A 1,089,808-nucleotide genomic window follows, 5' to 3' on the forward strand; every position below is an offset into this window, starting at 1 on the left:
TTAATGATCTCATGGAGGGATCTCTATTAATTCGATGCCACCCAAATATTTACAATATTGTGGGAACCCGATAACGAATTATTACAATTCGAGGAATTTCTTTCTTATGTTTGTCATAAGAAACAAATTTCTAATCAAATTGTAATAATATTTAAAAAGATTAACATTACCGTACAGTTAGCGTGTTAATGTACATTATTCAAAAATAACATCTACTGCCGACGAAATAAAAATTCCCGGTACGTTCTTTATTCTTAGCGCGTATTTCTATTTTTTCGCTCATTAAAAACTTTTTTCAAAGTTTTATGTTTAAAGCCGCAGGCTTCAAAGGCTCGCGAAAAAAAAAACCGCAGCTAGCAACAGACTGGCCAGTCGGTTTAAAAACAAGAATAAAAGCGGGAAAATGCGAATTCTAAATTTAAACGGTTACATTCCAAAGAGACCAAGAACTGTCGTAAAAAGCGCAGTAAAGTTAGAGATTCCTTTACACATGACGATACGATCAGTAGTTGGTACGAAAATAATAATACAATATTACAAATATAGCAATAGTCGGACTTATTATTAAGTAAAAATGTAATACTTATAAAAGCCAAATTAATATAAAAATACTTTTTATATAAACAAATTTTTAATCGATGTAACTGACTAAAACGAACATTTATTATATATATATATATATATATATATATTGAAAACTAAATATAGTAATATTGTATATATTTAAATTTGCAAATTTCCACTTTAATCTAATTCATTTATAACAAAAACACATAAATTTTAAGACTAAGTATTCTTGCGATCATGCGACTTCCTCATTCCAAAGTTCATAATTCAATATTGCATGTTTTTCAAATTATTTACAATAATAATTAATTTATTGAATTACAAAAATTGTAAAATAATGTATATTATAAGTACCCTGAAAAAACCTCAATGGGTTGACCTCAATACACATAGGTTTGAACTCAGTGTATTAATAAGTTAAACGTTCACAATTATTCTTAAGAAATACGATAAAGTAAATATGAAATACATTGAAAATAAAAAATTAAATAAATAATTAATATACCCATAGCTTGGGTAGGAAATATTTATTCAGTGTTTGCTTGATATTGGTGCTCGTACTGTTGCGTAACGCACTCGATAAAACGGGGGGCAACTGTTTAATAGACGAGGAATAATAAAGTTGTTCTTTCACCGTACATATTTTTTGCTTGCATAATTTAATTTAAAAGTCTTCTTTATATTGAAATATAATTGCATTTTAAATTGAGTGATAATTAACTCAATTTTAATGCAATAACAGCTAACAAGTATATGGTTATCGTATCGTTTCCGTCCCGTGTGTACGAAATAGAACCAAAAGCGTGGAACCTTTGACGCGGCTCGGCGTCGTGCGATCGAGATTAAAGATACCGATGCAGACGTCTAAAATTGGATTAGTGGACTTTTAAATCTCATTTTATATTCAGAACTGGTCGTTGCACGTGACTTCACACAGGGCTATACAAAAATCCTTACATATTAAAAATTATTATATTAAAATTAAAAGCCACACCGCCGCGTCTTTCTATCTGTCTGTATGTACGCGATAACATCAAAAACTATTGAACGGATTTTCATACGGTTTTCACCAATGTACGGAGCGATTTAAGCTGAAGGTATTCATGTATAATTCATTATGGTTTTGTGTAAATTAAATGCAAAATGCCGATAGTTTTTGAACGTGTCGGAAAAAATAATTGCGACTATGCTGGTTACTGGCGTGCGCCGCGTAAACCAATGGATTTATAATATGTTTTAAGCGTTTTATTCCAACCGCGCTGGTATTATAAACGGAGGATGGCAAGCAAAATAATACTACTAATATAATAATATTATAAATATGAAAGTTTGTATGTTTGAATGTAGAACTTAACAGTTTATACCCTGACTCAACATAGGCTACCTCACACCTACCACCGCCATCACTTACGTGACGGCGGTAATTACTTAGGTTCAATTCCATGTCGGGCAAGCCACGTGACTTTATGTGATTATTATACATTGGTGGAAAATATCGTGAGGACATCTGTTTACAGAAATTCAAGTTTATCCACCAGCAACGGACTCGCAATAACCGTGGCGAGAAAAACTATATCTGCTTTTAATAGAGGCCCCCCTGCCTCTGACTGGTAATGGGGCATTTATAGGTTAATAACCTTTTCAATCGTTTTGTCATAATTTAAATAAGCAATAGTTATTCCAAATTATGATAAAATCATGTGAAATCAATAGAAAATGTTTATTATGAATATTAATACATATTATAAAGGAGAAAGTATAGTAAAGTATAGAAAGCCTTTTATTCCACATCAAAATGTTTACAATTCAAATGTTTCTTAGTCGTGTTAGAATATTATTTTATATTTAATTATTATATATATTTTAACTTATTAATCTAATGTTAGTGTGGTTAGTTATATTCATATAATGTGGATCCCGATTGGGTGAAGGCCACCTCTTTCTTTTTCCAGAATCCTGTATCACTGTCGAGAAACATCCAATCTTGCCCTGCTTCCTTAACAATATCATAAGCCCACCGTTTTGTTGGTCTGCCGAGGCTTCTTTTCCCTAATGGACATTGAGAATGAGAAATAACTCTATCCATTTGTTACGTCATCTAGAATAAACCATAGAAACAATCATTAAAATTTTTGATAGTATATTTTCAATAGCGGAACCTCGGCGGAAAATTTTTCGCGAATGAAGCCGCGAGGCTAGTAATGTATGATTGCAAGTAAAAAAACATTAACCTTTGAAGCTATGAAAAAAATAAAGAGCAGAGGATTTTTTTGTAATATTAATATTTTAACAGAATAAAAAGATTTTACTTTATTAAGATTAATTTTTTTTTTCAATATCAACATTAAACCATCCAGCCGCGGCACTATTTCTATCTAATTAAACCCTATTCCAACCCAAGAAAGAGAAGATAAACAAACCTTATATTATATATTTACACATGCCATGCGATTTTATTTATGTTACAACACTATTCCAACTAACTTGGTACTTATTATAACTTTAATTTTACTTGCAAATTTCCGATACATCTTCACGAGCATTCAAATTTCCGCGAAGTTGTATTCGGAACTTTGGAAGTTAAATAAAAGTAGTTACGACTATTTAAGTGAATTAGTGTTGTATTACAAATAAAGATAAATTAATCAGGAACCGTTTGTAGTAAATAATACACCAGAGCTATTAAGAAATTGCATGGAATATGTAAATCTAATGTTTGTTTAATTTCACTCCGTCAATTAGAATGGAGTATAAGAATAGAGTTATACTACTTGGTGGTAGATTATCTAATAAGTGGATGGTATCTACCCAGACCGGCTTGCTGTATGACCAAGTAAAAATAAACAACATATATGTAGTGATAAATCCGAGATGGCCCAGAGGTAAGAACGCGTGAATCTTAACCGATGATCGTGGCAAACCCAGGCAAGCACCACTGAATTTTCATGTGCTTAATTTGTGTTTATAATTCATCTCGTGCTTGATTGTGAAGGAAAACATCGTGTGTCTAATTTCACTGAAATTTTGCCACATGTGAATTCTACCAACCCGCATTGGAGCAGCACGGTGGAATAAGCTCCAAACCTTCTCCTCGACAAGGAAGAGGAGGCCTTAGCCCAGCAGTGGGACATTCAGACCAGTGACAACATAATGAAAACACTTAATGCGCGTCATCATTAAAATCAGATAAATCAACTATTTGACTTGTAAATAAACACTCAATTAAACCCATTCATGATAATATTATTCGAGAACAATTACATTATCTATGATTAATTGATTAGATTAATATCTTCACGTAGTAAAACTTCAAGCATACATAGCGAGATAAGCACTAACGTTCAAAAATGTCAATAAATAAATTTATAAATACGTCAATATATATTTTTTAGTATTGTGTTTAAATTCAAGTTTAAAAATATATGTTCATTTTTTTAAAGAAAGAACATCGATGCATACCCAATACCTATTGATTCTCTTATTCATTAGCTTAAAAAGTCTTTAATCTACTAAATACCAAATAGTTCCGAAAACATGACTGTGGACGAAGATTGAGATAGAATTTTTAGATGCAGATATTGTTCAACAATGTGTTCAGAATGTTGAAAATGAATACGATATTAAGCCTGCTTTGATGGAAACTACACTGCTTGTTGAAAGGATTCCGAACGAGAGACCCACTAGAATAAGACGAAAGAAAGAGGAAGACTGAGATTATGATCCCACAGAAGACCTACCAATACGAACTAGAAAAAGAAAATTTCAACATTTTCCGCGCCAGTCGTCAATATATATATTTTATATTTTAGGTCCTTACATATGAAATTAGCGTTTTGTCGTAATGATCACTTTGATCTGAAATATCTCCTCTTTGGTTAAGAATTCCAAATTCAAATTTATAAATTCATTTAGCTGGTACATTTGAGTTCATTTGTTTTTTCCTCGTTATTTTTTTTTTTGGCGACGCTTTTTACCGCACAATGTAAAACATGAAATATCGGTATATTTACGAGTAAGAGTGTAGAACTCTTACTCGATAAATATATTTTATATATTAGGTGGCACCAGGGCTGCAGAAACAGCTCGAAGGATTAATGACGTGTACGGCGCTGGTGTCGCAAAAGAAAACACAATACGTTTTTGGTTTCAACGTTTTCGTTCTGGAAATTTCGACCTTCAGAACCAACCCCGTGGATGGCAGGAGACCAAATTGGAAAATGAAGAATTAAAGGCTATTGTGGAAGCGGATCCATCACAAAGCACTTCCGAGATAGCTGCAGGCTTCGGGGAAAGTGATAAAACTGTATTAATCCACTTAAAGCAAATCGGGAAAGTAAAAAAACTTGAACAATGGGTACCTCAGTAGATACTGTACGATAATCGGAAGCACTCGTCGCAATGGCTGAACCCTGGAGACCCAGCCAAATCCTGCCCTAAACGAAAATTGACTCAGAAAAAGTTACTTGTGATTGTTTGGTGGACTAGCGCCGGTGTCGTTCACTACAGCTTTCTAAAATCTGGCCAAACGATTACGGCAGATAGCTATTGTCAGCAACTGCAAACCATGAAGGAAGAACTAGCTGCTAAACTACCGTGATTGGTCAATCGCTCTAGGCCACTGCTGCTTCATGACAACGCAAGACCACACACTGCACAATAAACAACCACTAAGTTAGATGAGCTACAATTGGGATGTCTGCGACATCCACCGTACTCCCCGGACCTTGCTCCAACAGATTACCATTTTTTCCGGAATTTGGACAACTTCTTACAAGGAAAAAAATTCAACTCCGATGCGGCAGTCCGAACCGCCTTCAAAGAGTTTACTGATTCTCGCCCCCAAGGTTTTTTTAGTAAAGGGATCAATGAAATACCTATGAATGGCAAAAGTGCATAGATAACAACGGTGCATACTTTGATTAATTAAATATATTTTACAAAAAAAAATTGACTTTATATTCCTCCCGTACAAAGCGCCAATTTCATATTAATATTATGAGTAAGGACCTATTAGTTATATTTTTTTCATATGTAAGGATCTAATATTTTTAAACTTATTTATAGTCAAAAAATTATTCAAGTTCTCTCATAAAAGCACTTTTGAATTAATTCGTCATGTTACACTATTGTTTTTTTTACATAGAATAGGAAGGTGGACAAGCATATGGGCCACCTGATGGTAGGTGGTCACCAACGCCCTTAGACATTGACATTGTTAGAAATGACAACCATCGCTTACATAGCCAATGCGCCACCAACCTTGGGAACTAAGATTTTATGTCCCTTGTGCCTGTAATTACACTGGCTCACTCACCCTTCAAACCGGAACACAACAATATCAAGTACTGCTGTTTTGCGGTAGAATATCTGATGAGTGGGTGGTACCTACCCAGACGAGCTTGCACAAAGCCCTACCACCAGTGAAATGTAAATGTAAAGCTACCACCGGGATCCTACATAAGGGATGCATAAAACGCTTACCTTACCTCATTGAAAGATCGCCCTATTCGTATTCGAAATTTAAAAAATAATTTAACACTTCCAACAATTCTATTCCATTTTTTAAATTCTAAGACTACGAGCTAAAATTTTCAGATTAAAATATCTATTGGCGCCTATGCGTCACAAATGATATCTAAATATAATCATATTTTCCCAGGATGTTCTCACGACTCTATCTATATCTTCCGGCCTGTATCTCTTGTATATCCGGCTTACTTCAAATAATCTATTATGTATTTGATTAGTTACGTTTGTATGGTTAACATGCGAATAATTACTTCGAATTCCATGTGAAGTTTGAATACCGTCAATGGTATATACAATTTAGAACTACTAAATACTAATATCTACAGTTTTTTCTTCGAAAATGAAGGAATTTCATATAAATTTCATCTTCTTTATTTACTTAGGGTTCAAATTTTCAAAAATCTTTCCTTAGTGCTAACCTACCGTGTAAAAGGAATCGGTATGCGAATTTTTATGGTGCTAACCCCAGTAGTTTGGGCTTAGTATTGATATGTCAGTCAATCAGACAATTTTTCTTTTATATGTATACATATTGTAAGGTTTTACTGATTTTTAATAATTATTTTGAGATTTTTAGAAAATAATGGTAATATTTTTAACTAAATTAACAAAAAAAAAGCCGAGATGGCCCTGTGGTAAGAACGCGTGAATCTTAACCGATGATCGTGGATTCAAACCCGGGCAAGCACCACTGAATTTTCATGTGCTTAATTTGTGATTATAATTCATCTCGTGCTTTACGGTGAAGGAAAACATCGTGAGGAAACCTGCATGTGTCTAATTTCACTGAAATTCTGCCACATGTGAATTCTACCAACCCGCATTGAAGCAGCGTGGTGGAATAAGCTCCAAACCTTCTCCTCAAAAAGAGGAGAGAAGGCCTTTAGCCCAGCAGTGGGACATTCACAGGCTGTTACGGATTACGGAAATTAACACTGGTTGGAAATTACTGAAAAAACTACGCAATATAAAAAAAAACAAAACACGCATAAATTGATTGATAAATTGACGCTTGATGGTTGTCAGGGTGATTGCAGGAATTCCAATGAAAATTGTAATAAAATTGTATAACATTAATTAGTATTAAATTATATTACAAGATACGTGTGAAAGAGAATAAAATATTAAAAATAATTGTGAAGGATTGTTTTACTGGGGTATTTTTACACTATATAGATATACAAACATCGAACGGTATTGGTATGTATGTAACCACAGATTATATAATACTATACTAGATATATATTTTCTTTTTTCTTTCTTTTTATGTTTGAGGACTTATCGTTTTATTCGTTGTTGCTGTATATAGTATGTATTTATATCATATACTTGTAATTTTGTATGTACTGATAATATAATTTATTTATGGATATATAATATGTGTATTTTATATTTAAATTTGTTTTAAATTAATATTAATATTATTTTATTCATACCACCACCTACCTCATATACTATCTGTAATTACTCGCACCGTTGGTTGCCTGGAAGAGATCGCTATATAGCGATAAGGTCGCCATAATTGTACATTTATTTAGGCTGTATACATGTTTTGTATTTTTCTCTTTGTGGTGTGGTGTACAATAAAGAATAAAGTAGATATAACTACACCAATGACTGGCTGAGGTTTAGGGAGACTATCAGACTGCGCTGTGCGCATATATAATATGAATTACATGGAGTCCACAAGTGTCACACGCACAAGTTCCAAGTGTAGTCGTGTCCTTTAGCAAACGTCAGATGTCGATTCTATTGTTTTTCAAAAATATAAATTTTCGTAGAAATAAAATTCTTTATTTCACCGTTGAAATCGCCAGTAATTGCGTGTCTGTTACTGAAATTACGATCGAATGATTTGACAAATAAATCAGTGAATATTTTGTAGATTATACATTTTCATCAGCACTTTTTTTTTAATTTACGCTACAAATAAAAACGCTGACATTTAACATGTAGCTAGCTAGCGATGTAAATAAACCATTTATTTATTTGCATGAACAAGCAACTTAACTAGATTTATCCACACCAAAATATCACTTCAAGGATGTATTTTTTTATATAATATAGGTAGTCGGACAAGCATATGGGCCACCTGATGGTAAGTTGTACGCACATAGACATTGGCACTGTAACAGTAACAGTAACAGCCAGTTAATGTCCCACTGCTGGGCTAAGGCCTCCTCTCCATTTTAAGGAGAAGGTTTAGAGCTTATTCCACCACGCTGCTCCAATGCGGGTTGGTGGAATACACATGTGACATAATTTCAATGAAATTAGACACATGCAGGTTTCCTCACGATGTTTTCCTTCACCGTCAAGCACGAGATGAATTTTAATCACAAATTGGCACTGTAAGAAATGTTAACTATCGCTTACATCACCAATGCGCCACCAACCTTGGGAACTAAGATTTTATGTTCCTTGTGCCTGTAATTACACTGGCTCACTCACCCTTCAAACCGGAACACAACAGTGTCCGAAAGTGCCATCTGAGGTAGTTAGCATGTTCAAATTTTGGTACAGTTCACAGACTAACCGTGTTAAATGGACAAGTGAGTTCTCGGAAATTTATAAATTGGAATGTGGTGTGAGACAGGGAGGTCTGTCTTCGCAAGTCCTGTTTAATATTTACAAAACAAAACAGGTGTAGGCTGTTCGATAGATGGTACAATTATAAACAACTTCAGTTACGCGGATGACATGGTTTTGCTGAGTCCCTCAATTAGCGGACTTAGAAAATTGCTTACTGTGTGTGAGTCCTATGCTGTATCGCATGGACTTGTACTCAATGAAAAGAAAAGTCAGCTTTTGATTTTTAAGGGTCGAAATAGCATATCAGATAATATCCCTGCGGTGACTTCAAACGGAACACAACTTCAAAGAGTTAAGAGTTTTAAATACCTGGGTCACATAGTCACCGAGGATTTATCTGACGATGCTGACATGGAGAGAGAGCGCAGGGGCTTGGCGGTACGATGTGGTATGATAGCTCGCAGGTTTGCACGTTGTACGAATGACCTAAAAATTAATATTTTTAAAGCGTACTGTCAAAACCTATACACGTGCAGCTTGTGGCTAAAGTATAAGCAGAGGGCCTTCAATGCGCTGCGCGTACAGTATAACGGTGCATTCAGGATACTGTTGGGATTGCCGCGCTTTTGTAGTGCATAACTGATGTTTGCTGAAGCCCGTGTGGATAACTTCTATGCCATCATTAGAAAGAGAGCAGCGTCTATAATGGCTAGGATGCGTGGAGTTTCTAACGGTATCCTGAATACATTGATGATGAAAATGGATAATCCATTTGTTAAACATTGGGGGAACTTCATGTATCAACTCGTTGTTTTAGACCCCTTATGTATGCTAAATAATAGTTAATATATCTACTAACATAGTTTTTAAGCATGTAACTAACACTATGGATATTTATCTGTAAATAAACATTTATTATTATTATTTATTATTAGGTAGTGCTGCAGGCTAAACCAAAAAACAGCAAAAAATACATCGCTACTGTCCCTGGCGACAGTGGAGGCGGTACGTCCCCACTTGAGTCACTGGGTCAAAAGAAAACGAGGCACGCACTCGTTTAGGTTGACGCAGGTACTTACCGGACATTTCAGATGGCCCTGAGGAGGACGGCAGCCGGGATGGCCTCGCGCTGCCGTACGCACTAGCAAGGAGTGCGGGGGGGCGAAATTACCCTTGGAGAAGGAGAGCTCCACCGAGCCACGAGCCGAGCAAAGCACGGGAGAGACCGTGCCGAGGTGCCGATGACTCAGTTCGCCCACCCCCCCATGGAAGCGGGGTACCTTTCAGAAGGTTTCCACTGCGTGAAAAAAAAGGTACTTATCGCACATGGCTACTTCGGTAAGTACCTGCACAAGATAGCGCGGCGGGAAATGTCACCTTCCTGCCACGAGTGTGGTGCGCCAATCGACACTGCGTAACACTGACGGAGTGTGCCGCGTGGGAGCCCCAGAGGAAGCGAGGAGTGCTCGTCGGAAATGGTCTCCTTCTGTGAAAATGTGATATCGCAGAAGGACGCCGCGGAGCGGGAGCAGGAAGAGAACGCCGCTGCAAACCTGCTCCGACGAAGAAGACTGGGGAGAAGAATGAGGCGCTATGCGCATCTTCTTCCTCCACCGCAATAGGCGTCGCCGGGACTAGGAGGGTTTTCAGTACCCTGGTAATCCCCCTAGAGAATGGAGGCCGCATAGGCAGGCCGCCCGTAAGAGTGTTGCGGTAGCATGCGCAAGCGATCCCGTAGCGCTCCTCGTTATGACGGAAAAGGTACTTTTGAGTGGGTATGCCGATGTTCAGGGCACACTCGGCGCCTCGGACATTGGCGAGCCCCACATATCTCCCCACAGTTCCTGTGGGGGAAACGTGTAATGCGTGTTTCCAGCGTAAAAAAATGCACCTCCTTGAAAATAATCCTGATGGCCCCGAGCTACGATCGTTTTGCCGATAAAATTTAGCACCCATTCCCGTAATACAGGAAAAGTATTACTTCTATAGAGCTATTCTGTAAGAAAAACCATACTCAGTGCAGAACAGGATCGTGTAATTTAAGACATTAAATAAATACCAGAATAAATAATACGCATCAGAATAGTGTCGTAAATCGAGTTTTAACATTTCGCATACATATACAAGATACAATAAAATATAAATAAGTACCTACCTACTCTTAATAGTTAGTAAGTTAGTAACAGCCTGTTAATGTCCCACTGCTGGGCTAAGGCCTCCTCTCCCTTTTGAGGAGAAGGTTTGGAGCTTATTCTACCACGCTGCTCCAATGCGGGTTGGTAGAATACACATGTGGCATAATTTCAATGAAATTAGACACATGCAGGTTTCCTCACGATGTTTTCCTTCACCGTCAAGCACGAGATGAATTATAAGCACAAATTAAGCACTCTTAATAGTGCAAGAATTTAAATAATCAGACCACAGAAAATGTGTAAATTATGATATGATTTCAAACAAAATAGCACTAATGCTGCCTACCTACCGTACCCACACTAGTGCCTTATTCATAACCAAATGTATATTAGAATAAGCTTTTACTAAATGTTTCGCGTGTTTATCGGTAATTTTCTGTAGCCACTTTAAATGCGCCCGTGATCGAGATTATTATCTAGTAATTGCCACCTTCCAATAAATGCACTTCAGGGAAAAACCTATCTACCTACTTGAAAAAATCGATAACACAGTTTAGAAAAGTTTCCTTGGAGTATAGAAAAACACTTAAAAGAACATATATCACATTACGGTTTTTTATTAATAATAATATGAAGTGAAGTAACAACTGATTAAAAAAACCGACAATTAAATTAGATGAATCAAAATAATTATTATAATATTATATTAAGTAAATTTATTTAACGCTTTAACTATTGTTATTCAATTTAATGGCATCAGTGATTAATGTAATATTTTGTAACCTCTTTGGTTTAATTTTATAATTGTGTTTTATATTCCACAGTTATATATTTTATATAAGTATAATCATTATTATTAAGGAATATAGTTACTTCATAATCTGTAAAACTCTTTGAAATCGATCGATTATACTCAATAAGAGATAATTAGCATTCTTCATAACCTATAATAAGTGTATGTAACTGTTTGGTAGAATAAGTATGTAATAAATTATAGCACACAAAAATTACTTAATTAATATAATTTTTAAAATATGCAAACTGTCAATTCCGCTGTCAGTAATATTGTTTGTTTGTCATTGTTATATGTCAATTCGATTGGGAACAGTGACAACCTCTATTCCAGTGTATATGTATTATCTATGCCTGACCACAACTGACAAGTGACAGCAACTGTATTGTAAATCATTGGAAAGTTGCAATTATTTGATTTGTTTTTAATAATCGTAATATAATTAATGAAAGGCAAAAAGTTTATAATTAAAAACTTAAAAACCTTACACAATGGAAGAAGGGAATTCAATAATTTACGGACTTGAACATCAGGTATATGGGCATTTTTTTAAAAGTTTGCGTGATTTTAAAAAATGGTATTTTTTTTTAGCACATATGTTTTATGCAATAATATTAACATAATTTAAATCAGTGATGTCTAAATTGCCATAAAAACTCAGAAATCACGCAAAACACTGTGTAGTTTATCATATATTACGTATTAAATGCGTCCGACCCTGATATTTTCTTCCACTGATACGTACATTTGCCTTGATTTTGGGTAAAATAAAAATATAATATTCAAAACGCATATATTTATGTAAGAAGATAAAGTACTAATCACAAATCTTCTCCTAATTTTTCATTATAAGCACTTATCAAAATGTGATCAACAATTGCACATACTCTCAGTTACAAAACGACAAAAACAGACTTATATTTCATCAGTTTTAGCATTAATTTGAGATCCAAAAAACATTATTAGTAAATGATAAAATTAATAAAATTACACAACAACAAATGTAAAAGATACTTTGAGCTTTGTCCATCATTATTTAGAAATATTTAACAGTCAATTGTGTCTTCTTTGGTGGACCGTCACTCAACGGAACGGGTGGAGAATGTAAAGAGTCGTACACATTTTTATAAAGCATTGAATTTTATTCTAAGCTACCTAACTAAATTTCTATATACTAACTTTCCAAAACTTCTCTGGCTTTCATTATATCCATTTTCTTTTAAACTTTGGATTTTTTTATGTTACTATTTTGTAACAATACAATTACTTTCTTGCTTGTTTGAAGTGCTGTTTTTAACACCAGAAATTTTTAGGGCATTATTGTAGTTTCGAACTAATCTCTTTCTGAGAAAAATGAATATTTTTCTTTTTTTTTCTTGTAGATTCATTTTTTTGTAGATAGTGTAATATTTTGATTATTTAAAACTTATTTTTCTTTCAATTTACGTTTCTGCTCTCACCACTTCTTCGATTCTTTTCTTTTTCATTTTCCGTTAGCTCATTTATTTTCTTACTCTCGCAGTAAGTGTCATTTCAATATCTATAACAATAATATGTTAGTATGTGTCTCAATAAACATTAATTAAGGCTTTATTTTAATATAGCTTAAATTAATTTATAAAATTTATAATTTAATTTTATTAAATAATTTATTTAATACGGCTCCACTTTAACATTTAAAAGATTAAAAAAATCTTAATACACAAGATAAAAATTATTTTTAGGAAGAAACTAAAATATCCATGCCTATATTAAACATTACCCTCCTTCAGGGCAGTCGGGTAAATATAACATTTTGAGGATTAAAGTAATTTAGCAATGTAAACACGGATTTACATTCTAAAAAAACATATAAGTATACACTGTTTTCGTTCTCACTTTCATGAACATTATTCCAACGCAGTATTATTTGACCATAAAAGTTTGTAAGCAATTACAATCGCTTCGTGTAAAAATTGGTTACTGGTCGGATCTAATTATAATCTGTAATTGATACACACTAAACATCATTACTTAACAAATACCATATATTTTCTAAATTTAAATAGAAAATCTTCACAACTTTTTTCCTGCACACTTTTTAAATAGCTTATACTAAATAAAATTATTATGATTTGGTTTTCAGACCAGAGCATTGTCGCCACAGTATGGAGAAAGTGATGCTATTAGATTCCTGATCGGTACCCAAAGCTTGAAACCCGACTCTAATCAAGTACATGTTGTGGAGCTTGAAGAAGATACAGGCGCATTGCACACAAAAGTATGCCTTATTTATGTAACTATAAATTTTAATGCAATGAACTTTAGATAAATTGTCATTAAATAATTCATAATTTATTGTCATATAACCAAGTAGGCATTAGTAGTATTTGGCATAAAGACTATACATAGTTTATTAAAATAGCCTATAATAACTGAATAATTTTAGGTTTTTAAACATGATATTGGTGAAATATGGCATCTCCGTTGCTCTCCACATGATGCAGCCATATTGATGACGACACACAATGCTTATGACCCTGATACCTGCCAATGTACAATGGGAGTTTCTATCTTCAAACTTCCATCCACAGAGGTAAATTCTAATTGAAAATGAATACATACAAGTAAATATATATTTATTTAAATATATATAATGTTGTTGTTAATCAGCTGTGTTTTGTCACTTTGAAGCTTTTTTTTATAGATAGTGATATAATTTATATGAATTACAGGTCATACCAAAAGATTTGGACGATCTTAGTGCAATACAGGGCAGGAATGCAGAGGATATGGAAATCTTAAAAACTATAACACCAGAGGTATATATATATGTTTCATACCTTAGTAAAAATACGTACTATATTATATAACTAGAAAAGAGTAATTAATGTTAAAATTAACGGTTATTCTCTGTAGAATTTACATGACTATTCAAAACTGCTTCTAAAAATACTTGAATAAAGCATTTTTTGATGAATTTTAATTAAAGTTAAATAAATAAAATCAGTCATAATTAAAATAGGTGATAATTCGGTAGATAATAACTATGCTCAAAGACTATTGTAATTTTTTTTATGTTAGTAACATCAAATTATTCAACAGAAACCAGAGGAAGAAATACGGTGCGCCGAATGGCATCCGTCCGACTTAAATCGTATTGGCATAGTTCTGGACAACTATGTCAGTATTCGAGACGTGGACACAGGAGCTCAAGTGACAAGTGTTGTGCCGGAGGGGAGAGCGAGGCTCAAGTTTACGGGGGGAAAGTGGAGTCCACAAGGACATTGCCAAGTAAGTATCTAGTTAGTTCTAACAATTGTACAATAGTAAATAGATATACAAAACCTTTATATATACTTACAGTACCAAACAAAAAAGTTTATAGTCAAAGTCAAAAATCTTTATTCAATATAGAAGCGTTACACTTGCGGCTATGTGAACTTGGCACCCGACTTTTGAAAATCGATTTTTTTCATTTTGATTCTTATAGATATTCGTTTGTAGTAGCGTTAATTTCGTTTTTATTACCTTCTCTTCGTTTGTAGTAGCGGTCATTTCGTTTGTAGAAGCGGTTATTTCGTCTGTAGTAACTTCTTTTCGTTTGTAGTAGCGTTAATTTCGTTTGTAGTATCTTCTATTCGTTTGTAGTAGCGGTCATTTCGTTTTTATTACCTTCTCTTCGTTTGTAGTAGCGGTCATTTCATTTGTAGTAACGTCTTTTCATTTTTAGTAGCGTTAATTTCGTTTGTAAAAGCGGTCATATCATTTGTAGTAACCTTTTTTTCGTTTGTAGTACCTTCTATTCGTTTGTAGTAGCGGTCATTTCGTTTTTATTACCTTCTCTTCGTTTGTAGTAGCGGTCATTTCATTTGTAGTAACGTCTTTTCATTTGTAGTAGCGTTAATTACGTTTGTAAAAGCGGTCATATCGTTTGTAGTAACCTCTTTTCGTTTGTAGTACCTTCTATTCGTTTGTAGTAGCGGTCATTTCGTTTATAGTAACCTCTTTTCGTTTGAAGTAACCTATTTTCGTTTGTAGAAGCGTTAATTTCGTTTGTAGTACCTTCTATTTAAAATTTAAACCATTTATTTTGCTACACACATACATTACATAGATTATACAGAAGAAAAATAATTAAATTTAAAAAATACAGTGTAGGTAGCAAGGGGTTCATCTCAGTATAAGAACAAAAAACTAAAACTAAAAAGCCCTTATCCTTGAGAAAAAAAAAACATATTACACAAAAAGAAAAACATCACAAGGAACTTAGACATAAGATAGACAGACAGACAGACAGACAGACTTAGACATAAGACATTAAAAATGAATATGATAAATACTAAGTCTATGAGGTAGTATGACTGACACTATATTTGGAGGTTGTTACTCTGACTTTTGTTTATTTAAAAATAATACCGTCAAATGTTTTTTCCACTAACTATTCGTTTGTAGTAACCTCTTTTCGTTTGTAGAGGCATTAATTTCGTTTGTAGTACCTTCTTTTCGTTTGTAGTTGCGTTAATTTCGTTTGTAGTAACTTCTTTTCGTTTATAGTAGCGTTAATTTCGTTTATAGTACCTTCTCTTCGTTTGTAGTAACGGTCATTTCGTTTATAGTAACTTGGTGTATCTCATTATCGTTCGTATTTGTTTTCTGAAAGAAAAAAAACTTGCTTAAAAGATTAAAATTTTTTTTATGCTTCAAGTACAAACGTTTTTTTTTTTACTACAATCAACTACAAACGTTTCACTTCAAGAATCAACTATTCATTTTGAGTGTCGACAAAACCGGGGGATGACTTTTTTTCGATGTCTTCCAATTTTTTTTTTAGAGCTACTACAAACGAAAAAAATTTAATACAATCAACTACATACGAATATCTATAAGAATCAAAAAGAAAAAGATCAATTTTCAAAAGTCGGGTGCAAGTTCACATAGCCTACTCTTGCGTATTGATTGTCATAAATCTACCACCGGTTCGGAAATAAACACCTCAGACCTGAGAAGAACCGGCGAAAGAAACTAAGCGGTTTTTTTTTATATATTATTATTTGTATTAATTTTTATATTCTAATTCGATATCATCTTGTAATCATAAAATTAAGTTTTTTTTTTTTATTTTAATCAGGATTTTTTTCATAGTTCACAGTATTACAAGACACACATATAAAATGTTTTGACACAAGAACAGATTGCATTAAATCCTCATGGAACATAGACAACGCGCATAGACAACTAGCCAGGGACATCGATTTCAATCCAAACAGGTAATTATTTCAATTACATTATTATATGTTCATAGAATTGATAATAACAATTATTCGTAAAGTTTTTATCCATGCAATTATTAACGACAAATTATCCCAATAAATTATCGATTGGAATATGAAATCTAGTTTTATAACAGCGTTGAGCTTACATAAGGTTGCAAGAGTGTTGCCACTTTTACAAAGAATCTATGTTATCTAGCTTATCTATTTGTTTTTCTTTCTCAGACAATTCCACTTAGCAAGTGCAGGAGATGATGCCGCATTGAACATTTGGGATTATAGAAACGGTAAAGAGCCCATTTTCAGCAGAACTGATCATTCTCATTGGTAAGTTTGAAAGAAGCGGAAAAAGGAACTCAGAAAACCTACTCTTACCTATTTGGGAAACTCCTTGAACTCAGTGTTTTTTTTTTTAAATATCAATCATTAATTTCTATTTTATATTTCTATTGTTTTTTTGTTTTGTATAGATATATAATACAGTAACAGCCTGTTAATGTCCCACATGGGCTAAGGCCTCCTCTCCCTTTTTAAGGAGAAGGTGTAGAGCTTATTCCACCACACTGCTCCACTGAGGCTTGGTAGAATACACATGTGACATAATTTCAATGAAATTAGACACATTCAGGTTTCCTCACGATGTTTTCCTTCACCGTTAAGCACGAGATGAATATATGATCACAAATTAAGCACATGAAAATTCAGTGGTGCCTGCCCGGGTTGAGATGAATGAAAAAAAACACGCGTTCTAACCAGTAGGCCATCTCGGCTCTATTATATACATATAGACCCCATTATCTGTCAGCGTCTACGTTATTATGTTATATCTCAAATAATAATATTTTTCTGATTCATAATCTTGTTACTTGCTACGTTTGTTAAAATTCTATTATCATTAATAGGGTTTGGACGGTGCGATACAACACCTACCACGAGCAGTTGCTGTTGACCGGCAGTTCTGATGCGAGGGCCTTGCTGACAGCCGCTGCCAGTATTTGCGACATGGACGACGAAGGCAAGCGGCTCAGTCAAGTGTATGTATCTATTTATTAATAATTAATAACAGAAATAATTAAATTATATTTTTGTATGATATAAGATTAACTATACTATACATACTAATGCTATAAATGCGAAAGTGACTATCTGTTACGCTTTTTGATGATTTGTATGAAGCTAGCTTGAACCCCATGAAACAACATATTTTTCATACATTACATTAGGGGGGGGGGGGGCCTAACTCGCGGGTAAAAAATAGTTATTCTTAAAAATGACATTTGTTATTCTGTTCAGCCTAGAAGATGGTGTCCTCCAATCTTATGAACAGCACGAGGACTCCGTGTACTGCGCAGAGTGGAGCGCGGCGGAACCCTGGACGTTTGCCTCCCTCAGCTACGACGCTAGGCTCGTGCTTTCCAGGGTGCCTCGACATTTTAAATATAAAATCCTGTTGTAAATTATATTGATGTAAAATGTATTTTAAAATTAAAATGAGCTAATTGAAATATAATATTAATATATAAATTTGTTTATATTTTATTTCTTTGTTTCTCCAATCTCCAAAATCACATATTCAAATCCGAACTAGAAAAACAGTCAATAATTTTATTTAATTCATAAATTTGTTTTATGGTTTAGCAATGAAAGAAACATTTAAGGGAAATCTAATTGTGTAAAAAATAAATTATAAATAATATCCACTAAGATGAGCATGATGGAAAAAACTTTTAAATGCTTTGCTAGGGAAATTTATAGGCTGTTATTTCTCACATGCCATTAATAACGTAATTTTGAAAAAGTAATATTTATATATTATGAAATATTTGTTATTAGAAAGATAGATAAGAATACAAAATGAATACTCCTTAGCAAACATAAGATTGTGGATTGAACAAAACCTTAGATTTACAAATTGCATGCGATTTGCTATTTGTTCTACTCAATTACGCACTATAAACAGTTCTTGATTAATTTACCTTTATTTATTATAAAACACTATTCCTATATTGCATATAACTAGTTGTAACCAAATTAATTTAACTTTCGAAGCTCCGATTACAACTTCGCGGATATTAAAAACGCCATTTTATCATAGATCATTTGAGATTGAATTGACCAATGATATCGCGATATATCAATTCGGTGTACAAGTTGTTTATTTAGGTTTACTTGTGGTTGGAATAGGTTATAGTCATAAATGGACCTTCTAATTATTACAAAGTGTTAGGTTTCACTATAATTTATTATATATAACACATTAATAAATCTATACAAATTTATATAATTATATATTAATAAATACCTCACTATTAAAAATAAAACAATATTAAATGCATAAATATACTTTTATTTACATTTAAAATCTTTCAGCAACTCTTTTAGCGACATTCCTCAAGTTACCATAAACTTTAGAAGGCGGTGATCCCATAATTAAATTACAAATAGCTCGTCTCGCCAGTGCAATATTTTGGTAACTACCTAAAATGTGAATTTTCGAATCTGCCAACACTATTCTTGTCTTGGTTACATTTTCTATGGTGAACTTAGTACGTCCTGCTTTCCCCGCCAATCTTCCTATAGCTCTGCCTAAATGGTCACCTTGTAATGTTTTGACGTCTTTTATTTCAAAGGATTCGACAAAGAGGTCATCTAATCTCAATAGTGCCAATGCATCCTCAACATCAAAACCATAAAGGAAAGCCTGAAATAGGAAAAGGATATTAAAAATAAATCCATAGGTACTGTAACAAAAATAAGAGATTGTCTATACCAGCGATAGTCAACCTTTTCTTTATAGGGGCCACGAACATGTGTTAGTCATGGTGTCGCAGGCCTCAAACAAAAAATTGTTAAGTAAGGATTTTATTAGGTTTCGGGATTGTTACAAATTGAACATTTTGTTTATTATTTCAAGAAATTTCAAGCACTTTGGAGTGCGGTGGCCACAAGCAGTTGTTTAATTTGAATTAATTAGGTATTAATAAAAATTAAAATTGTTGAAAATAAAGTAACATTAATAGGCTAACCACAAAAGCCAGGTGGGTCATAGATTGAGTACCGCTATACCGTAATCCAATCAGAGGAGTAAACATAAACAACGTTAAATTCAGCTATTCTATGACACTATTTATATCCACAATAATTTTATTTCAAAGATCTAATAGTAACTTTGCCAATTTATAAAACACAACAGTAATAGCCTGTAAAGGTCCTACTGCTGGGCTAAGGCCTCCTCTCCTTTTTTTAAGGAGAAGGTTTAGGAGCTTATTCCACCACATTGCTCCAATGTGGATTGGTGGACTACACATGTGACAGAATTTCAGTTAAATTAGACACATGCAGGATTCCACACAATTAAATAAAACACTATTTATCATAAATCCATAATGAATACCATAGATTATTCAAAATCTCAACCAATTATATGGAGTCAATTCAATATCAGTTGTTTTGTCTTCACTCCTCTTGGTATTGGAATCAGATGATCTATCTTAACAATATTATAATTCTTTTGAATTACTGACTCTTCATAGTTACCTTAACAAAATCAGCAGCTTTCTGTAAATTTGCGATATCTTTAGTCTCAGGGCCAACTCTGATCTCGACATTTCTTGATTTGGTGTTGAAACGGACTTGAAGTAACAAATGTTCCACGATCGGTGTGAAGATTTTTAACCAGTTTTCTCTTAGAGGTGTATATCTATGAAAAAAAAATACCAAAAATGTAGTTTGAAATACATACTAAATAAAATATGTATGTTTTATAGAATTATATAAACTTCTAATTTCAAGTCTAGAAAAAAACTGTAATCAACATATAAGCAATATGTACAGTATGATACATAAACTTACAAAATTTAATAAAAAAAAAAACTTGAAATAAAGACAATAATAACATTATTTAGAGGTTATACCTGTGAGCTGGTACTGCAACTTTTCTCATGTTAATTTTGCTTTCATTTGGTTCAACATTTTTCTTAACCTTTTTCAATTTTAATTTTTTAGTCTTTTTTTTACTGACATTTTTCTCTTCCACCTCCATACCCTCACAAGATTCTTTCGCAACCCCTTTTTTAACATTACCTAATTTAATAGGATTTTTTGCTGGTAAAAATTCATCGACGTTTATATTTTCGGTTTCCATTTTGTGACTTTTTATAAACTGGCGTCACTAAGAAGTAAGTAAATGTTGCAAAATGTGTTATTTTTGTTGTTAAATAATTCTCACATGGTGTAGTAATACGACCACAGAGAAAAGGAAGTTGGCAAAAGTCAAAATGTCAAAAATTGTAAAAGTAAAAATATTGTAGTATGTTAAAGATAGGTCTTTATCATATTATTTATATATAATATTTTGTATACTGTTTTATTATTTTTAGATTCTGTTTATAACTAAAGTCGTTTTGCATTACTAATATGTATTAATAATTTAAAATCAACTTCTAGGAATTCCTGGTTAACTGTTAAATGGAACGTAAATTGCGAATGTCAAAAATTTCACAGAGGTGTTATGTCACATCTCTTAAATTAATTTTTGTTATTATGTATTAATTATAGGTAAGAACATTATTTATATTCTTTTAATATTAACCAAATGTAATAAGTGTTTAATCTTATATTTCTTCTAGCCAAGAAAAATGGCGACTATAATCAGAACCACTTTGGTAAAGTTCAGCCCTCAAGGTGGAAAGATCGCAGGATGTACGGTTGTTCAGAACAGGACCATCATGGGTAAAACCCTGCGGGAATCTTTGGGGCCCCGTCCACCGAAGCCCCCTCCATTTGACTACGAAAATAAATGTTACGGGTGGTTACGTAGTCTCGTAGACCGAACCACACATAGGTTCGATGAGAATTCAAAAGTTTTGGTAGTCGAGGGTCCTGTGGCCGTCGGTAAGACCCAGTTTGCCGCTAGCCTCGCTGAGGATCTCGGCATGAAGCATTATCCGGAAGCCAATATGGACATTCATTATATCCGTCCCAATGGTATTGACCTCCGTATTTTCGACAAGGACATTCCAGAAGATACGAGAACTTTTGACCATGTCAACTTCAACATGACACCGAATCATCGTCTTGCAGGCAACTACCAAATCATGATGTACATTGCCAGATATAATCAATACATCGACGCTCTTACTCATCTCCTAAACACTGGCCAAGGAGTTGTTCTAGAAAGGTCTCCATACTCTGATTTTATTTTCCTAGAATCAATGTTTTCTCAGAACTACATTAGCAAGGGTGTAAAGTCTGTGTACTATGAACTGAGAGCCAATACTATTGAGGACTTGATGAGACCACACTTGGTTATCTATCTTGACATGGCTGTTGATAAGGTATATAATACAAATTTACTTTAAATTGCAATAACTTTAATATTTCTAACGATTTTTATACAGATAGATTTGATCATACTAGTTTCTGCCTGTGTTTTATTCTGTGAGGAAGGTGTTAGGAATAAAAAAAGTAGCCAATGTCCTTTTTGGGGTTTAAGCTTGCTTTATACAACACATCTATGGAGATAAAAATGAAATAAATGAAAAAAGTATCATAGTATATTGTAATATAGCCTCTACCAATTAATGAACCAAAATAATAATGTTTTCACACCTACCTGGTAGCTATTCTGATTAGCATGTTCAACCATAAAAATATTGGATTGCATCCTTACAGCATGACTGTACTAATATACTATATTCCTTACATCCACTTTATATATAAGACATTACAAATTAATAATCAAAATTTTTACATCTAAAGGTACAAGAATCAATCAAGAAACGTGCCCTTAAGCATGAGATAGAAGGCAAAGCCTTAACAAAACCGTTTTTGACTGAATTAGAACATCAGTATAAAAACAAGTACCTTCGCGATATATCAACTCATGCCGAGCTGCTTGTATACGACTGGAGTGGAGGTGGTGATGTTGAAGTGGTAAGTATTAATTGGTAAAATATAAATACTTTATCATGTGCGTGTATAAATAATGTTTCTTATAGTATGTGTGTGTGTCACATTATGAAAACTTTTTTGTAAATATTTAATTAATATAATCTTATTTTACGTTATAATACAAACCATATACCAAGGAATATTTTACAGAATGGATTTCATAAGAATGAAATAATGACTTAAAACAAATTTTTCAAAATGGGATACACACCAAAAGAAAAAATTTATGTTTTATATATTATAGTATTCCTTCTTATATCACACACTAGCTACCCAGCCCGGCTTCGCTTGGGTAAAATAAGGGTGTGAATAAAACATATCTTAATACATACCATACAGACGCGGCGGGGGTACTTTCTATTATAATATGTAACGATTGTGTGGCTTCTTGAGCTGCTCCTGAGCTGGCTGGATGTGAGACCCGACTAGGCTAGACTAATGTACGAAGTACAATGATTATGTATACTTGTTTTAATAAGACTCGAGCAAAAGATTAAGAGAGCAAAAGTTAATGTTGTACCTTTTTAAATGCAAATTAATGGAAAAAATGTTAACTTCATTTACTTCATGTGCATAAACTAGATCTTCAGAACTAAGGTCCTTTTACTAATATAATAATTAATTTAGATTATTATAACTTATTTTAAACTAATTATTTATTATAATCACAGAAACTAGGTGACACGCAGTGTGCTTCACCTTTTATTCCGATTTGTGATAATAAATAAACTAAACTGTATTTTAATCAAAATGCATAATACAGCAGAGCTATTGTTTGTTTATATTTACTCTTTCTGTAGTGTAGTAATTAATAGCCAATTAATAAAAGCTTTTATTAAAGTTGTAATTTTAAATAAATTTCCAGGTTGTAGAAGATATTGAGCGTCTCAACTTCGAACAGTACACGGAGCGCGAAGAACCCAAGATGAAGGACTGGCGTCTTCCCCGCGAAGTCGACTGGGCTGATAAGAGGATGATCTACACCAACAATAAGAATTATCTCATGAACCTCTTCAACATCCCCCGGTTCGATGTGCCGGAACTCATCACCGATGCTGATGATGGATATTTAAGGGACAAGGTATTAAGAAATTAAGATGAACAAATTGACTTTCATCTAAATATGCTGTGGTATTTATTAGGATATTCAATATTCTAAAACATATGAAAAATTTGAAACGGTTTCTGTGTAAAGATGTAACGATTGTAAATTCTTTTATGAGTGATTTTCTTTAATGAAATTGTTTCCTATTGGTGTTTTGCTTTATTATTTATTTTTTATATTTACTAGCTTATGGCTGTTTGTGAACAATTATCCGACACAATTTGTTTGTCACCCAGCCAAGAGTAATATAAAATTAGTGTAACCGCTTCGGAATGGGGGGGGGGGCGTTTAAATGTCAAAGTGCCCAGGAACCTTGGATCTCTACGACCGGGCCTGGTGTCACCGTGCAGTTATAGTATATATATGAGAGAGACCTTCACATAAATGGCAGCAACAACATTGCCAATATTAAAATATATATATATTTAAAACGATGATCCTAAAGAAATATAACTATATGTGTAATTCGCTCAATTAATATCAGTTTAAAATGTTTTGTTTCAGGTTATATCGAATCACCCGGATTTCGAGTACCTCGAGGGCTACGGCAGGAACGAACCGGGCAAACTGTTCAAGAACAAAGTGCCCAAATATACTGAATATATTTAAACTGTGCAAACTATAGAGTAGTTGCTAATAAAAATATAATTATATAACTTTTTTTTTTATATATCGGCTTTATATTTCCTTTAAAATTTCCTTTCCTTTAAAAAATTATATACCTTTTGCAATTTAGTCACAATGACAACTGCGATCCGAGATCTTGGAAGGAACCTGCGATTTTTTGTTCAAATCCACTTGTTATACCCATAGACCCATCTCGGCTTTTGTCTACCTACCTAGAGAAAAACAAAATTAGAAACGTAAGCTTCAAACTTTGGTAGAGGTTTGTGCAAATTTGTGTGATTAATGGGTGGTCCCATTAATCGCTTATTCTATTGCCAAACTAATTTTTTGTCCCTTTTACCTGTAATTACACTGGCTCACTCACCCTTCAAACCGGAACAAAACAATAACAAGTACTGCTGTTTAGCGGTAGAATATCTGATGAATTGGTGATACCTACCCAGAGGAGCTTGCATAAAGTTCTACCACCAGTAAATGTGCAACATGCAACATGGAAACTCAGTGAACCTTAAAGGGTTTGATTTGAACCCACAATATTCGTTAAAAATCAAAACAATTATTATATAATAATAAAACAAATTTTCGTCAGCGTTTATGTATTCCATTATAAAATTTACAAAATAATTTGTATGTTGTTATACAAATAGCACCGTAGATGATCTCTGCTATAATGTATCTCCTTTATAAAATACAATATCTGAATATTAACTGAACGAAATTATTAAAATTTTATATAACAAGCCATATAACAAAGAAATATATAACAAATACACTTAAATGTATCGGACAATATGAATTTTAATCAAAAGCCACAAAATCATCAAAATAATATTGGTATTGATGTAAGTTATATAAAAACTGTACATTTGAAATGCAACCCAGTATTTCAGTACCCAATATTATTGGTCACATTGCCCTAAATGATGCAACGAGCTGATAACCTAGCCAAAAAAGTGTAATCAAAATTAGATTCTATTATATACTAGCTGAAAGGCCAATATGCCTAAAAACGCACGTTGAAAAATTTGGTAAAACATTTAAAACTTAACACCAGTTACAAAACACAAGACCTTAATTTAGTTTTACATTAAATATATATTTATATATAGTCATTTATTTAGTATACACACATTGGAATGTTAAATACTAACGGCTTTACTCATAAACATAATGTAGTGGATGCTTAGTTATATACTATTCTCTCTTTCTGACATCATTGATTTGTCATTCGAATGAAGAAGACAGCACTGTTTTACTAACCACCCGCTAAACAACATACATGGATAGAAAATATATTTAATGCTTTAATTTTAATATACATATCTAAATATAAAAATAATTTGCTAAGTACATATTTATATTTAATAACTGTTAATTTATATTTATTAAATAAGTATTGCATTTAAATTCAGTCTATTAAAGATAATAATGTATATAGCGACAATAAAAAACAAAATTTATATCTCAAATTTGAAAAACAGTACCATTTTTTTCCTTTTTTGTTGTTGATTTTATTACATGAAATGGTTTATTTACATATCGAGTAAATACGGCGAGTCGAGAGCCCCGAGCCCCGCGGCGACTCCGCCCTCGTTGGCATCCGCTAGTTTGGTCCGGAGCATGTGTCCCGCTTGACGGTTGCAGTAGATTTTGTCTCTTGTCCTGTTTATCAAATAATAAAAAATAATATCCTGGAACATTATTCACACACGTGACACGGCCATCTGATCCCAAATTAAGCAGAGCTTGCACTATAGAAACCAGACAACTGATATACTACATATACTATTTTTCTTTTGTATATACATAGATAATTACACCCAGAATCAGGACAAACAGACATGTTCATGCACATAAATGTCTGTCCTGGGTGGGAATCGAACACACAGCCTTCGGCGTGAAAGGCAAGTGTCTACCAACCACGCCAACCAGCCCATCAAAATAAAGTATTAACTGCTCCATCGAGTCTATCGGCTGCGTATCAGATAGCTTCAAACCCAGGGTTGACTCGAAAAAGCAATTGAATGTTTCTGTCAATAAGTGGCATCCTAAAGTTTTGAGGTTAGCAATGTTACACTTCCATGCCTCGAAAAGCGTAAAGCTGTAGGTCCCTTGTTAAAATCTCTCGAGTCTTCTGATGTCGTCCCATCAGATTTTAAGAGTAAGAGAATAGAGAGTGCACTCGTGTTTGTGCAAATACTCCAGCAAGTTTTAACTAAACTGGACGAACGATTCGTAAATATTAATAATAATAAACATTAATATCTACAAATGTGAAATAATTTTTAATAAAAAAATGTTTAAAGACTAAATTGATCTTCCTTACGTTTCAACATTCTCAACCAATAAAAAAAAACACTTTTGACATTTCATCGATGCCATTGTTATTTATTAAAATTGTCTGAATGTTGGCGTTTTCGATATTCTTGAAGCCGCGACCGACGACGCTATATAATTTCAAAAAGGGGATGAGCTATATAGTTTGATTTCGTTATTAATCTTAATCTCTATTGATAAAAAAACAGCTTATTAAAACCACTGACCCAATGATGACTCCGAAGATGCCCAGCTCCGACACGAGGTCGGTAACGGGCGGCGGCACCGCCCCCCCGGGCCGCACCACATACCCCTCTACCTGAGGATGAAATTGTTGATTCATTACATCCAATGGTCGAATTAAATTCAACTCAGCAGAGTCGCATTATGTTATGAAATTCAATCATATACAGTAAAGTAACAACCTGTGAATGTCCCACTGCTGGGCTAAGGCCCCCTCTCCCTTTTGAGGAGAAAGTTTTGAGCTTATTCCACCACGCTGCTCCAATGCGGGTTGGTGGAATACACATGTGGCAGAATACCATTGAAATTAGACACATGCAGGTTTCCTCACGATGTTTTCCTTCGCCGTCAAGCATGAGATGAATTATAAACACAAATTAAGCACATGAAAATTCAGTAGTGCTCGCCCGGGTTCGAACCCACGATCATCGGTTAAGATTCACGCGTTCTTACCACTGGGCCATCTCGGCTATCATATAATATTTCATAATTTAAAAATGGAATTAGCTCCAAGCACGGCGCGCTCTAATTGTCTGTGGCGCAGTGCGTACCGTGGGCGGCCGGATGCGCTCCATGAGCACGTAGGCGGCGCGCTCGCGCGCGCGGCGCATGCGCAGCAGCGCGGCGCGCACGTCGGCGCCGTACAGGTTGTTGCCGCCGCCCTCGCGCTGCGGCTTCAGCACGAACCTGCGCAATAGTCATATACACTTCCACACTTCCACTTAAAACGTGTGGATCGTAACGAATCACGGGTTAAAATCACCATTTAATTATCATGTGCTTTATTTTGTTTATTTGCATGCGTCGAAGCCTGACCTCTCGGCGTCCTCGAGCGCCATGTCGACGGCGCGCTCGCCGCTCTCGTCGAAGTCCAGCGAGTAGAGTCCGGTGAAGATGTCCCGCACGCGCTCGGTGTCGGCGGCGCTCACGAACTGCTCCAGCACGCCGGGCGCCGCCAGCGCCTGCTGCACCTTCTTCGTGCCGGCCAGCTGGTAGTGGATCGACGGACACTTCACTGCCCTGTAAAACATTGCACAGATTTTATATTGCATTTTTTAGTTTTTTATTTAAACATCATTTTTGTCTGACTATCATTATAGAGTAGTGAATGCTATTTCCACTCACGAAGATCTCTCGACACGAAGCCTCGCGTCCCATTCCTTGGAGGAGGGATACTGAGCTGGTTCATAACCAGACCTGTAATAGACGACGGCCACTGGAGAACCTTCCCTGGAAATAAATAAAAAAAATGTAAATAAATGTCTGCTGTCTATAAATAATAAGCACATCAAACTAACTGAAGTAACTAACTTACTAAACTATACCGACTACAAGGGAAAAAAATTAATAAACTCAGTGATCCACTTACAGCATAAGTTGTTTCTTATCATTCAGCGTCGTCTCTTCGAATATTTCATTGAGTGTTTTTCTATAAATCTGAAAACAAATACAATTTCACCTTTATATAAGTTCACCATACAATTTAACGAAATTATATCAATATATATGTAAAGAAATAATTGTATTTATATTGCTTTAATGTTGGATTGATAAGTTTTCATTGATACTGGCATTCATGTTTTGTGTAATAGTTTATATATGATAAAAAAAAATTAGAAATGACATTTAAAAAAAGATTTGATTTTTTAAAATAATAATTATTGAGTAAGAAGAGTAATAAAGAATTGTGCGGAAAAACGGAATAATAAACTTTAAATGTTGTTTCCTTGGATACAAAGCAACCTCAAGTTTGTTTATTGCTAATCCTTAAGATGATAAAATAATATTAAAAATAATAAACTAACAAACTTATCACTATTTACTTATTTTGTTTACATGGCAATGGACAATAGAGAGCAAGTAGATGTAATATATACCGACTTTCAAAAGGCGTTTGACAGAGTAGACCATGATATACTAATGCAAAAGCTTCAAGAACTTGGAATCAAAGGTGACTTGCATAGATGGTTTTGTTCCTATATATCAAAAAGGCAGCAAGCAGTTCTTATAGGTGGTGCTCGTAGTGACTTCATATACGCAACTTCACACAGGGGTCCCACAGGGATCACCATTAGGTCCGTTACTGTATAACGTATACTTGTATGATATATTTAATTGTTTTAAGCACTCCCGTTTTTTACTATTCGCAGATGATAAAAAAGTTTATAAAGTAATAAGTAGCACATCTGACTGCATTGAATTGCAACGTGACCTTGATAATCTTTCACATTACAACGAATAAATAATATAACATATAAAAATAAAATAACGATTAATATTAAAAAAACAGTAAAAATAACATTTTCTAGGAAGTATAAAAATATTGAATATAACTATAATATTGATAACAAGCCGATACAGGAAGTTAAATCAGTGCGTGACCTTGGAATTCAATTAGACTCTAAATTATTGATGGCAGAGCATATAGAACTCATTACTGATAAGGCATATAAGCAATTAGGCTATATTAAACGTATATGTCAATCTTTTAATAATATTGAATGCATAAAAATTTTATATTTTACTTATGTACGTTGTATTCTAGAATACGGTTGTAGTATATGGTCTCCGAATTATATAACTTACAAAGAAAAACTGGAGAGAATACAAAAAAAGTTCATAAGATTTCTTTGCTTCAAGGACTTTAAAGAATTTAACGATTATGTTGATATATGTAAACAATATAATATTGAAACATTAGAAACGAGACGACGACATTACGATATGTATATGCTACATGCAATAATAACCGGAGATATAGATTGCAACGATTTATTGAGCGTTTTGTATTTAAGAGTTCCTAATCGCCGCACACGTCACACAGCACTATTCCACACGCCTGAGCTAAACACTAATTATGCACACAACTCTGTCCTTAATCGCATGGTCCACACATATAATTCAAAATACTCAGAAATAGATCTGTTCAGCATGTCAAAACTAGCTTTTAAAAAAGCTATAATTAAAAAAGATAAAAATTCATTATAACACACACACACACACACACCACACACACACTCACACTCACACACATACACGCACATATTGGATTCCCACCCGTAAACAGTTTTACTTTTACTACCGTCTTCTAGTTATTAATATGTTTAAGTTACCCGTGTAATCCTATTTTGATTTTAATTATATGTTATATAATAGTCAATATATCAACTTATGTATAAAAACTGTTGGATTAACAAATAAATAAATAATTTAAATTTAGCTCATATATATAATAAAACAAAGTTCCCGCGTCTGTCTGTCTAAACTAAAAAACTACCGAACAAATTTTGATACGGTTTTCACCAATGGACGGTGTGATTCAAAGTTTAGCTGTATAATTTATTAAGATTTTATGTTACCAACTGGAAACTAAATGGGGCTCTGATAATCTTGTTGAGTTTAATGCCAAGAAAACACAGGTATGCGCTCTCACGGCGAAAAAGTCAACATTTTCCCCTCTTCCCTCCCTCTGTGGTACTCCGCTGGTGATGCAAAGCAAAATCGCCATGCTGGGGATTGACGTTCGCTGCGACCTTAGTCCAAGGTATTACATCGAGGCTGTTATAATAACAGCTTCACGGAAACTCGGAGTTCTGAACAAGGTGCGGCGCTTTTTCACGCCACAACAACTGTGCCTGCTGTACAAAACACAGGTACGGTCTTGCGTGGAATATTGCTCGCACCTTTGGGATGGCTCCGCTAAGTACCTACTAGAGGCCTTGGACCGGTTGCAGCGACGTGCCGTACGCATTATTGGCGACGTAAAGGTCACAAACACCCTTGAACCTTTACAATTGCGTCGTGAGATAGCAGCACTGAGCGCTTTCTATCGACTGTATCACGGCGAGTGCTCTGAGGAATTATTCTCTCTAATTCCTGCTTCCCCCTTCCTTCTTAAGTCCACGCGAGCTGGTTCTCGATGTCACCGCCTAACTGTGACATCAATTCCATCGCGAACAAAGAAATTTGGCAACTCCTTTCTTTGTCGCACTTCCAAAAAATGGAATTCCTTACCAGCTCACGTGTTCCCCTCCTCTTACAACCCAAGTTCCTTCAAACGAGGCGTGAAGAGGCATCTTGCGGGCCGGCAAGGCGAAGGCGGCTAGTGCAGAACGTTTTTCCCGTCTGTACTGGCCGTCGTCGCGTTTGGACTCTACTACCACTTACCATCAGGTGGAGTAGAGTCATTTGCCCTCCCGGCGAATATAAAAAAAAAGACTTTACTGGCGTTCGCCACGTAAACGTTTTTTTAGCGCTGGAAACAGTGGGGGGGGGTATGTGGTGCTCGCCGGTGTCCAAGGCGCCGAGTGCGCCCCGAACATCGGAATACCCACTAAAAAACCAGCGGTACCCTTCCCGTCTTAACGAGGAGCGCCATGGGATCGCTTCCGCATGCTACCGTGTTGTATGCAGACCATTACTCAACCCGTGCGAAGCCGGAACATAAATTATAAAAACTCACCATAATATCAGGCCTTTTTTCGGATATCTCGAATTCATGAAACCTCTGGTCGCATATATTGTACGAGATCTCCTCGACCACGAAGAGTACAACGGCGGAGGGTACGCCGAATAAATCGTATGCTTCGATTATACCAGAACAGAGGCCAGACAAAGCGCGGTTTTCAGGCATCTGGAAATAACATAGAAATAATATAATAATCATTAGTTATCGTTCGACATTGCATAGTTTATATAATACAGAAAAGAGATCATTTATAAAATAATACGTTTCTCATACTACCGCCAAACAGCTATACTTAGTATTGTTGAGTTCCGGTTTAAAGGGTGAGTCATCCAGTGTAACTACAGGCATAAGGAACATAACATCTTAGTTCTCAAGGTAGTCGCCATTAACCTAATTGAAGATTCAAGGGATGGTTAATATTTCTTACAGTATTGTCTTTGGTCGATGACTACTTACTATCAGGTGGCCGATTTCCTTTTTTTATATATTAATTAAATTTAATAAAAAATCCTTAATTGTATAACATTTATTATTTATTAATTATTTACAACAAGCATTTATTTAAATGTTCTGAAAAAGAGTTAATAAACTTTGAAGTAAATAAAACCAATATTTTTGTATCTAAAAAAGTATATTAATTATTTTTTATCTAAAAAAGACAATTAAAAAAACGCTATTTATGTTTTAAAGAATAATAAAAAAGACTTTACTTACACTTTTAATCAGATCGCCTTGTCCTAATTGACGGAGAATATAGCTGAAAGTTAAAAAAATATATTTAAAATAAAAAATAAAAACTAAAATGAATATTCCTGGTGGAAAATAATATAAAAAGCTTCATTTACATATTGACAAAAATAAATGTATATAATTTATTATTATTTTCCATACAGGTATTCTAAGCACTTAGTTTTTTTTTTTAACAAATAATACAAAACTATGTCTTGCAACTACACATGCTGTTTTTCAAAAAATACATTCTATTTTCAAAGTTTCTCTATTCCAAAAAGAAATCAGTAAAAATTACTAATTAACAATTAATAATATACCCAAATACGGAACAATACATTTTTAAATGAATAATATAACAAATTTATTATATTAACATTTGTTTTTTTTTTTAAGATGGCGTCTATTTGTTTACAATGATTTGTGACGTCATATACTATTAGTTCACAAGATCCATAACTGGTGATATAAACAAGTCTTAGAATTAATTTCGATTCAGTATATTATCGTACACCAAATCATTTAGAAACAGTGTTGCTTTCTAATTTCATATTCACATACTTTAAAACAATTAACGGAGTTGCCATCAACACCTCCGTTTACTTAATTGTGAAAATAAAATCTATAAAATTAAGTAACTTGTAAATGTCCCACTGCTTGGCTTCCGTGGCTTTTATAGCTGGACAGACATTCAACTGAACTGCGATCACGATGTTTTCCTTCAACTCCGTACGAGATGAATTATAAACACAAATTGCACATACAAGCACACGAAAATTTCGTGGTTACCCGGCTACTGAACCCACAAAATTTAATTAAGGTTCACTTATACTAACCACTGGGTCATATCGGATGTACAAATACCGTATTAGGGTAAGATTATTTCACAGCAATATTAATTATTCAATTTGAAATAGAGAAAAAAAAAAAAACATGCTACTTATTTATTACAAATAAAGTTATGAATACTCTTTTAACAATATTATCTATAACTTATACTACAATAGTAATGAAATGAATGATTTATTAGTTTCATTTTAATAATTAAAAACGCATAAAATTAGTGGATTTAGTTATTCAGTATTTCTTGTTTATCAATTAATATATATTGTTGAAGTCCTGAAAACATTCCAACATCTGTACTGTAATGAACTTTAAACATTTTTTTGCTTATCTGTGACATACAATATATATGTAAACATTATTATCAAAGAAAATCATTCGATGAAAATAATAATATAAAGGACGGAGACCGTTTGCAGGGGTATAACATTTCCTTACAGGGGTCGGAAGAAGTAGCCCATAGGTTTTTACCGAATGAAATTCGAGACCTCAGTAACCGTGAAAATACGCACATTTTTTTTATTACCCGGTTATTATTTTATGTTGTGAACAGCTTGTGGTAGAGCTTTGTGCAAGATCGTCTGGGTAGGTACCACCCACTCATCAGATAATCTACCGCAAAACAGCAGTACTTGGTATTGTTGTGTTGCGGTTTGCAGAGTAAGTGAGCCAGTGTAATTACAAGCACAGACATAACATCTTAGTTCCTAAGGTTGGTGGCGCATTGGCGATGTAAGCGATGGTTAACATTTCTTACAATGCCAATGTCGTTGGTGACCACATACCATCAGGTGGCCCTTTTGCTCGTCCGCTTACTTATTCTATAAAATCTATCTTTTCATAGGACATGCCTCCAATATCAGATCGCAGTAATACCTTTTTTATTACATATATGACCTACCATTTAAAAACACAAAATAATTTTATTTTTTAAATAACCAAATAAATATTTACCCAAAAAAATATGAAAACGAAAGTAATGGAATAAATCTTGGCATAAATCTATATGATAAAGTTGTTAAAATTATGATTTTTCCCCAAGCACAGCACAGAGCCCACAGGCAAATGAGAACAATTTTCTTATTCGTATAAAAAAAAAACGAAAAAACCCAACCACTTCCGTTTAAATAAAAAACTAAACTTATGTTCGTATAAGTAATTTGTGCCTCTCCTTTTATCCAAACTGTTAGCTAAATCAATGGAATATATATAAAAAAAAATACTAAACAGGTTGCATTTGCCACACAACCTTATATAACATGAAATTTAAATTGTAATTATTTTTTTAGTTCTGTAGTGTTTACCAATAAAAACTCTTTACTTCTATTATCATAAATACTTTAATGGTAACTACGTCATTGTTCTGTCAAACGTGTTTTTTTTTAATCATATAAAATCCCTAAGTGCATGTACATATGAAATGGTATGCATTTTGAAAGATGTGTACCCTAAGCCTTTTATAAGTGGACAACATTGGAGATACATAAATTTCGAAACGTTTTTTTTTTTTATAATTATTATTATCATTAACCGACAAATGTCAGGGAACATCTCTCAAGTGAATAAACTACGCTTTAAATACATGCACGCAAAACTTTTTAATATATAATACGACTTTTTTTATTAAATAATATATCTTCGAATAGCATACATCATAGATAATTAATAAATGGCATATGTCACAACATTCAGTGCGAATAAGAAGCAAAGCATAGCGTGCATAGACAACAGAATACAAGCAGTGAGAAAACATGAATGTACAGCGTGCATATGCATAAGCAGTCACATGAGAGATGTTGACTGATATCATGGCTGCTCCGTGATGGGTTACGACCTTTATATAAAAAAACAAAATAAAATGAACTGCATCGGGTATAAGTTTTATGTTTAATTTTAGTTTTTAATTGATTTCAAAAAGAAGACATTATTCACACACGGCCATCTGATCCCAAACTAAGCAGAGCTTGTGTTATGGAAACCAGACAACTGATATACTACATATACTACTTTTCTTTTGTAAATACATACTTATATAGATAATTACAGCCAGACTCAGGACAAACAGGCATGTTCATGCACACAAATCTCTGTCCTGGGTGGGAATCGAACCCACAACCTTCGGCGTGAAAGGCAAGTATCTACCAACCACGCCAACCGGCCCATCAATAAATAGGAGATATGTTTGTTTGCGTACAACTTTTTTTATTTACGAACCATTTTTAGCTTAGATCGGTTCAGTATCCCAATTTCATCAGTATTGGACATTTTTGAAGGTGTTATATTTTTAATCAGATAAAACAGTTCATTATATTTGGTCTACGGTTCGAATGTATTATCTATTGAATGAAGATTCTAGCCCATCACGGCGCAGTGTCGGTACCGAGACATGTCGGGGAGGGTCGACGAGATGGCGCCAAAACTCGATGCCACCGTGTTAAACTCCACTTGTTTTATCTTGTTTCCTTCGGGATACTGCATTAGATAGTCCGAGCGGAAGAGGCCGAGGCTGAGCGACTGCAAGTTCACCATAATTTTGTCCAATTATTAAACGTATTTCATGTAATTTCAGTACCACCACCATACACTAAGATCGTTAATATTTGTAGCGACTAATTAACACAATTTTATTATTTATTTTATGGTATAGACAACATAACCTCAAAATGTTTGTGTAGCTAATGGTTAACTTTTTTTCTCGAAGTCGATACTTCTAATGATAATTTTATAATATCGAAGCGTTGCACTTGCTTATTGATTGTCAAAAATCTATCACCGCTTCGGAACATTAGAAAATTTCGCTTCGTGTTGCTGATTTTTCCAGTGTAAAAATCATTTTATATTATATATATTTTAATAGAAAAGATAAACAAACCTTAGACTTACATATGCCATTAGATTATACTTAGACTAGGACCTTTTTTATTGCCGCATACTAAGCATATAATTGATAATTTACCAGCTAAATACAGCTGAACCAAAACACAGCAGTTTTCAAAATGGAGCTGGAAATATGTCTCAAAAATTACGCAAAACTAATTAACAATTTTCTAGTAGCTCGGATACATTACGCTCAGAAAAATACAGATCATAATTAATATATATTTCTTTATTATACAACACTATTTTTTATAAGTAGTTAAGTACTTTTAAGCACTTTAATTTAACTTCCGAAGTTCCAATAAAGCCTTCACGGTCATTCAACTATTTGCCGATCAAACGATTATCACAGATAATTATTTTTTTAAATGTCATGTCAGTTCAAAGTCAAAGTAGTTTATCCTTACTTCTCCTGTCATTGGAATGGTCTATATGGGGCGCTGCAGTGCAGGCTCTTGGAAACCCGATTATGCTAACGCCAAACAGTAAAATTTTGTATTTCTGTGTTCCGATTTGATGAGTGAGTGAGCCAGGGTAATAACAAGCACATAGGATTAAACATCTTGGCTTTGATGACACCGTCAATCTAAAGAAGTTGTGTGTGTTCTTGTATTATAATGCCAGCGTCTATGTTAAGTGTTTATTACGCATTAAACTAGTCAACTGATCATCAAGAATTTTTGCATACAAGTTATCAGGTAATGAAAAGAACTAATGCATCCAACAACGCACGAGGGCGGCCATTACTATACAGTAAATTAGTAAAAGTTAAGTAGTAATAATAATATGTAAAATAAATGCCTTCAAATTGACTACGTCACGTCCAAGAAAAACAACACAAAATAATCATTCCAACTTTTTTTTTTTTAAACAAAAGGAAATAAATAAACGTATCTCAATTAACGACAATCTTTTCAATATTCGTATACCATCAATATCAATTTAAAACGTTTGAGACGTCAATCAATATCGAGCGAACAATTGTCCATTAATCAAACAAAACCGACAATAAGATTGGACCCGTAACATCGACAAACAAAGGAACGATAACACACGCTAATAACAGCGTAATAATAAATATTACTAATGACTAACTCACCCATATATTAACTTTGTGATAGGGTTTTGTACCATCTGGGTAGGTTCTTTTCTACATCCAAACAGCGGTTAGTATTGTCGTGGTCTAGTTCGAAGGATGCGCGAGCCAGTTTAACAAGGGACATAACATCTTAGTTTCCAAAGTTGGTGGAGAATTGACAGTGTAACACGTACAAGTTTAGAAGATCGCAATGTTTGCACTCATAAGCCTCGGAAATCACGAAAATCTGTTGATGCCGAAGATCTCTTCGGTCGTGTCGGTTTGCCGGCCTTTCGGAATATAAGAATAAGCGCCTATATAAGATATTAAAAAAAATTGAGATGTTCCATTAACATTTCGTCTGTCGGCATTTCGACCACGACAAATAAGTTGACTCACCGTAGCATTACGCTATGATATTACACGCGAATTCATTTCTTTATATATCCAAAAATATATATTACAAATAATATAATTTACCATTTTTACATATAAAAAAATATTAAACATAAGAAGTTTTTGACTGAAAAAAAGACTTGGGTTGAAAACGAATAAGGTATCATATTTATATTTACTGGTGGTAGAGTAAGACCGTCTTGATTGTTACCATCCATTTATAAATTACTTTACGTTAAATGTTATGTATTTTTATGACTTTGTTCAAGTGTAAGTCAACGAGTCAGTTAATTATAGACACAATGAACATAATCATTTAGTTACAAATTTACAATCGTTAATACCTATAAACCACTGACCACTTACCACCAGATGGACGACCACTAACCACTTACCACCTTTGAAAGAATGTTTTTGCAATAACAAACTTTATATTTTTAAAATGAGTATTAATAATGCTGATGCTATTTAAACATAAGGGCTAACAACTGCATACATTATAAGCTGATATTTTATATACAGTTCTACATTAACAAATGGGTCACAAATTATATATTAAAATGGTTTCTTTTTAATCGTGAAGCACCATGTTTGTGCTCTATTATCGGCAAAGATACGAATTATGCAGCTTTATTATAGAACTTTTATCATATATATATATATATATATATATATATATATATATATATATATATATATATATATATATATATATATATAGTCGCTATAAAATTTATTTTGTCCATTTAAACTTCTATTATATTTGCAACCCATCCGTTTTTATATCGCTATTCCTATTATTTAGTTTGCTGACAATTTACGTTAAACATGGCCGGTTATTATTAATTATTTTCAACCAATTTAAACATTAAGTTAATTTGAACATTTCGTTCAAACTAAGATATTTCAATTTATTTTAATTTTGGTAAATAATTTTGGGATAAAGGATCGAACACACATCTGTGACCAAGCAAAATGTAAGCGATCGTGACGCGGAATCATATATAAAACAACGGCCACACCTGTGCAACGAAGCGAGAGAACAATATACTTTTAATTCGCTTGCTCGTATTAGTGTGTACGATCCTCAATACGAAGTTTCGAACGAAGTGTTCTTAAACAGCTAAAAATGATAAAACTCGGTAATATGACGGTATGGATAACCACATTTCAGAATTGTCCAAAAAAATGTGTATGTTCCCTAGGAACAGACATCGAAATCTGGCATCCATTTTGAATACAACGAGTTTTATGGCTACCTCTGAATCTCTCGCGACACTGGCCCAAGATGGCCGAAACCGGACGCAATACTGTTGATCTCCACTTGTTTCCATGAACAATATGGCGTGTGTTTCGCACACTGGTTCTCTGTGTGCGGACACCTTGACTCCAGCATGATGTCTGACCTCAGCATCCCTAGTGATATCGGCTACGCCGGACAGATACCAATTTTATCCAAATACCCTCCCAAAAACTTTTTGTATTATAAAAAAAATACCCATAAATCCCATATTATAGATATATGAATTTGCAAAGTATAAGATAGATATATTGAATGAAAAATAAATAGTATAAAAAAATACTCATTTAAATTCCATTGCATTGCATTGTACAAGAGATACTTATGAATGGTGCCTTTATGCCGCTAAACATATTATAGATACATAAAACACAGAAGAAAAACTTCAAATTCGGTATTTAAATCTGACAAGAGCAGTTATCTTAGGCCATTCACACAGCGATTCGTTTTACGGATATTTTTCCTCGTATACGATTGCGTATGTAGTTGTAAGGAGTTCACACAGACAATATTTCAGATCCAGTAAAAAATACCGATACGACAATAAATATACAGCGCTCCGTTAGTCAGGTTTAAAAACGGTCCTGTAAATACGCCGTGGTGACCCCCAGTAACGACGGTTGAATTAAAAAGATCTCGTAAAACAGACCACTGTTTGAATGTTGCCTTAATGTATCTCATCTGTATTTAAACAAAACTTACAATGGTATTGTATGCAATCTGTGACTCACACAGAACTATAACTATTGTCATCTCTCTCTATCACTGTCTCTCACGTGTGCGATGAAAAGGATAGCAAGTATTTTCATCCCGACAATTTACAGAATTAACAATAATATACACTGCAAGACTTGTGTCTAAAGATAGAATATGGCTAATCAGGCATATCCTTCCCATTTTGTTTTCATTTCCAAATTCCAAGTGATAAGAAAAACGAATCATTGCTTGATTTTTTTTTTACCTGTGTAATGCCTTCTTCTTTGACCTTCACCCATATTTCGAATAGTTTTGCAGTGAACTCGTCAACTTGGAGAGTGTTTTGTAGGGTGTGTTCAAGAAATTCGTCATCATGTGAAACCTGTGGTTAAAAATGTCATATTATTATTGTATATATCAGTTTTCATATAATAATACATGCATTATTATTATTATGAAAACTGTATAAAGATATGCAATAAGAAGATTATAAAGTTACTTTGTGCGAGCAAAAAATGCAAAATATTTAAGTAAAAATTACATGTTTTACTTCACCTTATGCATCAGTTCATTTAGGATAGGCTGTAGTTCAATTGCTTTGTTGAATTCTGTTCGTGGAAAAGGTGATGGCAGGAGGACAAACGGTGCTATCTGAAATAATGTTATTGTAACAAAAAAAATAGGTAATAAACTAACAGAAATATCATTTTAGTATATATATCATTTCAAATACATTTTTACTTTACTTTATACTTTATTGTACACTACAAAGAGAAAAATACAAAACATGTATACAGCCTAAATAAAACTACAATTAAGGTGACCTTATATATTTTTATTATATACATAGCGATCTCTTCCAGGCAACCAACGGTGTAAGTAATTACAGATAGGATATGAAGTAGGTGGTGGTATGAATAAAATAATATTAATATTTAATCTTTAATAAATAAATATAAGTATAAAATACACATATCATATATCAATAAATAAATTATATTATCAATACATACAAAATTACAAGTATATAATATAAATACATACTATATACAGCAACAACGAATAAAACGATAAGACCTCAAACATAGCAAGAAAGAAAAAAGAAAAAAAATTAATAATACAAAAATACTAAAATAAAAGAAATTATTGGTGATAAGGCATTGAGACAAAAAGTGATCTTTTACAAGCTTTTTAAAAATACCTATGGATTTGGCCTCCCGAATATTTAAAGGAAGGTCGTTCCAGAGTTTAATAGCCTGAATTGTAAAAGAATTATTATAAAAAGATGACATATGTTCGGGCACCCTTAAAATCCATCTCTTCACAGAACTTCTCCAGGATTCCCTAAAAATAAAAATTTCTCCTTCAAGTAAGGGGGAGTAACAGGGTGAAACAACACGCAGTACAGAATAGACAGGATGTGCATATTCCGGCGAAGTTGAATGAGTAACCAATTAAGACGAGAACGAAATTATGAAATGTGGTCATATTTGCGTAATCCAAATATAAACCGAATAAATGTATTTTGAAGTCTCTCAAGTTTATTTAATTGGTCTTCGGTTAAGTCAACAAAGCTTGCGTCAGCATAATCAAGAATGGGAAGGAGTAGAGTCTGTGCTAGCATAATTTTGGTAGGAATTGGAAGAAAATGCCAAAGACAACACAAAGACCTCAGCACAACAAACACCTTCCTGCTAATTTCATTTACATGGCGAGTCCAACTAAGAGTATTATCAAGGAAAACTCGAAAGTTTTTAAGACAAATGCACTAAGGGATGACAATATTGTCAAACATTATTGATAGTAGTATATTTATTGAAGGAAGACCAGTCGGCTTTTGATAATTGTTTCCGGCTGCCAATAATTATGGCTTGAGATTTGCTAGGGTTAACATTAAGACCAAAAGATTAACTTCACTCAAGAATGGTATTGAGGTCGTTATTCATCCTTGCAATAGCCAACGGAAGATTCTCCAAAGTCGACTGGGTGTAAATATGACCATCGTCTGCATACATGTGGTAAATAGAGAAGATTAACGGTGACAACACGCCTCCCTGCGGTATACCAGCAGAAATATCACACCATGATGATTAAGTATCATCAGTGCGAATACGCTACCGACCACCACGAAGGTAACTGTTAAACAAGTCAATGACTGCAGGGGATACGTTAAGACAACGCAGCAGACTAAGTAGGATATCAAAATCAACACTATTAAAAGCATTGCTGAAATCCAACAAAGTCATAATGGTGAGTTGCTTATTGTCCATACCCCATCGAATATCATCAGTAACTTTTATAAGGGCAGTAACCGTACTATGTCCCGGGCGAAAGCTAGATTGGCAGGGATTAAGCAAATTGTTTTTGTTTAGGAAGAGATTTAACTGAAAGTTAATTAGTTTTTCAAGAACTTTCGAAAGGAAAGGTGAAAATCAGAAAAGGAAACAGGATTAGATTTCTTTGGAAGAGGTATAACATTAGCGCAATTCCAAGCTTCAGGAAATATACAGCATGAGACACATTCATTTAGAACATGTGTGATCACGGGAGCGATATCAAGAAAAGGAATGATCATAGTACGACTCAAATTATCGCTGCCGATGCCATTGGATGAGACGGGCAGTATGTTCTTCTTAACACGAACGGAGGATAAAGAGGAGTCGAAATCGTAGAAAGTGAGTGAAGAGTACGCGATTTAGTTGAACTATCAAATGAGTTCGACGGAGTAGAAAAATACTGATTTAAGAGTTCTGTATCAACATTAGGAACAAATGAATTCTGAGAAGATTTACAAACTTCAACAGTCTCAAGAATATAATAAGTTAAAAATGCAATGCAATGATGTTAATTTGACGAGCCAAATATAATATATTTATTTAGTAAGTAGGGCTTTGTACGAGACCATCTGAGTATGTACCACCCACTTACCAGATACCTACTGCCAAACAGCAATACCATGTTTCCATTGAAAGGATGAGTGGGCCTATCTAAAATTCTATCCAAAATAAACTTTCATCCTATACATTAGTAAGAATACATATTAATTTTTTTTTGTTTGTGGTAACAATATTTAGAAATTGCTGTTCGCAAGACTGCCTATTGGTAAAGCTCAATTAAGATTGCATAGTAAGTAAAATTGTTTTGTCTACTTTAAAGTATTTCACTATTATTACGACATTTTTTCTTGAAAAGTTACAGTCTATACATGTCCCTCTTCTGGACAGTTTAGGATATATGTACATATGCCAAAATTTTATTTTACCTATACAGATTTCCCTACTATGTTACTTCACTGCCGAGCAGGAGTTAAATTATAAATAAATAAATGAAATGCATGTTCTGAGATCACTTGATACATAACATTAATAAAATTTATATTCTTAAAATAAATAAATAAATACATATTTTCTTTGTCAATTTATACTTATTTGGTAAAACAAACCAAGCCAATATCTAAACTAATATTATAAAGCGGTAAAGTTTGTGAGGTTGTAGGGGGTAATCTCTGGATCTACTGAACCGATTTTGAAAATTCTTTTACCGATAGAAATCTAAATTATTCGTGAGTGTCAGACTATATATTTCGTTTTTTATGAACGCTGCCTTAATGATAAGAGACATGATTGAGTTCTAGAGAAAAGTTGTAGAGCTTGATAATGCCTACAAAAAAGTCAGCGACAGCATATGTCTAACTTTTATATTTAAGTCACAAAATGTAGTTTTTTACATAAAAAAAAAAATTAAGTCATTTGGTCATATTTATTGGTCATATTATCAACAATTATGAATTCTTATCGAAATAAGTAAACTTATCGTCTCAAGGGTTTAAACAAAAGACTTTCCTTTTACTGCATATAATTTGGACGAACGGTTAAAGAGATAATATGATATAGGTATGGAACTATTTGGAATCTATTGGGTGATATTTCTATTAGACGGTTTTTTTCATATACATGTGGATCTATTTAGAAATAAATAACTTTATCGAGAAAGACATTTTATTTCGATAAAATTCGTTTTTTACAGTATGATTTAGTTTGCATAGCTTAAGAGATAATTTAAAATACCAAATACGAGAGACAATTTTATTAATGTTCGGCCAATGCAACTTTTGGCAGTTAGGAAATAAATCTTCGCACTCAGTACTAACAGAACCACTATCATAATTTAATAACAAGAAAAAATGTTTACCGCCCAACAAAGCGGGCACAGGCCAGCTAGTCTACTATAATTACACAGTAACAGCCTGTAAATGTCCCACTGCTGGGCTAAGGCCTCCTCTCCCTTTTTTGAGAAGAAGTAATTACACATTATATACTAATTACTTGACAAATATTTCAAGTATGTAGATATCAATAATATGTATGCTACTTTACTCTACTTTTTTTAATTGACATAGTAATTAATTATTGTATCTAATTAATTGATAAGAGCATCAATAACAGAATTTTGTGACAAATGATTTTAAATGTGTGTTATAGAATTATAGTCTGTATTTTATTATATTTTTTTTATTATTTATCTTCAACAATAGTTGAATATCTATGGTAATAAATAATTGTGAATGAAAAATATAGATCATTTTTTTTTATTTGACATTTACACTAAACTTTTTTTAGAATTTTATATAGCGCATACTTAAAAAATTTAGCTTTTATTCAAATTTGTATATTATTTTTAAATGAAACTTACTTGTATTGAATCTTTAGTAAAGTGCTTCCTGTCTCTCATACCGACACCATGCATTAACGCCCAATCTTTGGCTTTTTCTATCACGGTGACTAGCAATTTATGCTCCAAAGGCAAAGGAATACAGGAGGCAAGACGAGCTTGCGTCATTTTAATATTCTTCAATATTAGTATTTAAAAAAAAACACTTGACATATACTACACGATTACTTTTAAAATTTACGCCTAGTTAAGATACTGAAAACTATTTGTGAATCGAGAAAGATTGGACACTTTTGATATCTTATTTACTTTAGAATTAACTGTTCGGTGATTGTTGAATGTTGATATATATACTGACGGCTGACTGTGACTGATAGTGAGAGTGACATTACTATTAGTTTTTTTTTTAAATCTTTGCCCATATTTGTCAATGTTGGCGTCGATTTCAAAAGGGCCAGTATGAAAAAATATTTTTTTTAGATATAAAATTTTGCAATTGTATTTAAACATAATTTTTAAGAGTAGCTCGTCGAAAAGTATTTTAAAACGAATTGCAAAATTAGCCAGATTACAAAAACCGAACACTGATTGACAAATACATCGCTTATTTATCAGCATATTAATATTTTTATGATTTCCGTTTATATATATGGAACATATACATATTATTGAAGTAAAAAAACATTGCTGTTTTATTACAAAATTTCAATGAGAGTTAGCTCGGCTGTGTATCTGTTATTCGACATTTTTGTATACGCTGAATTCTCCATTGATTGGAAATTGTATTTTTTTACTTTTTTTTTAACATAATTATAATTATGTATACTATCTTCAGGTAATACACTACATACTACTAATAATACTAATTCTACACTTTACAATTGATTTATAAACTTATGTTTAAGTTTTAATTTATAAAATTAAGTCTCACTAGTCACCAATTACTAGAAATCTAAACTAAGCACTACTACGTATTTAAGCTATAATTTTTTTTTAAATATATGATGTGAAGGCAGTATGTTTTATATTATCAGGTAATGATTATAATCTAACTAAAGATCAAGTGCAAAAATAAGGGACGGACAGTAAACATACATGTTCTAATTGAAACCATTGTAAATTCGGTGTTCTTTCATTTTCAAATACTTGTAATAAGTAGAATAAACTGGCCTCTGAAAATTAAACGAGCACTCCGTTCTTGTATATTTTTTCAAATGTACTAGTTTGGAGTTCGGACTTGTAGTTTAGGAAATACTTGTAATTAATAAAATTATATTTTGATTCTCCTTCATTTAATTTTGTAGGCTTAGGACTGATGACTGAGATCCGTTATTTTTTTTACCAAAAGATAAGTACGAGGGTGTGAAATATAACTTTTCTCAAAACATGTATCGGGTTATTTTAGAATAGAATAAAAATTCACAAAGATTATTCAAAAATCAATAGAGACGTGTTAAGTTAATTTCATAGAATTTATTGATCGCCAAGTGTTTATTGTTCTGGCAGCATTGTCCTACTTCAAAAACAACTGTCATTCGCATATGAACGAAGTGAAGAACGCGTTTGTGATTAAATTACGAAATTATCCAAAGCTAGCAGTGTCCGGCTTGAAACGTAACTTTTAAATTGTTTAATAATATTATATTATAATGGAAGTATCAGATGAGAATTTAGCTACTCTAGTGAGTTACTTAGAAAAAACTCTGAATCCAGACCCCAATATCAGAAGACCCGGTAAGTTAATGTATATAACTTGTAACCTGTCTGATATAAGTGTTCGACGGTTATTAGAAATAAAAAAATAATAATACGTTTATTTTTATGCTACTGCAATATGATATCATAAGTTATTACGCGTAGTAAATTATTAATAATAACCTAAAATGTAAAGCTTATAACCGTTAATGATATAATTATTTGATCAAGTGATGTTGCGTTCATAGCAATAAATAATAGTTTTTTTTATAACAAGATTAGTTTAAAATAATTATAGCTTACAGGTTACTTATAAATGTTGCTTAGGGGTGATAAACACTGTTGTTTCTACTTTCAAGATAGAAATCAGTGTTTAAAACACCTGGTAAACAACATTTTTATGTAAGACAATTTTTTATATTTCGTTACTATATTTGAAGTCTATAATTAATTTCATCTTGATAACAACCACATTTTTTTTAAATATACTAAAATTAAATGCAAAAATAACTTCAAAATTTATTCAATTGTTATACAAAAATTCAGAGTTAAAATCCAAAATTAAAATTTTAATTTCAGCTGAGAAATTCTTAGAAGGTGTTGAATCAAACCAAAATTATGGAATATTGCTTCTTCATCTCATTGACAATGATAATGTAGATATGGTAATTAAAGTCACCGCATCTATAATCTTCAAGAACTACATAAAACGAAATTGGCCAGTGGTAAGATTACCGTGTTATTATAATATTTCTCTTTCCATAGTAAATAAGGTCTAGAGGTTCAAGGTGATCTGAAATATAACTAATAGGCCCTTACTAATAATATTAATATGAAATTGGCACTTTGTACAGGAGGAATATAAAGTCAATATTTTTTTTGTAAAATATATTTAATTAATTAAAGTATGCACCTTTGTTATCTATGCACTTTTGCCATCTCAAAGGTAGTTCATTAATCATTATTATCATTAGTGGATGTCGCAGAAATTCCAATTGTCGCTCATCTATCTTAGTGGTGTTTGTTGTGCGGTGTGTGGTCTTGCGTTGTCGTGAAGCATCAAAGTGAAGTGAAGTGATTGACCAATCTCGGTTGTTAGGCAGCTAGTTCTTCCTTCATGGTTTGCAGTTGATGACAATAGATATCTGCCATAATTACACTTTTCATCACAAATAATGATTTGATTTAAAATCCCTTTATTAATGTGTTGGTTGAGCAAAGTAACACAGCATGCATGTTTGCAAGTTCAATTCACTCAATTCATGAGGTACCCATCATTCAAGTTTTTTTTACTTTCCCGATTTGCTTCAAGTGGATTAATACACTTTTATCATTTACCCCGAAGCCTGCAGCTATCTCGGAAGTGCTTTGTGATGGATCCGCTTCCGCAATAGCCTTTAATTCTTCATTTTCCACTTTGGTCTCCGGCCGTCCACTGGGTGGTTCTGAAGGTCGAAATTTCCAGAACGAAAATGTTGAAACCAAAAACATACCATACTTTCTTTTGCCACACCAGCACCGTAAACATCATTAATCCTTCGAGCTGTTCCTGCAGCACTGGTGCCACGGTAGAAATCATCATTTAAAATACAAATTATATTATACGATAAGACTTGCTTTTGTAATATATGGAGAAATTAACTCCTTTGTTCAAACATTAAAAAAAACTGAGTAAACTAGTAAACCCAACTTGGCCCAATAGCACAAAATTACTAATAATTTATTAGACTGTACATAATTTTAACTTATAAGTACCATTGAATTTTCACATGCTTAGTTGTCTTGTGTTTATAATTAATCTTGAGCTCTGCGGAGAAAAAAAAAAACATCATAAGGAAACACAAGTGTATCTAACAACCCACAGGAGCAAGGCGGTGGAATACATTAGTATACATACAACTTCTCAAAAGAAGAGAGTAGTGTTTGCCCAGCGATGGGAGATTTGGGCTGTTACTTTATTTTAATAATGACATAAATTTTATTAGGACGAAGATGGCGTTGATCGCATGCATGCTTCAGACAGAGCTACCATTAAATCACTTATAGTAAGATTGATGCTCAAGAGCCCGGAAGCGGTTCAAAGGCAATTCAGCGATGCAGTCTCTATAATTGGCAAGCATGACTTCCCGGAGAAGTGGCCAGGACTGATCAATGAGATGGTAGAGAAATTTGCTTCTGGTATGTTAATCTTTAAATATTTTATTTAAAAAACAAAAATATATGTATTGTTTATTGCAAGGCTTTGAACTAATTTTCTTTTTAATGGAATTAAAAATTAATTTGAAATGTATTCTTAGATAAGAAATCAAATCCCTTTACTCAAAGGTAAAGGGGGCCTGACCTCAACAGTTTTATTCTTTTACATGAAATTAACTTAAATAAATTGTCACAGGTGATTTTCATCTAATAAATGGCGTGTTAAGGACAGCCCATTCGTTATTCAAGAGGTATAGATATGAATTTAAATCACAAAAACTGTGGGAAGAAATCAAACATGTTCTCGATAACATCGCAAAACCTTTGACGGATTTATTTGTGGTGAGTGAAAATTATGATTTTTTTTTCTACAAACATAATATAAAATAATTAATATTATTATAATTTATTCGGGTGGCTGAAGGGGCTAGACCGGAAAGGTGAATGGGTGAATGTGTGTTTCATTCATCCATGGATTTGTGACTATGCAATACGGACAAACCTTTATTTAAAGTACTTTATATGTGTAATATCTTTTTATTTCCAGGCGTTAATAGACTTGGCGAAGAAAAATAATAATGTGCCACATGCATTGAAGATCATCTACAACTCCCTCGTGTTAACATGCAAGGTGTTCTACTCCCTCAACTACCAGGATCTGCCAGAGTTCTTCGAGGACAATATGCCAGTATGGATGCCAAATCTCCTCAACCTACTTCAAGAGAAAGTACCATGTTTGGAGACAAGTGTAAGTCGATTGTATTAAATTTAGACTAAAACTAGCTAAATTGTATCCGATTCAAATGAAAAGATTTCCAATGAAATGAGTAAAGATAAACAAACCACAGAATTAGATATTTTCTTCTGCATTATGCACTACAAAGAGTTTTCGTTTAATATATATTTATAATACAATAAAACAATATACCGCTTAACTATTTATATCCATTTTAATTTAACTTCTAAAGGTCGGATACAAACTTCGCCGACGTTCAAAAGGCCTTTTTTAAAGAATTTATAGTCAATATTTAAGATCTTGAACGGTATCCCGTCAATTCAATGTTAAAGTTGTTTGTTTGTACTGATTTTGTAATTGGATAAAGTTTGTGACAAAAATTCTTATTCAGCTGTTTGTTTTGATGATGAAGACCGTCAGTCTGACGGTCGCAAAAGATCAATTTCAAGGCCCGCACATCTTTCGACCTTCCGAAATTACCTATTTAGTAGTAATATTATTTCTTTTAGCCGTAAAATAGGGCTTTAAGAATAGAGATTTTAGGGCTCCCGAAGATAAGTGAAGTTGGCATTAGAATGGCCTAATGCTTCTTATAAGCATGGGATGGTTAATAATTCTTATTTCTAAGGGAATTGATGACTACTTACCTTCAAGCCTTTTTCCCAGTCTGTATACTTATTATAAATTTTTACAATAACTTTTTCTACATCCAGGACGATACCGACAAGCCTGGCGTTATGGAGGAACTTCGTACGGAAATTTGTAACTGTGCAGCTCTATACGCTCTCAAGTACGAAGAGGAGTTCTCTCCGTACGCTCCAGCTTTCGTGACTGCTGTGTGGAATGTCTTACTGAACACAGATTCGAAGTTACGATTCGATGCGGTGAGTCCACACTTTTTGGAATTTTTCACCTTGGAAATATATTGAGCCCGGTGTGGTGCCCCACCCTCCCCTCGTAAACTCGCGATATTTGACAGGTAATAGGTATAATAAAAGTATGTTCTTCCTTGGGGCTTACTCTATATCAAAATTTATCAAAATCAGTTCAATGACTTAGACGTGAAAACTCTTTCAAGTCACATACAGACAGAGTTTAGCATTTACAATATTAATATAGATAACTTGACTATCATTACTTGTAGCATATACTATTTATATTTACTTGCCAATAAGGGTTTGTGCAAGTACGTCTGGGTAGGTATCACCGACTCATCAGGTATCATATCAACCAAACAGCAATACTTGGTATTGTTGCGTTCAAATTTAATGAAATTATGACGAGCCGGCTGGCGTGGTTGGTAGATGATTGCCTTTCACGCCAAAGGTTGTGGGTTCGATTCCCACCCAGGACAGACATTTGTGTGCATGAATATGTCTGTTTCTCTTGAGTCTGGGTGTAATCTATATAAGTATGTATTTACAAAAGAAAAGTAGTATATCAGTTGTCTGGTTTCCTTAACACAAGCTTTGTACGAGCTTAATTTGGGATCAGATCGCCGCGTGAAAAATGTCCCAGGATATTATTATTATAATTTGAAAGGTAAGTGAGCCAGTGTAACAACAGGCAAAAGGGATATAACATCTTTGTTTCCAAGTTACAAACAAAATGTACATTTTTAGTTCAAATATTTATTGTTTTTTCACGTTTGTTACAGTTAGTGTCGAACGCACTTACATTCCTCGCTAAAGTAGCGGAGAAAAATAGTTACAAGAATCTCTTCGAAGATCCCGCCACGCTTAGCAGTATTTGCGAGAAAGTTGTCATACCCAACATGCAGCTACGAGGTATGTATTCAAAATACTCCCAAAATATAGTGATCTTCGAGAGGAGAAGAATTGTGCCCCACATTCTCTATTTGTACATGGCGCAAGAGCAATAGGATTTTTTGTTAAGAAACTTTCGATTGTTTCTACCATGTGTACAGTGTTGAGGAACACCAATGCATGTGGTTGAAGCGATTGAATGTTGACCATCGTCATCATCAATATTGTTGATTGGGAGGAGATGAAATGAAAAAGGATTGCGCAGATGTCCTATTCAAAAATAGAACAATCTATTTATTTATATATATTTTTTAAATTATTGGAAGCCAACACAATGTACAATGTTTTTACACGTCTGTCCCAGAAAATAACAATTCCAAATAATGACACTTATTAACACTATACATCGCTATTATAGGCTAAGTCATAATGCAATTTCACATTTTCAGCTTCGTTCACTCCAACGTAACATTTTTAAAGATATCGCGTAAGGAAAACAACACGTATACAAATAAATTAAGGAAAAATAAAGAAATATATAAATGTAAAAAATTTAAACTTAAATTTATACACAAAGACGCAAAAAAAAACAAAAAAGAGTTAATTTATGACCCATTCGTGGTACTTTGACATTTGAATTTAAATATGCAATCCGTCATAATATTCTTATTTTTTTAAATTTGTATGCTCCCATGCCATCACCAAACATCTAAATCAGCCTCTTTATAAACATTATTATACGTTTTAAGGGCCCTGTTTAAAGGCGCTGTTATGCATATATTTGTTCGTGAAAACCGTCTATTACATTTCCAACCATAATAAACTTGCCATTGCACACAATTAGGTATTATTTATATATAATAATATGTTATATATGCTATTAAACTATATTTATGTAACATTAAAACAAATAAATATATAATAATAATAAATTTGACGAGCCGGTTGGCGTGGTTGGTAGACACTTGCCTTTCATGAAGGTATTTGTGTCCATGAACATGTCTGTTTGTCCCGAGTCTGGGTGTAATTATCTATATAAGTATGTATTTACAAAAGAAAAATAGTATATGTAGTATATCAGTTGTCTGGTTTCCATAGCACAAGCTTTGTACAAGCTTAATTTGGGATCAGATGGCCGTGTGAAAAAATGTCCCAGGATATTATTAATATTATTATTAATAATAATGAATATCACATAATTGACGCAAATAGGATCAAAAATGATGTTATTATAGATAGTTGGCTGTGTTTAACTTTAAATTTAAAAAAAAAGTATAGAAAAACGACAGGCACGAGGGATCTAATATTTTAGGTTCCAAGGTTGTTGGTGCATTGGAAATGTAAAGAATGGTTAATATTTATATTAGTTCCTATGGGCAGTGGTGACCACTTGCATAATTTTTTTATTATTCTATGTTTACTGATAGTGTTTTATTACAGAGTCCGATTTGGAGCTGTTCGAGGATAATCCGGAGGAATACGTAAGCCGTGATATCGAAGGTTCCGACGTGGATACCAGACGGAGAGCGGCCTGTGACCTAGTGCGGACCCTCGCGTTACATTACGAAGATAAGATGATGAGCATATTCGGCCAATATGTTGAGGTCAGCGTGCTTCGTTATTTTGCAGTATTTTTTATAATAAACTAAAAAGGAATAATTTTTATACTCTCCAAACTTCAACGCCGACATGATATCGATAGCTGATTTTAATTTTATCTAATAATAACGTTAAATGTTGTAGGTTATGCTACAAAAGTATTCAGAGAGCGGTGGCAGTGCTTGGATTGGCAAAGACACAGCACTTTTCCTGGTCACATCACTGGCAAGTCGTGGCGGGACACAAGCAGCGGGAGTGACTAAGGCTTCTCCTCTAGTGGACCTGACTTCATTTGCTGCCAATCACGTCTTGCCTGAGCTGCAACGCCCTAACGGTATGTATAAGTACATTCTAGAAACTTCTTTTAACTTCAAAAATATTTGTTGGAAGCACCTAGGTTTACGAAACAAGACATATATTTTTGTAACTAAATATATATGAAAAAAATCAGGCACACTCTTTATTTCTTTGTTTTCATAGTACTATCCTTATAATTCAAAGGTAAAATATAGTATATTTGTTGTTTCAACAGAGTTTATTGAAAGTCCCAACTTTTTACTGAATCATAGAAATATGATCCCCATTGAGTGTAATTCAAGTGAGTGTGAGTGGAATTCAAGAAGCTATTCTGAAAAACCACTTATGGAATGTTTTAAAGATCAATATAGTTACGCTATACATTTTATTGTATTTCTACTTCTTCTGTGTTATTTTGTAGAGTTGAATGCGGTAAGAATTTTGGTGATTTTTGTTGCCAAATCGAATGTTTTCTGGCGAATTTATTGAGCAGAAACCACAAAACATTAATATTTTCAAAGGCACTCCAAAATTGTTATCGTAATTTAATTTCACTTATTTTTTAATTTTTAGAGATATCATTTTTTTAAGTAAATTCAGAACACACGTTCGCACTTCCGGGAGTTACATTTATTGTGCTCCAATATAGAGTAGTAAAAAACATTTGCAGGGTACATACAGAGTAGCTATCATCGGGTATGTGCCTTATGCACATACTTACGGTGAGAAATCATGCACAGTATCAATTCAGAACCTTATGATAAGTAACTGTTCGAACTGGCCTCTAGAAGAAATAATAAGATATATATTGTAAATATATGTAAATATATATTGTTCAATTACAGTGGAAGAGTTGCCAGTATTGAAAGCAGACGCCATCAAGTACATAATGACTTTCCGGTCTCTGCTACCGAAGGAACTCATAATGCAAGCCTTTCCGTTATTGGTAAGTAGTCCAGTCACTCGTTAGGTGATGATACAAAAAATTAGAGAGATTTATAATAATTATTTTCAACATAGATGGCGCTCGAGATTATATATTTTTGAAAAATTGGTTTGTGATACCGTCATTTCAAGATGGTCGCAAATTCGGAATATTAATCACCATATACTATACTATACATAAACTATACTAATTTACTGAATTAGAATTCACTTTGAGCTTTTGTACTGAAATAATTTGGAAATTTAAAATAATATTTTAATTATGGAGCATTTATCGGCCATTTATAAAGCTGATTTTTAATGTTATCTTTACAATAGAGCCATTTGCTATATATTCACAATGAAAAGTCCATCTACTCCACGTGCAAAATTATTGTTCGTGTTTTTACAATGAGAAAACAGAATGGACAATATAATGTCCTTATATCTTAATATTATAAGGATATTATTGTTATATATTTATAATTATAGCCGAGATGGTCTAGTGGTTAGAACGCGTGAATCTTAACCGACGATCGTGGGACCAGACCCGGGCAAGCACCGCTGAAATATCATGTGCTTAAAAATTATAATTCATCTCGTACTTGACGGTGAAGGAAAACATCGCGAGGAAACCTGCACGTGTCTAATTTCATTGAAATTATGACACACGGGTATTCTTACCAACCCGCATTGGAGCAGCATGGTTGAATAAGCTCCAAAAATCTCCTCAAAAAGGGAGAGGCTTTAGCCCAGCAGTGGGACATTGACAGGCTGATAGTGTATTTATAACTACTACAAAATAATTCACTAATTAATTTCTAGGAGTATTAAGTGTAATTATCGATCGCGTAAGTGGTGACTGGACCGAGGGGATCGTTAATATTTGCCATTGGCAATCCATGGCTGCGTCTGCGGTACGCTAACGAGGCGTGTTTGTCAGATCAACCACATCGCGGGCAGCGGCGTGGTGTGCACGTACGGCGCGTGCGCGGCGGAGAAGCTGGTCGCGGGCGGCATGCTGCCCCGCGCCGCGCTGCGCCCGCACGCGCCGCGCCTGCTGGCCGCGCTGCTGGCCGCGCTCGCCGGGCCCGCCGGCCGCGCGCTGCCCGCCGACCACAACGAGTACGTCATGAAGGGTGAGCACGACCCCGCCTCTATCTCATGCTTTACTAGTATATATTACTTACTTTACTGGTTTTAGACTGCCCCGTTGGGCTAGTGGCTTGATATGAGGCCGCAGACCCGGAGGTCCTGGGTTCAATTCCCAGGTCGGGCCGATAAAAAGTTATTGGGTTTTTCTATCAGAAAATTCTCAGTAGCAGCCCGGAGTCTGGAAGTTGGAAGTGTGTACACTCCCGTTCCTCGGAAAGCACATAAAGCCGTTGGTCCTTCGCCTGAACTCGTTCCGGTCGTATCGGATTGTCGTCCCATCGGATAATGAGAGTTAGGGAATAGAGAGTGCACCTGTGTTTGCGCACACACTTGTGCACTATAATATCTCCTGCGTAGTTGGCTAATCTCTCTTGAGATTGGCCGCCGTGGCCGAAATCGGTCTGGAGGACATTATTATTATTACTTTACTGGTGGTAGGGCTTTGTGCGAGCTCGTCTGGTTAGGTCCCACCCCCTCATCAGATATTCTACCGCAAAACAGCAGTACTTGATATTGTTGTGTTCCGGTTTGAAGGGTGAGTGAACCAGTGTAATTACAGGCACAGGGGACATAAAATCTTAGTTCCCAAGGTTGATGGCACATTGGCTATGTAAGCGATGGTTGACATTTCTTACAATGCCACTGTCTAAGGGCGTTTGGTGACCACTTACCATCAGGTGGCCCATATGCTCGTCCGCCTATCTATTATATATATATAAAAAAAATTATATTGTTCGGACATGGATTTGACTGTCCCGTTCTAATCGTAAATTCTAAAGTCCTGACCTGAGTTCAAAACTCAGTTCAGCGAGCTTATGTAAATAAATCTTAGTAACCGACCACTAGAAAGAGACAGCTCTATGTAAAGGAATTTAAACTCTAAACATACTATGATATTAACCTTAAATCGACTTCAATACCAAGAAGATTTTAATTTATATACATATATGTCGGAAACGACGTGAAAACCCTACACTCACTTCGTCAGATCTTAATAAAAAAATATCAAAGCTAGTAAGACGCGACCTCCGAAACTCCAATACACGCTCTATAAAAGAAGCGATTGAGCAAAATCGGGGGTCGAAAGTCTTTGTTCAAAAACTAGGTCGAAGCCATCTGACGAAGCTGACCACTTCAAAGGGAAAAGTCGTTGCCTCTAAGCTCGAGATTCTTAAGGAAGATCAGGACTTCTACGGTAAATTATATACATCAGTAGCCCTTCGTCCTCAACCCGACCCTAGGGATCCTAAAGCCACTTTAGCCCCCTTCACAGAAGAGTTGCCAGAAGTATGCTAAGACGAAATCGTGATGGCTTTGGGGCAGCTTAAAAATGGAAAAGCCCCCGGGGAAGATGGAATTACGACGGAGCTACTAAAGGCAGCTAGAAAACCTTTACTAGCGCAGCTCCAACGAATATTTAATTCTGTCATATTCTCGGGGAGAACTCCAAAGGCATGGAGCAAGAGTGTTGTCGTAATTTTCTTCAAAAAGGAAGAGCCATGATTCTTCTGCTAGAATTGGTCTCCGGATAAACTTGGATAAAACCAAGATAATGTTCAACGAACACGTCAGTCCGGAACCAATAGCTCTTAACGGAGTTCCTCTCGAAGTTGTTCAGGAGTATGTGCAGTTGGGTCAAAACAACTTCGAGGGGGACGCACGAAGAAGAGTACAGCTGGGGTGGGCAGCGTATAGAAAACTCGGTCAAGTCTTTTCGTCACGAATACCGCAATGCTTGAAGACAAAAGTCTTCAACGAGTTCGTCTTAACGGTTATGACCTACGGAGCCGAGACGTGGACACTGACAGTGCGTTTGGTCCACCATTTTAAGGTCGCTCAGCGAGCTATGGAGAGGGCTATGCTCGGAGTTTCTCTGAAGGATCGAATCCCAAATGTGGTGATCCGACAGAGAACCAAGGTTATCGACATAGCCCAAAGGATTAGTAAGCTGAAGTGGCAGTGGGCTGAACACATATGTCGCAGAACCGACGACCGTTGGAGTAGACGCGTTCTGGAGTGGAGACCACGCCTTGGCAAACGTAGCGTAGGACGCCCTCCAGCTAGGTGGAGTGACGATATATGCAACGTGGCTGGCAGCGGTTAGAGATTAAGAGCTGAAAATCGAGCTCAGTGGCGTGCCATTGGAGAGACCTATATCCAGCAGTGGACGCGAAAAGTCACAGTTCGCAATTTTTACTTGAACAATAACCATATCGTTGGCCCAACGGTGTGAACCATACTTCCACGCACAAGCGATACGGGTTCAAACCCAAGTTGTTGGTGACCTATTTCAATTTATTTATTTTTCTGTTAAGAAGTTGCTGTTATAGTCGTTACTAAGTAAGAATGATTCCACAGAAAAAAATAATAACAACAAGAAATAATACTTCTCCAGAATCTTACAATGTGACAAATCGGCAAAAAAGCAAACAGTCTGAAAAGTGGTCGCCTGCATCAGAACAACTTACTAAACAAGACGTTGAACAAATCATTCGTAATGAGTTTCAGGCCTTTAAAAATTTACTATTGGATGATATCACTAACATGTTAAACAAAATGATTCAAGAAAATCTTAAACCTATAAAAGAGCAAATATCTACTATTGAAAACTCGATGACTTTTTTGAGCGAAGAATACGAATCTACTAAAAAAATAATTGCAAGTTATGACGATAAAATTGCGGAAATGGAAAGAGAGAAAAATGCACTAAAAAATGTAACATCTGATTTGCAACAACGAATACATACTATGGAGCAGTATAATCGATCAAATAACATTGAAATACAAATGATTCCTGAGCATAAAAATGAAAATTTAATTAGTGCAGTAATGCAACTGAGTAAAGCAATATCATGTGATCTAAAGGAGTCTGATATACATCATTGTACTAGAGTTGCAAAATTGAACAACAGCGACAAAAGACCCAGATCTGTGATTGTAAAGCTATCCACACCACGAATGAGAGACGCGATGCTAGCATGTGTCATCAATTACAATAAATCGCATCCTGACGATAAACTTAACACAAGTCACATAGGTATTGCAGCAGATAAGCAGCCAATATATGTTATGGAACACTTGACACCGGCTATTAAGTCTTTACATGCAGCAGCTCGAATAAAATCTAAAGAAAAAAAATACAGATTTGTGTGGGTTAGACAGGGCAAGGTATTTATGAGAAAGACAGAACATTCAGAATGTATTTATGTAAAAAATCATACTGTTCTGAATAATATCCAGTAAATTGCTTTGCTCTCTAAACTCATAGATCATTTTAGTGTTTCATGTTATAAAATTCAACGGTCTTAATATATACTACCAGAACGTCCGAGGTCTCCGTACTAAAACTCATGACTTCATCTGCAATTTATCGTGTACAAATTATGATGTTATTATATTAACAGAAACGTGGCTTAATAATAAAATAGAGAACCATGAAGTATTCGACAACCGTTATACAGTATACAGAAGAGATCGTGATAGTTTACCTTTACATTGTAAAAAAGATGGTGGTGGAGTTTTAGTGGCGGTCTCAAATAAACTGAAATCAATGCGACTCAGTTTTTGTGAAAGTCAGTGTGAAGATCTTTGGATAAATATTGAACGAGAAAATTGTCACGATGAGTGTAACTCAATTGCATTATGTGCAGTTTATTTGCCTCCTCCCGTCAGCCGTAATATGCTATCTAATTTTATCAATAATTTTAATAGTAGAATTGCAGAGAATAGACAAAATGTTATGCTCGTGGGTGATTTTAATTTAAGTAATATCAATTGGTTCGCTACTGATGATAATGTTATTTCTAATAGTTCCTTAGGAAATTTGCTAGTTGATTTTGCATCTCTCAATAATTTAGTTCAACATAATAACATTAGTAATAACAATAATAAAATATTAGACTTAATATTCAGTAATCATAATAACATAAAAATTAGTAAGTCTATTTTGCCAATAGTGCCTCCAGATCACCACCATCCTCCCTTAGATATATTAGTTTCTTATTCATCAAGAACTTCTTTAAAAAGTAATGTTATTGGTGATAAGAAGAACTATTTTAAAGCTGACTACGTAAGTATAATTTCAGAATTAAATAATATCAATTGGTTAAGCGAATTTTGTAATTGTAAGTCAATAAACCTAATGATCGATAAATTTTATAAAATTTTGAACAAATTGATCGAAAAATATGTACCAAAAAAGAAACAAAAAGGTAAACAATATCCTCCATGGTTCACTAAGGAAATGATAAATTTATATAAAGAGAAACAAGTTTTTTTAAATAAATACAAAATATATAAAAACCCACTTGATGAAATTTCATTACGTCTTTTGAGCAAACGTTGTGCAGATTTATCGAAAATTTGCTACAATAATTACATTAAAATTGTTGAAGAAAATATTAGTAGAAATCCTAAATATTTTTGGTCATACCTTAAGGGCAAACAAGATAATAGTACCGCACTCCCAGGCATAATGACTTACAAACAAAAAGTAATGAAATCGGGATCAGAAATTTGTAACGAATTTGCCTTGTATTTTGCTTCTGTTTACACACAATCTCAAAGTTCATATACATTACCATCTTATAGTAATCAATGTAAACATGACTTTGGAGCGTTCACTAATTTTGTAATATCGCGAAGACAGATTTATCAATACTTAAAAAGACTTGATACAACTAAAGGGACAGGTTATGATAATATCCCTCCTATATTTATTTCTAAATGTGCATGGGTACTAAGTTTCCCTTTATATTTATTATACAACGAATCACTTCGCTCAGGTGTTTTTCCCGATAAGTGGAAAATAGCTAGGATCGTACCAGTATATAAGTCCAAGGGTAGTGAGTGCATTGAGAATTATAGACCGATTTCCATACTTTCCACTTTTGTCAAAGTATTTGAAGCAATAGTTTACCCATATCTAGAATGTCATGTAAAGCAAATGAATAATAATAACCAGCATGGCTTTATAAAGGGTCGATCTACAACATCAAATCTTGTTTCGTACAGTGAATTCATTGTGCCAGCTATTGATAACCACAAGCAAGTTGACGCAATTTATACCGATTTAACCAAGGCTTTCGACAAAGTTTCGCACGATATTTTACTCTTAAAACTAAGCAAGTACGGATTCAATGGTAATATGCTTGAGTGGTTCAAATCATATTTATACAATAGACAACAATTTGTTGTCTTAAAAGGTTTTAGCTCGAGTCTATATAAAGCCTGCTCCGGGGTTCCTCAAGGGTCACACTTAGGACCTTGGCTCTTTAATATCTTCATTAATGATATTTGCGATACGGTACATTATAGTAGAGTATTTTTATTTGCGGACGATTTAAAATTAACAAAAGTAATAAACAACTTAGCTGACTCAGAGCTCTTACAGGTGGATATTAATGCTATATATAATTGGTGTAAAAATAATAAAATGGAATTAAACGTCAGTAAATGCAAGCATATAAAATTTACGCGAAAGCTCAATATAATCAAAACAATATATAGCATTGATAACATCAAGTTGGAGGAAGTTTTTGAAATAAGTGATTTGGGTGTCATTTTTGATGACAAGCTTACTTTTGTCCCGCACTTCAATAAAATAATTACGAAAAGTTCCAAAACGTTAGGATTTTTAATTAGAAATGGTAAACACTTCACGAATAACACGAAAAAAATAATCTATAACGCTTACGTGCGTAGTGTACTGGAGTACGGTAGTGTTGTGTGGAATCCTTGTTACAATGTACATCGTCTGCGTATAGAGAGAATACAGAAGCGATTTGTATATCATCTATCCAGAAACAAAAAAACCTCATACAATAAATCTAATAAAAATTACAGCAATCTCTTGAAAGACTTTAATATGGATAGTCTCTCTGTACGCAGACAATTACTAGATCTCTCTTTCCTATTTAAGATAATTCGTAACGAGATCGACTGTACTTGCTTACTTGAAAAGATATACTATCGTATTCCAAGGCGCAATGTTCGTAGTTTTCTGGGCACTTTTGATGTCAGAATATCAAAAACGAAATTAGGATGTAATGCACCAATGCCTAGAACATCACGGTTGTACAATGGTTTTTGTCAAGATCTAGATATTTTTAATGACTCTGCCATGATTTATCGTAAACGGGCGCTAGAATTGTTGAGAGATGCAAATAAATAATAAATAAATAAATAAATAATAAATAATGTTATCTTGATTTTATTTTGTATTAATTAGTATATTTTTAGTAATATTTTTGTAACGTAAACTTTGCATGAATTTAATGAATTATTTAATTTTAATTTATACCTATATCAATTTCAAACTATTTGTGTTATTAATTTTAATTTTATTAAGTGCATGTTTATTTTTTTATGATCTTTAATTTGTACCAATTTGGACTTTTTTTTTTTTTTAATCTTTCTACTCATGTTGCTATAATTATGTGTTAATGTATTTTTAAAACAAATATTGTAATTGTTGTGGCTACTTTAAAAAGCTTCACATGTTAGCTATTTTCACTAAATTGTTTTACATTTGTCATTAAAACATGTAGTAGCTACTAGTGGTCCTTAAATAAAATAAATAAAAAAAATAAATAAATAAAAGGGTGTTGATGATGATGCTGATGATGATACATATATGTATGTTTGCAAGTATGAATTTTATTCGTAAAGGCAGGCTATTATAAAAACAGCTTCACGGAAACTCGGAGTTCTGAACAAGGTGCGGCGATTTTTCACGCCACAACAACTGTGCCTGTTATACAAAACACAGGTACGGTCTTGCGTTGAATATTGCTCGCACCTTTGGGATGGCTCCGCTAAGTACCTACTGGAGGCCTTGGACCGGTTGCAGCGACGTGCAGTACGCATTATTGGCGACGTAAAGGTCACAAACACCCTTGAACCTTTACAATTGCGTCGTGAGATAGCAGCACTGAGCGCTTTCTATCGACTGTATCACGGCGAGTGCTCTGAGGAATTATTCTCTCTAATTCCTGCTTCCCCCTTCCTTCTTAAGTCCACGCGAGCTGGTTCTCGATGTCACCGCCTAACTGTGACATCAATTCCATCGCGCACAAAGAAATTTGGCAACTCCTTTCTTTGTCGCACTACCAAAAAATGGAATTCCTTACCAGCTCACGTGTTCCCCTCCACTTACAACCCGGGTTCCTTCAAACGAGGAAGAGGCATCTTGCGGGCCGGCAAGGCGGGGACGGCTAGTACAGAACATTCTTCCCGACTGTACTGGCCGTCGTCGCGTTTGGACTCTACTACCACTTACCATCAGGTGGAGTAGAGTCATTTGCCCTCGCGGCGAATGTTTATGATTCGTTCACGAATGGCTTTACTTATGAATGTTAAATGTACTATATTTTTTATCTATAAGTTGTTTCGTGTACAATAAAGAGTATTTGTACGTATAATTGTTGTGTTTATTGAGGTGATCCATTTGTTTCCAGCGGTTCTTCGTACATTGGCATGCTTGCGGGAGGACGCTTTGCCGTACTTGGGTGAAGCGCTACCGAAGTTGGCTAGTATGCTGGCTGTCGTCTCCAAGAACCCCTGCAAGCCGCATTTCAACCATTACCTATTTGAGAGCCTTTCACTTGCTATACAGTTAGTAGATTTTTATAAATTTATTAATTGTTGAATTGGAACATTGTGTTTGGTTTCTTTGACGAGAAAGATTCTGAAAGAGAGCATCAGAAAATATTTTGAATGAATGAAATTTTTGTTTCTTTAAACTCAACAATGTTGTACTAAAAATGTTCTCTATAGATTCATTTTCCTTCAAATTGACTCTTTTCAACGGCTCCTTCAATTAGAACAGCATGTAGCTTTATCTAGCGTTTACTAATGTTTTTGTTTTATGTGTAATTTTTTTCTGTTTAAAGGTTGGTGGTGAAATCCAACCCGAAAGCCATAACAGCTTTTGAAGACGCACTGTTTCCCATATTCCAAGACATCCTACAAAATGATGTACAGGGTAAGTGGCGAAAAATTATATAAATAATATACATAGTTATGTATGAGAAATAAAAGCAGTGTCGAGTGTACAATAGCTTGGCCGGTTTATCAGACCTTTGTTGTTTTAAAATCTAATGTTTGTTTACTATGATTTCAAGTCTTAAGTACTTAGCAGTTCAACGTTACATTTGCATATTGCATAAGCACACTTGATAAGAAATATAGAAACATAAAGACTTATCTTTAATTTATTTTAAAGTATCCCCGTTGTCATTATCATGTAATTGTAAATGTTGTATCGTTCGTGCACAGAGTTCATGCCGTACGTATTCCAAATGCTGTCGCTGCTGCTGGAGCTGCGCGGCAGCGGCGGGGCCGGCTCCGCCCCGGAGCTGTACGCGGCGCTGCTGCCGTGCCTGCTGGCGCCGCCGCTGTGGGAGCGCCCCGCCAACGTGCGCCCGCTCGTGCGCCTGCTCTGCGCCTTCGTGCTCGCCCGCGACGACCTCGTGCTCAGCTCGGGCAAGCTGGTGCGATGTTTTACAACATTCATATAATCATTAAACTTAGAACTGTTACGGTATGTAGAATCTATCGAGAAAAAATCTTTAGAGCTTATGCTTAAACACGATCATGAATCAGTGCTGACGCAATTTCCCTCTCGAGTTGAAGACAATATATGTATCGCTCAGTATACACATATGCCGGTAGTACATTCCACAACTTGACAGTGCGCATAAACACAGTATGAATGGATGGAATATCTATGACGCGAGGCTATAGCCTCTCATGATCCATATAAGAACGATGGAAACATCACAGAAGTAAAATTACTTGCGTTAAAAATCTTACAGATAACTTTTTATCTCATTAACTTGTAAAAATATTAATTCGTCTGTGAAAATATTTAATAAACCTTTAATAAATGTTTACATTTCAGAATGCGATGCTGGGAGTGTTCCAGAAATTAATTGCTTCAAAGACGAACGACCATGAGGGATTCTATCTCATACAAACAATGTTATTCAAATTTGGACAGTAAGTATTGCTGTCCAAATGTGTAATATTTGGACATTTGACAAAAATATTGCTTAGTAAATATTATACCTAATTGATAAATGGCGTTAATATCCCATTTATGGGTGAAGGCTTTCTTTTAGGAGCAAGTTGAGAGTATAATTCATGGGTGAATATAGCAGATTCACATGTATTTTTTTCATAACAATCTCTCTCTTCTGTTTATTTCCGGGTCATCATAGCTCTTAATCATACTAGTAACAAAAATTTGTATATATTTTCATCTCAAATAGTTTTACCTTTTTCAAGGTCAAAATAATTTTTAAATATATAAGCATTACTTGCTTATCGTTTTTAAAAAAATGAATTCCGCATAGTTCAAAAAGAAATGCCTCCAAAGTCGAAAAGAATTGGTGAAAAAAAACTAAGCATAAAACACACATACAAACAGGTGCAGTTCCTAACGTATTTCCTCTTTCAGGTCAGTGATGCAGCAATACACGAAGCAAATAATAACGCTACTCTTCCAACGGCTCTCCTCGTCGAAAACAACGAAATACGTCAAAGGACTGATCGCATTTCTGGGCTTCTACGCGGCGCAGTTCGGAGCCGACGAACTCATCGAGGTAGTGGACTCCGTACAGGCTAAGTGAGTGTTGCTTAACAGTATTCATCTTGATTCCACTACTCTTACGACAAAAATCGAAAGAAGATTTTATATGAAAACTAAACAGTTTTCGTCGAATACTATTTTTTTAATTTCTACACTCACAAATATGATCGCTCATTGCAGCATGTTCGCGCTGTACGTGCAGCGCGTGCTGGTGCCAGACGTGCGGCGCGTGTGCGGCGCGCTGGAGCGCAAGGCGGCGGCGGTGGGCTGCGTGCGCCTGCTGTGCCACAGCGCGCGCTTCCGCGCTGACCTGGCGCCGCTGTGGCCCGCCGTGCTGCAGGTGCGCGCCGCACGAGTTATTTTAGCAACCCAAATTCAGTCCATTTTAAAATTCATGGACGCAAAAATTTCTTAATCGAGCGGTTTTGACAACAACCATATTATTGTAATTTTATGGCATAATATTGTAGTATTATTTTAATATTATAGCTATGGTGTGATGAGTACAGATAAACAACAAACCTTAAATTTGCAATTTTCACGGGATTCGCTAAAAGCTCTTCTATATTGTACCTTACAAACAGTCCTCGATTAATATATTTTTATTTATAACACAACACTATTACACTTAGTAACATATAGTACTCTTAATTAAACATTCAACGTTTCGATAATAATTTCACAGAAAATTAAAACGCCATTTTTTCAAGAGGTCACTGAATAGTACAGATTATTTAAATCTTAGCCATTGATGTCGTGTCAATTCTAGATCCAAGTTATTCATTTATCTTTACTCCTAATAACTCGTTTATAGTGGTTTTTACTGCTAATGCTGTAATGAAAATTAACAGTACAGTACAGTACAGTAACAGCCTGTGAATGTCCCACTGCTGGGAGAAGGCCTCCTCTCCCTGAGGAGTAGGTTTGGAGCTTATTCCACCAAGCTGCTCCAATGCGAGTTGGTGGAATACATGTGGCAGAATTTCAGTGAAATTAGACACATGCAGGTTTCCTCACGATGTTTTCCTTCAACGTCAAGCACGAGATACATTATAACCACAAATGCAAAGCACATGCAAATTCAGTGGTGTTAGCCCGAGTTTGAACCTACGATCATCGCTTAAAATTCACGCGTTCTTACCACTGGGCCATCTCATGCTTTATGAAAATTAATCCTTTGATAATTATTTCCAGGCACTTATATCGCTATTCGAGTTACCGCCAGACGAGAGCACATTGCCCGACGACCACTTCATAGAGGTGGACGACACGCCCGGTTACCAGCCGCAGTACGCACAACTCACTTGCGCCAAGTCCGCCGCAGACGACCCACTCGCCGGTTAATATTATTATTGGCTAGTTTATAAGGCTGCAGATCCAGGTTTAAATTTTGGATTTGCTCAGGAGCTATGAGTTTGGGAGTTGGTGTAGATATACTGGAATACACATACATGTGTATTCACAATCAGTGGTCAAGTAGTCTGATGCAACAAGCGCAACAGTACCCTATTAGTAACCTACAGGCTGTTATTTATACGTGTTCGCCACTCGCCAGGTATCGATGATCCCAAGCGCTACCTCGCGGAGAGCCTGGCGGAGCTGTCTCGCACGCAGCCCGGCCTGCTGCCGCCGCTGCTGAGCGCGCTCGACGAGCCGCACCGCGCCGCGCTGCAGGCCTGTCTCGCCGCCTACAGCGTGCACGTCTGCTGAGCCGCCGCCCACTGACACTGACACGCTCGTGTAGACATCCACGTAGGGTAGGTAGGGGCAAAATGGCACAACGTAGAAGTTGTCGGAGCAAGAACTTCGATGGAAATTACTGCCTATATTTCACTCAGATTTAAAATATTAGGTAGAATGTACATAAACGCTGGGTATACCATATACCATATAAAATTAGACTAGACTATTTATATTCTGGTACATTCTTAAACGAAACAGATAAATTTGAAATCTAGTCTTGAAGTATATAAACTTCACGCTGCTGAGGGGTGCTATTTTGTCTCCTACCTAATCGATAGCCACTATATTATATAATTATATCGGCCCTATTCGTCTATTGGCATAAATGCGACGAGAACTATGTATGTACTGAAATACCGAACGGACGTGTGATTTAATTTTTGTAATGCATTTTATGTTTTTCATTAACCAATTAAATTGATAGAATGTTAACAATAATAATTGTTTCAAAATACTACAAGTATCTTTATATGTATAAATTAAGTATTTCTTCAAACGCATTTTATTAATTTTGTCATCTAAATTTAAATTTGTGTGTTGTTTTAATACATAATTTGGACAGTAATTAATTTGCTGAATGAAGATTTATTTGAGTCTCATTTGCATCCCTTATATATATGTATATTTTACATTCATTTGCTTATAGTATAATGTATATATCCTCAACCTAAATTACTAACAACCCCTTTTTGTATTGGTAATTCTAAATCCGCAGCCATTTTTAGTTTCGTTACGTTCAATTTTACGTAATATACCGTGTAAATAGTGGCATGAAATGAGGACTGAATAAAAACCTTTTCTATTGTATAAGTGTAATGTTAATAAGTAGCTTATGTTTTGAATAAATGTTGTGATAAAATCTTGATTAGGTGATCATCAAGACGCTGAGCGTCCTTTCTCGATACATTAACGATAAATTCGGTTTTTAAATTTTCCTAAAAAATATTAGATGTATTTTTCTAAGATTTTCATATTGGTTTTTAGTATAGACTTCTACAGTACATGAGTATTCTTTTGTTAGTTATCAGCGATGTCTATTAATATTGTATTAGAAATCACTTTACAGGAAATTTGAAACTAAATTATGATTTTATGAATAAATACATGTTTCATATTATATTTTGTTTCCTTATTCTTTAACTGGAGGCATATAATTTTTGTTCTGTTCCCCATCCAACCTTTTATTTATTTACAGAATCCTAAAACGAATGATATGCTACAAGTAATCATTAAAACTAATTTATAAATTTACTCCTAAGTAGAAAAAGTTATTACTTGCTTCGTAAAAGTATTTTATGATGTAACCAGCGACCCGCCTCAACAGTGCTTCTAGTAGATTTTTAAAATTTTCAATTGTGTTGACGTTAACTGATATATTGACAATATTTCCAATCAGACTTATTTTACAATGAAAATATTTATGACATTAAAAAAAACATATAGAAAGTAAAATTATATACATATAAGATTAATTATCTCAACGTATAAGTGAAGATTGAAGTCTAGTAAAGTCTAACGATAAATTTCGGTCAAAATGGATAACGCCTTCAAGTGATAATCGTAGTTCCATACAAATCGCAGTTAGCACTAACACGAATAAGTAAAAACTCGCACTGGGCACACAGATAATCAAATATTGTGATGTGAAAGTACATTGTTGGAGAAATAAATAAAAACCATGAATTACATTTCAGCAATCTATATATTTCATAAGCAGTTCTAAATTTTTGCGAAAACCTCTACTGACAAAACATTTATGAACAATACGATTTAGGCTAACATTTATTTATTGCAAATATTATTACTAAAAGTTGCAAGAAATACAAACATTTATGCGAAAATAGATTAATAAGTACATTCCATTGTTTTAAAATTAAATCTTATTTTATAATAATTAAGAGACAAACAAAAGCGTTTCCTTGTTATTAATATTCAAAAATCACATAAGGCGACAGCCAACCGGCAAAGTTGTAGTCTACAATTATAATACTTGCGATATTGCATAAAATGTATTTTTAATTTTTTTTTTCAGCGAAATGGGCATAGTCATTAGACATTCGGTTATACAAATTACTAAGTATTAGATTAAGATTTAATTATCAATAGGTATGATATAATATTAGTGTTTTAGTTTTGTTACTAATTATAAAATTAAAAAGATTACATTAGAAGTAGGGAGAAGCTTTTTTTGTTGCAATAATACTTTTTTTTTAATTTATTTAAATTTTTAGTAAAAAGAAATGTTAGATATTGTTACAACTATATGAATATATTCAAAACGTTGGTGTTAGTCACAAAAAAAAAAATGGAAATTTGTTAACCAACGATACAGATGATACAGAGTTGCCATCACGCATAATCAACAATCAAGTACATAAGTTATTACAGTCCAATAAACGAATACATTTTGATAACAAAATGTCACCTACACATCTGTATGTATGCATGTCTCTCAGTCCTAAGGTGTTGCCATATTAAATACTTTATTTTTTTTCGACAACCCAGTAACAGTGATGTACATTTATGTCCGATAATTCTAAGATGTTGCCAGCTTATATATACGTCATGGCAATCCTGTACCACTTGTCTAACAACTCAGCCCCTAGTCGCTAGCGGTCACTTGAGCGCGCACTCGACGAACACCGTGTGTTCGAGGGGGTTCAGGGTGGTGGGGGGCGGAGTGCGAGGCTCGGGGGACGGCGGCGGGGTCTGCGGAGCCGTGACGCGCCCGAACGAGAAGTGAGCTTCCGTTAGCGGCCAGAGCTCCTTGAGGGTCGACCTTCGAATGATAAATTTATATAATTTAGACATTTCAGGAACTCAAATTAAAGTTTAAAGGATATTTACCATGTTTCAATAATTCTCGTAAATGAATTTCAAATTTGAAAAACAACCTCTCCAACGGAAAGGTCGGGCAACTCACCACAATCGCTTGTCCACGACGGCCCGCACCTTGGGCGTGGGGAAGCCGTTGAAGGCGGAGGCGACGGGCAGCGTGTAGGCGCCCATGTCGCGGAACACGAGCCACGAGCCCGCGCGCTGCGGGGGCAGCGAGCACGCGGGGAGCACGCAGTCCAGCGCGTCGCATGTGGGGCCCCACAGCGAGCACGGCTGGGCGCGCTCGGAGCTCGGCTGCGGACAGACAGACGAGTCATTCATTTCATTATGTGTCTATATTAATATTATATATTAACAGAAATAACATGGAATATTTAAGTCTGTGGTCTGTTTATCTTTACTGCTCATAACTTTGAAATATATTCCAAATAAAATTATCAAAAATTTACCTCCAGCGGTTCGGCGACGACCTGTTGATGATCATATAGTACGCAGTTGAAGGAGCCGTACACGCCGTCGTTGATGAAGTACATCATGTGGTTCGCGCCGCCCTCTTCCTCTTTGGCCGGGAGCTGGAGACGACATTTAGTTATAGAATTTATCTTTGTCAACGGTACTAGCTATCTTGTCTCGTCCACGGCAGAAAAGAAAACTTTTATAATAGAAATATTGCTTAACTTATAGAATAGTTACTAACAATGTTTATGTCGGAATATATCTGCAGACTGTTTCGTGTAAATCAATAGAGTTATATGCATTACGATATAAACGTTTTGTGTAGGACATTATTCTGCCCATGCGAAGCCAGAACCGATTTCGGTCAAGGAGCTAATCTCAAGAGAGATTAGCCAACTGCGCAGGAGATATTATAGTACAGGTGTACTCTTTATTCCCTATAACTACTAGCTCTCATAATCCGATGGGACGGCAATCCGATAAGACCGGAAAAAGTTCAGGCGAATGACCAACGGCTTTACGTGCTTTCCGAGGCACGAGAGTGTACACACTTCCAACCTCAAAACTCCGGGCTGCTATTGAGAATTTTTCTGAGAGAAAAACAAAATATATATTTTACAGGCCCAATCTGGGATTTGAACCCAGGACCCCCGGGTCTGCTGCCTTTCATCTAGCCACTAAACCAGCGAGGCAGTAACATAAATATACCTCTCTAGTGGCGTGTATCATGGTAGCCAGCGTGTATGCGGCCGCCGCGAAGTACCGGCCGGGCTCCGCGATCACGCGCACGTCGCGGGACGGGAAGTGGGTCTCCAGAGCTGTGTTGATCACCGACGATACCTGGACATATAAAACGAGTTTAGTAACCCGCAATCATAATCTTTAAAAAAAAATATTTTCATGTTATGGGGCAGTCGAATAATAGCCAAACAGGTAAATAGCCAGTAATTCTTCCACTGCTTCTGGGGCCGATCGTACCTCCCGTATGCAGGTGCCGCTGTTCCCGGGGAAGCCCCCGCCGACGTCCAGCACGCGCATGCGGTGTCCGGCGGCGCCGCCCGCGTCGAACAGGTCGCGCGCGAGGCGCACGGCGCGCGCGTACACGGCCGACTCCGCCGCGCCCGAGCCCACGTGGAACGACACGCCCACCACCTAAGGGGAAATATACATTAGAATTGTACTTCCAATGTTCCGATAACAACTTCGCCGACATTCAAAACGCCATTTTTTTAATCCACGGTGAAGACCACAGATTATTTAAATCTCGACGAATGCCGTGTTATGTCAAGGCCAAAGTCGTTTATTCACATTTACTTTGCTGCCACTGGTACCGACCATAAAAGTCCACGTGATAATTAAGTTCTATATATCATAACACGTGATCATTTGACGCGGCAATTTTTTGGTTAAAGAATGTTTAAATAGGAGTAAGAACTCACGCTGAGGCCGAGCACTGCAGCCAGCTTCAGCAGACGCGGGGCTTCGGTGACCGGATCGCACCCAAACTTGATCCCCAGCGGGCACTGGGCGGACGACGCGTCACAACGGATGCGTATTATCAGCCTGAGGATATTGGATAACGGATTAGCAAGGATGAAGAAAATTCCAAGTTTACTTAGACTCATTTTATATCACATTTGTCACAATTGAAGACAGTCAGATGGTATTGTCATCAAGAACATGAAACTCACTCTCGTCACGTCAATATTCTAAATTTAAATAAGACGAAATTGCTGAGCGCATCTTCTGATATAATCTTAAATAAGAATACCTACTATTTATATTAATATAAATCAACGTACTGTGCTTGTGGCATATAGTGCTTGGTCTTGACCAGCTCCGTCTCCGAGTCGAAGGTGATGGCGTTGACACCGGCGGCGGTTGCCCAGCGCATGTGTGACGCGGGCTTAGCGGGGTTCGCGAAGATTATGCGTCTAGAATTAAAGTTACGATATAATAAATACCTAACACTATTATGCGGTTAAAATTAAATATTTTGAAATATCATAAGTATAGTAAGAAAATGTATAAATATAATATTTGAAAATCTCTTAGTTTTTTTAACTCAGTTAAAAAATAAAAGAGCTGAGATGGACCATTGGGGAGAACACCTCAACCTTAAACGAAAATTCTGGACCGCTGAATTATCATATGCTTGTGTTTATATTTGTATATTTCATTTTATGCTCGACGGTGAAGGAGCACATATAGAGTAAACCTGCATGTGTCGTATGAAAATTTGCCACATACGTATCCACCAATTCGCATTGGATTCTCATAGAATAGGTATATTTTATTTAATAAATAGAGAGACGGGTAAATTGGCCAGCATGGTTGTAAGTGGTCACCAACGCCAATATACATTTGCATTGTAAGAAACATTAACCATCCCTTACATCACCGATGTGCCACCAACCTTTGGAACTATGATGTTATGTCCTTCAAATCGAAACACAACAATATTTAGTACAGCTGTTTTGCGGTAGATTATCTGATCAGCAGGTGGTACCTACCCAGACGAGCTCAGTGCAAAGCTCTACCACTAAGTAAATGAAATAAGCTCCAAAACCTTCCTAAGTAGGAGAGGAGACCTCAGCTCAACAGTGGGACATTGACTTTACTTTGACAAAAATATAAAATGTTAGCGATTGTTAACTTACTCGGGGCGAACTCCCAGCGAGGTGACGAGTTGTATCTCCGCTTTGGAGGCGCAGTCGAAGCCGGTTCCGAGCGCAGCCAATGTGCTCAGCAGCAGCTTGTCGTCGTTGCATTTCACCGCTGTCAACACATGCAACTTACTTATTATGATTTCAAGGCGACGGGCAGTTTAGTAGACTAATGAAAAGAATGAGTAGTTCATTCCAATGTCACATGGTAGCGAGTAAACGTAAGGGCCTGAAACGTGAAAAACTTGACTGAGCTGAGGACAAAGCTAATATGGGGTTTTATGGCCGACGATTTTTATAGATAAATAATCTTAAAGAAAATATATAACATTTAAGGTTTTATTATAAAATATATTACTTATGCTCACCATAAAACGGCTCAACGCGTGGCATCAGCTCCTTCCACTGGTGGTATCGCGCCACAACCTCACCCAGATCCATCACATAGAACGGGTCCTCCTGGGCCCCCTCGTCCACTATATCCCGTATCACGCTCAGGGGGCTCCAGGGGCCCTCCATCACGCACACGGGCTGCTCCTCTTCAATGACCTTCATCGTTGCGGGTATCTTGACTGTCCCGAATCGACTTGACCTCGATAACTCGTACGTTACTCAGGTGGGAGTTTTGCTTGTCCTCCGACGGGCCCGAAGCCTCGGCGTGCGCCGAGGCCGAGTCAGTCGGCTATGCTGCGAGTGCGGGGGGGTGCGGTGCGGAGAGGGTCAAGTGTCTTCGGAGCCCGGTGGTGGGAGTCCGGTAGCGCTAGTCCACAAGTGTCAGCTGCTGGGTATTATTAAAATATGAATTCTTGTGCCTTTTGAAAATACTATAAATGTCATGTGTTTTCATGGAATTACTAATATTCTTCTTTTTCGTCTTATTTTAAACTGTTGATGTTAGGAATTATCAGTGTCACGTATATATAACAACACGTTCTAAGTTTGATAAGCTTACGGTTTCTTGTTATCACATACACCATATATTTTTATTTATCATTAAGGCAATTAATTGAATGAGCCACCTAGACAATAGCATGTGTGTATACATGTATTGTGTATACTAACGTGGTCGGCAGAGTATAGTGTCAGCGGGCTGGCGATCGTCGCAGCCAGGGTGGGTCGACGTTGAGGGCGCGGCGCCAGCAGCGCGGCGCGGGGCGCGGGCGGGGCGCGGGGGGCGGTCGAGCGAGCGCGTGCCGCACGGCACTGCCACCTGCGCCGGACTCGTCCGGTGCTCCCTGCGCACGAAGAACATTCATGATGAAGGCCATTCCGGTCGATTTTGATCACGATGACCATACTTAAAGGAAACTAGCCTCCTGCGTGTGACAAATTATTGTGCATTAGTGTGTGCGCAAACACGGGCGTACTCTCATTATCTGATGGGTCGACAAATCCGACACGACCTGAGAGTTCATGCGCAGGTTTTACGTGCTGTCCGAGAAATAGGAGATATTACAAATGTAAAAGTTTCATGTGTAAACACACATGAAAAACACTTTTGTTACCAAAAACGTTCGGAAGGGTGAAAGAACATATCAAAATGTCATGTACGCTGAGCGGAGTCGACGTGTAACAGTTATGTATATCTTTATGAGTAAGATCATTTGACTTAGAATCGGAGCCATTTTAATCGTTTCACGCAATACCTTTTTTATATCATTACGACAAGGATCATTTTACATAGTTAGTTTATTATCAAATGAAATCATATCACTGTTTGCATACTTTTTATAATTTCAAAGTGATATAAATACGATATTTAATGGACGTAAACAAAATAATTAAGCCCGTGTTGCCTATCGATTCAATGACTGTATGTCATGCAAAGATAATTGCCTAAATTAATTTCTAAACTGGCAAGGCAAGCTCGTTCCAATGTCCGCAACACTCACGAAGAAAACAATTTATTCATATCAGTCATTACATAAACAAAAGATTGTTCTGTAGAAACTTCTTTACCCTACATCGATATACAAAGCAAACTTATTCGTTAATAATGTTTCTATTCCAAGTATATTTTATTGCATGATATTAACAAAACACACTGTATTTACTGTGCAAAATCTTTGCATACAGTTCAGGGCTGTTTTCTCCCCCGATTCAGGCCAGCTCTTGTGGCCTTTGTGTAGCGATGACGCTGATAATATTTATTAATTGTTCTTTAAATGAAAATACGTCCACCATTAGACATTGATTATATATTATATTAGTTTCCGCCCACGTATGAGGGGGTGTGCTAGGTGACAAAATATCATAACGATCGTTTATATAAACTAACCTTTGCATTTATAATATTACTTAAAATTTCTAATGAAACTTTACTTGTTTTTGGTAGAACAAGTTAACGGGTAGTAAGTACGGAAACGGAAACCAGAAGTTACCATCGAAACACAAAAACTAACATAACGTTAATTAAATCGAATTTTCATTAATAAAATATCTTCGTTTCCAAAGATATATAGAGCATGTATCGTTTTATATACTTCTATGATTACATGTTTACTACATACAAAGCCGGGCCAACTACGTATGATTATAGAATATATAATTCAGAGCCCACGTTTTGCATACAGAATCGACCTTCTTCGAAATAATGCCATGTGTTACATAGAAAACTTAGCTAAGCGTAAGTGAGTCATGCTATTTTATAATTTCAGCATTAGTAACCCAGTTATCTTTAAACGAATACACATAGCAGCTAGCTAACCCATCATAACAAAATTATATATCTTATAGTTTTCAATAATGCACATATGCGCGCATTACCTGTGCGTGAAGTGCGTGCACATCTTGTAGAAATAGTCAAATGTCAAACTTTGTTTTTTTTTTTAAACTATGTTTTAAGAGTTGACAGCTGAACATTGTTATGGCAAAATTAACAAAGTTACAAAATATTTATAATATGAACTTGTTACTTTTTTATAGCAGGAAGGCAGTCGGCCAAATGGGCAATTTGCAAGAGTCACCCCAACCCATTGACATTGGCCTTGTAAGCAATATAAGTAACTTCTTGACGTCAATGCGCCATAATCCATGGTACCCAAAACTTTCTAGCTAATATCTGTAATTACACTTTATGTTGGAACTTGGGTTACACTTCAACCAGCAATACAAAGTATTTTTTTTATTTAGTGATCATGAGAAAATTCAAAGTTTCTTTCTGGTAGGAATTTGTGCAAACCCGTGGGTAGGTAATGGTCAGTCCGCTTACCAATTTTAAATAAAAACAAAGTTACAAATCTCGATCAATATTATAATTGATTTTTCGTTTTCATGGCAAATTAGATTTGCTAATGCTATGCTTATAGTGCGTTGGTTAAAAAATGACAAGTTAATCGAATGAAAATATTGTTTTTATTAACGAGTGTTTTTTTAATGATAATGTAACATACGATTTAAGTTCGACGGCCAGACGCTTGTCACGAGGGGCTGCAGTGTTTAGGAACGAAAACGGTGAGTGCAGACGGGCAAATAAACGCCGTTACACTTACGCAAATAATCGATTATCGTTTTTACTGCTTTAAAACTGGTCAACGTAAATTGCGCGTATTATACAACTCAAGTGTGGTAAAGACGGAATTTTCATTCTTTTATTATTTTAAGGTTTTTATTTTCCCATATTTCACATGCGACATATAAAATATTCATATTATGTTATCAGCACATTTATTTGTAGATATAAAATAATATCTTTAAGAAAAAAATACTAATTTTTTTCTCAGACATCATATTCCTTATCTGTACATTTTATTGACAGTTGTATGTGGTACTTGATTATCTATGAATATTATACATGTTACTACAGCTATTAAGTCACTTATTTAATTTTGCAAGACGTCTTTTTTTAAGTTATCTTAATATCTCTTTCGAAAAAATAATCGAACATCGATAGTCAAATGATTAAAGAACAAGAATCCAAACAAACATATTTTCATATTTAATAGTAAAAAAAAACCATTACGTCATGTGAGCACGTAATAAGTAAATATTAAACAAACTGTCATGGCGCTGGAAGATTCGCGGGCAAGGCCACAGTTATGCGATGGTTTACAATTGTCTATTAGTGAATTTTAAATTTATTAAATGCCACGTCATCGAAAATTGATCATAGTTTATTGGTTATGTAACATTTAATAGGCTATTTAGTGTCTTCAAATTGTTTCGAAATAAAAGATTGAATAGCTCATCAATTTAATTTTTCTAACAATCAAATGAGCCAATTGAACGGATAGGCTACAATCTACATACAAATAAAGACTAATCTGATTCTATTGAATGTCGCCCACGCTTTCAAATTTTTGACAGTCTAAAAGACAAACTATTTATTTAATAATAAAAAAAATCGACGTACGATTATTACGTAACCGTAAACCGTAACCGTACAAAAAAAAAGCCGAGATGGCCCTGTGGTAAGAACGCGTGAATCTTAACCGATGATCGTGGGTTCAAACCCGGGCAAGCACCACTGAATTTTCATGTGCTTAATTTGTGATTATAATTCATCTCGTGCTTTACGGTGAAGGAAAACATCGTGAGGAAACCTGCATGTGTCTAATTTCACTGAAGTTCTGCCACACGTGAATTCTACCAACCCGCATTGGAGCAGCGTGGTGGAATAAGCTCCAAACCTTCTCCTCAAAAAGAGGAGAGGAGGCCTTTAGCCCAGCAGTGGGACATTCATAGGCGATTATTACGAGTTGTATGTAATTAGTTTAAAGTCGATGTCATCCCGTGTCTTCAAGACATGACCGGCGAAAGAAATTGATGAACATACATATGTACACTGACATAACAGTCATTCTTCTTATAAAGTACACTTATCGGTACTTATCAGTGCGAGACATCATAATGTAAAGATTTGGTTAAATATTTAATTTAAATTTATATTTCATTCTTAATTTAAACAGCTTTAAATATGCTAGATAGAAAAAAACTGTTTTACCTTTTTCTGACAAATTAAAATTTAGAAACCCAAATTACGAATTAATAAATAATAACCCATGTTGAGTTAAACTCCTTCTTAGTCAATATAACGTCATTAAAAAGATTAAAATTAACAAGAAATATTTGCAGTGATATTTGTGATTTTATTTTATATTAAAATATTTATTTTTTTCAATTTCACTTACCTTTATTAGCGTAATTCTCAAAGCTTTTAAAAACTTTTAAGCAACAACCTTGTGGTTGTTGCTAATCAATAAACCTTCTTGAGTTAGACCGCGAACACGAATCAGCGATTCGAATTAAAAAAAGAAAAGAATGACTGCTCTATTAGGCTTAATTATCTGTCACCGGTTGGCGGCAAACTGGTGACAATGGCGGGATGCTGCCCTATTTATGCGGCTACTTATCAGTCAGATTCGCGGGATTGTGTAGTTATCGCTAGTTAATAAGCAGTACTCACACATTTGTTAAACCATGCCAATATTTCTTGTCTTAAGGCAAGTCTCCAATAAAAAAAAATGGTAATAAAAACTTGTATGTTGTTAACACGTGTTAGTGACGTAATTTTGAAAATTGTGCTCATCCTAAAACTTTACTCTTGTAAGCGGTAAACATCATAGCAATACACGTGATGCAGATATTATGTAACTTTCGGAAGTATTACTACTATTTCACCATTGAAACTCAGCTTTAGCGGCTAATATTCACTTTAATTAGATGCGATTTTGTGACGTATTTGAGGTGAAGGACACGATACTAAACGATGAACGTGCTTGACTCATTATAAAAAAAACATACCGCAAATCATTACATTTAACAAAAACTTTCGCTTAAATCTAGATTCGTTGAAGTCAGATTGGTAATTTAACTCTCATCGCCTGAAATGGAGTTAATCTTTAATAAATATATCATTCACATAAGTTACTTCATTGGGTGATGCTTAAATCTCAATTTAATTAATAATTTCAAAAAATAACACATTTATAGCGGCCTTGTAAAAAAAATGTTATGATACCACCTCAAGGCTGTAGATAAGTGTAAAAAAGGGTAAATACCCGTCCTACCCAGCGTTGAGCAAAAGAAAGCAATATAGCAATAATGATACAGATAATAAAATCCTTATTTATCACAAATCCTCGTTTATATCTATTTATTATCTTAATTTTATTGTATGATTTGTAATCGTGTTACCTACTGTTACTATATCAATACGTTTTTTTTATCAACGGAACAAAATCTGTATTCTATTTTAGATTATTATATAATGTACTGTAGATCAATCATATACAAAAAAAAAAAATTAAGACACTTCTTACACTTATATGACCTTATTGATAATTAATTAATAAATATTTTATATTTCCTACGTGTATGCGAGGCATTATAAACACTGATGTAACATGAAGCGCTGCAGTACTCGACTCTACCGCCGTGAACTGCTTCGCTTGACGTCACAAGGCTCACGCCTTACGCTATACTACGATACTGATTACAAAATATTAATTAGCAATTTACAATAACTTAATCTTGTTCAAAAACAAATTCATTAGTTTTTTTTTTTTTTTTTAATATTTAATATTATCTGTGGCAGATTTCAAGTTTTGAGTTTGAATAATACGCCAAACAGCAATACTTATGTTGTGTACAAGCACAAGGGACATAATATCTTAGTCCTAAAGATTTTTGACGCAATTGGCAATGCGAGGAGTCGTTATCCTATAAAGTTAATACAGATCATTTATTAGTAAAAAAAAAGTTTTACACAATTTCGAAGTGTAGGTATTTATTACGAAATGTCTTGACGAGCAAAACCAATGGAGATGTCAGTCGCGTACACATTAGACCGGCACGTGCGGGTTGATATCAGCAACAAACACAAGATTATATATATATCGAGGAAATAATTACGAAGCAATATCATTATTTGTAAATATTTATTATGGCATCAGAAAGGGACTTTCGCCCTAGATTATACTTATCATTAATTAAGAAAAAAAATTCTATATATTGATTTATTATTTTAATAACGTTATTATATATGTACATATGTATTTCGTCTACAAAATACTTTATACTGGGATTGATTCACAATCTATATTAATTAGACTATTGTATTGTAATACAATAGTCAACCAAAATTCATTAAATTTTCTTAGCATAGTATGTATGTATGGATGTGTGTATGTAGTGGCAACAAAACAAATACAATAAATTCGCATGTATTTCCCAGAAAGCATAATAAAATTTTGAAACGTTGCTATTTAATATCTCTTCAGAATTCTTAGACCAAATATAATAAACGTAGAACAAATATTAAATGTGATTATTATCTCATCCGCGTTCATATGTATATCTATATCATAAAAATTTATCGGAGTAAATAAATATTGATACAAACTTATGAAGATGCAGACGTTCGGTCTAGTGAGGTTGGTGGAAACAGGTATATTCTACATTTATTTGGGATCGAAGCATCTCTAGTCTTATCATTAGCTTCTCCATTATTGCAAATTTAATTCCTCGTAGTGTCAGGGATTACATACTATGAGGTACCATTCCATGATGTTTCCATTTTTTTTTTATGTATATTGGAAACGAAGAATGTCAAGCGGATGACCTTTGCTTAAAGGTAAATCAAAGATTACAGAGTTTTCATGTGTTTAATAAAATTAAGTGTTTAGTAAATCTCTCGCGCGGTTGTGAAAGAAATCACCTTGAGGAAACCTGCATATATCGGATTAAATCCTACCACGCAAAGAAGCATTGTGGTGGAATAAGCTACAAATATTCTCACTCTCAGCTCATTAACAGAAGATGAAACCTTTGTCCCACAGTAAGACAATTAAGGGCTGGTATTTTACTTTTAATGGTACAAAATTGTTTGTACTTTTCAATTTACAAACAATTGTAGTAAGTGCCTTATATCGTGTAAGCGCTTACTAGCTCACTAATCTTCAAAGCCGTCACAACATTTTGTGTATTCCTGTCTGCAAACTGATATGACAAAGAAAGAGAGACAAAATGACACAGATTAACTTTAATTGATTCTGAAGAGGGCGCGCGAGCACGCCCTGGGGTAAATACTTAACTCATTTATTTTTGATTACTTCCATTATACTGTAATCGTGATCGATGATTACACATTATACTTGTTAATCATTAATATGATTACATTTTGTCCATGCCCGTATAAATGTGTGGCCCCTCGCCTACGACAACTTCATTTTTACGATGCTTTAATCAATTATTATTCCGAAATAAAATATGAGCAAATATAAAGCCAGGATTAAAATTATGTTTCTTACAACCTAAAGATAAAATATCATTCTATTTTTTTAAAACATTTTCGTTTAAAAAAATCACGCTTGCCGGTAATGATATACGATTTTGTTTTATCAAAAGTCAAAAAGCTATCGCCCCAAGACGCGTTCTTAACGAGGCGCCAACTTTTTTTAATTACGCTTTAGATATTCAAAGGTCTTTTTGATAAACTACGATCCTTGTGCAGGTATTACGTACACATGGGAGGCTTACGAGTTAAAGAGCTGTTTCCTCTAAGAAATTCTGAAGCCATTGGTGTAGCTATGATTTAACACTGGCTGCTTTTGAATAGCCAGTAAAATTAAAAAAAAAAAAAACATGATTTTGGACTATTTGCTCACTGCGTTCTATTTCCTGTATCTGGTTACGCTTATGACTGCAACTTTATTTAATCTTTAAACAAATTCATTGTTTCTGTGGGAATCATAATTGCAAAATGATTTGAACATGATTTTTATTATAGTGTATATTTGTCACTTATTGAAAAATATTTTTGATGTACTTCCCATTGATTTAAATTAACATACTAATCATCTATAAAGTAGCAAAACACAAATCATTTGAAAATAATAATATTTCGAATTTAGCTATTTGCCCACTTTTATACACGCGTCAAATTTATTTTACCCGTAGTTACCCTAAATCGATATGTCTATATTCCTATAGATAAAATAACATTTTATGAAAAACATTTTTTTTTTGTTTGTAAACCTTACAGAAATATAAATAAAATGCTTGATTGTAAAATTGTAAGTAGGTTTACCGATAGGATTAAGACCGGTTCGGAATGTGGATTTTATTGAAACTATCTGACATCTGTCAAAAATTTTTACACAAAATCACTTGTAAATTATTTTAAGAAATTTTTATCAAAAGCTTAAAATCAAATTTATTTAAGAAAAAAAAAATTGTCGGTTTTCATAATTCGACAGAAGGGTTAATAATGAAACAGACAAATTATATTGTTTATTTATATTAAAAATAAACTTACAGTAAATTCCACTTATAGGGTTGCAACACTAAACTAATTAAAAAAAAAAACATAATGCAATATTTATGACTGGTACAAACTATTTCTTCAATTTCTAAGCAAAGATCAAAAACGAAGTAATTATAAACAAGACAAACGATTCTGAAGTACATTAAAAAAAAACAAAAGAATGAAATGTCATGGCAATTATGTTTTAAGCAATTACTGTTAATTTTTATGTTCCCGGGAAAGAAGTATGTACTAATGACAGCTATACTTGTGCTTAAAATATAACATTGTATATCTTTTAAGAATATAAGCAATGACTGTTTTTGAGAAAACTAAACTTGGTCTTACACACACAAATCTAAGCACAAACACACAACATGTTTTCAAAAGAAATAGCCCAAGGGAATATGATTGGGTTTTTTAATTAGGCAAATAGGCCACCTGCATGTAACTTATAACAGCATAGACATTTGTAGTGTAAAAAATATTAATAATTCCATCATAAAAATTAAGGGAAGCCTTGTGGCTGGTAATAACACTAATTAAATCGCTCATCAAACTCAAACACAGCAATACAAATTATTGCTGTATAGTAGTATTCCCTACTCTAATCCAAGGAGTGAAGATAAACAAACAACATATCCCATTGGACTAGCTAATAACTCCGCTGTATTTAGCTATTATATTAGATACACTACAAGCAGTTGTTGATTATTTTACCTTTATTTATAATACTATTCAATTTCACTTATAAACACTTCACACAAATTTTACTTCCAATTACATTCCATTTTTTTCGCGAATCAATAATAAGTTATTCAAGATATCGACCAATTATATCGAGTCAATTAGATGTCGAAGTTGTTTATTTGTCTTGTGGTTTTCAATAGAGTCATAGAATAATTGATGATTGTGTGGTACATGCTTGCTGGCGACCTTCTATGAAGCCACCTATGAACAACTGAATTTCTACGTTGTTGAGCTATCCCCAGCAAATTACCCTGAATTTTTTCATTACTTATAAAAAATAAAAACTAAAATTTTAAAATTTATTGAGCAATGTTTAACGTATATATTGATTCCAGCATTTGCCAAGTTTTACAAGAAGGTATATAAATAAAGATGAGTAATTACAACTCAGTTTGAGTTGTAATTTTAGATAGGATGAAGTAATTAATTTTCATAATTAATCACATAGTAATACTTTATTTACCAAAATAAATCTTCAACCAATAATGCTGTCTAATAATTTAAGCAACAATTTAGGCTTTGCAATAAACTACTATAAGAGTTAAAATTTTATGTTCAATTGATTGCATTATCACATTGAGCATATTGAGCATAACAGCAACACCAGATTCTTTTATCATGTTGGAAGTTGGAACAGGCAGTTGCTTTGTGCAGATATCTGGGTAGGTACCACCCACTCACTAATTATTCTGTAACTGTCCAAACAGTTTTACTTATTTATTGCTGTATTTTGGCTTGAATGGTGATTGAATCAGTACAATTACAGACACAAGTGACAACATCTTTGATCCTGTAGTTGGCAAAGCATTGTTGGTGTAAGTTATGAAATAATTAAGTGTTGAAATACAAGTTCATAATAAGAAAGGTACATATCATTTCAATATGCTAACAAAATGTCAAACATATGAATTAGTTCATTTAATTTAAACTAGTAATTTAAACAACTGCCCATCTGTTGGCAGAAACAAATTGTTGGAACAAATGAAATCCTCAATACAAAATACAATACAAATTACTATTTAGAAACATGTCATTATAAGTCTAACTTATATGGAATATTGGGTCATATGACATAAATTAATCAGTTATTTGTAAAACTGCTTTATTTACTTAGAACTTTGTATCTTTTCCAACAACAATTCCAGTCTCCCAGTCATAACGGGCTGCCCTTTCTTTGTTTTCTTACTCAATTTCTTGAATCTTTCATTCTTCTTTTTTTTATACTCTTGCAACTTCTGGAATCTTTCTTGATTAGCCTTTTGCACAGCTTGTTGCTTTTCAATTTTTTCTTGTTTTATTTTATTAAAGCGCTCCTTGGCTTTTGTATATGGATCTTTATTTCTAGTGACCGATGACCCTTTCTCTAGTAGATCTGGATGTTTGACAAATCTACCCACAGTAGGATTGGCGTCAGTTGTATCTTCATCAAAAGGTTTTGTTTTATATGATCCAACCATTGGGTCATCTTTGATGCTTTTCTGATATTCATGAAGCATTTTCATCTTGCGTTGTTCTTCCCATTTTTCTAATTTATATTTTTTACTGTATTTCTTGAGCCTATATGTTTTTTTATCAAATGGTTTTTTCCCAGTTTCCTTTTCGGTTTCATCAAGGCCATGACGGTTGTCATCAAAGTTTTTCTGTCGCTCATTTTTACTTTTAAATTCTTTTTTCTCCTGGCCCTTGTTAGGTTTTTGTTTCTTGTTTTTAAGAAAAAAGCTGTCCCTTTTATTTTCCATTATCACTTTATTTCTTCACACCTATAATGAAACGAAAAAGCGTGTTTGAACATAAAAAAAAAGAAAAAGAAAAGCATGCAAAAAAATAAGAAATAAAATATTTAAATCAATTATTACTTAATATAAAGACACGCTTTTTCATTTCTGAACATGCAACTAATTGCATATATATAGGTATAAAAAATATATAATATATTTAACATGTCTAATTATAATGTTCATTATTCGTATGCATATGTGGTTTGTTTAATTTGTTTGACAGATGATTATTTGTACTTATAATTTTTTAGTATGGTATTATTTTTTATAATTCTATGAGGGCCAGCGATTGAAGACCTCATCAAAACAAAAAAATAATTTGAATAATAAAATGCAAATAAAATTAACAAATTCAGTTTATAAATAATTTGTCTTAAATATTAATATATATATTTTATAGATTTTTAATTAATAGATTTTTTATTTTATTTTCAAATAAGCACCGAGTTGCATAATAATACGAAAAATATTAAGATATTTTCAACCTTACAATATGGTATAAGTATCATTTATTTTCAATGAATTTTATATTCAATGTTAAGAGGAATTTTACAAATGTATCGAATTTTACTTATGAAATTAGCATGAAGGTAATCTTAGGCTCAATATGATATATTTAAATTATTAATTTTGAAGTACGTAAGATTTATGTATTAGAATTATTCTACACCTTACTAGTCATATCTGTGATGACGTAAACTCCGTCGCAAGGTAATAAAAAGCCATTTTGTGATAACTTGCCTAAATATTCTGAAAAAAGAACAGTCTAGAACTTTATAGTGTTATTTTTAACTTCATGTAATACGTGTAAAGCAGAAAAAAATTCATAATTTTGCTATAATGTCATTGATTTTACAATGTCTGAAACTGTGTATTTTAACTATTGCTATACATTTAAATACGATATAATTGTTTGTCGTAGATAAAGCCTACGTTTTAAATGATAATATAGTGTAAATATGAATAGACTTACCAAATTAAGCCACCCACTGGGTAGGCTTTGAATTATCGGCGGAATCTTGATAGTTTAGTTGCACTTGGCACGAAAAAACTTAACCACGGTGAGAGATTTTATGTCACGGGTTTTCAACTGGAAAACTTTACCGACCATGCCCTAATGTGATTTTTTAGAATAATTTCCACAAGGAAACGCGGTAGACGTTTCGCAAAAATGTCACAAAAGGAACGAGGGAGAGGTTCGTTTGAGCGAGACAACATGCAGAACTTTTTGCGTTTCTCTCATTTCCTTTAAACATCATTGATCGCCAAAATGAAGCATGCGCTGTTTGTTTCTAACATCTGTATAAAAATATATCACATATAACATTAAAACAAAATAAATATAAAATCAACATCAGTAGCAATAATATTTTATACAAGGTTTTTTATTCAATAAATAAATTTAATAAAACTTTATTTCGTCCAACTACCTAAACTGGAACGTTATTGTTTAGTTTTGAAAGAATAGCATAGATGGTGCTTGTCTGTTAGAACAGCAGCACATTGCTAAAATATAAAAGCTCTACCTATTACTGTTGGGCCAGCTAGCAGGGACAACGCATAGGCTACATATTATCGGTGTTTTATGCACTCTTTAAAGGATATTAACGAACTACGCTAATAGCCGTTCACACGCTTTTCAAGAGACTCTTAGTCGGTTCATGGTTACGTGGTAACAGGTGTACTAGTGATATTCTTCGTTTTTAAACTATGGTAGTATGGAAATTATGTATGTATGTAATAGATAAAATATTACAAAATACAGAATTTGGCTGAAAAAAACGAGCTAAAATAATAAAAGTTAAATTATAATTAAAATAATAACTGTCAAATTTTATTTTTATTTTAGGGTTAATTATGCTTGGTATTGCATGGAGTTATAAAAAATAACAATATGTTAAAAATGGTATCCGCTGTAGCAAAATATTTCGGCGGCTGTGATAATTGATAATATTCCATATCCATTCCATACGCTAATGTCTCAACGTGTATTGTAATCTTATTTTGACCAACGGCTCAGTGGTCCATGGACCAGAACATCTGGCCAATGTCGGCCGATTGGCCCAAAGTGTACTGGACAATAATATGAACTTTTGCTTATTTCAGGAAGGAACAATTAAAATAAAATAAGAACTGTCTAGCCTGCTTATTGATGTATAATAAATTTATTTCAACTAAAAATATTGTAATTGTACTTCAAAATAGAATAGAATTGTTTTTTTTCAGGTTTTTTCTTACGTGACCGGGGTAAAATAGGTACTATTTATTCATTTTTCCATGTTAATCTTTTATACATTAATAATGTGAGTTACAACAACCCACGATATTAAGTATATCACCGATCGAAAAAGCTTTTTTAAACTGTCTAGTGCGAGTTTTATTTTTCTCTTAAATGTAATGCCAATTATTGTTCCTAGGTGGCGCTCTTTTAATTTCACACAAATAGCAGTTAACGTCAAGGCTATCGAATAGGTGTATATGTATTGTCTATGCGAATAGGTTAAAAACTTGCACTAGGCCATTTTGCCTAGTGCAAAATCAGAGTGAGCAAAAGTTCTAAATAAAAAAATACATATGTCTACTTTGATATTGTTGCAATATGTCTGATGTTTAAAAGTGAAAATATCGAAAAATCTCTTCTTTTATCGTTTTGAGACTTTAATATTTATTATATTCTTTAAAATCTCAGTAAACGTTAAACCCGTTGATTATGCATCTACTTTCTCTTTGGTCATGTTATAACTTGTCTTGCCGTTCCTGATTATGAGAGTGTACCTGCGTTTGTGCATATCTCCTGCGATTTTTTTAATAATAATATCTGCCTTGGTCGATACCGGTTAGAAGAATTATCATCTGATTTAAAAATAGCAGTACCGCTCGAGTTCTTCTTCGTTTGGATCATAATAACTGTATCAAGATGTTTATTTATTACATGAACAAAATACCAGTGTAATTTGGTATAGCGCTTTACCTAACGGCTTCGCTCGCATCATGACTGATAATTTCTAAATACCAATTTCCTAATAGTTAATAATATAGTTCTTTAAAAATTAAAGATTTTCATACATATATTAATTCCATTTATAAATCCTTCCTTGATGTTAACCTGCCGAGTAAAAGGACCCCGTACGCAAATTGTCATGGTGCTAACCCTTGTCTGTTATTATTTTATATATATAGATAAATTAACGTTTTAGAGTATTAATACACGATCGAGACTTAGGCTTATTGTGATTACTATAAATACATTAACTACAACTTCTGGATACGTTTAAAAATATGTTAAAATGTTATTTAATGTTAGTGCACCAGTAACCTATTTATTTTAAGCCAATTTTAAACTATGTTAATAAACATAACATACTGTAAATGTGAATGTATATTTTGACCTAAAATAGCCATCGTCCGTCGATCGGATATTCGTTTAAGCCGAGATATTAAATTACATGGCTAGGTTACTGTACCAAATGACTTTGTACAATGGGCAGCATAATTGTTACAATAGACAGGTTAATAAAAAAAAACGGTTACTAGAACATAAGCGACTGAGTGCGTCAAAAGTGCTTCATTCAAACGTCGAATATATATTTGATATCACTAAAATGCGACCTTCAAATTTCTCTTCCACTCATATTAAAGAACGAAAAAATTATACAAATCTTTATCGCATTAAATATGGACATATATAGCAGCAGTATGATTCTTGTCAAATCGCATTAATTATTTGGATGTCAATTTTAATGTATACGTATATAATATGTCTAATTGTGTATAAAAAACCAATAAACAATAGTTATCATTAACATATATTTTTTATTGGTTACATCTGTTATTATTTTCAACGGCGTCCTTTTGGAGGTTATAAGTATAAGTGTGATGGGCCGATTATAAATACTTAGTTTTTTTCTTAGTGCTTAGCAATTATAAGATCTAATGTATCAAAATTGTTAAGAAAAATAACATAATTATAGCAGATTCAATAATTAGATTTTAATTTTGCAAGGTACGTGGGTGACATAGTAAATCTGATAACTAAACTCCCAGGTGAAATAAAAGATTTAAAAAAAATTGTTAGGTAGACAGCAGAAAATTTTATTTTTCAAAGCAGTTTTTCATTTGCATGAAGCAAGTTTCCTATGGTCAATATATAGAAAATTATAAAAGGAGTTTGAGTCATTTTAATTGTTCTTTTGCGTAGTGTTCAAGCTATGATGACGTCTGACCATGATGATCTTTCAAAGAGGACTAGCCAACTGTGAGGACTGAAGGAGATATTATAGATTACAAGTGTGTGTACAATCCGATAAGGCTAATCCTACAGGACTGAAGAGTTCATCCATAGGACCATAGGCGTTTCGTGTTGTCCAAGGTATGGGAGTTTAAACACTTCCTGATTACGGGCTTTTACTGAGAACATGTCGATAACAACCGCATACACAATGCCCAAGAAGCCTAGTTGTGTTTTTTATGATTCAGCAATACCTTAAATTATATCTAAACTGTAATCTATGAAGGTAGAGGAAAAAATCAACAGAAGACGTCTTGAAGACATACTTTATTTTTGCAAGATATCAGGATTCCTTCTTACAGATTAATTTTAACACAAACTCAGTAATCCTCTCAAATCTGCCCTAGGCACAAGCCTATTCAGCCTAGATAAATCAACCACGGCCAACTCTTTACTGGCCTTATATTCTAATCACTTGGTTAACGTGCATTACATAAAAGTATTCTGTGTTAGCAGCACAAAGATATACGCGTCTAGCAATGTTAAAATAGGCTAAAATTTGACCACTTACATTATTGTTAAGACAAATCCATTTAAAAAAAAATAGCTGAGAACTATTACAAACAAAATAAACAACCAAAAAGGTCCGATAATGGTCCTATAATGGTAATGTTAGGGAAACAGGTAGACCGCTTACCATAAGTGTTTCAAGCTTTTCACTCTTATTTTAAGCAAATATTACTTTTTTAATAATACCACTTTATAATTAATGGTTTTACATAGTAATAAGTTTAAATTTTTATAATAGGAAATATATGCAGTACGCTCTACGAATCAAGGTCTAACTACAGACTTCCTTAGACTTTCCGAGATGAACCGCATCTCGGTACAATCTACATACCGAACTGACAATAACTTTACTTGTTTTTAATTTGCTTGAATAAAGTATATATTAATTTTATCATCAGTACATAACATTCGTTCAAATTTCTTAAGATTCTTCTTAATGGGAATGTATCTTCTTAATCATATTTTTACCATCAACATTAAGGCTGGAAGTAATTTTACAAAATTGCAATCATCAAATATAAATAGACACAAAATGCATAACAAGATTTGAAAACCTGAATCGAAAGATTACGAAATAAAAAAAAATTGAAATGAAGTTGTGCCGGACTGTCCACTCATTCTGTAACTCGGTTCACTCAGTGTAAGCTCGCTTGTGAGTTGCGACTTGGTATTATTACACACTAACGTATCCATCGTATCTAAATGGATAAATGCAAAATTCAAATATCGAATACTATAAAAAAATCTGTTTAAATAAATTTTTTTGTGTTGTGATATAATATCTGTGGTGTAGTGAAAGTGATATAATTCCTAATATGTTTGTGACTTTTAAATATTAAATTAAATTAGGAAAATTAAAAGTAAGTATTTTTTAATGCTTTATTTTATTTAAGATTTCGTTTATGTTAATTATAATTACTTAACCGTCTCAAGTAAATGGGAGACAACGTTAAGTTTTTGTAAAATAAGGAATAAAAATTTAGAAATGAGTGTGTCCGTAAAATTATAACAATTATAAAATTATTATTTTTTAACTTCACATTTAGCTTTTAATAACAGTCTCCATTAAGCACAGAGTGAAAATGAACAATTAAACAATACTTTTATAGATACTAAAATAATTGCAAAATACAGCATTCGTGCATAAATTGATTTTTAACCGATGATTGCGTTTCTAATCCAGGCGACGCTGAATTTTCATGAGCTCAAATTGGTATTCATCTCTTGTTCGGCGGTGAAGGAAAACATCATGAGGAAACTTCCGTGTGTCAGATAAAAATCTATTAACCCGCACTGGAGCACCGTGGTGGAATAAGCCAAGCCTTCTACTCATAAGGGTGAAGCGGCTTTAGCCCAGCATTGGGAACACAACAATACTAAGTAATGCTGTTTTGTGAAGTAAGAGATGAGTGTGTGGTATCTGTGGTACCCAGATGGACTTGCACAAAACACCAGTGGTGAAAACATTTAATATTGATTGACGAAATGGAGAATGTAAAATCTAAAATCTATAAAACTCAACGCGATAGATAAAGTCAACTAGCTTGAATCTAAATAATGTAATTTCAAAAACTTATTAATATACACTAGACGCTTTTTGCATATTGATTAAAAAAATTTAAATATATAAAATATCTTGTATGTAAAAATGGCAAATGTGTTTTGAAGAAGTTCTAAAGTTTTTTTTTTTTTTTTTAATTAATTATAAATAGATTTTATTTTTGAAATATTAAAAAAATTAAGGATTAACCGAGGTTGATGCTCTTAAATTAGATCAGAAGACTTGAAAGGTACAAATCGATCGACACTTGTTAGAACTAGTTAGGAACTAACACAGAGCGCTTGAATATTTTTATTTTTTATTTGTACTTCTATTTAAGTCCTTGGTGTAAATTTGAAATTTAAAAAATCTACATATTTATACAATGAGTATATATTATAACTATATATATTGGTATATTGTTACTATTTCAACTTTGTCAAGTTCTTAATTACTATTTTATTAGTTTATTATTAGTAACAGCCTGTAAATGTCCTCTGCTGGCCTAAGGCCTCCTCTCCCTTTTTGAGGTAAAGGTTTGAGCTTATTCCACCACGCTGCTCCAACGCGGGTTGGTGGAATACACATGTGGCAGAATTTCGATGAAATTACACACATGCAGGTTTTCTCACGATGTTTTTCTTCACCGAAATGCAAGAGATGAATTATAAACAGAAATTAAGCACATGAAAATTCAGAGTTGCTTGTCCGGGTTTGAACCCACGATCATCGGTTAAGATTCACGCGTTTTTACCACTGGGCCATCTCGACGTCATTATGTTATTACTATTATGTAAATTAAATTAAAAAAATTAATAGGACCTAATCTTAAGATAGATTACAATGAGATGCCAGAGAGTGATATGCGATATTGACCATTATAATTAAAACATTTAAATGATATTCTCATCAAAATGGCTTGTCACTGTAAATCAGCTTACAACATTTCTCGAGTGAGATACGAAATGAGTTCTTACAGAATATCACAGCAATAGGACTATTCTGTACGAACAAACTCGAAATGGCCTAGTGGTAAGAACGCGTGAATCTTAACCGATGATCGTGGGTTCAAACTCGGGCAATCACCCCTGAATTTTCATGTGCTTAATTTGTGAATGTAATTCATCTCGTGCTTTACGGTGAAGGAAAACATCGTGAGGAAAACTGCATGTGTCTAATTTCACTGAAATTCTGCCACTTGTGTATTCCACCAACCAGCATTGGAGCAGCGTGGTGGAATAAGCTCCAAACCTTCTCCTCATAAAGGTAGAAGAGGCCTTTGGCCTAGCAGTGGGACATGCACAGACTGTTACGGTATTCAACTTAGTGAGTTTGTAATTGTATAAACTAGCTGTGCTCGTAGCTTCGTTCACGTGGAATTCAGTTTGTTACTATTAGAGACTTATTGTTACTCAAAGAAAAATATATAGTCTATGTTGCTTCCGGATCAATTAGCTTTGATCAATGGCGAAAAATTTATTAAATTGAAATCGGTTCAGTCGTTTCAGAGTTTATCCATTACAGATAAAAAAATCTTCTAGTATCCGTACACGGTTTCACCCGCATATGAAAGGTCGCACGGGGCTAACGTACTAACAAATTTGAAATCCATCAATGCCAGTACTATATATAATTGTCACAGACAACTTGTCACACTGTATCCTGTATTAAATTTCTTACACAGAGACAAACATGAAGCACCTTCATGTAAAATAATATTTTAACTACTGTCCGCTGTATTGTATTACATACTTCGAGTATAAGGCGCGCTAGCAACCAGTCGCATGGAAGTTAAAAAAACGTTGCGTAATGTGCTCGAAGTTTTTTTCACCGCTATGATCCCGCGCTGTTCACACTGTATCACTATGTGATATTGCGTTATGTGATAATACTTACTAGTGTCGATTGATGGACGTGTGTTAGTGTAAATACAGGCATAAGGAACATAACAACCTAGTTCCCATGGTTGGTGGCGAAGGCGGGGACTTACTTGATAACACTCATCGAAACGTCTACATAGGCTTACTTACAGTAACAGCCTATTAATGTCCCATTGCTGGGCTAAGACCTCCTCTCCCTTTTGAGTAGAAGGTTTGGAGCTTAATCCACCACGCTGCTCCAATGCGGATTGGTAGAATACACATGTGGCATAATTTCAATGAAATTAGACACATGCAGGTTTCCTCACGATGTTTTCCTTTACAGTCAAGCACGAGATGAATTATAAACACAAATTAAGCACATGAAAATTCAGTGGTGCTTGCCCAGGCTTGAACCTACGATCGTCGGTTAAGATTCACGCGTTCTAACCACTAGGCCATCTCGGATATAGGCTTACTTATGTTGCATAATTATAATTAACGCTTTGTGAATTCAAAATATAGCGTGGAAAGATAAAAAACGCCCGGCATAAAAGTGCCAACGTCCGAACATATACAATTATAGGAAATGTCATAAGATAAATTAAAGCATTGAAAAAACGCTCGCGTGAACGGTTACTTAACATGTACACAAGCCCACGTAATCATACCTTAACTAGTGACAAAGTTATATGGCTGCAAATCCGGTTTAATCCGGGTTGAATCAATAAAATTAATTGAGGTTTCCCTGTAAGCAAATTATAATTTGATAATTATAAAAGTAGCCTGGACTCACGGTGCAGGCAATGCCTCTTTGGCTGTTATTCTCTGAGGAAGACATTATACATTATTTCCAGACACCTAACCACGTGGTGTTTATATTATTTTTATTATTACTCTTTATTGTCTATTTTTACACCTATATATTAACGTATAAATTGTCAATGAGTTAAATGACGGGCCGGTAGGATGGTTGGTAGATATTTGCCTTTCACGCCGAAGGTTGTGGGTTCGATTCCCACCCAGGACAGACATTTGTGTGCATGAATTTGTCTGTTTGTCCTGAGTCTGGGTGATAATTATCTACATAAGTATGTATTTACAAAAGAAAAGTAGTATATATAGTAAATTAGTTGTCTGGTTTCCACAGCACAAGCTTTGTACCAGCTTAATTTGGGATCAGATTGCCGTGTGTGAATAATTAGCCAATTTTTAGCACTTTTTATAGTTTTGACGTATTCATAACTGTGTTAATGAATAAATAAGTAGAAAACAAAAGAAGTTCGTAAGCATTTCGCTCTTGAGTAAAAAGTTAATATCTTATTAAGAAAGTTATAAGAATTTTTCAATGTATTATTGTCACAAAAAGTATTTAGTATTTTCTATCTCTTAATACTCTAAATACGTATTATTACTCACTTGAATTGTATCTGGTATAGATACCTATAAAACCTCTCGGTATCCTACTAAAATATCTCGCCAAAGTTTCATTACATGCGAATGAATGGTTTAGAAACGTATAGAGGTCAAACATTTTCTATATAACATTTATATTTTAAGAAGAATGATTATATATAATTTAATGATGTATATTATATTATACATGATGTATATTTGACTGCCTCGTTGGTGTAGTGGCTTGATGTAAGGCCGCAGACCCGGAGGTCCTGGGTTCAATTCCCAGGTCGGGCAATAAAAAGTTATTGGGTTTTTCTTTCAGAAAATTCTCAGTAGCAGCCCGGAGTCTGGAGGTTGAAAGTGTGTACACTACCGTGCCTCGGAAAGCACGTAAAGCCGTTGCGCCTGAACGCTTTCCGGTCGTGTCGGATTGCCGTCCCACCGGATTATGAGAGTTAAAGAATAGAGAGTGCACATGTGTCCGCGCACACACTTGTGCACTATAATATCTCCTGCATAGTTGGTATCTTTCTTGAGATTGGCGGCCGTTGCCTAAATCGGTCTGAAAGACATTATTATTATTATACATATTTACATTGTATGTGAGAACACCACCAAGTTAGACGAAGTATCCCCCATAAGCTTAAACATTACATTGTCTTCAGGAGCACTGACAAATTACGTATATAATAGTTAGGCGGACGTGCAAATGAGCCAAAATGGTAAACAATTACTGATTATTTATTAAAGTTATATACATAAAATAATAAGTGGAATAAGCTCCAAACCTTCTCCTCAAAAAAAAAGGGAGAGGAGGCCTTAGCCCAGCAGTGGGACATTAACAGGCTGTTACTGTACTGTACTGTACATAAAATTAGTAGAAAAAAAAACAAAGTTTTAACAAACCAATGATGATGATGAAATATTTTAAGAAATAAAAATTCGATTTCTTATAACGAGTCTGTGGCATTTTTTTTAGATACCTACTCTACACTACTACGCTCATTGATATTTCATCCGAAACAAACAGGTTTACTAACAACGCTCTTTATCGCTTAGCGATAGATATGAGATAAACACAACTTAAGCACGTGATAGCTCATTAATGCATTTCCGTATTCATCATGAAAATACAAATTTAAGTGTACGGGAGCTTGAAACGTTCTTTTCATATTTCTAGCTTTACTCTCCGTTTTCATTTAAACATATTTCTAAAACTACTTGCACCTTTATACCTATCTCCAGTCTATTTGTTTATTCTATTTCGATTTAGTGTAAAATAAAGAGTATTTACTTTAAGTAGAGATTGAATTTAATTAATTTCCTTAATTTTTTCCTATATTTACATAGAAATCTTTACTAAAAATTATCTAAAAAACACGATGTCTGATCTTTCTCTAGACATTTTGAAAACTTACAAATGTTGGTATCTGTTGTATTTTGGACAATATTCTTTAAGAAACAAATTTAAAATATAACGACTGTCGCTTTTTAAAATATACTTGATAATGTGTTGTATGTTATTTTAAATAAATAAATGTTTTTTGTAGAAATTGCGACGTGAACTATTGGTAAAACAAGGAATGTGGGAACAAATATAAGCTAATTAGGAATGTTACCCGACCCGACACATGCTTCCAAAATCTTTTGGTTACAATGTATACGCTTTTCAATAGCAAAATTCAATGAAATGAACTAATATTTTTCTATATGACTAATGAACTAATGATTATCGAATTCGGCCACGGCGGCCAAGATTTATTTACTGCGTAGGAGATGTTATAGAGCACAAGTGTGTGCGCAAACACAGATTCACTCTCTAATCTCTCTCTTATAAACTGATAGGACGACACAACCGGAAAGAGCTCAGCTCAGGACCAGACACTACGTGCTTTCCGAGGCATGGGACTGTACACATTTCTAACTTTCAGACTCCGGTCTTCGACAGAGAACCTTATATTGACCATTTTATTATGATAAGCCCAAGAGGTTTGACCCAGGACTTCAGGATCTGCGGCCTTCTAGCAACTAGACTAACGAAGCCGTCAAATATAATATAATCACTACGTTTACTTTTGCAATATATAAATAAATTTCAAGGTAAGTCTATAAGTTTGTCGTCATATTATGTCACAGATAACAGATTCACTCGTGCTGGCTGGAAAATTTCGATATTTTTCTCATTATAGCACGAGCCAAACCGGTTTAATTCTAAACTCGTTTCCTAAACATTAAAAAAAATGGTTTATGCGACCTTTTATTTATTCACGAGGACTTTTATGCTATATAGGCTACAATAAATTACTTACCCACCATAAGTAATTCATTTTTTATGCGTTAATTTACATGGAGTTAATCTTATCGTTTGTTAATATTTTTACACTTTTGGAGGCCTGCAGAGGCATTGATCCCGTGTCGTGCCTCGAAAAGACCGTGTGGGTACCGCTGGTTTTTTAGTGGGTGTTCCGGCGCCTTCAGCGCCGGCGAGTCCCACATACCCCCCACCTAATGTGGGGAAACGCGTAAATGCGTTTTTCCAGTAAAAAAAAACATTACACTCCTATTTTAGTAGTATTATAAAAATAAGCGGATTATTGAAGGACTATTAATTACGAATTAAATTATTATTATTAACCAGTTAACCGCCCCGGATTCACGTGGTTGATAAATGTACGCATAGAATAAGGATTTTCATAGAAATCACAAAATATACAAAGTTCTTTTTGGAGCTAGGAATCCTTTTATGCTTACGTGGAAAATCTCGCTAAAATTTCATCACATCCGGATGAATGGCAAAACGTATAGAATGAATGATTATATATAATTTAGTGATGTATATTATATTATAGATATTAACATTGTATGGGAGAACATCGCCATGCTACACCACGTTATCCCCCGCAAGTAATTGAAATATTTTTCTGTTAATTTATCGACTCATAAGAACTCTATTGAAATGTGCATATATATGGGGATATATAGTACTGACTCTAAAGTGTGGACTGGTTAGTAAAAACAACAAAATTATAAAAGCCTATTTTATAAAAAACAAATGTATTTGAATGTTGAATTTATGCAAATTAAAAAAAATTGAATTAAATTAAATTTTAAATATTGATCAACAACCGTAGACGTAACCTAAATTTTATAACCACTTTTTAAAATAAATTGTTACTACGCAAAGTGATATCTTTCGACTGCCATAAAATATTAATTAAATATATATATATATTTAATAAATATAAATATATATATATATATATATATATATATTTATTTATTTATTTATTTCTTGAACTTATTCCTAGGTAATTTATTTTTAACTGAAGACACGTTTAATTAATTAAAAAAGAATAATAAGTACCTAAGTCAAATTACAAATATATAACGTTAAAAAACAAACAAAAAAGGGACGAGAAGGCTAATTATATTTAAAACCAGCATTCTCTCTCTTCCTTTTTTTTATTGAATAGGTAGAGCATATGGGCCACCTGATGGTAAGTGGTCACCAGCGCCCATAGACATTGGTGTTGTAAAAAGTGTTAACCATCGCTAACATCGCCAATGCACCACCAACCTTGGGAACTAAGATATTATATCCCTTGTGCCAGTAACACTAGCTCACTTGTTAGGCTAATCCAACACTTGTAAGCCGCTGTATATGCAATATGATATGTTTGCATAACACACTCACCCTTCAAACCGGAACACAACAATACCAAGTACTGCTGGTTTGCGTTAGAATATCTGATGAGTGGGTGGTACCTACCCAGACGAGCTTGCACAAAGCCCTACCACCATGTTAGTTCAGTGACACCGCCAATGAGTAGGTATTCATGTCCTTAATTTGTGCTTGTAATGTACACGTGCCTAATAAGCCGATGAGCGTGGCATAATAAGCTTCTACTTTATTATTTAATTTAAAAAAAGCAAATATATTTTAAGCGCAATTCTTAAAAAATATTAGGATACTATGTTAAAACTGTTGTATTGCAGTTTTAGAATATTACGAATATAAATGTCTTGTTATTGTTTAATTTTTTTACTCATTTACATGAGAATTACTAATAATAACTACGATGACAAGAATGCTAGCAACATTTTCCCGTTGTATCGTAGTTATGATATTTTCGAAAAATAACTCGGCCTCTGGAACTTTTGACAATTTATACATATATATATTCAGAATTGTACCTATACATATATATATATATATTTGAATTATTTATAGGTACAATTCTGAACGAATTCAGAGTTTGTAAAAAAATCGCTCACATATAAATCGAAGAAGCAGAATCTACGCAGTCGGTAATCGCGCGCGTGCCGAATATTTAGTACCAACTGGTTTAATTTAAATATTACAACAATTAAAAAAAAAACTCAATATCATTTTGGTCAGTATTATATCATTCGCGTAATAGGCAACTGTTTTTTAAATAATTTAATTACGTTCTAAAGATTGTTAACTAACAGTATTTTTTTTTAAATTATGATAATGACATAAAGAAAGCTATATCATACAGATAATACAGATTAAATCGTTGTTGTGACATAATGAACATGAAGTTATTATAAATTTCAAAGTGATTAATTACGGTATATCTCGTAAATTATTTTTTATGTAATTTATAATGGTTGATTAAACTGAACCTGTAGTATTTTTAGTGACGCCGTTAGATCTACCGGCTTCTTACTTCCTTTATCATTAATTGTTTTATTAATATAGGTAAACCATGTTGGGGCCACAAATGATTATAATAAATTGATAGTTAATCAAATACAATTAATACTTATTAAGTGTTTGTGGGTCATTGTCTTTTCGAGGCTAATCTTTCTTCTAATAGCTGGTGATATTTCGTGTGTCAGCAGCCAGCTCCTTCCTAGTAACAATATTCTAATTTTTTTACCGGATAATTTTATATTTGGCAAAGGTCCCGTGATCAATGATTATTAGCAGTTGTCTCAGTTTGATATCCCAAGCTTTTCCAATCGTATTTTTTTGTGGTTATCATACCACGCGGAAATATACGCTACCATTTAACACCTAAATATTAGATGTATATTAGTGTTTATTCTTTTGGTCAAGAGATGGCGCTGCTTGTAATAACAATAGTACAATATATAAAGAAATTGTTATTTGTATTTCAGGTCAAAATGAATCATAATCTAATTAGGTCCAATCGAGAAGATCGCGTCGCAGCGACCAAACCAACAACGGTTATGATGTTCCACGAGCGCTACACGGCCGGTGAAACAACTGGAGGTCTAAGTGTATTGTTCACCGTGCTGTGTATAGTGGACCTGTTTGGTGTCTTCCCTGTCGTGGCCTTGCCGAAGACTATTATTTCCTGTGGTAAGTTTTAGGTTCGAATTAAATAAAATGTTTAAAAGTAATGCACTAATAACACCGAAACAAGATGGTGATTAGAAAACAAAATTAAAATAAACAAATAAAACAAACTAAATTCTACTTCGATTTACCAGACAATATTATGAGCTAAAAGCCTAAGTTAAACATCCACATTAATTTTAATAGCAAGCGAAACACATTGATTTTTTTTCGTTTTATAATATGCAATTGTTTTGTAATTTTTTTTTATTAAAGTATTACTATTTCGCGCCAAAAAACCGCCATTTTTGTTTCAAACACCTATTCAAAGACACTTGGGGTTTTAAGATCAATATAACGATACCTTTTTTTTTTTATAGAATAGGAAGGTGTGGACGAGCATATGGGCCACCTGATGGTAAGTGGTTACCAAACGCCCTTAGACATTGGCATTGTAAGAAATGTCAACCATCGCTTATAGCCAATGCGCCACCAACCTTGGGAACTAAGATTTTACGTCCCTTGTGCCTGTAATTACACTGGCTCACTCACCCTTCAAACCGAAACACAACAATATCAAGTATTGCTGTTTTGCGGTAGAATATCTGATGAGTGGGTGGTACCTACCCAGACGAGCTTGCACAAAGCCCTACCACCAGTAAACCTTAACTGTCGAAATCCATCCAACCGTTTGAAAGATACGAGGTAATAAAAAAAAATACAAATATACTTATAAAAGATACGCGCGAAAAATATAATCATTCCTTGGGAGTCAGATAAAAGCATGTAATTTAATTTAAATATTTGCCTACATATTGCCGCTGAGAGCCGTGGTTAGAAGGCATCTTAACCGACGATGTCGAGTTCAAACCCGGGCCACTGAATTTTCTAAACACATGAAAATTTGAAGAGTTTCTAGATTTGTCCAAAACTAAAACTAATTACGGCAAAAACAGTATAACTTTTGAAGGTGCACAATTTTACAATAAGTTATCCTTACTTATAAAAAATGTAAACTCACTTACCTCATTCAAAATAAAACTAGCTGATTATATTATGAACACCTTTTGACAGTACAATGAGTAAGTGGATAAAAACTGTTGTTTAATTCCCAATATAAGGATATACATATGTATAAACATTAACAATCAGCGGAAACATTTTCATTATTATTAAACTGAACCTTAATTAATCAGCCTATTTTTTATTGTATTTTCATGTTTTGTTTTTGTTTTATTTTATTTACTTAAGATGGAATCGCGAATTTAGTTTTACACAAGTTCTCTGTTCTCAAGTAAATGACTGTAATATGTCTTATTGAGAATAAATGTCTTTAAACCTAAGAAGAACATGCTATTTTTGACGAGCCGGTTGGCGTGGTTGGTAGATACTTGCCTTTCACGCCGAAGGTTGTGGGTACGATTCCCACCCAGGACAGACATTTGTGTGGATGAATTTGTCTGTTTGTCCTGAGTCTGGGTGTAATTATCTACATAAGTATGTATTTACAATAGAAAAGTAGTATATGTAGTATATATATATATAGTTGTCTGGTTTCCATAGCACAAGCTTTTTACAAGTTTAATTTGGGATCAGATGGCCGTGTGTGAAAAATGGATATTATTATTATATTATTATTTGTGTTTATAACGTGCACGTGCTCAGCGGTGAAAAAAAACATCGTGAGGAAATCTCCATGTGGCGGATGAAATTCCATTACGTGTGTCCACCAACCCGCATTGGAACAGCGGGTTGGAGTAACTGCTGGGTTTTAAAGAGACGGAGCTTCGTCTCCTTAAAACCCAGCAGTGGGATATTTACAGGCTGTGATTTGCATTTACTTTCGGAGGCCAGAATCGATGAGATCAGACATGGCCTACGTCCTCGATTAAAAAAGCTTGCGCTTCCTAAGTATGGAGTCAAGCTACTACTTTACTGGTGGTAGGGCTTTGTGCAAGCTCGTCTAGGTGAGTACCACATACTCATCAGATATTCTACCGCAAAACAGCAGTACTTGGTATTGTTGTTTTCCGGCTTGAAGGTCAGTGAGACAGTGTAATTACAGGCACAAGGGCCATAACATCTTAGTTCCCAACGTGGTTGGAGCATTGGCGATGGTTAACATTTCTTACAATGACAATGTCTATGGGCGTTGATGACCACTTAGCATCAGGTGGCTCATATGCTCGTTCACCTACTTATACTATAAAATAAAATAAAAAAATGGTACTACTAATACTGGCTTTGGATATGTTAACCTCCGTTTTGGACACTCGGACGAAAAAATTATCACGGATATTTATATATATACATAACAATATATTTTTAATGAATAAAATAAAGTGGACAGTGATTACAGAGGTATAGTCTTCAGAACTGATGCTTATGCGCTATTAAAGTGAAATCATTTAAAAAAATGCAAACTTGTAATACCCGGCCTCTTGGCACTTGTACTATTAGGATCTTGTTAATATTTTCTCAATGCTTAGCCAAACCCATGCCATAATAGTTTAATTTTTATTTTTTTAATTAATGTATTTGAGTAAGTTAAAACGAAATCACAACATATATCCAGGTATATACGGAATACCTCTCGTGGTATTAGTGTTCGCGTTGCAACTCTACACGGCAGTTCTCCTCGGGAGAAGCTGGCTGCTGGCACATGAAATATCACCGGATATCAGAGAGAAAAGCAGGTGACAACATTATAATCGATTATATCATAGTTCTTAAGTAGCATAGGTATATTTTGATATATAATACTATTCCACTTAGCTACCTATATCCCCTTTAATTTTATTTCCCAAGTACCGATAACAATTTCGCTGATACAAACTCAATTTTTTCACGAATGCCAAATTATCGCCATGGATTATTATTTAAAATCATGACCATTATATCACGTCAATTCGTGGTCAGTTGTATTTTATTTTCCTTGCCATTGAAATGGGCTATAGTCTTCGCGTGTTTGTTTACATAAAATATATCTCTAGAGCTACATACAGAAGTTGAACAGTCAATTAATAATAAAAAGATGGTCCATTTATCTGTTTTACTTAATAAAAAATACATAATTTACCATTAACGAATATCAAACTATTTGTTTACCAGGTTTCCCTATGCAGCGGTTGCCGAGCTGGCTTTTGGCACGCAAACGAGAAGGCTTGTGACGTTTCTCATAGATGCGACCGTGTTCGGTGCTGGTGTACCAAACTTTATATTTGGTAAGTAATACTTCCTTATTCATAACAGACATTTTTGAAAGGGTCATCAGCGTCAAAAATAATTCATCATCATCCTTTTGTAGTGCACTGCTGGACATAGACCTTTCCAATGAAACGCCCTTGAAGTCGATCTTCAGTTCTACAAAGATAAAAATTAATCCTAAAAAGTGGAAAGGAAAGGCTTATTTTAGTTACCATTCCACCAAAAGCTGATTTATTTACCATCTACGGCAGTGTTGTTATGTGAGAACTCGACTTGTATCTCACTTGTGAAATGTTGGAAACCAGCCCGAACCAACCAAAAATAATATTTTTTTCTATCTGCTTCCGAATGGAAAAGTCTCAAATGTCAAAGTGCCTTAAAACAAGTCCGGGCCTAAATAGCCCTAACGATATCATTTTAACAATACTATACTATACTTACTTTATCATAACAAAACTAATAGATACATTAAAAATATCATATAATCAACAGCCTCTGAAAGTATGCAATTATTTTGGTGGAAGATCACTGATGGGGCAGTGGGGGTGTCCTATTGTATATGGATGATATTAATTGGTCTCCTGCTCTGTCCTGTCATGTGGCTGGGCTCGCCGAAAGACATGAAGTAAGTTATAAGTGTTAAGTTATTGTTTATTATAGTACCTAAATATAGGTGAAAAAAGGTGAAGAGTTTATTTCTGTCTGTCTACTAGTACGATTACCGTTATTTTTGGCTTCAGATAGGCCGTTTATAAAGAAACTATACGGTTTATACAACGACCCTGAATATATACTCATACTTTATATACATCAAACATTATTATTTTTCTTAAATGCTATTAAATAGTAGGTTCTTATATATGAAATTAGCGTTTTGTCGTACTGACCACTTTGATCTGAAATATCTCCTCTTTGGTTAAGAATTCCTAATTCAAATTTATAAATTCATTTAGCTGGTACATTTGAATTTTGAAAACAGTCATTTGTTTGTTTTTTCCTCATTATTTTTTTCTTTGGCGTCGCTTATTACCGCACAATGGAAAACATGAAATATCGGTATATTTACAAGTACGAGTTCTACCGTAGCACCAGTGCTGCAGAAGCAGCTCGAAGGATTAATGATTTGAACGGCGCTGGTGTCGCAAAAGAAAGCACGGTACGTTTTTGGTTTCACGTTTTCGTTCTGGAAATTTCGACCTTCAGAACCAACCCAGAGGACGGCCGGAGACCAAAGTGGAAAATGAAGAATAAAGGCTAAGGCGGGGTAAGTGTTAAAACTGTATTAATCCACTTGAAGCAAATCGGGAAAGTAAAAAAACTTGAACGATGGGTACCTCATGAATTGAGTGAATCGAACTTGCGGGTCGACTGCTGTGTTACTTTGCTCAACCGACACAATAATGAAGGGATTTTAAATTATTTTAAATCGAATCATTACTTGTGATGAAAAGTGGATACTGTACGATAATCGGAAGCGCTCGTCGCAATGGCTGAATCCTGTAGACCCAGCCAAATCCTGCCCTAAACGAAAATTGACTCAGAAAAAGTTACTTGTGAGTGTTTGGTGGACTAGCGCCGGTGTCGTTTACTACAGCTTTCTAAAATCTGGCCAAACGATTACGGCAGATATCTATTGTCAGCAACTGTAAACCATGAAGGAAGAACTAGCTGCTAAACAACCGAGATTGGTCAATCGCTCTAGGCCACTGCTGCTTCACGACAACGCAAGACCACACACTGCACAACAAACAACCACTAAGTTAGATGAGCTACAATTGGAATGTCTGCGACATCCACCCTACTCCCCGGACCTTGCTCCAACAGATTACCATTTTTTCCGGAATTTGGACAACTTCTTACAAGGAAAAAAATTCAACTCCGTTGCGGCAGTCCAAACTCGCCCCCATGGTTTTTTTGGGAAAGGGATCAATGAATTACCTATGAGATGGCGAAAGTGTATAGATAACAACGGTGCATACTTTGATTAATTAAATATATTTTACAAAAAAAAAATTGACTTTATATTCCTCCCGTACAAAACGCCAATTTCATATCTAAGGACCTAATATTATTAGCCTTTAATTCTAATTTGCGTATTTTGTCGATACCGTCTTTAAGTCTGTACTTACCTAAGTATCATTCCATTAAATGATTAGCTCACGCTAGTATTGTCTCCAAGGCCCATAGCGCTGTTTTCGGTGTGCATCGTGACCACGGTGGCGGTGTCCACGTGGTGCTGCATCTACCTCGACGACACGTCGCCGCCCCCCTCCGGGGACTTGCTGCAGTACAAGCCCAACCCGAGGGACTTCCTGGTCGCTTACGGGATTATTGCGTTCCAGGTATATAGTAGAGATAATAGGTACTTTGCTGTCTTCTTTAAGTAAACACATATGTAGCTAAAGTTAAAAAGGTAACCCCCCCCCCCGTAAGTGGTGCACTGCTGCGAAAACATTCCCTCTTTTTAGAAGAGAAGGTTTGCACCTTATTCTACTATGTTGTTCCGATGGAATGGTGAATACACATGTGGTAGATTTTCATCATGGAGAAACTATTGACCACGCTTCAGGAATGTGATTATTTTTTTAAACTTTTTCTTAAAATGTGATATATGTGCTACCGTCAGTTCGATATCCATCCGATGTTGCTGACCCTTCAAGTGGACATGAAAGACAGTCGGAAGATCAACTCGGCAGTTCTCGGTGCGTTCACCATCACCGGTCTCATGTTCACGGTCACCTCATTGCTGGCTGCGAATAGATATGGGAACAATATCGAGAGTAATATACTGCAAGGTAATGTGTTCAAAATAATCAGAAATAAAGTATTAAACCGCACTCTTAATAACTAAATCTCCAAAACCTGCATTTAGAATGCAGTATATGCAGTATACCATAGTTTCTTGACAAATGTTTTTTCCTGCCTTTGTTTTTAAAAGAATACTAGAGATACTTATTTATTTTGAAGGATTTCCAAATTATTTCTCAAAAAAAAAAATAAACACAATAAAAAAAAAACTATCATTCGTGACTTCTAGAACAATTCTTACATTCGTATCTTATAGTATTTTTCTCAATTAATTAAATTTTAATTTTCAGGCATGCCGCCATCAGTCACGTTGTACATCCTGGCCCTGTTGGTCACATTACAACTTTGTTTCTCGAGCGCCGTCAGCAACTCCGCTCTCTTCCTACATATTGAAGACTTGCTCAAGATACCCAGAGGTACGCTTTACGTTCTTTCTAAATATTTATAATTGTGTATTGATAATTTAAAATGAATTGCATAATTTATGAATAAATTTGTAATTTGTAAAGTACCTACAGCTTTTTTGTAAATGGATGCATGTTAAAAATCTTTTATTAATATATGTATTTTCAATTTTATTTTATTTTCATCAGTTTTAGTTATTAGAATATGATTTTAGGTGTTAAAAGATAAAGTTGTTTTTTTTTAGAATTCTGCGTACAACGTTGCCTTCTCCGCTCAGGGATCGTCGCCTTAGCAGTTTTTCTTGGAGAATCGGTGCCGAGATTCGACCTCGTTATGGGTCTAATTGGATCTACTTTAACCGGACCATTAATGTTTGTATTCCCCCCATTATTTTTCCTAAGACTCTGTTATAAGAGATCTCAAATTAAAGCTAGCGCAATGCCTCATAACGGAAAGAAAAAATGCGTCCGTTTTAGTGACAGCCATATCGATAATGGCGGGAAAACAATTCAAAATAGCGGAAGCGCTTTTACGAATGGCACCCAAAACGGTTACGATCACACTCCAAAACTCCCGCTCATCGTGAACAGATTCCAGACAAAGTATAGAACTTTTATGAATGAATACGTCGATATGAAATCGGAAATCGACATGAATGATTATGCAGTTAAATGGTACGACGTATTAGTAGCTGTGGCTGTGATGTTAATGGGTATAGCGGCCACTGTGGTCGCCACCTATATAAGTTGGTCGAACGCCGTTTCGGCGTCAGGATTCTCGCAGCCATGTCTGTTGAATGCGACTGCCGCTGCCCGTAGTTTTATTGAATCCACGAATCATGTTCTATAGAAATATATATTTCCAATTCGCAAATAACTACAAATGAAGTCACAAGTCACCACGATCGTATTTATTTAGGTTATATAAACAAAAACGGTTGTTGGTATTATCTCTTTATAGCCTCCGACGCTCTTGATCCACCATAAAAGGTACCATACGTATTTTTTTATACCATCAACTTAGTTGTAACTCGCCCTAAGTTGAATATAAGTATAAGGCCGCGTTATATATAATATATAAAAAGCTATAGAATCTCTTGTATATGGACTTTTTACCGTCCCAAACTCGTGTCTTATATACTGCTTGTTACATAAACTAAACAATTACCTACATCACGCTACTTTAGTTATAATTAAGAAAATATTTTACTGATTTTTAAGCAATTGTTTTTTTATACAACAAAATGTTTAATGTTATGTAAAAAAAAATAAAACAATTAAATTAATGAAAATACGCATTTTATTTAATAAAACGATCAACAATATATTTTAACAAAGTAAGGCGAGTCAGTCGATAAAATATGATAATAAAAGTATAGAACGCCACGTACCAACGTCCAACAAGCGTGTAAAAACGCGGTAGTTGACGAAGGTCATACGAGCTGAACGTATCCTTGAATGCTGTGATTGATGTCCAGCGATTAGACTAGATGCTATACTAACTAGATATAAAGAGAATATATGACATAGAGTTGTTACAACCTCCAATCCTCGAAATATATTTATAATAAATACTAAGATCTCGAAATAGTCATAGTACACAGTAAGTCTAAGTCAGATAATATGTTTTTTTTTTTTAAGTTATTATAGTATTATAATAATACCATATTGAAGTATATACATTATTTATATTTGCATTATTAATTATTTATACAACACTACAAGATATACAATTTATAATAGACATTGAAATATTTTCACAGATATATATTATCTGTGTTATATCTATATTATTAAATAGGTATTAGTATATAATATTATTTTATAAATGCGCTTCGCAGTTTCATCCGCTTTAAATTTAGACTATTAACGTGACAAACGCAAGTGTCAAAATTTTTTTCATAAGGTAACCCCATAAATATTACAAATACTACGATAAATATCTTTATTATATAGAGTACATTAATTCCCGGCAACACGTAATTCAATCGACACATATATAACATATATATAAGTGTATAAGTCATATATATGACATATATATCGATATATATATATAAGTGGAAGTTGTACAACTCCATGTTATATATTCGCGTAATATAAATAAATTATCCGATACATATTCACAGTGATATATAATACATTGAATCTTATACGTGACATGCTTGATAGTTTTACAAAAGTTATGCTTTATTTGTACTTGATATAAGAAAGTAGAGCATATATACAGTCGGTTTTTAAAGCGCTCATTATTGATGTGACAAAAATCATTACCGTTTAATCAATGTTTTTTTACATTGTTTTATAGTAAATTTGATTATATTTAATTAAATATAATCTATTTCGCTATTATGTAATACAGTAAGAAGCACTATATAATAATAACATCCTGGGACATTATTCACCCGCGGCCATCTGAAACTAAGCAGAGCTTGTGCTATGGAAGCCAGACAACTGATAAACTACATATTCTACTTTTCTTTTGTAAATACGTACTTATATAGATGATTACACCCAGACTCAGGACAAACAGACATGTTCATGCACACAAATGTCTGTCCTGGGTGGGAATCGAACCCACAACCTTCGGCGTGAAAGGCAAGTATCTACCAACCACGCCAATCGGCCCGCCAATTTTCTATCTGATAACAAATTTTGAACCAACTGTATATTATGTACAATATTTCGTATACTAGATTGTATTGTCAGCAATCTTGTGCATCATAATATGCTCAGCAGTCACCTCTTCAAGAATAATATTATCTTTAATATCCAAACACACGGGCATATCTTGTAAAAATATTTTGTTCAAACACACTCTTAACTTTATATTTGGTAAGGTAGAATCTTAGAATTCTAGATAAGATAGATTAAACAAGCAATTAAGACGGTGAAAAAAAATTAAAAAACCTGACTGCCCTGCCAAAAGCTTATAGCCAGTGTCACTCGTGATGATGCAAGGATTCTAATGATACCATACATATGAATCTGTTCAGGAATTTATAAGTTATAATGGAATTAAAGAAACACACATACATATATAAACACAATACATATTGTATGGCAGTCAATTAAAAAATTAAATTAAAAATAAAGTACACTGAATTTTAACCACATTGAAATAATTATAAATTTAGATGTAGAATTAAATAATATAATAATTTTAAATAAACAACAAAGCAACACATATAATATATAAAACAAATTATTATCTAAATATAACATTTGAAATATGCAAAATAAATGCCTTTATTAAATTACATTTCGACAATTGTATAGATTATATATATATATTGAAAATATATATATTACAATAACCGCTTCCGAGAGTCAGAGTTCCGCCCTGTAGCTAGAAGTCATAAGGAGCTTGGAGCGCATTCTATCACCCTGCTATATAGCTCTTTGGACACATGTGACAGAATATCTTCAAACACATGCATTCCCACGATAATTTCCTTCATCCAGTACAATATTATAGTATATAATATCATTAACACAAATTATAACTATTTTACTGGTGGTAGAGCTTTGTGCAAGCTCGTCTGGGTAGGTACCACCCACTCATCAGATATTCTACCGCAAAACAGCAGTACTTGATATTGTTGTGTTCCGGTTTGAAGGGTGAGTGAGCCAGTGTAATTACAGGCACAAGGGACATAAAATCTTAGTTCCCAAGGTTGGTGGCGCATTGGATATGTAAGCGATGATTGACATTCCTTACAATGCCAATGTCTAAGAGCGTTGGTGACCACTTACCATCAGGTGGCCCATATGCTAGTCCGCCTTCCTATTCTATAAAAAAAAAATAACAAATCTTAGATTTTTGTTATTTGGGCCCACGGCCGTTAGGATAGAATTCATTCAGACTTGGCTTATGTAGATATTAGAAATTATCACTATAACCCTATCTTGGAGTTAATCAAATATTGGATTATTGACATTTGATTATATATATATATATATATATATATATATATATATATATATATATATATATATATATATATATATATATATATTAACATATTTTGTCTTATTAGGTCGTATATCATAATAAATAACGCACTAAAAATATGATTTTAGCGTTAGGTTGATATAAAAAAGTATGTAAAGCCTATGATGTGATATAATATAAGTGCATTAAGGTTAAGGTAAAGTATAATGAGACGGCTTTTTTTTATTGTACTTATCTCGCTCGCACGTAAATCTAATTGGCTTAGATCTTTAATGTATTTTGAAGGTTTGACGTAAAACTTGAAAAGTACTTATTATCAATTAGTACACTTGATCATCGATTAATTTTAACAAAGCGTTGTGCTCACGATCTTAAACGTAAATAATGGCAATGTCGACAAAATATTGTCACAAATCTTTGGGTCAGTTTGTAGGTAAAAGTTAACCTTGAGAATTAAGCTTTCTTAAGAACCAATTTATCACCGAATTGTTTCTTAATAAGTTTCTTATCCAGCTTCCCCATCGCGTTCCGCGGCATGACGTCCACGACCAGCATCGTCTTCGGCAGCTGATACGGAGCCAACTTCTTCCCGGCTTCGTCATTCAGCTCTCTGAGCGTCAACTTGGTGTTCTCCTTCAAAACCACGACTGACGCTACGATTTCCCCATAGCTATCGTCCTCGATGCCCAGCACGGCAGCATCTTGTATGCTGGGATGTTCCAGCAGAGCCGACTCCACTTGGAGAGCACTGACCTTGTAGCCGCCAGATTTGATGATGTCGACGGAGGTCCGGCCGAGGATTTTGAACTTGCCGTCGCTGAAGGAAGCCGTGTCGCCGGTGCGGAACCAGCCGTCCGGTGTGAAGTCAGGCGAGTTTAGGTTCGGTGCTCGGTTCCAGTATCTGACCAGAGAATACAGAAATATTATTTTATTCAATTATTTATTTATTTATTCAATAAAAGCGGGCTAGGTCGTAATGACATGACATGAACGGCGTAGGATTTAATGATACGGCAAAAAACATTGGGTAACTGTTATGGCGACCTTACATCTAGCATTGAATTAGTTGGTTTATTCAATCAATCAATCAATCAACAGCCAATCGTTGTCCACTGCTGAACATAGGCCTCTCCCAAGGTGCGCCAAAGCTCCCTGTCCTCCGCCTTCCGCATCCAGTTGGTGCCCGCCACCTTCTTAAGGTCGTCATTCCACCTGGCTGGAGGGCGCCCTACGCTGCGCTTGACGATTCGCGGTCTCCACTCTAGGACTCGTCTGCTCCAACGGCCATCGGTCCTACGACATACGTGACCAGCCCACTGCCACTTCAGCCTGCTAATTTTGCAAGCTATGTCGGTGACTCCGGTTCTTTTCCGGATAATCTCATTTCTGATCTTATCCTTCAAAGATACTCCGAGCATAGCTCGCTCCATAGCACGCTGAGCGACTTTGAATTTGTGGACTAGTCCCGCAGTTAGTGTCCACGTTTCGGCACCGTATGTCATGGCAGGTAAGACGCATTGGTTGAAGACTTTCGTCTTCAAACATTGCGGTATAGACGACTTGAGGACTTGACGAAGGTTGCCAAATGCTGCCCATCCCAAGCGAATTCTTCGATCGGCTTCCTTCTCGAAGTTGTTCCTACCGACTTGTATTATCTGTCCTAGGTAGGTATATTCACTAATAACTTCGAGAGGTTTCCCCTCGACGTATGTCGGTCCCGGCACGACATGCCTATTGAACATGATCTTGGTCTTGTTCAAGTTTATACCGAGACCGACACACCGGGAAGACTCGCCTAGGCTACGCAGCATTTCGGTGAGTTGTTCCAGCAGCAGCGTCCCCTCTCCCATAAACATCTTACCCCCCTACTGCGCTCGCCAACACGCCTGCCCAGCGCGGCGAGTATGGGCAAACCCCTCTCTTAATGGCAGATTTATTGCTACCATACAATTTGTTGGGACATTAACAGTTCTAATTAAAAACTAGCATAGTCATCCTAGCATGTCTGGGTAGGTGCCACCCACTGATCACATGCTCTTTCACTAAACAGTAATACTTAGTATTGTTGTGTTCTCGATTGCAGGGTGAGTCAGCCATTATACAGACTCAAAGGAACATATGGTGACATTGACGATGTGTCCCTGGTTAACCATTACAGTGCTATTATCTATGGACGGTGGTGACCACTTGCCTAAACAGTGCTATTATCTATGGACGGTGGTGACCACTTGCCTAAACAGTGCTATTATCTATAGACGGTGGTGACCACTTACCTAATACCTATTTTAAATAAAAATACATATTATATACATTACTTTATACCTTATGCGTATCACACAGAAAAAACAATACAAAACATGGATACAACCGAAATAAAAGTAGCATACAACTTTGCCGACCTTATCGCTACATAGCGATCTCTTCCAGGCAACCAACTATGCAAGGAATAACTCATAAGATATGAGGCAGGTGGCGTCGCCATAAATCTAACTAATAAATAAATGTCAATATAGATAAAAAATACACATATAACAATAAATAAATTATTTTATTTATTGATATGTGTATGAAAAGCCGAGATGGCCCAGTGGTAAGAACGCGTGAATCTTAACCGATGATCGTGGGTTCAAACCCGGGCAAGCACCACTGAATTTTCATGTGCTTAATTTGTGATTATAATTCATCTCGTGCTTTACGGTGAAGGAAAACATCGTGAGGAAACATGCATGTGTCTAATTTCACTGAAATTCTGCCACATGTGTATTCCACCAACCCGCATTGGAGCAGCGTGGTGGAATAAGCTCCAAACCTTCTCCTCAAAATGAGGAGAGGAGGCCTTTAGCCCAGCAGTGGGACATTCACAGGCTGTTTCGGTTCGATTTCGGATGTGTATTTTATACATTGATACATACCGAGTAAATACAGCGGGCCCTTTAAGCAACAGTTCCCCTTCGTACGACCCGTCATCACTCGGCTCATGTTCGGTCACTTTCGAGTTTTGCTGACCATCTTCCTCTAGATCCTTTGTGGACGTCAATCCCAATTTTTCAAGTGAAATCTAAAATGAAACGTTTAACATTTAAAACTCAATGTGGAACATGTGCCATTTTAACGTCACGAATTTGCCCCCTGCTTACATAATGTATGAAGATTAGATGACAGAACAAATAAAATTCAAGAAAATATGTTTTTATAAAATAATATGAAAGCGATGTTACTTTAGTCAACATATTATTTTATAATACATAAACGTCTGTTTATCTGCCTCTTCCCCTAAATCCCTTAACAACGAAGCTCATATAAAGTAAAAGCATTTACATGCTTTTCTACTACAGGGCAAAAAACCTAGTCGTTTCATTAAGAAGTTGTGGAGCTCATTCCTCTACACTGTTTTAATTCACATAGAGCAGAGTTCACCCAACTAATGCAGATTTCTTCACGGTGTTTTCCGTCACGAAATTAATTATAAATACAAATAAAACCCATGAATACTCTGTGTTGCCCGTATTTGAACTCGCATTCTCTGATCATATAACAATATATAACGTTGAATGAACTTTCCGAAAATAAGTTTAACCTCGTACCTGCATGTCCGGAGCGTCGGCCTCCACAGAGACCAGGGGCCGCAGGGTGCCGACGGCGGCCACTCGCGCCGCGACGGCCGGCAGCGGGAGCCCCACACACGACACCGTGCGCGCCTCTGCCGGCCGGTACGGGTTGCTGAGCGCCATTCCCACTTCAGACATGCCGTAGCGTTCGAGCAATCTTATTCCCGATATCTGAAATTATTATAAGCTTGCAATGTCGACATGGTCCCTACGTATTAACATTGTCATGGCGACCGATTGAAGTCGGTGTGTTGCAGCCCATCTAGCGTAAACACCTTTTCTATTATATATAAAAATACATACTTATGCCAACTTTCAAGGTGAGTGGCGATAAAATTACAAATGAATACATGACTAAATCTATAACAAAAAATTAAAAAGTTATCGACTGACTTCTTCCCACTTCTTGAACAAAGTCTCGGGGAGGGGAGCGGAGCCGGCGCACATGAGCCTCATCCGGGAGGACAGCGTTGTGCGCACGTATTCTGCCGTCTTGGGGTCCTGGAACATATTGTCGTAGTCGGCGAGCAGACGCGCGTACATGGCGGGCACCCCGTGGAACACGGACACCCGGTCCTCCTTGTCCGCGCCCAGCAGGCGCGACCACACCGCGTGCGACACGAACGACGGCAGCATGCGGATTCTGTAAGCCAACGAGCATTCTGGTGAAGGTCCTCCTGAGTGATTTATATTTTTTTTTGGAAGTAAAATTAAAATGGATATAAATAGTCGAGTGAAAAAGTGTTTTGTTATAAATAATGCTATATTAATATAGAGCTATCCGTTGAGCTATTAGCAAATCGCATGAAATTTTATGTTCGTTTATCTCTAGGCAATGATTATAGCATAGATTTATCTCGAGAGAGATTAAACAATTTAGAAAATGAGCAACGTATTATATGTAAATTCATAATGAGTGTGCCCCGTACGTACCTGGCCCCGGCAGCCAGACTGGCGTTGAGCGAGTTGAGCTGCCCGTGTATGTGGTGCAGCGGCAACGTGTGCAGCACGACGTCGGCGGCGCAGTACCGCCACGCCGCGTGCAGCGCCGCGATCTGCGCGCTCAGCATGCTGTGCGTCCACACCACGCCCTTCGGCTTGCTCGTTGTTCCTGGTGGTTTGGAAGTACTAATTAATAATAATAATAAAGCCGTTCATTTCCGAATTTTGGGTGCAATGATACTTTTTGTGAAGATGATTTAACTCTAGTCTTTTTTTCCGTGCAGTGACGGAGAAAGAATACATTTCACTGCCCCTCTCTTTCCCATGGGTGTCGTAAGAGGCGACTAAGGGATATCTGAGCGACCATCTGCTCATCTGGTGGTAGGATGCTAACATCCGCCTGGCTTGTTACCACCGTACGCATGGTGAAAAACTCGTGAAGTGGCTTGCAGCCGCGTTTCGAGGTCAGCCAGCGTACAGCCAGAGCCCGAGCGAGTATTGCCGCGATGGGTGTTGGTCCGGTTGGAGACGGCTGTTGAACCAATGTCGGGGGAAACTGTATTGACCTGCCGGTCAGGGAGACCCGAAGAAACGGCTGTTCCGCTGGCCGCCCGTGGCATAGTACAGGGGCCCGAGCGTGCCTAACCAGCTCGTGAGGCTGCCCCACCAGGCCACGCATAATCTCGGGGTGGACCGTCGTGCCGGTTGGTGACCGGTAGGTGGGGTCCCGGCGGCCACTTCCGGGGGGGTTCGGGGGCCCTTCCGTCCGGCGGGTCAGTGTATTTTTCCTTTTGGCAACCACTTGGGGAAACACGCCTCCACACTTTGCCCATCCCTATCGTGGCAATACATCGCTCGCTTCACGTCTCTTTTCCATTTAATTTCTCCCAAATGGCGCAACAAAAAAGAAATAACGGTCGTACAGCGGTGCTCACCCCCACCATACCCTCGCTGTTTGAGGTCGAGTTCTCTAACATCCGAGGACTCCACACTAACCTCAACGCTGTCCACCACCATCTCGAGACAGCACGGCCAGCAATGTTGTTTCTCACGGAGACACAAATACTCCGTCCTGCCGATACCAGCTACCTTAATTATCCCGGCTACACGCTTGAAGAATCCTTCAAAGCGAAAGCCGGAGTATGCTTGTTCGTCAGGACGGATGTTTGCTGTCACCGACTGCGCTGCTTGGAGGACCCCTCCTTTTCCATGTTGGTGGTACGTGTGGACCTGGTTCGTCAGAGCCGAGTCTACGTGTGCCTCTACAGATCCCACAATGGTGACTTGGAGACAAGCCGACTATTTGACCATCTTAGTCGGGTGGCAGATGCTGCGCAAGAGCAATTTCCTAACGCGGAATTGGTGTTTTTGGGGGACTTTAATGCTCACCACGAATCCTGGTTGAAATCCCTCAAAACTGACCATGCTGGAAGGACTGCTCATGCTTTTGCTCTCACACATGACTTGACCCAACTGGTTGATCAGCCCACCAGGATCCCAGACATTGATGGGCAAGCACCTTCTCTACTGGACCTTCTGCTGACTTCTCACCCGGTGGAATATCAGGTTGTGGTTCAGGCTCCTCTTGGCTCTTCGGATCACAGCCTTATTTCTACCAGAGTGCCACAGGCCAAGCTGCCGCCACTAGCGGTATGCAAACGTCGCGTTTGGCACTATAAGTCGGCGGATTGGGACGGTATGCGCGATTACTATGCGTCGTTCCCTTGGAAGGAACGTTGCTTCAGTGGGAATGACCCGACAGCTAGTGCCGCTGCTGTTGCTGGCGAGATCATGCTGGGAATGGAATACTACATTCCTAGCTCAGATCTCGTCAGTAGGAGTACGCGTAACCGTTGGTTCACTCGTGAATGTGCCGATGCTGTATCAGCTAAGCAGGCGGCATATCGCAAGTGGATCAACGGCTGCATTAGCGGGGCATCTAACATTGACTCACTGAAAGCAAACTATAATAAAAATTCCAAGTCCTGTAGAAAGGCATACACGAGAGCGGATGCACAGCGCATTGTACAGATTGGTCATGACCTTGTTTCGCATCCTAGGGGCTCCCGTAGCTTCTGGCGTCTGACCAAGTCTGTGCAAAACAATTTCTGCCAACCTTCGCTGCCACCGCTCAGAAATCCGGACGGATCGCTAGCTCACAGTCCGCAAGAGCAAGCTGATCTCCTGGCTAAACTCTTTGCCGACAATTCCGTCATGGATGATTGTAGTGCACTGCCACCTACAATACCTGCATGTGGCCATACGATGCCTGACATTAAAATCAGGCAACGTGATGTGCGTGCGGAGCTGCAATCACTTGATGTACGGAAAGCTAGCGGTCCCGATGGAATACCAGCCATAGTGCTGAAGAAGTGCGCAGCGGAGCTGTCTCCTGTGTTAACGCGCCTGTTCCAACTTTCTCTCTCTTCGGGAAGTGTGCCGGAGGCTTGGAGAAGAGCTAACGTGCAAGCGGTTCCCAAAAAAGGGGATCGGTCTGACCCGGCAAATTATCGGCCAATAGCTATCACCTCAGTACTTTGTAAGGTGATGGAACGGATTTTAAACAACCAACTGATCCATTACCTAGAAGATCACTGTCTAATTAATGATCGTCAGTACGGGTTTCGACCAAAACGGTCCACAGGTGATCTTCTAGCGTACGTAACACACCTCTGGGGTGAAGCTATCGACAAGCATGGAGAATCGTTGGCTGTCAGCCTCGATATCTCCAAGGCTTTCGACAGGGTCTGGCACAGAAGTCTTCTCTCCAAGCTACCAGCATATGGTCTGCCTGCTCAGCTATGCACCTGGATTGCCAGCTTCCTACACAAGCGTAGCCTTCGTGTTTTAGTAGATGGTTGCGCTTCACAATTCTATGTAGTGAATGCTGGGGTCCCCCAGGGATCTGTGCTATCTCCCACACTCTTTCTTTTGCATATCAATGATATGCTCTCCCTTGGGAACATACATTGCTATGCAGATGATAGTACAGTGCATGGTGGATACCACGGACGCGCAGTGGCTGGGCGGGCGGAAACTGAGGAGAGGCGGAGAATCTTGTCATTGAACTCGATAGGACGTTAGATCTCATCGCCAAATGGGGCTCTGATAATCTTGTTGAGTTTAATGCCAAGAAAACACAGGTATGCGCTCTCACGGCGAAAAAGTCAACATTTTCTCCTCTTCCCTCCCTCTGTGGTACTCCGCTGGTGATGCAAAGCAAAATCGCCATGCTGGGGATTGACGTTCGCTGCGACCTTAGTCCAAGGGATTACATCGAGGCTGTTATAAAAACAGCTTCACGGAAACTCGGAGTTCTGAACAAGGTGCGGCGCTTTTTCACGCCACAACAACTGTGCCTGCTGTACAAAACACAGGTACGGTTTTGCGTGGAATATTGCTCGCACCTTTGGGATGGCTCCGCTAAGTACCTACTTGAGGCCTTGGACCGGTTGCAGCGACGTGCCGTACGCATTATTGGCGACGTAAAGGTCACAAACACCCTTGAACCTTTACAATTGCGTCGTGAGATAGCAGCACTGAGCGCTTTCTATCGACTGTATCACGGCGAGTGCTCTGAGGAATTATTCTCTCTAATTCCTGCTTCCCCCTTCCTTCTTAAGTCCACGCGAGCTGGTTCTCGATGTCACCGCCTAACTGTGACATCAATTCCATCGCGAACAAAGAAATTTGGCAACTCCTTTCTTTGTCGCACTTCCAAAAAATGGAATTCCTTACCAGCTCACGTATTCCCCTCCTCTTACAACCCGGGTTCCTTCAAACGAGGCGTGAAGAGGCATCTTGCGGGCCGGCAAGGCGAAGGCGGCTAGTGCAGAACGTTTTTCCCGTCTGTACTGGCCGTCGTCGCGTTTGGACTCTACTACCACTTACCATCAGGTGGAGTAGAGTCATTTGCCCTCCCGGCGATATAAAAAAAAAAAAAGTCTAGTATGGTCCCAAGGTTAGGCGGATATCGTCTTCTCATCTTGTGTTTGGATGTCCATGTCTTTTAGTCCCTTTCCTTGGGAACTATAATTACTTGCCTGCTCCATTTGTTCAATTTATATAGATAACTTACTGTAAATACTAATTACATACATTTTATATATTCAATCTCATGATTGTTAAATTGTTCTGAGTACAAAAAATAATAAAAATTTGTAAAAAGTGACAGCCTGAAAATTATCCACTGCTGGGTTAAAGCGTCCTCTCCTTTTGAGAAATAAGGTTGGTGGATACACATGTGGCAAATTTTCATGAGCACATGTATAACTCTCCACGATGTTTTCCTTCGTCGCCAAACTCATGAAAAGTATGTGGTGCTTACCAAGGTGCTAAGATTTCAAGGTTAAGTTATGAATCAAGCATATATTTAAATATATAAAGTAATAGTCTTAATATTTCTGAAACAACCGGTTCTAATTAAAAAGTATAAAAGGCAATATTAATCTATAAAAACTTTTTAATTTAATGTCACTTATTAGTAGTTTTTGTGTGAAACTGGATAAAACAAACGACCAACAAAACTTAAATATCTAAGCATGTTTATCAATAAAGAAAAAACTATTTCAAACTGACCACTAGTATAAATCAGCATAGCTTCTGTACCACCATACCATTTATTGGAATGGCCGACATCACTCAACAAATCAGTCTTATTTTGAACATCCTTCTCCTGGTCCTTCGCCTGTGTCGTGATGAGTAGCGGCTTAGATAATTCTTTAGCGACTGGTTGGATAACTTTCTCAAACTGTTCAGAACAGATGATCAAGCTTGAACCGCTATCCATTATGAAGTATTTGATCATATCTGCTGGATGCAATGGTGTCAATGGGACAGCTGTAACAAAGAGTATAGTAGAGACTTTAGAGTACTATGGACTAAATACAAAATTGAATAAAAAAAAATATATATATATATGTAAAAAGGCCATCTATTTGTTGTGCTATTATAAATCATTAATTTAACCAAATGTTTCTAACTAATAATAAAGTTAAAAAATATATTAGCAACCGCCTGTAAATGTCCCACTGCTGGTCTAAGACCATTGAAGAAGAAGCGTTATTTAAAGAGAGTTTTGAAGGATATGCTTTGAATATTCCAAGCTCCATAAGTTGCTCTTATGCGAAGATGCTGCTCTCATGTGACTGTCAAAGTATACATGTAAAATTCCTCGCAATGTTTTCGTTTACTGCAGAGCACAAGATAAATTATAAGCACATGAAAATTCAGTGCTGTATGCTCGGGTTTGTAACCTCAAATATTCTACTAAACTACACATGTTGTAACCACTGGGCCTAAGCAACCAAGACTGAGATTAAAAAGTGATACATAATGGTTATATAATAATAATAATAATGTTCCAGACCGATATCGGCCACGGCGGCCAATCTCAAGAGAGATTAGCCAACTACGCAAGAGATATTATAGTGCACAAGTGTGTGCGCAAACACAGATGCACTCTCTATTGCCTAACTCTCATAATCCGATGGGACGGCAATCCGAAACGACCGGAAAGAGTTCAGGCGCAGGACCAACGGCTTTACGTGCTATCCGAGGCACGGGAGTGTACACACTTCCAACTTCCAGACTCCGGGCTGCTACTGAGAATTCTCTGACAGAAAAAACCAATAACTTTTTATTGGCCCGACCTGGGAATTGAACCCAGGACCTCCTGGTCTCCGGCCTTACATCAAGCCACTAGACCAAAGAGACAGTCAATGGTTATATATGTATTGTTACTACTAGTAACATATGTTTACACATAAATTTTATATAGTACCTTACAAACATCTAGAAAGAAAATCAAATTATATTTACTAAATTTAATGATACCGAAGTTAAGAAATCTAAATAGTTTCCATTTACCTATATTGCCCGTCATCCATATTGCCCATTGTACGACGACATGTGAGGCATCATTGCTACACATATAGCAGATTGTGCGCTCTGTTTCACCCACTGAAAATAAAGATAATATATTTCATTATCAATCATCAATTTTGGTGCACAAGTGCCTTCAATTCTTTCAATCACATTTAAAGTCAACTGCCAAGTTTACTCCGGACAGCTACAGAGGATTTCGTAAGAATTTACATACAGCTTTTTATTGGCTGAATTGATTCGAATTTGAACATACTTTTTATAGTTCAGAAGAAAATATTGTTACCTCTAGCAAATAGGATAGTAATTTAGATGTATCAACTTAGTTTAAGTTAAAGATTGTTTACTGCAAAATGAGCTCTAAAAATAACTTTTTTCATTCAATATATACATATATCCTGGGACATTAATCACACACGGCCATCTGATTCCAAATTAAGCAGAGCTTGTGTTATGGACACCAGACAACTGATATACTATATATAGTGTAATTACAGGCACAAGGGACATAAAATCTTAGTTCCCAAGGTTGGTGGCGCATTGGCTATAAGCGATGGTTGACATTTCTTAGAATGCCAATGTCTAAGAGCATTGGTGACCACTTACCATCAGGTGGCCCATATACTCGTCCGCCTTGCTATTCTATAAAAAAAAAAAAAAAAAAATACTACATATACTACTTTTCTTTTGTAAATACATACTTATTTAGATAATTACACTCAGACTCAGAACAAACAGACTTATTCATGCACACAAATGTCTGTCCTGGGTGGGAATCAAAACCCACAACCTTTGGCATGAAAGGCAAGTATCTACCACGCCAACAGGCTCGTCAAAAATATGTCATCATTGAATAATATAATATGTATTAACAGTAAATTTAATTCATTTAATTGAGCAAGTCTAATCTTAGGAAAACAAACAGTTATGACAGATACAAAAATATTTATCACATTAAAAAAACATCAAATACCAATCAAGTCTTCACAAATAATGAAATCAAAAATACATAGCAGAATAATAACAAAATTAACAAATTAAAATTAAAGATTATTTAAAATTTAATTAAGTAAGTAAACTTAGCAAGTCTTACATAATTGAGCAGCAATATCCTTGCTAAGAGAAGTAGCCGCTTGATACAATTTTGCATATGTGTAAGTTCCGACTTCATCCTGTAGTGCCACTCGAGATGGGAATAGTAAAGCCCTTCTGAATACTGGTACTACACCTCCTGTAATTAAATCATGTGATATTAGTGTAATTTTAGTTTTTTTATGATAATGTCTGTCAAAATAATTATCAGTGTATACTGAATGGAACCTAGTAGTATGCCCTGGCAGAGCTGACAATGCAATAATTAATAAAAATGTTTTCTGAAGAATACATATTATTATAAAAAGAAATTCAGTTTTTAAAAACAATATCAATTAATTATCCTGCTCTCAGTGTTACATTTTATATGTTTAAAGATTTACAGGCTTTAATATCATTTCTCAACTAACTACTTTGTGCTAACTGCTAATAGATAAAAAAAAATGTTACCTAATTTTCTGCAGCCATAAAATTTAAAACTATATAGCCATACCTGCTTCAATGTCTCTGTTAAAATTGTTTAGTAGTTCCGAGGTAGCATCCTCCTGCACAGCTGTGTTGGAAATACGTCTGTAGAATGGAAATCCAAGTGGTTTACGAAAAAGCCGGTTAATTAAACGTAATGAACGTAATGATGTTTCCATTTTTTGTGTCGTCACGAATATTTATAAAATGATAAAACTACATACGTATCACGTCCTGTCTACGCACAAGATTAAGACGATATTATTTTCAACGAAAAGTTCCAAATATTCATGCAAGAATATAAATTATGATAAGCTTATTTTTTTAAATGTCAATTTTACTTGTTTAAAAATAGCTTAATATGTTATAGGTTAAGCTTAAACCATTGAAATTTATAAGTTTTTTTAATGCATATTTTTATGTACCAATTTAAAAAAGAATAATAATAATACTCACTTTATTTTTTTTATTTTTTGAAATTATATAACGATAACTTTTCCAGATATTTGAAAACAATGAAAGTTTCTAGTCGTAATTTATAGACTTACATGTCAATAAAACATGTCAAAGTCAAAATAATGTCAAACGTCGAAGTTGTATGTTGCTTTATCCGTGATGTTGATTGTTTTTTTTTCATTATTTAAATCTAATAAAGTGAATATGTCTTAATTATAATGTAAATTTAAAAACAAATACAATGGCCGTAAACGCACCTGACTCTCCCATACAAGCCGAAGTAATTTTTGTGATAGAAGCTACATCAGCTAACAGCGCGTATATAAGTGAATTAAAAACTAATTATATCGTACCAACACTAGAGTAAGTTATAATTAATTATCCATTGTATAATTGATACTTCTATTATTAACATACACTACTTTTATGTTATAAAAATTTTATTGGAATATAATTTACAGTGTTTACATTTTGCATTACTACAATAATAAAAGTCTTCACACTTTGGATTCTTAAGTACATATAAATATTTAACGACGTAAGAGTATTAAAAAAAATATGTAATAATTTATACAGTAATAGCAAAAAATAAATTCAGTTAACATATTTTTATTAGATATTTTCATGGCGGTGCACTTGAGGAAGGTGCGGGTAGCGGTTCGGTGTATGGTATTGTGACATACCTAGCTGCAGATTGTCACCCTGGGCTACCTGTCTCCACATACGGCCCCTTCACCTGCCCACAGACTGTTGTGGACACAGTTGATAAATTACAGTAAGTATTTATTATTAATATAATGGTGTATTTGAATTTGTTATACTATGTTTTCATTTTATAATAATTAAATACTTTTTTTAAATCATTTTCATTTTAATATTACAGACATGTTTTTAATAATTTGAGATGTGATTTCTGAATTGAAATAATTATTGTATCAAATGAGATATATTACTTTTGTATGGCTTTTAGTTGACCTGATTATTTTGCCGTTATCATTTGGAATGCATAAAACAGTGATTAGTGCATTTGAGATAAAAATGAATTTTGTTTTGAGAAGCTTAGAAATTTATATATAAACAGTACAATATATTAATTTTCATACATAATGTAAAATTTTGATAATTATATAATTAAATTGATGGGCCGGTTGGCGTGGTTGGTAGATACATGCAGGACAGACATTTGTATGCATGAACATGTCTGTTTGTCCTTAGTCTGGGTGTAATTATCTATAAAAGTATCTATTTACAAAAGAAAAGTAGTGTATGTAGTATATCAGTTGTCTGGTTTTCATAGTACAAACTCTATTTTGTTTGAGATCAGATTGTCGTGTATGGTTATTGTCCCAGGATATTATGCGCAATATCAATTACATGTGCCAATAAAGAATATACATATATAAATAACAGGAAGAGTACGAGTTGATATTTATTTATTTCAGGTGACAAAGACCGATTCAATATTATAGAATAACACATTGAATAAAAATTAAATTTAGATAATTTTCAACAGAGTTTTAGATTCTACCTCCCCGTTAAGATTAAACACTACTCCTTCCATAATTGGAGAGGTAGAGAAACTGGGTTGTTGCTGGAATCTGGAATCCTAAACGTTGCTATTTCTGATTGACTTCAATCACTTTATACTTCAGTAGCTTTTGTTTCTTATCACCAACACGACCCTACTTCTTATCAATATACTTAGGGAGACTACTTTCCGGTGTTTGTATGTCCAACCGTAATGTAGAGCATGATGGAAGCTGCATCTTTTATATCCTAGCTAGAAGGAGTTGTATCGTTTACGTCGCGGGTGCGTTGATACTGATTTTCTCCCCTTTCACCAATGTTAAGCAATCCTTGTTCTCCAACTCTTCACTCTACTCTACTCTAACTAATGTAGCAGCTGGTGCACTTTGACGCTGTTTTTTATCATCCTCTCCAAAATGAGCAAGTGCCTCATCCTTTGGGTGATGGCAAGAAATCTTCGCGTCACTTTCCTTCTTCATCTATTGGGACTGCGTCGCAGTTGGATACGTTTCCATAGCACTTCAAGGTCATTATGTCGCCTAAGTCGTTCACTGTTCGTCGCACCATGACTGAAATTGCGCGAAATTACTGACCCTCAAGCTTTATATTGATGAGTGCGACATCACTTTTCAGCGACGTGATATCTTTGAGCAGCATCGTGAGGTCCACATGGTCAAAAGTACCGGCCACTTGCACAGATCACGCGCCACGTATGTTGGGACCGGATCGCCTTGAACATTCAAAGGTGTCTTGCAGGTCAATCTTCCTACGGCCGTCCCGCGTTCACGTTAAATAATAAGTCACTAAATATGTTATAACATTTAGATTTCACCTAAATTCATGGGCTTAACTCCAGGCAAGTGGCAATGAGTTATCGATCTCTTAATTTGTAGTTTAAAATCTCATATTTGGTGGAGAAGGAAAGCATTATGTTTTGGTTGCAATCCAGCTGTTCAACACTTCGTGTGATCGGTGGTGGACTATAATAAGCTTCAAAGTTTCTTCTCGATAGTAAATGATACTTTTGTCATAAAAACACCGCGTAGGAAATTCACGTAGACACAATCAGTATTTGTTAATGTTATTATTTTTTATTGGATCATGAATTTAATTATTGTTGACTTACCGGTACCCGTATAAAAGAATCGTTAATGTACATCACAAAGTCACAAACGGTCAGTTGTAAGTGCGAGATCCTATAAGCTTGTGCGTCAAATATATGCATAGACTTTGAAACTTGGAAACGTTTTTTGTTTATACCGTTGAATAACACTTCGTTGATAATTCTTCCATTCGTAAGCTAAACGAATCGTTGCTTGAATATAGTAACCGGATTTTAATCATAGAAATATTTACATAATGATTATAATTAAATGACGTATAAAGAATTTATCATTGTTTTAGATTTATAGGGGGCCACGCGGAAAGTCGAGCGTGTGTGACCGAAGCATTAACAGCCGCGCTCGCTTGCCTAGAAGAGCTGGGCCGTTCAGATGTTCCACTCCATGTTATACTCCTGTGCTGTTCGCCCCCTTATTCTGCAAATGCAGGGGGGCTGGTTCCGCCTGGTATGTAATCACAAATTTTCTAATTATTGTTCAAATTAAATTATATCCTTTGTTTTTGCCAAAAATTTGTTGAATTTATTTTTGTCGATATTCATTTTTTTTTTCTTTTATTGATTTTTTGACAAATATATTTTTAATTTTGATATGAATAAAGTGAAATCGAAATGCTTATCGTAATACTAAATAAAAACTTTTTTTTATTACAAATTCATAAAACAGTCTTACAAATACCTTTACGTTCTATGGTCTAGATGTCGGTTAAGTATTTAATATAAATTTTAAAAATTATACCAAATAAACCAATCGATAATGTTGTAAATAAATATCAGGAGCGCCCGCCACTGTGGAGCAAGCAGCGAGACTAGTCGGAGAGCGCGGCGCGCAGCTCTCGGTAGCGGCGGCGAAGAAACTACCCGCACTACTGGCGCTGTACGAGCACGCAGGGGGGGAGCTACATGCTGCTCAGCAAAGAAATTATGCTAAGGTAATTGATTTTTAATTACCAAAAGTCACTAATCACCTCTTATTGTATAATAACCGTTACTATATTCAATTAACTATTCCTATAGCGTATAGATGCTAGAATTGTCTACGAGGCGTGATTCAAATACGTATTCAAAAAGCTATCGTAAGTTTTGAAGTCGCATGCATGTGACGTATAACAGCTTTAACAGCTTCTTCGTTGCTTGTAACTCGAAAAACAATCGGTGACTTATGTATTCGACTAAATAACGATTAGTTATAAATACTACAGTAACAGTAACAGCCTGTTAATGTCCCACTGCTGGGCTAAGGCCTCCTCTCTCTTTTGAGGAGAAGGTTTCGAGCTTATTCCGCTGCTCCAATGCGGGTTGGTAGAATATACATGTGGCAGAACTTCAATGAAATCAGACACATGCAGGTTTCCTTCACGATGTTTTCCTTCACCGTCAAGCACGAGATGAATTATAAACACAAATTAAGCACATAAAAATTCAGTGGTGCTTGCCCGGGCTTGATCCCCGATCATCGGTTAAGATTCACGCTTTATTCTTTTGCTTTTTATTCTTGAATTAACATATTTTTACGTATTTGTATATACAATAATTTTCACTATTAACAAATTTATAATTCAATAAGTAACAAACATAGCAAGACGGGCCGTTGGTTGGTAGATTCATGCCATTCACGCTGAAGGTTGTGGGTTCGATTCCCACCCCGGAAAGACATTTGTGTGCATGAACATATCTGTCCTGAGTCTGGGTGTAATTATCTATATAAGTATGTATTTACAAAACAAAAATAATATATGTAGTATATATGTCGTCTGGTTTCCATAACACAAGCTCTGTATAAGCTTATTTTGGTATCAGATGGCCGTGTGTGAATAATGTCCCAGGATATTTTTATTATTATTATACACATAGATAGATAGATTTGTCAATAGACAAAAGACTTCTTATCTTATTCATAACCACATCTTTCAGTATTAATCTATCATTATTAAAAGATTCTTAGTTATTTTAAGACACTGGACTACACAGCTCGATAGAGCTTTTTATGATTTTGACAATGCGGTGGTGTGGTGGAAGCAGACAAACGCCTCATATAAAACAGAATGCAAAAAAATCTTATCTGTATTTAAGAGTGTAGTGAATACAGGACCCGCGGCATTTGGTGCTTTTGCGTGGGTACAGTCTCAAGGAGCGCCCCCCCAGCCCCGCTCCACCCCCCGCGCCCGACACGCAGCCGGACGTGTTTGGGTAAGATTTTTCTTTCAAGCAAAACCAAGCTGTTTTTACATTAAATATCGTAAATTTTCTAACATAGGTCGGACAAATGGGCCACCTGATGGTATTGGTCACCACCGCCCATAGATATTGGCGCTGTAAGAAATTTAATCTTTCTTTACATTGCTAATGCGCCACCAAATCATGTGTTTGAGATAAGTAAGTTTTGAATGAATTTTATTATATTAATTAAACAAATAAAGCCTTAATAGTATCCTGTCTACTCGAAATTGACCCATTTAGATGTCTATGGCATTTTTTTTCAAACTTTGGTATATTTTAAAAATAAAAATAAATGTTCGACATTTTTAGATTTTACGTATTAATATATGTATATTAAATTCAATAAAATGCGTTTTACACTTTTAAAGACAAAACCGCACCGTCGTTCCACAACCAAGGGTACCACCAGTACCGTTCCAACGTGCAGCCGTCCCACAAGTTAGAAGTAACTGGCTGGCACCACCTCGACAACCACACTACGCAAACTCAGCCCTACTGACGCAGCTAGCTCAACCCTCAAACCCTCCACCCCCTACGCAGGTAGGTGGTAAGATACTTTATATATATGTTATTATATATATATACACCTTTCATTCCATTCCGCGTAAATTTAATTATAATAATTTTATTAATTATAAAGTATGTGTTTTACCTATGTACAAACCGTGCGACTTAACTAGAAACTTCGCGCTGATTACGTCACCAGTCGGATATATAAGGTATATGCAGTGATAGCAAATATGCCATTGGTACTGAACGCACAAGGCGAACGCGGGTCTCCGCGCGGGGTAGAGGGGCGAGACCCATTCCACCGAGTACAGTTAAGTCGCACGTGTTATATGTACTTCACTATGTTTTATTAAAGTCCGTAACTGACCAATATACATACGAACACATAAGCTTCCACATTTAGTTATTACTAACCGTTCATTTATAGAAGGCCGTCATCGGCCGTTACATAATTACGTCTTTTTGTCCTCAATAATAATGTATAAATTTTTGTTTTTTGATATCTTTTTCTTTATGTATAAATATACCTCTAACTTTTGTTTGCTTTTAATCAAATAATTAATATTCAAAAAAATACAATAAATGTTCTCAGATATTTATATTTTATTCATTTTATACCAATCAAGTGATAATTTTATAATAATTTAATTGTTAATGTCTTTTCCATTTGTTATAAATATTTTGATTTTTAAATTTTTTTTTTTTTTTTGGTAACCCGAAATGTTGACATATTTTGTAACACCTATAATTTAGCAGACACTTGATTTGTATAACGTCATGTTTATAGACTCATTGTATTTATTAGTGTACTTCTTGTTGGTGTTGATATTATAATAAATAAAAAAATAAACACACTTTCTAGTACTGTTGACAAAAAAAATATATTTGTGTTTTTTTATTGTAACTATTTTGTAACTGTATAAAGTATATTTAAAATAATTTGTATTATTATTTGTTAACAAGCTTTATTGTATGGTAACACATATTCGAATTTTATAATATCTGAATGGAAGAATAGGATTTAAGATTGAAGTTAAATGGTTTTAAGGAAAATACATACACACACTTTCATGATAACTGTCTTATTGTAATTATTAGTTTGTTACTGTTTGTTGGTATATACTATTAACATACTTGTACACTATAATATGTATTTCGCGGTCGGTTAGTCTCCTTTGAGAATGGCTTCATCATTACCTGACGATAAACACGGCTTGTGATGTTTCTAGTCTCCGGTGCTGGAACCACGCGGGTCGATGTCGGTGGATAACGTGCTGCATGTCCGCAGGCCAGCATGCAGCGGCTGCAGGGCATGCCGGCGGGCCCGTCGTCGGCGGGCGCGTTCGCGGCGTCGCCCGCGCAGCGCACCTACATCTGGAGCGGAGTGCTCGAGTGGATGGAGAAGGGGAAGACGCCCGGGGACCAGCAGAAAGTCATCAAACATCTACCGTGTCAAGTGAGACTTGTCTAAATTTCGGATATAATGTGTAAGAGAAGAGAAGCCCTTTGTCCAGCAGTCGAACAGTTTCGCACTGTTTCTTCAGATAATTAATATATTTAGGTAGTTATTTAATAGTGTAAGCTGAAGGTGCTAACTTTGATCTTCTAGGAATTCAATTTCGACCGAACAGTAACTAGAACGGCTTGGACTTGGATTTGAACTAGGTTTTGACTGAATTATAATAGTGACAATTTGTAAGTTTGGTTTTTGTAACTTGGGATTGTCATCTAATATTACTTCAGGTATCCGCAAACTCAAAAGATATCGAGCCAGAACTGAAAGTGGACACGTGGCCGAGCAAGCTGTTGATGCAGCTAATGCCGAAACATTTGATCAGCAACATCGGCGGTCAGTACCTGAAGGACAGCAAATCGGTGCTGTTCCACTTGCAGCAGAACGAGGCGCTGGACGCCCTTACCAAGGTCATGGTTAATGGATTCGTGAGTACCCAATTTAAGTTTAAACTATCAAACTGCCTATGTAACTACCATGACTTAAAAAATTTGTCCCGAGGCTTAGAATATTAATATTGATATAATATATAAAATAAGCAAAACTCAGCAGACGTTGGTCTGCCTTTATAAATATATGCCAATTATCGTTGCGTTCGGTTGACGGTTTTTCCTGCAAACGAGGCTTAAAGAGGCATCTTGCGGGCCGGCAAGGCGGGGACGGCTAGTGCAGAACATTCTTCCCGACTGTACTGGCCGTCGTCGCTCTTGGACTCGACTACCACTTTCATTTACTTTCTCGGCAAATATAAAAAAAATACATAAAATCTCGGTAATAATAATTTTCTGAATTAAAAAATTACGTATTATTCATTATTCGATGTCTATTAATCTCTTAACAGTTATACCAATAATATCCTGAAACATTTTTCACACACGGCCATCTGATCCCAAATTAAGCTTGTACAGAGCTTGTGCTATGGAAACCAGACAACTGATATACTACTTTTCTTTTGTAAATACCTACTTATATAGATAATTACACCCAGATTCAAGACAAACAGACATGTTCATGCACACAAATCAACCCACAACCTTCGGCGTGAAAGGCAAGTATCTACCAACCACGCCAACCGGCTCGTCGATAATGTATAAAATAAAACATATATAAAATATTATATAATTCTATTACTTTCAATGTAGAGTCATGTCAGTTAATATGACACGTGTATTTTTACAGGCTGGCTGTGTTCACTTCTCACCGATGTCGTCACCCCCTCAGTGTGACATCAAGGTGCTGATCTTGCTGTACACGCCGGACAAGAAGGCCTACCTCGGCTTCATACCCAACAACCAGGCCACCTTCGTCGACCGACTGCGGAAGGTAATTTATAAAAGGATAAATTCATGAAGTTAAGATTAGTTACTTAACACACACACACACACACACATATATACACACACACACATACACCCATACTCACACCCACACATACAAACATTGATTACACATATATACGTATATAGACTAATTTGGTTTACAAAGCTTGAATGCTAATGTTGCTAATTTTAAAAGGAACAAATTCCAGTTGGATTATGGCTGTTAATTATTATTAGTTTCCATCGTGATTCTGCTCCCTACAGGTGATACAGCAGCAGAAAATGAATAAACAGCTGCCGTCGCCCGCTAGTGCAGCGCCCGGCCCGCCCGCCACCATGACCGGTAATGTTCGACCACTTTTCTCTTACTCTATATTTAATTTATACTACTTGCAACACTAATTAAAGATTTAATGATATCCTGGGACATTATTCACAAACGCCCATCTGATCCCAAACTAAGCAGAGCTCGTACTATGGAAACCAGACAAGTGATATACTACATATACTACTTTTATTTTGTAAATACTTATATAGATAATTACACTCAGACTCAGGACAAACAGCCATGTTCATGCACACAAATGTCTGTCCGGGGTGGGAATCGTACCCACAACCTTCGGCGTGAAAGTCAAGTATCTACCAACCACGCCAACTGGCCCGTCAAAATTACAAGGAACACACGTCAACTCTTTCTATCTTATAACAAAATATATATATTTGTCTTCCTCCCTTATTACTTACTAACGACGACAATGGTTTCGATAACAAACACAAGTCCTACAATAGTGACCGGCATTGCAAAACTAAATTTTATTATTAGCGGTCCGTGGAATCCCACCCGAGGTTTATAGGAAAGGAGATTTCGCCATCACTCTACATGTGACCAAGTCCACTAACCAAGTCCACATACCACAAAAATGCGGTAAAATTAACGGTATTGTAACATCACAGGTTCTACCTTCAACTTTAATTATATTAGTACGTAAGATCAATGCCTTGGTCTCGATCTTAGCGTTAAACAATATTGTATAATTCATCATTGGAATTTACAATGGACCTTCCTCCAGGTATCGATATAACACAATAATCAATGTTTTCAGTTTTATTATTAATATCAGAAACATACGATTACAAATAAGTATATTGCAGCGCGTGTCCTTACTTAGAAATGTCCAAAATATTCTTATTGACAGTTTATTTTTTCTGTTAAACTTCCCAACCAACCGCTTTATCAAGGCATACTGTGAGGGATTTGGTTTTATCCAAACCAAAAGCCCTCCTACCCTTTTTGGGGAGAAGGTTTGAAGATTGTTCCATGCTATTCCAATGCGGGTAGCTGGATACACATGTGGCAAATTTTCATTCAACACATTCAGGTTTCCTCACGATAAAATATCAGAAATTAAAATAGCAATCAGTTAAACTGGCAAAATTCGGTGATGTCAATCTATCCTTTAAGGTAATATTTCTTAGCTGCAGGTCTAGGAGGAGGCATGCCATCAGGACTAGGAATGGGGGCTGGAGGCCTCGCTGGGGGTCTATCTGCGGTGCCTTCCATGTCCAATCAACAAGCTCAACAACATCAACAGGTAATAAAATTTTTAAGAATTATTTTTGGTCACACTTTCTCTACTCCTTTGTCTGCTTGCCTTGTTGGTCTACTGATTAACTTCAATTTGTCCAGAAATTCTCAGTTGAAGACGGGACTTTGGAAGCTTATAGTGGAAACTGCAAAGTAGTAACAAGGTTTTATAGAAAACTTAAAGAAATGTTAAGAATATTTGACAAGATAGCCAATTATTTTAAGCATTTCACCGCTTTTAAGAGCTTCACAGATATAGATGAGGTATACATTCATCGTAATTAATTAGTTTGTAATTTTTTCCAGGGTATGATGATGGGTGGAGGCATGGGCGGTCAGGTGAGCCAAGTCGGACAAGTTAACCAAGTTGGTCAAGTGGGACAAGTAGGCCAAGTCGGACAGCTAGGAGGCAAAGGGCCGCGCTCTGCACCGTTAGATGGGCTGGAGGCAGCTCGTCAACAGAATCTTGAGAAGATCCAACACTTGCAGCAGACCCTGGAGGCGGCTCATCAGCAGGAGGCGCAGTTCAAGTCCCAGATGGACATAATGTCCCACCTGCACGCCGCGCAGCAACAGGAGCAACACTACAAGCAGCTCGAGGTCGGTAGCGGTGCGCGCGCGTGCGGGCGTGTCCGCGGGCTCTGACGAGTGCGTGTGTGTGTGTGTCGCAGGAGCAGCAGCGCAAGGCGCAGCTGCAGGCGCAGCTCCAGCAGCTGCGCGGCGCCGGCGCGCGCCTCGTGCGCCCGCTGCTGCCGGCCAACCCGGGCCTGCGACACCTGCTGCAGCAGGTATGAACACACACACTAGTTAACACACACATGTTAACTTACAAACAAACAAGCGAAAACACGCTACAAATATATCATTTGCTTATACCAGACAAGATTAAACAACTTATTTGTTTTACGATCGTTTTACTGAATTCGAACCATCGGTGGTTCGTATTAAGTAAGTATATAAGTAATTCAAATGAACACACATGAACACACATGGAAAATATGGTCTAAAGTAAATAACATTGTACATAAAGCGCTTTGCACAAACAGAATGAACGATCATTATATTATATAAGTAAATATTTAAAACAAAATACTTGTAGAAATGTAATTATGTTTAAGCGATTTTAAATATTTTCATCCCTAACAAGTATTTCAAGTAAAATAACATTAATCTATTTCATCTCAATAACCATCGCCTAACAAATTATGCTATCACACTTTTTTTAAAAACCTTTTTTTATTTAATCAAAAACCCCTTGTAAAGCATGTTCATACAAAACCAAGTAAATGCATAATGCCATATAGTACGTTCTAATGGCGGGACGACTGAAGATAAACAAAATGTAGATTTACATATCCCATGCGACTTGCTAATAGCTCTTTTTTATACTATAGGAAGGCGGACGAGCATATGGGCCACCTGATGGTAAGTGGTCACCAACGCCCATAGACATTGGCATAGTAAGAAATGTTAACTATCGCTTACATCACCAATGCGCCACCAACCTTGGGAACTAAGATGTTATGTCCCTTGTGCCTGTAATTACACTGGCTCATTCACCCTTTAAACCGGAACACAACAATACCAAGTACTGCTGTTTTGCGGTAGAATATCTGATGAGTGGGTGGTACCTACCCAGACGAGCTTGCACAAAGCTCTACCACCAGTATTAGCTCGACTGTAACTAACAGCTCTATATAATATATATTTATTTATAATACAACAATATTACATTAAATTACTTATATCCACTGTCGGGCGGTTAAAGGGTTAACCCTTTAACCGCCCGACTTCATATCTGTTGGCGTGCCCCCAGCGCCCGGCACAGTGAATCGAAACACACAATACAATTTTCTAAAAATAATGTTAGTAATTCTTCTAACTTTGGACATTATTTTTAAGACTTCTAATTAAGAGGCTAAAGTGTATTAAACTGTAAACGATTACTTAGTTAACTATTTACCTAATGTAAACATATTTTTGATAGAATACAGCGTAATTAAATAAAAAAGCTGATAAAACGATCAGTGTTATTTTGGTCGTAAATATACGACTCAGGCGAAATGGGCCCGAAAATATTTGTCGGATTAATTCGACCTAGGCGGTTAAAGGGTTAATTTTACTTCCAAAGTTCCGATAATTTTTCGTCATTTTTTCACAAATGTAATAGATTATTTTTAATCTGTATTTATCTTTATTCCTCCTGCCACTGGAATTGTTTATTATAGACACTATAGTTATAGACTATTGTCACTTGCTACTAACGTTTATTGCTACTAATTTTGTTCTACAAAATCTCTTGACTAATTTTACAGGACTTCAAGTTTTGTTATTGTTTTCAGTTCAGCGAGAAAGAGATGGCGAATGTTCTTTTTTTCGTAGGATTCTAATTCACTTAGGTGTGGTTAGGGGGTTCACTGTGTTTTTTTTTTATATCATTCGCATTCATGCTTCATTACACGCTCAAGCGTTTCCGATGCCTTTGAGCCTACTTAAGCCTAATTTAGGATTTTGATCCTGGACTCTTTGAAGGGTTTGATGCAGTTTCACTTACAACGCCTTTTCTGTAGATCGTTTCGCTTCGCTCGTCAGTTATTTTCTCGGTGTAAAATCGGTTCCGGTTAAAAAACTTTGATTTACTCCGAGTTGGTGCTTTAGTGACACATCGCTTGCGCCCGTTTAGCAGCACAATTTTTACGTTTGTTTATTTTTTTATTTAAGATTATTCCAGCATTATTAGTTCTGTCGAATAAGTCTAATGGATCAGCACGATTGTTTGCTTTAATTTAGCTCCTCATATATTAAAATGGGACAACATCGTACTCGTTAGGAGTGCGAATATAACGCAAGATTCATCACCGCACACCCATGTGTCGCGTCACGTGGTCTCATTTCGAGTCAGTTGCTCATCACGTGACGTGGCACTTCAAGTTCGACGTGTCACTGGTAGCTCCACGTGACACTCTGACCTTGACACGTGGCCCGTCGCGTCTCGCGTTCGTCCGAGTGTGACGCAGAGTGTGTGTTCTAGCAACAGCAGGCGGCGCGCGGCGCTCGTCCGCACATGTGAGCCGCACCCGCTAAGTAAAGCTTCCTTCCACTAACAATTTTATTTAACCAGCTCAGAAAATAGGTAATAAAGTGGCTTATGTAATGAACTATTTTAAATTAAGTACATAATTTAATTAATATTTTTATTTTTAAATTAATTTATCGATTTTATTATCTATATTCTGAGATTGTTTCACGTTTGTTTAAGATCTAGTTTGACAAGCTAACTGTCTTATAGGTAAATAATTGGAGAATTTAGAAAAAATTGGAATACACAAAGTTAGTTTGTTTGTCAAACTGGTCTTGTTGATCTTACATTAAGGAGTGTTCAAAATTACTTGGTACCTAATTAGAATTGGAAAGCTATAAAGCAAATAATTAGAGAACGAGGTTGATTAAAAATCTAAATACATATTTCATATATTTTACTTAATAAATAGCACATTAAACATGTGTTCAATTATACCCTGATATTATTGTATAATAATATTGAAATTATTTTTGATAATATAAAAAAATACTGTCCTTTGGGCTTGGAAGAACCGTTTTATTGGAGTAAAATGAGCTGTTACAGGGAGGGGTGAAAACAATGACAAATAACACAATAGTATATTTTAATGGGAGGGCAAATAACATAAACAAATCGTAGATTTACATAATATTTAGTTCTCTTATATCGATTCATGGACAAAGTTGTTAAACCTTACTTTTACCGCCATTGAGAAAGGCTTTAATACATGATAGGTTTGTATTGTAAAGATAAAATGGTACCACGTATTTTATGAACGCTCTCTGATGACTTAGTCATTTTAAACAAAGGGACTTTTGTCTGCTTGATACTACAACTCTATATAGAGCTTAAAGCAATTTTTATTTGCTCTTAATAGAAAACACAGCCCCTAGTGCATTCTCAAATCACAAACTTGTTATTTAAACATTTGACGGAACATTTCCGCTTTGCATGACAATCATTCATCTTCATATTTCCTAAAACTTTGTAAATAACCAATGATAGCGAATTGAACTGATAAAATTACGTATTCACAGCGGAAGAGCTCGCATACTTTTTTTTTTAATAATTCTTAAATTCACTGTAATATAGATTTCATATAATTGTTGTTTATGATAAGTTAAACACTGCTGTGTCTTCTTCTTTTGAATGTTAAATCAATTATGTCAGAGAGAGAATTCAGTGTTTTACTAAACCGTTAAATTAAGATTTGTAAGGTCGATGACTTACTAAAAGCGCGCGTAAAAATCTGTCGCCATCTTGATTTGATGTTATCTGTGCAGTAAATGATATTTATGTCCAGCAGCCGCAATACAGACCTGGTGGAGGTGCCGTCCGGCCAAACACTCAACCACAACAATTTGACGATGTGTCAAACTACAACGATTTTCTATAAAAAATAAAATTAATATATAAAAGCCTATAAAAATCTTTTATTTCCTAATATTTCATCAATCAAAAACTATTGTAATTCTTTAGTTTTTGAATTTGTATTTCTGAAAAGTAGATGAATTAACGTATATGTCATACTGAAGGTATGACCACACAATTCTAATAAGTATAAATAATATATAAATCGGGGAAAAAAAAAACAATTTTATGTGGAAAAAATATATTTCCTTACATAACAAATGTCAATTAAGTATGCCGAGAATACAGAATTGTATAATAACATAATTTCTAACATCTATTTAAGAACTAAATAAATATCTATGTATCAAAATGTACAGCAAAATATATAGTACATGTATTTGACACGTTCAAATGTAACTTACATACCGAAATATGGCAATATATCTTGGCTGTTATGTAATCAGCCAATGCTTTATTCTAGGAGCAGAAGAGAAAATTAAGTTTTTTTTTTCTAAACTTTAATTAATACAATTTTAAATCCATGAATTTTACAATATGATGATGATCTAAATATATAATTATTAATAAATAACAGTTTGGAAATAATGTGTGAATAACATAATAAATATTTACTCTTTGCAAATAAATTAAGCTACATATGCAATATCTAAAGTAGCACATATTACTTTGTTCTATGCCTAAAGACTTCAATTCTCATTATATATTAGATTTATTGCTCAATTTTTAATTAAATATTAATAGACCAAAAACAGATCATGAGCGGCTTTTCTTGCATTAATTAAATTAAAAGATCTGTCATTTTCTCTAACATATTTATTTGGAAATATGATTTTATTAATTACATCCTTAGGGTATTTATTCTTTAAGAATAAAGTAACCGCTATCAAACTGACATGATATGGGCGGGAAAGTCTTGCGCAAACAGCTGTTATCTGCACCTTTGCCATTACATACAATAAAAAGGTGACATTTTTTGTCCCTTTCTTGATAGTTGTCAATTTTATTGACGTATATTTTTCGATTTTATTAAAATGCCATTACTTTGACAACGAAAATCTAAAGGATACGGTGTTACGCTATTTTGATGCATGTATCCTTTAAATGTTATATTTATAATAGTAAATGTCGCGTATCACTTTCTGACATTTCACGATCTTTTTCTACGACGAGTTTCGAGTTAGTTCTTATAGAATAGCTCTTAAAAAAGCAAACAAAACTCGAAATATAAAGACTAACCTATGAATATATCTTTTGAGTATTTATTGATGATTGTCAGTAAATACATTGAATATTTAAACGCGTCTTAGTTATGAGAATTTTGGTTTAAATATCACCTATCTTATAATTAATTTGTTAATCAAAAGCAACATTAACGGCCTTACTTATAAACATCGTCTAGCGGATGATTAAACACTGGGTTTTCTCTTACTGTCATCATTGAATTGACATTCGAAAGAAGAGGACAGAATTGTTCAACTAATCACCCTCTATACAATATTTTTATGTAAGGTCGTATAACTATTTCTTATATAATATTTCAATTATAAGCAAATAAGCATGTTTATTGTAGAAAATATCAGATGTTTATTTTATACAAGATAATTCTTGTATTGGTTAATATTACACTAATTCGTAATAAAATCTAAAGTATAATGGCGTTAGTTCTTAATTTAAAAATTTATTTGTATTACATTGCAAATAAATTGTCAAAGTTTTTTTCCATATCTATTTCTTAGAAATACATTATATATTTAAGTATATAGCTATAATTAATTTATCGCAGTATTTTTTGTGGTCTTTTTTAAAGTAATAATTATTTTCAATGTTCCATAATAATTTTCAATGAACTATTATGAAGTTAATTTTACATATGGCTACATAACGTTTTAGCTTTCAATGGCAGTGTGATTTTTTAAGCCCGTAACTATTAATTTTTATTTATTTGTTTTCAATCCCTATATATACTTCTTATATTAAATGCGTATCCACCTGGCAACACATTTGAACTGTCACTTTGACAAATATTATGTCATTTGTAGCTTTGCTATCACGGCTTACACACGACAATGTACTTTTAAGAAACAACTGTCTACAGTATACATTGTACAAAAATGTAGATTAATACAAAATATTTCTATTATACTATGTTTTAAACATTTATCTGATGTATTGATTTTGATGTGCGAATAAAAAAAAAACTTGTAAAGGAAATTTAGGAACATGATCATTATTAACTATACTAATTAAATTTGCAAAGAATTACTATTTTCATATATATTTCAACTTACAATGTTCTCACATACTTTTTTTTATTATATTTTTAATATACATTTTTTTTTAAATTAAGCCTTGAATATCACCATTAACATATATACTCTATATAATATTGAGATATGTATAATTATAAATATAATTGATAATAAGCCTAAATTATTTTTTAAGGAAAATCAAGGAAGCAATAATTATATTTTTTTAGGAATGCTCTTCGAAATGTTAAATAAACAATTTAAACACTAAGCTACAATTGAATGACATACTTTCGAGTATTTCATACATCCACAATATTCCAAAAAAAAATTATTATGCATCATTTATTTCTATAAAAAAACATTTATGATCTTAAAATAAATACATATATATAAGCAAATATAATATAAATTATAATTGATTTATAATAAACGCATATGGAAGTTATCGAAAAAAAAAATGCTTTATTTGTACATCTAATAAATTCACTCACCAATGTTGCCAGCACGAAAAAACGCTAAGCATATTTGCGTCTTGCATACATGATATTAATTCACCGTATTAATTCACAATTCCTAAGGTCTCTCCACTCTAAGATAATTTGACTTTATCACTGTTAGTAGTATTATCACTCAAACTGTTCGCATGTTCCTTTTTAGACACGCCATTTTGACAGGTGCCATTTGTGTGCGCTTTCTTGTTCTTGTTCTTCTTCTTCGGCATCTGGTAAACCCTCTCAATGAGGGCTAGTAATATGCTACCGGGTACTCGCTGATGTTCCTCGACTAAACTTTCGATTGCACTCGCGACCTGTACATTGAGTATAACAATAATTAATTGAGAATATATAAATACTTTATTTAGGATTTTGTAAATACGGTTATTAATTTGTTTATATATGTACGTTAGAAAGCTGATATATTTATTGAATCTATTTATTTTTTTATTTAAGAACATGTGTCATTAATTTATTTGAGGACAATAACCGTTAATAATCAATTACTTATCGAACAAAGTTTATTAACCTTCTGCTGAAGCATCTCCGGCGTGAGCGTGGGATCGTACGGTATGGCCGGGCCGAGGTGCGTGACCATCTTGACGGGGAAGCCCCCGTACACGGGCGACAGCGGGATCCTCGTGGCGGCGTAGATGCGCAGACACACGCCGCGCAGCCAGCCCACCGTGCGGAACGCCTCGCGCACGTTTTGTGTGAACATCGGGACTATTGGCTGCGGAGACGAGTTCAGTGTAGATTCATGTTTAACAAGATTGACTTTATTTTTACATCATTATTAACAAAACACGGCAGACGTTGTCCTGGCTTTGTATGTGGCATAGTATACAAGTTGATATCCTGAATTTTATTTCGTTGAAGCAACGAAATAAATAGCAGAAAAACCTTCTCCATAAAGGAAACCAAGCTATGTATTTTTTCTCAGTGAATGAGACAATAAAAAAAAACATAATAAAACTTACCACTTTCGCTTCAATAGCGACTTTCGCGAAGCCAATCCTCGATTTCCAGTTGAGTCTGTAATAATGATCTCCGAACTGGGCCTCGTAGACACCGCCCGGGGATATGGCCAGCGGGTTACCACTTCGTAACACACCTGCGCAAGTTTGCACCGTGCCCGGGATCACGCACAGCCCTTCCAGAAGGGACTTCCAACCTTTTCCCAAAAAAAAAACATTTTCAATTTTAATCACGGCGGCTAGTCTCTTAGATAAGCCAATTGCGCTGGATATATTATAGTGGTGCACTCTCGTTTCCATCAACCCCATAAAACGATGGGACGGAAGACCGATACGACCGATGAAGGATCAGACATGTGACTGATTTCACGTAATTTTCGAGACACTAGAGTTTAACGTTGTCGACACCCTGACTCTGATCTCTATCTATTGTCTTCCACCAACGTATAGCTGATTAACTGTCCACCATAGCATTTGAAATATATTCGCTAACAAAAATACTATTAACATTTTAACGATTATTCTCTTCAAAACAGACAATACTCGAAAGATAGACAGAAAATTCGAATTAACAATATGATAATTAGGATTTTACTGGTGGTAGGGCTTTGTGCAAGCTCGTCTGGGTAGGTACCACCCACTCATCAGATATTCTACCGCAAAACAGCAATACTTGATATTGTTGTGTTCCGGTTTGAAGGGTGAGTGAGCCAGTGTAATTACAGGCACAAGGGACATAAAATCTTAGTTCCCAAGGTTGGTGGCGCATTGGATATGTAAGCGATGGTTGACATTTCTTACAATGCCAATGTCTAAGAGCGTTGGTGACCACTTACCATCAGGTGGCCCATATGCTCGTCCGCCTTCCTATTCTATAAAAAAAAAAAAGGTAAGTACCTAATAATTAAATTACGTCTAACACAAAAAAAAATCTATTGCATCAAAACTTTAAACAGATTTAAAAGCTAATAATATTTTTTTTTACAATAACCATCGTCAACTTACCGGGCCTTATGGGGCCGACATATAGGCTGCCTAGAAAGGCCCCTTAAAAATAAAAGCCTAAAAAAAAAAAAAAAAACTTACCGGGTATCTTAAACATGAACCGATCAGCCACGGTATGTATGTGTCGCCGTTTGAACAGCAGCATCCGAGCTGTGAAGTAGTACATGTCGATGGGGAGCGCGCCGTGGTAGTAGATGAGGAGGAATGGACCGTCCGGGATATTCTCGATACCATCTATTTCGTAACCTGGTGAGCGTAAGCACACGTGACGTAAGTGAAACATTTTCGCGTCAGAAACGTTCATATAATAATAGAAGTATCGTCTTTACTTGGAATAGGAACCACCTACTCTTCACAAATTCTACCTCCAAAAGGCAATACTTAGTATCGAGGTTTGGGATAAATGGTTAGCATTTCTTACAGCGCCAATATCTATAGGCGGTAGTAACCACTTACCATAAAATAGCTTATTTGTTTTGCTTGTTTATAATATATATATTTTATAAAATGACAATTTACCAGACCAAACTTTAGCATTACAAGAAAAAAATAAAGCCGAATTATGTGTTTGTTGCGTGTTCAGTAACAGCCTGTTAATGTCCCACTGCTGGGCTAAGGCCTCCTCTCCCTTTTTGGGGAGAAGGTTTGGAGCTTATTCCACCACGCTGCTCCAATGCGGGCTGGTAGAATACACATGTGGCAGAATTTCAATGAAATTAGACACATGCAGGTTTCCTCACGATGTTTTCCTTCACCGTCAAGCACGAGATGAATTATAAACACAAATTAAGCACATGAAAATTCAGTGGTGCTTGCCCGGGTTTGAACCCACAATCATCGGATAAGATTCATGCGTTCTAACCACTAGGCCATCTCGGCTTTTTTTGTTGCGTTGCGTGTTTGAATACTTTATTTTTGTAGTCATAGTTCATCTAAAATAAAGTCATCTAAATAATGTGAACAGTAAGTATACCATGAAACAGCCAGCCGTGCGCGTCCCACAGCGCGCAGACCGCGAGTCGGGCTGCTTGTCTCCAATCGCTTTGAACACCATCCACGACACGCAATCTTGATTAAACAAAATAAATATATTGGGTGATTTCTTAACTTATATGCCAAAAAAGTGCTCACGTAAACTTTAACTTAATTATAATCATTACTTAGCGGCTGTTTAGTTTCACACTGGAGTCTCTCTTTCTGTCATCATTGATTTGACAATCGAAAGAAGAAGACACAGCATTGTTTAACTAACAACCCGCTAAACAACGTTTCTAAGTAAGGCTGTAAGTTTTTATAAATTTTGATAAAATAAAGACGTAATAGTACCTTGAAATGTTCTATTTTTTATTTATTTACGTTTGTAATTTTACCCGTTTTAAAGACGACCCCGGACAAACGGAGGACAAACAAAAATTATAGTGTTTTTTCGTTAACTTGCTAATACTTAAAAAAAGCGTTTATATTGTAATCTCAAACAGTTTTTCTTACTTGTATAGAATATCACGATATAATTTCCTTTATCGTTCACACCCACAATCCTAACTCCCTATTTAATAGTATAAATGCGTAAGTTTATTTGTTTGTTACACTTTCACGCCTTAGTTACTCAATCGATCATCATGAAATTCAGGGGACAGAAAAGGAAATAGTGTAACTAACATCTGCCCTAAAAAGGGGGGGGGAGAAAGTTTTGGAGCTTATTCGACCACGCTGCTCCAAAGCGGGTTGGTGGAATACACATGTAGCTGAATTTCAGTGAAATTAGACACATGCAGGTTTCCTCACGATGTTTTCCTTCACCGTCAAGCACGAGATGAATTATAATCACAAATTAAGCACATGAAAATTCAGTGGTGTTAGCCCGGGTTTGAACCCATGACCATCAGTTAAGATTAACGCGCTCTTACCACTGGGCCATCTCGGCTTTTAACTAACATAACAAAACCTTATTTCTTGTTATGTCTACGTCGTCATTTATCGAAATGCGCCAGCGCAGACAGCGTGAAAATGACATATTTATCAATTTTTTTTAATTAGCACGATTATTTATTACAACTGAAATATATATTTAATAATCTCATGATATCACCACCATGCGTCCCGATCATGATCATTTATATTAATAATTACATATTTAAAAGGTATCTTGTTTATTTTACATATATTTTATCATAGGTTAATACATATATACAAATATATAATAAAATACTTTTAATTAAGTTCAGAGAAGTTATTAAACATGGTTTAAACGGTATTTTAACAACATTTGAGCAAGTTGACTGAGCTACTTTTAGGTGTACTTAATTTTATAGTGTTTGAAACGTAAATATGTTTTTTTTCATTATTTTGGTACATTTATTTGTTTGTAGACTGCGCCCGTGCCTTTAGTATTAAATATATTGATCTTATATGGCTCCGTTTATCATCAGCCAGTCTCAACCCACGGCTGGACATAGGCCTCCCACGAAGTAAGCTCTCGGTTCCTCTCCTTACGCATCCAGACGGATCACATCTTTCACGTCACAACTCCGTTATATTCATATTATTAATTAATCCAGGTACCTCAGGCCCGTAAACCTCCGCCTGAGCTCTTTCCCGTCGTGTTGGATTTTCCACAGCATTATGAGATGGAATAGTAAGTAAATTTCTATTTGCGTACACAATTGTGCACTATAATATGTACCATAAAAATTCTATTGCTGCAATACAATTTAATAATTATCGTAATAAGTGATACATTTTTGGATATTTATCAATCAATCAATCAATCAATGAACAGCCAATCGTTGTCCACTGCTGAACATAGGCCTCTCCCAAGGTGTGCCAAAGCTCCCTGTCCTCCGCCTTCCGCATCCAGTTGGTGCCCGCCACCTTCTTAAGGTCGTCGGTCCACCTGGCTGGAGGGCGCCCTACGCTGCGCTTGCCGATTCGCGGTCTCCACTCTAGGACTCGTCTGCTCCAACGGCCATCGTTCCTACGACATACGTGACCAGCCCACTGCCACTTCAGCCTGCTAATTTTGCAAGCTATGTCGGTGACTCCGGTTCTTTTCCGGATAATCTCATTTCTGATCTTATCCTTCAAAGATACTCCGAGCATAGCTCGCTCCATAGCACGCTGAGCGACTGATTTGTGGACTAGTCCCGCAGTTAGTGTCCACGTTTCGGCACCGTATGTCATGGCAGGTAAGACGCATTGGTTGAAGACTTTCGTCTTCAAACATTGCGGTATAGACGACTTGAGGACTTGACGAAGGTTGCCAAATGCTGCCCATCCCAAGCGAATTCTTCGATCGGCTTCCTTCTCGAAGTTGTTCCTACCGACTTGTATTATCTGTCCTAGGTAGGTATATTCACTAACAACTTCGAGAGGTTTCCCCTCGACGTATATCGGTCCCGGCACGACATGCCTATTGAACATGACCTTGATCTTGTCCAAGTTCATACCGAGACCGACACACCGGGAAGACTCGCCTAGGCTACGCAGCATTTCGGTGAGTTGTTCCAGCGACTCTGCTATTTGGATATTTATAATACAGTAAATTCAAACGATGCTAAGAAAGATAGATCAAGTGCGACCAAGCTTTAAATCAATAGGAAGACATAAAAATGATTCAATGTAAACTAAGGAAAACCATGATAGTGAAGTGCAATAATCGGTGCCCTGCGAAGAGTTTAGTGCCGTTTGACAAACCAACGAATACTCATTCGTATGCGACAATAACTTGCTTATACGAAATCTTTTATATTGTTTTGATTTCCGTTACTTTTGATATTCCCGTAAGTTTTAATTCCAGGCAACATCGCGAACTAAAGCTTAGAGAACTGATACTATACAAATTTTTATTGGAGTCTGATCTCGTAATCTGTTGTGACCCTACCGTCATGTCGGGACTGTCTTTTGGTGTTATTTTTTTATATTTACAACTTCTTCGTAGACCTGGAATGTTGAGTGCCAGTTGTCTTCCTTGAAGGAGTATTTTATTGGTTATCGTGAGCTTCGGAATTGCTAGGCTGGTCTGAGTATATACGGGTTATGGGCTATATTTAGGCTGTACTCCAGACACTTCAATTTCCCGACACATCTTCGCTATCGGTAAACTATACCAAGTTTTGCGAGTGATGTGATATTGCGACCACTTCATGGGATATGCTTTTCTGTAGCTTTCTCGTCACACTTTTGATGATGATGACCGTCTCGTCATTCCGTACCTGTGCCTTGTGTATTGTACAGCAGATGGATTCTCCTCTGCCATTGTATATTAAGCATCGAGGCTGCGTCTTAGGGATTGCAATACCGCTATATTTATATCGTTATACCCATTAAATATTAAAACAGTAAATTAAGGCAAACTATTGCTAATATATAGTAAAATATAACAATCACATATACACATATGTACGTGTCAATAATTAAACACATAATAATATATAATTATATCTAATTATGTAGAATACATATAATTATATACAATGCAGCATTTGCCAACCTTCGTCAAGTCCTCAAGTCGTCTATATCGCAATGTTTGAAGACGAAAGTCTTCAACCAATGCGTCTTACCTGCCATGACATACGGTGCCGAAACGTGGACACTAACTGCGGGACTAGTCCACAAATTCAAAGTCGCTCAGCGTGCTATGGAGCGAGCTATGCTCGGAGTATCTTTGAAGGATAAGTTCAGAAATGAGATTATCCGGAAAAGAACCGGAGTCACCGAGATAGCTTGCAAAATTAGCAGGCTGAAGTGGCAGTGGGCTGGTCACGTATGTCGTAGGACCGATGCCCGTTGGAGCAGACGAGTCCTAGAGTTAGGACCGCGAATCGGCAAGCGCAGCGTAGGGCGCCCTCCAGCCAGGTGGACCGATGACCTTAAGAATGTGGCGGGCACCAATTGGATGCGGAAGGCGGAGGACAGGGAGCTTTGGCGCACCTTGGGAGAGGCCTATGTTCAGCAGTGGACAATGATTGGCTGTTGATTGATTGATTGATGTAGAATACATCTTATATAAAAAGTTAATATATAGTTTAAACAATAACGTGATTTGTAGTTAACTTGGAGATATATTATATAAGAGATTAGCTTAAAACGATTATGTATTGCAGTGTCCTCTTCATTAACCTATAACGCGATTAGCAGACTTAATGCTTGATAACGATTAAATGACTCTCGACTTTTAGGCTACGATTGCAATTTAAATCCCTTATAATTACAGCTTTTGAATTAAAAGTCCGAATGTTCATAAAAAGTGGGTGCACATTCTTGTGTTTCATGCTTCCGTTCGCCATTTTATAATTTATCAAAGCATCAAGACTAACGGAATATTATAATTAAACACTAATTTTAGGCTTTGTGCAAGCTTGTGAGTAGGTACCACCCACTAATCAGATATTCTACCGCAAAACAGCAGTACTTGGTATTGTCAATGCCAATGTCTATGGGCGTTAGTGACCACTTACCATAAGCTCGTCCGCATAACTATTCTATAAAAAAAATCAATACATAAAAAACTATCATATATATACATATATTGTTCATTAAAATAACTAACGGCATTATATATAAACGTTACTTAGTTTAGTTAAACACTGATTTCGCCCATTCTGTCATTACTGATTTGACAATGACTGATGATGATTGACTTGTAAAGAAATGAGATATAAAGAAAAACCCCGCTGAGTTTCTTTCGCCGGTTCTTCTCAGGTCTGAGGTGTTTATTTCCGAACCGGTGGTAGATTTATGACAATCAATTGGCAAGTGTAACGCTTCTATATTGAATAAAGATAAAGATTTGACTTTAACAATTAAAAGAAGAAAACAGAACTGTCTCACTAATCACTCGCCAAACGTTTTAAAGAAAAACGATTAGTGTCTACCGAATTACTTCAGAGTGGTTACCTGTAGAGTCTGTACAGATGAAAGATGACACTGCTCATGTAGATCAGCACGATGATGACGGCGGGCAGCAGAAACGTGACTATGACCGGCGTCAGGAACCATGTCAGCCACAAACTGTATTCAGTGTCCACGTACTCCACTGAAATAAAACAAATACATTATATAAAGGGTCAGTGTTGCAAGAATATTTATGAAGATCGATACCGGATACCAACTTAGTGGTAGTATATAATGTATAACGTTTTTCAGTTTGAAGGTTGAGGCACTGACTACAGGCACAAGGGGCATAGCATCTTAGTTTCCAAGGTTGGTGACGCATGGAGGAAATAGCAGATCGTTAATATTCTACGAAACTTCGTTTACACTGTTTCTACTAATGTTCTATTTAAAAAAAAAAGGCTTCCAGTCCCTATATTTAACCAATCCGATATTAATTTTAAAAACGAAATTGATATCTTTTAGTAATCCACGTTTGAATATTGTATCCTATAGGTTAGGTGAAATATTTATAAATTCCGTTATGTTAGGTTAAGTTTGTATAATACTTTTTCACCACAGATGCGCGCGCGTCCGTACTTTTGATTACATTTTTTTTGTTTTTTTTTTTTTATTTTTTTATATTCATATCAACAAACACCTACCTACTTATGTATATTGTTGACTTATATAATTCCTAATAATTTAATACAATTATACTATACTATCATTATTATTTTTTTACCTCAGGTCGATATTTTTATTTATTATTTTATTTAATTGTTTCATTGATCCAGTCTGAATGGTTTTAAGATTTAAAAAAAACTTCGTAAATCCTTGAGTTAATACGCTAAGCCAGATGAGATTTTGACCTAGACTGAGCCGTTATTGTTTTTTTTTAATTCATTCAGGCGTTGATAGTAGTGTCCAGAGTTAACTGTTTTACAAATATTATTAGATAACCTGGTTGAACATTGTCTGCAAACATTTTCATTTTTATCTCATATAGGCCAGCGTTTGACTGTTGACTTGCCTCATGTAAAGCATCAACACGGTCTAGGATATAGCACGCTTGACTACAAGATTTAAATGTGTGTACATTCTTTTGTTCCATGTTTCCGGGCGCCATTATAAATAAAACATCATCAATTCCAACAACTCACTAGTTATTCGACGCCTCCCGGATCTGCCCTATCTCTGACACCGTTATCGTTTAATTTCAAGAGTCCCGTATATGAAGCAGGATATTTGAGTGGAAAAAAACAATTTCGTCGGATATTGATAGTGAATGACATCCGGGTGATATTGTCTACTCGCCGTCTGCATGCAACATTGACCCCTGCACGCTGTGCGCACGCGCCAGACATTATGAGATGCTATGCAGTTATGTAAGCATACAGTGTAGGTCAGGTACTCTGTTTACATTACAATTATAACGAATTAGAATAATTTAATATTTGTCATTGACTGCCTGTAGTGGCTAGATGTAAGGCCGCTGACCCGGAGATCCTGAATTAAAACCCCAGGTCGGGACAATAAAGTTATTGGGTTTTTCTATCTAAAATTCTCAATAGCAGCCCGGAGTCTACATTGGTACTGCGCAGGACATATTAATCTGAGGTACGTGAATGTACGTACCTCAGATTAATATGACCTGCGCAGTTAGCTAATCTCTGTTGAGATTGGCTGCCGTGGCTGAAATCGGTCTGGAAGACTTTTTTTCTTATTAAAATTGCTTAAAAATGAAGCATTAAAATGTTCGTTTTATCAGTGGACAGAACAAATTCTAAAAATGGCTTCCAAAACAATGTACCTAACAATGGGATTCCAGGTTTTTAATAGAATATAACGGTTTCTTTTTTTATAAAATAGGTAAGAGGACTGGCAAGTAGGCCACCTGATCGTAAGTTGTCACCACCGACATATATTGGCGCTCTATGAAATATTGTTCATTCCTTACCAATGCGCGACCAACCTTGGGAACTAAGATGCTATGTCCCTTGTACCTGGAGGAACAATGGCTCACAAACAGTCACAAACCGGAACACAACAATACTGTGTTGCTTATTAATTTATATCTCATTTCAAAAAATAATTTATAAATATGGTTTATTACTCAATGAAGTCAAATCCATGAACATTTGACTTGACTTGACTTGACTTTTGATTCTAATAAGAAATATGATCGAATCAGTTGTTTTTATATTTATTTAAAAATATAAATTTTTTTAAAGGTTATACTTTTGCTTTACTAATGCCAACCGTCATATTATTAGATTTCATCGAAAGCATTTTCAAGCTTTAATTCTCAGCCGATATAGTATTGATAAGAATCAGTATTGAATAAGTTTTAATAATATTTATAAAAAAATAAGATACTTTTTTTTATGTCGAATTCGAATTTCAACAATACATAAGATATCGTCAAATCCATGAACATATTAGAACAGTTTTCTGCAATTGTCATATACTTTTATTTGTCAAGGGCCGAATTCTACTAATTTATAACGATTACGATACGTTACCGATTCGATTCCGATCCAACTTTGAATCATCTGTATTTGTTCGAATCTGAACCGCACCGATAATACGTTAACGTAAACCGTTATATCAAAATCAAACGTAATTGTTAACTTTTATGGCAATAGTCGATACTTAAATTAAAGAATAGGAAAACGGAAAAAACTGCAACGATCACTCAACTCAACTTCGATTCGATTGCGAAAAAGTAACAATTTGTTAGTAGAATTAGCTTCCAGTTTATCCTAGTTAAAATATATGTCAATACACTTACATTGTCTCACGCAGCCTTATTGCATTGATTTACAAAAAAAAACATATGTCATTAAAAAAAAGAGTCGTTAATTAGCGTTGATATCATATTAATTCGGATTATTACGGTGTGATTACGGTCTAATTGCATTAATTACACGAAACGATTATAAGTTTGTTATCAATTATTATAAGGTTGCGATCAACGAGATGCATTAGACGACCTGTGAACTGTGTGTGGTTAAGATTAACGAGATCGATAATATAATGTTTATCATCTAGGATCCAACTTCGTTACCAATATACCGAACACTTTATTCTTTACAATATAATAATATTTATTACTTTCATTTATTTACAAGCAAAACCCGAGGCTTCGCCAATATTAAAATTACAAATGTACTATTCAATTGTTTCTAGTTTACAAAATAAATTTCTAGGTACATTATATACTAAGTGTAATAATGTTTGCTCCCGACATACGTAGTTCGCTCCCACCGCGGGAATGTTCTTAATTTTAGCATTTTTATATCTCGTCGCAAATTCTAAACGACAGGCCCGTTTTGGATAATTTAAAGAGGAATTTACATGCTCAAATATAACCGCAACCTTCTCCTCAAAAAGAGGAGAGGAGGTCTTTAGCCCAGCAGTGGGACATTCACAGGCTGTTGCGGCAAATATAACCATTACTATGAAACTGTTTAGTTGATTGAGGATTAATATCATGATACGAATGTCATCTATTGATTCTACCCGTGTTTTTTGTTTTTATTGTGACTTAAACTATAACATTAAGATATATAGCGTTTTTTTGGGTGTAATTCATTATTTTAGGTATCATCAAAATAAATAAAATAACGGGATATGTTTTATATGATTTTTTTATACCGTTCGTTACATTAATGCATTTTTTTTAAATTGCTGTTGGTGAAAGAATTTTTAAAATCGGTTTAGTAGTGAGATTATCCATTACAAACAATTATACAAAAAATCAAATCTTATTTTTATATATAATAATTAATGTATTATTATAGATAACGTTTTTTTCATAAAAAAACTGTGTGCAGTGCATAAAAGAACAGAGCTAATTAACAAATCGCATGCAACATGTAAATCTACTATCTATGTTAATTTCTATGATTATATATGAAGTAAAAAAAGTATTGCTGTTTCATAGACAAGGCTTTTTTTTATTCACTCATCCTTCCATTTTTTTTTATTTTTATTTTCTTATTTTTTTTTTCAGCCTTTTGCCGTCCACTGCTGGACGAAAGCCTCCCCCATAGAACGCCAACCATCCTTCCATTAGAATAGCGTAAAGAATAGACATTTCAGTGTTTGTTGTTACAGAAACTCTTCCAATAAATAAAGACATTTTTAAAAAGAAAATAAATCAATTATCGTTTCGAAATTAACAAAACAGGGTTATCTTCGTGTAATGTCGATTAGTGAAAACGTTGATACGAATAAATTAAATTAAGATTTTACTTTTTCGGACGCGAAAGTTATCGTGACAAGCTGTCCTTCAAGTGTGAGTATTGAGTCAAAGTATTTTTATCTCTTATCATTCGCGCACTTAAAATAACAAAGTGATATAAGAACAAAACGGTCTCTTAAAACCTAAGATAAAAAGAAAGTTTAATAAATAATAAACCCAGTTTTTCAATATTTTATATTACATACAGGTTAGCTGCACTATTAAAAAAAATATACGAAAATATTATTTCATAGATATTTGTTATAGAAAATCCTATATTACTTTCAATTAAGTTTTTAGGTTACGACAATAGGCATGACTGATTTTGAAATAACTTTGTATAATGTATTTATATTATTCAAATCTTATTAATCTCAATGTGTATAATAAAACGGGATCATTTTTTAGAATCCTTTTAAAATAGTTTCTTCTCTAAAATAATTTATTTTTTTAATTATTAAATACTATCATCATGCCTATTGTCCAAGAGATCATCATTGTGATGTATCTGTGAGAACTCACTTCGTATCTCACTCGTGAAATGTAAACCGACTTAGGAGGATACGCTGATTGACGCTGATGACGATGACGATCGTGTTTGTTATAAACGCTATTATAGACTTACTAGTTTCCGCCCCCGCTTCACCAAAGTGCGAAGGGAGGGCATGTGTTAGATACCCTATGTATTTTCCTATACAGAACGTGTATACAAAACTTAATGACAATAGTTTGAGATCTTAAAACGTGAAACAACAAACAAGAAAAAAACAAATGATTTTCGCACTTTATAATGTCAGCAAGGATATACTTATAGTCATTATATAATATCAATTTTTTACATTTCACGATCGTTTTCTGCGGTTCGACTTAACTCTTACCGCTCTACACGATAGAGCTTTTTTTTACAACGTTGTCACAATAAAAGTCATGAAAATATAATTGATTTAAGTGATACAAAAAAAAAACTCATAAATAAATCACTAACGCACAAAAATATCGAGTCATTAATAGGCGCTTTCGAGATAAGCCGACGAGTTGACATTGAAAACAAACGATCTGTTTTCGTTTTAGAGTTCAAGGGGATAGTTTGTTTTATGAATGAAATAATAACATACGCATGGATTTATATTAATTTATATTATTGCCTTTCATTATGAAGAGAAACAATACCGAAATAGGTCGGGGTTGCGGCACGTGATCCGGGTGGGTAGTGGACGAATGACGAATTGGAGCTTGGAGTTTATTTCACCGCGTAACTCCAGTGGGATGTTATTGGATACACAATGCACATGTTACAGAATTTAATTCGACACATGCAGATTTCCTCACGATTCCTCCACCGCCGAGCACGTAATGACTTAAACACAAATTCGCACGTGCTTGTCGGGGATTGAACCCGTCATCTTCGATAACATACTAAATTATTTATATTAAGATAGACTACATTACACATATTTATATGTATATATACTAGCTGCTCAACGCAGTTTTACTCGCTTTAAACGTTACTGCTCCCCTCCCCGTGGGTCAGCATAAATTTTTATTACTTTTCTTTCATGTATTTTATTTATTTATTTCATTATGCTTCTTAATAATTTACACAAAATACGTCGAAAGGAACTTATCATTAGTTCCAACCGGGTGTACCTATCGTTGTTTTTTTAAAAAAAAATATAATAGTAGCTTATTATTGAAACGCTCTGTTACCCTGCTTTCATGAATGAATGCATGAACTAAACAATGCAATTAACTTCAGCGTTAAAGGTCGTATATTCGATCCCTGCTAATGCGAAATAATTGTTTTTTTGTATTGTTTTCATGATCCTTTTCAGAAAGAGTCTTAATGGTGGATGGATTTAGGTCTAGAAGGTTGATCTATTGAGCACCAACTATAATCCGGGATGCGGCCTTTTAGAACCGAGGTGCGCGGCCCTCTAGGTAGCGAAACTAGCGTAGTGTCGGCAAACTCGCGTCGATGCTCGCGAGAATTTTTTTAGTATATGTACTGCCGAAGCAAGTACGATTATATATATAATATATCGAATCGAATATATATATCGAGGGTATTCTCTGAATATTCTCATATTGTGTTCGGTGAGATTATTGTATATGTAAGACGTGCCATCTCTCCGAGTGAACATACCCCGCTCCCCGCAACGACCCCCTCCGGTGCCAGTTGTACTCGCCGCGTCCTCCGACGTCGGCTTGAGGAAACGGCCGGTGCTAGTTGCCAGGAGTCTGCCTGCTCAAGTGAAGAGAAGCGCACGAATAGATCCTGCACTTTTTTGGTTATCAAAAAATCCTGCAGGATCAACGAAACCAAGGAAAGCTGAAGAACAGAGATACCGGTGTGCACGGACCGAACTTCCGCTCGCGGGCGCTTAGCTGGGCCTCCCCTAGGGGTCTCACCTGGCTTGGTTGCACGCGCCGAGGTCGTGGTGCCCGTGCATACACATCAAGAGCAGCAATCCGACACCACCATCATGTCTGAAGGGGGGGAGCCCCCCCCCTTAGACCAACGCAAGCGTGGCCGAGGCAGGTCCGGCATCGCGCGGTCAGTTGTTCGAAGAGACATCTTCGACAACTCGACCGTGCCTGTCGCCCTCACCCCCGCCGCCGCCCCGCGTATACGCATAATGCATGCTGAAACCGGTGGAGAGGACGTCCACCGGGCTGCTGAAGCAGACTTCGCCGCCACTGTAGCTGAGTCTACAGCAGGCGCGGAAGGAGCCAAGCGCCCGAGACCGGACTCTTCGCCGGAGTCAATGGAAGGGGAGGACAAGCGCCCCAAGACCGATGCTTCCACTGCATCACCGCCGTACGGATCGCCGCAGGATTCGGCATCCTCATCGCGCGCGGCATCGCCTACAACGGGCGAAGCAAGCGAAAAAGGACGGCCAAAAGAATTACCACCGCCGCGATCCCCCTCCCCAATGGAGGGGAGGTCGCAAGACACCTGGCCGCGTGACTCGACGAGCTACGCGGCACTGCCATCGACGGTCGAGGAGAGGACAGCCTCCCGTCCCACTTCACCGCAACCGGGGCCGTCAGGGGTCACCTATGCGGCGGCCGCTGCCGCTCCAGCGTCGCCCAGGAGTCGAGCCCCTGCACCGGTACCAGCCCCAAGAGCGACGCCTCGTTCTAGCTACCCGCCGATCACGGCGGAACGCCTACCGAACTGGACGAGGCACTTCGAGGTGCTTAAAAACAAGCTAGGACACGCCCCGAACGCACGCCCTTTGGGAAAGGGAGTGCGCTTCTTGCCCGGATCCGCGGAGGAATTTCGGGTCATCCAGCGCCATCTGACTGAGGCTATGAACCAGGATAAGACTATATCCTGGTTCTGCTATAGCCCAGCCGCGGAACTGCCAACCAAGGTGGCCATTAGGGGGCTACCACTCGACACACCCCCGGAAGAGGTGATCGCCGCCCTGCGCAGTTTAGGGTTCCCTGCGCAGAGCGCAAAGGCGATCCCAGGCGGAAGAGGTCGACATGGGTGCACCTATTTCGTCCAGCTGGTGCACCTGAAGGAGCAGGAGCTCAGGTCACTATACAAGACTACTGAGCTCCTGTGCATGCCCGGCCTGCTGATTGAAGCCTGGAGAGGCGCGAAGAGCCCGCCTCAATGTCACCGCTGCCAGGCATTTGGCCACTCCTCGGCCAATTGCCATAGGCAACAAAAGTGTGTTCGCTGCGCCGGCGAACACCTGGCACGGGACTGCCCGAGACCTCTTTCGGAACCACCGACGTGCGCAAACTGCGCTAAGGCGCATACAGCAAAGGACCGGAGGTGCCCGGTCTTTAAGAAAGAAGCACGAAGGAGGGGCATTAACGTGCCCGCCCCTCACCCGAACGGACCGAGAGCACAGCCAAAGGGGGACAGGGAGCGTGTCCCCCCGGTAGCACCTAAGCAGGTGGTCGGTCGCCCTATCGTCGCAGAACCTAAAGCGACGATAGTAGTCGACCAGCGAACCAAGCAGCCACCCCCTGCGAAGAAAGCCACGGAGGTGCGAGCCAAGCTTGCGCCCCCAACAACTTTGGCGCCTCCAGCCAACCAGCCGACGGCCAGGGACCAGCCTATAAAGGTGCCTAACAAAAAGAAGAGAAGAAAGAGGGCAGCTAGGCCTCCCAGGACTGAGCCTGCGGCGGCATCGACGCCCAGCTCTCGGCTGAGATCGAGCTCCGAATCCCGAATTTCTTCGTGTATCGGCGAGATGAAGTCTCTCCCCGGGGCTGCCCATTCAGAGGGACTGCAGCCCTGGTGAGGAGGGATATCATACACGAAGAACTTGCACATGCACCTTTTGTGAGCCTACGTACGCAGGGGGTGCGTGTGCATGCTGGTGAGACGGAGCTGCTGCTGTATGCCGCCTACAAGCCACCCGGACAGGTTTTCTGCAGCACCGATGTCCAATCGCTTATCGACTCGCCGATGCCTACACTGATCGTGGGTGATCTGAACGCGAAGCACCACGCTTGGGGCTCGCGCGTCATCACCCAGGCGGGTAGGCACCTGCTTGAGGATAGCGAACGACAGGGTTACGGTGTGTTGGGTCCAGGAGCGCCGACCCACATACCGACTAACCCTTCGTACCAGCCGGACGTCCTGGACATCGTGCTGCACCACCGACTAGACGCACCCATCGATGTTGAGGTGAATTACGACCTCAACACACAGCACCTGCCGATTGTGGTCACAATCGCCCTCCAGCGCGACTTTACAGTGCCCCGCTCCCCTCGTTTGCGGGTCGACTGGGGGCGCTACTCCTCAGAGCTCTCGGAGTTTGAGCTCACGGTCCCGATCGCGACGACTGAAGATGTGGAAGGAGCTGCTTCTAAAATTTCTGAGGCGATCCAGAAAGCCAAAGAAGCAGCCACCTCTCAAGGAAGCACACCGAGAAGTCGTCAGGACCAGCTGCCGAGCTCGCTCCGAGTGAAGCTGAGGAAGAAACGAGCTCTTCGCCGACTGTGGGCGCGAACGCGCTGCCCGAGGGTGAAGCGTGACCTCAATAGGATTGCAGAGGAAGTGTCGCGTGCGCTCGTGGCTCTCGAGGATGACTACTGGGAGGCCACCATCGATCGAGCATCTGAGCACGACACTACGTTGTACCACCTCTGCAAACAGCTTACCGGACATGACTCGCCTGTCTACCCGCTCCTAGATCGAGCGGGTAACAGAAGATATTCCGCCAGCGACAGAGCAGAGATCCTGGCGGAACATTTGGAGGGTCAATTCACCCCCAACCCACCGGACTTATCAAAGATCGATGTCGTCCATCATCACGCGGCGATCCAGAGGCAAGTGGAGGTATTCCTGTCGGCCCCAATCCCGCCGCTCCAGGGAGACGATTATATCTCTCTGTCCGAGCTGCGGAAGGCCGTCTTCCGATTACCGAAGAGGAAGGCGCCAGGCCCCGACGGAATTACCAACGCCGCGTTGATGCAGCTACCCAACAACTGCCTCGTAGCGCTCGCGAGTGCTTTTAACGGGATACTCCGGACCGGACACTTCCCCGAGGCGTGGAAGAGAGGGAAGGTTATCGCCCTCCCTAAACCCGGGAAGGATCGTCGCTTCCCGGCAAGCTATCGGCCTATCACGCTACTCTCGCACATCGCCAAGCTGTTCGAGCGTCTGTTGCTGCGGAGACTCGCGCCTCATCTGCCCCTGCGCGAGGAGCAGTTCGGATTCCGCAGCGACCATTCAACGACGCTCCAGCTGGCGAGAGTTCTTAGCCACTTAGCCAGTGAGCGAAACAAAGGGCATCCCACCGTCGGGGTCTTTCTCGACATGGAGAAGGCCTTCGACCGAGTGTGGCATGCCGGACTCCTGGCTAAGCTCTTGAACACCTCGGCGCCTCTCGCGTATGTGCGAGTAGTGGCGTCGTTTTTGGAAGGCCGAAGCTTCTATGTCTCGGTGGAAGGCGCGGACTCTCAGCCGCGCCCCATTCGAGCCGGAGTACCCCAGGGTAGCTGCCTGTCACCGCGTCTATACGCGGTGTACACGGACGACATCCCTACCCTCCGCGACCATCTGCGTGAGGGTGAAGAGGATGTGATGCTGGCCCTGTACGCGGACGACAGCGCATTCTTTTCGTCGTCCTACCACCAGATCGTCGCAATAAACAAGATGCAACGAGTGTTGGATCTGATACCGGATTGGCTAGACAAGTGGAGGATGGCTGTCAACGTCGATAAGACGGCCGCTCTGCTTGTCGGTGCTGACAAGCCGATGCGTCGGCTCACCCTTCGAGGCCAGGACGTGGGATGGCAGACCTCAGTCTGCTACCTGGGGTGTCACTTGGACCGCAGGCTGCGCATGATACCCACCGTTAACAAGGTGGTGAGTCATGCCGCGGCTGCCCGGTCTAAGCTGCACACCCTCTTCACGTCGCGGCTTCCATTAAAGACCAGACTGAGGGTCTACGGTGCCTACGTCCGCTCGCGCCTGACGTATGCGGCCCCCGCCTGGTACGCACTCTGCTCAGCGTACCAGAAGCGGAGGATTCAGATCCAACAGAACCGATGCCTACGCTTGATTGTAGGAGCTCCGAGGTACGTCAGAAATGATGTCATCCATAGAGACACCAGGACGCCCACCGTGGAGGAGTTCGTCCGCAAGCTCGCTCGCTCGCTATTTGCTAAGGCAGATAGCAGTGCGAGCGTACACCTCCACGGTATAGCACCACTTCATGCCAGACCACCTGAGGGGCGTCCGTTACCTCGTGAGCTCCTATTGTCGCCGACCATCAGCGCCGATGCAGGCATCGGTGAAGAGGAAGACGACGATCTGGAGACGCGGTAGGACGACATAACCAGTGAACAACATTACCACTGAAGAAAGATAGCCACTGGGTCACAACGACCCTGGCCCTATGGGCCTAAAAGAATCGACACGACGGTCGAACCGTCGGGGAGGACCATCCCGGGTAGGGGGGGCAACCCCGAGGCCCGTACCCAGACTGGCCTAGGCCAGCCAGGACGACCATTGATTGAGAATTTTTTTGTTAGTGTGGACTTTTTCTTGTGATTTGTTACTCCATTATATTATAGTACGATTATTTTATTGATTATACTAATAACTAGTTTTTTACCGCGTTTAAGGAAACGGGGGACAGGTGTAAGGTATAAAAACGTAGACAATTTCCTTCCTTGGAGTTCAAGCTTGCTTAACACCAAATTCATCAAAATCAGTTCAGTTCTTTTCAGTCGTGAAAGCATAACAAACATTTACGATTGTATTTATAATACTAGTACTTATGGATAATTCGAACATACCTACATACAAACACTCCAACACACATCACATACCTGTACATGATTCGCTAAAACCATAACCTCACTTTTGACTTTGCCTGTCGGATAGTTAATGTTTAGAAATTTTATTTGCTAACGCTCCTTCGATCGAGTACTGTCGTTTGTCAAAACACTTTGACTAAGTTCCACCACATTCTCATAGCGTGAAGATTATTACAATAGTACTAGCGGATTGCCTGCGGTTTTACCCGCGTAGTTTCCGTGCCCGTGAGAATACGGGGACAAAATGTAGCCCATGTTACTCGCTGATAATGTAGCTTTCCATTGGTGAAAGACTTTTTAAAATCTGTTTAGTGGTTTAGGCTACAAAGCGTAACAAACAAACTTTATAATATTAGTTAGGATATACAATATATAATATCCTGGCACATTTTTCACACACGGCCATCTGATCCCAAATTAAGCTCGTACAAAGCTTGTGCTATGGAAACCAGACAACTGATATACTAAATATACTACTTTTCTTTTTGTAAATACATACTTATATAGATAATTACACCCAGACTCAGGACAAACAGACATGTTCCTGCCCACAAATGTCTGTCCTGGGTGGGAATCGAACCCACAACCTTTGGCGTGAAAGGCAAGTATCTACCAACCACGCCAACCGGCAAGTCAAAGCCAAATATAGAGCTTAAGCTATGAGCGTGCGCTTAGCTTGTGTATCAAGACTTGGATTCTTGGATTATTTTGTTATCCTTGATAGTCCCGTAATAAGTCACTTATATATAATTTCGAATGGTTTCATTGTCATTTACTTACTGCGTCGTAGTTTAGTACTTATATACAAACTAACATTTCAAGATTCTCAAATTTTCTTGCAAGATTTAAACCCCCAATTCCAATTTACATTCAAGTTTGTTATTCATTGAACTATTTTTACTCTCATTTGAATATAATATATTTAATTAGGATAAATAGGCAGACAGGCAGAAGCCACCTGGTGGTAAGTGGTCACCGCCTCCCATAAACATTGGCACTGTTAAAAATATGCCTCACATTGTCAAAGAGTCACCAAGCATTAGAACTAACTAACTACTTAAGATATATTACTTGTGCTTATAGTTACTCACTCACCCTTCAAACCGGAATATAACAATACTAAATAACTGCTGTTTGGCGGTAGATATATGATGAATAGGTAGGTAACAACCAAAGGTATTAATCTTATCTATACTTATATACATTAATTAATAATTGTATAAACAGATATGTAGCACATGTGACAGAATTTTGCCAGATGTGTATTCCACCAACCCGCACTGGAGCAGCGTGGTGGAATAAGTTCCAAACCTTCTCCCCAAAAAAAAAGGTAGAGGAGGCCTTTAGCCCAGCAGTGGGACATTCACAGGCTGTAACTAATATGTAGCACATAACTCATTACTCCAAATATTTCAGTTTAAATTTCGAAGTATTTCGGTTCCATTCTTAAATTTAAAAATATCGATATTCGTATTGTTATAAATCGTTTACGTATCAACAATCCCGTAAACTGTTGCATCACTAAAAAATACCTCATATACTTCACGTTTGTCTCATCGTGACTTCGCTGACTGCAGCGATCCAGTAACATACATAGCACACATACATAAACCACGATAATATTCATCTGATTGTACAGTCAGCAACAAAATACACCAAGCGAAATCTTTTAATATTACTATTTAATGTATCAATAATTCAATAATTATGAAAATTTTATATTCGTTCGATATAATTCAATAATTATATCGAAATGGGAGGAATCAAAATGGGAGGGCTTTAGCCCATGATCTCAACGTCTTGACCAATGATATCGCGTCATAATCAATGTTAAATGTTATTTATGACTTTACTCCTGCGGTTGAAATAAGCTAGAGGTACATGTCACGACATGTATGTAGCATGCGAAAGCGATCCCGTGGCGCTCCTCGTTAAGACGGAAAGGGTACCGCTGGTTTTTAGTGGGTATTCCGATGTTCGGGGCGCACTCGGCGCATTGGACACCGGCGACCCCCCCTACTGTTTCCGTGAGGAAATGCGTAATGCATTTTTCCAGCGTTAAAAAAATTGGCTGGAGGTACATATATCCAGCAACCTTCTCCCTATCACTGAAATAATTACTTGTTACTTTTGTATTTAGTTGATAGATAAAAAACATCTACGGATTGGTTAATAAGCAATCATAGTACAATATTATGTGTGTTCGATTCTACGATTCCGTAGCTTATGACGTCATAGCCCATGATTTATTTCGCAACCAGTCAATCGTTCTTTTCGGTCACAGGTTAAATTTTTATATGTTATCTGTATTTATATTTAGTATGATAATATTTTCTTAAAGTTATATCTTAATTAATATTATAACTATAGTGTGACTTTGTTTATTTGTTTATTATGCTTTCACTTACCCCGGAATTATGCCCAGGCTTACAAGGCATTGGATTGGGGTCCCCATTATCCGAGAGGCCCCAGCCTAAAATAATATAATTTTACTCCAACAGCTTCGGAATTGGGCTTCTAATATCAGGGACTAGGGCCATTTGATCTATTTTTTTTAATGTTAAACGGAGGCAAACGGGCAGGATCACTGATGCAATGTGACTACCACCGCAAATGCGGCCCTGCGACACCGGAGGGCTTTCAGGTGGGTTGCAGGCCTTTGAGGAATGAGTACGCTCTTTTCTTAAAGGTTGATCTCTAAGTCCGGGCCTGGCGTTCACGTTCACGTTTTACTCAACCGATCATCATTATGAATTTTTGCATACACGTTGACGGGGGGACTTGGGCAAAACCGCAGGCAGAAACTAATATTATATACTTTTACTTTGTTGTGTTGGTTAAATGTGACGAAATTCGTTTGCGGTGTACTGTTGTCATGTAGCATATGATTTGGTATATCAATTATTAGCGATTTAGGTATCTGTGGTCACTTTCGACATACAGATCGAATTCTAGAACTCTTGCTCTTTGTTTTACACGTTTGTCTTATGCCTACATAATAAATATAAAATCATATTAAAGTCATGTACTAAAATAATGAATTGAGATTTACTTATAACTTGTCGATAAAAAGATTAAGTCGAGATGGCCTAGTGGTTAGAACGCGTGAATCTTAACCGATGATCGTGGGTTCAAGCCCAGGCAAGCACCACTGAATTTTCATGTACTTAATTTGTGTTTATAATTTTTCTCGTGCTTGACGATGAAGGAAAACATCGTGAAGAAGCCTGCATGTGTCTAATTTCATTGAAATTATGCCACATATGTATTCTACCAACCCGCATTGGAACAGCGTGGTGGAATAAGCTCCAAACCCTCTTCTCAAAAAGGGAGAGGAGGCCTTAGCCCAGCAGTGGGACATTAACAGGCTCTTACTGTGTCAAGACAAATTTAACTTGGCTTAACAAGATTGAGATCATCTCCTCAAATCACCCACCTTACGGCCCCATCGTGAGACCACTTCCATGGTACCATTGCAATGTCACCAGAGTTACATACTCAATATTTCAAATAAAGGTTGTAAAAATTGATGTTGGTATATATGGTTGAAATTAAAGGTTTTTGGCACTTTGACCGATCACTATAAAAGGAGCACATACGTATACCCATATGTACAGTTAAATCAGCTTGGAAACGTTATTGCGTTTGTAGTTGCGTGACAATACGAACAGGGACTAAAACCGAAATAAACCGGTCTAAGCCAGATACCACGTGCCACGGACTCTCGCATAAGTAGCGTTAGAAGTATTATTTTGTTTATTATTTACTTATTTATTAGTTCATAATGAAATATATAGGGAAAATGGATATGAATGCTATGACTTTATTATCTGAGGAAAGTTGCCGTAACTGTAGAGGAATGAAAAAATATTTGTCTGCATACTATTGAAGAGGAAAAATTATTTCAGGATAATGACAAGGCTTTATTTACAATATCAGGATGAATAAATATTTCATAATATTAAATAGCTATAAAAATAAAAAGTATATATAAAAGATTTTTTTATATTTATCTGCTAACGGTGCACTACTACAAACGCAAAAACATCTTCAAGCTTATTTGACCATATTTTCTTATGGAGAATGATAGAATACTATCAATGTTGTTGTATTTTTTAAAATAGCTCGGACGAAGAAAAGCTTCCTTAGATTCTAACTATCCGGTCCTTTGCAATTGCTCTGGAATTTTGTAATGATACGATTTGTCCAATTATCATATAACATATACATAAAATAAGCTGTAAAAAGTATTGATCATAAAAATAATTTTAAGATATATATTATATCTGTCTGTTCACAGAGAAATCTTTGGATGGGTTTATCATACGCGCGATCAGGTGATTCGTTCGCTGGTCAGCAACTAGTAACGAGGCTGAGCTATCTGCTAGCTAGTTTTTTTTTTTAGAGCTAAAAGGCTATGTGTACTGTCTGCTTAGACTAAAGATATTCGGTTCCAATCATTCAATTGAACTATCATTTTCATTTACTGTTCACATCACGCAAACTTAGATTGCACGAATTGTAAACGATAATTTCGAAAAACGAATGGTTTCAGAAATGTCACAACCAAATCCCAAACGGAGTCTTATTAGTATTATAAATATTAAAGTGCATTGGTTAGGATGTTTATCCATCAAGCGCGCCCGAAAGTTCAAATACACTTCGACTACATAGACACACTAAATTTAAAAATCAAGTAGATATGTCTGGAAATAGATTATACATATAAAACAATTGATAAAAAAAGCAATGCGGTTGTGTCCAGCGACAAAATGGGTCGACATTGTCAAAATTACGGATCAAATTTGGATCAGAACGGCGCCAGACCGAGGTGGATGGATTGCTTTCGACCCGGACCCAACAGAAACGAAGGCTGTAGACGATGATGAGCATGAGCTAAGCGAGCATTACCAAACAGTATTTTAAAAAATAAAAATTATATTATAATAAGGATTCTGTTGCATTGTTTTGTCGTGAAACAAAACGGTACTTTTTCGCACATTAAAATTTCATCTTTCCCACAGCTTTCATAATAAATAAGGTTAATCAAACAAGTTGAAACAAAAAACGCGATGAATAATTTTTAACATGAATTTTCTAAATAACTCATAAACCTTCCTAACGGTTTACCTGTAACGAATATTATTGTTTAATTTAATATAAATATATAACTATTTGGATTCGAATTGTATTAGTGGTTAGAATTCGTCAATCTTAAATCATAATATATATATATATATATGGAATATGTATACGTTCGTACGTACGTAATATTATGTTAGAACTTGTTAATGTACCCTTTGTGGCTTATACCCCTAATCTTCGGATTAGGGGTATAAGCCACAAAGGCCAGGGCTAGCACCACAAAATTTTCATTAACTTAATTTGTGTTTGTGTTCAAAATTCATCTAGTGCTCGGTGAAGTTATACTCAATAAGGAACCTTAGGGCTTTGTGCAAGCTCGTCTGCGTAGGTACCACCCACTCATCAGATGTTCTACGGCAAAACAGCAGTACTTGGTATTTTTGTGTTCCGATTTGAAGGGTGAGTGAGCCAGTGTAATTACAGGCCCAAGGGACATAACATCTTAGTTCCAAAGGTTGGTGGCGCATTGGCAATGTAAGCGATGGTTAACATTTATAATTGTTTTACAATTACAATGCCAATGTCTATGGGCGTTGGTGACCACTTACCATCAGGTGGTACTTCTACCTATACTATAAAAAAAACTTCCCACATAGGTATCCAACACGTGTCATGTGTTAAGCCGAACTATCTAAATTTACAAATAATAAAAATAGAGAAAAAAAATATTTATTATAAATTAATTAAATAAATCTTATTGCTCGTAACGGTTATTTATCAATCATGAGCCTTATATGCAAAACCCGCCGAGAGAATTATAATTAAAATTTGCAATGTCTCATCTTAGAGGCACATAGGACTCATTTATATAAAAAATGGTATATGTCTTAAAAACTAGACAAACTGCTCCAATTCACGTATATATATCCTACGTAATATGAAAACGATAAAATAATTTATAATAATCTTTTTTTTGTAAATAACAATAGAAAACACAGAATATGACCAAATTAAATAACAAAAATAATGATTAAAAAATGTTTATTACGCGTTTAAATATTTTATTGCACATTTCTAGTAATGCAATAATGCTGCATTGCATTAAGTGATTCGCGATATTCGATTCGAAATTTAAACATATACGAAAATTATATAAAAAATTGAATTTTAAAAATATAGAAGTACAGATTAAATAAAATAATAATATTCAATAAATGAAATTGTTAATTTCTTTGGAGTATGAAATAAATTAAAATTTATATTAATAATTATTTAAATAAATATATATTATTTACTTACAGTAAAATAAGCCGATATAAAAACCGACAACAGCTATTGCTAATTTAACGACATCGTTGGTGGCGTCCGAATCAAACTTTTTTAATAAATCACTCATTATGTAAGCTTTCACTGGTCTAGCCTTACACTGATTCTCCACCATTATTAAAAATGTTATTATTTTCGAACACAGATAACCCAACGACCGGCACAGATTAAATTCGTAAAGAGTAAAAAAAAAGCGTATGAATCACACGAAGGCTCGTTCAAGAATGATGTTAACGCCAACGAAAGTGCTAAGCCGCACTCGCTTGCTGACCCTAGCAAATTATCTATATAGGTAAATTATATTAATATACTATATATATTATATTGATAACACAATAATATAACACTAGTTACTTTTTTCGTACGCACGACCAAAATTTTACATCATAAACGTTTCAAACAAATTTTACACTAAAACGTTGCACAAAAAAAAAATCATCGCAACTAACGTAAAATAGTATAAAAAATTCAATTGTTTTAAAATAACGTTAAATTAAGTTACCTTAGAAGTGAAAAGTTAACCGTTGAACAGTTCTGTATACTTTTTTTTTATGTGCAACGCAAATGTCAACGATCATACGGCCAATTTACTTGGTGCAGATGAAGACTGCAATTGACCAGTTTTTGCCCTACCACCTGTAATTATATTTTTAGATATATTTTCTTATACGGTATACTGCATCGCGTCCCCCATATACTAAGTGCTCCTCAAACTTCATATTTTTTATAAAAAATATATTATTCTTTAAAAGTTATTAACTGAACAAAAAAAAAAGTAAATGAAGATGAAATATTTTCACCAAATAAAAAAAAATAATGTAAGTTGTTGTTCTCGTGTGAATAAAAAAAAATTAAAGTGATATAAGAATACACACACATAATTTTACTATAAAGAAAAATACTGTAAAATTAATTTAATTGTAGACGAAAATTAAAGGAATTTAGCGAACGTGCCTCTTTAATGCAAACACAAACAAACCAAAAACGGCGTTGGGAAACACGCGGCCCAAACCTGTTGCTATAAATATGAATGTCTTAAGCGATGATTACAAGTAGGATAGGTAATTACAGGCACAAGGGACATAACATCTTAGTTCCCAAGGTTGGTGGCGCATTGAAATCGTACTATTATCGGAAATAATTGGTGGTAGAACTTTGTGCAAGCTCGTCTAGGTAGTAGTACCACCCACTCATCTGACTCATCAGATATTCTACCGCAAAACAGCAATACTTGATATTGTTGTGTTCGGGTTTGAAGGGTGAGTGAGCCAGTGTAATTACAGGCACAAGCTACATGACATCTTAGTTCTCAAGGTTGTAAGCGATGGTTAACATTTCTTACAATGCCAATGTCTATGGGCGTTGGTGACCACTTACCATCAGATGGCCCAAATGCTCGCTCGCCTTCTTATTCTATAAAAAAAAGGATACTTCTATTCGTTAGTTAATATTTTAGTGGGAAAGACAATAAACATATCGCCCTATTTAATTCATTCATTTAACCAGACGTTTTAAAGCTCAATTTGTAAAACATCCATCGAATCGAATCAAGTCTTAAGCTAAACAATTGAAACTTTGAGGAGCACTGTATCAGACATCATAATGACAGCCTTGAGGCTCTCCTATAAATTACTACATCCTGCATTTTTACTAGCCAAGGTAACATTTTAAAACCTAGATAATTACGTAAAGAACGACTTGGTCTTCAACGTTGATGAATTGATATTTGAATTAAACATCCATCAGAGAACACCAACAATAAATCATATCTGGCGACCTGTGATTGGCGTAGCCAGAATTATATTCCAAAGTCTTCGCCTCGTTTGCCCAGAAAAAAAAGTCAAAAGGCCTATTTTTTTATAGGAGCATACATTATGGTCACTATTGTTTTATACGTTGATAACTTAAGGCTTTAATAATCAACATTATTAAGCGGGTGTTTTGTTCCTCTCTTTCTGACATCATTGATTTGATATTCGAAAGAAGAAGACACAACATTGTTTAACTAATCAACTCCTATCGACATAAGCAAAAGTGGCAATATGTACATACTTATATTGTAACTAGTTTCCGATTAGTCAGGTAGGGGGATGAGGGAAAAGGACACATGGTACCTCCCTGTGTCTTTTGCTGTACTCCTTATAATGTGCATGCAGAATTATTTGATGATCAATTGAGTAGTAAAGACTTGAAAACGTAACAAACAAATTCACTTTCGTATTTATATATGTTATAGTAAGGATGATAGGCATCATCTTTTTGGTGCTGAGCTATTAGGAATTCATGTGCTAAAGGGAAACGCCCTCACTGTACTGTCTGTTGAAGAGTGCTCGAACTCTATGCTATAATAGCTTAGTGTGTTTGGGGAGAGTACGTCTTAACCTCCTAAGCTTCAACAGGAAACTATATAAAAATGTTAAAAAGAACGAGAATTAAAGTTACCTTGTTTTGTTTTTGAATGAGGTGTAAAACATAATATACACATAAATATCCACAAAATGGTATTGGAGCGTGGAATAAGCTTCTTATCTTTAAGAGGAGAAAATAACTTTGCCTAGCAATTGATTGATGATGACGTCCTCCTGACAAATTTCGGCCACGGCCACCAATCTCAAGAGAGATTAGCCAACTGGGCAGGACATATTATATTGCACAAGTGTGTCCGCAAATACAGGTGCATTCTCTATTCCCTTACTCTCATAATTCGATAGAACGGCAATCCGCCATGATCGGAAAGAGTTCAACCGCATTGCCAACGGCTTTTCGTGCTTTCTGATTCCAGACTCCTAGCCGCTACTGAGTCTTCGACAGAAAAAAAATACAATAACTTTTAATCGCCCTGAGGTTTGAATTTGGAACCTGCGGCCACTAGACATACGAGGACGTCAAATTTCCAGTCAAGAAAAACTGTCAAAAACATATTACGTTATATCACCTAACGCCTTATTGATGACTTCTTACGCTCTACTTATAAAACTTTGTACGCTTATTTAAATTTAATTACCATATTGCTAAAATCGTTTATGACGCTTATACGGTAGGTGGTAAGTGGTATGCTTATTGAAAGTCATATCAACATTGCAGGAATAATATATAATATGGATATTATCGATGAATTTAACTCATTCATTTCCGTATATATAGCCTCACTCTTAGGCTATTGGAAGGTAAGGTAATCCTTCCGGGAGGCCTTTGTCCACCAGTGACGTTTTTCGGCTTGTAGGATAGCACAGGCACTTACTGGCACACTCAAAGACATAACTGTTACTTAATATAGATTAAAGTTCGCGAAAAAGCGCTAATTGGTATAAATTTCATGAGTCAAATATTAGGTTATGAAATTGGCGTTTTGTACGGGAGGAATATAATTTATTTTATTTAAATTTTTCTTTTGGCCAGATTTTAAAAAGCTGTAGTGAAAGACACCAGCGCTAGTTCACCAAACAAAGTAACTTTTTCTGAGTAAATTTTCGTTTAGGGCAGGATTAGGCTGGGTCTTCAGGGTTCAGCCCTTGCGACAAGCGCTTCCGATTATCGTACAGTATCCACTTTTCATCACAAGTAATGATTCGATTTAAAGTCCCTTCATTATTGTCGGTTCAAAGTAACACAGCAGTCGACGCGTGTTTGCAAGTTCGATTCACTCAATTCATGAAGTACCCATCGTTCAAGATTTTTTTTATTTTCGCATTTTTTTCCAGTGGATTAATACAGTTTTATCACTTACTCCGAAATCTGCAGCTATCTCTGAAGTGCTTTGTGATGGATCTGCTTCCACAATAGCCTTTAATTCTTCATTTACCACTTTGGTCTCCGGCCGTCCACGGGGTTGGTTTTGAAGGTCGAAATTTCCAGAACGAAAACGTTGAAACCAAAAACGTACCGTGCTTTCTTTTGCGACTCCAGCGCCGTACATATCATTAATCCTTCGAGCTGTTTCTGGAGAACTGGTGCCACGGTAGAACTCGTACTCGTAAATATACCGATTTTTCATTTTTTCCATTGTGCAGTAATAAGCGACGCCAAAGAAAAAAATAATGAGGAAAAACAAATGAATGACTGTTTTCAAAACTCAAATGTACCAGCTAAATGAATTTATAAATTTGAATTTGTAATTCTTAACCAAAGAGGAGACATTTCAGATCATAGTGCTGCGACCAAACTACGACAAAACGCTAATTTAATATGTAAGGACCTAATATATAGTATAAAACGCCTGAAGCAACCGTTGAATGTCTCCAAGTGGCATGTCACCTGTAATGTCAAATTCAGTTCAATATTATTTTCTCTTCACGTATACATTCATACCCAAATACATCTTAATTGTATTGAAAACATAAATAAGGTCGTAACAACAACAGACACAATGAGCTATAACACCATATTTGGCGAGCATTTTCAGAATAATCGAATACTTCTCTTGACGCAGAAGTCATTGACGCAAATATCATTACAATAAACTTCGGAAAAGATAATCTGAGTATATTTCTAGTGATCAGCACGCTAGCTAGAAGTATAGGGCTGCAGATTCAGAGGTTGTTGTGTTAAAATTTCTGGTCGATTTTTTTGGCTCCTGCATGAATTCCCGCAGCAAGACTGTGAACATTTCAATGTGTTCCACTCTTCTGCCAAAAAATATATACAGATGTTTATCTATTGCTTTCAGTCACATTTAATAACACATAATTATGTTAATTGTTTATTTATTTATTATGTTGGTGTAACTATTCGCACAAAACTTATTTTTATTAGATATATATATAAAACACATACACACCCACACATATATATATATATGTGTGTGTGTGTTTTTCATTTCTAAGGTTTGAAATAATCAACCAGTCTTTTATTAAACACAACTTTTGGTAAAATAAATGCGATTGAGGCCGCCATATTTCAATACCGACAATAAAGAAATAAAATTGCCGAATTTTAGTGTTAACGTTGAATAAAAAAAATACGACTTTCAAGTTAACGTGGGTGCTAACAAAGTAAGGTAGTAACTAAGGTAGAAAAAACTGTGACGAGTGAAATTTTGCGAGTGAAAATATATCGGTATAATATTCGACGCCGAAAGGAAAATATCAGATGGCACAAAAACCAAAACGAATTATATATATTTAACCCGGATTGTATGTGCATCAGGGAATTTACTAGCTCAGCGAAGGTTTGGACAAATCTTTATAATTCAAGTGACACGGAAATTTTGTTCGTGTCATTTTATGAGTATTTTGTTTCGAATACCAATACATTATATTCATAAACATCTGAGTCCGCTTCTCGTAAACCATGATGTTTCTGTTTTTAGGGCTATTTCGATGTTATCATCCCTTATCGCATTACTTAGACCAGTCTCCGCCTTCCGAATGAAGAGGGATAATAAAATAACCTTGGTAATTGATCTTTATAAGGCAGTAAATTATAACTCTATGACATAATTTGACGCAAGTAGTCGAGACGGCACAAAGATCGTGAGGCACAGGATTTACAATTACAGATGATTGGATTGGGTCATTACTATTAGTGCCTACCCGTGTATTCATATAACCGCTAATACAATAAACGAGTTAGTTTCGTTTACTACCCTGTTGGTCTAGTGGCTAGATATAAGACAGCAGATTTCGAGATCCTGGATTCAAACCCTAGGTCGGACCGATTGAATATTATTGAGTTTTACTGGCAAAGATTCTCAGTAGCAGTCTGAAGCTGAAGTTGGAAGTTTGTACACTCTCGTGCAAACACGTACAGTCGTTGGTCCTGCGCCTGAACTCTTTCCAATCGTGCCGGAATGACATTAGAATAGAGAGTTCATCTGTGTTTGTGCAGACACTTGTGTAGTATAATATGTCCTGCGCAGTTGGCTAATCTCTATTGAAATTGGCCGCCGCGGCAAAAATCGGTCAGGAGGACATAAATACAATAAAATCGAAAGTAATTGATAAGAAAATATCTAGTTACGCAGATACGAATTCAAACAAAAACCATCCCAAAACAAAATAACAGTCGTGATTGAAATCATATAAAGCACGAAATTTGTAGTGTAATGTCTTATCCTGGTGTACTAACGAACTGATGAAAGAATAGTGTGTAACTGATAATGATACCGTTTTATATTCAGGCCAGTCTGGAAATGATGAGACTTCAAATCCTACATCCTGACATTTGTGCCATGGAAACGCCGTCCAATGTAGCTGATGAAATCATCAGAGACGATATATACGATAATAGAGACAATTAGATGCCTTTAAAATTGAGAGAAGTGTGCGGTAAACTTCGCTGAGCCACTCGATTTCCATCACATCCATAAGCCATAAAAATCAGTAAGCCTTGGAGTAAAATTCACATACTTTTTTGGAGCAGTGTATTGATTCAATCTACCTTCAAATGAACTTTGTATCAATCATGCAAAGCTTATATTATTTTGCTATAACAATAGAATTTTTTGCTCCAAAAATAAAATGTTTTTTGTTTTTAATGTACTAATAAGTAGAAAGTGGAGGATATATGCGTTTATATTTAAATTATTTGATTCAGGATTAGCATGAAATACTAGAAAATTGTGGCATTAAAATCATATTAGGCTTTTACGTAAAAAGTGCACGGAAAAGACATATTATCTGCTATTATTCTAGACAGATCTTCAAAACATTGCGATTAGATATCATTAAATAATGTCACAACATCTACATACTACTTCTCTACTTCCTTACTAATAAACGACGAGATCCATTTATTTTTTTACCTTGGGTAGGGCTTTGTGGAAACCCGCCTTGGTACATATCACCCACTCATCACAATTTCTTCCGCCAAACAGCAATACTTACTATTGCTTTGTTACTACAGACACATAGCACATAAAATCTTAGTTTCCAAAGTTGGTGGCGCATTGGCAATGTCATGTATGGTTTCCTTGCATTACTAATGTCTATGGGCGGTAGAGTCTATTTAAAATAAAATTAAATAAATTAAATAATTTTATTAATTTGAGGGAAAACCCCGTATACAAAGTGTTTAAATATCGAATTTTACATAGCATTTAAAACAATTGTTTTTGTTCATCGTATTGCACGTAACAGATGTTGAGCTTTGTTAATTTTTTAACATATAACTGTTAACTGTATATAAAATGATATTAAAGGACCCACCGCGAACAATAGGCCATGTCAGTGACCGATATATTGAGGTGCATATTTACATACAATATACGTGGAAATTAATAATTGATAATATATACTCCAAAAAGATTCTGGCCTTGAATATCCGACTACATCAGATACAAATTAATTTATTGAAATATCGAAATGTTTTTCTTTATTGTTTCATTAACAGGTCAAAGACTTGCCACGGTGTTGCTTTTTTGGGGCGCCGTGTGAAAATACTTTGTTATGCAAGATACGACATAAACATACAATAAAATCAAGGGTAACATTAACAGTGCCAGTTGAAATTCAGAACTCACTCGTGAATTATTGTTAACCCACTTACGGTGATAATCCTTTGAATTTTATAATTATATTCAAGACATTGTTTGTCACTGTTTGACCTTTCACGACTCTGCGAGGAGTTTCTAGTTTGTTCTACCATAATAACTGAACCGTCCCAGTATATAAAAACGTTAAGGAAAATACATTGTTTTACAGTAATTAGCTGGCAGTCATCATAATAAAATTGTTTTTCTCTGCTCAAATCTCAAAATCATTTAATCTCATTCATTGATAGAGAGAAATAACCTATGCTGTTTTAGAAACGATAATATTTTTTTTAAATAAATTAAAAAAAAACCGGCACAGATTTTTATTATATCGATGCAGGAAATATCTAAAAAACTTGAAAAAAAATTGTATTAGTTTATTATTAGGAAGTCATTTGTAAATTAATTTAAAAAAATATTTACTAATAGCATTTTGATTTAGATGAGTCTCATGTGTGTCCTGTTCTCTTGGTACTTCATCAAGGTAGATCTTGATGATTAGAGAATTTCTTTCACTGACTCTCCATATCAAAAAAATTATGCTGTATTTTCATAATCTTGGTCGACGCAACTGTTTTCGTGGGTAAGGTAAGTACACTGCTTCAACGGGAACCGCGTCCGGAAAAAAGGGCTACTTCACACCGCACGCCGACCGAGCCGTGACCGCGTGAATGTGAAAAGACAATAATTCAGAAAAAAAATTATTACCTAAGTTAACAAGACTTTTTGATAGAAAGAATTGGGCCACTGGTACCAATTTTGCTGCACATAATCTTTGAACTAAGTTGACAGAGCTAAAATCTAACCTTATTTCTCTCTTATCACTTTCTATATTATTCTTATCACTACATTGTCTTTTTGTTTAGTTGAATTAGTTTTATTGAGAGATTCGTAAAAATGTTTGTAACAGAACCAACAAGCAAATATGTTACCGATGATAGAACGCCACCTTTGCTCCTTGGCAATAACAGGTTTTTACTAAGTAAACACTGTAAGCGATATAATTATGTGACCTAGCAATGAAACGACCAAAGAACATAATATAAAACTAATAAACCACATTTTGCCATCCACCAAATGTTTCAAAAATAATAAATTTAATTGATCTATAATGGCATTACTCATATTAACAATTTTTAAAAAGGTAATATAAAACAAGTTTTTATTGACATTGTGGCACTCGGCCACGGTATATAATACAGCGCCTTTCTATAATTATTTATAACTAATAGTACTAAGCATATATATTTAACACAAATGCCTACAAAATTAAACAAAGATATAACTCAATTAATATATGTTTTGCGAATGAGACAAATACAAATAAATATAAGATTTTTGTTGAGTCAACTGTAGTTTTTTTTTATATTAAAGTAATTTTTGATATTTTGGAAACTTTGTATTGTCATTTTTATAATATATGAAATTAAAATAGAAAAAAAAATACACATTACAAATTTATAGCAAAAACATACCGTCTAAAAGATTGTCCTGTGGCATTGTAACAAGCTGGCACTATTGCCTCCTGCACCACTAGACTCAGCATTTAGGCTAAATAAGCGCCATCTCTTGGGTAACCAGAAGTGTGGACCAGTTTCTTAGAAAGATCTTTATCTAGTGTAGCTTAAAAATGAATTTTGTGTCATCACCATGACACATTGATGTGCATGATCATTCAAACGTGCAACTATATAGTCAATTATTTAAATTATTTCTTTGAAATGAAAGATCTCCTAAATGAAAACAAAATAATAATTAGATATTTGATGTTGTAAATATATTGTTTATTGTATTAATTGTAAATGTGAAGATTGGGCAATCTCCCTCTGGGCCCCATGTCCAGTGGATGAACATGAGCTGATAGTGATGATAATGATTAATCTTTCAATAACCATAAAACAGAGAATTACAATTTATGTATTCAATCTTGTTTTTTAATATTTACAACATTATAAATTTAAATGTCATTAATTATTAGAATTAAAATAAAAACTTGTTAAAACTTGAGTGCAGAGCACTCCAAGTGCATGCTTGAATTGATTGCATTTTTATATGACTTTTCTTATTAAATTTTTTGCAATTGTTAAAATAATAACAAATTATTAAAAAATATCGATTACCGAAAATTCAAGCATGTCTACCTAAAACCAAAAAAAAAGTAAATCATATAAAAATTTTATGATTCAAAATTCCTAATATTTTTAATCATGTAATTTAATCATATAAAATAGTTATTATTAGTACATAGTAGTTTTGTTGTTTGAAACCAAACTAACCAAGCCTAAACCAAACTAAAATAACTTATTTATTTTAATTTTAATTAAAGGTCATTTATTAAAATATAAATTTATTTATATTTAATGTTAAATGAATTTGCTGTAGCCACTTTTTCTTTTTATGTATATTTACTAGCAGTTTTTACCTATAATTCATTATAGGTAAACGTTATAGGTAAACACCGCTTGTAATTATATATATTTTTTAAATTTTTTATGTCTTATATTCAGTGTATACAACTGTTGGTAAGCCTCAATAAAAAAATGAAAAAAAAAATGTGTGATTATAATATGTAAATAATTAAAACACAAAGAAGTTATTATTTAATACTTTTTTTTAATTAATTTTTTAGAGATATTAATTATTTAAAGTACCTATACAAAGTTCACGATGACGCAAGGTATAAACTTATGAGGATATATATGTCTTTGTTTTGCGTGCATCATTTAATTAAATTAAAAATGTGAATTAAAATAAACAAAGAAATATTAAATCTACTCACCAATTATATCGTATAAACTTGCTGTGTAGTTATCAAAGAAATAAGAAATAAAAGCCATATTTAACTAATAATAAATGGAAAACTGTTTTAAAAACCGACACCAATAATAATTTATTTAATTCACACAACACAATAATGCAATATATTCTTTATTACACTTGTATTAAATCATAGTTTGAACATAACATTTACATTTGATTTTTTTTTAATTAATAACAATCACATTGCACTGATTTTCCAAGTAAGGCTAATCCTATTTCCTTATTTCTATGTCGAACGATCGAAATATCAACAACACATATTTTGACTTTGACATTGACAATAAATAGTAGAAAAAAGAAACAGGTAGGTAGGTCTACCTAGTCAATAAATTGAAGAACACATGTTTTTAACATATATGAATATTGTATTTATATTATAAATAATAAGTTAAATGACAACTGTGTTCTTACAATATTATTAGCTTACTCGAGCAAGATACATATTCGACGAGAAAATTTAATATCCTATATTAGACATTGATTCTAAAATATTTTGAAATGTAATGGCAAAATCGCACATAGAAAAATATTACTTTCTATTCTATAAATTTTTTATAGAATAGAAAGGCGGACGAGCATATGGGCCACCTGATGGTAAGTGGTCACCAAATGCCCTTAGACATTGGCATTGTAAGAAATGTCAACCATCGCTTAAATAGCCAATGCGCCACCAACCTTGGGAACTAAGATTTTATGTCCCTTTGCCTGTAATTACACTGGTTCACTCACCTTTCAAACCGGAACACAACAATAACAAGTACTGCTGTTTTGCGGTAAAATATCTGACGAGTGGGTGGTACCTACCCAGACGAGCTTGCACAAAGCTCTACCACCAGTAAACAGTAACAGCCTGTTAATGTCCCACTGGTGGGCTAAGGCCTCCTCTCCCTTTTGAGGAGAAGGTTTTGGAGCTTATTCCACCACGCTGCTCCAATGCGGGTTGGTAGAATACACATGTGGCAGGATTTCAATGAAATTAGACACATGCAGGTTTCCTCACGATGTTTTCCTTCACCGTCAAGCACGAGATGAATTATAAACACAAATTAAGCACATGAAAATTCAGTGGCGCTTGCCCGGGTTTGAACCCACGATCATCGGTTAAGATTCACGCATTCGAACCACTGGGCCATCTCGACTTTTTTTCCACCAGTAAAATAATATATGAATTACCTTGATTTTATATAATTAAAAATTATATGAATTTGCGCTGCTGGGTTTTGAAACATTAGGTCCATGATTGTCTAATACAAAAATTTTTTATAAAAGATCTTTCTAAGAAACTGGTCCACACTTCTGGTCACCCCAGAGCTGGCGCTTTTTTAGCCCAAAGGTTGAGTCTAGTGGTGTAGAGAGGCAATACTGCCAGCGTCTTGGGTACAATGCCACAGGAGAATCTCTTAGACGGCGTGTTTTTGCTATAAATTTGTAATGTATATTTTGTTTTATTTTAATTTTATATAAAGTAAATAAAAAGAATCCGCCCGGGGCGTTGGATAAACGAATTTACAGTATGTGCACCTCATCTTTACGTCTTAATATTACTAATGCACAATTATCACGAATTAGTTGTTTTGTATTGTTGAGTTTAGTTATCAAAACAATATTTTATATCTGTTTAAGCGTCAATGCCAAATTCTAGTGACATTGACATTTGATAAACAACAAGGCCACAAACAAGTTAAAAGTTAAATTGCTAATGCCTAATATTGCTATCTCGAATCTGAAAATATAAAAGAGTTAAATATAAAAAAATATATATTTCATACAATGTTTTAATTAAATGTTAAAATATGAATTCAACAAAACAAGACCGGAAACATTTGAGCGTATCCACATATTGCTATATGAATTATAAAATGTTTTGATATGAATTTTCAACATGTTATTTTTGTTATTCAATTATAATTATGTACTGCATTGTATCGAAGTTTTTTTAAGATAATGAATAAAAAAAACTACAACATGTTTTTACGACGTAGATTTTGTAAGCGAGTTATCTTGATAGTAACGGCATTTGCTGTATCGTTTTACGCTTCTGTTCTTTTATTTGGCGGCTTAAAAGGCCCACAAGTGATGCAACTCACAGATCTGAATCGTTGCCCAGCTTGCTACGGGGTTTCCGTTTGTCCTGAATTATATTCAAATCAGATAACATTAGAATCTTCTCATTGGTCTAACATGTTTAATGCTAAGAACATATTTTATGGATACACAAAATCGAACAGACGTGTTGTATTAAAAAAACTTGCACATGATTGGGAATTAAGCGAATTTGATAGAAAAATTTGCAAAGCTTTCCATTTAAAACACAATTGTAAGCCCATTGAACTCCTTAATGCTTCTAATATTGATGATAAAGTATTGAAAACTGTGGAATACAATATAACTTGGCCTGATAGTGAGCCGAGAAAAGGATTAGTTTTGTGCCCATATGCATATAGTTTGTATGAGTTACTACAACCTATTATAAACAGCAGAAAAGGCAATTATAAATCTGAAATGTTGAATATTTGGACAATACTAAATATTAACCCAGAGCCAATTATTTTGCAGGTAATTATAATTTTGAAACAGAATAAATGTGTACTTGTTTTTCTTAAGAAACGATTTATTTTTAGCATCTAAAATATCACTGGGTTTCAGAAAATATTTCTATGATTGAGATGAATCATCCTTTAAAAATAAATTAATGAAGAAATGAAGTTTTCAATAACATTACGATTGAAAATTATTAGATAAAGTTAGTAAAGTATAACTGATTATTTTGCAGGTGATACCAAAGTCTAAAGGGTGGCCAGTTCCACCTTATGGAGGAGTGTGTGGGAGATTGGAAGTTGTTGGCTATGAAGGAGAACCTCTTTCAACTCTTCACCATATAGCATGGCACAGGAAACTGAAGTATGCACAGAAAATATTAGAAGCTGCTATGGATTTTACTTTTAAACATGACAGGTAATCTTAACACTAATTACAGGGCCTAAGACCTTAAGGTCTAAGGGCCTTAAAGTCCTTAGCGGGTCAGTTTACAATTAATAATGTAAGGCTGTTAGTCTGTGAGTGTCCTACTGCTGGGCTTGCCTCCTTTTTTAAGGAAAATGTTTGGTACTTATTCCACCACGCTGCTACAATGCGGGTGAAATTAGACACATGCAAGTTTCCTTACAATGTTTTCCTTCACCGCCCAGCATGAGATGAATTATAATGACAAATTAAATACATGAAAATTCTGTGGTGCTTGCCAGGGTTTGAACCTATGATCATCGGTTAAGATTCACACGTTATAAACACTAGGCCATCTCGACTTTTTCACTGATTAATAATTATGAAAATATAAACTTAATGTATGTTCCGGTGACATTTACTCTTTATATTACATTGCAATGGTGATATTTTGTTTGAAGCAGCTAAAATTTCCAAAACTCAAATAGCCTGAAAGTTGAGCTCAAAATGATACCTTACGATTGGAAATAAAAGATACAGAAGAATATATCACACCCGAAATACTCAGTTAAAAAGCAAATGAAGACTGAATGCTTAAAATGTATGAATATAAATATAAATATTAAATATTTATCATACTTTATTGTGATATGTTTCATAAGTACATGTTAATTTAACAATAATTAATTATAAATCTTCTTTTTCAACAGATTCCGTTTTTATCTCATGGATTGGTCTCTAGATAACATAGTCGCTAATGAAAAGGATGATATAACATTCATAGATTTAGAAGATTTGGTAATACTTGACAAACATATATCCCCTAAAAAAGATCTGCCTGACTGGTATAAACGCTACAGCCGAGACATTATTGATTCAGGATTTACATTTTCAATTGAAAATATGTGTAAACATCATCTCAGTGATCATAACTTATGGGCAGCTTGTTATATTCTGGCCGGTGATGAAAATCCATTATTATATCCTATACCAAAAGAGATTAATTCATCGAGACCTCATTTTGATACACTATTAAGTGCCTGTCTTAACGGTAATGACAGATTTCGAACAATCAGCAAGCTCCAACATGTTATCGAGGAAATGTTGACAGATAAACTGGTTTTAGGATTTGGAATAAGATGAGTAAATTAATCTTGGTTTTTTTTTAAATTATCTGTGATATTAATATTGTATATTATTTAGTATGTCTATTTTGTTTTTTTTTTATTATATTATATTTTATTGTACTTATGTAACGGTGTGTAGATTAATGACATAGTTGTATAAAATTTTATAATATTTAATTTTTAACAAGAGTACATCTTACTAATGTTATAATTTGAAAATATATTGTAGAAGTATATGTTGTTTCATTACTGGCCCTTATGTTGTGTCTTAAATTATTTATTTATTTGGTAAGATTTTCAGCTTGTTAGAATCTTTATAAGTACCATAAAATAGGTCAAATAAACATTTTATTGGTATTATCTATAAAAAAAAAATAAACCTGCACCAAACTCAATACTATTCGGTTTTCTTAATTTTTTTCTTGAAGAGAATTGCAATTCATAAAATATTTAAACAAACTAATTAATCTGGAATTCAGCCTTTTTAATTTTATGACTAGTTTTATAGTTGTTTTATTATGTTTACCTATTCTTCATTTAACATTGCCTTAAATAGACAAGAAATAATTGTAGTTTTTAGTGAGTATAAAATTGTTTTTGTATAATAAAATCGGTTTTGACGGTAAGTGTAACTTTGTGTAAAGACACTGGCAGGAAGGAAACTATAGATTAATGATATGATTCTTCTAATTTAGGGGCGCCACCATCGCCAAATTCTAATATTGCTGTCTGGTGGGTATTTGTATTTGAAATTATTGAAGGATTATCCATGAAGATTATCCTATTTATTTATTCATATCAAGTAGGAAATTATAATTATGTCTACCAAATTTTTAATTATTAGACCAACGGTAAGTGACATGATGTTTTCTTAGGTTTCGGGATTGTTACAACTTATATGAAACAACTATGAATGGATTTATCGAACGGTATTAATAAAATTTGTAATTTTAAATATTTCAAAATAAAGTAACATCAAGTGGGCCAACCACAAGGCCAGGCCGCAGTTTAAGTATAAGTACAGCTGACAGACAAATGACTACAGCTTAAAGTAAAAAAACGTTCTTAATTTTAACCAACTAAACTATTTCTAAACGTAAACATATTTTGTTATTTGACAAGTGACATTTCGTAAGCGATCATCTAACTTCAAATTCATAGAAATTACGATACTATTCGCATTGTTTTTTTTTATACAATTCGTAAAGAAATGTATTAATAATTCATATATAACCGGATTGTAAAAAAATCTGGAAAATGAGTGGTGACGACTCAGATGAAGAAAATTTAATTCGTTACGGTACTCCACTTGAACCATTTGAAGAAGGTATGGTAATTACCAGTTAAACAAATTAATAGAATTAAGATACAAAAAACAAATAATTTAAAGTATTTGACAACATGAAAACATATTCGAGTCAATTATTAATAATTGTATAATTTTGGGAACTCGCCGCGTTGCTTCTCTATACGAAGCCAATTAGATAACGATGAGAATATATTCTCAATATGCAACTTATTTAAAAGTATTGTCGTTTTTTTTTAACGTATTTTAGATTGGCAGACAAATAGGCCATCTGATAGTGTTTATTTTTCGGCATAGACATTAGCACTGTAAGAAGTATAAACTAACATGTATACTATAATTGTGCTCATTTCAATGTTGTATGTTAAATCTCTTGTGCCTATGATTATCCTGGTTCACTCACTCTTACTTTCACTCACTTAAATAAAAAAGGAGTGATGATAAAACTGCATTTCAAATTGTGTGATTTGTTTCTGCAGATGAGGTGCCTTCAAAGAGAAAGTTTCAGCAACAGCCAGACCAGTATGCTGTAGATGAGCATGGGCGCCGAAGGTTCCACGGTGCTTTCACAGGTGGATTTTCTGCAGGATATGGAAATACAGTGGGAACACCGGAAGGATGGGCACCAAGTAGTTTTAAAAGTTCACGTTTAGAAAAGGCTCAAATTTCTGTGAGTATTATGCAATGTCTAATTTTTAGTAAATAATTTAAAGTCATTTTAATGTTTACTTACTGTGCATAGTTTCATAAATGTAAAATTTCCATATCTCCTAATAATACTATGTGTATTTATTATGTGATTATTGAAATTTTCTACAAATAATGGATAGATTTTATCAATCTTTTTGGATTTAAAAGGTTGTCATCGAACTTTAAAACTGGTATTTCATTAGTTATATAAATGTATATATATTGTATATATAACTAATGACATGCCACTAATATATTATTTAAATAGTCCTCATGGGTAGTATTTTTTTGTAAAGATGAATCCATGTATACAAAAATGCTTTTATCAAAAATTAGTGGTTCTAAAAAATCCATTGCAATTAGCTGACAGTCTCTTAAAGCTGAATATGTAAAAATACCTTATATATTACTATGCTAAGAATATACACTCTTGTTTAACATTTCTTCATTGCTGTTTGTTTTAGAATCAAAGACCAGAAGACTTCATGGATGAAGAGGATCGTTCTGAATTTGGAATAGCCCCTAGAAATTTGCAGACAAAGAATGAGTTCTCAGGACAGAAGCGGCCCCATCAACAACGATATCATGATGGGCCTATTCCTGGTATAAAGCGAACTAAATCGACATCATATGTACATTTAATTTATGCTACTGTTCACCGAGTGGTCAAATGCAACCAAAATTAAGGAATGGTTAAAATTTCTTACATTGCCAATGTCGGGTTGTGGTGACCATTTACCATACCGTAACAGCCTGTGAATGTCCCACTGATGGGCTAAAGGCCTCCTCTCCCATTTTGAGGAGAAGGTTTGGAGCTTATTCCACCACACATTGCTGCTCCAATGCGGATTAGTGGAATACACATGTGGCAGAATTTCAGTGAAATTAGACACATGCAGGTTTCCTCACGATGTTTTCCTTCACCGTAAAGCACGACATGAATTATAATTAGCCATTTCCCCTACCTATAACATTAAAAACGTCATAATATCTACAGAATTTTAATGAACTTCATTATAAGGTTGAATTTCAAATTACCAGGTGAACCAGTTCTAGAACAATTTATCCGAGCGGTGCACGAGACGACTGCGGTGAAGATGCTCCGTAGAATGGGCTGGAAGGAAGGTCAAGGGGTGGGAGACAGAGTCACGCGAAGGGAAAAGAAACGGGCAAAAGACCAGCACAAGGTGTATGGGTGTTATATGCCTACAGATATAAGACAGGTGAGCCGTTTGACAACTGATGTTAAGTGACGATAATGATCGCAAAATTGTTGTTTTTAAACTATTGTTGTTATGAGGCTTTAAAGGAATGAGGGCTTAATGTTATATAAGCTAATAAATATTTTTATAAAAAATAAAGAAATTTGAATTAAAATTTGTTTGTAATGGATAAACTCATGCTAAACTGAGTTAAATAATTCTCTCACCTACAGAAAGCTACATTATCTGCGAGTAACATAAGATATAGTATATTGTTAAAAAAAAATAGATGTCTCTACGAAAATTGTGTTTTTTTTTTATAGTATAGGAAGGCGGACGAGCATATGGGCCACCTGATGGTAAGTGGTCACCAACGCTCTTAGACATTGGCATTGTAAGAAATGTCAACCATCGCTTACATATCCAATGCGCCACCAACTTTGGGAACTAAGATTTTATCCCTTGTGCCTGTAATTACACTGGCTCACTCTCCCTTCAAACCGGAACACAACAATATCAAGTACTGCTGTTTTGCGGTAGAATATCATATGTGTTAATGTAGCCGAAGGTATCAATTGTATCTGAAAGTTAGAGCGGGATGGTAGTAAATATAAATACAAAACTGTTTATTAAATATTTAGTATCTCCTTTTTATATGTAAATGCACTGACCTGTTCTCTTACAAAAATTCTTTTACCAAAGATTGTCAGTAAGAGATCGCTATAAGCGATAAAACCGTGTTTGCGCACCATTTTTTTTATTTTCTTTTTCTTTGATTGTTTCTTACTTCTCTCATCTTATTTATATGTCGTGCAACAAGTTTTAAATAAATAAATAAAAACTGTATAATTAATAAAATGTAATTTTTCTTCCAGGAAACCAAGCAATCCGACGAAAGTTCCGACTCGGAATTTGAATACGACACGTTATTCGCGCCAGACGATTATGACCCTTACATACTACAGCATAAGAGCGATCGGTTTGGTATCGGCTATAAGGGTTTAAGTCGGCACTCGGTGCTGGGGAACTTGGTCGGCGAGTACGGCGGCGCCGGCAGCTCTAAGAGCCATTTACTTATGAACGAAAAAGGAAAGAAGGTAACATACCTTTATATATAATAATAATCTTATTTTTTTTTTTTTGTAATTATTTTCTGGCTATGTAAGAAGTATTAACTTACATCGCCAGTGCGCCACCAACCTTGGGAACGAAGATGTCATGTCCCTTGTGCCTGTAGTTATACTGGCTCACTCGCCCTTTAAATCGGAACAAAACAATACCAAGTTCTACTGTTTTGCGGTAGAATATCTGATGAGTGGGTGGTACCTACCCAGACGAGCTCGCACAAAGCTCTACCACCAGTATTGACTCGGTGTCGCTGTCGTCGAGGGTACTGCGCCCGATCTCTATCATTCTTGGTACTTATATATATTTACGTGATTGCACACATAGGCCTGCACTAAAATATTCTGCCGTTTTGCGGTAGAGTAGCTGACGAGGGGGTGGTACAAAGCCCTACCATGTCGAAAACACCTTAAAACACACAAACACGATTTTCAACATTAAACACGATAAAGTATTTAAAAAGTAATTAATTGGATGGTATTGGACGCGCAGGTGTCGATCCGCGGACAGGCGTTCGGCGTGGGCGCGTTCGAGGCGGACGACGACGACGTGTTCGGCGCGCCCGACATGTCGCACTACGACCGCGAGGCAGGCGGCGCCGCGGACGAGCCGCCCCGCGACGCGCCGGGGAGCTGCAGAGAGCCGCGAGTACGTTTACTAATGTACAAAGTACCGTGTATTATGACAATGAGTTAAATGGACAGTTTTATAATAGATTTGGAGTATTTTTTTTAAGTCAAGAGGACGTGAGGAGAAATTTTAAATATATATATATATATATAATAAAAAAGTAAATAATATACTGGAGTATTATTAAACCGACGAAAAAGTAATGAAACGCGAAAAAAATTGCTTAACATTTTAGTAATAATTCTCCTCACTAAACAATGTAACTCATTCTGAGTCGGCAATTCCGCCGGTCTACTATTACGGTGTATTCGCTAAACGCATCGTATCGTCGTATCTGTATTGATTTTTAAAATTTCAAGTCATCGAATTTTGTTCATGAACAGTTTTTTTACGTATATCATCAGGTGCTGGAGGGTTTCGTGAGGGCGACTAAACCCCCGGCGGCAATAGCGAGTTACCCCCCACCTGCACTCCCGCGTGACTACACCCCCGCGCCCGCGGGCGTCCGGCGCTCCCGGTTCGAGCCCACCGCGGAGCCGCAGAGGGATCAAGGTCAGAGGTCTCCGTACCCACTCGCGCTAGCAAACTCAGTACGATGATTATAGTATCTCGAGATCTAAGTGACGAATGGTAGTATAATTATTTTCAAATTTAATTTGAGAACACTGAAATACTTGCTATCTCTTTCTATCTGTTAAAATATAATGATATTTAATATAAATTTAACATACATAAGACAGCTATATTTTTAATCCTGTCCATCGGCTCGAAATGTGGATTCTACCGAGAAAAACTGACAAGAAACTCTGTAGTTACTCTTTTAAATAATATAAAGAAATACATGTAATAATCATATATTTATATTGTGTGTGAACATCGATAAATACTAACTCCAAGCATCTTCTATCATTTGTTTATTCTTGTACAGTATAATAAGGCTTATTAAATTTTTTTTATTTTTTTATTTCAGGTCTAGGACGCCACGATCTCACGTCGGAAGCTCGAGGTGCTTTACTCGGCGAAAAGCCAATCCCGAAGATAGAAGAACAAGACACTAACACACAAACTCAAAACACAGAAGTGACCAAAGTTCTCGAGAAAACGATCAACTTCGTAACGGAGAATACACAAAAAGATAAAGAAATAGATTTCATTTCCATAAAAGATAGCGGCAAAGAAATAAACGTTTTCAAACCGTTTGTCAGCGATCCGAAGAAACAAGCTCGATACGAGCGCTACTTGCAAGGAGATAGCACGATAGAAAGAGATGGGGCTACTGGAGGGGATAGATTGAGTGACTGGGAGAGGAATAGAGAAATGGCGGAGTTTGAACAAGCTGCTAAGCTATATAGGCCTTTATCAGGAATCATGGGAGATAGGTAAGAATTGTTACTAAACATTATTATTCTTACTTATGACATTTTTACTATTTTACTGGTGGTAGAGCTTTGTGCAAGCTCGTCTGGGTAGGTACCACCCACTCATCAGATATTCTACCGCAAAACAGCAGTATTTCGTATTGTTGTGTTCCGGTTTGAAAGGTGAGTGAGCCAGTGCAATTACAGGCACAAGGGACATAACATTTTAGTTCCCAAGGTTGGTGGCGCATTGGTGATGTAAGCGATGGTTAACATTTCTTACAATGCCAATGTCTATGGGCGTTGGTGACTTACCATCAGGTGGCCCATATGCTCGTCCGCCTTCCTATTCTATAAAAAAAAAAAACTAATATTATAACATATGTTCGGCGACAACACAGAACTTTCTTCATTTTATTAAATAAATCTCGGGCAAGCTCTATCCGGTTCTTAATTTGTTGTCCCAAGTGCCATGTTTCGTTCACCCAATCGGTGCTTGGGTGACACGAACACTTATATTAGGAATTAAGGCAAAGCAGGCAAGCACCACTGAATTTTCATGTGCTTAATTTATGTTTATATTTCATCTCGTGCTTTACGGCGAAGGAAAACATCGCGAGGAAACCTGCATGTGTCTAATTTCACCGAAATTCTGCCACATGTGTATTCCACCAACCCGCATTGGAGTAGCGTGGTAGAATAAGCTCCAAACCTACTCTTCAAAAAGGTAGAGGAGGCCTAAGCCCAGCAGTGGGATATTCAAAGGTTTACGGTTACGGTTTTATAAAACACAGTTTTGTCTTGTGAATGTTGATAGGTAACCTAGCTTTCTCTTTCTTTTACTTTATTGACGAACGTTTTGATTTGTTTATAATATAATATACAAAATTAAAAAATTTCAAAGGTTCACCCACGCCTCTGAGCCAGACGACGGCGCCCTGAACCCCCTGAGTGCCGTGGCGAAGAGCTCAATTAATTACGGGTTAGCAACACCAGAGCAAATTGAAGCGGCTAAAATGGGAGCGTACGGAGTCATAACGAGAAGGGAAGTGAAATGGCGACCGGAACCGCTTGTCTGCAAGAGGTTCAATGTACCGGAGCTTGGAGAGAGGTAGATAGACAAAGTTTACTACTATTTTACTTGTGTTGGTCTGAGTAGTTATCACCCACTCATCACCTATTCTACTGCGAAGCTTCAATAATTGTTGCAGCTTGGTGGTAGAATAGTAGTAGGTTTGCAATATTGTGATCCGGTTTGGAGAGTGAGTGAACCAGTGACCTACCGGCAAAATACATAATGTCCTAAATTTTTTACAATACCAATGTATTATGCTATGAGTGGTGGTGAACACTTACAATATCGTGGTCCAACTGCCAGTCTGCCTATCTATTTAAAAAAAAAACATTCGGCCATCTTAAGTCTTTTAAATTTGTTCTAAGATAAATTAAAGTACACTAATACTAATATTAAATTCCACATAAAAATTTAACAATATAAAGCAGCCAAAATATTCTGTTTGTTATTATTAGATTTTTTTTTTTTTTTTGATATTTGACATTTTTGTTCACAGAATTGAAACTAAGAAGGACGACAAACCCAAAGTATCGTATTCAATTTTCTCATATTTAGAATCATCGGTTCACGACAAAGAGAGCTTTACGAGAGAACAGAGTAAGTTTAGTGGATCGAAGTCATTAAACGTTGACCATGGAAAAACTCCTAAGAAAGATAAAGAAATTGATATCAACCCGATAGCACATGTCAGTAAGCCTATAGAACCAGTGGAAGCGAACACTGGTCATAATAAAAGAATGACAGTCGCAGAGTTATTCATGAAGGAGTGCGAAAAGGACTTGCAAATTAAAAATAAAGAGACCGAAGTCGTGCAAACAATAGAAAAATTCGATAGAATGGATCTTTACAAGTCCATATTTCTAAGTGACAGCGAAAACGAAGAGACCAATGAAGAGAACACTAGCACAGATTATAAAGAATTTATAGAAAAGCCTAAAAATGTAGAAAGGAATACTTCGCCGCCGAGAGGCATATTCGCGAACATTGATTTCGATGAATTAAATTCATGGAAAAGAAACGCCGAAGATAAAAACCCTAAAACAAATGAAAAATCAGTTGAAAATAATGTCAGCGAGTCAAAAATTAAGACAAGTGATAACACAAGCGAAAAAATTGATAAAAATGACGATAAGCAAACAAATGATATAAATAATTCGATTGTAGTAGAAGAAGCTGTTTATGGACCGAAAATTCCAGAAAACTTACTTAAAAGATTAGAACAACCTGAAACCAATTTTAAACCAAAGTTTAGAACGAGGAATGAGAGAGAGCGTGAACAATCGTCCAGTTCAGATTCTTGGGTCGAAGCGAAGGTTAAATCGAAAAAGGAAAAGAAAAAGAAAAGTAAAAAGCATAAAACAAAAAAGAAATCGAAGCACAAGAAAAAAGATAAATGATTATTATATATAAAATATATCATTTAATAAACAGTTTTTATTACAAGCATTTTTCTCCAATATTTAAACCCTGCCTGCCTTGTCTAATGACAGTTGATCAAACTATTTTTGATCTAAGCCAAAGATAAAATAATTCAAAGAATATTTAAACTGTGAAAGTGAGTATGAGTAATTTTTAATCGATTTTTATTGAAAACCATCAGCATTCATTTCATGAACGAAATATTTTTTTCGTATGCATTGATTCTAGTTTAAATTTAATTACATCAAATGCCCTTAAATATAAATTATTACTGGTGTTACCTTGTTAAGTGACAATTGAAATGCAGATTCGTGTGAAATAAACGAACTTTCCTTATATCATTGGTATGATAATGTATGTATGGGTTATCGGATAGGGTAGTATGTTGAATTTCGTATTGTCTTGAACTTGAATGGGGGTAATATATTGGTAGGGTTTTATTAAAAGTGTATTTGAAAACAATTTATTTATTTCATATAAAATCGTTATAATTGGACATTTCATCATACTGTTGCGTTTGGGAGTTCGGCCGAACGGCCCCGCTACCCGGCCGGTACTGCTGCGGCTGCTGGACAGATTTACACCATCATTTATTACATAAATTACAAATAAAATAGCATTTTCATTTTCGGTGAAGGAAAACATCGTGAGGAAACCTGCATGTGTCGAATTACACTTAAATTCTATCACATGTGTATTCAAACAACCCGCATTGGAGCAGCGTGGTGGAATAAGCTCCAAACCTCCTCAAAAAGGGACAGGAGGCCTTAGCCCAGCAGTGGGACATTCACAGGCTGTTGCTGAGACTACTGATGTAAATAATGTTAATACAATATAACTGATTCGCCCAAAATATGCAAATGATATTATGTGTGATAATCAGTAATTTTATCGGTACACACATACCCTGGTCAGTCCCGCTTCAGCAATTCAAACATTCGTGTGCACATAAAACAGCGGCATATAGCTTAGTGTGATAGTGTCCTTATTGGCTATAACGGTCCCAACACGACACGTTTGTAAAAGAACTATCTATAATGCGATATTAAATGCCAAAGTAATTGTCTATTTGTTGCGCCTTCACGGCTATAATAATAATAATTTATTTATTCAAGTAACAAGACTCATATACAAAATTACAAAAAATAAAATAAACACTACTATCTACTACTCATATAATTTACTGGTCCAGCCGAAACTTTACAACAGCGGTTTATAAATATACAGTTTAGTCTGTTAGCTACCATGATTAGAATTTTGTTTGAGCTGGCCCGGACCCTGTGAATCAAGGATGCACACTTTTTTCGCATTAATGCGTAAAAACAGTCTATAATCGCTTCAGCGAACATCCCTGAAACACTACAGATACCACTATATACCACTGAATTTATTTTGATGAAATTTGATATGAAGCAAGCTTGAACACCAAAGAAAAACATACTTTTTGATGTAATACCTAACCCCCTTTCCCTAACACGCTGGCGATAACTAGTTCAAATGTATTTGCTCCATTTTCATAAATATAAGGCAAATATTTGTAACAACCGTAAAAATATCAACAAATATGCTGAGTTATTTCATGATTAAATCCATGTATAGATGTAATATTTGAAAATACAATAAATATCACGAACACGAAAGCACTAAACAAAATGAACGCTTTCATGTATATTACAGACAAATGTTTCATGTAACAGACACGTTTGCTTGCAGCAGGTCTGACCCTGGCCTATACCACGGGAATATGGAATGTTAATATATTTATTTCTGTTGATTAGACTCATGCTAAGCTATATTATAGCGTCTAGAGGATGTCACTGGTATGCAAGTAATGATTAAAAGTTACTATGAATTATTGCAAAATAAATTTAAATTCTAATCGATGAAATTTTATTTACAAGTTAATTTATTCGTGAACAATTGAAGAGCAAAATTTTTATAAAATCCTTTTTACTGTTACGTTTATTTTTTTTGATCGCACAAAATGTTTTTTTTTTCCAGATTTTGCTCGTCAATAGATCACTGCAAATATTAAGGTTAGACATTCTCGGAATATAGAATAGAAATGATTTGTCTTTAAAAAAAAACATTTGATAAATGAAAAAATTATTATTATTTTTTTTAAAAAAAGTACGGAAATATGTAAATTAAATATAGCGTCTATTTTCTGAGAAAGTCGATGAAATAATTGTTAGTGGAAGGAAGCTTTACTTAGCGGGTGCGGCTCACATGTGCGGACGAGCGCCACGCGCCGCCTGCTGTTGCTAGAACACACACTCTGCGTCACACTCGGAGCGTCACGTGACACGTATCGCATATACGCACACGAGTTCAACATATCGAGGTCGAAGTGTCGCGTGACGCCTCCAATGACACGTCGCCTCGATGTGTTACGTGTGTGTGCGTAGATCGTTATAACACATTACGCACACCGTGATCATTGCTGAGAAGTGTTGCCCTCAACTCTCTGAGCGTACTCACTTTGATTGGATACGCGTCCAGTGTTGAATAGCGTTTGACGTGAACGTGATTTTTAGCAAAAAGGTTTTAATAATAAAAATAATAAATAATACGAGTGTACAATGTAATCTCTATGTTGCGTGTCAAAAACGTTGCACAAAATTTAACACAGTTTATAATATTTACAGTATATAATATTTCAGTTTATAATAATTTGTCACAGTTTATATTCAAATTATTTACAATCAAACTCAATATCGGTTTTAAAAAATAACAAAATAAAGTTAAAACGGCGTTATTATATTCGTAAGCAAACGATATTTTCAAAAAAAAAGTTTTTTAACAAAGAAAATTTGGACGGAAAAAGAGTTCGGAAATTATTATCATTAATTAAATTGAATCATTTGAACAAAGAAGAAAGCATTAGTATACAAAGCATTTGTGCGAAATATGCTGACGTATTTTTCTTGCCAGGAGACAAGTTAGGTACGTGTAATCTTTACGAACAAAATATACAACTAAAAGCTAATACGAATCCGGTCTATACTAAACAATATAGATTACCGTTTTCTCAACGTGATGAAATAGAAAAACAAGTTCAAAAAATGTTGGCCAATGATATTATCGAACCCGCTAACAGCGAATGGTCTAGCCCAGTACTATTAGTACCTAAAAAATCAGAAGATAATAATAAAAGCTGGCGTTTAGTGATAGATTTTCGGAAATTAAATGATTGTATAATGCATGACAAATTTCCCCTTCCGAATATAAGTGATATATTAGACTCACTTTCAGGAGCTATTTATTTTTCTCAATTAGATTTAACACAAGCTTATTATCAAACGAAGCTAAATGCTGACAGTAGGAAATATACCGCATTCACAACACCGTCTGGCCAGTATCAAATGACCCGTATGCCTATGGGTTTGAAAACCAGATCCAGAAAAAATTAAGGCGTTAATTAATTATCCGGTTCCTAAAAACGTAGACGAGCTCAAACGATTTGTAGCCTTTGCGAACTATTATCGAAAGTTTATTCCGAATTTCGCCCAAATCTGTATTCCATTAAATGATTTATGTCGTAAAAATGTAATATTTAATTGGGATAAAAACTGTCAAAAATCATTTAGTACTTTAAAAGAAATGTTAATGAGCCCTCCAATATTACAATATCCTATTTTCGATTATAATAACACATTTATACTACAGACAGACGCCTCAGGGTATGCAATAGGTTCGATTTTATGTAATGCTGATCGTAGACCAATAGCTTACGCCAGTCGTAGTTTAAATAAAGCTGAACGTAGGTATCCAACGATTGAGAAAGAGCTTTTAGCGATTGTTTGGTCTGTTAAATATTTTAGACCGTATCTCTATGGACGAAAGTTCATTATAGAAACGGATCATAGACCCTTAATATTTTTATACAATATGACAGATCCTTCCAGTAGATTGTTAAAATTTCGGCTAATACTTGAAGAGTATGATTTTAAGGTTACTTATGTGAAAGGGTGTGATAATGTAGCTGCAGATGCATTGTCACGCATAGAAATTAGTAGTGAAGAATTAAAGGCGATGAATGATCATATTTTGTCAGTACTTACAAGGGCACAAAAGAAGAAGCTTGATGAAAAACCTTGTAATTCTACTTCGGTTTCTAATATTTCTACTGACGATTGGACTGATCACCCAAGAGTTGTAGAGATGTTAAAACTACCGAAGTATTACACGGAGTTGGTATTTGTGAATGAAGAAGAATGGAGAAAGTTTAAAAAATGCGTATCATTAGAGCGTGGTGATTATGCATACTCGTCGTCAAATCGTACAATTTTTGTGAAACTGTTTACCCAATCCCAGTGTACACGAGCTGTCTCTGTGAGGGAAATGGAATCATTTTGTATCGATTTAAAAATAAATACGTTATATGTAATAAAAGATGAGAATAATTTTCAAATAATTAAAGAGCTAGCTCAGGTTATTAATAAAATGCGTAAGTGGTCCGGACCCCGTTTATACGTAATTAAAGGAGTTACAAAAATTATAGACGACGATACGAAAAGAGTTATATTAAACGATTATCATATCCTGCCCACTAGCGGACACGCAGGAATAAGACGTATGTTAAATAACATTCGTAAAAAATATTTATGGCCAGGATTAGAGCATGATGTTAAGCTTTTTGTAAAAAAATGTAGTAAATGTCAACGTTATAAATATTTAAATACCATAAAAGAACCTATGACCATAACGGACTGTGGAAATTCAGCTTTTGATAAGATTTATTTAGATTTGGTAGGTCCATTGACAAGAGATAATAATTATAATTACATTTTAACGCTCCAATGCGACCTCACCAAATATGTCGAGGCATATCCGATAGCAGGTAAGGATGCGCGCACAGTAGCTACAACTCTAGTAAATAATTTTATACTTAGATATGGCATCCCTCGGCAGATCGTGACCGATAGAGGAACTGAATTTATAAATTCTACAATGGAAGAGGTTTGTAAAATTTTAAATATAAGTCAATTACAGTCTACAGCCTTCCACCATCAGACCTTAGGATCACTTGAAAATAGTCATAAACATTTAACATTTTATTTAAGAATGCAAGTTAACAGTCATAGTCAGGAATGGAGTTCATGGATTCCTTACTGGTGTTTTTCGTATAACACTTCTGTACACTCGAGTACAAAATTTACTCCATACGAATTAGTGTTTGGCAAACAATGTAACTTACCAAGTAATCTTAGGTCGACAATAGATCCAATTTACAATTTTGATGATTATGCAATAGAACTAAAATACCGGTTACAAAAGTCACAAAATGATGCTAAAACAAACCTCATAAATTGTAAAACTTTAAGAAAAATAAAATATGATAGAAGTATAAACCCAGTGGAGTATAAACAAGGAGACTTAGTATTGGTTAAAAATGAAAATATTAGCAAACTTGATCCATTATATTTAGGTCCATATACAGTTGTTAAAGATTTATCACCGAATGTTGTAATTTTAGTCAATGGTAAAGAAAAAACTGTTCATAAAAATAGGACAAGACTTTATGTTGAATGATCATTAAACATATTGTTTATTAAGACTTGTGATTATGACTGTACCTATTATGATATTTGATATTAAATTTCAGCACTGCATTATTATACCTTTGTTTACATATTTGTTTTATTTTGTTTAATTATTATTATATTCAATTTTATTTTACTTTTTCATATTGTATTTTGATAAAAAAAAATGTTAATGTATCCAACATTTTTTTTTTTTTGTTTGGTAGGGCATGTAGTGTAGTATATAAGCAGCTGACACATGGTATTGAGAGCAGTAATAAATTTATCTTCAAACCTTAAACATCTACTTTATTTACCTAGTCCCGTCCTTACAGGACAGTGTGTGTCGGTGGCCTAATATCGTAACCTTGAACGCGTCCGAAGCGAGCGATTCATTTCTACTCGTATTATTTATCATTCTTATGGCTAACTGGAGTTGCTTGCACCTAGATCTAGGACTATATGTTAGACAGAGTACGATTATACAGTATGTCCAAGCGTACCAGAATATTTACAGGAATTAAAGTGAATGTGAATTTTTTCTAATAGTTAAATCTTGCAAAAAATTAAAAAAGGGTTATGTGATTTAGCAAGCAAATAACAAGCTTTTTATATTATTGTGCGCGTGAAATAATATTATATTTTGAAAACGTTTTACAGATAAGCAAGTCTGTAATGAAATTCTATGCACATCGAGTTCCCGCCATACCTGCTGCAGCAGGTGTCGCAGGCCCGGGTTGGCCGGCAGCAGCGGGCGCACGAGGCGCGCGCCGGCGCCGCGCAGCTGCTGGAGCTGCGCCTGCAGCTGCGCCTTGCGCTGCTGCTCCTGCGACACACACACACACGCACTCGTCAGAGCCCGCGGACACGCCCGCACGCGCGCGCACCGCTACCGACCTCGAGCTGCTTGTAGTGTTGCTCCTGTTGCTGCGCGGCGTGCAGGTGGGACATTATGTCCATCTGGGACTTGAACTGCGCCTCCTGCTGATGAGCCGCCTCCAGGGTCTGCTGCAAGTGTTGGATCTTCTCAAGATTTTGTTGGCGGGCGGCCTCCAGGCCATCCAGAGGTGCACCACGCGGGCCTTTTCCCCCTGCTTGGCCCACTTGGCCGACCTGGCCGACTTGACTTACTTGACTTATCTGTCCTTGGTTGACTTGGCCAACTGATGTACCCATGTTGCTGCTTATCATCATACCCTAAATGAAAACGGCTGTATTATAAGTAAGGCAATTATACTATTACATTAAAAATATTTTTTAGTAAATTAAATATAATTTTGGACCTTCAGATAATTTTAACAAAAAATATATTAATTAAACCAATTCCTTAAGGTTAGTATTAAATGATGCTCGAAGAACATACTTAAAACGACAGAATCACTTGTTTCACTTTGCAGTTTCATTCGACATAACCTGTCTTATCTTACCACCCACTCAAATTTTTGATCGCTAATCATTCCGGGTCAGGTTTGAACATAACATCTAAGTTCCTATGATAACATGGGTCTTTGGTAAAAGAAATTATATTTAAAAAAAAAAAAACAATATATAAGAGCGCTAGTGACCACTTATTCGGTGGTCCATTCGCTCCCCTATATTCCAGTGAACAATAAAAAAATTGAAACTTACCTGCTGATGCTGCTGTGTTTGTTGGTTTGACATCGAGGGCATAGCTGACATCGAGCCTGCCATCCCCCCACCACTAATACCCATCCCCGATTGCATATTTCCTGCACCTATATTTTGCCCACCTGAGAATAAAGCAGTTATATATAGCATATATAATATATATATATATATGCTATGTAAATATGTTAAGGATAATTTTAATTATATATTTCTTTGTATATATAATTCTCTATTATGGTTAAAGGGCTTCTATAAAGACCAAAGAGTGCTGAAGAATATCTTTTTTAATTTTAAATTCAAAAGTTTCAATAACAACTGCGTCGACATTCATAAAGCAATTTTTTTTTACAAACGCCACAGATTATTCATATAATCGACAAATGTCATGCGAATGTCAACTTCTTTAGGAGCGTTGCGTTGGTTTGTCGTAAGGGATGACTCGTGGCTTCGCGTCACCGACATGATAATGTCAATATAATGAAATCGTTGAAAGTATAAATAATTTAAGTATTGAGAAAATTAATGAGGATAATAATGATTGAAATTTATGTAAATACAAACAGTACATACAATTATATTAGTGTATTTTAACTATTAATATATATATTTAAATTAAGCTGTATTCATATTTTGTACTGAGTTTGCATACCGACATATTGTGTACATTTTGATTAATAAAGGGCTATTGAATAAAAAAGGGATAGAATTATAACTTGGAGTGCCAATAGCTGTCGTAATTGAATAAATACATTTAAGTTTCAAGTTTTCACTTCTATCACATTTTTATGTTTACCTTTACTCCTTCTGTCATTGGAGTATATTTTGAAATATAGAATGATTATCTAATGTTGATAACATTTCAACAGACACAAACCTGAACACAACAGTACTAAGTAATGCTATTTAGCGGTAGTATATCTGACTTGGTGGTACCTACCCAGACGGGCTTGCACAAAGCCCTCCCACCAATTAAAATCAACTATCTAACCGCGTTGTACTCATTATTATTAATGAATTATTATTTTCTTTATTGTACACCACAAAGAGAAGAAAAAATACAAAACATGGATACAGCCTAAATAAAAGTAGCATACAATATTGGCGACTTATTATTGATGAATAAGATATATTACCGGCCATAGCAGCAGTAGTCGGCATCTGTTTGTTCATCTTCTGCTGCTGGATGACCTGCAGGGACATAGCTGGTCAATAATGTGTGATCAATTTGTTTGTTTGAATATTAAAGCGCTGATATAAATTACCTTCCGCAGTCGGTCGACGAAGGTGGCCTGGTTGTTGGGTATGAAGCCGAGGTAGGCCTTCTTGTCCGGCGTGTACAGCAGGATCAGCACCTTGATGTCACACTGAGGGGGTGACGTGGTCGGGGAGAAATGTACACATCCAGCCTAAAACAATGGATTATTTAAATATATCAAATAAAAAAAATTATTAAGTCATACCAACTGTGTATGGACAAGCACTATCATTGATCTGTGTAACGAGTAGGTAAAAATATTGGTATATGTTATGAATAGTAAATAACAAAATAGTATTATATAAATACAATTGTTTGTTAAGTAACTAAGCAAGTCTTACTTATTTATAGACGATGCATGAAAATATTACCAATATTGGGAAATTATTCGACTGTTTCATTACAACATTCGCAAATTATTATCATATTTCTCACGAATACAGTTCCATGGAATTTTTGAAAATATAATCAATACCAATAATTTTACATAACCAATAAACCGATATATTTATACATTGAAAAAAAAACTTAATCTTGAATATATAAATGAACCCCAGATCAAAATACCAAGAAGTGGTGAGCATCGCTTAACATTTAAACACAATCACAAAACTCTTAATAATTTTCATGAGCTGGTCTTTAAATGCCCAAAAATGTAATTCAACAAGTACACAGGTGTGATAAAAGTTTTATGTACTCACGAATCCATTAACCATGATCTTGGTAAGGGCCTCCAGCGCCTCGTTCTGCTGCAAGTGGAACAGCACCGACTTGCTGTCTTTTAGGTACTGACCGCCGATGTTGCTAATCAGTTGTTTGTGCATCAGCTGCATTACTAATTTATTGGGCCAGGTGTCCACTTTAAGCTCGGGTTCTGCATCTTTGGAATTTGCGGAAACCTGCAGCAAAACCAATCAAAAAAAAATTAAGCGTCAATAACGCAATGGTTCATGTCTTGACCTAGTAATATCGTTCCCATTCCGAGATCGAGTTTTCCACTTATTTGGAGGGTTAAATAGGAATATTAGTAATTCTTTAAAACAGACTTAGCTATTAATCTTTAAAAAAAAGTTTAATAAAATATATGACAAGACAATATAATATAAGAGAACGAGTAAGAGAGCAAGCAATAACTGATAACGTTACGGTTTCTGACTCACTTGACACGGCAGATGTCTGGTGACCTTCTGGTCCCCGGGCGTCTTCCCCTTCTCCATCCACTCGAGCACTCCGCTCCAGATGTAGGTGCGCTGCGCGGGCGACGCCGCGAACGCGCCCGCCGACGACGGGCCCGCTTGGATACCTTGCAACCGCTGCATGTTGGTCTGGGAAAGGTGCTCAGGTAAACACAGGCACGAGGGACTAAAATCCCAGGTTGATGTAAGGGATGGTTATTAATTCTTACAACATATTAGTAATGCATATCTTAAACAACAATTTATATAAAAAATCATAATTTATTAAATATTCAAAACATTAAGGAATGCTAATATATAATAAATATAATACAGTAAAATATTTTAAGCAAATATTGTAAAATAATACAATGGATTTAATCTAATGACTGGATGATAACCACCCAGAAAAACCTGAAAACCAATAAAATATGAGTGCAAATAGTCACTTACCTGTGTAGGAGGTGGATAGGATGGTTGGGATAGCTGTGTCAGTAATGCAGAATTAGCGTAGGGGGCCTGGCGAGGAGGAGTCAGCCAATTATTTCTCACTGGACCAATTGTACCACGTTGAAACTGTGCTGGTGGGGCTCTTTGTTGTGGTACTGGTGGACGATTTTGGCTGTAATCAAGTTTAAAATACAATTTAGCAAAGATAAAAACAGTATATTTAAAATTAGTAGGGAATCCATTTGTTTCGATCAATTAGGTGTTGAGTACTTTGTGATCTTTACAAAATTTTCGTACCCATACATTTCAGGCTGTTGTACTTCAGCCACTGGTGGTGGTGGCGCCGGACTTGGTGGCCGTTCTTTGAGACTGTAACCATGTAGTAACACGAGATGCCGAGGGTCCTGAAACAAAAAATAAAACCATTATTTATTATTTTTATAAATATTATTATTACTGATGGTAGGGAATTGTGGAAACTGATCACGGTACCAATACCGACAAACCACAATACTTTGATTTGCTTTTTTGCCGTTTTAATGGTTAGTGAGCCAGTATAACTATAGACACAGGAAATGATCTTATATAATGTGGTTGGCTGTGCATGAACATTGTAGGAAATGGTATATTCCATGGTATGGAAAAGTTAATATTTCTTAAGGTGCCAATTTCTATGTGTGGCGTTGACCAGTTACAATCGGTTGACATTATTGCTCATAAAACGAGAAGTTAAATTGCTTTTAATGTATCTAAAATAACCTTAGCATAATTCCTCTGTTGAGCAGTATGCAGTTCTCCACCAGCATGCTCATAAAGCGCCAGTAAAGCAGGCAACTTTTTGGCCGCTGCTACAGACAAATGAGCTCCACGCTCGCCGATAAGTTTTGCTGCTTGTTCGACTGTTGCTGGAGCTCCTGTAATAACAACATTGACATCATGACATTTTAAAGTCAGTGTAAGTTGTGATGTTCTAGATTTTAAATTGTTGTCCAATTACTTTACAGTGAACACAAAGACTTGTATATACTTAAATATTATCTGCTATACAACCAATAGAAAAAAATACTGCCTTACTATTTTACTTGCTGGATAGTAACAGCTGCAAATTTCGAGATCTTGGGATTGAACCCCAGTTTGGGCAAAAACTTTTAGTGGGTTTTCAGTCAGGGAGACATCATCAATTGCCTTTAATAATTATGAATACAGGCTGTAGTTATTTACATACATTTAATTAATGAAATACGACTCACCAGGTGGGACTAATCCTCCTGTATATGCTGAATAAGGTGGTGAGCAGCATAATAGTATCACATGTAGAGGGATATCTGATCGGCCAAGGTCTTCTAAGCAAGCTAAGGCTGCTGTTAGTCCCTCTGTGACACATGCTCTACTCTCTGCATGTCCTCCTATAAACCTAAATCGAAATATAAAACATTTTCAGACTAAAACTATGATAATTTAAATAATCATTTTACAAGATTATGTAACATAAAGTAACCTATGAAGTAAGACACTGTTTAGAAAATATATAAGACCAGGGAAAATTCACTCTCTACTAGTCAGGGGAGTGAAAACAAATTACAAGATAAATTACAAGATTAAAGTACAAGATTCCTATTCAAAAATACATAATTAAAAGACCGGATACCTGAATTCATAAGGAGCCCATAGAGATATGTGGGCACAATGTGCTATTGAACTAAAAAATGCCACGATCCAATGCAATATGGTAAATTATAATGTTTTTAAAGATCTAGCGATGATGGGCTGTTTGAATGGTATAACGGGCAGTAGAAGGGATGGACAACCCCAAGAGCCTTACTAGAGATACATAACAAATCAAGACACGGAGAAGCACTTACCTTTATTACCTTATGAAAATAACTTAAAATCAAGATGAGATTTTTTTAAATAACATACATCAATTATAACTATTATTTTACAAATATGCTACACCTATTATTATTTGGAATCAATTTAAAAATTGTTGTTGTAACTAATAATGTTATCCACAATAAAAAAATTCTTAAAGAATAAACATATTTATACATTCCGTAACAGCCTGTGAATGTCCCACTGCTGGGCTAAAGGCCTCCTGTCCTCTTTTTGAGGAGAAGGTTTGGAGCTTATTACACCACTCTGCTCCAATGCGGGTTGGTGGAACACACATGTGGCAGAATTTCAGTGAAATTAAACACATGCAGGTTTTCTCACGATGTTTTCCTTCACCGTAAAGCACGAGATGAATTTAATCACATGAAAATTCAGTGGTGCTTGCCCGGGTTTGAACCCACGATCATCGGTTAAGATTCACACGTTCTTACCACTGGGCCATCTCAGCTCATATTTATACAATATTAGAATATAACATTAAAAGTACACAAGGTTGTAATGTAATATTTACTTAATTTAATTATAATACACAGTGATAATTTCTTGATTAAAAATTATTCTCATTGTTTATATAATAAATAGATACTTACTGTAACTTGTCAATAGTATCAACAACATTCTGTGGACATGTAAAGGGGCCATATGTAGAGACTGGAAGATCAGGATGACAGTCTGCTGCCTGGTATGTGACTATGCCATACACAGAACCACTACCCACGCCTTCCTCTATTGCACCGCCATGGAAGTACCTAATCAAATTTTTAACTTCTTTTTATTAACAAATTTGCACAACGATTATTTTGCATCATAGTGATATCATTCAAAAACTGTCACATATATGTCTACTGATAGGTGAAGATATTTTGTACAAATTTTGATAGAATCAACGTACAATTGACTGTTAAAAACTCCAAGTAGGTATTTTTCACTTATAAATGATTTTCTTTTATTTTAAAATGAGAATGATGTTCAGTAATCTACAAACACTAAAGTCCATCAAGTTAATTAAAATAAATTATAATTATAATACAATATCTTAGGTTAATATGATCCCTCCTTATGTGTATTCATGCAAACCAGGTTACAATATAAATTAAGCATTTTATATAAAAAGTATTAAATAGAGAAGAATTATTATATTATTTATGAAGTCGATTTTAAGTATATATCATCAAAAATTCACACATTATAATGATGAAGCTATAACTTATTTTACTCGATTACTTACTCTAGAGTTGGTATGATATAATTCGTTTTCAATTCACTTATATACGCGCCGTTAGCCGAAGTTGCTTCAACAACAAAAATTACTTCTGCCTGTATTGGAGAGTCTGGCGCGTTGACAACCATTTCTGTGATTACTCTAATATATTAAAAACTATTTAACCATTTTCATTTATTACTTAATATATTAAATTTTAAATTAGTAACATTATTAACAAGAATAAACGATTCAGACTTTTGGGTTTTGAGTTTTTGACTTTTTAATTTTGACGGCTAAAGGCTTCTAAATCAAAACAATGACATTGACACAAATATGTAGGTACCTAATAAAATTATAAGTGCAAAATATATCCTTCGTCAAAAAATGTTTTGAATTTTGAACGAGATTTATAACAAATCTTGTACTAAAAAATATTTATATAATACTTCGGACCTAATATTTACTTACTTTATAGATCATTTATAGATCATTTATTTACTTTATAGATCATTTGTGATAAATTAATTAAAAATTCAAAAATCCTTCAATATTAATATATTTTTATATAGTTAGTTATCCATCATAAAATTCCAGAGCACTTAACAGTACGGATTCAATATCAATACTATATTATACTAATATTATAAATACGGAAAGAACTATGTCTGTCTGTCTGTTAAGTTTTAAATCGTCGTCGTCGAAGTCGTGGGCAAAACTAGTATTGTATAAGCTTATTTATACCCGTATTGGAAATAATTCTACTTTATTAAATTATGTTGCATGAAAGTTATTAAAAATAAAATGATAAAAAATGTGTAATAAAACATTTTTCATTTACTACTCAAATAATCCTAAAAGATATAATATGTAAATAATGACTTAAGTATCCACTGTCTTAATGGAAGTCTAAAAATACTAAAAATTTTAAACGAAGGATTGCATTGCTTATCACACAATTTTGATTATCAGAATTGCCAAGAAGGTTCTTATAGAATAAAGTTAGAACTTCGATATTACAGAGTGTATAGCCACAACGTTTTATACGTTGTATACAGAATCGTAGCTAGGCTAGCAAGGCAGCCGTCCAAATATTATACAATCACCACGTTTTACAACCGGCTGCCACAAGGGGCGCAACCTTCAGGGGGGGGGGGGCTATAGGCTGCTGAAACACAAGCTCACACAAATAAAAGATGGTAACATAAATAAAAAAAACTTAGAAAATTACAAAAAGCTCTGCTATTTGTACCAAACTCTAAATAATAGATTTGTCACAGTTCACACTTGGACAATGGGTACACAAAATACAAACCTTGCTAGAGTCGCTTATGACCACGGATACCACGATTATAACTATAAAGTTTATATACATAATAGTTTTTTTCTATATAGCATATGGGCCACCTGATGGCAATTGGTCATCAACGCCCATAGAGGTATTGTAAGAAATGTTAATCATTGCTTACAAGCTTGAGAACTAAGATGTCATGTACCTTGTGCCTGTAATTACACTGGCTCAATCACCCTTCAAACCGGTACACGACAATACCAAGTTTAGCTGTACTTGGTATTGTCGTGTCAGATGAATGGGTGGTACTACTACCTAGACGAGCTTGCACAAAGCCCTACCACCAATTAGTTCTGATAATAGTATGATTTCAATAATATATTTTTTTAAATGTAAGTCTTATAACTCTTATAGCAACGTCCAGGAACAAGGTTTTACGAGTTAGCATTATGAGGTTTATTTATTCTTCTTTCTTCGTGCTATTAATAAATAAAAAAAAATGTCTACCATAGCTAACTATTAGTTTTTTTTAAATTGTTAGGCTAAGTATTCGTCTCTCTGAGCTTAATAAATTACGAGCTGGGCAAATACTTACTAAATAGATGTTAATTCTTCTTTAACAAATAGATATAACTTAAAAATCAATAATTACTTATAAAAAAATACTATCACTACAATGCCAAAACAAATGTATTGTACGAACACATATTCAACAGGCGTATAAATAACAGTTTTGTTGTTTTTAAGCTATTTTTTATTTATTTTGTACCTAACAAACATGAACAAAACAAGGTTTTTGTTGCGCATTGATAAAATCAATAAAAATATTAGCCACTTCAATGATAGGCATTGCATTATTTTGGTCTACATTTTACCAAAAAAAAATAGTTATAATTAGAAAATGAGATTAGTTACTATTTTTCTGCTTATTTTAAAAAGAAAATCCTCGCAGAATTTTTAAGTCGAATTATTTGTAAACAACATTGGCATAGGCGGGAAAAACAAATAAAAAATAGCTACGCAGAAATGTTTGAATTCGTCACGCTATTATCAAAACAGCAGCACGTGAAACGAATGTTTTCGCAAATTTTTACGCATTTTATTGCGTAGTTTATTAATACATATAGTCGAAATAAACATTACACAACAATATTACGTCGAAAGTGTAGGAGTTGGGAGCAATTCAAGGTCATACGTAATGGCGGGAAATGGTAATACAAACAAGAGTAATGAACTCTCCCATAAACAATACAAATATTATTATTAAGATTATAATACTTAATGATATTTCTTTGTTTCTAAATATCTATAGTAGACGAGCAGTCTGTACCTACGTGATTTCCAAATCAAATCGATTTCGTTTGTTGTAATTTACTAAATGAATTGAAAAAGCGACCTACATCTCCTTTTTGTAGTAATTCAATCAATTCACATAAGGTGAAAAACAAGCAATGGATGGAATATTATTTAAGACTATCTGTATGTTGTCAATAACACTATTGTGTGAAAGAGACACAAAGCATAAAATTCACAAGTGTGAAAAAGATAAAACATAATCTGACAGTATGAATGAGAAAGAGAATGTTATAACGTACGTGTTAAAATGAGACCTCTATAAAACAGTTTCAACAACATCAAATTTTCCCTTTGTGATTGGACGCATGCGTCATAAAGCTATGCCAGAGCCGTATTTACGAATAACTAAATTAAGTAATATTTTGATTTAATATAATATATTTTGGTTTGTTTTTTAGTTTGACTGAAGCCAAAACAGCCAGTTCTGAAAAGTGATGCGGTAAAAGATTAATCTTTAATTGTGGAAAGTAAAGGAAGTTAACGACCCTTTCTGATTTTTTTTGAAATATAAAATTATATACCTCGTCTTTAGTTTTTCTTTTTCGCATAAGTTGATTATATATGTACTTCGACATTTTTGGTAAGAATATTACGTTATCATCAATTTTTTATTATTTTAGGCAATAATAACAATAAAATCAGTTAGGATAATTTTTATCAATGTAAAAATTGAAATTACAATGCGAACCTGGTAGAATACAATCAGCTGTTTGTAATGACAGTTCCTCTGACAAATACAAAATGGTTGAAAACTAAAGTTGGCAAACAAAGAAAGGCAGCGTAAAAGAGCCATTTGTCGTTAAAATACTGTTATATTGAGTGAAAGTTAGATAGTTTAGTGTGTGATAAGTGTTTTGTGAATCATGCTGGATTTAGAAATCGTTCCCGAACGTTCCCTGGGCTGCGATGCCTGGGAGTTCGTTTTAGGTAAGCACCCTCGTATGTTTATACCTTACGTCAAGGTTTTGCGTTGTATTTCTACGGGACGCGACTTACGCAATGGTATTTTAATGGCTTGATCAATTAATCCCTTAATTATAAATATAGTTCTCGGTAAAGAGTTCGCATTGATTTTTTTTTCGAAGTGTCACGGGCCTTTGTTTCGTCTGTGGTACCAATGTTTATTTTTTTTTGCTACACTTGACCATGAAATCGCTGTTGTCATGTTTATTCATTGTTTTTCGTAATACAATTATTTTGTTAAGAGAATATAAACATACCATTACAGTTGCGACCTATTTACGATGAGATATATATTGTATTAAATTGAAAATTGATATATTAATAATGATGCATCAGACAACCTAATTTACTTTAAAATTGTTAATATCGTTAGTAAAACTATTGTAATTATAAATAAATAATTTTTTTTTAATTATATTCTAATCTACTATCTGAGAAGTTGGCATATACGATTTAAAAAAAAAGGATAGTGAGACCACTGAGCAATATTTTAAAGATTTTTATACCTACTCAATCATAACTATGTACATACAAATAAATTCATAATTATTACATAATGTTTTTCAATTATGACTTATAATAATTATTTTGCAGTGATCCAATTCAAAGTGTTTGTAAATTTGAGTTAATTTCTTATTTTTAAACATTACGAAAATATGACATAACTAGCAGAATCGCCCGACAGATATTTTGTAAATTTTTTACTTAAATGTTTTTTCCCATAATGTTTATTTTTTTTTTCAACTTCATTTGGACTATTATGGTCATTTAAAAAAAAAAATTATACAAATTGATAAGCAAATTTTTTTTGATCCTTGTACCATTTTATTTTCAGGGAAATAATAATAAGTATATTAATAATTTCCCATCCAACAAACTTAAAAATTAAGCTAGAAGTCGTTACAACTACAATATAGCTTGAAGTTTTAATATTGAGCTATTTAGACTTAAAATGTCACATCTTTTGAAATGTATTAATACAGTCTACATGTCATTGCTTGAATTGCAAATATCTTTATAATCATAGGATCTATGTTTGTCCGTCTATTGAGTCCCTGAAGCTAACATTAACCAATATCTCAAATGGCTCTTGTCAGTATTTTAAATGATATCGAATATACATTACTGAATATAAGAAAGTTTTGTTGGATAAATCGGCAATGTTACCAAGTGTAGAAACTTTTCTGTTTTGTATTCTGTACAAAAAAAACATGTTAATAACACCATGTGGTAACAACAATTGTGTCAGAAATGTATAAACAGTCAGTGGATCAAAGTCGTTTCGGACGGGAACACCCAGAGAAGCGAAACAGCCAGTGGGCAAATAACCCGCTCGATGGTCCGGTGATAGGCTTGATACACTTAGTACAGAACTGTGAGTATTCGCACTAGAGTGAGGATGTCTTTGTCCAGCAATGGATTTATGTGGGCTGAACATAATGAATATGTTGAAAAATTTATATGATGTATAATTTATACAAAATGCCTTTAAAAGGGTTTTATACTTTTCCATTAGAATATGATGCTAATATATTTATTTATTACTTTATAATCACAAAATCTTAATGATAATTGTATTTAAATTATACATTAATTTAATATTTCATTTGACAACAACAGTGTAGTAGGTGTAAATTCAAGCATGTTATGTATTTTTTTTTTTTTTTTTATAATAGGAAAGTGGACGAGCATATAGGCCACCCGATGGTAAGTGGTCACCAAACGCCCTTAGACATTGTAAGAAATGTCAACCATCGCTTACAGCCAATGCGCCACCAACCTTGGGAACTAAGATTTTATGTCCCTTGTGCCTGTAATTACACTGGCTCACTCACCCTTCAAACCGGAACACACCAATATAAAGTATTGCTGTTTTGCGGTAGAATATCTGATGAGTGGGTGGTACCTACCCAGACGAGCTTGCACAAAGCCCTACCACCAGTAAAGTATTATATATTATATTAGTATTATTTTGTGTCGGCAGTTTTTGTGCTATGGCCGTGGTTAATGTGGTTTGTTCTGCTTCCAAGAGATGGGAAGCAAAATATTTTTATTGACATGAACCAATTTGAACTTATCCACAGCATCTGTAATCTGCCCCTGGTCGCCACTAAACTATACAGTCAAATAATTACCATTAAATAGCCACTGATAGTAAAATCAGACTGCTGGCACTTGAAACTTTATATGAAATTACCAATTACATTTCCTCATAATGATGCGTAATTAAGCTGATTATAATCTCCTATCCCTTTGAAAGCAAGTAGAGGCGGTCAAGCCATAACGATGACGTTTTCGACCGATTTCGGCTGCAGCGAGACTAGGACACTTCACACGTGCACCCTGCACGGGTTTATTATAAAGCATCCAGCGATTTTCCGTCACTCTAATAATCCGGCAAATCCGAAACGATCGGAAAGAGTTCAGAATCAACTGCTTTACGTGGTTTAGTGGCGTCGCAGTGTAAACACAAATAGACTCCGGACTGCTACTGAGAATTGATCCCTGAGCCCTGATCTTCGGAATCTATTTTATAAACTAGCTATTATACCAACGAGCCAGTCGCTTTAAGTTTTACAGCTTATGTGATGTCACCATCATTCGTTTGGTTCGACAAAAAAATCTCGTATTGTACTCTTAATCCTAGGTTGAGATTGGGTAGGTACATTCTCCAAATACACTTTTGGACTACACGTGCCAACCAAAATTATGTACATTATCCGTCCATTTTTTTAGTGTTGGCACAGTTTCAAAATCTCGTCACGGTAGTATGCGCAAACGATCTCGTGAGAAGAGAACGGTACGCCCCCTGAAGAGACGGTGAGGGTACCGCTGGGTTTTAGTGGGTATTCGACGTTTAGGCGCTGGTGAGCTCCACATACCCCCTTCACGTGAGGGAAACGCTCAAATGATAAAAAAATAGTGGTTGAAATTCGACCGTGTTCATTATTAAAAATTTGAGAACATCAAATATGTAGTTGCACGTATTTGAGTACAGTACTGTACTCTAATTTCCAATTTTTTTATATTGATAACCCTAAGTTGAAGTAGAAAGAGATACTGAAATGTTTTGTTTTTTCCTATTCCTATAAAGATTATACATTTTGTATGAAAACAAACACGTGTCATGCGTTTATATATACAATAAAGGTATATGTATTTAGTCGAAAAATATTATATGTGCGGCACGTGCTTAAACGATACCTTTAATTTTGCTAAACAAGTATACAAAAAATCGTAATAGTTAATAATTATCTGTAGTCCTTTCGTACGGGTAAAATAAGGATTTATAACTCGTTCGAATTCTCAAAATTCTCAAAATCAATGAGATGTTACCATTTGCCAATCGATTTATTCGTCCGAACAGTACCGTGCCACGCGTTTATTTCAAATATCTCGTAGTATGTCTAAAAGTACCGGTTAATTGGGAGCGTACAAGGCAATATTAGTGGCTAATTTGAAAATATATTATCAGCGAATAAATAGGCAAAACAGTTATAATGAAGGCTAGCACTTTGCAATATGTATGCAAACACTTATATGGTGGGACCAGAGAATTATCAGGCACCGGACTAATGACTCTGTTAATATTAACCAATCCTTACATTTTCTCCCTTCAAACCGGAACGCAACAATACTACTATGTACTAATGGTTGTTGTTTGATGCTTGAATTAGTATAATAAGTGGTACATACTCAGACAGAAAAATCGAGATATCTCAGTGGTTAGAACGTGTGAATCTTAACCGATGATCGTGCGTTCAAACCTGGGCAAGCACCATTCAATTTTCATGTGCTTAATTTGTGATTTTAATTCATCTCGTGCTTGACGGTCAAGGTGAGAAAACCTGCATGTGTCTAATTTCATTGAAATTATGTCACATGTGTATTCTACCAACCCGCATTGGAGCAGCGTGGTGGAATAAGCTCTAAACCTTCTGCTCAAAAAGGGAGAGGTGGCCTTAGCCCAGCAGTAGGACATTAACAGGCTGTTACTGTATTACTTTACATACTCAGACGTCTTGCAGTAAAGGCAGCGAGTAAATCTTGCTTTTCGATATTGCTGACAGTTTCTCGTCATTAATAAAACGTAATAAAACCTACGTATATTATGTTAATGTTATCGCGATATCAATGTGTCGTAAGAATGTTTTTCGTTGATAACAATATTTTTTGATCTTGACCGTAAACAGCTGAAGGCATTTTTTTATTATAGTTGTGAATAATATTTTATTATCAGTCTCAAATACTTATCAGCTTTATATAATCATATTAGTTAATAATAAAAGTAATGTTTGTAAATGTTCTAAGGCGTGGTTAAGCTGCCTCTTGAGAAGAAGGCTTTGAGCTTATTATTCCAACACACTCAATGTATTATAAATATCAATTGGTTAAAACCTTATTCGAAACGCGCTTCATCTTGTAGTATAAGTTTTATGTATATAGTAATAATTTTATATTAGTAGTAATATTTTTTTTAAATGACTTGTCTAATTATAAATATTGTGTCAAATCGTAAGGGCCGTTTCGGAAATACACTATATATATATATATATGTATATAAGAATTTAATACTATAGGTACCGCCTTTATTAACTTGAATGTATTGTAAAGAAACAGGATTTTTTTGTGCAAAAAACACGCATCAGTGAAATGTTGTTACAATCGACTTATGTATATATGCTATTTTAACGCGTGTTTTCTTTAAACGTTATAATTATAATGGTCAATGTCGAATATCACTTTCTGACATTTGCGACCGTTTCCTTCGGTGAGCTAGTGTGTTCTTACAGAATAGGTCTACTGTTTTTATTTTAAGAACTTTATTTTATCTGCTGTTTTAATTTCGCTAAAGGTAAACAAGTTATGTATTGTGTTTGAAGAAACGATAACTCAACAGTGCTATTCTGTGACTCACTTCGTATGTCACTCGTGAAATATTGATAACCGACTTTTGTTAATGAGCTATTTTGATTCGTGTGTCCTTCGAATGTTATATATTTGTAGTCATTGTCGCATATCACTTTCGGACATTTCACGAAAGTGCTCTGCGGCAAGTTTCGTTTTTGTTCTTATAGAAAGAATAGTTTTACAGTTATTACTCTATTATTAAGCTCAATAGTTAAAATATTATCATTATTAATTGCGACACATTTAACAAGGAAAATCTAGCAAATGTAACTAGTTGGCAATAATATTTTGACGTCATAATACATTTAGAAATTAAATTTTGTTAAAGGGACATCACAGTTAGTGAACAAATGGTGTAAGTGCCAAGGAAGGAACTCTCGAGAATTGATGTGTCTACCGTTTACCGATCTCACGCACATATTAACGCATTTACAATAACGAATCTTACGCTGCGTCATCTGATGCTCGAAATCTTAGGCTGACGTCACCTGAAGTTTGAAATCTCAGCCCTTACCGTGTATCGAGTGTCACGGGAAAGTCGTTATCCTACAAGGACAAAGCATGCAATTTATTTTATCACGTCATTCAATTGCTATAGCGTTATAGTTCGTGATTTATATAATAGTAAGCTGAAGTGTCGTAGCGAAATTAGCATATGCAAGTCTTGGCGTCGATATATAATAGAGGTAGGTAGTGAAGCAAAAAATAAATATTAAAAAAATCTCGATTCATAATCGATAATAACGATAATCGACCGTGTAGGTGCGTCATTCTAGCATTAGCCTCCGCACCGCTTGCACGTCTCATTTGTTACTACAAAACATGTTTCTGCGCAACCACTGCCCGCTAGTTCAGCCCGGCCAGAGTATACTGCGCCAACTATAATGTGTCGTTTCATACCATACATGCAGTTTCATCTTGATGTTTTCAGCAGTCACATAGCGTTTGTCGTTATCAAATCAAACCAAATCAAAGTATATATATAATAGGTAGAGTTTGAATCAATCCCTCGACAATTATTGAATTCTAAGCCCTCCTGTTTTCTTAAATCCGCTTCGGTTTCAGTTAAAATCTGTAATTTCTAGATAATCTTCCATTTTGGTCTCTGATCAAATTTGATTTAAAACGGTTCATTAATTGAGCCAAGCCATTTAGTAAACAAAACCTATTCTATATTTGTAAGGCCTATTCCGGTGAGAGAATTATTCCAGGAGAAAAGGATAATAAACAACATTAACCTTGAACTGACTTGACCTACTCTTAGTCAAGATATAAAATAATTATGGATTCGTGAAAAAAAGACGTTTTGAATTTAAGTTGTTATAACAAATTTGGAAGTAAAATTAAAGTGGATATAGGTTAAGTGGAATGGTGTTGCATTACAAATAATGATATATTATTCAAGAACAGTTTGCGGTGCATAATATATTAGAGCTATTAGCAAATCGCATGGAATATGTTAATCTAAGGTTCGTTTATCTGTAATCCTTCTACCATTAGAATAGGCTGAAGTATAAGGTGGATGTAAATATATGTCGCGGATTCAAATGGATTGCCATTTTAATGGCCGCCATTGTCGTCCAATATGTTGATTTTATTAAATCAGTCAGTGCGCACGTCTGGCTCTGGCGCTGTCCTGAGAACAAGAGACCAAGAGACCAAGGGGGTTGCTCGACAAAATGATCACACGCGCTACTGACATACTCCTTTATACTTTATATTTCCATCAGTCGGCTACATAATAAAATAGGCACCCGTCTTATGTTTTTCACACTTGACGTCTGACAACCGACCAACCTACATGACATACATCACGTTGTGTGGTGTTGCTATTCTAATAAGTGACGTCGTATACCCGCTTAAATTTATTATCTCTGACATATATATAACTGATTGCTGGTTTCTATGCGTTATTATGAAATAAAAAAGATCTTCATTTAATGATAATTTACATTAGTATCTAACTTAAGTGTTACCTACACAACAATGGCTTTGAAACAATCGGACTATTGTATTGTATATAACGGGACTAGCATTCGAAACGATTATATTTATACATATGTATATACTAGACACATACATAAAACTATACAACACAAAACAAATTGAAGGGCAAACATACATGTTTTTATGGGCTAAGATCTTTCGCTGGCGCACGCGGAAGAACTTATCAAAGCTTCATCGTAATCGTATGAATGGTTTAAGATCGCATAAAGGACAAACATACAAAAAGAAACAGTCTATAAATATCCCACTGCTGGGCTAAGGCTGCATCTCCTCTTTTGTAGAGCCCAGTGGTTAAAAGACGATATTACGCTGGTTCAAACAGGCAAGCACCACTGAATTTTCATGTGTTTAATTGTTGTGTTTACAATTCATCCCGTGCTCGGTGTCGAAGGAAACATCGTGAGGAAACCTGCATGTGAAAAAAACTGCCACATGTATTCACCAACCCGCATTGAAGCAGAGTGGTGGATTAAGCTCTATACATAAAAAGTTTTTTGTTTTATTTATTGTAGTCCTTAAGGACATTTCTCTAAACCAGGGGGGTTGTGACCAATCTCAAGAGAGATTACCCAACTGCGCAGGACATATTATAGTGCACAAGTGTGTGCGCAAATACAGCACACTCTTCACTCTCATAATCCGATGTGACGGCGATCCGACACGACAAAGAGTTCAGGCAGTTAATAAACGAGTTTACGTGTTGTTCGAGGCATGGGAGTGTGCACACTACCAACTTCCAGAGTCCTGCTACTGAGTATCTTCGTTCGAAAAACTTAACAAATTCTTATCGGCCCCATCTGGGTTATTACCCAGTACCTCGGAATTTGCGACTTTATAGCCTCTAAAGAAACGAGGCAGTCATCATTTATTAATGTAACAGACATACAAACAACATGATTACTATTATTAAACTCGTGTAAAAAAGCAAATACGCGCGGCGCGTGTAATTGTTTCGTGTCATTAACATTCTTATCGGTCATACGAGGGTAAGGAATAATACAATAATATTATCCTACACATAACAAACATAACATTAAAGATTATATGTTCGTGTATCATTTTTTTTTTGTAAATTAGGTAATGACTCGAAAATGGGCCACCTGATGGTAAATGGTCATCCATACACATTGGAGATGTAAGAAATATTAACCATTCCTTATATCGTCAATGCGTCGCCAACCTTGGGAACTAAGATGCTATGTCCCTACCACGTCTTAATCACAAAGTTTCGGACAGCATGAGAAGCCGGAGACAATTCTACTACAATTTGTCACTTTATCGCAATCGAATGGAAGCGTAAACAAAAACGATACCGTTTTATTTTTCTCTAATTTACTGATCCACGTGATATACATTCTTATTGATAAACGTTACTTAGCGGCTGTTTAGTTAAACACTGATATCTCCCTTTCTGTTGTTATTGATTTGACATTCGAAAGAAGAAGACACCGTATTGTTTAATAAATCACCCGCTAAACAAAGTTTACACTAGGGCCGATAAACGTTAACAATTAAGTTTAGTTTTGGCATATTGGTATATGGCAACACCGTATCGGTTTGGTTCCGATCCGAAAATTAAATCGGGATCGTATCTTAACCGTTAAATTAGTAGAATTCGCCCGGTCTCAACACAATCGGATTTTTAAAGTACAATTGTGTTTGCTCACTCACACACATACTTGTGCATCATACACAATATCTACTACGCAGTTGCAATTGGTCCAGCTGACTAATATGGGCTTATTTCAATAAAGCGCATCAATAAAATTTATTCAAATCAATGAAAATAATTATAAAAAATATTATAATAATAGTGTATGTATTGATCTAAAAACTTGCAAGTTGCTTACTAGACAAATTTAATATTTTTTATACTAATTATATAGATAATCGATAAAACACCTGAATTTCAACGACTATTGCGGGTTCAAAATCGGGCAAGCACCACAGAGTATATAATATACATACACGTGCTTAATATGTTTATTATTCGTCTCGTGATTAATGAAAGAAAACATTGTAAGAAACCTGCATTGCGCTTAGATATCCAAAGCCTTGTATACAACCAACTTCCATGGTGGAAAGCTCCAAAATATTCTCCTAAAAAGGAGAGAAGACGTTTGCCAAACAGTGACATAATACAGCGCATAATACAGATAATTAATGAAAACAGTTATTTTATTATAGTCTTCCATTTTCAAATACCATTTTCATACCGTTGATGAATGAAACATTTACAACAGTTACGTCGTTATGAAAGAATTTAATTTGTTTTTACAGGAATGCACTTCTCGCAAGCGGTCTCCATTATTCAGAGTCAAGTTGGAACGATACGCGGTGTACAGGTTATATACAGTGATCAGGTGAGTTGTTCTTATCATTTCGTAATGTAGTAGATTTCAATGGCAGGAGTATAGACAAACAAAGAATTTGTCCTTTTATTGACGTCGTTATGGGCTCAATCGATAGTTTGTTGCTGTTGCTGTTGCGTGTGTAACTTGTACAGTATGACTGATATTGTCGTCAGTATATCTTCAGGTATGATTGATTTCAGTAGTGTTAATCTGTAAGAAAACGAAACTCACCGCAAGACACGTTCGTGAAACGTCAAAGTGATGATGCGACATTGACCGTAATAATTATAACATTTCAAGAAGACACGCATCAAAATAGTATATCATCATAAGTCGTTTGTCAACATTTCACGGCTGAGTAATGAAGTGAGTTCTTGCAGAATAGCGCTGCCGTATTTAGAATTTACTTTCGTACATTTTGTATATATGTTTGGAATAAACAAGAACATGAAATCGATATTATGTTTCCAAGTTACCCAGGAATAGTTTATTGGGAAACAAACGGATATCGCTATTTTGAATTGATGACGTCATTGTCCTATACGAATACTTATTTGGTGGTAGGGCTTTGTACAAGCTCCTCTGAGTAGGTACCACCGACTCATCACATATTCTACCGGCAAACAGCAATATTTAGTATTATTGTGTTCCGGTTGGAATTTTGAGTGAGCACTGACAGACACAAGAGGCATAACATCTTAGTTACCAAGATTGGTGGCGCATTGGTGATGTAAGTGATGTTTAACATTTCTTACAGTGCCAATGTGTATGTGCGTTGGTGACCAATTAACCTCCTTTTCAGTCCACATACCTGTATAATAAAAAAAGATACAAACTTAAATGTAAAACTTTAACTTCAAAGTAACGCTTACTACTTACGTAGCACACTTAACCTTTTTTAGGACAGCTTATAAGGCTGCAACTCGAAGCCACTAGAAAGTAAGAGCGTTTCGGTACATACTTACCCCTTTTGTGTTTTAAGCCACTTGTATGATATTTATCAGCAGGTTTTAGTGTAACTTATAATATATATTTAAATCATTATTATTATATAATGTATAAACCTCTGGGCCTCCACAAAAAAGGGGCCTCATTAATATGAGATATTGTTGAAAATATTACTTACTACAGTAATATAATTTTTTTTGTATGGTCTCGGGGCCTCAAAAACCTTGTTTACAAATAATAGTACATATGAAATCGCAGGCGATTGAATGTGTTTAGTATCTAAAAAGTATATAATACTTTAAAAACAGCTAAATGTTTCATAAAACAGCTGTACATGACTCATTAAGTTTATTATGATTCCGTGGTACAAAGAGTTATCTCGTATCGTATCGCAACGTCATACAATATAATGATTTAATTAATACATTTGTTTACATTTAACTTTAAATTAATTTTAATCACATAAGATATAAAATTTTATATATAAGTTGCTTGTATATGCTCCGCGATTTTTTAGCCGCGTTGTACGTTATTGCGTTGGTTGTAGCGTGATGTTATAGATCATATAATAGACTAGTTACGCGTGGGGGGGGGGGGGGTGGTTAGGTACCCTATGTCCTTTTCTGTAGCCCTGACAACGTGTATGCAAATTTTTAATTATGATCGGTTGAGTAGTGAAGATGTGAAAGCGTAACAACCAAATTAATAAACAAAATCACATTTGCTTTTATAATATTAGTAGTAGTAGTATAGTAGTAATAACAGCCTGTTAATGTCCCACTGCTGGGCTAAGGCCTCCTCTCCCTTTTGAGGAGAAGGTTTGGAGCTTATTCCACCACGCTGCTCCAATGCGGGTTGGTAGAATACACATGTGGCAGAATTTCAATGAAATTAGACACATGCAGGTTTCCTCACGATGTTTTCCTTCACCGTTAAGCACGAGATGAATTATAAACACAAATTAAGCACATGAAAATTCAGTGGTGCTTGCCCTGGTTTGAACCCACGATCATCGGTTAAGATTCACGCGTTCTTACCACTGGGCCATCTCGGCTTTTTTTATATAATATTAGTAAGGATAATTATATTAATTTTTCTGAAGAAAAATATAATTGTAATCTGTGGTAAGCGCGTACAAACAAACAAACTATTCAGCTTTATAATATTATAGTAGGGAAGCCCAATGGGGGATTTTGGGATTTACTCAAGCGCGGCATATAATGACATAAGGGGGGAACCTTGCACTTTGTTGAGTACCGCCATATATAAACTCTCTATATAGGTTCGCGCGTCGAGGGCAGCCGATCAGAATAGTAAATAAACAAAATCGGTTGTAAGTAATACTCGAGCGCGTCAAATTAGGATGGGACTGTATGCTGAAAGTTTTAAAAAATCTGTTTCGCTCGAGTATTTCAAAATAATATATTTTCTTACAATTTTATTCTTTAATATTTCTGTGCATTGCTAATTGTTGTTTATTTATTGTTTCAGAATCCACTATCAGTGGACTTAGTAATAAACATGCCGCAGGACGGTATACGGTTAATATTCGACCCGGTCGCGCAGCGGCTCAAGATCATTGAAATATACAATATGAAATTAGTTAAGCTTAGGTATAGGTGAGTACATATTATTTACTACGGGTATTGGGCGCATTTATGAACAAACAAACAAAATCATTTTCACATTAGTGAGGATACAATTTGGAAGAAGAATCGATATGAAAACTGTTCTGGTTTAAGTATTAGTTTTTAGTTATCATTGAGTGAATTGTCTGGAGAAATCGTTTATCAAATGTAAGAGTGTCTCTCGTACTATAATAAACTGTTATATTTCCTAAACGATTTCGCCTGAGCCATTCTCAAGCGAGACTAGCCATCTGAGCATGACAAATTATAATTCAGGCGTGTGTACTCCCGTCCCGTCTCTCATAATCCGATGGGAGGGCGGATTCGGACGCGACCGGAAAGTGTTCGAGCGCAGGTCCAACGGCGTTACGTGCTTTCCGAGATACAAGTACGTAAACACTTGCAATTTCCTGAAACCGGGCAGGCAGATGTTCTGTGTCGACACTTTTTTATTTCTGGATCGAGTCCAGGACCTCGGCATCTGCGGCCTTTGAATCTAGTCGCCAGGCCAATGATATATGTTTATTTACTGTACAATATTATATGTACATGATATATTAGTGTTCGTATCTCTTAATTTATCGCGAGTATATTAAATAAGGCCAGACGGTTACGATTCGACCGTTCGATGGAATTGACAATCATGCGGTATGAACATGTTCACTGCCGATAAAATGTATTGAAAAAGAAAAAATAGTACTGCCACGCCCGTCGCTGTCTGATCTGTATGATTTGCAACGTGTTAATAATTATTCTGTACACGTATCTCTTCGACCTGATGACCTTTGTGCGGTAACCAGCCGCTGTAGACGTTCAGGGACAGAGGTATCATTCTGTCTCTGTCTCTAATGTTCGGCTTATTATTAATGTTTTCGATCATCGATTAATTGATTGCCTTTATTGTGTTCCGAATTAATGTTAATTCGATGTTTTTGTTGTTAATTTTTGTTTATGTTTTTCAATTCAATTGTATTTTTTTCGTTTTTTGCTTTAATTCGCGACTTCGTTTCCTTTCGACCATGTTGTGCATTTTTTTCAACACACAAAAACACTAATAAAATTTATTAAGATTTAAATATTTTAAGCTTTTAAATATCTCTATAACAATATGCATAATATTATAAAATAGGGGTAGCTGAACGGCGGCTTCGCCAGCGTGGAATTCATCTTGTGGCGAAAATTCTCCAATATCGGCCATTTTAACGTACATACTATTCGAATATCATCATCTCAGCCGAGAGACTGCTGGACAAAGGCCTCGCCCAAGGATTTCCATTTTGGCCGGTCTTGCGCTGCCCGCATCCAACGGCTTCCCGCGACTCTTTTTATGATTTTATATCACCACCTCATTTCATCCCGTGGGGATGAGTCCTGTGCGTAGAAGTCGACCCGAGAGAATATACACCAGAGAACATATTAAGTTAAAAAAGACAGTTATTTTCAAATCGAAGACAGACACTTCAATTTTATTTATTTGTATGTACTATCCTTAAAATTTCTTTCCTAATGTTTTTTATTTTTTACTTTATAAATTAGTTTGTGTAATTAGTGTTTTTATGGGTTGGAATATTTCTGCACAAGGTGGTACATTTTAATAGTCAATATTATACGAAATTTATAATTTTAAGCAAGACAAAATATACATCCAATTTCTTTTCCCAATGATATATTATTTGATATATAATACATGTGGATTAGAATTTATAGAATTAATGGTTGTAAAATATTTGACAACCATTAGATATGATATCTAAATATTTATTTACGTATCTCCTGTTTGGCAAATAACGTTATCTAACAGGCAAGCGATGCTTAGAAGCACGAACTTTTGATACTTTTCTATATTAACATTGTTATAAAAAATATGTGTTAAAATTTACCGTTCTCAACTTCGTAAGCTTTTGATTTGTGAACTTTTTTTTCCAAATTTAAATATCTTGTTGACACCCATCTTTGATTACTCAGACACAGTGAAAACTCATTACTGTCACTTCGCCATATTTCTGAGGTCACGGCTGATCAACCGTAAAGCGAATACATCTATTCGCTGTAGTTTATTAGTATTTAATTTTACTTATATTATTCACGCAACTCCTCAAGGCTGTAGGGCAGAAAATGTAGCAGCCTAAAGTTTATCATTTAGGCCATAAAGCATTGAAATAAAAAAGAAGACAGTTGGTGCTGCTTGCATCAACTTGCATTGCATTGGTCATATATAAGCAAAGCCGATAGTCTATAGTTGATTTTCTTTTCTAGCGGTATGTGCTTCAATTCGCCAGAGATAACGCCATCAATCGAGCAAGTGGAGCATTGCTTTGGAGCAACTCACCCCGGTCTGTACGACAGCCAGCGTCACTTGTTCGCGCTCAACTTTAGGGGTCTCTCATTTTATTTCCCCGTCGATAGTAAATTTGAGGTACGTTTATGGGTATCTAATATTTTTTGATGTGGAATAATATATATTTGTACATGGTGGTGGTGCTTTGTGGATTTCGTGCAAGCCGTTGGGTAGGTACCACCCATTCAACACATATTCTACCGCCAAACGGCAATACTTAGTAATGTTGAGTTCCGGTTTGTTGAATGAGTTAGTTAGTATACGGGGACATAACATCTTAGTTCCTAAGGTTGGTCACGCATTGGTGATGTAAGGAATGTTTAATATTTCCTACAGTGTTCATGTGGTACTATGGGCATTGGTGACCACTTACGATCAGTTGGATGATAGGCCAGACTACCTAATCATATAATGTATATTTGTGGTGAACTTAATTACTTTTAATTTACTGGTGGTAGGGCTTTGTGCAAGCTCGTCTGGGTAGGTACCACCCACTCATCAGATATTCTACCGCAAAACAGCAATACTTGATATTGTTGTGTTCCGGTTTGAAGGGTGAGTGAGCCAGTGTAATTACAGGCACAAGGGACATAAAATCTTAGTTCCCAAGGTTGGTGGCGCATTGGATATGTAAGCGATGGTTGACATTTCTTACAATGCTAATGTCTAAGAGCGTTGGTGACCACTTACCATCAGGTGGCCCATATGCTCGTCCGCCTTCCTATTCTATAAAAAAAAAAAAAAAATTGACTTTTTAATGGCAGTTTTTTTAAGCGGTTTATTAATTTGCAATTATATATAATTTCAGCCCGGATACGCGCACGGTCTGGGCTCACTGCAGTTCCCAAACGGCGGCTCGCCCGTCGTTTCCCGAACAACGATATATTACGGATCCCAACATCAGGTTAATTTTAGCTTTTAAACTGTTGAATGGAAATTTCAATCGGTAAACTGTGCCGGTTCTAATAATTCGGTAGCTTCGATTGTTTTTCAGTGCCCGTAATGATATATTATTAGCTAGAATTTTATCAGCAATTAACAACTTAAGGTTAAGGTATCTATCGTATTTGATCATAAAATAATCGTCAATAGTAAATAACAGTCCCACCATTGAGCTGAGGCCTTCTTGCTCTTTGGAGGAGAAGGTTTCGAGCTTATTCCACCACGCTTCACCATAACGACTCGATACACATACGGCAGATTTTCATCTTAATGTTTATATCTATAATGTGATATAAGAAATTATTTTATATTTTAGCTAACACGGTCAGCTAGCGGAGGTCGATGCTCAGCTCCATTAGCGGACTTGCCTCTTTCCTGCTACCGACACCAGCTGCACCTGAGGCGATGTGATGTTCTGAGATCGCCGACCGCGACACTCGGATTACGCTTGCATATATACACAGAGGGTGAGAATATTGCGTCTTAATAAAATTCGATAATTATTTATTTTTTTGCTCTCTTCGTTGTGCTTCAAATATGTGTCACGGTACCTGTTTAGACTAATAGTAGGGCCCAGTGTAAGCCCGTCCACTCAATAGTAGGGCCCAGTGTAAGCCCGCCACTCAATAGTAGGGCCCAGTGTAAGCCCGTCCACTCAATAGTAGGGCCCAGTGTAAGCCCGTCCACTCAATAGTAGGGCCCAGTGTAAGCCCGCCACTCAATAGTAGGGCCCAGTGTAAGCCCGCCACTCAATAGTAGGGCCCAGTGTAAGCCCGTCCACTCAATAGTAGGGCCCAGTGTAAGCCCGTCCACTCAATAGTAGGGCCCAGTGTAAGCCCGCCACTCAATAGTAGGGCCCAGTGTAAGCCCGTCCACTCAATAGTAGGGCCCAGTGTAAGCCCGTCCACTCAATAGTAGGGCCCAGTGTAAGCCCGTCCACTCAATAGTAGGGCCCAGTGTAAGCCCGTCCACTCAATAGTAGGGCCCATTGTAAGCCCGTCCACTCAATAGTAGGGCCCATTGTAAGCCCGTCCACTCAATAGTAGGGCCCATTGTAAGCCCGTCCACTCAATAGTAGGGCCCATTGTAAGCCCGTCCACTCAATAGTAGGGCCCATTGTAAGCCCGTCCACTCAATAGTAGGGCCCATTGTAAGCCCGTCCACTCAATAGTAGGGCCCATTGTAAGCCCGTCCACTCAATAGTAGGGCCCATTGTAAGCCCGTCCACTCAATAGTAGGGCCCAGTGTAAGCCCGCCACTCAATAGTAGGGCCCATTGTAAGCCCGTCCACTCAATAGTAGGGCCCATTGTAAGCCCGTCCACTCAATAGTAGGGCCCATTGTAAGCCCGTCCACTCAATAGTAGGGCCCATTGTAAGCCCGTCCACTCAATAGTAGGGCCCATTGTAAGCCCGTCCACTCAATAGTTGTGCTCCCGTAGATTCCGATTTAAAGACCGAGCGAGCCAGTGCTACTACACAAGAGATATACAATTGTTCCGTAGTAGGTGGCGCGTTGCTAGCGGTGGTATTGTTAACGTTTGAGCTGCGACGCAGGCACGCGCTCGGGCTCGGCCGCGTCGGCGCGGCGGCGCGTGGTGCGCTTCGGCGACAGCTGCCAGGCCGTGGCGCGCGCGCTGGCGGCGCCGGCGCGCCTGTACTACAAGGCGGACGACAAGATGCGCATCCACCGCCCCACCGCGCGCCGCCGCCCGCCGCCCGCCTCCGACTACTTCTTCAACTACTTCACGCTGGGCCTGGTGAGTCGCCGTCTCTCTCTAACGTCGATTAGAATAGACTTAACGTTAGAAGCCACGTCGGCGATTATTCCGATTAGCCGATTGCACAGGAGATATTTGAGTGCAATCACGTAAATATAAATAACCGTTAAAAATGTCAGTACCAAGAATGATAGAGATCGGGCGCAGTACCCTCGACGACGGTAACACCGGGTCAATACTGGTGGTAGAGCTTTGTGCGAGCTTGTCTGGGTAGGTAACATCCACTCATCAGATATTCTACCGCAAAACAGCAGTTCTTGGTATTGTTGTGTTCCGGTTTGAAGGATAAGTGAGCCAGTGTAATTACAGGCACAAGGGACATAACATATTAGTTCCCAAGGTTGGTGGCGCATTGGTGATGTAAGCGATGGGTAATATTTCTAACAATGCCAATGTCAATGGGCATTGGTGACCACTTACCATCAGGTGGCCCATATGCGCCTTCCTATTCTATAAAAAAAAAATACAAATAGTCACTTTATCGCAATCGAGTCGAAATGTAATCGTTGCCGTTGAATCGTTTTCCTATTCTACTAACACAACGAGCCAGTTGCGATTCGATCAAAGTTGGATCGGAATCGAATCGGAGACGTATCGTTACCACTATAAATTAGTAGAATTGTCATTTGACATTGATTTAAAATGTCGCGCCATGACATTACAGGACGTGCTGTTCGATGCGCGTACGCATCAAGTGAAGAAATTCGTGCTACACACCAACTACCCGGGTCACTACAACTTTAACATGTACCACAGATGCGAGTTCGAGCTGAACGTGCAGCCAGACAAGTGAGTTGCTGTGTTACGATGGTTTATTTTATATATTTTACTAATTTATTTTGTTTAATTGCAATCTTTGGATTATTTCCCACAAGTATATGCGCTTAACTCTCCATAATATATTCCTTCATACTCAAAAGTCAGATGCAGGACCAATAACTTTATATCCTATTCCAATCGAAGGAGTAAATAAACAAACCTTAAATTTACATATTCCACGCGTTTTCTAATAGCTCTGCTGTATTATGCCCTACAAACAGTTACCTGTATTTATAATACAACACTATTCCACTTAACCACTTATGAACACGCAAGATTCTCGGATTCAATCATAGATTATTAAAGATCTTGACTAACTATATCGTGTCAATTCGATGTCGAAGTTTTATATTTGTCTTTGTCTTTATTCGTCTCGTGGTCGGAATAGGCTATACGTACTTCCCGAGGCTCCGCCGTGTAACGACATCTAGTCCTTCGATTGCTACTATGACTATGTTCACCCGCGTGGTGTGGTGTCAGATGCGAGTCAAACGCGCTGGTGGAGTCGCTGGGCGCGGTGAGCATCACGGCGTACAGCAAGTGGGAGAGCGTGTCGCGCGCGCTGCGCGTGTGCGAGCGCCCCGTCGTGCTCAACCGCGCCTCCTCCACCAACACCACCAACCCCTTCGGCTCGACCTTCTGCTACGGCTACCAGGACATGATCTTCGAGGTAACGCACATTTGTCTGTTGTCTAATTGATTGCTTCTGAAACGGATCCAAGCAGAATCGAAGAATCATTAACGTTTGCTTGACTGACATCATTCAATACTTTTTTTTTTTAAATTCTTCTGGAAAAGGTAAAGGCGACTCAACCGTTTGTAATGGTGGTTCTCAAATTCGTCGTAATTTTTCGCAGGTGATGTCGAACAACTACATAGCATCGATAACTCTGTACCAGCCAGAGGGCACCCGCGCCCACTACGCGGTCAGTTCCATCGCGTGACACAATAAGGTATATCGTTGTATTTTTTTTTTTTTTTTTATAATTATTAGGCCAGCGTTTGACCGTTGACTTGCCTAATGTTAAGCAGCGACACGGCTTAGGATATAGCACGCTTACCTATAAGAAACCTGTTTACTTTGGATTTGAAGACACCAACATTGTAACATAATAATAACTTTTTTTATACCATTATATAATAAATCAATATATATATATATATATATATATATATATATATATATATATATAATAATCTAGTAAAATGACTCACATAATTTGTTATAAAAGTGTTAATATATTTTTATTAATAAAAATTTGCATTGTCAGGTATCTCCAAGCAAAGGTAAAAAATTCACATCCTGAATGCAGTTTGTCAGTTAATACAAAATTAATAAAAAACACTCCACTAATGTGACAACACTGCACCGTTCGACGCACGAACCTTCTGGCAATGTGACACATATCCTTTACAAAAACCAACCTAAGAGGTAACAGTATTTGAAAAAAAAATGTGATAAAAACTGTGAAAAAAAAACCTAAAAAAAAATAAGTGAGTGACAGATCTCAAGATGGTGTGTATACGTTTATTTAATTCCTTAGCAGCAATGGACAGTAAAAAGAATATTTAATAAAAAAAAAACATTTAAGATGATAGTGCGAAAGTTTCTCTTAATAATCATAATTAGTCAAATGTGTTCTTAAGTTTTACATACAGGCGGAAAATTCGGATTTTTCATTAAAAAAAAAAAAAGAAAATAGTTTATAAGGAGTTGTAAATATTTTTTGACGTTCAAAAAAATAATAATAATAATATTAGATATCATAAAAATGTATTTTTTCTAAAATCATTGGACAATTTGCGAGAGCGTGTGATTATTGTGATAAAAATGAATACAAAAAAATAAACATGTGCAAATAATATTTTTTCTCGAGAGCACCACAATTGCGCCAAGGCGCGTTTTTTTAGTAGATTAGTTTTATTTAATTTATGTAAATATTACCCCGTAGGCAATTCTATTCGGCATTCTAACATTGTATAGACTAGGGACCTTCACTCGTATTGATATATTATAAATCATACCATTAAACAAAATAACGAAACTCTAGTTTTTAATTTATAAAAAAAGAAACATAGTGTATAAAAATATGTGTGACGTGTCCCACAGTCGAATATTTTTGTCTATGGTATTACCGTCAATTTGACATTTATTCTATCGACGTCTATGGACTATTAATAATATTGTTTTTCGATTTCTTTACAATTTTATACATAGCGTACGATAAGCCATTTATTCATTTGTAAATATTATGTTTTTAATTAATTTAAAAATATTCGACTTTACTCATAAACTATAATTTCGAATTTAAATAACCGCTATGTAACGTTTATAACTAGGGCCGTGATTTTCCCTTTTTCTCATTATTGGTTTGCCATTCGAAAGAAGGAGACACGGCATCGTTTAACTAATGCGCCGCTAAATAACGCTTATTAGAAAGGACCGAATAAATACACCAACATGTATAAACATTGCCAGTGTAATTTATTGGCATAATATTAAAACCGCCATCGCCAGACGACTTGACGAGTTCCAGCCCCCAGAGCAAGCCGGCTTTCGATCAGGCTACAGCACCGTGGACCACATCCATACTGTTCGGCAGATTGTGTAGAAGACCGAAGAGTACAATCAGCCGCTGTGTATGGCATTTGTGGACTACGAGAAAGCCTTCGACTCCATCGAAACCTGGGCAGTGCTCGACTCATTGCAGAGATGTCATATAGACTGGAGATATATCGAGGTACTGAGATGTCTGTACAACGCCGCTACAATGACTGTCCACATCTAGGACTGTAAGACGAAGGCGATCCAACTGCGCAGAGGGGTGAGACAGGGGGATGTAATATCCCCGAAACTGTTCACCAACGCGTTGGAAGACATTTTCAAGACGCTGGATTGGACTGAGTATGGAGTCAATGTAAACGGCGAGTACATTTCACACCTTCGATTTGCCGACGATATCGTCATTATAGCAGAGTCGCTGGAACAACTCACCGAAATGCTGCATAGCCTAGGCAAGTCTTCCCGGTGTGTCGGTCTCGGTATGAACTTGGACAAGACCAAGGTCATGTTTAATAGGTATGTTGTGCCGGGACCGATATACGTCTAGGGGAAACATCTCGAAGTTGTTAGTGAATATACCTACCTAGGACAGATAATACAAGTCGGTAGGAACAACTTCGAGAAGGAAGCCGATCGAAGAATTCGCTTGGGATGGGCAGCATTTGGCAACCTTCGTCAAGTCCTCTAGTCGTCTATACCGCAATGTTTGAAGACGAAAGTCTTCAACCAATGCGTCTTACCTGCCATGACATACGGTACCGAAACGTGGACACTAACTGCGGGACTAGTCCACAAATTCAAAGTCGCTCAGCGTGCTATGGAGCGAGCTATGCTCGGAGTATCTTTGAAGGATAAGATCAGAAATGAGATTATCCGGAAAAGAACCGGATTCACCGACATAGCTTGCAAAATTAGCAGGCTGAAGTGGAAGTAGGCTGGTCACATATGTCGTAGGACCGATGGCCGTTGGAGCAGACGAGTCCTAGAGTGGAGATCGTCAAGCGCAGCGTAGGGCGCCCTCCAGCCACGTGGACCGATGACCTTAAAAAGGTGGCGGGCACCAACTGGATGCGGAAGGCGGAGGACAGGGAGCTTTGGCGCACCTTGGGAGAGGCCTATGTTCAGCAGTGGACAATGATTGGCTGTTGATTGATTGATTGATTGAATTTTAACATTATTTTGTGTTTGGCGGTTTTTAGAATTACAAGGTTTTTCATCAAGCTTCTTCTTTTGTGCCCTTGTAAGTACTGACAAAATATGATCATTCATCGCCTTTAATTCTTCACTACTAATTTCTATGCGTGACAATGCATCTGCAGCTACATTATCACACCCTTTCACATAAGTAACCTTAAAATCATACTCTTCAAGTATTAGCCGAAATTTTAACAATCTACTGGAAGGATCTGTCATATTGTATAAAAATATTAAGGGTCTATGATCTGTTTCTATAATGAACTTTCGTCCATAGAGATACGGTCTAAAATATTTAACAGACCAAACAATCGCTAAAAGCTCTTTCTCAATCGTTGGATACCTACGTTCAGCTTTATTTAAACTACGACTGGCGTAAGCTATTGGTCTACGATCAGCATTACATAAAATCGCACCTATTGCATACCCTGAGGCGTCTGTCTGTAGTATAAATGTGTTATTATAATCGAAAATAGGATATTGTAATATTGGAGGGCTCATTAACATTTCTTTTAAAGTACTAAATGATTTTTGACAGTTTTTATCCCAATTAAATATTACATTTTTACGACATAAATCATTTAATGGAATACAGATTTGGGCGAAATTCGGAATAAACTTTCGATAATAGTTCGCAAAGGCTACAAATCGTTTGAGCTCGTCTACGTTTTTAGGAACCGGATAATTAATTAACGCCTTAATTTTTTCTGGATCTGGTTTAATGCCGTCCGCTGATACCACGTGTCCGAGGTATAAAATTTCTTTTCGAAGAAAATCGCACTTATCAGGATTTAATTTTAAATTAACTTTTCTAAGCCTTGTTAAAATATCTAACAAATTTTTATTATGACTATCTAAATTTCTTCCGAAACAAATTAAATTATCCAAATATACAAAACATTTATCGTAATTAAGTCCCGACATTGCTACTGTCATTAAGCGTGAAAATGAACCAGGACTGGTTTTCAAACCCATAGGCATACGGGTCATTTGATACTGGCCAGACGGTGTTGTGAATGCGGTATATTTCCTACTGTCAGCATTTAGCTTCGTTTGATAATAAGCTTGTGTTAAATCTAATTGAGAAAAATAAATAGCTCCTGAAAGTGAGTCTAATATATCACTTATATTCGGAAGGGGAAATTTGTCATGCATTATACAATCATTTAATTTCCGAAAATCTATCACTAAACGCCAGCTTTTATTATTATCTTCTGATTTTTTAGGTACTAATAGTACTGGGCTAGACCATTCGCTGTTAGCGGGTTCGATAATATCATTGGCCAACATTTTTTGAACTTGTTTTTCTATTTCATCACGTTGAGAAAACGGTAATCTATATTGTTTAGTATAGACCGGATTCGTATTAGCTTTTAGTTGTATATTTTGTTCGTAAAGATTACACGTACCTAACTTGTCTCCTGGCAAGAAAAATACGTCAGCATATTTCGCACAAATACTTTGTATACTAATGCTTTCTTCTTTGTTCAAATGATTCAATTTAATTAATGATAATAATTTCCGAACTCTTTTTCCGTCCAAATTTTCTTTGTTAAACGAACAAATATTATAATTCGATAATAAATCAATTTCAGGCCTAAAATAACTAAGATTAATTTCTGTTTCGCGAGTATTTAAAATTTGAATAAATATTTTTCCCTCTTTCGGTTGACAGATACTTCCAGCGATAAATACACCTTCACACAATTCTCTGGGAAATATAACACACGATTCATTCAAATAAGAATCAACTTGAAAAAACTTTTCACACCTCGGAGGTACCTTTATAAATGTATTTTTACCTAATTTTCCTAAACCTAAGGAGAGCGTAATTGGTTTGTCGAAGCTATTTAAAGTAAATGTATTATTTTCGTAATTTACTACACAATTATAATTAGTTAAAAATTCTTGTCCGATTAAACCATCTTGAATACAAGGCAAATTCTTTAAGACATAAAACTTATGTTTGAATTCTATTCCACATAAGGTAAACGGTATGTAAACATAGCCCTCGGTGTACGAGGTGCCACCAATACCATTTACGGCTACGCGTTTTGGATGTATTGGAATATTCCTATCTCTTATTACATCGTATTTAATCACTGACATCGAGGCGCCCGTGTCAATTAGCATTCTATATTTGGTACCTAATATTGTAAACTCTACGAAATTATTATATGTATTGCATGCTAGAATAAAGTTAGGATCGAAAAAACTCTAAGTTTTGATTATTTTCCGAAGTAGTAACCTGTATATCGTTTTGGGATTGATTCATAAGATACCCATGCTGTTTTCTTCCGTTATTATTTCTACCTCGCGATACTGCACGTTCAAAATTATGTCCGCGTCCTCGAGAATTACTTGTGGATCCTCTATTGTTTCCTCGGTGGTATAAACTAGATGTTTGATTCGGCATCGGCCTAAATGAACTATTTGGCGTGTAATGTTGGCGTGCGTTGTTTAATACTCGACCTCTACTATGCCCCCTATAAGATGGTTGGTACTTACCTCGATGTTGAGTCGTGAAAATCGTTTCAGCTGATGTAAAAGAGCCTTGACGCGACAGTTCCTCGTCTTTGGCTGCTCTTATAACATCTTTCAGCTCTGAGTAGTTGCGGGCCGCTAAAATAGTGCTTAATCGACTGTTCCTCAAACCTTCGGTGAATCGCTGTATTGCTAATTTTTCGTTTACGGGTCTCAATATTTTAAACGCGTTATCGTCACCGTTAGCTTGGGAAATAGTCAATTCAACAAATAAATCCTCAAGTTTCTTACCAAATTCCTCAATACTCTGCGAACCTTGTCTAGATTTTAACATTTCTATTTGTAGTGCCGTGGCTGACTGCTTAGTCAACAGATTATTTTTCATGTCGGCAATAAGTTCTGTGGAAGATTCATAGTTAGATAACAAACGTAATTTGGCATTTTTAGTTAAACGAGTTTTAAGGACAAAAGAAATAAGTAACTGTTCATGTTCTTTCCTAATGGTTTGGCTATAGAATTCGATACAATCTATTAATTTTTTAGTAACTTCTTCATCTCCTGTCATAATAGGTAGAAGAGAAGTAGCAGTTTTCATGTCAAAGTCAGTCATGGTGCTAAAATCTTGGTCACTAACTAAACAAGTTGTTTGAATTTTTTGATAAAGCGATTCAATTTCTTCGCAAGCAACTAATAAGTAATTTATCTCTTCCTTTTTTATATACCCTTTAGATGCATTAAAGTTTAACTCGTCACGATATTTTATATATTCGTCATATAAACTTTTTGCCTCTAAATATTTCTGTTCTAACAATTTTTTAGTTCTTTTCCCTTTACTTAGTTTAATTAAATTTATTTTTATATTTTCAATTTGATGTTTTATATCTAATATATGATCCATTTAAATCTTAAGAAACGGCTTAAAAATATACACTTAAAAATAATGATAAAATATGAATATATCTATTGTCTATAATACCATAACACCTTTGCTGATGACACTATTTCACTTCTCCTTTTATATATTTTTCACACTTTTACACTCCTATTTTTTTTATAAACATCTATTGATGCGTCTCCAGGCTAAACGACACGTTCCTGATTTATTTCTCCAGTCTCTGGTCCCCGCCTCGAACGTCTGAAAGCGCTCCTGGCCATCTCCTGACGCATCCAGTTTATGTGGCAGCGTTTATATAATTTATATATGGCAAACTTTGCCCCCAAAATTAAAAGTAAAAGAAAAATACCCAAAATTATATTTGTCACTTTCTGATTTTGGTGTATTAGTTCCACGTCGGCCGAATTCACGCCTCCTGCGGCATTTTGTGCAATCACAATTTGTTCTTTACTTTGTTCTTTGCCCATTTTGTATTATGACGGTACTAACGTTCGAACAATTAAATACACGAATGTCCAATATTACACAGAGCGACATTATATTGTTATACTGCACTTCGTTAGAACCCGAAACCGAACCTTAAATGGCAGGGTCGCCATGTAAGGACGGGACTAGGTAAATAAAGTAGATGTTTAAGGTTTGAAGATAAATTTATTACTGCTCCTCAATACCATGTGTCAGCTGCTTATATACTACACTACACACGTGTACAATATTGAAGTAATTCAAAAATCGAAAAACGTGTTTACAAGTGAACACATGGCGTTATAAATAGAACTTTTTTTAATCTACTTATTTCTCTTATTGCTCACCTCGTGCGCAATCTAGTTTTAGGTATAGGCTTTTTAATTGTGTGTGTGAATGCTTATGCTATGTGTGTGTAATTTTTATATAGATAATTGTCACAATTTTTTTTATCTAATTTGAATGGACTTTCTAAATTTCATTTAATAATATTATTCATTTTTTAAATTTGAATTTTAATTCCAATAATAATAATCTAAAGTTTTAAATTTCATTATAATTATCTGTGGTAATTTTATTAAATAAAATATAAGATTCCATTCAAATTATCGTAGAAATTACAATACAATATGGTTCAAGCCAAAAACGACTTAGAAATATTACCATTTTTTATTATCAACTAGTAAACAATTATTTCAATGCATGCAAATTATATTTTATGTATCAAATGAGAAATCGAAATCACAATAAAATAAACAAAATTTTCATTTTTATTTGGTGTTATTTTTGTATATATATATACATTGACATTTTAGTAATTAGTAATTAACGCCCTTTTGTATAAATGTTGTTTGGCGGGTGTTTCGTTAAACACTGATGTCTCTCTTTCGGTCATCATTGATTTGACACTCGAAAGAGGGAGACAGCATTGTTAACTCATCACCCCTTAAATAAAATTTATATGTAAAGCCGTTTATGTTTCAGCTTGTACGATATTGATATTATTTACCTTTTATTTTGGTTCCTTTTACAATATTACATAGAATGACAACTGACGATATAACTTTATATTTGAATATTTTATTAAAACATATTCAAAAATTAATAATTCAACAAGAACTTTTTTAAAATAACCAATGAAAAGATGAAAGATTATCTCTTTATGCCAAAAAATAGTAACAATAACCCATGTGTCCCATATGTGGGCCTTGGTGTGAACTTTATAGTAAATAAAAAAAAAATTAGTCAGTTGTCATTTGTATATTTATCATAGACATATAGACAGATTACATCGAATAAATAAAAAATATATCACATTTTAACTTAAAAAAGTGAATATTCATCCAAATAATTTTTATTCATTAATTAATAGATACATTTTTTAATTATCTGTATTGTATTAAATAATACATATATCAAAGTTTAAATGTGTCTTCCCACAAGAATGTAGATTACCAGAGAGTAAAACATAAAAAATATTGAATCAATCAAGTAATAAAGGTCGTGTAGTTACTAAAATCGCGCAAATACAAATATATTTTTTTAGGTCAGTTTATAATTAAAAACTGTTATAATACATATTTGTTTCTATCAAACTTCTTGTCATACTGTCTGTTTTAGTGTGATATTTATTCATTATTATTGTTAAAATATATTTTACACTGGAGGTTATTTTTTTAAATAAAGAATTGATTAATTGAATTACTTTCCGCAATATAACGAAACCAATATTCCTTTAAATATGAAATCATAAAAGGATAAAAAGCTTGTAATTAGATTCATTAAAGTAGTTCTTATTTTTTAGGTATACAGCTGTCAATTCTAATAAAAGTATTGCTATCTCTCTTTAACTCCACACACGAGACTAGCTTTATTATTATATATATTAACGTTTTTATCAATGAAACTGTGATATGGTTTCCATTAAATTCAATTGTTTTTAACAATAAAATAGATTATTATTTATTGAATTAAATAAATTGCTAGTTCGAAGCGATAATAATCATCTGTCTATATTGTCTATGGTTATTATAGAACGACTTATAATTTAATCAATATTTTTACACAGTAGTTAAAATATATTTTACACTTTACCTCAATTTATTCAGTCATTTTGTATATTATGCCATTGTGCATGCAAATTTAGAATTCATTTTGTTGTTGTTAAAAGTCGAAATTTCAATGAAATGAGCTTATATAGGCTACATCGCTTACTGGCCTCGGTTGTGATGTTAGACAGTTGTAGGGCAATATGATACTTGGGTTTATTGCAATAAGGTCTTATATTGCTTTCCTTTGAAATATTCTTTGGACTCGAGTCGGTTTATTGTTTTTTTACAGTTAAGTTAAATAGTCTGATATTTTAATTGACAAACGTTAATTTTTTTTTAAATATATTTAAATAAAAGGCGCAGACATAATAGATACAGATAGAAAAATACGATCCGTAAAGATAAACGTGATATCATTATTTCTATCACGTGTTGTTTGACGCAGCAGGTGTGTAAGATGAAAGATAACAGTTTTTTTAATGATTTGGAAATAACAGACTATAACGACAAGAAATTGCCGTATTATCGGACAATTTGTACTCCAATATGTCAGGATCGTTGACATCTGTCACAATTTATTGTCTGTGCCACACGATAACTCATTGATACAATTTGTGAATTGATTTTGGAATGTTGAAATAGTTTTTAAGTATTTCAATATTCCACAATATCTAATTAAATATCTATGACTCTAGTGCGAGGAGTATTTCGAAGGATTTAAATGATTTATTTATGCACAAGTAATGTGTGATTGTCTTTGAGATGTGGCTGTGGTGCCATAAAAAAAAGTTAAAAAATTGACAAATAATACCTTAAAAAAAGTATTAAGTGTAAGGTAGCATATGCTGCATCCTCTTTAGTATTAAACGGATATACATTTTTTTAAATTAAAATCTGTAAAAGCATAAAATACTCATAAATACTAATATAAAACCTTTTGTTGAAATAAATTTCAAGGAAATGTATTAATATATGATAAATATAAAATAAATTAACGCTTTAAACATGAGCAAGATTTAAAGTGACCTTTTATTCATACAATAACTAGATATTTAAATTTTAAGTTTACCAATATACCTGTATTTTTCTAGATATCCGTTATAATACTAAGGAGGTATTTTTATAAGAATTAGCTTATGTTTTGTCTCGCTGTGGCTTGTACTCGTCACAGCTTTATCACTTAATTCATAACGTTGTTTGTATGTTCGTTATGCCAGTCTTATAGTTAAAGCGATTAAAAACTTGCGTATGGCAACCCTAATTGCAACAGAAAAACGTCATAAGATAGAACGAGACAGCTATATTAGTAAATATAGTTGTCTCTTTCATTCATTATTTGTGGATGAGTAAAGGCTGGCATAAAAGTCGTATAATATAACTAATAGTTTATACATTACACGTGTAGAGGTGTTATATTATGCATTTAGTGATACAAAAACTTTATGATTAGGGAATAGACGAGACCCACTTATGAATTATGAATGGTATATTTTTTAATTAAATAAAAGAATCAAGAGTTATAAAGCATAATTTTTTATTTTAAGGCTGTATATATGAATTCTCATCTGGTTTTAAGTGTTGACATGTCCGCTGAAATAATACTAAAAATAATAACATAGCCAATATTTTATTTATTCCTAGATATATTGTTGTAAAATTGTTGAAATACATTTGTTATTATTATGTTTGAATGCGAATCAGTAATTTGTGTTTTTGTGATTTTTACTGCCAAAGCCTGGTATTGATACAATTATTAAGAAAATACATTGATAATATTTTAATCTGTCTAATTGTCAAATGTTAAAAATACATTCCGTTATAGAAATACAGATTAAAAATGTATATTTAGATTTAATAATACTAATTTTATTGTGTATAATGTAGTAAAAATCACAGAAACACGTTTAACTGAGTTTATCACGAAATAATAATAGAAAAATGAAATGATCGTTGTGTGCTGTAGCAATAATTTTATTTTGGATAGTGAAAATAATGTTGCTGTGTGTGATGGTTATTTTTTAAAGTTTTTAGCTGCAAAAGTTGAAGTGTTCACCATTTATTATCTATATTAAAGAATCTCTTAATAGAAATTTTCAAATAGTAATTTATATTAAAACGTATATAACAAGGGGTAGTATAGTTTCGTTTAATTTGTCAATAATTTCTAAATAAAATCCTATAAATAAATCATTAGCATACTTTTGGATTGCTTACAATTTTGTACTTTAAAACTATAATAGGGTAAATAATTTTGTGTACATCTGATAAAAGATATTATTATTATTATTTGTTTTATCTGTCATGTCTCAATTCAAATGGGGAAAGCGAAATTTAATGAATTTATTCGAAGGAATTTAATTCACAGCTTTGAGGAATAAAAAATCCTGTAATTGATGCGATCACTGTTCTGCATAAGAAAATAAATAGGTATAATTTTGTTTCACGATTGTCTTCTTTATCTGTTCTATTTTAAAGTCAATTTTCGTTTATCAACTCTTGCAGCTGACTTTGAAAAAAAAATAATGTATCCATTAAATATAATTAATTATTTATTAAATTTATTATCTGACACGACATGACTTTGTAAACTAAAATTGTTACATATCTCTTTGAAGATTTAAGACTCCTTGATGTGATGAATAAAATTGTACTTTCTTTTAGATATGATAAGAACTTTACGATAATGCCGAAATTACATCACACATCAGCTTATCATGTAATTATAATGAAATTATCTATAATATTTGTTTTTTGGTGACTTTTTTGTATGAAAAACTCGGGAAATATAATGTCAAAATCTAAAGCAACCAATGACATTTTAACTCTAGGCACGATTTTATTTTTAAACAATCTTAAATATACGTGACATTGACAGAACTCAACTGGCGCTCAACTAGCGTAGATACACGCCAGAAAAAGAAAAAAAAAAATTAAATCCTAATGTTAGTTCGGATTTTTTTTGTGAAAAGACAATCAAAAATGCAGTCTTGAACGAAATTGATAATATTTTGTATAATTAAGTGTATGTAAGGTAATACTAAAAATTTATACATATTATTTTCTTAAATGATAGAAAAACTCTTTTCATTTGGTTTTTGAGTTTGTATATCGTACTTAGAGATAAAACATCATTTGTTTACACCACAGATTATGTCAATTCTAATAAAATTAAAACTAGAATTTTGTATATGACTTTTTTTAATTATGTTTAATTTTTTTTTATTATTTTAATGTTAATACAGCGAAATTCGGCTAGTTTATGGCTATGCAATACTTAAATATTGAAATGTCTGTGGCTGCAAGTAAATAAGCTTTATTAAAACCCATTATGTTCGTAATTTCATTATATTTAAAATTCTCACCTTTTTAACTCTTGTTGCATTTGATGGGTTAAAGCGTAGTAAAATTTCGTTATAACAATTATTTTTAGTAAACTATTATAAAAAATTGATGATTAATCCTTTTGAACTTATAGTTTTATATTTCATTAAAGTGGGTTAATAAAACAAAAAGAAATTGTCGCAAAAAATACCAAAAATAAATAAAGGATTTCATACCGAATTTTGTTTTTTTTTATTTCTACAACATTGTAATTAAAAAAGAAGAGATATCTGCTGTAGTTAAGCCCTAGATGGCTTCTGTGCGGCTATATGTCTCCACCCCCTTATTTTTCCATATTTATTTACATAAATATTTTTATTAACCACGCGATATTAAAAATATTTAATATACTGGCCGACAAATACAATTGGTTTAAAAAACATACCACTGAAATATATATTTAAATTAACTAATAAAAACATTCTGTTTAAATTGATTTAATTAATAAAACCCGAATCTCTGAACAATTTTTCTTTATGGTAATAATATAACAAATTAGAAAACGATCAAAAAAGAACCGTTCCAGCAAAGTGCTATGAATATCTATTTTTGTCGTCTTATTTCGAATATTATATCCAGTTTGTTTTTGAATCTGTGGTTCTTAATATGACAGTTACTAGGCTGCATTGTCGAGATACCCATGCCTGAACAAAGATGGCCATATAAAATAAAAATAATTGGCGGGAAAAACATAGTAATAAAATTTTATAGAATGTCCTTGAACTCTAACAGAATCTACTCGTCCAGCAATTGCATTCTTTTCCGACCTCGAAAATAATGTACAATAACCTGTTGAAACTAATAGAATAAACAACTTAAAATTAATGATTTTACTTAGCATCGTATTATTATATATATATATATATATATATATATATATATATATTCCTCCTTAACACTCTTCGTCGCAAAACTCCACTTAACTCCGCTTATAGCATTTACTTCACATTACAATACCAACGCTACATTCCTTACTAATATTATAAATATGAAAGTGAGGTTGTTTGTTACACTTTCACGTTTAACTACTTAACTGATCATCATAAAATTTTGCATAAACATACTTAGAGCCTTAGCCCCAGAAAAGGACATAAAATTTCTTAAAATCTACCCCTCACATGCGAGCGAAGCTAAAACTAGTCTATTATAATGTATTATTGTAAAACGTGCTTCCACTAGTGAAATAAAAAATTCGAGATAAAATTTTTCAGTCATTTTTATTGACACGTGCGAACTAAGCAACAGCAAAACAATGCGGTGCACCGTACATGGCGCCGTCTACCGGCAGCGGCACCGTGCCGCTACACGGTGGCCGGTGCCGCACCGTAGACATGGGTCCACGCCATTAGACCTTACTCACACGCAGCCTTGAAGCGGACTGTCAATGCTACCTTATAAAGGATATCGAGATGAGGTCATGACAATTTTTAGTATATTTTATAGTTTTGACATATTCCTAACATATAATAGGTAATATTTTGACTGCCTTGTTGGTCCAGTGGCTATATGTAAGTCCGCAGACTCGGAGGGCATTGGTTTAATTCCCAGGTCGGGCCAATAAAAAGTTATTGGGTTTTTCTGTCAGAAAATTCTCAGTAGCAGCCCGGAGTCTGGAAGTTAGAAGTGTGTACACTCCCGTGCCTCGGAAAGCACGTAAAGCCGTTGGTCCTGCGCCTGAACTCTTTCCGGTCGTGTCGGATTGTTGTCCCATCGGATTATGAGAGTTAAGGAATAGAGAGTGCACCTGTCTTTGCGCACACACTTGTACACTATAATATCTCCTGCGCAGTAGGCTAATCTCTCTTGAGATTGGCCGTGGCCGAAATCGGTCTGTATTACATTAGTATTTTGTCAATTCGTTGAAATGATCTTAATGTGTTCTTAAAAAATGTCACTTGTACACATGTATGTAGATGACTTGCTTAATACTAGATTTTTAGTACACAAAACGCCTCCAATGTAAAGTTTCTGTGAGTGTTTTGTGTCATTAACAGTAATTCAAACGGTTTAAAGGTCAATTGTTTGGAATTTTTAAAGTAATTTAACCCGTCTAGAATGTAGTTAACTGTGTTAATTATTATTAACAATGTAGAAAATTAGGGTGAGAATTGTGTTGTGTTTGCAATAGGTACGTTTTAGTATATTTTACACACATATATATATATATATAGATTTTAGTTGCAAGTGATGCTACAGTTCACGGGGTCGTGGGTTCAATAAAAGTTAGTGATTTTTTTTGTTATTGAGTTAGTCAGGCATTGATACATTCCCTTGAGATCATATAAAGCCGTTGGTTCTGTCGTAATTGTCGTCTTATCGTATTATAAGAGTGAGGGAATATAGAGTGCACTTGTGTTTGCACACACACTTGTGCACTGTAATATGCTCTGTACTGTTGGTTAGTTTCCCTCGAGCATGGTAGAATCGCCATAGCCGAAATCGGTCGGAAGGACATCATAAAAAAATGTTGGTAATAAAAAAAATAGAGGTATGAACAATCTTTACTAATCATAGCCAAAAGTATTTATTATATTTTTATAAATAATTTAATAATAAACTTATAGTCATGTGTCTTTTTGATATTTACTGTTACATTTATAAGAATAGCTTTAATAAATGATTCATGCCCGGTTAATATATTCAATAACACTTCCAATTTTCATATTCCGAGCTGCAAATTTCGACAGAAAATCTTCAAAACTTTTTAACTGGTGGTTAAACCTAAGGCTTCGGAATCTTCGGCCTTATATTTATTCACTAGACCAGCGATCTCAACCTTTTCTTTATAGGGGCCACAAATACGTGTTTCACTCATACTCATGCGTACTCATTGTGTCGCGGGCCGCAAAGTATTTAGGTAATGATTTCTTAGGTTTCGGGAGTGTTACAAATTAAATTAAATAACTATGAACAGATTTTTCGCGTATATTTTATTTTACCATTTCATGATATTTCAAACACTTTACACACTTAAAATAGTTGAAAATAAAGTAGGCGTAGCGCAGGCGGGCCAACCAGAAAAGGCCGCTGGTTGAGTACTGCTGCACTAGACTAACGGACACTCATTTATTTCTATAGGAAATCGAAATTGTATAAAAAAGAATAAATTGTCTATTAATAATTGTCTTTATTTCATTTATCAAAACATTTAAGCTACAATTTCGTCACTGGTATTAATGTTACCAAGAATTTTTAAATATTGGTAATATTTAAAAATGTTTGTCAAAAACCTACAAATTAATAGCTTATTCCTTAAAGGCTGACAATACACCTGCAAGCCCTCCGGTGTTGCAGGTGTCCATGGGCGGTGTTAGTCACATCAGGTGAGCCTCCTGCACGTTTGTCCCCTCTCATAAAACAAAAATATATTTGTTTTTGAGATTAATATATATATAAATCTATTTCAACATCGTTTGACAGAATATAATGAATGAAATAAATATGTAGAACATAATCCCCCCACTTCTTTTGAATAAATTACATAAGGCTTTGGTCGTTATGGTAGATAGGTTACCTAACATAATATATTTCGCACAAACCGACTTACCAACCAACCGTATCATGGTCTCGGCAGTTATGGTCGTACTTATAACGTATTTTTAAATAATATACAAAATATTGAAAGCTGTTGTGTGGAACCCGGTTAAACAAAAAAATGACAAAAATGAATTAGGCTTATTCAAACATTGCAATATCGTACCCGTTCAGAAATACTTCAAATTCACAATCATAAAAGAAGAATTCTTTAACGAGAGTTTACGTCAAAAATTTATTCAAGTAAACACTCTTCTCTGGCGGACTGTCTGACTGTGTGTATTAGAACGAAACTATAGACAATTTAATACTTTTTTAATGATTTGACATATTCCTAAAAAGTTATGTTTCAGTTGAGGTTTATTTTTGTTTGGAATAGAATCGTCGTCGTCGAGAATAAAAACTTGTCGTACCGTTATGAATTAGTAGAAATGGGTGATGTACAATACAAGCTTGATATGTTGTGAATATGTGTGGTTCAATTCCCACCCAGGACACACATTTGTGTGTATAAACACGTCTATTTGTCCTGAGTCTGGGTGTAATTATGTATGTAAGTATATTTTTACAAAAGAGAAGTAGTATATGTAATTTATCAGTTGTCTGGTTTCCATAGTACGAGTTCAGCTTAGTTTGAAATCAGATGGCCGTGTGTGAATAATGTCCCAGGATTATATTAATATTATTATTATTATGAAAATATACTTTTTTACGGTTATAATATAGAACTTCGTTGTACTAGTTCGTGACATTGTGTTTAAATATTACGAGATCACTGTATTTGCCGCTCTAACCTACAGGCGAGTTCAGGATAGATTAGATTACGTTTTTATTAATTTCCATGGTATCTAATACTACGTTTTTTATATAATCAATAATATGGCTGATTAATATAATATATATTCATATACATATATAATAAATAAATAAAAAACATTTACTCTAACACTCCACAAACACTTAAGACAGACAACACTGCGTTTTTTAATTAAAGTTTTTTTTTATTCATACGTACTTGAAGGTTTAGACACAGTCTGTAGATACATAATCGCCACAAGGCTCCGTGTGAGTAGGGTCTGTGTCAGTTAACGTGTGAATTAACATTGAAATAGTATACAGTTGAATAAACAAGACGAAATACTAATAGTAACAATAAATGTTCGTTTCAGATTTTATTCCTATTTGATTCTATTCCGAATTTCGAAAGAACCGCAACTAGTTAGTAAAATAGGAAAACGTTTAACGTTTAAGCGACTACGCTTCGATTCAATTGCGTTAAATTGACATTTTGTTTGTAAAATTATTCCCTAGGGCTAAAAGGATAATATAGTATTTCGTTAGACGTGATCTTGCAGCTAGCAACAGATGTACTATTAAGCTATTGTATTCATTCCACGAACTAACTATATGTACCTACTTAATTAATAAGGAAAATACTTTAAAAATTGTTTTGTATGATAGTAAAAAAATATAAGCAAATAGATTCCACATTGTTTTTATTATTTTCGTAGTGATTAGTGTACTTGGGATGGTTACGTAATCTGTTTTTTTATAAAGTATCAAGGCAAAACGGTAATTGGGCCACTTGATGGTAAATGGTCACCACCCATAGCCATCGGCACCTTAAAATATTAACCATCCCTTACATCGCCAATGAGCCACCAAACTCGGAAACTAAGATGTTATGTCCATTGTGTCTGTAGTTACACTGGCTAACTCACCCTTCAAACCGGGACACAATAATACTAAGTACTGCTGTTTGGCGGTAGAATATCTGATGAGTGGGTGGTACCCATCCAGACGGGCTTGCTCGCAGCTCTATCACCAAATCACAAAGTTCTACCACCAAGTAGTTCCCTAGTCTTAAAATAATCGAATCCTTTATAAACTTTTATTTAACTATGTTAGCATAAGTTGGTAAAATATTGGGACTGAATTTTTCACAGTCTAATATAGTTACATAAGTCGAAACTGGGGTGCATGGGGCTGGTGACAATACAAGAATAAATTCAATTTAATTCTTTTTAGTAAAAAAAAATAGAGGCTTGTTTTTTTGTCATTAGGTCCATCAGTTCTTGTAACTTACATAAATACGGCTCGACGCCACGGTGATCTAAAATTCGTAGGGCTCTTTCTTAAGAAGGTTACAATATATATCACACTTAAAGGACTGGCACATTCATGTTATAAAAGCTCTCTTTAAAAAACCGGTGCTCGATCTGTTTAGTGCTGTAGTTTTGTTCCTCACGCAATCCCACAAATAATTTTAAAGTTATTATCGGCGTGACGACGTTTCCGGTCAACAACAACACAACGACAGTTAAATTTAACCGTCGAGTAATTATTTGTTAAGGTTAAGTAATTGTAATATATCAAACTGAGGCACACACACTAATTTTATTGTTTTAAAACGTTTCTTGTACGGGTCTTAGTTTGGTGTGAATACGAATTGCGATCTCATAGGATGCACCCTCAGGATGGACGTCACTCTTTTTAAAAACCTCGATCTATGTCTTTTGTCATATATATTCAGGATCATAATATTTTGTATGTTGTAATTAATTTAAATATACGCTTTATCTATATTTATGTTATAGGAATGAAGTGAAAGTATTTTTTTTAAATATTGATGATATTATATTGCTACTAATACCGGCAGCCTCTTCGTTCAACCATCAGGGTGGCTTGACACACAAGGTCCTCTAATCTCTAATGCACGGTATCAAAGTGCAATTAGGCGTTGGTGCACGGATATTAGATTTAGATACGGACAAGGTAAAATATAAAATGGCGGTTCTCTTCAAGATCACACAGCAGTGCATATTCTGTACGTGACTTACCCATTTATAATTCAGATAAAGAAATATAAACACATTACAAGATTGTTATTGTTATTGTTAATTAGCATATAATATAAATAAGCACTTTGTTTAGAAAACAACTCACTATTTTTAAAAAATATGCTGCGAAAGTATAACTTTTGATTTTTGTTGTATATTTTTTAATATTGTTATTAAGTATTTAATATTTTTTCGTCCTTGTAATACAAGCTGCAATTCTATGCATTACTAGCTGAATAGCACTGTTGAAAATTAAAATAAATTCGGTCAGTCTTAACTGGGTTACATGTTCAAAGGACTGTGCGACCCATATTCCAGATATTTACTTAAAACCATCTGAATATTTAAATAAATTGAATCGTTATTAAGATTACAAATATACCCGTCTGGATAAGTCCTTTTCACACATTCTACCGCCAAACACCAAGTTTAAGTCTAGTGGGTAACGTATAAGGTCGCAGATCCCAAGGTCCTGGGTTCAAATCCCGGGTCGAGCCCAAATGACATTATAAAGTTATTCCATTTTCCTGTTGAGAAATTCTCAATCGCAGCCTCGGAAAGCATGTAAAGCTGTTAGTAAAAAAAAACAAATTTGTTATCATAAAACTATGCTGGGTAATGATAAATAATTGGGTGTGTACTGTGCGTATATGTATATCTGTACGTGTGTAGCTTCACAATAACAGTTACCTGCCTTCAATAGTTACTTATTCATATGTGTGTGTATGACCGCCACATCATTCTCGTTTTGGTAACAAGCGACGCGTGTCTCGTCTACCGTCAACGTGCTTCCGTTCTTTAAAGGGATTCTGAATCTATTAATTGATTTAAAATTATGATTTGTTAATGTTAATTTTTAACCTCTGTGTCTGTCTTCGGTTTCGTGAATTCCAAACAAATGGTATGACTTTGATGCTTTTTTTTTGTTTGAAACCTAATGCGATGGTTCTTAGCTATAAATGAAGAAGAACTGTTCAAGCGTTTGGAGATCATCAGCTCATTTTCTACTAAACAAATGAGTCTTAACAACTTTCACAGGTTCAATTGATTTGAAATTGCAGTCCCGAAGAGACGACTCATGTACTAAAATATTACTAGATACTTATAATAAAGTAAAAGGACCAACAAACACACTTCTTCTTTTTCATCATCGTAATATTCTTATCAGAGCGGTCGCCGTGTAGTATCACAAATTGTTCGGTGCAGATGTTAATCGCCTCACAAGCGTTCGCCATTTGTCCCGATTGGCGATAAACCTGGTGCACTTGTGTAAATGACCGCCAACAGCCGACTTTATTTGGTCGGGCGTACTTCCACGTGGTCTGGGCGCCAATTCTACTAACAAATTGTCACTTTATCGCAATTGAATCGAAGCGTGATCGTTGCCGTTTTTCCGTCTTCCTTTTCTTTAATTTAATTATCGACTATTGCCATAAAAGTTAACAATTACGTTTGATTTCGACATAACGGTATATGTTGACATATTATCGATTCGGTTCCGATTCGAATAAATACAGATGATTCGAAGTTGGATCGGAATTGAATCGGGAACGTATCGTAATCGTTATAAATTAGTAGAATTCGGCCCTAGGTGCCATCCATCTTGCCTTGAACAAATACACGTTTTTTTTTTAATTTTGAACAGCACATCTGTTATACAACACACAAGCCGATTTACGGTGATACACTAATATGATTCAATAAAATTATTGATAAGACCAGATAAGACAGAATATATTAATAAATAATATACATATACATACATATATATTGTTAATGTATTTTATATAGAAATTCCCTGAGTGGGTGGGTCCGCTGTACACACTCCGCCGAAAACTCCTGAATACATTTAGATACATTTTTAAAATTCTAAGTCAAGTATGAACATCAACGTTATTTACTAAGATCGCCCTTCGTATCCCACTCATGAACAATTTTAACATACATACGGTGATACGTTTTTTTGATGCGTGTGTCCTTTAGATATGATAAAATTATTATGGTCCATCACTTTCTGGCATTTTACGATCGAGATCGGTGAGTCTTGTTTGTTCTACTTTGCTGAGTAATATTAAACATTTTTTATTATTATTATGTTCATTTGTTTGTCTGTCTAGAGATTAATCTTGTTTTAATATTTCAACGGTGTTTGAAATTAGAAGCGCTTAGAAAAACTAAAGTAGATCCGTTTATTATGTTATTGCGCGTCGTTACTGGCTCGGATTCGATACATATTATTTTGTTGTCAAGATTTGGTTACATTAAAAAAAATATACATGTATAAATATATAACAAGTCGAGATGGCCCAGTGGTAAGAACGCGTGAATCTTAACCGATGAACGTGGGTTCAAGCCAAGCCAATTGCTTAATTTCTGTTTATAATTCATCTCGTGCTTTTCGGTGAAGGAAAACATCGTGAGGAAACCTGCATGTGTCTAATTTCATCGAAATTCTGCCACATGTGTATTCCACCAACCCGCATTGGAGCAGCGTGGTGGAATAAGCTCCAAACCTTCTCCTCAAAAAGGGAGAGGAGGCCTTAGCAGTGGGACATTTACAGGCTGTTACGGTTAAATATATATATTTAAACACGGCAAAACATCCTTATAATTTAAATTTTTAAAACAAATATTGTAATTGTTGTGGCTACTTTAAAAAGCTTCACATGTTAGCTATTTTCACTAAATTGTTTTACGTTTGTCATTAAAACATGTAGTAGCTACTAGTGGTCCTTAAAATAAATAAATAAAAAAAAATAAATAAAAAAAAATAAAAAAAAAAATAAATACAAAATTCGAAGGTTACTCGAAATGTTACACACTTTGGTTAATTTTTAAGTGAATTAAAGTATTTTCGAAAGATACACATTTTTTTTAAAACAGTCAAACAATAATAGCATTCAGTGAGCAATTATCTCAAACACACTCGAAGCGACTTAAACTACGAACTTTTAATTGGCCTACTTAAAGTGTATCTCAATATAATAATTAAAGCTCAGCATTTTCTGTAGTATTAAACTTATGCGATATAATTTTAAATATAAACATAAGACGAGCATACACACACAACAACATTAGACACACAGACTAACAAACACACAGTCTTGTGAGACAACAAAGTGTTCCCATAAAAGTTCCAGCCGTTAACATAAATTGAAATTTCTAGTAAGAGGTCAGATGCATACACACACATACAAGACTCATCACACACATGATGCTGATGATATCCTGAACGTTTTCGCCCTAATCGGATAATCTTAAGACAGATTAGACAACTGCGCAACATACACAGATGAACTCTCTATTCCCTCACAACCAAAAATCGATAGAACGGCAACCCGCCACGACCGGAAAGACTTCAGGCACAGGAACAACTTTAGATACGTACATGCGCACAAATGAGCTAAAATGGTTGCCGCTTCAAAAGCTATCGTACAATTTCCTGCACTAAGCGGACGGCAACTCTTTGCTGCAATCTATGTAGCGGTCAGGCTATAACTTAGCGGTGGACGGCCAACAGCATCGACATAAAAGCGGTGAATTTCCTCTCTTTACTTCCCTGATATGAAGCAGCAGTCTGTGTTTGGTACGTGATAACTTCATCCGGGCATCTAGGCACCCGAAGCTCTTCGTAACACATGCGAAGAAGGATGCAAATATCAAAATATAATTAGATATAATATGCATTTTAGATATATAGACAAAAGCAGGCGCCCCTTTAACCCCAGGCGGTCGCCCAAACGCGCCCCGTTCTAACTCTAGCTGAGTTAGGATGGGGCGCGTTTGACCGTAAGCCGATGCTTAATGTTTCACGAGTAAGACACCAAGTGAATTCTTACTTAATAGCAATGTTCACATTTTACTTATTTAAATATCAAAAGAGTAGCACTTGTTTAAAAGTATGTAGATTTATTAAAAACAAAAATGATAATCAAAATGATTTCCTTCTAAAGTACTTAAAGTAAATAATGATGCCCAGTAAAGTAATTCCCCCAATACAGACATTGATAATATATTTTTATTGAATTCAGATAAACTAATTACTTACACTGAAAACAGATTAAAAACACAAATAAATTAAATTAAAGAGAAAGAACCGAAGATAGCGGGTTCGAGCTCGACCAAGTACCACTGACTTTTTTTGTGCTTGATTAGTGTTTATAATTCATAACGTGTTCGGCGTTGAAGGAAAACGTCGCGAAAAGGTTCAGGTGCAGGAACGACGGGTTTACGTGCAACGGCGTTACGTTTCCAAGGCACGGGAGTGTACACACTTCAAAGTTACAGACTCGGCTGCTGCTGAGCATTTTCGTCAGAAAACCCGAATAACTTTTTATTGGCCCGACCTGGGATTTGAATCCAGGTCTAGCCATTAGTAATACGAGGCAGTCAACGCTGGCGCTCTTACCTACCTCTCTAAAGTGTTATTTAGTTTAAGGTTTTTTGCGATAATACCCCTGAAATATCAATATCGTTTTGAGATCTACGAGTGTTTTAAACCTATGATAAAAGAATTATGATAGAAGAACGACTGTGTGAAAAAAATTATATATTAATATTTAGACATCCACACACATTGATCAACAGCAAGACATCCTTATAATAAATACAAAGTTCGAAGGTTACTCGAAATGTTACACATTTTGGTTAATTTTAAGCGAATTAAAGTATTTTAGAAAGATAAAAATGGTATATTTGCCTAATTCAAGCCAAGTTGGCTTGATGGAAAATGGTCACCCCGCTTTAGACGCCGTCACTGTAAGAAGAATTAATCATTCCTTCACCGCCAATGTGTTGCTTACCGTTGCTCTACGATCTAACCCTCCACCTAAGATGTTTGCAATAACTTTCATTATGATAAAAGTGGTGGTACGGTGATAATGAGATGAAGTTATAAAATATTGGCGGCATTGTGGTGGTGCCATAGCGACGACGGCCGGTTGAGGTCACGTGATGGCGGCGTGCTTACAGCAATGTTACAATACACGGACGGCGTGATGACGATAATTATCGTGCGTCACACGTTGGTAACGTGGCGTTCGCGATTAAGATGTTGCTTATACATGCTCGCTTATTAAGGATCATCATTATTTATTTATTCCTTAAAATAAACTTACGACTGTCATCACAGTTCTCATAAATGGTGTAGAGTGTAGACAAATATAATTATCCGTTTTATATTATATTTTATATAAACCCTCTTTTGCGAGTTCACTTAAATAACAATACAGAAGATCAACCGCAACAGCAGTCTGTATTTTTTAAGGGGAAACTTCTTGAGCGCGTTGTGCTGGTTTATCGTAGGGGATAGACTAGTGAAGGAGAAATTCTATTCAATAATGAAGTTGTTGAATGTATTAATAATTTAAGTATTGTGGAAATTAATGAGGATAATAATGGTTGGAATTTATGTAAATACTAACGGTATATACAAATAAGGTTCCTTCAAACGAGGCGTGAAGAGGCATCTTGCGGGCCGGCAAGGCGAAGGCGGCTAGTGCAGAACGTTTTTCCCGTCTGTACTGGCCGTCGTCGCGTTTGGACTCTACTACCACTTACCATCAGGTGGAGTAGAGTCATTTGCCCTCCCGGCGATATAAAAAAAAAAAAAAAAATATAAGATGTATTTTAACTATATATTTATTATTATTGATTTAAATTTAAGCTGTATTAATATTTTGTACCAAGTTTGCGACATACTATTATTACTTGGATATATGGAAATTGAACACATATACAATTTCAATATTATAACAATTTCAATTATTCAGTTTTCCGTCCCTATGACTGCCTGATTTCTTTATAAATGTTTTTTGTAGAGCAGAAGCAAATGGGCCTTCCGATCTTGCACGGCTCACCACCCCCCATAGACATTGTCAGTGCAAGAGATTATAGCACTTCCTACATCCCCAACGCCACCAACCATAAGCTTAAAGGAGTATTGTATTTTATTTCACGTACCAATTGTATTTAATTTTATTTGATATGTAAACCCTTTATTGTATTACAGAATGAATTAATTGTAAAATTTTCAATTTAAAATACAATGATTGTAACATATTGCACGCCTAATATGGCAAACTGTTGGAACTAATTAGGTAGCTAATGAGATCTTGAAGATGTATTGACACAGTTTATGCAATAAATAATATTCTGTTATAAGTCGAGATTGCCCAGTGGTAAAAACGCGTGAATATTAACCGATGAACGCGGATTCAAACCCGGGCAAGCACCTCTGAATCTTCATGTGCTTAATTTCTGTTATAATTCATCTCGTGCTTTTCGGTGAAGGAAAACATCGTGAGAAAACCTGCATGGGTCTAATTTCTGCCACATGTGTATTCCACCAACCCGCATTGGAGCAGCGTAAGATCAAACCTTCTCCTCAAAAAAGGGAGAAGAGGCCTTAGCCCAGCTGTGGGACAGTAAATGTCAGGCTGTTACTGTAATATTCTGGTATCGATTCTATTACACTGGCTGGCTCATCGTTCATAATAAAACATAGCAATAAAATGTATTTCTATTTAGCATGAGTTGAGCTACGAGCTACCAGACGAGCTTTCTCAAATCCTTGGTCACATCTTTAGAACTCATTGTTTATAACATGAAGTAACATACCTATACCGATTTAATTTTATTTATTATAGATCATAAGGAAACTATTGAGTACCATCTATATATGGGTTAATGCTGTCATTATAATATTATAAGGAATTCATTATATAATCTATATTAATATTATAGTGAAACATGTTGGTTCTTCTCTCACGCAGCATCGAAGAACGAATGAATGGTATTTTTTTGCGGAGACAAATTAAGGGCTGGACAGCTCGGAGAGTAGCCGTTTACTGTTAAATAATTCTGTAACAACTATTTTTATTTATTAACTTCCATTGAAAATAAATAAATTTCTATATTTCTTTTGGTATTTATGTACCGGAAGTTGAGAAAATAAAATGATAAACGTCGATTCGAAACTAATCTGACTATCTTATCTCATGGTTGCCGACTCAGCACCGTTAATGCCTTTATGAAGATTTCAGAGGAAAAAAAGATATTCTAGAAAAAATGACTAATTAAACTCCCTTGCTATCCACATTCTTAAGATATTTTAACATTTCTTTCCCTGCGTGTAGCCGGTTCGATTATTCTCTTCACAATTAAGTAAACTTTTATATGTGTACCAATTTGTCTGTTACTTATATATATAGCTACTTATATGACGTGTTCTGGAGTGTGTGACTGGTGGTAGGGCTTTGTGCAAGCTCGTCTGGGTAGGTACCACTCACTCATTAGATATTCTACCGCAAAACAGCAATACTTGATATTGTTGTGTTCCGGTTTGAAGGGTGAGTGAGCCAGTGTAATTACAGGCACAAGAGACATAACATCTTAGTTCCCAAGGTTGGTGGCGCATTGGAGATATAAGCGATGGTTAACATTTCTTATTTTCTTCATTTCTTACAATGCCAATATCTATGGGCATTGGTGACCACTTGCCATAAGGTGGCCCATATGCTCGTCCGCCCTCTTATTCTATAAAAAAAGACCACGCCTTGGTAAACGTAGCGTAAGACGCCCTCCAGCTAGACAGTGACGATATACGCAAGGTGGTTGGTAGCGGATGGAGATTGAGAGCTGAAGATCGTGCTCAATGGCAGTTGATGACAAAAGGATGATGATGATGATGATATACTATATAACTGAAAAAAGACCAGATTTTGCTTACTTGGTTCTCTTTAGACTTTTATTTCTGTTACGTATAAATAGTAGTCATATATAAATATATTAATTTATAAATCGGTAAGCATGTAGTTTTATATCAGTTTATCTGAAATACATGAAATGTACCAGAAGTTAAATAAATAATTGAAAAGATAAATGTCAATTCATATAATTCGGTTTCTATCTTATCACTGTTAAATATAATTATACACACAGTCGTTCTTCTATCATAATTCTTTTATCGTAGGTTTAAAACACTCATAGATCTCTTTGATTTGATTTGAAAATATCATTTTTTTTACACTTTGGTTATTACGAGGCATGCCTTTTAAGTTTTGTCGTTTGAAGAAAAAAACACAACTAGAACCTTATAGTAGTTTTTATTGTTTTTCAAAGTATTCACCACGTAGCTTAATACACTTTTCCATTCGCTCAAACCAGTTATTATAACATTTATTTCACTCTAAAGTGGGGGTGTTCAAAATGCCTAACTTGAAAGCGTCGACTGCTTCTTCACCGGACTGGAACCTTTGACCACGAAGACTTTTCTTGATTTTAGGAAATGTAAAGAAATCGTTAGGGCTTAGGTCAGGACTATATGGAGGATGGTCAAGAATTTTTACTTTTTCCTGTTTCAAATACTCAATCGTTTGACGAGCGCTGTGTGAGCTTGCGTTGTCGTGATGCAGAATGATGCGTCGCTTTGAGTTAGATTTTCGAAGTTCGGCGATGACTTGTAGTAAACAAACTGTGGTATACCACTCTGCGTTAACCGTTCTACGATCTTCAAGTGCAATAGTCGCAACACGGCCGGTTTTTCCAACGAACGTGGCCACCATCTTCTTTGAAGTGCTTTGAGAACGAACAACTTTAGTCGGCTTTGGCTCGTCTTGAAAGACCCAGATTGTAGATTGTTGTTTGGAATCAGGATCGTAGGCATAGATCCAAGATTCGTCACTACTGATGATGTCGTAGACATGATTTGACTCTCCTCGGTTGAACCTTTGAAGAGTTTTCTTACACCATCTGACGCGGGCCGCCCTGTGATCGTTGGAAAGCAGATGCGGTATCCAATGGCAAACTAGCTTTCTCACACCAAGCGCTTCATGCAAGATCTTCTAAATGGTTGTCCCTGAGATGGCTAATAGAGCCTCTATCTCTCGATACGTCACATGACGATCTTCGAGAATTAGTTGTCTCACAACAATGATGTTATTTTCAGTGAAGGCGGATTTTGGGCGTCCTTCGCGAGATTTGTCACTAACAGTAGTATGTCCACGCTGGAATTCTAAATACCAGCGTTCGACAGTCCGCAGACATGGGGCTTCATCACTGAACACAGATGTTAGCTCTTAAAAACACTGAAGCCGTGTCAGGCCTCTTCTAAAGTGGTAGAAAATTATTGCACGAACATTTTCCTTAGAAAGATTCATTTTCGGACGTAGCCTGACAGATTCCAATCGACGCTGTGACTAAACAATAGCATTAATCCTAATACTTTCAACTGTTTTGAGATTCAAAATTTAAACACATTCGAATATAGAACAGTTCCAAATTCAAACTTGCCGGGAAATATGGAAACGACAGAACTTAAAAGGCATGCCTTGTATCGCAAAAAAGCCTTAAACTAAATAACACCACCATAGACCTGGATTCAAATCCCACTTCGTGTCTTACTCCTGAACAATAAGTACCGGCTTACGGTCAAACGCGCCTTATCCTAACTCAGCTAGAGTTAGAATGGGGCGCGTTTGGGCGACCGCCTAGGGTTAAAGGTGCGCCTGCTTTTGTCTACATATCCAAAATGCATATTATATCTTATTATATTTTGATATTTGCATCCTTCTTCGCCTGAGTTACGAAGAGCTTGGGGTGCCTAGATGCCCGGATGAAGTTATCATGTGCCAAACACAGACTGTTGCTTAATTTCAGGGAAGTAAAGAGAGGAAATTCACCGCCTTTATGTCGATGCTGTTAGCCGTCCACCGCTAAGTTACAGTCTTACCGCTACAGAGATTGTAGCAGAGAGTTGCCGTCCGCTTAGTGCAGGAAATTGTACGATAGCTTTTGAAGCGGCAACCATTTTAACTCATTTGTGTGTATGTACATATGTAAAGTTGTTCCTGCACCTGAAGTTTTTCCGGTCGTGGCGGGTTGCCGTTCTATCGATTTTTGGTTGTGAGGGAATAGACAGTGCATCTGTGTATGTTGCGCAGTTGTCTAATATGTCTTGAGATTAGCCGACGTGGGCGAAAACGTTCAGGATGTCATCAGCATCATGTGTGATGAGTTTTGTATGTGTGTATGTATCTGACCTCTTACTAGAAATTTCAATTTATGTTAACGGCTGGAACTTTTATGGGAACACTTTGTTGTCTCACAAGACTGTGTGTGTGTTTGTTCGTCTGTGTGTGTAATATTGTTGTGTGTGTATGCTTGTCTTATGTTTAAATTTAAAATTATATCGAATATGTTTAATGCTACCCAAAATGCTGAGCTTTAATTATTATATTGAGATACACTTTAAGTAGGCCAATTAAAAGTTGAGCTCGTTGCTTAAGTCGCTTCGAGTGTGTTTGACATAATTACTCACTGAATGCTTTCATTGTTTGAATGTTTTAAAAGATGAAATGTACAGATAAGACTTTATAGATATTTAATAAAATTTAAGCTAGCACATATGCTTACAAGCCCTAAGCCTGAGATTTATGATAGAAGATGAAAGATGAAGTGCTTTGTAAGCCAATGGAAATGGTACTACTGGTACTAATTACTTGTATTAATTGGTTAAGTGAGTGATTAATGAGATCAATACGATCAATACGAAAGTCACTCTGTATATATTTTATATTTTCCCGGCTAAACTGCTAAACCTATATTGAAATTTTACATGTTTTAAAGTATGGTATTTTATATATATTTTTTAAATATAACAAACACAATGCTGTGAAAATAAATCAATTTTGATTCATATGCTTAAAGTCGTGACGAAGACAGAAGATTAGATCAGATTAGTACCATGTATGTAACTAGCTTATGAATGGTACACACAACACACACGGGTTAAAAGGCAACGGCTGTATTCTATTCTGCCAAATTCACGAGGCTTTATTTTAATTTGAATAATATACTACAGTACATGTGAAATCAGGATGAGTGGCTAAGATGAAAATAAATTCATATGGCTACCAGGTGTACAATGAAAGTCAAGAAATACAAAACAATAAAACCACTAACTCGTTAATCTGTACTAATGTAATAAAGCTGAATTTGTACGTTAAATTGCGTTTATACCAAGATAACACTGGGCTTTCTGATTTTAAAAAAAACTGCATTATATAGCCTATTTATTGAAAAAGATTAAAGTATGTAACGCTATGCAACGACACACTGGGAAGGCAGTACCGTTTAACGCGCGTAAAACCGCGTCCAGAAACTATTACATTTATAATCTGTGTCAACGATCTCGTTCCTATTTAGATGCATTAAGTCTTTTAACCTTGCCAGTTTTCAGGAGATAAGATATTTCATATGTTACCTATCAATACAAGCTATTAGATAACGCGCAGCCATTCACAAAAATCTATTGATTTATCTATTTTATTAAACTTATTATAGTTACACAATTTTTATGGATAACAAAGAGCCATCCCGCTATAACCTTTAGCGGTCCCCACAATTTTCTTCCCCTAATACTACTACCAAGAGTCATAAGACTTGAAAGAACGAAAATCTCTTATATTTTTTTAAATATATTTGTAATTTTCAATTTCAAATTGGAAAACTGTACACAACTTTCTGCCCCTATAGTGCCCTCATTCCACCAGGGTGAATTAAAAAAGGATGAATATAATGTAACGCGTATAGGTCCTTTTTTGTGATTCGTCCGCACGAAATTTCATTAAAATCGGTTACTTAGCTTGGCCCAGATTAATTCAGTCTGGTGGGTGAGATCACCGGATACTTGTCAATAAATCTATTATTATTTAAGGAAATAGAAAAATACTTAGGGCATCCGTTTAAATATGATGTGCTAAATATTAAATAGGCTAATATAATCAGCTTATATTAATATAAATATTAAATAAACTAGCATAAATATTAAATTTCTATAGACGGCAAATCATGATGAATTTGTTTCAATAAAATGTGCAATTCATGTTTTAAAACAATAGATGCAAATAAACATAATGTCATGATATTCGACGGGGAAAATCTCGTTATATTGTAATGACGAGTAATTGATTTAAATATGTTTTTTTTAGATTTACTTGTGGTTGGAATTATTATAATAATAAGCGGCACTCTGTTACTCTGTCTTTACCTCTGTCATGTCACAATCACATAATTATATTTTAAAATTAAAAAAGTACCAATTACTTGAATATGGAACGGTTCGATTTTAGATTATTAGGTAAAAAATGATAACCGCATATAACGCGTTATGCAATATGGCGGCGGTGGATTCTAAGTAACATTAAGCTTTATTTATTATGACAATCGAGATACCACTGATATGGCAAAATACTTGACTATGACGTAGTTGATAAAAAATACGAATTCAACGTTTGCTTTTAATAAACTGTTGTATAAAATTGATGTAATGTTTACCAAGGTCTATTCAAATTAAAAATATATATATTAAACATAGAGATTCGTTTTGTAAATCTCAGAAATAACTAAAATACTTCTCGATGCTCCCGTAAAGATTCTCGTAGCACATATGGCAACCATAAGTACGTTAAATAATATTTTTAGGACGTTTAAGTACTTACCCGACGTTCAACGATTGAATGACGAACGATAAAACGTGATACAAATTATTTTGCCGAAGTAATATTATATTTTAATTTATCAAAATATAAGTACAACAATCTTATTACGTCAACCTTTTGATTGATGTTGACAGACTTGATATCTTAATTAAAATTTCGATCTAATCTATAGATTTAATACAATTTTTATCATTTCGGCCGTGAGTAAATCTGTATTACATAGTTACTAAAATTCATAAAGTTCCTCTCAAAAAATTCTCGCTGGCAATATAAAATGAGACTAATAATAATTCGATAAGTAGGTGCTTAATAGTGCAGCAGGTACACGTGTTCTCAGAAGTTCAAGTCGAGTGTATATATTCATATATGTAGTACGTAACAGCGCTATGCTATGCTATGTAAGAACTGACTCATTACTCACCAGTGAAATGTTCACAACTGGCTTATGGTGATATAGTATTTTGATGCACGTATTATTGAAATTGAATAATTATTATGGTCAATTTGGAAATCACTTTCTGACATTTCACAAATGATTTCTACGGTGTTTCGAGTTTGCTTTGTCCTTTGCCCATAAGGACTACAAATGCAAACGATGCGTAGGAAGTAGGAGTCTATAATAGTGTGGTGATAATCTATATATAAAAAGGCAAAGAGAAAATAGTTGAGTATTATTCTGTCTTTCTTTTGTTTTGTAGTTGATGAGTTTTAATGTTTGCAATAAAATATTTGGGAATAAGAATAAAACACAAAACATGTATATTCATATTATATATTTTGCACAATGTTTCGATAATTATTAATGGTCAAGTTTCAAGAATTTTTATTTATCTGGAGAAAACGCATTTACGCGTAAGTAGGACTCACAGCGCCGAGTGCATCAGAAGACTCACAAAAAACCTGCGGCACTCCGTCTTTTCAGAGGATCGCTTGCGTATTCTACCGTGACACCTTTACTTGGCTAACATGTCTTTGGTACGATCTCCCTCCGGTGGCATATACCGCGTCAAGCTATGAGATGTAGGAAATAGATAGCACACGTGTGTACGTTTTCGTGCACACAATATCGCATAATACAATAACTCCTTCGCAGATAGCTCTTGATACTGGCCGTTGACTAAATGGCCAAAACTCCGTTTCCTAACCGAAATTTTTTAATAAATTTAAATTCAAATATAGAGGTGATTTCTTAGTGTTGGTGGTACATTATGTTTTTTGTGATTTCCTGTCTGGTGGTTTTTTATGCTTTTTTTTTAATTTCTTTTCGCTTACAAGAACATCCATGTTGCACGCGTTCTGATTTCTATTTCTTTCGACTTAATAAGCTTTTAGATGAAATAAATTGCCCAAGGTACATATGTATTCTCGTTAACATAATCTGTGGTGTTGTGAATAATCCGGGGCTGCTTAATGTGACTTGTCATTGGTCTTTTATTTTTCAATATTTATTGCATTTCTTAGTCATGTTTTCTGACTTTCCGCAACATTGTGATGGGAAATACATAATTCATTTAGTTTTCATATTCATAAATACTTTATTTATTTATCCCTGTAGTTAGAGTTATTTATTTTATATAATGTTACTAAGTACAGCTGTTTTGCGGTAGAATATCTGATGAGTGAGTGGTACCTACCCAGACGAGCTTGCACAAAGCTCTATCACCAATAAATCACGCTAATACAATTAATTGAAGACATGGAGACACAAGTACAAGAAAGTGTAAGATATTCTCCATCTACACACACATAATTCTCCATAAACGGCCTTTGAAAAGTTTTTCACAGATGTTTTCTCTTTCTGTCATCAATGATTTGGCATTCAAAAGAAGAAGACATGACATTGTTTAACTAATCACCCAATCACATTTATGGTTCAAGCCTCTAAAGTATAGATGTTTGTAATTAGTCCGGGCTACGACATTTGTTCTGTTGTTACGTTCACGTATCGATTGGCAGCAATAAATATTTGGCGATGTTCCCGTTGCCAAGCAAATGATGCTTAACCTTTGAAAGTAATTGCTTTTAAATAAGACGGTTAACACGGTCATGGACAAGGCCTTATTTAAGTTACAAATTCCGTATTTAACTATAGCGTGGTGATATGTTTCTCACAGGATACCTACATTCAATTAAATTTTTAATATAATAAAATATAAAGTACAAAAATGATGCGATTACCTTTATTATATCACATGAAATGCAACGAAAATGTCTATATATATATATACTCAAAGTATATGATAATTAGAAGCCATGATTTTTAATTTTTTAATACCTAGGTGATATTTTATACATGGATAAATAAACATACAGTCGAACACAGTACCTCATCCTTTTTTGAAAATGGTTCAAAATGAACACTAGCTTGTTTTGTCATCAGCACTCATTATTTACATAATTTCAGCTTCATTAGCATCGCCTGGATAACTGGATTAAAAGTCGATTGAAACATTTAACCTACACTTTCACACTTCTGGTGACCCAAGAGCTGGTGCTTATTTAACCCAAAGGCCGAGTCTAGTGGTGCAGAGAGGCAATAGTCAGCCAGCCAGCGTCTTGGGTACAATGCCACAGGACAATTTTTAGACGGCGAGTTTTTGATATAAATTTGTAATGTGTAGTTCGTAATGTTTACCTGATTTAACATAAGAAAGTCAACGTTTTAAGCTAGCTGTAGCTAGATAGTACTTTTATTTACTTGTCTTATTACACAAACTTTCTCGTATATTAATTGTTATTCATAATTAACTTAACATTTTTACATTTTTAATCATTATTTTTAAGAAATATTAATGATGGTAATGGTGTTCTCCTAACCAATTTCGGCCACGGCAACAATTGGCTAATCTCACTTGAGATTAGCTAGTCATATTATCCAAGCGCGCAAGACATATTATAGTGCACAAATAGATGAAATAAAAACATTGACTAAGTTGACAAATGCACACACACTTTTTTTAAATGTATTGAGCATAATTGGTTCGAGTGGAGGGTAAGTGGAATAAAGCACTATTGCATGTGTTCACTTTTTTACATCTAAAGTGAATTTTGCTTAAAAGATATGGACTATCATTCAAGTTATGAATTAGTGTAAATAAAAAACTTTGATCTCGCATTGTACGACGATTCGGTAAGGAAATCATTTAAGGTGGATTTCGATTCAGAGTGAAATATTTAGAATTAAATTATTTAAAAAATTTATGTTGAATTTTTTCTATTGTATTAATATAAGTTTTATATTGTGGATTCCAGACTACAGAACCATATTCCAGCAATGAACGGACAAAGCAATTATATAAAAGGACAAAGGTTGTGTCATTTCTAAAATCTTTACTAACCCTGAGTATAAAGCCAAGTATTCGAAATGCCTTGGCAACTATATAATCTATATGAAATTTAAATGTTAATTTGCTGTCTTAGGTATATCCCCAAGTCTCTCACCTCAGTTACTCGGGTAATATTGTCATTATTCAATTTATAATTAAAAGTTATTGGATTTGACTTTCGTGTAAAAGAAATAATGCAACATTTCTTAATATTTAAGTTCAGTGAGTTTCCGTTACAATAGTTACACAACTTATATAGCTCATTTTGCAAAAGGCTACAATCCGAAGGATTAGCAATAACTTTAAAGATTTTCATATCATCGGCATACAACAGTATAGATGTATGATCAAAAATTTTATGAATATCATTTACAAAAATTAAATAATAACGGACCGAGGTGAGAGCCCTGAGGTACACCAGAAGAAACTGGAACAAAAGAAGAACAGAAGCCCTTGATCGTCACCGCTTGACTTCTGTTGCGAAGGTATGAGGACAACCAACGAAGCAGATCGCCATGTATAATATAATAATCATAACATCTGATTTGCTCTAATTTTTGGCGGTCTCTTAAGATACTAAATGAGTCGTAGTCAGATAACCTGTTGTATATCTTCCACTTTCGATGATATTTCAATTTTTCTGAAATGATTTTTATCAAGGCCCTCGAGTACCAACACGGGTAGTTTGCGACATACTTAATAACTTTGACGCCGACATGATTAGAAATTATCGAATTGATGACATTATAGAATGTATCAACTGCATGAGAAATTTCACATTCATTAAGTATATCATACCAATCCACTTGAGCCAAAGCATCATTGATAGCATCGTAGTTAGCATGTCGAAACAAACGTATTGTACGTTGCGATGATTGTAAAGGGAGATGAGAAGTCTCTGTGGTGACCTGAATCTGCAATGCAGGGTGATGGTCGTCTTCTACTACCAAAGGAAAGAGACATTGATTGACTATACAATCAGAGTTGCCTATTATTAAGTCAAGGAACCTGCCATTACAATTTGGAGTTGAATTGTATTGCTTAAATTAAGTTAAATTTAGGAAATTACAGAAGGAATTAATTAAATGATTATCACTTTGCCAATTTACAATATTCATATAATTCCCGTTACTTGTCCAAACATGCCGCAGAAATGTTAAAATCGCCCAGCACCAAAAACCTGTCATCAGGACAACACATATGTTTATGAGAAACCATCTCATATAACTCGCAAAGTGCAAAATTTGAGGAAAATAACAACAATAGATATGTAATTTAGTAGGAGGAACTGATCCTAACACCACAAAAACCTTAATTACCTCAGTTACATTGTTATTAATTAGTATAGAGGAAGAAGAAAAAACAATTAAGTTCGATTTGATAGCAATTAACACACCGCCGCCCATTTTGTCTCCTCGTGAATTATAATTTCTATCGCTTCTATATACAGAATATCGCGAATCAAAAATTTCGAAATCAAACATACCTTCATTTAGCCAAGTCTCTGATAAACATATTATGTCACTATCCACCTGAATCATTTTTTTATAAAATAAATTTGTTTTTGTTCTTAGTCCACGTACATTTTGGTAAATAATATTAAGTTTCGTATTCATGGTCAATGATGATATTAATAAATAAACGAATAAGTTTCATATACACCTCGAAAAACATACCTTTGGAAAAAAAAGATAAAGCCCAATTCCATAACGTTTAAAAGATCTTAATATAGTGCTTATCGAATACCCCACTCCTAAATGATACTTTAATAATATGCTAGAATATAAAGGATCATGCAAATGTATGCTCATTACATCTAAAAAGTTGAAAAGATTCATTAGACAAAAATTAAATATTAATTGATTCAAAGTTATGATAAAAATTAAAAATTGATTGATAACAATATGAAAAATAAAATGGTACTTAAACAATCTTTTCTAAATCATTAGGAGTTATTACTCCTCCATATGCAAAACTGGACTAGTGTTTGTACGACGAATCATTATGCAACATTTTTTTCCCACACATACTCATACCGTTTTTCTTTAGCCATTTTTTTTAACCGTATGTAACAGTGTTTTGTTAGCACTAGTAAGATGGTCATTGAAATAAATAGGATTATTATTGCCGGTAAAGCCTATATCACTGCATTTAAGCTTAAGTTTTCTGGCTTGTGATAAAAAGTCATCCTTTTTCCACCTGCATAAAAATCGTACAATAATATGTCTACAAAATCGTTTACAAATTGACTCATAGACATTTTTTGGATGACAAATCTAGATAAGGACTTTTTAATGACAAGTAACAATCGCCCATCGGTATTGTCATAATAAATATTAATTTTACATTCATTGTCACTCCCAAAGTCACTATCTGTAATAACGATGACTCACTGTTCACACCGTAAATAAACATAAGCCGTGGCGGCTCAATGGTTGAGCACGTGAATCTTATTCGAAGAATGCAGTTTCGAAACAGGTGAACAACACTGAAACCATCTTGGGCTTAAAATTTGCCACCAAGCCGTATTTTTTTTTTTTTTTATAGAATAGGAAGGCGGACGAGCATATGGGCCACCTGATGGTAAGTGGTCACCAACGCTCTTAGACATTGGCATTGTAAGAAATGTCAACCATCGCTTACATATCCAATGCGCCACCAACCTTGGGAACAAAGATTTTATGTCCCTTGTGCCTGTAATTACACTGGCTCACTCACCCTTCAAACCGGAACACAACAATATCAAGTATTGCTGTTTTGCGGTAGAATATCTGATGAGTGGGTGGTACCTACCCAGACGAGCTTGCACAAAGCCCTACCACCAGTATTTGAACAGCGTAGTAAAATAAGCTTTTTTTATATAGAAAAGGTTGGCGGACGAACATACGGGCTATCTGATTGTAGTCCTCACCAACGCCCCGAGACATTGGCATTGTGAAACATGTTAACCATCGCTTACATGGCCAATGCGCCACCAACCTTGGGAACTAAGATGTTATGTCCCTTGTACTTGTAATTACACTGGCTCACTCACCCATTAAACTGTACTGTACTGGACAACTGTATTGCTGCTGCAAATCGTCTCCTTAAAATGGAGAGGAATGCTTGGTCCAGTCATGTCACATTTTTATTTTTATCAATTTATTGAAATACGATTTTTATAAACTAATTAATGTATTAGCCATTGACAAACCCACAAAGGTTAAATTTACTTTCAAGTAAAATGTGATTTTTATTGTGTTTATAATTCATCAAGTGCTCGTTGGTGAAGGAAAACATCGCGAGGAAATTTGCATGCCTATAAGTTCATTGAAATTCTGCCACCAGCAGCGTGATGGAATAAACTCTTAAACTATTAGTAGCATATGATAGCGAATGTGTGACTATATAATATTAAAGGTGACCAAAGAAACTGAGTGAGTACAGTGATAAATTAAAAAGCTCTCTTTTATCATTTTGTGATGTCACTCTTCACAATCAGTACTCGGTTCCTCTAACTTATTACTGTTATCATTTTCTTCTTTTGGTTCCGTTTTCAGACCATGAGCCGGGTCGCTGAGTCCCTTTTGTCCGTCGGCTTTATATACATTGCAGTTATTTTTAGTCACCTTAAATATAATTTCAAAAGCTATTCAACTTTTAATTGTGCATTCTATTACTATCCTTGTTATTAAACATGTGCTATTTTATTTTAACTGGAAAACATTTTTGAATAGTAACTTAAGCTTAAAAATACTCAACATTACAGTACAGTTCAATTCACGAAGACGCGCCCCCCTATTACAGCTAACATTCCGCACATGCCCTGTAGGTTGGAAAAAAGAGTGGAGCGCCTCGTCATGTATTAAAATATCTATATATAATTTAGATGATATTGTACAAAGTACATATTGTTAATATTATATATAATTAATCGGTACCGAGACTTTATCTATGTATATACTTTTTAAGGAGGTGATTAACCTGCTGACTTGTTACATAATGCTGCATTGCATTTAAAATATCACATAATTTAATTGGTACTGGATATTAATAGCTTATGCATTTTTCTATTATTTAAATATAATTGGGTCTGCATTCTTATAGTTTAAAATCTTGGTTTAATTATTTTATTTCGCCTAAAATCAGGGTTAAGTGATATTAGTTAAGTCTATTAGCAGTTCAAAAGAAATACCGTTATCTCCTTCGTTGAATAAAATTAAAGAGTTTTAAAAATAGAATCATATTCTGATAACATATGTCACAAATGTTGGAACAACTCCCGCTATTCCTATTTTAAGCAATACGCACGGAAGCGCATCAGAGCGTCACAGGAAGTTACTCATGTGCATTTCATTATTGGCTTTCAGAATCGAGTGCTTTATTATAAAGATAACTGGACATTACTAAAACGTGCCACTTTGAATCATATTAATTAGTGCATAGAACTCAAAGTTAAATGACTTCACCGTTACCTGCATATCTTGAGCGCGTCCACAAGGCCGAATCATAATACATTACAGTAATAACTTATCGAATAAATATTAACCATGTTATATCTATTACAAAGTATCACCAAATATGATTACGAGTTAACAATTTAAAGGCTAAAAACGGAAATGATCTTAAAAGTCAATTTTCTTAGACAACAATGAAGACAAAATAATTTAAGAAAATAAAAAAAATCCCAAAAATTCTCGTGACGTCAGTCTAGTGCATAGATCGTAAATCTGAGACGTTATCTAAGATTGACATCTCTCCGGTTATGTCAGATGGTCGTTAGTCATGCAGTCAAACTATGAGAGTGAACTGGTGCATGCGCAGTGCACCCACTTGTGGACTCATATATAGAAAAATATCTCATAATCACCGTGACCAAATGGATGAAGAATTCCCACTATATATTGAACTAATATAAAAAGCCCTTCTTTTGTGTGATTCCATTACATCTACCTTAAAGGTGGGTGTATACCATATGATAGGAATCATAGACATTCAACCATAGACAATATTTTAAATCATAAATTCTTAACAGTCAATTAGGCTAAAATGTCTCCAAGCTCGTCACTATTAGGTAATTAAAGGAATTCCTATTGTTTTCTGAAATGTGCAATAAATAAACAGCAAAACCTATCGCGTTGCAATTTTATCGTTAAATGAATTATTTGTGTAATTAGAAATTCAAGACGGATACAGCATATGGTGTCACGGCCACTTAAGACCACTGAGTTGTTTTAATCAAATTCAATTTCGACACAACATACACATTAAGGTGGTAGGCCTTTCTGCAAGGCGGTCTGGGTAGTTATCACTCACTCATCAGATATTCTACCATTTCTACCGCTAAACAAGCAATACTTAGTATTGTTGCTTTCCGGTTTGAAGGATGTGTGAGCCAGTGTAACTACAGGGACAAGGTACATAATACCTTCGCTCCCAAGGTTGGTAGCGTATTGGCGACATAAGGAATGGTTAATATTTCTTTCAACGCCAATGTCTATGGGTGGTTGACCTCTTCATCAGGCGGCTCCTTTGCCCGTCCGTCTATAGCATAAAAAAGCGTAAATGTATGTTTGTGTCTCCCATAGGCATATGACGAGGACCGCACATAAGTTTATATACTCTTTAAGGTATGTACGTAGTCAGTTATTTAGTATTTTGTATTGAAAAGTAATAGAAACTGCAACAGGCCTGAGATTCGGAAGATGGCGAATTATCGATTCTAGTTATTTAGTACGACAATTTTCGACAATTTGCAGTTTACATATACAGCCTTATTCCATGGTTCGAAAATGTTAAAATGATTAGGTCGCATACTAAAATATTATGTAGACTTCGCTCCGGTCATTACCCTTGTAACAATTTCCTTATTCTCATAAAAAAGGCTGATTCCCGTAATTGTAATGTTTGTGATGACATACATCATGTTTTAATAGAATGTAATAAATATAGAGACCCTAGGGAAGCATTGATAAATAGATTTCAGCAATGTCGGTTAAATGTCGGAGTTATGCAAAGTGCTTTATCAGATCCCACGTTTAGAGTGGCCAAAGCAATATGCAGTATGATGTCTGTTTGTCAGTATGTAACGTAATTATAAATCCTATAAGATAAAATTTGATATGTAAGATAGCTTAAGATACGATGTCGCAAGGATAAAAAAGCCGTAAAAAAAGAATATATATATATGTACATATTATATATGTGTATATATATATATATATATAAACGTTGCTTAGCGGGTGAGCAGATAAATAATGCAGTGCGATTGTCAAATCACTAAACAAGCGCTAATCAACGTTTAAAAGTTTTGCCGCGGCGTTGAATTTTTTACCACAATAAGTAATGTAAAAAAACAATTGTATAGAATTTATACAATTGTTTCAATTTAATTAAATTTATTACAATTTAAATAAAACACGAATGCGAAAATCGGTGGATAGCTCCACAGATAATTAATAAGAAATAAATTTACAAAAGCTGTACATTATTGTCGATATTAAAACCAGCGGTGAATTTAAACATTGGACAGTAGGCTTTTAAAATATTATCACACCACCTCTACAATTCTATATATTCGTGGCCCTAAAATCTGCCGCCTAGCCTGCTGGTAAATCCGTCGCTGATTTAAAAATAACTCATTTTAAAAATCGAATTTGAATTTTTTTTTTTTTATCTAACCTCATTTGTGCTATGCCCAGATTGATAGATCAGATTTACATTTCATCTTTGATTGCCGACATTCGATTGGATGAATGGTAATTAGAGCAATAGTCTTTGAAATTCCATTGGTTCGTATCCATGATCATGACAATTCAATTAAATGATAAAGATGTCGACGCCTATTTCTGAGTGGGTCGCTAAAGAATGAGGCGGCAACACTATTGTCATCTCGTTTTTATTAAGATTGGCAATGAATCAAGCTCACTTTTATAAGCTAGGCATGTCAGGCATCCGATTAGTCAACAATTCAATCAACACATCTGTTTTTTTTTCGTAAATCAGCTCGTGCAAGCCGTAACTGCAGATTACTGACATTGCGAGTTGCGCAGCACGCAGGCGGCACCTTTATCGGGGCAGCCCGGCCTTTAAACCTAATGATCTTCTAATGATCGAGTATTCATTGATTTTCATGCAGGATAAATGATAAGATTGTATTTAACTAACATATTTATGTAATTTAATTGTAGCAAAAGAGTAATTATTGTGTATATTCGGTAGAATATTATTTTTTTTTATATTCGCCGGGATGGCAAATGACTACTCCACCTGATGGTAAGTGGTAGTAGAGTCCAAATGCGACGACGGCCAGTACAGTCGGGAAGAATGTTCTGTACTAGCCGTCCCCGCCTTGCCGGCCCGCAAGATGCCTCTTCACGCCTCGTTTGAAGGAACCCGGGTTGTAAGAGGAGGGGAACACGTGAGCTGGTAAGGAATTCCATTTTTTGGAAGTGCGACAAAGAAAGGAGTTGCCAAATTTCTTTGGTCGCGATGGAATTGATGTCACAGTTAGGCGGAGACATCGAGAACCAGCTCGCGTGGACTTAAGAAGGAAGGGGGAAGCAGGAATTAGAGAGAATAATTCCTCAGAGCACTCGCCGTGATACAGTCGATAGAAAGAGAATATAAATAGATATAGAATCTTGAAAAATAGAAATCTTAGAATCTTGAAGAATAGAAATAGAATCTTGGAAAATTTCTTGCCTAATAATTGATAAATAATAAAGTAGCTATATTTCGTTTTTATTTATATATTGACTACTAAGCCAATATATAAGATTATAAAAATTAATTATGTTTTTACGATTTATTATCTATTTATTTATCTAATCTTTTGTGAATCATAATATAAAAAACACACGATTTACAACACACGATTACGATAATACAGCTGCGTGACACACGCAGCTGTATTATCGTAATCGATAAACACGTTCATTTGAATTTAGCGAATTCTTAGTCATATGTACTTTATTGACTTGAATATATAATCTGAAATAAATGTACATATTGGAGTATAGAAAATTATCTATACTTATGTAAATAGAATCAAATAATATCCTGAGACATTTTTCACATGCGGCCATCTGATCCCAAATTAAGCTTGTACAAAGCGTGTACTACGGAAACCAGACAACTGATATACTACGTATTCTACTTTTCTTTTGTAAACACATACTTATATAGATTACACCCAGACTCAAGACAAACATCAACCCACAAACACAATCGAACCCACAACCTTTGGCGTGAAAGGCAAGTATCTACCAACCACGCTAACCGGCTCGTCAAAAAAACATTATGTTTATATAAAAACATATTCGCTCCGAGTCTTGCTTGACGCAAAGTTGTCCATTGCCGTACAGCGTGGAAACGCTGGGTCGGAAGGACTTGTTTATATTTCACTATTTTTGTTCTAAATTATTGAATAAAATTTAGTACATATTAATTTTTTCACTTATTATAATACTAGTTTCAGCTCGCGGTTTCGCACGCGTATGTCTCTGCAAAGTTTTATGATGATCGGGTGAGAGACAGCGTAACAAACAAATACACAACTTAAATTCGCGTTTATATTAGTTAGGATTATATTTTAATAATTTCAAAGAGGAAAAGTTTTATCTGCATTTTTTGTCACATATTATAAAGACTTAATTAAGATTAAAGCAAAAAATAACACGATAGCTCGTCAATAGCTAACAAACAAACAAGAAAAAAACAACGGTTCATAAGCACAAAAGAAAATATTACTGAAGCTGTATGTAACCTTACTTTGTATGTATAGATTGTTTTCCAAAAAGTTTATCTTAAAAAGCTCCTTGACAGAAAAATATAATATAACCTTTAATTCGGAATTCGAACCCAGAACCTCTGGATCTCCAGTCATACAAGGCAGCTAATGCTGCACTATGTAGCCGTTACTTATAAAACAAATATGGCGTTGCTTGTTACAAAAATATTTGCTTAAAGTTAATTGGTATTTTTGTGGGTTAATTTTAATGGTAAAAATATCAGTTAATTTTTAGTGCTTGGTTGGTTGATGTTAATATAAATCTAATAGTTAAATTCAATGAACTCACCGCGTAGTTTGTATGTCTAATCAAATTTCAGTGCAAATGCATTTAAATTTCGACTTTAAGCTGTTTATTCAAGGAACAAATTTGTACGCTTGCGTATTTTACTTAAATCATTTTTTCTGTGTTTCCCACCTGCCGCTGTCGTCTTCCTCAGGACAAATAAAACCAAACTAATACCAAAAGCATTTTTAACAGTGTTGCCAGTCAAAAATAATATTGAGGGGTAATGTTGTCTGACTGTAACACTAATATGATTTAATTTAATATTAACGATTGTAATCAATTCTATACGTTACCAGAGCTCCATAGTTTCTCTCACGACTTTACTGAACACAAAAATAATGAAAGACTAATTTAGTATACAAAAACTCAGCCATGTTGTGAATTACCCGGATTTGAATCTACGACCTTGGCTTAATATTCCGGTGTCCATACACCAGGTTATTTCAAAATGTTCACTTCATATATTTAATACATATAATTGTATGTATTTTTCAAAGATTAGTTATAAGGTAAATTAAATTATATATGAATTACTTACATAAAATATACAGTAATTAAATACATATCTATAAAAATAAAACTCAATATAATTACTGTAAAAAATCATCGCAAGATTTTTAGCACAAATTCGCCTCTGTATCATAAATCCTAATCATGAAAATGAACAAACCTTGTCGCCGGCGAAGACAGTAAAATGTGGCGTTCGTTATTATCTTTTCCTTATAAATCGTTTTTCCAAGATATAAATCTATGATGCCAGATATAGAGTTTTTGTTTCATGTGACTTGACGAATCTTAGAGGTAAATTATAAAAAAAAACAAAACAAAACAAATAGCATTTCAATAAGCAACAGATGATAAACACTCATACTTGCGATGACGGAAATATTCTGTTCTATATATAAAATGGAGATTGACGTCAGTGCCATTAACACTAGATATAGAATCTTCAGTATCTTGAATGCAGTAAATACTTGAGATATTTTTGATACCTAAGTATCTAATCAGAAGATACATTAAGTATTACTAATATATTTCTTATGTAACCTCGTCTGTACATCATCCGTAACAGCCTGTGAATGTCCCACTGCTGGGCTAAAGGCCTCCTCTCCTCTTTTTGAGGAGAAGGTTTGGACATCAGAAGGTCTGTACATCATACGATTTTCAAACATAATTGGATAATATATTTGATACTGTTGAAAATATAATTAAGTTATTATGTATAAAGAATATAATCGTTATTTATATATAAATTATATTTATAAATGTAAAGGTCGCCGAAGGATTTGAAGTAAATTAAATTAGTAACAGCCTTTAAATGTCCCACTGGGTGCCTTCTTCTCATTTCGAGGTTTCGAGCTTACTCCAAACCCTTTACTAATTTTTAAATATAAGCAAACATTAATTTTATTTTATTGGTTTAATTCTTAATACAAATTAAGAAATCAAATATAACCCAAGGCGCACATGTATGTGCGTGAAGCAATTGTAATGATTATTTGATTAGTACAGGCCGTTATTTTTTTTATTACTTACTACATGCTACAATGTTGACAAATGAAAGCATATATAATCTATTTTATTGATATAATGTTCATTGTGTTAAAAAAAAGAAATGCATTTTCGCAATTCTTGCATTCCCATAACATTTTCTGTCTAACGAGATCTCGATGATGGTGATTTTCTATATTTTCATAATGTCGTCTCGAAGAGAAACGTATTGGAAATTCACTACTTGGCTTTTATCAGAATCAAACTTTTACTGTACTTTTTAACTGAACTATAATAAACAATGGTTATTAGCATTTCTTTTATTTATCAAAGAAACACAGACGTTTTAATAAATTTATCATTTTCACAAACACATTATTTTAATATTTAATCAGTTGGCGAACCGGCAAATGGGTCTACCTGATGATGATGAAGATGTAGACATTGGCTTAATTATAACCATTTCAGACATCGTTAATGAACTATCAACAATGGGATATAAGATGACGTGTCTGTTTTAAATACATAAATATAAAAAAGAGTGTGAATTATGATAGTGTGTAAAAATAATAACAATGTCCTCCTGACCGATTGCGGCCACAGCAGCCGGTTTAAAGGGACCAGCCAACAGCGCGGGACATTTTATAAGGCATATATATATATATATATATATATATTTTATATAGAATAGGAAGGCGGACGAGCATATGGGCCACCTGATGGTAAGTGGTCACCAGCGCCCATAAACAATGGCATTGTAAGAAATGTTAACCATCGCTTACATCACCAATGCGCCACCAACCTTGGGAACTAAGATGTTATGTCCCTTGTGCCTGTAATTACACTGGCTCACTCACCCTTCAAACCGGAACACAACAATACCAAGTACTGCTGTTTTGCGGTAGAATATCTGATGAGTGGGTGGTACCTACCCAGACGAGCTTGCACAAAGCTACCACCAATGCACTGTATTCATTCAGTCTAATGTGTCACGGGACGTGATATAAAACAAAATAACTGACAACTTTTTTCTTTATTTCTTATTTCCCAATAACTTGAAAACCGTTTTCGATACCGTAAACTGGAACATATTTATAACAACAACGGGGACAACAACAGGTGTATAAAAATCGGTTCAGTAGTTGCTAATGTATTTCTGAAAAAATAGCGTTTACAACTTATACAAATGATTTCTGATATTATAAACAAAGTTAAAAAAAGTTTTATCAAAAAAAAAAATTAAGAATATTGCAAGCACGGATCGCTTGTTTCCATAACAATCTCCTTGCAACATAATATAGTATATACAAATATATTGGAATCTAGGATTTTTGTGATTATTGTACCTTTGATAATGACTTTAAAACTATAGCTTAGTCTACAATTTTTTTAGAAACTTAATTAGTTTGTGCTACGAGTATATATTTAAGCTGTTATACTTGTTATTATAAAATCGATTTTATATAACCTAATATACATAATAAATATATACTACAACTATATGTTCAATATGTATAATCAAGTAAATTGTAATTAATAAGTCTTAGATAAGATAGGATAATATAAAAAAATAATCTAGTAAATATCTAGACATAGTCAAAGTGAATTTTATTACGATGAATCACTAAATTTTAAACAAGCTTTTTTTTTAAATGAGGATTTTTTTATGAAAATCAGTATAAATAAAAAAACCCTGTGATATTTTTTTCCCATTGTACTTACGTTAAAAAAAATCATAAGCTACATAACAAAACATACAAGAATATCTATGGTTCATTAGAAACATGGAAATTATACTTTATGGAACATAAGACTATTTAATGACCAGAAACACAGAAAATAGGTCATCTGGTGGTAGGTGCCTAGCGTTTACACATAAACATTGACAAGGGTAAGGTTATTAAGTCCACATCATAAATGAGCCTTCCCTTGGTAGCTGGCTGTATATGTTTACGCCTTCGGTCTACGCATGAATGTATATTTTAATAATAGCCTGTATGTAGTTATATAATTTATTTTTCATTATGTAATGTATGCACTTATTTTTAATGACTTTTATATATAAATTTAAGCGCAGTAATAATATAGTGCGGCCGTTGTTAGCATAAAAACATTAAATTAGAGAAATGAATGTTGAAGCGTTTCTGCTTTTACTAAATACGAAGCGAGGTTCCATTCGGTAATTATTTATAGTTTGTTGCATTTGTCTGTAGTTGCACCGAGTAAATTATGGATGATAACAAACCATGAGAATGAAACGATCGCCTTCAGAGCGTTGTAATTAATAAATAATAATGGTGAACATAAAATTTTAGTATAGTAAATGTGTATAATCATTTTATAAAGTTTCTTTCCCTGGTTTTCGTTTTTCAATGACCCCAACTGGTGGTAAATATTTGGCATGTGATGTTCAATGTTCTTATAACTAATAATTAGATATATATACATATAATGTCCTCCAGACCGATTTGGGCTACGGAGGCCAATCTCAAGGGAGATAAGCCAACTGCGCAGTAGATATTATAGTGCACAAGTGTGTACGCAAACACAGGTGCACTCTCTATTCCCTAACTCTCATAATCCGACGGCAATCCGACACAACCGGAAAGAATTCAGGCGCAGGACCAACGGCTTTACTTGCTTTCCGAGGTACGGAAGTGTACTCACTTCCAACTTCCAGTCTCCGGGATGTTACTGAGAATTTTCTAACAGAAAAACCCAATAACTTTTTATTGGCCCGACCTGGGAATTGAACCCAGGACCTCCGGGTCTGCGGCCTTACCTCAAGCCACTAGACCAACGAGTCAATAATTATATATGTATGCCATATAAAGTAAATACATACAATAGTAAACACTATATATAACACACTGATATAATATAAACTTACTAAATTACATATATCAATATTTTTAGCAGACGAATGATTAAACCCTGGTGTACCAGACGAAGTCAGAGAGACTGATAAGTACACAACTAAGTATACAAGTCGGTTCTTACAGGCTAATAATACCGCTTTTTGCATTTTTATATTTACAGTTACAACCTATTAATGTCCCACTGCTGGGCTAAGGCCTCCTCTCCCTTTTGAGGAGAAGGTTTGGAGCTTATTCCACCAAGCTGCTCCAATGCGGGTTAGTAGAATACACATGTGGCAGAATTTCAATGAAATCAGACACATGCAGGTTTCCTCACGACGTTTTCCTTCACCGTTAAGCACGAAATAGATTATAAATTAAGCACATTCAGTGGTGCTTGCCCGGCTTTGAACCCACGATCATCAGTTAAGATTCACGCGTCTAACCACTAGGCCATCTCGGCTTTTTATTTATTACTAGCAAATCAACCCGGCTTCGCATGGGTAGATAAGAAGAAAAATGTATTTTAGATAGGATTTGCATAAAATCCGTTCCTAGTAAGTGTCTACGTAAGGAAAGGAGTACCTACGACAAATTTCAAATCAATAGAGCGGATAGTTTATAAGATCTCATAATATTGATATGTATTTCGCTTATATTTTACTTTTTATATTAATACTTTTACCCACGTTTATATATCAAATAATAAAAACTTATCATAAATACCTAAAGAGTTATATCAATTTATATACTTCTTATAGAAAAAAATATTTGTAGCGGGCGGGTTGCATGGCTTACAGTCGGCTGCGAGCGAACAGTCAATCAAATTGAATAATTTGTAATTAAAGCAAAGTGATGGTTTATTATTATTTTAGTCATTGTCGTATCACTCACTCACACTTTTACTGGTGGTAGGGCTTTGTGCAAGCTCGTCTGGTTAGTTACTACCCACTCATCAGATATTCTACCGCAAAACAGCAATACTTAGTATTGTTGGGTTCCGATTTTAAGGGTGAGTGAGCTAGTGTAGTTAATTGCAAAAAATGGAATTCCTTACCAGCTCACGTGTTCCCTCCCCTTCTCTTACAACCCGGGTTCCTTCAAACGAGGCGTGAAGAGGCATCTTGCGGGCCGGCAAGGCGAAGGCGGCTAGTGCAGAACGTTTTTCCCGTCTGTACTGGCCGTCGTCGCGTTTGGACTCTACTACCACTTACCATCAGGTGGAGTAGAGTCATTTGCTCCCGGCGAATATATATACTTGCACAAGGGACATAGTTCTTAGTTCCCAAGGTTGATGGCACATTGACGATGTAAGCGATTGTTAACATTTCTTACAATGCCAATGTCTATGGACGTTGGTGACCACTTACCATCAGGTGGACCATATGCTCGTCCGGCTACCTATTGTATAAAAAAAATCATTTAACATAAACATGATAGCGTTCAGTTGCTGTGTTCCAGTTTGATTTAGTGACTCAAGTTCATAAGAAGTTCATACGAAAAATATATTATAAAACATCTACGATGATGTCGAAGTTGTTAATATTTCTTAGTTCCAGTATATATTTACATCTACTAAAAGAGAAAGTTTTTCTTTAAACACTGTAATCAATCGTCACCCAGTTCACCTAAATCGGACCTATATAAAAAAAGACAAAATCAAATAACTCTGTACCTATTTCTCCTGTATTTGTGAACATTTTTTTTTTCTTGTTTGGTTGCCAATGAAGATTTAGTTTCAATTAAAGAAAATAGAAAATAAAATGTTTAAAATATGCAAATTCAAATGTTTGCCTCAAATTTTCAATAAAATTATTATGCTCAAATTCCCACCACTGGACGGACGGTTAAATACCGATGATGTCATTATTGCACGTGTTCTTAGTCACGTTTTACAGTAATCAAAATAAAAAATATATATATCTCATTTATATTTACCCGAATTGCATGAATTTATTTTATCTGTAGCAATTTATTATCTATCATAATCATATCTCGATTACGTAAATTGAGGCGTCGAAAATTATAACAATATATGTTATTATTTAAAGCCTTACATATTAACGTTGTTCGGAGGTCTTACTTATAAACGCTGTTTAGCGGATGATTAGTTAAACAATGCTGTCTTCTTCTTTCGAATGTCAAATCAATAATGACAGAAAGAAATATTATATCACTATCAAACTAAGCCTGTCTTGCCTTTAAGCGACGATTTAAGTATGGTCGTAACTATTTTAAGATTTTATTATAAACATATATAATCAGCCCAGTGAAACACGTGAATCAGCAATGAACACATGCAGGTTTCATGAGGATTTTTCCTTCTTAGATGAATTATAAACAATCTTAGAAAAATTCAACGATGCTCCCTTTATTTGACTTTTTTTGCAATATATTCACGTAATTGATACGCGTTAATCGCGATGCAATCCCTCGGGCGCTCTATTAAATCTGTGCGGGAGAAGAAATTATTTTTAAGAGACCTATGATACTGTTCTCCGCAAACACAGGGCACAGGGAGTGTCTCCACACGTCATATTTATCGGTAACGCCCAATCGAATCAGGTCAACGACGTTTATCTATCTCTAAAATATAATGTTCGAAGATTATTCAACGAAGCGTTACTAAAAATTTAAACTTCACACCTCTATATCTAATTAATTATTATTAAAATTGTATATTTGGTATTATCTTATTATTTAGATTAAACTTATATATTTAACAGAACGAGAGATCGGTATGTACTCTATGTAATTAGTACATAATCGAGACTAGACAAAGAATGATAATAATACATGTCATAATGGAAACAAAACGAAATGCAACAATTGCATGCAACAGAAATTGTGTAAATTAATATTAAATCGTTTGACCTTCAGACGGTGCCAGCCGTTTTCCATTTCCACTTACCACTTTCGATCACGGTAATAAAGAATCGATTCCCTTTTCTAGGTTGGTGTAATTTGAAATGTTTCAAATATGGCATTGACCTAGACTATGCCGCCCTGTAGAATTTGTACATGAATAGATTTTTTACGATGGTTATTCAACCAAACTACCTTCATTTGGTAATGACAAACTAAATGGGTTCTGTTTTTATAGGAAAACAATCAGGCAAATAGAATCCCTACCCGAAGTGCTTGCCTGCCTATTTATATTAGCACTGTAAATAAAAAAAATTAGCTAAAGAACAAGAATGAACAAGGATTAGTTTTCTGAAGTGCAAGTGGGCTGGTCATGTCTCCAGGTGCACTGATTGCCGACGGAGCCGGCACGTACTTGAGTAGTGACCACGCTTAGGCAAACGCAGTGTAGAATGCCCTGTGGCAAGGTGGACCGAAGATTTAAAAAAGGTGGCAGGCATGGGATTGATGCGGACTGCCCAAGATCGGGATGGTTGGCGTTCAATGGGGGATGCTTTCGTCCAGCAGTGGACGGCAAAAGGCGAAAAAAAATGAAAAATAAAATAAAATCCAGTATTGATGAGGTCGTCCTGACCAATTTCGGCCACGGCATTCTCAATGGAGACTATTATTTCCTATGCAGACGCACAGGAAATATTATAGTGCACAAGTGTGGGCGCTATTCTCTCATGCTCCAAACAAGACCAATGGGTTCTTGCGCCTGAGCTCTTTTTATTGGCTCGACCCGGAATTTGAACTAGCGACTAACGAGGCAGTATTTGAAGGATTGATTTATTTTGTTCACAAATAGTTTTAGGATAGCTTCAACTAAGTGTTATAAATTATTCATAGAGTTAGCACTAATTTCGATTTAAAGTTAGAGACCACCACGTACAGTAGGTACCACCCACTCATCACATGTTCATAAATAGATTATAGAGCTGCGATGGCCCAGTGGATAGAAGGTCTATCTTAACTGAAAATCTTGGGTACACGATACGATGGGATACGAGCAAGAACAACTGAGTGTTCATGTGTCTTGTTTGTGTTTATAGTTCATCTTATTCTCAGTAAAGGACGTTGTGGAAACACAAGCACGTGTCCGATGATATTCTGCCGTATAATGTGTAACCAACCAGTACCGGAACCTTTTCATCAATAAGAGAGAAGGATTTTGGTCCAATATTGGAACATTACACGATACCTCACTTTAAGCTAATTAACTTGTACTGCAATATCAAGTACGTATATATGTTTGTCGGAGACGGTCATTGATATAGTCGCAAAATGAAGCTCGAAACTGAAGTACTGACAGCGTCGCACTGTCATCAAGCTTGAATAAAGAACAAAAAGGACATACGATCATCAACGTTAATAACTGTCATACGTTTTTATTCAGTTGAAGAATAGTGATTGTAAAAGACAATAACATTGTAACTGTGTGAATTAGTTTTAACTCTATCGAACCGCTATGTATAATGCTCACAAGTCCGTCTCGGCCACACTAAACGCGACATGTAAATAATTCAGCAAATCGTGTCAAGCTACGAAGATTGTAAGACACCGTTGTGAAATTTACAGGAAACAAACTCATTTAAGTGGACACCTTGTATGTATTTTGTATGCAACATCACAGTGACTTACACCATATAACTTATAACGATTTCATCAAGGCTTAGACACTAAAGGCTTCCAGACTTCACGATAAATACTACATTTAAATGATTCAAATTGATGTATTTTTTGTGACATGTCAACATTAATTAGTTCTTAATATATAAATACATTACTACTGTCGAGTTTCTTACCAGTTATTCGAGTTAGAGACCAATAATAGATTTAATTGAGGAAGGTTGAAACGTTCTCGTAAAATGAACTATGAAGAAATATGATAAAATAATAACCGTTCCACACACAGTTTCTAGACTTGAATAAACGGACGCATTTTTAGCGACTCAAGTAAAATAGCTCGAATAGTAAAAACAGGACTCTCACGGCAAAATTAAAGTTTACACATTAATTATACGCGCATTAAACTAGCGTATCCTATCACAGGGTGAAGGTCAAGATCTGAAACAGAAGGTGAACAGCTGCAGATCTAGAAATACAGGGTTCGTATTACAATAAACTAGTGTCAAAAAAATGTCAATAGCAATTCGAATTTTGAAATTTAGCTGCCATTGCCAAAATTTAGTCAGCTTCAATGGACGCATAATTGTCGCCAATGATTTATACATTAGCTGTTCTTTGTTTCATTGTGAATGTGTAGCTATTTAAATTGTTATTTCCCTGGTGACCTTTGGCTGCTTCAAATCGGATAACAGGAATACTAAATCCATTATTTGTTGTTAGACTAAACATTCGGCAGTACATAAAGATACATAAAGTCATATACATAGTACATAAAGTAGAATATATAGATCACATTTGGATCAATTACATTCATGCAACGAAAGTCGTGAAATTATTTAAACCATCCATTTTACCCAAGCATATCGGAGCACGGACATCATCATACAAGCCATTATTAAAATAGTAACAATCAAAGGCGCCAGTGGTATTCAGTTGGTACCAACTGCATACCGACTCGTAGAACATCCACAGATAAAATATGTGTAAATACATTACTTCGAAGGTCAGATCAAAAAAGTTTCTTATCAAAAATATCATTATCCTTGATCGAATATGATAACGACGCAAGTAAACAAACCAACAACTTAATAGTTAGCAGCACTCTTTGTTTTTGAGGCTATATTTGTTTAACTTCTGATAAAAAAGTAATTTTAGGTTAAAATTATTTAGATATGCAATGTTAATTTTTTTTTAAATATAATTTGTACAAAAGTTTTACTTAAGTAATATAATTAATTCAGTATAAGTAGATTAAAATATTCGATTACACACACGTCTAAATTTAATTTTTTATAACCACTTTCGAAACACTTTAAAACAGATCAGTTTTATTATTCACGACCCTGAACAAAGAACAATAAAAACGTATGTTATGTGTTTATTTTTTAAAAAACAATTTGCTGTCTGTCTGACAGACCAAGGTCGCAATTTAGTAGACTTCATGTACTTTAACACATTTCTAGTTGATCTGTTATTATTACATAGTTTTTACTTATAAAATTATCAATGTTTTAACGCTTCACCACAGGTTTAATCATTCCTACTTATGATATAAACATAATGTCCATCGCAAAAAGGAGCATTTTTTCAGTAGTGTAATAAATCGAAACAGGTTTGTTGGACCAGTGATCCTTACGAGACAGACCGGTTGCTGACCTTTGCAAACTATATTATAATTTAAAAAAAACTCGCCACTATATATTTCCAGCGCGTTATGTTACTAATAGCGTTTTATGGCGGGAGTTTTTATTTATATGTATTTAAAAAATACATTATTAAAAATAGGCCATTAAAATTTTAATATTTAATACTGTACAGTCCGTTTCCCCTGATATTGCTATGCAGACACATTATGCTCTCGTCTATCTCAGGAATGATTTTTTGCTAAAAATTCCAGCTTAAGTGTTGTTGCGCAAAATCAATACCGACTGTTGACGTATGTACTGTCTTAAAGTAACGTTGGCTTGACTCCTCTCAGACTTCTCCACTGACTAACAGCCACGCCTTGGTCTTATTACAACTATTGCGTTGATTCAGTTCAGTGGCGATTTCACAAACATGAAAGTGATGAAGCGGTCGTCCCTTCACAGAAATCGATTCTAATGCGTTTTTATGCGTCGTTTGAAACTGACCCTTAACCGAAAACAATGATCCTACACTACGTACATAATATTGTATGTTTTATACGTCCATATATCATACTTCAAAGAACTTAGACATGTGACTATAAAAATGCAATTAATTAACGAAAAATCACACTTTTAAGTTTTGCGCGAAAGAACGATAAAATTAACACGGGCCTGCTTTACTGTGCAAACTGGTTTGCATGTAAAAGCGAGACTAAATACTGTATCGTGATGAATTTTACGATTATTATTTAAAAATATTTGAACAGTGCAACGGATCTCTCTTTTTTTTAAATAATAAAATCTCCAAAGACGTGTTCTCCATGTCATTGGAGTATCGTTTCTATTTAACTACATTCGTTTATATAATAAATTATGTTATTTTTGTCTCGAAATATTGCAAAACAGTCGTAAATTTGAGTATAATTGGAAACTATAGAAACACAACCGTTGTAACATTTTGTTGCGTGTAAACTGTAAAACGTTATATGACAATATCTTTTAGTATCATGTATGTATGTGTGTTCATCTAGATAATCCTTTTGAGATACATAAAGGAGTATCAATGTAATTGAAATTTCTCTCATTATATTCTGTTTTACTGTTAAAAAATCTATTATTTGTAGTAAGATATTTCTGGCTTAAGATGATAAAGTCTTTGTTTTTCCTGCTATGTTGGTATATCGCAATTGTTTCAATGCAAAAGGTCGTAAGTGATTGGTTTCCTATTTATAATTGCAAAAGGTTTTGTATCGTATTTTTTATTTAAACTAACGCCCGAAGATTTATTAATTTCTTATTATAACAGGACAACCTAATAAAAAAAAATTTCAAATCAAAACACCCCGTTTAGTCGTATCCCGGGAAAATTATTTCAATAGGGGTAACAAATATAAACGTATAACTAAGTCGTTTTAACTTTTGATAAATTGAACCGATTTTATTGAAATACGAATTAAAACGATGTCTTTGAATCCTATAATAATCCATATATTGATAATTGTCATAATATTGTTTTATTTTAATCTTCTGTTATTTTTACCTAAATTATTTTTATGTAAATATACATTTTAATTAGTTCTAGGAATGGGAATTAGCGGCTATTTCTAGAGAGGAAAGTTGTGAGATCTGAATTGAGCAAGCGCATGAATACGTAATTAAAAAGTATTATATATTTACTTCAAAGAAACAATAATTAGTGCCAATTAAAATAATTGTAAGCTACGCTCTACAAGAATTATCATATTCTAAAAATAAAATAAGAGGAGCATTCACTTGACGATAGGGCCCAGAACACGTGAATCTGAACCGAAAATTGCGAGTTCAAACCCTGGCACTGATCACTTCCTGTTTCAATTTGTGTTTATAATTCATCTCGTGCTCAGCGATGAAGGAAACCATTGTGAGGAAAGACTAAATGGATTGTAATTAAGTACTAGTTTTGGTCCGCGACTTTGACTACGTATTTGGGGAGTTCTGGTGGTAAAGGATGTTAATAATAATAATAATGTCCTGGGACATTTTTCACACACGGCCATCTGATCCCAAATTAAGCTTGTACAAAGTTTGTGCTATGGAAACCAGACAACTGATATACTACATATACTACTTTTCTTTTGTAAATACATACTTATATGGATAATTACACCCGGACTCAGGACAAACATACATGTTCATGCACACAAATGTCTGTCCTGGGTGGGAATCGAACCCACAACCTTCGTCGTGAAAGGCAAGTATCTACCAACCACGCCAATCGGCTCGTCGAAAGGTATATAGGTAATATAAAAAGTAGCCTTCTTTGGAGTTCAAGCTTGCTTCATACCAAATATCATCAAAATCGGTTCAGTGGTTTAACCGTGAAAGCGTGAAAGACTGACAGGGTTACTTTCACATTTATAATATTAATATAGATTTAGAATTAATAATGATGAAAGTCTGCGAAATGCTAACCTTGTATGTAAATGAACAAATGATATCGTGTATTAGGTATATGGTATTGATTCCGCTAACGGCGGCCTCTCTCATGGGAGACTAGATAACTACGTAGGACATATTATAGTGGACAAGTGTGGGCGATACCTTAAGTGCACTTACTGTTCTCTCCCACTCATTATCCAATAAAACGGCAAGACTGTAAGCCTTCAACTGAGCATTTTTCTGCCTCTTGCTCTGATCTAGGGATCGAGTTCGAACTCAGTACCTCAGAAATTGCGGCCTCCAAAAATCCGACACATTCGAAAAAAATACATACCTATAAAAATATTTACAAAAAATTACATTTTAGATAATATTTTATCTAATATTCCTTTTCAATATTTTACTACTCGTCGTACAGGAAGTGAAATAGTAACTTAGTGTATAAATTAACTTAATTATATGTATATATGTATCTGTTAAAACAGGTTATTAACAAACATGATGTATATAAAAACGATGAGAAATACTAGTCACTGTACACTTGTTAACTTTTTCTCTTAACTTCGCATGGCCCACAGCCTTTTTTTTAACGCTGGAAAAACGCTTTACGCGTTTCCCCCACGGGAACAGTTGGGAGTCTGGTTTTGGTGGGGCTCGCCAGTGTCCAATACTCGGTGTATTGGACACTGGCGACTCGGTGTATTGGACTGGACTTGGTGCGCCCCGAACATCGAAATACCCACTAAAAAACCAGCGATACCCTTTCCGTCTTAACGAGGGGCGCCACGGGATCGCTTTCGCATGCTACCGTGACGCACGGTGGTCCACAGGCTATGTCAACCATATGAGAAGACAAATACACAACGTTGACATTGAATAAGCATGATATTAGACTAGATATGAAATTATCTATTCATTATAGTTTCAAAAACTCGGCTGGGCAGCGTTCGGGAAGCTACACGATATCTTCTCATCCCAAATACCGCAGTGTCTCAAGTCGAAAGTCTTCGACCAGTGTGTGTTGCCAGTGATGATGACTTATGGATCAGAGACGTGGTCGCTCACAATGGGCCTCATAAGAAGGCTCAAGGTCACTCAATGGTCAAGGGCAATGGAGAGGGCTATGCTCGGAGTTTCTCTGCGAGATCGAATCAGAAATGCTGAAATCCGCAGGCGAACCAAAGTAACCCGAAGAATTGCTAAATTGAAGTGGCAGTGGGCGGGGCACATTGCTCGCAGAACCGACGGCCGCTGGGGCAGAAAGGTTCTCGAGTGGCGCCCACGAACCAGAAGACGTAGCGTGGGCAGGCCCCCTACAAGGTGGACCGACGACTTAGAACGAGTCGCGGGAAGCCGTTGGATACGGGCAGCGCAAGATCGGCCAACGTGGAAATCCTTGGGGGAGGCCTTTGTCCAGCAGTGGACGTTTTTCGGCTGGTGATAATGATATAGTTTCGAAAATATGGCGTTATAAAAACTGTATAGAAGCACAATTAAAGTGGATATAGTTAAGTGTAATAGTGTTGTATTATAAAAAAAATTATATTATTCAATAATAGTTTGTAGTGTATAATAAAGCAGAGATATCAAAAAATCTCATGTAATATGTAAATCTAGAGTTTGTTTATATTGTTATATCTTACTTCTTCTTCAATCGGAGTAGACTATAGTTACAGTGTACAATTAGGCTCGGGTACAGCACGAGTCATTCTGTGACGTATAAGAATGGTTAAAAGGTCAAAGATTATGAAACAGTGTGTCTACTGCCTACGTAACTCTAAGCTTTATTTTACCAGATCCAATCCAAGCCTAGGATGTTATATTTTGCGCTTATATAACTTTATTTATTATTACAAACGTTTTTAAAGTATCTTTCTTCAAATAAAACTATTACCACATAATAATGTTACAAAGATATTTTATAAATTAGTAGTAATACATACATATAATAATTATTATATAAATATATTGGTATATTAATAGTATAAGATAAAAACTGTTGAGTTCCTTGCCAGTTCTTCTCGGTAAAATCTATGTTTCGCAGCTTCACGTGTAATTGATATAAAAGACTTGAAAATTACTATATTAAAGTGTTTGAAGTACACACTTGAAATAATTGTGGAAATAATGCAGTTACTGCCTCATTTATAGGCGATATCATGGAATCATTTATTATTAATATACTTAATATTATTTACCTTTTGAACTAGGAATTGATTTGGAGATCTGGAGTTCCCGAGCAACAAATAGTGGCCATTAATTGTTGCAAAAAAGAGGTTTAACTTAAAAAGAAACAAATAGAATGTTAAAGTATTTATTGACATCAAAAAAACAATATTATAAATATTATAACAGTCACGAATCGCGTGACGCGTGACCTCAAAGTTTAAATAAAAAATTCATAGAATACGAACACAATACCATCCATTGAAAACGTTCACAAGATGAATAGTTCAATATCGTTTTATGTGGACGATCGCATTATTATATAAATATAGTACGTATTGTTCTACAAAGAATACGAGGCTTTATGTAACACTAACATACTAATACAATGCATGTGAACATGGTTTCACATCTATCGATAGCATTTGGTATCAATTTATTTTAATATTATTGTTACTGTTATAATAATCAGATAAATCTGGGTTTTCACAGGAATTAAGGATGGAAGGAACTAAGTGGTGAGGAAAACACAGAGCCGAGATGGCCCCGTAGCTGGAATACGAGAATCTTAACCAGAGGTTGCGAGTTCAATTTGGGCAAGCACCATTGAATTCTCAAGTGCTTAACTTGTATTTATAATTCATCTCGTGCTCGATGGTTATGTATGTAGTGGGGAATCCTTCGCGTGTCGGATGAGAATCTGCCACATCTGTATCTGTAAGCCGCATTGGAGCGTGATGGAGTAAGCCCCAAGCCTTTGCGTCCATTAGGCGTTACCGATAAATATTCCGCTACTTCACATTTCCTGTGTCTTGTGTGAAAAGTATCACAAGTTTATATGACTCACAATACTATAGACATTGGCATTGTAAGAAATGTTGATGCTTACATCGCCAATGCACTATCAGCCTTAGGAACTAAGATGTTATGTCCCTTGTGCCTGTAATTACACTAGCTCACTCACCCTTCCAATAAGAACGTAACAATACTAAGTACTGCTGTTTTGCGGTAGAATATCTGATGAGTGGGTGGTACCTACCCAGACGAGCTTGCATAAAGCCCTACTACCAGTAAATTGGTACTATGTTACGAATATTAGTATTTTATTTCTTGGTAGTTTTTACATCGATATATATTACTTAATATATAACATTCATTATTTATTAAAGAATAAATCCATACAATCCATGTTAACAATACTTAATAACTATTACAATAATATATTTTATATAAAAGCTTGCAATAATTGTCTTTAATGACCAATATTATTATTTATTACTATTATTAAATTTAGATTATTAATTTTTATTATTTTAGTCAAATTTAAAATAGTCCCTCCCGATTCCCACCCGACGCAAAGCTGCCCATAATGCAGGCCGCATTTCCGCGCTGTATGGCAATGGACAACCTTTGTGCCAAGTGGGACCCGGAGCGACTGTCAAATCCCCTCTCTCTAAGGCAATTTGTTACGAATTAAGAATCTTTCTGTTATTTTAATTCTATTTTAGAAATATTTTGTGTTTTATTATTTGTGTTTAGTCGTATTTACATCGGTTTTACTAAATACTTAGTTGTAGATATAACTATGATTTCTATATGAATAGTATTATCTATAGTTTCGAAACAAATGTTTTTCAATAAATACCTACCTAACTTTTGGTTTCGTTGTAACTTTATACACTTCGGATAACCACGAATTCGATACTTTACAAACGAAACACGTTCGATAGTTATGCAAATATAATGAATGTGCCATTCATTTTGAATATATAAAAGTAATTATTAATTAAGTAATTATGTACAAACTTATATTATATATAACCATACGGAGATGCAGGCTTCTTTTTTAAGCTTAAAATTGCTCTGTCTTTCTCCAAGTGTTAAATCAGCAGTTTTATCAAGTAAATCACTTCGTAACTCACTTCTAAAATTCTAAAAACATACTATAAGTGATTTACACTATCAGATTGCATGTATAATTTAAATATTATTAATTTAATTTCTTCTTCTTCGGTCTTATTTATAGATGTTGTTAACGCGTTTTATTTTTTTTCTCTTTTCTGGCATGTATCTATCGCTATTTGAGCGCAAAATATTCTGCCAATGTCACGTATAAAATAGATGACGCGTATGATATTATTCGGTTTAAAATTTTGAATCGTTTAATGATGATGAATGAAAACTACAGTAGATATCTGGAAAATAATTATTTGAACACATGTTGTGTTGTATAAATAATATAAAAATATAATAATCATTATAATTTTAATTTATTTCTTATAATAAAAGCGCGTAATTAGTTAAACAATTATTCATCTTTCGAATGTCAAAACAATTATGTCAGAAAGGAGAAAATCTGTTTTTAACTAACCAGCCGCTTAGTAATGCTTACAAAAAAGGTTTTAATTATAATAATTATATTCAATAATATAAAATATTACTTTCTGCCATTTTACAAACGTGTTCTGTGGTGAGTTTTAAGTTTGTTTACGAACGATTCTAGTGTCAAATGTATTATTAGATGTAACTAGAGATGAATATTTACGTCGTTTCACGAGCGCCACTCTTGTTAGCATTTTCCGTTGCGGCTACAAAAGTATTGTCTAAATTCTTTATTTTTATTTAATGTTGGTATATTTCGGCTTTTGGAATATCTATACTAATATAAATGCGAAAGTAACTCTGTCTGTTACGCTTTCACAGCTAAACCACTGAAACGATTTTGATGAAAGTTGGTATAAAGCAAGCTTGAATCCCAAGGCATAAGGCCAGAGTTATTTTCCTTATTAAAAGCCCCCTACCCCCAGCATGCGGGCGAAGCTGAGTGAGAAAACTAGTATTTTAAATACGTATATTAGAGACGAATAACTCTTCTTGTGTAAATAGCAGTGTGTAGCAATATGAAACGATCGCATGAAAATAAATATGAAGTAGAATAGATACCAATGTTGTATTAAGCAAAATATTGACTTTTCGTGATAAGTAATGCAAACTTGTCGAGGTTAAAAATATTGTGATTAAAATCGAAGTATGACAGTTGGGCGAAAAAAAAATAACTTAAAAAACAGAATTTCGATTTTTTTTTTATGTAAACATATTAGAGGGAATTTATTTTGATATTCGGTTATAGATCGTTCGTATTTTTGCAAAATTATTTTATTATAAAATAGGTAAAGGTAAGCTTTAGCGAATGTTATTAAAGCTTACTTGTTGGTTTTTCAAAGTAAAATATTTACGAAATTTTTCATTCAAAAAATGGATCAAATAAGCCGGGAAAGCCAAAGGGAATTATATTTGATAACTTAATTATATTATAGGAAGCATACTCACTCATTTTTAATCAAATTAGAATGTCACATGTCAGTTTACGAAGCATTCATTCTTCATTCATTTGCCATAAATGGTTCCTAAAAAAATTGATATAAAAAACATTTTTGAAATGTTCATTTCACAGCTTTATACTCTTGTATAGTCGCCGCATGACCAACCGTACAAACTGTTAGATGTTATGTTAGTAAATTAATAATATCAAGATAATATCATTATTTATTGTCTATGAAAATATGTTGATTTTATTACTAAAGTACATTAATATAGCCAGTGGCAAATATGACTTTTGACAGCCTCGTTGGTCTAGTGGTTCGTTATATAAGACTGCAAATCCCGAGGATTCAAATTCCAAGTCGGATCAATAAAAAAAACTATTGCATTTTCTGAAAAAAATCTCAGTAGCAGGCCGGAGCTATTAAGTTGGACGTGTGTACACTCGCATGCCTCGGCGAACACGTAAAGCCTTTGATCCTGCTCCTGAACTCTCTTCGTTCGTGTCGGATTGCCAACCCATCAGATTATTACAGTGATTGGATAGAAATTGCATCTCCTGCGCAGTTGGCTAATCTTTTTTCAGATTGGCCGCCGTAAACAGTAACTCAATAAGAATTCATTAAATACAGTTAGTTCATTTAATAAAACTTAGTTTGTATGGATGAACGCTAATCTCAGTAACTAGGAGTGTCTATTCTGTTTGTATACATTTATTTAATTAAATAAATTTATTGAATTTATGGTCGTAACTCTAAAGAGTGTAGCAATAATCACAAACGTAAGCGTCAAACTATAGGATAGTACAAAGTGTATGCAACGATATGAAACATATTTTTTTAATTTAATACATAAATAAAAAACGTGGCAGCGCCAGTGTACTATAATAATAAAACTAACATAACTTTCACAATATATTTTAATGCGTTTGCGGTGACTATTGTACATGACCGCAATGATATCATCACATTTTTTTTTTACTATACTTAAATTTCAAACTAATACATATTAGTTGGTAACAATAACCTACACTTATAAAAAACGAAATAAATAAATAAAAGACTTCAATGGCACCGACTCAACACTGTTTTGTAATACATATAAAAATTTTTAATAAAGAAACCTAATGGAGTCATTTATCTTTTATTACTTACTAGCGTTTATACAGTGGTCGAAATTTAATGTCAATCATTAATTAAATTCCGAGGAGAGTTTGAGTTAATGAACACTTTTATTTGTATGTGTTTGAATAGAAATATTAAATACTTTCAAAAAAAAAACATATGGGTCTTATTATTATTCTGAATCAACAAACTGGAAACTCACCGCAGATAAAATAAAATATTCCAAATTTTTATCTCTTAACCTTTCAATAACAGCTGGCCTTTTGCTTGTTTTTTAATTTACTATTGCTAATATCCCCAGAATGCGTTTCATTCATCTTTATTTTTATTTTATTTTTGAAAACGAATATTCGATATGCTTTACTCACCATATAAACGGGTCATAATAACTGGATGTAACAACATTCAACCGGTAAGGTATCGCATGCAGGTAATATTTTCTGTTTCCCATTTGAAGGCTTGTAATTATTATATTATAAAAATAATTAGCTCGACATTTAAAATCTAATTTTCTTTTTAATCTACATACATAATACATGGTAGTTACATAATAATACCAAAGTACATCTCGTACTTCTTTGGTGTTATTCGAAAATTTATTATAGTATCTATAATGCAAGTTTCTTATTATTTTAGTCCGAAATAATGTGTATGTTTTTTTTTATGTTTATATTTGGATACCAATTTTACTAGTAAATATTTTTATTAGTGGTACGATGATGTGGGGGCTCATCTTGGTTGTTTTGCTGTTCCAATTTTAAAGGTACTTTCCTAAATAAGTAAAAGTAAAATTAAAGCCTGTTAATGTGACATTGGCGGTCTATTTTTGTATGGCGTTTTAAGAAGTTTATTCCACCACGCTGCTCCAAGCGCACAAGAATCTCATGTGTCAGATTTTCATGATGACACTGGTGGTAGAGCTTTGTGCAAGGTCGTCTGTGTAGGTATCACCCACTCATCAGATATTCTACCGCAAAACAGCAGTACCTGGTATTGTTGTGTTCCGGTTTGAAGGGCGAGTGAATTACAGGCACAAGGGACATAACATCTTAGTTCCCATGGTAGGTGGCGCAATGGTGATGTAAGCGATGGTTAACATTTCTTACAATGCCAATGTCTATGGGTGTTGGTGGCTACTTATCATCAGGTGGCCCATATGCTTGTCCACCTTACTATTCTATAAAAAATAAAATCATAGAATTATAAACACAAACTCAGGAAAATTCTTTGTCGCATGCCCGGATTTAAATATTGACTTGAGTATAACGACTTCTAACCACTGAGACAATGTTTTAAAACTATTAGGCTTCAAGTATGCCATTTACTCGAATACATTGCTAAATACATAGGTACAGGTAAATAAATAGTGTACATGTATACAGCGACGTACAAAAGAGTAAGGTTTTGAAAGGCTGCAATCTAACCTAGTTTCCATTTTAAATGCAACATATTTCAAGGGTAAATGCTTTTAGTATTTTTAAACATCTTTCGAAATGTCAATATTTCGTTTGCATGTTCATCGTAAACAAAATTGTTAGTGTTATGCCCAATTAATTAATAAGTGTAGTAATTGTTTGTGGAATTATTTTATTTTTAATGATAAGTTATTTATATATTTGACAGTACACAAGACGTCTATGTACTAGCTACCCTTCCTAGCTTCGCACCTGTATAATAAGAGTACATAAAACGTTCATTTCGTAATATAATACATAGTAGTACAATTATCTGCTGGTTTATGTAACGCACTCCAGTAACAACAGTCGGCATGATCTCCGACATTTTCAACAATCCTCATATTTCAGCCAATTTACGTAAAACTTTAATGAATTATCCAACTAAACTTTCCTCATTAATGGCTTCAGTGGTGAACACCGTTTGAAAATACATGTGGTACTTTTTGAGTTTATCACGTTCAGAAATACATACGCGGCGGGGAGGACATTGTTTTATAATAACAGTATTATGCTGTGACTCAAGTTATCAAGAGGTTTGATCTGATAATAATAAAAAAAAATACTTGGTTCATAATTTAATCTCCTGTTAATTGTGAATATTATGATAATGTAATATCGATCAAAGTAATTAACAAAATAAGTATATAATTTGTATTACGTCTACAATGGAGTTGATAAAATCAGTGGTGGCCATTGATTTTTAATATTTATCGGCTTATATGTGTGTGTTCAAATAAGTGAATTCCATATTGATTTAAAACTTTTATTGTTGCGCCTTGGGTATTATTTGGAATCGTATGCTTTATCGTCCACTCTGCGCTGCCGCTCTCTACTATTACGTTTAGTACTCTGTGATCTATTAATTTGGTTATTCACTTTCTGACAGATGGAGCTAGTGTCATGAGTGCGAGGGAACGTAACATTTCGATTATCGATTCAACTATTGACACTATTTGATATCTACGTAATACCGATTATCGGTTTTTGCTATTAAATAAAATTTCATTGTTTTGTTTGCGGTTTCTATGCTTTGTGTTTATTATTATGAAATATAAAACAATGTAATGAAATTTGCCGCTTTGTTAACTTTAAATTAAAATTTGCAAATTTTTATTTTTATTTTATAGAATAGGAAGGTGGACGAGCATATGGGCCACCTGATGGTAAGTGGACACCAAACGCCCTTAGACATTGGCATTGTAAGAAATGGCAACCATCGCTTATAGCCAATGCGCCACCAACCTTGGGAACTAAGATTTTATGTCCCTTGTGCCTGTAATTACACTGGCTCAGTCACCCTTCAAACCGAAACACAACAATATCAAGTATTGCTGTTTTGCGGTAGAATATCTGATGAGTGGGTGGTACCTACCCAGACGAGCTTGCACAAAGCCCTACCACCAGTATAGCAAATGATAGCGTAAAAACAAAGTGTTGTTTATCGTATCAAATATTTAGGTAGGAGTGTACGTACATATTATATATGGGTCTTCATAAAGATATACCGTTTTTTGAGAACAAAACCACAATTTCGAGCCATTGGCTTTTTTCAAAATTATATTTAGAATTAATTTATATTAGATACATACATTTGTAAATATATATATCTAAATATTATTAACGCGATGGAAGACCATAGCACATCCAGAGACCAGAGGTATAAGAATAAATACCAACCTTACTTATACACGTTGTTTAGCGGGTGATTAGTTAAATAATGCTGTGTCTTCTTCGTTCGAATGACAAATCAATAATGACAGAAAGAGATAAATTTCTGTTTAACTAAACAGACGTTAGTATTATAAGTATCAATGCTGGACAAGAGCCCTTTTATTAAAGAGATTGATTTAGAGCTTGTCCCATCACGATGGACTATTGCTGGATGGTGTTTTGTATAAGTTGATTATTAAGCACATATAAGAACATGAAACACTCATAACGTTTGCTATGATTTAAGTACGGACTCTTCAATATTTTGTTTTTAAAATAAGCAATAAAATAATAATTTATATAAAAAATATTTCATGCAACGCTGTTGTATAAAAAATATCGTTGTATTTCTTTAGGCATTTTTTCCGAGCGTTTCGATTGTGAAAAAATAAAATATAAGCTGTGATTGTTTCGGTTCATCAAAAGCACAATTGGTTCGGATTTCAGCTACAACAATTTATATTTCAACAAAGAAACGATGCAATTTTCGATATATCCGGATCAGATTTGGGCAAACCCGCTTTTTAAAAAAATTACTAACAATACATGCATAATGGTGTAACTCATTCCCAAAAAACGTTAATTTTGATAATTATAAAACCTTATATACAATGCGATAGTTTGTTTGTTTATTACGGTTTCACGTTAACTTCTTCACCAATAATTATGAAATTAAAAGTATACACGTTGCCAGCGGTATAGATAATGACATAAGGTACTTTACACCTCCCCCCACACACATGGGCGGAATCTATCTTCTGAAATCGGAAATGTGTCTTATAGTTTTACCCAACAATTAAAAACATGTTAGTTAACAGATACACACTTATAGTTTATAGGTAAAAAAGATAATGCATAAATAAATTCCAAACATACTGATATTTTATTAAAAGTCGCCGTTATCAGGTACAATACACAAGGTCTACATCAATTCTACATTCAATCCGGATGTGATGCATATTTAAATAGAATACGTACATTTATAAACGATAGATACCACGAAGTGCCAAAATGATAAATTATATAAATCAATCTGAACCAGAGTTAGCTTTAGAGAAGAGCTATTCAGACGCTTGGCTATCAGCCTGTCAGAGCTGTAAAAACTAATAAATCGTGAAATTTGACTAACACCACTGGCCGTTTTTTTACTACTTTCTAACTGACTGCCAATTAATCAGAGTAATTCGATAATATGAAATGTATATACAGCCAAATTCACTATGTAGAACGCTTAACCTAGAAATTAATCGTTTGAAAAGAAACAATTTAAAGTTACATGATAATTACTGTATGTTACTGATTACTATGTCTTTCATTGACATATTGCAAAGGTGAACTTTGAGTTAAAGATCTCACTGAATAGCCTAGGCGACCTGGGCACGCGCCTCGATACTTATCTCGTCACTCAGACACTTACTAAGAGTAAACGTTAGCTACCAGGTAATTGTTTTACACCTGAAAGATAGACTACTAATCTATAGACACTAGACTCGTAGCTGAAGCCGGCTCTGATTACAACTAAATTTTATAATTAAAAACATAAGTCGGTATCATATTTATAAATGTACCAATTCTACTGAAATAAACATGTAATATGGCCCCAAAAAAAGCGAAATAATTTTGACGTACTATTTTTTATAATACATTTGAGTATTGAACTGTATTCAGGCATATACTGGCTATTTATATAATACTAGCAAGGCTCATACAATTTCTAAAGTCACAGGATAGTTCGTTTTGTTGTACAACTTAGGATTTCTTAAGAAAATATTTTGGGCATGATTATTAAAATTTGAAGGTCACAAGTACGACGTTTAAGCAAAAAGGTTAAACTTATGTGGCGAATTTAAATAAATCCATTTTTACGTTAATAATCTTTAAATATAGTGAGAATTACATCATTTGACAGCTGTCAATTATTTTTAATTGGCTATGTACTCTTTGATTGATATTTGAACGATAGACTAACGTTTTTAAATAATCTATCTTATAGGCTTATAAATTGCCAAATCGCCTTACATCATAATAATTAATAATAAAATGGAATGATGAATCATCAATCATCATCAATTGTCAAATTAAATTTTCTGATGCACACACGAACGCTTACAATTAGAGCAAAAATTCGTATATAAAATTATGTGTACGAATGAGTTAAAGCATAAAATCTAATTAATTATTGCCTTGTTTTCGTTTCCATGCTAACTAATGATTAACTTAACTTCAAACGGAGTTACCAAAAAATGTTATTTAGGGGGGGTAATAGTAATTTTTAACTAACAGTATCGAGTAATTAATTATTAGATGTCGATATTTACAACACTACATTAGTAAAGAGAAAAACAAATTAAATATATTTCATGGCTATAATCTTTTTCAGCTTTTAAAGAGTACGAAATATATTTAGCGACATAATGTCATTTCGCGTGTTCATAACATATAAAAATGAATTTCATTTTTAAAACAACTGCGTTAAGTATGAATCGAACTAGAATCGGCTTTCTGAGTCGTTCGATAATTACAGTAAGAATGATAATCGTAAAATATTTATTAATATAGTATGTCCAACCACGTGTAATGAATACGTCTCGTTCTAAAACAAAGTTTATTAATTTAAAACTTTAAGAAAAATCACAAAGCACTAATCAAAAAAATTGACGTTGGTCTAACATAAAGCATTCCTTTTTTAAGGTAAGATCCCTATTTCTTACTAAAATTATGTGTATAAAATCAAATAATAATAATAATTCTAAAGTAAAGCCCTTGCTAGGTCGTACTTACATTATTATTGTAAAATTTATATGCGTGTCCCCATTTCAACTTCTTGTATACTATCCCATATTCCCTTTTAATTTTAAATATATATAAAGGTTATATGACAGACATCCAAACTCGAATTTTAAATGGCACGAATTAAAATTCTAATGTAATAAAACATCTGGACAATGTAAACAAAAATAAAACAATTAAAACAGTTACTATTATAATGTCATTTCTATTGTTTAAGTAATTGTTTTTTACACTTACTGAAATTAAATATTCTACAGTTCTTTCATTACTGTAACTGTTTGCGTAACTTGCAATGAAACAGACGTACTTTTTGTCGATTCCGACACTATCCGTTTCTAAAACTTTTCAATTTTGAAATCTATACGTAAAACTTGTTACAAATAATTTCCATTGAAATATGTACAATTTAAGAACAGTTAAAATTAGTTTGGATATCACGATACACCAAAAGTCAATTTAAACAAATTAGATACAAGCGTTTGTTTATAAATGATAAATTGATTCAGAATCAAATTTAAGCGATTAGGGTTTAAGCTTATATGTCACGCGGGGGATCCTACTAATACAAGGTAGGCACTGAGTTTCCAAATTTCAGAACCACCATTAACACTACGGGCTAAAGACGGAATTATATAGTTAATCCAACTTTAAGGCCTGTTAAGATTGCGCGATCTTAAGGTAATCATAAAGAAAGTTGTTCAATAAAAAAAAGGAATGCTTATAATTGTATATTAAAAATCAGACTAATCAAGATTTTATTTAAGCTTTTGAAAGACTTATATAGTCTATTTAATATTCCTGTCAAAACATTAAATCAACGTCTAATTTTGATTGCGCTGTAGATATATAAACATAACTTTATCTAATCTTACTATGTACTCTGACCCGGAGTCGTTTTACTATGAATTCGACAGTACTTAAGGCGCACGCTAAACCATTCATAATTTTGAAAATAAATCAAGGCTGTATTTGAACGAATTTCTCGAACTTTATTTATTAATTTGTCGTTTTTATTTCCAATGGCAATAACAAGTCATTGATAAACTAGACATTACACTTTAATTCGCAGATGGCTATATAGATCGGACAGCAAAATCCAGTTATGTACGTAAATTATTAGACAGAAGGCGACTCGCAAGGTTACTAATTTAAAATTACGACAAGTGAGTGATATATGTAGACTGCATATCTTTGTGATATCTACTTAAGCTGGCTTTTCACTAAGGATAAAAATATACATTAGACCCTAGATATTACTTAGATTACATTTTTAAATTACATTTACACAAGAGATATAAATGCGATCCGTAAAATCAAGAGTATATACAATTCAGTGAAAGATAACAACTAAGGTTAATGCAGACATGAAAAGGTGTGGGTAGGTTTTGTATATACTTGATAATATCTTGAGATCAAACAAGAAATATATATAGCCTGAAATATAATGTATATAATATCTTAAGTATAAACTTTACATTTTATATCATAGTGAAAAGTCAGCTTTAATATTTCAATATGAAATAATGACTACTATGAAATAATGACTCACAATACTTTTTATGTCATACTATTCACGACACATCGCTTGAATTATTATATCCTTGTAGTAAATGCAGTATAAAATTGAATTATTTATGGCTTTTTTAATATCCTATGAATTTAGAGCCCAAAGTGAAATTATGCATAAGGAATAATATGCATGCATACATAATAGAACCAAAGCAATTGATCATGGCACAATAAAGACCTTCAAAAAATAATAGAATGAACTTCTTAATATAATCACAACAAAATTAAGTACCTTTGGACTCAGCTACATTAGAAAATACAGTCTTTTCTCTCAATACCGTTCATCGAAAAAAAATAAAAAAACAAAAATCACACAAGAAATTAATACTGTCTTTTATAAGAATGTTTCACTTTAAAATATAATTCAACCTTTTTGGTCCCATTTCCAATGTGCACAGATTATTATTTAACACTCCTAGTCCAAAGGCACCGAAATAAAATAATTCAAAAACTTGGATAGTATTAAAAAATATTATTAGAGAGATAAACCCTGTTCACTCATATTTAGAATTGTAGTTGTTTTTTTTAATTATTAGGATACATTGGTATTGTAATTTTGAAAGGCGAATAAATTAACATTTAGTGCAGGTTTGTTTTGTACTTTATATAGAATGTACTTTTTTTTTTTTAAATAAGCAATGATTACAAAATACAGTTTTATACATATTTGTGATGAGAATGTTGGCCTTTTGTTCTTGATCAATATAACTTGTACTGCAAAAGCAGGTCAGCATTACAAAAAAATGATTCACTCTTTAAAAATTCAAGTGAGCAGAGCGAGGAATCTTCACTATTCATCGTTGATAAGCGAATGAATCACAGTGCATACACATTCAGGTTACCTTTTTCGCTCATTTATTAATATTTATTATACATATTGTACATGAATTTTAAACTCAATATGGCAGATCATTATTGGCAATTACTACCAGAAAATAATTATGCAGCAGCTGACAATTATTTAAATCTATAAACATACAAAACTCTAAAACAATAGTAACAAGTATCCACCATTCATTTCAAAATTATAAATATTAATTAAAATCAAAAACTTAACCCTAATATAGTAATTATAAACATTCAATCAAATTCAGAGACACTGAAAATGTACTCATTCATCATATATAATGTAACATAAACTACGTACATCAAATTAAAGCTTTCAATAAGGGAGGGGTTGGGGCTCAAAATTTAAGTTTTGGTTTGAGCTCATGGGCGCGGCCACCCCAGTCCAGCCGATAACTGCGAGTCCGCCACGATATTTCTGGGTTAAGCAGTGCCGCAGCCAGCACAAATGGCGCGCAGCACTCGCTCCACACCCACCCGAGCAGAAACTCAACTTTCGTAATAGGAGGCGAGCCGTTTTGCACTGAACGCAACATTAACCAGTCCGATAAGAACCACACTAGCACATGCACTAAGAAGAACGGTAAAGGCTCCGCGCCGAAAAGCTCTCCTGCTGCCCAAGCGGCGCCAGCGCCGAGGGGCAGACACTCACTCAGCGGTTCCAGCAGAGCTGTTGTCGGCACCATCGCTATACGTAGCCGTGCCCACCGCTTTAGACGCGCTTGAAGCGCACCCACCGATTTCGCGCCACTATTTTGTTGTGCCGGCAACGATGCTACACGCATACGCCACCCTCGAGATACAACAGCCTTGGCCATAAAATAATCTTCAGCCAAATATTCACCGAATGCTGCTAGACCACCGGCTTCCTCCAGTGCGCATCGTCGTACCAGCGACGACATACCAACGTGACAATTGATACCAAGAAAGTCGGCACCGAGATACAAACGCGCCTGCGCCGTGCCAAAGTAGACCTTCTCGTACACAGCCGCGAAACCATCGGCATCACAAACAAACGGCATTTGATGCACAATCGCAACATCTTCCTTCATATGCTGGACCATGTCAAGTAATGTGTCCTCTCGCATGCGAATACCGGAATCACTGACTAATATTAACGGATACTTTGCCGCCAAGTACGCTGGCTGCATATTATTAATTTTAGGGTTCACACCAACACACAATCCGCCTACGAATAATCTAGCATCCACTTGAGGAAACTTCTGCATTAAACTATTTACGAGCATCACAGCTGGATCGTGCTCGTTTTCCACACAAAAGAGCAACTCGTAGGTCGGGTAGTCTAATGTAAAAAACGTTTCCAGGTTCGAAAACAAGTTAGGGTCGACTCCGGTGAGAGGCTTCAGGATAGAAACTCCGAGATATGGTTGTTCCGGTGGCGACCGGTCCACAGTCCGATGCAATTTCCACTTAGAATATGACAGAGCCATTATATGAATTAACCACAAACAAATCCACGCAATCATAAAAAATATAGCAAAACCATACACTGTGTACACCATAGGCATCATAATTGTAAAACTCTTATGTCGTTCTCACGTTCGGGCCACATAATATCGACTGGTTTCGAGTGTCTAGAACCGTGCGCTATGATGCGATCATAACACTGAAGTAATAAAATACGAAGAGGCAGACGAGGTGCATGCGTACGCGTATGATTCACCATACGTTATCACGACATATTTACTATCTTAGTATTTTTCATAATTTTTCGATAGCCTTTATCACAAATTTATAATGAACCATATAACACAACCAATAGAACCAACCGCCGCCCGTCATTTCTGAAGACTTGGAAAGTCGTTGTCGCATATTAGTGTTGCCTCAGCAAAAACATTTCGCATTGAACATTGAATTTAGATTTTTAGAAACATTTCAATTTACAACCATTGTATTAACAATGCAAGAAAATATGTAAATTTCATGAAAAGTATCTAAAATCATTTATTTAAAATAGTTATTAACTTTTAGAATAGTTATGGCACAAAGTTACAGGGTGTCGCGCGACTATTATATGTTAGTTTCTCTGTCTACGTATGTACGCAATTTAAATCTATCATTGTATATTGTATGTTAAATTGTTGATGACATAATTAAGCATTATAGATTATTATTTGTTTGAAAATAATAAATAAATTACCAGTGTTTTATTTTACCACTAAAGAATTTATTTATTATAACCCCATATTAATTGAAAATAATGAAAAATGGTTATATAGAATTACATACATAGTTACCGATTCTGATTTTCAAATTTCAATATTAATTAAGCGTTTTCTGCATATACATACATTAAATAATTTGTGAATATATAAATTATTGTTATGAGCGATTTTTTCCAAGCATGTTAAAAAACGTAGGAGTTATATTGTCTATGGTATTTATTCATGTTTTTGTTCTTTATTCATTTTTTTTAAGTTCTTAGCGGGAAAATATGTCTGTTTATAGTTTGAAAAATTATAATCAATTCTGTTGAATGATTAAAATTACAATATTTAAGAAAAAATGGATGTTAGCAAATTGTTAAAAAATGTAAACAATCTAAACGATTATATATCAGCAACACAAGATTTAATAACTAAATTTTCAAACTCAAAAATTCAATTCAACATGTCGACTGTCCTTGCATTGAATAAAATTAGATCAATTGAAATTGAAGTAAGTAATTTACATTTTTTGAAATGTCTGTGAAGAACGCTATATATTTTATAAATATACGATTTTTCAGTATTTTAATAAGTGTGATGAAAATGGTGTGGCTTTAAAGATATTAGAACTTATGTTACAAACACCGCCGTCAAAAACATGGGGTCTGCTTGGAAAAGAACTAATATCATTGATGCGATATTGGCTGGATGCTCTTCGAAAGCATCTGATAGTGCACAATAACCATTGGTGGAATTTCTTGAGCGTTTTATTAAAGTTTATACAGGTATTCTATTTGATTATTCCAAGCTAATTTTGTCAAAATTAATATTAATAAATGTCTAATTATTTTTTAAAAACAAGATCATTAATGGCATTACTTAACTTATTTTTAGGAAATATGTTTAAAAAATCGCGCTTTAAATGATATTCTAGTTCAAGAAACAGCAGAATGTTTATTAGATATTGCAACTAGAAATCAACCAAATATAGTCCAGAGATACAAAATAATTCAGTGTTTGAACAAATTCTGCGCAGAATCTAGTAGGGAAGTCAGATTTGCACTGAGAATAAAATTGGAATTTTATTTGTAAGTTTTATTCTTACTATATTCATATTTACCCCTTATTTGGCCACATGGGGCTTTTATCTCACTGACAAAAAAAATTCTGTATTTGGTTTATAAGTTGTGTTGATGATCTACTAATTTCTAAAAACAGCATAAAACTGTCAAGAATAATGGTATCATGCGGTGATTTGAGAACCCAGTATGGCATAATTGAAACATTATTACGATGGCTTATACCCCGACAAGATTTGGCAGTGCGAAGGGATGCATCTGCTAAATGGTTTCCTAGTAGCTTATATGGGAGTAAAGCTGTTGACATATTCTTAAGGCGACAATGGCAGAATTTCCTTAGGGTATTGTATTTTTTAAATTTATATAAAAGAGAACTTTAAAGAGAAATAAAACTTTTTTTATAATACCAAATATAATAAATTATGACTCTTATTTTGTTTGTAAACAATTATTGTAGTACAATGTAAACAGTGCAGTTTATACATACTTTTTCATTGCTTTACTTCTTTCAGGATGCAAGGGATTTCTTGAATGCACTCAACGAAGCTAGCGATGATGTTACTTCAGTGCTTTGCAGAAAATTTTCTGTTGGAAATATACATTTAATTTCTGTAAGTGAAAAATTTATTATAAAATGAAGTCGGCCAGAAACGTCTTATGTGTTGTAATCATTTCATAGAATATATATCCACAGAACTCTCAAATTATTTAAGAAAATTATTGTTTATGAAAAGTTTAACTTACTTTCAAATAAGCATTATTAACTAGGCATTTAATCTTAATTGAAAAAAAAAATATACATTTCCCAATATGCTAATAATATTAAAATCTCATTAGAAATATTGTTTAAATAATTTTTTTAAAAATTATGTCGTTATTTTCGTATTCGTATTATTATTGGCTTATATTATCTCCTTTAGTATAGAACTTACATTACAGTAAAAGTTGATCCTTCAAGCCGGATGTTTTCAGGGCACAGATAAAAAAGACTATTGGCTTGATCTGAATACCGGTAGCAAATGTATATCCGTGATGTTGGAGCCTAAACTTTTAGAAGTTTTAGGCAGTTCATTTTCTCTATGCGAAACTTTGGTTATAAACGAGGATAATACGAATGCCATACAAATGCACGGGTGAGATTTTTTGTTTAAACAATCAAATGTAATACTTGAAATTGATATGTATTAGGACTCTATTATCGGATAAAGCCGAGATGGCCTAGAGGTAAGAACGCGTGAATCTTAACCGATGATCGTGGGTTCAAACCCGGGCAAGCACCACTGAATTTTCATGTGCTTAATTTGTGATTATAATTCATCTCGTGTTTGACGGTGAAGGAAAACATCGTGAGGAAACCTGCATGTGTCTTATTTCACCGAAATTCTACCACATGTGTATTCCACCGCATTGGAGCAGCGTGGTGGAATAACCTCCAAACCTTCTCCTCAAAAAGGGAGAGGAGGCCTTAGCCCAGCAGTGGGACATTCACAAGCTGTTACTTACTTTAACTTACTACCGGATAAAATATTTTCTTTCATAACAATGCTTGATTTAATGATTGTTGTTGGATTTTTAATCATATATAAGAGTTAGTAATATTTGTCGTTTTGTCGACTTCTCAGATTTAAGAGAAAGTCATGGAAGTAAAATTTGTGAATAATAACATTATCTTATATAATATTATATTACATAGGATAATAATATCATTCGCAAACGGTATAAAATAGCATTTGTTAAGTTTCTTACCGGTTCTTTTCGTTAGAATCTTGTATATGTAAAATATCGAATATGTTTGTAGTGGTTCGGAAATTCTCATAACGCTGACAGTGATGGACCCTCAAAGTATGCATCCGTCGAATGTTCTCGAAGGTTGTGACGTCACGATCGCCATAAGCAGCCGAAGCGACTTGGGTAGAGTCGATAGAGTTTTGAGAAACATCTTCGATAATAAATACCAGGTAAGAACATAATTTTCATAAATAATTAGTAATAATATTAATCGTAGAGTGTAACTACTTCTACGAGGGTAGTTTTGTATCTTATATAATGTAGCCCTACGAGAACTACAAAGTCATCTCAGTGACTCAATACATATAAATAACATAAAAAAAACAAGTGAGTCAATGCTTCCAATTTGATTTGCAAGGTGATGGTGGTACCATACCCCTGTTGGCTCAAGTGGAATAAGAGTGGCATATTTTTTTTTTTTAATCCGAACTCTATTATTCAAGTGGCATACGCCAGTGAAGCTCCCAGTTGTCATGTTTTTTTTGGACGTATTCAACATCGTTATATTACAGCGAATTTTTACTGATGGTAGAGCTTTGTGCAAGCTCGTCTGGATCGGTACCACCCACTCATCAGATATTATACCGCAAAACAGCAGTACTTGGTTATTGTGTTCCGGTTTGAAGGGTGTGTGAGCCAGTGTAATTACAGTCACAAGGGACATAACATCGTAGTTCCCAAGGTTGGAGGCGCATCGATGATGTAAGTGATGGTTAACATTTCATACAATGCCAATGTATATGGGCGTTGGTGACCACTTACCATCAGGTGGCCCATATGCTCTTTCGCCTTCCTATTCTATAATACAAATTTATACAAAAACGGAATAAATTATGCATCTATACCTTTCTCATAATTCTCATCGTCCATTGTTGAAAACCGTATGCAAATCGGTTCGGTAGCATATTATTGCATTCAAACAGACAGACACACAGACGCGGCGGGGAGACTTTGTTATATAATACATATTGATTATGAAATATATTTTTTTTGACGGTGGGTTTGCGTGCAGACTCGTCTCAGCCACTATTTACTTTTCAAACCAACTTTATGTAACGGTTTTGGTTTGAAGGATGAGTGAGCCAGTGTAGTTACAGGCACAATATAAAACTCATACTTGGCATTTGGCTATATAAATGTATGGTTCTCTTAATATTAATTACACTCTTTTATTTTTCAGTTACTAATAGATATAAAAAAATCTAGACAATTATCACCAATAGGCAAACATGAAGGATCACGAGGAGATAAATCCGTTAGTATTATCATTGAAATTAATTAAAAATATTAATATTTAATTAAGTTTATTTTTCATAGTGTATTAATATTTTACCGCGTAGAACTTATGTGCAAGAAAACACACACCGACCCCGCCGGCGGGGTCGAGGTCCCTCTTTTATTATAACCCGTCCGCGCTTAGGCGTACGACACGCATAGTGTCCTCCTTCTTGTCGTCGACGGTTGTCCTAAGCCGAGGTTCAGCCGCACAGGAGGCGCCCTTAGGACACGCGTATACTGAGCCCTTAAGTGTGCTCCCAACATCCGGCTGATTATCTTAAAGACTCGCCCCCCGCCCGGTGACGCTGTCGAGGCATTTGGCCAACAGAAACAGGTCAATACGAAAAAATATACATATACATATGAATATGGGTATTATTTCTTTGCATTTGTTTCAAGTTAAAAAAAAAAGTTTGAAAAAACAATTGAAGACATAAAGTTCAAGTGAATTTGATCACTTATCTGTGTGTATAGGCCATTCATCCATTACGTTTATAACTCTTAAAGTTTCAAAACGTGAGAGTTGAAGGTTTGTGTGTATAGCGCCTTAGTGTTGTTTTATGTAACAAATACAAAATATAAGTATAAAAATGTGACATAACACCTTTTATCCACTTATATGTTTTCAATTATGTCAAACTGTATGTATTTAAAGTATACATTTTTTTTAATTTCCTTTTTCTTTTTTTGACATATTCGGTGTATAGAAGTGGATTATATAAATAATTATGTATTTTTTTTTTTAATTTATTAAAATATTTTTTTATTTAAACACTGAATATGTATGTTTTTTTAATATTGCAATAATTTTATTTATCAAATGTCAAAAATAAATTCAAAGTAGTATGAACATGAAATGTAGGTAATTTGAGTTTTTATATAATTTAAAATGTCAATAATGCAGATTGTTTCTGATGTAGGAAGACGAAGGGAGGTTCTCTCATCCTGTAGATTTTCAGCGCAGGAAACATTCAGGTATATTAACACATTGGTTATTAATTATCAATTGTGAAAGAGATAGAAGAAGCAGAGTAAATATTTTGAATTTGTTACGGTCATAGAATAAATTTCTAAACATTTTACATTGTACATTGGGGATACTAGGCAAAGTTTTTAACTAAAAAAATATACTGTGTGGTAATGGTAAGTGCAGTTCTCGAAGTTAAATTTCATTCGATGAAAAGTTATTGGATTTTTCCCTCGAGTAATTCTCTGTAACGACCCGGAGTCGCGAAGCCTACTTCGCAGTAACAGTACTTCCTAGTAATCGTTCGACAGTTAAAATAAAGACAATTTTATATTTATAAATACAAAAATATGATTATAAAAATTACAAATATTAAGGTCCTCCAAACCGATTTTGGCCACGGTGGCCAATTTCAAGAGAGATTAGCCAACTGCGCAGGAGATATTATAGTGCAAATGTGTGTGCGCAAACACAGGTGCACTCTCTACTCCCTAACTCTCATAATCCGATGGGACGGCAATCTGACACGACCGGAAAGAGTTCAGGCGCAGGACCAACGGGTTTATGTGCTTTCCGAGGCACGGGAGTGTACACACTACCATCTTACTGGTGGTAGGGCTTTGTGCAAGCTCGTCTGGGTAGGTACCACCCACTCATCAGATATTCTACCGCAAAACAGCAATACTTGATATTGTTGTGTTTCGGTTTGAAGGGTGAGTGAGCCAGTGTAATTACAGGCACAAGGGACATAAAATCTTAGTTCCCAAGGTTGGTGGCGCATTGGCTATAAGCGATGGTTGACATTTCTTAGAATGCCAATGTCTAAGGGCGTTTGGTGACCACTTACCATCAGGTGGCCCATATGCTCGTCCACCTTCCTATTCTATAAAAAAAAAAAAAATATCTTCCAGACTCCAGGCTGCTATTGAGAATTTTCGAAAGAAAAACCCAATAACTTTTTTTATTGGCCAGAGCTAGGATTTGAACACAGGAACTCCGGGTCTGAAATCTTACCTGTTTATTATTATATTACGTACTTAAATAATATATATATTTTATTTAATTAACAAATGACAATCCGTTGTTTGTTGACATACTGTGTGGTTCCGCTAATCGGTTAAATAAATCGTTATGCTAAAAATTTGTTAGTATTTATATTTGTTCAATAATGAGTTTTTAATTATGTTATTTAAGTTTTACGTGTTTACTGTAATGTATTGTCAAGGTCAGCTCATCGTGCCACTATATATCTGAAGGGTTTCGTGATGCAAATCTTATCGATACGTCTCTGTTTTGTTCCCGAAAGAGATAAATATTATCATGTCTTATTTTTTTATATATATATTTTAGGTTATATAATCAGGCCTAGGAACCCAGTCTCATGGCAGTCACCCTCAACCGCGTCGACTTCTTCACTGGCTATGGTGAATATTAAATTTATTTCATACTCACATAATACATCACACTACTTTGTGGTAGGGCTTTGTGTTTTTGTATTCCGGTTTGAAGGATAGTTCAACCGACCAGTGTAAATTAAACCATAAAAGACGTGACATCTTCTTTTCCAAGGTTGGTGATGCTTTGGCGATGTTGGAAATGGTTAATATTTTGTACAGCACCAATGTCTATGTATAATCTATTTCATGAATGTATACAAACTTTTAGAAAAGTGAAAGGGATGGAGGTAGTCACGTATGAAGAAATAACACTCATTACATTATCATTGTAGAAAAATATATATGTAATTTAAAAGTAACTACGCGATTGTTGTCACAATTGCCCGTGTCATGTACGAACCTCCTGTAACTGTAAAGGGTTATTGGTAACTTTTCATACTAAATATCATTGGATTCGTAAATATTTAATTATTCTCATAATATTTTGTTACTGATCGATGTCAAGTACACTATTTCCTTTTCGGTACCCCTTACTTGTATACAAAATTGAACTCTTTTTCAAATAAATTCACTATGGCTTTTATCATGTTAGTTATGATGTTACTGTTCAACTTTGTTCTCTCTTCCAGCTACGCGAGAAACTAACAGCTTTCCCAGGGTACAGATTCGATAAAGAGCCAGTGAGTGTATGTGCATTGCCACAGTTGTCCAGTGTCACAGAAGTGAGCGAAACGGACGAGCGTTACGGGTCCAATGCGTCTCAAAGTACACTGAAAATTCGACCTTACGGCGTTTGTCATAAGAAATACAGAAGTTGCACGGACAGGACGTCTCACAGTGATACAGAAAGTGTGAAAAAGAAAGAAGATAAAACTCCATGCATATCCCCTGTAATTAATGATGATGATAACTCTATCAGCTGTCTTCTCGTCGCTACGATCGGATCCGCTAGTGATTCTGTTATAAACGACACGTTAGAACGTTTACCGAAGGATAAAAATGTACACACAGATAGCATAGTCGATATGCTAGCACAGGAAGCTTTGAATTCCTCGCGCAAAATCGATGAAATTAAATTTGACAGCGGCGTCATAACAAGTGAAAAAAAATCACAGGACAACGATTGCTTGATAGAAAATACACCGTTCACAAATATTACAGATAAAGTTAAAAAATCTAACATAAATAAAAAGTCTAATAGAGTTAATAATTCTACGACAACCGATGAATCAAATACTGAAGTTATTGAAGACACCCAACATTTTGCTGACATTAGAAATAAAGATGTAATCAACGATTGTGCAGTTAAGCAAACTTACGATATTCAAGCGGTAGAAGAGTTTTTCTCGCAGCATTGTATTGAAAACAGGAAGGGCGATTTAGTTATAAGTCCGACGTTAGCTAAGAAAATAAATGAGACCAGTTCGGATACAAGTGAATCGTTCGACTTCTGCCCTATAATGAATGAAGAAGCAGACTTCAATGAGGCAGAAATAATTGAATGTATCAATGAAATTGTTGACACTGTATGTCAAGATTTTGAAAAATGTTCCCAATATTTATATGACGATGCAAGTAATAAAAAGGCGTTAAATAAAAATGTTAAATGTGAAGATAAAAATCAAGAAATATTAAAAGATAATCGGAAACCAGTTAAAGAAATAAAACTAATGTTCAAAAATACAAAGAAACAAGTAAAAACGCGTGCCAGAAAGAAAAATAAATTAAATACAACGGTAGTGAAGAGGATGTCCCCGATAATAGAAAGAGATAGCGTTATAGAACGAACAGATACCGGAAATAATCCTGATATCCCTTCAAAACAATCGGATGATTTCGAAACTCCATTAATAAAAAGGAAAAGGAAGTTATATTCGCCCAAAGATGATCATGTGCTGAATGAAAGAACAGGTGCTCATATATCTGAAACTGAAGAAGATAACACCATTTTGTCGGGTGTTAAAAGAAATGAGAAAACACCAAAGTCATTGGCAACATCCTACAAAGATATAGAAAATTTACGTCGCACGTCGATAAGGAAATTACGTGATCGAAAATCTAAGAGTGTTCCAACGCTGTCGCCCCGCACTAAAAACATGAACGATATGTTTGATAATCTTAAAAAAACAATAGAAGGTGAAGAAAAAGTTGTTTTCGCTAATAAAAAAACAAGAAACAAACATTACGCAGTGTATAATTTTACAAGCGATAGTGATGATGAAGATTTTAAAATTAAAAAGAATACCAAAAATCTTTCTCAAGCAACAAATAAAAGTAGCTTAGAACCAAGAGATCGACGTAAACGAAGCAATACTAAGGTTAATTATTCAGAACTGAACAACGATTCCACGGATGAACAAAGTAATAAAAATATGAAACGTAAAAACGTTCGACAGAGGATAAAGAAAAATGAACGAAAACCGAGAATATTGAAACCGAAGAACGATATGATCGATGAACGAATGAGAAAGGCGGCACCAGAAATGTTAAATACGTCTTTAATAATTGAACAACAGGAAGTTGAATCCAATGAACCACAACCGTCTCATGTCGCGCCACAAATGGAATTAATAGCCGATGAAAATATAGATGAAAACAAAATTACAAATAAGAAGAGATCGAAACGAAATAAAACAGATTTATCTTTAAAGAAAGTAAAAACTAGACAAAGTAAAATAGTAACAGACATTACAAGTGATAGGGATAAAACAGAAAGCCCTCTACCAGGTCTTATTATTGAAACGGAACAGGGAATCAAAGACGCAGATGAATCCATCTCGGTACAAATGCTTGAGAAATTTAAAGATACATGCCGCGATACTATACCTGATATGTCCGAGTTAAACAATACCCAGAATTTATTGTCAGATTTAGACCATAATAACAATAGCCCTAAATTAAATATAACATACGAATTCAATAATGTCAACGAAAAGCAATATAATTTAACACCTGTAAAAAAAATTAAAACTGAAAAGGCAGGAAAAGATAGAACCAAAATAAATAAAAGCAAAAATAATTCGAGGAGACTTTTTAAACCAGATTCCATTAACAACAAATCTGAATCTAATATTGATATAATTAATATATCAGATCGCCTCGATTTGACATCCGATAGAACAATAGCAACGATAGGAAAGTCTCCTATAACGGGTCATGGTGACTTTGATGAAATGCCACCGAGTACAAAGTATCTAAAACAATCCGTACAACCAAGAGGCTTAGAAACGCAGGATCTAAATCAATCTATGAAAGAATATTTTAATAAACTAACAAATGAACTTAACGAAGCATACAATAATTGTTCCAATAATTCTAGCAAATCAATAGAAGACGAGAAAGTTGTTGAAAAATCCACAACTGTAACTGCAAATATTGTATTTGAGAAATCTCCTACTGTATCTATACAGAGACTGTCCGCAAAAGAAATAAGCAAATGGTTACCGCCACGCTACAATTCTGTTTTTGGATCCCATCAGAGTTCGGACAGCGGATCATCTATACGACAAACTAGGAGTTGCGCGAGGAAAAGTATTGAATCGAATTCGGACCGAAAAGAAAATACTAAGGAAGTATATAAATCGATAATATCTCCGGTTAAACTGTTCGGGGAATCGCAAAAATCGAATCGAATCGGAATCGAATCGCACAAATCGGTTTCGTCTCAGGGCGACGATTACGTTAACCGTATAAAAAGTTTAATGACCAAGAAGAAGGAAGTACCAAAACCTATTATATCTCAACCAAAAGCACCGAAATACCAATTACGCAAATACAAAAACGTCGATGAAAATAATTCTTTTAGTAGTTCTAAAGTAAGCACTTCGACTGATTTAAAAGATCAGAGGTCTGTTAAGAGGAAATCGTCTCCGGTATTCGAGCTTAAGAAAATGAGAAAGATTGATGTTAGTGTGGATAGTGTTCCCGAGAGTGGTCCAAGCTGTTCAAGTGTGCGAGACTGGCTTAGAAGGAATGAACGTGAGCAACTTATAAACACAGGTAATAATATTACTGAATTTGGAAACTAAACTAAGTGTTCTTTTTTTTATAGAATCGGAAGACCGGCGAGTATATAGGCCACCTGATAGTAAGTGGTCACCACCGCCCATAGACATTGGCATTGTAAGAAATGTCAACCATCGCTTACATATGCAATGCGCCACCAACCCTGGGAACTAAGATGTTATGTCCCTTGTGCCTGTAATTACACTGGCTCACTCACCGTTCAAACCGGAACACAGCAATACCAAGTACTACTGTTTTGCGGTAGAATATCTGATGAGTGGGTGGTACAGATCCAGACGAGCTTACACAAAGCTCTACCACCAGTGTGGTTTCCTCTCTTAAAGAGAAGGTTTAGGGGTTATTCCATTACGCTCAGATATACATACATGTTGTAGGATTTCCGACACAAGTAGATTTCCTCACGAATTTCTCCTTTAACGCACATTCTGATCATAAATACTAAATAAATACACAAAAAACGTCAATGACACTTGTTCGGATTGTAACCCGTGAGCATCGGTTGACAGCTATATATGTTCTATCTGGTTTTAAGGGCCATTTCAGAGAGCGTTTCTTTTAAAAATACGTTTAATATAATAGCATTTGAGTATCGGATGTAAAATTATTTTTATTTGACCCAAGTTAAAACGTTCTTGCGTCAGAAATTCGTTTAATATAAGCCAAAGAAGTTCATTTTTAAAAATTTAGAAAACGATCATTATTATTTTAAATGAAATGTGTTACGGAACCGTGACTCTTTGATTACGATACGACTAAGTATTATATGTTTATATGATATGACTAATTAATTATTTCAGAGGAAAGTATGGATTTATCGCTAAAAGATAATTTGGAAAACATAATCGAGAAGTTGGACACGACGTTGGTTGAAATTCATCACAAAACAAGTAAAAAGTAAGTTTACAATTATCAGATTAATTACTTAACACATAAATACTAGACACCCTATGGCTATGTCCTGTTCTGTTTAATTGATTCAAAGATATCATTCGTGTTTCTCGACGGTTCTTCTCAGTAGAATCCATAAGGGAGTTACCAGGATCAATTGATCGATGGTAAAATGGAATAGTCGACATATCAAAAATTTCTACATAATAATAATAATAATAATGTCCTCCAGACCGATTTCGGCCACGGCGGCCAATCTCAAGAGAGATTACCCAACTGCGCAGGAGATATTATAGTGCACAAGTGTGTGCGCAAACACAGGTGCACTCTCTATTCCGTAACTCTCATAATCCGATGGGACGGCAATCCGTCACGACCGGAAAGAGTTCGAGCACAGGACCAACGGCTTTACGTGCTTTCCGAGGCACGGGATTGTACGTGTACACACTTCCAACTTCCAGACTCCGGGCTGCTATTGAGAATTTTCTTACAGAAAAACCCAATGACTTTTTTTTGGCTCGATCTGGGAATTGAACCCAGGACCTCAGGTCTGCGGCCTTACATCAAGTCACTAGACCAACGAGGTAGTAGAGTCCTACTACATAACATATCATTGATATATTTTTTATGGGGAGCCCATGTGGTTCGATCAATATTCGATCGACGTTTTATCGACCAGTATCTCTGGATCAGACAGTTACCACAGCAATGGACGTCGATCAATGCCAAGGGCTGATTGGTGTTTTAACAAACTAGAGCTTAGTAATGGTTCACGCGCAACGAACTTGTAAAATTACGATTGCAATTTACTCGATAGAGGTTTTGAATAAAGTATATTTTATTTGATTTCAGTTATTTTATATTTGCCAACTAATATTACAGATCTAGGATAAGGTCTTTAATAAACATTTGTGGTTTTATTTAAATTACAGTAACTGCCTGTGAATGTCCCACTGCTGGGCTAAGACCTCCTTTTCCTTTTTTCTCCAAACCTTGAGAATATTCCACCGCGCTGCTCCAATGCGTGTTGGTGGAATACAAATGTTGCTAAAAATTTCAGTGAAATTAGACACATGCAGGTTTCTACACGAAATAAATTATATATATATATATATATATTTAAATTGTTACTGAAAACATTATCGTCTTGGCTTGACATACCGGATATGGTTTTTTTTCCACAGATTTGTAAGTATGTTCGTGGAGACGCAGAAACATCTAAATGAGTTGAAGGAGAGACGACACGCAATGTTCAAAGAGACCGCTATGGAGGTTATGTCGGAGGTAGTGAAAGTAATGGACACGAAATTCGCTGATTTTGACAGAAGGTATGTCTAAATATTACATTTTTTTAATTGACTAGTTTATATAGCTACGGTTCCGGGTTCGAATCCCTGATGTGTGCGATAAAAGTTTTCGTCAATAACAGCCTGGTGTTAAACAGTTGGCAGTTATTATTGTGTTATTATTTATGCAGTTGCACTCTAGTGCCTCGGAAAACATGTCAGACTTGAGCTAAACACGAGATGTTATGTATGTATTGTAGTGTGTTTTGTCGCTGGACTAAAAACAGTCAACGACTGGGGAACACCGCGAAGCGCGAACGCGAAACCGTCTATACTTTCGTTTCACGGCTTTCGCGTGGCGAATGTAAAGCAAGCATTAAATTTATCATTTCATTTATATAAAGTGCCATTTACTATTCGTAACATTGATTTGGTTCTTAGATCTCAGGAACTCGATGAGCAGTTTATATCTAATATCAAAGAAAAGGCGCAACATCTCATCCACGAGGACTGCAAACAGAAACGGGTCATGGTAACACTGCTTAAGGAAGATATACAATCCGTCATACAACACATAAAGAGATCGAATTAACATCCTATAATATAAAACGATATAAATAATATACAGTTTTTATTAATTGTAATTAGTTTGAAATTAAATATTATATTTAATATGTAATAATAACACGTAGTGTTGTAATTATAAGTGAGTTATTAAAAAAATATAAATATTTTTCTTTAAAATTTATTTAAGCAAAGATTTATTTAAGTTGTTATTAATTATATTTTTAATTTTAATAAATATTTCTTTGAAATATGTAAAATTGAATTTTAAATGTGGAAATTTGATTGAATAAATTGTTTTTAATTATAATCGTTCTTTTTCATATATATAAGAAATAACTTACTAATATTATATAGTAATATGTATTTATTTTTCTTAAAATGTAAATAACAAAACACTGTATATAACCATTAAAAAAATTCCAATGTAAGATGATGTTCACTTTAAAAGTACTGGCGTTTTATCTCTAGATGCATCATGTTCTCCCAAAAAACTTGTAATTTAACATTAATTAATAATGCTTATATATGTAACACGTTTTGTTTTTATATTTATCAGAAAATAATTTGCAGATAAAATCATCAAGATCAGTAAGTATTAATGGTAAATCTATTCTATAACAAATGTGGATGAACACACATGTACAAAAGCCAAATTAGCATACATTTTACTTATATAAACAATAATACATATGTTATAGCGACAAAATTCGAGTTTTCTTTAAAAATAAACTTGCCAGTGGTAAAAATGTAATAAATAATATAGCCAGGCCAAAATACGCCAAGAGATAAAACAACTACAATTCAAATATTTTTAATATAAACCTCATAATTAAATCAATCCTTTTACCGTTATATTAATCTAACAAGAGTTAAAATAAAAAAATATATGAGCGCCAAGATCTCAACTCACGAGAATTGATGTGTAATGTGAGCTCATGTATCGATCTCATGCACTTACTCGTCTGATGAAGTCTCAGTTAGCTACCCTAGCCCCCTACCCAGACTCCTACTGTATACAAAGTTAAAGCGCTAAGATGTTTGTTAACACATAAAAAAATCATAATTAACATTATATGTACAACATTAAACAACACATTACACTTTAACTTCGTTAACATTAAATCGTTTTTGTGTTCGCACTTCACTTGAATGTCAATTAAAGTGTTCGCGTCTCTTATTTACTCTTCCATTACGTACTAGGAATCTTCAGGTGCGACTTGGGCGAGGAATATTTGGTGTGGTTGATGGGGAGCTTGCGAAGACACCTGAAAATAAAAATTTAGATTTAAAAGTTCCAAAAAAAGCCTATATATCTACTTACAAAATCTACATGGAATTATAAGTTTAGCAAACGATAACAAAGGCAGTAATGCCTTAGTTGCCTTACTAATAAATATTGTTGATCAGCTATTAATTAGAACTGTTTTCTCTCTCTCTGTCATTATTGATTTGACATTCGAAAGAAGAAGACAGAATTGTTTAACTAATCACCCGCTAAACATTATTATAATTTAGAGATTACAGATATTGTCAGTAGCCGTCAAATTGTAAATAATGAGCAAGTTTTCGTGATTTTTTAATCATTACAAAAATGTTGCATGTAAAAATGTAATATTTTTATTTAATCAAGGCCATACTTGTATAATCTGTGGCGACTGCTGCGGTTGCGGCTGCGCTTGTATGACGATGGGTTGGTTCGGGTTATTTTGTATCTGTAGCCGGATCATATTCAACTGAGCCTGGGTTAATTGTATCTGCAAAAAAAAATAATCGCAGCTTCAAAATGAATTAAATCACTTGAAATAGTTTAAAGAAATCGATCAATAACGATTGTCGTTATAATTAAAAACTCCAATTTTTATGTTACATAATTCTATATATTTTTGTATATTGTAATTAGTTTGTTTGGACATCAGTTAGATATTAATTATTTACACGTGGATTGTATTATATTTCATAGCTTATAAAGTTATGACCTCTGTAACAAACACAGACAGACTCGCAATGTTTGAGCTGGAGAAATTCAGTCAAGATGACATTATTATTATAACATATGTTCTAGTGGTATTTTTTTTTTTATTTAAACTTACCGGTAAAGGTTGCACCTCACCGGACGAAGTGACCACTTGTTGGACAAGTGTGACGGGCTGGCTGGAGGAGGTGTTCGCCGCTGCACTTGACGATTGCTGAAATGTTATAAATTCATTTTAACATAAAACTTGATATGAAGCATAGGAAGTATAAGCCTGACTCTTATAACAAACAAAGAGTAAACGGGTCACGTGATTGGCCGGACAAGGCACTGTAGAGATAAATATCAACCATCACCCTTGACAATACATTGTTATCCATAAGATTTAAGATGTTATATCCTCTGTGCTTAAATAACGTTGGTCAGATCCCCCCCCCCCAAGCTATAATAAAGCTGTGTATAAGAGGGTGCTCTTATACACAGCTTTACAAATTAATGTGATTTGGTTATTCTAGCTATCAATAATCACACCAGTGACCTCCTACCCTGGCGTGCATAAGCTTATAGTTAGAATGCATATAAGATATAAAAAAATAATAATTAATCTACTGTTAAATAAAAATACCTGAACGATTTGCGCGCAAGGTTGAATGACGAACTGGGAGTGGTTGGTCATCGTCGCCTGATGCTGCTGCGCCAGCTGGACATGGGATTGATGTTAGGGTCGCTTTAGGATACCTACATGTGCATGCAACATGGGACACATGCATATTTGTGTGATATAAGGACAAAAGAGGATCAACTTATTATTTTTTTTGTGACCAAATTCAAGCAAAAGCATTACACATTACAGTATGTCTGTCGTTTTTATATATGTATATATTGTTTATATTGCATACTTTTTTCTCATACCACATATCTATTCTATTACTATAAATAATAAATTCATATTGTTAGCAAACCTAAAACAAAAATATTGCCTCTGCTCGTCCAACTTTAAAACAGCTTAAAAAATGGCAAGGAATAATTTAAAGTACATAATCTTGTAACATAAATAACTACAAATAAAGTTGATATTCACTTGTTCAGAGGAAGTCGTAGCTCGGGGGGGCTCTTCCCTTGGCTTGCTCGGCTTCACTTCATGTCTGGGCACTATGTCTATGAGGAAGTCGAATTGGTCAGATTTTGTTATCGCGGTTGCTATATCGTTTCGCTGAAAAATAAAACAGTATATGTATATTTAATAATATCAGTCACTGATTTATATCTAGGCCTACAAGACACCGGTCTAGAGAACCTGCTAACCGAGGGGCCCCACCAAGCTAAAAATATGTTAATTACACCGTGACCACTTTAGAGTAGAGGGCCACAAGTTACTAACCTAAAGTGAACATTAAAACTAATGTGAACATTAAAAAAAATTAAATACTACAATTTTGGATTATGAAAACTCTTTTAAAACGTAACTTATTAATAAATCTAATCAAAGACGAGGAGGCGATCATCAAGATGTTGGAGACCGGAGCTATGGCTTCAGCTTATAAGTGGTGAATTTTTTACCAATTTTTTTGTTTTATCTTATCTATATTATTTGAACTGCCTCGTTGGTCTAGTGGCTAGACGTAAGGTCGCAGACCCGGAGGTCCTGGGTTAAATACCTAGGTCGGACCAATAAAAAGCTATTGGGTTTTCCAGTCAGAAAATTCCCAGTAGCAGCCCGGAGTCTGGATGTTGGAAGTGTGTAGGGTACACACTCGTGCCTCAAAAAGGACGTAATGCCGTTGGCCCTGCGCCTGAACTCTTTCCGGTTGTGTCGGATTGCCGTCTCATCAGATGATGAGAGTTAGGGAAATGAGAGTGTACCTGTGTAAGCACACTTGTGCACTATAATATCTCCTACGCAGTTGGCTAATCTCTCTTGAGATTGGCCGCCTCGGCCGAAATCGGTCTGGAGGACTTTATAATTTAAATATAATATGATATTTTCACATTAGATAGTTCATTCTTTTTAACCACTGTGCCAACTTGGATTATTTTTAAATTCTCATGACATTTATTACCTGTAATGTACGTCTCTTATTGTCTTCAGTATGTGACCAAGCTCGTAGAGTCAGTTCGTGGATGAAAATCTCTGCTGCCTTCGCAAATAGAACCGGTGCTTCTGCTGATATCATCTTTACCTCTTCATCTAGCTTCATGATCTTCTTGATCCTCGCCAATGGTAACACTTGGGTTTTAAAGTCATCCTAGAAAATGTTAAGCTTCATTTGTTTAAAATTCATTAAGATACTAACTTATGTAATTATGTTTATTTTAAACTAGCTGACCCGTGCCCACTTCGTTGGGCGGTAACCATTTTTACTTGTGATGAAATTATGATTGTGGTTCGGTTAGTACTGAGTGCTATGATTTATTTCCTGACTGCCGAAAGTCGTGTTGGCCGAACATTAATGAAATTGTCTCGCATATTTGATATTTTAAATTATCTCTTAAACTATGCAACCAAAAAACAAACTGTAAAAATTATATATTTATATCTAAATAAAACGTCCTTGGTAATAAAACAATTTATTTTTAATTAAATTGACGTGTTGTATATGAAAAAAACCGTCTAATAGAAATATCACGCAATAGATTACGACACGATCGCTTTTCCATACCCATATCGTATTATCTCTTGAACAATTGGTCCAAATTATATGCAGTAAAAGGAAAAAGTCTTTAGTTTTAAACACTTGAGACGATAAGTTTACTTATTTTGATAAGAATTCATAATTGTTGATAATATGACCAATAAAAATGACCTAACGATTTAGATTAATTTTTTAACATAAAAAACTAATTTTTGTGACTTAAATATAAAAGTTAGACACATGCTGTCGTTGACTCTTTTTTTTTTATTTATTTAGTCCACAAAACTAACTACATTATACATTATACAATCAACAATGACATACAATAATACATTTAACTGAAAATATTTACAATTGAGTCTTCTCGATGTGGACATTACATGCTTATATGAGGGCTAAAAAGCAAAAAAAAAAATTACATTAGCTAGTAACTACAGCGTAACATTAGAACAAACATAAGAAAACTTATAAAAACTATCACCTATAAAATAAAAATAAATAACTTAAAGCAAAACAGAATTTAATTTTTCTAGGCATTATCAAGTTTTACAACTTTTCTCTAGAACTCAATCATATATCTCTCATCGTTAAGGCAGCGTTCGTAAGAAACGTTTTCGTTCGACCGTTTTTTCCCCGACTACAACGAAATAGTCTTTTCATTTTTCGAGTTAATATATAGCCCTATGACACTCACAAATAATGTGGCTTTCTATTGGTAAAAGAATTATCAGAGTCGGTTCAGTAGATCCAGAGATTACCCCCTACAACCTCACAAACTTTATCTCTTTATAATATTAGCATCGATATATAACTACTGTTTATACCGTACATATTCCTTACATAGTAACAGACATATAGCAAAAAATTATGTCTGAAAAAAAAAAAAAAAAATTTAATTGAATTTGAAAACTACTGGTTTGGAATCAGTAAGTATCTGAGTAGTTACTCTTTTCAATCGTTAAATATATATATATAAATAGTTTCCGCCCACTTACGGAGATCTTAGCTAACCTATATTCATTTTTGTATCCTCGTATGACATTGTGTATGAAAAATTTCACAATGATTAGTTGAGTAGTAAAGGTGTGAACGTGTAACAAACAAACGAACTCACTTTCGCATTTATAATATTAGTCAGGATTAACAGTTTAAGTGATTTTAAGTATATTTAAGCAATTGTGCAATCTTACAGCATCTTGTCATCTTACCGCATTAATCTTTTTCATATCATCGTTAACTTTTGTCCAGAAAGCCTGTAGTGTGTTATGTATGTTGTCGAGGACTGTCTCTTCGCCGCAGTCAGTCTCTTGCTCCTCTGAAGCAGCTGATGAGCCAGCTTGATCTCTAAAATAAAGAGAACAAAATAGAACTATGTTGACAACCAGCTCAAAGACATAAATCAAATAAGGAAAAGAAATGAAATATTTTTTTTTATCAAAACTTCAAAAGCAAATCTATCAAAATGTTATTCATTTTTGAAATGGTTTAATTTTAAATACAATATATGTGTAATCAATTTGGCCTCCCCGAGATGTATACCAATACCAATATTCATATTAAGACGTTTTTAATTTATGTAACAAAATTTTAAAACATCCAGTAAAAGATTCATTATTTTTACTGATATTGAAAATATATTATAAGTATAACAAGAAGTAGACCAAATATTTATTTTTATTTTAAGAGTAATAATAAAAAAAACTGTTATTCAGTATGGTTGCTATAGGTAAATTAGTAAGTATAATATACTTTACTAAAAAAAAACTAAGTAACTAAGTATAATATTCTTTATAATGTAATGATTAATATTTATAATAAATCGAAAATGATTCTAAATTATTTCTTTACACATAATACATACAAATACAATACAAAAATAGGGAAGGCGACAATCCAACAAAGAGTACTATGAACTTGTACATTATTTAGACAATTCCGCTTTCTTAACCATTGAGCCATTGAGCCATACGAGCAACAAATAAGTACATACTGAATAGTAATACAGAGGACAAATTAAAGTTGAAATTCCGGAGCCGTCCAATATATGCATGACAAATGTAATATATTTTAAGTATTTATAAAAAACTTGACTTATGATAAGAAAATTTTCGCATTTTTTGTTGCAGCTAACTTCCGATTGTATCACGCGTCACTAATGATACTGATGCATTACATCTATGCAGTGATAATAATTATTAATAACTTGTTTTAAGACTTAAGTATTATTATTTATATAATAATTTATAAACATAACTTAAAAATACGGTGTCGTGAACATAAACTTACGTGGGCACAAAGAAGCACACGGACATCTTTGTTTAAAGCGACGATCGGACGACCTCGGAATAATAAACTCTTTATTTTTAATCAAATAATGTTTTAGAACAATAATAAAACATTAGTCGCGGCTAAAGTTATTAAAAACACAGGAACCAATAATCAGTGTAATATTTGGAGATCTCCAATCACCAATTACTGAAAATGCGCCACTTCCACGATTCGTCCGCCGATGACCAGTCACAAGCTTGACGTTATATGCAGTGTTGCCATATAGCTTCCGATGTTATAAAAAACACTGATTAGGTCGTTAAATGTTTTAAATATTAAATAATTTTCACCAAATTTATTTTTAAAAATATTAAAATAAGACTATTGATGTTAACATCTGAGATTTCAATATATAAATTTAAATTTATCGTAAAATTTAAATTAAATAATTAATTAATAATTATTAAAATTTAAATTTAATTAAATTTTAATTTTAATTTATACTTAATTTTAATAAACTTTAATTAAATTTCATAGCATCACTCACATATGTCTGTATGTCATATAGTAAGTACGATCGACGACGTCATCGATCGGCGTCTCCACATTAAAATGGCGGCCGCGGAGATCCAAGTTGTAAATCCATCAAATTTAACAAAAATAGAAAGGTTTGTTTTAATTTTATAATATAGTGTTTACTATAATTTGGTGTATAATCCAAAAAAGTATTTAATTTACTTTCGAATCTGTATGCTTGTATCGATTGTTTTGTTAATGATGTTTTGAACGCATTTTGTTTGCAGTTTTCTCAATGATCCTAGCTATAAAGAAATTATTGAAAATTCGTCTACATTTAACTCCCGATTATGTGCCGAAAGGAGAATGCGAATGCCATTTATCGACACCCAGACCGGTAAGTTACGTTTCTATTGTCAGACATTTTGTACAAAGTAAATTCAATTTAATTGTAAAAACTATCTCCATGTAGCTTTGAAATTTTTATTGTATTTAATTTATATTTTTAACTACAAATCATTCAGAGAATCATGAAAAAATGAATTAATAATGTGTTTTAATGATACTGAAACCTCTTGAGCTTGAATAAAATATATTTTATGCTTAACAGTAGCTAAACACCCATAGTAATGTTGTTACAGAGTTGCAGTAGAAGTGTGAATAAAAAAATTATAAATTCAAAATATAATATTGATAAGGCTAAATATGAGATTTAATGAGATTACAAAGGAGTAATCTTTTTATGCCATAATATGATTAAAAAACTAATACAATAGAAAGAAATCACTAAGGTTGAATGAGTAATACCAGAAATTGAATTAAATTTTTTATGGTTTCCTCTGTTTTTTATTTCAACAATATCTAAATACCAATTGAAATATACTGGTTTGACTCCAACTGGAACACAACAATACTAATATTGCTGTTTAGTGCTAGAATTTGTAATGTGTGGTACTTACCGGCTACCATTAAGTAATAAGTTTAAGTATCCTGTATGTAAATAAAATAAAATACAATATCCAACCTCTTATTGTTTCTTTTTATCTTTTACAATATAAAATATTTAAATTTATTTAATAGTTAATATTAAGATATTGAACTTGTAAAACTATCATAAGTTTTTAACACAATTATCAATTTTATTTGATTTTTATATAATTGCTACTAATACTTGAACTAGTTGTAAGTCAAAGAATGTGATAATTTATTTGAATTATTTAAGGTGTCGCACAGAGCCATTCAAATTTATTCATGACCAGAAAACAAAGAATGCCCGGAGCAAGAGAAGGACAGCTCTACACATATCCTTCACAAAGGTACCAGTTTAAATTTCTGAATGAACAACATTAGAATCCACTGTATGTTCCACTGCTGGGCTTCTTATACATATAGACTAAACTCAAATCTCATTACACTTCTTATGTGTTTAACACTTAAGAGATTGCTAACTCAGCTATGCCTGTCTAAATTTGAACCTGTTGAATTTTGCTAATATATTTTGTTTTAATTCGTATTATAGATGGAGAAAAGCACGTCGCCAATATTTAACAATGTCTTCGACGAGGTGGGGCTGGAGTGCTGTAGACGCAGCAGAAAATGCAGGTGAAGGGGAAAACAGTTCCGGTATTCCAGATGGACTCATGGGGGACGACAGTAGAGATGGATCACAGAGTGCCGCTAAAGATGACCCTAAGGTAGAAACAACAAAGAATATTCATCACAGGAATTATTGTTTAAAAGGATATCATTTTTAGATTATACATCTGAAGTGCTTTTGCTTTATTCATTAACACAAATGATGCTGTTAAAAAATTTATGTCAATTTAATATTACATATTTTGTGTACTAGATCTTGAATCTAACTCTGAATTTTTCAATAAAGCTATTTATTTTGGGATTTCTATCAAGAACTTCCCATTAGTAAATCAATGTTAGAAAGTTGTATTAGTAGTATTTGAAGTAATGTCTAATAGTTGTGTTCCATAGGCTTTGAAATAGTTTGTAAAGAGTTAAATTCGTTGCAATAACATAGTAAATTTCAATCATAGGAATGGTTCTACGACGAGCTAGCGATGGAAGAGATGGAGACGGGCGAGGAGCCCGATCCGGAGTCCGACGAGGACTACTACGATGACACGTACGCCAACCGGCGCAAGCGGCGTGGGGCCGCACCCACCGGGCCCGGCTCGCGTGGTGGGCGGGTGCGCAAGCCAATGCCGGACGACACGCCTGTCAAGCGCGGACGAGCGGTACGGATATTATTTAGCTACCTACATAGGCAGTGTTCCAGCACAGTAACATTGAGCCGTATCATCTTGACATGTGAGAGGATTTTTTTTCAAACGCGTTAGACTGTCGTCTTAACTTGTATTGACTTGAAACTAAACATCCAAGCAAACAAGGACGCATTCAGTTGTAGACTTTGAACACTGCATCAACTCAAAATTAATGATGATCTTATTATTAATACGACAATTCTCACATTGCCAGTTATTCTTAAGGATAGAATTGTCCACGTACCACAATCCACTAGATATAACATTGCCCTGTCTACAGTCTGAATAATAAAATAATTTAAATGTATTATAAACAAAATTCCAGGGTCGTGGACGTAAACGCGCCGGTCAAGGTACGCTCTTACCCTACGAGGTTCCCGGCGATAGTGAGAAACCTTTTGGATGTGAACGTAAGTCCGGTAGAAGGAAACACTAGCTTAGACCTAAGATCCTGCCCATGTAATGCCTAATATATATAATTAAATTTAAACAAATATAAAACGAAAACCATAGGGATCATATTTGAATGTGGCAAAGATATGATGATTTGGAAGTTCAATCGCTTTGAGAATTTAAGTTGACTTGTTATATTAGGTATGGAACAATTACAGAACGGAAAAGAGTGACTTTTAACAAGGAACACGTTTCTTTTAAGGTACTATTGTATAAAAACTAAAAATTGTATACTTTAAAATAATTTTTTACTCACTTTTTAAATGTTTTCCTATGAAACCGATAAGTTTCGGTTTTTGATTCAAAATGTTCCAATGTAAAACTATATACAAAATAAACTGTAAAATTATATCAAAAATATTAGCAGTAAATGTTTAATTTAGATATGAAATAGTGTTATATCTGTTAACGAAGTAATTTCATAAAAAAAGAGCATCCTAACATTCTAATTTTAAAATCCCAGCATCATAAACAGCCAAAGCACATTTTCGCCAAATAATTGTAAATAATGGTTAGTTCACAAATTGTATTGTGTAAAAAGTATAAAACGACATAATACTATCCCGTTGGTCAATTTTCGAAGACTTTTAACATACAACAAATAATGATAAATTGGTTCTTAATATCATCATTCTATATCTGCGCAGACATTTTTGGCACCAATTATAATAATTTTCATATTATATGTTGTTTATTAAGGATGGTAAGATGTTTTAGAAATGTATAATTTTTAGGCCTTAAACAGTTTTACTTTTCAGTGAGTTCTAAACTACCCCATGGGTAAAGATTAATCTAATATATAGAGACAGGAACGGTACTCAAACGGAGTAGTAAAATTATTTGGTAACGGAAATATACCAATACAGATAATGCCAATGGATGCAAATCGGACTTCACTATTTGTGTTTGTAATTAATCTCTGGTAGGGATTCTGTCATATGAAATGTTCACTTGAAAATAGTAGAGCTGTTCATAGCCCACGGACCATGGCACTGTCCAGGGTTTGATGATTGACCTGACATGATGTTAGACAAGGATAATACATAAATGTTCAAACTTCAACAAAAGGAACGATTTTATAATTAGTACACCGTATAATATGAAAATTACTCAAAAAAAAAAAATTGATTAAAGTAGAAATATAAATATCTATATGAATAGAACAGTTGCTCAATTATACATACATAGATGTTATAAACCTCATCATCATAGTCTTAGATATCCATTCAGCGAGGACTTAGCGATACGGGCGACCCGGTTAAGATTCTTAATTATTTAATGTAACACAGTAATGTAACAAAGACAGTAGCATTCGGAAAATTGTTTTTTTTTATCTGTAGCAGTTATTTGTAATCATTTAAAAGAATTAGTTAAAATTGATATTTTATGACGTTACTTTTTGTACGTGGGAAGTTTTTTACGTACGAAATGTAACTTGAAGAATCAACGGTCGGGTTGTATGGTATAGTGTGTTTTCGTATTTTTTATATATATATTATATTTCCAGGTGTTTCATATTGGTTTAAAGCAGGAGCCCAAACTTTTTAGCCTTAGTAATAGACCGTCTCTTCCGCTTATTCCTTATAGGAAAATATATCCTAGCTAATTCATCATACCAATATACTAGACAATAGTTTCGAATAACTTCCAATCAAGAATAAGTTAGATTCGCTTTTAAATTTGATACAAAATGTTCTATAACCTAGCAACCGTAACAGCCTGTGAATGTCCCACTGCTGGGCTAAAGGCCTCCTCTCCTCTTTTTGAGGAGAAGGTTTGGAGCTTATTCCTAATATAATAATAACCTAGCAAATGATTGACAAATACAATAACTGTTTCAATGGCAGAAGGGTTCTAATGAAAATTCTAATGTTTTCCTACACCGTAAAACACGAAATGAATTATAATCACAAATTAAGCACATGAAAATTCTGTAATGCTTACCCGGGTTTGAACCCACGATTATCGGTTAAGATTTACGCGTTCTTACCACTGGGCCATATCGGATTTGCTGATAGTTCGCGTATGTTATACACTAAAAACCGTTAATGATGAACATCAGTATTCCACAAAACTATTTATATTCACTATTTAATTCCAAAGTTCCAATAACAACTTCGCCTACATGAAAAACACAATTTTCTTAACTCCTGCCATTGAAATCCTTATTAATATTATGTAATGGGAAAGTGAGTGTGTTTGTTAGGCTTTCTCATTTTAATTAGTCAATCAATCATCATGAATATCGTACACCTTGTAAGGGGTACAAAAAAACCACTCGGTAGCTAATCGCCTATAAATATATCAAAATTAGTTGTAAATGATTATAAATTTTCATATTTCTTTAATTTCTCTTTTATACACCCGGGTCGCTTCAGCTCTTCTTTACAGAATGTATTTTTAATACTGGAAATAGAATATAATAAGAGAATCAATATTAGTATAAACATAACACGATCATATTTAGCTGTATCACTTCGCAAAAAAATCGCTAGACTAGCAATATAGTAAATGTGCAGTGTCAACAGGGCCTTAGATTTGATTAAATGTATAAATGCCTTAGAATATTCTAGAGTCGTCGTCATAGCATTATAATATATCCGTACAGTAGTGAACGTAGTCTTATATATAGATGAGAAAGCGAGCAATAGTTAACAAAATAATATATATATATATATTATTTAAGTATATAAATATGGAAGGGATACTATTTTGTGGTAAATATTACGTTATTTCTCTTGCACAATAGTCGATTTTGTGTGATCTTAGTTTTCTTTTCCGTTTCTAAATGATTCCTAATTTAAACATTTGTCTAATTGTTATTTTTCCAAATTGTGTGTATGGTATTGTGTTAATACAATTCTTTCCATTTTTCGGTGCAAGCGTTTCAAAAATTTTTTGTCTGATTAATTTATAAATCTGTCTTAGGACTACACCCAAATTAACACCAGAAAAAATTCGATATGTCAAAATGTAACATCAAAAGACAATTAATTATTATACAGTAACAGCCTGTTAATGTCCCACTGCTGGGCTAAAACCTCCTCTCCCACGTTAGGAGAAGGTTTGGAGCTTATTCCAATGTCTATTAATTGCTGTGTAATGAGAGATCGTTGAATATACTACATCTGGCTGCGCCGGACCAATTTGTACTTTACTACACATTAATAGGTTATAAAATTGGTCGGTATTTGAGTAGCAAAAATATAGGTACATTGAATGCATAAATAACATACAAAGCGTTTCTCAATATTTTTTTCTCATGGCTCGGATATTAAAAAGGTGTATAAATAAGCACAAAATACGATAAATTTCAATGTCCATACACGTTAATAGTTAACTATAGTATAATATTTAAAGATAATTGTATATATATCTGACGTCATAACACCCCACGGGGAGGGGGGGGACGTCACCATCACCCTCATTGATGTCACCCAACTTTATCGTAACCCGTTTTGAGAAGCGCTGATGTCCATTGGATACATTTTTAATATGTTTATGCATTCATATGAGGAAGCAAGAATATTGTAAATGCCTTTTAAATCGATGCGTTCGTTTTTATGTGAAAAATATTTAGTGAGTAAGTGAATCTCGAGGAGTGAAAACACTATCTAATGATTATTGATTAATTATAATTTCGATACTAAATCGATTTTTTGTAATTCAATCTCGATGATAGTTTTTATAAAAAAAAATCCTTGATTTCGATATGAGCGTGTGAATGAATGATATTGCAATTTTTTTTTTTTGCATTTATATAGACTCTTAGGAAAATCTTTTAGAATAGTTTTAGAGTCACATTTTAATTGTAGATAAGTAATTAATTCGATGCTGTTTTTTAAGAGTTTTTCATAGATTAATTTTAAAATATTTTCATGGCCAATATATCTGATACTAAATATTTAATCAAGACTATTTCAATCGACTAGGGTTTGTTTTTGTTTAACGGAACTTATAATATAATATTTCTCTGTTCCCGTTTCGGATATTTTTTCGTTCAAGTACATTCGAAGTTATACTTGGCAATGTATAGAAATTGTCAATTAATAAAGTTCAAAAATGTCTTAATCATTTCATAGAATAAGTGAAGTCTAGAGTGAATAGGCATCTTCTAGGCAAGCGCGCTCCATCTTAGACTGTATCATCACTTTCCATCAGGCGTGATAACAGTCAAGCGCTAGCTTATATATTTATTTAAAAAAAAAAGTAAAACGATAAAACACCAAATAATTATAATCAAACGTATATTTTCACACTGCCATCTAAACTGTAACGATTGTTTGAAAATATAATGTAGTTCTTGTTAAATATAATTTCATATGTTAGTGTATGTATGCCTTATTGTTTTAACGACATTGAAACATTTACGATGAGACGGTGAAAATCAAAATCTTTCTGTGAGATTTGAAAGTCTTCGTTGAATTTGAAAATTAAAAGTAAAAATATATATTATTATACATTTTTAGTAAGGTGAAAGTTTGAAATTATTATAATAGTTAACTAGATGACAACGTAAATTTCCTTAGCGTACAGTTAGAAAACCTCTTTTGCAACGTAATAATTTGCGATTTGCTCGAGTCCATCGGGGCTTCATCCATAAGACTCGAGTCCCTAGTCTCCAGCTTCCTTTACCCTTGGAGATAAAAGTTAAACTGTATCTTTTAATTTAAATTCATCAGTAAGCGGAACTTTTACATTCACGATCAAATTTCACGAAGATTTTCAAAAGTGTTACAAAAAAAATAATTCGAAAATAAATTCTTTTAATTTATTAATTTAATTAGACTTTATTAATAAGAATTCGACACTGTCTTGTTAAAATGTTTATTGTCGAATATTTTTAAAACTAGTTACGATTTGAGCTAGGAATGACACGTAACGTTTTATTGAAACGAAAGCGTTAACGGGCATTATTTTTTATTAGTGGATACGGAATAGTGGATAACGGAGATACGATCCTCGAGTCGATATGATCGTTTCGTACACGGCGAGTCATTCTTAGCTCGACGATTAGATAACAGATTCTTATAACTAAATGTCTTATGAATCACAATGTATAATCACAATATCCATCTCAGAGCACTAATCGTTTTCGTATGTGTATGACTCATGTGTCTGTGATAGTTCTATTTATTTCGATTTTTTTTTTCTTAAGATCTAGGAATTGACTATTTTTTTTTTATTTTTTATTAAGCAATGACTAAAGTTTTCGATGTTATGTCTGTGCTTAAAGTGCTCGTTCGTGTTGGTGCGAATATCCTTCCAAAAATGTTTATTTTTTATTATGTAATGTTTTATTTTAGTTATTACGAGTGGGTTCGTTTTTTTAATGGAAATAATAATTGATAATTTATTAATTTATCATTAGACTGCTAATTTATGTATCTGTGTGGCTGGTGTGAGTTTTTTTTAGCTATTCGATAGCGTTGACCTTAGTGGAATGAAAACAGCGCCATCTGGTGACAATAATCAGAATAAGTTAAAAAAACTCGCACTAGGCACACTAATATGCACTGTTCTTGGTTGTATTTGCTAGTTAGTAAGAGAAAAAAGATTTTTGATGATACTTACATTTAAAATTTACTTAAAAAGATATAATGTTTATGGATCGAGCAGCGCGAGCGCTCTTGTAGGTTCATTTTCATTGGTCGAAATTAAACGGTTTTGGCGTGTTTAGGATTTCAAAAGGGCACGCCATAGGCTCGAATATCAGTCAAGTGCGGGGAACTCCCTCATACTATGTATCGAGCAATGGAAATTAACCTTAATTCCATGAAGGATAAAATTTACGTTAATTTTTGGAAGGATTTTTGCAAGTATTAGAAATCTCGTCGGCTTGGTATGCAAAAGTTAATGATAATCGAAATTTCTGTCTCGAAAATGAAATTGTTTAGTCTTCCATAACGAATGTAAAATTGATGTTTGGTAACGTTTGAAATGTACATATCTAAATTTTGAAAGGTTAACGGCGCACGGACTGCGATGTAAGTCGGCTTGTATTCGGATTGGAGATATCAGTATTTTTATTGTCTTTGACGGTTAACGGAAACCCATTATTTTGAAATCTATTCGCTTCGTTTCACTGAAATATAAACACAGAAACATAAATTGAATATTAATAAGACTGAAATAGAATCAGTTTTAAATTATAATTAAAAAAAAATTTTTTTTATCGTCGATTTTTTAAAAAATCTTCGACCGTCAATGACTCGGGATAAAATTTTAGTCATTGTTATATTTTTATCGGCTAACATATTTATTGTAATGAATGCAGTGAAGTATTAGGACTCGATGTTATTCTTAGATCCAAACTATTATTAGCACCCAAAGATTGTTATGAATTTATACAAGAATATTTATGTTAAATAAGAAATAAAATTATCCAATGCGTATAATGTTTTTACTTTAAGGTTGATTCGACTTTGAATGTTTGGATCTTAGTTTTTTTTTTTTTTTTGTAATATTATCGTATCGATGTGTTCGAGCTAAACGGCCATGTATTATCGTTTATAAGATTATTTAAGATATACTAAACTTACGTTAGAAATAGCTAACAAGAATTGTATTGTACAAATCATAGTTGAAAATTTATTTTTGTATAAGATCAATGAGTATAGATAAAATGTCATAAACATGGTCGTCTAGCGAAATATATTCTTTCTACAGTTTAATGTCTTTCTAGCAGAGGGCAGATCCATTGATTTGAAGTCATCAATCATACAACCCTCGGAGCCTGCGTCCTCTAGAACTGAACATAGAATTATCACGACGGGCCGTCAAATTAAAAACATTTATATACGAACGCCATATTTTAAAGTCATTTCGAATCGTATTCACAATACTATAAAGTTGATTTTACAACAATAATTTCTAAAATTCAATGCGCTCGTATATAATTGAAGTTTGTAGACAAAGGTATTGATTGATGACGGATAATTATGGAACTGCGCGTCTTTACACCGGTAGCCGTCGTGGTGCCTCCTCTATGCTCTGTTCTGATGACGTAGGCCTCCCCTAACCCATTTATTTTATTACTAAAATTTGTTTCACACAATTAGTAAATAGAATCGTAAGCAATCGAGCTAAGCGAGACGGAGGCACCACGACGGTAAGTGCTCATGCCATATTCCGCCGAGCGTGTCACTCGTCCCGCGCCCACACTGAGCTCTGTCGGCAGTTTGCGGCGCCAAGTACAAGACGCGGCCCGGCCTCACGTACCACTTCACGCACACGCACAAGGAGCCCGGCGGGGCCCCCGCGCCCGGCAGCGACAACGACTCGCGCGACAGTCGCGCCGCGCACTCGCCCTCCGCCGTCGTGCCGCCCGCCACCGAGTACCAGGACAGCTACGTCACCTTCCTCAACAACCCCGCCGGCACGGGTGAGCTGCACCGAGGTCCCAGGGTGATGCGTCCGAGTTGTTGTAAGGAACGTTCGTTCATTACTTTTGCATCATCTCAGTCAGTCATCGGCCGCGAATGGCCGCACGTTCCCTTCTCGCTCCGATAACTCGGATACATACTCGGTGGATTATCGATATTGTAAAAGATTTTCCTGAACTAGCACAGAGCTATTGAAATAACTCGGAAACGCTGTAATTATTACAATTTTGTATATAAAGTAACACATGAGACAACTTCAATTCGGACGAGCACCGCTATATTTCTAACTGCGTGCGAGGTTACTAAATTGTGTTTAGATGTACGTAACTTTTTTCCGATCTTTGAGAGAGAAAACCCATTTGATTCGTCTAATTGTAATAACGTCTCGTCCCCGGTGTCCAGGCGGCTCCACGGCGGCCAGCTCCCCGCCGGCGGGCGGCCCCGCCCCCGCGGCGCCGGGCGCGGCCCCGCGGCGCGCGTCCCCCCCGCCGCGCCCCGCGTCCGCCGACACGTCGTCGTCGGACTCCGCGCACGCCCCGCTCGTGCCGCCCGCGCCCGCGCCCGCGCCCGCGCCCGCCACCAGCGCCGCCGACCTCAAGGAGCCCGACACCAAGGTAGGGTTCCGCACTACGTTTTAGACTATCGAGCTGCGTCTTTCGAGACCGTTTGTATTACTCTATACGGTTCCAGTGCCGCAATTTATTTACATTGGGCTGTGGTAAGTGGTCACACTTGTGCCATTCCTTACAATGTTAATCTGCGGTCTAGTGCAAACCGTTTTTTTTTATTTTTATATACAATAGGAAGGCGGACGATATGGGCCACCTGATGGTAAGTGGTCACCAACGCCCATAGACATTGGCATTGTAAGCAATGTTGACCATCGATTACATCACCAATGCTCCACCAACCTTTGGAACTAATATGTTATGTCCCTCGTGCCTGTAATAACACTGGCTCACTCACCCTTCAAACCGGAACACAACAATACCAAGTACTGCTGTTTTGCGGTAGAATATCTGATGAGTGGGTGGTACCTACCCAGACGAGCTTGCACAAAGCTACCACCAATTTTCTATTCTGAAAGTTTCTATTCTTATTTATAAAAGAAAATACTCATAGGATGTTCAACAGGCCTCCCCCTCACCATACTGCGACTTCTGCCTCGGCGACGACAGGCAGAACAAGAAGACGGGCACGCCCGAGGAACTAGTGAGCTGCTCCGACTGCGGACGGTCAGGTAAGCGTCGCGGGCGACCGCCGCGGAACGGTAGGAAGATATGCTACCATCTCGCCAACCGCGTGTGCGAGCGCCACCGCCCGCTCAGAGACAACATCAAGCTGAACGGCGTCGTCGAGATCCTCACCTCCATGTCGTACCCCGCGGACGACTTCGACACCTTCGCCTCGCAGACCAAACTGCTCGAGAACTGCGAGTACGCCACCTCGCCCCCCTCCTCTCGTCAGAGCCCCGCTCGCGACGCGTGCGAGCTGCTGGTTAACGGCTCCAACGGGAACTGATCCCAGCGTACCGTACTTTTAGATAAAACCGACATTATGGCTATGATAACAAGGTCGGATATCGAGTCCACAAGGTCGGGTTCGAGTATTCGATATGTACCCACGTTTATTTTGTGTGTTGTCTCAAAGCGTGCTGCATCACAAACGTGTTTTCCTTTTCATAGCTTCTTACCAAAGAGGTCTGCTTGTGTTAGATTAATGTTATTCTTACATTCCAAGTCATAATCATTATAGTAATAGATATATTTACATATCTACGTGTTTCGAAGTTTTAATATATAACAGTGAATATATAGGATTATTATTTTATATCTAGGATTCGGATATTACATAAATATCACTTTATTTTTTTAGATAGATTTGAAATTTGTTAGGTAAATATAAAATTTTAACGTTTTGTTTTTTCGTATTATATATCGATTGAAGATAATATTTCTATTCAAATGTTAATAATATATTATCAATAATAGTTTAGTTACCAAATAACAATATTTTTGGTTATAACAAATTATTTATTTTATTAAATGAAATATTAGCATCCGTAGTAAGCTAGTAATCTTCCCGTGGCGTGCACGATAATTTGTATTGGATAATTAAAAGACAAATTATAATCATTCAAAATTAATTACATCACATTCCAATAAATTTGTCGTAATTTTTTTTTTTTCAAATTTAATGTCATATGGTCACTGTTGATTGAATGAATTACCACGAATTTAAAATTATTCGATTTATTCGAAAAATATTTTTATCGTTGATTTAATATAAAGTGATTTAACATTTTATAAATTTAAAATATATATAAATCGTAGTGTAGTTTGTGCTTATATACAAGGTGTACGCCACACTATGATCAAATCAAATTAAATAAAAATCGTATATTAAATATAGAAAGCATTACATATATTTACATTTTTTTACAACTATATATATAATATATATCATTATAAAAAGAAAGATAAAAGATTTTTTATCATTATAAAACATATCTAAATTTATAGGTACTTATATCTTTAATGGGTATACATTAAACGAACTTGTGATCTTAATGTTGCCATGTTGTATTCTGTAGTGACGATGGATGCCAAATAATCGTATTTTTATGTGTTATCTGTTGTAATTGTTTAGGAATTAAAAAAAAAATGGAAAGTGTCGAACGAATATTATTGGATATGTAGTTTAAAGTTATTTTAATTTTAATGTATATGGCGGCGATCGTCTACCATCTACTATATTCTGGTGACGTCACATACTATGTCTATGGACTTTAGTCTATATATACACTATGGGTTTAGGGCTCTTTGTCGCGTCGTTTTCGGTTTTAAAGTAATATGTACCAACATACAGAGGCAATCCGTTGCATTCTTATTGCGTTATATATAAAAGCGAAAGATATAGATTAGCCAAAGACACAATCATTTATTGCTACGTATTCGGTGAACGTTCTAAGGCATCCCTTAGTCTTCCTTAATATGAAATGTGTGCCTTCAGTCGACGATTTGAATATTTCATTATTAATATATTGATATTAATTATGTTTCGTTCTTGTGATTTGGTGATTATAAAATTGAAACACCAAGTTAGAATTAAAAGATTACAACGCGTGCGACTTAACTACGATTCGCTGGGATGCGACTCCCATCCCCCTACCCCGCGCGGATCCCCTCGCTCGCCCTGTGCGCTCAGTACCGATGGCATATTTGTTACCGTTACCTTTATTACGTCATCAGCGCGAAATCTATTTAAGTCGTACGGTTTGTATATAAAAACATTTTAGTATGTAAATTAATTAATCTGGAGTCTAATTTCGTTATTTTAAAGTTCGAAATCGAACATGAATCTTTTATGTAACAATTTATCCGTTATTTGGATCTTGTCATACTTTTATATAGTTTGCTATATGCAATAGAAAATTTAATCTTAAATTTTTTATCGTTGTTTAAATTTATACATCTTCGGTTTTATCTATAAATGTTGTTTAGGGGTTGATTGGTTAAACAATGTTGTGTCTTATTTATTCTAATGACAAATCAATGATGACAAAAAGAGAGAGCTAGTGTTTGACTAAACGCCAGCTAAACAACGTTTATTAATTGTTCTATAATTATAGTTAAAAAATTTATTATTCAAAAATAGTTAAATGCTTCAATGTTATTTCTCAGTGAAATCGCATATCTGTGTATATATATGAAAGAATCAATTCATATAATGTTTTTTTTTTTTATATAAAAATTACAAAAATAGTGTTTTTTCAATGCAAAAGTACTTATGATTATAAAATCATTTGTTTCGTTGTTAATAATGTAGCATTTCCAAAAGCTTAGATTAGTTTTATCTAAATTATTTCGTTGTTGATCGCAGTATGTAATTTGTTTTTAAACAATCGCTAGTGAAACGCGTGTTTGTGACCTCACGACACTATTACTATCTTTAGGGAAGGGGACTGAAGCAATACACATTCTTAGAGCTTAAAAGTGCCTTTATATAAACACCTTTAATGCTTGACCCAAAGATTTGTACCAAATGACAATGCTAGATGTTTTCGTTAAAATTTAAAATATTCCCCCCCCCCCTCCGCATTATAATAGTTAAATTGAAAACGACTTTACTATATTCAAGTAGGCTTTCATAAGCATATTTTAATTGCTTAATCTTACAAAGCTAATTACTCTTAAAGATACCGTCGAGATACAGCGATAGAAATTACAATACACACAAACAATAGTAACCTAGAATAATGTCTCATTAGCATTATTTATTTACTACTCATTTTTTCGTACAAAGATAATATATAATCCAATATTTCTAATACGAGTTCCAATCTAGCATTGTCATATAATATTTTCTTTTAAAATATATAAATTCGTTTCGTTATTTTATCATTCCTATAGTTTAATTTTATTATTTTGTTTTGAATAGATTTGTTGTATGTTTCACTTCAAATATATATATATAATTGTTAAGAGCTAAGTAACCAAATTTTACTATACGAAAATGGCTATTTCCTATAATTGTTTATATCGGAATGTTGATATATAAGCTTATTAATGTTAGTTATAGTATTAGTTTAGTATGCATTGAATATTTCGATATATTAATTTAAATGGAACACGTTTATTACGAACACCTGTTTTATTCAGCTCTCAGAACAATTTCTATATAATATAAAGATTCGTTATGTTTCCGTATTCAGTTCCTATATTGTATTAATATTGTTTTTGAAACGGATCGCCGTTCAAGATATATTTAATGGAAGCTCTATAAGAAGTTATTGGAAAATATTGTTAAACACAGTATAGAGTTGTTACAACATGCTTTTTTTTTTTTTTTAAATTCCGTGTTCCATTTTTCCGAGTTTCATCCCAACCTTAGATCGTGATACTAATTTTTAAACGAATGAAAATGTTCTGTTACTACTAGGTGATAGGGCTCCTGTGTAAACGCTTTTTTTTATTGCTATTTATGAGATATAATGAGTTCGTGTAATGACAGGCACGCAGGATATAATTTCTTAGTTCCCAGGGTTGATGTTACATTGGCGGTGTAATAAATTGTTAATATTTATTACAGCGCCATTGTCTAAGGGCGGTCGGCCATTTACCATCAGGTACCACCGTTTCGCATTCTATCTACCTATTATAAGTATTAAAAGAATACAGTTTAGTCAAGTATATTATAAAAATAAATTAATACATTAGCAGGTTGTAACAACTCTTGTGTTATCAACTACTATTTGTTCCAATTGCTACTGTTTTATCTGTGTACTTTGTTTTTTTTTTTGTTTTTTTTTTTTTTTCTAAAAATATATGTTCAGATTGTATATAAATACAGCAATGTTGTCGGTTTTAATAATTTTATTTACGTTATATCTTTAGTTTGAATTATATAAAATTAAAATTTTTTTTTTCTATCGTTTATAGATATGAATTTAATATAATATATGTAATTATAACGGAACCAAATTTTATAAACGATATTGATAAACAAACGTGTATTATTATGACACGATAAATTCATTTTAAATACATAACATGACAGTACATAAAGATTATGGACAGTACTATTGTTCAAATCGTGTGGATAGTTAAAATATATTATGTATCTAGTTTCGAGTTTCATAGAAAGTATCAAAAAAATGGTAGTACGGAAGTGCATACAGATAATATTAAGACATTTCGTTATATATTATAACATTACTGTATTTGTAAGGCGACGCGTTGAATGGGCGATTTTTTTTTTTTCTTGTGCAATTTTATATACTACCAAATTGTAAATTTAGCAAAGCGATGCATATATATACATACATATATTGAGAATATTGTTTCATAGTGCAGTGATGTTGTTCGACAGTCGCCCGATAAACGTGTGGCCCGATACATTAGTCGTCGTATTTGTTCATTTTGTAAACACCGTTGAAAATGTTTGATATATTAAAATTGTATGCTATTAAATATTCATATATGGATTTTTATTTATATAATTATTGTGCTGAAGAATAGTGAACTGCACTTCCTTACGAACATTGTTGTGATACTTTTAAATGATTTTATTTTTTTTGCTTTGATAATATGGCCGTATCGTGTCCCTTTGTTATGATTTTGTTTATTTTCACTATTGTTCGGCACATTGTTTACCTTTAAATAAACAAAAAAAAAAAAGAATAATATATTGATGAAAAGAAGATGCCAGTACGCATGAGGTATTATAATGTGCCCGACAGTAAGTGAAAATTTCAATATACTTTGATTTAAATTGTTTTATTTTTTGTTGAAGTGAAACTTGTTTGGGTGAAAATTCATAGATCGAATTTTAGAGCAACATTTTTGACGCAAAAAGGTTTCACTTCTGTCGCGTGCCCGAGTTGCATGCGCTTTTTTTATCTTAATGATGGTACTAAATGTTGTCCAAAGTTTAACCGTTCAATGTGTATCCAGGTCACCCAACCTGTCTCCAGTTCACGGTGAACATGATCGTGTCGGTTCGCAAGTATCGATGGCAGTGCATCGAGTGTAAGTGCTGCTCCGTCTGCGGGACCAGCGACAATGACGTGAGTTAACAGAGCTCGCTTGATAAGTTACAGTATACATGTATTTATATATGAGAGAACGGGAGACAAAATAAATAGTAAAACCAATTTATAAGAAAACAAAGTCTATTTAATACAATAGCAAGTTATTTCTAAACACTGGTTACAATGAAATCGATACATACAATAATTAAGTTAAATTACTAATTAATTTTAATTAACAGAATAAATACAAAAATACGCTCACTTGGGTAATAACCAGATAAACAGTTCAGAGCGCCGATAGTGCCGTGTTCAACACTGAACCGCTTCTGATGACATCTGTCGAGCGTTATATAAAGACTTGCCATTTGAATCAATAGAACAACCGTGTTATAAGACCGGAACTTGATTAAAAAATATTATCTCCCACATATATACAGCGTTACTTGTAAAACATTAATATATAAACTCACAGTATATATTAGTTGTAGGACTTGAAAATATTTATTTCATGATTTTCCAAAAATGCACTGCCTAGACCTTCATACTTTTTAGTAGTTGAGTGCTACGTCACGTCCGTAATCCGTAACAGCCTGTGAATGTCCCACTGCTGGGCTAAAGGCCTCCTCTCCTCTTTTTGAGGAGAAGGTTTGGAGCTTATTCCACCACGCTGCTCCAATGCGGGTTGGTAGAATTCACATGTGGCAATTTCAGTGAAATTAGACACATGCAGGTTTCCTCACGATGTTTTCCTTCACCGTAAAGCACGAGATGAATTATAATCACAAATTAAGCACATGAAAATTCAGTGGTGCTTGCCCGGGTTTGAACCCACGATCATCGGTTAAGATTCACGCGTTCTTACCACAGGGCCATCTCGGCTTTTACGTCACGTGTTATCATAATAATTCGGAGAACCTAGAAATGAGGAGATGCCCTAGATCTGTACGCGTATCGCTCCGCCCCCAGGACCAGCTGCTGTTCTGCGACGACTGCGACCGCGGCTACCACATGTACTGCCTGGCGCCGCCGCTCGACACGCCGCCCGAGGGCTCGTGGTCGTGCGCGCTCTGCCTCAAGGAGTTCCACTAGCAGGTGCTCTACACTTGCTTTTAACTTAAATATTCTTTAACACATAAACTCTGCTGTCGCTCGGCGCTCACAGACGTCATTGGACGTCAAAATAACTGCTCATATTTTTATTACTTGAATAGTTCAAAAAAAGTATTGCATTGTGTAGTACTTTACTGTGGTGCTCTGCAAACAAAAATATATCAATTTTACAATATTTATAAAATTCTCCTCCTACGTTCTTCATAAAACAGTTGGTCGGCTTAATCAGTCTGCTTTGAATCTACCTTTGCTTGTTTAAAATTGTGTTTTTTAATCTTTTCAGATGTAGAGAGAGTATTAGAGGGGGGGGGGGGATACGGTGTGGCTGTTACGTACAACTTGTTGTTCCGGTTTCTGTCGCGATAAGTGATTAATGTATAGACGATGTTGCCATAGATTATAGAGTAGGGTAGCGCTTAGTGTGGATTTATAATCGACGTGTAAAAAAGAAACATTATTATTAACACGATAAGTTTTTTTTTATATTTATATGTATTTTTTGTACAAACCAATGATTATTATTTTTTTTTTTATTTTATTTAAGTAGTATAGGAGTCAAGGAAAGGATTACGGTAATTTCTTTATTTTTCATATATGATAAATCCACATTAAGATTTAAATTTATAAATTTCTTGCGTACTCTAAATGTGAAAAAAATCACATCTATAAATAGTTCTTTCTACCTCTACCGGTGCTTGCTTTAGCTGTTTTTTTTTATGTTCCAAATTCGCCACAACTGCCCATGAAATAGGACTTCAATTATTTATTATGATTGCCCCGATAGTGCTAATACTGTTGTACATAACTGAATTAAAACTAATTTGATACGAATAAAATTTAACGTGACCTCATATAGCAATTATATTATATTGAAAATTAAAATAACTGCTAGGAGTGTATAGGCCACATCAGCGTTTTGTGTAAAGGCAGTCCAGTCTGCCTGCCTGCTGGGGTCGCAATCCACTTGTGACGTGAAAAATGACATAATCCAACAATAAATTGAATTCCTTCTCTTGTCAAATTAGTATAGAAATTGTGTACAACAGAATTTGCAACAATGTTTAGTAGAAATGACTAAATAATTAATTATTAATTTATAAAACTCATTTAAAACTCGAAGGAATCATCTCGATTGTTTTTCTTGTCTCATCCGACATCTTTGTTTTGTTTTGAAATTTGAATTAAATTATGCTGCTCTAACATAATTTAGGATTTATCGAAATATTAAATGAAATTTGATAATATGAAAAAAAAATCATAAGAAATTGATATTATGAATGAACGATAATTCAATTCTTATGAATGGAATATTCATATGTACATTTTCGGTGAACTAGTTATCAGTAAAAAAAAAAAAAACAATTTTATCTTAATTTAAACTTTCGGCCTTGAATTAACGTCGTTTAGTTAAACGCTGTTTCGTTTCTTTCCGTCATTATATATTTTACAGCAGAGAGAAGAAGACGCAGCATTGTATAACAAATCACCGCCTAAACAATGTTTATAGGTTATGTTTTTAAATTTAAAAGTACACAATACAGTACAATCGTTGTATATATAAAGAACGCCTCGACAATTATATTATGTATAAGCATTCCATGATAGAAGCACTAAATATTTTTTTATATGAACCATATGAAAATTATCGACCTAACTTACAAACGTCGTTTAGCGGTGATTAGTTAAACAATTCTGTTCTCTTCTGTCGAATGTCAAATCAATAATGATAGAGCGAGAAAGAGAGAGAGATCGGTGTTTAACTAAATAACCGCTTAGGAACGTTTATAAGTAAGGCCTTGAGTTTTTATTTTAAACGATAGAATATTGTGTAACTGAAATTTAAACTTTAATTAGAGTTTAGGGGGCGTTTGTGTATTACGTTTTTCTATTATATTAAAGGGGGGCAAACGAGCAGGAGGCTCACCTGATGGAAAGTGACTACCACCGCACATGGACACCTGCAACATTCGAGTGCTTGCAGGTGCGATGCCGGTCTTTAAGGAATGAGTACGCTCTTTCAATTTATCGGTTATTTATACATTATTTTTTAGTCTATGAGAATATATCTGAAAATCTATGAATCACATCAAAATCAATCATCGTTTTACCTTATACAAGAATTTCATGTTCGGTTGTTACGTTAATAGTCTAAATTCAAAGCGGGTTATAATGCAAAACGCAGCTGTTAATATAATAATATTATATACTAAAATTTTCTCGGAAAAGTGCAAACAAACAAGGTAGGTAACAGTAAACAAGGTAGGTAGAAGTCAAAATAAGGATTTCTTTATTTTTAAAAAGCTATTGGTTTTTTTTTAATATTTTCAATATTATTGTAAGTTCAAATTTCTCCCTTCTCAAATTAATACCTGAACGCCCCCTAAGTGGACAATTACTTTTGTAATTTCTACGATAATTTCGTATGAAGAAATTTTATTGCAGTGACCTGATCATACAAGCAGTATCGATGTATAAAATTATATTTTAAGCATATAATGCCCTATTTAGAGATTGAGCCGAACATTGAAAAAAAAGTTTTATATCGTGTCGTTAAATAGCTTGCTTAATTAAGCCAGATTACGATAATCAATGTAAATAATGTAATAAAATATCTGAAACAGTGCTTTGTATCGAAACAATGTTTACCACAGTGTGGTACCGGCATAAGATGGTAGCACACTTCGGCTGATCGAGTATTTTTTTTATAATATCAAAGCGCATAATTACGAAATTTAAAGTGCTTAACTGACTTATTATTATTGTAGCTATGCGCGCGTTTTTAAAACTCTGATTAAAGTTGGATTAACTGACTTTAGTAATCTGAACTGCTATTGGTCAGTTGGTGTCTGTGACGTAATATACGACCAATGAGCGTTCAGTGTACACCGCTTGTCGTTTCATAATAGCGTCACTATAACATTATTATAAACGTGAAAATATCGGTATACGAAACGAGCCATAATAAATGTTTGTGAATATTTTTAGTACAGTGGACCGCATATTGAAATTGATTGCATTAAAAAGTAAGCTTTTGCAAATAGAAGCGTATCCAGTTTTTTTTTATAGTCGTGTGTAAATATTGAATAGTGATAAATCTCGGTGATTTTATCGGAAGCGATATACTGAAATTAAAAGTTCTATTTCGAGAAACGTAGTAATATAATTCTTGTATAGATATTTCTCTACTGATATCGGCGTCTGGTTATAAGTGATTGGTTCTGTACGGAGGATTTTGTTTTTCTTTTATTTTTATTTTTTTTTGTTAACCGTACTACCAGATTGAAGGAGAAAACACATTTTGAATCGAAATTAATATCGAGTGGTACGTTTTTAAGCTAAAGATATATGTAGCTGTGTGTTTAAGCTTTATTAAAATATTTATGCTTTGTATATAAGTTTACTTTAGATTAAAACGTATAAAATAGTTGGTTTTTATGACTGATTAAATATTTTTATTATTTTTTTAATAGTAATCATTACATAAAAATGACTAAACAGATTAACCGTAATTCGTATTCCGACACGAAACAAAATCCTTTATAAATCAATATATTGTATAATAAAGCATTTAAAAAAAAATTCAAGACGAAATCTTGAAATATCATATTTAATCATTTGATTGATTAATTTCTATATATATATTTAAAAACAGTTTCACTCCGTACGGAACCAACGATAGATGTAAAAATTGTGGTAAGTAAAGCTGTGATCAGATTAGGAGGTTGTGATGGAATTAGTGTGGGTTTACAAGATTTTTTATTGCTTTTTTTTTTGTATTGTAAGTTCAACTAGCCGTAGGGGATGAACCGAATTTTGCTTTAATTTTTCGAACAATATATCCTGCCAGTCTCGACATCTCAGCGTTACTTTAATTATTCATGTTGTAAATAACATTGGAGAATTGTAAATTTGATAATTGTGATTGAACTGCGATTCGAACAGGCACTGTCTTGATTTGTCCGAGGACAAATAATATTTGTGTTAATATTTTGAACAAAGTTGATCGGAAAAAAAATCCCGGTCACGATAATATAACTCATATGAGGCCTTGTATGTTTATTTGTACATGATTATCAAATTTATAATCTGTATGTTCAAGTAATTACACTTATTCGGTAGCGCGTTACATCGTAACATTACATACATACAATATGCCAATGGCAGGAGCAATAAGGACAGACAAACAATAGATTTGTATACTATATTAGCTAAAATACGCACGAAAAACACTTTTAATTAATGTTTAATTTATATTGCAACACTTGTCCACTTAACTGACAAAACAAACGTATCCATAGACAATATTTTTTATAGATTCCGACGAATTTGATGTCAATTGAAGGTCAGAGTTTTCTATTTATCATTACTCCTGCCATTGGAATCGGCTATACGTATAAAATAAAAATACCTTTAAATACGCGCTTACTTAAACGATATTGTTACTTAATTATGTACCTATAGCATTAATCACTAAGAAAAAATGTTTTGTACAAATCGACAAACTTGAAAATGCGTCACTTCGTATTGTAACGAATATATGTTTAAAAATATTGGTTGTTTTTTTTTTAATAATCGCCTGCAATTATTAGTTATTTTAATTAAAATATCTTGTCATTGAAATACTTAGATGCAATGTGACTTATATGTACTATGGCGTACATAACTCTATGGTGGATTATTACTTTTAGCTTTTTTTTTTTTAATAAACGAATGCTATAAAGTTTTGTCTGTCGGTGTCGTGTCTTGAATCATGTTCGATGCCTGCTCTTTCCAATATTTTTATGGAGTTGTTAGTTATAATTGTAAATTAAGATTTCCATCCCGTATGTGTCATAACTAAGTGTGGTGACTTAACAAATAAAAGTTAAAACTATTCGATTTTGTGTTTTATTTAATACATTGCTACAAGTACACAACACCGTAACGTTTATTTTATCATTTTATTTATTTGTCCCTGGCCACAAAAATATTTTAGAAATGAAAAAAAATATTGTTATATAAAATAAACAATATGACCTTAAAAGAAGTTCCTAGTATTAGAGATCTGGGTGTTATCATAGATTCTGCTTTAAGCTTTCGACAACATATTGAGCATATTACATCTAAGGCATCTAAGATGTCCGGTCTAGTTTTTAGGCAAATGAAAATATTTAAGGACCATAATTTGTCAATTCTTGTGTTTAATATTATTGTGTGTAGTATCCTTGAAAATTGTAGTACTATTTGGAATCCAGGATACCAAGTTCACTCCGACAAAATAGGGCGAATCCAGAAACGATTTCTGTACCATCGTACACGGACTTTAGATGTAGTCAGCTGTTCTCATACGAATCTCGTCTTACTCATTATAATATGAATTCACCCAAAGAACGTAGTAGGGTTGTAGATGTGATTTTTTGTCTAAATTTATAAATGGCCTAATAGATGCACCTGAACTCGAAAAAGCTCGAGCGTTTAAGTTTCGCAGTGCCTCGTGACGGTAACCGCTTACAGAATCGCAAGACGTTTTGAATGCCTCATACAAGAAGCAATATTGGTCAGCATGGTCCGCTGTATAGAATGCTATCTTTTGCTAACTATTTTAGAGATACTATAGATATCTTCAACGATAATATCAGGGCCATTAAAAAGAAAATGTCTACACAAAAGGGTTAATTTTTAGTTCTATTTTTATATCATTTAGTTACTTTTTAGTTTAGTTTAATTTTGTTTTGCTTTAAGTTATTTATTTTTATTTTATAGGTGATAGTTTTTATAAGTTTTCTTATGTTTGTTTTAATGTTACCCTGTAGTTACTAACTAATGTAAATTTTATTATTATTTTTTGCTTTTAAGCCCTCATACAAGAATGTAATGTCCACATCGAGAAGACTCAATTGTAAATATTTTTGGTTAAATGTATTATTGTATATCATTGTTGATTGTGTAATTGTAGTCAGTTTTGTAAACTAAATAAGAAAAAGACCCCCCACACCAACTGGAGCCCCGGGAGGTCTCTTTCCATTTATATCAACCCTCTGAATCTGATTGCTCAAATACGAAATCAGGAGGCTGAGTGCTGTGTCTTTAATATAGTGACGTAGCTTCCTGATCAACTTTTTATGTTGCACACAATCAAAAGCCTTAGATAAGTCACAAATTATCCCTATGGCATCCTGTGACTCTTCCCACGCTCTATAAATATTTTTAATGAGCTCAACAGCAGCATCGGTTGTCGAGCTCATATTAAACATTCTTAATCAAATTTATAATTAAAAAAATGGCTGATAGAAATTTTAGTCAAATAAAAAACAACATATAATTAATTAATTTATTAAAACAATTCACTACTTTGTATGATAATAAACCAAAACTGTTTTGGTATTTAAGATCAAATCTAATTCTAAACATTGCACATCTATTCTGACTATTCTAACGATAAGTCGAGGTCTCTACCACACTCAATTTATATCAATCATATATAGCGACTAAAAATTAAAATTTCCTACGTGACATTAGCGAAATAACCGCACAGCACAACCAAAAACGTTGCTTTTTTTTATAATACGTGGTATTTTTTTTAAATTGATTCTTTTGAGTGTGATACGACATTTACACTATAATATATATTTCCGTCAATATGTTCAACAATGCTTATATAAAAGAATACATATACATACATCATAGGTAACAATTTTATATATTTTGCTAATAAAATCACTTAACAAAAAATAATATTGTATCACTGGACATTATTTACCTGTGATTTCGATATACAGATAACAATATAAATACATCTTTACAATATAAAAATAAAAAAAAATTACATACTTTTTTTTTATTAGGTAAATATTAATAATCAGATTCTATTCCTGATTATTATATATATATATATAAAATTTAAATACACTTAAAGTTAAAACGATAGTTATTTTTTTGTTTTTTTTTTTTTTAATATCATATAATAACAAAGATTTAACGATAATTATTCATTAAAAATATTTTATTATTTTGTTTTTTAATAACAGAATACTTATATTAATATAGTCATGATTGCTTCGAAGTCATGGATAAAATCACTAGGTTTCTTTATATTTTCCTAATATTTATTATTTAGGTAATAATTATGTGATGTTATTTGTGTACTTAGGAAATAGAACCTAGTTATTTATGAAAATTAATAATTATTCTAAAACTGACCATCATGCTTAGTACTCTAATCAAAGTGGCATTGAAGAGGTTTTGTTTATAGCAAGACATCCCATAGACAATTTGATGCATACATATGTATGTCATCTTAATATGACTCCAACGCTTCATATGACAGTTTGATTTGAGGGTATATGGGCATTAAATTTATTGCTTAATATTTTACGAACTAAATACCATTAAAAAAATCTTTGTTGAAACGGAAACGAATCGAAACATTTATTTATTTACTAAATTTTTTTAGTCAAAATAACGTTTTCTTTCCTTCGCAATTACGATTATAATTCAATTGTCCAATTCAATTTCGAGGCATTATTTAAAAAAAATACATATCCATTTTTTTTTTTGCTTTTCTATATTAATAATATTCTAATTAATTTATTTTAATATTAATAGTATTATACTAATTCATCTTATCACAAGTGACGAATTAAAGATACGTTCTGATAAAACTATCGGAAGACTTTTGATTTTGTTGTTTTATACGTTATTTATCTAACATAAGTATTACGCTGATTCTTGAACTAAAAGTAACAACTAAGTATTTATCCTGTTACAGCTGTAGGGCATCAAATATTCCACTATATTACACTATTTTGTTTAAATTAATGAGATTAATGATCATTTTGTGACTGTTTGAAGTAAAATTTATATTAAACCGATTTCAGAACTAAATTATACATATATTTAAGTGACTCGATAATTTAGAATTTAAATTTAATAAATTTTTTAAATCTTTCCATTCCTTTTAGACAATTCAATAAAATATTAAAATTAACAACAATATGCAAGTAGCATTATGAATATTATCATAAATATGTATTTTAAATAAATATTTGATTTGTATAAAAAAAAAACCTAGTAAAATATGAAACGGCGATTTGAAATGACGAAAAAAAATTATATTATAAAATTATCACTGTTAAATTATTTGTGTATGTTTAATTTATTTATTTCGACGAAAACCTTTATTTCATAACCTCAAATGATTTTAAAAATCGAATTAAAAAAAAAAGTTATAAATGGTTAGATTTAGTGAAGTTATTATTATGGCATAATATAGAGTTCTGGTTTGTCTTAATTTTATTTCTATTTTCTAGTCTAATTGAGCGTTACCTTACACTAAATTTATAAATGATTACAAGATATTTGGTTTTTGCTAAAACGTGAATCAGCACCGTAATATCACTGTTTTTCGAGAAACGTTCTAATGATAACTAACTAACTAACAATTATAATAATTTAACTACTGAAAATAATTTGATAGGTTTTTTTATAGTTTTAATTTAGTTGGCGCCAGACGTCTAATGATTTAAATAGAAATATAATATGCGAATAATAGGTATACATAACGAGGAACCTATTTTATATTAAACTCATCAGATATTCTACCGCAAAACAGCAATACTTGATATTTTTGTGTTCCGGTTTGAAGGGTGAGTGAGCCAGTGTAATTACAGGCACAAGGGACATTAAATCTTAGTTCCCAAGGTTGGTGGCGCATTGGCTATGTAAGCGATGGTTGACATTTCTTACAATGTAAATGTCTAAGGGCGTTTGGTGACCACTTACCATCAGGTGGCCCATATGCTCGTCCGCCTTCCTATTCTATAAAAAAAAAAGTTTAAACTAAGAATATATTATTTTTAATTCATTTAATAGAATCCGTCCTTATTATCCAAATGATCAACAATAAATAAAATATTTAAAATGAACATTATAAATATACGGCGATATAATTATTTTGTAACATTAAAACTTTATATCTTAAAACGAAATACTCATTGGATACGAGTAACATAATAATATACTTTTGCTAAGTGAGATATATCATAATATCACGATATTTGAGCCGTTCTTTGACTGATATAATATCAATTATTCATGAATTCGTTGGCAAGCTGTGCTTTGTTATTGCTAATATATAATTTACGTTATCTATAAACATTGTTTATTTATTTATTGTGAAGAAATGAAAATTTATATAATTCTTTTTTGTGCCTTAGATGTCCACAAAAAAGATCACAATTAGAAAAAAAAATAGACCACAGATTATAATAGACAGAAGTTATGATAAAATATAAACTTAAGTTTCCGATAAATAAGTTTTTAAATAATAAATAGAAAAAAGTCAAACAGTTTAATAAATAAATTTACTAATTTAGTTATATTGTGAAATTGTTAAATATCCTTTGTACGAAGATTCAATATTGAAATATATTTGCGTTGTCTATATATGTGACGTAATTTAATTATACAAGCAATTTGTAACACTTTGGTTTGTAAGGAAAACTACGGTATTGCGTGGAGCTTATCGCTTCTACAATTTTAGAAATATATTCTATTATTTCTATTGGCATATAACTAAGCTGTTATAAACTAAATTTGAGCGATATTGTCACACAATTTTTATGACATAATTTTGAAAGATAACGAAGAATTAGGAAAATTCGACGATCTTAATATATCACCTAATTGACCATGAAAATAGGCCATTCGGGGCAAGCGGCCGGGGGGGGAATGGGTAGCGGCGATCCTCCGCCTACTGAAACTACTTCCGGTATCTGTAAAGTAAAATGCTTCTATTAATTTATTGTTTTATGACACTACACTTTTTAGATAAGAATGTATCGTCTATGGCAGATGAGATTTGCTGCTATGAACTACAAGAAGTTCTTTATTTATAATACAACAATATTTTACTCAACTATTTATATTCACTTTAATTCTACTGGCAAAGTTCCTAAAGCATATTTGGCGACATCCAAAATGTCATTTTTTCACGAATCAATGTTAAACACCATAGATAATTTAATACCATAGATATAGACCAACAATGTGTCATGTCATTCAAGGTGAAGTTGCTTATTATCTATCTACACTCCTGACATTGGAATTGGCTGTATGTACTGTTTTTTTTACACTTGCCTATTAAAGGCAAGCTAGTAGCAATTACTGCGGCAAATACACCTAATAAAGCTGGTCACATGTTCTGGGTACCTTAGAAATGTCTGTATCGGTCATAGGAATCCCTATTCCTCGTTTTAATCCAAATATGAAAGCACTTGATGATAGTAACATTTTAACTAACATATTTTCTTTATTTGTCTTTGAAGTGTATAAATAAATGTTTGATTTTAGTTAATGTTTTACTGCTGGGCAAACGCCTCCTTCACTCTTGATAAGTTTGGAGTTTATTATCTTTAATAGTAAGTAATAAACTATTATTAAATGTACCATAGTTTGGGGATGATGTGGTGGATGGTAATAGTGAGCCGGCGACACTGGCGGCGTCGGGTAGCCCCAGTAGACGAGTGGTGGCGGTAACGTTGGTCCCATCGCCGGGTAATAGTACGTCACAGGACCTACACAAAACGTTCAATCAATATATGACTTACCATCAAGTTTCTAGTAATTAAAAAATCGAATTGATATTTTTTAATTAATTCTAATTAATAACTTTATTTATCAACAATTCACTTGTCTTTTGGTTTGAATGAAGTTACTCATGCAAAATGTTAGTCACAAATATTTATAAAATATGGTTCGTACTTCGTCATAAGCCATTCTATATATTGTAATTGTCTAAGTACTGGACCGAATGCGTTCAATCCGATATATATTGTGATTTCACTGTATATAAATAATAAATTTACGTTATCATATTTTGTATCCCATGATCATAAAATATTTTGTTCAGTTAAAATAGATACATGTGAAAATTACCCATAAATACATATTTCGAAAATGTTTTGCTGAATAACTATCGAGATAATTATAATAATATAAGAAGAGCTATTCCGTACGAACGAATTCACGATCGTCAAATGTCAGAAAGCGAATTTGACTGTAATAACTATGGCATTAATTAAAGATAACACCGTAATATTTTCGACATTTCACGAATGAGATACGATGTGTGTTCTTACGGAATAGCACAGCAATAACGAAATGTAATGACGCGTTACATATATTCCAGCAAAACACTTATTTATATACTCACGATCGAAGGACATACACAATGTTGGTTATGTAATTAAATTGATGAACACTCACCAGGGCCTCAGAACGCATTAACAGTCCACCAAAGCAGTGCGCAACTTACACCAATACTCTGTTACACACGTCGCCGTTGCCGCCAACCACCAAGCTAGTCTGCGGACTTTACCAAACTTATGCTGGCCTAGTACCCTAGTATGTACTTAGCACCACTTCTATGCGACTTCAACTACTTTATTTATATTTAATATTTTTAATATACATTTTTATATAAGAAAAAACGAAACGAAAACATGTTTTAAAATATCATCGTACTAAGAAAAAAACTGGATAAATCGCGGTTGAAAATTAATATTTTAGTTTTGATCTCAAAGTAATTTTGCAAAACAAATGTCGCCCTAGTTATGTCTGAAGTTGAAGTCGCTCTCAAAACAAATGCGATACTCAAGAATAGGAAGGAGCGTAACGGATGTGATCCCACAACATATGATAAACGATACTTACGCCTCTGTTACTGTGATGAGAACTTGGTGTAACATTCAGGGCAACCTTAAACCCATGACATCCGATTAATTCCTTCTAAGAAAGCACAAAAAACTTCCTACACACACTGAAGCTCTGAGTTTTCCCATTTTACAAGATCTTAACTTTGTCTGTCACCGAAGTTTCCATGCATTTTAGAAAGCACATAATTAATGTTGACTATTTTTTTTATTAAAGGAGAATTTTTAACGAGGCACAAAGAGAATTTTTAAGGCGAACATTAAAAAAAAACAACTATTTTTTTCTTGAATCAAAATTTCAAGTATCTATCTCATTTAAAAGTTTGTTTAAACACAATTACAAAATTCCACCTCTACGGACATCGCCCAAAGGGTCTTAATTAAAAACGTGTTTCTGATAATGAAATCATACTTTAAAAATAATGACAAATGGTGTTAAATTTTCTCCTTTAACTGTAAATCATGAATTTTAAGAGAAGCCTTTTCTGTGCTTTTTACTCAGAAATGATGATATCCGGTTCGTATTCACCGTTTTCATTTTACCCAAAGGCTTGTATTTAGACATTTTAATATCTAGAGAAGGTACTAAATACTAAGGCTATGTTAGGAGAGGGGAGGCGGACATGACTGTGCTATTCGTGTGTATGTTAACTTGTGAAGAAAGGTTAATATTTCATGTGTTAAGATTAAGTATTATAATGATTTTTTTAAATATTATATTTATAAAAATATGTTTGTTTTTTGTCACTGCGTAAATAAAAACTTACCGAAATTATGTAATTGTTGTTGTTTATTAAATTTTGATTTAAGCAGTGTCTATAATTTTCTAAATGAAATATAAAGTTTGTATAATAATATAGATATATTGTTCCTAGTATATTAACGTTAATAATTCAGTCTGTATACCGGAGCAATAGAGCATTTTTATATATTTATACCACAAGTGCCGCACCATAGACAACGTGCATTGTAGACTCGTATCGTGAATACAGTTAGTACAACATATACAATACTCGCTGGACCATAGACAGGTAGAAGCTAGTGTTAGTGTATTATTTAGCCCTCCTTCACAAGTTCACGTTCTAAGTACAGCGATAATATAAACAGAGAAATAATAGCACAATCACCCACACAGCAGAGAAACGCAATAACCAAGATCTAACACGGAAAAGTATCGATTTATTAAAAGTACGCAACTAAAATTAGTTAACTAATATAATGTTAACTCATAATGGAATCAACTGATCATTTATCATTAGAGAAAAAAAAACTTGATTTATAATACCTTAAAACTAATCTATGTTACTGTCTTAACTTACATTTAATTCAAATTTGACCCCTGTATAAATGGTATAGCAATAACGCTAATTAAATTTTAAAAAAATGCATCAAAACATATACAAACTTTTTAATTATTTTAATAGTATATCTGTAATGATATACATATTTGTATATTTAGCGTTATTGTCACCATCACAGTATTTAAAAAGAGTGAGTTTAAAATATCACCATTTTAAACCTTAATGTGCAAACATAAAGTTCAAAATCGAAAGATCGACAAAGGTTAACCAAGCTTGTCTTGAACAACATGACTGTTTCCTCACACCACCTCCCCCAGTCACTACACGCTAAGACATTTCAATCTAATTATTATAAAATAATTTATTTTTGTAAATGACAAATATTTAAAAAACCAAGCCTTATACAGACAAGATTTGTGAGATAGTAAAAAAATATTACTTTAAAAATTGTAACAGTGTGTTTCCAACTGTATTCAACTCCAAAGAGTCACCAACAATTACACAGTAGTGTATTATTTTCTGTTGCCAATATGAGTTAAGTTTTATCATTGTATGTTGGCAACACTGTAGTTATCAGTTTTACTTTGGTAGATTTCAAATTTTGAGTTATAGCTAAAGTTATAGTTAATTTTAAGATAAAAAGTTAAAATATATGTAAGTAAATTAAAATATAAAAAGATTGAAATATCCCAGTCCAATAAAATAAAAAAGAATTAAAAAGCGAAAGAAGGCTTGAGAGGTAGATAGGAAGCTTGTGCGTGTAAATGACTGGAGGAACTCACCATTTCATCAAATATTGGAAGACAGTAAGCCTTATTCTCTTTAAGATTATAAAGCAGGGGCTAGCCGTTGTGGCTTTAAACGTCATAGAAATAACATGAACACTTCTACCATTAGGAAAATTTAGACTCATTTGGTGACTAAACTTTGTTATTAAAAGTATAATATTTTCTATAATGGATATATGGTAAAAATGTTCGTCAACTCATAGTTGTTTATATCCAGAGTACCAAGATGAAGCTATTACCGCGTACATTTGTATTAAACAGTAACATACAGGATACGGATAATACCGGCCGCGCTGTGCTCTGGAAAACGTCGAACGAACGCTAGAAGCGAAATAATAATCGTCGTCCATGCACATATAAATACTTATTAAGACCAGCCATGCCAAACCCGACTCATATAGAAACACGTTATTAATATTTTTTATTCATAAAGTGCAACACTTACCGACTATATCCAAAGTCCATGCGCATTTTCCATAACACAACCCGTACGGATATATATTTTGATCTATCAAATTACTCCACGATTATAGCTAATGTTACCAGTTTATATTATGTAATAATAAGGTCTAGGTTAAATAATTGCATTGATTTTCATTTGTGCGTGACACGGGCTACCGGCCGTAGAGTAAAATGATCAGAAATTAACACAACATAATTTTATATTATTCTATAAACTTTGATATTGTTGAATCGACCAAAGGTTAGATATGACTGTCAAAGTTACACTTTATATAATATATGACAGAACAAATATTAGCCATTACACCAAATCGTGACTAAAGCCCCCATACCTAGTGAATTTGAGACAATGGCAACACCATAGACAATGATAGGTTTAAATATTATTAAAATTTACATATTTTCAAATTTATTTTAAAATGGTTTGTTTTTTATACATATATTTAAAATTTGAAAATATGTTATAAACATAATTTTAAATATAAACTAACTTATGTGGTGTGAGGTAACGAACAATGGTATATCGTGTATATTAAAAATAAAGGTTAATTTGGATGAACTGAGTTGTTGAAGGATGGAAAGGAATGACATATTGGAACATTCTCGAACATTCCGGAAACATCAACTGCCACTAACGCACGGATACTTTAAAATTAATCGCGTTTTAAAAGCAATAATTATAATTAATATTTAAATTCATCACTAACAGTGCGTCAACAAACGAATTAATCTAAATAAAAAAAAAAAATTAAAAAAAAACAAAACGTAAAACTAAACACGCGTGCGTTACTGATATATATTGGAACGAGTTAAGTACCTAAACATTTACTTCCATTTGGTAAGTACTAAATTTACTTTCTCAGACTTGCGATCAGCCTTTGAAAATTGGCAAATACATTGCATGTGGAATGTCTAAATTCAAAATCACATTCTTCAATCACACGTAAGATCCACAGATAAAAGCAAACTTACAATATACGATAATTGTCATTAACAACCTCGGGTTCACTTAAAAAAAAATATCTAAAGTTCAACAATGATTAAAGTCGGTATATAATCAACAAATAACTGATTACAACGAAAACTTACTGCTAAAAGCTGCAAAAACTGCCATAGTTCATATCTCAGAGCGATATAGAAATCGACGTTCTTTTAAATTCATATATCTAATATTATATTTAAGTAAAAAAAAAAACACGGTATAATCTATAATAACGCGAATGCACTAACATTACGGTTTATTTGAGCTTATTGTCATTTCGTTACCCTGTCGTTTCGACTGCGCCAGTCGATTACACTCCCCTCGCTAACCGGAAACGAACTCACGGTCAGGTACCGCGTCGGTCTAGTAGTAAGGCACCGAATGCTATCCGATAGTTACGTTACACGCCGGGGTAGTACGGGTAGGTCGGGAACATGGACATGGACAGCGACGCGGGGAAGGGGGACGAGATGGAGGCGGGCAGCGCGGCCGACAGCGCCGTGCCGTAGCCCGCCGGCAGCGCGGTGGGCAGCGACGGCAGCGCGCTGTACGAGGTCAGCATGGGGCTGGAGTTGGCGTACGAGAACACGGGCGCGGACGACGCGTACGACAGCAGCGGCAGCGACAGCGACGGCGCCAGCTGCGGCGGCAGAGCGTACGGCCGCTTGGCGGGGGAGCCGTCCGAGGGGGGGAAGGCGCGCTCGTACGTGCGCTTGGTGGGCAGCATGGACGGCTGCGGGAGCATGGACAGGCCGGGGTAGGACGGCGCGGGCGAGCGCATGTACGGCAGGAAGGGCATGAGGGGGGGGCGCAGGGACAGCAGCAGGTTCTCGTGCTGGCGGGCGAGGAGGTTCTGGTGCGCGATGTGCTGCGCCAGGAGGCGGGGCGCGGGCGGCGGGGGGGAGAGCAACGTACCGGGGGATAGCACCTTGGGGGAGGTGGCGGGGGTGACGCCGCCGGTCAGCACCAGGTTCATATCGTCGCCGGAGCACTGGAACACCTGCGGGCGGCGGTAACGGTGAGCGACTCGTTTGGTAAGAGTGAGAGTGAAAGCATGATGATGTCGATCAAGTTACCTCGATGTACCGCTGCTTCTTGCCGAAGGTCATGTACCGGTGGTGTTTTTGCTGCGCACAGAGGAAGGCGCTGGCTTCGCTATCCATTTGGATAAAAGCTTCACCACTCGGATGGCCCTGGATGATGTAGAATTTTATTATATGCTTATATATTCACTTTGTAATCCATCGACCCGATGGATATATCGATTCATGCCCATCTTATCGATAATTGGTATTTTGTTCTAAGATTGGCAATTTCTTCTAATGTAAATTGTATATAATTGGTAATCGAACTATTATATTAGTAAATAATTATTTATTTTTCAGTCCTATGCGCCCGTGTTATTTTAAGGTTCCCATTTGTATATACATATGTATTGATATTTTATGGATTATTATATTATGTATACTTAATTGCATATACGGAATACAGTACATAAGACATATTTACTTGTGAATTGTACACCATGTGGACGCCTTGCATCACAATGTTCTTCGCGAACTCGTCCAAGAATGTTAGTATATGTTCAACCTGAGGAAAATTCCATAATTTAGTTAATTACGTTTAATCACCGGCATTTCATTGTTTTTATTCAAAGTTGTCCAAGTGATTTTGTACACTATTATGCGATATAATAATTATACTTCTTAAGAGATTTAAGTCCACTTCCGTCACAAGTCCGCGGATCCTCTTAGCGAAGCAAGGAAATTGTGCACGAAATATGCATGTGCGGCACAGGCATGTACGTGCACACACAGACTTTCTTTCAATCACTCTCGCGTAATGCAGCGAAACAGGCAGTTATGTACCATAAAATACTTACTTGGGCTTCGTAAGGCAGTCCTCTCAGCCGCACGCAGTCCTTGGCGGTACCGGAAGTGATGACGTGTTGAGGCACCAGCGCCACAGGCAGCAGCCCCTCCGCGGGCGCGCTCGCCGTGGACGGCGTGCTGGCCTGGCTGGTCCGGGTTTCCAATGATCGATTAAGAACCTGGGAAAATAATATTCATAAATATATGTCTAGTAAGGAAATAAAATTAAGAAAGCAATTAATTTCAACAGAATTACGAATTTAAGTGTACTTGAAAAAAAATAATGAAATATCTACTATTTTCCATTATATTCTTTATGTATATCTGTGGTTTAGTGTACGCATGCAAGGTCACAGCTTACCATGTACTCCAAGGGCAGGCTGAACATAAGAAGTAACAAAATTACCACAAAGTGTCACATTAGGCATTGTTCCGTGAGCATAACTTGCGTGCGAACAAATGATCTTGTTTAATAGATTCACGTTGTCATTATACGATAAACTCATAGCAGTACAAGGTTAAAGGGATTTTTTACGTTAACCTTCCAAATAGTATTTTTTATACAATTTTTTCCCTCATTTTTGATTGATCTTTTGTTTGTTTTTGCTAATATAAAAAATACTATTCGTTTTGCCATATATTTATGTTGTATTGTGTGTGAATTTTGCTTATATATTTTTCTTTATATTTTTAAATTGTATTGTTTACACCATTATTTAATGGAAGAAATCTTTTGGTTAGTAATAATTAGGCTATTATAACCTGTGGGCTAAAGTTAAAGGTCATCGGTGAATAACATCGTAAGAAAACCTGCATATGTCGGATGAAAATCTGCAGAACAGCCCCAAACCTCCTTAAGGAGAGGAGGCCTTGGCCCAGCAGTGGGACATTTATAGGCTTACTTGACTATTACTAATGAAAATAGGACGGATAACAGTGGCATTCTACAATTACTAGGCTGTTGGTATTTTAATAATTTGATTTTGGGTTGAAAAAACTTTCGGGGGATATTAGGACAATTTTATAATGTAAAAACTTCTGATCTACTCACTTTTTCATAACAAATATATCTGCGTAAATGCAAATTAGAAATAAAACAAGTGTTACAATCGATGCGCTGGCAATAAAATATTTAAGTCCATGTCGTGTCAAACGGACAATTTTATAACATAGATAAAAAAATCTTGTTACAACTGGATCGAAAACCTTTTTAAAATCAGTTTTTTTATAGATTGTGATTGTAGCAAAAACACGATCGTTCACCACAAATATTGTGTTTTATAATTACATTTCTAATGGGCCATCGTGCATTTATTTAAAATGTTTCGGTACCTTTTCCATATATTTGCAATTTCAAATGTTTCCAAGGAGTACCTTCAGGAGGCAGTTTAAGAGCAAATGCGCCTTACGTCTTCGATCAAATAGCGATACTGCAAAAGCTCTTCTGCAATATCGGATGTCAGTCGTAGCGATTATTAGATGACCATCACGTGCGAGTCGGTTGATTGTATTCGTAAATAAAGTGTATACCATTATTGGAATGAAATCTTGTGGCCGAATCCAGTCTCAAGAGATACAAGTAACTGGTCAAAACTGTTTGCGTCAGAAGCGTTGCACAACTGCCACATACTGTCATAATTCACTCCGACAAATAATTTTGCTATTAATATTTAATTTTTGAGTGGGTGGATGAACCATGGATTGTTTCGATTAGACCGGGTAAGTGGCGCTGCGATCGGCTTCCAGGACAGTTTTTTAAAAATAAAAGAAATGTTAAATTCTTTTTGCATCCATACGAAGTTGAGACATGGTTAGAATTGTTATTTTCACTTGAATATTACGCAAATTTAGAATCAAGATAACATTGTTCCCGGCGTTCGCGTTAATATGAAAAACACTTGATTGAAATTTATCAATAGCTTAGGAAATTCAAGAGCACAGATAAAAACTGATTATTAACAATCATTTCAATCTATTGTTATAATCTGTGATTATGATAACACTGTAGCTGTAGTAAATGACATTGTAGAACGACTTTTCAGGAGCCATAAGGTTGTTGCTTTGTAGTAATTTCTGACTTATAATAATAATATAATATCCTCCTGGGACATTATTCACACACGGCCATCTGATCCAAAACTAAGCAGAGCTTGTGCTATGGAAACCAGACAACTGATATACTACATATACTACTTTTCTTTTGTAAATACATACTTATATAGATAATTACATCCAGACTCAGGACAAACAGACATGTTCATGCACACAAATATCTGTCCTGGGTGGGAATCGAACCCACAAACTTCGGCGTGAAAGGCAAGTGTTCTACCAACCACGCCAACCGGCTCGTCAATATGTAAGATAAGTTTGTACGTATGATTATATTTCATTATGATTATATTTTCGAACAGTTTTTTGCAATAAATAAACAAAGTTACCGGGAGAGAGGGTGTTTTGAGACTCGATAGGACGAGTAGTTTTAAATTATATATCCAGATATAGTGTTATCTGATCTTTAACCGATCTTTGGCACGATTTAAACAGACCTCGCATCAGTTTTTCTCTTATTGAAATCATTGTCAAAACGAACCTGTTGGACCTCAGCGGTGGTAGACCGGAAAAGCTCTATATATCTTGCTCCTATCAGCTTGCGATGTCTCGAGAGAGCCTTCGGCGAGTCATCCTCTTTAGCGAAAAGGACGAAAGCGTCGCCCGTCGCTCTGCCGTCCGCTCGCCTCACGAACAACACACCCTCGGCACCATCGAGCACTTGTACTGGATCGTCTCCAGTTGAGAAGAATTCAAGCTAGAAATACATGTATATTAGAAAGATCTCGAACGAACGTGGTCAGTATGTGAACAAATAAGAAATGCATTTGAGAGAATAATAAAATTGTTATTATTTTTTTGCCTGTTGTTTTCATGGCAACATTATTTTTTAATACAAATGTAACGTGAACTCACAACTTGCTGCGGAGTCGCATCGTACGGCAGGCCGCGCATGCGCACAATGACTTGCGCCCCTCGTGACAGGAATGCAGCCGCCTCGCAAGTGGCACCACCAGCCACCGACAAGAAGTCCTCGCCACTCGCACGGTACACCTGAATAGGATATTAACAATAATAATATTTAATATCCTGGGACATTTTTCACACGGCCATCTGATCCCAAGTTAAGCTTGTACAAAGCTTGTGCTATGAAAACCAAACAACTGATATACTACATATACTACTTTTCTTTTGTAAATACATACTTATATAGATAATTACACTCAGAATCAGGACAAACAGACATGTTCATGCACACAAATGTCTGTCCTGGTTGGAAATCAAACCCACAACCTTCGGCGTGAAAGGCAAGTATACCTTAGGCGTGAAAGGTAAAGTATACGTCAACCGGCTCGTCAAATTAAATATATTTCAAACGTTATTTTGAAAATATATTATCCATTACTGGACTTCTTTTGTTATATAAAAAAAATTGAAGACTGCCATATAAACAAATTCTAAAACGATTGCTCCTTTTTTTTGCGAGCATTCCTTAGTCCAGTTAAGCATTTAAGTAATACTTTGAGTTAATTGCAATTTCTAATATAACTTAGTTTAAGACATCAAACTATGACGCAACTTTTATTTACAATAAAGTAACCTACTCAGATCTAGTGAGCAAGCCGAGTGTAATGTTGTAAAATGCCCTCACCTCGATGTACCGCGGCCCGATGTGGTGCTTATGCCGTTTAAGCGCCATGTCCCTGTGTTCTTGCGACACGAAGCGCACGAGCGCTTCACCGTTGCGCCGACCCTGAGGCGATAGACACAGAGCTACTCCACCCCTGGACGAAACGAAACATTCTCTATTTGATAACACTCTCACTTAGTTGAGTCATCGTTTTACATATATGTCAATTAGACGTGTAGCAATGGCTACGAAACCATTCCGTATGAAGTAATAACTCACCGGAGAACACGTTTGTATAGTGTAAGAAAGTGACATGCGACATTGACTATAATAATATATTCGAAGTAGCTTATCACGTAACATTAATATTTACAGTAACAGCCTGTGACTGTCCCACTGCAGGGCTAAGGCTTCCTCTCCCTTTTTGAGGAGAAGGTTTGGAGCTTATTCCATCACGCTGCTCCAATGCGGGTTGGTGGAATACACATGTGGCAGAATTCCAATGAAATTCGACACATGCAGGTTTCCTCACGATGTTTTCCTTCACCGTCGAGCACGAGATGAATTATAATAACAAATTAAGCACATGAAAATTCAGTGGTGCTTGCCCGGGTTTGAACTCACGATCATCGGTTAAGATTCACGCGTTTTTACCACTGGGCCGTCTTGGCTTTATATTAATTAATACTTATAACATTTTATTAATAATTATATCATTTAAAGGATACACGAATCAAAATGGCGTATCACCGTAAGTCGCTTTTAAACGAAGTTAGTTCTTACATTGAAGTGATTGGGTAATCACACATCTTACTCGTATCTAAAGAAAAATCTTACTTGGCCACATTGAGTCCTCGGAAGAATTTGGCGATATCTTGGTCTGACGATTGCCAAGGAAGGCCTCTAGCTCGTACTATGCAGTTCCCATCAATTTCATCGTCTTTTGAGCTGCAACAAAGAAAATTATTCAATATAAATTTTATAAAAGTATATTGATTCGATTTATTCAGGAGATTACGGCATTATGGTTGTGTCACACGGCGATTTGTAATCTATGCTAATATTATAAATGAGTAACTCTATCTGTCTGTTACGCTTTTACGCATAAACCACAGAACGGTTTTTCTAGAATTTTGGTATAAAGGAAGCTTGAACACTTTCTTGGGGTATAAAAAATTAGCCTATGCACATTTTTATTATAATAATAATGTCCTCCAGAACGTTTTCGGACACGGCTTCCAATCTCAAGAGAGATTAGCCAACTAACTGTCATAATCCGATGGGACGGCAATCCGACACGACCGGAAAGAGTTCAAGCGCAGGACCAACGGCTTTGCGAGGCACGGGAGTGTACACACTTCCAACTTCCAGACTCCGGACTGCTACTGAGAATTTTCTGACAGAAAAACCCAATAACTTTTTATTGGCCCGACCTGAGAATTTAACCCAGGACCTCTGGGCCTGCGGCCTTATATCAAGCCACTAGACCAACGAGGCAGTCAGTCGCACATTTTTACACCCAGTACCCGAAACTCGGGCGAAAACTAGTATCATATGTACAAACTATAGTTACATATCATATGTACATTTTACAGAATAGTTAAGAATCTCAAAATAAAAATTTTCCTGTTTACCGAAACACGCAATCTGTATATTAAGTAATTTATTAGAAATTATCAATTTTTAACGTATTTTAAAGTGTTACTCATCGTTACTTATCAAAATAAATTAGCGATAAAGCTAAGCTTAATAAACTAATCAATTTACCGTTTATCTATGTGATAATTTAATTCTTTATATATATATATATGATTTTATAAACGTTTCCTTTCTAAGCTATGTATAGATTGTAACGTTTTCGTAACATTTCATCACAAGTGGCTGATGCTACTATGTATACTATAATGTAAAATGAGTTATGCGTGTTAGCGCCCTGGCCCTTGATCAGGGTAGAGCGAGATTGTCTAAGCGCCCTCTGGTCAACACTTCACATAAATGCATTTCAGTTAATGTTATATAAATAATAATTAACACATTTATAAAATTCAAACGACGCTTACGCCTCCCTAGCTACCTGGTGCCTGGAGCGATCGCTTCTCTCGCTCTAACAGAGCTAGCTGCGTATTAGTAAAAAGAAGATAAACTACTTAGTTTCTTGTCGAAATTTATCGGTAGAATATGTTTAGAATCGATATCTCGGGATGAACTTGCAAATTAAAGCGAGTTTATGGTTATCTAAATCCTATTTGAGTCAAGTTTGTTTTGATTTATTGTCCAGTGTTTGAAGGCTATAAAGTTACTTAATGTTTCACACCAGGGTTAAGGCCTTATTGTGAAGGGACCTGGATATTCTACCACGCTCCACGATTATTTTTATTTTATTTATTTATTAATCCTTTATTGCACACAATTTACAAACATATAAATAATAACAAGTAGTACATATAATAAGCAAAGTCGGCCTTATCACTTACAGTGATCTTTTCCAGGCAACCTCTGTAAAGAGAAATGTTTATGTTTTTTTTTTAACCAGGATCATTAATCGGGCATAGCGTGCGAACAACTTATGCTTAAAATTTATTGAAAGCTTATAAATTAGGTTGGTTTTTTACTAACACATGAACCCAGTTCCATGAATAAGTGATTTTCCTTTAAGATTCACGTTTTCCAATCACTGTCCCTCGTACTCATTAAGCGCATGCGCATTATAAACTGTTTAGGTAATTAAATAAAATTTAATCATTTGTTATTTATCGTCTGGAGCTGATAGAGATATCATCAATATCGATTAAATTATTTTTTAGTTCTCAATTACATCAAGTAGCAAGCTAGTTACGACATTTACTTATAAACGTTCTTTAACACGAGCCGAGATGGCCCAGTGGTAAGAACGCGTGAATCTTAACCGATGATCGTGGGTTCAAGCCCGGGCAAGCACCACTGAATTTTCATGTGCTTAATTTGTAATTCATCTCGTGCTTTACGGTGAAGGAAAACATCGTGAGGAAACCTGCATGTGTCTAATTACATTGAAATTCTGCCACATGTGTATTCCACCAACCCGCATTGGAGCAGCGTGGTGGAATAAGCTCCAAACCTTCTCCTCAAAAAGAGGAGAGGAGGCCTTTAGCCCAGCAGTGGGACATTCTCAGGCTGTTACGGTACGGTTCTTTAACAGGTGATTAGTTAAACAATGCTTCTTTCGAATGTGAAATCAGTATTGACAGAAAGAGAGAAAACAGATACTAAACAGTCGCTCAGCAGTTCAGCATCAGTTGTATAAATTATTTTTTTTGTTGTTATGCAATAAAGTATAAGCCCATAAAGCCACGCCCACTGGTGAACAAATATCGCATATCCTCTTAGAGAGAAGGTTGCTATTGTTTTTGCACTTAATACTAAAATATTTTTGAATAATCTACAATTTTCCTACTGTTTTTGGAAGCGATATGGTAAGGGACATAACATCTTAATTCCCAAGGTTAGCGGCGCATTGCTGATATAAGGAATGGTTAGTATTTCTAAAAGCTCCAATGTTTATGAGCAATGTGACCACATACCAGCAGGCAAGTCCGTCTACCAATACGGAAACGGAATACGGAAATATGCCCGTAAGATTTCTACATTTAAAATAAAATTGACATCCTGTATCAAACATGAAGTTGATAGGAATAAATATTAATCTTTATATATCTACATATATTATATTATGTTATATATTAGATAATATCAAATTAAAAATCACGAGTTGTCAACGGTTGTTGAAACAATAACTCCGTGTTTATCGGAGAACTTACCGCGCGGTCACGCCGTGCCTGCATCATGAATACGTCGTAAAACTGCTACTATTGCATTCAAATTCTTTATTGAACTTAGAACCATTATATACTTGCTTATTGATTGCCAAACGTACTTACTGGTTTATTTCGATTATTATCGAATATTCGTTAAGTCATTTAGCAAAGGCGATTTCCGCTATTTGTACTATTGACTGCTTCGTTAGTCTAGTGGCTTGATGTAAGGCCGCTGACTCGGAGGTTCTGGATTCAATTCCCAGGTCGGGCCAATAAAAAAATTATTGGGATTTCTGTCAGAAAATTCTCAGTAGCAGCCCGGAGTCTGGAAGTGTGTTCACTCCCGTGCCTCAGAAAGCACGTAAAGCCGTTGGTCCTGCGCCTGAACTCTTTCCGGACGTGTCGGATTGCCGACCCATCCGATTATGAGAGTTAGGGAATAGAGAGTGCACCTGTGTTTGCGCACACACTTGTGAACTATAATATCTCCTGCGTTTGGCTTGTTGGCTAATCTCTTTTGAGATTGGCCGCCGTGGCCGAAATCGGTCTGGAGGACATTATTATTATTATTTACTATTGAAAGTATAATGGTAAGCAGCGTAAGTGTCTCACCGCTGAAGTCCCATTATGGGGCTGTTCTGGGCTACGCTATTTTAGTGCGGACCACGTGCAGGTTTCGCCATGTCGTAAATCGAATAATATATATTTTTCATTTGTAGAATCTATCTATTTAACTGTTATGCTTTCACACCTAAACCACTGAACCGATTGAAATGGGATTTGGTATGAAGCCAGCTTGAAACTGTGTGTACCAGCCACCTATCACTATTTACACTTGTCATACCGCCAATCGTCAATAGTAACTATGGTATTACGACCCACCACCGACGTACTATTATAATCAAATATTTATACATAAATATTTCACATTAGTAACTGATTGCATGCTTAATACATCTGTGTCGTATTTTACGTAAACGCCTTCCTTCACGATATCATCAATGTCAAATTGATAGCGAATCCTCATATCTCCGTATGACCCGGGACCTTTCTAACTGAAATGCAAAAACATGCACAGACTATGGACATTTTCAAATTAAAATAATCATACATTAAAACCTTATTAAAGAATTGAATTCGAATTTTATATTGAATATTTTTTTTTTTTTTTAATTTTTAAAAGGTGCTGAAAGGTTATGTAATGGGAAATTGTAATCTTACATAGGTAAGTAATCTTATGTAATCACTAGCTATCTCGGAGGGTTCCAACCGAGTTACTGCATCGACCCCGTGGGTTGCAGCTCGATGTTATGTAGTCCATTAGTTCCACCCACCTGTTGGGAGGTGGGCGGGTGTTCGGTATAAAAAAATAATCTAAGTCCATCTTTGGAGTTCCAGCTTGCTTCATACTAAACTTTATCAAAATCGAATCAGTAGTTAAAGTGTAAAAGCGACAGTTAATTTCGCATTTATAATATTACGAAGATTACCAATCCCAAATATCTAACACGAGGTTTTTTTTAAAATCAGACTGTTAGAACTCTTCATTGACGCGTTCTAGTAAACATTTCATCTTTACATATAGATTATAGATATAAGATTTCCATTACTCTAGGCATAAGACTGTTTTGCTTCGTTATAAAAAAAAACAAAATAATATGCTAGAAAGTCCTTTAGGGACTTTTAGAACCCGTCCCATTCTAATCTATCTTTTATTCACTCATACATTCAAGACAAAGTTCGCTTGGATTGCACGGTTATTATTAAAACAATTAGGCACACAGACGTTTGAAGTTTCGACAATGTTGACCGCGGATACTCCCGCCAAAACATTCAGACAATGGTATGATTATGTCTCCGCGTACACCATCTGGTATTATTTTTATACAACCAAATCATATACTCATAAATCGATACTGCGAATGTACTGTCTATGATACTGCGAATTTTCTTCGGGGAAATTGGATTGCAACGATGATATTTGTAACGTTCGAGTGAAACGATTCGGTTTGTAGCATTTATATGAGTATGACGACAATTGTGAATACAAAATACGCGTTTTCATCAATTGCTCGATATTTAATGGAACATCAAAGAAGTCAAATGTGGCAAATATTTTCATTGACCGTATACACTTGCTGCTTCGTACATTTTGGTTTATTTGAGTTATTTGAGTTCAAGCCATGGTCGGAGAACATTATGGTAATATTTGCAAGTACACCAAATATTTAGTCAAACAAAGCGATATAGTTACCATTAATACTAAGAGTCGTTATGCGACTATTTCTTGCACATAGCAATCAAATTAATTTGCCTTATAAATAATAATAAATTTACCAATACTAAATATTATTTAAAAAAAGCCTTTTTAATTAATGAGACGCGTAAAAAGACTAACGACCCCCCAACTCGAAGGGTTTACTGCGTGATTGAAGATAATTATATAACACGATAGTGTTATATTATTGTACGATCATCCGAATGTGATATGAGCAAAACAATGTGCTGGGGGCGGCGCTGAGAAAATCGCGGTAGGTAAAACAGTGCGCCGGTAATGTTTACGTATGCTCGTGTGGATGATTTCTACGCGATTGCGCAAGCGTGATATACGATGAGTAGACTAGTAAGCACCCTCTACTGCACATTGGAAGTGATGGAATGGTACACACTCGTATAAGAGGGTTCAGTGTGTTTGGAGGATAGATAAGTACATTATAAGGATCTACTAACAAAGTTTTTTTTTAATTAATACTTTTTACGGACTGTACCTGCAACAGCATATTATTAACTTCAAATGAATACGAGTATAACTCAGTCATTTGTGACTCGGAAAGCACGTAAAGCTTGGTTCTGGGCCTAAACTCTTCCCGGTTGTGTCGGATGGCCGTCCCATCGGATTATGAGAGTTAGGGAATAGAGAGTGCACCTGTGTTTACGCACACACTAATGCACTATAATATGTCCAGCGCAGTTGGCTAATCTTGAGATTGGCCGGTGTGTCCGAAATCGGTCAGGAGGACATCATTATCAATCAAGTACGTCAAACCTGATTCATTTACATACAGAGTGTAAGTATTTAATACAAAACATCCGATTAGTTTTAATGTGTAACAACTTATCTTCAATCGTTAAATAGCTCTTTCATCTAATTTACCTTAAACACGAGTAAATCTTAGAATAATAACCGTTTTATTACTCATATACTTTTATGTATATATATATATATAATAATAGTCATAATTTGTCACAGTCTTGCTCAATAGCGATAATATCTTTACCACGCGTTCGCTTTGAATCAGCGAAAAAAATTTCAAGCCTAGCATTACGTCTCTGTTTACGATATTATATCAATAACGTTTATACGTCAAGATTGGTGACATTTGACCGTGTTCGAAATAATTTATGTTTTTTGTGATATTTTAAGGTCATGTACAGCTAAGTAATTATAGCCAGTAGACTCATATTATTATTGACAATTGTTCGATGGGTATACTTAAATTTGTTCCAATATAAATGATTAAGATTTTCAAGTTAAAAATACTTACTCAGTTTTTATTATAATGTTTAATAATATACTAGCTACCCGTCCCGGCTTTACACGGGTGAAGTAACTACATAGAACATTTATATTTAAGGATAAACATACAAAGAAGTCTTGCTTTTTAATGCTAACCTTCTCGGGTGTACGCAGAAAAACTCATCAAGGTTTCATAACAATCGAATGAATGGTGTAGAGACGCGTAGAGGACAAACATTCATTTAAAAATAGTTATGTTTTATTAGCAGCAATTTCAACTGAAAACCATGATTTTTTTGTATTTTCTATAATGAATTGCGAATATAATATAATCTGTTTCAACGCCCTTAAATTTACACCAATTTCACCCCATGTGAGATTGACAAATAATAAGTCAATGTATCATGCGTAAAATTATACAAATGTCGTACACGTGTCGTTGGCTGTAAATGTACCTTACGTTTCCGACAGCCGTTTGACGTTGCAAAACGTGGTATTGTAATGAGAGTTTAGGAGCCGCTTGGGGTGTCGGGTTACGGCTACGTTGACGTTCGTAAATCAACATTTTAGGGTTAACTTGTTCGGATTTTATTGTTTTCAATCGGCTCGACGTTTTTAGGGATCGTGGATCGTGTTTTTGTTTGCTAGTTTCTCTATAACATCCGATTTGCGTAATATAAGTGAGCACTTGCTTTGTTTGTAGAGATTTTCTCACGTAATCTGATATAATTCGTTTGTTCGGACTTGGAGTTACATGAACAATTAGCAAAAACTATTCAAATTATTCAATGTGACATTTTTAACACAATTTCGTCAGTATGTTATGAGTTACATATTATTAAAAATGTGGAATTATTCAATAAATATACTTATCTATTACATGCAAAGCAATTTCTTGCTTAACTAGAAGTAACTGATCTAAATCACTCTCATAGTTAAGACGAAGAAAATATAAATTTTAAAATGTAAAGTTTCCAAAGTGTTCTGTAAGCACATAAAATAGGCATTTCAAATCCAATATCAGTAGAGAGGCGAACTAATTATCTAAAGCTATCAGAACTCACCTCCTTATCTCAAGTTGTCGACAATTGATAAAAGCTATTCCAAAATGAATATCACAGAACAAACACTTGTGCCCGTCAACTTAGAAACACATTAAACGCGATTTTTTACAACACCTCATGTGATGGTTTCGTGAAAATTTGATAAGAAAGCGTTGAAATATTTAAAAGACGTCCGCACGGTTCGACGGTCGGGCTAAGAATGCGATTAGTGACGCTTGCCGTTGCGCAGGAGTCGATATGACTTGTACCAAGTAGCTTAGTTTCATTTCTTTGCTGATAACGAAGGGAACTATATAAATATCAAAGCAATATGTTTGTTTGCATTATTTAGATAAATTTGATTAAATATTAGTTTTTATAGTTTTGTTTGTATCAATCGATACTATAATTTTATTATAGTAGTAATTTTCTTACAACAATATATGATTTAAGTGTTATTTTGGTGAAAATAAATTATTATTGTATGCAGAAAATAACAAAGACTTATTTATTGTAAATTCAATTCTTATTTCAGTTAAAAAATAGGTGTTTTTTTCAAATAATTTGTCTTCTCTGCAACCTTCCCTGATTATGTTTATATATTTAAAGCATTCTTGCCACCATTCCACGTGGTCACGATTTGTACAAAGCTATTTTTAATGTGTATTTGTATATATTTAATTCTGTAACGTTAATAATTCTTTAATATTTAAAGACTAACAATACACTATTAAAATACTACATAGTACAGACAACATAAAAATATACTTTGTTTGTGTAGGCTCTTATCACACTATTGGATTGCCATTTTACCGTCGAAGGTACAACTGGTTTATGGTGCGTATTCTACATGAGTGGAGTGGAGAAGAACTGGCAGGTCTTATCAAATGTATTTTATTCAAGTAACCTTTACAATAGAGCTTTTGAATCGTCAATATTTTAACTCTACCGTTTTGGGATGCAGACTAGCGAGCAGAACGGTAAAGAACTCGTGTAGTTGCTCTTTCAAAATGAATCTGATTTAGAATGTGGTTAGTATTTACAATTATTGTTCCTGATCAGCCCAGCGCTGGAATTCCAACTAACAACCAACTAAAATTGAAATTAAGATTAGCTTTTTCATAATAATTTCAGAACAAACAAAATTAATTAAATTACACTCTTAATACTGTTTTTTTCCATATTTTATCAACTCTTATGGTTAACAATAGTTAATATGATCCCATTCAATTTAATTCAATTTTTCATTGCATATAACTGATATCAATCAAAAACAATCGCTTTTGATTCGTAATTTTACAAGATTTACATTTAAAGTTACCACTGGTTTGGAAGGTAGATTCTACCGAGAAGAACCGGCTGGAAATACAATATTATTTTGACGAGCTGGTTGGCGTGGTTGGTAGATACTTGCCTTTCACGCCGACGTTTGTGGGTTCGATTCCCACCCAGGACAGACATTTGTGTGCATGAACATGTCTGTTTATTCTGAGTCTGGGTGTAATTATCTTTATAAGTATGTATTTACAAAAGAAAAGTAGTATATGTAGTATATCAGTTGTCTGGCTTCCATAGCACAAGCTTTGTACAAGCTTAATTTGGGACCTGATGGCCGTGTGTGAAAAATGTTCTAGGATATTATTATTATTACAGGATATTATTTCAGTCCATGTTGCAAAGGTATAAAGCTAATGCGGTAACTAATACAAAAAAAACAATCATTACAGCGCTAATACGCTTCCAAATGGGGCCTATAATATTATAACCAGTATTCCCGTGATTGAAATAGCTCATCTTTCAAACCAACCCACTTGCCCGTCTAACTTCCAGAGGAGCAGAACGAGATCCTGAAATGTCAAAAAGTGATATGCGACATTGACTATAATAATTATAACGTTTAACGGATATAAGAATCAAAATAGCGAATCACCGTAAGTCGATTTATAATATTTCACGAGTTTGATACGAGTTGAGTTCATACAGAATTTAATTTGTAAGAGAAATTTAAATGTCGTCATTTCCTTTTGAATGATTTCATACTTATAATGTACTAGTTTCCGCTCAAGTGTGAAAGGTGGGGGCAGGTGATAGGTAGCCTATGTTAAGGAGGGTATAAGCTATTTCTATTCCAAATATCATTCAAATCAGTTTAGTAGTTTTTGCGTGAAAGAGTTACAAATATCCATCCATCCTCACAAACTTTCTCGTTTATAATATAAGCGGTACTCACTCAATGATATATTAATACGAAGAAATGTTTTCGCCATAAAACAGAAAATAATCAATTATACCAATTATTATATATTATTATATATTTAATAACTATCAAATCTATATGCTACAGATGGTATGTATATAAATCTTACTATTATCCTTTATGTGGTATCGTACGTTCTACAATTTTTCATGAATTATTTCAAATTGGTGTTGAGGAAACCTCGACACTGTAGTGCGTCGGCAATGTTCGCTGATGCTCGCGTGGACGATTTTTTCTCTATAATACGCAAGCGTGTCGCCTCCATTATGAGCAGAACTTCGAAAAGTACCAACACCCTCATCAGCACATTGGCTTGTAAATTGGACAGTCACTTCTGGGAACACTGGAATGGTGTACATGTGAAGCGGGTCTAATTCTAGGATTAAGTACTAACATAGTTTAAGCATTCGTTACTAATCTATTTAATTTTAATTATTTATTTTAATTTATTTATTTTTAATTTCATTTGAATTTAATTTTAATTTTAATTTAATATGGATTGTTTAATCTGAAATAAAGTATTATTATTATTATTATTTCTGTCCTTTCAATTTTTATATCCAAAACCACAGATCAAGTTTAAGAATTGGGGGTTGGGGGGGGGGGGTTTGTGGTGTTAATTTCAAGGTCAAATTTGTGTGCAGCGTATCCGTATATAATGTGAAGTGAAACGATTTGACTAAATAGGTTTTACTTTGTCAAATGAAATGATTTATACGCGTTTTTCACGAATTTCGTTAAAATTTTAACTTTAAGTTGACAATAATTAATAAAGTGCTGCAAATTATCGAGCAAAAATAAATTCGTTTTATGCAAATTTTAATTTTAAAGAAGTTACAATAGTCAAAGACAAATGATCGATAATATTTTTATGCTTTAATTTATTAGACTACAGATTTGGATGTTACAAATGCAAATATTAAATATTTTAAAAAGCGATTTAGAAGGTTTTTAAGCGCTTTCAGTGATAAATAACGATAGTAAAGCGATGCGTTACTGCAGTGATTTCTTGGTACGGGGATTGTTTACTCAGCTCTACAAGTCAGCACTTATCGTCTTCGGTTGCATTTACATTTTTTTGTCGATAGCAAAAAATACTGACACGATTTATATATTAGTTTTTTTAAATAGTGTTAGAGGTTATCGTATTGAAACTTTTTTGGAATTTGAACTTATGTGGAATAATTTATGCATTGATTGCTGATCAATGGTTCCGTAATAAGGATTTCGTACTGTTATATAATATATATACTAATGTTACATATACTCATCACATGATTTACCGCTAAACAGCAATACTTAGTATTGTTGTGTTCCAATTGGAAGGGTGAGTGAGCCAGTGTAACACGCACAAGGGACATTACATCTTAGTTCCCAAGGTTAGTGGCGCATTGCTTATCTAAGGAATGTTAAATATTTCTTAGAGCGCCAATGACTATTTATCATCAGGTGGCCCATTTGCCTTACTATTTTATAAAAAAAACATACTAGCCAGTATAAAAATATAAAACTGAGTTTTATATTAGCTTCGTGAAATATTGCAAATCGACTGACGGTTATACGCTATTTTGATGCTTGTGTCAGCTAAAATTTAAATTATAATTATTTTTAAAGCCAATGTCGCATATTACTTACAAACATTTCACAATCGCGTTTTAAGTTTTTTTTTTTCTTTATAGAATAAATAGGTCGACGAGCAAAGGGCCCACCTGATGGTCACTAACACTCATAGACATTGGCATTGTAAGAAATCTTAATCATCGCTTACATCGCCAATGCGTCACCAAACATGGCATTTAAGATGTTATGTCTCTTGTGCCTGTAATTACAATGGCTCATTAACCCTTCAAACCGGAACAAGTATTGCTATTTAACTGTAGAATATTAGGGTGGTTCCTACACAGACGAACTTAATAAAGCCCTACCACCAGTGAGTTTGTTTTTACAGAATATTAAAATGCTGTTTGCACTAAATATATGAGAAGGTTTTAGCGGACAAAATCGCACGGCACAGTTAGCGATCGTTGAAGATGAAAGATCCCGCATTTTGAAAGTTTAATAGAGGATGTGAGTAGATAAAAATGAATAGGAGATAACAGAAATGATCACTCATTAAGATAAACGTAACGTGAAGCTAACGTGACTGCTCGTCTTAACCAGTTATATATATATATTTTTTTATAGAATAGGAAGGCGGACGAGCATATGGGCCACCTGATGCTAAGTGGTCACCAACGCTCTTAGACACTGGCATTGTAAGAAATGTTAACCATCGCTTACATCACCAATGCGCCACCAACCTTTGGAACTAAGATGTTATGTCCCTTGTGCCTGTAATTACACTGGTTCACTCACCCTTCAAACCGGAACACAACAATACCAAGTACTGCTGTTTTGCGGTAGAATATCTGATGAGTGGGTGGTACCTACCCAGACGAGCTTGCACAAAGCTCTACCACCAGTAATAAATATTTATAGTAATATATATTTCCGTATAGTATATACAGTTCTTGTAGTGTTGGTTAAGGTGACGTAGGTCAAGCGATCGTGGGTGGTAACTTTTTTTTTCATTTTTTTTTTTTTTTTAACTTTTAACAATATATAAGTATTCGAAATTTAATGGCATTTGCTATAAGTTTTTATAAAATCACTCCGACACTGCGGCAGGTACTGTAAAATTTTTAAACATAAAGTTTTTTTTTTTATTCGGTAGTAAGTTTCTAATTAAAAAATTTAAACAATTTAAATTCCGGCCGATTCGGGGATTGAATCAACCCTTGAGCCCTAGGAATGCAGCCCTATATAAACTAGCCACTAGATTAACTATGCATAAAAACAAAACTCCACAAGTGTCTTATTTTTGTTTGTCCGTGAACCGAACACGACGATAATATTTCTGGCTAAATTATAATTAAATATAAGGATATTTTTTTATTAATACTAGTTTACTATTTAATCTAGAATGGATATAAGGGTTGAAGTTAAGGGTTACACAGAATGGAATACGTTACATGGAATAGTTTCGAGGTCTGTCAATCACCTTGTGTATTTGTGTGCTTGACTTTTCTCATGTAAACATTATATTTAACACGTAAACTAATAGATTTTGTTATTATTTTTACATATCTATAGTTATTGATTGTATCTTCATCTACAAACACAAAGACAAAATAAAATCAGCCATTATTCTTATTAATCATATGTATTATTATATAAAAACAATTAATATTTATTATTATATTCGCAATCAACGGAGAGAGAAATCGAAAAATGCACGAATTGTGAATACAATTATTGAAAAAAAGTCTAAGGGCATCTTCATTCATAGCCGTTATCAATCGTCCGGGCGTCCTCTAGCTTGCGTAAACAATGGAACATTCTTAGTCGTGATTTCATGTCGAGAGCAAAGTTCAAATCGTAGGTCACTCGTGACTGGGATAAAGTGATCTTCTAAAGCACTCAGTAACTAAACCAAATAAGGAATACGAACGATTTAGACATTTTTATGTAATTGCCATTAGCGTTCAAATATATTGTAACGATTTCCTAACAGAGCGGTCACGGTAATCGTCAGCGGTGGCTAGCCAACTGCGCGGGACGTTAGTGCACATTGCGAACACAGGTGCACTCTGTTCTATCACTCTCGTAATCCGCAAACCGGAAGAGTTCAGACGCGACCAACTCTACACGCTATACCAGGAACGGAAAATAATTTACTACCGACAATTTGTTGAAAATCGCAATAATTTTTCTTTATTTTTCCGACGATTACACTTCGGGAGAAGTCGAGATGGCCCAGTGGTAAGAACGCGTGAATCTTAACCGATGAACGTGGGTTCAAACCCGGGCAAGCACCTCTGAATTTTCATGTACTTAATTTCTGTTTATAATTCATCTCGTGCTTTTCGGTGAAGGAAAACATCGTGAGGAAACCTGCATGTGTCTAATTTCATCGAAATTCTGCCACATGTGTATTCCACCAACCCGCATTGGAGCAGCGTGGTGGAATAAGCTCCAAACCTTCTCCTCAAATAGGGAGAGGAGGCCTTAGCCCAGCAGTGGGACATTTACAGGCTGTTACTTACACTTCGGGATGGGTATACGACCTCATTAGGTAGTGAAAGTAAGCGACGTGGTACTCAAGATCATCATATCAAGGTAATCATAACGTAATGATGGCGTTACCAGCAACAACTTTAAGAAATCAAGCAAATCAGATTAAGTGTACCTAAACTTATAAAAACATGTCAATTGAAGGGATGAGAAATAATCGAGCCGTACTTATATTGCTCTAGATGAGGTTCGACAAAAAAGTACATACAAAGGGTACATGCGCACCTTTCTCAGCTGCGCAGGGTGTCCCCTAATAAATGCTGTCAAATATATTTGTAACTATGTAGGGTAATCCCCGATTTGTTTTTTCGTTTCTCTTAATTAGTTTAAATCAAATATTTTGATACGTAAGATATACAGAGACTCAATTTATCTTAATGGTATACGCGATGCAGCTTTCAAATTATAATAGTAATAATATCCTGGGACATTATTCACACACGGCCATCAGATCCCAAACTAAGCATAGCTTGTACTATGGAAACCAGATAACTGATATACTACATATATTACTTTTCTTTTGTAAATACATACTTATATAGATAATTACACCCAGACTCAGGACAAACAGACATGTTCATGCACACAAATGTCTGTCCTGGATAGGAATCAAACACACAAGTTTCGGCGCGAAAGGCAAGTTATCTACCAATTAAATACATATTAAGTATATAATTATATACTTAATATGTATTTAAGCGTTGGCCGACCGAGGTTTAGGTTAATAACGAAGTCCTTATTTTATACTCATCAGGGATAAGAATCGGTTAAGAGGTCTTAACCGACTCCCATCGCCATAGTCAGTTTTTGTGGATAAAAAAATTAATAAAATTTAATCCAAAAAGTTTAATGAAATAAGGTACAGCTATTTTTGCGTGACTCATAAACAAACAGATAATGTAATGTTTATGTATGTATATTTATAGTAAGAGATATTTTTTAAATTTTTATGCAATTCAATATAAAAACGATAATGTTGTACAATATGACGTCTATTTTTAAAAGATTAGTAAATATATACTTTACGTCGATCGTCCGATACTGCACGTAAATACTTCTAAGTTATTTTACAAGAGCATGGAGTGTTTGTTCTATCGCACTTACAGTTTACGTAAACATTCACGGAAAGAAGAGCATAAGACCGCGTATTACCTGTATTATAAAATTTAAAATGAATAATATTATAAATATACAAAAAAATTAAGGAAGTTACAATTTAGCAAACCAACAATTTTTTTATATATTTAAATGTAAAAAAAAAATAAAGTCACTTTATTTTTTTATTTTTTACGTTTTTGTATCGATAGAAAACCTTCTCACTCGACTTTAATACTGAAAGGGTATGATCAGCAAATTTCATAAATATATGTTTCTTTTTGTTTGAATTAACTCGATAATTGCGCCAAGGTTTGTTAATAATAAAACATAAAATGTATTGTTAAGTAAGGAACGTTTAGAGCAAGATAAAACAACAACACATCTCTATTTATGTGTCTATATATTTAATTGAAATACATAAGTTATGTACTTATTAGATAACAAATCGAATAGTTGCTAGATAAGAATTTTTTATTTTAAATACGTTTGAGGGTAATTTTTCCGTAGTCTCAGTTTTTAATCTTATTTTATAAATTCGAATGCAAACATAAAAAATAGCAATAGTTTTAATATGCAACTTTGCCATGAATTATTTTATAGGCGTATCCTACATACATACTACTAATTACACACTACATTATATTTATACTTAATTTGTTGTTTTTTTTTTTTAATTAAAAATAAAATTAAGCAATGAATAAACTTACCAAATTCCAGTTTCCAAAACAAGGTCAATCGTCTCAGGCAGTTCTAATCTGAAACCTAAAAAAAAATACATATCTTTAAAATATATTAACATAATTAATTAATTTATTTTTAAACTACCGAATAAATTAACGTAAATAATTTAATAACGTGATACATATAGAATTTTTACATTGCGCATGTTACTTAAAAAACGCTTAAATTATCATTTTATTTTATAATATCTGATATCCACTTCGGCTGTTCGAATGATCTCAGGAATCAGCAAATAAATAAAAAAGTTACATCTTGGTACCTTTTTTATTAAATTATGATTTTATTTATATACACGTATATGTAATACGTATGTTTTTTTTACGACGAAAGATATTTGCTATTTTAATATGTTAAAAGTAATCGCCTCACAGCTGGGCAAGGTCGTACCTCTCTTAATGAGGTTTTGATCTTATTTCACCATGCTAATCTAGTGAATTAAAATTGCTCATAATTTTAATAATTTCGTCCGACACATGCAGGTTATCCTCACGATGTTTTCCTTCACCGCAGAACATTACCGTCAGGATCTAAATGGCATTCGTCAGTTAAGTGTTACGTGTACAATCCTCTGGGCCGTGGGGTATCAATTTGCATGTTCAATTCCCAGAACGATAGAAAAAAGGTGAGATCTGTTACTCCCAAGTTGAATTATACATTTGACATTGCAATATTATTTTGTTGCTGAAATAAACAATAGACACGACTTTTTACGACTATACATGATTGCATCGATAATATAATCGTCAAAGATTTTATGTAATATTTGTAAATCTACTTGTATAACAGCGTTAGCATTATTGTGTAACGTCCATAGTTATCTTACTTAAAAAATGAAGGATTTTCATATAAATATTAATCCCCTTTATACGAGCTTAGCGGTTAAATTTTTAAAAATCTTTCCTTAGTGCTAACCAACCCGTATTGGAGCAGCGTGGTGGAATAAGCTCCAAAACCTTCTCCTCAAAAAGAGGAGAGGAGGCCTTAAGCCCAGCAGTGGGACATTCACAGGCTGTTACTGTAGTGCTAACCTACGGTGTAAAAGGATGGTATACCCAGTAGTTTGGGCTGTGCGTTATATTCATGTTTCCTCCCGATGTTTTCCTTCACCGTCAAGTACGAGATGATTAATAATCACGAAATTTCAATGGTGATTGACCGGGATTGAACTCAGAACCAGGGTTTCATTACCATTGTTAGGTAAAAAGTAGCCTGCCCCTCCTTGGGGTTACAGCTTGCTTTATATCATCAAAATCGTTTCAATTTTAACACACAGACAGTTACTTTTGTATTTATAATGTTAGTATATATTATTAAATGTTATATAAACTTACCATCGGCGATTATCCTCTGTATAATACTAGCCATGTCTTTAACTTCAGCCGCGTAAAAATTCTCACCAGTGTACGGTGTTATACCTAAATCTAAACACGATAAGGATCATATTCCTGTGCAAACACTAATAAGGTTATACGATGACAACATAAATAATAATACGTATATAAGCACCTTATTAGGTTTTGTCAACATGACGAATAGTGGATCTAAATCAATTCCTGCTGTGCTTTACAGTTTTTTTCAAAGAATAATATCAATATTTGTATTTTAAGGAATTACTAATATTCCTCTTTACCCCTCCAATTAAGCGTAAATCTTGTGCTAGCAGTGGGACGACAAAAGCTCAAGGGGTCAGGATCGAACCTGCGACTTTCACATCGCTAAGGAATTAACTAACATCTAAGATACAGGCTTGGTTGAGACGTTAGTGATCATCAAATAATGTATTACATATGTATACCAATGTTAGAAACTTTTGTAAATAAAAAGATATTATTTTTTAATTTCGCATGTCACTTAATACAATAAATCATTACACGATTGCCTTCTGGAGTAAGTTTCGACTTTGTTCTTGTAGAATAGCTCTATAGAAATCTGTTACTCATTTATCGTATTAACCCATTCCATTCGGAGTCATTTCTTCGATGTCACCATCTCCATACGAGAGATTATTTATGAGTAGTGCGATTCTGTAAGAACTCACTTCATTACTCAAATAGAAATGTTGACAACTATTTTACGGTGGTAAGCTATTTTGATGCGTGTATTCTTGAAATGTTATTATTATAATGTTCAATGTAGCATATCACTCTCTAACATTTCACGACGGTTTTCTGCGATGAGTTTTGGGTCTGTTCTTACAGAATAGCCCTACAGTTCTGTAATATGATAGACCCTAGGTCCTAACAAAGACGCTCCATCATTGCGGAGAGCGTGTTATTACGTTTTATCAAACTCTGTCATCAGACGCAATTCGCGTTAAAAAACGTTCCTTAATAGACATTGGTGTTCCCATTGGTGTTATAATTATTTTTTTGAAACCGAATAATATATTTATATATATAATAAGTAAGCAATTTTGTTCAGCTTCACAGAGGGGATTTGTGCTCAATCGTCGTACAGGAAAAGCGTCCCAACAGATCGGCTCGTATGAACGATGTTTTTATTTTAACGGAATAATACGCCTATAAATAATATTTTAAAGATTTATCATTAAGAGGTCGTTGTCACTAAATCTCTCGAATATTCAACTACAATTATGAACATAATAGTTAAAAATTTTTTTTTAACTTTGATATATGAACGTTTAAATGTAAATTTGTATCAAAATTTTCGTTTGAATATGAATTCCTCTATTAATATGCCCATCTATTATTCCTTTTACAACTAAAAAACCACATGACGTCATGGCATATCACCATGGATCCGGTTTTGTGTATAAATTTAACTATTACTAATTATCATATTTTATCTAAAAACTAAACTACGTCGTTACTATTGTCTTATATATTCATAATTGCAAGAACAATTATTATATTTCAAGCTTAATTATTACGTTCTTATCAAATAGTAAGTAAATGAATAAACTGGATGAGCTTGTATGACGCGCGCGCTGTGTCAGGTTATTTATTATAATAAAGTATTTAATTATATTATGTATAAATACTATTGTGATATTATATTGACAAAGAGAAAGAAGGATGTTTGGTGAAAGCCAGTCAAAATATAGGTCAGGTATAGATATGTAGCGGTAGACAAAAATGTCTTTGTTAGAGCTGAGCGATCGCCATCTTGTAATGGATAGTGCTAAAAGTAAATTTGTGAACATACTACGTCATTATCACAATAAATATGTACTAAAAGGTCGATATCAGACTTCTTCGAATTGATCCACTATAAGCAAATGGAGATAACTGTTCTTAGTGTTATAAAAGGATACAGTTAACCATGTCGACGATAGATCCCGGATGGTCGGGCGGTGGTGGGGCGGGTTGTGCACGCGTCACCGCTCGCAGGGTGTACGCGCGCACGTACTCCTTGCGTAAGTCGTGGAAACGGGCGTAGTACGTAGGTAGAGTCAGTTCCTTGCTGCATGCTTCTGGGTGGAGACATTGTCTGTAATAAAAGACAAAAATAATTAGATGTGCATAGATATAACTCATATTGTTCGGTGGAAGCCCTCTTTCTTATCAGCGTGACATTAAAATGTTATGTCTTAGCTTGTAACTTAGCAATTATGTGTTAAATTCGCGTTTAATATTATATGTACCTGTTTAAGCATATATTCAAACATAGTATTCAAAGGCAGATTGTGCAACACCCAAGCTGACAAGGATATGGGTGCCAAGAATAAAAATAAATCTTATTACTTTTGATAGAAGGAATAAAATAGAATAAAAAAATTAGTCTTTATTGTCCAGCATATTACATAGATTAAAAAGATGCCAATAAAATAAATACAAAAATACGTCCAGGATAAAAGGCGGTAATATAGCAACTTTTTTCAGACAACCTTCGGGGTCCTAAACATTTGAAAATTTATGCCAGAGGTTATTGAACTTATAAATTATTCAACAGATAATAATGTATTTATTTTAACATTCGAATATAAATTGATAAGTACTTAATGAATATGTAGTTTCCTAAACGAAAGGATGGATCAGAACGCTTTTGTAAACTTATCTAAAATCGAGTCGTGTCGTGGTATTGTTGTATATGACAAGGACTTAACAGCTTCTTTGATATATCGGCTAGTTTATGGTGTGCAGGTCGGCGACTTTATCTTTATACACACTCTTTTTTATCTCAAGCAAAGTGTATGTGAGACTCACAAAACACTCCTCTCCAAGGTTTCCTGCGACATAGATATAACCAGGTCATAGTCACTCAGAGTGCTTGCCGGTCATCGCTACGGTGGTCTCTGATTAATAAAATGAACCGTGCGAGCAAACCAATGACTCGCCTATCTTCGAGGCGAGGTGGGTCTAGTTTCCTCCCACTAATGGGATCATGATATTCTAAAAAAAGCCTGCAGACAAATATTATCCTATCGGTACACAGGACAGCCTTGACATTCGGTGGGGAAGAAATCCACTCCCATTTTGAAGGTGGGAACCTTATCTAGCAAGCATAATAAAATAATAACAGCGTACCCCAAGCAGACGAGTCACAGAATAAGCTAGTAATTTATAAATAGAATGAGCTGGTGTTTAAGTGTTGTCGACATAACAGACGCAACTCATAATAAAGATAAACACGATAATATCTGAACAAATAGCATCGCAGGATTGCTGGTCTATGAAATCAAGATAATGTATTTTGGTTTACAAACACTGCTGTCGTTTGATAACAACGCCGTACACTTTTCCGTGCTCGGCGGGGAAGGAAAATATCGGGAGGAACGCTGCTCCGCTGCACCGAGTAAAACCCATAAAAATTGTATAAAACATAGCTAGTTAAACTTTAAAAGTTGATATGTATATAAAGGACAAAATACACATTACAAATTTAAAGCAAAAACACGCCGTCTAAAAGATTGTCCTGTGGCATTGTACCCAAGAAATGGCTTTAAATAGTATATATATAAAACATACCTAGTTAAATTCTGGCTGTCTGTATCATCAACCACAAATATTACGTAATTCTAAACAGCGATGATGAACGTAATTGCATATATTTAGTGTAATGATCTTTATGCAACTTATTTCGAAGCAGCTTAGTGGGTTGTTTTTTTTAATGACAAAAAAATGAGTTAATTTAGCTGTATCTGCAGTCACATTTGCCCATTGACATAGTTGTGAAACCTTACTACCAAGTATCCTATGCAAATGTATATTTCGATTTGAATGGTGAAACAATCCTCGTTTGTCTAGTGGCTAGCTTAGAACGAGGCAGATCCTGAGATCCAGAGTTCATATACGAACGGTGGTTAAAAATCTCAGTACGAGCCTAAAGTTGAAGTTGGAAAGTTGAGCACGTAAAGCCGTTGGATTGCCATCCCATAGAATACACACACACTGGTGCACTATAATACGTTCTGCGCATTCGCTATTCTCCATTAATGGCTGTTATTTCCGACATCAAGAAATCATCACTTAAAATTGCAATTGTCTGCACATGTCCAATGTAATCTGAAAGTATCAATGGTTTGAGCAATTTTATGAGCCTCAATGTACCGTTTTTCCTGGTCCAAAACTGTACCTTGTACTTTCCAATATGTTATTTAAACAATATATAAATATTTCGTATATGTATTATATGTACTCGTATTTGGAATCCCGATAAGCTATACCTAGAGCTGAGCTAATTCTACGTGTAACCGCAAAAACAGTTACCGCATAGGTATTTAGTATATATGTACAGTCGATGATAGAAGTACGGGTTAATTTACATTTGCTTTAAATAATTAACGCTTTGTATACGGCCTCATTACTTGTACCTAGTGTAGTTTTTTTTAATCGAAGGATAATTTGAAAACAAACTGGAAACGATCACGTTACTGAGCGCGTCATACGACCTTCACCACGTTGTTCTTCAACACATATTTTATTCAAGGAATATAATAGGACACTGCTGACGCGAACTTGACCACCGAAATGTTCTCTTTGGTATATTTTGAGAGACACAGACAGCACAATAATCCATCGATAGCATAAGCCACGTGCACACACAACTCACTTAAGAGGTAATGCGTTCAGTCAGACATAGGCGTCAGACAGATATATACGTCCTGTTGGAAGACAACCATCCAGAACACTTATTTCGTTGGGAAAACATTGATGCGAGCTACGCAAACAGTTCCGGACTTAGGGTCCAAGGTCCCTAAGCACTTTGACATCTGAGCCCCTACCATTCCGAAGTGGTCAGATTGAAATTATATTATTTTTGGTTGGTCTCTAGGTTGGTGCTTTGTAGGCATAAGTCAAGGCCTGGGCGCAAATGAAATACTTAAAAATATCATAAGTAAATAGTTATGTACATAAAGACAAAGTTTTGGTACATATATAAACATATCTGACGCTGACTGTATTTATTATGCTATCTGTGGTTTTATTAACATTTACTGTTTTTTGTTCATATTTCTAACAAGCTGCGATTGCGACATAAGCAGTTCGCGTGAATCTCAAGATACATATACATATGTACATCTAACAACAATAACACTATACAATATATATATGCCATAGCTATTTATTCTATGGGTTACTTTAAATATCATTTCAGACATTTGTCGTTCGTAACGTACATCGCTCAACACCTGAGAACGCTACTCCTGAATAAGTTCGGTTATTTTCAGAAGATAATGGGCAGCTGCGCCAGAGATATTATAGTGCATAGGAGTGCACGCACTCTATTCCCTCGCTCTAATAATCCGATGGAAGGGCAGAGGAGACGACAAATGATTTAACTACAGCAATTTGTTTATGTATCAACTAGTACCGGGACCAGCGCTTTTAACAGATTTGGTGTTCGAAGCTTTGTCCAAATATGGTCTGGTGAATATTAGTCATCAATAATTAGCACTCAATTTAATAAGTAAATACATAATATACTATATATTACACTAGCGATTCAACCGTAGCTTCGCCCGCGTCATAATAGAAAATCTAGTTAAACGGGATTAAAAGGCGAAAATAGAAAATATATTAATTATGTCATATTAAAGCTGTGACAAAGCTTGATGTAACAAATATTTAAAACAAACAACAAAAATTTTGTATTTATGATTTGAAGAATGAAATCATTAGAAACTAAATCGAAGGAAACTACAAAATAGATTTTGAAAATCCAATCAGTGGGACAGCTATGTTATTGTAATTGCTAATTAATGTGCTCTGCGGTGAAGGATAATCGTGATGAAACTTCCATATCACCACCAAGTCGCATTGGAACTAATCATTCACTCACGTTTCGCGGTAGGACATTTCTACTGTTACGTCTATTTCTAACATAAATATACAGAAATGAACTGCCATTGTTATTTACGTAGGATTAACAAACAGCTCGTTAGACGATCATAAATTTTTAAATAACAAAAAATAGTCAATAGATTTCAAGTTGTGATAGGAAATATGATCTTTTCATAGTGATCGCTGACTCCGGATGTAGGGGCAGATTAGTATCAACATATATTCTATACATATAATTAAACCGTTGAGGTCAATCGTTTATTTGTATGCACATATATAATTTGGGCTATTAAGTTTATTTATAGGCGTTTCTAGAAGCAGTGGTGGTGTGGTGGTAATGCTTTAAAAACGTATGTAAACATTTGAAAATAGAATATTATTTTGATGATACATTTGACCTATACATATTATAATCGGTTTTACAAATTGAGCTTAGCGGCTTTCAATAATTACCAACCTTAGTTAAAATTTTATTTAGCGAGTGATCAGTTAAACGATGCTGTGTCCTCTTCTTTGTATTGTCAAATCAGTAATGACAGAAAGAGAGAAATCAATGTTTAAGTAAACAGTCGCTAAACAACGTTAAGTAAGGTAAGTATTTTACAATAAGTAGCGCAATTTCAAAAACTTCAAACAAATATATAAAATATTTTAAACGTGGACGGAAAACATAGTACTTAAGGTAATATTATTATTTATTATTATTATATATATTTTTTTAAAAAAAATTGCAATGGTAAGTGGTCACAACCACCCACAGACATGGGCGATGTAAGAGATACCAACCACTCTTTACACCAACCTTGGGGTATAAGATGTACCTACAAATCGGAACGAAACAATTCTTATTACTGATATTTACTGGTAGAATATCCGATGAGCGGTACCTACTCGGGTTTTATTAAGTAAATAGCACAGTAAAAAGTAATTCATATTTTGCAATGTAAAACAAGTAATCAAAAAATCATGTAACGTCAATATATTGTAAACAAAATTTTGACACAGTATTTTTTATGTTTCAAGGATGTTGTTGGTGTAACTTTTTTTGTTATTATTTCATTTGATTAATATCTCTCGACATTATTACTGCGAAGTTTCGTATAAAAATCTCTTTATATGGGTTTAATTTAAGCCAAGCTTTGGTACCAATGCTTCACAGTTGCAGATCCCGAGATTTTGAGTTCAACCCTCGTTGGGAAAATAAAGAGAAATAAATATTGATTTTTTATGTGAAACAATTGTCAGAAGTATGAAGATTTGCAGTTTTATCACACCGGGTCCAGTTTTTTTTTAATTTCACTAATGTAAGTAAAAGTTAAGTTAGGTTATCTATTCATGATATCCTCGGTTCTCTAACCGTTTATGGCATTCTCAAGGAACCATAGCCTACTGCATATGATATATTATAGAGCACATGCAACTTGTGCAAGTCGAAACAAAAAAATACTCCCTTATATTTTTTTAAATGAATTATTACACTCCTAATTAAGTACACAGTTTGTGTTAGTTGGAACGACAGGCCAACGGACCAGGATCGACCCCCCTAAATCATTGCGTTATTGTCACAATACATAAAAACGGAAAATAGGATTCCGTTTTTGTTACTAGACGGTAGCATCATAACGTTTACATTACATTACATGGCTACATTTAAAATAAAAATTGAATTTTTAAAACAAATTGAAATTTACTAATATTTGTAGGTGTGTAATAACGTCTTGGTCCCTTTTTCAAATTATAGAATACCAACTAGGCCAGCTGATGGATTGAATGAATGCAAGGACATTCATTCAATCCATCAGCAATGGTAGAAATGTTAGTTATGCCATCAATACAAACGCATTGAATACCTGTCATGTCTGTAAATTAATTACAGTTTTCAGCTCACATGCGGACACTCATTACTTGACAATGGAGCCAGTTCGGTCATTGTCAAAAACACACGTAATCACAATCGTTAACATGAAAGCAATTCTGTTTTCGACTATTGAATATTAGTGTACTTTTTTTTAAACTAACAATGACATGAAATAAGACCAATGTTTTTAATTGCAACACCGAATCTTGTACGAAGGTAACTTCGAGTCTTATAATTGTTAATAGTAGTAGTATTTAGTAACAGCCTGTGAATGTCTTACTGCTGGGCTAAGGCCTCCTCTCCCTTTTTGAGGAGAAGGTTTGGGAGCTTATTCCACCACGCTGCTCCAATGCGGTTTGGTAGAATACACATGTGGCAGAATTACAGTGAAATAAGACACATACAAGTTTCCTCACGATGTTTTCCTTCACCGTCAAGCACGAGATGAATTATAATCACAAATTAAGCACATGAAGCTCAATTCAAGCGTTTAATTATCTATGTAACATGATTGTCCAAAAAGAGTAACTACTGATTTTTGCTGGTAAAATTTAGCTTTAAATTTAATCTTGTAAAATTTCGATGCAAAAGTCCTCGCAAGAGCTTATTTGAAGTAGACGCTTGACTATGTTTTCTAGTCTATGGTCATTAAGCAACATAAACAAATTGTAAAACTACTACCGAAATTTAGATTCTACAACTGTGGCATTTTTTTTCTTAATCATTTTACATGTATTTTATATAATCAAACTTATATATCATGTATATAATAACATGCCTTATCAATTAATTTAACATTTTTATATTTATTAATTGTCAAATTTGAAGTTAACTTCCGGATGTTTTTATGGAAACAATCAAAACATTACCTCTCATGTGTATGTAATGTCGATTAAATGTTAATAATAAAATTATGCTAATATAGACTCACCTGAGCGGCGGCTGTCCGTCTGTGACGAGCCTGAAGAGGGGGGAGTGAGGGTCCACTTGTAGCGAACGCACGAACTCGTCGAACTGAAACGATCATAGATTCGAATTAGCTTTTATTTAAAAATTTAATCAAGGCAAAGATACAAGTTAATTTAAACTTAGTTTTTCTTTTACTAAACTTAGCTTAGTTCTAACTGTAATTCTTCTTGCCGTAGTAGGCTATTATTTTGTCATCTCCAAATGTCCTATAAAATAGAAGTGAATTTAATTTTTTATTTATTATATTAAATTTTTTATGTCTAACTATAGCTACTTCTGAGTAAATAAATAAAAATATAATGACGCAATACGAACAAAAATGTTGTGTGAGAAGCTTTGATGGCATTAGGTACAATTGGTACCCAATTCTCATGATAACATTGAAATATATAAAATATTAAATAAAAATAATATCTATTTATAATTATTTCGTTAAAAAAAACTTAACAATAATATTGACAATGAAACTTTAATACACAGACTATATTAATTAACGTCCACCATTTTGGATTTATAGTAACTATAAAAAGTTCAAGATAATTCCACTAATCTTAATATTTAATATTTAGCTTACATAAGTACATACTGAATTATGTAAGGGAGTCAATGCATAATACTTCGCTAAGCTGTAGTCGGGTAAAAATACATTTGTAATAGAATATGTTATTCAAATAGACATCACATTGCGGTGAATAGCGCAGTTATGCGTGTGCATACACCGACAGGTTTACGCGTGTTTGGCGAGGGAACGAACCGTTTGCACCGGCTTTGCCTAGATGAACCAATTCGGGATTGACGCTTGTCGACTATCTACAAAAAAAAAAAGCCGAGATGGCCTAGTGGTAAGAAAGCGTGAATCTTAACCGATGATCGTGGGTTCAAACCCGGGCAAGCACCACTGAATTTTCATGTGCTTAATTTGTGTTTATAATTAATCTCGTGCTTTAACGGTGAAGGAAAACATCGTGAGGAAACCTGCATGTGTCTAATTTCATTGAAATTCTGCCACATGTGTATTCTACCAAACCGCATTGGAGCAGCGTGGTGGAATAAGCTCCAAACCTTCTCCTCAAAAAGGGAGAGGAGGCCTTAGCCCAGCAGTGGGACATTAAGAGGCTGTTACTATCTACAAAAAGTGAGGCTATGTCTTCAACGCTATTATTTTTTTTTTGTAAATTATTGTAATAAGTAAACAGAAAACGTTTAGAAATAATGTACAACTTTCCATTTTTTTATAGTTTTGACAACAATACATAATAAACAACAACTAAAAGAATAACTCGGACAAAAATATGGCTTACTGTAAAATAATAAATATTTTTAAGGTACTTTTTCACGAGTGTTCAAGTATGATTTTTGCACCGTTGCTGCGCTCCTCGTTCAGTTAACTTATAATAACGGCAGTGTCCTGCGCATGCACGTGTTAAAGGGTGACCGAGGGCAATGTTTTATGGACGCACATTTATATTATGCGCATGCGCATAAATATTGAGTTTCATGTATCTACACAAAGTTCAAGAGAGACATAAATTGTGTAATCTTTTTAATGTTTTATTGGGAAACATACATAAATAGTATAATAATAAAATTAATTATTCTAAGACTAAGAAAAGATTCCAATTATATATTTAAACAATGACGATGAATTACTGCTATGCACAAGTACGTGCGCAAACAGTACGTGCGGTACACTCTCATTTTCAATAGGACAGCGAACTGCTGCACAGGTCTCCCTTGCGGAAACGCCGCTGTTGCCGAAATCAGTCAGTAAGACCTCATCATCAATTACACCCACCCGCTCACTCATCCAATACATTACTTTTTATTTCTGTTCGGATATTATATAACAGATAAAGGGATGCTAGATCTATTCACTCATTAAGTCATTCCCCTCCACTTGAAATTATTGGCGTCCATTAATATGAACGATGCTCGTGCTTACAAAGGATGACTCCTGAACATGGATGTCCAGAGAGGGATTCTCCAATGCAATCGCTAATTCCTGAGGTAGGAAACCCAAACTTTGCATGATCATAATGTTTTTGTGGTTGAGGAAGAGCTGACATAACAAACTTTACGCCAATTTTTAGTGAGAGAGTGGTACATCCCTGGGTGTGCCAATTCGGTTGCAACCTGAAAGTATGCAGTATTGCCACTAGGACTGTGTACAACTACTCATAAAATGTGGTAGGGCGCGACTTCGTGACTGATCAGAACTGTACCCATCTAGACAGTGTAATTACAGGCACAAGGGACATAAAATCTTAGTTCCCAAGTTTGGTGGCGCATTGGCTATAAGCGATGGTTGACATTTCTTACAATGCCAATGTCTAAGGGCGTTTGGTGACCACTTACCATCAGGTGGCCCATATGCTCGTCCACCTTCCTATACTATAAAAAAAAACATAAATCCTTATCACAATTGTTAGTCTTTCTTTTCTCTTTTAATACTTTGAAAATCTAAGTTATAAATAGATTACAGTTAATTCCGTATGGACAAAGTCGTTATTTAAAAATAAATATTTAAATCCACATTAGTGTGGTAGTTAGAAGCTTATCTAGGTTAATAGCATTTCCGAATTCGTCTATAGGCATCCATTAGGAAGGTAAGAGTTATGTAATTATATTTTTATGCTATAACGTTAAAATCATTGCGAGATTTCGAGGTTATGCAGATAATTCAATAGTTAAAAATATCCTAACTATTATAATAAACTGGAAAGTCAGTTTGTTTACGTTTTTTTTTTTTTGTTACGCTTTCAATTCTTAACTACTGAACTGATCGTCATGAAATTTTTCATACACGGAGTACAGAAAATTACAGGTACCTAAACACCTACCTCTCACACACGGGATAACTAGCACTTAATTTTATAAAATAGGTAATGTTATTTTTTTATACGTTACAGTAAAACTTAGTACTGTTGCGTTTCAGTTTGAAAGGGTGATTGAGCCAGTGTAAGTAAAGGTATATATAAAGCCGAGATGGCCCAGTGGTAAGAACGCGTGAATCTTAACCGATGATCGTGGGTTCAAACCCGGGCAAGCACCACTGAATTTTCATGTGCTTAATTTGTGATTATAATTCATCTCGTGCTTTACGGTGAAGGAAAACATCGTGAGGAAACCTGCATGTGTCTAATTTCACTGAAATTCTGCCACATGTGAATTCTACCAACCCGCATTGGAGCAGCGTGGTGGAATAAGCTCCAAACCTTCTCCTCAAAAAGAGGAGAGGAGGCCTTTAGCCCAGCAGTGGGACATTCACAGGCTGTTACGGATTACGGATACGGAAGTAAAGGTACAAGGTACATAAAATCTTAGCGATGTAAGAAATATGGTGAGCACTTAACATCAGGTGCTCCATTCGCCCGTCCGCCTATCTATAACATAAAAATTCGACCAGTTGGCGACGTGACATAATAGTGTCCGCTCCATGACGATGGGAAATGGGACGTAGCCTTCCCGGAAGGTCGTGCATTCCTCGATAAATGGGAGCGAGACCGGATCATGTGCCGGACAATAATTACTATTTAAATATAGAATTTATATAAAACTTTTTTGTGAGACAGGAGTAAATAAAAACTAATTTAATTAATTATAAAATTAATTTTCGAGTAAAAATTATAAATATTATTTTTAATTTATAATATAATTAGTATATTAAAATTTACAACTTACAATCGGCGGATGTAATTCTTAATTATGTATTATACTCGGGCAAAGACGGCTTTTATCACTATGTTTTTGTGATGTAATTATATAATATTCATTATAATAACTCTAACTCTCATCATAATATTTCGTATTTAAACTTTAACGTATAATTTTTATCAAGTTAATACTATATCTTTATTTAAATATTTTTATTTTCTGTTTTTATTCTATTTTTGATTTCTATATTTTGTAATTGTGTTTGTGAATGGTGTGTTCTCATGTAATTGGTTGTGCATAGTTAGTTTTAAGTTAATGTAAAAAGTTATTTGAATGTGTGTTATGTACAACTGTTGGAGATCCAAATAAATAAATATATTTAATTCATATAATATCAAAAGGTTTTCGTGGGAAATAATAGTGCAAATTAATCATTTCTGGAACTGTAAGAAATAATTACTACTTTTCAGACCGTCAATGCGCCGACAATTATGGGCTCTGTGGGAACAAATTGGGTTATTTTATATTTTATTAGTAGGGTAGGTTTCATTCGCGTTTAATAATACTGCTCCAACCCTACGAGGGTAGGAATTCAAAGTCTACTAGTTTTCGCAAGCAATTTCGCTCGTGTACGTGTGTAGCCTTCGATGGAGTTCATGCTTGCTTGCCAAATTTCATCAAATTCGGTGCAGTGGTTTTGTCACGAAAGATACATTTATAATGTTAGTATAATAATAAATAAAAAGCGGTCGACCTTCCATCAGTGTGAAGATCGTTAATAGTAGTTTTATATTTAAGATGCCCTTTGTGTTTTAATTGCTCTTATCATTGTCTTGGATAATATAATCAATCATTATTTTACAATGATATTTTTTCTTAGTTTCAGGTTCAAGGATACTAGTCTCTAATTATTAATATTATTTTGAATGTAGTTTATTATAATAATTGCCTCCTGACCGAATTCCCGTCAGTATTTTAAAGATACTTTTCGTTAATAAAAATATATAATATAAATAATAAAAATATAAAAAAAAGATACCTTTCTACAAGGAGTTCTTAACAGAAAGAGGTAAGTAATATTAATTGTCACTTATTCTTAATTAAACTTGAACTTTTGCCTTTAAAATTTATATAGCTATACAATGCTACTTAGCTTATTTTTAATTTTCTTTTCATATTTCTATTATTTATATTACCGAATAATTGTATACAAGTAATTTATAAAAAATGAAGACATTACAATTTCAAAGAAACCGATATAAATTAATAAAAATATTTCTTAGTGGGTCGAATAAGGATTTAAACCCGGGACCTCATGATCTAAAGCCAACAAGCTAGCTGCTAACCTAACGAGGCAGGAACAATATACCTATACATTACATACAATTATTCTAAAGGCTCATTAAAAAACCTGAGTATGCACTCTCTTGTACTGAAAACAATAATAGATTGTTTTGAAATAACCTTGCAATGTATTTTTTACTACATACATAATAACATATAATCGAGTCTTCAAGTTTTTGACGACGATTTAGCAAATTACTAGATTTTTGCGTAACAGCCTGTGAATGTCCCACTGCTGGGCTTAGGCCTCCTCCCCCTTCTTTTTTTTGAGGAGAAGGTTTGGAGCTTATTCAACCACGATGCCCAATGCGAGTTGATGGAATACACATGTGGCAGAATTTCAGGGAAATTAGACACATGCAGGTTTCCTCACGATGTTTTCCTTCACCGTAAAGCACGAGATGAATTATAATAACAAATTAAACACATGAAAATTCAGTGGTGCTTACCAGGGCCCGCCCACGATCATCGGTTAAGATTCACGCGTTCTTACCACTGGTCCATCTCGGCTGTTACTTTAGATTTTGTGTTTAATTACTAGATTAATGATGCTATGTTCAATGTCATTAGGCAAGTACTTAAATAAGATTTTAAACGTTTCTATGATTAGTGGTTGTTGATGAAAGTATACACATATACTAGCTGCTCGTGCCGCTTCGTACGGTAAAAAAAATATATTCCTTTTTTTCTGTTCAAAAACTGGCAATCGCAGCGCCACCCACCGGATCCAATCTACACTATCCAGGTACCAGCTCAAACACATACAAAATTTAAACAATATTAATCTGAAGTCTGTTGTATAAGGAAAGCTTATATATATAAAAGTAATAAAAACTAAAACTATAAGATATGTTAAATGATATGTCAATTATACAGTCCTAATAAATACATAGATTCAAATATTTAATGAAGTTTAAGAACTTCGAAGATTCAAATATTTAAAGACAAACAACTTTGACATCTAAGTAACAAAGTAACAGCCTGTAAATGTCCCACTGCTGGGCTAAGACCTCCTCTCCCTTTTTGAGGAGAAGGTTTGGAGCTTATTCCACCACGCGGCTCCAATGCGGGTTGGTGGAATACACATGTGGCAGAATTTCGATGAAATTAGACACATGCAGGTTTCCTCACGATGTTTTCCTTCACCGAAAAGCACGAGATGAATTATAAACAGAAATTAAGCACATGAAAATTCAGAGGTGCTTGCCCGGGCTTGAACCCACGTTCATCGGATAAGATTCAGGCGTTCTTACCACTGGGCCATCTCGACTTCTAATTGATGCGATATCATTGGTCGAGATATTTAATAAATCTATGATATTCACGTGTTCGTCCCGAATGCTGCGAAGTTATTATCGTAACTTTGAAAGTAAAATTTAAGTGGATATAACTAGTAAGTCGAATCGTATGAATAAGAGATTTATTAATCGAGAACTGTTTGTCGTGAATAATATAAGCAGAACTATTATCAATGTTTCTATTTACTCTCCTTTGATTGGAATAGTTAATATAACATCTATGCTGTTCCTTGATAAAGTATTTTTTCGGTTATGTATGTACTAAGCGTGTGCGCGACACTTTACCGTGTAGTGCTATAAATAAACGGTTACAGTATATATAACATCTACAGTTTACCAAATGCACTCGATCGGACATCGAACCTGCGGTTACGCAAGTCGGGGAGTAACTGGTTCCCCGGGATGCGAGCGAATGCCTTGTCTGGCACCTGTGCTTGAAGTTGAAAGAATTTTATGCTCCGGCTGCACTTACATAGCGATAATATGAGCTAAAAAACCATATTCTTTTTTTATATATTGTATCAAGTATTAATCTTATCAAGTCATAACACTCAACTAAGTTGAAATGGTTTACTTTGTGATTAATACGAAATTACCTAGTTGTCATATTTTTTTGATCATATCATATCATTATATAACGAAGTATATATAGTTAGTATATGTTTTTTAACCAATCAGGTATAAACATTGACCCGTATCCACCCGTTTATTTAAATATCTCGTAATATTTCTATCAACGGTTCGATTGGCAAGGCATTATTTATCTACATAAAACATTCATAATTAATGTTATTTATTATGATCAGTTTATTTTAAAATTTAATACTTTAAAATAAACTGAATATTAGTTGTACAGCGGAAAGTTTCCGTTGAGTGCAGAGCTTTTATTTTATAGCATCGCAAAGTAATACCTCGGTAAACAGAGGTCTTACATAGATTACAGTACCTGCGTTCAAGTTAACAGCATTGCTGTGTGTATAGCGGACACGACTAATTTTAGCCTCGGCTAAGTTAATATGAGATGAGTCAATACACTGACACTACGAGGAACTGATGTCCCTTAGTTCCTCGTAGTGTCACAGGCTAATTAAATAATAACATCCTGGGACATTATTCACACACGGCCATCTGATCTCAAACTAAGCAGAGCTTTTACTATGGAAACCAGACAACTGATATACTACATAAACTACTTTTCTTTCGTTAATACATATTCATATAAATAATTATATCCAGACTCGAGACAAACAGACACGTTCATGCACACAAATGTCTGTCTTGGTGGTAATCGAACCCACAACCTTCGGCGTGAAAGGCAGGTATCTACCAACCACGCCAACCGGCCCGTATAATGATTTTAAATTATTTATTTTGACACTTTTTAACACCTAAGGTTAGCGATCGCAATCAATAAATAATTTTAATATTCATTTATAAATATTAATTAATTTAAAATATTATATGGTTTCTTCTTTTATTATAAGGTAGGCTTGGCAAATGGACCTGATGGTAAGCGGGGACCATCGATTGACGTTGACGATGTAAAAAACACTCCGTATATCGCCAATGCTTCATCCTAACTAAGATCCCTTGTGCCTGTTATACTGGGTCACTCAGCCAAAGCCCTTCCGTAAAGCGCTATCACCAAGTGATAGATACTTTCTATTCTTCTTGATTTAAGCATTCTTTTAAAGTACCTGTTAAGTACATTATGTAATTGTTTTTCATCTTTTTAATGGTTGTTTTACTTGGAGTTTGTTTAAAAATGAGCTCGCGTAACTTATGTTTGACATTAAGTTATATTTGTTACCATTTGTTTGAAAAGGTTTTTCTACGACTTCGTAATATCCTTTCAACGTTTTCTTACGTCTACTTTCGTCTGGGATAGAAAAGACGCAATGACCAATAAATTTTCAATGTCAGCGACTCTTTTAGTCTTGCGAATTATTATATAAGTGTTTGTGTGTGCGTATGTATTTGTAAGTGTGTGTATGTGATGAGCGATTATCTTTTCTTACGCAATTAACTCTGTAATTAAAATAGAAAAGAATAACTACGGACTTTCTTGCCGGTTCTTCCCGATGTAATCTTCATTTCAAACCGCTGTTATCATTACATTTTATTTTCTAACATGACAAATTGTTCAAGTTTACTTGAAGAATGAATATTTTAAATCGATTTGCAAAGAACTAACGACTAATTTAAACTTAAAACGTTACGAAGCTTTTCGAAAAATACATTGATATTTTAAACCTTTGTTCATATATCATTTAATTTTATTTATAAATTATCAAAACGAATTTTCCGTTACAATAACACAGTTTCCTGCAAGTAATACTAAGCGGATCGTGTTAACTGCACTCCGTTATTACAACTGCGTGTATATTCTCACCGCCTCGCGCAATTGCAGAAGAATTTATTTGAGCAGGTGTTGCGGAAACGACACGGACGCAAGTTACCTTTAGAGCGCTTGGAAATCTCTTAACACTTACATAAGCAAATATGTTTATTTCTTTAGATGTTCTACATATATAAACAACATAATTTTATTTATTTAATACTGGCTAGCCGTTCCGGTTTCTCACGTGTGGAAGATTTACGCAAAACCTTATTTATTATACACATAAACCTTCGTCATAAATCACTTCGTCCATTGGCGAAAACCGTATGAAAATTCGGTTGTTTTTAACTTTATCGCGTTCACACAGCAGACGCGGTGGGGGATAAGGGGGGTGCTATAAAGATGCTAAATATTTCAAATAAATTACTATTACTTAACTACGATTTATTTTTTTTAACCTATTTTCATTGCCTATTTTATATTACAATACAATTCCTGACGGCGACCTCACTCGTCGCTGCTGATGCTAGAATTACAAGGTCGAATTCGAAAGGATTTTGTTTAAAACACAGAAATCAATAGCAGTTCCCCAGTATTTCTGAACACGTTTCTTGTTGTAAATAATATTATTATAAATCCAGAAAAGTGTCTAACGTTTTTTTTGAAGTCGGAACTTATTTGATATATGTATTATATAATTAGGGTATATAGTGTCTTTAAATATGAATTAATCGATATAAGTCCCGACAGAAATATATAATAACATCTAATATTAAGTATATAATACTGGTTAAGACTTATAAATTTGATCGAAACGTTTCACATGAAAAAACGTTTCTGACGCAAATGTATGTATGTATGTAACCAATCAAGCTATTTATTATATATATCGTGGAATGTTTGTCAGGAAGACAACGGTTTTTATCGTGATGTCGGAAGCGTCGAATTTCGTCGATACATGATTCAATTCATATAACAAGAACTTATTTAACATTTTAATTATTAAATGTTATAAGTCAATAAATTTAAATATATACCATTTATAATTCTAATAACGATTAATTTAAATGTACTTTATTCAAGTACACTTTAAGAACGTTTAAATAATCGTTATGAAAAATTACATTAAATGTGAACCTACCACCGGTTATGTAGATTTTTTCTGGTCAAGCTAGAGGCCCTGATGATGGCAATCCGCTGAACTCCAAAACCGAGTTTCTACATTTTATTTGTGTTTTTGATTCTCATGATCATTAGTGACATCATATCCGACTATCAACTGGAAAGCATTAAATGCCCGATCCGCTCATTTCGGAACGTCATTCGCTAGTTTATTCAGGAAAGTCTGTTGCCCATGGCAACCTGAATAACAGAACACAGATAGCTGTGCCACGCTGTGTAGCTAGCATCGTCCTTAGCGTACTAGTTGTTGTTCCCCTTTGTTCTTATGACTTTTAAATCAAAAATTACGAACAGAAAATACTAATGACACTGTGAAGGCGTTCGACTACATCCTTTTACAGGCAACTGAACGAATAATAGTGAGTATTTTAAGATGATACACAAGGCCTCACACAGTCACACTTAATTAAAAACGTTTAACAAAGTTTATATTTATTATTTAATTTAAGAACCATTAAGGAGTAATTACATCAAATAAGACGGGTCTTAATATAAAGTAACCAATCAAACTGGATAAAACCAGTTATGAGCGGAAAATATATTTTAAAAAGTTGCAAAAACTTAGTATCTGCTCCGACGTCTAAATTTTATGTTGACTTCAATACTTGTAAAGATTTATGTATATATTTTTTTTCTTATTGATTTATCTTTGATGACCGACACTTTGTGTATCTATATGTATATAAGTATCGAAAAAACTATGGAAAAATATTATTCAAAGGTTTACTTTATATTTATATACATAGAAAAAAACCACTTCTGTGCATGTGTTTAATATTTACGTTCACTTGATTGTAGAGCAGGAAGTCCATCTAGATAGGTACCACCTGAGCTAACACAAAGTTTATAAACAATTATATTATTCAACCGCCATCTTATTGGAGCAGCATTTGAAATGAGCCGAACTAACACAGATGACCTACGTCTGTGAATGAGCAAATATATCATGAACACATTGCATCTGAATGTCGTATTGAGTACAAAAGTTTTTAGGGAAACAAAACTAATCACCATAATTATACAATTATGCGTTTTAATTATACCATTCTTACCTTGTAATTAATTTTTGAGGTGATTTCGAGATCAGTCACCGGAAAATAAGATTCTCAGTTGTTCAAAAACGTAGCCTACGTCCTTCCTTAAAGTTCAAGCTTGTTTCATACCTAATTTCATCAAATTCGGTTTAGTAGTTCAGCCGTGAAAGCTTAACAGACAAACTGACTGAGAGTTTTTCTGTATATATATAACTAAAAAACACTCCATATAGCTAAACACAACTCATCACGAGATCTCATAAATTACCTGCCCATTGACTTGATATTTGTCACATTTACTTCTTCCACGATGGAGACGCCCACTAAGATCGGATTTTACGCAAATCTTATCCAAAATATAAGCCGGGATGATAAGCTAGTAATATTATATTAGTACTAACCACCTGTCAATATAAAAAGCTTATATCGTAAATCATAATATAATACATATTTTGGTTTAACCTCTGCACGCCAAGTTGGCATGACTTTTTCCGACATCTTTTTTTTTATATAGAATAGGAAGGCGGACGAGCCTATGGGCCACCTGATGGTAGGTGGTCACCAACGCCCTTAGACATTGGCATCGTAAGAAATGTCATCCATCGCTTACATAGCCAATGCGCCACCAACCTTGGGAACTAAGATTTTATGTCCTGACTGGCTCACTCACCCTTCAAACCGGAACACAACAATATCAAGTACTGCTGTTTTGCGGTAGAATATCTGATGAGAGGGTGGTACCTATCCAGACGAGTTTGCACAAAGCCCTACCACCAGTAAAATCTTCAATACAGAAATAAACCTTAATTATAATCCTAAACCTTGCAACATTGTTAAGACCATCAACTTTAAATTTAATAATAAATTTAAAGTTGGTATGTAAAATTCGCAGGTTCACTTCTGACCCATTGGGCTCGTCGTCGTCCCCACTCCTAACACAAGCTTTCCACTTCATTAAATACCCCCCTATTTAATGTTTGTAATTTCCTTAAAACGGGAATTGCTATTATTCTTTTCATATAAAAAAAAGAATAACAATTCAAACGTATAAAAATACACGTAATATATATACTTTATTGTACACCACAAACATAAAATAGAGAAAATGCTTAAGACTAAGCGACAAATATATATAAAGACACCATCGGCCATATAAATAAACAATACGTAATATTAGTATTATTAACAGTAAATATTGCATCAGATATTCAATTAACATTTACATATGTGTATGTATATTTGTATAAGAACATATTTCCGTTTTTTTTTATTTGTTTTTATTTTTTCTACGGATATCGGAGGAGATCCCTCAGAGCGCGATCGCCTCACAATCAAACTCAGATAGATAATCTTACTATTATTTTCTTGCTTAGATTTAAAGAATCGAATCCACTATGAGATCATGTTTGTTTCTCTCTTCTAATCTCTAATTAAATCTTCCGTTACTCTCTTACTCACAATTCTTTTTCATACGCATTCATACATAAGTCCTGACAGTTTTCTTATATGTTATTCATTCATTCCCATTAACTAATTTTCTATCCCACGATAAGAGGATTTATTTAAACATTTGCCTGTCCCCTTTTTTCTTTCACCCCCCTCCTCACGCTGTACAAACATCCATCTCAATAACATTTTAGTCGAATTGAAAGCTTTCGCCTTATGACATAACCGAAACCGTCTTTCATACCATTTGAAGAAGGAATAATATTTTTACTGTTTAATTGTTGTATAAATTATTCACTATTTTATATAACTAGTTTCTGCCAGCGGCTATGCCCGCGTTTGGACAGGAGTGTTTGGTATTCTATGTTCTCTTCTGTACCCTGACAGCGTGAATGCAAAATTTCATAATAATCGGTTTAGTTAAGATGTTAAAGCGTAACAAACAAAGGAATAATAATAATAATAATAATATCCTGGGACATTTTTCACACACGGCCATCTGATCCCAAATTAAGCTTGTACAAAGCTTGTGCTATGGAAACCAGAGAACTGATATACTACATATACTACTTTTTTTTTTGTAAATACATACTTATATAGATAATTACACCCAGACTCAGGACAAACATACATGTTCATGCACACAAATGTCTGTCCTGGGTGGGAATCGAACCCATAACCTTCGGCGTGAAAGGCAAGTGTTCTACCAACCACGCCAACCGGCTCGTCAAAGGAATAAACTTTATTTCGCATTTATAATATTAGTAAGGATTGTTTTCGTTTACTTTAAAATACATTTTAATACAATACGCCTTTTTAGGAAGGTTTTAGGTTTTTAGAAGGTTGTTAAAATCAAATTTAATATAATGATAATTTTAAATTTATATTTTTAGTGGTAAATATAACTGGCCGTTAAGAACGAAGAAAGGTAAAACATGCGTACAAAATGGCGCCTTTAAAACGAGCGGCCGATTACCTTACAGGTTTTTTCATGAACAGTTAGAAACCTGACTGTCCCGATTCGAGATAATGAAGGTTTAAGAAAAAAGTAGAGCACTTTTTTACGTAATGAGCGTCCGTTGCACTCGAATTTTGATTTTCAACAGATAATTATAAGGTTTCGAAAGTTTGAAACTTTTTTTTCGCAATGATATACTTAAACCGTGCATACACATGTGGGGCAAAACATAGCGTTCTTGTATCGCGATCGAAATTAAATGAATTATAACTTTCTCATAAATAAACGTGTAATAAGAAACGATAAGTGGTTTTGTTTTTAACGTTTTTAATTTTGTTGATTGTAAATAATAAAAAATATTATAATGTGTAATTAGTCATGGTAAGCGCCTCATAATACATATTAAATATTATTCAGTATAATACAATACTACCTTATCGTGTAAGAAATGATAAGAAAAATGTATTTTGTATAGTATTTGCGCAGAATCCGTTCTTAGTGAGCGTCTACGTCGAGGAAGGATTAACTGTGACGCATGTCCATAGGGCTAATAATAGGGCTAATAGGGATAGTTTAGTAGATCTCGTGATGGTATTTCGCTTACCGATACCGATATTTTTGATCAGAAAACTTAAATACATGAAATGTTCATCAAGATTTAGAACCCACGGTGGGTTGTATTTATGTATTTATCAATCATCGCTTATACCGTCAGTGCGCCAGCTGTGATTACTGCTCACTCACCCTTCACCTCGGAACAAAAAATTTACTAAGTTTCGCTGTTTGGCGGTAGAACATGACTAATAGCTGGTACCTTCCCAGATGCGCTTTCACAAAGCACTACGTGTACAACATCTCAAAGTAAATCTACTTCTAACTAACTGCTTAAAAAATGTAGTCTTCATTTTTTTAATTATAAGTAGGTGGACGAGCAAATAGGCCACCTGATGGTAAGTGGTCACCAACGCCCATAGACATCGACACTGTAAGAAATGTTAACCATCGCTTACATCGCCAATGCGCCACCAACCTTGAGAACTAAGATGTTGTGTCCCTTGTGCTTGTAATAACACTGGCTCACTCACCCTTCAAACCGGAACACAACAATACCAAGTACTTTTGTTTTGCGGTAGAAGATCTGATGAGTGCGTGGTACCTACCCAGACTATGTACATATTTTAATCTAAATATACAGTTATGATATTCATTAAGTACCGATGACAACAAAATTTTTCAGTGTCATTGTGTCAAGCCTTTGTTTTAAAACGATATAATATTTCCCAGCAAAAATGTACTTTAATGACGCAAATTCTAATGATTACGAAATATTTTAAAGATATTTGACGCAAGATACATCTGAACATTATATACCAAGCACAGTAACAAAGTACTTTTTATTTAAACATAATATTGCATGCGAGAATAAGCAATAACGCATATATTATTATTTTTAGCAGCAGGGTTAACCTGTATATTGTTTAAGATTTTATAATTTAGTAAAAACTTTTGAAATGAAATTTCTTAGGCGCCTAATCGATAGGCCGACGAAAATTAAGGGTATAATTTTAAAGACGCGTCACGTTTCGTTAAACGAGAGAGATGAAAGATATGACTTAAATAGAAAGAGAGCTATATATTTCACGAAGTTTGACTTCTATCATGTACTGTACACGTGGTTTAAGTGAGGCACGTGCAATTATTTTATTTTAGTTTTTTTTAATGTTAATTAGTTTTTTGCGGACAGTATTTACAAAATAATACAACGTTAGAGATATGTTACATTAATGTTTTTGCTCCAAGCCTCAATATTAAATCTTTTAATTACTATAATTAAGTATAATTACTTTTCAAGTTATTCAATAAATAACTTTTTTTATCAAACAATGTTGGGTTGTTTTTTGCGGTTTCTTAAAATCTTTCTGGACATTTCAATTAAAATCAATGGATCTAGCTTCTCGTTTTTGTTTATTAGTACAATACCTTAATTATTTTGTTATTGCTGCCATCGTAACAATTTTGTAATGACATACTTCTTTTTTAACGTCCATCAGGAACGCAGTCAAGCAAATGGGCAATTTTAAGATTGGCAATATAATGTAATAATATGTATATATAATTTACTCAGTCTCCGTGGCGAAGTAAATTGATCTTGTTATTTTTTTAAAGATTTATGTTATATTTACTCATCAGACCTCTATGTAAATCTCTTGAGAAAATAAATGTCTTTAACCGTAGATCTTCAAATTATAGTGATAATCCCACTGCTGGGCTAAGATCTCCAAAGCAGGCTATTGAACAATGATTATAAGTTCAGAAGATTTTCATCAAAGACATGCACAATTCCTGATGATGTTTCGACTTTCACACGGGACATTCGCTAGTATATTGACAGCTTCACTTTATATACGTCTTATAGTAATTATATAAACAATGCTGTGTCTTCTTTCGAATATCAAAACAATAATGTCAGAAAGGGACAAATCTATGTTTCAACTAAGCAGTTGGACTCTTTGTGGCGTACATGCATGTGAAATATTAAATAAAATGACATAACCAATTATTTACGTATGTACATATAAATGTGCAATATGGGTACCTTCAAGTCAAGAGTGAATAGGTACGTTCTAGGCAAACGCGTACCACCTTAGACTGTATCATCACTTTCCATGAGATGTGATAACAGTCAAGCGCTATCTTATATATTAAAAAAAAAAATACGTTTTTGCATATTTAGTCAATTTGCCAAGTTATCATCTGGTTCTCTTTATAAGGTGAACGTATGTCTTAATATATTTTTCTTCCTTATAAGATTTTCAAAGTTTAAATTATAAAATTTACAATATCTCGTTAAATGATAGTTAAAATTATTTTATAGTGCATGTCGCATTGTTGTTTATGTGTGTTAAGTGTCAAAGTTCGTTTTCAAATTGATTTATAATTATTATTTATTACAGGCTTACATTGTCGTTTTACTGAGAGAAACTTAGTAACGGCAATATAGTTTTCGCATATCACGTAGAGCGGAAATGGCGAAGTGGTTAGAAGACGTCAATCCGCATCGATGAGTTCAGGTTCAAACCCAGGTAAGCGCCACTGAATCAGAAATCCGGCGAAATACTTTCGAAATGGCGGATATGGTGGCATAAAGTGAAGCTGATAATGACACTTGACTAAGGGTAATGACAACAGGTGGAGTAAGTGAGCGAATGAGTGGTGACGAGATAAAGTAAGCGGAGCATTGGACGTCCAGACACACGATGGACCGATGACATTATTAAAGTCGCGGGTTGAATTTGGACCATACTGGCAGAGGCAGATGGCTGGCGGAGAGAGAGAGCTATCTATACCCAACAGTGGGTTTAAGAAGGCTGTGGTTCATTAATTTGCATTTATAATTAATCTTATGGTCGGCGGTGACGGTGACATCATGAGAAAACCTGGAAATCTCCATCCATCTACCAAGCCCAATTGGAGCAGTGTTGTGGAAATCGCTTCAAGCCTTCTCCTCAAAAGGAGAGACTCGAAGACGTATATGAGTATAATCTGTGACTAGAAATATGTGATTCTTTAGATGTCTTACTTTGTATATAGTGTCCATAATATTATTAATAAAGAGATTTAAGCCGCAGTAACGTTATTTCAGATTAATTTTTTTTTAATTGGTATCTCTTTTTTAACATAAATAATATAATTTTTTTTCTGACAGCGATTGGGTTAGTGACTACAATATGAATTCATAGGGTCGGAACGATCATCGACTTTCAAATCGCTAGAGGTTGTGCTTTTGACAAAATAAATAGCTTTCGTCGATGACAGTTTGGTCACGGTTTATTATTTATGGTGAATTTAACTTACAAGACAATTTTGGAGTGTAAGTAATCACACACTTAATTTGGATCCTACACTGGTAAACTGGTAGATAAAAAAAACTCATCGGAAATTTTTAATCTTGCATGGGATTTTATTTGCTGGTTAAGGTAATAAGTATCATTTGTCGTCATTAGTTATATAGCCCACCATGCATTGGACAACTGGTACATATTGTCAGTCAACGAAGCCGTCTTCGACATCGAGACCAGTAGTACGGTAACAGCCTGTAATGTTCCACTGCTGGGGTAAGGCCTCCTCTCCATTTTGAGGAGAAGGTTTGCAGCTTATTCCACCACCCTGCTCCAATGCGGTTTGATAGAATTCACATATGGTAGAATTTCAATGAAATAAGACACATGCAGGTTTCCTATGTTTTCTTTCACCGTCAATAAAAACGTCGATATCGAGACCAATCAAAACTTTTTTAAATTATTAGTACAATATGAATAAGTACTGTATTGTCATATAAATTAGATATATGTAGATATATTTAAAAAAAAACATACAGGCTCATTAAGATACCGTTCATCAATTAATAGACAAAATACAACAACGGCAAGCACAGCACATCTGATCATAAAAATAGAAATAATAATAAATATTATTACATCGTAGAAACGAACTAACTTAATATAATTTTATCAAAAGGCAGCAAACACTACCTTAATTAATCTTAATAATTATTTATTAAGATGAACTAACTTATATGCATTTAGTAATAATACAATTAAAACATCACGTATACCTACAACGCAACAAATATTTTTTTATAAGATTTAACAAGTCATGGTTAAACGAGTTTCATTTATGTATGCATAATTGTGAGACATTAAAAATACATATGAAGTCCTTCATAATTATTTTCAGTTACAATAATAAATGGAAATGGCAGATTTTTTTCCGCCACATGCAGTTTTCCTCACGATGTTTTCCTTCACCGCCGATGACGAGATGAATTATAAACAATTACGCATAGAAAAATTCAGTATTCCTTTAAAGTCTTAAGCATTGGTTAAGATCAAGTAACTACCGAGTTTCTTACAAGTTCTTCTCTATAGAATCTACATTCAGAACCGGTGGTAGCTTTTTTAACTTAATCTTGTAAAATGTCAATTCGAAAGTCCACTTGAATAAGATTTTTTTTCTAACCACTGAGCCATCAAGTCTCTATGTAATATATAAACATATATAAACTTCGAATATAGTATTTTGAACAGTACTCACTTGTTGTACCACAATGTCCAATGGCTGACCGGTTTGTAACTCCTCTGATGGTCGCCTCGTCGGTCGCACTGCGTATTCGCGTTCCCCTATCACCTGTAACAATTCCAAACACTTTATATATACATTTCCATTATAATCACATTATTATTTTAATCACGTCTTGACTATTCGATAAAATGTATTATTTCAGACTGTATTTTTTTAGTCTGTGCGTGAAACACATTATAATAATAATATCCTGGGACAATATTCACACACGGCCATCTGATCCCAAACTAAGCAGACCTTTTACTATGGAAACCAGACAACTGATATACTACATATACTACTTTTCTTTTGTAAATACATACTTATATAGATAATTAATTACAACCAGACTCAGGTCAAACAGACATGTTCATGCATACAAATGTCTGGGTAGGAATCGAACCCACAACCTTCGGCTTGAAAGGCAAGTATCTACCAACCACGCCAGCCGGCCCGTCAAATTATGTTACATAATTGTCTTATACATTTTTTTTCTGTATTAAACGAATGAAAAGTGTCCCCGTGGTAGAAAAGTATTTTTATGAAAAATAACTTAGTTTAAATAAATGAATATAATGTTTTTTTTTTTAATATTGTACCAATATAATGACTTAATACTTTAGTTGCTTTTACTTTCGTTTTAACTTAGTTTCTATTCGGAAGAATATATTTATTGATTTTGATTAGTTATCATTCGTATTGTATGTTTTTATAGTTATATGCTACATAAATAAATAAATAAATGTGTTAAATATATAAATAATATATTATTTATAAAAATAAATTATATAGTATTTTATATTTATTAAAATTTATTTAAAAATTCATCTATACACATACATTATATATAGATTTAAAAAGTTTTAAAAATTAACTAATTATTGTTGAAAATCTGCAATTGACAACTTGGGAATTTTATTTTATAGCTTATATTTAATATCAAAGGAATTTAAAAGCTTCTTTTTGCCGCCTCCGTTTGGTCTTTGGATATTTATATATTTTATATTTTTAATCGATCCAGCAGATTATGTATATAGTAGGTATATGTACTTTAAATTATATATAGGAATAATAGTCCAGAAATAGTATGCTTTTAAACTATTTCATTATCACGATCTTCAGTGGAATTGGATCTCACTCGTTTCTAATTTCAGTTCTGTTCAACGAATCAGATCGCAGCCACTGCGCTTGCGCTGGAGCGACCAATCAAATGATGGTGTCAATTGAAAACAACATGGCCGATTGTAGATATCGTTAGCGTGTTGAAATTTTTTAGTTTATTGAAATGAAACTGAACAAAACTCGTTAATTCGTTACAGAATCCGTTTTTAATTATTTCTCATAAATATTTATTAATATGATTTGATATTGTTTTATATTGAAAAAATAACTTGATTGCCTAGAAAATATATTGTAACAAATTGTTACTCTAGAATAGTTTTAATAATAACAAAAAGACAAAAATTTCAACCGATTTCCTTTGTGTTGCCCCACAGCATTTTTCTTTAGCCATTGTATGTAAAACGAGTAACGTAATAGGTCGCGACACGCATTGCGCATGCGCCGGTCAAATGTCACCGGTGGTGACAATGGCGGGAAAACGTTCGTCGTCGCAAAGCCATTTTCATGTTTCACGTTCGATTTCGACAAACAAAATGTTTAACCGTGGTCATTATATAAAAGTGTTGCCTTGATAAAAATATAAAAATAAAAACCGTACGTAGTTACCTATATTTTTAATAACGTAGTAATTATATAAGTAAACGCAGCTTATTTTTTTTAAGGATAAGCATAATGAAGGTCGTAAAAATTTGCATATGCGTATGCATAATTGTACATTTAAATTTTTTTAAATCTTTTATTTTAATTTATTTAACAAAGTTTTAATGTGCGTCTTTAACATTAATGACATTTTATAATGGTGTTTTTTTCCTGGATATTAAAAATAAAACTAACTACTTACATTCCTTCTTAAATTTGATAATTAAGTACAATAATTAATGTTACATATACTGCATGAAAACGAAACGCTTCCAACGCCGGAAGGAACGTGAACAGTGGAATTAAACACTTCAAGCAGAGTTGATATTAGAATTCTGACTTTCGAATTTCAAATTATATTTATTTAAATTAAGAACACCGTTAATATAAGCATGATACATTAGAAGGTTAAATAGCCAAAAGCTAGCACCGATAAGATAAATAAGATAGTAAATATTTTTTATGCATTTGAATTGAGAATACAGAAATTAAACACGACCTTTTATTGGTTTTTATTTTTTGATCATTAATATTGCATCCTTTTCACTCCACAGTTTTTTTTTTATATTCGATTACAATCGATTTTTATCATTCTGCCAACTGGATAATTGTATGACAACATATTTTAATACGTGAACAAATTGTTAACATTATTTAAAAGCTAAATTAATGATAATACTGTTTAACAACACGGTAATTTATTTGTTTATTTTTAATTATTAATACCTTAGGTCACATTGGTGTTAAGTTTATTTTTAAAATACGAATTAATTCATTTGCATGAAATATAACTTTAGTTACGGTAAATTACTTTGTAACCTTACAAAGCCTTGAAAAATTATTTAAATAAAGAATATTTAATTTATTTTTAGAATAAGACATGTATTGTATGCAATAAATAATAATCGATACATAATGAAACTCTATATAATCGAGACCGGATCTTTGAAAATAAATACTTCGTGTATCCAAGAAGTATGTTAGGAATGTTTCGATGCATAACAATCTAATTAATAGCTAACTAGGTATAATTCAGACAGGTTCTTCAAGCTAAGAAATCAATACAGTTAGGAAATTCCTTGATCCATACAACACCGTTGTTAAAAAAAAGACGCGCGCTAATTTAAAACCGCCATTTTGTTAGTGAGTTTGAAAGTAATTGAGTGAGTAATTTACATCAGTTTGTATGATTTGGTGTTCTGTTTTAAAAAAAAGATCATTTCGAGATTTTTATAAAATCACTTCCGGATGTTAAATATACATTTAAAAAAATGTGCTCATCACGGGAATCCAGGACGAATGACGGAATTGATGGTTATTGAAAGGAATTGAATTTAAAAAAACAACATAGTTTCCTTAATAAAACAAAAATAGTTTTCTTATTATGATAACAATAAAGAAACGAAATATATAGTATATGAACCACGCACACAAGGGAGAAAGCGGTGAAGGGAGAGGGGTTCATGACGGTATAACAGCCATTTGCTGTCACGATTCAGTCTTATACCTGAGGTTTACAAACAGATGTTTTAGATTTAAATTAAAAAAAACTATTAATAAATCTTAAACGCACAAACAAGTAGTTACAAATGCGTGACGTCACTTACATTCAAACAATGGGCGTCATCTTAACGAAAGAGAGATTATCTTCGATATGTTGATTAAATCAATAAATAAAAAAATACACATTAACACATTGTGTTACCATTCCCTAACAATATATTTTATTTATTATTCACTGGAAAATTGGCCACCTGATGTTAAATGATCACCATCGCCCATACACATTGGTGATGTAAGAAATATCAACCTCGGGAACGAAGATGTTATGTCCCTTGTGCCTGCAATAACACTGGCTCGCTTACCCTTCAAACTGGAACGCAACAATACTACGTATGGCTGTTAAGCGGTAGAATATCTGATGAGTGGATGGTACTTAGACGGGCTCGCACAAAGCCCTACCACCCAGCAAACTTATGCACACTAGCTTTTAAACTAGCTATATCTTTAAAAAATATTATCAAGTCTTGTTTAATGTAATTAGGTTTGTAAACGCAACACACAGACAAAAATACTTTCATAATTATAATAGATATCCTTCAGCTACTGAGGTTATAGTTCAATGTTAAGTGTGATATTACCGCGCTAAGTGACAGGAAACATCGAGACTAGACTTTTGTTATTGTTAAATTACACCTCTCTGTAACCTGGCCTCGTTATGTTTCGCAATTTTCATGTAATTCCAGTGTATCGTAGGAAATGACTGCGCACGCGCACGCTACGGAACCGCCCCCAGCCACTATGTTACACTGATTTGACTTCGGCTGTTATTTATTGCATCTTAGCAATCAATTACTAGATAAATATACGCTACAAAGATATGTTTTTTTTTATTTTTAAATTAAATTCGTTTCTTTATTGCCTGCCTAGTCTAGCGGCTAGATTATAAAGTTCTAAAGTATTGCGTTCAAATACCAAGTCAACTATCGTTAGAACAATTATATGTATTTACTGTACCTTGTATTACTTTAAAAGTTACAATGATATCTAGTGTTTATCAATTTATTTTTGTATAAATATTTGTATTGCAAATCGATCTACATTACTAAACATCCGTTTGAACGGGTGGATGAAAAATTTATTTTGGATATGATTTGCGTAAGATCCGTTCTTAGTGACCCATCGAGCTCATCGAATATTCTACCGCCAAACAGTAATACCAAGTGTTGTTGCGTTTCGTTTGGAAGGATGAGTAAAAAAATTTATGTCTATGGGCGGTGGTGACCACTTAACATCAGGTGGGCCATTTGCCTGTCAGCCTACCTATAACATCAAAAAACTAATACCCACTCCCTCTAACACTCGGCACAATCCTAATATACTATATATAGGAGAAGAATCATTTCTATAAAGACATTCGAGACTAAAGAAATCACTTTAACGTATATAGGAATAAATAGAAAATCTTTTAAGCAGTTATCTAATCGGATAACATATATAATAATATACTTATATTAATATTTTTTTATCTGATAAAGGTGAAGCGTCCGTGAGCCTTGTCCGTTCTTACCAACTAAAACTAAACTAATCAAAATACACATCTATACATACTTTATCTGTACCTTTTCTATATATATATTTAATAATTATATATTTCATTGGAGCCAACGACAACGATTTGTTCATTGACATTCAACTTGTACATTGGTTACTATGATAGGTTTCCAACGTAGTATCTTAAACGCACAATAAAAGCGCGAAATCGGATTTATTAAGAAATTAATTTAGTAGGCAATCCATTCCTGCCCATTATATAGTTTATAATATAATTTGATATTCATTATACCTTTAAACTAGCGCTTCACACGCTCGCGTCATTATTCAGAATTGTTCCGGTAGAAATCGACTTCAAAAATGATGGATTTTTATACAATCTTCCATCCCCTTCATGCTACCTAAAGGATAATTTTTTAAAAATCTTTTTCTTAGTGCTAACCCACTGTGTAAAAGGAACCCGTATGCAATTTTTTCATTTCATTGTGCTAGACCAAATTGTTTGGCCTGTGCGCATGTCAGTCATTTATTCTATTATTATTTATTCTATATATACGACCAGGCGGGGGCAGCTAGTGCAGAACATTCTTCCCGAATCTACTACCACTTACCATCAGGTGGAGTAGAGTCATTTTGCCTCCAGGAAGTATAATATATATATTGACATATTCAAAGGCAAAATGAAAAGTGCGGCGCGAAATCGAATTATTGGCAGCACTATCGCACTATCATCAAACTTGAAAAAAGATATATTCTGTCCGCTAAGAACTGCCATACGTTTTATTGCATTTTAATAATAGTAATTGTAATTAAAAGTGATTTATGTATTTGAGTTTTGTTTGCTCGATAACCCAAGTAAACGCGCGCAAAATGTTCAATAATGATAACCATACGCTCTAGCCTTACTTTTTCGAAATATCTTTTCATTAGCCATAAGAAAATAATTTAATATATAAATAATTAATTATAATGCAATCCAATATTAAGAGTTGGTAATAATCTTTGTTCATTTTTGTGAAAAAAAAAATACATCCTTCGTGACTTTCAGGTTACGGCGATAATATCGAATGTAATTGTTACCTTAAATATAATAATAATAAAATTTTAAACAATTACCTGCAATGCCCACATTTAAATCAAGGTCAGTATAATTATTTATTATCTACATTATTTTAACTAAGGTCGATTCCTTAACATGTAGTTTTCAGAGATTAAAGATTCAATTTTTTTTTCGCAGGTTCATTGTGAAATAATCGTATACAATTTTACTCTCACGTTTACTTTGTATTCAAGTAATTTAATTTAATTATTTTCGAATAATAATCACGTTACATAAAATAAGAAAAAAACAAACAAATTAAAGTAGTATTTAGCTGAAATTAGGAGATGGTCTTTGTATTAACTAGCACGTTGTGGAAAAGTCACCGACAAAGTCCCTTGCATCGCCAACGCCTGATGGTCAACCCTGGGAAATAACGTGTAGCTTGCGAGGAACATACTCATATACTAAGATTGTTTAATAATCTGTGTTAAAACTATTTATTAAAAAATAAAGCTAAGCAGAATGACGCAGGTAAGATGCGGTTTATCCGTCATAAACGGGAATGCTAAACAGGCGAACAAATATAAATTTGAAACGGCTGACGTAAGCCCTTCGATATTATGATAACTTAGATATTTGTGGAGCTATTCGAGAACATGATCGTGATATAACAGAAAGTGACATGCGACATTGACTGTAATAATTATAACATTTAGACGATACAAGTATTAAAATTTTAGTATCTTCAGTTTGTAAATCTATATAATGCGATTTGTATTTTTTATAGAATAGGAAGGCAGACGAGCATATGGGCCACCTGATGGTAAGTGGTCACCAACGCTCAGACATTGGCATGGTAAGAAATGTTAACCATCGAACTAAGATGTTATGTCCCTTGTGCCTGTAATTACACTGGCTCACTCACCCTTCAAACCGGAACACAACAACACCAAGTACTGCTGTTTTGCGGTAGAATATCTGATGAGTGGGTGGTACCTACCCAGACGAGCATGCACAAAGCTCTACCACCAGTAAATATTATATATTATATTGTATTACAGTAACAGCCTGTTAATGTCCCACTGCTGGGCTAAGGCCTCCTCTCCCTTTTTGAGGAGAAGGTTTAGAGCTTATTCCACCACGCTGCTCTAATGCGGGTTGGTAGAATACACATGTGACATAATTTCAATGAAATTAGACACATGCAGGTTTCCTCACGATGTTTTCCTTCACCGTCAAGCACGAGATGAATTATAATCACAAATTAAGCGCATGAAAATTCAGTGGTGCTTGCCCGGGTTTGAACCCACGATCATCGGTTAAGATTCACGCGTTCTAACCACTAGGAAACATCGTGAGGAAACCTGCATGTGTCTAATTTCACTGAAATTCTGCCACATGTGTATTCCACCAACCCGCATTGGAGCAGCGTGGTGGAATAAGCTCCAAACCTTCTGCTCAAAAAAAAAAAAAAAAGAGGTGCGGAGGCCTTTAGCCCAGCAGTGGGATATTCACAGGCTGTTACGGTATATTGTATTAATAGTCATATTGATTATTTATTAAATTTTGTATTGGAAAAGAGAAATATATAGAAATGTGTGTGACATTTTCGTGTTAGAAAAAACCCTACTTAATAATAATAATAAAGAAAAAAAATTGAGTATCACTGTAAATCTGTTATTAATATTTCACAAGTGAGTGAGAAATATTTAAGCGAAAACATCTTGTCATGTACAATTATTAAGTGACTTCACAAAAGGAGAAGGAAATTTGGTTGTATGTTCGTTACCTCAGAACTCCGTCGTTTATGATCCGATATTGACGATTTTTTTTTTGTTTTTTTTTTGGGTATACTTTCCATTTAGTCCCATTTAAATTTGAAAAAAAAATCCACTCCAGAGGAATCAGTTTTTTTTGGGCTCGAATTTTATTTGGTTAGTTTGGTTTTGTGTTTTGAACAGATAATCATTTTTATTTGTGTGGCTTCTTTGTAATTATGATTTTTCCATGCAACAACGTACGTAACATGGTGATTTATTTATAAGAAATTCGTCTAAAAATATGCATAGCGACGTACGTATACCTTTACCATATTTATTTTTAAAATCGGCTTGTACATAGGTACAGAAAACAAGGTTTTTTAAATTCAATTATAAGTTCTGAATTAAATATTAACGCAATATTATTAATCTAGGTGTATACATAGAAAGCTTTAAATTAAGAGAGAAAAAAACAGGAGCCAACCTCCAATTATACAAAAATGTGTGTGATTGAGTATGTATAAGTGAATTTGTGAGCGTAATATCTGTCGGTTAATCTTGTGACAAATCGGAAATGACGTCATTGCGACAAAAAAAAACCGAGTAACCGAATCTCTCTCGATTATCTTGTGTCTTTTCGAAGTATAATATCGGATTTTTTATCAGAGCATCGTTTATAAATTCTAATATTGTATATATCTCAAATGCGAATTCGTTTGCAAAATTAACTAAAACGTATAGGAAATATACTCATCGACATAATAATACCTTATCAACGATTGACAAATGAAAAATTAACTGTTTATAAGCGATTAGGTGGCTTCAGAAACCGGTCTTTTGGCAGAAAATTAGTTATTTTAGAAAGCTTAATATCTAGTAATGAATAAAGTAATTTGTTATATCAAATTTGATTTATGGAAATGAATTTAAATATAACGATGTATTATATTCTTCATGACAAATTATTAAGATTAAAATTACAAAAAATATTCACAGGAATTGATGACAGCCTTTAGATGTTCTATCAGATTCAATATGAATTTCAAACGCCTCTTTCCTGTAGGGAGAAGGGTTAGAGCTCATTTCATGAAACCACCATTGTGCCGTTCATGCCAAGCACGAGATGAATTGTAAGCAGTTTAATCTCCAAAATAAAAACTCAATAGGGCACGACGTAAAACTCAGTGAAATAAAATGCGATCATATTATAAATATTTATCCAAATATATTTATATAATATATAAATACATATATTATATATAAAAGAATAACTGATTGACTGACTGACACATCAATACACAGCCCAAATAACTGGGGCTAGCAATGAAAATTTGCATACTGATTTTTGAAAATTTATCTCCTAAGGTTATAAAGGGGATAAAAGTTTGTATGAAAATACTTAATTTTTTAAGAAAGTGCTATGGAAATTGGTACTTAGTAATTCTGTTAGAAATTGAAAAATAAAATAAAAACGGGAGGCAACAATATATAAATAATCGAATGTATCTGTTGCCATGGACGACACTATCGCCTGTTATTCAGGTTGCCATGGGCAACACCATTCCATTGTATTAACTCGCGACATTATGATAGGGAGAATCCGTGAAATTGATACATTCATTGTTGAAGATGTACATGAAAGTAAAATTATTGAAATAAATATATCGTTTAAACCAACAAAAAATATGATCAAAAAAAAACAACAAAAGAATAAAATTAAAATATAAGATTTTTATACACATTAGTCGTAACACCGTTTCCGTATTTTAAAATCTCGATCGAAATAAAAAAAAAAATATTGTAAATTTTAATTTCGTTGAAGACTCGGACAAACAGGCAGACAAAAATAATTGCCATAACTATTCATTGAACAACATGAATTTAATTTGAAATCACAGACTTCAATTTTATATATATGTATCAGTTAAACGAGAAGTGTAAAACGTGAGAGTCCAAGAACTTAATTCTGGAGTATAATTTCATGAAATTCAAAACACATCCAATTTTGGTTTTGCTCCGTCTTTGTATGCAATTTTCCATCTGCAGTTAATAACTTCTTCAAAGTAATGTCGAAATGTTTTTTTTTTATCAGCAGGTCTCGTACGAATCTGAGCACGAATTAAAATCTCATTTACAACGATAATTTAATCGTTTTCAAATGTCTGAACGCAACTTTATTATCAATATTATAAACTTAACCAACATTAGTAACTGTTTTGCGAGCGGGTCACACGTTCTACGTTTAATTACGAGTGATAAATCTGAACTACAGGTTTGTAATTAATTTCGTATCAACCGTTTTTATTTTATATTATTAGTTACTGATGTAATGTTTTCATATTTCATTTATGTATTATATGTATGTAAATATGTATGTGTGTTTCCTTATTTCACCATTTCAAATGCTTGAACAAATTTGAATGTATGGGGTATAGTGAGAATCCTTACATCCCGAGTGATATTGGCTGTAAATTCATTCATTCAAATAATGCAGCTGTGGGTAATGCGTAATCACTTTGGTTGGTAGCGCATTCGTGATGGTTACTATTTCGTACGGCGGCGTCATTGTCTATGGGCGGTGACACATTTGCCCATCACGCTCAACGGCAAAGGAAAAATAAAAAGATCGATGTTTCGAATGCCTCGTGTCAGCGTAGGCAGCCTTGCGAGGGTCAGCTACGTGCGGATTCTATTACCAAGATCGGTATGTAATACGTTCATTATTATGTAATACATTTCTATTTAATATGTTCGTAATGAACCATTGTAAGTATTTTTTTATCAATAGCAAACACTACATAACAGTAATATTATATCAAATTATTATTAGTGCAGGCAATTTATAAGGCAATATGTTATATCTTTTAGAAATATGTTTCAATAAATAGTTTTCACTGCAAAGGACAAAGAAATTCTATCGACCTCAAGCATAATATATTGTTGTATAACAGCCATTCGGGGACTTTCTACAAATAATGTTTACGTTTTAAAAATTGGTTAAATGATTCCATTTTTCAAATAACCTTTTGACGGTTAATGGACCGAGCTCGCATTAAAACCACAAATAAAATATAATTATTCAATCACTGATTTCAAGATTCAATGCATTCAATCATTCGCGTAATGCCTTACAATCATATCATGAGATTATTTCGCTTTATCCAATGACAACAGGGAACCGGTCTATTTTCTTGCCATCAGAGCGTAATCAACCGCTCATATTTGGTACAGTAATGTCATAAAACGTCATTTAATATGCTGTAATTGCATCGATTAGCAGGTACTGCTGTCAGCAGGTAAAAGTAGACTTGGACTACTCGTTGTTACAAATCTTGAACATTTTCTTAATTTTGCAATTTTAAACTTTATTGTCGCTAACTATAAATATAGAGCACTAAGTATCCGGCTCGCCGTAATGTGTAATAAATAAATAGTAATAAATAAACTTTATTCATATTTATTACGTAAATTTGTTTTGGGTTAGCTAACTATAGACAATCAATCTTTTTATTCAGCCCTATATTCAGCATAAATTCTTATGCCTACAAGCTACCGGCCTAGGGACCAACTGTCCAAGGCGCCGAGTGCGCCCCGTACGTCAATACACTCAAGAATCCAGCGGTACCCTTTCCGTCTTAACGAGGAGCGCCACGGGATCGCTTGCTACCGTGACACCCAGCCAAAAATAATATAATTTTGCTCCGACATGCGGGGTCCTAAAATATCAGTACCTAGGAGCCTGGGATCGTAAGTCGGGGCCTGGTTTTATTTATTCGTAATTTGGTATCCTAGTATAAAAGTACCAGGATAATTTGAACAAGGAATGTTGACTTTTTTTGTCTCAAACTACAAAACAGTCATTAAAAGTAGTGTAATAAATATTATCTGTTTAATTATAAAAAAGTACCTTGGACGGCGACGGCGTCTCCGTTAGGCCTAACAATACCATCACTTGTTTCAATTAATTATCGTAATTTTTTTATTTCACACAACTGAATATTTATAGGCACACATCCACGTTCACTACACGTGTATTACAGAATATATTTTACGCCGCCATTACAGTCAATGTCATGAAACCTTGACACCGCAGTTGTGAGAAAAACATAGTTAATTACACTTTAAAAACAACTATTCCGCGTCGGGGTAAGGGTTAAGGCATTTATAATTATATTGTACCTGGTATGTGTCGTATTTTAAAACATTCGTTGTTACTATAGGAATAAGTATTTATGCTAGCCTAGTAGTATAGAAGTTAAGAGATCTTTCGTAAAACTACATCGTAGAACTAGAATACTGGCGATAGGGCTTTGTGTAAGCTCGTCTGGGTAGATACCACCCACTCATCAGATATTCTACCGCAAAACAGCAGTACTTGGTATTGTTGTGTTCCGGTTTGAAGGGTGAGTGAGCCAGTGTAATTACAGGCACAAGGGACATAACATCTTAGTTCCCAAGGTTGGTAGCGCATTGGTGATTTAAGCGATAGTTAACATTTCTTACAATGCCAATATCTATGAGCGTTGATGACCACTTATAATCAGGCCCATATGCTCGACCGCGTACCTATTCTATAAAAATAAATAAAGACTAGGTGAAATTGAAGTTTTTTTTTGTACTTTTAGCATCGTTATTTATGCTCATAACGAAGGTGTATTTATTACCCTCTTGGAAGAAAATCAAATTAATAAATTAAAAAATAAATATACGTTTGTATTGTATATGTTCAAAGTGGTGTTAAGAAATTTAGTACCTACATAGAGTATTTTTGTACCAATTGTATACAGTAGACCTTATTATGTATGAACAAAGTCGAAACTCACCGCAAAACACCTTATGAGGTAAGAAAGTGATATGCGACATTGACTCTTATGAATACAACATTTAAAGGATACACGTATTAAAATAGCGTATCATTTGACGAGCGAGATACGAAGTAATTTTGTATACAATTCTCTTATTAATATCTAAATTGTGATATTTCGCTTTTTATGTTTTAGGACACAAAACTCTTAAAATTATGCTCATATTATAAACTAATATTATTATTGTTTTCTTTTTAATTTGTACATATTTTTTCTTATATTTTTATTGTTTTAACTTCTTCTGGCTATTATTGCCGTAGTAAGTTATTATTTTGTCATGTCTTAATGTCCTATAATTAGAAGTGCATTTAACTTATTTTTTTAAATTATTTATCGTGTTTCATATATTATAACTATAATTACTTCTAAATAGATTTTCTAAACTTAAGCGATGTATTCATAAAATTATTCTATATGTTCGTGAATTGCCATATTCGATACATAATCGCGATCGCGGAAGTATTTCTTCAAGCTAGCTTACGCAAGGCAACACTTGAGTTATTTTATGTAATAAGTGAAGATGTTTGAAGCTAGTAACATCCAAGATAGATAGATAAATATATGTATATAACAATGTTTATGTTAAATATCATTAAATATGCTATCAAACTAAACTTAAACTTTAGTGTTTCTCTTGTTTTCTATAAAATTAAATAAATAAATAGTTCCTTACCCAAGAGGGGGGGCCAGTAGAGCCTTAGTACAGGGCAACCTAGTTTGGGCTCCTGTCTCCCACATATATATGTATTCACATATATATAGATATAAAAAAAATGTAAACATTATTTTCTGTGGGAGAGAATAAATAAATTTATTATTTATTATATATGTACTTGGTGGTAGGACTTTGAGCAAGCTTGTCTGGGTGGGTACTCACTTATCAGATATTTTACCTTTTGTTGGGTTACGGATTAAAGGTGCGAATGAACTACGGTTACTACACGCACAAGGGACGTAACATCTTAGTTCCCAAGGTTTGTGACGCGTTGATGCTGTACGGGTGTGGTTAATATTTCGTACATCGTCATTGTCTATGGTGACCACTTACCAAAATGTGAGGGTTAACTTTTTATGAATTTCACTGGTAAGTCTGAACGGGCAGCTGGTATGTAATAAAGGTATTGAAGTTAACTTAGAGGCGAACCTTATTCCTCACATCATCATGACATATTTTCATAAACCAGTTCCCATTCACATTTATCATCTATCGAATAATACTTTAACACCCCCCCCCCCCCCCGGACACTGATCATTTGTCATTTGACACTCAGCACGCTTCTAGCGTGCCTAAGTAAACATTATAATAGTATTCAAAGATTACTACGTCAATATGATGTAATTACTATTTGTGAATCAGTGTTTTGATAACGAGTATACCGTATTTTGCATTTTGTTGATTTTAACAAATGCGAATCGAGCGAGCGAGTCTGTGTCATTAAAAATGGTATGATAGAATAGAATATGCTTGATTGTACACCAAAAGAGTTACAGAACCATAGTTTTAAGCACAAACATTAAAAAAAAACGAAAATGTACAAAAGGCGCTTTTATCGCTAAAAGAGCGATCTCTTCCAGACAACCTTTGGGTGGAGGACATGAGATGAACAAAGCGGTAAGAATCAGATCAACTTAACTTTTATTTTAATGATATATATACATATGTCATTTACATTTTGAATTATATATACAGCAAACAGAAAAAAAACCTATGATAACACTAAAGATAAATAAAAATGTACTTAAAAAGGAAGTTTTCACATTACGAAATTCAGAGGAGCAAAAGTCTTTATTTGATGAAAGAAACTTTCCTAATATCAACAAATCCTGGGCAAATTAGAGGTATTTGCCTTAACAAAACCTTGTTCCATCATTGATAGATCTTGGATGTTTTATTTTCTTCACAAAAACGCGAATATACACAGGCGTGACGACATTCGCTCTGATTAGTGTTTCAAATAAAATGGCCGATTGCAGTATTTTATACTTTTATTTTATTAAAAAATCTTATTAATCTCAATGTGTGTATTAAAATGGGATCATTTTTTAGAATCCTTTTAAAATAGTTTCTTCTCTAAAATCATTTATTTTTTAATTCTTTAATACTGTCGTCGTGTCTATTGTTCGTTGTTAAATATAAGTTTATAAAATAAGTCACCAACGATTTTCAGTGTTAAGAAAAGTTATATTTTATAAATCTATACTTATGGACCCCAAACATGCACGTATAAACTAGTATTTTATACACACGTCTATCTCATTATTAGGAAAGTGACAGTGCAACATTAAATCGCATATTTCACGGCGAGATTGCCGTGACACGATACATACAAACATGTCACTCTCGTGATAAAACCGTCCCGAGAAACTGTGAAACCTTATAAAAAACAACTTTCCTTTTGATCTTAATATTTTACCGCGATCGTTGTTCACATAATAATGGCGGCATTAACATAATATTATAATTAAACTATTCAAGAAATATGTTTGTTACGTTGAATATATTTATAAAAGCTGTCGAGGAAATACAATATATTATAGAGGAAAAGACAAAGCGAAAACAAATAACTGTGTTTGTCTTTTTGTATGTATGTAACGCAAATATTATAGATTTTTTTTATTACGTCATCTCCTTTCAATCATGTTTCCCTCTGTTCGCAGTAAACTCAAAACTGTAATGTACATGATCATTAAAATGTTTACGAAAATTGTTAAAATAAATTTTAACCAAAAACCTTTAGTAATGTTCACAATAAGAGGTACAAAATGTCCAACCAACTCGCTAATTAACGGACCGACTTTTGGAGTGAAACAGGTACAACTGAGGTATGACCTTATAAAGACACCCAACATCCAATCCAGTATACATTGATACACCTTACTTATATACCATGCTTTTCTAAAGGTATTTATGATATACAAATTCCCTTGAAATTGGAATTCAAAGATTTCGGTATACAGCGTGTCCCAAAAGTGATGATTTTGCAAGGAAAAGATCCTCTCAAGCTTATTTATATGTCACTTAATATTTTACATAAAGCAGTTTCAACTATGGGTTATTTATGATAATACAAATTCTCCATACAAAGTTTTTGATATACAGAGTGTCCCAAAAGTGATGAATTTGCGAGGAATAGATCCTCTCGAGCTTATTGATATGTAACTTAATATTTTACATAAAGCAGTTTCAACTATGGGTTATTTATGATAATACAAATTCCCCATACAAAGTTTTTGATATACAGCGTGTCCCAAAAGTGATGATTTTGCGAGGAATAGATCCTCTCGAGCTTATTGATATGTAACTTAGTATTTTACATAAAGCATTTTCAACTATGGATAGTTGTTTTTGCTGATTAGAACGTAAAGTTAGTCTTATCACCATGAATATTTCTATTGTCGTTACGATTTTTAAATACTGTATAATAAACGCAAGACTATTAAGAACCCCATTTAGATCTTCATTTCAAAATATTCGTGTTTCTATTTCCTATACGATAACCTTAAAAATAGTTCTTGTACCTGCAAAGTGTAAATATTTTAAAATTAATGATATTTTATGGAGTCCTTTTTGGTTATTCTATAACAACAATAATGCCAGCTGATCACATTATCGTTAATTGTTGGTAACAGTATACGTTAATTTATTATAGAGATCAAAGTGTGTTCTCTAAATAATTTAAAAAGAGAAATCATACATATGAGCTGGTATAAACTGAAGGTAGTTTTGAATTAATGAATATTTAAATTTGAGAGCGAAGGGACCGATGTGCGAAGGCCTGTAAAAGTAAACATACCAGTTATAAGACCTCAGTTTTAAGTTAACCTCGACAGATCTCGAAATCTGTTGATTGTTACATTTTAACGGTGCAGGGTTAGTTACAATTGTTATTTACATTTTAATAAAATGAGTACGATAGGAACACAAGTGTGAACACTGACGAAAAATTTGAATATAATACAAACTAACTTGTTAGTTAGTATTATATTTCAGTTTCCAATTGATATTGAATAATTTAACACTTTTTTTTATTTACAATCCGGCTAGTGACAAGATTTTGTTAACTTTAAAAATTGGTCTAAATAAATCTAAAGGTTGAACCCCAAAAATAGTATACACTTCTTCTGACAGATAAAAGCATTATTAAAATTATTAGAATTAGCCCATAAAATTAAGCCATACTTTAATAAAGAAACAACACATCTTTATTGCACAGCACATAATATAAGTATCCATATTATACAAAAAAATCACAGGAGTCTGACAATATCCTACGTTTAGGCGAAGTCCTCTTCAGCCTTTTTTAAAAAGCTTGAAGATAATTTAGCAATTTTTATTAGTGTATATATATATATTAAATAAAGATTTTGGATTCGAGTTATGCATTAAATTCTAAGCGTAATAGTGTTTTTCTAAAGCATAACGACTCGTATTATTTTTATATTGTATATTTGTCTGACATATCAACGTACCGATATATAAAAGCTTATCAAATGTAATAAATGAGACTTGAGACTGAGTACCTCCAGTTCAATTCATATCAAATCAAATTAAATAATTATTTATTCAAGTAGCCTTAATGAGGGCGCTTTTGAATCGTCATGTTACAGTATCGAATTAATTGTAAATATACCACTGGTTTATTATAAATCCGTCTCTGACAGATATCTATGATCTCTATAATCTATGCTTTTAATGACAATTCTGACCAAAGACAATATAACAAAACAAAGATATAATAAAGTTAAATGTTCGAATTTACCGTTAAGACTATTCATAGAAAAGTTTATTTTATTTAAAAACACCGGTTTCGCGTTAATCAATTGAATATAATTTCTAGAATTCGAAGTTATTTTACAGGTCAATGATCTTTTTTTAAATATGTTTTCGTATATTTACATAATAAATTGACAAATAACAACTGTATCACAATCGAACATCAACCTCACCTATAAAAGTTGATTAGCGGGTGATTAGTTGAACAGTGCTGTACTCTTCTTTCGAATGTCAAATCAGTAATGACAGAAAGAGTGAAATTACTGTTTAACTATACACGCTAAAGCGTTTATAAGTAATGTCGTTAGTAAATAATTAAATTATCAAATAGTCTACCAACGTGTCGGTGTTTAATATTTCACAAGAGATACGGAGGTAGTTTTCACCAACAGCACTGTTGCAAATAATATGTGTTTGTAAAAACACATCGAGAAATTATCATTGTGCTCATTCCTTTCTTTTTGTGTACTATTAATTATAATCGACTTCTAATTTTGTGTCTTACAGATTAGCCCTTAAAATATTAAAATAATTAGTAAATATTTTACTATTTATACTTCTATTAATACATATTAAAATTGAATATCAAAGTAGACTAAAAAAATTATCGTTAAATATCAACATTCCGAAACATTTTTAATTTTTTCGTTTCCATAAACAGGTTACATTTTTTTATAACATACTTTGAAATGATTGAATATTCAGAAGAACATATGAAACACGCACTTCAACTTCAAAGTAGTTTCGTAATTTTAATTAAATTATGTGATTGCATTGTTTATAAAAAATTCAAGGCTAAATATATAATTTGTGTTATGAATTAACAACATTTATCTCATGTACAATCTGATGCGTTATCAACACCATGTATAAATAAATACGTTTTTATTATGTAATTAAAACTGTATAAATTTATGGCATCCTTCACCCAGGATCACTATGTTATTTGTAATTACACAGAACTCGTAAAAGTCAGATTAATGTACTATGTCTATATATATAAGTAACTAGCTGACCCGTGCTCACTTCGTTGGGCGGTAAACATTTTTACTTGTGATCGATTGGCCGAACATTAGTAAAATTGTCTCGCGTATTTGAAATTATTTCTTTAACTATGCTACCAAGAAACAAGCTGTAAAAATGAATTTTATCTAAATAAGTTTTCCTTGATAATAAAGCAATTTATTTTTAAATAGATTGACGTATATGAAAAAACCGTCTAATAGAAATATCACTTGATAGATTACGATCGCGGTTCCATACCTATGTCGTATTATCTCTTTAAGCATTCGTCCAAATTATATGCAGTAAAAGGAAAGTCTTTTGTTTTAAACACTTAAGACGATAAGTTTACTTATTTTGATAATAATTCATAATTGTTGATAATATGACTAAAAATGACCTAACGAGTTAAATTATATAATTTTTTGAATATAAAAAACAACTTTTTGTGACTTAAATATAAAAGTTAGATATATGCTGTCGCTGACTTTTTTGTAGACATTATCAAACTCTACAACTTTTCTCTAGAACTCAATCATATATCTCTCATCGTTAAGGCAGCGTTCGTAAGAAACGTTTTCGTTCGACCCTTTTTTTCTCCGACTTTCTTTGCAAATCCCACTATCACGAAAATGTATTTTCGTTTTACGGGTTAATATATAGCCTATGACACTTACAAGTAATGTGGCTTTCTATTGGTAAAAGAATATTCAAAATCGGTTCAATAGATCCAGAGACTACTCCCTACAACCTCACAAACTTTATAATATTAAACCTCTTTGTAATATTAGCATAGATTATAATATATAACTTCACCTGTTTGAATAGAAGAGTAAAGACCAGCAAATGTTGCATTTTTTTTTTGGCCATTTTTTTTTTGGCCACCTGATGGTAAGTGGTCACCAACGCCCATAGACATTGGCATTGTAAGAAATGTTAACCATCGCTTACATCACCAATGCGCTACCAACCTAGGGAACTAAGATGATATATCCCTTGTGCCTGTAATTACACTGGATCACTCACCCTTTAAACTGGAACACAACAATACCAAGTACTGCTGTTTTGCGGTAGAATATCTGATGAATGGGTGCTAGCTAACTAACTATACGAGCTTGCACAAATCTCTACCACCAGTAAATCCCGGCATTGCTGGGCTAACGCCGTGTGCTAAATTTTCATTTGACCATGCGTTTTTCTTCAACATGTTTTTTTATTTTCTGAATGATTAGCACAAATAAACTACTTACATGAATAGTTACTTGTCCGGGTATGAACCCGCAATCATCTGTTTTGTTTCACGTGATCTAGCAAGTAGGCCCTATCGACCTGTCAATATGGATCGGTCTTAAATTTCAAAGCCAGACAAAGGACATAACATCTGAATGGTTAATATTTCTTACAATGGCAATGTCCATGGGCGATAATGACCATGAGATGGCCCATTTACTAGACCAACTACCTATTTAAAATTTAAAAAAAACTTTCCAGCTGCCAGAGAAACGGTGGAAAATAGATACACGTACGACTAAAGAGCAAATCGTATGTGCCTTTATAAAAAAAGAAAGGTATCGGTTGTATAGTCGCTTTGTCTCTTTCTGTTAAATGGTACGTTTCTTGTGGCTTTTTCTCCATATTGAATCATCAGACAGACTATATACAACATCGTGTCAATGACTCTTAAATATATATGACAATACACAAAGATCGAGTTACGTCCTCGTATTTTTTTTTTGCGAGTTACAAAAACAACAAATTAAAATAATTTAAATATATCATACGTACATATAAATGTATGCATGGGATAAGAGTGAACGAATTCGTCCATTCTTATCTCGATCTCATTCAATGCGACGGCAACGCAGCTCTTACTTTTCAATATATATCATCAACTAAAATATTAATTAAATATACTTATATTATAAAGAGAAAAGATTTCATTTTTTGTATGTTTGTATGTTATGTTATGTTATGTTATGTTTATGTATATGTTTGTTCTGGATAAACCCAAAATCGATTTAACCGATTATAAAATTTCTTTTACCCATAGAAAGCTACATTACCAACAAGTAACATAGGCTATATTTTATTCAAAAAAATAATTAAAAACCCCTACGAAAAATGCATAATGTAATAAAGTATAAATTTTCATTGAAAGTCATTATTGGAGTAAAAAGATAACAGTTCAACCCGGACGAAGTCGGGGCGGACCGCTAGTTGATTATAATAATAATTTTAAAATTTCACACATTAAGCTGTTTATAGCCTTGTTTTTATTTGTGATTTACTTTAATTATGTATAATTTTGTTGCAACTGAACCTTTTTTGGAAGTCGTGAAGGTTTAAAATCAGGGTCACTTATGTAGTTAATTATACAAGGGACTGGTTCTGTATACATCAATCTATCATGAGGAATTCCTACTATTTAAAGGTATATTGCATATTATATACCTTTAGAGATTTTGAAATGACGTTTTACATTATATGAAATTATGCTGATAAGTAGCTAATAGCTACACGCCCTAACATCGCACATAAACATTTTATTGCTATATATAAAAATTTAACAGGTAGTTTTTTTTGTCACGATAGCTTATCCAATTTTATTCAATATGGAATATATTAAGTAAGATTATCTTAACTAATATACTAAATTTTAAAGTGAGTTTATTTGTTTCACGCTTTGTAAAAGGATATAGATTAACTTACACCTGCATTCCAGACCCTTCACACGTGGGCGGAAATTAGCAGCAGATAATTGCACAGCGAGAGTATGTACACTCACTGCCTTCAATGTATGACGTAATAGATATCTCTTTAAATTATTCAAAATTCGAATTTAGAATATTAATAACCCGAAAGTCTAATATCATTGCTTTATTATGCAATATTTAAATCCGAAAAAAAAAAAAACAAAATGTTAGTATAATCTGTGCAAGTAATTATCTAAATCAAAACGTTTATGAGACATTTTATCAACGGTAAGCGTTTAATATTACCTTGTAATTTATTTCGATAAAGATAACTCCTGTTACAAATAAATCAAGCTATATACCGTTGATTCGTTTCCAATTTAACTCAAAGATAAGGAACAGTTATCTCATGCATAAAGAACAGAAATAATATGCTGTCGCAGACGTTCTAGTTATTTGATATATAATTCTTAATGTTAGGTGTCATGCCCCTGACTAGTACTGTTCTGTTTAGATATTTAGTTGATGCCAATGTTGCTATTAAATTATTATTTTTAATATTTATTTTTTTGAGTCTCATCTGACTGATATGTCAATTTAAGCCGTCTTGACAAGTACTGGCTTCCCTCGAGGTAGGTGATTCCTGATGCTGATGATTTTTTTTAATGCCGAGATGGCCTAGTGGTACGAATGCGTGAATCTTAATCGATGATCGTGGGTTCAAACTCGGGCAAGCACCATTGAATTTTCATGTGCTGAATTTGTGATTATAATTCATCTCGTGCTTTATGGTGACGGAAAACATCGTGAGGAAACCTGCATGTGTCTAATTTCACTGAAATTCAGCCACATGTGTATTCCACCAACCCGTATTGGAGCAGCGTGGTGGAATAAGCTCCAAAACCTTCTCAAAAAGGGAGAGGAGGCCTTAGCCCAGCAGTGGAGCATTCACAGGCTGTTAGGAAAAAATAATATTTTTGTTTCAGAGGTATGATATCGATGTCCTCTTGAAAAAGGCCTTTTTTAATAATCTCGGATGGCAAATGACTCTACTCCACCTGATGGTAAGTAGTAGTAGAGGCCAAACGCGACGACGGCTACACAGTACAATTGGGAAGAATGTTCTTTACTAGCCGCCCTCGCCTTGCCGACCCGCAAGATGCTACTTCGCGCCTCGCCTTGGAAGCTATTGTCAAGTTGGAATAGCCATCTGCGTGGTCATTTACTTGCTGGTAGGGATTCGTGTACGCTCGCCTGGGTAGGGATCACCCATTCAGCACATATTCTACAGCCAACAGCATTACTTAATAATAATATTTTCCGGTTAGAAGGGTGTCACAGAAGTGGCAAAACGTCTTAGTTCCCAAAGTTGGTGAATATTTCTTACAGCGCTAATGTATATAGGCGGTGGTGACCACTTACCATAAAAAAGCCCATTTATCCATCCTACTTATTGTATATAAAAAAATCATATAAGTACCAACACAGGTGCACTCTTACTTCCCTCGCTCTCAAAATCCGATGGGACGGCAAATCCGACACAAACGGAAAATACAGGCGCAGGACCAATGGCTTTACATGCTTTTCTAGGCATAAAAATACAAACAACCCTTAGATCCTACTACCGAGAACTCTATAGAAAACAATCCAACATTTTTTGGACCAACCCCAGGTTTAAGCTCGAGGTCTACGGCCACATGAGATAACCAGTAAACCAACGTGACAATCGGTTATATTGGCGAAGCATAATCACAACTCGTTTTAAACACAGTAATAAATTATCGATCGTTACAGGAAATGAGCACTTTTGTATGAACCCAGAGATGATAATTACGAAAATTATAGTCACCACACTATTGTTAGGAACTCGTTTTTAAACAACACAATTCTGGTATTGCCAGAACTGGACGTAATAAAAACAATTAATATAATGGTAAAAGGTATACCAGTATTACATTATATACAATTATATATGTACAAGTTAATCGCAAAATTACATGAAGTGGTTATGTGTTAAGTTAGATCTAAATATGCAAATTTCTATTACTAATATTATAAAGAGGTTTAATTGCTACGGATTCTCGAAATGTCTACATACTCTAGTGATTTTTGCTATATATAAATATTTAAACACTTTTTTTATACATACAAGATAAAAAACTAAGTGTACGTTGTCATATAGCTTTTTGTTTCCGCATAGTCGGAGAAAAACTTATCGAACGCTTTAGATCGCTATCAAAAGCATAACGGATACACTAAAATTTTGTATGTGAGATTTGTAATTAAAACGAGAGCTTACATAGGATTCCACGAAAGCTATATTTATCTATAATAGATAAGCCACAGCGGCAGATTTTATAATTAAAAATTGAGATAAACTAAATGATAACTTTAATACACTTTATAAGTCATAATTAAAATAACTAACATATTCAATAAAAACGTTTTTTTTTTTTTTTTATAGAATAGGAAGGAGGACGAGCATATGGGCCACCTGATGGTAAGTGGTCACCAAACGCCCTTAGACATTGGCATTGTAAGAAATGTCAACCATCGCTTATAGCCAATGCGCCACCAACCTTGGGAACTAAGATTTTATGTCCCTTGTGCCTGTAATTACACTGGCTCACTCACCCTTCAAACCGGAACACAACAATATCAAGTATTGCTGTTTTGCGGTAGAATATCTGATGAGTGGGTGGTACCTACCCAGACGAGCTTGCACAAAGCCCTACCACCAGTAAAATACGTAATAAAAACGTTTTCTTCAAATTAACATAGCCGATTACATACTTTGCAATTCCAAACTGTTTTAGATATAAAAATAATATTTTAAAAACGCGAAAATAAATTTGCGGAAATATTTATTGTTATTCCATTATGTAAAGAAAATATACAAATAAAACTTTAATGATAAATATATATATGTGTATACTAATAACTTTTGACTTTTGACTTTAATTTCAGGAGAGATAGGGTAATTGCGCTGGAAATGTTATAGTGCACACGTGTGTGCGTAAATAAAGATGCACTCTTTCACTGACGGCAATAAGACAAGTCTGAAAACAGATCAAGCGCAAGACCAACGGCCTTATGTGCATTCCAAGGCACGAGAGTGTACGCATTTCCAACTTTCAGACTCCTGGCTGCTACTGAGAATGTTCGGCAGAAAAATCCACTCATTGTTTATTGTAAAGTGTATTGATAAAGTTCTTCCTAGTTCATAATCTTCAAGTCACTGGCTTGTGGTCACTTGACGTCATGAGAAGTATTTATGTGTGTGTCTTTAGATATAAACGGGAAAAAACCGCAAATACATAATTATATCTATGTATAATAAGTTCTTTTTAATGTCAAATAGTGTTTCCATAATTAGTGCTATTCACACAAGTACTAATTACACGACAGCTTGTTACCTGAAGATCTAGAATTTTAAATAATATATCCTCGAATAGGAACGATATTTTTTTTGTAATTTGTTCGTACAACCTATTAATTGTATAATTATTATTTTGTTATATTTTTTCTTAGATTAGCGGCCACCAGCTATTGATTTAAAAATCTATCTAAAGGGTACCAATTTTAAGCGTTTTGATTTTCAATTTCAATAGGACTATAAATACTAAATACTTTACTAGTAAACAAAAGTATAAGTATACTAGTAAATACAACATTTATAAATAAGTAAAAAAAATGTTTTTATTTGAACTTGTATAAATATGATGAATTAAATTCTCAATAGAAGCACTTGTAAAGTAATACATATAAAAACTCTATGGTGATTCAAGTGTGAATTCTCAGTCTACAAACTAGATTACAAAACGAGTTTATACGTTTATCTCATATCATGAATAAACGCTACATTTTGATTCTTAACTTCAACTAAATAAGGCTTATATTGGCTTGGATTTAGTTAAAATATTCGTGGGTTTTTCATTACGCCTAAAGACAAAAATAATAATACCGGAGGCCTTTAATAGTGTTTATAAAAACCGCGCAGTCTCGGATAAGTGATTAAATTGAAAAAAGCTAGAGTTGCAAGTCTCGTTAAATTAGTGGGTGTTTTGAATTATGATGTATATATAAATATAGGAAATTCCTTTATCCCAGATACTTCATACATATCGTCAAAAATCTAATAATTTAATGATTTTTAAGAAACAAAACATTTTGTGTAATTAGTATTAGTATTAAAATAGTACCCTTACAAGTGTTGTATAAAAAAAAGATGCGCGCCAATTTCAAACCGCCATTTTGTTGTTGGACAGAAAGGCAAAGTAATGAATTCATTATTGGCGCGACTTGTGATTTGTTTAATGTGTTCAATTGTGTTATTTGGATTTTTAAGAGGATTCAAATGAGTAATTTACGTCGATTTGTATTATTTGTTGTTCTATTTTTATAAAGATGATACAGAAGTGAAATTGATTTTATAAATTATTTTTTATAATTATTAATTAGTATATTTGTAATTTTATTGTAAATAGGTAAGCGGACTGGTAAAAGGGCCAATCGGTGGTAAATAAGAAGTATGGTTAATGTCGCCAATGCGCCAACAACCTTGGGAACTAAAACGTTATGGCCCTTGTGCCTAAAGTTACACCAGTTCACGCAGTCTTCAATTCGGAGCACAATAACTGTGAGTATCGCTGTAGGTTATATGATGAGTGGGTGGTACCTAGCCCAGGCGGGCTTGCACAAAGACCTACTACAAAAGTCTAGGTCATATGGTAGGTTGTTTATCTAATTTTAGATTTGTTAATTTTTTTAAATTGCAATTTCCGCATAAATTTTGGCGCTATAATTAATCTAATCAATAAATTTTATTCAGGCCACGCATTGAACAGATAAAATTGATATAGATTGAAAGATATTCCTTGGTTTTAATCATATTCATAAATTTAATTGAGTCGAAACAATCTAGAAAAAATAATGAATAAAAATGTACCATAGGTTGCGTCTTTCGATATAGGTCCTGATGTCTGCATATTTTAATGAGCAAGGAGTGAATGGATGAACGGTGTCATTTGAAATCGTCGCTAGACTGTTTATTGTTACTGCAAAACAGTGAACAGGCTATTGGATCACGAGTAATTTAAACAGAGGTCGCCGGTTCAAATTAATCAATCACCATAAATATTGTCAAGTACTAAATTAATATTTACAATTCACTTCATGCGCAGCGGTTAAGGAAAACATCGTGAGGAAACCTGCATTTATAGGAAGTTTTTTTTAAAGTGCACATCCGCTATAAGGACACTATGTCATGGTGTTTTAACTCCTGAAGCCTTTTAAATAAAGGTCTTTGTTGGACACAGTCATTCACGCGCTTAGTGACTGCACTTTGACCGTACTACAAATGGACTTCATTTTGCCAATTTTCTGTTCAGATTCTGGGAACTAGTACACCGTAAGCAGATAAATAAATAAACAAATACTTCTACGGCTGTACATACTTAATATATATATTCAAAAGATCTAAATTATTAACGCGATCACTAACCTCGATATGCAGCAGCTGCGTGTGCTCACGTAAACATAACACTGCATAGAATATGCCTGGACTCGGGCAGGTAAATTTTAGGCACGGCCTCGTAAGATATTTTTTGATATACCATTACATACTTGTTTAATATCTTAGTTAATCACGAGATAAAACAATGCTCATTAGTAATTTAAAGTTGTGTTAAATGCAAATTATTTTAACAATAAATAAAACAATATCGAATGGGGTAACAAGGGGGCAAACCTGTTTTGTATGGTTTTAGGTAGGCAGACTGATAAATGGTCTACCTGATGGTAAGTGGTCACTATCACCATAGACTTCGGTATTGTACGATATTGTGATTCACCTTGGGAACTAAGATGTTATAATGTTCCTTGTGGCTGACGTTACACTGGCTCACTCACCTTTCTTCAAACAACACAACAATACTAAGTATGGGCAGAATATGTAATAAGTGAGTGGTACCTACCCGGACGGACTTACACAAAGTTCTACCACAAAGAAATATTTAAATTATTTAAATCGTGTACTTAATTTGATAATAACGAGAATTACGTAGTAAGTAATATTTGTTTATCATTTCATCTGTATGTTTAAAGTATAATGTCGTAATGATAAAGATATTGCGGCGAAACGTTTTTATATAATATTGTCAGTTTGTAAGTAGCACTTTAAATAAATTAATAATAATATCCTGGGGCATTATTCTCTCATGGCCATCTGATCCTATGTTAAGCAGAGCTTGTACGATGGAAAACAGACAACCGATACTTATATATATAATTACACCCAGACTCAGGACAAACAGACATGTTCATGCACCCAAATGTCTGTCCTGGGTGGGAATCGAACCCACAATGTTCGGCGTGAAAGATCTACCACCCATGCCAAAGGCCCGTAAAAAGTAATAGTAAGAAGTCTCTTTTAAAACAAGATTTTATATACAAAAATGTGTTTATACTTCGAAAGTCCGGTAATGGTACAACCATTACATTAATGATATGGTATGGTAAATGGATATTAGTAAACCTCCGAGCAATAATTTGTAAACGCAATCTATTTGTTCTTAAAGATCTTAATGTAAAGCCATGTATATTTTTTAATTTATACATATATGTGGTTTATAAAGTTTTAAATGCTGCTTTGTATAAACACAAATAAAATTATTTGCCTTATGTATACACTAAATGTTCTAAATTTACGATGATTTCTATAATGTAAATTGATTAAATCCTCAATAGTTTTCCATTCGCTCGAAAGCATATTGTAATATTGTAACAGCCTGTGAATGTCCCACTGCTGGGCTAAGGCCTCCTCTCCCTTTGTGAGGAGAAGGTTTGGAGCTTATTCCACCACGCTGCTCCAATGCGGGTTGGTGGAATACACATAATATAGATAGAATTTCAGTATAGGTAGAATTTCAGTGAAATTAGGCACATGCAGGTTTCCTCACGATGTTTTCCTTCACCTTCAAGCATGAGATGAATTATAATCAAAAATTAAGCACATGAAAATTCAGTAGTGCTTGCCCGGGTTTGAACCCAGTTATCGGTTAAGATTCACGCGTTCCTACCACTGGGCCACTGGGTAATCATATTGCAGAGATTAAATTTAAACGTTTTATTCGTATAAATTTTTTACATCAGTTGGGTTCATGTAATTTTATGTTTTGTATATGCAGTCTGAGCGTGATTGAATTAATGACTTCAAAAATATATGTAAAAAAAAGTAAGCGTATTTGCAACATTAAATAAATTAAACTTTAATAATTTTTAATGTGGCAAGAATGTGCAAGCTCGTCTGGGTCATGAGCCACTCATTAGATATTCTACCGCTTAACAGCAATACTTAGTGTTGTTACGTTTCGGTGTGAAGGGTGAGTGAGCCAGTGTAACTACTGGTAACATCTTCGTTAGCAAGGCGCATTAGAATGGTTAATATTTCTTACATCGCCTGTCTATGGGTAGTGGTGACCACTTAACATGAGGTTGCCCATTTACCCGTGTATTTTGCCCGATTTGAATCCGGAAACATCAGTTAAGATTTCACATGTTATGTCCAGTATCTCAGAACTATAGGACCAGTTAAATTTTATAATAAAAAAAAAAACCATTGACATTCGTAATGTTTCCTAGTTCCGAGTTCGTTTTTTAAAATCAGCGCAGTTATATGTAAAAACTTTATTATTTGTGATTATGTAATGATGATCTCTTCATCTATCATCGATGAGTCATGGGAAAAGTGGATACAGATAATACATACCGATAATATTATGCTATCACAGATTATAAATATGCAAATGTTGCATACAAAAGTTTAATCTAATTATTGTGTAAAATTTACTAACTAAATTATAATCGTTATATATGGGATGGGGTTTGCACTGGAAATTTTACAGTATATGTCAATGACATTGTATCTCAACGGAATATTAATATTACAAAACAAACTTCTAATCTAGAATCAGTTTATGATATTTAATCTGTCGTGTCAATAAAAGAGATAATAGCATGAGTAGAAAAGCGTTGTCGTTACATATTTATATAAAAAATAAAGTTTTTTTTTCATATATATAATAAAGACATATATTGTATGAACGCGGTAATCCCAAGAACTACCAGTTTGAATAATTATTTTTGCGTTAGACGGTCCGATTATAATAATCGGTATATGCCGTGGTTACAAATCAATAATAATTGATCAAGTTTTGAAAATGATTCTTATGTAAATCAATTTTATAATAGTTTATGGAATAATATGATGTATTTTAAATGTGAAAGCATATTTGTTTGTTTGTTAGTTCTTCAATTAGGCTCAAACGAGTTTACGGATCCTTATGTTTGACATAGAATTATAATATGTCTTGAATATTTAATTTGAATTATCTAACTACTGGTGGTAGGACTTTGTGCAAGCTCGTCTGGGTAGGTACCACCCACTCGTCAGATATTCTACCGCAAAACAGCAGTACTTGATATTGTTGTGTTCCGGTTTAAAGAGTGAGTGAGCAAGTGTAATTACAGGCACAAGGGACATAAAATCTTAGTCCCCAAGGTTGGTGGTGCATTGGCTATGTAAGCGATGGTTGATATTTCTTACAATGCCAATGGCTAAGTTCGTTTTTCACTGAAATTCTGCCACATGTGTATTTCACCAACCCGCATTGGAGCAGCGTGGTGGAGTAAGTTCCAAACCTTCTCCTCAAAAGGGAGAGGAGGCCTTAGCTCAGCAGTGGGACATTCACAGACTATTACTGTTACTATATATCGATTATAAAATAAATTAAACTATTGAGTTTCTTACCGTGTGTTCTAGGTACAATCTACATTCCGAATCGTTTAAAATTTCTTATAAAATTGGAATAAAGAATAATTTGATTTTGTTCTTTGTGAGGTTTACTCAAACGCTATGAAGAATCTACTAAGGTGTAAGTCTAAGATTGGGTCAGCCATTATTAGAGAATCGCATAATATAGGGATTTTTCTAGGTGGTAGAGCTCTGTGCAAGCACGTCTGGGTAGGTAACACCCACTCATCAGAGTAACTACAGGCACAAGGGACATACATCTTCGTTCCCAAGGTTGGTGGCGCATTGGCGAAGTAAGGAATGGTTAATACTTCTTAAATCATCATAGTCTATGGGCGGTAGTGACCACTGACCATCAGGTGGCCCATTTACCTATAACATAAGAAAAAAGGAACCTCATAAAAAATTGTAATGATTATGAGACGCTTAAAGCCCTCCCAGCCATTAGTAAGTTGATGTTTTTAAGTTACATCTCGTGTGCGTTGTAGTTTAAGCTTCTTATAAGTATCTTACTTTTTTTTAAATTTACAACACAAATAATTGTGTTGTAAACAATTATCGAATCCAATGTGATTACTTTCAGCTTTATGCTAATACTCACTCACTATAAAATCCCCTTTGTAGTTGGCTGGTCTTTGAGATGAGCCGCCATAGCCGAAATCCGGTCAGGAGGACCAAGAAGTACGTGAGTCAGTCGGTCAAGATAAATTAAAAAAAAAAACATTAATTTGATTAAGGCTGAACATGAAGTTTGGAATATAAGTGTGATGTTTTTATTACATTGGTGAAGGCCGATCGTATTTGATTAATTATTATATATGCGCTTACTGTTTATTATGAACAAACAAATAACAAAATATTCTAAACATGTTACATCTTAATTTCAATGGAAAAAATTTAGTTTTTTTAACAGTTTTTTGTGCAAAGGTTAAAATTAAAAATGTTAGCCCAGTCGCTAGTTTATTATTTATCTAGATAAAAAATCCAATACAGCACGTTATTAAAAATATTTAATCGATACTATTAATTTCACCGTTCGTGTTGCCATATTTATTTCCTGAAAATACTAATTTATATCCAAATCAGGCAAAACTCCTAAAGTTATAGGTACTACCAACAAAAACGACAAAATATTTTCACCGGAATTTTTCGGACCACAGCTTGTTCTTAGATGTCAGCTGTTCTGACTTAGGCGTGTCACAAAACTCATTGTGGATTCCGTTAACGTTCAGGAATGATCGTTTCGTCACTAACAATGGAATTCCTAATTTCGCTTTTAATGAAAAGCAAACAAAAGTTGAACATCACACATACACTTTGAGGCGCAAAATTCCTTTTAGTATGCTAATGGTGTGCTTAGAATAATAATTAATTATAGCTGTTGAAGGAACTCTCTATCTATGTTCATGTAACCGCGGATAAAAAAGTCGTTTTTACTAGCTAAGACATACATATAATATGTTTTGTATAGATTAACAGATGGTCACTACTCAAGCTGCCAGACATACATACATACCAAGAATATATATATAAATCTGACAATCATCGCCAAAGCACATTTCATTTGTTCAAATCAGGAGTTATTGAATTCATGCGTGTATGTCACGCTGGATAACGTTGCTGCCTGAGTTACGTCAAGTAAAAAGACTATATTATTTCCCTCATTGGCCACAGGATTATAACTAATAAAAACTTGGATAAGAATCCAAATTTGATCTGTATATTAAGTCTGTCACATATAATCCTACCTTATAAAAAATAGGTTTTATTCTTTTTATAATTTTTAATTAATAAATATCGCACGACACCACGTGGAATAAGTCTATAAAATGGCCAAAGACCTGATACACACTGGTTTCCAGGGAACGAGAGAGGATCCTAGGACGCTGCATGTGTTGACAGACTGGCCCCGTCTCATATCAGGGAAACGCTAAACCGAAAAAATATGACACTTTGTTTTACTGCCTCGACTGGTATCATTTTTCGCCCAGAGAATCGGAATTGCCTTTCCAAGGGGGTAATGCGGCTTGCATGATTACCAGTATCTTATTTTAAAATTTTATTTGTATGTATATAAGGATTTAATGTTAATAATTATTGAATGAATAATATATTTTTTTTAAAATACATAATCAAAAACATGTAAATAATCTTGAAAGTATAGCGTATCGTCAGTCGCATTGTTACTTATACACATATTTGCGTCAACATCTACGGTTACATCATATCGTATAAAAAATTGTTTCTATACAAGTCACGATTCATAAGAACAGTTCGTTATATATATGTATTACATAGTTAATCGTTTTGCGTGTGTACTGTTAGTATATATAAGTTTTCGATTTAAAGAAAAACATACCTTACTTTCTTAAAATGAGACAATAAATACTATAGTTATATTATAGTTTCCTTATATTTATATATATATATATATGTACTTATATAATAAAGTAAAAAGTTTGTTATTCTGTTTTAACGCTTTTGAACTGCCAGACGGTTTTAAAATAAGATTTTAGCTTTCATTTACTTAATAGCCCAATTGTTGAGGATTGTTATAAGCTATTTAACGTCATTGTATTGTCAACGGACGGAGAACGTTCACGATTAATGTGGGTGAAACCGCGCTGAGTTGTTAGTTAACTTTCGGGATTACATCAACACTGTTAAAACTATAATATGTAAATAGTTTAAATATGTTTGTATAACCGTAACAGCCTGTGAATGTCTCACTGCTGGGCTAAAAGCCTCCTCTCCCCTTTTTTTGAGGGGAAGGTTTGGAGCTTATTCCACCACGCTGCTCCAATGCGGGTTGCAATGAAATTTCAATTAAATTAGACACATGCAGGTTTCCTCATGATGTTTTCCTTCGCCGTAAAGCACGAGATGAATAATAATCACAAATCAAGCACATGAAAATTCAGTGGTGCTTGCCCGGGTTTGAACCCACGATCATCGGTTAAGATTCACGCGTTCTTACCACTGGGTCATCTCGGTTTCATGGGGTGTCCTGCTCTCCTCGGTATGTCGTAAACACGTGTCATCACGTAGGTACGTCATGAGTTGAATTCGTCTTTGACCAACTCATGTTTGTATACAATGGTTGAAATATTTGTAATGCTTTTTTTATAAATTAAATGTACTCAGTACTCAGTATGTCCTGTTTGTATAAAAGTTCTTTTCACTTATTATATTTTTGGATCGTTTGTCTTAGCGTCTAATTACGAATATAATTTTCATTGGCCAAAATTGGGGAAGCGATGACTTATCATAAATTAGTTGTATAAATGTGCATTCGAATTCCATGGCCCGAAGCTTACACAACGTAAACTTATTTAGGTACACCATGTCGTATTTAGCACATGTGTTGCCGTAACTTTACAACTGATCACGTGACATAATAACTCCTGCCGGCTGTACTTTATGAATATGTTGTAATCTAGCTCATATGAAACGATCAATATGAAGATTATATAAAAAAGCACACTAGTAATATTCGAATTATTTATAACTAATATTCGCCCGCGTGTTATAGGGAGAGGGGCGGGTATCAGGTATAAAAAGTAGCCTATGTCCCTCCTTGGGTTCAAGCTTGCTTCATACACGATTCGCATTTATAATATTATAGTGTAAATTATAAAGACAGCCAAATCTGTGAGACGTCTTTCAGTCGAGCAAGGAATCTTTATTATATCAATAGAAGACATATGAAATCGTAATATTTCTCACAATAAGCTTATCAGTTGTTCACATCGCCGAACATTATCGATCGATAGTTATCGTTATCGTGAATTTTTATTTATTTTATCCGACTACGGAACGTCCAAGAAGAATAATCCAGTCAAACTTCTAACATCCGAATAACATAGTTAATGACGTCACTAATAATCTAATATGGCTACTGGTGGTAGGGCTTTGCAAGCTCGTCTGGATAGGTACCCCACTCATCAGATATTTTACCGCGAAACAGCAGTACTTGGTATTATTGTGTTCTGATTTAAAGGGTGAGTGAGCCAGTGTAATTACAGGCATAAGGGACATAACATCTTAGTTTCCAAGATTGGTGGCGCATTGACGATGTTAACATTTCTTGCAATGCCAATGTCTATGGGCGTTGGTGACCACTTACCATCAGGTGGCCCATATGCTCGTCCGCCTTCCTATACTTTAAAAAAAACCATATTTTCAATTGTTCAATCAAAAACTATTGTTTTTATGGTTACCCAACAAAAAGGGTCATCATAACTTTTAGCATGATAAAACAAAAACGTTTGACCTTTCAATTCATCTGCTCATGTATGATAATTACTATGGAAATATTTATTTAAGAACCAGAATCTACTTGATTGAAGCTGACTCTTACAGCATTTTGAAATCGCAATTTTACAAGATTATATCCAATGTAAAACGATGATAGGACGTAGGTAGGTAGAGTCTTTTACCAAGAAGACCGGTAAAAAATTCAATAGTTACCCTTTTTTACCAATTATATATACATAATATATTCTGTCTGATAATCAACAAATACTAACTGCAATAAGACCGCAGCTAAAGGTATCCTGTTTTATACAAAAAACAAATGCTTGTTCTCTTTGTGTTCATTGGGAACTTATAGGCTTTTAGTACAGTAACATATCAACGTACAACTATTTTAAGCGTACAACTTATACAGTGAGAACAATAGCCCGAAGGGTCATGATCGAACCTGCGACTTTTACATCGCTAGACCCGTCAACCGTTGCGCTATTGAGGCTTCAATTACCACACGAGTATTAATCAGTAGTGGCAATATCTTAGATTAACATTTACGTCCTTATTTATAAACTTTGTTTACCGGGTGTTTAGTTACAGATTTTTATCTCTTTCTTTCATCATTGATTTGATATTTGCAAAAAGAAGACAACATCGTTTTACTAATCACCCCGAAACAACAATCGTAAATAAAGATGTTACATAAGCATTGAAACGCATACCGGACATTGGCTGGTACCTTATATAAAACTGCCACTGAATTAAACAATAGCTTTTTAATTTTTTAAACGATGTTCTATAAAAGATATACATATTATTTGTTATTAATCCATGTATTTTATTCCTACACTAAATTATAATTTATGTTTATTAGGGATAGTGTTTGTTCGATAAGAAAACGTAATGAAATAGTTAAAGTAATGAAGTATCGCGGTGGATTGAATTTCAAACCTTTCTCCTCAACAGGTGACCTTTACTTTAAAAGCCGTTACTTTTATTTTTACGACGGAACTTTAGAATAATTTAAATAAAAACAGAAATACTTGTCGTACGACCTTAAAGAGCGATTTGTTTCTGGTATTACTAAATTGGTTTCTCTTGGAATAGTGAACCTTAAATAGTACTAAATCAAGGGTCTCTAAAACATTATATATTATTATAGTGTCATTAGCACCTATGAATTTAGGGCAGTATATGCATAGATAAGAGAAAACAAAGAAAATCCTAATTACAATATATGCATTATAGTGTATTATAATTAGGATTTTCGTTGTTTCCTCTAAATAAATTACTTGTCTGTGGTCGAAAAATGTCTTTATAAAATTGTGAGATTTTCGTTCATATATGGCAGATATAAAACAAAGAAATCGATTAAAAAATATATTCTTAAAGCTTTTGTTATTTTTATATAACAAACGTGCAAATTATGACAAGATTATAGTAAGTTGTGCAGCATTTAAAAATATTACAGAAAATTCGGGATTTAGCGGAATGCCAAACATCCACTTGGTGGGAATGAAATACACTCCAGCGGCGAAGCGGCGAAGGGTGCGATAGCGGAAATGTGACGGTGGCACCATGTCAAGCAATTCCTCGGAAAATTGTGGTAGAGCACACTTAGAGAGCTACATACAGAACTTGATGTCGGCGGACGAAAACCAGTATTTACATATTTTATGGTGAAGTAATTTTCTTTATGAGAAAACATGCACGTTACAAAAAGTCTGTTAAATGTAGGTACGTAATGAGAACTGTAGTCAAATGAGCTTTACTTAGCAGTCAAATATTATGCTGTTTCAAGTTTTTAAGCACCCTGTTATTCTTTGAATGTGTTGCTCTCAAATTCATCGTTTTCTGTTTTTTTTTTAAAGTTAATCACCACAGATTTTATCAGCTCGTCCTAAAATGTAACGAGGAGGTTGATTTGTTCGATTTTTGTAATCCGGTCGTTACTGACTTTGACGTACATTCGTTTTTGTAATTAAAACTTTATAAAGAGATAGTATGGTTTAAAGTTACAGAATATCAAAAGAAATCTTAATTTTTTTTATTATATTAATTGCAACTATTTAATAATTCTAGTTTTTTTTTAATACCTACTAGCTATTCTTTATGTAGAAAGATTCTACGACATTCAGCCCCTATTTATCAGCTTAAATGAAGTGCTTAAAAGTTCACACAAATAAAGATAAAGCGTGCGTTGTAACTATTTACAACTTACTATTTATTTCAACATACAAACATCGTTATCTATTGTACAAACGTGATCTATCTCATTCTTATACAGTGCATAGTAAATATTTATTTTGTTATTAAACAAAACGAGACTTGAAGGAAGTGCTGCATTTGTTAATTTTATTTTATTATTCGAACGCAGGTAGAACTTGTCAGTGAGCGATCATAATTGCAGGAACGGCCATGTTGTATACCTAAAATGTCAATTCAATTATTTGCTTAATAGCGTTCAGTTGCGCCTAGTGAACACAGATTATTTTGTCAATGCAACATAGATAGATAAAACATATCTATGTCAATACTTACTGATATTATACAATATTAAATAACAATTACAAAATTTCTGAGCTTTTATTCGTTTTAAATTGTACGAATTAAAAAACTTAATACTAAAACGAACACAGATAATATTTTAATTGTTAATTGAATGTATTTTAGTTAATCTTTTTGGCCAGCACGTCCTAATTTTTTTACCTGTCCACAGTAAAATGATATCTGTGAACATTAACGCCAAATTTGTTTCGTAAGAAATTATAGGTATAACCGAGCCTGGCTCCAGAGCGCTCACGAAATACGTCCAGTTTATGGCAATTATGTTTATACATATCATAAAAAAATCATGAGATATTTTTTACTCAATAAAACATTATTGAATTAAAACAATAACGAAACCAAGATGGTTTCCTAAAAATTTATCGCCTCAAACGAAAAAATGTGAATATTGTGTAATCTTAATAAAAACAAATGACTCGCAGATAAATTTAAATAACATATATTTGTATTTTATAAATTCCAAATTGAGTACATTAATTTATTTAAAACCAATTACTAATTCCTTATTAGCGCCTCATTAATCAATAATCATCGTTTGAGCAATCTTTTTGATTGAGAAATGCGATTGTCACTACTGTTTCCCTAATGAGAAGGGTCTTATGACCTTCAGACAGCAATAACACCAAGAATGTCATCTTGGCTTAAAATAAAATATTACTGAACAACGCGACATCATATCAGGCTTTAAACTAATTGTATGTTATTTGTTTAACTCGCAAACATAAACTCTTAAAAGTTTTTATAATGTTGAATCTTATTATACCAAAATTTGCGGCGTAATAAAGATTGTTAATATTTTACTTCATTTTCTAAATGATTATCTTTACAGTCCGTGATTTCGCTTTAAGAAGCTCATTAGGATGCTGCTGTCTGATTTATTATAATTTTTTGTTGACGCTTCTGTTTTTAAAATACGTATTATGTAATATTGGGAGTACTTAATAAGTTTGGGTTTTGTCAATCATTTCAAATGTTTTAAATGACAATTCTTGTGTTCGTTAAAGTATATCGCTCTTAAAAGATAATTTTATATGTATCATAAGCTTTTCACGCAATATGCAAATCATCGCCTTAACTGGTTTTATGTTAATTAGAAATTTTATCGAAAAGTCACTAAGCCTTGTATTATCAGACATAGTCACTAAACGTTATTATATGGAATCGTGTATTATGGCGTTACATCGACAGCAATAGACAATTCAATCATATGTTCGAAGTGTTTAACAACAGACAAGTAATAATTGTCCAAATTAAAGGTGTTATCGAGTTTATTGTCTTACCTGGTTAGTAAGGACGTCTATGACGACATAGGCGAGGTACACGATCTCTTCCTCGTCGGAGCCGAGCGCGGCGCCCCCGAGACCCGCGGTCCGGACATGCAACGCGCATACCCAACCTCCGCTAATCATAGCGCCATGTACTGTCTCACTGCACTCTCAACCACACCGTTCAACTACAAGACGAGTTAACAGCTCACTCGCATACTAATGTCACTAACGGGATAGTTTCGAGTCCCGAACAAACGAAAATTCACGACTCCGAAAGCACTTTAGAAACCTGACGGTTACTTAACTCGCGTGCGGCGCGGGCGGCGTTTTACCGCTAGTCGTCTACGTAAGCCGTTTCCGTGAGTGAAAATCTGGAATTAACATCACATTCGATTGATACACGAATTCGTACCCGAAACTCGAAAGTCAAATGGCTGCTCGTTAGTTGCCGATTCGAGATTCGTATTTTCAACCCAGTCCCAGACACGCTTGAAAAGTTTTCGTTTCAGTCACAGATTTCACTTTACACGATGTGTGTGATAAAGTATAAGTTTGGATGGATATTTTGTAAATATTTATAAAATGAAACTTTTTTTAATAACTAAGTCGACACGTTCGTGTCTGTCGGATCGGAGGATCGACTGCCGCTAGCTTGCCCCGCGTTGACACTGCGCAGGTAAGCGCCAGGTGAGCGAAGCGGCGTTGCCAAACCGTGCATTACCATTGATGAGATAGCTGCCGCGTCACGGCGGATTTTACGCTTTGCACACAATAAAACGCCTTTCGAACTAAATATTTCAAATACACCGAGCATATTAACACTGCAATGTATAATAAATCATCACGGTGTATTATTTCGTCAATATAATTTCATAGATTATTTTGTTTGTGAAGGTTTTTATCTAGACGATGGATATTCTTGGGTTAATAACTAAATACATTGCGTTCATAGTTCCGCGGCCATGTTAAAGTTATGGAGGGAAAATGGTATTTGATTTCGTTGTCAGTTTAATGTCGAATTATTGAAAGCAATGTCGACACAACATGCGATCATGTGGGTAGGTATTTTACACCTGTATAAAAAACATATTTTATTTGTGTTTGTATATAATATTATAAATAGGACTAAATTTTCGATTATGGAGCATCCTTTTTTTGAAACCTGAAAATGAGCATTTAACTAGAATAAAATTTTTTTAATGTTTAAATTACTCTCTATAATTACTATCGTCATGTGCTTCGTCTTCTCTCGTGTGGGTTAACATAGATGGACTTTGACTACTTACCACAAAGAAACGGCTTTCATTTCTCCTACTTTCTTACCATATTCATTTATTTCATACATGCACAAACAGACATAATATATATATATGTATATAATGACTAGGTATACCTACAAATGATGTTTTTATTTTGATTTAAACAATATGTAAATCAACTAAAGTAATTTACCTACTGGCGTAATTCATTTAATTCGAGACCTTGTGTGACCCCAACAATAGACGTCAGCTGAGTGACAGCGCCGTTTTCTTTAAATTTAAACTGGTTATTGTAACACAAATACATTTCATTTTAATATTACCTAGGATCTATTATTAATTATGAGTTCAATTATTTTTCATTACATTGTTTCTTTTTGTAATGGTCTTCAAGGATAGGAAGTTTCAGTTTCACTAATATCTTAAAACATAATTTATACCATGTTATGATATTTATTGTACATAAATGCAAGTCATGGACTATAAACTATAAAACCTTATTTGTCGTTTACGAACGCGCAGAATATTTTTTAAGGAATATAGCTAATAATATTATTGTATATGAACTATATATCTGTAGTTACTAGTATCGCGTGTATATTCGAATATCATCCTGTTTTTAAAGCACGAATTTGACCCATTTTTTGTGTGCTTACTGCAGTAATCTAACCTTTTAATTGTGTTTCATTCTCTTTCTTTAATAATTATAAGTTGAATTATGTATTATATTTATTTGATTCATTTTTTTGGTTTTTTATTCAATATATAAAGCTATTATTTACTATGACATCATGTTTATTGGGATATAAGTTAATTGTTTCCATGAAAGTTAGTTTATACTAAACAAACTTTGATACTTCAAATATTTCCTTGGATATTCAGAAAGAAAATTATTGTTATTACTAATAAATCAAAATATACTTTATTAGAAGTTAGGCAATGCAAAAATAATTGTGTATTTTATCTGTTTTAAAATTATTGTATTTTGAATAATAACTTTAAAATTATAAAGTCTTAATTGAAATATAATTGCTGAATGTTTGAGTCCTTGCGACTGTACTATCTAAATTTTATGCCCTTAAAATCGAAAGTAATTAACTGTTAGCAGATAAATCTGGCACTAATCCAAGCGTGCGCGCCGCCCAGACCGTTCTTACATCTGATTGGTTCGTTCAAGCGTTAAATCCAAGATGGACGCCCACAACTCGGATTACTGTAACAATAAACATTCCCGGTGACCCATTTGCCTTTGCCTACAGTTTTGCATAATCATTGATTACATACCGAACGATTTAAACAATAAGGTTTAAATTTGATTGATTTGTGTTGTCGTAAAATTGTTACTACGTAATAATGCATTTATATCCTACCTACATATGTGATTAGGAATAACAGCCTGGAACGATTAGTTACCTATGGTACATTTATGATAGCAGAGTAGATTGCATTTTTGAAGCTAAATGGTAGTGTATAATTATAGCCTTTTCAAATCGAAGGAGTAAATTTCCATACAGTAAACAGTAACAGCCTGTTAATGTCGCACTGCTGGGCTAAGGCCTCCTCTCCCTTTTAAGGAGAAGGTTTGGAGCTTATTCCACCAAGCTGCTCCAATGCGGGTTGGTAGAATACACATGTCGCAGAATTTCAATGAAATTAGACACATGCATGTTTCCTCACGATGTTTTCCTTCACCGTCAAGCACGAGATGAATTATAAACACAAATTAAGCACATGAAAATTCAGTGGTTCTTGCCCGGGTTTAAACCCACGATCATCGGTTAAAATTCACACGTTATAACCACTAGGCCATCTCGGCTTTTTTTTTTTTTCATTTTCCATGCAACTTGCTAATAGCTCTGATATTTAATGTACTAAAAATAGTTTTATATAATTATGTTTATTTATTATACAACACTAGTGTACTACTTATAATAATACTAATTACTTATATCCACTTGAATTTTACTTCCAAATATTCGATAGCTTCGCCGACATTCAAGACGTCTTTATTTGCGAATGAGTAATAAAAATAATAGATAATTCGAGATGTCGACCAACGATATCGCGTCGACTCAATGTCAAAATTTCACAGGTGAGTATTGAAATGAGTTCTTACAGTGCTGCTAGAAGCGGAAAGGCGACAGTGCACTGTTATCAGTGTCGTTTATAGATATTTTCAAATTGTAATCTCTTATTGCGTTGCTTAAAATGTTGCAATAACTGTGATGGAAATTCTGTAGTGAAGCTACGGTATTGTTGCACGCATAATTACAGCTATCCTTCTCGTAAGTCCAAGTCGCTTCCAACCTTGGGAACTAAGATGGTATGTCCCATGTGTCTGTATATACATTGGCTCACTCGCCCTTCAACCGAAAACCGAACCGAAACAGCCTGTTAATGTCCCACTGCTGGGCTAAAGGCCTCCTCTCCTCATTTTGAGGGTTCCTCATCGTGGGTTCAAACCCGGGCAAGCACCATTGAATTTTCATGTGCTTAATTTGTGATTATAATTCATCTCGTGCTTTACGGTGAAGGAAAACATCGTGAGGAAACCTGCATGTGTCTAATTTCACTGAAATTCTGCCACATGTGTATTCCACCAACCCGCATTGGAGCAGCGTGGTGGAATAAGCTCCAAACCTTCTCCTCACCTTCTCGCCCTTCAAACCAGAACACAAACACTAAGTATTGCTGTATGACGGTGGAATAAGTATGTGATGAATAGGTTGCACAAATTCCTACCATCAACTAAAGTTTTCTAGCCACTGGTTAATCGCGGCTGTTTGATTTTTTTTTTAATTTTCTGGAAAGATTTAACTGAATACAAGTGTCTGTGAAGGTTTAAGTTATGACCAGAGACATTTTAATCAATCAGCCACAATATTCTCATTCAAAGTAGCCGTTTAATCACCCAATTAACGAACTTTACACCTCTCATCGTCAGATGACGACACTATCACCAAATATATATTTATTCAAGTACAAGCACTTTTGAATTTTACAAGGTTAGAACATATTTAAAACCACGGATTCGGAACGTATGTTAATGAGAAGAACTGGCAAGAATTTCAGCAGTTTCTATTTTTAGCCGACTACAAGAAATAGGAGGACGTTAATTAAATATAATTCAATTGTTATATTGTGTATTGTATTATGTATTTTTAAAAAAATTATTATTATCTTGAATGAAAATCAACGAATGCTAACTCCGAACTTTTGTTTCTGTTTAACTTTTTATAGGGTAATAATATGCTTGATAAATAAAGTAACATATTTTAAATTTATAAATTGTTCCTTAACGAGGCGTGAAGACTGAAGGCATCTTGCGGACCGGCAAGGTGGGGGCGGCTTGTGTAGCTACCACTACCACTTACCAACAGGTGGAGTGAAGTCATTTGCTTTCCCGGCAAATGTAAAAAAATTGGCAAAACCATAGTGTTTGTGGGAGTTTATAATAGAAGCGAACACTTTTTTTTTATTAACTTTGGAAAAACGCATTACGCGTTTTCCTCACGTATAAATACCCACTAAAAACCAGCGGTACCCTTTCCGTCATAACAAGGAGCGCCACGGGATCGCTTGCACATGCTACCGTGACGATAGAAGCGAACACCTTACTCAATGAAAGAATAATTTATTTTGCGAAGAAGGAAACATGGAATTTTTATGTTCTAGGTAGGCGGACGGGCAAATAGGTTAACAATGTTAAGTGGTAACCGCCGCCCATAGACATTGGCGCTGTAAGAAATATTAACCATTCCTTACATCGCCAATGCGCCACCAACCTTGAGAACGAAGATTGTCTCTTGTGCCTGTAGTTACACTGGTTCACTCATCCTTCTAACTGGAACGCAATAATACTAAGAATTATTGTTTACCGGTAGAATACTTGATGAGTGGGTGGTACCTACCCAGAGGGCTTACACAAAGCCCTACTATCTAGAAAATTGTATAGCAGATTGTACTTTGCTTTTCGTATATATAGAACATTTATTACTGTTTCTAACAAAACAGTATTATTGTGCATATTATACATACCACCTGTATTAAATATATAAATACTAACTTGTTCATACGTTTTTTTTACTAAAAATATGTTGATCTAATTGTAAGCTATCATTAATATATTTTTAATAAATGATGTAATTTACATTTTAATTGAAAACAAGGTTCCATCCATCGCTTTCCCTGACTGCATAATAAAATCCAGTAAATAGAAAGTATAACTTTATGGTTTAAATCGTTTCAAGATAAAATTTTATGATATATATGTTTGCGTATATCACGTAACATAATTGTATAAGAACACCAATGAAATAGTATGTAGGTACTTTTATGTGCGTAATAAAGTACTACGCTGGCTTATTGCTTGTGTTAAAACGCGCCACTTAGTACCTACCTTCCAATAAGCAATTTGAATTATAAAGAGTATTACCATAAACTACGATTGTAATTGTAATATTTTATTTAAAATATTTACCAATTAAATATTTAAATAATAATTGGAGGTCAGACTTTCGGAAGGCCAACATTTTGAAAAAACCAAAACCAAATTGCAGTGTTTTTATTGTTTGCGTGAATATTTCGCCCGTCTCACGTCTCTCGATTAAAGATGATTGGTGTGAATTGATAATTTTAATCTATTGTTATGAGACAGCGGTGATAAGTAGCGTTATGCCTATAACGTTTTATAGGCATAACGAGGTGTCACACGAATGGCGGCGCTTTTTCATCAGCCGTTCACAACAGTTCACAAGTTATAGATTATAATTTTGTCGCCACCCACACATCTCTGCCATGACATATTCTACCACCAAACAGCAATATTTAGTATTGTTGTGTTTCGGTTAATGACCCTGTTTAACTACAAGGGATATCACATATTGGTTATTAGTGGCCAAGGTTGGTGGTGCATTGACGATATAAGAAACAGTTAATATTTCTTACAGTGCCAATGTCTATGGACGGTGATGACCACTTACTTAGGTTGGACTTTTGAAAGCCGTACCAATTAAAAATAAAAACAGTGACTGTACTGTACTGACCTATGAAAATATCCTGGCAAATATACGTTACCTGCATGAAGTTGTGTCTGTTATTTTATTTATTATTTTTAAAAGTAAAATAAAACATTTAAAATTTAACATTGTGTACTTTAAACTAGTAAGTATTTGACGCGTAATTGTGTAATAAACAAGTTATTGGACAGAAGCGTTCATACAATAATTATGGATGCGTTCTCTATGAACGTCAATGTTTTTTTTTTTGTTAGCCTGTCTACCTTTTTTACATTTGTTACGAATCGTACATTACTCAGCCGCTAGTAGTTTTAAAATTAACAATACAGTCACGCTTGACCTAACCGGTCTTTCCCCAGATGATTCGCATCAAGATACATAGGCACTCTTAACTTAGCAATTTATATATTTTTTAATGTTATGACTGTAAAAAAGAAAGAACAAGAATGTTTTTTTGTTCCATGCGATCGTCTAACTTAAGCACCATTACCGGTACTAGAATTTTTTCCTCAACGGTCCTGGTGAATTACGTGATATTATTTATAATCAAATGTTATTGTCTTTTTTATTATAATGTAGTAAGTATATAATATTATAAGTACAATCTTTTTAATCGCCAGTTACCCTCCATTAGGTAGCTGTAAAGAATAATAAAAATAAAATTTCCACGTCGCATATCATAGGTAGTAGTTTTTTTTTAAATCCAAATAATTTCAATACATAGACAATTCTACACTTTTCAGTAACTAAGTGGATAAGAATGCAGCGGTGCATTGAAGAATCACGTGGTTTAAACTTATAATTAACAGCCCTTACATATTATAGTAGTCATGCGATATAATACATAGACTTGCAAAAAATCGGTTCAGCATAAGAGCATAGGTATTAGGTACACGACAATTTATAAACAACAATGCTGATATGAATAAAAAAATAATAAAAAGTGTTGTAAGTTAAATTTTCAGCCAAATTCATTTCATCGTTCAATTCAAGAGATTGTGTCTCTTGTGTTTTAAGTTTAATGGAGGATTTCAATTTCACGTCTACATAGCTGACCAAAGAAAGTCAGAATGTGCCTGTACTGTAGATGATAGACGCTGCTTGATGCCGAGTTCTTCAAGAATCGAGTTGTTATTCCGAAATTCCTTCCAAGAAAATTAACATTCTCAGCACGACATCTCGAGAGCACCTATCGTCTTCTCACTTTCTTTCAGTGTCCACGTCTCTGAAGCGTAAAAGAATTTGGAGACCAGAAGCGCTCTGACTAGCCAGGTCTTAGTAATCATAATTATGTTTCGAGATAATACAACCTTGTTGAACACTGGCAATAAATATGGCTTCGCCTGGAGTAAAAATATCACGAAAGCAGATGGAGCGCGCAGAACATAACTGTGTGGGCAATAAAGCAAATACAAACTCATATTAGTACAGAACGTTTTTGTTCGGCATATGTCAAAGCTATAAAAAGTACAAATTGTCTATGATTTTCATAAGTTTTTTTTTTCATTATCAACAATCCGCCTCAAGGCTGCGCGTGAGCAAGGTCTATGTCAACTAACTCAGTAACAATTAATATGTTTATAGTATATAGGTGTAAAAACAAAGACTAAAGACAACCATATAGCAAAGCTTTATTAAATACACAGTTTATACGTCACGCGTATACACAAATCACAATCTCCTAAGCTAATTTGGCAGTACTAAAAGATATACCATATTTTGTAACCCTCATTCTTATAAAAAAATAGCAATATCGTGTGTAATTAATTTGCTAATGTGTACAATTAAATTGTTACTAATATTAGATTGAAGATTTAAGACTATAAACAAAATAAATGATTAAGAAAAGCTTCATGTATTAATAGAAACAAAAAACTATAGGCCTTACTCAAAAATTTTGTTGAGCCGGTGCCAATTTAAACACATGTATCTCTTTCTTTCATCATTGATTTGACATATGAAAGAAGTACACACAGTATTGTTTAGCAAATCATTCGCTAAACAATATGTAGTTATAGGTAAAGATATTTTTTGATATAGATGTTTACCTTAAAAATGTTACGTAATCTAAATAAATATGTCGTCAATGTGATATCTTCGGTAGATGACAGCCACACACTGAGCATGGAGTTCTGTGAAGGTTGCATAGAAAACAAACATTTGTTAATCGTAAAAATAATAGACGCTAAAACGTTCACCATTGAAAAACTATTAATTGATTAAAAAAATACATGAAATATTATGTGTAGAAATTCAATTAGAAGTTTTAATATTATGTAACAAATAAAAATTTGTGTTCAGAATACAAAATTTTGTGATCATATTTGCCATAACAAGAATAATAGTTATCTTACTAGAGCTTATGCTAACCGTATAATTGGTTATGATAAGGAAAATATAGTATATTTATAACTAGTATTCGCCCACTTGTTACAGAGAGACGAGCGAGTATAAGGTATGTAGATTATGGTCATTATTTCAAGCTTGCTTCATACCAAATTTTATCAAAATCGGCTCTGTGATTTTGCCTTGAAAACAGAGTTACTTATATTTAAAATACCTTATATTTACTCGCAACAAATCTCAGTTCATCATACTTAAATTTACAAGCGAAATCCCTTTCTTGTTCAAACCATAATTCATTACAAAAAGTAAATATTTTAAAATTAAAAAAAAATACCATAGACGACTCATAAACTTTATTTACTCACAAATATCGTGTTTGTTTTATTTACTGTTACAATCTACTTTTTAAATTTAATTCAATTACCGTTTTATTACACCATTGTGTAGGTATATCCATATGCTTGGTTTTATTGTGGAAACTTTTTAGCTGGTTTACGTTTTAATTATCTAAATGATATATTGTACTCTTTGTTTCTCTAATAAAAGAAAATAAATAAATAAAAGATGAGAAGCGGTAAACAGTCTTGTTCGGGAAACGGTTGTGTGAGTAGTGTATTGTTTGAATAAAAAGGGTCTCATTTAACGCATTATTTAAGTACAAAAATTGTAAAATCCTGTAAATGTCCCACTGCCGGGCTTAGGCGCCCTCTCCTTTTTTGATGTTTCGAGCTTATTCTAGCACGTTGCTCCAACACGGGTTGGTGGAATACACATGTTGGAGAATTTAAGTGAAATTAAACACAAATTAAGGACATGAAAATACACTTGTGCTTGCCCGGGTTTAAACCCACGATCACTGGTTAAGATTTCATAATTATCTACAACAATGAGTTGAAATAACGAAATTTTTATAAATGTGTTTTTGAAAATTCTACATCTTTTGTAGTACCGATCATTTAGTTAAGAAATAAAAGTTTTTGTCATATATCTTGATATTTTGTTTTCCTTTTTTTTTCTTTATATGTTTTACTTGCTTCATTTATTTACTAGGCAACTATTGAATTCCTATAATTTTTAATATCATCTATAATGACGGACGTATGACGTACGACTCTTCCTAATTTTATTTACAATACTCAACATATTTTTAATATACATTAATTTGAATCTATAATTGCCGCTAATACTGAAATTCTGTCAAAACTTTCTCATTTAAAATTTCTTTAAAATTTTTGGTGTTTGTCCAACTATGACATTTTTTTTGTATTTTGCAAAAGTGACAAAACGGGATACTATCTGTATTTAACTACTTTAAGTAAAGAAAACAAACAAAACACAGTAACTTTTATTTATTTTTCATATCCGAATTCCTTCTTTTGTTCTTATTCAGCATCGTGTTGTAAATCTGTAAATAATACTATTTAATAGTTACAGAGCACAATTGGTTCCTGGAGATTGTTTAAATGTTTTACTAAATATATTCTATTTGAATAAAATAAAATAACACTTTATCTAAACCATACTAGTTTGTACCATTTTTTACTACCCTTTTTAAACTGACATATCAGAAAGAAATAGCAATCAGTTGTACATTCGTATATTGAAATGGCAAGAGAAGTAAAGTTAAGTATAATAGATTTAGGTATTCCAGGCGATTTGCTAATAGCCCTGCTATATTGCGCACAAACAGTTATTGATTAATATAAATTATTTATAATACAACACTATTCCACTTAACTACTCATATTCACTTTAATTTAAAAAGTTCCAATAACATCTTCCCAGGCATTCAAAACGCCATTTTTTAGTAATCCACAATGAATACCACAGATTATTTTGATCTCGACCAATGACGTCATGACATTTCAAAGTCAAAGTTGTTTATTTATCTTGACTCCTACCATTGGAATCGATTTATATTATTCAGTAATATTGTCACCAGGTTATTGATAAAAGCAAATTGAGCAGTTACCTCATGTTCGGATAACTGTGTGGGCATTGAAGACGATTGCGATGGGTGTGGAGATCCCAACGAGTAAGGATGTTTTACCTCACCTGATATATATAATGTATATTATGAATGATAAAATTTCTTTATAGCGCCATCTATCGGATAAAGTGATTTTGTTTTGTGGTGCTTAAGTGCCAAGGCAACATAGATAATGAATAAACCAAAATTAAAATCTATTATTCAATATAGAAACATTTCTTTTTGTTTGTCAACATAGTTTTCAAATTTTTGTCTAACAAAGAAATAGCCAGGAGGCGATCGATTCATGCCTAAGATGTGCTATCCATGATTAAAATAAAAAATAAAACAACTAACTGTTTGATGTCGTAGATTCCAACTTTTCAGGCTGTAACAAAACAGATTAAAAATATTTTATATATTGGCAATAATGAAATGGCTGGCTAGCGATACGTCGCAGAAGTAACTTATGGCAAATAAAAATTCAAATAGAGTATATTTGAATTTTTGTCATCTTAGCCCGTAAGGTCAAAAAAAAAACATAATTTAACAAGATAAACATTTCGTTTTGCATAAACATCCTTTCTTTTATAATAAATGCTAAACTGAGTTTGTCTTTTTGTTAGGTTCCTCAAACCTCCCTCAACCGATCATCATGAAATTCTGCATACACGTATGGAGGTACAGATAATATGATTAATATCCGTCATATCACAGATAATATTGCTTAAAAGAAAAAAAATGGTGTGAGTGCCAGGGTACTCACGAGAATTTGAGCAAAACATGTGAACTCACAGGCTCAGCTAATTGTCTACCTAGTCTAAAACTCTAATTAGTTGGTACCGTGTACCGATTTCAAGCATATATTAACGCTCTTACAATAACAAATCTTACGTTGCCGTCACCTGACGTTCGAAATCTTAGGCTCGAAGTCTTAGTTAGCCCCTACCATGTATTGAGCGCTATGACGTTTGCACACCAACAACATAACTGCTGGTAACTGGTGGTCATTCACTTACCATATCGACGAGGCTCGGCTTATAGTATTTCGAACTAATTTCCTTTTCACTCTGAGCGCCGGTCATTGATGGTACCGTAACTGTCACTGATGCTGTAAAATATTACTTTAAAATAATTTTATTTGATGAAATATTACTATATTATCGTGTCGTAAAACTCGTAATACTTCTCAAATTATTAAAACTATTGCAAGTAACATAATAAAAAAAAAAACATACTTACTTTACTTATTTTGTACATTTATTTATTACTAGCTGACCCGTGCCCACTTCGTTGGGCGGTAACCATTTTTACTTGTGATGAAATTATGATTGTGGTTCGGTTAGTACTGAGTGCTATGATTTATTTCCACACTGCCAAAAGTCGCGTTGGCCGAAGATTTATAAAAGTCTTTTCATTTTTCGGGTTAATATATAGTCTATGAAACTCACAAATAATATGGCTTTCTATTGGTAAAAGAATTTTCAAGATCGGTTCAGTAGATCCAGAGATTACCCCCTACAACCTCACAAACTTTACCTCTTTATAATATGAGCATAGATAAAAGCACAAATAAAAGAAAATAATAATATAAGAGTATTATACGATTGTTGTAAGTTTAATCAGCTCACAGATCTTGTTCCCCCAGACGGAGTCGCGGTAGTTGACGCGTCGCGGGGCGCGGCGGCGCTTGTTGCGCAGGCGCAGCGCGCTCTTGCCGCGCGACTCGCTCGACAGCTTGCGCGCCACGCGGTGGTACAGGCACCGCGACGACACGTTCGACACCTCCACCGCGGAAATATGTTTTGGTTATATCATCCCTTTCCCTTCTCCCCAATTTCCAAAAGATTACAAATCGAGGTTTTTAATTTATTGTAATCCAAACGAATGTCAATTATATAACTAACAATAATTATGCTTGATGTATTTTTGAAGATTAAAATCAGACGTAAGATCATCCGGGGCAGATAATCTAAAGAAGTTGGCGGGCCTGACCGGATACGAAGCAGTAGATTGCGATTGGCGTATGATGATGATATACATACATGGCGATGATGTGCATACATAAAATAAGCATAACAATATTTATTTTTAAATATAGATCAAAGATAATCCACTCACAAGTTCACATTGCAAATCATCAAGCTCATCTTCCATTATATCTAGTTCATCTGTATCTTTAGCTGGGACTATCAAGAGTTTCGTCTCAGGGCAAGACCCACTCACCATCAGTTGGGATGATTTCGGAAATATCAGACGATGGGCCGTTCTGGAAACATAAAAAAGGAAAGTAAGAGCTTGTAAAGGGCTCATAGATTTGTCCAAAGGGTAAACGCCTACTCTTTCCTTGAAGGGGGGATTTGGAGCTTTGCCACAACGCTACTCCATGCGGGTTGGATATAAATGTGGAAGAACCTATACATATACAGATTTCTTCACATTTTCTTCACCAACGAACACGATAGAAAACACGACTTGGTCAAAGTGAAATCATCTCATGTCGTATATACGCTTCGACTATTTTTTGTATATTTACTGGTGGTAGGGCTTTGTGCAAGCTCGTCTGGGTAGGTACCACCCACTCATCAGATATTCTACCGCAAAACAGCAATACTTGATATTGTTGTGTTCCGGTTTGAAGGGTGAGTGAGCCAGTGTAATTACAGGCACAAGGGACATAAAATCTTAGTTCCCAAGGTTGGTGGCGCATTGGATATGTAAGCGATGGTTGACATTTCTTACAATGCCAATGTCTAAGAGCGTTGGTGACCACTTACCATCAGGTGGCCCATATGCTCGTCCGCCTTCCTATTCTATATAAAAAAAAAAAACACTTTTTTTCAGCTTTGATTAAGAAATATTTTAATGTTAAATATCATAATTCGATACCAAGAGCACTTGTGGCTCAACATGTTAAAATATCCATAATGTAATTAGAACCATTTACACCAAACTCTTGGTAAATAAAATATCTAAAAACAAATAATGCAATTTGCCATTCTCATTTACAATTCAACAAACTCATATATCATAATTAACGTGAAATATTAATATCGTGCCTTGGAATATAGCAAGGTGGTTGAAACACTTCCCTGGTGGCCGAGTCCTGACAGATGCCGTCCAGCAATATTATGTCTTCCATGAGTTCGTTTACAATAAATATCTATAACAATTATAATAAAAATTCGTCATTGAAGTATATTACTTATATATATTCACAGATATGGAACGAAGCTAAGTAAGTCAACAAGTCCAGCGCCATCCCATACAATGAATAGCCATTGAATTGGGAAGATAACCTTATTTTTTATGATCTCAAAAAAATCATATTTAAAATATAAAAGAAAGTCGAAAGAATTTTTACGATATCTGCAAAAATGAATTTTTTACAATTTTTTAAAGATACGAGTTCTTTTCTGGAACGACCGATCGACGCGTGACGTCACATCGCCCACGTTATTCTTGATTTTATTTATATTTCGGTAAGTATAAAAAAAAACTTTCATAAATTTATTATACAGAACTAATATAAATTCAACAAATAGAACTCGGGAAAAATACTTTTTCCATATATATATTGTCAACAAAAACAAGTAGATATTTTCGTGATAAGCATTTTAATGTTAGTACCTTAATAGAGAATATTTGTCGTATTTATGAGTTTTTAGTTTGAAATGATCAAATAATCAATTTTTACAGGCTAGTTTTAGGTATTCGTTTAGTATAAACATAATTCGGAATGTTCGTAATACGGCCTCGATACGTTGAATACCGATAGTGTTGTCATAAGAGTTTGTATCGATGAAAAATGCATTTCAACGTTAATCTTAAGTTTATTGTTAATCTTGAAGAAATTTTGTGAGCAATGCCGTATCGCTAATGGTATACGTTGAAAAAATTCTTAATGACTGTGACCATATTATGTTTCGTTGAAAGTCAAATACGTAGTCTAATATAGTACGTATGATACAAATGAAATCAGATAATTCTTTATTAAAATGGGCTTATAAAGGCACTTTTGAATTATCATATTATAGTATTGAATTAAATGTAAAACTACCACCGGTGATCTTCTAGTTTACCTGACCGATGGACTGAAGCAGTTGAGTCTAAGAGGCTACCTCTTGGACTCGACTACAACAAAATTAGCAGTTAGTCTGGACATAGAAAAAGCCTTTGATTGGGCTTCCCAGGAAATAATGCAACTGGATCACCAATTTTGCCAGATCGGACCATCAAAGGCACTGTCGACGGTGCATGCTCTTATTTAAAATTCGTCAATTTTGGTGTTCGACAAGGCTTTGTGTTATCATCTACTCTGCTTCTTCTGCATATTAATGACATGTGAAAATTAGCAATATTCAATGTTGGCAGACGACAGCACTGTAGACGCCTTATACACCGGCCGCGCTAATATTTGTCGGGAACACGTCGATGAGTATAAACTTGTGTCTGAATTCACAAGTGCTTATTAACCGAAGTCTGAGATTGGGGCCAACCAAATTTGGTACAAATCAACCCCAATACGATACAAGTTTGCGCTATGACTTCTAAAATATTACCTTTTATCATATCACTTTGAGAATACCACCTCGCTGCCAAATCCAGTATCGGGACGTTAGGCTCCGCGGTCTATTGGAAGGTGAAGCCAAATTAGCCTCTAGAAGCTTTGTTTGCTCAACAAGGTAAGTACCTCACGTCAGCTCCTCGCCTAAAAATCTACAAGGCGTAAATTCAGCCCCACATGGAGTACAGCTCTCATTTCTGGGCGGGGGAGATGGCACTTTGCATCTCCTATCGCATCTTTTATGCTCTGAGGAACTATTTAGATTAATCCCAGGCGCTGAATTTCACCACCGGACATCGCGTTTAAATTCTAAATTCCATCCATACCATCTCGATGTTTAGAAATCCACTACTACAACGCTATTTTTAAAGCATTCCCTGCTTTGCACAGCTACTCTGCTGAACCATACTTCCTGGCGACTTTTTCGAACTGTTATGACATAGAAACCTTCAAGAAAAGAGGCTACTCATTTATTAAAGGCCGGCATCGCACCTTTAAGTACTCCGGTGTTGCAGGTGTCTTTGGACAGTGGTTATCACTTTCCATCAGGTGAGCCTCCTGTTTGCTTGCCCTCGTTTTGCATAAAAAAGGTAACAGTTTATTTCATTACAAGTAGGCTCCTCACATCGCTATGTGACCAATGTCATAGTATGTTTGCATCCTTCACATTCGAGATTGTTAATTTTATTTGCACTTTCATCACAAGCAAATTTACGATAATAGCCGTGGCTCTGTATCGTAACTATCGCGCCACGAATTGTGTATGTAAAATTAAAATATAGGAAATGTACATCATATTCTATATCAATATTATCTTCTATCGAAAACGTAAAGCACTAGTATCTCTACATGAAGAGTACGTACGGACTTATTGTGGATCACAGTTATGATCAATTTGCATTAAAAAATAAACAATAATAATAAGATCACTAATATGTTTCGCATGTGTTTCGTTTTAATATTATTATAAGTGAAAGAACGTATTTGGGGCGTCAAATCACAAATAGGGATAAATAAATACGAAATTATCAACGCGCGTATCGCAAAAGAGTTGTTCGCAATAACGAATGGATGAAGTGACGTCACAGTCAAAACTCGGACGGAGCAGAAATTATACGAGAGCGCCTAAATTGATTTGCTTGTAAAAAAAAGTTTACTTGATATAATTATAATTTTTTCACACATGTTATTATAATCATCAAGATTATTTTAGTACAAAAATAAGTAACATTCTTTTAAATTTACATCTTTCTAATTATATAAATAACGTATATTAAATCATTATAATAATATTCTTCTATTATAAAGAAATATGGTAGCTTGGTAGTGATAATTGGGAACAATGGGAGGTTGTATAAATTGTGAATTTGAATTGATTTGATTTAATTTAAATTTTATTTTGATTTAATTAATTTAGATTTGATTTAAATAATTTTAATTTAATTTGGTATTATAATTTAATTCGAATTAATTTAATCTAATTTATAATATGTAAAATCTGTAAAATATTATTATTGTAATTTTTGTCTTTTTACTATTTATTGTTTTGTATTTATGATCCCTGTGTGGTCGAAATAAATGATTTTATTATTATTATTATTATAAATTGGTCACCTGACCACCACCTGATCACCACCGGCCATAGACATAGAAGCTGTAAAAAATATTAACCATTTCCTACATAGTCAATACCTTGGGAACTAAGACGTTATGTCGTTTGTGCCCAAAGTGATACTGACTCACTCACTCTTCTAACCTAACTCAACAATACTAAGTATTTTTGTTTGGTGGTACCTACACAGACGGACTTGAATAACACCGTATCACCAAACGAATCAATATATTTAATCTTATTCAAAATTATACTTGAGTATCTAAAAATATATAAAAACTGTTGTAATATCGTTATTTAATAAATAAGACATTTTATTGACATGGTTTAGTAAATATATTAATCTTATTATGTAAAAAAACTAAATGGATTTAGACAATGTCTTAAGGTTTCTATAATTGGGTGGTTCACCCTTCATACCTTAAAAGCTTTAAGACATGGCACGAAAGCATTTTCCAGACGCATACTAATCTTCTCTATCGACCAGCCATGATACGCCGGCACAGTGGGTAATACCATCACTGACAATTTGATGCCAATCTCACGCCACATTGCTGCTTCCAAACTAAAATTAGTAGTTGGAATTTTTTTTATGATATATGTGTATTATTTCTGTTATTGGTCTTTGTTTATGACTTTGTTTTCTTGAAATATGTTAAAACTACAAAAAGTTCTAAAAATTGTCTATGATTTTCATAAGAAAGTATTCAGACAGTCCGACTCGAGTTAGCGTGTGAGCAAGGTCTATGTCAGTTATCTCAATGACAATTAATAGGTGAATAGTATATGGTTGAATAAACAAAGACTGAAGGCCATAATACATTGTGTCAGAAGTGGGATCATAGAATTTTTAGTACTTTTTATAGTTTTGACGTATTCCTAACAATAGGATTTGAAGTAATTTTTGTTTTTTTGCTGACCGTATTTAATTGTAATAAGTAAATGCCAATATCTTCATAATTTATTAACAGTCTCTGGAGACAGAGAAACCCCTGCATATAGCAAATTTTTTGATTTGCGAGACATTGGTATTTTTTGATTACACTCACCCAGCAGTGTCCATCATGCTGTTGTTGGCCCGCGATTGACGGTGGTTTTACAGCAAAAACAAGAAAAAATAACGTGGACACTAAGTCTATAAATAAACATAAAAGGACTTAATTTTGTAATTACCCCATTATAGGATGTGGTGCAAGGTTGAACGCTTCTTTAACTATTGGCAACGTGATGTAATAAGATTGCACGGCCGAGTCGCAGCGCACCGTGTAGCTGTACGGTCGATTTGTAAGTACCTGGTTGGAAATATCCATCTATCAAACAACAATTGAGTGTAACAGCAATAAGGGCTGCATATAAAGCTCGATATTGTTTAATGATCGATCGTACACCAAATTATTTCGTCCTATTATATCCCTAATCGTTATACGCATATATTGCTGCTTGTCAATTTATAATTAAAATCAATCGATAGTAATAATATCAACAATATGTATATAAGGATTAGGAATGTAACAGGGGAGGTGACGCCCGCGGGAGGACACGCCCTTTAAGATAAAGTATAACGATTAGGGATGTAAGAGTCTCAGTCTTGAACAGGAAACTGTATGGCTACCCTGTCTCTCGTCTAATATATTCTTCTGGGTATGGTTGAATAAACGAATTACAAACTAGAAGACTTATCGCTAGCATATTATATCATAAGTGTAATCAGGGGGTATTGGTGGGATTCTGTGTGACCGACTGCTATTTGGGCTGTTATTTCGTGGAATAAGACTGAGTTGCTCAAAAGAAAAGAAACATTACTATAGTTAGGACTCTACACGTACTCAATCTGATTGTCGAAAAATAGGATTTATTTATTTAATAATCGAACGAATTTAGGAAAACCACATTCAGGTTTAACATAATTTATATATCAAGAGAATATTACAATTCACTTATATGAAAAATTACATTTACTAAAACTTAACACTTTGTATTGTATATGCAGATGAACATTTTTTTTTTTTATAGAATAGGAAGGCGGACGAGCATATGGGCCACCTGATGGTAAGTGGTCACCAACGCTCTTAGACATTGGCATTGTAAGAAATGTCAACCATCGCTTACATATCCAATGCGCCACCAACCTTGGGAACTAAGATTTTATGTCCCTTGTGCCTGTAATTACACTGGCTCACTCACCCTTCAAACCGGAACACAACAATATCAAGTATTGCTGTTTTGCGGTAGAATATCTGATGAGTGGGTGGTACCTACCCAGACGAGCTTGCACAAAGCTTTTTTTTCTTTTTTTTATAGAATAGGAAGGCGGACGAGCATATGGGCCACCTGATGGTAAGTGGTCACCAACGCTCTTAGACATTGGCATTGTAAGAAATGTCAACCATCGCTTACATATCCAATGCGCCACCAACCTTGGGAACTAAGATTTTATGTCCCTTGTGCCTGTAATTACACTGGCTCACTCACCCTTCAAACCGGAACACAACAATATCAAGTATTGCTGTTTTGCGGTAGAATATCTGATGAGTGGGTGGTACCTACCCAGACGAGCTTGCACAAAGCCCTACCACCAGTAACATGCAAGACAATTAATATGTAGAGGGTAGGATTAAAAATGTATACACATTGTTTATCTTACTCATTTGGATTGTCCCGTAATATAGAGTACAGAAGAAGAAAGTCGCAAGTAAAAAAATCAAGTACTCCTCGTTAAAGACATTGGTCATATTAGTTTTTCCGGGTGAAATTAAATTTTTTTTCGGGCCGATTGGTAGATATTTGCCTTTCACGCCGTAGGTTGTGGGTCCGATTCCCATCCAGACATTTGTGGACATAAACAAGTCTGTTAGTCCTGAGTCTGGGTGTCATTATCTATATTAGTATGTATTTACAAAAGAAAAGTAGTACATGTAGTATATCACTTGTCTGGTTTCCATAGTACGAGCTCTGCTTAGTTTGGGATCAGATGGCCGTGTGTGAATAATGTCCTAGGATATTATTATTAATAATAATATGTACATATACCATCCACATACATCCTTCTTATGAGACTTTTTGGCAAGCCGTTTGACATTAATAAGTGTCTATACTAAATTGACAACCTGAAACTAACCCCTAAGACTCCAATCGCATTCCCAGACACGATGTAATCTTTACTGGGTTCCGCAAACTTTAGATCAGTCCTGAATTCATAATTTGGTAAGCTTTCGTCCATGTCTCCCTCAGGGGGTGTATAGCTTGCTTCACAGAGCCCTGATACTAGAATGTATAGGCCTCTTGGTTGATCACCTGGATACAGAGTGAATATTGATATTTATGTATATAATACTTTATTGCACAACACAAGATATACATAATATAATGTAATGCTTTTTTATATATATAAGTTAGAAAAGTAAACTCCAAACCATCTCCTTCAAAAAGGTTTGAGCCGAGCAGTGGGACATTTACAAGTTGTTAGTTTACGTTTTTATTTACATAAGTTACCTATTAGACTGAGAGATTGTTGCCAGTAACATAAAAGATAAAAAAGGCAATTGCCATATAAAATAAATAAAAGTACATAAAAATAATATATATTAGATGCTTAAGATATATACTCATGTGGTAAATGGTACAGACTCAAGTTATAGAAACTATTAATATTATTATATTATCTTTAAATTTAGTCCTTACAACTAGAAACTTACCCCGAGATACAAGTATGTCGTTAAAATTGTAGTTGTGTATCTCAGAATTTTCTATAAAAAAATCCGCGACCCTCTCATTACCTTGTAGCCAGGACACCGCACGGAGTTGAGTCTAATTTCAAAATAAAAACAATTTATCAAATTATCCAAAAAAGAGCGCAAGAGAGAGTGCGCGCATACGTGTGCATGAAAACGCACTCTCATAATCCGATGAAAATGGGACGGCGATACGACCGTACTGGAGTGGAAAGAGTCCAGGCGTTGGATAGCTTCACGCGCTTTCCGAGGCACGGGAGTATACACTGGTTAGTTGCAGACTCTACGCTATAACTGAAAACTTCTTAATGGAAAATCCCAACAACTTTAAATGGCTCGATCTGGGATTTGAACATAGAACCTCGTGATCTGCAGCCTCTAGAGTAAGAACAATAAAATTAACAATGAATTGATAATCTGTAAGGGTACCATTGGCTTCCCTATTATATTCTACCAACAAAATACTTTGTTTTAAAGTGTTCCAGTTTGAAGTGACAAAGTGTCCTTCTATAATCACCTCACAAATGTCATACCACCGACTATAATCCACAACCTATTCCAAATACAAGAAAAAGACAAATAAACAAATTTGACGTCGTATTGACGAAATATCATTGGTCAAAGTCTGGAATAATATATGATATTCATTACAGTTTAAAAGAATAGTAGTATATAAGTTGACTAGTGTTTTATTATGAATAATAATAATAATGTCCTCAAGACCGATTTCGACCACGGCGAACTCGCGCTTGAACTCTTTCCGACATGACCGGAAAGAGTTCAGGCGCAGGACCAACGGCTTTACGTGCTTTCCGAGGCACGGGAGTATATACACTTCCAACTTCTAGACTCCGGGCTGCTACTGAGAATTTTCTGACAGAAAAACCCAATAACTTTTTATTGGCCTGACCTGGGAATTGGATAGCACCACCGGGTCTGCGGCCTTACATCAAGCCACTGGACCAACGAGACAGTCAATATATTATACATATTATAAATAAATATAACCAAGAAACGTTTGTAGTTTGTAGGAGTGCATTATTTAAAACTCACTTCAGGTGAAGAGGGAGCCACTAGGCTGCCTTTGTGACGACACAGCTGCACTTTTTCCTCTATAGCATTAACTAGCAGACGGTATTCCACCTCGTCCAGGAAACCTACGTCGTATTTACAATTTTTAATATGTATTAAAATTTGATGTAAATAAATTATTTGAGATTGTAATTTCTGATAAGTATTTAGTGAGTTGCAGTTACCGACTTAAAGCGATATATATAATTATTATGGTCAATGTCGTTTATCACTTTCGAAGTTCGTAAGAACAGTTTAAGAATCAAATCAAAATGGTACATTATCATAAGTGGATTGTCAACATTTCAAGAGTGAGTAGTGAAGTGAGTTTTTACAGAATAGCAATGCAGGGCATTGTAGCATATTTAAGGGAGACCTACTGTTATTTATTTAACTTCAAACTGAGCAACGCTGAATTTTCATGTACTTAATTTGTGATTAAAATTATTTCGCCAATTATTCAGAGTTTTCAATAAGTTTGTCATTTTTAAAAGTATATGGTAGAAATATACTTAAATGAAATATTAACCTTCTTCTTTGAGCTGCATCGCATCAAGCAACATAATGTTTAGCGTTGAAGTGGTAGCTTGCCTAGTCTTGACGGTAATGGCGGTCCACGGACGATCTCTTTGAAGTAATCCCAGCTGACGGGTCACCGTCAATCTATAATATATATGTTATATATATTACATTAGTACACCTGCGTAAAAAGTGCAGCGTAACAGACAGAGGTACTTTCGCATTTATAATATTTAGTAAGATAGCCGTTAATTTTCCTCCAACAAATATAAGTTTAACAGTATTTCATTAATGCAACTTATGTATGGAGTATATAATATATTCTATGATTCTGCTAGATTAAGATAGAATCTATATTCCAAACCGCTTATACAGGGTTACAGGGTAATATGTCACGATCCTTTTAAAGGGTTATAGTTCAGGACAATAGCTATCAAATGACCCCCAAAATGCTTATGCAAAAGTGTATCGTTTTCGAGTTATTAATTTTTTAATATTTTTTTTATTTAAATATGTTTAAGATTCTAAAATTCAATAAAAAAAAATCAACGTATTTTCCCTATTTTTTTTTTGTATTTTTTGCTAGGGTACATCCTAGTTAATAATAACCAGTTATAAAACAAAAACAATCTTCAAGCATTTTTAAATTACAGATCCAAAACTGTACAACTTTTCGATTTTTAATTTTGATTCTTTAAGTTACTCGCAATTTTTTTGTAAAAATCACTATGACTCTTATCGTGCGGATCATTTTAAAAACATCTGCGTTTCCTTAGCTATCCATCGGTACATAAAAAGTACAGTAACAATCATAAACTCAGGAGAAAATTAGATAACAAAGAGACCAGGTAGGAAATTCTAAGAAATGCTATTGTTAAGAAATTAAATCTGGATCAAAGACAAAAGGACCTCAATGCAAAGTAGTTAAAGATTATTTTTAATAGGGGTAATAGGTAAAAAAGGAGAGATAAACCAGAGCTGTCATTGCAATTTTGAATTTAAATCAAAAACAAAATACTTAATCTTTTTAGTTACTCCATACTTTCGAAATTACACTGTTTATTATTCATAATTCGTGTTCAAAATGAGATCCCCTATTTCGTATACAAATACGCATTCTTTTTCTTAATTCACTTTTTACTACAACACTACTCAAGCTATGTCGAATAGAATTTGCAGCATTCATTATTCTTGTTTTGAGTTCTTCAATTGTTTGTACTGGTGAAACATCATAAACCAGGCTTTTCATATGCCCCCAGATATAATAGTCCATCGGAGTCAAATCTGGACTTCTCGCTGGCCATGGGATTGGTCCTCCTCTGCCAATCCATCTATTACGATAATTGCTGCCTAGCCACTGTCTTACGGACATTCGAAAGTGTGCGGGGCAACCATCATGCTGGAATATCATTCTCTGCCTAAGTTTCAGCGAAACATTTTCGAGTAACTCATGCAGGATTTCTCTAAGCAAGCTTTCATAACTTTCACCATTTAAGTTATCAGGTAGGAAATGTGGCCCAATACTATTATCATTGATAATCCCCATCCAGACGTTTACCGAGAAACGTCTTTGGGAACCGCTTAATCGCTTTTTGTGAGGGTTTCCCTGTTCTTTTTGAGACCAATATCGAATATTGTGGTAGTTAGTAATACCATCTTTGTCAAACTTTGACTCGTCTGTCCATAAAATTTTTCTCAAAAAATTGGGATTTTCTGCATCACAGTGTCATCCACATTGTCCTGAACTATAACCCTTTAAAAGGATCGTGACATATTACCCTGTAACCCTGTATATTTACTTTTAATACATCGCCTAGATTAGCGAATAAAAGGCTTTTAAGGTATACTTACTTGATTAAGTATACATAGATTTTTATATAATAAATATTGTTTAATTATCTATGTATTAAATTAATGATTACCTATCGCATTCCAATCTGTTATACAACGTTTCCTGTATTTGCTTATTGTCCACCAGCTGTGGGAGGAGGTTACAAACCTCTTGTTCGCCTGTTACAAAACCCTGAAGCAGATTGTCAGATATATATCTATTTAATTGATAAATGTTATAATTGACTATGGTATTATTTTAGTATGATATTTAGCATAGGATAATATATTAATATATAATATAATATTTGTTTGATATATTTGATTAATTGTCCATACTGTTACACCCTTAATAAGCGTTAGAAAGACAATTCTACTACAAATTAACAATTTAACGCAATCGCATCGAAGTATTATCATTGCCGTTTAACCGTTTTCCTTTTTTAATACGATCCAGTAGGGGTTCGGTTGAAGTTGAATGTATAAATTAATACACTTGTCGTGTAATTGTGAGATTATTGCGCTCGAGCAAAAAACTATTTAGCGGTATTATATTTTATAGTGTAATGATCATGAGTTACAAATCGAATCAAACAGTAAACTATTATAGATACCTAGAAATTATTACAATAAAATCAAATGATATATTTTTACTAAAAGTTTATCCTAATTACTTCAATGAGATTCTTGAAATTTACGCTTACATATCTTCTACAGTTAGCAAGTCAAGTCACCAATATTTCATAAAGTACCATTTACATTAAAACCACTCACTAACTGCCTTATGATGGTGGGTGTAATTAGTTAATTTACTAAATAGCATTACAGAATAAAAATTTACCTTGCCAACGTCATATCCGTAAGCCAGTTGTATATCAATCATTCTATCTATGTACGCCATTACTTTGGGAATAGATACCCTAGAAAATATACCAAAGATATACATTATGTATCAAAATAATATTAATAGGCATACTGGCGAATGGGCAATCCGGTAATTGATCACCAGCGCCCATAGACATTGGCACCGTGAGAAATATTGACCTAGAAATGTTTAATACTAGATAATGGCTAACGATAGATCGCCGATGCACCAACCTTGGGAACTTAAATGTTGTGTCCTTTGTGCCTGTAGTTATTTTGACTCACTCACTTTTCTAACCGAACATGATGAGTGGGTGAGACCTACCCAGAAATACCAAGTAAATAAATATTAAATGATATAACGACCTGGTAAATAATCATGTATGTTTTAAAACAGTAGCGGTTATCAAAATAGTCCTAATTGTTAGGACCAAGACCTCTTCTTTGGATAACAAGTTGACACTCACTATATATACGGATGGCGAGTGAGTCACTCACCAACCGTTAGACATGTGAATCTTAATCGAGCCGTCGTCCACCGTCCATTAAACATGTGAATCTTAATCGAATATTTTTTATAATTTATCTTGTGCTCAGGAATGGAGGACAATACTGAGAGGACACATCTGTCGGGTGAAATTTTGCCACTTTTGCCGAACCGATATGACGTGAACCTTGAAGAAAAGAGCGTCATTTCTTAAAGGCCGGCAACGCACCTTAAAGCCCCCAGGTTTTGCAAGTGTCCATGGTTGGTGGTAGTCACTTTCCATCAGGTGCCTCCTGCTCGTTTGCTCACTCTTAAGGTTAAAAAAAAATGAGTTACACCGTCTCCACAAGAGGAGTTAAGTGTTTGCCCAGTAGTTTTACATAGTTAACATGTTTACATACAAGCTGCAGTAGTGGTTTGCAGGCTGTTACATTTTGTATTTTTTTTCTAGTAGGTTAGGTTAACGATATAAAGGACATAGTAATTTAGAGTCGAAGGTCAATTATTATTAACGTAATGTAGAATAAATATTTTAATATTGATTTAAATCGTTTTAGTTCATTAGCAAGTATATGTATGATGAAGTGACGATAAGTAAACATTTTATTATTTTAATTGTTACCTGGCCAGCTTACATAGCCTAATAAATCTGAGCATCCTTAACAATTTCGTCGCGGTGAGCACGCTGGAGTTGGAGTTGTTCCACTTATCCCACGCTGTTACGGCATCTACTATATCCAGCATTAAATCTGAAATAGTGAAAATATATATTAAATATATCTAAGAAAATCAGTACAAATAATAGCAAAACCCGGCATGCTGTACATATTATTAAATGAACGCTTGAACAGTATAGAAGTTGACATGCTGCAACGCCATCTAGAGGTGACTTTCGTGAAAAATACATACATGTTTCAACTTTCATAGCAATTGGTCAAACGGTGTAGAAGTCTATCATTTTGAAATTGACATATCAATATCCATTTTTAGATATAAGTTTTAGACGCAATGCTATAAAAAAGTATTGACCAGACCACTTATCTACTAAAGTATAATTAAACCAACACTCACCAGCCGTTGCCATAACAATTATGAAGAAATCCAACTTGTTCCAATGCGATTTGAAATATCCACGAACAGTTAAAGCCAGCATTTTCACAATCATTTCAAATACATATATTATGTAAAAAAAACTAAAATTACAAATAAATATAATTTAATCTTGCTATTATTGAGGACACAGTATTCACTGTTATTCAGATTACTAAAGCTACTCTGTTCATTTTATTTACATGTTTCTGCGTGATTGATTAACAAACATTTGTACTATTAGAAGGATGTACAAGCGCGTTAAGACGATAAGTTTTCTCTAGTAGTGTGGAGTTGCCGCTCTATCGGTTTATGAGAAAATAGATTGAATAGAAATAGAACAGTTGTGTTCGCGCACACTTATGCACAATAATAACTCCTGGATTGCTATATCAATAAAGAAAACATCATCAATAAGTGCTTACTCATAAATAAAATAAACACTAATAATATTACGGCAAATTTAAATTGCGCCCTATTTTGAAAATTGATAATCTATTTTAAAAGTGTGACTAAGCATTTGTAGGGAATCTCCAATAATTTTAGTGAAACATTCTGACGCATAAAGGTTTGACTTCTGTAACAATTATTTTAATAAAATAATAATATTATACTCACAGGTTGAGCGCCTTAATTGCATATACAATACCGGAAGACACCGGAGCCTTCAACATAACTTCACACAATATGACCGGAGTATTACATAGTATCATGATATATATGAAGCCGTCGAACCAAATGTTTGAGACCAGCCTGTAGCACCACTGACGCCATAGGTGACGCGGGACCTGAGCACTCACTTGTTCAGGCATCATCATGTCTACCAGCTTATGTCGAAGCCAGACCGCATGGGCCTGTGAAAGAGAAATAAGTAAATTTATGTGGATATGAGGCAGTTCATCACATGCAGGTATTATCACGATGTTCTTTTTCATCGCCGAGCACGAGATGAATAATTATTATCCATTAAAGACCTTGATACTTACTAGGTTTTTTTCGGCGAGGATTCTTGTATTCTATCCACTGCTCAATCTAGGCTCCTCACTCCGATAGGAGTCTGGGTGTAACAATCCTTACCTTAGGTTTCCACAATGTGCCCAACTGTTCTATGTTAATCCTTCCATCATCAGCGTCAGCGGCTATCTCCACCGCCTGCACAAGTGTTCTCACTCCATCCTTACTTATCTTGCCATGCTCATACTGACGCCAATAAGAGATCTTCATAGCTTTTAGCACACGTTGATTTGCTTCTCTAAACAATAACATTTCATTGGCAAAGCTATTGGTATGAACTGTGGGCGGATTTAGTGTGGAGTATAGTTGGGTTATGTAAGAATTCAAATGACCTTTGACCAAAAAAAAAATGCTAAACAGTTCGTCATGGTGACGTGGTCAGTGAATCTGGCCCAGATTGGCGCAGAATCGAACCCGATAACATTCAAAGGGACTAAATAAATAGCTAAGAGACAGTACTGCTAAGTTTCTTCAAGTAATACTAATATATTAAAATAAATGTATATGGTATGTATATAATAGAAGCAAAATAACGCATTGCATGCGGTGTTTTTCAGTGACCGCCTAAAAAAAATAGGACACGCTTGCGAATTGCATCTGCGAGTGAGCCAGTGTAATTACAGATACAATAACTTAGCTCCTATCATCGCATTGTCAATGCAAGGAATCGTTAATATTTCTTATAGTGCCAAGTTTTATGGGCGGTGGTGTCCACTTACCATCAGGTAGCTTACTTGTCCGTCCGCATACGTATTTCAAAAAATATTTTCATTCTCAACAATTTTACTGTACTAATTGTATTTCTTATGACAATACGCACCTCATCATTTCCGCAAACTCCTTCTTCGTTGGTTCGTTAGGTATTTCTCTCTCGCAATCGGGACAGGTTGTGTAGTGGTAGCCCATGTAAGTATCATCTTCACTGTCCTCATCACGCGACATCTGAATCTGGTACGGATGCTTAATCGTTGTACCTTTAAGAGCACTACCAATTATTATTATTTGAATATAAAAATAAATAGTCTAATTAATGAGTAGCCAATAATGTACAAGCAATACGGCACACGTTGGCATGCATGGGTTTATGTCGCAAAATTGGCGCAGATTGCTTAATTAACTGTCACACAAAACAGCTCCATTAAAAAAATGCTAAATGACGTTTAGTGGTTTTGTAAACTTACCGAACTTTAGATATTAATATATACCAACACATGTATTTTGTTATGCTGGAGGCTTTTATAATATCGACTTTATTGTAACACGCCACTAGCGATCCTCGTAACAATTGGTATATATACTTATATACATATATATGCACCGACCAAGATTTCTGCTTAATTTAACTAGCTATATAATGAATATATAGTAATCTTCCACCTGCTTGTACGAGATCCCAATTAGCATCAGTGAGGAACTTGTCCATTTTCAGCATAGAGATACAACGATCCCTTGTCGACATGATACGTTTCACACTGTTTGTCATATTGGCTTTTTTAGCGAGCGATATTTCAGCCAGCCCCAATACTTTCAACACCTTTTCCATTGACGTAGCATTGACAAGTAGAGATAGTATAACTAAGCCTGCTGTTTGAATTATAAATATCTAAAAATAAAATGTTATGACAGGCTTTTAAAATACTTTTTTTTAAATAGATTAGAACCATGCGTACCTCACCAGCGTCAGCTACTACGGGATTTTGAAGAACAATCAATGCTAAGCAAAGCGACAAGGGTCCTCTCAGCCCTCCCCAAACACAAGCCATTGAATGTTGCCAAGATATCCCATAACCTATATGCCTTAAAATAGGAGTCATTACTGAATACACCAGTAATCTTGAGAAAAACACAGTCGTATACGTGACGAAAATTAACGATACTTGACGAACGCTGATCACGTAACTTAATTTTTCAAATATAACTACTCCGACCATTGTAAACACCAGCGTATTGGCGAGATGGGCTAAAATATTCCAGAAATGGGCAACTATATGTTCAACATCACCAGCGACTGTTGACTTTCTTTTACTAACCATAACTCCAGTAATTACAGTAGCTAATAATCCAGATACATAGAAATACTTCTCTCCGATATAGAATGTTAGGTATGCCCCCGCTAACGTCACAGTTACGACACAAAGTAAATCGTAGTATGTTATAGAAAGTAAAGTGGCAATTGTCTTCCCCATGACTAAACCAAGTAAAACACCTCCCCCCGCAAAGCGAAGCAGCAACAGTGACACTTGTGACGCTTCAGTCAACGCCAATGCTAAGTATCCGAAAACGGCTGTAAATTCAATCATCGCTGTGGCATCTCCTATCAAACCTTCGCCCAATAGAAGAACCCCAATATATTTCCCTTTGGACATTTCTTTTAACTGCTTCACAACTTCCATTGGATATATCGGTGAGCAAATCACCCCAAACAAAAAGGCGGTAGGGAAATTCCAGGACGATTCGATCAAGTTATAGGCCATGAAAGCCGCCATTAAAGCGGTCAACAAAGCACCCGGTACACCGACAAGCAATATTTGAGGAAAACACTTCCAAAATGAATGGGAGTCCACACTATAAGATGTATAGAAGACTATTATTGGTAGAAATATTAACAACATCAAGTCTACATCGATGTAGCATATTTGGACTATTGGTTTAAACGATGGGTAAACATTGGCGCAAAATCCTGCTATTCCTCCCAAAGAGAACATCACAACTCGATACGGAATACACATGCTCGTCCATAGCATTATAGTCCTTATTAAAACACCAATAAGAATCGTTGCAAATACGAATAGAAACGCCAGAGACGTTGGATACGCCAACGTTGGTCGGTGCGGGTCGTCAAATTTAATTGCTTCATTGGTAACGTTTTTCGATTTGATTGTGTCATTCGATTCAACAACGCGAATATAAAGGGCTATTATAAAGTATTGTATAGAAGACATTTTATGAAAATGTAAGCACGGCCACGTAGATTCGGACAATAAGGAAGCTATATATTAAAAAAATCATTGAAAAAGTATTTTATTTGTCTCAGACATACAAATAAATATATTTCGAAATCATTTATACAAATTGTTAATATAGTAAAATGTTATAAAGTCCAGATACATGCAATCAGAATCGTGATGTAAAATCTCATTTTCATTAAAAATATGGCACACAATATTGATCATAATTCCCTGGGAAACAAAAGCCTTATTCCATTAGTGGGTTTTATTGGGCTTTTGTAAGGCGAAAATTTTTGTGGCGTCTTTCTTGGCGATCGTCTCGGTGACGACAGCTGTTCCTTCATCTTTTTCATTCTCTCGTTATCTTCTGTCTCGTTTTGTTTCTTTTCTAGCTCTTTTAATTCTTTGTAAGCGGTTTCTAGCATACGTTTTTTCCAGACTTCGTAAGGTTCTATTTGAGGTTCTGATGGCTTTTCTTCTTTCGGAATTTCGTTATCCACTTCCATTAATTTGTCTTCGTCTGAAATTTTATTGGATAGTGGTATTTTATTTAAATTATTTAAAATTTATATTATTTTATATGATACACGTGGGAAAAAATCAGTTTTCGCAATTAAGTTGCAGCCAAAAAGGGGTAACATTAAATCATGACTACAAGATACAAATATGAAAGAGACATTTTTCACCACCTGACGGTAAGTGGTCACCGCCTCTCATAGATGTTGATGCTGTTAGAAATATTTATCTTCTTACATCGATAATCCACTAATTAAACCTTGAGAAATAAATGACATGTCCAGTTAAATTACACTGATTCACTCACTCTTTCGACCAGAAAAGAACAATACTAAATGTTGCTGTAAAATATGTGATGATTGGGTTGTACATACCCAGACGGTTGCACAAGACCCTACCACCAAATTTTTTTTTTTTTAATTTCATCCTTTAACAAAGTAAAAATGGAAGCATGTAAATAAAAACTATCTTTACAATTCTCTTACCATTTTTTTCTATAGTTTTAGCCGGTCTACCTCTTTTCTTCACAGAGGCGAATTTTTCATCAACAAATTTAGTCCAATCTGCATCGAGTTTTGTCCACTGTGCAGGTTTTAATCTAGATTTTTCTATTAATTTGCTCTTCGAAATCTTCACTTTATTTACTCTATAACATAGACGTTCAAGTTAAAATTTTATTTCAGACACTTTAAAACTTTTCATGAGAAGCAAAATTTAACAGAGGTCCAAATAATCTAATACACATTTTCATAGCATAATACATATTTAATAATATAAATAAAAATTATCCATACCTGCAAGCTTGATATACAGCCATGCACACATATTGTGGTAAATTCAAATCAATATCCTGAAAATAATAATATTTATTATATTTTGTTTTTTTTTTATATGTAGCTAAATCGCTGCTCTAATTTTGGTAAATTTTACTACCTTGGTGACTGTTGGTCGGCTTGCCATGGGATAATTACATGTAACACAACCCAAGGTGTGATTTACAGTTTTTAAAATTACATAGACAAAATGAAATTAAAAATCTTTATTCAATATTGAAGCATTACAGTTGCTTATTGATGAGCCGGTTGGCGTGGTTGGTAGATACTTGCCTTTCACGCCGAAGGTTGTGGGTTCGATTCCCAACAAGGACAGACATTTGTGTGCATGAACATGTCTGTTTGTCCTGAGTCTGGGTGTAATTATTTATATAAGTATGTATTTACAAAAGAAAAGTAGTATATCAGTTGTCTGTGTATATGTGTAAGCCAAACAATTTTTATCAACTTGTTCATGTTTTATTTAATTAAATTTTAAGTAAGTTAGTGTTCATAGGTACTTTTGACATAAAAAAATAGTACATTTGAAAAAAATAATGTTTGTGGTGTGATTTAAAGCAAATTAAACATAATTTATCATTACTCAATAAAACATGCAATACTCACAGTCTTGGCTTGTCTCTGATACTCTTCAAGGATATTTTCAGCGAGAGTTTGCACACCCATACATTGTATAGACACACACAGAAAATGAATTGTCAGTTTGTCATTATTTATTTCTAAAAGATTTTCCACAACTTTTTTACAGTTTACGTACGATGGACCTTTCAAACCAGAGTATTTGACTGCTGCTTTCTGAAAACCGTTAAGTCATAATTTAATCAAATGTTTACCTATTTAAATATATGAATATGAAATTTGTTTAGTAAAAAAGTTAAAGCAAATGAAAATAAAAAAAATAATTATAATAATATCCTGGGACATTATTCAAACACGGCCATCTAATCCCAAATTAAGCAGAGTTTGTTGCTATGGAAACCAGACAACTGATATACTACTTTTCTTTTGTAAATACATACTTATATAGATAATTACACCCAGACTCAGGACAAAAAGACATATTCATGCACACAAATGTCTGTTCTGGGTGGGAATTGAACAACCTTCCGCGTGAAAGGCAAATATCTACCAATCACGCCAACCGTATCCATAATCATCATAATAGGTTATCCCAATACTAAAGAATATAATTTAAATCTATAACCAGTGAATAGTCATCTTAATTACTAATTATTCACAATATAAATTTTCATTTATCTATATTTTTAAGTTTGTATATTAATGTAATATTTACTAATAGCTAATAATTTGGAGTGTAAGCAGTGGTAACTAACAGACTTAAATACCTAACAACTTTCATATTGGCCTTACAATCTAGCAACTAGATCAACGAGGCAGTGCCAATTATAAATAAAATTATTACAATAATAGTTTAAACACTTGAAAACTATACGTACATTGTCCAAATCTGACCCAAAAATAGATGCAGCAAGGTCCAAACAAATTACAATTTTGCTGGTATCTGTTATACTACTGCCTGCAATAGATTTTGTTTGCAATAATCGTTCGAATTCTGCTGCCTTACTGTAATATCATAAGAAATTTTATTAGGTATACTGTTAAAAATATTACTACTTTCAATAGTTATTATTCTAAATACAAAATACAATAATACTTTATAACTTTATCTTCGTCACCAATACCCAATTTTGTAGCAATTAACTTTAATGTTTTGTTATGTGTAGCCATGGCGTTTATACAATATTCATCAAATTAATTCTTTTATAATTTGAAAGCATGAAGTAGTCGTCTACAAATGCATAGCGCGCCTTAATTCGTACAAACTGTCACTGATGAGTGATGACATATGCTAATACTTTACATTTACAGCTGATGCAAAAAAGTTTGTTGTTTATGGTTATAATGACTTAAACACTGAGTTTTTTAGACAGTCTTCGAAATATTCCTTTAAACGAAGAATTAAAATTGGATTTTCAGTTTTTTTTTTACTAATTTACTAAGACACTTAATGAATATAGATACTACTTAAATATTCACATTAATTTGACGAGATTATATACGTACAATAAATTATTGAAATTAATTTATATCGTTTTGTTGAAAATACGTCTTCTAATCAATAATAAGTATAAAGTAAAACATTAAAATAGTTCAATAAACTTCTAATTTTATTTAGAATATTGAAGAGGTATATCAGTAGCAAAATAATATAATTTTACTTGTTTATTTTAAAACAATCGCAATGAGATTTGCGTAACATATGTTTTAAATATAATATTAAGTAAATGAAAGTATTTATTTGGCTTTCTAATCAATCATCAAACCATTACTGATATCAACATCATTTGCATCATCTCAAAATATAGTTGACCACGCCCCTTTATCTCTATTCAACAGAATATGCAATGATAAAACACCTTTTCGTATATCACAGTAGGCGACATGTTGATTTTTTCTGTAGGTTCTGTGAAGCCGATACGGATCGCTGTCATTGCTACAAAAATGTCTTTGTAGTTATCAGGGTGTAGGTCATTTAATTGTAGTCTTATTAACTAATCCGTGCTAAATTTTGTATATTAAAAACATTATTAAGAGAAAGAAGAGGATCTACTCCACCCGAATCAGGGGTGTGTATGCAGTGATATTCGACCGATATAGATTTGTATCAAAATATTCCGAATCTATTTATAAATATTATTTTCTCATCTTTTACTTATGTTCAAACGTTAATAGTAACGTCTGGTCTATAATTAACCCGTGAAAGTTTATAAATATTACAGTATACCATGGTGGACTCGCGAGAGGAGTCGGGTCATTAAATTTGAAGGTTGCCATTTTTAGGGATATATTTGTGAATTTTGGGCGTGATCGTTGCACCGTACTCCTCTTGCAACCCCACCGTGTGTTTTTTATCTCGCGAGTGTCTTCGTTCTGAATCAAGTGCATATACGCGAACACTCAAGTGGTTATTGGAAGTGCATCAGTGTGGTGTTTTCAGGTAGAGATGCAATTGGTGTCAGTTTGGTGGAGATAATAACAGTGTGGTGAATGATGTGGGCGCAGTGAGTGGGTACAGCGGCACCACGGCTTCCTCAGTGGCGGGTGGCGCGCGGGGAGCCGAGTCTCCTTCGCAGGCCAACCAAGACACCGTGGATAACACCACTCCCACTTGCTGGTAAGTGCTTAGCGTACCTGATAGATACACGAAACATAAACACACAATAAACTTAGGACACAAAGCATTTCTAAAGAACTAATAAAGTAGCAATTGAAAGGACAAGATTGATGTGTAAACTCTTCTATATTGGCTTTTGTACTACTGTCATTCATTGTGCTGTAAAATCTAGTACCAGATATTATATGAATTTCTACACTGTTCTATTTTAAGTATATTTAAATGAATTTATGGTTTTGTGTTGGGTTGGATAGGATTAAATTAAATCTGGTTAGTAGTAATTTATAAAGGTATTTGTTCTGTTTGTTTAAAAAGTTTGTGTATTTAAAAAAAAAAGATATGAAATGGAATATGGATAAAAATAACAATAAATATTTTTTTATTAATTTTTCATATAAAACATTCATTTATTTGTGACAATTTTCAACTCATATAGTAAACTTAGATTTTTTGTTTTTTCCTTTGAAATTTTTTGTTTAACTATAAAGATTTAACTATAATTGTTATTACCACCTCATACTCAATGAATTTTACAACAAAAACAAGCTGTAAAGCTCTTACAAATAACTGTTTAGAGCGGGAATCAAACATGGAATATTATGATGAGGCCAATGGCAAAGACTATCGGTCACATAAAGATATCTAATTGGGCTATTTAAAATTAATAATGTTACTAAGTTTTGTCTTACAATATATTATCTGACATTGATTTTGCCTTGTGTTAAGGTCACAATTGGTTATTTATTATATAAGTCTAAATTTAATGAAATAAAATTTAGATAATTAATTTTTTCATGAGACATAATTTACATACATATATCTTTATGTTATAATAAATGCGAAAGTAACTATCTATGTCTTATATATTTTAATCAATGTGATTTTGTATAGAGAAACATTTTGACTCAAATATGAATACAGTCTCATTTATGAATATTTCTGGCTTCTAGGCTATGTTAAGTATAAAAATATAACAATTTTATAACAATAAGTACTATAAATAAGTAAGTAACAAAATATATACTTAAACACTTATTTACATTAGTTCCCAATGTTGTGTGAAATTATGTGTCCGGTAACCGGATTTAACCTACGAATTTGGGATAAAGAAGTTGTGATACACAATGGAAGCTATGGCTAATAATAGTGTTTATTTTAAGTAGTTACAACAGAGACTATCTATGAAATTGATAATTTGTTTGTTTTAAAAAATTAACCATTTAAATAGCGTACTTGATCGTATATTGTATGGTAATGTTATAAATATCCTATAGATGTTTTTTTTTTATTTTTAATTAAAGAATGAAATTGTAACAGGTCATTTTTATACATAATAACATTATATTCATCATAGAGATTAGATTTAATGTTTTTATAACCAGCACAGATCATACATTTCCCACTGACATACAATTTGTTTTTTCATGTTACAAAGTGTTTAAAGCGTGTTACCATATGGAATTTACTTAATCATAAGACCCTTAAGAAATACAAAAAAAAAAAAAAACAAAGTATCTATGACTCAAAGTTCTTGATCATAGATAAGAAACACTTATAGCACTTATATATAATTTTAACATTTAAGTTGTAACAGTAAATTCAAACTGAAAATCATGTGACTTAATTAAGTTACTATTTATTTTAATATTTTTTTTTTTTTTACATATACTAAATTTTTAATATAATTAGAATGTGGAGTCGAGGTCAAATGGTCAATAATATAAAGTTTCTATATTAACATACACCTAAAAAAAAAATAATCTAAAGTGTAGTAATTACATTGAATTTTGTGGACAGTTCTTTACCTTAAATGTAGTATTTCGTAAAAATTAGCAAATTTATATTTTCTGTTTACGTATATGAAAGTTTGTACTATTTAATGATTTAACTTAACATTTAATCTTAATGTAATACCAAGATGAAGCAATAATAAATAATGATAAGTATGTCTAACAAAAAGTAGACTAGTTACTTGTAACAAGCAATTCAAGTTTTATATTTTAATCATATTTATAATTATGTATGAAAATATTATTTAAACTTATATTATATTTGATTAATATAGGTGATATGTCTGAGTTTATATATAATAATAAACTGTACTATCCCCTCAAAAGAAGAGGTCTTTGTCCAGCTGTGGGACATTTGCCCACTGTTACTATTTTCTTTTAATTCTATCTCATATTCTATTCGTATTTTTTGTCAGGTTGATTGAATTTTATCGTTATTTAAGGGTATTTAAGGTTTGTTGTATAAAGTAAAATCGTCTTTAACCCTTTAATAAATAAAGTATCTAATGAATGGTTGATATCGGACTAGTAGTTCCGAAGCGTACAACCATACAAAATCTCTTGTGTCCGCTTCATTAGACGAAATTTTACGTAATAAATTTTTTTATGTATATATTATTAGAATTAAATAGGAACGTTGATCTTTAATTTTAAACTTTATTGCTATTAATGAAGTATTAGTTCTAGATCACATAATCAACTCCTATGCCATATTTCATTAGAATCCGTTTCGCGGTTCGGTTGTGATTAGTAGACAGACGTACAACCAAACGTCCTTCTACATCTATATTATGACTAGGTGCCCCACGAATGCTTAAAAATTTGTTCTTCCTCTCGAAATATGTATCAGCTCGGACGATTTTCTGGCAAACGTTAGAAAACTAGATTTTTCTTAGGCGCTATATTCTTGGGAGATTGGACGTGGTCGTCACTTCACTCTCGTTTCCACTCCTTGATGGCTGCTCTCAGAAAACTAACAGCTACCCATAATATTGAAGCACGTTATTGAAAAATTGGTTTATAAAAACTAGACACAATAACAAATCTATCTATCTACTTTTGTAATAAGGCATATAAAGATATAGTGGCTTTTTGAAGTGATTGCTATTTTCGTAATAGGTTAGTATATTGTAACGATTAGTAGATATACTAAAGGGTTTATACGTTAAAATAATTAAATGTTTCTGTAATTCCAAAATATCATCGTATATTATGCAAATTTTTGCAAATACAAGTTTAATTTAAAGTGCGAGTTAGCTCGTGTAATTGCAGCACAAAGGATGTAATAATTAAGACCCCACGGTTAGAAGAGCATCGGCAAAGGCATGATCAATTTCTGATAATGCCAATGCCTATCGGTAGGGACGCAAGGGCTTATAAAACAAAGATTGTAATCCTTGAATTTTTATGTATTTTTTTTTTTGTTTAAATTCATCAAAAAACATCGCGAAATTTCGATGTGTGAAATGAAATCTTGTCTTAACGATTGTATTGAAAGAAAAGTAGTTCAATAACAGTTACTTCAAGTTGTAAGTCCAAAAACTATACTTTGAAAATAGAAACTGTAACTTGACATCCTATACGAGCGATATTTACGCTCTTGAGAAAATACGTCACGGCTATTCTACTGGCTTGAGACAAACTCTGAAGAGAGAGAGAGATAGCTATATATCCTAAATGACTTATTATTTATCAAGACAATATAAACAATACACGGATATACGAATTTAGAGAAGTGCATGATACACCATACTAGTAGGGAATGTGCGAAGTTTTAAGAGGGGCCCTAAACTTAAACGTAATCCAATCAACCCTTTAAAAGTATTTTGTAGTACACCATACCTCTATTAATCCACTATAAATCAATTTGTGTGATCATTGAGCGAAATTAGTCGCTTTATTTTGTAATGTAATTAGTTTGATATATCTGTGTGATGTCTGTTTATTCGCTACCTGATTTCATGTACCTACACGTACCCCGGAGAAATCTGCGGAGACCTTTAACCCTGTTATCAATCCCAATCTCTGACATTTTGCATTTATATCTGACTAGTTGCTAAGTGCGTGTAATCATTCGTTCTGACTTTTGGTTACCGAGATTAGAAGTTTCATGTTTGATGTTTTATATATATCGTTAATGTCTTGCAAATTTTAGTTTAATGATAAGAAAAATAACCAATCTATAAGACTGTTTTTCCTTTAAATGCCGTTTAGTAAAGCTGTCTTCTTCTTTCGAATTTCAAATCAATGATGACAGAAAGAGAGAAATCTGTGTTTAACTCGGCAACCGTTATCAACTTTTGTAAGGCAGTCATTTTCTAGTGATCATCTTGTTTTTAACCAAGCATTTTTATTGAATTTCATGTGTCGTTTTTCAAATATATCTTTAAAAAAACTAGCTACCAACCCCGTTCTCCGTTAATTTCATACATTTCTGCCTTTTGTCTCGCGCATTTACATTTTTTATATATATATATTTTTTTATAGAATAGGAACGCAGAAATGTTAACCATCGCTTACATCACCAATGCGCCATCAACCTTGGGAACTAAGATGTTATGTTCCTTTGTGCATGTAATTACACTGGCTCACTCACCCTTCAAACCGGAACACAACAATACCAAGTACTGCTGTTTTGCGGTAGACTCTCTGATAAGTGTGTAGTACCTACCCAGACGAGCTTGCACAAAGCTCTACCACCAGTAGAGTAATACCGTAACGGTCAATGATTAAAATATAAGCGTTATTTAAGAAGGAGTACAAAATTTATTAGTAATTTATTAGTATACTAAATAATAAAAAACATTTATGTATTAGTAGTATTCGTGTTCTATTTTAATAATAATAAAATGAGTAAAGTTAAACAGCCTTTTTTTTTTTTTTTTTTTATAGAAAAGGAAGGCGGACGAGCATATGGGCCACCTGATGGTAAGTGGTCACCAACGCTCTTAGACATTGGCATTGTAAGAAATGTCAACCATCGCTTACATATCCAATGCGCCACCAACCTTGGGAACTAAGATTTTATGTCCCTTGTGCCTGTAATTACACTGGCTCACTCACCCTTCAAACCGGAACACAACAATATCAAGTATTGCTGTTTTGCGGTAGAATATCTGATGAGTGGGTGGTACCTACCCAGACGAGCTTGCACAAAGCCCTACCACCAGTAAAATGTACCACTGCTGGGCTTAAGCCTTCTAAACTTCTTTGAATAAGGTTTGGAGATTATTTCACCACGCTGCTCAAATGCGGGTTGGTGACTCATACAAGATTCCTCACTATATTTTTACCGCCGAATACGAGATGAATTACGAAAAGTCAGAGGTGCTTGCCTGGAAACCCGCAATCATTGGTTAATGTACGTGTTCTAACAACTCCATCAAAGAAGCCACCTCGGCTCTGTTATACTATAATCATTAAAAATCTATATAAATAATATAATATATATGATACAACAACATTAAAATGTATAGATTTCTTACAGTTTTTATCACACCTCTCACCAACATTGTTGACTTGGTAAAGATAATATTAGTATAAATAAACTGCAACTTATTAAAAAAAAATGATTTATGCGATAAGACACATAGTAACACACACAAAATTAATTCTGCATACACTAAATATAACTGTATAAACGAATACAATGTTTGTACATAAGCGAATGAATCATTCGCTATTTATATGAAAATATATAAAGTAACAGCCCGTACATGTCCAGCTGCTGGATAATTGGGAGCGGTTTTCCAGTTCTTTCTGCCACACTGCTCCACTTCAGATTTTTTTTAATTTGAAATATGTAGGCAGACTGGCAAATTGGACACCTGATTGCCAGTGGTCATCACAGACCAAAGACTTCCGCCCATTCCTTCAACACAGAGCACTATATTGATAGACACAGAAAGAAACGCGTGGTAGTGCTTGCACAGATTTGACCGACACTTGTTTAATACCCACGTGTTGTATATACTGTGCCATCTCGATATGTAAACTGTAAATAATGTCTTAAATATGTACTCGCTCTGTAAATAATAATATATTGAACATCCAGATGTGAAACTGATTTTATAAAAACCTCGAATTGGTCTTCATAAAAATAGAACACCAAATCATACAAATTGATGTAAATTACTCGCTCAATAACTTAAAAATCCAAATAAAACTTATAACAACACAACAACATACAACAATATTTTTTATCTGTGAAACAAATGTATATACATGGGTTAAAGAGCTCATAAAAGCACTTTTGAATCGTCATGTTACAGTATTGAATTAATTGTAATGCTACCACCAGTTCGGAATGTAGATTCTGCCGATGAGAAATGACCTACAAGAAAATCAATAATCTTGTATATAAAAATGATTCAGTCTAATAGATACACGTATATAATGATAATGATAGCTATAAAAAACCCATGAGCCATGAGAGATGGCAATTGTGTCATGGTGGAGACATAGGAATAATCCTAAATGCGAACCTTGCTCTTACAGATGGTATGCGTGAATGCGTAACATCTGTTTTGTCTAGCTTTAGATGATGGATAATTTTCCCATGATTGCTTCGTTGGTCGTGTGTTTATATATAAGACAGCAAATCCCGAGGACCTGGATTATAATCCCATGTCGGGCCAATAAACAGTTATTGGTTTTTTTTGACGAAAATTCTCAGTAGCTGCCTGGAGATTGGAAGTTGGAAGTGTGTACATTACCGTGTATCAGAAAGTACGTAAAGCCGTTGGTTCTGCGTCTGAACTATTTGCGGTCGTGTCGGATCGCTGTCCCATCGGATTATTAGAGTGAGAGATTGCATCTGTGTTTGCGTACACACTTGATATTTGTCTTGATAATTGCCGCCGCAGCCAAAATCGGTCAGGAGGACATCATCATCAAATAACCCAAACCGAGCAATATCTCGAGTACTTATCATATCGTTCACATGGGACTTACATATATTGGGGCTTAGAGATTTTCATATGTCTTATATTGTCAGTTTATCCTTTAATTAACATATTCATCCTAACGAAAGATCGTTTCCAAATCATAGATGCTCCAAAAAGTATTTATAATGCTCAATGATAATATCGTTATGAAATCTTGCAAGTGTTGATATATTTTTCTAAACGGTTTTTAATTTTGCAAAAGCATTTACAAGTTAATTTAAAATTGTGTATATTATATTATATATATATTTTTATTTCGGTACAGAATTAATTAATTTTGAACCACTCTCGTCTAAGATATTTACAATATTAGCAGTGATCGATGGCCAGTTGGTTGCCCACCTTTAATGAATTAAATATATATTATAAACTAGCTATACATCTTGGATTCGTACGGGTATATAGTAATAAGAAGAAAACATATTTTAGATAGTATTTGCCCAAAATGAATTTCTTTACGAGCGTCTACGTCGCGACTGGAGTAACTATGTTAATTTCAAATCAATCGCCTCGACTCGAAATTTATTTTGGAATAAATACGTTAACTTGGTGCAAACAATTGTTCTAATTTGGCTATTTGGACATTCCTCATATGCTAAAGAAAATTTACGATATTAATATTGTATTCGATATTATTATTTACGATGAAAACATAATTTAAACAATATAGTATGTGCTAAATGTACAATAAATTTTCTGAGTGCCTGTGACGTCACAATGTTGAATTTGTCTCTTTGTCTGACAGCTAATTCGTGTTTTTTTCATGTGTTGTACAAAAAATAATAAATTTAATCGTATAGGTATGATTATTACATGTAATTTTTCATTGTTAAATAGAGTAAATGCTCAGTTATTGGCAGTTCTTTTTGGTAGAATTTACATTCCGAGCCGGTGGTAGGTGGCAACTTTATATTGAAATTAATATTGTTAAATGACTGATTCAAAAGTGCTTGTAAGACACTACTTGAATAAAGTATATTTTGACTTATTTTAAAATGGGTAGTATAGAAAACTCCATGAACAAACACACGTACACACGCAATATTCATGGTGATTGGTCAAACGGTAATCGTTGTGTGTTTATCTCAAATAGATACAACCATTGTTTTATGTATATATTTTGTGTATGTAAGACTTCATACAGAAAATGTTTCATTAAAGTCATATTATTTATAAAGAAAACGTAAAAGGTTTATTTGTCTTTGTCTATGATCTGATGATCTACTTTTATTCATATCGAAGGGAAATAAACAGTGCATTTGTGAATTGCGATCGGACGCAGTGATTCATTCACGTGGGATTAATTTCAAGTAGCATGCAATAATATCAATATTACATACATATCTAATGGGCAAATTTCCATTATTACAAGCTGCGTTACGATTTTGTACCTGATGTTGCGTACCTTCGTTTTTTTACCTGATGTTAAGTGATATGGATTATCAGCTCACGTGTTTCCCTCCTCTTACAACCCGGGTTTCTTCAAACGAGGCGTGAAGAGGCATCTTGCGGCAAGGCGAGGGCGGCTAGTGCAGTACATTCTTCCTGAATATACTGGCCGTCGTCGCGTTTGGACTCTACTACCACTTACCATCAGGGGGAGTAGTCATTTGCCCTCCCGGAAAATATAAAAAAAACATAGACATTGCCACTGTAAGAGATATTCATTATCCCTTACATTATATCTACAGTACAGTACAGTAACAGCCTGTTAATGTCCCACTGCTGGGCTAAGGCCTCCTCATTATATCTATCTTACTTAACATCGTCGTCGATGTTCCACCAACCTTGGGAACTAAGAATATATATTATGTCTCTTGTACCTTGTAGTTACACTGGCTTACTCATCCTTCATACGGTGAAGGAAAACATCGTGAGGAAACCTGCATGTGTCTAACTTCACTAAAAATCTTTTTTTTTTATATGCGCCGGGATGGCAATCTACCACATGTATTCCACCAACTCGCATTGGAGCAGCGATGTGGAATAAGCTCCAAACCTTCTCCTCAAAAAGGGGGAGGACGCCTTTAGCCCAGCAGTGGGACATTCACAGGCTGTTACGGTTACGTACTCATCCTTCAAACAAATACTTAGTATTGCTATTTGACGGTAGGATATGTGATGAGTTAGTGGTCGCTACCGTGTCGTGATGTACGCAAACAAATGCAGTATCAGTCCAATGGGATCGTTAACTACATGACTGGTAAATGATCAAATGGATGGATGGAGTGGAAATGATGAATAATGGTATTAGACCAACACATACACACGACCACTTCGCAACGTGCCACGATGCGATGACGTATCCCGATTCGATGTCTTGCCGTTATCCTCGGTAGAATCCACATTCCGAACCGAAGGTAGCGCTTGACGATTCATGAATATTTGTAAAAGTCTATTTGAATAAAAACATGTTGTTTTGATCTAGTATTGTATCGTTTAAGTCTACCACGTGTATCATATGTATTCCAAAACGACGTCGCATCTCTGTTCAATGAACGTCATACGTCACACGATATGTCGTCACGGCTTTACGTGCTTTTCGAGGCGCAGATATGTTACAACGCTTCCTAACTTTGAGTGGCATTTCATTTGAGTGGATTTTGCAGCTTGAAGCTTATTTATTATTAGCCGTGTATTATTACCCGCGATGTAGCTCAGCTGCACTTCTTCTAGATGTCTTATAAATAATGTTGTTTTGGCCTATATTACTATTATACTATAGCCTATATTACTTCTGGATAAAGTGCCTTTTTAATGGTGAAAGAATTATTAAAATCGACTCAATCGTTTCAGAGTTTATCGATTACAAACAAACAAATCTTTCATCTATTTATAATTAAATAATTATAAAAAACTTTAACGAATAACTTAAAATATAAAAAGCCATTGTATTATTTTAGAGAAAAGCAGAATAACTCAAACAAGTACCTTGGGATCTGCAGCCGGTATAGGCTCACTTATGGATTAGCCAGATAAGATCAGATCAAATCCAGGTGCTCATAAGAAATGCTGTAAGAATTATTTTTCTATTATGTCGAAGTTAAGAAACTCACAGATTCAATTTAGTCAATAAGTAGTTAAAACAAAATCACATTAATTAGAGAATAATATATTATTTATCAAAATAATTTTCATCTCCTTATTAGTATTATTATAAATGTATTCAATGCTTAGAATTAAAAACACTTTTGCTTATAAATAAATCGTGTGTATGCGATATAATTATTTCATGGTTATATGAAATTCTAAGATGTCGGTTCCCACGTATTCCATTGTTGTATATTTTCTTCAATCGATTCCGTTGTAGAATATTTTATTTTAGAAGCGATTACTAGTTATTACGATAACGATACATGATTATAAAGTTGAAGAGTTTATTTGATTGTTTGTCCGTTCGAAAGTGCTAATCTCAAGAATACCAGCTCGATTTAGAATTTATTTTTACTTTAGATAAATACAAAGCTCTACCACCAGTGTGGTTTGTGTAAGCTCGTCTGGGTAGGTACCACCCACTCATCAGATATTCTACCGCAAAACAGCAGTACTTGGTATTGTTGTGTTCCGGTTTGAAGGGTGAGTGAGCCAGGTGTAATTACAGGCACAACCCTTTTGCCTGTATTTACACCTGGCATAAAACACATACATAAAATCTTAGGTCTCGAGGTTGGTGGTGCATTGGCAATGTAAGCGATGGTTAACATTTTACAATCCACCTACTTATTCTATAAAGAAAAAAAAAACTTAAAACGCGATTGTAAAATGTTTGTAAGTAATATGCGACTTTGGCTTTAATAATAATTATAATTTAAATATCTACCAGTGCCAATGTCTAAGGTGACCACTTACCATATGGCCCATATGCTCGTCCGCCTTCCTATTCTATATAATAATATTCTATAAATAATATTATAAATACCAAAGAAACTCTGTTTGTCACACTTATGATGAAACCACTATACCGATTTTGATGAAATTTGGTATGATGCAAGCTTGAAACCCAAGGAAAGCCGATCGTTGTTATTTAACCTAACATCTGCTAACTTATACCCCCCCCCCCCCCACCTAAACACGCGGGCGAAAACTCAGTCATTATCAACACTGGCGAAACCGTGCGCACCAACTAGTTTTATATACGTATGTGATAATAAGTGTGTTAGGATAATTGTCCTTTAATCACGATGGAATGGCCGCTTGGATTCTAATCCAGTTTGACGTAAATGTCGATAACGCTTAGCGAAGAAGTCCATCGCGACCAGGAAGTAACCCAAGAAAAATATATTTATTTTTATACTTTTATCGTACACCACAAGGATAAAAAAAAATACAAAACATTATATCAAAATTATTAAATACTTGTTTTCGCACGCAAATGTTAGGTATCAAAAAAAATAGACTATGTAATTCCTTTTGGGTTAAAGATTGCTTTAAATCAAGTTTCATCAAAATCGGTTCAGTGGTTTCGACGTGATAGCGTAACAGACGAACAGAGTTACTTTCGCATTTATAATATTAGTATTAGCTAACCGTCCCGGCTTCACACATATAGACTAAAGGTATATAAGACGTTTATATTGAAGGACAAATAATCTTTATTTACCAGACAAATTTCACTATAAAATTTTGCATACGAAGCCACGGGCTGTAACTGGTGTACACTAAAGGGTATTTGTTCTGTATTGTATTTGTATAGGCAAATGAGAAATTAATAGTGAACTATGACGTCACCCGATCATTGTTAATGTGGCACATTGAAGCTTATTTACGACTTATTTATTTACGAACGAATAGTTGAAAATATAACAAGCGCTTACTAGTTAAGAAAATAAGTGAATTTTTAATGTTCAGCCCTTTAGGTAACTTTTTTGTATATAAATTTAACTTACGTCTTAAAATATGAAAATTAAATATTTTACGAAAAATTATCCGTAAATATAAATTGGGTATGTAATAAATTATCCTAATATTATATATTGTAAGATTTAAAGTATTGGTAAGCTCAATAAATCATAATTTTTTAATGATAATAGTTATCCTTGTTAACCCCCCATGATGAAAATACAATCCAGGTTTCGAGTTCGCGAAGTTCAGGTTTAATTTAAATGCATGTATATGTGATTAAATATTCGTAGGTTCCAGAATGTTTAAACAAATTGGGACTTCGATGCGATTTCGATTCTTTATCTGAATTTCGTTAATGGTAGGCCATGAGATTTCAAGGACGATGGAGACATTAAATGCACTAGAAGATGCACGTGATATATAGATGATAGATATCGGGCAATAAGGCTTTTAGTGCTTTTCGAAGGGCGCGAGAGTCACTGCCAATTCCAAAAAAACAACAACAGGTTCTAACCACTAGGCTATCTCGGCTATATAGTACTACGGCGTAGCCTAGGCGAGTCTTCCCGGTGTGTCGGTCTCGGTATAAACTTGGACAAGTCCAAGGTCATGTTCAATAGGCATGTCGTGCCGGGACCGATATACGTCGAGGGGAAACCTCTCGAAGTTGTTAGTGAGTATACCTACCTAGGACAGATAATACAAGTCGGTAGGAACAACTTCGAGAAGGAAGCCGATCGAAGAATTCGCTTGGGATGGGCAGCATTTGGCAACCTTCGTCAAGTCCTCAAGTCGTCTATACAGCAATGTTTGAAGACGAAAGTCTTCAACCAATGCGTCTTAACTGCCATGACATACGGTGCCGAAACGTGGACACTAACTGCGGGACTAGTCCACAAATCAGTCGCTCAGCGTGCTATGGAGCGAGCTATGCTCGGAGTATCTTTGAAGGATAAGATCAGAAATGAGATTATCCGGAAAAGAACCGGAGTCACCGACATAGCTTGCAAAATTAGCAGGCTGAAGTGGCAGTGGGCTGGTCACGTATGTCGTAGGACCGATGGCCGTTGGAGCAGACGAGTCCTAGAGTGGAGACCGCGAATCGGCAAGCGCAGCGTAGGGCGCCCTCCAGCCAGGTGGACCGACGACCTTAAGAAGGTGGCGGGCACCAACTGGATGCGGAAGGCGGAGGACAGGGAGCTTTGGCGCACCTTGGGAGAGGCCTATGTTCAGCAGTGGACAACGATTGGCTGTTGATTGATTGATTGATTGATTGACAAAATATAATCTATTCTAATAAATATATAAACTAATATACATAATACTTATACGGGAAGATGCAGCTCGTTTCGGAGAAGATTTTAGTATTATATATTATTATTTATGTAATTAGGTGCGCTTCGCAGTTTCATCATCATGAGACAATTTTGCGTCCTGGTTAAATATAAATGGTTTCCTTAAAAATATTAGCACGATAATTCGAAGACGGAATCCCTAGTGCACGAATCCGACACGTTCTTGGCCGGTTTATTATTTTATTTGTACAATGCCAGTAACCTAAGTTAATTCATACAGGATGTTACATCTTCGTCGTTTTATCATAATGACGTATGTTGCGCGTAAGCGAGCGATAATCAAAGGTGTAGGCTGCGTGTACGTATATATGTATGTCTGTGTGGAGTATGTAAGATCGTGTACGATAACGTATGAAAAACAACGATGACTGCCTGATATAAACCTTCGACCGAATTAGCCTTAGTTCTATAACCCCTCGTCACGGATTGTTCAAATAAAATTAATTATAATGGAATTATGAATTAGTAAATATTCATCTTTTGCTTGTTGCACGCTCGTCTGGGTGATACCATCCATTCTGAAATAATTCTACCATTAAATATTAATATTTGTATTCCAATGTGAAGATAGGTCTATAGGTGATCGTAAGGTAAGGGGTAACCGTTACCATCCACCTATAATCTAACTTTCTGCTATAAAAAAGTGATGTCCTCCTGAAAGATACGGCTGCTAAGGTTCTCAAGCGAGGCTAGCCAAAACACTTATATTATAAGTGTCTGCGCAAACACAATTGCACTCAATACTCACCGATGGCACGAAAAAAGTTCTCGCACTTTTCTTGCTTGCCGAGATACAGGCCAGTAATCACTACCAGCTTCCACAATCGGTGTGCTACTTCGACAAAAAAATCCGATAGCTTTCCTTTCCTATACCATAAATTCAGAGGGAGGTAGGGCAGGGAGTAGGAGCAGGAGGTAGGGAGTGTTATCAGTACAGGGTTCCATACTTGTCTACCTTCGTGAAATATAGTGTCACCTAAACTAAGCGTGATATAATATTAACTATCACTGCTGGTAGTACCACCCACTCATCAGATATTCTACCGCAAAACAGCAGTATTTGGTATTGTTGTGTTCCGGTTTGAAGGGTGAGTGAGCCAATATTATTTTGTATTCTATCATAAAAACCTTGTGTTTGTTTGCTGACGATAGAAAAGTAACAGTTATTACATTTCATAGTTTACTTTTTTCTTTTTAGGGATAAATATTATATACATAAAGCAAAATTTAAAATATTTTATTTGATTTTGTACAGCTAGATCATGTTCAAAATTATAAATTATATGTTATGTATGGAATCTATATTATATTTTATCATCTGATCAAAAACAAAAAAGCATAAAATTTTCTCGATAGAAAAAAATACGTAATCTTCTCAATTCTTTACATTTTTCTGAATTATATTTACAATATTCTAAGCACAAGGGACATAACATCTTAGTTCCCAAGGTTGGTGGCGCATTGGTAAGCGATGGTTAACATTTCTTACAATGCCAATGTCTATGGGCATTGGTGACCACTTACCATCAGGTGGTCCATACGCTCGTCTGCCTTCCTATTCTATAAAAAAAAAAAAAAAACTAGTACAAGCGATAGACGTTTAACTCATATATATCATTTGTATATGATTATATTTTCATCGCTTGGTTTTTCATACCTACACTTATTTGGTAATACTTATAACATTTTTATTAGTTAACTTGCCGCTTGAGTCTTATATTTGTAAAACATTTTTCCCGTACGTAAACGTAAATCACGACATTATAAGGCAAAGTACCTCCGCCGCGTTTGTCTGTCTGTGTGAACCAGATAAATCGAAAAACTACCGAGTGGATTATTATACGGTTTTCACCAATGAACGGAGCGATTCACGAGAAAGGTTTATGTGTTTAATTTATTAAATGTTTTGTGTAAATTCGCTGAAATATGACGATGTTGGAAAAAATCATACCGACTGGATCATAGCTTCATAGCACGCCTTCAAAACCAATAGCATTATGTATTACGATATAATGTTTTATACAGACCCTTATTCTACCCGTGCGAAGCCGGGTCGCATCTTTAATATTGATTAAGTGCTCAAGTAGTCTAATAGACTACCCGTGTCCCGCGGCTTTGCACGCTTTAAGTTATTATTGTAATATTATACACTAAACTTACTATATTTGAAATCTAATTATTTTTGGTTTTGCTTTTGATAGCTACTTTTATTAGATTGACTGTCTAACGCAAAAGAAATTATTCAAATCTGACTTTTACTTGGTGATCAGCCCGTCGGGGTAGGTAACACTCATCACTCAAGGCGTCACGGTAGAAAAAAATATAAAAAAACACTACATAAAAAGATAAGATAAATTAAATAACGTTTTTGCCAATTTGACATGCCTCTGGTTTCCGAACTTGACCCTCGTTTTTTTTTAAATCTGTGATTGTATTCCTTAAGCTATTTTAGTGAGTTTTATTTATGGAAATGCATAATTTAAACATCAAAGCGGAAGGGGCATAAAGAATTCCTTTTCGTACGGGCGGCAACGATGTTTAAAGATAAACATATGTATTTGTGTTGGTAATATGTCTATTTTTATCTGTATATTAATGGATGTCTTCATTCAAGAGTCCGCTGTATAATCGGAAGTATTTTTAGATAAGACGTTACAATGTTGCTTTTTTTACGCTTCACATTTTTATCAATTGTTTTCGATCAAAGACTTGGAACATTCTGCCGTAACAATTTTTATTGTTTTATTAAAATTGTTTAAGATCAGTATGTTTTTTGCATGTTTTTTTTTTTCTTTAAAAAGAATTTTAATAAACCAATTAGCATTTAAAAAGAGAATATCTTACGAGGCGTCACATATGACAAGGATGTGAATGTAAAATTAGTTCTGACTTATACTTTTGTGTTCTTTTCTGTTTATACGTCAGTTTCAAATCGCGACGCGGGAAAATTTGTTCAGACTATGGTTTGGTTTGGTTTTTTTTAAGGCAGCGATTATTACAAAACAGCCTAAATTATAATATACAGACTTAAAATTTTCTCGATTTCTTTGAACATTTTAATATTATCGTCCAATTATTTGTCCCTCTAGTTTGCGCACCTCCTTTATCTTCAACATCTTCCAATCGTCCCATTGTACTATTATATGTCGATTGATATATATTAATTATACTTTTAGACCGACTTCAGAAAAGGAGGAGTTTCTAAGTGGCTATTATTTTATGTTGCTTCAATGTTTGTTTGCTCATTTGGCATATAAGCCTCAATCATGGTCCTATATATTTACCACAATATTATGTATATAAACATATATATTGTTTATATCTCTTAACTTTAATATAATAAGGAGGAAATGTTTGTTAGTTTGTAAACAACTAAATCTGAAACTACAGAACCGATTTTGATGGCACAGCTATAATAAAATGAAAGAGTGTATAATGTTCCTAAAATGATTATCACCGTTTTAAAAAATACGTGCAATTGCTAATATTATACAGCAAAGTGTGGTGTACTTACTTGCTTACTTGCTAGTCAAAAATTTCAAGGGAGAAACCGTTGTTCTAGTATTTTTATGATGGCGTTCAGTTTGATGGCATGTTATATGGTGACGTCCTAGCCAGGCCTACTTTTTCCGTGCATTCTTTCACTGTTCCGTTATCTGAATGAGGTTTAAATGTATATGTAATAGTTACAATGTCGATAAATTCTTATTTTTCACGTAAAATGCTACATTATATTTAATTCTTGTTTGCTTTTAGTTTCTCATTTTTATTTTCGAATTTTGAATTTTTCTGATAAAAAATTATATTGATATGAATGAAAAAATAAGTATACCTGAATATTAAGTGTTAAGTATATAAAACAAATATATGTATACAGGCGTATTGAGAACACCAAACTTTCATTCATGCGCCTATTGAAAATATTATAATACAATATTTAGAACAAATTACATTATTGTATATGTGTGCAAAATTTTAAACGAATCAGTTGGGTTAGCGTGGAACTTCTGTAAAATTTCACTAACACACACATTAAAAGGTAAAGTTAAATAAAACTTAGTAGAAAAATGTAATATTTGCTTTTACGAGCGTTGCGAGTTTTCACTTCAACTGTAATTTAAACAAATCACATAACATACTATTACATTATACACGTTCTCGCTACATTCGAGTTTCGTGTGACGTAAAAAAGATTAAGGGCCGACATATGAGAGCCATGACTTTCCCATACATGGCGATAAGCGATGCAGTGAGTTTCATCACTTTCGTCATCGTCGATGCGTGCGCATGAATTTCAATAGCCATATGCGTATCTTACGTAACAGTAGGGTTGCCAGTGCTTTATAATAAATTATTGTACTTTATTATGGGCAAAAGTACTACGTAGGGCCCACCCTATTAATAATAATAGTAATTGTCTACAGTACAGTAGTAACAGCCTGTTAATGTCCCACTGCTGGGTTAAGACCTCCTCTCCCTTTTGAGGAGAAGGTTTGGAGCTGAGAGTAGTTGTCTACTAAGTTTTTTTTTTTTGCGACGGTAAGTACCTTTGAACGTTAAAAAACGAACTATTTTTATACTTGAATTTAGACGTCGCTGAAACTAGGCGACAGAGCTAGCCGACAGATGACATTCCTGAGCCTAAACTTTTCTACGCGACTGTACTGTACTTTGTTGCTTATATAACTCTTGAACGCGTTGACTTAGAAACTTGAAATTTTGTATGCAAGTCAATAAAAGATACCCAAAAGACATAGTAATCACAAAAATGCGGCGCAGAAATTTTAATCTCTTTTGGGTATCTTTAATTGACTTGTATATAAAATTTCAAGTTTCTAAGTCAACGCGTTCAAGAGTTATATACATAGTAGCCATGCTCAATAGACAAACCGCGCTTCCTTTACGTCGGAAAGTGTAAAAAAAACTATGTTTAAAATTTCTGCGCTGCATTTTTGTGATTACTATGTCTTTTGGGTATCTTTTATTGACTTGCATTCAAAATTTCAAGTTTCTAAGTCAACGCGTTCAAGAGTTATATAAGCAACAAAGTACAGTACAGTCGCGTAGAAAAGTTTAGGCTCAGGAATGTCATCTGTCGGCTAGCTCTGTCGGCTAGTTTCAGCGACGTTGAATTTAGAAATAGATATATATATATATGTTAAGATTATAAACTGATGACAAATATTTGTTATACGTTAATAGAAGCAACAAGAAAAAAGTATGAGTAAATTAATTATTATTTAAAAAAAAACAGATAAAAAAATGCTTCTATACACAAAATATCTGTTCTACTATGCTGTCTATGCTATTAGGAGTTCCATCGTCTGGAGCCAATCCTGGATGTAGAATCTGTTCATGCTTACCGTAAAAATGCATCGCCATCGGAAACAAACCGGCATGCAAAATATCAACACTGGACAAATCTTCAACAGTGGTTCTAATTCATATAACTAGAATTACATTATTTTTTATTTATTAATTACCGTATTTTACTCGTTAATTAATTTTAGCGATTGTTATGTCAAGAGTAACTGAGTGTATTAATATTATTTTAATGAGCATGCCGTGTACACGTTTAGGAATATAATCTAGCTTAAAATTATGTAAGTAATGTCCATTTATGTCCTGATTGTATTTGTTTGTGTACTTATAGAAATGTATAAATAAGTAATTCAGTTTGTAAGATTTGACCTTAACAAACACACAAACATACATCGCAAGTTTATATATTGAATTTCACTATATATATATATTTTTTTTTATAGAATAGGAAGGCGGACGAGCATATGGGCCACCTGATGCTAAGTGGTCACCAAACGCCCTTAGACATTGGCATTGTAAGAAATCTTAACCATCGCTTATAGCCAATGCGCCACCAACCTTGGGAACTAAGATGTTATGTCCCTTGTGCCTGTAATTACATTGGCTCACTCACCCATCAAACCGGAACACAACAATACCAAGTACTGCTGTTTTGCGGTAGAATATCTGATGAGTGGGTGGTACCTACCCAGACGAGCTTGCACAAAGCTCTACCACCAGTAATTACCACCGGTAATATATTAGAAAAGGAAATATTTGATATAAGAGTATTTGTCACGAAAAGGGAGTAACCCTTGTGAGAAGCTCTCCTTCCTTCGGTTTTACTCGCGTTGAATATAGATATAAATATACTGTTTGCATCCTGGGTATGTTCATTGGTATGACTTTGAGTCAGCTCATCCGTGTAACGTAAAACTTATATATTCAGTTCTTGTGTTCCGGTTTGAAGGGTGAGTGAGGCAGGATAATTATATCAAGATCAGTTAAGTTTATATATCTAAATACTATAAGGGATACTCCGAATGCGCAAACAAATCGTCCGCGCAGATATGATTATTCGTTAAAAAAACGCCACAGTAACTTTCTGTTGTAAGTGTCCTAAAACGTCTGTGTTTTTTATTTCCTCGGGATAAATATGGGGATAAATACTTGGGTTTTTTTATATGCGCCGGGAGGACAAATGACTCTACTCCACCTGATGGTAAGTGGTAGTAGAGTCCAAACGCGACGACGGCCAGTACAGTCGGGAAGAATGTTCTGCACTAGCCGTTTTTTTGTTGATGTTAATTATTGTTATTGTTTTTTTTTTGTTATAAACATTATGATAAATTCGATTTTCAACGGTTAATTGAAGGGGGTCCTTATATTAAAATGATTCTCTTTATGAATTTTAATATTAGATTTCTCTACCTTCCACCTGTAAAGACTTACATAATCTATGGTTTGGCCTGAGCTTGAACGTCGACATTGGTCAGAAATAGGTTGGTGCCTTGCTTACTTGGTGGTAAGATTTCGTGCAAGCCCGCCTGGGTATGTACCACCCACTGGTCGCATATTCTATCGCCTCGATCGAATAATTTATATAATACAATATTTTCAACTTAATTAAACTAATTAGATCAATGAAAGTCGACCGAGAAATCTATGTACATATTTAACTTGTATATATATTTAACTTACACCCAACGAAGAGGGCGGGTGACGGTATGAAAAGAAACATATCATATTATTATAGCAGTTATAACATAATAAATACTTCTATAACCACGTCTTTCTGTAGTTTAATATTTCGATTTATTAAAATAATGTCGTGTACAAAGGCCTATCAACGAGTTAAGTCGCTTGGTAAAGTTAAAGAAAAATAAGTGAGTATTCGTGTTTGAATATATGTTAGTCAATCTCGCTTAAACGGCTGGGAACGTATCTGTATAAAGCTGTACTCTAACACTGACTGACGGTCAGACAGCGCAAAAGCCTTAAATTGCAGCTAGAAACGTCAAATAATATATAACAAGGCAAAGCGAATCTATTCAGATATAAACACTGTGAATACTTAACGATAATGTGGTATTGGTGGTAGAGCTTTGTGCAAGCTCGTCTGGGTAGGTACCACCCACTCATCAGATATCCTACCGCAAAACAGCTGTACTTGGTATTGTTGTGTTCCGGTTTGAAGGGTGAGTGAGCCAGTGTAATTACATGCACGAGGGATAAAATATTAGTTCCCAAGATTGGTGGCGCATTGACTCGCTATGTAAGCGATGGTTGACATTTCTAACAATGCCAATGTAAGAAATTCACCAAACGCCCTTACGTTTGGTGGCCACTTACCATCAGGTGGCCCATATGCTCGTCCGCCGTCCTATTCTATAAAAAAAAATTGTCTCGCGTATTTGAAATTATTTCTTAAGCTATGCCACCAAAAAAACAAGCTGTAAAAATTAATTTTATCTAAATAAGTTTTCCTTAACATTTTATTTCCAAAGGTTGGTGGCGCATCGGTGATGTAAGCGATGGTTAACATTTCTTACAATGTCAATGTCTATGGGCGTTGGTGACAACTTATCATCAGGTGGCCCATATGCACGTCCGCCTATAATAAAAAGATTATGTTTTGTCTTTATAAACTTTTCGAGGTAATTAAAATATATATGAAATGACCCAGTGACTAGAACGCGCGAATCTAAATAGATGATTGTAGATTCAAACCTGGGGTGGCGCCATTGAAATGTCAAATGCTTAATTTATCTTCTAGACGGCGGTTAAGTAAAACATTGTAGGGAAACCAGCATGGATCCGATGAAATATTGCACCATGATCATCCAATAACCATTGCAGCAACGCGATACAATAAGCTCTTATTCTCAAAAGGTGAATAGGCCTGAGCCCAGCTGTGGGACTATGTAAGTAAAACGTTTACAGGCTGTTACATTACAGAATTACATAGGAATAAAAGATAACATCGCGAGGTATGTTCTGACAATTGTGACTATTTCTTTCTAAATATATAGTGTATCGTTTTTACTTACGGCTTGACCTGTAAATATTGCTTAGGGTATGATTGGTTAAAGAATGCTGTGTCATTTTCTTTCTAATGTAAAAGCAATGATGTCAGAAAGAGAGGAATCGGTGTTTAACTAAGCACTCAATAGTTTTTACAATTCTTCTATTAAATAAAAAAATATGGACTAAGTTTTAAAATAAAATTCTATTTACATACATATTAAAGTATGTCCATATATTAAAAAAATTATAATAATAATATCCTGGGACGTTATTCACACACGGCCATCTGATCCCAAATTAAGCAGAGCTTTTACTATGGACACTACTTTTCTCATATATATACGCTACATATACTACTTTTCTTTCGTAAATACATACTTATATAGATAATAACACCCAAACTTAGGACAAACAGACATGTCATGTTATGTCATGCACACAAATGTCTGTCCTAGGTGGGAATCGAACCCACAACTTTCGGCGTGAAAGGCAAGTATCTATCAACCACGCCAACCGGCTCGTCAAAAAATTACGAGCCAATGAAGTCAGCATTGGGACTAAGATTACGAGTGGTAAGTGGTACGTACCCAGAGAGGGCTAGCCCTGTCACCAGTAGTCTAGTCCAAATGAAGAAGCAGTAGAGATAAACAAACATAACATTTATATATTTTTTCTGCAATGTTTGAATTAAAAACTTTGTTCTGAATATATCTTTGTTTATAATACAAGATTATTCCATTTAATTATTTATATCCACTGTAACTTTGCTTTAAGTTCCAATTAAAACTTTGCAGAAAATCAAAACGCTTTTTTTTCATAATAAATGCCATAGATTATTCAAGATCTCCAGTAATATTACGTCAATAAATTGTCAAAAGTGGTTTGTTTAAGCTGATTCAGTTCTGGACAATTTAAACTTCCCCGATTTGTCGGGACTGTCGGACTTCTGCTATCCCTGTTTAACCTTAGACGTGAAAGAGAGTTAGCAATATATATTTTATTTGTGCCATGTTTATAGATTGTGTGTAATCAACACCAATGTCTCAACTATGGAAAAACGATCCTATCGTGTCTCGTATAAATTTATAATCTTTAAATATCCCATTGTCTTTTTTCTATTTATAATTAATCAATCATGTATGCCTGATTATGAAATGCAATTAATTGTCTCGGCAATAGGTCTAGCCTCGCTTTATTAATGGAAAATTTTTAAAATCTTCATGATGTATTTTAATCAATAAATAAAATAAAAATCTCTTGAGTTTGTCATTATTTGACATGATCTGTATTATTTTTAATTAAAATTTTATGGTTTATGATTCTTAATTACGTTTCAAAACACACACACACACACACACACGTACGCACACAAAGGCTAGCGCGCGTGCGCGGATCCAACAAATGCGTATTATGATTTTGTCGCATATACTTTATTTCCACTTTTTATTTTATTTTCTTTATTGTTATATAAAATTTTAATCCTATTAATACATACTTTACTACTAAGTAATAACTTTACAACCATTTTTGTAACGATTACAAGTGAATTATAAATAATTAAAAAAACGTATATCTACCTCGAATTAGTACCCGTACCCGTAACAGCCTGTGAATGTCCCACTGCTGGGCTAAAGGCCTCCTCTCCTCTTTTTGAGGAGAAGGTTGGAGCTTATTCCACCACGCTGCTCCAATGCGGGTTGGCGGAATACACATGTGGCAAAATTTCAGTGAAATTAGCCACATGCAGGTTTCCTGACGATGTTTTCCTTCATCGTAAAGCACGAGATGAATTATAATCACAAATTAAGCACATGAAAATTCAGTGGTGCTTGCCCGGTTTTGAACCCACGATCATCGGTTAAGATTCACGTGTTCTTACCACTGGGCCGTCTCGGCTCGAATTAGTTTAGGCCACAACTCAAATGAGACTAGCCAACTGAGCTGAATATATAGCGTGTTTTCACAGGAGACATCTTTATTCCATCACTCATATAGTCCGATGGGACAGTACTCCGACACGACCGAAAAAAGATCAAAGGCTGCACCCGCAGCTTTACGTTTGTGTGGTGGTAGCTTTCAATTTGTCTATTAATGTGTAATTCAATAAAGATATTTGAATTTATTGAGATTTATTTTAGTGAAAATATTCATTGTGGTTGACTAGGTAACTACAGGCATTGCCCACGGTAGGTGGCGCATTAACGATGCAAAGGAATGGTTAATATTTCTTGCAGTGAAAATGTTTATAGGCGATGGTGACCGCTTACCGTTAGATGGCCCATTTGCCATTCCTACCTGTTTAATATATTTATAGAAAGCCAGACCAGACGAGGTTTGATCACTTTTTCATATGTATCCTTATTACTATTGTAAATTTTAAATGATTTTCGTTGTTTGTTCGTTTGTTTGTTACACTTTCACGTCTTAACTACTCAACGAATCATCATTAGATTTGGTATCCACGTTCTCAGGGGGTATAGAAAAGGACATCCTGTACACAACACCTCCCCCATCAGACGCAGGCGAAGCCGCGGGCGGTTACTAGTAACATATTAAAAGGTTTTAGGACTGAATAAATTGATTGATTATTTATCTATATATCTAACGTATACGTGAACAAAGACTCTTGTATGTATATATGGACATATTTATTGTATACACATGTAAACGCTGCGTGTATATGTGTCCGTGTGTGTACTTACCAGACGAGTGACAACGGAACAAAACGATATTCGCCCGCAACGACTGTCCAAAAGCAAGATCGGATTAGCCACCGAAATCGCTTTGCATACAACAAAAGGCGTTCATAATGAGCCCATTAGCATATTTGCAGCATTACAGTGCGTGAGCGATTGACTGAATTGCCCTATTAGACAGAGAGCCGGCCGCGGTTTGTGCTTTCTTTAACACGTATGTATGTATGTATGTATGTATGTATGTCGTAGCCCTTATTGTTACTCAATAGTGTATTATGGTTATTTGATAGCCAAGAACACCGACCCTCAGAGTCATTAAGTGTCGTCGAGGTCGCACTTTATTTTAAAAATATATAAACATTTACTAAATATAAAACCTAAAGTCATTTTTAATCTTTAATTAATTATATTTTTTAATTAAATACGATTTCGTTCTATTGTCGTATTTTTTTGCTTATAATAGTTATATAGTGATATCAACGACAAATCAATTTCATCCCACGCGTAGCGTAATGGACTTCTAGTTGAAGTTTAAATTGATTTTTATATTTTTTTATGATAAAATAATTGAAGCCGTGGATGGCCTTTGTGTAGGATCGTCGATTCGGTTCCAATCAACTCATCATTTATTTTAACAGCAAACGGATAGGATCTTGTATTGTCAGGTTTCGGTTTGAAGAGTTATTGACCCTGTGTAATTATTGGTATAACTATCATGATATCTTAAAGCCTGTGGTTTAAAAATGCCAGTGCCCCTCAATGAAGGAGCAAGATGTTATGTGGAACCGTCGATATAGCTCAGAGGCTAAAACACGTAGAATCTTTACCGATGATTTCCGGTCAAAACCGGGATAAGCATCGGTGCATTTTCATTTGCTTAATCCTCCTAAGTCCTTCTTTCCTTTCCTTAGTCCTTGGCGGTAATTATGCTGAGGAAACCTGCTACATGTGCTAAGCCTGTAATCCGCTTAGAACAGCACGGTTACCACCGTGCTGTTCCAAGTTCAAGTCCAAACCTCATCAAAAGGAGAGGAGACCCAGAAGATACATTTACAGGCTGTTACTTTGCCGTCAAGAGGTCGATCTATATAATATAATATCTCTCAGTCTGCCTTCCAGAAATAAATTATTAAAAAATTATTGCTCAAATACATAACGGTATTAAATGATGGCTTTGATAAAATGGGCCGGACCCACATATAACAACATATATATAAAATGAAGTAGTAGTTTGTGAATGTACGTATTCATATATCATGTATACGCTTTCAAAGTAAATCTCAATATAACTTAGATCGATAAGCCGGTAAAGGAAAATGTCTTCGATTAAATCCTGACTCGCTAGTGATATGACGTCACATTATAGTAAATAGCTCTACGCTGAGCTGGAGCGAAATGTATTGATATTTGAAATTTTGACTGCAAGCGCTCGACGATTTATTAGAACTTGTAAAAGTATATTAGAATATTAAAAATTAATTGAACCATATATGAATGAATGTAAAGGAAAACATTGTTTTCAATTTTTTTATTGATATAGTATAAGAAAAAAAAAATTGTCAAACGAAGGAGAAAAAGTTACTGAACCGTTTTGTCTTTGCCTATTTATATAAAGTATATAGCGTAATTTTGATATGTAATAAAAATCTCTAAGTAAATGTAGTATAATAAAGGGAAACAAGAAACGTATATGAAATTGTTGTTGTTGAGCTCTTAGACTACAAATAACTTGTCGAGCTCAATGGCACGGACAGACGGATGAGGTCGTACATGGATCTTCATAACCTCCTTGGTACGTGACGACGTAGTTACGACTGTTTGAAAATGAAAGTTATTTACCATAAATATTATCATTATTAAACACGTGAAGAACTTAGCTATAACGATTTGTTAAATTAAACTAAATCGCTTAATATCTATATGTATACTGAGATTGAGCTAATTGTCTATCCGATTATAAAAGTTAGTCAGGAGTTAGTTAGTAAGGAGGACATAAAATCTTAGGTCCCAAGGTTGGTGGCGCATTGGCATTGTAAGCGATGGTCAACATTTCTTACAGTGCTAATGTAATAGGTGGCTAATATAATCAGGTGGCCCATATGCTCGTCCGCCTTTCTATTCTATAAAAAAAAAAGTTTATTTCCAAAATGTTGTTCCAATGCGGTTTGTTGGATACACATATGGCTGATTAACATCCGACACATGCAGGTTTCCTCACGATGTTCTCCGTTAACATCGAGCACGAGATGAATTATAAACACAAATTAAGCACATGAAAATTTAGTAGTGTTTGCCTGGAACCCACAATATCGGTTATGATTGACGTGGTCTATGCTCTAACCAGTGGTCCATCTCGTCTCGAGGCTGGCCAGATACTTCAAGAAATATAAGCCACTTCTTACAACGATAATTAACATAAAAATTTAAACAATTTGTGTTTATAATTCCAACATGTTTTCCTCAAAACCGCACTGGAGCAGCGTGGTGGAGTAAGCTTCAAATTTTCTCCGTAAAAAAGGAGAAGAGGTCTTAGGCCAGCAGTGGGACATTCACAGGCTGTTACTGTATATATTACACAATATTTATCGAAGTAGGATTGCTATGTTACAGTATTAATTAAGATACGGTGATAGCTTTTATATTTACGTTCGGAATGTAGATTCCATCGAGAAGAACCGGCAAGAAACTCATTAGTTACTCAAAACATACATTTTTTAATTGCATTGTATTGACGGGCAAATTGACCGTCTGATGATAAGTGGTCACCTTATTGGTCGTTTGGACATTGGCGATGTAAGCAATATAACCATCCCTTACGTCACCAATGCCACCAACATTGGGAACAAGGATGTTACGTAATTATATTATATTATATTATACCTGTAATTTCAGTTACAGAATAACGTGATTGCTACATTGATATTTTTATTTCTATTGATCTTAAGAAAGAAAAACTTTTTTGAAGATACATATACTTTTTTGAATATATCATAATAATAGTAACATTTAAAAAAACAAATAAAATAATTAAAAAAAAACATGTAGACAAAAACAAAAATATACTGCATTTATTAAGAACCTTTAAGCCATTATATATTTACATAGTTATAAATTAAATTAAATTTTTGTTTTGGCTTATTAACGAATATAAATTATCACGATAAGTGTAATGACATTAATTGAAAGTGAATATTGTTTTGATGCAATTAAATAATTAATTTTATTAAAACGAGAATGTTATCCATGTTCCAGGTGGGCGGCGTGGTCTGCCATGGGTTGCTTCGGGTCGCCGGGCGCCAAGAGTGGCGAGGATGACGCCAAATCACAGAAGCGACGCAGTGACGCAATTACCCGCCAACTGCAAAAAGATAAGCAGGTAGAAGATGCTCTACGTTTATTTCATAATGATCACACATGGTATATTATTGCTATTTATATAATAATTATAATTTGTGTAACTCAATCGATATCCTCCATTCTTCTTCGTTTATGTCGCTCTCGGTTTCGAATCCCGAGGGCCGAAATAAATTGTTACTGTAAGTTTGATTTTTCCCTCAAGAATTAGTCACTTGCATCTTAGATTTAGTATTGGCACGGGTACAGTCTTGTCAGATAGCTGTTCTATCTGTATTTGATAGTTAGTGAATGGATATAGCACCAGTTAACGCTCTTCCACGACATCAACGACGTCCTGGAAGCACCCTTAGACTTAGACTACATCTGGTTTGAGTTGAGAACTCGCCCTCCTCCCAGTGACGCATTCGGAATTAATCGTGACAACGGCAGACACACCCCTATGATTGCGCAAACTCTTGTACCCTATATATTGTTCCCTCTTGCGCATTTGGTTAGATAGAGAAATGGTCGCCGTAGTCAAATTTCACAATGGACGACGATGTCACTCCACGAGTGACGAGGATATCGTCCACTCGATATTGGTTTATCTATACTAATATTACAAATTCGAAAGTAACTCTGTCTGTCAAGTTTTCACGTGTAAATAACTGAATCGATTTTGATGAAATTTAGTATGATGCAATCTTGAACCTCACGGAAGGACACTTTTTTGATACTTAACATCTGACCCCCCACCCAAAACTCAAAGCCCAAACGCGAAAACCAGTAATAAATAATAAAATATTATTTTTTCAGCTATATCGCGCAACGCATCGCCTGCTACTACTCGGGGCTGGTGAGTCAGGGAAATCAACGATCGTCAAGCAAATGCGCATCCTCCATGTGAACGGCTTCTCCGACAAGGAGCGACGCGAGAAGATCGAGGACATCAAGAAGAACATACGAGATGCGATACTTGTGAGTGGCATTTAACGTGGAACTTGTCGTTTGCAATTATTTACATATATAATAATAATAATATTATTATGGGACATTTTTCACACACGGCCATCTGATCCCAAATTAAGCTCCTACAGAGCTTGTGCTATGGAAACCAGACAACTGATATACTACATATACTACTTTTCTTTTGTAAATACATACTCATATAGATAACTACACCCATACTCAGGACAAACAGACATGTTCATGTACACAAATGTCTGTCCTGGGTGGGAATCGAAAGGAAGTGAAAGGCGGGTATCTACCAACCACGCCAACCGGCTCGTCATAAATTATAAGTTCGAAATCGAAAGTAGTAAATAATGTTGCAATTAAAAACAAATTAAGAATAAATCCTGTTCCTTCATGATATTCATTCATTCATTAAATATCAATCGACTTATTTATCATTTAAGTTTGTCATAACTACATCTCTTAAAACTTCAAATCCCAAAAGTCATTGTGCCCATGCAATGTGTGTGAGTGATCAGTTAAACAATTATGTGTCTTCTTCTTTCGATTGTCAAATCACTAATGTCAGAAAGAGATAAATCGATGTTTAACGAAACAGTCGCAATATAAGTGAGGGGAAAAAGGTTTGTCTTATAGATGTGTTAAAAGCGTACAGATTATTACAATATTTAATATATGTTTATTTGATTATATTTACAATTTAATGTTATTTGTAAGTGAACATTTCAGTATCAAAGGGTACAATATTTTATTCCCGATTCCAATGGCTAAAATAAATAGATAAATAACTTGGACCTTGAGTAGTGCGAGTAGTAATAGTACTTCTCAAGAAGATACCCAAAATATCTTATGTGATATGCTCAATAGACAGACCGCGCTTCCTTTACGTCGGAAAATGTAAAAAATTATGTTTAAAATATCCGCGCCGCATTTTTGTGGTTATTATCTCATTTAGGTATCTTTAATTGACTAGCATACAAAATTTCAAGTTTCTAAGTCAATTCGTTAAAACGTTATATAAGCAACGATGTAGAACAGTCTCGTAGAAAAGTTTAGGCTCAGGAATGTCATCTGTCGGCTAATTTCAGCGACGTTTGAAATCTACATTTATCTATGGTTTTTATTTTCGATTCATGAAAATATTGCGTTTTGAATTTTATTTTATCATCGGAATTTTGGAACTAACATTGAGGTAGTATATGAAGTGCTGTATTATAAATATAGATATACTAATCAAGAACTTGTCGGACATATTATAGCAGAGCTATTAGCGAACACTTGGAATGTGTTAATCTAAGGTTTGTGTGTGTGTGGTTTGTAAATCTTTGCGCAGAGGCAATATCGTAACCAATGAGGTTAATCCGAGGTGCGATTATTGCTAATTGAAAACTTTATTAAAATAAAAAGGTTTGTTTATCCCAATTCTTGCAATTGGCATAGAATACAGATATGGTTAGCGTTGCTATGATGGTGGTAGACCTTGCAGTGTCTATGGACAAAGCCGACAAATAAATTTGAGCCGGTTGGCGTGGTTGGTAGATACTCGCCTTTCACGCCGAAGGTTGTGGGTTCGATTCCCACCCAGGACAGACATTTGTGTGCATGAACATGTCTGTTTGTCTTGAGTCTGGGTGTAGTTATCTATATAAGTATGTATTTACAAAAGAAAAGTAGTATATGTAGCGTATATATATAAGAAAAGTAGTGTCCATAGTAGAAGCTTTGTACAAGCTTAATTTGGGATCAGATGGCCGTGTGTGAAAAATGTCCCAGGATATTATTGTCCATTATTATTATAATGATTTGGATCATTTGTTTGTCTGTCATCTTAAAATAAATACCACCACAAATATCGCCTAATTGAAACAAAACGACTTGAGATGCAATCAAATATCAATTAATTATTACAACAATGACATTAATTTATAATTTAATTTTGACATTTAAAAAAAATTACAGTATTTTTTGTTAATTTGAATTTGATTTTTAATCTATGAAAGTACTATGTACACTTGTTATCATATTAAATATATTATTATTGTTTTATACATTCAAGTTTTTTAAATGTTGTATATGTATGTTGTAAGTGTGCTTTAAAAATAAATACACCAAGTCGACTTGACCGTCAGTATCCTCGAGCTATGACCTCTTACTTCCAGACAATCACTGGCGCGATGAGCACCCTGACTCCGCCCATCCCGCTCGAAAAACCGGAGAACAAGGCGCGCGTCGATTATATACAGGTAAGTATCTTTATACAATCCTATATATATAAAATGGATCGCGGTATGTATGTTTGAGATCGATAGACTTCAGCACATGTATGGTTTTTTTTCATGGAGAAGATTTTTTATCCATTTTGTTGTAACTCGCTAGATGGCGTTGCAACACATCAACTTCTGTACCATTCAACCAATCATATATTCTACAGATCAGATATTCTACCGCGAAATAGCAGTACTTGGTATTGTTGTGTTCCGGTTTGGTTCCGGGTGAGTGAGCCAGTGTAATTACAGGCACAAAAGACATAACATCTTAGTTCCCAAGGTTGTGGCGCATTGGCTATGTAAGCGATGGTTAACCTTTCTTACAATGCCAATGTCTATGGGCGTTGGTGACCACTTACGTGGCCCATACGCTCGTCCGCCTTCCTATTCTATAAAAAAAAATCCATGGCATGTGAACGTGAAAAACTCAAATTCGATTTTCATAGCTTGGACTTTTGTCCTATTCCTATCAAAGTATTTGCATCTCAAAGGAATTAATATAACATTGAAAAAAATTGTAAAAATATAATGTAAGATCTGCTTCAATCGCTTGACTGTGTACAAAGCTCTTTAAAGCTTAGTGTTAGAAAAAATAAATATTTCCAATTTAATGGTATTTTAATATCAAGCGGTATTATAACTACTGGAGTCTAATTATTAAGACTAATTGTATAACAAATTACGAACACAAAATCAATATAATATATTTAATGTTCCGAACATAAGGAAAGACAAGGAAGCAATCAATATATGAATGAACCGTTAATATCAAATTTGTTTGAATTAAACTATATCTTTATATCTTTAACACGCGATAATCTACCAACCCCATTAAAGTAGCGTTGTGGAATGAGCTTCGAAACATTTTCTCGAAAATTCCTTAGCCCGTCTGTGGGAAAATTACAGACCATTACTTTATTTTTTTTTAACTACTACCAGTCAAACGCAATCCTATAAGTAAATTTGAGGTTCAATTAATATTAACCATGCAAAGTAATTATTTTTTTAATATGAAAACAATGTATCTGTTCCCCTAACCAGACATCAGCGGAAATGTGAAAATAACTAACGATCAGTCGAACTATCCTGTGAGAACAAACTCGAAACTCACCGCAGAACACAATAGTGAAATGTTAGATGGTGCTACGCTATTTTGACTGTAATAATAGTAAAATTTGTTTGGATACAAGCGTCATAATAGCGTATCAATGCTACGAAGTTTTCAATATATCACGAGTGAGATACTAAGTGAGTTCTTACAGAATAGCGCTGCTTTACTCATTTGTCTTTTTCATTTGGTGGTTTTATGATTTTTATTTATTTTGTAATAATGTTTATTTTATAATACAGTAATCGTTGAAACGTGCGTTATTGATAATATATTAAATTTCTTTTATCTTGGATAGTTCTAGAAATTTCATATTAATGAATGTAATAATATAATTATTTTTTGTGTCAGTTAGGATGAGTGAAATCAGTAAAAAATTGTAAATTGTCTATGGTTTCATATCGGTCTTTGATTAGCCCCCAGAAGGCTATATATGAGGGGTATATGCCGCATACCTCTTTCATTATTAATATGTATAAAGTGAATTGGTAAATAATAGTAAAAGCCTTGTAGTAACACAACAACACATCAATTATCTTTGTTTTTTTTTTCTTGCTTACATATATATAATAAAGATAGATATATAATGTGTTCTACTTTTCTAATTTGTGAACCATAAAGATAATTTGTTATAGATATAATAATAATATTGCTTAAATTTGTTACAGGATGTAGCGTCCCAACCGGATTTCGATTACCCATCAGAGTTCTACGAACACACGGAGGAGCTGTGGAAGGACCACGGCGTTCAGCGCACCTACGAGCGCAGTAACGAATACCAACTCATCGACTGTGCCAAGTAGTATGTAAAAACAACCTCAACATTATATGCACTAGGCCCAAATTATTTTGACAAAAAAAACAACAAATCGACTGTCCCATTTGGTATATGAAAAACGACTTTAAATTTATATACTTTAGAGTCAAATTACTTTGATAAAAAATCAATTCACAGGCTGGGCCAAGTAGTATTACAAACGACCTTAATGTCATATCCACTAAGCCCAAATTAGTTCCATCAACTGTGCCACTTGGTATGTGAAAACCTACCTTAATTGCATAAACATTGGGGCCAAATAAACTTGATAAAAAGTTAGTTCACAGACTACCAATGAGTATGAAAAATATACTTTAATTTTATACAAACTAGAGCTAAATTTCTTTGACAATAAATCAACTTATCGATTATGCATGACTTTATCATCCTATATTAATGTGTTTATATAAGTTTTGTATGAAATATACAGTTTAAAAATTAACTTTTAACAGATAAAATATAAGCTAAAAACAATTATGTAATTTTCTACTTGTGGAATATAAAAGTAATTACCGTAACAGCCTGTGAATGTCCTACTGCTCTCCCTTTTTCGAGGAGAAGGTTTGGAGCTTATTCCACCACACTGCTCCAGTGCGGGTTGGTGGAATACACATGTGGCAGAATTTCAGTGAAATTAGACACATGCAGGTTTCCTCGCGGTGTTTTCCTTCACCGTAAAGCACAAGATGAATTATAATCACAAATATAAGCACATGAAAATTCAGTGGTGATTGCCCGGGTTTGAACCCACGATCATCGGTTAAGATTCACGCGTTCTTAACACTGGGCCATGAAAAGTGATTATTTGTAATTATTACTTATATTTAAGTTTTTGACAGTGTACTCAACAATCAAATTAATAAATATTTTATGCCACATGATAATCAGTTTGGTTTTCGATCTGGTCTCTCGACTGAAACTGCAATATTAAGTTTAAAGCAAACTGTAAAATACTGTACGGACCGTAAAACACCTATTTACAAAACACGTGGACTTACATATAATGTAAAAAAAGCATGATAATGATATTTGAAAGTGGTAATAAATGTCCAAAAATAATACCTTCGGTAAAAATTAATAATCTGAACTTGACTCAAGTTTTCCAATTTAAATACCTTGGACATATACTAACCACCAATCTCAAGGATGATAATGACATTGAAAGGGAGAGGAGAGCATTGTCAATAAAAGCTAACATGATTGTCAAAAGATTTGGGCGTGCTTCAAGGGCTGTAAAAAAAACATTATTCCGCGCTTACTGTACCTCTTTTTATACTTGTAGTTTATGGGCTAATTATTCATTAAAATCATACAATGCTCTTCGTGTCCAGTACAATAATGCCTTTAGATTGCTGATGGGTTTGCCTTGCTTCTTTAGTGCTTCAGGGATGTTCGCTGAATTGAATATAGACTGTTTTTACGCATTAATGCGAAAAAAGTGTGCATCCTTGATTCACAGGGTCCGGGCCAGCTCAAACAAAATTTTAATCATGGTAGCTAACAGACTAGACTGTATATTTATAAACCGCTGTTGTAAAGTTTCGGCTGGACCAGTAAATTATATAAGTAGTAGATAGTAGTCTTTATTTTATTTTTTGTAATTTTGTATATGAGTCTTGTTACTTAAATAAATAAATTATTATTATTATTATATTGATATGGAAAATGATCACTTTACAAAATTATTTAAGGCATAATTAGCTCTCACTTGATAACTATTATTATTGATACTTAATCTAGGGTATTGAAGTGTATACATATATATCCAACCGTGCCCCCCCCCCAGCTTCCTGGACCAGGTGCACATCATAAAGCGCGCCGACTACACGCCCACGGAGCAGGACATCCTGCGCTGCCGAGTGCTCACCTCCGGCATCTTCGAGACGCAGTTCGTCGTCGACAAAGTCAATTTCCAGTGAGTGACGTGACCCGTGTACACCTTCGTGATATTTCTTTATACGAGAGTTTTTTTTTATAGCATAGGAAGGCGGACGAGCATATTGGCCACCTGATGGTTAGTGGTTACCAAACGCCCAAGACATTGGTATTGTAAGAAATGTTAACCATCGCTTACATAGCCAATGCGCCACCACCACCACCACCTTAGGAACTAAGATTTTATGTCCCTTTTGCCTGTAATTACACTGGCTCACTCACCCTTCAAACCGGAACACAACAATATCCAGTATTGCTGTTTTTCGGTAGAATATCTGATGAGTGGGTGGTACCTACCGAGACGAGCACAAAGCCCTACTACCAGTGTCGCGAGTTGAATGATCTATTAACATTACCATATATGGATGAGATACATACCAAAGATATTTATGCAAACCCCATTACAGTGACAATATTAATAGTTTACCATCAGGTGGCCCATTTTTCCCATCAACGAATGAAAAAATAATATATTGATATAAGAAAAAAGTTCAAAGAATTTATTAAAAACCGAAGCATATGTGGGAAAGAATAATATGACCATTGTCCTTTCCAGTCAAATATATCTTTGGTTGTCGTTAAGGGCCATTGCTGTTGTTTTACGTACTTAAATGTCATCCGATTCCTGAGGGTTTTTCGTTTCATGAAAACTATCAATTCATAAAGTATAAATATATTTTTTGTAAGGTTTTCGTTTGGCATAACTCAATATCCTTTAAACGTTTGATCCTACTCCTTTTTTTTTTCTTTTATGCCTTAAACGATTTATTATTGCCCCTTCCAGTATGTTCGACGTGGGCGGTCAGCGGGACGAGCGGCGCAAGTGGATCCAGTGCTTCAACGACGTGACGGCGATCATCTTCGTGACGGCCTGCTCCTCCTACAACATGGTGCTGCGTGAGGACCCCACGCAGAACCGCCTCAGAGAGTCGCTCGACCTCTTCAAGAGCATATGGAACAATAGGTGCAACAATTACTATGTTATACAGCGTGCTCTTGTATCATTAAACTTATTAATTTTTTATAGTATGAAAACAACTCACATAATATAAAGATATATATGAGTGCATTTACGTGAGCAAAGATTATCCAAATAATCTTAAGTATAAATGAATTCATGGATGTTGCAACACTAACAATATCTAGTGCAACGATGATACGGGTATGAATACCACAAGTGCACAGTCCAAGGTCCAAGATAGGAATGCTCCCGTTTTACTGTGTGCGTTTTTCTTTATTGTTCCGAACGGGCTGCCGATGTTTCGTGACACCTGCGTTACCAATTTTGTGTTCTTATCCCCAGATGGCTGCGCACGATATCGGTGATCCTGTTCCTGAACAAGCAGGACCTGCTGGCGGAGAAGGTGCTGGCGGGCAAGTCCCGGCTGGAGGAGTACTTCGCGGAGTTCGCGCGCTACCAGACGCCGCCCGACGCGTGCCCCGACGCGCGGGACCACCCCGAGGTCGCGCGCGCCAAGTACTTCATCCGGGACGAGTTCCTCGTGAGTACCGCGCACCGGTGCGAGCACGTGCTCAGCCGTGCTCCCCCGTGCTCCCCCGTGCTCCCCCGTGCTCACCGGCCGCTTGTTGCAGCGCATCAGCACGGCGAGCGGGGACGGCAAGCACTACTGCTACCCGCACTTCACGTGCGCGGTGGACACGGAGAACATCAAGCGCGTGTTCAACGACTGCCGCGACATCATCCAGCGCATGCACCTGCGGCAGTACGAGCTGCTCTAACGTGACACCGGTCGGTATAACACTTGATTTGTTCGTAATAATAACGAATGATTTTAATGAGAAAAACGTGAAAAGTTTAACCTAGATAATATATACGTCGTGGACATATTAAGGGTAACTTAAATAGTTTGAATAATACTTAATATGTTTATACTACGTACTCAATGTTGGATCAACAGTAAAACACAATTCAAGTTGCTTAGATCAGTGTTGAACTAAACGTTTCGAGAGCAAATTTAAATATTTAGAAAATTCTACTTTAACTGTAAAAAAAATCGTCAAATAGCCTGAATTTTCTAATTTGCTTAATAAACAATTTAACACTAAATAATTTTAACCGATAAACTCAAGTCTTTGATTAAAAATGGTTATACTTACGATAAATTCGTTTAAACATTGCGAGTTTCCAAGTATGTATTTTTTTTTAATTATAAACGATATCGGCAGACTTCGAATAAGTACGATACATGTGTGAAGGTGACATTAGTGCTCACACTAATAGTGTAGACATAGTGTTTTAATAAAATATATTCACGTCTATAAATACTTGAACCAACAAACACATATGACGGATTTCCTGTAAGACGATGAAATGGTTGATATGGTAATTATCCGGAGAAAAATACGCCCAGTGTACCATCGACATTGTTGAAGTGAGAGTTGGAGATAATATCAGTAGTTGCATGGGAAAGTATTTGCATGGCGCAAGCACGAAGCTGCACAGTTGTAGGTGTTGGATCCCTGATTGACTTGGTACAATTTGTACCATAGATAATTTATACCATAGATATGTTGAAGTCACAGTTTTGCAGCGGTCAGCACCATCGCCAGACCAAATATGCCAATTATGCTCCATTTGGGATTAACTTAAAAGACAGATTTGTATAAAGAAATAAGATATAATGAGACCTAAAAAGTGCATTGTTTGCATAATGGAATATCATGCCTGAAACTGATGCATTTTTATCAGCATGACCAGACTAGACCAGACCATAGTGAGTGAGCTTTATAAAAATGTTCTCTAAGAAAACACAAGAGTGATAATTTCCCTTACAATGACAGTATTTATTAATTATATCGATAGTATTTATGCAACAATGTTATTTTCGATCATATATTCTTGATGGTAGGACTTTGTACAAGCCCGTCTGTGTATATACCACCTGCTGATCATATTAGTGATTAATATTTCTTACAATGGCAATGTCTATAGTGGTGACCACTCACCATCGGGTGGCCCACTTGCTAGCCTGCCTACCAAATTCAATAAAAAAGAATAAAGCTATTTTAAAACTAATTTGTGTATTGTTTTCTTTCCTTTAGATATCTAATGTGAATAATTAATAATAAATGTGCCATAAACTTGCCGATTTTACTAATTGTAGTCAACCTTTAAAATATTGTAAGGAAGTTTCGTCGAGTAATACATGAAAGTATTTATTATTCAACTAGTGTATATAAAACGAACCTTTTGTTTAACGCTGGAAAAACTCATTACACGTTTCCCCCATGGGAACAGTGAGGGGGCATGTGGGGCTTGGGCATCCACTGAAAAACCAGCGGTACCCTTTCCGTCTTAACGAGGAGCGCCACGGGATCGCTTGCGCATGCTACCGCGACGCTCTGAAGATATAAAAGGAACCTTCCCCTATCCCTGCTATAAAAAATGTTAATTAAACATTTTTTCATTCATTCTACGTTTATTCGACAAGATACAGTCTCTAACAATATGGCAAATAAGTCCGATATTTTCTTGAACATTTTTATATATGTAATGTAAATGTTTCTGAAAGTAAATTATTTATCTTTGTGTTTATATTATAATAATAATCCAATATAAATACAATGAATGTTTATTTTTTTCAGAAGATATAAGAGAAGAGCGATGCGCGCCGACACTGGCTTGACAGTCGGCGCCACAGCAGAACCTCCCCCCTCCCCACGCCACGCGACGACTCCAGCAGACCCGACTGCCGGCATTTGGCGTAACACTTACATTTGTCGTACGGTAGTAAGTACTCGTAACCTTTCACTCGCGTGTAGTGTCTCTTTCTAGTCGAGAGTGAAACAAAATAAGCGCTGATTATATCTTTATACAGCGTTTTCTTTCCAATCGAAATTACTAGAAGTTATATATGGATAGATAAGACACGGACCTTTATATATATCATCACTTCTTCATAGAACGACCTGTATTATCTATCTTACATATGGCTGAAATTTTCGCACGACAAATCGAAATCTTATGTCAATTGCCTCAAATTTTGTTTATTTTATTGTAAGTTGTGAAGTCGATATGACTTATTAAGTTATTTTCGATGGAACAGCGTAAAGTGGCGTTATAGTCGCATTATTTCTAATATTATCGATAATTTTGTGATTATTTCGTGTAGCAACATAGCACGTATATTTTGTAACCGAATAGAAAAAAAAACAAATGCACAATACAACATGAAAGAATACGTATTTAATACAGTTATGAGATGTATGTAAAACTTTTATTCTACATTTTTATACAAGCCGGTAAATATAATAGAATTATTTAAATATATATATATATATATATATATATATATATATATATATATATATATATATATATATATATATATATATGTATTCAGTCGCGTGGCCAGTGTACCATTTGCTAGTGTTAACAAATTCGACCGCCGGGAAGCCAGTGTCACTGTGATTTCCTTTCGCATGGTGTTTCCGAACGTTCAGCACGCTGGCAACTTCGATTTTCTAAAATGGAATACATCGGCTCGATGTGTAAGGCAGTTTTAGTTAGCACCTCCGTCTTGCAAAAAAAAAAGTAATGTATAGTTTACTATTTAGTCTGTACCACAAAAAAGGCGCGAAGTAATTTTTTTTATTCGACATTTTGTAATAAAAGTCGCACCGTTATAGTATATACATTTTAGGTATCGTGTTACAAACTTGTACCTATATATGTAAAAATATTTTATGATTTAAATTTTGAAAATAACACCAAAGAGAAATTAAAAGAGGTCATACCATTACTTATATTTGTATTTAGAAAAGCAATGAAGCGGTTGGCGAGCGTTTGAATACCATTTTATATTAAGGATCATTGTGAAAGCGATTTTAACCGGAGGCTAGATTTAGTATTCATACGGAAAAAGCACACTTTTGCTTTTACTAAACAATATGGTAACATTTTGTTTTACTTCTTGTTAACAGTTAACGTTTTTTTTTTTATTTATTTTATCGTTGACATTAAAATATAACTTGACATTTAATTTTGGAATATAGTGAAATATACGTACTATAGACATTATTTGCTTGCACAAAAAAATAAATAAGAAAAACTGGTACCCAAGTGTAGACCAAATTTTATTTCGTATTCGGTTATTGAAATGTTGGTTATACGTTAATAGTTAAATATACAATTTTTGTATTACATATTTTGTTTTTTTTTAAGCATTGTTTCGATTTTGAACTTTGTTCTATTTTCTGTATATTTTTGAACTCGGAGATTTTATATCTATTCTTTTTTTAAATACGCGTCCTCTGTCGTTATTTTGCGGATGCATTGTTAGGTTTATTTTACATTTAGTTTTATAAAGTGTCTTCCATTGTGTAATATTTTTTTTAAATTACTTTTTTGTTTTTTTTTTTTTAATAGACGACTTGTGTTAGGCTGTTTAATTTGGCGCACATTTTGACTATAACAAGAGAAAGCGGAAAAGCTTTTGATATATTTAACTTATAGAATAGTTCTTATTATATGAAATTTCTTAATATTAAGGTCCAAAGAGTTCGCTGCCCGTATACGATACGGTGCTTATAATAGCAGTATTTGACTTTAATTGTTCATTTTTTTTTTATTTATAGTATATTTCCCATTTATTTTTAGGACATATTTAGCCCTAAGTACAAATGTTACTAACATTATCGCCCTAAAATAAATAAATAATTATTATTAATATAAAATAAATAAAAAATATATTTTATTTATATAATTGGTTTATGTACTTACAAGAAGAGTTGTTAGAAAATACACTGAAAGATCTATTTTTCGTTATTTCTTTTATTATTAATAAGAATTCGTTAGGTTAGTTTTAATTTTTGTTTTTTTTTTCGCATTTCCTAACACGCTTAGTGAATATGAAACTATTTAATTGTAATTAATTATTATATTTATAAATGATATGGTCCTTAATATACAATGCTGAAGCGTTGGTTAGTGTAATGTGCCATAATGAAGTGTTGCTAGCGGAAACACCATAATGTTACCATATAAAAAAATATATATATAATTACAAAATATGTTTACAATTAAGCTGATCCTTCCTAGTAATTTGTAAATTAACGCTATTTTGCTTTGTAATGATAACATGTCGTTATATTATTTTTTAAATATATATATGAATTATAAAACGTATTTCTTTTTTCTCTTGTTTTAAAAATTTTAATTGTAAGTAGGGAATTATAATGTATGTTGAACGAGTATGTTACATTATTGCGATTGAGGGGTCGCTCACAATTTCTTTTTATTTTGTCCATAATTATATAAAAACTTTTTTATAGATAAAATCCATTGTTTAATATTTCTTATATATCTATTTGTAAACGAACTTTTAGAATTAAATAAACGCAAATCGGTTTTTTTTTTGTTATTAAGGATGTAAGAAAGAATTTTACAGTTGTGTATTTAATAATTTTTTTGTACACTTGTTTCTACTATTTGTAGGCTCTTTAAATATTTTTATATAGCTATTATATATTATAATATGACTATGTGCAATAAGAGCGACTCCCGAATAACACAGTCTTAGAAATCATTGTGAAATAACACGGCGTCTTATATACTTATTTATATGTAACTTAAAAATAATATTTGGTAGCTAATTAATTAAGTTTTAGAGTTATCGCGATATTGAAATGAATGCAAAAGTAACATTTTTTTTTTAATTTTAATGTAGACTGTCGATTCGTGAAGGTATCCTTTCCTAGCAGATCTACTGTCCACTGATAGTCGGATGCAAACAATTTAGCAGCTCCTCGTTTTTAACTTACCAAATATAATTAGCGGTGATTGAAGTATTTTGCGATAATTTACCTAAAGTTCTTCAGAATGTGACATAGAGTTGTTACAACCTCCAATTATAATTATTTATTTTTATTTTGCGACGCCATTAGTCCATATAAAATTATACTGGTAAATTTTCTAGCTATCGTAGAATCATTTGTCCAAATAATAATATGACATTGGATTCGACGACGCAGCTTAATAACGTACAACTCAATGTGGTTTTTTCCGCTAACATTAGGTATATTATCAGTACTTACTACGGTCACTTATATCGACGCGAACGATTGATGGAAGTTTTGTAGAATTTACAATATATTTTGTTTTAACTTTTTGTATTTGGCCAGTTAAAAATTTGAGGGTGGATATCCAAAGGAACATACTGTGTGTGAATCGCGTACGTGCAGATAACGTGATCGCAAGATATATATTTACTGAGAAAACAATTAAAGAACAAAACAAAAAAAAAAAATTTAAAAAAAAACCGCTTTTTGTCTTCGAAATTCTTGAATCTCAATAATTACGCGGTGGCGAGAACATTTTTACACAAAAATCTAATCCGCAACAATTACTACTTCTAGTTCTAAATTAGCCCAAGTTATAATAATATCGTTTGAAAATAATTATCTGTGACGAGGTGGCGCGTTATTTTGTATCTGTCTACGTCATTCGGCTCCCGCTACACACCCGGACCCCTCGTACAATTAAGAAAGCGCAATAACAAGTGAGTCCTGTATGTATAAAGTAGTTTAGAATACTTTGTATGTTTTTTTCGATATGTAGACGATACTGCCAGCGTCGACGTCGAGTATTGGTCGCACTAAGATGTAAAACTTTATAAAGTAAGTCTCAGTTTCGGTGTTCGGAAACGATACGTTTATTTATTAAATCTTCGAGGCAGGCTGTTTAGCGTACTGCGTAGAGTAAAGTAAATTTAGTTCGCGCGATCAACTCCTCGACCATACGTAGTCGATGTCCGTTGCCAATAACCAAATAGTATTGAACAATTCCTCCTTTTTTAATATATCTTTCGTAGTAGATAAGTGAATGTACTTGCGCACAATGTGTATGTGAGGACGGTGTCGTATTTTTCGTTCTAACTCTCAAAGTGCAGCGCTCGCCGCAAATATTTTTGGTAACGTTTTACTCGTCGTAGGCCGAGGGTCGCTGTCCGCATGCCCTTCACATCCGTTTCGCTCTAGATATTAAAATGATGGCATTTAAATCATAGTGCTCTTAGATTTTTTTTCCATTGTAGCACAAACGTGTTTTCTCTCAATTTTTGGTAGTTTTATTTTATAAAAAAAAAGAGTTAATAATGAAAATTTTTACGTAGCATAGCTCGAACACTTTCGTTTACGTTTATATTCGTGATCAGCACTATACATTGTATTCGTTGCCGACGGAATGCGGATTATCGTGTATTTACTCTTAATACCTACGTTTAAATATATACTGAAAAAAAAATCTATATTTTTAACGATTTAATTTAAAAAATATACCTAATTATTGAAATTCCTAAAGATTAAAAATGAAATTTTTAATATTTACGTGTAGTAGTGTTTACTTGGAGTTGATTGTTATTAATAACAAACGCTTATAATTTTATCATTTCAATAGAATCGCAAAGGGAATATATTATTTACTGTCCAAGAAATTAATTATCTATAACTGATGTGTACACAGAAATCAGTATGTTTCAGGTATTTTGAATCCGACTTAATGTATGTAAAAATAAATGTTGTTTTAAAATTGTGATTTTTTTATTTATTAACCTTAAACCCCAATATTACCTATTGAACAGAATAACGCTTGTCATTAATGGCATGTTAGAGCGGCAAAGATTTTATTCCGAGGACTTGGGGCGGCGTGGTATTTAGTAAATAGAATGTTTATTTTATTTTTGTGTACCTTAATAATAAATACACTTGTGTGTGAGAGGCAGGAGCCCAAACTAGGTTGCCCTGTACTAAGGGTCACCTGGCTCCCGCTCTTGGATTAGGTTTTTTTTTAATTTTGTAGTAAATAGTAGAAAGATTAAAGCATTTACAACACATCATCGTGTATGCATGTTTACGCGTATGTATGCATATATACGCGTGTGCGTATCAGTGTACATAACATACGTACATTCTACTTTTTTACAACTATTGTTTGTTTATTTAATAATAATCATTTATTTGCATGAAACATAGTTTTACAAATTTTATGATTTGTTTATAAGTATAGAATACATTTCGATAGGCACGCAAATATATTTGTTAACAAGTAATTAATATTAAACACAGATCACACCAATTGTACATTAAAATAACTATATAAATATATGTATAAAATGAGAGGTATATAAAATAAAAATTGATTTAAAATTAACAATAATTAATTTAATTAATGATTTACTTAAATTTATACATTTAAGTGCATAATTACATAATAAATAATAAAATATAGATTTACTTTATTTAAAATCGGTAGACACCCTTAACCGTCAAATCGTCATGGTTAAAAACCGGTTCGAAATGTAGATTCTACCGAGAACCGACAAGGAAATAAATTCACTTATATTAAAAGCATACTTTGGAGAAAGTTTTTGTAAACGCGGATCTTTCTAACTTAAACAAAAATATTATCCAAAATTATCCATTTACTAAAGTTGAATGAATCATCAAATTCATTAATTAATCATTCATTCAATACATTCTTGAATTTTTAAATATTCATTTATAGAGTAAATTTTTTCATCTATTAACCATTTTTTAAATTTAGACCTTAGTAACCTTAATAGTAACTCCCTTAAGCTTTGGTATATTATTAAATATTTTGATGCATATTACGTAGAATTTTTTTAAAGAGAGCACAGTGGCAAGTTGGTATCAATAACCTAGTAGGGTCCCTTAATCCAAGCCTGCTTCTATCACCTACTTTTTCGAATAAATGTAGATATTTTTTACAAACATGACTACATCCATTACATACAATTCGGCTAGTGCCAAGATTTTGTTAACATTAAAAATCGGTCTACATGAATCTAAAGGTTGAATTCCAAAAATAGCCCGTATAAACTTTTTCTGACAGATAAAAGCATTATTAAAATTAATAGAATTATCCATAAAATTAAGCCATAATTTAATAAAGAAACAACATATCCATAATATGCACTGAGAGCCGTACGTTGTAGTTTGCGAAGAGCATATACAAACTTATTTATTTTAGAAGTAATATTACTTATATGCAGTTTCCAATCACAATGATGATCCAATTGTACACCAAGGAATTTTACATCATTGTTTTCTTCAAGTTCCATTCCACGATAACCAATTTTTAGTTTTAGAAATTGAAAATTGGACAAATCGCGTTTTTGATATGTTGGCACATTAATCATTTGATTCTAGCCAAGACAACACTGATCCTACAGCTTTATTTACATCATCCTCAAAGGCGACGTTAGTTTTTGTATGAAGTACAGCTAACGCTATGTCATCGGCAAAGAAAACACATTGATATTTTATAACATTGGGTAATTGGTTAATGTACAATATAAATAAGTGGACCCAAACGTTACCTTGTGGGACGCCAGAGTTGTTTTGTAGATTGGGAGATTTATAAGTAGTTAATTCGGATTTGTTGTTTACTTTTAATATTTCTAAATGTTGTGTACGGTCTTTTAAATAGATATTTATCCAACTTAGAGCGGGTCCTCTAATGCCGTACTTTTCACATGTTATGAGCAGTATATTATGATTCACAAAATCAAATGCCTTTGACATATCAAAGAAAATACCTACTATTGGCACTTCTTTATTAATATTGTCTGTCATAGTTTTTACAAGAGAAAAAGCTGCTAAAGTCGTTGAATTTTCTTTTTGAAATCCATTTTGTTTTTTTTTTATTATGTTATTTCTATTTAAAAAATTCGTTAAACTATTGCGCATGACTTTTTCAAAAAAAATTGACAACACTGGAATTAATGTAATTGGCCTATAATTATTAATATCATTGCGATCATCATTGTATATATTGGATTTATGATAGGTATTTTTAATTTACCTGGAAAATTCCTTTTGAAAAAGAGAGATTTATTAAATGCGATAGAATAGGTGCTATAATATTTTTGCAATTTTTCAGGACGCTCGTACATATATTGTCATAGCCTACAGATTTAGAGTTTTTTTAGTTTACCAATTATATTCACTTCTTCCACATTTGATGTTGGATACAAGAATATGCTAGAACTAACGTCGTTTATTGCAAAAGAATACTTTGTTTTATTATTTGCTAAATTTCTTTTTTTTGTGATACCTATAAAGTACTCATTGAATATTTTTGCGATTTCCAGTGCATCATCAATTGTCTTCTTATAAAAGATCATGTCGGTAAATTCATTACATGTATTTTTATAATCTTTATTATTTTTTATTATGTCCCATGTCGCTTTACTTTTGTTATTTGCAGTTTGTATATATTTATTATTCATTTTAGTTTTTGAACAATTGATGCATGATTTTAGTATTTTAGAATAACTATCATATGTCTTTTTTAGATCTGCTGATTTTTGTTTATAGTTAAGATTCTTAATCTTAACTTTCTTTTATAAATACAAGATTTCCTAATACCCTTTGTTATCCATTTCAATTTTGCAACGTTAGAATTAATTTAAAAGTCGAGATGGCCCAATGGTAAGAACGCGTGAATCTTAACCGATGAACGTTGGTTCAAGCTCGGGCTAGCACCTCTGAATTTTCATGTGCTTAATTTCTGTTTATAATTCATCTCGTTCTTTTCGGCAAAGGAAAACATCGTGAGGAAACCTGCATGTGTCGTTAAGCAGCAGTGGCCTAGAGCGATTGACCAATCTCGGTTGTTTAGTAGCTAGTTCTTCCTTCATAGTTTGCAGTTGCTGACAATAGATATCTGCCGTAATCGTTTGGCCAGATTTTAGAGAGCTGTAGTGAACGACACAGGTGCTAGTCAACCAAACACTCACAAGTAACTTTTTCTGAGTCAATTTTTGTTTAGGGCAGGATTTGGCTGGGTCTCCAGGGTTCAACCATTGCGATGAGCGCTTCCGAAAAGTTATCGTACAGTATCCACTGTAACTTTTCTTTCGATTAACTTTTTAGAACTTTTCATCACAAGTAATGATTCGATTTAAAATCCCTTCATTATTCTGTCGGTTGAGCAAAGTAACACAGCAGTCGACGCGTGTTTGCAAGTTTTTTTTGTTTTCCCGATTTGCTTCAAGTGGATTAATACAGTTTTATCACTTACCCCGAAGCCTGCAGCAATCTCTGAAGTGCTCTGTGATGGATCTGCTTCCACAGTAGCCTTTAATTCTTCATTTTCCACTTTGGTCTCTGACCGTCCACGGGGTTGATTCTGAAGGTCAAAATTTCCAGAACGAAAACGTTGAAACCAAAAACGTACCGTGCGTGCGTACTTTTGCGACACCAGCGCCGTACACATCATTATTTCGAGCTGTTTCTGCAGCACTGGTGCCACGGTAAACTCGTACTCGTAAATAGACCCATATTTCATGTTTTCCATTGTGCGGTAATAAGCGACGCCAAAGAAAAAAATAATGAGGAAAAAACAAACGAATCACTATTTTCAAAACTCAAATGTACCAGCTAAATGAATTTATAAATTTGAATTTGGAATTCTTAACCAAAGAGGAGACATTTCAGATCAAAGTGCTACGACCAAACTACGACAAAACGCTAATTTCATATGTAAGGACCTAATATATTTATACTGTAAGTGATCATTGTAATATATTTGATTTTATTATGCCATAATGGTCAGCAATACCATCATGATAATATATTATCTTAATAAGTAAATAATAATATGATACTTCATTTTTAATTCGCTCAGAGGAATGTTCTATAAAATAAAATATATATATTAAAAAATAGTTTTTATTTAAAAACCAAATGACAAATGCATCGTCTCAAAAATATTACATCCAAAATTAAAAAAAAAATCAACATGTCAGAATAATCTGTACGAAACATGAAAGTTCACACGAATACTTGTTTGTAATTAAAAACACAACGATTACAAAATAAATATTATTTACAAGTCTATGGCAATGTATAGGTACGATACATCTTTGGGCTCGCCTCAAAACTATTCATACAGAAAAACAAGATTGAAATTGTGTTTTCATCGAACAAACCAATAAGTTAAAACAACAGTTTAAAAACAACCAAAATTTTTATCACTGTACGTGTATCGAGTTAAAGACTTTCAATCCAAGAACATTTAATTGAATTTTTTGTTAGCAATAGGACACCAGTATATGGAATAAGCTCCAACCCTTCTCAAAAAGGGAGAGGAGGCCTTAGCCCAGCAGTGGGACATTCACAGGCCGTTACAGTTACAGGACACCTAATTGTATTGAAATTGCTAAAACTGTATTCATGTATCTGACTCCCTTCAATAAGGTCTTTATTATCTAACTCAAAGCTAGAAGTTGAAAACAGATGCTTACATATAATATGCATTTTGCACTTAACTTTTATTCTTATTTTAAAGAAATCTTAATAAAACACAAAAATGAGTGATTGTTTCTTAAGACTTAGTGGCCGTTGATATTATTCTAATTAAAACTTAAGGAGTAACACGTATTGTTATTGGAACTTAATCAAAAAAAAAAAACTTGCATGCGATCCAGATTAAAGTCTCTTTCATTAGAAATATAAATGAAAAAAATATATAATATATTAAGAATAGTAAATGCATTCATATTCAAAAACAAAGCTTATACATACGAATAATCTCATTGTCCTATGTAAAAGTAAGATAATATACATTAGTCCTGCTAATTAAAGCATCCTGATAATTTAGACCGAAAAAAGACTTGTTTTGTTGACCCTATCTCAATTTTTAAGTTCAAAGATGGATCTATGTTTACATTGTACTGTTGGACTTTTGAATATTGGCTGTTGGTAATCCAGTCTTATTTAATTTGGAAAAAAACTCTATTGTATATTATGTATTGATCAATAGATTTTAAGTTTCTTTTGCAATAATGTAACAGGACCATGGACAAAATGACAGAATATAGAAAGACATAAGCGTATGAAAATATTACTCTACAAAAGTTATATAACTAACTTAGTTTTCCAATTTTAAGTGTTTTTAACATTTTATTTTAGTTTTAAACTTTTTATTCTAATATCAGGTAGTGTTTGTAAATCGAACTATTATTATTTAGATTTTACTTAGAGAGCACTAATTGTTTATTTAAAGCATCATTATTAACACTAGAAAATAAGATCTTGTTATGATGAGAAAGTTGATAAACTTCCGATTCACTTGGAATGTATTAGTTCAGTTTCCTGGTGCTAAAAGGCCAAAGTACATTTTTGAGTAAAATGTTAACATTTTGCCTTCGCTGTATCATTTAAAAAAATATTTATGCTAAGACGACATAAGCTTAACATTACTAATATCAATACAATAGTATTACGCAAAAAGGCATATACGTTATATAAAATAGCCAACATCCGTTTATTCTAAATACAAAAATGAAGAGTTATTGAAATTTTCCTTTTAGCTCCAGGCCACAGTTATAATTTCGATAATAATATATTTGTACAAATATTATTTAACACATTTTTTGTGTGTATGAACATTAATCAATATTATATTTCCTAAATAATATTTCGAGACAATTTAGTTTTAAAATATTGGCACATCGTTTTTTAATCTAAAAAAAAAAAAAAATTACACATACCAAAGAGCTTAAGTTTTTAGTAATTACGTAAATTTGTAAATTGTGACTTAAAATCACAATGTTGGTCCCAAGACTTGGAATTATTTATCCAATAAAACAATGACGGAACTAAAAATTTTAATAATAAAATTTGAAAAAAAATAAATATTTTTTTTATTAATAAAACGGTAAAAATTTATAAAATGTCGTTGAATAGTTATAACATTTAGTTACATCAATGTTCTTTTGGACAAAATTATATTAAAATATGTAGAAAATAGTTTTAAAGTAATGTCTAGTAAGTAAAATAAAGTTTAAAATTACTTGACTTAGACATATTAAAATGGCATATATGTTACAAAATAGAAAAAAACATTGTGAAAAGTAAATACTTGACAGGTTTTCTATTCTCAATTCAAACTCAAGTGATAAATAATTATTTTGTTAATTTTTCGTATTAAAAAAATGAAATATCATAATACTTTCCTAGTTTAAAACTTTTAAAATTTTTTCGAGCTGAATATTGAGCTCCTTATAAAATGTTTATTTTTTTTAAGAAATGTCTTTCACAATGTTAAAAAGCTAGTAAAAAAATAATACCTTTTATCAAAACACAATAAACACAAACAAAATGAAACATGACATAATCATCAAGCAAAATTAAAAATGTTAAAAAATAAATTCTCAAAAAATCCAAAAAAGCATTTCAGTAAAGTATTTAGTCATACATGACGTTTTACATTTATTCCAACTAGGCAAGGCATATTTGCAATATTTTTAAAATTATCATGCAACTGGTAAATAAAAAAAAACGTATTTCAACCTCATATTTTGCTTACTGAATTTAAGTTAAAATTGTAAATTCTCTGCGTTAAATAAAATAAAACAATTTACAGTTTTCGAGCTTTAAGCTTGACATTTTTAAAAGAAACCTTAAAATATTTAAATTTTCTATTCGGGCCGCAAAATCGGTGCCAAACAGTAACACATTAAAAACCTACAAACTTGCAGTAAAACTGACTTAAAATGAAACTCGAGTGATGCATACAGAACGAGAGAAAGATAACTACAAAACGAGTAGTCGAACGTATTACTCAAAAATATCACACACGATGTCAACCGTACAAACGGCGAGGTGAGGTAAACGCGATAGTAAATGTACAGGAAACGTCTGTCGCGACCACCGCGGGGGATCCCCGGACGCACACGAGTTACACGAACCCAGCGGGACGCTCGGGCGTCAGTCGAGGTAGACGTAGAAGTTGTCGGTGCCGCAGTAGGCGGCGGCGAGCGCCTTGCCCTGCGGCGTGGGCGCGCTGAAGGCGAGCTCGTCGCGGCGCAGCGCGTGGCCGTGCAGCGCCGACGCGCGCGCGCACTGCAGCAGGCGCCGCGCCACGCCGCCGCGCCGCCGCCAGCGCGCCGTCCACACGCGCGACACGCCGCACCTGTGCGCAGGGGCAGACACGGTATGTTTGATGTTGTTTATATTTTAAATTAAAATATGTCAAGCCAAACTCAATATAGTCGACCCAACCCGAGAGTTTGTAAAGGCTTGGACCTTGTGGCTGCTCGGCAAGCGTGTAAATGTAGCATTACACTATCCCACTGTATCAACTGTCCGAGTTGTAAGTTAGACACGGTAACTAATTAAGAAATTGGGGTAGAGCTTTGCATTTCTTTTTATTGTTGGGGCAAAACCCAAATAACACACATTTTGTCGACTTGCCCGAGATGGGATACTAAAGAAAATTTGGGGAAACTCACTTGACTGGATAATCTTCTATGCTGCAGCAGTCGGGGTCACCGGGTATTAACTTGTAGGCTCTCGTTTTGGGCTCCACTATCAGACACCCTATTATTTGTCTCTTCTCTATACATAAATACGCCTGTAAATAAAAATTGTAATATAAAATAAATTTCTATTTAGAATAATAATTCTACATTTCAATACAAAAAAGTCACAATCTATAAACGGCCCACAGTTGGGTAGACTTGCTGCTTTAGTGCAAGTTAGGAAACATAAAAGGGGCAGAATTAAGACCGAATCACGCAGATGATGATGCCCTGAGCCCAGGGTAAAAAATTATACAAGAAAAGTCAATTCAATGCACGCGCACGATCATAACACGGCAGTTAAATAATTGAATATGCTCGCTCACCGTGTAAACGTGCGCAGGGCGCGGCAGGTCGGCCGCACAGCCCAGGAAGGGGTGCAGCAGCCGGGAGAGCAGCGCCTGCACTCGTTTCCACCCCGCCTCGCCTCCACGCACGCGAATGATGCGATCGTTCTCCGTCCTGTCCACCACGCATTCCTCTTTCAAACCCTAAAAATTACATGTTAATATAATAATTAAAAAAAGCCGAGATGGCCCAGTGGTAAGAACGCGTGAATCTTAACCGATGATCGTGGGTTCAAACACGGGCAAGCACCACTGAATTTTCATGTGCTTAATTTATGATTATAATTCATCTCGTGCTTTACGGTGAAGGAAAACATCGTGAGGAAACCTGCATGTGTCTAATTTCACTGAAATCTGCCACATGTGTATTCCACCAACCTGTTTGAACAGCGTTGTGGAATAAGCTCCAATACCTTCTCCTCAAAAAGAGGAGAGGAGGCCTTTAACCCAGCAGTGGGACATTCACAGGCTATTACGGTGTTACGGGATAATAATTAAATATAAGGATAACGTAGATACAAAAAACAAACAACCACCTATGCTATGTTTTTAATAAAAGCAAAGCATTCTTTATCTTATGGATTAATAAACAATCGCTACTTATTTAATAAAACTTTTTTGACTTACATTAAACTTCAATACATCAGTGGCGTTGTGATGAACTAAATGATCATGCTCGTCCTGGGGATCGCCAATCTAATAAACAATAAAAAAACATATATATGACACTTTAAAAGTGAACGATTTAATTACTAATCAACGCTAGTAAAGAAACGAGACTTAAATAATTCAATATTTTATCAAAATTATACATGAACATAACAAATGTTAGTTTTGGACCACCTTAGTTTTGTGTATGATATCAGTTTTCGCTCGCGTGTTTCGGATATAAAAAGTAGCCTGTGTCCTGTTTTGGGGTTCAAACTTGCTTCATACTAAATTTCATCTACATCGGTTTAACAATAAAAGCGTAACAAACAGTCAGAATTACTTTTGCATTTATAATATTAATATAGATAGATAACAGCAATACATTTCATTGGAGTATTAGAATTTTTTTTTTTTTTTATAGAATAGGAAGGCGGACGAGCATATGGGCCACCTGATGGTAAGTGGTCACCAACGCTCTTAGACATTAGCATTGTAAGAAATGTCAACCATCGCTTACATATCCAATGCGCCACCAACCTTGGGAACTAAGATTTTATGTCCCTTGTGCCTGTAATTACACTGGCTCACTCACCATTCAAACCGGAACACAACAATATCAAGTATTGCTGTTTTGCGGTAGAATATCTGATGAGTGGGTGGTACCTACCCAGACGAGCTTGCACAAAGCCCTACCACCAGTAGAAATGCATATTATATGATTCTATTCAACATGTAGTGTTACATTTTAATTTTTTTTTTAAATATTGTAATGCACGATTGCACATAATTATGGTAGATAGTTCACCTGATAAATAACACCGCATTCATTGCACTGTGTTGCTCCGAACTTCTTTTGTCCAGCGTCAATCACATACTGATCACTTGAACTCTTGAACAAGGATCGCTTGCTTTTTTCTGTCACTGGAAATTTAAAAAAAATAAACATTCTCTTCACGACTGCATACATGTAAAACAAGGTTTTTGTACCGTGATATTTTTTAAAGAATGAGACACAAAAATTCGCCATCCTATATATTAGTTTTATTCGTAAAATACACACCACGTTTTTTTGACGCGTTTAATTAAACATTTCAAAATATTTCTCAGACTACAAGTCCAACCAGTGTAAAGTGTAAGAGAAAAAATTAAACTAAACTACAGCTGTCGTTATTTTTTCTCTTTTTTACCACATAAATGTTTAGCATGAGATCTATAATAGATAAGACTTTTCGCTGGCATTTCTGTTGTCTGTGTACAAGCTCTATAAGAAACCACAATGTTGTGTACTAATTTTATGCTTATATATAAATATATTATTTATAATTTCGTATATATACGAAATTGTGTAACATTATTGATCACTTTGTAAGCTTACCTTTAGAACTACTGGGACTATTAATTCCCGAATTAGGTTTACTGAAAATCGGGAACAATTTCTCCGCTTTATTGTTATCTACTTCAGTACTAACGGTTGGAGTTTCTGAAACAAAAACATTAATTAAATAGAAAGTTAGATAAACCATTTTCATGTATATAGCATGAATGTATCTGTCTAGAGTAACGGGGCTGCTTCTACATAAGAACTCTTTAATATATAGTGTTTATAGTTATCGCTAATGCTACATGTGTAGCAATGTACATAATCATATTTAATAATTGTTAAATTTTTTTTAAATAGTTTTAAATCGTGGAAGAGCTTTATGCAAGCTCGTCTGAGTAGGACCACCCACTCATCAGTTATTCTACCGCGAAACAGCAGTACTTGGTATTGTTGTGTTCCGGTTTGAAGAGTGAGTGAGCCAGTGTAATTACAAGCACAAGGGACATAACATTTTAGTTCCCAAGGTTGGTGGCGCATTGGTGATGTAAGCGACGGTTAACATTTCTTACAATGCCAATGTCAATGGGCGTTGGTGACCACTTACCATCAGGTGGCCCATATGCTCCTCCGTCTCCCTATTCTATTTAAAAAAAAGCGATAATTTTATAAAAGGTCAGGTTTTTTATTAGTCAGGTCAGGTATTGCATAAGGTATTTGTTCTCACCAGTAACAGTGGGTACAGTTTCAGTGGAGGCCAGAACAGCACCAGCGTCAATATTATTTGACTGTGCCATTTCTAATATCTGCTCATCGAGCATTTTTAGCTCGCGCTCAATTTCGTCTAAATCTGGTATTTCTTTTTGGCCTGAAACTATTTTTTAATAATTAAACATTGTTTACAGTAAATAAAGTACTTTTAAATATAAAGTGTTTTGCAGTTTTACTTTTGGTAGTAAATAAGGAGGCAGGTCTTGTGTAGTGGTAAGCGGGTTACATTACTCAAAGCCAATGACTATGTGTGTAAGTAACCACTTACAAACTGGATACCCTATTCCAATTGATTAAGGAGTAAAGACAAAGCTTAGATTTTAAAAACCAGGAAACAAGTTGTTAAATAAATTTACTTACCAGGTACAACATCCCCATCAACAAATATATATCCTCCCTCCACAGGTAGGAACTCACCAGTCTTAGGCATATCACCATGACTGGAAGTGTGACCTTCAGGTTCCATCATTACTATATCTTGGATGCCTTGCGTTTTATTTTGGGGCAATACACTTTCCAAAGGTAAGGTTGTATCTTGCAAGGGTTCTGGTAAGACTGAAGGAACAATGTTAGCAGGTATTGGTAAGGTACTTTGCTGAGTACCCAATTCTACAATAACAGCTGAATCCTGGGGCTTGTATAGGTCCGTGGTCACTGGTATCGCAGTTACCGGTTGAAATATTTGGCTGGTGGCTTCTATAACTGTACTATTAAAACAGGGCAGTTCTTCCTGAGGCTTAGTGTAAATAAGTTCAGACTCTGGCACCTCTTCTTCTGTCCATTGACTGAGGAGGGCGTCAATCGTTTGCTTTTCTTTGTTGAAGGGATCTGTTTTATCTGAAAATAACAGAATAATGATAATGTAATTCTCAAGGGAGTCTATCCATATAGACAGGGACATATTATGGTGCCCTGTCTATTCCTTCACTCTCATAATTTGACAGGACAATTCCGTCATGTCTGGAGGGTTTAGTCACAGAAACTAGAGTGTAAGAACTGCCAATTTCCAAACTGTGTCTACTCAGAGTTGCTCATCAGAAAAGTCCAATAACTTTTTAATCTGTTGGCCCAGGGCTTGAACCCAGTAACTCGTGATCAATGGATTGGGTAATGATTAAACACCTCAACTATTTTCTACGAGCTAAAAATAATACTCTAACATTTGACCATTATTAACTTACCGTCTATCGAAGATTGACTTAAAATCGAGACATCGTTATTCTCCGACTTATTGGAAGCGATGCTGATATTCAATGCACTAGGAGTGGTATTGGTAAATCCTTTCATAGTCATAATCTTAGATTTGTTCATTTTCGGCTTACGTATCCTGTGCTTAACGCCCATGTTAATCTGTCCCGTTTTCTTTTGGCGTTTTTGTGTATGAGTGTGACCAAAGAGACGACGTCGGTGAGTATTTGATACTTCAATGGCTTTAGATATTTTAGTTGATATTGTAGAATTCAAATCTGGGTTTGCTTTGCCGTAAAATGATTTTGTTGACAGAATATCTTTGAGCCTGTCACTGTTGAACAACGAGAGCCGTGCCTTTGGAACTGTACTTGTATCTAATCTAGGATGCTTTGAAATGGGCCCACAATCTGTCATGCCTTCATAGTGAAGTCTCTTGTGGCTTTTCTCAATATCACAGGTAGATTCAGGACTTTCGGCAATTTCTACAACGGATCGCCTATGACTCAGTTTAGGGGGCGATTTATTTTCCGACATATTATGCGGAGTTTTCAACATCTGTGTTGGCGATATATAGCTACTCATATCCATTTTCGTAAGACAGACCACAGCATTCTTCTTTGGCGATATATTTTTCTTCTGCTCAACTAGTATGCCTTTAAAACTTTGAAGTTTCGGCGTCACCTTTAGTTTCCGTGATGATCGTCGTAGTGATTTAGTGGGGGTGTTCTCTTTAGAATCTGTTCCAGAATCTGTGTCAAAGTTCAGATCTTTCAATGAGCTACTGCAGCTTTCTGTATCAGCTATGAGACTGGCTAGACTCTTACGTGCTTTGCTGGATGTGGAAGAAGATGTGGTATGAACACTTGCACATGAATGTGTAGAAGATGGTGTGCCAGGGTGGTTCCGCAAGTGTGGTGTAGCCGGTGTTGACAAAGAATACCTCGTCTCGGGGCATGAGTACCGAGTCTGATATTTCTTTAGTGTAAAAGGAGATTTCATGAAATTTTTCAAATCTTGCGTCTCTCTCAGCTTCTTTGAATGGCTTGTTTCATCTGTATTCAAAAATATATTTCAGAATATAAAAATATCGAAAATGCAGTCACAGAATAAATTATCTACTACTGCTACTTTTTAAAATATGTATGTATTGGATAACAATAAAGTATTATTATAATTATTATCAAAACTTTACTTATGCTAAATGACTTGTAATTGGATCATCGAAAATACTTATAAAGATCTACTTGATTTCCTTTATACAAATAAAATAGTGAAACATTGAGTGCCGCTTTGATTGAGCTGTGAGGTACCTACAAGACTGTCTTTTGTGAATACTTGATTGAATATTATCAAAGTAGAAATTATTTTGACTAATTTAGGGCCACAACACAAATTCTCAAAGATTATCCAACTGTACTGGAGATATTATAGTGTGAGCGAGCACACATAGTTTCAATACTCTTTCACTCTCATGGTCTAATGAAATAATGATTCAACATGACTCCGTCAACATCCAACACCCAGGCAACAGTTGAGAAATATTTGAGAAAGGGAAAAATTTAACTACATTTTATGTGGTTTACATAGTTACATAATTATAATTTACTCAAATTTACGAGTCTAGTGTTTGAATATGTCTTATATATGTATTTTAAATTACAGAAATAATTGCCCTCCTACAAATGGTGGTCAGCTGAGCCTAAGTAATTAACAAGCATTTATAACTGCTCAGATGTTTACAAACAATCAATGACTGATTTTGTCCCATTAAATTTTTAAGCTAATAAAAAAGGAATAAAAAGAATGCACTCTAAGACTTGTTACAGTAGAAATTTTGACCAACTTAATTAGCATTCATCATCAATACCACTACTGATGAAACTAATAAACTCAAAATGAAGTAAATAAATATTTAGACAATATCTCTCCATCATTCATGAAGCTGTTTTTGTTAATTATTTTCTTTGTGTAATCTATGCATTTAAGCTCATTTGAATGAGTTGAAAGTTAAACACTGTATTGTTTTTGATGTGTATATGTAGTTAGTATACATTTACAGTAAAAAAGTACAGTAACAGCCTGTGAATGTCCCACTGCTGGGCTAAGGTCTCCTCTCCCTTTTTGAGGAACAGGTTTTTGGAGCTTACATTTGGTATCAGACAAATGTTTCACAAAGGTGTTTACACAGGCATTACAATGCATGCCGGATGTTAGTATATTATATAAGTAAAATTACTATCACTTTGTTTCTATTGTTTGATATATTTTTTTAATTAAGGATTGCCAATTGATAATTAGATATTGCTTTTGTCAGCCATGATCTCATTTGTTCTTTGTTTATATGATGTAATGCTGTTAGCTGATAGCCATAATAGATAGAATTGCATTAAAACTCTTCTATGCAGTACAATTAATAACTTATCTTTTTCACATCATTACAACAAAGATAAAAAAAGCAATTTAGTTTTAAATAAAAAGTGAACTAAAGTTGAAATGAAGCTTAAAGCAAAATTGATCTAGTTTTATTATAACAACTTATATAGTAACCAATAATAATTAGGTTACCTTTGATACTTTCTAATATGAGATATTACAATATATAAATAACATTAATGTTTTTCAATTAAGTAAGTTGAAAAACATACATGTATAATTTAAAGGTAAAAAGTGGCATTCATTTGTTTTGCAAGTTTATTGAACCTATTACCATATATTACAATCCTGTTATAAATAGTAGATATAAAATATTTTTTAAAGTAAATTTCATTCTTTACTACTGTAAATAACAGTGCTATTCAAAAATATATTGTATATTCAAATGACATATTACTACTCAACAAAATGTATTGTTATTAATCATTGTGCTTTGATTCTGATCATAATGAGTGTGTAAGGATTGAATAACTATTTTAATTGATTTGTAAGAACAACAAATATTCATCACATACATTCATACACACATTTAACTTACTAATACTATATATTCTCTAGAAAAAACTACAAATGTTATGTTAATTATATATGTTGAATGAGAACAACAAAAAATAAAAACTAATACTATCTATGCTAGATCAACAACACATAAAAAGTTTGTTAAAAATAATTGAAACTGTTTAAAAGCAAGAGTTAATCTAATGATTCATACGTACGCCAAATCGACCTCTCTGGAGTTTTAGGAATGTTATAATCAGAGTCATCGCCGGAGCTGGAGTCCAGGGTGCTGATGATGCCCAGGTCACAATCATCGCTGTCACTTTCACTATCAACTACGGGTAGACGACGATGTTTCGTCAGCGAATCCATCGAAGCTTCGTTTTCCGCCAAAAATAGCCCCTTTTTTCGTTCAGACATTTTAGGAGTATGGGTGTGCGGAACCCGCAATGAACGCCGTGGTGTTGTTGCAGCCATTGTTAACACTACTTATTAATAATAAATGCAGTTGTATTTCAGTAACAAACATTGAAGCACATGAGTCAAAATTTCTAGCACCTGCCAGACGCATGCATATTACAAGTTTGAATTATTTTTTAAATCGTTGTTAAGGGTCATTTTATAGTAAACTCGTAAAAACTATGTTTATAAATGTGATGACGTTGAAAAACATGTAACTTTTGTAATGAACTCAGCAAAGCATCGAAAGTAATATGATTTCTAGCGTTTGCCAGCAACCATTGTCCATATTGTTTGGCGCGTAAACATCTGTCACATTAAGTGTTGCAAGTCCAAAGTTATTAAAAATGATTTTTAAGTTATAATTTACTTTATTAATGGGGTAAAATTTATAAAAATGTGTATCCTTGTAATTTAAAAAAACTTCTTATTCCATTAAGAGTAAAAGTGGATTGAAAGGCTAAAAAATGTTTTATACTTCAATTAAGAGCATCACATTCATCTAATACTTATTATATTTTTCTCATAAGATCAAAGAACAACAACTTCGATTTCGTGATAATAATATAAAAGTACAAGTAGTTTACATAATGATTATATTAAAATTGAATTTTCGTTGCTAATAGAATACATAAATTAAAAATATATTATATTTTAAGAAATGTAAATATTTAATTTACATAATAGTACAACAGGCGAAATGATTGCTACCTATAAAAGAATTTTTCTACACCATTTATTTAAACTATTAATTTATTTACTATGTTTTCATCACAAATATGTTAAGAATTTTTCATCAAAAGATCAGATCAAGATAAGGTAAAAATTAGTCGAAGAGTAGGTTTGGCGCTTATTTTACCACAGTTAATGCTAGAACTCAAAAGTAGGATTTTATCTTTTATTATAATAGTACACATGGAGGAAGTTTACTCTTTTTTTTGTTTTTAACCGCAAAGTACGAGATTAAATTTAAATAAGCATTAAGCGCAATTAAACAGTAATTATTGATTACTACGAGGTTGACGTGGTTGGTGGATGCTTGCCTTTCACGCCGAAGGTTGTGAGTTCGAATCCCACCCAGGACAGATATTTGTGTGCATGAACATGTCTGTTTGTCCCGAGTCTGGGTGTAATTATCTATATAATTTTTTTTTTTTTTTTATAGAATAGGTAGGCGGACGAGCATAAGGGCCACCTGATGGGAAGTGGTCACCAAACGCCCTTAGACATTGGCATTGTAAGAAATGTCAACCATCTCTTATACAGCCAATGCGCCACCAACCTTGGGAACTAAGATTTTATGTCCCTTGTGCCTGTAATTACACTGGCTCACTCACCCTTCAAACCGGAACACAACAATAACAAGTACTGCTGTTTTGCGGTAGAATATCTGATGAGTGGGTGGTACCTACCCAGACGAGCTTGCACAAAGCTCTACCACCAGTAAATAATAAGTATGTATTTGCAAAAGAAAAATAGTATTTGTAGTATATCAGTTGTCTGGTTTCATAGTACAAGCTCTGTAGAAGCTTGATTATGTTTGAACCCACATTCATCAACTAAAACTTGTAAGTGGTACTGCCACTGACCCACCCACCTTAGTTCACGTTTAATTGAACGATTATAACATATGCAGCATGTGAAAAATCCAGCGAATTTACTTGAATTGATTCCTTTGGTTATTCCAGATGCACCAAATACAGGCATCATAGTCAATTTAAATAAATTCTATGCTAAAGATAACGCATTAGGTATACAATTTGTAAAGGAAATAAAATAAAAAAAAATTATAATTTTGATAATTTTATTTAAAACTTAGGAAAGAAATAATAAAAAAATAATTATAAAAAAATGGTCAACATTGTCTCAAATGATAAAACATTTTAACCATCAATTCTTTAGAAATTATAAAAGATCATTATGTAACAAAAATAATTCAGGAAATCTAGAAATTAATTAGGAATGTTAAAATAATGCAACCAATGAAAACATGTTAGCACCCAATTTTTTAATCCTAATATAATAGTTTTTTTTTTAATTTATATATAAATTTTTAATTATAAAGCGAAAAAAATAAAAAGTAAGTACATTTTCTTTACATAAAATGTCTGAGGAATGTCATTTTGTAAGATAACAAAGATTTGACTAAATATAGGATTATGTTTTAACTTCTTATAAGTAATATATATCTTTTTATTTTGAACTTATCACTAAGTTGCTGCTTATAACATTTTTCTTATTAATAAACTTTATATTCTGAAACATAATCGTTTTAAAATGAAATAGGAAGGTATTTTTAATATGAATATAAATTATAGATAGATATATTAACAAACATCTTAAAATGCTGTAAAGGAAAATGAACAAACAAACAAAGAAATTTAATATCAATTTTTCTTTTTTCTAAGGTCAGGCCCATTATTAGATTGTTATACTAAGATAACCTTTATTTTACAATTTACAATAAAAAATTATTGACTTTCTAGTTATAAATACATTTTAAGTATTTTTTTTTTGTTTAATAAAGACATTTCTTTATATATCAAACTAATCACTAGGCTTAAAACAAACTTTAGGCTAGGTGTTTTAAAATGTATTATTTATACAAGTGTAAATGTTTGTTTAAATTGCTGAATATTTTTTTAAATGGCAGTACTTTTATAAAAACACAGAATAACACTAGTTTTTTTAGTTATATTATTCTGTTCATTGGTTTAAATAAAAAGGTTTAATAATTTTTATTTTTTTAAATAAATTAACATTGAATGTCATCTGAATTCTTCTAAAAATATTTTACTCTTAATATTGACAATGCAGTTCATTTTAATAAATAATCATGTATGAAACACCCAACTTAAGCCAATGTTGTTGATATGACTTTCACAACCTTATTTATCAGTCTACTTCCTAGGTTGTTGGATATTTGGGTTGGGCTTAATGTTGATAATCGCTGGAGGCTTAGGACTATGAGCAACCTTTGCTGCTTGAGGCGTGAAGTCAGCGTTACCTCTGTTCGGAGCCCCAGCAATTGAAATTGGATTGGTCGGTACAGGAGATGGTCCTGAGAGTCCAGTTAAGTCTTCATTTGGTAATTCCTTGCCATCTTTTGTGTGTGGAATCTTGTGCTGGGTAATTCTCATTCCACCAGCTTTGACTGTGGGATATTTATATTTGGATGTACAGATATAATTGCAACATACTTTTAGATTGAGAATACTAATTGTTTATTTATAAATAATATTAAAAGTTTACATAGATGGAAGTGAGAGTATTTTAAAAGGTTCACTAGCAAATTTGAATAGACCTTAGTCAGTTGAGTTACCTGAGTTGTTTTGAGTTCTAACTCCTCAATAATTTAATTAGAAATTTGCTGACTTCTAAATTTATAATTTTTTCATATTTTCATCTTCGTATTAGTTCCACTTGAGTTTTAATTTATAACAGAATATAATTAAAAATAAATAAAATTAAAATACGGTGCAATTAAAATCTGTACAAAAAAGTAACGCGTTATATATAATGACCTTGAAGTGTTCTTTGTTTAATAACATTCATAAAATTATAGAAACGTAAATAAGAAGCGGTGATTAATTTCAAGGTTGATCGACCAGTATATAATTTAGAACAATATTGTAAATATTTTAAGACATTAGTAACTATATAACTACTGTAATAATTTTTTACTACTTGCATATACATCATTTTGAAAAATTATTAATTTCTAATTAGAATAATTTATCATCACGTATTAATATGTATAATATTGAGTTAATGTATAGTAAACAAAACAAAAAGAAAGAAGCTCACCTGCAGGGGGATGGCCTGCTTTTAGTTGAGAACTCTCATCGGGGGACGACATGATTGGTAAGTTATAATTAAAGTATAAAATAAAATTTTGGAAGATATAAATTCTGATAAGATTTGCGTAAAAATAATCATAAAATGACAACGTGTAAGTACGCGACAGTGACACAGGCAAAGTAAATGTAGATTATAAAAAAAATCGCGTCTTGAATCTTGCATCATACAAAGCGAAGTTGTAAAAAAAATAACATGATCGGATAGCCTTACTAACAATGTTTTGTGTTTTGGTTATATTTCGGTAAAATATTTTTGATTTTAAACTTACAATTATATATTATTAGCAAAATTATGTTGTTCAGTTTTGCAGTCAATATAGAAATATAATCGTACTATGTTTTACCGAATCAGTATAACATATAGAGCGAAGTATTTTTTGCTTTTTTCGGACTCGTGTCCAAATAATAAACCGAATGTTATGGAATTTTAATACAATATGATTGTATACAGTTTTAGAACGGACATATTATATACTATTATAATATAAAATCGCAATTAACTCCAGTTTCTCTGTTCGTCTGTGCAGTAATGCAGATGGAGTCGCAGGAAACACCCGTGTGCTATATACTATACAAGTTTCAAGACAACCTTAAGGTACATGACATTAAAAAATAAAAATTGATTCCTCTCAGATATATGTAAATATGTTAATCATGTAATGAAGAAAAAACAAAACTAACACATGAAATAATTTTAGTTGTTTTGCTTGATTTTAATTATTAATTTATATTTTTTAGTAATGACAAGTGGTAACAAGTCTAAATAAATAAACATTTTTATTTCCAAGCTTTTATTTTTAATCTACGAGGCGGAATAACTACATCCGTGTCATCTTTTTCAGGTTTTATTATATCTTTTTGTATTTCAACGACGAATCGTAGCAAAAAGTTGATTAACTGATTACATGTTCCATCTCTTAGTTTTGGGAAATAATTGACAGGAAGTATTTTTCCGTTAATTTGAATTCTTTGGTGTGTTAAGGCGGCAATCAAACGTTTGATAATATCGACTTTCTTATGCGCTGCAAGAGGTCTTAAGCGTATAACAAAACGTAATAGATATTCTATGAGAATTACATCTTCCTGAAAAAAAAAATTGTTAAAAGTGTTTCATTTATGTTACGGACCCTGGATAGTAGAGGTAAGAATTGTCTCTATGTAAAAAGTATCGGCAAATTCGAGTGAATTTAAGATGCCTTTTTAATGTAGGATAAAATTTAATATTCTGATAAAGGCATTTTTAATAAAGGTGTTATTACTTTTAATACATAGTTTCGTAAATAATTTTATCTACTATCTCTTGTTTAATATATAGGTAATTACCATTTCTAGAGCATCTAGACACGAATTCACATGCTTGCATCGTCCAATTATGGTCGATAAATCTTCCCGCTCCAAAACAGGCTGTTTCAATCCTTCAAGCCATTCGAATAATAATCCTGTGAGTATGAGCGGATCATCCTACGGACGTGAAGATGAATCATTATTAGAATTCAGTTTAAATTATAACAGAAACTCTCTGTCTGCTTCTTACACATTGGGACTAAACCACTGACCCGATTATATACATTTTTTGATTGTATATAATAATATATATAACAAATATCGAATACAATTCACAAAATATATATTCACAATATATATATATATATATATATAACAAATATCGAATACAATTCACAAAAACAGCTATATATATATATTTATTTCTTAAGACGTTTGAATAGTTGCTATCGCATCGTCAGATAAGATTAAATAACATAACTTGTTTAAATTCTATGCATGTACGCATATTTTATTTGATGACCTTTTGGTTTTGTGAACATAGAAAACATAGGAAAAATAAAACTGTGAATTATCTATTTCTCTTAGGATCATGTATCAACTACTGACCCGATTTTAATGATAATGTTTGTATTTAACCCAAAAATTGTATTTCATCGTAACTATGCCAACAACCAGCGATGTAGGTATTATGGATACAAAATGAGGACTTAGTAATAAATAAATCACCGCAAGGAGGAGGCGAAACTATGCATTAAGAAGTATCTAGGCAAACATCGTAAATTAAAGTATGTTTTCATTTCCGCACAAAAGAGGTTGTATGTAATATGTATTATATACGTCCAGACTGTTTAACCTTTATTAGAAAGAGAATAAAATGAATTAGGAGAACCTTTTATATTTTTAGCAACTGATGTTCGTATTATATATCAAAAATAAATAAATTTAAAACAATAACATACTTCTTTGTCAATTTTGTTGATGTCGTCTCTTCTTTGATTGATATCTGTGCGTAGTTGCTTGAGATATTTTTGTTTATCATCTGGAAGACTTTTGTGATCCGTAATAAAAGCCTGTTGATATAATAATAGTAATTATCTAATTGGACATTTCGTACATTCTTAAACGTTCTTGGTAAGTTAATGACGTTAGGATAACCAAACAAACAGGTAGCAAATACCCCTTTATAGGTAATATACACTTCACGTCTATATGTCACGATGGACGCTATTACGGAGCCCGAGATGGCTCATATCAAGATGAAGTCTAAAACTCCCTTGCTCTCTGACGCAATAAAGGCTCGTGAGGCCAAGAGCGTATACACAATTTAAAAAATAATTATTTCGTCAGTACCAGTTTTTTGTGATTTATATAAGCGGACGGGACTTGATGATATGTGGTCACCGACGCCTAAAGACATTGGCGCCGTAAGAAATATTAACCATTCCTTACATAGTCAATGCGCCACCAACCTTGGGAACGAAGATGTTCACATTGGACAAGGGATTACAAAGGATTGTACTTGTGGTTATGCTATGTATTGCTATTTGGCGGTACACTATGAGATGAATTGATGTGAGTGTGAGTCGAACGAAGCCCTATTACAAAGTGAACTACGAACGTGGCCACAATGTACTTAATATGATAAAATTATATACCGATCACAGTACAGCACAAACTTGTCTGCAACTTAAAATCCGGAACTAATTCCAATGTAAGTATTCCTTGATATTGTAAAGAACGTGGCTAATAGACGTCACTTAATAATTTTTGATGATAATTAATTTATATTGCAGTTTGCACACGCAAAATTTATTAGGAGCAAAACAAGGTGATCAGGTTTCAGAATCTCTGCTCTCCATCACATATATAGTATTCGAAGATATTTAATTTATTCAAATAAATTAATACTAAATATAGGTACCAAGTAGATTTAGAAATACGAAATGAGTGTTTTTAGTTATTTGATAATATAGTGGGCCTTAACAATAATAATAATTAGCTTAATACCCGTTCCACAAGGTATAGTTTTGCATCCGATCAGATTGGCGACAAAATCGGGTGACGATTATATAGTCCACCCACACGTATACCACTAAATAAATTCATTCGATTTTGTTTTGAAAAGACGTTTGTATAAAATGACATTTGTTTTAGAAAAAAAAAAAACAAAAAGTAGGCTTTGCCTTAACTTTAACTATAGAATTTAATCAAAAATGTTTGTTGTATAAGGGGCTTGAAATACCCTACAATCAAGGCAAATCTTTGTACATATTCAAAGTTTCTTGCATGATTTCACTCTCATTTTTAACTATGACGTTATCTCCTCAGCCATTTTTATTAAAATGATTTATTTACACAGTAAAACACAAGCGGTGTTTCAACGAAATTGTTCAATTAGTATCCACACGATTCTTTTGATTTGATCAATTCGGGCGGTCTCGACCAACGAATAACGTTTACAAGACTATTCGAGTCCAAACGACACAATTAATTGTCAATCTAGTCAAATTGTATGAAAAATTAGCTAGTGTCGAACGCGTTAAATAAAAAAAGTAGAGATAGAGTTATATTTTGCATGGATTTGTCGTTACTGATTCGGAAAGAAAAGGAGTTGGCGGCATGTGAACTTTAAAGTTGCTAAACTCCATAAAATTACAAACCTCGTGAACATGCAAGGCTGGTATACTTCCACCATTCGTGCTGCCCGTTATTCTGTTAACTGACTCCAAGTTCTTGTCGATATCTTCTTCAATGGGGTCCCTCCACTCGATCATAGGCAGAATTGTTACTTGATCTTAAATGTATTATGCCAAAATTATTTAAGCAAGTAAAACAAATGTTCCGGAAATACAATTCAAATGTTTTTAAAATTTCTATACGTACTACTTTCATATTTAACTAATTATTTAGCAAGCTGAAGCTTTAAGATATAAATGAGCATTGTAATACTGTCTCCTAGCGTCGGCCTAGACCCTTGATCAGGGTAGAGCCAGATTGTTTTTCAGCATCCTTTGGTCGACGCTTCCACATCACATAAATTGCATTTCAGTTAATGTTGTATGAACAATAATTGCCAGAACAGTACAGTTACAGCCTGTTAATGTCCCACTGCTGGGCTAAGGCCTCCTCTCTCTTTTTGAAGAGAAGAGGTTTTGGAGCTTATTCCAGTATGATGCTCCAATGCAGGTTGGTGGAATACACATGTGGCAGAACTTCAGTGAAATTAGACACATGCAACCTGCATGTTTCCCTTCACCGTCAAGCACGAGATTAATTATAATCACAAATTAAGCACATGAAAATTCAGTGACGCTTACCCGGTCTTGAACCCACAATCATCGGTTAATATTCACGCGCTCTTACCATTGGGCTATCTCGGCTTTTACCACAATAATTACGACATTTATAAAATTCAAGCAAACGCTTATGTATCCCTAGAAATTGCTATCACATTTTACCAATATAATTATAAAGACAGGTCCAAACTATTTAAAACATACTTGGTACAATTTCATCCGGGTACTGTGGATCGGTTCGTGGTATTTGCTTGAGTTTGTAGACGAAAAAGTTTTTATAGAATGGTCTATTTCTGATCCTCAAATCAAAACCACCGGATTGGTGACACCCGCAAAGCTTGAGGAGACGTTCGCAGATGCAGTATACTATCTGGAACAGATATTTTGGAAGACTTTATCACTACCAAATAAGAAGTAAATCTCTTTGCATAAAAACGTTTCAATCTCTGGTTTGAGTGGCATTATTCATCGGATCCTGTTTCTACATCAAAGGATTACCTGATTATATAAATAAAAATAACAAAAAATTCAAAAAGCGCAAAATATGTACTTAATCAATGAAGTAATTTACTAGTAAAAAAGGATTTTGGTTTTTTAAAATACGAACAACGGTACTTGTTAATGAAAAAACATATATTTACTTTCGGTAACATTTTAAAGGCCCTCTCTTCAACTCCATGTAAGACTGCTCTCTGTCTGTACAGATATTGCCGAAGTGTGAACTCGGATGTTTTTCTATCTTTTGTCAGCATTAAAGTTTCCCTGAAAGAAATATTTTTTTCCTTTTATCTTTTTAGGAAAACCTTTAAATAATCTTGTCTTTATCTATTTTTGTTCTCTTATCTTTTAGGAAAAAAATAGAAACTGGACAAACGACATATTTGTGTGTCTTCTATCGCTCAAATATATTACCTTCAAGGCATATATCAAATGTCACCTTATATCTAGCGTAAATTTGATAATGTATTTAAGTCAACGGCGATTTGGAGGTTCAGTATTTAAGACTTTGTGTTTAGAATGTGTAATGTGTAAAAATTGCGGGTTCAAATCATTCAATGTTTGTGTGTTAAAGGGCCAATGTTTGCAATATTTTTTATGGATTATAACTACGATTATATAAAACACACTTTGAACTAAATACAATGGTCTGCGGTAGTAGGTAGTGCTCAAATTGCTGCACACATAGGATCTGTCCACTCATTTGTATTGATCGCGGTCGCTTCTTCCTCACAAGTCGGATGGCATCATTCGCTCGTATACGGAGAGAATACACAAGGTAGCAGGCTATGAGTACACCGGTCCGCCCTAAGCCTGTAAAAGATCATATTTCATAGTTTTTGAGAATGCATTTACATCTATTTTATTTATAATCCGTGCGACTTTATTAGAAGAAAACAGTTTTTAAACAATCCGATTTGTTTGGTTACAAACACAAATAATTATAATCATAGTTTTTTTGGTTATAGCGTTAGTTTTGTAGGAATACTTTTAGAAATGGTGTTTACCGCTTAAATGAGAATGACCAAAAGTGGTCCAAATAACCCCCCAACGAGACCTATGTTGACTAGTATGAAACAAAAAAAAAGATGTCAGTAAAAAGTTATGACTAAATGAAAAAAAAATTGTTTAACTTTTTTTGGCTTCACTATTTATTTCAATCCATTTTAATTGTGCGCAGGTAGCTACTCTTTATGCCGCGCTAATGATGATTCATCGATAGCCCTTGCAAATTGAAGATAACACTATTTTTATTCCTTTCGCACTTAGCAAATAATGCACTAGAGCACTAAGATATTTTTCGCATAAAAAGGTAAAAAAAACATGACTTTTCATTCGGTTATGACTTTTATTGTTATATACGCATATTTTTGTTGCGGTCAAAGTATTTTACATGTTTATTTTTTATTGTAATAACTTTGACATCAAGGAGAACATTTTATAACAAATCCATGCTTTTATGTTTTTATTATATTAAAAATATATATAATAGATTCAAACAATTTAGAAATACATGTTTAGTCTTTCTATAACTTTCTATAACGTAAAATTAAATTTATTCAATTCACTTAATATTTATTTAAGGCACAAAAGTAACCTCTTGACTTGCTTTGTTAAGTATTTAATTTAGGAATACATAATGTTCCGTTTGTCGAAGCAAATTTTACATAATAAACTTTTAATTTTATAATATAAATCGTTGTACTGTTGATAAATGAAATCCTAGAATATTATAATTTACAAGAAAAACAATAAAGATTTTATCTAGTAAGTGATAATTTTTTTTCTGAAATGTACAATTATTTTTAAAAATAACAGATTATTTAAATAATTAGTATATCTATACTTTTAGGTAAAATATAATAAATATAATTTTATAAATAAAGAAAACGACGTTTTGTTTTTGGATTACCTGCATGTTACAAAGAAAACGTTGTAATATTTTTTTATTTATTTGTTTTATAAAATTGAGAAATTATTTCAACACAAAAAGGTACAAAATATATGTGGTTATAAGTCATTGTTTTATCAGTGATAAAGTTTTATGCCATAGTCTTTCCGCAAGGTCTTCATCCTCAGCTCTTTTGGACGGACTAACTTTTTTGCAATCCATATAATAGCACCCTGTTTCATTGCCCACTATCGGGGAGACGCACAAATGTATTATCGTCTGAGCGCCCTCTAATGGCGTTTTGTATAACATATCGATCACAAGAAAGATAATTCTCTTAAAATTTGGACTTAAATTATTGAAAATATTCGTTTTAACCAGACCAGGGTGTAGAACGTTAGCTGTTACCCCGTTGGGAAGTTTCTTGGCTAATGCTTTAGTCCACAGGATATCGCAGAGCTTAGTATTTGAATATCTGATCAATTGACTAAAGTTGCTGTTTGTTTTATATGGAAACGTATACACGTCTGTTAATTTTTCAAAATCGAATTTTGCTAATTTATGAGCATATGAAGATACTATGATTATTCTACTTGGCTTTGAAGCTATCAGCTTATTTAGCAACAAATACGTAAGTGTGAAAGGTCCAACATAATTTATTTGCATCAGCATGTCAATTCCATCTTCTGTATTTCGTTTCTTGATAGCCCCGATTCCAGCATTATTGACCAGAATATCCAAACGATCGAATTCTTTATTGAAATTTCTAGCAAACTCCTCAATGCTATCTCTTTTCGCTAAATTCAAATATCTGTGTTCAACAAATTCGTTTCCTGTTATTTCTTTAATGTTCGCAACTGCTTCTTCTGATCTCTTAACATCTCTACTAGCGATTATGACCCTTGCACCTCTACTGGCTAAATCTTTGGCTGTTTCTAATCCTAAGCCGGAATTACCTCCAGTAATAAGGGCTATTTTTCCATGCAGTTTTGTTTTGCACTTACATACACCTTTGATGGGTTCGAGCCAAAAGCGACATCCAACCAAAAATAAAAGGCAAAATAATAAGAGACCAACTATCACTTTTGCAAACGTGCAAATAATTAATACCAAGATTAACCACATGTTCGTAAAGTGATTGAAACGCGACTGTCGTAATGTGTCGTCTTTAAACACAAGCTTGTTCGTAATGAAAACGCATAATGACGTTTTATTTTATATATAATTAATTACCATAATTTAATAATGTTTTTTTAATGTCATCGTTTGGCTACTAACATCTACATATAATAAAGCTATAGAAACCGTATTCATGTAAATAAATAATTTATGAAAAAAAATCATAATATATATAGAATAAATTAATAATAATAAAAAAAAAGAAAAAAAAAAATATAAAAAAAACAAGCTTGGGTAAAGAAAAAAGAGTGACAGAAAACAAAATTTTTTTTTTTAATATGTCGTACGTTTCGTACGTTTCGTTTTTAATGTGTCGTCGTGTAACCGTAGTGTAGTGCAAACCGTATTTCTCACGTGCACAAGTTCCAAATGTACCCACAGAACAGTTGCTAGTGCAAAAAATAATGGATTATTTTAAAACGTACACATATTAAAGCACTCTTTTGGTAAACATTTTTATAAATACTTACGGTGTCAATTTTAGAATTGGGTGCCTTTACATAAAAATATTGTGTCCCGGTTTGAAGGGTGAGGTGAAAGGTGAGTGACCCATTACAAGGCACAAGTAATAACGTCTTACTTCCTATGGTTGGTGATGCATTGGCGATTTAATATTTAAATGTAAAGGATGGTTAATATTTGTTACAGCGTTAATATCGTTGGCGGTTTAGGTAGCCCATCTACTAGATCCCCTATCTATTATAAACAAAGTACCTGCATGACAGTGTATAGCGACTCTGCCTTCTTGTAGTGCAAAAGAAATCACTTTCGCCATATCCAATAATCCGCAAAGACTCGCCTCGCCATAGTCTGGCCACGCGAAGTTGTAATAATAAACTGGAAAAACAATAACTTTTTTTTGACAAAATTGGATTGAATTTATATGTATACATAATTATATATAAATGAATGTTATGGCCTTCTTTGAATCTTCGATACCCCTCCCTCTTTCATAAAAAGAAAAATTTTACTAAATACAATAGCAAAAACGAAGTATGATCAAGAAACATAAAAGAAAGCTATGGGAGGAGAAAATAAAATAACATATAATATAAAACTAAAAAGCAAAGTAGACCATAAATGTCTCATTATTGGTCATATGTATTCTCTTGAGAAGATGAGCAACACTGAGTTTTCATATACTTCATATGTGTTATAATTCTCTTGCTCGGTGATGAAGGAAAACTTCGTGAGGTAACCATGTGTAATCACTAACAGCCACTGGAGCAGTATGGTTGGATTAAGCTAAATATTTTTCCTAAAAGTCGAATTTTCGGAAAATTCGATTCTTCTTATTATATATTAAAAAATACTTACTGTTATTAGCCATAAATATATTCGGGTCGTATGTGAAGCCAGATTTAGTGAGTGGAGGTCCGCAGCTCGAGTGTTCTCCCGGTGTCTGTAGATTGATCACCGTACGGATACCCCAACTGTGGAAGAGTTCAAGCCGAAATTAAGTGAATAATCGCGATCAACCATTAAGAATAATTAACTTATCATTTGATTACCACCTAATTCCATTAGGCGGCTGATTTGATCGTGTACTTTTTAAATAAATTAAAAGTATTTTCTTATAATCTTACACATGAAAAAGAGACTATTTTATTTCCGGTTAAAGTAGCGGTCAATTCAGTTTAGAACATAGTAGACATTGCTCTTATATGCGCTAAATTGGCGTCGCTAAAACTAACAATGAAATTAAAATAATCTTTTCGAGCAAATTTTTATATAGGAACTATTATTTACTTACATCGCGTAATTTTCTCGGTAAATCGCTTGATTCTTCGCCGCATTTTTCCTAACATGAGTATTCTGATCAACTTTGTCTTTGACAGAACTAATAACAACACAATTAAAAACAAATACGCAATATGACAATGCTATGAATTATAGAAGGTAATCGTTTCTAGGGCAGTTACATTAGAACTCATTACATCGTTTCTACATTACGTAAAGCTGCAGTTACTATTAAAATATACCCTTACGTCGTGCCATTAATTACAATGTTAATAATTATCATTATTACTAGTAGGGACAGCAGAACAAAGTTAATATGTCATGTAAATTTCTTACTGATGAGCAAACGCCACTTGAAGAAGCTACTTGAAGAAAACGTTTGGAGATTATAACATCACGCTGCTTCAATGGTGGACACATATATATGTTGTAGAAAACCGAAACATGCTTATCATGCACTATGTTTTTTTATCGCCGGACACGAGATGAATAACAAACACAAATTAAGTTCATGAAAAGAAAACTCAAGATTGCGGGTTAAAAGTCTGGATTTCATTCCGCAATCTTTGGGTCTCTTCATAATTCTCTTCTCTTCATAATAATAACAATCATCATAGGAAAATATAGTGAAGGTTAGATGACAGTCCAGAGGAATGCTGTATACGAGTTGGGTCTATGACGGGTACCACTCAAACAATCATCGATACCAAAACCATAATAATACAATTTATTTATTACAGTACAGTAACAGTAACAGCCTGTTAATGTCCCACTGCTGGGCTAAGGCCTCCTCTCCCTTTTAAGGAGAAGGTTTGGAGCTTATTCCACCACGCTGCTCCAATGCGGGTTGGTAGAATACACATGTGGCATTATTTCAATGAAATTAGACACATGCAGGTTTCCTCACGATGTTTTCCTTCACCGTCAAGCACAAATTTAATTCAATTTATTTATTAGGTTTTTTTTTAATATTATTAATTTCATAAAAATAATTAAAGTAACTCCGTATCTGTCGATTACGCTTTAACAGCTAAACAAATGTTTTTTTTGTTTCGCATTAGAACGTGAAGGTCACATGTGTTTTAAATATAAATGAAAAATAATATTTTCTTACCAATGAAATTGTTGAATGATATTCCTGGCGGCTATACTGGCGGTGCTTGGACGCGCCATCGCGAGGATGTCGTCTGTGACCCTGGATTATATTAAAACATTCTAAAGTGCACTTTGCATGTCAAAGCTTTTCACCGTTATATTGAGATTAAAATTTCATAATATAAAATGGTTTGATAAATAAAATAATTTATTGCATGATTGTAAGATTACATCAGTACAGTACAGTACAGTAACAGCCTGTTAATTTCCCACTGCTGGGCTAAGGCCTCCTCTCCCTTTTGAGAAGAAGGTTTGGAGCTTATTCCACCACGCTGCTCCAATGCGGGTTGGTAGAAAACACATGTGACATAATTTCCATGAAATTCGACACATGCAGGTTTCCTCACGATGTTTTCCTACACCGTCAAGCACGAGATGAATTCTAAACACAAATTAAGCACATGAAAATTCAGTGGTGCTTGCCCAGGCTTGAACCCACGATCATCGGTTAAGATTCACGCGTTCTAACCACGAGGCCATCTCGTATTATTGTTATTCAGCAACAACATTTAGTTCTTATTAATTCTTATAATATAAACGGGAACCTCGATACACGATTCCGTGGAAAGGAATTTTAAGCTTTTTGTATAACAGCCATTTTGAATTCACTTTATAGTGTTATAAAAGTAACTTAATACGAATATGTTTTTTATTAATTTAGGTAATGTCCAAGTTGTATTCTAAATATATTTCTTTACATATAAAAATCTGCTTACTTTTACCAGCCAGCCTTACCAAGCAAAGCGTCGGTACCGGAATACGAAATTTTATATATCAAATAATATATGATTTACGTCCCTTACTATAAATATGAAACTATGTTGAATTGTAATGATGTAACTCTATGCGTCCTCCGCATCTCTCTTGAAATTGGCAGCCTTGGCCGATCAGGTCGACACAATTATTATTAGTAATTAAATACAATTAAGAAACACTTGACTGCCTCGTTGGTCTAGTGGCATGATGTAAGGCCGCAGACCCGGAGGTCCTGGGTTCAATTCCCTGGTCGGGCCAATAAAAAGTAATTGGGTTTTTCTGTCAGAAAATTCTCAGTAGCATCCCGAAGTCTGGATGTTGGAAGTTTGTGCACTCCCGTGCCTCGGACAGCACGTAAAGCCGTTGGTCCTGCGCCTGAACTCTTTCCGGTCATATCAGATTGCCGTCCCATCGGATTATGAGAGTGAGGGAAGAGAGAGTGCACCTGTGTTTACGCACACACTTGTGCACTATAATATCTCCTGCGCAGTTGGCTAATCTTTCTTGAGATTGGCCGCCGTGGCCGAAATCTGTCTGGAGGACATTTTTATTATTACAATTAAGAAAATAAAAAAAAATAACAATAACTTTACAAACTATTGAGTCGAACTAATTTTTTTAATTAGTTTTTAACTTTATATAACGTGTGTAATGTTAGCGTGATCTATTGTACATTTTATACATTTGTAGAAATATTTAGTGACGTGTTGAATGTAATAATGTTGAATATTATTATAAATTAATGAATCACGAGTGCCTTTATGGTGGTCACGCGATTATTTTTTTACCCTTCGAACGAAATGTTTTCGTTTTCAAATAAATGGCGAGTTGTGTTAGGACATTTTTAACTGTTTTATTAAACGAAGTCGAAAATCTTTTTTATTCACAATTTTAATTATTATAATGTCACATAAAATACTCTTGGGATATTCTTTATTAATGTAAGACTAGATGTGATGGATCGACCTAGGTCTTAGGAATATGTGTAACTAGTTAAAAATTATTTTTGTTTATATCAATCTCAATGTCTTTGATTGGATGAGATTATTAGTAAGAAAATATATTCATACCAATCAGAGTACACTCCCTGTATCGCAGTACGACTCTGCCTCGGCAGTTCATACTGACAGCGGGCGCCACCACAAAACAGCGCGCACTGCAACGCCGCAGGAGTTTTTGTGCGCAAACGCTCACTGAAACCGCTGTATATTGCTTTTGGAGGGCCGATGCGCCGACGGGATTCACGACTCCTGGGAAAATAATTTGTATTTATAATGTCGGCATCCGCTTCTCTTGAGGAGAAGGTTTCGAGGTTTCACGCTGCTAATATGCAAGTTGGTCCGTTGTGAAGGGTGAGTGAGCCAGTATAACTTCAGGCAGAAGGGACATGACATCTCAATTCGCAAGGCTGGTGACGCATTGTCATTGTAAAAAAGACAACGCCTATTTCTTTGGAAGATAGTTACCATTTCCCATCATTTGGCCCATTTGCCAGTTCGCCTACCGATTTTATATAAAAAAACCGCCTTTGTCGCGACCTCAGTTCAGCGTTAATGTGTCAATGACGTGATAGAGTCGAAATAGGTGGTAAAATTATGGAGAACTCGATGCAGCGCCGACATAATTATAACGTGGGATTGTGAAAAAAATAATAATATTCGTTTAATGTTTAAAATTATTTAACATTATAAATGTATTATTAGTACGCGAAATCTCTAATCTCGATTATGTATTAGTACATTATTAAAATATTGAAATATAAATTGACTTAAATATGATGATGGTTGTTGAAGATGTCGTAAAAAAACATGCCAACTGGAAGCTTTACTGAAGCTTTACTGTGTGACGCGAAAACAGATAAGATTAAAAATTATAAATAATGATATAAACAGAATTGTATGTATTACGATGTAAATCTTTTATGTAAAGCCTTATTCTGCCCGTTCGAAGCGGGGGCTGGTAGCTCGTCGATACTATCTCATCATCAATACTAGGATAATCTCATAGACTGGATTACGTTTATTTGGTCATATTGTTAATAAGAAATTTGACTGTGTGGTACTACTTTCCATAAAAAATAAACAGGAATATTCAATAATATTATTATACGCTAAGCAAAAAACGATATACTCGTATTACTCTTCCACAATTAAACCGAACGGAATTGAACGCCACTCACGTCAAGTCGGACTGCCGTCCCGGTTCATTATATTATCGAAGCCAGTGTGTGAAAAATTTTCCACACTATTTTGGTCAGCTACAAGCGCCATTGTTAGATCAGCGATGCTATTCTATAACTCACTCCGTGAAATATTGACACCTACTGTGATATACTATTTTGATTCGTGTATTCATGAAATGTTATAATTACAATGGTCAATGTCGCATATCATTTTCTGGCAATTTACGACCGTTTTCTTCGGTAAGTTTCGAGTTTGCTCTTAAAGAGCTACTGCTCGATAATACTTTTTTGTATTGTTGTGCAAATAACGTACACTTTCGAAGTTATGATTCGATACGAAAAAAATATTTAGAAGTTAAAATCTTAGTGGCAATTCGATCTCATATCATTTAATATGATATAACGCTATTACATTCGTTTATATCTATATCATGGACTAAATAAAATCATTCTTGGTTTGACAAATTTAACCATAGTCATCCCTTAATTTTTATTTTAGTATTTAAAAAAAAATACATCTGGAACTTACCTATCCAAGAAGTGGAATCTATGGAAATTGATGGAATTAATGCTCGATTGTCTACGATTTTTTACAAAAGCTATTTTAGCCATTTCTTATTTAATATTATTAAAATTTATATAATAATTTGAAGTACTCAAATTCAAATAAAGTCTAATAAATATTAATCGCGTATATCTTGTATACAAGTTACAAAACTAGACAGCTATTTTTTATGATATATTAATAATTCATATTATATATTATATACGATTAAATATGATAAGAAAAATTGTTGTAATCTATCCTAGAAATTAATGATATTAATATACTAACAAAATATAAATTGATTTTCATATACAATATTGGCTAGCGTTAAAAAAACCACTTAATTCAAAACATTTTTAAACACACAATATGGAAAATAAAACAGGCCAATACACACGGGCAATACAAGCATTCTCACGATTACCTCATTAATTTAATTAGTTAAACAAAGTTATGAACCGTATTATAATGAGACTTATTTGTATGACCTTATTACTATGTTACAATTATAATAAAAATGGAACGTAATTGTATCGTGAGAAGGAACAATATTGTGAGGAAATACCGTAAATATGTTCTAAGGCCAAGGTCTTATTTTTAAGAATTTAAATGGCAGTGCTCTTTCGGACCGGTGATTCGCGACTATAGGGTTGCCAGGATTTTGGCTTCTTATTGTTAAGTCCAGACAGTTATATGTGTCACGTCTCTTCAGGTTTTGTTAGACTTTTTATTAGTATATTAGACTGCGCTTAACTAAATATCCACTAAACAATCTTAAAAAAAGCCTAGTAGCCTAGTCTTTTTATAAAGTACCGATAAACTTATGAATTTATATCAAAAGACAACACGTGTGCATGAAATGATATTCTGTTATAAACTGTCAGTTTAAAGGGCATGAATAAAAGCAACCCTTAATTGTGGCTTTTATCATGTACGGTTAGCACGAACATAGCTGATAATTAAATAATATGTCTAGTTACTTTATATTTTCTTCTTTTAATTTATGGTTGCTTGAGATGAGTCTGAGATTTATTCCTATTTTTTATAAAAAACAAATATTCAGGAACCAATTCAGGAATGCCAATAACGAAATTCATAATTTTGGTTTAGGTAAAAATTTAACAAAAGATTGACTAATAGATATAAAACTGCGAATGGATACTATACTCATAAATATGAATTTTCAATTGAACTGTGTGATGCTTTTGCTGTCGGTACTATGAAGGGCAGTTATTTACTAATGGTCAAACGAACCATTATTGATGTAGACTTGGGGCTTGTTGATTTTATGCTCAATCGTCTCGAATGGTATTCATTATTTTTTGACATTGGCAACACTGATAAATCTATTCTAACTGTTACTTTTGCAGCGATTGCTGGGCGGTTTTCCAATATAATGTTGCGTTTATAAAAGTAATTAAAGACCTTTCTATCATTTCTAATTTTACAATGACTGATTTTAACCAAAATCTGCTAATGAGATCAATAAATGAAATATAATTTTCTGAGGTCCGTGTCCAATATCCATGACAGACGGTGATTGAGACCTTCTGTACAATATTAAAAAATTAAAAAATTGGCGGGATTCAATATTTGCTGTCCTTTTTACTTCCATTTCATCACGTAAGATGAGGGTTATAGTTTTGAAAATAATATATAATTCAACGTAAATCTAGTGCTACTCCAATCTTCTTTTTATTAAATAAAAGTGAATGTCTGTATGTTTGTCCGCTATACGTTCCAAATATTTTTTTTTTATATTCTTCTACCCTTGAAAAGCTGGGAAATATAGTTCGTTTAATTTATATACGCGCCCACACACGCACGTGCTACAAAAATAATTGTTTTATTAATAGAGTTTTTGTAACTTGTCATACAAAATAATATTTACCTGGCTTACCCTCGGCCCCATAAGACATTTCTAGGCTGCCCTCCTATTATTGTAATGACAACCAACAACTCTAAATGTTGTTTGTAATAACAATAAAAAATGGTGTTCAGTATTTCAGAAAAATATTTTATATTATTACAAATTTCATTCTATTTCTTACTATACTTATTTTTTTCTTTGCAATCGTTATTATATCAATTAATAATAATAATAAACGCGATTGTGATTGTAAATAATTCCGCTTGATTTGTCTGTATTCATGTTTTTGCTTAAATAAATGAACATTAATTTAAGATTGATATTACGTCCAGATCTTCAACACTTACGAGTGAATGAATCTGAATAATGAATTCATGAAATTCCTGGAACTACAGTGCAAAAATTTTCATTAAAATATAACACTTTGTGTTATTGCCTCTGCTGGCGACAGGATGGTTAATTTTTCGTCCAGCGGAATTGTGATTTAAAGAGGAAATGCTGCTAGCATTTTAGTCATCCTTCCACGCGGTCACGATTTGTACAGTAACCATCTTTAATTTTTATTTGTATATTATATTAAATGTAAATAATTATTCTGTTAATAAAATGTAAATAAAGCCATGAAATATAATAATTCCATCCATAAATATATTGCGAAGTTTTTTTTAAAATAACTACCCAGTAATTTACACTTCAATCCAAAGCGTAAGTATTATTTTCACACCTGCAGGAGGTGGAAATGTCAAGATGTCCTTCATTACTTTTTCATCACCACGCACAGACTACGTGACACGATCAAAACGGAATTGTTATATGACTTTTTTATCATGGACATTGAATGATTTAATTAAAAAAGTATCAAAGGCGTACCTAGGGATAAAAAATACATGATGTATGTATATTTAGATAATAAAAAAGAAGTAAATCTACCATACATTATAGTATACCATACATATAGAACAGTGCTATTCTGTAAGAACTCGCTTAGTATCTCACTCATGCAGTGCAGTGCATCAGTTCTCCTTACGGTTAGGGGGCCACTACCCTATGTAAAAGATTTTATTTTCAAACAAGCAATAACAAATTTCATAAATGTTTGCGTGTCAACTTTAATCCTAGCTGCACTATTATTAAAAAAAAACACAAGGAGAACAAAAAAGACCTAACATTTCTATACTTTTGCGACAATCAATGCACCGGCGAACCTTTATCGGCCCAACAACGCTACTGTACTCGTATTCGTACCGTACTCGTGAATGTTGAAAGCCGACTTACGGGTGCACTATTTTGATGCGAATGTCCTTTAAATATTATTATTATTATTATTTATTTTTCCTCTTTTCTGGCGTGTATCTACGCTATTCAAGCGCAAAATATTCTGCCAATGGCACGTATAAAATAGATGACACATAATATGATAAGAAATTATGTGGTTTCAAATTTTGTATCGTTTAATGATGATGAGTGAAAACTATGTAATTCTACAGTAAATATCCAGAATATTATTATTATTATTATTATATTGTAGTTAATTTGTCATATCACTTTTTGACATTTCACGATCGTATCTTTTGATTTGTTTCTATTTTTAATGTTATAGGTTAGGTGGGCGGCAAATGTACCACCTGATGTTAAGTGGTCACCGCAGCTCATAGACTTTGTAAAAAAATGTAAAAAAATATTAACTATTATTCCTTACATCGTAGATAATAATACAGTCTAAAGTAAGTAATAAGCCCTATCAGCTAGTAATATAGTTTATATATTATCATTATATGCCGTATGTTGCCTTGTTTTGTTTATTTTTATATAGTTTTGTCTTGTTTATTCAGCTGTACACTATTTACCTGTTATTTATTACGGTGACATAGACCCTACTCACACAGAGTCTCTATCTCAATCATTTATCAGCCATTTAATCAAAGATATTATAAGCCCATAGACATTTTAGTATTTTTAAATGATTCGACATATTCCTAACAGTTAATTCTATTAGTTTTGTATTCAATGTCTTAAGTCGTTCCGTCGAGTTAATAAAAACGTAACACCGGTCCCTAACATAAAAATAAAGCAAAAGCTAAAATATACTGTAATAAAAAGTTTATTACTTAATTTGAAGGCCATACTTATCTTGATTTAACTGAAATATAGGGCAGCCGTTTTTGTAAATTAATTAAATTGGTGTGCTGGGTTGAAAAACTATGGATTTTGAAATTCAAGTGAACACCACCGAGTTTGGAATAAGACAAATCATCAAAAAATACTAAATTATCAATAGTTTCATCCTAATATCTATAATTAGTGGTCTGTCACTAAACTCAGTGGCAATTAACACGTAAAAAATTGTATAGTTATAAAGAAGACATTGCCGCTATATTAACCATACCTTACAATGTCAATGCGCCATCATCCTTGGAAACCAAGATGTTCTTTCTCGTGTGCCTTTTGTAACACTGGCTCACACATGCTTCAAACCGTAATACAAAAATACTAAGTATTGCTGTGTGGCGATAGGGGTACACAGGGGGTACACAGGGGGTACACAGGGGGTACACAGGGGGTACACAGGGTGTTTGCATAGTCTTTTTTTCTCACTAGAAACACGCGTTTACGTGTTTCACCTACGTAAAGTGTGTGCGCCGAGTATGCCGTTGCACGCCGCACGCCGAGCCAGAATAAACTACTGCTGAATAAAGTACTGCTGTTTTGCGGTAGAATATCTGATGAGTGGGTGGTACCTACCCAGACGAGCTTGCACAAAGCTCTACCACCAGTATTAGCTCGACTGTAACTAACAGCTCTATAATAATATATATTTATTTATAATACAACAATATTACATTAAATTACTTATATCCACTTTAACCCTTTAACCGCCCGACTTCATATCTGTTGGCGTGCCCCCAGCGCCCGGCACAGTGAATCGAAACACACAATACAATTTTCTAAAAATAATGTTAGTAATTCTTCTAACTTTGGACATTATTTTTAAGACTTCTAATTAAGAGGCTAAAGTGTATTAAACTGTAAACGATTACTTAGTTAACTATTTACCTAATGTAAACATATTTTTGATAGAATACAGCGTAATTAAATAAAAAAGCTGATAAAACGATCAGTGTTATTTTGGTCGTAAATATACGACTCAGGCGAAATGGGCCCGAAAATATTTGTCGGATTAATTCGACCTAGGCGGTTAAAGGGTTAAAAACCAGCACTACGTCTCTTCGTGGGACGTAACGGGATCGCCTGCGCATTCTACCGTGACGCTCCGACTTGCACAATGTCCTTCACTCCCCACATAATATTATAACATTTAATATATTGTTTTCTTTTTATGTATATTCACTATATTCTTGTTTGAATTAACTATCTGTGGCAGATAATAATATTGATAAGTCGAATCGTTTTCGCTGTGACGTCATAATTTCTTAAGAAAATTTAGGTATCAAAGTGGAACTTTGCGATAGTGGAATAAGAAAATGGATAAACGGTAACGTTTATTTTCCAATTGCAATTGCGATTGCAATCAACTAACAATTTGTTAGTAGCATTGAGTATGTGCTCCAGTGGCGGTTTTGTCTCGTTTTATTTATATTCTTAGAGAGTGTGTTAGTTTTAAGGTTTTTAGTAATCATTATAAGTAAATTCATTGCACTGGTTTTTTGCTGAAAAAAAATATATTCGTTCATATTGCCTTGAGCACTAAGTCTCTGTAATATGTTGTTCAGACTGCTTGTACGAGTACGGCATGTTTCATTCCAAACGACATTTTAATTATATATAATCGAGTAATATTAAATATGAATTAATGGATTTGAATATTACGCTAGGAAGGTACTCATTACAATTATGCGTGCAATTTGTATGCAATTGATTTATGATTTTAATTAATAATTGATATTTTCTGTCACAGAATATCTGGAATAACCGGGATTAAAAAAGTTAGCAGTGTCATACTACTTACTACTTGCTTACGTACTTTCCGAGAAATGGGAGATTCCTCGGAAAGTACCTACGTAAAGCTGTTGGCTTTCAGTTCGACTTCAGTTAGGATGACATCATTATAATATCATACGCCTGTCTTTTTACCTCTTTCACCTTGTAATTTACGTTTAGAAACTTATATTATTATTTTCAAACATAGTAACTCACATTTTAATTAGGCCACATTAATCAAGCTGAGAAATAATGCTTTTAGAATTTAGCTCAATTTTTGTGCAATATACATTTTCTGTTGTGCAATAAAGTGTTAAATGAATTAATAAATTGTAATAACTTACGCTGTTTTACCATTGCCTTCAGGAGCCACCCCCCTCCTGAGCCGTCGTCTAAAAAAACGTGCTGCACGCGCGCATCCCAGTCTCTCCCACAGGGGGCACGAAGCCTGTTCACAAGCCTCGGTATCCGATATGGTACCATTCATGCTTCTTTTTATAATTTCAAACTGTGTTTGTCAATCAAATTTTTTTTAAAATAATAATTATTATTATCAACAGTTAACGGATTTATTTAATTATTTTTATAAAAGTAAAAATAGAACGAATAATGAGTTTCACTGCTACTTATAAATTGGTCTCATAAAAAAAAGTTACAAATTATATCATCTTTATATCCTCATCAGCTTGCTAGGGCATTTTTTATTAGTATAATATACATTCAAATACAGACGCTGTGATAAATTCAATGTACAATTTACTATAGTTAGAAAAGGTTGTTAATTTTCAGTCTTACTTATAAAAGTTGCAAAACGGCTATTTAGTTAAACACTAATTTGTATCTCTTTCTGTCATTATTGACTAACATTCGAAAGAAAAAGACAAGACATTGTTAAATGACTCGCAAGTCGCAATAATAAAATAATAAAGCCGTTATCTTAAGTTTATTTTTTATTCAAATACTTATTATTATTTATCAGTGTAATCCTAAACCAAATGTAACCTTAAGCAGAGTCGATCAAGCGATTCGAATCATCGATTAAAGCGATATTAAACACTAATGTTGCGATAATAGGAAATTTTATCTGACTATGTTTTGCTTACAATAGATTCAGTTTTTAGACACTGGAACAAACTTTGACCCACTATTAAAAAAAACAACTGAACATTATTGAATTGTCACCACGGAACTTGATACAGCCTCATAAATATATAATCAATAAATAGGCTCTCATATCTAATGATGGCAATTATATTTATAAAGTAGCTAATGCAACTTTAAGCATTTAGTAGTCGTTTTCAATGACAATTATAGCTAAATATCAATTCAATATTGTCTTAATTTTAATTATATAATGTAGGTATTTAGTGCATTTTAAGTTTTATTAACCGTCTGTTTACGTTTAAATTAAAAAATTATATGCATATTTTTGTATCACGAAGGTAATGAAAATAAATGATCATACTTCATTTTTAAATGTATCTGAGTACACACATGAAATAAAATATATCTCTTTTTTGTTGATGTCTCTTTCTGCATTTACTGTCAGATCTCCGACCATTCGGCCTATATTTATTTAATAAATATATTTTAGAGTTAATTGTTTTAACTGTTTTTATTACTTTGACAAAATACATATAAACAAACAATGTTATCATTAAAATTGATTATTTTTCTAAATTAAACTATTTATTATTGACCTTAAATTAAATTTTTATTAACATATACTTTTTAAATTACCGTGTTGATAAACAATAACTAAAAAATGTTAGATAGACAAGTACCTGACACGACGAGAATAATCTAATATTGTTTCATTTGAGGAACAATCATATTTCTATTTGACATTAAAATACATAAAAATCTAAAAAAAAAACTATTCTACGTAATAAGTATATATTGCACAGACTCATTTTCTATGTTTAAAACTTATATTAAGATCATTCTATACGATGTTATAATTGGCATAAAATTCTTACGAGTTATGCAGTACTTTAACTAGATGGCGCTGGGTGTATTTTAAATCGCGCTATAGTTGTGTCGAGTCGAAAAGTACAATACGTTTCATCACACGGGTGTTTTCAAACATCGTGAGGAAATCTGTAATTTTTAACATCGTTTAACCGCTTATGTGGTGTCAACGATTATATTCGATTTATCTTTAGTTAGTAGATACCTACTTTTAATGAACTAGCATATTGTTAGGTTTTAAGCTTTTAGTAGTATCGTAATATGGACTAATAATAAGAAACTGACTAACGGTTTTGTTTTGTTTTAGCATTGAGAATATCGCATTTAATAATAAAATCTGAATTATTGGAATGAGTTAAAAAATACTGTATAATTTTGTTTATTGCTTAACAAGTTGGTTAATTAGAAAATCTTAATACATTTTATTTAATGCCATGTAATTACTAAAACAATAATAATTGCTTATTAAAAATAAAAGTTATAAAAAATAATTATATTTTTCGGATATTTTCAAATAAAATATTATTGATCAATTTTCTCATTTTAATTTTTTTTTTTTATGTAATTGCTATGTTTGAATTTTTTTTTTTCAAATTATCGTCACTATGAAAACATTTATTATCTATGTTTTATTACAACATTAATAGAAATTCGAATTAATTTTTATTTAAATATAAGTACGTTATGTTTTTATTTAATAACATTATTATTTTCCATTACGTTTAGTAATTACGATACTTTTTGATAAAACACGCGGTCTCACGCATCGCTGGGCTGAAGCGATCTTGCCGAGCGCCGACTTATAACTAATGAGAAATATCGACTATACAAAGCAAGGGTGCTTACCCTTAGCGAGTGTTATATTTTTATTCAACCACAGGTTAGGACCCCACTACACATAATTTGCAATTATTCGCGCAAATGTTTTTAACATAGTACGAATTTTTACTTTGTAATTGAAAAATGTTTAAAGTGTATTTAACAGCGTAAGATGGTTACAGGAGATTGGCCAGCAATAATACCGATTTTTATATTTTTAATGGAACTCCAATGCTAATAAGTATTTCATATATTGTTTAATTCTGTAGATATCATCTATTCAATGTCACCATTTATATAATGATATACTTATTCATTTAAAAGACAAAGCTTATTGAAATGTGTATGAAAACGACGAACATTGTTTTGCTGCAGCTTTTACCGCTTTTTCTAAAATATAATAAACTAATTTTGTTATTTAATATATTGCATAAAAGTTAATTGTTAACTGTAATGTATGGAAAAAAGTAATGAGAAAAAAAAATAAGCATTGCATATAATATTTATTAGCTCTAGAAGTACAAAAATAGAAAATGAGTACCTTATATTATTTTACTTAATACAAACGAAACGATTTAATAGAAAAGCATGAATTACAATCCATCCAATTGTCCTTATTTTCATTATTAATTTTTAATTATTAAGTTTATTTTTACAAAATCTGATTTTTGACAATATAACGAAAAACCATATTGCCAGATAAGCCATATTGTATTGTACTAACGTAAAAGGATTCACTTTAATCGCATATATGAGCAGCAACAGTGTTTCGTTTCTTTGTGTGTTAAGCACAAGAAAAATCGCTTGTTTTGCTCCATTCCTTTCAGGATTAACTGAAAGCGATAATTTGATCGATAGCATAAAATATTACTTCTATGGAATCAATGGTTTAATTTTGTTACTTGTTTTGTAAAGTTTACTTTTTAATTTATTTTTTGTTCGAATTCCAAAGGCGTGGCAACCATATAAAAATGAGTATGGATTAGAATTCCTATTACCCATACACACATTAATAAAATATCCATTATATATCCATAATAATATACCCATTCTATTCCAACCAAAAGAGGAATAAAGACAAATAAACAAATTTGACATGGAATTGACGTCATACAATTGTCAAAATCAAAATTCTAGAATAATCTATTTATGATGTATTATCATTATGGATTTGCGAAGAAATGAAGTTTTGAGTATCGGGTGTAATGGTCATCAGAACTTTAGAAGTAAAATTAAAGTATAATATATAAAGATATATTAATCAATAAAATCTCTGTTTTTTATAGTTAGCGGATAATATAACAGAGTTATTAGCGAATCGCATAGAATTTGTAAATATAAGGTTTGTTTATCTTTTATCTACTCTTTCTTCGATTGCAATTGGATATATGTAATTATTTATTTTAAGCACGCATGCACTTCATCCTCTTGGTAGATGGATCAAGCTTGCAAACTTCGAAAGGACTGCATTTCTGGTTGTTGCAATACACGCCAGCGCCACCAGCTGAAATTAAAAAAAAACATATGAAATTTTCGTTACATATAAAACTAATTCAATTTTAATTAAATTGTGAATAGAAGTTGGAATAAAAAGAAGTGAAAATGATTAAATACTGAGTGGGAAAGAACTGTTCGTTTCATTTACCTACCGCTTGTTTTGATTGAAACTTTGAAATTTTGATCTTCGGGAGTAAGGCTCCCTTTGTGGCAATTACATACACCGAATTTGACAACCCTTAAAATACTGATATATAATCGATATATATATCGATAGTTTTGTGGTAATTAATTGTTATTGATGATGTAATTTTCATCAGTATTTTTGCTTATTGATGATCTCTTTTGAAATAAAACGAATAATGTAAGTTTCTACTTACACTGAGAATACTTGTCCTTTCCGTTGTTTGCGCCACCAACAGCAGCAAGATCTACGCAGGACTTCGAGTTACAGGAATTCGGACAGCACACCTTGCCATTGCTACAGTCATAGTTCTGTTGACATTTTGGGCTGCAGCCGTAGATTTTAGATGGCAGGGGACAGCTGCCTGTAGCTGGAATCGTAAAGATAGTTGCTTAATTGTCTGCCTTTTGTTATTTGTAAGGTAATTACTGTATTAAGGTTATAATAGTCAATGAATTCATTAAAAAGGCGTTTGCCTAATAGTAAAACATGTTGTATTAAAATATTTACAGTTCAAGATTTGCAGTACATATTAAATACGAAATGTAAATATTCATGAAAATAAATCACAGATAAAAAACCTTTTCAAAATAATCGTAGAAATTTTAAGGTGAATTTATTAGTCATTACAATATTTGTGTATTAAACCATTATGTCTACGTTAAATAACACGAAACTTGTTTGATATTATTTATAATATTAATCTCTGGTTTATTTACCGCCTTCCGTGTAGCCGATAATGAAGACCACGGCGAAAATGGCCAGCACGATTGTCGTTGAACCTGAAAATAGATTAAAATATTAATCTATGACCATAAATGAACTTTAAACAACTTTTTTCCAAATAATCTAATCTCCATATAGGTATTATTCCTACGTTATTAGTGTCTTTGGGTTACCTTTTTTACAATTATTTGGACTTTTTTACAAATGGACCACCTGATGGTGAATGATCCATTTACTAGTCCGCCTACTTATTACATTTAAAATAATAATAATAAAAAAACTACCATATAATACGTGTATCTTTATAACAGCCCGAAATCCGGGCAGAACAGACCGCTGTAGCTTGTCTTGCAAATGCCCATGTGTATAATTCATTTCCTGTTTAAAGGTTAAGGTAAACCTCGTGAAAAGACCTGCATGAGTCGAATGAAATTCTGCCAACCACCAGCTCGTATTGGTGCAGTTTTGCAAAATAAATTCCAAGTCTCTTCTCGGGATTTCTTTTATAAATATGAAAGTGAAGAGGTCAAAATAACAAGTATAAAAAGCTCTCAAGATTTTCTCATCATAGTAATGAATTAAATTAAAATAATCATCGAAGTGTTAAGCCGGTTTTCTAATTAGACAACTTTATTTCGACCCAAAAAAACATCCTACCGACAATTTTAAGCTATCATCGAATATACTTAATAGCATATCTAATAATGTATAATAATAATAATGCAGCTGCCTTATTCGTTCCACATATAAATATTAAATCTGTATATTTTTTCAATCTAACATAATAATATAATGTAAATATGACAATAATAGGAGTATGTTACATAGTTATATTTAATGTTGCCATTTTAAAATGGTTCATACAGTCTTCGACGAAAATCGTTTAATTACATAAAACAAATAACAATTAAACAGCTTAAACATATTAATTCCAGAGAAGTATTTTATAAAACAAACGATATGAGGTCAATTTGAATCATATGAAATGACATAAGCAAGATAACATCAGGTCAAAGAATTAATATTGCAGAAATGTATTATTATTCGTAGTGTTCTTTTATTACTTTATTTTTATAACTTATCGTCCACCGTCAATGTCCGTCCGTCATGCTTTGACAATCATTGGATCTAACATTTGGTATACAACATAGGAACAATCCTATAATTAAACAAAACAATATGACCTCTGTCCTGTACATATAGCCGTATTTGTACAATTAATGTAAAAACGTGACCACCTCAACAAGCGAAGTGCCAAGTGAACGAGACATCTCGCAACTACTTTTTATAAATCAGGTTTGTTATTAGACTTCAGAGATTCAAATCAAAATTACTTTCGAATGGACAGATGACGAATGGTGATTACTATATGTAATTAATCATCACTAATAATATGATTTTAGGCAACGTCGGTTGAGCTTCTAAAGTATAATTAAGTTATAACCGTATACAAATTGAACTAAGTTTAACAAAAAACAAAAAGTAATATATGTTTATCAAACATTCGAGATTAGCCGCTAAGGTATGGAGACATGCAGCCCAAACAATAATCAAAATTTTTATTGTTCAATTATGTTAAAGTAATGATGACGGTGATGATGTCCTTCAGACCAATTTCGGCCATGACGGCCAATCTCAAGATAGATTAGCTAGATCCTCTAAATTATTATTAAGTATTATTCATACTTATTTTTTTTTCAGTTGAACAGTTTTGTCGACAATATGACATACGCAGTATTACCTACTTACTATGGAATAATATAATTGTATTTATTATTTATATACAAAGAAAATTACTCCAGTAATTATATTTAAATAAACTCGATTATTACAAAGAACACTTCAGCACAATGATACTCTTGTATTAAAATAGCGACAAAACAAAAGGAAATAGTGTTCTCCGGCAATAGACTTGGATTACAATTGACTATTATAACTATGTGATGACGCGGCACGTAAATAGGATTAAGGGAATTACATGACTAAGGTATAATTTTATACATGCATATATACATAATTTACTTTGTGGTAGGGCATTGTGCAAGCCTTGACTCACCACATATTACAATAATTAATATTATAGTTTCGGTTTAAATGATGAGTTGGGCAGTTTAACTACAAGCAGAAGGGACATAACATCATAGTTCCTAAGGTTGGTTGGTGACGCACGGGTGATGTAAGGGATGGATTAAAATGTCTTGCTCCCGATGTCTATGGGTGGTGTTGACCACGTACCGAAAGGTCTTCCATTTAGTAGTCTGCTACAGTATTTATAATAAAGTTGTTACATAAGGCATATTGATTTTACATAATAAGTGTAGCCTACACTAATAGTTTTAATTATTTTCCTACTATGTAAGTTATTTAATGGTAGCTAAGTTTCATTATTACGTAACTGATTTGTTTTTTGTAAGATTATTTTATCCTGCATAAAATATAAATGGTTATTTATATATCGTAGTCAAAGAAGGTTACTTGCCAAATAGCCAAACAGTGTAATGACCGCTTCAACCAGTTTATTAATCTGCCAGCCAAATTCTAATTTCATACCAACACACGAGAATGTTTTAGCAGATATTAGGCATAAAACATGCAGTCCAAAATGTCAAGTGGTTCAATGTTATGTGAATATGATTGTGAATATTTAATTATAAAATATTGCTAAATTTAATCGACATTTTAAGAATGATATTCTTTTCGTCATATATCGATTGCTAATTGCTATGGGGCTCAATTCGGTATTGTTTTTTTTATGCAATTATTTTCTACTTTCATTAAATCTAATTTGTTTTTAAAAGTACCTGTTACAAATATTGAATAGTAATAATAAAATACAATTATATCTAATCAATCGATTAAGATGACCTAAATAAATATAGGTTATTCCCCTGACTACACTATTTCTCGTAAAAGAATATTATTTTAAGAAAATGATAAACAACAGAAAATTATTAGGTACTTAGGAATGTACACTTAATAATATTTATAAAATGGCCGTAAATAACCAAAAGTAATAATATTTATGTATTTATTTATTAAGGATCTCCAACAAAGGATACACACTTACGAGTACATTACATGGTTGAATAATGTTTTAAAATATGTGTGCTCCTTCAAATAAAGGAGACCACAGCAAGCAATATTATTTAAAGCAAACGAGTGACTTATTAAACAAGTAAATAGTTTCAATAACTCCAATTATACTTACTTATTACTTTATTTAAACATATTTTTTGGATTATTCACTGTTAATTGGAAAATTAAATTGTTTTAAAAAAATCAAAAGCCCGTCTTTCGCATACAGCTTTTAAAAACTTTTATATAAACAAACTTACCCATTGTATATTTTTCTCTACAAGGTTTTTTTATTCACAACTGCTCTGTATGAATGTCCTTACAATACTGGTTCTGATGAGGCAACGTTTTACGCTCTTTATACCTATCACTATAATTATGTCTCATATAATTTGTATTTGCCAAGACTACTCTGTATCCTAAGTCGTGACTTATATGGGTCCTTTAAAATGCTAAATAAAATAAACCATGTCATTATCATATATGGGGAATCAAAAGTCATTGCGATTGAAACTCGTACTCATATTAATGATTGTATAATATTTTGAAAAAGTACAATTTTTGCTTCTACTATCTATAGTCAAATATATTGAGAACCACATTTATTAGAAAGTATTTAGCCGATAAAACGCCTGGTTTAAAGTAATAGCAATATTTATATACGTTATGTTGCTTCACATATATAAATATAGAAAGAAAATAGAAGTAGTTCTTAGTTTTTTAACCGAATGAAGTGAAGCGTATTGACGTTTTTTTATTAAATAACAATTATTATAAATGTAAATGAAGTCAACAAATAATAAGTACAACATTTTTTCTATTCTGATAAAAACCTCATTATTATATTTTAGTAGCAAAATAGCTTAAGGTTTATTCACAAACAAAAAAAAAATACCTAAAAAAGATTATTAATACGGTAATGTAATTTATATAAAGGTTTCGAAATATTTCTTGTTGCATATAGACTCTTGTTATCTATGACAAAGTTATGTTACGCTCTGCTTCCTTACATCATATCTTCTATCCATAGAGTATCGAGTTAATTCAAAAATTTCGGTTTGTTGATAATGTCAAACTTTCAGTTTCAACGGATAAAGTTGTGTTGGAATTTATCTTATTAAATATATTTGTGTTTTATTCTATTTAGTATTGTTCGCAGATTAATAACATTACAGTGGAGTTATGATTTATGAGTGATATAGTGTTTTTCATTTTAAACGCATTAAATATAAAATTATGGATCCTTTCACTCAGGTAGGTTTGGATCAAGTTTCCATAACCGTCATCGCAACTTGATATTTAAGTAAATTATAATTGATAAAGTTAATAACTATCTATTACAGCGTATGTTAGAAAGAGCGCGTGCGAGGCAAGAAAAAATCGATCAGAAACTGGCCAATTCAGGACAATCAGTTCCAAAGCGGAAACCGTTGACAGAAAACATTATTAAAAATCAAGCGTCACCTATTAAATCGCCGATAAAAAACACAAGGGAATCCATTTTGTCACCGAAAAAGTCTTTAAAAGAATCAATTAATTACGATGTGCCCGTAATAAAGAAAGTAATACAAAAAACTGACCAAACATTAGTACCGACGCCGCAGAGAGCTCGTAATGATATTATAGTCACCAAAAAAGAGTTCAAAAGTCCCAAACGGAGCAGTCTTAATCGTCGCAATTCAGATGTGTCGGTGGAGATAAATATTTCACATAGGAATGATATTCAAATAGAAGTCCAAGTTGAGGAGAGGGATGCGCCTATCAGCATTGTTTATGATACAACAGCTGAAAGTGGGAATAATGAGGTTATTAAAGAAATAGAAGGTAAGATTTCATTATGCTTACTTAGTAAAATTAAGCTCTACGTTAGCAGCACAGCTTAAAGTAACTTTTGTCTTAAGGAATTTGTGCTCATGATAGATACAGTTTTAAAGTTCTGTAGATAAGGTTCAGCTATAAATAGATAATTTTTGTATGTTTATTTTAAGGCACAGTTAAGTTTTGTTTAATTTTTCACACTTTCAGTTTATAATTTTAATACTTTTCAAATTATCATCTTATTACTTTTATCATTGAGATAAATAGCTACCTTATTTTATTTATGTATATCTCATGTAACTTGGAAACAGCTTTCATGATTTGGTTAAAAAAACATATACTTCTTCGGGAAATAAATTATAAATAATAATGAATAGGGCTGAGGAAGGCTATGTTGCCTGTACTGTACTTATACTTAAGACATATTGAGAGAAATAAATTAAGATGGACATATTATCATTTCTTTAATGTTTGTCTGATTTTTTTAATAATTGTATCTTATCTTATGAAGACTGATTAAGTTGATGAAGGTTTATTATAATTTAATAAATATTTTTTATTTGTTAAAAGCCGAGATGGCCCAGTGGTTCAAACGCGTGAATCTTAACCGATGATCGTGGGTTCAAACCCGGGCAAGCACCACTGAATTTTCATATGCTTAATTTGTGTTTATAATTCATCTCGTGCTTGACGGTGAAGGAAAACATCATGAGGAAACCTGCATGTGACTAATTTCATTGAAATCCTGCCACATGTGTATTCTACCAACCCGCATTGGAGCAGCGTGGTGGAATAAGCTCCAACCTTCTCCTCAAAAGGAAGAGGAGGCCTTAGCCCAGCAGTGGGACATTAACAGGCTGTTACTGATGATTACTACTGATGATTTGACAGTCCCATATGGCTTTATAATATAAACAATATATCACATAATTAAGTCAATATGTAACCTTTTTCAGCATATAATAAGTAATATTCTTAATTTATCATTTATTTAATTTAATTTTCGCTATTAAAAAAATTAAAAATCAACTTTTTCTCATTCTACTATAAAACCTCAATTTCTTATAATAAAATTCAAATGTTGATTGTTAGTGAAAGGATCTTAGTGGTAGGGAGTTTAACTAAGGGTCCGTTCACACAGACCGGCTCGGAGAGCATCGGCCTGCTTTTTTCTTTTCACACAGACCGGGTCGTATACGCTTGGAATTGGCCGGAGCGGAGCCGCCAACTATTTCACATCGACCGGCTGGAAGAGATCTGAAAGCGGGTGCGAGCGAGAAAGAGCACGCAAGCGGAGCCGGTCGGCTCCTTTTATTACTTCACACGAAGCGCGTTCAGGCATTTTTAATGACAAAAAAGGTGCAAATGCAAAAATAAACTTTACTACAATCACTCAAAACACTGTTTCCAACGTGATAAAAATCTGCTCTCCTCTCCGAGCCGGTCTGTGTGAACGGACCCTTAAGGTCATTCTCCTATATGACATCTTTGTCTTTTTTTAACTCTTACATCACTTTACTATTTCAAAATATTCTTGACCTTAGTTTAATAAACAATATGTTCAATATATTAAATACTTAAAAACACTGTTGCTTTTAAATATTATTTTAATTAAGTATAAATGAAATATAATGGATTTACAAACACTAAACATTAATAATAGTATTATATCTAATATAAATTGTATTCAAATGACATAAAGTTTAGGTTTTTGTGATCAACATTTTTTTTATTCGTTCTGGTTTGTTATAAGCATAACAAATCCTAGTCTAATTGATAACTAGTTTTATAGTTGATTATATTGTGTTAATATTAAAGAATAGATCATTACACGAAAAATATCAATAAAATAATAAAACTGTTTACTCATAAACGAAAGGTCAACAACATTAACATTTTTCCTGTCCAACCATTTTGCATATTAGTCACTTATAGATAGCATTCTTGGGAGGCATTAACAAACGATGTTTATTCAATCGTAAACACAAATAACAAGGTACAAGACCCTTGAGTACAATTGCTTCTTCTTTTGTAAGTTTAATATAGGCCATTTAAAAACGTAAGGTTTTTAATTATTGTTTGTAAAAAAATGACTTATTCTATTTGTGTGGTTCCTAATTCTAATGTAATTTTATATATTTACATAGTTTTTCAGTGTTTATAGAAGTTTGAATTAACTATTAGTTATTATTAATTATAATGTTGCAGATGATACTACAAAGTTAGAAAAGAAAGCTATTGAGATGGCAGACGATAAGTCAGAGAAGACTACGTCAGGACTACGTCACAATTTCAAATCTAGACTGGATCGACTTGGCAATTTGTATTCTGGTAAGTTTTTTATTCTGTTTATAAGTTTTGTTAGTGTATTAAATACTCTTTGAAACATTATAATTTATGTTATCTTGCAATGCAGTAAAAGGAAATGGTTAGATGGACTATGATGATATTTATATTGTAAACAGTAAACAGTGAAACATATAGTATATGTTTTACTGCCTCGTTAGTCTAGTGGCTAGATGTAAGGCCACTGACCCAATATATGTATATAGAACATTCATTCTTAACGTTTTTTTTCAATATTGCATTTGCAGTTGCATTGCCATTCGAATTAACTAGCTTATTCATTTAATGCTCATTACCAATATTTATGTAATTCACGCAGTTTGATATTTGTGTTTTAATATTTCAGATAAGCCAGAATTATCTTCACCAATTCATCGAACCGAGCAGGAGTTCACATTAGCAACACCACCTCCAGCCGGAGAGGCTCCAAAACCGAAAGGTGGTGGGAAAAAGTATGGTAGACTGGCAGCTCTCGCTGATCAGATCAATAACTGGGAGGATGATATGAAGCATCATACTCACGTGAGTAGATTTTTATTTCGACACATAAACTGAAAACGTTCTAATGTTACCACAAAGTAAATAAATAATTTTTAAATTATTTGTATCTCAATTATTGTCATATCATACACCTCAATAATAATTAATATGTATATTTATATTATGAAGCTGGTAAAGATTGTTTGGCTTAATATCATAATCTCAGGAACTACCAGGCAATTGAAGCAACATATTTTTACCTTAGATTAGCTAGAGTATTGATTATACGCTATGAGGATATATAAGTTTTATTTAAAATAGATAAATAAATATAAAAGTCATGGTGATGCATTTGCGAAGACAAACAGTAAATTCCTTGTTTGGTACTTATAAACCAGTAATTTATACATTTTTTTTATATATAGCAGCAGCCAGCAGAAACTAAGAAAGCTCCTCCGACCAAAGAAGAGAAATTAGAGGCTTCCACGCTCGATGTCTCAATTCACTCCTTTAAGGATATCAACAAAGTTTTGCAGACTGCTACAAAAACTAACAAGGTACTTGTTTTTGTCACGTCCAGATTCTCATTTGTTAAACAGCTGGAGCATTTTTTAATACATAGAAATATTGATTACATACTCCTCAAACCTGAAAGTTATCACTTCAACATGAGGTTTCTGGAGAATTTGCTCTATGCTACCCTTCCATATGCCGACAATGCGCTGCAATCACCAACTGTGTGATAGAAAATTTATGACCCTTATGCCTGTAATGACACTGTGAAATTGGGAGATTATATCGTCAAATAGTACAGTAACTGAAGCGTAGGTGGTACCCTAAAGATCAGCTTTCGCAATGCTCTACCATACGTCACAGTCTGTTGAAATTATATGCATATGTATAATAGTTATCAAGAGTATCATTAGTGACGTCATCATTAGTGACGTCATCATTAGTGACGTGTGACGGTTTCTGTACCTCTAACATGAATGCAAAATTTCATAATGGTTCGTGGAGCAGTTAAGATGTGAAAGCATTACAAACAAATAAACTCACTTTTATCTATAATATTAGTAAGGCTGTTTCTAAAAATAATTAAATAAATACTTAAGTAATCCATATATTTATAATTGTTTCTGAGCAATTGCTATTTAGTAATTGTGTAATAATTCCATAAAATGATTTTAATTAGAGAATTGTACAGAATTTGTAGTAAAGCGTCAGTTTTGTACAGTTATCAGTATTGAACTCAGGTAACAATGCCATGTTTGAATATATTTTTAGCCAGAACTAATCACTATTATTTAATAAAGATCTCAGCTTTTTAAGCAGAAATTTATAATATGTATGTGTAGGAAATTTTATTATAACTTTGTGAGTGAACTTTGAAATGTTATGTTATACTTGGTGGTAGGTCTTTGTGCAAGCTCTTCTGGGTAGATACCACACACTCATCAGATATTATATAGCTAAAAATCGATACTTAGTACTGTTGCATTCCGGTTTGAAGATGAGTGAGTCAGCGTATTACTATAGGCACAAGGGACATAACATCTTAGTTTCTAAAGTTGGTGAAGCATTTGGCAATGTAAGGATTATTTACTACCAAGTATTTAACGTCGATGAAACTAGCCGACAGAGCTAGCCGACAGATGACATTCCTGAGCCTAAAGTTTTCTACGCGACTGTACTGTACTTTTTTACTTATATAACTCTTGAACGCGTTGACTTAGAAACTTGAAATTTTGTATGCAAGTCAATGCATTGCAATGCATGCCGCATTTTTGAGCCGCAATTTGTGATTACTATCTCGTTTGGGTATCTTTTATTGACTTGCATACAAAATTTCAAGTTTATAAGTCAACGCGTTCAAGAGTTATAAGCTTATTACCCATGATCAATAGGCCGCGGTCCCTTTACGTCAGAAAATGTAAAAAAACTATATTTAAAATTTCTGCGCCGCATTTTTGTGGTTATTATTTTTTTAAGGTACCTTTATTTAACTAGCATATAAAATTTCAAGTTTCTAAGTCAACGCGTTCAAGAGTTATGTGCATAGTAGCCATGCTCAATAGACAGACCGCGCTTCCTTTACGTCGGAAAGTGTAAAAAACTGTATTTAAAATTTCTGCGCCGCATTTTTGTGGCTATTATCTCTTTTGGGTATCTTTAATGGACTTGTATATAAAATTTCAAGTTTCTAAGTCAACGCGTTCAAGAGTTATATAAGCAATAAAGTACAGTACAGTCGCGTAGAAAAGTTTAGGCTCAGGAATGTCATCTGTCGGCTAGCTCTGTCGGCTAGTTTCAGCGACGCAGTATTTATCATTTTTTGAAATTTAAATAATATGCATTATGGATTTGTAAAAGCGAAGTTTATATCGGAACTTTGGAAGTAAAATAAATAAATATATGTTAGCCAAGTGTGTAGTGCGTATTAGCAGAGATAATTAGTACTTCGCATGTCGTATTACAAGTGATTTAATCCATACTTTGTCTATCTTTACTCCTGCGATTAGAATAGGCTGTAGTCGCTGTATTATAGGTTTATTCCTGTAATGCAATATGTTCGAACATATAATTTTATTTATATCCACATTATTGTACAGTAACAGCCTGTGAATGTCCCACTGCTGGGCTAAGGCTATGAAACATGTATAAACATTGTTTTCCTCACGATGTTATCCTTCACCGTCAAGCACGAGATGAATTATAAACACAAATTAAGCACATGAAAATTCAGTGGTGCTTGCCCGTTTTTGAACCTACGATCATCGGTTAAGATTCTCGCGATCTAACCACTGGGCCATCTCGGCTCATTATTGTACACCACTTTAAAATAGTATCGAAATGCTTAGAATTAATTCATGTGTAGTACAACGGATACTTCTTCCAGACAACCCAACCGAAACGAGAGACTATAAAATAGAATTTCCTTAGAATCAATCGATACGAAATATATAAGATGGGAAATTGATAAATGATTTTCTTTATTTTTCAGACTAATGTAAATTCAAACACATTCAAGAAACCTATGAACGAATGTCAACGGTTGGGGAAGAAAATTGTCGCTGAACTGGTAAGTACTTAGCAGTAAGACGATATATGATACTCGTGTTTATTTCAGATATGAGCAATAAGTGTTTTAAAACGTTTCTGCTTTCGTTTTTTTTTTTTAACTAAAAAAAATGTTAGGAAAAGTTTTAGATTTGATAAAAGTGTCAAAATCTGTAAATTTTGGATGGATTTTAAAATGAATTGAGACGAAGGTAAGTTTGTTCTTATTATTTATTATTTTTAATTGTATTTGTAGAACAAAGATTGCTCTGTTTTTTTTTTACAATCGATGTTAATTTCTTATTCATTATGTACAATTTTGTCGAACGAAACAAATTTTAGTCGATCCAGCATCTCTGACCGACATATTTGAGATGCTCAGATCCTTTGCGAGTTATTTGTTAGTTTTTTTTTTTGAATATGCTATCAGGTTTTAAGTTTTTATTATTTTTTCGCTAAGTACGCAAAAATTGTGTGTACTTTCATATTTGTTATAATAGTGGTGAGAGTATTAAAGCCCCAAATCTATTTCCGGTCGCGAATGATTGTTATACCATAAGCATATCCAGCGTAGTTTCAGAGTTTCCATTGATATTATCCGATAGAAATTCGATAACAAACGAACTTTTTGTCAATTTTCAATAAACTTGAGATTTGCGTCTTTGTTCTACAAATATCGATATATGAGTTATTTCATATATAATATAATATCATCATTGTATGAATAATAATATATAATTGTAATGAACTTCCATTAACTATTGCATTCGTATCGAATAGAAATATTTTAAAGGACACGTGATTTCGAATTCATGTTTTGATAGTAACGTCAGCAACGAATTGAATGTCTGTTTTTTTAAATATCTCAGAAACACCTTTAGCCTACTGACTAAAATATTATAAGAGAGGAATAACAATAATTGGTATATATATATGTATGTATAATGCTACCAGAAATATCATATATAATATACAGTCAACAAAATTGTACAAGATTGGAGTCTGATAAAAATTTGTACAGTCAACAAAAATCCTAAAATTTATATTATGTAATGCCTTAAAAGACAAACATAAAAATTAACCTTAATAAAAACCATCTACATAATATGACAAAATCACGGACTGTTCGTCTATGGTGATTTAATTACAAGAAATATGTTATTGTTTATCATAATGTTGTTATATATATATATGTATATAATGTGACTAACAAACGAGCCCCTACGAATGGTAAGGGTGGCGGTTCGAAATTATTGGGTGGTGGGATGTTACGTTATATTATTTAGTAAGTGACGAAGTTGCATCGTTTTATTTTATCTGTGATAAGGTAATAACATTTTGTTTATTATCTATGGTTTTCTTTTTCGTTTGGAAATAATGACGTTTTTATAATTAGCCAATCACGGCGGACGTTGTCCTGCCTGTATATATACTAAGGTTGTACGATATTATCAAATACGATTTATAAGGTTACATATTTATAAACGATTATAAGGTTGATATTTATAAATGCGGTATTTTTTTATATATAGTACAGGAAGGCGGCGAGCTCGTCTGGGTAGGTACCACCCACTCATCAGATTTCTACAGCAAAACAGCAGTACTTGGTATTGTTGTGTTCCGGTTTGAAAGATGAGTGAGCCAGTGTAATTACAAGCACAAGGGACATAAAATCTTAGTTCCCAAGTTTGGTGGCGCATTGGCTATGGAAGCGATGGTTGACATTTCTTAGAATGCCAATGTCTTAGGGCATGGTGACCACTTACCATCAGGTGGCCCATATGCTCGTCCGCCTCCCTATTCTATAAAAAAAATGCTTCGCCATTTTGCCGTCTGTCATACGACAGAATAAAGATAAAAATTAAACAATACGTCATTGAAGGCTTAGAGGACTAGTTCTTTTATGCCTTTAATGTTCGTCTCGGATTCGAAATTTAAAAAAAAATCGTTTTTTTTTTATAATTTTGTTTCCATTTTATATTGATTACGCTAAAACTCGTCAATATGAAATCAGACAAAATGAAATCAGATGAAACTAATATTGAAAAGGGTACCGTGTTATCTTTACCCTTTACCTATTTATATAATATAGATTCCACAAGAGTACTGCATGATATTCTTCAAGCAAAGTAACAGTATATAAATGTCCCACTGCTGGGCTAAGGTCTCCTTTTGAAGAGAAATATAGCAGCTTATTCCTATATATATATATATATATATATATATATTTTATATTATACTATATTTACTATATTATTTTTTCAATTATTGTATATTACTTAAGTAAAAACAAAAAAAATAAAAATATACATAAATATACCACCATCCATGTTCACATGCATACAAGTAAGAATTAACCTCGGGAACCCTTAAATCCAAGCGTCGATTTGCGTGCGCTCTTCGGCATACGTAAGGCGAGGCGCGCGACCTTTGGTTACGTTTTATTGTCGTTCGTAGAATTATAGAATCTGTGGAGAGGAATTACTATTTTATTATTTTTGCTATAAATTTATTTTTGGCGGCTTATAAATTTATTTTTTTCATTTAAAAAAAAAGTCATTCGTTATATATTTTGGCGAACGAACGATATAAACATTTAAATCAAACTCGAAATATTTTATATTATGTTTATTTAGCGTGACTATTCTTAACCTTTTTTTTCTTTTACTTTTTTTCCTTGTGAGCGTGCAATAAAGTTATTTAATAAAAATAATAATAGACTTTTACAAGTAATTATGAACCGTCAAGCGGTTAATCGGTCTACCACCGGTACGGAATGTGGATAATTGTAAATTTTGAGAAATTTAAATTGCTATATATACTTTATTTTATTGTTCTCAGTAAAACATGTTTCACTATTAAAAATTAAATTATAAAAAACACTCCATTCCATTCAAGCTAGTCTAATCCACGATTAGTTTCACGCGCGATGGGACAATTTGAGGTGCGCGCGCGCAGCATACAAACTAGCGGTCTCGTGTTTACAGCTAATCTAAATTGCGTATCAAACATTTGCATAAACAATAATAGCTTATACTTTTGTTTTCAATAGCATCAAAAACATTCATTGATTTTCTTTTAATGATTTTTTCATCATGTATAAAACTACATAGAATTACTTACATACAATAATAATATGTATAACATACGTGATAAGGTAGACAGACTGGCAAATGTGTCATCGTCCAAAGGCAGTGGTACTGTCAATATTACCTTAGCCTACCCTTAAGATGAAATTGCGTCACAACCCTGGGGAAGTAAGATCACAAATCGGGCTACAATAGTACCAACTAAGTACAGATGTGCCGCAGCGCTATCTAGCGGCGAGTTTGAATAGTATTAGAAAATATATCTTCTGAATGAAAAAAAAATATGTATTATGAGTCAACCTTCATGGCAATTATTAAAAGTTTACAAGTTATGTGGTTTCGTTGATTAATAAATAAGTATTGATACGTCAATCGTAGCATTTAATCCGATGTTTTTTTTTTTTCGGCTCGTGAGGTATGTTTACGACTTCGACTTGACAACTTAAGAACACGTTGAAAGGGTGTTTCTGTCAATTCTGACCTTTTAAAGATTCAATCGTATTTGGAGTATTAAGTTTCAAGGTATTTTCATTTTTATCATTTAAAAGAGACTGTATAGATAAAGTTTTATGTGTGTATGTGTGTGTGTGTGTGTGTGTGTGTGTGTGTGTGTGTTTCGTGTGTTATTTAGTTCAAAAGGTTGAAGGAGTTTCTAGAAGCTTTCTACTATTTATCAACCTTTTGGCTAATTGGAAATAGACGAAAGCGGTACTACACACAGTACAACTTAAGATAATCTTTGCTATCTTCGTAATCAATGGAAATGAATGTTTGTTACGAACGCTGGTGTTCTGCGTAATCCAGCGAAGGTAAAAAAATAATTAAACTCTAATAGTAAGTCTAATAGTATTTTTTTTTTAAATAAATTACAAGTAATAATGTTACATAATTTGTTAGTTTGACGAGCCGGTTGGCGTGGTTGGTAGAACACTTGCCTTTCACGTCGAAGGTTGTGGGTTCGATTCCCACCCAGGACAGACATTTGTGTGCATGAACATGTCTGTTTGTCCTGAGTCTGGGTGTAATTATCTATATAAGTATGTATTTACAAAAGAAAAGTAGTGTATGTAGTATATCAGTTGTCTGGTTTCCATAGCACAAGCTCTGTACAAGCTTAATTTGGGATCAGATGGCCGTGTGTGAAAAATGTCCCAGGATATTATTATTATTATAATATAATCGAAGGAATAGATACATAATCCATGCGATTTGTAAATTTTTTTGCTATATTATGCACTACAAACAGATGTTGATTAAATATAATTATTTGTAATACAATACTACCGATAATTAGTTTTTTTTTTTTTAGAATAGTAAGGTGGACGAGCATATAGGCCACCTGATGGTAAGTGGTCACCAAACGCCCTTGGACATTGGCATTGTAAGAAATGTCAACCATCGCTTATCGCCACCAACCTTGGCAACTAAGATTTTATGTCCCTTGTGCCTGTAATTACACTGGCTCACTCACCCTTCAAACCGGAACACAACAATATCAAGTATTTCTGTTTTGCGGTAAAATATCTGATGAGTGGGTGGTACCTACCTAGACGAGCTTGCACAAAGCCCTACCACCAGTAATACGCCATTCGTTCACGAATCCTCAACGATAACGATTATCGTAGATTATTTAAGATTTTGACAAATAAATTCTGCCATTACTCGTCTTGTGGTTGGAATAGTCTACATATTCTTAAGCTAAATCGTATTTATAACTTGCTCCGACCTTTTTACGATACGTTTCCATTTTTACGATTCCACTAAATATTTTTACGTGTTTCTTCCTCGTATTGGGTGGTCGTGGAGACATACTAGTTCCCAACTGTGACTCTAATCGACGTATCTTTAAATCAAGCTTATATATATTTAAATAAGTATCATCACGAAGTCTTATTTGTTCAGAGTGGAAATATGCATAGCATATTCTAATAAAAGACAGAATAGATAATAAACGTACCTTAGATTTATACAGTAACAGCCTGAGAATGTCCCACTGCTGCGCTAAGGCCTCCTCTCCCTTTTTGAGGAGAAGTTTTGGAGCTTATACCACCACGCTGCTCCAATGCGGGTTTTAGATTTACACATTCTATGTAATTTACAAATAATTCCGTTATATTGTGCATTACGAACAGTTATTTATAATTTTTTTTTTTTAATTATTAACTATTTATGTATATGCACTTTAATTTTACTTCCTATAACAATCAGGCGATATTTGGAACGCCATTTTTTAGCTTTTATAAATATCCTAGTAAAAAAAGTGAGGAAACCTGCATGTGTCTAATTTCATTGAAATTATGCCACATGTGTATTCTACCCGCATTGGAGCAGCATGGTGGAATAAGCTCCAAACCTTCTCCTCAAAAAGGAGAGGAGGCTAAGCCCAACTGTGGGACATTAACATGCTGCTACTGAAATATCGTAGAGTATTCTAGATCTCGACCAAATTTCCAATGACATTGCGTCAATTGAAATTCAAAGTTGCTTATTTTTCTGTACTAATCCTGTGGTTGGGATAGGCTATGTAGTATAATATGTTTTGTCGTGTACATTTTATGAGATACTATTTTTGGTCCGCGTCTTTGTCCTCAAGTTAGGGGGAGGGCTACGTGTTTAGTATAAAAAAGTAATCCATGTCATTACTTGTGTTCAAATCTTGATTGATACCAAATTTGATCATAATCGGTTCAGTGGTTTAGCCGGGAATGCGTTTTAGACAGGCGGCAGCTACCATCGCATTGTTCATATTAGTATAAGTAAAATTAAAATTAAGTAAGTACAAGTATCCGCTATAATAGATAAAATTTAGTTTTATTAAGGGAAATGTACAGTAATTTTAGTCATTTTTTGTCCGCTATCTAACGCGAAAATATTTTTTTGAATCGGGTTGGTAGGTACAGAGGTTAATTCGCGCTAACAAACAAACTCTTCAGCTTTATATAATGTCATAAAAATAATAATACAATTAATTAATTACGAGTAGCTTTTTTATATTTTTTATTTTAAAATGAAATATTGTATTTCCTTGAGTATTGTTCGTAAGATTGTACCGACAGCCTGTTTTTTTTTATTTTGGCACGAAAGTAAGCCGTGCTTGAGTGAGGGTCGTAAAAATACAACCCTCATTTTACTCTTCAACGCTATAACGTAATATTGCGCTCACGAATGGCCGCTACCTTTGTTTCTTACTTCCAAATATTTCTTTATGACTTCGCTCGACTCGTTTATTTATCGTTTTAACCTTTAAAGCCTATTGTTATCCACTGGTTTCCTTGTTTTTATGATTACCTCGAAAGATTTCAAAAGAAAAGAATTAATATTGACGAAATGTTGTTGCGAATTTATGCTTTTCGTACCTATTTACATTATTTTTTCCCCTCAAGACAAGTTTTCAAAAATCTATTGTAATATAATAATAACACGAAAAAGTTTCTTTGTTTTCGAAAAATGTTTAGGGATTTACGAATTACAATTCGATATGAAAGCTTTTTGTTCGTACGAGTTGAAACCAATTGCATTGTTTCTCTTTATCTGACGTTTATAATGCAAAATGCATGAACATTTAGATATTTGAGTTTAAATATAAATAGTTTTAAATGCTTTTATTTCTGCGATAATTGCGCCTTCAAGTCTGCAACCTTATTTATTATGACATATATAAACGAATATGCAGTTTAATATTATCGTAACAACCCATTAATGACCCTCTGCTAAGTGAGCTCCTATAAAAAGCTCTATAAAAAAGTTAGTCCACCACGCAGATCTGATGTAGGTTGGTGGATAGAGGACACATAATATGAGCAGACAATCCGACACAAACATATAATATCTTTAATATTGTGAGCCAGCTATGTTCGATTAAGATCTACCTTCCTTGTCCTTCCCGCTTGTCCATTTCGGCTCCATAATATAGTTTAAATACTATAAATGTATGTACATATGTATTCCCGCCATTATAATTTAGTAAATAAATCACATTACAATAGATTGCGAAGTGAATTTAGTTTTTTTATCGTATTTTTTAAATCTATTATGTATGAATCCTATTTTCGAAGTCAATAATATGTGTATTTGATAACATTATTGTTGGGAAGATTAAAACGTACAACAATGAAAACTGCTGGTGTGACAAGCGAAGCGCCCTACATCTCTCGGTGTCGGTTACGATTCAGATATTACGTATTACGTAAACTGACACGTAACCTCGTTCGTACTAGTTAACTCTCTAATTATAGATTATTAATTAACTATCAGGTATTTTCTAAACTCAGAAAAATACTCTTGTGCCTGCATACTCGCTCACTCGATCTTGAAACCGAAAAACGATGACAGCATTTATGTTTAGTGGTGGAATAAATAAATAGAGACCACCCAGACGGGTCCACAATCCCTATCATCAGGTAGTATGACTAATTGAGATTAGTAAGTAATTAAGTAAATATAATACTAGTAAGGATAGCTATAATGATTATTAAAATATTATTAGTTAAAATAACAAAGGCACCATTCGCAAATAACACTGTGCTTTTTTTGTTATCTCTAAATACATATATTTCAGTATTGTATATGCGTTGTCATGCAAATCCTGATAGCGGGCAGCAGCGCTATTAGTGAAAAATTTCCTGCCATTGCGGTCACCAACCCGCCTGCCAAGCGTGGTGACTAAGGCAAATACTCCCCTATGAGCGATGACACAAATTCAAGGCCCCTAATTTTGCGGACTGCCCAAGATCGGGATGGTTGACGTTCTATGGGGGAGGCTTTCGTCCAGCAGTGGACGGCAAAAGGCTGAAAAAAAATCCCTTTTCAATTAATATCATTCTAGAAATATATTTGAAAACAGTAAATAGATTTAATACGTAAATAATAATAATAATAATAATAATCACCCGCTCATTATACACCCGTATTAAGTGCTCCATTAATTGTACGCATACGCAATTACGCGTAGGCATACGCATACTAGGGTTATCGTTACCAATCAAGCGGCAATGCCATGTGACGGGGAGTCAGAGAAGCATGTCATGTTGTTATTGCTTGGCTTGTTCAGTTTGTTAAAATGGTTTTATTTACCGTATCGATAAAAAAAGAAGTTAATACTTTTCATATATTAATAAATGAGGTGACGATAATGCCTAACTGAAAAACTGAAACAATTGAAGATTTAGCGAGATTCGGAGATGGTTTTTAGTATAAAATAATACATATTATAATATAAGTACCTGCGATTTGCAGTTTTGTGAGTTGTTCTTGTAATATAATATCTATAATTGTTTGTCGAAAATTATGATAAATATATTTTTTTATGATCTTAGATTTTCTTCATGGTTTAAGATGAAACAATGTTGAATATATAAACATGGTGTCGTTAAAACGATAACAATATAAAAGTGCTATGTATGGGTGTGTGTGCGCGTTACATTGTATTAGTATATAATACGAAGTTATGTTTGTAGATCGCTGAGAAATGAACTAAGGAGTTCTGAATAGTCTTGTACATTGTAATATGTTTTTTTTATAATGAGAAACTGCTACATGTTGTGGGAGATAGAGGCCAGCGATCAATTGCCTTCGCGTCGTTTGCCATCCTACTTGTTTTTTATTTTTATTTTAAAAGATCGTCACCTGATGGTATGTGGTCACCTTAGCCTATAAACATTGGTGCTGTTATAAATATTCAGTATTCATACGTCGCCGATGCGATGCGCCCCCTTGTTAACTAAGTTAAGTTCCTTGTGCCCGTAGTTAAGCCATTACACCAATCCTTTAATAGAACCTGCGGTGCCATTCTGTAAGAATTCACTTAATTACTCACCCGTGAAATATTGACGACCGACTCAATGTGATGTACTATTTAAATGCGTGTATCCTTGAAATGTTTTAATTATTACGGTCAATGTCGCATATTACCTTCTGACATTTGACGACTATTTTTTCCGATGAGTCTCGAGTCTGTTCTTACAGAATAATATTCCTATATAAATGTATAAACATTTTTATGCACATCAATGGTTTGTTAGTACAATGCGGGTGGGAGTCCAATGAGGTCACCTTATCTCGTCAGTACTGACCTTCGTTTTTGTGTCACTGCCATTGTTTATTTTGACTGTTATAATATTAACAGCGTTGCATAGTGTTTTTATCCTAATTTGTTTATATTGGTAACTTTTAAATTGTAAGAAATGTTAGTTTATAATAAATTTTGGATGAGTGTATGTCTTTGTAAATGTGGGAAGGGCGCATATTGTTTTAATATAACGGCCAAATTCAGTTTCAACCGATCGATAAACCGTTCCATATCTACACTTTATACAATTGTATAACGCTTTGTCTTTTTGTTGAACGCGCTAGTCTCTGGAACTACAATTCAGATTACAAAAAAAAAAAGTTAGCATTTGATAGCCCGATAATTAAGAAGGATCCTTTCTAATATTGTAAATGCGAAAGTGAATTTGTTTGTTTGTTTGTTACGCTTTCACGCTTTAACTACTCAACCGAAAATCATGAAATTTAAAATAAAAAAAGATTTGATATCATAGCAGCACAACACTAACACGTGTCAGTAGTAACAACTATTTTGGTTTTTTTTTTCCTTTTTTATGGTTTGCTTGTCACTAGGCTGCATTGTCGAGTTACCTTTGCCTGAACAATGGGGAACACGTCTAGCGATTGTCTACTTCTCCTGCCTCGACAATAATGTACTATTATTAAACATAAAGACATTCACGTATTGTAAGATATGAATAACGTAAAACTACTTAAGATGCACAATAAGGCGACCTTATCGCTAAGTACCAATCTTAAAGACAAATTTACGGACTCGAGACCAAGTTATAAACGTAAGAGCGGTGCGTCTTATATTACTAGCTATCTCTGTCCAGGCTTCGCACGGCTTGAATAAGAGCCTACATAAAAATGTATATATTGTAATACACAATATAACTCTATTGGTTTAAAATGAACTCAATTATTTTATTGTATTTATAATGTAAATATTTATGCAATTATGCTAGTAGATTTGTATTTTAGCCCAAACGGATAAACGACTAATAAGATTACCCAGTAAAATATATGACCTTATATATATAGTCAAAGCTGGCCATCCCCAGTGGTAAGAGCGCGTGAATCTTAACCGATGATCTTGATTTCAAACCCGGGCAAGCGCCACTGAATTTTCATGTGATTAGTTTGTAATTATAACTCATCTCGTGCTTGACGGTGAAGGAAAACATCGTGAGGAAACCTTCATGTGTATAATTTCACTGAAATTCTGCCACATGTGGTGCAATAAGCTCCAAAAACCTTCTCCTCAAAAAGGCAGAGGAGGCCTTAGCCCAGCAGTGGGACATTCACAGGCTGTTACTGTATATATTGTCGAGTATGTAACATCGAGGTCTCCTTCATTTATATACTTATATCTTATAAACAAGTAATAATGTTTGTTCATATCTTTCCTTTTGAGTATTTACGAAAAAATTAATATAGCTATATAAGCATCTCAACATTATGTTCCGTTTGTCAATTTGACAACTGTCAATCGATAACGCAACAAGTCATAAGAAAAGCGTTTGTATAGTATAATGATTTTCTTTACATGCATAAAATATTTATATCAGTGTCATGTTTGTTTATGGTATATAACTTTTAAATAAAACGTTGGGGAGGATTGTGGTCTTAGGTTAATAATGCTACGAGATCATATGTACTTGAAATAAACGTTTTTAAAATATATAATTATTTCATTAATGGAAGGATTTAAAATAAATTCGATATATGAATACTTTATTTATTTTTGTATCATTATATGTGATAATTTAACCAGGATATTGATTGAATCCCAAGTGTATAGAAAAATTAGCTCTGTTAACTTTGATGTAACTGATTCTTTCACAATTGCATCATTACGACAAATGATTGCACGATCGTTTCGCAATGTTATAATCACTTCGGCTCACCGTTCGATTCGATGACTACATAATTTATTAGGATTCGATTCCCATGTTATAATACCCTTTACATTAAAAAGGTCACGTCGCCGTGCGAAGTTAGACATTATCAGTGTACATTTAATATTGTTGTGTAATAGTTCATCGAACTAAGTTTTTTGCGTATCGTTCACGAGTTGTCGAGTTTTTATCTTGATGCTGGGAGGACCGTCCTTATTTGTAATAAGTGCATCGAACTCAAGGCTAAGATAGTTGGACATTTGCTAAAATATAAATACTATACAAACAGTTAAGTTTTAATTTTTGTTTTCTATTATCTATAAAAACATTTCAACACCCTTTTCTACTCTGCCTTTGTCGTTCTCTATTGGAAATAAGAGTAGAAAAATAAATGGTCGAACCAAGCAAATTAATATATGTATATATATATTTGTCTTAAATTTTCAATCATTTGAGACAAATAGTATCATTATTTAATTAACTCCTTATCACGCGATTTCGAAATGTGTCTGGTAAATTTCTGTCGCATGTGTATTTGAGAATTTTTTATATTTTTTAAATGGGGATTTGTGGGGCTCAACCGTGTCCAAGGCGCCGAGTGCGCCCTAAACATCGAGAAATACATTAAAAAAGCATCGGTACCCTTTCCGTCTTAATGAGGAGCGCCACAGGATCGCTTGCGCATGCTGCCGTGACGAGAGTATAGGAGACCTTTGTCCAGCATTGGGACTTGTTATGTTGTTACCAATTGACTTAGAAATCATCTTCCATTGTATATACTTATAGTTTACGCCCGTTAGGTACCCAATGTACTTTTCAGCTTCCAATTTTAGCTAACTTTTTTTAAAGTAAGATATACTTTTTTGTATTTTGTGTTGTATGCCTTATTCATATTCACGTTACGTACACTTTTGTCTAAAATATTCCTCTTGATTCGATATCAATTATTTTTTTGTCGAAAATTTTATCTTAAATTATTATGCAAGATACCTAATAACATTTAAAGCTATGAGAGATCTCAATGCGTTAGAAAGCACAATGTGAAAACTCAAACACATCGTTTCTAACGTGCTAAAATCTATCTAAACAATTACAGCTTCAATTTAACAGTCTGTCTTACAAAGATTTCTCAACGATCATTGTTCTTTTCATTACAAATATTTACAATTATCTGAATCGCTAATTGCCATCAACACGATACACGGAATGCTTTCGATGTATTTACTGTGTTTTCAACGACTGGTTCGTCGTTCTAGTAACTAGCTAGAGATCCTGGGTTCGAATCCCGATTCGAGCCAGTCAAGGTTTATAGGTTTTTCTCGCAAGAAATTTTCTGTATCAGCCCGTTGTTTGAAACAATTTTCAAACAACGGGCTGCTACAGAACATTGATATTAATTCCGTGCCATGGAAATAACGTAAAAATGTTGTAGTAGCATTCGGTATTCTTTATTCTCAAAAGAAATACTTAGAAAACTATATAAGTACATTTAAATTTACATATTGTATATGTGTATCGAAATCAGCCAAAAAAGAACTCATCGCTTTTTTGCACATTTATATTTAAAAAGAAACTACGCTGGAGAGATCAAATGTAAAGATTTGCCAAATAAACGGTCAATGTGTTTGGAATTCGAAATATCAAGTTCGAAGTAACGACTTCCAAATTAATGTTAAAAACGGGCAGGTTTCCTAATTCGCAGGCCTCACGTTCCAATCTCGTCGCGGACGAACTGTAATTAGTAATATCCTTTGGAATAGCGTTCTTAATCATAATTATTATGTTTTTATTATAGAAGCCTTTGCTTAATGGATTAACGCGATTACATTCACAAGTATTTGTCTCAAACGGGGCCAATTCGTCCATATGGACAAAGCAGTCTAGGCTCTTCCTTTGATAAGTTCCTCTGAGCTTCCTTGGCCTGAGTAAGTAAAAATGTAGTGTTTATTTTGTGTTACTCGAGTAACTTTAGGTGTTAGTCACAAGCGGAGATCCTATGATCCTGCAGCGCAGAGGCAGACGTCACTAAGTCCACATTCTTTTAAGTCTAATTCGTGAACGTCACTTCAGAATCGAGCTATTGACCTCAAACTTGGGGTGTGTCTATCATAGTTTCGGTAGGGTCACTTTAAAAACAATTGATTAATAAACGTACACATGTTTTTGAGATATGTGGGCATTCATATCAATCAACAAAATATGTATCAAATAAATATCGAGGATTTTTTCATCACAATTAAAAATCATATATTATGTATGTAATCATTGCATTTATTTCCTTGCCCCGGGGTTCAAAATAAGTTCCTGTATAAATATTATGATAATCGATTTATATACAGCATACGACGTGAAATCGTAACAGAGTTAAGTTTTGCATTTATTATAAACTATTTTTCGCTTGAAGCTTCGCTCGTGCTACTGGCAGGAGTGAGATATAAAAAGTAGCCTACAAACTTCCTGGAAGTTCAAGCTTGCTTCATACCAAATTTTATCAATAACGGTTCAGATGTTTAGTCGTGAAAGTGTAACAGATAGACTGAGTTACTTCCTCATTTACAATATTATTGTAGATAGTTACAGTAAATTAACATTATATCTAATCTCTTCTCGCCTCAAAAAGTAGAGCTAACGTTTATATTGCAGGTTTGTAGGTATACACGTGGTAGAATTTCGTCAGACCCATGTAGGTTTTCTCACGATGTTCTTCCTTCGAGAACAAAATGAATTATAATCACGTAATTTGAATTATTTTACCATCGCGACACATTAAATTTAGTATTATTTTAAATTGTATTGAAAACTAAGAAAAATCTACGTATATATTTGAAGAATGACGAAGCATGACGTCATACTTTGTGACCTTCAATAATTCGGTTAGTTCTCGGATTTTACACTATTGCATGTAATAATTAAATGTAAGGTCGTTCATTGTTAACGTAAAACAGATAAATAGAATCTTTGTTGTTATATGAGCTGGTTCGCAGCAGGTCGACTATCGCCACTCGCCTATTTAACCTCTCCAGTATATGGTTTTTAGATTTCGTCGTTTTAGGTTAAAATTCCGAGTCGAGCTGTAACATTATTTGGTTGATTTTGACCTAGAGATAGAGATTATCAGCGAGTACGTACTTAACTACGTAACGTAGGCTGTATTTTATTTACAAAAATATTAAAGATCCCACGGAAATTGCAATAATGTAAACCAAGGTATCAACATTTTTCTTATAAAATATCTACTAAGATAGATTTTTAAACCCGGACGAAGTCGGGCTGGCCCCTAGTCGTTTATATAATCTTAATTTTTTACTGTTTTTTTGACATTTGTTTTGAATGTATGCAAGTAAATGAATCTACAAATTAATTCAATTCCTATAAAATATAGAAGCCTAATACGACTATAAGCCGAGATGGCCTAGTGGTTAGAACGCGTCATTCTTCGATCGAATCGTGGTTTCAAACCTGGGCAAGCACCACTAAATTTTCATGTGCTTAATTTGTGTTTATAATTCATCTCGTGCTTAACGGTGAAGGAAAACTTCGTGAGGAAATCTGCATGTGTCTAATTTCACTGAAATTCTGCCACATGTATAGAATACACAAAACAACCCGCATGTAGCATTGTGTTGGAATAAGCTCCAAACCTCCTCAAAAGGGAGAGGAGGCCTTAGCCCAGCAGTGGGACATTAACAGGCTGTTACTAATACGTACTTTATTTTATTTTATAAATAATTATTTTTTGATGTGTGACTACGACTTCTCAAATATAATTTGTAACATTCAATTCACTAAGAATTCTTACATCTCAATTGAAATTGTCGTTTGTAATCTTGAAGATACAATAAACTTAGTAGTTACTGTTTCTCTTAAATGAATTTTGTAATTATTTATACAGTGTGGTTATTCGTATTTGTATATTTTTTGTACCACCTGCCTAAAAGTTACATCTGTCCATAAGGTTTTTAAAGTGATCTAGAACAAATCGCTACTTAGCAATAACGCCGCCATATTGAACAAACATGTATTTTGTGACAACTGCTGCTGTATTTCTTTTTTTATGTTTGTGGTGTAAAATAAAAGAGTATCTGTTTTTCTATCTATATAAAATCATCATCTTTATATCCTTACCTTATGTAATAAGCGTCATATTTCAATGTTTTAACATATAATATCAGTATATTAATCAAAATAATTTAATACATATATTAAGTAATATCTTAATTGCTGTACTATGAAACTGTTCAGAATAAAACAGTATAAACAAAAACTATAATGGCGTAATTGTTATAAATAAACAATTGAAACAAATTCTAAAGGTCGAATGTTTGTTTCTAAACTGCACTTCGATTTCGGTCTTTTTTTAGTCTGTGTGGAACTCTTGACATTTATAAATTTCAATTTCTTATCCATTATGTGATATTTATATTTTATGGTTTGCGTTCTATGGGGGGCTTTCGCGCAGCAGTGGACGGCAAAAGGCTGATACAAAAAAAATAAAAATATATATATTTTATAAATAGAAATGGATGTTGGAATATCGGCTTAAGATTTCAATATAGATTGACTGATCGACATGAAAGTTAGGATATTTATTACTTTTTGGGGGAGAAGTTGGCGTTAAAAAATATAAAGCATGTTTACACTTCAAATAAAAACTATCTTATATACCAAGGAAATTGTAATAGACCTTGGAGCTATACTGTACCCAACGCAATAGGAACCAAAGCAATCGTTTCATATATAAAAAAAGTTATCGCACTCGGACATATACATAATATATACATTAACATACATGAATAATACACAGATGAATTGACACAATACCTTTTTCGAAATCAGTTAAACTGCGAATTCGACCTTACATATTAACATTTGTAAACATAAACGGCCTTGCTTTTATAATCGTTCATTAACTGGTAATTAGATAAACCGCCCCGTGTTCCGTGTCTACTTCTTTCGATGTCAAATCAATAATCGCGAAATATTATTATAATAGTATTTAACTAAGTAGCCTTAAATTTTTAGGTTTACATTTGTTAATGATTACATATAATTATAAAATTACTTATATATTGATTATATTAGTATTAGTAGGACTTGTGTAAACACGAGTCGTGCTTCCCTTTCAATTAGGTCGTAATACTATATAAAATTTTTGGAAGGTAAAAAAATTAAAAGTGAAGTAATAGCTTGTAATTGTCCTACTACTAAGCTAAGTTAGTTTTGATCACGCTGCTCCAATGCGACACATGCAGGTTTCCTCGCAATGTTTAAACACATGAAACTTCAGCAGTAATTGGCTTGATTTCGAACCCGCAATCTTCGTTTAAGATTTACGTGTTTTAACCACCAGGCCTTCTTAACTGATTACTGTCACCACAATTCAAAAATAGCTTCACACTGTTTACATTGTGTGCTAGTAAATCTATGTCAAATGTACGACCTGAATTTTTATAGAACACGAAAATTCGAAAACCCTTTGTCTCTATTGGAAATCATTCACTCCTTTGTTTTTTTTTTTTGTAGAAAAAGATCATTGTTCATGATTGGCTTGTACAGTCATACACGACAGCTGGACGATAATAATCCTTAAAGTTATCGTGATAAGGTCTGTTCGTTTCAGCTGTTTATAATAAATAAACTACAGCGGTCTTTGTGTCAAACGCCGAGACCTATTTGGAAACGGTCTGTTTACTTTTAAGATTGACAACAAATACGAACAGCGCTCTTTTCGCTTTTATATTTAAATATAGCGATATTTATTACCTTGTTTTTATAAAAACATTATTTTCTTTCTTATTTGTTCAAGGATTTATAATAACCGTATAATCTCGTTAATGCTTCGTGTTAATTTCGTGTTCATTTACAAAATGAATATAACTTATGACATCACTGACATAACGTCCTCATTAACCGAAAATTGAACGTCATTAACATTTCCTCGAATGAAACTGCAACGTCCCGTAGTGAGCGCGTCAAAATTATTATCGGCAGCCGGTTTCCGCACGTGTGGCATCGGCGGGTGGCTTCAACACGCCAGTTGACTGCTCGACGCCTCCCGAGCCTCACGGCCCGCACGCAACAGATATAAACAATCGGAACGATCCCCGTCAATCCCTACAAGTTTCCGACTTAACCCGCTTTCCTGACCCGTTTTCAACTAATTACGTAACATTCAAACGTCATGATGCAACTTCGTCGCTAACCCACTTACGGTCAAACTTGCCTCCATCGTATTGATATATCATGAGAGCACGTGTTCACCCCGCGCCGTCCGCTGCCCTTGTCCAATCCTAGGAGGGCGAAGGGTACCGCCGCGTCTCCGCCACCCAATCGCGGCTCGTTTACGAATTCGCCCCGACGAAACACGAACTCGACCGACAGGAGCCGAAGAGTACGACAACCCCCAGTGCAGCTCCAGCCCCCAACATGGCAACTATGGTGGCCGCGTCGCCGGTCGCCGTGACAAAAAAACCATCCATTAAAAAGTATAGGGCGCCGACGCCGCCGAGTAAATTGGAATTGGACGAAAATTGTGAAAGTGAAAAGGATAAAGAGAACAATGTCGTCGAACGCGAAGAGAACGACAACACGGAGAGCGATTGTATACAAACAAAGCAAGATGACAGGCCGGTGTCGCAGGGCTCGCCGGTCGTTAGGAAACTTGCGCCGAGGTTGAACGGCAATGTTGACAGGAGCTCCGTACTCTCTAAAGCGGCTATGTTCGAGGCCGGGAGCCCTAGGTCGAAGGAGAAGGATCCGGCTGAAATGTCGCTCCGTGAACGGAAAGCGTTGTTCGAAAAGAATAAGGGTGTAGCGATTATTCCAAAGGCACCCTTCGGCCTCGCACCCTCCGCCAAAACACTGCATGGAGACACGAAAGGTAAGTTCAGTTCTATTTATAGTTTAGCGCTAATGGTTATACGAAACACGACAAACACATTTTGTATACTTTGTTTTGTGATCTTCACTATCGCATAAGGTATTCAGAAAAAAGTTTTTTTGTTTGCGTTGACGTATTACACCTTTTTTTTATAATTTCATTCAGGTATAGGAATGGTATTTGAGTACAACATTCAATTTTTTGTCACTTATAATAACAAATTCTATAAATAGGTTTGAGTATTTATTTATAAATATATAAAAAAATTAGTATCATATTAGCTTTAATAACGATTTCAGAAAACATTTTATTTCAAAACCGCTGTAGGTTTTGAAATAAAGTGTTTTCTGTATTGTATAGTCAGAGTAATTCCCACTATAAAGGCCAGATCTGCTTCACACATAAATAATTACGTAGTTATAATAATTTTATCGTGTTACAAAATGATAATCATTTGTCAACAGTTTGACATATTTTTTATTATGTATATCAAGGTCAACAACCTTTAGTACCTAGTACTTAGTTAAGTCAGCTAATATTTTAAAGTATTTATGTTTTAAAATTAAGTTTTCTATTTAATAAACGGATTTCCGAAGACCTTATTTCATATAGATCAATATTTCGTCGTACAATTCTAGTAAGGTAGAATTTTGCGCATCTCCGTTACGATTGCCCGAAAGTGCACTCAAATCAATACAACGCATACAAAACGCGGCATTATGAACTAAATTTAATTTACGAAATTAATTAATAATAAAACAAAAACATTTAACAAAATAATTATTAAAGATTATTATATTAATCCATTTGATAATGACAGGTAGGTATCATAAAAATTGTAACGTGCTTTTTAATTTATTGATATTCTTAAGATTTATTTGTGTAATAAAAATCGAAGTACAAGTTTTTACACTTAATAATTTATTGATAAGACATGCGTCGAGTGTCGTTGACCTCTGTAGTGGTTTAAGGTTGGCTCGCATTTTGGCGACAGTACCTACTCACACTTTGTATATGAACTACTGTTATAACATGCATTTGAAATTGATATCCCCGTGTTTATTGGATTTTTTTATTTATTTTTTTATTACACACAATGAACATAACTTAAATTAAAAAAAAAATTGAAGCGTGCATTCCCAGGCCGCGTTTCGCTTCAGCAATATTTTCCAGGTAATAAGGCGACTATAACTCGTAACATATAGTTTTGACTTAATTGTTACATACAGTAATCATTCAATCTTTTTTTTTTTTATAGAATAGGAAGGTGGACGAGCATATGGGCCACCTGATGGTAAGTGGTCACCAAACGCCCTTAGACATTGGCTTTGTAAGAAATGTCAACCATCGCTTATACAGCCAATGCGCCACCAACCTTGGGAACTAAGATTTTATGTCCCTTGTGCCTGTAATTACACTGGCTCACTCACCCTTCAAACCGGAACACAACAATAACAAGTACTCCTGTTTTGCGGTAGAATATCTGATGAGTGGGTGGTACCTACCCAGACGAGCTTGAACAAAGCCCTACCACAAGTAAGCCATCAAAACCATCTATATATTCTTGTTAGATATATGTATATACCGAAGCAGTGTCTGTTACATAAGCTTTAATAATAGTATTATTTTTAATAACTAATTGAAATAGTATGATTAATAGCTTTAAGGACACGAAGTCGGGAATAACCGACGTGCAACATTTATTTTAATTTACTTGTTAATTATTATTCAAGTGATTCTGTGAATTTTAGTTCGATATTATATATTATATATACATGAAAGGATAACAGTATTTACCATTTGAAAAATCACTTTGTATTTACGTTGATAAGCTATTTCGATGTGTGGGTACACACAAATTTTAATTTTTTAATTATTAATATAGCCAATGTCGCTTATCAGCTTAGATCGTACCACGATCATGTCCAGAGCCCATAGAGATTGACATTGTAAGAAATAACATACATACAATCGCCAATGCGCGATCAACCGTAGGAAATAAGACTATATGTCCCTCGTTTCTGTGGTTACATTGGCTCAAACCGTAACACAACAATATTTACTGGTGGTAGAGCTTTGTGCTCGTCTGGGTAGGTACCACCCACTCATCAGATATTCTACCGCAAAACAGCAGTACTTGTCATTGTTGTGTTCCGGTTTGAAGGGTGAGTGAGCCAGTGTAATTACAGGCACAAGGGACATAAAATCTTAGTTCCCAAGGTTGGTGACGCATTGGCTGTATAAGCGATGGTTGACATTTCTTACAAAGCCAATGTCTAAGGGCCTTTGGTGACACTTCCCATCAGGTGGCCCATATGCTCCTTCCTATTCTATAAAAAAATATCTGATAAGTTGGTGGTATCTACCCAAACGGGCTTGCACAAAGCCATACCACCAAGTTTGGAGTTTGTTCGTACAGAATAGCTCATAATAATGAATTAGGTAGATTTTAGTAGTTCTCTTAAACTTGGAAATATAATTAGTCATAATTCAAGTTAGTACCATATTAAACTTAGGGTCCGTTCACACAGACCGGCTCGGAGAGCATCGGCCTGCTTTTTTCTTTTCACACAGACCGGGTCGTATACGCTTGGAATTGGCCGGAGCGGAGCCGCCAACTATTTCACATCGGCTGCGCGAGCGAGAAAGAGCACGCAAGCGGAGCCGGTCGGCTCCTTTTATTACTTCACACGAAGCGCGTTCAGGCATTTTTAATGACAAAAAAGGTGCAAATGCAAAAATAAACTTTACTACAATCACTCAAAACACTGTTTCCAACGTGATAAAAATCTGCTCTCCTCTCCGAGCCGGTCTGTGTGAACGGACCCTTATACTGACTTAAGTTCCATATTTGAAACATAAAACATAAGGTCTACCAAAAGTAAATCCTTGGCTTACATCCAGTCTTTATATTCGAGGATATAAAAAAAACTCAAACGAGTTCTACATAAAAACAAAGTTTGCAAAAAACTATTGTAGACATTTTGTCCGTCCAGCTTATTTATTACAGGTCATTGCATACATCAGCATAAGGAGTTCACGACTTGCAACGTTCGCGAGATAATGGACTCTATTGCTTATAAAACTGTCTTATCTCGTTATAATCCTAAACGAGACAGGTTTATATACCTCACTTTTGAAAGTCGTAGTCATGTATATATAAAATGTTTTTTATTTATTTGTTGTAACATAAGGCAAAGATCACTAATACAAAGATTTCCTTGTAATGCCAAGGATTAGTTATTTTTAACTCGTAACTTTATTATTACCGATGAAGTTTTTTTAAATTGAAGTAATTATGTATGTAACGTTTTATCTGTAATCCATATAGGTTTCATATATACATATATCTTACAATTATTTTTTTATTAGCTAATTTTTTTTTTATAGAATAGGAAGATGGACGAGCATATGGGCCACCTGATGGTAAGTGGTCACCAAACGCCCTTAGACATTGGCATTGTAAGAAATGTCAACCATCGCTTACATATCCAATGCGCCACCAACCTTGGGAACTAAGATTTTATATCCCTTGTGCCTGCAATTACACTATAATCAAGTATTGCTGTTTTGCGATAGAATATCTGATGAGTGGGTGATACCTACCCAGACGAGCTTGCACAAAGCCCTACCACCAGTGAATTTCTGAACGTCGTTGCATTCACGTCTTAAAATTGTTATTTGTTTCGTAAACGATAATCTGATATGATTTGTGTGCCACACATATTACGTGTACGTTTATAGAACAAATATATAGTCTACTACCGCAAAGAACTAGTTTTTTAACCAAGTCAGATGAAATTGTAGCATTAAAAATTATTGTATAAGACGCCGATGTGATTACGTAGTTTGTTTGTGTTTACTTATTTAAAATTCGCAGGTAGAATGCAAGTAAAATAAAGGGATATGTAACCCAAGGCATGCACATATGTGGTGAAAATAAAATAAATCCAAATCAGATGTACGATGCATAAACTTAAAATACTTACATAATATATATATAAAATTATGAATTTTATTACATTAGAATTTTCGATACGCGAGAAGCGATTTTTAAAAACACTGGTCTTTATCGCATATCAACACAATTAAAAAGTTATTAACTCTTGATGTACGAGGTTAAGAGTTTTTATAAAAATTTTCGTAATCGTAAATGTTATCCAATAAAAACTTGTAATACCGTAAGTTGAGATTATTAATTACTTCTCGATATTCTAGAGGATTTTTAAGCACTATTATTTATTAATTTGAAAACATTAATGTCTGGAATTAAAAGTCCGATTTGATAAATTAATTTTGAATTTAATGTTCGTGGAGGAAGTTTATAATTTATAAGCTAATAAATTCATGCAACGATCCCAATATATCCTTAGGCAAGGTACTATCATTTTTATGAAACAGATATGACGTACACAACAGCTTGTGTTTCTGAACGGTGAGTGAGCCAGTGTAATTATAAGCACAAGGCACATTACATTTTGGTTTCCAAAGTTAGTAATGCATTGGGATGCAAGGGGTTATTAATATTTCTTACAGCGTCAATATCTAGGGACGATGGTGAGCACTTACCAACACGTATTCCACTTGCCAGTAAGCCTATCTAATAAAAAAATATATGATATTTGTCGACAAATTGACGTTCTTTCATTTGAGCTTACTCAAAAGAGTTAGAAAACTAATCTTGCGCAGTAATGGATAATGTTTCATAATTCACAGAACGCGTGACTTATCTTTTTTTTGATATAATAACAAAGCAATTGCGAATTCAATATTACAAATTCGCAATTAATATAAATGTTCTAGACGTTTCTGAGAATAATTATGTTTGTTGAATGGGAAAATTATTGCTTATGCAAATCAATTATCCAATTTTCCTTAAGACATCGTTTGTCCTTAAGTTACGATTTAATTTTGCGTTATTTTCTCGAATATGAGAACATATTGTAATTGTGAAAGTTTGTTTGTATGTTCGGTACTCAATCAACATGGAACGGCTGGACGGATACATTTTCAATTGCTATGCTATATCATCCGAACTTATATTAAAAATGCGAAAGTTACTACGTTTATTTGTTCGTTGGTTAGGTTATGCTATTAAATATTCCGTCACGGTAGCATGTGAAAGCGATCCCGTGGCGCTCCTCGTTAAGACGGTAAGGGTACCGCTGGTTTTTTAGTGGGTAATCCAATGTTCGGGGCGCACTCGACACTTTATAAATGACGGCGTTCTAAGGTAGCAAACATAAAAAATACAATACATTCGAATTGAGAATCTCCTAGTTTCTTGAGGTCGATTGAAAATAAACTGCCGTGTCTCACCCTAAGTTTATCGCAGCCCAGTTCTGGGCAAAATCTCACCCATAGTGTACCAACGCATATTTTCTACCTTCCGCTTCAATTCCGATCACGCCTTCACCTTGTTTATTGTAAAAGCGACATTACGTTATATATCGATTTCGTATTGTACATATGTTATAAGTGGGTATCGTTTACACCGCAGACACCTGCATAGGGTTTATTTTGATTTGTATATTATTTACCTTATTATTATTTTTTTAATAAAATGTGTACTGGGCGTTTTAAACGATCGCTTTCATTATGTCCCTAAGATGAATATTTATGACGAATTTAAATGTGTAAACCGAGTTTAATACTATAATTGTTGTCTAGTAAACTCTGCTTTTGTATATATTACTTGGTTCTGTTTTTAGTCCCCTAAAAGTCTATATTAATCCTAGTTTAAAAGATGTTCCTTAAGATGAACAAGATTTTGAATTATTATGTTGGCTAGTTCAAAGAACTGGTTGTCTGTTAAATGTAATTTTAAAATTTTTAACTTGTCTTGCGTCGCACTTCAAGGTTTTGTAAAAAAGCTTTTTTATTTTTAATACAAAACTAACTCATGTCCTTATTACAGTGTCCTTAAGTTTTATTTGGATTATAAGGAATTTAGTGTTCACGGACAAGGCTCAAAAAGCTTACGTCAAATGTTCTTAACTTCATTATTAAATGCAAACATTATTAGTTGTATACAGGTGTTTCCAAAAATTAGTTACGATTAGAGTTAGATCGATGGAAGATGTTCTACGAAACCTATGCTTCGGCTTCGATGATCTCAAAAAAATCTTATTTTATATTCGTTTCGAAGATTAATAAAATATATATATATATATTTTAAGGCTCTGAGTAGGTAGCGTTTTATTTCTAAAAACGATCGTTTAAACCGCCCCATCTGTACCAGGCTCATCGAGCGTTGTGTTTATTTCCTGTAACACAAACACCTCCGTCTGACGAACGGAACGCTGTTTAATGTGTTATTAATGGCATCGAATGTAAACATTTACTTTTAAGTTCCACAGAGCCGTTATTATTTACGTATTTTCTACGATTTCTGTTTGTTTACGTTAAATAAGACAAACATAGACAACTGTTTGATACCTATAGAAATAAGGGAAGATTTTATACGAAGTGCATCGTTGACTTACTAGCTTATATGGCTGTAGATAAGATACACATGTGTCATCAGACACGTGTTCTCCGAGCTCGAGATAAAAACAAAAATTAATTAAATAAAAACTGATTTGACACCAACTTCGGGTTCGAAACTGCAACCCGCGGTTAAGATCTATGTGCTTCTATCCACTGAACTATCGCGGCTCAATTAGTCGGGTTAAACAAGTATTGCGTAACACTTCAGGTACTAGTATTACTACTGTATTATATTTAATATTTATTTCATTATTTACTAGTTACCCATTCCGGCCGCGGTAGAATAAGGGTCTACTGAAGAATAAGGGGACAAAACGATTATGTCTTAAAAGCTATACATATAATTAATTGGCTGGTTAACGTGTCGCACGCCAGTAAAGCTCTCGGACTGCACGTTTTTTTCGGACATCTTCAATAATAATCGTCATATTTCAGCCAATATACAAACTAAACCTTCATGAATCACTTCTTCCATTGGTGAAAATCCTGTTGTTTTTGAGTTTATCGCTTTCAGGCAAGCTGACGCGGCAGGGGCACTTTATATGCATTATATACTCATACAAAAAAAAAACCTTTGAATATTATAATAATGTAATTTCTGTCGACAATCTGATAAGAAAAAGTTTTTTTGTTACTCGCCTTTATGACTCCGAATGATGTATTGTTTAGTATAATCATATAGAATATTTTAAATAAAAGAAATATTACATAAATCATATTTTGAAATGTATGTTTTTATCTGTCGTATGTATCAAAACCAACGTACGGAATGTGGTAAAAAACTGCAATACCTTATTTATTTTTTTTATAATATACTTGGTGGTAAGTAGTCACCAAAGCCGAGATGGCCCAGTGGTAAGAACGCGTGAATCTTAACCGATGATCGTGGGTTCAAACCCGGGCAAGCACCACTGACTTTTCATGTGCTTAATTTGTGATTATAATTCATCTCGTGCTTTACGGTGAATGAAAACATCGTGAGGAAACCTGCATGTGTCTAATTTCACTGAAGTTCTGCCACATGTGAATTCTACCAACCCGCATTGGAGCAGCGTGGTGGAATAAGCTCCAAACCTTCTCCTCAAAAAGAGGAGAGGAGGCCTTTAGCCCAGCAGTGGGACATTCACAGGCTGTTACGGACGGACGGATAAGTAGTCACCAACGCCCGTAGACTTCGGTATTGCAAGAAACGTTAGCTATCGCTTACAACGCCAATGCGCCACAAACCTTGGGAACTAAGATGTTACGTCCCTTGTGCCTGTAATTACACTGGCTCACTCACTCTTCAAACCGGAACACAACAATATTACTGCTGTTTTGCGGTAGAATATCCTATGAGTGGGTGGTAATTACAAAGACGAGCTTGCACAAAGCTCTACCTCCAGTAGTATTAAATTTTGTGTTTGTATGTTTATGTTTTGTGTAATCTTTATTTTAAAATTCGTCTTTAATATAATATGTTTCAATTTAATATTGGAAACTCTTTTCGATTAATTCGTATTAATATTTCTTATTTTGCACAGGCGTGCCAATTTAAGTGTGTTACGAATCTTCTAAAAAATAGTCGATTTGAGTTTCGTTACTCTTTTTTCTACATCGGATAAAAATATATACAAACTCATTTGATCTTACTTATTGATAGTTTAAGTAAAAAACGACCACAGCAACGATTCCTATATGGTAAATACAAAGTAATGTATTTAATATATATACATATATATATATATATATATATATATATATATATATATATATATATATATATATATATAGACTAATAACAAGTTTATATATAAATTACAAATGACGTAATTGTTGAACTTTAGTTGTGTGACAACCCTACGATAATCTAATGTCGTTTAAAAAAATAGCGGTAATAAAACGGTAAAGTTTTCGATCGGTTTTGTTTGCTGTCAACTGTGTCACCGTGTCTGCGATTTGCGAATATAATGCGAGTAACTTGGCATACATTAAATGCTAAACAGTTTTTACATGTACATGTGGGACGTGTAACGGCAATCCATCTTGTTTTTTTGTTCATTTTTTAAAGATATATCCTTGACAATAAATTGAGAGTAAGAACTATGTGTCTTGTATTAAAGGATAAGAATTATATTTCCAATCTTATCATTTCTTGAATTAAAATAAAATTTTCCAATATCTATGAACTTAATCTGTTAATACCGACACGATGACGAGCAAAGGGCTAAGGGGTGTCTGTTACTTTTATATTTATATCAGTGGGAGTAATAAATATGAAATAATATATATATATTTTTTACTTTTAACTTTTATAACAACATTTTTCAAAAATACTTTAAAATTGATAATTGCATAACGTCGATTATGTAAAGCATAGATTTCAATTTATGTCGACCTATAAAAATGGGTTTAACGTTCCGATAAACAAAGCGGCTTACAGCTCGAAAAGTGGAACATACGAAATGTTCACGAAAACGGCACGCCAGAGAAGAAAATGTCTGCGAGAGATTACGAACATTATACATTTTAACTCTTAATAAATATACGAAGTAATTTCTTTAAAGCGCAATATGAGAAAATCTTAAGGTCTTATTTGAATTTCTGATATTAAAATATATGATATTAAACGTGAGATTAAAGTTTTTTAAGTCGGTTATACGAGTATGTATGCGCTTTTAATTACTTTCTTTAAGTTTACGTCTTGCTGATATCATTTTTAGTTTGGAATGATAAACGTTTTGCGCCGTGAATGAGACAGTCCAAGTCATCACTATAAAATTCATCGAAGCTTCAATTATAGACCAATAAGTGGACCTTCCACGGGAGTCTAGCGATGTGAGTCGCAGTTTGTAATCGACTGTATCACGGCGAGTGCTCTGAGGAGTTATTCTCTCTAATGCCTCTTCCCTCTTCCTTCATAAGTCTACGCGTGCTGGGTCTCGATGTCACCGCCTAACTGTGACATCAATTCCATCGCGAACACGGTTTAGCAACTCCTTTCTTTGTCGCACTTCCAAAAAATTAAATTCTTTACCAGCTCACGTGTTTCCCGACCCGGGTTCCTTCAAACGAGGCGTGAAGAAGCATCTTGCGGGCAGGCAACGCGGGGGCGGCTAGTGCAGAACATTCTTCCCAACTGTACTAGACGTCGTCGCGTTTGAACTCTACTACCACTTACCATCAGGTGGAGTAGTCATTTGCCATCCCAGATTATAAAAAAAAAGATCTTAATTAAATTAGCCTTTTAATATACAATACTTTAATATATTTTTGTATTTATGAATATTTATTGAAGACAATTATCTAACTATTATAAGACAGGCGGAACTGCGGAAAACGCAGCTACTTATATAATAAAATTATATACTAAAACCTTATTCAGAACGCGCTGTATCTTCTGGTATAAGTTTTATGTATATTGGTTTAATAGTTTTTTCAGTTTGGAATAACAACAAAAAAATGTGCCAAAATAATCTTTGTGTCTGCAATGTGCGGCTATACTAGAAGCATTTCGTCGCTTTGTCAATTTGAACAAATGTGTGTTGTATAATGTCGTAAATGTAGGTCTATGTGACGTATCGAATCTTCTTGAACTATATGTAAACTTGCGTAAGATGAACGGAGACAGATGTACAGCTCTAAAGATTTCATAATAGGTATGTAGTTCAACCCGTAATGTGACTGCATTGTTGGCTTAGTGGTCAGATAAGGCCGCAAATCTCGGGGTCCTGGATTCAAACTCAATGTCCTGTGACACGAGAGGGAATAGACTTGTACAATATAACATGGCCGGATGAAATCATCAATGTATGAAATGATTATAAATCTATAGTATGTATAGTGAATTAACAGCCTATAAATGGCCTAAAGCTGGGCAAAGGCTCTTCTCGTTAAGGAGAAGGCTTTTCCACGCTTCTATCAACTGCAGGTTGATAGATATACTCATATATATCCGGCTCACGTGTTCCCCTCCTCTTACAACCCGGGTTCCTTCAAACGAGGCGTGAAGAGGCATCTTGCGGGCCGGCAAGGCGGGACGGCTAGTACAGAACATTCTTCCCGACTGTACTGGCCGTCGTCGCGTTTGGACTCTACTACCACTTACCATCAGGTGGAGTAGATTCATTTGCCATCCCTGGGCATATAAAAAAAATACAAGATACACGTTTCCTCTCGATGTTTTCCTTCACCGTTGAGCGACAAATAAGAAAACTCAGTAGAACTCGACCATATCTTCGTTAAAGGTCTTCTACGTTCTATCCACATAATAATAATGTTTTTGTTACACATAAGAACCTTGTGCTCAATACATTCGGTCTTATCATAATATAATTTTATTGTTACACATGTAAATATGACGTAATTACATGACAAGGTATGATTTAGAAAACGTCATGCGATTGAAACTGGATCAATGTAACGTGTACTTAACGAACGTAAAGAGATTGTCACAAAGGAAGACAACATATAATTTATATGCTATTAACTTAACTCGACGATACTCGCTAACGACCACGTTTTGCCATTTTGATACTTTCTCATATATTGTATTGTATTCTAAAGTCTATTGTATATAGTTCCTTAGCACAAGGGACATTCGTAGTAGGACTTGTGGAAGCCAATCATAATTATTCAACCTTAAAATATTTTCTATTCTTGTAGAGCTAATCTTTAAGAGAGAACTTGATAGTCACTGCACAAATCGGTCGTGAAATGTGAGTAATGATATGCGACATTGACCATAAAAAGTATAATTGATGTGCACGGGATCAAAGACGTAATTATTCTGGTCAGAACACCCACCAAATACCCGGAACACTGCAATAGAGTGTATTTTTGCTTGGCGCTTGAATCTGCTGTGGTAGTATCCCCCGCATACTGAGCTACACAAAGTTTTACCACTTTTAACATCGCTGCTAAATCGAAAGAACATTATACTCGACGGTTGGCGTGGTTGGTGGATGCTTGACTTTCACGCCGAAGGTTGTGGGTTCGATTCCCACCCAGGACAGATATTTGTGTAAACATGTCTGTTTGTCCTGAGTCTGGGTGTAATTATCTATATAAGTATGTATTTACAAAAGAAAAAATAGTATTTGTCGTATACCAGTTGTCTGGTTTCCATAGTCAAGCTCTGTACAAGCTTAATTTGGGATCAGATGGCCGTGTGTGAAAAATGACCCAGGATATTATTATTATTATATTTAAAGACCTTGTCTGGAGAAAAAGGATATAGGGTATGTAACACCCTCTGGTACAGGGGTGGAGCCGCGCGTGAAAACAAGTGACGAATAATTCGGAAACCGAATGAGAAATAAAACGCAAACCACCATTACATTCATACATTTGTAGTTATGTTATATACAGGTCAAGATTCAGTTAGAATAGCGTGTATAAACATTACAATTGCAAGCTAATAACTGAAGTCTTTATATAACACAAGGTTAATAATAACAGTAATCTTATGTAAAAAGGGTTGGGCTTTGTTGTATATTTGAGAAAAACATACTTTTGGTTAACATTAAAGCTCGTCAATAGATAGATATAATGGATAGAAAAGAAAATCGTTATCAAACAGACGAGAAAAAGGTACTGAACTGTTTTGTCTTTGTCTATCTATCTATCAACCAATAAATATATAAGAATAACTGACTAACTGACTGTGACGTTTCTATGCACAGCCCAAACTACTGGGGCTAGCACCATGAAAATTTGCAATAGTAGGTGAGCACTAAGATAAGATTTTTGAAAATTTAATCCCTTAAGTGATTAAGGGGATAAAAGCTTGTACAAATTCTAAATTGTGTTATTAAAAATTATGTTATTAATTATAGTTTCTAATTTATTTCTTTATTATTCGCTAAAGATGTATGTGGTAAGTTGTATACGTCCAAATTTAGTTAGCAAGTTACATCATTAAATCACCGATCAAGGTTTCCTCGCATGTCGTCGACCTTGTCCAGGCAGGTTGGCTTACAGAGCCCTTTATAACGTACCTTTTTGTTCGTTTACTATATTTTTATATAAGATACATGCATTTATATCCAACGATTCAACTCAATATGGAGTATTATTGCGTAATTAAATACACTAAAGCAAAAAAAAAACTCCGCGTACCGTTTGTATTGTTTGGTAATTTTATAATTACCTATAAATGATTATAGGTTTTTATCCAATACAATCATTGCACGAGTTGTACTTATTTTCTTTTATTTCTTTGTTAATTTTAAATGTAAATATAAAATTATATTAACATGTTTTAAAAACGCAATTAGTGCTATGAAAATGCAAATGCAATTAGTGTTATTTATTTTACTTGCATAGCTACGTATGTCTCTTTTGCCGATTCTATTGGGAAAGGGACTTAAATGTCTTTTTATCCTGAATTAACATAATTATATGATGACATCACGTATTAATATAAATTTACTGGCAGCTTTGGGCAAGCTCGTCTGGGTAGGTACTACCCACTCATCAGTATTTTGCCGCAAAACAGCAGTACTTGGTATTGTTGTGTTCCAGTTTGAAGGGTGAGTGAGCCAGTGTAATTACAGGCACAAAGGTCCATCATAACATCTTAGTTCCTAAGGTTGGTGGCGCATTGGCGATGTAAGCGATAACATTTCTTACAATGCCAATGTCTATGAACGGTGGTGACCAATACTCTCGTCTGCTTACCTATTTTATATATATAAAAAACATTATTATATTCAACGTATTATTGCGTGCTGTTTTTACTAATAAAATTACTCAAGTGATTCGTATACCATAAAATCTTCATACGATTATACGCTTAAAATAATTAAAAAATTTAGTCGCTACAGCTGAGAAAATTGCATATGGGTATATTTCATTCTTAATAACCAGATCAGATAATGAAGATAAGTAACTTTCTTTTTTTTATAGGACTGTTTTTTTTTTTTTTTTATAGAATAGGAAGGCGGACGAGCATATGGGCCACCTGATGGTAAGTGGTCACCAACGCTCTTAGACATTAGCATTGTAAGAAATGTCAACCATCGCTTACATATCCAATGCGCCACCAACCTTGGGAACTAAGATTTTATGTCCCTTGTGCCTGTAATTACACTGGCTCACTCACCCTTCAAACCGGAACACAACAATATCAAGTATTGCTGTTTTGCGGTAGAATATCTGATGATGAGTGGGTGGTACCTACCCAGACGAGCTTGCACAAAGCCCTACCACCAGTGTCATAAGTCCCTAAATTAAATGCAATATTTGTGCTGTATTGTTAATGTTATAAAGCTGACATGCATATAAATTTTAAGTCCTTACGAAATATAAGAAGAAAAATGTCATAACGACACGGCCTTTGTCTTATTATTATCATTGTATGCTTACCTTTTGTTTTTAAATACGATCGACAATACATACATACTTATGTACAATGAAGTTTTATCTATCTACCTGATTCTGCAGCGAATTATTAATACATCGGATTGGTATAATTTTATTATAAAGAATTTTATTTTATTTTCAACGTCGATTTTATACATTTGATTCGGGCGATATATGTATTTTGTCTTAAGTATAAATAGGTAAAGTACATCTGCCGTGAGCAGCTGTATCAGCTGTTCAGCGTATATATGTAATATGCATAAGACATCGTGATAGTTTGTAGTAGGTGTACAATAATAAACTTGTTGAAATCGAGCCTATTCGTTTATTTATTATTCCTAGAAAAATATTATTACTTTTTATATATAGTTAGTTGTATGCTAATTCTAATATTAAATAGCAGATACATTACAACTTTACAATTTGACCTACTTATATAAATTAATGAATATAAAGAAGTATATCGACATCGGTGTGTGATACTTTCGAATTTAGTTCTAAGAATTTTACGTGTCATGTTTTTCCCCCCAAGTCGAAGTGAAGCCAGATTGTTTTCCGTAAAGATTTACTTAACTTTACTTCTAAGGATTTACTATCCTTATAAGGTATTAATATCCTACTAGTGATATACACGATGTTGAAGCAAAAATATCGATTGTTTTTGTTTCAATGATGCTGGGACTACCCTGGATTTATATTTCGTACATTTCATAATGCATTTGGACAGAGAAGGGCAGATTTATAGTAATCGGAGGAAAACTAAATAAATTTAGTTTTAGTCCTATTTTCAAGATGTTGGAACTCATAGGGAATCTTCGACGATTTGAAGTCCCCATATATTTTATCCAAATATCTTCGACGATTTGAAGTCTCCATATATTATATCCAAATATAAGCCTTCTCGGTTCAAGCTTATTTATATGCTCTTTTTTCTGACGTAATGATTGCTTTTAATGATAATTTTGTTAATAATTAAAAACAATCATAATATAATGATAACTTTAAAAGTACATACATTTTGTTTATTAGTTTTTAAGCGATAGGCTGTCTTTTTTGTCACATCCATGAGTTCTTGATTTAATTACTGTTATGTTAATAACACTGTTTGTTGTGTCGAGAGAACGATAAGTGTGAACGTGTTTCGCAAAAGTTAAAACTTACTAAATTAATGTCGACCTACATTTTCCACTATTTTCATTTCGGATTTTGTTTTTCTATTTGATAATGAAATATCATATTGTATATAATTGACACCAAGACTAGACTACCAAGTTGGACTTTTAGTTTGAACATTATTAGAATAACGTATTTTAATATATATGTATAATAAACGTAAAATTTAAATGTTACGACTTAATTCAATGGCATATTTTATATGCCCTAATTATTGCGAGCATATAAGTATCACGTATTAACGTTAAGGAAGTTCAAGTATTACTGAATTTTAATTAAATAAAGCGGAATTAAAGGTTACCTCATATTATTTAATTTTCACTATTTTACAAATTAACTGATTCATAATAATCTTGTGAAATCACTACCCAATAGTCGGTGACTCTTGTTACCGAAAGGGGGGGTTTCATTATGAAACGCATCCACTTACCGGAACCGAACGGCATTTCCGAAAAATCCAACATACTCAATCAGCCGTGAAAATGTTGGCGACAGCTGAATAGCGGGCGTGGGACTCGCGTTGATCACGCGGAATGTTACGTGAACCTAGTCGTTATTACGATAGAAATAAGAATCTTATTTAAAACCTTAAGTTGAAGAATTGACAGATCTCTGTGACCGATGGCTGGCGATCCGTGCCATTTCGTCGTGTGACGTTCGTTAAAGCACATTGCTTCGTTGTTCGTGAATTTTATTATATTTAACGAATTCAACTACACTGCACCGGTTGTGAACTTTTGATATTGTGTGAGGATAGTCCTTGTTATTTCATGAATACCAGTTGAAGTGTTGTGCAAATAGGAAACCTGTTTCTTTAAGCGATGTGAGTTGAAATTTTCGAATTTAATTTTGTTGTATCAAAACAATTTAAGATTAAATTAAATTTAAAAGGGGGTCTTTCCGGTGCTTTGAGCTTGATTCTACATTTCGAACCGGCGGTTACTTTAATTATTTTATGACGAAATGTCGAGTAAAAATGCTTGTAAGAATCCACTTGAATTATTTTGATTTTCATCTTGTAGGTTGAATTAGTTGAAAATAAATTTAAGTTCGTTTCTATTACTAAATAAAAAAATAAGGTTTGTTATCCGTTTGGTAAATATCAGCGAATTGTTTTTTATTTTTTGTTTCATTATTAATCATTTGCGAATTCCTTTTTTTTTTGTTATGTTACACAAATTATTTTTATATTTTTACTGCAATATTTAACACAATTTCTTATTCTAATAAACGCCTTTGTCGTAGTTTCAGAGAGTTTCGAAATAATAATCTGAACGTGACATTTCGTAACTGTCGCACTTAAATTATATGCGTTTATATATATTTAACACCAGTAAGGCAATTACGTGGTTTCCTTAATGACGGCGTTTGTGTAAATAACTAGGATTAGACTTGCGTACGCTTATAGTTCACACGAACTGTTTTTATTCACGCAGCGGTGACCTCCAGAAAGGCACCCGGCTCCCTTGGGAGGAGGCGAATTTTTTTGAATTTTTAGTCACTAAAACAACTGCGATGACCGACCTTTTTTTTATAGAATAGGAAGGTGGACGAGCATATGGGCCACCTGGTGGTAAGTGGTCACCAAACGCCCTTAGACATTGGCATTGTAAGAAATGTCAACCATCGCTTATAGCCAATGCGCCACCAACCTTGGGAACTAAGATTTTATGTCCCTTGTGCCTGTAATTACACTGGCTCACTCACCCTTCAAACCGGAACACAACAATATCAAGTATTGCTGTTTTGCGGTAGAATATCTGATGAGTGATATATAATATACCTAATATACCTCGGCACGGGTCGAAGAGGCTGCGGGATCGTATTAGTTCACACAAACTTAATTTAATTCAACATATTCTACAGTCATTCACTCCTCCATATCCTTGTTAAACTTACCACATAACGCAATATTTGTATATTGTGGTAATAAGAATCTAACATCTTATAGTTTCAGTTGGTCATAGGCCGGTGGGTTGGTAACAGATATTGAAAGGATTTATTACGTTCAAGCAATAGTTTTGTAATAGTGTTCCAGTTATACGTTACTTTATCTTTGGTAGTTGCAGGCACAAGGGATTACAGCTTACGTCACACACTTGACAATACCTTGACAATATATACATATGTATTTAAATGTTTCGATATATATCTAAAACGAAAAAAAATCTATTATAATATTTTCTATCGTATTCGCTATTAAAATTCGTGGGTGATATTATATATGTAAGTATATGTATATATGTAATTAGTATTATGTATGCAAATATGTTCTTTGAAATCATAGGGTTGTTTTCGTATGCTTTCGTGCGTTTCTCGCACCCTCGTTTCATATTTCATTTGTCATAATTTGATACAATTAGTGGAATAGTAATAGTATTAAATTTATCTATAATCTGAACCGCTTAGAATTTTAGAATATAACGGAAACTGTATATTTGTATCGAAAACTCGAGCAGTCTTAATTTTTAAAGCCTCAGAACACGGATTGCTTATAAATTAAATCAGATTTTGATAATTTTGTTAGTACAGAGTGTCGTATGTATTTTATTTGCAGCGATACAAGATAATTATATTATTATTAAAGAATTTAATCTAAAATAGAGGAATAATATCCAATCCTTCTTCTAAAGAAGTTAGGAGGCTTTTGCTCAACAGTAGGAAGTTAACAGGCAACCTTACCGTATCTGGAGGCAGAATGTCGACATGAGCCTTCAATGAATAATACAATAAATGCCTCGGGTTTTATTTTCTCATAAATATTCTGTCTTCGATTAATTTCTGATATTTATCAATAGTTTGATCACTATATATAATATTGTATGTTGGACTTTACGATTATATTTATCTTAAAATAGTAGTCAGTTATTAACTAAGTAATTTTAATTAACAATACATAAGCAAAACTTTAACAAAAGTATAAATATATGTTTTAAATGTGTATACGTTTTTATTTTTATTAATATTACGAAAAAAATTTCTTACTTATTCGCTAATATAAATATTAATATTTGTCATCGTTCCAACCTACACATACGATCGATCATAGGGGTATTTAACATTCAAATGCCGATAAGTAGATATTATTAAAACCAGTAACAAGACACCTACACGATTACGTAAAAAAATAACCATTGGCGCTAGACATAGCTATCAAATACATAAACGTTGAACCCGTCTTAACAAGCTTTTTGCTCTTTCAGACAAAACCGTTAAGCAGGCACAAAAAACGCCGACTAAATCTAACACGCCCGAGAGAAACTCCAGGACGAATTCAAAAGATAGCTTAGCGGAAGACAACATTAGTCAAAGTTCTCTAGGAGGAGGTATAAAAGGAAAACTGGCAGCGCTTTTCAATAAGGAGCAGACGATAAGCGAGACGACGATAGCTAATAAGTTCAAGCAAGAAAGAAACAGAGAAATGGAGATGCTACAGAACAGATTCCATTATAAGGTAAGGAGAAGTCTAGTTTTTATTTCATTACATTGAAATTTTTCTTAGATATAAATATATATTTTAGTAAAGAATCAATAAGTAGCATAATATATCACATTGAAGTAATGACAGACACAAACAAAAATAAAGTTCGTTTTAATTATATTAATTTACAAATAGCCATATTGAATTAAAAAGGTATATTTATATCGAAGTCACGGATAGACGCTCAAACATTATTCATTTCTATACATAGTTTACTGGTGGTAGGGCTTTGTGTAAGCTCGTCTAGTTAGGTAAGCGATGGTTAACATTTCTTACAATGCCAATGTCTATGGGCATTGGTGATCACTTACCATCAGGTGACCCATATGCTCGTCCGCCTATCTATATACTATAAAAAAAGTAGAAAACTTGCTCATAAACGTTAAAGTAAAAAAAAGCAATATGTATACATATAATGTACGAAATGTATGTAGCCTTTGGTACAAGGAAGTAAATGAATCACTTTATATGTATTTCGAAGTACTTTTTGTTTCGCAAAAACAACTAATTATTAAACTCGTATGAGTAGTGGCGATATAATCTGAATAATGTTGACTGCTAATGAGATTATCCTTATGACACTCGGCAGCCTTATCTAATAATAATTCAGAATTGCATCAATGTGTATATGGCATCTTGTATATTAAATTTATCGTTATATTTATATAAGCAAGAATTGAACCTAAATCGATTAGTTTTTCCGTTATCAGAGGGAGACAATACGAATGAGGATAAATCTTAGATTGTTTAAACGTTTATAATATCTCCTTGATTAATATTATAAATGTATATATGAATAGGCAAAGACAAAACATTTCACAATGTTTTCTACTCTGTGTCAAACGATTTTCTTTTTTTTTTGTCGTTTGGTAGGTTTAGAGTCTGTTGTCAGAGAAAAAAAAATGGAAATAATTATTGAAAAAATAAATGTATATATGCTTTTGTTTGAATTTTGAAAACTAAGCGAATACTATTTTACTAATTTTAATAATTGCATCGATATTTTCTTAAGTAAAAAAAAGCCGAGATGGCCCAGTGGTAAGAACGCGTGAATCTTAACCGATGATCGTGGGTTCAAATCCGGGCAAGCACCACTGAATTTTCATGTGCTTAATTTGTGATTATAATTCATCTCGTGCTTTACGGTGAAGGAAAACATCGTGAGGAAACCTGCATGTGTCTAATTTCACTGAAGTTCTGCCACATGTGAATTCTACCAACCCGCATTGGAGCAGCGTGGTGGAATAAGCTCCAAACCTTCTCCTCAAAAAGAGGAGAGGAGGCCTTTAGCCCAGCAGTGGGACATTCACAGGCTGTTACGGTTACGGTTACGGGTTTCTTAAGTAAAGTTCGAATTTTGTAGTCCTCCATAAATACTCAGCGTGCCCTCCCTAAAGTTATTCCGGTCGGTATTCCGGGATTTATTTGTTTTGTTAAGTGCACTTACTTTACCTCTTTGTGATCTACGACATATGAATTGTCTGTATGATGTGTGGTTTTAAATAAAACAAGGAAAGTATTAATAATATGCTACCACTTTTTCATAGTCATTCCTATGTTCATTTTAATAGTTTGCCCTGAGCTTGAAATCTTTCCAGTCGTGGTATAGAGAGTGCACTTATGCTTGCGTACACACTTGTGTCCTGGCTTCCTTGAGAATGTTCATTATCAATTCTATATTTAAATTATTTATATTCAAACACAATTATTTACATTAAGGCTTTATAAATATATATAACTAAGAATTAAAAATAGTACAAGTAATTAAAAACTGCACAAATCGTGACCGCGTGGAATTTTGGCAAGAATGCTAGAAGCCTTTCTTCTTTGAATTTTTTTCCGATTCTCTGGGCGAAAAATGAACCAGCCAACTGGACATCTATGATTTCCAATATTTGCTTTAACTTACAAATTAAACTACCCGCATTGTTCCTAGGTAGCTTTGCTTTTGTTGGTGAAATAACTACAGTTGAATAACCTCAAACTGAAGCACACGTGCGCTTTATATATTTTTATCATTTTTATTGGTTTTTATAAAAAGACTTTAAACCGACTTCAAAACTCGGCTATAAATTTTTTGTAAATGAAACGATCTTGATGGTTCTTTTAACATTGGGTTCAGTATAGCTCCGAGGTAGTCACAATCCAAACTCATTGCTATTGGACATTGTTAAGTTTTTTATTTGAATCTCACATCCAAGCGGACCTTGAAGTTTTATTTCATAATCTCGCCGTATACTAGATAAAGATAGATAGATTTGTATCAAATAATGATATTATCTGAACTATCATTGCGGTCTAGTACTTAATGCTGTATATGCAATACGAGCCTTCTGGTTACATTCCGTTATTTGTGGTTGTATTATTGTAAATTCAGGTCAAATATTAAGGGTGAGAATAGTCGCAATGGTCGATTAGTAATAATTACATTTCTTATAAAAGTTTTGATATGTCAATAACGAGCTATACATATCTTATATCATTGTATATTTATATAAATAAGTATTTAATAAAGGTATATATGTGTATGGTATGTAATAAACTTAGGTATCTATATATTTTATTGCTGGTAGAAAACTTGGAGGTTTAGTCTTTATTCCACCACGCAGCATCAATTGAAAGGATGAACGGTATAGGAACGCATGCGTGACAAATGGAATCGTCCATTCAACATTAGCTGTAGTCCGTATCGTATATATAAACGATATGACCACACATATACATATATATACCCTCTAGCAATAAAAGGGCCACTCAAATGTTTATTTTAAAATCATGTTGGAACATGGAACGAAGTAATTCTTCACGTTTATAATTGTAAATAGATGAACCGAACGTAAGTGAAAGCGGTATATAATGGATTTTGGTCGAACGTGATAATTTTAACACTTCATATAAAGCGAAAGAAACTTTTGCTTCAAAATTCCCATACGCCGGGACGTATATGGTTCTGTTAACAAAGCGAAACGCTTTCATGATGCGTTGCGATATTTTTGTTGGAACTACTTATAAACGCGTGACAAATTCACTCTCATTTTTCTAAATAGTTACGTTTAATATGGCTATGTTAAATTCTGAAACTCGATGCGGTTTTCCTTTTAAAAGGCAGAATAGAGGAATATTTATACGTCAAACAATCGTTTTTAAATATTCTCAAATAGATTTTGAACAAGAAAATTTGAAATCGGACTCCATACTAGGTTTTAACCGAATGTAATACCTAAATTGAATTATTGAAAATTTTAAGAAAACAAATATGTTTTTGCATGCTTAGACAATTTTTTCAACACTAATTTCCATTTTCGACAATAGTTAATAAATTAAGGAATGATAATCGCTTAAAAACAGATGAGAAGACGGTACCGAATGGTTTTGTCTTTGCCTATTTATATTAAGTATTTACAAGGGTATTTGTAAAGGAGTGACAAAGAGCCTGTTACTGAGTTACTAATGTTACTTTTTCTTACTTCCAGCCAAAATCTCAAAAACCAGAAAACAATGAATCTGACGACGATCAAAGCGAGCACGAATCAGAAAAGGCTCCTCTGATGGGAAGCACCACAAGCTTATCCCAGCTAAACAAAAAACCCGAGATCATCGCCAACGTACCCAAGGCAACGTTGGAAGCAAAATCTGAACCGAAAGACGACAAGGAAGTTGAGCATGACAAGGTTGTTGGTTCGCAACCTGTTAAACGTAGAAGTAAGTAAGATACTAATATTACTAGTACAGTAACAGCCTGTGAATGTGCCACAGCTGGGCTAAACCCTCCTCTCCCTTTTTGAGGAGAAGGTATGGAGCTTATTCCACCACGCTGCTCCAATGCGGGTTGGTGGAATACACATGTCGCGGAATTTCAATGAAATCAGACACATAAAGGTTTCCTCACGATGTATTTCGCCGTCAAGCACGAGATGAATTAAAAACACAAATTAAGCACATAAAAATTCAGTGGTGCTTGCCCGGTTTGAACCCACGATCATCGGTTAAAATTCACGCGTTCTAACCACTAGACCATCTCGGCTATAATATTACAAATATATAATATTACAAATGCGAAAGTAACTCTGTCCATCTGTTACGCTTTCACGGCTTAAACCAACCATTGAACTGAATTTGATGATATTTGGTACGAAACATGCTTGAACCCTATGGACGAAGTTCACGTTTTTAAACCTAACACTTGCATGACAACACAAACAGAAACGTGAGCGAAGCCGTATATATAAATCATAGAAGGGCTTGGAGTTCGTATTTTTTATATATTTAGACTGGATAAATAAATATAATTGTATATGATCATTGTTTGTAATTTTTTTTTATGAACTACTGGGTTTCTTATCGGTTATTCTCGACTGAATTTATATTCCGAAACGGTACCACCGCTTTATTAAAAAAAAAAAAAAAACACGATTAAAAAGGTGCTTGTACATCTACATCGAACAGATCCAATTCTGTCATTTGTTTTATCTGTCAAAAAATTTATAGAAATCCACTACTTGAAATTTAGAAACTGGCAGTGTTTCAAATTTCGTGTTTCGGAAAGCACGTAAATTGTTGCAAAGTCTCATCTCTGCGGTTGTCGGATATTTGCCGTTCCATCTGACATGATGTTTGCGCACATACTTGGCAATATGACTCATGCTTAGTTACCTTGTCTCCGTTGATGGTCAAAGTAGCAAAATCGATCGGGACATATTTATGTTAATACATTAAAAGATACATGTTTTTATTGAATTTCAGGTTCGCAAGACTCCCCCGTGGTTCTATCGGTATTGGAGGACGTGAAAAGGATAAAAGTAAATAATAATAAGGAGAATGGTGCGGTCGTACATCAGCCGACCGGATTATATCCACATTTGTCTGACATAGAGACGGACAATTCGAACACACAGGAGGAATATTCGGACTGTGGAGGATCAAGGTGTGGCCACTACGCTTTGGAATGCGTTTTTTTCTTTTTATGCATCTGAAGTTGGCGATACTATGTTCGGCCAAACATTGGATTTACATTTTCAAATTATTACCAACATTTGAATAATACTTACGGACAGTACATATATGTATAGTTTAAATTTCGAATATTGCCGTGAAGTTCACGACTTGAAAATAATTATTTATGTTATCATTTAGAACATAGGTTATTTTTTTTTAACGTTATTAAACTGTAATTAAAACCGTCAGGTTACCTCGCATAGATGTATGTAGGTCTAGATGGCATTGAAAGGTACCTAGGTACTTGGGATGCGGGCAACTCGTTACGTTCGAGATAAAAATGGCTAGGTCGCATTGACACCGCCTTAGGTGTCCGACTGACGAACGGTATAGAATAAAGAGTCTTATATGTATGGACGAGAGTGTATTATCGCTTGGGGGAAGTAACGTGATATTGATCTTTAATATCAAAACCGACTCGTATAGACTGAAGTCAATTTGCAATAAAGATTTAGTGCCTATTGATAAATCGTTTTTTACATTTTTATATGTTTAGAAATTTTGAATGAGATTTTTAGCTCTGATAACATTTCAATGTAATTCGACTGATTTATTATTAAAAAAAAAAAAAAAAGTTACGTCATCTTAGGAAATGTGTCGAAATCGATTACTAACTACTTAAATATATCTACTTAATAGATCTGATTTATCACTTGTAGTTAATAATATTAAATAGTTAACTATAGCAGTAAACATATGTTCCATAGACATACTGTTGACAATATTTTAGTTAAAAACTAATCACATTTCGTATAGTTTACAAATACAATGAAATACTTAATACATATATATATATACGTAGATTTAAATATATTGAAATATACAAATATTAATCGTTTAATAAGTAAATAATGCTATTGCAAGATAACTCTCAAAACTTATCAAATTGACTATATTAATTAGGAATACGTAGATATCAAGACTGTAATGTTGCCTATATATAGTTAAAGTAGGTTAGACAGTTTGTAAATAGCTTATATACAAATATAGTGCTTAATTACTTATGAACTTTAAGCTGCGTTCCCACAAAAAAAAAAAAAAAAACGATACATATTTAAAAAGTATTTTTAATGACTAACCATTATGATTAGGAATTTAATCAATTAGTTTGTATGTATTGTTTTATAAATCTTAAAAACGTTAAACAATTGCATTTTGTCTATATACTCTTCAAATTTATCTTAACTCTTCGAATATATAAGTATTTTATGCATATGTTTATAAAAACGAAAGCTATAAAGCGCTTTAAACTGCTTTTCAACAACAAACCACGTAATAGATGAAAAATATTTGTAGCCAAACATGTTTCACGATGAATAAATATTTTTTTATTTATATTAGTTTACAAAAACTAAGACGAATTTCTAGCGAACTCTTCCGCTTTATATATTAGTATAGGTATAAATAACGTGTATAAGGATAAAATGTGATTGTTAACGTTCATAATATGACTGTCTCTTTCTTTCAATATAGACATGACTTTAAAATAATAAGGACAACAATTTAATTACTGCTTCTTCACTTATAGACGATGTTTAGCGAGTGTTTTGTTAAATAAAGATTTTTTCTCTCTCTGTCATCATTGATTTTACATTAGAAAGAAGAAGACACAACAAATTGTTTAACACTTAGTACGAGGGACAGTACACTAGACACAATATCTAAGTATAATTATGACGTTTATAGAAACGTATACTGATCCAAAAAGTGTTAACAATTACTCATCCCTAAGCAATATTTATAAGTAAAAGCAGTTACGACCTTATAAACCTTGCTTGACGGCTGTTTAGTTTAACAATGCTATGTCTTCTTCTTTCGAGTGTCAAATCCATGATGCCAGAAAGAGTGAACAAGATGAGTCTTTAAATGAAAATTCGTTAAGCAACGTTTATAAGGCCGTTATTGTTTAATAACTTTTTTTTTAAATACGTAAAATAATTTACAAAATAGGGCAAAAGACATAATATGACTCGGTATTTTGGGCTTAGCTTATTACTCATCTTGAGTTTAAAGTATTACGTATCGTAGATAGAAGTTCCTTTAAAAATATACAAATTTGCTATTGCTAGAAATATTTTCAATTCTATATAAACTTATTGGTTTAATAATAATATAGTTAAACTTAACGGTTGCAAATATAATAAAAAAAGACTTCACAATAGAAATGACGTCATCGACACATACAAAAAAAATATAAATATATATATGCTCACATTTTATATGTATGGTATAATAATCGTAGAACAGCGACGAAAAAAATATTAAATATCTGCAAATGATATACAAATAGCATAATAATTGCGGTGTATTTGATAAGTCATACTGTTTTTTTGTGTTGTTATTTGAGTGCAAGAAATGAAATGGTTACACGTCCTCTCAGAAAGTAGCTATTAAAAACAGCTTTTGTAACTAAACTCGTATCAACACGACACGGTACGGTACGATATGGCTTGGTACTTTACGATACGATATTATTATCATCAGATATTCTACCGCAAAACAGCAATACTTGATATTGTTGTGTTCCGGTTTGAAGGGTGAGTGAGCCAGTGTAATTACAGGCACAAGGGACATAAAATCTTAGTTCCCAAGGTTGGTGGCGCATTGGATATGTAAGCGATGGTTGACATTTCTTACAATGCCAATGTCTAAGAGCGTTGGTGACCACTTACCATCAGGTGGCCCATATGCTCGTCCGCCTTCCTATTCTATAAAAAAAATATATATATATATATAAAACATCAAATAGATGTTCACGACATTTTATTATATTATAGGAATCGGACCTTAATATGACCATAGCGGTCGCAACGCAGCGATTTTTTATTGTAATATAAGAATTAAATTCAGTATTAAAATCTAAAAAGCATGATTATCATTCCCGTGACGGATACAGAGTTACTCTACTGGTGGAAGAGCTCTGTGCAAGCTCGTCTGGGTAGGTACCACCCACTCATTAGATATTCTACCGCAAAACAGTAGTACTTGGTATTGTTGTGTTCCGGTTTGAAGGGTGAATGAGCCAGTGTAATTACAGGCACAAGGGACATAACATCTTAGTACCCAAGGTTGGCGGCAAATTGGTGATGTAAGCGATGGTTAACATTTCTTACAATGCCAATGTCTATGGGCGTTGGTGACCACTTACCATCAGGCCCATATGCTCGTCCACCTTCCTATTCTATTAAAAAAATATTTTATGACGCGAATGCTACAAGATAACGTCTATTCTTTGCTTACTACGTCATCAATCTGTTTGCGGCAAATACCAATATTATAACCAAAGTGCTGACGCAGAATTTAAAATTCGTCTTTGTTCTACGATTACGAACGTTTCTTTAATACGAAATAGTTCAAAATATAAGAGGTTAAAAAAAATTAACTTATAAAAACCAGCATCGATCTGCAACTATTAGAACTGCCCATGAAAAGCGGGTTATTCGGTGATATATTTTTTTGAGTGCCAATTAATAGTTGTCGAGTATTTTTTTTATTAAGTTGCTTCAAACTGGCATGGCAGACTGCTGTGTTATTGTCTAATCAATATCAAAAGTTCGATTTCGTCTAAATTATTAGATTTACTACGGCAATCGTTGATCACGTGTTAGATCGAATATGATCATTTTTATTTTATTAATTCGGGTATGCTAGCGAGTGTCACTGTCTAGAATTCTCTTGACCCTGACGTGACCTATTTTCGACCTCAGTGGCGTGCCATTGCCTATGTCCAGCAGTGGACGAGAAAGGGATGATGAGACATTTTCTAAAAACAAAATCGACTAGTCAGGTGACACTTTCTAGGCCCGAAGCTATTAGATGATAAGATAAGAGATCGTGACGTCACTGTTTGTATTTAATAATATACTGCTTACACAATGTCATGCTAGTGTGAAGTCAACTTGAACTTATGTGTTTATTTTTTAGTTATAATCAATATTATCAGTTTAAAATAAAAGCAAAGGCTTACGTGCTCAAATGACCCCGCGCTTACTCGCGCAAACGAATTTGCATAGTTAGCTCGTGCGCGTTAACATGTTAACGTTAATTTGCACAAACAAATAGAAATTACGACATATGTAATCGGTTGTACTGGTATATACAAGTATTATATAAGTATATACAAGTATTGTACTATGTAAGCCTCAAACAACGTTTGCACGTTAGTTTGCGCAAGCAAGTCTTTGCCTGTAGCGGAAGCCTTATAGTAATTTATAAATAACATAGCATAATATGAATAGAATAAAACTTTTTTTTTTAGGTTTACATTTTAAGTTATTGTCTGTGATAATAGAAAGGTTTTTTATTGGATTTTGTAAGAATAAAATATTGAAATTGAACCATGTATTTCATTTTCCATACGCTTGTGTTTTTTTTACAGGATTCTTGGTGTGCCAATTTTATATTAAAACAAATTTCTTATTCATTACTAGTTTGAAGAGTGAAGGGTGAAAGATTTAGGTACCTCATGTCCCTTTCTGTACCCCTGATAACTTGTATGCTAATTTTCATGAACTGTGGAATAGTTAAAACCCGGGTTCCTTCAAACGAGGCGTGAAGAGGCATCTTGCGGCCCGGCAACGCGGGGACGGCTAGTACAGAACATTCTTCCCGACTGTACTGGCCGTCGTCGCGTTTGGACTGTACTACCACTTACCATCAGGTGGAGTCATTTGCCATGCCGGCGCATATAAAAAAGACGTGAAAGCGTAACAAACAGACAAACTCAATTTCGCATTTATAATAAATTACAAGTTATCCATCCCGACTTTAGACGGGTTCAATTAAAGATTTTATAGTGTTTTTAAGCTGTGACATAAAAATACTTGCTAACCGGCATCCACTCGGCTGTACTGTGTCTTTATTATTTATAATAAATAAATATCAACATAATAACACGTGTTAAGATTACATTATAATCTATATAAATCAAATACATAGGATAACCTAGGATAGTCCCCAACACATTTAATTGTTACCGCATCGAGGCTCTTTGTTTAAATTTACAGAACGGAAACGAACAAAAAATGCACTATGCGTTCATTTGTATTTGTCTTTGTCCGTCTGTGCTGTATTGGTGTTACGAAGGAACTCGTATTAGTACATAAACGCACAATTTTGATTTTTACATCTATGCTATATAATACTAATATTATAAAGACGTAAAGTTTGTGAGGTTGTAGGGGGTAATATATATATCATACAGGTATATCTGATCTACGTAACCGTTTTAAAAAATTCTTTTTACCAATAGAAAGCCACATCATTTGTGAGTGTAATAGGCTATATATTAACCAGAATAATGAAAAGACTTTTTCGTGGTAGTGGGATTTGCAGTTAGCCGGAGAAAAACGGTCGAACGAAAACGTTTCTTACGAACGCTGCCTTAACGATGAGAGATCTATGATTGAATTCTAGAGTTATAATAAGTTAGTTCTAGAGTTATAAATCTTGATAATGCCTATAAAAATTCAGCGACAGCATATATCCAACTATTATATTTTACACAGTCACAAAAAGTAGTTTTTTATATTAAAAAAATAATTTAAGTTATTAGGTCATGTTTATTGGTCATATTATCAACAATTATGAATTATTATCAAAATAAGTAAACTTATCGTCTCAAGTGTTTAAAACTAAAGACTTTTTCCTTTTACTGCATATAATTTGGACCAATTGTTCAAGAGATAATACGATATGGGTATGGAAAAGCGATCGTGTTGTAATCTATTGCGTGATATTTCTATTAGACGGTTTTTTTCATATACAACACGTCAATTTAATTAAAAATAAATTGCTTTATTACCAAGGACGTTTTATTTAAATAAAATTCATTTTTACAGTATGTTTTTTGGTTGCATAGTTTAAGAGATAATTTTATTTATGTTTACAAGTAAAAATGTTTATCTCTCAACGAATTGGGCACGGGTTAGCTAATAATCAGATAAACAGCGATATCAAAGAAAAATTGAACGCTGGAATCCAAACGAAGAAATGTTTTAGTCTTATTAACAAAGAAGTTTATAGCTATATTATAAAAAATATATTTCTTTAAATATAAAAAAAAAAAACATTTAAATTTCTTAACAGATTGAAATTTATTGATCTTTATTCTCAGTATTAACAGTCTGCATTTTCTAGGTATGAACTGATATATTGTCGACTACTCAAATGTTGTCTGTAAAATGATTAAGCAATCATACCGATTTATGTACTATTTTTTTTTTCTTATAATTAAATTATCTCTCAATCTTCTTTCTATTATTCAATATATGAAGTGATTGAATGAAAAATAAATATCTCACTCCTGGACAAATGATCTCACGTTTCGAGGAATGAATGAATACTCTTGTATTAAATCATTTTAATAGTTTAAAATAAATAAGCGAACCAAAAGCCCGACAGAAATAATAACTTGGTTTTGTATTCTTGAATAATTTTATAAAAAACTAAAACATTACATTATAATGTGTGAAAAGAAAGGCTTTCTTTTTTATTTATTATTTAATTATATTTATGTAGATAGGTTTAGAAATTATAATAATAATAATAATGTCCTCCAGGCCGATTTCGGTCACGGCGGCCAATCTCAAGAGAGATTAGCCAACTATGCAGGAGATATTATAGTGCACAAGTGTGTGCGCCAACACAGGGGCACTCTCTATTCCCTAACTCTTATAATCCGATGGAACGCCAATCCGACACGACCGGAAAGGGTTCAGGCGCAGGACCAAGGGCTTTACGTGCTTTCCGAGGCACGGGAGTGTTCACACTTCGAACTTCTACATTCCGGGCTGCTACTGAGAATTTTCTGCAAAAAAACTCAATAACTTTTTATTGGCCCGACCTGGGAATTGAACCCTGGACATCCGGGTCTGCGATATTACATCAAGCCACTAGGCCAACGACGTAGTCAATATATAGAGTATATTAATATAAATTAAATGAATCCTAATATTTGTAAAACTTTTTTTTTTGTATAGTTTTCACCCGCATGATGGGGGTTACGTGTTACGATAAAAAAGGAGTCTATGTCCATCCTTGAGGTTCAAACTTGCTTCATACCAAGTTTAATCAAAACCGGTTTTAATGGTTTATCCATGATAGTGCAACAGATAGAAAGAGAGATATTTGCGAAACTATATTATTAGTATAGGTAGATTCCCCTCAACACTTTATCATCATCCTTTTCTCGTCCACTGCTGGACATAGGTTTCTCCACTGGCACGCCACTGAGCTGAAATTAATAATCTTACATAGACTACAAATGTTGCATTGTTAGAGTAAGGCCTCCTCTCCTCTTTTAAAAGTTTTTAAGCTTTTTAACGACGCCGTTTTAATGCCAGTTGGTAGGTGGTTGGAGCACACATCTGGTACAGTCAGAATTATAACCACAAAATATGAAACACATGAAAATATAGTGGTGCTTGCTTGTATGTACAAGCAAGCAATATATATATATATACATAGATCCCTGATATATGGCTGGATCAATTTTGATTAAAATTTTTGTCTTTGCTAGAGTAGGATGGTTAGATTGGATGTGGTAGGCGCTGCGATTGGGTTCCAGGATTTAATATTGAACAAAAGAGGACTTATTTTACTTGTACGACATCGGAACTGGCAGCTAGTATAAATATTTAATTATTAATTATTAAAAAAAATGTAAGGTCGTACGTACGTACGTAGGTACGTTTATAAATTAAACTTAATTCATATATACAAAGAACTATAATATAAAATATTACTAACATAAAATAGAACAAAAAATTAAGATGATTACGATAAGAACTTGACGCCAGAACAGAAATACACTCTTGAATAATAATACAGTTTTATTCTCAGTCTGGCGATTTATAAGACTAAATACACGTCCCAACTTGGTATGATATAAAGTGAGATGAATGAAAATTGATTTCACCGTCAGTACTATACTAAACTTTTTATTGTTTTTCGTACTTAAACTTGGATATTAAATTCAAACATATACATCTTCATGTATACTTATTTAGAATTATATTTTAACTAACTACTAATTACTTACCGTCAGATCCGCTAAGCGTAAATTATCATATAAAAACGTATAAATTTATGCCTTATGACACTAATCTAATATATAATTATTTAATAAATGACTAATCAAAGTAACAAACATCCACACATACAGCCTATCGCTTTTATAATATTAATAAATGTAAAATGTATAATAAATCTAAACGATAACTTAATCTTTTATAAAAATATTATTACGCAGAAGACAAAAGGTATTTAATTGCAAATTCCGGCATATTACAGGTTATAAAAAAACTCTCAACGCACACCGAGAATCCATTGTAAATTAATTCACATTGTATGGAGAGTGATAATTATGTATAACAAACGATTTTACTTAGTACGGTCGTGTCGTTCGGGATTTATTAAATAATAATATTATATTACAGTTCGGAGCATATATCTGGGAGGTTGAACAAATCTGATAACTGGGCGGATACGTCTTTCGGCCGGGAGGTGATGAATGTAAGTGAATTGAATAAATCTTTGCTCTCAATCGATAATATGACAAGGACTGGACCAAAGTCCTGCGTACTCTTTAAGAAACAAACTGTGATATTGTTTACCCACTGAACACAAGGTATAATATACTTAAGGTACACTTTACTGGGTAGGTACTGGGCCACTCCGATTATATATATAACATATTTCCTTGAATATTAGTTACTTAATTTGGTTATAGGGGTTCATGCGAACCCGATTAGGTAGGTACTATTCACATATTAGATATTCTACCGGCAAACAGCAATTCTTTGTATTGTGTTCTGGTTTGAAGGGTGAGTGACAGGCACAAGCGACATAAAATCTTAGTTCCCAAGGTTGTTGGCGCATTGGCGATGTAAGGATGGTTAATATTTTTTAATGTGACCATGTACCATCAAGGGGCCCACTTGCCCGTTCGCCTACCTATTTAAATATATTAAAAAAAATACATTTAAAATGGGTGTAAACTGTTTTCAGGTTGTGAAGAAGAATAACACAAGTTACAAGAAAGCAGTTCAGAGCGATTCAGACGAATCAGGCAGTGCCTGTGACAGCGAATTGGACGAGTTACTTGATGAGGCTCTGGAGGACGAGGGACCCACGCCGCCTAAGATTAACAAGGTGAATGAGGTAAACTTTAACAAAGTATATTCTAAGCTCTTGCTTGTGAGAAAGTAGGCAATAGTGCAAGCAAATGATGACATTTTACTTATAAATGTAGTTACTATTGAACGGCCAGGCAAACGCGACCAAAGCGCCATAGGTACACAGTGGAAATTCCCCGCTTACGTTCGAAGCGATTCGAATCTACATTTATCATTCGCACTGCGAAACTGTGGAATACTTTGCCTGAGTCTGTATTTCCTGATAGGTACAACGTTGGTGTTTTCAAATCCAGAGTAAACAGGCTTCTTCTAGGCAAGCGTGCCCTAGACCGTGTCGATGCTTAACATCAGACAAGTCCACGGTCAAACGCTGGCCTATTAAGAGTAAAAAAAGGGGGATGATCAGTCAACAATGCTGTGTCTTCTTCTTTCGAATGTCAAATCAATGATGACAGCATGAGAAAAATCAGTGTTTATAAGGCTGTATAAAATTTGAAGTCAACATGACAATGTAGATTTTTTTTTTCTTAATTGTCGTAGATGAACATAAACTCTCCGACAGCGAGAACCTAAGGTACAAGACACAGACGTTTGCATTTTGTCGTATGTGGAAAATCGTGTACGTGGTATTTAGCTCTATAATTACATACCTACGCCCGTCTAATCTATACATTTATACATACATATAAATAAAATTGAAGTGTCTGTCTATGATTTCAAAATAACTGCCTCGTTTAAAGTTAGGTTGGCTATTTGCGAATTTCGTAACAGCCTGTGAATGTCCCACTGCTAGGCTAAAGGCCTCCTCTCCCTTTTTGAGGAGAAGGTTTGGAGCTTATTCCACCACGCTGCTCCAGTATGGGTTGGTGGAATACACATGTGGCAGAATTTCAGTGAAATCATACGCATGCAGGTTTCCTCACGATGTTTTCCTTCAACGTAAAGGTCGAGATGAATTATAATCACAAATTAAGCACATGAAAATTCAGTGATGCTTGCTCGGGTTTGGACCTACGATCATCATTTAAGATTCACGCATTCTTACCACTGGGCCATCTCGGCTTCGAATTTGAAAAACGAAAACAATATATTTTTTATTTTTCTCTGTCTGTTTGTTCAGGCTAATTTCGGAAACGGCTAAAAATTACAAATTGAAACAACTACATTATTATAAGAAGTATTTCGAGGTTCCGTTTAGTGTTTGTTTCATCAAAATCGGTTGAGTCTATCAAAAGTTATAAAAACGTACGTTTTTTTTGTTATAACATATATCGCAGCCATTATTAGCCCATAGATGGCGGTGTGCTCATAACGGTAATTTCTGAATCGCGCTGTCTAGATTTTTCGGAGTTGAGTGGCCTTCAAAGACACTAGTCGAAATTGCAACCCAAGTACTCAAAGTATTATAGCTGTAGCAAACCGTATAACTATTCGGTACTGAGTAACGGGTGCGCCATCTAGTACCGAATAACGAAACGTTACACACAAATACATTTCGTTGCTCCCATTTTTCGTAGTATGGTATCTACACTGTTTCAGTTTACGCAAGTACTGTTTATGTGTGTATAGAAACATTTGCTGATCGTATGTTTTATGCATGCGCGAGCATATTCGGTGAATTTTGTACTCTAGGTTCAATTTCATTCTAAAGAAAAAGATTTTCTTTGTTGTTTCAGTTTTGTTTAAAATATGTTTTTATTTTATTATTATGTTTAATTTTATTTTAAGAACAAAAGATTTTTGTTGTTGTTCTAATTCTGTTTTAAACATGTTTTATTTCATTTTTTATGTTTAATTTCATCCTAAGCAAAACTATTTTTATGTTGATTTATGGTGAGAATGTTGTTTAAATATTATTATCATCAATAAATAATTTTCGACATCTATTTGTTGCTTTTTCATTATAATTGATGCATAATGGATTGCGATGTTACTCTATATACCAGCTTACAGGTAAAATTTTCAAAATTTACTATTTTCGTCCGAATCCGAATTATTTCGTTACTTTTACACCTCTACAAAGTATTTACTATTTAATATTATCACGGTTAGAGTAATTATGATGACATTAATGAAAAAACTCAAACAGTTAATTGCCTCGTCTAACAGAACGTCACTCTATTCAGAAAAATCTGGATAGCGCGATTCAGAAATTGACATATTTAGCACACCGCCATCTATGGGCTAATGGCCACAACACATATTATAACTACAGAAATACGTACGTGACTTAAACTTTTATATCTTTTAATAGACTCAACCGATTTTTATGAAATAAAGCCTAAGTATTAAGACGTATTTCAAGGCACCGTGCCTTGAAATACTTTATTTATCCGCTAAGTAGGTAAAATAGAGATTGAAAGTTTGTATGGGGATTCCATCATTTTTGATGTAAGAAGAATAATATTTAATATTAAAGCTTCTGATAAAAAATAAATGCATACGTATTTCGTCGTTTTTAGAAATTCAACCCCAAACGGTAGAAATGGGATTGTAACATTTGTATAAAAATGAAAAAAAAAAAAATAGTCCGATCTGCTTAAAATTTACTTTTTGTGTTTCTTAATTGAATTTATATACATGTATTTCGTCGTTTTCAGAAATTCCACCCAAACGGGTGGCAATTTATTTAGCTTTGTTTTGAAGTCGTTAAAACGGTCGTATGTACATAATACTATTCGCTCAAAAGCTTTATTCACATACAAATAACGAAATGCAAAACACACAATATTTAATTATCTATATCTCCTAGGTTGGTACAAGTAATACTTTTTTAAACGAACTTTACTATGTTAGTGATGTTTGTATAAAAAAAACGTATTCCATTATTACCATGTGCACCACTTAATTGATAATCTCGAAGCTTTACCTCAACATGACCCTCAATTCCTACAGATTTATTTTAAGATGTTTTTTTATAGAATAGGAAGGCGGACGAGCATATGGGCCACCTGATGGTAAGTGGACACCAAACGCCCTTAGACATTGGTATTGTAATAAATGTCAACCATCGCTTACATAGCCAATGCGCCACCAACCTGGGGAACTAAGATTTTATGTCCCTTGTGCATGTAATTACACTGGCTCACTCACACTTCAAACCGAAACACAACAATATCAAGTATTGCTGTTTTGCGGTAGAATATCTGATGAGTGGGTGGTGCCTACCCAGACGAGCTTGCACAAAGCCCTACCACCAGACCTATGTGCTAGAGGAGAGGAATTTTTCAACCAAGAATACCATCCACGAAAATATATCATTCGAATTTGAAAGTATTTATTTTTAGATTGATGATTGATTATTCTTTTAATAAAAATGTTAAGGGGTAACATTAATTTTTTCTAACCAGAAATCTTTTTTAAAATCACATGCTTCCAAGCTATCATTTATCCTTTTATTATACTTAAGCGCGAGCGAAGCCGCGGGTAATATATATATATATATATCAGTTTCACAAGGGCCTGAAAGGGATGGCTACTCCGATAAGGTCGTCTGTGCATTTTTAATCTGCTTTATATTCCGTGTTATATTAATGTATTGTGTCTGTGTATCTTCAATAAACTTATTAAATTTAATTTTAAAAACTTTTATGTCTTATAATATATTACTAAATGAGCGTTCTCATATTATGGTCAGAATTGGGCAAGTTTATTATTATTGATTTACCATTAACATAATTAGTAATGCGTCTAATTCATTGTATACATACGTATGTCCAAACGACCCTAATATACGGACGCTTACAGCACGGCAGCCTGTCCTCATCGAGTTTCGTGTACCAGGAGAAGGGGTTCAAGTCGCCGCTGAAGGGCCAGGTGACGCCGTCCAGACCGGATCGCGGGAACGAACTAGTCCACAGCGTCAGTTTCTACAGGCGCATGCAGGCCGTGAGTATAGTTTTACAATAGTGTCTATCTCTTAAAAATGGGTTTACATACTAATTAAATACCAAAAAGTTCTTATCTGGAATATTAAATTAATAGTCAAACACGCTTGTGTCAACAGCAAGCGTAGTTTGTCAAATTTTGATCTGCAAAGAAATGTATGAATACAACCATTGACATAAATCCTTGAGAATGATAATAAAAAATACATCGCAATTTAAATTTTATCTACGTACAGTTTATTTAATTCATTGCAGTCATACAAAACAGGAAGTATTTAATTAAACGTAAAATAACCAACCGTTCCAGTCGTCCACGCCGACCACGCCGCTGCGCGTGGTGCGCCACTCGTCGCCCGAGCGCGACGCGCCGGCCGCGCCCGAGCCCGCCGTCACCACCGTGCGCCGCCGCATCAAGGAGCTGCACCACGAGATCTCCAAGCAGCAGACCGTCATATCGCAGGTGGGGCGAGGCGCGCTCTCTACTTACTCTCTTCATTTGCACGAGATGAACTTTATGTTTGAAAGAATAAATTGTAGAGATCACTAAGTATTTAAAAGCAATCTGAACTTAAAACCGCTCACAATGATTAATTTATAAAAGATCATATTTCTCACCTGGGTCCTAATAACTATTTAAGTGGAGTAACAGCCTGTTTATGTTTCACTGCTGGGCCTCATTCCATCAACCTGTTCTAAAGTTGGCTAGACGCATGCAGGCTTACTAACAACGTATTCCCTCACTGCCGAGCACTTGATAGTTTTATAATTAATCACAGGATAACTTGCAAACCCGCGATTTGAACCTTCCGTTGAGATTCACGTGTTGTATATCGGTTTCAGGCCAGTCAAGCTCTGAATCTCTGTGCGGCCACCATCGAGTTCAGTGGATCGACTGAGCAAGCGGAAGGAGAGAGACTACTACTGTTGGCGAGTGAGTATAGATATGTGCTGGACTAAACACTTTTTATACATTTCTTATTATATTTATAATGATGTAGATTGAAAAAAGTAAGACGTGTAAGAACTTTAAAAAAAATAGACGTGGTTATATATGTAAATTAAATATCGAATGTAATGTCCGCAGCCCATCGTCGGCAGGCCTGCCTGCACGAGGTGCAGCGCCTGCAGGTGGAAGGCGCCGGTCCCGCCGCCACGGCCGGCATGGCCACATTGCACATGAGCAACTTGCAGGTGCCGCTCCGGAGAGATTATATAAGACAACTGAACGCCGGTGAGTACCCATACCTAATACATAACAATCTTCCTATATGAGAATATTTGTAAGTAAGTATAAGTAATTTTATATATATACTTATTAAATTTCTTTAAAATATCAATATGAACAGTAAGTACAGGATTATTAGAAAACAAAGACAGAAATAAATCCACTATAATTTGTCAATTGATGAGTCTTCTAAATGAATTGAGCGTGGCTTCCCCTACCGAATTACGTGAACACCATTTTTGAATAGTTGATGATCATGTCAATACTTTACAACACTGCTCTTGAATGTAAAACCCATTCTTCGGATACGTCATCCTGCTTGACAGTGCTTAACGTATCTTACATTACTTAGACTTGAAGAGATTTTTATGTGCCGTTTTTAACGGAAATAAATTCAAAATGCACTAGATGGCGCAGTGGGGCATCACGTCGTCTGTCTACTGAAATGTCGCGATCGTGTTCTCGCAACGAGCATGCAGCTAACAAAACCCAATGCACCTTTACACTTCCCTGACGAGATACGTATGGACGGACTTTCCAGCGATTTTAAGGTACTATATCATTTAATCAAATATCTAGGACCTTTGAATATATAAACTATTCTCTTTACAAAGTCCTTGAACACGGGTTGTATGCCAAAGGAGTGGAAGAGATCTTTAATCACACCTATTTTTAAACAAGGCGATAAAAATAATGTTAAAAACTACCGTGGCATTTCAAAATTGTCTGTGATTCCTAAGATGTTTGAAAAAATTATTTTTGATACCTTGTTTCCGTTATTAAGGCCTTTACTTATACCAAATCAACATGGATTCATCAATAAACGCTCAACTGAGTCAAATCTTTGCGAATTTCTTGATATAGTATTGAAGCTATGGAAGATGGTCACCAGGTGGATGCCGTGTACACCGATTATACGAAAGCTTTTGATAAATTTTCTCATAATCTGTTGCAAAAAAAACTAGAAAACATCGGTGTACACGGCGATCTTTTGCGATGGTTGACATCCTACCTTCGTGATCGTACTCAAGCTGTCGCAGTTAAAGGGTTTACTTCTACTTTTGTACCTATAACATCCGGTGTGCCTCAGGGTTCCCACCTTGGTCCCTTATTATTTAACGTCTTTATCAATGACTTAACATGCTGCTTCTTAAACTCACAGTTTTTACTCTATGCCGAAGATACAAAAATTTTCAAAGTTATAAGGGATAACCAGGATTGTATCGAACTCCAAAATGATCTAAATAGGTTAGGACAGTACTGCAAATCTAATGGTTTACAACTAAATTTGGCTAAATGTTGTATTATAACATTTTCAAGAAAAAAAATGCAACATTCTTTCAGTTATTCAATGTTTGGTGTTAAATTGCGAAGGGTAACTGAGGTACGGGATCTTGGTGTACACCTTGATAGCCAACTCGTGTTCGATAAGCATATTGAAAAAATTACTTTAAAATCTTACCAAATGTTGGGCTTCATCTCAAGGCAAGGCACTTTAGGAACCCTAATACACACATTATACTTTATAATGCTTACGTTCGGTCACACTTGGAATATGCATCGACTGTATGGAATCCATGTTATGCTAAGTATATTCAAGCAATCGAAACAATTCAAAATAAATTTCTTAAAAAATTAAAATATAAATTTGGTCACGATTTGGCTACTCTACTGTCTTTGAAAACTAGACGAGAACATAGAGACCAATTGTTTCTATTTAAAATTATTAACAGCCTTATAGATTCGCCTTATCTCCTAAATAAAATAATATTTAACTGTCCTCGCTTAAGTGCTCGGTACAAAGCCACTTTCGCAACTCCAAATCATAAAACAAATTATTACAAAAATAGTTTTATAGTAAGATCGTGTAGCAACTATAACGATAAATATAACCACATAGACTTGTTCAGCAGCGGTCTCAGTAAGTTTCACTCGATACTTAAAAATACATAATTAGATTAAGATTTGTTATTAACTTTTTTTTTTTCCCTTTTCATATTTCACATGATATAAGTTTGGTTTATATACATTTTTACACTTGTTAGTTTTTTATTTTTTTTTTAATTACCATACATTTAATTTTACTGTTTTATCTCTTTTATATATATGTTCACTTCCAGATTAATTATTTGTGGAAACTGTATTGGCATGTGTGTTATTTAAGGTTTATAAGTTTTATGTAATATAAAATATGCCGTTTGTTTCACTTACTTACAAATAAACAAATTAACACAGAGCTATGAGTTATTTTCGAGCTCTAACTTACTTTATATTTTTTCTAGGTGACTGTTGAAGTATACTTGCTTCAAGCATCCAAGGAGGTTCTACCGCATGATGTGAAATATCATATTTCGAACAAAAAAGTATGTATACCACAAATAAATATTATATATTTTTGTTTTTCAGTTGAATTATAATAAGTTTTTATTATCACTTTCCAGGGCAGCTCTAAACTTTTGACTCCAAAGTCCAAGGTGTCAGAATTAAAAGCACCTCGCGTCCAAAGCCCAGCCGGACCCATGTCCGTCCGGAGCCCACAGTTCCAGCTGCACGGCTATTGCATATTTGCGCTCCAGCAAGCTACACGAAAGAATTTCACATTAAATAAGGTACGACTTAGTGGCTAAACATTGTATCATTGACTTATTAAAAGCTAGATTACGTAGTCATCAGTCCTCAGAACGTTCTTATAAGTGTGTATACAAATCGTCGATAATCAGTTATATATGTGATTGTTGTAATTTCTGAAAAACGTTATACAAATAATTCCCATTTTATTATTTAATATCTACCCATTATTTATATATGTTAAAATTGGTTCGATCTCAAAGTATTTTATTCGTGGATATCATATTAGTTGGTACGTATAATTGTCACTGTATCCAGGTGCCGCACGGCAGCCCGCTGGAGGGGTCGCTGAGCGTGCGGATCAGCGCGCGCGTGGTGGTGCCCCCCCCGGCGCCGCACTCCGCCTTCCTCACCGCCTTCGACGACGTGTGCGGCCTGGGCGCCTGGCACCGCCGCTGGTTCCGCCTGCAGCCGCCCACGCTCTCCTTCTGGAAGTACCCGGATGACGTGCAGAAAAAGGTAGCGCCACCCTCTTGTCATACAAAACTAAATGAACACTAATAAAAATTTCAATATTCTTACTACACTCCGGTGCATAACTTGAATCATTTCCGGTGCGAGAAAGCATACTATGCCGTAAACGCAATTTTTTGTATAATTTTTAAAATGTTTGTTTATATTTATATGTATATTGTTTTTACTGTAACGGAATATTATTGCATTTTTTTGAAATAAAAGTATAAAGTAAAAAATGATAAATTGTAAGTAATATACTAAAGTATCCGCCTTTATACAGATGCCAATCGGCGACATCGACCTGTCGACGGTGGTCTCCGAGAAGGTGGTGCGGGCGCCCCGCGAGCTGTGTGCGCGCCCCAACACGCTGCTGCTGGAGGCGGCGGTGCCGGCCGGCCTCATCGTGCCGGACAGCGGCTCGCTCGTGTACGTGCGCGGCCCGGACGGCTCCGTGCGGCGCCGCCACCTGCTGGCCGCCGACACGCCGCTCGACCGCGACCTGTGGCTCGACAAGCTCAACAGCGCGCTCGAGTACGTGCGCTGCTCCGCCGCCGACGACGACGATTGACTTCACCGTGTTCGTGTGAAAGGGACTTAGCTTTATTAATATATTACCGATTAAGTATCGCTGGTTAGCACTGAAAGTTATTAGGTACGTACATACTACATACATGTATAATACATTAAGATACAGATTACGTACATAGTAATTCTTCGTATATACTTAGCATTTCTATGTTGGTGATGCATCCACTGTTGATATTGTTCACATATAGCTTTTTACATAATGAATATATTACATCATTATTAATAAATGCATTAATAGACGTAGGGGATTCGTAGCAACTCCTAAGTATCTAACTTATTTTTTGAATTATAGCCAAACCTTAATCTAAATTTCTCTTAACCACAAAAACACAACAATAGTTACTCATGAAATTGTCTAATATAAAATTATATTTTTAATATAATATATAAATCCACTTGAAGTGTTCTGCGAGAATATCAACTACGTTGTTACAAACGGCTTAAAAAATAAACTTAATGAACGCCTCCGTAAACCAGTATTGTATGTTCGTACGAAATTTTAAATATATTATCAATAATAAGACTAATCATTCACCAAATCTCGTAGAAATGTGTTCAGCTGTAAAGCTCAATTGGATTATTTAAAAACTATATTTATTTTGACATTATATGATATAAAAATTATTGTTCTTAGTCAATAGTGATAAAATTTAATGTGCTTAATTTTTAACCATGAAAAACGCCATGGAAAGAATATATGAAAAGTAAATACTAATCAAAATATTATACTTTTGGATATGTTTATATTCATTAACAAATAACTGTATTCTAAATTCAAATGAAATTAAAATGGGTACTCGTTAAATCCTTATGCGCTATATTTAAAGATAATCCTTTAAATAAAATCAATATAATTCAAAAATATAATGAAAGTGTGTTAGCGACCGAAGATACGCTTAATTGTATCTTTAACAATCTTAACAAAAAATCCTAAACATTGTTTAGAAACAAATTGGGAGCTTTTTCCTAAGGCAATTATCGTTATCGTAAAACGCGCCGTTTATGACTTATTTGCAAAAACGCGTTATTCAAGCTGGCAACACCACTCGCCTTCTGCTAAAGACTAGAATTTACACTTGCCCCTACTTTCTAATTAAAAAATCACTTATTGGGTGGTTTTTGAGTGATTTCACTTTTGGTTCTTTTTGAAATAAAGGGCATTAAGTCACTCTTTACTTAGCGCGTTTATGTTCGTGAAAATAATGTATTACACTTCTTACAGAATTTAAGATGTCTAATATATTATTTTTTAAAATATATCTCGGTACAGTTGTCGTTATTTGATAATTTAAATACAAAACTGTCTAACAATATCTAACAATAGTATTATATTCAGTCTAAAATATTTTATATCACTTATAGTAAGGTATTTTTATATTAACGATTGTGAAAGTCGATTTGTATTGCAATAATTGTATTTTAATTATGAAATGTTTAAATGTAAATAAAATCAATTTATTATTAGAATAAATTACTGATTGCGACAATTTGTTTTATTTTTTAATAAAAAAACTAGCAAATCTACGATGACCGACGGGTTTTTTTTAAATATGTTTTACAAGTTTGTCTGAAGTATTTTGTATATAAAAAATATAGTTCTTTTATCTATGACATGATTTTTCGCTGTAATTTTATTTCGTAGCCTTTCTGTCTCGACAGCGTCGCTGTGTCTTCTACTTTGATCCGAAGACGTCCTGAACGCCGTAATATAGTTAAGAGATTCTTTGAATTGTTGTAATAGTAACAGCCTGTTAATGTTTCACTGCTGGGCTAAGGCCTCCTCTCCCTTTTGAGGAGAAGGTTATTTATTCCACCACGCTGCTCCAATGCGGGTTGGTAGATTACACAAATGAAATTGGACACATGCAGGTTTCCTCACGATGTTTTCCTTCACCGTCAAGCACGAGATGAATTATAATCACAATTTAGCACATGAAAATTCGGTGGTGCTTGCCCGGGTTTGAACCCACGATCATGGGTTAAGATTCACGCGTTCTAACCACCAGGCCATCTCGACTTTGAATTGCGCTAATTTAAAACCGCCATTTTATTGGTGGACAGAAAGGTAAAGTAATGAATTCATTATTGACGCGACTTGTGATTTGTTAAATGTGTTCAATTGTGTTATGAGTGATTGAATGACTAAAATAGATCAATTTGTATGTTTTGGTGTTCTTAAATATAAATATTAATTTTTAAAAATACTAATTTGGGTGTTTTTATATGAATTTCACTTCTTGATGCAATATATAATATCACATCGAAATAAAACAATATTAAACGGATTCAATTGTATGTATTAACTATTTTTGTCAGCCAGTATCTTTACAAGCCAGCCCAGTATACATTGTGACATAATCTAGACTAGAGGCATAGTTAGATAAATTTATAACAATACAAGCCCATTTAAAAGATTATAATGTTTACATAGACTTAGAATTACACAATATAATACAAATTTCTACATTTAACATTATAGACGTTTCATGATATTATTTCGAATTCCTTTAGTTCACTTTTCGTCTTCATAAGTGACCGCTATATCCTCTGGTTCCAGGCGACGATGTTTGATGAGCTTGTCCTCTGATAAACCTTGCTTCAATTCATGCTGGATTTAAAGACAAATATTAAATAAATTCAACATACATAAAACTAGTAATAAAACTTCTATCTTGCAAAATATTTTTTATATCATTCCCCTCAACTTGACTTGAACTAACAAAATTCATGGTTCAAAGAAAAGCTAGTTTTACAAAGGTTATTGATAATCTAACAGACCAATGTCAATGAATGACTAGTTATATATTTATATATATTTAATACCCTTAAATATTTATTTCAATTATTACTTACAAGAAAATGACGACAAAGCCGCGCGAACTGTCCGCAATCGAACACAGCGGGTGGTGACCGTTTCCCACCCGACCAGTCGCGGCTGAACGTCACCTGTGCTGATACCAGCGCCGCCAGAGCGCACACCGCCACCACGGTTATACTCCTGCATAGAGAATACAATTGTAAATGTATCGCTTATGAAGCACTCGGTCACATTCGCTGCTATCAGTACAAGTTGCTCAACTTCCAGCATTTACTACGATCATAGATAAATGTGATCGTTAGGAATATTTATAAGATAAAGAGTGCAGGAGAAATATTATAAGTAAGAGCTAATTGGCTGGATTAGTACGCATGCAGATATCAGTTTATAACTTAACGCTAGCCTCTTATTATTATATATAAGAAAAAGTTTATGTAGGAGGCAGGTACATAATGCAGATACAAGAAATAAAACCAAAATAATAACTAAAAAAATAGTACAAAAACGTACTATCAAAATAATAATGGAAAAGGAGAAGTCAGCGTTGAACTAATCAGTAGCTAAGCAACATTTATAAATAAGTCTGTAGATACTTTATTGTACTCTTGCGAGTTCAGGGTATATAAAGTATTTAAAAAAAAAAAGGATGATTAGCTCCAGGCCTTGATACTTTATCCTCGAAGATTATTTGAAGTTCGCCTATTACCCGTAATTAAACTAATCCTTTCCATTATTAGCATAACGTAGACATTAAAATGAGATGAAAGGGAGTAAATTTCTGATCCAAATTTTAATGCCCTTTGCGAACTCTTACGTCCCGTAATATCTTCTATGGCTATTATTTAGTTAAGTCACTAAGATATAATTATCGATCAAATTAACCATTTATAAAATGTGTGTTATATTTTTATGTTATCAGCTGGTGCAGTTATTTAAACGTAAAGTAAATTCAAATTTTAAAATTGCTTTATTTGACATAAAAAACAATGCATTATCCACAAGTGTCCTTGGACTTCTACCTAAATGGCCGATCTAGGTCCCAACTATGCAACTGATAGTCTTCAGTCCAAATTAGATAGTATTTCGTTATTACCAATGTCTCATTCGCCGTTTTACTCTAATCTCTAAGATATTTCTTCCGAATGGGTAGAATTTTGACAACCAATAAACAAATGCAAAGAGCTGGGAGGTATAATGAGCTTCATGATGGTAAGTGGATCTTCAAATATTGATGCGGTGCCAGTCTTGAGAGTGTCGCTACCCATGGACTATAAACACCAATAGACAAATACCCAAAAAAGATTTGCACTGGACCTTCTCACCAGTAAAAAAACTGTTTTCAATGAATTATAATAATTAGCATCTATAACCAAATTTTATAAGAGATACTCACCTGCATGTCGAGGAATGCATGTCTCGATGTTTCAAACTGCTAAACGTTACGAAAACTTTTAAAGTTATCTTGCAGAAATTCCAAATGGAATAGCGGAATATAAAGCGCGTCTTACCTTTATATACATTTCTTGTATTGTACTGCGCATCTCCATCTTAAAGGGATCTTTGATATTCAAAGAATGGACAAGGGAGATACGTTTATGAAACCATTTTTATTTCTAAACATACGAATCGATGCGAGTGACCATCGGAATTGATACAATCGCTTTAAATTTGCGATTTTGTTCAAAATGTATATTGTCAGAGATTATGAAAAAAATACAATGCATGCTTTTATGCAATATGTTTAACGCTTCCAAATATTTGTCTTTAAAATTGACCTGGGTTAGACCATGTAACTTAATGATTGCGGGTTCCTAACCTACCCTAATTTGAGCTTAGCCTTGCAGTGAGACATTTTCAGGATGTTAGTTTTTAGTACTATGCAAAAACTAATTAAATCTACTTGGCATTATGTGTCTTTATTTGAAAAATAAAAGATACGAGCTTAGTAAGTTTGTAAATCTTTAAATTATTTTGTGTTATTCATTTATAAACTAGGTATTGCCCGTGGATTGGCCCGCATAAGGGTTTGGCAGACTCGTTTGTTAGGTGGGTACCTATATATTTTATATACCCTGGACGACGTGTTTGCCCAATTTCATAATGATCGCTTCAGAAGTTAAAATGTGAAAGAATAACAAACAATAAATAAATAACTCCTTTTGCATTTACAATATTACCAAGTATTTTGCCTAGAAGAGTATCTTCTAGGTGGTGGGTAGATACCCACTCATCAGATATTCTACCGCCAAACAGCAGTACTTGGTATTGATATAATATTCAAACCAGAACGCATCTGGTTTGAAGGATGAGTGAGCCAGTGTAACTACAGGCACAAGGGACATAACATCTTCGTTCCCAAGGTTGGTGGCGCATTGGCGATGTAAGAAATGGTTAATTCTTCTTATATCGTCAATGTCTATGGGCGGTGGTGACCACTTAACACCAGATTTCCCATTGGCCCGTTCGCTTACCTATAACATAAGAAAAAAACTCTTTATAATATAGTGGCAACTTCATTGGTGTTTATTTTATACTGATTATGTATAAAATTAAAACATAATACATAAAATTTTAGGTACTATTTCTAGGTTATTAAGTGTTCTTGTATCTTAAAAATATTCACCGCTATATTCCTTCACCGCTAAACACGATGTAAATCATAAAAACTAATTTTCTAAATAAATTAAGCAATTACACTCCCTAAAATAGATATAATTTCAGTGGCAAAGCTTTGATTTTCCCATCCGACCTGAGCTACACTGAGTGCAAATATTAAGTACCTATTTTTCTGTACCAATTTGAAGGGAGAGTAAGTAAAATCTCTGGTCAGCAGTGTATTGTGGACTATGCTTCTAAAAGTTATAAAATTCCAATGTCTATGAGTGACCACTAACGGCTCCACCTATATAAATTGTTAAAAACACTGACCTTAAATTTGTAATTATAATATAATACCGAATCCAAATCAATTTTACTCGACGCGTGAAAACTATAACCGTAACAGCCTGTGAATGTCCCACTGCTGGGCTAAAGGCCTCCTCTCCTCTTTTTGAGGAGAAGGTTTGGAGCTTATTTCACCACGCTGCTCCAATGCGGGTTGGTGGAATACACATGTGGCAGAATTTAAGTGAAATTAGACACATGCAATTTTCCTCACGATGTTTTTCTTCACCGTAAAGCACGAGATAAATTATAATCGCAAATTAAGCACATGAAAATTCAGTGGTGCTTGCCCGGGTTTGAACCCACGATCATCGGTTAGGATTCCCGCGTTCTTACCACTGGGCCATCTCGGCTCTAAAAACTATAAGCACATGATTAATTTTCCAATTATTATTATTTTTAGGTAAATAAATATGTTCACAACGCTGATCGTTTTGAAATTAAAATTGTCATTCAGATTCGAATTGTCATAGTTGCGCCGTAGTTTAATTTTAACGCTATTTATTTTTTTACAAATATAACAGTTTAAAAATGGTTAAGATCATGTTTCTATGAGTGTGTGAGAATTTATCTTTAGCTGTGGATTTAGTTTTCCTCTGTATTATAATGTTTAACAAATAACTCGGTCCATCTGAATATGCGTAGGAGTTGCTGCAGTGTCCATATTTTATACGAGAATTGAATTTTATTTCAAATTAACAAACATGTTATCATTCCAATCAAAGAAGGTCATGAAATTCACTGGCATGTGGGCCACCTGATGTTAAGTGGTCACAGCTGCACATAAACATTGGCGTTGTAATAAGCATGAAACATCCCTTACATCGCCACCAACCTTGGAAATTAAGATATTATGTCCCTTGTACCTGCAGTTGGCTCACGCACCCTTCAAACCGGAACACAACAATAATAAATATTGCTACGGAGGAATAAAATTAATGATGAGTGGGTGGTATCTTCCTAGGCTTAATCACGATGTTTTCCTTCACCGCTGAACACGAGTTTAACTGGAAACACACATTAAGCATGATAATTATTTATTAAAACATGCTTATCCGGGGGGGAGGGGGTACACCATGGGTTAAGATTCACGCGTTCTAACCACAGGGCTTTCTCGGCTTCAATTTGAATTTTCAATTGACAAGAGATTAAATAGTAATATTATAACATTAACATTAACTGGGATATTTATACATATTTAACATTTTTTTGAGGAGTAAGCACTTAATTATTTTTTTGTATACCTATAATAAATATTTAACTGAAATTTTCGTATAAGTAACGTTATAAAAAGAGACGATAAATTTTAAAAATATCCCGTTCACGATAAACAGATGGACCGCCGCTGTAAAGGGATATTATTGACCATAAATTCTTTTAGTTATTCCTTTAACGGCTTCAACACAATCGTTGAGACGCGACAGGTGCCGGCCTTTACAAATAAACTCTATTGTGTTTCGTTATTTATGAATAAACCGATCAAAACCTATTGAACGGCTTAAACTGGACACAGAGCATGGTTTTAATCTCACTATGAATAGTATTTCTTCGCGTAGGTCGTCACAAGACCTAAAACGCTTATTTTAGAATACATTTATTTACATAAGAAATATTTTTAGGTCTTAAATAAGTATTTACATATAGTAACAGCCTCTGAATGTCCCACTGCTGGGCTAAGGCCTCTTCTCCTTTTTTGAGGAGAAGGTTTGGAGCTTATTCTACTACGCTGCTCCAATGCTTGTTGGTGGAATACACATGTGGCAGAATTTCAATGAAATTAGACAACTGCAGGTTTTCTCGCTATGATTTCCTTCACCGTCAAGCACGAGTTGAATTATAAATACAAATTAAGCACATGAAAATTCATTAGTAGTTGGCCGGGTTTGAACCCACGATCATCGGTTAAGAATCACGCGTTCTAACCACTAGGCCATATCGGCCCATCATTTACAAATCAAACACGAATTTTAAATACGTATTTAATACGTCTATGCCACATTATTATGATTTTACCGAGATTTTGTAAAATTTTCATATATAAAATACAGCTATCGTACCGGAAATATATGCCATCCTTACTATTTACTAATATTATAAATGGAAAAGTGCGTTTGTTTCGTACTTTGTTTATTTGTTTTCACAACTTAACGACTCAACCAATCACCATGAAATTTTTGCATACACGTTGTCAGGGAAAGAAGATCGAACAAAAGGGTATCGACAAAATAGAAAATAAATCCATTCAATAAATTTAACGATACTTATATCGTTCCATCACTACCCACCAGTTAACGTTCCACCAAACAGCAATTTTGTTTCACATTACGGCTTAAATCGTCAACGAGCTAGTGTAATTATGTGCAAAGTACTTAACATTTTTGAATTGAAGGTATAAAAGTGGATCATATTTCTTACAACACCAGTTGAAATTCCTACTATTCTAAACCAATGACTGCCTCGTTGGTCTAGTAGTCCTGGGTTCAAATCCTAAGTCGGGCCAATAAAAGTTATTGGGTTTTTCTGTCGAAAATTCTCAGTAGCAACCCAGAGTCTGGAGATTGGTAGTTTTTACACTCCCGCGCCTCGGAAAGCACGTAAAGCCGTTGGTCTTGCACCTGAACTCTTTTCGGTCGTGGCGGATTGTCGTCCCATCGGATTATGAGAGTTAAGGAATAGAGAGTGCACCTGTGCTTGCACACACACTTGTACACATATAATATGTCCTGCGCAGTCAGCTAATCTCTCTTGAAATTGACCGCCGCGGCAGAAATCAGTCCGGAGGACATTATTATTCTAAACCACTTTATAAATAATATTGTTTATTATTTGTAGATACTTAGGATAAACATAATAACAAGGTAATGAACCATTTCACCGTCGAATACTTGACCCCAGAGATAAGATAAAAAAAATAGACCATTGCCAATATTATTGACATATTATTATCAATAAACACAGATAATCAAGGACATAGTTTTAATTTTCATTATAAACATTTCCTAATATATTATTTTATGTATTTGATTACGCAAATTTTGAGAAAAACTCGTGTATTCTTTCTCATTATCTATCTATGGCTTCATCTGTTGACGTAGGGTTTCAAAGTCAGGGTGACTTTGTAGGTATTTTATCTTCTTTAAAACTTATTTAAGATTATTTACCGTTTCTTTTATATATAATGTTTGCAGTATTATCACCGCAATTACGCGAAATGTATTTATATGCGTATATCGATAACGTGCATGCTTAAATCAATTTAAAAAATGTATATTAAATAAGTAAAAAGTTAACAAATATTGCTATTGAATCGAGAAACTACTTCGTTATCCACAAATTATTATTAAGTAATTTAGGACGACAAAATACCTCTGATCACCGACGCCCGATCCTTATTTACAGATATCTTAAAACGAATAGTCGTTGAGTCAAAGCTGGCACTTATCGCGACTATTACTTAAGACTTAGAGAGGAAATGCAGCCAACATTCACTCTGGTATACGCTGCCAATTTGCGTTTTACCTCAATCTAATAGCATCGTTATAATAATAGATAATCGTAGTATGGCTATTAGACGAAGATCATGGGTTCAAATCCAAGCCGGACATAACATTAATATACATAATAATTTATTTATTTTAATATACTGAAAAATGTTTTATTGATACGTTGAAAGGGCCCCTGTACTAAGTTTATACCCGTGTTACTGGATACCTCTCAATAATGTGTTTACAATTCATCTCGTGCTTGGTAATGGAAAAATGGTGTGGTAAGATGAAGGTGGTGGATGAAATGTTGGCTTATACTTATCCACCAGCGCTAATTGCGCTTTTTGTTCTGAAGACTGCATTGTTTTGAAGACTGTCTTCTTTAGAGCAGATGAAGTCTCTGTCTAGCTATGAGACATTAGAGGCAGTTACTATTTTAATGTCGGAAGAAAAAATATTTATTACAGTAAAATCAATCATGCACCGATATGATATTCAAAAAATAATAGAATTACACAGAAAAACTCCACACGTCCTTACGAATGCTCTTTATTATTATCTTCTATAAAATTCCAAAATATTACAGCTTATTAAAACTACACAAAGAATAACTCAATAAACAGGATAGTAAAACTATTTACTTCTAGTTGAAATAAAATTAACCTTTAACCGTAATCGTCATTTCAAGAATACCCCAAAAAAGGGAATTTATTTATTTTAATTTACTTTATATTATTGTTAACTAACTGTTCCCTGGTCATCATGGTCGTCAGGCGTGGTCCGCGTCATATTTCGTCCGCTTTTTTTCTAAATTCCACATACATATTTTAGCTATATTCCTGTTAAATTTAATTGAAATAACATACGGACATACAGATTACCTTTCGCATTTATAATGCTAATGTGACGAGTTACGGCATGGTTGCAATGTAATATTATAAGTGTTAACGTGTGATGTCCTTGAGAAGGTCGGGACGTTGTGACATAAGAAAGTACTATCGAGCTATAGAAAACTTTAAATACATTAATCGTTATTGTTTGCTATTATTTCTTATCAAGGATGAAGACTCATTCATTCTTGGACAGCTTAAATGGTTTTAAGCGCTCATTTGCATAGAAACAAATTTTGATAATCCTATCACCGACTATCTGCTTGGGCTGACACAGAAACCTTGAAATTTTCATACATTTTTGCACTAAATATTTCTAGACTACACTGTTATATAGAAAAGTTAATAATTAAATAAAATTCTGCACAAAATAACCCTATATACCATGTTTAAAATTAGTTTGACTCCTTAGTAAAATATGCGATTTAAAAGAACGACCATTTTTCAATATTTCATATCAATTTAATAAAATCATATAGATAGATAAATAACAGTACATTAAAAAATATGAAACTAATTGACGTCATAATTGCAAAGGAATTAATATAGATTTTTGTCAAAGATAATCATGAAATTAAAATGTACGTCATTAATTTAAATATGTATTTATAAGATTTATATGATAGTACATATTATAAATTAGCACATATATACAAAAAATATATTGTTTATATAAAATAATATATATATATATTTATAAATACAATGTAATATAAGAGATTGGCTGTCGCCTTAGAGAGGGGGGATTTGACAGTCGCTCCGGGTCCTACTTGGCACAGAGGTTGTCCATTGCCGTACAGCGTGGAAATGCGGCCTGCATTATGGGCAGCTTTGCGTCGGGTGGGGATTGGGAGGGACTATTTTAAGTTTGATTTAAAAAAGAAAAAGTTCATTAATAAAACTTACGTAGTTATGTAATATAAAGAAAATTGATAGTTCCTATTTTAAATTCAGAATAGATAAAAATTCATTTTAATAATTCTATATTAATTGTAACAATTTTAAGCTTTTACAGCCTTACTTATAAACGTTGCTTAGCGAGTGATTAGTTAAACAATGCTGTGACTTCTTTCGAATGTAAAAATTCAAATGAATAAAGAATGAAAGAAAGATATCACAGTTTAATTAAATTGTATGAAATAATTGGAGTACTAAATTAAATTATTTAGGGTGATAAAAAGAGCATGAATATAAGTTTTAGAGATTGAGGAAGTAAATACACAAATTACTTTAAATTTTTATTTCATTTTCACTCATTCAATTTTAATTAGAATAAGAAAACAAATAAACCATTCCGGAAGTGATATAGTTATTCGTTTAATTTAATAATCAATATTTGTGATCTTTTAGGAACTTTTCAGTTCTTATAATAAACCTTTTTTTATTACACAAATGTTGCCCCTTTCTTCATAATAATCAATAAATCAAATAAAATGAAAGTAAACGTATATACAAAAGGTAATTTCCATAATCGTTATTAACTTTAAACGTCAAAGCAATCAACACGTAGAGCCATCACGATACGATTACGTAGTTTTCTTCTTGTGAAATAAAGTAGTTTATCGCCAACTGGATCCAATACAACACGTCTTTATATCCTATAGTGTTATCAGAGCATTGAAATCGGTCAATAGTCGTATATTTTATAAGGTAAGATTTTCTTTTTTTTTTCTTTTGACAGTTCGAAACGACACACGGCCCAATTTCGTTTGAATATTTTTAATCTGTAAATGTCGTTTGATTTGTTATGATTTTTGTAATTGAAAAGTGTAACGAATTGTTTTTACGTGACATTAAATAAATGTTAGATAGATTAGAATATATTTATATTCTAATAAAATATTTTAAGAATAAAAATTGATTGTTAATATTTATTATGATAATTTTATTTTTATTATTTTTTATTAATATAAAAACAAATAAGGAAAAAATTTGCGTAGAAAAATAATACATCATGTTTGAAATTTTGAGGATGAAATGAAATATATAAGCATAATTCATATATTTTTTAAATATTTTCTATGTATTTAATAAAGTATGATTAAAGACTAAATTATAAGTTAAAAAACTTATATAAATAATAATAACATTGTATAAATCACTTAAATAAACAATTCGTTGACATATGGTAAACAAGAATTTGATATTTATTAAATTGATATTTACACATTTGTCCTAAAAATATAATGTATTAAGCGAATATTTTGTAACCAAAAATATGTATATTCGCCAACTTATTACAACATATTTATATCGTTTCTACTATAGAGTAAATAAGAAACGTGTGAAGCCAGTTATTGTAATTTGTATTTATTAATTTTATATTAATATAAAATTATTAGTATCTGAGTGAAGGGTTAAACTTAAAATCGATTTAACAGACTGGTTTGTTTAGTAATGAAAGTTGTTCCTGACAGTAGGAACCAGATTGAAAAATGGCGTCGGTTAAAATCAGCTGACCCCGTGTTTACAATGCCATTATTATTTTTTTAATAACAATACAGATTGTAAATTGTTTTAGCATGAAAAGACGGTAAAATAAATATGTACATAATTATACATAGTGTATTTTGGGACGGCATTAACATTTTATCCCAAATCTTCTCTTCTCTTGAAGATGTTTGGAACTTATTTCATTATACTGCTCCATTGAGGGACAGCGAAATACGCATAAGGCATATTTTGATGTGACACAGGTTTCCACACGATGTATTTCTTCACCGTCGAGCAGGAGGTGAATTATAAACACAAATTAAACGCCTGTTCTATGCTTTGGATTATTAATGTTTTACCTAAAATAATTATTTTTCTTTCTTCGTTCTTGTTAGACGTCCTTAGAATAATTAAAATATTATAGACAAAGCATAAATTAATAATATTAAACTGAATTGTAATTATCTCTTTAAAGAAAAAATAATTCTAATGTTTAATACATATTTAATCAGCTGATACGTCGTAAATATATCAAGTGAAAATGAAATTGTTGATCGACGATCGACGACCCAGCTTTCCTGTTTTTGATATTCAATATGTTTTATCTGTTGTTTAGATATAAAACATGTTTATATAGATAACAGAATGTTCAATTCTGTTGAATTGTATAAAACTCATGCATTATTTATTCTGTTGTTTACATATAATTCATTAAAAAAAAACAACTCTACCTTCATTTTAAAACAAAATAATTATCTGTATTTTTGCGTAAGGAACTAGGTAAGAAATAATAATGTTATGATAAACGTCAGCTTTCGCGCGTTTTTAATGTTTGCTATAAATATATATGAGTGAAGTAAACAAATTAAATATTACGAATGAAATCGTTACAAAGATCAACTGACATGAAATCAAAATAGTATTATCTAGTGCGTAAATAATAAATATGTCGTCACTGATATGGCGAGAGGCACATGAACAATGATATATATGTATACAAACTGTAACACATCGCTGTAACCCCTTTAGAATGTGACGTGATGTCCAAAACATATGTTTGACATGTAGGTCATAAGTAGGTATGTTTATTGTGAGCAAGTTATTATTACATATTTCATTTTGATTTCGGAATTGCTTGAAGATTAACTATTTCATTGTTTTATAATTTATTGTATTCACGAGGATTTCTGTGTAATTTAATTTAGGGAGTTAAAATATTTATCTCCAGTTTTCGGGAGGTAGATCAAAGTCAAATTAATCAATTTTTAATTTGAATTGGTTGACGCCAGCCGACGTGACGTGACATAACGCAATAGGCCTTGGTAAGCCAATGAGCTCTCAATATTTAGTTACTTTTTCAGAGACCTAAGTTTAGGGCAGTCCATAGCAAGAGACTTTCATTATATATTCTCAATTCATCAACCAAAACCAGTAGTAGCAACTTCAAATATTATCTGTTCCATCACAGATACAACAATTCATACCAACAGTATTCTTCAGTTAATGACCGACAATGATCATAAAATATATTGTGTCTGATGCTGGTGATATCACCTACTGTGTAATCGGTGTGTCGTACATAAAGCCATCGATATTTCGCCATGTACCAATATTGTCCCTTCGAACTACGAGGGTAGGTGACTGCCGTGAAGGCACACACTTGTGCTCATATATCTTGTGCATATGGCTAGTTTTTAGATGTACGTTCAGTAGCAAATTATTTTGTAAGCGGGCGACTATAATTTGACAATTAAAAGATCTGAATCATTTATGATTAAATTCAGTTGCGAATGAATTACCAATAACTTGATTTCGTTCTCTTCTGAACTATTTCTTAAACCACATCTTTAAAATTGACAAAGTTTTAGCAAAAGTATTGAGAAATATCTTAGCATGGGTGTTCTTTCTGGTTTGAAGGGTGAATGAACCAATATAATTACACACAAGGGACTTAATTGCTTAGTTCCCACGATTGCGCGATTGAAGAATTCAGCGCTAATGTCTATGGGCGGTGATGACCCATTACCATCAGGTGGCGCAATTGCCAGTCCGCTTACTTACTTTAAGTCTGTACCATCACCTGTCAGCCACAAACCATAAGACCGCTTGACATTTTTAAACCAGCTTATACTGACAGCAGTGCAGGACTTGCTATCCTTCTTAACTCCACTTGCTAGAAAGAGATGGCTTTATTTTAATACTGTTACTATAGAGATAATTAACTCAGCTTCCATATAATTATTCTATATTTGAATCAGGTTTTAAGTAATAACAATATCCAGTTTCAAAACCAGAATTCGAGTGGTCCAAATTAAATTTAGCACAATTTTCTTTGAGACGAAATTCAACCATCTTTTGTTTTAAATGGCGCAGGAACTGTCAGATGTTTATTTTTTATTTATTATTTGTATATTGATGGTATATCTCTTTTAGGATTATTGATGACACTATGATATTAATATGCTTTCAAACAATATATAATTTGCTTACTAAGTTTAATTGTATGTCTAGACAATATTCAAGTTAAATATTTATTTTATTATTCTATAATGGTAAGAACGCGTGAATGTGAACTGATGAAACCGATGATAGTGGGTTCAAACCCAGGCAAGCACCACTGAATTTTCATGTGTGCTTAATTTGTAATTATAATTCATCTCGTGCTTTACGGTGAAGGAAAACATCGCGAGGAAACCTGCATGTCATTTCACCAATCCGCATTTCGTCGTGGTGGAATCAGCTCCAAACCTTCTCCTCAAAAAGGGAGAGGAGGCCTTAGCCCAACAGTGAGACATTCACAGGCTATTACCTCAACGTTACGTTATTTAATGTAGGGACAATCTAAGTCCTCAACATATTTTTATGTATTGATTAATTTGTTCATCTCCATAGCACGTTATATTCTATTGAATGCAGTTTGATAGTTCATTTCCCATTGCATAACCTTCAACGCTCAAGATAACAGGATGTTATCAATTTCTAACGATCATTAAGATCTAAAACAATTGAATAATAATATAATCTCAGGAACAATCTGGATCACTCATATTATTTAGATGTATTTTTACAAATTTAAGCCTTTAATCTATCTCTTTATAAATATGAAGATATTCCTATTGACACCGCTATATTAACCAATTAATTGGGTATATTCCCAACATAATAAGCGTGTTTATGAAGGGTATATAAATAAATTAAATAAAAATCGCCTTTATATAATATATATATTTAACTTTAAATTAATTATCAGCAATCATGTCTGATTGTCTTATCATATAGGTCTCCTCTAATTCCCTAAACGTCGTGTTGTTTTTCCCCATCCCTTTTTCAGATTATTCACATTATCCACATATATACCAACATTTTATGTCTTCCTCTATGTCTCTTCCCATTTCTGGGGTATCATTTCGTCTGTCCATTTCTTTGATTTTGTTCTCCACATATGTCCCGTCCATCTCCATTTCGGTGTTCTTGTCTTTACACCCTAAGCGGGTGTTCTTGGTTATGTTTCTTATTTCTATAGCTTACCATTTATCCCTTAGAGGCTACATAGTAGCATAACAAACTGTATGTGTTTTACATATATAATCCAAAGCAAGCGAAATTAATTTCACTTAAATATATACTTAGCAAAACATATCAGTTAAAAATCACCGGCTCCGACGATCAGTTACAAATATAGCACACTTTCAATCATAGCTAATTGGGTTAAAATTTCCACTTTTAAGTCTAGTTATATATTATTTTTTAAATATATATATATATTTAAAAAAATGTAAGAAAAAGAAGCTAGATTCTTTTTCTTTTATCTATAAATAAAAGTGTATTCGTTCAGCTCGACGGTGGTATAAGGCCCTGTCTTTTAGAAATTATAATACTATGGCGTTACTGGAATCTGATCTTAGTGGAAAACAGAAATTTTTCGTCACAAAAATCGTTGTCATTCATTTGCTTCATAAATAAAACTTATTTACTTCTTTTGGTATCTTTTAAAAAATATATATAATGTCACCAGAATTAAAATTTTTAAAATAAATCCAAATAAACGACGATTTGATATTAAGGTCACTCGCTTTTATCTAATATCGAAGAAAAAAATATGCTACTATATACAATAATATCAGTGCGATAGTGATCTTCAATGCTTCTAATCGTTATCACGGAATATATTATGTTATTTGCGGATATATAATCCTACCTCTTCAAATAAACGTAGTGCAAAATATTGGTAATTGACTAGAAAACATAGTTAATAGGTATAGAGATTCCTCTATGGAAATAATAAAATCAAATATTTCAACGCAAATAGATCCTATTATAAAAGGTGGGACCTTCTACTCGCTAGAAAAAAATCATGAGCAAATAAGAAAATACACAAAAGGCCCGTACATTTTTGTCATTGCAAAGATATATAAACTAATTTTCACTCGTACGTAAAGGGGGGTTGTTAGATGCAAAAACGTAGTCCTATGTCCATCCTTTGGGGTTCAAGCTTGCTTCATACAATTTCATCAAAATCAGTTCAGTCGTTTAGCCGTGAAAATATAACAGTTACTTCCGCATTTATAATATTGTTATAAATAAGCTTTTCCAGAAAACCAGTAGGATGGTAGGCGTAAAAAACGGCTGGACCGAATGAATATAACTGACATACAAATTACAATTATTTTATGTGGAAATTCGAATTTTCCTCGTCGGTTAGTGGTTGTTTGTCGTTAAGACGGAAAGGGTACCGTTGGTTTTTTAGTGGGTATTCCGATGTTCGGGGCGCACTCGGCGCCTTGGACACTGGCGAGCCCCACAGCTAAAAGAGCTTTTTTCATTCGCGGGGGTGTACCCCGCGAATGAAAAAAGCGTTAAAAAAAGAAGGAATGAGACTGTATATAACGGCATATATAGTTGTTTAACTATTTTTAATTTTTACATTAATCGTGCGCGTATTTTTATTGTTTCTGTAAGAAAAAACGACATTTACTAATAAAATACATAAAACGAATAAAATGTTATGTTAAATTATATATTAATTGGGCGCGTATTTTTTATTGTTTATGTAAGAAAAACTACATTTAAATAAAACGAATTATTCGTTATATTTAAATTATTTATTACAATATTTTAAACTTATTTTGTCCAAGCTTGAGCACAATGTCGATTCCGTTGCACCGAATCTTTAAACCAATAAATATATCTTGTATCAAATACAAACAATGCCACCCTTTTCAATAAGTATATTACAAAAATCCATCCATTATATCATCCAATAACATCGCTATCTTTTTCGAACGTATGTTATTTTAAAGGTAGTAAATATTATTTACTTCTTAAAAAGTGGTGTTGTTTAATTATTGTGTACATACAAATTAATTAATATAATATCTTATTTTCAGTAAATAACGCGTAAACAAGTGCAAAGTCGCTTATGTTAACCCGGATTCGGTAAATAAACTTTCTATTATGATTAATTATATACATATATGTTTTAATTAGCTCGACTTTGCTACTGAAAGTACCCATGCGATCGTACATTACATATTATATAGTCCTCCAGATCTATTTCGGCCACGGCAGCTAATTTCAAGAGAGATTAGCCAACTGCGTAGGACATATTATAGTGCACAAATGTGTGTGCAAATACAGGTGCACTCTCTATACCCTGAGAGTTAGGGTAATCCGATAGGACGTTAATCCGACACGACTGGAAAGAGTTCAGATGCAGGACCAACGGCTTCACACTTCCACCTTTCAGACTCCGGGCTGCTATTGAGAGCTTTCGACACAAAACTCAATAACTTTTTTATTGGCCCGACCTGGGATTTGAACCCACACTGGGTCTGCGGCCTTACATCCAAGCCACTAGACCAACTAGGAAGTCACATATTATAATGCACATTACTATTATTATTTACATTTTAATATAATAGCTACCCGTGCTAGTATATTCGCATTTCGTACGGGTAGAATAAAAAATAACATAAGACGTCGTGTGGCGAACGCCAATAGAACGAGTCGGCATGATTTTTCTGTCATATTTACACAAAACCTTGATGAGAGATTCCGTTCGGTAATTTTTGAGTTTATTGCGTTCGGACAAACAAACGCGGCGGGGGGGCATTGTTTTATAATATGTAGTGATTTATACCAAAGACCGCAAAATTTTTTTTATTAATTTAAATGAATATTTTTTTGTATTTCAATCTGTGGTAGTTATTTGTACAGCGCCGTCTGTTTGATTACTACCCTCCATTAATTAATCCACCACAAAACATCGAATACAGTGTACAGTTGGGGTTCGATCAGAAGAATAAGTGCAGCAGAGTAATTATAAAAAGGATATACCCTACTAATATTATAAATTTAAAGGTTTAATTTTTTGTATATTTGTTACTGATTTACGCAAAAACTTGACGGATTTAGATGGTATTTGGAATAGCGATAGTTTGTATACTGACTTAACACATAAGCTTCCTGACACCTAAACAGCCCCCTACCCCTAACACACGGGCGAAGCCGCTGGTGGAAGCTAGTTTGAAATATATATATATATATATATATATATATATATATATATATATATATATATATATATGTATATATATAAGGTGCCATACTGATTCCTTTTATTTTGGACCTGGCGATAATAATCTTAAGTATATTAGTATTTATTCGTGTAAGTACACGGTAAAATAAAGTATTTTCCTTTGTTTCAGATCATAACAAAGTAGACACAAAAATGGTGTTGCTGTTACGAAAATTATCAAAACGGTAAGTACATCAATAATTATCTACCTTATAAGAAATTATTTAGATTTCTATTCCAAGATGTCGTGCATTATATCATTGAAATAAATAAGACGATAAAAATTCGCAATTTTTGTAGCAAATTACATCATAAGATAAAAAGTTATTTGAGTACAAAATAATAAACACGTTTGTAGATAGAAATGTTTATAAATAATTCACAATAAAAACGTATGATTGCTTAACCCGCTCTGTTCGGACGCAGCCTTAGTCGCAATCAGCTGTAAAGAGCAAAGGTCCTCGTGGAGGCGCGGCAGCGGCCGCTGGTTATGCCGGTTACAAATATTGAGGCAGAATGATATTTCAACATTAACGGACACAAACTTGAAATTAAAACTTGTTCTTTATATTTATTTTAAGATTCGATGATATCCGCGTTCTTCGTTATGATATTTATAATATATTTATCAAATAACAAAAAGCTTAAAAAAATATTCTGACTTTAAACAGTCTCACGTAGTTTTTTATGGCGTTCTATTAAACGTCAAAGCTATTATTTTTTTTTTATTTGTCAAACTTTACTACCTCTCATGTAAAACCTTCAGATTTGAGGATTGACGAAGAACCCACCATTAGAGACGTTATACGTAGTTATGCATAATTTGTTTCTAGCTATACTAAACTAAATATCAATTTTTACCCATATATAATTTGTCATCTGATGGTATGTTGTCACCACTGCCACATGGGCACTAAGGAATATTAACTATCTCAGTCCCACACTCCCTTCAAATAAGAACACAAAAATACTAAATATTGCTCTTTGGCGGTAGAATCTTTGATGAGTGGTACCCACTCAGGTGGGTTTGGACAAAGCGATACCCTACCAAGTGCATTTATGTTTATGTAGGCACGTTTCAACCGTCCAGTTAGAACGCTGCCTAATGAGCGTATGTAATCAGCTGGTAAGTGCAAAGGTTTGTTATCGTGGAGGCGCGGCCGCACGCCCCTGTTTCATCATCGGTTATCGTTTACTAATAATAGAATGATCTTGGCAACTGAATGGAAAGATTTGTTTAAATATTTGGCTTAGGTTTTACCAGTTTTTTTTATTAACCATATAAAATATTAAATGTTTCCATACTAAAAAAATAATTTATTAACAAATTACTACATTTATTTGGAATATATTGTTTTAAGCTTTTCATAAAATAATTAAAAACATAAACATTATCATTATAACAAAAAATATTGTATTTAATATTTTTTATTTTACATACCTTTTTTAAATTTCAACAATAATATGACGAGGCTGTATAGTGCAATACTTTTAACTTATCCAAGAAGAAAAAAAATACACAAATCTTAACCACCAACAAAAATATTTGTTAAATACACAAAATATCGCGTTACCAACCGAACTTACATTTTTCCGAAATAAAATATCATAACGTCTTATATAACGCTATAAACATTTACAATAATAATTGAATATCGATAAAAGTCGATAAACACCCGGATTTATAATATTACCAATTTAATGTCATTATTTATCGAAAAAACGATTAATATCTTCAAGGAAAATTTTATAACGTTTCATTATGATATTTAATAAATATCAATGCTCGCTATATTGTATATAAGTAAGAATTATAATAAGCATTGAGCCACGATTGCCCAGTGGCGATAAATTGCTTAAAACGTGATTCACAATATACCAAATTTTCATGTGTATACAATTCATTTTTTTACGAATACATCAAAATAATTTAAAAAAAACACCCATTTGCTCAAAATACGGAGATTTTTTCTATTAGGGTGTATATTCGCTGTAACTTATACGTACAAATAATACAATTACAATTGTTGAATTAAATTTATTTACACTTTTTTTCTTTTAAATAGGCAGACGGTGAGCCGAAGGCTACCTAATAGTAAGGGGTAAGACATTGGCGCTGTAAGAACTATTGATTATTCGATCCTTACATTCGATATATTTTGATCCATGCATCACCAATGCACCACCAACCTTCTTATATCCTAACTAATCGTCTCGGTTTCACAAGGGTTAATGAGATATTTTGGAGTGAGCGGAAATTTGTCACAGTCACTACAACTGTGGCAAATTTCAAGCCAATCTGTCGGATAGTTTTGGATATCTCGCGATGATATTTCTTTAGTGGTTTGGCTTATATATGTATATATATATATTAAATATAGAGCACAGATATAAAAGGTGTTTGAGTTAATATTTAATTGTAGTACATAGGGCGTTCAACACAAAAACAATTTTTACTGTTTTGTTTATGTAACATAATTAAAAGATCATGCATGGCTTCGAAACCTTGTGACATCTAATTATATTTAGGTCATGAACCCGGCTGCCTCATGTTATCACTTTTTTGCTACAATAGCAATATAATACTTATTAAATTTATATTATATCATTTATCAAACTTCTAAAAATACAGAATTTTAATGTCTTATTTAATAAACGTTATTTCAAGTTATATAGATCAAAAAACAAAAAATAACAGATTAAAAAAAAGTTCACAAAAACATTAATACAATATGTATTTCTTAATAGCTTACTGAGTCCACTTAGGCTATATATTGCACTACCCTAGCCTTTTACCTGAGAAATAAATAAAAGATGAAGAAAAATAGTGTTTTTATTAATTGTTATGTTAATTTTTATCTGTGGCCAACCAAATTTTATTTTGCAAAGTTATCGCGGCAAAATATTACAAAACAAAGCAAAGAATATGTAATTGGATCTTAGTAAATATATATACATTGCATAGCACACGTTAAATAATTATTTACAATACATGATCATTGACCAGACGACTCTCATAATTTGTTTATCGTAAACCTTCTGAACTCTTCGTTTGGTTGATACCCATTTTATCGAGGGCGGTTATTTTCCTCATATAATTAGGTATAAAGTTTATTTTATAACAATAATTAAAATCTCTAATTATATACATATATGTATATGATATTAAAATGTAAAAAACATATTTTGATTGATTTGGTTATTTTTTTTATATTCGACATTAAGCTTTTTTCTTTGACACTATATAAATGAACGTAATTTAAAAATATAAAAACAGTTTCGATGGACATGTATATAATAGCCTATATATATAAGCCCTTAAATTCATAAACTATATATTTTTAGACAACCAATTTTCGAACCCAAGTACCCCGGGATCAGCGTGTCCCGTCTATGACGGTTTGCTAGCTTTTTTTTTTTTTTTATAGAATAGGAAGGTGGACGAGCATATGGGCCACCTGATGGTAAGTGGTCACCAAACGCCCTTAGACATTGGCATTGTAAGAAATGTCAACCATCGCTTACATATCCAATGCGCCACCAACCTTGGGAACTAAGATTTTATGTCCCTTGAGCCTGTAATTACACTGTAATTAGCTACTAGACATATGTACTTATTATATAATATTAAATATTAGCTGATCATAAAAAGAGTAATAAATAATTCGTTTTTACATGCTTAAAAATATTTATTACATTAAGGATTTTACTAGAACCAAATAATATATACGATAATACGACGCCTTTTAAAAATATTTTTTCGCGTCTTTTCTATTTTATTTTATATTTGCTATTATAAGCAGTAAGGATATTTAACTGCATCATGTTAATGTAAATATATGTAATTTATAATATCCTTAATAGCTGATTAAAAGAATGAATTAATAAAGTTTTGTAAAGAAATGATATTTTACACGAATTAATAATAAAATTAATTAAATAATTAGATTAGGCTTCTTGCAAGTCTTTGAGCCAGTCAGTGTGAATTGACTAGCCAAGAAAGGGAGTGACGGTGCTTCGGTTTTTAATATTTACGAATAAACGTTCGCATATAAAACTAATGTTATTAAATACAGATATTTAAATAAATTCGTTTAGAATAAAATTGTAAATGTTGTCCAAAAATGGGTTTTTAGGCGAAACCCTTTTTCAAATTCGTTTAAGGAGTAGGTTTTGAGCTTATCCTACCACGCTGCTCCGGAATGCTAGATATAAACGTGTTGCAAATACGACGATACTTTCCTTCATCTAGGCACTTATTTGACCCAGCTTTGCACGGGTCAAATAAGGGTCCGAATAAAATATTCATATTGTAATATATACTCTTATTAGCCACTACTCGCCAGTAAAGCTCCCGGTCGTCATGATTTTTTCCATCATTTTCAATAATCATCGTCATATTTCAGCCATTAGACAAATCATTAGTGAATTATACACCAAAACCCACCCTATGAATTACTCTATACATCAATGAAAACCCTATGAAAATCTGTTCAGTCAGACGGAGCGGGACGGGAGACTTTGTTTTATAATATGTAGTGATATGTATGTAGGTAATTATTAAATTGGTTTTTGGGTCAAAAACTATTTCTGACCTTGTTTTCTAAACTATTACAGTTGTAAGAAATAAAAATAAAAGGAACGCGGAAATTGATTTGTTCCTATAAATATTATGGATTGTATATAATTTGATTGAATCATTTTGCCTTTTACTAGTAAACAAAAGATACCTACACGATAAATGTAGAACGCATTTCTGCGTCGACGCTTCCTGATTTTAAACAAAGACTAGAATCTGCAACGGGGCCTTCGTGACCTTCGAGACTTGTACCATTAACAGCTCTTTGCTTTTGTTTTTATTTAGCATTATATGTCGATATTGAACTTTGGACTATTTTGTATACAAGATAGTATTTTTTAAAAAAATTGGGTCATGGTCGTCTGATACAATAAAATCATAAAAGATATTTCTAAGAAACTGGTCCACACTTCTGGTGACCCAAGAGCTGGCGCTTATTTAGCCCAAAGGCTGAGACTAGCGGTGCAGAGAGGCAATAATGCCAGCGTCTTGGGTACAATGCCACAGGACAATCTTTTGGACGACGAGTTATTGCTATAAATTTGTAATGCGTATTTTGTTTTTTTTTATTTTAATTTTGTATTTTCTAAAAATATAATAATAAGATAGTAAACTGTTTATAATGTTAAACTTTACCTCACGTACGCCAGGCTTACGTAACATTTTAGGAGCGGCTCTTGTTGAACGAGTTTTTAATTTCGTTAAATTCTATTCAAATTGTGATATTTCAACGGCTAAATAAATGTCTATCTAACCTTTGGTAACGTGAAATTCTAACGTGAAATAAATCCTAAGTACTTGTATAAGCCCCTTAACTCCACATATATGTGATACATTAGAATAGCATAGTTGAATAAGCTCATAACCTTCAAAAGAGGATAGAAGGTTTAGCCCAGCAGGAATACAGTCTGTTGCTGTAATATTATCACTATAAATCTCACGTAGCCCGTATCACACATAGCTTTATGACGTACTGTCAAATATAATACTGATCAAAAAGATTGAGATGGAAAATCATAGACAATTTACTAGTTTTTGATTTCACATATTCCCAACAGCTGTTCTGTTTTGTGGTTGTGTAATTCGTGCTTACATATATAGGTAGATGATGAAGAATTTTTCCATTGTCACTTTCGTCCAATGCTTTAAGTTAGCTGAATACTATGGTAACTTTCAGAAAGTTTTTTGAGGTTAATTGTTTTAAATAATTAAGTACCTGGGTTTAATTTTTCTGTAAAAAATTACGTTATTTAACAAAGTTAACTAACTTTTATATAGATAAAATTATTAAGGTAAATGCCATCTAAATACAAAGTTGAAATCAAATCGTTAACCTGATTCCGAAATATAGAACATAAGTGTAAAATTGGTCATAAGATGAAGTCGTTTTCTACCAACCGTTAGCAGATAACATAATAAGTATTATAACTTTGTTGACTGCCTCGTTGGTCTAATGGCTTGATGTAAGGCCGCAGACCCGGAGGTCCTGGGTTAAATTCCGAGGTCGGGCTATAAAAAGTTATTGAGTTTTTCTGTCGGAAAATTCTCAGTAGCAGCCCGGAGTGTGGAAGTTGGAAGTGTGTACACTCCCGTGCCTCGGAAAGCACGTAAAGACGTTGGTCCTGCGCCTGAACTCTTTCCGGTCGTGTCGGATTGCCTATTGGATTGGATTGGATTATAAGAGTTCGGGAATAGAGAGTGCACCTGCTTACGCACACACTTGTGCACTATAATATCTCCTGCGTAGTTGGCTAATCTATCTTGAGATTGGCCGCCGTGGCCGAAATCGGTCTGGAGGACAATATTAAGTATTGTAAAGAAATATTAGAAATGAGACAGGGACTGCTGTCTTTGAAGTATTGACTTATACTCAACCATATTCGTTTAGCAATTGGATTAAATAAAAAAATGAGTAAAAAAGTGCATCTATTTATTTTAAGTTTAAGTGTCTGTGTGTGTGAGATTATCCGGAAAAGAACCGGAGTCACCGACATAGCTTGCAAAATTAGCAGGCTGAAGTGGCAGTGGGCTGGTCACGTATGTCGTAGGACCGATGGCCGTTGGAGCAGACGAGTCCTAGAGTGGAGACCGCGAATCGGCAAGCGCAGCGTAGGGCGCCCTCCAGCCAGGTGGACCGATGACCTTAAGAAGGTGGCGGGCACCAACTGGATGCGGAAGGAGGACAGGGAGCTTTGGCGCACCTTGGGAGAGGCCTATATTCAGCAGTGGACAATGATTGGCTGTTGATATATATATATATAAGTGTGACGTCAGATTTATTGTTTTAAAAACATTGTCGAAGATGTTAAATGAAAAACCTATCTCTGGGTGTGTGTGTGTGTGTGTTTGCCTCGGATATTACTCGGCAATTATTTGCTTGGACACGTAATTTGTTTTTTTGCCTAACATCCACGCCAATAAATTTGCTGCTTTGCAAAACAAAAACATTAAATGTAAACTTAAATAGCGCTGCGGCAAATTGATCATTCTGACCCCTTTGGGCCATTGACGCAAGTATCCACTCACTGCTCACTGTATCCATACTATGAGTAAATCGAGACGAAATAAGAATATTAGTGCCTGATCACTTGAAAAAATTAGTATTTCTTTTACTCAAACTCATTTTCAATGGGACTTGATATAGCTAAATCAATAATGTATTTATGACCTATTTCTAAAATGTCTAATACGTGAAAATATTCATGTAAAAACTTAAAATACTAATACATTGCAATAATACCTTGAGCTTTGATCAAAAACTGACGAAACGCAACATTCTATTCCGTCATTTTCATCGAACGCAGACAAGCCTGTTTAGCAACATTTTGTTTTCCTACGTCATGCCAAGCCCGCGGATTCGGCCAATCAGCGCGCGCCATTTGCACACTCCCCCAGCTATATAATGCGCGCACGCATTTAAAGCAACACTTGCTATTCGATAATTATTCCGAACTTAGTCCCTTGTTATTAAATGGGTGAAAGGATTAATAAAATAAAATTCTATAAGTGGCTTATATTCTTGTTCAGTTTTAGTAATTTGGATAAAATTTAGTTATTATATTTAAATTAATTTAAATTCGCCTTTGAAGTATTGATTTTATTTATTAAATTATTTATTAATTATCAAAAATGATGCATTTTAAAATTATTCCGGAAAACTACGTGAATAAGGCGGCAAAGTAAGTTTTTTTTTGTTATTATTTATCTACTTATTAATAAATCGTTTTGGTTATTTTTTTTAATAACTTATTGTGATCTTTTTGTATAGTAGATTATATAATTGATAATATATTTAAAAAAAAACAATTAACAGCAGAAATACAAATATTTTATAGACAAAGAAATATATACCTATGTATACATAAAGGAATATATCCCTAGAATAGAGATTTAACGCAACAGATTTTAAAAGCTCTTATAAATTAATCAATAATACAGAATAATAATTATATTCTTCTAGATTAAAAATATTGCCATGTTTCAAGACGTTACAATTTATAAAAAAAATGTCTAATTATGTGTAAAAAGCATTACGACTTCAACGTCGCCAGACACTTAAATTATTTTATAGAACTAATTTAACCTAAATAATAATAATACAATAATCTTAAAATTATTAATATATTTCTATGATGTCCTTATCATTGTGTAATATTAATTGATACACAATGAAGGTCACCCAATTATTGTGTGCTTAATTGTATATTAAGTGCTTAAACTAATCTGCGGTATTCTGTAAGACCTCAAATCGTATCATGTTTAATTCTAAAACACGCTATTTTGATGCATATATCCTTCATATGTTTTATTTTTTATTATTTTTGATAGAAAGTGGTCACCATTTTACATCGTTGATGTACCAGCCTTGGAAGCTAATATTTTAACCTTTAAACCGGGTCACAATACTAAGTAATACGCCGAGATGGCCTTGTGGTTAGAACGTCAGAATCTTCTTAACTGATGTTCTGGGATCCAAAACCCGGGCAAGCACCAATGAATTGTCATGTGCTTAATTTGTGTTTATAATTCATCTCGTGCTCGACGGTGAAGGAAAACATCGTGAGAAAACCTCCATGTGTCAAATTTCATTTAAATTCTACCACATGCGTATTCCACCAACTCGCATTGGAGCAGCGTGGTGGAATAAGCTCCGAACGTTCTATTCAAAAAAGGAGAGGAGGTCTTAGCCCAGCAGTGGGATATTCACAGGCTATTAGTTGGTACGCGATAATTGGGTGGATCCTTAGTATGTGTCGGTCTAAGGCGGGCTTAAATGTTATAAATGTTAAAGTCAATGTCTCCTATCATTTACATTTCAAGATCTTGTTCTGCGGTGAGTTTCGAGTTTATTCGAAAAGATCAACTTGAGCCTTGTTCGTGTATAATAATGTAATGAATAAAGTATATTGGTATGTGGATAATTTTGCCGTGTATGTGTGTATATTTATCATACTGTTGACATATAATGCGGACGTGACATACATGCTTATACCAATACAAGATGATAATGAATAGTATGTGTTGTGGGCTTTGTGCAAGCTCGTCTGGGTAGATACCACCCACTCATCAGACATTCTACTAAACAGCAATATGTTGCATTGATCCGGTTTAAAGGCGAGTGAGCCAGTTTAACTTTAGAGAAAAGGGACATAACGTTGATGGCGCATTGGCGATGTAAGAAATGGTAAATATTTCTTACATCGCCTTGTGGCCCATTTGCCAGTTCACCTATCTATTTAAAAAAAAGTATGATGTCCTTCTGACTAAGGAGAAAGCCACAGCAGTTGGTGCACAGGTGATATTATGTATAACTGTGTGAGCAAACAATGGACCTCCTGTTTGTTCACTCTCATAGTTCGATGGGAAGGCACGATGAAAGTGATCTACTAATAAATTGTCACTAACGCAATCGAAGCGTAATCTTTGCCGCTTATTATCGACTATCGGCTTAAAAGTTAACAAATAAGTTTGGTTTTGACACAAGTTGGATTGGAATTGAATCGGAGACGTACCGTTGGAATATATTGGTAGAATTTTCACCAGGACGGCTATGCGTGCGTCTTTCTGCTGAGTAGAATTCCTTGATATAAGAACCTAATAACTTCGTATTGGGCTCCAACCCCGTCGGATCTGTAGCTGTTAGCGTTTGGATTTTTTTGTTAATAACAAAACCAAAGCAAAACATTTACGGCTTAACCTTATGTTGTTTAGTGGGTGATTCGCTTATTTTTTTATTTCTGACGCTATTTGAGCGCAAATTATTCTGCCAATGTCACGTATAAAAGAGATGACAAATATGATATTAGATCATTCGGTTTCGAATTTTGAAGCGTTTAATGATAATGATTAGAAATTATGTAATTCTACAGTAGAAGAAATTAAGAATTAGAAATTATTTAATTATAATATTCAGATATATAATCTGAATATTATAATTAAATGATATAATTAATTGAACACAACATATAAATAATTTAAAAACATACAAATTATTATAATTTTAATTTATTTCTTACATTAAATTAAATATGGTGAGTACGTATCTTTTTCTTTCAAAGGTCAAATCACTGCTGGCAGAAAGAGAGAAAAGACCGCTAGACAACTTCTATAAGGCCATCAGTGTTTATATTGATGGGGCAAACTTAGCAAATTGTTCGCATAATAGAATAATGATGTAATTACATTTCATCACTTATTTAGATAAGCACTTTAAGTGAAGCCGTAAGATAATAAATAGTATCAATTAATTTATTTATATTAAGACTTATTTTATATGTATTTATATTCTTTAAAAAATAATTATTATTTTATTTAATTTTTATGTCATTTAAAAAGTTACAATAACAATACGCAAATGATATTTCTTTATCGAAACATAATAAGTACTTTTTGAAATAGACGTCATTATATTTTTTTTCTGTGGTAGATCCACGGTAGAATTTTGTGCCGTTTTGTTTCGGTGGAGGTTACACGGAACGTTATGTTTTTATTAAACTTTTATCTGCTTCTTACTGGTTTGGTTATTTATGTAAATACTCGACTTTTGTCAAAGATTTACTGTTAAATTATCAATTTTTATTAGTGGTTTCAACATTTCTGAATCATTTAATTACTTTTTTTTTTAATTACTTACTAGCTTGATAGCGTTCAACTAAGCTTCCTCCGTTCATTGTCATTCCATTTAATCCACCTTTTAATCAAACCTCTTTGGATGCGACTATATAAAATATCAGTGTAACGTTTTAATATGTAACGTAACTGAGAGCAACAGCTTCTTTCATTGTGATTTAAATGCACTTATTTTTGTTTTTTTTTTTCAGATGCGCCCAAATAGCTTTAGGGTGTAGCAGGGCTGCCCATCAAACTGCTCTCCGCGGCTCTATCAAGCTTAACCCTCAGATAGCAACATTGACACCGAAGGTATGGCGAGTTTACACCATTATATTTAATTATATTTTAATAGTATTGTTGCTAATATTAACAGAAAATTTTGCGCTCAACTAGCGTAGATACACGTCAGAAAGAGAAGAAAAAGACAGTTATATAAATTATTGCTGTTTCGCAAATAAAATCATTTATAATAAATTATTATTTGTCAGGTGCGAGCTTTCGTAGAGCGTAGTGCAGCGCTATGTGAGCCGGAACATGTACATGTCTGTGACGGCTCGGACGCCGAAGCTGCCGCGTTGCTGCAGCTAATGCAACAGCAGGGGACTGTGAAGCCATTGCCGAAATATGATAATTGGTAAAATATAATATAAATATTATGTTAAATAAAAGAGTTGAATTTATTGGCAATAATTAGGAGACTGAAGAAAAATCGTATTAATTAATTCATATAATTTTTAAAAGTCAAAAATAACTTGATATTGATTTTAAATATGATAATTAAGTATAAATAAAAATTAAATATTTTGGCAGAATCGGTTAGACCTTACTTAGCCGTTAAAAAAAAAAAAGAAAAAATAGCAATATTCTTCTCCATATGGTAAAACCTATGGCCCTATATGGTAAAACAAGTGTTTCTTTTGTCTTGTAGTTGGCTGACGCGGACAGACCCAGCTGATGTAGCGCGTGTAGAGTCCCGTACTTTCATTTGCTCTGAGCATGAACGAGATGTGGTACCCATAGCCCGAGCTGGTCAAAAATCAGCTCTGGGAAACTACATCACACCCGCGGATTATGACAAAGCTGTTACTGATAGGTTCCCTGGCTGCATGCGTGGTGAGTACATATTTTGCAAGTACCTAATATAAGTATATATATTTATATATTTAAACTTCGTAAATTGTTTGTGTGTTTTCTTTGCAGTTATTTAATTTCTATAAAAATTGCTCATTCACACTTATTCATCAGGTCGAACCATGTACGTGATCCCATTCTCGATGGGACCGGTGGGCTCTCCTCTATCCAAAATCGGCGTGGAGGTGACGGATTCACCATACGTCGTCTACTCCATGCGCGTTATGACCAGAATGGGTAAGAATTTAGACTTTTAGAAGAAAAATCTTGTAGTTACATGCCAATATATGTTACTTTTTTCTCTAGAAATAACTTTTACTTGAACAGTCTTTTACTGTTTCCATATCCTTGGAAGTAATTATTTTATTTTAACGTAAACTATTTAATTAAAAACAGCTATAAAATAAGACCAAAATAATCAAATATTTTATCTTATAACAGCTTATAACACCATTTCTGGTACATATATATTAATTTCGTGTACCTCGGAAACGGCTCAAACAATTGGGCGTAAGATTTTGTTCTTTATTTTATCTATTTACCTAGATGAAAAAAAGGAAATTAAAAATAGGTTTTTACAGTCGAGCCAAGCTCGGTAGCCCAGGTACTAAACATTGAAACAATGACTAATTCTCAAATAATATTATTTCGTCTTTATATATAATTTTATTGTATTAAATATATTTTTGTCTGTTATCAGGTAACAAAGTCCTCGATGCTCTTCGCAAGGACGAGAATTTCGTCCGTTGTTTGCACTCAGTTGGCCGCACCAGCAATCCCAGTACCACGGGCTGGCCGTGTGACCCACCACGTACCATCATCCTGCACAGGCCAACGGATAACGAGATCATCAGTTATGGTTAGTAAGATTTTTTACACCATGTAAGTCTATGTCGTAGAAAATTATATTCGATTAACGAGATGACCCAGTGGAAAGAACGCGTGAATCTTAACCGATGATCGTGGGTTCAAGCCCGGACAAGCACCACTGAATTTCCATGTGCTTAATTTGTTTTTATAAGTCATATCATGCTTACCGGTGAAGGAAAACATCGTGAGGAAACCTGCATGTGTCTAATTTCATTGAAATTCTGCCACATGTGTATTTCACCAATGCAATGCGGGTTGCATTGGAGCAGCGTGGTGGAATAAGCTCCAAACCTTCTCCTAAAACAGGAGATTAGGCCTTAACTCAGCAGTGAGACATTCACGGGCTGTATACCAAAAAAAAAACAATAAATGTCCATGAGTCGTTTGTTTGTTAGAAATATGTCAAATTAGTAGAAAGTAATAAACTGTCTATGTATGGTGGAGTTCTGTATTATTTGGTAGTACGCCATGGTTATATATAGATATTATACGCTACAATAATATAAATATTTTACCGTAACAGCCTGTGAATGTCCCACTGCTGGGCTAAAGGCCTCATCTCCTCTTTTTGAGGAGATGAGGCCTGAGATATTATATATTAAATATTTTAACGAAAATTTATTTAAGTTCTTAGAAGCCTACTATTACTAGTGGCAGAGCTCTGTGCAAGCTCGTCTGGGTAGGTACCACCCACTCATCAGATATTCTACCGCAAAACAGCAGTACTTGTTATTGTTGTGTTCTGGTTTGAAGTGTGAGTGAGCCAGTGTAATTACAGGCACAAGGGACATAACATCTTAGTTCCCAAGGTTGGTGGCGCATTGGTGATGTAAGCGATGGTTAACATTTCTTACAATGCCAATGTCTATGGGCGTTGGTGACCACTTACCATCAGGTGGCCCATATGCTCGTCCGCCTTCCTGTTCTATAAAAAAAAGCCTTAAAAAACTGTATTTGTCATTAAAATTCTTATCGTTTTTTTTTGTTCTGCTTTTTAAATTACTTTTTAATACTTTACTTTATATATTTTAATTAATTGTTAAATAACTTGTTATTGTTAGGTTCACTCCATGTATGAATGTAAAAGTGGAAACTTTGATGGCTTATATTTATATTTCGTTACCAAACATTTGGTAATGTATTATATTATGCTGTATGTTTCCCAAAATTAATAAAAATAAAATAAAATAAAAAATATGTGTGTAACTGTAAAAAGTATATAATGAATTGGTAGATATACTAAAGACTTATACTGATAACAATGCAGATATGGAAATAAAGTAATGATTAATTTTTTATACCGTAGTTGTTGCTAAGGTATTTTTGGGGGTTTTTTAATGTCTTAAAGTCTATGGTTTTTAATGTCGCATAATTGTTCCGAATAAAATATCCTTAAAGTTGTAAACATGTGATTATTTACTTCTCTTTAATATATATTCTACTTCTGTTCTTTATAACAATATATATATATATATATATATATATATATATATATATATATATAATATTTTCCTACAGGTAGTGGTTATGGAGGTAACAGTCTCCTCGGTAAGAAATGTTTCGCTCTACGACTTGGTTCCGTAATGGCGAGACGCGAAGGATGGCTCGCTGAACATATGCTGGTAATTAAACTGATAAATTTGTAATTTTATGCATATATTTTAATATTTATCTATCCGATTAAAAGAGAAAAAGAGCTTATCCGGCTCGAAGGACCAAAACTTTGGTATACGTTTTACATCATTGTTCACAGATCGTAGGAATAACTGATCCTGAGGGACGTAAGCGTTACATCGCAGCTGCTTTCCCCTCTGCCTGCGGGAAGACCAACCTCGCGATGATGACGCCCAGCCTCCCCGGGTACAAAGTGGAGTGCGTGGGAGATGACATCGCTTGGATGAAGTTCGACAAAAACGGTGTCTTGAGAGCCATCAACCCTGAGAATGGTTTCTTTGGAGTAGCACCAGGTAAGAATAGGATAATTTAAAATATCAATTCCTATAAAAAATACGAAACTCTATTGTGTCAACTTAATAAAATTAATAGTTCTCATTTCTTGTATATGAAAACATTGGGCCCACCGCCCAGGTGATACGAGGCAAATAAGAGTTTGTAATTCCCATCTATCAGGAACGTCTGCCGGCACAAACCCCGTAGCCATGGCATCAGTGTTCCGCAACACAGTGTTCACAAATGTGGCGGAGACGTCGGATGGCGGCGTGTGGTGGGAGGGGATGGGGGCGGCGCCCGAGAACGTTGTGGACTGGAAAGGGAAGCCCTGGAGCGCCACCGCGGGCACCCCCGCCGCGCACCCTAACTCCAGGTTTGTTTTCAATATTCTGGCTCCTACACTTAATGGCTTATAAGAGCAAATGTCGCTTCCTTACTTTTTGAATTGAAAATGCAAAATATGTCGAGACGAAAGAGAACGTGACGTCAAGAATATTTTATTTATATATTTATTGGGAAAGATACAGCACACTATAATACATAAACGAATTATATAGGCAATATAATATGCAATTAATGCGTCGGTGTTGATGATAATTAAAAAAAAGTTTTTATAACGATTTAAAAGATTAATGTCAATATAGCAAGAATGAATAAATAATTATTGTAATCATCACGATTTCATCTGATATTATGCATACAAACTTGTTAAAAAAATATATTTATTCCATTTCTTTTTTACAGATTCTGCACACCTGCAAACCAGTGCCCAATAATAGACGACCAGTGGGAGAGTGCAGAAGGAGTACCCATTTCCGCTATCCTCTTCGGAGGAAGGCGACCAGAAGGAGTACCTCTGGTGGTTGAAGCGAGGGACTGGCAACATGGTGTATTCATGGGAGCTACTATGAGATCTGAAGCCACTGCGGCTGCTGAACACTCGGTGAGTTAAGATATACTAAACTTAGACTGCTAAATAAAAGCTAGGATAAAAAACTATTAATTTACAAATATTTCAAGACCTTAAAATGAGTATATGACGCTTCAAAAATCAACTCGCCTAACTATTTACCATTTATATATCGTTGTTAATGCCAAATATATAATAATAACTTTATCGTAGAACACTTTGCACCCAACTACCATTTAATTCTCTGGGAATTCTTCATATTAATCATAATTTCATATTGATTTTAGGGTAAAATGATTATGCACGATCCATTCGCAATGCGTCCGTTCTTCGGGTACAACTTCGGGGACTACCTCCGCCACTGGCTGTCCATGGCTCAGGAGGGGAGGACGATGCCGAAGATCTTCCACGTCAACTGGTTCAGGAAAAATGAGCAGGTAAACATAACATCGGGCAATAGTATGGGCTGGTTTTCAGGAAAAAGAGACTTGGTGATAGGTTTTTCCATATATAGCTCTACAAAGTGTAATATATGTTATACCTTCGGCCTCTGCTTGCTTACTTTTTCATCAAAATAACAATATTTGCTACTATTTGTTGCTGAAGTAAGAAAGTGACTCTATTAAATACTGGCAACTAGTCATACTGTTGTATAACTATTATTACGGTCCAGAAATTTCCGCTGGGTCCGATTACTATTTCCAAATCTGGTAGATTTTGACCATTAGGACAGTATCGATACATTCATAAAATTTCCGCTTCGAGCACGTGAAATGACGTCATCGCCACACTAACGACGGTCCCGCTCCCCCAGGGCCAGTTCCTGTGGCCGGGCTTCGGCGAGAACGCCCGCGTGCTGGAGTGGGTGCTGCGGCGCTGCGCCGGCGCCGCCGCCGCGCGCGACGCGCCGCTCGGCCGCGTGCCCGCCGCGCGCGCGCTGCGCACGGACGGGCTCGCCGGCCTCGACCTCGAGCGCCTCCTCAGCACGCCCAGGGACTTCTGGATGAACGAGGTCAGTCCGGTGTAGTCTCGCCCTCGCTTCCTTTGATCTGAGATCTAAGATGCTCGACCTCGGCTCCTTGGCGACCCGAACACGTGAGGAGTGATAGATTACCTATATCTAAAATTATTTATTTATTTTACCAGTAACTGTTTTTTAGGAAATAATCAGTTTAGCCGCGCTTTCTTCTTCTTTCGAGTGTCAAAACAATGGTGACAGAGAGAGAGAGAAATATGTGTAACTAGATGTGTTAAGCGACGTCTATAAATAAAATCGGTAGATTTTTAAACACTTGGTTTGATTCACTTTTCTAATACATTTTGCTTTTTTTTAGGCGGACTGTATAGAAAAGTACTTTAAAGAAGAAGTAGGTGACGACCTTCCGAACGAGATGTGGGACGAACTGAACAAACTTAGGAAAAACTTTGAACAAGCGTAAACTTTGTCAACCAAAGATATTTATAGTATAAGTATAGGATAAGAATTTATGAATTTCCATACGATATCATATGACATACTTGAATAAAATCATGATATCATGATTGTATAAATTTAAGTTATGATTTTTAAACTTGATAATTATATTTTCCTAATAACACATGACGAGATTTTGTAAATCGAAAATATTTTATATTACTGGCAACTCTTGAAGTGTATTAAAAATTAAAAGGCTGTGTACTTTAGGTTAGGCTTACAATAAAGTTTTGTATATAATAATAAATTTATAATAATAAATAATAAATGTTTTTTTTTTTTATATTTTCTTATATCCTGACACGGTAAACAACAAGTATTAGATAAAACTTATAGGAAAATAAAACAATTCTGTTTTTCAAAAAATACTATATTTCTATCAAATTTGCAACAAATAAATATCATTTCATGTGTTTCGCTGAGAACACTCGGATGCCATCTTGGGTGGATGCGCGCGCATACTTCGTCAACAACGCGTTCACGTTTAATTTTTCTGTGGCGTACAATCTAAAAATCAAATTAAATACTTAATTAATCATCTCACTCAACCGGAGGACGTTTTGATTCGTGTGTACTTTAAAATTAATGATTATAATAGTCAATATTATATATAGTCTTGTCTCTTTATGGCAGTCCACGATCGCCTTCTATGAGTTTCGAGTTTCTTCTTACATCATCGGCGAGCATAGAAAAATTTATTTTACTATACATTTTTGAGAATGTAATACTTACTCAATGTATGGCGATATTTCGCTGACCGTCCATTTTGCTTTCGTTTGAAATAGAACTTTGAACCTTTGATTTATGTCCTCTGGCAAATCATTTTCCGAGAAACCCCATACAACTTGGGGGGTTGACGTTTTGTCTACTAAAGCAATGCCCGCTAACAAGTATTCCTGGAAGGGATAATTTAACAAAATGTATTATGACTAGCGCTATAAACATACTGTTTATCATTGAACTTAAAATTAAATACGTTATTAAGACAATTTTTTTATTTTGTTATAGGATGGCAGATGAGCAAATGGTCTGACGCTAAGCTGTCACTTTTACCCAAACGTTTGCAAAAAAGAAGTAAAATCCCACTCTTTCCACCAACATTGCGCAATCTATAACTATGATGTTTTGCCCCTTATGCTCGTAATCATACTCGCTACCATCACCATTCAACCTTGAAACTGGGTATAATACAAAGTGTTAAGTTTTACTGTTGGGATAATTGAAGGAACCAATTCAGGAATAACATATACCAACGAACGAACAATACAAAGTCTTATCACTGGACTTACGAGTACCGTCAAAGTCAAAGCCTGATTTAGGGTAGGGAATCTGAGGCTACTAGGCTATTTATTTATATACTATATTTTTGTACAATAATAAAATCTTACGTCCGTCGTCATCCCTTCCGGCACGGAGTCCCTCCAAGCTTGCAAGAATTCAACTAAATTGAATTTTCCCGCACTTTTCAGCAACACTCTCGCCAAGAACTTACAAACTTTATTTTCTTTATATCGATAGTACTGTATTCCATCCTCCATGACAGACTCCTCTGTGTAAGACATGAACATTGATTCCAATATACACCCTGGAACGAGATCTTTCAAGCTCTCCAATGTTACTTCCTTCGATATCTTATCCAATGACCAGGAATTTTCATCGATTAAATCCAACATGTAGGAAAGGACCCGAAATTCGTAATCGAATTCTAATAATCGATAATGTTCATCGATTTTAATCGCCTGAATCTTTACTAGCTCTTCGTTTAACTCATCTCTGGATGATTGTACTTGATCAAAAATCGCATCATAATTTAGCAACTTCGATTTATCAACCGAGTATTCTAGTTCAGATCCTCGATATTTCGTTGGTTCCAGAAGTTTTCTTAATTTCGATAAACGAGGTTTGCAAGGCTTCAGCTCATAATAGGTAAAGAATGTATCTACTATGTCCTTAAAAACGATGTTTCTGGGTAATTGCTCTTCATCGCATTCGGTAGATTTGTTTAAGCTGGTATTTGATCTTTCGAATGATGAATCAGAGTCGACTTCCATGGAATTGTTAGCGCTAGTTTCATCTAGGCCTGTTGAAGCAGCGAACAGCAAATCGGGTACTAATAGCAAGCTGTTCGAAGTCTCAGCTTCTTTAATGTCGTATGTTTTATTACTCGTACATAAGACGGCATTTTCATCAGTATCGCCTAGGATATAAGACCAATTATTCATTAAAGCAAAAATAAAGTTATACTGTAATAATAAATATTTACTGGTGGTAGAGCTTTGTGTAAGCTCGTCTGGGTAGGTACCACCCACTCATCAGATATTCTACCGCAAAACAGCAGTACTTGGTATTGTTGTGTTCCGGTTTGAAGGGTGAGTGAGCCTGTGTAATTACAGGCACAAGGGATCTTAGTTTTCTCAATGTTGGTGGCGCATTGGTGATGTAAGCGATGGTTAACATTTCTTACAATGCCAACGTCTATGGGCGTTGGTGACCTAAGTGGTCACCAACGCCACCATCATCAGGTGGCCCATATGCTCGTCCGCCTTCCTATTCTATAAAAAAAGACACTCAGTAACTAGTGGTAAGTAGTTGCGCAAACCCATATGTGTAGGTACATTGATTCTCATCAAGTTGAACCCATCCAGTTATTCATATTGTAAAATTAATATAGTAATGATACGTGAGTGTTTTGCAAGTGATGAAAATGTTCCCTTGATTATCAAGTGGACCCACTGCGTAAGACATAATATTTACGAGCAATATAAATATTATATATTACGTGTGTGCGCAAACACAGTGTACCCTTTATATGCGTCATACTCATAATCCGATGGAATGGGAAATCTAACACGACAGGAGAATTCAGGCTGTGTTGCGCGCTTGCCAAGGCTACAGAGAAATTCTTATGAGTGAGATATATTGATCCGACCCGAGATTTGAACCCAGTACCTCAGGATCGTCAGCCTTATACTACTACTATATAGGATCATTAGGCACTAGACCAAATAGTTATTTTTTTGCAAAAATATTTAGACTGCAATCAAGTTTTTCCAGTGTCACAAATATTTTATCGTATTTACGTAAACATATAAATAATTACAAGTACCATTTCATAATATACTTATGAAAGTATAAACAAAACAAGGTTTAAAGAAAAATTATTTAAACATTCATTAATTACCTTTAAATATTAATTGGTTTCCTGCTTCGATTTCCTTCAGTAAATTGTCATCTAAAAGCATTAGTCTTAAATTATGATTTTGTTGATCAGGACTTGGAAATCGTAATATCTGCGTAGTTTCTGTTAATTCGGATTCGTGTAGTTTTGCTGTTTTTATAACTTTCCTAACGTCATCTGAAGTTCTTTCTTCACTAAAACAAAGTGTTATATTAATTATATCATATGGCAATATTTTTATCTCTGAAATTAGTTAGTCTTTTGTTATTTTTTTAGCTGTGGTAAAGATATGTCAGTGTGTTCATAACTTCACAATGACAATTCGTACGACATTTCGAATTTGACCCTTGTAAATTCGCTGCGTGATTGCAGTATCACGATCATTAGTTTTAGTATAGCCAATTTAGTGTACAGAAACGAAAATGTCGTTATTTAGTGATATAATACCGATAAATAAAAATGAGGAGAAGAAGCCAACCAGCGCGAACCTCTCGCCGTACCTTAACTTCGACCCACACTACATACCGAAAATGCAACCAGAATTCCTATATCCTGATGAGAGCCACATGGCTTCGACTGCGAGACGATCGAATGTCGCATTACCCATAATCGGAATGTCCTTTATGTCAGGTTCAGGTAAACACATATTCACATACCTTTATATTCTGAAGTAACCTCTACTCCAAAAAATTTACGTAATGAAGAATATATCTATTCATGGCGTGAATATGTATATAAGTCGATTTGCAATATCCATTATAATTTAACATTATTCGCTTTAAGGTTTTGTAATTCATAGAATGAACAAAGGACTAGTTCTATATGCATTGCAATGTGAATTATGAAACTAATATTTATTAAAAATCAAAAGTGAGCGATAAAACATTATATATATAACATAGTTCTATTATACTTAACACCTGACATCCCCACAATAACACACGGGGGCAATTAGTATTTAATAAAAAAATCATTACAAGGTAAACAATGGATTGTCGCTACTACATAAATATGTTTACACAAATGATTAACACTACTGTGAAAATATTGCTGACAATAGTGTACACAATCTCAATATTATAAACTGCATAATAACCACCCATAAAGTCAATAATAAGCTTTTAGTTAGTAAAGTGCAATCTACAAGATATATATCTACTGGACATAGATATAAAGATGGCTTTTAAAAATATTTAATTAGAAAGTACATCAAATTATTTTTGCTGTTGTACTATTTATTTATGAGTGAAAAATTATGAACAAATATATGTTAATATGTAATTATTGTTTGTCAGTTGTATGTCACAAAATTAGCATTTTACTGTTACTCATAGTTAGAAATATCTTTTTCTTTCTTTAAATGAATAAATAAACATGGTACAGATTTTTAAATAATGATAAGACATCTGTTTACGATAAAAGTATTTAAATTTCAGGTTTAGGGGGTATGGCTGGTCTCTACAAAGGATTGAGAGCAACAACACTGGCAGGACAAACAGGCAAAGTTCGCAGGACACAATTAATTAACTACGTAATGAAACAAGGTCAGTATTGATAACACAATTTACTTATTTTGATCTTGAAATTTTGTCTGAATCAATATTTAAATATTATATTTTTTATTAGTTGTAAATTAATTAGAAATAAATTATGATATGCACTATTAATTTTTCTTTATAAAAACAATATTTATAAACAAATCTGTATGAAATGTTAAATGCCTTTTGGATTTTATTATATTTACCCCTAAAAGTTAAAACCTAAACAACTCAGGAAGAATTTATTTATGTATTGATAAACATTATCATTATTTACAGGGACAACAACTGGTTGTACTTTAGGTATCCTTGCATCATTTTATTCAAGTATTGCCCTCGGAGTTACTTGGCTCCGTGATAAAGAAGACACAGCCAACACATTCATTGCTGCAACGGCTACTGGAATTCTGTACAAAAGCACAGCTGGTCTCCGCTCAATGGGCTTAGGTGCAGCTGCCGGAATAACCCTTGCGGGACTATATACCCTTATAACTGATAATGATAATATATGGAGTAAAGCAAGATATATCAGAATGTGAAACTGCCTTTTAGTCATGTAAATAATAGACTTAATTGTTATGTTATGCAGTCAGCACCGTGAGATGCCAGCTTTCAAGTGTATGTAGGATTTATTTATGCCATGTCCTGTTCACTTGTTTAGTCTAGTGCATCTGGAATGTTATCCTGACCGGTTTTGAGTTCTATATCGAGTCAGGAGTCAATCCAAGCCATAAATAAATAAAACAATTTGTTTGAAAATATTATAGTTTAATTTTTAATCTACATTGTCTATATTTACATTTCCTTATAAGTGCATTCTGGGAAAGAATTCTGTGTAATTACAACATAGGTTAAAAATATATTCTATGTAAATTATCTTCTAAAATGGAATAAGAGAATTATCACGATGGGATATGTTACAAATAAAGAGAAATGATTTCAATTTTACAAACACAAGGTTGAGCAAGTATTGAAATAAAAAAATCCATTATGTTATACTAACAACATTCACACAGCTAAATCAAAAATAAGCTATGTTAAATTTTACGTGAGTGAGATAAAGAAAATAAATTTACTTCACAGAATCGTGATTTAGTATGTAGTTTAAAATGTATGAGGAAAAAATTTGGCACCAATTATAAATTATTTAAGCAGTTCAATCAGTCCGATATGTTATAGTAACTATTTGCAAATTTGATAAGCCACAGATCATACAATCATTATATAATCCAAAACATAAATAACATAAAGAAGCAAGATTAGGTTTATCATTATTTCTTGTTATTTATCTCTACATTATAACTACTTTAAAATTTGGATGGATTTCATACTAAATATTTTAGACGTTTCAAAGAGATTCCAAAGGTTATCATAATAACAACAAATTAATTTAAAAAAAAAAAGCTTAACAACATGGTTATAAATGATATTTTAAAATTATAATAATTATTAACTTAAAAAGAATAAGTATATTTTCAATACTTACAATACACACAATAAATCATACTCAAATACATTTTAACAGTTAATTTTTATATATATGATTATTGTGGTACTCGAGTTTAGTTTCTTTATTAACAATTTTACATTTCGTAATGAAGCAATTTTCTTCAAGTTGAACATAAAATTTGATTTATTCAACATAGTAATTTCTGTTTGTATTCTTTTTACAATGAAAAGCAAAGCTTATTTAAATTTTCTGATATTTTTAGTTTTCTTAATATTCTAATTTCGATCTGATAGCTACTAGTTTTAACATGGAACAATGAAATTGACATTGGAATTATTTATTATCCGGTGTTGTTATGATAACAACTGATAAGAGATCAAATGATCACCAAGGAACTTGAAATAAACCATACATGGATAATACATATATATCTTGACCATATTGCCTTATAAAAAAGAAGTGCTAATTTAGAACCAGTGCTCTATAACAATATCAATATTGTATACTTAAAACTTTTGCAGCATATATTATGCATTATATATATCATATTATGGTTTTAGTACAATTACTATTTATTTTACTCATTGTCCGTTACAGCTGTAGTGAAAAGAGTTGATTTGAACTCTGAACCATTGAGCAAAATAAACAAGGGGTTGCTCGCAGATAAAACCCCATATGTAATATTTAAAATTCACTAATCAATCAATAAAATGTAAAGTGATATCCATACATTTTTACAATTAAAAATATTACAACTAATTATTTTTAACTAAAATTATAGCACACTCATCAACGAGGAGTAATAAGCATATAAATATTAATTTAACTGGTACGACTGATAAATATTAGGAAGATATTGATTGTAGTTGTTTAAAAAATAGCTCTGTGTTAAGTTAACTATGTGTAAGAAAATAAACTATTTTCTTAATAATTTGGCTGAATATATTACACACAAGCAACAGTCCTATAATAAGTATTCTTCAACTGAATTTTGCAGTCGATGCTACAACCTCTCAGCCCTGAGGTGCAGCAGTCTGTATGTCACGATGCTGCATTTAAAATAGACTTCATATCTTCTGGCAGGATACAGTTTAAGTCTTCCAAACGCCTTGCTAACAAAGTCCGTGTATTGTCAGCCACAGGAGGGTCACTCTTCAAAACTTCCCGTAGCTTTAAAACCATATCTACAATTTCCACCTCTTTTTTACCAACTGACCATTTCTTGAGATCACTTTCGGCCAATGCTTCTAGTTGTAATGCATGCAACTTATTTGTCAAATTGTTATGACGTTCATGGAACCATGCACTAAAATTAGGTGTCTTGAAAAAGTTTCTATACAAACCAATCCAATCACCTTTAATCCCTGTTGTCAAATGAGGTCCAGCTTGTTGGAGTGTGGCAAAGAAATCTTCAGGATTAAAGGGATTTGGGATAGGTGGTGCTCGGAAGGGTGATATATTTTTCTGTAATGGCATCAATGATGCCATATATCTTTCTAATGGAATCATAAAACTTTGGGTCAACTCTAATAAATGTCTCTTTACCATTGCAGTCTGTACTTCTGATGGACGATCAGTCCTAATTCCATTATGAAGTTTTTTGATTATAGATTTATCTTTTTCTAAAAATGGTTTGTACTGAGTATAAACCCCTGGAGCTGTGTCCAAGTTTTTCATATTGCCTACTTTCCTCAACTTAGTCTTAATGGAAGTTGTGTCACTTAATTTGATAGTGTGAGGCCAATGTTGCAATGTTTTTGTAAAGAATGGATTTGTAACACCTAATATTACGCAAGGTGGGTTAAATTGCTTACGAGTGAATTCTTTAAATTCACTATCATGTATTGTGAAATATGGTCTGTATTCTGCAGAATATGGCAAAGGTTGAATGAGGTATGTCAAAGCTTGTACCAAGGCTGAACATTCTGTCGGTGAACTTGCCATGACGACTATAGGCTCCGCTGTTAAAACAAGCTCCCATAATAAATGTAGGTGTGATATTAAACTAGACAGCGCATCGAAAACATTAACATCCTGAATTGATACCACTATGTGTGGTACATTCGGGGAATGCACTTGCTTAATGATATCTGACCTTGAAACTTTTCCAGTTTGTTGATTAGGTATATATGACTGAAAAACACTTCCTAACACAGGCAATAGAGTATTCTGACCGGCTTCAAGTATCGGCCACCTATTTATATCATGGCAAGCGGCCTCCAAACTCCTCTCACCATCTTCAAAGTGTTTTGGTGCTATTAATTGAATAACCTTGTAAAATAAATTTATGAATGGCAACCGCGTTAGTAATATGATACTTTTCTGGAAATATCCTCTTGGCAATGATGGATCTTTTACTTGACGGAAATATACGAAGCCCCAGTAATGCGTTGAATCAGCCCGAAGCGTTGGCACACTTTCCTCATTATAACATAATTGCTGTCGCGTAAGAGGTGCACCGGAACGCAATTTCACGTGGAACTGGGTGTCTCCCATACAACCAGAATTCGAATCGGGAAAGGCTAAATAACAAATATTACATTTCTCTTGATCTGTCAATTTCACGCCCGGGGGATAAACGCTTTCCATTGCCTGTCCTAATTCCAAATCGAATGTTACAACACAAATGCAATGAAGCCAATCGGAAAACCTGCTCCATTTCGCATTAAACTCCCGTTCTTCCAATGTCGTAATGTCACTGCACGCATAACTTTCCAGACCACAAGCCATTGTTGTTTATTATTCTTTAAACATTTTGAACGAATTCTTACGTACGAGATTAGTTAATAAAAAAAATATTTACTTGTTAATAACATTGTTTATATTGACGTAAGTGTGTTTTTGTCAACAGCACATAAAAATTAAAATACAAGAATTAAAAGATCTTTAGCGACAACAGCTGTTCCGTCAACATGGCCTCGCGCGCCAAAACTGAACTAAAATCTAAGTAGACTTATGAAAGAGAGTTTAATTAAAATGTTTTTCGTATCTTACCTAGTCTCCATCACTAAATATATATTATAGATTAAAATATTATTTTTCTTCCTTAAAACAAAGTGAAAACATTAACACTAAGCTATAAAAACAGTATAAAAAGTTATTATTAATTGCTACAAAACTTAAAAGCAAAACACTTCATACTCATTTGGGCAATTACGTTCCATTTTACACTCTATAAAATTGAATAGACATAAGCATAGTACAAAATGATTATTAATTTTATGTTTACTATGTATTAATATTGCATTCTATGAGTAAGTTATATTGTACAAATAAACAAAAACAATGGTATGCATTGCTTTTTGCAGTTGTTGGATTTTTGTTAATACCACAAAAAGGCAAAACGATACCATGGATTTAAATGAGAAAATTATAATTACTGAATGGAAATCAGACGACATTGGAATATTTGCTAATGAATATTTGAATTATTTATATCGAAGGATGGATTTGCTTGCTTAATTTATATTTTTTAGGTAAACGAGCACATGGGTCTCCTGATGGTACCGTTGTTCGTGAGTCGCTAACCATGGGATTGATAGCACTTCACTAAGCCTTTAAAGCATTCAATATTGTTGTTTGGAGGTAGACTATCAAGTCTTTTTACTCTTTGACGTAGCACAATGATCATCAACGCACTTTTAATAATAAAGAATGGGTTGCTCCTAAATTTGAAAATAAATAAAAGATATACTGACTATGGGCATTATATTTATTTGAAAATCAAATACAGATTTGAAATGCCAATATGACATGTGACCAAACTAATTAAAATATATTTTACATGTAATTACATTTCAACTAAACACATCAAACTTGGATTTTTAATAGCAAATGTATTGAAGCTTGAAATAACTTCAACATTTTCAGTCATTGCAACACTTTGTGGTGTATTTTATAAATCATAGATTTCATTATCTAAATGCGAATAGCATCAAATATTATATTTTAACACTATGTTTCTAGTACTTTCAACTTTAATCAATGATTTCTTAAGTTTACAGAAAATATGGCGGCCTTTTTTACAATACAAAAACAAAATTGTTAGTTAAAAACTGAGTGCTCGATAAAAAAAAATATACCTACAATTGTTTTCAACTAAATATCTAGTTAAGCACATACCAAAAAAAAAACTGTTACAATACAATAGGACTAAACCAAAAATACGATTCGAAGTCACAATTCGGAAATGTGCGAGCTCGCACGACGCTTTGCGAGGACTTGCGAATTGATTCGGACCTATGTCATGCGTATATATTCACCCCAACCCCGTAGTTATTCACGTCTCAGCTCCGTGTTGCGAATTCGTATCCTGCCGAATCGCAGTTTTATGTTTTGACACGCTATACCAAGGTGGGAACATTTTTAATTAGGATGTACAACTTTATCGTAGCATTTTTATTTAACTAACATTTCCAATTATAAAAGAAAAATACAAAACGCGCATTTTAGGATAACTTATAGATAAGGTACGGCAGCAGAGATATTAGTGTCGTCAGAACATCTTCAGTAATATCTCTCAAGACGTCTTAAGACGAACTAAACATTTGTACCCCAAACAAAATTTTAATTAACCGTCACATTCTAACGGAGCGTATCCTTGCAAAAATGTCTTACAATCTTCTAAGGAAAAAAAAATATAGCAAATTTTACGCGAATTTCAAGGCGATTCTGAATAGGATTTCACGTTCGACTCGGCTGTAACTTTACTTGAATAAAAACGGCATTTGTGTCAGTGAACTTTATACTATAGAGCAATTTGATTTTTTCAAGCTTATTACGAATCTTTTTATACATATATTATATTGTTCTATTTATTTTACTCGAATAATATACAATGAAATCGAATAAGTAACAAATCACCAATTTCGCTATAATTATTTTGAATCTATATTTATATCAGTATAAATGACAACGGCTATCTATAGAAACCATAGACAAAAACTTAGAACAACATTAAAGGAATGTGCCCAATTGTATTTTTCTAAACTTATCGCAAACATTCGAAATTCAAAATCGAATATGAAAGAGGTGTGCGATATAGAATTCCAACAATATCAGTTCTAAAGCATGAATAGATACATCTTCTAATGTTGCAAAATTGTATTATTCGGCCTCATACCGAAAATTCGCTCAGTTGCGTGCCGAATAGTAGTTTATTACTCGATATTCGTGTCAAAAATTAATCGATCACGCCGAATACCGAACAGTAACCGAATATTCGTTGCAACTCTTAACATTTTCCTAAAATATCTTAACTAAAGTCGACAAATCCAACCTTATTACAATTAACTTTAATACGCAAAGTAAATATATTCTACAAAGTTACAAAGTAATATTAAGCATCATGCAAATGAGTAACGTTAAATATTTCTCGGATTTTAATACAATTATTATTGTCCCTGATCAAGAATTGTAAGATTTATTGATACCGAATTACATTCAGCCCTCCCCTTTCCCACTGGTGGGCATAGACAGCTCTTGTTGAGAATAAGTTTAAGAGATTTGTCCACATCTTACTGGCGGAAATTCATCTGGGACATGGAGATTTCTACCAGATGTTTTCCTTCAGCACCAAGTACAAAATTAATGACACACAAAATAACCAATCGATTACTCAGTGGATTGAACCGGTTTGAACCAGATGTTCTATCACACTTCTATCAACCAGACCGACACAGCTTACTAATCTGACTCGCCACGTCCTATCTTGCTGCTGCAGAGAGTTAGCTGAATGAAGACACTGTATTGATTATTTTAAAACAACGCTAAAATATATTTTGGAATTTATAAAATTACTTAAATAATTACTCATTGAATAATCGCAAACAACATAAGGGTCCGTTCACACAGACCGGCTCGGAGAGGAGAGCAGATTTTTATCACGTTGGAAACAGTGTTTTGAGTGATTGTAGTAAAGTTTATTTTTGCATTTGCACCTTTTTTGTCATTAAAAATGCCTGAACGCGCTTCGTGTGAAGTAATAAAAGGAGCCGACCGGCTCCGCTTGCGTGCTCTTTCTCGCTCGCACCCGCTTTCAGATCTCTTCCAGCCGGTCGATGTGAAATAGTTGGCGGCTCCGCTCCGGCCAATTCCAAGCGTATACGACCCGGTCTGTGTGAAAAGAAAAAAGCAGGCCGATGCTCTCCGAGCCGGTCTGTGTGAACGGACCCTAACACTACTTGTGTCTCAACAGTGCAAGATAATACTAAAAAAAAAAACGTGTAAAGTCGTAATTAAAAAAATAATTTCTATAATTGTATATACGGAAAAAAAAATAGGTTTTTTTTTTTCATAATAATTGGACAATAAATATACGAATAGAATGAATTAAATTCAAATAGAATGAATTATATAAACCGAGATACTATAAAATCTATATATAAATTAATTTCTAATCAAGATTCCAAAGAAATGAAATAAGAATTAATACATTAGTGTAAAGTATGTAAGAAATCGTTTAGACAAATACATATATATTTAATATAAGACAAATTCAATTATATTTTCATATAATATCCCAAGTATAGCCTATTGCAATCATGAGTGGAACAAAGATATTGAAATAAAATTATGGAATTGTGAACAAATTGATTACGAAATTCAGCAAAGATGTTATCAGAGCTTCGAAAGTCAAAATGAAAGTGGATATATGTAATTATATAAGGATATATTAGTCAAGAACTGTTTGTAGAGCATAATATAGCAGAGCTATTAGCAAATTTTACTGATGGTAGGGCTTTGTGCAAGCTCGTCTGGGTAGGTACCACCCACTCATCAGATATTCTACCGCAAAACAGCAATACTTGATATTGTTGTGTTCCGGTTTGAAGGGTGAGTGAGCCAGTGTAATTACAGGCACAAGGGACATAAAATCTTAGTTCCCAAGGTTGGTGGCGCATTGGCTATAAGCGATGGTTGGCATTTCTTACAATGTCAACCATGCCAATGTCTAAGGGCGTTTGGTGACTACTTACCATCAGGTGGCCCATATGCTCGTCCACCTTCCTATTCTTTTAAAAAAAAAAAAACACCTTTTATAATGTATAAATCTAAGGCTTGCTTATCACAACTCATTAGATTGAAATAGGCTATCTATATATATATATATATATATATATATATATATATATGTTTACATATTTCTCTCGGTGCTTAAAATAACTTAAATATTATCACCAGTTATACACGAAGGTAGCTATAATAAATTATATATATGTATAAAATAAAATATAAGTCCCTTGACATGAGAGAACGCGTTCCAACATTGTTATTAACGAACTTTTCACGGTATAATAAACATTTTCAGTATTACAATTGAATTTGTACAATTCATAAAAAACAGTTGGCGATTTCAGGCAAACATCATAATATATATGTAAATAATATTGAATGACCAACTTACTATTAAATATGAAATGAGAAGCATTTTAATAGTATATTAAAAACAAACTTAATATATTTATGATATAATAAATAACCAAATTGCAGTTTCTGAAACACTCATTAAAATCAGATAAATTCAATTCAGTTGTGAAACCCGGGCACAGATTATTTTACGAACGAGATTGACCGGTGTCGACGACACAACATCATCGATTTTAAATTTGGAGAACAATCATTTGACCAATAATTTATATTAATTCAATCTAAACGTTCATTGGTCGATAGCAGATGACGCTATCAGCGACTAATGAAACGGCGGTAATTTGGACAGATTACATCTGAATTTGCTTCATTTCAGAAATTTACATTTAGTAAAAACCGGTAAAAATATTCGGCTTTACTTAACTACAAACGTTGGTCAGCGAGTGATTAGTCGAACAATGCTGTCTTCTTCTTTCACATCTCAAATCAATAATGACAGACAGAGCCAAATCGACGTTTAACTAAACAGTCGCTTAGCAACATTTATAAGTAAGGCCGTTCATTTAGTATTATTACTCTTTGTTTATGTTTTGTACAAATTTAATTGAAGTGAATAATAATTAAATATCACACTATTAAAATAACGCTAGTGAGAGTCTTTATCTTGCTCTTTTTTAGAAAATTTACTAAACACATTACATGTTATGAAATGAAGACAGCATACACATTTTTTAAACAAAATTGTACAAAATTTTATGTATATCAGTTATTACTCATACAATGTAATACTTCATTCAACAAGAAAAGTTTTTAACATTATGATAATACTTTACACATATTCATTTAAAAACACAGTATGTATGTCTTACACTCATATTTTCACAATCATCCGCACCCTGGATTTATTTAGATTTATAACATTTTAAAGGATATTGAACATTGTATCATAACCCATTCCGTGAATATCAACCGTGACAGTATAAACGCTCGATTACGTTATCTATAATGCACAACGAAATATAAACCTCGGATATATTTCTTGTAATCTTATTGCCATGTTGTATTGCTCGCAACGTTCGGGTTCGGTGGGAAAGCATTAGGGAAATTCTGTCCTAAGTTAAGACCACTAAATTGTTGAGGTAAATGTTGAGTCGGTTGAGTGTTGAAAAATTGCTGATTTTGGGGGAAAGGTTGAACATTTTGTAGCGGCTGCTGTGGCATTTGACTCGGGAACGGCTGTTGGAATTGACTTGGCATCGGTTGAAATTGGTTGAATGTTTGCATTCCATTCGGCATTGCCATATTGTTGTAAGCCGGGGTTTGGTAGACTGTTCCAAATGGGTAACCACCGGGCTGAGCCTGTTGGACAGGATTGAATTGATTTGCTAAAGTGTTAGCCGGTGTTTGACTGTACAATGCCAAGATACTATCTTTCGTTAGTTTCGATTTCTCCTTCTCTGTTGGTGCTGCTTGTTTGAAGAAGTTTTCTTCCTCTGTTTTGAGATCAGGTTTCAGTTCTTCCGGTTTCGGTTCTGCTGGTTTCTCTTGTGGCGCTGAAAAGAAATTTGAAAAAATGTCGTCGTTGTTGGTCGGTTTCACCTCTGGTTTCACTGTGTCCAGTCCGAGTAGATCAGCTGATCCATTTGACGTTTTAGGGGTATCTGCTTGGTGGGTTGGTGTATTTCTGCCTAGTTTAGGACTTACTGATATAGGTTTTGGCAGACTCGGTATAACGTCAGATTTCTGAAAATAAGAAATTAGATAAATGTACAATGTATTCCATTTTTAATTTTTACTTTTTTATTATGTTTATACAATACATACGTTATACTTCTTGTCGGCAGATGGCGCTGGTAGAGGACCCAAGCCTGACGTTGTGGCCCTCTTTTTACGTTTTTGTTTCTCTAGTTCCTCGTCTATCTCTTTATCCCTGAAACAGTTACACATTAATATATAATAATGTTTAAATATGAGAGAATATTCATAACTAATAAGTTGCAACAATGAATAAATGTAACATTGTTTCTTTTTAAAGTTCTCTTCTACATTTCACTTAAAACACGTTTTTATATTTTTATTAGAAAACACTAATTCCTTATCTTTGTTTTAATTCATATAATAATAGACTCAAGCAATATCTTATTAATTATAATGAGAGCCGCATCCGATTGACTCAAGTGATCCCGAAGAAAGATCAGGGCATATATTATATATAGTATATGGTAATGAACAAATAAAAACCCAATGGTGACTGGTATACCGGACAGTGGAGCATTACTGCTTCGACCGTTACGACCACATTCGTTCTTTATGTGTGTATAGATAATGAAGTGTCTACAAGACGATTAGACACACGTATATAATATGACCCCCCCCCCAATCCCGCTTCATATGCCGAGCTTTTCATAGTGTCGTTATCATCATAATTTCGTTCGCTAATTGTTTTAAATTGACAATTGTTAAATCTTACTGTTTACTGCATTATATATATGTAAATTTACTAAACATTTTGAATGCATTAATTTACTTAAAATATTCAATATTTTTTTTCTATCCATACCCGAAAAAAGTCTGGCGTTAGTTTTGATAGTCATCTACACACATGCAGGTTTCCTCACGATGTTATCACTCAGCGCCGAGCACGAGATGAATCATTATAAACACAAATTAAGCACATGAAAATTCAAGTGCTTACACGGGATTGAACTCGCAGTCTTCGGTTAAGATTCACGTATTCTAGCCACCGAGACATCTCGATGCGTATATACTTTATTTTACACTATCTATCTAACATAATACACCGAACACCTCTTTTGAATTCGCATGGATGGTGATGGCGATGGTTGTGAAATTCCGATCGATTTTCACCACCATCGATGGTCATTCTCAAGGCCATTAGCCAGTAGTGTGCAGAAATACTTGTTTACGCATATGTATGCAACATATGCGTAAACAAGTATCAGTGACAACTTCCCCTTCATAAGGCAAAGTTAACCAGTAGACAGACGAGTTCATTATACTTATACACACGGCTAATCAACAATTTTTTTACTATTTTCAGTTTAAAGCAAATTCTCACCAGTTAAGTTTCGGCATAGTAGGCGGAACCCATTCCTTGGCTATGTACTTTTTCTGCTCGTACTTGGCTCTGATGAATGCTTCTAAGGCGTTATCGTTCTGTGGCCGTCGGAAGGAATCAGGTAAATTAGCTTCGTAGACGGCGCGAGCGCGGGAGTTGCCCATTTGTTGGAGATATACCTGAAAATAATTGCATTTTATTGATTGCATCCGTACCAGATTCACATAATTTCAAATCTACGGCCGTATGAATGGTGAAAGCCTCAGGAGTGGTTTTTACTTTACGCAGTGACATTGTCTATGGGCGTAGTTGACCACTTACTATTTACATGAAACATTGGCTCGTGTGCATTTGTAATAAATAATTAAATAATATTTTTTTTGTGAATCTGTTGGGACGGTAATTTTTTAAATTTATTTTTTTCACCATACCAAACAACCTACAGAAAATTTCCATTTCGATTTTCTATATAGAAAAACCATGTCCCCAAAATTTGTACAAGAGTAATTAAATAACATACCACTTGTTCAGCGGTCCATGAGTCGAGGTTGACACTTTTCACCTTCGAGATGTGCACGCCGAGGTTACGGTGGATACCAGCACAGCGGATGCAGAGAAATATACCAAGATTCCATGATGCCCACCGAGGTCCTGTAACATGGAAATCATTTTATATTACTATTGTGTAGCATAAATGGTGGTAAAGCTTTGTTCACTTGGTAGAAGAGCTTTGTGCAAACTCGTCTGGATAGGTAGCAAATATTTAGTATTCTTGTGTTCTGGTTTGAAGGAACGGTAAGCCAGTGAAATTACAAGCACAAGGTTGGTGCATATGCAATGTAAGTTTATTGTCTTTTAATACTTTGTCTAGCAAGGTGGTCCGATAAAATCTAGCAAGCTATAATAATACACTAAATAATTCTGGACATTTTTTAACTAGCTTCCATGCTCACACAAGATTTGTAGTATATGAATCATTAATCTTACAAAGCAGTACAAAAATTACATCTATAATAATATTATAAATGCAAAAGTAACTGGCTGTCTTTTTGTTAGCACACAATTAAAGAACTGAAGCAATCATAATAAAATTTGACATTACTTAATATCAATGATATCTTACAGAACATTCTCAGAATATTTCCTTAAAATGATTATTAACTAATAACCTATACTAATGAACTATAATTAACATTTTCTTTGTAATACCTAACTGAAAAACTACTAAACCAATATACATAAATCTTATTCTATAAGATGAAGTGCATATCGGAGAAGGTTTTAGTAGATAATATGATTTTATAAGTCGCTTCTGTTTATTGATAACAAATCTAGATACAACTGGTTTTAGGCAGATCTAACAGGATGTAAGCTCATAGATAAAAATTATTTCATTACATAATAATATGCTTTATCTATTTATTATGAAAAAAATAGACAAAGGATATTTATTTTTCAAACAATAATAAATTTATAGAGAACTGAAGATTTTTTTTGCTTCAGTTTAGCTTAATCTACATTCTGAACCATTGTTAGACTGAAATATAATTTATACAGCAATGAAACGCAAACAAAATTTGGTAGACACTTTTTTACATTCAAATGCATAGAAAATATTATTTAATTTATTTCGTCCCTTACTTAGTAATCTTATTAAAAATGGAGTCAAAGTTAAATTAAGCGAAGCCTGATGTCATTAAGAGCTTAGCTTGACACTGACCCCTTCAAACAGGTATAACATACACAAAGGAAAGAAACCTTACCTTGCCAAATTTAGGTCATGTTTTTACCTAGACATCATTTAGCCAGGCTCATATTCACCTAGGCTTATATTCAGTTTTCAATAACATTATAAGTGTTATGCTTAAAAAAAGGGAATAAATAAATTCTTAAAATGTTATTGGCTGTTATGTAAATTTTGTTTTTGCATATATTATGCAACTGGTTAAGTTTCATGAACATCTTTGACATTTCTTTGCCTTACAGGATATTTAAGTTTAAAAAATAATTTTTAATGTAAAGTTTTAATTATTACTTCTTTTAATACAAATAAGAATTTATACAAAAGATAACAACTGTAGTTTATCTTTATTGTTATGATAACTAGAATTTAACAATTTCCTTTTTCAAATATGCAATTGATTTGTGTTATCTGATGTACTCTTGTATAATACATGTTTATTTATTTTAAGAAAATAACTACAATATTATTTAAAATCTCTTGCAATTATCGAAATAACAGAAGTGATTTCTTAGCTTGTTTAAAAAATGCACTAATAACTAAGCAAATTGGTATCGACAATCTTATATTTTAATTTGCAGATAGCGTGAGTCAATCTTATACAAATCAGAACGTAAAGGTTTTAGGACCTCGTTCACATGCGAATTTTATAATTGTTAAATATTCGTTTTGTAAATGAATCATTCTTTATGCTCTCGCTTAAAACTTGACCGTGAAAGCTAGTAAAGCTAGTATTAGGAAATAAAAAATATATATAAAAAAAGAATTCACTCACCCTTGGCGTCACAATCAACACAATATTTGTTGTCTTCATCTTTTAACAATTGTATTAATATATTCTGACATCGATCCTGAATCTGTTTGGCGCGATCTTTTTCACTTTTAGAAGTCATTTCAGTGAATAAACGATTGATAATTGGGAAAAAAGGGTGGATGTAAAATACTGCTTATTTGTAGAAGACTTGAAGACAGACCATAAAGCAAAAGTGACAGCCGTTTTTTAGTGATGAGGTGTATGATGAAGTGAAAATTAAAGGTTTCACAAAAGTTCTTTTCTAATGGAAATATTGCTTTTTTGTTTACATGTATTTGTTAAAATATTTGAAAATTTATGTAATTTATTATAGCGTCCATTTGTGAGATATTTTATGTTGAGCATAAAATCGTTATCTTTCGTCACGATTCATGATGCAGTTATAAAAAATCTTACTGTCAATGCCATCTGTTTATTGTCATTGTCATTATGAAATAAATTGTTTAATGTCAAAACAAGCTGATTGCAGTTTCATTGTTTTCTAATATAATTAATATATTGTTAAATTGTAATTAATTTAGTAAGAGCTTATGTTGAAAGATGTGAAAAACAATTCAGTCCATAGTTATTTGTTTTTAATTTTTATACGCATTTAGCATACATTGTAAATAACATATTATCTTATTATTTTTGTTACCAAAATGGGTAATCAACTAGTTGGTGTAGCTCCTTCACAGATATTTCCAGTTGAGCACTATTTAAGTGACCATGTTGATTTAACTTTCGATCAAAGGTAAGAACAAAGAAAATTTCGGTTTTGTATATTTTTAATTTTCATTATACTATCTATATATAAAAAGTATATTTTAATGTTATAATTTGAAACTTAATTAGATTTTATGTCACAGTCTAGGTTCAACAAGGTTTTTCAAAGTAGCACGAGCCCGTACTAGGGAAGGTTTAGTTGTAGTTAAAGTTTTTGCCGTCCATGATCCTTCACTGCCGCTAGCTGAACACAAGGAGAGGATACTGAAGATAAAGGAACAACTTGCCTCTGCTTTTAATTGCTTACCCTTTCAAAGAGTTATAGTAAGTAGAAAATATATTTTTTTCTCCTTATTCAATGATAGCATACATTTGTTTTTTTATAATTATTTGTTTTTTTATATATATATAAAGTTAACAAAGTACATACATAATAAAAAAATATATATATATTTTTAAACCATACCAACATTTAAATATATATATTTATATATTTTTTTTTTTGCACATTTTTATACCATTTTTATAAAGAAATTTGCTTAATTTTATTTCAATATTAATTTTAACAGTCAAAAATGTATTTTATATCTTATTAAAACTTTATTTTTAAACTCATAAGAAATTATATTTAGTTGACAGACAAAGCTGGTCTTCTTATGAGAGAATACTGTAAGTGTAGTGTCTATGACAGAATGGCTACTCGACCATTCCTCACAGTGCTGGAGAAGAAGTGGATAACATTCCAGGTCCTTTACGCTTTGCACCGGATGCACAAGCTTGGCATATGTCATGGTGATATTAAGGTTGGTATGGTTAAATAAATATTTGGTTTTACATTTATTTTCTTAGAGCAATTGTTCTTTACAGTGACATTCTGTCTTTGAGCCAGGTAAATTCTAAGAGTTACTAAAAATGTAGAATCCCCGTGCTTACGGATATAACTATACAACTGAAATGGGGTTGGGTGAAATTTCCCAAAAGTCCACCGACAGCTTATCAGAGACCATAATTACATGCGCGGCACAACATCGACCACATGTGTTCCCCCCTTGACGAAGATGACATGACGAACTAAAGGCGTGTCTTACCAAACCAATCTGTCTAGAAAGTGGAGAAGAATACATTTATCCAAAAGTGGATATCACTGACTAGTAATAATTCCATAATTAAATATTCCAGCTAGAGAACATTATGGTGACCTCTTGGCTTTGGGTGCTGCTGACGGACATCGCCTCATTCAAGCCGACCTTCTTACCGGATGACAATCCTGCAGACTTCAGTTACTTCTTCGACACGTCAAGGCGGAGGCTCTGCTATGTAGCACCTGAGCGATTCGTGAAAGCACCGGACCCTAATGTCAGACCTACGGTATATATAATATATATACCGTATATAGATACTGTTCTAATATTACAAAGTTGAAAAAGTTTGTTAATTTAAATGCCCTAAACTTATGATCGATTTGAGATTAGTAAATTATTTATCTTCATATACATTTATTGAGAAAGGCTACATGAGTACAAGGCAAGGCAGTACGTAATATGTATAGCTTTTCTCAATAAACGGTTTATCCAACCAAAATTTTATTATGTTAGTTTAATTAAATAATGCTCTACTTTGACTTTTAAAAGTATTTTGTACATAATGTGTTTATTCTCGATTTTTGTGGTTTCTTTTGTTAATATTGTTGGCTTTCCAAATAAATAAATAAAAAATAACATCCATTATATAGTAATCGCCGGTAAATACATAAGCCTTAGTACATATATATACTATAGAATTTCAGATTTAAATTCGTTCTTTTATATCTGCTTAATTGTGTTATGTAAATTAAACTCTTTTTGTGACATTTATTATTTAATGTTATTGAGTCTTTATTTATTTAATTCTGGTTTTTGTGCAGGGAGATGACAGAAACAGTGGCTTGTTACTGAGCGAGTCTCCATGCAAAGTAGGAGAATTGGTTCCGAGTATGGATATATTTTCTACTGGGTGAGTTTCGATACTTTATAGGTTTATAACTGTGTTCCTTTTTGTTAAAGAAGTGCATTAACTCTCGTTTCTACGATTAGTCTATGATATACAGATTAAATCGAATAATTAAACGATGTTTTCATTTGTTATATAAAAACTTTTAGTTTATTTTTGTTATTCACATATATAATTTTACAATAACTGATCAGTGCTTCAAATGAAATTGAGATTTTCTGAAATATGAATTTATTTAACATTAATAAATTGCTTAGGGAAGACGGTACCATCAGACAATTTTTTTCTCACTGACTCTCACTGTTTTTTAAAGTTTTAATGACATAAGCATGTATGTTTCTTTTTTTATCACGTATTTACTCCTAATTAATTTCCTGTTCAAACAGGTGTGCTCTGCTAGAACTCTGGAACGACGGTACGCCAGCCCTCGACCTTCCGGGTTTGTTAGCTTATCGAAACGGTGAAGACCGACCCCCGACGATGACTCTACCAGATACATGCGAGCCGGAACTTCGGAACCTCTTGCATTCCATGACAGAAAGAAACCCTAAAGATAGACGTAGCGCTGAACTGTACTTGGACGAAGCTAGGGGCACGTGAGTGATATCCTTTAATTATTGTATTTAATTTAACACATAGGTAATATTCAGAAACGACCAGATCATATTTATATATGTATATTCGCTTCGTATTTCGCTTAATATACAAAAAAAAACAAATGGTAAAATAAAAAAATATGCTTAAGGAACTTTTGTGTGTTAAAGGATACCATAACTAATGACTTCTTAAATGAAACCTTGGGAATGAAATGATCGTATCCAAGTATTTTTCAATACATCACAACCCGCATCGGAGTAGCGGAATAAGCATTGGGGGAATAAGCTCCAAACCTTCTCCTCAATAAGAGGAGAGGAGGCCTTTAGCCCAGCAGTGGGACATTAACAGGCTGTTACTACTATACTACTACTAAAGTCAGTTTTGATTAAATGTTCTCGTCTTAAGTAATCAAGAAAGCCTTAAGTGTAAAAGTACTTGTACAATTGTTGCATTTCGATTTTCAAATTAACACGAATTAATGCATCGTTTCAGATTATTTCCTGAATATTTTTACTCATTCCTTCAATCGTATATGCTGATATTTTCTGCTCAACCAATATTACCGGCGGACGAGAAAATAACTCGCATCTACCAAGATATTAAAAACATCATCAAAATCTTCACTCAGCCGTCAAATTCGAAGAACTATCAGGACCTGGTCGAAGAGACCACCGAGAACCAGAAGGTTGAAATCGATGCGTTAATAAAGGAAGGATTCAGGGTTATGACCGTTAATGTCACGGATTTCGAGGATGAAAATGACAATAAGACCCCAGAGACGAAAGTAATGGGTCCGGACAGTGAGGGGTTGATTCTGATTACGTCACTGGTGACTTCCTGCATCAGAGGGCTACACCATTGCACGTCGAAGCTACATTGCTTGGAAATATTGCAACTGCTCTGCGAAAATTCGAGCTCCGAGGTCATTTTGGATAGGATATTGCCGTATATCGTGAGTTTTTATAGTGTACCCTTCTACTTGTATATGACTTAGCAAAACCCTGCAAATATGTGTTTTATATACACACTCCCGCAGGTGCACCTGTCGCACGCGGGCGAGGCGCGCGTGCGCGCGTGCGCGCTGGTGGCGGCGGCGCGCTGCGTGGGCGGCGTGCGCGCGCTGCCGGCCGCCGACTGCAACGTGTTCCCCGAGTACGTGCTGCCCGAGCTGGCCCCGCGCGCCGCCGACCCCGCGCTGCCCGTGCGCATCGCCTACGCCAACAACATCGGTCAGCTCGCTCTCTCTCCGCTCTCTCTCCGCTCTCTCCCTTCCCGCTCCCCCCGCGCTCCCGTCTCGCATGCGATCTATGCTAGCACACTGATTGTAATGCGTTTTGCGTACTCGAAATTCACCGCAACACGCCGTCTTTAAGTTACAGACAGTGATATAGCTCGAGCGGCGCTTTCCTGTATATTAATAATAATAATATCCTGGGCCATTTTTCACACACGGCCATCTGATCCCAATTTAAGCTTGTACAGAGCTCGTGCTATGGAAACCAGACAACTGATATACTACATATACTACTTTTCGTTTATAAATACATACTTATATATATAATAAAGAATATTATTTTCGAGTCGTCCAAGCAGTACTTTTCAGAACATATTTATTTACTCAATTGCCTGTTTATCTAACAGCTAAGTTAGCCGAGACAGCGCTGAGGTTCCTCGATCAAACACAGAACATGGCTGATAAAGAAGCATCGAATATAAACTATGAAACTGAACTATCTGCGCTGCATGAGATGGTATGTAATTTTTTTTTTTTCATTTTATAGGAAGCCAACACAATGTACAATGTTTTTACACGTCTGTCCCAGAAAATAACAATTCCAAATAATGACACTTATTAACACTATACATCGCGATTATAGGCTAAGTCATAATGCAATTTCACATTTTCAGCTTCGTTCACTCCAACGTAACATTTTTAAAGATATCGCATAAACAACACGTATACAAATAAATTAAAGAAGAATAAAGGAATAAAGAAATATATATATACACATACATACACGATATAACAAATGTCTTGATGTAATGTAAAAAAGTGGAGAGTAAAACTAAATTACAGTAGAGTGTTTTAGAATCATGAGCTTAATATTGCCCATTCCATTGTTCAAGGTCCGTTCGACTGTGTCGTACCTCTTGACGGACTCTCAGGCGGTCGTGAAACGAGCCCTCGTCGAAAATGGTATCACGAAGCTGTGCGTTTTCTTTGGAAAACAAAAAGGTAAATTCTGGCGATATTGATTACGTATTGTGTATATAGATCCGAATTCATTGATAGGTCTTCAAGACCTGGGGGCTCATCCAGCTAATTTTTTTCCGAACCGCTTCGGAATGGAGGGGTCTCAAAAGTCCTAGGGGCCCTCTATCTCTAACTCCGGGCCTGTGTCTAGGATATAATCACTTACTTAGCTACTTTTTTTGTACAAAAGCATATATTACATGATTCATTGTATAATTTACTAGCGCGGTGCCCTCCTGACCGATTTTTACCGAGACCAGCACATTTTAACACAAAGGGTCATAAGTACCGTCTAAGAGAATTTTGTCAATCGCATCTTTATTTGTAGTATGATAAAGCGTTTTATAACTAGTTATTATTCTTTCGTTGATTTATTTGTGTGTATAGCGAACGACGTGATCCTCTCGCATATGGTAACATTTTTGAACGACAAAGAGGAAGTTGCGTTGCGAGGATGTTTCTTCGAACGTGTTGTGGGAGTCGCATCGTATGTGGGCCAGCACGCCGCACCTATACTCTTGCCACTACTCCAGCAGGTAAGTTTATTTTTAAATCAATAGTTTTCTTATATCATTTATGTATCCTTGTAAATTTTTATGCCTAAATGTTTTCTATAAAAATTACAGAGTTACATAAATTAATTTGACACACAGTTCGTAAAATAAAAAAGAGAAGTGGTACCTCATTTACAGGCGATAACTGCATCAACCATAAGGCAACATACACATTACAGCACAAAAAAAAATACATATAAAAGACAAATCAAAATCTCAAGTTACAACAAAAAAAAAAAGAAATAAAAAATAAAATTCGATATTTAATTTTAGTTATATGTAGACTGAAAATCAATTATTATGGTGCATCTACACCATATCAGCATTACGTTGTCTTTTTGGAGGTTTTGTTTCATAGATTGCATTGTTTTAGTTGTTTTTTTATGTTTTCTTAATTTGTATTTTCATCTGTCTCTTTTAATCCCAAATAAAGTTTTTTTTTTATTTATTTTATATATTATAACGATGACATATTTTATTGAGATCCCTACGAGGTACTGATAAAATAATCACCTTTGAACGGCAGGGCTTGACAGACCAATCTGAATGGATAATAGCGAAGGCTCTACGGGCTACCAGCAGCCTGGCGGAGCTGGGTCTGCTGCCGAAGCAAGCGCTGTGTGACCTTGTCGCAGAGAGCGCCGTCTACCTCGCACATCCCAATTTATGGGTATCGTATTTTGTTTGATAGCTTTGCCTCGCGCGGTTTCACGTTAAACGTCACCACTCCGCCCCCGCGTGTCATAGTGGTGTTACTATTAGTAGTCTTTATTACTATTGACTGCTTCGTTGGTCTAGTAGCTTGATGTAAGGCCGCGGACCCTGGGTTCAATTCTTAGGTCGAGCCAATTAAAAAAAATAAAAGTTATTGGGATTTTCCGGAATCTGGAGTTTGGAATTGTGTACACTCCCGTGCCTCGGAAAGCACGTACAGCCGTTGGTCTTGCGCCTGAACTCTTTCCGGTCGTGTCGGATTGCCGTCCCCTCGGATTATGAGAGTTAGGGAATAGAGAGTGCACCTGTGTTCGCGCACACACTTGTGCACTATAATATCTCCTGCGTAGTTGCCTAATCTCTTTTGAGATTGGCCGCCGTGGCCGAAATCGGTCTGGAGGACATTATTATTATTATATAGTCTATAACCGTTATCAATTAATGGTCTATCTAACGCCTTTTTTAAATTCAAATCGAACTGGTGAGTCCTAAGATAAGCGAGATTAACCAAACATATAACCAAAAATTACACACGTCGAGCAACAAAAAAATGCTCAAATTACTCGGGCAAAAATATATCCTTCCAAAGTATTTTTACTTTTTTTTTTTAAATAACGTAATGGATTACATAATCTGTAACGTATTTTTTTTTTAAAAAACGTATTCCACAATTGTTTTTATTGCTTTTAGATAAGACACGAAGTGTGCGGCTTGGTGTCGTGCGTAGCGAGTCTGTTGAATCCGATCGACGTTAATTGCAAGATACTGCCGCTTGTCTGGCCGCATCTCAAGCACAAGCTTATTCAGGTAACTTTTCATCCGCAGCCTCTTTCCTCAGTTCTCATATCTTTCATGTATCATAGAATCTAGAAGATATTTCAAAAATATCGATTTTGAAAAGCATATTATGTATAACCATTTAACGGTGATCGTGACCACTGACCACTTACCATCAAGTTCCCCAATTACCCGTCCGCCTACCTATTTGATATAAACAAATGGATTCAAATTTTATATTGTTTGAAGGTTGAAAGAGCTGAACTTCTACTAGAGAGCCTGTCAGAGCCAATACCGAGGAAGGTCCTGGATGCGGTGCTGAGACACGGAGACGTGGACCGACTCGTGCAGACTCTCAGGGAAAGGCGGAGCGCTAGACTCAAGGTGAGATGTCGTATTATCATTACATTGCACTTCACAAGCCGCCTGTTTGCATTGTAACATATTTCACAAGAGCTGTTAGAAGTTTATTTACATAAATGATTTATTTCTTCAACAAATTATATAATTACAAACTAAATAATCATTATTGATTGAGCATGTTTCGAACAAACTTTTTTCTACTCCTATTTTCAATATTATAAGGATTGGACTATTGCAATATGAGTGCAATCATTCACTTTTTTGCATAACACCAGTATAATCAATATATTCCTTATTCAATAAAACTTTGTATCAGCTTACCTTTATTTCTCGTGCTTATATATTGGATTTGAAACATTTAAGGCTCCTCAATATAAACCATTAAACAAAAAAAAAAAAAGAAAATCGTTCGACAAACAGATAATAAAAAGGTACTAAACTGTTTTACTATAAAGTATATTATCAGTAATCAGCTCCGACTTCCCACGATTTCTGAACACAGTGCTCGGACTTTTCTTTAGCATAATTATTCGATCCTTAACTATTAAAATATCGCTTTATTTAAACAGTGCCTGGAAACCGTTTTTTCTTTCTTAATCTTAAGGAATAATGTATATATACTAAAACCTACTTCGTGACTCAATGTCTAATAGTGAACACATAATTGTATGACCATAATTTCAGGTAAAACAAGGCATGATGCCTCAATACTCGGAAATGGGTCAACAACTTAAGAATTTGTTCAGACGGCTGGCTTCAGATGGTAAGCTATTGATTTACTATATGCTATATATGTATATTTGTACAGCCTGTGAACGTCCCACTGCTGGGCTAAGGCCTCCTCTCCCTTTTGAGGAGAAGGTCTAGAGCTTATTCCACCACGCTGCTCCAATGCTGGTTGGTAGAATACACATGTGGCATAATTTCAATGAAATTAGACACATGCAGGTTTCCTCACGATGTTTTCCTTCACCGTCAAGCACGAGATGAATTATAATCACAAATTGAGCACATGAAAATTCAGTGGTGCTTGCCCGGGTTCGAACCCACGATCGGTTAAGATTCACGCGTTCATACCAATAGGCCACCTCGGCTTACTTAAATAAATTTATTTATTCACAAAATATAACTTTGACCAAATATTTTAAAAACTAGACAAGATTTGAACATGTGTTGTGAAAATATTATAATAACTGCGTTATATATGTGTAACCCTAGTAGTAATTAAAGTTATATTATAGATCGCTTTGGATTTCTTATTGGTTATATTTGGATTGGAATAATTTTTGTATTCCAAATATTCGAATTTACTTTTTAATATCTTCGACATTTTACTTTGATTAATCTGTTGTTAATAATATACAAGAAAATAAGCATAGATTACAATTTTTTTTTATAATATAGGTAGGCGGACGTGTATATGGGTCACCTGAGGGTAAGTTGTCACCAACACCCATAGACATTGGCATTGTAAGAAATGTTAACCATCGCTTACATCGCCAATGTGCCACCAATCTTGGGAACTAAGATGTTATGTCCCTTTTGCCTGTAATTACACTGGCTCACTCACCCTTCAAACCGGAACACAACAATACTAAGTACTGTTGTTTTGCGGTAGAATATCTGATGAGTGGGTGGTATCTACTCAGACGAGCTTGCACAAAGCCCTATCGCCAGTAAAAAAAGTCCGGGCAGTGCAATTTTGGATTAAACTTTTGTGATTTGTGCAACTACAGTGTAAGAGGTCAATAAATAATTGACGCTCTGTTATAAGAATTATTAGATTAGACAGACGAATTTTAATATTATTTAAGATCTAAAGATGTATATACAAAGGGTAAAATAAAATATTAAAAGTATAATAACAGCTTGTTAAAGCTTCACTGGTAAGCTAAGATCTCCTCTCCTCTTAAGGTAATGGTTTGGACCTCATTCCAACACAACACATTGAGGGTTAGTATATAAATACAGTTGTAGCAACACGATGGACTATAAACCCAAATTAAGTAAATAAAGTCGCAATAAAGCCTTATTGTATCTCAGCGTGAACATAAAATTGTTGGTTAGGATTAATATGTATCGTCTCAAAAAGTCTCTCGAAAGAAACATTAATATATCATGTATTGTCCAGGTATGACGGAACACGTAGAGAACCAATTGTTGGCGATGAGTGCCCATCTTATCAAAATACAAAGTTCCTTGACACAGGTAAGCATTATGGACTATTTATTGCTCGCTTTCTTTCTGTTCTAAATTTAAAATAGATTATGGCACGCACGCACTCGTGCTCACACGCACACACGCTGAGTGCGCGACAGACTCATTAATTAGATTTTCATCTCTTAATAGTTTTAATTTCATTACTGTTCTTAGATAGTAATTCAATATATGTTTAAAATAATTGTGTAATCCTATTTTGGTTTTGGTTACATGTTATATAATACTTTACTTTACTTTATACGTTTATTATACATCACAAAGAGAAAAAAAAAATACAAAACAAGGATACAGTCTAAACAAAAGTAGCATACAATTTTGGCGACCTTATCGCTACATAGCGTTCTTCCAGGCAACCAACGGTGTAAGTAATAACTCATAGGATATGAGATAGGTAATAATAATAATAAATAAATAAAAGATGTAGTGACGTCACTGATTGTCCCCCCGTGCAGCACATAACGGACGCGCCCGGCCGCCTCGTGCTGAGCGGCGCGGGGCTGTCCCGCGCCGTGCAGCTCGACAGCGACGCGCTGCCCGTCGACAAGATCTACCAACAATCCGTGCAAAGGTACGTGTCTCTCTCGCACGCACGCCCTACTCCCTCTCTCTCTCGCTCACTTACAAATGACTTTAAAGATCTATCAACAAAGTCTAATAGCTTAGCTCACTCGAAATTATTTTGATTAATAATGCAGAGGATACAAATGTATGCGATGTAAGCGATGGTTAACATTTCTTACAATGCCAGTGTCTATGGGCGTTGGTGACCACTTACCATCAGGTGGCCCATATGCTCGTCCGCCTAACTATTCAATAAAATAAATAAATAAACAACTCTGAGCTTGAATTGACTTAACTACATTACTCGAGATCTAAAATGTGGTTTGGAATATCGGCGACGTTGTTATCGGAACTTTTGAAATTAAATTTAAGTGCTGTTAGTATATAATATAGCTGAGCTTTTAGCAAATCTCATAGAATATGTAAATCTAAGGGTTGTTTATCTTTATCCTTTCATTGAAATGTATAAATTGATCAATAAAATTGTTAATAGCAAAGCAGCGTTCCACAATGAGTTCATAGAATTAAGTAACGTTAGCGAAAAAATAAAAAATGAGTAGTTTTTATTTTTTTGTATGATCTCCTTCAGATTTTGCTATTGCTTGTTTAATGCTTTATATATATATTTAATATTTGCGCTATTTCTAGAAGGTCACATAAAACGTCGCTGTCCCAAGAAACTCAAATGAATACGGAGTGGCAACACATGTTCGGACAGGCCCAGGATCAAGTCTCCGTCAAATGTAAGTCTCATTCTGATCGTGTATACATATCTCATTCCGTAATCATACAATATGAGTTGTACATACTATTATTTTGAACTTATATGCCTGGTACCACTACACAGTAATACTTAATAATGTTGGAAGGGTGAGTGAGTCAGTGTAACTAAAGGCATAAGGGACATAACATCATAGTGGCACGTGCGCACGCCCAAATATCTAAACCTAAATTATATTTAAAAAAATCAGAAAGCACCTTCAATCCATCTTATGCTCGGTGGTGATGGAATACATCGCGAGGAAACATCCAAATGCCGTACATTGAAATTCTGCCACATGTGTATCCTTCTCCCCAAGAAGAGAGGTTTCCTTTACCCGACAGTGAGACATTCACAATCTGTTACTTTTACCTAACCAGAAATTTCAGAACCGCTAATAAGCCTTCAGCGCCATCTAGTAGAACTGAATTATATACACATACATTTACTATAAGTAACTCATAAAAAACGTTTTTATTTTATAATTGAAAAAAGTAACAGCCTTTAAATATCCCACTGCTCGTCTGAGGCATGCATTCCTTTTCCACCACATGGAGTACATTCCACCACGCTCCTTTGATGCGAGCTCATAATTTATTAAAGTGATTTTCATTCAAGTTGTGCGACTTTTTATCTAAATTATTTTATGTTGATGAATTGGAATCATATTTATTTTTTCACTACAAATGTGTGGTTTATAATTAATGATATTATGGATTTCGTTCACAGTTACTATTTAAGCGTCTTAGAGTGTAAGCATAAGACCAATCCTTTAAATAAAAAATAACAACGATGTGGCGGGAACGAGCTAATATATCGACGACGAATGATATTTATTAGATCATTATATTAATTTTCATTAATAAAATACAGTGCTTTTTTGGTTCTGTGGTACGCACGTCATTTCATGCGACATTTAATATATATATTTTATTTTCAAATGGCTCTTGTCTGTTTGTGACATATTTATCAATCACTACGCAGTACACTACGAAGAAACTCCAATAAGGTTACTATTTTGATCCGACACGATACGATGTTTTCTTGGGGTTTCTAGTTATAATTCGATTTCTCAATCACATTTTCGTGATTTCTAGAATAGCAGTAACTCAACAATTGTAGCTATTAACACTCAATTTTCAAATTATTAGACCACCAAAAACGCAATCGAAAATCATAAAAGTTTATTAATAATGTGGGTTTTTTTGGTCCCACATTGGGCGCCAATCTAAAAATTGAATTTTTAGATAAATTTAGTTACCTAATTTGTGTCGATAATCATTAAATATTGACATTTGACCGTCAATCGTTTTTGTTATCCGATTTAAATCGAATGAACAAAACAATCAGATTTATTTAAGGAAAATTCAGGTAACTAACAATCTGTATGTACCAATCAAGGAAATGAATCAAGTTATTACAATTTTACCGGTGAGCAGGTTAGTGGCAACCACTCACCAATTATTTTACAGACAAACGGTAATCAAACATTAGAATCTAAAAGCGTTTATTCAAAAAAATGTGATGAAATTTAATTACATCATCCTATTATACGAACGATGTACTAAGTTTGCTTCAGTATAAACCATTCAAATAAAAAAACACTTTATTTTGGAGATGTTTAGTTAAACACTGACTACTCTATTTTCGATCATCATTGACATTTTGTCAGCATAGTTTAACAGTTTAACTAATCAACCTCTATATTGTAATGGTTTATTGTTTGTTTGTTATTGTAACTTAAGTTAGTTAGCAGTATTTAAATATTTCCTCAGCGTCTGAACAAGTTTCCCAAACGGGCGGTCAGTTGAGTGCGAGCGTAGGTGCGACACAGACGAGCGTCAATATCAGCCAACCAGCTCACTCGCAGATGGGGCACAGCGCCAGCTATGTCCAATGTAAATACATAACTAATGCTTTTTAATATTATACTAATTTTCTGCTTTTCTATAGCTTGAGCTTTATATTATGGCGAACACCATTCAAATCCATAATTATATAAGTCTTTATAATTTCTTCAAATTCATTATTAATTTATATAACTTTATATAATCCTTTGTGTAAATTAGTGTTGAACTTTTTGGTCGACGTTTTTCAATTGTTTGCAGATAGCATGGCACCATGTCGTATGGAATTAAGGAATCTAATATCTCGAATGCAGCAGAAATTCCAGAAATCATTAAGGTATTTATTATTAAAAAGAAATTGATCAAGTTTTGTGTGTTTCAGTTAATACTAGAAAAACGTTCAGTGTGGACTTCAGTTTATGAGGAAAACCCTTCATAATGCTTATTTAAATTATACGTATAAGTTATATATTATAATAATTTAATTATTACGTAGCAGCGGTAGTCTAAAAAAATATTGGTGATTTAGTTTTGGTAACTCGCAAATAGTCCTAATAAAAAAGACGCAGTTATTTTGAAATCACAGACAGACACTTCAATTTTATTTATTTGTATATATGTGAACGGTAAAATTCTATGGATAGTATGTTTTACAGTTTTAAGCAAGTTCAAGGCATCATCAAAAGTGGAGGAGACCTTAGTCCAGCTATGGGACATTATCAGGCTATTGGACATTACTTTACTTGAAAACATGAGTAAAAATTTATTCTGAAGAAAGATTCTGTTTTATTGTTATTAAATAAAGGATTAATTGTCATTTTTAAATGTTATGAAAGATAAATGAATTCATAGACATTTTTTTACTTTTTATAGTTTTGACATATTGCTGATAGATTCCTTATAAATTTCGTTAATTTTTCAGAAGTCACGACGACAACGTGGAAGCCAGTGAAGACCTCCAGCCACCAGCGACTTGGCGACCTGGAAATCAGTTACTGGCTTACTTACACGAACACAAGTAAGTCGACCATACTATCTTCATTTTATCTTGAAATTTGCCTTGAAATGTAAACGTACGAGTTGTCAGTAAAATAAAATTTAAACTTATTAGTGTATAGGATAGAATTTACCTTTTTATATTGTCTAAAATATAATTATTGAAAGTCTGTTTGTCCTGAGTCTGAGTGTAATTATCTATATTTTTTTTTATAGTATAGGTAGGCGGACAAGCATATGGGCCACCTGATGGTAAGTGGTCACCAACGCCCATAGATATTGGCATTGTAAGAAATGTTAACCATCTGATATATCTGATGAATGGGTGGTACCTACCCAGACGAGCTTGCACCAAGCCTTACCACCAGTATGAGTATGTATTTACAAAAGAAAAGTAGTATATTTAGTATATCAGTTGTCTGGTTTCCATAGTATAAGCTCTGCTTTGTTTTGGATCAGATGGCCGTGTGTGAAAAATGTCCCAGGATATTTTTATTACGTTTATAACAACATTTAACATAGGACGTTATTGAGATAGCAACCCTTGCTACGCCTGTGCTACATTTTTAAGTACTGCCATTAAAGAAGGGCAAACTTTACTATTTTAATAAACACAGAGATCGTCTATCGGGTTTTGCTAGACTTTTGTAAAATATATTATCTTCTATCTATATATATTAAAGAATATTTGAATGACTTACTGCCATATCTACGCACTGCCCAAACTACTGGGGCTAACCCCTTAGGTAGTAATATAGGGGATAAAAATTTGTATGGAAATCTTTAATTTTCCATAATTCTGAATTATGACGCCATCGAAGCCGCGCGTAAAGCGCTAGTGCATAATATTTACCGAACATCCATCGTCACACTAAAAAAAATAAAACAAGCAGATCTTTGAAAACACTCTACTAAATATAGATACGGTAATGATTCAAATTTCCGCGTACTTCGTGCTCTCACCCCGTGCCCGTACCCCTTTACCCCAGAGCGCGTGTGAATCAGCTGGTCCGCCTGCCGTCTCAGCGCGGCCTGTTCGGCTCGTGCTCCGACGACGGCACCGTGAGGCTCTGGGACGCGAACCGTCTGCAAGGACACGCTTACGTTAACAAGTATGTACTAGATTCCTTTCAGAGTTGGTGATTCAGTTTGAAAATTGAACATTTTTGAAAAAATCAGCTATTCATTTTTATGTTCTTTGAAGTTTTCCATTAATATTTTTTATAATTGTCCGTCTGTAGATCGAAATCCATGTATAATCGTAGCGCGGGTCCCGTGATATCACTGGCGGCGTGCGAAGGAGGACAGTCCCTAGTGGCGGCTACGCAGGAGGGATCTATATTTGTACTCAGGTAAGTTCTCGTGGATATTTTGCGTAAATGGGATGCGTTTTCCTAAGAATCAGATGTATGTGCAAAAAACTAGGCCGATTATGTAAACCATACTTTTATCAAACTCATAATATATTTTGTTATGGGTATATCACTTTATTTACGTATTGTTATTATTGCTCGTCAGACTGGACAGTGGCTCGTCACGCATGAGCCTGTCCCAGTGCCGTCAGCTGGAGCGCGGGTCTGACGCGTGCGTGGCGTGCGCCTCCGCCGGCGGAGTGCACGCCGGCGTCATCTCCTACGCCACGCTGGGAGCCGCGCTCGTGGGCTGGGATTTGCGTGCGCCAGGTGAGTACTGTCTGAGATCTACGGATCTACTTATTACGATAAGTCACACTTTAAATTATAGCGTGAGATGTGAGGTATCCTGCCTTCAACTATGAGGTAACTCGTAGTTACGCCGATGTAACAACGTGGAACCAAATTTTAATGAAACTATGGAAGTGCTTTACGCTGTTCATAAAACTATAATAATTTATTTGACTACCTTATAATGATTGTTCCACATACCCAGTAGCGAATAACTTGACAACGCGATTCAGAAATGTGTGAAATTGAATGAGCGCCATCTATCGCTATCCGCTTCTAACATACGCCATTATAGACCTATACTCTCAGAGCGCTGAACGGTATTTTCTCTATTCTAGTTAAGATAGATTATGTTTTATTTATTTATGGGCAATATAAAACTTGTAGCTTTTCATCGCTAGGTAATGCGTGGAAGCTTCAAGGTGACCTGAAACAGGGTGTATACACATGCCTGTACGCGAATAGTGCGGGATACTTGGCCGTTGGTACTTCTAGCGGAGCAGTTTGCGTGTGGGACTTACGATTCGGTCTCCCCATCACGTCGGTGAAACATCCTAACTGTAAGTATTACTTTTAAACCGGTTGGTTTTACTGTTTGAAAAGTCACTACAGAGTGTTTGATGTATTTTTAGTAACTCTTTCAACTGACAAATACCAATATTGTGTACTAATCTGATCCAGCTTAGAGGGGGAGTGAGCCAGTGTAAAATTAGTCACGAGCACATGGATGGGGCAAGGAGTAGTTGATATTTGTACATGCGTTGCTAACACGGTATCGTCGCTTCGGTTGCAGCGGAGCGCATCCGGCGCGTCGTGGGGTTCGGCGGCGGCTCGTCGCGCGTGTGGGCGGCGGGCGCGCGCGACGCCGCCGCGTGGTGCCTCGAGTCCACGCAGCGCACGCACGCGCTGTGGCCCGCCAGCGCCGGCGCGCAGCCGCTGCACTACTCCGCCGCCGTGAGTACCGCCCCCAACACTCGCTGTAGCCTGCAGTCCACGCAGCGCACGCACGCGCTGTGGCCCGCCAGCGCCGGCGCGCAGCCGCTGCACTACTCCGCCGCCGTGAGTACCGCCCCCAACACTCGCTGTAGCCTGCAGTCCACGCAGCGCACGCACGCGCTGTGGCCCGCCAGCGCCGGCGCGCAGCCGCTGCACTACTCCGCCGCCGTGAGTACCGCCCCCAACACTCGCTGTAGCCTGCAGTCCACGCAGCGCACGCACGCGCTGTGGCCCGCCAGCGCCGGCGCGCAGCCGCTGCACTACTCCGCCGCCGTGAGTACCGCCCCCAACACTCGCTGTAGCCTGCAGTCCACGCAGCGCACGCACGCGCTGTGGCCCGCCAGCGCCGGCGCGCAGCCGCTGCACTACTCCGCCGCCGTGAGTACCGCCCCCAACACTCGCTGTAGCCTGCAGTCCACGCAGCGCACGCACGCGCTGTGGCCCGCCAGCGCCGGCGCGCAGCCGCTGCACTACTCCGCCGCCGTGAGTACCGCCCCCAACACTCGCTGTAGCCTGCAGTGCAATACTTACCACTATTTTGTAATCAATGACAAAGAAAACATTTCAACACGATATTAATAAATTATTTTGAATAAACAACTCTTTCAGTCTTCACATTACATGAGCGCCGTGTATTGCGGAACACGAGACGGAAGCAGGTTCCTCATATCGGGTGGTTCAGACCAACGGCTCCGTTTCTGGGACCTGCAGCATCCGGAGGACTCTCACGTGCTGCTACACGCACCCCACGACCAGATGCAGTCAGTTAAATATAGGTCTGTATGGAGTCAAAAAAATGATATGTCATCCGTACGCCAAATCGTGGCAATTTATTTCTTTGTGAAATAAATTACCTTGGAAATCAAAGGTAATTTATTTCACGTTTGAGAAAAATTGAATCATATTTTAAAAAAAAACAATTTTAATTACACATTTTCTCCAATTTTTTTTAAATGTTTTAATTTAAATTACGATTTAGAAATAAATTTACAAAAAAAAACTAATATGTAAAAGAATAATCCATAGTAAATACGAAGTCTAGTTCTTATTGTCTGTAAATCAGTATTTACAAAAGATTAATATTTAATTTTAGAAAATGGACAACCCAAAAATTAGGCTCTCTTTCTGCACTAAGCATTTATACAATATATAACAAACTCTTAACATTTGCAGAAGTAGAATTATCGACGGAACAACAGTAATCCAGGAGTGCTGTAAGTCCAACCCGTCAACGCCTCCCTCGCTTCAAGAGGACAACGTGTACCGAACTGTGGAATCTAGGAGCTTCTATCACACCGCACCCATCACAGACATCACCCTCGTCGAGGGGAACAGGTGTTATCTAGTTAGTTCCTCTGCCGACGGTGTGATAAATGTGTGGAAATAGTTAATTTGTCATAAAAATGTTGAAAGTAATCGTAGTCCGCTATGATTTTTTATTTTTTTACTTTCGTTGCGTTCTGACGTAATAAAAGCAAGCTTTCAACTTAACCTTTTGTGTTAGTTGTTTATTTTTATTTAATTTTTTAAATTCAATATAGACCTAATAATATGTAGCATAATATACTATTTTAGTAATTGCTAGTGATAATAAAATAATACAAGATTGTTGACATCGTGAATTACATATTTAAAATGTTTGATGTTATTTCTTTAATACTCTGTTTCCGTTAATTGTGAAGACTGTAATATATATAGTCTGTACTATAAGAGAAATGTCAAAACGTTTGACATCATTTCAATCGCCAAAAGATTTATATAAAGCTGCGGCTACACATGATATTGTGATGTCGATTATGTGGCAGTATGGCGACAAATGGTCAGCCATTAATTGATACATTACTTAATATTTAATTCAAAGTCATCTGTGGCTTCGAAAAGTGAGACATAATATAAATAGTAGTAATTATTTTTTGTTTATTATACAACCAACACAATATATTATTTATAAATATTTTAGTCATTTATCTATGATCTTTATAAGAGAAAGTTTTTTTTTCCTTTACTAATGGCAGGCGCAGATAATATTATATTTTTTTCTGTTGTATCCATTTTAGCATAATTCACAGATTATTATATATTTGTTAAATTAAGTGTAAAAAGTGACAAGTTGCTCATTGTGATTATATTTTTAGATTTAATTATGTTAATGTCCAAGTTTGGGACGGGCTGTATATATTTGTTCAATAAAAATTATATGTTACGACATGTGTCTTTTGTTTTAAAAAAAACACAAGTACCGTTATTTTGTAAATGAAAATATTATATTTCAAATTTAGAACCTCCGCTTCTAAGTGTCGTATCGTAAGTTCATAACCCCAATCATTTCCTTTTTTAATTGAAATTGTACTGATAATTACCATTTAACGTGCTTAACCATAAAAACCTTATTTTATAATTTAAACAGATACAAAAATTAAGATTCCGCAGCTGTGGATAGGACATTTGAGATGTCTTCTCTAATTTAACTGTATATTAGTTATCATATTCCAGTTAAACTTATAACTAAAAATTACACTAAATATGTATAATATTAAATACATAAAAACATAAAAAGTATTTATTTAGCTTTTTATATATGAGGACATGCAAATGGGCTACCTGATGGTAAGTGTTCACCAAAGCCCATAGACATTGGCATTGTAAGAAATGTTAACCATCGCTTACATCGCCAACGCGCCACCGACCTTGGCAACTAGTCGTAAGATGTTATGTCCCTTGTGCCTGTAGTTACACTGGCTCACTTACCCTTCAATCCGACAACACAACAATATTAAGTAATGCTGTTTTGCGATAGAATTTCTGATGTGTGGGTGGTACCTACTCAGACGAGTTTGCACAAAGCCCTACCACCAGTGACTAGCAGGAACACGACCACAATAAAAAGACGCGCATGTCGACAACATACTTTAGTTATATAATCGATGGTAAGTGCTTATGGCCGTGATATTTGTAGCTTCTTTTTAATTTCCCACCTGAGTCTGTACCAAGCATTTCTTATGTAGGTATATTTTTTAAATTTTTGTAAAGTATATTATTGTAAATACAATAATAAATAATAAAAATAAATTCACTTTCAAAAGGTACTATCTGCATCATAAGTAAATGAAACATTTTGCGTTTTATAATTATAATGTTTAATTAGATTCACAACAACTATTAAGGTAATAATAATAATAATGTCCTCCAGACCGATTTCGGTCACGGCGGCCACTCTCAAGAGAGATTAGCCAACTACGCAGGAGATATTATAGTGCACAAGTGTGTGCGCAAACACAGGTGCACTCTCTATTCCCTAACTCTCATAATCAGATGGGACGGCAATCCGACACGACCGGAAAGAGTTCAGGCGCAGGACCAACGTCTTTACGCGCTTTCCGAGGCACGGGAGTGTACACACTTCCAACTTCCACACTCCGGGCTGCTACTGAGAATTTTCTGACAGAAAAACCCAATAACTTTTTATTGGCCCGAACTATTAAGGTAAGTACGTACCTAAGTTATAGTTAAGCTATTAGTTTTATTTGAACCAATGTATTAATAAAAGCTATATTTATATACTATACTTATGCTTATGATTTGTACAGTATCTACATTTGTGTCTTCGTAAGGCCTTAATGTAACTAATACTCAAGTACTACAAATAAATAATTATGTACTAAATAAATAATAATATAAGTTACATATTAGTATCAAAGTACTTTAGATAGAAACATGGAGTGTCTTGGGTGATTTCTTTATGTTTACATTTTCAAGTATATTTGGTAGGTAATTACTATTTGGCAAATCTTAAAGTTAAATTATCAGTTAGCTTTATTTTTATAACAATTAGTACTTGTATAAAGATTACAGTTGAGCTTTTTTTTTTAATTTTATAAAATCTTGACTATAAAACTACATTATACAGAGCACTTAATTAGTAACTATAAATTATCTTTAATACCTAACGGCTTGAAAATATTGTTTAGGGAGTGATTGGTTCAACAATGTCGTATCTTCTTTTTTCGATTGTCAATGATGAAAGAAAGAAATCAGTGTTATCAATACATTCGTTTTTATGTAGAACCGAATAGAAATATTTAAAATAATTGCATTGCTTAGCCTATCATAGTCTTATTTTTTTTCTTACATTTATCTTGTCGTGCTTGGGCATGAAAGATATAAACTTTCATAGTTCATTATGATGAAAAAGATTGCCGGGAGATGAGGTGTTGGTCGCAGAAAAGTCTTAGCTACGCAACATCAAAGAAAGGACGGGTGTCGCGAGTGGTTCCGAGCTCTTGGGAAGAACAAGCGGTTGGAAGAGCATACGGAGCTGACTGATAACCTTCACTAGATACACTAGAGGAAGAAGAAAGATTTATCTTAACCTAATCAACATATATGTTTCTACTTAAAATAATAATAACAATTGTGCTGGGATATTAAAAAGTGTTTCAAGAATATTATGATTTAGCCAAACTACTCTTTGGCTGATCAGTCTTATAATATCTATCGTCAGACAATCTTATTCCACTGGTGGACATAAATGTCCAGTGGGGACCCGTTAACTCATTCGATAACCAGGCTGAAGTGCACTCTACGCTGCGTCCTCCAGCCTGGTAGAGGTCCTTCGACATGCAAACGTAGAAAAACAGCATTCAATACATTTTTGTGATGTATCATTATATGTTACTTTATAATTCTAAGATTATAATCATTAGTAACATTTGCGGTTTGCGCAACTCTATCTAAAGATTATTCAAAGTTATTGGCTTTTGATGATGCTATAATATTTAGATCATTCATTTAGCTACTACCGTAAGCGTACTGTACATTTAGATAAAAAACATTAAGTTTCAATATAACTTTACATATAATTTAAAAAGTCGAGATGGCCCAGTGGTAAGAACGCGTGAATCTTAACCGATGAACGTGGGTTCAAACCCGGGCAAGCACCTCTGAATTTTCATGTGCTTAATTTCTGTTTATAATTCATCTCGTGCTTTTCGGTGAAGGAAAACATCGTGAGGAAACCTGCATGTGTCTAATTTCATCGAAATCCTGCCACATGTGTATTCCACCAACCCGCATTGGAGCAGCGTGGTGGAATAAGCTCCAAACCTTCTCCTCAAATAGGGAGAGGAGGCCTTAGCCCAGCAGTGGGACATTTACAGGCTGTTACTATATAATTTAAGATGCATGGAAAAAATATAGCAGAAAACACGTTATTAGTTTGTCCATATTAAATGCATTCACGGACTAAGGCTTTTAGATTCTAAGCAACTTTTATATTTGTAATACATAAACATAATAAGATATAAAAAACAATTTCCAAGCAGACAGCCATTTTAAAAAAAAATGTTTAGTATTATTTTATTAGTATTTGAGTATTTTCTAAATATTTTTTGAAGATACATTTGGCAGAGCCCGTGAATCTAAACACACTAAAAGCATTCATATCTATCTTCCTACACAAACACAATTGTATTAACCCATTTAGAGTGTCGTTGTCACAACCATAGATTTATACTCTTTACACAATATTTAGTTAGTTCGCTTTTAATATTTTTAATTTTAAAGGATCTTTTAAATATTCTATTTTAAATTTTATTTATGTACTTTCATTTTTATTAGGAATATCTTTCTGACCAGCTGCGTGTATATTTTCGAGCTCTGCTAATCTTAATTTATTTATCACATCTTCTAGGTTGGTATCTCCTTCTGTAATAAATTTTCTCTGTGAATTTTTATCAGATGTTCCAAAAACTAATTTATCTCGTATTGCTTCCTCTTCACACACAAATCTGCAATCTTTTGCTATTTTTTTTACATCTGTTAAAAAATTGTCAAATCGCTCCCCACTATTCTGCTTCCTGTGATAAAATATAAATCTTGACTGTAGTATGTTCTTTTTAGGTTCACAGTATTCCCTGAACTGTCTCAGCACGTCATCATAGGTCGACTCCTCAAAATCTGGAAAGCTATTGTAAATTTGAACTCCTTCTTTTCCTATGATATTTAATAAAATAGCGATTTTCCTTTTGTCATTTTCTTTTTCTAGTCCAGACGCAATGAGATACAAAGTTAAATTTTGTTCAAATATCTTCCAATTTCTCCATAAATTCCCCTTCAAGATCAAATTTTCAGGAAGATTAAACGATGTCATGCTGCACAATTCACAGTATTTATAAAAATGATTTCTTCAGAAACTACGCCATGCAATATATTATTATCAATATGTTAAATAAAAAAAATAATGTTGTGTATAAAATGTTTTAATCAGATTCTCAAATTATTCTCTTATCGATTATATTTCGTAGGTTCTAGGTGCGCCATCTTTCTTCAATGTGTTGCCATCATTTAAATCATAGATTCCATAAGAAACACAAGATAATATATAAATTAATATTGTTAGAAATAAGAAGGAATCCAAAAACAGATGGACCTATATATCGCGCGTTATGATGACGTTTTTGTGATGTAATATTAGAGGGCGGAGCTTAATCATGACGCGTTAACTTAGTGTATTCTTTGCCCGACACTGGTCGGGTCATAAGATAGGACGCGTTTAGGCGGTTATTTTATTATTTTTAATTATTTCAATATGTTTAGTATCGTACCCACATTGTTTGTTTAATATTTTCTTAAAACAAATCCTAAAAAAAGATTTATGGATCTTAATCAGAAATATGATTACAACATGCTATCTTTTTTTGATAGTTTAAAGTTTTTGTCACAGAAGTGAAGGTATAGATTTATTCTGGTTTTAAATTTTGGCGCAAAAGCTTATTGTGTAGTTTCGGTTTTAATAATGTCAAGTTCAGTTAAATATTTCAATTTTAAAACAAAAAACAAAACAAAATTTAATTTAATATAATTGGCGTGAACAATTATGTATTCAAAAATATATTTTTTCTATTCAGGAAACTTACCTATATTTTTTTATATAGAATAGGAAGACAGACGAGCATATGGGCCACCTGGTCACCAACGCCCATAGACATTGGCATTGTAAGAAATGTTGACTATCGTTTACATAGCCAATGCGCCATCAACCTAGGGAACAAAGATGTTTTGTCCCTTGTGCCTGTAATTTCACTGGCAGTACCTATATTTTCAATGTTTTAGTTAGTTAATATTTACTTAAGGTTTTTTTTTATTTATTCTGTAAATTATCTATTAATTCAAAGCGTTACGAATAGTTTCGTAATGGTTACAGGCAGGAAAAATATTAAACAAACAATGTAGGTACGATACTAAACATATTGAAATAATATAAATAAGAAAACTTTTTTTAAATTAAATAATGCAAGAAATTGTAAATCAGAAAATTTAATGTAATTAAAATACCTTATAAATAAAACACAACAAGATAAACTAAATTATCATTTTATTTTTATGTATGTATCACAGGATATTTAAAACATACATATAGTCTAATAAATTCTGTCTCATTGATATAAATAAATTAAAATATATGTTTTTATATTTTCTCAAATCAAATAATAATGCAATAATTTATTAATCAACATAACAAAATTTTGAGATTATCAAAATTAATTGCAGTATGTGATACAATACTCTATCACATTTGCTCAATTTTGCAACAAAAAAATGTTAATAAGTAAAAAAATCAATGATTGAAAAAACTACATCTATAATTTTATCGTCTATTATCTTATAAAGATAAAAAAACACTTAAAATTGCTAAGAATAAAATTGATTTGATGACTTCTTTAAAACTACATTTGAATAGCCTTTATTTTAAATGCAAATTAAAAAAAAATACATGCCAGAAAATACCATACCCATAAGAAACATTTAATTTTTTTAACACACGCAACTTAGGAATATTTTGATTATCTGTATAAATTTTAAAGCTATTTACAAAAATATGTAATTTTATATTTACCAAGCATATAATCAATAAGTATATAATGGATGAAAAAAAATACACATATTCTATATATATATTATACCTTTCTTAATTTCATACACTTTAACAAGACAATAAAAAAAAAACTATAATTGTTTTAAAAAACCTTCACAAAAAGACCAGAGCCTCATTTCTTGTGTAACAAGAAAAAAAAAAAAATTTATATAAAAAAAATACTATATTTACATTAGTCTATAGAAATCGTAAAAGTGTTATCGTATCGTATGTGAGCATGTTACTTAGTAATCAGACATTCTGTACATTTAATTCATTCTATGTAATTCTAGATTTAATCGACAACTTGTACTTACGTATTATTTTATTACAGTACTTATATGGATAACGTTATAATTTCACATTCACTTATACATTGTAAGTGAATAATATTTCTAATGGGTTGTTTGTTTGAACTAATAAAGTCCACTGTTTACGAATATCACACTGGATTTATCCACATGATATTGTGTTTATAGATAAATCATTCAATATGTCCATTTATATATATAAAAATGGATGTACTAAATAATTGTGATATTAATTCCTATTGCATAATATAGATATGAGATCTCTTCTTATGATGTCCTATGTTTATGATTTACTGCTGTTCGCATCCTTCTTGTCATCTTGCACATCTTCTAGAAGTTTCTCTAGATCTATACCTTCGAATTTAGGGTCTTGTGAATTGGACGCATATTCCATAAATAATTCCTTAAGAAATTGGAGATCTTTCGTTAATGTTTTTACTTTTTCTTCTAGCATCTGGTTTTCAGCCTTCAATTTATTTACACGTGTAAATGTTTCCTGCGTCCGCTGCTTAGACTTATATCTGCTCTTTTTGACTGCCTGCAAAAGTATAATTTTATTATTACTGTCATGAAAGTTACAGCATTATTATAACTTAAAAACATGTGACTGTTATCTTATCTGTTTTATTATTGTTTAGAAAATTACATACACAGTAATAACATGACATGAGTAGAAATAACATAGATACAGATTGTTATAGTAAATCTTTTTATTTAGTAATAATCTAAATAAAGCGTAATAAGTATATTTTTTTATGCAATATCATTTTAGATGACCCAGTGGTTAAAACTCGTGGATCTTAACCAATGTTCGTGGGTTCAAACCTGGAGAAGCATCATTAAATTTTCATTTATCTCGTGCTTGGTGGTGAAGAAAAGCATCGTGAGGAAACCTGCATGTGTCTAATTTCACTGAAATTCTGCCACATGTGTATTCCACCAACCCACATTAGAGCAGCGAGGTGGAATGAGCTCCAAACCTTCTCTCTCTCAAAAAAGGAGAGGATGCCTTAGCCCAGCAGTTGGACATTCACAGGCTGTTGCTTATTCTTAATAAGCATTGAACTATTTTCGCATAGTATTATGAAATATATAGCAAATGGTCATAATATTACACCACAAAGTTGTGTTTATAAGTAAATAACAAGGTGAAAACATACACTTACCTCATTATTGCGGTCTCTACGTCGCCTGTAGTCATCATCTTCATCATCTGCATCACTAACCCCCCGTCTCCCGCGCTTTTGTGGAGGCATATCCCAAAAATCGTCTAATATCATCAAAATTATTTATATTCACTGAATTTGATTGTGGTCGGAGCAGACCGAATATTCACTTGAATATAGAAACAATGTGTTTATTTTAAAATAAGCTGTGATGACATTATTTTTTAACAACCATATAAAATATGACGCAATTTAGATTTTATATTGACTGACTTTTCTCGCGCAATTACAAGTCAAAATGAATTACGTAATAATCGTTTATTAAGATAGATGTAATTATATTCCACAACACTGCGTATAAAAAATATGCGAGTAAAGTTCAGTTGTTGTGTAAACTATTCGGAAAACAATCACGTCACTCACTTCACAGTCATCACACTAGCAACGACACGATACAATCAGCTCACAATCACATCACGTCTGACTGACATTAGGTGCTAATGCTGCTATATTAAGCATGAGTCACAATTTACAAAAAGTGTTGCCAGATATAATTAAAAATCAAAAGTATGTAGAGGCTACATACTTTTGATCATACATATTAATAGGTACACAAAAAATGAAGCATTAACGGGATCAAATCATGTTTAACTTTGAATTTACTATAACTCCATTCTAGGAGCAAGTTTTGCAGTTGTTAATATTGAAATTTGAAATCACGTTTTAGTGAGCGACTTATGTCAGTGAAATTTATTAGTCATTGATAATTGACTATTTTAACTGTTAACGTTGCTTAGCGACTATTAAGTTAAACATTGATTTATCTTTTTTGTCATTATTGATTTCATATAAGAAAGAAAAGACAGCAATGTAAGACAAACTATTCACTCACTAAAAAGGTTTACTTATAAACTAACTAACATATTAACAAAGACAAGAAAATTAACGTCTAGGTATTTATTTTAAGGGTAGGATATGATGAAATAAAACCACATTGTAATACTCATCAGACCACAATATAATTCTTTCTTAACATTAAAATTCTAACAAAGTACGTAAATCTTTTTTACACAAATAATGGAAGCATCCAATGCTAAACGTCCTAATACTGTAACGCTAACCATATTAGTACACAATAAGTGAAATGAGTAAAACTACATTTTGACTAACAGATTAACCATTCATACATATAATGAGAAAATTGTTACATAGAAAACGTATTACTTGAACATTTTAAATGCATAGAACACTTTTACTATTATGTAATACAGACACACAAATTTATATAATATTATACTATCACAGAAATAACAATAAAAATGAGAAAGAGACGGCAGTCTTTCGAAATCGGAAATATTTTTGATAAAAACGCTAAAAATTTGGAAATTACAGATATATTACTGGCAATACCTTTAAGTCTGAAATTTATTTAAAAGTATAGTATATATAGTAAGTTTAAATTTAAAGTGTACATGTAACCAGAGCTTTTTATTAATTACAATATTTATAAAAATACAATGAATTAAATCGATGAATTATTTTCTTATTTTATAGTATATGGACAATTATTAATTTCATATACAATAGATTGCATACTGTATATGATATTTGTATTTCCAAAAATTCATATTCTATTGCTTAATGACGTAATAACGTTATTTTTCATATATAAAAATAAAAAAAATATTAAATGCAAACCTAAAATATGAACAAATCTTAAAAATCAATCGATAATAATGAATTAATCAAACCCTTAATGTCATAAGGTATTGCCAGAATTTATCAGACCTTAGTAAAAGTAAAGAAAAAATATAGAAAAAAAATTACACTTTCGAAAACAATTACACTTAAATACTATTTCTATATTAAAACGAGAAGATTTTATTTACAATTAGACCATAGTTTCAAAGTAATGTTGAAATAGGCTGTGTAAACGAATGAAAAATTGTCAATTTTTGTGTTGTTAACGCTTTGATGAGATAACTTTCTGCAATATGTAACCTTCTGTTGTGAACAAAAATTATTATAATATTTCGTTACTTTGGCTTACAAGAAGCAATAGCAAGTAACAACACATAAATTTTCAACGATTTCATTATGAACGCTACTTTACCTTGTAATCATTAATATTATGCTTTAGAATAGTATTTCGTTTGTATGATATTGTCATATTTCTCTCAGTTTAAATTATTAATTTTATCCTAGTTTTTTTTTTATAACCAGTAATTGTACTTTTTTGTTTTTATCTGCTTTTTTATTCATTTATCTCGATTTAGTCGCATTAAGTATGCTCTCAGCATGTCTAAAACTTTAAACAAATACAAATTATGATTTTTTAATGTTAAAAATCATTATAGATGACTTTTTATAACTATTCTCCTATGACGAATGTTTGATAAAGAAAAAATCCAATTGGCACAGAAAAGGGTATCAGCTATTTTTTTTTTTTATTTTGTGCTCCTGAATCACAAGATGTAAATATATTTACATCGACAGTATTAATTTCTCTAATCTTAAGTTAGAATTATGATTATAAATAGAGAATATTTAATAATAATGACCAAATCCGTAGCAGGAACATTTTTTTTTTATAAATACCGATAAATTATTAAATTTCATTGTATAGTTTTTGCATGAGCTTAGCCACAAGCTCTTCAGTAAATTAAAAGCCACATGAAAATAATCTAATATTAAAATTAAATTATTTAACTTTGCCCGAGTGAGCAATATCACCATCGTAGTACCACCAGTAATTTAATAGTAACATTGGCTACATCTATTATCTAGAGATATTCAGATTACGCAGAATTATATCGCATAAATTTAAAAAAGGAATCGATTATTTTGAAACCATAGCTATAAATATATGAAAAAAGTATACACAGAGTAAACAAAAATGAGAAAAGTATTAATAAACCAAACACAATTCTTCATGTCCAATATTTCAAATAAAAAAAAAAAAACAATAACAAAATTGGCTCCTTGCTGTGATATTTTTATTTCTTTTAAAACTTTCAAAACATTTTTAATCTATACATTGAGCTTGCTTACAAAGGCAGGAGTAATTTGAGTGTTACCTCTATCGAAATAGATTAAATCAATATTTGAATAAATTAACGTTATAAATATAATTTAGATTTTTTAAGCCACAGTAAAATATGTTCTGAAAAGATCTCAATAATACCTTCATAAAATCACATTGTTTTTTTACTGTGAAATTATTGCCATTCAAATATAATTGCGATTTTTTTAAGTATGTATAGTATAATAAAAATACGAATTTTAGTAGGCAACTATCTAGCGAGATTAGCAACTTAGTGCCTTATTTTTTAATTATTTTTATAACTAGTTTGACCTTTAATACTAAGCTCGCGACTTGTACGTAGATTTAAAGACAAAAATACAATTTATTGTTTGTCCTTAGAATATGTACTTCGGGCTTGAGTTAGCTCAAAATAATGATTAAAATTAATCTTTATCATATTTACAAAAAAATTATTATATTTGAAAAAAACCGAGTTGGCCCTGTGGTAAGAACGCGTGAATCTTAACCGATGATCGTGGGTTCAAACCCGGGCAAGCACCACTGAATTTTCATGTGCTTAATTTGTGATTATAATTCATCTCGTGCTTTACGGTGAAGGAAAACATCGTGAGGAAACCTGCATGTGTCTAATTTCACTGAAATTCTGCCACATGTGAATTCTACCAACCCTCATTGGAGCAGCGTGGTGGAATAAGCTCCAAACCTTCTCCTCAAAAAGAGGAGAGGAGGCCTTTAGCCCAGCTGTGGAACATTCACAGGCTGTTACGGTACGGTATTTACAAAGGAGAATCATTCATTGATATTAAATCAATTATAGACAGAAAACGAATTTTATAAAGTTTTATAAAATATGAAGCTGCGGTCACACATGTTTTATAGTAAAAGTCTATTTTTTAATAGTATTATTTTAAAGTAAATTTTTTAGAGCTACAGACGCTCTATGTAAAATAAGATGCCAAATGTTTTATATAATTCTTTGATGATCTATATCATGATTACAAAAAAACCGTCTTTAATATTTAAAAATACATATATATACATATATGTAATTGTTGTGAGGTTAATGGTCGTTGCATGATTTACTCATAATTTTTTGACTAGAACATTTTGATTTACGTAGTGATTTATTACTGATAAAACTGTTTTTTTTTTTATTATTAAAAATAAAAGTTTTTTTTTTAAATATTGGCAGCAACATAGACAGAGTTAATATTTCGGCTAATGTTATTGTAATTCGAATTTTAAAAATTAACTTTTTAAATTTCGACTACTATTATTGTAATTCGAATTTTAAAAATTAACGTTTTAAATTTCGACTACTGTTATTTTAATTTTTCTAAATTAGTAAACGAGGTTTAAGTTATAAATAGTCAATTTCAAAGTTTTATACATCTAATTTTTTTTATTGATATTGTTGGTTGGTTTCGAGTAAACTTAAATCAAATTGTAAACTTAAATAAAAACTGTCGATGCAGACATTTTTGAATTTTAACAAGACCGCTTAAATCATTTTTTGATTTTGATAATAATGTAGTAATGTTTTTTTTAATAATATTTAGTTTTAATATTTATTTAGTTTTAGTTTTTGATAAATTCAATTAACAATCATATTAAATATATAATAATATAAAATTTATATTATGAATAGAATTCAAGAAAATTTTCAATTAAAAAAAAAGAAAACCTTTTTTATTGTTCAACGGTTTTGCTTACCAATATAGCGTAACAAGAAAAACGATATTATCATTACAAAAAACATTTTGAATCACACATTTCACAAATCAGTCCCGAAATACATTCAAATAAACCGTGTAAATATTTATCTGTGGTTATTTCGCACGTTTGAAGTTTAACGTCAAACCCTTAAAAGTCATAAAACAAAACGCTTTTTGTGTTTGTTTTTTTTTGGTCTATTGAGGCGGTTGCATTTGAGCTTTACGACACTGGCATAACCATTTAATAATCCTCGCGTTTCTTTCGACTACGCTTGGCGGTTCTGTGTTGCGGTAGATTTGCTTCTGGATACCAGGACCTTGGACCTAGAACAAAGCATAATACATATTGAATGACTTGTTCTTAAACACATTTTTTTTAGATTTGTCGAAAGAACAATTCTTTTTGTTTTTTGGTTCGGAACCTTCACGGGTCTACGAAGAACACTTCACCAAAGTTTCATTACAATCGAATGAATGGTTTAGTAACAAATAGAGAACAAACTTACAGACAAACTTTCATTTTATCTATTAAGATAATTATACGAGTCTCACCGTGTAGTCCGCAGCCGCTGCTATCTGATTCGAGTCAATGGTAGACGCGGACGAGAAAAACACAGGACTGTCATCGTCTCCATCACGTATGAACGCGTCGTACTGTCTCGAGTCCATCCCCAAATAGTCGAAGAACTGCTGAAGCCTCACGGACTCCCCCGACGGACTCTCGGGAGAGTCATCACCCTCGCATGGCGCAGAGGAGGGACTTCGTCCATCTGCGCGTCTATATCTAGAGCAGATTATAATAAAGAAAGGAAATTTGAACGTATTGGATTTTATCAAAAATTACTAGTTAATAGCAAGGTTATGTGGTATTTTTTTAAGTTATTGAAAATGATCTCCCTTACAACCAGAATTGTAATAAGGCGACTGACACCAACCCTACCACTAGTATAGAATCGTCACCTGTCAGATATGTCTGATTTCGAGCGGAGAATGGGTCTCGGACGGCGCTGCTTGTAGCGAAGGCATCTTTGACGTTTGAAAGTACCGAGCGGTGACGTCACTTCTTCCGGAGGACATATCTGGGAAAAAAACGAACATTCATATACAGTAGACATTTATCAATTCGCTATTTATGTATATTTCTTTGTTTGTCTGTACACCGAAACGAATACGAATTTTTAATGAATACATGTTTTTGTTCAGTACTACTATTCACAATGGATATTGAAAATCGAAATTAATCCCGTCGATAAATGTTATTTAACAGAACAATATATCATTAGGTTGCAAGTACAAATGCGAGCAAGTTTTTTATTAATTTGAATAAATGCCACGACCGAATTCACACTACCCCGAAATATAAACCAATCAATACGCCACGAATTATGGAATCCAAGAGGTTATGTTTCTCGTGACTGTGACATCAATTCATAACTCACCGTTAAAATTAAAGCAATACAAAATTATTCATTAGACGGAAATAATAATCAGGTATCAATGGTAAGCATTGTTAGGACACCATATAAATACAATAACATGTACAATAACATGTTTTTGTATTTTCTTTATATTCTTTGCCTCATAAGAAGGCTCAAGGTCACTCAAATGGCAATGGAGAGGTCTATGCTTGGAGTTTCTCTGCGAGATCGAATCAGAAATGATAAAATCCGCAGGCGAACCAAAGTAACCGACATAGCCCGAAGAATTGCTAAATTGAAGTGGGAGTGGGCGGGGCACATTGCTCGCAGAACCGACGGACGTTGGGGCAGAAAGGTTCTCGAATGGCGACCACGAACTGGAAGAACCGCAGCGTGGGCAGGCCCCCTACAAGGTGGTCCGACGACTTAGAACGAGTCGCGGGAAGCCGTTGGATGCGGGCAGCGCAAGACCGGCCAACGTGGAAATCCTTGGGGGAGGCCTTTGTCCAGCAGTGGACGTCTTTCGGCTGATATGATTATATTCTTTTCCTTTTACCTGAGCAGTGTTGACGTATTCCTGCATGTCGTCCATGCGCGGGCGCATGCGCACTTCTTGGTACTGGGGTTGCTTGCTTATTAGTTCCGTGCTCGGCTCGTGATATCTACAACGAATTAACGGTACATTAATCAAGTGTAACAAAGATAAAAATCTGTATAATTAGACCCGTGTTATATATTTTTAATAAATATTGAAAACGTTTTTCACGTACCTTACATTACGTACGTTCCTTACATTAATCGAGTTAGAATAAAGGCTGAACCTCTGTGCACTTTTAACTAACGTAAAAGTAACGATTTGGAAAAAATTATAATGTTAATAAATAATAACGTAAAAATGAAAGCATTTGTTTTAGGTGACAACGAAAGTGGCTCTATTTCTGTGGTCAAGGGTTGCCTGTTTTTACAACTGCTTTGGCCGGTAGTTCGAATAAGTTGTTAAGCCATGCTATGCTATTATGCGGGTAGTATTCAGGTATTCTAAAAGGGGGTGTGACCTGGCTTTATGACATTGTCACGTTAATTCAAGGTCAAAGTTATTTATTTATATATACTCCACTCAATGAAACCGGTAATATATATAACAATGTATAAACATATACATTTTTAATGTATTAGATGAGCAGACAGTCAAGTGTGCCACCAGATGGTTAGTCACCATCGACCATAGACATCGTCAGTACACGACCAACTTCGGGAACTAAGATGTGATGTGCCTACCTATATTTACACCGGCTCACTCTCCCTTTAAACCGGAACACAATAATACTAAGCATTGCTGCTTGTCGGTGAAATATCTAATAAAAGAGTAGCTAACCTACTTAAAACCTAACCTAAGTAATAAATTTATATTGCTCCGTATAAATATTTGTAGATGAAGTTCTATTAATTGGAAATAATTAAAAAGGCTGTATGTATGTTTCAATTGTCTAAATAGCAATAAAACATCACCTTTTATATTCCCTTGTGCTGGTATATTCTTTCCTGCTAACGTTTAGACACTTCAAAGGGGTTTTGTATGTGCAATCGTAGTCTCCATAGTCGTACAGCGGCGGCTCGTCTTGGAACTGGGGCGGTGGGGCGCTCGCCTTCAGGATAAAACAAAAAACATTCATTTAAAAAAGATGAGAAAATCGAATGAAATTATATATATTCAGAGAAGGTTAAAACATAATTAGTATATGACACTTAAGTATCTCCTATAAACATTTTATTTTTATAGACCAAATTCAGAAAGCGTCTTGTTTGACATTAAATTTTTTTTTGTTTGTTCATCAAATCTAAGGTATGTATTTGAACATGTGGCAACACTTTTATATTGAATAAAGTTTTTGACTTCAAGATTATCCAAGAAATAATAGCAATTTGCACACACGCGCCTGCACTAAAACATTCCTTGCGCCGGCTAGTCTCCGTGAAGACCGTGGGGGCGGACAAGGTCCCGGTACCTGGAAGTGTATCCCGACGCGCGCGTGCGCGTGCGCGGCGTGGGCGGCGTGCGGCGCGTAGGGCGGCGGCGGCGACGGCGCGCCGTCCTGGAACTGCGGCGGCGCCGACACGTAGCACTGCTCCAGCGCGCTGCCGTTGTTCGCCTGCCACGTGTAGCCTCTGAGGTGACGATAGGGTTAACGATTAACTTCAAATTAAGAAATATAATACGTATAGCTTGATTTGTTGCAAGTAAGTTTGTTTTTGTTACATTAAATAAAGTTCGATTTAAAAATATGTGCGTGTCTGCGTTTGCGCAATAAATATCTCGTGTACCGGTTCCGCTCGTGGTGCGCGTGGTCGCGCGCGTGCGGCGGCGCGCTGCGCTGCGTGTAGTGTCCGCTCGAGCCGCCCGAGTCGCGCGCGAACGACGAGCCGCAGCGGCTGAGTTGTGTTACGTCACACATTCATGATTACATTCGGGTTTAAAACTTCTAAATCTAGTGAGTACAGGAGTATGATAAAATAAAAAAATATATTCGGAGTTAAAATACGGTATATAAAGTTTTTATTTTATAGTATAGGTAAGCGGACGAGCATATGAGCCACCTGATAAGTGGTCACCAACGCCCATATACATTGGCATTGTAAGAAATGCATCGCTTACATCGCCAATGCGCATGTGTGTGTCTGTAATTACACTGGCTGAAAATACCAAGTACTGCTGTTTTGCGGTAGAATATTTGATGAATCGGTGGTACCCAGACGAGCTTGCACAAAGCCCTACCACTAGTGTACAGATTAGCCCTAAATTCCAAAAAACTTACAAAAGCAAAAATGAACAAAGATTGTTCGCATTTCATTATTTAAATTAAACAAACTTTTATGATTACAATATTTTCAAACGTGTGTTACCTGTTATACGATTGGTAATTTTCTTCGCCAGGCGACGGGTGCTCCGAGAACGCATCGCAAGATGACATCAACGATGAGTGATTCGATCTAGCAACAAAACGAATCTTTTTTAAACAAACGAATACTATTTTTTTTAAACAAACACAAGTAATATAAGTCATAATGGTAACACTTAATATTTATATACAGAAAGAGGGGAACGATGCGATATTTCATGTATTAGTTTCAATACTAAAAATAGTAAGGCTTAAAATGAACGGCACTAGGGCACTAGGCATGCCAATAAATACGACATTTTAAGTAAGTATTGAAGTAATTATTTATTGCTCCATATAGTTCCCCACTAACTTAATCAACAACACTCACCTGGTACCCTTAGACGAGCAGGAAGCGGTACGGTGATGAGCAGAATGGCGTCGTCTACGAGGTGAACGACCGATGGACTCTGTACCTACGACTATTTGATTGACGCTGAAAGAAAAAACCAAAATCAGGCTCGAAGGACCAACATTAAGACTATTAACTAATCTTCAGTTTCATTTGAATATGTACTTAGAGTTACAAAGAACACTCACTGTTCAGGATAGCCATGCGCTTGCGCATGTAAATCGGGAAGAGATTTATGGCTATTAATATTGGTGCTGTCATCTTCTCGTGCGCTCGGTTGGGAGTGAGAATTAGATCTAAAAATTATAGAAAAAAATATTGTTAATTTACATTTATATTGCTATTATTGTATTATTATTAGAATAAACATTAAGAAAAACACATAGTTCTCTTATATATGTAAACAATACCAACCTAATATATCTGGGAGCAGAGAGCGCGTATTCAGCTGGGGGACTGATCGCGACGATATGTTCCCCGCTGCGGGAGATGTCGTCGGGCAACGCGTGTGGACTTGACTGGGGACTCGCTGCGAATGACGAATGGCAACATTGAATTGGTGAGGGATGTTCTTTATTTGATTTTTTTATTTCTTTCTTGTAAGCCGTCGATTATAATTATGAATTATTATTGTTTACACTATAATTTTAACCTACGGTATTTCAATAACAGAAAGAATCACTTTCAATATATCCAACACGCAGGTTAGATTTTCGAAGCCAAATATGTAATTTATTACACGAAAATAATTTTCTAGTAGTATTGAAATAGAAAAGTAACCAGATTAGGACACTCACGTATAGAATAAGTGTTCTTAATAATAACTTCACTGGGTCTCTGCCTCGGTATCACGAACGACTCCGGGAAGAAAACCCTTGCGTCACCAAAGCTCAGGGGCCGGTTCTTGTCCTCCTTGTGTTTAGAACCTGAAGTTCCGGACGATGACGTCCCGGAAAATGTCCCGGACGTGTGTTGCGACCGGGACACATCACGGTCCGGATACGAATCTTTGAGGCGACGTGCTTCGGTGAACATTTTTTGAGCTGAAGATAATACATACTTGATAAAAAAACCGCTGCCTGGTTAAAGCTATAATATATGTATATGTCAAGCGAAGTACATTAATCGCAAAGAAAAGACAATACACTTTTCATGATTTTGTTTTTTTTTTATGTGAAGAGAAAGAAATATATTTTGCAAAACACGAATATACTCACAGACATACGCCGGTGAGTAAACATTTTCTCTGCTGTCAGAATGTTCGAGAAGCCGCCTCAAAGTGTTCTGCAGACCTTCGCCCGCGCTCACTGCTCGCCGCGTACTTGCTATTCTTGTCGTTGCATCTGAATATTATTTGTTACATAATCATAAAGTAAATGAGTTGGAAATTGGTCAGCAGTGAATTTTATCCCTCATTCTGAATAGCCAGCCCGATACGACCGGAAAGTTCACGTTTAGTTTACGTGATTTCCGAGGCACGGAAGTATAACAATCTTCAACTATTTTTTCACCCTGCTTTTGGATCTAAGACCCCCAGGTGCAGGAGGGTTTTTGAGTTCACTTGTATTAATATATAAATCAATTTACTCATAAACTATGACGCTGTTTGTGTAAGAATAATTCGATTATATAACGATTACATAAAGAAGTATGAAACCATCATATACCTATTTCTTAAAAATTACCCTTAATACCAACCAAATAATACAAATGGTAGAACTTACAAGGATTACAGCAGGCGTCATTATTGAGCGTGCCGGAGCTGACGAGATGACAGCCCCCGGCAGCTATTGCCTGACTCAAACCACTGCTTACCTAAAACAACCAAACACTATAACAAGAAAAATATTAATAAGTACGTATTATCGAGGCCAGAAAAGTAGGTAATTGCTATTTCCCTCGAGGCATAATAAAGCAGCGCTTTTCTCAAAAGCCTCTTTTCTCTGCTCTAATTCAGGCAAAGGTAACTTGACAGTGCAGCCATTTGACGGTCCTTTGAAGAAAGATAGATAAAAATATTTTATACTTAAAATAAATGTAAGTCTAGTTATATAATGGAAGTTAAATATCAATTCATACCCTCAAAGGGAGCTCTTGCTTTCGATCAAGCACAGTTTCCGACTTCACGTAGAACGCTTTGGTCTCAGCGAGCAACTCGACTGCGGACTTCCGCTTTTGCTGCGGCTGCGGCGCGAGCGAGCGAGGTGTCGCCATCTCCTTCCGACGCGGTAGCTTAAAACTTGCGAATAACGAGTCCGCTAGACGACGTCTGCAATATTTTCATCATTATAAATTTCGGGTTTACATGCTTTAGTCTATGGATATTGTTCACATTTAAAAATTGTTAAAAATGTGTGTCTATAGACAAAAATGAAATCTTCGTTTTTTATCAAATACAATTTTTAATCTTTATAAAAAGCAGACAATTACATTACTTTTACATTACTGTATATGTTTGAACGCTTTAGTCTGGCTCTACCTCGAATATCTATGCATCTACCAGACTTTGGTTGGTTAGTTCAACAATAACAAAATGGATACAGATTTCAGCGGGTGATTTCAATAGTACGACGAGTAAAGATAATAAAACAACCCTGATCTTGAATTAGCATTACAAAATTATCTATGGTATTCATTGTTGATTCGTGAAAAAATTGTGTTTTTAATATCGACAAAGTTGTTATGGGGAATTTGGAAGTACAATTAAAGTGGATATAAGTAGTTAAGTGGTGGTAGGTTGTATTATAAATAAGATATATTTATTAAGAACTGTTTGTAGTGCATAATATAACAGAACAATTAAAAAATCGCATGGAGTATATAAAATTAAGGCCGTTTTGTCTGTGATCGTTCTGCCATTGGAATGTACTTTAGCAGTATTTCTTACCTAGGCGGAGATTCAAAGGAGCGAGAGTAGGAAGCCGAGGTCGCAGCTCCCTCGAACTTCTTCCTGACCTCTTCAACTTTCGACCATCCTGACTCGACGTTCAGCCGCCTGGTCAGTTGTTGCGTTTGTGCCGCATGCTTAGCCAACTCCTCCCTGGTCCTCTTGACGGATACCTCAGGTATGAGGTCCCTGCCTCGACCAGTACGGGCTTCGTGACATCTTTCAACGAATTGACGTCTACGGATTGATAGTGTCGCTGAGTGATCGTCGTCGTTGTTAAAACACCTTCGAGCAAAAATAGGTCCAGTTATTTTTATATAGGCATACAATTGTAATGTAACACGGACAGTAATAATTCAGATAATGAGTCACTGATAAATTATCAATAGAAATTTTAATACGTAGTAGTAGAAATAAAAGCTCTGAAAACAAATATCGCTTGTGATCGTAATTTATCCATTTTTTTGGATGGAATTTAATTTTTTTCAGTGTAGTCAATGGCGGACGTGATTCCATTCATATTTTTGAGCATACACTAAACGTGCGACCATTTTCGATTTTCAAATGCATTTATTAGATTAGAAATCAATTGATCAATTGATTCAATCATGGCAAACCAAATTTGGTCAAACGTTTGCGTTGGCGTTAGCTTACCTAGCAGGTTGTGCGAGGTGCGACCGACAAGGTTGATAGCAAGAGAGCGCGGCCATCCTGCCGGGCGCGGCTTTTCACGGTGAGCTCCGCGACCATCATTTAGATACCACCGACTACCACTCCTCACCGTTTTCAATTATCTGAAACAAGGTAATATTCCGTTATTATTATTATTGAAGTTTTATTTAAATAAAAGTAGCGCCTCTTCTTTTAGAGTAGGAGGTTTGCAGGTTACTTCACCACGATGCTCCACTGCGGGTTGGTGGATAAACATGTGGAAGGTTTTCATCCGACACATGCAGGTTTTCTCAGGATCATTTCCATCGCGGAAAATGAAAAATTCAATGCTTGCCTAAGTTTTAGCTCATTTCACCACGCAGCTTCAACGCAACACATGTAGGCTATTTCATTGTTTCTTTTACCAAACGCAACATGAATTATAAATACAAACTAAGCAAAAGAAAACACGAGTCCACTAAAAAAATATCGCAGAGAAAAACAGCATGTGGTTTAATTCCTGTCAAAGATTGACAAAAAATAATAAAAGCAATAAATAATTTACCAAACGCTTTTTGATTTAATGTTTCATGTACCTATGTAACACACACATAGATTCGTTGCTTATGTTCTAAATAGTCAATGACCCGTGCAAGTGTCCTGATAGTCCGAATTAGCTTCGCTTATTTAGACACCGGCCGTTGTTTCTACAGTGTGTGCCTACACATGAATAAATTAACCCCAAAATAGGCTACTGACCGGTTGAATTAATAGATTATTATACGAACCATTGTTATTAGTGCGTTCTAATAAAAACGATCGCCATTTTTAACACAATAGTAAAGTTACGAACGCATATTTATTAAGCTTGTTGTTGAAAACAAAATTCCAATAAATAATCGGTCTGTTGACCGTACCGTAACAATATTCGTTGCCGGTAGAAGACGTAAATATTTGTAGATTTTTTTTATAACTTAACTTTAACGTAACTCAAACTTTACTTGGTGGTAGGCCTTAGGGCAAGACCGTCTGGGTGTGTAACACCCCCTCATCAGTTATTCTACCTCTAAATAGCAGTACGTATTATTGTTGTATCCCGGTTTGAATGGGGAGTGAGCCAATTCAACTAAACATACGGACATAACATCTTAGTTCCCAAGGTTGATGGTGGTAGATACAATAACAGAATGAATTGTCATTAAAATGATTTGTCAGATGAAAGTAAGGATCATGGATGGAAACAAAATGTCTAGAGTCAACTTAATAATTTAAATAAATAAATTTTTGGTATTAATTTATCTGCTGACGGTGAACTGTTAGATTCGACTGTAATAGGCTCCTTCATATCGAATTAATCAACACAATTATAGTCTATTTTATAAAACATAAATAGAAAGTAAGATATTCTGGTCATAGACCGCAAAATTGGCAACTTAATTCAAATCAATTTGAAACATTCTAAGATATGCGTAGGCTTATATTTATGATATTGCAGTTGCTCTGTCCGTCTGAGAATGGAATGGCGCCTACTCAATAAGGATTTGCACCGGTTCAACGCAAGTCCATTCCAATCTGCCTTGTACAAGTTATAAATAAAATATACAGGTATTATCAAATTTATCATACTGTTAAAACATTTAGTATTTATTATACTGAATATTTGTTATTAATTATATAATAATAATGTCCTGGGACATTTTTCACACACGGCCATCTGATACCAAACTAAGCTTGTACAGAAATCGTACTATGGAAACCAGACAACTGATATACTACATATACTATTTTTACTTTTGTAAATACATACTTATACAGATAATTACACCCAGACTCAGGACAAACAGACATATTCATGCACACAAATATATGTCCTGGGTAGGAATCAAACCCACAACCTTCGGCGTGAAAGGCAAGCATCCACCGACCACGCCAACCGGCTCGTGGTGTTATACGTTAATTTGAATTATTTTTTTTATCTTTCTGGTGGTGGGGCTTTATGCAAGCTCGTCTGGGTAGCTACCACCCACTCATTAGATATTCTACCGCAAAACAGCAGTATTTGGTATTGTTGTGTTCCGGTTTGAATGGTAAGTGAGTCAGTGTTTATTACAGGCACTAGGGCATAACATCTTAGCTCCCAAGTTTGGTGGCTCCTTAATTTGTTTCATTGCATATAATTATAATTAGTGACGATAATCGTAAAAAAAAGTTTATATAATTATGGCGAAGTACGAAAATAGCATACGAGTTAATTTGTTCATAATTATGAATAATTTCCATATTTGACATCCGTAATAAACACAATATATTTTCATAGAAAAACATTATTTGCCTTATGTACAATCCATGTTCTGATATCTCTTTCTTATCATTGATTTCAGAAAATTATTATCAGTCGAAATTGTCGAAACCTGTAGAGTTACGGGTGAACTGTTAAACGAGCTATTTTGTTTCTGTAAACAGGTTTATCCTATATATATGTATATTATGCAGAAGTGTGAACAGGATAGTATATGTATATACCCTATTCCAATCGGAGTAGGAAAGGTATACAAACCTTAGATTTACAAATTGCATGCGATTTTCTAATTGTTTTACTGTATGACGCTCTATAAACAGTTCTTGTTTAATTTACCTTTATTTATAATACAACACTATTCCACTTCTCTAGTTATAACTACGTTAACTTTCGAAGATCCGATTACAACTTCGCGGACATTGAAAACGCCATTTTTTCGCGAATCCATAGTGAATATCACAGATTATTCAAGATCTCGACCAATGATATCGCATCAATTAATATTGGTTACCAATGATATCGTTGTCAAAGTTGTTTAGTTGGTGTTTTTCGATGTGGGCCCTGGGGTAGAGCGAGAGGAGCAACCGCTCTAGGCGCCATGTAGAAACGGGCGCGAAAATTCCAAAAACAATTTCCAGGGGTATAAACGTTGTTTGATTTTTATAAATGTGTTAATTATTATTTATATAACATTAACTGCAATGTAATTTATGTGAAGAGGAAGCGTCGACCAAAGGGTGCTGAAAGACAATCACGCTCTCCCCCGATCAAAGCTATTGAGTTTCTTATTGGCCCGACTTGAACCCAGAACCTCTCGATTCATGCGCTAGCCACTCGACTATTGAGGCACAAAGAATATACCGAGTCATTGTATTGCAATATCTCTCGTAATATGTAACCACGTATTGAGAGGAAAAAGTCAGTAAGTCGAGTAGGTCCGTGTACTTTCATTTTCTTGTAAAACTTTCTAGGCTAACGCACTCGATATAAATGATGCAAAATTAATTACTCGCGGCAACTCGATGCTTAAGTTTAATAATGTAGCTTTACACCCCATAAAGCAAAATTGCTAAACTTTTATTTGATTTTGTATGTGTAAGTCCAGTTCAAAGTGAAAAATAAAATATTGTATGTAAAATATATTATATTTTCTAGGATTGTGTCTGAACAAAAACATTAAACCATAAAACGTTCTCAATAATAAAAAAATCAGTGTCCTCTATTCTTTACATTTTTCTGATTTATTTAGTCAACATTGGATAATCAATTATGTTCACAGATAGTTACTAGGGTTGTATATAGGGATTTATTGTAAAACCCTTTTGTTTTATTTTTAAAGTTTTTGCGTTTACTACATTTTCTTTCCACGAAAAACCATATCGCGTGTCACCCATACTTTAAACATATATTTGTTTCTTCTTGTTTCAGCGCTGTAGAGAAGAGAGGACTACGAAAAATAAAAATTCAGCGCATTTTATTAATTATCATATTATAGATAGGAAAAGTACATTGATTTATTCAAAAAATTCAAAATTTCTTGATTTAAAACAAATTTAATAATCATCAAAATTGCTAGAAGGCGTAAATACAACCGCCATTTTGTTATTAGATACACAAAACCTACATAGCAATACAATAAACAGAAACGGTCGCTGACACCTGACCTAAGTTTTACGCAAATACAAATAACGTCACATCTATAGTATATATGCAGATTTATGGTTTGCATAACAATAAAACTTTCACATATTGTCTATGTCAGAATTACTATGCAATATTTATGAATAAATAAATTTTCAACGAAGATCAAAATATAATACCATAGACTATAAACCACAATAATAAGTACATTTAAATATTAAGTACATTTAAGGAACCAATAACCCTTCGGTTACTGCGTTTTAAACACGAATATTGATGCGAATTTAAATTATTAATTAAATCGTTTTATGACAATCATAATTTTTTTATCCGAAATAGGGACCCTGAAATATAATCAGACAGCCGACAAAAATATATAAAAAAAAAATTAAATTTTAAATATTTTTTTTTATTTTTCATTTGCCTTGGTACATTATTGTTGTTGCTTAATCATGATAAAAGTAGGTTATCCTCTCAAAGCATTACAAGATAAATATAAGTTTTATCGTAAACAGAGTGTAACTAACTGCTTATTAACAGGTCTTACCCTTCACACCGTGAAAATTAATAACCGCATTACAAAAGAACAAGTGCATTTGTCCGGCTATTTATGAAAGTTGAGCTATTCAAAGACTCTTCAAATTCTTTTCTTAGAAAACTATGACAGTTATGAAATAGTAGAAGTAAGAATTAAACTGAGAAAATTTCAAATGTAAACAGACTATTAATAGCAGACTGTTAAAAATGGCGGTAACGACGTTCATGTTTGATATTTTGTGACTTGAAATTATTATTATATTTAAGAAATTGCCAAAATTAATCGAGATGCCGAAGTTTATTTAATTACATTTTATGAGGCTGGATTTAAAACATTATAAATAATTCGATATTTAAATTCATTTTAAAAATTTCGTTGTGGCGACACTATAATATAATGGGATCAGAAACGTAGGTGTTTGGGTTGGTCTCAAGGAATACCTCCATATTACAAAATACTTATACCTACCGCTTATGATGACGCTGTCATATATATCATATAATATCATACTATCACACTAGTCATATATATCATACTAATCGTAAATCAAAGCATTGTTAGTTACTGTAATAAATTTATTATAATATTTTATTTCCTCTCACAATTGTACATAAAATACAAACGAATTGTTATTATTATTATTATTAGTATTAAAATGCAAAAACAATATTGTTAAGCTATAAGCTAATATTATACAATAATTAATGGGAAAATAAGCATAAATTAAATAAAGGCTTTATTATAGGCCGTCTTATAAAAAAAGATAAATCAATTCTGTTAATTACAAATTAAAATATAATACTCTTTTAATTATAATATACATTATTATGTTAAAGTAAATCTCGTAAGATACGTTTATTAGAGAATGTACATTGAATTATATATGACAATACGGTAACATCTTAGGTAACGAACAATAGCGGACGCCATTGAGTAATTGCAGCTGACCGTACACACAACTGTGAAGCATTGTACCGTATTTCAGGTATGTCTTGACAAAAAGCAACCATAATACCGTACGATTTATCATAATATTAACATTAATGACATAAAATAATATATGTATGTATATTACTAAAAATAAATAAAAATTGAAGATTTTTTGAGATTATCGTTTACATATGTACATACACTCAAACAATTATTTATAATAGATATAGACAATATATGATAGTGTGATATATGTACAACTAGCGGATTATGTAAGCGTGATGATTACTTAGAAACAGCCAACGTGATTCGCCAACGCAACTAAAGGCGTTTATTTCGCAATTCGACCACGCAGTGTGCCTGTTAAGCGAATTTATTTTAGTGACAAGTAATAAAATTCAGTATTGCTATATCTGAACTTGTTCCAATAATGATACTTTATATCGAACGCTTAACAATTTTCGTTACTTGATTTTATTACGTTTTGGAATGCTAGTCGTACTTTGACGAGTTTGATATCACTTGGTTTTTGGTTTGCAGTGTTGTTATTGATAGCTATGTTTATTTATTTATCGCTTTATTTATATATATTTTTCATATATATAGATACGAGATTAAAAAAAATAAGTTTCTAAATGTGACCGCTTGGCAAAGGCCTTCTCTCGTTTAAGATGATTTATATTTTTTTGGAATATTTTTAAATTGCGTAATTTATGTATATTTCGAGCTCAATCCACCACGATGATGCAGTAACTCAGATCGTGTATTTACACACGTTACCTCACGGTGATTCTTCTTAACCGCCGAACATGAGATGAATTATAATTACAATTTAAACACATAATACCTCATCGTCAGTGTTTACGTGAACCTCCCCTCCCTTCTTCAGGTGAGGTTTACGTGTTATATTCACATTTACATTTTTATGAATTATAATAATAATAATAATATCCTGGGACATTATTCACACACGGCCATCTGATCCAAATTAAGCAGAGCTTGTACCATGGAAACCAAACAACTGATATACTACATTTCTTTTGTAAATACATACTTATATAGATAATTACACCCAAGCTCGGGACAAACAGACATGTTCATGCACACAAATGTCTGTCCTGGGTGGGAACCAAACTCACAACCTTCAGCGTGAAAGGCAAGTATCTACCAACCACAACAACCGGCTCATCGAACCTAGATGGCGTGAAGTTCACGCAAATAATGTTGTTTTGCTTTCATATGATTGTTTCGATTTAATAATATAATATTACGCATCGTTTGATATTTATTAAATATAATAAATATATAATTATAATAATAGATTATATGCAGTGTTGCTCAACGAAAGTGTTTTTTTTATACTGAATTTACTTACAACAAATGACCAATAAAAAAAACCAGAAGGATACAATAAATCGGTTAATTCAAAACGATCTCAATGAGATAAAGGTCAATCACATTTTTTTTAATTACTTCGAACGGAGAAATGGTTAAACGAATCGTTGGTAAAGCTGTCCGTATACATAATTCATAACTTTAGGTTTATGCGTTTGACAAATAATATACGCATGGTGTAAAAGATGAAACAGATCACAGGGATACCAATATAAAAATAAATCTAATGTTAATACAGTAGGGTTGGTAGCACTGAATTCATAAGTAAACAGCCGTAAGCTTGGCCCTCCTGTCAGTTTGCGGGGTGCGGGGCGGATGATGCGCTCGGCTGTACACGATACGAGGTAACGACTCGAGATCTTAAGATTTAAATAGTCATACGCTTAAAAAGACCTACGACATTTTTTTTAAAATAGTATTTATTTATTTTTGTATATCTAATACTTATAGCTTCGTCATTCGTCAATCAATTATAATAAGAAATAATGATGATAATGCTATAATAGCTGGAATTAGTCAATTTCTATTCATGGCAAATTATTTGTCTAAATGATACAGGTATTTACTTGGGCTGTATGTTTGTATTCTATGTATTTCACACATCCGAAAAAATTCCAGTCAACATACAAAGTACAAACACAAATATGCTTTATGGCGAGCAAAAATTGAAAAAAAAAATGTGTCTCAATCATAGACAAGTTTAGAGGATACCGTTTATATATGGAAATGTAATTAGAAGGGATGAATGGTTGAATACGGAGATCAGATATAGTAGATTTTTCAGGAAAATTTAACCTGGCCATAGAATTTAAACATTAGACTTTAGGATTTGCAGTTTTACGAGACATTATAAACAACAGACGAACAAAATATCAATATGAGACATAAAACTAGGAGTGAAATTAAATATATTTTCGGAGCTTCAATTTTAAATTACAAAAATATTCAACAAAAGATGCGCGTGCGCAGGTAATATATAATTTGTTATACGTTAGTTCATGTATGGTTTTATTATCGCTGGCTATGGCAATTGGCGGTGCAAGGTCAATTAGAAATCCGTAGTAAATTACCGTTACGTAGTAAAATTAGACACGGCTCATGGTCACGGTTTCGCTTATACATTTGAGGCATACATCTAATTTATCATTCTTTATATATGTACATTTAAATAACTTATCGTAATGTAAAGCATATGTTCTATTAACCGAAATTAGTAAGCTATATACAATATAGTTCATATTTATTTAAAAAAAAAAACACATTTTCTTATTTTTTCCTTTTTTTTCTCTAGCATACGGTAAAGGTATTGCAGCATACAGCCACAACTGTATTATGTTATTTCAAAATTATTATCCGATTGTAAAATAACTGCTCTAAAAATGTCTCACAGATGGTCTAGATAAAAAAAAATATATATTTTTCAACTATCCAGGTTTAAATAATATTATAATGTACATCACATAGATAATAATTACCTAACACGCTCAATTAACTATATGAATAAATATGTAGAGATGCCAATTCCAGAATAAGAATTAACATCCCCTGGTAGACTTTTTTTTCTACATTTTTCCATCGAAGTTTTTTCCAGTGTAATTTGAAACAGTGCTGTAATTAAAGCGTCCTTTTCTTGATTAGTGGAGCGGTGATTGTCCTTTTTAATTACTCCTATCCAGAGCCCGGCTGTTCTGTCAGTAGTAAGTAGTTTGTTTTTTTTTTTTATAGAATAGGAAGGTGGACGAGCATATGGGCCACCTGATGGTAAGTGGTCACCAAACGCCCTTAGACATTGGCATTGTAAGAAATGTCAACCATCGCTTATAGCTAATGCGCCACCATCCTTGGGAACTAAGATTTTATGTCCCTTGTGCCTGTAATTACACTGGCTCACTCACCCTTGTTTCGATCTTAATAGTTCCAGTGTAACTTGTGCTCAACCAAATCAAACTAGTTTACCAAAAATTATTGATATTTTAGTGTCATCCTTAATTAACTAATTTTTTTTTTTAATGTTAATAAAATAATAACTATGCAGATGTTTTCTTCTTATTTCTATATAATAAATCTCTTATGACCGATTGATATACTTACAGCCTAAGCTAAGCCAGTTGGTTGAGAAGATTTTTTGCACAGACCTCTTATGCATTAGACGTTGTATACTCTCAAAGAGCTAAATAAGGAATGATAATATGTAGTTCGAAAATTAAAACTGGTGTTTAGGCTTCTGTTTATAAATAAGTCAGACGTATCGGTAGTGGATATAATATTCTGAAGAGGGTGAATTAATAAAATACTATAGTTTGTGAGGGAAGGGCGTCACTTTGTACTTAGAAACACGAAAGTTTACGTTTAAAGACTAATCCATTATCACGACCAGAGGTTAAAAATAGGTTATTCAATTGGACTAACATTTGAGATAATTTGGATTGTTTCGAAGATGTTTCCGAAACGGAAATCCCATCAGGCACACGGCTAGTAATAGGAAAAATATTAGCCTATATTTTGTTTGACTATACGTATAAGACCAAATAAAAATTTACAATCGACCCATTTATATATCAATTTGTTTACACAGCTCAGTAAATATTAACAGTTGTATTAAATCGTGAGAAAGATACATATATCGTGATAAATACATAATTACATAGTAATCATCTAATCAGCCTTGGCCTTGTTTATAGATGCATATGAGCTGCATTTCTTTAGATGAGTACAATCAGCTTGAATAAGATAATAAATGTTGACAAATTTAGTTTAAAGTATCAGCACATATTAACTTACGTAATATACAATTAACAATTTTATTAAAAGAATAAAAACTTTATAGACGACCGACCTACTTCGACATCTGTAATCCTCCTGGGAGCCAATTCTGCAATTTTATATATGATATGTTTCCGATTCTACTCTGATCTAAGTTCGACTTAACTGTTTTTTGCTATGATTTTATTTTAGCCTTACTGATATAGTAAAATTTTGTGTTTAGGTACCAAATAGGTACGAAATGATTGTGAAAAGCCAAATGCTCAATGCATGGCCCAAAGTGGCTGGCCATCTTGTCAACTATGTCTAGCCATATTTAAGCTAAATTACATAGTTACGAAATATTTAAACATAGCACTATTTAGCTGAATTGGTTCTGAATCCTGTAACTAACAGTCATTCTGATGTACACGTTCCGATTCATATTGCAAGATTTCATATAAACAAACGAACATTACATTTTTTTTTTATAGAATAAGAAGGTGGACGAGCTTATGGGCCACCTGATGGTAAGTGGTCACCAAACGCCCTTAGATATTGGCATTGTAAGAAATGTCAACCATCGCTTATAGCCAATGCGCCACCAACCTTGGGAACTAAGATGTTATGTCCCTTGTGCCTGTTATTACACTGGCTCACTCACCCTTCAAACCGGAACACAACAATATCAAGTATTGCTGTTTTGCGGTAGAATATCTGATGAGTGGGTGGTACCTACCCAGACGAGCTTGCACAAAGCCCTACCACCAGTTATGACATGTTACACACATAAACCAAATGTTAAATGAAAATAAATAACCACATGTTAAATGAAAGCTTTAAAAAATCACAATAATGAGAATAATTTCCTGTATAATATTACAGGAAATTTTTTAACTTTTCAATTAACACATCTTCAATATATTTTATAATGACTATGTACGTAATTAATTTATTAATTCTTATTTTATTACCATCAACGAACTAGGAAGTAAGCTGACACTATACGCATGCGCGTCCGCTATTGTATTACACAACGCTTTTATTTTTCAACACATTATTCATAACAACGATTTAGTATAATATTTTGTTGATTGAAAGAAATTAAATAAAAGTACCATTTTTTTTATTTATAAAGGGATACTTAAAAAATATTTAAAACGTATAATATTATCATCAAATTGGTTAGGTTATAGTATAAGTAATTTATAACTAACAATCATTTTATTTATATATTGTTGAAATAATTTTAACCGACGAAATTAAAAAAAATATTTATAAAATGTTAGCGTATCAATAGTCTGGTTCATATCAGTCCGATTTAATGTTGTCTGTATATATATTAATGCATTAATTTATATGAAAATAAGCATATAATAAATGCATAGTTGACTTATAAGCAAAAACGAGGTGTATCATTTATCACGTAATTTGATCTAAATTGATGTATGTGCATTTAATAATCGATTTTAATTGCAAAAAAAAAAAAACATTTTTTTGCTATAAATCTATAATTTTAAGGTCTGTTGTTTTAAAATTGTCTATGGTAATTACATATAAATTTACAAATAAAGACAGAACAATATTTTTTTAGAATATATTAAAGTAAATCAATCAAGGCATCAATAAGTAAATTGTAATATATTAAATAATTTTATTATTATCAATAATAATAGTCGAGATGGCCCTGTGGTAGGAACGCGTGAATCTTAACCGATGAACGTGGGTTCAAACCCGGGCAGGCACCTCTGAATTTTCATGTACTTAATTTCTGTTTATAATTCATCTCGTGCTTTTCGGTGAACGAAAACATCGTGAGGAAACCTGCATGTGTCTAATTTCATCGAAATTCTGCCACATGTGTATTCCACCAACCCGCATTGGAGCAGCGTGGTGGAATAAGCTCCAAACCTTCTCCCTAAAAAGGGAGAGGAGGCCTTAGCCCAGCAGTGGGACATTAACAGGCTGTTACTGAACTTACTGTTACTGTTTATCAATAGCTATAGCGAAGCCAAGACACAAGGGTTGATTTACTTATAGACAGGCATATATTCTTTATATTTATAACTTGTTAATTAATATCGAAACTAGTTATTGTAAAAAAATATATTTTTAATAATTAATCGTTTGCAGCTCCGCAGCAGTAGGTATAGCTTTAGAAGCGCCACAAGCGTAAGGAGATTTCACTTCAAAAGTACAAAAAATAATATATACACATGCGGTTTTTACATCTGGTTGCAAAAGCTGTTTAATTTTTTTTTATTTAATAATACAACATCTGTGTAACGAAGGGGTTAATTTAAACAAGGATATTTCTTTAACATTTGTATTCGAATCTTTTTTGTTTCTTGCAATTATTTATTATCATTGTTATTAAGATTAAGCGCAGTCTAAGGATATTAAAATAAAATATAAAAAAAAATATGTGGGTACACAACCAGTCGTGTAATATCTACAAAAAAAAAAAAAAATAAAGAGGGAAAAAGCAATACATAATTTTTAATAGGCTATTGTTAACAGATAAAAACAGATAAATTATATTATTCTTAATTTGAAATTTATATCGAGCCAATGAGCACACTAGTATTTTGTTATGGTTCGAAATTCAAAAACTACTCGCAACTACCATGTTTGAAATAGAGAAAAAGTTATGCAGGGTAAAGTATAGCAACCATAATAGCGAGTAACCGGTAATATAAGAAAATAGTGATTACAAATGGCGATACTCGGTATTGTTGTGTTCCGGTTTGAATGGCGAGTGAGCTGTAGTATCAGAATAATTACAGGCACTAGGGATATATTTATATTTCAGATCCCGTGGTAACACGCGTATTGTCGGTGTAGAAAGTAATATAATTCTCACAACGTATGCCATCGACATCCGGTGACCATCGTGAGTCACACGACCAACTTCCAAAAGTAATTGAAAAAAATGGCACTTCTTTTTAAACTTATGACAACTGTTTTGTCCTGAACTATCGAAAATTAGTCTTCGCCTATCAGACTAAAATTAAAAAAAAAATTACAAGTAAATAGTTGTAGCTGTTAGCCGTTATACAAAAATGTATTCATATGTCTAATATTTTAAACATAAATCGTAATTTTGTACACAGTTGTATAAGATTACAAATATTCACAACAATAAATCGCCTACTTCCCGTTAAATAATAGAATATACAAAATAAATATAAAACAATTCTAAAGAAACCAACCATACACTTGAAAAGAAAATTTTCTGCAATAATAAAATCAAATAAATAAAAAGTTCAAACGAGATCTTGTTGATCGAGTTTTCTTTGAAACGGAAAAGGAAGTTGCTGCAGGCGATATAGGAAATAGCGATTGCGTCTGGAAAATTGAGTTAACTTGTAAAAAAGCGATTTAAAATGCTGATAAGCATTATTTATATTACATACCCTGATTAATATGTATTTTTTTCAATATCATCGAGTACAACTTTTGAATATACTAGACCATTATTTTTATTCTCTGTTGGTTTATATTTTTAAATTTGGAAAAGTCTATATACAGAATACAGATAATTTAAAACAAAAAAAAAATGTGCAATAATATAAAATAACTGTATTTAAAATTTTGAACGATTTGAAGCTTTCAAAAGTAATTTGAAATCATTTTGTAATCTATACATAAACAAAATCATTATTTCTCTTTAATTTCTTAGATTTTGTAGTTATTTCTTCAATAAATATCAAAGAAACCGGCAAGATAACTTGTCAGTGACTAGGAAAACATAAAGTGTAAGAACCGTTTCTAGACGTAACTAAACCGCAAGCAGTTTCTGGACAAACTAGATGAACGGGGTGATGCAAGCCAGATCTAAGTGATAGAAATTGCTATATTTATTACAAGTTAATATTTAAAAAGTAAAAACATAGTATTTCGTAAGACATTTTGTACGAAATTATAACGTGCGAATTTAGATAATATATTTATCTAAATTTAGAAAATATATACTAGTATTATAAGGCTGTAAAATTTGTTTCTTTCACCATGCTAACACTACGATCTAATCATCCGTTTTAAAAAAAAAAGCGTTAGATAGTCCATTTATTAAGAAAGGTTATTGATATAGTGTAGCATGTACCACTGCAATCTACGGGGGCGGAGCAGTACCATTTGGTGCAGTGAAACTGAACGGAACATCTATTATATTATACTAGATACCCGCCCCGACTTCGTACGGGTCTGGTACTTCATACAAAGTAACCATTTTTTTTTTTTAGAAAAAGTTGTGAACAACATAAGTTCAAGTCCAAATTTCAGATGATGAAAATTTAATTTTGTAAAAGACTTGCGTAAAATCGTAACTGTGCTAAATCTCAAGTAAAACGTCAATCGCTCTGTATTATTTCGGTTATATAGGTAACACTGGCGGGTAATAATAATAATATTAATAATTTAATTGTGCTTTTTAATTTGGTTGTAACTATAATGGCATTGAAATATAAATTTTAAGCTACACTTACGAAAACGATTTACAACCGCAAACAGCTTTTCTAGATAGCCGTGATCTGTGCACTGTTTACCATTTCGTAAAATATTGCGTATGAAACAGTACTCGCTATTCCATGCACGTAGTGGCGTTCGTTCACACGTATGTACACAACTACATTGTACGTACATACATTAGAGCTATTACACGCTTTGGATGTGTTCTACAATAAACCGCATACCGATATACTGATATGACAACCTTTGTAATACAGATAATGAAATGTAATTGTTGAGTGTTTTTTTTTTTAATATCTAGAATTCAACTTAATTCCGATTCTTTGAGAATTTTTTCTTTTTTTTTCTGGCCCATTATAAGCAACGTGTTCGAATACAGATAAAATATATTTTTATACATACAGCAGGGACTTATGATATCGGATTCTTTACATGTTACGATATAAAGTGATGTGCAAAGCAAGAATTAAGTTTTATTGCTTTGTATTATTTTGCTTCTAAATTTAAAATAATAAGAGCTATTGAAATTACATATTTATTATAATAAATATCCTGGTGGTAGAGCTTTGTGCAAGCTCGTCTGGGTAGGTACCACCCACTCATCAGATATTCTACCGCAAAACAGCAGTACTTGTTTGTGACAGTGTAATTACAGGCACAAGGGACATAAAATCTTAGTTCCCAAGGTTGGTGTCGCATTGGCTATGTAAGCGATGGTTGACATTTCTTACAATGCCAATGTCTAAGGGCGTTTGGTGACCACTTACCATCAGGTGGCCCATATGCTCGTCCGCCTTCCTATTCTATAAAAAAAAATAGGTTAGATTATTTCGTTATTTAGTTAATATAGCTTAATATATATATATATATATATATATATATATATATATATATATATATATATATATATATAATATATATATATATAATTAATATAATATACATAGTAAGTAGAGTCCGCAAGTATTCATATCAAATATTTGTATTACATTCCAAAGTCACTTGTTATTTGAAAAAAATATATTTAAATCGCTACTCGCAGATATATCCGCTGATTCAATGTTTCTGTGTATCGGACATCCGTCCGCCTATCCGTCTACAGAAAATCACATAAGATTTGTATATATATAAAAACAAGCGACACGAAGTTTTTCTTTTCGTATACAAATAATAAATTATTTAATATAACATATATATTTATATACTATACGTCTGTATATATAGAAGTGGTCTAAAAAGTTGATTTTAAGTAGATTAAATATTAAAAGGGTTTGAAACTTGGAGTAGAATATAGACCTTTTTTTTATTTTGTCTTGTAGTCTCAAAAAATCTGTTGTCCGTGTCTTTGTTGTATCTTCCAATCGGTTTATAGTTTGATAGTTGTACCAGTGGAACTTTAGGCAAACTGGATATAGCATTTTAGTTCCCAATGGTAGGGTAGGTATTTTTAATATTTCTTAGTGTCAATGATCAGCGGTTACCACATATCATCAGGTAGCCCATTTGTCAGTTCATTAATAGTTTTCGATGAATCGGAAACGATTTCCTTATTGGATTTTTTATTATATCCACTATGCATGGAATACTAAGATTGTATTTATTATTACGCTGATTCAATTGTTTATGAACCGTAAATGAGTCGAAATGAGTCAGTTGATAGTATATATGAATACTAATACATAATTGCGTTGTTTGTTAATTGGTAAACTTAGAAGGCTGTACAGGTAACATTTATACCAAGTCAAACCTTTTCATTTCCAAATGTCAGATGATGAAAAATTTATTTTCGATAGGATTTGCGTAAAGTCCTTTCATAGAGAACGTCTACGTCGCGAAATGAGTAACAATATTAGATTTCAAGTCAATCAGATCTATAGATTCGGAGATCTCGTGATGCGAGTGAGTGAGTAAGTCAGTGAGTATTTCGGTTGATCGATAAATACATTTTAATAGATGTTTCGTTTTAGTTTAGCAATTTTAAAATAGAACATGTCTAACCCAAAATTAAGCACATACAACGAAAAAAACATCCGAAGTGAACCTAAGCATATTTTTTTTCAATAAAACTCTTCATGTATTTTATATGTAGGAAAGATCTGGTGTGTTTCCTAAACACAATATATTTTATATGTAGCGATGAAAGATCAGCAAGCTTGTTTACATATATGACACATATCGAAGTATGTGAAACAAAATAATGTATAAAACGTAAGTAAGTTGATCGTGTGAGAACGAAGTGACCACAGCACACCTGTTGGATCCGACTTGCTCATATCCTTCGCGTGAGAACCGGTATCCAGGCCTGGCTTACGATATAATGATACTAATGGCAAAAACTGTTATTTTTTTGTTTTACTATTAAATTTGTTAATTTTGTCACTTTATTGTCACAATTAGTCAGAATCTGATAAATTCGTTAACTTGTCGATAAGCCCGGAAACGGAATTTTAGATTTTTTAACATTGTTATTAATGTTTATCTTCAAATATATTGATATAAAAAAAGTTCAGCACTATGATATGTACTGCGCTAGTCGGATCGGGACTGAACTTCCTATATTTTCATAGACAACGAATTGTCACAGACAATATCGAAAGATTCTTCTCACTGTTACAATATCATTTAAAATATATGCTGTAGCATATATAGGTAGAAAAAATCATATTCCAAATCAAATACATCTAAGTTTCCGAATAACAGGCCCCGTTGGCCGAGGTCATTCTAATTCAAATGATATCATTACCAAACCTTACTTAAAAGTATGTATACATTACTTAAGCGTAGGTGTTATTGGCTATTTAGATGAATAGATAAAATATCTTGGTTACGAAATCGGACATACGGTTCGAATCGAATCGAATGACTATTTTAGATCTTAATATGTTTTAACATTATATACCATAGTCTGTGGTAGATGGGTATAATGAGATAAATGCAAAAAGTTTTTGACGAAGCAGTCTTTATATAAAGTATCTAACATGCTGTAAATGTGTCACTGCTGGGCGATGCCCTCCTCTCATTTGGAGGAGCCTCCTCCTCCTACTAATGAGAGGCTATAGGTATATAGCTAATAATTCCATCACGCAGAGCATTTTTCAATATAGCTGAGCTCGAAATGAATTATAAGCACATGGAAAGTTAGTAATACTTGTCTGCTTTGATACGTCAATCTTCGGTTAAGATTCGTATATTCTAAGCACTGGGCCATTTCGGCTCATTTTATAAGTGAAGCCAAACAATGAAGCGTACGCTATATATGTCTCTTATGCGTAGGATTTGATATTAACAGACAACAACTCAAACGTTTAAATTAACGTAAATGAACACAAGAAAGTAATGTTTACAAATTTTCATTCATAAATTTATATTATTATTAGGCAGGATAAATTTCTCTTTGATTTAGATTTGTAAGATGAACGATATTTTTTTTTGTTTACATGTCAAATTTTATTTTTTATCAATGAAAATAATTTCGAATTTGATTCGAACAAAGAACTTCGGTCACTGACCTATCATCAAGTAACGCTTACGCAGTAACAGCCATAAACAGCCACAAATCAAGCGTGTTTATTATCTGTGCTCTGTTTTAACGATAAACATCGATTGGCCATCAAACGCGCATGCATCGTAAAATAATTAAATCTGTTGAATGCAATTATATTTTGTGGATCATTTAAAATGGAGCGGTGACAGGCATGGCTCGTATATTGATTGCACACTTGTATTGATTAACTTACCATTATATGAGCTTTCACATCGCATTTAACGACATTAGAGATTTTTTTTTACAAACTGAATCGCGTGATAAGTACCACATATATATAGCTTTTTAAATAATTTCCAAATTAGCAGTAATATCTTAATATCGCAGCTAGCTTCTTAAATCTTAAGTAAATTAGAAAAAAAAGTTTTTAGTATTGCCATCTTTTCAATCAATAATTTTAATGAATAATGTAGTATATATGTATATGTATGCATTACACATTTAATAAAATACACAAACTGTCAGATGACTGTATGAAACGGAGGTAGGGTTTAAGACTGATCTATGACTTCTAGAACTGTCTAAAGCGCTTTAAGCAATCCACTGTTTTAAAACTTATTATAATTCAGCAATTATTTATTAATTACTAACATAAAATTACCAATATCATTCACTCGCGGGCTCCACGACTGTACTTAATGTCGTATAGCCATGATACTAAAATAAATAACTGCTATAACTATTTTTAAGAGATAGCTTGATGAGAGCTCTAACAGAAATAAATACTACCCGAGAGGATAAACGTATTTGGCAGAATATTTCATACCGGTGTAGATCCAGGGAGCCAATGGGGGTTACCGCCGCAACAGGCGTTGCCGGGACTAGGGGGTTTCTCAGTACCCTGGTAATCTCCCCCTAGAGAATGGAGGCCTGCATGTTCAGGCCGTCCGTCAGAGCGTCACGGTAGCATGCGCAAGCAATCCCGTGGCGCTCCTCGTTTAGACCGAAAGGGTACCGCTGGTTTTTTAATGGGTATTCCGATCCGTGTCCGATCCTAGGACACCGGCGAACATACGCCACCACTGTTCCCGTAGGGAAAACGCATAATGCGTTTTTCCAACGTGAAAAAAATGGGGCCAATGGGGGTACGAAATGGGTATGTATAAATCCAAATATACCTAATACATGTGAAACCGTGCAGCATCATGATAAAAGCAATAACGGTTTGTTTGTAATAATCGTTAATTTGAATACATTGGAATGGAATTAAAATATCCTTCATCATCTTCATATTCTTAAAAAAAAAAACTTGTTTCGTAAAAGTGAAATAATATACAGGTATTATAACGACAGCTTTAAAAATATTAACCACAAGCCATCAGCTTTTTTTTAAATAGAATAGGTAGGTGGACAAGCATATGGGCCACCTGATGGTAAGTGGTCACCAATGCCCATAGACAATGTTAACCATCGCTTACATCGCCAATGCGCCACCAGCCTTGGGAATTAAGATGTTATGGCCCTTGTGCCTTTAATTACACTGGCTCACTCATCCTTCAAACCGGAACACAACAATAACAAGTACTGCTGTTTTGCGGTAGAATATCTGATGAGTAGGTGGTACCTACCCAGACGTGCTTTCACAAAGCTCTACCACCAGTGAAAACATCAAGCCACTGCCGATTCGTAATGTAGTTAATATTAAGACATGAAGTCGAATTAAAATAACAGAATTCGTTCATAGACACTAAATATAATTATTTTATATATCATTTATGGAAATTAACGAATACGAACTTGTCATTTATATCATGTTATGTTATATACATGTTATATACATACATACATACGTATTTACAAATGCAATAATGCGCGTCGCGACTCATTTTAGATGAATTCGTTACTCATGCTATGTACTTTTGTAATTAACTAGCTAATGCCATTTAATAATATGCGATATATGTATATAAATTATTATTTTTAATCCTAACCTAAGCCTTACCGTAACAGCCTGTGAATGTCCCACTGCTGGGCTAAAGGCCTCCTCTCCTCTTTGTGAGGAGAAGGTTTGGAGCTTATTCCACCACGCTGCTCCAATGCGGGTTGGTAGAATTCACATGTGGTAGAACTTCAGTGAAATTAGACACATGCAGGTTTCCTCACGATGTTTTCCTTCACCGTAAAGCACGAGATGAATTATAATCACAAATTAAGCACATGAAAATTCAGTGGTGCTTGCCCGGGTTTGAACCCACGACATCGGTTATGATTCACGCGTTCTTACCACAGGGCCATCTCGGCTTTTTTTTTGTAACCTAAGCCTTACTTGTGATTAAATACAAATGTGAAACTAAGTATTCCGTACGGTCGTTTTCGGGACTAACGCAAACATATGTACATACATACAGGCGGCTTCGGCCACACAAATAGTAAGAACGTAACGTTTATTAATATGTAATAATAAAAATTATTAAACGGAATTGTTTTATTTAGGTAGGCTCACAAAAAATTCTAAAATATTAGATTTTTTTTTTTATAGAATAGGAAGGTGGACGAGCATATGGGCCACCTGATGGTAAGTGGTCACCAAACGCCCTTAGACATTGGCATTGTAAGAAATGTCAACCATCGCTAATAGCCAATGCGCCACCAACCTTGGGAACTAAGATTTTATGTCCCTTGTGCCTGTAATTACACTGACTCACTCACCCTTTAAACCGGAACACAACAATATCAAGTATTGCTGTTTTGCGGTAGAATATCTGATGAGTGGGTGGTACCTACCCAGACGAGCTTGCACAAAGCCCTACCACCAGTAAAAGCAATAACCGTATAAAAATTTAATTAAAAAGCACGACTGCCCTGAATGAACGAATTTACATCCAGTGTCACTCGCGATGATAACGATACCCCATACATCAAAATCTGTTCAGGCATTTAAAAATTATGATGTTATAAAGAAACTCACATACATACATGAACCTTGAAAACGTTACACTCCTTTTTGGGTAGTCGTGTAAAAATGAAAAATAATTAATTGCTATGAACTATGTAACTTATAAACAAAAATTTATTAAAAAAATGGCGTGCTGTGAGTAGGACGTCATTTGCTCCTACAAACAAAAACAAATGTTTACATATGTCCATAATAAATAAATATTTTAATAATAATAAGTACACTGGCCTCCAAAAAAATCGACCCACCTACATTTTTTGTAAAAAAGCTATCGTATGGTTTTAAACTACCACATATTTATATTTTTAAGATTGATGATGAAAAAATGCAATTGTAGGATTGTACAAAAACAGAAATAGTGCGCAAAAAATAGGTTTTTAGGTAAATATGTGACAAAACACGAAAACACAAAATTTTACGCAATTTTATTTTTTTGTGTACAAAACGATTATGCCGTTTGTTTTTAAATTTGGGTGCCTAAATCTTACTTTAATAGGGAGTGTTTCCTCCTCTTGACCTAATCACTGCCTGCATACGCCTATTAAGTGACCTGATTAGCTTTTTAATGTCTTCCTGTGGGGTCCGTTGCCATTCTTCAGTTAGGGCAGCTTCCAGTTGATTCAGGGTTTCTGGAATTGGACTTCGTGCTCGAACCGTACGTTTTAGCTGGTCCCAGAGGTGCTCTATCGGGTTTAAGTCCAGACTATTGGCTGGCCACTGCATAACTGGAATTTCGACTTTCCTGAGATAGTCTTTAACAATTCTAGCGACGTGAGGTCGTGCGTTGTCGTGCATAAGTTGGAAATTATCCCCAATATATCCAGCGTAAGGCATCAAATGAGGCTCCAGAATGTCCGTTATGTAAGTTTCAGCATTAACAGCACGATTACGGAAAAAAACTAGCTCTGTGCGTCCCGTCAAAGAAATACCTCCCCAAAACATTGTAGAGCCTCCACCAAATCGGACTGTTTCTCGAATGCAACACTGAGAGTAGCGTTCTCCTGGCCTGACGTTACGTCGTCCATCAGAGCCTACTAGAGACATTTCATCACTGAACAATACTGTCTCCCATTGGTCCAGTGTCCAATCGACGTGCTGCCTAGCAAATTGTAGTCTTGCTTGTCGATGGGATGCTGTGAGTTTTGGTCCTGTTGCTGGCTTGTGAGGGGTTAAGTTTTGCTCTCGAAGTCTTCTTCTTACAGTATTTTCACTCACAGACACTCCACGACTTTCTCGCAGTCTACCTTCAACGTCAACAGCCGAAAGATGTCGGTTTCTTAAAGACGTCAAACCAATAAAACGGTCATCGGTCGGGTTCGTGACACGCCCCCTGCCAGATCCTGGTCTCCGGCGATACTCCCCAGTCTCCAAGTAGCGTTTGTACACTCTTCGCACCGCTGAACGACTTAATTTTAGTGTTCTAGCCACATTTCGCTGACTTAACCCCTCATGAATAAGAGCTACGACTTGAGCAGCTTCTGCTTCAGTAGTATCCATTTTTTATGTTTAAACTTATTAAAATTATTGTTTCAACAAAGTTTCATATACTTAATCAATAATAAACATCGAACCGAGATGACTCCGCGTTAAGAACTGGAAATAAACTAACCATGCACTTTGTGCACAAAGTAACGTTTTCTTATCAATACTTTAAAAATATTCCAAATATCCTCAATAACACTTACAACTCCTCCAAATCAATATCAAGTGGATAATAAAATGTTAAATGTATGTCCCATAAGTAAAACAATCCACCTAGGTCGTCGCATAGTTAAGATAACAACTTTGTAAGTAAAAAAATACGGGTGGGTCGATTTTTTTTGAGGCCAGTGTAGTTAAAGTAATGTGTAAGAAAATCGATTTTCCACTTTCTAGAACACGCGACGTACTATATTATGTTAACTCATTCGTTTTGCACTTCCCTACTGAATTATACTCATTTTTTGCTCTCGAATTATCGCAACGCCCCGAATCGATTTTAAATTGCTAGCAATCCAATCGTAAAATCGGCGTACTGTTTTAATGGTTACTTAATATTTTATCTTACTGTGAAAGTATGTTAAGTTAATATATAATTGACTTAAGTTTATATTAAGTTCATATTACGCACTTTATTAAATTACACCTACATATCGGGCTCGAAGGACCATCTTCAATTTGGTGATTATGTATTCATAAAATTATAGATATTTTTTCAAAGCCACATTCATGATTTGATGATATTGTCATAGCATTACCCATGGTCCATTTGTTAACATAAAAATTAGTTAATTGTAAACTTAAGAGATATTGGCTCGAAATTAAACCTGCAATGATTTTTCAGGTATCTTCAATTATTTAATTTGAAAATATGTAAAAACATTAAAGATACTTATGTAGCACATGGCCGCGGACGTAAAGAGGTCACCAATTGTTCTCCGAAACCATAAAAAGACAAGGAAATGCAAATTAAACAAAACAAATCACTGTCCTTACATTATTACACCTTATACAAATCGTCACTAATTAAAAAAAAAAAACTATCTTATTATGACTAAGTTAGTTATAAATTCCTTATTTAAAATTTTAATCAAAAACATTTTTCATTTAAACTTTTTAAATAAAGAACTAACTCTGAATCTATTGATAGTCAAAAATGTAGATAAAAAATAACGAATACAAAGTAGACACGGCCTTTTTATATTCACGGCAAATTTATTTTATCTGTGAAAATAGCTGAGTGGAACGAACTACTAAACACGATCAAAGTAAATCTGTCTTTTGTAATCTCTTTACGTTTAGAGACATCGTTATTTAACTAAAAAAAGAAAATTGAAAAGGACGCTAAAAGAAAAGAAACGAAAAGGTCGATGAACTTAAATATTTATCAATCAATTTGATTTTATTTGGACTTAGTTCAGATTTTATTACAAGAAGGGAATTCCATTAAAGATGAAAATCCTCTAAATTCCACTAAAGGAAGGACTCAAAAATAGTTAATTATTAATTGAAATGCAATATCATAAACAATTATCTGGGTCAAGTCTGTAATGTGAACAAAAGCTTCTATAGCTCATCGGTAAACGATCTCAGTATCGAGATGAAAGTCTAAAGTCAATTTTGATGCTTTGTTTATTGTTGCCCTCGTGATAGCGATGCAGCGTCAGTAGTTAAATGAAATTCAATCCTCTATTTGATATATAAACATTACACTTTTTTATTGATTTACGAGAACATAATACACATACGACGTTACATAAAAACGTTGCTTATAGACTGGTTAGTTAAACAATGCAGTGTCTTCTTCTATCGAATGTCCAATCAATAATATCAGAAAGAGATAAATCAATGTTTAACTAAACAGTCTCTAAGCAGTGTTTATAAGTGAGGCCGTGAATTCGCTCTTTCTATCATTATTAATTTGTCTTTTGAGAGAAGAAGACATAACATCGTTTAAATAATCACCCGCTAAACAACGTAACGCCAATAGTAAATATTTAATTATTTACAAAACCCTGGCACGAAAAAGTGCGGCTAGGCAATTTCAATGTAAAATAATTAAACTTTACGCGCTTACATTCAATTTTTTATCAAGTGTATGGAGTTTTATTTAATTCTAGTAATAATTCTGCATTTATTCTATTTATTATTTATTCAAATCGGTCAATCACTGTGCAATTTAATTTCAGATGAAATAACAAAAATTTGGACGACCATATATAGTCCAGATATGCAAGAAGAAAAAGACATACAATTCATACACAATGATATCCATCTAAATAGCCCTCTTCCTCCGTATCAACCCATGGGTGGAGAAAAGTCGTCCAAGGGATTTTTCGGTAAACGAATCCATCAATCGAGTACGTACCTCCATTACGCGTCAAAGAAAAGTCATTCCCAAGATTTGACGTAAAGGAAGGGGGTCAATCGTAAAATTCTGCCAATACCTTTTATGTATCTACTCCGAATAAACGGAATACGGGCAAGCGTAGGTTGACGATATATCCTTTTAAATAATTCAGTATTGAATTGGAGATCGACAATTTTTACGAACGAACAAGAGTAACATACGAATATATTTATGATTATACAACAATACATAAAACGACTACGATATTAGAAGTCAAAGCAGACCAAAATGCTGAAGAGATGTCTCTTCTACCTGTAGTTACACTGGCTCACTCACCCTTAAAACCGGAACGCAGAACTAATTGCTGTATAGCGGTAGAATATCCGATGAGTGGGTGGTAGCTACCCAAACGGGCTGGCACGAAGCCCTACCATCTACAGTAACTACATCTCCGTAACTAGATAGATTAAAACCTTTTCAAATAGAATGACAAATTTAAGTGAAATGTTTGCAGCATTTCTGATTGAAATATCTTTAGTTCCGATAGCGATGCGAAATTCTAAGGATGCTCCGGAGTAACTGATGTTTAAACCTAATTTTGGCTTACATCCAACGTACTTAGATTGACTTCTCTTCTTAACAACGGCTTGGAATTGCGAGTCGTACTGATATATCTCCGACAATATATATACTTAAACTTTGATTAATTTTTATATTTTTCCTAAAAGATTAAAATTTGTAGGTATTCTTTTTCTGACTGATATTGTTTGATATTTATGTACAATTATAATTTAGTACGATAAACAATTAATACGTTAATGCGTGTATAAGGTTTGGAATTATTTTACCCACGCGACTCCTCAAGTCGATATAAACACAGCTTGCATGACACGGTATGATTGTTTCGTTGGTCTAGTGGCTAGATATAAAAGTTATTGTCTGGAAGTTGGAAGTGCCTCTCATACACTTAAGTTCCTTGAACAACACGTAAAGCAGTTCGTATGAATTCTTTTCGGTCTTCCATTGGATTATTTTAATTCATCATGAGAAAGAAAGAGAATAGGAAGGCGGACGAGCATATGGGCCACCTGATGGTAAGTGGTCACCAACGCCCATAGACATTGGCATTGTAAGAAATGTTAACCATCGCTTACGTCACCAATGCGCCACCAACTTGGGAACTAAGATGTTATATCCCTTGTGCCTGTAATTAAACTGGCTCACTCACCCTTCAAACCGGAACACAACAATACCAAGTACTAATGTTTTGCGGTAGAATATCTGACGAGTGGTTGGTACCTATCCAGAAGAGTTTATAGAAATAAACAAGAGTTGTACAAAACTATGTACCATTTTATTATTCCCATTAAAAAACACTTTTATCTCACTGGAGATAGACAGATTTGTTTAACTATACAGCTGGAATAAAAATCGAAGTTGAATATCATCGTAAAATATACTTGTTCCCATGTCTTGTCTCTGACATTACATTCATCATCATAAATCTGTTTTCGACATTTTACCAACAAGTATCAAGTGTGTTCTTACATAGTAGCTCTATAGTAATCAAAATCGAGACGTGGTTGCTGAGTAACTGTCAAGATTAGCTCACTCCATGCATCACATTCCGAATGCATAGGATTTTCAACTTAACAGCTTCGAAATACGAATGAAAAACGCCCGAATGCGTATTCATAGACAGGTTACTGTCACTGTAGGGTTTTCCATTACGAGTTGAGTATTAAATTGCTTTAAGCTATTTTGTTGTTTATCGCAACGCATTACGGTACATTTTCACTTGTATGAAAAATAATAAGCGTATATTCGTGCGACTTTTACGTCTCGTATCGGATGTTTCTTAGTTTGATTTATAGCGCGGAATCTTAACTTAGTATTCTCGAACACGTTTTCGTGGTTTTCTTTGACATTATATAGGTATGAATAGTTATATAATTTATTTTAGTCGAAAAAAATAATTAACAGCCTCTAAATGCTGGACTAAGGCCAATTATCTGTCCATATTCGTTTAACAACTAGTACGATAATTCTTATCTATCATAGAATATAACTGAAAAGCTTCACACAAGTTATATTTAGATATACAACAGAATACAGCTTAAAATTAACTTATCGTACAATTAGTTTGCAAAGACAGAGGTAATTTAACAATATATAAATCATTAAATAGGTGATATTGATTCCATAAGTCTCTTCTAGACAACCATTGATTTTTAGACAAAAACATAATATGTATATTATCTTTGTGTTCATTCGTTAACTTAAAATAAAAACTTTTTTGTTGACCATCAAAAAATTCAACCGCCTTTTTATAACGATTTCAACAACTTATAAAAACGGAACTAATTATTTATTTTTTTACTCCGCTCGTTGCACTTTACGCAGGTGCAGCCAGTGCACCGTGAAGTTACTTTTTACCAAACCACAGATACAGACGTCTACATAACTCTTTCCGATTTTTAAAACGATTCCTATTAAAATAATAACCCAATCATGGACTTGAACACCGTCAAGACAAGCCCAGGAATCCAGAACCTCACTGTAATCAATGACACCCTTTTATGGAAGCAATTGGCACACAACAATAGAAGTGGCTACAATAAACTGGCACGTAACAATAAACAAATCGAAAAAAAAAACAATTAAAATTGTAAATCCTGAAATTTCGATTGTGCTTACTGAAAATATTAAATACATCAAACTGCTAAACAATGATAATTATCTATGTAAAAAGCAAAACCGACTGCAATAAAAATTCGAACCCACATAAAAACGCCTTAGGGTGTTTTTTCTTCAAGTTTAAATGGTACCAAATGGTTCTAAATGGCACCAGATACCTGGTATACCTCGCAAGCAAAAAAGAATTTTCCTAATAAGTTCATAGATGACAGTTCTGAAGTAACATAAATAAAAAAAAAAACAACAAAATTGAGTACCTTCTCATTTTTTTTAAATCGTTTAACAATACCGGAAAGATACACCAAAGTTACGGACAACATCCGTAGATATTTAATAATTATAATAAAAAACTGACATTCTTTTTAATGCCTTTGAAATAAAAATAGTTAAAAAAAAAACAAAAAAAAAAAAACTGTACCAACGTCTTGCCCGGGATACATTATTTTTTCGGTTCTCGTCATATAACAAAGACATATAAAACATCCTCGCTGTATGACGTCTGTACTTCGTGGTCATGCCAATTAAACAAAACATTTCGCCACACATGGTTCTAACGAAAACATAAAATCTTGGTTATTTATTCGTTTAAATTTTATCCGTAATAGGTTAATTTATACTATACTTATAAAAACTTTTTTTTCCATAAAATAACAAAATCGTCATAATGAAAAGTATGTATAGGCTTAATTTTCCTGGTGGTAGGGATTTGTGCTTTCCCGTCTGGGTGGGTACACCACCCACTCATCAGATATTCTGCCGCTAAGCAACAATACTTTGTATTGTTGCGTTCCGGTTTGAAGGGCGTAAGTCAGTGTAACTACAGGCACAAGGGACATCATAGCATCTCAGTTCCAAAGGTTGGTGGCGCATTGGCGATGTAAGGAATGGTTATTATTTCTTACATCGCCAATGTCTAAGGGCGGTGGTGACCACTTACCATGAGGTGTCATATTATATTGTTGGTACTTTGGAAGTACAATTAAAGTGGATATAAATAGTGAAATAGTGTTTGTTGTATTTTACATAACGATACATTAATCATGACGTATCGCTATATATAATAACTATGTGGAGTACATAATATAGGAGAGCTATTAGCAAAACGCATGGAATATATAAATCTAAAGTCTGTTTATACAACTGCTTCGATTGAAATGAGACAAAGATATCGGTAATAATTATAATTAACTTTTTTTTAATTAATAATTAACATGTTGATATGAGAGTTTACAAAAGTTATTCTTTATAAATATTATAAGGGTAAATGTAAAAAAATAATAGTAGTAAAATTAATACGCATTGTTGCGGTTATTTGTAGAATAACAATGATATTCGATATACTCTGATGCGTTGAATAAAAACACATTATATAAACAAACTTTATATTAGTTATATTAGTTTTTGTCCGCGTGTGTGGGAGGGGCAAGTATTATGTGTTCAGAAAAGGACAGTTCTGTACACCCGACAACGTATATGCAAAATTTCATGATAATCAGTCGAGTAGTTAAGTCGTGAAAGCGAACAAACATACTATTTTTAACAATTATAATATAATTTATTATACTCAGAACTCTTTTCCAGGAAAAATTACTTTTAACTAACCAAACCCAGTTCAGTTTAGTTCCTCCAATTTTCCCAAATACAGGCGTGCCTTACGACTGTAGCAGGAAATACTTGGGTGGGTCAGTGCTTGGGGGACTGCCGTCGGATTCACGGATGTTTTGGTGGATGGAGCGTACTCGTCTTTGCCGTAGAAATGTCAAGACACAGGAAATATAAAAAAAATTATTAAAATATATAGCAAGATAATCAAAACTAATGCCAACTCTATGTGAATCTTGATATATATATATATATATACCTAATGAAGTAATTGTTTGTTTAATCCCATTGGCTCGTCCTTGAACAGGCTAACGGCAGATTAACTCCCTACTCGGCTGGTCGTTGGCAGGTACTCCGAGGGGCTTGAAGAGCTCTGGAAAAAATAATTACGCCTATCATGAAACTCCCGTCTGGAGTATATACTCCAAAGTATATTACATTACCTTATATACGCTATATGCAAAGGGTTTCATGTATTGAAGCACATTTTTCAATACTTGACATTTTACTGTAAAATTAAAGTCAATAAATTTTGCCTTGTTAGTAGTAGTTAGAAAACAGAGATTTCAATTGACTATAATTTGCTTAACCGGAACTCCAAAATTGCTGTTTTTAAACATTTTCTTGAAAAAATCCAGTAATAGGCATGAATCAACCTAGACAAAGCCTAACATTTAGAGATATTTGATAAACAAATACATTGAACTTTTGTCAGTCGGTTGTAGCAGTGCCCAATAATGTGAACATGGAAAGCTAATTTTATACTTTTTCTTTTAAAGTGACGTATTTCCCAGACTAGTTTGTAATTAGCATCTGAGCAGCTAGGAACGTAGTCTTTCAAGTACGAATTCGAATTATGTTAAGTTTACCGGTGTTTTTTGTCCATTTTAACCGGACTATTTAGATAAATACCGATTAAATTATAGTTCACACATCCGTGCAACTGTTAAGTAATACTAAAAAGCAAGGTTGTGTTAATGTATTTAGCGCATTCGAGGTTTTTTAAATTCTGTTCTGTTAGATATTTGTTAAGATATGTCAGCAGTGGAATACGCCATTCTAAACTTTTATAACTAGCTTCAGCTCACGGCTACCTCTGCGTGAGTGAGGGGAACAGATGTTAGGTAGCCTATGTGTTGAGTCAAAATATGTATCTTTATTCCAAATTTCATACATATCTGGTCGTTTTTGCTTAAAACAGTAGGAAGTAGGATGATCACTAAATAGAACGTAGTAAAGTTCTTTAACATATTTTTGATGTATTAAGCAGCGTTAGAGCAGCGTGGTAGAGTACGCTCCAAAAACTTTTTTCTTTACAGGGAGAGGAGAACTTATCTCAGCAGTGAGACAATGGCAAACAGGCTGCCATTTTTACGTATTGATTTTTAGCATGTTTTTTTAAATTTACATAAGGATTCAAAATAGACGCCAAATTTGAAGGTAACGTTTCGCAGACCCTAAATAAAAGCATCATGATGGTTTCATATTAAGCGTTATTATATATAAATAATATTGAACTATTTATTTACATAACCGTTATATATAACAGCGTATTCATAGACTACTTAAAAAAAGTGCGTTTTGAAGATTAATTAAAATTTTACGCGTGCTGAATACCACTTAAGGTTTAAAAAAAGAGGAGAGTTGTATAACGACGCAATTGTTAACATACCAATTAAAGCAAGAGGTCTGCTCTTTAACGTTAGGACAAGTAAAATAGTAGGTACCTTGTTTATTTTCTATGAAAATGTCTATATATAATACGTTTTCATCCTCTATTTACGATAGATTACAAAAAATAATTTACCTTCCACATTTCGTCGTCTAATATGAATATGTAATACGATTAGGAGTCTAAACAAGTGCGCAGGACATATATGTATACAGTGCGTAAATATTTTCATTAATACAAGTACACTTTCTTAGTCAGATGGGATGTCAATCCGACGCGACCGACGATCAGTCGTTACGTGTTTTCCGAGACCGGAAATCTCATGATCTTCAGTTGTCTAGCTATTAGGGAAAAGAAATAGTTAAGGTCTGCCTCTCATTTTTAATTCCATATATGTATCAGTATCAGCCACCTTTGGGCGCGGTTTCATTTGACAAATCAGTCGAAAAATCCTATCCAGTCCTGCAGATTTTACCTCAAAACTTTCTCAGTACCCCCCATTAAGGTGTTTAATCAATAAAAGCAATATATTGAATAATTATTTCTCGAGACAAAATATATTGAGTCTTAAAAGTTACGCCCACATATGCTCTTTGTTTGATATAAATAGAAACCAAGACCAAGTCTATTGAAGTCTTTAAAGGCAAACCAAATAGATCATATTAATTTCAAAGGTAAGCCGAACAATGCAAGACGGTTCAAAAGCAAAACCTTGGAACTGTCACCATGGCCATCGACAGTTGTCACGGACGCTGTATATATTCAACAATGGCGTGTCATTGTAAAGACATAATGGGGAAAATTATAACAATTCTCACGTGTGTAACGGAGAGTTTCGCAGCGATTGGTTGGATACTTTTACACAATTTTCTTCGTTGTTATTATTATTAAACAACATAATACGTAAATTGTTATTTATCAAAGAACGCTCAACGTGTTTTGGTGATGTGGTTTCGTTTACTTGATGACCATTGAAAGAAAATAAATAACTAAATGAATGAAACCAGAATAATAAATAATAAACATTTAACAAATAATTTAGCGGTTACATTAATTGAATTTAATTATAATAAAATTTTGTATATACAAAATTATTAAACATAGACGACACCCTCATTCTGCACCTGCATTTTTTTTTATAATTTAAATGATTACAACAAACTATGAATTGTACCTAAAATTCAGAAAATGATTTCTTTCATACATTGTCATTGAAAATTGACATTGATTTCTCCCTTTCTATCATTACTATTTTGACATTCGAAAGAAGAAGACACAGCATTCATTAACCGATCACCTGCATTACAACGTTATATAATATTCTCATTACTATATAACAGGGCATATGCATAACTGGAATTCTGGAAAGAGCGTCGCATCCCATGGATATTAATAACGTTTCAAGTCAGTAGGCTATGGGAAAAGTTACGGAAGCGATTCGCACGTGTATAATGCGCGTAGCAGTTTTACAGGCAGCATGTTTACTTTTTTGTCGCGATAGTTTTCACCGACATACGAGGAAATCAATAGATAGGTAGGTTTCAAATAAACAATCCGTTTTATACTATCGTTTACATTTTTTTATGTTCTTTGTATACATAATATTACATTGGGTAAAAAAACAATGCAGCATGATATTGTATAAAACCACATACAGTAGTACAGTAATAGTCTCAGCCAGTTAATGTCCCACTGCTGGGCTAAGGCCTTTTGTTGTTGTTTTCCTTTTTGAGAAGGTTTGGAGCTTATCCCACCACGGTGCTCGAACGCGGTTTGGTAGAATACACACAGAATTTCAATGAAATTAGACACATACAGGTTTCCTCACGATGTTTTCCTCCACCGCCAAGCACAAGATGAATTATAAACACAAATTAAGCACATGCAAATTCAGGGTTTGAATCCACGATCATCGGTTAACATTCACGCGTACTAACCACTAGGCCATCACGGCTCATTAAACATATTTAAATGAATTAAAATATAATCCTCTTGTGTTAATACTCGAGTGTTATGTTTTCAATGTTCATTTATGTCTGTGAGTTACTCTATTCCATCATAACATGTAAAAGCTTAAGCAGATTTAGATGTATGGGGTATCGTTAGAATGCATAAATCATCCCGAGTGACATTAGTTATTAATAAATGGAAAATGCTGTTTCATTAGGGACTAACAATAGCATCAGTTTCTTCACACTGCAGGTTTCGTGTTAGAATATCTTCAAATATGTCACAAGTAAGTTCAAAGCCATTTAGGCTACAATCATTGCAAATCCATCTATACTAATATTATAAATACAATATGTCTGTCTTTTACGCTTTTACCTCTAAGTCACTGAACCGATTTAGGTGAAATGAAGCAAGCTTGAACCCCAACAAAGGACGAAGGTTTGCCTTCTTAATACCTGACTCCTGCCCGTTTCCCCTAACACGCGGGCGTACCCGCGGTCGAAAACCAGTATTATATGATATAATTACGATACATTTCAAGTGCCTTACATATATGTCTACCAAAACTCGTCAGATGTCCTGTGTATTCATACCAATTATCATGGCTTTCAGTTTAACGGTTCAATGTCGATGTGATGCAATGGGGTGAGTTTTAAAAAGGTTAGTAGTATGAAAACCATGAATATATATTTATAATTACATGTGATAAATTTAATGGTGATTTATAACAGACAAAAAATTAAAAATATACCTCTTGAATGGTATGTATGATCGAGATATAACTTAGGTTGAACAATAAAGTTAATTTCATGGTAGTCGCTCTAGATGAACGATAAGAAACGCAAACCATCCGTGACACCAAAACTGAATGTACAGCTAAAATGCAAATAAAACTGAGCAACGATAAAACCATACCTAAGACGAAGCAATAAGGGTTTACAATGTATTGCCTCTTTAATTTGATCGTATTATTATTAACCACCACCAAAGAAAGAGAGCTTAATTGTTTTCTAATATATCGTTGTTTGTACGTGGATTTATCAGAAAATACACGACCGATTTTTATATTTCTTTTACCGTGGGTAGTCCAAATACTCATTGGTAATATATTGACGGGTATCATTCTTATATACAGATTTACTGCCCTAAATATAGCGGTTGTTTAGTTAAGCCGATTCATCTCTATGTCATCATTGATTTCAATTATTTTGTGTAAAATACAATTCGCATGAATCCGCAGGGCGTAACTAGTTTAGTGATATTTTTGCAGTGTCATGTTGCAGTATGTATGATACTTATGATGTACTCATCACGGACAAATGCATCGGACATCGTATAGTAGTTCTTGCATACGAGATCAAGTTAAAGGTCACGCTGCTGACAATGGAACTGAAATTCTAGTTCCCATTGCCGGGCTGAGATTTCTTATAGACCATATTCACACTTTCAATGTTTTATTGTGTAAAGAACTTTGTAAGACAATGAAATAAAATTTTCATTTTTCATTTTTCATCTCTCGATAAAATATTCATGGTAAGTGTACATAATAAGAGTACCATAATTACCGGTAGGCCCACTAGTCTTGACCACGGTAGCGGTAATGACCTGAAGAAGCTGGTGGGACCCAACTGAATGCTAAAGCAGAGGACCGAAAACTTTAGTGTACCTCAAGTGGAAGTGATGATGGAAGTCATATCCAGGAGTGGATTGTGATTGGTTTATGATTAATTGATTTGACTGTACAAAACGTGTCCTTAAAATATTTAACATAAACAAAAATCATGTTACAATAGAAAGTGCCACCTGTATTATAGTAGCTACACGTCCCGACTTCGTACGCGGAAATCTGTCTTAGTTGCTTACGTTATGAAATCAACTTACGTTGCTTATTTTAGCTTTCTATACTCAGTAATTCTGGCAGTCCATTGATAGTCAGGAGTCAGGATAAATGATTTTATAACCGTAGAATTCATATTTCTTTCAGTTACCCTAGAATTTGAGTAATTTTATGTGTTTGCGTACAAATGTCGGTATAAGCTATGTTATAAAAATTAATAATCATAATATAATAAAACATAAACACGCTAACTAATATAAAAAAAATATATAAAAACACATAAGTATTGTAAAAGATATAATATACAAATATATTTGTTCTTGACGTGATGTAATTGAAAGATTTTTTGTTACGACTCAGCCAAAAGTATTTCTTTGTATTTCGTTTTGTCTTTGTTTGTTCTGCGCCACACCCTTAGCCAGCTGTCGCGTGTATTGTGGCGACGAAAACAGATGTTGTATTCAATAATTCAAATCATACAAATTTAAAAACACCGCAGGAGATGAATTATTACCACAAATTAAGCACATGAAAATTCAGTGATGCTTGCCCGGGTTTGAACCGCCGACAATCATCGGTTAAGATTCACGCGTTCTTACCACTGGGCCATTTCGGCTTTATATAAGGAGTTAGTTTGTATAAATTTTATCCATACGAAGTCGGGATGGAAAGCTAGTGTAGTATGTAGTCTTTTTCCTCTTTATATACTAAAGTGTATCACTCGACGTAACTTCGTCATACAAAATAAACAAGAATAACGACGCTAATATGTACTTTATATATAAATATATATAATAATATTATTAATACGAACGTAACCCTGTTTGTCTCTCTGTTATGCTAACGGCTAAAGTAATAAAATTATTTTATTTTATTAAGGACCATAAGCAGTCACAACATTGACACATGTAATAATAAAATAAACACATTCAACTTACATAAAAGGTACAATATAAACAGATTATATCATAAGCAATATTTTTTATAATACTAAAAATTGTTAATTTAAATAATTAAAAATAAATAAATAATAATAATTAATAACAATGAAAATAAAGCTGTAAATATTATAATTAACGAGTGCACTCATTTTTTTTATCACATTAAAAAATATAGCAAAATGATTTAAATAAGAAAACAACAAATAATAAATAATTAAAATTTTCAAAATTTAAGTTGAATAATGATAATAACTTTAAATATATTTTTTCATTAATTTCTTAAACTAACATGCTTACAACATATGTCTTTTTGTAATTATTGATTTGAATTGAACTCAAGTTTTTTTTTGCATTTTGATAAGATTTAGTATCAAGCAAGCGTGATATCGAAGGCTGGACTAAGGCTACTTTTTATATACCTGCCCACCCGCGTACGCAAACACGTGGCGTGGACGTGCCTGTATTATATTCTTAAATTCAAAATTTCCCAAATTGCGAGTTTAGTTTCATAAGTGTCTTCAAAATTGATACCTTGAATTGTTCATAATTGTCTAACTTAACCTCCTTAAAGAGAGAGAAGTTCTTAGCATAGGAGTGGGACATATACAAGCTGTTACTTTACTTATGAATATGCTTTGCATTAATTTCTTCAACTGAAGAACGCCAGAGGAATATTTACGTTCATTCGCCTACAAGATAACAATAGCTGAATGAAATGAATGGAAAACATACTCGTTTAACCTGTTTATAAATAGCTACGAAGCTTCCATAGATACCGATCTTTATATACACAATATTATAAATATCAAAACGCTCAAGTAAATGTTATAAAATGTTTTAGTTTAAGAAAACAAACATTAGACCATTATAAATATTATCTTTACTAATATTATAAATGCAAAAGTCTGTCTGTTACGCTTTCACGGTTAAACCACCGTACCGTTTTATGATGAAATTTGGAATGAAGCAATCTTTAAACCCAAGGATACTTTTTATATACATAACATCTGCCCACCCCACGAAACGCGTGCAACGCCGCAGGATATTTTTATACTCTAGTAGTGTTCGCATACTAGTATAGTATAAAAATATCCTGCGATCGATTCAGGAGTAGTCGTAAGCAAACAAACTGATGGCTTTAAGGATTTCGAAATAGTTCATGATAATTATATTGCCGTACACTTAGGGTGATGTCATTGCCCGCAGTAAAATATCTCATAACTGATATTATAAACGCGGAAGTTCGTTCATTTATATGTTCGTCCGTTACGATTCCACATTTTAACAACAAAACCGATTGTAATGAAATTTTGTACCCACGTTGCTAGGGGTACATTAAAGTACATAGGGTACCTATCTGCCTCCCATCACATGCGGGTGAAGCCGCAGGCGGAAACCAATATGACTATGTGATAGTTTTATCTGCAACCATTGCGTACAAAGAATTCGTTCACGAGCAAAGCCTTGCAAAGTTAAATTTTATTACTATAAAACTTACTTATCTGTGGTATTTGTATATAAAAATTTTTATATAACTAGATTCCGTAGATATTTTGATAGTAGAATATATTATATATGTATATAATAGTACTTTTTTATCTTTGTTATTTAATCTTCCGAGACAAATAACTATTTATTGGATTTCTTGCCGGTTTTTTTGGTAGAATCTACATTCGGAATAGTTTGTAGCTTTACATACAATTGAAACGACAATGAACATGTAAGAAATGGTTAATATTTCTTACAGTGCCGATGTCTATTGGTGGTGGTGACCACCATCAGATGGCCCATTTGCCAGTAGTTATTTCTATAATCGGAACAATGAAAGCTTGACCTACTAATACAACAGTGCTGTACTTCACAACGTAGGTGTTACGGTAATTGTTCTATATTTAACGAATTACGGTAATCACCTCCCTACGATGTACGCTTTAATGTTAACAGAAACATCATCACAGCGGAAATTTAACTGAAAAAAAAAAATGTGTCAGAACCGTACACGTGTCAATTTTTTATTAACATCTCCCACAGGATGAAGTTATGCAATAATTAGTTCGTTAACATAATTCTAAATGCGGCGATTCACTAGTAATACCGCGTTCGCTTTGGTTGGACAAAATGTACCAAACATTTCGGACCAAATGTATTCGCAAATATTATAACATACGAACAAGACTTATATGCTGAGCATATATACTGAACCCGCAAACGTAACGGCCTTTTATCGTCGCATCGATGTACTATATGTATATTAATTTCATCTAAATGCGTTAGCGGTTAAGTAACATCGTGGGGAAACCTGCACGTATCGGATTAAATTCTGTCAAATGTATATCCAGAGACCCTCATAGGAAAGTGTTAGAATAAGCTTTAATAGCTTCTCCTCAAGAGTAGACGCCCAACAGTCCGGCTGTTTTATAAGAACATACTCGGAACTCAACGCGGTAAACGGTCGTCAAATATCAGAATGTGATATGCGACATTGACCATAATAATTTGTAGAATACACCCATCAAAATATAACACCATAAATCTGTTGTCAACATTTCACGGGTGACTAATGAAGAACTCATCTAAGAGAATAGCACTGCTGTATTGTTTTTTTTATAGAATAGGAAGGCGGACGAGCATATGGGCCACCTGATGATAAGTGGTCACCAACGCCCATAGACACTGGCATTGTAAGAAATGGTAAATATCGCTTACATCACCAATGCGCCACCAACCTTGGGAACTAAGATGTTATGTTCCTTGTGCCTGTAATTACATTGGCTCACTCACCCTTCAAACCGGAACACAACAATACCAAAAATTGTTTTGCGGTAGAATATCTGATGAATGGGTGGTACCTACCCAGACGAGCTTGCACAGAGCTCTACCACCAGTAAGCCGTGAAATCTAATATCGACAACTCAATTTGAACTCGCGATCTTTAGCTAAAATCTACTATCTAACTCGGCTCACTTTAACATATTATCGTAATATATTCAAATTTTGCGATAATGTAATTCAGATCCAAACGAAAATTACAACATTTAAACGCACGGCGCTTAAAACATTTTCGTAACAGCCAATTCATTAATAATGCAAATTAATATATATCACGTAATTATATCAAACATGTCAAGATTAACATAATTTTAAATCCCCTAAATAAAAACAAAATAATTAAAAAATATTTAATACAATAAGCAGATTTAAAAAAAAAAAACATTCAATCACTGTATTATACGCGAAATAAAAACATTAATATCAAACGCTCCATTTTCTTTTTATCGCTTCGCAACCATCGCTTACATATCCAAGTAAGCGATGGTTGACATTTCTTACAATGCCAATGTCTAAGGGCGTTTGGTGACCACTTACCATCAGGTGGCCCATATGCTCATCCGCCTACCTATTCTATAAAAAAAAAAAAAAACCCAATGCGCCACCAACCTTGGGAACTAAGATTTTATGTCCCTTGTGCCTGTAATTACACTGGCTCACTCACCCTTCAAACCGGAACACAACAATAATAAGTACTGCTGTTTTGCGGTAGAATATCTGATGAGTGGGTGGTACCTACCCAGACGAGCTTGCACAAAGCTCTACCACCAGTAAACGATAGTATCATTTACGATCGTTTGATTCGATATTTAAATTACATTAGTTTATTTAAATTATATTGATAAACCGCTCTTGCATAAAATATTGTAGAAATCTAAAAACACATAACATTTTTCATAACAATTGCAATAGCAAGAATAATATATTATTGACAATAAATATCATTTATTTTATTGCCAATAAGTTGTCGGTGAAAGTTTATCAAATCCGTCAATCATTGTTATCATATAAGAAGATATACTTACATGCATTAGTATCAATTACGAGAACAATTTGTTTAACAGCGGCTCATTTACGTAATTTTTAAATTTTTTTAGCCAAATTTTGTAATAACACGGCCTGAAAGGTACTTCAACCTTTGCAGTATTTTCTGTAGTATCACAAGGCATATAATAAAAGCAAATTCTCTAAATAAAAGATATTAAGCTGAAACCCTTTAGGCCTATCTTTTAACAGGGTGTCGACTAGTGGATGTGGGCCAAGGTCATCGAATACTACGCATCCTGAATTCAGGCCAGTTAGGGTCGGTTTTTACGCTTTATATAAATAGCGCTTGGACGTACCAACTTTGATTTTGATGCTTAACAACAGTAGGTACAATTATTCTTGTTATCGTATATATTAAACTTCTTATGTAACGTTGATAGCATTATAATTATTATGTTGCACTAATTTGGTTTTGTTTGTATCAATAAAAAAAAATATTTTAATAAAATCAAATATTTTTGTTTTAAATATAAACCAAGAACGTAAAAATTCAAGCTTTTAGCGTTTCTTTGTTAAGCTGATGACCCGAAGATTTTTTTTTCTTCACGCGCTTCAACCTATTTGCGAAAATGGGGCCAAGGCCATTGCATTGAGAACCCGAAGAGTGAAATCCATAAGACGTCACTAGTGAAGGGCGCCAAAAGCCGGACTACCTTTTGTCTAACGACATCATTATTTTTTTATCTATTTGATAACTCTTGTGCATCGTTTTCACTATTGTAAACAAACATACAATCCTACTATCCAAAACTTTTTTTTATAGATTTGCAACTGAATTTTCAGCCAGTTTCGTTCGATCAATTGGTCTAAAATTTCGCATACACTTTTATTGCAAGTGTAAATCGGGTATTGCAATCTAGTACATAATATTTTACAGTTGATAAATTAAATATATTCTTATTAAGAAATACTATTTAATTTATTTCATTCGTTATCACCCATAAACTACGCAACAGTAAAGCTGAATATTTATTTTAACTTTACACAAAGCTAAAATATTTGGCATACACAATTAAAAATATCCATGATTGGTGCCATTGAAAATGGGATTTTAATATGTCTGTTTTAAATGAATTGAATATTTTATATTAATATCCAAAGCTGAAGACAAGGAAACGTTTTTTAACACGAACAATTATAATTTTTAACAAATAAGTTCGATCGTGTTTAGGTTTCGTAATTCGACTAAAATTAAAAGAAACCATAGCAATATACGTATACCTCAAGCAAGCGTCTTATAGAAACGAGTTTCCTTAGAGAAAAAACGTAAAAGGTATCTCTGCTAGTTATTGAGAAATAAAAAAAAGTACAGAACGAATGAATATATTTTATAATTTATTTTCAAGCTAAGTTCGAGAATATAATTCGACGTATTTCACGATATAGACAACTTCATATTTATAAAGTAATATGAGCGAAATATTAATTCGTTGCATGCATTATTACGCAAAAAATCAAAAAGATAAACAGGTAAAGGTACAAGTTTTTTTTTAATCGTTTAGACAAGATCCGAATACAATGGGCACCAACTCCAAGAATACTGAAGAAATTACAGTTTAATATTATTATGTATCTAACCGTATTGATGTAAATATTGATAACAATTTGTATTTGTTTGTAATTAGCCTAATAACCTACTTTCGTAAGATTACTTTTATCAGATAAACAAAAGATGTTATTACCATGCTAACGATAGTGAGAAAGAGAAATGTAAATATTATGTACGTCTCCAAGATTTATAATATTATTAGAATAATCTTGTAAATAAATATTTTTTTTTTTCTATAACAATACTTGTTGTTTATTGGAAAAATATAAAAAATAGAAAGTGCATTAATGTTCGTTGTATGCTCTGTAAAATACCAATCCCATTACACATAACACAAGTCGTTATAACATGAAACAAATTGTCCCAAAGTAATACCGCTCGTCCGACCGTTACTAACTTACGTAGTACTTGCATAATACTTAGAGACAAGTGTACAAGATTAAGAACAAGCTTCGAACCACTTACCATGCAAAGATGAAGTTACGCCAGGCTTTTTCTACGGATCACAGCATCACTGGAACCAACGAGGCACATTCGTTCGACAATCGCAAACTATAGATTCACATACACAAACAATGAACTCAACAAAAACTCTACCGTTTTAAAAACCTGTTCCAACGCACCAACAGTTAGGATCGTCTAACTTTTTGCCAAAATTAACTAGGTAAAATAAATATGAAATTCAACATAAAGAGGATAGGCCCCTGTAAATCAATATTTTATTCATCAAAACATTAAAACGACTAACGTTATAAATACATATTCAACGCGTAAATTGACTTTTTTTAAAACGTAACAAGTGATGTTTATATAACGGTTTTATTGAATTTTTATAGAAATAAAAATAAAATAAGGGTAACTGTCACTATTCATTTATCCGGCTTAACTGACAGAGCGCATGCGTGCACACGACCGAGAACGCCACCTGCGCAAATCTGACTGAACTCTGACGTGACGTGACGGCCTAGTGCCTGACGGACGACAAGCGCACCAGGCACTGGGGATGCAAACAGTAAAAATCACTTTTCAATGTTACTAGCAGTAATCTGTATTTTCCCGCCAATGCTTGAGATCCATTTTAAATGTTATAAGCCTTGCCAAAATACATTAAAAATTAAAGTTAAGAGGTTTATAGTCGCATTCACAAATAATGTATCTAACTAATATTAAAGTTAATTGTTCTTTCTGTTACACATTGGGTTGTATCCGCGAAATTGCAAAAAGCCGCATACGGAAAGCAATAACAAATACTCCAAGAACGTTCAACAAACAAACTTAACATAAAATAAGAACTTTTTAGTGGAATGTACTATTTTTAAAAGCCATTGAAACTTGACACTAAAGACATTCAGCCAAGCCAACGAGATGACAAATTCATTAATTCGGTAGGTCATTCGAAAAGCAATTCAAATTAAAAAGAAAAAAATTGTATAACATGTATCTATCAAAAAAGAGAAAAATTTTGTTATCGTAGATTTAACCTCCAATGTCATTTAAATTGTCGTCATTTGTATTTCCAGTAAAATCATTAGTCGTTATCTTTAATTTTAGTGACTATTATATTAGTACATTTCTTATTCTAAAGATCATTGATTGTATGTGAAATGACACCTTGAATGAGCTTCGAAGTGGATCGTTATACGTCTGCTTGGGCACATATAGCCCTTTGTGCTGATGTCACTTGGGCCTCGGAACCACCAGATGACTTTATAGTAGCGAATCAAGTAATATTCAGTCAGTTTAATGTAAAATAGCTGTATATTCTTAGTTAAACTGATTCAAAGGACAATTTCATCTTTCAGCGCCTATGGACACAACATTGCCGTGTGTCCCATGTTCTTCAAGACACAGGGATAGAATCAGCTCAGGATTTAACGAGTAGTAATTGCGATTCAATAGGTTTTCTAAAGTTTACCTGTAATCAAATAGTTTTTGTATTAATAGTCGTTAATAAAAATATATATTCTAGATAAACATTTGGTAGCACTACAAGATAATGGAAGCCGTAGTAGAAGAAGTGTGAAAGACGTGATTCCAGAATCCAGACTAGCTCAATTCTATGGCAATTTTTACTACGACGACGTAAGGTAAGTCATCAATTTAATGTTATTTATTTGTATGGCAAAACATAATTCTTGTCTCGAGGCAAATTATTTCGTATTTTCAGAGAAAACTGTTATACGTGCTCAAATGAAAAGGGAAACGTGCGTTATAATGGTCACGGTTGTGAAAATTCCGATCTTACAGAATGTTGGATGTTACCGGAGGTATGATTTCTAACAAGTAGATAACTTCCATAAGTACACAGATATGTAAGAAAAATGTACTTACAAGAATGTCTACAATCTTGTAAGTATATTTTCTTCATCGTAAAAAACAAGAATTCCCTTGAACAAATTTTCTTTATTAAAATTTGCTCGCGTTATTTTGGTAATTCTATATTCCGATAAATCTTAGGACTTTTTATATACCGTTTCCGTAATAATTCTGTAGTTCTTGTTTTTAGGTGGAGTATTGGTTTCGTAAGTTAGTGGACAATTCTGATCGTGCGGTGCCACGTCGTCGTCGACAGTGCAAGATGCTTACTGATAGCGATTTGTGCGTAAGATTTGAAATATTTGTTTTTCGCTTTAATTTTATCTGAATCTGATTTGATTAAAAGTGAAATGGGTATGAAAATCAAACGAAACAACAGATACATTTCTTTGATTTTCTACACTTTAATATGAAAATTAACGGGCACCGATCATCAGCTAGCGAGCGCTGGAACTCGAGCGCTGAGCGAGTCGCGGACGAAGCTGCCCTGGAAGCTAGGATCCGAAGCGTTCGTCCTTTGTGGAATCAACATTCCGTTACATATCAAGGCATGAAGACTGCAAGGGCTCCGAGTCCACCACCAGCTCCTAGGAAAATACGAGCGAGGCGCCGACAACCGAAGAGTTTAGCAGCATTAGCGCCACCACCCCCATCGTACTGCGTTGATGCCCCAACTAAATTGTTCTGCGACCCAACTTATAAGGTATTAGCAAAAAATTATATATTATTTATCATTTTATATATCACATGAATTCAAACTTAATAATAACCGTTTAAATTTTCTTGTTCTAATGATTGAAATTATATTTAGTTTCAGTTTGATGTAACACGTCCTCCACAATTAACGGATTATCAACGAGCGATGGGTCGTTTATCAGCTAGCGTGCAAGCGTTAATGCGTTCGAGTGCATCTCGATGCCCTACATACAGAGGGACAAACGTAAGTCGTTATGCACCAACAATTCCAAGACCTACACGTTTTCCTGAAAAACGCTATGGAGTTTGGTGGCCACGAGAAAATCAAAACCGATTAAACCAGAAAAATATCATAAATCAAGTCCAAAACATGAACACTGGTGCAACCTTATCTCATAAATCTGAAACGACAGAAAGGAAAGATGAACCAGATAAAGAAGTTGATCAAACAAGTGTAATACATACTGAAACAGAGGAAAATAAGTCAGAAATAACGCATACGCAACAAAAGGATAACCTCTTTGATGACGGACAGTTACCGTCGACTAGTTCTGCTGCTCAAGAAGATTTAAGGAAAAAACGTCTTTACAGCACCGTTCTTAGTACCAGCGTTGCACCCCCGATTCATTTAAATAGAGTTGGCTGTATTCGATTTTCGAATGATTTGAACACACCAGGACTTATAAAACTAAACCCGAAAATAGCTGTGTCTTCCAGGATTCGTATTCCGATCGTCGATAATAAATTTGAGGAACTTGAAAAAGAAGCATTGGAACAATATAAGGATTCAGATGAAAGTATAGACACTAAGTTTCGCGAACTCGAGAAACAGGCAGTTGAACAATACAGTACGAGTAACAGTAACACGAGTTGCAGCAGCGATAATTCAGGAAAGAAAAAAACAGTTCATCTACCATCAAATTGTGAATCCAAAAAAGAAAAACGTTTACAAAAGTCTCAAGACGATAAATCTGTTGATAGTGTTGTTATATATTCACAAAATTTTCCCGATCTCAATGCTAAGGGGCAGTCTAATAGTTTGAATTTAAAAAACTTCCACATCCCCCCGAGGGGGGAAAAAAAGGAACTAGTCCATAGACTAAATAAATGTTTTCGAAATGTAAAAAATTATTCGAAAAGAGCAGCTTCAGATACTGACAATGAAGCCAGAGATACAACCGTTAAAGGTTCAAAGGCAAATAAAGGTTCGATGCGATGGACATTACACGTGATACCACCAAAAAAGAGACATTTAACTCTATCAGATTTCTCTTCAGATGAGGAAATTAAAGAGAATAGTGGATCCATAAAAGATGCTGGGCCCTGTATAAAAAAACATTTATCAGGGAAAGTAAAAATGTCTGCCCACGGTGGAGGTGATTTACACCCAATAATAAGAAAAACATAGCACATTCCAGCTTAGGAACACAAAATATTATCAAAAGGAATTCTAGATTATCACCACACTCTAAGCACAATGGCAATATTATATTTTTCGTGATTTCGTTTATTGAATTTGTTTTTTGATAATTATTATTGATGAGGTCTTCGTGAGATTCACATTAAAGCATATGTATAGTGATCCATTAAGCTATTTCAACGATGTTATTTTTCCTAGTCATAAAAGCTTTGTACATATTTTTTTTTATTTTTGATTTTACAATATTGTTAAGAAAAATAATTTTAGTTGGTGGAAAGACGTGTGGTGTTTAAAATTCGTTAGGTATTTAGTCAAAGAGAATAAATTTTTATGGATTATTAATGTGTTGTTTTTTTTTTATTTCTTTCTTTTTTAGTTAAATTAAATAGGCAAAGACACTGTTTGGTACAGTTAACCCTCTTCAGTTAACCGGTTATTTAGTGCTATTAATAATAAAGTTTTCAAAATAGCACTAAAAATGTTTGAATGTGCAAGAATGTATGGTTTAGCGCTACAATGTTGGGATATTATAAATGCGAAAGTGAGTTTATTTGTCACGCTTTCACGTCTTAACTCAACCGATTATCATGAAACTTTGCATACAAGTTGTCAGGGGTACAGGGGGTCGCACGTAGGCGGAAATTAGTGCTCTAATAATATAAAAAGTCTACAATACCAAAGTCAAACAAAATCATTTATGTAAATCAACATTATATAATATCATTTGTAATACAATAATATAACATATATCTTATCTTATAATAAAAGCTCTGTGTTTATCACCATCAGGTAAGTCTGTTGCCGTTTTAAATCAACTCTCGAGGAATTTCTCTAAATCCGTCTTATCATCGTCCAATTGTATCTGTTCTAATGTAATCTTTGGTGCTGGTGAAGGAGCTGAAAAAATTAAAAAAATACTTCAAATTATTCTGTTAAGTAGAATAAATTGACTCCTTTTCATACTGCTCAAATAAGGTTTAGATGTTAGTGGATTAATAAGTTTTAATCAGCAGTACTCAACCTGCGGCCCGCCGGGCATTTGTGGTTGGCCCACTTGATGTTACTTTATTTTAAACTATTCTAAATTTCAAAGGTTTTTTATTAAGACCGTTCGATAAATCCGTTCATAGTTGTTTCATATAAGTTGTAACAATACCGAAACTTAAGTTATATTTGCTACTATTACAACTAAATAATTAGTTACCTTACCTATTAAATCAATCGTATATATATTACCTGTATATATATATATATATATATATATATATATATATATATATCTATACAGGTAATATATATACGATATATATATATATATCGTTATAACCTAGATATATAAGTTACGGGAATAACTGTAATAATAAGCTCTATGCTCTATGAAAGTTAGATAAATAAATTCTTACTGGATGGCACATTTCCACTAGCCAAGTACTTTGCCATATCACTTTTGAACGCCACAGCGCTGCTTTCTCTCTTCGTCTGTAACTCCGCTAGCTGCCTCTTTTCATTTTCATTGTTTATCTCCAAATTCTGTTTCGCTAATTGGTTACGAATTTCTTCAAGCCCAGCTGAAATATTTAAAATATTTTTTATAGTTTAAGTTTTTATTAAACGGGAACATTTTTAAAATACCTTAACAATAAACAATGTTCGCTTGACAGATTTTGTCATTCGCAAAGGAGACTAGCCAACTGTATATGTCATATTACAATTCACAAGTGTATTTCAACTATACATAACTCTCATAATCTGATAGGACAGCATTTCAACATGACTAAAAAGATATCAGGCACAACTAACTGTTTGGTGATATGAAGCTTCCAGAGTCCAGGGCTACAGCTGAGAATGTATCAACAGAAAATTTTTATCACATTTTATAAACGCAACTAAGAGTTTGAATCCAGATACTGGGATAACTAGACCAATGAGGCAGTCAATTTTGATTTATAAATACTCATTTAAGTTCTCGACAATAAAGTTAATAAAATGTACATTACTTTTAAAAAATTATATTCAAACTCACCCATTTTCTTTTCTTTGTAAAGTGTTAAGTGGTAATGGTGATCAAGCTTCCACTTCTCTATATTACTCCTTTCAATAATATCTTCAAACTCAACCAGTTGGTTTTCAACTTCATGCAATAGGGTTTGCACACTCTTCAAGCTATCCATGCACTGTGCCACGGACGCCGTCAAATTTGGTAAGTGGGACAAGTTCTGAGCCAAGTCTGTTGCACTTTGCAATCGTTTTTTTGTAGTTTCGTGCAATTGTATGATTAATTTATCGACTTCTTCTGCCGCTTTCGCATTTTTGTCCGCGTTATCGTGTAACTCTGCCCAGTTTTCTTGATATTTCTCAAGTAATTCCCCACCAGCTCCATAATTAACTTTGCTTTCAATTTCACTTGAAATCTTTTGCTTGTCCCTAAAAATATTTTTCACTTTTTGAACTTCTTGCAAAGTTTGACGTAAATTATTGTTGGATGTTAAACCGTCTTGAACAACTGATATAAATTCTTTAAGATTACCCAACATCCTAAGCTAAAGCAAATTTTAGAATTTAATTATGTAGTAAATAACTCGAGAAAAACAAATACAAAGAGTATATATATACTTCATGAATACGAACTAACATATGATAATTTGACAGCTGACAGTCTAAGATGTGACTGTTTTTTTATAATTACTAATAAAAAATCTAAACATAAGTCGCACATCCTTTTTTCATTACATTACTAGGTATGATTACAAAAAATCGATAAAAGTTCTTAATCCATAAGATTGCCGATCAAAGTACAAAATGGAATTTAATGTGTTATTTTTACTCTATGTTTAGATATAGCCTTGCTATATCTTATTGTATCCTATGAGTATTATTATTAAATATTGTTATTATGAGCAACGTAATAATAAAATAATACATAATTTAAATTTTTTATAAATGTAGAAATCATACAAGTATCCGATGCTGTAGCTTGACATTGACATTGTTTTCAAACGATTTTGAATTTAGTTTGAATTAATCAAATAACCGTTAAATTTTATTCTAATGTAGTGTTTTGTGCTTATTCAAGTTGAGTAATTGCTTAAATTATATTAAAATGAGTGCGGAAAAGCTAAGTAGTGATGAAGTACCAGAGAAGTTTACCAATTGGCTACTGGCTATGGGATGTCCCACGGAAAAAGTACCATCAATCGAAAGGATTACACAGTTTGTATTTATTTCTTATTTATTTAAATTAACTATTAAGAACTCACAATTTTCTCTTTTGAAAGACTTTTTAAAAAAATATTTTTAACTTTCCTTACACTTTCTCATAGTTTATACTTGCAATGTATACATAGAATAATTATAATACTTATCCTAAGTTATTGTAAATTATTCAATATATTTTCCTCAAAGTTTGCATTATTGTAATGAATAAAATAGATTTATCTAATTCTAAAATCCAAATGTTTAATCAACAAATAGTATTGGATTAATTAATTAATTGACATATGTTTGTTGATATAGTTTCCCAATCTCATAGACATTATAATCAATAGGTACTTAAGTAAAAGCATCAAGTTGTTTATTTTTGACTAAGCTGGTACACATATTCACCAGCCCTATCAATAAGTTTTTTAAATAAGAAACTTAAGGAGTTAAAATTTGGGTAATCACTCGTAAATAAAAATATAGCAATATTTTTTGTTTTTAATTATAGAATGTGTAGAGGCCAGTACTACATGGTATGGCGCAGCCTTATGGAACATGTTGAAGCCAAAAATATTATTCGACAGAAAAGACTACAAGTATTCTGTGATGATGTGAAAATCTGCAAAGAAAAAAATGTATTCAATGAGGTAAAAAATATACTTATGTTTGTTGTTGTGAAATGATTATTAAAATAATAAGAATAAAGATTTTTTTAATGTTAAATATGTAGATTAACGGGCAATTAGGATACCTAATTATAAGTGGTCACCCTCGCCCAGACATATTGGCAATGTAAGAATTAATATGTTCCTCGTGGCTGTATTTACACTGGCTGATTAATTCTTCAAATTTGTAATGAGATGGACTTACAGAGCCTTACCACAAGTAAATTGTTATTGATATTATTATTTTGCACTGATTAATCATTTAATATTATATTTTATATATACTTATGTTTTTTTATCAAATTATTTTTGTTAAATTTATCAGCATAGTATGTCAATACGACATTACATGGTGGTAGATTTATGACAATCAATAAGCAAGTGTAATGCTTCTATATTTAATAAAGATTTTTGACTTTGACTTTGACTTAACTTTGAATATAAAAAAAAAAAAACGTTTTTTATTTGAAAACTCTCTAGTGTACTTTATGATTATTTCAGTGTAGTCCAAGTGCAGTGGTCCCAGAGCAGATTTTGGTGTGGAGGAACCAGCAGGAGCTCAGAGATAAAGTGGCCGATGCAGAAGCAAGAGTCGAACAAGCTCAGAATAATCTCAACGAGCTTATAAACAGAATATCCTGCAAATGTAAACTCTTATTTCTTCTTAGTTTGATTATTTTAATTTTACTTTAGGAGGGCAGACAAACAAATGTGCCGTTTAATGGAGTGGTCTTCTTACAGGATCATAAGAAGTTATGTGTCTTGAGACTGTAATTACACCGATAAACCACATTTTGTTTCTTAATTTGTGCTTGTAATAGATGTCATGCTCGGCCTTGAAAGATAACACTTTGGGGAAACCTACATGAGTCTGCATGAAATTCTACCACATAATTGCTTAACTCAAGGAGAGCTTAGCTCAGTAGTGGGACATTTATATGTTACTACTTAGTAATAACACAAGCCTACTTATTAATAAAATTTTAAGCTGAGATGGCCTAGTGGTAAGAACACGTGTATCTTAATCGACAATCATGGGTTCAAACCCCGGCCAGCACCACTGAATTTTCATGTGCCTAATTTGTTATTATAATTCATCTCGTGCTTTACGGTGAAGGAAAACATCGTGAGGAAACCTGCATGTGTCTAATTTCACTGAAATTCTGCCACATGTGTATTCCACCAACCCGCACTGGAGCAGCATGGACGAATAAGCTCCAAATCTTCTCCTCAAAAAAGGCAGAGGAGGCCTTTAACCCAGCAGTGGGACAGTCACAGCTGTTAGTCAAATAATGTAGAAAGGTTACAAATAATAATTGCTGAATTTGTGTTCTTTCAGTAAGTCAAAGAAACATATCGCGACGCCGAATAGAAGATTTACAGCGTCGCACTTGGTTGCTTCGACAAGTGTCGAATGAACTCAATGTTAAGAAAGCGAACTTAGAGGAGACAAGATCAATAGCTAAATCACTGTTTGATGTGAATAACGATGAGGATATAGAGGTATTATTATTAATATTCTTTAATATAATTTGACCATTAATGTATAAAACTGCTTTTTTTTAAATTAAATTAAACTGGTCAATCAAAGTTAAATTCACATTGCAAGTATATAAATGTAAACAAAAAAAATTGACAAATTTAAATTTTCAGAGCAAATTAGAGAAGTATATTACCTCAGCAATGCCAACGAACCAAACTGATACAATGCCATTATCAAATCCCATTGCCAGTTCCTCTATAGTATCTACAAATGAAAATGAAACTGCCAGTGAAAAAGGTAAGGACGTTAATTTATAATTTTTATGTCTTCCACCCTGTAGGATATTGTGCAATGTTCCAGCACTATAGCATGGCAACTGCTGTGAACTCTGGAGCTTGATTCTGCTACGCTGGACGCCCCAAAAGTCTGTGAAACCAAACACTCCGTTAAACCATTAATGAGACACACCGGCATAAAAATGTCTGGGCATGGTACCTTTCCGATCTGGTGGAATAGACACTCGAAGTGCCCTTCAAAGCACCAGCATCTATCCTATGTGATACTCGGTCACTTGGGTGTTCCTTACTCTTTGGTAGCTCGCGAAAACAAACCTTCAAATCCTTAGACCCAGCGCTGAGATCTTTGCAACCTCAATGCTAAGTTTGTCGACTTTTTCGGTCGTCTCGAAGGTAATTCCCCCTTATGTATTTTCCTTGAGAGTTGTATCTCATACAACTCTCAAGGAAAACATTTGCCTTCAACGCTCAAGATTGAGTTATTTATACAAATTAAGCAAATGAAAAATCAATAGTGCTTGCAGTCTTCGATTAAGATTCGCGTGTTCTAGCCACTGGGCGAGGATGTATTTAATTTCAAATGGTTTTAATATATATTCTTCAACATAGATTGTGTTTGTGCAGGCACATTAAAATAATATTAATATAAATTAAAGATAAATCTACACCAAAGGCACGGACAACACATATAGATACAAATACAAGAAGAAAATATTTTTTATATATATGTATTTTATTTTACAGAGGAGAACAGGATATCGCTGGTGACCTGTCGTGGAGACGTCCTGTGGCCGCTATTGTACGAGAAGCGATCGGCTTTAGTCGCAGAACTGTCTCTTGTTAATGCAAAACATACACCAGATATTGATAGTAATAGGTAATTTAAATCATTTATTTTTTATCTGTGCCGTAAAATAGGATATGTTATATATTATGCCTTAAAATTAAATTGTCATGATGTTATAGAGGAAAATTTTAAATGTTATTGAAAATAAACAATAATTTAAAAAAACAAGTTTATTTAAATAAAACCTCTTTTGTTAATTTTTTGTAAAGAATTAATAACAACTATATAAAGAACGTAACATATTTAATAAATTCAAGAATAAATATACCTATATATAGATCTGTACAAATGGTTTTTGGTTAAGCCCATTAAACACATAAAAAATCACGCCCATACTGTAGTTAATTAAAATATATATATGCATATAATATTAAGCGTTGAGGATTATATGTTATATATTTAATTTTTTAGGATCACTCCCCAATCAGTACTTGCTCATACTGCAGCTCTGCATTCCAATTTAGCCCTTGAGGTTATGAAGAATAAGGTCTATATTAAACAAACTCACGAAAGATTCGCTGCTGCTGTCGAGGAACTCAATGTGAGTAATAATTACATTTAGTATAATTTATACATTACTCCGAGGAGCTCCCGGTCGTTGACCAAGGAGAGATTAGGGCGGCTCTAGAACAGCTTAAAAACAACAAAGCTCCGGGAGATGACGGAATCACAACAGAGTTGCTTAAGGCAGGCGGGACTCCGGTCCTGAAAGAGCTAGCAAGCCTCTTTAATTCCGTCATCCAACATGGCAAGACCCCGGAAACGTGGAGCGGGAGTGAGGTGGTACTGTTTTTCAAGAAAGGTGATAAAACCCTCTTGAAAAACTACAGACCAATCTCCCTCCTGAGTCACGTGTATAAGCTGTTCTCAAGAGTCGTCACGAACCGTCTCGCCAGACGACTTGACGAGTTCCAGCCCCCAGAGCAAGCCGGCTTTCGATCAGGCTACAGCACCGTGGACCACATCCATACTGCTCGGCAGATTGTGCAGAAGACCGAAGAGTACAATCAGCCGCTGTGTATGGCATTTGTGGACTACGAGAAAGCCTTCGACTCCATCGAAACCTGGGCAGTGCTCGACTCATTGCAGAGATGTCATATCGATTGGAGATATATCGAGGTACTGAGATGTCTGTACAACGCCGCTACAATGACTGTCCACATCCAGGACTGTAAGACGAAGGCGATCCAACTGCGCAGAGGGGTGAGACAGGGGGATGTAATATCCCCGAAACTGTTCACCAACGCGTTGGAAGACGTTTTCAAAACGCTGGATTGGACTAGGTATGGAGTCAATGTAAACGGCGAGTACATCTCACACCTTCGATTTTCCGACGATATCGTCATCATAGCAGAGTCGCTGGAACAACTCACCGAAATGCTGCGTAGCCTAGGCGAGTCTTCCCGGTGTGTCGGTCTCGGTATAAACTTGGACAAGACCAAGGTCATGTTCAATAGGCATGTCGTGCCGGGACCGATATACGTCGAGGGGAAACCTCTCGAAGTTGTTAGTGAATATACCTACCTAGGACAGATAATACAAGTCGGTAGGAACAACTTCGAGAAGGAAGCCGATCGAAGAATTCGCTTGGGATGGGCAGCATTTGGCAACCTTCGTCAAGTCCTCAAGTCGTCTATACCGCAATGTTTGAAGACGAAAGTCTTCAACCAATGCGTCTTACCTGCCATGACATACGGTGCCGAAACGTGGACACTAACTGCGGGACTAGTCCACAAATTCAAAGTCGCTCAGCGTGCTATGGAGCGAGCTATGCTCGGAGTATCTTTGAAGGATAAGATCAGAAATGAGATTATCCGGAAAAGAACCGGAGTCACCGACATAGCTTGCAAAATTAGCAGGCTGAAGTGGCAGTGGGCTGGTCACGTATGTCGTAGGATGTCGATGGCCGTTGGAGCAGACGAGTCCTAGAGTGGAGACCGCGAATCGGCAAGCGCAGCGTAGGGCGCCCTCCAGCCAGGTGGACCGACGACCTTAAGAAGGTGGCGGGCACCAACTGGATGCGGAAGGCGGAGGACAGGGAGCTTTGGCGCACCTTGGGAGAGGCCTATGTTCAGCAGTGGACAACGATTGGCTGTTGATTGATGGATTGATTGATAATATATACATAATATACATTCTACTGGTGGTAGGGCTTTGTGCAAGCTTGTCTGGGTAGGTACCACCCACTCATCAGACATTCTACCGCAAAATAGCAGTAGTTGGTATTGTTGTGTTCCGGTTTGAAGGGTAAGTGAGCCAGTGTCATTATAGGCACATACAAGAGACATAACATCTTTGTTCCCAAGGTTTGTGGCGCATTGGCGATGTAAATGATGGTTGATATTCTTACAATGCCAATGTCTATGGGCGTTGGTGACCAATTATCAACAGGTGGCCCATATGCTCGTCCGCCTACCTTTTTTCTCTTTTTTTTATAGAATAGGAAGGCGAATGATCCCAGACGAGCTTGCACAAAGCTCTACCACCAGTAAAATATAAAGATATTTATATAAATATATACTGTAGTAAAAATGTAATCATTTATTTACCAATAAATACTGGCCAAGGAAGTTCATTTCTTGTTTGTTTTATTACTATTACCAAAAACAACAGTGAATTATTCACAACAAAACCGGTAAAAGTTATGGTACTTAACACCAATATTGAATACTAATACATTTACCAAATGTAATATGTCAATTTGTTAATAATCACCGGTAAAAGTAGGTAATTTATTTATTTACTTTAATTTTATTTATAAATCTGTTTTCTTTATTTGTTATAGAACTATATAACTGGCGAAGCTTGTGAGTTGCTTGTATTACGCTGTGAGCGAGCTAGATCGGAAGCCAGAGTTAAATCGATGAAAACTCTTCTAGAAGAATTGTCCACTAAGAGCGGCGTGTTCCGCGTCGAAGGTGACGAGGTTGAAGATAACCAAGCTACCGTTAAGAAGATTGCCGCTATCGATAAAAGTATTGTAAGCATATTTATAATTTTATCATTCATTTTTTGAAGGTAGACGAGCAAAAAAAGCAGTAAAAAAAAGTGGGCACCGTCGCCTGAGATGATGGTCCACCTTACCGATTTCTCTAACGAGAATTTAATTACTTGTATTACTCCTGGCTGCTGAATTTCGCAACCAGACATCGCGTCACAGTTTCAAATTCCATTCACACCACCTCGATGTCTGGAAATCCACAACAGTACGATTTTTCAGGCATTTTCTGGCTCGCGCACCCACTCAGTGGAAAGAAATAGGTTACTTTTGTCCAGCACGTAAACTGCTTCCGGTCACGTCAGAACCACCGGACTTTGAGTGAAATTATGCACTTATGTTAGCAAATACATTTCTGCATTATAATAATGTACTGCACAGTTGGATTCTACTTAAAGAATGGCTGGCGTGTGTTGGAATCAGTCAGAAGATGATAAAATTTATACTAAAAAATTAATTATAGATCAAAAAATATAATAAAACAATCGATAGAAATATATATAATTTATGGTCATGATAATGATTTAATTATATCTATATAATTCTACAATGAAGATTTTGTTTTTTTTTGCAGATAAACGCAAGAGACGAGTTAAAGAGGCTGATACTATCGTTAGCGGCAACTGAACGGAAGATAAATAGCATCAAAGAATGCTTAGTCGCTGTTTTCAATGCCTTCCATAATAATACAAATATACAGGAAAGTGAACGATTTCGCGGTAAGCTGTTTGTGTATACGAGACAAACATTCAAATAAGTCTATTCAGTAAGGCATTTAGAAGTGTTTTGGAATTGCTAACTAATATGGCTAAAACATTCATCATACATTGGTGGCGAATAGGCGATCCCTTACATCGCCAATTCGCCACCAACTTAGCGAACTAATATATTATATCCCTTATGTCTATTATGACACTAATTAACTTACCCTTTAAACCGTAACAAAACAATATAATGTTTTGTTATTTGGCTATAGAATATCTGATGAGTGAATGGTACCCAGATAAGCTTGCACAGAGCCCTACCACCAAGGTAATTTTCATAATATGTATCAAAAACACTCGAATCTTCTTTTTACTTTATTAAATTGAACGTAAAGGTACCTCGTTCAATTCATTCATTCATTCTACTGAGATAAACCAATAAAAAGCATAAGAGTCATTCTCTTTTTAAATGACATCCTCATAAATACATAATAAACCTGTATACGAGTAAATTTATATGTAATGTATTATATAACAACTGTTTAATTGATTTTTATAAAATGGTACTTCTTGAAGAATATCATTAAAGGAAGAATAGCAAGTCTATTCAATCGAAAAATTCCCTGTAATTCGGGTCAGAAAGCCACACAGGCTTTCTGACCCGAATGTACACACACTCCCGGGCGTCGGAAAGCACATAAAGCCTGTCCTGCACTTATAATGTTTTCATGTCAGTTGTACATTCCATGACAAAGTTTGTTATATTGTTTATTTTTGTGTGTGTTATATTTATACGCTTTCACGATATAACTACACAACCGATTATTATGGTACTTTGCGTACACGTTGTACAGATAAGGACATACCTGGTACCCCTGACTATGCCTTCGGCGGAGTTATCTACTAATATAATACTCTAAGATTAATGAACTTTGAACAGGTGTCCAATTAGACTTTCCACAAGAATCGATATCAATGATTCGTCAGTTCTACACAGAGAGATGTGAGCGGAACAGGAATAATGGAAACCTGAGTCTGGATTGCGATGTATCGGACACATCGTTTAATGATGTTTCAGGTATGTATTTATGTGTATATACAACGCAAAAGGGTGGAAAGGGCTTTTGCTCCGAGACCTAAGTTTGGAAAAGAAAATGAACATTGCCCCCCCCCCCTTCCTCCCACACTGCGGGGCGTAACCGCCACCAGACTCTACTCAATATTATTTATTATTATTTATCATGTGATGTTTTTAAACAAATTCAGCTTTTTGATAACCCTATACGTTCAAACCTGCGTTTACTAACTTAATAATAAAACAATTAATTTTTAAATATCAATTTTGTTTTTTATTATTTTTAAGATTCCAGTCCGAGGTTCGTGGACGAATTGAGAGTATATTTAAAGAAATTCAACTTGGAAAAGAACAGAAAACTCATTTTGGACAGGTAATATTTTTGGTTAATCGTTTGTCAATAATTTTTATTATTATTTTTGTGTGTTGGTTCAAAGGTTGTCACGAAGAGATCTCTCCCTATTCCTGTTTGGATAAGTCTATCCCGTAAACATTATCTTGTGTGTATCTTGCATTAATATACAATAAAATATTTACAACTATAATAACACTATTGTTCAAGTATTCATATATACTAATAAATTAACACTCTTTTTTAACTGAAAAAAAAACTAATAAACCAAATTACATAAAATTTATACCAGAAGATTTTGAAGAAAGTTTAAGTATATAATATTATTAGATTATATTTATATTTATAAAAAAAAAATTGTTTTTGGTTAAAATTTTCAGCGGAGAAAAGATTTGGATATTTGAAACTTTAAAGACACTCGCATCCCGACTGGGTTTCCGCTGGCTCAGTGACGATGTAACGCCAATAATATGTCCGTCCGTTCGTGTTTCAAACGCTGTACAAAGCCTCGTTCATAGAGTACAAGAAAAGACTGTACTAACGAATATTGTAAAGGGGGTAAATGAGAAAGGAGCCAGTAACATTGATATAGGTAAGTTTTAAATATAATTGTAATCAGCATGAATTTGCCGGGGAAGTGTCTATATCTGTTGCAATAACAACATACCATATTGTTGCAAAATAGGCATCTTCTATTCAAAGCCACTTTCATCTTAGACTATTCTGAAAAGTATAATCTATAAAAATATTTTTTATACTGCACAACTAAGCGAAGAAATCGTGAGATCCTAGATTAAGGGATAAATTAGTACAGAAATCTAGCCGCTTCACTGAAGAATTTATTAAATATGATCACGTTAGTTTGTCAAAGATTTTTACGTTAATTTTTAATTTATCTTTCAGATATATCTTCTAAAGTACGTAACGAAGAACAAGTCGCAGATAAAATAAAGAAAAGCATTTCCGAGAACTTAATCCTTTTACAGAAGATCAGCAAGACGTTCGATCTTAGTCAGGAAAATCTACAGTTTTGGGCAAATGACGAAATTAAAAAGTTTATGTCTACCAACAGGACAGTCGATGGGAAGACGTATAAGGATTACGAAAGTTTTTATTTAGAAAATATAAAATTAAAGTCGTAATACATTGTTTTTATTTCAATAGTAAAATAAGAAATTATATAGTAATATGTAATAACATACGTCCTTTTACTGCGAAAGTCCAATCGAAGTTTATAAAAAACATATAAATGTACAAAAATGCAACGATACTTCCAATTTCTGAAGAACACAACACACGCCAAAATAGTGTCAATAACATGAATTAATAAAACTAAAAGTAACTTATGTACCGTATTAACAATAAAATGATACAATAATAATTACTAATAAGAACAAAATTGAAATTATTTAATTGTAGTTATAATTTTGATGGCATTACAAGTATCGAAATCCGTGTTTCAATTAGTTAAAAAAATAACCCTTCCTTAGCAGTCGGGTAATAAATATTAAGCAAATGGAATTTTGACGCATCTGATTTGGTTATGATGGCGGTGATATGCTTAAAACTTTATCATAAAATAACCATCATAAAAGTTAAGATAAAAGAAGCAAACTTCTGAGATACTTTTAGAATTAGCTTTGAAATATTTACAGTACAGTACAGTAACAGCCTGTTAATGTCCCACTGCTGGGCTAAGGCCTCCTCTCCCTTTTTGAGGAGAAGGTTTGAAATATTTAGGAAAGGATTTTTTTTTGTTAATGAAAATAAAGTAAATATGATATGTAGTGTTACACTACACTATTGAATTTATTTCTGTTGATTCAATTTAATTAATTATTTAGAGTTCAGACTAAAATCGACTATCTTTAAATTGTTTTTTTATTGTTTTAAAAAATAAACTTAACTGAATTTTATTAATGGTAATTACAGCTTTTGCTCAAACAAAAATAAAAATCCTACGTTATTTAATAAATTCAAAGAATTCGAGCCAGGTATTCTTGGCGATTGTATTTCGACTTACTTTTGTAAGTATTAATCATATTGTAATATATAATATTAGATGAAATACGAATTATTATTAAATATTACTGAAGAGTATCTCATTTTTTGAAAAATGGAAATGGATTCACTTTTAAGGTTCAGTTTCAGGTTAGTCAACTTCTGGACAATCTTTGTATTATAATCTTATCTTCTTCTTCTGCCCAGCGTTTTCCCAGCCTAGTAATGCCAGAGTCCGCTTTCCCGCATCTATGCCCGATCTAAAGCGTCCTCCTTAGTGAGATCGTGCTCTCTCATATCGTCCCTTACAACATCGTATTATAATCTTATACTATAACCTATTCCAACCACAAGTGGAGTAAACCCACCCAAAAAAAAATAAACAACTTTGTCACCAATATCATTGGTAAAAAATGGCGACTTCAATGTCCGCGAAGTTGTAATCGGAACTTCGAAAGTTAAATTTATATGGTTATACATAGTTAACCCCCAACAGGCGCGCGTCCCAATATGGGACGCATCAAAATAGCGCGTCTGGCGACCGTCTCAATATGGGACTATTGCCTTGAGTCTCGTTATACAGCAAAAATAACAATAATATAGGATTATCTTACTCGCACCTATTTCAATGTGTATGGGAAAGAATAGGCTAGCAAGCGATACAATAATATGGGCTTACAAGAAAGGAAGGCGCGAAAGTGTGAAGAAAGTATGTTATTATTTATAGTTTATTTTTAATTTGTATGGAAAAGTGTGTAGTGATACTGAATTTAGTAAATATACGATTAACCTATAAAATAAAGCAAAAACTGTACGTAACAGTTTTAATTTTAAAAATATACCTTATTTTACACAATATTTTTTGCAATTTTTACTTCCCACTTACCTTCCAATGTTATCAACATGTATGTAAAAAGCTTTAAATATTTACATACTACTCTACGTAGGGAATTTTATGAAGAATCCATATATATCCATATCCGTACATGTGCGCAGGAATTACATGAACAAATTCCTTCCGCCCCCTTTTACTATCGAACGGCCAGGCAAACGCGACCAAAGCGCCATAGGTACACAGTGGAAATTCTCCGCTTACGTACCAAGCGCTTTGAATTCACATTCATCATTCGCACTGCGAAACTATGGAATGTTTTGCCTGAGTCTGTATTTTCTGATAGGTACAACGTTGGTGTCTTCAAATCCAGGATTTATATGGATACATCTGGATACATAGCAATGTAGCTTTAGACCGTGTCGATGCTTAAGATCAGGCAAGTCAACGGTCGAACGCTTGCCTATTAAGTGTAAAAAAATAAAAAAAATATTTATCTCCCAAAACAGGGAATGCAGTTACTATGGCAACATTATAAGCACACATTGAAAAATTATTACTGTCTCAATCGCGGTTTCACGGCCCCTTGGTCTATTAGTTTCTCTGTTGGGTCGGGGGCCCGTGGCTTTTCGTCAGGCCTGCCACCCTATAGTTACGCCACTGTATAGGTTACAATGTTGTGGGTGATTAATCGTACAGTAGATTACTATAGGCCCTGTTAGGCTCTGATATGTGGAATAAACTAAAAATGAGATTGGCCTGGCAATTAAGAATGATATTGATCAAAAACTACCAACTGGCTACTGAAATTTTATTTTATTTTAATTATTTATTTATTTGGGAAAAGTACAGCATAATATAATACATAAACATCTGGTAACAAAAGAAGTCTCACATAAGCCAACAAAGTTTCCACTTTTACATTCATACATGGAGTGAACCTAATAATAACAAGTTATATAACAATTAATTAAAATATATAAAGTCAAGTTTTTAAAAAGTAATTTAAAAAGCAGAACAAAAAAAATAAAAATATAGGAATATGTAGCATTTACTATAATTGTCACATGCTCTTACCAAAAAGCGATTTTTGCACAGTTCGTTCTACACATTGGGACATAAAAGGTATGTTTTGAACGGGCAATGGAATGTGAACACTTGATATAAATATTGTTGAATAGGTACATTGATTAGGTTTTTCTTTACAAAATTATTTACAACTTTGCAAAGAAAAACCTGATCTTTGCATTCCCTGCGTTTTTCAAATATGTATACTTATACTACACTTTTTTTTTAAATTTATATTTCAAAGTTTATATTTATTACAAAGTAGGTATATCATATTTTTAGGAATGGATATATTTTATCAATTACTATACTTTAAATTATATGTGTTTTATATGTTTTTATCTTTTTCTCTTATATTTATTTTTAAATCTTTTACAAAGTAACTTTTCTAGATTCCATGTCGGCAAATTTAGTATATTCGTTATATAATTTAGCTATTCGTTTCAATTTCTCTGAACAAACATTTCTATATTCACCAAAGTGAGATAATTCAGACGTTCTTGACTCATAATGCTCCTTAACTCATTTTTTATACGCTTCAATTTCGAAAATGATTGTTTCACGTGGATTGTCTTAGTTAGAAAAGGTATAACGTTTCGGTTTTACGTTTTTGTGTAATAATCTCTAAAATAACATACTAGCAAATCTCGAGAATAATCCACAATAACAAACAACAACAACAAAATAACATCGTCTCGCGAGCATCGACGCAAGTTTGCCGACGCTACCGCTAGCGGGTGGACCGCGCGTGTCTTTGTACATTATGGCCGGATTCCATTCGGATTATAGTAGCTGTAGCCTATTCCAATCATAGGGTAAAGACAAATAAACAACATTGAATTGACGTGTTATCATTGGTCGAGATCTTGAATAATCTATGGTGTATTTGCGAAAAATAGCGGGTTGAATTTACCGAAGTGATTATCGGAACTTTGAAAGTAAAATTACAGTGAAAATAAGTAGCTAAGCGGAGCAGGCTTGTTTTATAAATAAAGATATGTAAGTAATATGCACATTTCAGTGTTGAATTTGAGTATCTCGACTGCGAATTCCTATTAGTCCATACACATCGTATTTTTTTTTTGTTTTGTATTATCCACAGACGTAGGTCGTGCCATTGTTGTGTCTTCCTACCGGTTTATAGTTTGGTATTTTATGTTCCTGCATATTTTCATTTCCACGCAGCAACACAATCAAAACTTTTGACTTGATTGTAGTTTTCTTTATTTTTATAAGAGAGGGATTCTGGTCTGGCTGGTCTGTATGGCATTCGGAATAAAATTTATAATCCTTTGTCATTTGAAAAATTATCTCAATAATTATTAAATTATTTAATAAATTGATCTATTGAGAAAATACTCTGTTTTATTTCAACAAAAAAAAAAATATATTAAATATTCTATAGGTAACTAAAACTAAACAAAAACAAAAAGGGTTATTGTAATAATTCATAGTTAAAGAAACTATGAATTATGGAATGTGGAAAAATCTACTCGAATATAAATTAAACAACCCTAAATACCTATATATTTTGAAAAGAAGCTAAAAAATGTTTTCGATAAACAAAAACATCGAAAATTAAACAACCAAATAAATATTTGCAAGTTTTACTACAATTAATATGTATATAAGTATCAATCAATCAAATCAATCAACAGCCAATCGTTGTCCACTGCTGAACATAGGCCTCCCCCAAGGTGCGCCAAAGCTCCCTGTCCTCCGCCTTCCGCATCCAGTTGGTGCCCGCCACCTTCTTAAGGTCATCGGTCCACCTGACTGGAGGGCGCCCTACGCTGCGCTTGCCGATTCGCGGTCTCCACTCTAGGACTCGTCTGCTCCAACGGCCATCGGTCCTACGACATACGTGACCAGCCCACTGCCACTTCAGCCTGCTAATTTTGCAAGCTATGTCGGTGACTCTTTTCTGATCTTATCCTTCAAAGATACTCCGAGCATAGCTCGCTCCATAGCACGCTGAGCGACTTTGAATTTGTGGACTAGTCCTGCAGTTAGTTGCCACGTTTCGGCACCGTATGTCATGGCAGGTAAGACGCATTGGTTGAAGACCTTCGTCTTCAAACATTGCGGTATAGATGACTGGAGGACTTGACGCAGGTTGCCAAATGCTGCCCATCCCAAGCGAATTCTTCGATCGGCTTCCTTCTCGAAGTTGTTCCTACCGACTTGTATTATCTGTCCTAGGTCAGTGAGTGTCATCGACGTAAGCGCACGGAACTATATAGCTCCGTAAAAAAAAATTGTTTTAAAAATATAAGGACTGTGTTTTGAAATCATAAAACGTAGATATGTGTAAATAACAAAGACAGTGTGTGATCTATATAAAAACATTATTGTTTGAATAAGTTTAATACGCAAAAGGGTGAAATGATAATTATATAATATAGGTACTTTTACTGAGGGCAGTGACTTATTTTACGAGCAAAATAAGTTAAAAAAGTAGTGTATTAATAAAAATAAATGCTTTATAAAACGATTTTAAGAAACACCTAAAGTTCTAGTAATTTATTTTAAAACAAAGAAATACTTTAAAAAATATACAGTGAAGTGAGTAGACACAAAGAGAATAACTTTTTTTGTAGCGGGTGTTTAATAAAATCTCCAGGCGCAGATTATAATATTGTACATACAGTTCGCAATTTTTACTTGAACGATAACCATATCGTTGGCCCAACGGTGTGAACCATACTTCCACGCACGAGCGATACGGGTTCAAACCCAAGTTGTTGGTGACCTATTTCAATTTATTTATTTTTCTGTTAAGAAGTTGCTGTTATAGTCGTTACTAAGTAAGAATGATTCCACAGAAAAAAATAATAACAACAAGAAATAATACTTCTCCAGAATCTTACAATGTGACAAATCGGCAAAAAAGCAAACAGTCTGAAAAGTGGTCGCCTGCATCAGAACAACTTACTAAACAAGACGTTGAACAAATCATTCGTAATGAGTTTCAGGCCTTTAAAAATTTACTATTGGATGATATCACTAACATGTTAAACAAAATGATTCAAGAAAATCTTAAACCTATAAAAGAGCAAATATCTACTATTGAAAACTCGATGACTTTTTTGAGCGAAGAATACGAATCTACTAAAAAAATAATTGCAAGTTATGACGATAAAATTGCGGAAATGGAAAGAGAGAAAAATGCACTAAAAAATGTAACATCTGATTTGCAACAACGAATACATACTATGGAGCAGTATAATCGATCAAATAACATTGAAATACAAATGATTCCTGAGCATAAAAATGAAAATTTAATTAGTGCAGTAATGCAACTGAGTAAAGCAATATCATGTGATCTAAAGGAGTCTGATATACATCACTGTACTAGAGTTGCAAAATTGAACAACAGCGACAAAAGACCCAGATCTGTGATTGTAAAGCTATCCACACCACGAATGAGAGACACGATGCTAGCATGTGTCATCAATTACAATAAATCGCATCCTGACGATAAACTTAACACAAGTCACATAGGTATTGCAGCAGATAAGCAGCCAATATATGTTATGGAACACTTGACACCGGCTATTAAGTCTTTACATGCAGCAGCTCGAATAAAATCTAAAGAAAAAAAATACAGATTTGTGTGGGTTAGACAGGGCAAGGTATTTATGAGAAAGACAGAACATTCAGAATGTATTGATGTAAAAAATCATACTGTTTTGAATAATATCCAGTAAATTGCTTTGCTCTCTAAACTCATAGATCATTTTAGTGTTTCATGTTATAAAATTCAACGGTCTTAATATATACTACCAGAACGTCCGAGGTCTCCGTACTAAAACTCATGACTTCATCTGCAATTTATCGTGTACAAATTATGATGTTATTATATTAACAGAAACGTGGCTTAATAATAAAATAGAGAACCATGAAGTATTCGACAACCGTTATACAGTATACAGAAGAGATCGTGATAGTTTAATTTTACATTGTAAAAAAGATGGTGGTGGAGTTTTAGTGGCGGTCTCAAATAAACTGAAATCAATGCGACTCAGTTTTTGTGAAAGTCAGTGTGAAGATCTTTGGATAAATAAAGAACGAGAAAATTGTCACGATGAGTGTAACTCAATTGCATTATGTGCAGTTTATTTGCCTCCTCCCGTCAGCCGTAATATGCTATCTAATTTTATCAATAATTTTAATAGTAGAATTGCAGAGAATAGACAAAATGTTATGCTCGTGGGTGATTTTAATTTAAGTAATATCAATTGGTTCGCTACTGATGATAATGTTATTTCTAATAGTTCCTTAGGAAATTTGCTAGTTGATTTTGCATCTCTCAATAATTTAGTTCAACATAATAACATTAGTAATAACAATAATAAAATATTAGACTTAATATTCAGTAATCATAATAACATAAAAATTAGTAAGTCTATTTTGCCAATAGTGCCTCCAGATCACCACCATCCTTCCTTAGATATATTAGTTTCTTATTCATCAAGAACTTCTTTAAAAAGTAATGTTATTGGTGATAAGAAGAACTATTTTAAAGCTGACTACGTAAGTATAATTTCAGAATTAAATAATATCAATTGGTTAAGCGAATTTTGTAATTGTAAGTCAATAAACCTAATGATCGATAAATTTTATAAAATTTTGAACAAATTGATCGAAAAATATGTACCAAAAAAGAAACAAAAAGGTAAACAATATCCTCCATGGTTCACTAAGGAAATGATAAATTTATATAAAGAGAAACAAGTTTTTTTAAATAAATACAAAATATATAAAAACCCACTTGATGAAATTTCATTACGTCTTTTGAGCAAACGTTGTGCAGATTTATCGAAAATTTACTACAATAATTACATTAAGATTGTTGAAGAAAATATTAGTAGAAATCCTAAATATTTTTGGTCATACCTTAAGGGCAAACAAGATAATAGTACCGCACTCCCAGGCATAATGACTTACAAACAAAAAGTAATGAAATCGGGATCAGAAATTTGTAACGAATTTGCCTTGTATTTTGCTTCTGTTTACACACAATCTCAAAGTTCATATACATTACCATCTTATAGTAATCAATGTAAACATGACTTTGGAGTGTTCACTAATTTTGTAATATCGCGAAGACAGATTTATCAATACTTAAAAAGACTTGATACAACTAAAGGGACAGGTTATGATAATATCCCTCCTATATTTATTTCTAAATGTGCATGGGTACTAAGTTTCCCTTTATATTTATTATACAACGAATCACTTCGCTCAGGTGTTTTTCCCGATAAGTGGAAAATAGCTAGGATCGTACCAGTATATAAGTCCAAGGGTAGTGAGTGCATTGAGAATTATAGACCGATTTCCATACTTTCCACTTTTGCCAAAGTATTTGAAGCAATAGTTTACCCATATCTAGAATGTCATGTAAAGCAAATGAATAATAATAACCAGCATGGCTTTATAAAGGGTCGATCTACAACATCAAATCTTGTTTCGTACAGTGAATTCATTGTGCCAGCTATTGATAACCACAAGCAAGTTGACGCAATTTATACCGATTTAACCAAGGCTTTCGACAAAGTTTCGCACGATATTTTACTCTTAAAACTAAGCAAGTACGGATTCAATGGTAATATGCTTGAGTGGTTCAAATCATATTTATACAATAGACAACAATTTGTTGTCTTAAAAGGTTTTAGCTCGAGTCTATATAAAGCCTGCTCCGGGGTTCCTCAAGGGTCACACTTAGGACCTTGGCTCTTTAATATCTTCATTAATGATATTTGCGATACGGTACATTATAGTAGAGTATTTTTATTTGCGGACGATTTAAAATTAACAAAAGTAATAAACAACTTAGCTGACTCAGAGCTCTTACAGGAGGATATTAATGCTATATATAATTGGTGTAAAAATAATAAAATGGAATTAAACGTCAGTAAATGCAAGCATATAAAATTTACGCGAAATCTCAATATAATCAAAACAATATATAGCATTGATAACATCAAGTTGGAGGAAGTTTTTGAAATAAGTGATTTGGGTGTCATTTTTGATGACAAGCTTACTTTTGTCCCGCACTTCAATAAAATAATTACGAAAAGTTCCAAAACGTTAGGATTTTTAATTAGAAATGGTAAACACTTCACGAATAACACGAAAAAAATAATCTATAACGCTTACGTGCGTAGTGTACTGGAGTACGGTAGTGTTGTGTGGAATCCTTGTTACAATGTACATCGTCTGCGTATAGAGAGAATACAGAAGCGATTTGTATATCATCTATCCAGAAACAAAAAAACCTCATACAATAAATCTAATAAAAATTACAGCAATCTCTTGAAAGACTTTAATATGGATAGTCTCTCTGTACGCAGACAATTATTAGATCTCTCTTTCCTATTTAAGATAATTCGTAACGAGATCGACTGTACTTGCTTACTTGAAAAGATATACTATCGTATTCCAAGGCGCAATGTTCGTAGTTTTCTGGGCACTTTTGATGTCAGAATATCAAAAACGAAATTAGGATGTAATGCACCAATGCCTAGATCATCACGGTTGTACAATGGTTTTTGTCAAGATCTAGATATTTTTAATGACTCTGCCATGATTTATCGTAAACGGGCGCTAGAATTGTTGAGAGATGCAAATAAATAATAAATAAATAATAAATAATGTTATCTTAATTTTATTTTGTATTAATTAGTATATTTTTAGTAATTTTTTTGTAACGTAAACTTTGCATGAATTTAATAAATTATTTAATTTTAATTTGTACCTATATCAATTTCAAACTATTTGTGTTATTAATTTTAATTTTATTAAGTGCATGTTTATTTTTTTTATGATCTTTAATTTGTTTAATGTTTTATTTGTGTTAATGTATTTTTAAAACAAATATTGTAATTGTTGTGGCTACTTTAAAAAGCTTCACATGTTAGCTATTTTCACTAAATTGTTTTACATTTGTCATTAAAACATGTAGTAGCTACTAGTGGTCCTTAAAATAAATAAAATAAAAAATAGGTAGGTATATTCACTAACAACTTCGAGAGGTTTCCCCTCGACGTATATCGGTCCCGGCACGACATGCCTATTGAACATGACCTTGGTCTTGTCCAAGTTTATACCGAGATTGACACACCGGGAAGACTCGCCTAGGCTACGCAGCATTTCGGTGAGTTGTTCCAGCGACTCTGCTATGATGACGATATCGTCGGCAAATCGAAAGTGTGAGATGTACTCGCCGTTTACATTGACTCCATATTCAGTCCCCTCTGCGCAGTTGGATCGCCTTCGTCTTACAGTCCTGGATGTGGACAGTCATTGTAGCGGCGTTGTACAGACATCTCAGTACCTCGATATATCTCCAGTCGATATGACGTCTCTGCAATGAGTCGAGCACTGCCCAGGTTTCGATGGAGTCGAAGGCTTTCTCGTAGTCCACAAATGCCATACACAGCGGCTGATTGTACTCTTCTGTCTTCTGTAAAATCTGCCGAACAGTATGGATGTGGTCCACGGTGCTGTAGCCTGATCGAAAGCCGGCTTGCTCTGGGGGCTGGAACTCGTCAAGTCGTCTGGCGAGACGGTTCGTGACGACTCTTGAGAACAGCTTATACACGTGACTCAGGAGGGAGATTGGTCTGTAGTTTTTCAAGAAGGTTTTATCACCTTTCTTGAAAAACAGTACCACCTCACTCCCGCTCCATGTTTCCGGGGTCTTGCCATGTTGGATGACGGAATTAAAGAGGCTTGCTAGCTCTTTCAGGACCGGAGTCCCGCCTGCCTTAAGCAACTCTGTTGTGATTCCGTCATCTCCCGGGGCTTTTTTGTTTTAAAGCTGTTCTAGAGCCGCCCTAATCTCGCCTTGGTCAACGACCGGGAGCTCCTCGGAGAAAGTAAAATAAGCTTAGTACTTAGTGTATATAAGTAAAATAAGCTTAATTTATCATTCTTAGTCTTCCGACATGGAACTTTCTTCGGATGACGCCATAACCTTAATTTTATTATAATCGATTATTGTTCACTTGCAAACCCAAACTGAACCGTGTGGCCGTGCAGCACGGCCAACATATATATACACAGAGCAGCGCCAATTTGTCCACAACATGTTTAAGTTTTTGTTTTCAAAATTTTTACTATTTGACACTAGTTACGCAAACCTGCTCCAAGAAGATAGCTGACGTAGATTTCCTTCGGACCAAACAACAATGTGCATTTATCGGGAATGCTAAATTGCAATTTAGAAATAAGTTTCTTTGTTGTACATTTAAGTTTAATTGTAAAATTAATTTTATTTAATTAAATTAGTTTTAAAATAGTTTTTGGTTTTTTTCGGACTTCCGACTGTAGCTAACGTAACTCGCGCAGTCGGTAGGATACTAGAATAGGGACTGTTAGGTCATCGCTAGTATCCTGACCCTACGGACCAGCTGCAGCACCGGGAGGAGAATCCAAACTTCGATTCACGAGGAGAAACCAAAAATGAATTATATGTGAGTACATTTGAACTATTCTCGGTTTGTTCTTATCCTAGTTGAAATCCCAATCCAAAATTTATCATCCTAGAGTTTATAGTTATCGGGAATCTGCATCTCAGCAGGCCCGTCATCATAGCGTAGATAGTAATAGGATTGTAGAAAATAAATTAGAGTTAACATATTTGAGATTTATTAATATTTGTGACAAAATAGTGAATTAACTAACTTATGTTTATTAAGCGGGATACTAAATAAAATCACGGGAACTGCCGCTGCTACTATTAATTCTAATGGTATCCTGGTCAGTTGGCTCGGTATAAGGACTTCTCTAATAAATAATTTCTCTCACCAATGAGACGAAACAGCCTTATACAATGACATTTCGCTAGCCATACAAGTAAATAGGACACCCAAGAATTTTATAGCCATTGTCAGACATTTTTCAGTACGACAATAACATATGTTATGTTACATGAGAATATACAGACAACTATAGAAGCTAAACGTGATCTTTATAAGAAAGTAACTAAGCAGGCATTTGTTCGCGGCCTGAAAGAACCTTTAGGGTCACGAATTCTATGCATGCGCCCTGAAACAATAGAAAAAGTCCTTGAATATGTACAAGAAGAATTAAACGTTACATATTTATAGCAACGCAAGGACGGACTAAAACAGCAATCAACTCCTAAAATTAATCCCTTACCATTCTCACATCTTCGAGCTCAAGGATTTCAACCCCCAATAATTAATTGGCCAGCCCCTGTAGCACAACGCCCTATACAAACCCCACAGCCTTTTAGATTTAATTTCAACCATAATCAACTCCAATATAATAGGCCGATGCAAACGAGAAATAGACAAATATTTAGTGCACAACCACCTAATTATAACCCGCGTAGTAATGTCTTTCGCTTACCACCTAGGAATAATCCATCTCATAATTCTAAGCCAGAACATATGAGTGGGGTGCAAAGTTTTAACTCTAATCCCTTGCCACATATCTTAATGACGACTGGATATGACTGGCGTAAATCGGGTAATCCACCCCCTACGAATTATTTCAAAACACGTGAAATGAACATAAACGAATGTATGCCTTATGAGGATATGTACTGTAATTACCCTGACTATTATTACGACCAAAACTATAACTATAACAGTGAATATGAAGAATAAATAACATTAATTACAGACCTGACTTTAACAGTAATAATTCAATTACCTTTTACGAAACGAACGATTATCGTTCGATTCATGAAATTGAACCACAATCCGAAATTACCCAAACCAAAATAGAATTAAACTTACAAAGGCAACTCCCATATATACAGATTAAAAATCCTTCACTAAAATTACTGATTGACACTGGTGCAAACCAATCTTTCATTAGCCCTGATGATGTTACGAAATATTTTTCTAATCATCCCCTCAATTACGACCCGTTTGAAATCACGACAAGTAGAAATGAATATTCTATAACTATACCCTGTTTTGAAGAATTTATGGACCCCGAGAACATAATATTATCAAATATATTAGCAAAACGGGAAGCCAAAATTTTATCTAAAAAACGGGAATTTAATTACTCGCACCGCTTCAAATCCAATCAGTATGTATAATTCATGTAATCTTAATCTCTACGAGGACATAATACCGGCTGGGACTTCAAATAAATTCAATCAATTAATTCGTATTCCTATAAATTCGCAGGACGGAGAAGTTTTTAGTAACGAACAATTAATTTATAATTGCACTATCCATGAATGTTTTACTTTAACTAATAACCCGATACATAATGATATAATCTTATCACTTGACCGGCCGGCGAGCGCTGATTTATTTAATATAGAGTACACGTTCACTCGATATAATAAACGCGTACAAGACGTTATATGGCGATTACGATTGAATCATTTGAACGACGAAGAAAAGGCTAATCCTATTACTCTTCGTTCTAAATATGCGGACGTTTTTTATATCGAAGGTGAAGCTTTAATAATAAAATTAAACACCGAATTAAGATGACTGATGAAGTGCCCGTACATGCAAAAAACTATCGTTACCCCTTTGTACACCGATAAGAGGTTAGGGAAGAAATAACAAAAATGTTAGATCAAGGCATTATTAGACCAACAGACTCTGCTTGGAGTTTCCCGATATGGGTAGTGCCGAAAAAACCAGATGTTTCTGGCAAACAAAAATGGCGTCTGGTAGTTGAGTTAGAAAATTAAATGAGAAGACCATAGCTGATAAATACCCAATTCCTAACATCAACGACGTTCTTGACAAATTAGGGAAGTGTCATTACTTTACCACTCTTGACCCTTGAGGAAACTAAAACTTTAATTAAGGAAATCGACGAATTAAATTCTCCATAGGAAGCCCCCCTGAACATCTACCACCCCGATCAAAATCTTCGACCGACACCGTACATAGTGATCAAGAAAATTCTATATTAAATATACCAATTACAGATGACCCTCTCAATAAATTTAGCAGGCAAATATGTTTTACAGTTGTTAGTGACGTTAAGCGAAAACCCACGGTGACTAAGCCATTTGACAACTATACACGAACATCCATACAATTGTTAGAATCTTACCTAGAAAAATGCGTTGTTAAAGTAATAAAGGAGTATGTCAATCCAAAAATAAAAACCGGTATTCTCATAAATCGACCCCTCGCAATGTATTCAATAATCCCCATAATATAAGTTAAATTTAAGAGTTCATCTATGAATCTCGTTTTTTGCAAAGGAATATTTACAACAGCAAGAGATCATTTCTCATTATCATAATGGAAAAACAAACCACCGCGGTATAAATAAATACTACCTAGCCCTTTCTCGGAAATATTACTGGCCTAAAATGAAAGAATTTATAACGAAATTTATTGCCGAATGCACAATATGTGGTCAAGCTAAATACGATACAAATCCAATAAGACCACAATTTAATATCGTACCTCCAGCCAATAAGCCATTTGAGATTATTCACGTAGACTCATTATAGTATTCACAGTTCATAGTGAAAAATATATAACTTTCGTAGATATTTTTACAAAATATGGCCAAGCATATAATTTACGGGATGGAACAGCTGTTAGCATCTTATAAGCCCTATTAAAATTGTGTACCCATCATGGTGTACTCATAACTATAATAACCGACAACGGAATAGAATTTACTAATCAATTATTTTCAGAATTCACAAGATTACATTAAATCAATCATCACAGAATCTTAGCTCATTCGTCAAACGATAACGGTCACATTGAACGTTTTCACTCGACAATAGGCATGATGACTGATTTTGAAATAACCTTCTATAGTACACGTCTACTATTACTGAAAATAATTTTATTTCAGTAATAAGCTAACTGTTTACGCAAATAATTGCATTTTCATTTACCTATTTTGAATTTCGCTCGAAAACACCCGCAGGTGTCATGGGGCCTGCACGTGACGTCACGCATCAATAAACGATAGTAAATGTTGTATTATGTCTATACTCAACGAAGAAAGGTAGAAAATATTGCGTATTGCCTAAGGTTAAAAATTAATTACAAAGTTTACAAGTGGTGTGCGGTCCCTCTGTGTAAAAATACATTCGAATGCCAACCAGATCGAAGAACAATCTACAGAAGCAGAACGATAAGTAAGTAACGAAAGATGATGGTTCTTGAAGAATGTGAAAAGCAATTAAAAGAAAGTATGGTTACAGAACATTTTGAAGAAATTGCAAATTGAGGCAGAGATTCATAAAGATTTATTACATATTTATGATATATTTAGATTTATAGAAGTATTCGTAAATATGTAAATTCACAAATTCAGTAGTAGTGGAGCTAAATGAAATATTGCCTTAAAAGTTCTTACTGGTAAAAATATTAGGGCTCTTCATATGCGAGTATACTATATAGCTAACAGAAAAAACCTATGATAACACTAAAGATAAATAAAAATGTACTTACAAGAAAGTTTTCACATTTCGAAATTCAGATGAGCAAGTCTTTATTTGATGAAAGAAACTCCTAACATCAACAAATCCTGGGCAAATTAGAGGTATTTGCCTTAACAAAACCTTGTTCCATCATTGATAGATCTTGGATGTTTTATTTTCTTCACAAAAACGCGAATAATCAACGACTCAACTAATTAAATGATGCAAAATAATTTTGAAACGCGTAAACACAACAACTGTTCAAGAGAAACGGTTATAAATACAGAGGCGTGACGTCATCAGCTCTGATTGGTGTTCCAAATAAAATGGCCGATTGCAGAATTTTATACTTTTATTTTATTAAATATCTTATTAATCTCAATGTGTATATTAAAATGAAATATTTTTAGAATTCTTTTAAAATAGTTTCTTATCTAAAATCGTTTATTATTTAATTCTTTAATAATGTCATCATGATGTAGAACATCTCTGAATTTTAAAGCTACAACGTACAGATGAAACTATTATTAATCTTATGCCATATGCCATTATAGCTTACAATAGTTCTACCTGATACATAGTTTTACCTGATGTAGGCCCCTTTGATATGTTAAAAGGACACTTTGACCCTAGAGACTGTTCTGATCTGGACATCACCCCACACTTATTACAACAATACGTAATTAATCACAAAGAAAGTATGCAAAAGGTCTGTGAAATTATTAATAGTACTTCTTTTGAGAACCGCACTGCTTTAATAAATAATAGAAATAGAAATCGTGAACCAGAAGTTCAATATGCACCCCAACAACAAGTCTTTATTAGAAACCCCCTTGCTAATCGTCAGAAAACCGCACCCTGTTGTACTCAAGTTACAATTTTAGCTGACTTACCAACCATATCTCCACCTCCAAAACCGCGGTCCCGTAGATAAGTCTCAACTGAAACGGGTCCCAAAAGAAGCTAACTTGTTGCAGGTTGCTGCTGACCACCACGGTGATCCACGCGACGAGCCCTCTCGAGACTACTTAAACTTAGACTGATAAGACGTATGACTCACCATCATACCTTCCTACAATATATTAACCTAGACTATATAGAAGACAAACTAGGACTTTCAATGACTCAATTAAGTAGCCTTCAAGCCCTTCTTAGTAACGAAACATATTTACTTTATGAACTTCAAATAAACTATCTTACTGAAGAGCTTCTAAAAACTTCAGATTTAGATTAAGATCTTTGGAACAAAATCGGGCCAAAAGAGGTCTTGTAAATGGCTTAGGTTCTTTTATTAAAATTATAACAGGCAATTTAGATTATAAGGATGCATTGCATTATAACAATGCAATAAAATTATTAGAAAGTAATGAAGATAAAGTAGTATCCGAGTTTAATATTCACGTTAGTTTAAGTAAGGAATGGATGTCGAAACAAAGTGAAGTATTAAAGAAATTGGTTGAAAATCAAATTAAAATTAATAACACTCTACAGCTTGTTCGAAATTCAAATGCTTATAGTGAAAATAGTTTACTTAGATATGCAAAGTTTGCTCAATTATTAGGAATAATAGGTGAAAATATCTAGGATCTGATGGCCGAATTAATTCGAATAGAAAATATATTAGCTTTTATTCATGCTTCAAGTACACACCATTTCATGTTAGATATAAGTGTTTTAAATTTAATGATAAATAAATTAAGAAATATATATAGTAAAGATCAAATTATTAGCTTAGAATTGAGGGAATACTACGATATTATAGAGCCAGAATACAGAAAAACAAATTGTATTACATTTTAAATTTCCAATAGTTTCTGTAGATATCTCTATAAACTTTTTTTTTTTTTATATGCCCCGGGATGGCAAATGACTCTACTCCACCTGATGGTAAGTGGTAGTAGAGTCCAAACGCGACGACGGCCAGTACAGTCGGGAAGAATGTTATGTACTAGCCGTCCCCGCCTTGCCGGCCCGCAAGATGCCTCTTCACGCCTCGTTTGAAGGAACCCGGGTTGTAAGAGGAGGGGAACACGTGAGCTGGTAAGGAATTCCATTTTTTGGTAGTGCGACAAAGAAAGGAGTTGCCAAATTTCTTTGTGCGCGATGGAATTGATGTCACAGTTAGGCGGTGACATCGAGAACCAGCTCGCGTGGACTTAAGAAGGAAGGGGGAAGCAGGAATTAGAGAGAATTCCTCAGAGCACTCGCCGTGATACAGTCGATAGAAAGCGCTCAGTGCTGCTATCTCGCGACGCAATTGTAAAGGTTCATCCGTATCCGTATCCCTTTATAGTAATTAACGAGAAGTCGTTCTTGTACATGGAGACTGAATGTCCGAAGTTTAAAAACTGGCACCTCTGCGGGAAGGAAGTAAATCAACGCATTCAAACTGAACCTGACTACGTGCAACAGCTAATCGTACATCAAGTCCTAAAAGAATATTGCCAATATACGAAAGTAACACTAGAAAAAGAGGCAATGGAAAACATTATATGTTATATTTTCCTAACATCACCAAAGTGCAACTAGTTTGCGAAGGAGAAGAGTTCACATCCGTTCAGGGCAGCTTCTTAATCACCATCCCTGTGAAATGTTTCACGAAAACTACGGAATTCACCATTATAAACGACAGCGATGAAACAAAAAAGGCCAGCCGCTAAAACTGATGCAAATACCATTCAGCACAGCAAATCAAGATAACGTTCTTACTCATCTCAATCTAAACTCAATAAATTTGCAAAAACTCTACGGTATTCCAGATAAAATAATTAAAGAAACCCCATTACAACTAGAAAAGACGAAACCGGATAGCCTCTATCATACTACGATACCCCTATACGTCTTTGTGTTAAGTGAATGTGCACTTATTATTACTATTTTAAGGAAGCAAAAAACCAGAAAACCTGATGAAACCACAATTTCCTCTTCAAAGAAAAAAAGAAAAAGGGACATCAGAGCAACGCGGAAGATGCCAGCCACATTTAATCTCAACTTTCTAAATTAGTTGCTGATCTGAGGGTAAAGGAGTTACGCAAACCTGCTCCAGGAAGATAGCTGACATAGATTTCCCTTGAGCCAAACAATAATGTGCATTTATCTGGAATGCTAAATTGCAATTTAGAAATAAGTTTCTATATTATAAATTTCTCGCCATTTTTATATTGTACAGCTTATATCGAGTGGGTCGTACAATTGTAAAATTAAATATAATTAATTAAATTAGTTTTAAAATAGTTTTTTTTTCGGCCTTCGGACTGTAGCTAACGTAACTTACTTCAAAATAGATTCGTCCAATATTGGGTAGCCTGATATCTGTTTTTTAGTTAGCTGACGTTGGCAATTTGTTTTGTTTAAGATGTTAATATATAATATAATAATTATTGTAATGTTTTAAAACTTAGTTTTAATATTTAGTAAGCCCCATATTTATGTGTATACACTAATTATTAACAAAATTGACATGACAAAAAAGTGAATAATATGTTTTTTATTATTTTAAATCTGCAAAATTTAATTTTAAGTAGCACATTGGATTTTTTTTTCATTTCATAATAATAAACACAATGCATAGAATGCGCTAACAAAACAAAGGACATTTTTATTCGATCAACAAATAACAGTAATCGATACTACATGTCAATTATTTAAATTAGTTAATAATCGAATCGGTAATCAAAGTTCCATCTGTCAAACAGACAATAACTGCTTGGACAGGGTATAGCGTAGACAGAGAAACTAATAGACCAAAGAACCGTGAAACTGCGATTGAGACAGAAATAGTTAGTCAATGAGTACGTTTAATGTTATCATACTGTATTGATAATAACTGCATTCTCTGTTTTGGGGGATAAATTATATTCCGTATTTAAAATTCAGGAATACAAATAAAAATTAAATATAGTTACTGTACAAATCGCGCATACACACAAGGGTGAGGATAAGAGAGCGTCGTACCATTTGCACTTGCATTCCAGTAAACGTATTGTAGTAATTGCAGTATACGCTTTCTTTACGGTCACGGCATACTAGTTGGTCTTAGCCCTCACACTCCCGAGGTGCGCCGATACATGTTTCACATAAAAATACCTTATTGATAATTAGGACTCGGTACACATTGGACACGGTATTGTTATCTATACAGAGGCAAATTCTACTAACAAATTGTCAATTTATCGCAATCGAATCAAAGCGCGATCGTTGCCGTTTATCCGGTTTTCTATTATTTTATTTTATTATTATTATGCTATTGGCATAAAAATTACCAATTAAGTTTGGTTTTGACATAAGTTTATGTTAACATCATATCGGTTCAGTTCCGATCCGAATAAATATAGAATAGTTAAAGTTGGATTGGAATTTAATCGGGAACGTATCGTAATAGTGATAGATTAGTAGAATTCAGCCCCAGTATTCTATCTTCATAAAAACGGTCGGAACTCGAGTCATATTTACGCGCCTCGATTTCGGTATACACTCGGTACACAGCTGTCGCGAGTGCAAAGTAGGCGCGCAATTTGTGTGAGTTTAACTTAATTTTATATTCATATTGATGGTTTTTTTAATAAATCTACTAATTAAAAACAAAACATGTATTTTTATTGAACACTTTCATTTCATTCACAACGAAATTTATTAAAAACAAATAACTATCGCAAAACTAGAAAGAAACTCAAGCAAGTAGATGGTATTAAAATACTGTAAACATCTTACCAACTTTGGCCCTCGCCAACACGCCTGCCCAGCGCGGCGAATATGGGCAAACCCTCCTACATGGTTGATACTCTCAAAGAAAAGGCCCCCAATCACCAGCAAGCCCGCTAGGCCCGACAAAGGTAGCGGTCGCGGTATCGGCAGGGCAGGGCAGGTGCGAAGAATCACCGGATAATGGCAGGCTACCATATAAAGTCACTTTGATTTATGTGTATGGCAACGTATAATAGACGCTCGATAAGGCTGGACCATCATCTCGCCGAATTAGAAGTAGAGTTAAGTCTTATAAACTGGCATTTACTGGGATTATCTGAAGTCCGAAGACAGGGGGAAAACACGGTCCGGTAACTTACTCTACTTCCGCGAAGGTAATATTCAGGGTGGTGTCGGTTTTCTAGTCAAAAAGGACCTCATTCTTCCTGACGTGTGGGTCTCGGTATGAACTTGGACAAGACCAAGGTCATGTTTAATAGACATGTCGTGCCGGGACCGATATACGTCGAAGGAAAACCTCTCGAAGTTATTAATGAATATACCCACTTAGAACAGGTCATACAAGTCGGTAGGAACAACTTCGAGAAAGAAGCTGACCGAAGAATTCGCCTGGGATGGGCAGCATTTGGCAACCTTCGTCAAGTCCTCACGTCGTCTGTACTGCAATGATAATACGTCTAATAGGTCTTTTTTATATAGAATTGGAAGGCGGTCGAGCATACGGGCCACCTGATGGTAAATGGTTACCAACGGCCTTAGACATTGGCATTGTAAGAAATGTCAACCATCGCTGACATAGCCATTTTTTTACGATATCTGCAAAAATGATTTTTTTACAATTTTTTAAAGTTACGAGTTCTTAAATTCTTTTCTGAAACGACCGATCGACGCGTGACGTCACATCGCCCAACGTCGCTCGCTTGCCCAAACAATTTCGCCATTATTTTCGCGTTATTCTTGATTTTATTTATATTTCGGTTAGTATAAAAAAAAACTTTCATATATTTTTTATAGAGTACCATAGCATAATAATTCAACAAATAGAATGCAGGAAAAATACTTTTTCCATACAGAGCCGAGGTGGCCCAGGTAAGAACGCGTGAATCTTAACCGATGATCGTGGGTACAAATCCGGGCATGCATCACTAATTTTTCATGTGCTTAATTTGTTATCATAATTCATCTCGTGCTTGACGGTGAAGAAAAACATCGTGAGGAAACCTGCATGTATCGAATTTGCACCAACCCGCATTGGAGCTGCGTGGAGCTCCAAACCATCTCCTCAAAAAGGGAGAGGAGGCCTTAGCCCAGCAGTGGGACATTCACAGGTTATTACTATACTGTATATATATATACTGTATATATATATATATATATATATATATATATATATATATATATATATATATTATTAACAAAAACAAGTAGATATTCGTGATGAGCATTTTAATGTAAAAATAAATAAAATATAAAATTTTAATGTAAAATGTAAAGTTTGTCGTATTTGTCGGTTTTTAGTTTGAGGGTCAAACATTTCATTTTTACAGGCTAGTTATAGGTATTCGTTTAATATAAACATAATTCAGAATGTTCGTAATACGACCTTGATACGTTGAATACCGATAGTGTTGTCATAAGAGTTTGTATCGATGAAAAATGCATTTCAACGTTAATCTTAAGTTTTTTGTTAATCTTGTAGATGATTTGTAAAAAATACCTTAATGGTATCAGTTGAAAAAGTCCTTAATGACTGTGACCCATTGAAATTGATTTTTACCATATTATGTTTTTTTGAAAGTCAAATACGTAGTCTAATATAGTACGTATGATACAAATAAAATCAAATAATTCTTTATTCAAATAGGCTTATAAGGGCACCATGTTACAGTATTGAATTAAATGTAAAGCTACCACCGGTGATCTTCTAGTTTACCTGATCGATGGGCTAAAGTAGTTGAGTCTAATACGCCACCTCTTGGACTAAACTACAACAAAATTAGCAGTTAGTCTGGACATAGAAAAAGCCTTTGATCGGGTTTCCTAGGGCTTTCCTAGGAAATAATGCCATTGGATCACCAGTTTTGCCTGATTGGAGCATCAGGGTCGTTGTCGACGGTGCATGTTCTTACACAAAATTTATCAATTCTGGTGTTTCACAAGGCTGTGTGTTTTCACCTACTCTGCTTCTTCTGCTTGTTAACCAAAGTCTGAGATTGGGGCCAACCAAACTTGGTACAACTCAACCCTAATACGAAACAAGTTTGCCAATATTTTGTCTTATCCCCTCATTTTGAGAATACCACCTCGCTGCCAAATCCAGTATCGGGACGTAAGGTTCCGCGGTCTATTGGAAGGTGAAGCCAAATTACCTAGAAGCTTTGTTTGCTCAACAAAGTAAAACAGTCTTCATCAGCTCCTCGCCTAAAATTCTACAAGGTGAAAATTCAACCTCACATGGAGTATTGTTCTCATCTCTGGGTGGGAGAGATGCTACTTTGCATCTTCTATCGCATCTTTTACGGGGAATGCCCTTAAGAACTGTTTAGATTAATCCCAGGCGCTGAATTTCACCACCGGACATCGCGTCTAAATTCTAAATTCCATCCATACTATCTTGATGTCTGGAAATCCAATACTACAACGCTATTTTTAAAGCATTTCCTGCCTCGCACAGCCACTCTGCTGAACCATATTTCCTGGCGACTTTTTCCTTAAAGGCCGGCAACGCACCTTTAAGTACTCCGATGTTGCAGGTGTCCTTGGACAGTGGTAATCACTTTCCATCAGGTTCGGGGGGCAAACAAGCAGGAGCCTCCTGCTAGCCCCCCTTTTGCATAAAAAAGGTAACAGTTTATCTCATTACAAGTAGGCTCCTCACATCGCTATGTGACCAATGACATAGTATGTTTGCATCCTTCACATTCGAGATTGTTAATTTATTTGCACTTTCATCACAAGCAAATTTACGATAATATGCCGTGGCTCTGTATCGTAACTATCGCGCCCCGAATTGTGTATGTAATATTAAAATATAGGAAATGTATATTATATTGTTAGCACTTTATTAATTGCTTGTATCGGTCGGGTGGATATAACTTATAATAAAATTACATCTGGCCATTAACTGTCATTATGGAAAAGGACAACTGTCATGGTAGCGGTTTTTAAAAAGGAATGGAGGAACTAAGAAAATAATTATTATGGTATTAAGATTATATCGGAGAATAAACAACATTATATTGACAACTGTGTCTTATTTCGGACCAGCTTAAAACATTATATCGATATTATCTTCTATCGAAACCGGAATCCACTAAGATCTCTACATGAAGATTGCGGACTTATTGCCGATTACAGTTATGATCAATCTGCATTAAAAAAAGATTAAAATAAACAACAATAATAAGCTCACTAATATATTTCGCGTGATTTGTGAAGAATCCGCAATCATAAGATCGACTTTCGGTAGATTATTTGTTAGTATACGTGAAAATACTGCTCTCATTTTAGCAAAAAATAATATATTAATAATCTGAAATTATAAATAATCAACGCGCGTATCGCAAAAGAGTCGCCCGCAATAACGAATGGGCGAAGTGACGTCACAGTCAAAACTGACGGAGCAGAAATTATACGAGAGCGCCCAAATTGATTTGCTTATAAAAGAAAAGTTATATATATATATATATATATATATATAACATATATATACAAAAAAAATACATTTTTTTACTTTACATCTTCCTAGTTACTGCTGTAGAAGCAAACTAACACTTCGTGCGTCAGACGAGGAAGCTAAGATTTCGAGCGTCAGATAACGTCAGCGTAAGATTTGTAATTTATACATCAATTCTCGTGAGTACTTTGGCATTCACACCCTATTTTTAATAAATCTAAATCATTTATACCTACAATGTTACACATTTAAGCCTCAGGGTTCAAACTCAGACTTCTATATTGGTATGAATCGGGTGTCAGAAATGAAGAAGAAAAGAAGGAATCTCATACATTTCCAATTTGAAATACTACTAATATTGCAAAAATTACTATACTAGAGTCAATATCGACACCGCCGATTTATCGGCCCTAAATCAAAAATCAACATAGCCTATTTTTATGAGTAATAAAATTATTGTAACCGTGGTAGCATTCATTTCCGCCTTTTACGTGTTAATCACACGGTTCAGTGCTCAAAGCTCAGCTTATTAGAGTCATTAACTGACGATAACTATTAGACTCATAGTCGTCATGCTCATGCGCAAATTGTTAGTACAAAAATGAGTTTTAGATAAAGGCAAAGGAACACACATAATAACAATACAATTTGAAGCTTCATTACCACACTCACACATTCAAAATCGCAAACACAACCTTAAATTTACTCACACGCTTGAAAGAACACTCATAGACAATTTACTCATACGCTGTGGTATTGTGTCGTTGATTTAGACAAACTAGGACGAGATTATGTCGTAAAATTTCAATTTTTTCGCGGAGATTTTTTTCACAAATATTTATGTAAATTATGAAATGATACGATAACCTATATTTTTTTTTATATTCGTACAAACTTAATTTTCGTGCGTATCGATGAAATATGTATTATATATTTTCTGTTTTATATTAAGATTAAAAGCTATCGCATTCTTCTGTGCTTATTTTCTATTTGATTATAATGTGCCGTCAGCACATCGCCTTTTTAGTTGTACTCCATATTTGGCATGACGAAATATGGAGTACAACTAAAAAGGCGGCACGTTCTGTCTCGCGAGAGCGTAATACAATACGCCGTACGCCCGAAAGTGCTGATTGGCTATGTTATTATCATCACAGGTTTCATAGTCGCGCAAAGAAATGTATAGAGCCGTGTTCGTGGAAAAAAGACAAGAATTCGGGAAACTAGAAGTGGTGCGATCGCCGGCGGAGATATGCACCATCACTCCTTCTCACCGCCTTTGTGTTACTGATAGTAAGAGTGGACTTAGATTTTTAGTGGACACTGGTGCGAACATTTCCGTGTTACCTTATGTTAAGAAACTATTTAGTGATAATAAATGTGACAATTATAAACTATATGCCGCGAAAGTAAGTAAGACACTAGATTTAGATTTTAATTTGCGAAGGCCTTACCGTTGGACTTTTGTGATGGCCGACGTAAAGCAACCGATATTAGGTGCAGATTTTTTAGGTTATCATAAGTTATTAGTGGATATTGACAAAAGAAAATTAATAGACAAAGTTACTAATTTGTGTGTGATAGCTTCAGTGACATTAAATACTCAGCAATCAGTGAGAACTATTGACTATTCTAATGAATATAGTGACTTATTAGCAGAGTTTCCTAATATAACGAAACTAATGTGTTTCAAAGAGACTCCATGCCATTCCGTTGTCCATTATATTGAGACGACAGGATCCCCTGTCTTTGAACGTCCGCGACCTTTACCATCGGATAAAAAAGTCAAAATGAAGGCCGAATTTCAGCGTATGATGGATATGGGAATTTGCAGGCCCTCTAAGAGCTGCTGGGCTAGTCCGTTGCATGTAGCTTTAAAGAAAAACGGTGAGTTACGACCATGTGGCGACTATCGCCGTCTAAACAACATAACAAAGTCTGATAGATATCCCATACCCCGCATACAAGACTGCACTTACGTGCTAGCAGAAAAATGCGTGTTCTCCCGTCTCGACCTCCAACGAGCTTATCATAATATAGCAGTTGCAGAACAAGACATCGAGAAGACGGCCATAACGACTCCTTTTGGACTATATGAATTCACTCGAATGACGTTTGGTTTAAAAAACGCAGCGCAAACGTTTCAACGTTTTCTCAATAACGACGTATTTAGAGACATGGATTTTTTATTTTCATACATCGACGACGTCATTATTGCATCAGAGTCCACGTCATTGCATAAAGTTCATTTAAAGAAAGTTTTTGAACGACTTAATCAGTTCGGACTTACGATTAATTTGTCGAAATGCGAGTTTGGCAAAAAATAGCTCGACTTCCTTGGATTCCACGTATCAGAAAAAGGTTTATGTCCACTTGAAGATCGAGTGAAAACCATTTCGGAGTATCCAAGGCCACATACAGTTGTCGAGCTACGACGCTTCTTAGGGATGTTGAATTTTTACAGACGTCACCTCCCCAAGGCAGCAAGCATTCAGGAAAAGCTTAATGGTTTCCTGCACAACGCCAAGAAGAAAGACAAGACGCCTATTCCTTGGACTGACGACTCCGTAGATGCTTTTGAACAATGTAAGGAAAGCTTAAAAAGCGCCGTTACATTGTCCTTTCCATCTCAAGACGCTCATATATCACTCATGACTGATTGTTCTGCTACTTGTGCTGGAGCCGTCTTACAACTGAAAGAAGAGAACTCATGGAGGCCACTTGCATTTTTTTCAAGTAAGCTAAGTGAAGCGCAACAGCGATATAGTACCTATGATAGAGAACTTTTAGCTATTTACATGGCTATAAAGCACTTCAGGTATTTAATTGAAGGTCGTCCTCTGACTATTTATACAGATCACAAACCATTGGTTTACGCCTTCAAAAAGAACGCTATCGGAAAAAACGATACACCGAGAAGGTTGAGACATTTAGATTTCATTTTACAATTTTCCACATCGATTGAACACGTCAGCGGAACCGACAACATTGTAGCCGATGCTTTATCGAGAATATCCACCATCGATACCCCATCGCCGATCGACTATGAAAAACTCGCAGAAGCTCAGGAAAAAGATAATGAATTAAAAAAGTTACTTGACTCAAAGAACTTAAAGTTTAAAAAACTTATTATGCCAAATAGCAAGATACCTATTTTCTGCGAAGTGTCTACTAATAAGGTGCGACCATATTTGCCAGTGGAGTTTCGTGTAACAGCATACAACAAGAAAATTGATCCGCGATCGCTATATTTGGGCAGCGATGAATAAGGATGTTGCCTTATGGGCCAAATCATGTTTCGATTGTCAGAGATCGAAAGTGCAACGTCATACAATATCACCTATCGGAAATTTTCCTAAGTGTCAACGCTTCGAACATTTACACGTGGATATTGTCGGACCACTAACTATTTGTAAGGGTTACCGATATCTAGTTACCATGGTAGACCGAGCGACTGGTTGGCTAGAAGCTTACCCAATTAAAGACATTACAGCTGAAACGGTAACTAAGATTGTTTATTCAGGCTGGATAGCACGATTTGGATGTCCATTGCGTATTACGACGGATCAAGGTCGTCAATTTGAATCCAACTTGTTCGCATTGTTGGCTAATAGAATGGGCATAACTAAAATAAGAACCACGAGCTATCACCCACAGTCAAATGGTGTCGTCGAACGAACTCATCGAACATTAAAAACAGCCCTTATGTGTAGAGGCAATACGGACAATTGGGTCAACGAATTACCGTCAGTTTTATTAGGCTTAAGGGCAAGCTTACGCGATGACACTGGAATAAGTGCAGCCGAGATGGTTTACGGTGAAGTCATACGTTTACCAGGAGATTTCTTTTCGCCGACAAAGCTGGAAATCACTGAAAATGAAACGTTTTTGCAAAACTTGCGTTATAGGATCAGGCAAATTGCATCGCTACCGAAACGAGATTTAAGACAAAACGGTATATTTGTACATCCAGAATTAAGTGAGTGTAAACACGTTTTTGTCCGATGTGATAGAGTTTCGAAGCCACTTACGTCACCCTATTCTGGACCATTTAAAGTTTTAAGCAAATCAGCGAAACATTTCAAGATAGTGATTAATGGTATCAAAAAAATAATAAGCATCGATCGCCTTAAGCCAGCGTTTCTAATTACCAGCGAAGATAGCATTGATCGAATTCCAAATAAGGTAGAAGCTAATAAAAACAATAAGCCTATGACAACGAGATCTGGTCGTGTAGTTACACCTGTTGTGAGATTTGCATACAGATAGATTGAAATATTTAGTCATTTTTTTAAATATAATTAATAGTAATTTTATAAAAATATTTTGATGTTATACGCACATAAAAAAGGATCATATTATATACATTTTTTTTGCTTTTTTATAATTTCTTTGTTTAAAGATTTTAATTGTTTTTAAGATTTTTTGAGTACCTTGGTTGCTTTTGTTTCTAGTTCATAGAGTTATATATAAATTTTTCATGTAGGTATTGAATGTTTGTTACTGGTTTTTATTTATTTTAAGAAATTGTTAATTTCTTTCTCAAAGGGGGATGCTATGTGCCGTCAGCACATCGCCTTTTTTGTTGTACTCCATATTTGGCATGACGAAATCATAACAATTTATTATTAGATTATTATAATACATTAATCAATCAGTCAGTACGGGGTACTCAAACAATTGTGACGTGTCGTAAATAAAAATATATTATTCCTTCGGTCTTTGAGTATTGCCTAGCCTCATACCTGGATCCGTCTCTGAATATTATATACCTCAGTATCTCAAGATAGCCTACACGCTAAAATAATATAGGTTGATATAGAATAGATTATATTATATGTGTTATGTTAAAATTAAATAATGTGTGTTTATGAACAGGTTTTGTCCGTAATATTTATTTACAAACTAAGCAGGAAGCACAAAATAACTTTAAAAAATTAAATTGAATTTTATTTTCATATATTTATTGAATATATCTTCATATATCAATTAAATGTTGACGAATATAGTTATAGTATACGTCTCCCGTATTTCCATATTGTCCTTAAGCCTGAGACCGGTTATTGAGAGCTCCTTTACGCATGTCCTAAGGGTGCCTCTTATTTGGACGCCATCGACATCAGAACGGGACGCACCTATGTACTTAGGTGGCCCATGTATAATGAATGTCAAAGTGTCGATATATTGAAATATATAATATGTATAAATAATACTGAAAACTTATAATAAAGTCTTAAAGCAAAATTCGAAACATGTAAAAACTTTGATGTCGCTTATTTAAGTGATAAAATAATATTAAAATACTTATTTGAAATACGCTGACGCACCAATCTCCTATGCTTAACATCGAAATATAAATGAAGTAAAATATATAAAAGCATAGAATTTTATTAATAAAATAATAATATATATCTTTATTATAATACTATAAAGCAACTATGAATATAATGCACGCACGCACCCACAAGGGAGTTTAGGGCCGCGGCGTAAAGGGGCATGATGGCGTAAGAGTGCGTCGTACCGTACCCTAAGGAGCGCCAGTACATGTTTCACATACAATTCTTATTTCGTTTTTTTTTTTTAATTTAATTTTTCTTGATGACACACCCAGTAAGTTTGGGTTAGTAATGATCATATCCAAGTAGGTCAAATTTTAATAAAAAGCGTCCACCCACACCACAAACATATCCTAAATAAATAATATGGACATATCCTAGATGAATAACCAATTACGATTAATAAATCTACAATCTTAAGCCTAATTGGATTAAATGTCAGCTATACTGACAGGTTACAAAAATAATTCTGCAAATAGCTAAACTTGAGCTTTTAAGTTTCATTACTATTTTATTTAATGATATTATTATTAACTCTGAATTATTAATTCTGAATAAAACCAAACGATTAATGATGTTTGATAGCTACTTTATCGTATAAGATAAATTGATTATAATAGTTTTCTAAATTTGAAATAATTAAGGAAATAAAAGTAGCATGACCTTGGAATCTTAGTTTTGGACGTTTTATACACATTTGTGTGAGACATGGCAATGTATATTACGTAGAATTTATATATGCTGTGAATGCTTTTTCTATGTAGTTTGTATTGCGTCATGTGAGTGTTCATTTGCAGTTGTGCGTTGTGTTTTTTTGGTATAAATATGTTATTTTTGAACGCTTTAGTAGTGTTGAGCTCGATTATTACTATTAAAAAGTACCTTTTATTTCGCTGGAAATACGAGTTTCCCCACGGGGGCGTACGGGTTTGGGGGGGGGGGGTGGTTATTATGTGTAACGCGCCAGCTCTGAGCTTACGCTGGAATACCCACTAAATAACCAGTCCAGAGAACCAGAAAATCACTAAATAACCCCGAACTGTAATAAGTAATTTGCCATTATTTAAAAAAAGCACTACATTTATCAATAATGGATAATATAATAAAATTTCCTAAACGTGGCGAACACCTTCAACAGTCTTGTTTTCGAGACAGTAAAAAATGGAATTCTTTACCAGCTGACGTGTTCCCTTACAACCCGGGTTCCTTCAAACGATGCGTGAAGAGGCATCTTGCGGGCGAGCAAGGCGGGGGCGGCTAGTGCAGAACATTCTTTCCGACTGTACTGGCCGTCATCGCATTTGGACTCTACTACCACTTACCATCAGGTGGTGTGGAGTCATTTGCGTTCCCGGCAAATATAATAAAAAAAAAATAAATAAACACGTTGCCTTCGACCGGCTCCTGCGAGCACCCGTCATTCCCGAAATAGGGGTGTGCTACTCAGACGACATTTTCATCACGGTCAAAGGAGGCGATCCGCCTGGCTAAAATCAAGACGTCGCTCAGGGTGGTCTCCATATCAAAAACAAAGGATCTTTTATTTCAAGGCCCTTGTAGGCCCAAAGGAGGTGTCTGGGTGTGATCACGGATGAAGGATGGAGCTTCGGGAAGCACTTTGTCCAACTGGCACTAAATCTCATTAACGCTGCTGCTGCCTTGGGCTTCCTCCAACCCAATGTGAGTCACCATGTCGGCGCCTAGACACCAATGTGGTGCGTTCCATGCCACTATATGGTGCACCCATACAGGTGGATGATACGTGGTTCCGGTACAGTGTCATGGGCGTTCTCGCGGGCAATCCGCCCTTGTAAACTCACAAAAGTGTACTGGTTCCGAGTGGAAGCTAGAGTGACTGACCAGGGTCCGCGGAGGTTTGTGTCCTTTCCAAGCTGCTAGAGATACTTTAAGCTCTGGACCAAGTAATTGATGCTTGCGTGCCTAAAATACCAGGCCCAATGCTGACGGCACTTCGGGGTTGCTTCTAGTGTTAACTTCCACTTTCCTATAGAAGCTTTGGTAACTGTACGGCAGCAAATTTGATCATCTTGAAAGAGAATGCAGATCTGTAAATTATTTCTTTGTTTTATATACCTGCTAGACGAGGCTGGAAAACTTTTTGGGTGACTTTTTTCTGCTGTTCAGTACTGTAGGTCCCGACCTTGGTGTGAAAGTTTGGCCTTGGTCAGGGCTGTTCGATTTTAGACCGATAGAAATGATCATGCACATTTGATCTTTGTCCAGACTCTAGTCTGACAGTCTAGATTCCAGTCCATTAAAGGCTAAAAGTCTAAATGCTCACAATCAGTCACAAAAAAAAAATGAAGCCTCGCATTCCCATGTATTGTAACCTCGAAGGTGTCATCAGAGGACATTTCAAGAACTCACCAAACTCATTATCGTAAGAAGATCTGCGAGAGTCATTCGGGAACTTGGATTGCTGAGGAGCAGAGAAGGGTTATCGCTCCTATCATTGTTGATGATTCAAGCGTAGCAGAAAATTGACATTCGCATATGCCGAGAATATCGAAGATTTTGGCACGGGAAAGAGCCGATCCTACTCGGCGGACGACGAAAACTTCGTTGAATGGAATTATCAGTTCTATCAAAGTCCGATGCCAAGGGCTTCAAATATCGAGCGCAACCCTAGCGCCATGGACGCGTAATATGAGGATCTCACGTGTTCTCTTTCAAGCTGAGGAGAGCTCTGTCACGAGCTGAGCACAGCTAGGGAGGTGTAACAGATGCGTAAGCTGAAACGATCTTGCAGCCTCGAGGATGGCCATCACAGAAGCTTTACCGGAATATCCCGGGAAGTATATCGCGGTTGCCCTCCCTCCATGAGATCCTGGTATTTTCCAAAGACCATTACCTCGTTACCATGCGAAAAAAAAACTAAAACGATGATCAGAGACAGCAGGTATACAGACAGATAAGGTGGATCAAATCTAGGGTTTATATATTCAACAAGTAAAATCAAATTTGGAGTGCATGTCAGTGTCACCTTCACGTGGTGCACCCTGGGCAAAGGGGTCGACCAGCAATCCGATGTTTTTTCCGGATTGCTTGTCGACCGTGGCTGAGACTGACGCGGCAGAAGTGTGGCGGGCTGCTCCTGGTACTTCTCTGGTGAGCAGAGTGGACCAGCGAGCGGCTTCGTGGCAAGTGGAAAGACTCCGGGTCCTTTTGGGCCGCCAGAGAGAGAGAGAGAGGAGGAGTTGGTCTCCGGGGTCCTTTCGGGCTGCCGGAGACAGGAGGAGATGTAGAGGGAGGAAGGAGAGGCGGGTTCGCCCAGTTTCGGTGTCGATGCTGGGTGGACAGACTTCGGTCACCACCTTCTCAAACTCGTTTCCCCATCCAGTCGTCAGCCTGTGGTGGGACCTTGCCTTCACCGGCTGGGCCAAGAGGAGAAAACCTCAATAAAAAACAACCGGTGGGTCGCTCACCCAAAGCGACGGCCGTTGGCGGGGTCGCGGTGGTAAGCTAACGCGTTCTCTTAACCCTACCACCATGCGGTGAGACGGAAACCGGGGAGGTTTTAGTGTGTAGGACGGTGGCCTTCTTCCCCGTGAGTTCCACATAACCGTCCCGGTCGTAGTATGGGCGGGAGGCGTAAATACCTTTCCTTCTCGAAAAAAAAAGATAATTTAAATATAAAATGATAAATAAATCCAACAAGGTCTCACGAAAATGAAATAAAAATATATGTATTTTAATTATTTAAACTCGAAATAATTGATATTCGATTAATATCTATATATAAATATTGAAATCAACACTCGCATGTTTTCATTCCATGTTGTCGAGAAGTGCTTAAGCGGGGTAGTATCTATTTTTATGCCATCTCAATCACCCTCACCCCAGGAATTTACTAACCACGCCCATAATCGATACGTCCGCGATGTGAACAATACCTGTTTTGCGTGATAACAACAAAATAATTACAATACTGTTCATATTATCATTAAATTCTGACAATCATTATTGTAGAATTATTTCTAGTATCAACTGAACTTTTGTCTACTTGATAAAGATAACAGTCCAGTTCATACCGGTTGAAACAGTTCTAGAATGTACAACTGTGCGTTGCGCTGTCGCGTCTCACTGCGCAAGGCCAAATAAAACAAGTCTACGGATTTTCAGAAGCATATTTAACCGAGGCCACTGTTGTAATACGTCTATACAATAAAAAAGTGTACGTCTTTTGTCGGTTCATTTTTATCATTTCCAGTTAGATTAAACATAAATATAATGCTTAAACATAATGTTAGTCATTTTTAAGCTATGTATTATATAGCTATATATGTTATATACTTACTGGCTTCAACGCAAATGTTAACTTAAATGACGAATTGAATGGTATACATTTATATGAATAACCTTGATATCATGAGAAGTTCATGAACACTTAGTGTTAAACATAACCCAGCTCCATCCTACTAAAAAAAAACCAATTGGAGGTGGGCGCCGCAATAATCATTTTTCAAGCATAAAGCGAAAATGATATATTGGCCAATAATAATATTATAACTGTACTAGTTTTTTAAAAATATGAACAGGAGTTACGCCAAATTGATAGAATTGATATAAATATTTCCAAATCAAACGACATGCAAATTGCAAACTTATGAAATATCTACAAAAGGACATAAAATCTAAAGAGATATACAAATATGCGTGTTATAACGTTGTTAATAATGAATTTTAATTAATTGTCGATTCTTATATGCATTAAATTACATTGTTGAAGGAAATTTACATTGTTTCTAAAAAACATATTATGTTACTTAATAATGTATAAATTAAAAAATGCAATTAAAATGTTCCATATATTACATTATTATATTGCCACAAGCAACAAAAATAATACAAATGTATGGTATGCATAATTAAGCAAGAAGTAGTTTTCCGCCTGCTGATAATATTATGCGCAGTCGATAGCTCAGTATTATTATTCTAAACAGTCAACGCTCTGTTTCTGTACCTGAGCCGAGCAAGCGAGGTCAATATCAAACGAATCCAAACTTATACAAGTTATACGACCCGTTCCGAATGTTTGTGCCCTATGTCGGCGTCGGCTGATATTGTCGTAAGTGGCGCCGCAAATAGGTTGCACAGAAAGAGATAGATATACCTTATTGCCAGGGGTGTGACAAAGATAGAAAAACGGGCACATACCTAAAATATGCCAGGCAGCCAATACTGGCACTGCGTCATATTGGCAATGGCATCTGTGTCTGTTCTGTGCCTACTTGCCTATGAGTGAACGGAACAGAATTTCACATGCTCAGCCTAGATAGCTGCGGAGTGCGGTCGATCGAAACGACGTCGGTCTGAGGCTCAACTCACTAAAAATAGTTGCGATTTCAATTATAATAGTAATTTGCATAATTTAATTGGAATTGTTATAAAAAAAAAACTTTTATTTATTTGCCTTTGCCTTTATTACATAAATATGTGATTTGTGCTTATATCATATCGGTGAATCGGTAGTATGTTCTCCCTTAGCGTTTATTTAGCCGGCCATTTTCTATTTTCGTACCGAAGCAAGACACAGTGACTGATCACTGAAGTTCGACTTCGATAAAAACTGGATTGCCTTAAATATTATGTTAACTCTAAGACATTTGTGAGTGAAAACCGGTAGCATAATATTATTGTGTTTTGATTAGTTATTATTACTGTGACATTTGTGTTTTGTGATTGTTAAAATTATTATGAACGAGACGCATTATTTTCGTAGGAGTTAGTTCAGCAAACTTATTAAATCTCTGGATTATTGTTGCATTAAGCTGGACAATGAACGTGAGTATATTCACTATTTAGTTTTATTTTTCATAGCATGATAATCGTAGTTGTTTTATGGCATAGTTACGATATGAAAGTACATATTAAATTTTAAAACTTCATTTATTTACACATTTTAAACTTTCTATTGATTAATTTGTTGAATTATACGTTTCATTGTTAAAAATGACATTAACAAACAAATTTATTAAAAAATGTGTTTTATACAAGTAATGTTTGCTTGTATCCCGCGAATCGCCTTAGTTTACTAACATTCAAATAAGTATGTCAGATTCTTTTTTAATTTGATTCTTATTCAACATTAAAACTCTTATACCATTTTATTACTTTAAATTGGATTCTAATCATTAAAATTATCTTGATTGCAATAAGTTATGTAGGTTTTTAATTATTTTTTTAACTCGTTAAGATCACTTGTTTTCAGGTTAATCATGACAACAAAGATTGAACCTGATTTCCCATCATCGCCACCAAACGATGAGTCAGGTGTGTTTTATTTTTAATTTACAATTATATTTATTTATTTTTTAAATTATAATTTATATTTTAACTTTGCTTAAATGATTGTAGATTCCATCGTAATATTCTTGACTGTAAAAATTATCTGTTAAGTTTTTATTTTTTTAGATGACTTGTATGGTAAAGTTATTATATATTACAAGTTTCCTCTCGTGACTTTAATAAGTATTATAACATTAGTTCTGATTACTTCATATAAGTTATAAAAGAACTATCTAGCCAAAGATCTTTTGTCTAAGTCACTTCATACACAGTAAAGGCATTGTCTCGCACAAGTTTAGATATATAGAATATATTTCACTGTATTCTACTAACTTGTCTCTTTTGCCAACAATCATCTTAGACGACCAAATATTAAAAATATTATTTTGACCAAGAAGAAGTAAGAATACACATAATTTCATTCATAAATGTTGATTATTATGTTTTGATATTATTATATAAAGTTATTTTTGTATGAAACTTTATAAAACTTTCTCATAAATTATTCTATATTTACAAAGACATTCAGAAATGTATTTGATAGTAAAGCATGTAAATTTCTTTTATTTTATATAAGATTGGATTATATATAATAAGTATTATGAATATAATAGACTAGCCAACTTAGTCCAAGTTGAACAGATATTTATTAGATATTTTAAAAGGAAATTTCGGGTTAATTTTGTTACTCACTTAAGTTTTAAGAAGTTTTAAAATTGGTTTAGTTGTTGTTGAGATTATCCATTACAAACAAACACACAAAAAATCAAATCTTATCTCTTTATAATATTGGTTTATATTGTATGTTTATTTTATATTTTTGAGTCTCCTTTGAACAATATGATGACATAATATCAGCCATAGTCAGTAATTATAAATACTGCACCCAGAGCATGTGGTAGACAAAATAGAGCTTGATTTGTTTTTTTTTTGTTGGCCTCATATTTTATCCTTATTATACTTTATACATATATTATATTATTAATAATTTATTAAGCTTATTTGTTTATTAAACAACGCATCAAGTGGCTATATAAATGTAACAATGTACCAAGCTCCAAAAAAAATTCTTAAAAATTAAAAAAAAAAAAAATAGATAATTTGTTCTGCTTTTGAGATTATATAATTGAACTATATAATTTGTATTTATATAAAATAATTAATTCTCGGGCTTCTCATAACAAACTTGTATATATAACAAAATAACAGTAGTCAGTAATTTCAAATCAATGCAAATAAAATAAAATATTTTTTTGTTAGTTTTGTTAGTTTTGCCTACATTCGAGACTAAGACTTTTTACCGGCATTATAATGCTAAATTAAAAAAAAAATAGTTTTGTTTTATCTTTAAAAAATCAGGATTTCAATTAACCATTTTCATTTTTTAGGTTCCTCGATATCTGCACCCATTGTGAAATAGCTTAATGATTTTATACTTTGACGGTGAAACAATAGGATTTGTTACTTATTTTTCTAATCAGTTCCATTTAGCTCGTTTTACAGCGCTGATACAATTCACTTTAATTTTGTCTGCACATTCAAACTAAAATAATGTAATACTGTAATAATATACAAACTATATAAGGATATTAATAAAATTATCTAATTGGAATATTATATCCCTGGTATTAGACAAAACAAGGAAACTATATTCAGATAATTATTATTAAGTTTTTTTTTTAATATTTTTTGCATAAACATTCTTATGATAGCTATATTTTATATATTTGAATATTGTTGCAATTCAGGAAATCAGAAATGATATACAAATTGATATGAATATGATGAAAATGAAATACAAAATTTTTTAATTTATGTAGACAACTTATATGTAGACTTTTCCAAAGTTATTAATGATTTTATTATTCTTATTATTATTATCTATTCATTTATTATTTTTAACTAAACCAAAGCATGATTATTTTTCGTTTTTATAATTCATGTTTTTAGTGTTTTTGTTAATATTATTGTTTGACAGTTTTTTAATAAAAACAAATATTTTGATAATTTGAAATAAAAATATATATGATAGATTAGGTTAGGCAATAAGATATAAAACTTAGTTTATTTTCCTTAGTTTCTTATTTCATGCCATTTATTATTTTTTATTATATTTCGTTACAATGTCCTTGTAACATATGAGTGAGACTAAGTTTTAAATAATTTATTTGTCTAGATTAGATTTTATTTTTTGTAATTTAAAAAATAATGTTTATGAGCACAGACCACTGTATAAAACTTATTTCAAGTACGAACTTCGGTTTAAGTTAATTCTGCATATTCTAATTCTATATACTCAACTTAAATAACAGAGTTAAAACATATATTGTTTCATTTTTTATAGTTTTGCTAAATTATAATAAACGAACTTTAAAAGACATGTACTTATTTCACTAAAATGTTTTTTCTTATTTTTCTAGATGGAGAAGAACAAGAAATAGACCAAAACTATCAAGAAGAAGAAGAGGAAAAAAAGAAACCTGAAACAAATGTTGCAAGTTTACTGGCGCGACTTCAATCGTCCGGCGCTCTAATAAAAAAGCCAAAACAAGAATATCGTTGCTTCACTTGTGATATAGATTTTTCTGATTGGGAGGAGTTAGAGAATCATCTTATAAAGCACGTGTCACTGCCCTCAGTGGTATTAGACAAGCTGCCGTCCGACGAGGAAGACCTGCCGCATTCCGGTGATGAGAACTGGTCAGATGATGAAGATGTTCCTGCTCTACCAAAACTTAATGCGCCTAAAACTACCCAAAAGATAGATATATCTCAAATATTAAAAAAGACTGGGATTTCATTGAAAAAGCAAAGTGATAATGATGCAAAAAGTTCAGATTCCGCCTTGAATAAATTAAGTGGTTTAGGCTTTACAATAACAAAGAATTCAACTGCAATAAAAAAAGAAAAACCTGATAAAGATCATGAAAAACCTAGTGATGTGATGCAAAAATTGGGAAAACTTGGAGGTATTAAACTCAAACTCAAGTCAGATGGGAATAATACAAATTCATTTAAAGTTGTCAATGGTCTTAAAGATTTTAAGGCTTCTGATGACGAAGACGAAGGCAGTGGTAACGATGACGATAAGGAAGATCAAGATTATGACGATGAAAATGATAAATCTGGAGAAAATGAAGGTTCTGGAGTTGAACATGACTCTGACGATCAACAAAGTCACAACAATAGTAATAGATCTGATAGCAGTGATTCAGATAAAGGTAAAATAATGATACCCAATTTACCTAAAGGTATTCAAGGGAAACTTGTGATTCCAAAGAAAGAACCTGTCAGTACTCCTACTAAAATGACACCGGTTAAAATTCAACAGGAAGAAAGTCTGAAAGTAAAACCACCAAATAGACCTGCTGTTAAACAAACACCGAAAAGGGTACCTAGTGTTCCAATAGCAGTTAAAGAACCGCCTAAAATAACTGAAGCTGCTGTATCAAGAAGACCGTCTGAAAATGTCACACCAGAGAGGAAAGAATCTACCGATCGGACGGAGAATGTGGTAGTAAAACAAGAGGTACCTGAAACATCAAGTGGTGAAACACAAAGTAACTTACCTTTATTCACAGGTCAAATTAAATCAGAAAGATCGTCACCACCATTATCAGAGAGAACGACACCAATTTTGGCACATATTAAATCTGAACCTGAAGGTCCATCATTAGGTGTTATATCCGATCCAAGTAATAGTCAAAACACACAAAACGCTAAAAGTACACCATCTCTACTTCCCGTGACAAAAACTGAAGACATTATAACTGTCATTGAGATTAATGGTGATTCAAATGACGAAGATGATGACTGTTGTGTTGTATCCACTACTCCGGCTCCTGATATTAAGCCTATTGTACCTAAAGTAGAAAATCCACCCCCAGCTTATTCTACAACACCTCTTACTTCTTATTCATCTTCACAATCGACTTACAACTCGACTACGCCATTACCATCGCGGCTATCATCAGCACCGTCTACAGAAAAGCAACATAATTTCAATTGGAACGCTCCAGATAGTAAACCGCCATTAGATATGCTTGAAAAAAGTGCAGATGACATTTTTGAAAGTCTTCTATCGTCGTCCACAAAAAAGGAAAATATGTCGTCTTTGTCAGATGCGAGTGAATATGTATCTTTAGATACGTTAGGTCCTCAACATTCATGTGACATTTGCAATACAAGGTTCACTGATATATCACTTCTTGAAGAACATAAAAGAGTGACAGGGCATTCTAAAAGTCTCGTTGCTCCGTCTTCATCTTCACTGTTGCCGTATAACCATTCCTCGAATATTCTTTCAAGTTTACTTCCAGTTAAACAATTAGCAGAACAAGTAGGGAAGCTCTCAACCATTGGTAATAGTGGTCCAGGATTTACTCACCAACAAAACGTTATGATTAATATACAAGCATATCCTGGCGCAGGAGGTGTTATGGTGCCACCGCAGTATAATGCATATAATTCTGGGCAAAATATTCATGGAGGATATCCTCCATCATCAAGCAATATGTATGGTGCCCCAGGTCAACCTATGTCAATGCCAAATCAATACCAAGGACCAAATTATATGAGTCAAGGGTACGGGCAGTACCAAACGCCAATGTCGAAACCGGCTTACCCAGGATCTATGCCTCCAAATTCTCATTATTCGATGGCTTCTTCTCCATATTCCACAAACTCTCCATTACAAAGCATGCAACAAAGTGTTTATGGTCAATCACCCGGCGGTATAATGAATCCACCCGGTTCTATGGGTCCACCAGGGTCGTCACCTAGTCATTCTTACACGTCTGCATCAAGTCCTGTTGGGGGAATTAAACAACAACCAGGAAGTGGCATTAAAATACAAAATATACAAACTTTTCCTCCTGGACAAGTAGTAGGGGGGCCAGGTGGGCCACCGATTACATGTGGCCCTGAGGTAGGCCCAGGACAAATGGCACCCCCGGGTCAGACGATGGCTGGGCAAATACCCGGAGGTACTCCGATACGAATGGCAGCTGGTGCAAATATAGCTGGTCCACGGCCGCGATTACCTACAGTTAGAGGACAAAGACCAACAATACGACCAGGAATCCAAGTACATGGGCAAGTTCGTGGTGGTAAAGCTGGCCCACGAATGCCATTAAAAAGGCCGGGTGCGGTAGTGGGTGGGCCAGGACAAAAGCGGCGAACTGATATGTTGCTGCCTGGTAAACACGATAATGAAGATTGCCAAGTGATGTCAATGCAGAAACAGCGCGAGGGCCTTCCCATGATTCATAGTGTGCAGGGTGCGAAAGATAAATTGAATCTTGGCAGCCAAATATCAATAACAAAGAAGACTGTTAATAATGAGGCGAACGCTATGGCGAATGTCCTTGCGTCACGAGGCATAAGTATTAAACAAAAACAAAAAAGTAGATCACCGACACCCGAACGTCCTTTGCCTCATATTCCTAATTTGGGAGCGGGAGTTAGTATTAAGCACACATCAAAATCGAGCAAATTCTCAATACCTGAGGCGAAGATCGGCGGTGGAATGTACGCATGTAAAATATGTAAGAAAATGTTCATGAATCATAATTCATTACAAGTTCACATGTCGAATGCACATCCCCAAAGTAAAATACCCGTTTTTAAATGTGATGAGTGTCCTGCTTCCTATCCAAAATCTTTGCAATTGCAGCATCACAAAAGGGTGTTCCACAATGTGACAGGACCTAATAGAGAGCTGGGTTTGCCCGTAGTTGACCTGTCACAAGAGGACAATTTAAAGAGATTGAGTAATTTAGGAATATATAGCTTTATACCGTTGGCTAATCGTGAGCAGGCTAATGGATGCTTTGGCATACCAGTGATATCAGTGCACAATATGCAAAACGGTTTAACATCAAGTTTACAGGCACTTGGAGCAGATGGTTTATTAAGTCTCGGTCCTCTCAAACCATTGCCTAACTCGTAAAGTGATAAATGTTATGTCAATGAAATGTTGAACAATTTATGTATGTAAACAAATGTGTATTAATATTATTTTTGACACCCTTAACCGACTATAAAATTAATGTATTATTTTTCAACAATATACTCGCGTGTTTAAGAGGGCACAAATAAAGGATTTTTTATTTTAAGAAGAATTTAATTTTATAGAAATTAAAAGATAATTTTTACATCTGGTTAGTTTGTTTTGAAAACCATTTTCTGAAAGTGAAATCTATTATAATTAAAATGAAAGTTATAATAATTAAGTATGACAAAATTAATTATATAACTATAAAACAATATTCTATTCCAATTATAAAGTCTTGTAATATAAACAATGTCTTTTTTATACTTGACCTACATTTTCTAAATTTATCATCATACAGTATATTGTTACTTAATTAATAATTTATTTTTAATATTAGTGGCATGTCGTTGTAATTCTTATATACAGAGAATATTGTTTATAAAATGAGGTGAATATACTGGAATAGGTCTATCAATGTGTATTTTGCCAAAATATATTAATATGTGAACCGTTTTTTTTTTTCAAACCAATACTTGTTTTTTTATCTTAATTTATCTAGTATGAGTGCGGAAGACTCTACTACTACTATATAAGTAAAGTATAACTACTACAAATATACTACCTATTATTGTAAAATATTTTATAAGAATTGTAGAATTTTTCTCATTGTAAATTAATCATAAAATATATATTGAAAAAATAATTGTAAGGAATTTCAGATCTTTTGTTTAGGTTATAAATTTATAATTATTATCCGTTGAATTACGGATGTTGATGAATTAGCAGCAGTTTTGTGGAAAACTAGACCATTCATAAATATTTGTATATTGCAAGCCCTCCATAACATTGTCCTATGAAGATGGTTAGAAAACCTTTTTCTTTGCGTACTGTTATTATTATTGTCACATGAGCCTATTTTCATAGTCGATTTTGGATTCGCCTGCATAGTTGAAAATATTCAATCTAAAGTAATTTTTTTTTCAGTTATAAATTAAAACATTAACAACATAAAATGCTTCTATAATATTACGAATGTAATAAATAAGATAATTTTGTATATAGGCGCACATTGGTGCAAATAGCAATAGTTTAAAGTAAAGAGATATTTTTGCGTTATATGAACGAGAGACGAATGTTTTATGTTAATTATTTAATTTAATCAAAAGAGGTTCTATTAGAAAACATCATTCAGATGAAGTCTATAAGATTTATGAATAAAGAAATTTAATTATACTACTGTCGTTTTATTGTTTATATCAAATTGTTACGAGGTACAGCTTTGTTTGATCAGATCTGATTACCTGTTTTGATCTAATTCTGTATTACTTCTTCGCCGAAAAAAACCCAATGACTTGTTATTGGTCTGACATAGTTTGAACCTAGGTTAGGACCTGTAGGATTATAAGCAAATACTATACCAACAAGGCACCTTATTTGTTGGGTATTAAATGGTTACATGGAAAATTAACACGTTGACAGTCCCTGCATCACATATGATACAAATTTATCTTTCACCATACGTCCTTGCATCACATCTGATGCAAGTAGACGTACAGACTCTACACCGTTTATTGGCGAGGACGTCTGAGTTAGGGAAATAAATATTATTAGGACGTCTAGAATAGATATTAAGAAAAGTAAAACACCAATGAACCAACACATTTTTTTTACTGAATGAAAATATTGCTAAGACAAAAAATCAATGAAATTCGTTAAAGCATGGGATACAAAATTGCTTATTACATTGCTTACACTCTGTGTGTACCTGAGGTGATTTCTTCTGAGCTTCTTTTGTGGTGCTGCCTGCATCCTTCAATTTCTTGTAGCAACTAAGACAACGTTTTCTTGCAATTTTACCATTAGCTATTTTAGGTAATTTTATGCGATGAAGCCATTAGAGATCTTGATGGCCCTGTAGCGGGTACAGCTAATGCTCCAATTGTCAAAATTTTTTTTATTATGTATTCATGGCCAGCTAATAATCTAAATTTTTTGGTTGGGTTTAATTCATTGTGAAGGATGATGGCGTTCACAACTCCAATAGACAAAATATCTGCTGCTATCTTTTTGTACCAAATACATGTCTTTCGCACAGGAGAATTGTAGCTTGCTAATTGATCCGCTAGATCAATTCCTTTTTTTCCATTATTGTACGTAAGCACCATCTTTGGTTTCATAATAGGTCGAAAACCTCCAGATAGCTGCATTTCATGATTGTGGCATGTAGATAACATGAAAATATCACGTTTGTCGTGCCATATGAGGCACGTCATGCAGTCATTTTGTTGAGCGGCGACTTCACCCTTTTTCAATGGTTGGTGTACCACCTCATAAGGAAGCCCTCGCCTTATTTTTCTGACAGTTCCACAAAAATCAGTTTTCTGGTTTTTAAGAAATCTAATTAAAGGTACATTGGTATAATAATTGTCTGCGATCAAAATTCTACCTTCATTCAATAGATCACAACTCAAATTTACGACAACAGATCCTGGTTTATCTAAGCCTTCAACTTGTTCATCCTGGCCACAATAAATTTTATAGCTCCAGGTATATCCATTTGAAGCACATAATTTATAAATTTTCATACCATACTTGTTAGACTTTTGAGGATTAAATGTTCTAAATGCTAATCTACCCCTAAATCCAACCATAGACTCGTCTACTGCAACTATTTCACCAGGGGTATAAATATTTCGACAATTAGTAATAAACTTATCTAACTTATATAACCTGTAAAACTTTCTCTGGGCAAAGTTACCAAATTAGTATGCCAATCTTGAGAGGGCGGGTGAGTGGGAGCTGGTGAACCACTTGGTTCGACAGGATCGTTAGTTTCCATTATAAATTGCTCAATTACCTCAATGGAATCTTCGTTTTCCAAAAGTTCTTGATCTTCCAAAGGTAACTGGATATCAATGGAATCACTGACTGCGGCATCTTCTAATTCCAAGAAAACTTCATCTTCTCCATCACTTTCTTCCAAAATACGCAGCAAATTAGCATCACTTAACGGTCGGGAACTCATTTTTGCTAACTATTTTGTGCAACAATAGATCTGCGATGCTCGATTAATTATGATTAACGTTTATAATTATTTTTATGCAACTACCGCAAGAAAACTAAAACAATTAGTTATATGAATACCCACATTTTTTGCTTCGACGTTCCCTGCATCATATGTGATACACTAAAATTAAGGACGAGACGTCCTTGTATCACATGTGATACATGCTGAAAATAACTGTAATATTACAGTGACGGAGATTTCAAGTATAAATTTATTAAATGTGAAGTATTTCCAACTACCTTTAATAAAAAAACCGCAGGACGCCACGTGAAGGTTGTTGGATTTGGCCTGGACAGTCAACGTGTTAATTAAATAATTTTTTAATAGTAACACAAGTAATTTAAATAAATGCTTCAAAATGTTTTCTTTCAATAATTTTTATCCTTAAAAAAACTTTATTTTTGTCATGATCCAATTGTTCTAATGTTATTGCTTGAAGTAGGTATTTATGGTAAAAATGTTAAATAAAAGAATATCTGTGTTAGATGATGTTTATTCTTAGAGTACATATAATAAAGCTTTTGAAGTATGTACCGGACTACAAGTAAAAAAATCTTTGATCATCAAAGACGGTTTGATCATGTGCTTATAATTAATATGCAAAATTTATTGAGAGTACATAAAATATATAGGTATAATTGACTTTGAAATGCTCACGGAATGTGTTGCACTTAAGTTTATTGTTGAATCAAATACACTGTATTAAAATTTATAAATAGACATTTCATAAAAGAAATATATCAAAGTCTTTATAGATTGCAAGAAAACCCCTTAAATTAAAAATTCACCTTATGTAATGACTTTGAACACTAGAAGGTAATGCTTAAAACCTTATTTGTGAACAATTAGTTAATGAAACTAAATCTAGTGCATGTAGATTTGATGAATGTTTATTCAAGACGGATGAGTTCAACATCGAAGATGAGGGTGGAGTTTGGTGGGATGACTCCTGGGTGACCTTGCTGGCCATATGCAAAGTCAGGTGTGCAGGTCAGCTTAGCACGCTCGCCAACGGACATCTGTAAATTTAATAAGTTTCAATTAATATGTTGATTCTCTACGTAAAGAGTACCAAGATATTTTGAATATTGATTTCTTAACCTCTAGATACTAGAAAATTACCAAAGATAACATTTCCATACTATATGCATTTGCATATTATAATATTTATTATTAATAATAATATCCTGGGACATTTTTCACACACGGCCATCTGATCCCAAATTAAGCTTGTACAAAGCTTGTGCTATGGAAACCAGACAACTGATATACTACATGTCCTCCTTTATTTTGTACATACATACTTATATAGATAATTACACCCAGACTCAGGACAAACAGACATGCTCATGCACACAAATGTCTGTCCCGGGTGGGAATCGAACACACAACCTTCGGCGTGAAGGGCAAGTATCTACCAACCACGCCAACCGGCTCGTCAAATTATAGCAGAGATGACCTAGTGGTTAGAACGCGTAAATATTAAACGATGATCGTCGGTTGACACCGGGGCAAGCAACTCTGAATTTTCATATGCTTAATTTGTCTCTTGTTTATAATTCGTCTCTTGCTTCATGGTGAAGGAAAATATCGTGAGGAAAACTGCATGTGTCTAATTACACTGACATTCTGCCACATGCATATTCCACCAAGCCGCATTGTAGCAGCGTGGTGGAATAAGCGCCAAACTTTTTCCTTAAAAATGGAGAGGAGACCTTAGCCCAGCAGTACATTAATAGGCTGTTACTTCACTTTATATTATAAAAATGAAAGGGACATAGGTTATGTTGTGTTACTCCTTACTGTTTAACAAATAAATATAATTTTGCTGCTATGACTTACCTTAGCGACACCTTGATCCCAGCCTTTGATGACTTCGCCCTTTCCGATCTTGAACTTGAAAGGCTTTCCCCTGTCACGGGATGAGTCGAATTTTTGCCCGTTCGTCAGCGTGCCTGTGTAATGGACAACGACGGTTTGCCCTTTTTTTGGGTAGGTTGCCTCTATAAACATTTTAAATTATTAAACATCGTGATAGTATAGAATTAACCATTTCTCAACCGGTTGGAATATGAACATTATAATAATAAACATGAATATTATAAGTATTATTATTTGAAATATATAAAAGTTAGAACTAGATAGTTTAGGGTTATATTAATATCGATAGCAATTAAGTAGGTAATTAAAAATGATTTACCGTCGCCGGGCGTAATAGTTTCAACGTCCACACCCATGTTTAGACAAAATCCTTATTAAATTGTTACTATCCGACACGATTTATGTAAATTACGACCGCGAAAATTGCACCGCAATGATACGCTACGCCCGGTTATGCTGAAAAGCTTAACAGGCAGCGCTTTTTCTCTCGTCTATGGTTTTTGTGTGCGTTTTGATTGGCTGATATTATAAGGCGACGCTTGAAACAGATAACATAACATTTTTGATCATATATATATCTTTTCCTTAATAAATAAATTCAAAACTTTTCTTGAATTTATTGGAACATTACAAATATTTAGCATCCAGAAGTGAAACTGATTTAAAAAAACCTCGAAGTAGTCTTTTTAAAAATATAACACTGAATCGTAAAAATTAATTTAAGTAACACTCAATTATTCTTAAAAATCCAAGTAACACATTCAACAAATCACAAGTCGCTCTAATAATAAATTAATAACGTTACCTTTCTGTCTACTAAACAAATGGTGGTTTAAAATTAGATAATTTAATATATATAGTATATATTTTTATATAGAGTATATATATTTATAATATTTGCGAAAAAAATCTTAAGTCGAAGATTAGTTTCTATATAAGGCCTCATAATAAGCGGCATTGTTTTAAATCTTTTATTTATATTTCATCACTGGTCTTTAAGTGTAACTTCATATGATATAGAGGGCGTCGTATGCAGTACATTCCTATCCGCGGCTTCCAGTGGCTTCAATGTAAAGAATTTCTAAATCTGTAATATTTCGCTAAGTTGAAGCTTACCACAAAAAATAAAACTACAAGAAGAAAACCTAAAGTAGCTAGGGGCTTACTTGACTTTCATTGGACTTTTACTTATACCTAATAATACCAATGGCTCGGTCACACTTACATGACTCGCTTTCTCGCTCTCAGCATACTTCACTGACGAATCCCGCTTTTAAGTTTTACATTTTTAAGTCCATTTTTACTTTTGTTGAATGAATAAAGTGAGTACTTACAGAATAGTACTGCAAATAAAAAAGAGTTCCTGGTGATTAATAAGAATTAGGACATTCTTTTCTTTAAGAGCCTAAATATTGTCTGTGTGAGACACTTTGAGATCTATGCAGGGCCAAAAATTCAATCGCGCTTGCATGCTCCGACATTTAAGATGATTTTTTATAATTTTGCATATTTTATTTGATATCTTATATAAAATTGTTAACAAGTTCCGTTTAATAAATTATTGAGATTAAGTCAGTAGGATTGAAATAAAAACACAATTTACAAATATAAACACTTTATAGCAAACATCCTCATTTTTATTTCAACACATAGTGCCAGTCGCCTGACGTGGCGACTATATTGTTAAAGTTATTTCTCACTAAACAACATTGTGCTACGGCAACATTTTTGTCTATTTCATAATGTAAAGTATTTTAAAGACGGATCACAATTTTGTTATGCTCCTAAATATTTAAAAAAAAAACTATTTTTTGTCTATTATAAAATATATTATAATATTCTAAAATAAAATTAAGATAATATATATAGGTTGCATGAAAATATTATTTACTTTTTTATCAATCATAAATAATATACTATAAATAGCCATTAATTTTATATATATATATAGCTTGATATTTCAAATATATTTTAGCATTTGTTTTGTTTCATTTACGGTGAAACGTAATCCTTTTTATATAATTATTATAATAAAAAAACGTTAAGACAATGCTCTAAATTTATAAAAATACAGATATTTATTTTTTCAATTTTCATTAATATTTCAGAACTCTGATAATATTCAAAACGTAAGATAGAGTGAGCTTATATTTAGCAATCAACATATAAAACAATTAAAAATATACTAAATAAACTTATTAAAAGATTATCATATTTTTGTTTCTCGACAAAAGATGTTGGTTGTTTTTTGGGAAATAACTTTGCTTAGCCATTAAATTACAAATAATTTAGCTTAGCTAAACATTTAATATATTTAATTACCCATATAACATTTCTAAAACATTTAGATAGCATAAACACCAACTTAATTAACAATTTTAAAATCTGATAAGTTTGAATTTGCAAGTCATTTGGGTGCTAGTGTGAAGAATTTCGACCAAAAATTACGTTCAACAGTTAATTATTATTGTGGCTGTAATTGTACATTCTAACATCAACCCAGCGCCATAATATTGATAATATATTTTTAATCTGTAGAGATAAATGATCAACTAGTCTACCAATAGCTGGTAAGTGATCTCATTTTTTTTCTGTGAATAAGCATTTGTAATTTAACTGATGTTTGATGTTAAGATAAGATAACGAATGCTTGGTACAGAAAGAGGCGGGCTCAATAGGCCCCACCACCAGTATCAGTTCAAAAAATTGCATATATAAAAGGTATGATATATTCTAATAATTATGATGGATTCTTAAAGTTTTGATTTTATTTTGATAAAAATAAAATACCCAAAAACATATTGCAAGTGATTAAAAACGTTTTCACGAATGTGTGTCACTTACAAGGATCGTAAATCCACTCATGTTTATACAAAGCTAACATCACAACATTAATATACAACTAATAATAAATGGATATATAAAATTCTATAATATATAATATAATTATACGTATTTATTAGAACAGCCTTCAAATATAACATTACTTTACAACCAGTTCATTTGTTAGACGACGTTTTGTTCATTGATGATTCATTAATGCGTAACAAAAAATAGTGTGTCGTGTGTTCTCATTTTTTAAGATAGCAACAAATACAACAGCATACATAAAACGTTGGTGTCTTCAAATCCAGAGTGAACAGGTTTCTTTTAGGCAAGCGTGCCACATCCTAGACCGTGTCGATGCTTAAGATCAGACAAGTCAACGATCAAACGCTTGTCTATTAAGTGTAAAAAAAACAAATCTCTTTACGCCTCAAACCTGGCCATTGGTCAATGAGAGATTGTTTTCTTACGTCTCTGTCACGTGATCATGACATGACAACCCTGTCATATAACAGTTGTTTTTAAAAATATGTTGTTTTCAATGTTATTTGCAAAATTATAACATTATTATATGTTCTTGTAGAATTTATAGTGGTATTCTTTGTTACTAGGGAAAATAAAATATTTTTAGGAACCAGAAGTGGATTTTAAAATAACGGAAATTAAAAGTTAAATAAAGAAAACAAGGAATTAAATTAGTAAAGGAAAATGACTGTTTAACATTAATAGAGAAATATACCACGACACAGATTAGGCAGGTGAGATTAGAGTGCCAATCTTCAGGAGCAAAAAGAGGCCCATCATGGCGAGAGGGGTTCTTTTATAGCCCGGTGCCCCTGTGTTGCCAGTCTTTTCGACTGACTCCTTACAGTATAATAACATTGTTATCGTAAATGCGCCCTGACCTGTCAGGATACAGGAACGCATGTCGTATAGGTAGACTATAGACTAACGCACTGAGCCTTCTCTCATTAGTAACGTAATTGCATAGGCAGTCCTGTGCAGTAACGTTACTAACCTTACCTTAGTTTTAGTGAATATACTAATTTAATGCAAAATCATCTTGATTGTAAATAAATTACGATTTATATTTAATTGTAAATAAAAACGTAAATTTTGTAAGAATCTAGCGTGTTATGTGGGCTTAGTCAAAATCGACGTGATAATTGTCGAAGTGGCTTCTAATCTCGCTGTCTGGGTATCGGTAATTTCTACATGATTTCATACTCTGGTAGCCCTCGGCCGATGGAAGGTTGCCGCCCTCCTACTTTTAATAATCGGAATCTTTATACGAGTAATTTTGCGACATGGTAATGACACATATTTTAGTTTTTAAACGTTGATTGTGTGTTTTCACAGTGGATGTGACTACTAATAAAAATTCTACCAAGTTTTGCCGCCCTAGGCTGGGAACTATTCGGCCTATAAGGAAATCCACTCCTGATCGAACCCTGATAAACCATTGCGGAAAGAGTCCTGTGAAACAATATCGAACAGATTGATGTTTAACAGTCATATTCATTCTTCCCTAGTGTGGACTGTGGAGTGTGGAGTGTGTATGAAGTGTCTCTCAATTTATTTAATTCTAAAGACACATCATACCGTGCAAGCTACAGCCATTATAGGTATATATTGAAGTATTACATATATAATATGTATTACCCTAAGATAATGTAATACTTATGATTATGAGAGCGATTCTTCAAGACCTTGAAATATATATTTCAATGAAATACAAGTTTGTACCACTTTCAACAATTATCATGTGGATTTATCTAGGACTCAATATATGAATAAAATACAGAGACATTCAAAAGCTTTACATTTGTGCATATGACGTCTTATTCTTAATTAATGTTTTTATACGAGTAGTAATGGTATATGGAAAATGTACCTTTTTTAAATAATATTATGAAAATAGTATCTATGTTTTTTTTTATATTTGGCATACGTTTTGGCGTCACAATTATGACATTTGTAATAACCTTTTTTATACATCTTTTTTTTTAGTACAAAATAAATAAACAGGCCGCTATAGTTAATAAACTAATTTGCAACATTCATAGTTATTATAGACAGAAAATCTACACATGAAACAACTTAGTTCTATTTAAAATAAACACATATATGACATCCATTTGACACTAAACAAAAACTCCACATATGCTATTATGAAGACATATAATATTTTTATAATGTTATAATTAAAAAAAAAAACCGTCTGTCAATTGTACAAATTAAAATTATGTTTAATCTGTGCAATTACCACACGAAATCAATAAGTTTTTCTAGTACAATGTCCATTAACGTAGCAAAGTTTGAGCGATGGTTGTACAAATAGGAAATCCCAAGAAAAAATTATATGAAAGTTTTGAAAGCACGGAGATATTCCCAAGAAATTGCTTGTTGTAAAATCATTGGTTTTTATTTAGTGGAGTTTTAATCGACAATATAAAACCGAAATCGAATAGACAATTATTCGAGTCCATATCGAAAAAAATATTATTTAAAACAGAAATTAGAAGTGGTGTCTGTTATTTAATAATCTGGGGACCGATTCAACAAACAAATTGTCACTTTATCGCAATCGAATCGAAGCGTAATCGTTGGCGTTTATCCGTTTTTCTATTATATATCTTAATTATAACAATTGGTAAAAAGTTAACAACTAAGTTTGGTTTTGACGTAACGGTATCAACATCATATCTGGAACCCAGTATGATACATCATATCTGGAACCCGGTATCAACATCATACTGGAACCCAGTATGATGTTGACATATACCGAATAAATATAGAATAATCAAAGTTGGATTGGAATTGAATGGGTAACGTATCGTAATCGTTATAGATTAGTAGAATTGGTCCCCTGATCGCATGACTAACTGACGTATACAAGCGAATATTAAGTATATGTCCTCATTAAAAACAAGGCTGAGATAAATTTCCTCAACATTGGCACTTTTGGCTTTATTTTTGATATACCAGATTTATTTAGATCAACCATCGCTCAAGCAATTCTATGTCATGTTCACGATGTCATCTAATTATGGCAACACATGCTTTGAACTGTAACAGACGAGCTGATATTTAACACACACAAAAACAATGTGATTGAGACATTATGATTTCAAGGTTAATCTTACGTCGCTCATCGCGAAGTGTTTGAGTTTGAGCCATTTCTCCCTTGCCATCTCAATATCAACGGCATTCCATTGAACTATTGAATATGACGAATTATAATATTTCACGTACTACACATAAGCAGCATATTGCAGAAACGAAAGTGGTATCCTATCCCCATTTCTATGATTAGATCATTTTTGTAGTAATTAAGAACATTTATAGCTACAAGCAACTACAACACACAGTTCTCGTTTACTAGAACAACAAATCGTAGTATTTTTTATTGCTATTTGGTAAATATTTTACTTTACTTGGGTTTTATTTTTGGTCTCATCGGGTAAATGAAGCATAAATGGAGCGATAAGATCACGTAACATTTAATATAAATGGGAGAGCCATATTTAAACATATATATATATGCATTGAAATGATTATTGGGAACGATTTTCAGCTCGTCTGTTACAGCGTTTCGTTTCATTGAACTACTGGGACGGAGTAGTATTTTTTTTCGGCTATTCTTATGGTGTCGAAGCTTCTTCCTCTTGATTGTGCTTAGCGAGAGCTAGAAGGATCATTGTCAGTTGCTTCCTACTGATTTTGCCTTCGCTACTGTATTCTACCCCTTGGAGAATTGTTTCTTCGAATTCGAGCAGGTCCTGCGCGTCGTAATCCTGTAAAACAAAGAAAAAAGTGTTTTTTTTATAATAGATACGCAGACTGGTAAACGTGTTACCTAATGATGAGTGGTCACAGACGCTCACTGTAAGAAATATTAACCATCCATTACATAGCCAATGTACCACCAACCTAGGGAACTAAGATGTTATGTCCCTTGTGCCTGTAATTACACTGACTCGCTCACCCTTCAAACCGGAACACAATGATACTAAATATTGCCGTTTGGCGGTAGAATATTATTCCACTTTTAGCATAGCTTTAATATACATCAGTTATAAGTATTGGTACAATGCCAGTAACTTTTAACGCATATGCCAACAACAAGTGTACTAACTTTTAACTTAATTGGAAGATCTATGCGTGAATTCACAGAATACAAACAAAAACGCAGATAAAATTTTATGTATTAGATTAACATGAGCAGACAGTATAAAGCTAACATTCAAAAACTACTAAAATTATCATTACATATTATTATAAATTTGTCTGTCTTTGTTTCAGGCGTAGTTATAATCACGGATCTCTTTGAAATTTGTCTTAAGGATATTTTTCGATCAAGAATAATAAGAATAAACGACTACAAGTTAAGGAAATACATTATAAATTGTAACTTACTTTTTTAACAAGTTCTAAAAGATCCTTTAGGAATCCACGCAACTCCTCATTTTCGATGGAGCCGTTATTATCCTGAAAATGGAAGCAGTGTTTTAGTTAATTTGGGCTATTTTAACGGTTGGAAGATAATTCTTGGGTAAGATTAAAAGCTTTTGCGCAGGTCGTCCTTTTATCTAAAGTGGTTTTGTAATTGTTGGTGAATTTGATGTAAACTTAATTTCTGGGTGATAATAATATGATAATGTCTATTTCAATTACGAGGGGAGTAAAGATAAACTGTGACATTGAATTGAGATCTTGGGTGATCCTTAATATTCACTATGGATTCGTGAAAAAATGGCCTCTCGATTGCTGTTCACCTACACGTTGTAATAGGAGCTTTGGAAGTAAAATTAAAGGGGACATACATAAGTATATAAGTGAAATTGTGGTGTATGATAAATAATGATGTATTACTCATGAACTATATGCATATATAATATAGCAGAGCTATAAGAAAATCGCATGGAATATGCAAATCTAAGGTTTGTTTATCTTTACTCCTCCATTGGAATAGGCTATGGGAAAGTGAATATTAACCCGAACAAGGTATTACCATATTTTTGCACTAAAATGGAATTATATACGGGTAAGATAAACAATATTAAAAATTCGGACTGTCGTGTAGTTACTATTTTTTTTATTTAAAAAGTGCATTTATTGTAAATATTATAATTGATAAAAGAAGATTTAAGTGAAGTACATAACATACACTCGTGACGAGACAAAACCTTCTACTTTTTAAAGTTGTTTAAAAAGGAAAATAGAGTCGAGGACCATCTGGAATGTACTTATAATATTTAACTCTTTTGCCATACGAATTGCTTCTAAAAAATAGTACAGTTGTAAACGCGTCTAAGAAATATAGGAATAGAAAAAAATCTAAAAAATATTTTTATGTACTTAAGTTTCATTCTTATAATCGTCCGAGTATTTTTAGTTGTTTTTTACCTGTATCTATTCCAAGAGATCCTTTTAGCTTGTACACAAAACAAAACTTCATTTAGATTTGGGCAAAATGTAATCAGATTAATAATTAACCATTACGATTACAAAGTCAATCATGATTACAACTTAACTGTGATTGACGCTGAAGAGGGTGCGCGGGAATGCTCTGGGACACTTGATTCACTCATTTAGTTTAGTTTTTTTTTTATTGCTTTCGTTCATCTGATTACATTTTCTCCAAATCTGACTACATTATTGAAGAATGAATACAATAAGAACACCAAATGTTTAATATTTCAAAATATTTTCTTAAAATTAATACTCACCCTATCGTAAAGAGAGAAAACACGTTCGATATCGTCCTTTGTTAATTTTGTTGCGCCCTGTTAAGTTAAAATATTAGTTATTTTTTCAAAGTATACATGGCTATTTTTAAATGTGAAGCTAAAATCGGTGGGGTTAATATTTTATCTTTTTCAAGTGCTTGTATTTTATTATCTGTGAAATTTTAGCATAAAATGCTATAAGCAACAACTTAAATCGGCTTAATAACATCGGCCATTGCGCCCCTCCGCTTTTTTATATTATCTGTTCTATGACGTCAAGGACACCCATAATTATGACAATTATAATGGCTTTCGAATAGAATTTTTAAGCATTAAATCTTTGTACTGACTATAATATAAATTTTAGCAACACATTTAAAATAACCATGAATATTCATATAATTCACAATAATAAAACTTGTACAATGTTTATACAAAATTTAATATATTGTTAATAGTTTTAAAAAACTTTTAGATAGCTGTGTATTTTGTAAGAACTAACTCAATACTCATAGTAGAAAACGGTCGTAAAATGTCAGAAGGTGATATGCGAAGTTGACCGTAATAATTATAACATTTCAACAAAACACGCATCAAAATAGTCTATCACCATAAGTCGTTTGTCAACTTTTCACTGATGAGTAGTGGAGTGAGGTCTCACAGAATGTGTTTTTGTTTACATATTGTACAAATTATATTAAAATATCTAATTCTATTTCAAATAAACATAATAATAAAATTACACGAATAACAAAAGTAATTATTGCAGATTAAAAAGAAAATAGATAAAAAATTAACTAGGTATCCATATATATTTAGATATTGTATTATTAACATTTTTAATATATTTTTATACAAAATAATTTGAAAACTAAATAACATAGAAAACTAAAATATAATAAGCCTCTAAGTATGTAAATAAAAAAAAAAAAACATTTATTAAAATATTTACAGTGTTCACCTAGCAACGATGCCGATTACTTATTACATAACATTAACAAAACCATTGACTTATTTATTTTTTATTATCCTTTTAAAAAGCAAAGATTTTACACGATACAGCTTGTTTTATTTTTAAATTGTCTCTATGACCTTTATGTCAGTACAAATACGCTTTACAAATTAATAATAATACTTGTATTTACATTATAAAGGAAGAAACCATTACTATTAGGTAAAAGTTTTATAATTAGTAAATTAATAAAGTTAATAATTATATAATTGAGCAATGACTAACAATATACTATAATGCATGGATTCATGGACTTTAGCTGTGTTATAATAGCGATGAATATATTTATAAAAAAAATTGTGTTGGTCTTTGAATTTGAATCCTTTAGTTTTTGTGTCTTCATAATATTTTTGGCATCGTTGTTAGACTAATGAGGACTCACCTCTATGCCCTCCTAAGAGTGCAGTGCAGACAAGCAGCAGTGTTAAGATAGATAGAGAGGCAAAACAAGGGTAACATGCTCTTTGTCATTTTAAAAATCTATGAATTTAAAATTATATTTGAAAATAGAATACTAATCTAAATTAAACTGTTTTTTGGGCTTCTATCAAACTTTTGCAAGGAGATAATTCTGCTTTAAAAACATTATTAATATTATTGATTATATATTGTGAAATAATTTTTATATACTTTGTTTAATACCCAATTTTAAATATGGACTATTTTTCTTACATAAGTGCTTTTTTAAATATATTAAAAGTGAATATTTTTCCCACTATAATTTGTGATGTATGTGAATCGAAATGTGTGTATGTGTGTGTGAATAATGTCAAAACAACAAGCAAATAAATAAATGTAAAGAAGTCAATAGTAATAAAAGAAAATTTTGGTTTATTTATTTATTTATTGTTTTATATATTGTCTATGAAATATTTAAAATGAATGTGCAAATGAATAGAAGATGACTGTTGATAAAAATAATTTAATGAAAAACACATCAAATGGTAAACATATATAAACTTTTTAAATTAATATCACTTGTTTAATTTTTTTACTTTTTAGTTGCCATTTAACTGTATTTAAGTATCTCTAAAATAATGTATCGATCAATAACATAGTTATATATTTTTAAATAAAATAAGAAATAATTCCCTTTAAATCAAAAAGATGTATTTATTATATTATATTTGGGAACAGATTCTCAAAATATAAAATAAAATGATTGATGATGACAAATATGTTTTAATGTAAAAAAATGTAAATGACTATTTTCAATTTCTTATTTAATTATAAGGTGCATATATGTTAAAGCTTTTTGTAAGATGCATTTCAAATTGAAATTAAAACCAGTCTTAATAATTTTCTATCTGTCATAATTAAATAAGAAATCGAACTAATCTAATGACAAAATGGCGGAGGCGAAAAATGTCGTAGTTTTGGCGGGAAATTAACTGTCACTCACCTTGAACACCTGTCGGCACAGGAAGTTTTCCTTCACCGGTAACAACCTGAGAAATATTGGTCAAATTTCCATGACAATTCTTCAACTATTTCACTTAAATTAGGTATTTATATAAAATTATATTAAGGCATATTTATTAGCTTAAATATGTTTATGTATTTTTTGTTTGGGTTTTAGTGTTGATGATTTTCTTTCGATTATTTATTTAATATTAAATATTAATGTCGTCCATATAACTAAAATATCAATTAAATAATTTGTTATATACGAAAGGAAATTTAGTACTTAACTTTTACGATGTCAATAAACCTTGTTGACATTAGTTTGTGTAAACAATAAATTGCCAAAAAACTGTTACTAATTTCTGGTTTTGTTGATGATTTTCAGAATATATGCAACTTTTACCTTTTTAATCTTTGCGTTTATTTTGTACTCATATTTCCATAAAATAATTCAGTGTAAAGGATACTTAAATTATTAAACATCAAAAACTTAGTATTGCGTCAAACAAAGATGTTCTATACGAACTCACTTCATTACTCGTAATATGTTCACAACCGACTTATGGTGATATACTACTTTGATACGTGTATTATTTAAAATTTATAATTAATTTGGTCAATGTCATATCACTTTTTGACATTTCACGACCGTTTTCTGCGGTGAGTTTCGAGTTCGTTCTTACAGAGTTGCCAATCTGCATTAAATAAGAACTAAAATCGTATCCCATTCGTGAAATGTTGATTTGTTTAACAATTGTAATAACTACAATAGTCAATGTCGCATATCACTTTCTAAAAATTTGCGATCGTTTTCGTTTCGTCGAGATCTTAAATAATCTATTATATTAATTATAGATTTGCGATAAAATGGTGTTTTGAAGTTGTTATCGGAATTTTGTTCGAAAAATTAAAGTGGTTATATTCTTCGAATGGAATAATACTTTATTCCGTTTCTATATAGCTTTTCTTAAGTATTCTATGTTCTAATTAATCTGTCCAATCATCAAAATAATTATTATAATAATAACAGATAATTAATATAACAGGAAGCGTTTTATGTTCTCGTATTCTGACCCTGCTAATTAGGGGTGGTTTAATGGATATAATATTGCAACAGAATCTAGAAAACGTAACATTAACATAAGCAAAGTCTAAAGTTTTCTTTTTGTGCTGTAATTAATTTTTGATAAAATTACTTAATAATTGTTTTTCATGTCGAGCAAATAACATGGTCCAAATAGAAGTAATTTTCGTTATGACTGATGACAAAAAAGAATAAGAAAAGAATATCTTATCTCTTGCAAAATAAGTCTCAACTCCTAAAAGACTTGGACATTACATTCAAAAGATGTAAACAATAGCAGCGCCATGTCGTAATTACAAAAAATATGTGAGAACATATTTTTATTTATTATAATAAACATGTAGAGTTTAAAAACTGGCCATCTTCTGGCAGTCTGATCTAGGTTGCTTCCGAATGGCAAAAACTGGCGTAACGCCTTTCCCGAATTTGATAATATACTTGGCAGCATTTCTAGTAACATTAAGAAAACCTACTTTTTAGTAGCTTTTAGATGACTTATACGACTCCAACCCCTTTTAAATAAAAAAAATATAAATAATAAAACTAGGTATGTTTTCCGTCGTAAACAAAACACACGTAATCATGTGATTCTACTATAAACATAAGTCATTATTATCATATCAAATTTGCCGGTAAAATAATTGTAAATAATTCACAGTGAGTGACTTAATCGTGCAAAAACATCATCGTACAAAAAAAGTCAGGTCCCGATATAAGTTAGTATATATATATATACTATAGTATATATATATATATATATATATATATATATATATATATATATATATATTTCTCAACACTGTTAGAGATACCTAACCTAGATTCTATTTATCCATAGAGAAGCTTGGAATCAGCGTTGATTGTATTAAATATGGCGACTAAAACTTTGATTCGATAAAACAAGCGAATTACATAATCCGATCTCGTCTCCGGTGGGATTAAATCGGTATATTCGATGTTTTACCGGCTTTCTGAATATAAAGCCGAGCTTCGCTTCGTTGCTAATATTTACAGTTCGAAAATGTCTGCCGATGGATCTATAGACGTATTTTTGTCCTTCGAAATGATCTGAACGATCATTAGAAATTTCTTATTTTCTTGAATATTTAATACATTTTCTTCTTATCACAATCTGAAGTACATTCTTGATTGCTCAATGCTCAAGTGTTTAATGTAAGAGCCTTGAATTGCTAAAGGTTGTCTTGAGTCTTATAACCTTCGTACTTATATTAACCGTTAATAAACGCTTATAAATTATTCATTACGTTAAATTTCAAACGAAAAGTGGGGCCGGTGTAAGGTTAGAAGAAAATAGATACGATGTATCTCTCTTTCTTTCTTTTTCTGTGTATGTATTATTCGTTCATACATAATATCATCCATACCAGTTATGCCTATAGTCTATTCCAATCGCAAGAGGAGTAAATAAATATAAACAACTTGGACTTTAAATTGACTTTGGTCAAGATCGAAATTTATGATTCGATAAAAATTGGGTTTTGAATGATGACGAAGTTGCTATCCGCATTCTGATGTTAAATTTAACTTTATATAATTACTTAAGTGGAATTTTTTTTTTTTTTTTTTTTTTTTTTTTTTTTTTTTTTTTTTTTTTTTTTTTTTTTTTTTTTTTTTTTTTTTTTTTTTTTTTTATAGAATAGGAAGGCGGACGAGCATATGGGCCACCTGATGGTAAGTGGTCACCAACGCTCTTAGACATTGGCATTGTAAGAAATGTCAACCATCGCTTACATATCCAATGCGCCACCAACCTTGGGAACTAAGATTTTATGTCCCTTGTGCCTGTAATTACACTGGCTCACTCACCCTTCAAACCGGAACACAACAATATCAAGTATTGCTGTTTTGCGGTAGAATATCTGATGAGTGGGTGGTACCTACCCAGACGAGCTTGCACAAAGCCCTACCACCAGTAAAATAGTCATGTACTATGTATAAATAGAGATATGAATCAGGAAATTATGGCAGTATATAATATAATAGAGCTACTGTAAATGGCATGGAATATGTGTACCAACTAAAGGAATATAAAAAAAATATTGTTTACCAAATACCATTTAACAATTTTGTGAATAAATCTGTTGGTGCTAGGAGGCCTTTATCGTGGTACATAGTATACCTAACAGGGTCACATTGTAAGTTGGTGTGAAAATATACTGAGTTAAGGGTTTCGATTCTGTCCATGACAAATATTTGTTTAGGTGAAACAGGTTATACGGGTGTTAGCTGGTTGTGTGTGTATTGCTATGTACTTAGGTTTCCTAGCGAGGCTTTTGAATGTGACGGGTTTATTTAAAATGTAAAGCCTATTCCAACTACAAGGGAGTAAAGAGAAACAACTTTGACATATAATTGACGCGATAACATGAATAATCTATGATTTTTATAAAGAAATTGAACCCAATAGTGTTATATGATAAATAAAGACATATTAATCGGGAACTAATTGTAGTTAATAAAAGCTATTAGCAAATCGCATGGAATATGTAGATCTAAGATTTGTTTATCTTTACTCCTATTTCGATTGGAAGAGGCTATATGTCAAAGTACTGTTAAGGATGATAAAAAATTATGAAGCACTTTTATTTTTGTCTTTTTTAATTTATAATAGGTAGGTGGAAAGGAAAATGATCCATCTTAAGGCAGTGGAGATGGTACTGTAAGAAATATTTACCATCCTTTACATCCAATGCGCCACCAACCGTGGAAAGTAAGAAATTTCGTATGTTTGTCACACTGATTCACTCACCTTTTAAACCGGAACAACAATACCTAATAAGTCTGTTAAGCGGTAGAATAAATTATGATTGATTGGTGATGGTGAAAGGGTGGATTGGAACCTACCCAGAGGAGCTTGCACAACACCAATTTATCATTGGAATATAATGATGAAAAAAAAATATAAACATATATTATAACATGTTTGTTTTAAATAAATTCTAGTATTCAAAATTATACTTACTTCGCCATTTCGGATAGTTGAAGTCGGCCATCTTTATTCGAATCAAAAACTTGAAGCTGTGAAAATAAACTGTTTTAGTTAACTTAGTTTTGTATTAATTCTATATCTAAAGATCTTTGTATTATTATTTAGATAGTGCATAAAACTTATTCAGGTAAGGTTTATCTAAGTTTTAAAAAAACTGCTAAGAATTAAATTTAGGTGCGCGACTTTGTTTGGATGCGCGAATTAATAAAGACAGATTTTTTTTTAATTAAATTTTAATCTATCCAATGATATTTGCGCTCTAATATAGGTACATATAGGTTTATTATAAAAATAATACTAATGACCTCCAGACCGATTTCGGCCACGGCGGCCAATCTCAAGAGAGATTAGTCAACTACGCAGGAGATATTACAGTGCACAAGTGTGTGCGCTAACACAGGTGCACTCTCATAATCCGATGGGACGGCAATCCGACACGACCGGAAAGAGTTCAGGCGCAGGACCAACGGCTTTACGTGCTTTCCGAGACCTCCGAGTCTACGGCCAAATTAAATCAAGCTACTAGACCAACGAGGCAGTATAAATATAAATAGATTGTATAAACAATAACTGTAGTGCCGGGTATATTTAATATAGTATATAATATAATAATAATGACCTAACTCATCATTCGTTATATCATAACCATAAGTATTTCTGAAAATCGCTCACTAAATAGAAAACATTTATAACATACTATATAATTATTACATAAATTATTTTATTGTTTATTTATTTATCATATTCCTAATAATAATTTCATATTAATATTTTGTCATTAATTTTTTTTTTCGATGGTGTTTACGTTATTTGTGATTTGTATGGAGTTTCGATTATTGTCACTACATGGCGCTGTTTTCATTCCATACAATCGTAGTTATTGTCAACGCTGTTGAATAAGTAGAAAAAAACGCACTAGGCATACTGTATCCCTTTCTCTTCTGCTTGTCAACCATTTTTTTTTTTGTCTTTGGTCGATATTGACACTAGTTAATTAAAATCTTCATCGAAGCTTGAATACAAAACGCGTCACGGATGATTGTAACGTTGTCATAGTGTGAATGTGCTTTCGAAATCACACTTAGTAGCTGTCTGACATAGATTTAATCATGTGTCGTATACGCGTCCGCGAACTGTCAACGCGTCCGTTATTAATTACGAATGAAATGAAATTTCTCATAATTATCGCATCCAGGCGATCGCATATCACATCCATTTAAAAATATACTTATATTCATTGTGTTGGCACTTTATTGATTGCCTGTATCGGTCGGTTGGATATAACTTATAATAAAATTACATCTGGCCATTAACTGTCATTGTGGAAAAGGACAACTGTCATGGTAGCGGTTTTTAAAAAGGAATGGAGGAACTAAGAAAATAATTATTATGGTATTAAGATTATATCGGAGAATAAACAATATTATATTGACAACTGTGTCTTATTTGGGACCAGCTTAAAATTGAAAAGTATATTCATTAATAAATGTGAAAATATATACCTTGACATATTTCTTTATTTATTCCGAATAGGTGGAAGACTTTTGACTATGGTCATTCTATTTATGATTAAAAAAAAACTAAAATGCTGCAGCGAAGAGACGGCGCAAATATTCATTTCTAATTTTAAACAGGAATAGTAGCGCAAAAACTGTTCTTTTTTATGGAATGGGTAAGCAGACTGGCAAATGGGCCACCTGATGGTAAGTGGTCACCACCGCCCATAGACATTGATGATATAAGAAATATCAACCATTCCTTACTTCGCCAATGGGCCACCTTGGGAACTAAGATGTTATTTCTCTTGTGTCTGTGGTTACACTGGCTCTCCATTCAAACAGGAATACGGTAATACAGAATATTTCTGTTTGGCGGTAGAATATCTGATGAGTGGGTGGTACCTAACCCCACGGGCTTGCACAAAGCCCCACTACCAAGAAACAGATAAACCCCTTATAGAGCTAATTAATTTTTCGGCAAGAGAAAAGGAATTGCGATTCAACGGGGAAATGCTGCTAGCATTCTTGGAAGCTATTTGAATTTTTATTTGAATATGCTTATTTAAATCTTCACTTATATAAAATTATATTATATTCGTTATATATAAACGTTTCCGTCACCATTGTATCGGTATACTCGATGAGTTTGTCTTCAGACACGTCGTTAATTTTCTTCGCTTCCTTCAGCAAATCACGGAGAAAATTCTGCAAAGTATATTTTCAATATTAACGCTTGAATTTTTAAGTAAGATATCTTATTTTATGTATACATATGTTATATACTCTTGAAGTCAATGGATTCTTTTAAAATCACTCGTATAGGGGTTAATAATGCAAGCGTTATCTATTCAGTTCACGTGGCTGGCTGGTTGCCGGTTAGTCAAGACCTTCGTTTTGTCAAATCCAATGGAAAATAGGATTAAGGAGAGCGGAATATGGTTATGAATTATTTTGAAGTAATCACAAATATATCAACTCAATCATGGTGTTGATCGGCTTTATTAAAAAAAACGCAAACGTATATTAGTTATTTAAAATATTTTATTGTAAATATTAAAATATAAACATAAATAAAATATAAAAAAAAAGCCGAGATGGCCCTGTGGTAAGAACGCGTGAATCTTAACCGATGATCGTGGGTTCAAACCCGGGCAAGCACCACTGAATTTTTATGTGCTTAATTTGTGATTATAATTAATCTCGTGCTTTACGGTGAAGGAAAACATCGTGAGGAAACCTGCATGTGTCTAATTTCACTGAAATTCTGCCACATGTGAATTCTACCAACCCGCATTGGAGCAGCGTAGTGGAATAAGCTCCAAACCTTCTCCTCAAAAAGAGGAGAGGAGGCCTTTAGCCCAGCAGTGGGACATTCACAGGCTGTTACGGTAAACACAAATACGATAAGAATAATTTATATCTCATTTACATATAAATTACTGAATTAATAAAACACTGAGTTATAATAATCTAGGATTAAAGATTAATAAAAATTATATTCAATTCAGGTCGTTGCTTAAACGCTTTAAAAAAAAAGTGTATTTTACCTTAAGCTCGTCAGCTTCAATGTATCCGCTGCCGTCGGTGTCGTATTCCCTCCAGATCTGAAACAATATCGATTTCATCAATAAAGGGACTTGTTGCTCTTCGTTGTAATTAACTGGGCTAAATTCATACTATATAGCCTCCTATTTCTACCCTTAGGATTCTTGATAATTTCCACAATTATCAAGAATCCTTACTACCTAGCTACCTACCTAGCGGATGTTTACGATATAAAATGAACTTTTTTTTTAAATCATTTATAGGCCAGCGCTTGACCGTTAATTTGCCTGCAGTATAGAATTTTATTCATTTTATAAATTTAAGAGCCAGGAAACATCGTGAGGAAACCTGCATGTGTCTAATTTCACTGAAATTCTGCTACATGTGTATTCCATCAAATTTTTCAAAATAAATTCCTTAAAACGGTCGTGAAATGTCAGAAAGTAATATGCGACATTGACCGTAATAATTACAACATTCCAAGAACACACGGATTAAAATAGTATATCACATATATATGAAGTTAATTCTTACAGAATGATACTGAACTCAGTTTTTAACATTCAAATAAATGTTAATTTTGCAATTTCTACAGGGAAGTGTAAAGTACCAATTTATATTAGCTATAAAACCTAAGAAACGTGTTTTTTTTTTCTTTTTTTTTTAATTGAATGAAAAAAAATCTCTTGGCCGGTATAAAATAACAATGTCGCTTTTTCTACACGAATGGTTTTAGCTACTATAAATATAAACACTTGTTGTTAGGCTTGAAGAAATTGATCTTAAGTATCTAGGTTTTAGAAGAGAATTTCCTTTGGACCTGATTATAGTAGCATTTTAAGGTCGATTTTGTGTGCATTGCTTTGATCAAATAGTTACCACCGCCTTCAGAATTATTATATATTACATAAACCATCTTTTAAAACGCCAATGCGCCACCAACCTTGAGAACTAAGATGTTATGTCATTTGTGCCTGTAGTTACACTAGTTCACTCACCTTACTAACCGGAACATATACAATACTAAATACTGACTTGACTGATGTTAACCATTCATGAAATTAGGATTATTTTTGAACCACAAACCCTGAGAAAACAATTTTGGGATAGCGGGAGAGGAATTAAGTTAATACAAGTCGATTTTAGTCTGAATACTTTCAATCAAATTGAAACAATTAAAACAAATTCAGTTACGCTACATTTCATCATATTACGTTTTTAGGTACCGTATTTATGTAGATGAATATCTAAAATAGTTTTTTAACCTTTGAGAAAAGGAAATTTTTTGTCATTAAAAATATTATCTTTCTCGGGATTAGCAAAGAAATATTTGTCCTTATTTAATAAATCATAATAATTTGAACTTACTAAAGTATAGCAAGTGCGTGCCGTGTTCAGCCGTTACAGCCGGTTCTGTAGATTTTATGGCTCCTAAAAAATGCCAATGTGAGGGCACAACGTTTTTACGATATGTAGTAAATTCTACATGATATTGTGAATTAAGCCGCTTCGCTGAGTTATTTTATCTATTTTCAAAAATTTATTTATAATTTCAAGATATATTACTTTTTAAATTAGCTATTTTATATGTATGTAAGTATTTTAGATTTGTAAGAAAGCTTTTTCTTACTGCAAAGATTATTTTTGTTAGTTTAGAAATAAAATTAATTAAATTTTATAGTTTAATAGATTAACGCTATTTTTAACAACCAACAAAACATTGAATTATATTTATACTAACTGCCGCTCGCGGTATCGCCCAAGTGGGGAGGAGGGAGATGTGTTAGGTATCGTACGTTTTTTTCTATACCACTGATATATAAAAATTTCATGACAAACAAACTAATTCGCAAATTTAATATTAGTAGGGAATATAAATAATTAGTTTGTATTTTTTAAAGTTTTTTGTTATGTTTGTGAGCTAAAAATATAAATTATAGCATTCATTTATAATAATTTTATTATTAAACACAAATACGAACAAAATGAAGCAATCATTTTATCTATAATATTATTTTATTGTGACAAAGTGCTTTGTTTACGAATCGAGTTTCATTTTAACAGATAAACCATTCTTGCGCACGACGGCTGAATCATTTTTACTAACCGTGTCAGTAATTGATATATAAATAAAATATTATGTTATCTTTATATAAATTATTGTTGGTCCTCTTCGAGGGCGATAAGAATTGGAGTTGATTCTATCACTCTTCGCTAGCGATAGAAATGTGATAGGTTCATCTAACTCATGGAGATTACCTCACAATCTGTGGATCTCACGATTATGTGGATATTTAAATTAGAAACTTTATTTTATTTTGTAATTTTATATTTGTATAAATTTTAATTGTAATTAACTAAAAGTAGATTAAGAATCCTATTATATTTGCATGACAATTAATGGAAGATTGTAAAGTACATATTAATAATTTAATAACTAATGTAACGCAATATATACAAGAAAAGAAAATGAAAGAAAAAAAATTGAATACCATTTTACCTTCACCGTTGAGTACGTTATGAATAATAAACGAAAAATAAGCACATGAGCTATGCTCTGGAATTAAACTCGCAATCTTCGGTAAAATTCACTTCTTATTTCCACTATACCATATCGGCTTGATTTCTGTTATATGCTTGTGGTTATATACTTTCTAAACGTTTATTGAAGTCATATTCATATAACTGTTTTGTCGAAACAATGAATCATAGCTACGATAACGATCTTATAGATAATGCTGTTGTTAAATTGTGTGTGCTGTGTATATACGGCCGGCCTCTAGCCGTATTAGGGTATAGTGTGATTGTCTTCTAGCGCAACCCAGATGAAACTGCGTGGCATTGAAATCGATTTTAAGTATCGTATTGTAAAACTAAATACAGCTTCGTTTATTTTTCATAATCAGTACGGTTCTGAACACAATACATAATTCTTTAAAATAAAACCTTTATTTATTCGCAAACACGTTTCTTCAACTTTAGTTATATGTATCTAAAAGTATGAGTAACGATGTCTGTAAATAATTAATATAATGTAAACATATACATATTCAATTCAATTCAATTCATATTTTAGTTAAGAAATTTCAAAAACTGTAAATTGTAATTTTTTTTGTATTTACAGAATATCAATTATCTTTTGTAAAGTTTTGATTTATACATTCATAATTAAATCATAATTATATTTATTAGTTTATGTTAATGTCAAAATTCAGTTATATATTTTGTAAAACTATTTTTATATACGCAATCAAGCATTCCTTCAATCTTAACTTGCAATCAAGCGTTGCTTCGTAATAAATAAAAAAATGATTAACATTAAAGTTTTGAAAGGCAAACAGTACATTAAGTGAGAAGTGAGGCCTCTCTAATCGGATTTGGACTAAGTAACACTAAAATTGTATTTGTAAAAACTTACCTTCATGAACTCCACACTGGATTCCAAAGGATTATCGAACCTGAAAAGCAAGAGGAAGTTCTCTTCCATTGGCAGGAGCTGGGCTAACTGTGGGAAATAATAGTTCTTATTACCAAAAGTTTTTTATTAGAACAAAGGGAACAATACCTTTGTTTGGTCTTTACACATTTAAATACAGTATTTTGACCCAGTCCTAAATATTTCAACACCAATTTTACGCTATTTTTGGGTAAATACTTAACATTGGTGCTTATTTTATGCTATTTTTTTTAAGCTGGCAACACTACTATTCTAGTTGGACTTTTGTAACCGCTATATAAGTGCCTATGATTTCGACAATCCTCACATTCTTTAAATTTAAATAATATCTTATAATTTATTTAATATTAAACATATAAGTACATATTATTATTCATTATCTCTAAGCTCAAGAATGTATACCTGTTTCGTAGTCAAAAGTTCTGGTTGAGCTCAACGTGTTTTATCTATTGAGGATTTTCATTTATCATTATTATTTTAAAGTCAAAATCTTTATTAAATTTAGAAGCTTCATACTTATCTATCTAGTGTTAAAAATCTATTACATTAAAATATACCGTGCATTTAAAAAAAGCTAGAAAAATATATTCAACGGCTTTTTACTTTACATATTGTAATTAGCCATTAAGAACATTTGTTAAGAAAGTGAATATTTACTTCTCGTATATCAATTTTTCCATCCTGATTGTCATCGTAAGCTTCCATGAAACAGGCCTTCAGCTCCACCAGCATCGAGTCAGACACCGCCTGCGAACAATATTTCTGAATTATCATTACAGTCCATAAATGTCCCACAATTGGGTGAAGGTCTCCTGATGAGGATTTCTTTATAAAACCTTATATTCTACTCACATCATATTACCATTTGATGACCATAAAAACTCTTTAATATTCAATAAAGTTTATAATTTTTTTATGTGAATTTAATGATTAAGTCAGATTATACCTGTTAGTGTAAACACTTAAACTCTCTTCTAAACGATCATAATGAGAACTGTCAGAGATTCGAATGGATAGCTAATTAAATATTATCTTAAAACTGTGGATTTTTATATTTTGGATTATTTTATTTAGATATCATATAGCGTTTAATAACTAGAACTCTATTCTACTTTATTATATTCATAAGGTGTTACATCCATTGACAACTCATCTACCCATAGACAATGGCATTGTTAGTTATATAGACCATTCTTATATTGTTAATGTACTGTCAATCATGGCTTCTAAGATGTTACATTCATTGTGTCTTTAGATTACAGTCACTTTTTAAACTGGTACATAGTAATATGAAGTTTTATTAGACATAAACAACCAGTGTTATTGCTCAACCAAGATGAACGCGTGGAAAACACCCACTACCGCATACCGTCCCCAGGTACCAGGTTCAATGATAATTTTATAATACCTGCCGCAGCTTCACCCGATTAGACTAAGGACCACATAGAACGTTTATATTGCAGGACAAACATACAAAGTTTTTTTTTGGCTCAGGACCTGTTGGACCTAACGGATTTACTCGTCAAAGTTTCACCACACTTGGATCTATCCGCATAGAGCACAAATATACAAACATTATTTTTTTACTTATATGTATAAATAAAGGTTTTGCTAAGATGATGACAATCTAATGCAAATAAAGCAATCATTCTGCTGTAATTCGATTTATATTCGATTAGCACTCACTTTTTATTCGTACTTTAAACTTGTGAAATCACATTTGACAGTCATCTACTGGATTTACTTTTTTTTTTTATTTTAAAATTTATTTGCAGATAGAAAACATGACACTTAAATCTAGTATTCTTTTAAAACGTTAAAATCTACATAAAGTGCGAACGAATCGGGTATTCAAAATATTCAAATTTCAAAGTTTGTTTGCAAACTGTGATGACAGCACCAATGAAGTTTAAAATTGCGTTCTATTCACTCGACTATCCGACACAATGGCCGACTCACCCCGCAGAAGAGCTACAGTTATTTCCGTAAAGTATAGATTTCAAATTTCGAACGGGAGTCGTGTATATACCTATCGTAACATAATTCAAAAGAAGTTACAATAAAAGTTTTTTTTTTGTTATAATCTGTGATGCAATTAAAAATAATTCCACATTCTCAGAACCCTTTTAAAATGCTATTATTAGGACTCGACTGAAATCGGATGACATATGTTCCGAAATTTTAATGAATTATATTTACATTAATTTCAGAATAAATATAAAATTTTACTGTTTATTTTTGCTCCGTTCAGAAATTTGTAATATTTTTTTTATAGTATAAATAGGCGGACGAGCATAGTGGCCACTTGATGGCACTTACCAACGCCCATAGACATTGGCACAGTAAGAAATATTAACCCCATCGTTTACATCGCCAATGCGCCACCAACCACCAAGATGTTATGTCCCCTGTGCCTGTAATTACACTGGCTCATTCACCCTTCAAACCGGAACACAACAATACCAAGTACTGCTGTTTTGCGGTAGAATATCTGATGAATGAGTGGTACCTATCCAGACGAGCTTGCTTGCAGAACCCTATCACCAATAAGTTAATTTAACGTGTACCTTTGAATCTATTACTTAAATAAATAATTTATATAGTTTATAATTACGAATAATATATAATATAAATATTAAATTTGGGCAATAAATATCAAAAATCTCATTCGCAATATATTACTTAGAATGTATATTTGTTTCTTTGTCTATTTGCATATATTAAGTTATAAATAATTAGTTAATATTTTTATAAAAGTTAGCATTACTATAGCTACGTTTAGTTATGTTGTTAATATATATTCTCTACATAACAAGAGCTAGTCAATCTTACAGTTCTATTGGAAATGTGCAGTCAATAGATGTGGGATGAGACATCGGGCAAAACATAGCTATTCCAATCGAAGGCCTAATAAACAAACCTTAGATTGACGTATTCCATGCGCTTGTCTAAGCTATATTATATTTTGCACTACAAACGGTTCTCGATTAACATTATTTTTCTATATTTATAACACGATTCCACTTAACTGCTTATATCCACTTCAATTTTACTTCCAAATTTCCGATAGCAATTCCACCGACATTCAAAACACCGTTTTTTCGCGAATCCTCAATGAATATCAAGATTTACTTTTTGATTTTACTGGTGGTAGAGCTTTGTGCAAGATCGTCTGGGTAGGTACCACCCACTCATCAGGTCTTCTACCGCAAAACAGCAGTACTTGTATTGTTGTGTTCCGGTTTGAAGGGTGAGTGAGACAGTGTAATTACAGGCACAAGGGACATAACATCTTAGTTCCCAATGTTGGTGGCGCATTGGTGATGTAAGTGAGCGTTAACATTTCTTTCAATGCCAATGTCTGGTGACCACTTACCATCAGGTGGCCCATATGCTCGTCCGCCTTCCTATTCTATAAAAAAAAATATTCAAGATCTCGACCGTATCAATTCGATGTCTAAGTTGCATATTTGTCTGTACTCCTCGTGTGGTTGGAAGATTATACGCAAGCACATATAGAAACAAAATCGGTTTCCGTTTGACTTTAACGACTGCACTTTCGTAGTTTAGTCTGTTGTTTTTTCCGGATTCACACAATTATGTATCGATGTCAAATTTTAAAACTACATTACATTATAATGATTGTAGTAACAGCCTATAAATATTCCACGGATGGGTTTAAGCTTTCTCATCTTTTGCTTCTCTTTTTTTAATCTATTTTTTTTAAGTAAGGAGTTTATTTCACCAGGCTGATCCAAAGCTTGGCAGAATATCACGATGTATTTGTTCACATGATAAGTTGTACAAATAATTTCATTGTTACTCAGCTCTCATACGTTTAAAATCGCAATGTTGGGTTAAGATTCATACGTTCTGACCATTGTGTAGGTAGTATTGAAAATTAATTTTGGTATTAACATATTTTAATCTTTTTTGAAAATACCCGCTTGAACCGTATTGTACGACACCTTGGCGTAAAAGTATTATTAAAATAAAGTTCACGTGCTTTGTTGTTATACGAATTCGATATAATAATTATAATAATAATAATATCCTGGGACATTTTTCACACACGGCCATCTGATCCCAAATTAAGCTTGTACTATGGAAACTAGACAACTGATATACTACATATACTATTTTTCATTTGTAAATACATTCTTACATAGATAATTACACCCAGACTCAGGACAAACAGACATATTAATGCACACAAATATCTGTCCTGGGTGGGAATCGGACCCACAACCTTCGGCGTGAAAGGCAAGCATCCAGCAACCACGCCAACCGGCTCGTCCTCGTAATATTAATATACAAAGTACTTTATAGATATATTTATTATAAGTATTTGAGGATCAAATACACGTATGAGCATTTATTTAGCTCTTTCGCAACTAGCTTCTTAGTCATTTTTGACGTAATTTCCGTTTCATCTTCAAAATTTACTTTCAACGCCTTTAAAGAAGTATAACTTCAAAAATTGCAATAGAATTTGGCTTAAATCACTTTTGATGGAACGGTTTTGGTTACAAGGTTACGTAATGTTTAAATCCATAAATGTAAATTGTAAATGGAAAATGTTGGCGTTGGGCCAAGTGTGGTCGGTCATATGTTGACAAAACCAATTCTGTATCACCGTATGCATTTTGGCTCGGCTTTAAGTGTATTGTTTCCTGTTAAACTCGAAATTGTTGTTTTTATTTATTCAACAATATTCTATTTGGCATAGATTTGAAGGAAAATATTGTAAATGTATAATATAAATTCAAATAGGAACGACTGAAAAATATTTCGTAGAACTATTTGAAAAAAATTCATATAACTTTACGCATTGTAGTCATAACAGTACACTTACAGCCTTTTTTTTATAGAATAGGAAGGTGGACGAGCAACAAAAAAAAAGGCCTCCTCTCCTTTTTTGAGGAGAAGGCTTGGAGCTTATTCCACCAAGCTGCTCCAGTGCGGGTTGGTGGAATAAACATGTCGCAGAATTTCAGTGAATTTAGACACATGAAGGTTTCCTCACGATGTATTCCTTCACCATCAAGCACGAGATGAATTATAATCAAAAATTAAGCACTATATATACTTCTACAGCTTTTCTTAGTGGTAGGGCTTTGTGCAAGTAAGTCAGGGTAGGTAACATCCATTTATCACATATTCTGCCGTTAAACAGCAATATTTCGTATTGTATGTTCCCGATTGAAGGATAAGTTTGCCAGTGTAACTACAAGCACATAGGACATAACATCTCAGTTCGTAATTAATCTTTAAATTTTAACGTAAATTAATATTTCTTATGCTTACCATCTGGTGACTCATTTGCACTTCATTTCGTATCTATTTTAAATTGAATGAATAAAATAAAATAACTTTTGTTTAAAAAAGAGCTCTATTCGAATGAATATCTCCATTAAGTTATAGCAGAATAGCTGAATAACGCAAGTTCACTCTATTTCCTCTTTTTCATAATCTGATGGACGGCATATCTGCCACGACCGGAAAGAGTAGGCACAGGACTAATGGCTTTTCGTGCTCTCTGAGTCATGGTAGTGTGAGTAATACCAAATTTTGGACACTGGTGCAACTACGAATTGCTTTACATAAAAATCAAATGACTTTTTATTGATCGACCAGGGATTTGAATCTCAGGGATTAAGACCAACTAGGCCGGCAATTGTCTCAATTATAGTACTGTTTAAAAATTAATAGATTTACTAAAAGTTACAAAGTCTAGGTGTTGTGTAAGCGACATTAGCAAGAGCATAGATGTCTATGTACGTTTATATTTTTCAAAGCAATATTAACCTTTAAAATAATAAACTGTGAGCAAAAATAAACATTTAAGGCAGTATTAGTATTTTTTACTTTATCCCCCGTTATCATTGCGGTGTAACGCGGAAACCGTCATTAATCAAAGTGACAGTAAGTAGAAGTTGCTATTATAAAATATTGCTTATCCTATCTAAAATTTAGTACAATACATTTATTATAAATTAATTTAATTATTTTTGTAACTTCGTAAACCGAAAATAATATTTTAAAAAGGGAAGTCTGTTCGAAGCAGGTAACGATATTATAAAATATTTATTAAAAATCTGTTTTTAACACGACTTTCACAGATTAAAAATAAATACACAAATTATATAATTCTGTTTACATATGCTGTTATAAAACAGTAAATTGTATATTTGTTTTATAGTGATTAACTTAAAAAAAAATCATATTTCGAAGCAATAAAATCTCTTATGGCTGCGGGCGCGGGCATAAGCTAGTTGAACATAAAACCAAAAGTATCATGCAGTAGATATCGATAATCAAGTATTATACTGCCAAATAACGGTAACTCTCAGAGGCTACCGAGCTGGCGCATGTCCAAGTCGGCGCCGCGTTAACTTTACATATTAACCAAATATATGGATTTATTGATAAAAGTAATTGGGTTAAAAATAATGCCGATTTATCTACAGACACTGTTTTAACAAAATATTAATCAATGTGGTAATGTCATTATGTTTTTTATTATTATTAATAGTTATCAAAAGCGTGACGCATTTCTTACCTCGTGTAAGTGTTTTTTGTCTAGTGGCTAGACTTATATAATAATAGCCAATAAACGTTATTGAGTATTTAGGAAGTTAGGTACTGTTACACTTCCCGTAACCATCACGCCTGAAGTCAGCGGTTGTGTTGGATTTCTGGTTTATCGGACTGTGAGTATGAGGAGTAGATATCTATATTATATAAGGATCTGTGTGACTCACACTTGTGCACTATAAAATCTCCTGTGCTACATCCACACAGAAGTCTGTACACTCATCACAGTTTTTTTCTCTTTTCTCTCTGACTATTTTAAATAAGCAACTATATCTTAATAAACAATTACGAGTGTAAACTATATCGTATTATTCAAGCTACAGTGCAAAATTTTTGTTGTATAATAGCTGCAATGAATAATTTGTCTACAAACCGAGATTTAAGTCCGAGATATTAGTGATAACGATTATTAACTGTCACACCGTTACTAAACGATAGAAATACCTATCAAACCATTTTTATTTAAGCGTTCTTCTAATGTTATGTGACACTAGTACCAATAAAATATTTCAATAACACTTTAATGAATCTGATACTCTGATCTGATACTGGTATAATTAATATATTATATACCAGTATTCGTCCGCGGCTTCAGATGCGTGTGAGTGCGGGAATTAGGTAAAAAAAAAGTACCGAGTAGTAAGTAACTTCAAGCTCAGTGGTTTAGCCTTGAAAAAGAAACAAACACGCAGAGTTATTTTCGCATTAATAATATTAGCTTAAATCATTTTATAAACGTTTTTTTTAATCAAAAATATTACTTCATTGCTTAATTAATTAATAACTAAGACTAATTTAATCACAAAGGTGCCCGATATAATTCGTCCTCTTCGTTAAAATCGAGCGCTAGGTTATTGAAACATATAACTAAAGTTTTCATACAATAAAATGCTCTCATTCAAAGATATCTTTTTACAAAAGATTGTTATGTCAAACCGTCGCTTGATTATTGCACACTTTATATAACATTCCAATCACTTAAAGATACATAAATAACTTTGACATTTAATTGACATAATATTAGTCGAAACCTTGAATAAAATATATGTCATCTATCTCTTCGCTTTCCATTTGTGAAAAAAAAATCGGTTTGAATGTCGACGAAGTTGTTATTGGAACCCCAGATTTATGCCTATATAAGTAGTTAAGTAATAGTGTTTAGATTGTAAAGAAAGATAAATTCATCAAGAACTGTGTGGTACATAATAAAGCAGAACTATTAGCAAATCGCGCGGAATATGTAATAATGTAAGTTTTATTTATCTCTACTTGCAATAGGCTATAGATAACATTTTAATTTTTTCGTTTTTTATTTCGTACTATTTTTTAGTAGTGTTGCCAGATTAAATAAATAAATATTACACTGTTTTGTATTTTTATTATAATATCTATTATATTATTCAACAAATTCATTCGAAATCTGGATTTGTAACAGAAAGGAATAATAACAATTTGCGTACTAAATCAACATTGGTCACGAATTGTAAATATATAATTGTTTTAGATATTATTAATAATAAACAAAGAAGCTTTGTGAGTTGATGTTGCACGTGATAAAAGCCATAATATTCGTACCACACGCATTGAGTTGTTTTTTTTGCAGCTAACATTCGAAAAATATTGCCAAAAATAAATTTAACTAAATTATATAAAATGTTACCTATTCATATAAATCTTTTTTTATATTTAGAACAATTTGAAAATAACTCTCATGACTAGGGTTTGTTTAATCGATAAATCAAAAATGGAATATGAATTCGTTAAGAGCGATCAAGTGACATTTTCATTTATTATCATAATCATAAATTACTTTATTCAAATAGGTTCGAAATATAGATTCTACCGAGAAGAACCGACTAGAATTATCAAATTAAGAGTTAAATTTTTTTTTTAACTCCAAGGTGGCTTACCGATATTTTTTCTTGCTTCCCTTCCCCATAGCAACATTTTTTTTATGGAATGCGGAAAAAGTATATATATATATATATATATATATATATATATATATATATATATATATATATATATATATATGCGGAAAAAGTATAGTATAGCCTGTAATTGAAAAATGTGTAAATCCGCCTCTTCGCCCTTCAAACTGGAACTCAACAATACTAAATATTGCTGTTTAGCGATAGAATATCTGGTGAGTGGGTGATACCTTCATAGACGACGAGTAGGACTAAGAAAAGTGTAAAAGCTTCAACCATCAAGTAACTTACATCAAGATATATCTAGCATATATCAGATTGCGATTATATGCTGAAATTTTTTTTTATTGCATTTTCATTAATTACATAGGAGCTTAGCCACATTCAATCTTTGATTTTCAATTAGCGATTCATAATTGAGGCCAACGGTTACGGTTTGCCTGTTCTTCCTAAACTAACAATTCTATTGTAATTTTCTTAATAATTTATAGTATTTTGATGTATATACAGATATGGAAATAGCTTTCGTAATATAATTCAAGAGTTGACTACATCGCTGGTCTATTGGCTGGCGAATTAGGCTGCAGATCATAAGATCCTAGCTTCTAATCCAGGAGGGTCCGGCCAATAAAAATATTCCGTTTTTCTGAAGAGTAGTACCGTGTCTCGCACGGAAGGCCGTTGGTATTGCATCTAAATATATAATATTGGTAGCTTTCCTTCTTTACTAAGTTTTTGTCCAGCTAAGTATTACTAAACTTGCCCATTGTTAAAACAATAAATACAAGGTCCTTCAGACCGATTTCGGCCACAGGACATATTATAATGCACAAGTGTGTGCGCAAACGCAGGTGCACTCTTTATTCCCTAGTTCTCATAATCCGATGGTATGGCAATTGGCCCGAGCTAGGAATTAAACCCAGGACCTCCGGATCAGCAGCCTAATACCTAGCCAGTAGACCATCGACGCCGTCGACAAATACAATTAGATTGCCGCATTTGTCATTCGTAGCCGGCGTTTGTTGCTCATAAACGACCATAGCTGAATAGGACACGTGTCACGTGAAGTATTAGTCGCATTATGCATCTCTACATGTCGCATTCTGTAGCTCTGCAATAGATATGATAACTAATATATATATATATTGTAAAGAGACAATATTTTTGCTATAATAATGTATAAATAGTAGATATAGTTAATTTGTATGTTATCAGACAGATATTTGCCTTTCGTGCCGAAGGTTATGGATTCGATTTCCACCCAGGACAGATATTTGTGTGAATGAACATGTCTGTTTGTCCTGAATCTGTGTAATTATCTATATAAGTATGTATTTACAAAAGAAAAGTGGTATATGTAGTATATCAGTTGTCTGGTTTCCATAGTACGAGCTCTGCTTAGTTTAGGACCAGATTGCAGTGTGTGAATAATGTCAAAGGATATTATTATATACATATATATATATAGAGACAATATCTCCACTGATACTGGTAATGATGTGATCTTAGTCAGATATAATATATAATATCTATATATAATATTTATTATATTTATTCCAAGTGAATATAGTCACAAATATTTGATATTTGTTTGAGATAAAATATACTTGAATTTCGTTGTTTTTGATATCATGAACAATAAATGACATCATGTTTCCATTTGAATGGTGACAGTTTGATAGTAGAGATAAAACGATGGAATATATATAGAATTATTATTAATAACTAAACATTACCATTTAAGTGATTAACACGATATATTGTAATTAAAAAACGTGAATGTTTTCAGGCGCGAAAAGATTTCTTAAATCGGTCTGCTAGTTTATAAGATTAAGCCATTCAAACAGACAAACAAACAGGCTGTGTTTTTGGGTTTATTTTTAAAGTCAAAGACAATATATTTATTGTAAGGGGAAGAACGACAACAAACATCAAGTCGACCTCAACTGTGTGTGTGTAACGGACGAGGCTCTGGCGATCGTTCAATGGCGGTATACCCATTACTTGGACAACCGGGTGGAAGAGGATCAACGAGCTTGGTGCACGAAAAGACCCTCTAAGAGGTCTGCTGTTGAATGCAACGAGCAACTATAGCACTAATTTTACTAAGAAAGAAATGGTAGACTGCACCACCAGGACCACGATCTTCAGGAATGAGGAAAATACTAGAGAGAGACAGACTGTTCGTAATATCATGTTAAAAATAATTTATTTCGTCATTAAACTGTAATTATTAATCAATTTATTGAGCCTCAGCTTATCTACAAACTTGGTCCCTTAATATTATCGGAGCACATTATATTAAGATGTCTAATAAAACTAGTTATTCTTCTAAGAGATTTTGTATATCATATTTATTCTCATCAAGTGATTCACTTTGAACAGATAATATGATAAGTATTATTATCAGAGATATATATATGTATACATATATCTATATGTGTATATAAAGAGACTATTTCATCACTTATACATGTGATTTCAGTCAGTGTGAAGTTAACTATCCAAGTGTTTACAGATAGACAAGGTGAGTTATATTTTAATAAATATAATAAGCATTATATTGTTATAAATGACTTAATTGGGCTAATAGATGGTTATAAGGACGCAGATCCTGGATTTAAATGTAGGGTCAAGTAACAGGTATTTCGTGTCTTAGTAGAAGCCTGGAAAACGGCAGTACGGCTCTTTCGTATCGTATAAGAATACGGTTCTATCGAAATATGAGTGTGAGGGAATAAATAGTGCACCTGTGTTTACACACACTTGAGCATTATGCATCTTGTGTAGATGCTAGACGGTCAGGAGGCTATCATATAAATGGTTTAAAATCACTTTATTTCTCAAGATTACAATCACTTCGAGGAGAAATAAATACAGAGCGTCTATCATATATATATATATATATATATATATATATATATATATATATATATATATATATATATATATACATATGGAAAGGTCTTTTAATTTATATTTATATCAATCAATCAATAATATCAATAATATATATCAATAGCTCGTTGGGTTAATCTTTATCTCAACAACCTATTGTTAAAGATAAACTTATTAATTAGATTCTATTATTTTAAATTAAAAAAAAAACTGAAATTTAAATTGATTATCATGATCTAAGTTTATATTTATTTTCCTCGTAAATACTGATTTAAATAAATTATTTAATGAACGTACATTTATGTACATGTACACAGTAATATGTAATTGTTAAAATAATGGTTTATGTATTGAAATATGTTTACGATTGCTCGAATAATATGTCGTATTGTTATGTTAAATATGTTTTCGCATTTGAAATAAGAACGTGTAGTTACAAGTTTTTAATGATGCGTACTTCAAATTATGTCTAAATTTGTGTTTAGCAAAAATTATATGTAAATAAATATACTTTAGATTGTAATTTATATATATATTTTAATAATTGTTTAAAATATATATTGAAATTAGGATCTCGTTTTTTAGATGAAGTTCTTACTACCTCTGTTGTTTTTGGCTCTGGCCGTGTTCTCTGAGGCCGCAGTCGTCCCAAATGCTACCAGAAATAACATAAATATCGGTTATGTTCGACCAGGAGACAGGTTACTGCAAAGGTATGACATTTTCCTTGAATTTTATTGATTTCTTTTTTAATAGAAGATATTACATATTGCGATCTTTCTGTAATGACAACAGTATGCGAAAAATATGATTATATTTTGCGGTAGCATATTCATTAGTTTACAATGATAATTTGATTGGGCACATTTTTTAAGATTATTTATACTGGTAATAGTCGGGAAAGTTTAATTTTTTTACCATTATTTATAATTAATATTCTATATATATACAATCTTAACCGATGATCATGGGTTCAAACCCGGGCAAGAACCACTGAATTTTCATGTGCTTAATTTGTGATTATAATTCATCTCATGCCTTACGGTAAAAGAAAACATCGTGAGGAAACCTGCATGTGTCTAATTTCACTGAGGTTTAGCCACATGTGTATTCCACCAACCCGAATTGGAGCAGAGTGGTGGAATAGGCTCCAAAACCTTCTCCTCAAAAAGGGGGAGGAGGTCTTAGCCCAGTAGCGGGACATTCACAGGCTGTTTCTTGTATATATTAGCAAATAAAATTATTTAAAAATGATTATAAATTTTATTAATTTATAATTTTCAGAGCCTACGTGTACCAGCCACCTAGACCTAACACAATTCAGTATCAAGATTACGTATACCGCGGTTACTACAACACCCGGATATCAGCTATAGTCGCAACCGAGGTCGGTGCAAGTCAGTTCGCTTCAGCCTGGATCACACGGGGTGGGATCGGATACAATAATGTGACGATCAGAGTACAATCAGCGAGAGGATACGGATACAATTACGCCATTGATGTTTGGGGTCAATAAATCGTTATGTTATAATAAAAAAGTGTTTATTTTTTATCAAACTCACTTAATGAGACTTTATTTAATAAAAATATAAGTTGATTAAAATCGTTTTATTTTCAAGAGTTTAAGGTAATTGGGAGATTTCAATAGGGACATCTTAAGCTGGTGACCGCTGACATTTTAATAAAATAAAAAAGGAAACTCAAGTTTCACTTTAAAATGTGATATGGTAAAATTAGAAAGAGTATTTAATAGAGGTCTTTCAGGTAAATACATCCCTACATATTATAAAACATACATATACTGCCGCGTCTGTCTGTTTGTATGTCTGAACGCGATAAACTAAAAAAAAAAAACAACTCTCGAACTGATTGTGATACGGTTCTCACCGTTAGACGAAGTGAGTTTGTAAGGTTTAGATGTATAATTAATTAAAATTTTGTGTAAATTAGATGAAATATGGCGATGATTGTTGAAGATATCGCAAAAAATCATGCCGACTCGGAACTTTTTTGCCGCGTAAACCAATAGAATATGTTTTAACCTCCAAGGAATCTTCGTATGACAGCACGGGTAACTAGTATTATTCTATAAGATAATTCAATGTAAGCTTTATAATCAGTTATATACCAAGAAAATATGTACTAGCACATAAGATATATTCCGAACAATAGTTGATTTAGATTTATCATGGAATTTCCTCCCACCTATGACATATGCAATTTCATTATGATAGAGAAATGTTCTCAATATGACGCAATTGGAGACGAATTAATTAAACCGCTACGGCTCAGCAAATCGCATGTTGATATATGTCATTATGAAATATACTTTTAATTAATAAGACTATTCCGATAATACGTACAATTTCTTCAGATTATTTCTATCGCATTGATTAAGTGTTATTACTAAGATATAATCTTTGTGATAAGGCTGACACATAAACGAAAAATCCTTTACAAATGTAAGAAAAAAAAGAGACTTGATTAGATACAAAGATATTTCTTTTTAATTTTTTTACTGCTTTAAGACACTGCGGTTTCAGCTCACAATCATTCAGCCAGTGTTAATGTTAATGGACGTGAAATAATAAAAAGACATCCATTTGACAGCAAGAGCAATATGAATGAGACAAAGTCAATAACAATACCATCTATTGTCAACACATTGATTTCCTAAATTAAATAAGATAATGAGAGGTTGAGTGGAACTAATGACTTACAGCGCCATCCGTTGATATAATGTAGTGCAAAAATAATACCTAACTAAGTATTTAAGTAAATTTATTGAACAGGGTTTGTTGCATGGGGTTTTGTAATTTATCAATATTATTTCTCTGTACATACTGACACAATATTTATGTTCTAGAAGGAATTGAGCGTTGTAACAATACCAAGTTATCTGTACAAAAGTAACGTCAAACGTCAATGTCATGGATGAACTGCCTTGAACTCGTTGCCAGTTTTAATATTTCATCTATGTTTTAATATTTCAGTGAAAATGGAAATACTCGTAACACTGTCATCGTAGGCCTATTTATATTGACTTAGAAAAATAAATTTGTTTTATCTTTTGTAAAGTGTAAAGAATTTATATTATTAGATAAAAATTGCAAAGAAGGTACATGGTTCTATGGTTCTAGATGTCGTTCTTTGCTTATATTTAATCTTTTATTTTCTATTAGTGATGTTTACAAGTATGTTATAAACTCGATCGCAACACCATCGGTTTAGCCATTCAGGGATTCAAACGGATAATTTAATTTTTTTTCAAGATTCGTCTAGCCTTATAGTAAGTAGTTCAGTATTATATTCATGCTCAAAAGAATTACATACAGAAATCAATATGTGTGGTTAGGTTTGACGTCGAACATTTCATGACAAAGCCTAGCCCAAGGTTTTATAAAAGTATATTGATAAAGTACCACCAATACAAAAAAAAAATCGAAATAAGATAAGAAGTTATTCCAAAATTTTAAAAATGTATTCGATTTGACACTTGACTATTTTTTTTTATAGTATAGGAAGGCGGACAAGCATTTGGGCCACGTGATGGTAATTGGTCACCACCGCCCATAGACATTGGCATTGTAAGAAATGTTAACCATCGCTTACATGACCAACCTTTACGATATCAACCTTGGGAACTAAGATGTTCCCTTAAGATGAACCCTTCAAACCGGAACACAACAATACCAAGTACTGCTGTTTTGCGGTAGAATACCTGATGAGTGGGTGGTACCTACCCAGACGAGCTTGCACAAAGCTCTACCACTATTATAAACATCACTCGATATCTTTGTCGTTTGAAAACTCTTTCGAATTAAAATAGTGTAGTACCACTGCTTAGACTGGCTTGTTGGTCTCGTGGCTGTAAGACTGCAAATCCTGAGGTCGAGGTTCCAAACCCCAGGACAAGCCAATAAAAAGTTTTTCTCAGTAGCAGCTCGGAGTCTGGAGGTTGGAAGCGAGTACCCGTGCCTCGGTAAGCACGTAAAGCCGTTGGTCCTGCGCCTGAACTCTTTCCGGTAGTGTCGGAATGCCGTCCCATTCCATTATGAGACTCTCCCATTATGAGAGTGAAGGAATAGACATTGCACCTGTGTTTCTGTGTGTGTGTAGTCCTACGCAGTCCTATATCACAATAATGTTATCATTATCGTTGATACAATGACAACTAGATTAGGATTAGTATTACTTCTTTGTAAATCGATAAAGAGGTTGATAAAAATAAATTAAAAATAGCTAAGATGTCATCGAGGGCTGCTAATTATAATTTATCTATACTAGTATTATAAAGATATGATTTGATATTTTGTATGTTTGTAGTAAAAAAAAAATTTTTTTGTGGATAAACTCAAAAACTATTAAGCCGATTTTAATTTTTGTTTCAACAACGAAAAGCTAAATTATCTGTAAGTAACATTGGCTATATAATATTTTCAAAAAAAAATAGAGGCCCTACGAACATTGCAATAATGTTATCCAAGGTATCAATTTTCCTCGTATAAAGGTCGAAATTTGGCGTGCGCTGGGAAAAATATTCATGATAATTGAAATGATGTATTTTATGTTTATAGAAATCATTATTACTTACAGAAAAGTTCGCGAGGCTATGCATCTATCTATTATAATTACAATCGTAAAATAATATGAATCCTTCTACGATAAAAGGCTTTAAATAAAGGTTTGTATAACATATGTAAGTTTCTCTCTAAATTATTTGAATCGGACCTTTCGTTAAGAAGTTAGGACTGGTATAATAATGCAAAAAAGTAAGAAAAATGCCGTGATGTGAGCGAACTACGGATATCGGGAGCGAACTAGTACACATTTTATTTTATTGTTAACTAGAAACAGTTGAATAGTACGTTTATAATTTTAGCATTTTTTAAAAATATTTATACTTTAAAACGCTCTATAAAAGAACTAATGGCGATAGTCAACGGTGCGATGGCGCAATAGCCGGCGCAAAGAATTTTTGTTCCATTCATACGAATGGATACCATGTTTACCTGGTAGGGCTTTGTGCCCGTCTGGGTAACACACATTTATCACATATCCTACCACCAAACAGCAATACTTAGAATTGCTGTGTTCCGGTTTGAAAGGTGAGTGAGCCAGTTGGCAGACGTTGGGAACGTCAATAAGTTTATTTAAATAAAAGAGGAACATTATATACAAATTAAAAAAATGTTGTGTTATTATTATTATTTTTAGTTAAATAAACAAGGCAATAATACAATATTATTTTCATATTTCATTTGTAATATATTGCTCTTTACTACTTAATTTTCGAAATCAACAGATTCCTTATGAAAAACTTTTGATACATCCTTTTTTAATTATATAATTTTTTTAATATGTAAATATTGCCAACATTAATAATATTTTTTTTTCAATTTATATAATAATAATAATACCCTGGGACATTATACACACATGGCCATCTGATCCCAAGCTAAGCAGAGCTTGTACGATGGAAACCAGACAACTGATGTATTACATATACTACTTTTCTTTTGTAAATACATTTTGTATTTATCATCATTTTGTAATTACACCCAGACTCAGTACAAACAGATATGTTTATGCACACAAATGTCTGTTCTGGGTGGGAATCGAACCCACAACCTTCAGCGTGAAAGGCAAGTATCTACCAACCACGCCAACGGCCCGTCAATGAAAACAGAAAACATTATTTTGGATATATTTTATATAATTGATGGTACTACGGCTTTGTACATATTCTACCACCAAACTGTTTTGAACTGGTTAGTCAGAAAATAGCACCTTAACGACATCATAAAACATCAGTTTCGAAGGTTGGTAGCGCATTTGCGATGTTTTTACGGTGCCAATGATTACGACTAACCATTTTGCCAGTCTGCCTATCTATTTAAAAAAAATCGTATGATGTCATGACAAATGTGTGAAAAAACATTTTAGTGATAACAGATTTCGTCATCGATTTAAATATATTCTTCATTATCAACAAATTATATTTCGACAGTGACTTGAGCTCTCAATAGTATCTAGACATATAACATTCAGGGGTCTCATAAAATTGTTGGTTATACTTTCCGAGAGCTTTCGTATTTAATTAATCCGCGTGATTCATCATTGAAAGAATTATGATAACTTGATAAGTATTATCAAACAAAGTGATATATAAAGGGACTATTTTTTTACTGACTTATATTATCTGAGTCAGTGTAAAGCTGGTTACTGAAGGATTTATAAAAAGACACGGTAAGACACAACGGAATAATTCAAGTATAATAATTTAATATGCTATAACATTCATAATTATTTTATAGTAATAATGCGTGTGATCGAAATTAGCCGACATTTTTTTTTTCGGTTATTCCATCGTTTTTAGAGATCGTATGAGTTAAATTCTTCTCTTTTACAATAAACTAAACAAATCACTGGGTGGTAGGGCGTTGTTAAAACCCGTCTGGGTACCACCCATTCAGTCCATATGTAATCCATCATTAGATATTCTACTGCCCAACAGCAATATTGAATATTTTTGTGTTTCGGTTTGAAGGGAGGGTGAGCCAGTCTAACTACAGGCAGAATTGACATAACATTTTAGTTTCTATGAATGGTAACGCATTGGCGATGTAAGGAATATTTAATATTTCTTACAGTCTCAATGTATTTAAGCGATATAATTATTATATATATTTTTTACCATATATAATTTGTATATCGCAATAACATATGCGTATTATTATTTGCCAATGAAATAATATTTAAGGTTTTATTTATATTTTTTCAGATGAAGTTCGCACTCCCTCTGTTATTATTGGTTCTGGCCGTGATCTCCAACGCTTCAGTGGTGCCAAATGCAAGCAGAAATAATATAAACATCGGTTACGTTCGACCAGGAGACAGACTGTTGCAGAGGTATGATATTTTCCTCTAATTTAATTGAAATATTAAGTTCTATCTATGGTCCGTTTCACAATTAGCGAAGCGTATAATTTTAGATTATGTACTGTTTATAAGGTAACAAAATTTCACAGACTAACATATGTAATATGCAAATATTTGTGTACTTCATATGTAATAAATTAAACGACTGGTCTTTAAGACCATCAAAGAGGATCTAAGAGACACATAACCTAGCGTGCTTCACGCGTACATATGCGAGCGTGTAAGATACCTCGCGTGGCGCCATTTTATCACGAATCCTTAATGAATACCATAGATTATTCAATGCAAAACTTGTTTACTTATCCTAAATTAGCTATTATATTATTTCAATAAATAAATAGATTATGAACTTTAACTATTTTCTGAAGTTTAACGAGTGAAATTATTTAAAAACGAATTACTATTGATTTCAGAGCCAACGTATTCCAGCCACCTAGACCTAACACAATCCAATATCAAGATTACATATACCGTGGCAACGCCAACACCCGGATATCAGCTATAGTCGCAACGGAGATCGGTGCAAGGCAGTTCGCTTCAGCCTGGATCACACGTGGTGGGATCGGATACAACAATGTGACGATCAGAGTACAATCGGCGAGAGGATACGGATACAATTACGCCATTGATGTTTGGGGTCGATAAACAATTGACAATAACCATATTGATATTAACTGTAAACGTAATGAATTATAAATTATCATCAGCATGAAATTACTTTTATTTTACTTTGTGTTAATATTTCCAGTAAAAATCAACGTAACATACATATACTTATAAATGAATAAATAGTTATATATTTTTTCAACAGTATTAGAGTTGAGGTTATTTTGGGCAGTTTTAATAAAGTATGTAGGAAAATATGTACGAGAGATAAACGATTCCACGAAAAAGCAAAAAGTATTTAGGTTACACAGAAAAAAGGTTTCATTCTCCGAATATGTGTTCACCTTGAAGGCTATATAATAATATAATGTTGTATACATTATTAATAAAAGTAGTTTGTGCCTTACAACTGTTCCTTTTTATTTTTACAAATAAAAATAAATTAGGAATATTAAGCATCCCTTTTAATAAATTAACGAAGTGATAATAAAAATTAAAAAAAAAACTTGTTTACTTGTTGAAACTTGTAATTACATAAACAGCTCAGTCAAACTATAAATATATCCACAATGAAATAATTTCTCGATTATTATCATGGAATACCAACATTTAAGGTTCAAAAGTAGGGGTAAGTAGAACCATGGGGTCTCATCACGAACAAAAGTGAAATTAGTAAAATATTATCGCTAACCTATGTGTGTGTGTGTGTCACACAGTCTATGTTCTATGTCACAGTCACTGTCTATGACACAGTCAGTGTCTATGTTCTTAAAAAGGTTTTTACAAGCGCTTTTGCATCAATCAACAACAAACGAATGTACAATTAATACTAAAAGTAACGACACAATACAAAAATAAGTTGTAATTAAATGATATTATATTATGTATTGATATATGTTTACGTTTAATTTAGTTCAAATAATAATTAGTCTCATTGTTCGTTTAAATATGTCACCGCATAAAAAACATGGTCGTGTGTATGATGGAATTAAATTAGTTTGTGCCTATAATTAGTTTTGCTTAAAACTATTCTGCTATCGATAAGGGAGAAGTTTTGATAAATAATACATTAGGTGGACAGTTTAAGCCATAAAATTTGCTTTTTATTACTTGGCAATAAAATAATCTTTAAATTTTGATGTCCGTTTTTTTAGATGAACTTCCTCCTCCCTCTGTTATAATTGGCTCTGGCTCTGTTCTCCAATGCTGGAGTGCCGCCAAATGGCAAAAGAAATATCGTTTACGTCCGATCAGGAGACAGATTGTTGCAAAGGTATGACATTATCCTTTAATTTTATTGATAATAAACATTAAGTATTGTCTAAGGCTTTTTTGACACCAGGAGAAGCGCAATATTTTAGATTTATATTGTTAATCGAATAACAACATTGTATAACCTGAGCCATAGGCCACCTGATGGCACTGTGAGAAATATTGACCAGGACATCGGAAACTGCGGCTTTATAAGCTATCTGCTAGACGAACGAGGTAGCTTTCGAAACCTTGGCTTTCAAGTAATCCATTATATTTATTCTGCAGAGACAGTATAATGTAATTTGGTAGGTCAGGACAACAAATAAAAGCTCAAAGATCGAGTTAGCGTGTATTTTCCGAATATCAACTTATAACAATTGTTTTCTCGATAATTCCCCAACCAATGTATTATTCAGTTATTTCTGTCGCGGCAGCTCAACATGGCACCGTGAGGTTGCTCGCTAAAAATGCGTAAATAGCAAAGCGTTCGAACGGTATTTTAATATATTATTTTTAAGTGGCATATTGTCATGAATATTGACATTATATAATTGATTAAAAAAACTACTTTTTTATACTTTAGCCGATTTTTTTAGTAGAGTTGGTATTTTTTTATAATTTATTTATTTAATCTTAGGAAGACAAACAGTTACGACATATACAAAAATATTTATCACATTAAAAAAAATCAAATACCAATCAAGTCTTCACAAATACTAATACTGATACTAAATTACTAATATTCATTAAATAACATAGTAATGAATATATAGTATATAGTCCGACTCGATATGTCTGTTATAAAAATGCCTTTTTGAAGTATATTAATTGAAAAGGCTAAAGAAAACCCTTCTAGAAATATATATTTGCAAAGTTAATTTATAACAGAAGCCCGTTTATTTGTTTGTTTTGATATAATTCAGTTTATTTTTAAAACATGTTTTTTTTTTTTTTTTTTATATCGCCGGGAGGGCAAATGACTCTACTCCACCTGATGGTAAGTGGTAGTAGAGTCCAAACGCGACGACGGCCAGTACAGACGGGAAAAACGTTCTGCACTAGCCGCCTTCGCCTTGCCGGCCCGCAAGATGCCTCTTCACGCCTCGTTTGAAGGAACCCGGGTTGTAAGAGGAGGGGAATACGTGAGCTGGTAAGGAATTCCATTTTTTGGAAGTGCGACAAAGAAAGGAGTTGCCAAATTTCTTTGTTCGCGATGGAATTGATGTCACAGTTAGGCGGTGACATCGAGAACCAGCCCGCGTGGACTTAAGAAGGAAGGGGGAAGCAGGAATTAGAGAGAATAATTCCTCAGAGCACTCGCCGTGATACAGTCGATAGAAAGCGCTCAGTGCTGCTATCTCACGACGCAATTGTAAAGGTTCAAGGGTGTTTGTGACCTTTACGTCGCCAATAATGCGTACGGCACGTCGCTGCAACCGGTCCAAGGCCTCAAGTATGTATTGTAAAATACGAAGTACAATGACGCATTCTTGCATTTTTGCTCCATTAAACCCTGATCAACAAAACCACTAGCCAATTGGATCAGCAATTTCGCGTCAAAGAATAGATATAGATAAAGAAAAATACATTGAAATCTTATCTATCTTTAATCTATATCTATTATTTGTAATATTTATGTGATAAAGCTAATTTCTGGATGTAACATCAGGAAATAATAAATTGTATTGCATTTGATAGTCCAATTCTTGGTGAAGGTCATTTAAAGTTTTGAAGATACGAGGTAATAAAGAAATTTACAAATATACATACATATAAGATACGCTAGAAAAACATAACCCTTCTTTGGCAGTCGGGTAAAAATAAAACGTATAACGGTGCAAGGCGATATTCACGTAATGAAAGTCTAGTGTTTTTTTTTGTATTTCAAGATTTGTATATTTTTTTAATAAGGTATAAAATGTCTATCAAAAAGGTTTTGACTGATAAATTTGATTAAGGCATGGATAACGTGAAATGGCTTCATTTGAATTATAATAATTATGATAACTTTCTTTTGGTAATTTTTACCAGAAAGAAAGTTATCACAAATTAAGCACATGAAAAATCTGTGGTGCTTGTCTGGGGTTGAAAACACGATCATATTTTAAGATTCACGCGTTCTAACATTTGGGCGATTTCGGCTCAATATCATGTGGACTATAGTAATAAATATTTCCGATTCGATAAGAAAACATCGCAAACTTATAATTGCTAATACTATCTTAGTAAAATTAATCATAATTAGATAAGTCATGGATTCTCTGTATCAGATAAAGATGACAGTGTTTTTGACTGAACAGTATAATTTTATACGAAAAAGTCCTTATATATATTTAAGAAAACATTACTGATACTAATATGTTACTGGATTACTCGGTGGTAGGGCTTTGGGAAGCCCGTCTGGGTAGGTACCACCCACTCATCAGATATTCTACCGCTATACAGCAATACATAGTATTGTTGCGTTCCGGTTTGAAGAGTTAGTGAGCCAGTGTAAATTAAATTGTGTAATTACTCCAGGAGAATTCTTATAAAGAAATAATGAATCCAGCCAGTCATTGTAAACTGACGAAAATTCAACAACAGCGCTTTAGTAGTAGCACTTTAGTTAGTAATATTATAGTCCCATTTGAGTTAAATTATAAACACATTAAACTACTAAGGGTCGTCCATTAATCACATGAGGATTTTTTAGCAACTTAACTAACGTTCCTTGTAATATGTGGTATATTACAAGGAACGTTAGCTTATAATAGACACAGAAGCAATTTTTGACTAAATACTTAAGAATATAGTTTAACTTTTTGTTCTTTTAATTACTAATGAACTCTTTATTCTTTAAATTAATTCTGCCTAACTAACCCTGTGTCTAATTACGCTGTCTGCTCTCATTATGAAACAATATCGTTTGTTTTTATTATTGTATAATAAAGTATTGCTTTTACTGACTGTAATTAGTTATGTATGTAAAATAAATAAATAAATTATATACATAAATATACAATATATATATATATATATATATATATATATATATATATATATATATATATATATATATATATATATATATATTTTATATATATATATATATGTATAATGTTATATTTTTATATATACATATTTATATTTTTTACAGTACCCGGGTAGGCAAATGACTCCACTCACGGCCAGTACAGTCGGTAAGAATGTTCTGCACTGCCGTCCCGCAAAGATGCCTCTTCATGCCTTGGTTGGTTTAAGAATTTTTTTTTTGATCATTTAAAAAAGTAGACAGAAATTTATTATAAGCTAAAGGTCCTTAAGTAATATATATAAAGTATATACACCCAAGTGGTTTCACGTCTGTCATAAAGAATCAACTATAACAGGAAACAAAAAAAAAACAACAAGATTTCGAAAAAAAGGCAACGATAAAAACATTGTGATGAATTATTTATACGGCGATATTAGTTTTTCAATGATAAGATTATTTAGATAAAATTATTTTTATTATTATTATTTTAATTAGCCACACCGAAAATGTCGCAGCAAATATGCGTCGTCAATTCCAAACTATATTTTTTCACTGTTCACAGTTCAAATTTATATAAATAAGTAATAATAATTTAAGAGAATTATATTACTATTATTGATACGATTTATATATAATTTTTACACAAATAAAAATAAAAACAATACTCTTTTTTATTTACCATTGTTTTTATTCATTTCATTTTTTTAGCTTATTTGGTAAAAACAATAAATATTATTTGTATATTTTTTTTTCAAATGGAGACACAAAGCGGGGGGCTATATTAACCAAAAACGATGCGACATCGTCAACCACGACCACTCTGTCAAGAGCGAACGACTGATGAGATATTTTTTTAGATTTTTTTAAATTTTTTATATTAAGAAAATAACTGTACATAGTTTCCTTTAATATTTTTATTTTTTTAAATATTTTTAATACAAATCAAAATTAAAAATAGCTACTTTACAAATTGTACCGCGTGGAATGGTAGCAAGAGTGCTAGCAGCGTTTCTCCTTTGAATCGCAATTTCGGTTCTCTGGGCGAAAAATGAACCGGGCTGGTTCATTTTCCTGTCACCAGTAGGGGCAATAATACGGGATGTAATATTTTTAATGAGAGTTTTTGCACTGTTACTTACTCCAAGGTCCAAATGCAAGCAGAACAAAAATACAATGTAGAAATAGAATTTGTTATTATTAATTATTAAGCGACATTAGCTTCTAACCCTTGATATGTATCAGAGAATATTATCATATTTAGTTGTCAAATTACGATTTTGGAGATTTAAGATATTTTGTATCAAGTCATTTTTCGCGTGATTCGAATTTGAATTCGAATGATAATGTATAAGTATTATCTGATAAAGTATTTAAAGAGACTATTTATTTATTGATGCATATTATTTGTGTCAGTGTGAGTTTAGTTACTCTGGTGTGATTTGTTCGTTAATAAATAAATAGAAAACGTAAGTAATGAGAAACTTTTTAAGTTATTATTATATCTTGTTTTTATTATTTAATCAAAAAAATCTATATGCTTTGTTGGCAATTATACACTAGGACTGTCGTGCATTGCATGAAAAGTTTATATTATTTAAAAATAAAAAGCACATTTTTAATTTGGGTCTCGTTTTTTTAGATGAAGTACTTACTTCCTCTGCTGTTATTGACCCTGGTCTTGGTCTCCAATGCTGCAGTGGTGCCTAATGTCCCCAGTCAGAATATAAATATTGGTACGATTCAACCAGGAGACAGAATTGTGCATAGGTATGACTTTATTTTATAATTATTGTGTACAATATAAAGTGTTTTTTTGCTCTTCTCAAGGAAAACAAAACAGTGCACAAGTAAGTGCACTATATAATCCGATAGGACGGCAAATCCAGACGGAAACGACGGGAAAGAGTTCAGTTGCACGACCAACGACATTTCGTAATTACTGAGGCTCGGGAGTGTGAACTCTGTTTACACTTAGTTTACTTTTCGACAGAAAAACCGAACACCTTTTTTATTGACGATTGGAGTTTGAATCAAGAGACTCGCGGCCCTCACAAGCAAAACCAAAGAGGCAACCGGAAAGAGTTCTTTTAATGTGTAGTCGAAAGAGCTGGTTTTGTTCAGATCTCTAGTTATAGAAGTCATCGTACACTTCACATGTATATTTTATATAAAAAATATATAAATATCTTATATATATATTTTTATTGTTTTCAGATCCTCAATACGAATCTCGTATCAGGACAGATTACGGTTTCACGACTACGTATACAGCAGTAACGCCTTTAATGAGATGACAGCTGTTTTTGTCACAGAAGTTGATAACACACCGTTCGCTGCTGCCTGGGTTGTGGATGGCGGAATTGGATATAATAATATTAGAATCAGAATGCAATTCCGTTTTCCTTACGGTTGTCATTATTCAATTGAAATTTGGGGACGCTAAATTATTTTTTAACACAAATTATGACTACTTGAAATATATGCTTTAACGGAAATATATAATACATTAATTTTACTAAGGGTTTTTTTTTAATTCGCTTGCCTTTTTATCCGACTTCAAAAAAGGAAGTAGTTCTCTATCGGTTGTTTTTTTAATTTATTTTTTTTCAGAATCCGTTTGATGAACCGATTTGGAAAATTCTTTTTATTTGGGACGGCATACGTACCGACTGGAAGTAAAAAGAAGGAAAGAATGATAATACAGTGTCTGCCCAAGGTTTAATCAATTAATCATCTTTTTTTTAACAAACAATAAACAATTATTTAACGTATTTAAAAAAAATCCATCGAAAATAATATCTTTAAATTTAAGACAATTTGTCACAAAATGTCGGTCAAACGTGTTCGCTCTGAAACATGTGTAAAGCGTGTCAAAAGTAGCAGCAGCTACAGTTATGATACAAGGCTTTTATAGCAATCATTATTTATTATTATAAAGTGGCGCATAGAACCTCCCACTGTGGCAACTGTTCAAGTTTTCTGCCAAATTATCAAAATACTACTCATGCACTGTTTTTGCTGGTACATAAATAGATTAGTGCTTACTTTCGACATCATATATATATTTAACTAATATATGAGTACTACATAGAGTAATGCTGCAAATGTTAAGTTATTAATTTATCCTCAACATCTACCATCTACCACCGGTTCGGGAAAAACACAGTAGACCTGTTAAGAACTGGAAAAAGAAACTCAGTAGAAATATTATATTTTTTTTATTGTTATCAAATATGTATGTTTATAATAATAGATTATTAACTTTTTATCGGCCTGAAGACGATCGTTTATTTCCCAAGACCTGCTATCATCTATGAAATCGTTAATTTTATATTATCACACAAACTTTCTATGACGGTTTTCTTTAAACTTTATTATTGAAAAACTTTGAACGTGTTTTTGGATTGTAATTGACTATACATTAAATATAATCCAACAGCTTGTTATTAGTATAACAATATTTAAAGTAAATAATATAATAGTAAATATAAAGTCATTATAGGACTCTATTTGTTAAAATTAAAATTATAATAATTAAAATAATAGTTTACAGTAATAATAATAATAATAATAATAATAATAATAATGTCTTCCAGACCGATTTCGGCCACGGCGGCCAATCTCAAGAGAGATTAGCCAACTACGCAGGAGATATTATAGTGCACAACTGTGTGCGCAAACACAGGTGCACTCTCTATTACTTAACTCTCATAATCCGATGGGACGGCAATCCGACACGACCGGAAAGAGTTCAGGCGCAGGACCAACGGCTTTACGTGCTTTCCGAGGCACGGGAGTGTACACACTTCCAACTTCCAGACTCCGAGCTGCTACGGAAAATTTTTCTGACAGAAAAACCCAATAACTTTTTATTGGCCCGACCTGGGAATTAAACCCAGGACCTCCGGATCTGCGGCCTAGTGGCTTCCAACGAGGCAGTCAAGAGTCAAAAAAGTTTACAGTAACCGTAACAAAATGTTATAATGATAAAATGCAATTGTAAAAAAAAAAATAATGTCATATCGATTTGAAAAATTTGGCGACGAAATCTGGTTACACAGAGCGGTTGTGCGAGTTAAGTCTTAAAAAACATGCTCGAGGTGGCATGCATACGACGCCAATGCGCTACCGACACTGGCTTACTACCCTTTTTTAATAGAATAGGTAGGCGGATGAGCATATGGGCCACATGATGATAAGTGGTCATCAAAGCCCATAGACATTGGCATTGTAAGAAATGTTAACCATCGCTTACATTGCCAATGCGCCACCAACCTTGGAAACTTAGATGTTATGTCTCTTGTGCCTGTAATTATACTGGCTCACTCACCCTTCAAACCGGAACACAACAATACCAAGTACTGCTGCCTACCATCAGTAACCTACAAGCCGGAATAGTATTGCTGTTTGAGAGTACACTATATTATAATGAGTAGGTGGTATCTACTCGGACAAGCTGGCACAAAGCCCTACCACCGAGTAAACGGCGAAGTTCATGAAAATTCAATTAAGTTTTATTCGTTCTTTAGTAACCAAACAAATTTCAGCAAAGTAATATATCCGATTTTGATGGATAAAATAATTAGGAACATTAAAGATGATTTGCTTTTTATCTGTTACACGTTTTCGGGGTTAAAAGTAAGACAGTCAGATCATTTATGCAACCCTAAATTGTCCGTTAGGTAATATTGCTATACATGTGAATACTTGGCGTGTTGCCAGCTCGAAGTTGCCAATTCACTGACTGTGGCTCTAGGCTGTAATTATTACCAATTTATGACTTCGAATTCACGGTTTTTTTTTCTTATTTATAATAGGCGGACAAGTAAATGGTTCACCTGATAATAAGTGGTCCATCACCATCCATAGAAATTGGCGCAGTAATATATATTAACGATTCTACATATTACAAATTATGGAGAAAAAACAAGATCAATACATAAAATTATGGTTTAGGGTCAAAGGTTAAAATGAAAAGGCTCAATAAATTAAATTTCTGTTATATAAAATTTCTTTAATAACTGTCACTTACTATTTATGATTTTTGACTTGTGTTTAAATATTTATATAAATATAGAAGTGTTTTTACATAAGTGGTTTTTTATTCTTATACAGAAGTGATTTTAATTTAAGCAATAAACTAATTTAATATTAACCAAATCGTTTTTATTTATTTTTTTCAAAATTCGATTTATCAGAAGTATTCTGCGTGATATATATTTCTAATATATTTTTCTAATATTCTAGGTCGGAAGACTATATCCATCGTTCAGGGAGTTTGCGAGATGTAAATGAATGGGGAGGAATAGCGACCGAAAACAGTTGAACTGGAATTTATTACCCTTTCGGGTCCGCAGTAACCATTCGTTCGTTAGGATTCATTCCTCGTATATTGCCACGCTGGCTCACAAGCAGAGGATCGCCTGATATTACATTGTTCCTCACAAATTAGGCTTTATTAGTTTGTCGAGTTCTAAATTCGGAAGAGTTTAGTTATTGAGAGAATTTGAGGATAACTTTGACACTTTTTTGAATGAAGTTCTTTGAGAACAATAATATTAAAATTTCAAGGTCGAATTTGGGTTTAGGTAAAATGTGTTACATTTGGTAAAAACTTTTCTGACGCAATTAAGTTCTACTTCTATTTGTTATATAATTACAAATTTGAAACTAAATTAAAATTTATTATTGCTAATTTATTTTTATTTTTATAGAATAGGTAGGACGAGCATAGGGTTATAGTTAAAAATAAATGTCTAAATATAAATATCCATTGTTCATTATTTAAAAATAAAGGAAAAAATAAACTTTCGTCATCTTTATAACCTTAGGGATTAAGTTTTTAAAAGGCCTTCTTTAGTGCAAACTATGTAAAAGGAACTCGAATGCAAATGTTCATGGTGCTAGTTCTCAATTATTACACTCTTCGTATCAGTTATTCTTGTCAGATAACATGATCACCGATTAAGATATGTATAAAAGTATTGTATGTTTGCCTGCTACGTGCCTTTTAAAGCACGTCCTGCGTCCGATACATTTCCGCTTAAGTCAGATTTGTTGTTCCATTATATGATGAGTAAAAGTGGGAAGAAATTGCAACTGTCTTTCGCACACGTGTGCTACTAATATTATAAAGACGAAAGTGTGTGAGATGTTTTAAATTCATGCAAAAATTACTGAACGTAATTTGATGGAATTTGGGATATACGCAGCTTGTAACCTCATTTAACTTATAGGGTACATAACATAGCGGAACAGAATCGTATTCGCGGGTGGAAGCTAGTAATGAGCGCACTTGGCTAGTCTCACTTAGGAATGGTCGCTGTGGCCAAAATCTGTTTGGAGATCGACATATTTCACTATCTACAAAAAAAAAAAGTTATTAAATTAATTAAATCTAAAAGCGATTGCTTCAATCACACTGACAAACTTAGGATACGTATATCAAAGTCTTATTTTTTAACATAAAATCACGCACAGAAGTTAAAATCAAGTTATTGACTTAAGTATTATTAATGTCAATACACATTAATAATACAATTCTGAATAATCAATGATGTAATCAGAGATATTTATATAAAAGTACAAACATTTTAATCAATAAATTGAAGATAATATCATAATTTGTTCGCTCTTATCCCCTTTACATGACGTTGGTTACACTGTGTCAATGGTCTTGTGGCTAGCTTATAAGACAACGAGGTCCTGGGCCCAATAACCTAGGAGCACAACAATACTGAGTATTACTATTTGGTAGTAGAATATTTTATGAGTGGGTTTACCGCCAAGTTTACTATCTTTCTATGGTATTATCTTCAGTAAATATTTTCTTGTATTGGCATTTACCTTGCATTATATTTATCCACACCCAAAACTATCATTTTTTTTGACAGTTGTTTGACGTGCCAATGACAGTTTTTTGACATGACAATGACATTTATTTGACATTACAAGGTCTAAAAGATTTTCATTTGCTTTTCTGTCAGAATATATATTCATATGAAATTAAAATAATTTTATATTAAAGTCGCTTTTATCTTTGATCAATATACACCTTTTTTAATGGACAGCATAACACATATACTCTCCTCTTCATAATTTTAATAATACTACTGTTCTTAAGGTTTAAAAAACAGTTTTATAATTATTATGATTTTGATTCAATACATTCTTCATTTATATTTCTGTTTATATTTTGGCTCATCATAAATGAGACCAATTCAAAACTTATAAGTATACTTTAATTTTTAATAAAATAGATACAATTTTGGTAAACCAATTTTGCATCCAAATAATACAAAATATCATATTTTTTTATTTATTGATAGTATGTCAGAGAAATATATAATATATAATGTCATTATTTATATTTCTTGTACAAATATGGTAACAGACGTAAATAAAATAAAAATAAAAATACAGCAAATATATTTTAAGTCAACGTTTAGTTTTCGAAACGAATATTTTATTAAAATTTATAAAAATTAACCTGGCCAAATATTTAAAATAGTAATATATATAATCTTAAGTCATATAAAATAAATCTATAATTATCATATATAAAGTTTCAAAATAAAAACATTTATTGTATATAACTAATCCATCTGGAATCAAAATAATCAAAAGCCGAGATGGCCTAAAAGCCGAGATGGCCTAGTGGTAAGAACGCGTGAATCTTAACCGATGATCGTGGGTTCAAACCCCGGCAAGCACCACTGAATATTCATGTGCTTAATTTGTGATTATAATTCATCTCGTGCTTGACGGTGAAGGAAAACATCTTGAGGAAACCTGCATATGTCTAATTTCACTGAAATTAGACATATGCAAAAAAGAGCAGCGTGGTGGAATAAGCTCGAAACCTTCTCCTCAAAAAGAGGAGCGGAGGCCTTTAGCCCAGCAGTGGGACATTCACGGGCTGTTACGGTACGGTAATCCATCTGGACAGTCAGCTTTGGCAGAAACCGACGTTGTATATGGCTTCTTATTACCACCGATAAGTGAAGGCTCATATTCTAGATCAGACACATTATCTTCTTTATTTATGTTGTGCCAATTATAAGATAAATATTTTTTTGACTAACCTCTTTTGTAATATTTTTCCCTTAAGTGCATCTTCATTTTTCGATACATAATTTTGTGTAAAGTCAGCTATGTTTTTTGCTCGTCGCTTATATACTGATGCAGAAAAAACTGTTTGGATCGTAAGAAAAATTAGGATGTATACTTTCATTTTAAAACGCTCAATATTTTTGATTTCGAACATTTAATGCAATATAATATGGTTATACTAGCTATACCTATGACTTCATTTGTATTTATTTCAAATAAAGACGAGATCGAAATATGACGTATTGAAAGGCGAGGCAATGTACTACCTGATGGTTTGTTCCTTTCGCCAGTAAACTAACTCTGTCAGTATTACACACTTTGTACAATGGCAATGCGTTGCCTATAATGAGGTTTAATAAATTTTGATTTGTGTTGATGATTGATGTTTGATAAAATAAAATAAAAATGTCTATTTTATGTCACTAATTTAAATATTATGGACCAGTAATTATGATCTAATATAATTGATTTAATATTAATGATATATTTTTATTTAGATCACAAACGGACAGTTTGTAGAATTGTATAGTATTAATTTATATTCTCTAATATAATAATAATATTCTGTAATATGATTCGATTAATAACACATTAGATATATTTAAATGACTTTATGAAATCGTGATTTAATTTTTTTTAAATTATTTTTTTGACGGAAAATTACTTATCTAGCTAAGGGCTACGAACATAAATTAGTATTATTATTTTACTTTTTACTTTTAATCATTATTAATTTATAATAAATAGCCCACCAGTCTCAAGTGGTTGTAACCTCTACTGTCCATAGTCACTGTAAGAAAGTAAAGACAGCCAATGAATGTAATAACCACCCACATCTTTTCATGTAATAAGTAGGCGGTCGGTCAAATGTGCCACTAAGCTTAATCAAATAGGCTCTATAGATATTAATTTCTTAAATATTTACAGGGAAAAATTAAATATATGTATTTATTGAACAAATTCAAAATATTGTACAAATATTTGGTCTTAATGACATTGCCGATTTTGAAGAGATTGTTTTCTTAAAATATAGTTAACTAGCAGTTGATTATTTCGAAATATAAATATTAGATAGTGCATATTGCAAACAAATAATAAATAAAGGCTAATGGTTAGAATACGTAAATCTGAACCAAATATTATGTGTTCAAATCCGGGAAAACACCAATGAGTTTTCATGTGCTCAATTTATTTATAAGTAAGGTTTGCCCGTGGAAGGGATTGTTATAAAAAAGTAGCCTATGTACTTCCTCGAACTGAATTCAAGATTGCATCATAATAAATTTTATCAAAATTGGTTCAGTGTTCTGGCCGTGAAAGCGTAACAAGCAGACAGTTTCTTACGCTTTTATAATATCAGTATAAATTCTTCTCGTCTTCGACGGTGATGTCAGAACATATATAATTACTTCATAAGAATGTCGTTTAATTACTTATTTATAAAATGGAATTATCCCCATTTAATATCGATTAAATTCAACCATCTAATGGGCTATTAATGATTCGACTTCAAAGTAAAAAATGATTGAATTATTACAAAAAAAGGTTTTATATTTTGACTGTTTGTTTGAATAGATCATTTTCTTCATTTTCTTAATGAAATCTATTAAATTTGAAATTACGTGATTGTACTAGAATTTTAATTTCGAATATGTATTTTTTTATTTAATGTAATTGATGAATAAGAAAAAAAGTTGATATTATTAGTGAGTAGTACAATCAATACTGACAAATTTGGCTGTATGTGCTAGTATATGATAAATATAAAGACCGAGTTTTCAATTCAATAAACATTAGGCTTCCAAAAATGAAGGCATACTTACTTGTTGTTCTGGCGATCCAATCAGTTTTAGCTTTACCAGTCGATGAGCGAACATTTATCAATAGTGTAGCAGATAACACAGCGGTTACACAAGATCTCGCTACACAGAAAATAGTAAGAAACCAACGCGAAACAGAAAACAATGTTCAAAGATATTTGACGATTCATAATGTTGTTCATAAGAATAACGAGAATAAAAGTACGCAGGGAGAAGCCAAGCCAAAGTTTAAATTAGACAGACAATCAGCTTTTGTTGGAGACGACTGTGCGACAGGATTTGCTAAGATTTCAGGCATTTGTGCTAATATTGATTGATAATTAAGTTCATGTTGGTATGGCAAGTATGATTTTATATGAAGATATATATTTATTTATCAATGTTCGACCTTTCAATGTTGGTATTGGTACAACATCAAGAGCGTTTGTATCCACTTTCACACCTCTAATACGGTATCGTGACGTATTTTCAATTTTACACGTAATTGTAGTTAGCTGAAACCCTCACCGTCATGTTTATGGTAGAAACTAATGTCATAGCATCCACGTTTGTTGCATTCGTGAACTAAAGTTGAGTGACATGTTTTTCACGCTGATTTTAACACCGCGTTTCACGCGGTCTGTCACTAGCTTTACGTGACAGCGAATGAATGTTGAATAATTTCGAAACAGGTTTCTTTTGGATGGGCGTGTACCACCTTCGTCTTCATCTACACTTTCCATCAGGTTAGATGGAAGACAAACACCTATTCCCTTACAACTATATAAAAAAAAAAATTATCTGTATTTATGTGGCGTAACTAAATTTACAAAAATATTTTTTTTTTTTTTTTTATAGAATAGGAAGGCGGACGAGCATATGGGCCACCTGATGGTAAGTGGTCACCAACGCTCTTAGACATTGGCATTGTAAGAAATGTCAACCATCGCTTACATATCCAATGCGCCACCAACCTTGGGAACTAAGATTTTATGTCCCTTGTGCCTGTAATTACACTGGCTCACTCACCCTTCAAACCGGAACACAACAATATCAAGTATTGCTGTTTTGCGGTAGAATATCTGATGAGTGGGTGGTACCTACCCAGACGAGCTTGCACAAAGCCCTACCACCAGTATATATGTTATCATTACGTACATAAGGTATGTATTTAATATATATTGTATAACAAGAAACGTTCATATTGTAACAACGAATGTAAAGATATTATATTAAATTTATTAAACATTTTGTCTGCATTTTTATTACAATCGTAATAATGTTAATATTCATAAAAATATGATGATGTTCCCTTGACTGGTTTCGGTCACAGCGACCATTTTTAATGAGGAACAAACCGTCAATTCATCACATCACACACAGTAATTATTATAGCGCAGAAGTGTGAGTAAATTGAAGTGCATTATTTATTCTCAAGCCCTCTTTATACGATTGAATGGAAACATGCTACTCAAAGTCCATGGACAGAAACAACAGCTTTACGTGGTTCCCTTAACACTGCCAACTTTGGAACTCCGAGCTGCCACTGAAAACAAATAATCTATCAATCTTTCGTATTTGTAATATTAATTAGATACACATGTACAGGTGTTGTTGTTTAAGACGTGTTTTCATAATCATTATCAGCCCGTACTTGTCTACTGCTGAACAATGATATATACAGGTTTGACTTAAATCGCGTCACTTAGACTGCTTTTCGCGTAAGCTTTTACTACTTTCAGCCTGAGGAAATTCACCAATTAGTATTTCAAATTGGTGGACTTCGACCGCTATTGGCGACTACTGCTTACTACTACTACTAGTTTTATTTAATTAAAACGATAGCGGTAACCTTGCATAACATTTTGTAGGCATTTTCTACTTCAACAAACAACAACGTTGTAATATGATAATAGCAATTTTGTGATTGTTGTCGTGATGGACGAAATTATTATCATTAAACACCCATTACCCTGTCAGTACCGAGTTATTATTGTGATTATTTACAATGGCGTAAATATTTAACGCGAAAAACAAAATAGTTTCATAGAACATATAAAAAAATATATATATTAAATGTTTTTAATGTTTATAAGCTTCAATGGTTCTCATCAATAACAAAATATATTAATCTGCAAATCAAAGTCCGAATAGCGTTTCCCTAACTTGTACTAATTTCAGTGAAATATTTTTAAAAGCGCTCTTATTTTGTTAGATTCGAGATAATGTTTAATACTTGGATCTTTTCGAGAAAGTCACTGAATTTTCATGTACTTAATTTGTGTTTATAATTAATCGCACAGTTCACGGCGAAGGATAATATCGTAAGAAAACTTGCATTGGATAAAATGTATGTCTCAAGTGTCTATCAATCCACACAGCGAAGTGAGGTGAATACCTTGGCACAGCGGTTGGTTATTGATAGGCCCTACTTCACTATTCTTATTAAGTATCTAAGTATCATTTAGTATATAATAGATTACCCGTTTCCGCTTCACGCGGGTTCAAAGAAAGGCGAAAAAATAAGAGTGAACATAAAATGTACTTTATATAACTCAATTTGGTCACGTGACGCACGCCATTAAAGTCCCTAAAAGCAGTTGGTGAGATTCTTTTAACGATTCAATATCTTCAATCAGAATCATCGTTATATTTTAGCCAATTTACAAAAAATCTTAATGAATTATAAGCCTAAACATTCCTTATCAACAATCGGTTTGGTCGTTTAACTTATGGCGTTTAGACAGATGTATATGGTGGAGGGACTTTGTTTCATAATACGTAGTGATAAAGAAAAATATTTTACTAATAAATGGGTGGGGATAAACGGTCACAATGTATAATTATATCTGTCGTTGAGTTAGTTTCTAAATTCAATCTTGTTTGTATGGTTACGAATAATAATAGTTATTTTTATTTTGGCTCATCTTTTAATAATTTGAGTTTAAACTATAATTTTTGAAATTTTCATATTTTCTTTATTAGTCTATAAAGTTGTCTTAACATCCAAGATATTTTGGCTCATTTTTTGGTAATAGATTATGTACATGATTAGAATTATAACTTCGCCAATATCACAATTCTGCAGTTATTTCTAATCTTTTTAAGGACGTTACAATTTTTTTTTTTTTATTAGAATATCCAGCAAGGAATACACATCACTGGCTTACATTACACATAACACCAGTTATAAATCTATGTGCTCACTCAGTTATAGGAAACTACAGCATCCATCTTATATACTTATATACAGGCGGTGGATGATGAAAGTTTATTTTTTCCTTTTTTAAAGAATGAACAATGGATAATAATATTTAAACATTGATTTTAACGGGTAGTGGAGCTTTTTGCAAGCTCGTCTGGGTAGGTACAACCCACTCACCAGATATTCTACCGCAAAACAGCAGTACTTAATATTGTGTGTTCCGATTTAAAAGGTGAGTGAGCCAGTGTGATTACAAGCACAAGGGGCGTAACCTCGTAGTTCCCAAGGTTGGTGGCGCATTGGCGATGTAAGCGATGGTTAACGTTTCTTACAACACCAATGTCTATGGGCGTTTGTGACCACTTACCATCACCTGTCTACCTATTCTATGATAAAAATACTAAGTAATAGCTAATCTTATTAATAATACAATTAATTTAAATTACAAGAACAAGAAGACATTACAAGTTAAAATGATTCTTAAAGAACTCAAACAAATAACAAAACTTCTTATATATTATATATAGACTACATTTTAGTAATAAAATTTGAAAAACTACCTTAAAGTATATAGTAAATATAGTAAGTAAGTAAATTAGTATATTAAGTATATAAAATAGAAAAAAAATACTAATTTTGTAAAAATAAAAATTGTAATACAAAATATTCCAATTAATGCATATCAATCATGTTTACGAAATGTATAATTATCGTGGTTTATTCTATGATTAAATGCAATCATCTAATGGGCCTTTAATAGTTCGACATCAAAGAAAATAATTATTGAATTATTATAGTAAAACTTTTATATTCCGTCAGTTTGTTTCAATAGAACAATTTCTTTTGTATATATTAAATAATAAAATCAATTAAATGATTTTCCAAGTATTTTACTCCGTTTACAAATATATTTTACATACTTTGATTAAAAATGAAGTGAAATTACTTAATAGGAAAAAAATTTAAACCGATTGACGAGCCGGTTGGCGTGGTTGGTAGATACTTGCCTTTCACGCCGAAGGTTGTGGGTTCGATTCCCACTCAGGACAGACATTTGTGTGCATACACATATCTGTTTGTCCTGAGTCTGGGTGTAATTATCCATAAAAGTATGTATTTACAAAAGAAAAGTAGTATATGTAGTATATCAGTTTTCTGGTTTCCATAGCAAAAGCTTTGTATAAGCTTAATTTGGGATCAGATGGCCGTGTTTGAAAAATGTCGCAGGATATTATTATGATTAAGTAAATAGTATGAAACAAAATAAACTCTGGCAAAATTGACAGCAGCGCTAGTATGTTATAAATATAACGACCTAATATAAAGCTACCTAATATCCAAATCAAAGCACATTACGCTTCCAAAAATGAAGACGTACGTAGTTCTCGTTCTTACAATCCATTCAGTTTTGTCTTTACCAGTTGAAAAGGAAATATTGACCAATAGTGTAACTGATCAATGTGTTATTAAGCAAATACTGAGAAAACAATCTGTCACCGGAAACAATGTTCATAAACCAATTTCGCTTCCTAATGTTGTTAATAATCGGGAACGGGTAACCCCTCCGGATGAGTTCAAACTAATATCGAAGTTGCCCAGCGAATCAGCATTTGATGGAAATGACTGTGCGACAGGACTCGTTAAGATTTCCGGCGTTTGTACTAATGTAGATTGATTATTATCAAGTATAAATATTTTTATGCAGCTAGTTTGTTGTTTTTATTAAAAATTTATAACTAATATTATAAATTAATAAGCAACGTATTATAGTAAAATTACGTGAAAATATATTAAATAAATTATTTAACATTTGATGTGTTTTTTTATTACTTTAATAAATTCTGTTATTTATTTCAAATGATTTGTAATAATAACATAAGTTAAATATTTAATGTATTAATAAATTGATAGCCGTTATTTTGTATTTTTTTACTTTAATGTAGACAGGCAAACTACCAAATGGGAAACCTGATGGTAAGTGGTCACCATTATATTTATGTCTTGACTCAAATATTGCTGTGTTATATCCTAACTAATTTAATCTTAATTCCACATTATTTTGTCATTCAAAGAGGATGACTTCTTTTACAGTTTTTTAAACATATAATAATAGTCCTCCAGACCGATTTTGACTACGGCGGTCAATCTTAAAAGAGATTAGCCAACTGTGCAGAACATATTATAGTGCACAAGTATGTGGGCAAACACAGGTGCACTCTCTATTTCCTAACTCTCATAACCCGATGGGACGGCAATCCGACACGACCGGAATGAGTTCGGGACAGGACCAACGGCTTTACGTGCTTTCCGAGGCAGTGTACCCACTTCCAACTTCCAGACTCCGGGCTGCTACTGAGAATTTTCGACAGAAAATCTAAATAACATGTTATTGGCCCGACCTGGGATATGACCACAGAACCTCCGGGTCTGTGGCCTTACATGTAGCCATTAGACCAACGAGGCAGTCAACACATAAAAGAACTATTATAACGTACATGTCGGTACTTAAATAAATTGTGATCATGATTAGATTTAATTGTTGACGTAAAATCTAGGGTTGAAAATCGTACTTCATAATATTGTATTAAAATATATTTTTAAACATAGGTTCCGATAACGGAAAATGTGCATTGAGTTACTTGGTGGTAGGGCTTTGTGCAATATCCTCTGGCTAGGTTTCACTCATCGGATATTCTACCACCAAACAGCAATATAGGATTGTCGTGTAACGGTTTGAGCCACCGGTGTTTGAGCCAGTGTAACTACAGGCACAAGGAACATAACATCTTAGTTCCAAGTTGGTGGTGTATTAGCGATGTAAGGGATACTTGGTAATCACTCACGGCCAGGTGGCCTCATTTGTGAGTACTTTATGTATGTGTAGAAATGTATAATATGAAAAATTTTATGCATTTATTTATTCTAATATTCTCTTTTAAGTTTTAAAAGTAACAATAATGAATTATTAAATCAATGAATGTCAATATGTCTTGCGTAATCATTGTTTTTTTTGTATTCAATTTGTAATCATTTTTACTTACTGGTTGATTTTGTAAACAATTGTTTAAAGTTCTGATTTTGACCGTTTTTGTCTCCCTATCTACTTTCTGCTTCTTATTTGTATTAGTTATTAGTTGCAACTTGATTGGTTTATTAGTTATTTTTATTGTTATTTATTATTTGTGTAATTGTACTGTTTGTGTAATTTTTTTCCCGTAAATAAAATAAATACGTAATTGCGGTCAAGCAAAAATAAGAACATGGGTTCTTGTTTTTGGAAGAACAGAATGAAAACTCTTGCTGAAAATATTTTACGGCAAACTAACGCAAAATATAACGCATAAATTAATTTATACATTTACCAAACGAATCATTTAAAAAAATATAATTAACAGCCCTAGCATACTATGATTTTGATTATGTTAGTATCAAGGTATATACTTTAGTGTAAATACTAGTCTGGGATTCATTCGTTGGAAAGTGCCTAGGCCTTGTACGACACATATACGGTGCCAGAAATATTAAAGTAAATTTTTGGATAAAAATTTCATAAAATTTAAAATGATAATACCATTATTGATACTGATTAATGCGCAAATAATATTTGTTTTTACAACGGAATATCCAATGATTAATACAACAGAAGATATGACAGATCATAATGTTACCAGCGACGAAAAACAATTTCCAATTCCAGCGCATTTTACATTGAAAATTCCAATTAAATTCGATAGTATAGAAATGTTGAAAGAATACATTTTAAAGAATAAAGAATTTTATGGGGAATATTTTACAATGCAAGCAGCATTCGCAGGAGATCACTGTCCAACCGGACAAACTAAAATTTACGGTCAATGCGTTGATATTGATTATGATTAAGAAGTATTAATAAATTGCAAACAATTTAAGCTATGATTTTTTTTAAATTACTTATGTACCATAAAATACATATATAAAAATATGTATACAGGATTACTTACCTTAGCAAGTGATCTCCGTCAGAAACCATTAGAATAGCTGAAAATTATTCATGACATGTGATGTAGGTACAGCTCAAAGTACTATTTATAAAAATAAACTTCATATAATACGTATCTTAATATAATATTGTATTCATTTGAAAGGTCTAGGCGAGTCTTCCCGGTGTGTCGGTCTCGGTATGAACTTGGACAAGACCAAGGTCATGTTCAATAGGCATGTCGTGCCGGGACCGATATACGTCGAGGGGAAACCTCTCGAAGTTGTTAGTGAATATACCTACCTAGGACAGATAATACAAGTCGGTAGGAACAACTTCGAGAAGGAAGCCGATCGAAGAATTCGCTTGGGATGGGCAGCATTTGGCAACCTTCGTCAAGTCCTCAAGTCGTCTATACCGCAATGTTTGAAGACGAAAGTCTTCAACCAATGCGTCTTACCTGCCATGTCATACGGTGCCGAAACGTGGACACTAACTGCGGGACTAGTCCACAAATTCAAAGTCGCTCAGCGTGCTATGGAGCGAGCTATGCTCGGAGTATCTTTGAAGGATAAGATCAGAAATGAGATTATCCGGAAAAGAACCGGAGTCACCGACATAGCTTGCAAAATTAGCAGGCTGAAGTGGCAGTGGGCTGGTCACGTATGTCGTAGGACCGATGGCCGTTGGAGCAGACGAGTCCTAGAGTGGAGACCGCGAATCGGCAAGCGCAGCGTAGGGCGCCCTCCAGCCAGGTGGACCGACGACCTTAAGAAGGTGGCGGGCACCAACTGGATGCGGAAGGCGGAGGACAGGGAGCTTTGGCGCACCTTGGGAGAGGCCTATGTTCAGCAGTGGACAACGATTGGCTGTTGATTGATTGATTGATTCATTTGAAATGAAAGGCATTCGCTGTTCAATTTTGTGTAGAAAAATTTTGATGGGAAAAGAAAATGTGACCATGAAGAGACCTGCCGAAGATAGTAGAGTTGTAACAAAATATCTCAAGTGATTTTAATGTTGCCTTACATACAAGTATATTTCTAGAAAGATCCACGAGGAAACCGCTCATGGTGGTAACTAAGGGGCTAACTAGCTAAATTAAGAACAATAAGGGCTATTTTGTAAGAACAAATTCCAAACTTACCGCAGAAATCGGTCGTAAAATGTAAAAAAATGATATGCGACTTTAACAATTATTAATATAACATTTCAAGACACACAAATATTATATCACCATAAGTCGATTGTCAATAAATCATGGGAAAGAAGTAATGAAGTGAATTCTTACAGAATCGCACTGCTTATTTAAAAACTTGTGTATTGCTCGATAACAGTACTACAAATCTATGTTATATTATTGTTATTCTTGATTAAACTGTATTTGACTAATCTTGACTAGAGTTTTAATTCCTTCCTTATTGTCCTTTCTAATATCATAAAGCGATGGTGAGTTTGTTTGTTTGTTACGCCTTACATTTCATTTCGTGGGTTCAAACATTTCTTTTGTAAAGGAAAACATGGTGAGGAAACTGCTGGGCTAAGGCCTCCTCTCCCTTTTAAGGAGAAGGTTTGGAGCTTATTCCACCACGCTTCTCCCTTAGTCCAGCAGTGGGATATTCACAGGATTAAAAGTGATCAAATAAAAACAATAAATAACTCTTCGTTGATTTAAATTGGTATTTCCTACTTGATATTCTATTATAGCGAATCATCTCTGTGCTCTGAAATATTAAATCGAAAATCAAATTCGGAGTTAATAGTTAAAGCCACTGAGATTAGTCTGTTATTATGGAAATTCGGGATATTTGCGAGAGAGTTCACGTTTACTTCATAATGGAGAAGACTCGGAAATGATTAAATTCATCTTGTAATCTATACTAATATTATAAATGGGTACGTAACTCTGTCTGTCTGTTATACTTTCACGGTAAAACCGCTAAACCAATTTTCATATTTTTTTTGTATAGTATCTTTGAACCCCAAGGAACGACATATGCTACTTTTTATAACTGGCATGCCACTACACGCGGGCAAAAAATGATATAGTATAAGAAGGAAATTGAATTAGCAAATCTTTACTGCTAAATGAGATGTTTTTTTTTTGTAACAGCTTACTAACCAATACACATAAAACTTAAACACAGAAGATGCTGCGCGTTTCGGATAAGCTTTTAGTATATAATATTTTTACATAAATAGCGTTGCTTCGCTGTTTCGCCCGCTTTAAACTTAGACGATTGACGTGACAAGTGAATTTAACATTCTTGTGCTTAAAAAAAACCATTGTAAGTTTAAAATAAGTATCAAGATTATTTAGCCATTATTTAGCCATTAATATTCATTAATTTTGCACGCTAAGTGAGAAAATTTCACGCGTTGGGAACCAGATTACTAAGTTTTCTGACGAGGATCTTTCGTAGTCCCAAAAGTATTGAATATTGAATGTTGGTAGTTGTTTGAGTACAGATTACTGAACGAATATGTGATATGTCTTTTCAACATCTACTGAACCGATTGCTATGAAACTCTGCACATACATTGTCTTCCCGTGACAATACAACATTATGATAAATTTAACTTAATAACGATCTGATGATGGAACCAAGAGTTGGGCAGTGAACTGTTCAACCTTTATTGTATAGTATAATCCAGGCTTATAAGACATTGCCGAGCCCATGGCCCAGTGGCTAGAACGAGTGAATCTTAACCGATGATCGTGGGTTCAAATTCGGGCAAGTGAATTTTCATGTCCTTAATTTGTGTTTGTAATTCATCTCGTGCTTGACGGCGAAGGTAAAATGTAAGGAAACCTGCAAGTGTCAAATTTCACTGAAATTCTGCCATATGAGTATTCCACCAACCCGCATTGGTGCAGCGTGGTGGAATAAGCTCCAAACCTTCTCCTCAAAAAGGAGAGGAAGCCTTAGCCCAGTAGTGGGACATTCACAGGTTGTTACTAATAAAAATAATACTACTTATAAGACATTTGGTTGGTTTGCTTATTAAAGAAAATACATACATAAGAATAATCCTAAACATTAATTATAATTAAGTAGAATTATTTAAAGACTAAAAAAAAAATTGGAAAGTCTCAACAAATCAAACATTACTCTATTATATAATGTAAAGTATCGTAACAACCTGTCTAATCCCACTGTTGGACTAAAGCATTCTTTCCTTTAAAGGCAAGCTTACTCCTTATTCCACCACGCTATTCCATTTCGGGTTAGTGGTTGGATAAGAAATCCATTTGCACTAGATGATTTATAAACACAAATGAATGGTCATAGTTCTTTTTAAATTATAATAATTTTTTCAAATTATTTTATAGAACGAACTTTAGGAATCCTGTGGGACGGTAACTGAAGGGTGAGTGAACCAGTGTAACAAGGGACATAACTTCTTATTTCAAAGTTAGTGGTGCATTGGTGATGTAAGGAATGGATATTAATTCTTACATCGCCAATCTCGATGGGCGTTGGAGACCACTTACCATTAGGTAGCCCACTTGCCTGTATAACATAAAATAAAAAGAATGCTACACGTTTAGGGCTATATCACACACACAATAAAGAATATCAACACGATACTAAGACAGTAAGTAACCCTGTCCGTCTATTATGCTTTAACGGCTTAACTACTGAACCAATTTTGATGAAACTTTGTACGAAGCAAGTTTGAGCTCCAAGGTTGTTTTATAATTAATATTATCAATGATGTAACATTTTAAATAATATTTTATCATTAATGACCTATAGCAGCTTCTATATTGATGACCTACAAAAACTTTATATATACTAGCTATTCGTTCGACTTTGTACGAGTAAAATAAAATAAGGATATTATTATATGTAAGTTAAATTTAAAAAAAGTGATAAAATATGCTCCGAATTTATATAATGTGCAAATGAATCGTAAATCACGTCTCCCGTATATTTACGCGCTTATTTCAATGTATCGTAATATTCATGACGATGGAAATAAAAAGAAAAAAATAGAAGGGTGAAAGGCAAGCCGAGAGGCCTAGTGGTTAGAACGCGTTAATCTTAACCGATAATCGTGTATTCAAACCCGGGCAAGCACCACTGAATTTTCATATGCTTAATTTGTGTTTATAATTCATGTCGTGCTTGACGGAGAAGGAAAAGATCGTGAGGAAATCTGCATGTGTCGAATTTAACTTTGATTCTGCCACATGTATATTCCACCAACCCGCATTGGAGCAGCGCGGTGGATTAAGGTCCAAAAACCTTCTCCTCAAAAAAAAAAGAGAAGAGGCCTTAGCCCAGCAGTGGGACATTCATAGTTACTGAAAGGGAATAATAATTGACATAAAGCCCTTAAAATTAATATCTTTTGTATATTTTTATAGCTAGAGCCCGCGATTTTGTCCGCGTGTGAGTCGGTTAAAAATATTCTGTTGCATTTTCATGTTCTGTTACAGTGTTTTAATAGAAGTCGGTTGTCAACATTTCACGGGTGAGTTACAAGTACGGGTACAAAATAGTTCTTAGAGAATCGCAGTACTACAGACAACCTCGGGCGAAATGCGACGTGAATAACAGAGAACGATAGTGCAAGTAAATATACATATATATAATCTAATTAGATTGTATACTATATATACACGACATACACATTAGTAGTTTTTGCGTGAAACCGGAATAACAAAACTTACCGATTCATGATATTAATATGATAAAATAACTTAGATCTTCGTTGCATTAGAACCGAACCATGTTAATGTAAAATAAATAATGTAACCGAAATATATTAGAGATAATCAATTCAAGCGGGTATATGAAGTCATTTATTTTATTAGAATGGCAACACTACACAACGTGATTGATGTCGTATAGGTTGCCAGTTGTCAGACGTCAAGTTGTGAAAATAATACGGGTACCCATTTTATTATACAGCCAACTGTAGAAATATAAAAATATAATGGTGTATCTGTCAGTAGTGCGTGTGATCGTTTGACGAGTGACACATTTGGTCTCTTGGTGTCTTGCTCTCAGGACAGCGCCAGCGCCGGACGTGCGCACTGACTGATTTAATAATCAACACGTTGGACGACAATGGCGGCCATTTAGATGGCAATCCATTTGAATCTGCGACATGTATATATTTTCTAAATATAGGTGTTTTTAAGTTATTTGTCATTACAAAACAACAAATATCGCTATTATTGTATTTGATTATATTTCACACTTTAGACCATACACTTACCAATAACAAAATTTAAAACCTACGTTATTTTTTTTTTTAATAAATAATTCATTGTACTGTAGAAAATAATATGAATGATAAAAAACGTTTTTTGCCGGTTCTTCCCGGTAGAATCTACATTTCGAACCGGTGCTAGCTATACATTTAATTCAATATATAACATAACGATTCAAAAGCACCCTTATAATCCTATTTGAATAAAGAATTATTTGATTTGATTTGAAACAATATATGTATATATTCTATAATTACATATTTATTATATGTATGATATAGCATTACTAAGGATTAGACACTATTGAAGTTGAAGTGGTTTTGTCTGCACGAAATTGTTCTGGGACCGAATTTCGAAGTTAAGAAACTGAACCGAAGCACTTAAGCTTGTTTCAATAAGTACGTTACAATTTATATATCTTGATAAAGTGAGAAATGATTGGAAAAGTGAAGTCTTTCTGGCAATTTGACTATTTTGAAAAACTACGTTATTGTAACTCGTATGATTCTATATACTTGTTTTTCTTTGTATTTGTTTCCTTCTTACTTAATGTATTTGAACGACGACGAGCCGGTTGGCGTGGTTGGTAGATGCTTGCCTTTCACGCCGAAGGTTGTGGGTTCGATTCCCACTCAGGACAGACATTCGTGTGCATGAAAATGTCTGTTTGTCCTGAGTCTGCGTGTAGTTATCTACATAAGTGTGTAATTATCTATATAAGTATGTATGTAGTTCGACTGCCTCGTTGGTCTAGTGGCTTGATGTAAGGCCGCAGACCTGGAGGTCCTGGGTTCAATTCCCAGGTCGGGCCATTAAAAAGTTATTGGGTTTTTCTGTCAGAAAATTCTCAGTAGCAGCCCGAAATCTGGAAGTTGGAAGTGTGTACACTCCCGTGCCTCGGAAAGCACGTAAAGCCGTTGGTCCTGCGCCTGAACTCCTTCCGGTCGTGTCGGATTGCCGTCCCATCGGATTATGAGAGTTAGGGAATAGAGAGTGCACCTGTGTTTGCGCACACACTTGTGCACTGTAATATCTCCTGTATGTATGTATGTATTTACAAAAGAAGTAGTACTCCTCAAGTATGTATTTACAAAAGATATATAATTATATATGTATATATTATAATATTTTAAAGTTTTAATTCAATTGTTTTTATTTGTGCAATATATCAATAACACTACAGCAGCTGGATCATATACAATTAATCGTAATTTACAATATTCTTTTATAATATACACCGATTAAAGTATACAGGAGTTTTAAATAAACTTCTGAAAACGATTGCAATGTCGGCTTCGGTCGATAGAGATTAATTCGAGATATATAATGTAAATCTTTTCCTCTTTCAATAAGAGAAGGAGTGAAGATAAACAAACCTCAGATTCACATATTCCATGCGATTTGTTAATAGTTCTGCTGTATTATGCACTTCAAAGAAATCTTGATTATTATACCTTTATTGATAATTAATAACCATTAATAAGTAACACTTAATAATCTATATTAAGTTATTATTATTATTATTGTTATTTGTTTTTTGTAATTTGACAAAATTTCAAATAACAAATAATAATAATCTGTCTTATATTTCTTTTTGTGCTAGAATGGATGTGTTGCTGTTTTGTTCATCACCTGTAATTGAGGTACCACTTCTTTCCTTATCTTTTCAACCGTGACAAATAAATAAAAATAATTCAACAATTCTTCCGTGCAGTGACGGAGAAAGAATACATTTCACTGCCCCTCTCTTTCCCATGGGTGTCGTAAGAGGCGACTAAGGGATATCTGAGCGACCATCTGCTCATCTGGTGGTAGGATGCTAACATCCGCCTGGCTTGTTACCACCGTACGCATGGTGAAAAACTCGTGAAGTGGCTTGCAGCCGCGTTTCGAGGTCAGCCAGCGTACAGCCAGAGCCCGAGCGAGTATTGCCGCGATGGGTGTTGGTCCAATTGGAGACGGCTGTTGAACCAATGCCGGGGGAAACTGTATTGACCTGCCGAACAGGGAGACTCGAAGAAACGGCTGTTCCGCTGGCCGCCCGTGGCATAGTACAGGGGCCCGAGCGTGCCTAACCAGCTCGTGAGGCTGCCCCACCAGGCCAGGCATAATCTCGGGGTGGACCGTCGTGCCGGTTGGTGACCGGTAGGTGGGGTCCCGGCGGCCACTTCCGGGGGGGTTCGGGGGCCCTTCCGTCCGGCGGGTCAGTGTATTTTTCCTTTTGGCAACCACTTGGGGAAACACGCCTCCACGCTTTGCCCATCCCTATCGTGGCAATACATCGCTCGCTTCACGTCTCTTTTCCATTCTATTTTTCCCAAATGGCGCAACAAAACAGAAATAACGGTCGTACAGCGGTGCACACCCCCACCATACCCTCACTGTTTGAGGTCGAGTTCTCTAACATCCGAGGACTCCACACTAACCTCAACGCTGTCCACCACCATCTCGAGACAGCACGGCCAGCAATGTTGTTTCTCACGGAGACACAAATACTCCGTCCTGCCGATACCAGCTACCTTAATTATCCCGGCTACACGCTTGAAGAATCCTTCAAAGCGAAAGCCGGAGTATGCTTGTTCGTCAGGACGGATGTTTGCTGTCACCGACTGCCCTCCTTCTCCATGTTGGTGGTACGTGTGGACCTGGTTCGTCAGAGCCGAGTCTACGTGTGCCTCTACAGATCCCACAATGGTGACTTGGAGACAAGCCGATTATTTGACCATCTTAGTCGGGTGGCAGATGCTGCGCAAGAGCAATTTCCTAACGCGGAATTGGTGTTTTTGGGGGATTTTAATGCTCACCACGAATCCTGGTTGAAATCCCTCAAAACTGACCATGCTGGAAGGACTGCTCATGCATTTGCTCTCACACATGACTTGACCCAACTAGTTGATCAGCCCACTAGGATCCCAGACATTGATGGGCAAGCACCTTCTCTACTGGACCTTCTGCTGACTTCTCACCCGGTGGAATATCGGGTTGTGGTTCAGGCTCCTCTTGGCTCTTCGGATCACAGCCTTGTTTCTACCACAGTGCCACAGGCCAAGCTGCCGCCACTAGCGGTATGCAAACGTCGCATTTGGCACTATAAGTCGGCGGATTGGGACGGTATGCGCGATTATTATGCGTCGGTCCCTTGGAAGGAACGTTGCTTCAGTGGGAATGACCCGACAGCTAGTGCCACTGCTGTTGCTGGCGAGATCATGCTGGGAATGGAATACTACATTCCTAGCTCAGATCTCGTCAGTAGGAGTACGCGTAACCGTTGGTTCACTCGTGAATGTGCCGATGCTGTATCATCTAAGCAGGCGGCATATCGCAAGTGGATCAACGGCTGCATTAGCGGGGCATCTAACATTGACTCACTGAAAGCAAACTATAATAAAAATTCCAAGTCCTGTAGAAAGGCATACACGAGAGAGTACAATGCGCTGTGCATCCGACAGCGCATTGTACAGATTGGTCATGACCTTGTTTCGCATCCTAGGGGCTCCCGTAGCTTCTGGCGTCTAACCAAGTCTGTGCAAAACAATTTCTGCCAACCTTCGCTGCCACCGCTCAGAAATCCGGACGGATCGCTAGCTCACAGTCCGCAAGAGCAAGCTGATCTCCTGGCTAAACTCTTTGCCGACAATTCCGTCATCGATGATTGTAGTGCACTGCCACCTACAATACCTGCATGTGGCCATACGATGCCTGACATTAAAATCAGGCAACGTGATGTGCGTGCGGAGCTGCAATCACTTGATGTACGGAAAGCTAGCGGTCCCGATGGAATACCAGCCATAGAATGAAGCCAGCTGAAGAATTGCGCAGCGGAGCTGTCTCCTGTGTTAACGCGCCTGTTCCAACTTTCTCTCTCTTCGGGAAGTGTGCCGGAGGCTTGGAGAAGAGCTAATGTGCAAGCGGTTCCCAAAAAAGGGGATCGGTCTGACCCGGCAAATTATCGGCCAATAGCTATCACCTCAGTACTTTGTAAGGTGATGGAACGGATTTTAAACAACCAACTGATCCATTACCTAGAAGATCACTCTTTAATTAATGATCGTCAATACGGGTTTCGACCAAAACGGTCCACAGGTGATCTTCTAGCGTACGTAACGCACCTCTGGGGTGAAGCTATCGACAAGCATGGAGAATCGTTGGCTGTCAGCCTCGATATCTCCAAGGCTTTCGACAGGGTCTGGCACAGAAGTCTTCTCTCCAAGCTGCCGGCATATGGTCTGCCTGCTCAGCTATGCACCTGGATTGCCAGCTTCCTACACAAGCGTAGCCTTCGTGTTTTATTTGATGGTTGCGCTTCACAATTCTATGTAGTGAATGCTGGGGTCCCCCAGGGATCTGTGCTATCTCCCACACTCTTTCTTTTGCATATCAATGATATGCTCTCCCTTGGGAACATACATTGCTATGCAGATGATAGTACAGTGCATGGTGGATACCACGGACGCGCAGTTGCTGGGCGGGCGGAAACTGAGGAGAGGCGGGAGAATCTTGTCATTGAACTCGATAAGACGTTAGAGCTCATCGCCAAATGGGGCTCTGATAATCTTGTTGAGTTTAATGCCAAGAAAACACAGGTATGCGCTCTCACAGCGAAAAATTCAACATTTTCCCCTCTTCCCTCCCTCTGTGGTACTCCGCTGGTGATGCAAAGCAAAATCGCCATGCTGGGGATTGACGTTCGCTGCGACCTTAGTCCAAGGGATTACATCGAGGCTGTTATAAAAACAGCTTCACGGAAACTCGGAGTTCTGAACAAGGTGCGGCGCTTTTTCACGCCACAACAACTGTGCCTGCTGTACAAAACACTGGTACGGTCTTGCATGGAATATTGCTCGCACCTTTGGGATGGCTCCGCTAAGTACCTACTTGAGGCCTTGGACCGGTTGCAGCGACGTGCCGTACGCATTATTGGCGACGTAAAGGTCACAAACACCCTTGAACCTTTACAATTGCGTCGTGAGATAGCAGCACTGAGCGCTTTCTATCGACTGTATCACGGCGAGTGCTCTGAGGAATTATTCTCTCTAATTCCTGCTTCCCCCTTCCTTCTTAAGTTCACGCGAGCTGGTTCTCGATGTCACCGCATAACTGTGACATCAATTCCATCGCGAACAAAGAAATTTGGCAACTCCTTTCTTTGTCGCACTTCCAAAAAATGGAATTCCTTACCAGCTCACGTGTTCCCCTCCTCTTACAACCCGAGTTCCTTCAAACGAGGCGTGAAGAGGCATCTTGCGGGCCGGCAAGGCGAAGGCGGCTAGTGCAGAACGTTTTTCCCGTCTGTACTGGCCGTCGTCGCGTTTGGACTCTACTACCACTTACCAACAGGTGGAGTAGAGTCATTTGCCCTCCCGGCGAATATATAAAAAAAAAAAAAAACACCATTCCTTAACTTAACTACACTAATCCACTTTAATTCTACATCCAAAGTGCAGGTAACGACTTCACCGACATTAAAAACGCATTTTTTTGTTAATGTCAATTTTCTTGTAGCATAATTGTGCTAACTCCTCTTCGGATCGGAATAGGCTTTAGTAGATAAGTAAGTTTAAAGTGACTCACGTCTGGGCTGATATCCGTGAAGTTGGCACTGGAAACGAATTCTCTTAAGAAGCCGTCCAGCTCCGTGCCTTCGATGTAGCCATTACCTAGAAAGAAAATTGTTATTTAATAAAACATATACACAAATGTATGTAGGTGATGAACAATTTAATAATGAATAATGTCCTCAAGACCGATGTCGGCCACGGCGGCGAATCTCAAGAGAGATTAGCCAGCTGCGCAGAAGATATTATAGTGCACAAGTGTGTGCGCAAACTCAGGTGCACTCTCCTTTCCCTAGCTCTCATAATCGGATGGGGCAGCAATCCGACACGACCGGAAAGAGTTCAGGCATAGGACCAACGACTTTACGTGCTCTCCGAGGCACGAGAGTGTACAACCTTCCAACTTCTAGACTCCGGGCTGCTACTCAGAATTTTCTGACAGAAAAACCCAATAACTTTTTTTTGACCCGACCTGGGAATTGAACCTAGGACTTCCGAGTCTGTGGCCTTACATCTAGCCTCACTTTATGTACAATTTACATACACGTTACCGAATGAAATACTATGTCGCTATGACTTCTTTCTATTTAAAATCAAAAGTGAAATTAAATTTATAATTATTATTCTCAATTAAGAGAATATGAATATCAAATAAGAGAAGAGAAGAGAAATATGAATATGGGATCGGTCGATATTCGTGGACGCAGAAACGTGATGAAGTAAGCTGCTCAGTCGTTAGTATATTGTTATTTAAGAGTGGTAATGTACTACTTAAGAATAATTTTATTTAGGGATTATCTTATATATAAAAATGAATATTTTAATATTCATTTGAGATTAATAGATAATGTTTGACCAATTACCAATGTATAAATATATTTATTTTTAATGGAGAAGTTATTCATACCATTCATATTGTTGTAATTCGCTAGAAGGCGCTGCAGCACATCAACTTCTATATCGTCCAATCGATCACCGTTACAGTTGGTTTATATCCAAGCAAGTCAACATCAGCCGATTTTTACTAAATCAATATTTATGTACTTAATTATTTCTAAAATATTTAAAAAAAACAACGCAAGAATAACCGCCGAATGTTCATAGTTAAACTGTTAATAAAAATAGCAATTTAAGCGCTCGATTCGAAAAAAAATTGTCTTCATTAAAAACTTCTTAGTAAAAGTTATATCATTATTTATGTAAGAAACAATAAGAGACATTTTTTAAAGACCTCTCAAAAAGTTGCCAAGAGTAAGATACTTAAGTCAACCAAATAGGTCGTATTTGAAGAACATTAAGAGTAATTGTTTCATGGGTGAGCTGTTAAGAAGGTCAGCAAAAAAGGGATAAGATAATTTTATAGAAAAGAAAATATGCCGTCGTGAAACTTGATAAATGTTCCGTCAATTTAACAAATAAATGATTAGACAGAAAAGTAAAGTAATAGCCTGTTAATGGTCAATAGCTGGGAAAAAACCTCTCATTCTTTTGAGGGGAAGGTTTGGAGCTAATTCCACGACGCTGCTTCAATACTGTTTGATGAATACACATGTAACAGAATTTCAGTGAAATTCTACACATAGGTTTTTCCTTGTGATGTTTTAATTAATCGCTTAGCACGAAATAAATTATAAGCACATATTAAGCACAGTGTAGGCTATATAAATGTGGGCTATTATATATACTATAAAAAGTATGTATATAATTTTTTAACAATGAAAATACTTTAATTGATAAACACGAATGTACCATCGATCTCAAGTTATCGATCATAGGAATTCATTGTCGACAAAACTTAGACCTTCCTTTGATTTTTATGTTAATATGTAGGTCAAATATAATATTTTTTTGCCAATCAATTAGTTTTATATGTGGGGTGTGAATAAGTAGAATGGTTCCAAAATAACGCGTCCGCGTTATTGGGTCGTTCTTTACATTGAAACTAAATTTGCGATTTTGTACAATAGTTGGAAATTGTATGGAAGTAAAACGGAAGCTTCCTGACAGATATATGGCAGCCATTTCAGCTCCCGTTTGTAGATATATTCGGATATTTCGAAATATTCTAAAGGATTTTTTAATAAATTATACATTTAGAGCTAAACTTCTAAGATTACTAACTGATGTATTAAAATCCGTACCGTAACCGTAACAGCCTGTGAATGTCCCACTGCTGGGCTAAAGGCCTCCTCTCCTCTTTTTGAGGAGAAGGTTTGGAGCTTATTCCACCACGCTGCTCCAATGCGGGTTAGTAGAATTCACATGTGGCAGAACTTCAGTGAAATTAGACACATGCAGGTTTCCTCACGATGTTTTCCTTCACCGTAAAGCACGAGATGAATTATAATCACAAATTAACCGTACCGTAACCGTAACAGCCTGTGAATGTCCCACTGCTGGGCTAAAGGCCTCCTCTCCTCTTTTTGATGAGAAGGTTTGGAGCTTATTCCACCACGCTGCTCCAATGCGGATTGTTGGAATACACATGTGGCAGAATTTCGATGAAATTAGACACATGCAGGTTTCCTCACGATGTTTTCCTTCACCGTAAAGCACGAGATGAATTATAATCACAAATTAAGCACATGAAAATTCAGTGGTGCTTGCCCGGGTTTGAACCCACGATCATCGGTTAAGATTCACGCGTTCTTACCACTGGGCCATCTCGGCTTTTTATTAAAATCAGTTGTGAAAAATACAAACTATTGAAGACTTACCTATTAATACATGGAAATTTTAATTTTAAAAGTTAAGTAACATTCTGTATTGTCCCTTTGCTGAGCTTCATCTTTTTTTTAGGAGAAGATTTGGAGCTTATTCTGCAATGCAGGGATTATGAACACACATGGGGTTGATTTTTTTATTTTTTATAATAAATGGAAATCACTGCTCGAAGACATTAGCGCCGTAAGAAATATTAAACATTCCTCACGCATCATCAGCGCGACCAATCTAGGGAACTATGACGTTAGGTCCCTTCCAACAAAACACAACAATACTAAGTATTACTCTTGACGGTAGATGGTACCTACCCAGACGGGCTTGCATATAGCTCTACCACCAAGATAAATACAGGTTTCCGCACGATGTTTTACTTCGCAGCCGAGCGCGAAATAACTTAATTATTAATGAAAATTAAACAAATGAAAATTTAATAGTACTTACCTGGGTTTGAACATGATCTTCTGTTAAGATTTAGGTGTAATATAAAATAAAAGTGACTTATATTTAAATGGCTCTTTGATAGCATTTAATACTTCAAGGAGCTCTTAGTTCTAACTTTAAATTCTACAGAATTGATACTAAGGAATATTAGGTATAATGCTATTAATGTATTCTAAAGTGAATATTAAACATGAATCTCCAAAGGATCCTCAGGGCTATTCTGTAAGAACAAACTCGAGACTCACCACAGAAAATGGTCGTGAAATATCAGAAAGTGTTATACGAAATTGACCCTAATAATTATTACATTTCAAGAATACACGCATCAAAATAGTATATCATCATAAGTTGGTTGTTTTTACTTTTATAAATCATGTTCACGTGATGATTCTATGAATGTTAAGTATACTTATAATATTTTCTATATTTATTAATATATTTATGACAGCACTTTGTATCGTGAAATTTATTTCACATTTTCAAGGTACAGTCGAAACATTGTAACCAACGACAAAACGAAGTTCGTCTTTATTACAACAAAAACACTGGGTCATTGTACAGGCTCCATTAGCGTAATGAACGCTCTGAAGGCTCGTCTCCACAGAATCTCATTTAAGATACGACGTCCTTAAATAATTGTGACATCAAGATGATGAACACATTAACGGAAATATTTCAAAGAAATAAAACTAAAAGCTTGACTAAAGAGAAAAGTTTCGCTTCGTGTACGCACTTTTATCTGATTAATATAAGTATTGCTTTGAAGAGTGAGTGAGCGAGTGTAGTTACTCGCAGGCACAGGGGACATAGCATCTTAGTTCTCAAGGTTAGTGGTGCATTGGCGATGGAAGGACAATGGTTACTTTGAAAGTAATCACTTTCTTTTATTGGTGGTAGAGCTTTGTGCAATCTCGTCTGGGTAGGTACCACCCACTCATCAGATATTCTACCGCAAAACATCAGTACCTGGTATTGTTGTGTTCCGGTTTGAAAGGGTGAGTGAGCCAGTGTAATAACAGGCAAAAGGGACATAAAATCTTAATTCCCAAGGTTGGTGGCGCATTGGTGACATAAGCGATGGTTTTTTTTTTTTTTTATAGAATAGGAAGGCGGACGAGCATATGGGCCACCTGATGGTAAGTGGTCACCAACGCTCTTAGACATTAGCATTGTAAGAAATGTCAACCATCGCTTACATATCCAATGCGCCACCAACCTTGGGAACTAAGATTTTATGTCCCTTGTGCCTGTAATTACACTGGCTCACTCACCCTTCAAACCGGAACACAACAATATCAAGTATTGCTGTTTTGCGGTAGAATATCTGATGAGTGGGTGGTACCTACCCAGACGAGCTTGCACAAAGCCCTACCACCAGTAAACATTTCTTACAATGCCAATGTCTATGGGCGTTGGTGACCACTTACCATCAGGTAGCAAAAAGCTCGTCCGCCTTCCTATTGTATAAAAAAAGGTCATTTACCCGTCCTACCTATTTCATAAAAAAACACACACATTTAAAATAATTAAAACCACAACAAACATGCGAACGTCATATAAATTCTTCACATAATACTAATTTTCACCCTAAGCTCGCTGAGAAGGGGGGGGGGGGTGCTCAGGTGTTAGGTATTCTGTATCCTTATTTTTTCTGTATGTACAATAAATATTGATGTGACAAAAGAACCAGGGTTTTTCAAACGAGGCGTGAAGAGGCATCTTGCGGGCCGGCAAGGCGGGGGTGGCTAGTGCAGAACATTCTTCCCAACTGTACTGGCCGTCATCGCGTTTAGACTCTACTACAACTTACCATCAGGTGGAGTAGAGTCATTTGCCCTTCCGGCAAATAAAAAAATATAAAATAAAGTGTTCATCTCCGCAAAGTCAATTCTGCGGGTAAGGTGTTCGCTTCTGTATTGAAATTCCGGGAATATTCTGCTTTATAAATTATGAACAAGGCGTTTTATAACTAAATAAAATATATAATGACTAATTTCCGGCGTCAGCATAGCCCGCGTGTGAGGGGAGCGGGTAACTAATAGTAATTAGTTACCGGGTATGTCCTTGTCTATACTCCTGACAAAATATATGTAAATATTAATAATATACATAATATACATACATAATGGTCGGTTGAGGTGTTAAGACATGAAATCGTAACAAAGAAATAAGCAACCAGACTACCTTTCTCATATATAATATTAATATAGACTATAGATACCGTGTGAGGTTCATTTTTCAGGCAGGTTTTGCAAAATTATTTTCTTAAAAAATTTATAGTTCCTTGCAGATTCTTCTCGAGATCATCTATTATCATTGCCGAAACGGCGGTTTCGCATTTAATAATTTAAACATGTCAAATAATATATTATTATTTGAACCCACAATTTTAGGTTAGGATAACTATTATCAACCACTGGGTTATCAAGACTGACAATTAAAAAGATTGACAATTAATATATACATAACGTATAGTTGGGCACTTTTTTATATCGATTTCGCTTATAACAGTCATGCATCACAAAGTCAAATATAGTTTAGCTATTTCTATCCACAGCCATGGCCCCCAATATAACTTATTTACCAAGGTTTCGGTATTGACTTGTTTATTTACGTCCAAGCCGCGGTCCAATACAAAGGTAATATTTATATATTATAAATGTAATGTTTTGGAGAATGTTTTAATATATAATAATAATAATATCCTGGGACGTTTTTCACACATGGCCATCTGATCCCAAATTAAGCTTGTACAAAGTTTGTGCTATGGAAATCAGACAATTAATATACTACATGTATATGTAAGTAGTATTACTTTAATAAAATAATATTATAAGTACTTACTAAATAGTTAGATAAGCTTCGCATTAAATTTAGACTAATGACGTGACAAGTGGGTAATGTCAAAATACATTTTTCTTCTTATTTATCCCTGCAAAGCCGGGACGTTTGGCTAGTATTAATATATAAGTAGCTACGCTTCGCAGTTTCTCGCTTTAAATTCAGACTATTGACGTAACAAACGTGAGTTTCATGTTCTTGTATATTATAAAGGAAAATCGTTTTGAATGTACTTTTTGAATAGTTTCGAATTTATCTTGTTTTTAAAATTCAAAAACTGACGTTCTCTTTTTTGATGTTCAATTTTTTTTTAAAAGACTCGTTGTTTGTCTTTCTTTCTCTCTATTTTTGTGTGTGTGTGTTACATGTGTACAAATGAACGCTTCTGTCGCCTTATATGTCTTGTATATAATAATGACATTTAAATAGGACATATAATATAATTTATAACATTAATTTTGTAAGTTTATAATTTTTTGTACGTTTTTTGATATTTATCACCTAAAAAAAAAATAAATATCAAATATCAGCCAGCCAGGTGGACCGACGACCTTAAGAAGGTGGCGGGCACCAACTGGATGCGGAAGGCGGAGGACAGGGAGCTTTGGCGCACCTTGGGAGAGGCCTATGTTCAGCAGTGGACAACGATTGGCTGTTGATTGATTGATTGATTGATTGATTTTTGATATTTTTATAAACCTTTATGTATATGTAAAAATATAGTTTTCAGTGGAAATACATAAGTGTCATAGTATGTATTTTATGGGACAGATCCGATTAAATCCGATAGCGATAATAGCGAATCACCCATTTTCCACTTTTATATTACCCTTAAAAGTGATCTTTTTTATTACACTTAAATGGTACCAAATTAATAATCGAAAAATTTGAGGTTTTTAACATTTTTTTCGACGATAATAGCCATGGCCGTTTTTAAGGAATTTCTTTGAATTTACCCCTCGATTTAACCGTAAAGCTTGTGTTAGCAGTGGGGCCGTCAATAGCCTGGGTCAAGATGGACCTTGCGACTTTTACGTCGCTAGTCGGCGCGTAAATCATTAAGCTATTAATGCTTAATTAATTCTCTATTGCACAACACGAATAGTAATTATTTACATATATTCAATTAAATACAAGAATAATCGTTTGAATTTATTAAAATTGTAAGCGTCTTGGGTACAATGCCACGGGACAATCTTTTAGACGGTATGTAATGTAAAATAATAAATTTGTAATGTGTATTTTGTTTTTTTATTTTAATTTTATATAATATAAAAATGACTGTACATAGAAAAATAAAAAATATTAAGATAGAATATAAAATATTGAGATAGAATTACATAATTTTATATAACTAAATAAAATTACATAATGTGTGCGCACACACAGTGCTATTCTATATAAGAAATAATTTCGCATTTCATTCGTTTTTTACTCGTTTATTTCGTTTCGATATTTAAAAAAAACACTACTCGACTGACGGTTTTACTCTATGATGTGTGTGTATGATTGAAATAAAACTGTTGTTTGTCTAATTGTCCAATGATCCATATTTACGATAAATTACAAAATAATTGTCTAAAAAAAATTCCAATATTCCTTCTGACAATCGTAACGAATGAATAGCCCAATTTTATATTAACAAACGTATTTTTCTGCATGGGCTATGTCAAATTTGAATTTGGAACAATAGACTAAACTTAAACAGATATTAAATAAATTAGATCTAGCCTTACGAACCAGACCTGTGTTTGCTTACACACTTGTGCACTGTTATATGTCCTGCGAAAATAGCTGATATTCTTTGATTTTGGTCGCCATGGCCGAAATAGGCTAGGAAGATGTCATCATATATAGATAAGAAATATTAGCGCATATCACTTTTCGATTTATCACGCTAGAGTTCTGCAGTGAGTTTCGAATTTGTTCTGACAGATTACTTCTACTGTAGACAATTTAGCTCCGAAACCTAATTGTCGAAACACAGATCCCTAACGTGTTAAAATAGACTGCGATCTGACTTAGACAAAGTGACGAGACGATTGACGACCATGTTTTATGGAAGACACCAAAATATATGGAAATAACATTGGTATCTTGAAACTACATTTATACCGTATACTCCTAATGTATGTTCTTGTAAATATATATATTACAAATTGTTATTGTTGATTGATTTGAAATTGTACTGAAACTTTAATCAAATTTTAACTATAAATAACTATTCTATATTACAGTAACAGTAATAGCCTGTTAATATCCCACTGCTGGGCTAAGGCCCCCTCTCCCTTTTTGAGGAGAAGGTTTGACACATGTGGCAGAATTTCAATGAAATTAGATACATGCAGGTTTCCTCACGATGTTTTCCTTCACCGTCAAGCACGAAATAAATTATAAATACAAATTAAGCACATGAAAATTCAGTGGTGCTTGCCCGGGTTTGAACCCACGATCATCGGTTAAGATTCACGCGTTCTAATCACTAGGCCATCTCGGCTATTCTATATTGTTATAGATTTAATATGTATATCGTACATTTGTATTGTGTATGTATGTACATATTTATGTGTGTATTTTATCTAGTGTGTATTCTACCGCTAAACAGCAATACTTTTAAATACTGTTGCGTTCGGGTTTGAAAGATGAGTGAGCCAGTGTATCTATACGCACAAGGGACATAACATCTTCGTTCCTAAGGTTGGTGGCGCATTAGCGATGTAAGTATTGTTTAATATTATTTACATCGCCAATCTCTATGGGCTTGTCTATTTGCTACCTTTACCATATATCATAAAAAAAACATATCATTGTTTTCGTTTGAATATTAAACGCCGTCATGCAAAGAATCCTCTGGGCGGTTTCTCGCTTTTCTTTGTGAGCGATAAAAATGAAAAAGTAACATGAAAAACAATACGTTCACGCTCAATACATAAAAACAGAGCAGCAAATTCGAATGCAAAGATCTGTGCTGTTAATATTCGTTCCGGAAATTTCACAATAGCATCCCTATTGTGAAATACGTTATACTATGTATGTTCTCACAGAACAGAAGTGAAAATGTGTCTTTTTTTTTAAATAATACACAAATACCTATCCGATTTTATAAATAAAAGTAAACAAATACAATCAACAATAACATTAATTACTTTAAATGAATAATAACTATTAAATAAACCAACTAAAACCATATAGCCCATGACACCGTAATTGCTTGTCCGTAATTGCATGACTTAAGTGATGGCGCGCTTTTCTTTTTTTTATATATAATGCTACAAGGAATTGATATATTCGGTGGAATATTCTTAAGAAGAAAAACTTATATATATTTTGAACGATTTAAGCGTTCGTTCAATGTATTATGTATATAATATTTTATGTATCTAGGCGAATAACTTGATATATTTTTTATAGTGAGAATTTGGTTAACTTCTTAAGCAAAACGTTATCTAAATACAAAATCTGAGATTAGTCTTTAGAGCCGTTTCCTGGATAAGAAAATCTTTCTTTTTTGGACTCGCTTAGTCAATAAACCATATATATAAAAAAAGAAAACACGATGCCCTGAATGAAAGAATGAATGAATGAACTTATACCCACCCAGTTGAACTCGGGATGATATATGGTTTGCAACCGTACCGTAAAGTGATAATGGAATAAGGAAACTAACATACACATATGAACCCTGAATAAGCTTTGTAATACACCAAATTAAAAGCGCCTGAATCTCAATACCTATGAGAGAAGTGAAATCATATTTGAGTCTGACGTTTCACTCAAACTTTACAAATAGATGAAGTAAAATTAGACTGAAATGTTATTCTTAAACATATCAATAAAATTTTATATAATGTTTTTGTCTACGATCTAAAAAAAGAACAAATAAATATAATTTAGGAAAACATATTTTTATCAAGTATTATCCGTTAACGCTTTCCGTTGCCACTTATTTTGTCCTTGACCCCGTCTATTTAAATTAAGATAACATTCTTTTGATCTACAGCTATTTGTATAATGAAATTGTGGTAGGGCTTTGTGCAGGTCGTTTGGGTACCAACCACTCATCAGATATTTTACCGCAAAACAGCAGTACTTGATATTGTTGTGTTCCGGTTTGAAGGGTGAGTGAGCCAGCGTAATTACAGGCACAAGGGACATAAAATCTTAGTTCCCAAGGTTGGTGGTGCATTGGCTATGTAAGCGATGGTTGACATTTCTTAGAATGTAAATGTCTAAGGGCGTTGGTGACCACTTATCATTAGGTGACCCATATGCTCGTCCGCCTACCTATTCTATAAAAAAAACTTATACCAGAATATGCAGCTCGTTTCGGAAAAGGCTTTAATATGTAATCTATATTTATATATATATATAAGCGAAATAAACCTCGATTGACTTGAAATTTGCCATAGTTACTCCTTCCCCGACGTAGACGCTCACTAAGAACGGATTTTAAAATACATTTTTCTTCTTATTTATCCGTGCAAAGCCGGGACGATTGGCTAGTATTAATATATAAGCTACGCTTCGCAGTTTCTCGCAGTTGTTTTGAATATACTTTTTGAAGTTTTTCGAAGTTATTTTGTTCTTAAAATTAAAAAATTTACGTTCTCCTTTTTGATGTCCGATTTTTTTTAAAAAGGCTGGTTGTTTGTCTTCCTTTCTTTCTATTTGTGTGTGTGTGTGTTACATATGTACAAATGAACGCTTCTTTCATCTTATATGTCTTGTCTATAATAATGATATTTAAATAGAACAATATATATGTGCTGTGTGTATTGCCAGAATAAATTAAAATGCTTATTGATAGAAATAATTTTCCTAGCGGCTGTTTGCGGAAGTACAGAATGATAGATAGCTTCACATTCAACAAAGTTAAAAATAGAGTCAGCTTATTGTTTTTTTTTAAAACCAATATCGATCAATTAATAAATGAAAATACTGTAACTGAAAACTATTTATTTAGTTTAAATAAATCTACAAATTTTAGTGAATAAATATTATAATAATGACTATAATAATGACTAGTGATTTTAATAATACATTTTTTTGTAGATTATAAATAATTAAAAATGTACACTGGCTGTATACTAGAATACCTAAGAATTCCTTATATCGGTTAAGAGGACTCTTGAAGTATTTACGAGTTTAGCTGGTAGGTTTAAAAATCGATTTTTTTGTTTGTATGTACGATCAGTGGTCTAGACTTTCGGTGAACTAATCGAATTGATTATTTATTTAAATAAATGTTAATTTTTTAATTATTTTAGGTTTTTAAGCCGAACAAGGCGCAATTGCCATATATTTTCTACTATATAACGGCGAGCACACGTTCTCTTTGGTCCTAACGGTATCGACTGTAATGCATGACTGGGGAAATTAAACCACTTGCAAACCACCTTCCATCCGCCTCGTCGATTGGGGAGGCTCGCCTGGTCGGGAAACCGAATAGGAGAATTGGATTCGAAACATTACGACTGCGGCTAAGCTTAATGGGCAGTTGCTGGGTTGTCATCAGGAAAAATAGAAGACGTAAATTATTTTATTCATAATTAATTAATATAAACAAATTTCAGATTTTGTTTGTATTTTACGAAAAATTAAAAAAAAAAATGTTCGAGTAAAACGATTGTATATCAAATCGTATTTTATCTGTCTGTATGTTTTTTTTCGAAATGTTTTTACTGTTGGCCGTAATAGTTTCGAAAGCGTCACTGGGCGAAGCCATTAAATGCCGCAAAGGAATTAAATAATTACCTATATTATATTATGAAATATTACGTTAACAGCATGACAGATAAATGAGTAAAAAAATAATAATTACTTACCATCTCCATCGTAATGACTCCATACTTCCATGAACTGATTTGCGGACAGCTTTTTCAATTCCCTAGAATCCGGATCACGGAATTGTCTCATAAAATTCGAAGCTCGTTCTAAATTCAACTTTTTCGCTGAAGAAGGCGACTCGGAACTCATTTTGTTTTTTTTTTCAAATATTTATCGACTTTTTTATCGATAAATTCGTATCACTATGATTTTTATAACTATTAAATATATTCTTTAATTGATTTTCTAATTGAATATGAATACTAGATTTAAATCAGTAAACAAATGTAAATAATTTGGCTTTATTTATTGTCTGTGCATGTAGTTGTTGGTATAGTTGTAAATATATTTTGTTGTATGTTAATGGCTCATGTTTTCATCTGTAACAAAGAAATGAAAAAAGTTAATTATGATAATCTAGTAACAAAGAAAAGATAAAGTTAGTTAGTTCGGTGTATTAAAAAAAAGTAATGTCAATGAAACTCCAATATATGTTTATTATATAATATTATTATAGATATATGTAAGTAAATAGGAATACTGTATGTATTGAAATTCCTACACATGGAAGCATAAAACCTGCCCTTAAACCAATTTTTCTTAATTGCCGAGGTCAATGTTTGGGTTAAAACTTAAGGCTTCTAGGTTTAATTAACATTACCTAAAATTATAATGATAACAAATCCTTATGATACTCAAGCAACAAAGTGTGCAAATGCAAATTTCAGCCTTATTGGTTGAAGGAGTAAGTTTAAAATCCAGTTGCGATATTTGTCCCACAAACATGTTGTTAAATTATCCTACAAGTAAAGTATTTTTTCTGTATCACAATATATATATATATATATATATTCGACTCAGTGATAAGAACCCGTGATTATTAACCTACGATTGTAGGTCCAAGTGTTTAATTTGTTTTTATAATTAATTTCGTATCCGGCGGTGAAGAAAACCATGTATGAAATCTGCTTTATGTATACCCATCAACTCACATTGGACCAGCATTGTGGAATGGGCTCTGCGCCTTCGCAATAATGGAATGTACTTCACACAAATTTGTATAATTGATTTTTAAAGGATAGTATCTGCTGGATTTCTTGTCGACTGTTCTTAGCGAGCTTGATGATTCAGTATAAATATTATATTTTTTAAATTTACATAGTTCATATAAAACATATTCGATAATAAATCTTAATATTAGAATTGAATAATTTAACAGACGCCCTAAATAATTTAGCAATACAAGTTAAATCGTTAACAATGGACAGCTAACAATCCCACTCCTGGTCAAAAGGGTTTTCAACTATTGAAGAGAAAAGTCAGAGCTTAATCTAATAGGCTTTACTGTGGATTTGCAAATTAATTTCTCACAAATTAACGAAACATCAAGATGTTGCTCTTGAAAATTCAGCAAGAAATAATCGGGTAGCACAAATTTAACTCTTTAAATAAAGCTACGTGTTAACGTGGATTTTACCAAGCGGCATAGATATCACGGGTTTTATTTAATACTTTAAAATAATATTTGAGTAAGAAATAGCTATTTATATATATTACATATATTTATATTTATTTAAAAAATAAAAATTGAGATGATTAGTACACCTCCTTACAGCTTTATTTATTTATTTCATATCCTTCACCCAAAGGTTGTCTGGAAGAGATCGCTCTTTTAGCGATGAGACCGCCTTTTGTACAAAATAGTTTTAGTTTTTTTGTGTTTGTGTTTAAAATGTTCCTGTAACTTTTTTGGTGTACAATAAAGCATATTCTATTCTATTCTTGTTTAAAGTTAAAAACACTTATGTTTTCTATAAAATCATCTTTGAATTACGAATATTTATAGTTTGCAGAATCATTTATCCCTACAACAGGTAAAAAAATTGCCGCGCGCTAATTTTAAGCCTCCATTTTGTTGGACAGAAAGGTAATGCAAATAATCCATTATTGGCGCGACTTGTTATTTGTTGTGTGTTCTATTGTGTTATTTAATTTTTAAGAGTATTTCAGTGAGCAACTTGTATGATTTGAACAATTTGTATGATTTGGTGTTCTAAAAGGTTCAACCAGTTCAGCTTTTTATAAAATCAGTTTCACTTCTAAATGCTCGATATTCTATGTAAATCTTTTGACATTATTTGCAGCCAAATACATGTAGAATAGTGAAAAATTGTTGTCATTAGTTACTTACTGTCATAGATTTATTGTATGAGCGTGACACTTGACAATGTCGAGACTATAAATGCAATGTTTTATCAATAATATTAACACATTTATTTTGCTAGGAAATGTTACTTCGATATCACAAATGAATATATCATCACAAACCTCTTTGGTATGAAGCAATTTGTTGCTTTGAAATCGCACAAATTTTTTTTTTAATATTCCACAGGCAAAGCCACGATCGTCACGGTATCATGCGAAAGCGATCCCGTGGTGCTCCTCGTTAAGATGGACAGGGTACCGCTGGTTTTTTGGTGGGTATTCTGATGGCCGGGGCGCACTCGGCGCCTTGGACACCGGCGAGCCCCACATACCCCCCACTGTTCCCGTGGGGAAAACGCGTAACGCGTTTTTCCAGCGTCAAAAAAAAGGCACAGCCACAACGGATAATGCCAGTGCTAACACTAAACATCTAATAATAAATAAATATGATATTTAAATATCTATAATTCACTACAATAATCACTTGATGGTGGAAAATATCAATACTAAGTACTGCTGTTTTGCGGTAGAATATCTGATGAGTGGGTGGTACCTACCCAGACGAGCTTGCACAAAGCCCTACCACCAGTAAAAAACTACTTGCCAAACCACAAGATGTATTCGCTAATTTAGAAAGACAGCGCAACCAGATATGTTATTGGGACTATAGCGGCATCGTGTAGAGAAGTTGGTAGTGTTTATACGATTGCCTGTACCTCGGAAAGCACGTAAAACCGTTAGTACTCTTTCTAGTCGTGTCGGATTTGCCTTCCCATCGGATTATGAGATAAGACATTTAAATATTTCACATTTATGTAAAATAATTTTTTAGTCATTTAATGTGTAACTTAAAAACAAGGGACTGAAGGTTAATACTTAATACTTTTTTTTATAGAATAGAAAGGCGGACGAGCATATGGGCCACCTGATGGTAAGTGGTCACCAAACGCCCTTAGACATTGACATTGTAAGAAATGTCAACCATCACTTACATAGCCAATGCGCCACCAACCTTGGGAACTAAGATTTTATGTCCCTTGTGCCTGTAATTACACTGGCTCACTCACCCTTCAAACCGGAACACAACAATAACAAGTACTGCTGTTGTGCGTTAGAATATCTCATGAGTGGGTGGTACCTACGCAGACGAGCTTGCACAAAGCCCTACCACCAGTGAATACATAAAATGCCTTATATTTGCCATATTTGTGCCAATGATATATACGAAATCGATCTATTACAAATATTACCTCACGCGATCAGGCTTTATATAGTAGCTATTTTTAAATTTCGATTTATAAATATTTAATTATTATTATTTTTAAGATTACTATCAATTTACATTTTATGGAAATTACTTTCATTCCTATTTATCCCTTCAATTAAAGTAGCTTGTGGTAGGAGTGGACCTGACGATATCCCAAGGGGCCAGGATCGAACCTGCGACTTTTACATAGCTAGGCGGCCTGTAAAACATTGCGCTATATAATATAAAACGAAATCAAAAAAATCTCCATTCGAGAGCCTCTCGCAATCACTTTTGAAACTCAACTTATCACTTGATGACGTACACTAAATTTAAAAAAAAACACAATAAAATATTTTCTATTCAAGTTGGCGCTTATGCGCACTTTTGTATAGTCATGTTACAAAATTGAACGTAAAACCGGTTCGTTATGTAGATTCTACATTTGGCGCGATACAGAGCCTCTTCAATGAGCAATTCAAATACAGAAAAACGTTACCTTAAGTGTAGTGCCACCATAAGATATTTTTTCGAACTTGAGAAATCTTATTTGATCTTTATCAGCAGAATCGCTAAATATCACGAAGTATTTTTTTATTGTAACCTTTCTTGGAATTATTTTTTTTTGTCGCTTTATCTATTACTAGTGCTGCCCCGACTTCTTGCTAATAGCTCTTCTGCATAATGCACTACAAACAGTTTTTGATAGATATCTTCATTTATAATTTAACAACATTATTCCACTTAGTTAAGCAATTACTTATATTCACTTTAGTTTCTATTCCAAAGTTCCAATGACAGCTTCAGAATCCACAATACACATTATTTAAGATCTCGACCAATTATATCGCATAAATAATATAAAAACTTTTGCTAAATGATAAGCTAACAAATATCCAAGTGTTCCACTCCAATGGGAAATTCTTCTATTAATTAGTTAACAAAGGCCGAATCCATTTGCTAGTGTATCAACCACATCGATGTGGACGATGTTCAATTCAAAAACTTTATCAATAATAATCGAATTTACGACTGTCTATAAACTTCTCTGAATATCGTAAAACTTTTGTTTATAACGGTTTACTTTTATAAGAGCCGATCTGCCTCAGTGGCTTAGGTGGTTAAGGACCGGGCAAGCACCACTAAGTTAAGCTAGGTTTTATTTATAAGGGGGGCAGAAAGCTCTCCTGAGAGAATTTTTTTTTTATAGAATAGGAAAGCGGACGAGCATATGGGCCACCTGATGGTAAGTGGTCACCAAACGCCCTTAGACATTGACTTTGTAAGAAATGTCAACCATCACTTACATAACCAATGCGCCACCAACCTTGGAAACTAAGATTTTATGTCCCTTGTGCCTGTAATTACACTGGCTCACTCACCCTTCAAACCGGAACACAACAATAACAAGTACTGCTGTTGTGCGGTAGAATATGTGATGAGTGGGTGGTACCTACCCAGACGAGCTTGCACAAAGCCCTACCACCAGTGACTATCACCTGCAACACCGCAGGGCTTGCAGGTACGTTGCTGCGATGGGTTCATCTATATTGTAGATAGCTATGTACAAATGTACTGGAGCAGCGTGGTAGAATAAGCTCCAAACCTTCTCCTCAAAAGGGAGAGGAGGCCTTAGCCCAGCAGTGGGACATTAACAGGCTGTTACTACTAAAATGTCATTTATTTATATACATCAATATAATATGTAATTGTGTATGTATGTGCAATTGTACGTTACATATTTTCAAGTTTAAAAATAAATTTGCCTTTATTTCCAATCCCTATTTCCAAATTACAACTTCTATTCCTTTCATCGTCAAATTATAATAATATTAATAATCGTTTTTTTTTATAAGCAAATTAATTAACCAAGAGTCAATATATTTAATGTCAAATTATAAAGATATATGTATAAATATTAATTGTATATGTATATATATATTTTTAATCAATTAAATTTTATTAGGGAAAATGCATCAGGTTTGTTTGGACGCCCAATGATGGGCAAAGGCCTCCTCCATATATTTTCATATATAACAGTAATAATAAAGCCTTAATTTCCCATAACACTATACATGATAAATTTAAATCTTTTTTTTCCTCCCTCCGCGGGTGGCCTTCTCCAGCTTCTTTCAACTTTCCCTATGAACTGCTACCTTCCGCCAGTCACTCTCTGCTATTTCCACGAGGACATCTACTCCTCGGTTTGCCTACTCTTCTTTTCCTTGTGGGCCTTTCCATTCTGTAGTTTTAGCTGTCCACCTACCCTCTTTATATCGTGATACGTGGCCAGCCCATTGCCATTTTAATTTTAAAGTTTGCGTAAGGACATCGGTTATTTTTGTCTAATGTCTTCACTTATAATTTTGTGTATTTTTCTTATTTTCAGTATACTTCTCTCCATGGCTCTTTGTGTTGTTTGGATCTTTTGTTTCGCTCTTGTCGTAAATACCCAAGATTGGCAGCCGTACAGAAGGTAGGGCAGTAAGCAGATATCTATTACGGTTTTCTTTATGTTTATCGTGTAGCCTCCTTTTAATATTTCTTTAAGTGACCAGAATTTCTTCCACGTTATATTTGATCTTCTTGTGACTTCGTCTTCATTGTTGATTTTGTTGAATGAGACTTGTTTGCCTAAGTAGATGTAGCTGTCGACATATTCTATTGTGTTTGAGTTTACGTTAATAGGGGTTTTCTTGTTGGTTGTCATAATTTTGGTTTTAGTAGCATTCATTTCTAGGCCTACTTTCGAACTTTCCTGGTCCAGTGAGCATAGCATTTCTTGTAGTTCCTTTGGTGTCCCTGATAGTATGACTATATCATCAGCGAATCATAGATGGTTTAGATAGAAATTGTTTATTTTTATACCTTTTGTTTTCAGCAACAGCAATAAATAGTTTAGGTGACAAGGGGTCCCCTTGCCGGACTCCTCTTTCTATTTTTATATCTTCACCTCTTAATTCTAATTTGACATTGCTTGTACTGTTATTATATATATGTTTTATAATTTATATACTTTGAATGAATATTTAGTGTTCAATGACTTCTATATAAATAGTATTCATAACTTTTATTGTATCGCCTGCACATCTCTTATATCGGATTTATTATATAATTCTAATCCTAAGCTTGTATGAAAGAAATCGCTATAAAGCGATAAGACCGTATTTATTTTTCAAACGTGTACATCATGATAAGTGCTACGATATTTTTTCCTTATGTGTTTTCTACAATAAAAGTGTATCTATCTATTAATCCTAAACTAATGTCGGAGAACGTGACTTTGAACTGAATTTGTCTCAAGGTGACATTTCTGTGTAAACACTTAAGGAATAAAGATAAAATTTCAGTTGATTTCGTCTCGATAGTTTGAACTTGTTTAGGGGAACGATATAAGGGCTTAAGATAAAATTGAAGCGAGATATTTAGCGTTAAAGTAAGTGGCGTTTTTTAAGTTTTTGTTTGCTATTGCACAAATTTATATTTTAATATAATTGTGTTTCGTGAGAACTAAGATGACCCCGAGGTTAAAATACGTGGATGTCAACCGAAGAGTAGGTACGGGTTGCGAAACCGGACTGATTTTTCGAAAAAGTAATTTTTCATTTTATAGTTTAAACTTATGTTTATAATCTAACTAGTGCACTGCGGTGAAGGACTAAGTAAAGTTCTGCCACATGTTTAATTGACAATGCAATGGAACAGCCTTCTCTTTACATTACCCGTTGACAGACTTACAGCCGACAATGATAACTTGTTACGGAACACGCATGACACACACCGACTGCGCAGCAGGTTTTCACCCTTATTCATTACGTCAACGCCTAGGGGTACGATGGCGTTAAATGGACACTTCATTCCTCTTTCCCGACGTCGAAGGTGTGCTAAGAGGTCCGGCCTCGCAAGAGGCAAACTTAAGACGCGCGTATTCTGAGCCCTTAAGTGGGCTTTTTACATTAGGAAAGACATCTTTCAAAGCAGGCTAGATTTACACAGGCTGTTACTTACTTATATTTCGCAACATAGAAAATACAATTTTAAGCTTAAACAAAGCTATTTCAAAGATAACATGCTTGAACCTAATTTAATCTAAATAAATCTGTGTATCTTTTTACCCCATCACCATGGAGTCGCAGGGAACAGTTCGTTACATGTGATCCAGGCGTCTACTAGGAGAAATTAATAAAACCTTTTCTAAGTCACGGAGCCCCAGTCAAAGAACTCTTGAAGTCATTGTTTCACGGACAAAGAATCTGTTTACATTACTGAAACAATCAATATTTCATAATCAGACTATGTCTGATCATGCTCAATATGTGTATGTATGTATGTTAATATTAGTATTTCTTACGAAAACACGGGGTATACATTAGGATTAATGTGATGATATTAATACTAATGTATTAATATGATGATATGAGTTGCTTAAAAGAAACCATTTATAGATTTATTCGATTTTTTTCTTCTTTTTATATATATATATATTATATATAGAATAATTATTTAGAAGACTGGTTTTATTTTAATAAAGTTTTTTTATATAAGATAAATAGGCGTGAACTATAGAATACTCAAACATCGTATATATTTTTTATTCGGTAAATATATTATCTTTAAAGTGTCTTAAATATCAAATCATTAAATATCAGTCATTATGGACATAATAAACTTCGCCTAGCTGTTATCATAATACGAAAAAGTTGGAGAAGGTATTTTCCTGTAAAAGATAATTTATTTGCAACGTTGAAAATTCTTAAGAATTCTCTTTATTAAGTTTGGGAGTGAAATTTAAAGAATTCCTTTAAAGTATGTGGATACATAGTACATGAAATTATATGAAATATTTTTTTATAACCTACGCAGATGAGCTTGCACAAAACCCTATCACCAAGTAAAGTAAGTTGGCAGTGCAAATATTCCCGTGTCTAGGAAAGCTTTAAAATTGATTTGTTTTGACGAGCTCACACAAAACCATTATCATTGAAGTGTAAAACTAAAAAGAGCAGTGAAAATTAAAAACCTATTTCATTATGGAACTGTCACACTTGATTGAAAGTTTACCATCGATTCGGAACGTAATACCTAATCTTGAGAAGTACCCGCAAAATAAATCAGCGGGTTTTATTTTTTGTTTCTCGTACCTACCGGATGAATGCATTATTCATAGTTATATTTTAAATACTAAGTTATACGCTTTAAAGAAGAACGACGACGACATACCGCCGGACGTCCGGACTACATTCGCTAGTTGTAATTGAAATGGATTTAATTCTGTACCTTCACGAGCTTTAGTTCACTACGTACAGAAACAAGACGAAGGATCTTTTCTAAATTCTCTTTCAATGTGGATTCGAGTATACATATTTGTATATTTCACTAATTTTATAAATGCATATGTGACTTTGTTATTTTTTTATTGTTTACTGAATTTTAGTTTTTTTTTTAAACTGAGCACAGGTAAAGACAATTAAGTCGTGAGTCATATTGATCGTTGTTTCATCATTAACTTAATTATGTAAAAAAGGTTATAAAAATGATATTTTATAGAAAAATGAATTATTAAAAATGGTGATCTGTAAATTTAATGATACTATTCCATATTAATATTATAAATTCGGAAGTGAGTTTGATGGTTTGCTTTCATGTCTTAATTGCTTAACCGATCACAATGAACTTTTGCACACACGTTGTCAGGGGTACAGAAAAGAACAGAGAGATTGCCCCCACTCCCTCTCTCACGCGGGCAAAGCTGCAAGCATAAACTAGTGTCACCATATTTCTCGTAATGTTTTCTTTGATCTTAAAGGATTAGATGAATTATTAACAAGCATATAATCCCTTTCAATTTCGTAACAAGAAACAGACGAGATGACCCAGTGGCTAGAAGACGGAAGACTGCAAGTTCACACTCCGGGCTAGCACAACTGTGCATAATTTGTATTTTAAATTTTTTTTCGTGTTCAGCAATGAAAGAAAGTTGTGAGGACATCTGCATGTTTCGAAAGCAATTCTAACACAGGTGCAGATATCCAATATAACGTAAATTTGACGTCATATTATTATTCAGTCACATTATTTATATTATTAGTTATCCACAATGAGACACAACTGTTACTTTTTAAAAGTCTGTATAATAAAAAAAAGCTTACATTGAATTATACTAGATTTATGTTGCTTCACAATATTCATCCTTATCAAAATAATGACACAATAACTTTAACCGTTTTTCGTAGATAAGAACTTTTGAACATTTTAATTTAGAATAGTAAACAGGGCCGGGTAGCAGTGCCTGAACGCCCGCATGCAAAGCTGCCTCGCTACAGATTAGTAACGTGTACTGTAAAAAGAATACAAAACGACGGAAAAGCTTGAAAATGGGAGAATTAATCTCCCATTTTATCACAAATTTCATCCACATACCTCAAAGTTTTACCCTTTCAGGGATTTTCAGACATTTTTGAAGTTCCAATGTTTAATTTGGAGGCGAGAATACAATTATTTGGTTGTTATACGAAGGTCCGATTTATGTAAATCCATATTTTTATATACATATATAAATATGTCAGTTTTTAAAATTTTAAGATTGACATACGAAGTGAGTTATTATAGAATAGTAATGGAGCTCCTGTTCTGTAGTTCTTTTTTTAAATTGTATATGGTGATTATACTGGCCTTATGGTATGTGGCGATCACCGCCCATACACAACAAATCTTAACAATCACTTACATCGCCAATGCGCAACCAACCTTGGGAACTAAGATGTACCTTGTGCCTCCAGTAACACTGGGTTAGAAAATAATAAATGGGTAGTAGCTACCCAGACGGTCATGCACAGAGCCCTTCTATTAAGGAAAGTATTATACGACTATTTGACAATTATTAATTAATTATTACTTTATATCAAGCCCAAGTCAGATCGTGCATGGAGTACTGGAGTAGCCATTTATGGGACGGCTCGGCTAAGTACCAGCTTGAAGCTTTGGATTCAGTGGATCGTCGTGCTAGAAGGCTCATTGGCGACCAGACACTGATCACAAAACTCCAGACCTTAGAACATCGTCGTAAGGTTGCCTGTCTGTCGGTATTCTACAGGATATATTTCGGAGAGTGTGCTCAGGAACTATTTCGTTTGTTTCGCCCGTCACCTTTTTACCATAGAACTGCGAGGCATCGAAAAGATCTGCACCCGTACGTAGTTGACGTATTTAAGACACGTACGAAACGATTTGCTTCCTCGTTTCTGATACGCACCGCTAAGGTCTGGAATACCCTCCCGACCTCCGTTTTCCCCACCACCTACAATGTGGGTACCTTCAAGTCTAGAGTGAATAGGCATCTTCTAGGCAAGCGCGCTCCATCTTAGACTGTATCTCACTTTCCATCAGGCGTGATAACAGTCAAGCGCTAGTCTATACATTAAAAAAAACATAAACATATTTATTATATTTTAAACACAACACTTAACATTTTATCTAGATTATAAAATGTGCTTCTCTATGACTTCATTTAATGAGATAAAGATAATTATCGGGATTTTAACGACAATCTCGAAGTAACGAAGGTCGGAAACCTCACTCTGTATTGCTGAAAGGCTTCAACTGGAGAGAATTTAAACTTTAATCTCCGTAAAGATAGAATAGGATGTACGAGGAAATATGAATCGTATTTTATTATCTATTTTTCGTCAATTTTTCATTCTGTACTGATAATGTAAAAAATTATATGAATCATTTATAGACTGTTATCGTGAAAATATGATAAGTTTCATTTCGTAAACAAAATAAAAACAGATAATTTACAATATCACGGGACAATTTCATTAAACTTGTATATGACTAATACTAACTTAACCTAAAAATCTATAGTTTCTTTTACGTTTATAAACTAGCTGTTCTGAAATTAATTTCGCGTCGAATTTATTTTGCCGTACTCTCTTCTAAAAACCGTAATTTATATGTCCGTGTCTTGCGATATAATTATATATTATTAAAATAATAAGAAAAATATTTACTTTATTAACGAAAATCTATGTTGTATTTAACTATATTTTATCATTTATCGTTTCTCTTTAATTATAAACTATATAGCTTAAATAGATTTAATCTAAATCAAATGTTAATATTATTAAATGTTACGTTGCAAATATTCGTTTATTATTCCAAATTATATTATACAATTATATTTTTGTTCCGTTTACAGTTGAAACGCTTGGACCTTGGAATAACAGTGCAAAAACTATTATTAAAAATACAACACCTTGTATTATTGCCTCTACTGGTGACAGGACGTATCGTTTTTTGCCCAGAGGATCGGAGTTGCGATTCAAAGAAAAATTCTGCTAGCATTCTTGCCATCATTCTCGGTCATTTATTGTAGATAAGCTATTTTTAATTTTTATTTCTATATAAAATATCAAACGTAAATTAAATTATCTATCTAGTATATAAAATAAATTATAATGAGATATGAATTGTGTATGTATGCACTACTAACTACTTAAGATATTTTTATTTAAGGGTGAAAGGGTGAAGAGTTTTTCCGTGAAAATGTAATCGCTTAAATACAGCGAAAATTTTCTCTGGCGGTAATTTCTATTTTAAGCTCCGGCGTTTAAGCGCCCTCTTACAACACGAGGGTTTAAATGTGTACTAAGAAAAATAGCTCCCATTTTATTTGCGGCTAAGAAGCTCAGAAGACAGTTTTATTTTTTAATCAGGGTTCCGTAGTTTAAGTTACGTTTTTTTTAAATATCGTCGGGTAAAGCTTTTATTTTAAATGTTGTTTAACTCTTGTTTATATATATAAATATTTGTCTTCAATATTAATAAGTTTAGTAGACAGTTTTATTTTTTAATCAGTGTTCCTTAGATTTAGTTACATTTTTATAATACTGTCAGGTACAGTTTTTATTTATAGATTTATATTAATCATTGTTTAATTCTAGTTTATGTATAAACGTTGTTTAAGGAGTGATTAGTTGAACAATGTTATCTTCTTCTTTCTAATATCAAATCAATGAGTACAGAACGGGATAAATTATTCTTTAAAGTTTTAAAACTGTAAATATTTTCAAGAACGATCATGAGGAGATTTTATGAAAAACGCTTTTTAAAGACGGTGTCTAATTATATTATCAAATATGTTTATATACAAGGTGTTGTGATAATATCGTCTGAAAGTTTTTGAAGATGAATAATTTGTAATTGAACGATTGTGCAGAGCTGCATTCACCGCTGTACAGGAACTGTCACCCTTTTTATGTTCTCTTGTATTCTTCGCAGAGAGTCAGTATTTTGTGATCCTTATATCTTTGGTAGTTTGATACAGCATTATTTTATTTCCAGGCAGCATCACAACCAACATTTTTTATTGCATTTTTTTATTGTTTTGTCTTCATTTTGTTTTGAGTCAGTTGTGTTCTTACACTCTGGAATATTTTGAAAACGAGGATAGTGCATGAAAATGAGATACATATATATTATTATTATTATTATTATTATATAATGTGGTATATACTTGCAAAAGCAAATCACACAGTACATTAAGATGAAAGGCATTCTATGACAAGTGTTTAGTGATAAGCCGACGGTATACCTCACTTAAAATGAAATGTAAAAATGCAACGTATCCCTGTAACGCTATGAATGCAACCATGTTGCAAAAAGTTTAGATGTTACTACGTATTGAGTTGACGCGCCTTCATTTTTATCAAAAAACGTAAACTGATGTAAATTTATCAATTAATTTAGATAAGATTTAAAAAAAAAAAACATTCGAATAATTCTGACGCAGTGAGCACATATCAAATATATCTCTGACTTTGAAAGTTAAGCATTACTCTAGATATTAACACGAACATAATATTATATAACTCATGGAAGGAAAGTTAGCATATAAAATATCTTATATATATCTTCCTCAATGGCTATTTCTTATGTCTTGGAAAACAAATATATTTAGACTGATAAAATGGCATATTCCTCTTCTCTTCTACTCTGCTTACCTCAGACAACAGAAAGTCTATTCTGTAAGAACAAACTCGAAACTCACCGCAGAAAACAGTTATGTTAAGTTAAATATCATTAAGTGACATTGACCATAATAATTATAACATTTCAAGCATTCAAATAGTTAAATTTAATAAGTTGGTTGTCAAAATTTCACGGGTGAGTTATGAAGTGAGTTCTAACAGAACAGCCGTAGAGGCCGCGATGCATAGGATTTGACAGGACTGGGCTGACGTAATTGTTTGTTTATGTCATACTACAAAATACACCGCTATGCTATTTATGCTGTGTTTTATCATCATCGTCAGCCTATAGGTGATTGTATATCTCTAATCTACTCTGCATAAATCACTTGACTAAAATTAGCATATATATATATGACGGCGCATTGATAATTTCAGTGGGAGATTAAGTAGTAGCAGTAGAGTAATCATAGTTTGCTCATTTTTAATAATAATAATAATAATAATAATAATCATTTAATTCGTCCAAACAGGGATCATAAATACAAAACAATAAATAGGAAAAAGACAAAAATTTCAATAATAATATTTTACAGATTTTACATATTATAAATTAGATTAAATTAATGGTCTGATAATTATTGTGATTTTTTGTTATAACAAATTGTTTATGACTGTTAGTTATTTGTGATAGAATAATTATTTTAAGAGCGGGTAACCCCGAATAGGGTAGTGTGTCGTCAAACGTGCTGACAGCTGATCATTGACTTGTTACCGTCACACGAGGCAGACACTTTCTAACCTATTGGCTCTCAATCCAAGTTAATCAATCTAGCTGTATTATATTTTGTGTAATTGTACTGTGAAATTAAATAACAGTGTACTGAACAATTAAAACGTGTCTTTATTTCGGATATTCCGCCATTATCTCGCCCACCAAGGAGGATAACAGCCAATATCATTATTCTAAATATATATATATATTATAACGCTTTTTAAAGACTGTGTCTAATTATATAATCAAATATGTTTATATACAAAGTGCTGTGATACAGGAATTGTCACCCTTTTTATGTTCTCTTGTATTCTCCGCAGACATTCAGTGTTTGGTAAATATATGTATATGCTAATTTTAATCAAGTGATTCATGCAAAGTACTTCATATTAAATAATTTAGATGTAATCTTATTATTACTTAAGTACTACTTACTATTATTATAAACGTTATAATATAGCGCTAAGTGATTTTTGCCGTTTGAAAACTCTTAATATTTTCGTCAGTTAAACAATGTTTAATTATTAGAAAAGGAAAGTTATAGGCGAAAATTTAATTAACAGTAAAAGAAAATTGCTAATTAAGAAGCAATCTGCATTTTGATCTATGCAGGGTCTTTATTCTTAAGAAGGCTTAGAGCATATCCGCCACGTTCTTCCACTTCAATTTAGTGGAAAAGTCAATTTAATAGAGACCTTCTCACTGTATATGATGTAAGGCAATATCTCATCTGGAATACGAGTAGGTTTCCTCAGGAAGGTCTCAGGTATAATCACGAGATGGATAAACATACATTAAACACATAAAATCTTAGCACAGCTTGTTAGATTTGAACCCGCGGATTTTATTTAAGAACCAAGTAATTAATCATCTGGACCGTCTTGATTTCATATCTAAATTTATATATTTAAGCACGAATTCAACAACTCCAAGTATTATCATCTTTATAATAATAATAATAATAATGTTGAATGCATTATATAGTATTGATTTATCAAACATGTGGTCGATATTCATTAATTAGGAATTGGTAAAAACCTTTTTTTAACGCTGAAAAAACGCATTACGCGTTTCCCCCACGGGAACGGTGGGGTATAGTGGGCTCGCCGGTGTTCAAGCCGCCGAGTGCTCCCCGAACGTCGGAATACAGTATAGTAACAGCCTGTTAATGTCCCACTGCTGGGCTAAGGCCTCCTCTCTCTTTTGAGGTTTGAGGAGGAGGGAGGAGAAGGTTTGGAGCTTATTCCACCACGCTGCTCCAATGCGAGTTGGTAGAATACACACGTGGCATAATTTCAATGAAATTAGGCACATGCAGGTTTCCTCACGATGTTTTCCTTCACTGTTAAGCACGAGATGAATTATAAACACAAATTAAGCACATGAAAATTCAGTGTTGCTTGCCCGGGTTTGAATCCACGATCATCGGTAAAGACTCACGCGTTCTAACCACTAGGCCATCTCGGCAACTAGAACATCGGAATACCCACTAAAAATCAGCAGTACCCTTTCCGTCTTAACGAGGAGCGCCACGAGATCGCTTGTGCATGCTACCGCGAGAATTGGTAAAAATCTTCTTTAACCATAAAACACCGAAGGTATAATTTATAAATTTAAACTCTGTAAATAGAAGAAAGCTAAAATAATTAAATGGATTATCCGCTTTAATCCGAGCTTGGATATTAACAGCACGTTCACTAAGGCTACAGATAGACTTGCGATTTAAGTGAACAACTGTCTTAACTTCACTTAACGAACTTCTACTTATTATAAAAAATACCACGGTTTTAATAAATCAACTAGTATAGAATATGTCTTATATATTTTCGTAAATTGATTATATTTAAGATTCGATCGTTCACTAACCTTTAGTGGGCGATCGAATCGACCATGTAACTATAAGTGGTCACCTTCACCTACACATGTTAACCATCCGTGCCCTTGACTGAACTTGCGCCCCCGTTCAAGTAATCGTCATGACATTTGTGTATATGTTAACGAATAATTGAAATGATCGTTAGTTTATATAATATACATTTGTAATTTATATTTTTATTTGTTAATCTAATTTATATATCTAAGGATTTTGTGTTGATTTTTCGAGTGTTTCTTTTTTCATTTACTAATATGTTTGTAATGAAATATATTCTTATATTTATTATCTTCATCTACGAATTATACATATAATATTATATAGTGTATTATAAATATGTTAGGCGTGGATCCCGTGCGAAGTAACATTATAAAGTACCACATCGAGCTTTTCTATATCCAGTCATTTTGAATTTATCGCTTCACTTTAAGCAGTTTTTTTATTTATTTTTATTACCAGTGTATCCAACTTCAAACTGTCACATTTCGACATGGTAAGCCAAGTCGGTACGATAAAAAATATATGGTTTCCTGTTAAGGAAAATGGCATTGTCATATTTTAGTCCTTCTGGCAATCCGTAAACACGTCCTGAATATAAAAGTGAGAGAATTAAGATCGCAGCATTGTTTACACACACACGTGTATTATATCATCATAATTATTATATTAATATTTGAGAAATACCTCATCGACGAGTTTGTAGTACACGAAAAAATAAATAGCAACCAAACACACATCTCAATTATTTAATCTTTGCAATCGTAGACAGACAATGTAAACACTCATCAAGTCGATAGTCTTCAAAGAGCCTTAATTGAGTGCCCTTCAGAATAATCCCGCTAACATTTGATTAGGAATCTTATTTACTATCGGCCAATAGTTGCGTTTGTGTGATTTCTATTACGTCATGCTATTTGCTGAAAACCACTTAATTTTATATTTAATGATTAAAATTGGAAATATATTGTTGCAGTGTACATTTTAGCTCTGTTTGAAATAATTAACCTGTAAATGTTAACTTAATATAACATAAAACAATGTCATTTCCACAAATTACATATTTGTTTGGTTTTTTTTTTTCTTAATTCTTAACTTTTTTCTTAATGAATTGTTTATTTATTAATTTTTAAGCTATGTACATATGTTTTATAATATATAAAATTAATAATATAAATTAATAATAATATATTGCTCTTATTTACTTTTGATGTGAAATGTATATTGGCGCGCTTCGGGGGTGAGACCGAGCCGTATGCCGCGACGGGAAACGGCTAGACGCTCTCGTTTGCCGTCACAGCCGCTCTAGTGGAGAGCGGCTGTGACGGCCTTGAGTGCATATACTATGTACTTCGTTGCTATATATTAATACAAAAATATATGAATTAATTGGTTTTCTTTAGTTATTATTTTTTCCAATGACCACGAATTTCCTTGATTTACATCTGGGGGGCGTACCTATTACATTTTAGTTGTATGATTGGGGAACATAGTACCATAAAGATTCTTGACGGTTCTTTCTGGTAATTTATGTATTCTGCGTTTAGTTTTAATTGTGAAGGCTTATTTGAATAATTTTAATTTTTGTTTCAAAATGATAATAATTTAATATTAACCTTGACAATATATTTAAAATATATATTTTTTAATATATATCCAATGTAGGGCTTTGTTTACTGGTGGTAGGGCTTTGTGCAAGCTCGTCTGGGTAGGTACCACCCACTCATCGTATATTCTACCGCAAAACAGCAGTACTTGGTTTTGTTGTGTTCCGGTTTGAAGGGTGAGTGAGCCAGTGTAATTATAGGCACATGAAATATAACATCTTAGTTCCCAAGGTTGGTAGCGCATTGGCGATGTAAGCTATGGTTAACATTTCTTACAAAGTCAATATCTATGGGCGTTGGTGACCACTTACTATCAGGTGGCCCATGTGCTCGTCGGCCTACCTATAACATAAAAAAAATGTAAGAGATATTTGTAATATGATATGTGACGTTAGAATACGTAACCCCTCATATCCCCTGGGGTCAATAACACTGGCAACCTTTTAAGCGAACATCGATATAATCTATTAATAATACCTGTAGAACTATTCCATAAGAAAATACTTGAAAATCACCGTTGAAGACGATCGTAAAATGTTGGAAACTAAAGAAATAGTGAAGCTGTACGCATCGAAAGTCACTGTAAATCCGTTTTCAACATTTCACAATTATTCAATTATAATAATAATAATAATCTATAATAATAATCTTTATTCACATATAAAGTAACAAATTATAATGAAGTCCCTGATTTCTGAGCTAGGCTCAAAGACCTGTATAACAGAAATCAGGCCGAGGCAGGCAATTAGCCGAAATTTAATGTATATATGTATGTATATGTTAAAAATTAAATTCTTTGGACAAGCGCGTTGTTGCTTATTGATATCTAGATAGCCTTATTAAATATATATCTAACTAGCTGCACTTCGTTGGGCGGTAAACATTTTTACTTGTGATCGATTGGCCGAACATTAATAAAATTGTTTCGCGTGTTTGATATTTTAAATTATCTCTTAAACTATGCAACCAAAAACAAACTGTTAAAACGAATTTTATGTAAATAAAATTACCTTCGTAATAAAGTAATTTATTTTTAAATGGATCGACGTTTTGTATATGAAAAAAGCCGTATATATCGATATTACTCAATAGATTACAACACGGGCGCGGTTCCATACCTATGTCGTATTATCTCTTAAACCATTGGTCCAAATTACATGCAGTAATTGGGAAAAGTCTTTTGTTTTAAACACTTAAGACGATAATTTTACTTATTTTGATAAGAGTTTATAATCGTTGATAATATAACCAATAAACATGACCTAAAATTATTAAAATATTTTTTTTATATAAAGTTAAATTGAAATTATTTTTTTTATATAAAAACTACTTTTTGGCAGTTAAATATAAAAGTTATACATATGCTGTCGCTAAGTTTTTTGTAGGCATTATCAAGCTCTACAGCTTTTCTCCAGAACTCAATCATATATCTCTCATCGTTAAGGCAGCGTTCGTGAGAAATCATTTCGTTCGACAGTTTTTTCTTCGACCTACTTTGCAAATCCTACTACCACGAAAAAGTATTTTCATTTATCATTTATATAGCCTATGACACTCACAAATGATGTGGCTTTCTATTGGTAAAATAATTTTCAAAATCGGTTTAGTAGATTCCGAGATTACGCCCTACAACCTCACAAACTATCTCTTTATAATATTAGCATAGATATATATATATATATATATATGACCAATGCAATTACCATATAATATCACAAGCATGTTATTAACGCCAAGCACCAAAACTCACGGAGCATAGAAAGTGTGTATTTGCTTAACGTTTGCTATCGGGCATAACCCTTTTTATATGACATTTATTATGTATAATTCACTTGTCATTTGCAACTTGTGAGATCAACATCGAATTAAACTGACTAAAGACTATTAGAAGAGTTTCATTGAAATTCCGTATGTACAAAAAGATACCCTTGATATACAACATTTCACTTATTTTTGTATTTGTATATATTTAAGGCTTTGTATTAAGCATTTTATAAGTATTCATTGAAAACAACGCTTGTACAGGTAATGCCACAGAACATACTAAATGATCTCTCCACTACGTAATATGTTCTTCGAGGAGTATAAAAGGATCCAGAGTCTAGTAATCGCCACCCACCCTGTGATGCTATAAAGGTCAATGGGGCCAACAGCATTTACACCATCAGAAAAAGAAAGTTTGCTTAGCGACTAGACTCTCACATGGCACGGTGTAGTTGCTCTTCTCTATATATAAATCAAATATCCAAGGAAAACAATGCCTTGTATATAATTCGTGTATATAATCTAGTTAAATAACATAAGTTAACTATACTTAACAAAGTTTTATCACAACCCAAAGTTCAAAGGATGTTGATCTAAGATACGGTTTGGTATAATCGATATTCATTTGAACTTACAAGCAATACCAGATATACTTTGGTTATGTGTATGGTCCCATGCTGGACTGGCCTTCCCCTTTAAGGAAAAGATTGGGAACTTTTTCCACCACGCTCTAATGCGGGTTGGTCTAATTGAAATTAGATACATACAGGTTAGCCAACATGAATTATAAACATAAATTAAGCACATGAAAATTCAGCGATGCTAGTCTGGGTTCGAACCCATCATTGGGCATTCTAGGCTTTCAAAGTTCAAGATTTCAAAGGTAAAAGTTATTTCGCGATTATACCTATATAGTACCAAGTTTGTTTTACATATAGGCATTTGGCTAGGTATCCCATTATCCATTATATATTATATCCCATTTATTATCATCTACCGTGAAACAGTTTACAGTAACAGTAACAACCTGTTAATGTCCCACTGCTAGGCTAAGGTCTTCTCTCCCTTTTTGAGGAGAAGGTTTACAGCTTATTCCACCACGTTGCTAATGCGGGTTGGTAGAATACATATGTGACATAATTTCAATGAAATTAGACATATGCAGATTTCCTCATGATGTTTTCCTTCACCGTCAAGCACGAGATGAATTATAATCACAAATTAAGCGCATGAAAATTCAGTGGTGCTTGCCCGGATTTGAACCCACGATTATCGGTTAAGATTCAAAAATTCTAACCAATAGGCCATATCGGCTTGCGAAACAGTTGTAAGACAGTTAATGTACTTTCTTTCCGACATGTGTCGAGCATTCTTCAATAATTGATGTATATTAACAAACGCTAACATATATAACTATATATAACTATATATAGCAATATATAACTATTTTATTTGCAATAAAGCAAAAACTTACTTTGATTTACATATATATATTTTTTTTACGTTTAATTAAATATTGAAGAAAAGTGGAAACGTTTAATACTGTCCTTGTAGATTTTTTATTTAAAATTTATAGACAGACTATCAAATTGGGCAACCGTTGATAAGTGGTCACTACCGCCCATAGACATTGACACTGCAAGACAACTAAGATGTTCTCGTTTCGCGGTAGAATAAATGATGAATGCGTGGGACCTACCCAAACGGACTTGCACATAGCCCTACTACATACCTTATACAGACACTCCCCCCAGACGAAGGAAATAAGATTTATTTCCCACAAAGTACCCTTACTCAACGGTATTACCGTAAGACAGCAATATGAATATTAATAACCCACATAACTATTCAAGTGCTCTCTATTTATTATCTTAATTGAATAGTATAATCATTACTGTCATTTAAAAGCAATTCTATAACAAAAGTTATTAAGATCATCTACGTACATATATATAATCACAAATAGAGCAATTTATTTAAGTATTTAAGATAAAATACATATTTGTATTATTATATGGTTTTAGAGGATTTATACTTCTCGTTGATAATTATATGATCATTAATTGCGTTTTAGTGTATAAATTAAGGATAAACTTAATCAATTATGATAAAATTATTAATCCCCTGGAATAATAAGTAATTAATTTTAGCTAACATCCAAGAATATATCAGTTATTTGTTTTTGCAATCTAAGAAGGAGTACTGATAAACAAATCTATATTTTCATAAAAGGAGCTTAAACTTAAAAGTTAATCTTGACGTGCTAATTGCGAGCACTCTTAACGTAATTATGATTTGTTCTCAAGACTTGCTAAGACATGGTTCTTCATATTATTTCATTTATTTTTTGCGATGATTAATGTAATGATTGCGATGATTAATGTAACAGTATTTAATTAATACTAAAAAATTATGTCCATTTTTATTTACGTAAGTACACATGGAGATCATAGTAAATGATCATGCTAGTAGCAATCATGTCTGTTATTTTAATATGTATTCTAAAGAAAATTATCGTTACATTACAGGTTATATTTATAACATAACAATTATTATATATAACTTTTATTATATGATAGAAGCTAATATCATTAAGGCATTAGTATTACTATAGCAATAAAAAGCGTCAATCAAACTACAGATATGAGCTAAGAAGTGATTGATTCGTAGCGAGCTCCATACTGACAGAATGATGAATTTAGGAGCATCGGTATTAAGATAAATGTTCAATTGCATTATGGCCGTAACTCATAATTTAATATCAATAAAAATAAATGAGCAACCACACCTGCGCGGATCAAGCAAAACGTGAATAAATCTTTATGATTATTGATTTATTTTTTTGGTGGTAGGGCTTTGTGCAAGCTCGTCTGGGTAGGTACCATCATAACATCTTGGTTCCCAAGATTGGTGGCGCATTGGTGATGTAAGTGATGGTCAACATTTCTTACAATGCCAATGCCTATGGGCTTTGGTGACCACTTACCATCAGATGAAGCATTTGCTCGTCCGCTACCTATTCTATAAAAAAAAAAATTGAAGCTACATTCTTATATGAGTGAAAAAAATAATTAAGAAAATTTGCTTGGTTGAGTAGGTGTTGCAGTGGCTTTATAAGAAATTCTAATTGTCCTTTAATTTCACTTCGCTAAGTCGTTTCATATTTAAAGTTTTTTGTTGGCAATTAATAATAATGAAAATTTTTTTAACTAGTTTCCTTCCGCAGTTGTTTGGGGTAAAGGGTATTCAGGTATAAAAATATTTTATACCTGAATACCCTTTACCCCAAACCAAAGGTTCAAGGTAAGTTCATACCAAATTTCATCAAAATCGATTCAGTGGTTTATCCAAACGAGAAAGAAACGGCATGTGCCTTATAAGAAGGAGCAAGGTCATAACACCCTCGCATTGACGATGCAAGGAACGGTTAACATTTCTTACATCGCCAATTTCTGGTTTGTGGTGACCACTTACCAGGTGGCCTGTTTGCCAGTCCGCTTACCTATTTCATGAAACAACTCGGCTTTTATTATTATTTATGAACAAAACATACATAAAAAGACAGCCATTAGTTGAGCAACAATTCAAGCCTTATTTTATAAATCTTTAATTTATTTCTAATTCCAGCAATGTACATGGAAAATCACAACACAATTACAATTCACCGAGGAAACTGAGGGTGGGTTTAACAATTCCTCATTTATACCTCTGCAGACCAGCCGCAGTAAATACACCCCGATTTATATCAGCTCGAATGATACATTTGTAATTATTCCTGGAGTGTTTTCTGTAAGAATGGTTGCAACAACACGATTGTAAAATGTCAGAGTGACGTGCAGCATTAGTCATAATAAATTAAGCAATAAGAGAAGAAAATACAAATATATTGATGGTAGGATTCGGTGCAAGCCCGTCTAGGTAGGTACCACCCACTCATTACATATGGTAACGCCAAAAGCAATACTTAGTATTGTTTTTTTTCGGCTTAAAGGGTGGGAGAGCCAGTGTAACTACGTCACAAGGGACACATCATCTTAGTTCCCAAACCTTTTATAAAAATATGGTAACATGTTTTGTTTCTCAAATCAATTTCTAAAAAGAAAAAAAATAGAGGATAGAATATAAATAGTATTTGCTTATGTATTTATTATTGCTAACTTACATAAACTTGTGTGATTTCGTGTTCCATTTTTATAAAGACCAATTCTATGTTTTTATAATCAGGTCCAATTCTGGATGCTAAATATAGTTTATTAAACTACATTTTACTGAATTTAATAGTAAGAAGCAATAAATAGTATTTTATTTTTTAGGGATGTTTAAGAACGTGTGAAAAGGCCTTAGGTGAATGTATACAAGATAATCTCTGATAAGGGCTCCGTTTTGTGTTACCATCTTGCTTCAACCCGTCAAAAGCTGTTCGTATTGACCAAGCCCTTATTGTCCTTTACCTTCTCGACGTTTGAAAGGTATCTGTCAACGGTTATAGAATGGGGATAATTTCAAAATATAATTTTAAAAGGAGTTCTTCTATTAACTCTAAACTGCGGCCCCGACTTCGTACGGGTCAAATTCATACAAATTAACGCCGTTAATTTTTTTTTATTTTTTGAAAATTTGCAAAGAAAATATTTTGAATAAGACTTGCGTAAAAAACGTTCTTAGTGAGCGTCTACTACTTCTCGTGAACGGAGTAACTATGATAAATTCCAAGCCAATCGGACCTATAGTTTTGCAGATCTCGTGATGACTCAGTCAGTGGTATTTCCTATATTTTAAATAAATGTGTGTTTATTCATATATTTTGTATTACGTAGTGTGTTTATGGTTCACCTTTTAATTTATTACTTAAAATTTCAATTAATATAATACATACAATAATTTATTATTATTATTACTCTACCTTAATAAATAAACTCATATTACTCGCATCACTCATATTACATGATTAACCCATAATCGCCGAGCACTTTATTGAACTGATTTTTAAAGATATAACATATATTATTTATTAAAGTCCTTAAAATAAGTCAGTAATAGTTTGTTGGTAGTTAGTAATAGTTTCAGTTCTGTGTATATTATTTCAGTGGGGTATAAACGACCCCATGGTTAGGGTTAAGTGGCAAATACATTAGAATCCATAATTATTATGAGTAACTTAAATGTTCGCATTGCTAACTGCATTTTCACATACGAAAAAGTATCAATTTTTGCATTAAAAAAAGCGTCAATTTCATTCCCCCAATTCGAATTTACGACCGTATGTTAACTTTCAAGTGTTCTATCCTCTAAGACAATTTAGCCATCAATATTTATTTTACGTCGTGCTATTTATAAGTCACTTCGTTCAAGTATGAAGTATCATTTATCACATACAGAATATTTGTTTAAAAAGTTTAATATATTATCTGCGATCATTTTGTGACATCACGAAGACATCTCATGAATGTCTGAAGCTTAATATTTTTGAAAACTTTAATGTGTCGAAACGAAGTTGTTGGAAACAGTTAAAGATAGATAGGCGGAATAATAAATTCTTGATGGTAAATGGTCAGCACCATAGATATTGGCGTTGTAACAAATAATAACCATTCCTTATATCGCCAATCCACCACCAACCTAGGAAAGTAAGATTTTATGCCCCTCGTCCCTGTAACACTGGCTCGCTCACCCTTCATATATTGCTGTTTGGCGGAAGAATATGTGATGAAGGTGTGGCACCCAGAAAGGCTTGCACAAAACCTTACCACCGAGTAGTTTCTTATGCCATACTGATAACATCACTCAACTTTAATATTGTCTCTCAATTTAAAAATCTTTATTTGTAATAAGAATTGTGTCTGTATATAGTTATGATCGTGGATAGACTGCTGGACAAGAGTCTTGAGGAGAAGATATGGAGTTAAATCCACCACACTGCTCCAATGCAAGTTTGATAAAAAATTATCCAACACATGCAGGTTTCCTCACGATGGTAATCCTCACCACTGATCACGAAATTACTATTACTAAAACAAATTGCGGACATAAAATCTCAGTGTTTATCTTAAATTAAATCTGTATATTTAGTTATCACTCACGTGTTCTAACTGCTGGACTACCTCGGCTCTTTACGTCGTTATTATGACGATAAATTACTTTATAATTCCTTTTTTATAGAAAAACTTGCTCAGTCTTTTTCTTTTAAGCTTTTTGTTGCCGTTCAACTTAAGTCTAAGTTATAGTTTTAATTTCATGCCATAGAAGCGTAACGTAGTTCTAAAGCAATGATTGAAATCTGTTGTCTGAAAGGTCAGTTTTTTTTTATTTCATGTTTTATATGTACATTGATGTGTTTATTACTTGCTTAGGAATACAACTTTAATAGCTAATCATTATCCGAACGAAGCTTACTTCTAAATTTGAATTCTCTCGATTATTTAGGCTACTGAGGCTGTTGTTCGTTGATAGTCAAACAGTCTAGACATACCAAAAAGCCGAGGCTGTTACTGTACTGTTACTGTACTGCTTTATATTATTTAACCAGTCTAGACTTCATACGAGTAAAATTCATACAAAGCTTATCCACCCACTTCCCTCTTTAAGTTTATTTTTAGCTAGCGCTCGACTGTTATCACACCTAATGGAAAGTGAAGATACAGTCCACCTTATGGAGCACGCTTACCTAGAAGATGCCTATTCACTTTTGACTTGAAGGTACCCATATTGTAGGTGGTGGGGAAAACGGAGGTCGAGAGAGTATTCCAGACCTCAACGGTGTGTATCAAAAACGAGGAATGAAATCATTTCGTACGTGTCTTGAATACGTCAACTACGTACTGGTGCAGAACTTTACGATACCTCGCATTTCTGTGGTAAAATGGTGAGGGGGACCCAATTAAATAGTTCCTGGACACATTCTCCGAAATATATCAATATGGTTCAACATTCCAAAAATATTTTCTTAGCGGACGATATTGTTATAAAATAAATCAATGTTCCAAATTTCGGCTTTATCTATTCTAATATTATAATTGCAAAAATAAATCTGTATATTAAGTTTTTATGGTTAAACCTAACCTAAGAGTTACTTTCGCATCAGCCTTTGCAATTTGGTATGAAGCAAGCTTGAACCCCGAAGAACATAGGTTACTTTTGATAGCAACCGATAGATAGTTTGGGGAAGCCCCAAACACAAACATATCTCTGACCTAACATGGGCGAACACTAGTATATAATAAAGAAATTATACCTGTGAAGTAAATTGTGTAGAGAATTAAATAGGTAACGTGAGACTTTTCAATCACCACTGACTATTTACACGTGAAAACTTATTTTATTCTCACACTAAAGAAATACCTTTTAATATTAACGGCTAAATATAAAAAGGTCATGAAAGACGTTACTTACCGAAAAAAAACTCACGTTGTTCGTACACATAGAGAGTAATGTTTACTTTGTAAAGAGATGAAGAAAAGAGAACCCTGTGACAGATTAAAAATGCTACTTTTATATATAATTCAACTTCTATTTCCTTTTGTTCGTTTCGCTTGAAATTTGGACTGCATTTTTAATTGAGATAAAATTTACGTACGTTTATACAAACTAACGTGTTTACACTAAGCTTATTTACACATATAATTACATTTTGTTTAGTTTTATTTTTATTTTATATAGTTTTGTTGACTGTCAAATGGGCCACCTGATGGTAAGTGGTCACCGCCCACAGACTTGTATTTGCACTGTAAGAAATACTGACCACTTACATCGTGCCACCGACCTTGGGAACTAAGATGACTCTTGTGCCTAGTTACACTAACCGACTCACCTTTCAAATCAGAACACAATATATTAAATATTGCTCTTTGGCGGTAGATTAAGTGATGAGTAAATAGTCTTCATGGTCATCTTACTTGTACTCGTATCTTACTTGCACAAAACCATATTGATTTATATTAAAAGAAAGTACGGTTTTCGTGTCTTTAAGAATCCGTGTGATTTACGATTATTTGTGAAGGCGGAACCGAAACAAAAACAAACTTATTTTCACATATATAATATTAATGAAGATGTGGCCTACATTCTATTTTGTCTTTCACAGTTTAGACGATATTTTTTGGCCGTATATTTTCGCTCAGCGTCCTTGTAACTTCGCGCTCCGGGCGTCCTCCTTGCTCACTGTCGTTGCTAAACTTTAAACGTTTTAACAGTGACAGATAGTTTAACTTAAATATTATAAAATATAATAATAAAGATAAATTTAACACCATAATACTTATAACTTACTGGTGGTAGGGCTTTGTGCAAGCTCGTCTGGGTAAGTACCACCCACTCATCAGATATTCTACCGTAAAACAGCAATACTTGATATTGTTGTGTTCCGGTTTGAAGGGTGAGTGAGCCAGTGTAATTACAGGCACAAGGGACATTAAATCTTAGTTCCCAAGTTTGGTGGCGCATTGGCTATGTAAGCGATGGTTGACATTTCTTACAGTGTAAATGTTTAAGGGCGTTTGGTGACCACTTACCATCAGGTGGCCCATATGCTCGTCCGCCTTCCTATTCTATAAAAAAAAACCATAATAATGCTTAAAAATAAGACGAAAATTCTAACACAATGCTGTATAAGGCTATACCTTTGCCTATTCCAATATAAAGATAAAAAAAAATACTGTTTGACATTTCGATATGTTTTTTTTTTCTTTTAACATCCTACTTATAGATAAGCAGTTTAACCATATCAGCTAAAAATATATCGCATAGGTAATTTAATTAGGAACAAGCGTTATAACGACTTATTACGCATGCGATAAACGGTTTGAAAATAGAACTGTATAATTCGCATTCCTATGACGTTTCAAAACTCAATAAAAGTGTATGAATGTTACATGCAATATTCATTCAATCAAAAGCTATACCGTTTGCTTTATCCTTGCATAACGTTTTCACATATTTTGTTATTATATTTAGAAGTTATGAATGTGAAAAATCCTAACTAATATTATTAATGCGTTTTATTTATTTATTATGGATTCGCGTCTTAACTAATCAACCGATCGTTACGTAATTTTTCATATACGTTATGCGGTATAGAAATACATAGGGACCTTACACGATGACGAAACTGTAGGCGGAAATAAAATATAGATAGATAATGTTATAAGCCAAATAATATAATAGTTGAAAATTAGTTTGATTTTTTTTTTGTTTATAATGTATATACCAAATTAATAAATGTTAAAACTACCTCTATCCAAATAATATAAGTTTATCAATTTTTTTTTAAGTTAGGTTTTTTGGTAGGATTTCAAATACTCGGTTACGCTTTAACAGGTAATGAACAGCTGATGGTAAGTGGTCACCAAAGCCCATAGACATTGGCATTGTAAGAAATGTTAACCATCGCTTACATCGCCAATGCGCCACCGACCTTGGGAACTAAGATGTTACGTCCCTTGTGCCTGTGCCACTGGCTCATTCACCCTTCAAACTGGAACACAGCAATACCAAGTACAGCTGTTTTGCGTTAGAATATCTGATGAGTAGGATGGTACCTACCCAGACGAGCTTGCCCAAAGCCCTACCAACACTAAAATTTAACTTAGTTGTTTTTTCTTGATTAAAAATACTTAGAGAAACTTGATATCTGTTCTGGTATGAAGTCTTCTTGTTACCAATTTTGATGTACAGTGAGCTTCGCATTAAATCAAATAAAAATATTTTTTTACATAAGTGAGCTCTTAAAAGCTCATTAATAATGGTCATATTACAAAATTATATGCAATGTAAAGTTACCACTGGTATGGAATGTATATCGAGAAGAACCGTCAAGAAATTCAGTAGTTTTATATGAAATAATTAACATTGGTAGAGCGAAATGCTCAAAATATTTATATAGCACAAGTGTACGCTCTATTCATTCATAATTATGTGTTTAAACACTGTGTTCTCTTTATATACTTTTATAATCCTATGGAACGACAAACCGTCACGTTCGGATTGAGTGGTAAGAGTACTTAACATGCCATCCGAGGCACGAGAGTGTCAACACTGCTTCCAAACCCCAGGCTGCTACTGAGAATATCTCGACCGAAAAACCAAATAAATTATAATTTGCCTGATACTTGCCACGAGAAAAACGGGGATATTTCGGTTTAATTACACACACAAGATACGTAATACCTCACATCTGATGGTTCGTGGTGGATTGAAGTAAAGAATGGCTTATATTATTACACGTAACAATATCTACAAGTGTTTATGACCACTTTCCATGAGGTGGTCATTTGTCGGTCGACCGGACGTTTCATTCGTGTTTAAGTAATAATAAAAATCTCGTTTTGGTTTGAAGCTTTTCTATGAGGTGATATATACGTACATAGATAAAGCCCTGGGAGTCAACAGCTGAAAAAAATAATTGAATATTTGTTTTCGTATTCAATATTAAAGTCCATGTTAGAACGTATTATTGAAGGCAAATCAGAACTGGTATTTTTAATAATGGTTCAAAATTATATAGAACTAAAATTAAATACTACTTCAAATCATAATATGTCAAATTATATAATAGTCTACTTGAATAAAGTATGTTTTGTATGATTTTCACTTCGTATACATATTTTTGAAGGTGCCTGTACACAAGAAAACTTTGAGAATACTTTGTAAAGAAATGAAAAGTTTTAATTAGTTTCACAAATTTTATACATAAATTAAACAAATCCTTATATATTATAAAGGTAAAGGGGAAATTTTTGTTCTGCTCTGACGATTAAATGCGTCAACCAATCAGAACTATGGAAAAGGTTTAGAGAGATCAACAATCAACATGGATACTTTTTTACGTAAAAACAATATTATTAATATGTCGACAGCCCATGGTTGGAATAAACTGTAGATTGTCTGTTTGTTCAAACATCACATAAAAATAAGACGAAAAAACTGACATACATATTGATGGTTTATTATATAAATTCACATTAATATTATGCCTTCAATGTGTTGTATATCCGCATTTATTTTATTTACCTTCCCTCTGAAAATCAAAACACAATTCGCTCATTAAGCCTCGTGTAAAAATGACTATAAATTCTGGTTTAAAATTCCCCAAAACAACCACGTATATTTATTTCCCTCGTTTATATTTCCGTTACCAAAAGTTTCATATTTGAAAGTGGCTAAATAAATTATTTACCAAATCGATCGTGTCTATAAGCGCGAATGACAGTTCATTGGGAAAACAGAACCAATAACCGTGTGATCGGTAGCTTTTATTTTATAGACTCAGAGATGATGTCTTTTATATAAATCGATATATTTATTTAATATAAATAATTAAAAATTCTTTACTCTTTAAAGTTTTAATATTATAAGTATTATTGTCAAAAAAAAAAAACGTTATGAAAATGCTGCTTTCTCTATTTGTAACGAGATTTATTTTTCACCCAGAGCAACATTGTTGCCTTTTTCTATGTCCGGAATGGCATTACAATTCCATTTTACTATTTGTTCAATAATTATTATTATCTATGGTTCCGTGTACATTACGCCTTTTCTCGTACATTTATATATAAATTGTAATTATATTTGATTTTAAAACTTCAGCAAGCTTTCTACCAAGAATTGGCATTTCATGATCGCCTATATTTTTATTGTATTTCATTGTCAAGAATATTTAATTATTTTAAAAAGCTTAATTATTTCTCGTGATTTCTATATCATGTTTTTTATTATAGCACTTTACAACGGTCAAGGCTCGAAATACACGCAAAGTAAAAAATGAAATAATAATTGCATGTTAAAGATTTATTCAAGACGATATTCATGAAAAATATTTTTATTGAAGATTGATTTAAAGATTTCCTTTGTCCACTTTTAGAAAACGAAAGGAAGGAGTTTTTATAGACGCCATTTCTTTTGCGTTGATGTGGAGGGTGGAGTTTTTGAAGATTACTTTGGAAACCCTACGCGTATTGCGATAAAAGGATCCCTACCTGATCCGATATAACCATTGAACCGACTTTCATTGAAAGTCTCTGTTAATGCCTCAATATATATATATATTTTATTAATATAGGTATATTTATTTATTTCTTTATTTTTAAATATTAGGTGCTTACATATAAAATTAGCGTTTTGTCGTACTGACCACTTTGATATGAAATATCTGATCTGAAAATTCCAAATTCAAATTTATAAATTCATTTAGCTGGCACATTTGAGTTTTGAAAACAGTCATTCATTTGTTTTTTCCTCATTATTTTTTTCATTGGCGTCGTTTATTACCGCACAATGGAAAACATGAAATATCGGTTTATTTACGAGTAGGAGTTCTACCGTGGCACTGCTGCAGAAATAGCTCGAAGGATTAATGATGTATACGGCGCTGGTGTCGCAAAAGAAAGCACGGTACGTTTTTGGTTTCAACGTTTTCGTTCTGGAAATTTCGACCTTCAGAAATTCGAGTTCGACCGTGGACGGCCGGAGACCAAAGAGGAAAATGAAGAAAGGCTATTGTGGAAGCGGATCCATCACAAAGCACTTCAAGAGATAGCTGCAGGCTTCGGGGTAAGTGATAAACCTGAACTTGATGAACGATGGGTACCCCATGAATTGAGTGAATCGAACTTGCAAACACGCGTCGACTACTGTATTACTTTGCTCAACCGACACAATAATGAAGGGATTTTTAATCGAATCATTACTTGTGATGAAAAGTGGATACTGTACGATAATCGGAAGCGCTCGTCGCAATGGCTGAACCCTGGAGATCCAGCCAAATCCTGCCCTAAACGAAAATTGTGTGTGTGTGTTTGGTGGACTAGCGCTGGTGTGGTTCACTACAGCTTTCTAAAATCTGGCCAAACGATTACGGCAGATATCTATTGTCAGCAACTGCAAACCATGAAGGTGCTAAACAACCGAGGTTGATCATCATGTAATCCTCTGGACATAATTCTACAAAGCATTTTGTGACGTGTAACGTCTCTTTCTTTCATTATCTCTCTTTCATTCAAATTCTCCCACAAAATATAACTTACGATTGAATGTGAGCAAAATTCACTCAATTTCGTCAGCCTACCTATAACTATTTAAAAAAAAAACCTAAGTAAATACTTAAAGTAAATAATACAATTTCTATATAAGAATATATTATCTTATTAAAGATTGCCGAGCAACACTAATTAAATTGGCTGTACTTTACATTTTCTTCTCTTAATGACTGCACTCCGAATAACGCTTTTAATAACGATTTTAATTATAAATTTAGCGATAGCGTCGATTTTCGATTTTAACTTTAAAATATATGGATACATATTTTCTTATTAATAAAAATGAATATTTGTTTCTATACGTTCCTAAACTATGTACGATTTTGATGAAACTTAGATATTCTGCATAGTAAAGGATTTAAAAAACAAATGAAGCACGTGAAAACTCATTGTAGCTTGCACAGCTTGATATGTTCTTTGAATAAGTAAAATTATACATATTAATACATTAAATGTATTATATAAGTCAATAGTAAAATATAATTAAACTAGTTTCCGCTCGCTCCCCTTCCTGTGGGGGGAGGGTAGGTTAGGTCCCTTATGTCCTTTATTGTACCCCTTACATAATTCATAATTATCTGTTATGTAATTAAGAATAACTACGCTAATGTCTTCTTGCTAGAGACGGTCGGTTTTTCGAAACGACGGTAGATTCATTCATATTGACGATACAATGATTTGTTGTAAAGTTTACTTGAATAAATTCATTTCATGATCAGATGTTGATCCGTTATTCACGTTCTAGCTGCTCGTTGGTTATCCGAAAGTTTTAAAGTGCTTGAAGCGCTTAAAACGCAAACAAAGCGGTCTTCGTGCTATGTAAATCAAAGATTGTTTACAGATTAATAATATGCGATTAAATTGTACAATTAACCTTTCTATATTAACCGTTAAATAGCCTTGAATATTCTTAATAATTTATTTATTATATTGTGAACGTTTTTATGATCCTAGTGTTGACGTGGTTAGTGAAATTCGAGGAAATACAAAATGAAAATATAGAAATAATTTAAGTAACAACACAAATGAGGTTTTACAACGAACTAATTAAAAAAGAAAATAAAAATTATTTATTATCTGTGGTTTCAATTGATATTTTTTTTATCGTACCATTTTTTTGCGTGTAACAAAAACGGCTACACAAATATGAACGTTTTTTTTAAATATACTTAGAGTTAATATAGTTCAGTATATAATGTCCGACTTTCCATTGTAATATATATTCAATAACGTTTCAAAAATTATTCTCGACTCTTCACAGCGAAGCCTAAACAGTTTGTCTTCTGAATCGGCAGTCTCGATCCCTTTTTTATTTGTTTTTTTTTTCCCTTAAATACACCATTAATCTTACAAAAGCATGACGTGTAACCAATAAGTTTGTACATAAGAAGTATATCTTAAATAAACGCGTCCAGTGCAAAAACGCCTAACGAAAATTGCTAACGATTTATCTTTGTAGCAAATTCGTCTAGTCGCTGAATATTTATAAACGAATATACAACAGCTTTTAAAGTGGCGGTAGCGGCTTTGTGCAAGCTCGTCTGAGGGTAGGTCAGACCAACCATTCATCCGATATTCTACCGCAATACAGCAGTGCTTATTATTGTTGTGTTCCGGTTTAAATGATGAATAAGTGATTGTGGTGACCACTTATCATTGGGTAGCCCATTTTCCCCGCCTACCTATTGTATAAAAAAGCTTAAAATTTAGAACGATTTGTAGTAAGTAGCAAGAAAGCAGAGGAGTAAATGGTAAATCAAACCAATAGTACATTCCAATGGCAAAAGGATTGGCATTTCCCAGGCGATTTGTCATGCTACTAACTACATTATGTTTGAAGGGTGAGTGAGCCAGTGTTCTTCCTTCCCAAGGTTCGTGGCGCATTATTAATATAAAGAATGGTTAATATACATAGATATTGGCGATGTCTATGGGCGTTGGTGGCCACTACACATCAGGTGGTCCATTTGTCCGTTTACCTAAAACATAAAAAAAATAACTATGTATATTCTATTCTGTTTAATTTTTCTCTCAAAGTTCAAACAGCTACCTTCTCAGAAATCCGCAATTAATATTACAAATTATTTAAATCTCAACCAGCGATGGCGTGTCAATTCGAGGTCGAAGTATTTTATTTTTCATTACTTCTCATCTACTAAAATTTGTTAAATTTCTTGTTTCGTAATTGAGCTGGCACAAACCTACGAAACTGCAATATAGCAGTACAAAAGTATTGATTTTTAGCGGTAGAATAACTATGAGGCAATAGTAGCATTTCATACCCAGAGCACGATCCGAAAAGCCGGCACAGCTGCTGAAGCTGCTCAAGTACGCAAGTACGCAAGCACTGCAAATAATTTCTCATCTAACAAGCATGAATTTGTGTGGCTGAAACTTAGAGCGCCCGCGTAATGTGCTTCACAGGAACATTATCACCAGAGATCAAAAAACATTTATAACATTAGTATAGATAATTTCTATATTTCTGTTTTTTTTTTTCCTCTTTTCTGGCGTGTATCTACGCTATTTGAGCGCAAAATATTCTGCCAATATTACATATAAAATAATATTTCTGTTTTATTTTATATTCTGCCAATTATTATTTATAACTTCATTGTAAAAAAAAACAAACTCTCAATTTGACACTTTAGTTCCTATGGAGAGGATTTTGAACAATTCTATATGATATTGTTATCTATGGACAATAGCAGTGGCTGTATATGTATGTACATCGTAGCTATGATGGGCTTTTTTGTTTTTTATTATCATTTTGCACGCGTAATTGTAAAATTGTTATCTGTCAGTGTGAGCTCTCGATGTAATCTGTAAAATATTTTACCACTGAATTTTTATGTGCTTAATTTGTGATTATAATTCATTACGTGCTTTAATGCCGTGTGGTGACGGCGACGAATATCACCACCCCATCTCATCCCGTGGGGGGCGTAGAAGTCGACCCGAGGGAATATACACCAGAGAACGGGCAGCAGCGTCTCTCTGAGTACTATGACTAACTTACTGCGATCGCCAACCCGTCTGCCAAGCGTGGCGATTATGGCATATCCCCTCATGATTCGCGCAACTAAACCACGGCCCCTAGTCCCCGGCAGCCCTGCTATTCCTAGCCTTGGTAACAGCTGTGGTAACGGCGGGGCAGGGGGTGCTAAGAATCCCCGGCAGATTTCGTGTTACCAACACCGACGACCTCTGGCCCTGGCAACATATAACACGCGTACACTGCGGACCGACGAGAAGATCATCGAACTGGAGGAAGAATTGAGCAGGTTACGCTGGGATATCGTCGGATTATCCGAAGTCCGAAGACAGGGGGAGGATACGATGATCCTGAAATCCGGTAACCTTCTCTATTTCCGAGAGGGCGATCAACTGTCTCAAGGTGGTGTCGGGTTCATAGTCCACAAGTACCTCGTTAACAACGTTGTGAAAATCGAGAGTGTGTCGGCTAGGGTGGCGTACCTTATACTCAGAATCACCAAGCGGTATTCTTTGAAGGTCATACAGGTATACGCGCCGACTTCGACACACTCCGACGATGAGGTTGAGGTCATGTATGAGGATTTATCTAAAGCCATACATACCAACAAGACTCATTTCACTGTTGTAATGGGGGACTTCAACGCGAAGCTGGGCAAACGATTCGGTGATGAGTTAAAGGTGGGACCTCATGGAATTGGAGACCGCAACACTCGGGGCCAGATGTTGGCCGACTTTATGGAGAAGGAGGGACTCTTTATGATGAACTCCTTTTTCAAGAAGCCAGGTCAGCGTAAATGGACCTGGGTGAGCCCTGATGGGAAAACCAAGAATGAGATAGACTTCATCTTGTCGACGAGAAGACAAATATTTAATGACGTCTCCGTGATCAATGCAGTCAAAACTGGGAGCGATCACAGACTCGTAAGAGGCTCGTTAAATATCAATGTTAAACTCCAGAGGTCCCGACTGATGAAGTCTACGCTCCGACCATCACCTCTTCAAATCCGAAATCCCGAAGCCTTTCAGCTCGAACTCCAAAACCGATTCGATTGCCTAGCAGACTGCGAGGAAGTGGACACATACAACGACAGGCTTGTGGAAACTGTCCGTACGGCTGGGTCTAAGACCTTCAAGACCAGCCGTACAAAAGGAACCAAAAAGATCTCTGCCTCTACCCTACGGCTTATGGAGGAAAGACGGAAAATGATTCTGACGTCCCCAGCTGATGCTGCCGGCTATCGGCTGATCAACAGACGGATTTCAAAGTCTCTAACTCGCGACACTCGCCAATTTAATACAATGCGCATTAAAGAGGCCATCGAGCGGAACAAAGGCTCTAAAGTGTTCGCCAGAGATCTGTCTGTTGGTCAGAGTCAACTGACAAGGCTGAAAACTGAGGATGGCAGAATAGTCACGTCAAGATCTGAGCTGTTGGAAGAGGTTGAGAAGTTCTACGGTCAGCTGTACACGACAGCTCAATCACCTGTCAGTAGTCATGCTGCAGATCCCAGAGCAAGACTAACCCGACACTACACTGAAGATTTTCAGGACGTCAGTCTTTTCGAGATTAGAATGGCTCTCGGACAACTCAAAAACAACAAGGCACCTGGTGATGATGGTATTACAGCCGAGCTTCTGAAGGCGGGTGGTACACCGATCCTCAGGGCTCTTCAGAGGCTTTTTAACTCCGTCATTGCCAAAGGTCAAACGCCAAAAGCATGGCACAGAAGTGTGGTGGTACTTTTCTTTAAGAAGGGTGATAAAACCCTTCTGAAGAATTACAGGCCCATCTCACTGCTGAGTCATGTTTACAAGTTGTTTTCGAGAGTCATTACGAATCGTCTCGAGCAAAGGCTTGACGACTTCCAGCCACCCGAACAAGCCGGATTCCGGAAAGGCTTTAGCACCATAGACCACATACATACGCTGCGGCAAGTTATACAGAAGACTGAGGAGTATAACCAGCCACTTTGCTTAGCGTTTGTGGACTATGAGAAAGCCTTTGATTCGATCGAAACCTGGGCTGTGCTGAATTCTCTTCAAAGGTGCCAAATTGATTATCGGTATATCAGGGTGTTAAAGTGCTTGTACGAGAACGCCACCATGTCGATCCGACTCCAGGATCAGAACTCAAAACCTATCCAACTGCAGAGAGGTGTAAGACAGGGAGACGTGATATCTCCGAAACTGTTTACCGCTGCATTGGAAGATGTTTTCAAGCTTCTGGACTGGAACGGACTTGGCATCAATATTAACGGCGAGTACATCACTCATCTTCGATTTGCCGATGACATTGTAATTATGGCTGAGACCTTGGAAGACCTCGGCACTATGCTCGATGACCTCAGCAGGGTTTCCCAACAAGTGGGTCTAAAAATGAACATGGACAAGACGAAAATCATGTCGAACATCCATGTTGCACCCACTCAAGTCAAGGTTGGAAATTCTGCACTCGAAGTTGTAGACAACTATGTCTACCTAGGTCAGACCATCCAACTAGGTAGGTCCAACTTCGAGAAAGAGGTAAATCGTCGAATTCAACTCGGCTGGGCAGCGTTCGGGAAGCTACACGATATCTTCTCATCCCAAATACCGCAGTGTCTCAAGTCGAAAGTCTTCGACCAGTGTGTGTTGCCAGTGATGACGTATGGATCAGAGACGTGGTCGCTCACAATGGGCCTCATAAGAAGGCTCAAGGTCACTCAAAGGGCAATGGAGAGGGCTATGCTCGGAGTTTCTCTGCGAGATCGAATCAGAAATGATGAAATCCGCAGGCGAACCAAAGTAACCGACATAGCCCGAAGAATTGCTAAATTGAAGTGGCAGTGGGCGGGGCACATTGCTCGCAGAACCGACGGCCGCTGGGGCAGAAAGGTTCTCGAGTGGCGACCACGAACCGGAAGACGCAGCGTGGGCAGGCCCCCTACAAGGTGGACCGACGACTTAGAACGAGTCGCGGGAAGCCGTTGGATGCGGGCAGCGCAAGATCGGCCAACGTGGAAATCCTTGGGGGAGGCCTTTGTCCAGCAGTGGACGTCTTTCGGCTGATGATGACGTGCTTTACGGTGAAGGAAAACATCGTGAGGAAACCTGCTTGTGTCTAATTTCACTGAAATTCTGCCACTTTTCTTTTATTTTAGCCTATTGTGCGTGTTACAAACTGTATTAACTTTTATTATTTAAGTAATTTTATCTCCTTTTACTGCACTGAATGTAGCGTTTGTGTTGGCAGCATATGTACAAGGCGTAGCTGAGACTACGGCCTTTTCACCAAATTATGATATTGTTAACTCTTTTGTTATGGTTTTGTACCTTAATATTGTTGTGTAATAAGCTCCAAACCTTCTCATCAAAAAGAGGAGAGGAGGCATTTAGCCCAGCAGTGGGACATTCACAGGCTGTTACGGTACGGTACGGTACGGTCCTTGAAAAAAAATCATATGTGCATTTGTTATAGCCATTGTTTAATAGTAATACACCGTGCTAGTTATATATCACGTAATATGTAATTTCCGAGATATTTCGACATTCTTTTTATACTTACAAGAGTAATTTTAGTTGAATATTAATATTGTATAGGAGTATTAATACAATAGCTTTACTTTTTAACAATAAAATATTTCCAACCAGTCTGAAGTGTATATTGTTATTAAATATTTATTGATTTCCCTTTCAGCTCTATTCACAGATTTTATCTAGACTGATGTAACGTATTGTTATGAAACAAAAACATAAGCTTCATTTCATTGATCTTGCTGTTGGCTGAGTCCATTCGCGTAGGCGTTTGATATGGAGTGGTTTTTGGCTCGAAATCATAATCTATTTTTTTATGTTGAAATTAGATTGGAAAACGGTCTACCTGATGGTAAGTGGTCACAGTCCATAGACATTGGCACAGTTAGACATAATAACCACTTACATCGCCAATGTGCGACCATGAGAATTAATATGTTACGTTCGTTATACCAGCACTACACTTGCGCACATAACACTCAAACCGACAACCGAAACAACAATACTAAGTATAGCTGTTTGGGGCTAAAATATATGATAATAGGTTTTACCTAGTATGACGGGCTTACACAAAGCCCTACTACAGTCTAGTAGGGCTAGTAAATAGACAGTGTTTAAGTGTGCCTCCAACTATTGGTGACTGCATCATGCACCAGAATAGTGTCGCTACCATTAATTATAATTAATTAATAAAACTAAAACGAAATCATGTAACACATTAACAATTTCATGAACATAATTCAAAAAAATTTATTTAAAATAAAAGCTGAATTTTAGGGCTTAAATATACAACAATTCCCTAATAATTGTTGTATGTAGGGTACTTTGCCATTTCATCGCGTAGGCGTGACTTAATGAGGCAAGTCATTAACGATTCCCTGAGGAGAGCTCCGCCCAGCCACGAGCGGAGCACAGCACGGGAGAGGCCGCGGATGCGTTATATCAACACGATCCCGCAGCCTCTCCGATCCGTGCCAAGGACGGACATCGCAGAGGTTTTAGTGAGTAAGAATCCCACATAACCCAATTCCTCCCCATGGGCGCCGGGTACCTTACTAAAGGTTTCCACTGCGTGAACAAAAAGGAATTAACGATTCTTTAAGTTTATTTAAAATTTATTTTTAAGTTAATAGTTACCGATTAAATGATGTCCTTTTATTATTTTAATAAGTAATTTATTGTACGAAATTAATATGATTCAAGACTTGACTAAGAACTGATTACAGCAGCTAGTAGAATACACATCACACAGTAGCAATATCAGAATAGATTAGTTCTGCGACTTCAAAAGTTGACAGATAAATAATGACTTTTGCAATTAGCCCGCGTTTTGTGCGGTATTGTAAAGTACTAATGAAATAAATAAAACTATGAACAACAGATTGAAGAATAATAATTATATCTTATATTCGTAATGTTTTCTATGAAATGTAAAAAAAAACGTTAAAGCTTTTGTAACCTCCTCCAAATTTTAAGTAATTTTGACTTATAGACTTTGTGTTAATAGACAGATTGTCAGGACATAGCTTCTTCACGGTAGCATGGGAAAGACCGCGTGGCGCTCCTCGTTAAGAAGGAAAGGGTACCGCTGGTTTTTTAGTGGGTATTCCGATGTTCGGGGCGCACTCAACGCCTTGGACACCGGCGAGCCCCACATACCCCTCCCCCCACTGTTCACGTGGGGGAAACGCGTTATGCGTTTTTCCAGCGTTAAAAAAAGGATATAGCTTCTTATTAATTAATAGCTGCTCCACGCAGTTTCGCCCACGTTAACCGTTACTGCTCCACCCTCGTGGGTCGTAGCGTGATGTTGCATAGTCTATAACCTTTCTAAATAATTGGACTATTTAACGCAAAAGGCTACTTTCAAATTGAACGAGAAGATCCTGAGATAGTGTATTCAAACAAACGAACATTACGAAAATTTATGGTAATGATTTTCCTTGTACGATAGGATAGTATTAAAGAATATAGGTACGGCCAATGTTTTTGGTGTACTAAATTTTACTGGGATCATAATTAATACAAAATAGGGACTATAAAATAAATCTTAGCTTAAGCCATATTGAGATCATCCCGGGCTTTTTCTAGGCACTATTCCTAGACAAAATAATTGGATAGGTACCTTTTAACTTGTCCTTCGTTACTCCGCGAATCTGCGAGAAAACATCCTCTTAATATAACTTTGAAGAAAGTTTCTTTCTTAGAAACTTACAAAAGTGATATATCGAAAATTTTCTGAGAAATATATAAAATTGTAATGAGTTTTTATAATGTTATAACTAACCTATATACCAAACATGTTATGCAAAAAAAAAAAGTAAACAATCTCCCACCCGCGATCTTACGTGGGAGAAGTCGCGTGCGAAAACTAGTTTAATTATAAATCGTCGACAACACATACGAGTGGTATTAGTGATTTTATCAACCGACTTCTTATATATATTTTTTTTGATGGGTTTCGATGGTATAGCTACAAGGCTCCTTGGTATTAGAAATTTATATAAAAAGTTTTTATTCGAAGCGTTATATTCAGGCAAACTATTGGAGTCCGTTATCTATTCTTGGATGTTTATGTTAAAAGTAATCTTACAATAATTTAAATTATTATTATTGCAAAATATTATGTAATCAAGTTTTAGACAAATGTGAAATGCATTTTTTTTTTCGAAACAGTTTTTAAGGAGTAGTTTTTATAGCATTAAGGTTTTTTGAACTAAAACTATAATATAATTTAAAAACTGACTATATAAATGCTAATGTAATTTTATCTATTACTTTTTTATGGTGTATTAAGATAGGTTTAATTCTAAAGGGCTAAGATTTAAAAAGCCCCTTTGTTTAATAAGATACAAAAAATGAAGAATATTAAAATATTTCGTCATTTGTGACGTAGCTGTATATATTAATGGTTTCCCGTGCAAATACACCATAAAAACATTATTTATTAACCTATTTTACATTTAATTACCGAAAATTGTTCACACAATGCCGCCATTTTATTTTCCGTGTTTTTGTCTATACTATTTTGTTTCCCGCGTGCCCCATTCGAAATATAAACATACTTAAAATATTTTATATTTGTTTAATGTCTGTGTGCGCTTTACGTGCCAGAATTTTAACAATATACAATAATAATGATACACTTTCTTGCACACAAAGACAAAACAGTTACAGCAGAAATAAATAAAACAAAACAAAAAATTATATAAAGTTAGGAAACAGCGTTGTTAAAAAAAAAGCGCGCGAGTGAGATATATACATCAATTTGCATGATTTGGTGTTCTATTTTTAAAAAACCATATTTTTTTTAATGAAATTAGTTTCACTTCTAGATGCTTAATATATTATTAAACATATTAAACTACTTCAGAAAGTTACATTTACATTAAGCACACCAAGGAATTCAAGTATCTAAGTTAATATTGAGGAAGAAAATAGCTATTTTTGCTGAATTAGGTACGGAGACTCGCAAATTATCACCACCGCACCGAGCTGTTATAAATATAAGCCATTCCCTACATCGTCAATGCGCCACCAACCTCGGGACAAAAATGTCCCTTGTGAATGATATTCGAGATATATATTCTTGAATTCTTGAACATTTAAAATATTCTACGAGACCTATGTGATGTTTATTATAAGATTTATTTCATAGAATATTTGTATTCAAAGCCCACTGTATCGATATTCATAAAATGATGATACAAAATTGATTCTTAATTGTTCAAATATTTTGTTTCAACAAATATGAATTATTAACACAGATCTCTTACGAAATTATTACAAATATATATGAATATTTTTCAATAAAAATAATATATTTTTTAATAAATTTTCACTTATATAAACTTTTAATGTAATTTAAAATAATAAAAACAATTAATGTTCAATATTTGGTACATATAATAAATTAAATAATAATGTCACACCGGCGTTGTTTATTTTTCTTATAAAAAGGATTTTTCAAATTAATTAAGTAAATGTATGTAATAAATTAGTGTTCATCTCGTGCTTGACGGTGAAGGAAAACATCGTGAGGAAACCTGTATGTGTCTAATTTCATTAAAATTATGCCACATGTGTATTCTACCAACCCGCATTGGATCAGCGTGGTGGAATAAGCTCCAAAAACCTTCTCCTCAAAAAAAGGGAGGATTTAGCCCAGCTGTGGGATATTAATAGGCTGTTACTGTTAAGTAAATGTAAATTATGAATAGATAATGAAAAAGTTAAGAATAAATAATTTTATAGGAGGTTATATACTTTAATGGTAAATAGCTGCTTAGATATATGAATGGATTGTTTAATATTGCAAAATATTAACTATTTCAAGTAGAAGAGCCCACGCGAATGAACATATTTTGATTTTGGTGTAGTAATAATGTAAAGGATTTTGACAACCTGAAATGGATCAGAATCTTTTTTTAAAACACTAAAGAATATTTACAGATTATTACAAAGAGATTATAAAAATTTTTAAAATAAAGGTTGTTTTTTTAAATTTAAAAAATAAAATACCCAATTAAAATTTTAAGTTTCTTTTTCTTGAATAAAATATTAAATTTTTAGTTTTTTTTTTATATAGCATATTTCATTTTATTTAATGTACTTAGCTTTGTAATCTATATATACATATATAAAAAATCTTATTAATCTAAACACATTATAATTTATATGATTATTAAAAATTTTAAAACTTTTCTAATTTTATTATTTATTTATCAATTTTTTTACTTAATATATATCGATTTCGACTTGCGATATTGCCTTTATATTAAAAGAAATGTTAATTATATATAAAAAAGTTCCCTGTTTAGGAAAAACACGGTCGTCACAAGATAACCAGCTGAGAGCATTAAAATAGTAACAATAGTCACCTCCGAAATAGTATTTTGTAAACTTAAGGGAACGTACAGAAACGCGAAATTATTTACGATTTATAGTACCCACCTCAGAGCACCGTTGATTTCTCTCTTCGTTGTCAGATAACATCAACTGCTGATAATTGTTTATACTTTAACGATAGCGCGATTTTGCAACAATGAGACGTGTACCCGGTACGGGCTCCGAGCCGCGAATGAATGAAAGGCAGGGGTTGCTGGAGGGCGGGGCTGAGCCGGGCAACCGGACTGAATTCAAAAGCCTCTACTAAACGTAAATATGGAAATAAAAATCAGCATTTCAACTTGGTCGGATTGCGGAAAACTCTAGCTGATTCTGTGAAGATTAACTTGGCAGATGCAGGAGTCTCCACCCTGTAAAGATTTACAAGGGCAGTAGTGATTTCAGAAATTTCCGCGTAATAGCGATGTTTACTGTTGTAGTTGTCAGGGCCATTGAAATCTTGGTATTCGGTATTAATAATCTCATATGAACTTCCAAGAACGTGAAACATTCACATTATGTTAATAGTTATGTGTAAATGCGTTTTAATAAAATGTATTATCGTATAAAATATATAATGTTAGAAGAATCGTGCAAGGATGCTGAGGAAATTGACGTCGTTAGCCTCGGACGATTTAATATAAATGAAAATACTCGGATAATATATAACCTCCACACAGTATTATTAATGACGAGTAAGACTGAGCCTTTGCCTGCGTTTATGTTTTTTTTTATAACTATACCATTATGATCTGTATCTTCATTTCATTCATTTATACTAGTTGTCAAATGACGAATTCAGCCGTTCGAATTTTATTTAAATCAATAATAATGTTCCCAAAATATCCACCAATAGCGTAACAGCATGTTGGTATCACACTTTCGACTCGCTGATTTTAAATTTCGATTATCAATTAATACATCTATCGACAAAATGAACAAACAACTGTGTAACAAGATGTTTTTTGTTAATCAATAATACATTTATTTTTAAAAAGTTGCCTATTTATTACTTTTACGCGAAAATTAAAAGAAATTATGGAAATGAACCGAGAGGGCCTAGTGGTCAGAACACGTGAATCTTAACTGTAATTGCGAGTATGGCCCAGCGAAACATTGAACACTGAATTCTCATGGGCTTAATTTGTGCTTAACATGTGTTAAACTCAACACTAATTTAGAATAACCTAATATTTATTGAAGTTAATTTGATTATAAATTTTGTTTTAATGTTATTTAACTTCGTGATATGATTTTTACAACTACCGACATTATAATGATTTAACTTTTGTATAAAAAGCGATGTATTTACAATGAACGATCATAATTATTGTTGAACTTGAGCAGGGTGGTTACTCTGCCTGTTTAAATAAATATTGTTTATAACCACCCAACACTTCTTTCGCTATCCTGGCCCACCTTCTGTTTCATCTCAGAAGTGGGATCGGCCTAAAATATATCAGGACCGTACATCTGATCTTGGGAACCAAAAAAGGAACAGTGATCCGTCTATATCATCTGACGAAGAAGAAATGTTGGCAAGAAAGAATAATGAATCTGAGACAATGACTAAGTACTTTCACGGAAAAATGCCATTACTTAAGAAATGCAAGACTAGTGGAGAAGATGCTATATCCTGTATAATAAGAGGTGGATTGAAATGGTGAATTCCGCTAGAAGATCAACTTGGAGAAGAGGCCGCGCTGAAGGTGTTTCGTCGAATACTATTTCAAGCACACAAGAACTCGCAGATACAAAACGCTGCTACACATGTCGTCGAACGGGGCACGAGGCGAAGGATTATAAGGCGACAACGCGCTGCGAGTACTGTCATCGCTGGGAGCACAGCATCGCGACATGCTGGTTTTCTTCAAGCGGTTCAAGCCAGCCCACAAAAGGTCGTTTTACAAATTACCTACGATATTTTATTAGATTTATTTAAGAAAATTGCTTATGTATGGTATTATAATTGCTTATGAAAGGTCACGATTTAATCGCATATATACAGGCAGCAAATTAAATTTGCTTACCCTCGCAATAGCAAAAAAATAATTAAAACTACAACTTCAACCCTCTAATATAATAATAAAAGGCTTTGGGAGCAGTCAATTACCTTCTTTAGGTAAATGTGAGATAGAAGTAAATGTTGATAATATTGTACTAAATGGACAAGATTTGAGATATCATCTACCCGACATAGTTCTAATAATAGGCCATACGTTGATTAATCAAAATCATGTTAGCTTAGAGACCACCGCCGCATCTGTTTCGTTTTGCACGACAAATAAATTGAACATTGACGTTATAGGTATTAATTTAGATTCAAATGACTTTATAAATAGTTTTCCTGTACTCTTAACAGAAAATATTAATATTAAAAAAAATGTAATTATGCCTTCGTGTCCGTTGGGGTTATTGATTATTTATACACGGAGAACAAATCGTATTTGATACACGGGGTCTATTACGAGTTAGAAGGTACATCTTATTACATACCAGAATGTTTAATTAATTGAAGTAATTAATGTATGAGATGATGAAATTTCAAGAAAAAAGCGTCTGTGTGACAAAAAACGTCTGTGTGACAAAAAGCGTCTGTGTGACAAAAAGCGTCTGTGTAACAAAAAGCGTCTGTGTGACAAAAAGCGTCTGTGTGACAAAAAGCGTCTGTGTGACAAAAAGCGTCTGTGTGACAAAAAGCGTCTGTGTGATAAAAGCGTCTGTGTGACAAAAAGCGTCTATTTGACTAAAAGCGTCTGTTTGACTGTCAAATAAAAATCTGCCAAATTTGTATTTGTATTCCCCAATCCGCATTGTAACTACTATATTGAATACTAGATAACATACAAAAAAGAAGGAAAGACCAGCTTCCAAGCCCTAATCTCCAAAAACAATTGAAAAAGTCAGTCGAGCCACTAAGTGAAAATGTGTCATTGACACAGTATGTTCTTACACAGCTACAAGGATATGCAATAACTTGATTTGTTGAAAACATTTTAAAAATAGACTTATTAAATTCATTTTATAAGCTTCGTTTAGATCAAAGGTTACTCTGATTGGTTATATTTAAACCAAAGCTACCAATCAATATTCGTTTAATTTATAAAAATAACTCGGGCTTTAACCAAACTCATTCCTTTTTTTAAATAAAATATATTTTAGATTGATGGAAGTAAAATTTTTATATGCAATATTTGAGTGAATAGTTTGTTACGCAAAAAGTGTTTCATTTACGCTCTTAGTAAATATATTTTCCTCTTGTAATAAGTTAAGAATAAATAACATTGTACATGTATATTTAATTATATATATATATATATATTATATATATTATATATATATATATATATATATATATATATATTATACACCGAATATTATGAAATTGACATAAGAATTATTTAAATTATGTAAACAAATAAAATATAAAAATCGTTACTGAACAAACCATGATCGCTTGGAATGGTGGAAAGAATGCTAGCAACCTTTTTCCCATTGAATCGCAATTCTGATCCACTAGGCGTAAGAAGCAGCCCTCTTATCCCTAATGGAGGCAAGAAGGCGAGGTTATATATTTATAATAAAAGTTTTTAAACTTACTACAAAGACCAAATGTTTTAAATGCAAACGGAACAAAGACATCATTTGGAGTAAGAGACGAATGCAACGCTCCCTTCAGCTGCTTCCACTGCGGCTCCTGCCTTTAACATCGTTTCCCTATATAGTATTATTTATAATTCTGAGATGGTCCAGTGGCTGCAACACATTACCTGAAGATTGTGAAATCCAAATCGGGCGAATACTACTGAGTTCTCATCTGCTTAATTTTAGTCTTTACAATAAATCTCGCGCTCGTCTGTTAATAATCAACATCGCGTGGAAGATGTGTATCTGCTTATAAAATAACGCACAAAAATATATAGAGCATATAAAATGTTAATGGGCGATGGTCTGAGTGTGCACGGCTACACATTGCTTGACGTCCAAGTGAAAAGCTAATTAATGGAGCATTTTGAATTTAAACGTTGGTCCAGTATCTAGCTTATTTCACGGTAGTACGCGCAAGCGATCCCGTGACGTCCCCGTACCGTTGGTTTTTTAGGAGGTATACAGATAACCTCCCATCTTATGTAGAGAAAAAACGTAATGAGTTTTTCTAGAGAAAAAAGTGTCTAGCTCATAACGTCGCTGGCTTCAAGTCCCTGGGTTTCTGGTTGAATAAACTACCGAGTACTATCTTAATAATAATAGAACTTATAATAATAGATGCACCGCGTATCGGAGAAGGTTTTAATCATCATCATCATCATATCAGCCGGAATACGTCCACTACTGGACAATGGCCTTCCCCAAGGATTTCCACGTTGGCTGGTCTTGCGCTGCCCGCATCCAACGGCTTCCCGCGACTCGTTCTATGTCGTCGGTTCTCCTTGTAGGGGGCCCACGCTGGTTTTAATATATTTTTGTTTTTGTCATTACTATTCATTTGTACCGAAGCGTCAACTACAGTCCATATTTAGTGATTTTCTTTTCTGCTATAAGTAATTGAACACAGTATGAAATCATCAAACTAAACTTATGTAAACATGACCGAAAGTCAAAGTCCTCGAGTTACATGATCGCTAACTAACGAATATGTATTTAAAGATTAACAGATTTTTCATCAGCAATTCCTAGATTATTCAGCTAGTCTAGAAATACATATTTCCTGTTTATTTAAGCCGTACACGAGCGAAACAGTTTATGATTTAAACATATTTTTTCTGACGACGTTTCGATAGATAGATATAAATCAAACGTCACACATGTGTCTAACTTTAAATAGAATTATTTCGGTTTTAGTTTTGAGAGAGTAAAGAAACGCTAATTCATGTGTAATACGTTCGCTCATTGAAATTTCAGTTTTTCAAATAAAACTTATATATAAAATAATATTTTAAGCGAGGTGGTTCAGTGATTGAACACGTGAACATTAACCGAAGATTTCTGGTGAAAATTCCTCAGCTGGACGAAGGCCTCTCCTCTCGAGAAGAAGTTTTGAAACATATTCCAACATGCTACTCCAATGTGGATCCGTGGACACACATGTGGTAGGATTATATACGTAGTAATAAGAGTATATTATATAAGTAATAAGTATGGAGGTCATATAATAATAATATAATAATAATATCCTAGGACATTTTTCACACACGGCCATCTGATCCCAAATTAAGCTTGTACAAAGCTTGTGCTATGGAAACCAGACAACTGATATACTACATATACTACTTTTCTTTTGTAAATACATACTTATATAGATAATTACACCCAGACTCAGGACAAACAGACATGTTCATGCACACAAATGTCTGTCCTGGGTGGGAATCGAACCTACAACCTTCGGCGTGAAAGGCGAGTATCTACGAACCACGCCAACCGGCTCGTCAAAAAAGTAGTAAGTAGATTATATAAGTAGTAAAACCGCAACCTTCGGTTAATATTCACATATTCTCCGCTACTCAGGTCACTAGCCAATAATTGTCATGTAAATTATATTTCATCTTAGAGTAAAAGGTATTTAAGTTACCAGATACAAACTGATATTTGCAAGAAGCTTTACCGAGTATAGGTAGAAGTATTACAATAACAAGGATTCAACAAAGTCAATAATCTTTGTGAATATTAGCGCGAATGTGTGGCGCCCGTCTGTTATTTACATTTCACACTAAGCAGATGGCGGCAGAAATAAAATCGCTTTGATCGAACACTCGTCCTTTGATCTTTATGATGTAATAATCGATAGTCGATCTTCGTCAATATTTGGTGATTACAACCTAAAAATCTTTTTATTTTTAAAAACATACATTTTTAATGTTCTTCAATGTGAAAAGGAAGTATCGGTTCTAGGTCAGATACTTCAGAAAATCTTTTATGTAAAGGAATGTCTAATGTCTAAAACATTTCTTAGATGTAGACTTAATCAATCAAGGCTTAATGTCTGTGGCTTATTACACCCTTACCCGTTATTACACCATTTAATAGCAATACTTTGCATTGTTGTTTAACAGTTTGGGTGGGCCAGTGTAATTTCACAAGGGATTTTATGGTTGGCGGGAAATGGATGGCGTAAGAAGGGGCACGCATGTCTCACAATCTAGAATAGAATAGAATAGAATAGAATATGCTTTATTGTACACCAAAAGAGTTACAGAACCATTTTAAGCACAAACACAAAAGAAACGAAAACTATTTTGTACAAAAGGCGGTCTTATCGCTAAAAGAGCGATCTCTTCCAGACAACCTTTGGATGAAGGACATGAAATAAATAAATAAAGCGGTAAGGAGGTGTACTAATCATCATCATCTCAATTTTTATTTTTTGAATAAATATATATATACACAGTACTATAGCTAAATATACATACATATAAATAAATCATATGTACATAAACAAACATAAATAATATATAAAACAAAAAATTACAAAAAAAAAATGTAATTATGATAATTATAATAATAAATAGTAATAAAGTGCGGCGAATAATAAAACAACACTCCCAGATAAATTATAAAGATATATAATACACCTTGAGTCGGATTTTAAATGTGTTAATACTTTGAGATTGTCTTAAGTGGAGTGGTAAAGAATTCCACAGGCGAACTGCTTGGACAGAGAAAGAATTGGTATAAAAAGAAGAAGAGTGTTTAGGATAGTGAGGAGAATTTGGATGAAAAAGTATACAGTAAAGAAAAGAAAGAATATGAGTAAAATTTCTAACAATTCGTCCAATTCCTGGAGAGAAAGAACATTTAGAAACTGCAAGTGGCGTGTGAATTTTTCAGTAGAATTCGCATTGAATCAAAGATGTGAATTTAAATTTTTATCTTTCTAGAATAAATAGATTTAGACTTGTCTTTACATATTAAATTTATTTGAAAATTTAGCATTTAATTAACTTTTACTATTTATTAGTTACAGGTCTTCTATTCTGATTATAGAATAACCCGTTCCGGCTTCGTACGTGTAGCATGTCTAAATAAAATGTTTATATCGTTATACATTGGTTTACACAAAGCACACGTACACAGTAAAGTCGGCATGATATTTTCCGATATCTTCATCAATCATCGTCATATTTTAGCCAATTTGCGCAAAACCATTAGTGTAAACTAACATTTGGCGCTCTGGGCATTTTTTTTATATAGAATAGGAAGGCGAACGAGCATATGGGCCACCTGATGGTAAGTGGAAACTAAACGCCCTTAGACAATGGCATTGTAAGAAATGTCAACCATCGCTTACATAGCCAATGCGCCACTAACCTTGGGAACTAAGATGTTATATCCCTTGTGCCTGTAATTATAAAAAATCTACCCCTTAAATTAAAAAAAACACACATGTAGCACTGGCCATCGTAAAACGTTTGTATTACTACGTTTCCAGCGCGACACGTTTGTCTAATCACAAGTATTTCTGACTATATTTATTTCTATGAGGAGTTAAAAGTAATGACAGTTTGATATTATAGCTTAAATACTAAGACTATGTATTACCCTCCCAGGGCTCTGAGGTCTTTTTTTTTTTGAAAAACTCAGTCTATATATAAACTTAATTAAAAATAACATTCATTATTTTTCTTGTTTTATATGTACAAACAAACAATTCAAATGAGTCGTTTGGATGAAGTTAAACATTGAGGGAAAATCCTTTTTCGGTACAAAACATTACCCCTTCATTACGTAACAAAGATCTCCTTTGAATTTCAAGTTTCTTTGTTTTATTATTTAACTTGGTTTACTTCACTCGACTGCCTCGATCGTCTATTGATCAGCTTTTGATCGGTTGTTCAAGAGTATCGAGTGCCCAAAACTTACACGTACTGAGAGGGAAATAATAAATCATATAATATCGTCGATATATTATAACCTATGTATTAAACCTTCTCCTCAAAAGGGAGAGGAGGCCTTAGTCCAGCAGTGGGACATTAACAGGCTGTTACTTACTTACTGATATATTATAGTGTCTAGTAACAAGCTGTAGATGTCTCACTGTTGGACTGGAAGTTTTGAAGCTTATTACACCACGCTATTCCAATACGGGTTGGTGGATACACACGTGACAGACTTCCAATAATCTTTTGATGTGTCAAAGTGTGTTGCAGGTTTTCTCACGTTGGATTGAAAATTTGCGTTGCAGTTCAACAGTCTCAACATCAGACTATCGGCATCTAATCTAATCATTTATATAGTTAATATTTATATACTTCATTTAAAATGAATTAAAGCCATCGTTATAAAATAAAGTACAAATAATTTTATCACAAGACAAATTCAACAGACGAAGCAGCGGGTTCAGCTAGTCTATAATACATTGAGATAAAATTAACTGATACAAAAAGAAAATAATCGTTAAAAAAACAAACGATCACACAAAACCAAAATACATTTAATTTTACGTTTTATCGTCATCGAATTGCAAATCGATTGTAAGGGGTTGTTTAACAAGTTCGATTCGAGCAATAAAAGGAATCTATATTCGAATAATCGTAAATGTATCGAGTATGTTTGTAATCGAATAGAAACGATTGTTTATAATCATACACTGAACGTTGTTTACAAAACTGCAAACGTAACAGCTTCTAAAATTGTTCATCGTTCCGATTTATCTTACGTAATCTGTGTATATAAAGGTTATAAATATGTTATATACCGATAATTGCTACATTTGTCCAGCTATTATGAAAGGGTGCTCGGTATTTATTTTGTTATGTGTATGTATGTGTTGCAATTTATAAACATTTTTATATTTTTATTCATTCTTCTGTTCAGCTACGATGGTAATATTCTTTTCAATGCGATTGCGTTCAAATTTACATTTATATAAAATTTATGCTCTGTGAATGGTTGTACGTAACACACAACTAGGCAAAGCAGTTGAATTTACAAAGTTACTAGTGATTTAAAATATACACTTCGAAACTCTTGAAGTTTTTTCTTTACCGCCTGTCAAAAACTCGGACATTATAGGTCGAATTTGATCTTTGAACTTTGAACCCATAATCATTTATTAAAAAAATATTATATTTAGATTTTATGCAAAAATATTTAGTGTACCTCGGACCTTTAAATTAGGATAATTAGGTGACATAGAGGAAAAAACCAATATTTATTATATCTATTCAATCTTTTTTTTTAAATGACTTCAAAATGTTTAAGATATTTCTAAAATGTCATGTCCCGTGTGCCTTCAGTTACACTAATGCACTCATCGTTCAAATCGGAACACAACAATAATAAGGATTGCTATTTGACAGTAGAACACGCGACGCATGAGTGGTATATAGGATTTTTTTTGACAGGAAAACCGTAAACTTTTTATCTTCCCGACCTGGAGTCTGAACCCAGGACTTCGTAATCGGCTTTATATATACCACCACTATAACCACTAGATCAACGAGGCAGTCAACTCTTGAATTAAGCTGGATTTAAAAATGATAATATCAAATTAAATCGTAAAAAGATTAAATGGTCGCTTAATACTGCAGTGCAGATCTCATTGTGGTGGGTTATGGAACCATTATAGCCGCAAACGCCACATAATGGGTACATTAACATAATATAATTGTTATATTCAGTGTTTTTGAATTAACTTTATAGATATATATATATATATATATATATATCTAGACCTATCTATCTAAATCTCTATTTTTATTATATATATGTAAATATATATACATACACACACATATATATATATATGTATATATATATGTGTATGTATATGTATTTATATTTTAAGGATAAGGTTGGGCTATCATATAAAAACCTTTTAATACTTAAGTACCTATCGGTGACCCCTTACAAGGACATTACATTAAGAAAATAGGTTACGAAGTTTTACCCTCGACATTGTTCTACAATGCGAATTCCGTATTTTTCTGAAACTCGAGCAAAATTTTAAAGTTTAATTTGAGTACAGAGTTCCAACGTCGCTTCAAAATGAAACTTCTCTCACGTGTTACTGAATTACATACTATCTTCTAAACTTACCAATATTAAATACGAAAGCTATGTTTAAATGTTTGTTATTAAATAACGCTTAAAATTATTCTAAGAAAATTTTGAACAGCCTCTTTGATCTAGTGACTAGCTTATCTATGTAGCTGCAGATCCCGAGGCCTTAGGGTTAAGCCACGGGTCAGATCAAAGAAAACTATTGGATTTTTCCGTCGAAATTTTTTACCTGGTCCCTCAAAGTCTGGAACTTGGAAGTGTGCCCAATCCCATGCCTCAGAAAATACGTTAAGCATTTGGTTCTGCGCTTGAATTACTTTGCGTCGTGTCAAATCTGCCATTGCACCAAATTATGAGGGTGAAGTAATAGAGAACGAACCTGGGTATATATGCATAGTTGGCTAGTTTCCTTTGTGAATGGTCACCATTGGTCCAAATCGGTCAAGAATACAATAGATTTAAATCAATTCTATTTCCGAATAGCAAAATTCCTAAAAACATTAATATTTTTATTTATGCTAAGCGAAGCCAACTGAACTGCTAATTCACCAATAATTTCGAAATAAACACTAGAATTGCACATTATGTCTTGTCTCCGTATCTTTATTTTGATTTCTGATCTACATATTCAGCAATAACAAACCAAGAGCCAACTAAAGAGGTGACATTATCCCAATATATGCGTTGAACAGACAAACACAATGACATAACCAGAAATATAGCAACTTGAGACAGACCTTCGTTTTTACTGCTTTTGTTTTGATGTTCTTATGGAAAAACGAGGGCTGTCCAATAAGTAAAAATTTCTGCGAAAAATTCATAAATAATCCGCTTTATAAAATTTCTCTCCATTCATAGTCTAAATTATTTCTTGCAACGTTGCAGGAAAATTTACTTCATTCTAGTCTTAATTCCTGCAATGAATGTTTCCTGTGAGAGAGCGATTAAGGCATTTATAAGCGTTGTATATATATATATATATCTTTATTGTTATACGTTTTTTTCCACGTTTAATTCATTCATAAAGGCTTTTTTCTGCTTTCCAAACTAATATTAGTATTTTTTTAGTACTCATTTTTGCATGTATTATTATATTACTTATAATAATTATATTACACGAGGATATCAAATAAAATAAATAAATAAATAAATTCCAAAGATATCTTCAAAAATAATCAAGCTAGAAGTTACAGAGGTTAATCAGCTGACCGCGATGTTTTTACAACCCTAATAAAATCCATGGCGTTGGAATTTTCTCACCAAATAAAATAATAATTTCACGTTCATTTAATTTTCAACGTAATTCAGAGGGTTAATGTTATGGATATACAATGTTTTAGGTTAAAAAGTGGAATATATAAACCAGTTGTGTTTTTTTGTAATAAGTATAACACAACAATACTGAGTTTTGCTGTTTGGTGGCAGAACATGTGACGATTGGGTGGTACCAACCTAGACGGGTATGCACGAAGCCATACCAATTAACATAGCTTACACTGTATCTGCTTCAGATCGAATGCAAGACTGAGAGTGGCCTAACGTGCTTTCCGATTCCGATCCGGGATTGTAACTATTATCTCCGAGCTGCTACTGAGAACCATCCTCACAGATAAAATAATTACCACACAGGCAGTACGCCGACGAGGCATTGATGTAATAAAAACGTTGTGTTTGTGTAGGTTACGTACACATAGATAACATTTTTTGATTGCAATTCAAATTTAGCGTCGGATCGTTTCCACCCGGAAACCGTGTAATATGAGTTTTATCACTTTAAATATCCCGTGACCTTCTCGAAAATATAACATTTCCTACGTAAGATGTACAAAATACATATTTGTATTAAAGAAAATTAGACTTCAGTTTAATAAAACTTTTCAAGATGTCATTTCATGTTTTCTTTTTGTCTGATTTTTTATTCAAATTTTCTAATCTCTAACTCTTCTTCACTTAAACATCAATTACAAAATATATACTCAACTACAGACATTGCCCAAAGCGAGTTAATAAAAATAAAAACTTGTTAAAATAATACCATATAGAACCAAATAAACAGACTTCGTAAGCATTTTCATTATTCTCTTCTATTTAAATAATTACGAAAAAGTTTAAGGTTCTAGTATTTAATTCAAAGGCAGAATAATTAAATTACCTGAAGCTAACAATCAGATTCCACTTTCGACTGCGGTGTTGTAGCAATGCGGTTTTAATTACACTAGGGAATTCTGACCTTCGCTCACCGCGGTTACGGGCAGTCTAAATTATTATTTTGATTGGAGACATTTGCTCACTATTTCATGTTTAATGAAAACATAAGTAAGCTCTCTATATTGTTTCTATTTACCTAAAATTAATTCCTTAAATTCCTTAAACGCCGGCAACGCACTTCCAAGCCCTCGGGTGTTGCAGGTGTCCATAGTCACTTTCCATCAGGTGAGCCTCCTACTCGTTTGTCCTCTCTAACAAAAAAAAAAAATAATAATAATATTAGCTTCTGTTATCGACACCTTAATTTAGGTTTTGTAGCAGTACACGGTAGCATGCGAAAGCGATCCCGTTGCGCTCCTCGTTAAGACGGAAAGGGTACCGCTGGTTTTTTAGTGGGTATTCCGATGTTCGAGGCGCACTCGGTGCCTTGGACACTGGCGAGCCCCACATAAACTCCCACTGTTCCCGTTGGGGAAACGCGAAACGCGTGGAAAAACTTCCAGCGATAAAAAAAAGTTTTTAGCAGTACACGAAACCTTTTTACGTCTGATTGTGTTCCCCGTCGTCACATATAAAATGTTGCACTCTAATTCGATCTCACATAGTTCTTTCATCTGAGATAGCCCAGTGGTAACAACGCGTGAATCTTAACCTATGATCGTGAGTTCAAACCCCGGGCAAGTACCACTGAATTTTCATGTGCTTAATTTGTGATTATAATTCATCTCGTGCTATACGGTGAAGAAAAACATCGTAAGACAATAAATTAAAATATATTATGTTACAAAAAGAAATGACGTCACAAAAATAAGATAAGTATATTATAACAGTGTGAATATAGGTTGATATTTTATTACACGAGACGAATTAAAATTTTACTAACAAATATTGAAAGGTTAAATAAAAGTCGGTTCAGACGATTAAAAACGTTTTTAGATTTAGCAGTTTAAACTTTAAGCTTAATTAAAATCGATTCGTGTGGAAATTGTTTATTCTCGTGTTTGAAAATAAATCTTCGTCATTCTATATAAGTAGCTTGATATGACAGCAACCCATTACGATAGAAGAAAGATGAGGGGAACAATGGGCTTACTTGCTTTACAACGGTCTGCTAAATACCTAACTCCTTTTTTCTGGGAATATTAATAGAACCCAATTATCCCCACCAGGGGACTATTCTAATAATAAATTGTCACTTTATCGCGGTCGAATCGAAGCGTAATCGTTGCCGTTTATAACTTGTCCTATTATTTTATTTTATTATCGACTATTGTCATAAAAGTTAACAATTAAGTTGGTTTTGAAGTAACGGTATATGGTAACATTATATCGATACTTTTTACTTTATTTTTTGTTATAGCTAGGCGGGCAAATAGGCCACCTGATGTTAAGTGGACACCACCGGCCTTAGACATTGGCGATGTAAGAAATGTTATCGCCATCGGGTTTCCGGTCATGTTTCTACACCAACTCAATGGATGGCAGCACTGTGCAACGTGAAGTTCGCAATAGTCAACTTCAATGATACCCTGGTTGAATCTGATTCATTCGGAAAAGTGTTGTGAAACAGTGAACACGACTTTGTATTACCATAACTTGTTACAATAATTAATCATTTTTAGTACAACTTGGCTTATATTCTGATCAGTTCTAATAGAAATATTAACAATCCTTACATCGCAAATGCGCCACCAACCTTGGGAACGATACTTTGTCCTTTGTGCCTGTATTTAAACTAGCTCAATAATCCTTCAAACCGCAACAATACTAAGTATTGCTGTTTAGCGGTAGTATATCTGATGAGTGGCTGGTACCTACCCAGACGGGCTTGCACAAAGCCCTACCACCGAATAAAGTACTGTCGGATTGAAGCAACATATATAAAATATATTAGGCAGTCTGACCTAGAAAATGTAAAGAAAAAAGTTATCCAGTTACAATAAATATGTATAATAAATAGCTTCAATAAAACGGGTTTGAGGTAAACAATTTTATTATCCGCGACCGAATGTATCCTTGTTATTGCTAGAATTGTTTACAAGTCTCTCCGACCGAATAAAATTATTACCGTGATGAAATATAACCATTCTACAGCTTCGTTGTTTATACTAAATTAATGAAGCACTCATATTAAGTTTGACAATACAATAAAACTCCAAACACAAATACAGACTCTCAGACAAGACGATACCGAAATCTCGAACTAAAAACTAAAATAAATAATGAAGTCGTAAGTTCTATATTACATCTATCTATACTTATAAATGAGGAGACTTTTTTTGTAATGTCTTACTGAAAAAAATAAATAAAGAAATATACAAAAAAAAAACTTGAAGATGCACAGCGCGTTTCGAATGTGTTCTTCGCAGTTTCATTTAATTTAAATTTTAACTATTGATTCATGACAATAATTTACTCATATCAACAGTTTAAATTTAAGCGTGATTTTCATTCGTCATTGTAATAAAAAAAATCAAATATCAATGAATTACATGCTAAATTCATTCGATAATATTCGACATTTTGTTTGTGTTAACGGATAAAATATGCGTAAAAAATATATAAAGATTTAAGATTGCATAATTAAATTGCTACCAAATGAAACGAGAATGAAAAAACTAACGTTAATATATTTTTACTCTGTCCCGAGTTTGTCTATGCAAGCGCCTTCCATTATCAAATATTAAATTCTTTAAGAATTTATTGCGTTGGTGAAAAAACATTTTGTCTCGCATTACAATGAACACCTAAGTCACAAATAACAACAGTTTTCTACAGTATATTGTATAAATTTCGTCCTTTACCTGACTCAAAAGGTGAGGACGATGGAGGTCAAACAACGCGTAACTAACGCTATAAATATTCTTTACTACGAGAAAGAAGACGAAAGGTATATAAATCTCTAGAACTATATATTGACATTTATAAGTTAATTTATTAACTGTAAAACTTTTTATATACCTACGTAATATTTTATGTAACACAAATATTGGTTCCCCAAGGAGAACCGATTCTTATGCCGTAACGGCAAACGGCATGACGCTCTCTTATGCCGTCATACCCTTTACACCGCCGCTTCCTTGATGGTCACAATTCTTTATTAAGGCTAGTTTTTATTCCTCATTTACTTATGTTATTTATCTAATAAATTACTATTTCATAGGACTACTGGCTAGCTTGTAATGGCCACAGATCACGTTGGAAATATCAGGGCGAACCAATAAATAGTAATTGGGTTTTTTGTGGACAATCTTCAATAGCAGTATGAAATTTGTAAGTTGATAGTGTTTCCAGTCCCATGCCTCGGAAAGCACGTTAACCGTTGGTTCTGAACTCTAATTGTCATCCCATCGCATTAAAAGTGTAAGGAATATAATGGTCCTGTATTTGCACCCATACTTGTGGATTATAATAAACCACCAACTTAGTGGTACCTATATAAACGCATAAACCTTTACTATCAAGTTTTCTAAGAGAAACTGAATAATAACAGCGACCAATTTAATATAAGCTACTTTCCAGTCGATAAAAAAACGTATATTATACGGAAAATATATCACTGGCTGAAAATAGCCTACAGGGTTTCGTTGTATGAAACAGACATGTTCATTGGCGACCTTGATTAAGCATAAAACTCTCAATCGATTTATAAATTAGATTTTGTTTTATTTTTAGAAGAATTCCGAGTCAAATTATTAAGTAATTATGACGTGATCGGCAAACGCAAAAAAACAGACAACAAGAAAACTGATATGTCTGTCATATGAGTTTTCGTTTCGGTACGCGTCATATTGATTATATGACATCTATATATAGTATAGTAACAGCCTGTAAATGTCCCACTGCTGGGCTAAGGCCTCCTCTCCCTATTTGAGGAGAAGGTTTGGAGCTTATTCCACCACGCTGCTCCAATGCGGGTTGGTGGAATACACATGTGGCAGAATTTCGATGAAATTAGACACATGCAGGTTTCCTCACGATGTTTTCCTTCACCGAAAAGCACGAGATGAATTATAAACAGAAATTAAGCACATGAAAATTCAGAGGTGCTTGCCCGGGTTTGAACCCACGTTCATCGGTTAAGATTCACGCGTTCTTACCACTGGGCCATCTCGACTTAACATCTATATAATCTACCTCTTTATTAATATTATACAGGACTAAGATTTTATATTTTGTATGTTCGTTTGTAATGGATAAACTCAAAAATGACAGAACCTATTTTAAAAATTCTTTCATTTACAGAAAGCTACGTTATCAGCGAGTAACTTAGGCTATATTTTATATATAAAAATTAATAAATAAAATTAAAGAACGAAAATTGCAATAATGTGACACAAGATATGTTGTTCATTCTATAATAGTCATTATTGGCGTAAAAAAGATAATTGTTCAACCTGGACGAAGTCAGCGTGGGCCGCTTTTAGTGATAGTAAACGCTTTAGGTGATAATAAAGCGTTTGTATTTATAAATTGGTGGAAGATATTTCTATACATATATAAATAATTAGCTGACCCTTGCCTACTTTGTTGGGCGATAAACATTTTTACTTGTAATTAAATTATGATTTTGGTTTTGTTAGTACTGCTATGATTTTTTTACTTACTGCCAAAAGTCGCGTTGGTCAACATCCGACAAGACAAAAGTCATCATTTTTCGGGTTAATATATATCCTATGACACTCACAAATTATGTAGCTTTCTATTGATAATATAATTTTCAAAATCGGCTCAGTAGATCCAGAGATTACCCGCTACAACCTCACAAACTTTACCTCTTTATAATATTAAGTATAGATAATTTCGGATAAATAAGTAACGTATTCAAATTCGGTAAATTGTCCTAAATAAAAAAAGTCAGTCGAGTCCAATAATTTCACGGCCTGTTAAAATTTATGAACCGGCCTGTTTACTTGCAGATTAACTACCTTTTTTTATTTTTCAAACGCCTTTTGGACGATAAAAATGTATTTATTTTAATGTATTATTCTTTTCGACGTTAAAAGGACTGTGGAATATATATTCAAATACGGATATTTATATCGTCTTGTGTTCAAAGCCATAGGCTGTACATACTTAATACATAAATATTATGTACATTGAGGATTGAAATCAGTATATATAAATATATTAAAAATAGCTACTATACAAATGTTGTCCGCGTGAAATGTAGGTAAGAATGCTAGCAGCATTATAGTTAGTTGTATATTTTTAATAAAATTTATATAAATCTTATTCAATAAAGTATATACTATGAAAAAAAGACTACATACATCCTTGGTATTTTTATATGGTTACCAAATAAAATAACACGCTGTCTAAAAAAGTATTCAACTGTAAAGTGACAAACTTTAAGCGTCCCACTGCTGGGCGAAGACCTCATTTCCTCTGGAGGGGAAGATTTGAAGCTTATCGCACCACACTGTACATTTTAATTTCACGGTTACCGCCTTTTGCTGAAAGATTTACTTCACGACTTTACTTTTTTCATGCTAATTATTCAAACCAAGGAGGCTTTATTAAAAACAAATGAACTGTCAAGTGTGACAATTTGTCGTGAAAAGTTTATAAACTTTTTAGTGATAATTATTTTAATTTTATAACAAGGTATTTTGTAAAGGATTTTTTGTGTCTCTGTGCTGGTATGTTGTTTAGTACTAATTAATTATCGTCTTATTAATAAAATGCTTTAAAGTTATTCTTTAATTAAGAACGGAGCATTAAATTATTTTTATATTTTTATCCTCAGTTTTTGAATTAATATGCTTTTAATATTAAGTAATTCTTCTTTATAATATTTAAATAAGAAATTGTATTTTTTATAGTATAGGTAGGCGGACGAGTATATGGGCCAAGTGATGGTAAGTGGTCACCAAAAAAATGTATTTAATAGATTTCATTTATGGACAACTATTGTGGTATTAATGTTAAAATTATAGGATTGATGGCTATTCTGCCTAAGCCGGTACCAGCGCTATCCTATTTCTTCACTAAATTTAGGAAATGTGGTTATTTCATTGAGGTAGATAAAAATATCCCCTTAATAACTTTACTTCCGCACTTAATGTTTGCAGAATATATTGGAAACGGTGATGATGAACGTACTCCGTTCTATGTTCGGGGTGTGTAGCAGTTCCGCGGAAAAGGGTGAAGTACATGATATGATAAAGAAGGTATTCGGCAGTGAGCTGGTGATGAAAGATAACACGGATAAAAATACACAGTAAGATATGAACAATAAGCATACTTATATAATAAAACATTTAAGTGGTATCTTCAAACGGAGTTTTGAGGTTAATTCCACCAGGCTGCTTCAATAAACATTTCTTACAGCGCCAATGTCTTGGGCATTGGTGACCTCTAACGATCTATTTGGCCAACCCAGGTTGGATTATTTTCAATAAAACAAAAATCGAATTCATCAGTCAGGATTGACAATCAATAAGAGCTTTAAATTTAACATATTTTTAACCATTATCGTATATTGTAGCCAACCTAGTAAGTTACCAGTGGCACTAGTTTTTCTTCTATTAATAATCCCCACTCATAAGTAACACTTCATACATTTATAAAAAAAATAAATAATAAAATTGAAATAAACATTATACATAATCTAAGCAAATGTAGAACATTATTTTAAAAGACGTCCGAGATGACCCAGTGGTAAGAACTCGTGAATCTTAACCGATGATCGTGGGTTCAAACCCGGGCAAGCATCACTGAATTTTCATGTACCTAATTTGTAATTATAATTCATCTCGTGCTTTACGGTGAAGGAAAACATCATGAGGAAATCTGCATATGTCTAATTTCATTGAAATTATGTCACATATGTATTCTACCAACCCGCATTAGCAACGTGGTGGAATAAGCTCTAAACCTTCTCCTCAAAAAGGGAGAGAAGACCTTAGCCCAGCAGTGGGACATTAACAGGTTGTTACAGATATGAATAAAAGTTATTGCAAGCGATCTCTATAGAGGTAAAACTTTAAATTGTGCTTACGAGTGTATGTGGCAATAGCTTGCTTATTTTGTAATTCTTATCATTATTCCAGAAGGAGCAAATATGTGAACTATATAAGTGAGAATCTCTCCAAAACACTGGATACAAAAGTAAACAGCTACAAGTTCAAATCCACTAAGAAACATAACATAACTATTACAACAGAGGTAATAATTTATTCGTACATTAAATATTTAAATTGGTTTGATAATTCCAAGCGCGGCAATATAGTACTAAAATACTTCAAGGTTCATCCAATTTTCTTCATTCGACTATCTTACCAGTTACTATAGGTATTTTTAGTGGTGGTAGAGCCTTGCGCGAGCTCGTCTGGGTAGGTACCACCCACTCATCAGATATTCAATCGCAAAACAGCAGTACTTTTTATTGTTGTGTTATAGTTTGAAGGGTGAGTGAGCTAGTGTAATTACAGGCACAAGAGACATAACATCTTAATTCCCAAGGTTGGTGGCGCATTGGTGATGTAAGCGATGGTTAACATTTACTTACCATCAGGTGGCCCATATGCTCGTCCCCCTTCCTATTCTATAAATAAGGTATTGATGGCATAGTTGTATATGGTTGACTTTATCTAAATGCAATAGTTTTTTCGCAATTGTAATTTATGGTCGAAACCTGTAGTCAAAAATGAAAGACCATTATATAAATATGTCCATAATATTCTACAAAACCACCGTTGCCTTATCAGCACGCACTGGGGGTACGTTACGTCACGAGACGTTTTCTTAGTTATATGAGTAATTCTACTAATCTATAACGATTGCGATATGTTCCCGATTCAATTCCGATCCAACTTTGACTATTCTATATTTATTCGGATCAAAATCGAACCGATATTATGTTAACATATACCGTTATGCCAAAACCAAACTTAATCGTTAAACTTTTATGCCAATGGTCGACAGTAAAATTAATGAATAGGAAAACGAATAAATGCCAACGAATACGTTTCGATTCGGTTGCGATAAAGTGATAATTTGTTAGTAGAATTGATCCCCACTTCATTTGAAAACCATTACAAGATATAATTTTTCAGACAACAGAGTCAAATGATGAGAGACCAGGTAGAGTTGGACCTAAATTAGTCGTATTTGATGCTTCTACAGGTAAACTTTTTTTTTAATTAAAATTAGAGCATTTACTGTTAAAATATATTTATAGCAATTACCTCGTTAATCTAGAACCAACTAAAACCAATAAAAATGCTAAGACGGGCCGGTTGGCGTGGTTGGTAGATACTTGCCTGTCACGCCGAAGGTTGTGGGTTCAATTCCCACCCAGGACAGATATTTGTGTGCTTGAACATGTCTGTTTGTATATATTTACAAAAGAATATCAGTTGTCTGGTTTCCATAGTACTAGCTCTGCTTAGCTTGGGATCAAAAGACCGTATGTGAATAATGTCCTAGGCAGGATATTATATATGAAATTCTTAGCCTGTTAGAAAATTAATATAGATAATTCTATGTATACAGAAGATTTAGCTTGATTTTTTAATTATTTATATCTTCAGGTACTGGTAGACTGGTTCTAGTTGGTGATGAACGTGTCAGTATACAGGGTCTGTCAAGTTTCGCAACAATACGGGCTACCGCCTGCGTTTATTCCGGGAAGTGGATGTACGAAGTGCAACTCGGTACTAAGGGAATTATGCAGGTGGGTTAACATTTTATGCTCCTATTATTTTATATTACTTGGTTAGTTGGTATAGGGATTTGTGCTAGCCGACCTGTGTTGATACCACTTCATTTATTCATTCATTTACCTCTCTCACCACCGACCGCTCACCATTCATTTATTATACCGTCAAGTAGCCAGTGTAAATACCGGCACTAGAGACATAACATCATAGTTCCCAAGGCGTTCTATATAAAAAAATACGGGTATTGTGAGTGACCTTTAAGAAGGAAATATATTATGTTAAAATAAAAGCGCCGTGGAGACCAATTTTGCGACGTAAGTCGACAAAAACCAATATAGGGAATGCCTTTTGAACGTTGGGAAAAAGTTGTAGAGCTTGAAAAATCTACTTAAAACATTACCGAGATTATTAACATTAATTTTTTTTTAATGTTTATAAGTATGTTGCATCCTTTCAAAGAATGTTGTTTGTTTTCTAAACTGCTAATACATTCGTTTCGAAATTAAATTACAAAAAAAAACTTGGTTACTCGAATAAATAAAAACTGTTCATTAACTTCAAACGTTTGAAATTTAAGTTCTAAACATTTCATTAAAAGGCGTACCACAAAAAGGCGGGGTGCCTAGTACGCAGTGCACGGTTTAAATATATGCATTTCGGTGCGAATTACTTCACAGCTAATTGGTTAAAAGGGCGCCTAATTGGATTTAAGTGAAGCGTACTGTTCGATTCCTGCCTCTGACGTTAATGGATGTGTGTCCGATAGCGCGTTAGTTGATTTCATGGTTGACTCAACGACTAATTGTCTAGTTCAGATGATGAATATTTAAATGAGAATTGGAGAGATATTTTCTTAGTTTTAACTCCCAATGCAAAAACAGGGCGTTACAAATTTAACGTGTGTATTTTTTTTTTGTATAATACATAGGCGTACAAATGGGATAGATGGTAAATGATCAACTCCGCCCATAGACATTGGCGCTATATAAAACATTAATCATTCCTTATATCGACAATGCGCCACCAACTTTGGGCTACTTATGTCTCTTGAGCATGTACTCGCACTTCAAATGGGAACACAACAATACGATGTATATTGCTGTTTGCCGATAGAATATCTGATTAGGAGGTAGTAGCTACTCAGACGTGTTTGCATAAAGCCCTACCACAAGTGTATCTGAGTGTCTGTCTATGGCATCGCAGCTTCTAAGAGAATGAACCGATTTTGATTTAGTCTTTTTGTTTATTTGAAAAGTGTCGAGATCGAGAATGATCTTAGATATAATTTGAAAAAAAAACTGTTCAACTATTCGAAGATCATCAGTTCTTTTCTAGTAGTAGAACGATTCAAAATTTTGTAAGCTGACATTTCTATGATTTTATAATAACATGGTTAACCTGACCTGATGCTATAGCATCTGATATCATGAGGATACCAAACTCCTCACCAACTTACCGCTATCCCTACTTACTACCCTTTATTTATCAACAACAAATCATAGATTGGTTGGTGCACATCATCTTGTACCTTCTCCATGGACACAGGAGTGGGAGACACTGCTCATTCATACGCCTATGATGGTGGAAGGGTGAGAAAGTGGAATGTGGCCACTTCCCAATATGGTCAATCTTGGCTACCCGGAGACGTTATTGGGTCATGTATAGATTTGGACAAAGGAACCTTAGAATATTACAGGTAATTTTGTTATATTTTCAAAACAGTCCAAAATTGTTAGGTTTATGTCGCAGTATAATATTTGAAATATAAAATTAAATTATGTCTTAAATAAATTATTTAGTATTCGTAGAGAAACAATCAATAAGTGTGTTGTTAAATTTAGTTTTATTTTTTATTTTTTAAGATCACTGCTACAATGTATTATGCGTAAGCGTGGTTATTGATAATAAATTACTTATTTTACGCAGCAGCGGGACTACGGATATACCAACCAGATTATTTTTCAAAGATATAGTTTAATGGTACTTATTTATATTTACTTGTATATAAATGAATAGTTTTCGCCCGTGTGATAATGGAGGTGCAGGTGTTAGGTATAAGAATCAAGTCTATGCCCTATGTATATAAGCTAGTATATAAAAACGTGCTTCAAATCAAGTTTCATCAAAATTGGTTCAGTGGTTTAGCCGTGAAAGCGCAACAGAGAGTCGGAGAGCACTTTCACAATTCTATACCTTTTGAATTATCGGACCCAAGATTCAAACCCAGGACTTTTTAAAGAGATCAGCCAGTTAAATTATAATAAAAACTAGTATACTATAGTATAAAAACTACTAAATTATCGATGTTTTGAGGCAAAAATTCACGATTTCAATTTTTCGTATTTTATTTCAGAAATGGTGTATCTCTAGGTTTGGCGTTCGATAAAGTCGCCCACGGCTCTGGTCTGGCCTACTTCCCGGCTGTGTCGCTGGCTATGCAGGAACACCTCTATGCGAACTTTGGACACGTACCATTTATGTTATTATCTTACTTAAATTCGTAGGACGAAAAACTAACGGCCGCTTACTGTATTTAAGAAACAATTTACTATCCAACTACGAATAGTATATAATTTTAGACCGCATGTATGTTCATATGTTCCCGCAAAACTTCTAAACTACTTATCATAATTGGACAAATGAGGTATCTTTAAAACTTTTTTTGATGGTCCGTTCGTGATGGCTATCAGTCAATCAATAAGTACGGTCAACAAAAATGCAACAAAAATGCGCTGTTGTATCGGAAATTAATTATATGAAGTAACTTAAATTAAGTAGACGCACTATTTAAGTTTTCATCGGGTTATCACCATCAATGATTTTATAATTGATAATTTTAATCCCAATACCATTTTTTTCTTGAACAGCTTCCCAATCGATGGATTTTCCCCACTTCAAGCTCCTCCAATTCGAGAATGCATCCGCGCAACTCTTTTATTTAAATCACTCGATGCATTACTTGATGAACTCAATAGGCTCTCGGATCTAAATCCACCGGTAACAGCTAAAATTAGCAAAGTAAGAATGAATTTATTCGTATCAATAATATCTTAAATTGTTATCCATTTTTTTTTATCGGAAGCAAGATCAACATTTAATATTACCATTTACGTACTTCATAACCTTTACTATAATGTCTTTCTTGAATAAATATCACGAGAATGTTTTTAGCATTGAGATAAACCAAGAAATCATATTTCTCGAGATAAAAAATCTAAAATTAAAAGTATACTTAATAAAAAAAGTTCATAATAATTATTATGAACTTTTTATACAGGCGAAATCTGACTCCTCGAAAGCAGAAGTGGAGGTAGCTCTTCGTATCCATAGCTCGAACTCTATATACAGCCCCCGAGCCTCACCGCATAGTATGGTAGAAGCACAGAACACAGAAACTAAGAAGATGTCGAAAAGAGTTAGGATGCTTTATTAAATTTAAACAATAAGTGCAACATTTATTTTTTCAACTTGTACTTTAACTATTCTTGTTTAACAGTAAATTAGACAGGCAGACGGACAAATAGGCCACCTGATGGTATGTGATCACCACCGCCCATAGACATTTACACTGTAAGAAATATTTACCATCCCTTACATTGTCAATGCGCCACCAAACTTCGGAACTAAGATATTATATACCTTGTGCCTTTATTAACACTTGCTCACTCACCCTTTAAACCGTAACACAACAATACTAAGTATTGCTGTTTGCCAATAGAATATGTGAAGAATGATAATGCATAAAATCATGAAAATCAATATTAAAATTAATCTATAAAACAATATTTTATTCAAGTACTCATAAAAGAAATTTTGAAGCATCATTTTACAAAATTATTTAAAATGTAAAGCTACGGTGCCAAATGTAAATGCGAATGAAAAATGAAACAGCAAGAAGGTTCTTGTTAGCTTCAATTTTAACATAGGCTCCTATGTATAAGCCTATCGACTTACATAACACACGTAATCAATATTTGTATTTATATTAAGTAAATTAAGCGATTAGTTTTATCGAATCTTTAAAAAATGCATTTGTTTAAGCAGGCTTTTTTAATGTCACTCGCACGTCTGATAGTCGCAGAACTGGGGACGGTACTGCGTTTGACATACGTAGTTGTAACAGAATTGCTACCGAGGTTCAGAGGGACACTTGGTTTGAAGAACAGAGGAATAAATGTTGACCAAAGTGCTTTTGAATTTTATCTTAAGGCGAAGGAAGATAAATTTGTAAGAAAATTTATGTATATATAACCTGCGTAATTATGTTTCATCTTCATTGAATCTCACAAATTCAATTGCATGGAAAGAACGATTATTAGATGTAACGTACGTTGTTTTTGTATAAGGACTGCTTTATTTAATGTTAGACAAAGATTTTTGGGTATGTTTATATATGCATTGTTATCACAATATATCAATTTATTTTTGTGTTATGTATACTATAACCATCTCGGGTTAAGAGTTAAAAATTCAAAATAGTAGTAATTTGGGATATATATTTATGGATACTGGTGAAAGAGAGAAAGAGAAAGAAAATATGGCAGGCCTTAGACATTAAGTGCCTCTATCCATATACATTGGCTGTGTATGAAATATAAACCTTTCCGTATAGTCAAATGTTAGGTTTCCTGTAATTACACTGACTCGCCCTTTAATTCGCAATGAGACGTATTGACTATGAATATAATTTTAGAACGGACTTTCCCAAAAGTTCTTGGCTCAGCCTCAACCTCGTCTTTGTGCTCTTTTGGATTTACTTTGGACGTTTCTCGAAGAAGCAGCCCTGTGTGATGTGTTGGAACATTGTGTTGTAAGGGAGTGTTTGCTATACGACCTTGTGTCACCGGTATGTTATTATCGTTTTAATTATATATATATATATATATATATATATATATATATATATATATATATATATATATACATAATATATCATATATATATTATTATTATATTTATTCATTTGAAAATTTATACTAAACAATCAATATATTTACATTCATTTTCATCAAACGTACAACCATCTTGATCAAGGTATTTTGTAAAAAATCCTCATTGAAACCGGTTCATTTTTGGGCTCTGCCGGGATTTCCAACTTCGAGGTTAATTAAATTGGGGGGTGGGGGGCGGAAATTAATCTAAAATAAACTGAGTTTACATTCATAATTTAAATTATACTAAATCAATTATTATGTATTTATAATCTAAATTGTTTTTTTTGTATGTCTTTTGCATTGTCTTTTTTTGTGTAACTTTTTAATTTGTATAATAAACTTTATAATATAAGCAATATCTTCTTTCCATTGTCTAAGGTATTCCTTAATAGATAATGCATCTAGTTTTAAGCTATTTTGTTTTTTTTTTTTTTAATCTATTGGTGTAATTATGCCTGGCGATTTTTTTTTTAAATAAATAAATTATCGATAGCTTAATGATACCGCCAAATTTTAAACATTTGATAAATGTTCTACAGGATATGAACTTTACACAGCAGACGGAAGGCTTATATGTGCTGTGTGGTCTGATGCAACATCGAGATACGAGGCATCATCTCGTCAAATATGTGTTCTTTAATAAAATAACGTTAGTGTTTTTATAATTAAATATTACTAATATATTCTTATAATTTCTTTTCGTTAAATTTAAGAAAGATTATTGGGCTTGTGAAAATAAGCTGATCAAATCTAGGGATGCACCATTTAATTCTCAGTGTAAGTATTATCAGCAGAATTCAACATAACACACGTTTGTATCTTTGTAACTTATTTAGATAATTATTAACTAGTATTACAGTCATGCAACTATATATAAATATCAATGTATATAGTACACAAAGCTAACTCAAAAAGGCACAGATGCAAAATACTGTTACTAAATAAATATAAAACAAAGATTTATAACCTACATTTTGAATTTCTTATATCCCTATTTGGACTTCACATAAAAGATAAAATATGATACTAACTTCCGATTTATTTATCGTTTAGATTTAACGAGTTTTATAGGAAGAAAATTTTGACATTGATATATCAAAGGAAAAATTTTACTAAAGGAAAATGTTTCTTGTAAACGAAAAAATATGTTTTATTACTAAGCATAAACTCCGTGTTATTAAATGTAGAAGATATTGTGCGAGCTCTCAAGTCAAAGGAAGATTTCTTTGAATTATTTAATGACAAAGTTGTGCTGACAGTACGGCGTAGCGCAATAAAGAGAGATCGAAAGAGCCGCTTTTACAGCGACAGGTGGTCGGAATAGCTTCAGAATTTGGCTTAAGTTTGCTAACAATGGCGGTCTAAAAATAATTTGACTTAAACAGAAAATATGACTTAAAATAGATTAAACAAATTAATGGCACCATTTTTTTAAAACACACCTATTTTATTGTATATTTTGTAAATATGAATTGACCTTGAATTAAGTATTTATTCATTGTTCAATTAAAATAATGTAACGCTTTCTAAGGTTCGACAATTTCCTAAACATAAAATGTCCAGACGAGACTGTACTACGATCGATCATCCGAAAGCCCTGGTGGCAACGTCCTTTATCTGTACAAGGAGAAACTGATCCCCAAATTGCTGGTATGTTATTAATTTCATCGTAAACTATCTTAAGTACTGTGAAATATGCTAATGGAGCAGTACCAATTAATTTGAATCTATAAGAGCCAAGATTGGCTCGTCGATAGAAGGTGTATTTTATCTGTTGGTCTGCAACCAACCAATGCGGAATATATAATGCGGAAATAACCATCAATAAAATGCAAAGTTAGACAAACAACATTCTAGATCTAGAATCTAGGTCAATTATTCTAAGTAAAAAAAATTCTTTGGGCGCTCAGTCCACGTATAATATGTAGTACATTTACATATTTACTTTGATGAATATTTTATTGTATAGTATACGTAATGAAGATGGTGATGATTACTGGTGGTAGGGCTTTGTGCAAGCTCGTCTGGGTAGGTACCACCCACTCATCAGATATTCTACCGCAAAACAGCAGTACTTGATATTGGTGTGTTCCGGTTTGAAGGGTGAGTGAGCCAGTGTAATTACAGGCACAAGGGACATAAAATCTTAGTTCCAAGGGTTGGTGGCGCATTGGCTATGTAAGCGATGGTTGACATTTCTTACAATGCCAATGTCTAAGGTTAGAGTTGGTGACCAATTACCATCAGGTGGCCCATATGCTCGTCCGCCTTTCTATTCTATAAAAAAAAGACGAAGATTTTTAATGAGGTTATGAACTTAATAAGTAAGAAAATAATAATAAACGAAATACACTTCTAACGCTACTTATGTGAGAGTACAAGACGTGGTAGGACGAACTGGGTTACTTTGGTTAGCTGTGTATTTATATATTATATATATTATATTCACAGTTATATAATATAAATTTTTATCCTTGCAGAAATAGCGGAGAAGGGTACGAAACATTGCACATTCGCACCAACTGGAACAGGTATTTCTATTAAATTACTTGAACATTACATCCTCTACTACCTTGTACCCTGTCATGTACAAATCGTTGAAATGTAAGCTAAAGTCTAAGCGCAAAGCTATAATATTAATAAAATAGAAATCGAAAGCATTTTGTAATATTATTCCAATTGTACTTTGTATGTATTTATAAATTAATATTTTATTGATTAATATAATTTTGCTTTCCCATATTCCAACAGAAGAAGGCTTAACGATAAATATAACTGAAAATTATATATAATACATCTTTATTTATAAAACAACACTATTTCACTTAACTACATATATCCACTTTAATTTGACTTTCAAAGATCCGATAACAACTTCGTCGATATTCAAAACGCCATTTTTTCGCGCCATAATGGATATCAAAGATAATTTAAGATTTCGACCAATGATATTGCGTCAATTAAATGTCAAAGTTCTTTATTTGTTTTTACTCCTCTTTTGGTTGGAATAAGGCTGTAGTTAGTTGCGTAATTAAGTGTCAAGCGTGGAGTCATTTAATACTAAGGCTGAACTCAAAGATTTAAAATGGTTTGTTATTAAAATGCAGATAGAATATCCACACCTCTCACGTTATCTCGAGATGAAACAACGTTAGAGGCTCAGTATAAAGAAGATTGTGACAAAATTACAAATGCGATCGCTCCTTTAGAGCGTATCCAGGTAAATGTATTCAGACATATTTGCATAAAGTTCATCATGGCTTACAATATTTTAGGTAACATTATTAAAATTATTCATATTTTCTTAGAATGTCATAACCGATCATACTTTACATTTTATGAATTTTTCAAGAGGATGTGGTAGACAAATTACGAAACTACAAGGAAAAGCGAATTCTGAAGTGGAAATAACCGTTTTAGTTAAAACTAAAATTACATTTTTAAATTACATTTTAGTTTTCATCTTTACTGGCTTTGTGCAAGCTCAACTGAGTAGGTACCACCCTCTTACCGCATATTCTACCGCAAAGCAGCAGTACTTTGTGTTGTTGAAATCCGGTGAGTGAGCCATTGTAATTACAGGCACAAGGGACATAACATATTAGTTCCCAAGGTTGGTAGCGCATTGGCGATGTAAGCGATGGTTAACATTTCTTACAATGCCAATATCTATAGGCGTTGGAGACCACTCACCATCAGGTGGCATATGCTCGCCCGCCTGCCTAACCTATTCTGTATAAAAAAACATACTTTCGATTTATGAATAAATCGATTTATCTACCCACAATATATATTAAATAACCCTAAAAGTCCAATAACTTTTCGATATAATGTAATCGAATTCTGACAATTATAAATGTTAAATGGCAAACTAAAGAATAGCTCTAATTTTTAACAATCTCGCTTATTCATATTTACAAATTGAATTTAAAACGGAATTAAGGTTTATTGTAGAATTAAGGTTCATTTTCAGTTTAAATTCAAACTAAAACTGTACTCGCACGCATTCAGCATCGACATTTTTTCCTTGTAGCTTCCGATTAAGCACATTAAACAATACGGCAATAATATTATCTTACGACTAAAATAAATAGAATTAGAGAACGAAACGATTCTTATTTATTACATATTTATTATGCTCATAAATTTAGACAAATAAATAATTACCGCGGTCACTTTTGTCTATTGCCATATCATAAGTGCCATTGATTATGTTTTTTTAACTATCAATGTATTTATGTCGTTTGAATGAATTACCAATCCATAAATAACCAAGATGGCATCCTGTGTGTTTTTATAATATATGTAGGTAAGTTTGCAAATCACTATACCATATACATATACCACCTGATGGTAAGTGACACCACAGTGAAAAAAAAAAAATATTTTCTATCCGTTAAATTGTCAATGTGACACCATTATATATGTATGTATTATGAGTGGGTGGTACCCAGATGTGGGTACCAAGTTTGGGGCTAAACACCATATTATAATGAAATTATTTGATTTATTTTATCCATCAGTTGGAGTTCCTGCTCATGTTACTGGACAATACAGATGGGACATCCATGGTACCATCTACAAGGAAAATCTTCGTAGAAAAGTTTAGAAGATATATAATGGATAATTGTATCTTGGATATGGTAAATAATATTTATACAATATAAATTATAATTATACAAATGTCCCTAAATAATAAGTGAATTGTATTATATATAATTGGGTTATCATATAATCTTAACCCCTCCAAGAATATAAAAAAATCAATTTATAAATTATTCTAGGAATTTTATATTATGATTTCTAAAGAAGTATTTTTAAAGCTTATCTTATGAATCTTTATCATCTGTTAAAATTTTAACTGTTTTGTCACAGATAATAGTTTTTGCAGCCACTAACACGAAATTAGATCTAACAACTAAAAGAAAATTAAAAAAACAACTGAAATCAAAACAAGTTGATCGTTTATAATCGGAACGTTATTGTTGTTACATATCGAAGTCGTTACTACGAGATATTTCTGTCACATGTGAAATAATGTTCTTGGATTTGACATAATCTATTGCTATTTATGTTTTTTATAAATTACTATAATTATGACAGCATTTTATATTCTGTGGTTGCTGATTTTTATATTGAGTATCATTGTAAGCCGTTTGACGTTAACGTAAGAAATAAAACATAGGATTTTAGATATATAATTTCATCATGAATAAAAAACCTCTGTGATTATTAATAATTAAAAGCGAGAGAGATTAGCCAACTGCGCAGGACTTATATTACAGAAGCGTGTGCGCAAACATAAGTACACTCTTACTCATAGGTGAAAGAGTTCAGGCGCAAGACCAATGGCTTTACGTGGTTTGCGAGATACGGTAGTGTACACACTTCCAACTTCTAGACTCCGGGCTGCTTCTGAGATTCTTTGAGAGTAAAATCAATAACATTTTATTGGCCCAACATAGTTTGAACGCAGGACTTGCGGACCCAGGATCTGCGGCCTTATATATACATTTAAGTTTGAGCATATATATACGTCCTCACCTCCACAGCGCGTGCGATCACTTTTTGGCTCGGTTTACTTCATCGCAATAATACTTCGATTTAAGTCCTCGAGTCATAAGATATTTATTTTCGCAGAGATTATTTAACGTGTCAAGAAACTCGCCAGCTATTTCCTGGTGCTGTCATGCTCGTCTTCTCACTGCTGTGCTACGTCTCTGGAATGAAAATCCTCTGAGCAATCCGTAAGTTCTATTTTAATACATCATTTTAAATAATTCTAAACTATAATTATTATGCGAGTATCGTTTAGATTTTTACAAATAGACAGATTCTGTTATTATATATATTGAAATAATAAATGTATGTATATTTTAATATACAATTTAATATGAATGTTTTTTTTTTATGTAATAGACTATAGGCGGGCAAATGGGCCACCTAATGTTAAGTGGTCGCCACCGCCGCACATTGGTGATGTAAGAAATATTAATCATTCCTTAAGTCGCTAGTGCGCCAATTGCTGTTTAGCGGTGGAATATCTGAGTACCCACTCAGGTACCTACCCAGCCGGGTATATTAAAAATATAAAGTATATTAAAAGAAACGACCTTTCTTAAAATGAGAGAAAATTATATAACGCTATTAAATGTGTAGTTCGCCATAGCTTAGTACAAATAAATTTCGCCAGTATTTAATGTAAAAAAAATATTTTAATACAAGAACAACGTGATTAAATTTAATTAAAAAAATACTTTTCTATCACAATCGACTATTCTTACCAAAGACCATAACACTGTGGACCTTTTACGTATTACGATCACGTTGGTTGGACAACGATACTCCATTTAGATCTTACCCGGAGATTCTTACTGAGCAAAGCTTTAGATTAAAGTCTAGTAAACGACTTGTATTAACGCGAACGTATTTAAGAGAGATTTATTCTAGAAGTTTCCTCCATACAAAGCTAATAAGTAATTTAATTAACAATTAATTACCGTTTATTATAACGATTTCCGTTGGAACAATATTTACATTTCCGTTCGATATGTAAGGTTTCACTATGTTATAATTATTATAAGTAACTCTTGTTTATTTAATTGTAATTTTAGCGAACAAACGAAAAAACAAATAAACAAAACATCTCCTTATAAAAACTGACTTAACGGCCAATTTCTAAAATACTAATCGTCTAACATATCAATTATATTTAATGATTTAGTCAAAATTTATTTTCAAAACATTTACATTCACGGTGTTTTTATAATATAAAATATTATATATATTGTATTATATATATAAAATATTATATATTTTTTTAATAACTAATCTGTTTTCGTTTCCATTTATGGATGAATTCGAATTCAATTTTCTTATTTAAAATATTAAGGAGGCTTTATAACGCATGCGCGGTAGGTAAACCAATATTATTATTATAAAAACTTACGGTTAATTTACCGTGGAGTACCGGCTTAGAATAGTACTCCCCCAATCTCATCCCGTGGGTGTCGTAAGAGGCGACTGAGGGACGGTGAAAAAGGGGGATGGGCAGCAGCGTCCCTCCCCCCATAAACATCTTGACCCCCTAGTGCGCTCGCCAACACGCCTGCCCAGCGTGGCGAGTATGGGCAAACCCTCCTTAATGGCAGATGCGCCCAAAAAAAGGCCCCCAGTTACCGGCAAGCCCGCTAGGCCCGACCAAGGTAGCGGTCGCGGTATCGACAGGGCAGGGGGTGCTAAAAATCACCGGTTCACGGCAGGGTACCGTATAAAACGACTGCACATGGCAACGTACAATGGACGCTCGATGAGGCTGGACCATCACCTCGCCGAAGTAGAGTTAAGTCTTCAGGGGTTATCTGAAGTCCGAAGACAGGGGGAGGACACAATAACTCTAGAGTCCGGTAACTTACTCTACTTCTTCCGCGAAGGTGATAACCTCTCCCAGGGTGGTGTCGGTTTTCTAGTCAAAAAGGATCTCATTAGCAGCATTGTGGAAATCGGTAGTGTGTCGAACCGGGTAGCGTACCTTGTCCTAAAACTTTCCGACAGGTACTCCCTGAAGGTCGTACAGGTATATGCGCCAACTTCGACATACTCTGATGATGTGGTCGAAGCGATGTACGAAGACATCGCAAAGGCCCTCAACGACACCTCGAAGGCCCACTACAATGTTGTTATGGGAGACTTTAATGCTAAAGTGGGAGTACAAAATAGCGGTGAATCGAAAGTCGGACCTTACGGCTTGGGCTGCAGAAATCACAGGGGGCAAATGCTAGTTAACTTTCTCGAAGCGCAGGGGCTCTTTTTGATGAATTCTTTCTTTCAAAAGAAGCCTCAGAGGAGGTGGACCTGGCGAAGCCCCGATAACGTGACAAGGAACGAGATAGACTTTATCATTTCGAATAAAAGGCACATATTTAGTGATGTTTCAGTGATCAACAGGTTTAATACCGGAAGTGATCACCGCTTGGTTCGAGGCACTCTAAATATCAACTTAAAAGCCGAAAGATCGAGAATGATGAGGTCTACTCTCCGACCTACCATGCTCCAAGCTGCTCAAGGCTCCGAAAAGTTCCAAATGGAACTTCAAAATCAATTCACCGCGTTGGAAACCATAAGCAGCATTGATGAGAGAACCGACACGCTGGTCAAAATACTGCAAAACACATCCCGCAAGTGTTTACCGCCACAGAGAAGAGACAACGCACCAAAACTCTCTGCTGAGACACTCGAGCTCATGAGAAAACGACGAGAACTACCATCGTTTTTGTCAGATAAGGCCTTAAATCGAACAATAAAAACGCTGACGTGACGCGATCTCCGACGCTCCAATACCCCTGCCATCAAGGCTGCGATTGAGCAAAATCGGGGATCGAAAGGGTTCGCTCGCAAGTTTGGGAGGCCGCGTCTGACAAAACTTAAAACTGAAAATGGTGGGGTCGTTACCTCTAGGCCTGAGATTGTCAGCGAAGTAGAGAGGTTTTATGGGCAGTTGTTCTCTTCAACATCGGATAAACCCATGGGAATCAGTATTGATGACCAGCGCGCCCCTCTTACGCGCCATTACTCCGAGGAGCTCCCGGTCGTTGACCAAGGCGAGATTAGGGCGGCTCTACAACAGCTTAAAAACAACAAAGCTCCGGGAGATGACGGAATCACAACAGAGTTGCTTAAGGCAGGCGGGACTCCGGTCCTGAAAGGGCTAGCAAGCCTCTTTAATTCCGTCATCCAACATGGCAAGACTCCGGAAACGTGGAGCGGGAGTGAGGTGGTACTGTTTTTCAAGAAAGGTGATAAACTACAGACCAATCTCCCTCCTGAGTCACGTGTATAAGCTGTTCTCAAGAGTCGTCACGAACCGTCTCGCCAGACGACTTGACGAGTTCCAGCCCCCAGAGCAAGCCGCCTTTCGATCAGGCTACATCACCGTGGACCACATCCATACTGTTCGGCAGATTGTGCAGAAGACCGAAGAGTACAATCAGCCGCTGTGTATGGCATTTGTGGACTACGAGAAAGCCTTTGACTCCATCGAAACCTGGGCAGTGCTCGACTCATTGCAGAGATGTCATATCGATTGGAGATATATCGAGGTACTGAGATGTCTGTACAACGCCGCTACAATGACTGTCCACATCCAGGACTGTAAGACGAAGGCGATCCAACTGCGCAGAGGGGTGAGACAGGGGGATGTAATATCCCCGAAACTGTTCACCAACGCGTTGGAAGACGTTTTCAAGACGATGGATTGGACTGGGTATGGAGTCAATGTAAACGGCGAGTACATCTCACACCTTCGATTTGCCGACGATATCGCCATCATAGCAGAGTCGCTAGAACAACTCACCGAAATGCTGCGTAGCCTAGGCGAGTCTTCCCGGTGTGTCGGTCTCGGTATAAACTTGGACAAGACCAAGGTCATGTTCAATAGGCATGTCATGCCGGGACCGATATACGTCGAGGGGAAACCTCTCGAAGTTGTTAGTGAATATACCTACCTAGGACAGATAATCCAAGTCGGTAGGAACAACTTCGAGAAGGAAGCCGATCGAAGAATTCGCTTGGGATGGGCAGCATTTGGCAACCTTCGTCAAGTCCTCAAGTCGTCTATACCGCAATGTTTGAAGACGAAAGTCTTCAACCAATGCGTCTTACCTGCCATGACATACGTAGCCGAAACGTGGACACTAACTGCGGGACTAGTCCACAAATTCAAAGTCGCTCAGCATGCTATGGAGCGAGCTATGCTCGGAGTATCTTTGAAGGATAAGATCAGAAATGAGATTATCCAGAAAAAAACCGGAGTCACCGACATAGCTTGCAAAATTAGCAGGCTGAAGTGGCAGTGGGCTGGTCACGTATGTCGTAGGACCGATGGCCGTTGGAGCAGACGAGTCCTAGAGTGGAGACTGCGAATCGGCAAGCGCAGCGTAGGGCGCCCTCTAGCCAGGTGGACCGCGACCTTAAGAAGGTGGCGGGCACCAACTGGATGCGGAAGGCGGAGGACAGGGAGCTTTGGCGCACCTTGGGAGAGGCCTATGTTCAGCAGTGGACAACGATTGGCTGTTGATTGATTTGATTGATTGATTGACGGTTAATTTAGTAATAAGGTCATTTACTTTGTCATTAGTTACAAATCAAATAGCTGTCAAAAATATAGATTATTACAAGATAGATAATTTTATGTTAAGTAAAGATTTTTTTTATTGTATATGTAGGTAGGTAAATGGCCAAGTGATGCTAAGCGGCCATACCGACAAGAGACATTGGTACTGTAAGAAATATAAAGCACCACTTAGATAGCTTATAAACTACCAATCTTGTGAACTGACCCTTGTGTCATTACACTGGCTCACTTACCCTTTAAACCGGGTTACAATAATACTGAGTGTTGCTGTTTGACAGTTGAACATGTGATCCGTGGTTGGCACGAAGCCTAATACCTCAATCAATATAAAATATTGATTAATTACAGTTGTCTTAAATGGTCACTTATTCAATTGCCTTTCAGACGCCAGCCGTAAGTAGAGAAAACGACGATATTCCCTTATCCAAATTAATTACATCACGTCCAAACAACTTGTCTAATTTGTAGAACCTCTTATTCAATTATTTAACATCTACGAGTATTCATTAGAGATAAATAAGATAACGGTTCAATTGTAATTTAATTTGTATACAAATAATAAGATACATACAAATAGATATTAGTCATTTCGTGCTTCGCTGGTCTCGTGAGTGCTTTATAAATGAGAATGTAAAACGTGAGGTCCTGGGCTCAAATTTCGTTTCAGATTAATAATGAAATACGGATTTTATTCTTGAATAGGAAATTAACTAGTATAATAACAGGCATAAGAGATATACATTTGTTCCTTCTCCTCATCGAGGGATAAGAACAAGCTTATAAACCTAGTGGCATTGTGATATATACAAATATCTATATATATATATATATTATGTATAGGATTATTTCATATTTACTAATAAATATTTTTTTTAATAAATAAGGCTAATTATACTGTACAGGGTTATAAAATTAATAATAGAAAAACTTGGAGTAATTCGTTGCTGTTCATACAGGATATATAAATATAGTTATATATGATTATTACATATAATTTATATCATTGTTATAAAGAGTAAACAGTAAGTTTCAAAACGATTCAAAAGTGCTTGAGCCTACTTGAATAAAGTATATTTTGACTTGACTTGGCAAATAGGCGAAAGTGTCAATTTACCATCGGAGCCTATTAGGTCTGCCCTCCGTAGTAGATAACCTTTTTCATATTTAATTGTCCAATTTATTTTTTTCAAGGCACCTACCACCTCACATACCGGCAAAGACGTTTATAGATGGTGAACTCGATTTTTACAACGTCGATCGTCTGGGAGGTGTCCTACCGTTCTTGGTCAGGACTTTACGGTCTGTAGCGAGTTTTTATTATCTTTATTATTTCTTATTTAGTAAATCCTCCTTTTTAGATATCGTAAAGCTTGTTGTTGGTATTTAAACCCCGTCAATTAACGATAAAAGTTTAACGATGTTTTGCGATGCTTCTGCAACAATGTTTGACTTAAATTTAATGTAACATTAGTAAATAAGTGAATGCACTTAAAACAATTAAGATTCTATATTTTAATATAGAAGTAATATAGAATCATCTTATTGTAAACTAACACAAAAGGTACGTAATCTATTATAAATTGTTATAAATTTTGATACACTCCGGTAAAGAATGTTTATCAAATAAAGACTAAACGTTAACTTGAAATATTTCTTATAATATTTTTGTTATGTTTGTTATATGGATTTGTATTTTTTAACCTTTTAGAATAACACAAAAATAAAAGTAATCTCTGTTTTGATTTTGGTAACTGGCAAATAGCCATATTAATATTAAAAGGCCGCTGTTTTGAAAGCATAAACAGATACTTCAATTTCATTCATTTGTAAAGAAAATTTAAAATAATTGTTAAAATCATTTTCGAAGAATATATAAATTAGAAGTGAAATACTAGACGTTATTTCAAGCAATTATAATTAATTGAAATGTTTTGCCGCAGGCAGGATCTAGTTCAAGTCCTCGGTGAAGATAATCCATTTATACAAAGTTTTGAGCCAAATTACAATAGAGCTGGAGGAATAGATACTGGTATTTATATATTTGTATTGTCTTGCCTCGCCTTTGTACAATTTATGACGTTATCATGGGGACAGGATGCAAACTGAAACATTTTTAAACCATAATAAATATATAAAATATCAAATATTTTAAGCAGAGAGTTTTGTTAAAGGATTAGGATCGTACCTGCAAATTTTACATCACTAGGTAGCCCATAAATCTTTGCAATATTTGTGCTTTAGTATAGAAAGAATATTTACTATATTCTGCCGAATGTCATAGCCAAGCATTATTTATTAATAATCTACGTCTCATTCTGGTTAGGTGTGAGTGATATGGCAGCAGGCTCTCCAGGTCTAGCGACGTTACCCCAAGTTATATCATCAATGGCGCGATTTATGCATCCTCCAATGCCTCCGATGGCAAACAGGTAAACAAAGAATAAATAAAGAGTCAAATTGGAATTTATAGTAGGTTATTATAGCTGGCAGTTAGGGTATAAAAGAGGAATACCCTCTGTATTCCAAATCTGCAGTCTCCCATTACAATGCTCAACACCATTCTGGATAAAAACAAAAATACTAATAAACCAATCGAAAAACTAGTCAAATTATTAACAATTTTGAATCGCTTCAGCCTTTACGGCTACATTCTCACCGCACCTACGGTATCATAAAAACAGCGGTCTTGGAAAAATCCACTTCGAGCCCGGAGTTGATTAAGTTTGTTCTGTGTAGCATTATTAATAGAGAATTCGATCGAATCTATAATCTTGATTTATGATTAAAAATTGTAATCGTAATCGTTAAACATTAATCATAAATCTGATCACATTTTGTACATATCTGGTTACATTAGTTTCGTTTACAGCTTATACTCCAGACCTACGGGTGAAACAGCATTAGCTCTTAAAGTAACGAGGTCCACGATGCCCGGCGCTGGGTGCATTGATATTCGGACGGCTTACTTGAGACTCGTCGATGGACTGTTAGCGTTGTACCATGGAATAGCTATCAAACATGCGGAAAAGGTATAATTTTATTGACTTGGTGCAAACCCGTAGAGTAGGTTTAACTCACTTATTACATATTCTCTTTTTATGATTCCGAACAATCGTGTCGGGCCAACAACCTACTGATTTATATATTTTAATTTAAATATTGTGACTGACGAAGTCGCAACGATTGTGGTAGTTATTAATATTACAAATATACATAAACGTTCCAAATTACTAAGGTTTTTTTAATGTATCCATGAACAAAATATAGCACATGTAACATGCTATTGTTGTGTTTCGGTTTGAACTGTGAGTGAGCCAGTGTAACTACATGCACAAGAGACAAAACATCTTAGTTTTCAAGGTAAGTGGCGCGTTGTAAAAGATTGTTACATTTATTTATTTTTTTTTTTTTTTATATGTCCGGGATGGCAAATGACTCTACTCCACCTGATGGGAAGTGGTAGTAGAGTCCAAACGCGACGACGGCCAGTACAGTCGGGAAGAATGTTCTGTACTAGCCGTCACCGCCTTGCCGGCCCGCAAGATGCCTCTTCACGCCTCGTTTGAAGGAACCCGGGTTGTAAGAGGAGGGGAACACGTGAGCTAGTAAGGAATTCCATTTTTTAGTAGTGCGATAAAGAAAGGAGTTGCCAAATTTCTTTGTGCGCGATGGAATTGATGTCACAGTTAGGCGTTGACATCGAGAACCAGCTCGCGTGGACTTAAGAAGGAAGGGGGAAGCAGGAATTAGAGAGAATAATTCCTCAGAGCACTCGCCGTGATACAGTCGATAGAAAGCGCTCAGTGCTGCTATCTCGCGACGCAATTGTAAAGATTCAAGGGTGTTTGTGACCTTTACGTCGCCAATAATGCGTACTGCACGTCGCTGAAACCGGTCCAAGGCCTCCAGTAGGTACTTAGCGGAGCTATCCCAAAGGTGCGAGCAATATTCAACGCAAGTCCGTACCTGTTTTGTATAACAGGCACAGTTGTTATGGCGTGAAAAAACGCCGCACCTTGTTCAGAACTCCGAGTTTCCATGAAGCTGTTTTTATAATAGCCTCGATGTAATCCCTTGGACTAAGATCGCAGCGAACGTCCATCCCCAGCATGGCGATTTTGCTTTGTATCATCAGCGGTATACCACAGAGGGAGGGATGAGGGTAAAATGGTGACTTTTTCGCTGTGAGAGCGCATACCTGTGTTTTCTTGGTATTAAACTCAACAAGATTATCAGAACCCCATTTGGCGATGTCCGATCAGTTTCCGCCCGCCCAGCCACTGCGCGTCCGTGGTATCCACCATGCACTGTACTATCATCTGCATGGCAATGTATGTTCCCAAGGGAGAGCATATCATTAATATGCAAAAGAAAGAGTGTGGGAGATAGCACAGATCCCTGGGGGACCCCAGCATTCACTACATAGAATTGTGAAGCGCAACCATCAACTAAAACACGAAGGCTACGCTTGTGTAGGAAGCTGGCAATCCAGGTGCACAGCTGAGCAGGCAGACCATATGCCGGTAGCTTGGAGAGAAGACTTCTGTGCCAGACCCTGTCGAAAGCCTTGTATATATCGAGGCTGACAGCCAACGATTCTCCATGCTTGTCGATAGCGTCACCCCAGAGGTGTGTTACGTACGCTAGAAGATCACCTGTGCACCGTTTTGGTCGAAACCCGTACTGACGATCATTAATTAGACAGTGATCTTCTAGGTAATGGATCAGTTGGTTGTTTAGAATCCGTTCCATCACCTTACAAAGTACTGAGGTGATAGCTATTGGTCGATAATTTGCCGGGTCAGACCGATCCCCTTTTTTGGGAACCGCTTGCACATTAACTCTTCTCCAAGCCTCCGGCACACATCCCGAAGAGAGAGAAAGTTGAAACAGGCGCGTTAACACAGGAGACAGCTCCGCCGCGCACTTCTTCAGCACAATGGCTGGTATTCCATCAGGACCGCTTTATGGGCTATTTCTAACAGTGCCAATCTATATGGCCCATTTGTCATTTCGCCTACATATATTCAATAAAAAAATATGCGTTATTATTTAAAGTTGTAAATAATTTATAGCTGTGTGAGCTTCGTGATAACCAACTCGACATGGCCGATTGTCTTCACGACATAGAACAACGAATTGTTGCAGTTTCGAATGAACTTACATCTGTTAAAGGTGAATTATTTATATATTTTATCACAAAAAATTTAGCAGCTATGAAGAGGAATGTGCTCACTATAATATAGATACACTTGAACACAGAAGACATAGAGTGATATGGTGATACTTCAAGCAATATTGGTAGGCAAAATTGACTGTCCTGACCCGTTATCAGCATTTTCGTTAAGCGCATCTTCATTTAGATCCCGTAAACCCAACTTTTTTCATGTGCGTAAGTCAAATTCTAATTATGCCCAAAATTCTATCATACAACGTCTGGTACGAACTTATAACAAATTTTATTCTGATCTTGACATTTTCCACTTATCCAAAATGCAATTGAAAAGTGAAATAATTCAAATTCATTGTAAAAAATAAAGTGAATAACCACATACATACACACACATACATACACACACGCTCACACACATATGAACACACACAAACACGATTTTCTCGCATTAATATTAAGCAAGAATGTTTTTATTTTTATATATCTTTTACTATAAATATTAATAGCTATAATATGTCTTTACTTTTATCTTAATATTTAGGATTACAATTTTATAATCTTCGTATTATAAAATTGTAATCCTATGTCTTTAATAATAAGTAATAACTGTACAACCATTTCTGTAACGCTTTTGATAACAAGTAAATAAATAAATATTGTTATATAATTTAAACGACCTTAAAAATTAAGCCATATAACTAACATAATGAAATCATTGAAATTTAAGCTATTACATATGCATTCAGTATATTTTGACGTCATAACAATCAATATAAGCTGGATACATAGCGTAAGTAAAACAAATCGTTTTGAACAAACATTTATTTACAAAAGAACTACGAATGAAACAATTTCAATCTGCAGCTTCAATTCCACTCTTTCTGCATCGTTTTCAAATCAGTTATTATCATCATTTCAATCGTATCCTTATTAATTCATATGGAAAAAAAAAACAAAAATATAACGTGTATTAAAACTATGTACTAGCTATAATTTTACACAAATACACAATTGATTTACCACTTATGTTTTTCAATAAATTAATTATATAATATTATGCTAACAGTATCAGACACCAGATAAAAAAATATTAAAAAAAAGTTCTGTCATTTATTAGTTATTTCCAGAAAAATCCGCAGGACTAGAATATATTTGCTAATATTGTAATAGAATAACTTCAGTCGTATAAAGTTAATTCAGAAATAATATCATTAATAACATTAAAGAAAATGTCTCTAGATGCCAATACTGAATTGAATGAAACAGAAAAAATAAAACTACTGCTTACTGAGAAGATGTTGAATGAACTGGAAAGATCAAAAGCTGTTTACGAGGTAATTTGTTTAATTCTTATATAATTAACCTTAATGTCAATCAATTGCAATTATTATTATTATAAAAGGCGGACTTACCGCATCTAGATATTCTCTGCCAATCAACCTATATTCAAGACACAATCACGAACGCGGCTCTTTTTTAAATATACGCTTTCATAATATAATAGACAAATTAATTGACAAAAAAAAATCATAATTATAAAAAAATTTTTACATTATAAACAAATTGAGAAATATTAATCCATGATACCAAATAGCAACTAATAACTCAAGACAACTGATATCATTTACGTCTCTCGTTAATTTGATGTTTTCATTATTTAGTTCAAATGAAACTAATTTTATTAAACGTGAAGTCCTTTTAATTATAATTACTGGTAAATTATATATAATTCCCAAAAGGAGAAGTTAGAAGCTAGCGCTCTCCAAATGGCTTGGGTAATCGGAGCGATATGGACGAAGCAGAGACAGCAAGAGTTGGCAAAGCACTTCACTGGTACTCTTCATTCGTTACGCTTCGCTTCAGACCCTGACTATGCTGCACATGTTCAGGTAACATACAATTTCACGCAGGGAGTTCTTACCGTTTATAACCTCTTTGAAGGGCATGGATAGGAGAGAATACGGGTGGAGCTTTTATTTGTAGGCGGTGGTTAGTCCCGCACCTCTACACTTCTTGTTTAGTGCGTAAGGCGATGCGAGTCAATTTCAGCTGTCATTCTCAGGGTGTACAGACAATCCTATAGCAAGTCAATGTAACTCGCTCGTTTCGAGATAGTCTTCTAATTTAAAGGAAAAAATAGGTATAGAAATAATATTTATTTGCGGCAATCGCAAATGCATGAGTACTTACTCATATCACATTTTAGTTAATTGTAACATGCTATTTATATGAAGTATTTTTTAATAATTTAGCGCAAAAGAAAAAAATATACTAAGGTAATTATCATTCAAGGTTAATCTTTAAAGTGTGTTTATTGATTCACATTAAAAAAAATATTAGATTTTCCATATCTATAATAAAGCATGGAGTTAGAATTAATTAATTTTAATACAATAAATATATAATAATACGTTTAATTGTATGTGTACTTATATGATTGATAAAAAGAATAACTCCGAACTGGTCCAAAATGACGGTTCAAAAATGTTTTCAGCGTCACACCGAAATTTTACGGAAATCTTTAAATTATATTTAAAGATAATATCTGTTCGCAGGCTACAAGTAAAGAAATACTACCTGGGAGGAGCTCAATATTAGGTGGAGCAAGTTATGCTTCGTTGCAGCTGGAGTATACTTCTAGTTCGGATCAAAGGTAATTTTTAAGATGAACACTTAAATTAATGTAATGACATTAAGTCATATTTTAAATGAAATAGTTACCTAGATGAAAGAAATATATATTTGAAGTAGATTAAACTTCAATTTAGAAATAAACAAGTTTTTTTAACATTTAACATATTTAAGAGTTATTTACTGCAATCGACAATTTTAAATGCACAACCGTTTTTTTCCTGCAAAAATCCATCAGATGCTCCATTTGTCCGTCTTACACTAACAAATGTTCCACTTGACGATAATTGATCATTTCCCCCTATAAATATTCAAGAGGCATTTGCCGCAATATTCTCTGCAGTGGACAGACTTAAGTTTACGTTTCCAAATTAATTTCTTTTTCAAAAACCATTTGTCCAGCTGTGATACATTGAGTTCACTTAACATATCAATGTACTTAATGATTGATTAATCGTGAGATCTCACTCACTGTTAGTCCGTGATCTCACGAGACGTGACCTAGAACCGTGACGGTATTTTTTGATTTCAATGAAAATACAAAACCTCCCTATTTAGTCTTCTATTAAAGCTAAAGCTTCTCCTGTTACAACAAAATAATTTTAAATAATATCAGGTTAGTAAAATTTCTTCGTCATTTTACAATATTAAGTGCGCATTTTTTTTCGAAGCCGAGAGAAGCTTTGGATAAATATCAGGAAATAGGATTTAAATGATAAATGTAGTCTAAAGCTTCAATGAACATTCAGATGTAATCGATTGTCGCTTATGGCTTTACCGATTTCTTTATTACATTAAAGATGAAAAAAAGGTTAATTTTTATTAAATACTTAGTCAAAACTGTATACTAGATCTCACGAGGAGTTTTGGAGTTTCTTACCACGTTTCTCCAATGGGTGTTTGTATACGCACGCATGCATATGTTACACAGTCATACATATGTATATACCATGCCACAAATTAAGCACATGAAAATCAGTGATGTTTACTCGATATAAATTCGCAACTTGAAGTTAACTGTGATTTGTTAATCGGAATTTCACACAAATCGCAGTTAAAGTCAACGCTATCGTATGCGTATAAATAACTCGCTCTAGCCACGAAGTTAAGGCTCCCATTGGGTCATGTCAGCTTCACTTACCAACAAAGTGGCTCATTAGTACACCAAAAACTGTACACATAATACTTCGTATATAGCCTTTAGTGTACGAATGGAATTATTATAATAAAGCTGTTGATATTCTCAGTCCACAAACTCCAACTTCGAGGGCAGCCTCACCTCGCGTTTGTTCGAATACGCAAATTGAAATGAACCGTAAGTATTATTAATAGGTACTTTGATTGAATATGTTTGTTTATTATTTCCCTAGTGTATCGTTTCTTAACAACTAGATTCCGCATACGGTTTTGCCTACTTTTGGGAGGAGCGGATGTTAAGCAATCTATACCCTTTTCTGTGCCGCTGATAACATGTATGCAAAATTCGATATCGATCAGTCTAATTCTTAATATGTGTAAGCTTAACAAACAAACAAACAAAAACAAATCACTTTCGCATTTGTAATATTAGTAAGGGTTTTAACTTATTGGATTATAACTATTTTTATATCGTTTCCACATAATAAAGTCAAGGATGGAACAACGATCAGTGAGACTTCTGATTTAATTGCCCTCAGAGTTTTCACAACTAAAACCAGTAAAAAAGTGCTTATAAATTACTGTTGATCTTCAGCAGCGAACAACAGTCCAGAATTCACAGAATCACTTTTCGCCTTCGTACCGGAGTACCACGTGGATGCCATGTTGGAGCTTTGTAATACGTTGAGACTGTATATGCACCCAACGGTTCCCGTACAGCAAGTGTCAGGTAATGATAGCAAAAATAATGTGAGTAAAATTTCAAATACTTGGTTTAGTAGGTTTTAATCATTTCGTAGTTTATTTATAAAGTATCACTAGCGCAATTGATTACGGGTCACCTAATATGTAAAGGTAGCAGGTTCAATCCCGACCCCTTGGCTATAGTCGTACCCACTCCTAACACAAGTTGTACGCTTACTTGGAGGGGTAAATAAAATTCCTGTTTAAATTACATAAAATATACAGGAAATATATGGAGGAAATATTTAGTTATTCACAAGAAAAGTTACATAAACATCCTGATTAATATTTTTTAATTCTCGTATATTTAATTTCAAAGATGATCAAATTGACTCTTAATTTCTAAAACTACCGTCACCGTTGCTAATTGGCAATTTGATTGGAAGAGTAAATACACTTGTGCATGATAGACGAAAGATGAAAAAGTCGTCTCTTAATATGATTTATAAATATACATATATATATTTCTCTGAATGTTCTTTCTGATTTAATAGCTGATAATAATATAATCCAATCTCCTCCCTTTTCATTTAATGTTTCCCCAATCCAGAATGGGAGGAACTGGTCGTATCGTGTGCAGCATTCCTGTGCTCAGAGTTTGCTGATCCTCGTATAGTACTGGCCAGTACTCGGGAATCTCTCGTCCAGACCCTGGCGTCATTTGCCACACAACCGGCTACTATGCGAGCTATTGAAAGAGTTCCTTTAAAACAGTAAGTACTTCTTTTTTGTAAATGTCTCACTACAGTGATAAGGCATCCTATCTTTTGAAGAGAAGTTTAAGTGAGGGTACTCCACCACGCTGCTCAAATATTAATCGGTTGATACACGTGGCAGAATATCAATGAAATTCGATACAGACAGATTTCCTCACACTGTTGTCCTTCAACACTGAACAGCAGATAAGTTATAAACACAAATTAAGCACATGAAAGTTCAGTGGTTACCCGAGTTTGAAATCACAAGCTATGTATTATTAAATATTCATTTTTATACAGTAACTTTGGGTTTTTTATTTTTCTCTACGATGTTATAATATTTAATTTCTTAGTACAATTGTTTATTTTTATAAATAAGAAACATATACATATAATTAATAACGAATGAGTAAAATTTAAAAAATAATAATAATAATATTTTTACTACTTAATTGTTAGGAAAAACACTACGTTAAGTTTAGCTGAGAGTGCTAAGGTCCTAACTGGCTATTTACAGTCAATATCTATGTATATTCGAAATAAATTGTATCAAGAACTTAATAAAAGAAAGAGCGTACTTGAAATAAAATATAATTTGATTTTATACAAATTAAAGTTATTGGATTAAAGTAAATATATATCTATTGCTTTGTGAAATAATAAACCTACTTATGAGATCTCAGAGCGTGGTTGCTACAGACCGCTTATGCCCGTATCACTATAGTTATTGTCGTCATATCGGTTTGCGACACACACTTTATTTTTATTGGTGGTAGGGCTTTGGGCAAGCTCGTCTGGGTAGGTACCTCCCACACATCAGGTATTCTACCGCAAAACAGCAGTACTTGTTATTGTTATGTTTTGGTTTGAAGGGTGAGTGAACCAGTGTAATTACAGGCACAAGGGAGATAACATCTTAGTTCCTAAGGTTGGTGGCGCATAGGCGATGTAAGCAACGGTTAACATTTCTTACAATGTCAATGTCTATGGACGTTGGTGACTTACCATTAGGTGGCCCATATACTCGTCCGCCTACCTATACTATAGACTGACATAATAAATTTCCGTTTATACATCTTGAAGAACATATTATTACATACTATATTTCAAATTTACAAAATACTATACGCTACGGACACTTTATGGCCAAGCCATTATGTAATATTCGATATTAAAGTATTTTCTGACATTAATGGCTGTACGATATTTTCCTCGAATTAAAATTTAAATGACAAAAAAGATTCAGTGTTTAAAAAACTTTATTTCACAAGATTAACATCATAATATAACAAATAAAATTAGTATCACTCGTCCATTTGGTTTGCACATACTGTCAACTTCCCATTCGTTGCCCTTAGTCTTTTCTTTAAATTTAATAATAAACTACACTAATGTTATTAACAACTGAAAAATAATATGAAGCCATTATTTGTTCTAAACATATATAAAGTGCTAAAATTACGGTGTTGTACATAGACATATGTATGTATGTGTATAGAAAAAAACAAATAGAATAGAATGGTTACGTCAAAACATGGATAAAGGGTTGGCAAAATTGAATTCAATTACAGAAAGTCTAAATGTCAAATGAATTATTAATCGTCGTATTAGTTGACGTTCCGTGGTCTTACGAAATCTCCAATTTCAGCTGCGTACGACACAGCGGTGTAAACATAGTGTTGCTCGTGAATGTTGTGGAATAAATGTGAGAATGGACCTGGAAAATTAGTGGTTTATATTAAGGTTTAAGCTTTGTAACATATATTTTTTTATTATTTACTTCGTAATAAATAGCGTTACATATCATTTTTGTACGATGATAAATAATTATAAAATAATGCCAAACATATTACACAATATAACAATTTTATAACATAAATTCTGACTAATTAAATATGTTATAACCCAATGACATTTTATTGACTCTACATGGGATTCGAACCCAGGACATCGGGATCTGTGGCCTCTTATCCAGCCCCTAGATCAACGAGGCAGACAATCATCATGTCTAACTTACCTCTTGCATAAATAGTAACATCGCTACCACCGTGTCCGCTTTCATCAAGTGGAATCGCACCAATTTGTTCGTAGTTCTCATCTTCAGTATCCTCAGTACTTGGATCTCTCCTTACGACGTGCTGGGCACCATCAGCTCCGGTCTCGATGTTATAGTGGAAGGAACCAGGACCACCGACACTGTACGATAGCGAGGTGTAGTTCCGATGGTCATGAGGAGATGCCATCGCAATACCTATCACATAGTTTAGTGAAAAATTCATAAAATCAAAAAAAAAATTAATATTAATAATTTAATATTAGACCAGATGTCTATCCATTCAAGAAATAGAAAATTTATTTATTAAAAAAAAATTTAAATGACTCACAATTTAACAAATGACGAAAACATAACATTAAAAACATTCAATCTCATTTTATAAGCAATAACAATTTTTACTTGCAATACATGAAAGTGATGTGTCTTTAAAACCGTCATCAAATATGAATTATTATCATTACATTATACATTACATTAGTTACAATTTAGCTTACCAAATATACTTTGGCCCCTCCTCTGGTAGCCGTTAATATTTAGTGTGAATGAATGGTCACTGGTTACAAGGATGAGTGTTTCATCTTCGTTTGTCATCTCCATAGCCTTCAGCACAGCCTGTTCGAAGGCCAAGGTCTCCATAATGGCCTTTTTCGCACGGCCTCTGAAGTGAGCCATTGAAATGTTTCCACCTTCAACCTAAAAAAATCAATATTAAATAATATAAATGGCCATTATCCCGAGGTCCTAGATATAAAACCCGTGTTTGGTAATTGGTATTGTATATTCAAGGAATTCTCAATAACACCTCCGGTTTGGAAATTGACACTGTTCACCCTCCTCGCCTCGAAAACCATGAGAGGCCTTTGGTTCTGCTCCTGACCTCACTCCGATCGTGTCTGATTGCCGTCCAATCATCACCATGAATATCTATAAATAGTATCAAGCATTACGTGGTACTGACCATTAGGAAGAACCCTTTCTCATTTTTGCTCAGTACTGTGATAGCGGCTTCTACTAGTTGAGTTAACGAAGGAGTGCCATTGGGACCAGCGTCACGTTCGTGCTCATATTTAAGATGTGTGTTCGCGAAGAGACCTGTTAAAATATGATTAGACGACATTTTACAATAAAAAAGTAGAATGATTTTCATCACACGTAAATATCCTCCCAACTTTTTATCAGACTTGTCAGTTGTTAGGTATAGTAAATGTAAAATATTTATAATACTCGTATGTAGATGGATCGTGTTACGTGTCGTTCTAAAATATACTTTAAATGTATGTTTCTAAGTAGTTTATTGCATACACATGTGGTATAATGGTAGTTAATTGTATTTACCTAAAAGATAATCAGTATTGTTCAGATTCAAACTGTTCAATTCTAAATTATTATTCACGACAGCTGCTCTTAGCCCTCGTCGCTGTTTGTCGAGCTTGTAGTCTTCGATGAGGTTTCTTCCGTCCTCCCTCACACAACCCCAAGTATCGATAGGATCATCTGGAGTCCCGGTGGCGCCGGTAAGGAAAGCTTGACGACCACCGCCCAATATTACCTAGCAGATATACAATTTAAATATTTAAAAATACTATGATGAGTCCATTTTGATTTGTATTTCCTGGTATTTCTGTACAGTAACAGTCTGTGAATGTCCCACTGCTGGGCTAAGGCCTCCTCCCCCTTTTTGAGGAGAAGGTATGGAGGTTATTCCACCACGCTGCTCCAATGCGGGTTGGTAGAATACACATGTGGCAGAATTTCAGTGAAATTAGACACATGTAGGTTTCCTCACGATGTTTACCTTCACCGTATAGCAGGAGATGAATTATAATCACAAATTAAGCACATGAAAATTCAGTGGTGCTTGCCCTTTTCTTTAGTTTGACGATTTTCAAATAACATTGGCTGAAATTCCATTTTGTAAAATATTTATATACCACTAATTTCCGCATGCGACTTCGCCTATATTTGAGGCAGGTGTTAGTTATGCCCGTCTCTGTCCTGACAACGAGTATACATCATTTCATAATGATCGGTTGATCAGTTAAGACTTTAAATTGTAAAAAACAAAGATATTCCTTATCGTATTTATAATATTATTTAGTATTTAACCATTCTCAACTTGTATTATTTATCCATCGAATATTATGTTTATGAGTGATTATTTACTCATACTAACATGATATTCGGTAAACCTATATCACAAATAAAGTAAACAGCGAGAGAATAACAAATATGCATCAGCATTAGACTTATGTATACAGCAGATGAAAAGCAAACGTTGGCGAATTGCAAAATAACACACGAAAAACATTGCTAGGAATATTTTTATTTAACATCGATAAAATTCAGTATTAGAGGAATTCTCTATGAATTTATTTCGTATATCGCATCAAATCAATCAATCAATCAACAGCCAATCGTTGTCCACTGCTGAACATAGGCCTCACCCAAGGTGCGCCAAAGCTATATCGCATCGCATCGTATATATTATTAATCCCATTTCTAATAAGAGTTTAACTTACATTAAAGTCTCTACCAGGAAAGTCCTCAATCAGCTGTCTAGCGGTGTCTTTGCAAGCTCGTACAGATGCCGGCATTTTGGCATCACACTCCCAGTTGCGTTGGGCGCTATGACCATAGAGTGGTCCAGGCGTAGAATGTGTTATACGCATATTTGTTACTAAACCTACGTTATAGACGAATAGTTTTAATCTAATGTATTATAAAAGATAATAAAATTTAAAGTGAAATTATCAGAATATTATATACATTTTTATAATATTACATACAATTAGCACTGTAAGAAATATTAACCATCCCTTGGCAATAATTATCGTCAATACGACACCAAATTTTGAAGCTAATATGTTATGACCCTTGTTCCCGTATTTAGATTAGCTCACTCACCCACGACACGACAATTTTTAGCTGTTTGGCGATAGAAATGGTACAAACGGGCTTGCACAAAGCCCTGCCACCAAGTTAGTACCTATTTTTAGTCATCAATTGACAATTATCGCTTTCATTATATATTAATTTCAATTAAGTACCACATACCTGCACTTTTTCCAGCCTTAAGAGCGATTGCGGCAAGTGATTCCAATCTAGCTTCAGGTCTCAGAGAGCCTGGACAATCCCAGAATCCCACCGAAGCGTCAACGCCAAATGTTCCACGATTCACTTTAACGCCGCATAAAAGAGCCGTGGCGGTACTCGGTGAATCGGATACCGTCTGATCTGCTGAATATGTCTAAAAAGGCGTATCGTTAAAAATAAATCGTTTATTTTATTACATTTTTATTAATAATAAATGGATATATGTATAGCAAAGATACAACGCAAGTAACGGAATCATGCATGAGGTCGACATACTCTTAAAATCGATATCTATATGAATTTATGTGCTTAATTTGTGTTCAAATTCATCTCATGCTCTATGGTGAAGGAAAACATTGCCAGGAAACCTTTATGCGGGATAATAGTCTTCCATATGTGTATCCACACAACTAGTATTTGTGGCATGGTCGAATAGCCTCCAAACCATTTAAAAAGGGAAAAGAGGTCTTAGTCCAGCAATGGGTACTTTTTTATTTCATTTATTTTTTGTGATCTTACTTTTAACAGCCCCATGTGCGGGAATTTCTCGAATGCCAAACGATTAGTCTCTCCCCCTTTGTAGATCCTAGCTGTGGTGACCGTATTAGGTCCCATGCCGTCACCGATGAACAGGATAACATTTTTCGCCTTTCCGTAGTTCTGTCTTACTCTGAGGGCTTCATATAATTCCTCCCTTGCTAAGTTTTTCCAGAACTGCTGGTCTAAACAACAGATAATATAAAATATAGTTTTAGATTGCTTTTGTATATGATTTATTTTCGTATGTTAATTGCTATTTACTTATTATTGCAAATAAATAATAATGATTAATTTGTCGAAAGAACATGCACACGAAACCACAGGCCATGGTTACGTTATAAGCAAAAATTAATTAGCAAAAGATAATTGTTTTTTATTCGTTAAAGAATTTCCCATTTAACTCTAAAAATTATTTGAAGCCCTAACGGTCTAAAGTTACATTATATGTTTTGTAAATATATACTATAATTAAAAAATAATCTATTCCAATTTAAAGGCGACCCATAATTAATAACGTGATTATTAGTGAATTAGGTAGGCAGCCTGGCAAATACTTACCTGGCTAACTTATAGTAAATGGTCACCGCTGCTTATTGATTGACACTATAAGAAATATTAACTAGCCCTTACAAGGCCAATGTGCCACCAACCTTGGAAACTAAGATGTTATGTCCCTTGTGCCTATAGTTACACTGGCCCCGTCACCCTTTCAACCAGAACACGACATAACTACGTATTGCTGATGGCATTGTTTGTTTGTTAGTTGCCATCAGAGCCGAGATGGCCCAGTGGTTTGAACTCGTGATTCTTAACCGATGATCGTTGGTTCAAACCCGGACAAGCACTACTGAATTTTCAAGTGCTTAATTTGTGTTTATAATTTATCTCGTGCTTGACGGTGAAGGAAAACATCGTGAGGAAACCTGCATGTGTCTAATTTCAATGAAATTCTGCCACATGTGTATTACACCAACCCGCATTGGATATCGCGGTGGAATAAGCTCATACCTTCTCCTCAAAAAGGAGAAGAGGCCTTAGCCCAGCATTGGGACATTCACAAGATGTTACTGTTAGTTGCCATCATTTGATCATCACAGTATCATATAACATAAGACCTGACAATAAATATATTATCATTAAGAAATAATGACTTACCGCTGCGTAATTTCTTAGCCTTAAACTCCTTCGGTACCGTCACAGCGGATACCAGGAACACACAGCACGCGAGGGCGACAAGGGCTCTCATCTTGAAAACCTTTCTTTACAAATGCGAAGATTGTTAAAACACGAACTAATTTATAGTCATCGTTATCAGATAACAAATGTATAGCTAGAAGCTGTTAGCCAAACTTATAAGCTATTTATCTTTTTTTTTTTTTTTATAGAAAAGGAAGGCGGACGCGGCGGCATATGGGCCACCTGATGGTAAGTGGTCACCAACGCTCTTAGACATTGGCATTGTAAGAAATGTCAACCATCGCTTACATATCCAATGCGCCACCAACCTTGGGAACTAAGATTTTATGTCCCTTGTGCCTGTAATTACACTGGCTCACTCACCCTTCAAACCGGAACACAACAATATCAAGTATTGCTGTTTTGCGGTAGAATATCTGATGAGTGGGTGGTACCTACCCAGACGAGCTTGCACAAAGCCCTACCACCAGTGAAATCTGACTATGACAATGTGAAGAGTAATGCGTTTTTGTTTATCATTGTGAGACAAAAATGGGACATTTTTTGTAATGCTTAAATGAACACAACTAAAAAACCAATGTATATAAAACTTATACCAAAAGATGCAGTGCGTTTCGGAGGTTTTAGTATGTTATGTATGTCTATGAAGCTGTGCTTCACAGTTTCACCTTTAGACTATTTACGCTGGAATTTCATGTTCATAAATACATTTTCATTAATACGTCATGCTGCCATAAAAGATCATAAAATATTAATAAAATAAAAGGAACTCAAAAAGGCTCTGACGCTGAAGTCTCTGGAGAGAGATTATTTTAATTTAAAAAAAAACTTACTTTTGTCCAACTACATTAAAATGATCGAGAGTAATGCATTTTTTATGTGAATTATTAGGGTGTAGTTATCCTACTATCCTATAATATTTTGTATTTTTATGGTCATATATATGAGACACTGCTATATCTTCATCGGTTAAGTAAAATCGATCCGTACTATATAATATTTTAGCAAATAATAAGTCTATAGCCTATAAGCTGAGATGGCCTAGTGGTTATAATGCGTGTATCTTAACCGATGATCGTTGGTTCAAACCCGGACAAGCACCACTGAATTTTCATGTTTGCTGAATGTTTGCTTAATTTGTGTTTATAATTCATCTCGTGCTTGACGATGAAGGAAAACATCGTGTGGAAACCTGCATGTGTCTTATTTCATGAAATCTGGTGCATGTGTATTTTACCAACCCGCATTGGAGCAGCGTGGTGGAATAAGCTCCAAACCTTCTCCTCAAAAGGGAGAGGAGGCCTTAGCCCAGCAGTTGTTACTGTTGTTGTATATAATAAGTCCAAGCATTTCTTAAGTTTTTACGGGAAGTAAAATTTTTAGTCTTGTCAAGGAAGCCATATTTTAAGTAGTGTATTCAGATTAATTTTTTGAATCAAAGGGATATTTATGTATTTACTTTACTTTCAAACACGGGTAAATGAATCATTGATTTTTTATATACTTCATTTGTGTTTGTAATTGATCTCGTGCTCGACGTTACGTTAACAACCTACACTGAATAAGCACGATGGAACTTCATATAAATATAAATACCTTTATAATACCTTTTACCTACACATGGTAATGTTTCCAAGTGATTGTACATAGCTTTTTGGAAATTTTGATTATTTTTTTTTTTATATGCGCCGGTAGGGCAAATGACTCTAGTTCACCTGATGGTAAGTGATATTAGAGTCCAAACGCGACGACGGCCAGTACAGTCGGGAAGAATGTTCTGCACTAGCCTTCGCCTTGCGGGCCTTTATTAATTACATTATGAGGTCGTAGGAGGACGTTGTCCAGTATATGAAGGTATTCTTGTGAACATAATATTTTTTTTATCTTCTGAGAACAGTTGATACTAAATAAGTTTACTTATTTCAAAGAACAATTGGTTGATTAGGATTTCATTATTTAGTAGTTTTTATGATAAAACAAAAAAACTATCGGCTTGTAAATTTCTTTAAATGTTGTCTGTGTCTTCTTCTTTCGAATGTCGAATCAAAGATAACATCAGAAAGAGAGAAATTAATAAACACCCGTTGAACATTTTTTATTAATAAAGTCGTAAGTATTTTTATCGTTCAATGGGAATTTGATTGTTTGGGATAGATGCGACTTAGATTTGTTAAGTTTTTGCAATTTATCAAAATTATGTATAGGATTACGGAACATGGGAACATTGATAATGAAATAAGATTTAAAGTGCAGAAGTGTGTGCGCTAACACAAGTGCGTCCTCTATACCTTCACTCTTATGTCTGGACGACAACACGACAGGAAAGAATACAGACGCAGGACTAAGCCTTATATGCTAACCAAAGCACAACAGCACCATACCTTATGTATACATTATTACACATATAATATGTGTACATAAAGACATTTGCTTGCCTGCCTTCCTGCTAAAGAAACGAAAATTGCCATATCATAAACAAACAATTTCATTTAAAAAAGATTTTTAATTCGTTGCAGTATAATAAGTAATATGAATGTCGACAGAATTAGCCTTAGCGGGAAATCGAGTCGCGAATGATGACGCAATGAGAGTCACGTCGATAATTTTTAGTCAGATGGCCGTTATCTTTTAAAATAACTGTTCCAAATCAATAAATATCTCAATCAACGCTCGTCGATATAATATTAATTGATTAAAATATTACAGATTTTAGTTTGATAATTATTTAATAAGTAATTTGCAACAGTAATCCCCTTTATTAGATTTATTATAATCTAGGTTTCGTGTTTCAATTATTATTATTTTTTATACAAATTCCTGATATATATTCAAAAGTGGTTTTGTTTGTTTGTTTGTTTCTTTCTCTTTCACGGCTCAATTATATAACTCGTAATTTTTTTTATAAACGTTGACAAAGACATTGGACACCTAAAACTCCCTAAAGCGCGGGCGAAGTTGAGGGCCGAAACTAGTGGATTATTTTTATTTTAGTATGAAAAAAAGTGATTAAATTATTTTTTATTTATTATCATATTTAATATTTTTTTAATTTCATGAATGACGAATGGGTTTTATTTATCTTTATATAAACCTGTCATGTAAAAAAATTATGTAGTTAATAAACCTAGAACTTAATATATCAACTACCCATGTTTAATTAAAACCCATACCGTGGGGGTGTTTATATGACAAATTGGTTTCGACATATATTAAAACTATATAAGAGAAACTGTATGTTTGTTTTTGTTTATGCCCTAGCAATAATTTGTGCTATTTGTATATATTATATATGTTTTAACGCAGGCAAATGTGCATGGTTGAGGAACTGGTACGGCCATATCAAAATCGTGCGTGGGCTCAGTCGAATTGGGTACTGGTTCGCTTCTGGCACGGTTCAGGGTTCGGGTTTCGGCATCGACAATGGCCACATTTGGCTGCCAGGTAACTAAAATTGTACTCATTAAACACCTTGTCGATATTTCTCTACAAATATCGCTCCATCATGAAGTATTTGTGATATGAATTCAATTATTTTGTGATATTACAAGGCAAAATGACCCAGTGGTTAGGACGCCTGAAACTTAACCGAAGATTTTCAAACTCAGGTTCAAACTCGGGCAAGTGCAAGCTTAATTTGTATTTATAATTCATCACGTACAAACAATTGAATACAAATTTTCTTGAGAAAATTAGATGAGAAAGAGGGAGAAGCGATTTAAATGATCGTTTAACTGGTCTGTACCATTTAGATAAATTAAAACGGTTGAAAGACATCGCACGTGACAGAATTAATACTACTTGTTAAATCAAAAATTCACTATGTAACATTTAACGCAACTTTGAAAATTTTACTAATTTTATCCAAAAACTTTAAACTAAAAAAAAAAACCTTTGTTCTCTATAATTCACAAAGGTAACGCACTACACTGCCATGTCAATAAACTAATCCAATTTACTTTTTAATTGGACAGAATTATTTATATATATACTTTTAAGTAAAAATTTCATAAAGTTGGGTGTAAATTATAGGTACGGCGACAGGGAACCAACGGTAAACAATTTGGGAGCAAAAGTCGATGCAGGCTTAATGAGCCAGTGTTTCGGTAAGACATAAAAAAAATACAAACTTAATTTTTTTTTATAAATTATTACTTGTTAGGCAAACGGCCAAACGGACGAGACTCATCAAAAATATTAAAATGGTCATCAATAAGCAAGGAGAAACCTATATTGATGTTTTTTAATCTACACGTATCTGTTTTTTTTTTATACAACGAAGGCAAATGACCATGCTTTCAGCGCCAGCAGTAAGGTAAGTAAGTTATAAATTTAAACTAAAATATCACAAACTCCCTGGTGCTATGCTATATCGGCTCATAATATTATAATGTTGCTTACGTTTAAAGGGCCGTGCCCGTCGGAAGTAATACAAGGACGGATCAGGGACTACTTGACCGATCACCAAAAGGAGGCTGCGTTATTTTTGAACTCGCTCCTCAGCCAGCTGAACTGGGCCTTCTCCGAGTTCTTCACCATGATGCAAGAGGTATGAGAAGAATAATATTTTATCTATATTATAACTAGCTTCTCCAATGTGGGTTGGGTACACATGTATTAGAATATCTTTCGATACATACAAAATTTTCTATTTTTTCAATTAATGGCATATCGTTAGTTTCATGATTATGACCCTCATTCCGTCCGTTTCCGTCTTGTCGGATCACCGTAACAGCCTGTGAATGTCCCACTGCTGGGCTAAAGGCCTCCTCTCCTATTTTTGAGGAGAAGGTTTGGAGCTTATTCCACCACGCTGCTCCAATGCGGGTTGGTAGAATTCACATGTGGCAGAATTTCAGTGAAATTAGACACATGCAGGTTTCCTCACGATGTTTTCCTTCACCGTTAAGCACGAGATGAATTATAATCACAAATTAAGCACATGAAAATTCAGCGGTGCTTGCCCGGGTTTGAACCCACGATCATCGGTTAAGATTCACGCGTTCTTACCACAGGGCCATCTCGGCTATTTTTTATAAATTATTACTTGTTAGGCAAACGGCCAAACGGACGAGACTCATCAAAAATATTAAAATGGTCATCAATAAGCAAGGAGAAACCGTCACATCGAATTATGAGAGTGAGGGGATTGGAGAGGGCGCATGTGCTTGTGCACAGACTTGTGCACTGTAATATATCCAGTTGGCTAATTCTCTCTTGGTATTGACCACCGTTGCGAAAATCGATCAGTATGACATCATCACATACCGTATATGGTTCTTCGATAGTCTTAATTACTATGTAATTTATTGGCACTAGAAAAACCAAGGACAATATTGACTTGGTGGTTATGTAAAAAACCTATCCCTTGTTTTAGCTATAATGTTAAAAAATTTGTAAATCAAATAAAAGCAAAACCAAAATTTTTAGTCAGTGCTACTTATAATATCATATCGTAGTACATAAGCTCACCAGTTTGTATTAACTTATGTTTTTGTTTGTTTAAATAAAAAATCATTTTCTGTGCATCTGCATAATATTTCGCTAGCACGAGAACTTGTTTGCAATTTAGTCTAATTTACTTATGTCAGCGTTCAAGCTGCGCTTCAAGCATCCTAAACTTTGTAGTTTGTATGCCCTCAATAACCTCTTCACCGTTCGAAGTTTAAAACTACAAGATGAAAATTGAGAGGCGATGTTTTTTTATGAAAATTGACTATTAATGAATTCTTAGAACTTTGAAACTTATTATAAATCAATCGAAACAAGTTTGTCTTTTTTTGCTGTAAGCATTGTTCGTATAAATTGTTTTTTTTTTGTTATTTGAAGTTGTCAGATATAGTTTTTTATAAGCTAACTTTTATTTGATTCGTGATTTAAAGAAAATATAGTCACTAGAATGTACGCTCAACGGCAGAAAGTCGATATCATCTTTTCAAGATATATTGGGTGATGGGATAGGAATATTTAATGAAATTAGAAAAAATACATACACTGACACACTCACACACGCGCGCGCACATCCTCGCACGCACTCATCGCGAGTGACCTTTTGAACTTTTGGTTAAGTATTTGAAATTGCAAAACCACTATCAGAAACTTTAATTCCAAATAGGTCACAATGTAGTTCATTCGAAATAACAATTCAGTACCTCTATTTCTGTTACCGCTATTCTGCCGCCGACTCGGTTATTTGCTGTTTAATTTTCTTCAATTATATCTTACTATTTTTTTATAATATTTTTTTTAAATAGGATAAGTGTACATGGTTGTATATATATAAGATTATGTATGTAGGTAGATTACAAGTTTTTATAAGGATTCTAGGTATTTAATAGATTTTAATTTTAAATTGATTGTAAATTCACACTACGCCCGATTATTGTTCCAGCCAACTTTTTTTTTGATAGTGTTTGCCTGGAAGATATCACTGCAAGTGATGAGGCCGCTTTTGCATACTTTATGAACTACCTGTTCTTTCATAGACTATTTGTAAATTGTGTGCAACAAAGACTTAATAAACAAAAAAAAATAGGAAATAAAATACAACTACAATATATTCATTAAGAAAAAAAAAACAAAATTAGTGATTAATCATAAATATCACCGGGTCATAGCTACAGCTGATAGTTGATATCACACACACAAAATTATTATGACAAAAAAGAATTTATAGATATGCATTAGTAAGCTAAAATATAACAGCTTCTTATAATACCCATTTCAGATGGACAGAGTCCAAATAGACGCTCATTTAGAACCACGTCACATAAAGCTGTGTGCGACTTGCTTCGATCTGTACCACGGCCTCGCGCGGGCCTTGGAGATGACCCTCGCATTAGTGCCGGAGCTATTGACTAAGTCAGAATCGAGTGATAATCAGAACGAACTCCTTTTGGGAAGAACGTGCCAGGTTCAAATTTTGTTTTAATTTTTTGCGTTTTTTGAAATTTAATTTCGTTGATATATTTTTTTTAGCCATCTAATGTTTGCATTTGCAAATTCTTACTTCTACTGTGACTTTAATGATACTGGCTTATTTACTCTTCAAACAGCAATACCTTATATATTAGTGGGTGGTACTCACAAGACGGGCTTACATTAAAGCCGATAAATAATTAGTCATTAAAAAAATATTCGATTGCTTTTGTTCTTTTCATCAATCTTCACCTCAAATATTAGAATATTTTTAGGTCAGTCGTTACGTTACAAAAAACTGTCTAACTTTTCGAACTATTTTATTTACGAAACTAAAATGAGTCTCGATTTTATCAACACGAAGTAAGCTATACAAAGCAACATTCAGATAACAAAAGAGCTTGTTTACCGACGGTGGCCGGTCGTTTTCACGAGCCATTGAAATCCGACAGCTCAGCCGAATTACTGACCCGCGCTCGCTCTAATCTTCTCTTGGCAGTGGAAACAATGTCGCGGCCAAAATTTGATTAAGGCTTTTTGCTCTTTTATTGTAAAAGTTCCTTTTATTTGTCCAAAAGTAAATGGAAAGGTTTGGGTAATAATTTGACCTGCTTAGATTTTTATCAAAAACAACACTCGTAATAATAATTTTATAAAACTTTTCGGTATTCAACACAAACAAGTTTGATTTAAATTTAAACCAATTTTCTATTTGATTTAATGTGCTTTTAACTTCGAATAACAACACTTTATTCGACAAAATATAATATAGCTTAAAAAACGTAAAATTTGTAATAAAAATAATGTTTCATAAAAAATCGTAATAAACGTAAAACAGTAAATTCGTTTAATTTACATAAAGATTATACAAGATATAATTTTGAATTATAAATAATTTACTCATTTTATAATAACGGAATGACAGAATAACTACCGAGCTTTTACTAACCGGTTTTTTACAGAGGAATTTACAACCCAAACCGTACTAGTTTAACGTTTCATGAAACCTTATAAAATGTAGATTCGATAGTCGATAAGCTAAGGAGTGAATTTACAGATTCTAATGGCGGTTGTATCACGGATCTGCGTCCGAGGGGGTGGCGGTGCTGGCTTTAGAAGACTCGTGGCGCGAGGTCTACCAGATACAGATCGAGTGCACTATTACGTCGCATTAGCACCAGTGGCCGGATGTCTGATTAGAATACTAGATCCAAAATTACCAGAGGAGGTAAGCATTTATTATATATATGTATAATATATATACGTAGGTTTCATACCCTTCATATTATTTTATTTAATTGTCATATTATGTACTACGAGTGTGTTACTATATTTCACCTACGAGTAAATTTAAATGTTCTTTTCAAAGAGTGTTACGTAAATTTTTTAATTCTCTTGAAAACCGCGTTGTAAATTTAGCCCCTAATTTAATCTTAAATAGAAGATGATTTCTTTGTCTATAAATAGAATATTTACAGTATGTTTCATTACAAGCCGATTTAAAATTCTGACACTAATTAAGTTCTTATTTATCGGACAAGCACTAGGCTAATTAACTTATAAATTAGGTATCTGGATACCTATCGTGTGAATAGAAGGAGATTTTTATTATATATTGTTATGAAGAAAAATTTTAATCGATTTGAACTGAGAATTTTGTCTACTATATTTTTTCGGCAAAAATTATATCTAATTTCTTTCTTTGATTTAACTATGTTTTTAAATTCAAGACTTTACACTTTATGTATTATACTCTAGTCTGGTCGTAAAAATATCATTCGTTTCGATTTGATTTTGATTTAGCAATGTTGTACTGAAGATTGTATGTGTGGATTGTATGTGTTTGTAAAGTAATCTAATGAATATGACCGAGTCTTGTTTCTATTATAATTTCCAACAATGTATATGGAAGAAGCCCTTTAATTCTCTGAGTAGATATCGTCAGTAAAAATAACCAGATTAATATATAATAACAAGGTCTCCGTAAATGTGAGGGAAAACAGTAACAATGTAATGTATGTAAGTAACATGGTAACTTATGTAAAAATTAAGGAAAACTGAAAAATCGTTGGGTTTGAAAAAATTGGTTTCAACATGGCAAGGCAAGCGAAACTAAATATTAATTGTGCTTACTTTGGGCTAATAACTCATATCGGGCTCGACTGTGAAGAGAAATATCATAAGGAAGCCATCAATGTCAGATGAAACTTTTCCACATGTATTTTCATCAATCCGCAATGGAGCAGCGTGGTAAAATAAGTTCAAAGCCTTTGCCTTAACAGGGAACGCCGCTCTTTGCTCAGCATTGGGACATTTGTTGACTGTTACTGTATTTTTTTTTACACTTAATAGGCAAGCGTTTGACTTTTTTTTGTTGTATTTAATTGTTCATGTTCAGACATAACCATTTAGACCTTTAAAAAGATTTATATTATAAAATAAATACAAATATTCTTCGGGCACCTGTTCCTTCAATGTATTGGTAGTCCTCCAATGAGCAAGATAAAATCATAGCAACTTACCTACCTACCTTCCTACCGGCCTACTCTACTTTCGATTAACTCCCACGTATAATAGTAACTAGTAAATTTTTGTTCTTTAATAAATATTTATTCTTAGTTTATCAGATTATAAATATACTGAAGAGTCACCTCATTCAAACGCTGTCAAAAACAACGCAGACCTAAATGGTGGTAGATGCTGTTCTTAACAATTATCACCAAATCAAAAAGAGCAAAACATATAGAAATTTTGTACTCCAGTTCACGTCATTATTTATTTTCAGGTGTACTTAGGTAAAGTTGTTGAAATTCGACATAATATTTAATGTATATATTTTTACATTTCAGCACCTGAGCAAAGTTACCAATGCTTTGCTATCCGAGCCGCTGTTCCGCTTGGACGGACTCGAGTTTATGCTGGAGAAAGATAAAAATAAACATTTCTCCTTCTACAAATGTTCGTATAAATATACAATATTTATACTTGTATATATCACTAATGGTATAAATATTTTCTTCAACCACGCTCGCACAGAAGAGCAAGGTTTTTATGAAAGGTATAGACGAGAACTGTGTCACGGAATTTGACTTTTTTATTTACTTTTATATATCGAATAGGTAGTGGCCGCATTTTATATGAGAAATATATACATACGGGTATATGATAATGACGTTGATGATCATCTACTTTTAATCGATTTCAATCTTAAGGGATACTAGTCAACTGCACAGGTCATATAATGCAAAAGTATGTGCGTGTTACATACAGCACCTCAGGGAGGATCGCTGAGGCAGCACATAGCCGCGCAGTCGCCGCCGCGACCCAGTTAAGAGATCAGTAGGTTAAACAAATTACATATTTGTCACGTTCGGCCCTAAAAACACCTAGCCGGGAAGTCGCCGCCGCGAGTCAGCTCTGCACGTACCACCTAAATTAATCTAATAGATCAGCCTTTTCAGCACTATATATTAGGATGGAATAATTGTATGTATTATTCAATATGTGATCCAGTAACGATCAGTATTGTTTCATAGGATTAAGTTTATATATAAGGTAGGATTCAATATCTGCATCCAGCATCGAGCAGAATTGTATCTTAGGATTAAGTTAAATATAATATTTAGTGATTAATTAAAGTGTTAATAGAAACTTTGGTTTTTCTCAAACCCTCCGGCTATCGTAAACGTAAATTGCGCAAACATACGTAGTGTATCTCTAAATATATTTGTAAATAATAACAAATATTCAATACTTTAATTCAAGCAAATAAAATGCTACAGTATTTATAAATAAGTTATAATTGTATCTTAATTGGATTGGATATCTAAAAGAATTTCCAACTTATTATTTACATGAAATGCAAGAACATGAAAACCGTCTCCGAAACGCGCAACAACTTCTTGTATACATTTTATGTATATTGATTATTGGTGTAGGAGTTTTTTTCAGTAAAGTATTGCAAAAAATACTATGTTATTGTTATTATTAGACTTTATTCTTTGTATATTCAATTATATAATATTAAGGTATTAATTGTCACTTCGTTGACTAATATATATAAGCCGAGATGGCTAGTGGTTAGAACGCGTGAATGTTAACCGATGATCGTGAACAGTGAAGGAAAAAATCTAACTAAGTCTAACTTCATTGAAATTCTGCCACATGTCTATTCTACCAATCCACATTGGAGCGCCTTGGTGGAATGAGCTCCAAACCATCTCCTCAAAATGGAGATAGGCCTTAGCCCAGCAGTGGGACATTATTAGTTTGTTACTGTTACTTTACTGACTAATACAAACCTTACTGACACGTAGCCTTGAGGCGGACCGTCAATACTATCTTACGATAGATATCAAAGACAATTTTTAGTACTTTTTATAGTTTTTAACATATTCTTAATAAAATAAATATTTAAAAAATGGTCAGTACGGCTCGCATCCTCCAGCGGGAAGAGCTCGGGAGTTGAAGAAGATCTGCTGCTGTATTTAGTGTTATCGTAGTTAATATAGTTTTAGTAACTACTGTAACACTCCAAGTATGACAAAAAATGTTGAATTAAAATTTAAAAAAAGGCACGGGCAACTTTGAGCCTGCGGACGTACCTTTATTTAAAAAAAAAAAGAACAAAAAAACGTCTCGTCATTTACTAATATAGGTAGATTAACATACCTCGTAATAAATAATACCGTCAATTTTTATCAGCCACAATAATGATAAGATAACTAATATATGACAATTCAGTAGGTCAGTTACGGGTAGTCGAGAGACGCGAATCGCCCTAATTAGGTCAAGTTTAGTCGAAGGGCATGTTCCGACGTTACTATTTCATTTTCCAATACGTTCTTGTGACATTGTTATACCGCAAAAAAACTGCTTGATAAAGTTGCGATTTAATTGTGTTTTATTAAATACTTCGTTGATATAACGGCAATATAAGCCATAAAGCCGCTCATCGAGGGTTCAAACCCCGAGGCGGGCCAATGAAAAGTTTTTCGATTTTCTCAATAGCAGTTTGGAGTTTGGAAATGGTATTGGTTCTATTACCATGCCTCAGAAAGCACGTAAAACCGATGGTCCTACGACGAAGTCTTTTCTGTCTCAGCAGATTATAAGATGAATATATTTGACGGTATACCAGAGGGCTATGTGTGAGTAAGATCTGCGCTGGATTCCCCTTACATAAAAGCGTATAACAATATAGAATTTAAGCATTTGAACTATTAAACAATATTAGAAAATAAGACAAAAATTACTATGAGTTTCTTTCGCTAGTTCGTCGAAGATAATTTATTTTATTTGGTATCTAAATTATATTTTATTTAGATTTACACATATTTATTAAACAAAATCAAAAATCAAAATATTTTTTTCAAAATCAAATCAATCTATCAAAAAGCCAAAAAATTCAGTTACAAGAGAAATGCTTAGAATTTTTAAAGAAAATATTATGTGGGTAGTTGGTCGTTCTTGGTTTACGTTAAGTAAGATATTAATCTAAATATAAAGAAGAAATATCGTTTTAAGCAAAAAAAATGTAAACTATAAGTTAGTACATGTTTATAAAATAGTAGGTAAAAGTAGGTATTTACAACATATAATACTAATTTAGATTTAAATATTTGCATTGAATTACAATTCTTTAGTATTAAGGGTAATTTGTTATAAAACTTTTTAAAGTGTTGTTTTTAAAGTTTTTATTTAGTATTTGTTAAATACAGTCCCAGACGACGTAAGCGCGCAAGAGTTAAATTCGCTGGAAAAGTTAGTCGAGAGATTGCGAGCGGCTCGTGACGCCCAAATAACGACAAAGTCGCCGGGGTCCAGCGGGACGCAGTCGGACCTACTTTGTACGATCTGCTACGCCAGACCTGCGGATACTGCATTTATGCCGTGCGGACATCACTCTTGCAGGTATGTTAAACTATATTTTTTAATAGCGGAACAGACGTTGTCTTGCTTGTGTATCGGGAATCTTTCTAGAAAAAGTTTTGAGTGCTATGAAAGTTTTTATACACATACATTTTATGTAATATATACCTATATCGATTATTTTTATCATATAATTTCGACGATTTTGTTCTACACAGTACCATTGTCCCGTTTATATTTTCAAAACATTAATTATTTTATTGCTATTTGATATAAATCAAAGAGCATTCTAGCAGATTAGGATAAGGGATCTGCTTTGAACCAACCCAACATCGAACAAATATACTTTTAAATTATTCAATAGTAACTTTCTCTGATTCTGTACAAATCGAAATGACGAAGATTTTATTTTAAAAATATATATTTTATTATATTTAACCAACGTCCGCTGCCTCGTTTTTTTCTTCCGAAACAATAAATTTATGCCTACATTTTTATTTTTTTTATAGAATAGGAAGGCGGACGAGCATATGGGCCACCTGATGGTAAGTGGTCACCAACGTCCATAGACACTGGCATTGTAAAAAATGTTAACTATCACTTCCATCACCAATGCGCCACCAACCTTGGAAACTAAGATGTTATGTCCCTTGTGCCTGTAATTACACTGACTCACTCACCCTTCAACCGGAACACAACAATACCAAGTACTGCTATTTTGCGGTAGAATATCTGATGAGTGGGTGGTACCTACCCAGACGAGCTTGCACAAAGCTCAACCGCCAGTACATTAGTACATTAGACTGAGCCTATCTGCATTAAGAACAAATTACGAGCGACTCACATATGAGCAAAAAAAAAAGTTGCCAAATTTGTTTAAAAAAAATGACTTCTCTATATCTTCTATAGTTTAATTAATTTCTCTGTACAGTCCCAGTTCAAAAATATATAACAGATTTAAATATATTCTGCGATAAATGTAAAATGTTTTATCAAATATAGAAAATATTCGTTCTACGTCAGCAAATATACAGCGAAGGGAACTCGAGTAGAAATTTTCGTATTTTCATTTCCCAATAGTTTGCTTAACACTTCGCATTGTTTCAGAGCATGCATAATGCAACATCTCCTGAACAGTAAGCAGTGTTTCTTTTGTAAAGCTGAAATCGATACTGTTCGAGAAATTGAACCAATTACCGCCTAATTTAAATGAATATTGTCTATTGGGGAGATACATTTCATAGACAATTATATTTCATGAAGAGTTTTTTTTTAATGTTGTTTTATTTTGAAGTGATTGTAACGTTATTTTTATTTTATAATTATACTATATAATAATTTGTTTCGTTTCACTTTTCACAACATCTCAATGTAATTTAAAAAAGTAATCTAAAACCATAGAATTATATAATTACTTCTATTTTATTAACTTATACCGAGACCCAGAGGAGTCGGTTTCTAAAGCATCCTTAAATTTTATCGTAGACAATTATGCAATACGACTCTCGCGCCACCTATTATACGTTAATGGTACTTAACGCAAAAACGAAGTACTAATAATCGCAAAAATAATGTGCTTTATTTTCGATTTGATTGAAAGATTTTATTTATATAAAATTCATTTAAAATGAAAATATGCTGTATTTAAAATTTGTTTATATTTAAATATAATAAACTTCACGTATTTGTACGTATTAATATTAAACAGATTGGGTTGAGGCGGAATTCGTAGCGCAAGTACTCCGAATTATTATTATGAATCGCAGCGCGAGGGACACGTTATGTAGCTACTTAATACAAATACAGATCTAAAAAGTTTCAGAGAGTACAACAAAAACTTGAAATATCTTATATTTTATTTTAAAAAAAAAAAAGTCATAGCACGTAAGTAACTTAAGTACATTTATCTACAAATATATAAAGCAAGGTAACTAAAACATTGAAAAAACGAAATGACTGGAGCAAAAACATAAAACTAACTAAGATTAAGATATGAACACAATTTTATGGTCCCTTATTATTTCCAAGAGGCGAATAGGCGTAGTACCCGACATTGGGACACTCACAGCTCCCTCTCGGACCTGGTACTCCTCTTGGACCTCTTGCTCCTGTAATTTAATAAACATATATATTTTTACATATGGTGGAGGTTTGTATTGGTACCTAATAAAGCTATGGGATTGCAGTTCTGATATTGCCAACAAAATAAATATATAATATGTTAATAAGAATATATGTAGCATGGCAAAGCGATCACACTTTCCTAAAAGGTTAAACTTATCCAATAAAACATCTTCAAGAAAAGTAATGTAACAGCCTGAAAATGTACAAATGCTGGACAAAGACCTTTCTTAAGAAATTTGGCGATAATTCCACAATGCAGTTCGGGTTAGTAGATAACATATCGTATCGCACACCATTGTTATTTTATATGCGTTCAATTATGATCTCTGTTACTACTGGTTAAGAGCACAAAATCAAACAGCAGATTATTTTTACAGAAACAATTGAAATTAATGTATATTATCTAAAAAAATTATACTTATATGCAAATTAACATTTAAACAAATAACTAACCTTCTCTCCCTGGATCACCACGTTGACCAGATCTCCCTTCCGGTCCCGGTGGTCCCATCGGTCCTGGGCGTATAAAAAAGAAGTAAAAACTTTTTTTATATATATAAATAAAACACATAAATTGATGAAAGTGACATTGAAATTTCGGTCACATAAATAGGTGACATTGACTAATAGGATAGGTGGATTGAATTTTTTTTTAATGGTTTAAGTAAGTTTAAGACGGACGGGCAAATAGGCTACCTGACGTTAAGTGGTCACTACCGCCCATAGGCATCGCCGATGTAAAAAATAGTAACCATTCTTTAATGATATCTCAAAAATTTGAAAGAAACAAAAATATTACTTTCCTTATCAGTCCTAAAACTATAAGTTAAAATGATATGAACATAATAACTGTTTAGTAGTTTCAGCATGAACCGTGAAAAACAAACAAAACTTTGTACTATAAATATTAATATTTAGTTTGCAAAAGTATTTTGTTATTTTAGGCGCCCTACATACATTGCGTTTCAATAAAACCATTAAGTCGCATTATAATATATAGTGTTCTTTAGTTATTATCTTAAGTAGACTAAATTCTCAAATTGGAAAAGACTTATTAACTCGTACCTGGTAATCCACCTGGGCCTTCAGGTCCTGGTATGCCAATCCCATCTGCACCCCTCTCTCCTTTATCGCCCTTGTCTCCACTTAGGCCTTGACCACCGGGTCTTCCAGGCTCTCCCGTCTCTCCGGGATAACCACGTGGCCCCATTGGACCGGAATCGCCAGGCGTTCCTGGAAGTCAGCGAAAAAATATAATATTTTGAAAAAGTGAAAATTATAGCTTTTTTTTCTAAATATTGTAGCCACTTTTTTTGCTACAATATAAGCTATTACGTCATATATGTTCACTACTAATCTCCTTGTATTACAGTGTCGGACGGTCATTTATTTAACATAAATACTATAATAAGATAAATACTATATTTTTGATAACACAAAGATAACAAAATATACGTGTGAAACAACACAAGGTGTATTCAAGTTAAGCTCTTTCTGTTTACCTGGGTTACCAGGAGGCCCTGGTCTTCCTGGCGGTCCTCTTTTACCCACACTTGGGGCTATATTTGGTTGTACGAAAGATGCTGCCAGCTCTTTGAATCGTTCTGTTCATCATTAAAAAACACACACACAACAATCAATTTATACAGAAAATATAATGATGCTATAGAAAATCCTGACCGACTTCCCTCAAAGCTGTCATTCTGACAGGAGAATGACCAAACGGAGAAATCATAGTACTCAAGTATACAGGTGGACTCTCGATTTACTCACTCTCATGATCCAATGGGACGACAATCAGATAAGACTGAAGATAGTTCAGACGCAATGTGAACTGCTTTATGTGTTACAGGCAAGGGAGTGCTAGCACTACCCCCTACCAACATCCAAACTTTAGGCTACTAATATTTTTTTTATTCTACTAATATTAATATTTTTTTGACCGAAAAACAACTTTTTCTCAGCCCAAACCAGGATTGGTATCCAGGGATTGGGCATCTTGGGATCCAAATTACCTTACAACTAAGCAGACGAAACAGGTTTCTTCTTACCTCTGATCAGGTCTTCGCAGATATTTCTCACCTCGTTCTCTGATATAGACGGGTGCTAAAACAAAAACATATTGAAAATCAAAACGAGATTTAGGAAACGACTACGGAGCAAATGTTTCTGATGTTTAGAAAAATCATAGTTTTTAATTTAAATACCACCAGTATTATCCGTAATTAAATTATTACCTGAGCAATTATACTACTGGGTGCTGGCAACCCTGGTAGACCCCTCTGTCCTGGGACGCCTGGAACTCCGTCTATTCCATCTCGCCCCGGAAATCCTGGAAGACCGCTATCTCCTTTCTATATCCCAAAAAGTTATTTATTAAAAAGCTACATACATATTTATCTTTAAATAAATAAGACGAACATTGACATATATACTGAATATTGAAAATATCTTGAAAATATTTTATTACATTACCTGACCCTTGTCCCCTTGAGGTCCAGGTGGTCCAAGTAAACTAACAGAAGGTGATGCTGTGCTTATTCCAGATGGGCCGGGTAATCCAGGTAATCCTCTCTGTCCTTCAGGACCCTGGAAATATCAATACAAAAAAACCATCGTGTTTATGCAGTTTTTATAGTATATTATATACATATTACTGTATTAATTTTATTTATGTAGTCACTAGATATGACAATACGGTATGTTTATTAGCTGTTGTAGTGATGTTGCTTGAAAAAAATACTAACTTGCTGTCCTTCTGGACCTCTTTCGCCAGGAGATCCCTGTAGGCCTGGTAACCCTCTGCCTCCTGGAATACCAGGTACACCTGGTGGCCCTTGAACACCTGGTATACCCTAGCAAAAATAAAATGCTAAATCTAAATCGCGCAAACGTTGTATTCGCCAAGAAGGTGTACAAGAGCACCTTTCAAAAAAAAACTTTAACTTTAGTTAATATGAATGATTCAACTCACCGTAAAGCGGAGATTTTCACGTAACTCTTTAAAGGTTACAAATAACTTTAGTAGTTCTCCAACAAAATTATATAATTAAATTATTCGATTTGAATGCTGTATCTTCTTCTTTTGAATGTTAAATTTCTTATGTTAGAAAGAGAGAAACGTAGAAAACGGAGAAAAACCAATCAGTAATATTATAATGTATTTCAGATTTAAGAATTCTTATTCAAATATTAATAATATATAATCATTGATAAAATGTAATAAACTATAATGGATAAATAATTGAAATTAATTAGAAAATTAAAAAGCCGAGATGGCCCAGTGGTAAGAACGCGTGAATCTTAACCGATGATCGTGGGTTCAAACCCGGGCATGCACCACTGAATTTTCATGTGCTTAATTTGTGATTATAATTCATCTTGTGCTTTACGGTGAAGGAAAACATCGTGAGGAAACCTGCATGTGTCTAATTTCACTGAAATTCTGCCACATGTGTATTCCACCAACCCGCATTGGAGCAGCGTGGTGGAATAAGCTCCAAACCTTCTCCTCAAAAAGTGGAGAGGAGGCCTTTAGCCCAGCAGTGAGACATTCACAGGCTGTTACGGAAATTGAAATTTATTCTCACAGCAGCACCAGCCAGCCCTGGTGGTCCAATCGGACCAGGATCTCCATCGCGCCCTGGCTTACCAGGAACACCTCTCTCACCCTTTTGACCTGTATATTGCAATAACTTGATCAATAACTATATATATGCATGTATATATGAATAGGCAATGACAAAATTATAAGATATACAAAAACATGCAAAATGATATATTCCTTTAATTCACAATAATGAATGGTCGAATATCAGTTTGTTTATGTGACTTAGACTTACCATGCGTTAATGGAACATTTATGTTAGTTACTGGTCCGGGAGGGCCTACAGGGCCTGGTTCTCCACGAAGCCCCATAGGACCGGGGGGACCCGGCGAACCCTGTTTATAAAAAAATATATACAATAAAATTAGATGAACAAAATTATTTTATTTTAAAATTAAAAGTAGAAATTAAAATTGAAAATTATATAATATAAAAAATATAAATATTGTTACGCGAGACGTCATGCAACATGTCTGCTCGTCATGTATTTAAAAATTGTTGTATTTTATTCCAATTAAAAGTATTGCGAAATAGTACGATATTGTATGAAAATAAGTGTTTATTTGCTCAAAACAGTAAATGACTGTAACAATATATTTTTATGCGATTTTTATTACATTGCCGATGCTAATTTTATTATTATAAAACAATTTATTGTGTTAATATAATTATATTCTTTATATAACTAAATATATACATATAAGATATAATATGGGTCATTAGTTGTCTATTAAAAAAATATAAATAATATGTATGGAAATAAGAGCAACTATAATTTCTTGCCTTGTAGAATCTATAATACGAACCGGTCAGTAGCTTTAATTTAAGTTTAATTCTACACATACATAAAAGTTACATGAGACTAGAATAAAACATTTTAATTTTGAACGCTTACGTCTCTTCCGTCTATTCCAGGGAGTCCAGCCAAGCCAACCAGCCCTGTCTCCCCTGGATCTCCTAAAATATCAACATAATGAACCGTGTTATAATGCAGAACTAAAGAAATTGGAAAATGTATTAAAGCATACACCTTTGACATAAGTAACAATTATTATCTATGTCAAAGGTGTATATAACTGTATAAACCTGATGGTTAGTAATAACCACCACCCATAGACATTAGCGCTGTAAGAAATATTAACCATTCCTTACATCACCAATGCGCTACTAACCTCGGGAACTAAGTTATGCCTTGTGCCTGTAATTACACTAGCTTACTCACCCTTTAAACCGGAACACAACAATACGAAGTACAGCTGTTTTGTCGTTAGAATATCTGATGAGTGGGTGGTACCTACTTAGACAAGCTTGCACGATGCCCTACCACCAACTGCAGTTTCGTTTTATTATTATTTTGAATTGTAAAGAAATATTTGTATTACAAAATATACTCAATATATTTTTTAACTAAGATTTAAACGGAAAGTTAGACCAATAGTTTTATGTTGTGTATTATACACCCATTAAATAATTATATTATGTCAAGAAATATTTAAAATTATCTCTCTGAAATATATACGGATTGGGACTTTTAAGGTGAAATGCAACGGTTAAATTGGCATGTAGTATTAAATTAAAATGGTGTTTATCATTAATTATGACAGAAATAAATTTCATACCTTTAAGACCTGGAGCCCCTTTATCACCTTTTGGCCCACGTTGACCTTCAATTCCTGGAGGTCCAGGAACAACTGTCACCTAAAATATCGTTTGAATAAAAGGTAAATAAATTTTTTAATATCCCAAAGAGCTTTGTCAGTCAAGATATGGCAGAAGTATTAAATTTTCTTAAAAGTCCTTAAAGCCCTGGGCCTAATTACATTCCATCAATTTCGGGTAAGCAATAGATGGAGATAACACCATAATATAATTCATTCGTAGTTGGCTAGTCTTTGAAATTTCCTCCCTTATCCAATGATTTGTAAATATGTTTTAACTATATTTTAGGAAATATTCAATAAAATAACATACGTTATCAGCATTTCCCGCTGGTCCCCGTTCTCCTTTCTCTCCCTTAGGGCCTGGAGACCCATCTGGTCCAGGAGGCCCTTGCAAACCACGTACTCCCTATAAATTGAAATAAAACTAACTTAAAATTAATAAAATTTACAATATATAATAAGCATAGAGATAGTCTTACCGGCAATCCCGTATAACCTCTAATACCTTGTTCCCCTTTTGCCCCCGGGGGGCCTTCGGGACCCTTAAATTAAATTTTAATATTAGGTTAAATTGAAGTAAATAGCTAATAATAATCTTGCTTGCTAGATAATATTACATATATTAAACCCAGCTATTAAACTAAATTGCACTTTAAGCTATATTCTACAGATTGCAGTGATCATATTGCATACCGGCGGACATGTTTGGTTACAAGTTGGTTCCAGATATGAGTCAACATTCGGCGGCCCGATTGGAAACTGAAAAAAAAACCAATTCATTTTAATTTTTGGTGACGTCACAAAGTTCATAAATTTTACTTGCGTTTAAGTTTGAATGCAAGCCCGTCTTGATAGGTACCACCCCTCTCATCACATATTCTGCCACCAGACAGCTATAATTACTATTGTGTTCTGATTTGAAGGGTGAGTTAACCAGAGCAACTACATGCACAAGGGATGCATTGGTGATTTAAGGAATGGTTAATATTTGTTATAGCGCCAATGGCGGCTGTGACCACATTACAATTTGCCTTACCTATTTTATAAAAAAAGGTAATTTTATGCTTGTAATCTATAATTGCTATTATTATTATTATAGCAGCTTCCGATTGTCTGACATTTCATAGCCGTGTCAACGGTGAGTTACGATTTTGTTCGTACATAATATCTTTTCGGTGAATGGTACATAAAGTATTATATGGTATATAAGTTGTAAATACTTACAGGAGGTAAAGTTGCTATCAAAAATTCGGGTATTTCCTGAAAACAAACATAGTAAATTTTAAAACAAAAATTAATTAAAAATGTAACAAATAACTATCCTACTGCTGGGCAAAGGTCTCATCTCCTCTTGAGGAGTGGATTTAGAACGTATAACACTATGATGGATACACATGTCGCAAACATTGTAAAAAAACCCATGAATCATAAGAAATTTCAAACAAAGTCAAAACTACGTTTTATATTTTTTACAAAGCATCATTTCTATAAAACATTAAAAAATATTTACAATTTCTTCACAGCTTTCCTCAGTCAGGTTGTAACGGTTGCAGCTCAATGATAACCATTGGAGATCAATCTGAAAAGGCAATAATCATAACGGACAAGCTATTTCCTGCACCCAAGTGGCATCAGTTGAGTGAAATATTCTCTTATACCGCTCGCTATCACCGAACCCCTCCAAAAGTTTGAGATAATAAATAGACAAACTTCGCATATAAACTTTCCATATAATTTGATGTGTGTGAGCTAGATTAAAAGTTACTACAAGTTGTTGTTAGTTAAGCTCCCGTAAGTTGGTTTCAGTTATTCTACTCAAAAACAAGAATCGCTGTTCCGATTCAATATCATTTTTTTAAAATAGGTAAATAACCCCTTAAAGTAAAGTAAAGTAAAAGACCCACTGCTTGGTTAATGTCTCATCTCCTTGTGAGGAGAAGATTTAAAGCTTATTCTACCACGCTCCTCAATGTGGGTTAGTAGATACACATGGCAGATTATAATACGCTACATGCAGGTTGCCTCACGATGTCTGCAATGTCTTTCTTCACCGCCGAGCGCGAGATGAATTATAAAGAATTAAGCACATGTAAGTTCAATGTTGATTGTCTTGGTGGTTTTGCCTATCATCGATTAAGATTCACGCGTTCTAACGAGCCAACTCGGCTCTTCCCCTTATTAATCGAAGGTCCAAATCCATTACTACATAGGTGGATAATTTTTCTTTCATATATATAACATTTAATAAGGTCCTCCAGATCGATTTCGGACACGGCGACCAATCTCAAGAGAGATTAGCCAACTACACAAGACATATTATAGTACACAAGTGTGTGCGCAAACACAGGTGCACTTTCTATTCCGTAAATCTCATAATCCGATGGGACGGCAATCCGACCCGACCGGAAAGTCAATGTTGCAACTGAATTTGAAATCACTCCCATAAAACCAATTTAGCTGTGGTGATTACTATACAATTTTATGATTATATATATGCTTGTAAGTTAAGTTAATAGAGATTTTAACTTGACTTACAAGCATGTATATGTATATGCTTGTAAGTCAAGAATAAAGAGATTTTCATGGTAATATAATTAATTCCCATGGCCAATTTTATCGATCGATCGATAGTTATCATAATTAGTTTAGTTTTGTTGCAATCTCTTACCGGAGCTGGAGTCCCATCATCGTTGCTGACGATGGTGATATAAGTCGCGTTACTGAAGTCGTGTGGACTTATACTCTCTGGTTCCAACTAAAACATTAAGCTTAAGAATAATCTGGAAACCTACATCTAGTCTTCGAATTGTTAGCACTTCTTGGGATTAGTATGTTTTAATTACATAATTAAACGTCATGTATTGTTTTTTCTTGAATCATTACATAAATTAAGACATACTTTATTTTCCAATTTTACCTATAATTTTAAAATATGAAATAAAACAAAAATCGCTGAGTTGTTTTCGCTGGTTCCTTTCAGGTCTGAGGTGTTTATTTCCGAACCAGCGGAATATTTTTGACAAACAATAAGGAAGTTCTATTTTGAATAGATTTTTTTAATTAGACTGATTCAAGCACGTCAATCGGATTCACGCTTCGTTTTTTATTAAATAAATAATCGGACAGTTCTTACCTCAATACAGTCTACAGCAGCGTAAACGGTATCATTGGTTATGGCTACATGTATTTTATGCCACCCTGGTCTGAAAAGCTGAAAATTTTTATAATATCAGCTAAAAGAAAGTAACAGACGGTTTTGAAATTAGTAATTCAAAAGCATTTAAGCTATTTGGTTCCATCTCTGTTAAATGCTGTATCACGTGACATAGGAAATACTTTACAGCCTTTTTTATAAATAACAACATTATTTTACAATAAAGCTTTAAATAAATACAAACAAAGATTAAAAATAGTTACAGCCTTACTTATAAATATTTTTTACCGGGTGATAAGTTGAGCAATGCCGTCTTTTTTTTCGAATATCAAATCTATAATGACAGAAAGCGAGCTACCTATGTTTAACTATACAAACTAAGCAACGTTTATAAGTAAGACCGGTCTTTTAACCACTGAGCCATCACGGTTATGAAAAATAATAATCATGTTATTACTTCAATATGTTTGTTTCAATCAAAAAATTAAATTATTGTCAAACTTTCATATATATGGCGCGCAGATTACTTGTCCAAGTTTATAACTACGTTAAACAATTATTAACCTCTTACCTCTGGGGATGAAAAGAGAACTCTAGAATGCGGTACGAAAACGGCAAACTTCCTTAGATTCGGAAGTAATGTCAGGGAGAACTGAAGTGTTTGAGATCTAGCGCGGATCAAGCTCCAAGGCCGTCGGTGATTATGAGCATTGAATGTCCCTATAACGCTAAAGTATTCTGGTAGACCATTAGGAAAGACGTGCCTGAAAAAAACTTATTATTATACATTCAAATAGAACTAACTGGGTATCTAATTGACCATCTGATCGTACCGGATGGATGGACCACTTACCCTAACCCACAAGGCTATTGGTACTGAAATAAATATAAAAAAAAAATCTTTAAACCATCAATATGAGACCACTAAAACTGGGATATCATATCCCTTGTTACTATACTTGGGTCACTCAACTACCAGGAACACATGAATATTTATTCATATAGATATTAATATTGCATCTGTCGGAAGTTACACAATAGCCTTGCACTAAACTATAAAATAGTACTGCACGCGTTCAGGGAGTTATAATCTGCTGATTAAACTACACTTTGTTATATAAATATTATTTTTTTTTATTTATTAATCCTTTATTGCACACAACTTACAAACATATAAAAGAATTTAATATATAATACGAATATTTAGTATATAAACGAAAAAAAATAATTACGATCTAAACGTATGATGAAGATATTGTTTCGTTTTCTTTTAGTAATGGATAATTACACAAAAATATAAATAAAAGCAAAATCTGCTTATTATAAATCAGATTCTAATAATCCAGATCCAATAACTTTACTGCTTAAAATCGTTAAAAAGATAATTCTAAGATTAAATTCATTGAAATTGTAAAAAGTTATCCATGTTGATACAAAGAACTATTCCGTTTCCTTTTCAATATTATTATTTTATTTTTAATTTATTAATTTCTTATATTATGTACCAATATAAAAATATGCAATAGATTTGTCTGTTACTTGTTCATGAGTTTGTAACATGATAATTTCATTTGGAAACATTATTCCAGTTCACTGTTTTGCAGTAGCGGATGAAATTAGTAATTTATAACCAAGAATTTGCGTTCCGTTTCATAAAAGCCAATTATTATATATGTTTTGTTTATTTCTACATTATTAGCTCCTTACATATGAAATTAGCGTTTTGTCGTACTAACAGACCACTTTGATCTGAAATATCTCCTCTTTAGTTAAGAATTCCAAATTCAAATTTATAAATTCATTTTGCTGGTACATTTGAGTTTTGAAAACAGTCATTCATTTGTTTTTTTCTCATTATTTTTTTCTTTGGCGTCGCTTATTACCGCACAATGGAAAACATGAAATATCGGTATATTTACGAGTACGAGTTCTACCGTGGCACCAATGCTGCAGAAACAGCTCGAAGGATTAATAATGTGTACGGCGCTGGTGTCGCAAAAGAAATCACGGCACGTTTTTGGTTTTAACGTTTTCGTTCTGGAAATTTCGACCTTCAGAAATAACCCCGTGGGCGGCCGGAGACCAAAGTGAAGTGAAGAATTTAAGGCTATTGTGGAAGCGAATCGAATATAATAAATAATAAGCGAATAAAGGTGGACACTGTACGATAATCGGAAGCGCTCGTCGCAATAGCTGAACCCTGGAGACCCAGCCAAATCCTGCCCTAAACGAAAATTAAACAACCAATATTGGTCAATCGCTCTAGGAAACTGCTGCTTCACGACAACGCAAGACCACACACTGCACAACAAACAATCACTAAGTTAGATGAGCTACAATTGGAACGCCTGCGACATCCACCGTACTCCGCTGGACCTTGCTCCAACAGATTAGCATTTTTTCCGGAATTTGGACAACTTCTTACAAGGAAAAAAATTCAACTCCGATGCGGCAGTCCAAGCCTTCAAAGAGCTTATTGATTCTCACCCCCATGGTTTTTTTAGTAAAGGGATCAATGAACTACCTATGAGATGGCAAAAGTGCATAGATAACAACGGTGCATACTTTGAAAAATTAAATATATTTTACAAAAAAAATTGACTTTATATTCCTCCCGTACAAAACGCCAATTTCATATGTAAGAACCTAATATTATATTAAGTGTTATTTTTCATAGTTGACATTGTATTTGAATGATGTGAATTTGAATGATGGCACACATGTGGAAGATTTTCATTCACACATTCAAGTTTCCTCGTGTTAGTTTCCGTCACTGGCGAGCATGAGACGATTTATATGTATTATATGTAGAGATATATGTTACAAAAAAAAAAATTACTTTATATTCCTCCCGTACAAAACGCCAATTTCATATGTAGGGCCTAATATTATTGTATGGGTAACAAGGTAAAATGGCCTATCAAATCAGTATTGTGTTCTGCGGAGCTTCATTAATAATTCAATCCAGCTCCATTGCGGCACATTTTATTTTCTCCTTTAACCAATGCATTTGTTTTCATCAAATCGTATCGAAATCTTTATTTCATACTAAACGCTTCTTGATTGATAAAATCTGTCACCGATTTGACAAAAATCAAACCTGATAAGAACCGGCGTTTTGTTTACGATAGTTATTTATTATTAGAAATGTCTTGAATGCGATCGTTTCATTGCAAAGTTGAGATATCATGTATATAAAGCTATTAGTCTTATAATACCGTTCGCATATAAACGTTTTTTAATACTTGTTCGGAATTCAACGCAAAATTTTAAACGTTTTCACGGTTCTCCTGTTGTAAAAACGTATTAATTGACCCACGTAAGAGTTACTACCGCTGTTTAATCAGGTAATAGAGATAGTTTCTTGAATACTATACTTTTTTTTGTTGGTGATCAAACGAACATCTATGAACATTTACAGAACCAGGTTAACTGTCAATGCGTAGCTAGCCTTTCAGTATATAGAAATAAAGATTTTTTTTTTATATAGAATAGGAAGGCGGACGGGCATATGGGCCACCTGATGGTAAGTGGTCATCAAACGCCCTTAGACATTGGCATTGTAAGAAATGTCAACCATCGCTTACATAGCCAATGCGCCACCAACCTTGGGAACTAAGATTTTATGTCCCTTGTGCCTGTAATTACACTGGCTCACTTACCCTTCAAACCGGAACACAACAATAACAAGTACTGCTGTTTTAAAAGATCTTTTAAGAAAGGGATAATTGTACGTACCGCAAAGGCAATGTAAGGTTCGCTCCATCCCCTATTCTGTACGCTCTCTGCAGATCTTGGGAACCTTGGACGAGAGTGACGCCGGTCGTATCTGATCTGTCCAGTCGATAAACTGCTATTAAGTCCACAGTTTGAAAATCCACATCAACACCACCGATCGAGGAACATGAGGACGCGAGTGGTGACACAGATGTATTGTCTGGAATTTCAATAAATTATATCAGCATTGGAATGGCTTACACTATATACAAAAATAAGAACTGAATCTATAACGTAATATCAATTAAATTTTGTATATATAGTATAATTACATTTTATTTTGGATTTACACTACTTTCCACTCGCAGTTTCACCCGCGTGTTTAGGGGTAGGCAGATTTTAAGTACTCTATATCCTTTACTGTTTCCTTAACAACGCGTAAGCGAAATTTCATGTTGACCAGTTAACGAGGTAAATTAGAAAGCTTAACAAACAAAAAAACAAAAACGCCGTCGCATTTATAATATTAAGATTGCGTTTTAACTGGACCTTTTCGGATTCGGCTACCATTCAAACCGGATCAAAGCAGTTCAGACGATTGCTTGACAATTGAATGAGTGGGTGGTACCCAGACTTGCACAACACGCTACCAAGTACCACCCAATATATTTACAGTTTATTTGTATATATTCTTACCTATTGCACTTGCCGTCTGCAGACATGACGTGTATATGAAAAATACTATGCAGTACAACCTGAAAGATTTAAATAATTATATTAGCGGCCTTACTCATAAATGTTGCTTAGCGATTGATTAGTTGCCTGCCTGTTACAGTGTACTCCACACATCCAAAAATTCATACTCACACATATATCATTAATTTACATTAATTAGTTTTAAGATTCATTTGGAATATATTCTCTTTGTGTGTGTTTATATGGAAAAGGAGACTTCTAGCAAGGTTCTTACTACACTTTTAGCCCGCCGGCCGAGAGGGGCCGATTTCTGCTAATTTATAATCATTACGATACGTTCCCGATTCAATTCCGATCCAACTTTGAATCATCTTTATTTATTCGAATCGGAACCGAACCGATAATATGTTAACATATACCGTTATGTTAAAAACAAACGTTATTGTTAACTTTTATGGCAATAGTCGATAATTAAATTAAAGAATAGAAAAACGGAAAAAGGCAAAGATCACGCTTCGATTCGATTGCGAAAAAGTGATATTTTGTTAGTAGAATCCTCCCCAGCTGTTAGATACAAAAAGGGACGTATATATGTCCTTCTTTGAGATTCAAGCTTGATTCATACTCATTTTCGTCAATCGCTTAAATGGTTTAACCGTGAAAGCGTAATAATATTAGTATAGATGTAGGTAATAATAATAGGTTACAATTAAGTTTTTATTATTATTTTCATACAGTAACCGCCTGTTTATGTCCCACTGCTGGGCTAAGGCCACCTCACCCTTTTGAGAAGAAGGTTTGGAGCTAATTCCATCACGCTGCGCCAATGTGGGTTGGAAGAATACGCACGTGGCATAATTTCAATGAAATTAGACACATGCGGGTTTCCTCACGATGTTTTCCTTCACCGTCAAGCACGAGATGAATTATAAACTCAAATTAAGCACATGAAAATTCAGTAGTACTTGCCCGGATTTGAATCTACGATCATCGGTTAAGATTCACACGTTCTAACCACTAGGCCATCTCGGCTATTATAATAATTTCAATCATGTTTGCGTGTGTATTTCAAGTATTGTAGGTATTTTTATGAAACAGAAACAGGTCATTAGGTCCTCTGTTCTTTTCTAAATTGTCAAATGATTGGACTAAAGCGTAACAAACAAATAAACACATTCACTTTTGCATTTATAATATTAGTAAGTATGTTACAATTATTTTAAATGTAAGAATGTATCGAGAGCTAAGCTAATGATGTCTCTATTCGTATTATTGGTCAAGTGGCCATATTTTAAATTGAACCGACCTTAATGGCCCATTGAACGCATAACTGTATAATAAAAATGATATTATATATTTTTATAACTGTATCTAATAACAATTTTCTATATCTTTCTATATAAATAAAAATGTCTGTATGTTCGTCCTCTATGCGTTGCTAAGCCATTCATCCGATTTTGATGAAACTTTGGCGAGTTGTTCTAATTATGCCCTAGAATGTTCCTATCACGAAGATATCTTTGTGTTTGTCCTTCGATATTAACATTTTTGGAGACCCTTATTCTTCCAGTGCGAGACCGGGACGATATTCTAGTATACAAAGTAAAATAATAGGCAATGTACCACTTGGCATGGAGCTTATTCCACCATCTTTAATATGGGCTGGTGGAAACATGCGGCAGATCATCTCACACATGCTGGTTACGATATTTTTCTATGTCGAGTGTAAGATGACTTATTATAATAATCAATGATGCTTGTCCGAATTTGAACCCGAGCCTTTGGTTAAGATTTAAGCGTTTTATCCATTGAGCCATTTCAACTTCCAAACTTATAGTAAAAAAAAAAAAAAGAAAATGTGTTTGGTAATATTTTTTGTTTGAATATATTCAATTGATATTATCTACTATTATTTTATGTTTATAAAAGTTATAAATACGTTTAAAGTACCCGTATAAAACGGTTCTGCATTTACTTATATTCAAATCTAGTATATTAGGTACAGCATAAAAAAACAGTCTCATTATATATAAAAGTTAAAGAAGAGTAACCACTACTACGATAATAGGTATATAATTCTTTATTTTATATATAGTTACAATGCGATCCTTAATTATTGGGTTTGTGTCTTTGTTACAAATCAAATCTCTATTGCCAAACGAAAAAAAGTTTTTATTACTATAGTAATGTTTATTGTATGAACAATTCCTCGTCAAAATAAACAATGATTTTAACTCTTCATTTCTCATATACATTCATTTAAATGAAACCTTTTAAATTCCCTTAACACAAAAGCAATAAATTTTCTATCATTCTAGTCAATATGTTACAAACAATCAATCCGAATCAATGCGACCTCGCGCCTCAATTCAGCAGGTCATCAAATCTCGATACCGTGGGGTTAACAATTAATTGACCTTCAAGAAACCATTAAATTTGTCCCACTTCTATAGACAAGAATCAGGTGAAGATCTAGGATCTAGGAGAAAATTGGACTGAGATTTCGACCTAAAAGTTTTTTTTTTCTTTTCAATTGTCGAAGATGAGAGTTAATCAGTGTAACTATCTTATGTAAATGTTTAGCTTCTGAACCGACTAGTATTTAATTTTGTAAATGTCTTAATTATAATTTAAGTTTAGAAAAACTCATTATTGCGAAAAGGAAAATTTACGTTATTAATTTTAAAAAAAACCATCGAAAATATAATATTATTCAAGGATTTGAAACACTAAAATTCGTCGTCCTCGTGTGAAATAAGTAATTTATGCAAAACTGTACGCTTAAACGGAAAATCACGAAATTTCGTGTATCTATTCGCAAAACTAGATCATGACTTCAGTTTAATCACGGATTAGACATTCGAAAATTAACAATTACTCTACTAGAAATAAAGACGTAAAAATATATGCCACCTACGTAGTATTAACATTTAACTTATTTATTTGCAAACTGATTCTATAGTTAGCAATAATATTATATATAATTATGTAATTAAATCAGCTTAATATCTTACGTCATAAGCTTATCATTTTCATATAATATCATTACAAAATAGCTAAACGTAAAATATAAAAAAATAAATAGCTCCTAATACTTAATTAATATAATAATTTTAAATTTTAGCACAATTTAAAATTATAATGATAGCACAGCTTTACTTTATTTTTTTTATATGAATCTTAATAAAAATTGATAATAATATGTTTCAAATTATAATGCTTCAAAATGAATAAATCGATTGATTTTTTAATTAATATTTTTTAAATACATTTTTTTTAAAAAGAACTTCTTAATAAATGGAATATCCTATATAAAAAATAAAAAATATGTGTATATAAGAAATTTTTAGTTAGTAATAAATTATACTGCACTTTATAAACAAAATAATGAACTATTAAAATTGTGATTTAATATCTAAATAAAATACAAAAAAAAATATATTAAAAATCACATAGTTCAAATATTATAATAAAGTATTACTAGTAGCCTCTTGTCATCTCATCATATTTTTTTATTTAAAAACGCTGAAGTCATCGCTTTGGTTTTGTGTTACGCGTTTTAATTAGAATTTTACAACTTCTGTGGTTATTGAACCAATTAACCGAATATTCGGCAGTTCAATTTGGCAACAAAAATCACTACTTATTTAAGTTTAATATAGGTACTTTTTTTAAATATCACAATATTTCTGACTGGCACTAAAAAAACTTACCTAAAAATATCCATAATATTTGAATGAAAGGAACAAAATTTAAATGTGGAAGGCGATATTTTTTTAAATTAAGAACACATTTTAGTATATGGCATCACCATTATAGGCCACGTCGTGTACTGGTATGCTCAATAGACGCAAGCTAATCAACAAACTGAGATTTGTTGACGCACAATGATATATATCAATTAATTTTTCTGACAGGCTTTTTAATGCTTGTATCTACACTGGACTTAAAGAGCATCAGCGAAACTGTTATATTATGCGTCACACTCGCACGCTAACTCGCGTCCATAGAAATTATTATTAAGTTTCCTTAACAATATTTTTTTTTTGTATTTTTGTTGTTGTTGTTTGAATTTTTTTATAGATAGGCACAGAGTACCATACTTAAGTTTCAAATTTTATTTTTGCCTAATTATATCGGGTCCCTGGATTTAACAAATGGGTAATAATTGTAGGTACATCTTTAATCGGTCGTTTTTAAGTAACAAGTTAAATTCATTTCAATACATTTTTATATAAATACGACTCAGAAATTTAGGAAACGGTTTTTATATGGTCACTATAAACATTTTACTACTCGTAAGCAAACAATGTCGTGTCTTGAATTTAGTAACTGTAGGTATTCTGTAAGAGCAAACTCGAAACTCTGCGCAGAAAACGGTTCTAAAATGTCAGAGGCGATATGCGACATAATAAATAATTATAACATTTCAAGAATACGCGCATCAAAATAGTATATGAACATTTCGCGTATGGTTAACGTAGTGAGTTACAGAAAAGTACTGCTGGACCGTAATCTAAACAAACATAGAGAAATTAGTTCATTTTGTTCTTAGAATATGTGACTAACAAAATGATACAACGCATCACAATTGAGCGTAATCTTGATCCGTATGAAGGGATTTAATTACACTTTTAATTACAATGGCATGTTTATTTATTTTATAAAGTTTGATCTCTAGAACTATTCTGTGGGGCCAGACTTGAAACTCACCATTCTATTGTGAAATATATGAAAGTGTTTTTTTTTATTACAGGCTCTCCTCTTCCACGGTCCATGGATACACGCGGGGCGAGTATCACCGTCCACGGGACGGTGATCAAGGTGCAGGCCCAGATGAAATACCTGGGCCTGATCCTGGACGGGCGATGGAGATTCGGGCAGCATTTCGTGCAATTCGGCCCGAAGCTCGTCAATGCCGCCGCCGCCTTAGACCGCCTCCTACCCAACGTGGGAGGACCGGGATCGCTATGCCGCCGCCTCTATGCCGGTGTAGTGAGGTCGATGGCACTGTACTGTACGGTGCCCCGATATGGGTGGACGCACTCACCGCACAAAACCGGGCCCTCCTGCGGAAGCCGCAGAAGGTCATAGCGGTGAGGGCGATCAGTGGATATCGTACGGTGTCCTGGACAGCGGCGACCCTCCTCGCGGGCGACCCGCCCTGGGAACTCCAGGCGGAGGTGCTCGCGGAGGTGTACCACTTCCGGGCCGAGGCGAGGGAACGCGGCGACCGTCCAGAGTCAGCGGAGGTCGGGCGGATCAGGGCTCTAGCCCAGCAGGCCCTGATCACCCGAAGGGAGCAGGACCTGGGGTCCCCCACGGCGGGCCTGGCGACAGTGGAGGCGGTACGTCCCCACTTGAATCGCTGGGTTAAAAGAAAACGAGGCACGCTCTCGTTCAGACCGACGCAGGTGCTTACCGGACATGGCTGTTTCGGTAAGTATCTGCACGAGAAAGCGCGGCGGGAGGTGTCACCTTCCTGCCACGAGTGTGGTGCGCCATTCGACACGGCGCATCACACCCTGACGGAGTGTGCCGCGTGGGGACCCCAAAGGCATTCCCTGGCGGCGGTTGTTGAAGGAGATCTCTTTTTGCCGAGCATCGTGCTCGAAATGCGATGCTCGGAAGCGAGGGGTGCTGGTCGGAGATGGTCTCCTTCTGCGATAGTGTGATGTCACAGAAGGAGGCTGCGGAGCGGGCGCGGGAAGAAGATGCCGCTGCAGACTCGATCCGCCGGAAAAGACCGGGGAGAAGAAAAAGGCGCTATGCGCACCTTCTCCCCCCGCCACAATAGGCGCCGCCGGGACTAAGGTGGGTTCACAGTACCCTGGGAACCCTCCCTAGAGAATGGAGGCCCGAATAGGTGGGCCGGCCGTCAGAGCGCCACGGTAGCATGCGAAAGCGATCTCGTGGCGCTCCTCGTTAAGACGGAAAGGGTACCGCTGATTTTTTAGTGGGTATTCCGAAGTTCGGGGCGCATTCGGCGCCACAAGTCACATTTCATTCTGCGCACAATACATACATCTTTCACCCACATTCATTCTGTATTGCTTATGGCAATATTGAAATTGCTACAAATTTACTTTATTTTTTAGTATACGCATTGAAACAAAAGAATTAAAATATTTTCTTTTTATATTTCGCTTTAAAAATGTGAACACCATAATGGTTTTCTGTCTTTAATTTCTTAGAAAAATCAAGAAAGACATTTATAATAATAATACAAACATTGCAAATTGGTTTTAATTCAAGTAAACGAGGAATGTCTTCCGGAAATATTACATTGTGAAGTACAGAAACAGAACAGCGCATACTTCAAAAGAATTCAATTACAGATCTAGATAAAGGCAATAAACAAACGTTAATTAAACATACATTCTTGTCTTGTCCTACCGTTCATAACTATTAACATGCCACATCCATCCCTCTAATATAATAACTTCAAATTGAATAAGACTATTTATTGCTAAACTGCGTACATATCATCCAGTAAATAAGGTTTATTTTCTTCATTTTTTAAAACGGCATTTAGCTATTTCGATAAGTCTAATTGATTATTATTATAATTGTATTTTATTTTTGTCATTGCGATTTTATTTATAATTAAAATTTTGTTTTATTTTTTTCTCGCCTTATTAAGACATTATATTCTCTAGAGTCCGTTTTATTAATTATTGGAATTGTATAAATTTATTACAATATTGTATAATAATATTATTTTACATAACTAAAATTATAAAAACAATATCGTTTAATAATAAACAAAGTATGTTACGAATCGTAATGTAATGCTTGTATAATCTATTCAAAATTTTGTCTATTGCCAAGTGCTAACACTACTATCTTGTCAAGTTGTCAACTCAATTTGACTTTGTTGAGGTTCAACGTGAACAAATAAAATTGCATCATTATTAAGAAAAAAACTCTTATAATTTCATAAAAAAGAAGTTTAGGCCATACTTAAACGTTAGTATTTCAAATGTGTTCAACACAAATATTGTTATAAAGTAAAATTTTTGCTACATATAGGTTATAATTTTCTAACTTCAGATGCCGTTGTCGTGTCGATTTTATCAAGAAAAATATCCCGAAGTGGAAGATGTAGTAATGGTTAATGTGAGGTCCATCGCTGAAATGGGTGCCTATGTACATTTACTTGAATATAATAATATAGAGGGTATGATATTGCTCTCTGAATTGTCGAGAAGGCGTATAAGATCTATCAACAAGTTAATTCGTGTAGGAAAGACAGAACCGGTCGTGGTTATCAGAGTAGACAAAGAAAAAGGTAGAAAACACTATTACTTATGTATTACAATTCATACTTTTGTAAAAAACTTATGTGCATATGACACTGGCCACTGTAGTACAGCAAGTTCTCTACAGAACAAAACTCAAGTACTTTCTTTAGTCTTGCATAATTTGCACTAGTTATACTTAAAATATTCTACCTATGTTGACTTCAAAACAATTATGATGTGTGTTGAAGAAAAACTTCATCAAATTACTTTTAACTTTCATGTCATATATTGTTATAAAAAAAATCAGTATTTTAAATGTATTTGTTTTATGAAAGCACCAAAGTAATAAATTAAACTGCTGACATGAAATATATCTTTTTAAATTAAAAAATAATTTCAATTTTTAAGATAATATTACTATTAACATTTCCAGGTTACATAGATTTATCAAAGCGTCGTGTATCTGCAGAAGACATAGACAAATGCACAGAGAGATATGCTAAGGCTAAAGCGGTCAACTCAATCCTCCGACACGTTGCTGAGCTACTTCATTACCAGAGTTCAGAACAGCTGGAAGAATTATACAAGCAGACGGCATGGCTCTTTGAAGAGAAATATAAGAAAAAGGCATCGGCTTATGACTTCTTCAAACAAGCTGCAGTGTGAGTTCCTTATTCAAGATTATTATTTTGATGTAAAGAAGTATGATAATTCTTAAATTATGACAAAGAACCAATTTTAAAAAGAAAGTATTAAGGAATAGTTATTACTATTAATTTATTACTAACAATAACAAATTGAAAATATATATAAATGTTTCACTATTCAGTAACAGCCACCTATTCCGTTAGTTATTTATATTAGTGCTCTATATAGAATAATGTAAAAATAAGTAAGTGGTCAAGTGCAGTCAGTGCAAGCCTAGTGTTCAATGGTATCAGTTGCTCAAAATGATTTACAAAATTAAAAGGTACTAATATTACCTTTGACAAATTTCTATTTCGGCAAATAATGAGGCAATGATATCCACCACTCTATTTAACCTTGCTATTGTATGTATGTTGCGTCTCACGTCACAAATTCTGTATCCCGAAGGAATTTTAAGAAAGGATTTTGGTTTTAAATGACAGTTTAAATTTTTAAAATGACTTCGACGGTTAAGAGGTAATTCTCAAGAAAAAATTTTCAGTTATGAGGGTTATTTTCAGGTCTAAGTATAAGTCAAAGAATGTCAGCAAACATGCTAGCTTTTGTGGTAATCTTACAAATATTGTCGAAGTCTATTAATCTCAAACAGATACATCAAGGACAATTTTCTGTATATAAGACACAGATTTTTTAATGAAACATTAAAATTTTCAGTGACCCTTCAGTCCTTAATGAGTGTGGTCTCGACGAGAAAACGAAAGAAGTTCTATTAGCGAACATTAAGAGAAAACTCACCTCACAAGCTGTTAAAATCCGCGCTGATATTGAATGTGCTTGTTACGGATATGAAGGCATTGATGCTGTCAAAGCTGCGTTAAAATCTGGACTCGCTTTATCCACAGCTGAGATGCCGATTAAAATAAACCTTATTGCTCCGCCTTTGTATGGTAAGCTTTATTATAAAATACTAGCAAAAACCTACCAGATATTTTGTCCTGTCTGGATATGTATAAATGTAAAGTGGTATTAGAAGTGATTTCCGTGAAAAAAGACACATGTGTACCAATATTAAATGTATTTTAATAATACTAAAGTTACAATGTAATTTTTTAAATTAATTTTCAGTAATGACTACTTCAACGCCCGAAAAGACAGACGGTCTCAAAGCATTGCAAGATGCCATCGATAAAATACAAGAGACAATCACCACGGCCGGTGGTGTTTTCAATGTACAAATGGCTGTAAGTATTAAAAGTACTATTGTATTATATCACTGGTATTTGTTTAATTTAAAAAAAGTGAAGTCATAGCCTGGATGTGGGACATTTCTGGATAGTTTTAACTCAATGTGAAAGCAAAGCATATAAACAATGACAGTTTTACACGTCGGTGGCATTGTTGAGACGAGGAGATTGTGGAAAAAAATTTTACAACATTTTGTATTAAATATCATATTTTAGTAAAAAGAACTACCATATTCTTAAGTTATCATAATTTAAAATGTATTTGCAACAAGAAAAAATAATTATATAAATTGATTCTTTTTTATTATAGAATGGGTAGGCGGACGAGCATGTGGGTCACCTGATGGTATGTGGTCACCAACGCCCATAGACATTGGCATTGTAAGAAATGTTAATCATCGCTTACATCGCCAATGCGCCACCAACCTTGGGAACTAAGATGTTCCTTGTGCCTGTAATTACACTGACTCACTCACCCTTCAAACCGGAACACAACAATACCGGAACAGCATTGCTGTTTTGCAGTAGAGTATTTGATCAGTGGCTGGTACCAACCCAGACGAGCTTGCACAAAGCTCTACCAACGGTATTATTCTAGTGTATTATAGTAATGTCTGTTGTAGATAGAAAAAGTATAAAAATGTGATCACGCACCAAGACTTTGCTGGCTTTCGGCGCGCCCTTAACTATTTTATACATACGTACTTTGTTTTATATAGTTAATATTTAGCAATATTTACGTTTAACTATTATTACGTATAACATTACTTACTAGAAATGCATAATATACATATTTTCATATAATATTTGTTTAAGTAAATAAAAAATAGTTTACTGTAATATATAATTATTCAAACAGCCGAAGGTTGTTACGGCCACGGACGAGGCGGAACTTGCGAGACAAATGGAGCGCGCTGAAGCTGAGAACGCTGAAGTGGCCGGAGACTCCGCGGAGGAGAATGAAGACCAAGGTTGGAATCATACTAATTTATAGTCATATCAAAGACTCACTACCCACAGATTAAAAAATCAAATCCCTATAAATAGACAACAAAACTAACAAATTGGTCAGAAATTATCATGACTAGATTGTACCAGGATTGTTATAGAACAGCAAAATCGATTTCATTACAAGAAGATGTATCTATACTAATATTATAAATGCGAAAATAACTCGTAACTGTCGGTTACGATTTCAAAGCTAAACGCCTGAATCGATTTTGATAAAATTTAGTACGAAGCAAGGTTGAACCCCAAGAACGGACTTAGACAACTTATTTTACGCAATAATGTAACACGCGGGGTGTTTTTGATGTCATTGGTCTGTGTTGACTGATACTACTTAAATCATCGATTTATTAATTACAAATGTTTTAATTTATATATTTGAATTACCATAAAAATGTTCACAAAATGATCTTGATAGTAATAATATTAATACTGTTTGTTTATATTGATAATTTTCATATATTATGCAAATGACCTAATGACTAGACCACATTAATCTTAACCCGAGATTGGGGGTCCAAACTTGGAATCAAACCTGAACAGAATTTTCATGTGCTTTATTTGTATTTTTTAAATCGTCTCGTGCTCGCCAGTGACGGAAACTAACACGAGGAAACTTGAATGTGTGAATGAAAATCTTCCACATGTGTGCCAACCCGGTCCGGGTTCACATCATTCAAATTCAATGTCGACTATGAAATATAACACTTAATATAATATTAGGTTCTTACATATGAAATTGGCGTTTTGTACGGGAGGAATATAAAGTCAATTTTTTTTTGTAAAATATATTTAATTAATCAAATTATGCACCGTTGTTATCTATGCACTTTTGCCATCTCATAGGCAATTCATTGATCCCTTTACTAAAAAAACCATGGGGGCGAGAATAAATAAACTCTTTGAAGGCGGTTTGGACTGCCACATCGGAGTTGAATTTTTTTCCTTGTAAGAAGTTGTCCAAATTCCGGAAAAAATGCTAATCTGTTGGAGCAAGGTCCGGTGGAGTACGGTGGATGTCGCAGACATTCCAATTGTAGCTCATCTAACTTAGTGATTGTTTGTTGTGCAGTGTGTGGCTTTGCGTTGTCGTGAAGCAGCAGTGGCCTAGAGCGATTAACCAGTCTCGGTTGTTTAGCAGCTAGTTCTTCCTTCATTGTTTTCAGTTGCTGACGATAGATATCTGCCGTAATCGTTTGGCCACATTTTAGAAAACTGTAGTGAACGACACCGGCGCTAGTCCACCAAACACTCACAAGTAACTTTTTCTGAGTCAATTTTCGCTTAGGGCAGGATTTGGCTGGGTCTCCAGGGTTCAGCCATGGCGACGAGCGTTTCCGATTATCGTACAATATCCACTTTTCATCACAAGTAATGATTTGATTTAAAATCCCTTCATTATTGTGTCGGTTGAGCAAAGTAACACAGCAGTCGACGCATGTTTGCAAGTTCGTTTCACTCAATTCATGAGGTACCCATCGTTTAAGTTTTTTTACTTTCCCGATTGGCTTCAAGTGGATTAATACAGTTTTATCACTTACCCCGAAGCCTGCAGCTATCTCTGAAGTGCTTTGTGATGGATCCGCTTCCACAATAGCCTTCAATTCTTCATTTTCCACTTTGGTCTCCGGCCGTCCATGGGGTTGGTTCTGAAGGTCGAAATTTCCAGAACGAAAACGTTAAAACCAAAAACGTACCGTGCTTTCTTTTGCGACACCAGCGCCGTACACATCACTCGTAAATATACCGATATTACATGTTTTCCATTGTGCGGTAATAAACGACGCCAAAGAAAAAAATAATAAGGAAAAAACAAATGAATGTTAAACTGTTTTCAAAACTCAAATGTACCAGCTAAATGAATTTATAAATTTGAATTTGGAATTCTTAACCAAAGAGGAGATATTTCAGACCAAAGTGGTCAGTTAGTACGACAAAACGCTAATTTCATATGTAAAGACCTAATATTTAAAATTCGTTTCCTGTGTTATCAGGTATGGGTGACGCTGGAATGGATGAAGAACCGCAACAGAACGGCGCCTCCGACGAAGACGATGACAACTGATCATATTTGTACCATATGACTTCAATATAAATATATATACAACACTTTTATACTATATGTGTCGTTTCATTCAACACTAGTTGCTCCGTGCGATTTCACTCGCTATAAACGTTAACGCTCAAGCACCGTGGATAATGTTAGTTATTCATTTCAATGCATTGAATTTAGAATTATACCTCAAAAACAAAACAAGTCTTTAATCGAAATTATTAAATCGACTGACAATAGGCATGCGTCCGATATATCAAAACGAATTCAAAATCCGATTTCAAACACAAATCGATTCGTGTCGATTTCGCAAACTAAAAATACAATTTTAAAAATCGACCTAGCCGAATGAAACGCCAACGAACCACTAAAAGATCGATACCACTAAAAGATTTCGAACGACAAATAAAATCACTGGATATCACCAAAACGAATTGTGTATGGTATCCAAATGCAAACTGATTTTTGCGTAATGTAAAATTTGTTTTCTCTCTTTCTAACCAATTGGAATAAAGCTGAATAAAAAGGATAGCGCGTATTTTGCGATTCGGATTTCGATTTGTTGGTTCTGCTACGGAAATCTATTACATAATCATCGACCTTATTATTTAGTCTATATTTGCCTGATCGCAAGCGATTTGGTGAGGCTAGGCGTTACCGAAATCGGTTTTGGAAATCGATTTGTAAATCTGAAATCGGATAAATATCAGTTTGCGTTAAAAACCAAAAACGCCCATGACACTGCGATTTTTCAACTATTTTATTAATCAATCAATTTTTGAAGTCCTTTCAAAAGCGCAACAAAGAATGTTACCAAACTCAATACAAATAATGTTAACATCGAAGGCACTTCAAAACAGATATATTTACCTCTCGGAAATCTTACGGTATACACTAGAATAATATTTTTATGGAGAGGGAGGCAGCTAAAGAAAAGGTATGTAAAAGGACATTAATAACTACCGATTGGAGTATCGCGACGGTACTCGCGCGAAGTGGACGTCTATTAAATGAATGCATTCTTTATTGTTTACAACTCATTAGTTAATTACTGTGAAACCGGTTTCGCGCCGGCCGACCGGTGCCGCTTATCAATCGGTTAATTTACTGTTGAACAATTGCGGTTGTATCTATTTTATATATATTTTTCATATTTATTTTATATGGATGATATTGATATTTAGTCTGATGAGAACAATGTGAATAACGAGTTGAGGACTCCAAGCCCGACTATCTATTTGAGCGAGATGTTACTGAAAAAAAGCAGCACTGTAAGAAAGAGACAGAATATACACCCATGGAAGATGATATAGAACAGTGGTCAGCGGGAGTTAACAAAAGAGAAAGAGATGATAAAGACGAAGGTTGGCAGACAGTTACGAAGGAAAAAAATTAAAACTCAAGACTCAGACATGGAAGTATATATTCCATGTAGAGTAAAGTTTCCTAAACAATTCGCCCTTGCAAAAATATTAAAGGAATTGAAAATTACTGATGTTACTAAAATAAAATACTTAAGCCCCTACAAAATTAGAGTTGAATTCGATAATGTCAACTGCATGAGTAGAATGATGACGTGAAGAATTATTGAATAAAGGGTGGAAATTTCAATAAGCATTTCAAGTAAACTTTACATATGGTACAATTAAGGACGTGGACCGCGATTTAACGGAAGAAGAAATAAAAATGCGCATTAAATGTTATAGTCGTGCGGAATTAAGCTCAGGGCATCGATTGAAACGACGTGATACGGATGGAAATTGGATTGACTGCGAGAGAGTCCGTCTCTGTTTTAAAGGTTCATATTTGCCTACTCATGTCTTCGTGGACAGTCTTCGTATTAATGTTGACTCTTACACATTCCCGGTGTCTCAGTGCTCCAAATTCTGGAAATTAGGGCATACACTATCTAGATGCCCAGCAGATAAGATTATTTGCCCTAAGTGTGGTGGTAATCCTGCAATTTGCGAGACAAAGACGTTTGTTTGTGTTAACTGTCAAGGTCCACACATGGCACTCAATAAAGCATGTCTTGTTTTCTTGACTGAAAAAAAGATCCGTGAGATTATGTCTCAATTTAATTGTACATACAGGAAAGCTCGTACAATGCTACCAGAGTCTCCGAATCATAAATAGAAAACCCCTACTGTCTTCACAGTACCTATCTACCGTTGATCATACTCCTACTCATCCAGAACGTACGTACGCGAATATTGTATCAAATGTTTTTCCTCCTACTGTAATGGATTCAAAAGAGTATCAAAACGAAAAACATATCCCTTCGGCACACGTTTCAAGTAAACAGGCTAACATTCCAACAATTAATCGTAAATCCGAAAATGCACCTAGAAAACATAAAGCGATTAGAACCGAAACTAAAAACCTATCTACAAACCATCACTTGCCTAATTCTAAAATGGAGTCTGACACCACGCAAATCCCGAAAAATCATTAGATAGAAACATTAACTTCTCAGAACTCTTACATAGATTAAAAGAGATTTTATTTCTTAAAGGCGGAACATTCCAACAAAAACTAAAGCATACAATTAAGTGCCGTTTTGAGTGGTTAATATTAATTGTTGTTGAAAATATTTCTGATTGGCCTATACTTAAGTTAATTAGACTATTTAAAGACATAAATTCACAAAGCTAAATATTATTCAGTGGAACGCACAAAGCCTTAGACCTAAATTGATAAGTTTTGAAAATTTATTGTGGCAGGAGAAAATCCATATTGCTGCTGTGTGTGAGACTTGGTTAGTGCTAAACAGTTACTTAAATATTAAAAATTAAAATATACACCGCTGTGATCGTGATGATTCATATGGGGGAATAGCCATAATTGTACATAAATCCATCAAATAACAGGTATGAAAAGTACGGCAGACTAATTCGTCAATCCAGATTATCCACCTTAAGTTTTTGAATTGTGGAGACTTTGATAATATAATTTCAGTTTATTGCCCATCTTCAGCCCGAACCAGTACTCATGATTGGGACGCCATTTTCTCCATAGCTAACTGTAGGACTATTATAATTGGAGACTTTAATGGGCATCACACTAACTGGTCACAAAAAATTAACCAAAGAGGTATACAAATATTCGATGCGCTTTCTGACAATCAGCTTGTGACCTTAAACGACCGCACACCCACTAGAGTAAAATTAGTTAACGGCTTTCTTCAAGAATACTCCCCAGATATTTTCTTGTTAACCTCTAATATTGCACTTAAATTCAGTTACTCAGTACTTAATGAAACATTGGGCAGTGACCACAGGATTATTAAAATCTCAACCAATTTCAGTTGTTCATATCCATCCATATATAAAAGAAACTTTAAATTGGCTAATTGGAACTTATACACGCAGACACTTAAAAACTTGTTCAATCATTTTTCTTGGCCTTGCTCGTCTGTAAATCAAAAAACTACATCGACAGAGTTATAGTCTAAAATGAAGTGGTTAAAGGGCTATAAGTCTTCTAAACAACAAATAAATGGAAATCTGGCAAACAAACTTTTGCGTAGCTTAACACCCGATTATGTTTCCCCTTTGTGCCCTGCGTTATGTTCTCATAATAATAAAATAAATTCCAATATTTCAATGACTGAGCTAGAAAGCTGTATTCCATCTAAAAATACATCACCTGGTGATGATGAAATTACATATCTAATGATAAAACATCTTCCTAAAAATAGTAAACTTATATTGACAAACCTTTATAATTTGTTTTATGAGAAAGGCTTTGTTCCTGAAGCCAATGGAAAAATATTATTGTCGTCCCTATTTCGAAAGCAGGTAGAGATTCAGAATCTGTTTCATCATTACGCCCAATTGCCTTAATGTCTTGCTTATGTAAAATTTGTCGCAGTATTCTTAACAAGCGATTGGAATGGTTTTGCGAAAAGAATAACATTTTTTCGATGAATACTACTGGATTGAGGAAATCATGTCAGTGTGTAGATAACCTGTCTTACTTTATAACTAAAACTTTAATTGGGTTTTCTAAAAATAAGCCAACAATCGCGTGCTTTATTGACATCCATAATGCATACAACAATGTCAATATTACTTCTCTTATTTCGATTCTAGATAGCTTGGGTGTAGGGTCACAACTGTGTACTTATCTGTGGAATTTTTTTAATCATAGAATTCTAAAAATTCGGTTAGACGGAAACGCTATGACAAAAAATACTAGCCTAGGATTAGCGCAAGGAGATTCATTAGCGCCTTTATTATTTAATATTGTGACTTATAAAATTTGCAAAAATATCAGCCTAGTCTCTCTATTGCAATACGTCGATGATTTTCTTTTATCTACTTCATGTAATAGTTTGACAGAAAGATCTGAGAAACTACAATCGGCATTAAACACTATGGCTATCTACTTATTAGATATAGGTATAGAGATTTCGACTACTAAAACTAATGTTTGCATATTTAAAAGGGGGCGTAAAAAGTACACAGTAAAGTTACAATTGAATTACCAATTCGTAGAAGAGGTTAACGCTTTTAAGTACTTAGGAGTTTGGCTAGACAATTCATTAAGATGGTCAAAACGCATCAATGACTTAAAAATAAAAATATTAAATTTATTAAAGATTCTTAAAATTCTGAGAGGCCCGGGCTGGGGTAGTACATCCTATTCACTTAAGGCGTTTGTATTTTGGGATAATTCGTAGCAGAATAGATTATGCCAGCTTCTTATATGATAATAGTTGTAAAACAAATTTAAAAAAAAGTTGATGTATTACAAAATTAAAGTCTCAGATTGATTGGTGGCTTTGTTAAGACTACACCAATCCATATAATGGAAAATGAGCTTTGCATATCACCATTATCGTTCAGAAGATATTACTTGGGAGCTAAATTTTGGCTAAAATGTAAATCTATGGCTAAAAATAAAGTTATCAGGTTATTAAATATGTTTCAAAATGTGTGTACTAATTCTTACTGGCGAAATAAGAAACTACCACTACTTATTATGATTCACAATGATTACAACGCTTTCGGAATCCACCAAAGCGATAAATTAGAAATGTTCAGTCTAGACACGTGGGTTAGCAATGTGGATTTATCCTCTCACATTAAATGCTCTCTAGCCACAATTGACAACAGTAAAAGTAATTATAATAAAGCAGTTTTAAAATTATTATCTGAACGGGCAATTACAGAAATATATTCTTCATTTTATCAAGTGTTTACAGATGCTTCGAAAGATAACTCTGATATTGGTGTTGCTTTTTATGACCCCCAAGCTAATACTAGTTGTCAACTTAGAGTAGATACTAAGATATCAGTAATGCGTGCAGAGCTATTAGGCATTGTGGAGGCTTTATCATATATCAGTTCTATAGAATGTGATAGATTTGTAATCTTGACCGATTCTAAAACTGCTCTCCAGCATGTGGCTCGGTCTACCTCGACCTTTTGAGGAATTCCGATAGCCTATAACATCTTGAAATCTATTCTAAGTTTCTCTCGTCAAAATAAAAAAGTGATATTACAGTGGATATCTGCTCATATTGGCATAGAAAATAATGAAAAGGTTGATATACTAGCAAAAAATGCAGCACGATGTGGTATTTTCTACCATTGCCTACCATATCATTCGGAATTATTATATCTGGCTAAACAAAGATTGTACAAATTTTGGAGAGAGTATTTTGATGAGCGATATACCAGACCCCCTTAGTATGCGACTAAGGGGGTCTGGTATAGAACAATGCAGCCTGGCCTATGGAAAAGTCTTTGGTTTGATGGTGCCAATATGATCAGGTCTTCAATTGTTACAGCTCTTCGACTTCGTTTCGGACACATTCCATTAAATAACTTTGGTTTCCTTATGGGTAAAACACCCTCACCTAATTGCAGTATATGTAATATCACAGAAGACACGTGTCATGTAATAATGGAGTGTGCTCGAAACGCAGCTGATAGAATATATTTTTTTTACGTTTAATTAATTATTGCGCAGAGGTGGGGGCATGTAACAGTGTCCTGGCTGACGCTACATCAGAACTAGCGACAGTTTTGTACAAGCTAGTGAATGATCTTATTAAGATTAGATGGAATTAAGCAATGTGTAAAGTTTAATGTCCTGTAAGCACTATGAGGGTGGCATTTTCTTAAAGAAAAAACCCTCTTTAAAATAAATGAAAAAAAAACTACCGGTTAAGAGACAAAAAAACTTAAATATGAAGATTTTGAGAAACTATTAACTCAAAAATATAGCAATCACAAAAACATACACAAACAAACACACGGATTGAATTAACTTACAATAATTAGTAATAAGACAATGTAATACTTTGTAATAATTTAATGGGAAGGAACTGATTTCTGACGCACGGGTAACATCATTTCAGAATTCAAGGCTGCCTTTTATAATATGTATGTAAAGAATAACAATAAAGTATTATTATTATTATTTATTATTTTCTACGTAATATACATTATTTACACATACATTAAAAATCTAATATATATAATTGAACTATTAAAGTTTATTTGAGAATTATTTTATCATTTTACACTTTCTTCCCATTTATTCTGCTCAGCTTACTCCTTTGTATTTTGTCGAAAAACAGTAATCCAGCTGCTCTCTCGATCGTTTCCGGCGGCACCTAGGAGGCAAATACAATTTTATTATATATAATAATTTATATTAAATAATTTATATCGAAGTGTAACAGGCTACATTTTTGGTATCATTTAGTTTGAGGTAGTCAAAACTTTGTCATCCAAAAAACATTCAACAACTGAAAGGGTTAAAAAAAATCATCTAAAATCTGGAAAAAAGTACAAAATATAAATTACAGAGTACATATTTTTTTATAAAAGTGATTGCCTTATTTTCTTGAGTAAACTAAAAACTAAAGTTAGTAGTAATGCATTATGTATTTAAAACACCGAAAGATCCAAAGGAATTAATTTAAAATGTTATATTAACCATATAAGATGAGACAGGCGTTTCATCCGGTATCTTCTGATTGGGCATGACGTATGCCTCCATGTCCAAGGAGCCATCTGGAGATTCAGCAACCACTACCTTGTAGAAGTGAGTGGGCACAGCCACTGTATTCGCACCTATGACTTGGTACTTAACGTATGATTTACCATCTATCTCCTTTCTGAAATATAAATAAATTGTTATTTGTGTTTTAGTTGATATAAAAAAAATGTAAATGTCCCACGCTGGGTTTAGGCCACTCTTCTTTTGAGGAGCACTACTTGATATAGTTTTTTATATAGTATATATTAGTATTATAAGCATTTGTTAATACGGAATTCTATCTTTATATTAACTAAAGATTGTGACCCTATATAATCTTATGTAAAACATCATGTTTTCCATATATTATTATAATATACAAAATGATAGCTAACTGTTAGATATTCTTATTAGATACATCAAAATATAAGTGTATAGCATTAGGACCTGCCCGTACATAACTACTTTCTGATAATAATAAAGAGTTACCACGTCACTTCGTTTTAGAAGTTAGAATTTTACCATCAAGGCACTTCTAAATTGAATGTGGCATTTTATTTTGTATGAACTACACTATTTTGAAATCTAATTACATTATCTTAGTTTTAAATCATTTCATATAGTAAAAGTATGTTATTAATTTGTTCAAGATGAACATAACTGTCTTTAATTATAGTTTTCAGAAAAAAGTATTTAATTTGATAGGAAAGAATTCAAATGCCTGAATTAATTGAAACAATCACTATACAATAAGAACAAAAATAATAAATAAATCTTATTTAGTTTCTAATTATTTATTGTTAAAGACCAAATAAATTGTTCTTAATTGAGAAATTCAATTGGAGAATGTAAGAATATTAAATTTAATTAGTTTAATATTTACCTAGGAAGGTAAAGAGGACCCGTACAACAATAGACATTGTCATAAACCTTGGTTAGTTTCCTAACATGTTTCTCTAAGCGATTCCAAGCATGTCTGTTAAATCCTTCGCCGACCTGGTTAATAAAATATACTGTTTTAGGGAGACTAGCCAACTGGAGACATTCTATTGCTAGGAAATATTGTAGTGTACAAGTGAGTGATGAAGAATTGGATATTAATTATATAGGACCGGAGACTTTGGCTACAGAAACAACTGCTTTACATGCTTTTTCAGGCAATGGAGTGTAAACACTACTAAGTCCGACACTCGTGGCTGCTATTGAAAATTATAAAAGAAATATAATTTATATTATAAAGTAATTTATGAAAGATTTCTTGGAATCAAAATTTTTTTATCAAACATGAATAATAAATAAGGAATAAATCACATACGATATAAAAATTTTGATTATTGAAATAATAATTTGCTGCAAATAAAGGTAAATAAAAATATAAAAAGAAGTTCCAGTGTTGGTGATTTCTTATTTTTACCTGTGGGGCCATATTCGTTAGGAAGAAGGTTTGATCCACATGTTTCTGAGCAAGGCGATGGTTTCCGGCCGCTGCCATGTGACCTCTATCAAACCCTGATCCTTTGTAATCACTATTTTGAGATCTGAAAGTGAATTATGAAATTTTTAATATAAAAATGAAATGTGCTTTATATAATATATATATATTATAAATAAGTGTACTAAGTTGACGGGCCGGTTGGCGTGGTTTATTATATACCTAATTGCTTTTTACGCCGAAGGTTGTGGGTTCGAATCCCACCCAGGACAGACAATTGTGTGCATGAACATGTCAGTTTGTCCCGAGTCTGGGTGTAATTATCGATGTAAGTATGGGTTTACAAAAGAAAAGTAGTATATCAGTTGTCTGGTTTCCATAGTACAAGCTCTGCTTAGTTTGAGATCAGAAGGCCGTGTGTGAATAATGTCCCATGATATTATTATTATATTATACTAAGTGTAAATAAGTGTAAATTGGTTGACTCTAAAAATGTGTTTTTTTTTTTAAATTAATGTTGTCTGTTGTAGGTAATAGCTAATTTCTTTTTTCTGTAAATAATAATTATTTTATGCATATCTATGACCTAATACCATTAATATCTTTTTAATTAAACCCTATTCTCTCAGTTTGTAGCAAATCGTAAAAGAAGTATGAATATTTTTAATATTTTCATATTAATATATTTAAAGACATTGTATAAAAATAATGATATTTTAAATCAATGATTATAAAAAAGTTATTTACATTTTTTTTTATATATAGAATAGGAAGGCGGACGAGCATATGGGCCACCTGATGGTAAGTGGTCACCAACACCGATAGACATTGGCATTGTAAGAAATGTTAACCATTGCGCATTTAACATCACCAATGCCCAAGGTTGGTGCTTGGGAACTAAGATGTTATGTCCCTTGTGCCTGTAATTACACTGGTTCACTCACCTTTCAAACCGGAACTCATCAATACCAAGTACTGCTGTTTTGCGGTAGAATATCTGATGAGTGGGTGGTTCCTACCCTACACTGGCTCACTCATCCTTCAAGCCGTAACACAACAATACCAAGTACTGCTGTTTTGCGATAAAATATCTGAGGAGTGGGTGGTGCCTACCCAGACGAGCTTGCACAAAGCTCTACCACTTTTTTTTTTTTTTTTTAAGTTGTGTTGCTCCCGTAAACTTGTCTACATACATTAGTATTGACTAACACAAAAATAAATAATTATTTAAATTGATTACATTTAAACAACAATAAAAAAATTACCTGAAGAATGGATGTATACTTTCATCAGGTTTAAAGTCACACTTGCTCCTGTCTACTGCATCATTCTTCATGACATGACCCTTTGTTATATGTTCAAACACCCAATTAGGCACTCTATTTCGACGATCATATGATAAAACATAATCATCATAAGAACGCACATTATCCAGACTAGGGAAGCCGTATTTCATTATTTGCGATATCTGAATATAAAATTAAGATACATTCTTAATACATTTAAAAATACATTTAAAAAAAGAAATATGTATTTTCTTAAGGTTTAAAATTACTTTTTTCGTTTGTATATATATATAGTAATCATTAAATTTTTAAGTAAATATTTTAAAAAATATTGTCATATGTATATAATTAATTTATTTATACTTTTGTACTTTCCTCTTTAGTAAAGTATGTGTTTTTTAAACAGTATTTTTATTACTTAAACTTACCCTATCTTGAGGTGTACCACTCTCTGCATATGGTGTCGCTGCCGATACCGTGCCAAAAATTGGCAGCCCCGGCAAACTTCTTAAAGTTTTGCCATCGATAACCACTGTGTCTTTTAAAGTATTAATTTTGTCTTTAGTACCTATATAATATCCGGCTACACCGACCGCACCAAGTTGGGCAATGTGAAATATTCGTTTAGAAAACATTGCATATAATTTATTTTATTATTTTTAGTAGACCTCGCGGAGGTTACGTTAGGTAACTACCTGTCAAACAGCACATTGTCAGTTTGGTATTTTGATAATGTTTATTGTTTATATTCTGACTTATCAACTGCTAGTGTTTACTGAATGAATTGTTATAAAATAAACATAATGCTTATTAGTTCGTGTAAGCTTTTTCAGAAATATATGGTAAACCATGTTTAAGTATTTTTGATAAACTGAGAAAAAAAAACAAATATTTAAAAATGTTGTTAACTCAATTAATTATCTATCTGCCATCCTTTAAAAATGTCATAAACTAAATAATTGTCAAATGTCAGCTGATAATTGACAAGTTATAGATCTAAAGAATGAAGAAATCATAAACAGAAGTGCTTAAAACTATAATTCTAGTAAAAAAGTGACTTATGGACTTTCACTATAAATAAAATATATAATACTTTTAAATCAGCATCATGAAAATCCTATTTAAGAACAAACGAATACTGTTTTTATCATTCAACAAAAATAACTATAGCACGGCGCCGAAATCCTTAACTACATTACGTGTAGGCGAAAAAGAATATCGTACAGATGAATACACTAACATAACACCAAAGATACTGTCCTATTTAAATCGTAATTTGCATTTAAAAAAGGATAACCCCCTGTCTCTAGTGCGCCAACGAATTGTAAATTACTTTTATTCATCCTTTACACATGGAGGAAATCCTACATTCAGCGTGTACGATAATGTATCACCTGTAGTTTCGACAAGGCAAAACTTCGATGATTTATTAATACCGGAAGACCATCCGAGTCGAGCAAAATCTGACTGTTATTATATAAACAGTACAACACTTTTACGTGCTCATATGACTGCACATCAGAGTGAATTATTAAGAGCGGGACTTGATAATTTTTTGATGATTGGAGACGTATATAGACGAGATGAAATAGACTCGACACATTTTCCTGTGTTTCATCAAGTAAGTATTACTAAACAACCTGAATGATACTGCTATTAGTGAATTTGCCTTTATTTATCATTGCCTAATATTTATCATTTTCATAAAATTTTATGATGATGTTCCCAGAAACAAATTAATAAAAATCTAAAATTAAAGCTATTTTTAATATACATTATAATATTACAGATAGATGCTGTGAGATCTCAGAGAAAAGAACAGCTATTTGCAGATCATCCAGATCTAGATATTTTTGAACCATCTTTTGATAGAAAAAACCCACATGCCTTTACAAATTCAATATCTGACCCTACAAAACAGAGCTGCCACACTTTAGAAGCAACAAAGCTAATGGAAGCCCAGTTGAAAAACCATTTAATTGGCATGGTTCGTGTATTATTTGGTGAAGATATTAAATATAGATGGGTTGAAGCCTACTTCCCATTCACCCATCCCTCATGGGAGTTAGAAATTTATTATGAAAATAACTGGATGGAAACCCTAGGCTGCGGTATTGTTAGGAATGAAATTCTAGCAAATGCTGGACCCAATAACACCATAGCATATGCCTTTGGATTAGGGTTAGAGAGACTCGCAATGGCTTTATATAAAATACCAGATATAAGATTGATGTGGAGTATGGATTCAGGATTTTTGACACAATTTCAAAATAAGAATGCCAATGCAAATATTGTTTATAAACCAGTATCCATATATCCACAATGTACAAATGACTTATCTTTCTGGCTACCACCAACGAGTACTATAGATACATTTACAAGTAATGATTTTTATGATCTAGTCAGGGATATTGGTGGAGATATTATTGAACAGGTATTTATCGATAAAATTATCTAAAATAATCTTTATTTAACTATACAAAATTTTACTACTAGAGCTGAAGAGCAATTTTAAAGGAGTAAAGTATTATTTAATTTTTATTTCTTTCAGGTGAAGTTAAAGGATAAATTTATTCATCCAAAAACAAAGAAACATAGTCTTTGTTACAGTATAGTATACAGGCATTTAGAGCGAACCCTTACTCAGACAGAAGTTAATAAAATCCATAAAGAAATCGAAGATGCAGCATCTAAAGCTTTTAATGTAGTTATTAGATAAATTTGTTAATATATAATAGGAAATATGAAGTTTTGTTACAATAAAAAAGTATTTTTATGTTAGAATATTATTTTCTTCAGTTTGTTCGAATTCGGGACTTCTGACCCGAGATGGCGATGGACACGTGTCTTAGTCAATTATTACGGATTCAAATCAGGACAAGCACCACTGAGTTTTCAAGTAAAATAAAATTGATATATTAAAGTATTTTCTGACAGAAATATTCTTACTGTACTTAAGCCGAAGATTTGTGTCGCAATAAGGGTCCGTTCACACAGACCGGCTCGGAGAGCATCGGCCTGCTTTTTTCTTTTCACACAGACCGGGTCGTATACGCTTGGAATTGGCCGGAGCGGAGCCGCCAACTATTTCACATCGACCGGCTGGAAGAGATCTGAAAGCGGGTGCGAGCGAGAAAGAGCACGCAAGCGGAGCCGGTCGGCTCCTTTTATTACTTCACACGAAGCGCGTTCAGGCATTTTTAATGACAAAAAAGGTGCAAATGCAAAAATAAACTTTACTACAATCACTCAAAACACTGTTTCCAACGTGATAAAAATCTGCTCTCCTCTCCGAGCCGGTCTGTGTGAACGGACCCTCACGCGGTAATGTGGTCGTGGCAGTAAGCGCATGAAATTAATGTGTTAGTTACTTTGATAAGTGAAAAATAAATTAAACAGAAGTCATCATTTTTAATTTAATCCATTTTTTTTAAAACAGAAAAATGGTTATTATTACTTAAACCAATATATATACAAATACATATTTCAATAAAAAACGAATGTTTGAACATTAAAAGTCACTACCCTGAGTGAACAACTGAAATTATTTACATATAGCTCGTGCCACGACTGTGAAACAGGTAGGTTAGGTACGGATCGAGTAGACAACAGTTAAAGTAACAAAAAGGTCCCAATACAGACAGTTAAAAACTTTTAATATATTATGTACATATAGTAAAACACAAGTATTACTGTTGTATTTTACAATAACTATAATACATATATTTGTTGGCCTCTACGTCTATGTGCAGGCACTAGGTACAGACTACTTCACTTACCCGATTTAAAAAAAGTCATGCAACAAAGTTTTTATATATGTAACAAAACTTAATCCGTCAATTTACTTATTTACAAAAGTAGAAAGCAAATAATAATATAGCCAAATCAGCTAGGAGACCCTTTTTGAGCTTGTAGTATATATTATTATTTTCATAGGTAGGTGCTTAATATCATATATATTAAACGTCATTTTTAATCATAAATATCTCCAACTCTTAATACTTTTTGTAACGATCCTCAGCCTCCATTTCATTCGATAAATCATTTATGTTAATGTCAATTCGTTTTGATATTTTATCTAAAGGCCTGAAATTTATTTTCCTCTTCACTAGCATGTAAAGAAACTACTCCAGTTCTCTACAGTTATGGCATTAAATTTTCCTCAGCTAATGTAGTTGTAGCATTCCTAGTAACATTTTTGCTTCATAAGTTTTAAATTAAGAAAAAAAAAAAAAAAAAAACAAAATGACAATTCTAATTTCTATGCAAAAGCAAGACACGAGATAGCAAGCACAAACACATTCATTGCGGTTTAGTCACTTTTTGTAATACACTACTAGTACTACAAAGGCAAAAACGTCTCCAAGCTGATTTATCTCTAAGTAGACTTACTATAATTTAAAATTTACTAGTAACTAATATATACATTCACACTAGGTATATTTATATGCACAAAGAATTATTTATCAACCCTGACGTTTAAAAAGAGACTATACAAAAAATATGATATTTTATTAAACACTGCAAGCTTTATAAGTCTTGATACAAAGTTAGAGATTAACACTGTAGGACAAGTTGTCGGAAATATTAAATTACTACTCAGGCATGGTTTCATTAAACGTCACCTGATTTTGTTATATAATGTTTAGTTTAAGTTAATTTAATGACTTGGACAACAACATGAGATCGATTAAACCACACAAACAGATATTATTTAAAATACTTATATATTTCATCTTATAACTAGTCTCAACACGTATATCAAATCACCTATTCAGTTCTGCAGTCAAAGATTTCAATTATATTGTAAGAAATCTAAACAATAAGTTACATTAAGTTCACAGATAGAAATTAAAAATTGTTTGACTTCTGAACCATAAAAATAATATCACAGTTTCAAGGAATTTATATAACTACGAATAACGTGCAAGAATATAAGTTTTACTTTTTTTTCATAACGTTATTAATTACATGACAATGCTTGGCATTATTTTTTTTTATTTTTTTTTAATATCCTGGGACATTTTTCACACACGGCCATCTGATCCCAAATTAAGCTTGTACAGAGCTTGTGTTATGAAAACCAGACAACTGATATACTACTTATACTATTTTTATTTTTGTAAATACATACTTATATAGATAATTACACCCAGACTCAGGACAAACAGACATGTTCATGCACACAAATATCTGTCCTGGATGGGAATCGAAACCACAACCGTCGGCGTGAAAGGCAAGCATCCACCAAACATGCCAACCGGCTCGTCAGCCGGTTCATTCTTCCTTAAAAACAAATGACTTTTTTATTAAAATAAGACCTATTTATACACCAAGAATACAATCCTCTCCCGAAGATTCATCATTATTAGACTGAAATATAATTGGCAAATGACTTGAAACATGATCTTCTACTAATATAGGCACACTGTGTGAAGTTGCCTCATCACAATTATGCTCTTGTTGATTAAGCGCTTGAACTTCTCTCTGACAATTTTCATTATGACTCTTTGCGTTATCAATATTTTCTGATATATTGACTGATGTTCTTCGAATACGCTTAGCTTTTAATGCTAATGGCTCGTCATCGGATTCTGAATCTATGTTAATTTTATCTACTTCTTGTACCAACTTTTTGGATTGTCTGCTTTTTAAATCTATGATGTTAATCTCATTTTTTCTTTTGCTTTTAACTGCTTTAGTAACTTTTTTCGTCTGCTTCTTAGAATCCCCACTATAACGTCGCATGGACAATGTTTTAAAATTGTGTCTTAATATTGATGGGTGAATGGATTTAAATAATTTAATCGGTTTGACTCCACTTTTTAAGAGGTCTCTTTCTATGAAAGTTTGAATACTACTTTCTTCAGACCTCGTTTCTGCACCAGATGTATCGTTGTTATCTTCTCCAGTTAAATCAATTACTGATTTAACTTGTTTCAAATTCTTGGTGGTCATTTGTTTTTTTATAGACACACTTATGGGTACTATGATCCCATTGTCAATATTCATTTTATAAAATTGCCCATTATTTTCGTAAGCATATTTTAAATCTTCAAAAGAATATACAATGAACAATTCCGGACATTTTGTCAATGCTGCTTTAACGAAAGGATTGTTATATATCTTATTATTCATTTCATCGTCTTTATTAGTATATAAATTATCAGGCTCTTTACTTGGTTTTGGTAAGATGGGAATTGGCTTTGGCTGGGGTGGAATTTGATTTATAGAATTTTCAATATTTGTAACAGCAGTATCTTCTAATGATATGCCAGACATTGCCATAAGATCTGATATTATAGTTTTTTTAGGCATATTTGCAGTATCTTTTAAATCTTCTTTTTTGCTGTCGTCTGAAACAACATCCTTTTCTATTAAAACATTCGAGTCATTGGATAGCGTATGTTGTTGTTTATCCTCTTTGGACGATTCTGTGCTTGAGGCATCAATTTTAGGTATATTTTTGTTGTTATTCACAAATTCTTTTATAAGTGAAACGGAAAGAGTTTCACTAGAAGCCATATTTGAAGAGCTATCATCACTTGGATGTTTATCAGCACAAGAAACAGCCTCTTCTATAAAAGAAATATCATTTTCTGGATTACTGGACTTCAAATTATTTGATGGACGAATCTCTTCTTTTTTTTTTAAATTAGTATTATCATCATATGATTCATCTTGTGACGTATAATTTCCGGTTTCATCGTCTGATAAATGAATAATATCACCTATTGTATACGCTTTCGGTAATTTATTAATAGCTCCTAAGTTGAATAGTTGCTGTTGAACCAAATTTAAAATAGTAGGTAAATAATTAATTTGATTTGGACTTAATTCAACCCCAGGATCAATAGAAAGTACCAACTCTTGGTTAGGTAATAAAACTAAATGTACACCACTGGGTATAAGAGTTTGTACATCTGCATTTACTCCGTAGCTGAACATTAGTGGTTTTACAGTTTCAACTAAATGAGTAACGTCAATCATGCTTGTTTTACTTAATGGATGTAATGAGCAAAGTAATATTTTGTTTTTGCCTAAGCATATGGGTTTTGACGATTTTGCTTTCGAGTTTTTATGTAGAACAATGACTTTACCACCATTGTCAGTTGGTAAATTGTCTATATCTATACATGACACGACTGGCGCCACTGGTTGGTGATTTGTTGCTGCACGAACGTTTGTTTTACACTTTGGTCCATTATTTATTGGCTTATCTTTACTTGTAGTTGCATTTTCTAACTGTAGTTCTGGAGTATAATTTTTTGCACAACTTTCGACCTCATTATTAAGATGTGACTTTTCTCTTATCCTAATATCAGAGGTTAGCGCGTTATGTGGGGCAGAATCAAAATTATTTTTCGTATATGTAAATGTCTGCGTCGAATTATTGCTATGTCCTTTGTTATTGAGGGATACGTCGCTAATAACAGCCTGAATAACATGAAGAGAATTAACAACACTTGAGTTGTTGACATTAGCTGCATACCTTTCTTCAAAATCTTTATCGAAATCTGTATTAACACCAATATCGACTTTATTGATTATTTTACTATAATTTTTGCCTATATTTTTTGTTATTTTTTCTGGACTTTCTTTTGTCGTTTTTAATGGTTTTCGAGGCTCATGTAAGTTTTTGGCGTTATGATCACTCTCATCATCTGAAACTAGGTCACAGAATGAAGTCACATTTACAGATTGTTTTTGTCGCCTTCGCAGTAATTGGTCAGTGTAGAGAATGTTACAACAGCAAATACATTTTATTCGTGGGCACATGTGACGTCTCACACGTTGAGTTTTATTTTGCCAAAATAACATCTTTTCGCGTGCCCAACAGCAATGATTGTTTTGACGTTTTGTAACTTTTTTCTTTTTTTTAACAACGTCATTTTTCTCGATCTGACGATCTGAGTTATTCTTCTTCGTTACGCAATTTCTTATCGTTTCCGTGGTAATATCACATTGGTGAATAATATCACTTTGGATTGTTGCTGACTTTTGTTGTTGATGATGCTCTTCGATGACTTTAAGTGAGTTTTCATTATTTTCTGGTTGTGGTTTTTCAACACTTACATTTAAATCATTGCAAGCAGTTTGTTTTATTAAAGCTCCTGGTCCTATACATTTTTTTTCTAATCTATAATATTTTTTTCTATTTGCTATATTCTGTCTTTTTGTGAAATTATAATGGTTTCCGTTACACACGCTTATTATTCTTTCCACTGTATCTGGTGCCAACAGACGGTCATCCGATTTAAAAGTACGATTTGTAGGGGCATTTCTTGAATTCCAAGACACAGAGACTTTTCCTAATTTGTAATTATGATTGATTATTTTCTTTATTTTATTACCAATTCTCATATTTGGGTTATAACCTATTTTTACATTGTTTGATTCACTTCGGTTATCATTACGTAACATTTCTGTTTCCTCAATAATGGTGTCAATAGTGGTGTCGCTATTACTAAAATCATTATTTTTTAATTCAGGCGTAACAACAATAGTCGTATTTTCATTTATATTATTTAGATTTTTCGCGATGTCATTGTTATCAACATCATTGACGGTTAAGAGACTCGGTTCAATCGTTTTATTTCTCTGAACTATTGAAACTGGTGGATTGGTTACGTTTACAGCTTGAAGTGGTGTCACTTCTGCAATTAGTAATCTTTCGTTTTTACGACGTATTTGATCTAATTCAGGAAGATTAATGACTTTATTTCTTTCCACAGTACACACTTCCGGAATAAATTCGTTTTTTGTTATTCGGTTTAATTTTGATGTAAGTTGATTATCTATCGAATCTTGGACGTTAAAATTTAGACTCTGACCCGGTAACTCTGATGGTAGAACAGTTTTTTCTACAGTATTTATTATTTCTGAACTTTTGGCTTCCAAGAAAAAACATTTTTCTAAATATAAAGAATTATTAACAAGTTTCGCCTCAAATGCTTTATGAACATCGATAGTCAAAGGTTTACACATTTTAAGTAATTGTCTATTACGTTGCGAACTAAAAAACCCGGCTGTCAATCTTTTCAATCGCGTATTGAAGTCTGGATTTTTGCATAGCTGTATTGGATTATATGTTACACCTCTCGGCTTTCGAAACAACCAGCTAGTAGATTTTACCAATTCATATTCATTTTCTGTGCTACATTCCGACACATCCTCCCTTATTACATTAATTTCTGGCACGTCACGGCTTTCTTTAGTAATTGTATCCATTTTGACTGATTTTTTATCAACTGGTTTGCTTTCAACAGCAGCGTTTTCTATAACACGTCTATCTTTCACCGTCGTATAATCAATAAATCGAAACACATCCATAAGGTCAAGTTTCGTTGTATAAACTACCGGATTAAGTAGAAGTTTAAGGTCAATTTTAGGAGTTTCGTTTTCATCGTTGTTCGTTGAAATATAATCAGCTGCTTCAAGGCTTACCTTTAGATCTGAAATAAAATCATCATCAGTAATCAGCAAAATTGAAAATGTTTGTAATACAATGTGTAAGAAAACCTGTCCAACCCGAAAGGGCATATAGTTAGGTTACAGACATTACTTAGATAAAAATCAAATATTAATTAATATAAAAATATTATTGTATATTAAAATGCACGTTTTTGTGCCCTAATTCCTCAACAACGAGGAATTTTTGAAAGGCGACAGCATCGTCAGGCGGCACCTTTGAGTGACTTTGAAATACCGCTGGCACGTGTAAGAGCGTGCTCACACTAAGCTCAGCGACTCACGGTGCGGAATTTTGTCTGCCGACTAAAATAAAAAGAGCCACAGATCACCCATCTCTCTCAGTAAGCGGTCTGAGCCACTCGGACACTAACGCGTAATTTATTTATTTAATAACCTTTTCAATAATTCATTATATTTATACAAGTTGTTTAAAACTTACTAGAATTTACCTAGACCTTGCAATAAGTTACTTTATTTATTTTATTACTTTTTATTCACACAAATTTTCCGATGGTCGTTTCGTAGCTGTGCTTGTATTTCGCGATATGTCGTTTTCTAATCAAGAGTATTTCAATGTTTTAATGTGTCTGGTTAGGAGTGACTCTTGACCAAATTCAACAAATGATCAAATCGGACACAAACGACCTCAACTCGACACATCAAAAAATCTCTTTTCAAAGCTGCAAAAAAAATATCAGTTTCTTACTACTGTAACCAAACGATTAACAACAGGTGATCAACTGAGGTCATGACCTCATGACCTAACCTTCTCGCTAACCGATAGCACCTAGCGAATACCTAGCGAGCACTGTCGCCCGTGCCTGTGTTATCATGTGATTTTCGTCATTTAATTAAATTACATTTTCATTTTATTACGTGTAATTTTTTAATTCTTATTTTAAAAATGATTACATAAATAGAACCGGCTCAAGATACGTAATGACCACGTCACGGGTCGGACAGGGTTTTATTTACACTGGATATATTATTTAACATAAAGTTAAATCAAATGTCCGTCCAAAAAAGTTAATTTTGTTATGGACATTATTTCTGATACCTGTGTGTTCTTCTTCATCTATATATTCAATTCCATCGTCTTCTAGTTCAAGGCCGTCTATTAAATGCAAATCGTGTGAGACGTCATTGTATAAAGTCGATTGTTGTATCAGTTTAGGGTCTACCGCAATTTCTTCGTCTTCAGATTTATCTTCTATTGTGATATCTATACTTGATTGTTCAAAATTACTCGTAGGCGATGTTACGGTATAAGATTTAATTCGAGAAACTTCATCAGCAATCTTATCTAAGGTATTGTTAATTTCGTTTGTAGTTTCACAATTTCCATCGTCGGTTTCTAGTATTCGAGCTGTACTTGTTATACTTGTAATTTTGGGCATCACGATTTCAAAATCATCCCCCTTTACTTGTTGGGTAATTATATCGTCGTCATCGACAATTAGATCAATTTTATCTTCTACATGATCGCTAAACTCCTCATCATAGTTGCTTTGATCAACATCAATAACGTCAGAAGTATGTGGTACTACATTTTCGTTTGATTCTAGTGGTATATGCGTTGATTCGAGTTTGTTAACTTCGTCTTCGTCACATATTGATTCTGTTTTGACTACATTCAAACTGTCATTACTGTCTGCGGCATTGGGGTCTACACTACCATGCTCTTCATTTAGACTTTCATTATTTTTAACATTTAAATCTTTCGCGTCTTCATCAGAGTCTACTCGTAAGTCAATTGTTTCAACATGAGGTTCTATTAGTAAAATATCTGGTTCATTTGCTGAAATAAATACATTTTTTTTTAATTATATTATTATTAATTAAACAAATCGATTGGATATGAATTGTTTACCTGTTTTCTGCGAATTTTTCTTCTTTGACAGAAGTAGACGTTCCTGAAATATTCAATAGATATATAATTAAATGTTCAAATGAAATAATATCGACATTTCTAGTAATGATACCAATTACTTACAAAATCGTTTAGTAAGGAAACTTTCTTATCATCTATTAGCTGCTGCCAAGTTGGAAATGGATCTGTGACAATTGGCAGGAATCTAAAATAAAATTTATATTCATGACATTATTATGCTTTGTATTCCTTATTTTATATACTAGAAATATATACTTATTTCTTAAATTTGTATTCGAAAAATAAGTAAATTAAATTTTATAAAATGTATTTTTCGAAACATAATGAATGCATTTTTCTCATGACCCCATAATGTTAATAAACATCACTAACAATTACCCAGACTTCAAGATATATTTTGGGTCAAGTACTAACGTTTCTATTCAAACACTATTTTTCTCTCTGTCATAATTAATTTGACATTTAAAAAAAGAGAGAGAAAGAGAAAAAACATTTACATATGAAGCCGAAAGAGTCCACGATAACATCGCTAAGCTGGCATTTAAAAAATTCTTCCCATATTGACAGTAGTGGACTTACGCTTTAACGATTTCCACGTCCAAATCATTTGGCTTATATTTCTCGGCTCGTTCCAAATTTCTCTCAGCACCACGATATTCAAACCAGAATTTGTAGAATTTGGATCGAACTAATTGCTTCAATTGATACCAACGACGTTGTAGTAACATTTGGGAACATTTGCGCCCTCTAGAATTTATCAATTTATATTTAGAGAATGATATATTTTCTTACTGTCGAAATCGAATCTTAGCGAAACAAAATTTAAATTAGGAAATTATCGTTGCGAAACGGTTGCTTCCAATCTTATACATGATCGCTAAACTCACTCATACGTGCACATATGTGCATACGCATATTAATCAAACGATTCGTCATGAAATAATTAAAATTATAACCACACTACCACAGATACAATTATCCACATATAGGCTCTACCAACTACAGGAGGTACGACCAAATAAACAACTCTGTCATTTAATTGACACGACGCCATTGGTTAAGATCTGGAATAATCTTCAGAAAAATAATATAACTAACCGTTATATTATTTTTCTTTTTCTGTAATATATATAAATGTCAAATTAATTTTACTTCCAACGTTCCGATAACGACTTCGTTGACACTCGATACGCCATATATATATATATATATATATATATATATATATATATATATATGGCGTAGTTTTTGTGAATATATATATATATATATATATATATATATATATATATATATATATATATATTCACAAAAACTGGCGAAGTCGTTATCGGAACGTTGGAAGTAAAATTAAAGTGAATATACATAAGTAGTTTACAATAATAATCAAGAACTGTTTGCGGTGCATAATATAGCTAAGCTATTGGCGAATCGCATGGTATATAAAAATCTAAGTTTTGTTTTTATGTACTTAATCTTCGATTGGAATAAATTATATGTACTTATCGAATAAAAATATCGACTCACCGACTATTATATTCTTTGGTTAAATCATTCCACGCTTTTGTTAGCTGGTCGCCGACCAAATACTCAATTTTATACTTCATTACCAATTGGAAAAGATCTTCAAGGATCTGTGGATCCTTTTTGACATTTTGATTTTTTACGTCCTTTAAGAAAAATAAAGTTGTTATTTTCATATCAGGATGGAATATGAATAATCTGATCATTTTAATTTGCATTACACAAACAACGCCATCATAAGAAATACTTAAAAGTATAAAGTATACCCGTTATTATATAATAAATACAATAAAGGGTAAAGTGACAAGACATTATTAATGTTTGTTAATTGTGTAGCCATTAACTAATAAACAGGCATATAATATAAGGGACAGAAGTTTTTATCAGGCAATCTATCAATTAATATTCTTACTTACAACTACAATTAAAAAGACACCAAGTCTATCTATTACAGTGTTGCCAATCGTACGATTTAAATCGTATACATACAAATTTTTGGAGATGATACGATGTGGATTCATAATAAACCAAAAAAATAATATAAAGTTTAGTTCGTCCTGTCGATTTAAAAAAAGAAACTGTTCTGTATCAGTATACATTTATATTTTTACTAGTCTTAAGAACAGATTTGTGTATTTAAAAAAAATGTTCATAAACAATTTTCATACGCTTGTTTGTACGAGTAGACAATTATTTCAATGCGTATCTTTTTTGTAGAGTTTTCAACAAAATGCTATTTTTATATTATATATATATATGACCAGCCCAGGATTTATGCCTAGACCTACAAACCACGGGCGGTGCCTTAAGGGCCAAGCCAAAGGTAATATACTTAATTTAATTCTAAACGCTTCGGAAATGGGAGGTCTCGAATGTCCCAAAAGTACGATCCCCTAAAATAGTTGGCATCGATGATTTATTAGACTCTGTTACCTGTCCGATGACGTCAACATCTTCATGCACTAAAGTCAGATCAAACAAAAGCCAGTCGGTCACGGACAGCTGTGCAATTTTCGTTACATTTTCATTACGATCATTTGCATCGAATAGTCTCTTCAATTTCTTTATTGTCAATGCTCGCATGCGCGTCCTGAGGGGAAGAAAATATGAATGCATAGTAATAAGAAATAACAAAAATTTAACTAATTAATGTTATGTTAATATAGGTATAATAATATAATAATAATACATGAAACGAAAAGCGTTGATTTTAAAATTGTATCAAATTATACGTTACCGATTTTGAATGCTGTATTATTTCTATGGTCGATATATATTTTACTAATAAATTTAATTGGTAGTAGAGCTTAGTGCAAGCCCGTCTTGGTAGGTACCATCCACTCATTATATATTCTACTACAAGCAGCAATAACTAGTAATGTACATAACATTCATCCGGTTTCATGGCCATTAAAATTTTATTAGACTAAAATCGATTACACATATTATATATTGAACTTAAAAGTTTTCAATTTAATATATTTTCGAACGTGTTCGCGTGTTTTCAATGTAGTTCCTTACCAAAGTAATTTACAATCACAGGATGTTTCCTTCTTCAGTACCTCCCATATCTCCGCCTCGGGTTTCTTCTCCTCCAACATCAACCTCGCTATCGCCCTTATCATTCGCCTTTTGAATTTATCTAATTCATTAAATTTAACGTGTTGATTTCCATCATCGGTTACATTTTTAGGTTTTGTATCATTTATCTGTTCTACGATTAGTGGATTGTTGTCCTTTGTTGTTCTTAATTGTTGTTGTTGGATATCGCGTTCTGGATTAGAAGGCATTTGTATTTCTACTTCGATACTCTTAGTGTCCATTCTATCGGTTACAGGTTTACTATGTGAGTACATCTCACCTAGTACTATTCTAGTTTCCAGAAATGTTCTTTGCTTGCAAAAATTGATCTTAGAGCGTCCATGTTCATAGGTTACCCCCGCAACTATGGAATAAAAAGAAACTCGATTAACATGTTTTTATAATTTAACTAATTTTACTGACTAGTAAAATGAAACTTACTTAAAGCTATAGTTATATTTTACTGTTTCTTTTTTAAAATTATGAAAACAAATGAAATTCACAAATTTTACTGGTGGTAGAGCTTTCTGTAAGCTCGTCTGGGTAGGTACCACCCACTCATCAGATATTCTACCGCAAAACAGCAGTAACTGGTACTGTTGTGTTCCGGTTTGAAGGGTGAGTGAGCCTGTGTAATTACAGGCACATGGGACATGACATCTTAGTAACCAAGTTTGGTGGCGCATTGGTGATGTAAGCGATGGTTAACATTTCTTATAATGCCAATGTCTAAGGGCGTTGGAGACCACTCACCATCAGGTGGCCTAAATGTTCGTCCACCTTCCTAATCTATAAAAAAAAGTATTCTTATGAATTATTTACATTAAGGTTTTAAGTAAATATATTCAAATACAAAAAATATAATAGCTACTGATATAATCATGGCCGCCTATAATGGTAGCAGCATTTCCACTTTGAATCGCAATCCGATTGTCTCTCTTTACATTACTTAACATAATAGATATATTATTATACTGTTATTAATCTTGATGAGCTGAATGCAGGTTGTACCTATTAATCTTGTCCTAAGGTCACGAGCCTCTTATTTCGTTATTTGGTTTGAAAAAATACACAACTATTAAAAAGTCCACATCAATGATTTCAAAATAGGTCAAACAATAGATACTTTTTCGTGACGTTGAGATAAGAAGATAGATTAATATATATAGGGGTATACGAGAGTCGCTAAGCTTCCTGATGCCTGAGCTGATGATATATCGAGCCCTAAACATGAACGAATCATAGATCCTATACAAATAGATTTTTTAAACAGTTAAAGAGGCTCATCATCATATAATAAATAGAGATATATAATTGAAATGGCTGACACGTGCTGACAAATGGTTGGGGACGTGGTAATTGAAAAGAAAGAAATTTTATATTTATATAAAGGAAAAATGAAGTAATTTATTACTATGCTTGTGCTGAATGTTATATAGAAGAATTATAGCATTAAGCTCAAACGTTATCGTTATCTATTTAAGCACATGACCACCAGCTTGACGGGAATGACCTTAGACATCTAATTTTTTTTTTATTTCAAATATTTGACTAAATAAATAATCAATCAATATACAGGTTAAAAATATTTAAGCTGTATAATTGTTTTAAATACTTTTATTCACTTGGAAATGCTTGTTTGTATATTTAAAATCTTACAAACTAAATTAGTACCTCTACCACATACATATAGGTTATGTTCCCAAGAAAGTTTTCCGTTGAGCATGACCTGGTTGTATAAATAAACATCAAGCCGGAAAAACTCGCGACAAACTTCTATACCATATATAGTTGTATTCAATAACAAAAATATTGGTTTTATTTACCTCAAAGTTTATTAACTCTTTTTCAGAACATTTAATTAAATGCTTGTTTTAAAAGCCGAGATGGTCAATTAACTCTTTTTCAGAACATTTAATTAAATGCTTGTTTTAAAAGCCGAGATGGTCATGTGTATTCTACCAACCCGCATTGAAGCACCGTGGTGGAATAAGCTCCAAAACCTTGTCCTCAAAAGGGAGAGGAGGCCTTAGCCCAGCAGTGGGACATTAACAGGCTGTTACTGTACTGTTGTTTTAATTTTTTTAATAGTCATTTATTATTAATTATGTAACAGTAGCAAAATCATTCAGCCTAGCAATGTGCTCCAATAATAATAATTGTTATTTTTTTTAATAGAAGTTTATTATTATGCAATATTTAATAAAGAGCCATTCATACAAGTAGACACTAGGGGGAAAGATGGCTTAATAAATGATAGGATGTGACGAGAGAAGCGACAAGGAGGGGCAGGAACTTAAAATCAATAAACGTCAATTTATAAAAACAAATAAAAACATCCAGTATACACAAAAGTACGAATTGTGTGATATCATAACAAAGGACCCGTGTTTGCGAGAAAGAGTCAATTGTATCTTATATCTCCTTACGTCATTTAATTCAGAAACGTCGGCAACCTTTTAAATTTTTCGCGCGTAAAAATAACGCTTTAATATTCCATGACTTCAAAAGTTGAGAGCAACTGACGTAGTAACAATTGGAAATTAAATACTTACTTTAAACACCGCACGCCGCGTGTTTTAAGCGTTTTTTTTTAAATATCTCGTAATAATTCCCGCAATAAATCAAAATCACAAAACCGAAATAAAAAACCCGCCTAGTATATAGTAACTATAAGTAATTTTGATTCTAATGTAATTTGTTAAAACTTAACTACAACGCCATCTATCGGATTCTGTCGTAGCTATAAAGTAAAAGCCATCCCTCGACAAAACAAATATAATTAAAGCTACAGATTAAATAGAATCAATTGTCAACAGAACATTTTTTTAAAATTTATCATGGAATTATAATATCTTATATGAATCCGTTTATATGATTTTCACGAAACACGATATTTATATCACAATAACTACAATACTCTTAACTCTTGAGATATGACGGATTTTTTAATCTAGCCATCTAAACCGGATATATCCGGTATTCATATACATAATTAAAATCCTGTAACCATCAGTACTTGCGTATTATTGTCATTATATATTGATTACTAGCCGTTCTGCGCGGTTACGGTCAAACGTTATTGCGCCGTGCCCGTGAACCGAGCGTGATGTTACTCGTAAATATGATCCACTAGTTTTTGTCCACCTCACACGCGTGCGAGGTGGCACGTGTTTTTTTTTTTTTTTTGATGGAATAGGAAGGTGGACGAGCATATGGGCCACCTGATGGTAAGTGGTCACCAAACGCCCTTAGACATTGGCATTGTAAGAAATGTCAACCATCGCTTATAGTCAATGCGCTACCAACCTTGGGAACTAAGATTTTATGTCCCTTGTGCCTGTAATTACACTGGCTCACTCACCCTTCAAACCGGAACACAACAATATCAAGTATTGCTGTTTTGCGGTAGAATATCTGATGAGTGGGTGGTACCTACCCAGACGAGCTTGCACAAAGCCCTACCACCAGTAAAGGTTAGGTATCTTTGTCCTTTTCTGTACACCCGATGAGGTGTATACAAAATTGTATATTTTTATTGTATAATTGTGAAAGCGTAACAAACAAACAAATACACAAAGTCATTTCAGGATGATGATGATGATGGATTAAGCCGCGACTGGATGATGATGAGCATTTTTAGTTCACGGTGTGCTTTCAAATCTTCATGTTGTTGAGATATTAAAGCATTTTTTATTAATTAAATTTTATTTTTCAAAATCACCGGATATTCCAAACAAAAACATAATATAAGTAACGAAAACCTTTATCATTAAATGGACTGTCTAACGCAAAAATATTCTTTCGAATCTGACTGTTAGATATTGAGATGAGCGCGATCAAACCGACAAAGTATAACTTTATATATTCGCAGAGATTTTGTTAATAATGTGTGTGTGTGTGTGTGTGTGTGTGTGTGTGTGTGTGTGTGTGTGTGTGGGTGTGTGTGTGTGTGCGTGTGTGTGTGTCTGTGTGAGTGTGTTTCTTACATCAATAAATATATACATGTATAATTAGTGACCGTTGTCTCTTTTTCATCCGATGAGACGGCAATCAGACACGACCGGAGACAGATGAGACGTAGGACACACGGCTTTACACATATATTGGGTGACTTTTTACAGCCGCCACCGCCGGGTCTTTGAAGAAGCTGATACCGCCTTTCGGCATGAACCGGTGTGTCGGCTTAACAACGAGAAATTTGTACGAACGAAAAGTAATAAAATAAATAAAATAACTTATTTCCAAGGTTGTGATAGTTTAGGGCAGTGTCACATGGCGCACAGTGTCATTTTCAAGTGTGTTTTTATTTTAATTTCACTGTCAGCGGCAGACATTACGCGCGAAAATAATTCAATCAGCAGTTTTATTTATAAAATGGTTCGATAGTTTTTTTTATTTTCTTTTGACTTTAAGAGGCACACAATCACACTTCTCGGACAACCAATTAAGTAGGTATGTGGACGTTTCTTATCTATAGTACAGTCTCCTCGAATTGTCAATTCGTGGCTCGGACCGCTTACTGAGAGTTGGATGATTTGTGGCTTTTTTATTTTAGTCGGCAGACAATACACCGCAGCGGTCGACTCTGAGCTTAGTGTGCACACGCCCTTACGCGTGCCAGCGGTATTTCAAAATTGCGGTACATTATTTTAAGTTTTTTTAGATACTTATTAAATAAATTAATCAATATCGTACCTGCTATGATACGAACCCGAGACCTTATAATCTGCAGTTGAAAAAGCGACCTAATAAATCAATGAGTCAATTAAAATAAAAGTCTAGAATACATAAGGTACTTATATAACATTTATAACAAAATATTTAAAAAAAAGTGTTTAAATATTCACGGTAACAAACGCGACCTTGGTTCGTAATTATAATCGTATATCAAATATAGAAAACGTGTTATAATAATATTATTTAATCCTGTTAAGTCATAATGACGTCATATTCGTTCGGGAACTGTTCAAAAATATATTTTTAATTTGATTTAACATTTTAATAATGTGAAAAAATATGAAAACCGTTTTATTAATAATACTTAATACAGATGGAATTATAAACCTTAATCGATACAGTTAAAGAAAATTATTTTATAGTGATGCATTTTTAAAGCTATTCCGGTTGGGATCCATTCATAGATTTTTAAAATTTTTACGTTCATTTTTACTTTTTTTTTTTATTTTACTTTTGTTGTTTCTAAACTGGTATCTTATAACTATTATTCAAGTTTAAAATGCATTTAAAAATAGAACTGATTTTAAAGAAGACATACCAGCAATGACAAAACAGTCACTAACTAAAAGCCAACCAATTAATGTGTTATGTTTTTCAAAATACATATATATATATATATATATATATATATATATATATATATATATATATATATAATCAAATAAATATACAGAAATATAGAACACTTGATACCAGAACTTGCAGCGCAATTTAGTAAAGATTTTTAGTATATAACAATAACATATACAATAGCTGCGCTTTGCAGTTTCACCCAAGACTGTTATCTTGTATTTGTAATTATAATAATTTAAGGCTAAAATAAAATTTATATAACTAAATTCTAAACTTCCATATTTACATAATTACTAAACATGAGACAACATTGAATCTGTATTTATTATGTACATATATATGAATGTAATGTAATGTCGTTACGCAACGATTATAAAAGAATTATTTATAGAAAATTATACATTGGTTGGTATGTCACTGTGTTGCCACGGTAGCATGCAAAAGCGATCCCGTGGCGCTCCTCGTTAAGACGGAAAGGGTACCGCTGGTTTTTTAGTGGGTATTCCGATGTTCGGGGCGCACTCGGCGCCTTGGACACCGGTGAGTCCCACATACCCCCGCACTGTTCCCGTGGGGGAAACGCGTAATGCATTTTTCCAGCGTTAAAAAAATGGTATGTCACTGTGTAATGGGAATTACGAACCGAATAATAATTCAGATTAATATATATATATATATATATATATATATATATATATATTTGGAAAAAAAAATCTCAGGTATAACCTAAATTTTAATTTACCGTCAAAAGCGCTTGTTTTTTTACATTTTTTTTATAGGATAGGAAGGCGGACGATCATATGGGCCACCTGATAGTAAGTGGTCACGAACGCCCATAGACATTGGCATTGTAAGAAATGTTAACCATCGCTTACATCACCAATGCGCTACCAAGCTTGGGAACTAAGATGTTATGTCATTTGTGCCTGTAATTGCACTGGCTCGCTCACCCTTCAAACCGGAACAGAACAATACCAAGCACTGCTGTTTTGCGGTAGAATATCTGATGAGTGGGTCTTACCTACCCAGACGAACTTGCACAAAGCTCGACCACCAGTGAACGTATATACATATATAGTAACTATTTCTAACAATAAATATGGACAGCGTACTAGCGCTTACATGATTCCTCGTTTAATAAATATCTCAGATAATAGAACAAGACGAGAAATAACCATTAAGAATATTAAATATCAGTTGAAGATGTATTATTTAAAACAAATACAGCGTTTATTGTGTGTAAATCCATAAATAGGCACTCAAGATAAACTTTCGTCGTTTTTGTAGTGCCATCATTTAATTGTTATTTTGTTGTTTATATTGTTAAATAAATAAATCTAGACTCTGGACGACAAATTTTTTACGAATATAAATAGCAATTAAAAATTAAGACAATTAAAAATACAATTATTTCGATAGCTTAGTAAGAAATTTTGTTGTTTTGCGTTATTTTAAATGTTTACACGTGATTTACATAACCAAAATACAACAAAAGTAGAGCAACAGCCTGTACATGTCCCACTGCTGGCCTAAGGGCTCTTCTCCTTTAGAGGAAAAGGTTTCGAGCTTATTACACCACGCTGCTACGATGAACGTTGGTGGATTGACGGGTAGCCGATTTTCATTCGACACGTGTACGTTAGGTGAATAATAATAATATAACATATATAAATAATGTCATTGAACCCGTAATAGTCGGTTAAAACTCGCGTGTTCTAACCACTCCGCTATGCCGGATTATTTTTTAATGTAAACATCAAAAAATTGTTTAACGATCTGCCAAATGAATATTGTTTAAGATTCAGTTTATATCCATTAGTTATATTATAATACCATAAACAAGCCGAACATTCGAATAATATTATCCAACATAAAACTAATATTCGACTTCTCCTTTAGTAATTATATAACTGACACACTCATATAAAAAGTCAGATATAAAAAAAAAATGTTATCATAATGTTGCTAGACAGAAATAAATAAACGACTTTGCGACTAAATAGACTTAGGGTCCGTTCACACAGACCGGCTCGGAGAGCATCGGCCTGCTTTTTTCTTTTCACACAGACCGGGTCGTATACGCTTGGAATTGGCCGGAGCGGAGCCGCCAACTATTTCACATCGACCGGCTGGAAGAGATCTGAAAGCGGGTGCGAGCGAGAAAGAGCACGCAAGCGGAGCCGGTCGGCTCCTTTTATTACTTCACACGAAGCGCGTTCAGGCATTTTTAATGACAAAAAAGGTGCAAATGCAAAAATAAACTTTACTACAATCACTCAAAACACTGTTTCCAACGTGATAAAAATCTGCTCTCCTCTCCGAGCCGGTCTGTGTGAACGGACCCTTAGCGGTAGAACTTTGTGCGAGCTCGTCTGGGTAGCTCATCAGATATCATACCGCAAAAAGCAATACTTAATGTTGTTGTGTTCCGATTTGAAGTGTGAGTGAGCCAGTGTAACTACAGGCAGAAAGGACATAACATCTTAGTTCCCAAGGTTGGGTTGAGAGCTTTGATATAATACACAACAATGACTATGGGCGGTGGTAAAAACTTAATATCCGATGACCCACTGCCAGTCCTACCTAATACACTAAAAATTATGCCAATTTTTTTATATGCAATATCAATTTCAAATACAGTAGCACAGATAAAATTATTATTATCATCAAATAATGATTCAGAAACTTCAAGCTAGTGAACCGTAAAATTAACAAATATTGTTTTTAAACGTTAGAAGAGGAATGTCTCCGTTTCCTCGGTATGTCTGTGTGTGCGTGATTTTATCAGAAACGTCACGAACGATTTTTACAATTGTTTTAACGGTGTTATTTACTTATGTATTTATTTAAGTATATACTTATTAAAATTATTAATGCGAAAGTGTTTGCTTGTTACGTTTTTAAGTCTTAACTAGTACCGATGAAGTTAAGCATATACGTCGTAGGATGTACAGAAAAGGACATATGTACATAACACACTACTCCCCTCTCTGCCTTCACATACGGGCGAAGCCAGTAGCGGAAACGAGTAGTATTTAAAAAAAATATGTTTAATACAACTCGATTAATTAAAACAAATATTTATCTTTATTTTTTTATGTTATAATATCTTTATTTTGCTGTTAATAAAAGCTAACTTAGCCTTAAAATTAGACTATCCAATGGTTATCCAAGAATTGTTTTTTAGTATATATAATACGTACTTTTTAAGATAACTATCATAAATGTCAAGACAAATGTATCGGACAAAACAAGTCAAACCCGGGAGATATCCACCGAAAACTGGCAACACTGACTATTTTAAAGTAACAGGGGTGTCAAATCCAATTACAAGATGGACCATTTAATACAACTGGCAAGACAAACGAACCAACTAGCATTAAAATTATCTTAGTTTTGTTTCAAAATGAGATAACAACAGTATAATAAAAACATTAGTAATTCAGTTAAATAAGGAATACATATATGACGATATATTGATCTGATCTGATCTTTAAATTAACATTTGTTTTATTGAATATTAAAGATATTTAATAAAAAATACTAAAATATTTTTAATGAAAAGTTTACCATCTATGAACGCAAGGCTTCATTATTGCAGCCGGTGCCGCCTATATCCGTTATGAAACGCGATTGTTACATTGTCAATCCTATTAAAACTTTGTATTTTATGTTTTTATATCTAATAAATATTAACAATCAAAATGTAACTTAAAATTTGTAGCGCATTATAAATCTTTATAAAAAAAACCCGACTTAAGTTTGTACATTTTCAGTTTAGGCTGTATAATATAAGTCATTGGTTTAGAAATAATTATTAAAAATTATATATATTATTGAATAGAATTATGCATTTAGTAAACGTAATTAGCACATACGGACGGCTCGTTTTCGTTTTAAATATTATATTTAAAAATAAAATTGATTGTATTGAAATCCTTAGCTAATCTGTTCATTGTAATTTAAGATTACAATTATTAAACCTATTCAAAGTTTTCAAGTTATTTCTTTCTTCTTATCTAATATTTATAATCATCACTACTTTGTTCTATGTGTTAAGTTAAATGAGAAAAATAAAAATAACGTTATAGTAAAATTACGTTAAAAATGAATTATATAAAAATACAAAAAATCTAACACATATAATACAGACGGTTTATCATTTAAGCTATCATTATTTATTACACAATAAAAACAAAATGTGCATTTGTAGTTTTTAATTTCATCAAGAAATTGATAATTTATTTTCTAAAAAGATCGTTAAAAGTCGTCGATAAAGTCTGAACGTCTACTCCTTTCCACGTTTTGCTCGCAAGTGTTAAAAATAGATAGGACGAAAATATACGAAACGATAAAAAAAATGGTAAAAAACGCTTTATTATTTTATTGTTTCAAATATGAGCATAGACACTTATAATTTACTGATAGATTAATTAATTTTAAACATGACAACTCTGATATTGCATCCAAGCGTTGTCGGTTTATTGATCTGACAAACTGTAATAAGGTATATTTACTTATTACGTAACTTAGTATTTTATGTAATATTATAATATTATATTATAATAAAACTGTTCGTATTTCATTCACTGTATTGAATACATAATTAAATAATACACATGAATATAAATAATAAATTACTGCTTGAATTGTTATCTAATACCATAATTTATTGGGTTTATTTGAAGGATGATTATTTTATTTAAAATAACAGAAAACGATAAAAAAAGTTCAAAGATAATTTTAATATTATTTATATTATAATATTATACGTTTAAAAATAAATGCTTAAAAAATTAAATAATAAATAAGATTAGTTATTATATATCTAAATATATTTATTTTGACAATAATTTATTATTACTATATTATTGTCAAAATAAACAAGCATAATTTTATTAAAAGAACATTTCTAATTTAAAAAACGCCTATTATTATTATTTATTAAGATTGTTTGAACTAACATTATTTTACATGATTTTATTTAAGTATCTGTAAAATGAATCTATTATCTGCGCAGCCAGTAAAATGAACAGAACGTGTTTTCGCATTGCAACAGACGGACGCTTTTCATGATCAAAGCAATAAATTTATTCTTTTATTTTTTTTCAACTCATTGACGTTTACATGAATAAGATGTATTTTTTAGTGTAATTTAATAATAGTTAATTGATATAAATATAAAATAAAATGATAAGTGACATTGCGCAACGTGACACGTCTTAACACAATGAGCGCTTCTGTGAAAATAAAATCGACCGAGCAACGAAAGACAAACTCCAAATGAATAATAATTACCTATAGCAGCTGCATACAGAAATAAATATATTCCTCGCAAAAGCACATTTCAACACACGAAATAGTTTATATCACTATTTTTTTTTATAATAAATGACACGCCATAACCAAATTTTGTTTCGGATCGAATGAACACTCGGAGCCGCGTTCACTGTGACGTTTGAAAACAAAATGGCGAGGTTAAGCATTTCGTCGGCCGCCGTAGCGTTGTAAAGAAACAACCGCTAGGCGTATGTGAGAGATTCGCTGTTCCTATTTCATTCGCACCTGTGGCATTTATGTGAAGGACTGAGCAATGTGGGGGAAAAGAAAGGGAGAGTGTGACGTCCTATCGATTTCTAAACATTTGTGAGCAAAATCTGGAAATGAGTAGACGTCCAACCATATATCTACGATTTTTTTCTTTTTTTGCTTATTTCAAACGTTACGACGAAGTTACCAAATTTGAGAGTAGTTAGATACTATATTTTTAAGCGTTTTAAATATTTTCATATGAGCGTGGGTAGGTATTTTTTCGCTTATTTTTTAATACGAAATATACCATGGTACCCTACTACATATTTCACGCTTTTTTTTAACACAATGTCGCACTAAGCCTTTAAATTTTACGGTAATCTGCATTTACTAATTGTTTTCGATGTTGATGTTGTTATAAAAAATTTTATAAAATCTTTAATATATTTTACATTAACAGACACATGAAAACTCATAAATAATCTTAAAGTAACGATTATGTGATGTTATAACTGTTTTCGATTAGATTCTATTAAACTTTTTGTTTAATTTTGCAAAAACACATACATGTAGTTAGTTTATTTAATTGTTAATTTTTTTATTTCTTTTATTTAAAGTAAATAATCGGTTTTAAATTATAGTCGCAACGCAATTAACACGAAATAATTTTAGTTATAGACTTTAGTTATAGACGTTAAATTATTACGCACTAAAATCACGGACTTTAGTGCGTAATAATTTAATGGTAGGGGATCGGAAACATTCTATTTTTAGAGCGTACCTAGTTCATAAACTAAAGTGAAATAATTCAGTCAGTCAGTACTGACAGCTCGCGCCTAGCACTCGACTCGATGAAAACGAATAGTTTAGTAATTTATAACAATTAATTTAAATATAATTCATATAAATCGTGTGATATGGGACCCAAACGCGAAATATTTAAGGAAATTATATTGTTTAAATACGTATTGAGAATTTTCTTTTGTAAGACATATATGATACTAGTACCGAGAAGTTTAAAGAAAAATGATAGAATTTGGGTTTCAGAACGTTTTTAAATAATAACTGGCAGTTATTTAGATAATTGATATTTATTATTACCTACGAATTATAACTATATTTTACAAAGCATACAAATGCTTTTCTTGTACTCCCTTCTTGCGTCTAGTTTGTATTGTAAATTATTAAAACATAAAGGAAATGAATTAGAAAAAATGCTTAAAATTGCATATTAATTCATTTTAATACGGATTTGAGTACTTATTTAATTTCCAGCACCCTAACGTTATTGTTTTGTGTGTAATTGAGAATAGTAGGTACTTTTTGAGATGTAAAGAAAAACTTAAGAAAACAAAACTTGCGTTATAACTTGTAATAGCTATATTTATTTAATAATATTTATGCGATGTTTTATAATATTATTAATAAAAAAACTGGTTTAAAAAAACCTTTATTGATACAACGAATACACATAAGCTTGTTTTAACATATAATTGTAATCAAATGAATGTATGTATATAATATATAAATACATAAACATTAAAATAAAAAATACATTTTTTAAATAACAAATGTGCTCAAAACTTTGGAGAGGAGATTATTCCACCACGTTGCTCCAATGCGGGTTGGTAGAATACACATGTGAATTTCAATGAAATTAGACACATGTAGGTTTCCTCACGATGTTTTCCTTCACCATCAAGCATGAGATGAATTATAAAAAAAAGCCGTGATGGCCTAGTGTTTTGAACGCGTGAATCTTAACCGATGATCGTGGGTTCAAGCCCGGGCAACCACCACTGAATATTCATGTGCTTAATTTGTGTTTATAATATTATCACTAAGCGTACGGCGAAAACCATTAGACAATCATAAATTGATCTAAATTTAAAACTTAAATCAAAAATTGTCGTAGTTTGTTATCAAGGAATTGGTTACAGATAATTATTTAAAAAAAAAAACTTAAATACTGTTACTTTTGAAATTATTCTATACAAATGAGAATTAATTCCCGATTATGACGGTATAAAACCTATCGTGGTTCCAGGAATTTTGTGCCTATTCTTAATAGAACACAATATATATATTTAACAATATACTATACATAATTAATATATATACTATACAGAATAAAGAGTTAATGTTGCGGCGCTTCACTATCTATCATCGCGGTGCGGGGACGCGCCTACCAACTTAGCTTCACTTGTCGTCTCGACTCGCGTGCGCGACACACATCAGTTCTTATAATGATTTATAATTAATACAAGTATTCAATTTCCAAAGTCTTCGTTATTTTTACCACCACAAAAGCAGCTATCGAAGCAAACAAAATGGTCCTTCGAGCCGGATCCTTCTTGAAATGTTGGTCTTCGTTTTATCATAGAATTAGGGTTTAAAATTTGCTTTATTTTTATTAAAGGTGCTAAAGTATATGTCCTTGTATGTTCAATATCCTGTACCTTCTTAAACAGTTTCGGCATAGTTGGCATCATTATTCTTCCATTACAATTTGGTAAAACAGTTGTACTCTTCAAATACTTTATAATATTAACGGGTACATTTCTCGCTTTAAGTTTACTTATAAAAGCATCTTCATCCTGTTTACTATTTATATATTCTTTTAACAAAGTCATATGTTTCGATTTATTTTTTAATTGTTGAATATTTTATCAAATGTTTTATATGGTAGTAATGTACACTGCCAGTCTAAACGTCCTTTGGAATCGATTGCGTAACGTTCTATCCCTTCGGTTTTATTTATTTCTATCATTAATGGTCGAATATCTGCTTCGTTTTCATTAGTTTTTGATTTCTGAGCCGGTTGGCGTGGTTGGTAGATACTTGCCTTTCACGTCGAAGGCTGTGGGTTCGATTCCCACCCAGGACCGATATTTGTGTGCATGAACATATCTGTTTGTCCTGAGTCTGGGTGTAATTATCTATATAAGTATGTATTTACAAAAGAAAAGTAGTATATGTAGTATATCAGTTGTCTAGTTTCCATAGCACAAGCTCTGTACTAGCTTAATTTAGGATCAAGTGGCCGTGTGTGAAAAATGTCCCAGGATATTATTATTATTTTATAGGTTTACGAAAATAAAGTGCTCTTCCTATTAGACTATTTTTATCATGTTTTCTAAGGTTGATTGTGTTATCTACTTCAATACATGTGTATTAAAGGAGTTACGATCAATATGTGATTTGGAACAACATTCGCAATTCCCTGGTAGACATGTATACGTCGATTTGAGGAATCGACCGCTGGTATCCGACCATACCTTATCGATATTCATATTTCTATGAAACCAACAGCACGTTGTCAATTTAATTCTTTGTTTGTTGGAATCGATTTTCTTTATAAATTCATTCAATTCAGATGTATTTCGATATTTAAATCTACGTAACTCTGTGATTGTTTTGCTTTCTGAGTTATTGATTTACTGGTGGTAGAGCTTTGTGTAATCTCGTCTGGCTAGGTACCACCCACTCATCAGATATTCTACCGCAAAACAGCAGTACTTGGTTGTTGTGTTCCGGTTTGAAGGGTGAGTGAGCCTTTGTAATTACAGGCACAAGGGACATAATACCTTAGTTCCCAAGGTTGGTGGCGCATTGGTGATGTAAGCGATGGTTAACATTTCTTACAATGCCAATGGGCGTTGGTGACCACTTACCATCAGGTGGCCCATATGCTCGTCCGCCTTCCTATTCTATAAAAAAAATATTACCGTTATCATCAGTAACGAAATATTCTATCAAGTCACGTGAGACTTATTGTAAATGGATAATGAAATATTTTGGTGCACTTCAACTTTTTCTACGGACCTAATTTTCGGATTATAAATGAAAAAACTTTCTTTACAGT

General features: G+C 33.9%; 51 protein-coding genes, 3 long non-coding RNA genes and 1 other non-coding gene across 95 annotated transcripts; 23 read left to right on the forward strand and 32 right to left on the reverse strand.

The window, feature by feature from the left end:
• Window positions 1–2,350: 2,350 nt before the first annotated feature.
• Window positions 2,351–9,869, reverse strand: LOC126777306 (uncharacterized). Its single transcript, XR_007670035.1, has 3 exons — window positions 9,708–9,869; window positions 8,998–9,114; window positions 2,351–2,665 (listed from the first exon to the last, which is right to left on the reverse strand). It is a non-coding gene; the product is annotated as an uncharacterized LOC126777306 (long non-coding RNA).
• A 2,052-nt stretch (window positions 9,870–11,921) lies between these two features.
• On the forward strand, window positions 11,922–18,319 carry LOC126777305 (EARP and GARP complex-interacting protein 1). Its single transcript, XM_050500310.1, has 9 exons — window positions 11,922–12,089; window positions 13,682–13,816; window positions 13,985–14,131; window positions 14,271–14,357; window positions 14,641–14,829; window positions 16,681–16,805; window positions 17,034–17,135; window positions 17,711–17,842; window positions 18,102–18,319. The coding sequence occupies exons 1-9, from the start codon at window positions 12,048–12,050 to the stop codon at window positions 18,262–18,264; spliced, it is 1,122 nt and encodes a 373-aa protein (XP_050356267.1). The 5' UTR covers window positions 11,922–12,047; the 3' UTR covers window positions 18,265–18,319.
• An 820-nt stretch (window positions 18,320–19,139) lies between these two features.
• Window positions 19,140–21,064, reverse strand: LOC126777144 (RNA-binding protein pno1). Its single transcript, XM_050500032.1, has 3 exons — window positions 20,723–21,064; window positions 20,346–20,508; window positions 19,140–19,509 (listed from the first exon to the last, which is right to left on the reverse strand). The coding sequence occupies exons 1-3, from the start codon at window positions 20,950–20,952 to the stop codon at window positions 19,165–19,167; spliced, it is 738 nt and encodes a 245-aa protein (XP_050355989.1). The 5' UTR covers window positions 20,953–21,064; the 3' UTR covers window positions 19,140–19,164.
• Window positions 21,065–21,240: 176 nt separating this feature from the next.
• Window positions 21,241–24,531, forward strand: LOC126777337 (NADH dehydrogenase [ubiquinone] 1 alpha subcomplex subunit 10, mitochondrial). Of its 2 annotated transcripts, XM_050500335.1 has the most exons (5): window positions 21,241–21,365; window positions 21,437–22,144; window positions 22,569–22,742; window positions 23,626–23,841; window positions 24,370–24,531. In XM_050500335.1, exons 2-5 carry the CDS (start codon window positions 21,446–21,448, stop codon window positions 24,472–24,474), a joined length of 1,194 nt encoding a protein of 397 aa, XP_050356292.1. In that variant the 5' UTR covers window positions 21,241–21,365; window positions 21,437–21,445; the 3' UTR covers window positions 24,475–24,531. The 2 variants fall into 2 exon arrangements, with proteins under 2 accessions (XP_050356292.1, XP_050356293.1); XM_050500336.1 differs by lacking the exon at window positions 21,241–21,365 and having other exon boundaries at window positions 21,418–22,144.
• Window positions 24,532–25,083: 552 nt separating this feature from the next.
• On the reverse strand, window positions 25,084–44,464 carry LOC126777363 (glutathione synthetase-like). Of its 3 annotated transcripts, XM_050500399.1 has the most exons (13): window positions 44,131–44,464; window positions 39,994–40,089; window positions 39,704–39,820; window positions 38,702–38,871; window positions 35,472–35,605; window positions 32,234–32,276; window positions 31,514–31,684; window positions 28,421–28,488; window positions 28,177–28,281; window positions 27,868–28,071; window positions 27,603–27,738; window positions 27,036–27,127; window positions 25,084–26,154 (listed from the first exon to the last, which is right to left on the reverse strand). In XM_050500399.1, exons 3-13 carry the CDS (start codon window positions 39,735–39,737, stop codon window positions 26,025–26,027), a joined length of 1,287 nt encoding a protein of 428 aa, XP_050356356.1. In that variant the 5' UTR covers window positions 39,738–39,820; window positions 39,994–40,089; window positions 44,131–44,464; the 3' UTR covers window positions 25,084–26,024. The 3 variants fall into 3 exon arrangements, with proteins under 3 accessions (XP_050356356.1, XP_050356355.1, XP_050356354.1); XM_050500398.1 differs by lacking the exon at window positions 38,702–38,871; XM_050500397.1 differs by lacking the exon at window positions 35,472–35,605.
• A 1,184-nt stretch (window positions 44,465–45,648) lies between these two features.
• LOC126777345 (exportin-2) lies at window positions 45,649–66,929 on the forward strand. The gene is made up of 19 exons (XM_050500353.1): window positions 45,649–45,843; window positions 46,384–46,529; window positions 47,790–47,982; window positions 48,197–48,342; window positions 48,548–48,748; window positions 49,450–49,620; window positions 50,394–50,523; window positions 51,943–52,106; window positions 52,246–52,435; window positions 53,244–53,344; window positions 54,266–54,461; window positions 61,935–62,091; window positions 62,370–62,461; window positions 62,755–62,969; window positions 63,380–63,477; window positions 63,938–64,105; window positions 64,250–64,409; window positions 65,264–65,408; window positions 65,625–66,929. The coding sequence occupies exons 1-19, from the start codon at window positions 45,759–45,761 to the stop codon at window positions 65,777–65,779; spliced, it is 2,913 nt and encodes a 970-aa protein (XP_050356310.1). The 5' UTR covers window positions 45,649–45,758; the 3' UTR covers window positions 65,780–66,929.
• An 895-nt stretch (window positions 66,930–67,824) lies between these two features.
• Window positions 67,825–84,755, reverse strand: LOC126777365 (ornithine decarboxylase 1-like). Of its 3 annotated transcripts, none has more exons than XM_050500401.1 (11): window positions 84,518–84,755; window positions 72,835–73,007; window positions 72,141–72,550; window positions 71,767–71,884; window positions 70,909–71,040; window positions 70,546–70,669; window positions 70,085–70,258; window positions 69,815–69,946; window positions 69,100–69,222; window positions 68,736–68,944; window positions 67,825–68,591 (listed from the first exon to the last, which is right to left on the reverse strand). In XM_050500401.1, the coding sequence occupies exons 3-11, from the start codon at window positions 72,325–72,327 to the stop codon at window positions 68,429–68,431; spliced, it is 1,362 nt and encodes a 453-aa protein (XP_050356358.1). In that variant the 5' UTR covers window positions 72,328–72,550; window positions 72,835–73,007; window positions 84,518–84,755; the 3' UTR covers window positions 67,825–68,428. The 3 variants fall into 3 exon arrangements, with proteins under 3 accessions (XP_050356358.1, XP_050356357.1, XP_050356359.1); XM_050500400.1 differs by having other exon boundaries at window positions 72,141–72,553; XM_050500402.1 differs by lacking the exon at window positions 84,518–84,755 and adding an exon at window positions 76,902–77,083 and having other exon boundaries at window positions 72,141–72,553.
• On the reverse strand, window positions 82,852–84,457 carry LOC126777383 (thyroid transcription factor 1-associated protein 26). The gene is made up of 2 exons (XM_050500428.1): window positions 84,220–84,457; window positions 82,852–83,526 (listed from the first exon to the last, which is right to left on the reverse strand). Exon 2 carries the CDS (start codon window positions 83,503–83,505, stop codon window positions 82,873–82,875), a length of 633 nt encoding a protein of 210 aa, XP_050356385.1. The 5' UTR covers window positions 83,506–83,526; window positions 84,220–84,457; the 3' UTR covers window positions 82,852–82,872.
• Window positions 84,756–89,189: 4,434 nt separating the features above from the next.
• Window positions 89,190–106,031, forward strand: LOC126777361 (probable sodium-coupled neutral amino acid transporter 6). Its single transcript, XM_050500392.1, has 9 exons — window positions 89,190–89,202; window positions 98,288–98,492; window positions 101,044–101,164; window positions 101,580–101,692; window positions 102,168–102,300; window positions 103,855–104,017; window positions 104,302–104,470; window positions 104,774–104,899; window positions 105,133–106,031. Exons 2-9 carry the CDS (start codon window positions 98,294–98,296, stop codon window positions 105,735–105,737), a joined length of 1,629 nt encoding a protein of 542 aa, XP_050356349.1. The 5' UTR covers window positions 89,190–89,202; window positions 98,288–98,293; the 3' UTR covers window positions 105,738–106,031.
• A 138-nt stretch (window positions 106,032–106,169) lies between these two features.
• Window positions 106,170–278,762, reverse strand: LOC126777392 (uncharacterized). The gene is made up of 2 exons (XR_007670036.1): window positions 278,721–278,762; window positions 106,170–107,471 (listed from the first exon to the last, which is right to left on the reverse strand). It is a non-coding gene; the product is annotated as an uncharacterized LOC126777392 (long non-coding RNA).
• Window positions 108,923–121,141, reverse strand: LOC126777358 (malonate--CoA ligase ACSF3, mitochondrial). 2 transcript variants are annotated; one of them, XM_050500388.1, is made up of 10 exons: window positions 121,057–121,141; window positions 120,861–120,937; window positions 120,369–120,506; window positions 119,261–119,353; window positions 117,971–118,231; window positions 113,384–113,561; window positions 112,844–113,093; window positions 112,427–112,621; window positions 111,755–111,900; window positions 108,923–109,743 (listed from the first exon to the last, which is right to left on the reverse strand). In XM_050500388.1, the coding sequence occupies exons 4-10, from the start codon at window positions 119,322–119,324 to the stop codon at window positions 109,296–109,298; spliced, it is 1,542 nt and encodes a 513-aa protein (XP_050356345.1). In that variant the 5' UTR covers window positions 119,325–119,353; window positions 120,369–120,506; window positions 120,861–120,937; window positions 121,057–121,141; the 3' UTR covers window positions 108,923–109,295. The 2 variants fall into 2 exon arrangements, with proteins under 2 accessions (XP_050356345.1, XP_050356344.1); XM_050500387.1 differs by having other exon boundaries at window positions 120,861–121,141.
• LOC126777353 (mediator of RNA polymerase II transcription subunit 25-like) lies at window positions 121,421–135,567 on the forward strand. Of its 5 annotated transcripts, none has more exons than XM_050500374.1 (15): window positions 121,421–121,651; window positions 121,905–122,063; window positions 124,220–124,383; window positions 124,713–124,867; window positions 126,025–126,125; window positions 126,524–126,695; window positions 127,954–128,121; window positions 128,409–128,606; window positions 129,358–129,501; window positions 129,762–129,840; window positions 130,974–131,089; window positions 131,389–131,682; window positions 131,754–131,870; window positions 134,114–134,166; window positions 135,447–135,547. In XM_050500374.1, exons 1-14 carry the CDS (start codon window positions 121,530–121,532, stop codon window positions 134,150–134,152), a joined length of 2,028 nt encoding a protein of 675 aa, XP_050356331.1. In that variant the 5' UTR covers window positions 121,421–121,529; the 3' UTR covers window positions 134,153–134,166; window positions 135,447–135,547. The 5 variants fall into 5 exon arrangements, with proteins under 5 accessions (XP_050356331.1, XP_050356332.1, XP_050356328.1 ...); XM_050500375.1 differs by having other exon boundaries at window positions 135,450–135,463; XM_050500371.1 differs by lacking the exon at window positions 134,114–134,166 and having other exon boundaries at window positions 135,447–135,567.
• On the reverse strand, window positions 135,739–174,588 carry LOC126777372 (transmembrane protein 68). 2 transcript variants are annotated; one of them, XM_050500411.1, is made up of 7 exons: window positions 174,320–174,588; window positions 146,138–146,276; window positions 141,216–141,310; window positions 140,324–140,488; window positions 139,241–139,434; window positions 138,790–138,993; window positions 135,739–138,574 (listed from the first exon to the last, which is right to left on the reverse strand). In XM_050500411.1, exons 1-7 carry the CDS (start codon window positions 174,375–174,377, stop codon window positions 138,356–138,358), a joined length of 1,074 nt encoding a protein of 357 aa, XP_050356368.1. In that variant the 5' UTR covers window positions 174,378–174,588; the 3' UTR covers window positions 135,739–138,355. The 2 variants fall into 2 exon arrangements, with proteins under 2 accessions (XP_050356368.1, XP_050356367.1); XM_050500410.1 differs by lacking the exon at window positions 174,320–174,588 and adding an exon at window positions 164,043–164,309.
• LOC126777370 (divergent protein kinase domain 2A) lies at window positions 176,041–178,526 on the forward strand. Its single transcript, XM_050500408.1, has 3 exons — window positions 176,041–176,916; window positions 177,134–177,315; window positions 178,014–178,526. Exons 1-3 carry the CDS (start codon window positions 176,305–176,307, stop codon window positions 178,444–178,446), a joined length of 1,227 nt encoding a protein of 408 aa, XP_050356365.1. The 5' UTR covers window positions 176,041–176,304; the 3' UTR covers window positions 178,447–178,526.
• LOC126777347 (G patch domain-containing protein 1 homolog) lies at window positions 179,622–187,248 on the forward strand. The gene is made up of 10 exons (XM_050500359.1): window positions 179,622–179,757; window positions 180,216–180,406; window positions 180,891–181,029; window positions 181,468–181,649; window positions 182,504–182,725; window positions 183,246–183,401; window positions 183,788–183,935; window positions 184,354–184,762; window positions 185,646–185,852; window positions 186,313–187,248. Exons 1-10 carry the CDS (start codon window positions 179,688–179,690, stop codon window positions 187,211–187,213), a joined length of 2,625 nt encoding a protein of 874 aa, XP_050356316.1. The 5' UTR covers window positions 179,622–179,687; the 3' UTR covers window positions 187,214–187,248.
• Window positions 187,683–200,667, reverse strand: LOC126777354 (mediator of RNA polymerase II transcription subunit 25-like). 5 transcript variants are annotated; one of them, XM_050500380.1, is made up of 15 exons: window positions 200,391–200,667; window positions 199,753–199,911; window positions 198,520–198,683; window positions 198,029–198,183; window positions 197,567–197,673; window positions 197,273–197,441; window positions 196,805–196,969; window positions 196,346–196,543; window positions 195,652–195,795; window positions 195,523–195,577; window positions 194,390–194,511; window positions 193,892–193,957; window positions 193,658–193,768; window positions 193,470–193,586; window positions 187,683–187,803 (listed from the first exon to the last, which is right to left on the reverse strand). In XM_050500380.1, the coding sequence occupies exons 1-15, from the start codon at window positions 200,510–200,512 to the stop codon at window positions 187,708–187,710; spliced, it is 1,950 nt and encodes a 649-aa protein (XP_050356337.1). In that variant the 5' UTR covers window positions 200,513–200,667; the 3' UTR covers window positions 187,683–187,707. The 5 variants fall into 5 exon arrangements, with proteins under 5 accessions (XP_050356337.1, XP_050356336.1, XP_050356335.1 ...); XM_050500379.1 differs by adding an exon at window positions 189,447–189,499 and having other exon boundaries at window positions 187,683–187,800; window positions 193,658–193,957; XM_050500378.1 differs by adding an exon at window positions 189,447–189,499 and having other exon boundaries at window positions 193,658–193,957.
• LOC126777367 (PHAF1 protein CG7083) lies at window positions 203,742–223,335 on the forward strand. Its single transcript, XM_050500405.1, has 11 exons — window positions 203,742–203,937; window positions 213,172–213,254; window positions 215,685–215,812; window positions 218,078–218,237; window positions 218,968–219,063; window positions 219,418–219,568; window positions 220,657–220,859; window positions 221,545–221,669; window positions 222,180–222,369; window positions 222,557–222,652; window positions 222,971–223,335. Exons 1-10 carry the CDS (start codon window positions 203,874–203,876, stop codon window positions 222,641–222,643), a joined length of 1,287 nt encoding a protein of 428 aa, XP_050356362.1. The 5' UTR covers window positions 203,742–203,873; the 3' UTR covers window positions 222,644–222,652; window positions 222,971–223,335.
• Window positions 223,581–223,841, reverse strand: LOC126777393 (uncharacterized). Its single transcript, XR_007670037.1, has 2 exons — window positions 223,775–223,841; window positions 223,581–223,744 (listed from the first exon to the last, which is right to left on the reverse strand). It is a non-coding gene; the product is annotated as an uncharacterized LOC126777393 (long non-coding RNA).
• A 10,798-nt stretch (window positions 278,763–289,560) lies between the features above and the next one.
• On the reverse strand, window positions 289,561–295,705 carry LOC126777371 (ceramide glucosyltransferase). The gene has a single exon (XM_050500409.1). The coding sequence runs from the start codon at window positions 295,435–295,437 to the stop codon at window positions 294,244–294,246; it is 1,194 nt and encodes a 397-aa protein (XP_050356366.1). The 5' UTR covers window positions 295,438–295,705; the 3' UTR covers window positions 289,561–294,243.
• A 726-nt stretch (window positions 295,706–296,431) lies between these two features.
• LOC126777339 (protein PF3D7_1417600-like) lies at window positions 296,432–309,475 on the forward strand. Its single transcript, XM_050500338.1, has 14 exons — window positions 296,432–296,584; window positions 296,655–296,858; window positions 296,968–297,161; window positions 297,292–297,493; window positions 297,665–297,763; window positions 298,125–298,285; window positions 298,951–299,110; window positions 300,121–300,195; window positions 301,139–301,193; window positions 302,536–302,609; window positions 303,212–306,581; window positions 307,406–307,502; window positions 308,681–308,824; window positions 309,224–309,475. Exons 1-14 carry the CDS (start codon window positions 296,432–296,434, stop codon window positions 309,372–309,374), a joined length of 5,139 nt encoding a protein of 1,712 aa, XP_050356295.1. The 3' UTR covers window positions 309,375–309,475.
• A 233-nt stretch (window positions 309,476–309,708) lies between these two features.
• On the reverse strand, window positions 309,709–316,487 carry LOC126777381 (nuclear transcription factor Y subunit gamma-like). 3 transcript variants are annotated; one of them, XM_050500425.1, is made up of 8 exons: window positions 315,945–316,086; window positions 315,163–315,298; window positions 313,382–313,567; window positions 312,403–312,534; window positions 311,947–312,021; window positions 311,440–311,535; window positions 310,987–311,103; window positions 309,710–310,614 (listed from the first exon to the last, which is right to left on the reverse strand). In XM_050500425.1, exons 2-8 carry the CDS (start codon window positions 315,178–315,180, stop codon window positions 310,546–310,548), a joined length of 693 nt encoding a protein of 230 aa, XP_050356382.1. In that variant the 5' UTR covers window positions 315,181–315,298; window positions 315,945–316,086; the 3' UTR covers window positions 309,710–310,545. The 3 variants fall into 3 exon arrangements, with proteins under 3 accessions (XP_050356381.1, XP_050356382.1, XP_050356380.1); XM_050500423.1 differs by lacking the exon at window positions 315,945–316,086 and adding an exon at window positions 316,241–316,487 and having other exon boundaries at window positions 309,711–310,614; XM_050500424.1 differs by lacking the exons at window positions 311,947–312,021; window positions 315,945–316,086 and adding an exon at window positions 316,241–316,487 and having other exon boundaries at window positions 309,709–310,614.
• A 308-nt stretch (window positions 316,488–316,795) lies between these two features.
• On the forward strand, window positions 316,796–339,372 carry LOC126777362 (zinc finger protein DPF3). Of its 4 annotated transcripts, none has more exons than XM_050500395.1 (12): window positions 316,796–316,890; window positions 317,026–317,135; window positions 317,961–318,054; window positions 318,258–318,432; window positions 318,787–318,987; window positions 319,340–319,424; window positions 326,648–326,851; window positions 327,255–327,466; window positions 327,975–328,092; window positions 333,308–333,420; window positions 334,351–334,476; window positions 334,778–339,372. In XM_050500395.1, the coding sequence occupies exons 1-11, from the start codon at window positions 316,835–316,837 to the stop codon at window positions 334,471–334,473; spliced, it is 1,491 nt and encodes a 496-aa protein (XP_050356352.1). In that variant the 5' UTR covers window positions 316,796–316,834; the 3' UTR covers window positions 334,474–334,476; window positions 334,778–339,372. The 4 variants fall into 4 exon arrangements, with proteins under 4 accessions (XP_050356352.1, XP_050356353.1, XP_050356350.1 ...); XM_050500396.1 differs by having other exon boundaries at window positions 327,987–328,092; XM_050500393.1 differs by lacking the exons at window positions 333,308–333,420; window positions 334,351–334,476; window positions 334,778–339,372 and having other exon boundaries at window positions 327,975–329,065.
• Window positions 339,373–340,790: 1,418 nt separating this feature from the next.
• Window positions 340,791–438,767, reverse strand: LOC126777351 (RNA-binding protein fusilli). Of its 2 annotated transcripts, XM_050500368.1 has the most exons (16): window positions 438,139–438,763; window positions 400,253–400,345; window positions 381,864–381,946; window positions 375,105–375,280; window positions 373,162–373,251; window positions 371,797–371,851; window positions 356,105–356,215; window positions 355,289–355,421; window positions 354,553–354,690; window positions 354,179–354,394; window positions 351,600–351,767; window positions 351,227–351,307; window positions 350,794–350,910; window positions 350,633–350,717; window positions 344,920–345,047; window positions 340,791–344,246 (listed from the first exon to the last, which is right to left on the reverse strand). In XM_050500368.1, exons 1-16 carry the CDS (start codon window positions 438,265–438,267, stop codon window positions 344,154–344,156), a joined length of 1,896 nt encoding a protein of 631 aa, XP_050356325.1. In that variant the 5' UTR covers window positions 438,268–438,763; the 3' UTR covers window positions 340,791–344,153. The 2 variants fall into 2 exon arrangements, with proteins under 2 accessions (XP_050356325.1, XP_050356324.1); XM_050500367.1 differs by lacking the exons at window positions 340,791–344,246; window positions 344,920–345,047 and having other exon boundaries at window positions 347,344–350,717; window positions 438,139–438,767.
• Window positions 438,768–448,036: 9,269 nt separating this feature from the next.
• LOC126777321 (sodium/hydrogen exchanger 10-like) lies at window positions 448,037–468,444 on the reverse strand. The gene is made up of 22 exons (XM_050500322.1): window positions 467,173–468,444; window positions 466,880–467,105; window positions 466,323–466,476; window positions 465,566–465,740; window positions 465,107–465,342; window positions 464,471–464,592; window positions 464,022–464,148; window positions 462,890–462,968; window positions 462,141–462,241; window positions 460,229–460,362; window positions 459,682–459,785; window positions 458,593–458,704; window positions 458,016–458,191; window positions 456,071–456,189; window positions 455,318–455,462; window positions 451,778–451,881; window positions 450,840–450,987; window positions 450,350–450,503; window positions 449,738–449,817; window positions 449,076–449,106; window positions 448,722–448,804; window positions 448,037–448,154 (listed from the first exon to the last, which is right to left on the reverse strand). The coding sequence occupies exons 1-22, from the start codon at window positions 468,442–468,444 to the stop codon at window positions 448,095–448,097; spliced, it is 3,942 nt and encodes a 1,313-aa protein (XP_050356279.1). The 3' UTR covers window positions 448,037–448,094.
• Window positions 468,445–468,498: 54 nt separating this feature from the next.
• On the reverse strand, window positions 468,499–471,634 carry LOC126777379 (origin recognition complex subunit 6). Its single transcript, XM_050500422.1, has 6 exons — window positions 471,475–471,634; window positions 471,257–471,383; window positions 470,406–470,594; window positions 469,761–469,816; window positions 469,452–469,612; window positions 468,499–468,970 (listed from the first exon to the last, which is right to left on the reverse strand). The coding sequence occupies exons 1-6, from the start codon at window positions 471,546–471,548 to the stop codon at window positions 468,672–468,674; spliced, it is 906 nt and encodes a 301-aa protein (XP_050356379.1). The 5' UTR covers window positions 471,549–471,634; the 3' UTR covers window positions 468,499–468,671.
• A 634-nt stretch (window positions 471,635–472,268) lies between these two features.
• On the forward strand, window positions 472,269–514,056 carry LOC126777374 (guanine nucleotide-binding protein G(s) subunit alpha). 4 transcript variants are annotated; one of them, XM_050500412.1, is made up of 11 exons: window positions 472,269–472,447; window positions 472,819–472,995; window positions 500,205–500,328; window positions 501,105–501,266; window positions 503,423–503,506; window positions 505,307–505,440; window positions 507,242–507,370; window positions 508,175–508,354; window positions 508,694–508,892; window positions 508,984–509,140; window positions 510,997–514,056. In XM_050500412.1, the coding sequence occupies exons 3-10, from the start codon at window positions 500,224–500,226 to the stop codon at window positions 509,128–509,130; spliced, it is 1,140 nt and encodes a 379-aa protein (XP_050356369.1). In that variant the 5' UTR covers window positions 472,269–472,447; window positions 472,819–472,995; window positions 500,205–500,223; the 3' UTR covers window positions 509,131–509,140; window positions 510,997–514,056. The 4 variants fall into 4 exon arrangements, with proteins under 4 accessions (XP_050356369.1, XP_050356373.1, XP_050356370.1 ...); XM_050500416.1 differs by having other exon boundaries at window positions 472,282–472,447; window positions 511,000–514,056; XM_050500413.1 differs by having other exon boundaries at window positions 472,283–472,447; window positions 472,823–472,995.
• LOC126777404 (U4 spliceosomal RNA) lies at window positions 502,585–502,728 on the forward strand. Its single transcript, XR_007670046.1, has one exon. It is a non-coding gene; the product is annotated as a U4 spliceosomal RNA (small nuclear RNA).
• An 8,673-nt stretch (window positions 514,057–522,729) lies between the features above and the next one.
• Window positions 522,730–531,635, reverse strand: LOC126777346 (uncharacterized). 2 transcript variants are annotated; one of them, XM_050500358.1, is made up of 10 exons: window positions 531,167–531,635; window positions 528,008–529,069; window positions 527,187–527,663; window positions 526,783–526,923; window positions 526,113–526,217; window positions 525,543–525,658; window positions 524,714–524,782; window positions 524,066–524,230; window positions 523,671–523,792; window positions 522,730–523,351 (listed from the first exon to the last, which is right to left on the reverse strand). In XM_050500358.1, the coding sequence occupies exons 1-10, from the start codon at window positions 531,423–531,425 to the stop codon at window positions 523,147–523,149; spliced, it is 2,721 nt and encodes a 906-aa protein (XP_050356315.1). In that variant the 5' UTR covers window positions 531,426–531,635; the 3' UTR covers window positions 522,730–523,146. The 2 variants fall into 2 exon arrangements, with proteins under 2 accessions (XP_050356315.1, XP_050356311.1); XM_050500354.1 differs by having other exon boundaries at window positions 526,783–526,929.
• Window positions 531,636–533,199: 1,564 nt separating this feature from the next.
• LOC126777390 (death-associated protein 1) lies at window positions 533,200–535,433 on the reverse strand. The gene is made up of 2 exons (XM_050500437.1): window positions 535,215–535,433; window positions 533,200–534,561 (listed from the first exon to the last, which is right to left on the reverse strand). The coding sequence occupies exons 1-2, from the start codon at window positions 535,264–535,266 to the stop codon at window positions 534,308–534,310; spliced, it is 306 nt and encodes a 101-aa protein (XP_050356394.1). The 5' UTR covers window positions 535,267–535,433; the 3' UTR covers window positions 533,200–534,307.
• Window positions 535,434–536,044: 611 nt separating this feature from the next.
• Window positions 536,045–549,865, reverse strand: LOC126777359 (protein tyrosine phosphatase domain-containing protein 1-like). The gene is made up of 12 exons (XM_050500390.1): window positions 549,781–549,865; window positions 548,140–548,319; window positions 546,273–546,353; window positions 544,736–544,851; window positions 544,133–544,255; window positions 540,978–541,161; window positions 540,492–540,612; window positions 540,055–540,220; window positions 539,215–539,348; window positions 537,514–537,624; window positions 536,591–536,728; window positions 536,045–536,350 (listed from the first exon to the last, which is right to left on the reverse strand). Exons 1-12 carry the CDS (start codon window positions 549,861–549,863, stop codon window positions 536,045–536,047), a joined length of 1,743 nt encoding a protein of 580 aa, XP_050356347.1. The 5' UTR covers window positions 549,864–549,865.
• Window positions 541,929–543,434, reverse strand: LOC126777376 (retinol dehydrogenase 12-like). The gene has a single exon (XM_050500418.1). It carries the CDS (start codon window positions 543,362–543,364, stop codon window positions 542,366–542,368), a length of 999 nt encoding a protein of 332 aa, XP_050356375.1. The 5' UTR covers window positions 543,365–543,434; the 3' UTR covers window positions 541,929–542,365.
• A 9,016-nt stretch (window positions 549,866–558,881) lies between the features above and the next one.
• On the reverse strand, window positions 558,882–564,232 carry LOC126777387 (waprin-Phi2). Its single transcript, XM_050500433.1, has 4 exons — window positions 564,140–564,232; window positions 560,798–560,860; window positions 560,275–560,448; window positions 558,882–559,901 (listed from the first exon to the last, which is right to left on the reverse strand). Exons 1-4 carry the CDS (start codon window positions 564,141–564,143, stop codon window positions 559,801–559,803), a joined length of 342 nt encoding a protein of 113 aa, XP_050356390.1. The 5' UTR covers window positions 564,144–564,232; the 3' UTR covers window positions 558,882–559,800.
• Window positions 564,233–564,974: 742 nt separating this feature from the next.
• LOC126777343 (anillin) lies at window positions 564,975–632,291 on the forward strand. Of its 7 annotated transcripts, none has more exons than XM_050500344.1 (21): window positions 564,975–565,133; window positions 565,223–565,703; window positions 567,906–568,028; window positions 568,390–568,565; window positions 568,949–569,080; window positions 571,525–571,602; window positions 588,910–589,495; window positions 607,705–607,955; window positions 611,456–611,684; window positions 612,726–612,906; window positions 621,416–621,491; window positions 621,987–622,139; window positions 625,862–626,002; window positions 626,309–626,461; window positions 626,842–626,932; window positions 627,086–627,232; window positions 627,635–627,777; window positions 629,509–629,589; window positions 629,668–629,835; window positions 630,113–630,313; window positions 630,591–632,291. In XM_050500344.1, the coding sequence occupies exons 1-21, from the start codon at window positions 565,116–565,118 to the stop codon at window positions 630,876–630,878; spliced, it is 3,897 nt and encodes a 1,298-aa protein (XP_050356301.1). In that variant the 5' UTR covers window positions 564,975–565,115; the 3' UTR covers window positions 630,879–632,291. The 7 variants fall into 7 exon arrangements, with proteins under 7 accessions (XP_050356301.1, XP_050356305.1, XP_050356304.1 ...); XM_050500348.1 differs by having other exon boundaries at window positions 625,898–626,002; XM_050500347.1 differs by having other exon boundaries at window positions 621,987–622,130.
• A 944-nt stretch (window positions 632,292–633,235) lies between these two features.
• On the reverse strand, window positions 633,236–635,115 carry LOC126777322 (uncharacterized). Its single transcript, XM_050500324.1, has 4 exons — window positions 635,110–635,115; window positions 634,879–634,984; window positions 633,752–633,927; window positions 633,236–633,506 (listed from the first exon to the last, which is right to left on the reverse strand). The coding sequence occupies exons 1-4, from the start codon at window positions 635,113–635,115 to the stop codon at window positions 633,411–633,413; spliced, it is 384 nt and encodes a 127-aa protein (XP_050356281.1). The 3' UTR covers window positions 633,236–633,410.
• A 7,408-nt stretch (window positions 635,116–642,523) lies between these two features.
• On the forward strand, window positions 642,524–667,327 carry LOC126777357 (phosphoenolpyruvate carboxykinase [GTP]-like). Of its 2 annotated transcripts, XM_050500386.1 has the most exons (14): window positions 642,524–642,684; window positions 650,175–650,229; window positions 660,944–661,043; window positions 661,223–661,368; window positions 661,663–661,847; window positions 661,980–662,102; window positions 662,566–662,724; window positions 664,254–664,357; window positions 664,489–664,702; window positions 664,866–665,058; window positions 665,430–665,628; window positions 665,883–666,032; window positions 666,410–666,607; window positions 666,930–667,327. In XM_050500386.1, the coding sequence occupies exons 2-14, from the start codon at window positions 650,198–650,200 to the stop codon at window positions 667,032–667,034; spliced, it is 1,908 nt and encodes a 635-aa protein (XP_050356343.1). In that variant the 5' UTR covers window positions 642,524–642,684; window positions 650,175–650,197; the 3' UTR covers window positions 667,035–667,327. The 2 variants fall into 2 exon arrangements, with proteins under 2 accessions (XP_050356343.1, XP_050356342.1); XM_050500385.1 differs by lacking the exons at window positions 642,524–642,684; window positions 650,175–650,229 and adding an exon at window positions 657,580–657,802.
• A 121-nt stretch (window positions 667,328–667,448) lies between these two features.
• Window positions 667,449–676,382, reverse strand: LOC126777368 (sister chromatid cohesion protein DCC1). Its single transcript, XM_050500406.1, has 5 exons — window positions 676,230–676,382; window positions 670,251–670,441; window positions 668,458–669,266; window positions 667,802–667,965; window positions 667,449–667,576 (listed from the first exon to the last, which is right to left on the reverse strand). Exons 1-5 carry the CDS (start codon window positions 676,238–676,240, stop codon window positions 667,471–667,473), a joined length of 1,281 nt encoding a protein of 426 aa, XP_050356363.1. The 5' UTR covers window positions 676,241–676,382; the 3' UTR covers window positions 667,449–667,470.
• LOC126777384 (mitochondrial import inner membrane translocase subunit Tim23) lies at window positions 670,556–672,547 on the forward strand. The gene is made up of 3 exons (XM_050500429.1): window positions 670,556–670,883; window positions 671,684–671,791; window positions 672,065–672,547. The coding sequence occupies exons 1-3, from the start codon at window positions 670,670–670,672 to the stop codon at window positions 672,322–672,324; spliced, it is 582 nt and encodes a 193-aa protein (XP_050356386.1). The 5' UTR covers window positions 670,556–670,669; the 3' UTR covers window positions 672,325–672,547.
• LOC126777360 (protein DENND6A) lies at window positions 673,428–676,150 on the reverse strand. The gene has a single exon (XM_050500391.1). It carries the CDS (start codon window positions 675,963–675,965, stop codon window positions 674,277–674,279), a length of 1,689 nt encoding a protein of 562 aa, XP_050356348.1. The 5' UTR covers window positions 675,966–676,150; the 3' UTR covers window positions 673,428–674,276.
• Window positions 676,383–680,353: 3,971 nt separating the features above from the next.
• LOC126777369 (stromal membrane-associated protein 1-like) lies at window positions 680,354–686,382 on the reverse strand. Its single transcript, XM_050500407.1, has 5 exons — window positions 686,199–686,382; window positions 684,203–684,333; window positions 683,683–683,861; window positions 682,428–682,533; window positions 680,354–682,346 (listed from the first exon to the last, which is right to left on the reverse strand). Exons 1-5 carry the CDS (start codon window positions 686,314–686,316, stop codon window positions 681,651–681,653), a joined length of 1,230 nt encoding a protein of 409 aa, XP_050356364.1. The 5' UTR covers window positions 686,317–686,382; the 3' UTR covers window positions 680,354–681,650.
• Window positions 686,383–686,690: 308 nt separating this feature from the next.
• On the forward strand, window positions 686,691–705,439 carry LOC126777340 (phosphoinositide 3-kinase regulatory subunit 4). Of its 4 annotated transcripts, none has more exons than XM_050500339.1 (28): window positions 686,691–686,970; window positions 687,086–687,266; window positions 687,575–687,745; window positions 688,122–688,310; window positions 688,846–688,934; window positions 689,318–689,527; window positions 690,021–690,480; window positions 690,565–690,757; window positions 691,170–691,279; window positions 691,656–691,764; window positions 692,170–692,318; window positions 692,863–693,006; window positions 693,741–693,857; window positions 694,077–694,211; window positions 694,875–694,953; window positions 696,322–696,398; window positions 696,863–696,978; window positions 697,620–697,714; window positions 699,507–699,629; window positions 699,840–699,915; window positions 700,501–700,596; window positions 701,564–701,686; window positions 701,816–701,926; window positions 702,093–702,256; window positions 702,679–702,837; window positions 703,071–703,231; window positions 703,883–704,049; window positions 704,447–705,439. In XM_050500339.1, exons 1-28 carry the CDS (start codon window positions 686,879–686,881, stop codon window positions 704,658–704,660), a joined length of 4,110 nt encoding a protein of 1,369 aa, XP_050356296.1. In that variant the 5' UTR covers window positions 686,691–686,878; the 3' UTR covers window positions 704,661–705,439. The 4 variants fall into 4 exon arrangements, with proteins under 4 accessions (XP_050356296.1, XP_050356297.1, XP_050356298.1 ...); XM_050500340.1 differs by having other exon boundaries at window positions 697,623–697,714; XM_050500342.1 differs by having other exon boundaries at window positions 686,919–686,970; window positions 687,091–687,266.
• A 5,743-nt stretch (window positions 705,440–711,182) lies between these two features.
• On the reverse strand, window positions 711,183–713,135 carry LOC126777385 (CCAAT/enhancer-binding protein gamma-like). Its single transcript, XM_050500430.1, has 2 exons — window positions 712,663–713,135; window positions 711,183–712,034 (listed from the first exon to the last, which is right to left on the reverse strand). Exons 1-2 carry the CDS (start codon window positions 712,774–712,776, stop codon window positions 711,780–711,782), a joined length of 369 nt encoding a protein of 122 aa, XP_050356387.1. The 5' UTR covers window positions 712,777–713,135; the 3' UTR covers window positions 711,183–711,779.
• A 4,443-nt stretch (window positions 713,136–717,578) lies between these two features.
• Window positions 717,579–767,031, reverse strand: LOC126777348 (uncharacterized). 3 transcript variants are annotated; one of them, XM_050500361.1, is made up of 18 exons: window positions 766,541–767,031; window positions 725,671–725,810; window positions 725,017–725,301; window positions 724,209–724,398; window positions 723,854–723,944; window positions 723,347–723,472; window positions 722,927–723,172; window positions 722,544–722,658; window positions 722,318–722,425; window positions 722,109–722,213; window positions 721,743–721,829; window positions 721,164–721,271; window positions 720,848–721,007; window positions 720,351–720,487; window positions 719,398–719,503; window positions 718,384–718,502; window positions 717,976–718,201; window positions 717,579–717,747 (listed from the first exon to the last, which is right to left on the reverse strand). In XM_050500361.1, the coding sequence occupies exons 2-18, from the start codon at window positions 725,724–725,726 to the stop codon at window positions 717,619–717,621; spliced, it is 2,394 nt and encodes a 797-aa protein (XP_050356318.1). In that variant the 5' UTR covers window positions 725,727–725,810; window positions 766,541–767,031; the 3' UTR covers window positions 717,579–717,618. The 3 variants fall into 3 exon arrangements, with proteins under 3 accessions (XP_050356318.1, XP_050356317.1, XP_050356319.1); XM_050500360.1 differs by having other exon boundaries at window positions 717,976–718,207; XM_050500362.1 differs by lacking the exon at window positions 721,164–721,271 and having other exon boundaries at window positions 717,976–718,207.
• A 531-nt stretch (window positions 767,032–767,562) lies between these two features.
• LOC126777355 (uncharacterized) lies at window positions 767,563–770,681 on the forward strand. 2 transcript variants are annotated; one of them, XM_050500382.1, is made up of 7 exons: window positions 767,563–767,799; window positions 767,878–767,974; window positions 768,045–768,162; window positions 768,243–768,342; window positions 768,582–768,673; window positions 768,833–769,094; window positions 769,203–770,681. In XM_050500382.1, the coding sequence occupies exons 1-7, from the start codon at window positions 767,692–767,694 to the stop codon at window positions 770,493–770,495; spliced, it is 2,070 nt and encodes a 689-aa protein (XP_050356339.1). In that variant the 5' UTR covers window positions 767,563–767,691; the 3' UTR covers window positions 770,496–770,681. The 2 variants fall into 2 exon arrangements, with proteins under 2 accessions (XP_050356339.1, XP_050356340.1); XM_050500383.1 differs by having other exon boundaries at window positions 767,878–767,956.
• A 526-nt stretch (window positions 770,682–771,207) lies between these two features.
• Window positions 771,208–773,136, reverse strand: LOC126777382 (dysbindin). Its single transcript, XM_050500426.1, has 3 exons — window positions 772,531–773,136; window positions 771,911–772,075; window positions 771,208–771,404 (listed from the first exon to the last, which is right to left on the reverse strand). Exons 1-3 carry the CDS (start codon window positions 773,039–773,041, stop codon window positions 771,319–771,321), a joined length of 762 nt encoding a protein of 253 aa, XP_050356383.1. The 5' UTR covers window positions 773,042–773,136; the 3' UTR covers window positions 771,208–771,318.
• A 402-nt stretch (window positions 773,137–773,538) lies between these two features.
• LOC126777356 (uncharacterized) lies at window positions 773,539–783,298 on the forward strand. Its single transcript, XM_050500384.1, has 13 exons — window positions 773,539–773,717; window positions 774,214–774,352; window positions 774,872–775,016; window positions 775,710–775,873; window positions 776,024–776,150; window positions 776,894–777,026; window positions 777,408–777,537; window positions 779,782–779,976; window positions 780,569–780,713; window positions 781,639–781,776; window positions 782,062–782,146; window positions 782,506–782,717; window positions 783,029–783,298. Exons 1-13 carry the CDS (start codon window positions 773,608–773,610, stop codon window positions 783,265–783,267), a joined length of 1,962 nt encoding a protein of 653 aa, XP_050356341.1. The 5' UTR covers window positions 773,539–773,607; the 3' UTR covers window positions 783,268–783,298.
• Window positions 783,299–817,085: 33,787 nt separating this feature from the next.
• LOC126777344 (uncharacterized) lies at window positions 817,086–825,685 on the forward strand. Its single transcript, XM_050500352.1, has 3 exons — window positions 817,086–817,953; window positions 818,381–818,442; window positions 820,878–825,685. The coding sequence occupies exons 2-3, from the start codon at window positions 818,388–818,390 to the stop codon at window positions 824,405–824,407; spliced, it is 3,585 nt and encodes a 1,194-aa protein (XP_050356309.1). The 5' UTR covers window positions 817,086–817,953; window positions 818,381–818,387; the 3' UTR covers window positions 824,408–825,685.
• Window positions 825,686–827,996: 2,311 nt separating this feature from the next.
• LOC126777388 (peptidyl-prolyl cis-trans isomerase FKBP1A-like) lies at window positions 827,997–829,887 on the reverse strand. The gene is made up of 3 exons (XM_050500434.1): window positions 829,720–829,887; window positions 829,362–829,522; window positions 827,997–828,538 (listed from the first exon to the last, which is right to left on the reverse strand). Exons 1-3 carry the CDS (start codon window positions 829,754–829,756, stop codon window positions 828,410–828,412), a joined length of 327 nt encoding a protein of 108 aa, XP_050356391.1. The 5' UTR covers window positions 829,757–829,887; the 3' UTR covers window positions 827,997–828,409.
• A 4,563-nt stretch (window positions 829,888–834,450) lies between these two features.
• Window positions 834,451–957,949, reverse strand: LOC126777377 (calbindin-32). Of its 2 annotated transcripts, XM_050500419.1 has the most exons (13): window positions 957,831–957,949; window positions 913,901–914,281; window positions 902,086–902,171; window positions 851,627–851,716; window positions 850,931–851,017; window positions 847,515–847,571; window positions 846,589–846,672; window positions 844,442–844,497; window positions 840,373–840,418; window positions 839,353–839,364; window positions 837,959–838,015; window positions 836,646–836,717; window positions 834,451–836,023 (listed from the first exon to the last, which is right to left on the reverse strand). In XM_050500419.1, the coding sequence occupies exons 2-13, from the start codon at window positions 914,049–914,051 to the stop codon at window positions 835,871–835,873; spliced, it is 951 nt and encodes a 316-aa protein (XP_050356376.1). In that variant the 5' UTR covers window positions 914,052–914,281; window positions 957,831–957,949; the 3' UTR covers window positions 834,451–835,870. The 2 variants fall into 2 exon arrangements, with proteins under 2 accessions (XP_050356376.1, XP_050356377.1); XM_050500420.1 differs by lacking the exon at window positions 839,353–839,364.
• On the forward strand, window positions 861,260–869,999 carry LOC126777386 (probable salivary secreted peptide). 2 transcript variants are annotated; one of them, XM_050500431.1, is made up of 4 exons: window positions 861,260–862,024; window positions 862,981–863,108; window positions 863,680–863,782; window positions 869,854–869,999. In XM_050500431.1, the coding sequence occupies exons 2-4, from the start codon at window positions 862,981–862,983 to the stop codon at window positions 869,980–869,982; spliced, it is 360 nt and encodes a 119-aa protein (XP_050356388.1). In that variant the 5' UTR covers window positions 861,260–862,024; the 3' UTR covers window positions 869,983–869,999. The 2 variants fall into 2 exon arrangements, with proteins under 2 accessions (XP_050356388.1, XP_050356389.1); XM_050500432.1 differs by lacking the exons at window positions 861,260–862,024; window positions 862,981–863,108; window positions 863,680–863,782 and adding an exon at window positions 869,180–869,307 and having other exon boundaries at window positions 869,751–869,999.
• Window positions 957,950–976,063: 18,114 nt separating the features above from the next.
• Window positions 976,064–1,024,962, forward strand: LOC126777342 (E3 ubiquitin-protein ligase RNF123-like). Its single transcript, XM_050500343.1, has 35 exons — window positions 976,064–976,194; window positions 977,027–977,141; window positions 978,032–978,101; window positions 978,509–978,651; window positions 980,140–980,333; window positions 980,991–981,116; window positions 981,505–981,655; window positions 981,915–982,052; window positions 982,682–982,864; window positions 983,331–983,483; window positions 984,111–984,220; window positions 985,103–985,221; window positions 986,052–986,102; window positions 986,679–986,791; window positions 988,095–988,214; window positions 989,212–989,318; window positions 994,895–995,002; window positions 995,644–995,732; window positions 996,027–996,132; window positions 996,585–996,732; window positions 998,779–998,878; window positions 1,000,116–1,000,210; window positions 1,000,616–1,000,765; window positions 1,001,432–1,001,529; window positions 1,002,755–1,002,822; window positions 1,003,243–1,003,374; window positions 1,003,939–1,004,101; window positions 1,014,276–1,014,413; window positions 1,015,002–1,015,075; window positions 1,015,379–1,015,518; window positions 1,017,697–1,017,882; window positions 1,018,945–1,019,115; window positions 1,020,737–1,020,845; window positions 1,023,608–1,023,800; window positions 1,024,866–1,024,962. Exons 1-35 carry the CDS (start codon window positions 976,064–976,066, stop codon window positions 1,024,960–1,024,962), a joined length of 4,389 nt encoding a protein of 1,462 aa, XP_050356300.1.
• Window positions 1,024,963–1,025,643: 681 nt separating this feature from the next.
• On the reverse strand, window positions 1,025,644–1,042,554 carry LOC126777352 (collagen alpha-1(IX) chain-like). The gene is made up of 23 exons (XM_050500369.1): window positions 1,042,431–1,042,554; window positions 1,038,718–1,038,776; window positions 1,038,043–1,038,241; window positions 1,034,876–1,035,068; window positions 1,034,284–1,034,361; window positions 1,033,819–1,033,905; window positions 1,032,661–1,032,729; window positions 1,032,375–1,032,410; window positions 1,031,844–1,031,909; window positions 1,031,630–1,031,692; window positions 1,031,461–1,031,556; window positions 1,031,109–1,031,187; window positions 1,030,385–1,030,446; window positions 1,029,725–1,029,824; window positions 1,029,473–1,029,561; window positions 1,028,630–1,028,737; window positions 1,028,358–1,028,471; window positions 1,028,120–1,028,236; window positions 1,027,934–1,027,988; window positions 1,027,385–1,027,486; window positions 1,026,948–1,027,115; window positions 1,026,336–1,026,398; window positions 1,025,644–1,025,866 (listed from the first exon to the last, which is right to left on the reverse strand). Exons 1-23 carry the CDS (start codon window positions 1,042,442–1,042,444, stop codon window positions 1,025,763–1,025,765), a joined length of 2,121 nt encoding a protein of 706 aa, XP_050356326.1. The 5' UTR covers window positions 1,042,445–1,042,554; the 3' UTR covers window positions 1,025,644–1,025,762.
• A 2,990-nt stretch (window positions 1,042,555–1,045,544) lies between these two features.
• LOC126777375 (eukaryotic translation initiation factor 2 subunit 1) lies at window positions 1,045,545–1,050,981 on the forward strand. Its single transcript, XM_050500417.1, has 7 exons — window positions 1,045,545–1,045,686; window positions 1,045,771–1,046,008; window positions 1,046,395–1,046,623; window positions 1,047,324–1,047,556; window positions 1,047,735–1,047,850; window positions 1,048,713–1,048,824; window positions 1,050,856–1,050,981. The coding sequence occupies exons 2-7, from the start codon at window positions 1,045,771–1,045,773 to the stop codon at window positions 1,050,924–1,050,926; spliced, it is 999 nt and encodes a 332-aa protein (XP_050356374.1). The 5' UTR covers window positions 1,045,545–1,045,686; the 3' UTR covers window positions 1,050,927–1,050,981.
• A 6,355-nt stretch (window positions 1,050,982–1,057,336) lies between these two features.
• LOC126777378 (endonuclease G, mitochondrial) lies at window positions 1,057,337–1,061,320 on the reverse strand. The gene is made up of 6 exons (XM_050500421.1): window positions 1,061,057–1,061,320; window positions 1,060,608–1,060,810; window positions 1,059,325–1,059,448; window positions 1,058,794–1,058,906; window positions 1,057,869–1,058,049; window positions 1,057,337–1,057,542 (listed from the first exon to the last, which is right to left on the reverse strand). Exons 1-6 carry the CDS (start codon window positions 1,061,261–1,061,263, stop codon window positions 1,057,447–1,057,449), a joined length of 924 nt encoding a protein of 307 aa, XP_050356378.1. The 5' UTR covers window positions 1,061,264–1,061,320; the 3' UTR covers window positions 1,057,337–1,057,446.
• A 296-nt stretch (window positions 1,061,321–1,061,616) lies between these two features.
• Window positions 1,061,617–1,063,404, forward strand: LOC126777366 (probable phenylalanine--tRNA ligase, mitochondrial). The gene is made up of 3 exons (XM_050500404.1): window positions 1,061,617–1,062,249; window positions 1,062,418–1,063,062; window positions 1,063,180–1,063,404. Exons 1-3 carry the CDS (start codon window positions 1,061,737–1,061,739, stop codon window positions 1,063,345–1,063,347), a joined length of 1,326 nt encoding a protein of 441 aa, XP_050356361.1. The 5' UTR covers window positions 1,061,617–1,061,736; the 3' UTR covers window positions 1,063,348–1,063,404.
• Window positions 1,063,405–1,064,267: 863 nt separating this feature from the next.
• LOC126777338 (uncharacterized) lies at window positions 1,064,268–1,086,084 on the reverse strand. The gene is made up of 9 exons (XM_050500337.1): window positions 1,085,710–1,086,084; window positions 1,075,039–1,075,462; window positions 1,074,451–1,074,607; window positions 1,073,521–1,073,663; window positions 1,072,573–1,072,740; window positions 1,072,096–1,072,177; window positions 1,071,973–1,072,015; window positions 1,071,160–1,071,900; window positions 1,064,268–1,070,083 (listed from the first exon to the last, which is right to left on the reverse strand). Exons 2-9 carry the CDS (start codon window positions 1,075,371–1,075,373, stop codon window positions 1,065,954–1,065,956), a joined length of 5,799 nt encoding a protein of 1,932 aa, XP_050356294.1. The 5' UTR covers window positions 1,075,374–1,075,462; window positions 1,085,710–1,086,084; the 3' UTR covers window positions 1,064,268–1,065,953.
• Between the last annotated feature and the right edge of the window lie 3,724 nt (window positions 1,086,085–1,089,808).

Source organism: Nymphalis io, chromosome 22, assembly GCF_905147045.1.
Source record: "Nymphalis io chromosome 22, ilAglIoxx1.1, whole genome shotgun sequence".
Classification (NCBI taxonomy): Eukaryota; Metazoa; Arthropoda; class Insecta; order Lepidoptera; family Nymphalidae; genus Nymphalis; species Nymphalis io.

Bases quoted from the DNA above. Each gene is read 5' to 3' on its own strand.
- LOC126777340 (XM_050500339.1), top strand. From the start codon at position 686,879: ATGGGTAATCAACTAGTTGGTGTAGCTCCTTCACAGATATTTCCAGTT. The intron at 693,007-693,740 runs GTATCGTATTTT...TATTGCTTTTAG, and splicing joins TCGCACATCCCAATTTATGG to ATAAGACACGAAGTGTGCGG. The intron at 693,858-694,076 runs GTAACTTTTCAT...TATTGTTTGAAG, and splicing joins TCAAGCACAAGCTTATTCAG to GTTGAAAGAGCTGAACTTCT.
- LOC126777348 (XM_050500360.1), bottom strand. From the start codon at position 725,726: ATGGCCGCGCTCTCTTGCTATCAACCTTGTCGGTCGCACCTCGCACAA. The intron at 723,473-723,853 runs GTAAGTTCTACC...AATAATATTCAG, and splicing joins TGACGCCTGCTGTAATCCTT to ATGCAACGACAAGAATAGCA. The intron at 720,488-720,847 runs GTACCGGGACCT...TTTATCCTGAAG, and splicing joins GCGTCGGGATACACTTCCAG to GCGAGCGCCCCACCGCCCCA.
- LOC126777338 (XM_050500337.1), bottom strand. From the start codon at position 1,075,373: ATGTACTCACATAGTAAACCTGTAACCGATAGAATGGACACTAAGAGT. The intron at 1,074,608-1,075,038 runs GTAAGGAACTAC...TCTTCCCCTCAG, and splicing joins TGTGATTGTAAATTACTTTG to GACGCGCATGCGAGCATTGA. The intron at 1,071,901-1,071,972 runs GTAAACAATTCA...TATTTATTTCAG, and splicing joins GAAAAATTCGCAGAAAACAG to CAAATGAACCAGATATTTTA.
- LOC126777352 (XM_050500369.1), bottom strand. The intron at 1,034,362-1,034,875 runs GTAAGAGGTTAA...AAAAATTTTCAG, and splicing joins TTCTCTTTTCATCCCCAGAG to CTTTTCAGACCAGGGTGGCA. The intron at 1,026,399-1,026,947 runs GTACGAGTTAAT...TTATACGCCCAG, and splicing joins AGGCCCAGGTGGATTACCAG to GACCGATGGGACCACCGGGA.
- LOC126777365 (XM_050500401.1), bottom strand. From the start codon at position 72,327: ATGAAGGTCATTGAAGAGGAGCAGCCCGTGTGCGTGATGGAGGGCCCC. The intron at 68,945-69,099 runs GTAAATTTTTGA...GTCTGTCCGCAG, and splicing joins TCGTCGCCGAACCGCTGGAG to CCGAGCTCCGAGCGCGCCCA. The intron at 68,592-68,735 runs GTGAGTTGCCCG...TATCATTCGAAG, and splicing joins GTCGTGGACAAGCGATTGTG to GTCGACCCTCAAGGAGCTCT.
- LOC126777369 (XM_050500407.1), bottom strand. From the start codon at position 686,316: ATGACTTCTAAAAGTGAAAAAGATCGCGCCAAACAGATTCAGGATCGA. The intron at 684,334-686,198 runs GTGAGTGAATTC...TCCATGTTACAG, and splicing joins TGTTGATTGTGACGCCAAGG to GACCTCGGTGGGCATCATGG. The intron at 682,347-682,427 runs GTATGTATTGTA...TCTTATTTTCAG, and splicing joins CTGCCGACAAGAAGTATAAC to AAATCTGACGTTATACCGAG.
- LOC126777378 (XM_050500421.1), bottom strand. From the start codon at position 1,061,263: ATGTTTTCTAAACGAATATTTCACATTGCCCAACTTGGTGCGGTCGGT. The intron at 1,060,811-1,061,056 runs GTAAGTTTAAGT...TTTTATATTCAG, and splicing joins GTGGTACACCTCAAGATAGG to ATATCGCAAATAATGAAATA. The intron at 1,057,543-1,057,868 runs GTTAATATAACA...TTTGCCTCCTAG, and splicing joins CGCCTGTCTCATCTTATATG to GTGCCGCCGGAAACGATCGA.
- LOC126777144 (XM_050500032.1), bottom strand. From the start codon at position 20,952: ATGGAAACCGAAAATATAAACGTCGATGAATTTTTACCAGCAAAAAAT. The intron at 20,509-20,722 runs GTATAACCTCTA...TTTTTTTCATAG, and splicing joins GTTGCAGTACCAGCTCACAG to ATATACACCTCTAAGAGAAA. The intron at 19,510-20,345 runs GTAACTATGAAG...TTCCTATTTCAG, and splicing joins AAGCTGCTGATTTTGTTAAG to GCTTTCCTTTATGGTTTTGA.
- LOC126777390 (XM_050500437.1), bottom strand. From the start codon at position 535,266: ATGTCGTCCCCCGATGAGAGTTCTCAACTAAAAGCAGGCCATCCCCCT. The intron at 534,562-535,214 runs GTGAGCTTCTTT...AATATCCCACAG, and splicing joins AGCAGGCCATCCCCCTGCAG to TCAAAGCTGGTGGAATGAGA.
- LOC126777359 (XM_050500390.1), bottom strand. From the start codon at position 549,863: ATGGCTAAAATAGCTTTTGTAAAAAATCGTAGACAATCGAGCATTAAT. The intron at 548,320-549,780 runs GTAAGTTCCAGA...TTATTTTCCCAG, and splicing joins AGATTCCACTTCTTGGATAG to GAGTCGTGAATCCCGTCGGC. The intron at 536,729-537,513 runs GTATGTTATTGT...TCACGTCCGTAG, and splicing joins TCAACAAAATTGACAAAGAA to GATGATCCGCTCATACTCAC.
- LOC126777385 (XM_050500430.1), bottom strand. From the start codon at position 712,776: ATGATATTAGACGATTTTTGGGATATGCCTCCACAAAAGCGCGGGAGA. The intron at 712,035-712,662 runs GTAAGTGTATGT...ATACTTTTGCAG, and splicing joins GTAGAGACCGCAATAATGAG to GCAGTCAAAAAGAGCAGATA.
- LOC126777375 (XM_050500417.1), top strand. From the start codon at position 1,045,771: ATGCCGTTGTCGTGTCGATTTTATCAAGAAAAATATCCCGAAGTGGAA. The intron at 1,047,557-1,047,734 runs GTAAGCTTTATT...ATTAATTTTCAG, and splicing joins TATTGCTCCGCCTTTGTATG to TAATGACTACTTCAACGCCC. The intron at 1,047,851-1,048,712 runs GTAAGTATTAAA...TTATTCAAACAG, and splicing joins TTTTCAATGTACAAATGGCT to CCGAAGGTTGTTACGGCCAC.
- LOC126777343 (XM_050500344.1), top strand. The intron at 626,462-626,841 runs GTGGGGCGAGGC...TATCGGTTTCAG, and splicing joins AGCAGACCGTCATATCGCAG to GCCAGTCAAGCTCTGAATCT. The intron at 626,933-627,085 runs GTGAGTATAGAT...TAATGTCCGCAG, and splicing joins GAGACTACTACTGTTGGCGA to CCCATCGTCGGCAGGCCTGC.
- LOC126777346 (XM_050500354.1), bottom strand. From the start codon at position 531,425: ATGGCTGCAACAACACCACGGCGTTCATTGCGGGTTCCGCACACCCAT. The intron at 525,659-526,112 runs GTAAGCTTACAA...TTAAATTTCCAG, and splicing joins TAGTCCCAGTAGTTCTAAAG to TGACAGAAAAAAGCAAGCGA. The intron at 523,352-523,670 runs GTGAGTTTCCCC...CCCTGCGCACAG, and splicing joins ATAGAAGATTATCCAGTCAA to GTGCGGCGTGTCGCGCGTGT.
- LOC126777351 (XM_050500367.1), bottom strand. From the start codon at position 438,267: ATGATTAGCGGAGGTTGGGTATGCGCGTTGCATGTCCGGACCGCGGGT. The intron at 350,911-351,226 runs GTAAATATGTCT...TACATCATCCAG, and splicing joins ACATGGTGTACAATTCACAA to GGCCATCCGAGTGGTGAAGC. The intron at 350,718-350,793 runs GTAACTTGATCG...CGCCGCCCGCAG, and splicing joins AGAAGCAGCGGTACATCGAG to GTGTTCCAGTGCTCCGGCGA.
- LOC126777360 (XM_050500391.1), bottom strand. From the start codon at position 675,965: ATGGCTTGTGGTCTGGAAAGTTATGCGTGCAGTGACATTACGACATTG.
- LOC126777370 (XM_050500408.1), top strand. From the start codon at position 176,305: ATGAATAAAAAAAACTACAACATGTTTTTACGACGTAGATTTTGTAAG. The intron at 176,917-177,133 runs GTAATTATAATT...ATTATTTTGCAG, and splicing joins CAGAGCCAATTATTTTGCAG to GTGATACCAAAGTCTAAAGG. The intron at 177,316-178,013 runs GTAATCTTAACA...CTTTTTCAACAG, and splicing joins TTTACTTTTAAACATGACAG to ATTCCGTTTTTATCTCATGG.
- LOC126777355 (XM_050500382.1), top strand. From the start codon at position 767,692: ATGAGCTTCGAAGTGGATCGTTATACGTCTGCTTGGGCACATATAGCC. The intron at 767,800-767,877 runs GTAATATTCAGT...TTCATCTTTCAG, and splicing joins ACTTTATAGTAGCGAATCAA to CGCCTATGGACACAACATTG. The intron at 768,163-768,242 runs GTAAGTCATCAA...TCGTATTTTCAG, and splicing joins TTTTACTACGACGACGTAAG to AGAAAACTGTTATACGTGCT.
- LOC126777383 (XM_050500428.1), bottom strand. From the start codon at position 83,505: ATGGAAAATAAAAGGGACAGCTTTTTTCTTAAAAACAAGAAACAAAAA.
- LOC126777361 (XM_050500392.1), top strand. From the start codon at position 98,294: ATGAATCATAATCTAATTAGGTCCAATCGAGAAGATCGCGTCGCAGCG. The intron at 101,165-101,579 runs GTGACAACATTA...TTTGTTTACCAG, and splicing joins GATATCAGAGAGAAAAGCAG to GTTTCCCTATGCAGCGGTTG. The intron at 104,471-104,773 runs GTAATGTGTTCA...TTTAATTTTCAG, and splicing joins CGAGAGTAATATACTGCAAG to GCATGCCGCCATCAGTCACG.
- LOC126777379 (XM_050500422.1), bottom strand. From the start codon at position 471,548: ATGGCTACACATAACAAAACATTAAAGTTAATTGCTACAAAATTGGGT. The intron at 469,817-470,405 runs GTGAGTATTGCA...TATTATTTTCAG, and splicing joins ATCAGAGACAAGCCAAGACT to GATATTGATTTGAATTTACC. The intron at 469,613-469,760 runs GTATGGATAATT...TCTATGTTATAG, and splicing joins GCTGTATATCAAGCTTGCAG to AGTAAATAAAGTGAAGATTT.
- LOC126777339 (XM_050500338.1), top strand. From the start codon at position 296,432: ATGGATGTTAGCAAATTGTTAAAAAATGTAAACAATCTAAACGATTAT. The intron at 297,162-297,291 runs GTAAGTTTTATT...TTCTAAAAACAG, and splicing joins ATAAAATTGGAATTTTATTT to CATAAAACTGTCAAGAATAA. The intron at 300,196-301,138 runs GTTAGTATTATC...TTTCTGATGTAG, and splicing joins GATCACGAGGAGATAAATCC to GAAGACGAAGGGAGGTTCTC.
- LOC126777374 (XM_050500412.1), top strand. From the start codon at position 500,224: ATGGGTTGCTTCGGGTCGCCGGGCGCCAAGAGTGGCGAGGATGACGCC. The intron at 500,329-501,104 runs GTAGAAGATGCT...TTATTTTTTCAG, and splicing joins AACTGCAAAAAGATAAGCAG to CTATATCGCGCAACGCATCG. The intron at 508,355-508,693 runs GTGCAACAATTA...TCTTATCCCCAG, and splicing joins AAGAGCATATGGAACAATAG to ATGGCTGCGCACGATATCGG.
- LOC126777357 (XM_050500385.1), top strand. From the start codon at position 657,753: ATGATGCATTTTAAAATTATTCCGGAAAACTACGTGAATAAGGCGGCA. The intron at 661,044-661,222 runs GTATGGCGAGTT...ATTATTTGTCAG, and splicing joins TAGCAACATTGACACCGAAG to GTGCGAGCTTTCGTAGAGCG. The intron at 665,059-665,429 runs GTTTGTTTTCAA...TCTTTTTTACAG, and splicing joins GCCGCGCACCCTAACTCCAG to ATTCTGCACACCTGCAAACC.
- LOC126777362 (XM_050500393.1), top strand. From the start codon at position 316,835: ATGGCGGCCGCGGAGATCCAAGTTGTAAATCCATCAAATTTAACAAAA. The intron at 316,891-317,025 runs GTTTGTTTTAAT...TTTTGTTTGCAG, and splicing joins AATTTAACAAAAATAGAAAG to TTTTCTCAATGATCCTAGCT. The intron at 318,433-318,786 runs GTAGAAACAACA...TTTCAATCATAG, and splicing joins CCGCTAAAGATGACCCTAAG to GAATGGTTCTACGACGAGCT.
- LOC126777366 (XM_050500404.1), top strand. From the start codon at position 1,061,737: ATGAAAATCCTATTTAAGAACAAACGAATACTGTTTTTATCATTCAAC. The intron at 1,062,250-1,062,417 runs GTAAGTATTACT...ATAATATTACAG, and splicing joins ATTTTCCTGTGTTTCATCAA to ATAGATGCTGTGAGATCTCA. The intron at 1,063,063-1,063,179 runs GTATTTATCGAT...TATTTCTTTCAG, and splicing joins GTGGAGATATTATTGAACAG to GTGAAGTTAAAGGATAAATT.
- LOC126777387 (XM_050500433.1), bottom strand. The intron at 560,449-560,797 runs GTAAATAAACCA...TTACGATTCCAG, and splicing joins TATCGGCTACACGGAAGGCG to CTACAGGCAGCTGTCCCCTG. The intron at 559,902-560,274 runs GTAAGTAGAAAC...TTTTAATTTCAG, and splicing joins AAAGGACAAGTATTCTCAGT to CTGGTGGCGCTGGCGTGTAT.
- LOC126777388 (XM_050500434.1), bottom strand. From the start codon at position 829,756: ATGGGTGTGGACGTTGAAACTATTACGCCCGGCGACG. The intron at 829,523-829,719 runs GTAAATCATTTT...AAATGTTTATAG, and splicing joins AACTATTACGCCCGGCGACG to AGGCAACCTACCCAAAAAAA. The intron at 828,539-829,361 runs GTAAGTCATAGC...TTAAATTTACAG, and splicing joins GGGATCAAGGTGTCGCTAAG to ATGTCCGTTGGCGAGCGTGC.
- LOC126777354 (XM_050500376.1), bottom strand. From the start codon at position 200,512: ATGGTTGTCAACGCGCCAGACTCTCCAATACAGGCAGAAGTAATTTTT. The intron at 197,674-198,028 runs GTTATTTTAGAT...TTTTTGTTTCAG, and splicing joins AACAGAGGAATTATGCTAAG to GACCCTCGGCATCTCGTGTT. The intron at 187,804-193,469 runs GTATGGCGGGAA...AAATCTGTCCAG, and splicing joins TGCGACACCTGCTGCAGCAG to CAGCCGCAGCAGTACCGGCC.
- LOC126777377 (XM_050500419.1), bottom strand. From the start codon at position 914,051: ATGAGTTCCGAGTCGCCTTCTTCAGCGAAAAAGTTGAATTTAGAACGA. The intron at 846,673-847,514 runs GTAAAATACACT...TATACTTTGCAG, and splicing joins TTGAAGCTGACGAGCTTAAG to AATTTTCTCCGTGATTTGCT. The intron at 840,419-844,441 runs GTAAGTATAATT...AATATTTCTCAG, and splicing joins CAACTATCCGAAATGGCGAA to GTTGTTACCGGTGAAGGAAA.
- LOC126777376 (XM_050500418.1), bottom strand. From the start codon at position 543,364: ATGTGGTTAATCTTGGTATTAATTATTTGCACGTTTGCAAAAGTGATA.
- LOC126777342 (XM_050500343.1), top strand. From the start codon at position 976,064: ATGATGAACGTACTCCGTTCTATGTTCGGGGTGTGTAGCAGTTCCGCG. The intron at 977,142-978,031 runs GTAATAATTTAT...ATAATTTTTCAG, and splicing joins ACATAACTATTACAACAGAG to ACAACAGAGTCAAATGATGA. The intron at 995,733-996,026 runs GTATTTATATAT...CATTCTGGTTAG, and splicing joins AGCTGGAGGAATAGATACTG to GTGTGAGTGATATGGCAGCA.
- LOC126777386 (XM_050500431.1), top strand. From the start codon at position 862,981: ATGAAGTTCTTACTACCTCTGTTGTTTTTGGCTCTGGCCGTGTTCTCT. The intron at 863,109-863,679 runs GTATGACATTTT...TATAATTTTCAG, and splicing joins GGAGACAGGTTACTGCAAAG to AGCCTACGTGTACCAGCCAC. The intron at 863,783-869,853 runs GTCGGTGCAAGT...GTCGCAACGGAG, and splicing joins CAGCTATAGTCGCAACCGAG to ATCGGTGCAAGGCAGTTCGC.
- LOC126777381 (XM_050500423.1), bottom strand. From the start codon at position 316,266: ATGTCCGTGTGCTTCTTTGTGCCCAC. The intron at 315,299-316,240 runs GTAAGTTTATGT...TCTTTATTTTAG, and splicing joins GTGTGCTTCTTTGTGCCCAC to AGATCAAGCTGGCTCATCAG. The intron at 310,615-310,986 runs GTATGGCCTTGA...TTTTATTTTCAG, and splicing joins AGTCGCCACAGATTATACAA to GTGTCTTCGCAAGCTCCCCA.
- LOC126777353 (XM_050500371.1), top strand. From the start codon at position 121,530: ATGGCCGTAAACGCACCTGACTCTCCCATACAAGCCGAAGTAATTTTT. The intron at 124,384-124,712 runs GTATGTAATCAC...AATAAATATCAG, and splicing joins AGGGGGGCTGGTTCCGCCTG to GAGCGCCCGCCACTGTGGAG. The intron at 131,683-131,753 runs GTCGGTAGCGGT...TGTGTGTCGCAG, and splicing joins AACACTACAAGCAGCTCGAG to GAGCAGCAGCGCAAGGCGCA.
- LOC126777356 (XM_050500384.1), top strand. From the start codon at position 773,608: ATGAGTGCGGAAAAGCTAAGTAGTGATGAAGTACCAGAGAAGTTTACC. The intron at 775,017-775,709 runs GTAAACTCTTAT...GTGTTCTTTCAG, and splicing joins AAACAGAATATCCTGCAAAT to TAAGTCAAAGAAACATATCG. The intron at 779,977-780,568 runs GTAAGCATATTT...TTTTTTTTGCAG, and splicing joins CCGCTATCGATAAAAGTATT to ATAAACGCAAGAGACGAGTT.
- LOC126777368 (XM_050500406.1), bottom strand. The intron at 669,267-670,250 runs GTAATTAATGAA...CTTATATCCTAG, and splicing joins AAACCAATTAATATTTAAAG to GCGATACTGATGAAAATGCC. The intron at 667,966-668,457 runs GTAAGATTTTAT...TATCCCTTCCAG, and splicing joins CGGAAGGGATGACGACGGAC to GAATACTTGTTAGCGGGCAT.
- LOC126777367 (XM_050500405.1), top strand. From the start codon at position 203,874: ATGCTGGATTTAGAAATCGTTCCCGAACGTTCCCTGGGCTGCGATGCC. The intron at 219,569-220,656 runs GTGAGAATATTG...GCTGCGACGCAG, and splicing joins CTTGCATATATACACAGAGG to GCACGCGCTCGGGCTCGGCC. The intron at 222,370-222,556 runs GTAACGCACATT...AATTTTTCGCAG, and splicing joins ACCAGGACATGATCTTCGAG to GTGATGTCGAACAACTACAT.
- LOC126777347 (XM_050500359.1), top strand. From the start codon at position 179,688: ATGAGTGGTGACGACTCAGATGAAGAAAATTTAATTCGTTACGGTACT. The intron at 180,407-180,890 runs GTGAGTATTATG...TGTTTGTTTTAG, and splicing joins TAGAAAAGGCTCAAATTTCT to AATCAAAGACCAGAAGACTT. The intron at 182,726-183,245 runs GTAACATACCTT...TTGGACGCGCAG, and splicing joins TGAACGAAAAAGGAAAGAAG to GTGTCGATCCGCGGACAGGC.
- LOC126777372 (XM_050500410.1), bottom strand. From the start codon at position 164,184: ATGGTGGAGAATCAGTGTAAGGCTAGACCAGTGAAAGCTTACATAATG. The intron at 141,311-146,137 runs GTAACCACTCTG...TGTTTAATCAAG, and splicing joins CATCTGTACAGACTCTACAG to ATTGCGTGTCGTGGATGGTG. The intron at 139,435-140,323 runs GTAAGTTTTTTT...TTTTGGGAAAAG, and splicing joins GTTCATGTTTAAGATACCCG to GTTGGAAGTCCCTTCTGGAA.
- LOC126777363 (XM_050500397.1), bottom strand. From the start codon at position 44,277: ATGACGCAAGCTCGTCTTGCCTCCTGTATTCCTTTGCCTTTGGAGCAT. The intron at 32,277-38,701 runs GTAGCCATAAAA...TTTAACTTTCAG, and splicing joins GTGTCGCGAGAGATTCAGAG to CTATATTCTCCGTCAATTAG. The intron at 28,282-28,420 runs GTAAGTGGATCA...ATTTATTTCCAG, and splicing joins GATAAGAAACAACTTATGCT to GGAAGGTTCTCCAGTGGCCG.
- LOC126777384 (XM_050500429.1), top strand. From the start codon at position 670,670: ATGTCGTTATTTAGTGATATAATACCGATAAATAAAAATGAGGAGAAG. The intron at 670,884-671,683 runs GTAAACACATAT...TTTAAATTTCAG, and splicing joins GTCCTTTATGTCAGGTTCAG to GTTTAGGGGGTATGGCTGGT. The intron at 671,792-672,064 runs GTCAGTATTGAT...CATTATTTACAG, and splicing joins TAACTACGTAATGAAACAAG to GGACAACAACTGGTTGTACT.
- LOC126777371 (XM_050500409.1), bottom strand. From the start codon at position 295,437: ATGATGCCTATGGTGTACACAGTGTATGGTTTTGCTATATTTTTTATG.
- LOC126777321 (XM_050500322.1), bottom strand. From the start codon at position 468,444: ATGTCTTCTATACAATACTTTATAATAGCCCTTTATATTCGCGTTGTT. The intron at 458,705-459,681 runs GTGAGTTTTAAA...TTTTGAAATTAG, and splicing joins TGGCTCCCTCTTCACCTGAA to ACTCAACTCCGTGCGGTGTC. The intron at 451,882-455,317 runs GTATGAAGGGTG...TAATTGTTATAG, and splicing joins CATGTCTTAAAGCTTTTAAG to ATATTTATTGTAAACGAACT.
- LOC126777358 (XM_050500387.1), bottom strand. From the start codon at position 121,011: ATGGAAACATCATTACGTTCATTACGTTTAATTAACCGGCTTTTTCGT. The intron at 119,354-120,368 runs GTAAGACTTGCT...CTTTATTTTCAG, and splicing joins GGATATTGCTGCTCAATTAT to TGGGTGAAACAGAGCGCACA. The intron at 111,901-112,426 runs GTACGAGGTTAA...GTTTCATTTTAG, and splicing joins CCGACGCTCCGGACATGCAG to ATTTCACTTGAAAAATTGGG.
- LOC126777305 (XM_050500310.1), top strand. From the start codon at position 12,048: ATGGAAGAAGGGAATTCAATAATTTACGGACTTGAACATCAG. The intron at 13,817-13,984 runs GTATGCCTTATT...GAATAATTTTAG, and splicing joins CAGGCGCATTGCACACAAAA to GTTTTTAAACATGATATTGG. The intron at 14,132-14,270 runs GTAAATTCTAAT...TATGAATTACAG, and splicing joins TCAAACTTCCATCCACAGAG to GTCATACCAAAAGATTTGGA.
- LOC126777345 (XM_050500353.1), top strand. From the start codon at position 45,759: ATGGAAGTATCAGATGAGAATTTAGCTACTCTAGTGAGTTACTTAGAA. The intron at 49,621-50,393 runs GTGAGTCCACAC...CGTTTGTTACAG, and splicing joins CGAAGTTACGATTCGATGCG to TTAGTGTCGAACGCACTTAC. The intron at 50,524-51,942 runs GTATGTATTCAA...GTTTTATTACAG, and splicing joins ACCCAACATGCAGCTACGAG to AGTCCGATTTGGAGCTGTTC.
- LOC126777382 (XM_050500426.1), bottom strand. From the start codon at position 773,041: ATGTTGGGTAATCTTAAAGAATTTATATCAGTTGTTCAAGACGGTTTA. The intron at 772,076-772,530 runs GTGAGTTTGAAT...TAAATATTTCAG, and splicing joins TTACAAAGAAAAGAAAATGG to CTGGGCTTGAAGAAATTCGT. The intron at 771,405-771,910 runs GTAAGAATTTAT...TAATTTTTTCAG, and splicing joins TAGTGGAAATGTGCCATCCA to CTCCTTCACCAGCACCAAAG.
- LOC126777344 (XM_050500352.1), top strand. From the start codon at position 818,388: ATGACAACAAAGATTGAACCTGATTTCCCATCATCGCCACCAAACGAT. The intron at 818,443-820,877 runs GTGTGTTTTATT...TTATTTTTCTAG, and splicing joins GCCACCAAACGATGAGTCAG to ATGGAGAAGAACAAGAAATA.
- LOC126777322 (XM_050500324.1), bottom strand. The intron at 633,928-634,878 runs GTTGTCAAAATT...GTGCTTCATAAG, and splicing joins CTCTTTGCATTTGTTTATTG to CGATACATTTACAATTGTAT. The intron at 633,507-633,751 runs GTAAGTAATAAT...CTTTAAATCCAG, and splicing joins GGCTTTGTCGTCATTTTCTT to CATGAATTGAAGCAAGGTTT.
- LOC126777337 (XM_050500335.1), top strand. From the start codon at position 21,446: ATGGCGACTATAATCAGAACCACTTTGGTAAAGTTCAGCCCTCAAGGT. The intron at 22,145-22,568 runs GTATATAATACA...TTACATCTAAAG, and splicing joins TTGACATGGCTGTTGATAAG to GTACAAGAATCAATCAAGAA. The intron at 23,842-24,369 runs GTATTAAGAAAT...GTTTTGTTTCAG, and splicing joins ATGGATATTTAAGGGACAAG to GTTATATCGAATCACCCGGA.